Source organism: Homo sapiens, chromosome 8 (genome assembly GCF_000001405.40).
Source record: "Homo sapiens chromosome 8, GRCh38.p14 Primary Assembly".
Lineage (NCBI taxonomy): Eukaryota > Metazoa > Chordata > Mammalia > Primates > Hominidae > Homo > Homo sapiens.
Window position 1 is genome coordinate 131,808,846 of NC_000008.11, and position 1,057,579 is coordinate 132,866,424.

Below are 1,057,579 nucleotides of genomic sequence, written 5' to 3' on the forward strand. Positions count from 1 at the left end.
CATGGTGAAACCCTGTCTTTACTACAAACACAAAAAGTAGCCAGGCATGGTGGCGCACGCCTGTAGTCCCAGCCAGTCGGGAGGCTCAGGCACAAGAATTGCTTGAGCCCAGGAAGTAGAGGCTACAATGAGCCAGGATCATGCCACTGCACTCTGGCCAGGGTGACAGAGTGAGACTTCATCTGAAAAATGAAATAAAATTCTTAAAACACATCATTTTGCATATATGTGTTTCATGAATGGATTAAATGATAATATACTTAGTCAATTTTTTTGTTGTTGTTTTTCTTCCTCCACCTCCTTGACTTCCTTTCCTGGGCTGTGAACATCTCCAGGATGGGTACCTGCCTGCTTAGTCTCTCCAGAGCCTAAGTCTCTCCAGAGTTTAGAACAGTCTCCATATAGTGATTCTCAAAAAAAACAACAAATGCATATGGGTCCAGGTTGAACCAAATTCTAAATGTTCCAGAGAACTAAAGGTTACACACATGAAATGTTTATAATGCAATTCAAAATATTTCATTATGCTTGCTGACACAATTTGTGGATGCAGTAGCTGAGCTCCCTACAAACTGTTAAGAACCAATCAGGTCTCTGAGAGAGAATTTGAGGAGTAAAACAGAGGGCTTCAGTTCAGTGCACTGATTGTGATTCTTATTACAAATGGTACCACTTAATTCTCTTGTTCCAGACTTTGCTCCACATTGAGATAACCATGGTTTTACAGAAAGAATCCTGGAGTCCCAAGACCCATGATTAAATCCCCCTTATAAGCTCTTATCATTTCAGGTTATTTATTTATTTATTTTACTTTTTAAGGTGGCCAGACTTTAAACACAGGGAATAAGCAGCATTTGATATATATAAATATAAGAATTTGCATGGGACACAACTGGGACTTTGAAGTAAAACATTATCAGGGATGGAAACAGCTCTAGAGATCAACTACTTTTTTACACTCTCTCTCGAGGGCCACACTGTGAAGTAGTATGCAGGGAGGGGAAGATGTTTATGGACCTGATATTCTGCCAGTGAAAACATACAAGCTGTTAAATATTGAAAAACTCTCAAACTAGTTGATAAATAAGTTCCATCCCACCTCAGGTTCTTAGCCCCAACTGCTCTATCTTTCTGCTGGGGTCTTCATTGACTTTCAGATTTTCCTACATAACAGCTGGAGTAATGTCAGGTGGCGCAGGTACTGAGGTCCTGCTCAGGTACCAGTCCTCCCATTTAGGAGCTCTGTTCTAGTTCATCATACCCTTGCTAAGCTGGCTGTTGGCTACTTTAGACAGGCTTGTGTGTGTGTATGCATATGTGACTATGTCTGTGTGTATCTCCGTGCCTCTCTTTCTCTGCTTCTTTCTGCACAAGGATTCCATTCTCCTCTCTCTGACATAAGGCTTCACGTGCCTATCCCTGGTTTCTCTTCCCTTATCACCTAAGCCTGCACAGAACTAACATGACCTCACTGCCCCTTCTTCATATCCTCACCCATACGTCTCAGCTTCTGTTTCTAGCTTCCAGTTTCAAATTCCTGGTGGCAGGAACGACATTGACCCAGTTAACTTTTCTATTCAAAGTCACATCACTGAGTCCTAGCTACCTTGATCTGACCTCCAAGAAAGCAGGGTGGGGGAAGACGATGGTTCAGCTTCCCTTGGAAGGGTTTGAGTATGGAATTGATCTCCACGGAACAAATAGTTTCTGTAGAAAGTAATTCTGAACTCGTTTGTAAAAATTCTTTTGAAAGAGCCTGGAACATAGTGGAGATTCAATAAATCCCTTCCAAAGCTGACTCTGTGAGAAGCTAGAAGTCAGTTCAAGATCAGTTCCATCACCTATCACCTGGGATGTTAAACTTGGTGAGCTCTCTGAGCTTCTGTATTTCACAATGCAAAGTGAAGATGAGTAGCATTTCTACTTTATGAGACTATTGTGAGATTGAAATAAGAAGTTCCCTGTGTGTGATAGTAAAGATTAAGAGCTTTGGGGTCTATGAAACTTCTTCTACTCATTAGCCAGAGGATTGGAGGCAAATCATTTAACACTGTATATCAAACAATTCCCGATAATTGGAGTTGAGGTTTTTGGAAAATTGAAGCAACTCACATAGTCTAAGGCAATCTCCTGTCCAGGTTGGAAAGGGAACTTTGGCTGGTGAAGCCTGTGAAACTTTCTTTCTAGGGCAATACCACGGGACATTTGTTCCACTCCAGTTTCACATTTCTACAAGGAAGCATCCGACTGGCTCAGCTTTGATTACTGTATGCAATAGACTGAATGTTTATGTCCCCACCCCAAATTCATCTGCTGAAATCGAATCCCCATTGTAATGGTATTTGGACACAGGGCCTTTGGGAGGTGACTGGGTCATGACGGTAGAGTCCTCATCAACAGCATTAGTGCCCTGATAAAAGAGTTCCCAGAGAATGCCTTTGCTCCTTCTACCATGTGAGGACACAGAAAAAAAAAAAAAAAAAAAAAAAAAAAAAACAGTTGCCTATAAATCAGGAATCAGGCCCTCACCAGATAACCCAAATCTGCCTGCACCTTGATCTTGGACTTCCAGCCTTCAAGACTGCAAGGAACAAATCTCTGTTGTTTGTAAGCCACCCAGTCTATAGTATTCTGTTCTAGCACTCCAAATGGATTAAGGCACTCTCTTTCCCTAAACGGGTCAGCCTTGGCTCAAGGACAGTTGGGTTGGGATGAGAAGAGTAAAAGGAACCTCCCCGCATGACAACGAGGGCAATCACTATGGGTGAAGAATGAATGACAGAAAGCACTTAGCTCACTGTCAGACACATAATAGGGCCTCAGTGCAGCGTTGCTGTGTGATAGCGTTTTGCAAAGTGTGAGATCCTTATTCTCCTACATGACTATCAGGTTGCTGACATTGTACTACATTCCAGAGGGCAGAGAGAAGTATAAGAAATGGCCCTGCCTTCTAGAATCTTACAGTCTAGATGAGAAAAATAACAATGCATACTTATAGGCTTGATTTTATAATACAGATTATAAGCACAAAAGGACAAAGCGGAGCACCTTAACAGAGGGAGGGGTGAGAGCAAATGAAAAAAAAAATTCCAAGAGACAAATAGAAGTGTTGTAAGAAAAATAATTTGGAAAAAATTGATTTTGAGGCTAGACTAGAAAGTAATTTTCTATTCCATTTCCTGGGCAGTCTCATACCCATAACAAAAACAGACTTATTTATAACACCATTGATTGTCTTGTATATAGAGTTAAGAATATAAAATAGGAGGGGGGCACATTCCATTTTGACAGATGCAGAAATAATAAGAAAAACGCAGTCATCATTCCTCCACTGCTCCCTCTGGATCTTTTCTGTTTTCTCTGACTCCCTGCCTTGCCAAGCAATTTAGTTTTATCCCTACGAATGAAGCAATTTACATGATTTGAGTTTGGCTTTGTTTGTGTATTACTGAGAAATGTCCTATACCTCCACCATCAATTACCTTGAACAATATCGTAAGGATTTATTAAAAAATAGATTTAAGCAAAACATATCTTTCACACACAGAGAGAATCAGACTATAGCATTAGAAGATAAATTAACATTTCCACTAATCTAATCCAGGCTGTCTGTGAAACATTTCTTAATAAGATAGACGAAAGGGCTGCATTCTGCTTATGCGCCAGCCTGTGGATTTTCACTGGGGCTCTGCCTCGCACCTCCACTTTATGTTCTTTCTCACACAGGCATTTCAATATTGCCGCATTCAGATTTCCTGCAGTGAGAGGCGATTTCATAATGAACGGTCCTGCCGCGCAGCAAGGCCAAGGATAGTTTGGACATGACACCTTCAAAGGAAATCTCTGTTCTAGAGCTTAGAGACTGGAGGGTGTGTGTGTGTGTGTGTGTGTGTGTGTGTGTGTGTGTGTGTGAGATGCTGAGGCTTCCTTCAAAGAGCTAGCTGGTCCAGGAAGGAAGAATAATTCTGATCTTATCTCTTCCTTATTCCACAAGAAAGTAAAAATACCCAACATTTTTCATGCTGTGTTCTGGGATTTTTATACCTATTAATACTCATTAAAGCTTCAAAATAACTGAGTAAGGCCCATAGGATTATTATCACCATTTTATAGATGAGGAAACTAAGGCACAGAGAGGTTAAGAAAGCTGGCCAGATGGACGAACTGGTGGTACACTCTGGAGGCAGGTTTTGAACAGAGGTAATTTGACCCTAGAGCTTATACTCCTTTTCACTGTTTACTAGATTTATGAGTTACATGTGCATGGTTGCTACATGGCTATATTGCATAATGGTGAGGTTTGGTCTTCTAGTGTACCCACCATCTGAATAGTGAGCATTGTACCCAAGCTCAGTATACAGAAATAATAATATTACAGTATACAGAAATATTATAATGTACAGAAATAATATTCTATATATTCTTTTTTCCCAACCTTCCCCCTTTTGGAGTTCCCAGTGACTACTATTTCCCTCTGTAGGCCCACGTGTACACATTGCTCAGCTCTCACTTATAAGTGGAAACATGTAGCATTTGATTTTCTGTTTCTGAGTTATTTCTCTTGGGATAATGGCCTCCGGTTCCACCCATGATGCTGCAAAATGATTTTATTCTTTTTTATGGCTGTATAGTATTCCACAGAGTTTATGCTCTTAATCCTTAATCATACTACCAGAAGACATTTTGAGGACCCTCCTACACATACACCAGCACCCAGAATATGATCCTGAAAAAAAAAACAATTTAAAATGTAGTCACTAATTGAAATAGTCAATTTCAGATCCTTGGCTCCAGACAAAATGGCTACACAGATCAACTTGATCTGGAAACATAACTCTGGTCTTTTATTTCCCCCTCTGCCCCACTTACTGTCAATTATTTTCCATTCCCATTCTCACCAATGAATACTACTATGCTGTACAGATAGGAGAGCTGCCATCCCCCTGCACTCTGCAGAAGTTACCCCATTTAGGGTATAATGGCCTGTTGTGGGTGCCATGGTTATTGTTATTATTATATAGTTATGAAGTGCTCATTATATTCTAGTACTCATATTCTAAGCACTTCATATGCATTATATTATTTAAACCACATCCCAACTCCATATGGGTTACTGCTGCTATCCCCATATTTTCAGAGTTTGAGAATGAAATGAGATTTTGCATTTAAAGCCCATTGCTTATTTCACTTAGCATAATGTCCTCTAGGTTCACCCATGTTGTCACAAGTCATAAGATTTCCTTCTTTTTGAAGGCTGTATAGTGTTTCATTGTGTTTTTATATCACATTTTCTTTATCAGTTGATCACTTGATGGACACTTATGTTGCTTCCCTATCTTGCCTGTTGTGAATAATGCTACAGTGTACATGGGACTATGGCTACCTCAATTATTATTTGTCAGTTAAAAATAACATATTTTTAAGCTCATTGATCAGTAACTAGTTCATAGAAAGCACCCAAAAATGTCAGCTGTTGTCATTACCATCATCTTTATCTGTTATTATTATTGTACTTTTTACTATTGCTTTAACACAGCTCATAGGGAATGTAGCACAGATTAGAACTTGGATCTGTGCGCCTCCAAAGCCTATCCCTTCGTCATCCCCATAAAGCCTCTGTGTAGAAATCGGCAACCAAAATGGTGAAAGAGCTATGAGCCAGCATATCTGGAGTGGTTAACAGACAGGATGTGTTCAGTGGGGTGTAGCTAAGACCCAGGGAAGTGGAAATAATATTCTGTATATTTTTTGCCACTGAAGGGCCTATGTGGGACCAACAGTCAAGACTTCAGAAAGGCAATGTTTAACTCTACTTGTGGAGCATTGTCACAATCTTTCCTTACTAACAATGAAATAGGATTTTCTGCATGGTAGCTGGTATTTTTATCCCTAGGAATACTAACTTAGAAGATATACAACTATCCGTCAGAGACCATGAAAAGAATTTCTTGAGGTAGTGTCATGAGTTAACTTCAACCACCCCCTACAAATGAAATTCTATGATTCATACAGAAGTCTGGCAGCCTAGGAAATTTCCCTTCCTTGTCCCAACGCAGACACAAGTTGCAAACCTTCTCCTTTGTTTACCTTCTATTCCATCCCTTTCAAATTTCAGGACCTCAAAACTTATCTGATAAAATAATGGTCTTAATGTATCTCATTTTCAGTGAATCAATATCTTACTCCTTCTAGTGAATTTGTTTTAAAACAACCAAAAATATTAATTACATAAATAAAATATGTATATTAAGGAAAATTAGAAAATATTTTTAAAAGACAATTATGAAACAAAATTACAAAATCTAAGAAAAAGAAAGAAGATAACTTATCTATAATCTCTATCAATATGTTGATACATATTTTCCCAACCCCTTTTTAACTTTTTGCAATTTGAAAGATGAATTCTGAAAACACAGATATGGCTCTAAATATAGAAATGTTCTGTAGAGTGGAAATTATACATATTTTCATTGCAGTAGACCAAATATTGAGCACTTAACTATATGCTAAACATTGTGTAAGTTACTAACAATACACAATCAAATAAGCCAGGATTCCTTCTTTCAAGACTCTCAAAGTCTAGGGCAGGAAACAGCACATAAATAAACATTAATAAAAGTATGCGTATAATAAGAGGTTCTGTAACAATAAGCATATATAGGTTTATTCGTGCTCCTAAAAATAATAATGGCCATAATCACAGTAACTAACAGTGATCAAAATTTTACATTTACTTTAGCTAGTTTTCACCTTAAGACAACCTTGGGAGTTGACACGCATTTTTATCTTAATTTCCATTTTAAGGTAAACAGAGAAATATAATGGAAAATCTGTGGGCTTCAGAACCAAGGAGATTTACATTCAACTCTAGATTCTGGTTCTGACTGGCCACATAGCCCTAAACTGTCACTTAATATATTCAACTACCTCTCACGGTTGCTTTCAGGTTTAGAATTGACATCTGTAATGTGCCTGACACGTGGCAGGTAGTCCCGAAAATGCAGCTTTTATTACTGAACAAAGCTCAGAATAAGTCAGTGATTTGTCCAAGTTCACACAAGTAGTGAACAGAGTAGGAACTCTAAAACAAAGTGTCTGATTCTAATCCTGTCTTCCTCCGCAGCACCACTTATAGCACTTAGGCAATCATCTATTGTAGGCAATGGGACGGTTCGAAAATAGAGCAGGTGCTACATAAATATCTCCACGTATCTATATATATACATTTTACATATTTTTCTCAGTTCTCTTTTCTTCTTAAGTGACCAGAAAAAAGAAAAGGTCAAATAAAAGTTGGTTTTTTTTTCCATTGAAAATCTGCTGCCCAAATTCCCAGTTCACAGTCCCCAACATCAATAGTACAGGCTGCAATTAAAAGAGGAAATGAGAGGGACTCATTATGCCTATGGAGAAATCCATCCTATAACTGCAAAACCTGCAAAGTAACTCTGTTCATAGGATATGGGCCATTTACCTTCTAGGCTATGACTCCACTGTCCTGTGGACTGGGCTGAAAAGCCCACCCGAGACCTCTCAAGATACCTGTTTAGTTTCCATTTTAATTTAATGGGTAATGAGTTCCCTTTATGGAAGATACTCACTTTCCTTAGCTCTCTGTAATAATGAAACAGGGCTGCTAAAGAAAACACAGAGCGGTGGTGAAGAGAAAACCCCAGTCAACCAGGCCACTGCCTGCTGACCATGAGTCAGCAGGTAGCACTGTTATGCAACATGAATGCTGAAATGAGCCGCACGATCTGAGAACAACCACAGAAGCTGGAGTTGCAAGAAACCTTAGAGCATTCTTTTTCAAAACAGATTTTTTAACTCATTCCACAATCAGAAGTACATTTTACAATTACAAGCTAACACACATGTATAAATACATAAACAAAAAACTTTCATAAAACAATTGTTATCCTTACCACAGGGGATGCAGTCCAATATTGCCTATTCTGATCCATTCTCTTCTTTACTACTTGACAGTAAGTTAATTTCTCAACATGCTATTAATCACCACATGTGGTTTGGTTGAAAAAAAAAAAGCTGCTTTGAAGAATATCTCATTCAATCCTCTATGCAATGTCCATGCAAGTTCTGATTCATGCCAGCATGGGGTACTCTTTAAGAATGTCAAAATCATTCAAGACATATGAGTTTACAGAAAATGATGAAAGAATAATAATCTTCACCTACCATTGTGAACACTTCCTAGGAACTAGGCTCCATGCTGGGGCTCCAAATCTATATACTATTTTATCGTTACAGCAAGCCATTTAGATGGTTCTGTTATCACCCCTGTTTTACAGATGAGGAAATTGAGGCCTCCACTGAAGGCTAGCTATTTCTTACAAAGGGTCACTTGGAGCTCAGTTATTTGCAGTTAATCCATTAATCATCATCTAGTCCATTTAATCATCTAATCCATTTGGTACTCTGTCATCGGCAGGAGAGATGATACTAGCGACTAAAGCTTTTGTTACATTTGCTTTTCCTCTTGGATGTCACTTGACCCTGGCACTTGAGCCCTTTTTGATCTTGCCCTACTTTCTGTAATAGGAAGTTCACTGGTGTGTACAGCCACAGTTAGCCCTGGAATGACAACATGGAACTCAACAAATCATCCCTGGAATTCTATCTGTATGCATTTCTTCTCTCTATCTTCAGCCTGTTCACTTTCATTATGAGGGCAAAAGGCTACAACAGTTCCAGGCATCACAGTCTCACTTGACTGCAGCCAAAGCGGAGAGAAAAGGGAGGAAAAGTGCTTTCTCCTATTTTTATTTTTGGTCGTTGTTGTTGGGTTTTGTTTTTGTTTTTGTTTTTTGTTTTAAGTTTTTGAGACAGAGTCTTGCTGTATCGCCCAGGCTGAAGTGCAGTGGTGCAATCTCGGCTCACTGCAACCTCCGCCTCCCGGGTTCAAGTGATTCTCCCTCCTCAACCTCCCGAGTAGCTGGGATTATAGGCACCTGCCATCAGGGAGGCTAATTTTTGTAGAGATGGGGTTTCACCATGTTGGCCAGGCTAGTCTTCAACTCCTGACCTCAGGTGATCCACCTGCCTCAGCCTCCCAAAGTGCTGGGATTACAGGCATGAGCCACCTTACCTGACTCTCCTATTTTTGGATTGGAAAACTTTTTTTTAAAGACCTCAAAATTCTTCCATTGGCCATATCCCAATCACTAGCTCACCTCAGACCAATCACTGATACATCTGCTGCCTTCCCTAAGGTGGGCATTTTGCCAGGTGTACAAAATCATGATTTTGTTATTGAGAAAGGGGGTTGTGACTGTTGGGTAGGCAACTAACGCTACGTGCTCCATTGGCCTTTTAGAATCTGCATCATGTTCACCTTCCCAACCATATCTCTCCCCACTTTCTCCCAACATTGAACTCCCACGCAAACTTTACTGACCTTTTTTTCTGTAGTTCTTTCAGTGTACAATGACTTACTAATCTTAGGACTTTTACTCTTGTCCTTTCCTTTGCCTGAAACATTCCTTACCCGACTTCCATCTTCTTCTACTTGTTAATTCCTATGCTTGCTTAAGGTCTTGAATTAAATGTACTCTCCTTCAGTAAACCATGTCTGAGTAAGGTCTGGGTTAGGTCCCTCTCATACCTACTCTCTACTTGGCTGAAATGAAATTTAGAGGCCATGTCTGTCATTACCTTTCTTGTACCCTCAGTCCCTATTAAGGTACCTTCAATGGTCTTTTGCTAAATATTTATTGAGTAAATGAGTAAAAGCTGCAGTTATTCAGTTGAAAGGGCATTGTATTTTAATATCATCTATTTTGAGTACACATCAGAGACATTATCAACTTTTTATAAACCACATAACAAAATTGCAGACTGTGTTCATCCCAATTTTACTCAATAGGAAATGAGACTCAAAGGGATCATGTTCAAGGCCACACAGCTTGTGGATGACAGAGACAAGATTCAAAACCTTGTCTGATTCTAGAGCCCAGGGATTTTCTGCTCCACCATGCTGCTGTCCAGTAAGAGACACATCAACTCAAAGTCCTCCACCAGCCCTAGTTTTTGATATGACCTAGACAAACATTTTCTGTAAAGGGACAGATAGTGAATATTTTAGGCTTTGAAGGACATATAGTTTCTGTTGCAACTAATCTACTCTGTTGTACTTTGAAAGCAGCCATGGATAATATGTAAACAAATGAGCTTTGTTGTATTCCAATAAAACTTTATTTGCAAAAACAAGTGACAAGCCAAATTTGGCTCATAGGCCATAGTTTGCAAACCCTCTAACCTAGAGCAATTCAATTCCCCAATGTTAGCTTTGTATTTTTCATCCATAAACTGGGTAGTTTGGATTTGATGCCTACTAAGGTGACTTTGTACTCTGAAACTCAAGTATTAATTACTGTTCTGAAGTCCCCCAAAATCCTGTTATGTTTATTGTATCAGTGATAAGAAAGGTACAATGTAAGTGTTATTCAATAAAAACATTAACATAAATGTGTGTTCAGAAAAAAAACTATTAAAAAGAAACACACAATGCATACAGTGAAAAATGTAGCCAATATAAACTAAAGCACAAAAAAGGAAAAACCTTAGCCACGTATTATCATACGAGAGTTTTTTGCTTTATCATTTCTACTATATAAAATAATCTAACACTTCTTTAAAACTAGGCTTTTAATTTTAGCTTGTGCTATCACTTAAAATGTAGGTGCCCTCATTCCCCTTCAAACATTTTAAATATTGATTCTTGCTTTTAGAAGGTTATAATTAACACATATGGAAATATAGACTTACCCATTATAAACCTTTAGAGATCCATAAATAAATATTTACTCTTATAGCATACAGTTGTTGTAAGCATTGAATAAGATTGTGTACCTGGCAAAAACCTGACCAAATGGAGGTGTTTCATCCATTTTAATTGTTGTTGTGGTTATCAGTTTTACTGACTTCTGTTTAATGTTGATGTCAGAAGCAATGTTTTATACATTAGATCTGTGATCCTCAACTGGGGGCAATTTTGACCCCCAGGAGATATTCAGTGATGTCAAAGATATTTTTGGTTGAGACGACTAGGTGCTGCTTCTAGCACCCAGTAAGTAGAGACCAGAGATGCTGCCAAACACCCTTCAATTCACAGACTAGCTCCTCACAGCAAAGAGTTATCCAGCCTAAATGTCAATAGTGTTAAGGTAGAGACACACTGCATCAGACCCAATAACCCCTATTCCTCGCATGGTTCCAAACAGAACACAAAGTATTGTCAATAAATGTTTGTGATTGAATAAATGAATAAGTGGATGAACAAAAGTAGTTACTGTTAGGCCTCTGAGCCCAAGCTAAGCCATCATATCTCCTGTGACCTGCACATACACATCCAGATGGCCAGTTCCTGCCTTAACTGATGACATTCCACCACAAAAGAAATGAAAATGGCCTGTTCCTGCCTTAACTTATGACATTATCTTGTGAAATTCCTTCTCCTGGCTCATCCTGGCTCAAAAGCTCCCCTGCTGAGCACCTTGTGACCCAACACCTGCCCACCAGAGAACAACTCCCTTTGACTGTAATTTTCCTTTACACTATGGGCAAGCTTCCGACCTCCATTCCCCCTTCTTCTCCCTTAGCTTGTGTTCTTAAAAACATAAAACCTCTTCAACTCACACCTGACCTAAAACCTAAATGCCTTATTTTCTTCTACAATGCCGCTTGACCCCAATACAAACTCGACAGTAGTTCCAAATAGCCAGAAAATGGCATTTTCAATTTTTCCATCCTACAAGATCTAAATAATTCTTGTCGTAAAATGGGCAAGTGGTCTGAGGTGCCTGACATCCAGGCATTCTTTTACACATTGGTCCCTCCCTAGTCTCTGTTCCCAATGCAACTAGTCCCAAATCTTCCATCTTTCCCTCCCGCCTGTCCCCTCAGTCCCAACCCCAAGCGTCGCTGAGTCTTTCTAATCTTCCTTTTCTACAGACCCATCTGACCTCTCCCCTCCTTGCCAGGCTGAGCTAGGTCCCGATTCTTCCTCAGCCTCTGCTCCTCCACCCTATAGTCCTTTTATCACCTCCCCTCCTCACACTTGGTCTGGCTTACAGTTTTGTTCCCTGACTAGCCCTCCCCCACCTGCCCAGCAATTTCCTCTTAAAAAGGTGGCTGGAGCTAAAGGCATAGTCAAGGTTAATGCTCCTTTTTCTTTATCCTAAATCAGATAGCGTTTAGGCTCTTTTTCATCAAATACAAAAATCCAGCCCAGTTCATGGCTCGTTTGGCAGCAACACTGAGATGCTTTACAGCCCTAGACCCTGAAAGGTCAGAAGGCCGTCTTATTCTCAATATGCATTTTATTTTATTACCCAATCTGCTCCCGACATGAAATAAAGCTCCAAAAATTAAATTCTGGCCCTCAAACCCCACAACAGGACTTAATGAACCTTGCCTTCAAGGTGTACAATAATAGAGTAGAGGCAGCCAAGTAGCAATGTATTTCTGAGTTGCAATTCTTTGCCTCCATTGAGACAAACCCCAGCCACGTCTCCAGCACACAAGAACTCCAAAAGCCTGAACCACAGCTGCCAGGGGTTCCTCCAGAACCTCCTCCCCCAGGAGCTTGCTACAAGTGCCAGAAATCTGGCCACTGGGCCAAGGAATGCCCACAGCCTGGGATTCCTCCTAAGCTGTATCCCAACTGCGTTGGACCCCACTGAAAATCGGACTGTCCAACTCACCTGGCAGCCACTCCCAGAGCCCCTAGAACTCTGGCCCCAGGCTCTGACTGACTCCTTCCCAGACCTTCTTGGCTTAGCAGCTGAAGACTGACACTGCCTGATCACCTCGAAAGCCTACAGGACCATCACAGATGATCTGGGTAACTCTCACAGTGGAAGGTAAGTCTGTCCTCTTCTTAATCAATACGGAGGCTACCCACTCCACATTACCTTCCTTTCAAGGGCCTGTTTCCATTGCCTCTATAACTGTTGTACGTATTGACAGCCAGGCTTCTAAACCTCTTAAAACTCTCCAACTCTGGTGCCAACTTAGACAACACTCTTTTAAGCACTCCTTTTTAATTATCACTCCTTTTTAATTATCAGCCCAGTTCCCTTATTAGGCGGAGACACTTTAACTAAATTATCTGCTTCCCTGACTATTCCTGGACTACAGCCACATCTCATTGCCACCCTTCTTCCCAATCCAAAGCCTCCTTTGCATCCTCCTCTTGTATCCCCCCACCTTAACCCACAAGTATCGGATACCTCTACTCCCTTCTTGGTGACAATGATGCACCCCTTACCATCTCATTAAAACCTAATCACCCTTACCCCGCTCAATGCCAATATCCCATCCCACAGCATGCTTTAAAAGGATTAAAGCCTGTTATCACTTGCCTCCTAGAGCATGGGCTTCTAAAACCTATAAACTCTCCTTCGAATTCCCCCATTTTACCTGTCCAAAAACCGGACAAGTCTTACAGATTAGTTTAGGATCTGCACCTTATCAACCAAATTGTTTTGCCTATCCACACCGTGGTGCCAAACCCATATACTCTCCTATCCTCGATACCTCCCTCCACAACCCTTTATTCTGTTCTAGATCTCAAACATGTTTTCTTTACTATTCCTTTACACCCGTCATCCCAGCCTCTCTTCGCTTTCACTTGGACTGACCCTGACACCCATCAGGCCCAGCAAATTACCTGGGCTGTACTGCCACAAAGCTTCACAGACAGCCCCTATTACTTCAGTCAAGCCCAAATTTCTTCCTCATCTGTTACCTATCTTGGCATAATTCTCATAAAAACACACGTGCTCTCCCTGCCGATCATGTCCAGCAGATCTCTCAAACCCCAACACCTTCTACAAAACAACAACTCCTTTCCTTCCTAGGCATAGTTAGATACTTTCACCTTTAGATACCTGGTTTTGCCATCCTAACAAAACCATTATATAAACTCACAAAAGGAAACCTAGCTGACCCCATGGATCCTAAATCCTTTCCCCACTCCTCTTTCCATTCCTTGAAGACAGCTTTAGAGACTGCCCCATCCTAGCTCTCCCTGACTCATCCCAACTCTTTTCATTACCCACAGCCGAAGTGCAGGGCTGTGCAGTCAGAATTCTTATACAAGAACCAGGACTGCATCCTGTAGCCTTTTTATCCAAACAACTTGACCTTACTGTTTTGCCTAGCCCTCAAGTCTGCGTGCGGGGGCCGCCACCGCCCTAATACTTTTAGAGGCCCTTAAAATCACAAACTATACTCAACTCGCTCTCTACATTTCTCATAACTTCCAAAATCTATTTTATTCCTCACACCTGACGTATATACTTTCTGCTTCCTGGCTCCTTCAGCTGTACTCACTCTTTGTTAAGTCTCCACAATTACCATTGTTCCTGGCCCGGACTTCAATCTGGCCTCCCACATTATTCCTGATACCACAACTGACCCCCATGACTGTATCTCTCTGACCCACCTGACATTCACCCCATTTCCCCATATTTCCTTCTTTCCTGTTCCTCACCCTGATCACACTTGGTTTATTGACGGCAGTTCCACCAGGCCTAATCGCCACACACCAGCAAAGGCAGGCTATGCTATAGTACAAGCCAGTAGCCCACCTCTTAGAACCTCTCACTTCCTTTCCATCGTGGAAATCTGTCCTCAAGGAAATAACTTCTCAGTGTTCCATCTGCTATTCTACTACTCCTCAGGGATTATTCAGGCCCCCTCCCTTCCCTACACATCAAGCTCGGAGATTTGCCCACACCCAGGACTGGCAAATTGACTTTACTCACATGCCCCGAGTCAGAAAACTAAAATATCTCCTAGTCTAGGTAGACACTTTTACTGGATGGGTAGAGGCCTTTCCTACAGGGTCTGAGAAGGCCACCGCAGTCATTTCTTCCCTTCTGTCAGATATAATTCCTCGGTTTGGCCTTCCCACCTCTATACAGTCTGATAACAGACCAGCCTTTATTAGTCAAATCAGCCAAGCATTTTTTCAGGCTCTTGATATTCAGTGAAACTTTTATATCCCTTAAGGTCCTCAGTCTTCAGGAAAGGTAGAATGGACTAATAGTCTTTTAAAAACACACCTCACCAAGCCCAGCCACCAACTTAAAAAGGACTGGACAATACTTTTACCACTTTCCCTTCTCAGAATTCAGGCCTGTCCTTGGAATGCTACAAGGTACAGCCCATTTGAGCTCCTGTATGGACACTCCTTTTTATTAAGCCCCAGTCTCATTCCAGACACCAGACCAACTTAGACTGTGCCCCAAAAAACTTGTCATCCCTACTATCTTCTGTCTAGTCATACTCCTATTCACCGTTCTCAACTACTCATATATGCCCTGCTCTTGTTTACACTGCCGGTTTACACTGTTTCTCCAAGCCATCACCGCTGATATCTCCTGGTGCTATCCCCAAACTGCCGCTCTTAACTCTTAAAGTAAATAAATAATCTTTGCGGGCAAGGCTATGCTGAACCTCCTTAGGCACTCTCTAATCAGATGTCCTAGGTCCTCCCAATTCTTAGTCCTTTAATACCGGTTTTTCTCCTTCTTTTATTCCGTTTAGTTTTTCAATTCATACAAAACCGTATCCAGGCCATCACTAATAATTCTACATGACAAACGTTTCTTCTAACAACCCCACAGTATCACCCCTTACCACAAAATCTTTCTTCAGCTTAATCTCTCCCACTCTAGGTTCCCACGCCACCCCTAATCCCGCTGGAAGCAGCCCTGAGAAACATTGCCCATTCTCTCTCCATACCACCCCCAAAAATTTTCACCACCCCAACACTTTACCACTATTTCGTTTTATTTTTCTTATTAATATAAGAAGACAGGAATGTCAGGCCTCTGAGCCCAAGCTAAGCCATCATATCCCCTGTGACCTGCATGTACACATCCAGATGGCTGGTTCCTGCCTTAACTGATGACATTCCACCACAAAAGAAGTGAAAATGGCCTGTTCCTGCCTTAACTGATGACATTATCTTGTGAAATTCCTTCTCCTGGCTCATACTGGCTCAAAAGCTCCCCTACTGAGCACCTTGTGACCCCCACTCCTGCCCGCCAGAGAACAGCCCCCCTTTGACTATAATTTTCCTTTACCTACCCAAATCCTATAAAATGGCCCCACCCCTATCTCCCTTCGCTGACTCTCTTTTGGGATTCAGCCCGCCTGCACCCAGGTGATTAAAAGCTTTATTGCTCACACAAAGACTGTTTGGTGGTCTCTTCACACGGACGCACATGAAAGTCACCATCATGACAGGGTTTTGCTTTTGCCATACACTTTGCTAAGGAAACTGAGTCTATTGACTTCATAGTATATAATTGATATATACATTAGATTATAAACTTCATGTCATCTGTGACCCTATATGTAATGTTCAAGGTTAAACCTCCAAAGTATGGCATAGCAGTGACATGTAATAGGTGCTCAATATATAGTGACTGAATAAGTAGGTCATCGAAGAATAATTGGGGGTATTTCCTTTTGCCTATTGTACTAAAATAATTCATTCAGCCATTATTATTATTATTGTGGAGTCTTGCTGCATCCTGCCTCTGTCCTTGGCAGAGGAATGACGCGGATTTCCCTCTCACCCTCCCTCTTACCCCCCAAAAGTAGGTTGGCATGTTTACATAAAATTTCATGTAACTCTCAGTTTTTCCACAAGGCAGGGTAAGAAATCTGTGCAGCAAACTCTGGCAGCAAAGCACAGCCCTGCTTGCTCAACACTGACAAGTTGTATGCATTTTGGTGGGGTAGAAATAATATATAGAGATAATTACACTGAAGGAGCTGAGGCAGAAAATGCAAGAATGGCTGCTGAACATGTAAGCACACAATAACTGGAGAATTCCACTGAGCCCCAGGCAGCAAAGGAGACTGCAGGTCCCCAAGGGATAAAATAAGTGTTTTTAGTTTGTTAGCTGATGGAAGAGCTTGTTATTGCAGAAGGTTTTTTGTTTTGTTTTGTGTTTTTGTTTTTGTTTTAAGCCATTGCCTTAAAGGAAGAAAAAGAAACATTTAGAGAATCATCAATTCTAAAATCTCCCATCTAGGAGAGTCTGTCCTTCACAAGAAATATTAACCTTGGCTTTATTAACCCTTGGACGCCCACACATGTCTGAATCCATAAGGCCTCAGAAGTTTATGTAAGATTATTTTTCAGATTTCTGTTTTCCTCTGGACATCTCTTAACAGATTCATGACCTCCCAAGAAAAGTAACCACTTAACCACTGCTCTTGAATCATTTAATTCTATCAATTAATGCTTTTTATTAGTACGTGCCAAGTACTATACTTAAGAATTGTATGCATATATTCTCCTTTAATTGTGAAAATAACCCTATGAACTGCATAAAGAAAATGTGGTACATACACACCATGGACTGCTATGCAGTCATAAAAAAGAATGAGATCATGTCATTCGCAGGGACATGGATGGAGCTGGAGTTGATTACCCTTAGCAACTAACACAGGAACAGAAAATCAAATACCACATGTTCTCATTTATAAGTGGGAGCTAATTGATGAGAACACATGGACACATAGAGGAGAACAACACACATGGGGCCTTTCAGAGAGTGGAGAGTGGAAGGAGAGAGAGGATCAGGAAAAATAACTAATGAGTACTGGGCTTAATACCTGGTGATGAAATAATCCCTACAACAAACCCCCATGAAACAAGTTTACCTATGTAACAAATCTGCACATGTACCCCTGAACTCAAAATAAAAGCTAAAAAAAAGAAAATGTAATTATTTTACTAAGTGATAATTTATCTGTGACACTTTTTAAATGGCCTATAATGATGTTTACTCCTGGCTCAAAAAGAACATTCTATCTAGTAAGTGTCTAAGTTGCCAAAAAATAATAATAATAATAATTCTATGAGGTGGGCACTTTTATTGTCCTCATTTTCTGGGTGAGACAGCTGAGGCTTAGAGAGGTTATGGTACTTGACTATGTGTGGAGGCCAAATTCTGACCTCAGTGGTTTCAACTGTAAATCCCACAACTCAGTGATAACAATGTTGGAGTGGGCGAATTCCATTCAGATAACTATATGTCTTGGGGTGATTATTTAACTCCTCTGATCCTCTAATTCTTAATCTATAAAATTGAGTTTTATAAATAATAATAATAACCATTTCATCAGGTTGTCATGAGGATTTAAATAAAAAGAGTTTAGCAGAATGTGTGTCTGGCACAAGCAATACATTGCAAAGCAGGCAATACATTGTCAGTAAGCACAATTACATAGCCCTAAGACTTAGTTTCTCGTGACTACATTTCAGATAAGGAAACCAAAGCCTCAAGAGGGCTGGTGACTTGCCACAAGGCCGGAGAGTGATCATTTAGGGAATAGATCTCAAGTCTCCCATTTAATAAACCAGGGTGATTTCTGCTGCGCCTAATCTCATCCAACATCAGGGAGAATCCCCATCTCCCCCAGCCAGACAAAAGCTACATAAAAGAAAGCAAATCCCAAGGCAGTAGGAAAAGGTGGTACTCAATTGACATCTTTTTGTAAACCACTTAAAGAGATATTTGTAAACTACTGAAAATGGCATTAAGCAGCTATGCTCCTTCTGTGTTTTCTTTAGCTTGTTCACTGAGATTGATCTGAGTGAAATGATAAAAGAAAAGGGAAGTTAGTAAGGCAGACATTGAATTGGAGTTCATCTCTCTATAAGAAAATCCTGATTGAATTCCTGCCTAAATCATTCTCTCTCCTCAGAAGAACTTGGAAGGATAGAGCAGTCACAGGTTCTGAAATCAGACAAATCCTAGCTCTGAATTGAGTAAGCAGTGTTCCAGCTGCTCTGACACTCGTGACACTCAAGTGTAAAATGAGAGGAAATGCCCACTTTCCAGTGTGGGCAGAAGAGTTCAATGACATCATAAGACAATTTGAAAATAAGGAAGTTCAGGTTCTAAAGTTCAACAGACATGAGTTCACTCTGACTCTAACACTTAAGAGCTGTATAACTGAGAAAGGTACTTCACCTCTGTAAACCTCATAGTCTTCATTTCCAAAATAGGAACAACAATAATAATATGTATCTTGTAGAGTTGTTGCGATTAAGTAAGCTGCTATGCATGTAAAGAAGCTGACAAAATACCTGGCAAAAAGTAAGGTTTTCAATAAATGCTAACTATTAACTATAATAAATTACTGTCCTTCATATTTTTGTACTGAATAGAAACTAGCGCTGATGGTCTCTGAATTGATCTGTGCATTCACTCATCAAACATACCTTGACTAATCACTATACACAATGTTTTGTGCAAGATTTTGCACACCACCTTTAGAAGATCAGAACTAAAACTCAAAAAAAAAAAACCCACAAAATTCAAGTGGACATAAAAAGTGTCCTAAATATTTGAAGGGGTATGACCAAAAAAGGGTTTAATTTTCATCTTAGCATATCCAGAGAGAAAAATGAGGCCCAAGTACTAAAAATTACAAGATGAAACATTTTCGTTTTGCATAAAAAAAGACTTCTCCTCCTTAGAGATATTTAACAATGAGATAATTAACCTTGAAAGGTATCGAGCTTCCTCTTATTCAAAACAATACAGTTTTACTTTCCTCCATTTCCCTGCCATATGAATGTCCTGGTTTTCCAAACATACCATGCCATTTCACATCTCTGTGACTCTGTGCATGCTGTTCCTTATGTCTGGAAAGATCGTCTCCCACCACATTGACATTTTCTAGTCAAGGTTGGAAGTTTTCAAGATCCTTCCCCAATGTTAGTCTATTCTCTGTGGTCCTATAGCAGGTTGTACACCCTCCATGAAAGCATTTCCATTGTTTTAATTTTGATAACGAATGCCATTCTCACTTGACTGCTTTGGGGATTAGGACTGTGTCTCTCTCAATTTTGTGTTCTCTTAGGGTCTGGGACTCTACCTGAACATAAAATCCCCAATCAATAAGAGCTGAATGATTATTTACTAATTGCTGTATCCTGAAAACATCCCAGAAGAAATGCTCTAACCTATGTTAAACACTTCCATAGGTGGTCTGTAAGAGCATAGGCTAGCCCTATGCTGAGAAATGCAAAGTTCAAAAACTTCAGGTGTTAACTCATTTAAGTTTATTTCTCATTCATGCTGTGACTCAGAAATCAAGCCTGCTTCATTTTGTGACATCATCATCTCAACCAAGACCTCTGACCTCTATAATCTACATGGAACAAAAGAAAACCTGGAAACTCTTAAAGGTAATTTTCCCTACCCAGTCAGAAGAGACACACTTCATTTCCACTCACACTTCTGGCCAGAAGCAGTTCCATGTCTTCACCTAACTTCAAGGGGAACTAGGAAGCGTAGCATTCCATAGGCCCAAAAGGGAGGAAAAAAAATTGAATTTTTCGAACTTATTCATAAGTATTATCTTCGTCACATGGTCATCGGGAGTTAGTATAAAATATTTTTAGAATGCAATTAATGTTTGCCATGCTACAAAAATAATGTTTCTGACCCATTTAAAAAATCTACTGAATTTTATTCCAATTACAATAGTATATCCATATACCTAAATATTACATAGAAATTAAAACTTACATTAGAGAAAAGTCATAAAATATTAATGCAAAATAGTATTAAATAACATGTATATCATGTCTTCAATTTGTTAAAAAGGAATATGTGCTTACATGTACATAAAAAAGACAAGAAGCATAGGAACAAATGAGTTAAGTCTGGTTGTTTCCAAAAGGTGATAATACATATATTTTTTCACTTTCTTCATGTGCTTTTTTAAATTTCCTTTTTCTTCAAGAAAGAACTATTACTTTTGTTATCAGAAAAAATAAAGTTTTTCTTCCTAATTTACCAAAACAATGTACCTGCTGAGCCAAGAAACTATTAAATCACTCAAGGGTGGAATTACCTTTTAGCGCTTTGTGTTCTGAATACTCCTGAGGATTTGTAAAATCTGCCCAACGAGAGCAGGGCTTTTGCCTTCTCCTAAAAGAATAGGCCTAAAATTAATACCCTGCAGATTTTAGACTTCACATGTGAGAAATGCCAACCCTAAATTTAAAAAGAAAACTCACCAGGTTGTAAAAACATAACAAGCACAGGCTGTGCCAGGTGTTGGGTGATGGGGGCAGGGACCCAGCAGACACACATGCCCTAGCTAGAGAGGGTGTCAAATTCATCCAAGAAATCACCCTGAGGGTCTTCCATGGGGTCAGGAGCTCAGGAGCATTTTGAGAAAAGGGTAAATAATTCAGAAGAAGGGGGGAGAGAAGTAGGAAGGGAGAAGAGGGAGGGAGTCTAAGGTAGAATGGCAAGACAGAATGAGTGACAGAATGTGGGGAAAGAAGGTGAAGGAAAGGGTGAAAAAAGAGAGAGGGGAACAAGAGGGAGGAGGAAGAGATGAATAGTTTTGGTTTTTCATACTCAAATAAAATATTCTCAAGGTTACAAAGGTGTTTGTCAAACCTGACAAAAGCCAGCAACCGGGAAAGGATTCCCTATTTAATAAATGATGCTGGGAAAACTGGCTAGCCATAGGCAGAAAACTGAAACTGGACCCCTTCCTTACATCTTATACAAAAATTAACTAAAGATGGATTACAGACTTAAATGTAAGACCTAAAACCATAAAAACCTGAGAAGAAAACCTAGGCAGTACCATTCAGGACATAGGCATAGGCAGAGACTTCATGACTAAAACACCAAAAGCAATGGCAACAAAAGCCAAAATTGACAAATGGGATCTAATTAAACTAAAGAGCTTCTGCACAGCAAAAGAAACTATTGTCAGACTGAACAGGCAACCTACACAATGGGAGAAAATCTTTGCAATCTACCCATCTGACAGAGGACTAATATCCAGAATCTAAAAGGAACTTAAACAAATTTACAAGAAAAAAACAAATAACCCCATCAAAAAGTGAGCAAAGGATATGAACAGACACTTCTCAAAAGAAGACAGTTATGTGGCCAACAAACATATGAAAAAAAGCTCATCATCACTGGTCATTAGAGAAATGCAAATCAAAACCACAATGAGATACCACTCACTCCAGTTAGAATGGCTATCATTAAAAAAGTCAGGAAACAACAGATGCTGGAGAGGTTGTGAAGAAATAGGAATGCTTTTACACTGTTGGTAGGAGTGTAAATTAGTTGAACCATTGTGGAAGACAGTGTGGTGATTCCTCAAGGACCTAGAACCAGAAATACCATTTGGCCCAGCAGTCCCATTACTGGTTATATACCCAAAGGATTATAAATCATTCTACTGTAAAGACACCTGCACACGTATGTTTATTGCAGCACTATTCACAATAGCAGAGACTTGGAAACAACCCAAATGCCCATCAATGATAGACTGGATAAAGAAAATGTGGCACATATACACCATGGAATACTATACACCCAAAAAAAAAGATGAGTTCATGTCCTTTGCAGGGACATGGATGAAGCTGAAAACCATCATTCTCAGCAAACTAACACAGGAACAGAAAACCAAACACCGCATGTTGTCACTCATAAGTGGGAGTTAAACTATGAGAACACATGGACACAGGGAGAGGAACATCACACACTAGGGCATCTCGAGGGGTGGGGGACTAGAGGAGGGATAACATTAGGAGAAATACCTAATGTAGATGACGGGATGATGGATGCAGGAAACCACCATGGCAGGTGTATACCTATGTAACAAACCTGCACATTCTGCACATGTATCCCAAACTTAAAGTATAATGATAAAAAAAAGAATAGAATCTTTTTATTTTCTAGCTATTTTTGGCTATTTGTTAGCATGTTCTTGATATAAATGGATTCAATTTTATTCACTTTTCATATTTATACCTTCGTTTTATGTTGTTTCAATTGATTTTCTTTGGTTTCCCAATAAATTATATTTTAAGTAAAAAATAAAAATAAAAAAAAGAAAACAAGAAAAAGAAAAAAAGAGACCTCAGAGAGCTGCCTTGCCTCTTCCACCCTGTGAGGCCACAGCAAGAAGGTACCATCTACCAGGAAGTAGGCCCTCACCAGACTTCAAATTTGCCAATGTCTTGATCTTGGACTTCCAGTCTTCAGAACTGTGGCAAATAAATTTCTGTTGTCTATAAGTCACCTAGTTTGTGGCATTTTGTTATAGCGGCCCAAAAGGATTAAGACTGAAGGGGAGAAAGGGAGGAAGGGACAGAGGGAGGAAGATCAGTAATTATTACTATAGGCATTCCTATTACTTTTTATTTCCCTCGGATAGATAATGCTAGTCTAGTCAAGGTGCTATCCATACCTGAAACAACCTGATTAATAGCACCATTACCTGGATATGCTGTAAGCCAAAGAGCTAAGTCAAAGTAGTGACATGCTGCTAAATTGAAACACTTCTTCATTGTTATAAAGTTAGTTCTTCATGACTTCTTGCCTCCTGCCACCCCTGTAGTATCCAGCTGATACACACCTTCTAGTGCTAGAAGAAAAGGCTCACTTTGCAAACTTTTGCTCTGAGTGTGTGATTGTCCAACACAAGCTTCCCAGGGGCTCTAGCAAATGATCACATTTCTCAGAAGATTCCTCAATCCTTGTAAACCACCCTCTTCTCATGGGGCCTTGCAGGAGCTCTGTTAAAGTCTGGTTCACTGAGTGAGGATTAGAATGTGGAATTATGCATTTCTTCACTTTGGTTCCTCTTTGACATAATCTCGCCAAATACTTAGGGTTGTATAACTTCCATTAGTCATCCTTTAATTTTTTTCTTCTGAATTCTAGTCCCAAATATTGTTCCATTAACTCTCTCTAATTTAACTTTCATGAATGTGCTTCATACAATTTGTCTTATTCTTGGTGAAATAATCTTTCACACATTTCTTTAGCAATATAGTTTAACAACATTTTAACACCATTATAGGTATATAAACACGGTCTATTTTAAGCAGTGTTAAAATACCATGTACAATTTATTTAAAGAGTATTATTTTATGAGCCAATAAATGTTTTTAGGCCCATGGCCACAAACCCGACAGTTAAAATGATTAGAATTGAGTTTCTAATTTAAGAACGTGTCAGTTTGACCCTCCAAGAAGCAAGGATGAGACAGAGTTAGGAGTGCAAGAAGTTTTCTGATGTTAATATTCATAAAAGAGTAAAGGGGTGGGGAAGACAGAATTGGGCAAGAAAAACATAAGATTCACGATGTAGATCTGAGAAAGTTTCAGCCAACTAGAAAAGACATTTCAGAACAAAGATTTTCCATTCCAGGAGGCCCTAGTACCCCTGCTTTGCTAGGTTATTCGCTGGAGCTGCCTGAGAAGAATGTAGACTAGACTCCAGAGCTGAGGCAGATCCTAATCAGGTTGACAGCTGGTGAGCATCTACATGCCAAGGAGAATACAAAGGTACATGTGTGTTTAAAGTATAATTTTAATACAATTAATTTATTAGGATTTTAAAACTATTTTTATAGTCCTAATAAGCCCTTTCTTATGTTGCCCTGATATGAAAACTTTGTACGTAAAATCCACTCTAATCAACCTCAGGGCTCACCTAGGAAACACAGTAACCTCAAATCACAGAAGAGAGAAAAAAAGAAAAACCCACCTGAAGTGGTTTTTATTGGATCAAGGTTTTCCTGACCTGAGGCTTGATCTCCAAAGAGTGGGTCACCTCCATCAGGCAGACCCAGATCCAGATAACAGGTGGCTTCCTGAGAGCAATCAAAGTTTCTTCCCTGGCCAGTGCACCATTCTCAAGATGTTTCTTTAGAGACTTTATACAACCTGCACCTTATCATATTTGCCTTTTTTTCTGATCAAAGAGTATCTAGTGGGTTTAATGGTTGCCCCCAAAATGAAATGTCCATGCCCCAGAAGCCTCCAGAAAATAGAAGAATTTTTGTTCTCCCTTGATAGTGCAATCAGTCAGTGAGTCATTGAGTCGATATTCATTGAGTATTTATTTAGCACTCCATTCGATATTAATTGAAAAGAATAAACTTACTCTTGGCATAACTTGGGAGTGTGACCTTATATGGAAAAAGAACCTTTGAAATGAAATTAAGCATCTTGAAATGAGATTATCCTGGATTATCCGGGTGGTCCCTAAATCCACCAAGATATGCATCCTTATAAGAGCTAAAAGAGGAGAAGACAGAGAGGAGAAGGCCACATAAAGACAGAAGCAGAAATCAGAATTATGCTGTCACAAGCTGTGCCAGGCCATTCCTGCATTGCTGTAAAGAAATACCTGAGAATGGTTAGCTTAAAAGATAGTAGGTTTAATTGGCTTACAATGCTGCAGACTGTCCAGGAAGCATGGCGCCAGCATCTGCTCAGTTTCTGGTGAGGTCTCAGGGAGCTTTTACTCATGGCAGAAGGCAAAAGGGGAAACAGGTGTCTCACACAGCAGGAAAAGGAGCAAGAGGTGTGGTGAGGAGGTGCCACAATTTTAAACAGATCTCGTGAGAACTCACCAACAGCACCAAGCCATGAAGGGTCCACCCTCATGACCCAAATACCTCCCAACAGTCCTCACCTTCAACAATGGGGATTTGTCAGGGACATAGATTCAAATTACATCTCAAGCCAAGGAACTCCCGGAGCCACAAAAAGCCAACAGAGGATTCTCTCCTAGAGCCGTCAGAGGGAGGATGGCTTGCTGACACCTTGATTTTCAACTTCTAGCCTCCAGAACCATGAGAGAACAAATTTCTGTTGTTTTAAGCCACCCAGATGATAATTTGTTATGGCAGTCACAAGAAACTAATGCAGATCTGGCAGAAAACAGGTTAGCAGATAAAGTCTTGTACCAGAGTTAGAAAAATAGACCTTGTCAGCTCCTCATTAAAGCTCCAAAGGGTGTTTCAATGCTTCTTGCCTCTGAGTCTGGCACCTGGGATTTGGCAGGGAGCATATGTCTCATGGTCCCATGAATGGACACAGTTACTCTGAGTCAAAGCACCAGTCTATGGTTTCTATCAGTGTGAAGTCTAAAAATTAGGCAGTAAGAAATGTCTGCTACCTCTCTGCCTGGGGAATAAGGGTCTTCTAGCAAGCAGGAGGTGCAGAGAGTAATATCACACGGGTCTCTGAAGTTCTCCAAGAAGGTACAATAAAGGTCTAGCTTTGGAACGAGCAGTCAAATGGACAGTTGTATTAAGGGAAACTAGGCTTTTTCCCTGGAATGTTAGAAAAATAAATCCCTTAGCAAGAGCCTCAGAAAAGCTTATTACTTTCATAAAATATTTTTCTTTCCTTTACAATGCTTAGTGAAGATTAAAAACAGAAGACAAATTGTACTCCGTTGCTTGTTTTTATGTGTGTGAACAAAAAAATCCTGTAAAGATTCAATTAAAAAAAATCAATAATGTTTCCGGAAGAATTGTATGATCTGAAGTTTCCCAGTATAGAACCATAGTTTGAAGGAAGGAGAAGCAACACAGAAGGCTTGCAGAATTATTAATTAAAGAAATTGGCTAAAGTGGGATCATATTTCCCTGTAATGGCTCTGAATCATCAAATCTGGGGGTTGGAGAAGGGACACTAAGATCACTCTGTCATCTCCTAGCTCAAACACTAAACTAGAAAAATCCTTATCTGTTATTTTCCACGAGCCTTCAGAAAATAAAAGAATTTTCGTTCTCCCTTGATAGTGCAGCCACTCAGTGAGTCACTGAGTCAATATTCATTGAGCATTTATTTAGCACCCAGTTCGATATTAATTTAAAAGAATTAACTTGTTCTTGGCATAACTTGGGCAGTCAGAAAAGAGGAGGCCTTCTGGGACTTTAGCCTAGCAGGTTCTCAGGCTTTGATCCTTGTTGTTCCCATCACTTATAGTTTTATTAGCCTCCATTCCTTCATCACTAACATGAGGATAAAATACTGCCTACTCCACATGATTGATGAGAGGATTACAAAAAAAGAATATGGGCCTTAAAGTCAGACAGGCTTGACCAAGATTTAGATCCTAGCTTTTCCCTTTTATTGGCTTTCTGATATTGTAAGTCTCTTAATACCTCTCGGATCAGTTTCCTCATCTAGAAAATGAATGAGCGAAATATCATAAAAGGTTGTTGTGGAAATCAGAGCTAATTTACACAATTTGGTGGGTACATGTCTAATAAATGAGTTACTGCTATTGTTGAAAGTACTTCATCAACTGTCAAGTACTGTATAAATTTTGGAAATCCCTGACTCCATCCAAAGCCTCTGTTGTAGTCCCCACGTAATTGGTGTATTGGACTGCCCCAACTTGGGCATAGACATGAAAGGGTTTTCTTTTTCTCTCATTGCTTCTTCTTCCCCCATTCACTGCTGTCACCACCAATGGAGCATCTCTAAGCCTCTTGCTGCACGTGTCCTCTTGCCTGACTGCTCAAGCCTGAGATGGGGCAGCTCCAGCCCAGTTATGATGTGACAAAAATTCACACATCTTTGTTGGCTAAACAGTGGAAGGATAAGGCTACTGCACCACCAACCCTCTGCTTGGCAGTTCTTTCCTGCTCTCTTTCCCCCTGCCTGGGTAGGCTTGTGCCAGATCCACAGATCCAGTGTCTAAGCAGACATCCAATTAGAGCACACTCTTCCTCTCTTGCCACTGCCTTTGCTTCAACAAGGATTCTCTGGAGTCCCATATCCCTTAGATTGGGACAAGGTAGTAGAGTGTAAGCATTCTAATCCCTTCTCCCCTGTTGGCATAGAGGCAGTACTTGTTTCACCTTCAATACACTTCTCCTAAAGATCCCAAAGACTCCTTCCTCTTGTAACCATCTTTATTTGTAAAGAGGGAAGATGACGGGGTTGCAAGGACAATGACTAGCATGGCAAATCCAGCTAAATTATTTCTTAATAAGCCTAAGAGGGATATCTGGACCCAATTTCTGTTGGCTCCTTTGTGTGCTGCTTTTTTTTTTTTTTTTTTTTTTTTTGGTGGTTGTTCTCAGATTTGGGTCTTGGATGCCAATCCACCCAGCATCCTATGATACTTGACTCACTATAATTACTCTCAAGAGATGTCAGATCTGTTGAATGGACCATGGAGCCTATACACTGTGGCAACATCAATAGTCTGTTTCTTTTGTTATTCTTTTCCTTCCAACTTTTAGTTTAGGTTCAGGAGGTACATGTGCAGGTTTATTACATAGGTAGGTTGCATGTCTCTGGGGTTTGGTGTAAAAATCATTTCATCCCCTAGGTAATTAGCACAGTATCTGAAAGGTAGGTTTCTGCTCCTCACCCTTCTCCCAACCTCCACCCTCAAGTAAACCCTGATGTCTATTGTTTCCCTCTTTGTGTCCCCATGTACTCAATGTTTAGCTCCCACTTATAAGTGAGAACATGTTTCTGTTCCTCCTTTAATCCACTTGTGATAATGACTGTCAGCTGCATCCATGTTGTTGCAAAGGACATGACTTTTTTTCCTGATTATGGCTGCATAGTATTCCATGGTGTATATGTACCACATTTTCTTTATCCAGTCCACTGCTGATGGGCATCTAGTTGATTCCATGTCTTTGATATTGTGAAAAGAACTGTGATGAACATAACGTGTACATGTGTCTTCATAGCAGAACAATTTCTATTCCTCTGGGTATATACCCAGTAATGGGATTGCTGCGTTGAATGGTAGTTCTGCTTTAAGTTCTTTGAGAAATCTCCAAACTGCTTTCCATAGTGGCCAAACTAACAACTCCCATCAGTAGTGTATAAGATTTCCCTTTTCTCCGCAACCTCACCAACGTCTGTTATTTTTTTACTTTTTCATTAGCCATTCTAACTGGTGTGAAACGGTATTTCACTGGGGTTTTGATTTGCATTTCTCTAATGATTAGTGATGTCGAGCATGTTTTCATATGATTGTTGGCCATGTGTATGTCTTCTTTTAAAAAGCATCTGTTCATGTCCTTTGCCTGTTTTTACTGGAGTTGTTTGTTTTTTGCTTGTGAATTTGTTTAAGCTCTTTATAGACCTTTGTTGGATGCACAGTTTGCAAATATTTTCTCCCATTCTGTAGGTTGTCTGTTTACTCCATTGGTAGTTTATTTTGATGTAACAAAGCTCTGTAGCTTAATTAGGTCTCCCTTGTCTATTTTTGTTTTTGTTGCAATTGTTTTTGGAGTCTTTGTCATGAAATCTTTTCCAAGGCCTACGTTCAGAATGGTATTTCCTAGGTTTTCATCTAGGGTTTTCATAGTTTTAGGTTTTAAATTTAAGTTTTTAATCCATGTTGAGTAGATTTTTGTGTATGGTAAAAGGAAAGGGTCCAGTTTCAATCTCCTGAATATGGCTGGCCGGTTATCCCTGCACCATTTATTGAAGAGGGAGTCCTTCCCATTGCTTGTTATTGTCAACTATCAAAAAACAGATGGTTGTAGGTGTGTGGCTTTATTTCTGGGTTCTCTAACCTGTTCCACTGGTCTATATGTCTGTTTTTGTGCCAGTACCATGTTGTTTTGGTTACTGTAGGCTTGAGGGATAAACATGAAGGGGAATTTATCCAAGCGTCCTTAGATAGACATTCTATTTTTTTTTTAACAGGGCCAGAATTATAAAGTCAAAAAATAATACACTCAGGGCTAACATACATTTAGCTCCAAATCCACAAAGACACTCAGATTCTTTCCCATCATCTACTTTATCTTTGATCAGCTTCTCTAATTCTGGCTTGAGAAGCCAATTACTGTTAGTCAATAGACTACATGCTTTATCAAATATTAGCTCATTTTTTCTTCACAATTATTCTGTGGAGTAGCCATTGTTATTGTTTCCTTCTTATGAATTAAAAAAACAGAGCCTCTGAAAAATTAGAAACCTAAGAGGTCACAAAACTTATGTGTGAAACAGAGCCTTTTCTGATTCCATCATTTATACTCCTTTCACTTAATGATAATATGACTACCTTAATTATACTTCCACATTATTCTCAAAATTTGCTTTCTTGAGACAACAAAATATAGGACAAGAGGCTAAGAATGGTCTTGGGTGGATTTTACTGCTAATACAGATTCTACTACCTACCAGCTCAGCCATGGAAAGCCACTGATCTCTCTGAAGCAGTTCCTTCATTTAAAAATGAATCAGGGGGATGTCTATGTTGAGAGTGGTAAATACTAAATAAAATAACACCTATGAAAAGTGCTCCATGTGAAAGCATTTTAACTTTATTGCATCGGGATATTGAGTCCTAGATAGGAGGTTTTTCCACTCTCAGGTTTCAAATAAATTAACCCATGATTTCTTTTAATACTAAAATGGGCTCATTATGTACATTCAGATACCTGATTCACTTGGAATGTATGGTATGGAATATGGATCTCCCTTTAGCTTTGTTTAAATGTCTATTCATTTCAAATCTTTTTAATTAAATTTTTTTTAATTCAAAAGAATGTATTAAAAACCCCTCCTGAAAAAAAGAAAAAAAGAAAACTGCTGTGTAAACAGCAAAGCAATTTTTGAAAGTTAGCTACTATTTTCATTGTCACTGCAGTGTCTCTCTAGTTTCTTCACCTTGCTCTCCCCACGTCGTATCTGGCTTTAGAGCTCTTGGATCCCTCCCCAGTCCTGGTCACTAACTGTTTGTATGTCTGTGCCTCTGACTAAACTGAAGGTTTTTTGAGGGTAGACACTTCATTCATTTTTTCTCCCACAGTTCCTGGAGTACCATCACACACAGAGTACGCACACAACAAATGTGCAATAAATTAACCAAAGAATGACTTCTCTCATACACTGCTCTTGGAACTGTAAAGTACACACCTATTTTGGAAAACAGTTTAGCAGGATTTACTGACATTAAATATACATGTATCCAATAACAAAGCAATTCCATTTCTAGGTGCACATGCAACAGAAATGCTTCCATATGTGCAGAAAAAAAAAAAGCTCTGTCAGTACTACTTACAATAGCCAAAAACTAAATGTGAATCAAATATCTATGTATAGTTGAAGAGGTAAATAAAATGCAGTATATTTACATAATGGAATCTTATACATCAGTGACAATACGTTAACTATAAATACATGCAACAATATGGATAAATCTCACAAATGTAATGTTGAGCAAAAGAAACCAGTCACAAAAGAAAAAATATTGTACACTTTCATTTGTATAAAGTTTATAAACAGGTAAAATCAACCTATGTTGTTAGAAGCCGGGATGGTACTTATCTTTGGGGGGAATTAGGAAGGTGCTATATGGAGTTTTTGGGTACCAATCATGTTCTGTTTCTTCATCTAGGTGCTGTTTACATAGATCTATTCAACCTGTGAAAACTTACTGAGTTTTGCAGTTTTCTACATGTATGTTTTGTATCAACAGAAACGTTTGAGAAAGAAAAAGTAGATTAATGAATCAATAAATGAGAAAAACGTGATGGGAAATAGTACGAGTTTTGATAGAGGTGAAGGATTTGAAAAGACCCAGAATAGTATACATGAGACCTTCCATAATCTGGTTGTTTTCCAATTTTCTAGCCCCTCACTTCTGCAATATGTTCCATACACTGTTTCTAGCAATACAAAAGTATTTGGGGGTACAACTGTATTGCATTCACTGCAAGTTCACTGCAAATTCTCCAATTATCTTGCATTCTCTGACCCTTTAGCATATGAATCCATTCAAGATAGTCCTACTAAGGACTTAGGTCCAAATCTTTGTTTTAACCTATTTTTTCCCTTTTAGAATGTGTGGATTTACTTTTCCTTTTATGGGTGAATCAAGAAACAAAAGAACTCCAACTTCCTACTACTTAAACTAAAGACAATGTATAATTTTTGTGTTGTAACTAATTATTGTTACAACAAAAATATTAAACATGTAGCAAAGATATGTACCAGTTGTCATGACCCAGGAGTCAATATTTATTTCCACCATTTATTCCCCAAACTGCAGCATGAAAGAAAATGCAGAGATCAGGGAAATGCAGATAATATATGCATTTGTGTCTCCTGACACCATTATCTCCAGTCAGTGACTTTATCCATATCTTTTGTGTCATTTCTGAAACCTGGATGGCTGTCATACCAAGTGACCCCTGGCCAGTTATTCCTTGATCAGCTGAAACATGTGATATCATTTTCTTTCATTTGCTAGCAAGCAAGGAAAGGATAGTCAATTAGACAGCAGAGAAATACTTGTATTGGCAGCTACCATCTGCAGAGTTGACTGATTGATTGTGGACTCATAAGATTATAATGGCAATCAAATGATCAGACAGGTCTAGGACTGTATCTTGGTGTGTGTGTTTCTTTGTTTTATCTTCTACTACTATTCCCACCTTAATTTTTTGAATTCAGAGCTATGTCCATGTTTCTAGATACAAAGATCAACTTTTTAGGTCCTGGAGGAGAATGACAATGCACTTTGGGGAGTTTGTGGCAGCTCTTGCATATTTTTGTGAGTGTGCAAGTAGTAGAGATAAATGCTTTTATCCTAACTCCCAAGACCTTATTTCCAGCTCTCTTGAGTAATAGCCAGATTCCTAGCTATTACTCAAGTTTTCCTTATTTAACGGAGGTTTCTGAGACCACCCCAGGGAGTTCTAGGGGCTCTACGTTTGTGCTACTTCTAGCACTTTGCACCTAATTAGGTTAAAGGCGGTTAGCCCTAATTTGTACTTACCAGCCCACATTTCTTTCCACTCTCACAAGATTCCCTATCTCTCACAGAAAGAGAATGATAATCACAGTATACCTGTTACGTAGCATATGCCCTTAGCATTCCAAAGATATCTGTTGAATTACCCTCTGTGTTGAAAAATTCTCACTGAGAAAAATCAAAAGCCTTAGCAAAGTCAAAATATAATGTGTTTCAATTTGTCTATCACTCTGTCACAGAAGGAAAACAGGCTAGTTTGATGTTATTGATTCTCTGCAAAGCCCTGCTATTTTTCACCCAAAACCCTGCGCTCTTACGGCTGCTTAGGAATTGATTTCTGGTAAGATATTCAGTTTGTTTGTTTGTTTCACAGTATGACACACTGATGGATCCATATCACAATGCACTATCATGTCTATGATTTCATGAGAATGGACTTCAAATTGCTCCTTTCATTGACTTTGATCACCTCTCCCAAGCTTCATGAATCATTTACAATCATTGCTAGTGGTTGTCATGTCCCTATTTGACCTTGGGTAAACTCGACTTTGTCAATTAAAACACATTCCACTTACTTAAAATGTAACCAAGATTCCCTCAGGACGAATCAGTATAGTGGTTAAAAATAGGATTTTCTTAACACTAATAAAAAGTATATTTCTCCTTCCTCCTTACATACTACTATGATTCCCATCTGATGCAAATTCTTCCCCATACAGTATCCCTGGGGGTCACTGAAAATGTCACAGATGTTTGTAAACAAATTCTCTTGGCTGCCATCCCACCATGTTCCTCCTCTCCCGCCCCTCTGCTTTGATGTGTTCTGTTGTTGCCAGCCACAAAAGCGTCATGAAGCTGCCTATGTCCCTGAGGCACTGTTAACACCCACCAAAAAGTGACATCTGCTACCACGTCTTCATGAGAGACACAGGCTAGCTCACCCTGCTCCCAATCCCTCTGTGCCACTCTCTTCCACAGCAGCCACAAAACAGCATTGCCTTAGGGACTTAGCATCTCGTGGTGCTTTTGCTGAAATACCTCCTTCAGATTTGACGCTCAGTCCTCTCTCTGTGCGATCAGACAAAAGTGTGGTATTTAAGCCATAAACAAACAGAGTGGCAGACAATAGGTGATTTTCCAGAATGACTCCAAACTCCTGTACAAACTATTTTTTTCTCTGTCCAAACTGTCTTCTCAGAATGATGTCTTCCCCAAGAGATTGATGGTCCATCATGACAACAGAGCACCTGTGGGTATGTGCAAGTGGCCTTTAGACATACCCCAATATATCTGCATCATAATGTGACCATAACTTAGGGTCAGACTAAGACTCTTTTCATATTAAATAATAGAAAACTAGTAGCTACAGCTCTATGTTGTGTCTTCCTATTCTCCCATGCTATGTGTTACCCTGTCCACAGATTATAAATGACATTTAACATTTTTCTGTTTTGGGGACTTCTGTTGCCTAGTCAGCTCAATTAAATTTCGTAAAAAGTTATTGAGCAATTCCAATATGCCAGATATTTGCCAGTCCATACAATATAACAATAAATAAAGCAGAAACTCTAGACTGTAGGGTTTTCTAGCTGATTGGAAAGACACGAAAAAGTATTTACCCTGTAGATTGATGAATTTCATAATAGGGTTAAATATAGATGGGAGCACAGAAGGGAGGAACTTTTGTTAGTTCAGGGATCAAAGAAAACTTCCTGAAGGACAGCATGCCCCAGTGAAGTGCTAAAGGACAAATAGACCTTATCAGATGGGTCAGGATAGAGAATGGTGTGGGCAGGAGAGCATCATGAGCCAAGATTCTGAGGCATGCAGATCTGAGGCAAACCGAGCTTTGGTGTTCTTGGGAGAACTCCAAGTAATTGGAGATCATGGGATCATAAGGTGAAGCATTAAAGAAGGGTAGCAGTAGGGGATTGCATCTATTTGTGGCTTCTAAGGCTTATGACCACGTCTTTATATTTAGCTTATTCCCAACTCCAAACCATAAGGATTTGCATCTTCTTTATGGGTTTTGCCAAAAAAAAATTTAACAATCCCAAGTAACCATTACTATTAGTAAAACATTTGTAACAGAGAAAAACTAAGAAATAAACAATTCAGTGGGTTAGTATAATAATCACTTTTGCTCGCTCACCTCAGAATCCAATACAGTAGACAGCGGGCTCTGTTCCACACAGGCATTCATGTATCCAGGATTCATCCATATTGTGGCACAACTATCTTCAATAATTGGTCTCTAAAGTTCCATGAAAGAGCAAGAGAAAGCATGGAGTATTCCAGGGAAAGGAAGATATTTGGTTAGGAATGGCATATCACTTTTGCACACATTCTGGTATTTAGAACTCAGTCACATATCCTCAACCTAATTGTAAGAGAAATTTGGAAACATGGTCTTTCCATGTGCCCTAGAAAAAAAATGAAACCATTTAGTTTAAATATATGGCATTGTCTCAGACATATTTAGGAGCAAGGAAAAACTAGAGTTGACCACTGCCTTTTGTAGTGTTGATCACTGACCCAAAGGATCATAGAAAAAACATGGGGTTACCCCACCATTATATCTTTGTATTGAACACTAAGCCATTTCCTTTTAATAAAATCAGGCTCAACACACCATCCTAGGCATTGAGAATGGCAGATGACTATGTTTTGTGCCTCTGTGTCTGGATCTATATGTGCGAGAGAGAGCTAAACATTTAAATGAGGCCTTGTAAGCTACTAGAGAGAATCAGAGAATGAAGTATGCAGCTTTCTAAGCAAGAAGAGTCTGTGAGTTTTATTAACGAATACTGTAGTCTGAGAACTAGCCCTTAACATTTTCCCTCTGAGTCTATACTTTTAAGGCCATTAGCAATTTTTTCCATATGACAAGACGTCACATTCATAAGAACACTTGGCAACACTGTCTCCTAAGACCATTTCTCATTGGCCATGGTTACAATAGAATCAAATTAAATTTGAGAGGATAAAAGGTACCTTTTTATCTTCCAGGAGCAAATATCTATCTAATAACACAGCCCATGTAACATTTATACATAGATCTAAAACGTTAGCTTCTTGGGAAAAATGATAGAAAATGAGGAAGGTCATTTTGGCTCATTATATAAGATTCTTGCAAAGCTCCACAGACTTTTGAGCTAATCCTACATTTTTTATGTGTATCATTTCAGTGCCTAGCTGTATTTGTAGGGTTGTTTTTTCTAAAGACCTCTCAAAATATCACAAAACATCTTTTTATCAAGATCTAGATGTTATATATGAATATAAAGCAATAGAATAGCTTGTGAAAGGGCATTACATCTCAAGAAATACCTTTATAATGTTGGTTTAGGAATGGTATTAGAATTCATTTTACAGTGGTTATCATTTTGTGTAAGATATTTGGGTTTCCAAACTTCCTTCACTTTCTACCCTCCTCCTTTCACCCTTTGGGTAATTGTAATCATCAGTATTTTCCTAATGAGGATAATGAAAGTCACCTTCTTATAGTGGTGGTATGGGGATCAAATGAGGTAATATGCACATAATCATTTTGTAATAAAATTTTGCATCTGTTATTATCACTTGGTCTTGTCCAGGCAGAAATGGCTCTCTCTCCCCTGCCCTGGGTGCATTTCTTCATGACAGTTTTATTCCCTTAAACTGGAATTCTTTATTATAAAGTCAGGACTCTGGGATAGGTGTAAGTTAGCTTAAGGATAAACTGAATGTATTAGCTCTCAAAATGAAAAGTCTGTGAGACTAGGCTTCAAGCAAAACTAAATTTGGGTGCTCAGATTATATGGTCTCTCTCTTTCACTCCCTCCCTCCTTACTTTTTTCCTTCTTTCCCTCTCTCCTTTTCTCAGTCTCCATCTCTAGTTATGTTTTCTTTAAGAGCTTGGGAGACTATTTCTGATCAAGAGAAAGCCCATCAAGTCTAAGCTTACATGGTCTTCTAGCTACTAATTTCAGAAGGAGAGAAACACACTCAATCAGTGTTTCTTTTGGTTTCCCCATAATAACTTTAATTGGTTTTCCTGGGTGAGTCACTGTGTCCCAGGGGAATGTGAACAGTTGATTAGCCAGCTTAGTCATCCACTCCAGCAGCAGTGGAGTTGGGGATCCCAAACTGACAACCCCAGCAGAATCACATAGACTGGCAAAAGGGTGATTTTCAAAAGGTATGAGGGGCAGACACAAAATGGCAGATATTGTATCATATTCTATTCCATATTAGACTGTGATCTTCTGAGGAGATGCAAGTTGGACAAAACTTAGTAGTGAGCAGATAATAATAACACTTAAAAATATTAGTGGAATAGAAGAATTGTCCATCTCACTTTTGACTAAATGCAAATTAGCATGGCTAATCAAGAAGATAAGTTTGTAAAGCATAAAATGTGTTGGTATTACACATAAGCAACTAAACCTAGATATTACCATAACCTGATAATAATCTCAGAACCTTTCAATTACCTTAGTAGTACAAAGCAAATTTAGTAAGTAAATTGAAAGTATGGAATTTGCATTGAATTCCAATGGAATAATAAATAAGAGGGGGAAAACAAGCAGATTCCTTAAAATCATATTAGATCTCAGCAGTTCAGTTTGTCTTTTTGATCTCAAAACCCAAGGCCAGGTGCACTGGCTCACACCTGCAATCCAGCACTTTAGGGGGCTGAGGTGGGCAGATCCCTTGAGGAGTCTGAGACCAGGCTGGGCACATGGCAAAATCCCATTTCAACAAAAAATACAAAAAAAAAAAAAAAAAAAAAAAGCTGGGCATGGTGGTGTGCACCTGTAGTCCCAGCTGGCCAGGAGGCTGAGGTGGGAGGATCATTTGAGTGCAGGTGGTTGAGGCTGCAGTGAACCTTGATCATGCCACTGTACTCCAGCCTGGGCGACTGAGTGAGATCCTGTCTCGAACAACAACAACAACAACAAAAAGCAATAGTTCTGCTTCTAGTATACAAATGACATCTTCAAGTTGAATTCATTTGAGGTGAACTTATTTGAAGAGGGAGACTAAGAGCAACTTCAGGAGGTCCACCTTTAAGTGGAAATGGACAATTCTGTAAAAGGTTGAGGGCAATATGTGCATTACAAAACACAGGCTTTAGGGGCAAAATGGGGTCACTAATAGAGAGGCATATCAGGTAGACCATGAAAATGAGTTGGACAGAATTAAAGTTAAGAAGAAATTGATGAGGATAAAACCCAATAGGAAGGATAGAAGCATAAGAACTCTCATTCCTAATTAGCAAATGAATACTTCAATTAGAGCCTTGGCTTTATTCTCCTCATCTGAAAGAGTCAAGAGAAATGAGAAGAACTGTAAGAAAATGTTGGACTACACCTTTGAATCTCTTCCTAGTGTTCAAACTTCTAGGACATTATAGTACTCTGTATTCCCCAGAAGTATTTTCAGATCTTTCCATTAAAGATGGATTAAGGTGGGCTAGTCTGTTTTAGATACAAAGCTCCTATTTTGCAGTCATCACTACATACCTTTCAATGGGAGGTTCATACTATCTTCTTATAACCTTATACCCTAGCATCTGTATCCCCATCACTATCATCCACCATCCTCCATGATTCATGTTGTTTACCACCCTGTCTCCGTCAGTAGTGTCAGGCAATTCACATCTACCCTGATGATCTATCTGCTGTGTTGACTTCATGGTCATCTCAATCTCTTCTCAAATAATGTCCTCCTCCTTACCCATTTCATCTAGCCAGTAATGTGCATTTTAATGGGGGTTATTTGTATGTGATACCTAACACCCAAAATAAATGAGTTTTCAGTTCAAACATACTCAATACTAAGGTAGAGACCAGCAGGAAAGATATGTTGAACTTAGGGCATCTTTTAGCATGATCAAATTTATCATCTTACTTTACCACCCTCAATCAGTCATCTATAAATGCTCACCTCATAGACCCAAACATGTAAGCTCTTTTTTACCTTTCTACTTGTCTGCTCATATTATACTTTCAGAATAAATTTAAGACTCATGGGCTCTATAAATTAATATTGTGTTGTTGTGTAACCTTGCCTTCATCTCCCTTTCCAAAACATGAGCTAAATTTAGTCCTAAGATCTATTCTTCATCTTCATTCCTTGCCAACCAGGTAAAAATGAATTGTCACAAGATAAATAAATATGAAAGCAAAATGTTACTTCACATATGGAAATTCAAGGAACCCAGAATAGTAAAACAATTTTGAAAAAAAAAAAAGTTGGAGGACTCACATTTCTCAATTTCAAAACTTATTACAAAGTTACAGTAATCAAGACATTCTGGGAAGGATAAACATATATATTAATAGAATTGGAATGAGAGCACAGGAAGAAATCGTCACATTTATAGTCAATTGATTTTTGACAAGGAAGCCAAGATGACAATTCAGTGGAAGAAAGAATAGTCTTTTTAACAAATGGTACTGGAAAACCTGAACATCACATTCAAAGGAATTAAGTTGAACCCCTACCTTACACCATATACAAAAATTAACTCAATGGATAAATACCTAAATGTAAGAGCTAAAACTATAAAACTCTTTGGAGAAAATAAAAGGTAAGGCTTTATAACCTTAGATTTGGCAGTGGTTTCTTAAATATGATGCTAAGTGAGCAAGCAACAAAACAAAAAATGGATACACTGGATTTCATCAAAAGTAAAAACTTTTGTCCTTCAAAGGACATCATCAAGAAAGTGAAAAGACAATTCACAGAATTAGAGAAATTATTTGCAAATTATACATCTGGTGAAAGGACTTGTATCCAGAATATATAAAGTGCTCTTACAACCCAATAATTAAAAGGCAAATAACCTAATTAAATATTGGAAAAGGAAAAAAGTAACAAAATAAATGGAAAAGGATCTGAACAGAACTTCTCCAAAAAGGATACACAAATGGCCAATAAAGACATGAAAAGATGGTCAGCATTATTTGCCATCAGGAAAATTCAAATCAAAACTACAATGAGATATCACTTCATATCCACTAGGATGGCTAGGATAAAAAAGACAAATAATAAAAAAATGTTGAAAAGGATGTGGAGAGATTAGAACCCTTATATACTGCTTGTGGGAATGTAAAATCATGCGGCCACATTGGAAAACAGTCTGGCAGTTCTTCAAAAGGTTAAACATAGTGTTACCTACCATATGGCCCAGGAATTCCACTCCTACCCAAGAGAAATGAAAATATATGCCCACATAAAAACATGTATATGAATGGTTATAGAAGCTTTACTCATAATAGGTAATAAGTGGGAATAATTCAAATGTCCATCAACTGATGAATAATGACACAAAATGTGGTATATCTATGCAATGGAAAATTATTGTGCCACAAAAAGGAATAAAGTACCGAGACATGCTACAGCATGAATGAATCTTGAAAACATTAGGCAAAGTGAAAGAAGACAATCACAAAGGCCCATATATGGTATAATTACATTTATAAGAATGCCAAGAATAAGCAAATCTATAGAGACACAAAGTAGGGTCAGTTGTTTTCTAGGGCTTGGAGGAAATGGGGAGCAACTGTTAATAGGTACAAGATTTCTTTTAGAAATGATAAAAATGTTCTAAAATTGATGGTGGCAGTTGCATAACTGTGTGACTAGACCAAAAACTATTCAATTATATACCTTAAATGGGTGAATTATATGGCATGTGAATTATATCTCAATAAAGCTGTTATGTAAGAAAAAAACAGTGTCCTGTCATTTTTATTAGCCCAGAGGAAATTGAAAACTATCACAAGTTTATCGAAAATTTGTCTTTTTGATCCTGGCTTAGTAGTCATTTCAGACTACATGGTTTCTTTTTATTGATATTCTATTGGTGAGGTTTGTTGATGCCATAATTATCAGGGTTTGAAATACTTTTAAAAAATCACCAAAATACCCCGGTTTGGGGGTCCTTTTTGCAAAGCTCTTACAAACCTGTCTGTATATGTCATACTGAGTACTCTCTCGATAGATCATTTCTATTACTTGAGAACAGATCTGTAAATTCATTTTCGTTGTAAAGATAACCACTTACTATGATAACACATGGTGGCTTCTTTATTACTTCAAGTATCAAGAGCTGTTTCTCTAGTTTCTACTACTTATATCACTGGACTCTCCCCCTGAAATTTTTATGTTATTTAAGAGCTATTTCTATCAGGGGAAGGTGATGAGAGAATAATGAGTTAAGCTTCCTGGTTCTTGAGTTAGTTGGGAAAGTACAGCTCTTTTCTCTAGAATTTGCCCATCTTGTCTTCCTCACTACTTGCCTTTTGGAAGGAGATTGCGATTCTTCATCCAAGACTTCAACCCTACACCAAATGACTAAGGCACTGTGGCCTAATGTCCAGAAAGCTCCTCCCCACAAATGCAGTCTAGAATAAATCTGATCTCCCTTCACCTCTGAAATTCCTGGAATAAGCCTCATGCTGCCATCTGTCTAGGTCAACAACTTTAACCACTGCCCTTTGATTACTCTTGAGGTGGTAGGTTTATTAAAAAGAAGCTCTGACTTCTCACTCTGACTGAAGGTGTCTAAACAAGAAGCTTGAAATTCTGACTACAATCTATTTAACCACATAACTAACTAGAAATTCTGACTAGATTATTTGACTACATAAACCACCAATGTGTTTGTGGTTGGTTGGGTTGGGGAGTGCTGTAATAACACTGTGGGCATGCATGGTAAGTGGGATAGGCACCAAGCATGTCATCAAGACCAATCCATATCCCATGTGAAAATAGAAAGTATACTTTCAATGTCTTCCATCCTTAGACAAGAGGACATTGAATACCTCTAAGCCCACTTTCTGGCCTCAGACTATGGACAAGGAGACTTTCACTTTCATCTCAGCTACAGAAATGTTGGAGAGAACACATCTAATCTGGTCTGTCTTTATCTTTTACTATGCCCCATAAGAGATTGTGAGATTAGAAAGAGTAAGATATGTTTAAGACCATAGCTATCTATATTCCAACTTTTTCTTTTACCCTCTTTGTTCTTTGTTCTGCCTAAAAATGGGTTGTGAGTCAAAATTAACAATTTTCCATGTACCTGAATACATAATAGGGCAGATGCAATCCAGAAGCAGATCTTAATTTCTCAATTTGTAGGAAAGGAGATAATAGGAGAACTTCACTTTAATCTCAGCTTCTAGCCACAGTATCTAACCCCTTATTAGGGAGTTATCAGCTATATAATTAAGGTTAATGGTGAGATTGTTTGGCTCCTCATATTTTCTCTTTATTGGTTAGAACCCAGAGAAGAGAATGGGTGAGGAATTGGTTCCAAGAAAAGCAGACCCTATGGTGGAGAGTGTCCATGATTACATATGTTCAGGGCTGGAAAAGGCAGGGGCTAATAAAACAAAACACAGTGCATTTCTGTCAACTCAACAAACATGCATCAAGTACCTAAATAAGTAGACAAACAACATAATAAGATTATATCTACCACATTTATTGTAAGATAAATAATTGTAAGAGACATGGCTACAGGGTAAGGAACTTAACTCTTGATACTTTTGGTATACCATCTAGATGACCCTTCCAACACATTGGCCTCTCAGTTCCTTGGAAAATCTCTCTTCCAATGATCTTGTTCCTCATCCTACCTCAGTTACTCAATCCCACGAGCTTATCCTAGACTTCATCATTACCAATAATGGCAACTCTAGTCATTTCATGCCTTCTAATCTCTGGCTACCACCTTCTAATTTCCACTCACTCTCTTAGTAACCTATGACCAAAAATCTCCACTTCATGGATCCTTCCATTGATCCACCCCCCTGATGCTTTCTCTCCTTCCTAAACCAGCTTAAGTGTCACGGTCAATTTGCATTGACCCTTGATGTCCTTGATTCCACTGCCAACTCCTTTACTTCATATTACTCACTAGATAATCCACAACTTAGTTCAAATCAACTCTCCACCCACCCATGCTTGGCATTGAGCAGCATGTCTAGATATAAACACCCAACCACTGCTGACTAATATCAATTTAAATCTATGACTGGGGACTCAAGAGGGCCCTTAACACAGCTCAGTAATTATCTTACACTTCCCTAGTCTATTCACTCTTCCATGTTCCTAAATCCCTATTGTGAAATGTCTCCTCTCTCATCAAATCTTCAATGTTGCCTTTCCTAAATTCATTTTCAATTAATAACTTTGCTTTCTATGTTGAGAAAATGGAAGTAGTCAGATGAGAATCACCACCCCCTCTGACCCATCTGCACTTTCTTATTTGTGCCCACAGATGGACTCTCCACAATCCTAACACCAATTCTTCCTATGTTCTAGATCCCATCTCTCTAACCTATTCAACAACATTGTTCCAACAATTCTCTTCTGTCTCCTACAGTTTCTCCCTCTGTCCTAGACGACTCCCATCAGCATACATACATGTTAATATCACTTTTATTTTTATTTACTTAAAAAAGAGTAAATAAACCTTTTCTAGATCCTATATCTCCTGACAGCTAGTGCTTTATTTGCTTGTTTTCTTTTGTAGAAACTCTCTTTTTTATAAGTTTTATACACTTGCTGCCTCCATTTTCTTTCCTTGCAGTCTCTTTAATCCACTTCCATCAAGTTTTCACATTTACTGCCCATTAGAGGTGTTGTTTTCAAGTTTACACAGAGACACCCACATTATTAAATGTAATGGCTCAGTCTTCAGTCCTCTTCTTACCTGACTCATCAGCTAAATGAACCAACTTTTTTTTTTTTTTTTTTTTTTTGAGATGGAGTCTCACTCTGTTACCCAGGCTGGAGTGCAGTGGCGCAATCTCAGCTTGCTGAAACCTCTGCCTCCCAAGTTCAAGCAATCCTCCTACCTCAGCCTCCCGAGTAGCTGGGACTACAGGCACGCACCACCACGCCCAGTTAATTTCTGTATTGTTAGTAGAGACAGGGTTTTGCCATGTTGGTCAGGCTGGTCTCGAACTCCTGACCTCAGGTGATCCACCCACCTCAGCCTCCCAAAGTACTGGGATGACAAGCGTGAGCCACTGCGCCCGGCCTGAACCAACTTTTGACACAACTGGTTTACTTCTTTCTTCTTGATCTTGATGCTTGCTTCTTTCTTCATTTGGCTTTCAGGATATCACACTCTGTGCTGATGAACAACTTCTTTACAGTCTTCTTTGCTTGTCGCTCCCAACTTCTTCTTACTGCAGTGTCCTTGTGCTTGGAGTTTGACATCCTTCTCTCCTCTATATAGACCCCTCCTATGGTGATCTCATCCTATCTCGTGGCTTTCGATGCCAGCTGTTTCCCAATAACTCACAAGTTCATGTACCCAGCCTAGACTTCTCTTCTAAACACTAGACTTACATATTCAACTTCAAATTTGCACTGACTTGTCTAATGCATTTATCAAACACATGTCCAAAACTCAATTCCTAATCTTTCCCACTCTCCCTAAATAGTTTGCTCCCACATAGTGTAAACTAGTTCAACCATTGTGGAAGACAGTGTGGTGATTCCTCAAGGATCTAGAACCAGAAATACCATTTGACCCAGCAATCCCATTACTGGTTATATACCCAAAGGATTATAAATCATTCTACTGTAAAGACACCTGCATACGTATGCTTATTGCAGCACTATTCACAGTAGCAAAGACTTGGAATCAACCGAAATGCCCATCAATGATATACTGGATAAAGAAAATGTGGCACATGGAATACTATGCAGCAATAAAAAGGATGAGTTCATGTCCTTTGCAGGGACATGGATGAAGCTGGAAACCATCATTCTCAGCAAACTAACACAGGAACAGAAAAACAAACACCACATGTTCTCACTCATAAGTGGGAGTTGAACAATGAGAACACATGGACACAGGAAGGGGAACATCACACACTGGGTCCTGTCGGGGGTTCAGGGACTAGGGGAGGGATAACATTATGAGAAATATCTGATGTAGACAACAGGTTGATGGGTAGAGCAAACCACCATGACACGTGTATACCTATGTAACAAACCTGCATGTTCTGCACAAGTATCCCAAAACTTAAAGTATAATTTTAAAAAAAGAAAAAAGTTTGCTCCCACATATAGCCCCTTTTATCTCAACCAATGGCAACTCCATTATTCCAGTTTCTCAGACAAATAACATTGAGGTTGCTCATGACACCTTTCTTTTGCTCTCATATGACATCCAATGTCAGTAAATCCTATTAACTCTGCCTTCAGAGTATATCTAATATCTTATCACTTCTCACCAACTTCACTGCTACCATTCTGGTCTGTGCCACCATTTTCACATATCTAGATGGCTGTAATAGCCTCCCGAAATGGTTTGGATATATGTCCCCGCCCAAATCTCATGTTGAACTATCAGAGATGGGGCCTGGTAGGGGGTGATTGGATCATGGAGGAGGATTTCTCATGAATAGCTTAGCACTATCCCCCTTAGAATTGTCTTCACAGTTGTGAGTGAGTTCTCCTAAGATCTGGTTGTTTAAGTTTTAGGGTACATGTGCACAATGTGCAGGTTTGTTACATATGTATACATGTGCCATGTTGGTGTGCTGCACCCATTAACTCATCATTTACATTAGGTATATCTCCTAATGCTATCCCTCCCCACTTCCCCCACCCCACAACAGGCCCCAGTGTGTGATGTTCCCCTTCCTGTGTCCATATGTTCTCATTGTCCATATGATCTCCCAAGATCTGGAGGTGTGTAGCTCCTCCACCCTCTCTCTCTTGCTTCTGCTCCTCCCACATAAGACATTTCTGCCCTGGCTTCACCTTCCACCATGATTGTCAGTGCATTCCGAGGCCTCTCCAGAAGCTGAGCAGATGCCAGCATTATGCCTCCTGAATAAACCTCTTTTCATTGTAAATTATCCAGTCTCAGGTATTTCTTTATAGCAACGTGATAATGGACTAATATATCTCCTAACTCATCTCCCTTTTTCTACACTTGATGCCCTAGAGTCTGTTCTCAACATGGGAAACAGAGGGATTTTGTAAAACATATTAAGTCAGATTTCAGATTAAATCTCTCCTATGCTCAAAAATCTCTTCTGGATCCCAATTTTAGAACTCCTAGTATTCTTTACTATAGCATTCTACAGGTCATACATGGTCTGGGCCTCTGTCACTTTCTTGATCTTGTTTCCTATTTACTCTCATTTTTATTCTTTCTATTCCAGTCCCCACAGACTTTTTGCCCCTCTTTAAATATGCCAGACCTACTCTCACCTTGGCCTTTGTACCAGCTGTTCCCTCTATCTGGATTTTTCACCTCCATACAACTGTGTGGCTCAGATTCTCATTTCCTGGATGTCTTCACTGCAATGCCTCCTTCTTTTTTTAAATTTCAACTTTTATCTTAGATACAGTAGGTACCTGTGCTGGTTAGTTACACGAGTATATTATACCCAGGTAATGAGTCTAATACCCAATAGATGGCTTTTCAAGCCCACTCTCTCTAGTAGTCCACAGTGTCCATTATTCCCATGTTTATGTGCATGTGTGCTCAATGTTTAGCTCCTATTTAAAAGTCAGAGCATAGAGTATTTGGTTTTCTATTATTATGTTAGTTTTCTTAGGATTATGGACTCCATCTGCATCCATGTTGCTGCAAAGGCTGTGGTTTCATTCTTTTTATGGCTGTGTAGTATTCCATGGTGTATATTTACCACATTATTTTAATACAATCTACCACTGATTGGCACTAGGTTGAATCTATGCCTGCTATTGTGAAGGGTGTGGCAATGAACATACAAGTGATATGTCTTTTTGGTATAATAATCTAGTTTCCTTTGGGTATATACCCAGTAATGGGATGGCTGCATCACATGGTAGCTCCATTTTAAGTTCTTTGAGAAATCTCCAAACTGCATTCAATAGTGGCTGAACTAAATTACATGCTCACCAACAGTCTATTAACATTCCCATTTCTCCACAGCCTCACCAGCCTCTGTTGTTTTTTAACTTTTTAATAATAGCCATTCCGACTGGTGTGAGATGATACCTACCTCATTGCAATGCCAGCTTCTTAATGAGGCCTACCCTGGCCACTGTTTAAAATGACACCCGATGTTTTTTTTTTTTTTTTGGTTTTTTGTCCTTGCGATAGTTTGCTGAGACTAAAAAACCAAACACCGCATGTTCTCACTCATAGGTGGGAATTGAACAATGAGAACACATGGACACAGAAAGGGGAACATCACACACCGGGGCCTGTTGTGGGGTGGGGGGAGGGGGGAGGGATAGCATTAGGAGATATACCTAATGTAAATGATGAGTTAATGGGTGCAGCACACCAACATGGCACATGTATACATATGTAACAAACCTGCACGTTGTGCACATGTACCCTAAAACTTAAAGTATAATAAAATAAATAAATAAATAAAATGACATCTGAGCCCTTCACATTTTCTATTCTCTCGCCGTGCTCTACATTTCCTTACTTTTCTGTAGCACTATCACCTTGTACTTTGTAAAATTTACTTATTATGCTTATTGTTTAATTTCTCTCTCACTGGAACATAAGCTCCAAAAAAAAAATAATAAATTTGGTATGTTTTGTTCACTGATGTATCCTAGGAACTTAAAACTGTGTGTGGCATACATTTGGTACTTAATAAACATTTGTTGAATGCAAGATTTGTGCATGCATTGTATTGTTGAATGCAAGAATGAAATCACAAGGGCATGAATGAAAAATAGATAGGAATTTATGTGTAATGAGAACAGCAGTGAGGCAGAAGCCTATGAAGAAAAGTGTCAAGTGAGAAATGCCTGCGAGTAGGAAAGCCAAAGGACTTTTAAAAATAAGGGTATGTAAAATAAAATGTGGTTTGGTTTGCATCACTACACTGTAGTTCTTTCTCTGGTGGTGTTTTTTAAAAACATCCACAAATTATTTAACACTTCTCTTATTGAGAGGTGGGAGCCTATGTTCCCTCTCCTTGAATAAATACTCCCCATCAATACAAATAGCAGAAGTGAGGCTGTGAGACTTTCGAGGCTGAGTGAAAAAAGATCGTTCAGTGGCCAGGCGCAGTGGCTCATGCCCGTAATCCAGCACTTTGGGAGGCCGAGGCAGGTGGATCACCTGTGGTCAGGAGTTCGAGACCAGCCTGGCCAACATGGCGAAACCCCTGTCTCTACCAAATACAAAGTATTAGCCGGGTGCAGTGGCACATGCCTATAATCCCAGCTACTTGGGAGGCTGAGGCTGGAGAATCACTTGAACTCAGGAGGCAGAGGTTGCAGCAAGCCGAGGTTGCGCCATTGCACTCCAGTGCAGACAACAAGAGCAAAACTCTGTCTCACCAAAAAAAAAAAAACAAAAAACATTGTGCAGCTTCTCACTGGTCGTCCCGAATGCTTGCTTGGGAGACACTGGCTCTTGGAATCCAGGCACCACGCTGTGAGAAGCACAAGTCACCCTGAGAGCCCATGGGTAGGCGTCCAGTTGGCAGTCCAAGCTGGGCGCAAGCCTCTGAGTCACACATGTGAGTGGAGACTCATCCAGATGATTCAGCCTTCTGCTGACTGAGTCATCTCCTGTGAAGGCCCCAGATAGCTAGTAGGAGAGCTGCCATGGCCTCAGTGCACTGTTTGAATTCTTGACCAAAAAACAAAATGAAAAAAAAGTGTGCTTAATAAAGTGATTGTCTTTTTATATCACTAATTTCCATGTGGAGTTTTTAAATGTGGTGATAATAACTGGAATAATAATCTCCATCCTCCAAAGTCACACATATGACCTGCGAGATGAAGTTATATGTTTGTGGAACTCTAGATCAGCATAGGGCAGACAGTAAAGGGCAAACACAGAAAGTGAAACTCTGATTTAGAGACCAGCCATCTGGCAGGAACAAAAACTCAGAGGTAGAAGCGGCTGAGCAAAAGGTCTCCAGAAAATCTAGGGAAAGCAGACAACTGACCACAGATTGTCAGATGGAGACTTGAGATAACTTATACCAGATGACTTAAACCTGAGTCTCGGGGGGGAAGTAGAGGACTTTGCATGTTAATTTGCCTGTTGATTACCAACTAGGATCTAAAATGTAGGATGTCAGCTGTAGGCATCAGTATCCTAGAATTGTATCTATCAGCTGACCTTGTGTCTTGAATTTGAAATCCGGATTTTTTTTCCCAACTCTTCTCTCTCCTTCAGCCCCACATCTAATACTGGAAGCCGGGAGATTAGACGTAATTAAGTGAGTGACTTTGGACCCAGCTCTCTGGTTTTGATTCACAACAACTCCACTTTCTAGCTGTGAATTCTTGGGAAATTTGTGTAACTTCTCCAACATTCTGCTTCCACATCTGTAAGTGGAGATTATAAAAGTGCTAACTTATGGGATATTCCAAGGATTATATAAACTAACATGAGGAAAGCACTTTAAGAAGTGTCTGGGACACAGTAATTCCTCAATAAATTCTAGCTATTCACCTTATCCGTGATCAAACTTCGTTAGCCACCCTTGTCAACAGTCTTTTAAATGTGCCTCCACTGTTCCGTCTACACCTTCTTATTTCCTTCTTTCTTCTCCTTCTCCATCCTACTCTCCAGAAATGCTCCTGTATTATCCGTCTATAAAACAGGTCACCAGCCAAGGTAAAAATAACCAATGACTCCTCATCACTTTAGAATACCACAAAGACCTTCCCAGTGTTACCACCCCAACCTCATCACTATGATGCCTGTAGCCTTTTTTCTTGTAACTGCCTTTTTTTCCCACAAATGTGTTACCTTCAGCAGCAATGACCTTTGCCTGCACTTTCCTCATTCTCTAATGTGGTCATTTATGAAGGAATGTTCTTGGCAAGGCACACTGAAATCTTTATGAGAACCCACTGACAGAGACCTTAATTCTAAGAATTTTTTTCTGCTTCATTCTGAAGTAAAAGGTGGGTAAAGGAATGTAAGTGAGCTCACATCAGGGAAACTCCTTTTAATAAATGATTTTCAGTTTCTTCTCTAAGAGCACTTTAGGTTAAACAGTTCCCTAACTACTGCAGGGCTGCGCTGGCCACTCTTTCCCTTCTACTTCCCAGCATACGGCCAGGAAAAACAAACGCCCATCTGAAGCTCAGCAATTGCACCCATTCCTCTAATTCTCTGGAGGGGAAGAGATAGGAAAGAGGGAAAAACAATTCAACAAAAGTAATCATGATAATGAGAAAACTTTTAATATTATAATTATTGGTGCACGTTTGTCTTTCTACCTGAACCTCCCTGCCACCCACCCAAATAGTGCAGGCACACACATGCACACCCATCGTGTGATATTATCACCCCCTGACACACTAAGTATTTGTGCTGCTGTTGTTTACTGTCTGTCCCCTCCTCCTCATGTCACAAAATGCAAAACCCCCTATAGGAGACTTAGGTTTTTGTTCACTGTTACATATCAGTACATAGTAGTAGCAGCACATAGTAGGTTCTCAACAAATATTTGATGAATGAATAAACGATGAGTGAGTGAATATTGGAAAGAACTCACTAAAATTATAATCAGTAAAAGTTTTGTTACTTCTTAACTTCACAGCCTTAAGTGGGGTGTTAAACCCAGATGGGTCTCAGTATTCTCATCTGTAAAAAGGCACAACAAGGATTTTAGAAGGAAAAGTCACAGAAGAAAGAAACCACTCTACCCATGTCTCAAGGATCAGTTACACACCATCACCCCTATGAAAGATTTGCCCGTCTCTCCAGATAGCATCTGGCATTCACTCTTCTAGATTCCCTCTACACTTTCTACATATGTTTACTGCAGTTGATTACTAAGGTCCAATAATGTGCTCTAGAGAAGAACAGAGTTTAAAGACATTGAGTAGAGACTCCGTCTGGAAAACTAACAAGGGCTAGAGGTAAAAACTGGAATTAAACCAGGGGCATTATAAGGACTCTGACAAAAATAAGAAACTTCACAAGAATAAAGGAAAATACAAAAGGCAATAAGAAGGAAACAATGATAAATGTGCCCTGACTTCTACAAAATCAGGAAATTATCAGCATGGAGTTAGCAGGTATTTTTAGAGCAAGGAGGTTATGTGCTCAGGGCAACCGACAGTTCCATAGACATTAGATCTCCCTGGAAAGGGCCATACCGACATCGTTCATTGTGTCGAGATAAGGAGGAGATGCCCATTTGTCAGTGAGTCACCTTCGTCCCAGCAGAAATGCTTACACTTACAAAGTGAACAAACTAGATGCGATATTGGAGGTAGATCTCAGGACTTAACACAGTGCTGAATAAGAGGGGCCAGATACATGGTCATTGATGTCATAGATGAAGAGGAACAGTGCCACCCAGTGTTCTGAAGATTGCTCCTGTCCACATTTAATGTTTTTCATGACTGAAAGAATTTTAGAATTTATTTCTGTTAAAACATGCTTTGAGCTAAAGTACAGCCGGTTGATTCATTCCCAAGTACAAATGTTGCAGTCACTCATTTCGTGCTTTGAGAGAGGGAGGATAAATTACGGAAGAAAAAAAAGGGGTTGTTGTGAGGTCCCAATAATGCATGAGGATACAGCCCTGCTGAAACTGCAAGAGAAGGCAATCAACACAGAGAACCGGTCTCAAAGATGTCTGCTTTGTAGAGGGCTGTCAATTGATGGGCAAGGACAAACAGAAGGTATGCACTAAAGTGATTATGCCAAAGCAAAGACAGCACAGGGGGAAGCTATGCCACAAATCCACAGTAGAAATGAATGTCACCATCTGTGGGAACAGAGAAGGGTGAAACTAATTTTCCATGTACAAGAGGAAGATTAAGATGCTGGACCACTGGGGTCCTAACCCCAGCTACCATTTCCTCACTGCAGGTCTTAAGAAAAGCTACCTTAAATCTCTCTGAATCTCGGCTTCCCCTGTGAAAATGGGGTTGGTAATAACGACCACACCACATTGCAAGAAAGATTATATAACTTAATGTATTTGAAAGAGCCTAACACAACACCTAGGACCTACAAATATTCACCAAATGTGGCTTACCGTTAAAGAAAAGACTTCAGGAAAGGTTTCATTGGAAAAGTAACTTCTGAACTAGATCCCAAAGAACTAGCACTTCCGTTTTCTTCACTGAAGAATTCTTACCCTCTTTAATTGAGGGAATAGTTCAAACCCCCGGGACTAAGATTTTTTGACAGATGTATATAGAGCAGTAAGGACTGAGGCAGCCTAGCCCTCCAGCCAGCCAGATCAAGTGACTCATTCCAAGGGGTCAGTGGGTGATGGCTGTCACAGACAGATCACCCAGACATCCCAAAGAATGTGCAAGTTATCAACGTAGAGAAAGACTGAAAATGGAACAAACTCCCTATTCCCGAACACCCTTTTCTGCAAAGCTGAGGCTCTTTCCCTGAAGGCTCATAAGCTGTGACTGAAAATTGCAGGTCAGGGAGGTATTTGTTAAAGATGGCAAGAAACGTTATTCTTGTAAACTTATGAGGGTGATCTGCTCCTTTTCAGCTTCTAATGAATTCAGAAGGCTTTGTCCTTGGAGAAGATTAGGCTCATTCTATTCTGAAAATACCAATTCCCAGAAATGCCTATGTTTTCCTGGTTGGTGAGCAACACATATTTAAATATTTCTCAGCCCTAACACTGAAATTTACAGATTCCTCCAAGTCCTGATCAACAATCACAGCAACACTTCAGGTGAGAGGAAACAGATATCTATTGTAAAAATGAAAAGGCTTCTTTCCCCACACATAGCTAAGTGGAAGCAAACGCTTCTGTGCATCCTGATGCTTTGCTTACAGCACCACCTAATGTTCTGGATCAAATCCTTTCCTATGCAGGAGAGATCTTTTAGGACTCAGAAAATTCATGCTCTTTTACCTTGCATTTGGCAATCACAATAAAGTGGAGATCAGCATTGCACAAGGCAACAGAAGTGAAAGTGACACACTCCAACCTAAGAGGCATTTTTTCTTCTATTTAGAAGGGCAGGAAGAGACATCAGAGCAGGGGAATAAAGTTGTGACTATGTGAAAATTAGATGTAATTCAATATGAAAATAATAATTGAATGCCTACTGTAGGCCTAGCATTGCGAGGTCTTGATGGTATTGTAGTGCTAAAGAGGGCACAATTTTTGCCTTCAAAGAGCTAATTTCAAAATAGGCAATTAAAATACAGAGTGATTAAGTATGTGACCAAGTTATAAAGAGGGTCGTAAGGATACTAAGGGGAAGACACGCCTATGAAAGTCTAGAATCGAGCCAGAGGAGCCCATGTTGAATCTTTAAACAGCTAGCCAGATAAAGGCAAAAAGAGGAAAGAGATGAATTGCTCAGGCTGTGGGGCTTAGAAGATATAAACAAGGGTGTCAACCAAATCTGGGGGTCACCCAAGAGCTGCTTACTTCACTGATGGGATGGCTCCCCAGTTGCATCGCTTGTATGACATCTCCCCAAGCCCTGCTCACGGCTGAATGGGCACACTTACCCAACCGGAGCTGGTAAATTTAGAACTGAGACAAGGCAGTCTCTCAGTGGGAAGAAAGTGACATGAAACCTAAGGAGCTGTATGCAGTAGACATGCAGATCTGATAAAGCAGCAGAGAGAAATAAATGCTGCAGGAGAAAAATATAGTTTACCTACTTTTCACCACTCTTCATTACCAGCATCTCTCTCCTGGATTATTGTAAGGGCATCCTAATAGGAGTCCCCGGCTTCTGCCCTTCACCCTCTCAGTCGGTTTTATAAGTACACATAGCAGTCGGGGTGATTCAGTTCCCACTTTAATCAGATCAGGCCACTCACTTCTCTCCTCATCTGTTAGCTTTTGATCTCAGAGTAGAAGCCAAAGCACTTATATTAGTCCACAAAAACCAATATGCTCCCCCTCGTGATCACCATTATTTCCCTGATCTAATCCCCTGTTAACTCATCTTCCTTGTCTTGCCCTGGGCTCCCATCTCCCTGGCCCCCTTGCATTTGTTGGGACTTGGACTTGCTGCCCCAGGACCTTTGCTTGGACTTGGACTTGCTGCCCTAGGACCTTTGCTCGGACTTGGACTGGCTGCCTCTGGACCTTTGCACTTGCTGTTCCCTTGGCCTGGACTCTCTCCCTCCAGACAGCCACATAACTCACTGCCTCCTTTAGGACGTGCTCAAATGTCAACTTTTTAGTGAGGTCTTTCTTGATGACCCAATTAAAAATTAAAACACTCGGCCGGGCGCGGTGGCTCATGCCTGTAATCCCAGTGCTTTGGGAGGCCAAGGTGGACAGATCACCTGATGTCGGGAGTTCAAGACCAGCCTGACCAACCTGGAGAAATCCCGTCTCTACTAAAAATACTGGGCATGGTGGCACATGCCTGTAATCCCAGCTACTCCGGAGGTTGAGGAGGGAGGATAGCTTGAACCTGGGAGGCGGAGGTTGTGGTGAGCTCAGATTGCGCCATTGCACTCCAGCCTGGGTAACAAGAGTGAAACTTTGTCTCAAAGAAAAAAATAAAAACACTCTACAACATTTCTTACCCCATTCCTGCTGTATCCTTCTCCATAGAATTTATCGTTATCCAACATACTGTATATTTTCATTATTTATTTCACTTATTGTCTGTCTTAGACCCTATTGTGACCCCCACTCTCATTAGAATATAGGAAAGATACTTTAATTAATTACCTAACTAACTAATTAATGAATGGAGTGGGTCCCTAGTGCCTTCCTACCTCCTGATCTTGATCTCTTTCCAACCCTACACATGCCCATCACTGAATTCAGGGAAATACTCCTGCATCCTTTTATGAAATTCTTCTCTTGTGGCTTAAGGCTTTAAAACATCTTTAGTGCATGTTTCTTACAGATTTTGAAGCTGAATGCTAACTGATACAATGGGAAGACAGCCCCTAAACTTGCTCTGTCTGTTGTTACATTCCCAGGTATCCTTAAGGCTTGCTTTGTTTCTTCCCTTAGGTCTCTGCATAAGTATCTCTGCATCATTGATCCCTTCTCGGACCACCTTATCTAAAATAGCACACTGCTCTCCCCATCACACTCTATGCCTATCCATACTTTATTTTCTTCATAGTACATACGTCTAGCCTAATATATATTGATTTATTCATGGTCTAGCCTTCTCACTGGAATGCAAACCCAGAACAGGAACTTCACACTTTTATCACTGTATCTTCGGTGTTTAGAATAGTCTAATATATAGTGGATACTCAGTAAATGTGTATTCATCTATTCCACAAACATGTGTTAAATGCCAATCACTATTCCAGTTGCTGGGGAAATTTGTGCCCTTTTGGAATCTACATTCTAATAGGAGATTTTTGTTAAGTATGAATTCAATGAACTCAAAGATGAGAAACAGTTGGAGCCTGTGCTGAAGGTGCTGCTGGACCTGAAGATTCATATGGGAGCTAAAATTAGAAATCACTTCAGGGGGCCTGGTGAGTTGCAGGCTTTGGTTGGTTGCTTCCAAATCATCTCCCTCCAACCCCTGACACAGGATCCAGATTTACGTTTCAAGAATTACCCTTCTTCCATTTTCAGCAAGAGTTTGGACATGAGTGACCTGACCTTCAGCTCTAGGGGGCCGGCCTTAGCTGTCCTAAGCAATCAGCATGTGACCCTTTGGACACTGACACTGGTTTTCAGAAAAGCCTATGACTCAGTTAAACCAGGAAGACAGGAGGAGACATTTGTTGGAGTTTAAGGGAAGGAAGTGTCTGTTTCCCACGGAAGGTGAAAGAAAAGACTTCTCTCCTGCTGTGGACAACTGTGTCTTCTACAAATGTTGCAGCTAATATTGTTACCATAAATTAAAGGGTTAACAGTATAAGGTGACATGTGGAGGTCAAAACAACATATAGAGAATGACAGAGTCCAGAGACTTGCCCTGATGAAAATCATGAACCGTGGAAGCACAATGTCTGACGGTATTACTCCATTTTCATACTGTTATAAAGATACTACTTGAGTCTGGGTAATTTATAAAGAAAGGAAATTTAATTGACTCACAGTTCCACATGGCTGGGAGGCCTCCAGAAACTTACAATCATTGCAGAAGGCAAAGAAGAAGCAAGTACCTTCTTCACAAAGCAGCAGGAGAGAAAGGGGGCAAGCAGGGAAGTGCCAACCACTTTTAAAGCATCAGATCTCATGAGAACTCACTCACTATGATGAGAACAGCAAGGGGGAAATCTGTCCTGAAGATCCAATTACCTGCCACCAAGTCTCTCCCTTGACACATGGGGATTACAATTGGAGATAAAATTTGGGTGGGGACACAGAACCAAACCATGTCACTGACATTTTCATCTGATGAGGCAATCAACTACCTTTATGGATTACATTCATTTTATAACTTCCAAGCTGTAAAAGCAATATATGTTTGTTGAAACATGACAGACAATAAAAAGACTTACAACACAAAGCTAGCCTTTTTTCCATATGGCTTCCCTTCCCACCCTCTGAAATATTTCATACTAACAGATGAATGTTGTTACTGGCTGAATTTCATTCCCCCAACCACCTAACAAAAATTCGTATGTTGAAGTGCTAACCCCTCATACCTTAGGATATGATTGTATTTGGAGGTAGGGACTTTAAAGAGGGAATTAGGTTAAAATAAGATCATTGGGGGTAGTGTTTAATCCCATGTGACTGGTATCGTTGCAAGAAGAGATTAGGGCACAAACACAGAGGGAAGACCACGTGAAGACACAGGGAGAAGACGGCCATTACAAATCAAGGAGAGAGGCCTGAGAAGAAACCAACCCTGCCAACACTAGGATTGAACTAGGATTAGATTTGGAGGCTAGAGCCTCAAACCTGTAAGAACATAAACTTCTGTTGTTCAAACCACTGCTATAGACTGAAGGTTTTCATCCTCCAAAATACGTATGTTGAAACCTAATCTCCAATATGATAGTATTTGGAGGTGGGCCTTTGGGTGATAATTAGGTTTATTTGAGGTCATGAAGGTAGGGCCCTCATGATGGGATTAGGGCCCTTCATATGGGATAATAGCCCAGAGTTCTCTCTTTCTCCACCATGTGAGGACGCATCCTGAAGACAGCTGTCTGCAAACCAGGAAGTGGAGCCTCACCAAGAACTTGAGCATGCTAGCACCCTGATCTGGGACTTCTAGCCTCCAGAATTATGAGAAATAAATTTCAGGTGTTAAGCCATCCAGTCCATGGTACTTTGTAATGGCAGCCCTAGAAAACTAAGCAGATTTGTATTTTTCTACCCCTTCCTCCTTGCTTTCCCCTATATCTACAATATAGCTACATATAATTAGAGCTCTATGCTTGTTTTTGTCAAAATAGAGTCACACTATACTCATTATTCTGCAATTTTCTCAAAAAGCATGGAAATTGGTAAAAACCAATTTAAGCCAATCTAATTATATCTGTTTTCTAATTTTATAATGCATATATATAAACATAATTTTACATAAATATAATCATATGTATGCTGAGATTTTGAAGGTATTTAGGTTTTTATGAGATTTGTGGGTTTTCTCTTTTGTTTGGGGGGTTTCTTTTGGTGCTTTTTTCTTTTCAGTTTATTTTTCTCTGGGCTTGTCCCATCTTCTCTTTCCTCACACCCAAGATAAATCAAATTAAAAACTTCAAGTGTGTCCTTTTAGCCATAGTTTTCTCTGTACCTTATTATTATTATTATTTTAGAGACAGGCTTTTATTCTATCACTCAGGACAAAGTACAGTGGCATGATTATAGCTTAGTATAACCTCAAACTCCTGAGCTCAAATGATCTTCCCACCTCAACCTCCAGAGTAACTGAGACTACAGGCCCGTGCCACCACACCTGGCTAATTTTTTATTTTCACTTTGGGTAGACGTGAACCTGATCGTCTTACTTTGCTTAAGGTGATCTATCTTCAGCAGGGCAAAGACAAAATAGATTAGAGAGACTCCAGATCCAGAGAAATGCTGTGAAGAAAGCAGTGGACTTTCACACAGGGTGGCATCCAGATCCCTGACGTTTAGGAAACAGCTCTGTGGTTGCTGAGTGCACACCGTTTCATGCCACACACCAGCCTGTCATCAGCATGTGTGTGCCCTACCATGCTGTTCTATTTTCCAGAGGCTCTGGTTTAACCTCTTCCTCTGGCTTAGGCACATGCTCAAGACTCAAACATGCTAGAAATATCATGGATCTAAGAAATGGATCATTTTACAAATCTGTGGGAAGAAGACAATCTCTTCAAAAAGAGATTATAAGTAAAGAATACACACAGGCTATGCCGGTGACCTGTAAACGGATGAAAAAATTAATGTTCAGCTTTAAAAGTAAGCAGTAAATGCAAATCAAAACCATAACTAAATATTTTTTGGCCAATCAAAAAGCGAAATAAAAAATATAGTGTTGGTAAGTATGTAGGGAAACTGGATTGTCATACACAGTTGATCAAAGTATAAATTACTACAAGCTTCCTGAAAGGCAATTTGGCAATTAATAAGCAAATAAAAATGTGACTACTTTTGACCCATAATTCTATCTCTATGAATATAAATTATGACATTTAAGTATTTTATTATCATAGAAAACTATTCACAATACATGAGGTTTTTAAAAAGTATGCATAGAGAAAAACGTATTCTCTCTGAGAAAAATGTCAGTATACTCATGTGCACACATACATAAAGAAAATTCTGGAAGAATGTACATAAATTTTAACAATGGTTACTTTGGGGCTATAGACTAATAGATAATTTAATTTTTCTTTTTGTTTATCTATATTTTTCTATGAGCATGTATTCATTACTTTTCGTTTAAGTTTTTAAAAGGTTAAAATTGCAAAACAGAAATGGAGAAATGGGGGGGTAGCATTCTATTAAACAACATACCTACGTTCAAGGAGGAAAGAAATAGACTAGCTTTCCCATATGCCTTACTCTTTTTCCAAATTTTCTACAAGAAATGTACATAGCAATTGTTTTTAACTAGGAAGGAAGGCTGGGAGGCAAAGCAGAGGAAATGTGGCACAGCCCTTACCACATTCTCAATAATGGTCTCTCCCCAGGTTTTCCTCCCCTCCTGGCTCACCACCTTCCTCCCTCCAAGCCCACAGCCCTCATAACTGGGACTATATGCAATGAACTGGATGGTTGTGTACCTCTAAAGTTCATATGTTGAAATCCTACCCTCTAGTGTGATGGTATTAGGAGGAGACCCCTTTTGGAGGTAATTAAATCATGAGAGTGGGGTCCTCATGAATGGTATAAAAGGGACCCTGGAGGGCTGTTTTGCTCTCTTTATACCTTATGAGGATACTACAAAAAGTCAGTACTCTGCAACCTGGAAGATGGCCCTCAGAGAACCCCACAATGCTGGCACCCTCATCAGGGATGTCTAGACTCCAGAAGTGTCTGAAATAAATTCCTGTTGTTTGTAGCCACCCTGTCTATGGTACTTTGTTATAGCAACCTGAATTGACTGACACCATGCTAGGGCTTTTGCCTCTGTTAACTCTGATTCCTGCCTTTGCATTCTGCCTTATATGTGAACTCTACTCTGACCTCCAAATTCTCCCTACAGCTCACCCCTTCTCCAGTCATGAGCATTTGGCTCTGATTCAAAATACCTGGTTGACTGAATACAAACAATACTTTTTTTTAAAGAGCTTAATATAAAAGAGTGACCATTCACCAAGCACCTGCTATATGGCTGATACTGTGATAGAACAGATCAGATCACATCACTCTTCCATCCTAATGTCCACACTAGCCTCCAATCTCATTCATAATCAACCTGTTATCACAGTGGCCTACCAGGCCTTGTGCCTCGTGGCCCTTGGTCACCCTCTAACTGCATCTCTTCCTACTCCTCCCTTTGCTCACTCTTCTCCAGCTACCCGGCCTCTCTGCCACTCCAGAGTATACATGGACACTCTGCCTTGAGGGTTTTCTATTGCAATTTCCTCTGCTCTGGAATTTTCCCACAGATATTCACTTGGCTCACACTCTCAGCTCCAAAGCTTTGCTTAAATGTCTCCTTCTTATGAGGCTTTCCCTCATCCTTCAAATTAAAACTGAAACCACCCCTGACCTCAGGACCTTGTCCCTTTCTTACTTTTTCTCCATAGCACTCCCCACCACCTAACTCACTATGCATTTCATTCATTCATTTATTAGCTGCCTTCCCCCTAGAACATTGGCTCCCTGAGGACAGAAATTTGTTTTCATTTTTGTATCCCAGCCCCTTGAAAAATGTCTGTCATATACTAGGTTCTGAATAGATATACAGAAAATGAAGAAATTGGTGATTTATGGACAATACTGTTCATTTTCATAGCCATTTCTGGAGGCAGGCATTCAAAATTCCATTTACAGAAAAGCAAACTGAACCTCAAATTAAGAGTGTGAAAATTTCACTCAGCAAGAAACAGTAAACTAGATTGCAAATCCACAGACATCAGGCTTCAAGGCCAATCTTCTTTCCACTACAACTGCCTTACAACCACCCTAATGAAACATGTTTTCCAAAGGTGTGGAGGGACTGGGATCATTCTAGTGCCTATTGTACCTTTCAAAATCCTGCTAGCCATATTGATAACCATATGCCAGGTTTAAGAAGCTTAAATCAATAAGATGATAAACATCTATTCCATTTGTAGGGCATTCAGGCATCTTGCCAGAGCCCGGTGCTCTTGCTCCAGATGTTCTTTTTGGCAGTGCTGTACCATTGGCCCTGGCAAAGCAACTGGCTTTGCAGTTAGACATACCCAGGCGCCAGCCCCAGACCCAGCGTGCACTATCTGAGTGGCCTGAAGCAATTTGCCTCCCTCTCCTGAGCCTCCAGATTCTCCTCTGTAAAAGAAGGTTAATATTCCAACCTCAGGAGATTCTTCCTAGGATTAACTAAAAGCATGCTCACAAAATGCCTAGCATAGTGCTTGGCACTTAGTAGTAAATGTGCTATAGAAGATCCCTGTCTTCCTCAGGTGGCGATAGACAAGGGTAACAGTGAATTTCTTGGGCCCATGGTCAAGGAGCTAAACACACAGGTGAGAACATATTGATGTCAAAGATGCCCTTAGGCCTTTGTACTCTACAAAGATGCTCCCATCGAGTTCAACGACTTTTAGCGAATCATTGAAAGACATTTGTTGTCTAACTTTTTGCAGTCCCCTCATGAGTGAAGAAAGTAATGAAGACAGCATTTTCATGCAGGGGGTCAATGGCTATTTCTGATGCTTCCATTTATTCTTTTGTAGCAGATTCTTAACAAATAAGAGTATTTGTATTTTGTCAGAAAAAGTGAATTGCACAAATGTTATACTTCATCCACTTTTTGCTTCAACCTCATGCTAAGGTAATTTGATTATTACAAAGTATGTGTGTGTGTGCATTGATGGCACATTCACTGTGTGTAATTAATTATTCATATACTATGTCTCAATGTTTCATATATATTACCTCACTTAAGAAGGTAGTGAAACAACCATTTACAGATGAGTACACCATGTGATTTTTTTTTTACTATGGCACTTAGTATTTGAAATTACCTTATTCTATTTTAGTATCTATTATCTTTCTCTTCTAAACTGTGAGCTCCTTGAGGGGAGAGACCATGTCTGTTTTTCTTTACTCCTGCAACTCCAGTGCCTAGATCAGTGTCTAGAACATATTAGATTGGTTAATTAAAGTTTACTTTTAATGGCAAAAACCTCAACTGCTTTTGCACCAAGTTATAATTGGTTTTGAATACATATTTGTCAAAGAGAAAATGTAAAATACATTTTGCTGAAAAGAACTGACCAGCCCGAACCAGAAGTAACCATCCATGAATTCCCAGCAATATGCTTTTCTGAAAAATTACTTGATTACTTGGTTATATTACTTGACATATTAAAATCCTGAACATATTTTCTGGAAAATTACTTAACTATTATGAATATTTAAAATCCTAACTTGTACTATAAGCAACTGATACCACTTCTGGATGATATACACCTTCTTCCCGCCAACTTTACCCCCACTACCCAGTCTTCCTTAGGAGAACAGAAAGAAACATTCTTAAAACCATCCCTGAAATCCCAACTATATACTCAGCAGATCCTCTTTATTCTTTTTACTAAATTCTTGGAGGTTTTTATTGTTAAACCATGGTGAAATTTCATTTGTGTTTTTTATAGTGTAATAATATTACAATGAGATCTACAAATATATAAACAGCCTAAAAATATTTTTGTGCATGGCTTGGAGACGCGTCTTCAAGAGTATCCTTTGAGGTATTCTTAAGAGTAAAAATGCTCTGGAGTTCTACCCTTATTGTTGTTGTTTTCTTCCTTATTATTCCCATATAGGAGAGAACATGTTGATGACAAAGATGCCCTTAGGCCTTTGTACTCTACAAAGATGCTCCCATTGAGTTCAGTGACTTTCAGTGAATCATTGAAAGATATTTTGTTGTCTAACTTTTTGCAGTACACTAGGGCAGTAAAAGATTTTCAACATCTTTTTAATAGTCTAACCAGATCTTATAAAATATGCAAGCTGTATTTTGAAGAATACAAAAAAAGCTGTAATATGTACTAAAAACTGCAAGAAGGAAAACAGTAACAAGCAAGAAAAAACAAAAATTGCTAAAGCCTTCCTTTATTTCCTGTAAGGATTTTTTAAAAGAATTTTACTGTATATATTTGAGGTTTCCAAAATGATGTTATGGGATACATAAAGATAGTAAAATGATGACAATAATGAAGCTGATTAACATATCTATCATCTCACATAGTTCTTTTTGTGTGACAAGAGCAGCTAAAATCTACTTATGAACTCCCATTCACAATTGCTTCAAAGAGAATAAAATACCTAGGAATCCAACTTACAAGGGACATGAAGGACCTCTTCAAGGAGAACTACAAACCACTGCTCAATGAAATAAAAGAGGATACAAAGAAATGGAAGAACATTCCATGCTCATGGGTAGGAAGAATCAATATCGTGAAAATGGCCATACTGCCCAAGGTAATTTGTAGATTCAATGCCATCCCCATCAAGCTACCAATGACTTTCTTCACAGAATTGGAAAAAACTACTTTAAAGTTCATATGGAACCAAAAAAGAGCCTGCATCGCCAAGTCAATCCTAAGCCAAAAGAACAAAGCTGGAGGTATCATGCTACCTGACTTCAAACTATACTACAAGGCTACAGTAACCAAAACAGCATGCTACTGGTACCAAAACACAGATATAGATCAATGGAACAGAACAGAGCCCTCAGAAATAACACCACATATCTACAACTATCTGATCTTTGACAAACCTGAGAAAAACAAGCAATGGGGAAAGGATTCCCTATTTAATAAATGGTGCTGGGAAAACTGGCTAGCCATATGTAGAAAGCTGAAACTGGATCCCTTCCTTACACCTTATACAAAAATCAATTCAAGATGGATTAAAGACTTAAACGTTAGACCTAAAACCATAAAAACCCTAGAAGAAAACCTAGGCATTACCATTCAGGACATAGGCATGGGCAAGGACTTCACGTCTAAAACACCAAAAGCAATGGCAACAAAAGCCAAAATTGACAAATGGGATCTAATTAAACTAAAGAGCTTCTGCACAGCAAAAGAAACTACCATCAGAGTGAACAGGCAACCTACAAAATGGGAGAAAATTTTCGCAACCTACTCATCTGACAAAGGGCTAATATCCAGAATCTACAATGAACTCAAACAAATTTACAAGAAAAAAACAAACAACCCCATCAACAAGTGGGCGAAGGACATGAACAGACACTTCTCAAAAGAAGACATTTATGCAGCCAAAAAACACATGAAAAAATGCTCACCATCACTGGCCATCAGAGAAATGCAAATCAAAACCACAATGAGATACCATCTCACACCAGTTAGAATGGCAATCATTAAAAAGTCAGGAAACAACAGGTGCTGGAGAGGATGTGGAGAAATAGGAACACTTTTACACTGTTGGTGGGACTGTAAGCTAGTTCTACCACTGTGGAAGTCAGTGTGGTGATTCCTCAGGGATCTAGAACTAGAAATACCATTTGACCCAGCCATCCCATTACTGAGTATATACCCAAAAGACTATAAATCATGCTGCTATAAAGACACATGCACACGTATGTTTATTGTGGCACTATTCACAATAGCAAAGACTTGGAACCAACCCAAATGTCCAACAATGATAGACTGGATTAAGAAAATGTGGCACATATACACCATGGAATACTATGCAGCCATAAAAAAGGATGAGTTCATGTCCTTTGTAGGGACATGGATGAAATTGGAAACCATCATTCTCAGCAAACTATCACAAGGACAAAAAAACCAAACACTGCATGTTCTCACTCATAGGTGGAAATTGAACGATGAGAACACACGGACACAGGAAGGGGAACATCACATTCTGGGGACTGTTGTGGGGTGGGGGGAGGGGGGAGGGATAGCATTAGGAGATATACCTAATGCTAAATGACGAGTTAATGGGTGCAGCACACCAGCATGGCACATGTATACATATGTAACTAACCTGCACATTGTGCACATGTACCCTAAAACTTAAAGTATAATAATAATAAAATAAAAAATAATAATAAAAAATTTTTTAAAAATCCCTAATACGGAGAGTCCTGTAAGGTTTTAATTAGACCCAACTTTGTTAAGCCTGGAATGGGAAGAGAATAATGAGCTTCTACTTTGGGAGGTTATGATAATCAGAAATTCTGACAATACTGATTTACTGCAAGGCACAAGAAAGGCCTGGTCTCAGATGGTGGAGTGGAAGGGCATGCAGTTGCAATCTCTGTGAAAAGGGATTAGGTGCTTGGTCAACACACTAAATCTGTGTGCAAGAGCTCAAGATCACTCCAGTCTATAGGAATGCAGACATTTTTTTTCCCATCTTCTTTGGTATTAAAAAATAAATAAATCCTCTCATTGATACAGTGGGAAAGAATTTCAGAGGACATGTGACCTACATCCCTTTTTCAACCAATGGGGTTGAAGCAAAGAAGGGTTTTCTAAAGTTCAGTAAATTAAATAGACCCACGAGAAGGCAAATAGCTTTTTTCTACTTTTAGTTGTTGAAAAAATAGAACAAATTAGCAAATTATGAAAAAAATTAAAAATCAAATTCTACCGTCTTAGTAGTTTCATTTCATCTATGTAGGCATAAAGATTTTTGAAGTTGGGATGAGAAAGATGGATGATTTCCAGAGATTTATTTTATTTTATTTATTTAATTTTATGTTTTATTTTTATGACTACATCAAAGCTTTTATTTTCAATAGAGTTGATATGATTTGATCATAAGACTGGATGTGGCAACAGAAGATAGGGATTGAAGATTCCCAAGAATCTGATGTGGGTAACTGGGCAAACACCTTACGTAAACACCATCAGCCCAAGGAACAAATCAGAATCTCATTTTCGCAAACTATTCTTAGTGAATACTTGGCTATGTGAGTCCACCAATAGGTTCTACCAATAGACGCACTGGTTCAAGATGTCTATTCAAAAGTGAACAATGGGAGGCAGCCACCAGGACATAGAATTCCTTTTCCCAGAGGTCTGGGAGTGAAGTAGCAGAGGTTCAAGCGTACAGAGGCTAGCATCCTGTGTCCATGTCCAGGCTTGACATCAATGAGGTCTACTGTATCAGCCTTGCATTGTGTTTTAGGGAATAATTCTTGAAAATGAAGCTTTCAAACCTGATTCTTTTGATTTCCTTGGGAGTTCCTAAGTTACTTGTTACTGTAATACATTTCTTTTCTGCTCAAGGATACTAGAAGGGTATGATAACTGATCTCCAAAGATGGCCCTCTGTGAGCCTTACCTCCCAGTATCCGCAACCTTGTGCTGAACCCTCCTCTTGAATCTGGGTTGGCCCTGGGATGCACTCACAGCTGAATGTAGTGCAGTGATGCTGTGCCTTTCGTGACTGAGTCATAGGTAATCTTAAGCTTCCGCCTGTGCTCCTTGAAATGACGGCTCTTTGGAAGCTCTCATTTGGAACCCAGCTGCCATGCTGTCAGAAACTCAAGCCACCATCCCACTCCCTCCTCCTAGGAGTTGGAATTTTTTAGATTCCATATGTAAGTGTGATCATAAAAGATATTTGTCTCTCTGTGCCTGGCTTATTTCACTAGTGTAATGTCCTCTAGGTTCATCTATGTTGTTAAAAAGGACATAATTTCTCATTTTAAAGGCTGAATAGTATGCTATTGTGCATACATATTACATTTAAAAAATCACTCGTCCATTGATGGACACTTACGTTGTTTCCATATCTTGACTATTGTGAATAATGCTGCAATGAACATGGATGCAGAAATATTTTCAACACACAGATTTCAATCCCTTTGGGTAGAGACCCAGAAATGGGATTGCTGGATCATGTGGTAGTTTTAGTTTTAGTTTTTTGAGGAACCTACATACTGTTTTCCAAAATAGCTGTACTAATTTGTAATATCATCAACATCCTACAAGGATTCCCTTTTCTCTACATCACTTGTTATCTTTCCTCTTTTTGATATCAAAAGCTGGGAAAGTGAGGTGAACAGGGAGAAAGGAGAAGTTACTCAACTAGTACAAAGTTTCAGATCAAAAGGAGGAATAAATTCTAGTGTTTCACTACACAGCATGGTGACTATAGTAATAATGTATAATTCAAAATAGCTAAAAGAGAGGATTTAAATGTTCTCACCACAAAGAAATGATAAATATTTGAGGTGATGGGCATGCTAATTTACTTGATGTAATCATTCCACAATTGATACATTTATCAAAACATCACATTGTACTCTATAAATACATAGAATTATTATGCATCAATTAAAATAAAATAAAACTAATGAAAAAGAGAAACAAGCCACATGGAGAAACTATGTATAATGTCAGGACAAATGCAAATTAAAAGTAAGAGGCTTAATTCTCCCTATTGAAAATAAGGGAATAAATTTCCCTCCCCATCTTTTCATAGCATTTCCTTTGGAAAAACCTGTCATTTTAAATACTTTCTCCTTCTTTGAGGGGATAAGTCCTTTTTTCTAGATAAATTGTTTTAAAGACTAGGTAGGCCTTTTCTCAGCAGTATGATCCAGTAATACCTTCCTCTAGGGACTGGGAGCCATCTCTTTGAAATGGAACATCAAGGGAGACAGCACCCCTACCTCCCAATTTCTGTGAGAGAATAGTAATCTAACTTTGGTGGGTATCTTGATCCAAGTTGCAAAACACCTCCTATTACAGAGATATAAGAAGTTAGCTACCACAAATGGTCGCCCGATTACCAGGTAAAGTCAGGATGAACTAAATATGACATATGGTACTGTCAAGTCGTCTTACTTGATGGCTAGTTATTGTTTATCTTGAAAACAAGCATGCAATGGGTGATATTTGCTTGGCTATATAAAAGGGTGAGATGTTTTTTCCGTCTTTGCAGTGTCTTAGTGGACTGCCTGTGATGTGCATTGTATTCTGGTTTAATGTTTATTCAATAATAAAACTTTTATTTATCTACTACTTTTGTGGACAGATTTTCTGTGTTGGGAAAATAAATTTGTTTTAAATTATGCTTCCCCAAAAGTAGATGCCCTGTGTCAGCCCCAGTGGAGGTCCCAGATGACAGCCAGTATCAACTGTCAGCCATGGAGTGAGCAGTCCTGACATCCAGTCCCGTGAGCCCTCAGATGACTGCAGCCCCAGCCCACATCTGACTGCAGCCCCAGCCCACATCTGACTGCAGCTATGTGAGACCCTGCAAGCCAGAAATGCCCAGCTGAACCCAGTCAATCATAGAACCATGAAAGATAACAACCAATTATTGTTTTAGGCCACTATGTTTTGAGGTCACTTATTACACAGCAAGAGATAACCAAAACAAATGACTCGTTCTTGCAATTAAGAACTCTGGCTGATACATATAAACTTTCCTCTCCTTGGTGAAAAGTATCCTGAGAAATGAGAGTGCTTTCCACCTCTGAATTCCCCCATTGAAACTGGTGTTATTTTCTTTACAGAGTAGTTGCTAATAATTTTTTTTTTTTTTGCTTACATCTCTTTTTGGACAGATTGGGATTTAAACAAAATAAAAACAAGTTGGATGCAATGCTTGTCAGTTGAACAGAATATTTTTATCTAACAACTGCCTCTACAAAGCATTTGCTTCTGTTTGTTTACACACTCTGCAAATAATTTTCCTACAGTTTAAAGCCAATACACAGGAAATTGTGTTTAGAAAGTGCCAAGGCATTTTCAAAACCATTTTCAAGCTCTTCCCTTGGTTCATTGGGCATTTCAACGCTTATGCTCATTTCAGGGGACACGATTTTGGGCTTCTGTGCCCACCTTTCTTCCATTTTAACGGTATAATGAAAAGCTCCCTATTTCTTCACCATAGGGACCTTTTTCATAAGCATCCACTGAACACTGTAAAGACTGAAATGAAATGAGTAGGCACAAAAAAAAATGCTATCTGGAGGGATTCATTGTTCCCTTTCTCTGGAGCGTCAGCTTGTGCATGTAACAATCATTGGATTATGTTTCTGCAGATGCATATTGTCTCCTGCAGTTTGACTTTCCCATTCCCCTGACAGATTACTGACTCCGAAGGTTTGAAGATGAAAGCAATTCAGACATAATCTTCATGCTTTTTCAGGATTGGCAGATGCCTTTTAGTTGAGATTTAAATTGAACTTTGGAAATTTAAAGCTGCTTTCCTTAGCTGATCTGGATCTTTCCTAATGTGATTACTCCTCAACTGAGATGCTCTGGAAGCATGGGCTCAAAGCATCAATTTCCCATCCTTCCTCACGACCATTTTTAAAAGCTGCACGTGACAGGAATCAGCCGACCAGCCATTTACAGAGAAAAGATTGTTGTAAAGGAAATATATTGAATGAAAACCAGACTGCAAAGTCTATTCCAGGCAACTACCTCATGTCTGGCTTGCTGCAATCTCTGACTTACCTCCGTTATCCATGCAGCTTCGGAAAATGACCTCATGACAGGGAGTAAAAAGTACTTGAGCAATTTAGAAAAGTAAGATGAGCAAGTGAGGTCAGGGAGAATTCATTCACAGTGTCAGCAACCTTATCTGAAACAAGACAAAATGTTAGTATGTATCTCCCAGAGTTGACAGAAAGCCTAAAAATGATAAGCACTTAGGTAATAGCCATAGCATTGTGTCTGGCTCCTTGTAAAGCACTGAATCAATTTTGCCTTTCAGTATTGCCATGTCCAGGATAACAAATGGGAGCAATGCATTCTGCATTGTGCACTATGCTTTTTTTTTTTAATTATACTTTAAGTTCCAGGGTACATGTGCACAACGTGCAGGCTCGTTACATAAGTATACATGTGCCATGCTGGCCCCTGCACCCATCAACCCGTCATTTACATTAGGTATTTCTCCCAGTGCTATCCCTCCCCCTGCCCCCCACACCAGGACAGGCCCCAGTGTGTGATGTTCCCCTCCCTGTGACCAAGTGTTCTAATTGTTCAATTCCCACGTATGAGTGAGAACATGTGGTGTTTTGTTTTCTGTGCTTGCAATAGTTTGCTCAGAATTATGGTTTCCAGCTTCATCCATGTCCCTGCAAAGGACATGAACTCATCCTTTTTAATGGCTGCATAGTATTCCATGGTGTATATGTGCCACATTTTATTAATCCAGTCTATCATTGATGGAAATTTGGGTTGGTTCCAAGTCTTTGCTATTGTGAATAGTGCCGCAATAAACATACGTGTGCATGTGTCTTTATAGTAGCATGATTTACAATCCTTTTGGTGTATACCCAGTAATGGGAGCGCTGGGTCAAATGGTATTTCTAGCTCTATATCCTTGAGGAATTGCCACACTGTCTTCCACAATGGTTAAACTAATTTACACTCCCACCAACAGTGTAAAAGTGTTCCTACTTCTCCACATCCTCTCCAGCATCAGTTGTTTCCTGACTTTTTAACAATTGCCATTCTAACTGGTGTGAGATTGTATCTCATTGTGGTTTTGATTTGCATTTTTCTGATGACCAGTGATAATGAGCATTTTTTCATGTGTTTTTTGGCTGCATAAATGTCTTCTTTTGAGAAGTGTCTGTTCATATCCTTTGCCCACTTTTTGATGGGGTTTTTTGTTTTTTTTTTTTCTTGTAAATTTGTTTAAGTTCTTTGTAGATTCTTGATATCAGCCCTTTGACAGATGGGTAGATTGAAAAAATTTTCTCCCATTCTGTAGGTTGCCTTTTCACTCTGATGGTAGTTGTCTTTGCTGTGCAGAAGCTCTTTAGTTTAATTAGATCCCATTTGTCTATTTTGGCTTTTGTTGCCATTGTTTTTGGTGTTTTAGTCATGAAGTCCTTGCCCATGCTTATGTCCTGAATGGTTTTGCCTAGGTTTTCTTCTAGAGTTTTTATGGTTTTAGGTCTAACATTTAAGTCTTTAATCCATCTTGAATTAATTTTTGTATAAGGTGTAAGGAAGGGATCCAGTTTCAGCTTTCTATATATGAGTAGCTAGTTTTCCCAGCACCATTTATTAAATAGGGAATCCTTTCCCCATTTCTTGTTTTTGTCAGGTTTGTCAAAGATCAGATAGTTGTAGATGTGTGGTGTTATTTCTGAGGCCTCTGTTCTGTTCCATTGGTCTATATCTCTGTTTTGGTACCAGTACCATACTGTTTTGGTTACTGTAGACTTGTAGTATAGTTTGAAGTCAGGTAGCATGACGCCTCCAGCTTTGTTCTTTTTCCTTAGGATTCACTTGGCAATGCAGGCTCTTTTCTGGTTCCATATGAACTTTAAAGTAGTTTTTTCCAATTCTATGAAGAAAGTCATTGGTAGCTTGATGGGGATGGCGTTGAATCTATAAATCACCTTAGGCAGTATGGCCATTTTCATGATACTGATTCTTCCTATCCATGACCATGGAATGTTCTTCCATATGTTTGTGTCCTCTTTTATTTCATTGAGCAGTGGTTTGTAGTTCTCCTTGAAGAGGTCCTTCACCTCCCTTGTAAGTTGGATTCCTGGGTATTTTATTCTCTTTGTAGGAATTGTGAATGGGAATTCACTCATGATTTGGCTCTCCGTTTGTCTGTTATTGGTGTATAGGAATGCTTGTGATTTTTGCACATTGATTTTGTATCCTGAGACTTTGCTGAAGTTGCTTATCAGCTTAAGGAGATTTTGGGCTGAGATGATGAGGTTTTCTAAATGTACAATCATGTCATCAGCAAAAAGGGACAATTTGACTTCTTCTTTTCCTAATTGAATACCCTTTATTTATTTCTCTTGCCTGATTGCCGTGGCCAGAACTTCCAACACTATGTTGAATAGGAGTGGTAAGAGAGGGCATCCCTGTCTTGTGGCAGTTTTCAAAAGGAATGCTTCCAGTTTTTGCCCATTCAGTATGATATTGGCTGTGGGTTTGTCATAAATAGCTCTTATTATTTTGAGATATGTTCCATCAATACCTAGTTTATTGAGAGTTTTTAGCATGAAGGGCTGTTGAATTTTGTCAAAGGCCTTTTCTGCATCTTTTGAAATAATCATGTGGTTTTTGTCGACAGTTCTGTGATGGATTACGTTTATTGATTTGCACATGTTGAACCAGCCTTGCATTCCAGGGATAAAGCAGACTTGATCGTGGTGGATAACCTTTTTGGTGTGCCGCTGGATTCGGTTTGCCAGTATTTTATTGAGGATTTTCGCATCAATGTTCATCAGGGATATTGGTCTAAAATTCTCTTTCCTTGTTGTGTCTGTGCCAGGCTTTGGTATTAGGATGATACTGGCCTCATAAAATGAGTTAGGGAGGATTCCCTCTTTTTCTGTTGACTGGAATAGTTTCAGAAGGAATGGTACCAACTCCTCTTTGTACCTCTTGTAGAATTCAGCTGTGAATCCGTCTGGTCCTAAACTTTTTTTGGTTGGTAAGCTATTAATTATTGCCTCAATTTCAGAGCCTGTTATTAGTCTATTCAGAGATTCAATTTATTCCTGGTTTAGTCTTGGGAGGGTGTACATGTCCAGGAATTTATCTATTTCTTCTAGATTTTCTAGTTTATTTGTGTAGAGGTGTTTATAGTATTCTCTGATGGTAGTTTATATTTCTGTGAGATTGGTGGTGATATCCCCTTTATCATTTTTTATTGCATCTATTTGATTCTTCTGTCTATTCTTCTTTATTAGTCTTGCTAGTGTTCTATCAATTGTGTTGATCTTTTCAAAAAACCAGCTCCTGGATTCACTGATTTTTTTGAAGGGTTTTTTGTGTCTCTATCTCCTTCAGTTCTGCTCTGATCTTAGTTATTTCTTGCCTTCTGCTACCTTTTGAATTTGTTTGCTCTTGCTTCTCTAGTTCTTTTAATTGTGATGTTAGGGTGTCGATTTTAGATCTTTCCTGCTTTCTCTTGTGGGCATTTAGTGCTATAAATTTCCCTCTATACACTGTTTTAAATGTGTCCCAGAGATTCTGGTACGTTGTGTCTTTGTTCTTGTTGGTTTCAAAGAACATCTTTATTTCTCCCTTCATTTTGCTATTTACCCAGTAGTCGTTCAGGAGCAGCTTGTTCAGTTTCCACGTAGTAGTGCAGTTTTGAGTGAGTTTCTTAATCCTGAATTCTAATTTGATTGCACTGTGGTCTAAAAAACAGTTTGTTGTGATTTCCATTATTTTACATTTGCTGAGCAGTGCTTTACTTCCAACTATGTGGTCAATTTTGGAATAAGTGCGATGTGGTGATGAGAAGAATGTATATTCTGTTGATTGGGGGTGGAGAGTTCTGCAGACGTCTATTAGGTCTGCTTGGTGCAGAGCTGAGTTCAAGTCCTGGATATCCTTGTTAACCTTCTGTCTCATTGATCTGTCTAATACTGACAGTGGGGTGTTAAAATCTCCCATTATTATTGTGTGGGAGTCTAAGTCTCTTTGTAGATCTCTAAGGACTTGCTTTATGAATCTGGGTGCTCCTGTATTGGGTGCATATATATTTAGGATAGTTAGTTCTTCTTGTTGACTTGATCCCTTTACCATTATGTAATGGCCTTCTTTGTCTCTTTTGATCTTTGTTGGTTTAAAGTTTGTTTATCAGAGACCAGGATTGCAATCCCTGCTTTTTTTGTTTTCCATTTGCTTGGTAGATCTTCCTCCATCCCTTTATTTTGAGCCTATGTGTGTCTCTGCATGTGAGATGGATCTCCTGAATACAGTACACTGATGGGTCTTGACTCTTTATCAAATTTGCCAGTCTGTGTCTTTTAATTGGGGCATTTAGCCCATTTACATTTAAGGTTAATATTGTTATGTGTGAATTTGATCCTGTCATTATGATGTTAGCTGGTTATTTTGCCCATTAGTTGATGCAGTTTCTTCCTAGCATCAATGGTGTTTACAATTTGGCATGTTTTTGCAGTGGCTGGTATCGGTTGTTCCTTTCCATGCTTAGTGCTTCCTTCAGGAGCTCTTGTAAGGCAGGCCTGGTGGTGACAAAATCCCTCAGCATTTATTTGTCTGTAAAGGATTTTATTTCTCCTTCACTATGAAGCTTAGTTTGGCTGGAATTGAAATTATAGGTTGAAAATTCTTTTCTTTAAGAATGTTGAATATTGGTCCCCACTCTCTTCTGGCTTGTAGAGTTTCTGCCAAGAGATCCGCTGTTAGTCTGATGGGCTTCCCTTTGTGGGTAACCCAACCTTTCTCTCTGGCTGCTCTTAACATTTTTTCCTTCATTTCAACCTTGGTGAATCTGAGAATTATGTGTCTTGGGGTTGCTCTTCTCCAGGAGTATCTTTGTGGTGTTCTCTGTATTTCCTAAATTTGAATGTTTGCCTGGCTTGCTAGGTTGGGGAAGTTCTCCTGGATAATCTCCTGGATAATATCCAAGTTTTCCAACTTCGTTCCATTCTCCTCGTCACTTTCGAATACACCAATCAAACGTAGATTTGGTCTTTTCACATAGTCCCATATTTCTTGGAGGCTTTGTTCATTCTTTTTACTCTTTTTTCTCTAAACTTATCTTCTTGCTTCATTTCATTAATTTGATCTTCATTCACAAATACGCTCTCTTCCACTTGATCAAATTGGCTATTGAAGCTTGTGCATGCATCAAGTAGTTCTCATGCCATGGTTTTCAGCTCCATCAGGCAATTTAAGAGAATAAACTTCTCTACACTGTTTATTCTAGTTAGCCATTTGTGTAATCTTTTTTCAAGGTTTTTAGCTTCCTCGCAGTGGGTTCAAACATCCTCCTTTAGCTCGGAGAAGTTTGTTATTACCAACCTTCTGAAGCCTACTTCTGTCAGCTTGTCAAAGTCATTGTCTGTCCAGCTTTGTTCCATTGCTGGCGAGGAGTGTGATCCTTTGGAAGAAAAGAGGCACTCTGGTTTTTAGAATTTTTAGGTTTTCTGCTCTGGTTTCTCCCCATCTTTGTGTTTTTATCTACCTTTGCTCTTTGATGTTGTTGACCTCCAGATGGGGTTTTGGTGTGGATGTCCTTTTTGTTGATGTTGATGCTATTCCTTTCTGTTTGTTAGTTTCCCTTTTAACAGTCAAGTCTCTCAGCTGCAGGTCTGTTGGGGTTCGCTGGAGGTCCAATCCAGACTTGTTTGCCTGGGTACCACCAGCAGATGCTGCAGGACAGCAAATATTGCAGGACAGCAAATATTGCAGAACAGCAAATATTGCTGCTGCCTGATCCTTCCTCTGGAAGCTTTGTCCCAGAGGGACACCTGCCTGTATGACGTGTCAATCAGCCCCTACTGGGAGGTGTCTCCCAGTTAGGCTACACAGGGGTCAGGAACCCACTTAAGTAGGCAGTCTGTCCATTCTCAAAGCTCAAACACCATACTGAGAGAACCACTGCTCTCTTCAGGGCTGTCAGATAGGGAAGTTTAAGTCTACAGAAGTTTCTGCTGCCTTTTGTTCAGCTATGCCCTGCCCCCAGAGGTGGAATGTACAGAGGCAACAGGCCTTGCTGAGCTGCGGTGGGCTCGGCCCAGTTCGAGGTTCCCTGGCCACTTTGTTTACCTACTTATGCCTCAGCAATGGCAGACAGCCCTCCCCCAGCCAGGCTGCCACCTCACAGTTCGATCTCAGACTGCTGCGCTAGCAATGACCAAGGCTCCATGGGCGTGGGACCTGCCAAGCCATGCACGGGATATAATCTCCTGGTGTGCTGTTTGCTAAGACCATTGGAAAAGCACAGTATTTGGGCAGGAGTGTCCCGATTTTCCAGGTGCAGTCTGTCACAGCTTCCCTTGTCTAGGAAAGGGAAATTCCCCGACCTTTTGCACTTTCCAGGTGAGGCAATGCCCCACCCTGTTTCAGCTCGCCCTCTGTGGGCCGCACCCACTGTCCAACCAGTCCTATTGAGATGAACCAGGTACCTCAGTTGGAAATGCAGAAATCACCCATCTTCTGTGTCAATCATGCTTGGAGCTACAGACCGGAGCTGTTCCTATTTGGCCATCTTGGAATGGAAGCTGGGCACTATGCTTTAAGGGGGACATTGCAAAGTGTAGTACTACAAGAGAGGGAGGAAAAGGGGAGGAGAGGGAGGAGGAAAAAGAGGTGCAGAGGAAGGATAAGGAGAAGACAGAAAAGGGAAAGGAAAAGAAGGGAGAGGAAGATAACCAGAAGGATGAAGGACCTTTCCATAAAGCCAAATAAGAATGTCTGCAGGAAACTAGATATCATTCCTGGAGCATATAAAACACAGAGATGATGAGACTTGAAATGCCTTATGGTTAAGGGAACAGACTTTGTTCATTTAGCAGTTACAAATGTAACGCTTACTTTGTGCCCAGTGTGCTATGAAGCAGTGAGGATACAAACATGGTCCCTGCCTTCACACAAGTGAGAGTACAGCAGAGGAGACAGGTAATTTAAAAGGTCACTACTATACCATGTGTTATGGTACTGGGACAGTAGAAGTACAGGTGGCTGTCCTGGAGCAGAGCATTTAAGTAATGTTTTGAGGGAAGGGGAAGGTGTGGGTTTTCCAAAAACGCTTCCACCTGGCACTCACTAGGACTAAAATACCTGGGAAATTACTTAACCATTTTAAGTATCAGACGTGCACCTGTCAAATGGGAATAATAACAGTTCCTGCTGCCTCACAGGGGTGTTGTGAAGAATCAATACAACACCTGTATAAAGTGTTTTGACCAGTGCCTGCCACAGGACAGAGACTCACATTGTAAATCTATTATTTTCATTTGGGAGGGAGAAGAAACAGAGTACTCCAGGTTCCTCTAGAGCCCTCCTTTCCTAAATGGTCACCTGTTCCCCGGAACATAGATGATAGGAACATTCATTTCTTCTTCCATTTGTTCAGCAAGAATTGGTCCAGCTCCTACAGCCCTGGAAAGTTGACAGTGTAGCAGAGGAAACAAAGAAGTGAACATTGTCATTCTGAGATATGTGTGATTATTATGAGAATATATGATTACATCTTATTATTATAAGGCAGAGAGTCAGATTTCTGCTCAATAATGTAAGTAGACTGGCCCCAAAATAAAATATAATTCACACTATATTTATTACATAGGCTGTGCTTTAGGATTTCTTGGGAGAGCTTTTTAAAATGCAAATACTCAATCCTCAGCCCAGACCAATAGAATTCAAATATTGGACCATTGTATGATTTAAAAGCTACCCCCACTTTCCGAAAAGGAAAGGCTATCCAGGTGAGCCCAACATGCATGCAGGGTTATGAACGATTTGTTTAGAATCACTGCCTGCCTTTCAAATGTCAGCATCCTTCAGAGCCGCCCACATTTTCCTCTTTCCTCCTATAACCTACTGCGTGTTCTCAGCCTCCTGCAGCTTCAGAAATCTTTCCTTCAGCTCCGGACATGCGTGCCTCACTGCATGATGGTCCATTCAGGGAGAAACAGGCAATTCCACCCTCTGCCTTTATCATCTTCTAACCTCAGTCCTCACCCCAGTGAACGGGGCCGCCATCCACCACATACACCTTTTCCATGCCTAGTCCATTAGCTGGACAAGTCCATGTCCCCCAGCAGCCTCTCCCTCCAGTCAATCTTCTCCATCCCCACTGCCCCTACCTTTGTTCCCTGAAGCCCTCATCATGACACCACATTTCCCCCAACTGCCTTCTGACCGGTCCCCTATCAGCCACACTGCCCAAATGTGCATCTGAACATGACTGACTCACTGGTAAAAATGCTTTCTCGGCTTCTCATGGTTTTCAAAGTAAAATCCAGCTCCTGGGACAACCTGCACAACATGCCATGGCCTGGGCAAGGCCCAGCCTGCAGCCTCATCTTTGCCATTCTCTCACCCGTGCCATGAATCCTGGCCCAGCTCAGCTTCCTCCCACATGCTCCTCTCTCTATCTGGAATGTCTTTTCCATAGTTGTCACTGGACAACTACTTTGTACCCTTTAAAACTTCTCCAGAACTCTCTTCCTGACAGGCAGGCCTCCTTCACAAGCCAGAGTTGAGGGGGAAGTCTCACTCCACTGTGTCCAGGAGCCCCTGTGCTCACCGCTGCCAGATTCATTCCACTTGGTTGAACTATGCCTAGCCCATTGTCTTAATACATCTGGGCTGCCTCACAAAATACCACAACTTAGGTGGCTTATAAACAACCAAAATTTCTCTCTCACAGTTCTGGATGCTGGGAGGTTCAAGATGAAGATACTGGAAGATTCAGAGTCTGGTAAGGGCCCACTTCCTGGTTCACGGATGGTCCTCTTCTCACTGTGTCTTCACCTGACAGAAGGGATGAGGAATCTCTCTGGGGTCTCCTTTAAAAGGACACACATTCTATTCGTGAGGGCTCCACCTTCATGTCTTAATCACTTCCCAAAGGTCTCACTTCCCAATACCATAACCTTGGGGGTTAGGGTTTCAACAAATAAATTTAGGAGAAGAGGGCAGAAGTATTCAATCTATAACACCCATAGTAGGTGTTCAGTAAAATTTTAAAGACGGCTGATTGATGTGAACTACAAAGATCTTTAAGAAACAGCTGAATGTGTTTCTGTTCCTGAACAAATGCAGGCAGACTTGGAGAGCATTCGGGACTCTAGGCCGCCCCATTTGATCATTCTGGAGTATCCACGCAGCATTGTGTGTCCAGGCATAAGATAGGGAAACCAACTAGAACAAAAAAAGAACTGGCCCCAGTCACCAATGCCAATGTAGCACAGTTACCTCTAGCATGAGTCAAGTGTGAATTCATACCCAAACAGTAATTCGGAGGTCTGTTACTAGAGTCAGACAGACCTGAGTTCAAATCTCAAGTCCATATTTAATAGCTAAAGGGCCTGGCGCAGGTTATTTAACATTTCTAAGCCTCAGTTTTTTGAGATATAAAATAGGGGTTAATAAATTAGACGCCTTTATTATAAGACTTTTGTGGGGATTTAATGAGATTACTTACCTAGTATCTAGCACATCACAGCCTTACAAACAATATTACAGGAGTGAGACAGCATCAGGCCACCAAGGCAGGAGATTTAGATTTATGAACTTTCTGAAGAAAACAATGCCAGGGTGCCATTTCTAATAAGAATGAAAACTGGGAACCAGGAATCAAGGACCAAGCACAAGGCCATTTCAGCTGATGGGCCACTGTAGAGTCTCTCCTCCTACTGATTCTAACCCCTTTGTTAAAATGACCCCAGCGCAATCAAGAAAGGACAGAAAATGCCTTAAGGACACTATACTGTCACAATTCCTGGTGTATTTGTTTGCAAGGGCTGCCACAACAAAGTACCATAGATAGGATGACTTAACAAACATATATTATCTCACAGTTCTGGAGGCCGGAAGTCCAAGATCAAGGTGTCAACAGGGTTGGTGTCTTTTACAACCTCTCTCCTGGGCTAAAAGACCACCACCTTCTTACTGTGTCTTCACATCTTCCTCCCTCTGCATATACCTGTGTCGTAACATCCTCTTTTGATAAGAACACCAGTCCTATTGGATTAGGGCTACCCCAATGACCTCATTTTAATTTAATGCCTTCTTCCCTTCCCCAAATACAGTTGCATTTTGAGGTACTGAGGGTTAGAGCTTTAACACGTGAATTTTGTGAGAACACAAATCAGCACATAACAGCTGCTTACCAAAATCGCTCCCAAAAGCCACGGATCCTGAATTTCACTCTATTCACACTGATAATTACACCAGGAGGCTGGTGGTAGAGGGGTACCATACCCAAGAACTTCTAGCTTTCTTAGGCTCAGAATAATCCCTTTTACATACACCCTAAGTCTTTTCCCTCATGGATTTATCCTTTGTCCACTGCCAACATCTATCCCAAATTCCTGCCTGCCTTTCTTCCCAGGTAGAAGTTGTTAGACTACTGTTGCTCCTTTCTAAATTATTACTTCCTTTATTATTAAGGAGTTTTCTCACTGTAAAGTCATTAATATGGGGAGCAGGTCTTACAACCAGAGCAAGCAGAATAGCAGGTCTCCAAACACTGCCCCTGCCAATGTCTCAGTCCTATCTCCCATTTTCTACTTTACCCTGTCTTCTCTGATCGCCCTGGGCCTTGGCTGCTACTCAAATGCACAAGTAAGTTCCCGTTACAAAGTCTTCAAACTTGTGTTTCCCTGTGTATCTAACACTCTTGCCCCAAATCGCCACTGAATTCAGTCTTCACTTCATTTGCTTCTCAGCTTAAATGTCACCTTCCCTGAGAGGAGCCTGACTACTCTGTTTAACTAGAAAACCACCCATCTCTCCGACAATACTTCCTGAATTTCTATTCTTGATCAGGCTGAGGCCAAGGAGCAGAAAATCCACAGAAGCATGAGGCATGACACCAGCCCTGCCCAGAGGATCTTACAGGCAGGTGCAAACATCCTGTTAGAATAGTATAATTATATATATATAATACTATAATGAATAAGTCCAGCCGGGTGCCTGATGGCTCACTCCTGTACTCCCAGCACTTTGAGAGGCTGAGGTGGGTGGATCACTTGAGGTCTGGAGTTTGAGACCAGCCTGGCCAACATGGTGAAACCGCATCTCTACTAAAAATACAAAAATTAGCTGGGCATGGCGGTGCACACCTGTAATCCCAGCTACTTGGGAGGCTGAGGTGGGAGAATCGCTTGAACCCAAGAGGCAGAGGTTGCAGTGAGCTGAGATCACACCATTGCACTCCAGCCTGGGCAACAAGAATTAAACTCCATCTCAAAAAAACAAATAAATAAATAAAAATCATAACTAAGTCCTAGTAACAGCCAACATTTGTTGAACACTTCATGTTGAGCTAGTTGCAAAATCATAAATGCCAACACACATCTTAGAGCAGAAAAGGAAAGAGAAGCAAAAAGGTGGAAAATAATAACCAATTCTCACACTTCCCAAAGATATCTGGCAAACATCCACATCCCCCCAGCTGGCAACATATAGGAAGGAGGAATACTGAGCACTAAGAATTAGTGATGCCTTGACAGACTCCCTTGCAGGACATTTCCTGTCTGGAAATGGGTCCAGGAACAGCCATATGTTGGGAGCAGTCATTTAACATAGTTTAATAATTAGATTTCTAGCATCCCAGGACCCCGTGTTAGCTTCCTATCATATGGGTCTCTGACACATCCTGGTAAATTGAGTGTGATGGTTAATTTTATGTGTCAACTTGACTGGGCCACAGGGTGCCCAGACATCCGGACAAATACTATTCTGGGTATGCCTGTGAAGATGTTTTTGGATGAGTTTAACATTTGAATCAGTAGATAAGTAAAGCAGATGGCCCTTTCCAGTTTGTGTGGGCCTCACCAATCAATTGAAGACCTGAATAGAGCAAAAAGGTTGAGTAAGAAAGAACATGTCCTGTCTGACTGCTTGAGCTGGGATATTGGTCTTCTCCTGCCCTTGGACATCATCAACTCTCCTGGGTCTCTAGCTTGCTGACTCTTTGCAGATTGTGGAGCTTCTCAGCCATGTGTGAGCCCATCAGTATGAATGAATGAATGAATGAATGAATGAATGAATCCTGTTTGTTCTCTTCTCTGGAGAAAGCTAATACAGCAAGCATGGAATCTGATCTGGTGGCTTCTGTGACCTATCCCCTGCAGGAGTAAGGGTGGCTGATGAGGGTGACTCCGTGAAGCCACATAGGGAGCTATGAGGCCTGCCAATGACAATAGCAGCTTCTGCTGTGGGCACAGTAAATCCCAGCCAGCCACTTCATGAGAGGACTACAGCCCACTTGGTGCAGGTACTCTTCCACAGTACTTCATACCCATAATAGCTTGGAGAAGGTGCCCCTAACCACATTTCACTGAGGAAGAAATCAGTCAGGTACTTGTCCAGGGTCTCGCAGACATATTCCTGGGACAAAGTAACACTGAATATCTTAAGTCAAAGTGCTTAATGATTTCCCATCGTCCAGCAAGGAGCTTGACCTGGTGGCCTGTTGGGCAGATTAACTGACATGCACTGACATGTGCAATCAGTGACTCAAAAGGAAATGAGGTGATAATGCTTAAAAATTGAGAAATTTCACATGAAATTTGTATTTCCAGCTTATCATGGAAAATAGGAAAATCTGGCAAATGCTCTCACAGTCTCCATTTAAGAGTCGGCTACAAACGAGTAACGGTTGATCTTCTGGGCACAGTTTTGGACCTTCAGTTTGCAATGGGCTCTAATTTCACTCTCATCTGTTACTGTCTGGCCCTGCAGGCTTTTTGTTTGTGTGTTTGTTTGTTTGTTTGCTTTGAGACAGACTGTCACTGTTGCCCAGGCCGGAGTACGCTGGCGCGATCTCAGCTCACTGCAACCTCCGCCTTCCAGGTTCAAGTGATTCTCCTGCCTCAGCCTCCCAAGTACAGGTGGGAGTACAGGTGTGCATCACTATGCACAGCTAATTTTTGTGTCTTTAGTAGAGACAGGGTTTCACCATGTTGCCAGGCTGGTCTCAAACTCCTGGCCTCAAGTGATCTGCTCATCTTGGCCTCCCAAAGTGCTGGGATTACAGGCGTGAGCCACCGTGCCTGGCCACCCTACAGGCTTTTGAATTGACTACTCTTTTTCTTGCCTTCTGCCTCTTCATTTTAGCAATGCTAATGTATTTCCCCCAAGATCTCTGAGAGCTTTTATGCTTTTTCTTGCTGTTCTTGTTGCCTGATGGAGGAAGAATAAATTAACTCTTGCTGAAGAGGACTCAAATCACATTTTCAAGTATGGAAGGATTTGTCTGGACAAAGCCGTAGGACAAATGACACATCATCCTCTGGATAGTTTTAGCCTATTAATTCAAAAGAAAACAAAGGGGGTGGTGGTGCTTACTGTTATTGTTAAAACAGGAACATTTCTGCTCTTTATCTGTTGTTTCCCTCCAGGTGGAAGGAGCACCATCACAGTAACACACCTGGGTTCTCCCAACTTTCACTTAACTCTCTTGGGGAAGAGTGCATTTGGGTGAGTTAAGAAGAAAGACTAGTAAATTCACAGCCTAGCCCCTTTGTCTCCCCTTTTCTGCTATGGGCTAATTTGCCTACAGAAAGCATATGTTTTGTTTTGTCTCTGTCACATGGTAAAAGGGACTTACCTCAGTAAAAAAACAACAACAACAAAAAAAAAACTGCAGGTTCCCAGCCCCAACTGTGTCTAGGAGGGCAAGGCTGTGTGGCAGATTATTTGCTAAAATGGCCACAATTACTCCTTGCCCTGTATGCAGCCCTGTTAAATGGTCCATACACCTTCTTGGGGCAGAGAACTGGGGGCAGAGTTGCAGGGAGCGAGGGAGAGATCGTGAGGTTTCTGGATATTACCTTTCAACTCCAACCTTATTTCTGCTTGGAGTGATTAGACTCTTCATTCTGAAGAGGACAATCTGTGGTCTTTACCCATCCAACATTTAAGCTCTCCACAGACAAAGAAGAATCCACCTTCCACTCTGGAATCTGAAATGCCAAAAATTTGCTTTTCCTTCCTTCCCTGGAGCAAGATGGCCCTCCCCACTCCAGAATCTGAAACAAAAGTCTTCCCTGCCCAGAAATGTTCTGCCAGCAGGTCCAAAGAATTTCTAAACGCCTATTCATCATCAAACCATTACACTCCACATTGCTTCTGAACAAGAATCGTATTTTACAGTGAAAAAAACAAAGACATTTAAGTCCATGGGATTCACTAATCTTGTCACATACCCTATTTCCTGGGCTCTCCTGACCTTCTTGGACTACCTTAAAAGACTGAGTTACAGTTATGCATATAAAATGTAGTATATGAATGTGAGCCAGATAGTAATACATCGGCTGTTTCTTCTATAGTCAGAGTATATTGCATTCCATTACCACAACTCTGGACATCAATGGTTTAGGAAATTTAGTGTCCAAGGGAAGAATGTTCCCTCTAGGACACGTAACACTATTTTCTTTAATGGGAAGCTGAGCTGCCACCTCCCTATGCAGGTTCCTTCACTGGAGGAGCAGGGGGAAATAAGAGTTAAGGTGTTGGTGGGGGTGATTAATTCTGTCAAGCTAAGCAAGGCGGCACTAATTACCCCACAATGGGAAATGGGAAGTCAAAAGCAATAGGAAATGTGTAGCAGAGAAGTCGTAAATGCATAAACACCAAGCACAACCTTATAAAGAGTTACAGTAAATAGTTCTCAGCATCTACTGACACTTTTTCCTCATTGTCTTGCATATACACAAATATATTGACTAATTTTCTTCTTTCTTCTCTGTCCTGCTATGTTTTATAAGGTGGATGAGTGATCGTTAACTTCAGCATTTGCTTCCACGGAAGGCAGAATATTGAGATGGGATTATGACTGGACTGGAATGAGAATAAAGAACCTTCAGACACCCTAGACTTGAAGTTGAATTCAGCAACTTAAATAGCATTGTGTTGGCTTTTTCATGGGAGGAGATGAGAATATTGTCAAGTTTATGAGGCATGTTTGCATTATATTAGGTGATATGTTTGTTGACCAGTTTATTTTGTGGTTTTCTTTTGTTGACAGTGAAAATGTGGAGAAAACAAAGTGGATATGGTGATGTTGAGCAGTCAAATGGGTGTGCATTTGTCATGATTTTCTGCTGTCCAGTGTGTAAAGCCTCCTTTGTATAGAAAATCTACCCTGGTAAAGCAGACCTCCTTTCCTGTTAGAATCTTAAAATACCATCTGTGTGCTTTCCCACCATTCTTACAGCTAGGTACTTGACCTCAACATTACCTACCAGGTTTAACCAAGCCAAACTTTGAATTAGAAGGTAGTGGCGCAAAAGAAAAAAAGGGCAGAGCCTCTCTGAATCTCTGTTTGTGGTGGGAGGCAGCAGCAATAGCAGCAGGCACCCTCAGTAGCCAGAGGCAATAGGAGCAATGTCCAGTGTCAGTGAACAGGGCTCGCGACAATCGTGTATCTATGTTACAAGCAGCAGCCCGGTGATGCTGCACAGGCCAGTCTCGTGTAACTTGTCTATAGCCACTGAGCTGAAACCTCAGGCTTTCCTGACTACTCCATGAGTTACCCAGTTATCATGTCCTGAATTCCTTTTTGGCTTAAATCAGTCAGACTTGCTTTCTATTGATTGAAATTTAGAACTCTGACTAACACATACCATGTATTTAATGAAGATTAATTGAACTTATATCATGTGCCCGGCACTAGGGGCTATCAGATGCTACGGAAACGATATTGAACAAATGAAGATGAGGTTGCTGCCTACATGGAACTTATAGGCTAGAGATGGAGATATTAATAGAATAATAATGAAAATACGTTTGATATTAATTCTGTTGTCTTTTCCACATTTACAGTTCCTTGAAGTTCATGACATTACTTTCTCCTGGCATTAAAGCAAGAGTATTTAAATCAGAAGGAAAGAGGCAAAATGTTATTCATGACTTAGGGGAGAGGTGAATTAGACATAATTAGTATTTTTTAAAATACTTTTCTGCATTTTACAGTTTCTCTATAATTGGCATGCATGTCTTCTTAAAACATTTCCATTAGACAGATTGGACTTTACTCTCCAGCTGGAATCATTGAAACCTGCAAAGATTTTTAGTTAATCCTATCAAAAACTGCTTTTCACTAGCCTGTGTCATTATAATAGCAGTTGGAAACTGTAGTTGGTCTATGTGAGATTATACTAAATTTGTTAACGTAATATGTCTTAATATGATTTAGAAGAAATGCTTTATTTTCTTGTTAGCACTGTTATAAAACAAGTAAAGCAGGCCAGACTATATTAAGAACAATTTTATTGAATATTGGAATAAATGACCATGGAGAGAAACTACTCTTAAAAGATTTGCAATTAAATTAGACAATTTTAGAACTGACTTATTAAATGTCTAAGCTCTGTCACCTGCTTAGTTATGTAAAATTGTGTTACTTTACCTCCATGGTGGGAGAACAGTCATATCAACAGAAATCAATGACATTTTTCTCTCTTCTCTTTCCCCACAGCTCATTCTTCATGCTGTGCTTGTTTATCTGAGTTGTCTAATGATCCCTTATGTTCAGAATTCTGCATCCTACCAAGCCTGGCTGTAGTGGTGCCATTTAAAAGTGTGCAAACTTCACTGTGGTTTTGGACAATTAGTTCAAAACTAAGTTTGAGAGCAAAGTGGGAAATTCCACTGGCCATATGTTATGAGTGCATAGGGTTTCCTTGGATCAACTACTCCCTTTGTTGGGAAACTACATTCCTTTCCACTTTGCTGCTAAACTTCTATTTCTATAGCCTTCTTTCCTTCCTACCTTGTTTCTGTTTCATTTATTTATTATGAGTTACTCAGTTAAAAAAGCTCACTCTGTGGTTACCAGTAATCTATCTTTCTTTCTTTCTTCCTTTCTTTTCTTTTTTTTTTTTTTTTTTTTTTTTGAGATGGAGACTCACTCTATTGCCCAGGCTGGAGTGCAGTGGCGCAGTCTCCACTCACTGAAACCTCCGCCTCCCAGGTTCAAGCGATTCTCATGCCTCAGCCTCCTGAGTAGCTGAAATTACAAGCACACACCACCAAGCCCAGCTAATTTTTGTATTATTAGTAGAGACACGGTTTCGCCATATTGGCTAGGCTGTTCTCAAACTCCTGGACCTCAAGTGATCTGCCTGCCTCGGCCTCCCAAAGTGCAGGAATTACAGGCATGAGTCACCACACCTGGCCTCTCAATACCAATTGGAAGTATTTAGCCATAGAACTCTGGGTGATGAATGATTGCTTGCTGCATCATTCAGTGACAACAACTCGCCTAGCTTTGAAAATTATCTATTATTATGCTCTATTACCTGTAATCTAAACAGAGCTGTGATTTAGAGAGAGCCATTTTTTACTGACTTTAGGCTCATTGCCTGCACACACAATAACTTTTTGTTTAAATGCTGCATTATAGTGTGGTATTTTTGAACCAATTTAAGGAACAATTAGATTTGATTGAATTCAAATTTACATTAAAATTCAATCACGTGTGATGACATTAGTGAAAATAACTGTTGGGACAATTGCCTGGATCTAGGTATGGTTGAGTCAGACAGTAACAGCTACAGTGCTAGGGAGCAGAAATTTATACCTTTCCTTCCATAGCTGGCAAGTTTCAGCTGACATCAAATGTCAGTTGTATTCTTATTCCAGAAACATTTAAATGAGAAAAAAAAATCATCTTAGAATTGGGCAAATCTGGTGTTTTGATTTTGCAACTTAACTCCTTGAGCTCTGAGCATCTCTTGTGCTCACATTAGATACCTCCACAGTAGGATACTGGCTCTCGGATGCTTCCATCACTTCCCTGTTACCTCAGTGCATGTTTCTGGATCTAGCAAGGCAGTTCGATTCATGCACTTGTCAAAAACATTGAGAATTTATTTTGCTGTGTTAGGCCTAATTCTTGCTCTTTTAAAACAAACACTTTGTTGAAAATCTAGGATACAAAGAGACTTATAGACCACTCAAAGTGGTCTATAACATAACAATGCCCCTGATTCTCTAATAAAAACAATAAGATACAACAACCAGAATTATCCACACTAGTTTCAGCAATCTGCTTGTGAGATGTATTTTTCCATATTTCCAAGCAGGTCTACCACCTCTCTCCCTTATTTCATTAGATATAAATAGGATTTGGTTGAACTGGGTTTCTGCTTTAAAGGTATAAAATGTTCTGGATTTACTTCTAACTACTTCCTGCTCCCACCCCCCAACTACCCCTGCCAGTTCAAGATTCAAGGTAAATATAATTAGTAGCAATAATAGCTAATCATAACTCTATTGCCTTATTTGAGGCAAATTTAATAACTATCCTCCACCCACTCATCATTTACTAGCTACATTAAAGACCAAGATGGAACAATGTATGGACAAAGATTTCTCATAGGAATGCACAAGTATTGAATGTACAAGTATTGCAATATTTTAAAGTTTATTTTCTGAGAAAGATGAAGGTTGATACAATTAGAACTTGCTTGAAACAACAGTTATAGTTTGAAACCAATAGTCAACAGTCCCAATTTCTTATTTCTATCTTTTTCCCAAATGAGAGAAAAACAAACAATTACATGGTGATTGTAATTCAGCTTCAAGCCTTTAAAAGGAGACTCAATACAAAACCTACTGGCATTTTTTTAAGGAATTAGAAACAGATGGAAAGCATGATTCTTCCTCTGGAGGGTTTGACATTCTTTCTGCAAAACAGATTGGAAAAAAGACAATAATTGCCTCTAAATCCACCCGTTGTAGGTATGCATCTCCTATTGGGCCTTCTAATTTGCTCTTCAGATGACTTTGCATACTGTCTGTGGTGAAGATCTTGGGTTTGCGGGGGGCAGACAGGCCTGATTTCAAATTCCTGGGTCATGACTGACTTGGGTGACTTTGGGGAAACTATTTAATCTCTCCATGCTTCAGTTTCCTCATACTAAAACAACAGGTATACTTAAGCGTATCCATTCAGTTTTGTGAGGATTATGTCAGAAAATGTACTTAAGGTACTTAGCATGGTATTTGGCACGTACTAAAAGCTTGATAAATTATACCACCCATGATTACTTGTATACGCTATTGATTATTAGCAACAGTTATAGTGAAAACTAGTAATAGTGATTAGGGGATACATAACTAACCACTCCCAAACTTAGTGGCTTAAAGTAACAGCTATTTCTTCAGCTCGTGCTCCTGTGTGTTGACAATTTGGGCTGGTCTCAGCTGGGTGGTGCTTATGTGGCTTTTGGCTAGGCTGACTTTTGAATTCTTGTTTAGCTGGGTGACCAGCAGGGGCTGACTGATATATGGTGGCCTCATCTGGGATGATTAGGAGGATTGGCGCCTCTCTCTTCAAATAGAAAGTTTGGGCTTCTTCACCCTTTTTAAGTCTCTGCTCACATAATGTTTGTCACTGCCTCTTTGGTCAAAGCAAGTTACAAGGACAATGCAGACTCAGAGATGAGGAAAAAATTATCTCTTCGGGGGAGGTATCCCCAAATCAACTGCAAGAGTGTAGATATAGCCAGAGGTAAAAAAAATCTAAGCGATTTTTCTAATCTACCACAAAGATCTCCTTTCAATACTTCAACTGACCTCTCTGTGATGCTTGCCCTTTATGTTTTTCCCCTTCCTCCCTCCCTCTCTTCCTCCAATTCCCACACTTCCTCAAATATTTATTAAATAAAATATTTCATGTGCAGGAGATACAGCAATAAATAAGATTTGATACCAATTGTCATAAAAGTCTTGTAAAAAACTCACTGCCTAGCATGAGACCATATTTAGAAGATTTTTTTCTCTCCTTTCAGCAGCTCCCCTACACTCTGTGTTAAATGCTAAAGCTAGCTAACATTTTAGTAAATAACAATGAGAGTTAATGCTTTCCTCTAATTGTTTAAAATGATAGTGTTTCTAAGGAAGGGTTTCCAGCTGTTTTGTCTGATTTAATCAAGAACTCTTAACCTGATTATCTCAAGATTTTGCTCCACCCATTTGCAATTCTCTTTATAAAGCAGAGATGACTGAGACATTTGGCTCATGACATGATCGGGAGTGTCTGCCTTGCACAGTGTCCTAGTTGGCACCGAAAAGTTTGGGCAATGACCTTCTGGATTAGAGGCTGTTAAAGGGTAAGCTGGCTGGGTGTGGTGGCTCATGCCTGTAATCCTAGTACTTTGGGAGGCCGAGGCGGGCAGATCACCTGAGGTCAGGAGTTCGAAACCAGACTGACCAACATGCTGAAACCCGGTCTCTACTAAAAATACAAGATTAGCTGGGTGTGGTGGCACATGCCTGTAATCCCAGCTAATTGGGAGGCTGAGGCAGGATAATTGCTTAGACCCGGGAGAGGTTGCAGTGAGCCCAGATCATGCCATTGTACTCCAGCCTGGGCAACAAGAGCGAAACTCCATCTCAAAAAAAAAAAAAGAAGAAGAAGAAAATGTAAACTGAGGCATAATAAAATTTTAAAGAGTTTATTTGCACAAATAGCGATGCATGAATCTTCGGAGGGAACACCAGGGGAAGGTTTCTATAGGATGGACATAGAAGTAAAGCAAATAAAATATTTGATTGATTATAATTATACAGTCCCCATACTTGGTTTATTCTGTTAGAAAGTCCCTAGTTATATAAATTTGTTGATAACTTCTGATTGGTTGAGCTTAAGTTCTGTTTTTTCTTGAATTTCAGCATTTACAAGAAATAGCTCAAGTTAAGTTTTACTTACATTTGCAAATCAAGCAAGGCTTAGTTCACTCACAAGGCCTAACTGGTTTTATCTGCTCAGGGGTTCTTTAGACCTGGTCTGCATCTTAATTTACTTTAGCAAGACTTATCTTTTTTGTATGTTTTCATAAGTGTTTCCAATTCCTTTGTGGGGAAAGCAGAATCCAAACTCAGGTTTTCTGTGTCTAAAGTCTGTGTTTTTTATGCCTCATAAGAACTGGAAAGCCTTAAGTTATGATTAATCAATGGTAAAATGAAATGGAATGAAATGAAAAAAAGGGCATATTATTGATATGTATTGTGAGAAAAAAACTAAGCAATGAGAGCATCAGATTGCATCATTATGACTTTTTTGGAATAAGCTTTTAGGAGGAGTGAATCTATAGCCTTATTAATTATTTCCTATAAACTGTAAATTTGCTGGCAATTACCTTTGAAGCACTAAAATGCATGCTAATTAAAAGTGAATTCTCTCAGTGCAGGATTTAGAAATTGGAACAAATACTACACTAAACTGGAAACAGAGCTATTTTGGACAATTTGAGCTAAAAGCCAATGCTCTAATAGGATATCAACAACGACCTTTCTAATATTATTTTGACCTCTTATTTTCTGAGAAGGAATAAAAGAAGGGACAAAGAACTTCTATTTTTAATGGCATGTATTCTGAAAATGTGCCAGAAAACATAAAAAAGAAAGTACTCTTCTATTTAAGTGCTAGTGAATGTCTTTCTTGATTTGAACTCAACATTGGCTTTTGAAGAGTTTAAACAAAATAAACAGGTACTATTAGTAATGATTAATATATAGGTAATGAGGTAACAAATGTCCCAGTCCTGACCAGCCTATATGTATAAATAAGGACAAGTTAATGCCCACATTACCTTGGTTCTTTATCCCACCTGCACATGCAGGCCTCAGCAGCCCTCCTTAGGATCCACCACAGTTACTGGGAGTCCCCAATATCTGCTATGTACCGCAAGAAGCACTAGGGCCCTTCAGAGACAGGATGGAGGTATGCAAATTAGCTCTGGAACTTGAAAGAAACACCTTAAAGCCAACTTAGAAGTCTTGGAAGGTCTTTTTGTACTTAGTGATATTTGAAAATAATTTGTTTCTTTTTTAAAAAAATCAGTTGCAAAGACTGCAGCAATCACATTCCTTTTTCATTGTACACTGTCGTCTTTCTGTTCAAAGCCCTTTTTTTGCTAATTTTATTTCCCTATTCTCACTCCCTTTCCCTTCACCTCCTTATATATCATTGTTGAGATCCATGTTTTCTACGTGCATGTTTTTTAAAAAATGACATAAATAGTACTGTGCTATAAATATTGATGCTTCTTAATTCTGCATTTTTTTTTTTTTCGAGACGGAGTTTTACTCTTGTTGCCCAGGCTGGAGTGCAGTGGCACGGTCTTGGCTCACTGCAACTTCTGCCTCCTGGGTTCAAGCGATTCTCCTGCCTCAGCCTCCCAAGTAGCCGGGATTACAGGTATCCACCACCATGTCTGGCTAATTTTTGTTATTTTAGTAGAGACGGAGTTTCACCATGTTGGCCAGGCTGGTTTCGAACTCCTGAGCTCCAGTGATCCACCCGCCTTGGCTTCCCAAAGTGCTGGGATTACAGGCGTGAGCCACTGAGCCTGGCCAATTCTGCATTTTTAAGATCAAGCCATGTTGCTGATGTGCATCCACAGTACGTATGAATCCACCATGTTCTGCAAGTGACAAACGCCTAGGTGGCCTCCAACTCCGCATTGCCATGAACAACACGTCAATTAACCTTTTTATCCATCTTCCTTGTGGACCCTGGTGAGAAATTTTCCAGGATATATTCCCAGAAGGATGATCTCCAGGTCATAGGGCATACTTAATTACACCAAACACTCACAAGGACTTTGGAAGTTAGCTAGAGCAGGGGACAGAAAAGCCCATTCCAGCAGGGCAAAGAGCATGGGCAAAAGAATGGAAGAGTGCTACAGCAGAGTGGTTTCTGAGAACTGTGCACTCATTAGGACCAGGGGAAGCAAAGCGTAAGTTGCAATGTAGGGGAACTGAAGAGCTCTCAATGTCAGGCCTTGAAAGGCTTCCTGTGCTAAGCTAAGGGCTTTGAACTGTAGACTGAACACTCTACTGAGCCATAGACAAGTGTTAGCAGGTGAGAGGTCATAGTCCATTTCCATTCCTATAAAGGAATACCTGAGGCTGGGTAATTTATAAAGAAAAGAACTTTATTTGGCCCACAGTTCTGCAGACTGTATAAGAAGCATGGTGCCAGTGTCTGCTTCTGGTGAGGGTTTCAGGGAGTTTCTACTCATGGTGGAAGGGGAAGGGAGGAGGCATCACATGGCATGAGAGAGGGAAAGGAGGTGCCAGACAATTTTTAGCAATCAGATACTGCAGGAACCAACAGAGAACTTATTCATTACCTTAAGGAAGGCACCAAATTGTTCATAAGGGATCCACCCCCATCACCCAAACACCTTCCACCTAGGCCCCACCTCCAATGTGGGGGATCAAATTTCAATATGAGATTTGGAGGGAACAAATATCCAAACCATATCAGAGGTATCATTAGATTTGCATGTTAGAAAGGGCACTCTGCCTGCCCTGCACCCTGACAAAAGCATCACCTCAAATACCAAGCTCAAACACTAAAGTGGCTCAAATGCCAAGGCAGTGTGTCTTCTCTTAAAGGGATCTGGTGACTCGTCTCCATGTCTACCACACATAGTGTCCAGGACAAGAGCTGGGCAGTGTGGGCACCAAGAGAGATGGCTAAATCCTCGTTCCTGTCAGCCCAGACTGGGCTCCAAGAGAGGAGCACTGACACAGAGGGGATAGAAAGGGGAAGGGTGTTTGCAAAAGGGGATACACCAAGAGGGGTAAGACCAAGTACCAAAGATGACGGCAGACTCTCTGCTCTCAGAAGTAGGGGGTAGGGGGCCGGGCGTGGTGGCTCACACCTGTCATCCCAGCACTTTGAGAGGCCGAGACAGGCAGATCACTTGAGGCTGGGAGTTTGAGACCAGCCTGGCCAACATGACAAAACCCCGTCTCTACTAAAATTACAAAAATTAGCCAGGCGTGGTGGCATGCACCTGTAGTTCCAGTTACTTGGGAGGCTGAGTTAGGAGAATTGTTTGAACCCAGGAGGTGGAGGCTGCAGTGAGGTGAGATTGCACCACTGCACTCCAGCCTAGGCGACAGAGTGAAACTCTGTCTCAAAAAAAAAAAAAAAAATCAAAAAGGAAGCGGGGGCTGGCTGTGGTGGATACACCGGCAGAACTCGGATCCAGAGGATAGGTTAGGGAAAGAGTATGGTAACATTGCTACCAATGTGCACAAACTAGGGAAAAAAAAAAAACCACGTAGGTACTGTATATATAATCAAAACATTATGACACTATTTTTCCTGACATTCAGCTGTCCTTCCTCAGAATCTTTGGCTGCTGATTTTTATTTCTGGCAACAATACAAAACCAAAAGACCAAGAGGATTAAAAACAGAAAGAAATGAAAAACAAACAAACAAAAAAACAACCAGTATGTGCAGGACAATTTCAGGGCCTTTGGGATCTGCATCTTTTTCAAGGTAATGTAAGCAGAGATGTCTGCCTTTTGGAGTCATGTCTTCCCTTGGCTCCTGGGGCACTGTATCCTGTGGATCTCGTCTCTCTGTGCCTTCACTGCCTCCACATCTTCCCTAAAAGGGCTCTCTTTGACACCCAGCTTCAGCTCCTGTCCCGGGACCAAAGATTTCCAAATCTCCCACCCTGAGGTCCCTCAGCCCACCTTCATCCTGGCTTGCCCAGCTGCCTTCAGATTCATTCACTCGGATGTCTCCCTCTGATACCACCTCAAGCTCAATATGTCAAGGAGAAACTCACACCTTTCTTCACACCCCTTCCCTAAAACAGCATTTCTTCCTGACTGGTCTACTGCTCTCCAGCACCACCACTTTCCTTGTTCCAACCTTGGAGTTACATAACTAACAGATGCCTCTCTATTGCTCCCAAGTCAGCAGCCAACAAATCCAGGGATTCTTTTCCAAAGTAAGATTCAGTTCTTTCTTTTTCCACAGCCACCACCAAGACTGAGCACCTAACACTCTCTCCTGTATTGGGGCCTTCCGATTTGGCTGCCTACCTCCACAGTTTCTCTGCCACACCATTCCCCCTGCAAGGCCCTGCTTCTGATAATTTAATGTTACTGTTATGCTTTTTGTAAAAATCACAGAACAGTTTCTTAAAAGACAAATTCCAAGGTTGAATGTAAAGTTGTTTATCAGTTTTATTTACCTGTTTTTGTTTTCATACTCTTGAATAAAATCCTTTATTTATATATTGAATTAATATACTCTGGCCCCCACCTGTGTGCCAGCCAAGGATACATAAACATGAACAGAATATGGCTTTTGCCATTTTCTGAAAAGCAAATAGGCCCATGGTAAAACACAAGCACTCATGACAGTTTATTTAGGATGCAGTGAGAAAAGTGCTGTAGCAGAGAGGAATCAAGATAATGCCAAAGTCTTAGGGAGAAAACTGGAAGCATGAAAGATTTTATAGGTGATAAAATATGCAACAGGGCATTAAAACATGAATAAGCACTAGGTAGTTTGGTCTTTACTGTTAGCAAGGGACAGTCTCTCTTTTTTTTTTTTTTTTTTTGAGATGGAGTCTTGCTCTGTAGCCCAGGCTAGAGTCCAGTGGCCCGATCTCGGCTCACTGCAAACTCCGTCTCCTGGGTTCAAGCGATTCTCCTTCCTCAGCTTCCCAAGTAGCTGAGTGAGAATATAGGCATGTGCCACCACCCCCGCCTAATTTTTGCATTTTCAGTACAGACAGGGTTTCGCCATGTTGGCCAGGCTGATCTCGAACTCCTGACCTCAGGTGATCTGCCCACCGCCCACCTCGGTCTCCCAAAGTGTTAGGATTACAGGCGTGAGCCACCGTTCCCAGCTGGACAGTCTCTTTTATAGGTACAGTACACACTCTCCTCTCCCCAGCTGCCATGACTCACTCTAAATTACCCTTCATCCTCTCCCCAGCCTCTTTTAGGACTCCCCTAGGCTTTGCTAATTCAAATTCTGCTTTCTTCCAAGTCCACCTCAAGCCAAGACTAATTTCTCCTCAGCGCTTCCTAGCTCTGATCTTCATGTTCTTCATCTTCTCCTCCCAGTACTGCACAATATCATTTCTTAATCAGAAGGTTAGCCCTACTTTTTAGGACAAAGGTTCTCAGTATTATCATTGTATTTAAATCATCTGTATATGTGTTCGTAGATTTGGCTCAGCACCTAGGAATCTGCTTTTCAACAAGTCCCCAGGGGATCCAAGCACAAAAGGATCCTGGACCACTTTGACCCACTTTGAGGAAGGCTGTGTTAAACCTCTGCGGTTGGCTTTTATATCTCCATATGGGCTGTCCGCAGCCCACGGCGCCTAGCATAGTGTAGGTGCGTTGCTCAGCTCTCTGGCTCCCGGTGTCTGCTCAGCTTGGTGACTATTAGATACCTCAATTATTAATGACACCCAGAGTCAAGAAGAGTAGCTCAGCCAAGTGCACAGAGCTGCCCTCTCCAGAGGAGACTAACTCCTGAGGGATAAGGTCGCTCTGAAAGTCACAAGAGCAAAAGGAAATTACATTTTCTGCCCTCTCAAAAAATGAGCAGCCATCACCCCAAATGACCTTAGTGCATCTCAAATAAACCATGCTTTCAGAGTATGCAAAACGCACTGCAAGTTAAACCGATTGCAAAAGAAAAAGCCCACAGGTACTCCGTGCGCTCAAAGCCATCATCCTCACAAACGTAAAGTGATGCACTCCAAATAGAGATCAAGGAAAACGAATGCCACGCAGGTCACCAGGCTTGGAAAATAGAAGGCACCCGAAGTTGTTCTACGTGGCTGTCCCCAGCCACCCATTCCACCCGCTCGACAAGGGATCCTGGGCCGAGCCCGGCCATCCGCGGGGGCGGGGCCGGGACGGCGGCGGCGCGCTGACGTAACGGGCGTGGGTCGTCCGTCGCGCCGCCCGGCGAGGAGTGGGCTGGCGGCGGTAGCTGTCGCCCGCTTGGTTGCGTGACCGCGGGGTCCGCGTCCGCTCCCTCCACCCTTCGCCCTTCGCCCTTCGCCTCGTTCCGGCCTCCGCGGCCCAGCAACGGCCGTCATGGTGCCGTCGGCGCTCCCTGCGCGGCCCCGCTGAGCCTCGGTGCGGCGGCGAGCGCGGTCGAGATCGCCATGCCTACCCGTGAGTGGCCGGCCGAGGGCCGGGGGCGTTGGGAGGCGACTGCCTGCGCGACGCGCTTGGGCCGGGTACTCCTCCCGGGCGGCTGGGGAGGCTGGGCCGCGCTGAGCAGAGCCAGGAAGTGTCTGCGAGCGGCGGAGTTAGTTTCGTTTCGGCTTAGCCTTCCGGAGATGGCGTGAGCCCGTTGCACGGATCGGGAAACTGAGGCCCGAACGTTAAGGGAACTGCGGGGACGCGCTGTTAGGAGGCGGCAGAGCTGGTGGTAACCTGACCCGTGGGATTTCAAAGTTAAAGCCCTTTTCCCACGGCCACACGGCTTCGTGGGACTTTATGGAAATATTGAAAATAACTGCGGTACCATTGTCAGTCCCTTCTCACCTCGGGCCGGACGTCGCTAGTGGACGCGCCGGCCCCGAGTCCCTTCCCGCGGCCGCCAGACAGACCCCCGACAGCCTAACTCGGCGTCCGTATCGCCGTCGGGGCGGCTGAAGTCGGAGCTTTCTGTGGAGCTTGTTAGGCAGAGGCACCTCGACTGTGGCTTTTGGACCACACTTCGGATTCACCCGGGCAGATGATTAAAAATGCCGGTTTCGGGACCCGCCCTATTCCCATGGAATTAGTCTGGAGCTTGGGCCCCGGAGTCTGCATGTCTAATAAGCGTCCCTGGGGTTACCAAGGCACCCCAAAGTTTAAAAGTCACTCGGTGTTGGAGGATTTTTAGACAGACGCGATACTACAAGTACTGCTAATGACCTATTTTAAAATGACCCAGATAATCGCAGTGTGACTTTATAGCCACTGGTCAATGTGGATATGTGCAAACTAGGGAAGCTCCTGATCTTGGGTAGAGAGGAAGCAACTTTGTCATTGATTTGAGAATTCAAGTAGGACTCCTTTGACTAAGTGTTCAATACTATAGAATCTTTACACACTTGTGAATATATTTCCTAGAATTCATAACTACTTCTAGTTGTCCTTGTTTTGTAGCCATCTGGGACGCTGAATTTCCAGGTCAGTCTCCAATGCACGTTTCGTCTAGTGGTGGGAAAAGATGAGTTATTTCTTGATATTATAAAGATTGATATTTTCCTGATATTTAAGGATATTAAATTTAAATTGATATTAAAGATATTTAAATATCTTTTTGAGATTTAAAGATTTTCCTGTGGCAAATCTTTACATAGTCCTGATGTAGAGATTACTTTTAACTCCTCATACATGTGTGGGTACTGTGGATTTTGTTTTCTTCACACACTACTGTGTGTCCTTAACTCACGTTCTTGGACTTCGCATCCAGTAAATATGTCCAGTTTAAATTTCTGTTTTATTCCTTTTGGCTGGAGGAATATCATTTACAATCATCTTCATTGTTATTGCCAGTTTAGTACTTCTAAATTCATGTTCACGTTATTCAGTGAATATCTGAGACTAGCACTATGCTAATCTTTTATTTTCTGAGAAACCAAAGGGGAGGAGGTAAGCACCTATTGAAAGTTGAGGCTTCAAGTAGAATTTATTGGTAACATGCCAGAATTATCCTGTGAAATAAAATTTTTAGTTATGTTCTAGGGTTATCTAGCTTCACAGAGTGGATATAGTAAACTCGTTTCTTTTCAAATGTTGAGTTCATTCTGCAAAATGATTTTAGGATGGGCCATGGTGGAGTTTACATAGTTAAGAATGCAGATTTCACACCCTGACTGGAAGACAAGTGAAATGTTTGTTTTATCTGTCATTGTTAATATTTGTCATGGTACATTTTTTATGACTGAATAAAAATGTGCTGTGGATTGATTGGGGGTACCAGTGTGAGGTGAATAGTGTTCATATTTGCCTTTTCTCTCCTTTGGCAGTCACAGCTGCCGAAATTGCTGGGATAGTGCAGTGGACAACAATATTTCTTTGAAATTCTGTTTGTAGAATATATATCCAACACAGAGATGGCAAAATTGTTATTCTCTGTAGGAATTTAGGAGGAAGTTCACAGCTCTTAGGAGGAAAACTGTGCTCAGATAAGCTAAGTGTTTTTGTTTGATTGGTTGTTTTAATGTTAAATGGTTGAGAGGCTTAGTGATAAGCCCAAGCCAGTTAATCCGTACGAGTTTTAATTAAAATCAAAGGGTTGGAGGTGATCACTGTGGTCTCTCAGACTCTACAATTCCGAGAGCAACCCTTGCTGTAAGTCATAGAATTATTCTACTCTTGCTATTTTGTTGCTTATTTGGAATATTGGTACTCATTGAAACTGTTGTTAATAACTAGAATCCAGTGAAGCATGCAGTAACCCCACTGGTTAAGCAATGATATATCTCATGAATATTAACAGCCACTTCACTAGAATTATTTTGGAGATCCGTAGACTCTTTGAGAAAGCAACCACCTGGAAGGATGCCTGACAGGAAACTGCCAGGACACAGAAACAATTTTGTGGTCGTGTTACAAGCCTGTAGTCTGAAACAATCCTTAGGCACAGATTTCAAGACTATGCTGCTGAATGCTGTTGCAAACCTGTAAACCTATAATTTGACACATCATTTTTCTAGAGGCCTTTATTTCATTCTCCATTCAAAGGACCATTAAGAAGCGTTTTATTTGAAAGATTTTCAAACTCTGAATCGGAGTTTGAGTTGGAACGACTGTTAAAGCTTCTTCATCATTTTATGTTGTGTATCGGGAAGCTGAGCCTTCTGAGAGTTTCCATGGAGTAAAACCATGACTTGAACACAGAACTGGCCCCTATAATCAGTAACCACAGTGAGCATAGTAACATTAATTTTTCTCTAGCACTAAATTGATAATAGTTTAGCCTTTTTTTCCCCTTGAGTTACATTAAGACAAATGTAAGCTTGGTCAAAAATTTAAATCGTTCTGTGAACTTACAAGAATGCATTTGCTTCCATCCTGTCACAGAAATCTTTGGAAAAGCTGTGGATATCACTGGTGTGCTAAGTAGATTCTTGTTTATATAGACACAAACTTAAACTTTTAGTAAACTCCTTATGTGAAAATGGCTCCTGAGTTCACAGATAACTTGCCTCAAAACAGGTCCGGTAAAATGTGCTCTTTTATTTTATATGAAAAGTTATTCTATATTTTCTAGGGAAAACCAAAACTCTCAAATATTGTTTGCTGTTAAACTATACTTTGAGTAATTATGTGTGTTGAATGCTTTCTTTTCTCATTTAGGTACTGACGTTGAGGTCTAGGCAAATTTCTTAGGCTGTAATAATAATATGGTTACTCCATGTTTGTTTTTCTTTTGATGAGGCTAATTACATTTAACTTATTTTTTAATTTATTTTTATGAAAGAAATGCAGAATGAATTATAAAAGAGGGTTGCTGATTGAAGTGTTTTCCTTTTAGAGACACATTACATGCAAACTTGACCTACACTTTCATATTACTGGATTATTAGCCTTTTGTGTTCATTCATATTCTCATTCTTTCTCTCCCCTTTTCCCCTCTTCCCCCCTTTCCTCATTGTCCCTTTGCTTCCTTCTCCCCTCCCCTCCCATCTCCCTCCTTCCTCCCTTCTTCTACCCACCACCTATGTGTCCTGCCAGAGTTGTAGCTGATGAATTTTCTTTTTTGCAGTGACCTTTGGCTTGACACTGCCCTGTTTGCTGCCCAGATCTCATCTTTCAGTCTGTCCCCACTTGTGGGGACATGGGGCTACATTAATGATTATGTAGGTGGTAGGAGATAATGCTGGAGAAAGAGAAAGCCAGAATTTGAGGTTTTTTTTTTTTTCTTTTTTTGAGAGGGAGTCTCGCTCTGTCGCCCAGGCTGGAGTGCAGTGGTGAGATCTCTGTTCACTGCAACCTCCAAATCCCGGGTTCAAGCAGTTCTCCTGTCTCAGCCTCCCTAGTAGCTGGGACTACAGGCATGTGCCACCACGCCCGGCTAATTTTTTGTATTTTTAGTAGAGATGGGATTTCACCGTGTTAGCCAGGATGGTCTCAATCTCCTGACCTCGTGATCCACCCGTCTCGGCCTCCCAAAGTGCTGGGATTACAGGTGTGAGCCACCGCTCCCGGCCATTTGAGGGGTTTTATATGCTCTCGCAATCAACAGTTACGGTGGCTTTTTTATAGGCTTAGTAGCAGTTTCCAACTTACTGATTACTTTATGAAGACTTACAGTTTGCTATTAGTAATAGGAAGTAATTATTGAATACTGATTGTGTGGTAGGCAGTATACTTTGTGCTTTACCTGAATTATCTTCTTTAACTCTTCCACTTTGAGGGAGGCCCTATTTGACCTGTTTTAGAAGATAGAGAGATTGAAGTTCAGAAAAGTTAAGTAACATTCCTAATGACAGTAAGTAATAGAGCTGTTATTGCAACTAGATGGGTCTGACCTCTTAAGTCCCAGCTCTTTTTTCATACTATAGTGCTCTGAGCCAGGCAGGAGTTGAACAGGATCCCATCAGTTTTACACTGTCACTTTTGCTTAGCACTGTGCCTGGTTATATAATAGGTGCTTGGTAAATGCCAAATAAATTAAAAATTGAATCTTTACAAAATTTTTAAATTGATACATAATATTTTCACATTTATGGAGTAGGGTACATGTGATATTTTGTTAGATTCATACAGTGTGTAACAATCAGGTCAGGGTATTTAGAGTATCCATCACTTTGAGTGTTTATCATTTCCATGTGTTGGGAACATTTCAAATCCTCTCTTCTAGCTACTTTGAAATATACAGTACATTGTTATTAACTATAGTCATCCTACTCTGTTATCAGACATTAGAACTTACTCCGTCTAACTGTATGATTTACCTATTAACCAACCTCTCTTCATCCGCCTTGCTCCCCCACATGCTTCTGGCCTATATGCAGAATAGATTGAATTGTAACTGGAGTCAGATAAGTTATTCTTTGGATACCATAACCGGAACTTTTTTTTCCCATAAAGATAGTGTTATAAAAGTTTTATAATTTGGCCAGGTGCAGTGGCTCACATCTGTAACCCCAGCACTTTGGGAGGCCAAGAAGAGAGGATCGCTTTTGGCTGAGAGTTCTAGACCAGCCTGGGCAACATAGACCCCGCCTCTACAGAAAAATTAAAAATTAGCCAGGTGTGTTGGTACATGCCTATAGTCCTAGCTACTTGGAGGCTGAGGCAGGAGGATTGTTTGAGCCCAGGAGGCTGAGGCTGCAGTGAGCTATGGTCTCACTACTATACTCCAGCCTGGGCAACAGAGTAAGACCTATCTCTAAAAAGGAAAATATATATATATTTAGTTTATGATTGTGTTCTTTGCAGGCCTGTCTGTACCACATTTGAGGTCTGAGACAAGAATACAAATGGAGGTCTGCAAATCATAGTTTAAATCAGGGATTTTCAGTCTTTACACTATTGATGTCTGGGACAGGTTTAGGGGTAACAGGGGCTGTCCTATGCACTATAGGACATTAAACATCATCCTTGGCCTCTACGAACTGGAAGCCAGGAGTAACCCTCCTGCCCCAAGCTTCTGTCAACCAAAAGTGTCTCTAGATATTGCCAAATGTTCTCTGGGGGACAAAATTGTCCCTGGTTGAGAACCACTGGCCTAAATATTTAAATGTTATAGACCATACTATGCCCGCAGCCTGGCCTGCTTTCCCATGCAGGGTCCCCAGCCTGCTCCCTAGGCATTGCCGTCTCAGTGCAGAGGTCCAAGTAGCTTGCAGGCTTGATCCAGTCAGTAGGACCCTGGCCTGGGATTGACTGTCAGTTTCCTTCAGGGAGCCAGGGTGGGCAGGTTCCCCTCCTTTGATACTGTACTTTTCCATCTCAGGATTTCTAGATAGATAGTTCCAAGCATCTCCCAGAACTATACTAGCCGAGTAGCTGGACAGATAGAAGGTGGAAGCCTAGCTTTTTGGGGAACTCATTCTGCTTAGACTCTGACTCTAGGTGACATGGAATGGGGAACTTGAAGCAAAAACAGCTGCAGCCATCTTTCTCTGGTAATTTGAGATGGAGTCTCACTCTGTAGCCCAAGCTGGAGTGCAGTGGTGTGATCTCGGCTCACTGCAACCTCCACCTCCTGGACTCAAGCTATTCTCCTGCCTCGGCCTCCCGAGTAGCTGGGACTACAGGTGTGCGCCACCACGCCTGGCTAATTGTTTTGTATTTGAGTAGAGATGGGGTTTCACCATGTTGCCCAGCATGGTCTTGAACTCCCAAGCTCAGGCAATCTGCCTGCCTCGGCCTCGCAAAGGGCTGGAATTACAGGCGTGAGCCACTGTGCCCAGTCTTTCTCTGGTTTTCTAGGGCAGTGATTTTCAGTTATCACTACTCCATGCACTTTCCCACCCACACACACCTCTGTAAAAGGAGAGACAGTCCTCTGTGTTTCGCAGGGCAGAGGCCCTTTTTTTCATGGGTCAAATAAGATACTGATTTTTAGGATGAAACCACATTTTACTCATTACATGGCTCAACTCTGGTGTGGAATGATCCAGTTATCATATGCAGTGTTTCTGTTGTGGTGGGATGGATTGCAGTGAATGAATCTTCATCCTATAGTGGGAGTAGAGAGGTTTTTATTGGTACCATTTAAGGAAAGGGGTCCCAGACAGTCTCAGAAATAAAGAGAAGGGCACAGAAAATCCCAATATGGCCCGCAACTGCTTCAGAGAAGAAAGAGTGGACCGGAAGATAGGACATGAGTCGTTTGTCTAGGTTAAGGAGCCTTCAGTCTTTTTGCTAAATTAACCCTTTTGAGAATCTGATGAAAGCCATGATTATTCTTCCCCAGAAATGCAGATTCTCACCCAAAGTTTTGCATGTAATTTGAAGCAATTCAAAGGCATACTAAGATGGAAAAATGAAGTAAATCACCACAGTGGCAGTTCTCTGAGAAAAGCACCCTAACTGAGGTTGTGGAAGAATATCATTTGCCAAATATATGATGCCAATATAAGTATGTCTTTCTTCTGCTTTTTTGTCTGTTTTCCCCCTAACCTTTTAACATTATCTTATTTTTTCTTACCTTCTCTGTTAGCCTACTGAAATCTTTAAGGTATCATATAATATATAGATGGATATTCAGTAAGGCTTTTCTAAAATTGGTATCTATGAAGAGAGTTAGTTTAAGAATTGCAGGATCACCAGAGAAGGAACTTTAAGAGAGGGAAAAATGAAATTGAATAGAATTTGAACTTAAAAGGCCGTTTTATCCAATCATTAAGGGGAAAGTGAAACCAAAGTAGTTTTGGGGCCAAGGGTAAAGTTCCCCTTTGCCCTCTGAAGGTTCACTGAAAAATCAACTGACAAAAGGCAGATTAATTGGAGAAAAGGCATACAAATTTATGTAACGTATATATGCACAAGAGCCTTCAGAATGAAGACCCAAAGATACGGGGGAAAATGCCCATTTTTATGCTTAGGTTCAACAAAGTATGGACATTATATAGAAATATTGGCCAAAATACGAATGATCTAATGTTAATAGACTGAGTGGGGAAACTCAGCAAGGCCCATCTAGATTTTTCTTGGATTATCTGAGCATGCATTCTTTTCTTCTGGGTATGGGGCAGGACCCTGTCTGGCTTGGGGTCTTGTGACCCACAGTCAAACAAGGTAGGTCAGGTAATTTCTTTATGATCAGTTTTTACGCAGAAAGGCCGAGGGAAAGTTAGAGTAATATTTTTCAGTTTTATGACTGGGTTTGGGGAAAAAGGGTTCTGGTTTTTGTAACCCACCTTGGGGAAGAGCGATTCTGGTTTCTATAGCTAGCCTTAGGGGAAAATGGGACTGAGAGACAGGAAGGCAGGAGAAGGTCAGAGAAAAACTTTTGTTTTTGAGGCCTTCATTTTGGAGTATGTTTTCTGAGGCCCAACAATAGGTTAACTGTGCCATTCAGCTAGATAATGGTGTGGTACTAGAACCCAGCTCATCTGAATCCTGGGTGGGTGTGCTCACAGCTACATACTTCCTACGACCTGCATGGCACATGGAAGGGGTGGGAGATAAGCAGGATAGAAACCATGGCTAACAGTATGAAGAAAGATTCAAAATTAATATCAAATAGGAAAAAAGATATTATTTACAGCATTTGTACAAATCTGAAAGCAAAATACTATGAATCCTATGTGGTTAGAGTACATTTTTGGTCTCTTAGATTACCAAAAGACTTAACACTAACATGCAGAGGCAGTGAAGTACAGTAGAAAAGACAGAAGTTTAGATTGGTACAGCATTTTTAGAAAGCAATATAGCAATATGTTATCAAATACGCAAATCTTAAACCACTGACACAGTAATTTCACTTTTGGGGATCTATCCTTTTTCTTCTCTATAATTGGTGTTTTCCTTCTACAGTTAGCATTCTACAATCAGAGAAGAAGATTCTTAAGATGTTTTTACAGCTCAACATAATTTTTTCAACATTTTTATAATTCAACATTTTATAAAAATTTTTATAATTTTTTTCAAAACCTTGAAATGACATGTTAAAATGCTGCTTTGAACTGGTTTTTCTTTAGCCTGTAGAAAAGAACTTTGAGTTACTGGTCAAGTAGTTTTGACCATACTGGCTTAGGAAAACAGCGCATCAGCTGTCTGATTGCTATCATGTAAAAATCTGTGAACGACTTTGAGAAGTCATTGGTGGATTATGTTGTTCAGGAATAGGAATGGAGCTTTCTTCCTATCACTTGTATTTTTTTTTTTTTTTTTTTGAAAGGAGGAGGAGGAGGAAATAATTTCTGCCTTATTAAGTGGTGGTTTAAATCATGAAAACCTGAAAGGTTGAGATGAGTCATGATGTGGGGGTTCAGTTTATTGGGAACTGACAGGTTTTTATTTTTCTGTTTTTTTTTTTTTTTTGAATGATCTTGTGTTGTAGAGTTGAATACAGTTCTAGGGAAGTATGATCACAAAATGAATGTTGGCAGTTCCTCCTATGATTAATATGTCAGACATGTCAAAATTCTCTCATCATGTGTATTTGCCGGGTTTATTCAGTTCTTGAAATGAGGCAGCTCTCAAGTATATTCTAAAGCAAACAGGAACTACTATTTTTCTTCTTTCCATGTATGGTATCATATTATCCCTTTTGCATATGTATTTCTTGCTCTCTGACTTTAGGTGTTATTAGATAGTGTGATTCTAATTTTTATGGAGGAAGGAAACACTAGTCAGGTTTTTTTTTTTAATTTTACTTCTGAATCAAGAGTTTTCTGTATTCTTAAATTAGGCATTAAGCCATTTGCTTTACAGTCTTTAAGAGGAATTCTGTCCTTCTAAATGCTATTTTTGTTTTTATTCTTAGTTGGTGAGTTATTCAGCTGTACCTTTTTATTGTTATTACCTGAACTCCAGGGTATTTCTGCTGCAGTAGTTTTCTGGATAATGCTAAGTGTTCTTCACATCCCTGTTGTTTAATTGGTGTTTTTGAACAGCTGTCTTGGCAATTAGCTACCAAGTTCCCTTGATGTGGTTACAGTTAACTGTAAACGAATTTCACTCCTGATGAGCCGAGTGAAGTGTAAGGTGTCCAAGGTTGGCGTTGTCATTTCCTGGAATCTCATAAACTTTGCAGAAGGTACTGTGCCAGGCTAAAGGAATGGCCCATTTATGACATCTGACTTGGATTGTTTTATTTTATTAACTTAGTTAAAAATAATTTACTAACTTTTTAACCCACTAACTGGAGAAGATTTTATCTCCTACGCATATTTAGATGTAATAGAATTTACGTAACTGTGCTTTAGAGGTGGAAATGCTTTATGAACATGTTGTTAGAATCAGCAGGTTATCAGTTCTTGCATTATCATCCCACCATCTGCTGCAGCTGGCTCTAGAAGGGCATCTACAGTGGGGGGGACACTCCAGGCAAATGTATAACACCTAAGATTCTGGCTCTAAGTCCCTATGGCTTCTCCTGTTTTCTTAGCTGGGCTGGAGTATGTGAATTTCAGAGGTCCAATTACTTTTCATTTCACAACTCAAATTGGAAGCAGACTTAAGTGACTTGTCATGACCCCTTTTCCCTTGGTTCCATCTTGCTTCTTTGTTTGGTCTTCCAGTGATGGGGGTATCTGCCCCAGGACAGTTCTATTTCTAATACCTATACAGAAGCTCCTTCCCCTGGCACAGCATCCTCATTGTTGATTCCTGAGGATTTCATATTGCTCTTGACCCACATTGATGAATACAATCAGTGAGGGTGGCCCAAGGGAAGCTTGAGCTTTTAGAGCCGAGTTTTCAAAATTTCTTCCACAGAGTATAATAAGGACTGTTGTATGGGAAGGATTCCGACAAGACTGTGCAGGTGGCCCTCTCTATCTGACCAGCTTCAGCTGGAGCAGCTCTGTTTTTTTTTTAACTTTTATTTTAGGTTCATGGGTACATTTACAGGTTAGTTAATAGGTAAACTCGTGTCACAGGGGATTGTTGTAGTACTATTGTATTGTTGTAATATTATTGCACCCAGGTACTAAGCCTAGCACCCAGTAGTTATTTTTTCTGCTCCTCTCTCTTTTCCCACCCTCCACCCTCAAGTGGGCCCCAGTGTCCATTGTTCCTTTCTTGGCGTCCATGAGTTCTCATCATTTGGCTCCCACTTATAAATAAGAACGTGGTGTTTGGTTTTCTGTTCCTGTGTCAGTTTGCTAAGGATGATAGCCTCCAGCTCCATCTGTTCCCACAAAAGACATGATCTCCTTCTTTATTATGGCTGCATAGTATTCCATGGTATATATACACCACATTTTCTTCATCCAGTCTGTCATTGATAGGTATTTAGGTTGATTCCATGTCTTTGCTATTGTGAATAGTGGAGCAGCTCTATTTTTATCTCTTTTATTTGTGACATTCTGCATTTGGTTTCAGTAGTGTTGGCTACTTGTAAAAAGTTTGAGGTTTATAGTATTAGACATTAGAATATGCCCTCTGACAAGAATTTAAGCTGTTTTATAATCAATAGCTCGGGAACCTAGAGGCAAAAATAAAAACTGTTTAGTTGATAGTGCCTCACCTGTTTTGCTCTCATGATCTCCAAGATGGGAGATTTTATAATCTCTTCTTGTAGTCATTTCAGTCATAGGTACTGTCAGTATGTTCCTAGAATCACAAGTGTTCTTTCAATTTTTCTTGTTTTCCTGTTGGATTTCTCTTAGCAAATATTTTTGGGCCTACATTTGTAAAGCACTGCTGGCTGGAGAATACAGAGGTGAATAAAGCAGTCCCTAGCTTCAAAAAGTTTACCTTATTTATAGAAGGGTATAAATTGCTATAACACAGAGAATGGCAAGCACGATTAGAATGGTGCTATTGGGGGCCCAGGGGAGAGACTGCACCTCTGATTGGGAGAAGAGAGCAAGGGGAAGATGAGTGGAGGACAGCTTTCTAAATCCAAGTGCCTTAAAGTATACTACAGATACAGTGGTCAAAGGAGAAATGCTGGATTGGGGAAACTGTTTGAGATGAGTTATGCAGGTGGAAATAACCATTAAGCAGTTTAAGTGAGACAGTAGTGCTAGGGAAGGTGAAGAATCTAAGGCTGTGTATGTGTGCACACCTGCGCATGGTAATTTTGTCTTTTATTCACATATTTATTGAATGCTATGTGTCATTTATTATGCTAGACACTGAGGATACGGTGCTATCCTCATACAGGACATATGGACACCAACAGGGGTGTCGTCCCTGCCCTCATGGATCTTGGTCTGATGGGGAAGAAAGGTGCTCAGCACGTAGTTAAACTGATGAGACAGGGAGCTTTAGAGGGCCTATGGTTTCTTTCCTTTACTGCTGTGTTTATAGTTTTGGTATAGTGTCTGGGCCATGGCACACATTCAATGTATGTTTATAGAGTGAATCAAAGAAATGTAATAGATGTTAATAATAAAAGAAACACAAGTTGCTATGTAAACATGTAAGTGAGCCTGGAGGAAAAGCAGTTAGAGGTTATTAAAATACAGTAGTCTAATTGGTGGGCTTTGGACTTGGATGGTGGTTGTAGGAAGGACTGCAGTGAACAAATGTGAACACTTTTGAGGAAATACAATTGATAGGATTAATTGGATCAAAGGATTGAGGGAGAAAGGGGAGTAAGGATTTACTCAGGTTTCTGGCTTTATCATATGGGTGAATGGTTCTGGTTTGCTATAGGGACTTTTTGGAGGAGGAGGAATTTGGGGAAATTGAGATGGAAGATGAGTCCATTTTAGGATATGATGAGTATAGTGCCTTAAAGACATTCATGTTATGTTTGTAGGAGTAATAGTGCATAAAATTACTGAAGGATAGGTTGTATAGAGGCTAAAGAAGCTGAGGGCAAACTCTTGAGGAACATGTTTATTTAAAGATGGAGTGAGGCACAGGAACCGAAGAGGGAGCAGGTGGGTCATTTTTTAAACAAATACCATTGCAACAAATGTTTGCAGGATGAGAGTTATGCAAGACTCAAATGACTCACACTTATTTTTAGTAGCATTTGAATATTCCAATGTAGCAAGAAGCAGAAACACTGGACAGTCTCTTACAGTTTGATCTGATATGATGACAATAAAGGTAATTTATGAAACAATTTTTTTTAAGCTTTAGGACTTAAGAACAATTGTTGTGTCTCAGCCGTGGCAGTTCTGTCCTATACGTCTGGCCTAAACTGTCTTTTCACAGCTTCCTAGCTGGGGGAGGTGATTGTCAAATTATAATTGGGTGAGAGGATGTAAACTGTAAATTGTGCAGTTTGCAAGTAGAAATTAGGGTGGCTCCACATATATAAGCTAAAATAAATAATATAGAACTAAACTGTTAGTAATTTATCAACCCATTGCCATCTTGAGAATCATAATGTGTATTTGTGAAACAACAGAATGATTTGCAGGCAGCAGATGTAATGCTTATGCAGAGTTGCTGGGAAACTGCTTTATTCACACAAGGAACTGAGGGACATTAGAGACGAGCTGTCACCTGAGAGTATCAGTCAGCTCTTGGAGTTTTCAGTAAGATTTCTTTCCCCTTATACAGCGAATACTGTTCTCCTTTCCTCCCCGTCGATTGGTTTCTCGGCATCTACTTGGTATGACACAGTAAACAGGCTCTATTCTCTGTTTTCAGCAACATAGAAATATTGTTCAGCCTGTCCTGATGGAGTACAGCAACCTGCTGATTAAGGGATTAACAATTTTAAAAGTATTTTGTACAGTGGTTCAGGGAAGATTAGAGAGGGTTGAGTATAATTGTGGTTTGGATGCTTTGCTTTTGCCAAAATTGGCAGTTGTTTCAACCATTCTTAATATTTTCATCTAAAATTGCACAGTAATTAAACCCTGCTAAACACTTTTAAGTATTTGCATAGAGGTGAGATAATGTTCTATTGATTCTTTTAATTTGTAAGAGTAGATTAAGTTTATCTTTATAGTTGCAGTAATAAAATGAATTATACAAATATATACAGAATTCCAGGTTCTTTGTGTATAATGCTACAGAAAAACTGGTTGGTTTGTTTTTTTTCCATGCGTCAGTAGTAGTAACCCTTATCTTTGAACTTGAGGTAATTTTGTCAGTTGGTAATACATTGAATTCTTAGGGTAGCATCAGATTTTGGTTTATGAGCCATTTAAGAATATTGATTAGAAAAGATTTGATTTTCTTCTTAGAGGCATATGATTAACATAAAAATACCTTGTTAATGTTGTGACCACAGTGTGTGTTTGTGATAAATTAAAAGAATAGGGGCCTGGCACAGTGGCTCACTCCTGTAATCCTAGCACTTTGGAAGGCAGAGACGGGCAGATCACGAGGTCAAGAGGTTGAGACAAGCCTGACCAACATGGTGAAACCCCATCTCTACTAAAAATGCAAAAATTAGCTGGGCGTGGTGGCGCATGCCTGCAATTCCAGCTACTCAGGAGGCTGAAGCAGGAGAATCGCATGAACCCGGAAGGTGGAGGTTGCAGTGAGTTGAGATCGCACCACTGCACTCCAGCCTGGGTGACAGAGCAAGACTCTGTCTCAACAACAACAACAACAACAAAGAATAGGTTAAAATTTAAAGAAGTCTTAGGCTTTTGACTTTGTGTTACTATAATTTCATGTATAGAGTGAATATAAAATGTTTAAGGTTTCTTGGTTTTAGTTGGAAGATTGGAGAGAATATATCAGGCATTGAACTTTGAATGCTTAAATTAGTAGAATAATTTTTTAATTGAACATTTTACTTAACTAGTCCTGCTCAGCAAATCCTGTGTTATATGTTGCTATCTTCAAATGTTGGATAGAGAAATTACTTAAAATATATATTTTATTTAGATATGTAATTAGACTGCTACTTGTCTTTTCAGTTACTGTTTAATCAGAAAATGTAATCATCTCAATTCAAATGAAAATCTCTAACATATGGCATAGATGCTGTGGGTGTTATGGAATCTATAAGAAGAATCAATGCTGTTGGTATATTAAATGTATTTCCTCTAAAAATAATTTTGGAAGTTACAAACACTCCTACAGATTTAACACTTTTGTTGCTCTGTGACTAATGAGGAAATAAAATTTTTTAAAAAATTTAAGTAGTTAGGGTTTTAAAGCTGTTTTAAATTTTGCCTGAGATAACTCATATCCTATTTGTGAATTACTTAGAGGACTTTTAATTAAAGTAACTCAAACCAACTTGGTTAGCTAAGAAAGATCCTAGTCATTGCCTGTGATAGATTCTTTATGCTCATAATGGTAACAAACTAATATTTTTTGATTTAGGGGTTTTCCTAAACTATGGTGCCTTACTTTGTTTAAGCAGACACTGTCCTTTGTCAGTGATTTTTTTTTTTTTAAAGCTTAGCTAAAAATCTGCAGAAAGCCCCAAACCTATCTTTTTTCCCCCCATATTCAGCTTTTCATTTTGGACAATAGGCTAGTAGAATTTTAAACTGTGACCTTAGTATTACTAATGCATATTAAGGTCACAGTAAGTATACCGAAGGAAATGATTGATTTTTAAAGCAGCTTTATTGAGATATAATTTGCATACCATAAAATTTACCTGTTTTGGCCGGGTGCAGTGGCTCATGCCTGTAATCCCAGCACTTTGGGCGGTCGAGGCGGGTGGATCACAAGGTCAGGAAACAGAGACCATCCTGGCTAACACAGTGAAACCCCGTCTCTACTAAAAATACAAAAAATTAGCCGGGTATGGTGGCGGGCGCCCACTACTCAGCTACTCAGGAGGCTGAGGCAGGAGAATGGCGTGAGCTCAGGAGGCGGAGCTTGCAGTGAGCTGAGATTGCGCCACTGCACTCCAGCCTGGGCGACAGAGCAAGACTCCGTCTCAAAAAAAAAAAAAAAAAAAAAAATTTACCTGTTTTAACGGTATGAGGAAACTTGATTTTTACATTAAACAAAATCCCTGGGAAATCACCTGGACAGATACTTTTAACAAATGTGAATTTTCAGATGCTCCATCTTTTCTTCTCCCTAGATTTTGGTTCATTAGGACTCAAACTTTAGTAAGTATTAGGAGACTTGTGAAAACGAAAGACTCTGAAATCCCAGTTCTTTTTAACTTTTTAATTGTAAGGAAGATACATTTATTTCTGGATTTTATATATATGTATATATATATTATATTTAAGTTTAAAAACCTGAAAGCTTCCAGTATCAGATTACTGTAGTGACAAGCATTTTAATATGTGCAGGAAAGAGTAAAAAGTAAAGACTTTTCTGCATGCTGAAGTTACAGTACAGCAGAGGATTCTCACCTTAGTTTTACAAAATAAAAAGGGGCCTTAGCTTCAAAACTGGATTTTGCTTGGGGATGGATTTGCTGCTAGAATTTTGTGAAAGATTATGTAAAAATATTTCCATTATTTTCCTTGTCAGTTTTGGGACACTTGTGCCGGAGTGCTTTGTTATTGTAAGCTGAAACTTCAGTGCACAGTGCACTGTGGGTGGAAAAGCTTTAAGACATTCTAGACCCTAAGCAGCAATGGCCATTTTGCTGTGAGTTTGTAAAGTAAAAACGTTCTCTCCCCCTTTTCCTAAGATGTGCATGTAGCAAGGATGGCAAAGTCCTCCCTGTAGCTCTTGCTTGTGGTCTTGGTATGCAGGGAGTTTACCAGGAACTTCTTATGTAGACCCTCTAACAGCATAAAAGGCTTCTTTTTTCTTTCTCACATGTTCTTGTATTCTTAGGGACATTTTTTAGCTCAGAGTAACCTATGATAGGAAAAGAAGATAACTTCTAGAAGTGGTAAGTTTTGTAATATGACAGATTCTCAAGCAGGATGTCGCTTCCCCATTCTGTACCATCTGACTTAAGTTTTGTACGTCTGGAGAGCAGTGGCAGTAATTGTATAATTTTTTGGCAGCTGCACAATGTTTTGACGACGTTGCTTTAGTCTCCAAAGTAGACAGTTCAGATTTTTTTTTTTTTTCAAAAAGAACTTTCTCAGAAAGGCAGTATAGTGTATAGTGTTGAGAGTACAGGCTTAGAGGCCCTTAACGAGATCCATGCTCCATGCTTCTCGTTGTATGGTCTTGGGGATATTATTGTCTTTCTGATTCTCTATTTGTAAAGTGTAAATAACAATACCTACCTCATAGGGTCATTCTGAGGATTAAATAAGACCAAACCTAGAATTTAGTGGACACTCAAATATTTGGTAAATACATTTTGAAAGAATCAGACTAGTAGATGAGGGATAGATAGGAGCAGGGAATTCTTGGAGTAGATTGGATCTTGTTGCCATTTGGTTAAGTCTTCTGATTTTCCATTGTATTTGCACAATATCCATGAAGCCAGATTTTGTGCTTTTGAAAAACACTTGGATTAGAATTTGGTGTATTAGTTTGCTGAGCTGTTGTAACAAAGTGCAACCAACTGGATGATTTCTACAACAGATATTTATTGTCTCACTATTCTGGAGGGTAGACCTCTGAAATCAAGGTGTTGGCAGGGTGGGTTCTTTGTGAGGGCTGTGAAGGAAGGATCTGTTCCAGGCATCTCCCTGGCTTTTATATAGCCATCTATCTGGAGTTCTGACTGTATGTGTGTCTGTCTCTAAATTTTTCCTTTTTATAAGAATACTAGTCGTATTGGATTAGGACCTACCCCAATGGCCCTATCCTAACTTGATTACTACTGCAAAGACCCCCCTCTCTCTAGATATGGTCACTTTCTGAGGCACTGGAAATTATGACTTTAACATATGAATTTTGAAGGGACACAATTTAATCCATAACAGAGGTATATCAGACATGAGAATGAAACAGACTTTTACTTACAACATTTTCATTTTTTTAATTGTGCGTATTTATTAAACTTTGATGTAAATTAATGGTATAATCTTTTTTTCTTTTACTGAGCCCAGACATTCATTTACCTAAACTTAAGTGAAGTGTATGTGGCACTTGAAAAAGATTGGTAAAATTGAACAAAAATTCCTTATTTCCTTGTCTTAGTTATTTTGTATGTTACTATTGAGATGAGGGAGGAATGTTTGAGTTTGAGTGACTGAAATATCAAGGGAGGAGTTAAATTCTCTGGAGGCTGACCTGAAGTCATTTTGGCATTTAAACTGGTTTCAGAATGGTACATATCTACTAAATATAGAATTTACTGGTGTACATGTTGTACGAAATCTTATGTGTATTAGTTTTCTAGGGCTACCGTAACAAGGTAGCACAAACTGGGTGGCTTAAGACAACAGAATATTTTTCTCTCACAGTTCTGGAGTCCAGAAATTCAAAACCAAGGTTTGGGCAGGATCATGCTTCTGAAGGCTCTAGGGAAGAATACTTCTTTGCCTCTTTTAGCTTCTGGTATTTACTGTAGTCCTTGGAGTTCCTTGGCTTGTGGCAAAATAATTCCAATCTCTTCCGCTGTCTTCATGCAGCCTTCTTGTGTGTATCCATATCTTTCTTTTTTCTTATAAGGATACCAGTCATTGAATTTAGGGCTTACCCTAATCCAGTATGACCTCATCTTGATTATATCTGCAAAGACCCCATTTCGAAATAAAGTCACAATGGCAGGTATAGGTTGAATATTCCTAACCCGAAAATCTAAAATGCCCCCAAATTTGAAACTTTTGAGCTCCTTTTTGAGCACTCAAAAGAAATGCTCTTTGGAGCAATTTGAATGTCAGATTTTTTTATTAGGGATACTCAACTAGTATGTATTCTACAAGTACCCTTAAATTAAAAAAAAATTAAAAATCTGAAACACTTCTGGTCTCAAGCATTTTTGATAAGGTTAATTCAACCTTTACTGGGGTTAGGACTTAAACATATTGTTTTGGGGAACATAATTCAACCCACAACACTTGTCCATTGCTTCTTAAAATCACATTTACTGTTAATTTCTCTCTTAAATTCTCCAGTTATTCTGACTAGTAAATGGACAGCCTTGTTTCCACACATTAATGTACTTGAGTGTGACAGCTGAGAACTCTCCCACTTTCCTGCATGTTAACCTATTGCCTTGGTTTTCCAGCTACATAATCATGCTTTCACTCTTTGTCCTTCTGTTTCAGCAGTTTGTTGGAAATTCTTAGATTGGTTTTGGTTTCTTGTTGTCTTTACCAACTCAGTGTCATAAGTTGTATTTAAAATTGTTGAACTTTCTGTTTTATAACTTACAGTAGATTTTATCTCCAGGAACTTTTTTGTAATTGGAATGCATATTGACTTACTACTGAATGCTTATTACTAATAACACTTTCTATTGAGACAACAATGTTCTCCGCAGAATGAATGGTATGAGCACATGCATTGGAATGAAAACATTTGAGACTTGATTTGAAAGCTGTATTCACAGGTTTTGCTGTGAAAAATGTTATGCTTTATTGGGAAGTAATGCTGAAAAGGTAGAGATTATGCATAGGTTCACCTCCAAGACCGGCCTGTCAATGAAGCATAAATAAATTGGGGAGATCGTTATTTCGGCAAAGTATTATGTGGCTTTACTGTTTAAAATATGTTGGCATGTGTGTGTATAAAGCTAAAATAAGCCATTGATCATGTATACTTTTTAAAATAAGTGATTTGAGTTTTTGTGGGTATGCACTGAAGGAACTATCTTTTAAATTGTTTAATTGTGGATACTATATTATCTTTTCTATTCTCAATATTTGTGACATATAATAAAATGTTTTGTACTCATTCTTTCTAATGTGTTCATTTTGCTCTGTATAAACTTCACGGCCTTTAAAAAGGCATCTGGGAAAATGTCAGGGTGTTTTTTTTTTTTTTTTTTGACAAATTGGAAATGCCACATTCAGATGACTTCTTAGGAAGAATAAAATGTTGTTATTCTGAGTCTAGGTTTGAACTTTAAAGATTCATCTCATTTTAGTATAAAGTGTTTTATTTACCAAGAACTTCAGTAGGCTTTCTTGTCACCTGAATGGCAAGTTAATTCAGAAGGAACGTATCAAAATAATAAAATGAGAAAAGTTAGGAACCAGCATTAGCTGAGTCACAATCCCCTGCTTAACCTTATTTGCCAGTGCGCACTCAGAAGAACTGCTTCTTACCAAAACATCTGTCTCTTCAGCTTTCAGTAGGAAGCAGTGTCCTTTGGCTTACAAAGAAGTGGTAACAGAACTAAGCGAAGATGAATGAAACAGTTTGAAATTGGCATTGGTAGATTTAGTTTCTTTTTTTAAGCAATTAAAAGCCCGCAGCACTGTGATTGGCATTTTTGACGTTTAGCTTGTGCTACTTAGTATCAGAGACTTAGTATCAGGGACTTATCAGTAAGTCCCTGATACTTACTGTAATTGCTGTATCTTGCTAAGACCTGCTGTTTAGATATTTCTTAGGTCATAAAATGAATGCTTATTAGATTGTTTCTTGTGAGAACTAAGGACCAATGTAGAGATCATTTATTACCAGAGTATGATTATTAGCATTTTATGCCAAAGGAATTATTTCTGCATACCCCATTCAGCATTTTTATATACTGAGAAATAACATTAATAAATATCTAATTATTTGTCCTTGACTCGGCATTTTTCTTCATAGTTGTTAATATAATTAATTTTTTCACCAAGTAATTTTTTTATCCTTTGACACGTGAAAAGACTAATCATATAATTACAGTGTTTTCATCATGCTACTGCCCTACTCTAACATTTTGAGTTGTTTACAGTGCTTACAGAGTCCAGGCTTAACATCCATATATATGTACAAGGTTGTCTAAAGTTTTGAGGAGAGACAAGTATATATTGGCATTATATGCTTGTACAGCTACTGCTAACTTATCTTTCTGATTCTTCTCTAAGGCCCCAGAGCTAAATCTGCAGTTCAGCTGGGTTAGTCATTTTATTACTCCAGAACATCCTGTTTCCCTCAGCCTTTCTGGAATACTCTGTTCCCTCTGTTCATTTTCTTCCTTTCTTCAAAGGCTAGCTCAAAGCTCAGATTTCTTGAAAGGAGAAACTTGTCCTAATCAGTCCAACTCAGAAAAGTCTTTTCATCTTCTGGTCTGTAAGAAATAGTCGGTTCTACTCATTTCGTGTTCATGCTTGGCTGAGCTCGTCTTTTACATCTTCTAAGAAGCTTTTCTAGACTTCGATTTTTCTCATTTCTCTTATATTTTATTTATATTGTTTATAGGTGGGTCCTTCTATTCTTTCAAGCATGTAAGTTCTTGTTAGATAATATTTTCCATTAAGGTTTTTTTCTTTATCTTCCACAGTACCTTATATACTACTTTCAACAAAAATTAGTTAATGTTTGTTTGCATTTGAGTTGGAATGTCATGTGCTTGATAGAATGAACCTTAGTCTTAGTTCCTTAGTCTAACCTCTGGTTTCTTAGTCTTAGTTCCTTAGTCTAACCTCTGGTTTGAGTCTCAGGAATATATTTACATCCAGGTTTGGTCCTTTGAAGATATCACAGACTAGTCCCTTTTTCACATGATGTCCTTTAAATATTTGAGTAATATCTGATATTTTAACATTTACTATGTGATACATCCTGTGCTAAGCATTTTGTAACTAAAATAATGAAGATTTTTGTTATGCATTATAAATTGTTCTTAGTAGCCTTCAAATACACCACAATCTGTGCAGTTAGTTAAATTCAACAGCAGTTCATTTTTGCAGAATCTGTGAAGTGGGGCAAAACGTCCTTCAATTATCAGTAAGTTACCTACTTAGCTCTTGCAGGCAGGTAATGCATTGCACTCCATTTCCAATCAATAATATGTGATGAGCATCCAGAGAATTATATAAAAATGATTATGAAGAAATTATCTTGATTTGATTTGAGGACATTAAATATGAAAACACAAAAGCATAAAAATGATACAAATATACTGGCTTCTGCAAAAATCTGAATGAGGAAGTTCTTAGTAATATGTTTCCTGTGGCAGAGGGAAGTAATTTTTTTTTTAATAAGGTCTTCTCTCCCTGAAGACCTGATTATAATTTTTAAAAGATAACTCTTAATGCTATATTAAGTATAGTGAGTGCTTTTAGGTAAAGTTGCCTTAAATTGGGTTTTAGTAGAAAGATCTTCTACCTGTACTTTGTCCCTGATCCTGTGTTTTCCTTCACAGTTGTTAAAATAATTATCCCCCTCCCAAATTTTGCTAAGGCCTAAAACAGAACAGTAGTGTATACAATAATGAATATGCCAGGCTAATGTTGGTATTCATTGTGGCTAGATTATTTTATTTTAATGTTATTATTTTTTTTTGAGTTTTAAAATAAATGCAACAAGGTCAGTAATCACACTGTCAAGGCTAAAGCCAGATCAGTCAGTGAATAAAATAGTTAAAATCTATTATAGGGTTATAGTTGATTATTAGCTTTATTGTGTTGTAAGACTAGATAAAAAAAAGACTAGAAGACTAGCTTCATGTTATAAAAATTATAAACAATATACTTCAAATATTAATATGAATTGCTGTCTCAAAGGCTAATTCATTGATCAAGAAATGCAATATATTAGTCACAGAGTTTCAGAATATATTATGGTGACTTTAAAAAACCATTTTTATTGTCTGTGATTTCAAATTTAACTTCTTTGTAAACATCTGTGATGTACTATATAGTTAAAATTAACAGACTGAAATTATTACTTTTTTGGGTGTAAAAATAGCACATTTTAAACACCAGAACTACATCAAAAATGATGAAATTGAAGAAATAAAAAAAATTTGTATCTTCTTATTTCGTGTGGTCAAAGCTTTATTGTGGCACAGTGATGCAAAATGACCTATAATGGCATATGGGGGTGCTAGATACTAAAAATTACATTTTAAGATATATGTCTGCTTACTGCCAAAACTTATTTACTTTATAGCTCAGGAAACACACCTGTAAGTTGTTTTTTTAAAAAAAAATTTTGGAGGGTATTTTTTGAGAAAGGATCTTGCTCTGTTGCTCAGGCTGGAGTGCAGTGGCATGATTGTAGCTCACTGCAACCTCAGTCTCCTGGGCTCAGGTGATACTCCCTCCTTAGCCTCCCGAGTAACTGAGGCTATGAATGTGTGCCACCGTGTCCAGCTAGTTTTTATGATAATCAGTTTAAACTTTCTATGTACTTTAAGTGTGGGAGTCAAATGCTGTTAGTTTTCATTTTTTATTATAGCATTTTGACTATAACTGATTGCAACTTATAAAATGATTAATATTTTAGTCTAATATATTAGAGAGGACTTCACATTTCCAAGGTTGCATTTTTCTTTCACGGAGGGGAAAGATGTTCATTGTAGCTGTGGACTTTCTTAGCAGTCATTTCTGGATTCCTTCTCAATGTAACATTTCACCCTGTGAGTCTTTCAGAAATGAATAAACCACAGCTCTGCCCTTGAGGAGCTTATAGACCTCTGAGAAAAATAGATCAATAAGTTATTAACCCAAATGGTAATGGTTGTGGCAGCAGAGAGAGTAGCACCTGCCTAGCTTTAGGTCGTGGTTAAGGACAACTTGAAGAATAATGCTGGGCTGAGGCTGGGAGGTAAGTTAGCTGAAGACAGGGACAACATGAGCAGAAGCCTGGCCTATTCTTCATACATGTTAGTTTGCCACTGCCTTTTTTTGTAGTGTGGCAGACAACATTGCCTATTTGCTCAGTATCCAAGCTATCAGATTATTAAGCAAAAGTACTAAATGCAGAGCTTTGTGGCAGTGACTGGAAATCTTCCTCTAGGTTACTGTTCCCCAAACTTGAGAACTCTGACCATTAAAGTGTTGTCACACCCTACATCAAAAAATTGCTGCATGAAAAGTTAAATATTATTATTTTAGGTGATTATTTGGTGCTAATATGATTTTAGACACGGAAGTGAACATGGGCAGCAAAGTCGGTATAGTATTACATGGTTATAAGGTGGTCATACATATACTCATATACAAAATGAAATGGTTTTTAGCAAGAGCTTTTTTTAGGAACCATAACGTGTGTGCCAATCAGTTACCAGCTATCTGTTAATTTTTTGGCATTGAGTTTATTCATTTACAATTTACAACTTCTTTTGTCTCTTCACTTACTGGAAATTGAATTATCGTTTATTATTTTAGAAAAAAAACCAAAAAGTTAAAAAGTGAGAGTATAAAAAGATGAATGAGAAGAGCCCTTCCCTTATGAAACTACCCGGAAACAAGTTAAAGAACAGATATAGATGTGATGAACTGTGAAAGCCTTGCAAATTCCCATCCTTTTAGAACTTCCTGTTCATCATGATTTTGCAAGCATTGATAGTAATTCTGCAGCTATAATCTTAAAATTGTCTTCTGACAATGGAAAATAAAATCTGACAACTATAATTTTTTGAATTTTAGTCTTTCTAGTTTGGGAACTTCTTGAAGACATACATGTTGCATTCCTGGCACTTTGCGTGTAGTTAAGTACCTTATAAACCTAATTGATTGGTTGACTAGTCATGAAATACTTAAAATGTTCTTTGAATGTCTCTCCTGGAAGAATGCTTCAAATGTGGAACTTCTGTTACTGTGTGTATTATAAGAATAAGATAGTTGCCCAATTCTTGATCCTGTTAGAAGAAATCTCTGCTTTTCTTATACGTTCGACATTAAATGCTAAATGAAGGGTGGGGTTTCTGCAGACATTATACAATTTTTTTCTTCAGACATTTATCATCAGATTTTCCTTTTGTTGTTATTCTGATCAATTATTTTATCCTACAGCATTTACTAGAAATTATAAAATGTAATCTTAAATTCTGTATTTTAGATAGCAGACTTTTATCTTGCCAAAAGCTGATTAAAGTAGCAATAAATTAGTAAATCCTCATAAAGGAAATTTCTTATTACCTAAATAATAAGTTATAATCTTGTTGTAAACTATGTTATCAGTTTCTCCTTTTTCCATGTCAGATGTGGTCTATAGAACAATGATTTTCAGTCTGGATATTCTGAAACTGCCACTGTTGTGATTTATTTTGGTCACAATATTTAGTCCATCTTGAAATTTTAAATTACATTATTGTAAAATCATGTTTTCCTTTTTACTTGCATTTAAAATATTCTTAATTTCTTTTTCTGATGTTTCCTCATTACTGGAGCGTTTTTTTAAAGTCCATGTATCTTATCTCTATAATTGGTACCTTTGTAAAAAGTACAGTATTTGAAAAATTATTCTTTGCATTTTCTAACACAATCCTTTTGTAATTTTCTTTCTGTTTATTCAGAGGTCTTCTCTTTCTGCTCTTATTGTGCTGATCATCCCTTAAATGTTTTCTTACCTCAGGATTCTCTAAGTCTCCTATTTGCCTTCAGTGATCTCAGCAGATTTGCTTTTGCTATCACTTAAATGCTTTTGGTTTTTAAATTTGTTTCTAGTTTAGATCAATTGTCTGCTACAGGATATCCCACCTTCAAGTTTACCTCAAATTTAATATGTGCAAAACAGAATTCATTCTCTCTTCTTGATATCCTCCTTTTACCCCAGAGTGTATCCTCTTGTGTTCCTTGTTGGTCAGTGACACTAGCATCCAACCAGTTGTCCAAACTTTCCTGTCTCTTCCTCTTTACCTTCTATACTCAGTTGTTTCCAAGTCAGCTTCCTGCAAGTTTGCCTAGGCATTTTTCTCATGTTGCAGAACTTTATGCTTACTTTCAAATTAAAACCACATTGTTTAAACCTCTTAAGAGCCTTAATAGATGTGGCTCCCTTTGCCTGGGAATAATAATCCTCTCCTCTTTGCCTAATTTCTACTTTTTCTTCAAGACTTAATTTAGTCATTACTTCTTGCAGAAAGGTTTGTTATCCCATTAGCTATTATCTCATAGCAACCTGTGATAGTTGTTATCACAGAGATAATTCTTTCTGTATGTGATTATCTTTTCCCACCAGACTACGAGCTACTAAATGGCCAGGGATTGTGGCCTGTATTTGTATTCCCTACATTTAGTTTAGTGCCTAGGGCATGGTAGGCTTCACTAAATGATTGTTAAAAGAATACATGAGATTGGGTATTGTTTTTCCCATTTATGTATATTTCTGAGGCACATTTGTTTTTTGGTTTTCAGAGGGTAGCAGTTTCACCTGTGTCCCTCTCTGAGTTGAGAACCAACTGAAATACAGAAATATAAGAGTCAGTTTGAAGCAAGTCAAAATACCAGTTTTACTACTAGTAAAGCTGGGTTGGAGAATGCATCTTGATCTTTGTCCATTATCAGTCTTTCTGTTACTTTTCCTCCAAATCTAAACTTTCCAATGATGTATCTGAGGGACACCCCAAGTTAGCAGAGCAAACACATTGACCAAGCCTTTTGCAAGGAAGGCACATTGATTCAAACTGCCCTATAACTCCATGGAGATCATGTAAAGATACACACTTCCAGACCCAGGTATGCTTATAAGCAGGAAGAATGAATTGCAGACTGCACATCTGAAGGAGAAACTCTTAAGAGTTTGTTTATTCATTCATTTAACAAATAGATATTGAGCTCTTACCATGTGCTGGATGGACATTGTGCAGATGGTGCAGATATAGATTTGGTGCTTATGTTTTAGAGCCTACTAGGTTCCTTTTTTCCAGACTGACGAGTAAAATAAGTCACTTTTCCTCTTATAGCAGAAGTCTTCTCTAGGGAAGATAGGAACAGATGAATAGAATAGTTTATCCAAAGGTATAACCTGTTCTCTAGCCATTGCATGTAAAATAATTCCCAAGGACTGATAATTTTAAGAACACGGTGGAATGAAATACAGAGAAACATATCAGCACAATCTTAAGAGAAATTTCAAAGGTCTGGTCATGTTTTAGAAAAACGTGGAAAATTTGATCATGATAATTTCACTTTTCCTTTACTATACTTGAAATACTTGGCTTAGGATTTTAAAGACCATTTAGTCATGATTTATTTCTGACATGAGTCTGCTAAGTATTCATTTATACAAGTTACTTAGAAAATCTACTCCCTAATGAGGTCTGGTGGCAGCATTTGAAAATAATGGGGAAATTCTAGTGGTCTTAGCCACAAATACCAGCTCCCTGTTGCCAGTGATAGGTCTTTATCACATCAGCATCTCCTGTGAAGTCTTTTCTGAATGTCATAGCATTCATTATTTTTCTCACTCATTTGGTCTCCTGGTTCTTTATAGTGCTATTTATGATTCAGTTATTGTAATATATAAGATGATCTTACGAGGTGCAGCCTATATTATAACTTATCTATTGCATAACTTAGGTAAGGACAGTTTCCCGAATACCTGAAGTACACAATAAGAAAAAGTCATATGCTAAATTCTCTACATCATTATACAAGGGGAGTGGTTCTCTAGAGCAATGGCTCCCGAATGAACGTGGGTGTGCATGAGGGCCATGGTGGGAGGGGGAGGCTTATTTTTAGAAAGAAGAATTCTGGTATGCCATCCCAGGGATTGATTCAGAAAGTCCTGGGTTGGGGGCAGGGAGTATTCACTTTTAAAAGTAATCTAGGAGATTCTTCTTCAGAGGGCTCATAGGCCACCCTTAGAGAAGCATTGTACTATGGAAACATAGTTCGCTTTGATTGTATTTATTCCAAGGCAACCTTGTACAATTAAAGAATAAATACAAACAGTAAGAGAAGATTTTTATGAATGTTGATTTTGTTAGGGAGTTAGAAGTTGTGGTAATTGTTTCTTAGAGATGTGTTAATGTTAAACGTTTGATAGATAAATCAGTATAATTAGGTATATATAGTTATACCCCAAGACTGAGGGTAAATCCAGTCATTTTCTATTGTTACTATTTTGTTTGCATCTAGCTTTGTTTTTAGTAAAAGAACTATATATTTTGTTTTCTGTAATGTTGATTTCTTACAATCTCAATATATATTAGACTGCTTAATATCAGGAACCAGTTGTATGAATATTTGCAAATTTCACAATGCCTTATATGTAGTAGACATTTTATAAAACATTTTCATTACAAATGTTGAGTAAATGAGCTTTCTATAAAAATTGTTGCATTATTTGATACATGGTAAGTATTATAGTTATTATATATGAAAAAAAACCAGCTAACATCTTAGGGTTTTTCATTTGTTTTACTGGTCTTCTATGTTTCTTTTTGTCTTCATCTTTTTCTGCCCTGACTGGATTCTTGCTGCTTTTCTTCATTTTGCAGTTGTAGCTGAAAATTTGACTATTTGATACCTTTAGACATGTTCCAATACGCAGGAGAATAAGTAGGATTATCCTGGCTCCTGGTTTGCCTAGGATGGTCAAAGTTTATGCCACTGGTCCTGGCATAATTAATGATAGCACCCCCCAGCCACTCTCAAAATGCCAAATTATATAAATTCCTTTGAAGCTTGAAACCATGTAAATAAGTGATTTGCAAGTTGAGTTCTTGCCTTCACATATTCTTGCCACAATCCCATTTTTTGTTGTACTAATGTTATTGGTTCTTTCTGTATTTTGATTTCTAATTGTGAGCATTTTTGAGACCCCCTAATTTGAGGTGTCTTTATTTTTTATGAGAATTTTTCTGTTTTGTATGTGGAATTTTTAATTTACCTTAATAGTATTTTTAAACTACAGAAGATTTTAGTTGTCTCAAAATAATTTGTTCTTTTAAAATGGTTTAGAAATGAGTGACAGACAGTTCCTGGGCCATTAGCTTATGTTCAAGCATTGATATAACAAAAGCAGTTTTCAAAAAGACATTTAACAATGTTCCTTGGTGTTCCATGAATATTTATTCAGGTTGTTAGAAGTCCTTTACAGGAAATATTTAGCTTATAAATAGGCTAATAAAGGGGAAGCTGTAAGTTCAGTTTCTTTTGTCCTCTTGGCATTAAAGGAAGCTGTTACCAGAAACACAGATCTCAGTTTTTAAGGTAAAATACTCCTATACATGTTAGCTAGCTTTGTTACTTTGTGTATTTACCAAGATTTTCTCTAAGACATGGAAGTAAGTTCCTATAGAAAGCTCCAAAGATATTGATTGATTGGTTGAAATACACTCTATAAATGGAAACTGTCTCCATAATGACTTTACCAATTGTTTCCCTACAAATATAGGGAAACACTTTATTTTTGCCAACAAGTGCTTTTGTTAGACTGCATTTTAGCAGGACTCTTAGAACATGTTAGTGCTTAGTACTATTATAAATTCACTCTCAGTTCCATTATAAATTGTGGATAGTCTGATTTGCCTTATGCCTTTCCTCTGTTTTTCTCCCTCTTAATCACGATCCCTAACATTTGTCTTAGACCACTACATAATTACTACACTCCTCTAAAACATATTAATTAGCAAAGTAAATTTCAATGTGATAGTACCATGGTTTGCATTAAAGAAGAAAGTCACTGCTTACATCTTTTTAAAAAAACAGTTACAACAATGAAAATGTTCTTTTTTTAATTCTAAGAGTACTACTGATATTGTAGAAGACATTAGCCAATCTTTTATATATTAAAAAAGGGAATCACATACTGTTTCAGTTTTTATTTTTGCATCATTTGATTACTTACCTCTGTAGATTGGGACACCGGGGCGGTATAGTCTTCTTGCCAAGACTCTTCCCCCTGAGCACATTGAAGATGGTCAGTGACATGTAGGGTCCAGGGACATGGTCTTGAAAATAGGAATGAACCATGCAGTGTTGTACAGTGGTGGGGCAGAGGTATGAGTACTTTTCTCTCCTGGTTGCAGCTTTGGTTTCTCTTTCATCCGTTGGGTTGTTTCCTATTTTGCAAACTAAGCCAGGATCAGATGAAATGAAAAGGGAATGATATCTGATTTTAATATTTGTGTTAATTTTTTTTCAAATGATGATTCTAGAAGCTTTTCGAATGAAATCTCTCAGAATAATATTTTCCAAAAGCTGGGATTATTCTGTATTTTATTGCTCTTGTCTTTGTGTAACTCTGCTGAGTAATATTTAATTTTTTTCCAATAAATATGATAATATACAGTAAAGTTAAATTGAAGTGTAAGTCTACAACATGATTACTAATAAGTAGGATAATGTCTAAAATTAAAACTTTTTAAATTAAAAATTGTAATAGTGGGAAAAAATCAGATATAAAGTATAAACCAGTTAGTTGCCTCAGGAAAAAAAGGTGCTGTTTTTTTTTTTCTACAGTTTCCCAGAATTGTTTGGAGAAGTGTACAAGAGTTTTGTCTGTGTTATGCCTATTATAGAGCAAAGTATTGCAATGTAAGGAGAAGACCATCTTTTAAAACAGAATTGGAGCTTTAATTCTATTTATTGCTTTGTTGTCCTCTTTTCCATAAGGTTTATGTGCCTAGGAATTAAAAACAAGTAGTGAAATTGAGAATGAAAGGAGAGAAGGTATACGATTATATGTGGAAAGAATCATGTAATAAAATACTCCTCTAATGGATTAAAATCCTTTTAAAAGGAACACTTTTCTGAAGATAAGATTATTTTGTTCCTTTCTTTTGACCCCATATCTAATTAGTCACCAAACTCTTTTCATGTTTTCCCACTTTTCTTTCAAAGCTCTGGGACACTAGAATATGCATTTTGTTTTTCCCATGTGCCGTCCTGCCTAGTGTTGCTTGCGTTGTTCCATTTGATTACAGTTGTCCTTCACTGTCTCTAGTTTATTCCTGTAGTTCAGTCTTACTTGTTCTTCACGGGAGTCCTCAGTATCCAGTTCGAGTTCCATGTCCTTGGTAAAACCTCTTTTCACTTTAGCCGCAAGTTGTTTTCTCTCTCCTCTGAACCTCTGTGGTGCTTACAGCTGTGCAGTCTATTTGACATTGGAGAGCCTTTGTCCTAAAATGTCCAAGGTTTGTTTTAAAACTTAATTTTTAAACTTTGTCTTTTAAAGTATGTAGTCACCTTTTTAAGTCCTTGTAGTTGTCATTTGAAGCATAGTTTGCTAAAATAACACCTATATTACAGGCTTTATAGATAATACATATGTGTATGTGTGTATATATATATAAAAATACAGAATTATATATAATACGTGTGTGTGTGTGTATATTGCTCTTTGGGTAGCTCTGTTGAGTAATTAATTTTTTTCTGATAAGTATGATAATATGCAGTACACAGACATATTTAGCTTTACTGCTGTGTATTACATATATGTGTATATACACACACATACACACATATTATATGTAAATTGTTTTGGTACCTGGAAAGGATATGTGTGAGTGGAACTGTAATATTGCTAAATATTTTTGATTGTATGAAGTAAATGTCTTGTTCTGACATCAACTGAATGAGTAACTGGACTTTTAATTTTAACCTTGGAGGGAATATATGTGAGGCAGACTCTTTTAAAGGGTTTTGGACACCACAGAGCTAGAGTTCTTGAAGTGGTTAATTTTAAAAATCTTCTAATAGAAAGTCTGTCTCTTTTCACCTTGATTACTGGTGGACTCTGCTAGACCTAAAAATAAAGCATGAATTGTTCAAAGTGATTCATTTGACATTGTCATCTGTTTGTTGGAAAAATCATATCATTCTGGCACTTATTTAGTGTTTTATGGTGGACAGTGTACTTTATTGATTTTTATAGCGTATAGGAGCAGATGTTAAACTCACTTTATATTTTGTTTCCTTATTTATTTAGGAAAAAGCATTTTTATAAATGTCTGCTTTATGCCTGACATGCATAACAATGAGTAAGATACATGGGCTTTGCATTTGAGGAATTCATATTCTGGTGGTGAAGACAGACACATATATGTAAACGAGCAGTAGATTGTTACAGGTGCTGTGATAGAAATATATAATGAGGGCATGAAGGACCAAAATCCAGTAATCGTAGGCACTGTCATTTAAAAGTATGAAATCTAGTGAGCCATACATATGTCAGTCAATTTCTATTATGTTACATGTGAGAATTAAATGAGAGAATTGCTACATAGAAGGTGTAGATACTATTATTGTATGCTTTTATAGATTATGAAACAAACTTAATTCAAAGCCATACAGTCAGTTTCCATAATATGAATACAATCTAAACATTCTTCATCTCCAGTGACAGTGTTACTAACTTAGTATTTTTGTTTTGGAGGATAGCTTTATCCCAAGTAGCCAGTGGCATGGTGGCAGTTAGTGGTGGAGACATCAATATTTCCAGTTAAATTATCATTGAATAGTATAGTCCCTTGAAAGTGGAAGTTGCTTATTTTTAAAGGGGTCTTTTTTTTTTTAATGATCCAAGTCCCCAAATTTATAGAGTTGCATAGGAAAGCAAATGTTATCTCAAACCAGAAGTACTCAGTGGTCAACCAACCACTTACAATATTGGTTCCCAGTATTCAGAATTCTCCTAGTACCTTTGAGTGCCTGCGTGCCTAATCCATACTATCAGTTTCACCTTGAGTTTCTCTATGCAGCTGCTCAAGTCCTTCTATGAATGCCTCTTTGAGACAGGATGGATTGGAAATTAGCTCTAATACCTCATTATTGAAGGAGGAGGATGTTTCCTCTTCTAGAGGTCAATTGGCATCACTACTGTTTAGGGACTAAGAGGCATTGCTGAATCTATATGAGAATGATGTTAGGGGAGCAAAGGAGAAGAATTTTCTTGCAGTGTTGAGTAGATAAAACAAACTGCTTGCTTCTTCTACTATACTGTCACAATACTTGAACACTTCTGTGAACAAATGTGTGGGAGATTTTCCCCAAGCACCGAGCTAGCAATTCCCCAGCTGGGTGTCCTCTGACGTAATTCAGTTCTTAGCAATATTTACATGGAGGTAGTGTCACAACCCACAGGTTGAGGGCTCTGTCCCACAGGACTGCCTCCCTCCGCCCCCCTCCCCTCCAGCACACACACACACTCACATACACACACACATGCTCTCTCTGTCTCTCTGTCTCTGTCTCTCTCTCAAGATGCCAGTTGGAAGCCCCAGGTTGTTTTACCTGTGCTTCTGCCAGCTATAAATCAGGATTCCCACACTCCCTCCTTGGGCTCAGCTAATTTGCTAGAGTGGCTCACAGAACTTAGGGAAATACTTTACTTACATTTACCAGTTTATTATAAAGGCTATTAAGAAGGAGACAGATGAACAGCCGGATGGAAAAGATGCATAGGTCCAAGTATGGGAGAAGGAGTGAGGAGCTTCCATATATATTTGCTCCAGGTAAGTCACCCTCCGGAAACTTCCATGTGTCCAGCCACCTGGAAGCCCATCCACACCCAGTCCTTTTCGGTTTTTTTATAGAGGCTTCACTATAAAGGCGCGATTGATTAAATCATTGGCCACCTGTAACCAACTTAACTATCAGCCCCTCCCGCATCCTTAGAGGTTAGGGGTTGTGGCTGAAAGTCCCCATCCTCTGGTCATGCCTTGGTCTTTACTGTGACTAACCCACACCAGAAGCTATCCTTGAGCCCCCAGCCATCAGTCAACTTATTAGTATACACAATGACACTTGGCACTTTGGAGAACCTAAGACTATCAGAAGCTATTTGTTAGGAAATGGGAAGACCAAATATATATTTCACAATATCACAGATGTCTTTAAAGAAATGTTACTTCAGGAGTATGTAAAATTTACTCATAAAAAAAGAGCTTATTAAGTGTGTTTAGGTGGCTTCTACACTCCAGGCACTTTTTATGTATTATTAATTTAATACCCTTAACTGTGAGAAGTAGGTAGTAGGATTTTCCTGTTCACTGACTAAGGCTCAGAGAGCTGTATTGAATAGATTACTTCTGAGCTTATGTGTACACTACTATAATATTCAGCCTGGCACTTTTTTGGTTATAATTTATCCACTGTGTCTGAATTCTATTTTCCCAAAGTTATCCCACTTGAGCCTTCCTATTTCATATTCTTCTAGTGTATCATAATCAGAGTTCTGAATTCCACATGCTGTAGGAGGAGAATAGTGGATAGTTTTCTCTTTTATGTGCTGGAATTAATTTATTTTTACTGATAATAGTATTTATTGAATATTTCCTAGGTGACAAACACCGCAAAGGCACTAGACATACAATTGGGGAAAAGAACTACAATATAGAATTAAATTTAAAGGAAGAATTTATATTGCTTAGACTTGCCAGTTGTTGGAGACTTTCTGTGATATGCTCATCCCCCTCTTTTTTTTTTTTTTTTCTTTCTTTTGGGAAAGAGGAAGTTGGGAAGAGGTCAAAAATATATTAGTTTTGGGACCCAAGTGAGTTTGTTGGAAGGGATCAGAAGCTAGGATAAGGAGGAACTAAAGGAATGCTTTAAGGAAAGGGGGTGTAAGTAGGCTTGCTTTCTTATTTAACCTGTATGAAAAACCTACTTTTATTAAGCTAGCAATATAAGTACTTTAATAGTATCTTATTTAAGCTAGTTGGCTTTGCTTGCAGAACTTGATATGGATATTATCAAGTTCTTGATAGCTTTATATTTGATGTCAATGACAAGTTAGGTAAGTTACAGTACTTCTGTGCCCTCTGCTAATTAATTAGAAGTAAAGTGAACTAGGCACTTGCTGAACAGTAGGTAAAAGGATCTAGAGTCAGAAAGATCGACTAGAAAATAGTCTGATACAACATGAAGGACTATGTTCAGGTACCTGCAGCTGAACTCGAAAAGCCTTATGAATTTACTTCAACAAGGGAGTCACCTACATTTCTATACTTGAGTAGGTCCAATGATTTTATTTTACTTGTTCTGATATTTATAAGTAGAATATTCATATTTATTTAAAAGTCTATATAGTAATTTCTTTTGTGATTATTATTGCCAGTTATTTCAACCTTACATTGTCTTTGATATAATTTTATAAAAACCTGAAATTGTAAATGAAAAATTTTAACCTATATGCCTTCTTTATAGTGGGTAGTTTTTTATTTTTAGTAAGTGGTCAAAAAGGTATTTTTGTTTTGTGTTGGGCCTTCCTGAGAAACTCACTGTGATCATTTATTTCCCTATATGGCAATGCATCCCTCATCTGTTAGGCACACACATTTCTGCAATTATGTTCATTGGTCATGATTTATAGAAAGCTAAAATATTTAAAGTAATTTAGAAATTTGCTGGTACTTGAGTTTAGTGTGGCAGTTACTCTTTGAAGTCATCAGGTCTGGGTTGGAATTGCAGTTCCTCAGATCCTCCCCAGCTGGGTGTTACTGGACAAAATTGGCCTCTCTAAGCTGGTTTCCTCATTTATCCAATGGAGATGATCATAACCCTCAGAGAGTTACGATAGGAGTGAGTGAATAATGTTGTAACATCCTTAGTACAGTGCTGTACACGTCATCTTCAGAAAATGGTAATTGTCCCTCCTGCTATTGATATAGTTATGGTTGTGAACCATATGTAAAATTTATTGTGATTTTTAAATTATGGGCTTACAACAAAGATTTTTATGCTATTGGGAATCCTATCTTAAGGGTCCTTGATCATCATCTGCTTACCCTGATTGTAATACTCCTCTTACTGCATTACTAATAATAGCTACCATTGTATTGAGTGCTTGCTTAATAAGAGCTTTATATACAATTTTATTTAATTCTTATTATTATGAAGAAGGCATTATTACATCTATTTTTACTGATGGGGAAACTTGTGTGTAGTAAGACAAAGTAACGCACCCAGCCCAGCTGGACGGAGGGAGACTGATTCACTTCAGATCTGTCTGTTCCAAAGCCCATGTTCTTTAACCCATGGCTGTCCACTAGACACTTCACCATTTGCTTATCTGTCTCTCCTGGTAAACCTAAGCTTCCCAAAAGTGGGAACTGGACATTGTTTGCATTCCAAGGTTACATTTATATTTCAAGCTCTTTTAAACTAAAAGCAGTGTATAGTGTATAACATCAGAAATGTTAATGTAAGTGAAACTTAATAGCTTATTAAGAATCTTTCTTATTGAAAATAACAAAATTTCCCATTCTTACAGAAAACTTGAAACATTAGGACTTGTTTTTTAGACGTGTGGCTAGTCTGTGCCATGCTAACAATTTGAATTTACTATATTTGGCTTTGCATTAGTGTTCACTAAGTACTCACTTAATCTTCTTTTCAGGTTATAAGCTTCTTTCATCATTGCAATACAGGACCTGGCTCAGTGCTTGTGTGCTTAATACATATTTGATTTTAATTTATTTTAGTGTCAGTATTAATGTTGATCTAAAGTATTTTTAGATTATTTCAGTTGTTTGGGATTCATCAGTGAGCAAAACAATGATCCCTGCCTTCATCTGAGTTTGTCCTGGTGAGGGGGCACAGATGAGGACCAGTAAACACAATAGAAAGTTTATTTAATGTGGTAGGTGATAAGTGCTATGGGAAAAAGAAGGTAGAGCAGGGTAAGGGTGGTCAGAGAGGCGTAGATGAAGAATTGAAGAAGGTGACAGAGTTATTATAGCTGTTAGTAGATACTTGGGCATGCCCCAGGCAGAGGGAACAGTGAGAGTTAAGATCCAAAGGAGGGGGTCTAGCTGGTTAGAATTAGCAGGGAGACCACTGTGGCTTGAGTAGAGTGGATTGCAACAGGTGGGTGGGGGTATGCCGGAGTTGCGGGCAGATGACATCAGAAAGGAGGTAAAGGGGGCACGGATGATGTTTTCACTTTGTCAGATGAATTTGGCGGGATGTGTATGCATGTTACCTAAAAATTCTTAGAAGCTGTGTGTCTTTGGAGTAAGGATAAGAAATTTAACTTTGTCTTTTCTTAATCACTGATTACATTTGTATGTCTTTATTTGTGACAGTTTGAACTTTGTATTTTATATAGCCCATTAATATTCAGAAACTTGAATTTCCAGGCCTGTTTACAATATTAATAATATCTGTATTTCTTGATTTTTTTTTTTTTAACAGGAGTATGCTGCTGCTGTTCCGCTTTGCGTCCTCGCTACAAACGCCTGGTGGACAACATATTCCCTGAAGATCCAAAAGTAATTTGATCTACATCTACTGATCCTTCTCTTTGCTGACCCATTCTGCCCCCCGCTGACCTCCTTAAGGTTTCCCTAATTTCATTTCTCTACTTTTACCCTTACATCTCATCATTTATACTACTTTTTTTATACTTTTCTTTTTTTTACTCTTAAATGACCCATGCTTGCTTGTCTAGTTTTCAGATCCTTTTAGTAGATTAGGCACAAATCTAGAAAAATGGACAGTTGATGTTCTTTTATAGTTTATATAGTGTCTAAGTAACACTGTCGCATTAATTTATGTTCATTAATTTATGAACCAGTGCCAGATTATTTAAACTAAGTGCTCATGATACCACTGTGAACAGAGAGAAGGTTTTCTGCTCTCATTATGCACATATATAAGTAAATTGGTAATTACAGTTTCTTGTAAAAAAAAAATGTTGTACTAGACAAATGAAGTATGGGCTGCTCCTGGAGAAGATAGGAGTGATACCCAATTTGGGTTGAGGAGAAGAAAGCCTGGAGGAAATAAAATCTAAGCTAAGATCCAAAGAATAAATAGGGATTGACCACACAGTTTTTAGAAGAGAACTGAGAGGTAAAGAAAGATTGTTTCAGGCAGAGTTTTTCTTTTTACTTAAATACTATTTAATTTTTGTATAACAATTATTTTATTTGTGAAGATTACTGGTTTCAAAGCAACTGGTTGGGGTGATTTTGTTTCACATTGCCTCAACCTTTCTAAGACTTCTGTAGTCTCCTGTTAAATGAATAGGAACAAAAAAAAAGTTACATGGCTTTTGACTTCCAAAATTTGCTTTATTTTAAAATGTAACAAACTGTATAAAGCTTTTGATTATCTTAATATTAACTTAATGTTGATGTATCTTATTTTTAACCAAATCTGTTTAAACATTCAGTTATGTAGAGGAGGTTAATCAATTAAATATTATTGGCTGCCAGATATCCTGGAAAATTTGTGGCATATTAAAAACCCTAAGATATGGTACTGCCTTGAAGGACCTTTCCATCCAGTAACTGACATAAAGCAGAAACATACTAAATATGAAATTACAGTGCATAAATCAGTAAGTAAAATGCTAAGTAAATCAGGTGGAAAGTTTTTGCCTCTAAAGCAGGGAGGTATCACTGTGGGTTGGGAACCTCCGGGAAGCATTCACAGAGGAAATGAGATTTGCTGAGCTTTGAAGTATGTATACCATCTGGAGAGGTAGACAAGATTAGTCTCTTTATTGCAAGTGAGGGGAAAGAGAAAAGACATGGGAAAGCAAGACATATATTTGAAGCCTAGAGCAAGTTATCCATCAGACTTCAAGCGAAGGTTTATATAACCTAATTGTAGAGTGTAAGGGTGGTAATCATGTTGACCATGATTTCTCATTTGAAATTTCAGATGTTATCAATTAGTAGACTGAATATCCAAATAATTATTTTCCTGAGAAGTCTGGGACATATGGTTACTGAAGGTAAGGTGGAGGCCAGATTTTAGAGGATTGTGAATGACAAGGAAGGCCTCTACTATAGTCACTTTAACTTGTAGTCAGTGAAGGAGCTTTGAACACTTGATCATTGAAATGACCATAGGTAAATTAGAGAAAGAATCCTTATTTTTGCCAAGGATTTATATAAGATTTGTTTAAATAGCAATCTTTAAAATAAGATTTTAAAAAAGGAAAAGATCTACATGAACCTTGAATATATATGGCAAACATTACTCAATTTGCCATGTTTCTTATTTTTAACTTGTTAAAACAAACAAATCTTGTGATATGTCCATAATCGGTCAGACAGTAGGTACCCAAATGCAGAAGCAGATGTCATAGTCCCTGCCTTGAAAGAGAAATCTAGTAAGGGGGACAGATAAACAGTTTCTTAAAATTAGTAGCCAGATGATCTTGGGCAAGTCCCTTGTTTTGTCATCATGTAATGGAAGTAATAAGTAGTACCGATCTCATAATGTTCTCATGAGGACTAAATGAGTTAATGCAGCTCTTTACTCACTGTTGCTTTCCTAATGTCTATCATTGTGCCTGGCACATAGTTGGCACTCATTATTTGTTTAATGAATGAAAAGATAATCTGATAAAATATAATAGTGGAGATAAGTACTGTGAGGTAGAAGAACATGTAGTTGGAACATCTCACCCAAACTTGGAGTGGGGGCTGTTGGGAGGGTGCAACACAGTATTGGAGGAAGCTAAGACCTAAAGGATGAGTAGGAATTATCCAGGTGAACTGGAGAAGGGTTCCTAGGCAAAGAGATGAGTTGAGTGAAAGAAGTCTTGCACAAAATATATGATTTGTAAACTGTATGATTCTATTTATGTCAGATGCATGCTGATTCATAGTGATAAAAAGCAGAGCAGTGGTTGCCTGAAGAGGGAGAGATGGCCTGCAAAGGACATGGGAAATCTTTTGTAAATGATGAAAATGTTCTTTTCCTGTTGAACATCCCTAATCCAAAAACCTGAAATCTGAAATGCTCTGAAATCCAAAACTTTTTGAGCACTGACATGATACTCAAAGGAAATGCTCACTGGAGCATTTTGGATTTTGAATTTTTGGATTAGGGATATCTAAGTAGTTAAGTATCTGCAAATATTCCAAAATCTGAAAAAATAGCCAAAGTTGAAACACTTCTGATCCCAGGCATTTTGGATGAGGTATCCTCAACCTGTATCTTATTTTTAGCAGTGTCTTCACAGATGTATACAACTGTCACATTTCCAATTATATACCGTAAGTCAATGCAGTTATTTATATATAGATTATTCTTCAATAAAATTAGTAAGGGATTAAAAATATAGGAGAGACACAATTTTATTTCAATGATGATGTGGAGGAACTGATACAGAGGGAGAGGTCAAAGAACCAGGAAGAAGAGAGGCTAACTAACTGATGGAGCCAGATCATGGAACTGTGTGTGGAAGACAGCCAGAGCAGAGGCAAACCAATTCCTCCTAGACAGGAAAACTAGATTGCTTCACTTTGCCTAGGGCAGGGTTTCTCAACTTAGGTTCATTTGACATTTTGGTCCAGATAATTACTTACTTTTGGGGGCTATTTTGTGCATTGTGAGATATTTAGGAACATCCCTGGCCTCTACCTACTAGATCCCAGTACCCACCTTCACCCATCTATGACAACCCATAATGCCTTTAGACATTGCCCTGGAGGGGCTCAGTTACACCTGGTTAAGATCTACTGGCCTAGCAGGCACTGAGAAAGCAGGGATGTTTTGCCAGTAAATACTAATGTGATGGCTTCCACCTTCTCTGGGAAAGAGAAGAGCTCATTTGCTGTCTGAGAGAGGAGAGAGGCACCAAAGTAGCAAGTTTGAGGAAAACGGAGTAGGTACAAAATATGAGGGGGTGACTCAACTAGGGAAACAGCAAAATAGCCAAAGAACATTGAGGGACCAGTTGAAGGTGAAAACACACATCTATACAATTTTTGTTGCAGATTCACTGTCTAACATAGTTTCCCTTTCTCCCTTCTCACCTATTCCAATATTCCTAAGCAACACTTACTTGGGTTATATATGGCCAAGAAACTTACGTGGTAACTGGGGAGAATTTATGCACCTGTTGCACATCATCTTTTAAAAGGCAGAGACAAATGACCGTTTTATAATCCCATATCAGGGACCTGTTGTTGCTTTTTAAATATGTTGAATAAGTATAGATTCTACAGCTCTGAATACTTTCTTGTTTATTAATTACAACAAAAACTTATAATGATATCACTGACTTCTGAATCATTAAAAAAGCCATATGTTGACTATCGTATAAGTAAATGAGTAAAACAGGCTTAATAACATTTCACATTTTTAAACTGAAACAAATTTTGTTTGAAATCTTTTTACATCTATATCCCATTCCCTATATACTACAGATAATTGAGCTATGTCTCTATAAAGGAAGATGTTAGAGTCTAATTCACTGTTTGTGCTTTGCATAAATGGGGCATTGTAAAAAATTTTTTGAAAGTTCTATGTATCCATCATGGTGAATGTTAGCACTAAGGAGGTTATGTGCAGAAGGGTTCTACATAAATATCGTTTAATCCCCAATCCAGAAAGGGAAATTGTAAAGCAGGCAACACTTAAAAATATAATAAGCATGAAAATATAGATAATCTATTTATCTTGTTATTGTTTTTAGGATGGCCTTGTGAAAACTGATATGGAGAAATTGACATTTTATGCAGTATCTGCTCCAGAGAAACTGGATCGAATTGGTTCTTACCTGGCAGAAAGGTTGAGCAGGGATGTTGTCAGACATCGTTCTGGGTAAGGAAACTAATGGCTGCTAAAATAGTATCTTTGGAAAATTCTTTCTAGACTTTTAAATCATTCTATAGATTATTTTGCCATTTAGTGAGACAAAGATAATATATAGAGGATAAAACATTGTAATATTATACAAAGAAATATATAATACTCCAATAGATGCTGTGGCTTTTATTACTTTCCTGGTGGTCAGGTTTTGTGAGTAGACTATGTTAGTTAACTGAGTTACTTTTTGCTTGTGTCTATTGATTTTTGAGTCTTTTCTAATGGGAAATAGTAGAAATTGACTCACTTAGTCTATCAGTGCAATACTGTAATTTAAAAATCAGTCTCTAAATTGAAAACAAACAGAAAGATCCTGTTAACCAGATCATTTTTTTTCACACAGCTTCAGTTTTACCTCTCGGAGGAGTAATAAGAGAGAACCGTGTTAGGCTTAGATATCAAGGCCCAGGAAATTCAAGCATGCTGATTTGGAACTGTGCTAGCTATACTCTTACTGATAAATAGAAGTCTACCATCCTACTGTATTCTCTGTGCTCAAACAATAATAACTTTGCAATTTGGATTATAAATACTTTTTCATTCTGTCATTTTATGATCCAAGTTTATTGGAGTATTCTATTCTCCAAGTGATATATTAGCTTTCTGTACCTTTGCGTTGTTACCACTTAGAACATTTTAGTAAGTGATGGCACACATAGCTTTATGGTTGATTGTTGAAGGAAAAGTATCCAAAGACTGAATTTTAATTTTGTTTTAAATTTACCCTTTAAAAATTGATACATAATATTTTACATACTTATGGAGTACCTGTGAGTATTTGTCACATGTACAGAATGTGTAAAGATCAAGTCAGGGTATCTGGGCTATCCATCACCTCAATTTATTTATCACTTCTGTGTGTTGGGAACATTTCAAGTCCTTTTCTAGCTACTCTGAGATATACAGTACATTGTCGCTAACTTTAGTCACCCTACTGTGCTGTTGAACATTAGAACTTATTTCTTTTATCTAATTTTGTAAGTTTGTATTCATTAACCAACGTCTCTTCATCCCTCCACACCCTGCCCTCGCAACCGCACTTACATGCCCTTCCTATCCTCTGGTATCTGTCTGAATTTTAAGTACAAGATGTAAAATCTGATGAATTGTAAAGTAATATTTATGAGATTTTTAAAATAATATTATGTTGCTGATAGTGTTTTATCTACTCATATTTAGACATATAAGTAGATTATATTGGAAATTGTCACATTAATAATTATTTTGGGTCAGATACAAGTAAATATGGTTAAAAGTCTGGAAAATAGAAAATGTCCATATTTACAAAGAAAAATATACACAAAGTTAATGTTAAGCTCACATAGTTAAGGAGAAAATGGGGGAATACAGTGTATATTTTCTGTATACTTCGATAAAAGGATTATTTTATAACCTACAAGATATTAGTGCTGTGTGAGAATTAAGATTTTACTTAGGAGTTACTAAATTTGCATTTCTTTCTTTGGTGTATTTCAATAGACTTATTTCAGTTCTTCCAATGTAAAGCACTTAGGAGAATTAAGAGAGGTAGAAATGCTTTGACATTCTTTTTCTCCTACATGTAGGTATGTTTTGATTGCTATGGAGGCACTGGACCAACTTCTCATGGCTTGCCATTCTCAAAGCATTAAGCCATTTGTAGAAAGCTTTCTTCATATGGTGGCAAAGCTGCTGGAATCGGGGGAACCAAAGCTTCAAGTTCTTGGAACAAATTCTGTGAGTAAAACTATTCTGTTACTAAATGTATGCTTAATTAGCATATCTAGAATTAATTACTTCTTAGAATGACTTTACCTGGTAAAGGCAAATTCCCTGAATAGGGCATTTGAACAGTCAACACAAATTAAGATAATTAGAATACTTTGCCTCTCAGTTTTTCTGCTGTTTCTTGTGAAATCTGTGGTATTAACTAATCATAATAGAATGTCTGCATGTAAATGAATGCATACTTGTCATTTTTATTTTCTCTTGGTCTTTTATTGCAACACTAACTTTGTGTCCTACATTCCTTTTGAGTTTCATGCCTTTTCATTAATTAAGGTTGTTTCCATTTTTATGGCTAGTATGAATAATGCTGCTATGAAGATTTGTGTACAGGTTTTTGTGTGGATGTATGTTTTTCATTCTCTTGGGTATATACTTAGTAGTGTAATTGCTGAGTCATGTAGTAACTGTGTTTAACTGTTTTCCAAAGTGGTTGCATTATTTTACATTCCCACCACCAATATATGAGTGTTGTTTCTCCACATCCTCATCAGTACTTGTTATTGTCTATCTTTTTTTATTTTAAGCATCCTAGAGCGTCTGAAGTGGTATCTCATTGTGGTTTTGATTTTCATTTCCCTAATGATTAATGGTAAAACTCTGCACGTGCTCGTTGACTATTGGGTATATTTTCTTTGGAGAAATGTCTATTCAAATCCTTTCCCTCCTTTTTTCAATTGTCTTTTTATTGTTGAGTTGTAAAAGTTCTTTATATATTCTTGATAAGAGTACTTTATCAGATATATGATTTGCAGATATCTTCTCCATTTCTATGGTTTTGTCTTTTCACTTTCTTCATGGTATGCTTTGAGTCACTAAAGTTTTGATTTTGATGAAGTCCAGTTCCTTTTTTTTTTTTCCTTTTGTTGTTGGTGTGTAATGTGTGTTTGGGGGGTGGTGGACAGGTATGCTTTCAGTTTCATATCTAAGAAACTATTGCCTAATCCAACATCAGAAAGGTTTACTCCTATAGTTTCTTCTAAGAGTTTTACAGTTTAAGTTTGTATTTAATAATCCATTTTGAGTTAGCTTTTGTATGTGATGTGAATTCAGCATTCAACTTTATCCACATTTTGCATGTGGATATTTAACTATGCCATTACTATCTGTTGAAAAGGCTATTCTTTCCCTTTGAATGGTCTTGGCAGTCTTTTAAAAATAAATTTACCATAAAAGTTAAGGGTTTATATGTTTATTCTTTTTTAGACTGCTTCTGAACTATTTCTGCTCACCACATTCATTTTCTTCTATCTTGAACCATTGTCCCTTAAAATAAGTTTGGGAAAGCATACCTACTTTAAAAAGAAAATAGTGATAATATTTTTTCTCTTGTCTTTAGTTTCATTGTATCACCTTCAGTCTTTCAGTTCCAACTTCTTCTCTGAGAAGCTTTAAGGCATTCAACCTACATGAATACTGTATGTTTCCATTCAGAGTTTTAATAAAAAAAATCATATATTACCTGCTATTGTTTATGGATAATTGTTTTCTGGTATAGGAAGAGGAAGTATACGAGGTGCTGACAGTGTGGATTCCAGAGTCTGACTACCCCAGTTTTGAACTACGCCTGTACCGCTTTCTAGCTGTATACCTTGAGCAAGTTATTTATTCTCTCCTTGCCTCGGTTTTTCATCTGTGAAATGAGGAGAATGAGAATACCAATCTCACAGGATTGTTGTGTGACATGAGTTGATATATATGATGCTCTTGGAAGAGTGCATGGCACTGTTAGTTATTACTGGTAGTAAGAGCGTTAAATAAACCCTCATTCAAAACTCTTAATATGATTTTTATCACTTACTTCAGCAGGAATATATTGGGTATTTCCAAGTGCATTTAGATGATGTGACAAGCTTAGTTTCAGGCAAGGTAGCTACTTAGGCTTCTCCTGTTTTGTTTACATTAGGTGAGGAATGTTTTGGGAAAGTGGCTTACTAGCTAGGGGGAGAATTTTAGTATACATTTCCGGAAATTTCTTTACTTTCACCCAGCAATGCCATTAGATTGTTTTAGTGAGTCATTTGGGCAAAAGACAAAATTCTCCAGTTACCTACCTTAATTTGAGTGAATTTTATTAAATGAAATGCCATGTTATCTTGACCAACATTAATTACCTAGTATTTCCTGGTGGTCTAATTTTCTTAGTGGTGCTGAGTGCCTTATGTTGTCAAACATGACCAGTGCTAATTTAAAATTTATTAATGGTGTTCGTACGGTTTAATTTGTTGACATTTTCCTCTTCATGCTAATGCCAACTCAATATGACAGTAATAGATGCAATGTATTTCGGTTCTCCTTTGTTTCAGAAATTGTGCTAGATACTTTTTATTTTTACCTCTTTTTTATTGTAAAGTGTTTCAAATATAGAAAAGTGTGGAGCATAATATAGTATAGCTATATACCTACTGATTCAAGAAAGAAAAATACTAAATAATATCAATAAATGATAATATAATTTTTGTTATAAATAATACATAATGGTAATACATGTTAATACTATGCAACATTGGTTCATGTTCTTTAAAAGAAATAATACAGTATATGCTAGATATTTTACATATATTAATTATGTCATGATTCTCAACCCTTCAAGCTTAGAAATATTATTTTCATTTTATAGATGAGGAATTACAGCTAAATAACTTGTCCAAAGACACAGTGAAGTAATGCTGTATATAATAGGAGGATTCAATCTTAGGCCTTTCTTAATTCGAAGCTTGTGTTCTTTGTACAATGATAAATACACTGTCATTATTATGGATTAAGATTTAGGGAAAGCACAGATTATGTTTTTTTCTTCCTCTTGTTTTCTAAAAGTTTATTATTAAAAAGTTTCTTTTGGGTTGGTGCAGTGGTTCATGCCTATAATCTGGGTGCTTTGGGAGGCCAAGGCAGGAGGATCATTTGAGGCCAGGAGTTCAAGAGCAGCCTGGGCAACATAGCAAGACCCCCATTGTTACAAAAATAAAATTAAATCAAAAAATTAGACAGGTTTGGTGGTGCGTGCCTGTAGTCCTGACGCCTTGGGAAGCTGAGGCGGGAGGATCACTTGAGCCTAGGAATTCAAGGCTCAGTGAGCTATGATCACACCACTGCACTGCAGCCTGGGCAACAGAGCAAGACCCTATCTCAAGAAAGAAAGTTTCTTCTGTATTAATGTTGTATTTGATGTTTTGTTTGTTACTTATTTTTATATTGCTTGTTAATATGACAGTGTATGAAATTAAATGTATTTGGTTCACACTTCTGAAGAAGGTGAAGTATATTATATTATTTGTGTTTTTTAGTTTGTCAAATTTGCAAATATTGAAGAAGACACACCATCCTATCACAGACGTTATGACTTTTTTGTGTCTCGATTCAGTGCCATGTGCCATTCCTGTCATAGTGATCCAGAAATACGAACAGAGTATGTATTATTTTACTTTATGATCTATAGTAAGTAATTTAGAGATTAATATTGTGTTCATATGTTACATAATGATTACCAGAGGAAACAATAATATGCCTGAAATACGGCTTTCCATTGCTGTTAGAAGCTATAATTGCTGACTGAAGTAGCAAAATGAGAATGGTTTTCCAGCTCACTAAAATGCGGTCTTTACTGTAGCCTAGAATGTCTCTTCATGCCCTGCTTACTCTGTCAGATCCTGTCCTTCTATCATTTCTTCCTACCTTCACTCTAATCCTGCCATGTGGATCTCCTTGCCATTTCTTGAATACTTTAGTCACACCTCTCCTCAGGCCCTTTGGACACATTGGTCTTTGTGCACAGAACAATTCCCTGGATGCCCACATGGCTCGTTACCTAACTTTGTTCAGATTTCTGCTCAAATGACACCTTATCACAAGAACCCTCCCCAGCCACCCTTTATTAAATGTCACCTCTCTCATTCTACCCCTAGCTATCTTTATCTTCTTATCATGTATCTCCTTGTTTCTTGCTCCTCTATGGAATATAAATTCCAGGAGCGTGAGGACTTTGGTTTGAGGACTGCAGTATCGCGAATACTTTGAATAGTGCCTGGTACATAGTAGGCTCTCAGTTAGTACTTTTTGAGTGAATAAGTAGATAAATTGAATGAATGTATATTACTGAATCACTATCCATCTGAGGTTGTCATGACAACTGTCTTGGACATTTTTAAACATTTCTTCTGGATATATCCTACTAAAAATCTGGAATCAAATATTTTATAAACTCAACTATAGGTTGATAGAATGAGACATACAGAAATGAGAAACTTTAAAGTTAAGAAAGTCAAAATGACTTTAGGAAATATAGAAAGTAATTGGAGCATTACTATCTACACCTAAAAAACAAGAAATCAACCCGGATTTAGAGTTACTGTGGGCAGTTGATAAGATATAGCATGCTTTATAACTTTTACTTTTATTTTAAGATAATTAAAGGAATGTACAGAAATATAACTAGGTTTTAGTTAAAGTATGCAAGCTACAGTGCTGGTTTACATGAAACAAAAACAAGTATAAATGTTATTTTAACTTGGAGAAAGAAAGCTTAAAGGTGATTAAATAGTTATTTTCAGGTATAAGATTTGTTTTTGTCTGTGATGCTGCTGGTATGATTTTTGCTCAGTAGAGTATAGGCCATTTAGAGTCCTGCTATTATTCCTTTATTATGAAGTGTAAAGCCTTCTCAGAGGTAAAAAATACTATAATTACCTTACAATAATTAGTTTTCTATTTGTCTCCATCACCAGGAAAATTAATTTTTCTCTCTCTAAAGGATATCTTAAATGTTTATGAGACTATTCTCTGTCTTCAGAGGCTGATAATAAGTTTTTAATGGGGCAAAAAGATACAAAGATTAGCTAAAGAAAATGGCAATTTTTTCAAGATTTTAACGTTTTTGCTTTCTTTCAAAATATAGAAAATATCTGGAATGTAGTACGTTTTTCTAAGTATTTATCATCCCCTAGTGAAATATCTTGTCTTTTGAATATATTTTTACCTGTTCTTCATTACTGCTTCCAAAAAGAAACTTTGACATTTTCTGTAAACCAATGAAAGGACTTATAGTACAATTTGCTAACTCTAGGTCTTTCCAATATTATATCATATTTGAAGTTCCATAATGCCAACATTTTATTTGAATTCCTGTAAAACAAATGAGTAAATTAAAATGCTATTTAATATAAAATACTTAGTTTGATTATTTCTGCTTTAACTTAAATAAAAGCCCTTTTGATTCTCTTTAAGTATATTTATATTCTATTTTAAGTTCTAACTTAGAGAAATCATCAGTCCCTTTATTTTTTTACCAAGCTGTTACCAAATAGAACTCCAGGGGACATGGACAGTAGGAGATGGGGCTGGTAAATGTTAGGATTTTCTTATTTTCCTTGAAGAACTGGCTCCCACTTGTAGAGTCATGCATCACAATCTTTAACTCTAATTTTCTGAAGAAACTTCAGCTGTGGTAGAAATTACCACCACCACCACCACCACCACCATCATTGTCATCATCCTCGTCGTGGTTAGCAACAAACAGGAACAGCTAACACTGAGTGCTTTCTGTGTGCCAGTTATTGTTTAACCACTTTACATGAATTAACTCATTTAAATTGTTCAACATTTCTATGCTGTAGATGTGACAGTTGTTCTATTTTACTGATGGGAAACTGTAGAATTCGTTTTGGGGGGTCATGGCTAGAATGTACTGATTAGTCTAGATGTTAGATCTGAATTGGATGAAGCTGTGTAGCTATAGTAGCTATTGGTAGTTACCACCAACACTGCCCTTTAACCTTGAGCAAGGGCACCGCTATCTGCTGCTGCACCATTTAGGCTGCTGTCTCACAAGGCATGATAAAAGTTTCATCTTGTTTGTTAATGTGCTCCATGCCACCTTGTGCTTGGCCTTCTCATCACCCAAGGTGTAGCAGCAGGTATGTAAAGCAGGCACCTTGTGTAGGAATGTTAGGCTTGCCCACTGTGATAGCTGCACGAGAATCTCTCAAGACTCTTTATGTTTTAAAAAGCAGCATGTATAGACACGGCTTTGAAATAGGCAAAATTTGCCTTTGTGTCTTCCAATTCATTTTTCTCACCTGTTCAGTATCATATTACTGCCACCTCCCATTGTCCATCTGCTACTCCTGAATGCCTGCATTATTTTGCCATGGAGATGTAAAGCAATGTCACCTCCCTCCCCATATCTTCTATTCTTTAAACCTATTTACAGTTTTTAGAAGACAATGCTAGGTAAACTGAATAAACAACTAATTGGTGAGTATTTTAGATAGCAGAAAGAAAGGAAGTAAATAGCCATCATATTTGACCAGAAGGAAAATGTTTTGAGACTCATTGGGCCACCAAGTTAGCTCTGCTTGAGACTTTGTTCTTTTGCAGTTTTTAGAAACTGTTTTCTAGTCACTTTTCTTCTCATTCTTGAACCTATAGATTTTTATTTTCTTTTGCTTTTTTAAAGAAGTGTAAGGAAGAGCTTGAGGAGGTTTGGTGCTCTGATCTGGGATGGGAGGATAAGGCAGCATTCTCTCACTATTATATTGATACATTTTAAGTCACATTATCAGATTATTATATGATAATGTATATGTGTTTATAGACATATTTGTATATATATTGCTGAGGTTATCTCTGCTCCATTTCGATAGTTCTTATTTGTAATACCTTTTAAAAGAACCAGCTTAGTCTTCTATCTAGGTAGTCAAAGGGAGTTGAAGGGCTGTTAGGGAGGAACAGTGAGAGAAGTCTGAAGAAGCATGAAGGGTGTTCAGAACAGTGAAATCCTGTTTTCACTCAGCTCTTAAGACTTCTAGGTAAGAAATGGAGTATCATTATCATTTTAAGAAAACCTATGCTGTTGATTTTTTAAAATTGAAAAATAGATATTTCTGTATTTTATAGTCCTTTTAACGTTTTAAATGCGGATTTTAAGAACATGATATTTGAAGTAAGCCTTTTTGCAGCACATCTCCATGTCTCTTAAATTTTTGAGATTTACTTTCTTAGACTTGTGTGTTATTTTAAGATATTTTATTGATAAGATAACAGTATTTACTTGATATCCATTCTCTTAGCTACGCAAACAGTCTTGTTTAAATAATTTTTTTATGGCTCATTTTCTTCCTTTTTTTTTTTTTTTATAGGATACGAATTGCTGGAATTAGAGGTATTCAAGGTGTGGTTCGCAAAACAGTCAACGATGAACTTCGGGCCACCATTTGGGAACCTCAGCATATGGATAAGATTGTTCCATCCCTCCTGTTTAACATGCAAAAGATAGAAGAAGTTGACAGGTATTTAAAAAAATATTAGTGTTGAGACAGTGTTACTTTTATATATATGTATGTGTGTTTCCTAGGATAAGAATGTTTTGTCTTTAGTACTCTGTAAACAGTAGTCTCGTAAAGTTAAGTGAGTTTAAAAATATGTACCTTTCTGAAAAAATTTTTACTCTGTAGTGATCACATTAGGCTTAGCAGACTACAGATTATTATTCATACACTTAAGCCTTTATTTTCTTTTAGAATAAGTTTACAGTTTATTTGCCACCAACTATTGAATATCCAAATTGCTGTTTTAATGGATACTACTTAAAGTTGCAAATGTGAGAAACAGAAATTATAGCTCTACTTTTGTTAATATAAAAGATCCAGCATACTTTTGCACAGGGAGTTAGAACTAACCAAAATAATAATGATAATGATAATAATAGCTACCCACACTGTATTTTATTTTTTCAACAAATGGTTAGATACTGTTCATATTTGATTTGTCCTAAGATGTTTTGGAACTGAATATTGTTTTAGGATATAGGCTTATTTTTTCTTTTTCCTCTACAACATTCACTTGCAGTTAGAATTCTGTACTTTATTCCACTTTTTCAAATACTAGAAGCATGCTTATCCCCCACATTTCTGTTGCCATACACAGAGATAATAAGTTAATAATAAATAAATAGTGAAATATTTATTATAAATAATATTTTAAATATTTAATATAAATAATAAATTAATATTTCAGAAGCAGTATTCTCCAATGGCTTATTATCCTGACTTTCCTGATTCTTGCAGTTTGAAGAGGAAAATTGGAATCAAATTTAAAAGTGATTCAATTCTATAGTTCTAAATTTAAATTTTATTTATGATTTTAGTGATTATATGTGTAATAGCAGCATAAAAGTAGTCTAGAAATGAGATGTAATTGATAACTCTATGGTAACACACGTTCATGTTAACTTACACTAATTACAGAAAGGATTCATGCTTAATTCCTTAGATGTGACTGTCTCCAGCTTTGGGAACCTTTCCTAAAATGTGAAACTTGATGTATTTTAGCACTATCTGTATTTTTCCTGTTCTTGGCACTGTAGCTGAGGTGAAAGTTTCCTTATCTAAAATATTTACTATTTAAAGGATCACTAGCTAGTTGGGAACCCATTTTCCATAATTACGGCTCTTGAGGTCCAGGATTAGCATAAGTAATATACCAGAAACAAAGCTCATTGGTTATCAGTTCTTAAGAAATTACATTTTTTCATGATATAATCCCCGTGCCACATATACATTTTTAGAATTATTATTCATAAATTCATTAGCCTAAAATAATGTTTCAGGATATGAACAGAATATTGTCTGCTGAAGACAGCTACGTATACAGATATTCTAGTTAGCTTTTAAATTTTATTTTTTATTTACAGGCTAGGTCATAGTTTTTCACTTTATTTTTGCCCATTTACAGTTAAATTAAGGATACCTAAAGATGGTCTCTGGGCCCTGTGTTCTTACTAAGATTTTGCTATAAATATAGAAAAGTTGAATGAAAGTGAAAGCAAGCTGCTGAGTATTTTAGTTATACATAAAAGACATTCTGTTAGCTAGAAACAATTTGCACAGCCAAGTTTATTTCTTCAATTTGAAAGAGTGTATGATTCATTTTGGTGGTGTTAAATTCATGAAATTAGAATTAAGCTATATATTTTCTGGAGTATAAAAAGAAAATGCCATTTTAACATTTCTAAAAAGTAAAGTATATTTTGTTTATTAGAACTGATATTAAAATTCTTGTGTTTTTCTTTATTTCTCGTTCCTTTTTAGTCGCATAGGCCCTCCTTCTTCTCCTTCTGCAACTGACAAAGAAGAGAATCCTGCTGTGCTGGCTGAAAACTGTTTCAGAGAACTGCTGGGTCGAGCAACTTTTGGGAATATGAATAATGCTGTTAGACCAGTTTTTGCGTAAGTAGTTGGTGTTTTCCTGGTTATTTGTGATTTTGCTGTATTAATTCTGTGTTAACTTATTTATAGAGGACAACTACTTTTTTACTTGCATGAGTGAGTTATTAATGGAACCAGTGTAACATTGTGAAAGTAGTACAGGACTGAGTCATGCATGATGTGTTTGACCAGTGGTTCAATTACTTAATTAGCTTTTTCCCTTTAAGTATGAAGTGTAATAATGTGTTAATATCATGTGCATTAACTTGAATATCTGCTTACAGACCTTGAAATGCCTATGTGCAGTGAAATATTTAAACAAACAGTGTCTAAGCATGATGTATCTTGTTCTACTAACTTTCATGGTCAGTTTTTCCTGGTCCCTGGCTTCTATTTATTGGCTCTCTTTTTGCCATGGCTGGGCTGCCTTAGATCGCATTCACATCTCTGAGTGAATTCATCTTTTACATAGTGATTAATCAGAGCAAGAATATTAAATATCTTGTTGGTACTTTCATGCTCTCCTCCAGGCAAAATATGTTAATGAGCTTTGAGTTTCTCCACATAGATATGGTCTCTCAAGCCTTGTCAAGCCTTTGTGTTTCTGACTCAATCACCAGATGATAGATCTACTATATAATATTCTGTGTAATTTCTGGACATTTTTGCTAGTCTTTCTTTTGTTAAAATTCACCTTGTCCTTTTCTCCTTCTGACTGTAATAGTGGCTTTATAGAATATGTATGATATTCTAAATGTAACATCCAGAATTCTTTATTTAGGACAGATGGATGTTCTTAGCCTAGAGTTCAAAGTTGAGCCTTAGTTACAAGAATCTATAAATCACAAAATTATATTAAAAATTAGAGAATCATTAGATTTTCAAAGGGATCTGTGTTTCCTCCCACCTCCAAAATATTGAGATCTATTGTTTAAAGGCTCCCTAAGCTTATGGAAATGCTACTAAAAATTAATCAGAATTACACCAAATATACTAAAGGCAAATTTATTTTTTTAATATCTAGATGTGCTGACTTAACGTCAGAATTCCATTTTTTATCTTAATACTCTTAGAACTAATCTATAAGGCCTTAAAAATCTAGAGAGCTAGCTTGGAAGAAAGAATTTACCAAATAAGTTGTACTTGAGTTGAATAACTTGAACTCAGTTATATTCTTTTCTACATAGAACTTAAAATTTCTGATCATGTATTAGTTAATTAATTAAATTAATCTTAAGTAAATATGTGATTACACATTAACCATTTAGTTAATTAAATATTAAATGCCCTCTGCAAGTGAGGTGCCAGATATTTGGGGAATATATGCATGAATAACAAATTTGATGGGTGATTGACATGCATAATATTTATAAAATAATATATGGATTATGAGAAAAGAACAAAAAGTGCTCTAGCAGATCAAAACAAATAATTCATGTCTAATTTGAAGATTTAGGGCCAGGGTCTTTTTTTTTTTTTTTTTTGAGACAGAGTTTGCTGTTGTTGCCCAGGCTGGAGTGCAATGGCATGATCTTGGCTCACCACAACCTCTGCCTCCTGGGTTCCAGTGATTCTCCTGCCTCAGCCTCCCGAGTAGCTTGGATTATAGGCATGCGCCACCATGCCTGGCCAATTTTGTATTTTTAGTAGAGATGAGATTTCGCCATGTTGTTCAGGCTGGTCTCGAGCTCCCAACCTCAGGTGATCTGCCTGCCTTGGCATCCCATAGTGCTGGGATTACAGGCATGAGCCACAGCACCCTGCCAGGGCCAGTATCTTTTAATGTAGATGAAGGTAGTTATCAAAAACTGCTCTGGAAATTGTATTTTATTTGTAAAGAATGCTTTTGTTTGACATTGAAGTAGGTTTTTAATTTCAATTATTATTTGATCGAGTAAAGAAAATAATAGATGATTTAAAAGAAATTTTGAATATCATATTTTTAATCAACAGTGAGCACAAGACACTGATATTGTTGGCTGGAGTGTTGAATATAGTTTAGGGGTTACGGTGAGATAAGAGGGAAAATGTTTAGGCTATACTGTAGAGATCTTAAAATTTTATATTTAAGTTTATAGATAATTAGTGGAGACCTTAGCTCAAAAGTATAAAGTGGCTATAATTTCCCTTTGAGAAAGTTAATCAGATAGAGCTATATAGGACACATTTGAGCCAGGGCCAGTATGTTAGCAGGTTACTGTAATAAAATTCTTGACAAGTGCATATGCGAACTATAAGTAATTGGTAGCATGCTTGAAGCGGTAAATAAAGTTTATTTTTCTGCCTCTTAGGAGATAAATATTGTATTGGACGATATTTAACTTGACTATTGGGTAAGAATCCATAAGATCATGATAATGCAGGTCATATTAGCATTAAAGATTTATTTTATATCTTCTGAGAGTGAAGATGGAAGAATTTGCCTCAATTATAAGGCAAACTACCCAATTTATCAGATTCAGGTTAACTGTGCATTTGTTTTCTGCATTTTGTTCTGTAAATTCTCTGAATGTGTTTCTATCACTGCTTCTGTCCACTTTATTTTAATTAGTGGGTTTCATTTCTGCCTTCTACTCTTCATTCAGGCTTCTTTAGAACAGGTAGCCATGTTCAAATTCTTCTTCGAATGTATAGAGCCTAGAGCATAGTATGTAACACGTAGTAGACCTTAATAACTACGATGATTCAAGAGGGATTTCAGGTCTTTTTTTTTTTTGTACCATTTCCATTTTTAATGACCCAAAAAGTAATTATTACTTTCAAGGAAATGAAAGTTATAAGAAGCAGCACAGATGTTAATATAGGTCATATCAGGATGTGCTGTTTATTAGTTGTATGAACTTGAAAAACTCATTCAACCTCTCTGAGCTCCAATTTTTTCACCTTTGAAGAGTTTTGAATGCATGCATTAAATGGTTTATTTATATATTAAAATAGAAGCTACCACTTATCAAGTGCTGGCTGCGCCCTGTGACTATGCTAATAACCTTATATACTTTATCTTACTTAATCCTTTTACCCTATGAAATGGATGTTATTATCCCCATTTTCCAGGTCAGAGAACTGACCCTTAGAGAAGTCAAGTAACTCACTCATGGACAAGGACATATAGGTAGAAAATGAAGTCAGAATTCAAATTCTGATCATTTTATTCCTGAACCCATGGTCTAGATTAACCATTAAGGTTGATAATATATGCCTAGCATAAAGTATATTTTCAACAAATGATAGTTACAATAAAGCTGGTTTCGATATGGAAGGACAATTTTTAAAATTTAATTTTGATACAGTAGGTGAGAAGTAGATCTGGCAATCTGTGAATATAATCTAAGGCTGTTCCCCTGTTGTTTTCCAGCCTTGTATTTGTCCTTCATTCACCCTCTTTCATTCAGATTTACTTGTTAGTTAAAATTACCCTTTGAGAGAAGTAAATTAATAAATCACAACATTAAAAAAATGGAATCAATAAATATTTGTTGATTAAATGTTCACGAAACTACTTCTGGTCCACAGCATTGCTTTAGAAATAGCTTTAATTGCAACATATATTTCATGAAGTTCATTACTTAAGAATTAAATTGAAATCTTGCTTTTCTTTTAGGTAATATTCTCACTATTAAGCTTTTCCTATTGTTGAGGTTTCTAGAGGAAGAAAGTATAGTAAAATAGAGAATTTTAAAGTAATTTTTGTTATTTGCAGGCATTTAGATCATCACAAACTGTGGGATCCCAATGAATTTGCAGTTCACTGCTTTAAAATTATAATGTATTCCATTCAGGTAAGGTTTGATTAACTATTTACTGTATTTATATAAGTAATTTTGGTTCTCTATGGATAAGCACATTATCAAACAGATGTGGGAAGCTGTAGGATATAAATCATTGCTCTTAATTTAGCTCTTTTGTCTCATTCATTTTCATTTGCTACTTATTTTCTTATTTGCCAAGATAAAAAGATAGATCTAATAAAAATAACTAAATCATTCTATCACGGTTCCCCTCAGAGCCAAGGCCAACACAGACAAGCTTCTTGACAGTCTCCTGCTATCCCCTGATTCATTGAGGGTGTTGTCTTTTAGGGGTTCCGAATTATCACAGGGATTTCTAATCTCATAGCCTTCCTTTCCTGGATGGGCCCTAAGCTTTGTATCTAGTCTCCTATGTATACAACCATTTAAATGAGTAGCTTTGGGCACTGGAAAGCTGAAGATTTGCCTGGGACTGCTGCTGGCTTCAGTGTGCACTTGCCTTTCCAGATGCTTACCTTCTTGTGGAGTTTAGACTAAGGGACTTTCCTTTCTTGTCATTTTATGTGGATATCAGAAAGTCTTACATATAGCTGATCCTTGAATAACATGAGTTTCAACTGTGCAGGTCCACTTATAGTATAGATTTTTTTTTTCCAACAAAATGCAGATCCTAAATCTATTATTTGTCGGATTCAAAACCCCACGTATATGGGGGCTGATTTTTTTCCTCACAGGGCCAACTGCAGGACTTGAATATGTGCAGATTTTGGTATGGGGTGGGGCTGGAACCTATCCCCAAGTATATCAAGGGATAGCTATAGTCTAGTATTTTACTATTGTTTTATGACAGGGTTTGGCAATTTGGGAAAACATGTATAATATTTCTGGAAATGGTAGTATATACTAGAATAAGAATTTCTGTGTATTATCATTGTACAATTAAAACTTTGGATAGCTTTGAGTGTTTTAGTTACCATTTACCATAAAATTGGTGCAGGTATCATTCTTAGGTAATATTTCACCCTCTCTCCATAAAACAAACAAACTGGTCTTGACCAGGATTTATATCCTTAAGGGTTTACATAGTTTCAAATATAGTAAGGCATTTCTGGTAAAGGGAAAGTATTTTACTTAAAGCCTATCTTTTGTGCTAAATTTATTTCTTGAGGGTAATAAGATGTGATTAAGAGTTGTACTCTGGGATCAGACAGAGTTCACTATTAGGCTCTTCCTTAAGAGTTTCTGCAGGCAGCAACATTTGCTGTTCACCTGTATTCACTGTTCTGCAGCCTCCGCTGCTGATACCCAGGCAAACAGGGTCTGGAGTGGACCTCTGGCGAACTCCCAACAGACCTGCAGCTGAGGGTCCTGACTGTTAGAAGGAAAGCTAACAAACAGAAAGGACATCCACACCAAAACCCCATCTTTACGTCACCATCATAAAAGACCAAAGGTAGATAAAACCACAAAGATGGGGAAAAACAGAGCAGAAAAACTGAAAATTCTAAAAATCAGAGCGCCTCTCCTCCTCCAAAGGAATGCAGCTCCTCACCAGCAATGGAACAAAGCTGGATGGAGAATGACTTTGACAAGTTGAGAGAAGAAGGCTTCAGACGATCAAACTTCTCCGAGCTAAAGGGGGAAGTTCGAACCCATGGCAAAGAAGTTAAAAACCTTGAAAAAAGATTAGACAAATGGCTAACTAGAATAACCAATGCAGAGAAGTCCTTAAAGGACCTGATGGAGCTGAAAACCATGGCACGAGAACTACTTGACGAATGCACAAGCTTCAGTAGCCGATTCGATCAACTGGAAGAAAGGTTATCAGTGATGGAAGATCAAATGAATGAAATGAAGCGAGAAGAGAAGTTTAGAGAAAAAAGAATAAAAAGAAACACACAAAGCCTCCAAGAAATATGGGACTACGTGAAAAGACCAAATCTACGTCTGATTGGTGTACCTGAAAGTGACGGGGAGAATGGAACCAAGTTGGAAAACACTGCAGGATATTATCCAGGAGAACTTCCCCAATCTAGCAAGGCAGGCCAGCATTCAGATTCAGGAAATACAGAGAATGCCACAAAGATACTCCTCGAGAAGAGCAACTCCAAGACACATAATTGTCAGATTCACCAAAGTTGAAATGAAGGAAAAAATATTAAGGGCAGCCAGAGAGAAAGGTCGGGTTACCCACAAAGGGAAGCCCATCAGAGTAACAGCGGATCTCTTGGCAGAAACTCTACAAGCCAGAAGAGAGTGGGGGCCAATATTCAACATTCTTAAAGAAAAGAATTTTCAACCCAGAATTTCATATCCAGCCAAACTAAGCTTCATAAGTGAAGGAGAAATAAAATACTCTACAGACAAGCAAATGCTGAGAGATTTTGTCACCACCAGGCCTGCCTTACAAGAGCTCCTGAAGGAAGCACTAAACATGGAAAGGAACAACCGGTACCAGCCACTGCAAAAACATGCCAAATTGTAAAGACCATCGAGGCTAGGAAGAAACTGCATCAACTAACGAGCAAAATCACCAGCTAACATCATAATGACAGGATCAAATTCACACATAACAATATTAACCTTAAATGTAAATGGGCTAAATGCTGCAATTAAAAGTCACAGACTGGCAAATTGGATTAAGAGTCAAGACCCATCAGTGTGCTGTATTCAGGAAACCCATCTCACGTGCAGAGACACACATAGGCTCAAAATAAAGGGATGGAGGAAGATCTACCAAGCAAATGGAAAACAAAAAACGGCAGGTGTTGCAATCCTAGTCTCTGATAAAACAGACTTTAAACCAACAAAGATCAAAAGAAACAAAGAAGGCTATTACATAATGGTAAAGGGATCAATTCAACAAGAAGAGCTGACTCTCCTAAATATATATGCACCCAATACAGGAGCACCCAGATTCATAAAGCAAGTCGTTAGAGACTAGAAAGAGACGTAGACTCCCACACAATAGTAGTGGGAGACTTTAACACCCCACTGTCAACATTAGACAGATCAATGAGACAGAAAGTTAACAAGGATATACAAGGATATCCAGGAATTGAACTCAGCTCTGCACCAAGTGGACCTAATAGACATCTACAAAACTCTCCACCCCAGATCAACAGAATATACATTCTTCTCAGCACCACACCACACTTATTCCAAAATTGACCACATAGTTGGAAGTAAAGCACTCCTCAGCAAATGTAAAAGAACAGAAATTATAACAAACTGTCTCTCAGACCACAATGCAATCAAAGTAGAACTCAGGATTAAGAAACTCACTCAAAACCACTCAACTACATGGAAACTGAGCAACCTGCTCCTGAATGACTACTGGGTATATAACGAAATGAAGGCAGAAATGAAGATGTTCTTTGAAACCAATGAGAACAAAGACACAACATACCAGAATCTCTGGGACACATTTAAAGCTGTGTGTAGAGGGAAATTTATAGCACTAAATGCCCACAAGAGAAAGCAGGAAAGATCTAAAAATTGACACCCTAACATCACAATTAAAAGAACTAGAGAAGCAAGAGCAAACACATTCAAAAGCTAGCAGAAGGCAAGAAATAACTAAGATCAGAGCAGAACTGAAGGAGATAGAGACACAAAAAACCCTTCAAAAAATCAGTGAATCCAGGAGCTGGTTTTTTGAAAAGATCAACAAAATTGATAGACTGCTAGCAAGACTAATACAGAAGAAAAGAGAGAAGAATCAAATAGATGCAATAAAAAATGATAAAGGGGATATCACCACCGATCCCACAGAAATACAAACTACCATCAGAGAATACTATAAACACCTCTACACAAATAAACTAGAAAATCTAGAAGAAATAGTTAAATTCCTGGACACACACACCCTCACAAGACTAAACCAGGAATAAATTGAATCTCTGAATAGACCAATAACAGGCTCTGAAATCGAGGCAATAATTAATAGCTTACCAACCAAAAAAAGTCCAGGACCAGGTGGATTCACAGCCGATTTCTACCAGAGGTACAAGGAGGAGCTGGTACCATGCCTTTTGAAACTATTCCAATCAATAGAAAAAGAGGGAATCCTCCCTAACTCATTTTATGAGGCCAGCATCATCCTGATACCAAAGCCTGGCAGAGACACATCAAAAAAAGAGAATTTTAGACCAATATCCCTGATGAACATCGATGCAAAAATCCTCAATAAAATACTGGCAAACCAAATCCAGCAGCACATCAGAAAGCTTATCCACCATGATCAAGTGGGCTTCATCCCTGGGATGCAAGGCTGGTTCAACATACGCAAATCGATAAATGTAATCCAGCATATAAACAGAACCAAAGACAAAAACCGCATGATTATCTCAATAGATGCAGAAAAGGCCTTTGACAAAATTCAACAACGCTTCATGCTAAAAACTCTCAATAAATTAGGTATTGATGGGACGTATCTCAAGATAATAAGAGCTGTCTATGACAAACCCACAGCCAATATCATACTGAATGGGGAAAAACTGGAAGCATTCCCTTTGAAAACTGGCACAAGACAGGGATGCCCTCTCTCACCACTCGTATTCAACATAGTGTTGGAAGTTCTGGCCAGGGCAATCAGGCAGGAGAAGGAAATAAAGGGTATTCAATTAGGAAAAGAGGAAGTCAAATTGTCCCTGTTTGCAGATGACATGATTGTATATCTAAAAAACCCCATCATCTCAGCCCAAAATCTCCTTAAGCTGATAAGCAACTTCAGCAAAGTCTCAGGATACAAAATCAATGTGCAAAAATCACAAGCATTCTTATACACCAATAACAGACAAACAGAGAGCCAAATCATGAGTGAACTCCCATTCACAATTGCTTCAAAGAGAATAAAATACCTAGGAATCCAACTTACAGGGGATGTGAAGGACCTCTTCAAGGAGAACTACAAACCACTGCTCAACGAAATAAAAGACTATATAAACAAATGGAAGAACATTCCATGCTCATGGTAGAAGAATCAATATCATGAAAATGTCCATACTGCCCAAGGTAATTTATAGATTCAATGCCATCCCCATCAAGCTACCAATGACTTTCTTCATAGAATTGGAAAAAACTAAAGTTCATATGGAACCAAAAAAAGAGCCCGCATTGCCAAGTCAATGCTAAGCCAAAGAACAAAGCTGGAGTCATCACGCTACCTGACTTCAAATTGTACTACAAGGCTACGGTAACCAAAACAGCATGGTACTGGTACCAAAACAGAGATATAGACCAATGGAACAGAACAGAGCCCTCAGAAATAATGCCACATATCTACAACTCTCTGATCTTTGGCAAACCTGAGAAAAACAAGAAATGGGGAAAGGATTCCCTATTTACTAAATGGTGCTGGGAAAACTGGCTAGCCATATGTAGAAAGCTGAAACTGGATCCCTTCCTTACACCTTATACAAAAATTAATTCAAGATGGATTAAAGACTTAAATGTTAGACTTAAAACCATAAAAACCCTAGAAGAAAACCTAGGCAATACCATTCAGGACATAGGCATGGGCAAGGACTTCATGTCTAAAACACCAAAAGCAATGGCAACAAAAGCCACAATTGACAAATGGGATCTAATTAAACTAAAGAGCTTCTGCACAGCAGAAGAAACTACCATCAGAGTCAACAGGCAACCTACAGAATGGGAGAAAATTTTTGCAATCTACTCATCTGACGAAGGGCTAATATGCAGACTCCACAAAGAACTCAAAACAAGTTTGCAAGAAAAAAACAACATCAACAAGTGGGTGAAGGATATGAACAGACACTTCTCAAAAGAAGACATTTATGCAGCCAAAAGACACATGAGATAATGCTCATCATCACTGGCCATCAGATAAATGCAAATCAAAACCACAATGAGATACCATCTCACGCCAATTAGAATGGCAATCATTAAAAAGTCAGGAAACAACAGGTGCTGGAGAGGATGTAGAGAAATAGGCACACTTTTACACTGTTGGTGGGACTGTAAACTAGTTCAACCATTGTGGAAGGCAGTGTGGCAATTCCTCAGGGATCTAGAACTAGAAATACCATTTGACCCAGCCATCCCATTACTGGGTATATACCCAAAGGATTGTAAATCATGCTGCTATAAAGACACATGCACACGTATGTTTATTGCGGCACTATTCACAATAGCAAAGACTTGGAACCAACCCAGATGTCCAACAATGATAGACTGGATTAAGAAAATGTGGCACATATACACCATGGAATACTATGCAGCCATAAAAAATGATGAGTTCATGTCCTTTGTAGGGACATGGATGAAATTGGAAACCATCATTCTCAGCAAACTATCGCAAGGACAAAAAACCAAACACCGCATGTTCTCACTCATAGGTGGGAATTGAACAGTGAGAACACATGGACACAGGAAGGGGAACATCACACACTGGGGCCTGTTGTGGGGTGGGGTGAGGGGGAAGGGATAGCATTAGGAGATATACCTAACGTAAATGACGAGTTAATGGGTGCAGCACACCAACATGGCACATGTATACATATGTCACAAACCTGCACATTGTGCACATGTACCCTAAAACTTAAAGTTTAATAAAAAAATAAATAAATAAAAAGCAACAAAAAAAAGAGTTTCTGCATGACCTTAGACAAGTTACTAAAACTTGCCTTATTTATACTGTGAAGAGCATGGAGTAATTACGGTGAACCTACCTCCTAGAACTGTTTATGTAAATAATACATATATAGTACTTAGAAGAGTGCCAGTGCTTCTGGTCACTTCTGAATGAAATGCTCTTTTGTCGTCATTATTGTTATGTTCAATGTTAATAGTCATATATTAGCTCACAAGTCACAAATTGAAAAGTAGTAATAATAACTAATACATATTAAGCATTTTTCATACAATAGACACAATTTGGGTGCTTTATACAAATTAACTCATTTAATTGCCCCAAGAATCCTATGAGTAATTGTTATTGTTTAAATATTGTAGATGAGAGAAACTGAGTTACAGGGAGATTAAATAAAATGCTCTCTTAATCTGAGAGCTATTTAGCTATTAAATGATAGTCAGAATTCGATCTTGGGCGAGTTTGGCTCCAGGGCTTATGTACTTCACCACCACTGTATTATGTTGCGTCTTAAAGCGATTCATCTGTTAACATTGCCTTAAACTTCAGTGTAAGGGCAAATTTTACCATAGGTAAATGAAACCTCAGTACACATGACTTCAACATACTGTATTACGTCTTCTCACTTTCCTTCCTTTCACTCCATATTCTTTTGTTTAATACATGATATCATTCTTGAGTTGTTCTTTATAAGTAGAAAGAACACATGCTCTGGTTTGCTTAGTATAGTCGTACTTTATAATTATTGATAATACCTCCTTCACTCTCTGCAGTGTCCCCATTTGGACAGTAAATCAAATGGCTACCTTACCTATAAAGGCAGACTAATAATTGCACAAGGTTCACACATCAGAAGCATGCAGCTTCCTGGACAAGAAGTTCAGTTTCAGGTTTTGTGTGTGTCTTCCTGCCTAACATTCATCTATTTTAACATAACTTTAAATGAAACAAAGTAAAGATGAAAACACAAACTTAGTTTTTACCTTGGGTGATTTTAAAAGTAGATGTGTATTATGACAAAAATTTGAGAAATACCTAGAGATGAAATCTGTTACTTGATAGAGAAGGAGGGGAACTTTTTGCTTTTGAGCAGAGTAACCATTATGCATAGGGCACTCCTGCTTCTTATCAAACCACACATTCCAAAGGAAAGAAAGGTAACCAGCCTGAAAACAGGGCAGAGGGGACCTGTCTGAAGACAAATACAGACAGGGAGATTGAGAGCCACAGGTGCTTTTTACAGCTTGGTGGATGATAGTAGACCGATCGTGACTCATGGGTGTAAGTGTAGGTTTTAAAAAAACAAAACTTTGCTGTTCTTCAAAAAAAAAAAAAAAACCTATTCACTGGAGTTAAGAATAAACATTTTTTTGGCTATCCTTTTTTTGATTTAGGCCCCAATATCATTCACTATGGTTGATCAATTTTATTTATATGTGATAAAGTTGCCTTTGTTAATTGCACATCTTTTGAGATCTCCTTGATTTAAATTTTGTCAGGTACACATGGATAATATTTTCATTTTGACACTAGCTCTTGATTAGATGAGTGTTTTGACTCTTTAGCATTGTTAGGTGTCCATGTTAAATAGTATTTATCTAGTTTGGCTATGGGAAAATACTGTGAATGTCATAATTTATGTTTTTTACAAAATTTTGTCCTATTATAAAAGTTTATAAATGCACTTTGAAATTACAGAGAAATATAAAGATAATGAAGTTTTCTCATAAATCCCTTTCTCAGAGGTGGCCAGTGTTAATCTTTTTATATATAATTTTAATTTACTTTTTAAAAACTAGATTGAATTTTATTAAACATAGAATTGTGCAGTATGCTTTTTTTCACTCAGAGTGTCATAAATATTTTCCAGCATCTCTGTTTATTCTTTAAAAGAATGGCTTTGTATTGTGGCTATTTATTGTCTCATAACATGACCACCAGTCACTAATTGGTCATTTACGTGTCAGGTGTTTTTTTTATTCTTAGGAATTCTGCCAAGGTACATGTACTTTTTATACATCTTTGTACTGTTTTGTCTCCTTCAGGCTCAGTATTCTCACCATGTGATCCAGGAGATTCTAGGACACCTTGATGCTCGTAAAAAAGATGCTCCCCGGGTTCGAGCAGGTATTATTCAGGTTCTGTTAGAGGCTGTTGCCATTGCTGCTAAAGGTTCCATAGGTGAGTGCCAATAAATAAAATAAAATAGTGCGTTGATCTGGTTCAAAGTGTCCTTTCAGTATGCATAGCAGTGTATGAAGAACTCTTTAAGAATATTTCTACACATTTTTCGGTGTACAATAATTTTTTTTGAAATTTGGGTTCATGCAATTATTTTCAGGCTTCTTTAGCACACAGTTAAGTATTTTCCTTCACATCAATTCCTCCTCCCTTTCCTTCTTCTAATAAAGGTTTTTGAGTATTGATTATATACTGAACATTGAGAGAATGCAGATATAAGAAACTGATGGTGTACTTGTGATTAGACAGCTCCACCTAATACTGTAATATGTGGCAAGCTTTGATCACATATCATTTAAAAAGCCAGGGTTTACAGAAGGGAGGGAAAATGGATTAGGATTAGCACAAGCAAAATTTTATGTGGCCCATTTTGGGTAGAATGTATGGTGTTAGTTTAGAAGTCAGAGAAGTGGCTTTAAAATTAAGTTGTAGCCAAATTGTGGACATAGTTCTTCAGCTGATTAATAGTCCTTAAAGATTTACTGTAATCTTCATGAGAAATGTGCTATAGGATAATTTTTCTGGCAGCAAAATGTAGGGCACATTAGAAATAACAAGTCAGTGTCATTGTTATATCCATGTGGAAAAGAACTTGCCCTTGCATGGAAGCAGTAGGAATGACAATGTCAAGTTGATAGGATTTGATAATGGGTTAATGAGAAAAAGGGATAGTTCAAAAATTACGATATTTTACTTACATGTAACTACAAAAATGAAATAGTGCATATTAGAAATACAGAAGTTTGAAGGAGAATCTGGTTATGGTTTCTTTGCTTGAAATTCAAAGTGGAAATATATTATCTAATGATATAGTCATCCCTCAGTATCTGCAGGGGATTGGTTCGAGGACCCCTGAGAATACCTAACTCTGCAGGTACTCAAATTCTGTATATAAAATGGCGTAGTTTTTGCATATAACCTTTGCACACCCTCCAATATACTTCACATCATCTTTAGATTATTTATAATACCTAATGCAGTGTAAATGCTATGTGATTAGTTGTTACACTGTATTGCTTTTTTATTTGTGTGTGTTTTTTTTTTTTATCGTGGGTTTTTTTTTTCCCCCGAATATTTTCAACCCATAGTTGGTTGAATCTGTGAATCCAGAACTGCAGATATGGAGGACCAACTGTATTCCTTTGTTCTTTTATTGTCAAATAAAGGTGGGCATCTTGGATGTGAATTTTCTGTTTTATCTTGTAACTTGAAGAGATAAAACTGGTTATTTAATTGGAAAGTTATTTAATTGCAAATAATGAAATAAAACATAGATGATACATTGAATCATCACATCGATTAATGTCTACTGTGTGTTAGGTACTCTGTGCTAGGCTCTATACGTTTGAAGAGGCATTTAAACACGGCTGCCTTTCCTGAAGAAGCTTAAATCAAGAGTAAAAGGCAGAAATGAAACCCACTAATTAAAATAAAGTGGACAGAAGCAGTGATAGAAACACATGCAGAGGATTTATACAAAAAGCGAGAACAAATGCAGTTAACCTGAATCTAATAAATTTGGTAGTTTCTGTCTCATAATTGAGGCATATTCTCCCTTCAGTCTCAAAAGATACAAAATAAATATTTGATGCTTCTGTGAGCTATATTACATAATTTTGTGGATTCTTACCTAGCAGTTAAGTTAAATATTGTCCTAGTACACATTATTGTGAACAGATAAGATTAAATAGTTAGAAAGTTTTTGGTAATTCTTATATGCCTATACACATTTTTTAAGGGTGGAACCAGAGATTCAAACGGTGAGTTGCTCATAAATGCCCAGTAAATGTTTGTTGTTATAATGAGTGTCTTTCTTAATTATTTCTCATTTACTCTTTTTTAAAAAAATGAAATAGTTTATAAATTACTATGGATTTCTGACTATTTAGAAAATTACAGAAACAATCTGTGGAGAAATAAGGTAATTGACTTCAAATATGCAATACTAGAAACATGTATCTTCTCACATAAGTGATCCTTTATAGGTCCGACAGTGCTGGAAGTCTTCAATACCCTTTTGAAACATCTGCGTCTCAGCGTTGAATTCGAAGCAAATGATTTACAGGGGGGATCTGTAGGCAGTGTCAACTTAAATACAAGTTCCAAAGACAATGATGAGAAGATTGTGCAGAATGCTATCATCCAAACAATAGGTGAGTACATTTCACTTTTCAAAACTATCATGTAAAACAGTGATTTACAAAGCTCTCACATAAGGTCCTGGACTATTATAGTACATTTGTCAAAGATGAATGATAGCTTAAATTTCTGAAAATTTAATTTTCGAAAACAAGCAAGCATGAGAATGGAACAAAGAACACTATGTTGTTCCATTAAATCTGCAGGACACAAATTCATCTATTGTTGACATTTTATGGCATTTACTTCTTCATTTGCTTTTACTCTCTTTTTCCTGCATCTCTTCCTCCCTTCTCTCTCTCTCTGTTTCTTTCTCTCCCTATGTGTGTCTCTTTGTGTGTGTATGTATATGTGGGAATACACACATACACATGCATATTTTTTTCTAAACCACGAGATACAGGAAGTTGCATACATCATGGTCTATTACCACTAAATACTTTGATGTATTTTTCCAAAAAATAAATGTACTTTTTAATATAACCAGAGTAAAATTGTCAACATCACTAAATTTAGGATTGATCCAGTACTTGAATCAGCCTTTCATATTTCAGTTTTATCAGTTGACCCAATAATGTACTATATTGACTTTTTTCCTTGAATCCAAGATTCAGTCTAGGATCATATATTGCATTTAGTTGTAATATTTCTTTAGGTCCATTAGTCAGGAACATTTCCATTATGACATGGACATTTCTTATGAGTAAAGTCCCCCTCCCACTTTTTTAAAAATAGAAAGTTCTTCATTTGGTTTTGTATGGTGTTTCCTTGTGATTAGGCCGTGCGCGGTGGCTCACACCTGTAATCCCAGCACTTTGGGAGGCTGAGGCGGGCGGATCACGAGGTCAGGAGATCAAGACCATCCTAGCTAACACGGTGAAACCCCGTCTCTACTAAGAATACAAAAAATTAGCCGGGCGAGGTGGCGGGCACCTGTAGTCCCAGCTACGCGGGAGGCTGAGGCAGGAGCATGGCGTGAACCCGGGAGGCAGAGCTTGCAGTGAGCCGAGATGGCGCCACTGCACTCCAGTCTGGGCGACAGCAAGACTCCGTCTCAAAAAAAAAAAAAAAAATTCAAGTTAGATATTCCTGACTGGAATACTACATACGTGATATGTTCTTCTCAGATTAGCACATCCAGAGGTGCACACTGTAACTTGCTCCTTTTTCATTATATTAATTTTGATCACTTAAGGCATTATTATATTCCTCCACTGTATAGTTTTAGTTTTTTCCATTGCAAATAATAAGCAACCTCTGAGAAGACACTTTCAGATCATGCGGATATTCTGCTTTTCATCCAGACTTAAGGTTAGATCTAGCAATCATTTATAATTCTTGTCTGAATTAGTCTTTACCATGATGGCTGCAAAATGATGGTTTTTAAACTCTAGCACTCCTTCCAAACCTATCAGTTGCCTCTCAATGTTCTATTGTAAGCAGGGGCCCCCTTTTCTACCTTTCTATGTATGTAGGAATGCATGTATTTGTTTATTGGTATGAACTCAATGGATTTATATTTTAATGGTTTATAATTCATTACTGTAGTTAATCATTTTAGTGCTCAGATTGTCCCTGATTTGGCTCATGGGAGCTCCTTCAAGACATCCCCCCACCTCCCTGAACCTTTTTTTTTTTTTTTTAAAGCACTGCCTTACTTGAGTAAGCGGTTCCAGACGAATTCTGTACTTTCTGCCCCAGCCCTGGAATCAGTCATTTCTCCAAAGGAGCTGCGGTTGTTTTTAGTGGATAGTAGTATTAGAGACTAAGATCTGGATGCTAATATCTTGGACTTTAATATCATATGCTTTTCTTTCTTTTTTAAATTTTCTTTTTTTTTTTTCCTGTCTGTAGTCAAAGTACAAACAGTGAAGAGCTTCCTTAAGAAAACAGCCATGAGAATTTACAATTTTGGAAATGAAATAATCTGACTGTATAAATACAGATTCAAGCAAGCAAGCTATTTTTCTAATTTAACTTTTTTCTTTCAATATTTTCTTTAGGATAGCCAGATCATATTTTAATATAACTAACTGGTTGCTATGATAATTTCACAATTGGATTGTATTCCTGGGGTCTAGTACCTAATTTCTAACCTAATAATAGTTTCAATTAATAGTAGAGTCATATATAAATTTCTTCTGAAACTGGGCTTATGCCTTTTATCTGGGTAATTTTTTCACTTATGGGCTACTTATTTATAATAATCCTTTGGGATACTTAATACAGAGTTTCTCTTGGTCATCTTGTTTTTGAAGTTTATGGATATGCATACATGCATTTTGCATCTCCATTGACACCACCTATTTATTTATTGGACATATGCGTACACCAGTTCTTGTACTAGGGCCTCATGATACATGGGGCTCTCACCTTGTAGAGGCATTTGTTGATCTGTGTGGAGTGGTACCTCTGTTTCATCTAGTTGCAGTCTCATCACATGTCTAGAAATTGTCCTCATTAAGGGAAATACCCAGGAGTGTCTCATTCAACACACTAACACAAAGTAGGCACTTAAGATTTTGAGATTGACTGAAAAGACAAAATATCATAAACTCCAACATTACCATGGAGTCATAATAAAGCATAGACATTCTAGTTATTGCTTAAGACAGTTAGTATTAATATATAGTGAACCTCGCTTCTGTGGTGACTTTCACATTTATTTCGGTTATTTATAGATTTTTTGCGATATTCGAGGATGTTAAATCAGCTAATCTTGTTTTCACAGAATTGATTTACATTGCTTTAATGACTTCTAATTAATTCAGTGTTACTCTTTCACTCTAGAATATTTAATGTATTGTTTCTTAAGTATTATAAAATGTATATATAGCAGACTCAAGCCATATTTCTGTGATACAGCACATTCAGAATAACATGTAAGAATTTAAAAATGAGAGGAAAGAAATGCAGTGTGGCACAGTAAGATTTCTCTTTTAAAATCAAACTTTTAAAAAAAATCTGGTTTCCTTAATAGTTTCCTTTTTAATTTCTCAGTATTCTGGCAGTTGTCAGATCATGGCGTTATTCCTGTCGGTGGGCCATGGAACAGGGCTGCTATAGCTTTTGCACTTTAAGTTATCAGGCTGTTGGCCAACTTCTCTTTCTTTTAAAATAGTGAAGAACATAGCTACCTGCTGTGTTCTTTTCTTCTGGGCTCATTTCTGTTCACTAGTTCAAATACAAACAGTAGGTATAGTGAATGAGATGCTTTTGGTGACTTTATCCTTAGAGTTAATCATGTTGAAGACTCCTACCCAATTTTAAGTTAAAAAAAAATCAAAGCAATTCTAAAGCATATATTAGTTGCATTTCTTTCCTACTATTATTATTTTTAGGTCTTTAATAGTCGTTTGTCTAATTAACATCAGAGATAGTGGACTCAGTTGACCATATACTTGGGAGACAAAAATAAGAGTTTTTCCTTAGGACAGTGGTTCTTAACTTTGTTGAACGTTGAAATTACCTCAGGATCTTAGAAAAGTACTGATGCTTGGACTCCCACCCCCAGATATTCTGACTTAATTACTTTGGTATGTAACCTATGCATCAGCATGTTAAAAGCTCCCCTAGGTAATTATAATATGCAGCAAAGCTTGGGAACCACTGGATTAGAGGAAACTATTCCACGCATTTGAAAAGCATGAAGAATGACCTTGAATCAGAGATACAAATGTTGTTGAATACAGGGAAGTATGATAGTGCTTGCTAACTCCAAACTTTTACTGTAGTTAGGTGCTGTGGTAAAGAGAAGTGCAGGGTACTTTATGTCCTTGTGGTAATAACTAAGTTGTTTGAAACAGAAGGTCAGTGTCCAGTTTTCTGCAAGACTAGGAATGTATCTAGTTGTATGGAAGAAGTATAGAATAATAATAGCATAAGCTTTGGAAATAAATAACCCTTACCTCAGGCCCTAATGTTAGCTGTGTAATTTTTTGGTAAGAGTTCTTGACTTCTCTTATCCTCATTTCCATAAGAGGAAACTGAGACAAATAATAGAACCTAGACTCAAAAGGTTATTTTGCGGATCCAAATACAAAATAGTTTCTTATTCCATAAATATGTATTCCGTAAGTGTTAACAACAATATACTTTATGGAGATGGAGTCATGTTAAGGTTATGAGATTTTTGACTGCTAATGTACGTGATTGTGGGAAATGACTTTTACCCCTAAGTCCAATCAAAATGATGAATAGAACAGTTTGAGTTTATATAAACACATCATTAACTCCAGTAATAGAAGCTCAACAGTTACATTGAAAAGTCAGCTTATTCTTAAAAAATACTAAAAATGCAGAAAGTTTCTGTAATGACTACATTGAATTTTAAGAAAGGAACATAACAGCCATGATTTGATAGTCTGTTCCAATCTTTCAAAGAAATAAGAAACTTTTAAAGTGTGAGTAATTGATAATTAAAGGTTATAAATCTTTTGTGACCAGGAAGTAAGTATCAAAAGCTACAGCAGATAAATTTAAAATATTCTCAGAAACTAGACTGCATAAGAAAAATGACAAGTAAGTTATTTACTTATTTTTTACATCAGTTGAATTATGTATGTTGAATTAATTCACAGGGGTAAACTATAAACTTGGCTTATTACAATGACATTCAAATATTTGAGAAATCCTGGAAAACCAGAGTAGTGACTAATTATTAACTTCTTTACCAGACAATGTGTGGCCTGATTACCGGAACAAAAATTTAGGCTTACGATGTGTGAACTAGAATTTCATCAGAAATACTACCAAAATATTTTTCCTTCTTTTTTTTTTCCTATTTTTTTTTTTTTTTTTTTTGGAGACAGAGTTTTGCTCTTGTTGCCCAGGCTGGAGTGCAGTGGCACGATCTTGGCTCACCGCGACCTCCACCTCCCAGGTTCAAGCAATTCTCCTGCCTCAACCTCCTGAGTAGCTGGGATTACAGGCATGTGCCACCACGCCCAGCTAATTTTGTATTTTTAGTAGAGACGAGGTTTCACCATGTTGGTCCGGCTGGTCTCGAACTCCCAACCTCAGGTGATCCGCACACCTCGGCCTCCCAAAGTGTTGGGATTATGGGCATGAGCCACTACACCCGGCCAATATTTTTCCTTTTTCTAAAACTCCAGTCAACTCAAGTCAGTCCCGGTTTGTCACTGTTATAATTATATAAAAAAAGACTTTGATATATTTATCATTTTATCTACCAGTCCATTATACACAGTTTATATTGTACATAACTAAATGATTTTGTACAAATGAAATTGTAATATCCTTTAATGTTACATGTAGCTTACAGACTTGTGAGGGATTGTTTTACCACATATTGAAAACTTTGGCTAAAAATAATTTTGTATTATATGGAAAAGTAGACTTTTTCAGTTTCTAAAATTTGTCTTAATACTTTCATAGGATTTTTTGGAAGTAACCTACCAGATTATCAGAGGTCAGAAATCATGATGTTCATTATGGGGAAAGTACCTGTCTTTGGAACATCTACCCATACTTTGGATATCAGTCAACTAGGGTATGTTCTCAGACTGTAAATTTGAACTTAATCTTGAGTTACATTTTATCCTAACGAAATCTAGAAAATGTTAACGTTTTGTTTTTTTTTAAAAATCATTAGTAATAGCATTCCTATGGAAAGCAGTTAGTATTATTATGACAGTAGATTGCTAAGCAATTGAATTAGCATTTTTAGGCCTTTAGAATCATTTTCAGCTTATAAATTCTCAGATATTTCCATCTTTAGAAATTGTTTGGCCTGGACATTGTGTGTGTGCATACACATTTAGGGTAAAGCTTCAAGTTTCCTGTATAAATTTTAAACATTAATGTCAATATATCAGAAATATTGGCTTATTCCTAGAATTTTAGAACTGAAAGTAATTTTAAAGATTATGTGACCCCCTTATTTTATACATTTAATTGGATTTTATAATATGCTGAAGTTTTTGTTTGTGAATGTTGTTTTGTTAATTTAATAAGGAAGTAATAGTATCTTATTCGACTTACATTTCTTTGACCATAATTTGTTATTTTTTAAAATTGTTCTTACCTGTTTATTCATATTTGTTAAAGAAAGATTATATTCATCAACTATGTAGTAATTATTTTCTCCAATTTAAGGTACCTTAATTTGGGTTGTTTAGTTGTCTGTTTATATGATTTAATTTTCTTGTCATCAGATGCATAGGACTGTTTGAGAGCCAATAACAAATTTTTTGTTTGATATTTTTAAATATAATAGTTTTAATTCACGTGAAATTTTACTTTGGCATGTGAAGTGAGCCATGACTTAAACTGTTACAAAAATAAAATCTATTTAGCCAATAAGAATAGAATTTTAAAATCAGTAATTGAAGTAAATGAAGTAATATAAATGCTAATTAGTATAATAATTCAGCCTTTTGTATATTTTAGGGATTTGGGAACCAGGAGAATTCAGATAATGTTGCTGAGATCTTTGCTTATGGTAAGGCATTTAAGACAAATAAAGGACACACTTAACCTTAAATTACTGAAAACATTAATTGAATAGCTTCATGTTACAACCGTTCTTTCTTAAGTAAGTTACTGTTTATGGTTAGTATTTTATTATGTTCTTCATTTTAAAGATTATCCAATTTTTTTACCGTTTATTTCTCACTTCTTCTGTCACTGTCTTTGATCTTCATAATGATGAAACATACAGAGGGCAGAAACTATTGCTGTCTTATAGACGAAGATACCTGGGCCCAGAGACTGTGAGTGGAAGGAGTTGATAAGGTCCACCAAAGTCACTGGGCTAAAAAACAGAACTCAGACTTGAAATCCAAAGTTCTTTCAACATATTATGCTAATTCTTTCTCATACTGACCAAATAATTGCTTCTGATTGGGAAAATAATTCATTAAAATGAATATTTGCCATTTAAAATTTGAAGTGGCTATAAGTAGCTGAAAAGGAAAAGTATACCCAGAATGAAAGGTCCTCTGGTTATTGTCTAGCAATTGTACTCATATTTGATTCAGCCATTGCTAGCACATATGCGTCCTCTCAAAATCAGTATCTTTCAGATTTATCCTAGAAATGTTTACTATACATGATCTAATTTTTTAAACAGACTCTCTCAAGTGCAGAAATACCTTGTGTGGTTGTATTTTTAATTTTTTTTAATTCTGTTTATGGCGCTTGTCATTTAGAAGTTTTGAATTCTAATATAGCCAGATTTATCAGTTTTTTCTATATGTTTTGCACTTTTTCATTTGTATCTTATATAAGAACTCCATTCCTCCTCTGATGATATAAACACATTTGTTTGTATTTTCTTATAGCAGTTTTAAAATTTTAGCTCTCTACATTTAGAACTTTAATCTGAAGTTTATGTTTATATGTGGTATGAGGCATGGATTTTCCCAGATGGGTAGACAGTTGTCCCACCAGTTTCCCAGCTGACTTATAAAACTATCTCCATCCTATAATAAATGCCCAAATGTAAATGTTAAGTATTCCATACATGTTTATAATCCTGAAAATATGTTGAGATCTCCCACCTGCAATTTAATTTGATCCTAAGCCTTTATTTATATTAAACAAATTCCCTAAGTAAATTATTTTGCCTTGCCTTTCTGATTATACCATATAGTCAACTGAATATATGTTATGCTTAAAATGTTTAATAGCATTTAAGTATATTCTCTTTAAAAGTTTTATGTTTAGAAGATATTGACGTACTCTTAAATGTCAAATCAAGTAACTAAGTACAGCTTTCCAAAATGAAAATGTATTCCTATTAACCAACTGCCTAATTTAAAATGAAAGAATAATTTGCAAACTTAAATTTAAAATTTGCAGGTCTTACTTTTACTCTTTGTCACCTAAGCTCCTTATATCTGTTTTGTACTAACCTTAACCTCTCTGTGCCTCAGTTTCTCCTTATGAATGGCGATTCACTAGTGTCTACCTTACAGGGATATGGTGAGGACAAAGTTAATACATATGCAGTGCTTAGAATCATGCCTAACACATGGTAAATGTGTGCTATTATTAACTTTATTTTTCTTATGAATGATGTTTTTGTAAATTCAGCAAAATCCTTCATTACTTTGCACATTTCTTTTATGTCTTTTCTCCAGGCTTCTGTCCATATTTTCTTTCCTAAGTTTATGGTTCTTATAAAAGAATATGAGAATTTTACAAAAAAAGGACTCATGACAAAAGGTTGTTTGTTTTCTTCTCGATAATCAGGTGACCTCTGGATATAAAGCGAAGACGATTGTTACTGCACTGCCAGGGTCTTTCCTGGATCCTTTGTTATCACCATCTCTCATGGAGGACTACGAACTGAGACAGTTGGTCTTGGAAGTAATGCATAATCTCATGGATCGTCATGACAATAGGGCAAAGCTTCGAGGGATCAGGTAATGTGCCATTTTGAAATGGATCTAATGATAATGTTTTTAAATTGCTAAATTAGTGTATTTAAGTATTGTGATTTTTAAAAATCTAGCATGTTCAGGTTTTATTAATCCATAATTTTATTTAATTGGTATTGAGATAATTTAATCAATATGTTTTAAGATAACAAATTTTTGGAGGGCACGTATGTACTCTTCAGAAGCAATTCAGTAGTATCATTACATACAGGCTTATCAAACTCCTAAGTATAAATACAATTTTCCATATAAGATGTGATATTGTAAATAAGTGTGCTATTCATTAAAAATGATATATTGATCGTCTCTAGAATAATACCGGATGTAGCTGACCTAAAGATAAAAAGAGAAAAAATTTGCAGACAAGACACAAGTTTCATGAAAAAGGTAAGACATCTTCTAAAAAAATAAATGTGTAGTGTAAATTACAGCCGTTTGAATTGTTAGGTGGTTTTATATTGATCTGTGCCCTTGAAATTAAGCCATAGAATTTTGAATTTGAAAGACCTCAAGACGCCATCTTCAGCCTCCCTCAAGTGTAACATTCCTGTCGGTGTCTCCTCCAGCCTGTATTTGAGCATTCTATTGTTGGGCTGCTGTAGTAGTTCTAAATTTCTTCTCTGAGTAAAATGTCTTCCTATAATTCTTGCCCTGGCAGTCCTCTCCCACTAAAAACACACGTACTGATTCCTCTTTTAGCAGCTCTTTTATATAGACAGCTTCAAGTTTCTGAAAATAGCTATCACCATCAAATAAATTAACTATGGTGAGTTTTTGCTGTCTTATTAGACATTGTTTTCTACACTATTTGGGATATAAAGATGAGTTGGGCAGGATCTCTGCCCCAATAATGGTTTTAGCTGGATTTTCATGATGATAATTTAAATTCTGTAGATCTACTGGCAAATGGCTGAATTTAGAAGATTATGATATTTATGGTTATTTGCATATTGAGTAAACTTTCTGTGCGGTTATTATTCGTCCAAAGCTTGGGCACCTAATATTTGCTATACACTGAGTCAATATTAAGAGATACGATAACCATGACACTGCCAGCTGCCCTTATAACGAACACAGTATTGCCAGCTAAGGGAGCCTGTTTTTAGAGGTGTGAGGAAAAGGAGACAGAGCCCCGTAGGAAGCTAGGTGTAGAGACCCGTAATCCATGTTCTTTTTTGCCTCTTTACTAGACCATGCTTTCTCCCTGACACTGTCTTTAATGTTTCTGTCTTTACCATTACTATTGATTGCTGTGTTTCAAGTTAACTCCATTTTAAAACTTCATTTAAAAAATAATTTACAAAATATCACTCTTCCTAAATTAATGTGATTCCTTGAATAAAATATTTAAATGAGGCTATACTGTATATCAAAAAACTGGTTAATAAATAGGACAGATACATTAATTCCTCTCAATTTTTATTTTTGTATTTCTTTATATCACCTAACTAATGAATTCTGCATAACTGAGGAACCTCAAACAATTTTTTAAAATATTTTTTATTGACATTATAATTATATACATTTATGGGATATAATATGTTTTGATTATATGTATATAATGTGGAAAGTTTAAATCCAGCTAATTAACATATCCATTTTCTTGCTTACCTATCTTGTTTTATGGTGACATACTTGAAATTTACTCTCTTAGTTATTTTGAAATATACAATACACTATTATTGACTATAGTCACCCTGCTGTGCAGTAGATCTCAAAACTTAACTCCTTCTATCTGTCTGAAACCTTGTAACCTTTGATCAATAATCTCTCCATACCCTCCTCCTCGCTTTCAGGCCCCAGCTCTTGCTAACCACCATTCTCTACTTCTGTGAGTTCAACTCTTTTAAATTCCACATATAAGTGAGATTATGCAGTATTTCTTGTGACTGACTTGTTTGACCTAGCATAATGTCCTCCAGGTTCATCCATATTGTCAAAAATGAAAGAATTTTCCTCTAGTGTAAGGCTGAATAGTATTTCATTTTATATATATATATATATATATATACACACACTACATTTTCTTTATCCATTCATCTGTTGATGGACACTTAGGCTGATTCCGTACTGAGGAATTTTAAATCATTACTGATATAATGAATTTTGTAAACTCAATTTATAACTAATTTTTGAGTTTTTGACTTTATGCAATGACATTAAACAGTCATGAACATTGAGACTGGATTTCATTTTATCCATTATAAGTTATAGAAATAATACTTCTGTTTATTTTGCTAGTCAACCAATTTGAAAAGCTGTAATTTAACGGCAAGATTAGACTATTATTTCATGTTAGATTTTGAATCCTTAAACTGTTCTCAGAATTAGTTATTCCTCTGTTTTATAATTTAAAGTAACTTTCCTTGCTAAGCATTTGTTGTCATTAATGTAAACCATTCCTTTTTGGGTCTTTCTCTTTAGAAGCAATGTGTTCACACTTTTTTTCCTTTGTCAAAATTTTATTTTTATAATTTGACACCATTTTTCATTTACCTTCCAATTTGTTTTATGAGTAAAAATGTTGTTTGATTTTCATATGAAACCTTAACTAGCAACTCAGATAAGTTTCTGCAAAGAACTAAAGAAAAAAAATTGGGTTCTGTAGGCACAGGATGATGGACTGGCCTTTAGTTAAGAGAATCCTAGTTTAGCATAGACAGTATATTTTCTATATTAACTTTGTTCAGGCAACTGTGTCTTAAATTACTACCCAGCCTAAAACTACTCCATCTGAATGTTTTAGGGGCATCTTATATACGGAGTCTGTTTGAAAAACGGTTCCAGGGCTGGAACCCCTTATACATTGGGAGGTATCACTTCACCTGTAATTTCCTAGTGAAGCGTATTCTTCCAGAGAAAATAGCTGCCACCACTGAGTCTACAACTCACTATATAGTTTCTCACCATGTGAAAAAGCTCTTGTTAATGTTTCACCTAATCAAGGAATTATGTCAAAAAGAGTACTTTTTATTATGAAATATAAAATACATGGGAATTATTACTTTAATTATTTTAAGGTGAACAACAGTATAACCAAAAGCATCCCACATGTTCTGTCTTCTTCATAACTCCATCCTCTCCCCTACAGGTAATCACTATCATTGCTCTGACTTTGATGGAAATTGACTCTTTCAAATTTTTTTTACAGTTTGATAACCTAAATATACATTATGTCCTTGAACTATATTGTTTAGTTTTGCCAGTTTTTGTAATTTGGGTGAAAGGAACCATACATTGTGTATTCTTTTAAGTTTAGGTTTTTTTTAATTCAGCTCTATTTTGGTAAAATTCATCTGCGTGTGGCTTCGATAGTATTCCATGATATGAATATACCACAAGTTTTCTTTTGTTGTCAGACATTTGAATTCTTTCCAGTTAGTGAGTGTTATGAACTGTGCTCCTAAAAACATGCTTGTACACATGTTGTGCTGTATATAACTCCCATTTCTCCAAGGCCTGTAAGAGAGGAATTGCTGAGTAATAGGTTATGTATTCTTCAGATTCACTAGATAATGCCATACCAATTTGTAAAGTTATTATACCTATTTGTATTTTTACATTACATATTACAAATTTTTTATTTCATCTAATATGGTGACTATGTAGTAGGTAATTTTTAAAAACAAACTTGAATTACTTAAGGAACTTGAAGTCTAAATTATCACGTATGTATGCACCACTTTAATGTTTGTTAATGATGTTTAGAACCATAGAATTCAAGAATATTCTGAGGTTTTGAGAGGACCCAATGCATAGTTTTTTTTACCCCACCCAAGTATAGAAACCTTATGTGTTTGAGAGAGAGAAAGAACGAGAGAGACAAACTCTAGATTCAGAAAGGTGGAAACCAAAATAACAACTTCAGAAATAAAGGAATCTGGTGGGTAGCTTTATGTCTGTAGCCAAAAAAGGCTTACTAACACTGTAACACACATTTAAGCTGACTTAACCAGTCAGTCATTGTCACAGCTGGAGAACTATAGGCCTCCTTACGGGGATGGGACCTCAGTGCATATTAAATAGAGAACAGAGCAGAATGCATACTTGTTACAGACATACTGGCTTCAGAAGAGTCTGTGCTGTTCTCGCCCAGTTTCTTCTCCTAAAATGATCAGAAGAACCTTCTGAGAAACAGGCTTGGAATATTAAGCCTAAAGTCTCTCCACATGGGAAAAAATGAGTGTTCTTAACCCTGCCTGCCTATTATAACCACATGGGGAGCTTTATACTTGAAAAATACTGATGCTTGTGCTTTGCCACTGACCAGTTACATCATATTGGAGGAGGGTGGACAGTAGTGAGAAGTGGGGAGGGCAAGAGCATGGTGGTCATTCCAGTTGTCCAGTGATTCCAGCGGGCAGTTAGAGTTGAGAGCTAATTGAGTTAATGTCGCCATTGTGACTGGATGTGGCATTGCACCTGTATCCAGGAATGCTTTAGAAAGGAAAGGCTTTAATAATCTTTATTATAATAATAAATAATAAATCTTTATTATAATAATCTTTACTTAGATCAGTCTAGTTTAGGGGAAACCTCTGTGCAATACCTGGGGAGTTTCTATAACCTCTTCTCTGTTAATAGGCTTTAGACTCGCCTTCAGGGACTCCATGCCAAAATGTAACAGAACCTGCAGATGCTCTTCTCTGTACGGCTAACCCACAGCACAGGGATTGTTCCCCAGTCAAGAGAGCCTCAGTACATTTCCTCTCAGTACAATAATCTTTATCATTGCTGAGGCTGTATTGCCAAAGTGTCTCAGGATTCTGCCATCCATTTCACTTTTTTTCTCAAGTCAATCCATAATTTGCTTTTGTTTTTTCAAATTACTATTAAAAAACATTTTCATTGTTAGCACAGGAACTATTTTTTACTGGTTATTTTTATTTAAGGTTTGTCTTCAACTTTAACATTAGTTTGTAGTTGTATATTAGCATGTTGTTTGATATTTATAATTGAAATTTGACTATCTGATCAACTTAAATTTCATTTCCATGTTAAGCTATATAATAACATAGCTACACTGTAAAAGTATATGCATGTGAAATCTGCCTTTTCTACATTTTAAGCAAAATTACCTTTGTCCTCTGTCTTTTCTCCTCAGAATGGGCAACAGCTGTATCGGCACATATATTTGGGTTGTAAAGAGGAAGACAACGTTCAGAAAAACTATGAACTACTTTATACTTCTCTTGCTCTTATAACTATTGAACTGGCTAATGAAGAAGTAGTTATTGATCTCATTCGACTGGCCATTGCTTTACAGGTATGCTTTCATAACCGTTCACTGCAGAAAACATTTTTTATAAAGCAGACAACATCTTTGAAATGTTGCCGTTATCCAAGGACATGAATTTTAAAAGGGAGGTATCTAGTTGTAAATCTAAAATACTCAAGACTATGACTACATTCTTCATTTATTCCTTTTACATATGTTGCATGAGCATCAACTGGTGTGCTAAATATCCTTCAAGGCCATAGGGATATAGTGTGATGAAGCAGACAAACATAGTCCCTGTATCCACACTTCCTACACTGGGGGGGATAGTCATTAAATAAGAATGACATACATGCAGTTGTTTAATTAGAGTTGCGTAAGTGTTATGTAATAGAAGGACAGTATGCAATGGCCATATATGCATGTCCGTGTGTGTGTGTATATATATATGAGAACAGGAAAGGCTTTCCTAGGGAAGAGAGTTTAAGTTGGAAAAATTAACTCTCTTGTAAAAGAACATTTGTTTTCCTTTCAGAATTGTTTTAGAAAATAACTTCTGATAAAGTGGCATTTTTGTTAGCTTTCCAAACTACCTGCAGTTTTCCAGTGTAATCAGAGAAAATGCTGGTGAAGTATAAGAACTTGATCTCTCTGATGTGTTTGTTTCTTATTAAAGGACAGTGCAATTATCAATGAGGATAATTTGCCAATGTTCCATCGTTGTGGAATCATGGCACTGGTTGCAGCATACCTCAACTTTGTAAGTCAGATGATAGCTGTCCCTGCATTTTGCCAGCATGTTAGCAAGGTAATGTATTTAGAAAAGTCCTTAAACTTGAATTTTGTACAAAATTGCTAATTTTATTCCAGTGATGATTATTTTTAACTTTGGTGATTACGTATCAAATTAAGGTAATTCTATAAAAATCTACAGCCAGTAAACTGAAACTACAGCTAAAACTGTAGCTACTGTTTTTATATTTTCTTAGATGCATGTTGTTTTATTATAATAGTTTAATGTAGTGGTTGAATGGAATATGTGGTTTTCTTCTAGAATACCTTATGTGATTTATTCTATGACTTTTTTCCTTTGAACCCTTATGACTCTTAGTATGTAAATTTTCTTAAATTATACTCTTTTGTTGTTTATTCTAAACTACTTGAGGCAGATCTCAAAAGTTGAATAATTACTGTGCATCTCAGAGAATTGTCTTGTGTCTTTCAAATATATTTAGTTGTCTTTAGCAGTAACTCTTACATGGTTATTTGCATGACTTAATAAACATTTCAATGCCCCCAAGTTACCTAGCAGAAAAAGTCCACTTTTAAAGACATCTGTAAGAGAGAACTTTATTTTTCTTAAATTGGAAGCACATCATTTAGTCCTTGCTAAAATGTAGACTTGTAGTGTACTCTAAGAAACAAAACTCATCCATTCATTAATCAGACATTTGAGTGAATATTTGATGCCCACCACTAGAGAAGTAAATACTACAAAAGCAGAGTACCTCTTTGCTCACAGTTCATTGGAGGAGCCAGTCCACACAAGTGCCTGGAGACCTTGTACACAGGCTGCAAAAGGTAATGCAGCAGGTGGAGGATGGTGATTTGTAAAGCGATTTCCAAAATAGTGCATTTGAGAAAATAGATATTCTTGCTTTATTATAATAGGCTTAATCAAATGTAATGTGTCATCATTTTTTGCTTTATATATTATTTTATTGTCACAGTTTTATCTGTTAAATTTTAAAAATAATAGATGTGAAAACAAAACAAACTTTACATTTGGGCTGTAAACTTAGCTTAAATTCAAAAACAAAGTGATGTTATTTCTTATAAATGTTTAAAGTTGTTTTTTTTTAAGCTGTTTTCTGAATTTTTATAGCAAGGTACTGAGGGGTAGGGTTTTTGATTTTTGTTCTGTTTTTGAATATTTTTTAGGTTATTGAAATTCGAACTATGGAAGCCCCTTATTTTCTACCAGAGCATATCTTCAGAGATAAGTGCATGTATGTTAATTCTTTACATTTTAAGGATGGGGTACTGACTTGATAAACCCATCAGTAATAATTATAAAGGAGTAAATATTGTTACAATAATTCCTGGTGCTTTATACTAATCATCATTTTGTGTCTGTCATTTAATTCATTTAATTATTTCCCTTGTTATAAAAGGGCCTGCACATTATGGATGTTGACTTATGCACAACATGGAGTCAATCTTGAAAAAATTTTTTAAGAATAAGACTTGGCCAGGCGCAGTGGTTCACGCCTGTAATCCTAACACTTCGGGACGCTGAGGCGGGTGAATCACCTGAGGTCAGGAGTTTTAGACCAGCTTGGCCAACATGGTGAAACCCCGTCTCTACTAAAAAATACTAAAATTAGCTGGGTATGGTGGCATGTGCCTGTAGTCCCAGCTACTCAGGAGGCTGAGGCTGGAGAATCGCTTGATCCCAGGAGGTGGAGGTTGCAGTGAGCCAAGATCACACCACTGCACTCCAGCCTGGGTAAAAGAGCAGAGCGAGACTCCATCTCAAAAAAAAAAAAAAAAAAAGAATAAGAAAACTTACCCCACTTTTTAAAAACTGTTGGATATGTCTCTTAAATATAGCATATTTTATGTTCTCATATGTAAATGATCAAACCTTTAAGAGAGTACAGTATCCTGTTGAAGACGTTCAGTAATAGGTAACAATACTCAAAATATTGTGGAAGAAAGAATGTATTAAGGAAAATCCGTGTTATTTCCTGCATTATTTCTTGTTCTCTAAAGAAAAGTATATATATGAATAATATTTTGTTTGAACTTTTGGGCTATAAAAGCAGTTTATTTTGAAAGCATCAGCATAAGATAATATCAAGCAGTTTGCAAGGAAAGTGAAACCTTATGTGGGTGGGCAAGTACTTCCTTACACTTAGCTGGCTAATGTGGTTTTCATTAACAATCAGTGGGCTAATGATTTTTTTTTTATTTTGTCTCTCAGTACACTTTTTAATTAACATGACAATAAAAGCTACATTTAGTGTTCTTTATTACTTAACAAGTAAAGATCAACAGAGTAATACAAGGCTGAATTCACTATTGGAATGTTACTGAGAGAAGAATCACTGCAGAATGGTTAATATATGGGACCACATACTGTGTGTTTTTAAAGAGCTCAAATTAGTTGCCTAAAATATACTGATTTTTCTGCTACTACAGTTTACATTGTGTTTATATTTAGAATATTGAGGCTTTTGCTCTGGAATGTTTTGCATAGTAACTTATTTTTGCTCAGTAATTTAATACTGAATGATTGTTGTTTTGATGAACTTCGCAGGCTTCCAAAATCTTTAGAGAAGCATGAAAAAGATTTGTACTTTCTGACCAACAAGATTGCAGAGTCGCTAGGTGGAAGTGGATATAGTGTTGAGAGATTGTCAGTTCCGTATGTACCACAAGTAACAGGTAAGAGGAGGATAATTAGAACTTTCACTCTGGTGATTGCTTATGTTATAGTAAATTTTTCATTACCCAGTTAACAATGAAAATTAATTCTGGTGTGTGTCCTTACTATAGCCCAGCCATTTTCAAATGCTTAAGAGTATTTACTTCTGTTTTTTAATTTTGCTATTGAAAACCTTCAGTAAATCTCTAACGACATAGATATGATTTTACCAGGAGCAAATCAAGTCCTTGAATATTTATTGTTACAATACTTAATATTTTATTTAATAGTATATTTTAAAGTGAGATCTTTTCTCATTAAATGATATTCTATTTAAGTTATGGAAATTGATGAAAATTGTTTAATGATAAGTGATTATTTAGGTTAATGAATTAGGCAACTTTCGTTATTTGAAAGAGTACAGACTTGTTATATAAATAAAACTACAAACTTTTTGAGTTAGGAATTTTTTTTTCTCTGTGAACTATATATTTTCTCTGTGAACTATATATTTTCCCATTGCTTGAAATAATTCTGTTTGAAGGCAAAATTGCATAGTGTCTTGTATTCAACTTTTACTGTAAAAATTAAAATCAAAGAATTTATGTCTTATGCTTTCATTTTAATTTGGTGACTATATAAATATTAAATTTTGTAAGTGAATTAGTTCTTTGGGGATACCTCTGTTCTACAAGAGAACCATTTGATTTCACTTAGAAAGATTTCTGGATTAGTCACTACAAGTAGTGCAGTCTTTGTAAATGGCTTTTTTTTAATAACATGGATCCAAAATATATACATTTAGTACAGTAATAGTTGTTCATAACAGTCTGAGATGTTAATGAGTGCTTTTGCATTTTCTTTTAAATTTTATGCTTTAAAAGATTGTGTTCCTCAGGAACTCCTTGAGGAAATAAAAGTGCTAAGAACAAAAGATTATTAGAGCTTTATAATTTAAAATATTAAAAAAACATTTAAAATATTTTACTCTTATAATTTGAATTTAGCTCTCTTTCCTTCAAGCAAAAAACCTCTTAAACCCAGGCACAAGCACAAAGGTAAATCCAGTTGTCAGTTTGGCCTGCCTTTTCCCTTACCTGTCCTCTAGGAAAATAGCTTAATAAAATGTGCCTTTTAGAAAATGGGGCCAGTGGCCTGCATATTTTCTATAATTAGTTTAATTATTATTTTCCTTTATCTTCCTTATAGCCCTAGTTTATTTTTACCCCTGTTATTTCTTTTTACCCTGTTCCTTTAACTCTTAACAATTTTTAATGAAAGCTCTGGTACTTTCAAAATTTTTAACAAATGGTCTGCACTTCCCTGATTCCTCCCATCCCTAAAAAAGATGTATTCTCTCATAATGCATCTCTACCAATGACTAGAAGAATTCTGAATATTTTAGTGTCTACTTAATTGTATAACTGCACTACTAGAAATCCTACTAGATTTTTCTGATTTGTGAAGACTGATAGTTTAGAACCTATCTGTGGCATTAGTATCCTACCTTAATGCAGAAACAGAATAAACAGTGATATTTTATGGGATACTGAATCTGTAATTAAATTTCCTTTTGCTGTGTAACCATCAGATATTCATTTAAAAAATTCAAGGGATTTAAGAACAATGTATTAAAATAAAAAGCAGAACATATTTAGTTTGTTGTGTGTCATGTAGTACCCATCATCATCACAATAGTAGCTACCATTTATTATGCACTGTGTGCTAGGCACTGTGATAAGTGCTTAGTATTCATTTTCTTATGTAATTCTCATAATGGTTTGGTGAGGAAGATAGCATTATCTTTGTTTACAAATGAGTATAGTGAGGCTAAAATTGAATTAAATGATTAGGTGACACCACTAACAGCCTCTCCAGTTAGTTGCTTAATAAATTATTTGATTTCACTATTTTTCAGGGACTCAAATATTGTTCAGGCATCCAGAAAGATCCAGATTGATTTTTATCATTTCTTTCTCTAATTTCTACTGAGTGCCTACAATGTAATATATATCAAGCACTGTTATAACTTTCAAAGGGTAGAAAGGTGTTAAGATGCAATTCTTATCCTCAAGGAATACAATCTAGTGGGAAAAGCAGATGAATGAATGAAACACAGTGATAACTAGATCTAGAGAAAGAATGATGATCTACCTAAAGTTTATTGAACTATTGATGCCTGGCATCATCATAATGTGGTTGATAAATGTTAGCTGATTATTGTATTTTACTTATCTCTTATCAACCTAGAATTCGAATGAATAGTGTATGTTTAGGCCTGTGCCAAGTACTGCTTTGTGAGGGGAAAACAGTAGTGTCCCCCATCTGAATCGTTCAGAGGTACCAGTGGCTTCAGTCAACTCATACAGTTATTTAAGTATTAAGCGAGCACCTCCAGTGTGCCAGCTGCTGTGCAAGCAAAAGCCAGAATGAACAAGACGGGTAGGTCCCTACTTTCACAAAGCTCACAGTCTCTCTTAAATGTATTGTTCACTTGAACCACAAAACACAGCAGCTGATTTGGTATTATTCTAGGTGCATAGGAAATAAGTTAATTTCATTATATAATTTTTCTCTAAGAAGATAAATAACCAGGCAATTGTAATATGACTATTCAGCTATTATTAGGGACATTTAGGGTCCTCCAATAGCACATACAAATATTTAATCCAGGTTTGGCTGGCCAGGGATATCTTCCAGAGGAAAAAGCCTCTAAGATGAGCTTGAAACAGGTGTTAGGCAAGTAAACTGTGCTTCATATGGTAGTAACACATGTGTGAAGGAATGAGGTAGGCAAGAACAGGATTTGTTCCGTGAATTAATATAGAGTAACAACAGACTTCAGGGAGTGGAGTTAGGAATTGTAAAGCAAGGTGAACTAGTTTGAACTCTGTTCTGAAGGCAATGGGGAAGCATGAGTGATTTTAATCAGAGGATAACATGATCAGAGTTGCATTTTAGAAGTAGTACTTTGGTTGTAATTTTGCAAACTGGAGATGGGGTGACTATTTATTTTGATGGCATGTTAGTCATCCTTAGGAGAAATGACAGTGGCCCATAATAAAGAGGCATCAGTGAGGATACAGAGTAGGTAGATTCTAGAAAAATTTATGAGAGAGAATTTATAGGCATTTGATTGGTATGGAGAGACAAGAAGAAAGCCAGGGATTTTGTCCAGGATTCTGGCTTGGGCACTTGAGTGAATGGTGTAAAACTGAGGGGACGCATAGGATTTACTTACCATTTCATTTGCTTGTTTTTTTGTGTGTGTTTTGTTTTTCTGGGAGGGATGACAGATATAGCTGGTGTATTAGTCCATTTTCACACTGCTGATAGAGACATACCAGAGACTGGGCAATTTACAAAAGAAAGAGGTTTAATTAGACTTACAGTTCCACGTGGCTGGGGAAGGTCTCACAATCATCATGGCAGAGGGTGAAAGACAATTCTTACATGGCAGTGGCAAGAAAGAATGAGGAAGAAGCAAAAGCAGAAACCCCTGATAAACCGATCAGATCTCATGAGACTTATTCACTATCACGAGACTAATGTGGGAAAGACCAACCCTCATGATTCAGTTACCTACCACTGTGTCCCTCCCACAACAGGTGGGAATTCTTCAGATGCAATTCAAGTTGAGACTTGGGTGGGGACACAGCCAAACCATATCAGCTGCGTTCAAGTGAAGAAGGAAAGAAGTACATATTTCAGCTGAAACTCTCTATAAGTAGTTTTGAATCTGTGGTGGTAGAAGGATAGAGTTTTTATTAATAGAAATGAATAGGAAAAAGTGGCTGGTTTTGGAGATAAACCTCTTGTTGAGTATCTTTGACAGTGGAACATGCAAGTAAAGTAGCTTGTAGGCAGTTAGGAGATAGGACTGGGTTTTGTGTGAGGGTTAGGAGGTTATAATGAAAATTTTAAAAACAGCAACATAGGGGATTTTGCTAAAGCCTTCAGGGAGGATGACTTCTCACAGTGAAGGCATGGAGAGAAAGAGGATGGAATGGCTTTAGACAGTTCTCTTTTCCTGAGGAGAGGCCATGTTGGGAAGGAACGTAAAGCTCCAAAGCCGAAAGTCTCAAGAAAGTGAAAGGAAAGTAAGGTAATGTTGGAATGTGGGTGCTAGGAAGTTGGGGGGTGAGAAGGCAGGTAGAGGAGCTTCCACAAAGGGAAAGGTGGCACAAATTGCTGAAGCTTCAGAGAAGTAGAAAATTGATTAAGACCTTCCTTTGGATTTTCCTAGAAGGTGATTATTGATCACCTTTGAGACAACACTATATTTCCTTTTTGTTCTCAATGATTTTGCCGCTCAGTGACCCCTTTCCTGCCCCCATACTTGTCTTTTCTTTTTTATTATTGGCTTCAACATGACTCTCTTTCTGCAACCCCTCAGCTTTCATAAATTAACCCAGAAATTATTTTATAGCCTCCTTTGAGAGAAGCCCTTATTTTCACTTCCGGTGAGACCTTGAAAGTTAATTTACCTAGATGCTATAAGCAGATCAGCAGGCATGACCACATACTGCTTTGTGGCAATTCCATTGATGTCTTTATGTCCAGTTATTTGTATCAAAGCATATGATTATGAAGGAAAAACAAAAAATACAGGGTCTAGGTTAACTCAGCAGTAGCCACATGCAGGATATAAAATATTCTCATCCTGAAAATTCTTGCAAAACAATGTGTCCTGTTTTGTTGCAGTTGAGTATGTACTGATTCTGTACCTTCAGCCTTCATGCAGTAGAACCTGGATGACTTTTGTATGGGAGATACAAAACCCAGAGTCTCACTGAATTTTGTGTATGGATATATAGGTCAGACATCAGTGTACATGACGGTAGTACAAGGGTGAAGGATGATGGAAGGGAAGTTCATTAATAACTGGTAGTAAGTTTTTGTAGCTCAGAAGAAAGAGGGACAAGTAGAAATAATTGGAGTAATATTTAACACTTTAAGGAAGCGATGTGATGTTCAGATAGGCCTTGAAAGATAATCTCTGTAGTGAAGAGGATGACGAAGGGCAGGTAATGACATGATTCTAGAAAGCAGATATCCCACAGCGTGCACAGAGGTTAGAAAACAGGCATCTTTGAGTTGAACACTAGATTAATTAGGGAAGGTTGAAGTTACTGTTGGTAAGATCTGATGAGAGAGCCTAGAATGTCCTTTTAATTCACAAGCAGTTTGGGGGGCATGGCTTGGGAAGTTATGTGGTTAGTGTTTTAAGAAGCTTAGTTAACATGGTGGTGACATACAGGTAAAATTGTAGAAAGGTCTGTCAATAGGATGGACTGAGTTACTGGTTCTCAGCTAAGGGTGACTTTTGCAATCTTGGGGAAATTTTTAGTTGTCACAACTGGGACAGAGAGAGATGAGATAGGCCTATTGGCATCTAGTGCATAGAAGCTAGGAATGCTGCTGAACATCTTATAATACAAGGGACAGCTTCCCACAACAAGAATTATGTGGCCAAAAATGTCCATAGTGTCAAGGTTAAGAAACCCTAGCTAGGTTATGCTATAGTAGCAAACAACCCCAAGTTCTTAATGGTTTGAAACAGTAAAGATTTATTTATTGCTCAGACTCGCTGTACATAACTATACATCATCCACATTCTGGAATCCAAGCTAATGGAGCTACCACTGTCTGGCACATTACTCATACTGTATTGGCCAGGACTTGTTACAGAACCCCTCCTAACCACAGAGAGGACAGAAATTGCAATCCTGTCACATCCCCAGAAAGGGGCAAACTGTAATATTGACTAACAGCATTAGTTACAACCATGGAAGGCTGTCTTGGAGTAGAGGAGTTGTCAGTAAGAGAGAAACCAGTTTCTTGCTGATTGCTGTTAATTCTTCATTCTTTGCCCCTTCAGGAAAGTAAAATCACAGTATATACAGAATGGGATTAGAAAGATGGAGCATAGGCTGGGCACAGTGGCTCACACCTGTAATCCTGGCACTTTGGGAGGCCGAGGTAGGAGGATTGCTTGAAGCCAAGAGTTGAGACCAGCTTGAGAAAAAAAAAAAAATACCCCATCTCTGCAAAAAGTTAAAACAAAAAATTTAGCCAGTTGATTCCATGTCTTTGCTGTTGTGAGCAGTGCTGCAATGAACATAGGCGTGTGCAAACCAACACAGTAACAGAAAACCAAATACCACATGTTCTCACTTGTAAGTGGGAGCTGAATGATGAGAACACACAGACACATAGAGGGGAACAATGCACACTGGGACCTGTTGGAGGGTGGAGGGTGGGAGAAAGGAGAGCATCCAGAAAACAACTAATGGATACTAGACTTAATATGTGGGTGATGAAATAATCTGTACAACAAACCCCCATGACACAAATTTATGTGTATAACAAACCTGCGCATGTACCCCTGAACTTAAAAGTTAAAAAAAATTAACTGGGCACGGTGGCACATGCCTGTAGTCCTGACTACTCGGGAGGCTAAAATGGGAGAATCACGTGAGCCCAAGAGTTTGAGGCTGCAGTGAGCTCTGATCACACCACTGTACTCCAGCCAGGGTGACAGAGAAGAGACACTGTCTCAGGAAGAAAAAAAAAAAAGAGAGAGAAAGATGAAGTGTTGCCACATGATACAGTAACTCTGCTGTTACACTGATTCTAGACCTGAGCTTCCCTACTGTTTTGGGGGAACATTATAGGTGTGTCTGGGTACTGTTCTCCTTAGCTCTTCAGGTAGCTGGAGAGGGCCTGGGGCAGTCTGAGCCTGCAATATGAGCAGGCCCTTCCATTTATCTCTGTGTACCATGCATGCATTATAATTTAATGTGTGCAGTGAGGTAGAAAACCTTGGGAACTCTGCATTAAGCAGTGGGCTGCATTTGTTTAACAATTATAATTAGGACTGAAAATGATCTGTTTTAGAAAACTCTATTGGTAGTATAGAAGGGAGAAACATACTAGAAGACCCACTTGAAAGCTATACTAAGAGTTTAGGTAAGAAAAGATGAAGATTTTGAACGATGACACTCTTGAAAATAAATAGGACAATGTGGAGATAAAGATGGCTTATTTAGAGATGCGGAATTGGATTTAGAACATGTCAAATAGAATTGATTAATAAGAAACTGGAAATGTTGAACTCAGAAAAGGAGGTGCCGGAATCCTGCTCAGTCACACAAGTATTTATGGAGTACTTACTAGGTGCCAGCTGCAACCCTAATAGTACCTGGGAACTCTTTGAGAGAGTTAGAAGTCCTGGGATGTGACCTGGGTGAGTACATTCTTTTTAGGACTGGGAGTAGAACAGTAGCCAGCTTGGCATCATTGTCACCCTTTCTGAATTCTCTTCTGTATCATAAAGGAAAAATTGGAACTATGTTTTTTCAGAATCAGAGACTGACAATGAAAAGCACTCAGAAAAATTTGCAAGTAGAAGAGGAAAAACTATTATCTTTGAAAGACAGTGTAGCATTCAAATGGGTGGAGATCAGACTAGAAGCTTCCAGAGCTTCTTGAGAATTACCATCTCCATGCTGCAGACTGAGACTATCCGATGGCTAGCCTAACTTTTACTCACTCAGCTTTCCAAGGGTTGAATCAGCCTCTAATTCTATATGTTAGAATACACAAAGTGACTTCCTTTTTTCGACTGTAATCATGATTATTTGATATTTTCCTACCATCCTGTACTTTCATCACACTTTAATAATTTGTGTGATTTTATTGTATATTTTTCCTGTTAAACTGTAAGCTGCACGGGATGTGTAATGTCTATTCAGCAGACTGTCCCTAACACCTAACAGGGTCTCTAATCACTTCCTAGATTTGTTGAGTATTGAATGCTAAAGTAGAAAAACAGAAGTAGAAAAGAAGGTATGTAAGGACATTATGATCAACAAATTCAAATGTTCATGAAGTGGTTAAGCAGAAAATGGGCTAGGAATAGCTTTTGAATTTAGTGATTTGGAAGACCGTGGAATTTTATTTAAAAGCGCTGTCAGAAGAGTGGTTGGGGTTGGGATTATAATTACAGGACTTCAGCATAGTCAGTAGTGAAAAATCAGAGCAATTTGTTCAGACTGTACAAATGAATTGGGGGCACAAAAGTAGATTAGCTAGAGCACTCAGGTAAAGACAACATCTTTCTGGAGAAGTGGTCAAATTATAAAGCAAAATAACAACAGCTGATGGAGATGACTGAATGGACAATGCTGGAGGAGATATTAATTGAAACAGCAAATTCTTTCAGCCCACAAATTGTAATGCACTGTAAACACCTTTAGACATTGCTTCCCAAACTGTCATCCTAGAACCAGAGTTAGCTGACAGCTTTCACTGTTTCGTGAAAATATTAGAGATATAAGGGCAATATTGTCAGTTTTCATTTAGGCTAAATGTATTAAGTTTAGATTATGTACTTCCTTCATTTGCTGTTACATTGACTTGCTTTTTTTAATTAAACTATTTGGTAGTGGTTGTTGATGTTGCTGTCCTAAATGCCCCTTTTTGAAAAATAAAAATCCGATAACCTTATTTCAGTTCACCTCATCAATTTTACTTTTTAATCTGCTTCACGAAATGTAAAAGTCCGAGAACACGCTGCTTTTATGTATTTAGAAGGAACAAAAAAGACAAACTGTCTGAATTTTTTGACAGTTTTTGAAATCTGAAATAAGTAGAGTTTATAAATGAAAACCAACATAACATTTCTAGCAAATAATGGGAAGAAAACAATTTTATTTTAGATGAAGATCGACTTTCTAGAAGAAAAAGCATTGTGGACACCGTATCCATTCAGGTGGATATTTTATCCAACAATGTTCCTTCTGATGATGTGGTAAGTTACTGAAAGTTTATGGTAGAGTACTGTCTTGGTAGACATCATTTAAAAGAATTTTTTGCCTTCCACACTTTCGAACAGGAGGAAATACAACTCTAAATTATCCTCAAATCAACTAAATTATTAGTAGAAATTAATCTGATTTAGCTTTGAATTTATTTATAATTTATTTTACTGAACTCATTTCAGCTGTCTGTAAAGATATATAAACCTAACATTATATGTTATGATGTCAGATTTCACATTATAATTTAGTGTAATAAAAGGAACTGTAAAGTATAAGATTTTTTTGCTAAGAAACTTTATACAAAGCCTGTCATTAAATTAGTGGGCCCTCTAGGTCCTACTTATTTTTAAAAATTTAGGAAATGCAAATTACAGAAATAAATAGAACTATACATCCTCATGTGAAGCCAAATGCTGACTACCTTTGAAAAGTTTTAAAACTGCATCTATAAGGGAAAATGTTTTAATTATTTTGGATAGTAAGGATGTTGTTTAAGCTGTGTCAGTGAACTATGTACTCTGTAAGGACTGTGGCTTATTTAAAACATCATAGATTTCATGCTCTCCTCCCGTTTCAAAAAAGCACAAGAGTGTACCCTCCTGACTTATAGGGGAAAAAGCAGCCAGTATTCTCTAGGACTTATTCTACACAAATCACCAGAGAATTTTTTCATAGTCAAGTAAAAATGCCAAAATGCCAGCATGTCAAGTCAACCTCCACCTTGTGGTTTATCCATTGTTTGCCTTCCTAAGTATTTTATTATTTCTCATTGGTACAATATGCATAATTAAAAGAATATCCATATAGGGAAAGGGAAAGGAAGTTAGCTGAATTATGCTTTCTCAAGCCTCCCTCCTACCCCCTTACAATTCCTATTGATTTATTTGTCTTCAGGTACTAAACCTATTTGGTGGCCAGAGTACAGCCAACTGACTTATGTTTTCTATGCCATTCAACTTCCCATTACATAGAAGTTATGTTTTATTAAGAACTTATCAGCACGGCATCAAGAGTAGTTGAAGAAGCACTTAGTGTTCATTTTGAAACTCAACGCATTAAGTCTAAAGTTTCTTACCAGTTTAAGGCTTAATAACAACTTTTCCCAAATTCACCTCTTTCTTCAGAGCTATTTAATTTATACACTCCTTACCAGTAAGAAGAGTATCTTGCTAGTTCTGTCTTTTAATGATTATGAATTTGCCACTATTACCTTTCTAGGGAAGAAATTCATCCAGAGTCTTAGATTATAAACTTAATTTTGTTAAGGGGACACTATGTGTTATTGACTGGTATTTTCACCTTTCTCCTTTTGTTAACTATTCTTACTTCTTTCAAAAATATATAGAGAACACTTGAAACTGTTGGAAAGAGTCAGTCTATTTTGATAAAATCAACTGAAAAAACATTTGCATAAAGACTCAATGTAGGGGAAAGATTCTTGACACAAATCTTACATTAAAAGTCTGTTAATATTTTTATTAACTTTTACAAGATCCTGTTGTTTTTCATTTACTATAAGTCCTAAGTCAAATATGCCTCACACCAAGCATCTGAAAAGTTAAGTACAGTTTAGTGTCACATTTGCTTGAGCACATTTGAGTTTCAGATTCATTTACCATTGTGGAATCTGCTTTTGGATATTAGAGATGTTTGTTCAAATACCAGAAGACAGAATAATACTATCTTCTAGGCTAAAACTAATTAATTACTTTCATATAATGGACAGGAGAAATTCACATCAGATAGATATTTTACCAGTTAATGGTGCAGCAGAATATCAAACTATTTTCTTAAAATGAATCAGATAAGAACATTGCTCATAAAAAATAACTTTTTTGTTTGATCAAAATTATTTATAGTTTTATATGTATAATCCTAGTTTATCCTGAGATGTATTTGCTTTTGCTTTTTAAACTTATAATTTAAAAAAAAAGAGAGAGAGTCAGAAGGTTGTTTAGATGGAGACCATAACAAACTTCTGTTTCCCTAAACTCAAATTGTTACTCTAGTCTATTGAAATACCTGATCCACTTGAGATCTGCCAGTTCTGACATTTGCAATTCCAACCTTGGCCTACTGAGAATCATTTGGTGAACTTTTTCTAAAAGTTGCCATATATAAAAAGATGTATATTATTATTTCTTCTAAATAATGCATTATTTCTTCTAAAAATGTGCTGATGCCATAAAATGTATTATTGATATTTTTATCATAAAGCAGTTGATTTTATACCTTTTACATATCTCAAAGCAAGAGGGAGATTTGAGAGACTCAAGGTAAAAGGTATTTTTAGAGAGTATAAATTGGTGGTTGACTTTAGACGAATGCTTCCCAATGCATATATATGCACACTACACATATATATGCATATATGTGTGTATACACACACATTTTTATAACGATACCTAATTTAAATTAACGTATTCAAGAAGATAAATGACTAAAATAGAACAGAGGCATCTCTGTCTCCTGAGATAAAATTATCAGCTTGACTAATAGAATAAAGCACTATAGGCATGATTTTTTGCTTCCTTATATATGCATAACTGATATGAGTAAAACCTGAAATCACCACACTACTCTTCTCTCTAAAAGCTTATAGTAAGTGCTTGATTATTTAAGGGCATGGGCAGGATGTTATATATATTAAATTTTGAGTATATGTTAAATTTTTTGATATAAAATTAAGTCACTGGTTGACTGTAAAAGATTGTTGTTTTTTCTATTACAAATAACAGATCTTTGTTTTATATCCATCTACTCCTGCCTTTTTTCCCCAAATGCAACTGGAGAAACTTGTGTGTATGCTAGCATCTAGTCAATATTAGTCACACTCTGTGGTGCTAGATGCTATCAAATTACTATATTAGTAGTAGTGACATAGCAACTACTATAATTAGAAAAAGATGAATGGCAGATTTTATGTAGGCCCAAGGGCATTATATAGTCTAGGTTAGTGTTGTAGATCATAGATAAAGCAAAAGTCATAGATTATAAAGGGAATGTTGAAATTCCTTTAGGATGGTGCCTTTGCACCACTTCTCTATAACTCCAACATAACCAGTTTTCCCTCTATAGAGTTGGAACAGATTATAGTTTAGTAGCTCACCAAATAAAGTACGTAGCTTGTATTTACCAGCTATGGTATATAAAAATATGAATCATTAAATGCTAGTATAAAGCAGTTAGTCTTAAAAAAAAAAAAAGATCCACAAAAGGGATGAGTGGGAGATAAGATTGAAGCAAAATTATAGAAAGTTGTATACCAGGCTGAGGGCTTTCTGTGTCACTTCACAGGAAGTAGGTAAACACCGAAATTTAGTCAGTGTCATTATTAGAGTTGTGCTTTCATAAAAAGAATCTCTCAAGTGTGACAAGGCTAAATTAGAAAGAAGAGACTGGAGGTAGAGGCCAGTTAGGAGATCCTTGTAATAATCCACAGTTGATGGAATGAGGATCTAGAGTAGCCAGGCTGGAGGTAACAAAGAGGGACAGGAGGGCAGGAGTACTCTACTTTAAAGTAGAATGAATAGGACCAACAAATGACTTAAAGGGATTTAAAGAAAGGAGACATTAAAAAAAAGAAAAAATGTAGACACTGATGGCATGACTTAGGGGTTCTTTTTTTGTTTGTTTTTTGAGACGGAGTCTTGTTCTGTCACCCAGGCTGGAGTGCAGTGGCGCGATTTCGGCTCACTGCAAGCTCCGCCTCCCGGGTTCACGCCATTCTCCTGCCTCAGCCTCCTGAGTAGCTGGGACTACAGGCGCCTGCCACCATGCCCAGCTAATTTTTTGTATTTTTAGTAGAGACGGGGTTTCACCATGTTTGCCAGGATGGTCTCGATCTCCTGACCTCATGATCCACCCGCCTCCGCCTCCCAAAGTGCTGGGATTACAGGCGTGAGCCACTGTGCCTGGCCGACTTGGGGGTTCTTGATGCTAGGAAGCTGCATCATAATTATCTGAATTAAGGCAAACAGGGACAAAAAGTGAAGAGTTAGTAGGGTAAGGTATTTTAGCTCTTTACTTACCTGAGATTGACAGGTGATAAGTAAAAATTATATGTATCAAGAATGCTGGCCTTCTAACTTCTCCCATGTTCTTTTTCCTCTACTGTAGTTGTGTCTCAAAAGTCAGAAGCTCCTAGCCAGTTCTAAGAACAAAAGCAATTTCTTTTTTTCACTGAAGTACTAGAATGCTTATAAGTACAAATAATTGACCAGCCAGAGCCTAATCTTACATGTCTGCTCCGAATATCTAGAACAAAACAACAGAAGATTCCCAAGTTTAATCTGACTTCAACTAGAACTATGAAGCTCAGTAGCAAAACTGAGGGAGTGGAACTCTTGCTGCTTGATTTCCAGCTAAAGCCTTTGTATTGCAGAGAAGCTAAGGTGCAGAGAATGACGTCTTTTGCTTTCATTAGTCTTGCTGCCTTAGACTTAGCAAAAGAAGCTCATGAGCTAAAATTAGGGATGACCAGATTCCCAGGCAAGTACTCATGTATCGTTTCTTAATTTTTATTCAGAGATACTATAGGAACTGGATATATTATTTATCCTAAGAATGTGCTGATGCCATAAAATGTATTACTGACTTTTATCATAAAGCGGTTGATTTCATACCTTTTTATGTATCTCAAAGCAAGAGAGACTTGAAAGACATAAGTTAAAAGGATAGTTTCAGAGATTATAAATTGGTGGTTAACTTTAGAGAAATACTTCCCAAAGTAGTGGTTCTAACTTTTAAATCATTTAAAATCTTAGTTTTCCTTTTGATTTGTAAACTGTGTGTGGTACCAAAATCATAGAGGCTGTAAAGTACTTAGTTGTTTTTTATCACATGGCTAAAAATGTATTTATGTATAATCTCAGCCTTCACTCTCTCAGAGCATTGTTTACTTACAACACAGTGTTCAGTCAGTGGGACTCAAATCTTCTTGTACATCACAGTACTGGGACTGAGTTCTGTAATTCAAGGGTGGTTTTGTTGCCTAGGGTATGTTAATTATTGCAGTCTAATGCTAATCTATAGACTTGTTTTGGGGAACCACTGCAGTAAGCCATTGTTAGAACCAATGAAAAAGTGGAGATTATTTGGTACTGTGGAGTATAATCACAGCTCACAGCTCAGACCCAACACAAAGAAGAAAACAAATCTGAAAAACTTCTTAGATGACTTGTAACTAGGTAAAGGTGTTATTTATATTGACCCTTTTTAACTCTCGATTTCACTTATCACTTTTCTCTAGGTTAGTAACACTGAAGAAATCACTTTTGAAGCATTGAAGAAAGCAATTGGTGAGATATTTTGCACTTGTTAGTACTACCAATATTTAACTTATCTTTATCTGCTGCTTTTTTCGATGACAGAATACGTAGAGGGGACATTACAAAAATAAACCAAAGAAACTTGTTGGCTTCTATAGACATGTATCATTTATTTAGCTACATGTTTTAGGCTTCAGAATTGTCTTGTCCCTTCAGGGTCATATTCCTGAACAAACAGACACAATTATGGCAGTGATATAAAAGAAGACATTTATTAATTTACTTTCTCACAAACTTTGGCCAGACCATACGTCATCATAAGACCAAGAAAATTCCTTTCCAAATTGTGGTAAATAAATGGAAAAGGCTACAACAACATGGTTCCAAATGACCCCATTCTTATTTCAGTTATTCCACTCAGTACCAAGATTCAATTTAGCAAATATTTTATGTAGTACCTCGTATGTGCAAGAACGTAGTTGTATAAAAGAATCATCCTTCAGGAAGGACTGTGAAGTAGTTCGACTTGTAGGAAGCTCCCATTCCCTTGCCATTTTTTGGTAAGAGAGACAAAGGCATTCTGTGAAAGAGAATCTTGTGATGTGTAGTTTTAACCCTTAGATTTTTTTGGGTTTTTGTGTGTGTGTGCTTTCTAGCCTTAAACAAGACATTTCATGGATGTTAGGCCTTTTTATTTTTTTCTTATAGAAGCCCTGTAAATTGCCCTTAATTTTGGATGATATATCATTAACTCTTAACGGTCATTGACTGGGTTCTGTGAAATTATGTATTCCCTTTAATAAGTCTTTATAAATATTTGTATAGATACCAGTGGAATGGAAGAACAGGAAAAGGAAAAGAGGCGTCTTGTGATAGAGAAATTTCAGAAAGCACCTTTTGAAGAAATAGCAGCACAGTGTGAATCCAAAGTAAGTGAAGAAACGGTGAAGGGCTTGTGGGTGGACTGTTGTTTTGTGGAAACTCTTCCTTGGTGATTAGTTGATAAGTTCCAAGCTTTAGTCAAATCAACGGAACACAGGAAAATATATCAGATAAGGACTGAAACTCTGAAGGCATATCTATGAGACCTAAATAATTTCTTTGTATGATGTAAGCTGATGGAAATAGTGGAACTGTTTTCCCAAATTAAGTATTAGTGATTGTTATTGTTTTGATAGTTTTTTGCAGTGGTTTTCCATGATTTTGCTGCAGGTATTTTGTTTTATGTGTTTGTTGATATGTTTTTAACATTGAGACGAGGAAAGGGAAAAAAAGACAACCCTTACATTAAATTCTAATAGATAAGACAGATCAAACCAAAACTTTAAAGCATTGTGTACTTAATAATTAATCAGCTTAATAGTCACAATTATACTTTGTCTCTTAAGTTACATTGATATTATTATATATAGATACCTAGAAAATAAACCATTCTTAACATTTTTTTCTTTTTTGCAGGCAAATTTGCTTCATGATAGACTTGCCCAAATATTGGAACTCACCATACGGTAAGGGTTTTGTTATCACAATAGCAATAACACACACACACGAATAGAAACTGACAGACCCCTATGAATTTGTGGTTCATTATGTTTAAGTTATCATGTTAAAGTAATGCTTTTCATTTAGGATTAACATAAGATCATATAGGTGATCCTTTGCTTAATAGTGATTCTGTTTTTTAGGCAGAGTCTGATACCCTTTCTTGACTAGTTGTCCTCTAGCTTTTTAGCTTCTTTTTTAGATTATTCATTCCTTCCTGATGATCTCTTAAGTACATCTGGGTAATTTAAAAAAGACCCATATTCTAATATTATGCTTAATTAGGAAATTGCTCATATTGAATCGTTTTGTCCTGCAGAAACTGCATTTTAATATGTCAGCCTCATGGTTCTTTTCAGGGCAGTAATAAGTCTACTTATGCAGATAGCTCATTTGAATTATTGAACTTTCCTTTAGTTTTTGTACATCATATTCATTTGAGTTCTGTTGTGAATTATTATGCTCTTTGATTATCCTATGTCTATACATTAATAAGAAATGTAGCACCTGAAGGAAGGAGAGGCAAACTCTAGGTTCCATCTAAAGAAGGAACTTCCACATAGTCTTACATTGACTTCAGTGTGGAAACCTGCCTTTGTGAGAGGTGGCCAGTAGAGATGTCTATGCTTCTGGAAATTTTTTCTATATCTGGCATATCTTTCATATTTTTAACTTGATTAATTAAGTCTGTTTTTCTTCAACCCTGTATTATATTAATATTAGAGACAGGTAAATGCTCTAGGCCACTTGCTTTTTTGTTTCAGTCTTTTTTCTGCTTTCATAAGCAAGGCACATTTTTGTCATTATATATCTTACTCTAGACATTTCCCTCCCATTCCTGCTATACTCTCTTAAGTTGAGAATCACTCATTTACAAAATTTAAGAACAGAAAATCAGACTAAAATATTCAATATGTGCTAGACAAGGGGTCCCCAACCCTCAGTCCAGAGACCTGTACTGGCCCATGGCCTATTAGGAACCAGGCTCCACAGCAGGAGGTGAGCAGTGGGCAAGTGAACATTATTGTCTGAGCTCCGCTTCCTGTCAGATCAGCGCGGCATTAGATTCTCATAGGAGCAGGAACCCTATTGTGAACTGCTCATGCAAGGGATCTAGGTTGCATGCGCCTTATGGGAATCTAATGCCTGATGATCTGAGGTGGATCAATTTCATCCTGAAATCATCCCCCCAGTCCCCATCCTTGGAAAAACTGTCTTCCACAAAACTGGTCCCTGGTGCCAAAAAGGTCGGCGACTGTTGTGCTAGACTTAGGATTCAATTAAAATTGCTGGGTGTGGGCATTTACTTCTTTGATGACTAAATGTCAAACATTTAATAGTAAATGTCTACTGTGTACTTGATCTTATGCTACATGGTTTATATCTATTATTTCTGCTAATCCTCACCATAGCCCTGAAAGGTAGGTAGACACTATTTTTTTGATTTTTCAGGTGAAGACACCAAGGCTTAGAGAAAAGTAAAATAATTTGCTGAAGGGCATACAGCTAATGAGTGGCAAAGTCAAAATTCAAATCCATAACTGATGTTCTTAAAAGGAATGTTGCTAGAGATCACCATATCACATTTAGTCAAACTAACATAACTATATGAATTTAATATTTTAGAATAAGTATTATAACTAATTCTGTTTCATTGGTACCACAACTACTACTAATACTTACATTCATTGAACAGTTACTACTAATAATTAACATTTTTAAACACCTATGTTGTTCTAAGCACTGTGCTAAATGTATTATTTTATTTAATATCTGCAACAGACTCTAACAAACAGATAGTGATTATTCTCATTTTACATGTTTGTAAACAGACATACATGGAAGTTAGGTAACTTATACAGGGTCACCTATTTAGGAAGCAGTAGCTCTGGAATAGCTTATGGAGAAACTAAATAGACTTTATAGAAATGTGTCTTCAGAGTTTTCAGGTCCTGTCTGGTACATTTTCTCTTGTTAATTTGCCTCACCCTAACCATCAGACAGTGGAAAGAGTTTGTATCCTCCATAAAAGAAACAGAACAACACAATATTATACTTCGCTCCCACTGTTCTTTCATTTACATTTTAACCATACCTGAGTATGGTTAAAAAAAAAAACAAGAAAGGCAAAGAAGCAGTAAAATACAGTGAGAATAAGCAGCCTCACAGATAACCCAGTTATTGGAATTAGTAGAAAAGGCCCTTAGAACACCACACACCCACACCCCCCACCCAGGCCCCACACACACACGTCAAAGAATTTAAAGGACAAGATACATATAGTTTGGAGAGAAATGTGTGTGACATTGCTTATTCTCACGATCGTCTCCTGTTTCTTTGCATTATAATTGCAAATTTTAATGTTCCTCTCATAAGAGTACTAAAACATAACTAACAAGAAGACAAAAATGCAGAAAGGATATAAGATTTGAACCATTTCAGTCAATTTAAGTGGCCTTTAGAAAACACAATGCTAGGCAAATACAGAATATAGATTCTTTTGAAGTGCACATACAACATTCACAAAATAGACAGATGTGGGACTATAGCAAGTGTAAGTAAATGTCAGGAAACTGACATGTTAAGACATCATATTGAGTATGTTCTCTTGCCACAAAAAAAAGTATAATGCATTAACACATATCTAGAAAAATTTCAAATATCTGGAAATTAAAAGACACCCATACCTCAAAGAAGAAATGACAGGACGAATTAGAAAACATTTTAAACTGAAAATACCTATCAAAGTTTTGTAAGATGAAACTAAAATCGTGCTCAGGAGCAATTTTATATCTTTAGATGCTTTTGCTTGCAAAGAAGAGAGATCTGAAAGCAGTGAATTAATGACTTTTGGTGAGACATTAGAGAAAGAAGAACAACATAAGCTAAACTAAGTATATCAGAAGTCAATGAAACAGAAAATAGGCAAACAATAGAAAATATTAACAAACCTAAAAGTTTGTTCTTTGAAATGGTTGATAAAATTGGTAAACCTCTGGTCAGTGTTAAGGAAGAAAAAGAGAGAAAACACAGATTACCAATATTACAAATAAAAAAGAATTATAGATAATAAAGGAATGTTATACACAATTTTATGACAATAAATTCAACACTTTAGATGAAATGAGCAAAAATTATTGAAAGTCAAAACTAACTAAAATTGACACAAAAAGTAGTAAAACATCCAAATAACCCTATAACTGTTGAAATAGATTTGCAGTTTAAAAGCATCCTACAAGAAAATGCATTTAACTTCACTGCTTACTTTTATCATACATTTAGGTAAGAAATAATACCAGTTTCATACATATTCAGGAAACAAAGGAGGTAGAAACATTTTCTAACTCATGAGGCCAGTATAACTTCAACACTTAAATGAGACAAGGATATTTTAAGAAAAATGAAATTATAGACAAGTACCCCTCCTGAATATAGTCACAGAAATCTTTATCAAAATGTTAGCAAATGTATAAAACTGATGATATGGCCTAAATAAATGGGGTTACTATGAGGAAAGCAAGATCAGTTTTACATTAGAAAATTGATCAGTCAGCAAAATTCACCACATTAACATAGTAAGAAAGCAAAGTTGCATGATCACACCAGTAGGAAAAAAAGCATTTGAAAAAGCTCAATGTTCATTTAAGACAAAAATTATCAGAAAATTTGGAATAGAAGGGAACTTAATCTGATAAAGAGTAATTATAAAAAAATCTATTGCTGATGTTATGTATAATGGTGAAAGTCTGATGCCTTTCACCTAAAACTGGGTCAAGGATGTCTACTCTCACCATGTCAACATTGTATTGAAAGTCTTAGGTAAGTAAAGTGAAAAAAGGAAAAATATAAAGATGAGAAAGGAAGAAATAAAACTATCTTTTCACAGATGACATGGTTGTGTATGTGGAAAATCGTAAGTAATCAAGAAAAAAAACCCTACTAGAGTTAATACATGAATTAAATGAATTTTAGTAAGGTCACAGGATTCAGGGTATTCAAGGTCAGTATTCAAAATTCAGTTGTATATCTATATATTAACAACAAACAATTGCAAGAGTAAATTTTTAAACATAGCATTAAAAAAATTAGCCATAATTTAACAGTATGTAAGATTTCTGTTATGAATATAAAACATGAATGAGAGAAATTAACACCTAAACAAAGGAGAGATATACCATGTTCATGGACTGAAGGATTAAATATTGTTTATATGCTGTTTCTTTCAAGTTGATCTGTAGCTTCAATAAAATCCCAATCAAAACCCCAACAGACTTTTTTGTAAAAACGTATAAATTGATTTTAAAATTCAGATGAAAGTACAAAGGACCTGGAGTAGCTAAACAGTTTTGAAAAGGAAAAATAAAGTTGAAGAATTTACACTGCCTAATTTCAATACTTGATTTATAAAGCCAGAGTAGTCAAGACATTATTGGTATAAGAGTACACAAAGAGATCAAGATAACAGAATGGAGAGTCCTATCAAAAACTTAAGTGATTTTTGATAAAGGAATCAAAACAATTTAATGAGGAAAAGAAAATATTTTCAACAAATGTCCTGGAACAACTAGATAAGCTAAAAGAAAAATACTAATCTCAATCCCTACCTTCCACCAAACACAAACATTAATTATTAAGTTGGGTAATCAATGTCTATGTAAAAGCTAAAATCAAAATTTCTAAAAGAAAACATAGGAAAGAGTCCTCTCAGTCTTAAAATGAGCAAAAAGATTTCTTAGGACACACAAAGTACTAAACAAAATTGGTAAATTGGTCTTCATCCAAATTAAAAACTTACCATTAAAAGACTCCAGTAAGAAAATGAAAAGGCAGACCACAAACTCAGAAAATACAGTATACACAATACCAATATCTGATAAAGAACCCCTACAACTGAAAAATAAAAAGACAATTTTCAGTGGCCAAGACAGTAGTTGTTTTACAAAAGGAATGTTTGAATCGCCAATAAGCATGTGTAAAAGTGTTTAAAATCATTCGTTAACAAGGAAATGCAAATTTAAGATACCATTTTGTGCCCAATAAAATGAGAGAATTGAATATATTCACAGAAAGATATATGTGAATGTTTATGACAGTTTTATTCATAGTTGCCAAATGTCCATTAGCACGAGAACAGACAAATGGTGATAATATAATGAAATACTATTCAGCAATAAAAAGGAACACAATTTTTGGGGTAAATCTGAAAAACATATTAAGTAACAGAAATCAGACATAAAAGAAGACAGTTTGTTGGACTGTTCATAGAGCCTGTATAGACCATTTACGTGAAGTTTAAGAACAAGCACCACTAATCTTCAGTGATGGAGATCAGAACATAGTTGTTGCATGTGGATGTATGTGTATGGGTATGTCAGAGTGGGGAGAAATTGACTGGTTAGGGACATGAAACATTTTGGGGGTGATTGAAAGTGTTCAGTATCTCTTGAACCCAGGAGGTGGAGGTTACAGTGAGCCAAGATCACACAATTGCACTCCAGCCTGGGTGACAAGAGTAAAACTCCATCTCAAAAAAAAAAAAAAAAAAAAAAAAAAAAGAAAGTGTTCATTATCTCTATTGGGCTGTGATTTACATGGGTGTGATTTACATGAGTGTATACATTTGTCAATTTTTGTCAAACAGTACCCTTAAGATCAGTTTATTTCATTCTGTGAAAATTATCCCTTAATAAAAAATTTAAGTGTATTGTAAATACTGGAACAATTGCAAAATTGTTAGTTACCAAAAATAGATATACCAGGAAAATATAAGAAAACCAACTGAATAACTTAACAATTGAGGACAGTTTGCAGTTAAAAATAATTATATGAAATTAATATCTGTGCATTTATTAATTAAAATGAAAACACTCTTAACCATGAGCTAATAAATTCAAAGAAGTATATAAGACTTACATGAAGAAACTATATATCTCTGAAATATGCTTAAGAATATTTATATAAATGGAAACATCTTATTCTTGAATAGGAAGTTAACATAGATGTCAGTTTTCTGTAGATTAAGCTATCATTTTAGTAAGATAATTTTTTTTAAGTATTTGAACAAATGATGCTAAGGTCAATGTGAAAGAATCCACATGCAAGAGCAGTCAGGAAAATGCTGTAGAAAGAAACAAGGGAGTATTTGCCTTGCTTGGTAGAAAAACATATGACAGATCTTTGGTACTTACACCAGATTGGACCTGCATATGGGTAAGTGGAAGAGAGGAAAATTCAAGTATAGAAGGTATCTGTGGTAAAGATAAGATTTCAGATTTTCAAAGAAAAGGGCAACTGTTGAGTTGATCTCATTTGGACAACTGCTGAACACTACTGACCAGCGAGGAAGGGTCGGGGGAAGTTTTCCACTTCACTTCTTTTGCCAAGGTAGACAGCTTCACTCATTGTTTAGAAAAATACATAAAAACACTAGAATTAATACAGGAGTATTTCTTGTAATCTTGATGTAGAGGGAAAGTTTTTCTTAGCATAACTAAAAAACTAAAAATTATAAGGAAATAATTGATTTTTTTTGGTAAGGCTTTTAAGCATTTGGCAACAAAAAAAGTTGAGAATTAAATAATGAATTGGAGGAAAGCATCTGTATCATATGACAAAAGGTTAGTTTCCCAAATTGATAAGAGAAAAATATCTGAGTAGGATTAGAGGCAGTGGACTTAAATAGGCAGTTTACATTTTCAAAGAAATGTAAAATGGATACTACAAAGATACTTACCATTAATAGTAACATAGAATTTAAAAATGAAAATAAGAATGAATTATCTCCTACCTCTCAGATTGGCAAAGCTGTTTTAAAAAGACTGACTATATCTAATATTTGTAACAGTGTAAAAGGCACAGTGAAATGCTGAAAGTGTAAATTGCTGGTATTCCGGCAATATGTATGTACCAAAGTCAACATTTTGAGTACACTTTGATGCAGAAATTCTACTTGTAAGACTATAAACCAAGGTGACAATCAGTCGGAATAAAATTATGTATGTATAAGAACAGACTTTTTAACATTATTTATCATGATGAAAAAATGAAAATGAACCTGCATTTGTTCTCTGGATTAAATCAAGTATGAGATATATATATATATATATATATATATATATATATATATATATAATGAAATACCATTCTGTCATCAAAAAAGATAATATCTGTATACATGAAATAATTTTTTACTAATGAAACAAAGCTCACAAGAATGGGTAGAGTATAATCGCATTTAAAATTGTATATACATATTTTCCAAGGAAAATGTCTGCTTTAGACTTAAAAACAGTTTGACACTACTGCAGTCTGTTTCCCATGCAGCCTTGTAGCTGGCCAGTAACTACAATGGCATTGATCACTGCAATTAAGGAGTCTGACTTTGATATTCGCAGATAGTAGATAGAATACTCGGTGAAATGAACAGCTTGTAAGTACACCTGCTGACAATGTATTTTTGTTCTTTTATAGTCCTCCTCCCAGTCCATCAGGAACACTGACCATTACTTCTGGGCATGCCCAATACCAATCTGTCCCAGTCTATGAGATGAAGTTTCCAGATCTGTGTGTGTACTGATCGGCGCATGAAGACCTCAGGATATGATTTGTAAAGCCTAAAAATTAAGGCCAAGCTGAGCTTTCAGGGTTTACTTAATGTGTATTAACATACTTCTTGAAAATAATGATGGAACATATCTTTAACCAAATGTTTGGCATACCATATTAGAAGTTTTGGAGCTATATATAATTTCGAGTACTTTCAAAGATAGATTTATGCCATGTTAATTTGCTTTGAGGTTCCTGTTGCCTTTTTAAGTTGAACATGTTTTGGTTTCACTTTATTCCACTGTTAAGTAGTATGTTTTAAACTTTTCACAAATGTAATGTTTTTTAAAAAGTAAGCCTTCAGAGGATTGAAACTGTATAAATTGTTTATCTCTTAAACATCTACACAGCCGCTTAGATGTAGAATTTTTGTTGTTGTTTTCTGCAAAGGCAGATACATTTAAATATATTCCTAGTCCTGGGACTGCAAAACTGTTCGGTGGCTTTTTGTCCCCATGCTTTAGATAAGCTGGGATAGGCACCTTGCTATTCAGTTACTATAATAATATGTGATAGGCATTCCTCATCTTCTTCACAATAATAGGACATCTGTTGAATAGCATTCCTCGAATATAACCCTAAAAACGCCATACTTTAAATTGTCTGGTTCTTGTAATATTGTGTTTCCTGCCAAGAGTTTGACCATTCTGCTTGAGAAGTGTAGAGCTTACTCTTGGAGTACCAAACTGTGCAATATTTTTACATCATAAGATGTATTAGTTTACAGGCTGTGCTTTGAAATTATAGTAGTATTTTGCTGTGGCTCCATTAATTAAATGAGATATATATTTAGTGCAGAAAAAAGACATTTAAAACAGCTATTAGTTCACCTGTGAAGAGTCTGTACATTTTGATTTCTATTAAGAGCACATTTATTTACATTTGTATATTATTTTAAATCCTCATAGTCAAAAAATTCTCCAGATGGACTTTTAATTTGTAAGATTTGAACTGTGACTTGTATACATCTGTTTAGAATCAATTATATTTGAAAAGCTGCCTGTGTTTTAACAGTCAAGTGTGCTAAAGTTTGTCAATTTAAGCTGCTTTTGATTTCAGCTACCAAGATCACAGGTGCACTCTACACATAACACTGACAGACCCATAACATTACATACATCTTAGTGAATTCTATCACATGGTAAAATGAACAGCTTTCTTTGTAACTCATAAAATTCTCTTAGGACATTTTTATAAAGTCACCTGTTTATAGTTCTATCTTTTCAGATTCCATTTCTTTTTACATAAAACAGCATACATATCAAAAACTGTAGCCTAGAATACAGTTTAATTTTTGGCTTTTGTTTTTGTTTAAAAAATTGCAGTGAAGAATGGGATGTTTGTGTTTATGGCTATTTGGGCACCTTTAGTAGAAACAGACAAAAGTAAGGAAACGATAATAGGACAAGCATACTTGAAAATTTCTGAATACTTAAACAAAAGCGCAACATCTTGAAAACCAGTCTAGTCATTGAAACCTATGAAATGACACTGAAAGATCCTGGGCTGCTTCTTAAATAAGTAGATCAGCAAGACTTGTTTCAGAGTGACAGTGGAGTCGTTACCGCTGGAGGACTAAAGGGCCCTGTGGCAGCTGTCACTGGAACTTTGCCTCTTGATCAGGAAAAATGCTTCACCAGTCCGTAAAGCCAAGTTGTATTTTTTTAATTGCCCTTTTTTCCTTCTGTATTTTTAAAGAAGGATGTTAATTTTTGACTATATATTTTAAAAAAATCTAAGCAGGGGGACATGCAAAAACAATCATCATCCACTTGGATGTCATTTTATAGATTAACACTGTGTGCTTTTGTATGGAAAAAATATATATAATTTAATAGTATAAAAAATAAAATATATATTCATTTGCACTTACGTGAAACACAAACTTTGCTCTACAAAATTTCGTGTTTCTTAGTGATTTTAAAATGCATGTATTGCATGTAAAGGAAAACCATTACAATTAATGTTTATCACACCTTTATCTTGGTCTTTGTTGATTTGGGTTTTGTTGGGGTTTTTGTTACTGTTTTTAAATTACAGTAGGCTTCTATATATCCTGGATTTCTGAACTGGTCTTGTTGACAAGGATTCCCAAGAAATGGATCTTTTCACTGGCTGACTCTCCCATATCTGCAAGAGATTCTGCAGGAACTGGGTGTGCACACGGTGTTGTAGCCAGTTCAGGTACTGAATATTTAGGATTTGGTGAAGTTCACTGTATTGCTATATTTTTGTAGATAAATAAAACTCAATAAATTGTTAATCATTCTCTTTTTGCTGTATAGAATTGCTTATATCACTCTTTCTTTCATGACATTGGTTAACATTTAAATGTTCCTCCTGTACTTGTGTTGTCTGTGACCGCTTATAGAGTTTTATTGTTATTGGTGTTTACCTGAATACCTATGCGTACACACACACATATTTCCTTAATACTTCTGAACTCATTATCTTTTAGAATAATAATACTACTACACTTTACCAGCAATTAACTTCTCCCTACCCAAAATGTTTTTCTTCCTGTCTGAAAATGGAACTAATTTGTCTTATTCGTGCTTATATCTGTATTAAATGCAATAAAGTTAGTTTTTGAAATGTAAAAATTCACTGTGCAATTCATATGTCAGCAATAAAACATAGATTATTTGTATATAAGTTCATTTTTATAGCTATTGTTACATTTAATTAAATTTATTCAATATTTGCTTAAATTAAAAATGAATTGCTTCTTTTGAGCCCAATAGTTCAAGGCTGCAGTGAGCTAGGATCATGCCACTATACTCCAGTCTGGGTGACAAAGCATGACCCCATCTCAAAAACAAAAACTGAAGAGCTTTAGTAAAAATCAGTATGCCAAGTGAATTCGTTCCCATGTACATTGGAAGTATCAGAATGATAACTGCTAGTCATGACAATGACAAGACGTAGTAAGGTAAAGTTCACAGTGTGTGCTTGTGAAAGTGTAGTTGCCATCTCTGTGTCAGTCTTAATGATTGTCTTTTCAACCTTACCTCCTTGTCCTATAAATTACACAAAGCAGCTCTTAAAAAAAAATATATATATATATATATATGTATATATATATATACACACACACATACTCTCAGTACCCTATCCCCACCTGATTTGCTTATTCTACCACTTACAAAGATGTGCATCATAGCCTAAATGTGGTTCAGGGACCTCCTTTGTTAGGCAACGTAGCATAGCGGTGAGGAGCTCAGGCTGTTGTTCACAAATTCAGCACCACCACTACCTAAGTGACCTTAGGCCAATGACTGAACTTTGATCCGTGAAGTTCTCATCTGTAAAGTGAGCATGGTAAGTTCTGCCCTCCGAGGTTAGCTGTGAGGAGTAAGTGAACCACTTAGAAGAGGTTCCCTGTGCCACGCCTACGTGACACAGAGTAAGCATTCAATAAATGATTAATAATCATCTTTGAGTTCACTACACTGGGACATAGGCAACTGGGCAGTCCTCAGCTCTGCAGTCTTAGGCCAGCCATTCCACATTTCTGAACCTGTTTGCATGGGTACAAAATGAGCACTGTGTTTGCTGTGCTATCCCATATACTTTCCTTCCAACTCTAACTTGCTGTGATCCTGTTACCTGTTCTCTCATCTGATAAAATTATTGATCTCAAGTGCCAAGTTCAAATGAATGAAAAAGCAGAGGCAAGGTGGAACATCAAACTCTGCCTCTTAGTTTTGCTGTATTCAGCCTTTTACCTGTACGTTGAATCAGATGCAGACTCTTACGAAGGCACTGTCTTAGCCTAGGTTTCTCTAAAGCAGAGCCTGAGACAAGGTGTACGTGGAGGTATTACTTTGGGAATTGATCTAACATGGAAGCAGAAAAAGCCGATTAAGAGGATTTCTTGATTGTCTCACTTGAGGTGCCTGGATAACCATTCCACTGGACATTCTAAGGAGTCTCATAAAAATAATCTCAAAACTTCCCAGGGGATGAAAAATTGGGAAAGCATTTATTATTTGGCTTCTGTTCATGGTTGAAGGTGGCCCTGTGGTCATTAACTCTCCCACGTTTTTGGACTGTTTGTGCTTGAGTGCTGAGCTGTTACCCCAAGTTTCCCATACCTCATTCTCAGGGAAGTCCTGTGCCAGAAGGCAGGAAGTACAGCAGTACAGCAAGCAGGCAAGCATTGCCATTCCACTTCCATGAGGCAGTCAGAGTCCGTGTGGAAATTGTTATCACAGCAGGGTCTGAAGGGATATGTGAGGATTAGAGGATGTGAAGTCAAGCAAAAGATGTCCAAGATAGCACCATCTAGTCTGGTAGTTAAGAACAAGGCTAAATCTGGGAGCATTTGGTTTATAATTTCATATGTCCCCCATCTTGCTCACTGGTTTTGGCCATAATACCTTTTGCACCGTTGTATTTGCTGACCCTTTGCTTTTCTTATCCTACCTCACCTGCATAAAGGTTACAGCTGTACACTTGTAGAATTCCTGATTCAAGAGACTTAAGGGCTGAAAGAATCTTAGAGTCAGGTTCATTCAAAGCTTATGTTTGACAGATGAGAACATTGAAATTCAGACTTAAAGCTGACAGTAGTCATTCACCAACTAGCTTTAAACTAGTAAACTTCTGATTATGACATCAACTTTTGTATATCTGAAATTAGAAATACCATTCAATTCCCTAATACCGCAAGAAAATATAAAAAGTAATCATCTCAAATATGATCATTGTAAGTCATCTAAATGAATAAAGAAATTGAAATTAGGGATCCAGCACATTCAACTCAGTGCACAGTAGGCTTCTTTAAAAAAAAATGCTTTACTGAGATATAATTCACGTACCATAAAATTCACATTTTAAAGCGTACAGTTCAGTGACTTTTAATATATTCACAATATGAAACACTGATCACCACTATCTAATCCCAGAACACTTAAATCACTCAAAAAGAAACCGCATACTCCTTACCAGACACACATTTCCCCTTCCCCACCAGGCCTTGGCAACTGCATTTCTCTAGAGACTAATGATGTTGAACATCTTTCCATGTGCTCTTTGGCCATTTGTATATCTTCTTTGGAGAAATATATATTCTGAATCTTTACTTTTTGGGGGGTTGTCTTTTTATGGCTGTAGCCTCTTGTCCCTAGTCTGCACTCTTTCCAATTTTTTATTTTGCTGCCACATACATCTTTCTGAAGTGTAGGAAGCACTACTTAAAATACTTCTCAGACTTTCCTATACACAATAGGACCCAAACTTCCTTGCCCAACATTATAGGGCTTCCATCGTCGTTATAACACCAGCCTTTCTGCTTCCTGAGGAAGTGACTCTAACATGAGTCCTGTTTTGGATGTGTTAAATTTAAGGTGCCTGGGGAGCATCCAAGTAACATATACTAGCATGAGGTTGAATATTCAGGCCTGGAATTCAGAGATTTGGTAGTGATTCAGAAGTCAAAAGCATACTGACAACAATTAAAACTGAAAATGAATGAGCGTGTCCCAAGGAAGAGAGGGTTTGTGACTTGTGAAAAGCTGCTGGCCCCACATAGACACCTGGGAACACATAGCTTTAGAAAGAGGGGCTGCAAAAGGGATCAAGAGAAAGATACCAAGAAGTTATAAGAGCTGCTTGTTCATGTGTTTGCCTGTTCCCTTTTTCAAACTATTAGGATTTGAAATCTAAAAATAGCCTAGAAACCGTATAAACTCAAAGTGGGGGAAAAAGTCTTTCTCTCCATCCATTATTGATGTATACTGTGGGGGGAGAAGTTACCATCAGAATTCTGTAATCTCAGGGAAAGTATCACCTTTAAATTCCCTTTCGGCTCTAGCTTTTTGTAATTCAGTCTACAGTGTAGTGCTATGAAGACTATTTTCACTGAGTCAGACCTGGAATAATCCTTAGAAGTCATCAAATCTAACGCCTTCACTCTGGCCTTCTGGAGCAGAACGGGACTGTCCCCTCCCTCCGCTATGCAGCCAGCAAGACGGGCCCAAGGGAAAAGACATGAAATGAACAGTGATTTAGGAAACTAAGCAGGATAGAAGTTGGTGCTTACTCCAAGACACACAGCGGGGAATGGGACATGGCGGGACTTTTAAGTTCTAGTTCAGTTAAGCACTGTCAGGATCACCTCTTAAAACATAAGTTCACTACTTCTGCTTAACAGTATTTACAGGGAGAACCATTAAAGATTGTTAAGCAGAAGTAGTGAACTTGATGTGTTTTAAAAGAACCAATATGCTCATTTCTTAGCCAGACACTCAAGGCCCTTCACAATCTAAACCTACCCTGCAGATTGTTAAGCATAAACCCTGAATTTTTTATAAGATGGTATTTTTACCAGGGATCTGGGATGCCTGAATCCTGCCTTTACAAGTCAGCCAACCAGGGTGAAATTCTTCATAAGCTGTTAAGATAAAACAAATGTACTTTAGTCCCCCATTATCTGCAGGTGATATATTCCAAGACCCCCAGTGGATGCCTGAGACCGTGGATACTACCAAACTCTATATACCACTATGTTTTTTCCTATCATACATACCTATGATAAAGTTTAATTTATAAATTAGGCACAGTAAGAGACTAACAACAATAAGCTCATAGAAAAATTATAACAATATACTTCTATACACAGAAAATAAGGGTGACGAACACAAGCGCTGCAATATTGCAGCAGTCAATCTGATAACAGTTTCTAAGTGACTAATGGGCATGTAGTGTCTACAGCACAGACATGCTAGGCAAAGGGGTGATTCACATCCTAGGTGGGATGAATTTGGGTGGTGAGAGATTTTGTCACACTACTTAGAAGAGTGCACAGTTTAAAAACTCTGAATTGTTTATTTCTAGAGTTTTCCATTTAATATTTTCAGACCTGAATTGTCCACAGGTAACTAAAACCACAAAAAGCAAAACTGCAGATAAGCGGGGGACTACTGTAAATAGAAAGCAAACTACCACTTTAAGCTGTACCTGACAGACATATTGCAAGACACCCCTTTAAAAAGCTCTCCATATTGGGAGGCCAAGGCGGGTGGATCACAAGATCAGGAGATCGAGACCATCCTGGCTAACACGGTGAAACCCCATCTCTACTAAAAATACAAAAAATTAGCCGGGTGCGGTGGTGGGCGCCTGTAGTCCCAGCTCCTCAGGAGGCTGAGGCAGGAGAATGGCCTGAACCCAGGAGGCGGAGCTTGCAGCGAGCCGAGATCATGCCACTGCACTCTGGCCTGGGCGAAAGAGCGAGACTCCGTCTCAAAAAAAAAAAAAAGCTCTCGCTCTCCATAAAGGCTTTCTAGTCCAAATACCGCTCTCCCTGGCAGGACTTTTCAGGAATCTAGACCTACTTCATTCTCAGTACCTGAGCAGCTGGTTGTTGCTGGTGAGATGTAGACCAAGGGAGGTAGAGCCAGGAGAGTGTACTGATGGGTTGAATTGGGAAGATACAGGAAAATTTTCCGAGGTTTTAGTCCAGATTAAGTTTGATGATTGGCTGTGTTATTCACTAAGGCAGAAAGAGTGGGGCAAGAGCAAGTTCATAGTGGGAAAGGATGCATCAGGCTAGGAATCAACGGGTTTGTTTTGGCCAAGTTAAGTTTCAGATGCTTACAGACTATCAAGCAAATATCCAAGTGACTATTCAAATATGTGAGTTTGGAGTCATGGAAAAGGCCAGCGTTTGTGCCGTAAATATGGAAATCAGCAGGTTACATGAAGAGAGAAGAAGAGAGTACTGATAAAGACTCTCCTTGACCAAGGAGATCAAGTCAGGCTGCTCTGAGCCCTCTTCTCAAGTAGGCCTCAGACTAGGCCTTTGAGAACTTACACTCTCACCACAAACAATTTTGTCCACTCCCCACACTAGGAGGCTTGAGCAAACACTAGTATAGCTCCTAACAGCTCAAGGGCACACCCTTAGGATAAGGACCCCAGCCCCACTTAAGTCCTTGTCTGAGAAAGCTCAATGCTGACAAAATAATTTACTCTTCATTCCAGCGAAAACCTGAGTTTAGGCCCCGACCTCCATTTTCTTAGAGCATTTACTTTACAGAACTAGCAACTATAAATCTTTTCCCTGCCCCTTTGAGATATAAATCTTCTACCACTCAGAAATGGCTCCTCACAGACCTAGGAGCCGTCTCTTTTACAGGCCAACTTTGAGGGACAGAGCTCTCCTGCCTCAGTTCCTGAGGGTGGGTAGGCTCAGGAACTGAGACAGCAGAGCTAGCTCCCTCAACGTTGCTCCAGTTTACAAAAGAGCTATCTCCCACCTTGCTCTCATTTGCAAAACTGCCTCCTGTCCTTAACATATGATAAATTTGTTTTGCCTTCAGATGACCAGCAATTAACAAACACAGATGGCTAATCACGTAGCCCAGTCCCCCTTACATCCTTCGGTACATTTCCTTTAGCATACCCCAGCCAACAAACTATGCTAAGGGGAAACTAAGAAAACAATCGGGTTTACATCTGTAACAGAAAATAAAATACTTAGGAATTATCCAGAGATGTAAAAGACCTATTTAATAAAAATTATGAGACACTGATGAAGGAAACTAAAAAAGAATCAAATAAATGGAGAAACATTCTTCAAGAATTGAAATAATTAATATTATTAAGATGTCCATAATACACAAAGTGATCTACAGATTCAATGCAATCCCTGTGCAAATCCTTATGGCATATTTTTTTTACAGAGATAGAAAAAAACATCCTAAAATTCATATGGAACCACAAAAGATCCTGGATAGCCAAAGCAATCTTGAGAAGAACAAAGCTGGAGGCATCACACTTCCTGGCTACAAAGTATATTACAAAGCTATAATAAACAAGTATGGTGTTGGCATAAAAACAGACACAAACCAGTGGAACAGAATAGAAAGTGGAGAAATAAATGCACAAACTAATGGTCAGCTGATCTTATACCAGAGTACTAAGAACACGCAATGGGGAAAGGAAACAAATGGTGTTTGGAAAACTGGATATACACATTGAAAAAATAAAGAACTTAGGGCCATATCTCACACCATACACAAAAATCAACCCAAAATGAGTTAAAGACTTAGACATAAAACTTGACACTATCCTAGAAGAAAATATATGAAAAACCTTCTTGACATTGATCTTGGCAATAATTTTTTTGGAGATGACCCAAAAACAAAGGCAACAAAAGCAGAAATAATCAAGTGGACTATGTCAAATGAAAAAGTTTCTGCATACCAAAGTAAACAACAGAGTAAAAAGACAACCTACAAAGTGTGAGAAAAAATATATTCTTAAACATTTTGGTTTGTATCCAAAATATATAAGGAATTCATATAACTCAATACTAAAAATACAAATAATCTAGTTTAAAAATTGGCTAAGGAGCTAAATAGACAGTTCTCAAAAGAAGACATTCATATGGCCAACAAAGCATATAAAACAGTGTGCAACATTCATAATCATCAGGGAAATGCAAATCAAAACCACAATGAAATATCACCTCAAATCTGTTATGGTGGTTAGTATCAAATATACAAAAAAGTGTTGGTGATGATGTGTAGAAAAGTGAACTCTTTTATACTTCTGGTGGGAATTTAAATTGGTACAGCCATTATGGAAAACAGTATAGGGATTCCTCAAAATATTAAAAATAGAACTGCTATATGACCCAGCAATCCCACTCCTCTCTATAGATATAGATATAGATAGATATAGATATCCAAAGGCTTTAAAAATAGGCTTCAAAGAGGTATCTGCACTCCTGTGTTCACTGCAGCATTATTCACAATAGTCAACATATGGAAACAACCTAAATATTTTTTGACAGATGAATGATTAAAGAAAATGTGGTGTATATATGCACAATGAAATATTCAGCTACATCCACAAAAAGAAAATCCTGCCATTTGTGACAGCATGGATGGAGCTAGAAGTCATTACGCTGAGTAAATCAAGCCAGACACAGAAAAATTCTGCACAATCTCACTTATATGTAAAATCTAAAATTCTCAAACCTGTAGAAGCAGAGAAGAGGGACTTAAGGGAGGAAAGAATGGTGTGATGTTGGTCAAAGGATACAAAGTCTCAATTGTGCAACATAAGTTCTAGAGATCTAATGTACAGCATGGGGACAGTAATTTACAATATTGTATTGTATACCTGAAAAAAGGCCTCTCACCTTTTGTTATCGCAGAGTTGAGCTGAAGTTGCCCAGAGGTCTCTCCTCTACTGCAATAGTACTGAATAAAATCTGCCTTGCCATTTTAACAAGTGTCTAGTGCAAAATTTTTCTTTTATGATGCCTAGGGCTGAGCCCTAAAGTACACTAACATTTAGAGGGTTGCTAAAGAAAGAGGAATAAGCAAAGAAGACTGAGGGAAAGTAACCAAAAAGGTAGAATGAAAACTAGTAGAATGTGTAGTCATTACTGGTAACAGGAAAATGTTGAAGAAGGAAGGAGTGGTCAGTGTGGAATTATGCTGGAAGGTTAAGATGAGAACAGACGTGTGTCCAATGGTTCAAGCAGCATATGGAGGTCATTTGTGACTTTGACAGGAACAGTTTCTGTTGAATGATGTTATGTGCCTGATTGAAAAGATGACGGGGAATGTAAACATTTTTTGAGAAGTTGTCTTATGAGAACAAATAAATAAATGGGGGGTGATATCTAAAGCAGAATGTAGAGTCAAGGGAGGGATTTTTATAGATGGGAGAATTTAGGCTGTGTTTTTACACAGATTAGAGTGATATAGAAGAGAGAGAGAGATTGATATAGAACAAAGAGGAGATATTTGCAGGAATCAAACCCTAGAGAAGGCAACAGGGCATTGTACTAGATGATAGGTGGAGAATTTGACCTTTGATAAGGAAAAGGAAAACTTACCTCATTGTAACAAGAAGGAAGAGAAAGACTATGCAGGGAATTTTGTAGTTTTGATGGCAGGAAGACGAAGGTATTCCCACTGGAAAGTTTCAATTATCTCAATAGAGTATTAGATGAGATCTAATTAGATGAGTATTAGATGAGAATTGTACTAAACAATTCTCCATGTGTCTCTTGCATTTCTGCATGTCTTGTGAGCTGAGACATTAACTACCTTTATTCTGGACTAACTTTTCAAGGATGCGGTACAGCAAACAGACAGGGAAGGTAGGGATAATGTTTCCCTTTGGCTCCATAGGCAGACATACTTATTTTCCTGTATTATAAAGATAATGTCTCCTTCTGGGATATAAGACAGGCAGTCTTAAAGCCCATTATAAAACATCGAGGTTCCCTAAATTCAGCATTCTCCTGTGTAATTAAAAGCACTGCATGTGTAGGTGTCCCCTGGCCCTCTCTGCACTGCTTCAGGTTTCAGGAAAGCAACATAAATGCTGGGACTCAGGTTACTGTCATTGCTGTAAGTAACAAAGTCCTTTGTCTCTGACCCAAGCATCTCAGGTCTTTGGCCAGCATCCATGAAACACAAACTTGTAAGGTTGTAAGTAAGGTAAAATTTCAAATTCTTCAAAGTTCTTGAGTCATCAATTGAGAGTGAGGGGGAGGCAAGGGGAGTTTGAGGGCAGAAGAGAAGATACCAAACAGTTGTCCTGGAGAGCAGAAGAGTCAACTGGTTAGGAAAAGGCTGAGCATCCATTTGAGGTTTCGTGGTTGTAAACTTGAAGTGAAATGGCTCAGCTCAGTTTCATTTTTTCCCTCCAGTCACATTCAGCTGCCTCTAGTGAAGATGTGGAGAAGGCAGATGGTCATCATACTGTGGGTGACTTAACACAGTGATAGCCACGGTGAGTGGACCCTTAGTCAATTCCTCCTTGATTAAAGGGAGGGAAGAAGGAGCCAGGCAACAATCAATTTATTACTTGCAGCAAATGCCATGGGGCATGCCTCCATCCTTGCCATCTTAGTGCACGCTGGCTGATTGCCAGCTGCTGACACCTGCATTTCTTTGCCTAAAGACTTCTCTGGCCACCAGAGCCCACTTTGCCCCCAACTGTGCAGCAGGCCAGGAGGAAATAGCACCCTCGTCAGGAGCAATGACTGATGGAAGTTTGTCTCCCTCCATCCCTCTCTCTCACTGTCTCTGCTTGTCTCTGCTTGTCTGTCTGTCTGTCTGTCTCTCTCTCTCTGTGTGTGTGTGTGTGTGTGTGTGTGTGTGTGTATTCCACTTTTTTCCTTTGGATGAGATGACTTTGAAATGTGCATCCTATCCTGGCTCCCAAAGTCTTGGATGGCACTTCTAATGGGAAGTGGTCTAGGCCCCCACAGTGGTATTTGGCTTGATAAACCACATTCATTGGCTGCCTTTCCTTTCCTTTCCTATTTCTTCACTCTCCTCACAGTGTCTTCTTCAGTTTCCAAATAAACTATGTGCCCTCAAGTCCTCGTTTAAGGGTCTACTTCTGGGACAACCCAAACTTAGGCTAGTAGTTAAGGTCATGTTGTTGAAAAGATTCCAGTGTGTTGTATTCATAAAAAAAAATATTATCACATGGTTTCCCTAGAAGATAGGGAAGGGTATCAACTGTTGGTTTGGCACCATGATCTTTTGATTACTTAAGGTGTTGCCAACCTTGGGATATTTTCATGCCATGAAAGTCAGCAAACACTGAGCTCTTTAGAAGTTCTGCTTTCCTGTCTGAGGAGAGGGAGAAAAGGAAATATCCTCTCACTACCTGATGTATGGGGGTTGAGAACCACAGATGTGATAGGAACCACAGATGTGACAGGAACCAAAGAGTTTGTGTCCCCATAGAATATTAAGGGCAGTTCTGGTAGAACATTGCCTTTTGCCAGGTACACCATAAAAGCTCAATAACTATTGGGTGGGTGAGTGGATACATGGATGGATGAATGGCATTTAAGTTTTTTTTAATCACCATAATATTAAACTGCCTATGTCAGAATGGGCACCTGCATCCCTGGAACTTCTAACCACTGAGATAAACCCTATTTTTAAAAAATGAAGTCTAGGACCCAGGACTGGGTGATCAGTGATTTCTCGTGGTGGTGGCTGTGACACAGGGCCACTCTCTTAGGCTGCCAAGTGTATTTTTTAGGGCACACACCAGAAAAGCTGCCATCTCAGTCCTCGGCATTGGTGGGTTATTGGTGGCCCACGGGTAATCTCATAAGATTGATAAAATATGCTCTCTTCTTTTTTCTTTTTTTTTTTTTTTTTAAGAAAAGGAGAAGTAGCTTTCAGTGATTAGGAAGTTGAGGTATTTTTTCCTCCATTGTCTCCATCTCACTTTTATAATCTACTCATGAGACAGTATCTAAACATGTCTTAAAAGCAAAACAATCAGAGCATGTTGATTGGAGTATTTATTGAGCTTCCACAGTGCACTAAAGGAGCATGGAGGTACCATGGTGTGCCTTCTCCAAGTGTACATTGGCTTGTGAGGTGACCACAGCTGATGAGGCATGGGCAGGGCTCACGGCCTCTGTTCCCTCCCCGCCTCTGAGTTAAAGGAAGGGAAGAAGGCTCCAAGGGACAGAGGAGGCTGAGAGATAAAGAGCTGAAGGTGGAGCAGGAGCCACGCTACTGAAGGTGTTAGCCATTTTCTCTGGGCATCTATCTTCCATGAAGAGGCCCGATCCCCAAGGGACCCAGTGACTTCCGCAGAAACCTCTTGGCTCTGCCGAGGTCCTCCTGTGGAGGGTCCTCCTCGCTGTCCTCCTCAGAGCTGGAGCCCAGGGTGGGGGCTGCGGGCACAGGGTGCAGGCTGTCTTCACAGGCTGCTGGCTGCCCAGGGCACCCGAGTCTGCTTGGGGACTTGAGGCTTTGGTTAAAGGAGGCAGAGGTCATGCACTCAGCTGCCGTCTGGTCACAGGCACAGAGCAACTTCTCACACAGGCTTTGGCCCCCACCTTAGAAGGAAAGAGCAGAGTAGAAGCCATGAGACCTCTGAGGATGGCACTGGGAGGCCCCACGGCCCTGGCCACCCCTCAGCCCTTCTCCTTCCTCCCCATCTTCCACACACCTTCAGGGTATCCACCTTATATGGCTGGTAATTTTCCAACTTTCTCCTCCTGCTGGGAATGATCCCTCTGCCAGGAATGCTGTCAATGCTCTCAACTGGTGTCTGTCAAGACTAGGCTGGCTTCCCCTCCTCCAGAAAGTTTGCCTGAGCTGCCAGGCTAAGGGAAGTGTCTTTCCTGTGGGCTCCCATGGAATCCCACTTCGTGTTTTTTTCTATCACTGCAGGTTATGTGTTAATCACATTGTATAGTCATTGTCTGTTTATGTATCCATTTTTTACTCCTGGTGTTACAGTAGGTAGATAGGCAGATATGAGCAGGGCAGGATAGGGCCCCAAAGAATATCAGGCAACTGTCAGGTGACTGTCAGGCAATTGTAAGGCAGCTGGCAACAGAGATGAGAAAATTTCCTAACAAACAAGAGATACCTTGAGCTTGTGGGCAACTTCCCAATAAAAACTTAAAATGGCGAGTTTGACTTTCCTCTGGGGACATGTCCAGGCATGCACAGTAAGGGGAAAATTGGCAGCATTTGACCCATCTATTCCCTTCTTCTGAGGGTGCTAGACCAGTAAGGGGAAATTGCCCTAACAGAGTATGCACAAAACTTCAACCAGCAAAGGGTGCCTGTGACCCTTCCTAGATACTGGCAAGTCATTGTGCATGCAGTGATTAGCTAACAGCCTGCCCCGGGGGAGGGATGAAAGGAAAAGATTGAGGGAAAAAGACAGGAAATAGTAAATCTGTAAGAGCCCTGAGCCAACCATCAGGCAGGACACTCAAATCTTTCAAGTTGCCTGCTTGGCCCCTTCCAAGTGTACTTTACTTTGCTTCAGTAAACTCTTTTTTCTGCCTTAGATGTACTTCTGTCTCTTGGCTGAATTCTTTCTCCCAAGAAGAGAAGGATCAAGGACTGCAGAGCCTGTCTGGATTTGCTGCCAGTAGCACTGCTGGACAGAGAACCCTGCTGACAGAGCAGAGTCCAAGCACCTAACTCAAACCTTGAAAAATATTTCCCAAGTTAGTGCTAAGGAAATATGTGTTAGATTTGATGGTTACTTCTTCCTTCTCTGGGCCAGAATTTCCCTATTCATCATTCATATTACCAGATAAAATATAGATGATCAGTTAAATTTGAATTTCAGTTAATACGTTTGAATGTACTTCCATTTAGGACATACTTATACAAAAAAAAGTTCATTGATTATCTGAAATTCAAATTTAACTGGGCATCATGTATTTTTATTTGCTAGATCTGGCAAACCAACCCTATTTTTTTCAATGTATGAGTTGCATGCAGTGGGAGTGGTGTGACTCAAATGAAATAATATCTTTGAAGGTTCTACACATACATAAGTTTCTACAAATATTATCCTTGTTATCTGTGGTTTTCAATGAAGCTAAGGGATTTTTTTGGCATCTAATCCTACTTTGAAATGTTCATCAACCAGATTTTTTCCTATCATATACCACAGAGGCCTTCCAAGCCTCCTAACTTGGTCTCCACGTCAGCCCCAGACATGCCAGTTGCATTTCAGCAGCAGGAAGTGACAAGAAGAGGAGGAAAATGTACCAAGTGTGAGAGCACAGTGGAGACATGCAGAGGTCCTGTTCCCCAGAGCCACTCTGTCCTTCCTCCCTGCATTTGTCTTATGATAGCACAGGCCAGGATTTGAGATGCCCTCATTTCTCATCAACTAATACCTGGCATCTGGTACAGGAGGCTATCCTTAAATCTCACAGAGGGTCAGAACTGGTTTACTGAAGCTGTGAATCAGTTCAATCTTCAGATGCAGTGTTCCTGGATTCTGTGATATTGGAGGAAGGGAGAGCAAGGCTTCAGCCCAGCAGGTGAGACCTCCTGGCATGATTGCATCATGTGACAACTCATGGGCTCTAAACCCTCCCCTGGCTCCTCATCCCCTATAGGAAAAAATGGAAATGCTTCAGTCTTGCAAATGGGTTTCTTGGGCTCATGATCTGGCACCTGTCTGTCTCCTCAACCTCACCTTGCACTACAACTGGGCCTCCCACTTCCACTTTCTGTTCCAGCAATACAGAACCACAGCTCAGTTGTCCCTACACTGCCCAGCATTCCCTAAACACCACCATTTTTCCCTTTTCCCTTTGCTTGGAATATCCATGCCCAGTATGGCCATCTGGGAATGTGGTAAATCTCATCTCACACCTCTCTTGAATTTTTCCCAAATTATCCTGTTCTCACTGCCATACTGTAGACTCAAGTGCCTTTACCCACATTCCCAGGGCCCCTGTGCTAACTGTTAGTACATACTACATGAGATTAGAATAGTTAGTCGCTTGCCTACATCACTTCCGTCCAAGCTGTGAGCAATTTGAGGCAAGGATCATGAAAGTTCATTGTTTTCCTGGTTCCTGGTGAAGGTTTGTTGGTTAAGTGGATAATAGAATGAACGGATGAATGAGTGAATGAATGAGAGAGTGATATGTAAACACAAAGCTCCTGGGATGTGACAGACATACCTGATCGTACAAGGCAAGATAATATGGCAGTCCATGCACTGTGCTGAGGTTGTGTAGAGGAAGAAGAAGGGATGGAAGGTCCAGCCAGTGGGCTGCCCCAGACGAAAATGAAAATGAGAACAAACTCTTATAGGGCCTCTGTGAAATTCTAGGGCAAGTCTTTCCTTTTAAACTGCAAAGCATAAGGGAAATGCATCCACCGATATGAATGAGGAAATGGAGCTGGAGAATGCAGATAAAGTCAATTCTACAGCAAGTCTCCATTTGCTATCAGGGGCCTGCTCATGGGGATTGCAGTTTTCAGAGTGGTCCCTGCCTGAGGCCCTGAAGGGATACAGAGGAGCCTCTGGTTTCTACCATAGAGAGGAGTGGAGCTGCAGGCACGCCTTGCTCTTCAGCCAGGGCCAGTCCCCCATTTTAAAATAGTATTCCTCAAGTCTTCCTTGGGAAAAGGACTCTGTTTCTTAGAAAAAGAAAAAATTTACTTGGAAACTCACTGGTGTGGTGAAGAATCAGCTTTAGTTCTGAAATGATATGGTTTTACAATTCAAATCTCAGTTCTCCCACTTATTTCTAACTGTGTGATCTTGGGCCTCAGTTGCCTTACCTGCTAAATGGGAAGAATAATAGTGCTACCTCGGGATACTGTTTTGAGGATTAATTCTGTTAACATACATTAAGAGCTGAGAATCAGTAAGCTTGGGCTATTTACGTTAGTCCCAGCCTGCTCGTCACCGGCCCTGTGACTTAGGCAGCTCACCCCCTTGACAGTGAATCTCCTCATCAGTGGAAGAGGTATGATAATACGTGCCTCAACATTAAGAAGAGTATTGGTCGGGCATGGTAGCTCATGCCTGTAATCATAGCACTTTGGGAGGCCGAGGTGGGCAGATCACAAGGTCAGGAGATAGAGACCATCCTGGCCAACATGGTGAAACCCCGTCTCTACTAAAAATACAAAAATTAGCTGGACATGGTGGCACATGCCTGTAATCCCAGCTACTTGGGAGGCTGAGGGAGGAGAATCGCTGGAATCAGGGGGTTAGAGGTTGCAGTGAGCCAAGATTGTACCGCTGTACTCCAGCCTGGTGGCCGAGTGAAACACCATCAAGAAAGAAAAAGAAAAAGAAAGAAAGAAAAGAAAGAAAGAAAGAAAGAAAGAAAGAAAGAAAGAAAGGAAGGAAGGAAGGAAGGAAGGAAGGAAGGAAGGAGGGAAGGAGGGAAGGAGGAAGGAAGGAAGGAAGGAAAGAAAGGAAGGAAGGAAGAAAGAAAGAAAGAGAGACAGAAAGAAAGAAAGAGAAAGAAAGAAAGAGAGACAGAAAGAAAGAAAGAAAGAGAAAGAAAGAAAGGAAGGAAGAAAGGAAGAGAGAGATAGAGAGAAAGAAAGAAAGAGAGGAAGAAAGAAGAAGGAAAGAAAGAAAGAAAGAAAGAAAAAGAAAGAAAGAAAGAAAAGGAAAGAAGGAAAGAGGAAGGAAGGAAGGGAAGGAAGGAAAAGAAAGAAAGAAAAGGAAAGAAGGAAAGAGGAAGGAAGGAAGGAAGGGAAGGAAGGAAGGAAAAGAAAGAAAGAAGAAAAGAGTATTAAGTCACAGTTAAGTGCTTGGGAAACCATCCACAAGTCTGAGCTACAGTCACGATGCTGACCTCAATGAAATAATAACTCAATGTGCAACCAACAGCACTTACACTTGGGCGTATGATCCACACACACCACCGGTGACCAAGGAAGCCTCTCAAGCAGGCAGCCCAGCCTTCTCACTTGCTCTAGGCAGCAGTGATGGGACAAGCAGCACCTAAGACCAAGGAAAACCCTTTACTTCTCAGAGCTCCTGGCTTCCCTAGGAACCCCCTCAAGCACAGCCTGCTTCTCCCACATACCCTATAGTAGTGAGGGAAGCCAGTGCCTCCTTTCCAGTGCACACAGGGCTGACTCATATACACACCAAGGGCCGTCGTGTATGGTTATTCGGGTTGTATACTGCACAAAGGCCACGTCTAAGGCGGCATCACTTATATTGTATGCATCTTATTATTTAAAAACATTATTTTTGATTTTTATTGTAACTGTTCATGGCAAAGATAGGTTATTTACATATTTATTTAAACGATTTTCTAACAGATGGAAATAGAGTCTTAAGGAAGGGGTACCCTTTTAAATTTATGCAAAGGTACCATATGGGCTAGCAGTAAGCTTACTCCCTCCAATCTTTGACACAGAGGAGTTAATCTCACATCCACAGTGCACTGTCATTTGTCCCTAGCCTTAAAAAAGAGCAGAGTAACCATCCTGAGCATAAATAAAGAACTGCATCTAGAAAAGTGTCCAGCATAGATCAGGACCTCGTAAATACATGAAAATGAGTCAATGTCTTCTTTGTATATCCACCCATCTTGGCTGATACGGCCTCACAATATCCAGTGTCCCCCCTTGCCAGGTGGACATCCTTAAGAAACTTATGATGACTTCAGCCAATAGGGAGCTACAGTTGCTACCCAAATACTCCCTTTTCAACTTTTCCCTTTCTTTTAATAACTCTCACTTTGTCTGGGAGGCCACAGCTCCAGCAGGGATAAGTCGTAGGCTCTTGTGGCTTTTTTATTGCACCTCTTCTCAACCAATTATCTGCTTATTAACTTTTCCGCATTGCTAGCAATCAGAGGAACAATCCACCTTGTATGCTCACATAGCCACTGGCTAGAGTTCAGCGTCTACCTCCTTCAGCTATTAGCACAAAAGAGACACACAATCTTGTGTGTGTATTTGGCAGGGATGGGTGGGGATGGATACTTGATATAATACTTAAAATCTAAAGTCAGTGAGTGGATCAGAAATCATATATAAATCAAAATACTCATAAAATCACTGAAATTGTCCATCATGTACAGTATATGTGGTCTTGAAAATAAATTCTTATAAAAAAATTATATCAGTTTGACTAACTTTTCCTTAGTGAAGAGTTTTCTCCTGTTGGCCTCAAGTTTTTCAATTTCTTTCTGCAGATATGAAGTAGCCATATCATAACTTACCTGCCCAACTGGTCAAATTTTATATTTTTGTGAAATATGGTCAGTTATCAGGAAACACCTTCAAAATCATCCCCACTTTTTCCCAAGGGGTTCAACAGAATACAGAAACTGCTACTGGCTGTTTCTATCTGTTGCCTTGTCTCATTGAGGGCTATGTACTCAAAAACCTTGACACTATTTAAATTGTCCTCTGTCATGGAGAGCAGCAGGCATGCGGTTGAACCTCAGAATGTAAACATGCTTATGACTGCACAGTGTGACATCACCTTTGCTAGAGTGAAAACTTCTTTAGGGTCCGCTGGTGGGAGGTAAGTTTTGAAGGCTGACTGTGCAACAGAGCCTGGATTTCCTTCACTGAAAATCTCAGAGGTGGATAATGAAGCCGGGATGGCTGACAGGTAGAGGCAGGGGAAAGAAAGTGGATGGGTAAAAAACACAGCCACCCACACATCAAACCTGCAGCTGACATACTCCATATTCCTGCCATTACTGTGTCCTTTGTGTTAGCTATGACAAGCTTTGTCTTTCTGTGTTTCTAAAATTCATCAATAGCTGCTGATTTTGCTTTGGCAACCATACCATCCGAGAAGGACATGTGCCTTTTGAATGCAGGTCTCTCCATTGGCCGTGGACAGGGGCTGTCCCCATGTGCAGTCTTTAAACTTGATCAACGCTACTTTGAGAAAATTCCTCAAACTCAGGTTGAGTGCTCCATGGTTTCCTCTGTTTACCCTACTGTATTTATTATATTGGGTAGTACTTTTGTTTAATTGTCCATCTCTTTCATCAAATAAGCTTCCATTGGGCAAAAATAGTTTGTTTTATGTTGCTTTGTGAAGGTTGAATCATTGTTATATCTCTACCACCTGGCATAGTGGCTGGCACAGAGCAAAAGCTCAAGCGGTATGGGTTTGATGCATATTTAAACGAATGAATACATTAATAAGTGCATGAGGTCAACGAAAATTCTTTCAAGAGTGGTACACATGGAAATTACAGTTATATTTAAAAGGTGTTGAGAAAAGTTATACTTAAAAGGCTAATTTTAATGTGGCCTTCTGCAGGAAAAACCAAGTGGAGACCTCAATTCTACATGTTGGTTATTGCAAATTAGGTGGACTTGGGGTCATTTGAAGGGTATTTGCAGATTGGCCCTCTTGGGGTAGCTGGGCAGTATTTGTCAAAGTACTGAAAGGGCTCTAGGCCCCCAGATCAAAAGATGTGGATCTTTCTGGCTCTGCCTTTTCCAAGGTGAACGACCTCAAACAAGTCAGTCCCTGAGCCTCAGCTGCTCACCAGGAAAGTGGGCCTATGATGCTGTAGAGCCACCTGAGTGAGCTGCTGTGTGCACCAAGCATTTAGTGAGGCCCAAGTTTCAGCCTGGTGTCCAGGAGGGCTGTCACCACCCTCTGGTGCAGACAGCATCAGCACTACTACACCAGAGCTGTCACCGCTGGCTCTCCATACCTGTCTAGGTCATCCCTTGGCTCGCCTCTTCCTTCTTGTCCACAGTAACAGCCATAAGACTCAAATTCCTCCGGGCACCGGGATGTCAGACAAAAGAGCATCTCTCCAAGCTGTGGCATCACCTGCATGTTGTCCCCACTTCCCAGGTGCAGGAAGGTGAATCTGTCACAGGCTGAAAGGAACAGGAATTGTCAGGAGAGCAAGGACTGTCGGGGCAGCTGTCTCAACAGGAAGGCCATGTGAGCCTCCGGGTTGTATGTGGACAACTCTAGTCATGCAAAGGAACCCCATGTCTTACTCGTTGGCTCACCATTCTTCTGGGAAAGCTGTTATGGCTCATCCCCTGCTTGGGATGCATTGTCTTTCGGAGAGCAAGTCTTTTCTCCCTAGGCTTCTAATGCTCTATAAGACTCCTTATTAAATCCCCTTAAGGGATGGAGACTTGTCAGGACCCAAGATGCTGTTTGGGGCCACATCTTATTACTGAGTAGACCTGGCATCCTGGGAGCATCCCAGCTGAACTCTCATGGTTTCTGGTCGCATCAGGTTAGCACACCTGGCTGGGCTTGCCTTTCTCTCCTCTGCCTCTCCGTCTCCCCACTCCCCTCTCTTTCTCTGTCTCTATTTCTCTTCCTTCTATCCTTCCTCCTCTGTCCACAAATCTCAAATGCAGCTTTCTCCATAGCTCTGCTTTGGACATCATGGAAGGCACACCCAGATACTAACAAAGCCCCTCCTCTGTATGCCCAACAGGCCGTGGCCTCCTTGCAGGTGCAGGGGCTTTTTTAAGGCATCAGAGGGAGGAGAGACAAAGGGGGAAGATGTTCAAAACCCAAGTGCTTCATGCTTTCCAATAAAGCACGGTGTGGACGAAGCCAAGCTCTTTCCCTCTGGGCCAGTAAAAGTGGTGGCAGCACAAGGTCAGGGGCTCAGAAGACAGTGGCTCCTCCCCCCAGGCTCAGCCTCCCAGTGGCTGAGTGGCTACAGGCAGCTTACATCTCCTCTGAGCCTCAAGGTGCTCATGCAGTCAGGGGGATGATGTCTTCTCATCACACCCCCATGAGAAGGTCACAGTGTGAAAAGGTGGCCTACGGTGATTGTTCACAGCCTCACCAAAAGATCCCAGCAGCGGAGAGGACAGACACTGCTTCTGCTCACCTTTTTCAGTGGTCTCCTCAGGATCATTTTCAACAGATGACACTGCCAGCCCCAGAGATTTAATGCCAGCAGGGACAAGGGTTACAATTTTAGCTGTAACCCTTGTTGCAACTATCTCTGCAGATCCTGAAAATGAAAAACTTCATGATTCGGATTCAAAAAGTGGCTCAAGGAGAGATTTGCAGATGGACATACGAAAGCCAAATGCAAACAGATAGAACAACATAGTGTTAGGAGAATGTTCCTCAAACTGGGTTTGCAGATGTCCAGGCAGAGTCTTAAGAATTCTACATGAGAATTTCCATATTTTCTATGATAACCTTAACACTGTCGGGAGCCTGTGCTAGACCACCTGGATGACATCCCAGGGATGAGGACTCTGAGGCTCCCAGGCTTGTGTTTGTGTCATGTTTAGTATCACATGCCTGCCCAGTGAAGGGGCATTATGGCGCTCACAGCAAGTGAAGAGGTAAAGAAACTGATGGAGAAATTAAGGCGACTCATGATACACAACAAGGTAGGCAAGCAAAACAACTCCTGGAAGCCCTTATTTCCTTTTTCAAGTGCAGTAACAGCTTCTCTTTATTTACAGAATCCAGTGCAAGTTCCTTCCTGTGGTCTGCAAGGATTGCCTGTGACCTGGTCCTACCTGCCTTGCCATCACATCTCTTACCGCCTGCCTGACACTCTCTCTGGATCTCCCTTTGCTCTGATGTGTCAGTCTCACCTGCCCTCTTAGCTGGAGGCAGCAAAGTCTCCCATGCACAGGCCAAATCTCCAGCCTTCCCAGTACAGGGAAAGAGAACAGCAGCAGGCTCAGCCCCACCAATCTGCTGACCCAGGCTCAGTTCCTGGAGTATTGGGTAAGGTCTGGCATATTTGTGCCCGCTGGATTGCAGTCTTTCCCCAAATCCACCATATTGGTTTGCTTCGTGCATCTGGTCATCTACTTCCTCTTACTCAACTCCATTTCCTATGAGACTAAAGCCCTGTTGTAATCTCAGTCTCCTAGGTTTAACATCCTGCCCAGTTCTCCAATCCCACAAATAGAAGCAAGTTATCTAATTTCTTTCTATCATGTTCTCCACTGCTGGAAACTCACCTAGTCAGTGTAATAGAGTAGAAAGAGTTCATGAGTTAGTGTTAAAGAAATCTGAGTTTGAGTTTTAGCTTAGCTATGTACTAGATACATAACCCTGGGCAAATCACTTCACCTCTCTAAATCTTAATTTCTCCATTTGTAAAATTATATTAATAATACCTCTTTTGGTGTTTGAATAATCCTTCTAGCTAAATGCCTAGCAATTAGGAAATAGTCAGTAGTAGCTATCAGAACTGCTCAGTGAATGAGAAAATAGCCATACATCTAATCCAGGATTAAGACTCTCCAGCTAGAACGTTCTACAAGCCAAAGGAGATCCCAGAGCCCAGTGTCTGCTCTCTGCTGAGTCTGAATAGCCAGTAGCCCTCACCTCTTGAGGAGGAACTTTCTGAATTATTGGTGCTAATCTAATTTGAGATCCCCTCACTCTCTTTAGATCAGGGTGTTTGGTGTTAATCACCCTCCCTGGACCAGCTGCCACATTTGGGGAATAAATGCTTCCGATTCTTGCCCCATCACCTCCCATGCTGACAAGGTCATGGTGCATTTCATTTGGAACCCAGTTGATATCATAAATGTGTCAAGGACAAAGGACATAAATGTGTCATGAACATAGGCAGGTGGAGCCCAGTAGGCTTACCTGGAGGGGACGTAGCCCTAGCAGCTCCCACTCCTTCCTGATCGTGGCCTGCTTCTGTTCCCCAAAGAAGAGAGACAGCATGAGCATCCACCCCAGCCTGTCCCACCTGGGTTTCCAGAGGCTCTTCCCACCCACTGCACACAGGCAGCCATGTGCTCTTCACTCTGCCCCTGGCCCACTTCCCACCATGAGATTTCCTAAGAGAGCTGGTGAGACCAGGGCTGCTGCTGAGCCAAAGGGAACCCCCCAGAAAAACGCTTGCTGGCAAATGCAGCCACAGCTTGTCAGGCTGGAAGCAAGTGAGTTAGTGCAAATACTTTGGGAATGACAGCTTCTTTAGAATTCGGAGAAAAACTAAAAGAAAAGTACATTTTGGAACAGAGGAGCATTGCAGCACAGAGACAGCAGAATTGCGTGGTTGAAGTTGTTTGCTATGTGACTCCAGGAAAACCACTGAGCCTCAGTTTCTCTGTAAACTGAATTTGTTGTTATTGTTATTTGACAGTTATTAAGCTCCTACTACATGCTAGGTATGGCAGCAAGGGCTTCTTATATTAACTTACCACAGCCCCTTGAGTTGGTTCTATGCTCACCCTCATTCAGAGATGAGAAAGGAGACACACAGAAAAGTTAGGTCCCTTTTCCAAGGTCACAGAGCTAGGAGGCGGCTGCAAACCCAAGAAGCCTGGTTGAAGTTGGTATGCTTAACCACTAGGCAGACTATTTCACTTCTGGCTGTGCCACACGAAAAAATGTTAGAGATGGTGACTACTAAGTTCTTTGGAAAGACAGAAACTACCTTAAGTTTAATGTATTCAAAAATCAAGACTATGCTAGTGTTCTATGAAAACCAGGCTTTGAAATTGACTGATATGGACACAAATGCTCCATGAAAGAGGGAGATTCTGGACCATTCTAAACTGGGGCAGATTGTTCTATTCAAAAGCAAAACCTATAGACTCAGAACGAAAGGACTATCAAGCTGAACTACCCTGGGCAAATGACTCTACTTCTCAGAGCTTCTTGTTTGTCTGTAAAATGAGGATAGGCCTCCAAGGACCAGGGAAGACTAATTCAGAGGATGTTTGTAAGGGGCTTGGGAATGATATGCTGGCACATAGGAGGCCCTCAACAAGATCACTGCTCGTTAACCAAAGAACCCATTTACTTACTTATTCATTCTAAGTAATTGGCAAATAATTATCATTGATTTATGCTTATTAATAAAGGATCCATAGTTATTTACAAAAGCAGAGTAAATGGTTAGGTTAACTCTGCTGATGAAATTTTGGCCTAGATATTTTTAGGGAAGACAGTGTTCTCTATGAGCCACTATTTTATAAAGGAAAGAAATAGTCTTACAGCCTAAAGTCTGGGCTTGGAGAACAGCCCAAGTTACTTGCTGAGTGACTTGCAACTTTTATTCTTCCTGAGCCTCAGTTTCCTACATATTCTGTAAAATGGGTATAATAATATTTATTTCAGGTTCCATTAAGAAGTGGTCACAGGACTGAGCACAGATTTTTAGATATTTGAAATATTTCTCCACTGGATTCCAGGCTGTCCTTTTCCAAATTCCCCTCTGCTTACTTTTCTTGGAGAGAGTGATCAGTCTGTCAGCCTCAGTCTCTGCAGCCACTGTGAACAGAAATCACCCGATTTTAATGATCAGTTCAGCTAGGTGCCAAAGCCAAACAGGGGAAACAGATTTGGGGGCTGAGGATGTAAGAGAGGAGGCTTAGGGTAATCCGATCAGGGCATATGGCTGCACAATGGTGTTCACCAAGGTCTCAATTCAGTAGGAAAGGGGCCAGACTAGAGCCAGGCCTGTGTTTAGGCACAAAGACCGGCAAATGCCATCTTCAGGGGTGAAGGGCCATTATTTCCCTGAGGTTTGGAACAGGTCCCTGTGGGAAGGAAGCTTAAGAGAGAGTTTAGAAGGAAAAAGTCTCTAATCGCAGCTTTGCCACTCAGGTCTGTGTCTTAGACAATTCATCTCTGAATCTCGATCACCTGTCTTAAAATGGAGGCTGTAGCAATTATTCCATAGGCGTGTATAAGCATTAAATTAGATTATGTATTTTAAGCAAGCTGCCCAGTATCCAGCCTATGATTTGATAGTGTGTGCTGTTTTTTATAGCCACACCTGGGAGAAGATACTGATCTAGAATCTCCCCATGCTTGCTCTCATTTAATCCTTATGCCACTCTAAAGGATAGGTGTAATCATCCCCTTTCAGGGATTAGTGAATGATAGACTAGCTCTCAGCCTGTTTCATAAATAAAGTTTTATTGGAACACAGTCACTTGCATTAATTTAGGGGTTGTCTGTGCTGCTTTTATGCTACAGTAGCAGAGCTGAGCAACTGTGACAGAGACCCTGTGGCTCACAAAGCCTAAAATATTAACTGAGATAGTTTGGATATGTGTCCCCACCCAAATCTCATGTTGAAATGTAATCCCCAGTGTTGGAGATGGGGCCTGGTGGGAGGTGATTGGATCATGGGGATGGATTTCTCATGAATAGTTTCACACCATCCCTTCGGTGCTGTTCTTGTGATAGTGAGTTCTTGTGAGATCTGGTTGTTTAAACGTGTATAGTCCCTCCCCACTCTCATTGTGTGTCTTTGGGTTCCACACTAGCCCCTTCTGGCTCACCTTCTCCTGAAAGGGCTGTCAGGCTGGTGTCTGTGGGCTCCACAGGAACCACTGGAAAAAGAGAGTTCCCAATAGCAGTGACTCATGCAACACAGTGTCAAAACCAAGCACAGGGTCTCAAAGGAAAACAGGCTGGTTGCTGGCCCAAGGGAGGAAAGGGGCTGAGAAAGGGCTTACTAAGAAGAGCTGTTCATCCTGTCTTAGGAGTCACTTGCCCCTGTTACTCCTCCCAGAGCACGGAGTGCCCTGCAAGATCCCAGCTCAGGAGGGAGCACAGCCACAGCTGGGTTCAGGTTCAGATCCTGGCTGAAGGCAACGAAAGAACTGAAAACCCCAAAGATATCCCAGCTTGAGGAGACCTCTGTTCCAAAGGGAGGCAGGGGGTGTTGAGGATAAAAACAGTGCTGGACTCAGAAGATACATAGAGATATGACATGCACATAAGCACACACCCATACACATGCACTCACGCTCACGCTCATGTACACACATGCACACCCCCACACATGCCCATGCACACATCCATACACACTCATGCATGCACACATACACCTGCTTTCTCTTTAACAAACACCAAACACTGCATGACTAGTTCTGGGAGAGAGACTCCAGCTCCAGGAGAAGGATGCCCTGCCAAGGTGTACCTTGGACTTCTCATCCCCAGATGCCTAAAGGTGTTGGGACTGAGAGATCATGGAAACTGGTGAACAAGGAGTGGCAGGCATAAACCTGACTCCCATTTTTGGCAAGATCTATATTTTAGATTAGGAATCATCACTTGCTTAGTTCAGTGAACAGTTATTAAGCACCTACCCTGTTCTGAAAATAAACATGCGAAAAGCAGCCTCCCCATCAAAAAGCCTCTGTTGGACCCAGGCTGCCCCTTTTGCTGCAGGCGCTGGAGAGTGCGTGGAGAAAGGGGAGGAAGGGAGAGGAGGAGGTAGTGGGTCTGCTCCTGGGAGGCTGTGGCAGCCAGGAGCTTACTTAGTTAGGAGAGACTTCACTCCACCTGAGCACTACGTCTTGTCCCAGTCACACTACATACCAGGGCTCTGACTACAGAGTGAGAAAGGGGAGAGAATGAACTTGGGTTCTACATCCACACTGGATTAAATTCACACTTGTCCACACAGCATGGGGCTGAGTTTGCACTGGGGCCATTTGATGTTGGGCATTTGAATTGGGTTTATCAGAAGTAACACATCTCCTAGCCAGAGAAGGCAGGACCACTTCCAGTGTCACAGTCACTCCAGCTCCAGTGAGGCAGGCCTGGTGGAGGAGGTGTATCCACCGGCTCCCATCAGCATCTGGGCCCTTGTGGTTCAAGAGCCACCAACCCTGGGAGGCCTTACCTCTGGGCAGAAGTGTTGTCAAGTCTTCCTTGATGGTTGTCTCTGAAAAGAAAACACTTTGGAAAGTCTGTTGAGAGCAGTGGGTTTGAGGGAGGGTTTGAAGATGCTGGACTTGGCATCTAGAGACATGAAGCAATAATTGATCCCAAACCAGCTGCTGTCCAGATCCTCAGCCCCACGGCTGATGCAGCCAGGTTCTTCCTACCTGGAGTCTGAGCCAGGCAGAAGGAGGTGTCCAGAAGGTTCAGGGAAGAGTTGAGGCTGGATCGAGCCAAGCACTCTATGGCAGCCTTATCACAGGTACACAGCAGGTGCTCACAGTTGTCCTTGGACTCTGCACACAGCAAGAGCATAGCCAATTGGAAAGATCTCAGCTGGAATCCCAAGAGGTAATGCAAGCTCCAAGACTGAGTTCCTCATCTCCCCTGCCAAAAATCCCACTCCCCTTGCAATCTCCATCTCATTCATGTCAGCTCTTATCTCTTTAGGGGTGTAGACCCAAACGAGGTCCATACCCACTCCTCTTCTCTCACACTTGCACCCAGGGCAGCACTATTGGCTCCACTTTCAACATGGAGTCTGACCACATCTCCACACCTCCACTGTACCACACTGGGCTGAGGCCCTCTTGTCTCGTGCCTGGTCATGGTAGTGGCCTCCTAACTATGCCCCCAGCTTCTACCCTGCTGCTCAATCTACTCTTATCCAGGAGTCAGAACAATCCTTTAGAAATTCAGGTCCAACCATGCCTTTATTCTGTTCAGAACGTCCCAGCGTCTTCCCACCTCAACCTACAAGTCTCACTGTCACCTAGGAAACGTCACATGATTGCTCCCCTGACCCACGACCCCTATTCCTTCTCAGGCCACATCCTCTTCCACTCCCTCCTCATCAACCCATTTGTGTCTCACTGCTCCCTTATTTCTCAACCACAACAGGCCTCTCAGGCCTCAGGGCCAGTCCCTGAGCTGTTCCTCTGTCTGCTTTGCTCTTCTCCCATATATCTGCAAGGATGGCTTCCTGCCCATTCTTTAAGTCATCCTCAACCCTCATCATCTCCAGGAGGCTTTTCTTGACCTTCCCATTTAAAGAGAACCCCCCCTTTCCCTCCACAGGCCTTTCCCCTGATTCATTTTCCTCCACAGCTCTTGTCCCTCTCTAACATACTATACAATTTGTTTTGGATAGCTTCAGTGTCTGACAATGGTGAGGACATTCCAGAAGGTCAGGCTATCCCCAGCACAGAAGATTGTCTTGCATTGGTGTAGGTACACAATACATATACGTTGGGTGGATGAATGAATCATGTTTTCTGGGTTCACTGTGCCTCCCACCTAGTGGTTCACACCCACCTCCTCCCCTCAATTCCTCCTTGATGCTCCATACTCCAGCCAGTCCATGTTATATAGACTTGAGTGTTAAGTCAGATCAGGGTTCAAACCCTGGCTTTGCCCCTTTGCAGCTGTGTGGCTTTGGGCAAGTTATTTAAGCTGCAAACAATGGCCCCTTTCTAAATAGGGTTGTAAGGAAGATCAGAGTTTCTGTGTATAAGCCTACAGCACATAATAAACACACATAAAGTATGGCTGTAATATAGGAACCCCTACATGCTGTGTTCTGTCTTCCCTTCATGCCTTTGCGTATTCTACCTCTGCCAGGGTTGCCTAGAGACATGAAATAAAATTCCTGGAGTCACATAGCAAATAAGGCGGGAACTGAGATTTGAACCTATGTGTTTCTGATTCTTACTGGCAACCACCACCGCACGCCTTATTCACGTATCACTACTTCCACCTCCACGTCCATCTCTGAGTTCTTAACATATGTCGCTCCCTGTGCTAACCATTTCACAAGCATTGTGTAATTTGATTTTCACAACTAATCTCTGAAGTAGGTTTCTCCTCCCCTTTTTGAGGGTCAGAGGAGTTAAATAATTCTGCAATGCTACACAATGTGTAAGTAGCAAACAATTTGCCCTTCCCAAGGTCTCAGGGTTGTACAAGTATAAAATTGTAAATCAGATAACTTGCTGATCAGCTAATATTTCAACTCAAAAACATTTATTGTGCCTCTACTCTGTGAAAGATACAGATGCCATTGATCCAGCCCTCGTGGGGCTCTAAGTGCTGCCAACGATGCTGCCAGTGGTGACGATGATGTGAGAGGATCACAATGCCCTCAGCCTGGTCCAGGCTTGGGATCCCTGGACTGTCATTTCTGGGCCCAGGCCCCTGGGACACCTGGAGATGCTTACCACATATGATCTTCTTGCTGACACAATTGACCTCTGTGCTAAGTTTGGCGGGGTCTTGGAGACAGTCCATCTCAGCGGCCTCCTCATAGCACCTGCGGTGCTGGAAGCAGCAGCTGTAGGAAGGCCGGGAGGAGGCAGGGTGAGAGTGTGGGTTAGAGTGAGGGAGGGCAGGCAGCTCATGATCTTTCTGTGTCTCTGGATGGATCCTGGCAGTGGTCTATTTTAAATATTCAGTGCACTAAAATGAAGTTTTGCATAACAGACATAACATAGGATCTTAATAACTTTTTAGAGTGAGAGCTGATCACAGATGACATTGCCATGTAAAGATGAGTCACCCAACTAGTAGGTAGTGGAATTAAACCCTCTCCTGAGTCCCAAGTCCAGGGGCTTTTCTGTATTTGTGCTCTTGCCAAGGTATCAGCCAGGCCTCCCATGAGCTCACTTTTTTTGGTCTTGCTCACCTGTGGAACTCACTTACCTGTCAGATTCATCCACAGGCAACCCTTCCATCTCAAACCTGCAGGTGCAACCATAGTCTTCAAAGTCTCGGGGGCAGAGACCAGCCACACACTTCATACCATTGACAAACTGGATCAGCACAGGGAAATTGGTGAAGACAGCCTGCAGCCAGGTGAAGTGGGGGCCCAGGCAATCTGTGGGGGTGGGGGGCAGGGCCTGATAAGCACTGGGAACTAGGACTAGGAGGGCGTCCCTGTCCCCTGGACTTCCTATACCTCAGGCTGATGGTGCCTTATCAACCTAGTAAGCACCTACTCTGTAATAAAACTGTTTTAGACTAAGCCATCATCCCTGCTGGTTTTCTACCTAACAACCATTTAAACCTTCTTCCTTACTGACAAAACTAGAAAGTTCTTAAGGAAGGTGAGCCTTCTACCTAAGTTCCTTAGGGTATTTCATAATCACTCTCAGCTGGTCATGGTAATCCCATGTTACCAACTGATTGGTCTATGGCTGTGCATGTGACCCAGATTTGGCCAAAAAACCTTAAGGGAAAGTCTTTAAGTGTCTTCTGAGAAATATTTCTTTTCTTTTCTAGCAACGAATAAAGGCAAGTAGGAAGATCCTTTTGATCTACACCTTTTTTCTACCTTGAATGTGGATGAGGATGTGCTAGCTGGAGCTGCAGCAACCACATTATAATCAGGAGGCCCCAAGTCTAAAGTTGAAAAAACAATATGTTCAGGGTAGCAGTGGAGCAAGATAGACAGAGGCTGCTGGGTCTTTGATACCTGTGTTGAGCTACCACACGCATATTGGTGCCTTCACACCACTTGAGATAATGAAATGTCTTTATTCTTGTTGTTATTTTTTTAAAAAAATCAACTTCTATTATAGATTAAAGGGTACACAGGCAGGTTTGTCACATGGGTAAATTGATACTGAGGCTCGGGGTCCCAACAATCCCCTCACCCAGGCAGCAAGCGCAGTACCCAACCGGGGTTTTTTCAGCCTATGACCGCCTCCCTCCCTCCCTGACTAGTGGTCCCAGCGTTTATTGTTCCCGTCTTTATGTTCACGTGTATTTAATGCTTAGCTCCCATTTATAAGTGAAAATAGGTGGTATTTGTATTTCTGTTCTTGCATTAAGTCACTTAGGATAATGGCCTCAAACTCCCTCCATGCTAAATGCAAATCCAAACCACAACGAGACACCATCTCACACCAGTCAAAATGGTGATTATTAAAAAATCAAAAAACAACAGATGGCGAGGCTGCAAAGAAAAGGGATTGCTTAGACACTGGCTGGTGGGAATGCAAACTAGTTCAGCTACTGTGAAAAGCAATTTGGAGATTTCTCAAATAACCTAAAATAGAACTGCTATTTGACCCAGGAATTCCGCTACTGGAATTTTCCCAAAGGAAAATAATTCATTCTGTCAAAAAGACACATGCATCTGTATGTTCATTGCAGCACCATTCACAATAGCAAAGACATGGAATCAACCTAGGTTCTCATCAACAGCGGATTGGATAAAGAAAATGTGGTACAAATATCTTTATTATTTGAGTCACTATTAGTTCACTGAATGGATCCCAAATGATACGGTGATGACAGTATAAAACTATAAGCCAGTATGGGAAGAAATGTGGTACAGATATTCACAACTTTTGAGCATCCTTTAGGTGTCAGAAGCTGCACTAGGTGCTTTCACTGGCACAGTAATTCAGCCTGGCGGAGTGTGTAATGCATTGGAAAGCATTTGTTTTGTCTGTTGTCCCATAGGCCTCCTGTTAACCCTGTAAGGCAGATGTTTTCTGTCACTGCCAATTCATAGTAAGTAAACTTGCTTTACATTTCACAGTAGTAAACCGAAGGCCAAACACATGCCTAAGGCATCAACCAGGGATAATGATTTGCCCTAAAGTATACAGCAAACAAAATTGGCAAGAAAACCATATCAACAGTTTCCAACTCTAAATCTCGCATTCTCCTCCCCATTCTCTACCTTTCTGACTAGAGGATCCTTGAGTGCTGCATGGGTTACCCCTCACTACTGATTTAACATGCACAGGGTCACAAGACGGAGCTTAAGGGCATCAGGAGTAGTTTGTGAGGACCAGTTCCACCTCATACTATTCACCTCATTCAAACTTCCTTTCCCATGTTTTGTACCCACAAGACCTAATCAGAAAAATAAAGACAGAATTCTATGCTGATTGAAAAAGCAACACTAAGCTTTATGCATGTGTGTATTTATGTAAATATGCATTTTCATTCAGAAACTTACAAGGCACCTGCACTTAGTTATACAAACAGTTTAAGCACAGCCTTATGCCCAGCATGGCCCGACCCAAAAGTAATTCTGAGTGTCTTTGTTCATGTCAATCATATTATAGTCTCTTTTTTTGGTACTTCTAGTAGTTGATGATAGGAACCATCATAGTGTCCTGATAGTCACATAATAGATTTTCAGTTGATAAATGGGATCTTTGACACACTTTGACGTTCTTAAACTTTATATTTACTAGTGAGGGAAGAAAAATAAAACTACTTTGATGTACAGGACTAAGCTCTAGATTCCAAGGAGAGCTCCTCCCTTCTAGCTGGGTGGTCTTGGGCAAGTCACTCAACTCCCTTCGGTTGAGTTTCCTTTTCTATAAAATGGGGATACCATTCCCTTCCTGGAGAGTTGTGAGTCAGGACTAATGAAGTAAGGAATAGGAAGGCACATGGTAGCTCAGTGGCTCACCCTGCAATAAAAGACACCACTACTCTCGTCGGAACTTGGGTCTCCTTGTTGGGAGGTAGCTGTGGAGGCCATGGGAGCTCCGAGGGTTGAGACCAAGGCCCTTGCAATTTCCTTAGATTTGTCCACACATGCTCTGACCTCTGGTGGATAAAAGCAATTTTAGACTTAACTTACCAAAAATTTCAGCCACACTTTCCACATTTTTAAACATCCCACTGAAGAAAGTGATATCTAAGTGTAAGAAAGAAAACAAATGAGAGTCTTGGTTTTTCCTTTTTTTCACTTCCCTGTCCACCCTCTAGGTAAAGTGTACATAAAACCTTTCTTCATTCTCCAAAGAAAAAATTGACCTTGGGCTAAGCTAGCTTTCTACTAACACAGGTTACCATGGAAACCTGATAGAGATGAAATGTGAATTCCATTACTGGGTAGCATTGCACAATGGTACAAATGACCCCTGGGTGGTAAGGTATATCTGGACTGACAGGAATTATGGGTGAACTATAAATACCTGGTAGGAAATCATCATCTTGGGTCTCATTCAGTGTGATGACTCTTATAAACGGTCATCCTACTGGGTGTCCTAGAAATTATACCCACGAGGTCATTACTAGAGATACTGATTCCTATGGAGAATGAAGCTTCTAAGCCGGGGCTGGTCATACAGCTGCTCCACATAAGTCCCATTCTCTTGTACCTGAGTTGTTTGTTATCTGGGATCCCCAGAACTGCTGTGTAGATTGCCGTGAGGGCTACTCTTGCTGAAGAGGAGTGGCTGCCATGGCCTGCTGGCATGCTGTGTTCCTTAGCTTTGATTCTTCTAAATGCCAAGTGTGGCCTGTGAGTCTTAATGTCTAATTAAAGAAGGCCTCCTGGTGGGCATTGCACTTCCTCTAGAAGTTATGCCATTTGGAGGGAGGCCACTTTTCATTTGCATCTGAATGGGACTGATTACTTTGCAAGTATGGACTCACGCATGAATAATTTGGTTGACCCAACTCACTCCTCTGAAAGGTTGGAAATGAATGCTTGATTCAGGGCTGACATCACCAGCGAATTCACTATGCATTATGGTCTTCAGCCATGCCCACCTTCAGGGACCCACCTGAGAAGTGTTTATAAACTATCGCTGAGAAAATTTTCGCTTCCCCGGGAAACAAATATGGATCCTCCTTTTTTACAACCAGAGCAAGCAATATATCATTTATCCCTCTTGGTCTTGCCTTCTTGGAAGCTCAGAGCTCATTCTGAAGCTAAGATACAATTAATATATAACCTTCACGTCAGCCCATTTCCTGCCTTCTCCTGGTTTCCCTTTTCAGCTGACCTTTGTCTTTGACAGAAATTTTTAGACTTTGTCTCAGTTGTGAGAAAAAGGTTGGGCCAGACACCAGGGGAGATTGTTGGGGAGATGCTTTTGAGTCCCACTTCAATCCCTTTACTTACAAATGCCACAGCAGTGAGTGGCTCTAGGGTGTATTCAGAAGGGATCATTTTCTCTGCCAATATCCTAGACAACTTTCTACTCTGCTCCTAAGAAAAGTTCTAAGAATCCTTACTGATATTGTTTGGGAGTCCTGGAGGCAGCTCCTGTGGAAGATGTGGAGTGTCCAGAGGATGGCCTCCTATAAATAAGGAAGAGAAAGTAGGGTAAGCACAAACACTGATACAATTCACTTGCTGGACTAAGGCCAGAAGGCGACAGCCAGACAAACAATGGGAATTCACATAAATTCAATTCCATGCATATTTCCTAGAGCCTGCTATGCACTAGATTTAGGAGGTAGTTCCTGAAGGAAATAAGGGGATGGCTGAGGTAACCCTGATGTCTTATACTGGTAAGCCTTAACAGTGGCATTCTGGTTGGGGATGGAGAGGTTGGGAGACTTATCTTGAAGCCGTCTTTGTGTATGAAGCATCCTGTTTTATTTAGATTGCAGGTTTGTTTTGGACTTTCTTGACATAAAGCATTGGTGGAAAGAGGTAAATACCCCAACCCCCAAGGAGTTTATATAATAATAGAGAATAAGGGTTTTCCCCAGATTATCAGCATCAGAATCACCTGGGATGCAGACTCCGTAAACATTCTGATTTCTGTGCTCTCACTCAAGTTTGATTCAGCCAGTCTGGACTGGGACTCAGAAAGAAGCAATTTTAGCAAGCTCCCCAACTAGTTTTGAAGCTGATGGTCTCGAAACCTCGCCTTGAGAAATGTTACTTAATGGTGTAATAACAATAGTGTCCTAGTACTACCAGTACCCAAATACAACCACCACCTTCAGCCAAGACTTCATCATGCTGGGGGTGTGAAGATGCAGCCTGGGCTAATGGGACAAATATATGGGAGTTGGAATCCCAGGTTCAACACAGATTTGCTCTCTAAAAGTTCAGAGAGCTTATAGACTTGTTCCTGCTCATATTTTTCTTTCCCCAGCAATATAAAGCTTGTAAGTAGTTGGAAATGATCAAAAGGGTTTTGTCTTTCTTCGTCAAGTGGAGAGTTATGGAGTCAGCACTGTCCATCTGACACTGTGTAGAAGCCCCATCAATCTGAAAGTCACAAAGGGCCATCCTTCACAGAAGCATGTTAGACTAAATCTGTTCAGGAAGATGCCCCCAGGTGGTGTCTGAGTTGGCCTTGCTTGGCTTAGAGCAGGTTTCTCAGCTTCACATTATTGACATTTTGGGTTGTGAAATTTTCTGTTGCTAGGGATTGTCCTGTGCATAGATATTTAGCAAGATTGTTCTGTGTTGTATATTTAGCAAGATCCCTGGCCACAGATACCAGCAGGAAACACTTCCATACACACTTTCTTCTGATAAAACTCATTCCCTTGGAGTTTCCACAACGCATAACTGAGAGAGTCACTGAGGCTCGCCAAGTCCTTCCTAGTGGAGACAAAACCACCACTGGTGAGAGGAATAACAACAGTGGGTGCTTGTCCTTGCTACCAGTACCAGGACTGGCACTACCAATATACCATCCCACAAGGTTCCTCAAACTTCAGTCACTAGCATATTGCCTCTACTATTACTTATTAATGCGTATTTTTAAGTCAGCTCACTTTTTTTTTTATTAAAGGAGAATTTGATTTACTTTTCAATTATAAAAAAGTTTGTTTCATCTGGGAGTTACAGTGAGTCTAAATTTGTATGCACATAATAACATTTCTTAATGCAACATTTTAAGCCAACTCACTTTTTTGTTGTTTTATTACAGGGTAGTTTTATTTACTGTCCAATTGTAAAAAGTTTGTTTCATCTGGGAGTTCCAGCGACTCTAAGTTTGTATGCACATAATAGCATGATCCAAAATATATAAAGCTAAATTTGACATAATTGAAAAGACTATTTTAAATCTGTCAGTGGGAGATTTTAAAAAAATAAGCCACATTGCTTCTAAAAAGGTAAGTATTTTTACTTTTAAAGGAAACTTTTATTTGTAAATGGGAAACTATGGTAAAGTGCTGACTAGAAAGAAAAAAATAAGTTATAAAAATTGTAAAACAGTAAACATTTAAAAATTAGAATTATAAAATGGTCATCTATGAATTACCCACTATCATCAATGTACCCTGCTATGGTTTGAATGTATGTGTTCCTCCAAAATTTATATCTTCGTACTTAAACCTCAAGGTGATGGTATTAGAAATCAGGGCCTTTGGGAGGTGATTAGGTCTTGAGGCTTTGCATTCATACATGAGATTAGCATCCTTCTAAAAAGGCTGGAGGGAAATAGCTAGGTCCATTTGCCCTTCCGCACTTCTTTCATTTGAGGACATAGCACTCATCCCTTCTGCCATGTGAAGATAAAACGAGAAGGCCCTCACCAGACACTGAATCATCTGGTGCCTCGATCTGAGACTTTCCTGACTCCAAAACTGTTAGAAGTGAAATTCTGTTCTTTATAAATTACCCAGTCTGTGGGATTTTGTTATAACAGCATGGACAGACTAAGCTAAATTTGACAGAATTGAAAAGAAAAACTTTCAAATATGTCAGTGGGAAAAATTGTTTTAAATAAGCCACCTCGCTTTAAAAAGGGTAAATATATTTTTCTTTTAAAGCAAGCTTTTATTCATAAATGGAAAGCCATTGTAAAGGCCCAGGACCCAGGATCCACAGAAGGAACTGAGAGCAATTTGGGATGGTTGGAGTATGGAGACTAAGGCAGTCATGGTCCCAGCTGCACTAACCCACCGTGGTCCCCCAAATATGCCGCACATTTTCACAGTATTAAGTCCTGCTTTTGCCTCTTTCCCATTTTTCCTGACTGAAAAACCCTTGTCCTCTAATGACTCTATGCAACTTTTACCAAAACCCCCTACACCCTTAGCCACACTCTGCACCTTAGCTGTTTTTCTATCAGCGTCAATAACTATCATCAAGGGAATGGACAGAATGACTGGGGTCCTCGTCCTTTTATCTGGAAAGTCTTAAGGTGACTCTTTTGTCCCCACTCCCCCCTGTTTTACAGGTAAAATATCAGAGGTTTAGAGAGGTGGCACCTGCCACGGCCACAGAGCACAGCAGGAAAGGGAATAAGGATCAGTGTTTGGCCAACTTCGTCACAAGGGATGGCTGAGGCACAGTCTACAAGAGGGCAGCTGCAACCCCCTATGACCCATCTCACCAAAGGGCCTGCCTGCAGGGGGCCTGAGGCTGAGGCACCCACAGGGTGTGTGGGTTGGGAGCCTGCTCTTCCACCTGCTAAAGGTGTCTGTGTCCCCAGAGGTAATTCCATGATGAATTTGCTCCCCAAGATAATTCCATGGTGAAACAATGAGGTTGACGATGAAGGTAATGTCCAACAATGCAACCCATTTGTTAATGAAGAGGGGAAAGGGAACAGTGAACATAAGAAGCTGTTAATGATAATAGTAACAAATAACTGGCTTAACCTTTAAACACGTGTAGCATACCTTCTGATGTTATTTCCTTCTACCTTTACAACACTTTTTTGTGTCAATGTTATCAAGTCTTGCAGACCTATGTTTGTCTCCTACCACTCCAGTACTCCAAACCTTCTGTGATTCTCTAAGATCTCCAGCTTCTTAATGAGTAATCAAGGCTCTTGGGGAAGCAGCCCAGCCTAGTGATCATGGCTGGAAAAAGATCCTGTCCAACTAGCTACCTGCCCGAGGATCTCACGCAATTCAAAACTTGCGTCCTTTATGTTTTCACAGTGGATAAGTGCAGAGTAAAGGGCTCCAGGTCAGGGTGTATGAATGCATAACAGTTATTGTTTAGAAGGATATTAGGGAACAGGAAGGAGTGTTGATCTTATAGCCATGATATCTCCCACCCTTTCATTCTCTGAAGATGTAAAAGTGTGTCTGCTTTAAAGCAGCTTTTTGTTCTCTCAGAACATGGATAGTATTTTGTAAAATGCTCGCAATTAATAGCCTGACATACCTGAGGACTGACAGCCCTTTCCATATAATTTTTAGCTATATAACCTTCTTCACACCTTCCATTCCCAAGTTATTGGTTTGAGGTTGCATTTCTCAGCTTGAGCTCAAGCCAAACCACTTAATGAACAATTACCTGTTGCCATGGCCACGTGACATGGCTGTAATGTATCACAGATGATAACGTCTTCAGCTGCCATCTTTGGACTGCTAAGACGTGTGCCAATTCCATTATTTTGAACTATTTGTATAAATGGATGTGTCATTAGCATTTTCTGTTGCACCATCTCACCTCTACGTGATTCAAATTCACATAAAATATGACTGCATTATAAGGGTTTTTTTGTCCAACAGGCCTGACTTAAAACCTTACCTCTACCATTGTGTCACCCTAACAAGTCACTTAACTCTCAAAGCCTCATTTTTCTGTTGGATAGAATGGAAGTAATAAGCCTTACCTCACTGGATCATTACAGAAGCTTTCTAGGTAAAGGGGTCAACAGGAGCAAAAGCTGAAGGGTCTGGAAGCAGTTGGCTGTGGGGAGGGCAGACTGGCAGGAAAGAAGACTGCAAAGGGAGGAGGATATCAATGATGTGGACCCTGAAGGCCTCAGAGGGGTAAGTTGTGGAAGGTTCTAAGTAGGCACAGTGACGGTGGAGTCATAGGAAGGCACGATCCATGAAGACTTGTTCACTAGGGGTGGGTAACTTTGGAATCTGTCACTCATGTTCTCAGTAACATAAGCCTCTTCCTGGGACATGGGACATGTCCTACCTCTAAGTAAGATCCCAGGGATGTTCATGAAACTCACTGAAACCACCTCTGCCTTAAGGATTCTGAGAGGCTGCAGGGGATGGAAATAGACACTGAACATATCAGGAGACCAGGTTAGAGGCTTCACTTTCCTACATGCCGGCTGTGAGACTTCGGGCACGTGTTCTTTCCTCGTTGAGCCTCACTTTGATCCTCTGTAAAATGAGACAATTGTATCTGCCTGGCAAGATGCTTCCAAACACAAAATGACTCAATGTATACAATATAACTGCATAGGCCGGGCGCGGTGCCCACAACTGTAATCCCAGCACTTTGGGAGGCCGAGGCAGGCAGATCACCTGAGGTTGGGAGTTCAAGACCAGCCTGACCAACATGGAAAAACCCCATCTCTACTAAAAATACGAAATAAACTGGGAGTGGTGGCATGTAATCCCAGCTACTCAGGAGGCTGAGGCAGGAGAATTGCTTGAGCCCAGGAGGCAGAGGTCGCAGTGAGCTGAGATCACGCCATTGCACTCCAACCTGGGCAACAAGAATGAAACTCTGTCTCAAATAATAATAATAATGATAATATAACTGCATAATTCCAGGCTCATGGAAGATCTCAACAGTCTGCATTTGTTTTTCACACTGAAGAAGGGAAAAACAACAGGGTTTAAAGAGATCTAAAGATGATCCTATTCAGCCCCCACTCTAGAGATGAGAAAACTGTTGGATAGAACTTGAAGGCAGAGTAGGAACTGCTATCTGGGATTCCTGAACCCCAGCCAAGTACTCTCACTGTTATCCCTCTTCTGGCTATGCTGTTCACTGCAGCCCTCACACTTGTCCCTACATCCAACTTTATTTTCTCTGTTCTCCTTTTTTGAAGCATCCTTCACTCACCTATCTAACTCCTATCCAATTCCTGCCTTCTCTTTAGCCAAGCTCAAGGACACCTTCTACAATTATTCCTAGGCTAATGAGACCTTCCTTTTTTGAAGCTTTGGCATTTATGTGTATCATGGCACAGAAGAAAAAGCATGGGCTTTAGAGCACAACAAATGTGAATCCACATTCCAGCTCAGTAACTTCTTGGTTTTGTTACCAGGAGCAAAGTTCTATATCTCTCTGACTCCAGTCTTCTCATCTGTAGAATGGGGCTATTTGTGAGTTTATATCACAGGACATTGTGAGATTACATGAAATCTTACCAAGAGATAACATGAAATGACACATGGACTCCTGGCGGTAACATGTGGGAAATGGGGTCCAACTTAAGACCGAGGACTGTAGACCCAAATCTTTGCAGGGATGGGCAGATAATGTAAACAAGTAGCAGTCCAATGCTGGGAAGCAATAGGGAATGGTGGGGACTGTGGAGAACCAGAGAGACCCAAGTTACAGCAAGACAGGCAGTTGTGACTCAGCACCAGGGCTTGAGAAAGGAGTCTCACCATTTTTATTTTTCAAAAATTTTTTTTGAAATGTTAATTTTTTGATAAAATCTTCCAATTTTAAACTCTTGGCTCAAATTTAAAATAAAATGTTTTGTGGCCTAAACAAAACAGGCTGATTGTGGTTTGAAGGTGAAAGGAGGGTGCTTTGCTTTGGGTGTTTGTGAGGCTGCGTGGGACGGCTGGTGCTCCATCTAGGGGCAGGGATGGGAGCTGACCACGCATTTCTCAGGTTCCAGTGCCAGCCATGTATTCCCTTTGCCAGGTTTGCGGAATGGTTCCCATGAACAGGGAATTCCCTCCTGCCTGAGAACTACAGGCTTTGAGGGGACTGTGACCTGTAAAATGTAGACTTTCAGGCAGGGAGGTAGACTTGTGACTTCAGTTCCATTTGAGCCTTTGTCACAAAGCTCATGTACTTGCTCTGGCACATTTTTCACTGGGCATAATTGCCTTGGAAATTAATCAGCGTAATAACCAGCAGCTAAGAATATCTGCGGCCCACTTCAGCAGCAATAGTAAAATTTGCCTGTTCCTTGGCAATTACTATTACTGCACTCTATTCCTTTGTGCAACTGATAATTAAGTTCCTCTTCTGGAGGGTGGGAGATAATCTTATTACCTATAGATGTTAATAAGGTGTGCTTTCTCACCCACACTCACACTTACTTTCAGGATATAGACTCCCACACGTTATTATTAGCAATTAAAATAGTCACCCAGGATGTGAAACTCTTTATCCCCGAGGACTAAGTTAGTTCACTCACAAAGTCCAACAGTGCAGCTTAGGGAGATGCATGGTCAGAGGGAATGTAAGGACAAAACTCACCAGAATGACATTGATTCTGATTCAGTAAGCTTGTTACACACAGAAGGTGATGAGCACCTGTCCTGTTCCAGGAGCAGGACACTGCACTTTGCAGGCATCACCTTGTCTGATCTTCTCCTCAGTATTGCAAGGCACATTCTGTCATTACCATCTTATAGACAATGAAACTGAGACTCTTCGATGAAGCTATAAAGCTTTTTCTCACCCGGTACGTACGGCTTTCCTTGATCTGGCCCCTGCTGCCTCTGCTGAATCATCTCCTACCTTGAACTTCATGCTCCGGAGATACTGAAAAGCTTAGATTTTCTGGACAGCAAACTACTTCTTGCCATCCTGCCTTTGCTTGTACTGCACCCTGGGGCCTGGGATGCCTTCCCCTTGTCTGTTACCCTCGCATTACTGACTCTCACTGACATTTTATGGTTCCATTCAAAGTTCAAGGATCCCTGCCTGACCCCCAATCTGGCCTGGGTCAGGGATGCTGCCCCTGTGCTAGCATAATGTTGCAGACATCCTTCTCTCATTGCACCTGTCACCCCATGTTGCAATGATCTGTTTATGTAACCATTTCCCCCACTAAACTAGGGACTTCAAGGTAAGCACTGTGATGTATGTAATATATTGATATATGTATATACTTACATTATACATATATAACAGAAACCACAAGTTCAATTGATAACTGTTTAATGAAGGACAGAACATCCAATAGTTGAACCACACCATCAAATGGCCAGTGAGTGGTGGCCTGCTAGAATCAGAGAATCTTAGTCTCACAAACTTGAAGCAAACTTAGAATATAACATCTTTAGATAGTGGAATGATAATGTCTATTGGTGCTTTAGAATGGGATTTCATGGTATTATGTATTCTACCGAAAAGATCAACCAGGATTGCACAAAACCCACCTTTTTCCTCAGGTCCCTTCTCAGAGGATCTGGAAGGAAACAAACATGCAGAGGACAAGGGGGAAATGGGAGCCAACACATGGTGGTGTGATGTGGGGGCTGCAGCATGAGCTTCAGTGCAGAGCTCCCAGACAAAGAGAGCATGTGCTTAGGTGGGAGGGCCAAGGGATCTCCCTCTCCTAATGCAAATGTGGCCACCATCCCACTGGCTGACGCCTGCCCTTGGAAGTCACAAGGCAGCTCCGAGTGAGAGTAGAGGAAGCACAGCAGTCACCCTGGCTGTGTTGAGGGAGCCAACATGGAAGCTGCTCCCCGTCCTGCTGGAGGGATAGAGACCCCTGGAGAGACCTCACCATGCACAGAGACCCTCCTCATGGTCAACACTCACAAAGCATTGTCTTGTATCTGACTCAGATTGCTACTGGGGCAGCCATGAGAAGGGACCTTGCGGAGCTCCAACTACAGGAAGCATAACTGACCAAGGGCCTACGGCTGTGCTTGGAAGTCCAAGGCAGGGTTTGCACAGAGGCCTCGTCCCCTTCATGCCTGCTCCTAGCCAATGTCCCAGGGCATGTAGGTATACCACAGTGGGCAAGGCTCCTGGGGCACACAGGACTCCTCCGGCTCCTCTTGGATGACCTTGCCAGCTTACATCCAACTGAAGTCTAGGGCACATTCACCTCCCCTCTGCCCATCTCCTTCACATGCAGAACTTTCTGAAGGTCTCTACCTTTCACAGTTGCCACTCCATGTTTTTCCTCACAGGTGTTTCCTCTACTGCAATCTGCACACTTGATCTAGTTTGGGCTTCTGTTTCTCAGAAGACCCAGATTCAGACACCACTCCCACATCTTTGAGTCAGAAGCCTCAATAACACCTTCCCTGCTACAGTGTCTGGCCCCAGAATTGGCGAATATGTTGGGCAAGCAGTCTTATCTCAGTGGTGGTCACACACTTACCCTTGAAAAAATTGGGGCTGCAGGTCAAGCATGTTCAATTCACATGTAAATGGATACGATTGCACGTAAACTTTCTATGACTGTAATTTTTTGAAAGGTAGGTGTTAACATTGGAGAATAAAATCTCTTGGGATGTACCAAAAATGTTTGTAAACACTTATAATCGTAGAGCATATAATTGTCATTTTTGTCACCACAAGGTAGTTGCAAACTAATAAAAGAGGGAAGAAATAAAGCAAGAAGACAGAGAGGAATATGTTTAACCATCTCAATTTTATAGAAAGATAAGGACATTTAAAAGACACGTGGGAAAGATGGTGGGGGTGGGCCTGTTGAAGGGACAGTATTCAAATGAAGTAATTACATGCTAAGCTGGAACTATGGTGTAAGATATCATTACTCACCGGCATGGGGGATCATCAGCACACTGGTGAGGAGAAACGCAATCATAGCAGGAGAACAAAGGATGGGGCTTAGGCAGCAACTGGAACGGACTCCTGGGAGAGAAGCCAGCAGAATAGGATGGAAGCATTTTCAGAATTCCCATGAAAGAACCCATGGGACCCCCATGTCCTTTCTTGGTCCCACAAGGCATGTGGTAAAAGGAGAAAGCCCTGAAAGGGTGTAGGTCCCAGTTTTGCCACTAACTGACAATGTGCCTCTAAGAAGATTATGTTCCCTCCTTGAGACTCAGTTTACCCATCTGTAAAATGGAAATGTAGCCATGAGCTCCCTGAAGACACAGCCGTGGGCTTCTGTATTTACTGATTGATTCCATGGTCATTTCTTCCAGGCCTGCCTCGTGTCAGGCATCAAAGGATTGAGGATCCAGGAGTGCAAAGTGAGGAGAAAACACTCCTTACCTGAGTTGCTCATAGACTAATGCGGAAGGGAGGCAAGGTAACAAGTGCTGTAGTTTGACTTTTGTTAATTGAATTTTAAATAGCCCGTACTTTATGATATACCCAGCATTCCCAATGCACCTTTGGCATGTAGGTTTTGAACCTTTCAACGATCACTTGACATAGAAATAAATCCGACAACCACATGGTGGCGCTGCATGCTAGCAAACAAAGCTTTTCCGGCAGCATCTCCCTCTTCCTTCCCTTCCTCGGCTTTTGAGTATTTCGAATACTTTGTTGAGGTCCTGAGAGTTCAATAGATACTCCTCGGAGGATGCTTTGGGGGCAAAGGGGAGAAGCGGGCAGAGTCCAGCAACCCTACTGCTTTTCAATTGTAGCTGCCGTCTGCTGAGATCAGCAAATATTTAACTTCAATAAGCCCTTAACGGACTCTAGCCAATCCATTATATGTTTAACAGGGGGACGGGGTGGGAGGCGCAGGGAAAAGACCAGAGGGATTTTAAAATAATATTTGCCCCCTTAGAATATAACTCCATAAATAATGTAAATACGGTTGGTTGTCTTGTGCATATTCTGCTTTTAGAACATGTTTTTGGGACAAAGTATGAATGATAACACATCTTGATCCATACCACCCTAGTGGCACACACAGGGCTGCTGGGTAGGGCTGTACATGTTGTGCACTGCACAAAAGCGCTTGGTCAGGAGGGTCAACTAGATGCTGAAAAAGCCAGAGCTTGACTCTGAAGCTTGTCCTCTGCAGTGTTGCATCAACCCGAAGGAAGGAGCACTTTGTAAAATTTGTTCTCCCAGAGACCAAGACTGCCCCGTATTCTGGTGGTCTTGCATATGTACCCAGGGCCGTGACGGGTCATTCTGCCTGTGAGCAAGGCTTGGTATTAGGGAAAGTGTCCCAGAGGAGAAGACATTGTAGGTTGTACAATCACTACTCTATGGACCTATCCCAGGGTCTAGCACAAGCTCTGGTGGCTGCAAAATAAATGTTTGTTGAATGAATTTTTTTAAAAAGGGTAGAGTGTGAGTTCTTTGAGATTCTTACTCAGCTCAAGAATTCTCTAGTAATCTGGTTACTGTCTCATTGGTGCAACGCTCTGCTTAGAGCCTTTTTTAGCCACACAAATTCCTAAAGCTGGTTAACTTTCAAGGTGAGACAGTCTCCCTCACTGTTTGGTGGAAATTCAGTTCTGAATGATTCCTTCTCAGGCCATGAAACAAGGCTGAAAATTAAGGGGGAGACAAGAGAGGTCTCCAAATGGAAAGTGGTATGCCCTGGAAAGTCTTGTGGTTAGCAGAAGGCACTTCAGAGGAGCCCAGAGACCTCATTGAAATGATACCCACATGAATGGGTCCAACATGAACTTGGACAATGTAGTCACTTTCTGCCACTCAGTATGTCAGGTATTTTATTGTGACCATCACACCATGACAGGTTGCCAGCATGTCTGAACTTGGAGTGGCATTGGGATCTTCCAGTCCAAGCTCCTGTTTTACAGATGAGATCATTGAGGTTTAGAGCCTGGCAAATCATGGCAAGAATGTCCAGCTTCCCAGGTCTCCTGACTCCAAGTCCAGTGTCATCATAATAACAGTACCTATCTGTGAGGCTGTTGTGAAGACTGAAATGAGTTAATCTTTGTGAGGCACATACAACAGCGCCTGACATAGAGAAGTTGCTCAAAAGCATTAAGAATTACAATGATGGCATCTGGCTCGAGGTCAAAGGCTCAATAAGTAGTAGCTGCTACAATGAAGGCCTTTGTGCTGTTCCCTAATCCCCTGTAAGAGTGGAAGGCCCTGTCTGGTGAATGAAGAAGAATGATCAGTTTTGCACAGTGGATCTCTGTTTTTCTTTTGTGACACATGTTTCAGGGGTGCATTCCCCTGGGGAGTTCTGCAGCTCAGATAAGACGGCCTGAAGGTCATGTTCCATTACCTCCTTGAAACATGTTGCTTGAATGCAAATGAGCCAAAATGACTTTATTAGAGACATAATTTTGACTATGCTCTAATTTATTTTTGCAATAAGTTATAAGGAGGTATGATTGGGTGTTCTTCGATAATGGGGAGAGTTTCAGTAGGGGAAGATGAAAAAGTCCTGGAGGTGGACAGTGGCGTGATTGCATATCAATGTGAATGCACTTAATGCTCCTCAGCTGTACACTTAAAAGTGGCTGACATGGTCAATATTATGTATATTTTACCACAACTTTTTAAAAAGTAAGTAATAATCTTCATGACCTTATTCCTTTAAACACAACATTTCATGGATTAGGTCATTCTTTGTGTCAGGTGTTCCACTGAGCATGCCCCACTTGCTGTCTGGTGACAACCCTCCAAGACTTTGGCTATCAAGACGTCTCACTTTCTAGACCAGGAAACTGGGCTCAGAGGGTGAGTCACTTGCCAGGGTGGCCCTTGCCCAGAAGGGGGCGCTCTGGCAATGACCAGACCCAGGTGGGCCAGTCTGACTTGTTCTGGCTCCAATACCCTAAACTGCTAGGCCGGTCCTTTGAGACAAACTAAGCATTCCAGTGATGACTCACTGCGTAACTGTCACAATTATCGGTAGTACTTGCTTGGGAAGACCCTTAGGGTGGCCAGCTTCTTGCTAGGGTGTGGTGAAACACAGCAGGTGACAGCTTCCTTGCTGCGCACAAAGAAGGAAAGTCAGTGCCAGCTAGAAGGTGCCAGTTAGAAGCACGTGGTCAGCCCTGGGCAACAGTGAGGATGACCCGAATCTGGGGTACGTGCACATTAGGGTACGTGGGTGGGATGGTGTGGGGCTGCTTCTGAAATCCAGTATCCTCCTGTTGGCCAAGTCAGGCGCCCTTGGCTGTGGGGCTGTGTCTACCTGGAGGAAAGACCTCCTTCTCCTAATTTGCCCAAGGAAGTCTCTGGGGCTGTCGTGGCCTCATGGGTCAGTGCTGTCCTTGTGGGCCTGAGAAGGCTCCCGAAGCCTCGCCTTGGTCTGCATGCCAGGTTTGGAGTCCCGGCTCCCCTAGCTGTCTCCCAATGGCCGGTCTCATGGCTGCATAGCCAGTGTCTGAGCCCAAGGCCTTGCTGGTCGGACAGACCTGGGCTGGGGTCAGGGAGTTCAGGCTCTGCCTTTTGCTTGTCGAGTGCCCTGAGCCAGGCACTGAAGATGCCTGGAACTCATTTTCCTGGGCAGCGAAATGCATATAATGGTGTTTTTTCATCAGGGAATCATGAGGGTTAAATCTGATGAGTCTTATAAAGGTAGAACACCATCTCCGGCACTTGCTCAGTGCTCAGTGAGGACTGCCCATAATTAATGCTGATTGTGTTTCCACACCAGGTGCCGTGGGCGGGGTCATTGCCCAGGGCTATGTAGGATCCTCACTAATGTGAAGTGGTGGATTTTTCCCCCGGGTAAATTTGCCAGGTGCTCTCTGTCTGGCATTGCATCTTTTCACAGATCGACTCAGAGCAATTTGGGTTTTCAGCTATATCCTGGAGCAACATCCAGGTCTCAGACAGCCCTGAGAGCATCCCCTACCACCTTATCCTCCATTCATTTATCTCCTCATTTCCCCTCCATTCTTCTCTCCCTTCCTCCCTCTTTCCCTCTCTCCCTCCCTCCCTTCTACCCTCTCTTTCTCCCTCCTTTTCTTCCTTCATCAATTTCTCCTACTTTTCTTCCCTCCCCTCCTTCCTCCTACCCTTTCTGCCTCTTTCCATCTCCCAACCATTTCCCTCCCTCCCTCACTCTTTTCCTCCATCCCTCCCTCTCCCCCTCCTTCTCTTTCTCCCTCCCTTCTTCTCTTCTCCCATTCATTTCCCTCCTTTACTTGCTGTCTTCCTCCCTCCCTCCCTCCCCTGCTCTCTGTCTCCCCAACCATCAGGAATAACAGATGCCTACCGTGAAGGCTCCACTGGAGTGCAGCTGGATGAATGATGCTAGGGTTTGAACAGGTGCAGACTGAGTCCTTTATACCCCAAGGAAAGACCCTTAGCCATGTGATGCCTCTCCCCACTCCTCACATCAAGAAGGAAGCCTTTCATGAATGTTGGCAGGTGGGCTGCCTCTGAAGGGAGGAGGCATCATAATACTATAGCTTGGAACAGGTGAAGGCTCCATATTAAGAAGCCCCATCTTGAGCCTCAGAGGAGACCTCAGGCTCTAATTAGAGAACAATGGGTTCCCTGTTCTACCCCACCTCACCTCAAAGGCTAGGAGGCCCATGGATTATGTCTCAGGGTCATCATGGGAACTCTCGGGGGATGAAAGACTGATGAAAGTCATGTGGGCTCTCCTGCAAGATAAAGGGCTGGCTTTGTCTGGTCTAGTTCATTCTTTAGCAAGAGGATTTCTAGCGTGATTCTTCTTATATGTTCTTGGCCTCAGATCTCGGAATTTGATGCCTCTTTCCTTTAGGGCTTTTCTGCCCAAGCTGTGGGGTAGGGTGAGGTGGGGCTTTATAATCAGACACCCAAGGTTCCTCTGCCAGCCCTGCTACTGAGTAGCAGTGTGACCTTGAGTTTGTCACTGCTCAGCTTTAGCTTCCACATCTGTTAAATGGGCTTAATCCTACTAAGATTTCGAGGCTGAAGAAAGCCATATATAGTGTGTGGTATGGGGGCTCATTAAGTCCTAGTTCTTTTTGTCACTTCCTCATATCGCCTTGTGAAGGGTTTTCTTTCCTGATTTTGAAAGGAGAACTGGCATTTATTGAGTACGTGTAATGTACCACAAGTGTTTTATAGGATTTTGCCCTCATCATCCCTGCAGCAGCCCTTCCATTACTGCTTTCATAATCCTAGGAGCAAGGATTAATTAGCTCCACTTTACAGATGAGAAAAAATGGTGTCGTTGAGGTTGAGGCATTGTAGAAGCTCACGTGTAATGGAAGCATTCTGGAATGCAGGTTAGCCTGGCTGTGAACCCTCTGAGTTGCTCACTCTATGGCCACCTCCTGAAGAAGCAGGACTCCTCAAACGATTAAATCAGGGCACAATTGAGCCTCTATGGAAGAACCCATTGAAGGGCTTCTTCAAATAAGTAATTACTCTCATTCATTGAGGCTTGTGTTTGTAGATCATTAACTATTGTTCAGCATCTCATGTGATTTGAGGAATGAAGATGCATTGTCTGTAATATTTTCTCATTAGCACCAAAGACCCACCATCTCTAAAATGACTAAGCCCGTGGGCATCTATGGCTCAGTGCAGCAAAATCCATCTTTTCAGCATCTCAAGAGCATAGCTGAGATTGTTATTATGCTCAAGAGCATAACTGAGATTGTTATTATGCCTGAGCAATACAAAGGCATAACAATCTACATAGGTATCTTGTTCGAGACATTTCATGGGGTTTTGAGAAGGATCATTTTTTCCCATAGCTTACAACAGAGTATCTTAATCTTAGCACTGTTGACATTTGGGCCAAATTATTCTTTTTTTGTAGGAGTTGTCCCGAGCATTGCAATATCGCAGGTCTCTACTCAGCTGATGCCAGTAGCACTCCCTACCTTGTTGTGACAACCAAAAATGTCTCCAAACATTGCCAAGTGTCCCCTGGGGGCCAAATCACCCCTGATTGAAAACCACTGGCCTTCAATATCCCTGGAACCTTGGCCTTTTACCATTCTGTTGGTGGAATAAAGTGAGAGTGAAGTTTTCACAAGAACCCAGACATAAGAGGATAAAGTCTGTTCTAAATGAGAGTTTAAAATTTTAGATTTAATTATGACAGCACCTAAATGTCTCGTTCACACAAACCCACAGCACTAGTGCACCTGTGCAGAAATAGGGAGCCACACGCACACACACACAAACACTTAGAACCATGCACTGGGGCCAAGAAACAAACACAATCTTTCTCCTCTCTCCCCCTTCTCCTCCCCCTTTCCCTCTCCTCTTTCCCTTCCCCTCCTTCCTTTCCCTCTCCCTCATCTTCTCCCTCTCCCTTCCTCCTTCTCTCTGTCCCTCTCTTTCTTTCTCTTGACAACTTAGCTGGTCTTCTGGGCATGAATGAAATAAACAGAAATGTGCCTGCACCTTTGCTACCTGGAAGAATGAAGTTTAATGACGTTACGCATGTAACTGCACAATCTCCTTCATCAGAACAGATACAGTCACTGTCCCATCTCTTTCACCTCATCTGCTAACCACTGGTGGCCACATACATACACACTAATTAGTAGGAGTTCCAGATCAGTAGCACCCCCTGAGGCTTTCTTATTGCCCTAGCTATCCCCTAAATCAGGACACATTCAGCTCAGAAGGGGTCAAACCTCTTATGAACTCCAGGAGACCAGTTGGACTCCAGGCAGTCGTCAGCCACTCCTGGGCCCTGTTTTCCTTCTGCCTTTGCTGCTGTTGTGGCTGATGGTATGACTGTAGAAAACTGGCCCCAAGGAGTCCTCTGAGCCTTTGTCCTTGATGCTAGGCCAGATCCTTGCATAAGCCTCAGAGGTATTCCGCATTTGAGCTTCTTAAAGATTATAGTCATGCTCAGTCATTATTCCCAAAGTATGGGGTAACTGGGTTCACATGGGTTTCCCCACAAGTGAATAGCCCCAGTCTTGGGCCCAAGCCATCCATCCATTCTTCACCTTCCTTGATGATAAGTTACTCTTTGAGGAACCTTGAGGACCCTCTCCTGTCAAAGGTCCTTAATTAATATCCACGCAAGGGTTGAATCAAATTAATCCATGCTTAATGAGTTTGCTTGGTTCCTATCCAGGTAGAAGTCCCTTTGCCTCCCAGAAAATTTGCTGTATCCTCTTCATCTTTGCAAAAGTCATGATAATATACATTTATGAGCTTGACATTTGCATAACTTGGAGAGTCTTTCAAGTGTTCTGGAGAATAAAAAGAAATCTTTCTGCATATGATTAGAAAGAGAAATGTCTGGCTGCTCCTCTCTCCAATGTCCAAGTTCTACCTCCCCAGGCACCTTGTGGTTCACAGGAGTGCCAGGGAACTCAGGGGTCTTCCAATGGCAGAAACTGTTTTCTACTTAGATGATGAACAGAAAGTGACTTTCCTCACCCAAGGGCAGCCCTAGGTCACAAAAGGGTAAAAAAAATACTCATGGCCCAGCAGAGTCCTAAGGCAAGAGAGTGGAGAAGGAGCACCAGGCACATCAGGAGAAAAACTGTCCCTGGTAATGAGAAATAAGGGGTCCGTGCAGAGCCACTGGAGAGGGCACACATGCTCTACGTGGAGACTCAGCATAGATAGGGATACTGGAGCAACCGCAAACCTGAATATAGTGAAAAAGGAATCTGATACAATGAAGGTGGCAAATCAGTATGTGGGGATGCAGAAGAAAGTTGACTCCACAGACGTACTCCACAGATGAGCTCAAATCCTGCACCTTTCAGAGGAACATCTGGTCCTTGACCAGCTCCTGGGGAATCCCCTGTAAATCCTTGGAATATCCTGCCTGATGAGTGTCTCTTGTACCTGGGGCTTCGTGCCATGACAGATAGTTTATGTTAACAATGTGATTTATGGTGGGGCCTTAGGTCGTGCAGTATCAGCTTGACCTCTAGAGGGACTGGAGACTGAATAACTAAGTTTAGCCATGCAGGCCATGAAGGCACTCCATACCTACTCCATACCCCCAAACATCCCCTGGACACCAAAACTTGGATGAGCTTTCCTGGCTGACAATACTCCACGTGTTGTTAAACATTATTTCTGGGAGGATTAGATGCTGACTGTGCAACCCCACTGGAAGCTTGTGCCTGGGCTCTCTTGGACTCTCTCTAGAGGTGCCTTTCACATTTGCTGCTTTTCATCTGCATCCTTTTGTTGTAATAAATGCTAAATGTGCATATAACAGTTTTCCCTACCTCTGAGTTCTACTCATGAATCATTGAACCTGAGGGTGCTCATGGGGACCTCTGAATCCAGTGGGTCACACAGAAGAGGAATCAAGACAAGATGTCAATAAAAACAACTCTCTAAACCTCCTCCTAATGATAAAGTTTTCATTATCGCCCACTTAAGGGGGCTTGGAAGATTATATAGATCCCATACCATGGCAAGTCTGATTGGTTGTACATGTATTAGTTAACTATCAGTATATGTGAATCTCTCTAGAGTATGAATTCAATATTAATTTATGCTTTTGTTGTCTTTCAAAAGTCTCAAGTTTAAGTCACCTCAGGTATTGTGTCAGAGTCTCCATGGCTGAACTGGTTTGTGCAGGCTAGAGTGCCCACGCATCCCCAGTTTTTAAATTGTCAGGATTGCCTCAAGCATTGTAGGAGTTTCTTGAGCATGAACACTAGATTTCCATGATTTTGAAGCAGGCAAGGAGTCTGGCATTACTGTATTAATTGTGAGGCCTCTAACAAGAAAACTTCTACCTTCAATGTTTTGCACAGATTCACAGGAGAGGGAAAAAAAATGCTACTTCCAAGAATAACCACTTTAAATTAACTGATGATCTAGCTGGAGCCTGGGTGAATTCTTCAAATGTAGCCCACTTGGGACAAGAGCCAGGGTGGATGGCGTATCCCCTGAAGTAATTGTTATGCCCTAGTGTTATTTTCAAGGCCTCACACAGACTTGCAGATATTCTCAAGGCACTTTTGCTTTAAGGCTGAAAAAAAAGCAGAAGAAGAAGGAACTCAAGGTACTGAGATATAAACACTGTAGAGACATAAATTAAACCCTGATGTCGCCAACAAGGGTCTAGCCTCTTCCGGAGAGCAAGTGTGGGGCAGTGCACTGGACAGGGGTCACTAGGGGTGAGACTCAGAAGGTGGAAAAGACTCATGCAAGACCCCATTGCTAGTTAGCATCAAAGTCTAGTGAGGAGCAGCCCGTATTTCTCCACTCACTGCCCAATGCTCTTTTCCAATACCCAGCTGTATCTAACGCATCTCTAGAGCTTGCACGAGGCTAATTTAAACTCATTAATAAGTTGTTCAGTAAATGTAATACGTTGTGTGCATAGAGATTTTAATGTGGCAAGGACGAAAGAACTATTGAATTATGTGTTTGCAAGATTTCCTATTTCCTCTCCTCATACCAGATAAAGGGATTTCTATCTTTGATTTCTGACCACCCCACCCCCACTCCTAATGCCTATATATTTTTTGGTCATTTAATGCAGGATGAAGGTGATGATAGGAAGAGAAGACAGGAAAAGTGGGATGGTGGACTTGCATAAGAAATAAGGACCCTGTGTTTGGGAAAGAAAAAAATAATGGAGGCAGAAGGAAAGCAAAGTAAGCAGAAGAGGTAAATGGAAACACAGAGAAGAGCCAGAGAGCTTGATTTTAGGAGAGCTACTGAGTGATAAGTTGAAAAATGAAATATAAAGAGAAGTTTTAAGATGATGGTTTGTGAGAAGTGAGAAACAGTGGAGGGCAGAAAGAATAAGAAGTTTCTAAGAAGTGTTGACATGGATCCCAGGGATCCCAGCTGGTATTCTTCAGGACCCAAATGGAAAGATTGGGTTATTACACTGTTTCGTTTGTTTGTTCAAATGTAAAACATTGCCAAGACTGAGCCCTGTGAGCACCCAGCTTATATTTGGGTTACAGTAAGAAGGGATTTTCTATACAGTTTAATGTAATTCCATGATATTTAGAAGACCAGAGTCCCTTGAGGTAGTTCAGGTAGATGGCATGATAATGGCCAAACTATGGGTTTTGGGATATTTTTTGCAGAAGTGAGAGATAAAAAAAAGCTGATACTGGAATATCTGGAAATAAATGAAGTTTTGAAGCTACCAGGACAAGGAGAGAGGTACCATAATGAAACATAAATTCTAGTACTTCACGGTGCCTTCTTTTGCATGAATTATTTGTTTGCATTTTTCCTTCAGTCAAGAATTTCAGTATTTGTGGGGGTTGTCCCCCACAAACTGCTCTGTGGCCCAGGCTGGAGTGCAGTGGTGCAATCTCGGCTTACTGCAAGCTCTGCCTCCTAGGTTCATGCCATTCTCCTGCCTCAGCCTCCCGAGTAGCTGGGACTACAGGCATCCACCACCACGCCTGGCTAGTTTTTTTGTGTTTTTAGTAGAGACGGGGTTTCACCATGTTAGCCAGGATGGTCTCGATCTCCTGACCTCGTGATCCGCCCGCCTTGGCCTCCCAAAGTGCTGGGATTACAGGCGTGAGCCACCGCGCCCAGCCTTTTATTTGTCTTTTTAGCTTACATAGGAGCTCTGTGGCTAAGAGATTTGCCTGAGTTCACGCAGAGAGCAAAAGTGCTTGGTCAGGCTGACTCCTGCTGTGTTTTTCCCTTGACCTTATTGCAAACATCAAGCTGTTAGCTGAAAGGGAATAAGAAAAATCCTAGGTGCTCTTTGTCCCAAATTAATGAGGACTAGATGAGCTACAGCATTCCAAAGACATCTGGGAATCACTCAGATTTACAGGACCCTTTTGTGTAATGCATTCACTGCAAAGTTACAACATAGTCAAGCTGTGTACTTACTGTGCGAGTGGGACACCCTTTTCACCCTCTGACAGATATATGTTGCATTCTTCAGAAACCAGGAATAGTATTCAAGACAGTATCTAAAGATTTAAATCAGAGCAGGGAGCAATAACTATCCTGTGATGGCTATTAGAAGACAGCCAGAGTTTTAAAGGTAAGCACATAAACATGAACTATATGGCCAATTATTCACAGCAAGGAACCCTCTGCCCATCTTTAAAGGGTGTCAGAGGAGAGATAGGAAAGAAGGCTGGGTAGGAAGAAGTTCAGACTTTGGGGCCAGCAAGACTTATTTTTATCCCTAGCCCCACTGCGTACTAGGATGCATGACTTCAGGGTGATAACTTAATTCTCTGGACTTTAATTTTCTCATATATAAATGAAAGGCAATAATGGAACCTATACTCGCAGGTTATATAAGGATAAGATAACATATGTAAAGTTCCTGAACAGTACCCAGCATACAAGAGGTGCTCAATACATGGTGACATTTGTCTGTTTGTTTGCTTATTTATTTTAGTGGGAGATGAGAGAGAGAGTGGAGTGCTGCTGTCATTATCAATGCAGCAAACACTTTGCAAAATAACATTCTGTTCTTGGTCAGAGGTGGCAGGAGCTGCATCAGAGGGCTGTGGTGAAAAGATCACTCACCCAATTAATAGGAAGAAGAGTTCTCAGTGCAGGCTGTGTCAACTAGCTCATTGTATGACTCTGGGAATTCACTTCTCTTTCAATCTCTCACCTGATATTTGAGGAGGTTGGGCTAAACATTCTCTAATTTCTCTTCCACCTCTAACATTCTGTGATTCTAGCACACCCTAGAGAGTTGTGCAACTAATTGCTCAAGTCAAGCTGTGGTAGAGATTTTCCAAGGGCTATCACCCCCAATTTATAGGAAAGTGCAAAGCTGAGGAAACTGAGGCACAGAGATTAAATGACTTCCCCAAGGGATTTCTGGTGGTAGTATTGGATTTTAACCCAGGTAACCCACTTTATGCCAGATCACACTGTCATTCTGGTAGGCAATAAGATCAGTATTTGAGTCAGGACCCTGCCAGGAAAGCAGGACTTGGTGGTTCTATAGAGGGACTTTAATACGATGAATCAGTGATAAAGGGCTGAAAGAACCAACAGGGGAAGGTGTGGTAACCCCGCATTAGCAGCCACAGGGAGTTGCTGGGCCTGGAGGGACAGACAGAGAAAGTACTGTGGCCAAAGCACAGAGGGCAATGGCCTTGGTGGCAGCTGGGACCGCAGAGCTGAAGCTGTTATGAGGATTCCTTGTGGAAACTGGAACCACAGAGGAAATAGAGCCGCTCCTGGAAATATTGCCCAAAGCAGAAAGGGAGGGGGAGAAATTCCCTGGCTTCTCCCCTCTACTGCCCTCCAATCTCCTCTCAGTATCTTCTATGGGATGAACTCACTGGAATCTGGTTGGCAGTGTGTTCTGGGAAAGGTAGTTTGCACAAGTCAGCCCCTTCATTAAAGAGTCTACTAGAGAATGGGCAGGAAATGGAACCAAGTGTGAAGAAGCAATTGATGAACACATCCAGGATGCTTTTTGTGAGCTTACGAACCTGTACTCTTAGGGAGACCTTTCAAAACTTCCAGAGATAGGATGTCAAGGTTGGCCAACTCAACAGCTGACATGGCCACTAGATATCTGGTTAGCACAGCTACAACATGTCAAGGGTGCTAGCAATGGGATTCCCACTTGGCTGTGGGAGTGGACAAGAGAGCAACCACAACAGTGTCTTAATCAGCAACCACAAAGCGCAGCGTTCCAGGTACCATGCAGGAACAATTAGATATATTATTTCATTTCATTTTGTTCTCACAACACTGTCAATATGAGACTGCTGCTACCCTTTTACATGAATGGTGCTCCTGGAGTTGTGCAACATGTGGTCTAGAATGTAGGCAGGACTATACCCATTTTGTAGATGAACAAACTGAGGTTCAGAGATTGAATGACTAGCTCAAGACCACATAGCTTGTAAGTGGCAGAGACTAAATTTAAACCCAGGCCTGCCTGGCTTCAAGCCCTGCCCTCTCTATAGCTCACTAAGCTACCTACTAGCTTTGAGGGCCTTGGCTGTATGGTCTAATCCCATTTCTTCTTAGCCAGTGTAACAATCTGCAAGTCATACTTTCTTACAACAGCAACAAAACTTCTTAGAAAGCTTCTGTGATAGAGGATATCAAGCAACTTTGGGGCATGATCTGCTTTAGAAGTTCATATTGCTAGATGGACAACATCATCCAAACTAAGGTGCTCTGTGAAACTGCCAAGTGTGAGGCCAGGATTTAAGTTGCAGCAACCACAGAAACATGACCCACACCTTCATGAGCCAAAAAGCTGCCATTCTGTGCCTGAATTCACTTTGAAAGTGTACACCGCTCTCAGGATGAATGAGAATCTTGCCTCTATGATCAGGAGAGAAACTATTTAAACACGACATGTCCCATCCCCAAGCTTTCTGGCAGAGGCATCCCCTACAGTGATAAATGAACAATAGATAAATGCCCCTGGTTATTACTTTGTAGGGAATGGAGTCAAAGTCCTGTTCATAACAAGAATATGTATTCCTCACATGGACTGGAAGAGGCATTTCCTTGCAGAAAAGGCTAGATGGTCTTAGAAGAAAATCAGTTGTTAAGGTGGCCTATTTTGTTTGTCTTCAGTTCTTCAGGGCAGATATAAGCTGCAATGCCATGGCTAGCATGAGCTGAAACTAGTGTTGAAGCACCCATGATTACACCAGCCCCTTGTAGGTATGTCTATCTAAATTCCTAGCAGACCAGAGCTGCTGCACGCACTGTGGAGTCAGCAGCAGCCTGAATAGAAGAGGAGCCGTGGACACTTCACTGGGGCCTGAGGTAGCAAAATTTGTAAGTCACCAGGGACTGTGGCTTTGTTATCCTGCAAGGAGTGTGCCCCAAGAATGGTTCTGGGGCCCCAAATAAGAAAGATTTCAAGAGATGACCCTGGGAGGGAGATGATATGAAGAGAATGGGAGTTTAGATTATCTCAGTTTAAAAATGGACAGGATTTAGAGGGCTGCACTTCAATAATTCTGTATGTTTTATTTATTCTGAACAAGGAGGGAGTAGAAAGCTTGGAGAAGGGACAGATGGAGCTCTAGAGTGAAAGTCAAAGAGGGCATATAATAAGTTACCCAGGTGCTTAAAAGGCAAGGTAGTCCTGAATAGGGACATGCCAGAGACTTGGTCTCCCATCTTTGCTGCAGCTACATTGAACATCTCAGTGGTCCTTAGATGCTCCAGGCTACCCGTGACTCCATCTTTGCAGATGCTATTTCTTTTGCCTGGAAAACTCCTATTCCTCCATAAAGCCCTATTAGTTATTTCTCCTGGGATCCCATAGCATGTTATTCAGGTCTGCTACAGCACTTGTCAGCTGCTTTGAAATTTGTCTTCTTACATTGCCAACTTTCCCACCAGTGTTTTTTTTGTTTGTTTGTTTGTTTGTTTTTTATCACAGAGGCTACGTTCAGCAAACATACTGAGTAATGCCACCTCCCCTACTCTAGTATTTTTGGCCTATATTCAGTGTATGAGTTTATGGAAAAATGTACTATTCAGTGAAAATACACAGAAAAGAAGGAACAAGCCCAAGCAAACAGGTGCTTCATTGCTCTAAATTTAAACTCAAACTTCTCTCTGAAAATTTATGCCTTTTTCATTTATTCATTCAGCTATTATTTGCAATATGAATGTTTTCAAATGTGATATTTTCCAACGGGATATGATTAACAGGTTTTTGCCTGGTTACGTGACTTGGTTCTATGATCTATAATACTATATTTTGATTTGTGTTTATGACCATTTCTTCCTTCCAACTATGAAACCCTCAGTTTCTGAGGCTATTTCTGATTCACCTCTAGATCCCCATGGCTTGGGACAGAGCATCACAGATATACAGCAGAGACTCAATACACATTGTTGGTTAAGTTAATGAGTAAAGGATCTCCTAAAGTGGGCTTAACCTAGACAATACAGAAAGTATTGTCGTAAAAGTTTTCTTTAGAATAAACCTGTGCTTTGGGTCTACAGGTCTTGCTTATTGCCCTCTATGAATGGAGGAAATGTTCGTACTGACGGGGGGGGGGGGGAGGGGGATGAAAGATTACAGCTGGAAAGGGGTGATGGAAAATGGCTGTCCACCTGGGCTTCAGACTCAGAGGCAGAAATTTTAAAAGCTAATGGATCTTGAGAGTAGTCTTTGAAAATAACATTAAAGACAGGAGAGATTGGTATCCAGGCCACTGGAGCAGGAGTATTCATCTATGTAATTTAGTTCTGGGTTTACAGCCAAGAATAAATCCCAGAAGAAATAACAGTATGTCAGCATTGTAGGACAGAAAATGTCCATGTCTAGACCTTCTTAATATAAAACAGGTTCTGCTTTTTAATTTAAGTTTTCCAACTTATTTTGCTGGTGGATGATTGGTAGGGATTTATGAAAGAACTGGAATTTAGATAGACATATCTTCTAATTATTCTCTCCTAGCAAATCTCGCCAGGCTGAGGGCATTTGGATTAAAGAACCACTCAAGATCCTCTGCCATGATCCTCTGCCATAATTCTACTTAACATGACACAAGTTAACTTAACTCAACACAACATATCTCAATATAGCTTAATTAATCTAAACTCAACACAATTCAACTTATCTCAACTCAACTCAACTCATCTCAACTCAACACAGCTCCACTCATCTCAACTCATTACACCTCAACTCAACTCATCTCATCACGGCTAAACTCATCCCAACTCAACTCAACTCATCTCAACTCAACACAACTCACCTCATCTCAACTCAACACATCTCAACTCAACACAACTCAACTCATCTCAACTCATCACTATTCAACTCATCTCATCACAGCTCAGCTCATCACAACTCAAGTCATCTCAACTTAATACAACTCAAGTCATCCCAACTCAACACAACTCAACTCATCTCAACTCATTACAACTCAACTCAACTCATCTCAACACAATTCATCTCATCACAGGTCAATTCATCTCAACTGATCACAACTCCAGTCATCTCAACTCATCACAGCTTAAGTCATCTCAACTCAACACAACTCAACTCATCTCAACTCAACTTATCTCAACTCATCACAACTCCAATTCAACTCAACTCAACTCCAATTCAATTCACCTCAACTCAATTATACTTATTGTGTCAGGCACTGCACTTGGTTCTGGGGACCAGCTATGAATGAGATTCCATCATGAATCTCAAGGATGTGACTGTCTAGTAAAGGACTCACTGGAGAGTCCCTTACCTTGAGGTAACCCCTACTGCCTGTCTGTGGATTGCTTATTGCCTGACTGCCTTGTGGCCTGCAGAAAAGCCACACGGAATAAGAAAGCTATAAATATTCCATGTGAAAAGAAGCCACTGGGCCAAGTTACCTCATGTCCTCTGTCCTGGGACTCCTCTGGCTCATGCAGAGGCATTGCTGGAAGAATTGGCACAGCTCCATCAGGCATGGGTTGAGCCTCTGAATAGCCAGGGTGAGAGGAGCAGCTGCCATAGCTCCCACCTTGAAGAGTGGCTGAGGACACCCTAGAAGATGCAATCCCAGACCAATTAAATCAGTAAGAGTTTAGTAAGCATCTTCTCTTCGTTAAGCCCTGCATCAGGTGAATATAGTCTTGTCCTGATCTCACGTAGCTCTGAGACAGACAGGTAAACATAGCATTCCTCACCATTACCCAATAAAGCTACTGTAACAGTTTTAAGAGTCAGGTGGAAAGAAGGTGGTGATCGAGTTTCTGGAGGAAAACAGAGATAGTTTCACTGAGAAGCAAATATTAAACAGAGATCTAAGATGTTGAACAGGAATGTATCAGGTGGAGGGCATTTCTGGTGTAAGGGACAGGGCATACAATGACTCTGCGTGATGTAAGGGGGTGACTTGCTGAGGGGGATTTGAGAAAAATTTGAGTACAGGGGATATGAGGTATGTATATGCATGTGTGTGTGCAGGGTACATGTGTGTGCATGTGTGTGTATATGTATGTGCATGCATGTGAGAGCATATGGATATGTGTTTGCCTGTGTGTGTGTGTATGCACGTGCATGTGTATGTGAGTGCAAAAAGGAGAGAAAGAAGGGCAGGTTGAAAGATGAGACTGGCATGCTGGGTCACTGGAGAGTCAGGCTCTGCGTTTGTGAGTTCTGTGTTTCCATCAAGTGAAAGTTAATTATGTTTCCGTGAACCAGATTTTCAGTGTTGTTTAATTTTTAGTTTTTAGGAGGAAGGCCAAAGATAAAAGAAGGAGACAACAAATTATTTTTAATAAAAATTCCAACTTGTTGGGATCTGCTGAGACTCAGAAAGCTTCCTATGGCTACACCTACATTTCCTTATATGGAAAATAGGGAGACCCATCCCTATCATATAGAATGACTGGAAGGATTAAATGAGACAATTTATATAAAGTATATTGCATATTGAAAAGTTGTTTGCATGAAACAAACAATAAATAATAGCAATTATTATTATTATTTATTTATTAAAAATTTGTTGAGCTCCACTACATGCTAGGCACTGGTGACAGCCACTAGAGCTACAAAATGAATAAGAAGAAAAAGGGCCTTCCTCTCACAGAGCTTACTTTCTAGGGACTGGAAGGTTATATTACAATATTACTAATAATCTTCCAACAAAGGTTCACTAATCACTACCAGGAAAAATTATCTAAAACCTGGAAATAAACAAAAAGGATTACTGAATACCCTTTTAATGCAGTTTGGTTATTGTCTAGCAGACTCTCTGCGGATTGTCTGGGTAAAAATAATTGTGCACCATTAATTGACTTTCTATTGAATAGGTGATTTTACAACTAGCAAGGGGTAGATGTTAACCGATAGCAATATAAATAATTCTTGTCTAAGAGCAATGCTAATTATTTCTGTCCATAGCAATGTAAATGAATTTTGTCTGGTAGAGGTGCAATTGATTTTTGTCCAGTAAAAAAAAAAAAGAGTTTATTGCTGTGGAATATCAATTCATTTGAGAATTCCTTTGACTGACTACATAAATCTTTTCCCCTCAAATTCCCCATTGAAGCAATCTTCACATCTTTCTGGTTTCCTCATTACTTAATGAGTTCAATAATATCTTTGACATGTTGACATGTATTCATTCAATATTATTCTGTCATGTTTGAACATTTTTCAAAATTATAATTTAGCAGTAATTACTTATTTTTATTTTTTATTTCTTGTAGAGATGGGGCCTTGCTATGTTGCCCAGGCTGGTCTGAAACTCCTGGGCTCATGTAATTCTCCCACCTCAGCCTCCCAAAGTGCTGGAATTACAGGTGTAAACCACCACATCTGGCCAGGAATATATTTATTTAAGTGGAGAAGGGGCTCATAATGTTAGCAGAAGACTTTTTAAGAAGGTAGAAAGAAAATACTTTATTCTGAGTTAACTAGAAGATAAACCCTCCAGAACACTGACCAATTTCCATCAATGTGCCCATGAGTTTTTCTCTATCAGTTATTGAGCAGTTGCTATGTATCAGGCACTCTCCTAAGATCTTTGCATACATTATTTTATCTAATTCTCATAAATCTTGTGAAGTAGACATCAGAAGTATACAGAAGAGGACACAGAGGGTCTGAGTAACTCTGCAGTTGTATCAGTTATGCAACAGGGAGTAACTCCAGCAAGATCTGACTCTGAAGCCTGTGCTCATAACCATCACACTTCACTACTTGAACATAATTAACATTCCCAAGGCTTGATTTCCATGTCCCTTGCCCCAACCCACCCCATCCATCCTTCTCTAACTCAGGAAATGACACTTGGGATATTCACTTAGTTGCTCAAACTTGGGCATGATTTTTGGTTCCCTCCTGTGCTCACTCCATCATCACCGCATCCTCTTGGTTCTATCTCCTACATATCACCCAAGTCTCCCTATCCACACAGTCACCTCTACTTTCCAGTCACCATCACCACTGGCATCATTAGCACAACAGTCACCTCGCAAGTTTCCCTGCTTCCAGCTTCTCCTGTTCCTCCCCATTCTGCAGTCAGAGGAACCTTTCTGCAACACAAATCTGATCACATTACTCCCACTTGCCTCAGAAGTCTACACTCCTTGACATGGTGACAAAGTACTGTTAATCTCACTCTTGGCTACCTCTCTAGCCTCATTCCACACTACCCTCACTTTCAGCACCTTCAACATCAGTCCTTTTAAGGTATAGTGCCTTTGCTTAAGCTATGCCTTTGCTTAGAATGCACCTTGTTCAGGTGCCACATTCTCAATCAATAAACTCTTGAACCATCCCCTCACCTGAAGGTAATCTCTTCCTCTCTGGATATACATAGCAGTTTCTGCTTCTCTTAAGAATCTAGTCACTCTTTTTTTTCAATTGCAGCTTTTTTTTTTTTCACATATGGCATATCTTGGAAAAGGTGACACAGAGGTGTGGAATAAGCACAAGCTTTGAAATTAGATCTGGTGTCAAAATGGAGTCTCCTTTTATATGTAGAACTCACCATAATTCCTGAATGAGATATTACCTCTCCTGCAGAATTATTGTGAAGAGAAAGTAAAAATAGGCCTAGCATAGTACCTGGCAGTACAGTAGGAGCCCAATAAATATTTATTAAATGGATGAATGAGTGGATGCCAAATACTTTGTGGCATGATTTTTTTTTTGGATGAGCAGAATAAGTTACTGAGAAATGCCAGAACCCCTTTAATTTGCAATTATGTTTTTCATTACATAGGTAGATAGATAGATGACAGATGGATAGGCAAATATCTATGATATGGAAGTTAAGAAATAAAGATAACCAGATAGAAAGATAAATAGGTATGGATGGATAGGTGGGTTAATTGAAGGATGGATAGATAGATGGCTTGGATAAATATCTATTAGATAGATGACAGATGAGTGGGTAGGTTAATAAATAGATAGATATGGTAAATACCTATTAGGTAAGTAGATAGAGCTAACAAGAGAGACAGATAGATATAGTTATACAGATAGCTATAGATACATGGATATAGATACAGATATAGATATAGATATGGATATAGACACCAATATAGACATAGATATAGACAGAGTCAACCTGTTTTCTAAAACTTGATCTCACAACAGCCTCCATCTGCACCACTGTGTTTCTTTAGAACTCCTGGGAGAAAAGGGATATAATTTCCTTAGTAGCATAATCACATCTTTGTGTCTGAAAGGTTCATTCACTATTCACTGCAGGCTGAGAGTAAGGCTGGGGCAGATCTAAGGTGACATGAAAAAGGAGACGGGGCAGGGTCCAGCAGTTTAATAATGCCCTGTTGACATATGACTGGATGGTCCAGGAGCTGGTGTACAAAGGTATTCAGGAGTGGGAGGAGCCTGAGAATTCAAGCAGCTTTGAAGCACTCACTTTGTATCCATTTCTTTCTTATGGAATCTGGCTCAACAGAAAAGAGGAGAGTGAGATGTCCAAAAGCAAGCTGGAAAAATGCAGCAAAAACCACAGCAACTCAAGTCCTCAGCCTCTGTCAGGAGTTCTGAAAACAGAGCTACAAACTCAGGAAATGGTCTTCGTCTAGATCCATGAGAATTAACTGTGCAGGGATGGAAAGGGTAGGTATCCCTTAACACAGAACAACAGGACATCATACCCAGCAAATGAGGTTGCATTTTGCAGTCATCTTTTTTATTCCTTCCTCCTTCACTGCCAACAACCCTGCTCCTTGCAAGAGCAGCTTCTATTTGCAAAGTGCCCAGCATGCTACCCAATAGACATTCACTCGATAAAAGTTGATTGAATTAAGTTCTACAGAGCTCTATACTTCCAAACCACTTCCACAAACATTATCTTACTTAATACAAAACCTTGTGGGAAAGATAAAAAAACAGGCATTTTTAGTGCCCACAAAAATTGCAATTATTCTTGCTTTACAGTTGAGGGAACTGAATCTTGGAAGTTGAGTACTGGAGGCCACCTCACCAGTAAATGGCTGAGCTAAGATTTGAATCCCATGAGTCTGATTTTCTAAATTTACCGAACAAACCTCTCCTTATTCTACTACATGACCTTGTTCAAAATAAACACAAGCAATAGTAATGACTGGGCACTGGTACTTACTTGAAACTTGATGGGGTCTTGGGACCAGGACTGGCTCTTCACCAGCAGTGAATGGCCACTCTGCAGAGAGATCACCTGCAAAGGGCAGGAATGGCCTTCCAGAAGTCAGAATGGAATTACCTTAGGTGATACACACAGCAAGAAATTTATAACATCTTAAAGGTAAATCATTCTTGAAATCTATAGGAAAATGATAGCCAAAAAAGGGGAAGTGATTTATGGAAGACCACACGGAAATTTAGCAGCACGGCAAGGCTTATAAACCAGTTCTCCTGACTCTTTTCCTGCAGGAAACAATAAAGCAGAGTAACCTGCTTAGATTGCTTACTGGTACCCCATCCCACCACGCCCTTGTCCCCAAGCTTCCCACCCCTCCCATCCCCCACCCCCAAACCCCCACTTCCGTACTGAGTTTCTCACCTGTTTGTGGATATCTGGGGGCTGTTGCCTTGGTTGGACTCGGAGTCTGTGTGCCATGGGTGAATGCTCCTGGGAGGAGATGAGAGAGAGGTGAGCCTGCATCTCTTCTAGGGGGCCCTGAGGGAGAAGATGACCAGGGCCACCTATCCTGCCCTATCCAACCAATGTTGGTTAAGCCAGGTACCAGGCAGGGCTTTAAGAAGCAGAGATGAGTAAGAAATAAAACCCACAATGGAGTGTGAAAAAGGAAATGGGAAAATCCCATCATTACTGTGATACAGCGTGATGGTTGCCATTGGAAACCAGCTGACATTGGTAAGTTATGGTGACCCTGCACAGGAGAGCGATGGTGTTGTACAGGAAGTGTCCAATGTGGGTGATCCAGGGCAAAGAAAAAATGAGTTAAAATGAGTTGCTTCTCATTCATCTGAGTCTTAGTGTACACCTTGATCCATCCCACCCCCGACAAATTGCCTGTCATATTCATGACAGAGTACGGGCTCAGTTCAACAATTTTTGTATCATGTTCATGAAGCCTTAGTTTAAGGGTCACTTCAGGACTTGATCGTTTCTGTTAAGATTCTGGCCTCTGGCGAAACCAGCAATACAGTCTCCTTGTAGGAGACCAGTGAGAGAGAAGCTCAAGCAGGCAAGTTCCGTCATATGGATAAGTGGAAGGAAAGAGGTGAGGCTGAGAAACAGCCGAGGCACAGGCGATGGACACCCAGTTCAGCTGGGTCAGGTGACATCTACTCTAAGTCAAGCAGCACAGCAGTTCTGGAGGAGAGTGGGCTTTGCAGGCACACAAAGTGCATACATAAAGATCAGGAGATGTGGGCAGTAAGCAGTGTGCTGTGGCTGGAGTCTAGAGGAGGAAGGTGGAGGGGCGAGGTGAGGCTGAGCAGCAGGCAGGGCTCATGCCTGGAATTTCAGGCCCGGGTCCATCCATCACAGTTGTCATACTGCTTGTTAATGGACAATGAAACAGGGAAAAAGAGAAGAAATTGGGGAGTGCGATTACATAAAAGAGAGAGGAACTGGGGAATGAAAGAAGGAGCTTTCATTCATCTACAGATGGGAAGAAAGAGGTAGGGCAAAGGAAAGGAGAAGGAAGAGTTTGCTTCATGATCATTATGTTTTCTTAGTTTTCTGTGTGTGTATTATATTCCAAAAATTTAGAAAGTTTATCAAAACAGACAATGCTAAGTTTAATTTAAAACGGGAGAGGTAGAAGTGAGCACCCTCTCTTACCCAAGGTAGGGCTGGCCTGGGATGGGCTGCCAGGTGTGGCCATTATCTCAGCAGCAGGCGCCAAAAGGCTTGTAGTGTTCATGGCTTCCTCGGTCCCTGCAGTAGTCGGTGGGGAAGAACGAGTTTCCCAGAGAGACCCTCCAGGTTTTTTCTCACTGATGGTCTGAGCCCAGGGCACGGACGATATGGAAGCCCACGTCTGTCTGTCAGCTGTCAACCACTGAGTTCTGGCCACCCTCCTGGTAGCTGCACATTCAAAGTGACAGTAACAGGGTACAGACATGCTTGACCACTTCGATTCAGACATGAAATTGCTGAGACATTGAAACGTTATCAAAGGGCAAATGCAATGTGAACGTGTAATATAAGTAATCCAGGGGCTTAAACTTTACTCTGAACTGAAATAAATGGACCAAAGTAAGCATTGTTTTCCTAAGCACCAATAAACACACACACACACACACACACACACACACACACACACACAACCTCTAAATCTCTAGGACCCCAGGCGTGTGTGTTTGGGGGTCAGTTAGCTGTCTCTCAAATTTATTTAATACATTTCTAATCATGTGACATAGTGAAAAGATTGTGGGGTCTGAGGTGAGGAGATGCAAACAGATTAGTTGTGCCTCTGTCTCCTCCATGGTGTGAACTTTGGGGCAAATTGCTTAACTCCTTTTAGCTTCCTCATGAAAATGAGGATACCAGTGTTAATAATAACACCTGCCCTCCAACATCACAGGATTGTTATTAGTTAAGAAAAATCCTTGGCTCATGCTATTTAATGGAGTTGATTTATTTTCCTCTACACCACCCAGTCATCCTTGTTTCCTTGCCTGCTGACACCTATCAATTCTTATCTCTTGGGGAAGCCTGTGTCTCCTCTATGCCGGGGTAGGAGCCCTCTCTGTGTTCTCTGTGTACAATAGTTCTTTGTAGGCTGGATCATAACTATTGGTTTACTTGCCTGGGCTCTCTCCTAGGTCTGAGAGCTCAGGAAAGAGAGAGAACATTTATAGAGCTGTGTTTTTAACAGCTAGCCTCCTGTCTGGAAGGAAATATGTTTTGATGAGTAAATAAATGAATGAATTCTGATGACTGAATGAATGAATTCTGATGACAATATTGTCTCAGTGGGTCCATTGTTGGAACCCACTGAGAAAATATTGACTCTTTTTTGTTTGTTTGTTTTTTCTGCACTTTATTTTATTTTAAGTCTTAGGTTACATGTGCACAACTTGCAGGTTTGTTACATATGTATACATGTGCCATGTTGGTGTGCTGCACCCATTAACTCTTCATTTAACATTAGGTATATCTCCTAATGCTATCCCTAATGAGCTACCTCCATTTTATATTATTTCCAAATAGGAAAAATAAGATAAGCATGCCTTTTGTGTCTTTAGTGATGACACTGCTGATCATGTACGCAAGATGCTGGGGAGGCAGGGGCCTCCTGCAGGTCATTGGCGGCAGCTTTCCCACTGGTGTTAAGTCATTAACATATTCTTGGCATCATTATGAAACCAGCTACAGACTGACCTAACCATGCCATAAAATATTGACTTCACTTCACCGTTTCATGTGAATTTCAGGAGCGATATCGCTAAATGCTTTGCTGAAATATAAATACTTTTGCCACAATGTACTGTGATTATGTAAGACATTAGCATTGAAGGAGGCTGGGTGAAGGGTACCAGGGAACTCTCTATATTATTTTTGCAAGTCTTCGTGAGTCTTAAACTATTTCAGAATAAAAAGGCATCAAAATACATATTAGAAACACATTATGTCAATGGCATTTTCTGCCTTTGTTTGATCTTGTAGAACCCATACCGGCTCATACAGATCTGTTATTTAAGTAAGCTGAAGCGTAACTTCAGTTGGTGGAGAAGGGATTAAGGTAAGGATTTTGCTTATATATGTGAGCCTAGAGGTAACAGGAGCGAGACATAGCAAAGGGGAGGAAAGGGTGAGAATGCATCTTACCCAAGGCTGGGAGAGTGTGGGAGGCACTGAACCATGTGGCTGTGGCCCTGGCTGGAAGCTCAGGAGGCCTGCCTGTGTTCAGGGTCTCCTCTGTTTCTGAAGGAGCAGCTGTCTCTGTCCAGGGAGAGGATCTCAGAGCAGATGCCCAGGGTGTGCTCTGGGTCCAGTGTCCGGGGCTTGTACTTGGTAGTGTTTTCTGGCTTTTGGTTGTGGGCTTTGAAGTCCTGGCAGTTCCCCTGGTAGCTGCACCTTCAGGGAGGCAGTCAATGGTAACATTAACATGCTTGACACTTTGGGCATAAAAAAACTGAAAGGTCACTGGACTGCAAATATATGAATGTGGAGATTCAAACCTTTCTCTAATTAAAAGTATCAGGCATTTGCTATGTTTCCTGAACAGATTCTGACCCCTGTCAGAGCCTTTCTTCCACCTCCAGCCCTCAGCCTCTCCAGGACTCTGGTACATGTCTTTGGAAGAGGAATTAGTCTCCTCCATATGCCTTATGGATACAACTAAATTTCATGTGCGTCCGTGTGAAGAGACCACCAAACAGGCTTTGTGTGAGCAATAAAGCTGTTTATTTCACCTGGGTGCAGGCGGGCTGAGTCCGAAAAGAGAGTCAGTGAAGGGAGATAAGGGTGGGGCCGTTTTATAGGATTTGGGTAGGTAAAGGAAAATTACAGTCAAAGGGGGTTTGTTCTCTGGCGGGCAGGAGTGGGGGTCTCAAGGTGCTCAGTGGGGGTGCTTTTTGAGCCAGGATGAGCCAGGAAGAGGACTTTCACAAGGTAATGTCATCAGTTAAGGCAAGGACCAGCCATTTACACTTCTTTTGTGGTGGAATGTCATCAGTTAAGGTGGGGCAGGGCATATTCACTTCTTTTGTGATTCTTCAGTTACTTCAGGCCATCTGGGCGTATAGGTGCAAGTCACAGGGGTTGCGATGGCTTGGCTTGGGCTCAGAGGCCTGACATGCCTGCCTTCTTATATTAATAAGAAAAATAAAATAGTGTTGAAGTGTTGGGGTGGCGAAAATTTTTGGGGGGTGGTATGGAGAGAGAATGGGCGATGTTTCTCAGGGCTGCTTCAAGCGGGATTAGGGGCAGCGTGGGAACCTAGAGTGGGAGAGATTAAGCTGAAGGGAGGTCTTGTGGTAAGGGGTGATATTGTGGGGATGTTAGAAGAAACATTTGTTGTATAGAATGATAGGTGATGGCCTGGATACAGTTTTGTATGAATTGAAAAACTAAATGGAATAAGAGAAGGAGAAAAACAGGTATAAAAGGACTAAGAATTGGGAGGACCTAGGACATCTAATTAGAGAGTGCCTAAGGAGATTCAGCATAGTCCTGCCAGCAAAGATTATTTATTTACTTCAAGAGTTAAGAGTGGCAGTTTGGGGATAGCACCAGTAGATATCAGCTGTGATGGCTTGCAAAAAAACAGTGTAAACCGGCAGTGTAAACAAGAGCAGGGCATGTATGAGTAGTTGAGAACGGTGAATAGGTGTATGACTAGACAGAAGATAGTAGGGATGACAAGTTTTTTGGGGCACAGTCTAAGTTGGTCTGGTGTCTGGAATGAGAAGCATCTATACAGGAGCCTAAATGGGCTGTACCCTGTAGCATTCCGAGGACAGGCCTGAATTCTGAGAAGGGAAAGTGGTAAAAGTATTGTCCAGTCCTTTTTAAGTTGGTGGCTGAGCTTGGTGAGGTGTGTTTTTAAAAGACCTTTAGTCCATTCTACTTTTCTTGAAGACGGAGGACCGTAAGGGATATAAAGCTTTCACTGAATACTAAGAGCCTGAAAAACTGCTTGGCTGATTTGACTAATAAAGGCTCATCTGTTATCAGACTGTATTGAGGTGGGAAGGCTTAACTGAGGAATTATGTCTGACAGAACAGAAGAAATGACTGCGGTGGCCTTCTCAGACCCTGTAGGAAAGGCTTCTACCTATCCAGTGAAAGTGTCTACCTAGACTAAGAGGTATTTTAGTTATCTGACTCAGGGCATGTTGAGTAAAGCTAATTTGCCAGTCCTGGGTGGCGCAAATCCTCGAGCTTCATGTGTACGGAAGGGAGGGGGCCTGAATAATCCCTGAGGAGTAGTAGAATAGCAGATGGGACACTGAGAAGTTATTTCCTTGAGGATAGATTTCCACGATGGAAAGGAAATGAGAGGTTCTAAGAGGTGGGCTAGTGGCTTGTACTATAGTATAACCTGCCTTTGCTGGTGTGTGGCGATTAGGCCTGGTGGAACTGCCATCAATAAATCAAGCGTGATCAGGGTGAGGAACAGGAAAGAAGGAAATTTGGGGAAATGGGGTGAATGTCAGGTGGATCAGAGAGATACAGTAATGGGGGCCAGGTGTGGTATCAGGAATAATGTGGGAGGCCGGACTGAAGTCCAGGCCAGGAACAATGGTAATTGTGGGAGACTCAACAAAGAGTGAGTATAGCTGAAGGAGCCAGGAAGCAGAAAGTATATGCATCAGCTATGAGGAAGAAAATAGATTTTGGAAGTTATGAGAACTGTAGAGAGTGAGTTGAGCATAGTTTGTGATTTTGAGGGCCTCTAAAAGCATTAAAGCAGCAGCAGCCGCTGCACGCAGACATGAGGGCTAGGCTAAAACAGTAAGGTCAAGTTGTTTGGACAGAAAGGCTACAGGGTGTGGTCCTGGCTCTTGTGTAAGAATTCTGACCACACTAACCATGCCTAGGAAAGAAAGGAGTTGTTGTTTTGTAGAAGATGCTGGGGTTTGAGAGATCAGTCGGACATGATTGGCAGGGAGAGCACGTGTGTTTTTATGAGAATTATGCCGAGATAGGTAACAGATGAGGAAGAAATTTGGGCTTGATTGAAGTAATGGGGGCTGTCTGTGAAGCTTTGCAGCAGTACAGCCTTGGTAATTTGCTGAGCCTAATGGGTGTCAGAGTCAGTCTAAGTGAAAGCAAAGAGAGGCTGGGACGAGGGGTGCAGGGGAATAGTGAAAAAAGCATCTTTAAGATCAAGCACGGAATAGTGAGTTGTGGAGGAAGGTATTGAGGACAAAAGAGGGTACGGGTTGGGCACCACAGGGTGGACAGGCAAAACAATTTCGTTGATAAGGTGCAGATCCTGAACTAACTTGTAAGGCTTGTCTGGTTTTAGGACAGGTAAAATGAGGGAATTGTAAGGAGAGTTTATAGGGTTTAAAAGGCCATGCTGTAGCAGGTGAGTGATAACAGGCTTTAATCTTTTTAAAGCGTGCTGTGGGATGGGATATTGGCATTGAGTGGGGTAAGGGTGATTAGGTTTTAATGAGATGGTAAGGGGTGCATGATTGGTCGCCAAGGAGGGAGTAGAGGTATCTTATACTTGTGGGTTAAGGTGGGGGGGATACAAGAGGAGGACGCAAAGGAGGCTTTGGATTGGGAAGAAGGGTGGCAATGAGATATAGCTGTAGTCCAGGAATAGTCAGGGAAGCAGATAATTTAGTTAAAGTATCTCAGCCTAATAAGGGAAATGCACAGGTGGGGATAACTAAAAAGGAGTGCTTAAAAGAGTATTGTCTAAGTTGGCACCAGAGTTGGGGAGTTTTAAGAGGTTTAGAAGCCTGGCCGTCAATACCCACAACAGTTATGGAGGCAAGGGAAACAGGCCCTTGAAAAGAAGGTAATGTGGAGTGGGTAGCCTCCGTATTGATTAAGAAGGGGACGGGCTTACCTTCCACTGTGAGAGTTACCCGAAGCTTGGCGTCCGTGATGGTCTAGGGGGCTTCCGAGGCAATCGGGCAGTGTCAGTCTTCAGCCGCTAAGCCAAGAAGATCTGGGAAGGAGTCAGTCAGAGAGCCTTGGGCCAGCGTTCCAAGGGCTCTGGGAGTGGCTGCCAGGTGAGTTGAACAGTCCGATTTTCAGTGGGGTCCCACACAGATGGGACGCGGCTTAGGAGGAATCCCAGGCTGCGGGCATTCCTTGGCCCAGTGGCCAGATTTCCAGCACATGTAGCAAGCTCCTGTGGGAGGAGGTTCTGGAGGAACGCCTGGCCGCTGCGGTTCGGGCGTTTGGAAGTTCTTGTGTGCTGGAGATGTGGCTGGGGTTTGTCTCACAGTGGAGGCAAGGAATTGCAACTTTTTTCTATTATTGTACACCTTGAAGGCAAGGTTAATTAAATCCTGTTGTGGGGTTTGAGGGCCGGAATTTAATTTTTGGAGTTTTATTTAATGTCGGGAGCAGATTGGGTGATAAAATGTATTTTGAGAATAAGACGGCCTTTTGACCTTTTAGGGTCTAGGGCTATAAAGTGTCTCAGGGTTGCTGCCAAACAAGTCATGAACTGGGCTGGATTTTTATATTTGATGAAAAAGAGCCTAAATGCTATCTGATTTGGGATAAAGAAAAAGGAGCATTAACCTTGACTATGCCTTTGGCTCCAGCCACCTTTTTAAGAGTAAATTGCTGGGCAGGTGGGGGAGGGCTAGTCAGGGAACGAAACTGTAAGCCGGACCAGGTGTGAGGAGGGGAGGTGATAAAAAGATTATAGGGTGGAGGAGCGGAGGCTGAGGGAGAATTGGGACCTAGCTCGGCCTGGCGAGGAGCAGCCTGGGGAGGAAGGGAGAGGTCAGATGGGTCTGTAGAAAAGGAAGATTAGAAAGACTCAGCGACGCTTGGGGTTGGTACTGAGGGGACAGGCTGGAGGGAAAGAAGGAAGATTTGGGACGAGTTGCACTGGGCACAGGGACTAGGAAGGACTGAGTGTGTAAAAGAATGCCTGGACGTCAGGCACCTCAGACAGTTTGCCTATTTTACGACAAGAATTATTTAGATTTTGCAGGATGGAGAAATTCAAAGTGCCATTTTCTGGCTATTTGGAACTACTGTCGAGTTTGTACTGGGGTCAAGCGGCATTGCAGAAGAAAATAAGGCATTTAGGTTTTAGGTCAGGTGTGAGTTGAAGAGGTTTTAAATTTTTGAGAACACAGGCTAAGGGATAAGAAGGAGGAATGGAAGGTGGAAGCTTACCCATAGTGAAGGAGGCAAGCCTAGAGAAAAGACTTGAGACACAGAGAAGGGGTGGGGGTGGTGGTTCTTGCCCTCCAGAAAAGTAGAGAAGGGGTTGGGGCACAGAAATAAGGGATTGGGGCACAGAGATAAGAGGTTGGGGTGTGGAAATAAGCGATTGGGGGGTTCTTGCCGCCTAGGAAAGCAGGACTTGCCGCTAAGGGTGAAGGAGAAGGGGTTGAGGGGTACTTGCCCCTGCCCCAGGAAAGTGGGATGTGCCGCTAAGGGTGAAGGAGAAGGGGTTGAGGGGTATTTGCCCCTGCCCCAGGAAAGCAGAGAAGGGGTAGAGACAAGGAGAGAAGGGGTTGGAGTACTTGCCCCTTCCCCAGAAAAGTGGGACTTGCCGCTAAGGGTGAAGGACCAAGGCAGGCATCCCTGCGTGGTCTGACACCCTTGAAACGTGAGTGTATAATCAGAGAGGCATCCCTGCAATGATTAAACACCAAGGGAAGGCTGCCTTCCCAGTCCGTGACCGGCGCTGGAGTTTTGGGTTCACGGATAAAACATATCTCCTTTGCCTCTACCAGAAAATGAAAGGAATTGAAATTAAGAGAAGGGAGAGATTGAAGTGTGGTGCCAAGATTGAAAGGAGAAAGAGGTTGAGGGATAGTGAGGGAGGTTGGAGATGAGAGTAAAAAGAGGCCGCTTACCGGATTTGAAATTGGTGAGATGTTTCTTGGGCTGGTCTGTCTGAGGACCTGAGGTCGTAGGTGGATCTTTCTCATGGAGCAAAGAACAGGAGGACGGGGATTGATTTCCCAAGGGAGGTCCCCCGATCCGAGTGACGGCACCAAATTTCATGCGCGTCCGTGTGAAGAGACCACCAAACAGGCTTTGTGTGAGCAATAAAGCTGTTTATTTCACCTGGGTGCAGGCGGGCTGAGTCCGAAAAGAGAGTCAGTGAAGGGAGATAAGGGTGGGGCCGTTTTATAGGATTTGGGTAGGTAAAGGAAAATTACAGTCAAAGGGGGTTTGTTCTCTGGCGGGCAGGAGTGGGGGTCTCAAGGTGCTCAGTGGGGGTGCTTTTTGAGCCAGGATGAGCCAGGAAGAGGACTTTCACAAGGTAATGTCATCAGTTAAGGCAAGGACCGGCCATTTACACTTCTTTTGTGGTGGAATGTCATCAGTTAAGGTGGGGCAGGGCATATTCACTTCTTTTGTGATTCTTCAGTTACTTCAGGCCATCTGGGCGTATAGGTGCAAGTCACAGGGGTTGCGATGGCTTGGCTTGGGCTCAGAGGCCTGACACTAAAAACCAAAAGTGAAATTTGGGGGAATAAGAAGCTCCCAGACAGAAACAGCTTGAAAAACAGGCTCCCATAGAGTTAGCAGGAGGGCTTAATTCAGAGGGAAATCTACCCAGCATCCTTGGTTGCTCCATGAAGAAAAGAAGGAAGTGGGCTCAGATATTAGTTTCACTTTATATCTTCCCTAGGGAAGGCTCAAGAGGTGGCAGCAGTGGATATGACGATGACAGGCTCCTATTAGCCCATAGAGTCCCGTTGGGAAGACAAAGACTGGCCTATAGTCTGGTGGGCAGAGCCTGTGTTGGATTTTGGCCCTCACCTCCCCCAGAATGCATGTAGAATGTGAACTGTCTAATTGCAGGAGTGGCCTTGCAGCCTCATTTCCTCTCTCTGTGCTACTTGGCCCATTAACACCCTGCGTGCAACACCAGCCTGAGCCTTGCTCCCAGATCAACCAGACATGGGGCTAAGTACATCCAGCCAAACTATCACTCAGCCAGGTACTTGCTTTCAGGCACATCAACTTTAGCATCAGCTTGTAAATATGTTCTCTCTTCCTAAGCATTTGTTCTTGTTGAAGGAGCACAAAGTGGGACAATTAATTGAGACTGGCGTGTGTGTGTGTTGAGGGGGGTGTGGTGGGAATGTCATGGAAAGACTCTCCAAATAAATGAGATTGACTCAACCCTAAGATCTGTCCTGAGAATCGGGCAGGTGAAGGTAATCTACCAACTGCCCATTTCATCTTCTTATCAAGTAGTCTTGTCCCATACAAACTGAGGTTCCTTCCATAGCATAATCAAAAGATGCCCTACAATAAATATAAAGCAAAGTAGCCCCTGAAGTGGAGTTGCAGATTTATTGTATCCTTCATTGCACTTCAAGAGAAAGTAATGAAGAGCCCACTATGTGCAAGGCACCAAGGGGAAGGCAGGCTGTGAGGCTGAAGGAAACTACTTATTCTACCTTAAAGTTCCTTTCATTGAGGAGACACACATAGAAATGTCAACTGTGTTGCAACCTGGAGTAACGTAGAGTCCAAATGACATACAAGTGCTGTGTTATGGGACCGTAGAAGACAAAGACTGACTTTTATTGGGGGATATTTAAAAAAGAGGAGGTAGTGTCTAAGCTGGCAATTGACAGGCAAATAGGGTTCTGAAATATGGAAAAGTAGGGAAGGAGTTCCAGATGGAGACAACAGCATGCCCAATGTGGCACAGAGGGGCATGAGGGTGGGGCATGGTTAGGTAGGGACTGGGTATTACAGAGTGGCCAGGTCTCCAGCATGGGGTCACAAATTCAAATATCTACAAAACCCAAGTAGTTAATATGAGAAAAAAGTGGAAGGCAACAGGGGGCAGACAGGACTATGGAAAAGAAGGAAAAGGTGCCCTTCCTAGTGGGGGAATGAGAGTGGCAGTTACTCAGCTCCAGTTGCTTATTGCCATGTGTTGGGGGGAAGATCTAGAATTGCCAGACCTTTTGCAAGAGAATCCAGAAATTCATTTTTTTAAAATGACGAAGTTCTCTGATTTTTAATACAGTATAGCGAAACACAACACCTGAGGGCAGCTTTCAGTCATTAGTGTGCCAGGTGGGACCCTGGTCTGGAGAGTCTATGGGAGGAGTTTGGGAGGTTGGTACTCACCCAGAACACCAGACAAGCCGCTGGTAAATGTGTAATTGATAATGGGATATTTTTCTTCTATCTCCCAGAAGTCAGAAAGATTCCTTCCTGCAAAAATCACACCAACAGGGTCAGATCTTGGGTTTCATCTGCTGGACAGTTTTGTCTATTTCTCAGCCCAGAGAGCTTGTCAAAGAATGTCTAGTGGTTTACCTGACTTTCCTGTCATCACACAGATGAAGATGCAATCTGATTCATTGCTTTGATTCACTGTAAGACAAACGAGTATACAATAAGACTTAGCCATGGGTCTGAAGCTGTAAGTCTTTGATTGAAATGAAAATTAAGTTGAAAGTACCTAACTTAGGATAATATAGGAAAATAAGCCTGACTCTTTACTCTTAAGGCAGTCCTCATTTTCCAATTTCTTTATTTTATTTGGCTGGGTTTGGGGGATGGTGTAGTGGCTAAGGCAGAGTCTCTGAGGTCAGCTTCTAGGGTTACATCAGCTCTGCCACTTACTAGCTATGCAAACATGAATGAATTGCTTGACCTCTTCAGGACTCAGTTTGCCCCTTTATAAAATGGTGAAAATTCAAATCCCACAATCCCTCATTTGTAATTCCCAAATGCCCACATCTCTGTAAGACAACATGTTTTGTGTGAGCTTGGTACCCAAATTTGAAAAATGTGAAGCTATGATAGTTTTTATCTATCCTACTTAGTGTAAAGAGCTGAACGTTTTACCAAATTACTACTAACGTGTTTGATTACACTGGGCTTCTCTGGATGCTGTTGGAGAAGTTACATCAGGTAGGATGTGCACACTTTATTAGATCTTCAAAGCCTGAAAACTTCTGAATTCCTAAACATACTTTTCCCTGACGATGCTGCCTAAAGAACTGTGGACATGGGGTTGCATGTCTCTCATAGGATAACAGGAAAATCCAAGGAGATAATGGGAGTGATGCACTAGGTATGGTGCCCAGCAGATAGAAGAGCACAGTAGCCAGAGTAATCATTATTGTTATTATTAATGTATTACTATGATTATATATATTAGGATAGTGACATAAGAGCACAGGCTAAGAGCCAGATCACCTGGTTTAGAATTCTGCTTCTGCAGAGTGATTTTGAGCAATTTACTTAACCCCTCTGTGACAGTTTCCTCACCTGTCAAGTAGGGATAAATATAGTAGCTGCCCCAAAAGGTTGTAGTGAGGATCCAATGAGAGAATACATGGAAAGCCCTTACAAGATTATCTGACACCTAATGATAGCTGTTACTATTTCTCTTTCTCCCTCCCTCCTGCTTTTAAAACAGTAGCTGCTCCACAGTGCATCACACCGTCTTTCTGCTGAGACCAGTTGTTGGACTGTTGAATAGATCCTTGCTTTTCAAAGTGGGTCCCTAAGGAAATGTGATTTTCCTGGGGGTTACATGAAACCACCTTATAAATGAGGTGTATCATTCTTAACTGTACTCCAAACATGGGCTTAGGCTCCATATAGATTTAAACCTGAATTCTGGCACCAAACTTAAGCAAAATATTCAACCTCTCTGGATCTCAGTTTTGTCCTCCTTAAAATGGGGGTATATCTACTCACCAGATGTTTTCTTGAGTCTGCCTACGTTCCTTAAACTTTTGAGCTTTGGATTCTTCCTCCAACTTTGTGGATCCCAGAAATATGAAGACTTAAATATTGGTGCATTTACTGGTGTGGAAACTGGACCACACTGATTATCTAAATAAAGATTACATGAACGTTTCTGGCAGCCTGGCCTATAGCAGGGGTTGGGGTGAGGAACATAATATGCTTCATTATCTACCACAACAGATGCTAAACCTCAAAGTTGCCAAAGCGTTTTCAAGATGAACACACCTGAGAGGATGGAGGTTGACTTAAAAATCTCTGTGAGGTAGCTGGTAGAATTGCCGATGATATCTACCAGTAGAGCTGTAAAATCTGCAAGACAAATTTAGGAGGTTTAAATTTCTGCTTCAGAGACAAAAGGAGAAAAGTATACTGTGTTTGGATTTTTCAGAGTAAATTTTACAAGTTTGATTTAGTTTAGTGTATTGAGGAATATCAACAATGATACAGAGAAATACTACTAATTCTAAAAAATGAAAAGTCTTGATTTCAGGCCGGAAGGAAACTTTGGATCCACTGTTAAAATCCCCTTTCTTCTTCTATCATCCTCTCTCCCAACCCCTTCTCTGCTAACATCTAAGAGCTATGAAGGGCCACATTGTTGAATAATGGTCTTTCTGGCGGCTTTTCCCCATTGTTTCGTCTAATTGTTTTTAGAATGCCAACTCCATCTGATAGGAAGCAGCCCCACAGATATGTAATGTAAATTTACAGACTTGGGGGTTGGAAAATGAAAATGCAATGTGGAATTTAGTGGTGAGTTATAAACTATGAACAATAGAGACAAGACAAGACACTTTCTAAAATTATCACCAGGAACCTTTCCTTCTGCCCCCTTTTTAAAGGAACTGATGGTGGTGCTGGTGGGGAGTGGTGTCTGAGATAACTTTTTCAGCATTTCAGGTTATAGAATCATTGTGAACTTTCTTTCTCAGCTGGGTTTGAACAGGGCCATTGCCTGACATGGTGGGCACTATTGACTGTGAAAATTCCTAATATTCTTCTAGTCAAACAGCTGTCATCTCCTTCTTTGTTCATTTATGGCTTTCCACGATCCAGCAAATTCTTGACTTCTAAACAAGGCGAATGTGTTTGAGGAGCCCCAGTCATTTTCTAAAGAGGAAGCTTCTTGGGTCCAGTGGATGATTTCCCATCATGCTGTGTAAATGCTCCTTTCACTCATTAATGGGATCAGGAGTTTGTGCAGGAGCAAGCTAACTTGAAAATACAGAACCAAGAGAGGTAGGAAAATGTTATGTGACAATTAGTGGAATGTGTAGCCAAGACCAACAGATGATGGGCACTACTATGCAAGAACCAAAGCCATGAGGTGGTCTTACTATATCCGCACAGGCACATTTTAACCTCCTGGAGGGAGAACACCTATGCAGTATGTAGTATACCTATGCAGGTATAGACACCTGTATATGCAGAAGGTAGGCAAACATGGGCACCCTCTTTCTCTCTCTTTTTTTTTTTTTTTTTTTTTGAGATGGAGTCTCGCTCTGTGGCCCAGGCTGGCGTGCAGTGGCGCAATCTCGGCTCACTGCAAGTTCCGCCTCCCAGGTTCACGCCATTCTCCTACCTCAGCCTCCCAAGTATCTGGGACTACAGGCGCCCGCCAACACGCCCAGCTAATTTTTTTGTATTTTTAGTAGAGACAGGGTTTCACCGTGTTAGCCAGGATGGTCTCGATCTCCTGACCTTGTGCTCCACCCGCCTCGGCCTCCTTCTCTGTCTCTTTAGACCAGTCTGTTCTTAGTCATTTGTGGAAACTGAGGAAGGGTATTATCTCTTAGTTATTCCATATATTTTCTTTCTGCTTCTAAAAATTCTCCTTTGTTTATTAATCCATTTATCTAATAAATATTCATCGAGCATTTGCAGTGTGCCATACACTTACCAGGTACTGGAGAGTTGTGTAAGACATAAAGAAGAAGCTGAGGTTAGTGGTGAAGCAAGATTCATAAACAGACCAATAAAATGCAACTTGGAAGTTGTTATCAATTTTGCATAGAAGCTATGAGCATGGCTTTGAAGCCACACACAAAACATGGAGTCCAGGTTTTGCCCAAGGCTCAGAAAGATGATGTAACTTGTCCAAAGTTCCAGAGTACGTGGCAGAGCTTAGATTTCAGCTGAGGTCTGTCTTGGGCCAAAGCTTCCACTATTCCCGGTATTCTTACCACCACTCATGAAACCTCTTGCTCAATGCATTTTGTCAATTCTCCCTTTAGAACTGTTTTCACAATCTGCTTTTTAGGCTTGGAAGAAAGCCAGTTATTATTAACTCAAAGATATTCTTTGCATTTATGAAAGTTTGAATTATCTAATTTACTAGCAATGATCAAAATGAATGATTCATGACTACCTTCATACATAAATAGAAGGTAGAAGTACAAAACCCTTTTTACCTATCCATTTGGTAATGATTTAAGACTGTCTCTTAACACTCAGTGTTGGCACATGTGAGTGGGAAAACATAGGCATTCAAACATTGTTGGTAAGACTGTAAACGTATGCAAGACTTTTAGAAGACATTTTGGCAATTCAAATCATTATAATATTGTTTCCCTGTCAGCCAACAATTCTATTTTGCGGGCTTTATTCTGCAGAGGTAATTGGGCAAGTACTCTAAGTGATTTTACACAGGTGTTCATCACAGCATTGTTTATAATTGCAAAAATATGAGGAATTAGCCAAGTTTCCAACAAGAGGAGACAAATTAAATAAATCATGGTACATTCTTTCAATGAATACTAAGAATTCATGTGAAGGATGAGGCATACTTGCATTCACTGGAATGAAATGGTTTTTTTAAGACATATGGGTTAGTTTGAGAGTAGATTATAAAATTGCATAAAAAATGAAAGATACTGATGGTTGTCTTTCAATATCGATTCTCCCACCTTCCTTTAGTAAGACAGTATCAAATTTTAATTGGGAACGTGATGGTTTAAAGCAACGACTATAATTTCAAGCTTGCTTTGTGGGTGAGTGTAGCCATGAGATTAAATTCTGGGAAATAGGATGTAAGAGGGAGAAATGTGAATGGTTTCCAGGCTGTGAGTTCATAGTGAATGTGCATGCCTTCTGGGATGGTTTGGATCTGTGTCCTTGCCCAAATCTCATGTCAAATTGCAATCCACAATGCTGGAGGTGAGGCGTGGTGGGAGGTGATTGGATCATGGGGGCAGACTTCTCATGAATGGGTTAGCACCACGTCCTTGGTGCTGTTCTCATGATAGTGAGTGAGTTATTGTGAGATCTGCTTGTTTAAAACACCTTTCCCCTTGTTCTCCCTTGCTCCTGCTCTAGTCATGTAAGATCTGCCTGCTTCTACTTCCCCTCTGCCATGATTGTAAGTTTCCTGAGGTCTCCCCAGAAGCTGAGCAGAAGCACTCATGCTTCCTGTACAGCCTGCAGAACCATGAGCTGATTAGACCTCTTCTCTTTATAAATTACCCAGTTTCAGGTATTTCTTTATAGCAATGTGAGAATGGACTAATACACTTTCCAAATCCTTTCTCCTCTTCATTGTAGCTGGAGTGTGAATGTGCTGGCAACCTACCTTAGGCTATGAGAACACAGATCATTATGAAAGGCAAAGCAACAAGCTAGAAGGAGCCTGGGCCCCAAAACCATCAAACCATTAGAGCAGCCCTGGCATGTCTACATGCCCAGACTATCAGACATGAAAGCAATTAACTTCTACCTTCTTTAAACTAGGCTATTTTGGAGTCATTTGTTATAGTAGCCCACCCTGTATTCTAAATAATGCAGAGAATGGGTTCCTATATGTAGAGCAGGATGTCTACACTGATGGGTAGATATTAGCTGGGGTACATAGGTAGATAGGTAGGTTAGATAAGTAGCTTAGATGACAGGTTGGATAGATAAGTGGGTTATATAGGTAGTGTAGACAGCCTTGGATAGCATTTATTAGCATGTTAATAGTGACTACCAGTGGATGGTGGGATATCAGCTATTTCTGGTTTCTTAGTTTTCCTGTCCATGTTGCATAGCATCTTGATATCACAGTACATTATTTTTAAAATTAAGAAAACTTAAGCCAGTTTCATTTAGGAAGAAAAAAAAGGGAAAATATGCAAATATACCCTCAAAGGAGGGCTTTAGATCAGAGTTGAAAACATTAAAAAGAAAATGATCCAGATCTAAAGATCATCCACAAAGTCACCTTCCCCGAAGGTGTTGAGCAACGGCAAGTTGTTGGCCTACGTGTACAGCCTCTCATGGTAGCGCTGTGACTTCTTGTCAAACCTGGCAAAAGTTGCTATGACCTACCAGAGGAACACCAGGCAATTTTATCAGTAGATAATGATCCATGGATCATTCTTTTCATATAATTGTTGCAAGTGTGTGAAAATATGATTTGACTCATGAAATAAAATTATAAACTTTCTCCAGGCAGATTTAACTTTTTAAATCTTATTTTTATCTTTCACACAATCAGGATAGGGACTCACCCAGCACAGACTTCTATCCTCAGCAGGGGTTAATGAAATGGTGAGAAAGGCATGATTATGAAGAATTTTTTTCCTCACAAATGTATTTGTTGAAGAGATTCACAGGGTAAATTACATAAGATAATAGACATTAAGCACTCATTGTAGCATCTCGCATATAGTACTTATTATATATTAGTAATTCTTTCCTTTAATATTTTCACAATATTTGTTTTAGAAATTCTACTCAGTGGGGGAAATAATCTGAAACAGGGAAGAGTTTACGCACAAAGATGTCCAAGGCAAAATTATTTATATTAAGAAAAACCTAGATCCACTCAAAAGTCTAAGAACAGCATAGTGGCTAAGAGAATGCTTGCATTCACTGGTTACATAGTCATTACAAGTGTTTAAGAAGAGTTTGTAATATGGTGGAAGGGTTAATATTAGACTAAGTGGGGAAAAGTACAAGAGGCTTTGGTTGCCTTTAGTGCTTGCTTCCCTTACAATCTCGTATTTAACAAGCAGCCAGAAGGATTCTTTTAAAATGTCAGATCATGTCCCTTCCCTGTGCAGACAATCACAATGGCTTCCTTCTTATTCCGGGTGAAAATTAGAATCCTCGCAGCAGACCTTAAACTTCTATATGATCTGCAACACCCTCCCCACTTTGCCCTCACCAATCAGAGCTAATTTCCTATAGCTCTGTCCTGGCTAACCTGCTCCAGTTATGCTGGCTTCTCTGGTCCTCATGCTGCTGCTTAGGCCTTTGTCTGGACCACTGTCCCCAGGAACAACCACAGGGCTGGCCCCTCACATCCTGAAGGTCACCCCTCAACCCTCACTTCATTTGGAGAAGACTTTCCTGACCACCCTACACACAGCAATATCCCCCACTGTGACTTTTCCCTCCGGCTTTCCCCTGCTTCATGGTTCCCATGGTCAGGCTGTCAGCCCACACACCATGTACTTGCAGTACATTTATTTACTCCCTGCTCCCCGCTAGGAATCTATGTCCCACGGGAGCAGGAGGTGTGTTCACTTTGCTCTGTGTGCTTTCCCCACACCTAGAAGAGTGCATGGGTCATAGTGCACGCTCAGATGGAATTACTGAATGGGTGAATTAACGGTGCAAAAATTGTCACTTTTATTTTTCAGTATTCTCTAAAATAGGGAACACATAATACTTTAAAGTTTTATTTATAAAACTAGCATATGAACATACTCTCCTTGGGAAAAAAAAGTTCAGATAATCTAAGGCTCTTTTAACCAACATTCTTCCACTCCAAAACACATACTCCAATCTTCTTTTCAAAGGGAATCACCTATCTGGTGCCCACATATGTGTTCTTATCAATAACATTGTGCTCTTTGTATTTTTGTGTAACTTTCTTTTTCTAATTAAAAATCTCTTGGAAGCTTTTCCATGCACAGGCCAAATTTGAGCACTCTCACTCATTTATGTATTATCTGTGGCTGTTTTTGAAAGTTTAATTATGTGGGAGACTACTTAACCATTTTCCCTCATGATGGATATTTAGGTTGTTCCTCACTTTTGCAATTAAAACAATGCTTCATGAACATTTTCCTCCTGTTGCTTTTGCACACACAACTGTTTTTCACTGGGATAATGAATGAGCACATGGTTAAGGGTAGTGGATAGGACCATATTTTCCTGTCTTACATTGAGGAAAAACAAAAACTTATCTAAAAGGACACAAGCAAAATTGGAAAAGCTGCAAGCCTCATGGTAAGCTGTACCCACCTGATAAGTCATTGGTCCGATTGTTTAAACAGTAGCAATACCTTGTGGGGAATTTGGCGGGGTCTACTGTCTTCAGGTTAGAAACTGTGAAGAGAAAGGATTCAACAGAGATCCTAACACACAGACCAGCCCTGCAACACATCCCTACCACCACCACCATCAAGAAGAGCCAGCCAGCACTCACTGTTGTAAACAGCTACAGAAAACTTGTGGAAGGCGAAGGAACTGTAGGAAGTGACACTCAGCAAGGAGAAGAACTTCTTGCTATCTGCCAAAACATACCAGATAAAGAGACAGACAGATGCCTACTAACGTAACAATAATACAAATAAGTAAACAGTCCCTAGAAATTAACAATGCCAATAAAGAAACCAATGATGAAAATAAAGAAACAAACAAAAAAGTAATACAAATAAAAAATAATAAACAAAGTAAAACTAAACCAAAAAGCTGAAGAGTATGTATCATTTGTCTATATTTCCTGATCCATCCTCAAGCTGTGGCAACTCTCTAAGAAAGATTCCCAAGGCATATTAGGCCCCTGAGGCTGCTGTAACAAATTATCACAAACTTGGTGGCCTAAAACAGCAGAAATTTGTTCTCTCACAGTTCTGGGGGCTAGAAGTCTGAAACTCAGTAGGGCACCCTCCCTTCAAGGGCTCTAAAGGAGAATCTGTTCTTGCCTCTCTCAGCTCTGGCGGCTGCCTGTGTCCCTTGGCTTGTGGCCACATCTCTCTCTGTTCTATCATCACATGGTCTTTTCTTCTGTGTGTGTCTCCTTTGCCTCTTTCTTGTAAGGACCCTTGTGGTGGCATCCGGCACAACACAAATAATCCTGGACAATGGCCTCATCTCAAAATCTTTAACTCAATCAATCTGTTATCACATCAGGTGATATTCACTCTTTTGACATATAAAGTAGTATTCACAGATTCTGGTAATTACAAAGTGGATATCTTTGGCCATTTTCAGTCTACTACACAAAGAAAGGGGATTTTTTTTTAAACCAGGAATACTAACATAAACAATCAGGTTTAGGAATACATGCATGAGCATCTTATCTACTCTCCATCAGTGCCTGTTCTTAGTTTATATCTGGAGCACAGTGCAGCAGAGGGAGATCTTTCCAGACCTGGTCTGAGAATCACCCACCTGCATCAACACACCTTTAATAGGTGCACCTATTAAAAGGGCACATTCCTGGATGTGATCCCAGGTCTACTAAATCAGATGGTGAAGAAAGGGGAAAGGTGGGTATGCCCAGGGTTCTGAATTTTAACAAAGTTCTCAGGTGAATTTTTTTCTTTTTTAGACAGGGTCTTGCTCTGTCACTCAGGCTGGAATGCAATCGTGCAGTCACAGCTCACTGCGGCCTCCACCTCTCAGGCTCCAGTAATCCTCCCACCTCAGCCTCCCAAAGCGCTGGGATTATAGGCATGACCCACTGTGCCCGGTCTCAGGTGATTTTTATTCATATAAATTTGTTACCCACTGTGATGGTGGATGGAATGGCAGAATCATTAAACTTTGGTGCACGCAAATCACCAGTGGTGCCCATTCCCCCTCGGCTCTCTGGCTATTGCCCTCTGGAGACCCCAATGCCATACACTGAGCGGGAACCAGACTCTGTATTTAATAAGCTCCTTAGAAGAATGGGGTATACACCAAAATGTGAATACTCCAGTACTCAGTTTTTTTGATGATAAAAATCACAAATAGCACTTGGTAAAAATATACATTTGGGCCCCTTCAAAGATCAGCTGGATCAGAATCTCCAGAGCAGGAACCTGGGGAGATGAATATTTAATAAGTACATCAGGTCCTTCTTATTGTGCAACAAGTTTGGGAAACTTTGGGCTAGATCACAAACCTGGATTAAACAGTTCTGAATTCCAACTCTATGTGGCAATGGGCACGCCTCAACGTCTGCATCTAGAAAATGGGAGTGAGAGTACCACCACGTGGAGGTTATACAAGGATTAAATTAGTCATTGGAAGAGTTTTGAGCTCCTCGAAGTTATGACATTTGAGTTTCTGCAAAATTTCACAGAGCCCAGTGCAGGGCCTTGCAGAGGAAAGGACAGGATTAACAGTTCAGGGCTGGAAGGGCTAAATGTTTTGCAGCCCATCCCTCCATCTGATAATTCAGTCTCTCCACAGCACCCTCTACAGGTAGATCACTGCCTTCTTATCGTGCACCTCCCAAGGCAGCCCTATCCTCGGCAACTCTCATGAGAGCAAATTGGAGGCAGGAGCTATATCTCTGTAATTTACAGCAACAGGCATTGGGACAGGGATGGATAATAATGTTGATGGGTCAATGTCTAAGTGAACAAGTGTAGAGCCACCAAGCACAGTTGTGCAGTGTGTGTATTGCACAATCCTAGGGAATGCCATTTACATAGACCTCAACACTGAATTGGCATTCTCCATCCCCCTTATTCTAAATAACATGTACCATTACCTATTTATTATGTTTATTGTTTGTTTTTGGTTACTCCTTCACCCAATAGAATGGAAGCTCTCCCAGGCCAAAGATTTTTGGTTTTTATTTACTGCCTTATCCTCCAATATTTGGAATAGTGCCTGGCATGTGATAGGTGTTCTATGAATATTGATTGAAGAATGTGAGAATAAATAGTGAAGGCAGTGAGGAATGTACACTAGGGATCATTCAGGCTTTGCTGTCATTCACTAAGTATGTGTTACATACAAATCATTTTGCTAGACGCTAAAGAACACAGAAAGAAGATTACAATAATATTGTCTTAAAAAAAGAAATCCAGAATCATATTAACTTAATCAATGAGTAATTATTGTTAGTTTATGGCAACAGAGTTACAATTACAAACATACCATGTCTGTATTGCAATTCGCTCTCAAAATTCTTGTAAACCTTCTACGTCATTTTGAGTAAGGTAGGACAATGAATTCTGCATTCTGCTTTTGTTTTTGTTTTTTGAGGCAAAGTCTCACTCTTTCTCTCAGGCTGGAATGCAGTGGCATTACCACAGCTCACTACAGCCTCGACCTTCTGGGCTCCAGCAATCCTCCCACCTCAGCCTCCCGAGTAGCTGGGACCACAGGCATGCACCACTGCACGCAGCTAATTTTTGTATTTTTTGTAAAGATGGGGTTTTGTCATGTTGCCTAGGCTGGTCTCAAACTCCTGAGCTCAAGCAGCTTCCCAAAGTGCTGGGATTACAGGCGTGAGACACTGAGCTCAGCCTATTCTCCACTCTGAACACCGAGAAACTGACACACAGAAGTGAAGTGTCTTGTCAAGGCAACAGAAAGGTTCAGAAAAGACACTGGTACAAGAAAAAAAAATGGACCTGGATTGTGCTTTTAAAATATGATTACCTTTTAACGCTCTACTGAGCATCCCATTCACAAGCTCTGTCAGGTTAAGCGCGGACAGATCGATTGACCTTGCGGGCAGCTCTGAAAGAGATTCAGAGATAATGTCACTGGCAGGCTTTTCTCGGCAAGAGAAAAAGTTTCTCATTTCCAAACTTCAGGCAGATATTCAACTTCTTTGCACATGTGCTGAAAACAAACCAAGTGCCAGGCACGAGGGGTTCCAAGTTAAGTTAAGAGGAGGGTCTCGACCTCAGGAGGTAACAGTCAACAAAGTGACAAATATAGATAAGAGAAATTCCAATGAAGCACAGGAAACATGAACTTTTAGTGACAATTGCATCTCTGCATTTGGAGAGACTCGGGACTCATATAAAAGGTATCTCAAGCATAATGGGAAGCCCAAGGGCATTGCAGGAGTTCTCAGCAGCTCTGTGTTTGAAAATAAGTACCCCATGTAAACGTGGGGTCCACACACCCTGGCTGAGCATTGACATCACCTGGAAATATACATTTTTTTAATTACACAATTCCAGTACCTGGCCTTCATCTTCAGAAATTCAGAATTAATAGGTCCAGGATGTGACCCAGAATGGAGGGAGAAATCTCCCAGGTGTAGCAGGAGTGGCAGTGTGCAGTGAGTGGAGTTAAAATTCCCACTTCCCCCGGCTATTCCTTAATGATTTGGAAACTGGCCAGGAGCAGTGGCTCACGCCTGTAATCCCAGCACTTTGGGAGGCTGAGGTGGGTGGATCACATGGGATCAGGAGTTTGAGACCAGCCTGGCCAACATGGTGAAACCCCATAGCTACTAAAAATATAAAAATTAGCTGTGTGTGGTGGCCGGTGCCTGTAATCCCAGCTACTTGGGAGGCTGAGGCAGGAGAATCGCTTGAGCCTGGGAGGCGGAGGTTGCAGTGAGCCAAGATCGTGCTATTGCACTCCAGCCTGGGCAACAAGGGTGAAACTCCATCTAAAAAAAAAAAAAGATTTGGAAACAACAGTTGACAAGATGGAAATAGTTGTTGATGCTCCTCTTTATTCAAACATTGTCTTCTTCAACTTTTACTTAATGATCAGATAATGATTAAAGAGATGACGTTCTCGCCACTGTGGGAAAGAACAGAGGTCTAGAGAAGTGGAGGAATTGCTCTGCAACCCAGACAACCCAAGGGATTTGGGGGAGCGGCACTCACCCGTCGTAGCAAGAAATGCCACCCCCTTCTCCTTCCTCTCTTCTTCTCTAAGGCCAGACACTGGGAAGGAGACAGTTTTCATGAGAAAAATGTGAGTGGTCCAGTTCCTACCCCCAGGAATGGAAGAAGCCTTGGAAGCCTCTTTGGCCTCTGCTCTCCGTGTGAGAGTCACTGGCGGACACTGAGGAAAGGCAGATCACAGACTCTTCTGCATGGCCCTAATACAGTTTCTAATCTCTGTGGGGTGGCTGTGGCCTAGAAATGCACATTTTAATAAATCAGCTTGGCGATTCTGATACAGGGGGTCTAATTTACCCCACTCTTTAACCAAGTAGGAAAACTGAGGCCCAGAGAGGAGAAAAACCTTGCTTAAATTTGCACAACTGAGCAATGGTAATAAAGGGTTCAGAACCTACTTTCTAGAACTGTAGAGCAGTGCCCAAAATATTAGGTCTCTTGCCTACTTAACAAATTTCATGCGACCAAAGGAGAAAATGTCAAAGAAAAATTTGAAATTTCAAAGGCATTCATTCGTTCTTCATTGGTTCATTCAACAAATATTCACTGAGGGCCAAGCTATATGCTAGGCAATGTGAACTGGTAAAGGGGAATGAACCCGGTCTCCAGCTCCATGGGGCCTCCTGTGTGTGATTTGGTCAGGGAGGAGGAGACTCACATGTCGTGACAAGAGAGGAGTGTCAACACGGTGTGGGAGCACAGGGCACTAGCCTGGTGTCAGGGGATGGAGAAGGCCTTCTTGTGGAAGTGACATTAAGCAGAGACCAGAAGGATCAGTTATTTTGGATCACATGCTATAGAATCACACTGCACTTGTAACTACGACTGTTGGAGTGGTCATTTTTCATGTTATACCTGGATGGAGAAGGTGCATTATTTTACATTTTATTTTATTAAATTAAATGAGACAAGCAACATATCTTATTGGGGTCACAGAGAGGTTCAGGAAAGAAGCTGGTACAAAAAAAGCTAGTATCACATGTAACATGAAAAATGACCATTGCAACAATAGGTACCAGCAGGATGGAGAAGGTGCTGTATTTTACATTTTCATTTTGCAAATAGAAAACAACAAGCCACAGAGTCTGAAAAATGTGCCCTGCATTACAGAGTAAGTCAGGATTTAGGGCTGCCCGGGAATGTCCCATCTTTTTCCTTCTTAACATCTTTATTTCCAGACACTGAAATAAAAGTTTTCATGAATAAAATAGTAACCTGAAAGTACAGCCTCAAACAGTTCATAACATCCTTAGAAATCATCTTGTCCAACACTTTGAAGAATGGATAAACTGAAATCCCCAAACTTGATTTGATGTACCTAAATTTGATGTACCATATTGGGCTAGTGGCTAAGATAAAATCAGAAAAGAGCAATCTCAACTCTTTGTCCATGTTCTTCTCCCTCACTTCTTTCTATTTTACTTTTTAATTTATTAAAATTCATTTATAATTTTATTGAAAAACACTTAACATGAAATCTACCCTATTAATTTTTTTTTTTTTTGAGATGGAGTCTCACTCTGTTGCCCAGGCTGGAGTGCAGTGGCGTGATCTCACTGCAACCTCTGTCTCCTGGGGTCAAGCGATTCTCCTGCCTCAGCCTCCTGAGTAGCTGGGATTACAGGTGTGCACCACCACGCCTGGCTATTATTTGTATTTTTAGTAGATCTGGGGTTTCACCATGTTGGTCAGGCTGGTCTCAAACTCCTGACCTCATGATCTGCCTGCCTCGGCTTCCCAAAGTGTTGGGATTACAGGCGTGAGCCACTGCACTCATCCCAATTAACAGATTTTTAAGTGCACAATATAGTATTGTTACCTATTGTTATTATGTTGTACAGCAGCTCTTTAGAACTTATTCATCTTGTGTAACCGAAATTTCATACTCATTGAACAACGAACTTCCCATTTCCCTCTCCTAAGCCCCTGGTGAGCACCTTTCTATTCTCTGCTTCTGTGAGTTTGACTATTTTAGATACCTCATGAAAGTGGTATCATGCAGTGTTTGTTCTTCTGTGACTGGTTCATTTCACTTAGCATACTGTCCTCCAGGTTCACTCATGTTATTGCATATGGCACCGTTTTCTTATTTAAGACCGAATAATATTGCATTGTATGTATATACCACATTTCCTTTTCCTGTTTATCCGTCAATGGACATTTAGGTTGCTATCTTCTGCTTTTCTGATACCATGTTGAAACTGAGTCAAGTCAGCTGTTGCCTGCTTAAGCCAATTTGGCCTTTTGCCAATTGCCAAGCTTTTTGGTTAAATATCAAAGCTTCTGGGGTTAGAGGTAGGTGGGGACTCTAACTCCCCTTTGCCATAACAGGGCTACTGGAGGCAACGGGCTTATGTCACAAAAGGAAGTCTGAGACAGACATACTTAAGCAGGGCAAATGCTGCCAACTAGCCAGCTGTCTAGCTTGAGTGAGGCCACTGCACCCCCTCAGGCACCCGTGTGGCACTTTACCTGCGCAGTCTACTCTGCACCAGCTGCTATAAGATCTGCAGGAGGCACAATCAACCTTGCTTGTGACCTGCCAAGGCAACAGAGTCCTCCATGCAGGTGAGGGACCAGGATTATGTCAGTTCGGGGTCTCCAGGCAGCAGGGATGACCCAGGCTACCAGGCTGGCAGGATTCCTACACCTTTCCAGCCAGAATGGTGGGCCCTGTGTCATCTTCTTCACTGAGCACCATTTTTTTTTTTTTTTTTTTTTTTTTTAGCACTATTCCTTTCACCAAGGAAAGAATATTTCTACCACTCCTTGGGTTGATTTTGATAACAATATTTGAAGTCTGAACTAAACACCAGTGGAGCACAGATTTTTGAACAGGATGTAATACAGAGCATTTTTCAAATAAGTTCCCTGACAGATTACAAAAAGATATTTTTCTATTTTTGGATAAAAAGACCACCATAATAAAAGCTTTAAAATAGAAGGTTCCTGGCATTTTTTGTACTTCTTAATGCTTAGTATTTTATCACCTTTTATCCTTCATGATTACCTGTGGGGCAGGAATTGTTGTTCCCATTTAAGGAGAAGAAAATTGAAAGCTCAACTAAGAAAAATATTTATGGAAAGTTATCCTACTTACACACAATAAATTGGTACAATTGGTGCTTTCAGGAAAGGGAAGCTGTTGGCTGGGGGAGCATTTTAACTTTATACGCTTTTGTAACTTTTGCTATTTGAACTATGTGAATGTACTAATTTAAAATAAATGAGAATATAAAAATCGTCCAGGTCTGGTGGCTCATGCCTGTAATCCTAGCACTTTGGAAGGCCGAGGCAAGTGGATCCCCTGAGCTCAGGAGTTCATGACCTGCCTGGGCAACATGGTGAAACCCTGTTTCTAACAAAAGTACAAAATATTATCCAGGTGTGGTGGTACATGCCTGTGGTCCTAGCTATCGGGAGGCTGAGGTGGGAGAATCTCTTGAGCCTTTGGGGTGGAGGTTGCAGTGAGTTGAGATCGTGCCACCTGACTCCCATCTGGGTGACAGAGTAAGACCCCATCTCAAAATAAATAAATAAATAAATAAATAAGTATAAAAAGTAACACAATTTCCATCAAAACTAAAACCGAAACCAAACCAAAAAATTGTACTGCTTGTTTACTAAAATTTAGAAACCTGTTCCCAGACTCCTCTTGTCCTTTCTGTTGCAATGTAGTCACCATTGTACTGCAAAGTGAATTTCATAGCATCAAGAAGGAAAGGCAAAGAAAGATGAAATTATTACAAAGGTGATGATGGCAAGTAACGGTACCCCCCATTATAAAATCTTCTATCACCAATGGAATGTTACAGTCTTTGTGGATTTATTAAGATCACAAGGATTCAATGAACCATAAAGAAATGAGTAGCTCACAGGAACCATTGTTGTGACTATTAGAGTGTTAGATGCGGATATAATCGCTGTCTTATCAGTAGAGAAAGTCAGGCTTGGGGAAGTCAAGGAATTTGCCCAAGAACAGTGAGCTGAAAAGGAGCCCTTATCACCCACTTACCTGTTGTAGGTAAAAAGGTCATTCCCTTCTCTTTCTTGGCTTCTCCTTTGATGCCAGACACTAAAGTAAAAAAGGTTTAATCACAGAAATTATAACCAAGACATAATACCGGAGATAATTTGATTCAACATACCCATTTTACAGATGAGAGAATTATGATCTGGGGTTGTGAAGTGACATTTAGTCCCGCATCTAGTTTGTTCATTCATTTAATCATTTCGTCATCAAATATTTGTTGACCAACTACTAATGATGGATGGTGCTATTGAGTGCCGAGTGTTTGCTAGGCATTGTGTGTGCTGGAAAGGCAGACACATAGGAAAACAACATTGAATACCTTGAAGGGAACGGTGAGGGTGTGTAACAGGGGGCTGATCTAGTCTCGGGAATCTGGAAGCCTTCCCTGAGAGGGGGCGTTGAGCTGAGCTCTGAAGAATGAATAGCATTTGAGTAGGATTTATCTAATTGGGGGAATATTTGATGTATACAGAACAGCACAAGCCCAGTGTCTGAGGTAGGCATGAGTATTACTTTAAAGAATGGAAAGAAGGCCAACAGTGATGGGGGCATAAAGAATGAAGGAGGTGGAGGTGGTAGGAAGCAGGGATGGTGAGGGAGGCAGGGTCACGCAGAGCCTGAAAAGGACCTGGTACACTACACAGAGAGAAGTAGGAACTCCGCAAATAATTTGGGGCAGAGGGAGAGAAAAGAGGGAGGAACTTGGAAGATGACCTAACAAGATTTATGAAAAGATCACTCAGGCTGATTGGTGGTGAATGGGTCATGGAGAGACAAGAGGAGAAGCTGGTTTGGAAAGCTGTCTCATGGTCTGGGAAAGGGAAAATAATGTTTTGGACAAAGGTGGTAACAGTGAAGGTGAAGAGAATTCTTTTGCATAGATGGGACTTAAATGCAAAAAGTCAAGGGAACAACAGAAGTAGGGAAGTTATTCTTGCCATTTTGAACAAATTCATTTGGATTCTGGGCAGAAATGTTGGCTGCTGAGGTTCTCTAAAGCACAGTGAATACTCCAACTTATTATACAGAACAGACACTTGCAGAACTCCAGCTAGACCCACCTGTGTTCCAAAGGGACAAGACACATGCCAGGCCCATGCACAGCTTCATTGAAGGACCACGTGACAGGAAGCCCAGCATGCTTGTGATACTCTGGCCCACCTGGAATGAAGCAAGCAAACACTTAGGAAACTAAGCACATGGATGCAGACCTTCCTTTGAGAACAGTGCGTGAGGAATCATTAAAATCACAATCTGAAAAAGGCTTTGTACTAGGTTAGGAGAGGTTAGGAAGCTAAGGTAACAAATTAACTCCACAATTTAATTGGCTTAACAAGAAAAGTTGATTTCTTGTTTGCAGTATATATTCACTGCATTTTGGTGGGGAGCTCTGCTCCACATAGTCACTCAGGGACCCCAGTTAATGGAGTTCCACTATCCTATAGTTCTCCATGTGGCAACTGTAGCCTCCTTAGACTTTGATTCACTGTGGCACTGGAAGGGAGAGAGCTGTGGGATTATGCACCAACTCTTAAGTGCTTTGGCAGGAAGCAACACATTTGCTTTTGCTTGCAGCCCATACCAAAATTACTTATATGACCCTGCATTATTGCAGGAAAACTGGGAATGTAGAGGGGGATGCATACATATTCAGGGAGCATTTATATTTCTTCCATGGATTTTCTGGCTGTTGAGATGGGAAATATCCCTCAAATACAGCATCACTTACTCTCATAAATAGGAAAATATATTACCATAGGAATATGTGTGTTCACAGTCTCTTTCCTTCTCTGCAGCACTCTGTGCCTGCCATTCTCATTTTGCATTTGCCATGCAAAATCACCATGATAGTTACAGTTGCAAAGCTGAGACTAAATTGAATAATGGCTAACATTTATTGAGCACTTTCTGTGTGCCAGATGCCACATTGAACACTATCTGATGCATACTTGATAACTGTACAGTCTTTCTGTGTAGGTATTAATGTAATGACAATTTAAATACAGGCTGCACAGATACGATTTGAAAAGAGGAGAAATTTACCATTGGTAGAGGGTTGGATTTATCTGGAAGGTGAATTGGGCGGGAAGAAAAGTCAAGAGAATGTGCGCTTGGATTGGAGAAAAATGTTGCAGGAAGGGAACATCCTCAGGGCAAATTGCATGTTGAGAAGTTCTGCTGTCCATTAGGAATGGGAAGGCCCTGTGGAATTTTCTTAAAAGATCCCAGAAACATTTAAATAGCTTTTTGATTATTGATAGCTATGTGACTGGCATTTGTTCTAGATGCCACCCCAAAGAGACAGGTCTTACAAGGAAGCAAGAAGCTGGGGCTTTCGTGGAATTCACCTATTCTCATAAGTCTGGTTACTCTCTGAATACCAATTTTCCTCATCTGCAAAACAGTTAAGAGAACTCTCACAGGGTCTTTGTGAGGATTTAAAATAATGAATCCAGAGCATTTAACCCAGTGCCTGGCACATCGTTATGCTCACAATCCATACCAGGCATCAAGCTCAGGCTGGAGACACAGGGACAGAGTAGACACTGCCACTTCCCTTGAGCTGTTTAGTAACTTAGAAGATGTAGACACATGCCCAACTAATTCACACTCAAGGCTGGCTGTGCTAAATTCTCCACTGAGAGAGAGATGGACAGGGAGAGAGAGAGTGAGCACCTGGTGAAGCCAGGACTTAGCGTTCTCTCCAGCAAAGGGTGACTGGGGGTGGAAGTGGGCAGGCAATTCCTGCTGAGTGAGGATTCTTTCCTTTGGCACCTCAAGCACTGCGCAAACATTATCTCCCCTTTCTGAGCCTCGTGTGTAGAATGGACAGAGTCATAACTACTTTGAAGGTATTTTTGTGAAGATTAAATGAGAATGAAATATGGTGCTTAGTACAATCTCTGGAATATGGTAGATATTAGGAATCTTAATTTCTTTCTCATTCTCTTATCTTTCTCTCTTTTCTCCTCTTTCCCCCTTCTTCTTCTGTATCTATTTCAGAACTCAGCATCATACCAGAGAAATACGGAATTAAAAGATAAAAACTTATAGTAGAAAAACAATTATTTACATTTATATAATAGCTACAAATTTCTCTCTTTTTGACTCTTGCTTCATTATGTTAACCACCCTCTTCCATTTACTAAGAGTAAACATTCTAAGATTTATTTATTTTTATTTTTATTTTTTTGAGAAGAGTTTCGCTCTTGTTGCCCAGGCTGGAGTGCAGTGGTACGATGTCAGCTCACTGCAACCTCCGCCTCCCAGGTTCAAATGGTTCTCATGCCTTAGACTCCCGAGCAGCTGGGATTACAGGTATGTGCCATCATGCCCGGCTAATTTTTGTATTATTAGTAGAGACAGGGTTTCTCCATGTTGGTCAGGCTGGTCTCGACTCCCGACCTCAGATGACCTACCTGCCTCAGCCTCCCAAATTGCTGGGATTACAGGCATGAGCCACCGCGCTTGGCCGACATGCTAAGATTTATTACTCGAAGACTACAATTCCTACTGATACTGTTCTTGGAGAAAAATGCATTTTTACTTCTCCCTGGTTTTTTAATTCTTTGTCATTGGCCAAGTCAACTACATGTTTGGATTAAGGTTGTTAGATTTAACAAGTAAAAAACACAGGACACCATTTGAATTTGAGATAACAGTGAATAATATCTTAGTGTATCTCATGCAATATTTGGAACATCCATAGTTTGGAGAGAGTTTTATAAAGGAACACTTCAGACTGGCTAGACTTCACCTGACAGTAAAACTGAGACTATCTGGCCTTACGCTTCCCTTTGCAAGTCTGGACCACTCTGGGACAGTCTAGGACAGGGAGAGAGCCTGGGTTTAAGGTCAGACAGATCTTACTTGAATCTTGAGTTGGCCATTGTGATCTGGGCTAACTTACTTAACCTTCACTCAGTCAAAAAGCATTTGTGGAGCTCATGGCATAGTTGTTACAAGCACAGACCCTGGAGTTGGAGGACTGCCTAGGTTTATTTCCTGGCTCTGCAGTGCAACTTACTAAACCTCTCTGTGCCTCACCCAAGACTGTCCTGAGGATTAAAATATGTTACATTTGTAGACTGTAGCGGACAGTGTCTGGCATGGAGCAAGTGCTATATAAATGTATAACAAATAAGTGATAGAATTAAAGTAATGGCGAAAACCTCAATTACTTCTGCACCAACAATATAGTGATAATAATGAAAATAAGAAAAGATGTTGGTACTCCAATAGTAAGCAAGACAGATAATGTTCTTCATATGATAGAGTGAGTCCTCAAAGTTATATCTTTAAAAGACTGAATTAGATATCCAAAATTTTACCGTAAAATTAAGTTGTCATTATTTCACTACATTTCTCATGACTATTATTGGATAATTATTTATAAATCTTTGTTTCTTCCGTGACACTTGCAGAAAAGCAAGTCATGTGATGACAGGACAATAATAATTATTTATTGAAGGGGATCAAAATATGCCAGCCAAAATATACTATCCCCTAATAAGCGACTTTGGGCACATGGATTATTTTGAGTGGAAGGCCATCGAGAATCAACAGATGCAGGAAGAAGCCTTCTTGGAGCTTCTCCTACCTGACTATGTGCAGACACTTCTGAGAAATTCTCTCTCCCTGGGAGAGTTTTATGGCCAAGAAGAAGACGGAAAGTGGGTGCTGAGTGGGCACACAAACCTCACAAAAATAAACCTTAGCATCCATTGGTTTCCCCATATATTTCCTTCCCACATTATACTGCCTCTAGAAGCTCAAAGCTCTTTTCCTTTGTCTTGTCACTTCTCCACAAATCGGTCACCTTATTGTTAAAGTGATATATAAGTCCCCAAGTCTGATGGCCCTTTTAGGGTATTTTTGTTTGTTTTTGCTTGTTTGTTTTGAGACGAAGTCTCGCTCTGTCGCCCAGGCTGGAGTGCAGTGGCACGATCTCGGCATACTGCAACCTCCGCCTCCTGGGTTCAAGCAACTCTCTGCCTCAGCCTCCCGAGTAGCTGGGATTACAGGTGCCCACCACCATGCCAGGCCAATTTTTGTATTTTTAGTAGAGGCAGGGTTTCACCATCTTGGCCAGGCTGGTCTTGAACTCAGTCAAAAAGCATTTGTGGAGCTCATGGCATAGTTGTTACAAGCACAGACCCTGGCGTTGGAGGACTGCCTAGGTTTACTTCCTGGTCTTGATCTACCGGCCTCGGTCTCCCAAAGTGCTTGGATTGCAGGCGTGAGCCACTGTGCCCAGCTCCCTTTAGGGTTTCTATTTCATTTTTGTGAGGACTCCTATAAGCATATGAAAAAAAACATTTTTCTCCTGTAATCTAACTTTTGTTAGTTTAATTTGCAGGACCTCATAAACTAAACCTAAGAGAGTACAGGAAACAGGGGTTTCATCCCCTAGAGTACAATGTATTGATCCTCCCATTTTGAGCACAGTCTGTTATTTCAACTTCTCAAGCATCCCATGGGACAGGCATTGATCTTTGAGTTACAGAAGATAAAGGCCCAGGGTTCTGACGTGCAGCCCCCAGCTCCCAGTCACATGATTTCTAAGCAGGAGAACTGGGATTTGAACCATGGTCTCTCAGATACTAAAGTCCCTTGTCCACAGTGTTCTGTTTTACTCACCTGCTTTCAAAATACCATCTTGGAGTGCCAGTAAAAAGCCTGATATTGAACACAAACAGAATGGCCATTTCAAAGCATTTTGGGAGGTGGAAGGGTTAGAAATCCAGTCACACTCCCGGGAGAAGGGCTGAGAAGTGTTGCTATGACTGATGGGCCAAGAAGTCACCCAAGAGTCTTGTGAAATTAATTTGCAATATGTCTGTGTGTTTTGTCACAGCAGCCCTGGAGCCGGGAGTGTGGACGGTGAAGGCAAATGCTCCAGAGTCTTAATTAAACAGTGTGTTACCGCCAATCAACAAGGGTCCCAAATCAACCAAGGTTAGTTCAGCTTGATGAGCAAACCTGCCTTTCTCACTGAACTCTGCAGCCAAAAGGTGCTGGATCAGATATAGCATAATTACAGTGCGCTGTGGAGAGGTGGAAATACACACTGGAGTGTCAGCGGGTGTGGGCTAGCCACAGTGAGTGACACATGTTCTGAGGCATTACGACGGTCCGTTCAGCCAGTAACCTTCCATATAGATATCAGCTCTCCCTCCTTGAAGAGAAACCAGAAGCCTGGGGATTCTAGACAGTTTGCCCAAGGTCATTAAGCTGGCAGGGGCAGCCCTGGACTTCAAACTTAGGTAGTTTGGTTCCATGGGCTGTGAGAGAACACCAAAAGGTGAGGGGCTGGCTTTTAAAAAATACCTAATGACAGAAAAGAATTGAAGATCCTAATATTTGTTGACCATCTGATGTGCTAGGAGTTTTACATATAGTAACCCATTGGTCCTTCAAGCAACACTACTAATGGCTTGTTATAATTCTTATTTTATAGCTTTAGGAAACCAAGCCTCAGACAAACATAAGGCCCAAGGGAATGCATCTGGGAGAACCAGGATTGGAAGTCCAGTCTGTTTGCTGCCAAAATCCATTGCAGGTTGAACACTGAGTAAGGAAATATAACTTTTTAGCTGTTGCCTCACTGCCAGCCATTTTTTAGCGCACTCTTTTATCCTCATTCCAATGTTTTGGAGGCTTTGGATTAAAGATTATGTTTCTTTTATCATAGATGTGAGGACAAACCATCCTCCCAGCTGGTGACTGCCTTAAGATTCTAATCAATAGCTTAAAATGAACAACGGCAAGAAATAGACTGTGATCAAGCGATCAAGGGATGGAGTCTTAGCTAAATGCAATGTAGATATTGGATGATAGAAACTGCTCTCATATCTTTCAGTATCCAGGAGCCCAGAGCTCAGGATTATAGCAGATGAATTCTTTAGCTGGCTTCATGCTTTGAAGAGGAGGAGGAACCAAAAGAGTTTTAAAATACCTACCATATACTACTTACCTATCTTCTGAGCAGGATAAATTGACTTCAAAGAACTTAAACAGCTAGAAAGATTAACAGCTAGGTCAGAGCCATGGGGTTTATATGAGTTCTTAGTGAAAGATACAGTGGGTGGGGGTGGGGAAAGTCTTGATAACATTGCTTTAAATCCCCTTGGGAAAAAATGGAATAATAATCCTACCAAAAACTTAGTGTGGTGAAAGAAGATCAACTCCAAGGGAGAAAAATGCCTGTGCAATGAGCTGAATAGCATCCGTGAACAGAATGACAATGCACTGATTCAGCATGGGATGGGAAAACCTTTCTGACAGTAATTACGTGTATTGAAGGAGTAGAACAGGAGTCCCTAGGTGATGAGTTCTGTCTTCCTGTTGCAAAGGTTTGTGGGCCAAGCATCACCTGGCATGCAGGCCCGTGGGAGTCTTCTGAAGAAAGGGCTGGGGGCTGTAGTTGATTTCAGCAGGTGCCTACAGCGGGATACTTGTTTTTATACAGCTTGCAACCTCAGGATGGTTATATATTTTTAAAATGATTGAAAAAAATTAAAGAAGAATGATATTTCATAACATGTAAAAACCGTTTGAAATTCAAATTTCAGTGTCCACAAATAAAATGTTATTGGAACATTGCCACACTCATTCATTTATGTATTGTCTGTGGCTGTATTTGGGCTACAACGGCATAACTGAGTAGCTGTGACAGAGACCATATGGCCTACAAAGCTAGAATATTTATTACTATCTGGCCCTTTATAGAAAAAGTTTGCCAACTCCTGGCCTAGAAGAACTTGGCCCCTTCTGCTCCTAGGGCCCACATTCAACACTGATGGTTTTTATCTAGACACTGGAGTTGCCATTTGCTTGTCACCTTGCTACTACTCATACTTCCCTAAATAAGTCTCCATTATATCAGCCATAGTAATCTTTAAAAGAACCTTATTAAGGTATAATTCACCCTTTTTAAGTATAAAATTCAATGTAAATTTAGTGCAACCGTCACTGCATTCTAATTTGAAAACATTTCTATTACCCCAGAAAGATTCTTCCTGCCCATGTATGGTTAATCCCCATTCCCTCTACCCACACCAGGCCAAGGAAACCACTAATCTACTTTCAATCTCTGTATGCTTTTATTTTCTGAACATTTCCTGTCACTGAAATCATGCAATATATAGTCAGAGAAATAGTTTTAAAACATGAATCAAGATCATGTCACTACGTTGCCTAAAATCCTTCCATAGCTTTCGTCAGCACCTAGAATAATATCCCAATTCTTTACCCTGGCTACAAAGACTCTTGCAGTTGCCCTCTTCCTAAGTCTCTAGCCATATCACATGCGGCCTTTTCCCTTGTTCACAGCCACAGCGACTTTGCACTGGCTGCTCCTTATTGGAAGCCTCTTCCCCAGGCTTCTCAACGACTGGCTCCTTCCTATTCTTCAGTTATTCTTTCTATTTAAACAAAATCAAAGCCCTCTTGACCTTACATCTCCTACAGCTCCTCCTTCATTTCTCTTTCCCTTCATGGCAAAACTCCTCAATGAGTTGTCTCTACTTGATGCCCCAGAGCATCTCCATCTCCTCTCTCTCAAGCCCACTCCCATCAGGCATGACATCAGCATCCCTCCAGTGCAGCTCTTGTCAAGGCCATGCTGATTCTTACATGGCTAACTCCACTTCTCACTAGGCACTACAGCACTTGATGCCATTAGCCAATCACTCCCTCCTTGAGACCCTCTCAGCACGTGGCTTCCCCACACCACAGTCTCCTATTTTCCCTCCTATTTCATTAGCTGCTCCTGCTCAGCCTCCTTTGCTCGTTCCTTCTCATTTCCTTGGCCTCTTGATGTTGTAGGGCTTAGTCTTTGATTGTCTTCTCTTTTCTCTCTATACTTGTTCACTTGGGGATCTCATTCTGTCTCATGGTTTTAAATGTTACCTACAAGTCGTTGAATAGATAGATACAAAGAGTCAATCATTGCTTAATAGTGGAGATACGTTCTGAGAAATGTGTCATTAGGCAATTTTGTCATGCAAACATCAATAGAGTATGCTTACACAAACCTAGATGGTATAGCCTACTACACGCCTAGGCTATACGGTGTAGCCGATTGCTGCTAGGCTACAAACCTGTACAGACATTACTATACTGAATACTGTACTCAACTGTAATGCAATGGTAAGCATTTGTGTATCTAAACATAGAAAAGGTACAATAAAAATACAGTATAAAAGATTAAAAAATGGTACACCTGTGTAGAAGAACACTTCATCATGAAAGGAACTTACAGGACTAGAAGTTGCTCTGGATGTCAGTGAGTGAGTGGTGAGTGAATGTGAAGGCCTCGAAATTACTGCACAGGACTGAAGACTTTATAAACACTGTACACTTAGGCTATGCTAAATTTATTGAAAATATTAACCTTGCTATAAGTAGTAAACTTAGCTTACGGTAGTTTTTTTCCTTTATAAACAAAATTTTTTTAAAACCTTTTGACTCTTTTGTAATAACTTAGCTTAAAACACAAACATATTGCACGGCTGTACAAAAATTTTCTTTATATCCTTATTTTAAAAGCTTTTTCCTGTTTTTAATTTTTCTTTTTTACTTTTTACTTTTCTTTTCTTCTTTTAAACTTTTCTGTTAAAAACTAGGACACAAACAAACACATTAGCCTAGGTTTACGCAAGTTCAGTATCATCCCTATCACTGTCTTTCACCTCCCCACCTTGTCTTGCTGGAAGGTCTTCAGGGACAATCACACACATGGAGCTGTCATCTCCTAGGAAAACAATGCCTTTGTCTAGAATACCTCCTGAAAGACCGCTCTAAGACTTTATAGTATTTTTTTTTTTTTTTTTGAGACAGAGTCTCGCTCCGTCACCCAGGCTGGAGTGCAGTGGTGTGATCTCGGCTCACTGCAACTTCTGTGTCCCAGGTTCAAGCAATTCTCCTGTCTCAGCCTCCCAAGTAGCTGGGACTACAGGCACCTGCCACCATGCCTGGTTATTTTTTTGTATTTTTAGTAGAGACAGGGTTTCACCTTGTTGGTCAGGCTGGTCTCGAACTCCTGACCTCAGGTGATCCAACTGCCTCATCCTCCCAAAGTGCTGGGATTACAGGCATGAGCCACCATGCCTGGCCAGTAAATTTTTTTTATAAGTAGAAGGAGTACACTCTAAAATAAGTATTGTATAATAAGTACATAAACCAGTAGCATAGTCATTAATTATCATTATCAATTATTATGTACTGTACATAATTGTATGTGCTATATTTGTATCCAACTGATAGTGCAGTAGGTTTGTTTATGCCAGGATCACCATAAATAGATGAGTAATGCACTGTACTGTGACACTGGGATGGCTACAATATCACTAGGCGATAGGAATTTTTCAGCTCCAGTATAATCTTAGGGGACCATCATCCTATATGCGGTCGCTTGTTGACTGATACATCATTATGCGGTGCATGACTGCATAAATTTGGGTATGGATATAGATATAGACAGAGATATCTTCAGCCCTGAACAGTCTCCTTAACTCCATACTTAAATACCTGCTGGATATTTCCACCAAATGTTTCATATGCATTTGAAATTTAACGCATAAAAAACCAAACTCATGTTCTGCTTGCAAAACCTGACTCTTCCCCAATCTACCCTATCTGCATGATACCCTCCCTCATTATGGTACTCAAAAAACTTTGCAATAATCCTATTCTCCTCTCATATCTCACATTTACTCCATCAGTAAATTTTGTCATCTCTGCTCTTAAAATGTATCCAGATTTCTAACATTTCTCACTTCCTCCACTGCTCTCACTTGGGTCCAAGCCTCTCTTGACTCTCATTGAACCAATTACTGCAAATGCAGTATTGCTCCTAACTAATCTCTTGTTCTCTGCTCTTGCCTCCTTCAGTGTATTCTCAATACAGCAGCCAGAGAAACTCTTTTTAACATAAATCAGATCTTGCTATCTCTCTACTCAAAGCTTTGCAATGACTTCCTTCTTGATTCAAAGTAAAAACAAATAACCTCATAATGGCCCATGAGGGCCTTCATGGCCTGACCCCTGATACTTCTCAAATCTCCTCTGTCATTGCTCTTCCTTCTGCTAACTCCCTTGCCCTGCACTGGCCTGAGGTAGACCTACCCAGAACCAGAAGATAAACTGCTGGGAATATTTTCATATCTGATGTGGGGACAGGACATGGGACAATTGGACTTTTCTCAGGGGAGACACCTTACATGTCTTCAGTGAGGAGAAATCACTGGGTCCTTGGTCAACTGGATGCCCATGCTCATTGTTGGAAGCTGAAATTATCAGAAACAAGAACAAGTTCCCAGAATATCTGGGATGTAAGGCTATGAATGGGCTTTTGCTGCATTTGTGCAGATGAAGGAAATTTTTAGGCTTTTTCACTGTCATACAGTCACCTGAGGCTTGAAGTGGGTAAGTTTTATTTGGACAGAAATATGCAGTTGCAGAGTGGGTACACTTACCATAACCACAAAGTTGTCCATACGCCTTTGTGATGCTAGACATGGACTTTGCAGCCAGATTGTTGTGTTCTAGAAGAGCAGTCTACCCTGGTTCTCAGAGGCTACAGGCAATGTTTCCACAGTGAATTGTGTCCATGAGTGTATCACTTCCAGCTTGCCCAGTGTTAGCCATCTTTGTCCTTTGATTTACAGAGTAAATTGTGGCAACCAGGATGGGTTTTTGTTTATTTTTGTGTATGTCTGGTTTTCAAGTAGGCTTATGTGCCAGATGCTGATGGTATCCTGCAAGTGTCCTTCCTCCCTACTTCTGAGTTCACCTGCAGTTCATAGATAATTCTCAGCATGCTGGCAGCTCTCCACCTTCATTGGCAGTGCTTCTGTTTCTCTATCAGAGACTTTTCTTCCCCCTGTTTCATCTCTCCACTCTCTAAGTTGTGTTTTCTGGGAATGCTTTCTGAATAAACCACCTACACTCAACATCTCATCTCTATTTTTGTGGACGCCCAAATTAAGACAACTTGTTGTGTGGGCATGGGATGGAGTCAAAAGCTATCACTCACTGAACATTTTCTGTGTCCTAGATCCTTTGCTAAGTACTCTACTGACATCATTCCAGATAATGACCTTTCAAGATAGGTATAATTCTCCCCATTTTACAGATGCTTACCATAAAAGGGTTAAGTAACCCTCTCAAGGTTCTTTCTCTCACATGAAGAAACATTCCTTCCCACTGTACTGACAGTAGAGAGAGGAAAACTTATATAAGCTTTACTAATTTCCTCTCCCATCAACTCACAGTGTTTTTGATTCACTTATTCTTTCTTCAGCCCACGTGGTCTGAGAAGTGAAGTTTCTCCAAAGGAAGTAACCTGAGACTCAGGGGTAGGTGGTCCTGGTTAAGTTCAAATTGTGACTCTTTCCCTTATTAGTGTTTGACCTTGAGCAGATTTCTTTATGTTTCCGAGCCTCAATTTCCCCATGTATAAAATGGGAATTACAATGACTTAAAATTTTAGTGACTGAATAACACTTTAATTAGGCTGGGCATGGTAGCTCACGCCTGTAATCCCAGCACTTTGGGATGCCGAGGCAGGTGGATCACTTTGAGACCAGCCTGGCCAACATGGTGAGACCCCATCTCTACTAAAAATACAAAAATTAGCCTGGTGTGGTTGCATGCACCTGTAATCCCAGCTACTTGGGAGGCTGAGGCAGGAGAATTGCTTGAACCCAGGAGGTGGAGGTTGCAGTGAGCCAAGGTTGCACCACTGCACTCCAGCCTGGGTGACAGAGTGAGACTCCGTCTCAAAAATAAAATAAAATAAAAACATTTTAAAACACTTTAATTAAACCTGTGTAGTGGCTGGTACCAAGGAGGTGTTCAATTCCCATTGTGTTGTCTTTGCGGCTATGGGTTTTATTTTGTATTTGATTATTTTCTTCCCCTGGGTCTTTATGCCATCGATTACCTATTTTCTTTCTTTTGTCTTTATTCTTTCCCTCTCAACCCTTCTTTTCTCACATTTTATAAATATACTCAAGCCTCCCCTATCATTCCCTCCTGCAACCGATAACAAACTCTCTTTACTTGTCATTGATTTCGTCAACACTTGGACCTTCATTTTTCCTGCAGCTCTTTGCCTTTCTTTTAAAAGAGTTCCTCAACTTTACCTATATTACATAAATTCAGTGGGCTCTTTCCTATCCATATCCTGCGTTACCTCAACATCTTGGTATTACTCTATATGATGGCCACCCCCTCTCATTTCTCCCCCTTTTAATTCCATGACCCTCTTTTCATTTCTATCTACATTGATCATGGTTTCTTGGACGCTCCTTACATTTTCCTCTTCCTCTGCATACCTTTCAAGGCAGATCTTTCCCAAAGTTCATGCTTTTCCAAGCTTTGCTTTTTTATCACAGAGCCCCTTGGGTGGTGAGCTCACTCGTGCCATGATTTCATCCTAGTTACTTTTCTGTTTCCTAAAGCTATGTAGCAGTCTTCCTTCCTCCCTGGCTTTCTGTTGGGTTCAGGCAACAGTAGATACCAGTAGAGGATCAGAAGAGGGAAAGAGAGTGAGGTTGCAGTCTTTATTCCCTTAGCTCCCTCCCTGCTGGTTCACTACCAGATTGCTGTGTCCAATGCCCAAGGTCATAGTCCCTATCACATGGCCCTCTCCATAAAGCTCCATCTGGGTTCTGGCCCTTGTCGGGCTGTTGCTAGCTTTGCAGGACTGTACCATGCCAATTTGATTTAACTAAACTATGACCAAATCTTTGTAAGCAAACCCTTTATTAAAATCTCCTCCACTTACGTAGTATGTGTATGACTTTCTTATTTCTCCACCTGGATCTTAACTGAGACAACCACACATTATATAACCCCTGGAGAAGCATGCAGGAAAGGAACTTGAGTGAGAAAACTTAGGTAAATTAAATGAATATAAACATATTTATCCCCTGCTTAGCTAGCAAGGACTTTTATTCAAAATAAAAGATTCTAATGGATTAGTAGCTAAGAATAAATGCTCTGGAGTCAGACTTCCTGCTCTGAATCCTGGCTGTGCCATTTACTAGCTATGTGACCCTGGACAAATGACTAAATTCTCTATAGTTCAGTGTCCCTATCTATAAAGTAGGGATGATAATAGTTCTGAGTGCCAAGATTTATTGTGAAGAGTAAATGAGATGATTCACAGAGAATACTAAGTAAAATGTCTGGCACATGTAAGTGCTCAGTAAATATTAGCTATTATTCTTATGTCTCACAGAACTGAGCTTGGGAGAGGCTGATAAAGCCTAGGTCCAGAGATTAAGCAATCACCCTTATTAGCTGGAGGGAGGTTTCTGAGCTCTAATATTTGCTTCATCAGTCCCTAAAGACAATACCATGTTCATGCTAACTTTGAGAATGCCCTAGTTACCTAGTGTGGCAGACAGGTTTTAAGATGGTCTCAATTATATCTTATGTAGTAATACCCTCCCCTTGAGCATAGGCAAAATCTGTGAATTCCCGTTAATCAATAAAATATGGCAAAGGTAATGGGCTGTCAGTTTTATGATATGTTACATAAGATTGCAACTTTCATCTTGCCAGCAGACTCTCCCTTGCTCATTTTGATGAAGCAAGCTGCTATGTTGTGAGCTGACCTATGGAGAAGGCTATGTGACAAGGAACTGAGAGCAATCTCTGCCCAACAGCCAGCAAAAAACTGATGTCCTCAGTCTAACAACCCTCAAAGAACTAAATTGTTCCTAATGTGAGAACAGAAGTGGATTCTTCCCCAGTTGAGCCTCAGATAAGACCACAGCTCCAGCCAACACCTTGGTTGAATCTTGTAAGACCCTAAAGCAGAGGACCCAGTTAAGCTGTTCTTGGATTCCTGGTCAGCAGAAACTATGAGATAATAAATTTGTATTGTTTTTAACCACTAAGTTTGTGGCAATATTTGTGTAGCAATAGATAACACACCTAAAATGTAGCGCATTTACTCATTGTTTCATTCTTTAGCACTTACAGTCACCATGATAGTTTCTGAGGACAAAGATTAGATCGCTATGTTGGCCGGTGCTGCAAGTCCCCAAAATGGGACCATGGGAGGGAGTGGAATTGTAGGGAGTGGAAGTAGGAGGGTAGGACATGAGTTCTTGGGCGATGGCATTAGTTACCAATAAAAAAGGCAGTATGATTCTTTCTCCTAATGAGAGGAACTGAGACCAGGCAGCTGAGAGAACCTTGTCAGTCTCTAGATACGAGAGGAATAGTTTCTTTGAAAGGAAAAGTTCAAAATTGAATTCTGAGAACCATGATCAGGATGGAAGGCAGAAGTCAGAAGGGAGGGTGCAGTTTCAGACCGTGGATCTGGGAAGAGATTTCCTCACTGCACCGTGATCTCCTTAACTTAAGGACAGAAAGTTCCAAAGAGCCCTAATATACCTTCAAGGCCTCATCTGCCTGGATCAGTCTCCTTCTTGCTTTCTGCATTCCAAGCACACTGCCTTCTTACTACATCTGGAATGCTCCCTGTTTACCCAGGGCATAAATCCCACTGAGTTGCTTGCCAGAGGCAATGGAGACCATAAGAACAAGAATGTAAAAATGCAACTTTGCTTTGAACAGAACTTCTAAACTGAGCCTGTCTCATGCCTCTTTGCACATCCTCTTCCCAATGTCTGGCAGGCCTGTCTTCTCTACTTCCTTCTTCATTTTTGGCTTTGTGAAGTCATCCTTAAATATTCCATTCATACCTCATGCTCTGCATGAAGCGTTTTCTATACCTCTAATATGAGCCAGTGCCATGCTTTGTGTTTCCACAGAACCCTTGATTATCTCATTCATCACGCTTCTCACAGAACTGAAATGATCTTAAGGCCAATACCACATTAAATTGTAAAATACTGCATCTCCGATGCTTGGTATATGGTAGATATCCAATTAATATTTCTTAAATACATGTTTCTTGAAGTGAACTGAATAGAAGAAAAAAAACAAGAATTCTAATCAATACCCAAATGTTTAAGGAAACAGAGTTGGCAAACTGGCCTATGAAGGGATTATACCCACCAATGGTCCAATTGATAATAGAGAAATATTTAGGACATGTTCTTGTTTGCTGCATTTGAAATGTGTACCACTAGTAGATAACTCTTGCCAACACTTTATGCTATTAAACTGCTGCCACATATATATTTGTAACTCCAATGACTCCCAGGGGAACTTTGTGGTTCCCTTACTTTATTCCCTGTGCAACAACTACACTTGGGTTAGACGTAGTCATTACTCAATACTAACAAGGAGATCTACAGGATCAATCATAGTATTCTTGTGGTGAGCAAAGAAATATATTCAACACATTTCCTCATGCTGGGCATTCATGAAGACTACATTTCCCAGCCTCCCTTGCAGATTGCCCCATACCATGTGACTGAGTTTAAGCAATGAGTCTGTGAGTGGGAATGATGAGTCACTTTGAGTCCAAGGCAGGAAGATGTGGGTATGGCTTTTCTAGAGCCTCTCCTCCTGGCAATCTGGCTAGAAGTGAAGGACTCCAGCTCTTCAGTAGCCCAAATCCTTGCATCACTCTTTGAAACTCAGACAATCTACACTGGACTGTGATTTGAGCAAGAAATAAATCTTTGTTGCATTAGGCCGTTGATATTTAGAGCTTTTCCGTTAGCAACAGTCAGTGTTGTTTATGATAAATAATACAATCTCATAAAAGTTGTTCTGAAGCAAATAACATTCCTCCACATAATCACTGAAATGTCTATTTATTAATAAGTGGTGCAGTATTTATTTAAGATAGAACATAAAAAATCAGGTAAGAATTATTTGCATAATATATATGGAAATCAACCTATTAAAGTTGTTCAAATATTGGACAGAGCCAGAATATAAATTACACATACAGTTTAAAAATTACAGGAAATCATATTATAAAGAGCACTAAAGGCCACTTGTGGAATAGTTGTGTTCCCCTGTAAGCCAGAATGTGAAGAAAGCCTACTCGTAGCACAGAGACAAACCCAGGGAGCAAGGCACCAGAATTCTATGCCATAAAAAGGGGTTAAAAAATACAATCCAAAATCAAATATAATGGATTCATGTCACTGGGAACCTCCATTTGTTCTTCAAAGACTGGTGTTTTCCATCACTGCTACATTAGAAAAAGAAGGAAAAAAAATAGCCATATCCTATCTGAAGCAAGGCAGAGATCATTTTTCTCTTTAAAACAAGGAAGGACTGACAAATCTGATGAAGTCCACCTATCTTTCTAAGTTGATTTTTCAGGATGGCACAGAGCCGACTTCACCTCTCCAACAGCAAATCTCTGATCCTTGGCAAAATGGCTGCCCCAAATCTTGCAACTTGGCCACCACCTGGACTCTTAACCCTCAGGGGAACTATGGGGGTGGGAACTGCCCCCTCCTTGGAAAAGTATTCAGAGGGGTATAGAAGGGCCCAATTACCAGATCAGGTTGGCTTCCATGGGAAACCTTGATCTTTTAATACTGAGAAAGAGAGACACAACTGTTCTGAGCTTTTGGCCTCCCACAGAATGTTTTTATAGACTCACCTGTTTCTGCAGAATTTCAGAGCTCAGAAATAAAGGTACAGTCTAGAGACAAAAGACCAGAGTCAGCAGAGACGTGGAGATATTTGAACTTGTTTGGTTAAAAACAATGACAGGAGCTCCTTGGGGGCAGAGAACAAGGGGCACTTGTGGATGATCTGCAGCCACACCAAGCCCCGAGAGCTAATGGATTCCAATGTGAACCAGGTGAATAATTTATGAGGCATTATTTTCTGCCACTGACAGCTGGATTGTGAAGCCACTCAAAGGACCTGCTGAACAGACAAGAGGAACAGCTGACCCAGGCATCACTCTACTCTCCAGGGAACTCATGGGTCTGTGATCATTTTACTGTAAAGCTGAGTGAACGTAGAAGCCCGAAGCATTGTGGAGGAGCTAGGGCCTGATTTGAGAGGAAGAAGGGGGAGAGAGAATGAGCTTTCCAGGTACACGGGCTTTGGTTGAATATGCAGCTCTACTTCTTACAATGTGTGACCTTTGACAAGGTCTTGTCTTCAGTTTCCTCATCTATAAGATGGAGACAATAACATCTCCCTCATGGGGTTGCGATGAGGATTGCATGAACTTTAGAGAGAGCTATCATGTCACAAGCAACTCATAAGGAGTGCTTAGGATAAGTTTCTCTCCCCTTCCCTGACCTCACTTTTGTGGGCAGAGGAAGAGAAGGGAACATTAACATAAAATATGGTCTCATTTTTTATTACTCTTAGGTATCAAATTGCAGTCCATTCGACAAGTCTAAGAGGAATTACAAATACATTCCTGAGCACTGAGCTGGGCTTTTGACTACCTCATTGTAAGCCATTCTCAAGTTATTCTTATATACAGCCGATTTTTGGCGGTGTCAAAGAAATTCATTATTTCCCTTGAAGCTTATTTTAAGCCCATAACAGTGCTATCTGGAGGATGAAGGCTTAGGTAGAATGACAATCTTTAAAATTACTGGGCCAACTATTGTTGTTCTAGAACTTGACCATCCTTCTTTCTGAATATCTCTTAGGAGCTTTCACTTCAGCCTGACTCAGGAGAACTGAAACATCCTACCACAGGGATTCACAAGGACTGCTGGGGAGCCCTGCCAAATTCTGGCCGATTTATCCCGAGAACAATGTAAGTGGAAACTAACAATGAAGATGTTCATTTGAGCCAACAGAGGCCTGTTTACTTCCTAAAATAATCTCTTAGTTACATAACCATAAGATGTCCTAAGTTGAGTCCTGTCTGCTTCTTTGTAGCTTTTGGTGAAGGCCCTAGAGTATCTGCTTATGTCCTGACAACATGGGGATTCTCTGGGACAAGGCAAGAGGACCCAAGCTGTGTTCAAATGAGACCCAGAGATCCCAGTGCAAAGGGACACCTTTGGTAAAACTGGCCACTTTGGGTCATATAGATCCCAAAAGAAATCATGCCTGACTTCCTAAAATCAAAACCATAGGGATTTATCAAGAAGAAACCCTGTTTAATTGGCCTATAGATGAGGATGCAACCTAAGGCATGACTGTTGCTGAATGAGCCCAAGTGATGGGCCAAAAAGGTGAACCAGTCCAAACATGGCAGGACCAAGAAGGAACAAGGTAGGAGAGGGCAGAGGGGTGGAGGGCAGAGAGGTGGAGGGGAGGAGTGCCTGCATGGCCATGGGATTGTTCTTCATTCCCTTTCTCAACTGCACCCAGCAGCAGTGGTTTTTGCTAGGCCTTTTGAAGACAGCAGGAATCTGGGAGAAGGAACATCATCGTCTTTCACAGCATGGAAACATCAATCTTATTCCAGAGAAGGGAAGAAGTCCCCAAAGGTATGTCCGGTTTAACAGTTTCTCAAGTGGGCCAGGAAGTTCTTTTTCATGTTCTGGGCTCAATCGTGATGCTTTGATTTCACTTGGTATTTTACTTTTAGTTTTGTCTCTAACATCTGGAGCAAAGATCAGAAGACCTGAGTTCCAGATTTATTCTGTGACTCAATCACTGCTTCAATCACTGAGGGACGTGGTGTGATGTTCTTTGCTCTGAGCTTCTGCTTCTTGATCTAAAAAGACAGGTGGTTGTTCTGGGTGATCAAAATCTCTTCTTGCTCTGTGTATCTTAGAATCCATGAAATTATGTCTCTTTGCATCTATGATAACAAATCAAAATATGAATCACAATTTTCTTACAGGGTTGCTGAGGTTAAAGCCGTGAAAGCCTGGGAACAAATCTCCCCAGGGAAGGTTTAAGCAAGCATTAACTCTTTCTTCTGCAAGTTCCCCCATTCATTGCTAGGGTGTTGTCTGATAGCCACCATGCACAGTTGACTTTCCTTGGGAAATCATGAGTCTTTTATTTTTGCAATTTGGCTTTATCTCCTACACATCATCCAGATGGTGCAACATCTGGTACTATATGTCCAATGGAATTGCCACAACTCAGCCACTGAGATCCAACATTCCTGCCTCTCTTCATTCCAAGATTCCTTCTGTTCTTTATTGTGGTAGACAAGAGCAAGCATTTTTATTTGCAGAGATGTACTTATTTAAAAAGCAATTGTGAAAGCATTTGATTTAATAATTAGGATTGTTTCTCCACGATTCTTTTTCTGAAAAAAAATTTTTTTGGTGTAAATTTAGAGTTTATAAGTAACACCAAAGACTGAGACAATGAAGTCCATGCATACTGTAAAAAAATAACATAAATAACAGTCCCTAGTATGCATCAGTCATTGTACTAGAGGCTTTGTGTGTACATTGATTGTCTCACTTGAAAATCAAAACACGGCAGAAGAGTCAAATGCTTTTGAATGTGCTGAAACTCAAATTTTCTTCCAGGTCATCTCTGTATGATTCCTCTTTTACACTGCCATTACTGGCTTCTAAAACCACTAAAGCTATGCAGATAGCCTGGTCCTAACATGTTCTAAACTGGGCATTAGTGAGGGGCTGCCTGCTGGCTTGTTTAGGGGCCAGTTGGCTCAGTTTGGAATGGTTTAATATCAGCAACAATAGCATTGGGTTGATTTGAATATAAACAACTTAGACTTTAAAAGTTCATCCTGAAAAACAAGCCTTCAAGGACAAGTGAGGACATGAAGCAAATTCCTAAGGATGCCTGGGGTTCAGGAAGCAAAGAAGAATCTTTGGTTATTCATGAAAACCAAATACCAGCTATGTGGCATCTTCTGGGAAAGCACAGGGGTGGGAGAATCCTGGGGTGTGTTTGGCAGCACTGTCCAAAGTACAGTTGACTTCTTAGGCTGCTGAACAAATTTCTTCTCTTGCCCCAGGAGAATTTGATCTGCAGGTTCCCATAAGTAGAGTAACATCTTTCTCTTGAAATAGGTGCTGTGTCATAGTCTGTATCATAAGCTTCTCTTGGTCAACATAATGAAATGAAAGTAACTCAGCTCCTTGACTGGTATCAATCTTAGCAGGGATTAGGAGACAAGAAGAAAGCTGGTTTCTCCAACAATCTTCCTCAGATTCCCTAGAATCCCCCCTTTTTGCACAGCTTCTCTGGAGCTATGAAGTTCAAAGCATTGAATCCAAACTCGAAGTCCCCATTCAACCCACTCAGCCTTGACTGGGCTGATTGGATCATTGCCATTTTGATGTAGAACCTTTGCTCTCATTTTCATGTTCAATTTTCTATAGTTTCCAAGCTAGGAAGCATTTCTGTCTGTATAGAGTTGTTTGCAGGGATGAAATCAGGTATTTTATTTTCCTGGTAGACATAGTTTGAAGGGACCTCTGATGTTTGAGACCTCTAGATTCCTAGCATTTTGATGGCAGAAACTGTGGTTTTCTTATCTCTGAACTTCCAGTGCACTGCAAAGTTCTGGGCATATATTGGTGCTTAATAAACCCTGTTAAATGAATAAACAAATGATTTTTTCTTTATTACACCCCCATTTCAGTAGCATGGAATTATGAGGATGATTTTGCCAAATTATGAGTAGGTCCTATTAGATTAGGTTTTTCTACAGGAAATTATTCTTTCAAACTACAGTGTCTAGGAAGTACCTTGCACAAAATAGACACAGGATGCATAATTGTTGATTAATTAGTTCATTTTAACCTATACACCTTGGGGTTATCTAGTTATGTTTTCATGAAAACTAGGGCTTTGTAATATCAATGTCATGTCTAATAAGCCTAAATTTCCAGTTCTAAAAACAAAGTTATTCAACAACACTTTCTCAATTTGATGTGTTTTTCTTTTCCTGAAATAATTTTTTTCTTAAGCTTTTGATATTTGCTTTTGTGCTGACATTTGATAGTCAAAACTCAAACGATCTCAAGTACTTCTTTCTCAGCTCAATAGGATCATGTTTCGCTTAACATTTGTGAAGTTGATTTATCTAATTCATTTTGATCTTGCTAAAATATGACCTTTAAAATTTTTCATGTCACATTGTGACCCAGAAAGACCAAATACATACATGAGATCATAGTTTTACCTGATAATATCACTCCTAGTTTGATGATGGAATTAATTTGTCAATATTTCATGGAGTTCTGCTGAAACGATTGCAATTTCTTGGGCAAGTTTCAGAACGACTAGTATATCTGTGGTCATGTCATCTTGGGTCATGTTAACCAGTTCCATTGGATTATCATGCTGTTCCCTTGTCTGACAAAAGGATCTTTGTGAAAGCACACACTGTTTCTTCCCATAACTCACATTCAATTCCAGACCCTGAATTTCTGCTTGCTCACTGTGAGCCATATTGTTGAGATTGTCTGTGCATAGGCAACTTGAGCAGGTTTGGTTTGCCTTTCTGGAATATATTTTTTGGGGAACAAAAGGAGAATATCAAAGCAGAGTTATTCCAGAAGATCATTTTTCTCTTTTCCTTTTTGTTTTCTTAAATGGGAAAAAAACAGCTCTTAAGGTTCTTATTATTTATTCATTCATAAAACATGTATTTTGTCTATGTCTATACTGATAAAGACAACTTACTAGATGTTAGACAATCAATACTTCCCTACTACTGATCAATACAAACCCAATCTCTGCTGTCCTGGTCTTATGATCCAGCAGGGAAGCTAGACTGCCTGCCTATGGTTTAGGAAATAATACAAGCTCCAATCCTTTCTAGGTTATTAAAAGAATCTAAGGTAGTTCCTCCAATTTTGGATCAATGGTAAATACTTTAAGGTAGAACTCCATTGAGTTGCTGGAAAATGCATCATCTATTGGTAAAATACTTAAGATAGTAAGTTCTTCAAGAATACTAATAAGTAAGTTAAAAAATTAATTGGCGCATATGTGGAGAGTATGACTCACTCTCCTTTATTGTTGGTTTCCAGTAACTCATGTACATAAAGAAGAGCATAGTAACATGTTGGATGTTAGGCAGGTGATCATCTCAAGTGAAAGATTCCAGGAAGATCAGGATTCAATAATCAAGCCCTCAGGAAGGGGCATAGGGTTTCTTAGGTTGTAATCCCCACTGGCACTTTCAGCCATATTGAAGGAGTGGGGAAAAGGCCCAAATAACCCATGCCCTTTGTCCTTCAGATTGCCAGCATGTCAAATGGAAGCCCGTGGGGCTTCATGTCTGATGCATTGAGCATTCTGGTATATTTCCCATCTCAGACTTCAAGGTCTACACCCATCCATTTATGGGGCTCTCCATAAAAAACACCCTTCTGCTGCTCACAATGTCTGCCCTTGGCCTGGGACTTTGGGCTTTGGTTCTAAGTTCCTAAAGTCAGGGGTCAAGCTCTAATCATTACTGTATTCTGAGCTTTTTGTACAGTAACTGTTGACATGTGAGTTGAAAGGAACCTATCTCTGAGGAAGTGATTCCTCTCTCCAACATAGTGCCAGACTCTCGTATTAGGAAATGATGAAACCATCAACCAAATGTCTGCCATAGCTACTGTGGCTCTTGACAAGACTGTGAGGGAGAATAGCAGTGTCAGCTGCATACAGACATTTGTTTAGGTCATCTGGATTATCTTGATTGTCACCATGGCAACTATCCACAACCAGTGCCTAGGTGTGTGAGAAGAGTGATACAATAATACTGTGGCATGGTCATTTAGCTAATTCAGTCTAAGCCTAACAGAAACCTTTTCCATCAAAGTTTTTCAGAGAATAACAACATCTCATAAGAGGCCAGAGGATGGCTTGTGCTTAATATCACACCTGTACAGTAGGGCAGTGCTTCCCAGGCTGTCTGCTTACATTTTAGCTTGTCTTACGGTTACATATGGTTTTAGTATTTTCATTTAAAAAATCTGGGTTGGTTCCATAAATTTGGAAAAGTAAAATTGGACGGTTCTGGAAATTTTGCCTGTTTACACATCTGTAAATGTAGCTTGCTTGCATTATTTTTTTCTAGATCTGAAATGCATTGCATCAAGCAAGCATGTTTTGCAATAAAAGTGGAAATCCCCCTCCTGCTGGATAAACTGGGTGCTTTCCACGCGACACAAAGTCATATATCTTGACACAATCTCTAGGATGCATTATATAAATGGAAGAATGGTGTGGTGAGGGGAAACAAGGTCAGGGAGAGTGGGCAGACCTGACTTTTGAGTCCTGGTTCTCTATGGGACAACTGAGTGACTCTGGGTATGTCACTTTACCTGAGCCTAAGATTCTTCATTTATAAAAGGAAGTCCTTGGACTAGAAAATTTCTGTGTGCCTTCTTGACTTTAATTTCTATTTTAGATGGATATTTTGTACTTCAGTATCATGGGAAGAAATGAGAGTTGGAAATTCATTTTAAAGGCACTGAACTCAGCTCCTGCCCAGAGGGGCACTTCACTTCTGATAAATTCCATTGTCCTTGGCTACATAAATTGGAAACTATTTTAACTTTGTGTATGTGTGTGTGTGTGTGTGTGTGTGTGTGTGTGTGTGTGTTTTCTCCCTGCCAATTCATAACTCATCAGAAATGCTACACTTGGGATTACCACCACTTTTTACAGATAAGGAAACTGAGGCATGATACTAAGTAACATCAGGCCAAGTGAGGTCTTTTGGAGAGCTTTTAAAAGGTTTTGCCTTAAATATTTGTTTAAATTCTTTGTTTTAGAGACACAATGACTATCTCATTCCTTTCCTAATGTTAGCTCAGTAGGCAGCCCCACTGATACACAATGTGGTTTTGTTGAGAAAATTATTTCCTTGCTTTCAAAAACAGTTAATTGCTGGAGCGTTTTACACAAGAGGGCAGTGATCCTAGAAATAACTTAAACTACTTTCTCTGCTTACCAAACCAAAACCCAAACCAGCCAACCAAACAGACAAATAGCATGGCTCATCAGTAATTTCTCCCTGTACTGGTCCAATCGTGATTAAAAGTAAGAACAGCAGATAAATGTGTATCCTAGAAGAGATTAGCGGAACCATTTATATAGTGTAAAGTCATGCAAACCATGCTGAAAAGGAAGCACTTTGTTGTGGTGACATGGGGAGGAAGAGGCTGTGGGAAGCCCCTGCCTGGGTGGGGCCACCACGCACACGCATGCATTTGATGCAGCCATTGGTGTCCCCGCTGGTAAGCGTCGGGTGTAAGAGTAAGTGAACTATACAAAGTCTGTCTACATTACAAGGAGGGGTCAGCCAGTGACCTCTTTTAAATGGGCTTATTGGAAGGGGTCCATACTGAATCAGAAATCCCATCCCCTGTGGACGACAGAGGCATGGAGCCGCTGGGCGTGAAGGGGTCCGTGTCTGTGTCCGTCTCACCCTCGGCGAGGTACCGCTTCTCCCTCATCCAGCTCGACCCCCCATTGGGGCCGAACACATAATCATCTCTGTCCTGGGAGATGCTGAAGCCACTTGGAGACCTCTCCAGCTCCTCGTGGTTGACCGACATCAGGGACAGAGGTGTGTCACTGTCTCGCGTGATGCTACGTCTCTGCCGGGGGGAGATTCGGTCCGAGTAGGGGCCCTGCAGGTCAGCCTGGGAGTGGCAGCTCACTCGGGAGTCGAGAAGAGTCAAGATAGGCAGGACCGTGGGCCTCTCCACATACGTTGTTGCTGAGGAAGGAGGAGTTGCCTGAACCTTTCCAGAACTGGGTCCCCCTCGGGGCAGGTTCACAGGGTCATGTGCAAAAAACCCATAGGGGCTGACTTTGTCAATGGTCACCTGGTGGAAGCTGTAGGGTGGTTCCGGGGGGCCTGTCTCAGAATAGTTGCAGATGATGGTTTTCAAATCGGAATACCTGTTGTCCTCCTTCTTCTCTGCTTCAGCTGGCGAGGAGGTGCCCTTGGTTGGGTAATACTCCGTGACCTGCACCTGCAACCGTTCCATGTGTTGCATGTGCATATCCACGAGGAAGTCCAGCTTCTTCCCCATGTCCTGAACCTGGAAAATCAAAGGAGCTGTGAATTACCACTTTCTCTGAGGGTGGGGATCGTTGCTATTGGTTGGGAGGAAATATTCTTTTTTTTTGTTTTTTTTTTTTTTTTGAGACGAAGTCTCAGTCTGTCACCCAGGCTGGAGTGCAGTGGCGCGATCTGGGCTCATTGCAACTTCCGCCTCCCGGGTTCAAGCAGTTCTATGCCTCAGCCTCCCAAGTAGCTGGGATTACAGGCACCCGCCACCATGCCAGGCTAATGTTTGTATTATTAGTAGAGACGGGGTTTCACAATCTTGGCCAGGCTGGTCTTGAACTGACCTCGTGATCCACCTGCCTTGGCCTCCCAAAATGCTGGGATTACAGGCATGAACCACCGCGCCTGACCGGAAGGAAATATTCTAATACTGTATTTACTTTTCAGAAGGGAAGATAATTCTTGCAACTCTTAATAATAGAAACAGCTAATAATTTATTTTGTGCCTCCTACTTGCAAGCCTTGCACACCAGGTATTAATGTTAATCTAGAGAAAACCTAGGCAAGGTCTTCTAGGAAGCAAAGGCGGAAAGCAGAGAGATGCTTTGAAGTGTTACAGGCCTGCTGTGTCCCCTAGAGGAGGAAGTGGCCTTGCTAATGTTGCCCGGGTCAAGGAGCAAGAGTTCTCAATTTAGGAACATTTCCTTAGACAGAAGCATGTGGACTGTTAGTCTATGTTTCTTCTACATGGTGATTTAAGCCCTAAAAATACAAGGGCAGTGGTTAGCAAGAACTGAGCTTCTCAGAACTGAAGACCCTACCTAGCAGCTTGCTCTTGCCTGCCTAAATTGGCACCTTACTTGAACTTTTGTGAATGAATATACATGAGTGTATGTGCACACGTGTGTGATGTTCTTGCTTTGACAATTCACAACTCACCAGGAAACACTGTCGTCAGGTGTATCACCCTATTTTACAGGTGAGGATATGAGCACCATGATCAGCAGATGCCAGGATAGCATCTGAGCCTCAATAATAACTGACAAGGGTCAGTTAGAAAAGTTACAATCTGACTCTGTCTTATGCACTTTATTGACTTTTGTGAATTTTATGACAATCCCCCAAGATGGATACTATTATTATCTCTATTTCACAGGCAAGAGAACAGACACTGAGAAATAGAGTGGAAATTATAAATTAAAATTTAAAATGAAAACAAAATTCTTGATACAACAAAAAGGAATAATTCAGATTTGCTTCTACCTCTCCTGCACGGGTCCCATTTAGGGTTTTGAATAAAACAAAAGGATTACTATGATCCTTGAAAAACTGGCAGTACCATTTATCTAATGTAGAGTTAGGCAGATGATGCTAGATTATGAGCTGTTTGCTGTGAAAGCAAGAGTGAGCTGCATGGTGCTGTGAGTGAGCGGGTTTCTCTTTCCACCTTGAATGGATCTCACCTGTGCCTGCCCTCCTTCCGGCCTCTTCACGCAGGCAACCCACTGCCTGGACATTGAGAAAAGGAGGACACACAACATGCAGTGGCAGGTCACTAGCATTTCCTAAGGGTTCACCATGAAATGCTTGATAATTGTAGCTATTATCAAGTGTCCACTGTGCCCGCTAATATTATGTATCAACTCAGTCCTCACAGCAACCTAATAGGGTATTATAATCCCCATACTACAGATGAGGAAAACTGAGGCTCAGAACAATTAATTAACTTGCACGTGATCACTCAGTAAATGCTGAATCAGTGATTTGATTTCCATATCTTTTTTGAATGGTAGGTAGTAGTACTCAAGTATCTTATCTCCCTTTGAAAAACAATGGTGGGGACTGGGCGCAGTGGCTCATGTCTGTAATCCCAGCACTTTGGTAGGCCGAGTTGGGCAGATCACCTGAGGTCAGGAGTTCGAGACCAGCCTGGCCAACATGGTGAAACCCCATCTCTACTAAAAATACAAAAATTAGCTGGGCATGATGGCAGGCGCCTGTAATCTCAGCTCCTCAGGAGGCTGAGGCAGGAGAATCACTTGAACCTGGGAGGCAGAGGTTGCAGTGAGTCAAGATCGCGCCATTGCACTCCAGCCTGGGCAACAGAGTGAACCTTCGTCTTAAAAAAAAAAAAGAAAGAAAGAAAAAAAAGAAATGGCATTTGAAAATAAATGTCACAGATCCAGTTTTTGGTGAGAGGAAGAAAAGACTTACCTGTCTTTCAACTTTTACAAACTTCCCCATCATGCTTTGGTCTTCGATTTCTGATGTGGATGGTCTGGCTACATATGGTTCATTCCTAAGAAGAAGCGAACACTTCTATAAGATCATTATATCTATTTTTGCTATGCAAGGTAATTTCGGCTAGGCAGGCCATGGCCAACAGAGCCATCGTTCTCACCCTCACACTTGTGTGGCATAAAAGAGCACCAATCAACTCTGGAGGCATATGTGAGTCAGGAAAAGTCAGAGTTTTTCTGCATTCAACACTGGTATCTCATGTTTACCTCCACTGTAGGAAAATTTGAAGCCAAATATCAAGCTGCTATTAAGGAGGCTTTGCTTTGTGTTAAACATTATAAAGCACCTAACAGTACCTAGAGTATCTAGTTCCTTTAAATTAAATTCCTTAGCCTTTCATTCTTAGATTTGAGATCTGAGACTTTTACTCTGAGTGTGTGTGTGCAGGTGGAGAAGGGGTCATCTAATGTCTGAAATTACTTACAGTGGGTATAAATATTTCATCTGGCCAATTTTAATAAGAATGAAGAATCCCAAATCTTGAACATGATGCAAAAGATGACACTGGTGAGGAATGGAATTGAAATGTGTGCTGAATTTGATTTTTGGTTATCCACTGTTAATATCTGCTTAATTCTGGTTAGTTTCAACATTTTTATTTTTTTTGCAGATAGAACTTTCAGGGAGTCTAGCTATTTGCTAGAAACCATTCATGCTAGGCACTTTCTCAATAGTTGATTTCTCTCTCTCATAGGCTGCTGAATCCTGCTTAGTAGGATAGTCTTTGGCTGCGAAGCCCTAAATTTTAAAAAGATGTCAGAAACTGGTGGTCCATGTGCTAAATCCAGCTGGCTAGTGTTTTCTTTGGCCTGCACGGGGTTTTAAAACATGTAAGCCATCTCAAAAATTGAGAATTTCATGTAAAAGCTGGATATTCTGTTTTCTGGAAACAGAGGATCTGCATCCCTAAAAGAAGGTAGGGCGCTCATTTCTAAAAGAAGGTAGAGACTTCATTCCTACCTCTTTTAGATGGGGCACGCATTCTCCAGGTGCCCACGGTCCCATCACTCCCTATTCTATCCCCAGGACTGAGGTTAAATATTAAAATATTAAGTTGCTTTCTATCATCACGTTAATGCTCTCGATTCTTTTTTTTTTTTTTTTTTTTGAGATGGAGTCTCACTCTTTTGCCAGGCTGGAATGCAGTGGCATGATCTCGGCTCACTGCAACCTCTGACTCCCTGGTTCAAGCGATTCTCCTGCCTCAGCCTCCCAAGTAGCTGGGACTACAGGCAGGCGCCACCACGCCCAGCTAATTTTTGTATTTTTAGTAGAGATGGGGTTTCACTATGTTGGCCAGGCTGGTCTCGAGCTCCTGACCTCATGATCCACCCGCCTCAGCCTCCTGAAGGGCTGGGATTACAGGCGTAAGCCACCATGCCCGGCCTCTTGATTCTTTTATAAGTGGAAGGTTCATAATATTTCTTAAGCCTAACTCCCTCACTCATTGTGTTACCTGCCTTGAAGACATTTGGGAATAAAGAGATGTAAATTTAGGCAGTGGACTTTCTAAAGAACATCTTATTCAAAATTTTGAAGCTTTGGAAGGAGAAGAGCTGCTCTGTTAAGGGACAAAGCTCTCTGTGTTACAATGTTGTCAGGGGGCTGATATCTGAGTGTCTTCTCTGGCTTTGTCCTGGGAGGGGTATCAATCAACTCAAAGGTAATTATGCAGGATGGAGAATGCTCTGGGTTCTGCTGATATGAAGTTTTCTTCCTGTTTCAATAAAGCTCATAAGTCTCCTCTTGTTTTGTAACAGTGTGAAACAGGTGGGGCTATTATCACTTTCAAAAGTTACAGGAAGAAATGTCATCCACATGGTCTGGGAAGAGGAGTGAGAACATTTTTGTACAGAAACCTTTCAAATGGCCACCAACTGAAACAAGCTTCAAACTCTTTCTTCATTTTACTTAGGAGAGTGACAACTTCACCCACATAAAGGACCCCAGCAGAGGTTTGGGGGTGGGGATGCTTTACAAACTTTGCACCCCTGGCCCATCAGTCCATGTCCACTGGCCCCACCTGGGAGATTGCTGGGATGGGAAGGTGAATGCTGACCCTTTCTGAGACTTCTTGTGTTTTGGCGTGGAGGGAGGTCCAGGGGTGAAAATCATATCTATTCTGAAAGAAACAAACAGAGCAGGGATTAAATTACACAGAGCTTTGTTTTGACAGGAAAACAAATCATTCTATTCTCTCTAGAATGAGATAAGGGTTTGGAATATATAAGAGGAGAGGAGAGGAGAGGAGAAGTGAGGAGAGGAGAGGGGAGGAGAGGAGAAGTGAGGAGAGGAGAGGGGAGGAGAGGAGAGGAAAGAGAGAGTGCATACTAGCTACAGAGAGAAAGACAGAGCCAGAGAGAACCTATAACCTCGGTATATTCTTCCGCTTGTTTTGATCTGGTGATACTGAAAGCATCTTTCTATCCCAGGAGAGAGGGAGGCAGACAAACCACTGAGAGAGGTGACGGCTGCATCTTGTTATTTTTTTTTTTTCATAGGAAATGTCATAGGTGGACTGCAAACCTGTCTTTTCTTCCAATTCTTCTATCCCTTCCAAAAACATCTAGTTAGGGAGCTTTACAGACAAATCCTAGGCTACATATTCAGCTGCACACATCACTGCTGCTCTGTGGGCATCTCTGGCCAGTAGAAAGATAGATCCAACACCAGCTTCCATTCCTATTTCTATTTCTGCATGAGGCACCAGCTCCTTTTTAAATAACTTTTATTTTAGGTTTGGGGGTACAGGTGAAAGTTTGTTACATAGGTAAACATGTGTCATGGGGGTTATCTTTTCTGCTACTCTCCCTCCTACCACCTTACCCCAGAACCTGTTGTTTCCTTCTTTGTGTTCATAAGTTCCTAACATTTAGCTACCACCTGTAAGTGAGAACACGCTGTATATGGTTTTCTGTTCCTGCATTAGTTTGCTAAGGATAATAGCCTCCAGCTCCAACCATGTTCCTGCAAAAGATATGATCTTGTTCTTTTTTATGGCTGCGTATTACTCTGTGAGTCATTGGTTCCTGCTCTATGCCTGGACCAATAGGAAAGAAATGTTGCCTATCACGCTGTAGGTTGGGACGGGGTGGGAGGGAAAGCAGGCTTGAAGGCTTATCACAGGTCCAGGACCATTAAGACTATGCACCCTGAAACAGTCATGGCTCCTTCCGTCTCCTCCTTGGAAACCCAGCTGCTCCTCCACTGACGGCACTTTCTTTCTCTCTTGCCCCGCAAGGTCAGCATGGCTGGGGATATGCAATCAGAGGTCCAGATGTTCACCCTCCAGCCACAAATGCTAGAAACACATTTGCTTAGTAAGTAGCAAAAACTATGCCACTGTCATAGTCCACTCTATGCTTATTAAAATTGGCTGGTATTTTTGGAGTCTGGCATGCCTTAGACATCATGCTTCATCCTCGTCTCTCGGAGAGCCATACTTGCATAAATAACAGCATGTTAAGCTCAAAATTTGTTCACACATCTATTCATTCGGCAGGCAGTGAGCACTGACTCTGTGCCTGCCACTATACTAGGAAGTCAAAGTTGATATTCCAGTTAGGGATAAAGAAAGGCCTGCTGGGTGCAGTGGCTGACGCCTGTAATACCAGCAGTTTGGGAGGCTGAATCACCTGAGGTCAGAAGTTCGAGATCAGCCTGGCCAGCACGGTGAAACCCCATCTCTACTAAAAATAAAAAATTAGCCGGGTATGGTGGCACACGCCTCTAGTCCCAGCTACTTGGGAAGTTGAGGCAGGAGAATCACTTGAACCCGGGAGGCAGAGGTTGCAGTGAGCCGAGATCGCGCCACTGCACTCCAGCCTGGGTGACAGAGTGAGACTCCATCTCAAAAAAAAAAAAAAAAAAAAAAAAAAAAGAAAAGAGAAAGGCCATGGAGAATTACACCTCCAAGCTGACAGATAGCATCATTAACTTCCAACCCAGTCAGTGTGATGTTCCTGTTCTCTAGCAGGACACTCCAGTGGGACAACATCACTCGGACAGGGAAGCTGAGGCCCAGAGAGGACGCGTGTCCATTGGAAATCTCACACATGTCAGAGAGTGAACTGCAATAGGATTTTGGTTTCCTGACTGTTATTCCATGGCTATTGACATCATAACTGCCCGTTTTTACAAAATGCTTTTTCAAAGGGCATTTTTACAGCTTATTAAAGATTTGATACATTTTAAAAGTAGAAAAAAAAAATCACATATGGAGTCATCATCTCAGTACAGCCACTGCAGTCTCTCAGGGGAAGTCTTACTCCTTTTCTCCAGGCCCTGATATGGGAAAGTGTGTGCATGTCCTGTGTGTTTCTGAATAAGCATATGTGTGCAAGTGTTTAGAATCATATCATACCTATATATTAGTTAACATCATCACAAGGTCTAGGCAGAGTATATTTATTCTGTGACACACATGACATATAAACATACATATGCACTATAGATATATACATATGCATATATATGTGTACACACATGTCCGCATGTATTATTGGTAATTATATCATGCATATATATCCACAAATCATATAATTTAAAAAATCTCATTATATACTTTTTCTAAATATTATTTTACGGCTGCATAACTTTTTTTTTTTTTTTTTTTGAGATGCAGTCTCACTCTGTCACCCAGGCTGAAGTGCAGTGGTGCAATCTTGGCTCACTGCAACCTCCGCCCCCCCAGGTTCAAGCGATTCTTCCGTCTCAGCCTCCCAAGTAGCTGAGATTACAGGCGTGCACCACCATGCCTGGATTTTTTTTTTTTTTGTATTTTTAGTAGAGAGGGGGTTTCACCATGTTGGTCAGGCTGGTCTGGAACTCCTGACCTCAACTGATCCACCTGCCTTGGCCTCCCAAAGTGCTGGGGTTATAGGCATGAGCCACTGTGCCCAACCAATGACTGCATAACATTTTAATGAGAGCAGGTACCATTCTTTCCTTACCCATTGTTTTATAATTAAGGAAATATGGTGTATTAGAGAGAATAGAGACTTTCTAATCAGTTGGAGCTGGTTTGATTCCCAGCTCTGCTCCCTGCTAGCTGGGTAGGTCCTCTGTCCTTTCAGCTTCAGTTTCCTCATTGGAAAAATGGCACTCTAATGCAATATCTTGTGATTTCATAAGGGAGTATAAACACGCAGGTGGAGTACTCAGGAGTTCAATAAAAATGATGGCAATTATTAGTTAGGCATTGATGCTATTTCCATATCTTTCACTATTATAAGTAATACCTGATGAACATTTTTAAATATGGTAAAGAATTGTATTGAGAATTAATTAGGCAGCTGGATTCGGTTTAATTCGGATGATCCTGTTTTGTTGGCAACATCGAAAGCATCACAGTCAGAAGCCATTTAAATGTGTGCTTTCTCCTCTCTGACAGGCCTGATCAGGGTGCTGACCTTGGCCATGGCAATGTCATACAGCTATTTCACAGTCTGTCCGATCTGGTGCTTTGTTGGCCTAGACATCCACAAGGCTTCGTGGATATTTGTCTTCTTAAAATCTCTCCCTGCATTTTGAATTATTTCTGAATACCTCTCACCTTAAACTCTAAGGTTCATAGGGCTTTGAGGGGAGCGCAGTCCCTCCAGATGTGACTGTCTCACCTCGTCTGAAGGTACTTTATCCTGGAAAGCATGTCGAGATGCCCGGCAGAATACTGCTCAATCACATCCTTCACATCGTAAGGCCTCAAAGTCTCCTTGAATTTTTTTTTATAGAGACGGAATTGTAGAATTCTGCAAGGCAAAGTAGAGGCATTTGTGCATCCCATGTGGAGAGTGCGGGGAGCTATAACAGAAGGCTAGCAAACTCCAGGGCAGGGGGAGAAAAGAACCAAAGATAAAAGAGCTTGCTGGAAGAACTTCCAACGTTTGGTTCTGGTTCTACCCCTTGGAACACACAGAGTTAGTACATCTCCATCAGGATTACTCCCTTCAATCATTTGAATAATAAGTAAATCATAGTATTAATAAGAGCTAACATTTATTGAGCATTCACTGTATGCCAGACCATGAGCTTAATTAATGCTTTATGAACAATCCTGATAACAGATCCATTTATAGATGATGTGATTGTGATTTGAACCTTCAGCATCATCCCAGGGCCATATAGCTAATAAGGGCTGAGCTGGTCCTCAAACCCAGACAGGGTGCTGACAAGGCTGGTGCTCTTAATCACTGTCACACTGCTTGCTATTTGAGGACAGCTGATATATCTCATCCTCAAGAGCCTCTTTAATTATTTTACTTGTGAGCTCCTAGAAAAGAAAACCTGGTTTCTGTTCCCTGAGTTTTCTCAGGTTCCTTATAAAGTGGGGCACCCAGAACTGGTAGATGAAATCAAAGCCTCACCTCCATCCTTTATTGGTTCCTCCCTGAGCCTCATCATAAAGTTAACTTCTGTTGAGCACAGAGTTTGTTCAAATCCCTAATCACAGGTCAGTGTCAGGAGGTCACAGCCCTTCCCAGGCCCTTCCATCTGGTGCTTGCGCAAGTCGTTTTAATGGTGCATTCAAAGTTCATTTTGTTTGTCATAGCTCGTGGCTTCAGCCTCTAAACATTATTTTTGGTATATTGATTATGGTACTATCTAATTTGCTTGCCATCCTTCCCATCTTTGTGCCACTTTATAAGCCTTCTCTTTACATAGTTCCATACAGGTGAGAATCTATAAACTAAGGCTCACAGGCCAACTCTGGCTCACTGCCTGATTTTGATAGTAAGGTTTGACTGGAACTCAGTCACACTCATTCCTTTAGGCACTGTCTATGGCTGCTTTTGTGCTACAATGATAGAGCTGAACACTTGCAGCAGAGACCTATGGACCAGGAAGCCTAAAACATTTACTATCCGACCCTTTCAAGAAAAGTTTGATGACCTCTGAATTAAGACATCAATGAAAATGCTAAAAGAAGAGAAGAAGACGGCAGAGACTAGACTATGCAGCGTCCCAGCAGAGATCACCCTCCAGGTCAACACAGGTTTATTAACTGGTTTTCTCTGAATAAAGGCTTTCAGCCAGTGAGGAATCCAGATAGCTGTGTTTTCATACAACCACATTTCTGTCATATCCTACATAAAGGTGTCAGGAAAATCCACGTCCAAGGCTTTGCTGAGGTCTACACACTGTAACACTACTGTGCTTCCCTATCTATTGGACTGGGAATCTTGCGGAAAATACCATGATCAGTTGGAGAATTCACCTTAGTTTCTAGAATTCACTGCTACCTTTATGAAGTGCTTACATGCTGATAAAGTTTAGGTAATAGCATACTTTTTTTCATTTTCTTGCAGAATTCTAAAGCAAAACAGAAATAGGTAGAATGGATTATGGTCTCTGCTGATACAGACAAAAAAATACTATAATTTATTATCTTGTTAAAAATGCGAACTAATTAAAACAAACTATATGGATGAAGTTAGGCAGAAGAAAAACCATTTTGAGCAAGAAGCCTCTACAGGAAGAAAACCCTCCACTCTGACACCCTTTAAAATACATGGTAGTTACAGACAGAGCAGAACATAGCAGGTGGAAATACTGTCAGGAGGGCTGTGGGGCGTGTTTATAACAAGGCAGGTACCTACGAGTCACCCATCATGACTTGCTAACGTCTGGATCATTTTTTCTGGGGCAGCATACAGTATTTACATACTTCAGGGACCTAACTCAGGGTTAGTGGAGGGGCTTCTCTTCCCCCTTCCCAAAGTGCAAGATAATTTTATAAGCCCCTTCCTGTGGGAGTTGAGCTGGAGCGGGGGAGGCACACAGGCACAGGTGGGACCGTGGGGGCATTACCTGACGGCTCGGATGGCGGCCTTCAGGGTGGGGATCATGTCTTCGATGGGGAAGTCATTCCCATAGCCCCTGTCTTCCGCCATGGGGTCACCTGTCCCGGCATCTGGGAGGGAGACACACATATGAACGGCAGGCCACAGACCTGGAAAAGGCTTGGGGACCCCACTGTTCGGTCAAAGCCTTCCACGCCTCTGGATGTGTCAATCCCCAGAGTCTTTATTTCCACGTTGCAAGACTCCACGGTATTCTCAAGCTGTGATGCTGTTCAGCCTTTCTTGGCACCCTCATTCTATTACCCAGAAGTCCAAGTCAAAAGTGTGCGCAGCTCATGACTGGTAGTGAGGGAAAAGGCTAGCAGGGAGGAGAAGTGAGCTCCGCAGTTCCAGAGTGGCCCCCAGAGCCAGAAGCCAGCAAAGGACACAGAAGCCAGCAAACAACACACACTGTGCAGGCCTCAGCTGGGACTTTTGCTCTGTCAGTCTCTATCCTGGTGACCTTGGAGAAGTCACTTTCTGAGCCGCACACATCAGAGGCCTTGGAGAGAACTGAATGATACAATGAGGATTGAGGGCCTGGGTGGGCTCAGACACTGAGGAAACAGGCTTTTCTGCATGTCCTCCCTTTGCATAAGTAAAAGAGGCACATGAGGCCATGGCTCCTACAGCCTCCAGAGGGCGCTTTTCTGCCACTCTTCCCGTGCCCTGGTCTCTAAATTGCTTTGCACCTGGCACCGCCCCATCCTTCAAGTTGACCTCCATAACAATCCAATCATGGGGCGGGGGGTCGGGGCGGACCCTTAGAAACCAAGGTGACAGGTTTCCAGGCTCCTAACTTGGGAGCCTGCAGCCCTAGACTCCTGGGAATACATCACAATGCCTCAGCCCAAGGGACAGGAGGAGTTAGGGAAGCAAGAAGTTGGCTTGTCGAGGGAAGGGAGAGAGTTACCTTGTGGAGTCAAAGGTTCTTAAGTGGGCAAAGGGAGAGGTGAGGAAGGAAGTGGACTTGGGGGAGGAAGAAGTGGAAGAGACAGGGAGGGAGATAAAAAGGCATTACCTTCAGAACTCTGCCAGAAAGCGTAGGCTTTCATGCGGAAGGCCGTGCGGAAACGCTCTTTATTGTTTAAGCCAACAGGCTTTGGTTCTTTAGAAGGACTTTCTTCTATGGCATCTACATTCAGAGGGGTAAATAGCTTTCCTTTAGTATTGCTACCACGAGGATTAGAAAGGCGAACCCGATCCAAGAGACCCAGCTTTTGGCTACAAAATAAGCAAAAGTGAACAATTTTCCTCCTTCAGTGCAGGCTCTTAAAATTTCCCATCCCTCCATAAAGACTCACACATTCTCCTCCAAGGAGAAATGGGGACCGTGCATTTCACAGTGCTGAATCTGACTCAGCAGCTTGGAATCGGACAGGGCGTGGTTCAAATCCTAGCTCCACAGCCTGCTAGCTCTTATACCCTGGGCAAGACTTCTCTGAATGTCAATTTTCCCATACGATTAAATGTAGCTTACATGAGGTGCCCGCTATAAATTGCCTAGCTCATCCTAGTATGCTGCAGAGATTCATCTTTCCCCATGCCCATTTCCTGCATCAATAACTTCCTGCCTTTCCTGTGTATCATCCCATGGTACCCAGATAGTGATTTACACAGACAAATCCTTATCAAAGGATTCCTCCTTGAAAAGAAACTGACAACACAAATGACGTAAAGCAGCACTCTTAATTTGGTGTCCACAAACAGACCCTCATGGATAGAATTTGGCAGTCCGTGAGTTTGGATGGGGAAAAATACATTTTTAATTTACTAACTTCTAATGAAAATTTAGCATCTCTTTCCAGTATGAATGTGGGCAACAAACTCCAGTAATATCCTAAATGCCTGAGACTTGCCACAACAGAAATCACAGATAATTTTATATCCTGTTATTTCAAGGTACTGTTTATGCTCATGCTGGCTTCCAAATTATGGTGGTATTCAATCTGCCACCAGGTTCATCACAAAGATGCACATATATGACTACATCTCAAAATTTTAAAGACTTTGATAATGCTGTTTCCATATAATCAGCTTCTTTTGTATATTGTATTTTGTTTATAGATTCAAAATTATTCTGAGAAGGGGTCCATGGGCTTCATGATACTTCTAGAAGAGTTCCTGGTACAAAGAAAATGGTTAATAATGCCAATATAAAGTTGCCCTGGTGCAAAAAGCCAGTTGCACCTTGACTTAAGCCCAAGTCCACCCTTCCCATCTGGCTGACCTTCGGCAAATCTGTGACCTTTTTGAGCCTCAGTTACCTTGTCTGTAAAGTAGGGATAAGCATTCCCTGCTTTATCTGGTTGCTATGAGATGATGTTTATCCAGGATTCGGCATAGAGTGTGACACAGAGCAGGTGCTCTGTACATGTTAATTTCTTCCATTTCTCAGCTTTTGCCCCCTTACCCTAGTGAGCACGAAGGATAAAGTCCTTTTTTGTGGTACTTTCCAGAGAGTGCCACATTGCGTGTTTTCGCCCAGTGGTATACTCAATGCAGCAGCTTCTGCTCCCTTACCCCACACAGAGCTTGGCACACAGGAGGCATTCCCTCATGTACTTGTGAAATAAATGAGAGAGTGAATGAATATGGGTGATCAAATCAGCTCTGCATGGGTTTGCGATAATTTTGTGTTTTCTGAAGAGCATGTCTGGTTAGGCTAGTCATGTGCCCCTGCCAGAAGCTGCTGCTACCTTTGAAGCTGGGTGCAGTGTGGAGGTCATGGTGTTGTGGCTGCTGGAAGGGGAGTGAACACTCCTTCTGCCACACAGTCACCCTGTGCTTTCTGAACACCAGGTCCTCGTCTGTCATGGCGGCCTAACAACATCTGCTTCATAGAGGGTTAGGGAGTGTTACATGTGATAATTTCTGTAACATTTCTTGCCTACAGTCCAGCATACGGAAGGCATTAAGAAACCTTTGAAAAACAAACGAGTGAATGAATGAATGAGTATATGAATGAGCAGTGAGCAGTTGTTATTCCTGACTTCCTCTGGATCTGTTCTCTCTCACCCAGCACTGTTCCAGCAGTTTGATTGAGGAACTCCATTAATAACCAGCCCAGGATAAATTTAGAAAAACGCCAATGCTCAGCCAGCTCCATCTTCCTTGAACTGAAGTCAACATTTTTGGAATTGCTTTCCTGGCTGCTACTAGATAAATGACTAATAGGACAGAGCCCATGGGCTAAAAATAGTGAATGAAGCAGGAACTGAGCTGAACACACATTGAAGTCTTTCTGGCACTGCGCTGTATGGAGACAGTACATTTCCATGCCTGCCCGCCCCACTGGACTATGCAGTGCTAGCAAGGCAAAGACTCTGCCTGGCTATCTTTGAACACAGCACATTTCCCTGCTCAGAACATCTGAATGTTCAGTACGGCAACTAAGATCATGGGCAAAACCAGCCTGGTGGAAGCATCCTGACAAACCATGTGACCTAGGACACATCATTTGTGCTTTCTGGTCTCCAGTTTCCTCATGGGCAGAATGATGACCATAAGCCCATGCTTTTCATAGATGTTTAAGGGTTAAATGAGGTAATGCATGTCGAGTGCTCAGCCAACTGAGATTCAGGAAGCGCTCAATAGATGCTGGCTGTCATTATTAACTGAGTAAGTAATCCTTTTCCCACAGAAGCAGTAGAAGGCTGACGATGTGTGTGAAAAGGATGGATACAATTCCCTGGGCCACAAATAAAGGTTTTTTTGGTTGTTGTTGTTTAAATGAACTGAAATGAGTTTGGGAGATTCATATATTATTTTACAATACTTCTTAATGCTAGTTTAAAAAGTTCAACATTGTCATTCTACTCCACTTCCGTATGAGATAAGTATATGAGGAGCTTAATTCCAGATAAACTAAGCAAGACAAAATTAATAGCAGCCACTTTTTCCTGAATTGAAGTTTCAGTATAATTGTTGAATATAAGGAAGATAATGAGAGGACTCTCTTGGTTCTATCTGTGCTGGGATTTAGGATTTGCTTGTTAGATATTTAAATGCTTCACTGCCAACCTCAAACGGTCTGGATTGTTTTGGCCACGTTCACTTAAAACGCCATTGGTCACAGATGGCAGTTTAGATGGTGTTAGGAATCCAGATGCGTGGAACAAAGTCAGAAGTCTCGGCTCAGAATTGCTCACAGCCATTGCACCTAAGAGGCTTATGGAATTCTTCCTCCAGCAAAGTGGATGATCAGCTTACTTCTTAATTGTGTTGCCTGAAATCCAAGACCCCAAAGGATAATCAAATGCAAGGCAAAGTTCACTGCTGAAACTCAAAACCCAACTCTGTTCTACGCTGTATGGATTTCCAGTGCATAATTAAGGTGTTGTTCTAGGAGGGCACTGCAGATCTTGCAAGAAAAGCCTTCCCCAGAGATGACATCAGATTTTCTTCGAAAGCTAGGGCTCTTGACATGTTAAGTGCAGGCAAACAACTTCCAAATATGAGTTGTAAAAACTGCAAATAGGTGGACTGGGCATGGAAAAGGAAAATCAAGGTTGTTCTATCCTGGACAATATGGCTCTTGTCCTGGGCTCCTCCTTCAGGTATCAGCATGGGGAACTTCAGCCATGTTCAACTCCGTGTAGTTTCTTCACATTCAGTGTTTTGCATGTGCTGTGAACTCGACCTGGGAAAATCTTCATCCCTTTTTTTCATCTAAATGACTCTTACTTTTGCCTAAAACATGGTCCAAGCATCAGCCCCACATCTGGACGTTCAGTCTAGTGGCTACTGAGATCCATTAGACATCCATTCTCTGTGCCCCTAGTCCACTTCAGGCTTTTCTCATCCATGGCACTCGGCCACTACAGGGAAATATTTCACTTAATAGGGACTCCCTTACTAAATCAGTGGTTCTCAACTAGGGGTGATTTTGAACCCCCAGCCAGGGCACATTTGGCCATGCCTGGAGACATTTGGTCGTCACAACTACTGCTGATATAATAATGGGGAGCACTATTGCCATCTAGTGGGGAGAAGCCAGGGATGCTGTTAAACATCCTGCAATGCACAGGAAATTCCCAACAAAGAATTATCTGTCACAAATATCAATAGTGCTGAGGTTGAAAAACTGAATGGTAAGCTTTTGGGCCTGAAACTACCATGTTCAACTTGTATATACAGGATCTAGCACAGTATCTGGAATGTCGCAAGCACTAAAAGTATTATTACAATGTTGAAAGAAGGAAGGAAGTAATAAAACATTCAATCTTCTGATTAACAAAATGTGTCTAACCTCAGCTGAGAAAGGGACTGCTGTATAGTGGAAAGAGTGTGGACTTTGAAGTAAGAGAACTGAGTTCCAATCTCTGCTCTGTAGTTTATATTTCACTTAGGAAAGTCATTAACTCAGATTCAATTTCATCTGTAAAATGAAGCTAATATTTATTCATTCAACAAAAATGTGTTCCACACCTAGTAAATCCCAGGCTCAAGGTAACTTGTTAACATACATTGGTGATTAAAACCAATGTGGTTTTCTGTCTCTAGTGAGCTTATGATAAAGTCGAGAAGACTTCTGTCTCTAATGAACTTATGATAAAGTCAAGAAGACATATAATAAGTAAACAGACACATTCATTGCTAGAAATCTGACAAGGAGACCAAGAGAATGCAGTAATGAAGAATGGGAGGTTGACAGGTAGGGTGGCTCAGGAAGGCATCTTGAGTAAATGGGAAGATGAATTAGGAAACCAGTTTCAGTAATCAAGGATTAAGATGATGGTGGTCCGGAGACAGAAGCTGAGATCTGAAAGGCAAGAAGCTGGATTTCAAAGAAAGGAGGCAAGAGCTCTCCAGGCGGAAGCACTGCATGTGGGTGCGAGGGGCATGAGGACTGGACTGTGGCACCAAAGGGAGGGCATGTGGCCAAAACATTCTAAGTGAGAGGCAGAGTGGCACCAGATGAGATCAGAGTCCAGATAAGTCAGAGACTTTAGAAATGAAATACTATTTAAACAGAAATAGAAAATAGGAGTTTCAATTGTATTCTAAGTGTACGTGGGGCCCACAAAGATTTTTGAGGAGAAAGTATTTGAAGTTTGCATTTTAAAAAACACATACCTGTTCATTGCAGCATTATTCACAACAGCCAAAAGGTGGAAGCAACCCAAATGTTGTCCATCAGTGGATAAGTAGATTAAAAAATGAATGGACATACAACGGGATACCATTTGGTATTAAAATGGAAAGAAATCCTGATACATGTTGCAACATGAATAAACCTTGAGGACATTATGCTAAATGAAATAAGCCCTTCAGAAAAAGACAAATACTATATGATTCCACTTATATGGGATATCAAGTGTGGTCAAGCTCATACAAACAGAAAGTAGAATGGTGGTTTCCAGGGCCTGGGAGCATGGAACAGGGGAGCGTTGTTTAATAGAAATGAAGTTTTAGTTCTGCAAAGTAAAATGTTCTGAAGATTGGTTTCATAACCATTGTGAATACACCAAATACTATAGACCTGTACTTTTTTTTTTTTTTAAACAGGGTCTACACTCTGTCATCCAGGCTGGAATGCAATGGTGTCATCTTGGCTCACTGCAACCTCTGCTCCTGGGTTCAAGCGATTCTCCTCAGCCTCCCGAGTTACTGGAATTACAGGTGCTCATCACCACACCTGGCTAATTTTTGTATTTTTAGTAGAAACAGTGTTTTGCCATGCTGGCCAGATTAGTTTCAAACAAGCCTGGCTAATTTTTGTATTTTTAGTAGAAACAGGGTTTTGCCATGTTGGCCAGATTAGTTTCAAACTCTTGAGCTCAGGTGATACGCCCGCCTCGGCCTCCCAAAGTGCTGGGATTAGAGGCGTGAGCTGTTGCCCCTGGCCGAGATCTGTACTCTTAAAAATGGTTAAGATAGCAACATTTTATGTTATGTGTATCTGACTACAATTTTAAAAAAATTTAAAAAGAACACAATGGGCTTTTTGGTGGAGAAGGGATCCATGGGAAGCAAAAACAACAGAGAGAGACTGAAAAGGAAGCCACTGAAGATATCCAGGCAAAAGATGCTACTGCTGTGGAGTAGGGTGATTGATTGCAGTGGGTGGAGTAAGAAGACTAGAACTTTGACATCAATTTTCAACTAGTACACCAATATTCCCTGACGGGTTCTAGATGGGCTGTGAGGAAAAAGATTGATAAATAACCACCCCTGGTTTCTCGTTGCACAGATAAGTTGTGCAATCACATAGGTACCCGTATTATAACCATCATAAGCTATTTTTTTTGGAGTTGGGCAAGACTTCGAACAAGCAAGTGTGGAGAAAAAATCAAAAGTGGAGTTTGGGACATGTTACTTTTAGGAAGACTGAGAGGCATCGTGTCAAGTAAGAAGTTGGTGACTGTGTCTTTTTTATTCATTGCTATATTCCCAGACTCTATAATGGTTTCTGGTACACAGGAGTGTCTTAATAAATATTCATTGAATGGTAGATGAATGGATGGATAAGTGAATGGATGATAGAGAGATGAATGGATGGATAAATAAATGGATGATAGATGAATGGATGGATGAAGATGGGTGCATGGATGATAGATGGATGGATAATGGATATATGGATGACGGATGAATGGAAGCAGTGTGACTAGAGTCAAAAAAGAGAGATTTCGAAGAAAGGGTTAATCTGTCTTGCGCCATTTTGATATGAGTGCTCAGTACAATGGTGCAGACTGAGTGCCCAGCACAGAACAGCCAATCCCATTTATAGGAGTCAAGGCCTTCTCTCCTTCATTCTTTCATCCTTTAATCTTTTCATGTGGAAAGGGTGGGGACTAACAAAAGATCTGCAGTTCCCTTTAAGAGTACTTTTAGAGGCTTCCTAACACATGGTCTATCCTGAGAGAGACAGAGAAAGCAGACAGGTAATAAACACCTGTCACCTTCCATATGCCAAATTTTTGAGGCTTTGGTGTCCTATTTTTCTCTCTAAGAAAAGACTATAAATGAAAGTTGCTGTCAGTGCTTATTTCTTAAGATATTTTATTCTTTAAAATAAAATGGGAAATGCTAACTGGAGATGAGATGATAATGAACGTGAAGTGGCCAAAAGAAAGGGGGTCTGGAACTTGACGGGCCTTCCTTAAATGGTATAAACATTGAAGAAGATGATGGTAATTTCTTTTTCTTTTTTTTTTGGAGACAGAGTCTTGCTCTGTCGCCCAGGCTAGCTCTTGGCTCACTGCAACCTCCGCCTCCTAGGTTCAAGCGATTCTACTGCCTCAGCCTCCCGAGTAGCTGGGATTACAGGCACACACCACTACACCCAGCTAATTTTTTGTATTTTAGTAGAGACGGGGTTTCACCGTGTTGCCAAGGCTGGCAATTTCTTTACAGCTTTCACACTGTTCGTGGTAGAGCTGGGAGAACCAAATAACTCCTATCCTTTGTGTGATGGTTAATTTTATGTGTCAACTTGACTGAGCCAAGGGATCCTCAGACAGCTGATAAAACTTCATTTCTGGATGTGTCTGTGAGGGTGGAAGAGATTAGCAGTTGAATCAGTAGACTGAGAAAAGATCAGCCTTCACCAATGTGGATGGACGTCATCTAATCCTTTGAGGGCCCAAATAAATCAAAAGGAGGGAAAAGGGTGAATTCACTCTCTTTGTTTGAGCTGGGACATTCATATTCTCTTGCCCTTGGAGATTGGAGCTCCTGGTTCTCAGGCCTTTGAACTCCAGGACTTACACCATTTGGGCTCATGGTTCTCAGGCCTTTGGACTTGGACTGAATTAAACTGCTGGCTTTCCTGGTGTTCCAGCTTGCGGACAGCAGATTGTGAGATTTCTCAGCCTCTGTAATTATGTGAGCCAATTCCTATAATAAATCTCCTGTTATAAACCTCGCTATATTCCATTGGTTCTGTTTTACTGGAGAATTCTGACCATACACTTTATTTCTCTACAGAGGAATTTATTATTTTGTAGCTAGAAACAAAGATTTGCCGTTCATGTAGGTTTTCTGTGCGTTTTTCTTGGGACATGGTTGTGCTTCTTAGCTGATCTAACCAATTGACATTTCTAGAGATTTTTCATATAGAATTGATAGATGCAGGAGGCAGATGAGGGGGAAGGTCCCAGGGAATCTCTAACAGGCCTGTGCACTGGGAGGACAGGGTGGGGCCGCAAAAAGTTCCTGCTGCTTGCAGCGGGGAGGAGCCTGGCCTCTCCTGTTCCTGGGTGGGGACTTGGGATGCTATCTGTGAGATGGCGGCCTGTTAATAGGAACCCTTCTCGCTTTGCTGAGTGGTTTTTCCTTTTTCCTTTTGCCCACTAAGTTCCGTAACCCCTCTCCCTTCAAAGTGTCTGCATGCCTAATCTTTCCTGGTCATGTGACAAGAACCCGGTTTCTTCCTACAACATTTTTTTGGTGCCCAGAACATGGGATCTGAGGAAAGGAGGGTGGAATGGGGACCCAAAACCTTTAACTTTTGCTTCTGAGCCTTTTGGTTCTATGGCATTTATCTTCTTTGTTTTGGAACAGTAATGACAACTATCTTTCCTTTTACAATACAATACTGGAGGTGGTCCACACCCACCCCAAGGGCCACAGACACGCGCGCGGGACAGTTGGGCCAGGCAGCTGCCTGTCCCTGCTTCCCTACCGACTGGAGTGCATGGCTGTAGTGTGTGCCTCATGTGTGTGCAGTGTCCAACGGCCATGCAGGGTAAGTATGAGCCACAACTGCTGCCTGGGCCCCAAGCAACTGGCTGGCATTCCCTGCCACGTGTCCACAGAGTTCCCCCCTCCCCCAGCCAGAGAGTCCAGCTCTGTCCCACAATAGTTTAGCTTCTCTCCCTGGTGCAGAAACCATTTGCCATAAGAATAAGAGGTTCTTCCCCCAGTCATCCTTTTCTCTTCTCCACCCTGTCAGCAGTTAACACAGCCCTGGATTTAACCTCCTTTTCTCTACCCTGTCAGCAGACGACTTTTAAACAAAGCTTTTTTTTTTTTTTCCTTTTGGAAGACATTTTGTTGGGCTGGGAATGATGGGGATCACTGTATTTTTGGTAGAGTTTTAAATGTGAGAAAGTATTTGTGAGGTTAGTCTTAAGCTGTAGCCATTCTGGTGTGCTTTGCACGTCTTTCTGTATGGCTGGTAGCAAACTTTGCTGCAGGCCTCCATCTTGATTTACATCCTTGAGGGCGTGGCCTGTAACCTCGTGGCAGGGCTTTGTTTAGCCTTTGGGTGGCCTAGATTCAATCCTGGCCTAGGGAATTAGTCCTTTCTGGTTTGATATGTGAGCTTTTGTGGTTTGTTGATTCCCTTACCCTCCACGAACCACCTTGGATTTTCCTTTCTCTGAGCCTTTAGTAAAGTTTGAAAGCCAGAAACATTGGCTGCTTGGTATGGCTAAAGTTGGCTAATAAGGGAATTAAAAGGATTTTCTTAAGGAGTGCTCACCTTAATTAAAAGTGGATTATCCAAGTTATAGTTATATTTACAAGGACTTTATGTTTTCCTTTTCTTGGACCTTGTTTTGCTGGGAAAAGGTTTTTTTTTGGTTGACTGAAATATTTTTCTCCATTTTTGCCTTGCCACTTTTAATGCACATATGAGAGGGGAGAGACCTCTGTTTTCTTCATGGAACCCCAGGAATTAATAGTACCTGGAGGTCAATAATCCAAATAGGAGATTGGCAAACAAAAGATCTTATGGGGACTGGGTTTTCTTCTGCCTGTCTGTGTAGTTATATATGTGTTGTGTGTGTGTGATGTCTGTAAAAAGATCTTTAATTAATTGGCCTAAAAGAAGGTAAGTGCTTGGATCAAATATTTTTTAAAGGGAAGATAAAAGCTGTGGTAATTTCACGTGGCTTTAATCGTTGAAAAATAAAAACATTATTGTTGGTTATAAAAAATAATTATTGGTAAGAAGCAGATGTCATCAAAATATAAATAGGTGGACTAAATTATGCAGGTCAGATCCTAGGTTGGCTAAATGTTTTAAGGTTATAGGCTGCTTTTTTGGCTTTTGAGAACTTTTCAATTTGCCAGCTTCACAACTGGTAAGGCCTGGGGACATGTGGAACTAACCACACCCTTAGTTATGCTGGAAGGAGTCAAACCTTGGCTGCATCTAGCACATAATCAAAACAAATTACCAGGTTCTACATTAAAAAATTGCTAACTGTTACCATTATGACATGTAATTGAGACTACTGGAAATAGATTTATGTGCAAGGCGTGTAAGAACAGTAAAATGTGTTTTTAATAAAAGGTTAGAAAAAGGCATAAAAATATAAATTCTTGCCTAAGGCTAAATAATTGTTTTAAATTAGATATAATAAAGCTAAAAGTTTAAACAAATGGTGGAAGGATTGTAAAAATTAATCTTACAAAATTCCATGTGTGAATATATTGATTAAATACAAAAGGGTATTATATGGTTTTTCTGTAAATTGAGCATTAAAATAAAAGCACAACAAGGTATTCTCAAGGCATTAATCTTCTCTTTAGCAAAATTTGTAAAGGGTTATAAAAGGTTTTTGCTTTTTTAAAATTTCTGAGTCATCATTTTGGCAAAATAATTTATGGTAGTATGTAATTCTATTTCATAATGTCAAGTGTTTTAAGCCTCTAACATATTTAACAGGCTTGCCCAAATCAAACTTCAGTTTCAAAACTGTGTTTCCTGATATCTGGATTTTTGGATGTTTCAGAGGGCCTCTGGAGTATCCAGAAAAGAGAAGTAAATAGGATTATTTGACATGTTTACGTACATGGGATTGCTACAGTGGTATACAATCTTCTTTAGGCTATATTTTGGTGAATAACATCAATATATGTTCCAGAATTGTATGGGATTTCTAAAATTCTAATGTCTAAGTATATGCTATCATAATTAAGGTTATGTTAAGTTATTGGATACCATGAGATAATCAAACTTCGTTGTCAATTGTGTTTCTAACTCTAACGACCCCGGACATTTGATAATTGTTGTCTTGTTTTAATCTCTTTCAAAAGACGGTTTATAATAAGCTACAGAACTTTGGCAGACACTCTCAAATACAGGTTTCTGATAACTTTGGAGATTGTGCCATTGGAATAAGGAAAAAATGTACAGGACTCATGAAGAGCTAAAATGTTCATGAATATCAAGCAAAACAAGAGCTAACCGAATGAACTCACAGAAAACCAAAGCAATCTTTTTGACTTTTGCTTGGAATATTGCTGGGTTTTGTTTTGTTTTTCAGAGTCAAGGAAACTTATTTTGAACTATTTACAGCCTTTAACAACTGAGTAAGGTATACTCTGTGAACAAAATTTGGAGCATGTTTCTTTCTGTCTGCCTGCTTGTCCTAGAATTTGGAAACTAGTTGTGAGTATTCTCTACTCATGGCAATACAATTGTTTGCATCACTGCAATAAGAATCCATTTTCTTTTGCAACAGGAAACAATTGTAGAAACTGGTTGTTTTACCAAGGCTTTGACTGGAAGGGTATTCTTCTCTTTAAGGAGTCAAGCTTGACTTGCAGAGCCAATACAAGCCCCTTGGAAAAAAACTGGCCTCATACCTTTGCCTACACAGTCCCTGTACAGGGTTCCTGACCTGTGGTCAGTAAAAAATGTCATTTTCTAACAGGCCCAGGAGTTCCAAGTTTATCTTGGGACCTTAAGAGGAGAGGATCACCCAACTCACAAGTATTTGAGGATACAAACCCATGGCTGGGCTCTGCTTTAAAAGGTCTTATCTGAGATTCCTTGTGGGACAGAGTTCCCTCAAAGCCAATCTAAAAGGCCTATGTAGACATAATTATTCTAGCTGCACTTTATGCAAATAATCAGGCCAAGTATAAGACTAAAATGTATTTTGCAAACAACTCTATCCCATCATGATTTTTTTAAACAAAAATGAGTATTGGAGAGAGAGGAATTATGTTTCAAAACCTGTTATAAGTTTGTCATTAAATTCTCAACTCATTAGTTGTTTTTAAAAGTTTTTGCCTACATTTTAGACTAACCCTGATTGTTCCTGTGAACCAACCAGCAATCTCTGGCTGCAGCTCAGAAGAAACAAGAGGGATGGGTAATGTAAAAATCTGGATCAATATTCTAGTTCTGAGCCATTATCTTGCAAATCCCGCCAGATGACAGGAATAAATAGAGTGCCCCTAACCCAGAGGTTTCCTTTTTGGGAAAGTAAGACCAAGAGAGAAAACCAAAGCCAAGCACATGCATCCAAAGAGATCCTTTTCTCTGCCTGTATGTGTCATAAGACATCCTTTTCTCTCCCTTGTTAGAGAAGGACTCAATTCCACAGCTTCACTTTAGTATTCAGCTTATGATAAGGAGTCCATGCAACCCCCCAAGACACATTTTTGTTCCAAACTCAATTCCAAGCTTTGGGTCAAAGCCCTAGGAAAGAAAACTGGATCTGAGGGATCCAGAGGCAGATGATAACAGCAGTTAAAAGGCACAGCACAGGTAAGCATGACTGATTCCTGCTGATTAAGCCAAGCTTCCCATTTCATGGATAAAAACACCCTCTTATATCACACTAGTATTCATGGCATAAATGAGGTCTAGGTAATTCAAGGCTGTTGACAGCAGGAGAAAGAGGGCATATGTGGGTAATAGTGGATACTCCTACCCCGCAAGCCCCCCCCCCATTAACATGGGTGAAAGCCTCTTTAACACCCATGGGTGGCACCCTTCATGGTCACCAGGACTCAGAGATAGAAGGAGGAAGGAGAGAAAAAGGAATGCCTCATTTTCCCTCCCTTATGTACCCTAGGTATTTGCTAGGAAGAGAAAGGAGCCAGGGACACCTATTCCCCTCTTTCTAGATGAGTAGCCATTCATCTTCAGTCTGTACCCCTTTCAAATGCATCCTGAACCCCTGGGACGCCTTTGAAAAAAAATGCCATTTTTTTTCCTTTTTCCTCCTGTCCTCTCTTCATTGATAGGTAATTGTGTCTCTGTATTATGGGACACTCCCTTCAGATGGATCCTCCAAACTGGGAAAAGTTAATGTCCCAAACCTTAAGCTGGTTGGCTTAGGACTAGGCTCAGCGGAAGGGAACCCAGAAGCCTGATGTACCATCAAAAGGGTAAAAGTTTTTTTTTTTTTTTTTTTTTTTTTTTTTTAGCCAATCAGGCTTTTTGCCCCCTTCTCCCCATACAAACTGGTAAAAGCCCCTGGGATTTTTGAGCTGTCCTTACCACACACTCTTATTTCATATTTATACGTGTTTTCTAATAACTCAGTTTGTCTCTTCTTCAGGCCATGAAACTCCAGTCATGCAACTGGAGCCTTGGGCAATGGCCCCTTCTCGTGGGAACCCTTGGATAGGCCCCTGAGGGCAATTTGACTGCCGTTTTCCCAAAACAGCACCCCCTGTCAACAGGAAGCAGTTAAGATCTGTCTTCATCCTTATCCTTATCCTTATTCTAATGGCAGTTAGATGTACTTCTTTAGAGGAGGGAATGATAGATGCAGGAGGCTGGTAAGGTCCCTGGAGAATCCCCAACCAGCCTGTGCAATGGGATGATGGGGTGGGGCTGCAGGAAGTTTGTGCCGCTTGCAGGGAGGAGGAGCCTGGCCTCTCCTGTTCCTAGGTGGTGACCTGGGATTCCAACTGAGAGATGGAAACCTGTTAACGGGAACCCCTCTCACTTTGCTGTGTTGTTTTTCTTTTTTCCTTTTCACCCAATATATTTTGTAACCTCTCACTCTTCAAAGTGCCTGCATGCCTAATCTTTCCTGGTCATGTGAGAAGAACTCATTTTTTTCCTACAACAGAATCAGGTGATTGGAGAAAAGATCACAGGCCTAGGCACCCAAGGCTTGAAGGATGAAAGAATGAAAGATGGACGGAAGAAAATTAGGACCTTAATTCTTTGTTCAGTTCAGTGTAAATCTACTTAGCCCTTGAGAGGACAAAAGAAAGGTCTTCAGTGGATTCTTCCCTGTTCTCTCGTTTCTGGTAGAGCTTAAGAGTTTCCTTCCTTTGTGCCTGTTTCACCTGCCCCTGTGTCTCTAACATCTCCCTGCCAGCACCCCCGACACTACATTGTTCTTTTCAGCTGACACATCTGCTCCTCCCATCAGATTGTGAGGGCCTTTCCCGTTAGGATATGAGTTACAATTCCCTGAGAATCTTCAGGGCTGACAAAAAGCAGAGCTCTTAATGCTCAGTGTTTAGGTTAGGGAAGGCAGAGGATAGAATGAAGAAAGGATGGATGGAAGCAAGGAGAAAAGTGTTGCAAAGCCAGGATTCAAATCTAGGTTGATCTGACTCCTAAACTAGCTCTACGCCATATGGAAATAACCCCGGGCCAAGAAAACCTGGAAATATGGTTGCAAATCAGGATAACAATGATAATAAAAGCAAACCTTTAAATAATACTTACCATGGGCCAGGCTCTATTCTAAGCATGCAATCCTTACCACAGCCCTAGGAGATAGGTACCCTTATTATAACCATCATATAGATGAGGAAACTGAAGCACAGTGAAGTCTGTAATGTGCCCAGAATCACATAGCCAACATTATTAAAAGTAATCTGTAACGTGCAACGTCTAACGTGGCAAAACAACATGGTTCCAATTCTACTATTGTGGCTGGAAACTTATAGCACAAAGGACCTGAAGCGGCTTGGAAATCACCTAGCTCAATCTCTGCCTTCTAGAGATAAGGGACCTTGGGCTCAGGTGGCAGGTGATTCCCAAAGGACTGGCTACTCTGGGGAAGGGGAAGGACAGATAAAGCAAGGAGGAAGCAGGATTGTGATTGGACTGACCACTGGATTGGAAGGAACAGCATCATTATTTTGAAATAACTCTGATGTGTTAATTGGGTTCTCTCAGTTAAACAGGTTTGCAAAATTAGTTCTGCTGAACTCGAAGGCCTGTTTGGTTCCCTCTAATCCAGTGAGTCTGAGGATCTATGAGGATGATTCCAGGACATTTGCAGCTGGTACTCCAATGACACTGATGTGAATGTGGAGAGCGACATATTATTTTCTTCCGGTCTCATAAGAAATGTTTTCTCCATTTACCCAAATCTCTTGTCTGAATAATACACCAGTTGATCAGCACTGATCTCTAGTGAGCACCTATCATGTCTTGAAGAGAGCATTTACTACAGGCTGAGCTCTCTTCAAGACATGATAGGTATGATTCCAGCCAGCCCATGTGGTCAGCATTATTATGATTTCCACAGACAAGAACATGGAGACACAGAAAGTTTGCATAAGTTGCCAAGAGCACACAGCTAATTACAAGGGAAGCCAGGTTTTGAAGTCTAGTAGTCTGACTCTGGACTCTGTCCTCAGTCCCTACGGCTATGACTACCTCCTAACTCTACTACCTAGTTATTTTTATTCCCTGGTTAAAGAGAAGAAATGACCATAGATCTGGAGGGATCCAGGCAGACACAGGTTCAAATCTCAGCCCCTGTGTGAGTTGTTTCACCTTGCTAATCCCTAGTATCCCCAGTGGTGTAGGGGGATAATACAATCTAAATCTTTCATAAATATCTATCTCAAAGTCATGTATCCTGGATCTGCTGAGACAGGTTCCCACCATATGCAACCTACCACACTTGTTTTTGGCAAACACAGAGGGTTAAATTGTGTTGCCCCACACAAACATGTAGTATCGCTAACCCAATACTTGGGAACATGACTTTATTTTGAAATAGGGTCTTTGCTGATGGAATCAAGTAAAGATGAGGGCATATTGAATTAGGGTGGGCCTGTAATCCAATGACTGTTGCCTTTATAAGAGAAATGAGAGGGAGTTTGGGACACAGACACACTCAGAGGGAAGAAAGCCATGTAAAGTGGGAGGCAGAGATTGGAGGAATGGGTCGAAAAGCCCAAGGATCAGCATGAACTACCTGAAGCTAGGAAGAGGCAAGAAAGGACTCTGGTCTAGAGCCTTTGGAGGGAGCATGGGCAGGCAACATTTTGATTCCAGACTTCTAGCTTCCAGAACTGTGAGAGAATAAATTTCTGTTGTTCTAAGTCAACCCATTATGTGGCAATTTGTTATGGCTGCTGTAGAAATCTAATAGCAAATGAGGGCTTGGTGAATGTACTTAGTGGAAAGTTCTATTTTCAGACTGATGAAGCCAAGTCAGGGAGCCGAGACACATTCTTGTGTGCTAAGGGATACCATGCTCATAGGTAGAGAGAAGGCCACATGAACCATAAGGAGGACCATCTTTTCCCTATTTTTGAAGTCATAAAAATGCAATGTCAATACTTTCAGAAGAATTTGGAAGAAGCTGATAGCTCTACTAGCTTCTCTACATGGAAGGAGGTGAATTATCCAACTGGGTTATGGTGTGTGCAATAGCCATTCACCCATGTTCTTTGATTGGGAGAGTTCTGTATTAAATGTCAGTGTTCAGATATGGTCTTTCTCTCTCTAGCTCTCAGTGCCCAGTGGCTGGCTGGGAGAGTGTCTGCTCTGTCCCTGTGCTGTTTCCAAGGACACACTTGGTGAGGAGTGTTGCCCCCAGAGCCAACCTTGCTTTACCCAGAAAATGTAACCTGTGTTTTATTTTATTTTATTTTTTTATTTTTATTAATTTCACTTTAAGTTATGGGATACATGTGCAGAACGTGCAGGTTTGTTCCATAGGTATACATGTGCCATGGTGGTTTGCTGTACCTATCAACCCATCATCTACGTTTTAAGCCCCACATACATTAGGTATTTGCCCTAATGCTCTCCTGCCCCTTGCCCCCCATCCACCGACAGGCCCCGGTGTGTGATGTTCCCCTCCCTGTGTCCATGTGTTCTCATTGTTCAACTCCCATTTATGAATGAGAACATGCGGTGTCTGATAACCTGTGTTTTAATCCTTTGACTTCTAGGTATATTTCTTAATTGGTTCATAATTCAGAGGGGAATTACATAGCCCTCCACACCCCATTATCCCAAGAGGAAAACTGAGACTAAGTCTTCAGGACATATCTGGGATCCCTCTGAGGTTAAATAAAATTGGTCCAAATCTCACCTCTGCATCTGTTACTCTGCAGCCTGGGATAATGTTGCAGGGTCTGGATAGCAGGAGAAAATACTAATAGCTATGGGGTTGTGTTCAAGCCTTTTGTTTTGCTCTGGTTAACAATTTCCTCATCAGTAAAATTAGGGGATTGGATTGATTGAGCTCTAAATTCATGTTTACCTTTAGTAGTCATTGATTTTGAAGCATGGAAGGTGTTTGATTGCCAACATTGTTCATGACTCTGTGAGATAAATTTCATGTGGCTGATGTCACAGGGAGAAGGCAAAGCGTGAATTATAGTGTCTGACCAAATGTTCTTTCACACCACAGATGACCCTGGCTCTGTGCCTTTTCTTGCCTCTATAGCCTCCTCCTGTGTCAGGGACTTCAGCTAGGTGGGCCAAGAAAGGGTAGAAGAGAACAGAACGAGCAAAAGGGACACCTGCTGTGACTGACTAGGTAACTGTTCCCAACAGCTGGAAGGAGGAGCATAGTGGTAGGAACCATGAACTACAGAGCTAGACCAACTGGATCCAAGTCTTGCTCTTGCACTTTCTAGCTTTGTGACCTTCTGCAAGTCACTTATCTATCTGACCTCAGTTTCTCATCTATAAAATGGGGATTAAAAATAGTACCTATCTCTTAGGGTGGTTATGAAGAAGAGTTGTGCTTACAACTATGCCGGGGAAGCAGTCAGCATTCTTTGTAAGTTACTATTGGATTCTTTGATCCAAAGAATGATTCTCTACTAAATTTGACCACTCTGTAGTGGGAAAGACATAATCATCACATAGGAAATAAAGATGGTACCTGGGACAGATTTTTTTCCCTCTCCAAATATGAATACAGAGGAGAAGATTCCTGAAGGCTGCTGTTCAGATTGAATTGGTAGAAAATACAGAGTGAACCACTGGGCTCAGGCAAGCAACTGCTGTCAACACAGTTATCTATTTTGAGAATTTAAAAAATGCTAGTTTCTATCAAAAAGATGTCCATAATTATCAGCACTGTTGCATGTCTACTGAATAGTTATTATTGCTGTTCAAAATGATGGACCTAACACAAAATGCCAGTCTTAATATGGTTAACTGTTCACGTTCTTTAATGCAATATTATTATTAGGAATTTGAAAACTTACAGGTAGAATTTATGCCTGCAATGAACAATTATCGTGTTTTGTCTACTTGATGTTTCGTCCCTCATTCTTTGAGGAAAAAAGGGCCCTATTCTTTTCAAGAACTGAGTATCCCACTTCAATCATGTGACTCTAATGGGGGTTGCTAAGTATAGTATCTTACACCACACCCACTCACTCTAACAGGTGGAAATCTGGTCCAGAGCTTAGACAGTAGCGGCTTTTACTCTTCAAGGGGTAGAGATTGTCCAGGGTGTGAATATGTAACTCAAACTGGGTCAATCTGAGTGCTTCTCTGGGATTTTAGAAACTGGTGTTTGGTGAAGGGTAGGTGGACAGAAGAGAGAGGAAATATATGTGATTTTGGAGCTGTTAGTATCTACTGCTTCACTGATATGGAGAAAGTCGGCTGAGAGTAAAATTATCACAAAAAGAGAAACAGAGATAAGAGATAAAGAGAGAAAATCCTGGGGTCCCAGTCCTTGTTTCTTAGGGGTTCCCACCCTCTCTGATGGCTGCCTATGTGAACCAGTACACCTCCCTCAGTTTAAGTTGGGTGGAACACTATGACACTTGTAGAATAATGAGTCCATCCATCCATCTATCCATCCATCCATCATCCACCCATTCATCCATCCATCCATCTATCCATTCATCCATCCACTGTCTCACAAAGTTAATATCTACTGAAAGCCAACCATGTGTCAGGCTCTGTTCCAGGCACTGTGTCAGGTGTAGGAGATAATGCAGCGAATAAAACAGAAAAGAGCTTAGCCCCTTGGAGGCAACTGACTTAATATATATAACAGGCAATCATCATAGGATCATGGGGATAGAGACAGGGTCAGGGGCAGAGGGTCAGGAAAAATCTCTCTTGGGAGGTGACATTAGGCAGGCTTGCAAAGGAAGTGAAGGAGGGGGCTACATAAAATGTGAGATAAGACCTTCTGGCTGAGGGAAGACAAGAGCTGAGATCATGCGTCCATTGTATTAGCCGAGGTCATTCTGCACTCATGGATAACAAGGGCATGACAGCCACCTGTGTTGCAGGCAGAGTCCAGCTGATGCGGAGGAAGGCTAATGGACTCCCTATGCATCTGCAAGGTCCATCTTCAGTGTTTGACTTAGTTGTAAGTTATGTAAATGCTTGAGATCAATTTCCTCATAAGTAAAACAGAGGTACAACTCATCCCTGAATTAGGTCATTTTTTATAGTCACTCAGCAAATACATGTGGGGTACATCTTACACTTCAGGCAGAGTATTAGCCTTGTGGAGCTCATGGTCTAGAGAGGAAGAGAGGATTTAACAGGTGTATATGTAAATATGTATTATATTTATGTCATATATAAAATAAGAACCTTATTATATTTGTATAGATACATAATAACTTTCAAATCAGTTTATTGAAAAGAACTCAAGCCCATAGTCAGTTATAAAGCTGTCGCTTATGAGGGCTGTCTTGACTGTTTTGATTTATGAGGATTTGTTTGAGGAATAAAAGCTCAGTTGAATTCTTACAATGAGTGGGAGGTTGGCTTTGATAATTTTATGCTTCCTTCTCAGGCTTTCTGATTCTAAGGTTAATCAGAAAGAAAAGAGCCAACTTCTACCGTGGGCTTACTAGGGGCCGAGCGTTATAAAGTATATATGCTTTATTAGGGAAGTTCTGAGTCCTACCTCAGGGCATCATGAGTTGGGCATCTAAACTAGGTGAGAAGGGATGGGAGGGTGTCAGCTGCCTTCACTTTCATGAGAATCAAATAAGATGACATATGTAAAATGCTTAGCATAAAATTATCAAAGCCAACCTCCCAGTCATTGTAAGAATTCAGCTGGGCTTATGTTCCACAGACAAGTCCACGTAAATCAAAACATTCAAGACAGCCCTTATAAAGCCATAGCTTTATAACTAAATATGGACTTGAGCTTTTTCCAATAACCTGACTGGAAAGTCATTTTTCTTATCCCCAATATAGCACCAGCATGTTAAGTTACAGAGAATATAATTCTTTCATCAGCCTGACAAATAAACAAGTGTATAGGCTACCTATGCTAGAAGGAGGCGATAAGATAAACTCCAAATCTGACTCTATTTAGAAATATGAATAAAGGGGCTGGGCCCGGTGGCTCATGCCTGTAATCCCAGCACTATGGGAGACCAAGACGGGCGGATCACCTGAGGTCAGGAGTTTGAGACTAGCTTGGCCAACATGGTGAAACCCCGTCTCTACTAAAAAAGATACAAAAATTAGCCGGGTGTGGTGGTGCTCGCCTATCATTTCATCTACTTGGAAGGCTGAGGCGGGAGAATCACTTGAACCCAGGAAGCAGAGGTTTCAGTGAGCCGAGACTGTGCCACTGCACTCCAGCCTGGGCAACAGAGCAAGACTTCATCTCAAAAAAACAAAAAACAAAAAAGAAAAAGAAAAAGAAAAAAAAAAGAAATATGAATAAAGGAAGGTTGGAACACCAGGTGGCTGTCGGCCTGTTGAAGAAGCTATTGTAAGGTGGAAAATGCATACCATCAAGTGTGACCCTAATGCACACATACATTCCTGACATTCTGTAGTCACTTGGTTCCCCGCCTCCTGCGTAAAGGAATTGATTCCTCTGTTGGCAATTCTTGCATCCCATCTCCAGGTCTCATTTCCATCTGTAGGCTATGCAGCTATAATCACACCTGGCATCTCAACTGCTAATGCATCAGCCAGTCTGACTCTGTCCCAACCCTGGATGAAGGAGACTGAGTGACTTACATAATGACTTTGCTCTTCTTCTCTGAGGTGGGTGAGCCACCAAACACCCAGCAATAATGGGATAGATTTTCCCTCTGTGCTCTTGGCAGAGTGGGGGGTTCTTGAAAGGGACATGAGCAAGTTGATTACAAGATATCAGAAGCCCCTTTTCTAGGGAGGCATCCCCAGGAAAGCCTCAAAATGCATCTATCTGAGCCCTAATTAAACCGGAAGTGCTGAATCCAGGGCACAGTGATATTTGAATGCAGATTTCAATGAATTTTCTTCATGTCTGTATAGAAAAGGCTCTAAAGGTAGATTTAATAATTCACTTGCAGTGTCAAAATCTGCACGATTTATAAACCTGTTGGTCATGAAAGAAGGAAAGCAAAGAACACCCTGTTGGGAGTCTTGAGACCTTGATCATCTACTCCTGGTGCTTATGGGGTGTGTGATGTGGGATGAGCCTGTCCTCTCCAGGGACCTTGGTTTCCATAGAATTATCTGCAGAGATCTCTGTGGTGTCCTTTCACTCTGCCTCTGGGAGCCACGAGCTGCTGAAGATTCTCTAGTGAATGTCCTGACACCATTACTGTCATTCACCTAACCCTCCTTTACGATCTCCTCAAAGGCCCTTACAGTCCTAAGTGGGTCCAGGAAAGAACCACGTGGTTCATTTGAAAACACACCCAAAGGAAACAGAACTGACACTGTCAGTAATTGTCTCTTCCAAGTGGGATTTTGTGTGGATAGGGCTTCATGGAAACACTTGGGAGGATTTGACTTGGCCTCCCAAAGGCCACTGTTCTCAAGTGGCTCCCCTATAAGGTAGTCCAGGGTCCTCTCACCTCCTCTGCCCAAATTCTGTCAGCACTAGGAGGAGAGCATTTGGACTTAGTGTCCAGGAGATTGATTGTGAGGACTCACAAATGATTGGTCAATAATAATCGTTTAAAAATGGTTTCTACATGTCATATAGGTATATAGATAGATGTGGTTTACTGGGAAACCTCCACAGTCATGATGATCATGAATTACAGTCTCGAGTCAACTTACCATCTGTGAGCCCAAGAAGCAGATGAAATGATATATCATGAAAATAACATGGTCTTAATATTTGCACCTGACTTTGAATTTTGGTCTTGCCACTCAATCTCAACCCAACCTCTCTGAGCCACAATCTCCTCATCCACAAGGGATGATATTAGGGCCTATCTTACATTGTGGTTATGAAGACCAAATGAGATAACATATGCAGAACTCCTGACACAGAACCCAGACCCTCAATAAGAGGCTGCTGCCATGATTCCTATTAAGTTTCCCTCAGATCAACCAGAAGGAAACCAGGCAGAGGACTATGGTGGTCAGCAACAGTGTGACCCCAAAGACTCTATCTTGGGACCAGCATGACCTCCCATGGGGCCCTACACCATATGGAGCAGGATGCTCTGTCTTGACACAGAGATGTGAAGAAGGGAATTCATAATCAGAAACTTACCTGGATGCTGCCTCCAGCTGTTCTTTCCTAGAAAGAGAAGAGGGAGAAAAAATAAAGCATAAATTACGTGAAACAGCTGTATCCTTCCTCGAAAGATTGCTGCAAAGCTTCTCTCTGAAGATGATGGAGCAGAGTTGAGCTCTAGGACAGGATGGTCAGTGTGGAGGGAACCAATGAAGGAGGCGGGTTTACCCATCCAGACCCCAGCCCATGCTACTCCCGTTGGCTCTGAGGTTTTCAGGGCTCTTTTCAGCCAGTCATTCATTCATTTATTCATCCAGAAAATGGTTGCTGAGCACTTACTCTGCCCCAGCTCTCATGTTGAGCTCAGGAAATTTATTTGGTGGTGGAGACAGACCAGGAAACCAGGAATGTCATAATGTAGCAGTCACACACCCCCATAACTTTGTCACTACCATTGTCATCATAGCGAACATTGTCTTAACTCAATTAATCCTCATAACAACCCTATGAAGTACTATTATCATCCCATTTCCCTGAGGAGAAAATTGAGGCACAGAGGGATTAAATGAATTGCTCAAGGGCTCACAGTTAGGAGGCAGCAAAGTCAGGATCCAAACCCAGGTGATCTGGCTCTGGAGCCCTCACTCCTAACTGGGAGGTGCACCAGCCGTGCTTTACACATATTCATGACTCCAAGCCTTTTCTCAGGCTCTCCTTCTGCCTGGAACTCCCTTCCTCTTTTCCCTGCTTGGAACAGTCCTACTCATCCTTTATGTACACCTGGAGGGGCCCTCCTAGGGGTTCTTATTCAATTGCCCAAGGTCTACACTGAGCAAATCCCCTCACAAGTGGAATGGTACTCTGTCATTATTACGTGGATCACATTGTAGTAGAATTACATGTAGTCTCGTTTTTTTTTTTTCTTGTCTAAAATATGAGCACTCTGGAGCCCAGCACGTGAGAGTGCTCACTAAATGTTGAAAGAATGACTGGCCTAACATAGGGATCCATGGGTGGGAGGGATGAAGACAGAACAAGAGAATCATGGCAGAGAAGTAAAAGAGTTAAGAATTTCTGCTTTGAGGGTCAGCTCAGCATTTAGTTACAGTGTGGCCTTGGGCTGGCCATACATTCTCTGGGCCCATTTCCCCGCGAGCACAATAAAGTGATGAGTTAGTTGATCACAAAGCAGGTGGACACAGAAAGCTGTGACTCTCTAGGATGTTCTGAGTCTCTGAGGCCAGGAGAAGTAGGAAAGGTAGTAAGGGGAAGGAAAGGGCAAGGGGGCAGCTGAAGAGCATATTGGAAGAGAAGGCATGGTAGGGAGAAAGTTTAAAGGATTAGCACTGTCCATTCCTCTTTCACTCTCCACGATGAGTATTTCATGCTTCCTCTTCTACCATCAGACTTCTCTCACTTCTCCACCTTCCTCCCAGCTGATGACCTTGACTCCCCTCTCACTGAGATCTACCCATGGTCTCACCATCTGGCTCCACTCACCGGACTTCTGTTTTGTGCCAATGGATGAAGGGCCCATGCTCTTAATGAAGGCCCATACTCCACAGACCAGGCCATCTCTGCTTCTCTCTCCTCTAGTCTTTCCCCTTCTCCCATATGCACATTTATCCTTCTCTACTAGACCCTTTCCATCAAAGAAAAAAATTCTTGGCCTCACATCCACTCCAGCTGTCACCTACACTCACTGAACCCACTTGCTCATTTCCTCATCACCCTTCAGTTCATGTCATCTGGCTTCTGTGTCCAGTACTCCACTGAGATTGCTCTAGCCAAAGCCCCAGCCAACTCCAAGTCACAACATCCCATGAGCACATCCCTATCTTATCTTCACTACCCTTATGATAGGAAAGGACCAGTGCAGTTGACCTGTCCAGTTAACTGTTAGATCCCCAATACCAAATAGAGTGCACATAAGGGATGATCAATAAATATATGCTAAATGAATGGACTAAATGAATAAAAGGGTTTTAACAACATTCCAGAGTGTTCTAGATCATGGTTGCTAACAGTGGTTTCCCAGGGCAGTAATTCGGAGGCTTCCTTTCCCCTTCGGCATCAATACTCCCTTGCAGCCCAGATTCAATCAGCCGAGACTGAACACTTGCTATGGGCTAGGGACTAAGACAACCACTCTCACACATTTTACTCAGTTTGACCATCCAAACAACAATCTTCAAAAATGGGTCTTATTATCCAAACAACCCTTGTGTCATCTTACTTTTATCCAGTTTTCTCCCTAAATAATGTTTTCTTCCCAGAGATACAATGCAAAATAAAAACATAGGTTTTGGCACAAGACCTGAGTTCCAATCTTTGTTCCATCACTTATCAGCTGAGCGATATTAAGCAAGCTAATTAATCTCATTGACTCTCTTATTCTTTACCTATAAAAATGGGGTTATGAAAAATGGAGTTACCCCTTCTACTTACCTTCCAGGACATCCTAAAGCTTAAATAAGATAGTATGTATGAAAGCAGATCCAATGTTATTTGGCCATAGGAAATGACTAGTGCATATAGTCCCCTTTCTCCATTTCTAAGCACTCCAATAATCTTGACCCTGGTCGTAAAAGGAACAAGTCCTGGTTACACAATGAACTACCTGTTCTTGGTCAAGTATTTTCTACATCGTGGGCGAAGTCTTCTTATCTCCATTTCAGTTCTCATAGCTAACAATTCCAGAGCTGTGCTGTCCAATAGAGTAGTCATTAGTCATAGAAGGTTATTTACTTTAAAATTAAAAAATCTGTTCCTCAATTGCACTGCTAACAGTCAAATTCTCACTAGCCACATGAGGCTAGTGGCTACCATATTGAACGGTGCAGCTATAGAAAATGAAAAGCCAGACATAATTCCACTCTCCCTACCAGGAATAAAACAATGCACATGCTCTGTTTATAAAAAGCAATGTCTGATTTTTAACAGCTTCCCTCATCCCTGCTTGTATATAAGAACGTATAATCTGCCATCACTCCTACCCCAGCATCTTCCTGTACCCCCTCGGACCCTTATGACCAACTTGTACTAAGTCCATTCAGTCTCCACTGGTCAGCAGATCAGAAGACCTGGGTTTGCCCTCAGTTATGCCCAGCATGGTATGTGGCCTGAACTTCTTGGGGGTTCCTGAACTTCTGGGGGCTCTCAGGTTTTTCTCATAGAAAATTGGGTTTGGACTTGAAACTCTTTGAAGTTCTTTGCAATTCCAAAACAATGAGTTTATAATTATAATTTGTAATAAAAAAAATAAGAACAGACCACCGTCATCCATCACTGCTAGCCCCCAAAACACAGATACTTGCAAATTAACAAAGAACTACACTAAGCTGAAAATTGTGATATGGCATCATGTTGCAGATGGGCTACGCAACTTCATCCTTCCAAACCTTTGGCAGGAATCTAAAATGGTGCAGCCACTATGGAAAACAGTCTGGCAGTTCCTCAGGAAGTTAAACATAGACTTACCAATCCTACTCCTAGGCATATACCCAAGAGAGTTGAAAACATATGTCCATAGAATGTGTATGTGAATGTTCATAGCAGCATTATTCACAAAAGCCAAAAAGTGGAAACAACCCAAATTTCCAACACCTGATGAATCATTAAACACAATGTGGTATATATAATCAAATATTATTTGGCTATAAAAAGGAAAAAGGTTCTGATAGGCGCTACAACACAAATGAAACTTGAAAACATTATGCAAAGTGAAAGAAACCATGCATAAAAGAAAGACAATATATCATATGATTTCATTATACTATGAAACGTTCAGGATAGGTGAAAGAAAGACAGAAAGTAGATAGTGATTGCAGGGGCTGAGGAGAAGACGGAACCAGGAGTATCTGCTCACTGGGACAGAATTTCTTCCTGGGATAATAAAATTGTTCTAGAATTAGATAGTGGTGATTGATACCCCACTTTGTGAATATACTCAAAACCACTGAACTGTTCACTTTAAAAGGGTACCTTTTATGGTATATAAAATCCTCTTGTGAGTTTTGAAATGTATCTCAAGAAAGTTGTTATTAAAACAAGCATAAACAAAAGACAAGAAAACCTTTAGGAGGTAGGTAAGAAAACACCAGTGTGTCGTCAGCTACTTCTTTGCCATTAACATACAGAGTGGGTTGGAATTCAGGGACATTCTTTTCCCAAGGGACTGCCTTGCTTCAGAATGGTTGCTAAATGAATTTCTCTAGGGACATTATACTTTCGTCCTTGAAAAAAGAAAGAAAGAAATATATTCTCTTAGTTTAAAAACCATTCTCATATCACAGCAGCTGTCTGCAGCACAATGTATTCCTCCAAGTCTCTGACAGCTAGGACAATGCCTTATTTATAATACATCAACCCAAAAGAATGGGCCCATTGCCAACACCTTGGGATGCATACCAAATGGAAATTGTCTTGGTTCTGCATCCAAAGTGTTCTTGTTTGAGTTCAAGGTCACTGTGGTCTCTTAAGGGGAAGTCATCTGCCCATTCTAAGAAGACTCTGCTTTATGCTATCCCAAATCTTCAATGATTATAACAGGGATAGCATTTTAGAATCAAATGGAAACATGTAAGTCATGTTCTGAGCAAGTAAGTCTAGTTACAAGTAAGTATACCCAAACTTTCCCATTCTTTTATTGAAGACTTGCTTCCTCTGACCCCTCTAACTCTCCCACCAGTCATGGGTCCCTTTTGCCTGTTCTCTTTCAGGTCCTCCTTCTACTCCCCCTTCGAACTGCTTTTACCTTGGTCTAGGCCCTCATTTCCTCTTACTCTGAACCCTGCAATATTTGCTAGCTGATCTTCTTGCTTTGACTTGAGTCCATAGATCCATCCTCCACACTCTTTGCTATCATCTTCCTGAAAAGTAGATCTACTGATGTCATTCTCTGGCTCATCTAGCTTCTCATTGCCTTCAGGATCAAAGTTAGATTCCTCTGCAAGTCACCCGTGACCCTCCATGGTTGTCCCAGTGATTAACACATACAAGGGGATCAAAAATATTAGTGGACGGAGTGCCCTGAGTGCCCTGAACAGAAAGTGGCACCTGCCACCAGAACCTTTTGAGGAGTGAAAGCAAGATAGGAGGTGTGTGGCGGTGGTGATCAGGGGCCCAATCTTTCAGGGTCCTGGAGGTCATGGTCAGGTTTTGGACTTTCTTTACTTTGTCATGGTCACTGACTGGAAGGTTTTATGCCGGAAAATGAGTTGCAATTCTCTTCTATTTCCATAATCTGGAGATGGGAGTAGAAAGAGAAATTGAGGATAATGAATATGTGTGTGTGTGTGTGTGTGTGTGTGTGTGTGTGTGTGTGTGTGTGTGTGTGTGTGTGTGTGTTTGCAGAGGAGTTGTGGCTGGGCACAGAGAGAGCCCCCTATCTAGTAGCATTGGGTTATATGAGGGTCCACTGAACCTGTAGACACAATGACAGAAACTTGCTTTGAGGCAGGTTCCAGCCCCAACTATGAGGCTAACTGTCCATCTATGTTTCTTTCCAAGTCAAGGGTTCTAGGAGTCCAGCACACTACCCATACGCTTAACAATCTGAGCTCAGGCCCCTAGTATCAAAAACAAAAAAATGCACTCTGTTCTAGAAGCTCAAGTAGTGAAAAGACCATGGGCTTTGAAAGCCTCCAGATGTAGCTGACATTGGTTCAAAGTGTCAGAGCCTGACTCTGCTAGCTTCTCTGAAAGTAGCCTGGGAGTTTAAACCATTCAGCCTGGCTCCAGGTGTGGACTCTGGGCCACTGGCTCAGCCCCACCCCAGGGGCTCCTGTTCAGGATGCATTTACCATCACACTTCCATCAGAATTGCTGAAAGTGGAGGCCAGATCTACTTTGCACAATACCCCCATTAAGTCTGATGCACCTCAAATCTTCTGACTTATTTTATAGGGTACCTGTGGGGAATAAATGAAATAATGAACTCGAATGCCTAGAGCATAGTGGGCATCCAATGCATATTAATTTTGCCTTCCCTTTTCCATAACCATAGAAAAAGGTTCTTATTTTTCTCTGAGATCTTTAGTTCAATCTCCCACCTCTGAGAACACGAAACAGCGTCTCTGGGTGGCTAGAGGACTCTTCCTGCTGTCCTCTTCCGCATTTCCTTTCCTGGAGTCCAGAGTAGTCTGTGGGTGCAGGCCATGCCCAGGTTGGAGGAACATCCAAGATTTCAGGGTGGCTCATTGTGTGGGCTGCCCACTTCCTCAACCCACTGATCCTGCTCACACATTGATCGGACCTTTCCTTATCAGCTACTCCATGCCACTCTGTGCTGGCTAACTGGGAAGCCCTGGCTGCACAGAGGAATCACCTGGGGAGCATCAAATATACTGATGCTGCGGCCCCGGCCCTGGGGATTCTGACTTAATTAGCTTGAGGTGTGGCCTAGGCATCAGATTTTTTTTTTCTTTATTTTTATTTTTATTTTTAATTTTTTGAGAAAGGGTCTCACGCTCACTGTGTTGCCCAGGCTGAAGTGCTGTAGCACAATCTCTGGTCACAGAACCTCCATTTCCTGGGTTCAAGCAATTCTCCTGCCTCAGCCTCCTGAGTAGCTGGGATTACAGGCACACACCACCACGCCCGGCTAATTTTTGCATTTTTAGTAGGAACGGGATTTCACCATGTTGGCCAGGCTGGTATGGAACTCCTGACCTCAGGTGATCCACCCGCCTCGGCCTCCCAAAGTGCTGGGATTATGGGTGTGAGCCACCGCGCCCAGCCAGAACTGTTTAAGCTACCAGATAATTCTAGGGTGCAGCCCAAATTGGGGAACATTGCCCTGAAGAGTGTTCTCCAGGGACCCGTGAGGCCACAGACACGAATACAGACCGCAGGAGAGATGGCTGGTCACGCCCTGAGCATTCAGGTGAGTCCCCACTTGCCTGAAGAAAGGAAAAGAGACGACTGATTCATAAAATCTCCATGTCGCCACCAGGTCAATCCTGTTGGGGTTGGTAGCATAATACCTCCAGGCAGCCTGAGGGGCAGAAAAGAGGGGCAACAATGAGTGGGCACCACCTGAAACTTTCGCACAGACTCCCACACCAACAAAACAATGTTTAAGCCCTGGACTCCTAAGAATTTGAATGTGCATTGAGCCAACATTCAGAAAAACCGAGATTCTTGGCTTTTTGAAGCTGCTTTGGGAAGAAAAACTTCCTTGACCATCTTGGAGCTATAATTGGTGTTGTGGTGAGTGGGGGAATGGAGAGATGAACTGGAGTGGAGGGAGAGAAGAGAGTAGTAGGCATAAAATCCCTGAAAGGAACAAGTACTAAAGGCCGGTGCTATGGCTCACGCCTGTAATCCCAGCACTTTGGGAGACCAAGGTGGGAGGATCACTTGAGGCCAAGAGTTGGAGACCAGCCTGGGCAACATAATTAAACTTCATCTCTACAAAAAAAAAAAAAAAAAGAACAAAGCTGGGCTTGGTGGCACGTGCCTGTAGTTCCGGCTACCTGGGAGGCTGAAGTGGGAGGATAAATTGAGCCCAGGAGGTTGAGGCTGCAGTGAGCCGTGATCGCACCACTGCACTCCAACCTGGGTATAGAGTAAAAGACCCTGTCTCAAAAAAAAGTAAACAATAAAATATTTAAAAATAAACAGAAACAAGTGCCACTCTTTCCAGAAGATTCCCTGAGACTTCTCAGTCAAATATATAGGAGAACAGAGTCTTTTGTACCATTTCTGGGTGCAAGAGAAAGCCTACCAGATGAGGTTTTGACATAAATATCCTAGAATCTCTAGGATTCTCTGATGGTTTGGGGTGTGGGGAGTTAATGGGTCAGGCTCTTGGAAACTGGGACAGGCCTAGGAACCACAATATGCGGGATGACATCATGCACCATCTAGAGTCAGGCACACAGACCCACAGAGACACTCACTACAACTGGAGAAAGCTCACCAGTGGGTGGCCATGCCCTCGCACACAGGCAGCTGTAGACAGGACACTCTGCTTTCCTATTCACTGTGCCCTCATCCTCCAATAACCCATTAAAACAAAGCAGGAACTCCCTCTGAAATATAAGAGGAAACACTTCTGCCTCTCTCATCACCTCTCACTGCTCCCTGCAACCCCCAGCCCATGTGAGGCTAGTGATGGAGATGGAAGGCTGGCAGGTGCATGTCCAACATCCTCTGGTCCATGGTTGTCTACTGGGCAGCACAAATGGGAAAAGTGTTTAATATTTTGCACATGTAAGGCATCTCTTTCTCTCTTGGCTTATGGGCTCTCTGCTTGGCAGATGTGACAGAGACTGTTCTCCTTGTAGCTGATTGGCTAAGTACCTGGACTTTAGGCTGACTCTTCCCTATGGGTCCCTAGGCCAAATCTGAGGGGAAGTAGAAGGAGAAGAAAGCCTAGTGCAGCCCCAGGTCCAAGCCAAATTCTCATCTCCAACACACCATCAGTAAAAAAGCTGAGGCCACGTGCCACAACTCATGCCTATAATCCCAGAACTCTGGGAGGCCAAAGCAGGAGGATGGCTTGAGTGCAGGAGTTTGAGGCCAGCCTGGGCAACATAGTAAGACCTCATCTCTACAAAAAAAAAAAATTAAAAAAATTAACCAGGTCTAGTGGTGTACATGGTGGTACGTGTGGTGGTGCATGCCTGTGGTCCCAACTACTCAGGAGGCTGAGGTGGGAGGATTGCTTGAGCCTGGGAGATGGAGGCTGCAGTGAGCTATGATCGCACCCTACACTCCAGCCTGGACAAGAGAGTCTCAAAAAAAACTCAAAAAACCACCGTATCAAAAAAAAGCTGATAGGTTGGTCCTTGAGTTCTGTGTCTATTTCTTTCTTGGCTTAGAAACTGAATGAGAGAGTGACAGGATTGTCACCTTCAGTACACAGAAGAACAGGTGAAATAGATACCCATGGAAACTCCCCATAGCCATCCACAAGTAAGCATGTGCAAGCAGGCCTGCTCCTGCCTGGGCACATTAATACACACACACACACACACACACACACACACACACACACAGACACACAAGACACACAGACACACATGGAATCCTGGGTCCTGTCCCAGTTCATGAGTATGTCCCCTCCACATGTGCACACATGCACACATACACACACACACACGTATGTACATATGCATGGATCTTAATCCCATTCCAGTTCATTCCCAGGCAGACAGACCTGAATGAGCTCAGCAGCTGGCTTCCTCCTTTTCTCAAAGTGCTTCTGACGGTGTTGCTCCTGCACCTTGAGGGCCAGCCCGGACCCCAGGATGCCCTGGAGGGAGAGGCAGGCAGGCAGTCAGCCCCCAGCTAGACTGTCCCAGCATTCCCGCTCCATTGCCAGGGTAATGGGGACTGTAGGGCTCAATTGCACTTCAAGTCCTTGCAGTGACAACACTGTACAAAGAAGGGAAGGGGGAAAGAGCCCTTCCTTCTCTTGAAGAGAGTAGGGAGCTTGGTTAAGTGAAATGAGCCTTGAAGTCAGGAAGACCTGGGTTCCAATTCTGACACTGCCACTTTCCAGGTGTGAGGGCCTGGGCAAGCCCCTTAGCCCTGTTGCATATTGGTTTTTTCTATAGGGATGTGGGATAATAATACCTAATGCATGATTAGAAAAAAGTGAGATAACCTTTATAAACTGCCAGTAAGGGGTACTGCACAAAATAGATGCCCAGTAATGTTAACTGAGTTTTAAAAATATTTTAGCTGCTTGAACTGTCACGTGATACTTTGACTATAGCCGGAACTTCCCAGAATTGGGATCTGTTTTGATTTTCAGGTCAGACTTGCCAGTGGATTAAGTGGCCAGAAACACACACTTTCCAAGCTGAAAGAGAACTTGAAGATCTTGCAACATTCCTATGGCCCTGACTCATCAATGAGAAAACTGAGATTTAAGAAGGTCATTTGCTCAAGGTCAAATAGCTTAGGAAAAAAACCGACAAGGTAGGGCTGCAAATAGAGAAAGAACATCACCAATGAAAGAATGGAAGAGGAAGTGGGTGGCAGGGAGATTGTTACTTAAAAGTTTTTTTCAAGCTTCATGATTAAGAGCCAGGTTTTAGAACCAGTGGACTTGGGATTCCTGGCTCTACAACACAGTAGCCTTGTGGCTGTAGAAAATTTACTAACCCAATTAAGTCTCGGGTTTCACATTTGAAAAATTGAGATAAAAACAGCACCCGACCCATAATGTTGCCATGAAGATTAAATGAGATGATGTGGGTAAAGCATTTGGCATGATTCAGGCACACAGTGAGTTCAACAAATGCAATCTGCTTTCATTATTATTACGTACCTGGACACTGGGCGTTGGGGAAGTTACTCTATCATAGGTCAAGGCTTATTCTTGAGAGACATGTATTTTTTACATAAGCCAGTAAGTAACAGGACAAGAGAAGGGAACTCACATAAATGAAGGACCTGCTCCGTGCAAGGCACTGGGAATGCATGAATGAAAAATATAATCCCAGAACCCAAGGAATTCACAGTCCTCTGGGGAAGGCAGATCTAGAAATGTGTAATCCTAGCATAGGGCCAGAAACTCCTTTACAGAATTATTCCCAGAGTTATGCCCAGAGCGACTAGCTCAGCCTAAAGAAGGCAGCATTGAAAGAGGAGTTGATGTGTGAAGAAATCTTTGGCAAAGGAAAGCAGCAGGGCCTGTGGCAAAAAGGCAGGATCATCATGCTTAAGGGAATGGCTAGGGAGTTGGTAGGGTATAAGAGGATAGAAGATGACACTGGAAAGTTGAGCTGGCACCAGGCGGTAAGGGGTCCTGCACGTCACATTGGGGATGTCATATATCAAAGGTACTTACCGCTGGAAGGGCAAAAAAGGAGACGCCAATTAAGGAAAAGGTGGCGGCAATCAGACGGCCTTCCCACGTTTTGGGTGTCTTGTCTCCATAGCCAATGGTGGCCAGTGTGATCTGAAGAGAGAAGAGTTCAGACATGGAGTACCACATGGAGAGGAATATCAGGAACGTGTTAACTGAGCTCTACCTGTAAGCCTCTCCATCAGCTTGGGCAATGCTCCCATTCATAACAAGGTTCCCTTAGGAGAAAAGACACCAAGTACCTACTAACTTATATGGATGCCTTGAGACTTGTTGATAAGTTAAGGGTTTCCTACCTTAGTCAGTCAACAAATATTTCAGCAATTGCAAATGTGTATGTACACGAGCATTCATGTGTGTGTATATTTGTGAATTTGTGATTTTATTTATAGCCATGTTTGTGAATATATGTGTGCTTGTGAGTATATTTGTATGTATTGTGTATATATGTGTGTATGTCTAATGTCTGTGCATGTATCTGTTCTGGTGTGTTTAGTATATTCTTGTGTGTGTTTACATGTTTATGTTATCAGTATACATGTACTTATGCATGTGTATCTGCATGTGAAAGGCAGGATTATCAGAGCAGTTGACAGTGTGGCCTCCGGAGCCTAACTATCTGACTTCAAATCCCAGGTTAGCCACTTACTGGCTGAAAGACCTTGAAGTTACTTAACTTCTTCATGCTTCAGTTTCCCTACTTTTAAAAAGAGCTAATGATAGAAGTTGTTTGAGTTTAAAGTAGGTTAGTGAAAGTAAAGCACCCAGAGAGATGCTCTGGAGCAAAGAAAGCCTTCAGTGAATGCCAGCTTTAGTACTGTGTGTCCTTGTGGGTGTAGGGTTGTGCACACACAGGTCTGTGTGAGCACACATGTGTATCTGTCACTGGGTTTGTTTGCACATGCATGGCTTGGCTGAAAATAGCCTATGACTAATAAGGCTAAGTCCATAAACGACCATGCAACCAGGCTGTTCCAAGCCCTGGCTTCTTATAAACGCTAGAGAAAAGTCAATTCCAAGTGCCCACCTTGAAGGAGGGTCTTCTGTCAGCAGGTTCTGAGCTGAAATTGGTCTAGAGCTTACCTCTGACTGCAGAATGCAGCTGCCTGGCTGAACATGCTCATGTGATGCCCTCCACCTCTCTCTGACTCTTGACAGTCAATCTCACAGAATTGGCCTCCAAGGTAGTGACTCACCAGGCCCCACCACAGGGCATCTGCATAGGTCTCAAACTCCTCTTTCATCTCCTCTCCTTGTGCATCCACCTCTGGGACGTCTTTCTCAACCAGGTAGACAAGAAATGAAGAAAGGATGAGTGTCAGGAAACCGATGTACCAGGCCGTGATGAGTTCCTGAAAGAATGAACAGTGGACATGAAAAGTGGTCACTGGGGAGTCGTTGAGTGGATGCTGGAGCCAGACACACCAGAGTTAGAGTCCAAGTTTACCAGCTCTGTGACTGTGGTCAAATCACTCACCTTCTCTGATCTTCATCTTCCATCACTGTAAAATGGGATCATTAACATGGTAGTTATTTCATCATTAATTAACAGAAAAAGTGTATGGCTCCAGGAGGAGAGGAAGATTTCTAGCTTAGGGCCACTTCAATATCACAGCTCAAGAGGCTTCAGAGGAAGGCAAGAAGGCAGGAGGAAGTGGCTCCTTCTTCTAATACAAGGCTCAGGACTCAGGAGACTTGGGTCTATGCAGGACTGCGTAGAGCAAGGAGAAAGCTCGGTACAACCAGGAAAGCAGGGTCTCTGTCCAGAGACCCAGCCCTGACACCAGTTTATGGTGTGGCCTTGGGCAAATTCTCCTCTTCTCCCAAATCTCAGTATCTTCATTTGTTAAATGAAGGGACAGAGCCACAGAGTTCCTGAAATCGTTTTGTGTACCACTGGTGAAATGCAGCTTTACATTAAATATTGATTTAGAGCCTATGCAAAAGAAGGTATCAAGCCTGTAATTTCATGGATATTATCATATAATAGACTAGGACATATGACTAAGTAAACAAGAGTAAGGTGATTTAATGAAAAGTGTTAAGTAATAGTCAGGATGGTATGGATGGAAACTTCACTGAAGTTTCAAAACCCCTAATGGAGACAAGACCTAATGCTCCTTCCAGCTCCAACTTTCTCTCTTTCTCTCATTCTATTCCAGTTTCAAGATTTATCATAGTAGGTTGGGCAGGAAGAAAGGCAAGGTTATTGGTGAACACAATCTGGAGATTTAAGACTGTCTGTCATTCTTGCTGAGTCATCTCAGAGAACAAAGTTGTTCACATTGATATCCTTCCTGTATCTGACCATCTGCGGCCAGTCAGCTGGCCCTTCTGGGCCAATAGAATCTTCCTGACAGGGTTGCTTCCTGCCTCCCTGCAGGACTTGGCTCACATGGGTCCTGCAGTCTGAATAGCCCTCCCACACTGGGACCAACCAAAGAGCATGGAGTCATCTTCAGACTCATGTCACCTCCACTATGAAATTTTTCTAGATGTTTGCTCCCCCAATGAAAGATAGAGTTCAGCTGTGGTTCCTTTATTCCCTCCCCATTTTCTAAACATACTTCTCCAAGCCTCCAACATTTTATTATGCTCATTTGCTATTATGCTCTGGCCTTGCCCACAGCATCACATACACATTGTACGGGTGTGAGTTTGGTCTATAGCAGAGGGGTTCACTTAGATAATACAGGCGACCCAGCCAGCCATTCTCTTTGGTGAGCGAGGTTCTGTGCTGCAGGGAATTTGAGGACGGAAACGTACATGGACTAGTCCTTACCCAGTGATTGCCTGGGCATAAGCCTCTCGCCTATGGAGTGTGGTCCTAGTGCTTATATGTTTTTTCATACTCTCTGGCCCCCAAATGCAAGTCAGAAGTTTCATCTGGCACTTAACCAAATCAACAGTTGTCTGTTTCTGTGTGCACATAAAAACTGACTGTTCTGGATTAATAAGAGATGGTATAACAGTCACCATTAAGGAGTGAAAATGGGTCCTAATTCTGTACTTTGGAGTCATTTACTTTGCAGTTATTCCAAATAATTCTGACTTTATACAATTTTTGCTAGCAGCTCTGTGGCAGAACCTGTGACTGTTCCCCAACAGGTAGCTCCTCTACCTGCTGAGGCTCCCCTGCAGTCAAGTTGAGGCTAAGGGACTGGGGTCCAGCCAATATGGAAAAGTGATGGGAGTGAATCCCTCCTTGTCCCTTAAATCCATTCTGCAGGATTCTCCAGGTTCCTTTCCCCTGCCTTGGTGACTCAAGTCCTCATAATTCAAGACGAAAGGGGCCCACCCAGCACACATCGGATACACTGTAAGCCAGAAGACGTCTAGGTTTTTGTGCTGGGTGGTGGGAGCTCTAGGGCTCATTTATTTTGGGAGGAGAACCTGACCTATCCTAACTAGTGAAAGCATTAACTTTGAAAGTTTAACCCTGTGCAACAGAGCCTCCCACACTTGATCTTTGAGTGCCCAGAAGAGTTAGCCATAGTACCCGGCCCAGAGTACAATGAATAAATGAATGAAGAAATGAATTGATAAATGTCCATTTGCCAGTACTCTTGGTGATTTCCTTGGGGAAGAGCTTCCTCCCAGCTCTGGTAGCACAGCTTTCGGGAGGACTCACAACATGTACTTTGGAGTCTAACAACAGCCTGTAAATCTAAGTCTATGTGCAGAGAGCTCTGCTCCAGAGCCCATTCCCACCCCTGGGAAACAGTCTCTGCCTCACTGGCGTCTGGCTGTTGTGCAAATCCATATATACTGAGGAATTATATCACAAACTTCCAATGGTCTCTGGTAATTACATGGCAAAAGCCAGCAGGCACTGGGGATCTATTATAGTCTAGAGGAACACAGGACAAGGGCCTAAACCAGCAATTTTTAGCACCAGTGTTGACCAGAACTGTGAATCAACTCAGCTCCATGGATACAGGTTATGGCTGAACCCATAGGGGTTTTATTAACGTGTCCTTTGATAAAAGATAAAATAGAAGGTCAGGAGAAAGAAAGGGGCCTGTAAAGCATGCTCTGACCTCACTGATTCTGCAGCCAGAAGTAGCACAGACAAAAAATAAAACACAGATGGCAAGAAATTGCATTCTAAGCTGAAAGATTCCCAGGTATTTTATGCTTTCATTCCACTTTATGTCTATGCTTATGTGTATGGTATGTGAGGAACAGCATATTCAGAATAAAAAACACTACTATTAATGAGCACCTATGACTTACCAGGCACTTAAATGCACATTTTCTCGCATGAGCACCCAGGAGGATTCACATTTTTACCATTGAGGAGGCTCATTAAAATAGAATGACATCTTTAAGGCCTTCTGGCTGGAAGGTGGCAGAGCTGAATTTTGAGCCAAGTTGCTGTCTGACTCTCAAGCTCATATTCTACTCCGAGATGCAATCTCATAGGAAACCACTACCCCTTCAACGTATCTAGGTGCATCCTTGAGATAGAGAACCAGGGGTTGTGAAGGTATGTTCTGGAGCTGTCCAGCTACAGGTGGCATGGTCACGTTAACATGCATAAGGAAAACTCTAAGCTCCTTAATGTCAAATTGCCCAGGGCTCACTGCCTCAGGTCCAGCTCTCCAGAAACAGAACCCAAGAAAGGGATTTCAGTGTATGTGACACATTTCCATGTAATTATTGAGGAAATGGTCATAGGGTTCCTATTAAAAGAGACCTAGGTGGGACAACAACAGCATCTAGTATGCCTACCAGGGTGGGTGCAAAAAGATACTCTCTTGGGAAGCAAGGCAAGCTTGGCTTTGTACCCCCAAAGAACATCCATCCCAGGGATTTCTCCTGATTTCTCCTCTCGGGATTTTTTTTCTGCCTGAGCTGAGACACAGGGGTTTTCCTTCATTCCTCCAGAATCCAGCTAAAGCAGCTAGATTAAAACAAAGTGCTACCAAAGACCTGGGTTAGGAATAGGAAGGAAACACAAGCAGTACCATGAATCTAAATGAACTGGATTCTGGCTGCTTGGGTTCCATACCTGCTCAGCCACGTGGGACTCTGGAAAAGGAATGGACTGAGTTCCATCCCTCCTGGATTCTGATCTACCTGGGGGAGGTGAGCACCACCACCCCAGCAAACCAGCAGCAAACCACTGGACACAAACCCTAGAACTGGAATGCCAGGGTTTATATCCCACTGCGTGACCTTGAGCGGGTACTTCCTCTTTCTGTGTTTTCTTTCTTGTCAGTGTAATGGAGTGGCAATAGTGCCTGATTCATGGGATGAGCTAGTCCTTGTCAAGCACTAAGTTGTAGGCACTGTGCTTTGGGCTTTACATAATAATTGCAACTGAACAATCTCCATGAGCTTGGTACCTTCTAAGTGCTCTTCACATATCAATTCATTTCATCTTCATCTAACCCTATGAAGTCAATGCATTATTATTCTAATTTTATAAATGCAGAAACCAAGACGCAAAAAATTCCCAACGTCACAGAGGCAGAGTTCAGATTCAAACCAACCTGTGTGATCCCCAAGCCTTCTTCTCCCACTGCATGTGGCCTTGAATGAGCTCATTCCATCCTCTCAAAAATCTGAAGGAATAGGCATTATCATTCCTATTTTAAAAGTGAGAAAACTGAGGGCCAAAGAGGGCTGAGCAACTTGGCCAAAGTCATTTGCATATGGTGGAGCCAATACCTAACCTCAGTTTCACCTGTTCCTGCTCCCTGAACCACACCTGCTCCTGCCCCTACCCCAGCCCCGCCACTTCCTGTTTCTCCTCCTCCTCTTCCTCTTTGTCGTTATCATCAAGGGTGGCAGAATGACTGCCTTCTGGGGACACTGCAAAGGAAGGGATGTCATGGAAGGGCATAGGTGGGTGGGAAGCCCATGTGGTCCTGCAGTTTCTCCACCACACTTACTTTGCTGTGGGCACAGATGGCTGAGCCCAGAAGCTTCCAGGTGCCACCTCTCCGGTCCATCCGCAGCATGCGCAGGATCTGCAGGAAGCGCAGGCTTCGCAGGGAGGTGGCCAGAACATTGCCTTGGTTTCCCACAGCAACCACTGGCACAGAGGCAATCAGCACAAAGATGTCTGGGAGAGAGGACAGACAGAGTGGGAGGGAAGAGGGAAAGGAAGGTCATGCGAAAGCAATGGCGTCATCATAGGTGCTGTTTGCTGGCAGATCAGCATGTGCCAAGCAGTGGGACAATCTGAGCACTGCTGTTGAATCTTGCCACCAACAACACATGGTAAGTGGGATTATTCTCCCATGACTGATGAGGAAACTGAAGCTCTGAGCCTGAGTGACTTTCCAAGGCCACCTGGCCAGAAGTAGCATAGGCCTACCACACTTTAATGCTGGCTCCAGAGCAGCAATTTACCAAGGCCCCCCGCAGTGTGGTCCTTGAGATTCACTCTGGGGCCCAGAGGACAGCTGCAGCTGCTCAGCCTATGGAGGTAAAGCCTGACACTCAGACACTGTTTCCATATGTGTTTCTCCTAAAAGCATCACCTGAGGTAGGAACTTGGGTTCAAGTAATTTATTGGAAGATGATGTTAGGAAGCAGAAGTGACGGCAGAAGGAGAGAGAGAATGTTAAAAAAAAAAAAAAACCAATGTTGGGGGTGTTATCAAGGCCACTGTTGAGTCCTTTGAGCTGTGGACAGACTTCCCAAGATTATCCATCTGAAAAATGGGAAGCTGGGACATCTGTTTCTTGCCTCCTGCTGGTTGAAGGTCATCCCTAGCACTGTCAACGCCCCCACACATCTGAGCTACACTGGCCTAGTGATCTCCCTAAGCTTGAGAGAAGGCCTTGGGGTAGATTTTGGAAAGATGTAAGGCCCACCCATGACATGGGATGCTGGTATCAGGAGATGGCATGAGAATGTCCACTACAGACATTTCAGAGATGGAAAAAGGGGATGAGACACTTCTGAGATGGTTAAGCAGGCTCTTGACATCAAATCCTCTAGTATGGAAGAGGGAGGAACTGATCTGTTTTCTATTTCCTTGTAGTCAATTCCCATGTCAATTATCACCCCACTTTCCTGCAGAGTTACCAAGTAAAAAAGACCATATGGCCAAGTAAATTTGGGGAAAAACTCCATTAAATGGGTTTTACAAAATTATTAGTGTTATTTATTTTTAGTGTCACTAATTTTTTTATTGAAACATAATAATTGTACATATTCATGGGGTTTGCAGGGCTTCTCAGAGTCTTTAATCTGCAGATATACACTGTGGTTCTCAACTATACAAGTGAAGTATAGTCTTTCCCAAAATATTTTGACCACGGAACTATTTTTTGCAAGGGCTCCAACAGTTCCAAGGAACACACTTAAGGAAATATTTGTCCACTGGGAAAAGTCCAAGCTCTGCAAAGCCCTCTGTGTTCTGGCTCCTGGGAATCTGCCAGAAGCCTGTGTAGCTCATTGAGCACACATCTCCATATCTTTGTGTGTTCTGGTCTCTCAGCTTGGAATAACCTCCTCAACTCATATCAAGGCACATTTGCCAAAAAAGCTGATGCCGGCCAGGCACAGTGTCTCATGCCTGTAATCCCAGCACTTTGGGAGGCCGAGGCGGGCAGATCACGAGGTCAGGAGATCGAGACCATCCTGGATAACATGTCTCTACTAAAAATACAAAAAAAAATTAGCTGGGCACGGTGGTGGGTGCCTGTGGTCTCAGCTACTTGGGAGGCTGAGGCAGGAGAATGGCGTGAACCCAGGAGGTGGAGCTTGCAGTGAGCCGAGATCGTGCCACTGCACTCCAGCCTGGGCGACAAGAGCGAGACTCCGTCTCAAAAAAAAAAAAACCATAAAAAACAAAAAAAAAACACCAAAAAGCTGATGCCTTTCCTACCTTATTAAAGTGTCCTCCAGGTGTACCTAGCCTTTGGAAAAACCTGGGGGTCAAACCTCTGGATACTGATACATCTGCATCATTTGCCAGGCTTCTCAGATTATCTGTGCAAACCTATCTATCTGTAATGCTTGCAGAGAAAACAAAAGAACACCAAGATGTGTAGTAAACACTATGGTCTAAGACGCTCCATGAGGCAGTTCTGACCCATCTTCACTCAAAATGGCAGGGTCCGAGGCTGCCTTGAATATGAAAGCCATCATGTTCATGGGCGTGATAACCATCCTCTTTCCCATAGGGCCACATTGTGGAAGAATTGGATATGAGTACAATGGAAAACATGGCAACACTAAGTAAGGACCGTGTGATGCTGAGGCCCAGCCTCATCTCCCCAGGGAGGGTGGAGGGGGACCTGGAGCTCTGTGACCGCAGCTGATTTTAAAATAGTGGATACTTCCCCAAGGGGGATGCACCTGTCCAGCAGGGATCTGGGCTCCCACTGTCGGGATGTTCTCAAACTGAGAAGGAGTCTCTTTGAATGTGGGCACAATCCATCATAAAGCTACCACCCACACACTCAGAACTTCTGGTCAGCCTTGGATAGGTCATGCAAAGAAGAAAAATAAGTCTGCTTAATTGTGCTGCACTTGCAAAAAACTTGGAGGGAAGAAAAATAGAGAGGAAAGAAAGAAAAGCGGGGATTAGATACTGAAAGAGGGCAAACGAAGAGAGAAGAAAGAAATATGAAAAAATCATTAAAAAAGTCCTCCAATATCGCACACACACACACACACACACACACACACACTCACATACCTTCCGTACATTCAAAATTCTGAGAAAAACCCCAAACCTCAGAAGTCCAACCTTAGCATCAGGTGGGAATAGGGCAGAGATTTCAGCTAGGAGTGGGCAAGACAATGCAACTCCAGGCTGCACAGACAGAAGCCTGGCACCTGGGACAAAGGACATGGTCCAGCTCTTCTCTGAGCTGGCTGTCCATCCCCGAAGGACTGTGTTCAGTCCTGGGAATGACTTTTCAAAAGTAAAGTGAAGAATGAGTAGCATGCTCAGAGGAGAGGGAGTATGATGCTGAGAATGCGTGATGTAAGGTAAGTTGAAGCCACTGATGACGTTGTTTCTTGGTAAAAGAAGACTCTTCTGGAGTAGAGAGGGGGAATAACATGTCTAGACTCAAATACTTGAAGAGTGTCAGAGGAGTTAAAATGAGATAAATGCCTGGATGAGTGGTGAGCACCTTGTGACTAGGGGCATGCAAGCAGAGCCAGGTGACCACTTAATGGCTGCTGCTGGGGACTGGAGCATCAGACACGATGGCAAGCTGGACTAAATGCCTTTGGAGGTCCTTCCAGCCCTGACACTCTATGATCCTGTAATTCCAACCTTCCCATGGATTTGAAGCTCCAAGACTCCTACCTGTCACTCAAGGAGATTTTGTCCTGCAACTCCATGGATTTTAGTCCACACTGGACCAATAGGTTGGTGAGAGTTTCCACCTCCTCTACTATCAAACTGCCTGCACACAAATGGAAGGATTCCAGTGACACCTCTCAAGGCAACCATTGGATTAAGAAGCAAGACCACACCTGGGTGTTAGGACAGAATCCACTGTTTCCTGCATGACTGAAAAATGACTCAGATCTGTGATCCTCTGTTTCTATTTCTGTACAATGGACATAACATGATGCTGTAGAAGTAGATTCTCAGCCAGCAACGGTGTCACGCCTACAGCTTCTGTCCCAACCCGTCTGGAAATGTATGGGTAACTTTGATTGTCACAGTGACTGGGGGTGCTACTACTCCAGGGACTGGGGATGCTCAATATCCTGCAACCTGCTTGCTGCTCCACAACCCAATTGCCAAGAGTGACACCCTACCCTGCCAAATAAGAATCCCTGTCCTGTGCAGTCCTTATAAGGACCAGTCACAGAAGGAGGAATTTGAGGACCCAGAAGGTTGACACTGTCCCTTCTCATCGAGGCAGCGTCAGGGGCTGAGCTGGCCTCCACAGTGCCGCGTGATTTCCCAGAATAGCTGCTTAAACTTTTCTCAGAGAAACAATGCCCCAAAAGAAGGGAACTGAGGAGGCTGGGAGGCTCAGGGTCAGGACTTACCCAACATGCACAGGGGCTTCCTGGCAAACTTCAGTCGGCCCCGCCAGCCTTTGTATCGGCAGCAACATCCAGCAGCCCAGATCCTCAAAGCAAACTCGGCTCCAAAGATGAAAATAGCAAATGTCTCCTGCATGGAAGAGCATATGGAGAGGCACTGATTAACCGAGATCCACTTGTCGGGAGCTGGTGATTTCTATTCGGAAGTTCTGAAGAACTCCATTTTGTGCTGTTGCTGGTTGTCTGGTTGGCAGGGATGGCTGGGGATGGGGGTGGGGAAGGGGAACCGGGAGAACAGGTCCATCACCGCCATTCAGTTTGGAGGCCTCCCATCTTCATTCTGATGTGCTAATTGTCCTTAATGCTGTTAAACCTGGCACAGTGATTACTCGTTCTTTTTTCTATGTTTTTGTTCCAATAGGTCAGCTTTAAAAGTCCCTTTAATGAATGAAAAGCCCCCAAGAAGTGCAGTTGGGTTGAAAAGAGAGATATGAGTGAAACACAATCTGTTAATTCCACCCAGTGCCTGTACCCTGGCATTGCTAATTGTGGCTAATGGTTATTAAGCCTGGCTCCTGGGCCAGGCAGCCCTGAAAGTGTTTGATAATATTATTCTCATCTTACATTTTGAGAAACCAAGGCACAGAGTAGTTAAACAAGTTTTTCAAGGCAATGAAGTGGAGAAGAAGGGATCTCAGGCTCAAGTAACTAGGCTGCAGAGCCCAGGAGCTTAAGCACTCTCCAGGACACAGGGTCCCCCTTTCCTCCTGCAACTCCCTTGATGATCAGACACCAACACCTCTGCCTCTCTCTCTTTTGTGACCTCCCTGGGTGCCCTGAGGCATTGCTGCTCCACGACAATCCCTGGAGCCTAGTTCCTGGAGTTGGATGGTTTCCAGGGAGTTCCACACTGAGGTCTGAGCTCTGGGACGTGCTGTTGCAAACCCCTGCTCTCAGAAGGAAGAGCTGACTCTGGTGCCTCGATGGCTTGCCCAGTGTGAGAAGAAGGCTCCACTATTTTAAAAGCCCTAACTAGGGGGCCACACCACTGCCCTGTGTGCAGGATGGGGCCTCACCCCATGCAGTCGGCATTGCCCTGAAGAGGCAGGACTGACTCCTAATCACGGCAAGGGTGTGGTCATTCAAGGGGCCAGTTGACCAGTGCTGTCCTGTGGCTACAGAAGGAGCAAGCCCTTGTTAGAGCCTCCTCTCAACCAGGCACTGAGACTGGGCCCAGCCCATGTCTGCATTTGCTGCTCATCTGACCTTACATTTTTTAGGCAAGGACTTGAGCAAACAGAGTCAGGGGTACCTTAGCTGACTTGCCCAAGAATTCTAATCCTGCTCTGTTTCCATCACACCACCTGATGGAGGACAGAGAGTGAAAACAAATGCAGGCCCCAGGAGGGGAGATTTAGAGGTTTCGTGTATAAATGGAATTCTGTACCTGGCCTTGGAGAGAATGAGAGATCCTTGGAGTTTAGATTGTAGGATACCAGGAAGAAAAAGCAGAGACAGGTTTTAGAATGAAACATGCCTTTGTGTTACCTTTCAGAGGATTGGGAAGCTGTATTTTATAATTTAATAACATGCATTGGTTTTTGCTTTGACTTTATTTCCCCTTCTCTCTAATGTGGAATAGCAAAGCTTTACCAGGAATGCCATTCTTCACCCCACATGTGCCCATGGCGGGCCATACCAAGTAATGGAGGCTTTGCTTTTCCTTGGGCCTGGACTTGACTGGAGACTACAAGAAGCTGCAACCAGTCAGGGAGGAGTGCACCCAAGGGCAACCTCCTTTTCATCACTCTGGAAGCCCAACCAGAAGCATTTACCCCAGAATGCAATCTTACCAGTAACAGAAGCCAGTCTCCCGAGACAGTCTCATACTCCTTGAATGTGGTCAGGACAGCCAGAATCAAGCACCCCAGGACAATCAGGAACCTAGAGGGGAAGAAAGAAATGGACTAAGGAACCTTTGAGTCATGGCTTGCTTTGAGGCTAAGATGGGGAAAGGTGTCTTCCAGGATGAAGCTGCAACTTCTGCTGGACATTGACATGTGCTTTATATGCTATCCCATTCAATCTTCACGACAAACCTGCAAGGCAGGCGGAAACAATCATCCCAGTTAAATAAAACAATGTGAGAGAAGTTGACCAATGTGCATACTTTTACTTAACCAGCTAATTAGTAGAATCAGCTAGTTAGAATTTAAACTAGATCATCTGGTTCCAACCTCGAGGACATTGCTGAAAGTCCAAAAGTCAAGACAACTTTTCACAAGTCATTAAGTATATGAATTAATTAATAATGTGTTCTACACACATAGGACTGATTTAAAAATATATGAAAATGTTTTCTTAGAATGAAGAAAACACAAATTTATTCCAAAGATTGAAAAATTCAGCAAAGGCTTCTGTGACCAAGTATGAATATTGTCACCAAGTATGAATATTGTTCATTTTTACAGTCAATGGAACCTCTTTCAATTGGGGATCTTTGGAATTGTTTTTGAAATGCTAGAAAGAAGAGGAACTACCACACTGAAGCATGCAGAATGCTGGTCCTTTAAAATTCACAGAGAGGTCACCTGGTTCATGACCAGGCTCAGGCAGGAGTGAACTACAAACAATTTTTTAAGATTGTTATCTTTATAAACTGTGAGGTGCGTGTGTGTGTGTGTGTGTGTGTGTGTGAGAGAGAGAGAGAGAGAGAGACAGAGAGAGAGAGAGAGAGAGAGAGAGAGAGAGAGTGAGAGACAGTCCCTGTTTCATTGTTTTACCAAGGAAAATGGTTCTCCCTCTTGGTGGAGAGTCTTTGGCTTAGTTGTCAGTACCAGGTTCCCTGGGTGTCCAAAAGGGAATTTATAAGCTAGGGTTTATGGGTGAAGCTTGGTAGTACATACTCTAAGCTCTCCTACTCCAGGTACTCTGGTTTTCTACTCTACTTAGGTTCTACCCATGCTTTTTTGGCTTTTGTTCATTCATTCATTCAATATTTAAATGGCAGACGTTGCGCATACAGAGCTGGAATTCAATGATGAATAGGCTGGATCTGTCCTCACGAGCTCACAGTCCAGATAAACAGAAAGTTGTCTCATGGTGTGACCATAAGGACCATGATGTAAGGCGGATGGAAATGTCTCCTTCTGACCTTGGCTGGGACCAAGTACTGCCTCTGACCCTTAGTGATCCTGATCATATTTTCTGATCTATAAACCTGCTGATCTTCAGACCTGAATCTTTGTGTCTCCAATCATGCCCAGGAACCTAAACAAGATCCCCAACTCCTTCCTGTGTTTGGACATTTTATGTGAAATTCGACTTTAACCCATGTTTGATATCTGCCTCCCCTAAGCCCCATATCTTCTCAGTTGACGATGATGATGGTGGTGGTGGTGGTGATGATGATGGTTGTGATGATAGTGGTGGTGGTGGTGGTGATTATGATGGTTGTGATGATAGTGGTGGTGGTGGTGGTGATGGTGGTGATAGTGATGATGGTGGTGGTGGTGGTAGTGATGATGGTGGTAGTGATAGTGATGGTGGTGGCGGTGGTGGTGATAGTGATGGTGGTGGTGGTGGTGGTGGTGATTGTGGTGGTGGTGGTGGTAGTGATGGTGGTGGTGGTGGTGATAGTGATGGTGGCGGTGGTGGTGGTGGTGATGGTGGTGGTGGTGTTGGTGGTGATAGTGATGGTGGTGGTGGTGGTGGTTGTGATGATGGTAACAACATCAGTAACTGTTACTACAACCTCCAAAGTTAGATATGACCATTCCCATTTTAGAGATGAAGACATTCATCAAAAAGAATCACTACCATCAGGATAACTATGTTGTCAGTAAAATGACCAGAAAGCTTGGAGTCTAAGCTTAAAAGGAAGCTCTGGTGCTTTTTATGTGATTTTGAGCAGCTCATTGACTTGGCAGATCCCGGTCATCTCATCTGGGGAATGAGGATAATGAATCTGCCTAGAGCTCACCATGATTCTGAAGACTTCAGGAAATAATTGATAAAGGATATTGTTGAGTCAATTGTTGAGGATCATGGTGCTCTCATACAAACATGCTCATCATTGGCCAGTCAAGCCCTTGGCAACATGCAGGGAACTTAATCACTCTCAGAAGATTCTGCAAGTCCACATTATGATTCTCTCAAGACTTTATTTTATTCATTCATAGGCTCTGTAGAGAAGACCTTGCTTAGAATCATTTTCTTTCTCTTATGACCTGCGTGTTCTTAGACAAAATACAAAACATTTCTGCATCATGGTTTCCTTCTGTGTAAAATGAATCCAATTAAATGTCCATATCCTCCATTATTCAGTGATGTAATCCATGTCAGGTGCGTGGAAAAGCCAGCCTTCAGTAAGAGTTAACTATCATTTTATTGCAATTTAATATCAATTTATTTGGTGCCTCTTTTGTCCCAGACATAGTACTGGTTTTAAGGATACAAACATGAATAAAACCTATTCCTCATTATGCAAGGACTCCTTAGTTCAATGTGGAAAACAGGACAAATAATTACTGGAGAGTGTGGTTGAGGTTATGACCCACGTGTTCACATGCTTTGGGAGCATCCAGGAGGGGCTGCAGCCAAGAGGTTGGAAGGAAATTCAAAGCTATGCTACAGTTGACCATATGTCCAAGTTTATCCAGGACATTCCCCATTTTACATGTTGACCTGGAGTCTGGACCCCTAGGCCTCATGAACAACATGTACACGTGCAGGAGGTGCAAAAGTTCATGGACAAAGAACCAGGTTTGATTTTTCTTAACAAGGGATGTGGGCCTTTTATGATCTAGCCTTGCCCTCCTCACAGCCTTGTCATCTCCCGCTGCTTCCCCACATCCAGGCTGGTCGTAGGAATGACAGAACTTCCTCAAATTCTCTGAGCCCATGTGCCTTCTGTCTTGATGGTCCTCTTCCCTGTCCACTTTTGCCATGTCCCCATCATTAACCTGCTAATGTCTTGGCAGTGCCAGTCATGCCTTGCCTCCAGAGCCTTCCCTGACCCCAGCTGCTCTCTGCAGGCTCCCTTGTGTGATCTCATCCCTGGGATCCCAGAGCACCCTGATTCACTTCTACTCCAGCATGGACAACAACCCGTTATCATCTTGTAATTGTTTGCGCACATCATGTGCTAAATAAAACATACTGTCCCAACACCTGACAATAGGACTCCCTTAAGGGAAGGAACTGCCTTTGCCTGGAGAATACTTTATTGATCCGATTGAGGTAGAAGTTGCAACCCTTAAAACATGAGACTGCTAAACTACTTAGCAATAAAAATTAACCAAAAATGGCTGGGCACAGTGGCTCATGCCTGTAATCCCAGCACTTTGGGAGGCTGAAGCAGGTGGATCGCCTGAGGTCGGGAGTTCGAGTCCAGCCTGACCAACGTGGAGAAACTCCATCTCTACTAAAAATACAAAATTAGCCAGGCATGGTGGTGCATGCCTGTAATCCCAGCTACTCGAGAGGCTGAGGCAGGAGAATCACTTGAACCCGGGAGGCGGAGGTTGCGGTGAGCCGAGATCATGCCACTGCACTCCAACCTGGGCAACAAGAGCAAAAACTCCATCTCAAAAAAAAAAAGTTATCCAAAAATTAGAGATGGGGATTGGTGTTGAGGGCTAAAAATGACCAAAAAAAAAAAAAAAAAAAAGAGAGAGAGAGAGAGAAGAGGATATGGTCTAGCCATATGCTGAAGGATTTTTAAGAACAAGATTGTTTAAAATCTTAAGTTCTTGGTCCAACAATGCAAGCCATCAACCACAGCCTCATAAGTGACTTTGTTTTTAGTTGGCATCGATCCTGGCGCTGGAACCCATGGCTGGATCAGTGCATGGGAAAAGGAGACAGGTTGGTGTCCCACAGCTGAACTAATTTGGCAGGAAAAGGAGTCCTTAGCTGGACTCTGAGACTTTACACAGCTCCCTGTACCTCGGATATGTATATATGAAAGATTCAAGTTGTGTGTATGGTGGGCATGCCCTAAGGTAATCTCCAATGAGTCAGGCAGTTGCATAATTGTCTTTTCTGAGTGCAAGCAGAACCTGTGACTTGCTTCTAACAATAGAATATGCCCAAAGAGATAAGATGTCACTACTCTGTGTATTTTTTTTTTTAATATGGCAAAGGCAACTGGATAGTCATGCCTGTGATTGTTACATTATATAAGACTCTGCCATTGCATTCTGGAGCTAGAGATTCTCCTGCTGGTCTTGATGTGAGCTGCTGTTTTGAAAGGCCTGTGAGAGCTATGTGGCAAGGAACTGTGGGATTCTTGGACTTGACTGCAGCCACTGGCTGATTACCAGCATGAGAGTGGGACCTGTTCTGGAACTGCAAGGGTCAACAATCATGGGATATTGGGGAGTCCTCCCACAAGATCCAGAGAAGAACAAGTCCCAGCCAACTCCATGACTGCTGCTTCGTGAGATGCTCAGCAGAGGACCCAGTTAAGCCATGTTCATACTCTTCATGAAAACTGAGATTAAAAAATTGTATGTTGTAAGCCACTAAGTTAGAGGCAATTTGTTATGCAGCAATAGAAAACTAATACCATGTGGAATGGGAATCTGCACCAAATGCATCTCACTTTTATACAGCAGGATAATCCAAGGGAGGTCTGGGCTGCATGTGTGCATTTGCTCTATTAGACTCTGCTCATGGAGGGCAGAGACTATGTCTTGTTCCTCTCTGTATCTCAGTGAATAGCTCAAACCTGGCACTTAATAAGAACCAATGTATGTTTAGAGAATGAATACAAACAATTTCAGCGATTAGCAATGGCCTTGTTGAAATTAAAGGCAAGGGATATAAGGTGAACTTGGAGAGACAGGCTGGGAGCACGACATGAAAGATATTGTAGATCAAATGAAGACTTTGAGCTTTATTCTGCAGAAGATTTTTTTTAAAGATACATGGTCTCATTCTGTCACCCAGGTGGGAAGGCAGTGGCGTGATCATAGCTCATTGTAACCTCCAACTCCTGGGCTCAAGTGATCCTCCCATCTGTAGTAGCTGGGACTACAGGTCCCAAGTAGCTGGAACTACAGGTGTGCACCACCACTCATGGTTAATTTTGTTTTTATAGAGATGGGGTCTCGTTATGTTGCCCAGGCTGGTCTTGAACGCCTAGACTCAAAAGATCCTCCTTCTTTAACCTCTCAAAGTATGGAGATCAGAGACATGAGCTTCTGTGCCCAGCCTAGAAGATCTATCTGCCTATCTACCTATCTATCCACACACATACATATATATGTATCTCTCTCTCTATATATATATATAATATATGGATGGATATATATATAGATAGATGGATATATATCTAGAAAGATGGATATGTGTGTGTATGTGTGTGTATGTATATATAATATATATAATTAATATATATAATATATATAAATCTCCATATCTCTGTCTCTATCTCTATCTGTAATCTCTATCCAAAGACAGGTCTCTGCCAGGACAGCAGTCAAGACGACGTTATCATGAGCTGACCAGAGAGGAGGAGGGTGCGCTGGAGAGATGACAAGGGTCCCATGAGAGAGCATCCTCCTGTGTAGTCCTGGCAGGAGTTGTGACTAATGGGATATAAAGATCGAGCAAGAGGAGCACTGGGAGGGGTCTTGGGGTGGGAAGAAAGTGGATAATGTGCTGTTCGCAGACATCAAGAAGCTGTGCAGTGCGGCCAGCAGGACCGCGAAGATAAGAAGCTACTTGCGGACCTGCTGCACTTGAGGTCCAAGTGGAAATCTCCATCCGGCTGATTGAAATCTAAATTTAAGGCTTAGGGGAAAGGTCAGGGCTGAATATCTAACTCTCTTTCAGCTCTCGTTGTCTGCTTTTAGAGCCAGGAGAAGGGATAATTTCGCCTTCGCCAACCACCAAAATGCAGTTTCAGCCGATTCCCATCCGCAGGGAGCCTGCGGAGCCCATCTTTGGCCAGGAGGGGGCAGCAGAGGCCCGGCGTAGCCCCGCGCTTCTCACGCCTCACCAGCAACCGCAGGAACCCACTTTCTAAGACAGGAGAACAATCATTAATTTATACAGCTAAAATAAATACGGAAACCCTCCTTAACCTGAGAAGAGGAAACGCCCCTTAGTTTCTTGCATATTTCAATTTACCCTTAACATATGAACTTAATTTCAGACGGAGACCACGTTATCAGTCCCACTGATGGACAAGGATGTGGCGCTGAACGTGGGGCTAGAGATTCTCCTGGGGGTCTTGACGTGAGAGCCGCCCCCAGCTGCTTTCTTCCTGGTTTTCTGCTTCTCTTCCTGCTTTGGTTTCCTCTCTCTACATTCTCACCAATTATTCCTGTTCTTCCTTTTCGTCTGTCCTTTGTCACTTCAGTTTCCTTCCCTATAGTCTGGTGTTTCTTGTGTTTGTTTGTTTGTTGTTTTTTTATTTTCAAGACGGAATCTCGCTCTGTCACCCAGGCTGGAGTGCAGTGACGCAATCTCCGCTCACTGCAACCTCTGCCTTCCGGGTTCAAGCGATTCTTCTGCCTCAGTCTCCCAAAGAGCTGGGATTACAGGCATGCAGCACTATGCCTGGTTAATTTTTGGGATTTTTAAAACGAGATTTCACCATTTTGGTCAGGCTGGTCTCGAACTCCTGACCACAGGTGATCCACCTGACTCGGCCTTGGAAAGTGCTGGGATTACAGGTGTGAGCCACAGTGCCCGGTCTTTCTCTATAGTCTTGACTGTTTCCTTTCCTCTGCTCTTCTCTTACTGCCCTGGCGTTCCTGAGTTCTTTTCCTCTCCTTCTCCTGCATCCTTTCCTCCACTGCTCCTCTCCTCTCTTGTTCCTCCTTCCTCTGCGCCTTGCCCACCACTTCTCCCTCCCTTCTACACCCTGCAGGAGTAAGCAAGGGTTTGCGGCCAGGAGTCTTGGGGAGAGCCAATAGCAGCCTTCTGTCTGCAGCATCCAGGCTGTCTTTGCAAACAATTCCAGTCAAGGTCAACAGTCACGAATATGCCCTTAAATCAGTCTCCATCACCTCCATGCTTCCACCTTCAGTATTCTTTCCTCACCTTCGGCCATCTTCCATCCAAGCCCAGGTTGGGGAGGACAAAAGGGAACTGACACAAGGAAGCCTGCTTTGTAGCTGCACGTGGCTCTAAAGCGGCAGATGCAGGGGCCTCAGGACAGGAACCAGTGCGAGCTGTCCAGGCCCACTGGATACCTAACCTCTGTCAGGCAGCAGGCAAGGAAGGCTTTTGCAGATGCAGATGTGAGGGATGACCACAGTGGTACCAGGAAAACCCTGCCGCCTCTTCTCACCCATGTCTGGCATCCATTTATAGACTCCAAAGCTGAGCCTGCTGGAAGTAAGAGTTAAGGTTGCCAGCCAAACATCCCCTCACAGGCTTCATTCACAGTGAGACAAACACGGTGAAAACATTGATGCAGGAATTTTTTCGTACATCATTTTCTCTTTTACTCCTGAGAGCAACACTGCGAGGAAGGGGACTATCATTTTATTTGTATCCCCATTTTACAGATGGGGAACTCAGCCTCCAAGCTCAGGCAGGAGGGACACAAAGGGAGTGAGAAGTCAGACACTGTGCTGAGAGCACTGGAGCCTTGGAAGAGAATCTGCAGAGAATGAGGTGTGGTCAGAGCCAGAGGGAGAGCAGGGAAGGCAGCCTGGCCTGCTGCTCTCAGTTCAGCTGGGAGAAGTAAATGTCTTCCCTTCTCTTCCTCTGGAGTCTGACATTTGGCAGAGAAAATCTCAGTAACATTCCAGATAGCTCCCAGATACCCCTGCTGGCTCCTGCTCTAATTACAGCTGTCAATGGACAGCTTTCAGAGCATCTGTAGCCCTCAAAATGTCCTAGAAGGTAGCACTAGACTCTCTTTCTTAGAATCCTTGTCTGTCTGCCATTGAATAGCGATGCATAGAAACATTTTTCCTAGCTAGGTGAAGGCAGAATTGAATTGTCTAAAAGACAGGCATTGTTACGTCATAGTTAGCTGCACTTGTCCTAACCCTTGGCCACCATTACTGATCTTCGATCTTAAGAAGGAGACATAACCTTAAAAGGCAGTGACAGACCTCAAACTGCGTGAGGATCCTACTGACCCTCAATTGAAAAGCCTCAGATGTTAAAGCACCCACTGTGTGCCAGGGGTTTCTTTATTTTCTATGAGTCAGCCCCAAAAAGGATGTTTGAGTCATCTCCTAATGAGAACTGTTCCATCCACTAAGAACAGGGTTGACAAATCATTTTTTATCTTGAAAACCCACTAGGATGGATTGGTTAAGGCTGCCAGGAATGCGTTATTGAAAAGAATCCAGATTGCAGCCAAGTTAACTGGGGGGAAATGCCATTATTGATTCGTGATGTCTGTCACAGGTGCAGGAAAAGACCAACCATTTGCCATTCCCTTGGAACCCAGACATGAGAACATAAGTCAGAGCTAAAATCGTTTTTCTAAATCTTCCTCTTCCTGATTTGACTCATGCCAAGCTCTTTCAAAAATTTGATTAGCTGGAAATTTCAGGAAACCTTAAGAAGGACCTATTATTCTTTCATCTAACAGAAAGGAAATTTGTACATCAGAGTTCGGAGTGATTTGCTTATGGCTACAAAATAACTCCCTGCAGAGCTAGAAAGAGGATTTTGGTCTCTCAACTCCCAGCCTGCTACATCCTCCACTGTGCCACTTTCTACTTTATCTCTGGTAAATCAAAGAGTGAATCTTTATGGACATTTGTGCTATTCTTTTACCTGATTACAACCCGTCCACTTCTGCCAAACCCCACCAACATCAGGGCAAAAGGCTAAATACCATACACCAGGGTCATTCAGGGAATTAAAACAAAACTGATGTGTTCATCTTCTCTTTTGAGAGTTGACCACTGTTTTTCTTCATTTAACATTTATACTTTTTCTCTCTCCAAATATGCCGTGTGCTTATTTACCTATGAGGTGTTAGGCACTATAAACCATGTTGGCAAATGTCAGACTTTTATAAAACACATAAAAAAGTACAAGGAATAATTTCGAAGTCATTCAAAATGATTCCATCTCTTAATACTATCTTAATACAAAACTCACAACTATTTAATAGAAGAGCACGGGAGGCAAATAAACACCCTGTGTTGTGAGGCTGCGTTTCAGGGTCAGCAACTTGACGCAGCTGAGCCAGGCAATGGCAGATATCCTCATGTCCCCTTAGGGGGCCTTCAGTGCTACTCAGCCCTCTGAGCTGGAAAGAGGCAGCAAGAGCTGTCAGTGAGGAGAAGAAAGCACAGGAGAGGGTACTGGAAGAGTGTGCCCTTCACCATGTAGTCATCGGTACATGCCTTCCAGTACCATTTTTCTAAGCAAGGATACTGATTATGCCAAACCCCTGTCTAAATACAGCTATGGGCTCCTCATATCCATTACAGGGTAAAGTTCCAACTCTTTAGAAAGGTAAACCAGGTTCCCCCCAAATCAGATCATGTCATGAAAGAAAGGATAAATAACATGATTCAACTATATGCTGTCTACGAGAGACTTACTGTAGATCCAAAGATACAAATAGGTTGACAGTGAAAAGATAGAAAATGCTATTCCTCGCAAACAGGAGCCAAACTAGAGCTAGGGTGGCTATAGTAATATTAGACTTTAAAATGGACTTCAAGACAAAAATTGTTACAAGACCCAAAAGAGTACATTATCTATTGATGAAAGGGTCAATCCATTAAGAAGACATTATAATTATAAACATGTGCATACCTAATATGCACCTAATAGATCTCCAGATACCTAATAGATCTCCAAAATATATTAGTTTTCTTTCCTAGGCTTACTTCTTCATTCTTTCTCCCTCCAGTCACATCAAACTTACAATTTCATCAAAATGTGGCAGGCCTTTCAAAATTCCGTTCTTCTCCATCATATGCTTTCTCTCCCTCATCCAAATGACTCCTCCTTTCTACTCTTTAAGGCTCAGCTCAAATGTCACCTCCTCTATTAATTCATTTATTCAATAAAATATTTACTTATCATTCATTATATGCCAAGAGTTAGGAACAGACATTCCATTGTCCCCTAGGAGCTAATTGTTCATCCTCTCTTGTTCACCAGTCAACATTAGAAAAATCCTTTTGTGCATTCCCATAGGATTTCTTCTTATCTCCTCATAGAATCCACCCATTCCTTGACATGCACTTACCATTCTATACCCTGGGCATTCAATGATGAACAGAGCACATCACTTTGTGCTTGCACCCCGTGCCACTGTGTTCTCTTGTAAGCCAATCTGGAGAAGCAGAGATGCTACAATTTTCCTCTTGGGATCACAGTGACCAACCCAAAGGATTGGCTGAAGAAACTACACATCTCAGATCTATTTCCAGTTCTGCCATTTACTCACTGTAGGAGCTTGGAGAAGTTCTTTCCTCTCCTCAGATTTCAGTGCCTACATCTGTGAAATGAAGGAATTAAAGCAGATGGTCCCCAAGGCCTGTCAGGGCTATTATCATGGGTTCAGACTTTCAGCCAATAACCCTGGTGGGAGGGTCTGGAAAGGCTTTCAAAGATAAATAGACTTGATTTCAGACCTCAGCTTTGCCACTTAGCACCTAAGGGATTGTTTCCTCATCTGTAAATAGGGATGAAAATAGCTCCTAATTCAGGGATGTTGTGAAAATAAATGCTCACAGACTACACAGTACTGATATGTCTTAACTATTGCAAGAGTGAATTTTAGCTTAGATGGGTGAGGCCAATGACTGTGTTCCACCATGTCTCATGGATTTTTTTTTTTTTTTTGCCATTTTATGAGACCTGGGATTCCTTTATTTAGAATGAGCAAATCAACTAAAAATTTGTAGAACCCCTAGCAAGATGATATCTCAGTTCCCTCACACACTGTCCCTTGCCCCATTGATTCCAGTCTGAGTAACCATCTGTCTGTTTCTGAAGACCTCCTTTTTGTCAGTATTCCCAGATTCATCCAACCTGCTCTACGCATGCCATATTTGGGTGGGTGATGGTTGTGGTGGAGGCTTCTGCCTAGGATAGAGTTCTCAGCCTTCACCAGGCCAAGCAGCTCTGTTCCATGCCTATGTCCTCCTCCACACTAACACTGTCATCAGCTAAAATATACAACAGCCCCATTAACACTGCCTCCAACACCTTCGCTCTATCCCTGTTCTCGTTTGACACTTGCATATAAAAGCAATGCTAGTGAAGCTCTGGCAAGTCACATTCCTTTCTCCCTGCAGGCTAGAGACAAGCCATTAGCTAGGAACTTCCAGGTCCACATGATCCTCTGGCCACACTAAGTGGGCAGGCACAGTGGGAATCTGAGTCAAGCAAGAAGAGAGAAACAGTCCATCTCCAGATGTTTTCTCTTTCTTCTCCAGGACAAACCATGTCTCTGATATATCCTGGATGCTAAGGTCAATCTGGTGACATTTAATTTTTCATTTGTGGCGTGTATTCTATGTATCAGGCATGCTACGGACTGAAGTATTTGCCTTCTCTTGTGGACTGAGGTCTCATCACTAACAAAGCATTTTATTAAACATCCAAAAGTTTCATGCCAGGGTAATAGGTACTACAAAGTGATGTGAGGTTTCACTTTAAGTATCTTCATGTTGCAAGTACCTGCCATGTTTCCCTCATAAACGGGTACCAAAAAGGAAAAGATTAAATATTTCAGAGTCCAGCTGTGGCAAGTACACTCTAAAATGGCTCTCAGTGATCTTTGCCTTCTGCTCATCACATTCTTAGGTAATTCCCTCTGCTTAAAGTTGGCTGGGACCTGTGCTTTGTTTCCAGTCAATAGACTACAGTAAAGGGTGTCAATTCTGTGATTAGGTTACAAAAAATTTCAACTTCTGTCTTACAAGTAGACTGTCTCTCTTGCTGGCTTTGAAGTTGCTGTGCTAGAGAAGCCCGTGTAGTATAGAACCAAATGTGGCCTCTGGCCAACAACCACAAAAGAAAGCTTGGAAGAGAATCCTTCCTCAGTTGAGCCTTTGGATGAGCCCCCAGCACTGGCCAACACTAACTGTAGCGTTTGTGAGGGACCCTGAACAGAAGACCTAGGTAAGCTATGATTGGACTCCTGATCCACAGAAAGTGGGAGATAATAAATGTGTGTTGTGTTTAGCTAAGTTTTGTGGCAGTTTGTTATGCAGGAATAGATAACTAATACTAGTTTTCCAGGATCTGAATCTTAGCTCACCGCTTAGCAACGTGATGATATTTGGCAGGTTTATTTTTCCAAAGTTCAATTTCCTATCTATAAAACAGGAGTAACGGCTGAGCACAGTGGCTCATGCCTGTAATCCCAACACTTTGGGAGCTGAGGCGGGTGGATCACGAGGTCAGGAGTTCCAGAAGACCCTGGCCAACACAATGAAACCTCATCTCTACTAAACATACAAAAATTAGCTGGGCATGGTGGCGGGTGCCTGCAATCCCAGCTACTTGGGAGGCTGAGGCAGGAGAATAGCTTGAACCCGGGAGGTAGAGGTTGCAGTGAGCCGAGATCATGCCACTGCACTCCAGCCTGAGCAATAAAACTGGACTTCATCTCAAAAAACAAAAACCAAAAAAACAGGAGTAACGAATTAAGGTATCTCTGTTATCTTAATATTCCTTATTTCAGTCTTCTTAGTTAAGAGATTGCACAGGACAGCAAAAACCTTTATAACCAAAGGCACTACCCTAATGAAGTCTCCATGCAAACATCCTTGACAATATCACAGCAACCTATACCCTGGGCATGTCATGGCTTTGCAAGTCAGTCTCTGCCTCACCATCAGATACACCATTCAGTAGTACAACATGAACCACTTGCAAAGCAAAAAGGCAAAGTTTACAAAAGATGCAGGATTTCACAAAGTTGATAGAAATGATGATGGAAAGCTGTTTTAAATACAGCAGGGTCATTGACAGGTGACGATCTTGCAAGAAAAATAATAAAAAAAAACCAACTGATACTTTAAAGGATTAAAAACTTCAACCAATCCTACCCCTAAATGTTGGGAAAATAAAATGTAAAGTCATATTGTATTATATAATTTGGCATTAAGAGCATATCCCCCAATTAATACCTGAGTAAGTCTTGTTCATTCTAAAAATTAGAGCACAGTTGCAATTATAACCTAACTTTTTGTTAAGTGTGAGATACTATAAACACATTTTTGTGTTTTAATAGTTTTTTAAAGACAAAGTACTAATATGATATTTTTGTCTTCCCTCTTTGGTATGAAGTATTGGTTCTTGTTTTCAATAGGCTCCCCTTAAGTAGGTTTTTATTGATTCCTATTAACTGTGGAATAAAAGGTTTCTTCTAAATCTACCTCGTGGGATAATCAAATGGACTTAAAGAGTATCATTTAAAGTGTAAATGTGGGTGAGGTGCGGTGGCTCACGCCTGTAATCCCAGCACTTTGGGAAGCCTGTGTGAGTGGATGACCTGAGGTCAGGAGTTCGACACCAGCCTGGCCAACATGTTGAAACACTGTCTCTACTAAAAATACAAAAATTAGCCAGGTGTGGTGGCAGGCATCTGTAATCTCAGCTATTCGGGAGGCTGAGGTAGGAGAATCACTTGAACCTGGGAAGCTGAGGTTGGAGTGAGCCGAGATCGTGCCACTGCACTCCAGCCTGGGTGACAGAGCAAGACTCAGTCTCCAAAAAAAAAAAAAAAAAGTGTAAATATGTAAAAGTGCCTAAAAATTCTAGTACATAGTGGGCACTTATCAAATGCTAGTTTTTTACCTTGTTCCTTCTTATTGTATAATCATAGAAAATACCCCAAAATTGACTTAATACTTGTAGGAACAAAAATAAACTGTCTTTAAAAACTTCCATATTCTGGAAATGGGGAAAGAAAATCATACCTATAAATAACACAGACAAATCTATATCTATTTCTAGATCCATATATATGTTTATATCTATATCATATCCCTATCCATCTATAAATCCACAAAGGTATAAAATAGAGGTAGGTTTTGACCACCTAACCCAGGTGTTAGCAAACTATGGCATTCTGCTCATTTTTGTAAATAATTTTTTATTATGCCACTGTATTTGTTTAATTATTGTCTATGGTTGCTTTTGTGATGGAGCAGAAGACCTGAGTAGTTGCAATAGAGATGGTCTGGCCTATAAAGCTTATAATATTTACTACCTTGAGCATTAAGAACAAGTTTGCCAACTTCTGATGTAAACTATGAGCCAAAGGCAATTTAATTCACTCAGCACCACCTGAGGACATGTTACGTGTCTAATATTGTACAGAAAAAAAATATTTAAAACTTAAATATATGGGACCTAATCTTAAAAACACCCCTGTCGTGTTAGATAATGGAGCATTTAAAATGATTAGAGGAATAAAATAGGGGAATATACACGTTTTATGGAGGTCTCTTTAAAGAAATTAATATAAATTACGAATAAAATTAGCTTAGGGCCTGCAGTTTAAGCTTCTTTAGTACTGTGATAAATCTGCCTCTGGAAACATCTATTTAAGTTTCATGATATGTTATCATGCGTTTCTTCCTGACTGCCTTATCTTCTCCTTAGTGGTTTTTAACTAAGTCAACGGCTTGTTTGAATTCACTGTTGCTGCCCCAGGTGCATGTTTACAGATAGTGTGTCTTAATCCTTTTTCGGTTGCTATAACAGAATATCACAGACTGAGATTATTTTATAAACAACAGAATTTTATCTAAGAAGCCCATGAGTGTGGTGTGAGCATTTGGTGAGAGCCTTCTTGTCATGTCATAACATGGCAGAAGGTACCACATAGCTAGAGAGCAGGTGAGCAAGAGAGTAAGAGGGGGCCAAACTCACATTTATAAGAAATCCACTCTTGCAATAACAAACAGACACCCCTAAGATAATGGCATTAACATATTTATGAAGGCAGAGCCGCCCTGACCTCATCACCTCGTAAAGGTCCCACATTTCTCAACACTGTTGCATTGGGGATTACATTTCCCAAACAAGAACTTCTGGGGACACATTCACTTCATATTGTGCCACCCTTTACTTGCCAAATTCATGTCCTTTTCACATGCAAATTACATTCATTCTATCCCAATAGCCCTCAAAGTCTTTAACTCTTTCCACTATCAACTCAAAAATCCAAAGTCTGGAGTCTCATTTAAATCAGACATGGGTGAGTGAGACTCACAGCACAATTCATCCTGAGGCAAATACCTCTCCAGCTGTGAGTCTGTGGAATCAAACTAGTTATCTGTTTCCAAAATGCAATGGTGGGACAGGCACAAGATACGTACTCCCATTCCGAAAAGAAAAAATAGGCAAGAAGAAAAAAAAATAAAGGCCTCAAAGAAGTCCAAAACTCAACAGCACAGATATTAAACATTAAGATAAGACTCCGGAATAATCTTTCCCTCCATATGCCGCCTCCTGGACACACTGGAGTAGAGGACAGACCCTCCAGGCCGTGGCCCCTATGTCTTTGCTGCACTCAATCCATCCAGCAGCTCTCCCAGGTTAGAGCCTCATGCCTGCTAGAGTTGCATGTGGGTGGTCCTATAGTTCTGGGGTCTCAGGGGCTGCCTACTCTCATGACTTCACTGGGCACTGCCCTAGCGAGGTCTCTCTGTAACTCTGCACCTGTGACAAGTCTCTGCCCGGGCCCCCAGGCTATATGCAATATCCTTTGAAATCTAGGTGGAGGTCCCCATGCCCCCACAGCTCTTGCATTCTTTATGTCTGCAGAATTAGCTCCACGTTTAAGTTTCATGGTACGTTATCATGTATTTCTTCATTAATACTGCCAAGGTCCAGGGCTTGCACATTCTGGAGCAGTGGGTTGAGCCACAACTTGTTGACCCAATTGGGTCATGGCTGGGGTGGCTGAGGGGTGCTGTGCTGGACTTTGGGGAGCAGAGACCTAAGGCAGGGAATAGCAAATGCTGAGGCACCTCTCTGGAAGCCTCTCTGGAAAAGAGAGGCACCCAGGCACCTCTCTGGAAATCTTGCTCTCAAAGTCCTAGATTTTGAAGATCTGAAATGCCTTTCAGTTCATTTTCCCATGGTTTTGATGAATAGAACTAGGCTTCCTTCTATCTATATTAATATCTTTATCAAACTGTGGCTTGATCACACCTTTGGTATTCTCTCTTGAACATGCTTTTTTGTTCTTTACATGGCCGGACTGGGAGCTTCCTACATCTTTCAATTCTACTTCTCTTTTAATTATAAATTCCTTTATAATTTGACTCATTTCTTTTTTCTCTCATTTTATTGCAAGAAGGCCAAAAGAAGCCACGCAGCACCTTGAGTGCTTTGCTGCTTAGCTATTTCTTCTGCCAGATATCCTAGTTCATGGCTCTTAGGTTCTGCCTTCCCTAAAGTCCTAGGGCATGGACACAGTTTAGCCAAGTTCTTTGTCACTTTATAACAAGGACTGCCTTTACTCTAGTTGCCAATACCTTGTTCCTCATTTTCACATAAGACCTCATCCAAATGGCTTTTACCACTTGTATTACAATCTCGGCTCACTGCAACCTCTGCCTCCCGGGTTCAAGCAATTCTCTGGATACAGGCTTTTTCTAGCCTGCTCTTCCAAATTCTTGCAGCCTCTGCCCATTACCTAGTTGCAAAGCTGCTTCCACATTTTCAGGTATTTGCTATAGCAACAGCCCCACCTCTCAGTTCTAATTTTCTGTCTTTGTTTTGTTTTGTCATAATAGAATACCACGGACTGGGCAATTTATTTTAAAAAAAATTGTTTCTCAGAGTTCTGGAGGCTGGGAAGTCCAATACCAAGGTGCTGGCCTCCTGTGAGGGTCTTTTTGCTGGATCATCCCATCCCAAGGTGAGAGGGAGAGAAAGAGAGCAAGAGAGGGCCAAACTCACTTTTATAACAAACCCGCTCTCAGGAGAACAAACCCCTCCTGAGATAAGAGCATTAATCCATTCCTGAGGGCTCTGCCTCTTGAAGTTTCCACTTCTCAACACTGTTGCATCGGGGAGTAAGTTTCCATCACATGCACTTTAGGAGACACATTTAAACCATAGCATGATACGAACTGTGTGTTACTTTAGGCTTTGAGGCAAACTTCCCTATGACCTGACCAAGCATCATGAGGAGCTCCTGTCAAGGAAGACCCTGGGTCCCTGAACTGGACACATCAGGGTCTCAAACCAGTCTCAGCAAACGACTTCTGGTTCCTCATCTCTAAAGTGAGAATAAAGTGTCTACCTCATAAGAGGATTCAATAAAATAATGGATATAAAATCTTTACTGGCAGGCAGTCGTGACTCAGTAAATAGTACTTTCTCTCTGTTTTGCTGACAAAGGCATGCTCCCTTGCAAATTATTTATCATTTGAAACATAAATTCAGGAGTCAGACAGGGAATGAGTTTAAATTTTGACTGCATTATTTATTGCTGTGTGACTCTGAGTAAGTAACTTAACCTCTCTGGTTCTCCAATCCCTTGTGTTTATTATGGGGATAATCATTTAAACTCAAAGGGTTGCTGTGAGAACTAAATATGCCTCCATTTCTCCATCTGTAAAATAGGGATAATAAAATGTTTAGTCTAGTGCTTGATAGATTTCAGGGATTATTATTAATGATTGTTATTTTTATTATCACATAACATGGTGCCTGGGGAATTTGTAAATTCTTAATAACTGAAAGCAACTGTCACTATTACAATACATTTGGATTTCGTCAAACATATATCTTTGGGGACCTCTACCAAGAGACACTATATTTCATTGTCTTTCAGATACCATCACTTGTAACACACACAATAATTGTACAAACTACTAAGAAAGGAAAACTGACAATTACCTTATGACAGCCATTGATTGTGTCTCACATCCTCATTTTAGAGACGTCAAAGTGGGAAAAATGTGCATCTTAGAACTGATGAAACGGAAGTAGGTAAAAGTTCTTTATAATCAAGTCCTTGAGGACAAACCCTTTTAAACAGGAGGTGACTCTGGGCATGTCTGAGCTGCGCCGGAGGCAGATCCTGCATCTCCAACACCAGCAATGGCAGGTGCATGAAGGCAGGGTTTATTTGGCCTAAGCCTTATTCTATGTTTTCATATTCTTCCCCTTCCCACACCACAGCTGTGCACTATCCCTGCCTAGCCTCTGGCACACCTGATCCACTAGCAAATGGTGTCCATTTTTCCTTTGAAATAACATCTCACATCTGGTCTACCTCTATGACTAAGGATGGAAAAGGCTCATCTTTCTCCAGCCTCATTCTGGTCCCCCATTCTCTGCCTAACTCCTGGCCTTGGCTGGGCATCAGGGCAATTGTTCTGCTCCCTGTCTCCTCTCTCTCCTCCTAACCCACCATCTCTTCATCCTCCACCCTTCATACACACAGAGCCACTTGGCATTTGGGCAACTTGATTTATTAGAAAGTGAAGGATCTTCTCAGGAGTCAGGTAGATCTAGGTTTAACTTCTGAATCACATTTCTAACCATGTGCACTTGGTCACGTTGCCTCATCTCTGGAAACTTCAGACTTTATTTATGAAATGAGGCTAATAAAATGACATTGTAGATATTTACATACCAGAGCGCTGCTATTCAAGTGCAAATGAAAAGCCAGCATCAGTAAAAGTTGGTAAATTCAGACCCTTTCTCATCATCCTCCATGCTTGAAATGCAGATCACCCCCTCTCTGTTTTCTTCCTTAATTTTCACCATGGTGATAAGATTATGTCCTCCTACAGAGCATCTTACATGCACAGCACAGCCCTTCTCTAATGTCCATCCAGGAAAGCTGATCCTGGAAGCTTGGACAATATACAAAAATGCCTGAGCTTCATTTCCAGTTGGCTCACTCTCATCAGGATCATTTTTATTGATGTCTTCCTAATTTCTTCAAGAGCTTGTCATAGGACACATTGTATCTGAGAGCTGGATGGGGTTGTGTGGTACTCACCCTCCAAAAAGATAAGAAGGTAAACCTTGAACAATCAGAAGAGAGAAGCACCAAGAGAGAAGCTTACTTCTCTTCATTGTAGGAATCTGCATGATCTTCTAAGGTGGGAGAAACAAAAGTGTTACTAAAAATCCATAAACCTCAAACCAAAGTCCATTCAGCTTTGTAAACAAAACACTATTTGCTTGCGCTATGGATGGTATTTGTTGAGGTCTGAATTCATCCTTCCATGGACACCCACTTTGCCATGAAAATGATGCCAAATGTCAGGAGGATGTTTAATTTAACAAACACTTACAGAGCACCTACTATAGGCATTTATACAGCACTGTCTGTGTACAAGGCACTAAACTAAAAGCAGTGCAGACTTGGGGAAAGAGCGTGAGCTTCAGAACCAGATGCTATCTTTGATCCCAGCCTCTTATCCTCAAGTTTTTGTGACTCAGGCTAAGGTATTTAATTTAATAAGGTAAATGATCTTAGCCCTAGCCTCCTTATTTGTAAGTTGGTGACAGCAGTGTCCACTATGTGAGACTATAGTAGAAACTGGTGAGAAAGGATGCAAAGTCCCTGGAAGACCCTCTTGTAGGTGGAGATATTCAATAGATTGGTTCAATGACAGTCTTGCTGTGACTGCAGGTATTGGGGACAGCACCCTGCTTCTAGGAAGACCAGGGCAGGAAATATCTAGAACAGCTGTATTAATAGATGTGCAAGGCAGAGCATCACCTCTCTCTCTAGCAGAAGTCCCTCAGCTGCTCTTCCCTGGACCCAGGGAGAGAAGACTTTGGTATGTGAAGGTGGAAGGTGAGAAGGTGGTATGAGGAATGGAGAACAGGTTGCATGGCTCCCCTCGACCTCTCACACTTTCCAGAAGAAGAGGACATATCTATAACAGGCTCACAGTAGATACAGGCATTTTCTCGTCAGTCCTGCCCCATGTCTTTCCAGCCATAAGGATGTCTCAGAATGGCTTGGGGCTTCTAGTCCAGAGCCTACGATCTAGAGCACCTGCTCTGGGTCATCCCTGTCCTTCCACCCTATATCACCTGGGTTTCCACAGCCTCCCAGCCCTCTAATTCTGCCCTGCCAGGCTTTTCTTCAGCATTTCCCACTGCAAGTCCAAACTGTTCCAATTTCTGATTGGTTCCTGGTCACTTTGCATGTCCACTGACAGACACCTTGGTCCTATGCATTTCTAGTCCTCTGGGTTTAAAAGAATCAATTCACAAAAGACAATTTAAAGCAAACAATGGAAATCAAAATAAAAGAATCTTTATATTGAACTCAGAACCTAATAAATCAACTATTTTCATCTGTCCCCTTTCCAGACCAAGGACACAGTCATATACGAGGTTTACAAAATTGCACTGTTACAATGTGATAGTCCACATTTTATATTATTAAAGCATATCTAGAAGTTTGTCCATTTCTTCTAGATTTTAAATTTATTGGCATATAGTTGCTCATAGTAACCACTAATGATCCTTTGAATTTCTGCAGTATCAGTTGTTATGTCTCTTTTTCATTTCTGATTTTATTTATCTGCATCTTCTCTCTCTTTTTCCTAGTCTGGTTACGGTTTTTCATTTTGTTTAACTTTTCAAAAAACCAACTTTTTCTTTCATCGATCTTTTGTGTTATTTTTTCATTTCAGTTTCATTTATTTCTGCTCTGATTCTTATTATTTCTTTCCTTCTACTAATTTTGGGCTTGGTTTGCTCTTGCTTTTCTAGTTCTTTAAGATGCATTCTTAGATTGTTTATTATTAAAGCATAAACAGTCTTCCACTTAGTTATAAAATATTCAAAACAATCATGTTTAATGAAAAAGCAACATTCTATGACATCAGTGCTCTAAAATATGTATAGCCATTGTCTTACTGCTAGATATTTGGGTTTAGATTCTTCCAATTGCATGTTATTATAAATAATACTATGAGAAATACCATTGTGCATACAGATTTTCTTTAAGACCAACTCTTTATAATAAGTCTTTGGAATTTCTGGGCTTTGAACATCTGTATGGATTTTTGCTCCATTCTGCCAGATGGCTTGACTAAAGAGTGACATGATTTTACACGATCTCTAGGGTAAGGTATGAGGACCTATTTTCATCCCAATTTCACCAGCATTGGTGATTACTATTTGCTAGCTGTATTGCTGCTTTAACAGGTATAAAATGGCACCTGGAATTTGCATTTTAATAGCGAATAAAGCATTGTGCCAAAGGACTAAGCCACTTCTTATAAGATTGCCAGCTGAGGAAGAGAGGTTCTAGGAAAAACGGAAACTAGAATTCTCAGCAGCTCCAAAATTACCTCAAGTAGGCATTTACCTTCTCCACCTCCACAGCAGCCAAATCAGACTCCAGCCTTTTCAACCACTTCCAGGCTGAAGGCAGTGGGGAAATTACCAATGAGTAATTGGCATATTACTTACATTTCTTACCATGCCCTGGAGACTTTTTTCACTCAGATATAAAAATTGGTCCTCTCAGACTCAAACTGAAAGGTGTAAACATCTCAGACTTTTTTTTTTTTATCCCATTAGCACCTTTCTACAAATGGCCCCACTGTTTCTTTTGAGAGCCAAACACATAGACACAAAGTCAGATCTGAGTCCTGTGATGTTTCCCACCAGCATGACACAAACATGGATTATTCTAGACTTTTTTCTTTTCCTTTTGGAAATCTCATTAGAATGGAAACATTTAGTGGCTTCAAGTTTCCAAAATGAGAGAGATTAAAAAAAAAAAAAAAAAAAAAGAACGTGCATCACACCAGCATTAGCATGGCAGAGACAGCTTCTGCTTGCTCAGCTGTGTTTCTAGAGACAATAGCCATGATGGCTGATTGTTGTAGACATTTCCTTCCCTCCCTGGGCTCCATGTTCATCTCTAAATGCTCCTGGATTTTATATTTACTTTCACAGTCCTTTGTTCAACACATGTTTACTGAGCAATTACTCTGTACCAAACCCTGTGTCAAGGTACAGAGGTGACCCAAGAATCAGTTCTGCCCTTAAGATATGCATGGCCTTATAAGGAAATCAATTACACCAATTACTTTAATCAGCCTTAAGGTAGGCATGGCACATGCTACTCTGCTGGGAGAAAGGGCGGTCAACAGTATCCTACTAAGCTCTTGGTGGTGACCAGCTATTGGCTGCAATTAAAAAAAACCGCACAGCATTTTGTGGCTTTGAGACCCCTAAGTTAAGGCTAGTCACTTAACTTAGGGGAAAGAAATGCAAAAAGGTTATTCACTAGCTGCTGGTGTTGTGAGCCACATCCGCTTCAGTTTTGTTGGCCCTACTATTCCCAACTCCTAGGACCAGCATCAAACTTTGTGAAATGAGGCACAATATTAATCTAGGAGAGCCTTGAGAAAGTAAGAACAGGCTGCATATGTTTTGATATGTAGAAAAAGAGGGGTAGTAAGGGAAAGGAATATCAGGGTCAGAAAATATGATTTTAAGTTTTTGCCACCAACTTCCTGGGCGATACTGGACTAGGTTGACTCTGAGCCTCAATTTCCTCCCCTGCAAAACGGGTCTAATCAATAGACTTCTAATGGGTCTAATCAAAAGACTTCTTAGAGCAATTGTAAGATGTTGGGTGGGAGAAACAAGTGAGCTCATACACAGAAAATTCTAGTACCATACCTGGCACATAGGAGGCTTTCAGCTCAGGCTCATTCCATACGTCTCCCTCCTAAAACACCTCCTGGATCTAGAGCAGGTTTGTAACTTGTATTTGTATCAGGGTCTGGGAGGGGGAAGCAGGGAGCATTTTGGCCTCTGGGCTATTGCAAAGGAGGCAGACAAGCTAGTATGGCTCAGCACAGGCCCCAGGGGTTCAATTATCTGGGAATAGTGATGAACAGGAAGCAGACAGGCCCCTTCTCACAGACTGTTTATTTGCATGGGAAGAGAGACAGGTCACTTGTGGGTATTTGGGCTTCTAGACACACTGGGAGCAATTCTAACAGGGTCCATCTTCTCTGAGGATAATGGGTGGTCAGACTTCCCATTCACTAGCCTCTGCCTGTCTCCTCCATCAGTAAGTCTCCACCCTCCCTGAAAGGAGCCCTCCTCATTCTCTAAACCTGTGCTCCTCCTCTGTGCCTTTCCTTTATTTCTCTCTAGCAGACTTGTCAGAGTACTTGGAGAAGATGGTTGGTGCCAGCCTAACACAGACTGAATGGTGTCTTGCCCTCCTTAGGCAAAAAGAGCTGGATGTGGAAAAAAATGTTTGTGTTTCAATGGAAAATTGTGCCTGCTCTGGGTTATCAGGTTCTAGGCCTGTTCATTGTCATTAAGCCATTTTTTTGTATAATGTACGTAATTCACACCACACACACACACAAACACACACACACACACACACACGTATTGATGGTCCCCTACTTACAATAGTTTGACTTTGAATTTTTTTACTTTATAATTATGTGAAAGTGATATGCATTCAGTAGAAGCCATTCAGTACAGTATTCAATAACTTGCATAAAATATTCACCATTTTATTACAAAGTAGGCTGTGTGTTAGATGATTTTGCCCATCTGTAGGCTGATGGAAGTGTTCTGAGCATGTTTAAGGTAGGCTAGGCCAAGCTATGATGTTCAGTAGTTCAGGTGTATTAAATGCATCCTCAACTTACAATATTTTAAATTTATGATGGTTTTACTGGGACATCACCCTGTCATAATTCAGTGGGCCTCTGTGTATGTTTGTGCATGTGTGTATATACATGTGTGTGTGTAAATTGTCTTCTATCTGTATAAGAGTCATGACTGCATCTTTTCTAGAAAATTTTATTTTAACAAGGATATTCTTCCAGGATGTAATGATGACTTAGACTTCCTGGGCATCACAATGTCCTGGAACCCCAGTCTGCAAAGCTAGCTGTGAATTAAAATCACCTGTGCACCTTAAGAAACCAAACACCAATGTCTATCTTTAATCCACACATCTTCTAATGTACTAGCTCTGGGTGGGGCCCATGCTGGTCTGGTTTTTAAACTTCCTCATGTGATAGTCATGTGCAGTCAGGGTTAAAAGTCACTCTCCAGAAGGAAGAAATCACCAGCTCACATCGTGGGCTCTGGAGTCTGACTGTGTGGATGTGAGCCATGTCTCTTGCTGGTCACCTGTCAAAGAAACACATGAGCCTGCAGTGAGTGCCTGCCATGGGCAAGGCTGTGTCCCTGCAGTCAGAAAGAATGGGGTTTGAATCATGGTTCTGATACTTTGAGTAAGGAGCAGTAGGCAAGTCACTTGATAGCTATATACTTGCTATTTTCTTGACATTTTTACACTGTGTAACAAATTACCCCGAACATGGCAGTTAAAACAACACACAGTTATCATCTCACAGTATCTATGGGTCAACTGACTGCCACAGCTTATCTAGGTCTCCTATTTAAGGCCACAAAGTGTTGGCCAGGACTGGGTTCTCATCAGAGGTTCGACTGGGGAAGAACCTACTTCGAAGTTCACTCAGGTTGTTGGCAGATTTCATTTTATTTCCTGTGACTGTAGAGATGTATGGCAGCTTGCTTCTTCAAAGCCAGAAAAGCAGAGAGAAAAACTCTAGCAAGATGGTGCTGTACTTTGATGTTATATCAAGAGAGAAGATCATGGAGGCCACCTTAAAGTCTGTCCACCACAGTATTCTCATCTGGAAAGTTAGTATCTACATCATGGGGTGGTTGTAAAAATTCAACAAGACAGTTTATTAAAATGGGTTGGCACATAATCACTCAATGGATGTTATTAGTAAAGTCCTGCACAGAAGTCACTTTTGCATACCTTCCCATAGCAAAGAGCATTGGGTCTCCCTCTGGGCCCCCACAGCACTCTGCACAGGCCTGCCTTGTCTTCTATCACAGTGTGTCTTCCATGTACTCCTTGAGCCTACTGGGCCCTCACTGAAATCTTGCCATGTGGCCAGCTTTGATCAAAGATTTGATCAAAATGCAAGTCATGCATCATTTTTTGTAATCCTCACAGCAAACTATTGATATACAAGTATTGCCATTTCCAAGATGGACAAAAATAGACTCCAATACATGTGAGAAAAAATTGTGCTTCAGTAGAAAACTGGACATTGGTTAGATTACACCCTTCCAGGTGAACTGACTCAAGTTTTGTATTGTCTTTGAGCTATTTTACAACTCTGTAAATTATAAACAACTGATAGCAATGCAAAAATAATTCTTGCCTTTAGACATGTGAATTCTCTCCTGTCTAGTAAAGTTTCAATTGACCTTTCCCCCTCCTCCTGTGTAGAATCAGAATTGGCTCCATTTGCCTGTTTAGTTCAATACTCTGATCTATAAATGTGTCACTTTTTCAGATAACCTTTTGAGTCCTTTATAAGATCTGCCTGGTTCCCTCACTGACTGATGAGTTAAAGAAAATCTTTAATATGCATTCATTGTATATACATATGAGAGTCATAAGTCTATTTTTTTTATTTAAAAAATATCTTTTGGACGGGCATGGTGGCTCATGCCTGTAATCCCAGCACTTTGGGAGGCCAAGGCGGGTGGATCACGAGGTCAGGCATTTGAGACCAGCCTGACCAACATAGTGACACCCCATCTCCACTAAAAATACAAAAAAATTAGCCAGGCATGGTGGCGGACACCTGTAATCCCAGCAACTTGGGAGGCTGAGGCAGGAGAACTGCTTGAACCTGAGAGGCAGGGGTTGCAATGAGCTGAGATCATGCCACTGCACTCCAGCCTGAGTGACAGTGCTAGACTCCATCTCAAAAAAAAAAAAAAAAAAAACTTTTAACAAGGTTATGTATATTTCCCAAGCCACGGCTAATAATTGGTAGAGCTGGCCTTCACCTCTCACTTCTCAACCCTGACCCCCTGGGCTTAGCTACATCAGGATTCACATTTTTTGCTACTTGCTGTAGTGCTAAACACAGAGCAGGTGCCCACTGATGCATTATTTGCATCTTTGCTCAGCTGACCCTGATTATATTTGACTCATCACACACAGAACATAGGCTCACACACTCACTTTTCCAACTCAAGAATTTAGCTAATTCCTGCAATTCCTATGGCTTCAGACAAAAGGCCTTCACCACTGGCTTCAGCACCAAAAACCTCTACAAATCCTTCCCTTAAAGGAGCGGGCACCTGTCTTTCCATAAATTCCCCTCAACTGTCCTTTTCTCTCCTCTGGAAACATATGGAATACCACCTTTCTTCCATGAAAAGCTCTTCAAGCATTGGGAGGCAGTTCTTTAATTTTTCTCTATTCTTTTTCAGAATCATGTTCCTTAAACCTGGTCTTCTAGGACTGACTTTCAAGCATCTTTACCATCCCGATCATTCTCTTCGGGACATGTCCCACTCTCCCTGTTTATTGAATAAGTGATCTTTAAATCTACTCAAAGGCTCATCAGGTCCATGTCAAGCAGAAGGCCTTCCCCATCTGTGTGTTCAGCCAGGTTCATTTAAGAAGGGGAATCCTGGCTGAAGACTCAGGCACCCCGCCATGCTTCAGTCATTCAGCTGCCGACTATGTGCTTCCTCCCACAGATTACATCTTCCCCGCCTCACTCTGCTTCACCTCCACTGCTGTCACTATCCCCCTAGCCTGTGACTTTGGCTTTTTCCCATATAGGTATTAATTACTTGATATGACTCCCTCCAGGCCTGAGCCATCCCTGGGATGCCCTTCTGCAAACACAGACCTGTAGGCAGGTGCCGCTGCACTTCCTGACACTACCCACGGAGCAGGTGCACTTCTTCCAGTCACACCAGGAGCCTACGTGTGCAGCCTCTGTATTCACTAGAGTTCAGGACACCTGCATGACACTGTTGACTTTTCAAAGTGAACTTATGGAAAACTAAAACCAAGACTTTTTTTTTTAAATATTATTTTGAAACCATGGATCATTTATCAATGGTGTCTAATGGACTTCTTCCTGGACCTAAGCACAGGCCTTCACATTGATCTTCATTCAATTTCTTCTTCTTAGACCCAGCCCATAACGCCAGCCACTGCAATTATTTTGGAAACTCAGTTCTGCCACCAGAGCTTAACTGTCCCTTCCAGCTTTGTCATCTGACAGTTTGATAGTCCCACCAGTGGCACCAGGGGCTCCATTTCACTGACCAAGGTGCCGCTCTCCTTCTGCAATTTCTAATTGCTTCCCCTTTCTTTACTTCCCAAACTGCCTGGGGGGAAAAAGGATTCTGGCTTAGACTTCCTACTCCCTCTGCCCCAGAGTTGGTCTCCTTGAAGGAGTTTTCCCAGTTTGGCAGGACAGGCTATTTCATTTTTCTGTGTCCAAGAATGGCTGCTGACAACTTCCCAGGGTCAGGACCCAAGACCCAATCCAATCCCAGTTACCCTCAGCTACTGCAGAGTGCATGTCACCCCTCTCATGCTGAGCTGATGGCAGAGCTCACCCTTGTTCTGTTCCTCCCTGGCTCAAAGGCCACAGGCTTAGAGGATGAGGAGAGAGACAGCTTTCTGAGTGGGCCCATCTAAAGGCCAGCCATCACTTTAGTAAGGTATTGCAAGCTCTGGTTTGAAAACCATCGCAGTCACAGTAACAAAGACCCCAAGTCCACTTATCAAGGTCCCCTTGACCTCACGGGGCTCTAATGGGAACTGAGCAAATCAATGCTTCTCAAGGCTAAGTTATGAAACTGCATGAGAAATTTGTCATGAGTGCAGCATTTCAAATGGGATGTTTTTTTCTCTCTCTCTGTAGAGGTGAGGACACTAAGTTTTCTCCTTGAAATGAGGACAAGAAAAAACCACGGAAAATACACAGAATGACTCAGAACATACCTAGCTAAGGCATTGTAGGTACCTATGTTCATCTTCACTATAAAGATAAATAAAGTTCTAGAGCAAGGAGGCAGTAAAAAGACCTAAGACTTGGGTTAGGAGACCTGGGTTCTAGTCCTGGCTGTGCCCCCAAATCACCTCGGTGCTGTAGGACAAGAAACTTTACCTCTCTGAGCTACAGTTCCCTCCTGGTAACTGAATAATTTCCATAGGTCTTTTCTAGTTCTGATTCTGAGATACAGACCGCAATTTATGCAATAGATGTACTCCTGAAAACAAGCAGGTAAATGTTTCCTCCTGCAACTGAAGATGATTTTAAATGAACCAAGCCAATATTTCTCTCTCTCTCCTTTCTTTCCTTCTTTCCTTCTTCTCAACTTCCTTCCCTTCTTTCCTTCCGTTAGGAGCAGAATTCTTTATTCAAAATAAATCTTAGGTACAAGTCCAATAACTGTCGTATAATAGAAAAAAGGTTGGTGGCGTTATGGGGTGGGGTGGTGAGGGGCAACCCTGCCTGTTTGTTCACCCTTGACATCCTCTCCTCCCTCCCCTCCCCTCTCCCCTCCCTTCTCCATATGCACAAATACAATTGGTAGCACTTGCAAAGCACAGATTTAGGAGAATTCCTTTTTCAAAGCGTCTTCATCTTGATGAATACACTACCTGAGAAAGCAAAAATGACATTGCCACATGGCAAAACATGTTTATGTCATTCCTTCATTAACTCTCCCCTACAAATCTGCCAGGCTGGGTAATCAACCGCATGCCACAGGTGAGGAGACTTAGACAGATTAGAGGTGGAATGTATCCATTTTGATCACTGCTGTGTTTGGCACCTGGGGCATTGCCTGGGATTCAGTAGGTGCTCCAGGAATACTTTTTGAATGAATGGTAGGAGTTTTAGACCTTCCTCAATCAACTCCTGCCAGGGCTGGGGCTCCAAACCCTCTGACTTCTGCCCATCCACAGATGCCGGACTCCTTTCTGGGACATGTGATCACTTCCAAATGTCACCTTGTAAATGTGGATTGTCAGTCAGGCTTCCATGAAGTGGAGTGCACCTGTCGTTCCCCCTGGCTGGAGAAGGCAGATGGAGCCATGCACTCGGGCAGCTTGTAGCTGCAGCACCATCACCCACACCTGAGTCTCAATTCAGCCAATCCATAGCTGTGGGACCTTAGGCCAGTCACTTAATCTTTCTGAAACTTAATTCCATCACCTGAAAAATGGGATTAATAACAATATTTATCTCATACAATGTTTACATGGGTGCCCTGAGATTATGTATGGGAAAGAAATATGGAGTTAATTCTAAGTGTATGGAAGAGAGAAAAATATTTAAAGTCAAAATTAACTATAGCTATTTATGCTGCAGTTAACCACAGGGACAACAGCAACATAATATGTAAGGGCAGTGCCATAATTCACAGTAGAAGATGCATCTCTATTCTGTTTTCTTCTCTCCATAAAGACGATTAAGGAGGAAAAGAGAAAGAAATGTGTTCTAAAACCTTGGGCAGTTCTGTTTTGCCCTGAAAGACTGTAGCAGATGCTGTCCATGCTCTGCCCCATTTCTCTCCTCAAGGATCTTTTACTGTTTCCCACGCTTCTGCCTCTGAGGAGCCTGCACCCACTGCTGTTTGTTGAAGGAAGTAGACCATGAGTTACTGGAATTGCTTTCTCTGTGGTCACCAGCAGAGGGCAGATGTGCCTGCCAGGTGAGGGTTGGGCTTAGCCCATGACTGATAGGTGAGGGTGCTGGTGAAGGCACGGCTTCCCTGCCCTGGGTGGGTAATTCATGTTCCAGAGTTCCCCTGTGGGCAGAGGCTCAAGTTCCCTTCCATGGGGTGGGACTTTGCTAAAGTTGTCCCTTAGACTGTGCCTCTCTCCTTCTCTTCTCTGCTCCCTCTTGCTCAGGACGCCTCATCTTATAGTCCAGTTTTTGGGAACTCAACGTAAGATAAAGGGGAGACTTGGACCTGAGAGTCTATGATTATCAGTAAATATAAATGAGTCTGAGAATATGCAGAAAAGTAAAAAGAGCCACATTTCTCTGCATAATAATCTCCTCTCATAATATATCAGGAGCTGTATTATGCAGTACTTGGAAGAGCCACAGAATAGGGGCCTAGAGAAAGAAAAAATGGAAGGCTTTACAGAGAATAAAGGGCCAAACCACATGGGAATGTAAAACAACAATGATGACAACAGCAACAGCAACTATGACCACAACAACAGCAACAAAACACAACTCTGAAGTAGCCCAAACCTCAGCGAAATGTGCTACATGCGCAAGTGTTTTGAGCGCGTGATATTCTGAGGGACATCAGAGAGAAAGTGCTGTGCACCAGGGCTGGATGCCACAGGCACTAACAAGGACATAATGATGATTCCTTTCTGGGATAGGAAGGAGTCACCTGCAGGGTTTCACAGTCAGGGGACAGCAGGCAAACCTGATCCCTCCCCAGCCCTGTCTTTGGGCAGAATGGATGGGAGGGAGGGACGCAGCCTCCCACCAGTGGCACAATGCGTTGGAACCAATTCCACTTGGATCCCAAAGACAGAGAACTTCAATTGACATCTGGGTTTCGAAATTTTGATTGCATAGACCCCAGCCTAGGAGACAAGTACACAAATCATTCTTAACACACATAGGAAAAGTGAAAAATGCCACAAAAAAAGGGGTGCAGAGAGTTGGAGGGGCTGCACAGAGGGATGGTACACACACTATCATTTGGTTATTTGCATGTTAGGAAGCACTTATTAGCTCATAGTCCTCTCTGACAACACAGAGAGGGCAGAGTGGGCACCTGTTAGAGTCATGTTACTCAGAGCTTGCATATGTTCAATGGGCAAGAAGAAGTGTGCTGGTGCCAATTCCTAAGGAGTCCTGTGAGGCCACTCTTAAGAGTCTCTGGAATTTTGCAAGGCTGGTAAACTTATTAAAGAACAAATTATATATATTTACAATAAAATAAATTATGTTAAAAACAAAGGCAATAAATGCTCAAAACTCATCAGCACCTAATGATTTTTCATTTCATTATTATCTATGACCTTAAAATTATATCTTTTGCATCTGTATCTTGGAATTACTATACAATGGCGCACCTCTCTGCCCAACTCTATGTTAAGTGAGGTCAGATTGGCAGGTTGAAATTTACCACGGTGGGAGTATTTATACCAGAGAAACCGGCAAACATGACAGGTGATTGTTAAACATTCCTCAGCACACCACGGGAGAAGAGTCCAGACAGATGGCAAAGGAAGAAAATCAAACTACTTCATTCATTCATTCAACATTTTATTGATTACTTACTATGTGCAATTTACATTTAGTCACCATTTCTTCATGGCTAGCCTTCAAAGCTGATTCATGGAATCTCTACCTCATTGAGGTAAAGGCCCATATAAAACACTGAGAGTCGGCCGGACACGGTGGCTCACGCCTGTAATCCCAGCACTTTGGGAGGCCGAGGTGGGCGGATCATGAGGTCAGGAGATGGAGACCATCCTGGCTAACATGATGAAACCCCGTCTCTACTAAAAATATAAAAAAATTAGCCAGGCGTGGTGGCGGGTGCCTGGAGTCCCACCTACTTGGGAGGCTGAGGCAGGAGAATGGTGTGAACCTGGGAGGTGGAGCTTGCAGTGAGCCAAGATTGTGCCACTGCACTCCAGCCTGGGCGACAGAGTGAGGCTCTGTCTCAAAAAAAAAAAAAAAAAAAACAAAACACTGGGAGTCTGAACTATTGAGTATCTTTCAATAAGTGCATTTTGATGACTTTCCAGCTCATGTGCAGCAGCTCCAACTAATAGCTAACAAAGAGCTGCCAAGGAGAGGTCTGGCCAGGCCTACTTCAATAAATAGATAAGGATCATTTAAAAGCAGCCCATTAAGTGTTTGCATGCAAATGGCCCTGCCAGGCTCCTCGAAAAACAGTTTGTTCTCCTAAGGAGGTTAAATATTTTCAGTCTTGTTTATGTTATTAATTTGCTTAGCCAAGTGTGCGGTTGTGGGTGTATTTTTAATAGAGGATGGAAAAACCTTGCAAAATGAGCTTTATCCCTGAAACATAAATGAAGGAGGCTTTGTGAATTCTATACAAATGACCATGGTCCTTGCCTGTACCCCACGGAGAAAAAAAAGCTCTGCTCCATTCATGTCAGGTAGCCCTGGCATAGGTGCAACCCACAGGGGAGGACATAAAGTAGAAAAATAATACATCCCACATGTGCTGCACCCCTAGCACCTGGGACACTACCTAGCACAGGTGTAGCCCACAGGATGGATGGCGCATAAAACAGAAACGTAAATGGACAGAGTCATGCTACATCCCAAGCACCCAGAATGGCATCTGGCACATGTGGGCACACAGTACATTTTGGTTGAATGAATAAATGAATGAGTGAATGCTCCTATGCTATAATTCTAACCACAGTTTTGACCAAAAAGGATCTTCTAATAACAATAGACAGAAACAATCATAGAATAAAAGAAGGGAGAGATGGAGATTTATAAAGAGAATAAGGCTTTTTTTATATCACATCTCATTTAACCCTCACAAATACCTGGAAAGTTTTATTATCCCCATTTTACAGGTGAGAAAAACTAGAAGTAGGCAGTCCACTCAGCATTTGCACAGATAGGAAGTGCAGAGGGAGGTCAAAATCTGGTATGTTTGGATTCAAAATCCAGGCTCATACCTTGTACTATGTAATGGTAGCAAATATTCCTGGAAATAGTCAATTTAAAAGGAGAAATCTTTTCTCTGCTTCCAAAAAAGCTATGATAAATTTCCCTTACTGTGGAAGATAGAAAATTGAAAACAAAAAATTCATAGCAGAAACACATGGAGGCCCAGTCTCCCTTCCTCACTTCCCTTCTCTCCTTGGCCACAGAGGAATGGAGGGATGACTGTGCATGCTTTGTTACTGTTTTTCACTATTTTCTACAACATTGACCTTTGGCTAGGCTCAGGGCTAAACTCTACTCATAGCATCTCTGTCCCACAAAACTCTCTGTAAGGTGAACACTATGACCTCTGTGGTGTGGAAGAGAAAATTCAGAAAAGGAAAGTGATTTGGCTAAGGTCAATACCGGCAAATGGAGCATCTCAGAATCTGGTTTATCTGTTTCTAAAGTGTTTTTCCACTGACAGTTTTCTGGAACTCCAGTGTGCACTGGAATCCTTGGGGACCTTGATGAGTGCAGATTTTGATTCAGCAGGTCTCAGGTGGGGCCTGGCAAGCTCCTGGGTGATGCCAAGGCTGTAAGTCTCAGACCACCCTTGATGAGCAAGTCCCTGCACACGCTGCCTTATTCATGCCCAGTGAGCTATAAGCAACTCTTAACTCTTCTCCTTGTGTAGAGTCAGTTCTCAGTTCTTCCCGCTTTGATGAAGGTCCAGCTAACCAACTACACTGGTGACTTGGTAAACCCAGGTAGACCCTCACTATCCCCACTGGACCCTGGCTAGCTACCTTCTTCTCTACCCGCTCTCTGTCCCTGGGACATCATACTGCTTACCCTGGAGCCCCCAAACTTCCCTGCTGTTCTCTCTCAGTCTGGCTTAAACAATAATACCTAAAAATGGTCTTTGCACCTGCAATTCTGCCTCCTTGAATCTTTTTTTTTTTCACAAAACAATCACTTTGAACTATTTAAATATAAATGTAATGATGTCACTCTAGTTCTTACACTCCTTCAAGAAAGGACAAGCCACTAATCCTCTTGTCCTGCCTCAAATCCTCTTTAAGCAGAGCTTATTTTGTTTGTTTGTTTTTATCTGCTGTGGATATTGTGGTGCAACACAAGCTTTAAAAGAAAATACAAGATTTTGCTACTAAAGAGAAGTAAGAATCCATCTGATCAATATACTCCATGTCTTCCATTTTACAGATGAGAAAAATGAGTCCCAGAGAGGTCATACCTCATTCCTGAGGTCCCCCAGAAAGATAACTGTGGCGTGAGCATGAATCCCAAAAACCTTGATGATATATTTTTTTAATTCTGATTCTCTTTCCATCGCACCATGCTTCTCATAAACAACATTCTTTCTATTTTTTCATCTACGTCTTCCCTAAGTTCCATTAGGTGGGTTTATTTATTGGCAGAGAGCAAAGTACTCATGTCTGCATGCCCCCTCCAAACCTACCCCCTGCAATTCCAAGAATAAAGAAAGGCATGCAGACTGGGTGAGTTCTTACAAGCAGTCTGCAGCAGACTAGACTGACTACTTGGCCATGAGATCCTAAGTGTGGGGGCAGTTACAGATAAATAAGAAAAACTGACCACAGCCACCTCTGCCCCTCAAAACTGAAGGAATACTCTTTAAGGCATCATGGCCAACTTAAGCTGGTTCTCCAGACATGATAAAATGAATGCAGAAGCTGATCAAAATTAGTATATTGAGCCTCGAGCTGATGGACTTTTTCCCAAATAATTATTCTTTTTTAAAATATGGCCAGGTGTGGTAGCTCATGTCTGTAATCCCAGCACTTTGGGAGGCCGAGGCAGGTGGATTGCCTGAGATCAGGAGTTCGAGGCCAGCCTGGCCAACATGGTGAAATCCTGTCTCTACTAAAAATACAAAAATTAGCTGGGCATGGTGATGGATGCCTGTAATTCCAGCTACTCAGGAGGCTGAGGCAGGAGAATTGTTTGAGTTTGGGAGGCAGAGGTTGCAGTGAGTCAAGATGGCATGACTGCTTTCCAGCCTGAGTGACAGCGTAAGATAAATAAATATATACATAAATACATAAATAAAAAATTAAAAAATAAAAATAAAAATATCAATGGCATGAAACTTTTTTTTATTTTTTTTATTATACTTTAAGTTCTAGGGTACATGTGCACAATGTGCAGGTTTGTTATATAGGTATACATGTGCCATGTTGTGTTTGCTGCACCCATTAACTCATCATTTACATTAGGTATTTCTTCTAATGTGATCCCTCCCCCTGCTCTCCACCCCATGACAGGCCCCGGGGTGTGATGCTCCCCACCCTGTGTCCAAGTGTTCTCATTGTTCAATTCCCACCTATGAGTGAGAACATGCAGTGTTTGGTTTTCTGTCCTTGTGATAGTTTGCTCAGAATGATGGTATACAGCTGCATCCATGTCCCTGCAAAGGACATGAACTCATCCTTTTTTATGGCTGCATAGTATTCCATCGTGTATATGTGCCACATTTTCTTAATCCAGTCTACCATTGATGGACATATAGGTTGGTTCCAAGTCTTTCTATTGTGAATAGTGCCGCAATAAACATACATGTGCATGTGTCTTTATAGTAGCATGATTTATAATCCTTTGGGTATATACCCAGTAATGGGAGCACTGGGTCAAATGGTATTTCTAGCCCTAGATCCTTGAGGAACTGCCACACTGTCTTCCACAATGGTTGAACTAGTTTACAGTCCCACCAACAGTGTAAAAGTGTTCCTATTTCTTCACATCCTCTCCAGCATCTGTTGTTTCCTGACTTTTTAATGATCACCATTCTAACTGGTGTGAGATGGTATCTCATTGTGGTTTTGATTTGCATTTCTCTGATGGCCAGTGATGGTGAGCATTTTTTCATGTGTCTGTTGCCTGCATAAATGTCTTCTTTTGAGAAGTGTCTGTTCATATCCTTTGCCCACTTTTTGGTGGGGTTGTTTGTTTTTTTCTTGTAAAATTGTTTAAGTTCTTGTACTGGTACCAAAACAGATATATAGACCAATGGAACAGAACAGAGGCCTCAGAAATAACACCACACATCTACAACCATCCGATCTTTGACAAACCTGACAAAAACAAGAAATGGGGAAAGGATCCCCTATTTAATAAACAGTGCTGGGAAAACTGGCTAGCCATACGTAGAAAACTGAAACTGGATCCCTTCCTTACACCGTATACAAAAATTAATTCAAGATGGATTAAAGACTTAAATGTTAGACCTGAAACCATAAAAACCCTAGAAGAAAACCTAGGCAATACCATTTAGGACATAGGCATGGGCAAGGACTTCATGACTAAAATAACAAAAGCAATGGCAACAAAAGCCAAAATTGACAAATGGGATCTAATTAAACTAAAGAGCTTCTGCACAGCAAAAGAAACTACCATCACAGTGAACAGGCAACCTACAGAATGGGAGAAAATTTTGCAATCTATCCATCTGACAAAGGGCTAATATCCAAAATCTACAAAGAACTCATCTTCATTTTATGATGAGGTAAATCCGTCTCTAAATCAGAAAATCAACTGAAGAAAAAGCTTATCTTTATCAAGTTCATGTGAGCAAACAATGATACTTGGTATCTCACATCCACCCATTGATCTGAAAACCATTCAAGACAGTGGTTAGAAAACATATTCACAGCAGGTTAATAAATATTCCTTGAGTGAGTGCGTATATAGTAAGAAGCTTACTGTTCTCAGAGAAAATAATGGATACTTGGCATATAATTCCTTGCTAAGTTGAATGGTTTAGTTAGATTCTGAGAAGAGTGAGTTTAGGGTAGGCTTAAGGCAAGGGAAGGTATTCTAAGGGGACTTTGGGTTGGTGGAAAAGATAACATTCCATGGAGATTCTAAGAGGAGCCAATTCAGAGGCAGGGAGATGTGTCTATTTGTTCTGGGTACACTAAAGAGGACATCAGGCTGGAAGAGAAAGCCAAGAACCAGATGTAGAGGAGCTTAAAATCAGAACTGAACATTCCAGTATCTAGTGCAGTCAGTCACAGGAAGATGAAGGACAGTCAGTTTCATAGCGTGGGACACACACGTGGGTGGGATGCAAGGGCACATTTAGTAGTGCTTACATAGTTATGTGCTTAATGTGGATTTGAAGAAAGCATAACTTCACACATCAGATACATGACTTCACAGATAGTATTGCTTACTTAACGAGAAAAATATTAAATCAATGCCAGCTTGGATGTGACAAAATCCAGGGGAGCAAGAATGATTGGAAATTAACAAACAATTTGGCTAAAGCTATAATGTATCCATAATCATTACTGGTTGTCCCAGCAAAGGCTACAGTGTGGGTGGAAGTGCTTTTTTATTCATTCTTTCATTTTCAAATGTGTAAATTCATACATTCAACAAAACTAATGAAGTGAGATAATACAGAGAATAATGACTAATTTCTCCTCATGAAAGGAAGGAAGGAGGGAAGAAAGGATGGAAGAAAGGAAGAAAGGAAGGATGGAAAAGATAAGGGAGGGTGAGAGGGAGGATTTTTAAGGACCTAATAAGAATCTAATAATGTGCTAGGTCTGGGGACTCAGACAGGAATGAAGCACAGTCCTCCTCCTCAAGGGGCTTGCTGTCCAGCAGGGAAGCAGACAGCTGAGCAAATCACTGTAATCCCACGTGAGAGGAGGCACAGGTATAAAAATGTGCACAAAGTACAAAAACTTGTGGGAGCCTGTCAGAGCAGGGGTAGCTTGGGAGAGGTGCTGGTATTTGAGTTTAGCACATTTTGCCAGGTGGGGCTATCAATTTGTATTAGTTATAATTAAGATTTGTAAGGAGTTACAGTTCATGGATCCTAAAATATGGCACTATTGGGAAAGCATGAGTGCAAGCTATTACTATTATTTAGTGCAATGAATGGCATTAAACTGCATGAGATGATCAGTAAAACTTATTTAAAAACATGCATTTTGAGACACTCCCTTACGGGGCCATATAGTATGCGTGGAGTATGGTTGGATTAATCTTAAATTTTTATAAACTCTGGGAGGTTCTGATGCTGTAGACAGGTACTCATAGAGAGACTAAATTAGAGAGGTCATGGATCTTATTGACTTTGGATTCCTTAGTAGGGGGCACAATACCTGGCATATGGGAAGTATTGAAATAAATGTTTGGTAAACATGAACAAATAAATTATTAAAAATCCAATAACAAATCTAACCACCAGGATCATATTTTTGAGACAGAATTTCACTCTTCTGCCCAGGCTATAGTGCAGTGGTGTGATCATAGCTCACTGCAACCTCAAACTCATGGCCTCAAGCAATCTTCCTGCCTCAGCCTCTCAAGTAGCTGAGACTACAGACACACACCATCATGCCAGGCTATTTTTTTTTTTTTTTTTTTTTTTTTTTTGCTTTTGGAGAGACAGGGTGTTGCTATGTTGTCAGGGCTGCTCTTGAACTCCTGGCCTCAAGTGATTCTCCCACCTCAGCCTCCCAAAATGTTGGAAATTCTAGATGTGAGCCTCTGCACCTGGTCAATATTTTGTTTTCAAATAAATTTAATTTATTGATTTAAAATTTATACTTGCATCCTTCCAGAAAGTGATGGAGTTAGCCTGTAATTAAAAATCTAAACAGGATTAATTGCTTTTTAAAATTTAATTTTATTAATTGATTAACTCAGGCTCATTCTGATGGGTGCCTCCTGGTGGTGGAAGCACTGAGTGTCTATATGTACTTGAAAGTAAGGAACTGTCCTTAAGAACATTCTTCCTTGTTACTCCCTAATTCTCACTGGTCACCCTACTGATTGGTCTCCACTGGTGAGATCTGACTCACAAACTTCTCCATCAGCAGGAACATAATGTACTCTCAAGAACCAAACCCAAGGCATGCTTTCACATTTTGCAGTACTCTCTATTCCTGAAAAGCGTTAAAATTAGATTTATTATGGCTCATTAAGTTAAAGGGAACAGGACAATTCTCTTTCTAAGCAGCTGAAAAATAAGCCAAATTTTCTAGTCCATATTCAACTCAAATACCTTGATTTTGATACTTTTTTTTGAGTTCTCAGCAATGCTCTGTCCTAACTTTCCATTCTGCTCATTGGAATCTGTTGTACTAGCATCAGCTACATAATGGTTATTCAACTAATTGGAAGAAGAAGGGAAAATGGGAGAGGGGGCAGGGAAAGGGTCGGGTCTTGTTACTGAGTGTATACTGTGTTCCAAGCATTATACTAGGCACCAGTAGAATGATTAACAGAGCAGACATAGCCCCTTCCTTCCCTGTGCTTACAATTGACAGAATGATGCTACATTAATCAATCATTTATAGTAAAGAATGAGACAGAATAGACCCACCAGTTTGTCCCCTGTTTGCAAATCAGGAAAAAATCTGGAAGTGATTTCCAGCAGGACTTGCCCCAGTAGGAAAAACTGCACTCTGTTGGCAGAATAACAGTAAAGAATATTGTGCCCAAATGAAAACGGCTTTTAAAAATTAGCTTCATAATTCTAATAGGGATGTGATAAGACCAATACAAAAGTAGCTTGAGTTGAGTTCCTGCTCAAAGGTAGAGGGCACTGAGTTCTTAGCCAGAGTTGAAAGTATTCAAGGGAAAATCAGGTAGTCCACCTGGAAAGATCACTGGAATCATTTTTAGGGAGTGAGAAGGAGATTGTGGCTGGGAGGCAGTATAGAGCTTGAAGTTCTTCTAAAAAGTCATAGAAAGCAACTGGGATCAAATGTGAATTCAGATACATCAGAAGACAGGATGGGTGAGTACATGGGATTTGGAACCAAGAACTGGGACAATATGAAAGATTTTTATCCTACTTATATATGCTACCAAGAGGGTGACAGTGATGTGCTGCAGCCTGCTAATACCATCTTGCAAAAGCCAATTATGGACACCTCTTCCAAATCCAATTTCAGTCACTTCACATGGGCAGCTTGAAATGGGTTATCATGGGAGTATTTACACCACAGAAAGTGGCAAATGCTATGAATCAGGACTTCGCTTTAAGAGAAGTTATACAATATTTACCAGCAGGTCACTACTTACAGAGTCCAGGCTAACAGCCTCCAGGACCTGCATGCAACCAGAAATTTAGAACTGGATCTGTACCCAGTTAGCATTGGTTGCCTTGGAAATAATGCATTTCTCCTCAACTGATATGAACAAGGAGATTCAAGTGTCAGAGAGGTGCATAGAACAAATGAGCTTGAAGCCTACTCCCTACTTTGAGATTCTGCATTCTTATTCTAAAAATATTTATGGAGGATTTTGGCCAGGCATGGTGGCTCAAGCCTGTAATCCCAGCACTTTGGGAGGCCAAGGCGGGTGGATCACAAGGTCAGGAGATAGAGACCATCCTGGCTAACGTGGCGAAACCCCGTCTCTACTAAAAATACAAAAAATTAGCCGGACATGGTGGCAGGCACCTGTAGTCTCAGCTACTTGAGAGGCTGAGGCAGCAGAATGGCGTGAACCTGGGAGGCAGAGCTTGCAGTGAGCTGAGATTGCACCAGTGCACTCCAGCCTGGGTGAGAGAGCATGATTCTGTCTCAAAAAAAAAAAAAAATCATGGAGGATTTTAAGATCATCTCATGGTGATAACATACACATGAGAATTAAATACCACACTGTATAATGTTTCTATCCCCTGCTGATGGAAAAAGGTGTATATGTGTGTGCATGGGTGTGTGTAAGTGTGGGCGCGCATGCGTGTGTAGGGGAGTGGAGGCAGGTAAAGGGATTCAAGGTTTTGTGGTATATCTAAAATAAACTAAGAAATTGACAAGTAGCCAAGGTCCAAATTATAATAATTTCCAAGAAATACAGAGCCAGAATGACATAATATTACACACCAGGAATGGTGTTCTTAAAAATAAACCTGAGTTGTAGCTATTAAGGACCATGCTATTTTGCAGAAGTATGAAGAAAGGCAGGTTGAGGCTAGCATGTGGTCACCCCGGGAAGACAGCAGGGTATCAAGTGTCAGTGAGCTCCTGGAGCTGAAGTCTGACTGAGCAGAAGAAAATGGGTCTTCTTGTGGATCCTGCCAAAACGAAATCAATGAACATGGCCTGGCTGGGGAGGATATCACTGTGTCCACATTTTGGCAATACTCTCTGAGGGATAAAAACAAGAAATGACACTCATATAAAGGTTTAGAAATATCACATCCATTATCCTGTTGAATCATCCCAGCATTTTTGGAGAAAAATATCATTGACTTCATTTTTCAGAAGGCAAAACTGGATCTCAGAGAGCTTAAGTCACTTGTCATAGTTACAGGGAAGGAAGTGGCACACACAAGACAATATATAATTAAGTACTTAAAACATATCTCACTCTTTTTTTTTTTTTTTTTTTTAGATGGAGTCTCGCTGTGTTGCCAGGCTGGAGTGCTGTGGCGCGATCTCGGGGCTCACTGCAACCTCTGACTCCCTGGTTCAACTGATTCTCCTGGCTCAGCCTCCCAGTAGCTGGGACTACAGGCACGTGCCCCAACACCCAGCTAATTTTTGTACTTTTAGTAGAGACGGGGTTTCACCATGTTGGCCAGGATGGTCTCGATCTCCTGATCTCATGATCTTCCCGCCTCGGCCTCCCAAAGTGTTGAGATTACAGGCGTGAGCCACCACACCCGGCCCCACTGGTGTCTTTATAAGAGGAAATCTGGAGACACAAAGAGGCACTGGGGTGTGTGTGCAGAGAGGAAAGGGCATGAAGACACAGTGAGAAGCCGGATGTCTGCAAGTCTAAAAGGAAGGCCTCTGGGAACCCAACACCTTGCTGACACACTGATCGTGGACTTCCAGCCCCCAGAATTGTGGAAAAATAAGTTTCTGCAGTTTAAGCCACTCAGTTTGTGTTATTTTGTTATGACAGCCCTAGCAAACTAATACAGAGGGCCTCTTTGGCCCTTTGTGGAAACCTGATTGAAGGTGACTACACTGGCGGTGCCGGGGGCAAATGACACTCTCCCGGGGCTCCAAGGAAAAATCCATAGTCCATCTCAGTTCCTCATTTGTTCTGTTCTTGCACTTCCAGTGGTCACACCAGTTATACGAGTTCAATATGAATGCAGAGAAGGAACCAAATGGCAATTAGAACCACGATCAATGGGAAGAGGTAGTCTTTCACACAGAGAATCTATTGTGTGCTAGAATGTCTTCACAGAACCTGAGTTCTGTGAAGTTGGTGCTGTTATACCAATTTTTTCAGATAATGCTCAGGCTCAAAGAAGTGAAGAAACACACTCAAGTTCAAACAGAAGTTAAAAAAAAAAACCCAATAAATCCAACATGATTGTGTTTAGTTCCCTCAACAGTAAATAACTTGCTTTTGATGAAAAGTCCTTTGCTCATGCAAAATGATGTTAATAAAACCAAAGCCGCTGCAATTAGTCAGATGGTGCTCATATTAATTTGTCATAGATGTAAGACCCAAACAGTTTTGCCTCTGGGTAAACTTTCTTGATTTACAGAAATAAGTCCATATGATTTCTCAAATAGTGGGCCCTTTTTTTCAAGAATCCAAAATATTCAGGCATCAAAGTGACAAATGAATAATTGTATTAAGCAGTATGGACAGAAAGGCACTGTATTACATTGAATAACTCACTGATTCATCCATCCATCTATCCATTCACTGAGTTATTGAGAGAGAGAGAGAGAGAGAGTGTGTCCCTTCTATGTGTCTGGTTTAGAATTAGGCACTGGCAATACCTAATTGCGAAAGAAACAATCCACAGTCCCTGCTTCCAAGGAGCTCAAAATTTGGTACCTACTTCAGAGAATTCTTGAGAGTTTTAGATTAATTACTACACGGAAATACTTAGAAAAATGCCCAGAACATAGTGAACACTCAAAAAATACAGTTTTAATTTTTATTGCTATCTGATATATAATCAGACAACAAAACATGTTTTCAGTCCCCCGTAGTAAAGGTTCAGTATGTTTTTGGGGGAGGGTGCTGGGAAGAAGTTCTATCTCAGTCTGGGGGTGCCTGAAACTCTTCCTCCAGAAGTAGCCCCTCAGCTGACTCTTGAAAAAAAAAAAAAAAGAGGCAAGCGAAGAAAAGGAGAAAGGAGTTCTATGAGATAGAGCCAGGAAGATGAAGGCCAGAGCTTAAAGAGCTTCATGCATTGTGTTAGTGAGTTGAGCATTTATCTTGCAGATAAGAGGGAACCATTGAAAGGTTTGACACAGGGAGAGAGGGAACAATCAGGATCACATTTGTGTATCATAAAAATCTTTCTGGAGGCTGGGCATGGTGGCTCACACCTGTAATCCCAGCACTTTGGGAGGCCAAGGCAGATGGATCACGAGGTCAAGAGATTGATACCATCCTGGCCAACATGGTGAAACCCCGTCTCTACTAAAAATACAGAAATTAGCTGGGCGTGGTGGCACATGCTTGTAGTCCCAGCTACTTGGGAGGCTGAGGCAGGAGAATCACTTGAACCCGGGAGGAAGAGGTTGCAGTGAGCTGAGATGGTGAGATCATGCCACTGCACTCCAGCCTGGTGACAGAGTGAGACTCCGTCTCAAAAAAAAAAAAAAAAATTCTGGATATGAGGTAAAGAAAGCCATGAAAGGTGGTACCAGTGCAGTTTTTCCCAGGAGAATGTTGATGACTCAACCAAGCCAGTGGCAATGGACAGCAAGAGGCTGTGGGCAACTCAAAATATACTGAGGACTTCAAGTCAACTTGACTTCACAACTCCAGTAAGGAGAAGGAAGAGTCGGAGGATGGCATGGCTAGCTGGTGCCCTTGTCTGAGTTTTGGTACATGAGCAGGTTCGGAAGAAAGTTGATGAAATTCATTTTGAAGGTGTGTTCAAGGTGTCTGTGGGGAGGCTTCTAGGTGGTGATGTCTAATCAACAAACACAGGTTGGAACTCCTAAAAGACTATTACCTGGGGCTAGAAATTTGGAGTCATAAGCCAAAAGCTGGGCAATTAAACCACAGGAGCCAAGCAGGGGACCAGAGACAAGCAGAGGGCGGTGAGTGGGACACCCCAGGGCCTTCCAAGAGGCATGTTCTTGTCAATAAATACACTAAGCAAGGGAGCAACTACAGCATCCCCACCAAGGGTGAAACATAACAGGTGGAGAGAAGCCCTAGGCTGAATGCATTAGGATTCTAATGACATGCCACAAACTCCTATCAGGAGACGTGGTGGAAGGGAGCTGGCAAATATATCAACTCACATAATTGGCATTTTTGCAGCACACTTCTGGTGCAGAAGAGCTGCTGGCTTTCAGAAGGAAGGGCAGGATGGGGTCTGATCACTCACTTTTTCAAGTCTACTCTTAGGATCTTCTGTCTGGGAAGCCAGCTTTGTCAATAACTGTTTTTCTCTGCCTCAGGGCCATGTTGGATCTACCTCAACAGTTTTCAGATGACAGCACCAAACAACCCTCCCAGCTTCTCCCAAAGGCTGCCTCCAATTTGGATGTAATCAGAATCCAAACTGGCTCCTTTCCATGTCTCCTAGTAGGAAGTGACCCTGGAAGCTGCAAAGTCCTCATTTGCAAACTGACAGTCACTTTTTCAGTTTCCTAGGCCAAGATGAAAAAGGCTCCTTACCTTCCAAGATAAAGCCCCCCCGCCCACTAGAGCAAAGAGAAATCACACCCACACCCAGCTGACATTCATTTTCCATTTTCCCAGCCTGTCACTGCTGAGAAAGAGACAGCTGCTGCTGCCACCACAGGCAGAGAGAGAGAGAGACAGAGAGAGAGAGAGAGAGAGAGAGAGAGAGAGAAAATCCTTTAACCTCTTACCATATTAAGTCACAGAAATTTTCTTGCAATGTGTCTTCCTGTCATTTACTCAGGAAGGTCCCTATGACATAGTTTTGAAAGATTTTACAGACAGCAGAAAAACAAGAGTGTTATCCCAAACCTCAATCAACTAAGCAATGTAAAGACATAATTCCTGAAATTCTTGCCCACAATAGTTTTTGGAAAGAAAGCACTACATTTCACTGGTTGTTTCCAAACTGATTTTGTGTGTGTGTATAACACTTTGCTGTGGCCATCTCCAGAACATTAGGTTGTCTCCCATAGTGTCAATCCCTTCTGTCCAAAGAATTACATCCACTTCTTACCCCCTTACTTAGTGTAATAAGCTCAACTGTGTCCTCCTCAAAAAAATTTATGTTGAAGTCCTAATCCACAGTACCTCAGAATGTGAGGTTGTTTGGAAACAGGGTCTTACCAGAAGTAATTGAGTTAAAATGAGGTTATGATGGGCCCAAATCTGATATGACTGGTGTCCTTATAAAAAGGGAACATTTGGACACAGAGACAGACATGCACAGAGGGAAGATTATATGAAGACACTCAGAGAAGATGGCCATGCGACCAGAATGATGCATTCACAAGCCAAGCAATGCCGAGGATTGCCAGAAAACAGCAGAAGCTGGGAAGGGCCAAGGAAGGATTCTCTCCTAGCACAGTCAGAGAAAGCATGACCCTGTCAATACCTTGATTTCAGACTTCTGGCTTCCAGGGCTGTGATATAATAACTGTCTGCTGTTTTAAGCCACTCAGTTTGTGGTAAGTTGTTATAGCAGCCCTGAGAAAAGAATACACTCATATAGGTGGGTTTCTTCACAGATGCCTTTCTAGCTTTTCCTTTGATTTGTGATGTTTTCTCTGTTAAGGACTGAATTGTATTTGCCCCAAAATTTATATATTGAAGCCTGAATCCTCAATGTGACTGGATTTAAATATAGGGATTTGGGGGGCAGTTATTAGGGTTAAATAAAGACACAAAGGTGATCCTCTAATCTGATAAGATTAGTATTCTTATAAAAAGACAAAGAAACACCAGAGATTGCTTTTTCTCTACACACAGAAGAAAGGGTATATGAGAACATAGCAAGAAGGTGGCCATTTACAAACCAGGAAGAGAGTCCATCAGAAATCAAATGTGTATTTTGATTTCCAGACTATGAGAAAATAAATTTCTGTTGTTTAAGCCACCCAGCCTATGATATTTTGTTATGGTAGCCAAAACTAACTGATACACATGCCAATCCTCTGCCATGTTCTAAGCCACATTCATGCTTTGCATGATGGCTCTAAGTCACAATGATCATTAGGTCTTTCCTCGAATCCTTGGCAAGAGTGACTTCAGACCCTAATAGTTGTACGACAGTTCTAATTTTGAGTATTCTTAGAAATGTGCATTGATTGAGCCCCCACAACATTCCAGGCACTGTGCTTAACACTTCAGATATTCTGTTCCTTATACCTCCCTACTGGAATAGTGACTACCATCCCAGTAATTTCCAGGAGAGTTAACGGAGCATCAGAAACTAAGTAATTGGTCACCCACCAAGGAAATGGAGACACCTGGATTTAAGTCCTAGACAAATGACTCCTCTGAATATGCTCATTCCCCTATATCAGAGGAGCATCTACTCTTGCTCTTGTCCAAGTTTATAGTCTTGGTTCTGCAAATATGATCAAGGCACTTCAAGCATTACTGTAGCACCAGAGCTTCTTAATCTTTAATGGGCACATAGATCACCAAGGGGTCTTGTTAAATGGCAGACTCCAATTAAGTAGGTCTAGAGGGAGGTGCCTGATAAGCTCCCAATGGTGCTGATGCTGTAGGTTGTTGGACCATTCCTTGAGTGGTGAGGATTTACACACAGGACTCAATCGTTGATAATTTTATGCTTTCTTTTCTAATTGTCATGTGGATGAATTCTTTATCACACACATTCAGAATCTACTATGCTCCTAGCTCTGTGCTAAGTAATGTGGACCCAAAGAATAATTAAGAACTTAATTTTAAATTCCTTAAAAGCATTGGCTGTTATTTTGACTATTTTTTATTTGAACAACTAACACAGTGGGCACATAGTAAGCACTTGGTCAACATGGCTGTACATCCTTAACATCTAGAACAGAGCATTCAAATAACAAAATCAGATTGAGATGTGTCCTGTGACAGATATTCTTAGTCAACCACTATGACTCATTCACCCTTTTCTCCTTTACTAATGAAGACCGGTTTCATTAAAAAACAGCCCCAAATACTCACGCCCCAGCTTCCCTTGTGGATTGGGGTGTTCGTGTGACTTTGTTTTGGCCAATGAAATGTGCTAGGAAGTCTTTTGGTTTTTCCTCATAAAAAGGTCTCCATATCTTTCTTCTTCTTTCTCGTATACAGATGGATTAATGCACACAGATGCCGTGTTTTTATGATGATGAGGCAACTAAGGTGAGAGGAAAGCTAAGATAATCATTTAGATATTGTCTCTGGCATTGCTAAGCTGCTGAACAAATATCAGCAGCTGCCTGCTTCAAATATCTTGCCACGTGAGAAAAATAAAATTCTTTCCTTTAGCCAATCTTATTGGTGACCTATACATGCAGCTCAAAGTGATTTTAACCAATAGTAACCCTTCCTAATTAGGACATTTCCGTCATGACACCAGCTGAGGTAAGAGTAGTCTAGTCAAAAGTTGGAAGCAAAACTGTTAGGCATGAAAAACATGTTTTCAAAATTAATTCCAGCCAAACACCAACCAGAAGCATATTCCATGACTTGATCCAGATTCTGTTAGATGCAAATCTTCTTTTCTGTTTTTATTTTCCCTTGCTATCTAATCCAAATTCTATAGGTCCATTCCATAAAATTATTTCAACTCAAGTGCTGGTATGAAAAATGCTAAATCCCAAGTTGACCTAATAGTTGCCACCTTAACCTTGATATTCCACCAGGGTGTGTGGGAAGCCTAGTGCTTTTAGGATGCATTTTGGGTTATCTTTGAGCTGCAGCCTTAACATTAGCATTGACTCATGGCTAATATATCACCAGGACAGCCTACTCTAAAAGCATCAATGGAAGTTTGGTTTCCTCCTTAGACTTTCAATGCCAGTAAGAAGAAAAAGCAGAGACCTACATCCTGCTTTCTTCCATTCATCTCACACACAAATACATCAATTTTCTTCACTGCTTAAGACAGACATCAGCCTAAACGGGTCCCTCATTTCACTTTGTTTCAGTTAGAGGACATAGAAAAAAGTTTGTTTTCATTAATATTTTACAGAAACCTTATATAATGGAATTAATCACATCTTAATGTTAACTTTAAATTCTGAAGGTGGAGAAGCGGGCAAAAAAAAATATTCAAAGCTCTTTGGATATTTCAGCTGAAGCAATAAAGGAAAAGGTCTAATTTGACCTGTGGGGAAAATGACAAAGTAAATAAATCAAGTGAACACATAATTTATTGTCCAAACCAGACCACTTTGAACAGTGAAAGGAGAAGCTATTAATAATTATGCTGGGGCAGTAGGCGTAAACTAGAACATACCAGGACAAACCGGGACATGTGGCCATCCTGTAAATAAAGGGTTATGTCTGTAGTTTTTTTGCAATCGAGCCTACATAGCTCAACAGTGCACAGAAGAAATGACTCTGCTCTGTATTTACAGATAGGAAATCACACAAACGCCCCTCTGCCTTTGCACAGCCCCTTGTGTTTTTTATGGAGCCTCATATCAGGTCTCACTTAGTCTTTGCTCTGTAAAGTGGGTGTTCAGATCCTCTTTTGGTAAGAAAGAGCAAAAACTGTGCATAATTCTGTCCATGAAAAGTTTTTTTTTTTTTTTTTTTTTTTTTTTGGCAGGTGAAAGGCCAAGCAGTTCTTCCAAAGGATTCTTTCCAAATTTGGGAAATTGGCTCAGGGAAAGCCTGCCTGCACAGAGTTCTGGAAAGCCAGTCCTATGATGGGGCTACCTTCTGCGGGTGGGTGGAGGCAGGGGGCAGAGAGGAAAGAAGATTCAACCTGAAAAATCTCAAAACAGAAGAAAAACAAAGTTTATGAAACACACACTATATACTGGACACTGTGGTAGACACCTATGCATTCTATCTTACTTGATTTTCACAACAAACACACGAGGTAAGTATTCGCAGTCCCATTTTTCAGATTGAGAAACTAAGGCTCAGACCAATTAAGTGATTTGACTCTGGTTAGGCAGCTAGTAAGTGGTAGACAGAAAGGGAAGTTGTCCAGCCCCATAGCTTGTGCTCTTGTCACCACATCAGGTTGCCTGACTTGGATAACTGGGAGTTTCTGGACTATGCACTCCTCTCCATCACCACGGCTGCCCTGGCCCAGCCCCCATCCAATATTCCCTGGGCTGCTGCAGGGTCTTCATTGCCTTGCCTCATACAGTCCAGAATGTAAATCACATTCCGTGGTGATGGTTGCCCAACCTTATGAATATATTCAAAATCATTGATTTATATACATTAAAATGGTGAATTTTGTGGTATGTGAATTATATGTAAAAAATAAAAAGATGCTTGGCAGCCAACACAATAACAAATCATAAAAGTTTTTAAAATGTGAGTCAGATCCCACCATTCTCCTTAACCCTCTCTGGTGTCTTCACATCACAGTGCATCTGGAAAAACACATAGCCTTCTGGGTGTCCTAGGAAGCCCTAAGTGATTTAAGAAACTTCCTGGCCGGGCGCAGTGGCTCACGCTTGTAATCCCAGGACTTTGGGAGGCCAAGGGTGGGGGGGGAATCACCTGAGGTCAGGAGTTCGAGACCAGCCTGACCAACATGGTGAAACCCCGTCTCTACTAAAAATACGAAAATTAGCTGGGCGTGGTGGCAGGTGCCTGTAACCCCAACTACTTAGGAGGTTGAGGCAAGAGAATTGCTTGAACCTGGGAGGGAGGTTGCAGTGAGCTGAGATCACACCACTGCACTCTAGCCTGGGCGACAGAGTGAGACGCCATCTCAAAAAAAAGAAACTTCCTGTCCAGCCACTAGCTGACCACCAAGCTAACTGGAGAGAGACTTACGTGACCACACATGAAAAACAATACAGACATTACAGAATTAATCCAGGAAATTCACTAAAGCCAGTTACCTGCCTCCTTGACTAGCCTTCTCTCCTTCACTCAGTCGGTGCCAGTCATTCCCTGAACACACCATATAACCTCCCAGGTCGGAACGTCTGCCTTTACTCCACTTTGTGTCTCAAATACTCTGCTCACTTCTGGAGGGCTGGCTCCTTTGCATCATTTAGATCTCAGCCAAAATATCATTTTCTTAGAAAGGCCTTCCCTGACCAATTAGAATAAGTTAGCACCTTTCTAAGCGGCTTTCAGTAACATCACCAAGTCCATTTCTTGCTAGCACTTAACCCTGTCTGAAATCATCTGACACATGACTTGGCATGTGCTCTTGGCGGGAGTGGGCTCCATGCTGGGCTTCTTCACAGCTCAGTCTCTAAGACCCAGCACATGCCCTGGCAAGAAACAGTTGATAAATGGGCTTCTTTTCTGGATAAATCCATCATAAAAACTTGCTTCTCCTCCACACAGTCACCTATACCAGCATGGCAGTGGGACTGGGTAAAACTAGAAAGAGTGGAGAGCTATCTATTCTACTCTTGTTAACTCCACCACTACTGGAAAGAGTTTTCTGAGCCCAGTTATGGGATCCAAATTGCAAAGGGCAAACCTTTTTCATTTGGAAAATATTTAAATCTTCCAGGGAGTGAACATTTTAAAAACGCTTTCCTAGGAACAATTGTTTTCCAACAATTGCAGCAAACATGACCTCCATCAGGTTATTCTATCCAAACACACGAAGCAAACAACAAATCTTTGAAGCTCGCAGGGATTCAAATGCCTTCTTTTGTAAGTTAAAACAAAAGGCAAAGGAGGTAGTGTTGACAATGAAAAGACAGAGGCCTAATTGAGAATGACTGAGATTAATGCTAATAATTAAAACAATAAAATATATATGGACACTGTCAATGAATGTCTGCCATGTGCCAAGTCTCATGCTCGGAAGTTCACCTAAGTTATCTCTTTATAAACCCATGGTGGCAGGCAGAATTCTAAGGTGGACCCCAAGATTCTCTGTCCCTGCATAATTCCAAGCAGTGTGGTTATGATGGATTTCACTCCAGTGACTGTGTTTCCTTAGATGGCACAGTTGACTTTGAGTAAGAAGATTAACTGGGTGGGTCTGACTTTATCACAAGAGCCCTTTAAATCTGAGTGTAGTGGTCAGAGACAGAGGAGTAAGAAATTTAAAATAAAAGATTTGACACAAGTGAAGCTGTCCATTGCTAGCTCTGAAGATGAAGGGGACCATGGGTCAGGGCACATGGGTGGCCTCTAACAGCTGAGAATGGCCCCTAGCTGACAGCCAGCAAGGAAACAGAGACCTCAGTCCTACAACCACAAAGAACTGAATTCTGCCAACAACCTGAATGAACTCGGAAGAGGATGCCGAGATTGAGGTGAGAATGCAGCCTAGCTAACACCTTGATTGCAGACTTGTAGGACCCTGCACAGAGAATCTAGCAATGTTATCCCCAGATTTTTGACCTATAGAGCATGAGCTAACAAAAGGGTCTTTTTTAAGCCACTAAGTTTATGGTAATTAGTTATTGCAATGGAAAACTAATTCAACCACAATAACCTTACAAAGTAAATTCAGTCTGATGACACATGGAGACTGGATAAGAGTAATGATGATGATGATGGTAGCTATGATGATGATGATAATCATGATGATGATGATGATGGTACAATTGACATCTACTCTGTGTTCCAGGCATTGTTTTCAGTGCTGTGCATATAATATGTCAGTTGATTCTCATACCAACATTTACAAGACAGGAACTAGTATTTTCATCTTTATTTGCAGCTGAAGATATTTAGGAACAGACACCTTAATTATGTCATTGGCCCAAGGTTACAGCATAGCCAAGATTCTAACTCAGAATCCATCTGGCCCTAGTTTTTTGCACTTAGCCAGTGCACAGCAACCCACTTGGTGCTGGCCCAGGCTTGGCAACAGGCAAGGGCTTCACAGAAAAGGAAGAAACTCAGGCTGGCAGCACCCACGAGGGCAGTCCAGGATATTGCAGCAGTGTAAACAGAGGCCAGGAAGCTTAAGGCTGGATGAAAGGTGTGGGAAATTGAAAGCTGGGTGGTTTGTTGGAATTTGCGCTTTAATAGTATTTCTTGATTGCAAATTACAGAAACTCAAAGTAAAATCACCTAAAATATAAAAGAAATTTGTCATTAAGATAAAAACAAGAACAAAACAAAACTAGAGCATCCCATGGTATTAGTGAGTTGAGTCTAAGGTATTAATAGAACCAGGTTTAAATGTAAAGAGCAGGAGCACCATCATCTCGGACAAATACTACCACTTTAAGATCCAGCTCCCTTTCTAACCTCATGCATTTCAAGGAAATCACTTCTCTTCTAACAACAAGCAGCCAGAAAGAGAACACAGTAAAGCACAGATAAGACAGCTCTGGCACAGAAAGAGGGGAGAAGTCTCTTGGGTAACCACCAAACTTCACACTTGTACAATGGGCCCCAGTAAAACAGGGGGTCCCAATAAGCACATTCCTTTCCCTTTCGGTGCACTAAATTAGGGAAGCTAAGAACAGACTCGGCGGAGGGGGTATGCTTGCAGCTGCAGGAAGATGTATGGGAACAGACACAAAAACTCTCCCTCCTAGATAAGCAAGACAAAGAGACAAAGACTAAAAGTTGGCCTATGTGGTCTTGAAATGGGGTGAGAGCTGATAAAAACTCTGCTCTATACAGATAGCACACCTGGTCCTAACTGAACCATTGGGCCCTAGAAGGGTAAGGCATCCTCTCCTCATGAGCCCCTGAACCCTGAAGTACCCTTAGTCTGTAAGAGAGCAGGCTCCTGACCTAACTGCCCAGAAGCCTCTCTCAGGTTTATTCTTTAAAATAAACCTGTCTTTGACTGTAGATCCGCTTTTTGTGTTTCTTTCTTCCTTCTTCAACTCTTATGCAAACACTATCTCTCTCCTTTTTGGTCCTTCCTGTGCAACATTCTCATTCTTCTCTCATTTCTATTTTTCTCTCTCCCTATCCTACTTCTCTCCTTCTTGTCGCCTGGCTTCTTTGGGTAACATTATTGCCAATAACTTCCCAAATATGTCATACTCTAAGCATGATGAATGATGGGGTCTCTGAGGCTCACGAGCAAATTCTCAGTGAAAGAGTCTGTTTTCCCAGCTTGGGTTAGGGGTCCATCCCCAGCCCAATGCTGTGTACATGAAGTCATATGGTCCTAACCTAGACACTCAGACTGCAACCATATGAATGAGGGAGAGAAGAAAAAAGTTAATAGAAGGATAATGAGAAGGCTACCCTGTAAGTGTAAACAACCGTGACATGGAGCAAGAGAAGGCTCTGGAGGTAAAGACAGAGGCAAAGTCATGAAATACTTTATGGGCTGGCTTACTTAATAACTCATTAATTGATGGACCCAAAGTCTTGGCAGAATCTTATTTGGACATTGACGTATTACCAAGAAATTCCTGGGCCCCTTAATTCATACAATTTGTAGGATCAGACACTCTTCTGTAATTAAGCCCAACTCTGAAATGAAGCTAGGCTTTGGAAATGCTGGAGGAACCAAAGCTGCAAATTCCAACACATGCCCTACTCCAGCCCTCCCTCCTGTTTAATTTGATTCGATGGGCTGATAGCTCCTGCAAATACATCCTGCTCCTCTTTGGCAAATTGCTAAATCCAAGAAGATGTAATCAACCACATTCTCACACATGAATAAATAAAAGCTGAGTGAGAGATTGAGGAAATTTAACACCTCTGTAAGTACCACTAAGGTTACTGCTTGGAGAATTAAAGTGCATTTCATGACAGCCACTGATTTAGGAAGGTGGTGATGTAGAAGAAGACAAAATGAAACTCAAAGTAATTTGAGAAGGGAGGAGACCAGAAGAAGATTGTTAGTACTCCAGGAAGCCTTGTATGTTAACGTTGAAACCAACAGACTGCAAAACCTGGAAGATCACGCCCATGCTGCAATTTGCCAATGCTATGTGTAACCCTTGCAATGATTTCCAGTGAAATGTGACATTTAAGACACACTTGCATGATGGAACCAGACCCCATATATGACCAATTTTAGATAGATTGTAGAAAATGCTCAGTTAAAGATAGCAGAGCAATTCCTGGATTTGATTCTTAGCTGTATCCCACGATAGTTGAGTGATCGTGCACAAGTCATTTCAGCTCTCTGAGACCCAGTTTCTATGTTCGGAGAAAAATTCCCAAGTAGTTGTGAATATTTAAAGGTCCGATGACAACCTTTGACACAAAGTAGATAATCAAATGTATGTCAGCTTTGCTATCTTCCATTTCACTTTCAATCACGGCCTTTGAGGCACTCAGACAGTATTTAAATATTGATTCTGCTACCTATTTTATTACCCTGGAAATGCTCTAGGTCTAAAGGAAACTTTGCAGCTTGCGTCTAATGCATCATTTCCAGATGGGTTGGGAAACACTGCAGGAACGCTATCTTCACTACCAACTCCTCATGCCACTAAATTTTGACACACAGCTTGGGAGGATGGCATATCCATAGGCCTGTGCCATGATTCTTTTTTTTTTTTTTTTTTTTTGAGACGGAGTTTTGCTCTTGTTGCCCAGGTTGGAGTGCAATGGCACGATCTCAGCTCACTGCAACCTCTGCCTCCAGGGTTCAAGTGCATCTCCTGCCTCAGCCTCCCGAGTAGCTGGGATTACAGGCATGCGCCACCATGCCCAGCTAACTTTGTATTTTTAGTAGAGACTGGATTTCTCCATGTTGGTCAGGGTGGTCTGGAACTCCTGACCTCAGGTGATCCACCTGCCTCAGTATCCCAAAGTGCTCGGATTACAGGCATGAGCCACCATGCCCGGCCCATGCCATGATTCTTAATTCCAGCTACCTCTATCCTCTGCCATGCTCACCTCCCCTGTGTAGTTATCCTAGAAAATAAAGCAGAATTTACTCCTGGAAGGCAACCAACACCTATCTGGATGCCAGAGACATCACAAGAAGCCAACGGGGCTTTGATAAGTCAGAGTGAGCCTCGCACCACCTCCCCATGAGGGCAGAGATATTTGTCACTTTTGTTCACTGTTGTATCCCAAGCACCTAACTTTGTGCCTGGCACCTAGTTGGCTCTCAGTAAATATTTATTGAACAAATGAAAGAATAAGTGAACTAGTCAATGAGAGTCTATTATGCACCTGGCATTGTATTAGGGATTTTATGTATGTTAACTCCTTTAATTCTCAAAACAACCCAATGAGCTAGCTACAATTTTTTTTTTTCTTTTTGAGACAGAGTCTTGTTCTCTCACCCAGGCTGGAGTGCAGTGGCTCGAACTTGGCTCACTGCAGCCTCTGCCTCCCGGGTTCCAGTGATTCTCCTGCCTCAGCCTCCTGGGTAGCTGGGATTACAGGCACACGCCACCATGCCTGGCTAATTTTTGTATTTTTAGTAGAGATGGGGTTTCACCATGTTGACCAGGCTGGTCTCAAACTCCTGACCCCAGGTGATCTGCCTGCCTCAGCCTTCCAAAGTGCTGAGATTACAGGTGTGAGCCACCGTGCCCAGCCTAGCTAGCTAGCTACAATTCTTATAACCATTTTACAGATGAGAAAATAGCCTTAGAAATGTTAAATAAGTTGCCCAAGGTCACATAGCTGGAAAATTGTCAGAGCTCCTTCCATTGTTTTCATGTTTTTGAGTACAATGTAAAATTCCTGATACCTTATAAAGGTGTTATGCAATGGAATTATTTGAAATAATTTTGCTATAGTTATTATTATTTTTATTTACTTTGAGACGGAATTTCGCTCTTGTTGCCCAGGCTGGAGTGCAATGGTGCGGTATCGGCTCACTGCAACCTCTGTCTCCCAGGTTCTCCTACAGTTATTATTATCTATTGCCTACTTTCGTCCTTAGAAAAACACTCATTGGGCTGGGCACAGTAGCTCACACCTGTTATCCCAGAACTTTGGGAGGCCGAGGCGGGCAGATCATCTGAGGTCAGGAGTTCAACACCAGCCTAGTTAACATGGTGAAACCCCGTCTCCACTAAACACACAAAAATTAGCCAGGTGTGCTGGCGGGCACTTGTAATCCTAGCTACTCAGGAGGCTGAGGCAGGAAAATCACTTGAACTGGGGAGGCAGAGGTTGCAGTGAGCTGAGATGGTGCCACTGCACTCCAGCCTGGGCGACAAGAGCGAGACTCCGTCTAAATTAAAGAACAAAACAAAACAAAACAAAAAAACACTGAGTGGTAGAAGGGTAATGGATTATTCTTATTTTTTGCAGAAATGAAACTGCAAGTGGAATTGGACTAACTTACTGAAAACTGTATCAAGCATTATACCGTCAAGGGCATCTAGGTAGATCAAGGATATTTTAATTTGCTTAGGAACTTATTCCTCTGCACAACCACTTAACAGCAACGAAATTTCTTCTCAGGCAGGAAGTAAATTTAGCTCATTCTTTTGGGTTGCATTAGTGGGAAAGTAATATCTATTTGAGTCATGTCGAATGGCAAGTACCTCATATGTGGGTAAGTGAGAGTTGCTGACCTGTGAGGTGGTTAATGCATCTGCTTGCTGGTATCTAATAGCTTTTTACTATTCAATCAACAGACACATATTGAACACCTACTGTCCATAGGACACTGTGCAGGGAATTATGGAGGTGGGGTGGGTAGAAGGCAACCCTGTGTAGGAATTGGAGGGATGCTCATCCAGGGACCACTTGTGATGTGCTGGCAACCTTCATACCTTGCCTTATCTGATCATTAAAACGGCTTCAAAAGATTGACAATATTTATGCTTAGAGGTGTCAATGCACCTGCCCAGGGTCACACAACTGGTAAGCAGCAGAGTTGCAATTTGAACCTAGAGCTCTCTGATTCCAGAGCTTAAGTTCAACATCTGTACTACACCACTTCTATCATTTAGTTTTACAATAATCTATATCCTCTTTCTGGACTATGTAAGTGATAGGAACCTAAATTCATAGATACACTAAAAATATAAATTCCATTACTATTTCATTCACTGCTGTATCTCCAGTACCTAGGACAATGCCAGGCACATAGTAGGTACCAAATGAATATTTATCGAATGAATGAATGAATAATTGAATTATTTTTTAATCTGAATCCCCAGGGCTTATCATGATACCTGACATTACATTTCTGTGAAACAGAGCAATGTTTATGTTCATTTATAGGCACTTTGCCTAAATCCTGTGGAGTAGACTTCATTTTCCTAGTTTTATAGATAAGCACATAAATCTCTGAGAGAATAAGGAGGTAGCTCTGGGTTTAATGAATTTTAGACAGAGAGGCTACCTCTGTTCACTTCCGTTCTACCATGATATTTTACCCAAAGAAACAGTGGCAATCTTCAAATATTTTTGAGGAGGAATAAGACAATAAAATCCCCATTGCAGAAGGAACCCTAGCAGCAGTGGGCAAAAGCCTTCAGGATGGGAAGACAGTAGAAAGGAGAAAGAGAACTATCTGATTAATATCCCAGCTCAATTCTGGAAACTGACTATGAGATTTAGCTCTAATAATGTTGAGCCCATTCTACAGATGAGCAACTGGAGGCTTACAAAGGTTCAATAATTTGCCCAAACTTACAAAACTAGGAAGTGGCAGAGTCAGGATTTGGATTCCCACATGTGAGATCTGATGAGTCTCTAGTCTCACTACTGACACTATCAAAAAGGGAAAGAAAATGTGAGGTGGAATTATGCCCAATGCTTCCTGGAGGAGGTGACAGGTGACTCTCGTTTGGAAAGCAGAGAAGGTGACAAGGAGGGAATTCTAGACAGAGAAACTGCCAAGGTTTGTGGTCAAAAAAGGAAGCATATGTAGGGCCCAGAGGGGCTTCAGTCTGATGGGAGCAGAGTAAAAAATAGAAAATTAAAAGTTAATCCTTTTCTTATCCCTGTATGAAGATTATATTGGAATCCTCACCATGTAAGACAAGAGTGCCTCATGGAAACAGCAATGGCTTTGGTGTCAGAGACTTGTCCTCAGATCCTGATTCCCAACTTAACAGCTGTGTGTCTTTGGATAAATGACTTAATCTCCCCAACCTCAATTTTGTAGCAAGGTAAAGTATCTAATGGTTTGATGTACACAGTAAGTACTCAACAATTGTTCATTTCCCTTTATCCCTTCCTTTCACTGATGGACATGAGGGTAGAAATGCCTAGCAATTACCCTTGCATACAGATTCTAAGCTTTTAGAATAATATATTGACTTCATGCTCTAGATATTATCATTCTTGGATTGTGCATGTGTGCCCATCCTTTACCAAAAAAAGGAGGAAGATCAATGGCAACGAGCATTCACTGAGCCTTCAGATGCCAGGTGCTCAGGAAAGCTAGTGCTTAGCAGAGAAGGTGGGTGTCCTAGATGTCATTGTGCAGATTCAACCACTGATGAAGGACTGAGGCCCCTGGTCCTCCTACACCCCCTGGAATCTCAGAACTGGTCAGGGTCAGAGACCAGATAGTTCAGAGTTCTGAAACTTTATGATGATTTATCCTCCATATTTATTCACCACCTGAGCCAACAATGACTATCTTTCATGAACTTGAATTATAGTTTGACATAAAATATTTTTGTATTTATTTTTAAAAGAAAACTTTATATCACTTGCTATAAATAGAAGGAAATTATAAAAATTAGTAAAATGAAAAAAGAGAATAAAAAGAGCCTAGGTCTTGCTCTTTTTTTAAGAAAGAAAAAGAGAGACAGAGAGAGAAAGGAAGTGAGGGAGAGAAGGAAAGAGAAAAGAAGGAAGGAAGGAAAATGGAAAGGAGGAGGTAGTAAAGGCAACTAGTAGATGATAGAGAGGTGTTAAAAAATATTCTGTCCCTAAAATAAGATTTTCTGTTTTTACCCAGAAAGATCAAAAGAATGAAAAGGCAAAAACCTTCATCCTGTGTGATTCAGTGTTATACAGTGTCCTGTTTCTCCATTTACTTTCTAAAAACATCTCATGAACAAAATCTATGTTTGGGAAAATGCAGACCCAGACACACATTTTGCACATGGGAGACTGAGGTCAGGTTTGAGGATCTCCAATTCAAGTCCAGCTGCACAGAAATGAGCTGATGTCCTCTCTGCTCCCTTTCCAAGTAAGCACAGAAGCCTAAGGGATACTTCTCTTATTTCTGCCTGTGTCATCCCATAATTATTTACTGGCAGCTCTGGAGCCTTGAGGTAAAAGTCTTTTCATTATTTATAGAAGCACAGTTTTTATTATAAAGGTAACATAACCACAGCACCTCACTTGACCAAAAAAAAAAAAAAAAAAAAGATGAAAAAGCTACCCACGATTCCACTGCTCTGGCTCATTGGTATATTTTCAGTCAGCATTTCTTTTACGCATTTATTTACATAAGTGCAACCACAATATACATACCTTTTTTTAGCATCTTGAATGGTCTTGTCCAATCTCCTGATATAATTTGTGCCTGTTCATAGCAAAAGCCTTGGGAAAGAACTGAGTTTCCTCTGTGATTACTTTCCTGTCTGTCCCTCAGTTCTTTCATTTGCAAAACGTGAGAAATACTATCATACTTGCACCCCAGGCAGTTGTAAGGGTTCTCAGAGAGAGAGTATATGTGAAATACTTGGAAGGATCTGACTTGTACCTACCTTTTGCACATCATCCCCTGCAGTTTCTTCCTATTTGTAGGCCTGTTGTTCAGTGTCATCATTCTGCAAAACTCCTATCTATTTGTCAAAGCCCTATTCAGATGTGCTCTCTTACAGGAAACCTTCCCTTCTTCCTGAAATGCTCTCCTATATTATGCCTGAAGCCTATCCATGCATCTAATGTGTTTAGCATATGGACTCTAAATATGCAAGTGTGATACAAATACATTCATTGGTCAAAAAATTACAGATGAAGTTAAAACTTCTGAAAGTTTTAACCACCCTTCTCCATGCCCACCAAGAAAATATCTTAGTTGTTTCCACTACTCAACTTCCAGGTTAACCACCAAGTTGACACAGATTTATAATGTCTCTCACACAACTGTGTCACACTCAACGTATCATTTTCCCATTCCGTGTATGTCTCAGAAACCTAAGCATATTAGAACATTTAGATTATCTAATTCTATCTACTGCTTGTCACAATTTATTTAGCTACTTCTCAACATATATGCTGCTACATCCTTGTACATGCCTTCCTAGGCAATTTTCATTTGTTTGCTTATCCACTAGTTAGACCGTGAGTCCTTCGGGGATAGGATCTACATCTTATTTATCTCAGCAGTCCTTTAATTTAGCAGAGTGCCTGTTACAACAAAATGCCTAATAAGTAGTTGGTGAATAAATATTCACCAACTTATTAAATGAATAAGGAGAAAATCAAGGGACCCTTCCAGAATCTAGACACAGAAACGAGAAGGCTTTCCTGATCTTTCTTCCCAAAACATTAACCTTGAAGATTCGGAGCATGGTTCGTTTTCCACACGGGGCATGGCCAGGGGCCCTCAGTTATTTCAGAAGAGTACAGCTGCTTACAGAAAACAGACTGCCTGTCCCATTTACCTATTCTTGTGCAAGTGCCCAGAGCCCTTAGGCACAGGCAAAGGGGATTTAAATAAACCTAGGAAATAAATAAATAATTGCTTCGAAATAGCCAAATGGGATATTTCCAATAAACCATTTCCCTACATGAGAGAAGGAACATGAGGGGGAACAATGCCCAAAGCAGCAAATTTATGAAGAAGCTACAAAGTTAACAGAAATAGGAGGTTTGCAGAGAAATATGCTGCTTTAGCATCCCATCTTCAGGGTATTGCTGGAGTTTTCGTTTCTTTTATGAGGCAGTCATGAAGTTGGAAACATAAACAACACTTTAAATCATTATTTAGCAAGAGAGGAGCAATTTATTTGCTTAGACAAGCCTGATTGCTGCCATGATAATGTCCCTTGTTCATTTGTTCTCTCTCTCCAAGAAGCTGGAAATATTTGATAGATTGTTACAGTCTGTGCATTTACCATGGCACACCGTTATATCAGATTATTTAATGGAGGATTCCACTTCAGGGTTGAGACAGCACTTCCTGCCTTTATTTGTGCTCGCTCTTCAACTCCGTCTTTCCTAACCAGCTCTACTGATTTCTCAGCTCTCATCCCAGCATTACGTCCTCCAGAAAGTCCTCAGCACCATGGAGAAGTATATTGTATGGACTATCAGCACCATGCACTGCATGTGTGAGACTGTCAGCTACACAAGACTCTGAGTCTCACTTTTGGAATTCATAAAATAGGGAGAATACTGGCAGCCCCATCATAAAGTTCATGTAAAGATCAGACGTTTATAAAGTACTTGCCAATAGCCACTGCCCAAGAAATTACAGTCACAGTAATAATAATTGTTATTATACTTTTCAACACCTGATAGTCTCTCTATCAAAGACAAGCTGAGGTCTCTTGTCTCTATACCCACAGCATCCTGTGACTGCCTCATTGTGACTTTTATTATATTGCCTTGTTGTCATCTATATACCTGCATTTCCCCCTAGCTGTGCTCTTCCAGAGAGCCTACTTTCTCCATGAACTCCAACAAAATTCTGACCTTTAGTAATGTCTATGCATTTTCTCTTCTCTATTTTATTTTATCTGCACAATGAAGCTAGAGATTAAGCTGGGTAACTTTTTAACTTTCTTTAGATGCAAGAGAAAATGAAGTTCAAAGAGGCAGAGTGACTCATTAGGGTCCCCCAGGTTTGATGAAGTCCAAGTCCTGATTGAATCTCTCTACACCACAAAATAACCTTGTTATTATCCCTTAACACACTGGCCATCTTAACTCCTTGTTTGCTAAAAGGGCAAGAGAAAACCCTATTAAAAACTGAGAATATGGCCGGGTGCAGTGGCTCACGCCTGTAATCTCAGCACTTTCAGAGGTCGAGGTGGGCGGATCACCTGAGGTCAGGAGTTTGAGACCAGCCTGGCCAGCTGGCCAAGATGGTGAAACCCCATCTCTACTAAAAATATAAAAAAAATTAGCCGGGCGTGGCGGTGGGAGCCTGTAATCCCAGCTACTCGGGAGGCTGAGGCAGGAGAATCGCTTGAACCCAGGAGGCGGAGGATGCAGTGAGCCAAGATTGCGCCACTGCACTCCAGCCTGGGCAACAAGAACAAAACTCCCTCTTAAAAAAAAAAAAAAGACAGAATATTTCATTCAGCCTGATCGGAACAAAAAGGGAGAAATGAAGTTAGCAGTAACAAACACTTACGTATCACTTACCAGGTGCCAAGCACTGTTTTAAGCACTTGACGAATGTTAGCTCACTTAATCCTAATCAAAGCCCCAGGAGTGAGCACTATTATTATCCCTATAGTATAGAGGTGGAAACAGAGACACTAAACACTTTACCAAAGTTTACGCTGCCAGGAAGTGGCAGAGCTAGGATTCAAACCCAGGTGTCTGGATCCACAGCCTGTTCTATTAACTGCCATTAACATTACAACTCCATGAAATGTACATATCAAAAATATATATCTGCATGTAAGAGAAACACTTCCTAGCTCTCTCTTGGGTTTCTGAGAATTACAGCTACTATTCTGGGAAAGGGTACTGATGAAATTTTAGTCATTAGATACTTTTCTTCTTTTCATCAGAAAAGAATCCAGAATCCACATTAGTGGCTTCCAAAAGCTGATCCATGGACCTTTTTTAGTCTATAAGTATATATATATATATATATATATGATGAGATAGTATTCTCTTTCCAAGTAAGTATAGGAATAAGCACATAAATATCCTATTAAAGTTAGTTCACCACCACCACATCTCCAGTTGAAAATGAAAAGTGACTAGAGCTCTGCTTCCTTTGTATTAGCTTCTAGGGAAAGCTCAAGACCCTCTCTGGCCCACTCTGAATTTCCCAATTTAACACAATGAGCAAAACCAAGTGAGAGCTCAAATTCTAACCAGATTTGTTAAGCTATTTCATTTAATAGCAGCACTCCAATATCCTTTACTTGTCTTTCCACTCCCATATGCGCAGTCCCTGTGGTTCACCTGGGGCTGCACCTCTTCCAGTCCCACCAGAACTGGGCACAGGCTCCTGCCCCAGCCAATCAGCAGATTACTTCTACTCCCTGCCACGGTGATTGGCTGAAGAACAAGATCCAGCTGAATTACTTTGTTTAGAGGCAATAAAGAGACAGATGTTTGCTGGGACTGTTGGGAAAGAGGTATTTGTCTTCAGTGGAATGGCTTATGGCTAGGCCATAATCCCGGGTGTGCTGGTGTGTCCGGAATTGGTGGGTTCTTGATCTCACTGACTTCAAGAATGAAGCCGCAGACCCTCGCGGTGAGCGTTACAGTTCTGAAAGATGGTGTGTCCGGAGTTTGTTCCTTCTGATGTTTGGATGTGTTCGGAGTTTCTTCCTTCTGGTGGGTTTGTGGTCTCGCTGGCCTCAGGAGTGAAGCTGCAGACCTTTGCGGTGAGTGTTACAGTTACAGCTCATAAAGGCAGTGTGGACCCAAAGAGTGAGCAGCAACAAGATTTATTGCAAAGAGTGAAAGAACAAAGCTTCCACAGTGCAGAAGGGGACCCAAGCAGGTTGCCACTGCCAGCTGGGGCAGCCTGCTTTTATTCCCTTATCTGGCCCCACCCACATCCTGCCGATTGGTCCATTTTACAGAGAGCTGATTGGTCTGTTTTACAGAGAGCTGATTGGTTCGTTTTGACAGGGTGCTGATTGGTGCGTTTACAATCCCTGAGCTGGACACAAAAGTTCTCTAAGTCCCCACTAGATTAGCTAGACACAGAGCACTGATAAGTGCATTTACAAACCTTGAGCTAGACACAGGGTGCTGATTGGTGTGTTTACAAACCTTGAGCTAGACACAGAGTGCTGACTGGTGTATTTACAATCCCTTAGCTAGACATAAAGGTTCTCCAAATCCCCACTAGACTCAGGAGCCCAGCTGGCTTCACCTAGTGGATCCTGCACCGGGGCCACAGGCTGAGCTGCCCGCCAGTCCCACGCCGTGCGCCTGCACACCTCAGCTGTTGGGCAGTCGACGGGACTGGGCACCGCAGAGCAGGGGGCGGTGCTCGTTGGGGAGGCTTGGGCTGTGCAGGAGCCCACGGCTAGGGGGAGGCTCGGGCATGACGGGCTGCAGGTCCTGAGCCCTGCCCCGCAAAGAGGCAGCTGAGTCCTGGCAAGAATTCAAGCACAACGTTGGTGAGCTAGCACTGCTGGGGGACCCAGTGCACCCTCCGCAGCTCCTGGCCCAGGTACTAAGCCCCTCACTGCCTGGGGCCAGCGGCACCGGCCGGCCGCTCCAAGTGAAGGACCTGCCGAGCCCATGCCCACCCGGAACTTGCGCTGGCCCACGAGTGCACTGCACAGCCCCAGTTCCCACCCGTGCCTCTCCCTCCACACCTCCCCGCAAGCAGAGGGAGCCGGCTCCAGCCTCAGACAGCCCAGAGAAGGGCTCCCACAGTGCAGTGGCAGGCTGAAGGTCTCCTCAAGCATGGTCAGAGCGGACGCCGAGGCCGAGGAGGCACTGAGCGCGAGCGAGGGTCACCAGCACGTTGTCACCTCTCACTGGTAGCAGTCTTGCCTCCAGGGGAAGAGAGTCTGACAGAGAATGGAGACTACATGGAGAAAAGCAGAGCCAAGGGACAAGGAGACAAACAGATTCCTGACAACATCACTTGAGCCTCTGGACTCAACCTGGCTGGAAGGGTCTTCAGCAATTCTTTAATGAAGAAAAACGGAAAGGCCAACCCCATGGAATATCTTCTATAAATGGGACATGTATTTAGCCCTAAGTTAATGAACTAGGAAATAGTGTGTCGTTATTATTTTATACTGTGGGGTCATAATGTATTTTAAATATTTCATAGTCTTAATTTTCTGGGTCAGGCTAAAACAAGGCTAAAGCTACCTTAAAATACAGAGTCGAATTTTGTGGGTCTCAGTGGCCTAGTTGTACAGCACATGAACCGATTATAAAAACAATCTCTCAGGAGACTTTTGGCTCATCTGTGGACCATTTCTCTATTTCCAAGTGGATTGGGTGGACCTCGGGTTGAGACACTGGTGTCTCACAGGATGCATGGGCTCCTCCCCCAGCTCACTGGGCACTCTGTCATGGGCTGGCTTCAACCTGGCAAAACGTAATGGCTGCCCTTAAGGTACTCAAAGAGGGTGATCTCAAGCTCTCCCCTACCCACTATCTCCCAAAATTTTGAAAGAAGGAAACTGTATTGAGGAAGGATTTTGTGAAGTGCAGTTCATCAACTCTCCCCAGTAGTCAAAGATCGACCTCTTAGACCAGATAAGATCATTAGAAAGACATGCATTTGTGGCTGGGCACCATGGCTTATGCCTGTAATACCAGTACTTTGGGAGGTCGAGGTGGGCAGGCAGATGGATCATTTGAGCTCAAGTGTTTGATACCAGCCTGGGCAACATGGTGAAACCCTGTCTCTACCAAAAATACAAAAAATTAGCTGGTGTGGTGGTATGCATATGTGGTCCCAGCTACTCAGTAGGTTGAGATGGGAGGATTACTTGAGCCTGGGAGGTGGAGGAGGCAGTGAGCCATGAGTGCACCACTGCACTCCAATCTGGATGACAGAGTGAGACTCTGAAGAAAAAAAAAGGCATGCTTTTGTATTGCCCTCCAAAAAAGCTGCCTTCATTGAACTGCAAGAAGGGGAGCAGCATACAATGAAGGTCTGGATCAGGAAAAGCTGTAAAAAGATCCATTCACTGTGAGGATGACCCCGTTGAAGATGCTGTGGAAGATACTACTCCTCCTGATATCATTTTAAAAGAGAACTCCTGGGAAAACTTCTGAATGGTTACGGTTTTACTGAGCAATGGGATGCTTTGTTTTTGTGGTCTCTTCCAAACATGATACTTTGTGTTTCTGATGTGTTCCTGTTGTTGTGTTGCCAGCTTAGGCAGAGAGCTTGGCTGAGCCACCTGCAGAGAAAGTGTGTTGGTCATGGGAGGCTCACTCCTGCTCCATTTAGGTTTCCATTTTAGTTTTCCTTTCAGGCTTGGCTCCCACCATTAATGTTATGTATCACTATAGGCTACTCAAGTTCTTTCTGGAAGAAGGCCTCCTATAAAACAGCTCAGTCAGAGAATGCTTAAAAACATAGTTATAGAGAGACAGCTGGGCCCTGTGGGCTAGTGACAAGCAAACATCCCTCTCGGAGAATTTTATTTCTATCTGGACCTTTATATGCCCCACTATGATCTGAAGGGTTATCATCACTATATCTAATACAAGTGGGAAGGACAGATGAAAGTATTCTTCTCTTAAGTCCATTAGTCCTTTCTCATCTTCTGGATCCTTCTTAGACAATTCTGTAGAATCTTTGTGTTGGTGTGGATCTCAGAGTTAGCTTGCCCTTTGTTTTTCTCCTGATGGGGAGGATCATGGCCACTATGTATGATCTCAGTTGGCATCATCTGCTGTTTCCATCATGAAGCCTCTGGGGATGCCCTTCAGCACACTCTTATTGGACAGGCCTGTGTCCGGAATTGGTTCCTTCTGGTCGGTTCTTGGTCTCACTGACTTCAAGAATGAAGCTGTGGACCCTCATGGTGAGTGCTACAGTTCTTAAAGATGGTGTGTCCAGAGTTTGTTCCTTCAGATGTTCAGATGTGTCCGGAGTTTCTTCCTTCCAGTGGGTCATGGTCTCACTGACTTCAGGAGTGAAGCCGCAGACCTTTGCAGTGAGTGTTACAGCTCTTAAAGGTGGTGCATCCGGAGTTGTTTGTTCCTCCCGGTGGGTTCATAGTCTCGCTAACTTCAGGACAGAAGCTGCAGACCCTCGCAGTGAGTGTTACAGCTCATAAAGGTAGTGAGGACCCAAAGAGTGAGCAGCAGCAAGATATACTGTGAAGAGCAAAAGAACAAAGCTTCCACAGCACGGAAGGGGACCCAAGCCAGTTGCTGCTGCTGGATTGGGTGGCCAGCTTTTATTCCCTTATTTGGCCCCACCTACATCCTGCTGATTGGTCCATTTTACAGAGTGCTGATTGGCCCATTTACAATCCTTTAGCTACACACAGAGTGCTGATTGGTGCATTTTTACGGAGTGCTGACTTGTGCATTTACAATCCTTTAACTAGACACAGAGCGCTGATTGGTGCGTTTACAATCCTTTAGCTAGACAGAAAAATTCTCCAGGTCCCCACTCGACCCAGGAAGACCAGCTGGCTTCACCTCTCAGGCCTAGTGTTCTTCTATCCATCACAGCATATAGACATTCAGAGAGTGACACTACTCTGGGTAAAACACTGCCCTCCTTCTCACTTTTGCCTTCATTCCTAGCTGTTAAGAGGTCAGCCAATCCATTTCACCACACTCATCAGTAGAACATTTCCACCATTTCTGGAAAAGCACCTTTCCACTTCTTCAGAGAGGATTTTACAACGGCACTTCTGCATCCCTTTTCAAAATCTACCTACCTATCCATTCAAACTTGGGCATATATTTATGGAAGGTTTCTGTGTGTCAGGAACTGTGCAAGGGAGATTTAAAACCCCACTTACTCCCCAGGAGTTTGACTTACAGCAGAAAATGAGGTTCGTTTCCAAAAGGCAAGGACAGAAAGACTTGGAGATTAGATGTGGGCACTACTCCTGGCTCTACATCTAGCTATCAACTGTAGACAGGTCACACTTTCTTGGCTTCAGTGACTGAGTCTATAAAATGAGGGTAATAATGATTCCTTCACTGAGTTAAGATAAACTAACATTACTAATCACTTACTATGTGCCAAGTACTGGTATGTAGGTACTGATGTTTTCCCCATATTACAAAAGAAGAAACCAAGGCGCAGAGGAGACAGGCCCAAAGTCATGACACCAATAAATGTGAGCTCGAGGATTTGCACTTAAGGCTATGTGACTCCAGAAATAATCTACTCTCCTGAAGCTCCTGGAACACAGTGGCCCTCAAGCACATGTGTTTGCATTTTCCCTCTGCTTCGTTTTCCTCTGCTTTATACATTTATTCTCTTCCCCTCTCCTCTCCTCAGTGTGCTTAGAGAAAAGGTCTATGAAAGACACATTGCATGTTTCTAACCATTCAGTTTTCTCTTGGATTCGTCTTCACCGGTACTAATAGCACACAGCACTCAGAGAACCCAACCATGATCGATTTTACAGTGACCTGGAAATTTCCTCCATCTATTCCTGGCCCTGGGGCAGAACCTCACAAAAATTTACTGTAGAAGAAAAGCTTCTCCTCTACTCTGAAAGCCCCTGGAAAATCCCATAGGCTTCATCTGTTACCCACATTCTAAAGTTCAAGTGCATAAACAGCCCAGGTGGAGAAAGCAGATGGGAGCTATTATCTATTAAGAAGATGTAGGAGGTGGGCTTTGGAAGGCCAAAGCACCTGAATCTTTAGGACTCTGCTACTAAGTGTGACTCAGTGATCAACATCACCTTGGAACTTGTTAAAAATTCAGACTCTCAGGACTTACCCTAGACCGACTGATTTCGAATCTGCATTTAAAACTGACTCATGTGCCCATGGAAGTGTGAGCACTGTTGCTTTAGGAAGAGGTAGGAGGATGTGTGAAACGAGCAGGAAAGTGCATGTTCTCCCTATAAACTGGTGATAGAGATAGATGTGCTCGACTTTACACAAATGAGTGATTGGTGAGTAAACAGTACAGAAATTACAGGGGACTTTAAGAAACATTAACAATTTAAAAATACTGCTTGCATAGACAAATTAAAAACACAGGCAAGGCATAAACTGAAGTATATCAACCTGCACCCTGAGGATGCTACTAACATGATCATGAAACTGTTGGATATATTAATGTGTTTGTCATATGATATTTTGTTTATATGTGTTTGTCTCTTCAAGATTGTGGATCTCCTTGAGGTAAAAGACTATATTATTTCTCTTTGCATTCCTAAAGGCTGATAATAAATGTTTTAATAATGAATGAGGCCATGTATGGTGGCTCATGCCTGTAATCTCGGTACGTTGAGAGGCCAAGGCAGGATCACTTGAGGTCAGGAGTTTGAGACCAGCCTGGCCAACATAGTGAAACCCCATCTCTACTAAAAATACAAAAATTAGCTGGGCGTGGTGGCATGTGCATTCAGTCTCAGCTATTCAGGAGGCTGAGGCAGGAGAATCACTTGAACTGGGGAGACAGAGGTTGCAATGGGCAGAGATTGCACCATTGCACTCCAGCCTGGGTGACAATGAGACTGTCTCAAAATAATAATAATTAATAAAAAAGACTGGTTCAGCAATGGTGAAGTAAGGACCTCCTAAAGTCCTCTCTTCCATAATAGCAACAGAAAGCATAATAAACTTTTTCAGATCTCTAAAAGTTAACCACAATTTGGAACAAGCTGACTGTTTTTTTTTCTTTTTAAATTGGCTGAATTGGTAAGAACAATGAGCTTTGTTGCATTTTAATTTGCTTAATCCTATTCCTCCAATGCCCCCTCCCCCCCACCTCATGATAGCCTTAAAAACCAATGGCTCCAAAAATCACAGTGAAAATAAGCAGCCTATAAGTCTTTGGAGGAGACAGAATGGAGCTCCTCCAAAGCCCACTTCCCAGGTAGCTGTCATCAGTTGGTCTGTCTGGTGATTCCCTGAAAAAATTTCACTTGCAGGACTTGTCTATATTTGACCTGACTCAGAACTTTCCCAAAGAGGGCAGACTTTTCCCTCAGAGAAGTTTGTTGAAAACAAGCAGTGGCAATTGTTAAACACTGCAGGTGCCTGAGCTAGCAATATGAGTTGGGGAAAATAAGAAGTTAAGCAAAAAACTTAAAAGGAAAATCTGTGCTACAGGGATTTTCCTACATATTCCTGGGAACCTAGAAAACCAAGTGCATATCTTGTCTAGGGCTGGGCACATGCCCAGAGATAAGTGCATACCCAATAAAGACCCGAGAGAGCCCTAAGCTCTCACCTTTTGATGATTTTAAGACCCTAAGTAAGATGTGAAGACAAAGATGAGTTATAAACTAGCTGCCTGAGCATTAAAGTTATGCCCTGTCATGCACACAGAGACCTTTATCAATGACTGAAAGACTTATTGGTCCCAGGAATTTAAGACAATTCCTGTCCAATAATTAGCTGACCATTAAACTAACTGAACACAGACTTAAGTGGGCACACATGAAAAGGAATACAGACCTTACAGTGTTAATTCAGAAAATTCATTTAAAAATTACATAAACAACGAACCCTGGGGGATCTAATTTCTGAAGTTGACACATTTTATTTAAAATGTCCAGTTTCAAAAACAATGAGCTATGCAAAGAACAAAATGTATTACCTATACCCAAGAAAAAGAAAATAAACAAACCAAAAAAACAGTCAACAGAAAATTGTCAAAAAAAATTGTCTGTGAGGAAGCCCAGATGTAGAACTTTCTAGACATAGATTTTATGCCTACTATCTTACATATGTCCAAAACACTAAAGGAAACCACATACAAGAACTAAAGAAAATATGAAAACAATGTCATACCAAATAGGTTATATTGACAAAGACAGAATCTATATGTAAAAAATAAAATAAAAAATAAAGTGAAATGAAAAATTCATGAGAAGTCAACATTATGCTTGAGCTGGAAGAATAAAAATAAGCCAACTTGAAGATAAGTCAATTGAGATTATTCAAATTGAGGAATAAAAAGAAAAAAAGAATAAAGAAAAACGAATAGAGCCCTAGAGACCTGAGAGACACCATCAGTGTAGCAACATATGCACATGGAAGTTCCAGAGGGGAGAGGAGATAGAGGAAGGGTCAAAAGTATTTGAAGAAATATGGCTGAAAACTTCCAAAATTTGATGAAAAATATTCATCTAAACACCCAAGAAAGTTAACTAAATCCAAGTAGATAAACTTAGTGAATCAGAGCTAGATACCACATAATAAAACTCTCAATAGGCAGAAACTGAGAATTTTGAAAGCAGCAAGAGAGAAACAACTAATCATATATAAGTGGTCCTCAATAAGATTAACAGTTGATTACTTATCAGAAACCAAGGAGGCCAGAAGAGTGTAGGATGACATATTTAAAGTGCTGAAAGAAAAAATACTGTAAACCAAGAATTCTACATTTAGGAAAACTATTCTTCAAAAATGAAAGAGAAATTAGGGCATTTCCAGATTTAAAAACAAAACAAACAAACAAACAAAAAATTTGCTGCTTGCAGACCTTCACTACAAGAAATATTGAAAGGAGTCTTTTAGGATGAAAGGAAAGGAAATTAGACAGTAAATCAAATCCACATAAGGAAATAATGACATCGGTGAAGGTAACTACATAGTTTACATATACAAGATATTAGAAATGTATTTTTTGTTTGTAGCTTTTTTTCTATCTGATTTAAAAGACAACCCATGAAGAAATAATTATAAATGTTTGTGAGCATGCAATGTATAAAGACACAGTTTTTATGATAATGGTAGCACAAAGAAGAGAAGAGAGAATGGAGCTATATAGGAGCAAAATTTTTTTGTAAACTATTAAAATGAAATTGATATTAATCTGAACTAGACTATGATAAATTAAAAGAATTAATTTTAATCCCCAGAAAACAACTTTAAAAAGTAGTTTAAAGAAAGGAGAATTAAAGCAGTGCACTAGACAATCTATTTAATACAAAAATAGACAGTAATGAAAGAATGGAGGACCAACGAAGATGTTAGACATATAGAAAACAAATAGCAAAAAGACAGATGTAAGTTTTATAATATCAGTTATTACATTAAATCTAAATTGATTAAACACTCCAATCAAAAAGAAGAATTTAGAAAAATAAGAGACACAGTTTAGGCCGGGCGCGGTGGCTCATGCCTGTAATCCCAGTACTTTGGGAGGCTGAGGCAGGCAGATCATGAAGTCAGGAGATTGAGACCATCCTGTCCAACATGGTGAAACCCCATCTCTACTAAAAAAAATACAAAAATTAGCTGGGTGTGGTGGCACGCACCTGTAGTCCCAGCTACTCAGGAGGCTGAGACAGGAGAATCTCTTGAACCCAGGAGGTGGAGGTTGCAGTGAGCTGAGAGCATGCCACTGTCCTCCAGCCTGGTGATAGAGTGAGACTCCAGCTCAAAAAAAAAAAAAAAAAAAAAGAGAGAGAGAGACAGTTTAGATTTAAAAACATAAAAAGATTAAATATAAACTATAGAAAAACATGTACCATACAAATGGTAACCAATAGAGAGCTGGGGTGGCCATAATAATATCAAACAAAATAGACTTAAATACACAAATTGTTACACCAAAGGGCATTTTATGATGGTAACAGTCAATCCATTAGAAAGGCATAACAATTATAAACATGTATGCAAGTGATAACAGAGCCCCAAAATACATCAAGTAAAAAGAATCAAATTCAAGGGAGAAATAAACAGTTTAAAAAGAATCACTGGAGATTTCAATATCTCATATTTAATAATGAATAGAATTACTAGGCAGAAATCGATAATGAAACAAAAGACTTATACAACAGTATAGTTAGACTAGACATAACAGACAACTATAGAACAATCCACCCAACAACAGCAGAATGCACATTCTTCTCAAGTACACATGAAACACTTCCCAGAATATAGTATATGTTGGACAATAAAACAGATTTCAAAAAGTGAAAATAATTGAAATAATACAATATGTGTTCTCTAATGACAACGTAATAAAATTAGTAATCAAAATTAGAATTTTGAGAAATTCATAAATATATGAAAATAATAATAATACATTCCTAAATCATCAAGGGGTCGGAAATAAAAATCACAAGGGAAATTAGAAAATACTTTGACATGAATGAAAACAAAAGCACAACATATCAAAACTTATGAGATACAGCAGAACAAGTGCTTAGAGAAAAATTTACAGTTGTAAATGTCTATATTCACAAAGAAGTATCTCAAATAAATTACCTAAACTTCCACCTTAAGAAACTGGAAAAAAAATAGCAAATGAACCGTAAAGTAGGCAGAAGAAGGAAAATAATGACTACAGCAGAAATAAATGAAATAGAGAACAGAAAAACAACAGAGAAATCAATAAAACCATAAATTTACTCTTTGAAAAGATCAACAAAATTCACAAGCCCTTAGCTAGAGTGACAAGGAAAAAGGAGAAGATGACTCAAGTTACTAAAATTTGGAATGAAATAGAGAACATTACTAGTGGTCTTAAAGAAATAAAGAGAATTATAAGAAGATGCTATGAATAATTGTATGTCAAAAAATTAGATAACCTAGATGAAATGGACAAGTTTCTAGGAAGACACAAAGTATTAAAACTGAGTTAAAAAGAAACAGAAAATTTGAATAGACTTTAGCAAATAAAACTATTGAATTAGTAACAATAAACCATCCTTGCCCCATGAAAAAGAGTATGATCAAATGCCTTCACTAGTGATTTCTACCAAACATTAAAAGAAGAATCAATACTAATACTTCAAAAATTATTCTCCACACCAGGAAAAAGAATATCTCCCAACTCATTTTATGAGGCTAGCACTATTCTAATAACAAAATCAGATAAAAATATCAGAATAAAAAAACTACAGACCAATATCCATTATGAATATAGATACAAAATGCCTTAACAAAATACTAGCAAACTAATTCAATAACAAATAAAAAAGTTTATACAACATGACCAAGTGAGATTTATCCCGGTAATGCAAAGTTGATTCTATGAAATCAATCAATGGAATACATCACATGTTAATAGAATAAGAAACATAAAACCTCCTCTTGAGTATTTCAATAAATAGAAAAAGCACTGACAAAACATACCACTTTTCATGAGAAAAATACTCAACAAATTAGAAATAGAAGGAAACGTCTTCAATCTGATAAAAGATATCTATTAAAAACCTACAGCTAACACAGTCCTTGGTAGTAAACGACTGAATTCTTTGCCCCACAAAATCAGGAACAAACAAAGCAAGGATGTCTGCTCTCACATTTCTATTCGACTTTGGACTAGAAGTTCTATTCAGGACAATGAGGCAAGAAAAATAAATAAAAGGCATCTGAACTACAAAAGAAGAATTAAACTATTTCTGTTTGCAACTGACATGATCTTTTATACAAATAATCTCAAGGAAGTCACTAAAAAACTATTAGAACTAATAAAACAGTTTAGTAAAGTTACAAGATACAAGGTCAATATTCAAAAATGAACTATAGTTCTATATGCTAGCAAGAAACATTCTGAAAAAATTAAATTAAGAATATAATTACATGTACAATAGTAACAAAAACATCCCCAAAGGAATAAATTTAGTACAAGACGTACAAGGCTTGTACCTGACAACTACAAAACATTGTTGACATTAACTTTTAAAAAGTTAAATAAATATTAAGACATCCTGTGTTCATAGACTAGAAGATTTAGCATTGTTAAGATGAAACTACTTCCCAAATTTATCTACAGAGTCAACATAATCAAATTCCTAGTTGTAGAATTTACAAAAATTGAAAACCATGATCAACTGGCTTCAATTCGATTTGTATTCTCAGTTTTCTGCCCAAACTACACAGATGGGTTTCAAATATAATGAGAAGGTTGTAGAAAATTCATGATAATGTTTTCTGTATTTTCTCTTCTATCTAAGCTTTCGGGCTAGAAGGGGTATGTCATTCCTACCCACAAGGAATATGAATATGTATTCATTCACCTAACAATTATTTACTAAACAAGGTTCTACGTGTCAAACTTTGTTCTATGAGCTGGGAACACAGTCATGAACACAGCAGAAAATAAATCTTTCTTCTTGAGGAGCTTACATTCCAGTGGGGATACAGGTAATTAAAAAAAATAATAATAAATACATAGTATGCCATATTGGGATAAGTTCTGTAGAGAACAATTAGGCTAGATAAGAAGAGGAAGAGAGGAAGAGAGTGTCTGGTAGATGGTGAAGGCATTGGGAGTGGGTGGCTGGGGTAGGCATTAGCTGAAAAATTGAAATTCATGGTGGTATTTTCTTGCTCTCCAATCTATTCCCATCCTTGCCAATACAGCAGCTGAAATTAAGTGTTCTCTGCTTGGAACCGCCTCAGTTTTCATTTATCAACTTCTGCTTTGATCCATCCAACACTCCATCCATCCATCCATCCATTATCCATCCATTTAATTATTAGTCCATCCAATCCTCAGTCCATCCAAACTTCCATCCAACCATCCATCCAAACATCCATCCATCCATCTGTGCATCCAACCATCATCCATCCATCCATCCAATCACATTTCATCCTCTTACTCATTCTTTTATTATTGAGATATAATTCATATAAAATAAAATTCCCTCTTTTAAAGTGTAAAATACAGTGGTTCACAAAGTTGAGCAACCATTACCACTATGTATTTTCAAAGCATTTTCATCACTCCAGAAAGAAACCCCATACCAATTCACTATGCTCAACAGCCCTAGTATTTAAGTCCCTACTTAGGAGGCCAGAGAAAGAAAAGAAACTGGGACTAAGAATATGCAGGCAATTCAGCTCTCTATCTGGCATTGAGAAAAGTAGGGCATTGGGTGGGATATCCTGAAACCAGGATCTGTTTGGATGTATTGGTTTCCTCTATGAAGACTGAGTTGCCTTCTTTTTGTTTTTTCATTGTCATGCTTCCTGGTGCAGCTGCCTTCATATGTGCCTGCCTCTCTACCCCAGTCAAGGCTGCGTGCCTCACCCAGTGGGGCTCTGCACTGCTAAATGAGCTTGCAGGATTCCACTCAGCTGTCCCATTCTCACTGTGCCAATGTGGCCTGAGTCTCTCATGCATCTTTTGTTCTCTGACTGGCTCACTTCCTCATCCTCAGCTCTGGGGAGCTTCCCACAATGGTGGGGAATGTTTTGAAGCTTGGAATAGAAAGGCAATATGCAGTCTTCCCTCGGCTGGCTGCAGGAAAGAGGCAGGTGGCAGAATGTGTGGGTGGCAAGCTCAGTGGGGACCAAGCTGGCAGGAGCAGACGTGACTGAGAGGACAAGGAGGAGCAACAGCAGAGACAGTCTGTGACAGAGGACTTTGAATTTTCTGCCCACACTGTGCATCTCCATGTTTTCAGCCTTCACCTGCGCAAACCCTGGATGCTGAGGCCAACACCCTGCTTGGGAATGAGGCTTCTCTGCGGGTTTGCATCTAGGCTATAGAATAAAATTATTGCGTGTAGTAACAAGGCTGGAACTACAGTGAGGTAAATGAGACACTCACTTTGGGCACAAAGTTTAAGAGGGTACTTGTGCACAAATGCTCATAACAGCATTAGTCATAATAGCACCAAAGTGGACAAAACCCAAACATCCATAAATGGATGAATGGATAAACAAAATGTGGTATGTCCATATGATGAATTCTTACTTGGCAATTAAAAAGAATAAAGTACTGATACATGCTACAATGTGGATGAACTTTGAAAACATTATCGTAAGTGAAAGAGGTGGGACACAAATGGACAATTTCATCATATTGTACCATATGATATGATAGCATCTATGCAAATGTCCATAATAGGCAAATCTACAGAGACCAAAAGTAGATTAGAGGTTACTTTATGACGCCACTAATTCAGGGGATGGAGGAGTGATACCCAAAGGGTATGGAGGTTCTTTTGGGGGTCATAAAATGTCTAAATTTGACTTTAGTTATGGTTACACAACTCTGTGAAGATAATTTTTAAAAACATTGAATTGTACACTTTAAATGGGTGAACTGTAAGGTATGTGAATTATATCTCAATAAAGATGTAAAAAACAAATGTAAAGATCTCAGCAATCAAGGTAAATAATATTTTAATGCAATAACATCTCGATGAAGGTGTCAGGGAGGGCTTTAATAAGCAAGAAACCTCTGAGCTGAGCGGTTCAGAATGACAAGGTTAGGGAAAAGGCATCACAGTTAGTGGAAATAGTTTGTATACAGGTAAAGAGGCAAGAAGGGGTAGGCCACAGTGAAGGGGTGGAATTTCTTACAGCAGTTTTTTTTTTTTTTTTACCATGATATACTCTTGAGGATGGAGACATGAGCTGAGGAGGGTGGGATCAAAAAACAGAAGGCACTTTGGGTCCCCTATGACACCATGACACTGTTACACCCGTCTTGGACAGACATAAGAGAAAAAGAAACATCTGTCTGCTTTGTTAGTTGGGTTTTCTGTTTTATATGTTGAAAACTAAGTCTAACTGAAACACCGCCACTCACCATTTACTGAGTTCTTACTATGTGACATTGATCGGCTAAATCCTTTAGATGAATTGACTCATCAGTGAGTCTATGAGTGGGTACAGCCATTGTTCTCATTTCAGTCAAGGGACCTGAAGCTCTGAGGAATTGAGCAACGGTCCCAGATTCCATGGTTACTGGGAGGTAGATCTGGAATTTAATCTCCATCTATCTGACCCGAAAGCCAAAACTCCCACCACTGCTCTGTAACTGTCTCCCACTGAGCGCAATTAAGCTGGCGTCACACACTCTTTCCTGTTGGCTGGTGCTGGCCTCACTGTAGTTTAGATGGTAACCTCGTGTCTGATTGCAGAAGACCACTCATCCTGGATGCTCCAGCTCTTACAGCTCTGTCCCTGGCAACTGCCTGGTAACCTATCCACTCCTAGGCAGTGATCTCAGACTCTATGTGCTTTCTTTGAGCCCCCTCTTAAGGGCTGACTTCCTGGAGCCTGAATCCCATCTCTGGGCCTGGGGCCCTGATTCCCCTCGACAGGCTTATCTGATGCTGACGGCTCCACCCTACAGCCCCATTTCTATCCAGTTCCCTGAAGTGTGGGCAAGCGCTGTCCCAAGGACACCAGTCCATCAGGCTACTGCTAAGGTTGCCTCCTGAGGCTGGGGCTGGATGAGCTGGTCCATTACTCAAAATGGCCAGAAGCAGATGAAGCCAGAGTCCACCTAAGCAGACTCTAAAATTTAAATACACCATAAGGAACAAAGAAAAACTTGTGGACCAAAGTCAAAAGAGATAAGTGACTGCAGAAACAAAGAATGATGGGGGAAGCAAAATCAAAAAGAAGTAAAACAACCCAGAACTTTTGCAGTGGGGATGTAGAGGCTCCTTCTTCATGAGTGGCTCAGGTTAGAACAGCAGCCTCAGTGCTTGGCCAGCCTGTGGGAACATCTATGACTTCATCTTGGGCTCCCAGTGTTGATCCTTCGCTCTGTCTCACTCCTTGGACACAGTGTATTCTTACTTGACTGAAGATCTCCAGCTCTTCGGGTCACCCTGAGCCACCTCTTGTCTCACCCTGTGACCCCAGCCTCTTTACTCCACCCAGTTCTCCTTATGTAACCTGAGAGCTTACTAGGTGTTAAGCACAAAGTCCAGCACCTTCATAGTAGCTAATGTAGCCCTCACTAGGATCCAACAGGGTAAATATAATCATCCCAGCCTTGGACACTGAGGTACAGTCCAGTGACTTGCTCAAGTTGACCCAGCTAGCAAGTGGTGAAATTGGGATTCAAATTCAGGTTTGTCTGCCTCTAAAACCTGTGCTTTTGATCATTAGGGAGTACATGCTATTTCATTTTAGTCTTCAGATCTCCCCCAGGCCAGCCACTGCATGACACACTTAGTTCCTGCCCACAGCTACTTGGCCACAGGTTGTTCAAAGGTCTGGGCTGGAATGGCCCCAGGTAACTGTTCACTACTGAGCTGTGCAGAATAGAAGCACAGCCCCATTTCACCAGCCCCCAGCTATCAGGAGGGGCCACGTATTGGGGTCATCTCCCCAAACCCTCCTGGCCATTTCTGGTTGTGAAAATACCTGGAGCTCACTAAGGCTGTTGTGCAGTGAGTGTAGTGGGCAGGCATGAGATGGGCCTATTGGGAGAATCAACAGGAAGAAATGGAACTTTCAGACAGACAGTGGCCTCCAGGCAGGGGTTCCTCCTTGAAATCCATATCAGAATCTTCTGTAGGACTTCATAAAACACGACATGTGCCAGGAGTCCCACCCTAGAAATTCAGATGCCATGCAGGTCTGGGCGAAGAGCATTTAAGTGAAAGGACAGCAGATCCCATTTGTCTGGCTTTAAATCCGTGCTCTATCTCTGTCTAGTGGAACAGCCTTGGGTAAGTTATCTCACTTATCTGTGCTCAGGTTCTTCATCTATATTTCAGGATAATAACTTACAGGGTTTTTGTGAGGGTTAAAGAAACTTAGAAAATAACCTGACCCTAAGTAAGCATGTAAGGGGGTGAGTTGTTATAATCACTTACTAGCTCTAGCTGTAAAATTCTTCATAAGTTAGTTGAGAACTATGGCAAAAGGAAAAAGCAGGCATAGTAGAAAAACCCAGGCTTGGGTTTAGACAGACCTGTGAGTTGTGTGACCTTGGGCAAGCCACTTAACCTCTCTGAGCCACAACTGTCCCACCTGTAAAATGGGAATAGCTAACATGTAGGGCTGCTAAAAGGACTGCTAAAAAGGTAATAAAGGTACAGGTCCTGGCATAGCACACAGCACATAGTAGGTGCTCAACAAATCACAGGTAATATTTTTAAGGCATTCTAGAATAGCAGCTTAGCTAATTTCAACTGGGCCTGGTGGTTTTAAAATTTGAGTAACCATTTATTCTCTTTGCCTAGATGAAATAGGTCCTCTGCATTTCCAAACAGGAAATTCATATTTGCTTGTAATGGCAAGGCCATCCACCAACAACCAGTATGCTTAGAACTTCAGGTGGGAAGTGTTAATGATACAACTTTAATTCCTTGGCAAAGAGTCTACCCATCACTTCCAGGTTTTCCCAGCACACTAAACCGCAAGGGAAGGAAAAACCACGGCATTATTCACAGAACCCACTGCTTCTACAAGGTTTGTTTCCTGATGTTTCTAGCTGCTCCTCCTAAGCCCTAGACAATGTCTGGGACACAGAGACAGTTGCTATGGAGATGGGGGTTTTCCCACAGGGACAGCCAATAATAACCTCTTATTCAGAGAGGCTTATGTGTTACACATTCTGCATCAGTATGGCAGATTTTAGCAGTGAAACACGTAAATTGTTCAAATTGACGTCATAGCACATCAAGGCTGGCCCCTGTGTCTACCACTCATATAGAACTAAGCTCATCCAGCTTTAAATGGCCTTATGTGTCAATCTGTCTTAAATACCCCATCCCTTTTTTCCTCCCTAGAACAAAGGGACGAATGAAACACCCATATACACACTTTTTGTCTGTGTGTTTTTCTCTCCATCTTCTGTCTTCATTTAAATGGTAAGCTCCTTGAACTTGGGGAATTCACTTTTCACTTCCCTCGCTTTCCTACAGTCCCCTGGTGGCAGGCAAGATAGAGCAGAGAGAGTTAGGCAGCCTCCTTCAGCTATCACATAGCAGCTGTGAACCACTGCCAGACAATTCATCTCTTAGAGCCATGGATTTCTCCTGTAAAAGGGGAGTTAAATGTAGTACTTCCCAAAGTGTAGTTAGGAATGAATGATACCATTTATGCAAAGTGCCTTTCAGTTAGTAAGACCTCATTCAATGCTGTCTCAAAATCATTATTTACAGTCAAAGCATTTGTTGATTGACTTGATTGGTAGACAGATTTCTCAGGATATGTTATTTGCAGAGGCAGAACAAAAAATTATCAAACAACGTAAATGATGGAAGACTAATAGTCTCTCGGCCACCTCAGGGGATTGAGGGAGATGTGGGTAGGGGACAAAACCCAGCATCTCTTCTAAGCTAGGAGCCAAGAGCACATCTTTTCTAGTAATATGTCACAAGTTACTCTGTAAACGAGATATTATAGTCTCTGTTTTGCAGACGGGAAAATGGGAAAAGGCTAGACAGCAAGCTCATCACAGCCTGTTTTTTATACTTTTTGGACACTCATACTGCTAATCCCAGCCTGCCTTGCATAGGTGTGGCCAAAGGGATGAGAGGGAATGTGCTCTGTTTGGATCCAGTGCATCAGACTTGCTACACACACCTCCCCACTCTTTCCCCTTCAGACAGAAATCAGAGGGTCCCAGAGGCCGAGAGTAGGGTTTCTCAAACCGGAGCTGCATCACGATCTCTGAAGGCCATGTGAAAGCCCAGATTTCTGGAACCCACTCCAGACTTTCTGATTCAGCAGGTCTGGAGTGAAGCTGAAGAATCTTCCTGTCTAGCAAGCTTCCCAGGTGATGGTGTTGGTCCAGGACCACAGTTGGAAAACTTCTGTTCTAGGGCATGGCAGAGCCACAAGATGAATACTGGGTCTCTGAATCACCATACGGTGTAAAGACTCCCACTGAGTTTCATATCTAAAAATTTTTCTTACATATCAGAAATTTCAAGATTTATTTATTATAACTGCTAGCAGGACTCTAGAAAAGGAAGGCTAAAGAAAACATTTTCTCCATGTGAAAATGGGTGGCTTTATAGAAAAGGCTCTGAAGGGAAGGAAGGAACCCTGGGTTTCATATCCAGACCTCATCACCTCAAATCCTTCAGTAAGCACCAATACAATTTCCATTGACTGCAGTCATAATACCAAGTGCCACCTTCAAATTCCACTAAACATAAAAAAAGTGGCTATAATCCATTACTAGAAAAACTGGCAAAGAAAAAATTCCCCATTTAACCAAGGCCCCTAATTATGTTAAACCTTCAACACTCAAATTCAGGCATAATCCTTCCTCCTGATTCCCATTGCCATTATCTTGACTCTAGAGTAAACATTGTGACTGAAAGGTATTGCCCACGTCCTCTGTGCCAGGCACTATTTAAGGTCTTTGCACGTATCCTGGCACTTAATCCTAACATGTATTTCCTGGAGGTGTTGCAATGGTTTCTGCTGACGGCTTGCAGATTAATCTTCTCAAACCAACACTTTGAACAAGTCACTCTCATAATCAAAACCTCAGGGCCTCTTTATGGCCTACAGTGCAAAGTCTAAACTACTCAGCATGATCTTAAATTCTCTCCAAAATCTCATACATAACTACTTATCAATTTTAAAACTCTTACTACAGTCTGCATCTGTGACTCCCAAATATTAACGTATATATCAGAACTCCCTAGAAGGCTGCTGAAAGGCGGATTCCCAGGCACCACTCAAATCTCCTGAATGAAAATATTTGGTGATAGCCCAGGAATCTGCATTTTTAATAGACTATATTCTAGAACATTTTAAGTTAACAAACAGCAAAAATAACCAGAAAATACAGAGATCTTCCATATATCCCTGTCCCCAAACATGCATAGCCTCCCCCATTCTCAATATCCTCAACTAGCATGGCACAATTGTTACAACTGATGAACCTACAGTGACACATCATTATCACTTAGAATCTATAGTTCACATTAGGGTTCACTCCTGCTGTTGTGCATTCCACGGGCTTTGGCAAATGCATAATGACATGGATCCACCATAACAGTACCATCCAGAGTAGATATATTGATCTAAAAATCCTATGTCCTCTGCCTATTCATCCCTCCATGCTCCCTCCCCACCAGCTACTGATGCTCTTTTTAGTGTCTCCATGTTCTATCTCTTCTAGAATGTCATATAGTTGGAGTCATATAGTATGTAGCTTTTTCAGATTGGCTTCTTTCACTTAGTAATATGCATTTAAATTTCCCCCATGTCATTTAATGGTGTGATAGCTCTTTTTTGTTTGTTTGTTTGTTTGAGATGGAGTCTCACTCAGTTGGTCACCCAGCAGCGCGATCTTGGCTCACTGCAACCTCTGCCTCGTGGGTTCAAGAGATTCTCCTGCCTCAGCTTCCCGAGTAACTGGGAGCATGTGTCATCACACCTGGCTAAATTTTGTATTTTTAGTAGAGACGAGGTGTCACCATATTGACCAGGCTGGTCTCAATCTCCTGATCTCAAGTAATCTGCCTGCCTCGGTCTCCCAAAGTGCTGGGATTACAGGCATGAGCCACCGCGCCGGCCAGCTCATTTCTTTCTAGTGCTAATTAGTAGTACATTGTCTGAATATGCCCACGTTTATTTATCCACTCATCTACTGAAGAACATCTTGGTTGCTTCCAATTTTTAACTATTATAAATAAAGCTGCTATAAACATCCATGTGCAGGTTTTTGTGTGAACATCAGTATTCAGCTTCCTTGGGTAAATACTGAGGAGCACAATTGCTGGATCATATGCTAAGAATATGTTTCGTTTTGTAAGAAACTGTCAAACTGTCTTCCACAGTGGCTGTACCATTTTGCATTCCCACCAGTGAGAAATGAGAGTTCCTGTTGCTCCACATCCATGGCCCATTTGATGTTGTCAGTGTTCTGGATTATGGCCATTCTAAGTGTGTAGTGGCATTTTATTTTTATTTTTATTTGGATTTCCCTGATGCAATGTATGCATATATTATCATGTGGAACATCTTTTCATATACTTATTTGACATCTGTATATCTTCTTTGGTGAGGTGTCTATTAAAGTGTTTGGTCCATTTTTTAAATGAGTTGTTTGTTTTCTTTGTATATTTGGACAACAGCTTTTTATCTAATATGTCTTGTGCAAATCAGACAGTCTGTGCTTGTCTTTTCATTCTCTTGACAGTGTCTTTCTCAGAGAAGAAATGTTTCATTTTAATGAAGTCCAGCTTATCAATTCTTTTTCATGGGTAATGCCTTTGGTGTTGCATTAAAAAATCATTACCATACCCAAAGTCATCTAGATTTTCTCCTATGTTTCCTCCTATAGTTTTGTGTTTCACATTTAGGTCTGTGATCCATTTTTAGTTAACTTTTGTGAAGAGCATAAAGTCTGTGTCTAGATTCTACTTATTTATTTATTTTTTTGCATCTGGATCTCTGGTTGTTTCAGCACCATTTGTTGAAAAGACTATCTTTTCTCCATTGTATTGCCTTTTCTAGAATCTGCATTTTTAACCAGCTCTCTCAGTGATTTTGGTGTATTTAGTCTAAAGATCCACACATTGAAAGACATGTTTTTTTACATATCAAGTTGTTGTCACTCATGAGCATTGAAACAACCGAGCCCCCTATTGCCAATTAGACTTCATATCAGAGAGAAATTACCGTGTAGTTTAAACCACTGCTGTGACAGCTAGCATTGTCTTAACTAAGGAACAAATCTTGTCTTCCCCACTAGACTGTGGGCCTCTAAAGACAAGGGCCCAGTCTCAGTAGCCCTTATATATTTCTCACCTCCTCCTGACCTACCCTCTTTCTATGACAACCAGACTTTGTTCAAGAGCTGGTAGAGGGCAGGGGCTCATAAATATTTGTTGAAATAAAATTTCTGTCTTTTTGCATTCAGCCAACAGCCAGATGGGTGGGGGTAGGGCAAAAGGATGCAGATCCCAATCCAGACATATCTATATTACTAGAAAATTTACATTTTGATCACCAGCTCCAAAGTGATTAATTGTTGAGTAGTTTTCAAGTGGCCCATTTTCTGTGGGAACGGCTTTCTCTAACCTTCCCGCTTTCTTATTAAACACCTGCAGCTTCCCTAGGATTTCTAAGCTTTATGATTTTCCTGAAAAAAAAAAAATTAAGCAGACTTTATTATTCAGCTTTGCCAAAGTAATCAAAGAAAAGTTTAACTTGATGCTGCGATTAAAGCTTTGGCAATGGGCGTTGACGTCGCCAGATTGAAACTAGTGGTGGGGAAAAGGCTGTTTTTCTAAAAATACCAAATTAAGAATTCTCCAGTTTCCAACTACATGCAAGAGAATCTCCATACGCAGGAAGTCCTAGTCACAGGCATTTTATTGCAGAAATGGGTACTTTTTGTTTTCCTAACATGCTCATCTAAGGCTGTCCTTCTAAGAACTGTGTGTAACAGAAGGCAAAACTTGCACCACCTCCCTCCTTTTATCTCTTACTCTGGACAGGACTTTGATCCTCTTTGCGCCTCAGTACCTTCATATGTAAAATAAGGAGTCTGGATTCGAAAATCTGGTGTGCTTCTTGCTTTTATAAATAAAGTTTTATTGGAAGACATACCCATTCCTTTAAGTATTATCTATGGCTACTTTTTTTGTTCTCTACCAAGTCAGAGCTGAGCAGCAGCAAGAGAGGCCCAGCAAGTCTGAAATATCTACAATATGTATTTTTACAGAAATATTTGCCAGAATGGTTTTGTTACAGAATATTTTTATAGAATATTTCTTTACAGAAACAATTTGCCAACCCTTAGACTGCACCGTTTTGATTGTAAAAATTTAAAAGAAAGTTCACTCATTCATTTATTCATTTATACTGAATTTGTGTATTTGGGATGGGGCCCAGGGATGTTTACTTTAACAAGTTCCACAGGAGATTTGTCTGCAGTCTGCACATTAAAATTTGGGAAGTGCCAATCCAGTCAATTGTGTTACAGCAATTCATGAGCCTCTTAGTGACTAAGAAAAGACAAGGAGGAGTGATGTGGCTCCACATTCCAGCAAGCATGTATTGTGCCCTGATGATGTGGAAGGCTAACTCTTCTAGGCACTGCAGATACAGAAAAGACAACCTGGACAACCCCACTGCTGTCATGGAGCTCATGTTATTTCCATGAACCCCTTGGGAGTCTGGGCATCGCAAGGCCTCAAGCAAGAGCCATTGCTCCAGGACTTGGGCCAGTGCCTGCCACAGGGTGGTCAAGGGCAAAGGGCAAGGGCTTTGTCACTTACATTATCTAACCACAGCCTGAAACCCACATCATTGTAAAGTGGCTGACCAGAGGGCTAAATGGCCATGGGCCAAAATGAAAGCTGCCATATATTACATTGGTCAGTGCCAAGAAAAAGATGGGCTTCTTCTATGAACTGCTTTGTCATATTTTATTTATTTATTTAATTTTCAAAAACACCTCTTGAACTCTGCAACCCAGCTTGTTTCCATAGTAGCCTTGGCTGCCATGCATTTCACTTGTAGTAACTTCCCTTAACCTACACGGACCACTGAGACCTCCCTGCCCTTCACCCTTCCTTTTATTATTGTACTAATTAATGTTGTTGTTTTACCAGTTTGTGGCCTTATCAAATCTATTTGGGAAAGTAAAACTTGAAAAGGAATATAATAAATGTACTGTAGTGATGACAGTGAAAGTATTCTGTAAATATTAACACTTCCACCATCTCTCCACCCTCCATAGCTCTCCACCCCCGGGAAGCTGATTGCCTTTCCTTTTCTGGATGTGGAAAGAAGGCTGAGTGATTCACTGCACCGTAGTGAGTCAAAGATGAAAACATGCAAATCCGGCCCTGTGACGTCTGCTGTCAGCAGGCTTGAGATTGGAATGGGCATGGTCTTTGTTATCATCTTAACCTGGCTGATCCTTTTGTGTACCCTGTTAGATGGTAGTTCTTCTCATTTAGTATCTAAAGAAACTGACCTGACAGAGGGCTCAGTTCCTGGCCTGAATGGAAGCAGAACCGAGACATTTTGACTCTTCTGCCTAGAAAGTGGCTACAGACATGCCTTGCACATGTAGACTTTGCTTCCTCTCTCTTACTACGTCTAGGTAACTACTTTGGACATGATGCTTAACCTCTCTGAGCCTCAGTTTTTAAATCTGTAAAATGGAGAGAATAACATGCAAAATGCCTACTGCAGTGTCTGGGATGAAGTAGATTAACAGTAATGTGATAGTTCTCAGACCTTCCCTACCCTGCCATTGGCAGTATTCATTGGGAGCTGCTGGGACTCCAAGGGCATGGCTGTCTATGGAGGTGAGGCTGGAATCTGGGCTGTGATCAATGAACTCACAATTGGTTCATGGGCCCACATGGCCAAAGCTACCCTTTCTGTAGCCACTGTCTAGCTAGAAGAGTCGGAATGCCTGGGCTTTGCTTCAGTTCAGGCCAGGAACTGAGCCCTCTGGCAGGTCAGTTTCTGTATTAGTCCATTTTCATGCTGTTGATAAAGACATACCCGAGAGTGGGAAGAAAAAGAGGTTTAATGGACTTACAGTTCCACATGGCTGGGGAGGCCTCACAATCATGGTGGAAGGCAAGAAGGAGCAAATCACATCTTACATGGATGGGGGCAGGCAAAGAGAGAGAGCTTGTGCAGGGGAACTCCTCTTTTGAAAGCCATCAGATCTCATGAGACTTATTCACTATCAAGGGAACAGCACAAAAACACCCGTCCCCATAATTCAATTACCTTCCACTGGGTCCCTCCCATGACATGTGGGAATTGTGGGAGTTAAAATTCAAGATGAGATTTGGGTGGGGAAACAGCCAAACCATATATTCCACCCTGGCCCCTTCCAAATCTCATGTCCTCACATTTCAAAACCAATCATGCCTTCCCAACAGTCCCCCAAAGTCTTAATTCATTTTAGCATTAACTCAAAAGTACACAGTCTGAAGTCTCATCTGAGGCAAGGCAAGTCCCTTCCACCTATAATCCTGTAAAATCAAAAGCAATTTCCAGGCCCACGGTGCAAGCTGTAGGTGGATCTACCATTCTGGGGTCTGGAGGATGGCGGCCTTCTTCTCACAACTCCACTAGGTGGTGCCCCAGTAGGAACTCTATGTGGGGGCTCTGACCCCATATTTTCCTTCTGGAGTGCCCTAGCAGAGGTTATCCATGAGGTTACCCAACCCTGCAGCAAACTTCTGCCTGGACATCCAGGTATTTCCAAACATCCTCTGAAATCTAAGTGGAGGTTTACAAACCTCAATTCTTGACTTCTGTGCACCCACAGGCTCAACATCATGTGGAAGCTGCCAAGGCATGGGGCTTGCATCCTCTGAAGCCATGGTCTGAGCTGTACCTTGGCCCCTTTTAGTCATGGCTGGAGTGGCTGGAATGCAGGGCACCAAGTCCTTAGGCTGCACACAGCATGGGGACCCTGGGCCCAGCCCATGAAACCATTTTTTCTTCCTAGGCCTCTGGGCCTGTGATGGGAGGGGCTGCCGTGAAGACCTCTGACATGCGTTGGAGACATTTTCCCTATTGTCTTGGGGATCAACATTTGACTCTTTGTTGCTTATGCACATTTCTATAGTGGGCCTGAATTTCTCCTCAGAAAATGGGATTTTCTTTTCTAATGTATTGTCAGGGTGCAAATTTTCCAAACTTTTATGCTCTGCTTCCCTTATAAAACTGAATGTCTTTAACAGCACCCAGTTCACCTTTTGAATGCTTTGCTGCTTACAAATTTCTTCTGCCAGATACTCTAAATAAACTCTCTCAAGTTTAAAGTTCCGCAAATCTCTAGGGGTAAAATGCTGCTAGTTTCTTTGCTAAAACATAACAAAAATCACCTTTGCTCCAGTTCCCAACAAATTCCTCATCTCCATCTGAGACCACCTCAACCTGGATTTCATTGTCCATATCATTTTCAGCACTTTGGTCAAAGCCATTCAACAAGTCTCTAGGCAGTTCCAAACTTTCCCACATTTTCCTGTCTTCTGAGCCCTCCAAACTGTTCCAAACTCTTCCTGTTACCCAGTTCCAAAGTTGCTTCCACATTTTCAGGTATCTTTTCAGCAGCACCCCACTCTACTGGTGGGCTATCAATTTACTGTATTAGCCCATTTTCACGTTGCTGATAAAGACATACCAGAGACTGGGAAGAAAAAGAGGTTTAATGGACTTACAGTTCCACATGGCTGGGGAGGCCTCACAATCATGGTGGAAGGCAAGGAGAAGGAAGTCACATCTTACATGGATGGCAGCAGGCAAAAAGAGAGAGCTTATGCATAGGAACTCCTCTTTTTAAAATCTTCAGATCTCGTGAGACTTATTCACTATCACAGAGCAGCACAAGAAAGACCTGTCCCCATGATAAAATTACCTCCCACTGGGTCCCTCACACGACACGTGGGAATTGTGGGAGTTACAATTCAAGATGAGATTTGGGTGGGGACACAGCCAAACCATATCAGTTTCTTTATATGCTAAATGAGAATATGTACTCTCTAACAGGGTTCAACTAGCCTGCCACCCCTTTCTACAGAATATAGTGCTCCCCTCCTTGAGCCTCCACTATATCTGAAACTTATTTCTATATTGTCCATGTTATATTTCATTCATTCATCAAACAGTGATTGCATCTGATGTGACACATGCCAGGCTAGGGTCTAGACATACCTGTCTTCAAGGAACATGACCTTCAGTAGCAGAGATATGTCAACACATAAATAAGTGAAAATTGTGAAGTTCCCAGTGGGGTGCTGGGAAGTGGGCAGCTATTAATATTTCTTTAAGAGGTGACTTCAAGCTGAGATCTGAAGGATGAGAAGGAGCCAACCTTACAGAGTGTGGGGAGGCTGAGGAGTTTCCTGCACAGGAGCCCTGAGGCCCAGAACAGAGCACAGGACTGGTCAAAGAAAGCAAAGAGGTCCAATCAGCTCGGGTGAAGGGGGAGAGGGAAGAGCAGGAGGTCACTCACCCCATGCAGGAGGTCATCTACCAAAGCAAGGTGATGGGTTTAATTGGTAGTGAAAAAGTGGGAGGGGCGTGGGGAGGTGTCAGCAGAGGGTTTTAAGTAAAGTCAGGACATAATTTTCATTTTAATAGGACCCTTTTGGAATGGCATTTGTTGAGGACAGAGTAAGTATCTAACTTTTGTTTACCTCCCCAGAGAATGCACAATGGCCAACAGATAGTAGTCACTCAATAAATATCTAGGAAATGAGGGAACTAATAAAGAGAAAAAAGGATATATAGAAAAATGTGGAAAAATGCTTTCAAGTTACAACACATTATAAATGTGAATGAATAATTGCTATTATTTAAAGATTATTTACATGCCCTTTCAAATCAAATAGAAGCAAACTCAATGAATTTATTGCATGATCCCTTGAAGAGAAAAAGAAAGCTGTAAAATGACATAGAAAGGGGTTCCAAGCACAATCCAGTCATCATTAGCAACAGCAAAACCCCAGCCTTTGGAGGCTGGAAGGAGTATGAGGGTCATTTGCCCCACCCTAGAGGCCCAAAACGCACCTCATGGGATCATGGGATTTTTATGAGCACCAGTGAAACCTTTTTTTTTTTTTTTAGACAGAGTCTTGCTCTGTCGCCCAGGCTGGAGTGCAGTGGTGTGATCTTGGCTCACTGCAAGCTCCGCCTCCCAGGTTCACACCATTCTCCTGCCTCAGCCTCCCAAGTAGCTGGGACTACAGGCGCCTGCCACCAGGCCCGGCTAATTTTTTGTATTTTTAGTAGAAACGGGGTTTCACTGTGTTAGCCAGGATGGTCTCGATTTCCTGACCTCGTGATCCGCCCACCTCGGCCTCCCAAAGTGCTGGGATTACAGGTGTGAGCCACTGTGCCAGCCAGTGCAACCTTCTACATGTGCACTCATTCCCACCGGCCTGGAGCCCTCTGTGGAATCACCTGCTGAACCCAAGTAATTAAACTAAAAGACTCCTAGTACAAACTATGATTTACTGACCACTTACTAGGGGTCGCTACACATCAAGCACTTGCACCCAGGACCTTGGGTCTTTGCACCTCATCTGATTTGCACAATAGTCTCAGTGACTGATGGGGACCACAGAATAGGCCTTTGATTCTAGGACTGCTGTTTCGGCAAAGGAGCCAAATCGTACAAGAACTCAATTTTTATTTTTATAAAAATGAAAATAATCCTAGCAGCTACATTTATTGTACCCCCAACGCAGGTTAGAAATGGTTCTTGACACTTTACGTGGTTTATCTCAAGGCTCGTGCCTACTCCAGGAGGTGGACACCCTTTGTGGGTTTTACAGAAGAGGAAATGAAGGTGCTGAGGTGTAAGTAATGCAGGAGAATTGCAGAAAGAGGAGTGACAGGGGAGCTGTCAGCAGAACCACAGAAACATCCAGGGCAGGCTCTGTTCCTAACCAGGGAACTTGCTGTCACCTGGCTTCCCCTCCCCAGCCCCTGCAATGGGCTCTGAGACTTTCTGCTTAGACATTCAGTGGTGGGAGCTCATTACCTGCCCCCACCCCCAACAAGGCAGCCCATTCTAATTCCAGGCAGCGATGGGTATTTAAAACTACTTCCTCATGTTGACTCACAATGTGTCTCCTCTCACTTCCCTGATGTATTTTTATCCTACTCTGTTCTGCGGCTGCACCTGCATTGTTTTGAAATATCATAACAATCCTCCATGGTCAGCACCATCCACCCCAAGACTGAATGCCATGAAGAGTATGTGCCTCAGGAAGAACCAGGCAGAAGCAACTGAGTCTCCACCCCAACAACCAGAGCTAGGCGACTATGGAAAATCATTCGACCCCTTAGAGGTCATGTCCTAGTCTGTACAATGGGATAATGCCAGTAATAATAACACCTATTTCAGAGCAATGCTGTGAGGCCAAGATGTCATAATAAATATGGAATGCTGAAACACATTAATAAATGCTCCTTCAACTTTCTCATCTTCTTGGCACAGAATGAGCCCACCACATCAAAGTGACAAAAATTATGATTGAAGAAACATGCAATGAAACTGGATTAAAGATGGCAAAAACATAATAAACAATAATTTTTAAAAAAAAAAAGGAAAAAGAAACTTGATTAAAACTTATTATGTGCTAGACTATATACTTACCACTTTTGTGTTTTCTATTCTAAGTTGAAAATCTACAAGGTAGATGCCATCAGCATCATTTCACAAATTAAAACAAAACAAAACAAAAACTGGGATTCAGAGATGTCGAACAACCTGCTTAAAGTCACACAGCTTTTAAGTAGCACATTCAAACTCAGGACTCTTGACCCAAATCCAGTCCTCTTTCCACTCCCAGTCTTCTCTTTCCTCCAACATCTGGCCAAGCCCAGGTTATTATCAGTGTTTGCTCAGCCCTGGAATAGGCACAGATCATGCTGAGCATCACAGATAGTGTGGAGGAGCTACACATTCAAGTTTGCAGAGTAAATCCTAAAAAGCCTTAGAGAAGGAACTGCAAGGATGCCAAATCAATCTGAAGGAGGCCTCAGTAGACAAGGAGGCATGGGGAAGACCGGCTGGGGAGACAGATTTTTGAGCGTCTTTTCACAAAATCTAAAAATTACTAACCTTCTACATGTCAAAAGATATTTTTTTGTCAACACATGCAAGAACACCCTGCTAAGAAGCCCAAATGAGCAGATGGATGAGTTCGCAGACTCGCAGATGCTGGAGTTGGAAAAGTCCCTGCTGGCAGTCCCCAAAGGACGGCCCAGAAACCCCACCCTGCCCTAGCCCCTCACCAGGCTGAGTTCAATACCTTTCAGAGAGCCTTCAAGCTTCTGGCCTTAGACTGAATCTTGCTCTCTAGAAACCAGGTTGTTGGAAGGTTTTTTCTTCTTTTTATAATGATCCCCCTGTCTCTGCTTCCTGCTCCTACCTCCCTCTCCTTAGCTTCTCACTGCTTTCCATTTGGCATTCCACAAGCATCTCACCTTCACCCCCACAGGACAGAAGGGATCATCCTTCTGTGATAGGCAGGAATTCAAGGCTACAGAGCTCAGATTCAAACAAGTCAGGAGGACACAATTACACCAAAATCTGTCCATCCTCAAAGACCATGAGATTTCCACAGTACCACATTGCCTCTAACTAACTAGAGAATCCCCATTTTGTACTCTGGAAATTTACAACCCAGAGATGTCATGTAAATTGGTTTCACATAGGATGGTAAGACCAAAGACAAAATTAGCATACAAAAGTAGAGGCATAAATCTCAATATCATTTCTAATTTGGGTTGCAATTTAGACTGTGCTTCCTATGGCCAAAGGAAAAAAAAAGAAGAAAAATGAAAAGAAAGAAACAAGATTAATCCCACAATCAGCATTGTCCTCAAGGAAACATCTACCAGTGCTGCGTCGACACATGCTTCCTGGTATTCCTGTCTGAAAGAGCAGCTTCCTATGGGCTAGTGATCCTTGGGCAGTAAGACCAACTCTCAACTTTCCCACGACAGTTTATTTTGATGTAAGTGGAAAGGGACCCTTGAGTCAGACCTTCTGAACACAGTTCGATGGGACTGAAAGTCCATAAGTAGGACTCTGGGGTGTTCCCGCCTAAGTTAGTGATAAGAACAAGATCCACCTTCTTACTACTCCAAGTGTGGCCTGAAGACCAGCAGCATCAGCATCCCTGGAGGTGTGGCTAGACATGCAGAATTGCAGACCTCCTGGGCTAGGAATGAGAATCTCCATTTTAATGAGAACAACAGAAGGTTCCTATGCACATTCAACTTTAAGAAGTACTGCACTAGGGCAGTTGCTCTAATTAGCCCCTCCTTAAGAATTGGAGTGTTCACTAAAAATATAAATTCCAGCCTCCCCAAAAGCTAGATGCCTGGTCCTTAACCTTGACTGCACATTAGTATCAGTAGAGGGGCTTCATAAAAAAGTGCACATCCGTCAGGGGCGGTGACTCACGTCTGTAATCCCAGCACTTTGGGAGGCTGAGGCAGGCAGATCACTTGAGGTCAGGAGTTCAAGACCAGTCTGGCCAACATGATGAAACCCCGTCTCTACTAGAAATAAAAAAAAAATCAGCTGGGCTTGGTGGTGGATACCTGTAATCCCACTACTCAGGAGGCTCAGGCAGGAGAATTGCTTGAACCCGGAAGGCGGAGTTTGCAGTGAGCCGAGATTGTGCCACTGCACTCCAGCCTGGGTGACAGAGCCAGATTCCATCTAAAAAAAAATGCAGATGCTTAGATCCTAACCGCCAGTGATTCTGATTTATTAAATATTTGATCTAGGGTGTGAACTAGGCTTCAGGATTCTAAAAGTCTCCTAGGTGATTTTACCGTGCAGCATGGTTAAGAAGCCCTGGACCAGAGGATCAACATTATGTGTAGCTCTGCTAAACAACACATGGTAAGATGTCAGTGGACACTACTGTGGTGAGACTTAGTTTAGGGTCAGTTAGATCTGGGTTCCTACTCCATATGAATTCAGTGAGAATCTATGGACGTGAAGACAAGATTTCGAATGTTTTTAAAGCTCTGCAGTGGACTCTACTTGCAGGTTGAGGATCACTGGTTAAAGCATACTGCATAGCACCTGGCACATAGTAGGTGACTTATGAATGGTATATATTTTTTCTTAGAAGCCATGATCACACACATCAACAGATACACACGCACACACACGTGTATATGTATACACATGATTGTATGTCTACATATATGCACACATACATATGCATGTAAACACAAACACACATCTATGATCATATCTGCATATCTACATGCAGACATCAACACATACTTATGTGCACATATGTGCATATATATGCATACATATATGTGCGTGTATGTGTATATATGCGTGTGTGTGTGTGTGTGTATATATATATTTGAGATAGTTCTGGGCTTCTCAAGGGAGATCCTGGATTTGAGAAGCTTTGACAAATTCCATAAAGAATTAGCAATTAGGATATGAGTACTGATGGAGAGTCAATTGTTTATTCAGCATAATTTACTGAGAACTCAACTTATGACAGACCCTCTTCCAAGTGCTGGTGATAACAGCAATGAACAAGAAAAATCAAGTCTTTGGTCCCATGGAACTTACAGTTTGTTGGGGGGAAAGACATGTAATGAACAATAAGCAAATACTCAAGATGATTTCAGAGAGAAAAATTCAATAAAGAAGATGTCCCAGGCTGCCATGATTGAAGGGGGTTAGCTACTTTAACTTGGGTGGTTATATTAGTCCATTCTTGCGCTGCTATAAAAAATATACAAGGTAGGGTAACTTATAAGAAAAGAGGTTTAATTAGCTGATGGTTCTGCAAGCTGTACAAGCATGGTGCTGGCATCTGCTCAGCTTCTGGGGAGGCCTTAGGGAGCTTTTACTCACGGCAGAAAGCGAAGCAGCAGGAGCAGGCATCTCACATGGCAGGAGAAAGAGAGAGATAGAGTGGGTGCAGAGATGTGCCTCATTTTACAACAATCAGATCTCTTGAGAACTCACTCACTATAGCGGGAACAGCAACAAGCCATGACGGATCTGCCTCCATGACCCGAACACCTCCCATCAGGCCCCACCTCCAACAATGAGATTACATCTTGGCATGAGATTTAGAGGGGACATCCAAACTCTATCAGTGGTCACAGGAGACCTTTTGGTGGAGATGACATTTAAGCTGAGAGATGAGGGACAAAGGAGCCAGCCATGAGAAGATATACAGAAAGCATATTCCAGGCAGAGGGAGCAGCTGGTGCAAAAATCAGAAGGTGGAAATGAGTTAATCATGTTCAAGGACGAATGTGATTTCATTCCTCTTTTTGTTTGCGATGTAGTTGCATTTGTCACGTAGTTGGCAGAGAACATGGTAGGAACTGAGCATAGAGAGCTACACTGGGGCTTGTTCCACAGTTAAGTGTCACACAGTTTTGAACACGGGAGAAAGAAGTGACGCAATTCCTTTATTTTCCGAAAAAAGCTTGGATTCCAGGAAGACCAGAACAAAGCAATCATCAGGGTTATTGTTCAGCTTGGGGTGGGAGGAGAAAGCTGAGGGTGAGGAGCTCTCATTTATTAGGCACCACCTGTCTTCAGTGGCAGGCAGATGTGACTTCATTTAATAGTCCACATCAGCCCTGTGGATAAGATATCATTAACTCTCCTGGACCAATTTGGAAACAGAGATTAAGGCTGAGCACCTTGTTTGGCACTATACGACTAATACCATGTGCCCTTCCTTTAGGAAAGCTCTGTCTCCTGAAAACACAGTTAACTGGGAACTTACAGGCAAACCTCAGGCATGTGGTGGCACTCCCCAAGAGGTGCTCTGGCACCTCAAAAGCACCTGCCCTTCCTCCTTTGCTACCTTATGACAAGAAGGCAGCACTGAACTCCATAGAAAATTATATAGACACAAAAACATACACACATATATTATATATATACTTGGAATATATATACACATACACATGGAGTATGTATATATGGAATATATGTATACATGGAATATGCATATATATGGAATCTGTGTGTGTGTGTGTGTATATGTGTGTGTATATATATATATATATGAAATGAATATGGACCTACTTCATTCCATCTCCACCTCCATCTCCATCCTAGTACAGGTTTCCACATGGACAACTATAACAATCTCCGACCTAGCCCCTCCACATTCGCTCAACTCCTGATTGCATGCCCACCGGCACCCCCACACCCCAACCACCACCATGTTTACTGCAGCCTGGGAGAACTTTACAAAGTGAGGTTCATGTAGACCTTCAGATGCTCAAAACCCTGCAGTGGCTTTCACTGCCTACGGGGTGGAGCCCCAGGTCCTGTCAAAGATCAAGGTGCTCCCTGAGCACTTCTCTTACCTCTCATCTCACTGCTCTCACTGATGGTCTTGCAACTCTGGAAACTTCAACGTGACCTCTCTTCCCTGGGTCTTCACACACATTCTTCCCTCTGTATCAATCACCTTCCTCACATTCTTCATCTATCTCACTCCAACTCCTCCTTCATGTGGTGGCTTCAATGTACTTGCACCATGATTTTGCTAACTATACTGGCCCATCACATATGCTCCTAAAGCATCCTATACCCAAAGCACCCTGTAAGACTCAACAGGGATCCCTGCTCTATCAACACCATGAGATAAAGAACTGGTTTTATCTTCCAGACTCCAGCAGAGTTTCAAAACACTATCTGCCTAAGTGAATTACACTATGACCTCCTGAATAGTATGGCATGAGATGATCCTCTGAGAGTTTCTCTTCCAGTCTTGTATCCTATTCTCAAGTAGGTTAAAAAGAGCCATGTCCTTCTCCTGAATTTTAACAGGTGAGAAACTTCAGTCCAACCTTCCTTTGCTCGGCTAAAGAATCACAGGGGGAGAGTAGCCCACCATATTGTTCCCAGTCCCATCTGTCCCCCTTGCTAAGTTTTGGGAGACTGAACACAATTTTGATTTTCGTACACTCTCCAGCATCTCCTAGGCTCCCTCTTTGTCTCTTCTTTCTTCCCACAGTGCTTATCCCCCCTTGCTCTGCTCCCGCCCCCTGGAACCATCTTTTTGTGTTTGCATTTTCCCTCCTGCTCCTCCGTGAGAAGGATCCCATTTCTAAGACTCATGCTTTGCCAGGGCTGCTTGGCATAGGGCTGCCTTCTCCCCAAGATGCCTGCCAGACCAGCTTAGGCACAAAGGCAGGTGCCACCAGCCCTCCCTTTCCCTCAGCATCAGTTGTCAAGAGCTCTGCTTCCATGAAGCTACCAAAATAGAATTGTGCTCTGACCTCTGCTTAGCAGGGTTGCCCTCCTGATGGGGAAACCTGCATGTTACATGCCAGAAGCCTGGCCCAATGACCACTAGGGTGCTCAGAGGCCACAGGGTCCCAACAAAGTGTGGTGAGAAAAAAGCCGGCAGGAGAGAGCCAGGATACGAGAGAGTGAAGGAAGGAGCTCAGTGAGGAAGCAGAGAGAAGCCTGGGCAGAGAAAAGAAAGGAAGACAGTGGCTGGGAGGGAATCACAGATGGGAAACCGAACATACAGAGGGAATGAGGCAGAAAGGAGATGAGGATCTCTCTCTCTCTCTCTCGTGTGTGTGTGTGTGTGTGTGTGTGTGTTTGGTGGAAGATATCTATAGAAATTCTTGTTGAGTATCTGCTCCATTGCTCCTAAATATCTCATCAGGACTTTCCTGAGCCGCCATTATTATTTAGTTCCCATTTTCCAGAGGAGTAAATGGAGGCTCAGAGAGGCAAAAAAAAAATTTATCTTTGGTTCTCCAGCATATAGTCCAGTATCAGGGCATAAAGTAGACTCTATTCAGCAAAGTATTGCATGAAAAAGGAATACATTAATAGATTTAGCATGTATTATTACAAATTCTCTCCTTTTAACATTATATTTTCCTGTATTTCTCTCAACAGGAAACACACTCAAAGGAAAGACCAGCATACTCAAGTGAACAAATGTGATGTATTTGTTTCCATATGTTCTGCATTTTGCTGGCAGAGATTCCAGTGCTGGGTGGAAGGTCCTCTTCCTGGTCTCATTTGCATCATCAGCAATGGAGGTCAGCATGACCAGCAGGCTGCTGCCTCCATGAACATCTTAGTAGATTCCTGATCCCCCTTGTCATCGGTACCCTATGCCAGGTTAGACAATGGGAAAAGGTATCAGTGACACATCATGTGGGGTTTGAACATGCTCTAAAAATACGGAGAAGTATACGCATGTAGAAGGTAATTGTTTTTGCTGTTACACACTTAGTTCTATAAAATAAAAGCTGGGAATTTCTGACATCATCTTTCATAAACTGGTTCCTGATAGCACCAAGAAAACATGGTCACAAGGATTACAAGTCTAGCAAGATCAGGATTGGAACCCCAATCTTTTTATTTCTATTCATTCAATTGAAACAAATATTTGTCAGGCATCTACTTTTGTGTCTGACAGATTCTGTGTTTGGCCCTAGGTATAAAGATGGAACTCCTGTCTTTAGAAGGCTAGAGCCAGATGAGGAACCATACATCAAACAAGGGCAAACAAAGAAGCACACATTGAATTACATGCTATGAAGGAAAGAAGCGAGATGCCACAAGGAGATCCACTCTGCTGTTAATAATATACATATGTAACTAACCTGCACATTGTGCACATGTGCCCTAAAACTTAAAGTATAATAAAAAAAAATAATAGGGCTTGAGAGTGTCTTTCTAAGAAATTGACCCTGGGGCATGAGGAGGCAGATTCCAGATGAAGAGGAGCAAATTGTTATTCCTGGTCCAGTGACCAGGGGTAAATATACCTTGTACTATTAAGTTATACCTCAGAAAGAAGAAACTCAAGAAAACACCAGATTAATTTTGATTCAATAATGACCATTTGTTAAAACCCACTATGTGTCAGTATCTGTCTCAGGTAACACAGCTAGGAAGTGCCAAGGTGGTATTTAAATTAAGATCTGTCTGTTTGTGAAACTCTATAGATTTTTTTTTTATCTACTCTTTGGATATGAGTGTCCCATGGAGAGGAGGAAAGGGGAGCAACTGTCAGCCTTCAGTTGCTCGGGTTACCAGCCCAAAACAAGTCTGAAACACAGCAACCTGCATATGGAGAATTTTCTAGAGAGATTTTATAAGTATCTTTCCAAGGAAAAGAAGTTCAGGTCATATTTACTAGCCTTAGGATTAGACACTTAAAATTAGACACCTAGGGTGGTTTAGATTTTTCCTCGCCAAAACTCATGTCAAAATTTAATTGCCAATGTGACAATGTTAGGAGCTGGTGCCGTTAAGGGGTGACTAGGTCATTAACATGGATTAATGTCTTTCTCATAAGACTAAATTAGTTCTGGCAGAAATGAATTAATTCCCATGAGGGTGAGCATGCCTCTCCTATTTTGCTCTCTTTGCATGCACTTGCTTGCTCTTCAACTTTTCTGCCTTGCTATTAAGTAGCATAAGTGCTTCACCAAATGCAGCTGCCTCATCTTAGACTTCCCAACCTCTAGAACTATGAGTCAAAATAAACCTCGTTTCTGTATAAATTATTCAGTCATAGGTATTTTTTTGGTAGCAACATAAAATGTACTGAGGCAGAAAATTGGTACTGATGAGTGGGATGACACCTGAAAATGTGGAAGTGGCTTTGGAACTGGGTAATGGGTCGGGGCTGAACAAACTTGGGAATAGCAGGCTGGAAAAAAGCCTGTGTTGCATGAATGGAGTATTAAGGGTGATTCTGGTGAGAGCACAGAAGACGAGAAGGTTACAGAAAGTCTGGATCTTTTTAGAGGTTGGTTAAGTGGTCATGACTAGAAAGCTCATAGAAATATGGACAGTAAAGGCCATTTTTATGAGATATCAGATGGAAAATGAGGAATATCTTACTGGGAACTTGTTGTATAGCCACAAAGAACTTGGATGCACTGTGTCCATGCCCTAGGGCTTTGTAGAAGGCCAAACTTAGGAGCAATGGAATAGCATATCTGGCAGAAATTTTTAAGTAGCAAAGTGCTCAGGCAGATGTATGGTTACTTATAACTGTTTACAGTGAGCTGCTAGAATACAGAGAAGCAGAGTGAAAAGATTTGAAAAATCCACAGCCTGAGCACATGGTAGAGAATGAAGAACGTCTTCAGGAGGAAATCAAGGGTGTGGCCCAGAGACTGTTTGCCAAGAAGATTAACATGGTTAGAAGGGAGCTAGGTAATACTCATCAAAACTATGGGAGAAAGATGCCAAGGCATTTCAGAGATCAAGGTTGTCCCTCCCATCACATGCCCAGAAGCCTAAGAGGGCAGAATGGTTTTCTGGGATTGACCCAGGGTGTTCCCAACTGGCTGACTGCCCAGGCTACCTAGGGACTCTGCTCCTTAAATTCCAGCACTGGGCCCCTTGGTCACTCCAGTCAAAGTTCCAGTGGCCCCAGGTGTGGCTCTTCCTATCACTCTGGAATGCAAATTGCAGACCTTGGTAGTGCCCATGTGGTGCTAATTCTGCAGGTGTGCAGAATGTAAGAGTTATGGAAGCATGGCTTTCTCTACCTAGATTTCAAGGGATGTTACAGAAAGCCTGTGAACCCAGGCAAAAATTTGCTTCATGGGTGGAGCCATAAAGAGCCTCCACCAGTTATACCCAATGGAAATGTAAGGTTGGGGCCACTGTCAGGGCCCCAGAATACAGCCACTAGCAGCCTGCAATGCCTGCCTAAGAAAGCCACAGACACCAGGATGTAACTCTACCCAGAGACAGCAGCCACGTGGACTGCACCCAGCAAAGCTGTAGAGGAGGAGTTACCTGAGGCCTTGGGAGCCCAGCCCCATTCCAGTGTGCTCAGGAGGCAACACATAGAGTGAAAGATTATTTGAGGCCTTTAAGATTTAATGTCCTTCCCTCTGTGTTTCAGATTTGCTTTGGGCTGGTAACTCATTTCTTCCTCCCTATCTGTTCCTTTGGAGTGAGAATGTTTACCCTATACCTGTTCTGCCATTGTATTTTAGAAGTAGACAACTTGTTTTTAATTTTACAGGCTCACAGGTGGAAGGAGCTTGCCTTGAGTCTCAGATGAGACTTTGGACTTTAGACTTTTGAGTTGGTGCTAGAATGAATTAAGACTTTTGAGGCTACTGGGATGGATGACTTTTGCACGTGAGAAGGACACGAATTTTGGGGGTCCAAGGGAGGACTGCTATGGTTTAGATGTAATTTGTCACTGTCAAAACTTATGTTGAAATTTAATTGCCACTGTGACAATGTTGGGAGGTAGTTCTTTTAAGAGATGGTTAGGTCATTAAGATGAATTAATGGCTTTTTCATAAGACTGGATTAGTTTTCACAGGAATGGATTAGTTCCCATCCCACCCATGAGAGTGGGTTGTTATGAGGAGAGGTTACCTCTCCCATTTTGCTCACTTTACATTAGCTTGCTCATCCTTCCACTTTTCCACCAACTGATGAAGTAGCACTAGGCCCTTGTCAGATATAGCAGCCCAGTCTTGAACTTGCCAGCCTCCAGAATTACAAGCCAAAATAAACCTCTTTTCAGTCTCAGGTACTCTGTTATAGAAGCATAAAAACCAACTAAGGCAGATGTTTAGATTAAAAAATACTTTAGATACAATAACCTGATCTTTCTCCTCTAACTTTGTAATGGAAACATTTCACCATGTTATTGAGATTTTATAGAATTATTTTACATTGCCGTGTAGCAGTTCAAAGACTGGCTGAGAATGATCACATACACAAATAAGATGCCTTTAAGGGGCAGTGTAATTTAAATGTAGGAATATAAAAGGGTTGGGTATAAAACCAGAGAGAGTGGTTAAAACTGAAACCAAGCTGAATATGAGGCCCAACTAAAGACATTCAAGTTGAATTTGTTTTAAATTTGACAATCCAGAAATTTTACTCATAGATATGTACTCTCCAAGTTGAAAACAGGTATTTAAACAAAGTTTGTACACAAATATTCACAAAAGTACTATTGGCAATAGCCAAAAGTTGAAAACAACCCAAATATCCATGAGTGGATGAACTGATATACAAAATGTAGTCTCTCCAGATAATGGAATATTACTCAGCTATGAAAAGGAATGCACTACTGATATTTTATTCCTTGCTACAATGTGGATCAACCTTGAAATTTGGTGGATCATTATGCTAAGTGACAACCAAGACATAAAATATGTCTGGTTTGTATGTATGATTTTATCTATATGAAATATCTGGAATAGAAAAATTCATAGAGACAGAAAGTTGATTAGGGATTACCAGGGACTGGGGAAAAATGAGATGGGTAATAACTGCTTAACAGGTACAGGGCTTCTATTTGGGTGTCAGAAATATTTTGTAACTAGATAGAGGTGATGGTTGCACAACATTATGCATGTAGTGCCACTGAAATGTACACTATAAAATGGTGAATTTTATGTTATTAAAAAAACCCTCATTTTAAAAAAATTGACAAAGTCATATTTCTGGCTTTGGTCCTGGGTTGCCACCTTGTGAGCTCTAGAAACCATGATTTTGTTCACTATTTCCTTCTTCTTGTATGCATAAGTTATTTTTTGCTTTCCACATTATAAACATGGCTGCAATGAACATCTTTATGCATGACATCTTTCCATATTTTGTGTTACTCCTTTAGGATAGATTCTTGAAGGCAGCATTCTCAGTGTAAAATATATGGATATGTTTATGGTTTTTAATACATATTGCAAAGTTATTCCCTAATAAAATTGGATTAATTTAGCCCCCCACAAACACTACATGAGAGGTCTTAATCACCTCATTCTCATCAGCATTCCCATGTTACTCTTTATAAATTGCTTGTATGGTACAGGACACTATGAGGCATCTCATAATTTTGCCTTTGATCTTGTAAAAGTCATTTCTCAATATTGGCTTCCTTTAGGAACTTCTTCTATATAAACATGAGATGCTCTGCTGCTTTTGGACTACCTGTTCTTCACTAACTCCATAAGTCACCCTCATCACATTTGCCCATGCTGTGCCAGCTGTTTAAAATGCCTCTCCTTCCCCCTCTCGGAGCTACAAATTCATCAAGGCTGAGACTGTCATATTTCTCTATAGCTTTCTGACTCTCTGGCATTGTATTGTTTCCACTTCTCTACTCCCAAAGCCATTTGTCCCTACCTCTTTCATAGGGCAGTGCATTGTATGGGTGTTTTTTTTTCTCTTACATGTCTATTTTGTTCTCTGGATCTTGAGATCCTTCAATACAGAACTAATACTTACAAAACTAAAAGCTGAACTGACCCTACTAGCATTGTCCCTGACCCACTCTTCCACTGGACTCATCTGTCTACCGATGTGTCCAGGACATCTCAACAGCATGGCAACATGGTCTGAATACTCAAGAGCCATTCACAGTGAAGGAAGAGTGGTATTATTTATGCTATCAGATGGCAAGGCCTTGTCAATGAGACATGATTATACTACATGTGATACAAGTGAAAAGGTAGGAGTTCCAAGTGGCAGAACTATGGTTGGTGTTCAAGAAATTGAAGTGGATTTCAAAGTGATTCTGGAAGCAAAAATGTCAACTGAGCTGCAAAGACATTGAATATAAGAGGTAGGTTAAAAAATGCATCACTAAGACATGTTCTCAATTCAAGGTTATGTGGAAAGTACATAGCTGGGTCCTCATTCAACAAGAATACCCCTCAAAAAGGCTGGAGGGATAGAAAGAAGCTTTGAGCATCATTGTATGGCATGCCAATTTAAAATGTATGGATTTTAATGGTTAGCACTTCTCATACATCATTTATATGATCAATAATTTCAGTATAAAGTTTCCTATGGCTGCTGTAACAAGTTACCCAAAGTTGGTGACCTAAAATCAGTATCCTTGTGCTGAAAAGAGTTGCCAGCAGAGCCAGCTCCCTATGGAAGTCTAGGGGAGAATCCTTCCTTGTCTCTTCCAGCTTCTGGTAGCTGCTGGCATTCTTTGGTTTGTGGTTGTATCATTCCAAACTCTGCACTGTTTTCTCATTGCCTTTTTCTCTTCTATCTGTGTGTCAAATTCCTCAATGTCTCTCACCTACAAGGATACATAAGATTATATTTAGAGCCCACCAGGATAATCTGAGATAATCCTCCCATCTCAAGATCCTTAACTAGGGTAACATTCACATGTTCCATGGGTAAAGACATGGATTTTGTTTGGTGGGGAGGGGAAGAGAGGGGATTATTCATTCTATTACAAATATATAAATGAAAATATTCTCAGTCAGTTTGCTGTAAAGCTCCAAGATAAGTAGTGCATTTATATTGTTTCTCTGCCTCTTTTTTATATTACAGACTTCCCAAAGGCCAGAATGTGACCTTCTGAGTCTCTTATCCAACCTGTGACTGCATCCTTGGTAGCAAGAAGAAAAAAATCCCAAAATCTTCAAATAGAGCTAAGTCCCAGTGACACAATTCTACTTGCTGTCTCTTTTGTAGACTCTTCCCTGCATTCTCAGAAGGAGCTTCAACCTCCACATCTGTAGAAAAATGGTTTTGGGTACAGCAGACTTTAATTCATTTAGCTGATATCCACTAATGTAGAGGCCAACACAAAAGCTCATCCATGAAAATTATCTCATGTCCTTTCATATCAAATCTGAAATCCTAATAAAGAGCAGAACATTCACAACTAATACTCCTGACATGGAAAGCCTGCCCACTACTTTGATTAGTCACTAAGTTCAAACAGTTAAATTATATCTCATGTCTTGTATTCCTTGAGGTCTAGCCAAAGACTAAAATCTAGTAGACAATGGAGGAGATGGTAGGGGATGAGACAAGAGAAGAAGGTGGAGGCCATTCCAGGTAGAAGCTGCTTATATGTATTGGTAAGGATGTTGTGCTTCATCTCAAGAACAACGAAACTCACTGAACGTTGGTTTGGAGAGAGGGTTAGGGAAAAGGGTGAGACAAGACCCTAACTGTATTTTCACATGGATTACTTTGGTTGCAGCGTGGAGTTTCAAATGAATGAAGCAAGAATGGTTGGTCAGGGGACTGCACTAATCCTGACACAAAATTATGTTGGCTTGAACTAAGGGGTGGCATTGGAGATGGAGAAGTAAAGACATCAGGAAATATATGAAGATAGAGACAAGAGGGCTTGGAGGATGTGGAGGGTGAGAAATAGGTTTCGTGGATGTTTTAAATTTCTGGTAGGAAAGGATGGAAGTGCCACCATGCTGAGTTAGAAAACACCGGAACAGGATGAGATTTTTGAGGAAAGATGACATTACCTAAACAGCAATAACAATAAGGCAAGTGGATATTCAGGCAGGGAGCAGACACACTACTGTGAGAAATCAGTACCTGGAAGAATACTCGAGTCCTGCAGATGGGTGAGATTTCCTAGGCACCGTGTTCTGTCTGGAAGGGACAGGCACCCTCAGATGATAAGGGACCAACAGTTAGAGAGGAAGAAAACCAGGAGATACAGTGCCATGGAAGCTAAAAGAAGACGAGATTTCAAGAAGTGCTGAATACTGTTGAGGTATCAAGTACAATTGCGACTGGAAACTGTCCACTGGATTTAATGCCATGAATTGAGGATCTCAGCAAAAATCATTTTTGTACAGTAAGCCAGACTAGGGTGGGAGGAAAGGGAGACAGCAAATTGAGACAATAGTTTTGGGGATTCACAGAATCCAGTAATGCATATAAAGCACTCAGCACAGTGTTAACACCTAGTGGCTGAACAATAAATGTTAATTTCCTTGCCTTCCTCATTTTAAACACCAATTGACTTTCCCTTTTGGATACTGACAGAGATGAATGCAAATGTTTCTTTTCATGGCTTTGCAAAAGTACCAATAAAAGTGATTTTCTATCACCAAGATACAGCCTGCTGATGTGAAATATACCCAGGCCTGCTTATTATTGTTGTTGTTCTCCAGGACATTGCCGATGTCAAATCATGTAAATCTATATTATCATAAAGGCAATTAATTAATTGTATATCTAAAAGTGCTTAATTTTTATGCCTCTGCTAGACTTCTTGGACATATTTCTGAACCACATGCAACCACGCTTAGCTCAGACAATAATATTCCCAATGTTTATCCATTATTGTACTCAAGATTCATGTTATCTATTTTACTTATGATAAAATCCACATGAGATTTCACTTAGAAAAAATAAGGGCTTTTGCTATTCACACATAACCAGATGCAGAGAAGCTTTTGAGACCCCAGAGCCAAGGCCTCCAAATTGTTGGGGTGATCCATTCATTTATGCCATCTATAACTGCGTATTAGGAACCAGATGAGAACCTTATGGGACAAAATAACTTTAAAAACAGCAACATTAAGCCTGTCTTGGAATATAAAATGTAAAAAGATTACTTGGCCTCCATAAGTTGCAGATAACAGAAGAGAAATAACAAAGGAAATATCCTGCAGACTGACACAGAGCAGGAGCTCTCCATAAGGAGATTTTTAATAACTTCTGTCTCCAAAACAGCCCACCCCACCTTTATCCTATCTGAATGCCAGAAATTGTTCATTGCCCACACATTTAAGAGTTGGAATCTCTTTTTCACATATTGAGTTATAATTCCCAAATGATAGCTTCACTGACCTATTACTACTTGAAGTGATACATGCTAAAATAATCAAATATATAAAAGGCAGAAAAAGCTTGAGTCTCACTGGGGTGAAGAGCTCCTTGCAGATGGCTGGACCTCAAGTGTCTTGATTTCCCCACTCTCTATAGTAGGGTATTAATAACTGATAACAGTGGTTGAATGTTTACCTATGCATCAAGAAGTGTTCTTGAGATTTATATGCACCACCTATGTAATTCTCATCCAATCTTAGGAGTATGAGGTAAACATTATTCATCCCCACTGTGCAAATGAGGAAAAAGAGGTTCAGAGAGATGAAGTTCCATGGTAATAATTTGAAGAGCTAGAATCCAAACTCATGGAATCTGACCACAGAGATTAAGCACATTACAAATGTTTGTGGGTGGATATATGGAAGGAAGTAGCGTATAAGTGGAGATATGGTTGAATAAATGCATGGATGGAGAGACAGCAGGATGGAGACCAACAGAGGAATGAATGGGTGGATGGAGAGTTGGATACATGGATATTCATCTGTCTTAGGTTCAGTAAAAAACACAAACTTCCAAGGGCACTCGTGTGGTGTTATGATATATAATTGGTTTTCATCCATGGTTCCTGGCTCCTAACTCCCATAGTCCTTGTTATAATATTGGGGCACTTTGGGCCTCAGGAAACAGAATCTCTCTCTGACCTTCTTCATGTCCTTCTTTCACCTGCCCAGTGCCAGACTCTAATCTGATTGTGGATCAGAAGACCCTAATCCAGAGAGATTCCTGCCCCATACCTAGAGGAAGGAATGCTAAACAGAGAGGCCAAGAAAAGTTTGAATGGACAAGCCTTGCTGGTGTAGATTATGCGCTTTTTGTCCAATCACATTTCCACAGGGTTGTCAATCATGCCTAAGTAATGAAGCCTCCATAGAAAACCCAAGAGAACTGTGTTCAGGGAGCTTCCAGACAGCTGATCATGTGAAGATTTCTGGAGGGTGGCGGTGCATCCAGGGAGGGCATGGAAGCTCCACACCCCTTCCCCTAGACCTCACCTTACCCATCTCTTCATCTATATCCTTTGTAATATCCATATAATAAACTGTAAATGTGTTTCCTGGAGTTCTGTGAGCTATTCTAGCAAATCAATCGAACTCAAAGAGGGGGTCATGGGAACCCCAACTGGCAACTGCTTGGTCAGAAGTTCTAGAGGTCTGAACTTGAGACTAGTGTCTGACGGGAGGCAGTTTGAGGACTGAGCCCCCAACCTATGGGACCTGACACTATCTCCAGGTAGATGGTGTCAGAATTGATTTGGGGGACACCCAGCTGGTGTCTGCTGCCTGGTGTACAGTGAAAAACCCCCATACCTTTGGTCACAGATGTCTTCTTCTGTGTTAATGATTGTTGTGCTATCAGAGCAGAGGAAAAACACTTTAAGAGAGTTTTTCCCTACACGACTAGAAATGATGATTGAAAGCTGACTCTTGTTCTTTAATCCAGTTTCACGTGAGAATGAGTCATCAGTCCCTGCATGCTATGCTTCTTATTATGTGATGCTGTCAGACTATAGGGGAGGCAGGTCTTCAGACTGAGATGCAGGGGATGAGAGGGAAGGTGTTGGGTGGGGAGGCGTGTCATATCTCTTTGGGTCTTGATTACTGAAGAGTCAGGCATGACACGTGAAATAGTGTCCAGAAACTGGGTGATAAGTTGTTATCTGGAAATGGCAGCAAGCAAATCACACAGGCAAGGGTCTTGCTCATGTATCTTGGGATTGAGCCAGGGAGTCCTGAAAAGGACTAGAACTCTCCTCCATCAACCATGTTACTGAAATTAGATTCCTCATAGGTTCTGAGATTACTCCTCTAATGTTCTCTCTCAGGGTTCACTAAGGGTTTTTTGTGTGTGTGTGGTTTTTTTTTTTTTTTTTTGAGACGGAGTCTCGCTTTGTCACCCAGGCTGGAGTGCAGTGGCGTGATCTCAGCTCACTGCAACCTCCGCCTCCCGGGTTCACGCCATTCTCCTGCTTCAGCCTCCCAAGTAGCTGGGACCACAGGTGCCCACAACCACACCCGGCTAATTTTTTTGTATTTTTAGTAGAGACAGGGTTTCACCGTGTTAGCCAGGATGGTCTCCATCTCCTGACCTCGTGATCCACCGGCCTCGGCCTCCCAAAGTGCTGGGATTACAGGCGTGAGCCACCGTACCTGGCCCACTAAGGTATTTTTGAAAGACAGTGTTTACCCCAGTGATGATGGAGTGAATCAGAGGCAGGGGACTGGGGGTGTTGCAGACATTGTTATGAGGAGCAGGGCTTCCCCTGGGACCACCTTAAGGAGAAAAGGAGAATCAAAGAGAGAAAGAAAATCTGAGGCTAGAGTTAGGAAGAACAGAATCAAGGCTTCTTGGTCCTATAGGTCCTCTTCAGTGGGAAATTCTCATTCTGGGGCTAAACCTGGGAGATTTTGAGATTTACTTTCTTTACCCAGGGACACAACTTTCATAAGTTCTTGTGGAACGTTTGGTGAGATACTCTGTATTTTGTAAGCTGCAGATGTGTAGACTTAAGGCTGACCACATTGCATCAAGCTGGTCACACTGGCAGCTGCTCACCCAGAGTGATGCCCACCCCATAGGAGTACAGATCAGATAAACTGCTAGCAAAAGGAATACTTATCATGTTGAGCAACTATCCTAGGTCAAGTATTTTACAGAGATCCTCTCTACTACTTAAAGTTATTGGGCATTTGGCATATGCAGAACATTGAAACTGGACCCCTCCCTTACACCTTATACAAAAATTAACTCAAGATGGATTAAAGTCTTAAGTGTAAAACCCAAAACTACAAAAACCCTAGAAGAAAATCTAGGCAATACAATTCAGGACATAGGCACAGGCAAAGGTTTCATGACGAAAACATCAAAAGTGCAACAAAGGCAAAAATTGACACATGGGATCTAAACTAAAGAGCTTCTGCACAGCAAAAGAAACTATCATCAGAGTGAACAGACAGCCTACTGTATAGGAGACAATTTTTGCAATCTGTCCATCTGACAAAGGTCTAATATACAGAATCTACAAGGAACTTAAACAAATTTACAAGAAAATAAAACAACCCCATTAAAAAGTGGGCAAAGGACATAAACAGACACTTCTCAAAAGAAGACATTTATGTGGCCAAGAAACATGAAAAAATGCTCAACATCACTGATAATTAGAGAAATGCAAATCAAACCACAATGAGATAACATATCACACCAGTCAGAATGGTGATGATTAAAAAGTCAAGAAACAACAGATGCTGGCAAGGCTGTGGAGAAATAGAAATGCTTTTACACTGTTGGTGGGAAAGTTAATTAGTTCAACCAGTGTGGAAGACCATGTGGCAATTCCTCAAAGACCTAGAAGCAGAAATACCATTTGACCCAGCAATCCCATTACCGGGCGTATACCCAAAGGAATATAAATCATTCTATTATAAAGATACATGCATGTGTATGTTCATTGCAGCACTATTCACAATAGCAAAGACATGGAATAAGCCCAAATGCCCAGCAATGACAGATTGGATAAAGAAAATGTGGTACATATACACCATGGAATATGATGCAGCCATGAAAAGGAACAAGATCATGCCCTTTGCAGGGACATAGATGGAGCTGGAAGCCATTATCCTTAGCAAACTAACACAGGAACAGAAAACCAAACACTGCATGTTCTCACTTATAAGTGGGAGCTGAACAGTGAGAACACATGGACACAGGGAGGGGAACAACATGCATCGGGGCCTGTTGTGGGGGTGGGAAGGGAGAGCATCAGGATAAATAGCTAATGCACACGGGGCTTAATACCTAGGTGATGGGTTGGTAGGTGCAGCAAACCACCATGGCACACATTTACCTATGTAACAAACTTACATGTTGTGCACATGAATCCCAGAACATAAAATTAAATTTAAAAAATAATAAAGTTATTGGGCACTTGGAATGTGGCTAGTCATCTGAGGAAGTGAATTTTAAATTTTATTTGCCTACTTTAATATGTTCCAATTTGAATGCCACATGTGGCCATTGCGTACCATATTGGGCAGTGCAGAACAGAACACTTCCATCATCACAGAAAATTCTCTTGGACAGTGCTGCCTTAGGGCGGCTTTTCAGCGAGGTCCTGTAAACCCTGTTTTGACTGAAGAAGAAACTAAAGCTGAGATGTCAAATCATTTGCCCAGCATGACAAAAAGTGAGGGTAGCAAAGCCAGGATTTGAGCTTTGGTCTTTCTGACTCCAAAGCCTCTTTTTATTTTATTTTATTATTATTATACTTTAACTTTTAGGGTACATGTGCACAATGTGCAGGTTTGTTACATATGTATACATGTGCCATGTTGGTGTGCTGCACCCATTAACTCGTCTTTAGCGTTAGGTATATCTCCTAATGCTATCCCTCCCCACTCCCCCCACCCCACAACAGTCCCCAGAGTGTGATGTTCCCCTTCCTGTGTCCATGTGTTCCCATTGTTCAATTCCCACCTATGAGTGAGAATATGCGGTGTTTGGTTTTTTGTCCTTGTGATAGTTTGCTGAGAATGATGGTTTCCAGTTTCATCCATGTCCCTAAAAAGGACATGAACTCTTCATTTTTCATGGCTGCATAGTATTCCATGGTGTATATGTGCCACATTTTCTTAATCCAGTCTATCATTGTTGGACATTTGGGTTGGTTCCAAGTCTTTGCTATTGTGAATAGTGCCGCAATAAACATACGTGTGCATGTGTCTTTATAGCAGCATGATTTATAATCCTTTGGGTATATACCCAGTAATGGGATGGCTGGGTCAAATGGTATTTCTAGTTCTAGATCACTGAGGAATCGCCACACTGACTTCCACAATGGTTGAACTAGTTTACAGTCCCACCAACAGTGTAAAAGTGTTCCTATTTCTCCACATCCTCTCCAGCATCTGTTGTTTCCTGACTTTTTAATGATCACCATTCTAACTGGTGTGAGATGGTATCTCATTGTGGTTTTGATTTGCATTTCTCTGATGGCCAGTGATGATGAGCATTTTTTGTGTCTGTTTTTTGGCTGCATAAATGTCTTCTTTTGAGAAGTGTCTGTTCATATCCTTCACCCACTTTTTGATGGGGTTGTTTGTTTTTTTCTTGTAAATTTGTTTGAGTTCATTGTAGATTCTGGATATTAGCCCTTTGTCAGATGAGTAGGTTGCGAAAATTTTCTCCCATTTTGTAGGTTGCCTGTTCACTCTGATGGTAGTTTCTTTTGCTGTGCAGAAGCTCTTTAGTTTAATTAGATCCCATTTGTCAATTTTGGAAAAGTCTCTTTTTATTTCATGACCTATTCTATTTAAAACTCTGATTTCATGAACAGTGTGCTAATCAATAATTTTCCCTGTTCAAGAAGGTTTAATGTGGCTTTTCCTAGAGCCTTTCCCACTACAGCACAAATAAAAACTAACCCTATGTCATAAATGTACTCTAAATTATTTTAAATGTATATATAAATATGAATGAATCAATAATGGTAGTGCAGTTTACATTACAATAAGACATAACCCTCTCTGTGGCTGAATGTGATGAAGGGTCATTTCTGCCTCGTTCACATGACAAGTCCACTGTGGATCTGAGCAGGGCTCTGCTGGAGAAGGCTACATGGCCAACTCTCCTTTCGCAGCCACCCAGACTCCCCGGCTCCTAAAGCTGCTAACCGGAACTCATGTATCAGTTCCATTCCCATTCATTAGTCAAAGCAAGTCACAGTGCATCTTAAAGGAGAGGAAATAAGTGGTGAAAGCACTGATATCTTCTACAAGCAACTCATTATCTTGGCATGTGTCAGTTTCTTTTAAAAGTGTGTTTTAAATTACATGAAATCTTTCTTTGGTTGTTCAGATTCTAAAATCACAAATATTGATGCTTTTGTTCCCTTAAGAGGCTTTGTCCGGCACCCAGACTGCAGAGTGTTCTGGCCTTTGTGTTAGAGAAGAGGAGGATGAAACAGTATGTTTCCTGTCTACAGGGGGATGCTGGCTAGTAGAGGACACATGAAGAAATCAACCATCCCAGTTTGCCTGGGACTCAGAAGTTTCCCAGAACATGAGACTCTTGAGTGTTAAAAGTAGAATTCCTGGGCAAACTCCCTCTGCATTCATGGGGTATGAGATTTGATGAACATCCTACACAAATAAACAGACCACTATACTCCTGTTTGAGAGAATTATGATGGGGAGCAAGAGATGTTTTGAAAACACAGAGACGGGCCATCTAACTGGAGAAGGTAGGGTGGGGGTCCTTAATCAGGGTGTGGGGATGGAGGTTGCTGGAGGGGAAGTATGTACCAGGCAAAAGGAACTTCACACACAAATGTGTGGTGGCCAGAGAGAATGTGCCTCATTCAGAGAACTGTGAATGCTTAATTATGCCTGGTGTCTAGAATTTAACATGAAGATGGGGTGGGGGAGCCTTAATATACCGATTTTAGAATGTCTGTAAGATAAGTTTATGATTTACACATGTACTCGGCCGGGCACAGTGGCTCATGCCTGCAATCCCAGCACTTTGGGAGGCCAAGGCAGGCGATCACCTGAGGTCAGGAGTTTGAGACCAGCCTGGCCAACATGGTGAAAACCCATCTCTACTAAAAAAGTACAAAAATTTGCTGGGCATGGTGGCGGGCACCTGTAATCCCAGCTACTCGGAAGGCTGAGGCAGAGAATCCTTTGAACTCAGGAGGTGGAGGTTGCAGTGAGCCGAGATGGCACCATTGCACTCCAGTCTGGGCGACAAGAGTGAAACCCCATCTCAGAAACAAACAAAAAGAATTACTCACTTAAAAAAAATTACTCACTTTTAATTTAATTAAAATTATTTTCAGGTGGAAATACATTCATATGACACAGAGTTTAACAGGGTCTAGAGTAGTCTGTCTCTTATTCTGCTATTTAGATAACTGTTCCTATTCCCATAGGCAACCAAGGTTTTTAGTTTCTTTTTTTTTTCTTGGTTTATAAGTAAATGCATTTTTAAAAATTTTTAATTTTTGTGAGCACATAGTACATATATATATATATATATATATGGTACATGAGAAGATATTTTGATATGGGCATGCAATGATGCAATGCATAATAGTGGTGGTTTTTAGTTTCTTACATATTCTTCCAGACATACTCTGAGCAGATACAAGAAAATATGCACATTTTCCCCCCAAAAATTGTTTCCCACACTAATGCTACTGGATTACACACTCTCCTACATTTGGCTTTCTTCACTTAAAAACCTAATGTGGAGGTGTTTTCAGAGCATTTGTATTCATATGAAAGCTGGATCCTTGAGCAATTCTGACAAACATCCAGGGTTGAGACCCACGGGGGATGTTTGCTATTTCATCTGTGTATCCCCTGTGCCTGGCAACATTCATGGCAAATTCTGATGGACCAGACCAAGGGAATAAATGAACAAATAAATAAAGTGAGAGAAGGGAAAATGAATTTCAAAAAGTGATAAGAATGCAAAAGGGGGAAGGAAGGACCCGATTAATATTTAATCCTTTGGAGGCATCTTGCCCCAAATTAAATGACATGCCCTGGTTTTGGAAAATATCACACAATTAGGGAGGTGCCAGTCTGCTTCAGCCTGTAGATCCCATTGCCTCTTCCATAATCAGATATGCAACTTTTCTGAGGGCGGTATTTTCCTGCCCTTCTGAAAAATGAAGCAATTTAAATTCTGTTTATAAGGTCACAGACTTGCGCTCAATGCCAGGCAATGACAGAAATGGTTTCCTGCTGGCAGAAACCAAGTTGGCTTCTAAAGAGGCCATGTGCTCCTCTTCTCTGCTCTCTTAGAACTCCCTGGACATCTTTCTATTTCAGCACCTCTGGTGGGAGATTGACAGTATCTATTTATGTGTCTGATTCCCTGACTAGAGGAAGTCCCTGACTGAGGACAAGGATTAGGTCTCATTCATCTTTGTCTCCAATAACATGCCTGCAACACAGCAAACACAGTCAATAAACTGAGGCCTACTGCAATGACAGGTGAATTGAAAGAATGTGCCTATTAAGGGAAAGAAAGGACAAGACAAGATAAGAATGGACCATGGATCATTCTGTCATGGGAGGTGACACCATTTTTTTTTGCATTTTCCCTCCTGCAAGGGAAAGCCCTTTGCTGCCGTTTCATGTGCAGAATGTTGGAAGTGTTGGCCTCCCATATGACAGGAGTGCCCTGCACAGGGACAAGAATACATGAACTTGTTTCATGGTTTCTATTTTTATTCCTGGTAGGAAGGGCTATTTCTGTTTCAACTCTGAGGGGCTGCTGAAGGAAGGTACATTGCAGTTTTCGTTGGCTGTCAGAATGTGGCACATTTTAAAAACCAGAACCTGCTGAGAGGTACCCCAAAAACCTTTCAGGGTTTTGAGATGGCAGCGGGAAGTCCAGAACTGTGGGACACATCAGTGTGTGGCACCAGGACTCTGTACCCATAGCATCAGAAGGAGGGTGTGTCTCATGCCCTAGCAGGTGAGGAATAGCTATGTTTTCCAAAACTACCTGGGCAAGTTAGCCCCACGCAACATGCACTAAAACAGAACCTTTGGGTTTTAACCCAATAAAAGATGTTTTAAACTGTATCTCAGGTCCTGGCCATATAAAGGGACTCCACCTGCCCAACTCTGGCAGGTTAATTCTTTTCCATGACCCCTTGTGGGCTCATCTGTAGAGTATCAGTACCACCGATCACTGGGCATGATGTGAGAATTAGGGCAGATGATGAATGAGCAGTTTGTCATGCCGAAAGCAATTACGAGGGTTCACTAGCATCAAGATGGTGATAATTATTATTATTAACTTGATGCCATAACAAGGGATTAAGCCAGCCAATGAAGAAAGAGAATATCATCCGTTTAGTCATTTTCCAGGTGCCTTCTGGCTGGCTAGTTTCCACTGAATCCCAAGCCCATCACCCACTCTTTAAGCCTACCCCACGATTCATCACTCTTCCCTTGCCTTAGGCCTTTTATTTTCTGTTCTGTGGCAGGTAAACACAGATTTCCTTCTCAAGAATCAGCGAATGTGCTCTATTTCTGATGCATAAACTCTGAATAACTTCTCCACACTTCCAGATTCTTCACACCTCGCTCTGGCTCACCCATCCGACTGTACGCCCATCTCATCATATCCCACTCCTATCAGGTCAGCACTCACCTGTTGGCTATGAAATGAACCCTGTCCACTCCAGCCACCATGGCCACCCTCCCTGCCTGTCATACCTTCTTTATTATTTACCTAGACACCCACCTGGTCAATAAAGTCCTACTCAATCCCATTTCCTTATGGAGTCTTTCCTGACTGTTGCAGTCCTTACTGTGCACTTTACTCTGAAATCGTAAATAATAACAGGTCCATAATTAAACAACTAATTAAAGAAGCATTTACTGACCATCTACTAAGTGGCAACAAGGGTGAAGTGAGAATGATGGTGACTAAATGGGAATACTGAACCAAGGTCTTGCTGGGTGATTGATGGGATCAGGAAGGTAAGGAAGATGAAGGAACCTAAGATGATCCCCCAGATTCTGCCCTGAGAATTGGATGGGGTGCTGCCACTCACTGAGATGGGGATACAGAAATGGGATCAGACTGGTGGGATGGGGATGCGAGACAGTTGCAAGCAGGGCACATTGAGACTGAGACTGCTGTGATGCACTTGGAGAGAGGTGTCCAACAGAAAGTTGGCTCTGTGAATTTTGTAGTCCTGGAGCTCAAGAGCTCTCTGTCTAATGAAGGAAGCCCACAAATAAGCCCAGAAATTATAATAGCAAGCAGTAAATACTACAGACAAAGTGGAAACAACCAAAGGAGACCAAAGGAAGGACAAATGCCTGGGGATATTGGGAAGCTTCTAAAGGAAGTGGCACTCGAGTGGGGCTGGAAGACCAGTCCAGGTTTAACATGTGAATGGGTAGAAAGAGCACACCCAGATGAAGCAACAGCATGTGCAAATATACCAAGTGGGGACGAGGATGGGCTAGTCCACAAGTGGCAAGTGGGTCACAGTGGCTGAAGAGTAGAGAACGTGAAGGAATCCATGGCAATGAAGCTGGAGCAGATGAAAGACCTGCCAGTAATGACCTCTGGACCATATCTGACACAAAGTAGTTTAAGACACTAGATATTTTACACTCGAATCCAGATTTCCCTCTTCTACTGAAAGAAAAAGGAGGGCCAGAGCTTTCATTTTCATGGTGACAATGGTCAGGCAGAGCAGTGGCTACTGCCATCGAACAGTCAGGTCTTTCTTGTTGGCCACAACTCTCAAAACAACACTTTACTCTTGATATGATCCACCTCGCCCCTGTTGGCATTTGCAGTTTGAGCCACTGCTGGAACTGGAAGACAATGCCAAGGAATCTGGACTTATTTCCAAGGGCAACACAGGCCTGCTGAGGGCAAGGATGGTCCGGCTGGACAACATAATGAAGACATGTGGATAAGGTCATTTCTTTTGAGTTCCTTCTCCTGAAAGGGTTGACCCCAAACTAGGCCTGAATAGAGGCCATCAGAATGTTCTCTGGTCTTGAAAAGCAGTTTCCTGGCACTCGATTTTTTTCTCTCTCCTGCCCTGTTAACAATGCTGTATCCTAGATGTTGAGTCATAATGGCTCTACCTAATTTTACTAGGAAATCCACCCATCCCAAGACCTCTCAGCATGGTGGTCCTTTGGCCCACAGGTGATTTGGATGTCTAGAGATGTATGTGTCTGTCCAGGAGGCAGCTGGCTGTTTTATAAGCTGCTCAGGAGAACCTATTGAATTGTATCACAATCTTCAGGCACTTCTGATCCACCACCCTCCTGGGGAGCATGCTGGGAAATGCATGACTGCTGAGGGAAGAAAGACTCAAGTCAAAGGGTAGTAGGCTTAAAATACTCCCAGCCAGAGCTATTGATCATGCAAGAACAGGAAAGGGAAGGAGCCCAAGAGGGCAGCAGGCTGGCCCAAATTTTCTCTCAGCAGAGATCTTGCTGATCTATAGAATTTAAACCTATAAAGGCAATGAAGGAGATTGGCACCAACAGGCCCATGCTACAGCATTACTATTTAGGTGCTTATGGAACCCATTAAAACGATGATAAAGCACTCATTTGCAAATCTTTTTCTTTGTACCTACTATGTGTCTCCCACAGTGACTCAGTTCCTGTCCTCAAAGACCTCACGGTCTATTTAAAAATGTATACAACTAAATGAATCACTACAACACAATGTGTAAAGTGCATCCATTACATATTTACCAAATGTTACGACATTCACAACTATGGTTGGGTATTATGGAGGCTTCATGGAGAAAGGGAGAGTTTGGCCGAATTTTGAAGGATGAGTAGGAATTTGGCCAAGAGGCTGAGAAGAAGGATGTCTAGGCAGAGGGAGCACTTGTGATCAGATAAAGAAAATGTGATATATATATATATGGTGTGTGTGTATATATATATGGTGTGTATATATATATATATATATATATATGGTGTATATATATATATATATTTATGGTGTGTGTGTATATATATATACACACACACAGCCACACCACACACACACATATATATACACCACATATATGTACATGCCACACATATGTGTATATATGTATATATCAGCCTCCCATAAAATATTGCATAAAATATTACATGTGTGTATAGATATACACACATATATACATATGTACACACAGAAAATATTATATGTGTATATATACACACATATATATACACATATAATATTTTACATATTATATGTAACATTCTTTTTATGTCTGAGTAATATGCAGCCATAAACACACACACCATAAAATATTACTCAGCCATAAAAAGAATGAAATCCTGCCTTTTGCAGCAACATGGATGGAACTGGAGGCCATTATCTTAAGTGAAATAACTTAAAAACAGAAAGTCAAATACTGCATATTCTCTCTTGTAAATGGGAAATAAACCTGTACACATGGACACAGAGAATGGAATAATAGACAGTGGAGACTCTGAAAGGTGGGAGGGTGGAAGGGAGGTGAAGAATGAGAAATCACCTATTGGGTACGATGTACACTATTGGGGTGATGGTTACATAAAAGTCTAGAATTCACCACTATGTAATACATCCATGTAATGAAACTGTACTTGTACCCCCTAAATCTACAGAAATGTTTAAAAATGCCATAAAATAAAATGTGGTATAGCCTTAAAAAAATGAAGCTGCACACGTTTGGGGCCAGTGAGAACTGGGTCCTTGTTCTGGCTCCACCAATAATAACCATTGTAATTGGTGTCCATGGTCATCTTAACTTCTCCAGGGCTCAGTTTTCTCATGTCTGAAATGCAGATAGTAAGAGCAGCCCTATAGAGTTATTTAGAGCAACACTGTCCAATACAGTAACCCTAACCACCTGTGGCTACTTAAGTATAAATTAATTAAAGTTAAGTAAAATTTTAAGGTCCAATTCCTTATTCACAATATTCATAGTACAAATGTTCAGTGGCCACATGTCCCAAGTAGGACCATATTGGACAGTGCAGCTTATAAAACATTTTCATCATTGCAGAAGTTTCCATTCGACAGTACTGATTTAGAGGATGAGACTTTTGGCTGTAAAAGTCACCTTGCATATTGTTTAGTATATAAACAATGTTTAATAGCATAATTATACCTATTATTAATTATAATAATTATAATTTGTAAAGGCCTAGAGTCATAATTCTCAAAGTGTGAAATGAATGAAGGAAAGAAGGAGACACAGATAACAAAGAATTAATATCGATTGGGAAATGAGGCAATTAGGGAGTAACTGAAGGAAAGGAGGAAGGAAGGGAGAAAGGCAGGCAGGCCAATAAGTGTGCTGGTTCTTCTGCATTTGTTCCCCAGAGCCATTTCTCTCTTTCCTGCTCTGCTCAGTGCCTGGGAGGCTGATCTCTGCAGACCACTTCATCTAAGCTCCCTGTCTGGCTGGCTTCTGATAGAGTTTGGTTAATGGAAGTGAGAAATAAAACAGTCACCAATTTGCAAAATAAAGTATGACCTGCAAAAGGGATAAACTGATCCAGCCATGACATGTAACACAAATTAGCTCAAAACATTCTTAAATACCAGCTCATTCAGTCCCACATGTTCCCAGCTAATACTACAAATTGATGTAACCATAACTCTGTATGAACTTTTATGCTCCACAGATAAGACCACTGACTGTCCTAGAAAATTGCTTCATTCATAAATTCTGACCAATCCCTGTCTAGACAATGCATATTAAAACCATCTTAGGACTAACCCCACAATCTTACAAGTACCTTCCCTAACTCCCCTTTTTTGAGACATTCTTGAGATTTTGTTGCAGGACTACTCTTCCTTGCTTATCATATTTAATAAATCCAGCTTAGTAAGATAACCAGTGTTCCCTGGTGGTGGTTGCTTCAACAGGAGGCAACCACAGGAGCCAGGAGAGCAGGAAGTAGGGTGAGGCATTGCTTTCCATGCCTCACTCTGTTTCAGTACTGACTCTGGCTGTAGCTGTACCTGCCCAACCCCCAACAGTAGCTTCTGCTTGGGGGCCCCTTCTTTATGAGCTCCAACAACATATCTTCCTCCTCTTGTCCCTTCAACTTGGGGGCAGTAATAGAGTTTGAAATTGCTAGCTTCTGCCGCTTCAATATTCCTCATTTGTTCCCTTATCCTTGCCCATTTTCTACACAACTTCCCCTCATTAAAGAGTTTTTTGGGGGGTTTTTTGTTTGTTTTTGTTTGTTTTGTTTTGTTTTGTTTTAATGTGTGGGCAAACTGAGTTTCTGAATGACAGATAGTGCAACTTATTATTTATTGTCAAGCAGTGTGCTAAGCTCCCTTCCCTGGGCATCTTCTTAGACACACGCATGACAGGCACTCAACCCCAATTTACAGATGCAGAAACCTAATTCATCAGGTTAGGCAACTCGCCCAAGGCCATGTCAATCCATGTTTAGTGTGGGAACATAGACCTTTCAAATTCAGATATCTGTGTGCTTTCTACTACTCTGGACTGAACTCAAACGTGGGCATTTGAAAAATGGTTCTCTCCTTCTCTCAAATGAGTGTTCTGTTAGCTCCTGGAGGTTGTTCTCAGTGTTTATGTTTTTGCTTTCTTCTCTCTCTCCCAATCCTGGTAACATTCTGACTTTGCATTAAGCTTTTACAACTTCCCCTCAGGAACTAACGTATCTTCTTTACTCCCTCTAAGAAAAACTTGGCCAAAAAATCATCTACTGTCCTTGCAGATCTCTGATCATCCATCTCTGGCTTCAGCCTTGGAAGATGCCAATGTCCTGAAACCCAGCATCAAAGAGACCAGATGATGACTTTTAAGGAGGGTGGGGTGCCACCCGGAAACCTCAAATGGATCTTCCTATCCAATTCACAAATCTGTTTCCCAGCAGTGTGTGCATAGGTGTAGCACAGCTAAATTGCATCAGTATATGCACATCTAAATTTATACAAAAGGGGACAACACTATAGGAAGCAGGCAAGCTAGCAAGAGTCAGTAAGAGTTGGAAGTTAGTGTAAAGGATAGCAAAATCTTCCTCGAAGGATGTAGCGGTAAACTTAGAAAGATCAATATTTAGGGGAGAATCTCTTGAGTAATAGTCCTTAATTATGCAAACACACAAATCATTTCTGGGGGAAAAGTAATGGAATATTCCCTAGCTTAACAAAGGCAGACTCTTGACAGCATTTTTTTATATCTTAAGTTGAGAGGTGGTGGAGGAATCCACATAAGGAGTTTTTGGGGATTCCAGATGGGAACAGACCAAGACAGAATACAAAGTGACTCAGAAGCTGTGGGAGTCTTGGCTAGTGACATTAATTTAATACCTGGGCCACAGAGTTTGGGGGTGAAAGCTGGTCCCATCATTACTTATAGCTGAGGCTGATTCAGCCACCTAGCTATGGAATTCTTTACCACAAATGACTGAGCATATAAAGCTGAAATCAAAGAGATGAAAACTTGGAGCCTGAGTTTGTGGTACCTTGGGAGCAAGTGTTAGAATCTGGGCCAAAAGTAGCTTCAGCGCAGGGGAAATAAGCAGCCACTGAACTGTGCAGGACCTGTGTTCCACAGTGACACCATGTGGCAGTGAGACAAGAGTGGACTAAGTACACTTTCCAATTTTCTTCAAAGGAGCATTAAAAGCAAGACTGGCTCCTGTTTTGCACTACATACGCCCCTTAGGTTTGTGGCTGATTCAAGAGGGAGCTAGTGGTCACCCCAGTGATAAGTCATAAACTGGAAAAGTAGAGGTAAAGTAAGCTACAACAACTACACTGAGAAACGTGGGGCTTAGTTCTTGGGTTCTAACTTGCTGTGTGTGACTTAGGCCGAATCACTTCATTTCTCTTGGCTTTATCATTTCATCTTTAAAAAGAGCCTTTCTAGATTCAAGACTTCCCAGAGGACCATGAGATCCATAACAATAGAGACAAAGTTTTGTTCACTGCAGTATCCCCAGAGCCCAGTGGACAGCACAAAGTACTCACTCATAAGTGTTTGTTTAATTGAATCAGATTAATGATCTCAGGCATGAACTATTCCCCAACAAGCTTAGCCTTGAGGCAAATGCAAAAGAAAAAACAGATTTGGGCCAGGATATTGGTCACTAAAGGAGTCACAGTAGTGCTGAGTTCATGGAAGATGGATGATAAATGTTCATCCCATTCATATCAGAAGATTAGAAAGGTTATATGAGTCGGGGAGTTGCACAGCTCCCCACACTTCCATAGGGTTCTCTTTATGTTCCCTGGTGACAGAAATGTGTCCACCAGCTTCTTTTCCTTTTGGACCAGCTGTCTCATCCTCTGGTCCCCGGAGGATGGCAACCCTTGCCTCCTGTCCCAGAAACAAGCACTAAAGCTTCCTGGGGCTTCTCTGAGAGTTTTCAGTGTCAGGCCCAGCAGGGAGCTGCAGGCAGGGAGAAAGAACAAAAAAGTAAATGATATCTCCTATCTCACGGGGCTCACGGCAGAAGCCTTCCCAGGTTTGAGGTTGAATAAAAACAGAGCTGGGCTATGAGGTTCCACCTGACTTTGAGTCTAGGTCCCTCTCCTCCTCCATGGGCTCCTGAGTCCACCGGCTTTCTTCTCTATCAGTAGCTCCAACTGCAACCCTGCCTTCCCGAAGCCTGAACAAGTGAGAAAGAGAGAGCAGATAAGGAAGCCAGGCAGAATCTACAGTGACAAGTACCATTAGAGAGGGATGGATGGAGGGCAGGGGGAGCCCAGAGAAGAAGATAACAAACTCAGCCTGGAGGGGAAAGGCTTGACAAGGGACCTGCATCTGGAGGCAATAGAAGCATTGAGGAGCCAAGAAGCCATATCAGTGGGAAGTACAACAGCAAAAAGAAAAGCCATGTTCTCAGAGTTATTTATCATGCTTCACATGAGGGGCACACGTAAGGGAAATCAGACACTGTGATTCAATGGCTGCATGCGTTTGTTTTTCTAATTATTATTATTACCATCAAGGGGAGCCATAATAACCACAAAGGGTAAGACTTGTCAAGCGCTGACACTGGGGCAGCCGCTGTGATTGACCTGGTTTATTTGCTCATGTAATTCTCACAATAACCCCATGACAGAAGAATGTTATCATCCCCACTTTAACAATGGAGATACTGAGGATCAGAGGGGTTAAGTAAACTGCTTGAGCTCCCACAGCTAGAAAGTGGCAGAACTAGAATTTCAGACCAAGTCTATCTGACTCCAGAGTCTAAATTGTTGCTATTTGTGAAGGTTAATATTGAGGGTCAGCTTGATTGGATTGAAGGATGAAAATTATTGTTCCTGGTTGTGTCTGTGAGGGTGTTGCCAAAGGAGATTAACATTTGAGTCAGTGGACTGGGAGAGACAGACCCACCCTCAATCTGGGTGGGCACCATCTAATCATTTGCTAGCTCCCCTAGAATAAAAGCAGGCAGAAGAGCATGAAAAGACTAGACTGGTTTAGACTTCTGACCTGTATCTTTCTCCCATGCCGGATGCTTCCTGCCCTTGAACATCAGACGCCAAGTTCTTCAGCTTTGGGACTTGGACTGGCTTTGTGTGAGTCAATACTCCTTAATATATACTCCTTAATAATGTCCCCTTTATATTTACCTCTATCTGATTAGTTCTGTCCCTCTAGAGAACCGTAATACACTATTATTATCTCCTGCTGCTCATTAATTCATTATTCCACAAATATTTATTAAGCACCTACTGCATGCCAGGGGCTATTCTCTGCCTTATTATGCTGATTTATTGACATTTGAGTTAGAGGCAAATTTCCAGGGTCACAGCTACTGTATGGAGCATTATGCACACTGGAAGATATATGTGAGCTAATGAATGGCTCAACTCCCTTTCAGGACCGGCACCCCAAACACCCTGGACTACATCCATGAGTGTGCCCCCAGAAAATGAGGCACCTCCCAGCATCGCTGACAAGCGAGCTGCAACACCAAATAGCAAGGACCACACACTAGAAATCCCCTCACCACATGTCAGCTAAAAGAATGAACTAGTAACTGCATGACCAGGATTTCACCAACACAGAACTGGGTTGAAGAAGCCGACAAAGACAGGACAAATCCCCATCCCTTTAATCACAAAATCTTACAAACTGGTCCCCTCTGTGAGAGTTTGAATCCCAGCTATCTCAGAGAGAACTCTGAGCTGTGAAATACTAAACTTGGAAGGGCCCTAAACATCTTTGAGACTTTCCCAAATGTCAGTTGGTCAGATACCCCGTCACCATCTTTGCTTTGTTTAGGCATGACTTGTACTATTAATTACTTTAGGTATTGTTTTAAATCAACTTTCTTTTCCACTTCAATCCAATTACAGCATAAGAGAAGGAGACTTTATATCATGACCTTTAATAGGAAAGCCAGACCTTCTCATATAAATAGGTTACCATAGGAATAGATCTACTGGCCTCAGAATGTGACTGAGTTCAAAGCAATTTAATATATCTCCGTGTACCCCATATTCAAGGGAGCACACTGACCAGCTGAGTGGGAATGAGCCCTGCTCAGATCCCTGGGTGGATGCTGGTTTACTGAGACTGGCCGTGCAGACCCAGGATGCTTTCACTGCTGTTTTACTGCTTGGTAGCTGCCTGTGTGAATAGCTGTGCAACCTCGGGTCCATCTCCATGTAACATAAAGATCCCCCAGCTCCCTTTTCCATTGCAGGTTTCTCTCTCTCTCTGAGCATGAATCTATTGACCACAGCTTCTTAAGACTCCTCTCACTCCAGTCTCCACGAGGAGTGCAGGAGTGCGGGGCAAAGCGCCCCACTGGGAGGACCTGGGCAAGGGTAACCTACAGGAGGAGAGGTGGGGTGGGCAGCAGAGGACGAGTTCCACTGCCTGGGCTGGTCTTCCACTTCTGTGACTGACTGAGATGATGCTGCCCTCCCTGTAAAATGAGCCGTCAAAGAGCACAGGTGCTTCTCAATGTGGGCCTGGGCACCACAGGTGGCACCACAGGTGACTGGACGCCTTCACAGCTGAACATCTTAAATATGTTTAAGTTAAACTCATCACTCCACCCCTAGAACATCTGGAATCCTAAAAGTGGTATGTGAGCTGAGTGGTCTCTGTTTTTAAAAGGGTTAAAAGAGAATTTGCCAAACTATATCCGAATAAATCTTGGAATGGATTCTTTGAAAAATTCTGCGTGGTTTATTAAAGTGATGGGTTTGAGGAAAAATACTGGTGACCACTGGGAAGCAGCAGATGTTCACTATAAACAAATGGTATCAGAGTCACCTTACGACTTTTTTTTTTCTTTTTTTTTTTTGAGATGGAGTCTAGCTCTGTCGCCAGGCTGGAGTTCAGTGGCACGATTTCGGCTCACTGCAACCTCTCCTGGGTTCAAGCGATTATCTTGTCACAGCCTCCCCAGTAGCTGGGATTACAGGCAAGTGCTGCCACACCCAGCTAATTTTCTATTAGAGACGGAGTTTTACCACGTTGGCCAGGATGGTCTCGATCTCCTGACCTCAGGATTCTCCCACCTCGCCTTATGACTATTTTTAACAAGGCAAGCCTGGTAGATTAAAGTGATTTGTTTATTCTGACAACGTTTATTGAACAGCTACAATAGGTCAGAGAGTTTGTTGGGTGCTCCACATAAGCCATTTCATATCATTTGCTTTGGTAGGGCATGACAGCAAAAAGATACCACCAAATCATTTAGAAACTGAGAAAAGAGATTGTCCCGTTTACTAATTTATTGTAAAAGTAAGCAAACAGAATTGGAGGACAGATGTGTAAACCGTCCTTAAGGAACAGAAAGGTCAAAATGATTTAGCAGCTCCCTGTCCTGTGTCCTTCCACTTCTCATTAAAATGCCACCAAGGACACACACAGGAAGAAGCCAAAATCTCCTAACTTACAAACACCCTGAAAACCAAAAGTGATAAGCCAATTATTACCAGAATTAGGGAGAAATTTTCATTGACTGTATTTGAAGAATTCACATATGTGAAGTGCTTAGAGCAGTGTCTGGCACACAGAAATGCCAATTGTTAATTATTATTAACTTAAAGTCAAAGGAACTGAACTGAGGAAAAAAATTGGTCACCTCTGAAGACACTGTCCTATGAAAGAGAGGCCCTACCAGGCAGAGAGGTGCTGAGCAGATGTAGTTGAGCTGAATAATGTCCCCCAAATTTGTCTATTCAGATCCTCAGAATGTGACCTTATTTGGAAAGAGGGTCTTTTTAGATGTAATTAGTTAAAGAGGAATTATACTGGAGTTGCGTGGGAACTAAATCCAGTGACTGATATCGTTATAAACAGAAGAGGAGAGGAGACACAGAAACTCAGAAGAAGTCCATGTGAAGATGGGGGCAGAGATGGAGTGATGCATCTACACACCAGGGAATGTCGAAAACTGCTGGCAGCCACCAGCAGCAAGGAAGAGTCAGGAGAGGACTTTTCCCAAGAGCCTTCAGAAGGAGCGTGGCTCTGCTGACACTTTGATTTCAGACTTCTTGTCTCCAGAGCTGTGAGAGAATACATTTCTGTTGTTTTAAGTCACTCAGGTTGTGGTGCTTTGTTATGGCAGACTCAGAAGAGGTATCTGTCCCTCTACTGCACTGGCAGAGGCCCAGGGTCTGCATTCACTGGTAAAATGTGCCATATTTCTGCTTTTTGGTGCTGCTTTATGAATCAGCAGATACTGTTTTCAGTCATTTCCAATCTTTTCAGCTCCAGGGAAAAGTCAAAACAGAGAACAGCTATGACAGACTATGTCTGGGGGATGCAGCTACCACAGGCAGAACCTTGCCTTGGGGGTGAAGACAGAAACAATATGGGGGGCTTCAAGTGCAGGGGGTTGAGGTCTTTCATGTGCTCCACCACTGGATCAATAGAATGGTGATATGGTTTGGCTCTGTGTCCACACTCAGATATTATCTAGAATTGTAATCCCCATAATTCCCATGTGTCAAGGGAGAGACCTGGTAGGAGGTGACTGGATCATGGGGGCGGTTTCCCCCATGTTGTTCTTGTGATAGTGAGTGAGTTCTCACAAGATCTGATGGTTTTGTAAATGTTTGACAGTTCCTCCTTCACACTCTCGCTCTCCCTCACCTGCTGCCATGTAAGACATGCCTGCTTCCCCTTCTGCCATGATTGTAAGTTTCCTGAGGTCTCTCCAGCCATGTGGAACTGTGAGTCAATTAAACTTCTTTTCTTTGTAAATTACCTAGACTCAGGCAGTTCTTTATAGCAGTGTGAGAATGGACTAATACAAATGGACTTCTTAGAAATGGAAGCTCCCACCACCATTCATCAAAACTGCACAAAACCATTGTCTGTGAGGCTCTGGGACCTGAGCTCAGCATTATGCACATCAACCTTCCAGCCGGACGTCTGAGAGAAAGCTGTGTCTATTAAGGTGGCAGTGAGCAAGGCCAACAGCAATCCACGTAACCCTGCCTGTTGGCAAATGCTGGCCTAGAAAGACACTCCCTGTTTACAGAAAAATTAAGGGGAGAATAAAGAATATTGTGGTATGAGTGGAACAGAACATTATCTTGAAGTCTTAAAGAGAATACCTATGAAAAGAATGTGCTACAGAAGCCTGAAGAATAGTTTAGAAAAACAGAAAAGGCTTTTGTTTTGCAACAGGATAGAGAACCTGGTCTCTGTGAAACAGAAATAAAGAGTTACATGAAGACAATTCACAAGGAAAGGAGAACTGGGTATGATAAAAGGCAAATATCTACATTTATAACATGAATGCAAATTTTTTTTTAATGTTACCATATGGATTGTGGAAAGATATTTTAGAAGACTAACCCACAATGACTTAAATAGAGATTTTTCAGGAATGCTACAAGGGTTTAGAGTCAGCAAATCACTTAATTATTTGTATCAATAAGACATTTGATCAAAGTCATTATCTATTCTTGAAAAAAATCTAGTAAACTGAAAATGGAAGGTTATTTTGCTGACATGAGGAAATATCTTACTTCTGAGCTATGAGATGGGATCCAATTAATGTTATTGACAAGATAAGTACCTATATTATCATTACAGTAATTCAATATTATCCTTTTGAAAAATATAGTCAGAATAATTAGAACCAGAAATAAGAGTTCTGGCTTTTGCAAAAGCAAAGAAAAATATATCATTGTTTTCAATAATATGACTGTCTACCTCCAGTAACACAGGTAACATTTACTGAATCGTCAACAGGCCCATGCACTGGTTAACACTTAATAAGTTCCCAGCCAAATCTCCACAGTAACCTTATGAGATAGGTGCTATGATTAAACACTTAATGAACAGATAAGGAAAGTTAAGAATAGAGAGGATAATTTTGCTCAGAATAATACAATAGTAAGCACAGAGTCAGGTAAGTTGGCTTTAAGATCCATTTCTGAATGGGTACTTCCAAGCAAATCAACTGAAAATTGAACAAAACAAACAGCAACTCAACCAAGCCAAACCAAGCATTATAACTAGTAAGACAAGGCTGTGAAGTGGCTGGATATAAAAATAAATACTCCCAATGCAAAACATTTCCTAAATGTAAACACTTAGGAAAGATAAAATTTTAAAAATTTCTATTTTTATTAACAAACCAACAACAACAATAACTCCAGCAACCATATGATGAGGGAATAAAAGTCCCGACATTAAGTCGTCAGGTCTAGAGGAAGACAGACAAAGGAAAACTATGCTTCAAGAAAAAAAGACTAACTGTGAAGATTTTGTGAATGTCCCAGTTAATTTTAGGCTTCATATAATTCCTAACAAAACCCAAAGATTTTGGTGAAGACATGGGGAAACTATTCTAAAATACAACTGAATATATCAAAAGTTCAGAAAAACAGAGTAATAAGAGGGGCCTTGCCCTAAAATAAAATGGCAGTTATTAAGTATCTTTAATAACAAAAACAATAAGGTCAAAAATGGTTATCTATGTAACAGGAATTATTGAGTAGAGGCAATAAAGTAGAATACATGGAAACAGGTCTTAAGAATATAAAATTTAGTTTATGGTGAAGGTAGCAGCACTAATGGGTGAAGGAATAAGAATGATCCAATAAATGTTTTCCAATATAATTAGCAAAAGTAGGCGTTTTCTCTAATCCAAATACCAAAAAACACTAAGAGTCCTAATAGAGGTTATGATGTTTGAGAGAAGTCTTAAAATATGAGCAGGATTATATCAGATGAACTAGCAAGGTAATATTCACAATAGGCGGGAAAAAATATGCAACGCATGCTGTGATAGAAAAACAACAACAACCATATTCAGACATTCGCAAGAAATTGGTTAGATGGTGTGACAGGGAATGTCAAGAAAGAAGACCATAAAGGTAAATTGGACCTAGTTATGAACTTTAGATTCTATCTCACAAGGGATGGAGAACCAACCGCTGAATAATTTTAAGCAGATGAGTAGCATGTTCTGCTTAGTGTTTTAGGAAGATCACTTAGCTGGCAATGTGGAAGAGAAGTGGGAGAAATGAGAAATTGAATATATTTAGGAGGCTGATATAATGGAATTATGCAACAGGGCAAGAAGAATGTGGGGAAAACGAGGGGAAGGAATGGAGTCGAGAGCTGCTTAGGTGGTAGAAAGAAGTAGACTAATGGCAAACTGGTAAAAGTGGAGTGTGAGAAAAAAGGTGAGGGTGAGGTGTGAGAAGAGGTCAGTGTGATAGTGAAGAGGAGGGGAAAGTCTTGATTTCTGCCTGGGGGGCCGTAGGGTCACTACTGGAGATGAATTCGGGGAGCAGAAGGGATAATGGTTAGGATATGTTTTATGGGTCACGTAGCTGAAGGAGCTGAGCTATGACCTTGGCTCGGGGAAGGGAGGAGTGTAAAAGCTCATACTCCCAGGGTTTGATTTGTCCAATGACTACTTTAAAAGAAAAGTTTAAGTGTTTTTTTTCCACCCCCTCCCCAACTTTCGGGTTGAGATATAGGGTCTCTTCTATAAGTAGTTTCTTCAAATTGAAAGATAACTTATTTCCCATGACATCCCAGTTTCTGTTTGTTTTTCCTTCTGCAAGGGCAATCCACATTCTTTATTTTCCTTGTGTCTGAAATATTTCTAATAAATTAGCTAACTTATCCCTGAAGTCATATCCTTCACTTTAATAAGAATAAAATGAGGCCACTCTATGTATTATTAAACTTCATTTCAGGCTGAAATTGAATTATAAACTAGCCATAGTTCCTCTCATGTATCACAAGTTATTGCCCTATGATTCATGCTTCTGAATGGTTTTCAATCTTTTAGAGGCAGTAGGGAAACTGTCTTAAAATAGCCTGAATATAGCGCAATGAATATTTTTGAGAAGTCTGTAATTTTGGAAACTTTTATAGAAACATTTTTACTAACAACGACCCTGGAAAAGGGAATCTGCGGTAGGCTTTTAACGTGTGAGTTACTGTTGTTTCCTTGCTTATTTTTTTTTCCTGAATTACTGGTATTTTAAAAGACTACATTTGTCCCCAGATAAGCCATCGTGATTAAATGGGACCCTTTTATCCAAACCCTAAGATCTCAGTGGTGCACTGTGGCATAAGCTCTCTTGGCATCATTCTGTCCTGAAGGATTACATTTACATGTTCAACTTGCCTCCTCTCCGCTGAAGAGTTCCTATCTTCTCCCCTTCTGAGTCACTCTGTCACAAATTACTCACCACCTCACAGAGTGAGGTGTTAGGAAGAATAAAGTCCCTAAAGCCAGATAGACCCGGTTAGAATACTGGCTCTGCCAATTCCTTAGTTCTGTGACTTGGGGCAAGATCCTGAGGTCCCCAAGCTTCTGATTTCTCATTAGTAAAGCAGGAAAAACAGGAGTTCCTTCAACACTGGCCACTGTGTGGCTCAGTTTGTGATCCTGGAGAAGTACTAGCACAGCATCTAGCCCAGAGTGATTGTGAAATTCTGCACACATCTGCACATATGCATGGGATCATTGAGCCCAAGATCAAGTGCTGCTGCAGACCAGCTGTGCAGATTTGGGCAAGACATCCACCCTCTCTGAAGAGATCACCAGTTGTTTTCCTCAGTTCAGTTCCTTTCACTTTAAGTTAATAATAATTAACAATTGGCAGTTCTACGAACCAGACACTGCTGTAAGCACTTCACATATGTGAATTCTTCAAATATAGTCAATGAAAATTTCTTCCTAATTCTGGCAATAATGGACTTATCACTTTTGGTTTTCAGCATGTTTATGAGTTAGGAAATTTTGGCTTTTTCTCATGTCGTTGGTGGTATTTTAATGAGAAGTAGAAGGACTCTGGACAGGGGCTGCTGGAAAGAAACTATGTTAATCTTTCTGTTCCTTAAGGACAATTTACACATCTGTCCTCCAATTCTGTTTGCTTACATTTACAATAAATTAGTAACCAGAGGACAATCTCTTTTTTCAGTTCCCAAATTATTTAGTGGTATCTTTTTGCTATCATGCCCTACCAAAGCAATTGATATGAAATGGTTTATGTGGAGCACCCAGCAAACTCTCTGACCTATTGTAACTGTTTAATAAAGGTTTATGGAATAAACAAATCACTTTAATCTACCAGGCTTGTTGTGTTAAAAATAGTTGTAAGGTGACTCTGACCCCATTTGTTTATAGTGAACCTCTACTACTCCCCAGTGGTCACCTATATTTTTCTTAAAACATGCCTAAAAACCATCAATTTTCATGCAGAATTTTTCAAGGAATCCATTCCAAGATTTATTTGGATATAGTTTTGCAAATTCACTTTTAACTCTTTTTAAAAACAAAGACCACTAGCTCACATACTACTTTTAGGATTCCAAATGTTCTAGTGGGTAGAGTGATGAGTTTGACTTAAACATATTTAAGATGTTCAGCTGTGAAGGCGTCCAGTCACCTGTGGTGCTACCTGTGGTGTCCAGTCCCACGTTGAGAAGCATCTGTGCTCTTTGATGGCTCATTTTACAGGGAGGGCAGCATCATCTCGGTCAGTCACAGAAGTGGAAGACCAGCCCAGGCAGTGGAACTCGTCCTCTGCTGCCCACCCCACCTCTCCTCTTGTAGGTCATCCTTCCCAGGTCCTCCCTCTGGTGACCCCCGTGAAGTGCTTTGCCCCGAACTCCTGCCCTCCTTGTGGAGATTGGAGTGAGAGGAGCTTTAAGGAGCCATGGTCAATAGATTCATGCTCAGAGAGAGTGATATCTGCAATGGAAAGGGGAGCTGGGGGAACTTTATATTAAATGGAGACGGGCCTGAGGTTGCACAGCTATTCACACAGATCAGTGGCTAATAAATACAATGGGCAGCTACCAAGCAGTAAAACAGCAGTGAAAGCATCCTGGGTCTGCACAGCCAGTCCCAGTAAAGCAGCATCCACCCAGGCATCTGAGCAGGGCTCATTCCCACTCAGCTGGTCAGTGTCCTCCCTTGAATATGGGGTACATGGAGATTTATTAAATTGCTTTGAACTCAGTCACATTCTGAGGCCAGTAGATCTATGGGTATGGTAACCTATTTATGAGGGAGTCTGGCTTTCCTATTAAAGGTCATGATATAAAGTCTCTTTTCCTTATGCTATAATTGGATTGAAGTGGAAAAGAAAATTGATTTAATACATAAAGTAATTAATAGTACAGGTTGTGCCTAAACAAAGCAAAGATGGTGATGGGGTATCTGACCAACTGACATTTGGGAAAGTCTCAAAGATGTCTAGGGCCCTTCCAAGTTTAGTATTTCGCAGCTCAGAGTTGTCTCTGAAACAGCTGGGATTCAAACTCTCACAGAGGGAATCTGTTTGTAAGACTTTGTGATTAAAGGGATGGGAATTTGTACTGTCTTTGTCAGCTTCTTCAGCCCAGCTCTGTGTTTGCAAAGGGCTTGTCATGCAGTTACTAGTTCATTCTTTTAGCTGTCATGTGGTGAGGGGATTTCTTGTGTGTAGTCCTTGCTATTTGGTGTTGCAGCTCGCTTGTCAGCGATGCTGGGAGGTGCCTCATTTTCTGGGGCACACTCATGGATGTAGTTTAGTGTGTTTGGGGTGCCGGTCCTGAAAAGGAGTTACCATCATACCAAAATGCTAAAAGGAAGGGAACGGATGTGATGTGTTCACTCACTGAACAATTTGCTGAGTGCCAACTCTATGGGAAACACTGCGTTAGGCACTATGGGAGCATCAGTCGACCCTGAATCCATTTTCCTCAGGAATTTTTACCTCTAAAGATGTCTAGATCCCATGACCTTGGAGAAGTACCTTGAATTGGCTAGAGACCAACTGGAATGTTAGTGCAGGAAGCTGCCCAAGGTTGGAGACTTAAAAAGTACTGAATTCTGAAGACTAAGGGGGAAGGTTTCAGGAAGACTGTGCTAGAGCAGGGTAGAACTATAACCCCAAAAATGTTGGCTCCAGAGAATTTAAAAAGTGGGATAAAGCAAGGCAATACAGAACTTGGGAAAAGTAAGTGAAAGGGCATGTCTGGGGGAAAGGAGGGCATGTTAAGGGAGTGATCTCATTTCTCCATGGATCCCAGTGTTAGGAAATATACAAACAACAATCACTTCTGTGCATCAAATTGCACAGATAAAATATTTTGGGGGCAAACTGAGGCTCAGAGAGATTGAGTAGCTTGTTTAAGCTCAGATCACTCATCTGACCCAATGGGAATTTGACCCTAGGTTTGTCTAATTTTTTGTATTCCCACAGTGATGCCTGTTTGTCAACAGGCTCACTTCACCCTCTATAGGACTCTCTGAAGGCAAGGTCTGTGGGCTTATTCTTCTTGTCTTCCAGCACTGGCAGGCTCAATACTTATTTGTTAAGTGAAGTGAAATAATAAATCAACACGCAGGCGCCTTTAGAACAAGCCTATGATCAGAACAGAGACCAAAGGCAGATTTCTCAATTATCTGAGACAGGCTGCCCAAGACTCTGCAGACCCCGAGGTTGGGCTGACCCTCGTCCGATGGCCCCGGGAATAAAAGAGTCATCGAGCTGCCACGACGAAGCAGCCGCACTGCCAGATGATGTGATGGATGATGGCCACAAGTCCCTCTGGACTCTTGCATGCTCCCCCGCCCATCTATAATCCTTGGATCACTGACGCAGCATGATGTAATGGGCTTTCCATCGCTCTAATAGTCTGGCCTGTCAGTGTGGATTTATCTCAACATGTACAGGGACATGGGGCCTGAAGCCTATTCAGGACTATATGATGGAAGAGCTTTAACAAAATGAAGTGTCTACTATGGCAGACCTCAATCTAACCTTCTCAGCTCCCCAGATGAACTCCCTCCCAATCCCCACAGCACCTATGGTGGCTAGCCTTGGACAAACTTAGCTCCCTTCTTGAACTACCTGGTGAATGAATGAATGAAATAAAAAATGAATAAATGCTAGATATGAATTCCAATAAACCCATAGATTTTATTTCCAATAAATAGATGGTACACACATCTGTCAATTTGGAAAGTAGTTCTTTGGGAAACTGGTATGTGGTTGGATTTGTACAGTTCCCAGTTTCTAGAGGATTTTCATGTATTTTAACCAGTAATTAAGACTGTGGGCTCTGGAGGCCAAATGTGAAGACTAGAATATCAGGCTTATAATTTACCAGATATGTGACCTTGCACAAGCTACTAAACTCTCAGACCTCAGTTTATCCATCTGTGAAATGGGGTTGACACAAGAAATAACAGAGATAACACAGATAAACAGCATGATCTTCACCTTCTTATCTGAATTCTGGCCTTCTATGGAGATGGTCTTTCTTGCCTGTTTTGCCGATGAAGCAACTGAAGCTCAGGGGGATTATGTTATTTGCCAAAGGTCACAGTGTCACCAAAACCCAGGACAGCTAGCTCACCACAGTCCATCAGCCAGAGCCACTTCCAATCTGAAATGTTCCCAAATTCTTTGTAATTCAGGTAATTCTTCCTGTCCCTATTACCCCATTCAATTCTGAGGGCTATAAACAGCTCCCACTCTACTCAGAGGAGAAGCTGGAACTTGATCTCCTGGAAGGAAATCTAATACATACTGACAGCCCCACTTGCTCAGAGCCAGAGCCCCTGAAATTACATTTAACACCAAGCAGAAAAGGGAAGGAAGGGCAGGCTTAACGAATCCAAGGCTGCTGTTATTTATAACAGAAGAGAAAACAAATGAATGCTGGTGCCTGATCATGTTTGCCACTTCTCAGCACCTCTGTCCAACCAGCAGAAGCCCTCTATTCACGTGCAACAGTGAGAACTTCCTTTTCACCCACAGTCCTTAGGGTTTTTCAGCTCTAGCTGCCCACTGGAATCACCTGGGTGCCTTTAAAAAACACATAAGTATGCAGAGGTACATGAAAACTACCCATAGAGAGTTCATATTCAAATGGTCTAAGACAGGACCTGGTCTTCATTGCTTTCTGAAAGCTCCCAGGTGATTTGAATGCACAGCCCAGGCTGAGACCACAGCTGTAGGTTGTGGTTATTGAGTAGTTGATTGGTTTGGAACATAGAGTCATCTCATGTTGTAGAAATTCCATTTCAGATGAATTCAGTCACAGAAACTCATGATGCCCAATCATAAGGTGTTGTTTCCCAAACCAATCCCTCACCCACTTCCAGTTCTTGCCAGGTTCTTAGTGCCCTACTAAAATCTGGATAAAGCCCTCCATTTTGCCTGCATAAAACCTAGCCTTGGCACAGCCATCTCACCCTGCTAAAACTAGGCCATGACACAACCATATTGTAGAAGCCCTTGGTGGATCACGAACACTATTTTCTCCTCCAACCTCCAACCTGACACGGAATACATACCTGAAACACGCTTCCTCCCTCTGCTTCCTCATTGAGGTCCTCCATGCCTGTGCCACCATGGCCCTCCTGCTTCTGTTTGCTCTCCCTTCCCACACAGACACACAAGGATGCTTCTCAGAAGTAGCCAAGCATACTGGGTCATTTCCTGGTTGGCTCTGAGTCATACGGGATAAAATGCAAACTTCTCAGCAAAGCACTTCACATTTTCACCTAGTTTCCTAACCACATTTTTCTGGGGTTACTCCATGTGATTTACACCCTAGCCAAACTCATCTATGTTGCATTTCCAGAACACACCATTCACTACCACACCCCTGTGCTTTGGCCCAGGCTGTTCTTTTCACCAAATATGCCCTCTACACCAGTGCACCTGGTGAAATCTGACTTGTTCTTTAAGATCTCTGACACCTCAGGGCCCACCTCCCCACCTGTACTGGCCGGGCCCTGGGCAGAGTCTCTTCCAGCATTACTGTTCACAGTCCCCCCTACTGCCCAATGGAGGAGGAGGTGCTATTTTTATGCCCACATGAGAAGTGTTTTTTTAAAGCACATTTTCTTGAAAATGACTTGGATGTGGCCTGAGGACAAGGTGTGGCAGAAGAAGGAGAGCGGAGAAAAGAAGTGAAAGAAGAGGGGCGGAGAGAGATAAGACGGTTAAGTCATATGACGGGTAGTGGGAGCAAGGGGCTAACAAAGAGACTTTAGCTTGCAATTCTTCGGTGGCATCTTCAACGAATAACAGAGAGGCCAATTAACCAGTTTGAATTGTTTGCTGTTTAGTGCTTGCTTTGCTTCTCTCATCTCTGCTAATTCCCTAAACTCTCAGCAAAGGTGACTCTATATGCAAATGCCCCAGAGAGTCATTTGGAAAGAAATCAATGCAAGGGGCTTGGAGGACATCCCTGCTGGCTCAGAGCAGAGTGATGAACAGGAACAGCAGGTGAGGCAGAACTGAGATGCAGAATTTACTGGGGCAGGAAACTCAGAGCCCAGTGACATGGAGAAGCCCATCTCCTCTCCACCCCACACCTCCTGAGCTGTAAGGACATGGGCAGAATTGAAAAATAGCCCTCTGGTATTCCCCGCATGTGTGCATATGTGGAATAGAGGGAGGTAGGTCCTACCTTTTATTTAAATCTCAAAGATAGAGTGACCCCAACAGGTACTTGGCTGATCTGCCAGAGCATGAGTACCACACAAGCCAGGCTTTCAGACAGGCGAAACTGGGCAGGCAGACGAATGTGCCTCTATACTCACTTGCTCAGCTCAAATATGTTTGCATGGGAATCTTGGGGCAGAAAGCTTTGTCCTCATCCCTCAGATGTCGGCTCAAGACTATACAGGCTTTTAAGCCTCCAAATAACCAAGGAAAAACAATCAAGTCATGAAGGCCTTTGAACACAGTTGGTGATGACCCATCTGAGAATAGAGAGCTCCAAAATAATTACATTTCCCCATGCAGCCCACAGAAAAGTGCCAAGTGCACCACTTGCAAGGTTACTGCGTTGGTGCTGAGTCGAGCAGTTTGGGCCCTTTGTTTCAGAGAGCAGTGCTTATGTCTGCAAGATACCAAGTACTCCCAGCAGTGATCCAGCTGGACGTGCTTCCCTGCCCATCACGGATCCGGGAAGCTTCCTCCACCCCAAGGAAGCAGGGAAGGCAGTTCACATTTTTAGGAGACCCTATGCCAAGCACTGAGGCCCGCACTCTTTATTAACAGCTCAGTGCCCTCTGTCTTCTTCCTCCAAGGCCAAATCTTGATTATGATCACTTAAAGATGAGCAGAGGATGAGGAAGAGATCTCCTGACCTCAGGATAGGGGACTTTAGCCCCATGGGTCCAATCCAAGGGGCTTGCAGGCCAGATCCAACCAATCCAGCCTGCCACCTGCATTTGCAAAGTTTTACTGGAAGACGGCCATGCCATTCATTTACACATTTTCTGTGGCTGAGTTCATGCCACAACGGCAGCACTGTGTAGCTGTGATACAGGTTATATGCGGCCCACAAAGCCCAAAATATTTACTTATTCTTTGGTCGCTTACAGAAAAAGTTTACTGACCTTTGACATGACTTGACATGTCCCAAATTGTATTGTTTTCCCCCAAAACCTGCTCCTAGCCTGTTTTAGAAAATGGCCGTAGGTGCTAAAACCACGATTGGGCTTATTGCTCGTTTCCATCCTCTCTCTGACTTCCCATTTCCATTAAATTAATGTGTCAACTGATTCTGTACCAAAATCTGTATTTCTACTATCTGTCACCTTTTTTCATAGCCCTGCTGTAGTGGAGTTGAGTTCTGTCCCCATTCTCAGGTAAGCCATCAAGACAACTGTGGGTCTCGGCCTTGCGCACCTCAATTCCACTGCCCCTCTCCTGCAGAAGTAGTCTTAAAAAAAACATATCTGATTTTGTCATTTCCTCCTTACGATACTTAATATGCTTTCATCACCTACAAAAGGAAGCACGCGTTCTGACCTTGGCAATCAAGACCCTCCAGTCTGACCCTTGACGATCTCTTCAGCCTCCTCTCCCATGGCTACTTCTACATCAGCAGTGTAGGGTTCAGAAATTCCACACTGCTTACGGTTTCTCTGAAGCCATCATACTGTTTCATCCCTCCATATCTTAGTTCTTCATGCTGTTCCCTCAGTCTGTAATTCCCTCTGGATAATTTCAATCTGAAATATCCTTCAAGCCATTCAATACCATGTTCAAATGTCAACTCAATCCCAGGAAGACTTCCCTGATGTCCTGTCCCGTCAGCATGGTCAGTTCACCTATTCTCCTCCTTTAGCTTATACATGCTTCAGTTTTTGTGCCTTTACTTCATTCTAATGTCCTTCCTTGGATCCTCTCTTCTCAGCAAAACTATAGAATTATTGAGACCAGGGACCCTATTTATATGCCTCTGCATCCCTAATCTCTAAGCACAACATCTAAAACTCAGTAGATATTTGTTAATTGAATTAAGTGAAGAAATGTGTGAATAAACAAATGGGCGAATGCAGACACAGTCATTATCCCCACATTGCCATCTAAGAAAACTCTTTCCACTCTCACCCTTTCTTTACCCCAGTAACTTGTCTCTAAAAAAGAACCAGAAGAAAAGGGGAGTGGACACAGTTTAATATGAGGACTAAGGCTAATGACCAAGCAGAATTTCCTTTTCCATTAAGCAACCATTTGTTGAGCACATACTATGTGCCAAGCATGTACCAAATTATTTACATATAATTATCTGAAACCATCGCATGGAGAGGGGTAAGGACAATGAGTAGATCAGCCCCATTTTTATAGGCTAAGGCTAGATAGTGACTTCCCAGGGTCTCCCAGTGAGCTAGTGATGGCTCCAAAGGTAGGACCCAGCTCTGCTGGCTCCAGAGCCCGGCGGTTGCCATCATAATGTGCTGCCTTCCTGAGCTTTCCTGCAACTCAGCTCCACTGAGTTCTACTTGTTATTTAATTTTGTGTGAAGCAAAGTTAGAGGCTCGCCAGCCTGAAAACAACCCAGAATAATTTTGTATTCGCTGTCCTAGTTAGTTTTTTTTTTTTTTCTTTTTAAGAAAAAATAAATCAGGGCAGCTTGTTCCCTGGCCTCATTCCCACTGTTTCTAGGATTGCCACACAACACAGCTTGGTAGGAGCCCTGGAGTGGGCAGAGCTGACGCCCACATGGTGATAGGCTGGCTTTCTCGAGCCTTGTCCTGGGGTCCTGGCGGTGTGGATGGGGAAAGACAGTTAGTCAGTCAATAAAAGGAAAGAAAACCACCTAATCATGAGAGCTGCAGATGGACTTCATAAAATGTTGGACTCACGGGATGCAGGAGAGAGAAGTGTGTTGGGGGTCAAGAGAGCTGGGTTCCGTCCAGGGTCTAATATAGGCTTGGGGCATTTGTCAAGACCTTTCCATTTCTGAGCCTTGATCCACACCTGAGAAAAGAGACGACTGGCTGGTGTCATGGGCTGAACTTTGTCTCTCTAAAATTAATACGTTGAAGTCCTAACCCCTAGGACCTCAGAATGTGACTGTATCTGGAGATAGGGTTTCTAAAGACGTCATTAAGTTAAAATGAGTTCATTAGGGTGACCTGCTCCAATATGACTGGTGGTCTTATAAGAAGATATTTGAACACAGACATAAACAGAGGAAAGAAAATGTGAAGACACAGGGAGAAGACAGCCATCTACAAGGCAAGGACAGAGGTCCCAGAAAAACCACCCTGTTGACACCTTGATCTTGGACTTCTAGCCTTCAGAACTGCGGGAAAATACATTCCCGTTGTTGAAATCACCCAGTCTGTAGTACTTTGTTTTGACAGCCCTAGTGAACTAATGCAGCTGGATGCATCAGACATCCAGCTTCTGCTCCAAGCTATGTCACCCAAGTGGATGTGTCTAATTCTGGGATCTCAACTGGAGAGAACAGGATCATGAGAGGCCAAAAAAGGTAGTCAAATACAGAACTGAAACTATTTAGGTCTGAGAAGAGAAAACTCTGAAAGAACAAACTTTCCTTCGTATGTCGAATGTAAAAGGGACAATATTTGTTGGGCTTTGTGGGAGGCAAGTGGCCACCCTCAATGGCTACTGCCATTGAGAGAGATATGTTGTCTCAGCATGAGGCTTGGATGTGCATTACTTTGAACTTCCTGTCTTTGGGGGCATTGAAGCAAAAACCCAAAGACAATGTGGTGAAGGTGATGCTGAGGGCTCCCACTGTGTCATGGTGGAAGGAGGAAGTGGCATGAGTGCAGAAGGTGGCGTGACATACAAAACCACTTCACAAAACTTTCTCAATAAGGAGACAGGCTACCAAATAAAGGCATAGGATTCCTGTGCCTGGAAGTCATCGGGCAGGGTTCCAAGGCCACCAATAGCAGGTGGAGATTCTGACTCTTGGTCAAAGCCTGGAACTTCATCCATCAGACAAATCTTTTGAGTGTCCATTGTGTGTTAGGCACAGTGCAAGAGAAGGAAAGATCCAGTCCCTGCCCCCAGGCAGTTAATACTCACTCCCTCATCCACAGCTACAGTTTGAATGTGTCTCCACCAAAGTTCATATTGAAATTTAAGCCCTAATGCAACAGTATTAAGGGATGATTGAGTCACAAAAGGTACCACCGTCATGAATGGGATTAATATCCTGATAAAAGAGCTCTAGGCTGAAGGGAACTATCTTTTGATCTCTTCCCTCCCCACTGCCAGGCAAGACACAGTGCTCCTCTCCAGAGGACTCAACAGCAAGGCACCATCTTGAAAGAAGAGCTAAGCCTTCATAAAGCACCAATCCTACCCATGACTTGTCTTGGGCTTCCAGCCTCTAGAACCATGAGAAATAAAGTTATGTTCTTTATAAACAACCCAGTCCCAGGTATTTTGTTATAGTAGCACAGAGGGACTGAGATACTCATTCATTTATTCATTCATTTACTCATTTGCCTTATCAAAGAGACTACCTCGACCATCTCACCTAATACAGCAACTCTCAGTCCTCTTTCCCTGTTTCATTTTCCACCCTAACACCTACAGCCTCCGGCCATATTCTATATTTACTGCTCATGTGTTAACCTCCTTCACTGAAATAAAAGTACCAAGACAAAGGAAGCTTGACTGTTTTTTTCATTGCTATACCCTCGAGCCTAAAAAGTCAATAAATAGTTGGTTCTGTCTATGTGCAAGGCATGGAGGCAGGTGCTGAAAAATCAGAGGTGAATTTGACAAATTTGTTCCCTGTTTTATGGCCTTTAACACATGCAGGATCTCATGTGTGAGAAGAAACATGCCAACCAAAGAAAACTGAGAAAACAGAAAGAGGTAATAGGTACTGAGGGAAGCACTCTAAGATCAGACACTCTAAAACCTTTTTTGCCTTATTTCTTTGAATTCCCATAGTGTCTCTATGAAGTTAGGTGCTATCATTATCCCTACTGTACAGATGAAGAAACCGAGGCTCAGAGAGATCAAGTAACCCGCCCCAAACCACATGGTAACAGGGTTTGATCCCAGATCTGTAGGTATCAGAGTATGGCCCTTAAGTCTGGATACCCAGGGACCCTGTCCTGGCTCTGGCTTTTGGGGTTCCACTAGAACTCTCATTCAGCTGTGCCCATCTGCATAGGGGAAGGAATCTGCAAGACCAAGGGGATGTGCCTACCTGGAGCCCATGTGCCCCCTGCTGTCCCACAACTGAGCACCCAGGACCCTGCAATTCCCTGCCTGACACCCCAAGTACCTGCTGGGCTCCATGGGCCTCATCCTGTTCTCTGCTCCTAGAAAATCCCAGGCCCTGTATGAGCATGAAGAGGCCTAAGGGGAAACCCAGAGGGCTGTTTTGTGGAGGATGAAAGGAGCTTAAATGTGTGGGCTGGGGGTCCACAGCAGGCATGTGCATGAAGCCCCCCATGGTGTGGGAAGGGAAGGGGCAGTCTGGGGTACAGAGGACCCCACCTGTACTTGTACTACAGCTCCCCACTCACAGAAATTAGGGGCAGGCCTCTCTGTGGGATCTAGGACCTGGGGCCTTAATCTCCAGACTCTATCCCACAACCACTATGTCCCCTCTACCCCAGAGCCAGCATGGGGGCATGGGTGATGAGCAGGATGCCTGCTCTCTGCAGTCACACAGGATGGCTGGGCTGTGCCATGTTCACCTGAACCAGTGAGGGAAGGTACTGAATCCAGATGGCTTGGAGGAGGAGCCCACATGATCAAGGCAAACACCCAGGAATAGGAAAGTGACATAAGGCACGGGCTTCCCATCAGCTGGCCCTCAGGACTCATTGTCTGCACACTCCCCTACACACCTCACCCCACTCAGTCTAACCAGGTTCCCTGCTGCAGGGGACAACAACACCCCCAGTGTCATAGTCATGCTGCCTAAGAGTGGGGATAGAGGGGCAAATCGACTGAGGCTATATAAGGGAGAACCAAATCCTTCACCTTCGGCAGGCCAGGCCAGCCTCATAATTAGAGAGACAAGATGGTGAGGTGGCTATAGGTGTGTGCTCAGGGAATGATCCCCTGAGTTCCACCTGACACTGACTCTGGACAGCTGGGTGAACACGCCCAAGTTACTTGAGCTGGCGCAAGTGATTTAAAGTCTCCTGCACCCCAATTTCCTTATCTGTAGAACACAGAAAATTATACTCTCCACCTCAAGTCTTGTGGTGACAACTAGAGAGTTAATATATCCAAATCTACAATGAGTATATAGAACAGTGCCTAGTACAGAGTAATGTTCAGTAAATACCATTTTTTACAATACTCCGTATCTCTTCTCTTCCCCTCAACTCGAGCACCTCCTTTGTCTTTGGGTATTATAGTTTCTGGTTCCTAAAAGTATCCACTCTACCACTCTTTCTCATTTTTACCTGCTCCTTCCTAGGCCACATCCTCTCTCCTGAATTACTGCAACACTTCCTAACAAGTCACATGCCTCACATTGTATCTCCCCAAAGTATTCTCAGGCCCAGGCCACAGAGACCTCCTGATAATGTAAATCTGCTGTCACATCTCTACCCGCCCATTCAGTTACTGAGCTCTTTACTATCACGTTCAGCAGGTACGCGCTGAGTGCCTACTAAGTGCCAGGCATTCTCTGAACACTGGAGGAGGAGGATTGAGCACCAGTAAACAAGAACATTGCCCTTATGGAATTTCTCATGGAGGAAGGCAGACAATACACAAATAAGCAAGAAAGTAGCAGGTAACGCCGGGAGATCTGCAGAGCATGAAAATAGGGCAACAGGCAGGACCTTTGTAAGCCCTAAGATGTCTCCATGTAATTGAGAAAATGGCACGCCTTCCTCCTGGGTGAGGCACCCCCAAGTGCTGTTCAGCCCCCACTCACCTCCTCCACCAGCCCCACCATGTGCTGCAACCCAGGTAACGAGGTGCTGTAACAGAAAACACTTAAATGCTAGAATCCTCCAGTGCTGAATTTGCAGCTCCAACCAAGTCCTGGACGGATTTCTAATTCTGTATATATAGCAAAACGTCTGCTAGTAGAAAAGGATACTGGATTCTGAGATTCTCTTGAAATAAACCTTCATTGCCATCAAAGGCGACACATGTCTTTCTGGATTTCAGAGGCCATGCACACCTTCTCAGCTCCCATCACAACATACGACAGTGGTCGGTGTAGCTCTGGTCCTTCCCACATCCCAAGGCACCCCCAGATAGCTCTAACTAACCATGCCAAGCCTCTGCGAGAAAACCTTCTGTGGCATTGTATTACCAAGAGGCTGGCACTCGGTCCCTCCCAGATCTGCTCTTGTTATCTCTCTAGCTTTGACACAGTGTTCCCCAAACTCTAGAGGACAAACAAAGCAGCTTGATTATCCAGGCCTAAGAAGACAAGGAACCGCTCTCATCCTCAGGACTACCCCACATGGTTGTGCAAGGTGTGCCCTCGCAACTCATGAATTAGGCCCCCTGGAGTTGTTCAGTGCACACCCTGTGCAGCTGTGTATGGCAGACCTGGGTAGTTAGCTGAATGGTGGCCCCCAAAATATAGGTCTACACCCTGGAGCCTGTGAACGAGATCTTATTTGGAAAAGGGTCTTTGCAGATATATTAAAGTTAAGGATCTTCAGATGAAGAGATCATCTGGATTATCTAGGTGAGCCCTAAATCCAATGACAAGCATCCTTGTAAGAGACATCCAGAGCAGAGGTACATAGAGGCAAAGGCAAAGTGAAGATGGAGTGGAGACTGCAGTGATATGGCCACAAGCCCAGGAATGCTGGGGCAGGCACAAGAACCCAAACGAGGCAAGGAATGGATTGTCCCATAGAGCTCCCAGAGTGGACAAGACCCTGCTGGATTTGGGACTTCTGGCCACCAGAACTGTGAGAAAATAAATTTCTGTTGCTTTCAGACACCAGATTAATGGTACTTCATTATGGCCATCTCAGGGAATGAATAATGCCTGCACCAGGTCTTAGTTTAAATGCCATTTGCTCGAGGAAAACCTCCAGGGGATCTATCTCTCTCCTGCAGCTGTGCTGAGTGCTCCCACTATGGGGCTCTCAGGCACATCACCTTCCTCTCGACACCAGCCCTTTTGCCATTTGGGGGACTCTAGTCTGTGACTTTGCCCTCCACTCCTGGGCTTGTCTCAGAAGTGGGAGATGGACATGTCAGCAAAAACTCACCCGTGTCCTCCAAATGCAAGGGGTTCTTTTTCAAAATCTTGAGACCCCAAAGGCAAAACATTAGGAGCTGGGAAGTAAGTGAGAGTTCCCTAGTCCCTGATTTTCTGCAGCCAGAAACATGTGTGGACACTTTATAAGGCTTATATAAGATGATGGTGATACACACTTGCAGCTGGAGGAAGATGCAGCAGCTGTCAGGCCACCTCAGCCCTGGTGGTTTTCCCAGGCCACACTGGGCAGTCTGTCAGTTGTTGTGTCCCAGAATTGAGAGCCCCAGGAGTCAGTGGCAACTGCCGGGTCTGATGGACATAACTTTCCTGCCCTACATCTTCTCCATGATCAGCACATCATAGTGATAAAGGCAGCGTCCACTGGGGTGGCTTCTGATAAGCCACGAACCTGAATGTTCCCATTTGTCCCATTTTTCCTGGCTTCCAGTCCCCTTGGGTGGCTGGATGCTGTGCCCAGCAGGGGAACAGGAGAAGCACTATTGCTAACACTCATGGAGCACCTTCTAGGAACCAGGCACTGTCCTGTGCCCTTTACCAGGAGAACTCCATCTAACCTCAGGACAACCCTGTGGTAACAGCTCTCTCTGTACACTGCAGATGAGGAATTTGAAAGTCTAGGTGGAGAGTTTCCCAAAGTCACAGAGCTCGTAATAAAGGCCCTGAGATTCAACCTCAGGCTCTCTGCTTCCGAAACTCATGCTCTTAACTTAGAAAGCCAGAGTTAGCCTCAGTCAGGGTCTCAGCCTCCAGGAGGATCACCCTTGAGGGCTGACTCAGTCTCACCTGCAGAGGACCCAGCTGAGACTCAGGGGTGCCCTCATATGGCCACCCGTGGGGCCTCTGGTTTGGAAGAAATGGCATCCCATGGTTAACATCTGGCCTCTTACTCTAGCAAACAGACTAGGGAAAGTCATAGCCTGGGCAGCTGTGGCTGCTGCTTCCTCCCCTCCCTGTCCCCTCCCCTCTTCTCTTCTGATTTCTCCTCTTCCTCCTCCTCCTGCTCCTTGTTCTCTCAAAAAATATCTATTGAGCACCCACCGTACTGAAGGACCTGTGTCCACTGGGAATTTAGCATTGTAAAGGAGACACAGCATAGTATAATGGGATATAAATAAGTAAACAGGAAAAATGAAATAAATATTATACCCATTGCTGCTGCAGGAGAGGAAGAGATTTCCTTGATGGGCTACTTTGTTTATGGCACTGAGAATCTGTCTCACAAAGGCTGAAGATGAAGAGTGACTGGAGAACTCCGAAGCAGTCCAGAAGTCTCAAGAGATCTGAGTCATCAGGGCATGCCAGTCAGAAGTTCTGTGGTAGACAGTGGTTGGCAGTCTCTAAGATGCTCTGATCATGCTTGCCTCCTGACAGTCACACCCTTGTGCAATCCCCTCCCCTTGAATGTGGTCTGGATTTAGTGACTTGCTTATAATGCATAGAGTAGGACAGAGTGATGGGATGTCACTTCTGATTAGGATATAAAAAGACTTTGATGTCCTTCTTGGGGGCCTCCTTGCATGCTCTCTCTCACTCTTGCCAGCAGGGAACCCAGCAGCCATGCCATGAGGCAGCCCATGGAGAGGTGCCTGTGGGGAGGGACCAGAGCCTACCCAAAACCACGAGTGAGCCTGGAAGCAGACTGTTCCTCCCCACTCTAGCTCTCAGATGAGACTACAGCCCCAGCAATAGCTCCGGAGAAACACATAAGAGACTTTGAGCCAGAGGTACCCAGATAAGCCATGCTCCCATCAGAGGCTGGCCAGAAATGCATTAGGCATTATTCTCCTGCAGAAGGCACCCACTGCACACAGTAGGACAGTTCTGACATCCAAACTGTGCCACCTCTACCCCGAGCACTAGTTCTATCTTCCAGGAACACACAGAGATGATGAATCAATTCCTTTGCCATATGATAGTCTTTCAGGTGTGGGAAGTTGGTGACCTAACAGTGGGTTCCCCTATTCTCAGTTTTCTTCACTCCTAGCCACACTTTTCTAACTGGTTCTCAAATCCTTCTCTGTCCTTGTGTTTCCCCACAACACAATATCCCAATTATGTTCCCATAATGTCAAGCCAATTGAGCTGTCTTGTTTCTGGCTAGCAAAGCTTTGCTCAAGATGTGCCCTCCACATGGAATTCCCTTCCTCTTTCTTGTCTGGCCCAACTTACCACGACTGTTCCAAGAATCCTTTCTGGAGCCTGCCCCCTCAGTCTAGCTGGACACCTCCCTGGTGCAGAACCTGTCCTTCCTGCTGCACTCACCTCTCTTCATTGCATCGCTGTGCCATCATGATGTGTTTGTGGGTTTGCTCCTGTAACTGTGAGCACCTTGAGTTCTGGGAAGGACCCATGGTTCATCTTTGAATCCACAACACTTGTTCAGAGTGAGAGGATGGATGAATGGATTGGATGGATGGATGGATGGATGGATGGATGGATGGATGGATGGAAGATGAACAAAGGAAGAGAGGGGCATCCTCCTTAGTAGACAGGGTTCCATTGGCATTCATCCTCAGTGCTATCCTTCTGGGTATGTGCACTTTGTAAGGAAGCTTCTGTGCCCTTCAAGATAAAGCCTGGACAATTCCTCATGGCCTAAAGCAGAGCAAGCCTTACCAACCCCTCTAAGTCCTGCAGGTACAAGTGTCATGACTTCAGTGGTAAGAAAGTTCAGAGAGAGAGAGAGAGCAAGCGAAGAGAAAACAAGAGAGAAAATGAGCCTAGGTTAAAATATTTAAAACATTTCCATACTTCCTGGACTTATAAATATTTCATTAGTAAGATGCTGTCCCACATAAATGCAAACTCAGGGGAAAGGGTCTTAGGAAAGCTGGGAGTCAGCATTTTAAGGAAGCCGATTTCCCTTTATAAACATAATACCTTCTCACTGTAATGTGGAAAACAGAAATACAAAGAAGAAAGAAAAATTGATGTATTACTTAAAGTCCCATCACTCAAAACCAACCATTTTTAGTATTTTATAAATTTTTGACCTATGGATTTTGTATATTTGGGGTGGTTGCATGATACTACATATTCTCTTGTGTGCCTGGATTTTCTTATTTTCCCTAAACATAGTAATGTAAACTTTGTCCTATGTTACTGTGAACTCTTTATGAAACAAATTTTTTTTTTTTTTTGAGACTGAGTCTTGCTCTGTCACCAAGGCTGGAGTGCAGTGGTGTGATTTCGGCTCACTGCAGCCTCCGGTTCCCGAGTTCAAGTGATTCCCCTGCCTCAGGCTTTGGAACAGCTGGGATTACAGGTGCCCACCACCATGCCCAGCTAATTTCTGTACTTTAGTAGAGACAGGGTTTCACCATGTTGGCCAGGCTCGTCTCGAACTCTTGACCTCAAGTGACCCTCCCGCCTCAGCCTCCCAAAGCATGTGAGCCACCACACCCAGCCATGAAACAAGTTTTAACAGGACTACATAATATTCCATCCAGGACATGTACCAGCTGGGAAGTCATCAAGGCCTCTGTGATACAGTGGCAGAGACAGGTGTAGTTGATTTAAATCTTCCCATATTGTTGGGCATTTAGGTTGCTTCCAATTTTCTTACTATCAGAAAAATGTCAAAGTTGTGGCCGGGTGTGGTGACTCACACCTGTAATCTCGGAGGCGGAGGCAGGCAGATCACTTGAGGTCAGGAGTTCGAGACCAGCCTGACCAACATGGTGAAACCTTGTCTCTACTAAAAATACAAAAATTAGCCAGGTGTGGTGGCATACACCTGTAATCCCAGCTACTCAGGGGGCTGAGGCAGGAGAATCACCTGGACCAAGGAAGACTCTGTCTCAAAAAAACAAAAATAGAAAAAAGAAAAATGTCACAGTTAACTTATTTGTCTAACCTCAAATTCTTTCCTTAAGTAAGTTCCTCAGAAATACAAATAATTGGCAAAGAAGACAACCTTTCTATGGCTTTTTATACTTATTTTCAGTTGCTTTCTAAAAGGACTGTACCTAAATGATCTCCCCACAGTGGGATTTGAGTGCTTGTCTCCCATGCCATCCCCATCTGGGGGCCATGTCATAATGCTTCCAGATGAGAATACCTCAGAGATAACTGATCCTGGCAAGGAGGCAGGTGAAACCCAAAACTCATTGATACATTCAAGAGCGTTTCTTGTAGGGAAGTTTCGCTCCTTGATCTTCAGCCCAGACAAGACCCTCTTCCCTGGACACTGAGGCTATTTAACGGCCCCTCCTCTTGAATCCCACTGCCTGACTTCAGACCCCATCCTTTCTGGCTTGGGTCATACAACAGCCCCCACACTTCTGACTTCTCTCTGTCCCATTTATTTTATTCCCCCTCTTTCAGCCAAAGTGGTCTTTCTAAAATCAAAAATCTAAAAACAAGTCATCTTAGACATTTTTCTTCCTTCCTTCCTTCCTTCCTTCCTTCCTTCCTTGTTTTCTTTTCTTTTCTTTTTTCTTCTTTTTTTGAAGGAGTCTTGCTGTGTTGCCAGGCTGGAGTGCAGTGGTGTGATCTCAGCTCACTGCAACCTCCACCTCCCGGGTTCAAGTGATTCTCCTGCCTCAGCCTCCCAAGTAGCTAGGACTACAGGTGCGTGCCACCATGCCCAGCTAATTTTTGTATTTTTAGTAGAGATGGGGTTTCACCACGGTGGCCAGCCTGGTCTCAATCTCTTGTCATCATGATCCGCCTGCCTCAGCATCCCAAAGTGCTGGGATTACAGGTGTGAGTCACCGCGCCCAGCCCATCTTAGACATTTTTCAATGACTGCCCATTATCTTGCACCCAAGTCTTTCCATGATGGTCCCCAACTTCTCTCCAGTCTCACTGTCTACTCTGCAACTCTATCCCCCTCACTTTGTAATAAGTATTCACTAGGTGCTGGTGACAGGCCAAAGAGTGTGATAACCGCCCAGCTACTCACCCTGGGGGTTCTTGGTCTGACAGAGGAATTAGAGGGTGACGGTACAGGGTGACAGAGCCCAGCAAAGGTTGGGGATGTCAGGTCTCCTTTCTTTTCATTCAAAGCTTTCATTCCTTACAACTGAAAAAAGGCAATTTCAAAAGAGAATCCAAATTCAAAATCAGAGAAACCATTCAAGAGTTTTGTGAAACGATCCAAGAGTTAGTGATTTTCAGAAAAGCCTGTATCAGGCTATGGGGTATGCTGTCGGGGGAAGGGGTGGAAGAAGCAAAGTTGGGGAAAAGAATCTACTTCCTCCTTGTTCTGTGTCACCTCTTTTTGTAGGTTCCTTTTTCCTCCTCTCCACTAGTGGTTCCATTTATTTACCTGAAGGACTCCTGCACCTGCCTGTGATGTCTAACATGATAAACACCAGGAGGCCCTTGTGCTGGAGCCTTTTCTTCCTTCCCTCTGCAGCTCCAAGAGACTAATTTGTAGAGAAGAGGATCCTTCTCCAGCAGAACTCAAGTGTAGAAGGGAGCTGAGCTGGCTTTTTAGCAGCAGTGGGAAATTAATCTGTGTTCTCACCATCACAGTCCCACACCTGAGCTGCCGTCCTGTTTTCTTGCCTCTCCCACCTGACTGTGCATTCCCATAGGGCAGGGTCTAGGGCTGGGCACTTTGGGACCTACCCCAACCAATGCCAGCAGGGTTTCCAGAAGCAAGTCACAGGGGTCTCCCCTGCACCATTGGCATGGCCTCCAGCTGTGCCTCCACCTCCACATCTGTGGAAACCTCATGGGTCAGTGGGCCACACACCATCTAACACCTTCCAAGTCAGAGATCCACTTTCAAATGGTGGCTCTATCCCACATCCAAACACAAGGCCCACTGTAGTGACTTAATCTCTTAGGGTTTCTGCGTCCTCTTCTGTAGAAAGTACCTGCATGATGGGGGAGGCAGGGTTGGAGGATAATATTCATGGAGCTCCAGACAAACAGTAGGTGACCACAAAGAGTAAAAGGCACAGCGGTGTTATAAGGCCCATAAGATGAATAACGGGGATCTGAAGCCAGGGAGCCTGCCTTTGGGATCCACGTGCCTAAACATTGCACCAACCACCTCCTCTCTGTCTAGCCAAGTCCCCCTGCCCCTTGCAGTGTCATATAGTTCTTCCCAGTAGTAGTTTATAGTGCTCACTCCCTCTCCCTCCTCATAATTATTCTGTATGTTGGGCACCCATCATCTTATAATGCCCCAGTGCCTATTGAATCTTTTTTGGATCAGAGACATCCAATACAACTCATAGCTCTCTCACTCTAAAATGATCATAGGCACAGGCAATAATTCACAGGCCCTCTTATAGGATTGTTCAGGTTGTGCACTGCATAAGGGTACCTAGCCAATGGGCCTCTACAGGAATCTAGAATCCAGCCCACATTCCATTCAGGAGACTTGAGTCCTTGAGAGGAAAGCCAGGAGGAAGAAGTCCATTTTGGTAACAGGTATGCCCAGAGAGGAGGTCCTTTGTGCATTTTTTCCTTCTAAAAATGTTGGGTGCCACCTTTGTCTAATTTGTATAAAGGTCCCTTATTGCCTAAAGTTGGTCATGACACTTACATATAATTCCAGAGGAGTGGATGCCCCAGAAACCTGTCCATGGAACATCCTGGGGCATAAAGGTTTCTCAAGTCAAGAACTGTAAGGCTGAGCATGGCGGCTCATGCCTGTAATCCCAGCACTTTGGCAGTCCAAGGCAGGAGGATCGCATTGCTTGAGCCCAGAAGTTTGAGACCAGCATGAGCAATAAAGTGAGAGCAATAAACCCAGTCTCTATAAAAATTTTAAAAGTTAGCCAGGCATGGTGGTGTGTGCCTGTAGTGCCAGCTACTCAGGGGGCTGAGGCAGGAGAATTGCTTGAGCCCAAGGAGGTCGAGGTTGCAATAAGCCATGATTGTGATCGTATCACTGTACTCCAGCCTGGGCGACAGAGCAAGACCTTGTCAAAACAAAAACAAAAACAAACAAACAAACAAACAAAACTTTAGGGTCAGCACCCACCACATGAATATATGAATGAAGAAGGGCTGGTACCAACAGGTCACATGTTGATTAACGGTTTGGGACTCATACAGACATGGCATTCACAGGTATAAAAGACTCCTCAGACCCCCCAGACCTGCCGACCTTGCAGTTTGGAAATCACCATGCACACACCATTGCTACAGGAAAATGCATTTGCCCTCAATGTGAGGATAAAAATCAATGTGCCTAGGCCCATGCCTGGCATATAATAAATATTCAATGCATATTGCCCCAAAAACCTTTTGTGGGTTGATTCGGTGCCATAAGACTGAACTTTGAAGTCTGGCAGTATAGAAATGAGCTTTGCAAACCACTTGCCAAGAGAGGAACATCATAAATGCACATGATATTCTTATCATCTAAATATTTTTCCAAATCAATTCAACATAGTAAAGATAGGAACCATCTTGGGGCTACATAGGGATGGGCTGGGTAAGAGGGAAAACTTATGGGCAAATCTCAGATGGTCGAAGGTTTGGAGAAACAAATGGCTTCTATAATTTCCTTTCTTTTTGGATTTATTGAGTGCCTTCGGTGTGCTGGGCAGAGTATACTGGGAAGCACTTTGTAGATATCCATTTTAATTCTCACAATGGCCCTGTGAGAGTATCAGCATGCCTAGGAGGACCTTGGAGGTGAGGAGGCTTAGGCATGGCCCAAGGTCACACATTAGTGTGTAAAGGCAGAACTGAAATTAAACACCCAGGTCTGACTTCCCAGTGGTCCTCCTGCACAAGGGAGTAGCTGGGATCCCAGACCCAGGAGTCCAACCATTGGGATTTAAATCCCAGCTTTGCCATTTCCTACCTGTGTGAGCTTGGATAAGCTCCATGTCCTCTCTGAGGGATAATAAAATGGGGGTGATTGTGGTACTGACCTCAGAGGGTCACAGGATAAGTAATTATTACTATATGATAGCACTTAGAAGAGTGTCTGACACATATGTGCTGTTCATTTCAATATCATCACTGTTGTTTTGATCATGGCTCTTTGGAAGCTGGTGGTTTGACCGTGGTGTTCAGAGGGAAGCCGAGGGTGTGAGAACACTCAGTAGCGTCACCCTCAAATGGCGCCCGCCAGTCCAGAATTCCCATCTGTGCTCTCAGGAACACACCGGTTGTTTGTTAGCAAATGACCTTTCTTGCTGAGGGGATGCTGACACAGAAAAAATTAAGCTGCTTCTGGCAGAAAATAGGCAGGAAACTGGTCTTCCCAGTAAGCAATGGTTCAGAAAGAAGGGATGTTGAGACCTCATGGATATGTGAACTCCAAGACCTCCATCACCTCCTCAGTGAGCCTTCTCTTAATGGGGCTTGTACAACGTGGGTCAGGGGGAGAGGGAGGTCAGCTAGCTTGGTCTTGTGAAACCTCAGGAGAAACCAGTGTTGAGAATGAAGAGAGACCACAGGGCAAAACCATTAAAGTTGCATGCATACTGAAAACTTCCTCTTCCCGCATTACAAAAGTTCTTGGGATAAGATGGCATGGGAATTGGAATTGAGGGTCCTGGGCTCCAGCTCTTGTTCTACCATTAATCAGGCAGCTGTGTGGCCTCAGGTCAATCTATTCCCCTCTCTAGGCCTGAGGCACCTCCTCTGAACAAAGTGGGGGCTGGAACAGAGCCAGGAGCAGGGCCCTTCCAGATAAGAAGCAATGAGTTTTGTTAAAAATAAGAATCTATGTTGTATATCATTTTTAACTTCTTCTGTTCATTAATCCGTTACTCATTTATTCATTCATTCCACCAACTCGAACTGGGCAATCTAGAGGACCCCCTCACCCTTCAAAAATCTAAATTATACAAGTTTGTCCTCTGCCAATTCCAAATGCCTAGGAATGCTTTGCTCTTTACCACCATGTACCATGGTCAGCTTCTTCACTGGTTTCTTTAAAAAAAAACAAAATGCACTCACACTAAACATTTTATGAGTTTGGATCCTTAAGATGGGGCAGGGGTGAAACCCCATTTCTACTAAAAATATTTTAAAAATTAGCTGGGCATGGTGGCGGATGCCTGTAATCCCAGCTGAGGCATGAGTATTGCTTGAACCAAGGAGGCAGAGGTTGGAATGAGCCGAGATCTCACCTGGAGAGGGCTTATATGACAAGCAAACAGCCCCTGTATCCTGCCTGCACTCTGTTTATGCCTCCCAGTGCTTTGCCATCACTATGAAGTCCACATTTTTCTGACAGTATTAGAAAGATTAGCTTCCCCCATTCCCCAAAGCCTGGAATCCTGGCGACACCCAGACCCTGGGAACAGAGATGGGGTAGCTTTTATTGGAAGATTTATAAACCCAAACCTATGAGGACATCCAGCAACACAAAGGCCTTCTCTGTAAAGAAATTTACTCTTCTGAGTGCGGGCAACAAACATAAAAAAAAAAAAAGCTCATCAAAAAGTTAGATAAGGAGTTTCATCCATGCAGCTGAAGTCATCACTGGTCATTAGAGAAATGCAAATCAAAACCACAATGAGATACCATCTCACGCCAGTTAGAATGGCAATTATTAAAAAGTCAGGAAACAACAGATGCTGGCGAGGCTGTGGAGAAATAGGAATGCTTTTACACTGTTGGTAGGAGTGTAAATTAGTTCAACCATTATGGAAGACAGTATGGCGATTCCTCAAGGATCTGGAACCAGAAATACTATTTGACCCAGCCATCCCATTACTGGTTGTATGCCCAAAGGATTATAAATCATTCTACTATAAGGACGCATGCACACATATGTTTATTGCAGGACTATTTACAATAGCAAAGACTTGGAACCAACCCGAATGCCTGTCAATAATAGAATGGATAAAGAAAATGTGGCACGTATACACCATGGAATACTATGCAGCCAGAAAAAAGAATGAGTTCATTTCCTTCGCAGGGACATGGATGAAGCTGGAAGCCATCATTCGCAGCAAACTAACACAAGAACAGAAAACCAAACACCGCATGTTCTCACTCATAAGTGGGAGTTGAACAATGAGAACACATGGACACAAGGAGGGGAACATCACACACCAGGGCCTATTGGGGGGTGGTGGGGGATGGAGGCAAGGGGAGGATGCGTTAGGACAAATAGCTAATGCAAGTGGGGCTTAACACCTAGATGATGGGTTGATAGGTACAGAAAACCACCATGACGCATGTATACCTATGTAACAAACCTGGACGTTCTGCACCTGTATCCCAGAACTTAAAGTAAAATAAAATAAAAAAAGAAATTCATTCTTCTTAAAGAGCAGCCTAGATTTTAAGTAGTAAAAAGTAGTTTCCTTCATTGCACCTATATTGAGCACGTACTGAGAGCTAGGAACTGAGCTGGATCCCTCAAGGAGTTCTCTGATATAGTTGTCACTAGCTACATGTGATCATTCATCTAAATTCAAATGAATTGCAGCTAAATCACATTTAAAGTTTGGTTCCTCAGTCACAGTAAAGACATTTCAAGTGCTCAATAGTCACATGTGGTTGGTGGCTACAATATTGGATAGTAGAGATATGGAGTATTTCCATCATCAAAGAAAGTTCTACCGGACAGTTCTGGTCTAACAGGAGCAAAGAGAGGAACAGAAAACTATGCCAGCCAGAAGCCAAAGCGTCAAACACTGAGGAAGAGGTCTCCTCTTGAGTTCAGCATTAGTGCGTGACTACCTCGCAGGCAGGAGTCATTCACAAACCTCAGTGGAAGAGGTATCTACTGGAGAGCTGTCATGTTCAATCTGTTTCAACCTTCAAGTTAGATAAGGAGTTTCATCCATGCAGCTGAAGGCACGTTTTCTCCGTCTCAAGAGGTTCCAGTCAAATGTCCCCTCTTTCTGGGCCTTCTCCTCTTCACTTCTGAGCTCTTCATCTTGCTCACTCCTGCCACACCCATGGACATTCTACCTTGCATCACAATCATATGCATGTAGGTCTTATGGCCCTTCCATCTGTGAGTGCCTTCTCGTCCCTTGGTTCCTAGCAGTGCAATTTGATAACTGAACGAATGAATGAATCAGTGAAAAATAAGTGAATAACTGAATAAACAAAGAAACAATGAAAACATGCACAACTGTCCATTCCACTGTGGGCTTAATCCAGACCTGGTTTCTCTGTCATAAACCTATCCAATCACTGGTGAACTTGAAGAGGTTAAGGGTCTGTGTCAGCTACCAGCTTATTATCTCTCTAATCTTAGAAACCTGTGGAAAAAAGAGACATTCAGAGCATATCCACCTCTAATCAACCTGATAACTGCCTATACAAAACTCTCAGGCATCCATGCAGTTTTTACCTGGCAAAAATAATTCATGAGTCATTGTATTTTCTCTAATAAAGGGGATAATTTTGCATGCACAGAAACATCCCCATTTGTCCACACAGCTCTTTCTTCCTATTCCTCCTCTTTTCAGACTTGGAAAAGTGTTCTTTCTGCTTGTTAAGCAAAACTCTCTCCATGTGTCCTTGGCAGTAACCTCTTAGTTCCACTGGGTATTGATCCATCAATCATTGCCCTGTCCCCTTCCCAATTCATGTCCACTGTTGCTCATGGTCAGTTTTCTGTAAATGTGGACGGAGGATGATGATCTCTTACCATCTCTCTAACACTCCCTAAACTCATTTGATTGCCTCTAGCTCAAACCCAAACCATGACCCTCTCTCTTTCTTTCACCATATCTCCTTTAAAAGGCACCATGTCTTCACCTCCCCCTCCCCCTGAAATCCAACTCTGTCCCCATCCATTGATTTCTTTTTTCTTTTTTCTTTTTTTTTAAGGCGCGTCATCCCCATTCTCATTACCCAAACCACCATCAAATTTCCCCAATTCTCGCCTTCTCAGGTGCGGTGCCAGAGTAGAAAGGGCAATAAGTAAGGTAAAGGTGGCCAACAGGCAGCCCACGGGCAAAATTTGGCCTATGGATGTGTTTTGTTGGGTTGACAAGGTATGATAGAAATGGAGAAAGTTAACAGAAAAAATCCAGATTCTCCCTCTTGTGAAAAATAAGATCTGATAAATTATCATCCCTACTCAGCGTCAGCTAGCAGAAGCAGTAGTTGCTCTCTTTAGAGAAACTAGAGTTTGCCACCAGTTTCCTGCAAGCCTCACTACTTCCTATTGTCTTGCCCTAGTCATGCCTTTCATTTGAAATACTTGCTAATCCCTGTAGGCATTTGAGTCTGTAAGTGCTGGACTACAGTTTCAAATTTATAATATTTTACAATAAATGTGTTTCAATAGTTCTGAAGTATGTATAGTCATAAACATCTAAACATCACTGAATAAATTGGGCATAGATTATGTGTAGTTCTTCATCATGAGATATGGCTTGTATTCTCCCCCATCACCTACTGCACTATAAACACATTTTCTTACACATGTGGTTTTTGTTTTTACAGGCATGTCAAAGAAAGCATAGGGCCACTTCTTCAGGGCTAACGTATTGGGCATTGTGAGCTTTCCTGCAAGCTGATGCCTCTGTCCAAGTACACTGAATCCACAGCACACAGCGCTTCAATCCAACCCTGCTGTAACACTGAACATAGTGTAAGGACTGCTGGGACTGCTCACCTCTTCATTCTTGAAGCATCTGCTACTCTCGTGGTGAATCACAGTGTTCAATGGATTTGCTTGCTCACTCCATTTCATCCATGCACTCACCATGTCACTTATTCATTCTTTATTACAGTTTTATTGAGAGTACACTGTGTTCCAGACCCTGTGCCAGGCACATGGAAGACACATCTTTGTTTATACCCTTCCCATGGTGTCTACATGACACTGCCTGTATTATATTTATCTGTGTTCATATCTTGCACAAGAGGTTGAAACCAGTGCCCAGGCCTAATCTTTCTGTGTCCCAAGCACCAAGCTGGGGAAATACCCAAGGAAGCCTCCATAAGTGCTTATGAAAATTGAATTTGACGTGTATACCCAAAGCTGGCAGAGGCTGGAGAAGACAGAATCTTGCTAAACTCACAGGAGTCAACCCCAAGGCTCTAGCTGTCTCATCAAAGGCCATCTGGGCTGAGGCATCATGGTCAGTTCAGCAAGGCAGAAGGAGGGCCACCACCAAGGTGCTGCTGGTGGCTTCTTTAGGGACCTTCCAATGAGAGGTTTGTTTTCCAGCTACTCCTACCACCCAAGAGATACTCGCTCCCTGATTTCCCAAGCTGGAGGTGGCATGCTTGTGGAGACCTCCACCTGGTGTCCTGGGTGGCTTTGCTTGTGGCTCTTCCAGTTTCTATAGTGTGCAGTCTTCAGTTCCATATTTTCTTTGCCACCCTGAAATGAAGGGCGTATCTGTGCCAAATCTGCTCAACGAAGAAGACAGGAAATGAAATGAGATTTGAAGCCAAGTTACTACTCCTTTTTCCAATTTTAAGACTGTGGCTGAACAGATGAAAGATATTCAGATAAGTGGCACATGTTCTTTGTGTTTAAATAGAGCTTGTTGCTGGGCAATAATTGGCCTCTGCATGCAGGTGCCTTTGGTGAGAAATCCAGGCTTCTTTGGAGGGATGATCTGAGTAAGTGCACAAGCATATTATGGGAGATATCTAAGGAGGAAAAGGGATTCTCCCATAATACACGGTGATCTCATCTGATTATATCCAGGTTGCAAGGAAATCTCCACAACTTACAGAGTATTATAGGGTCAGTACCCTATTCTCTACTAACATAAATGTATAAACAGCCCTTACATTTACTACACATTTAACATCTTTCCCAGTGATTTTATAAATGCATCATATTCAAAGACATTGCCAAATCTAAATCTGTGCATGTGTCTACTGGGAGGCTATCTACCAGGTGCCATTTGAGGAAACTGCACACCTTCCTTCCCCTTTGCCTCCACTTATTAGACCTGAATAAGACAGACATTTAGTGAGTTTGTTCTAAGTGCTGAGCACTGTTCTGAGAACTTGCTATGTATTAACTCTGACTCCTCAAGAAAAACCTATGAAGTTGTGTAATTATGATCTCCACTGTGCAGATGAGGAAACTGAGGCCTGGAGGAGTAAAGAAACATGGCCAGAGTCACACACTCATCACGGTGGAATCAGAATTTGTATCTTCAGCACCTAGGCAAAGAAAATAGGGCAAGTAGCTTTGTTTATATTCCTGGGAGAGATCACAACATAGGCTACAGGTTCAGGGTATAGAAAGCTGGTGGGGACAGTTGGGTGAAGGCAACAGGTAAGGTCGAGGCCAGTGCAGAAGGAGTAATGGAGACTGGAGAGGAACCAGTTGGTGGAGTTACCTAGAGAGGAGGGGGCTGGGTGCTTTGCGTGGGGCAACTTACGAGCAGCAGTTTCCAGAAGCTTGGGAGAAGGGAGAGAGAAGGTGTCAAAAGACAAAGGATGTGAAGTAACCCAAAGGAGAGGACAAAGAGCTGAGATAGAGTGACCAGTCTCTCAAGGTCAACTTTCAGCTCCATGTGATCAATGGTACAGTTTCACTAGAGCATGCCCCCCTGTAATTTGCTGATCCAGGGGCATAGATTGGTGGCCCTAACTTGCTGAGGGATTTTAAGTGAATCCTTGCTCCTCTGGGGCCCTCAGGACACTAGAATTTATGACTCTGATGAAATTTAGAATAATATTGATTCACAAGTCAGAAATTAAGATCGGTGATCTGGTTAAGTCATGGAGCAGCTACATTCATCACCTACTTTCTCTCACGTATGAAATGGAACCACCCACACCCATCCTGCCTTCCTTAGATCTGCCTTAGGATTTAAAAAGTGCAATGAAGGTGAAATACATTTGGAACCTTGAAAAGAGTACATAAAACTGAGGCAGAGTGATGGTCCAGGAACGTACTCAAGCAACTGGTAGGTAGTGAGAGCCTACTCCGTGCAAGGCCTGCATGAGGCACTGGGGATGCAGTGAACAAGATGAGCTTCAACCATGATAGTAACACCAGATCAGGAAGACAGCCACCACACAAATAATTCCTGGAGTACAGTTGTAATAAACAGTATGAAAGAACAATCCCATATACAGTGAGAGCACATACTTTGGAGGAAGGCAACATCTGGTTTGAATACTGTCTTGATAATTTCCAACTGGGGAATGTTTTTCTGCCCATTGTTTAAAGCACTCTCAGTCTCATTACCCCTATCTCTGAAATGCAAGTCTTGGAGGGTGGTGGGGAATACGATGATTATCACAGAGCTGTGCACATAATAAGAGCTCAGTAAATAGTTCTTGTATGTCATGTAGAAGACTACAGCTACATTAACAATGATGATGAGATAATGAGGATGATGACTGATAATGATGATGATAATGATGAAATGGTGATGATGGTGAGGAGGATGGAATGGTGATGATGATGATGATGACTTAATGGTAATAACGTGATGATGATGATGATGATGATGGTGATGATGATGGAATGGTGATAATGTGATGAGTATTATGATGGGATGGTGATGATGACAATGATGATGATGGTGATGATGATGAAAAGGTCATGATGGTGATGGTGATGATGGAATGGTCATAATGGTGGTGACAAGATGACGATGATGATGATGGTGATAATAATGGTATGGTGACAATCATGGTGATTGAGGATGCTGATGGCAGTGATGCTATGTCAGGGCATGACCATCACTTTTCCCTTTCTTCTCTTCCCAGAGGGCTCATATGAGCTAATCTACAAGTGGGTCTGGAACTTTAAGCCACATATGGGTACCCTGCTTGGGCTGTCAGGTTCCAAAAAAGGCAGATTGGCATTTCCACACTGGTTTTCTCTGGCTACATTTCTTCTGCCTCTGCTCATGCAAGTGCCACTTCACTCTGAGAAAATGCCAGCCTCTTTGAGGTGAGCTGGAGCCTAGAGAGGCGGAGGCGGGAGCATTTCCAAAGGTCGGGATGACTCAGCAGTCCTCTGAAAAGCCTCTGGTGATAGGGAGGTGATGCTGTCAGAACAAGGAAATACTAGAACCCTCTCCACCACTCTCCATCACAGCTAAAAGCTTGCCTTGCCATTTCTTTGCCCTCTTCTGCAAGTCTAATGAGGGAATATAGATGCTTACTATATTTGAGCTGCAACTAATGCTTCAACTCTGGAAACTCTGAGCAAACTCCTTCATGTTTGCCTGGACAAATCTCCCAGGAGTCCCAGGCTGGAAGGTAAACTGGTACCCCAAAGCCACAGGGTCTCCTACCAGACTTGTTTAACCTGCAGGACAGAGTCTGGGAGGGGAGAAGAGGAGGTCTCACCTCACAGCTGTTCCCTCTAGTGTGCACTCCTCAGAGGACTTGCTGATGGTAGAGCTGCCCCAAATACAAAACGGCTGTTTTGTGGGAAGGGAAGCTGGCAAAGCTTCTGGAGACACTAGGGAGGGAGAATATAGTATAGACTAGGCTAAAGTGGAGGGCAGCAGTCCAGGGCCCTGATGTTGTTTCGACGGCGTTGAATGGAACTCCTTCTAGGTGAAGATGCTGGTAGTTTTGCCATCACCCTCCATTGTCTTGTGTGGGCGGATTCACGCAGGTAGGATACCTGCCTGGCCCCTGTAGATGTCTGAGTCTGTACCCCTGGGCTGGATATTTTTAAGGATACCTTCTGCCCCTGGAGTCTGTAGTTCTCAGAAATAAGTTATGGTAAACAAATCACCCAAGAATGAATAGCCATTGATTCTAATCCTGACTTTGCCAATGGAATTCCTGCCAAGTCCCTGGCCCTCTCTTTACTCATCAAGTATTTCAATGGCCTGGAAAGTACCCATTCTTACCTTTCCAGGCATGATGATGCGATGGCAATGATGACAGTGATGATGATGGTGATGATCTTATAACACTGCATTTGCTTACTTTGCTCTTTGCTAATGCTCCCATTCTTGGAATACAATAGTGAACAACACGGTTGTGTTCTTTGACCTTGTGGAATTATTTGCTAGCGGGGGAGGGAGTAAAAAAGGGTATATATAAATACTTAAGACAATACACAATGGCAAATGGTGACAAATGCTGTGAGGTGAAAGGACAGGCCCCTCAGAGCAAAGGGCAGCAGCAACCTAACTTACATAATTCATCAAAGAAGATCTTGTTTTAAATAACTACTCTTTAAACTGAGATAAAAAATATTAGATAAAAGTTATCCAGGTAAAAAGAGGAAAACCGGCCGGGCGCAGTGGCTCACGCCTGTAATCCCAGCATTTTGGGAGGCCGAGGCGGGCAGATCACGAGGTCAGGAAATCGAGACCATCCTGGCTAACACAGTGAAACCCCGTCTCTACTAAAAATACAAACAATTAGCCGGGCCTGGTGGTGGGCGCCTGTAGTCCCAGCTACTTGGGAGGCTGAGGCAGGAGAATGGCGTGAACCTGGGAGGCGGAGCTTGCAGTGAGCCAAGAACACGCCACTGCACTTCAGCCTGGGCGACAGAGCGAGAGACTCCATCTAAAAAAAAAAAAAAAAAAAAAAAAGGAAAACCCACTATTCCAGATAAGGGGAGCAGACCTTGAGGATGCTCCAAGGCAGGGAAGAGTTGGACAGTTCTCTGAGTCTCTATTGCATTTCCTACATTGTAATTTATAATTGAAATTCTTCATTATGAAGACTGTGATCTGCTCCTACAAGTTAACTCTAAGTCCCACCCTAGGAGAAGTGAATTACTATTTGCAGCTGCTAATGAAAAAAAAAATGCTGCCAGGATCATAAGCCAGGATATGAACTGCCCTAATTTGGAATCAGCACCTTCAGAGGTGGTTACTTAGCCCTTAAAATATCTGTGTAAATTTGCAACAGACGGTTTGCTGGACTTGGATAAGGGCTGTTAGAGATAATTTTTCATGGGTGAAATAAATAGTATTTACATTAGAATCTGACAAGCCCTGCAACTGAGGGTTTCTCTGCTGCATGGGAAATCCAGTGGGGCACTGTCCAACAGAACTTTCTGTGATGGGAGAAGCATCCTACATCTGTGCACCACTATGGTGTCACTGGCCACCTCAGGCTGTAGAACACTTGTAATGTGCATAAACTAAAATTTTAATTGTATTCCATTTAAATTAGTTTCAATGCAAGCAGCAGCATGTGGCTAGTGGCTACCATATTCCACAGGTGCAGAGGCTGGCGGATCCACCTTCTCTCCTCTTCACAGAGGGCTCTGTCATCTGATTCCACACTAACCAGGCAGTCCTGCTTCAAAAGATCATCGTGTTCACCTGAAAGTGACTCCTTCTTGACTTTCTAGGCTAGTAAATCGTTTGCAATACTGTTCATTCCTTTGCCTTGCTTTTCACATATGTGGTAGTGAATGTCCGCATTTTGGCAGAATTTAGTCATAAACTTGCTTTCACTGTAACATACCATGTGCACACAAGATTCTGGGGAGGAAACAGATAGTCTCCCACCTGTACCCTCGGGGCCCACCTATCACTAGCTATGAGAAGCTATTAATATTCACCAAAATAATCTGACTCTTTCAGAAAAGCCAAGTTGAACTGAGTCTGTTTCCAACAGCCTTGGTTTCCTCACCTGTAAAAGCAAGAGGCTGAGCTAGATGGTCCTGGAGAGCCCTTCCACACTTCCGCCCTGGGAGCTTGTCACAGTAATGCAGATTGTCAGAGCTGGAAGAGACTCATCCAGGTCCCTGATGCTCAGGGAGGTGAAGTGGCCTACCCAAGGTCACACAGCAAGTCAACGCCTCAGGCAGCATGTGTGGCTAAGTACCCTGGTTTCTATTCCACTTTAATGGGGAGACTGTGAAGACAGATTTACTTTACACTAAACTAGTATCTAACGAGCGACTTCCAAATGGAATGGAACAACCCACAAAATCAGAAGCACAGATGAGAGATACGCTGCATTTTTCCTTACTTTACAGATGACGGGGGGAAGAACAGAAAGAGAAGAGAGAAAGAAGTCTGCTGTACTTGGTGACTCATCACTGACAAAGCGGACTTCCCTGTTCCTTCAATCTGGACTTGTCACGTGACTTGCTTTTGACTAATAAAATATTATAAGATGTTAGCAGATGTGATGCAAGAAGGGGCTTGGGATATGCATACGCATTTGGGTTTCCCCTCTTACACCTCCACCAAGCCCTGAAAGAACATGCCCTAATTACTCCACATATGGAACAGATTCAGCCCAGGAGACCTGCAGAGCAGACCTGCAGGTAGAAGAAAAGCCATCCAGCCAAGCCCAGCCTTGTTTAAGCAGCTATATTCTTCCTGAAAGCATGTGAGCAAGCCCAGCCAGGATCAGCAGAACCACCCAAGCCAACCTGCAGATCTAGGAGAATAAAAGGTTGTTTTGAGCCACTGACAATTGGGGACAGCTTGTTACACAGCATTTTTGTGACAACAGCTGACTGATGTACTCAGAGGTGAAATGACACGCTGAAGGCTACACCACTAGTAAGAGCGTAGCTGGAATTCTTACTCTGCATCAAGCGAGATCATGCTTCATGGATGGGGAAACATGTAATGAATCATTTAAATGGAGCCTCTTTTGACAGTGAAAAGGAGCAGTGAACATTACTTTGGACCTGTGAAATGATACTGAAGTGTAAGGTGCCTCCCCACTCCCAAATGGCACACTTAGTGAGGTGAACACAAACATTGTTGGCAGTCCGGATACATCTTGCAGACACTGAAGAGTTCAGAACGTGTAATATCTGCACAGGTTGACACACAGACCCAATCACCCCATTGCAAACAAGTTCCTTCCAAGAGAAAATGTCCGGGTTTCAGATTCATGGTGGGGAGGGGCTAGGAGCTTCAGCCCTGGAGATGCTGGCTATACTTTGCTCTAACTCGCCCTAGCTGGTGCCACTGCCAAATGTTTCAGCTTCCCTTTGTTCTAGTCTTCCTAACATCCCAGGGACAGAAGGGTTTACAGGTAAGATCCCGAAGTCCACCGAGGCCAAGCTACCTGTTGTAATCACCTAGCCAATGAGCACCCAGATGGCACTGATTCCAAAGCAGGGGCCACTGCATCTGCTCATCCCAGTAAGGGTGGGCACTACAACATCCTACCAAGGATCCTGCCAACCAGGCAAGCGGGGCTCTTTCCTGGGAGCACCTCAGAGTGCACCACAGAGCAAAGAAGGGACTGCATTTTCCATCTCCTTTTCCTTGTTCTTCCCTTCCTGACAAACAGTCTAGGGCATCTAGGGTGGTCAGTCAGCATTCCTCACGCACGTGAGTCTTAGACAAACACTACCTGGTATTGGTTTAGGCAGCCATGGAGGAAATGTTACCAAACCCTCACCCCAAGTGCCCATGCAATTCTACCAGCCTTCTCTTCTGGAATTCTAAGTCCTATTTTTCTTTATTAGAACTTAAAATTGAAAACTCAAGAGAGAGGAATTTTTTTTTAACGAAGCAAATCTATTCGTGTGGCTAATGACAGGAAGCTCAGGGGTTGGCCTCAAACTCCAGGTAGCGACGCTTCACCCACCTGACCTACTCGCACCCCACCACTAATAACTAGGGGCCTGGCCTCCCTCACCACCCCTTCCCTTCCCCACACCTCCACTCTCACACATTTCTGCTTCCCCCACAGTGACAGATCCCATTAATACAACTTGAATATCTGCCAAGCACTAAGCATTCTCTAGGTTACAGTAACACAAATGATCCCATTTATGTCCAATCCTCAATCCCCAAGGCTGGGATGGATTATTCCCATTGTTCAGATGAGGAAAGTGAGACTCACAGACATAAATTGCCAAATATCATCGAGCTTAGCCAGTGTTAGATCCAGGGCTGAACTGGTTTGTGTGTGACCTCAAAGACCATTCCCCTTCTTCCTTTCTGAAATTTACTCAATCAAAAACTACATCCCTGGGGATACTGTGGTGAACAAATCCAAATGGAAAGCAATCTCCTCCACCCCTGCCCCAACTCTCTAATTTCTACGAAAGTCAACCTCACTCAGAGACTGACGGGCTCACCCCTTAGTGAGCCCATTGAAGCCCACGGAGGAGGCCCACTACCAGAGACCCCAGAATCCTTCAAATATAGGTGTTCCCTCCTCCACAGTGGCTGTGGGGCTGGAAGTAGGCCCTCCCAGTGGATGACCATGAGGGTCACCTGCTACAGCTCAGGCTGTACAGCTCAGGGCACAGGGCAGGGAGCTTTGCCCTTCCCGTGGGTGGCACTGTGACCACTTGGAAGCAGGTGACTGTCCTTAGGCTGTGGCTTGAGAAGCATCCCACTCACTGAACCAGAAGCAGCCTCCTTGACTCAGTTTTGCTTCTTTCCCTGAGAGGCACTGGCTATAGGGATAAGACAATCACTTTGGGTTCCAACAGATGTGAATTTAAATTCTGGACCTGCCAGCTGACAGTGGGCAAATCGCTTCTGCTCTCTAAGACTCAGTTTCTTCAGTTCCATCTGGGGTGACTTCAAATTACCCCCACCGCACCCCTCTCAGCAGGGAAGGAAGTCAGCAGGCTTAGAGTCGGCATTATAGCTCACAAGTGTGCAGAACATACCATTTGCCAAGCCATGGTTTGGGCTCGTTTTATGAATTAACTCAATTAATCCTAATAAAAATCCCATGCATTGTGAGGGTGGCACTGTTTTCAACCCACGTTTAGACGAGGAAGCTCAGAGAGATTATGTAACTTACCCAAAGTTACAGAGAAGAAAGCAGCTGATCTGCATTTTACATCCAAGCAGTGCTGTAAGACAGTGGTTCTCACCAGGGGCGGGGTGTTAGGAGCAGAAATAGGGGACAAAGGGATGATCTTGACCCCCCAAGGAGCATTCAGCGATGCCTGGAAATGGTTTTGGTTGTCACAGGTGGGTGGGGTGCTGCGATCGTCTAGTGTGCAAGGATGCTGCTAAACATTCTACAATGCACAGGAACAAGACTCCTACAACAAAGACTCACCTGGCCAGAAATGTCAACAATGCTAATGCTGGAAAACTCTGGCGAGTTCAGGAACACAGAGCAGGACTCGCTTAGGAAACTCACTGCCCCGAGCTGCTGTGAGGGCTAAATCAGAGGTTGCCTGTGGGCACCCTGGCACCACAGTGCTTGCAGGGAGGTGTTCCTTAGCTCTGGGGGTGACAGATCGGACCGCAAGGTGGCACAAGTAAGTGATAGCAACAGTTATGCCAAAGGGCTCATCCTTTTCCTTTGATTTTATTTTTCATTTTTTATGGAGATTACGCTATTTTAACACTGTTGTGGCAAAAATACTCAGTGACTCATGTGTCATGATTTTCATAGCTGATTTCATGAGTTTTTGACAGTTGATGGTGGTTCCTATAGTTAGGGTTATTTTCTGTCTTTGGGACAGTGTGGGGAAAAGAGGTTGGTGCTCAAGGCACACTGCCCTGACCCCAGTTCCACACTGGGCATGATGTCCCAGGAAGGCTGGTTTGGATTCATGGAAGGGATGGCATGAGAGTGAAGCACACAAAGTAGGATTTTAATCCCAGCACTTTGGGAGGTCGAGGCGGGTGGATCACGAGGTCAGGAGTTTGAGACCAGCCTGCCCAACATGGCGAAACACTGTCTCTACTGAAAATACAAAAAATGAGCCAGGCATGGTGGTGGGCGCCTGTAATCCTAGCTACTCAGGAGGCTGAGGCAGGAGAATCGCTGGAACCTGGGAGGCAGCGGTTGCAGTGAGCCGAGATCGCGCCACTGTACTCCAGCCTGGGCAACAAGAGTGAAACTCCACAGCCCCCGACCCCCAGCCCTCCGCCAAAAAAAGTAGGATTTTAACTGGCAGACCTGGGAGGAGGCAGAGGGTGGAAAGAAGGGAAGGGAAAGGAAGGGAAGGAAGGGGAAGGGAGGGGAATTTCAGGCAGAAGGACTGTCAGAAAAAAAATATTGATCGACAACTAAGGACAACCATTGGGCACATGGAAACGGTCAAAACTGGGAAGTTGAACAAATGTCTGTTCAAACTTTGGCTCTTTCACTGAAGAGGGACTTTGTGCAAACCTGCTAATCACTTACGGTCTCATTTTCTCAACTGTAATTTGATTAAACAATACTTGCTTTCAAAAATGTTGGTTTTTTCTTTGGGCAGCTGAAGCAGGCGGATCATCTGAGGTCAGGAGTTCGAAACCAGCCTGGCCAACATAGTGAAACCCTGTCTCTACTAAAAATACAAAAATTAGCTGGGCGTGGTGGCGCACGGCTGTAATCTCAGCTACTCAGGAGGCTGAGGCAGGAGAATCGCTTGAGCCTGGGAGGTGGATGTTGCAGTGAGCCGAGATCATGCCACTGCACTCCAGCCTAGGTGACAGAGTGAGATTCTGCCTCAAAACAAACAAACAAACAAGCAAACAAACAAAAACTTTGGATTTTTGTAGCAACAAGATGAGGTCATAGGCAAGAGAGAACACTGTAAGCTCTAAAACGGCTGCAGATGAAGGTTAACTAGAGCCTTGTTTGTGGTCATGAGTGTGTGTTCCCTACTTGTCTACTAAAAAGGGAAAGAAGCCCTGAGCCAGGTACTGTGGGGAACACACAGAGCAGGAATATAGCACCTGGCTCAGCACTTTGACCAAACAGGAGCTTGAATAGCGAACCTTCTGTGAAATGTAGGAGCTTGTCTGATTTCCCTCCTAGTGCCCACCTTGGGCTGACCACTCACAGAACCCCCATGTGTTTGAAGAAAAGCTAAGACAGATATCTGCAGGAGAGGCAGCTGGCTCCTGTGTGCTCTCATGGGATGGAATTCACCATTAGTCAATCATTTATTTTCAGGGTCTCCACCCCCATAGGTAGACTCACATTAACTAAACTGATACATACATACACTAGCATGCTAAATGATTGCTATATAGTGAGAACAACGGCCAACGATATCAGACAATACATCCATAGGCCAGTTTATCCCTGCAGATCACCTGTAATTAGAAATTGGCTTGGTAAGAAAGGAATCAAAACAGGGGGCATTAGTTATATTATCTGAGTGTTTCATGGCCCTGAACTTCTAGCCAGCCTGACATTTTCATCTCCATTTCAAGGATACAGAGCCACTAAGACCAGGCAGGTCGTATTCTGGGGTCAGCACACCCTCTCCCCTGAACAATGCTCAGAGGACACTTCCCACCTGCTTCTCAGACTCCCCATATCCATACTTCCATGGTGAGCCAATGCTACTTCTGATGGGCAAGTTATTGCCTCTAAGATGTTCCTACCTTCCGTGAGATGACAGCTTGGTCTTGCTCTGGACTGAGAGCCATTCTGCCATATAGATCTTGGATCTCCTCCTCTGGAGGCTGAATTCCTGGCCAGTCTCATTTCCTGTACTGCTGGGCTTGTGGAGTCAGTGGGGCACCCCCAATAATCCCTGGTAGCCTCTGCTCTTTACAGTCCTCAGTATACAGCCACTGGTTCTGGGGATGGGTTTGAGGGACATGGGTTCAACATCCCAGCAGCCTTCCTAGATCATCACCCTGGCATTGTCTCTGCGACTGCCCTAAGGATATAGCCCCAGAAAGCAGTCAGCAACAGGACCAGTTCTATAACAGTCCTCATATCAGCAAAAAACCTCTAGGGAAAGAGAGAAATGTTCCTTGTTCTTTATGCTAGTTGACTAAGAGCTTATCTATTTATGAAAATGTCACAAAGCACCTCTAGACCAGATTGAGGTCAGGATTTAGGATGCTTTCCTTTACCTTAATGCAGAGCTGTAGGCTCAATGTGCATAAATTACTGGTATAAAAACACCTCAAGGCTATTTGTTAATCAGTGGTGAGCAAGGATCACATATCTAGTAGGGCCTAAGATGCCCTAAGATGCTGTCCAGGGCCTCTGTGCCTCCCCTCCACTCCAGCACCATCACAGCCACCCTGATGACTGAAGGAGTCCTCCAGTCCAAGAGAAGCTGTCCCTCCGTTATCTGTCCAGGGAGAGGCCCCTGACCCAAGCTGAGCCAATCAGAATAGTTCACTCTCTGTCACAGTGATTGGTCCAGGGATTGACATGTAACCCTGAGTCTGCCAATCAGGACCCTTTCCTGGAAATTGATGAGAGTTTAAGAGGAAGAGCCCAAAACAATCAGAAGGTGAGTTTCAGTCTGGTAGCAATCGTGTTTCCATGCCCTCAGGGAAGCTGGTCTAAAAAAATAAAGCTGGCAAGCAAAGAGAAAAAGGGATGAGAAGGGGAATGCTGGTGGGATCTGAGTGTTCCCCTGGTTTCTTTTGAACCTGCCCATCACATGGTCTGCTGACATGAGCTCATATAGTCCCCTTTGTGCCTAGTCTTCGGAAAACACAGACTTTATCACTTAACAACCACGGAGTCTAGGCTTACTGGACCTCTGAGATATATTCACCTACCAGAGTCCCTCAACTACCTGATCCTGAATTTGCCTTCAGAAACTCCAAAGATTGCATGGATTCTCCAATGGTCCTTTTACTCGGGGAGAGTCAAATAACAAAAGGCAAATGTCATCTTGATGCCAAGAAGTCAGGTAAACATGGCTTTGAGGCCAGGCTCACCTGAGTGTGGATGCGGTTCATGAAGGTGATAAGTCAGATAAGCATGCTACTTCTCTGAGCCTCAGTTTTCTCATCTATAAAAATGGTGAAAATCACAGGGCCATTGGTGGATCTCCTGAGACTCTCAGCACAGAGCCAGGCACTGAGTGGAGGCTCCATGAATATTAGTTCCTTGTTATTCAGAAAGTAGCAGAAGACACACCACTGCTCGCAGGCTGCTCACCTTCAGCCATCACGGAAGAAATATAAGTGTTCATTCAAAGTCAAGTTTCTACAAGAAAAATGTGCTGGGAAGAGAGCTGGACTGGGGCAGGACAGCAGGGACTGATTGAAAAGATAAGATAGCAGCAGTGTGACAGCTTTGATGCCCACTACTCTACGAAGCAGGAATGATGTTTTTAAGACTACACATTCAAGTATCTTCCTACTTTGAGGCTCTGGGCCCTCTGGATATGAGAGCTGTCAGGTAGACCTCAAGCCTCCACAGAGTGGCTGGATGTGTGTCCACTCTGCAGACTCATCTTTCCCCTCAGGAATAACACACACTCTAGTCTTGGAAACAGAATATCAGGAAGCTCTTGAGATCAGGAGGAAGCCCCATTTCCTGATGTATAATTATCGGCAACAAAGCTGGCATCTACGAGACCCCATCTAACTGTTGTGCTATTTCTTAATTGCTTTACAACCCAGAGGGAAAGGGACTGTGATTAATGCCCTTCTCAAAAACTCCAGCACCTGGCACTTAGTGGATGCTAAATAAATATTCATTGAGTTGATTTTGTTGAGTGATGGCCCAGGAATGGGATGGTCAATCTGGAAAGTAGTGAGATCCCCATCAAAGAGACAAAAAACAGAGAGTGACGACTACATGACAGAAAGGCTACAGAGGCAATTTCAATATGAGTTGTGAATTGGATTAGATGTCTTTTAAAATATGTGCCAGACTTGAGGTTTTACAGTCACGTGGCTCAGGAGAGACTATAGTAAATCTAAAACTATTTTATTAACAACAACAACAACAACAACAACAACAAAAACTAAGGGCCTTGGAATTCTGGAAGTTGAGTCACTTGCCCAGGGAGGACCAAAAACATCTTGAAGATGATCATCCCTTTCTAAATGAGCCAGAGAATACCATGCTACTCACCCAGTCAGACCATGTGGCATTAGATTCATTTGACATAAAACAAAAATAATGCCCCTATCTTAGCTTGGGCTTCCCCAAAAGCAGAACCCAAGAAAAGGGCTGGGAGTGGTTCCTTTGGAAGGTAATTCAGCGAAGCAAGAGTGAAGAAGTGAGCCGGTAGAGGAAGACAGGCAGAGAAGTGCGTCAATGTGAGGGTGTGCTGTGGAGAACAGGGGCTCGATTCTCCTGAGACCACATGAGATACTGAAAAATCTTCCATAATTGTCTGCACGAAAGGCAAAAGACTGGCACATTTATCCATGTCTCCTCAGACAATGATTGTGCTGGCACCAGGGTCGCTCTCTGCCCTGCACTTGTGGAATGAGTTTGCCTGCACACAGTGATGTGAGGTCAGTCTGCAAGTCTGAGCTGCCCCAGCCAGTCCTAGCCAAAAGGAGATATGGGATGAGCGCAGGAGACATGGGCACCACAGGCAGCTGCAGCCCTAAACTCATCACTCCATGTCGTCCAGATCTCCAAAGTCACAGCCCTGTGTGCCAGTCTCCAAGCTGTTGCTTCTGTGATCTTCCTGAGACTGTCTTCCTTGCTCAAAACCCACAGGACTACAAGACAAGTCTAAAACCCTTCTCCATGGGATCCCCCACTCCACTGGTCCATCTCAACCTATGGCTGCTCCTCCTCCAATCAGAACCTTCCCCTTGCACTCCAATGAGTCACCTGCCATTCCTTACTCATGTCCTTCCCTAAAGGCCTTTGTGCTCTGGCGCAAAGAGCTCTGTCTGGAACACCATTTAGTTTCATTCCCATCCATCAAACTCCATCCCGTCCTCGACAGCCCAGCTGAAACATTTCTTCCAGGGAATTTGCTCCCTTGTGAGTATACTTACTGAGTTGCATTGTAATTTGTGTAAGTGTTGGTGTCCTCACAAAAAAGGAGCTTCTTTAAGGTCAGGGATAAAGTTGTAATCTAACTTCAGGGCCATCCATAAAGGAGATATTCAGTGAAAGGTGGCTGAGTAAATGAATGGATGACTCCAGAAAACTTCTCCCTTCAAGGCCTCAGCTTCTTCCACTTTAGAATGAAGAAGTGGGAGGAGCTGAATTAGAGTTTCCTGCAGCATTTTCTGAGAAGTCCTAGCACTGCCAGATGCCTCTAAAGAACATATTCTGAGGCCTAATGGGTTTGAGAGATGCTTTAGACCCCCTCTGGGAGTCACTGTGGCTCTACAGAGAATTCCTTTAGTCTCTGTTTAAGTCAACAATGCCCAGATCCATTCAGCCACAGAATATCTAGAGGAAGAAGTCAACCAAAGAAGGCTCATTGGGTAATGTTAGCTGAGACATGACTTTGGCTCCTTCCAACTCAAGAATTCTATAATCATCATCAAACTCTGATGAAGCTGAACATTACAAATATATGCGTTTGATTCAGAAAAAAAATAATATCCCAGAGCTCTCCAAAGGTGAGGAGGCACGAAGCTTGCCACCATGACTGGGGCTGTTCAAAAAGAATGGATGGTCCCCAGCACTTCACGTGGAATTCAAATATGGGCAATATCAGGGGGTCTTCATTTGGGGTCCACAGACATGCTTGTGGGATGAGTATGAACCCCTGAGATTATACATGAATTTGTGTGGATGTACACTGTCGCTGAATAAGGACTCAATACTTTCAATGCATTCTCAAAAGGGACTGTGAGTACCTAATGGCCAAGGATCCCTGGCCTACATAAGGGTTCAGAAGGGTAGTGCATAAGAAACGAAACACAACCAAACCCCATCAGCTCGAGGATGAGGGAATACAACAAGTCTTGGAACCATCCCTCTCCATTGCTGGAATTCTGCCTCCAATACTCTCACTAAAGAATTATCTGCATTAACACTCATTATGCTTGTTACCTCTTCACCTTGGCCCCATACTTGACCTCTCCATATCCTCATTTCCTTATCTGTCTATTGGGAACAGTACAGTATAATTGGGAGGGTCAAATACAGTGATGAAGCATCACATAACTTGACAGTTTAACGGTAGTGGGGTACCCAACCAAATCACCTGCCATTTAAAAAACAGGAAAATCCTCACTCAGTTTAAATCTAAGAGGGAGAAATGTTTCATGTTTGATTCAGATCAGGGGTGTCTTGCTGTAGTCTACATTTTATATCTAAACACTTGCCAATTTCCCAGCATTGTTGGTGCATGGATTGGCATGAGGCTCCTTGCTCCTTCTCTCTCATAGGCTTATCATTCCTGAAGCCCTACCAGGGTGCTCACTGTGTCCTGCTGGGTGCTCCAGGGAAGGGGTCTGTTTCCTCTTAAGCTCCTCTGCTTGGGTCAAGCCATCAGGGACACCTTCACTGCACCATGTTACGATGCCTCTTGGACACGGCTAGATTTCTGCATCAGAAAGAGGGCTGGGTACCAATTGAATCTGCTTACACACTCCAGAAAGAGAGTCCTTGGGGCAAATCCAGCTGTGGATTGTGTGACAAGGTGAAAGTTCAGTTAGTGCTTCCTAATTGTGTGATTGGTTATTAGAGAAACTAGTAATGATGACATTAGCATAACAAATAATTTGATGGAGTTTACAAAGCACCTTTGTATTCATTCAATTAATTTTGTTTTCCAGGCACACCCAGGTCAAGGCACTTGCCTGGCAGGTGAATAAGATCCCTTTCCCAGGAAGCCCAGGCCCATGCACTGCCACATCTGCCAACTTTTCTCCTGGCTCTCACCCACTACTTCCTGCTAGTGTTTCCTCAGCTTCTGACTTCATCTGCATCTCCATGCCTGCACTGGCCCCTTGGATCTGATACAGATTTAGTTTCTCAGGCTTGAACTGGGCACCCCACTTCCCCTGATGCCATCTACCCTTGACTTCTGGTTCTCACTTCTCCCAGTTACAACTATCCAATATGGCCTCAGATTTTAGGACTCTACAGCACAGCTAGGTCAATGACCAAACTCCCTTGCTTGGGGTGTCAACCACAAAATGACAACTCTTGCCACAGCCTGCAAATCTCTAGCAGTCCAGCCCCTCAGAGCCTCCCTGTCTCTCCTCCCCATTGCTTCTGTTGGTCCCACTGGGCTGGCTTCCCAGCTGTTCTTGAAGTCAGCCAAGCAACTCTGTCTAGATATCTGCAGAGCCCCTTCTTCTATGCCCCCTTCACCCTATCTCTCATCCCTCTTTATTTTGCTTCCTCGCACTTATCTGCACTTGACCTAAGAGATTTGGCTTGTTTGTTGATGACCCATCTCCTCTCACCAGAATGTGAGCCTCATGGGGGCCGAGGCTTCATTTTCTCCCCTGCTATTGCCCAGCACAGGAACAGAGCCAGGCACATAGGAGGGGTTCAGGAACCTCTGGTGGAATGAGTGAAGGAATGCACTTTCAACCTCCCAGAGGCTCTTGAAGGAGGCGCCACCTCCAGCCCAGCCCTTGATCTAAGCCCCTTCTGGCAGAGACCTCAGACTCACGACAAGAGCTGCTAGCTGTGCTTCCAGGCCCCTCTGACATCTCTGGTCCCTCCTCTTTCCTCCAGTCTCCCTTGGACATCACCTCATTTACTTCCTTCTTAGTAATGTTCACGGTCCATACCTCCCTTGTGTATTCCTTGGTTTTCTCCTTTCCTGTCTGTTTTGATCTTCAGAATATAAGTGTCACGAAGGTATAAACTTGATATCTTTTGGATGCTTGGGGTCCAGGCCAGTGCTTGGCACACAGCAGTTTTTTATAAAAATGGAGGAAAGAAGACAGGGAGGGACTGTGACCTGGCTTCAGCATCACTGCCCAGGCCCTTCAGGGCCATGCTTCCACCAGGCTACTGCTTGGCTCTTCATTATGGCCTCAGTCCAGAATGCCACTTTTTGAGTGCTCTTATCTCTCTGGTTTCCATTCCACCCTCTCATCTAATAACCAATGCAAGCTTCCCAAATTCCAGCTTGTTTTACAGATAAGGGGGCTGAGGTACATATCAATGAGGTTACTGAGCTAAGGCAACAGTGAACAAACTGGTATGCGAGACTCCAAAGTCCAGACCCCTGACCACTTTCCAATAGCCTCTCTGAAGCCAAGTAGTTTGTTTATAAGTGGAGCTGCACAGAGAACACTGCAAGCAAAGAACAACTCTGACTCATCTGATGCTTCTGCGGCACGAACCTCCTCAGCTCCTCACTCCAAGGTTCCCTTAGCAAAACTCTCCCCAAATGGCCATACCTGGTAGCTCCAAGGCAGAGATCTTTTATGTCTAATATGTTCTTTAATGTACTGACCTTTTAAAATTAATAGAATATTTTTTATCATCTGAATTTCTCAGAGTGAGGACTTGCGGTTCATTGTTGTTTTAATTATGCCTTAGAATAGCAACCTCGTTTATCAGGCTGCAAGATTACTGTTTGTGAGAAATCTTCCTCATAAAGTAAAAGGATCTAAACAGAACACTCAAAAAGAAAAGAAAAATAAAATGAAAAGGTTAAAAGAAATGTAAAAGGGTCAACATTAATAGCAACCAAAGAAAAGAAAATGAAATAAACTTCCTTTCTCACCAATACATTTAGAAAAATCAAAAGAACAGAAAAACAAAATTCTTAATTATTGATTAAGAAAGAATACACCAGTAACTGTATTTTGGAAATTAACCCAGATAAGATATTTTTAAACTTTTAAACTGTCCATTCGTATGTGTAAAACAAAGTCAAAGATACACGCCAAGCAAAGACCTTCAGTATTATTTATAATGAAGTAATAGTGGAAGACAATAACTTCTTTAATCTACATCTAGGGGAAGGAATAGTATAAAGCCATTAACATTATATTAACACAATTATGTTAGCAAATATTAAATAATAATAGTAAAACGCTTATGTTTTGTGTAATTGTGAAATGAGTAGTATTTTGAATTATAGGATGTAACTTGAACAAAGAAAAAAACATGCACGAGAGCTCCTAAAATGTTGATAGTGCTTTATATTCTTTCTGCATGTGGCTTGACGATTTTCTTTAGCAATCTTTTTTCTATTATTTATTTTACAATATTTCAAAAGAGACCAGTATTAATTTCATCCTGGAAAAAATAAACATACTTAAAAAAAACTCAAAATGTAACCTTTCTACATCTTAGTTTAGATCTACCAAAAGATTCCAAACATGGGGTGTTATTTTTCTAAGAACGTCACATTTTTACCTGTGGAAATTCTTTAATTCTTACTATTTATCCAAATTCAAAGCGTGCCTTAAGGACCTGCCAAAGTGCCACATTGCCAAGTCATTTGCAAACATCTACTGAGCATCAACCTTCCAGTTCCAGCAGAAACTGAGAGGAACAAACAAAAACCATGCCCTTGAGATGCTCAGGTCAGTTGGGGGCAATTGGTGCTTAAATAAACAAACAAGAAATGAGGACATGCTGGGACAAATGTTCTAGCAGGGGTTTTTGTGCTTGCTCCTGAGTAAGCCTCAGAAGGCTCTGCTGAACGGGAAGTCACCAAGGTACTTTGACACCAGAAAGTGGAACATTTGAGCCAGGCTATGAAGGGGACACAGGATTAACCAGGCAAACAGGGGGAAGCATGAGAAAGCAGAAATCAAATGAGTGCAAAGACAAGCAGGCTTGAAGGGCATGTGGTCTTTAGAGGCAAGGAAGAGTCACAGCTGGTAGGAAAGCAGATGTATTGAGCTGGGAAATGACAAGAGGCCAGAGGATTTGTGACCATGTGAATAAGTCTTGTAATGGGGCGAGGGCGGCGTGGGTTGTAAACAGGGAGCAACACAGTGTACATCTGAGTTCCTAAGGCTAGAGGGAAGGAGAGGCAAGAGGTAGTAAGTCCCATCAGGTGAAGATTTGAAAAGTGAAGGGGGAGTTACCAAAACCTGGACACTGACTGGCACCTAGTAGACTCAATGGGTACTGCCAACAAGACAGACAAAGTCACGGGAAGGGGGCTAAGAAACCAGATGCAGAAGCAAGCAGTTCACTCAATCAAACCAGCCACTTGTAGGAGAGCTAACAAGATGTGTAGAGCATCTCTGATTACTAAGTTCAAATTTCTGAAGATGTAACACTAGTTCAGAAGGATATTGGTAGATAAAACGCGAAACCACAAAAGGCGTCATTTGGAAAATGAGTTTGGAAAAGGCTAGATTATGATGCTGGACTTCTCAGAGCCTCTAATAAGTTAAATAAATTATCCAAAAGATGGGTAAGTGTTTCCCAAATTATCTGGTCATTGAACACTTAATTCCATAATTTATTAAGGTCCCTTGGAATGCACTTTGGAAAATGCTACCGGGCCAGGTGGTGTGGCAAAGGAGGAAGGGGAGAGGGTGTCAAAAGTGGGCCTTATACAGATTTATTAATATATTTACATAAAGAAGACCCAAGAGCACCTATAAGGAAACACATCAAGGAAGGCTCATACATGCGGGCAGCCCCTGTGTTCCTCAAGTCTACATCTCCAAAGGCACTGGCTGGCCCAAGCAGTGATCTGATTCTGTAGTACGCTGTCACCATCCACCCTGGATGCCATCTTTTAGCCCACAGACTTAGCCTAGGGCCTGACAGTGGCTCCCACGTGCTCACGTCATTCACTCTTGTTTTTATGAACCAAGTTCCATTGGAACTCCTGCATCCCACAGCTCCTGCTTCTTCTGCTTGTCTTACTTTCTTTCTCTCTTTCATACTTTCTGAGTGTCAGCTTTGTGACAGGAACTGGTGAATTTTAAGCCAGGCTGTTCTAGTTTATCCCTAACTGACCCTGTATTTAAAACTACAATCTCTCAACAAATCTAAACTCAGATGCAATTATCTGTCTTTTTTTAAAAAGTTCATGTGTACCATTGAAGTTTGTGTTCTGTTCTTGGCTAGCAGCAGCATAATTTACCTCTTCATTTGTGACCCTGATATTTGCAGGAAAATATTGTCCCCAAATGCCATTAGTTTCAACTCCTCAATCCATCTTCCTTGACACTTAGTCAATGATTCTCTGGCTCTAATTCATCACATCGAACATAAGGCAAAAATTGAATTAAAATATTTCAGGGCAGATAGAATACAAATTAGGACACAGGATGTGGTTAGCATTGTGAAAGGCAACACTGGAGAAGATATAATTTGAAACATTTAAACTGTGAATTACTTTCAGTGGGGGTAGGGAGTGGAGACCACCCCAATCTAGGGCTCCAAGTGTTGGCAATACATCTATATAACAAATAGCTTACTGCTCTGGGCTGATGATCCCACATTATGTGGAATTGCCTAAGCCTTTTCCATTGAATCTGCCTTTCACTGAGAAAATGTTCCCCATCATGCCACGGGAGGTCACTTCTGTTTATCATCTCAAGGTTCAGGAAATAAAATGGTGAGAGCCTAGGCTGGAGGGAGTGTCACTGCTGCTTTTTTGTACATTCCAGAAGGCAAGATACAGGTGTGTCTGGCTCACAATTATAGGCTCAGGACCTAGGACAGTTCCTAACATATAGTAGGCAATTTTATACAGTATTTAACAAATGGGTTTAGTAAATGGATGGACGGACGGACGGACGGACGGACGGATGGATGGATGGATGGATGGATGGACGATGAATGGATGGGTGGCTGGTTGGATGGATGGATGGGTGGATGGATGGGTGAGTCAGTATGTACTTATGCAAATACTATTACTTATACTACTAATCATATAATAACAAACATTGATAAATTTCCTAAGTATTTTTGGGGTATATTTAATTTAACCCTTTCAACAACATTGTGAAGTAGGTACTATTATTACCTTTCTCCTTTTACAGACAAACTAAGCAGGGAGTGCTAACTTTATCAGAATCATAGAGCTAGGAAGTGGTTGTCTCCTATTGTCCACCTTCATCTGGTGACAGAGAATAGCAACAGGAAAGTGAAAAAGGCCACTCAAGCAGCCAAGATACTGGTTTTTGTTTTACATTTTGCCTGTGCTGTTGTTTGTTTATTCAATTTCACACCATTTAATATTCATTCCTTTTTACACCCAGAGTCAAGCATGAAGACTAGCCACAGTGAGAGCATAAAAAATCACGTTGAACAAATTAATGAACAAAGGTTAAACCTACTTTATGCTGGGCTCTGCACTAGGTGCAAAGGAGCTAACATTTATTGGGTGCCAACTTTGTGTTAGATGCCTCCAACTTGTGTGAGAGGCGTGTTAGACGCCTTATGTGGGTGAACTAATTTAATTCTTACAATAAACCCAGGCATTTTTCCTACGTTTTACCCATAAGGAAAGACAATGAGCGTGGGTGCCTGTGCATGTTTTTTCTATCATACCATCTGCTTCCAGTTGCTTCACAATGTAGCACCTTGGCTGGAGGGGATGAGGACTGAGGATGTGAACTCCCAGGGTTTTCAGGCCGGCTCTGACATTTTGCAGCTGTGTGCAACCTTAGATAAATTAGTTCACCTCTATGTGCCTCCATTTCCTCAGCTGTAAAATAGATGTAATGATAATAATTGTACATGCCTCAAAGTTTGTTGTCAAGTAAATGAATGCTGATAATAAATGTAAACAGAATCTGGAACAAAATAAGTATTTGATGTGTGACTCTACTTGTATAGTTTAAAAAGTACCACTATGGCTTGGCGCAGTGGCTCACACCTGTAATCCTAGCATTTTGGGAGGCTGAGACAGGAGAATTGCTTGAGGCCAGGAGTTTGAGACTAGCCTAGGCAACATGGCGAAACCCTGTCTCTACCAAAAATACAAAAATTAGCTGGGTGTGGTAGAGCATGCCTGTAAGTCCCAGCTACTCAGGAGGCTGAGGAGGGAGGATGGTTTGAGCCCATGAGGTGGAAGTTACAGTGAGCCAAAATGGCACCACTGCACTCCAGCCCGGTTGACAGAGCCAGACCCTATAAAGTACCACTATATTTATATTGAGATAAACTATATAGAGAAATACAGACAGAATTGACACCTTTATCTTGCTGAGGCTTCTGAAGAGCCCGTTAGTCTCTCCCATTTATTTAGGGCTCTTGTTGTTTACCTTCAGAGTATTTTTAAGTTCTCTTCATATAGCTCTTGCACATTTTTAGTTAAGTTTATCCTTAGGTATTTTATATTTTCTATTACTTGGTAAACAGTTTTACCATTACTATGGTAAATTGTATATCGATTTCTATATATGACTTTTTTGCCTTGCCCCCTTATTGAGTCTCTCTTAGTAGTACATTTTACTTGATTTAAGTTTTCCAGGCATTAATTATGTTATCTGAAAACAGCAATAATTTTACCTCTTCTTTCCTAATCTTCTTGCTTCCAATTCCTTTCTCTTGCATAATAACATTGGCTAGTACCTCTAGTTCAATTTTAAATAATAGTGTTGATGGTAGATGCTCTTACCTTTCAACCTCCTTTTTTACTTGAATTCCCCTCCTTTTTACTCTGAGTTCTTCCATTGTTTTCTCAGTAAGCATGATGCTGGCTTTTGAATTAAGGTAAATATATTTTACCAAGTAAAATTAAGTATCAATTATAATTTAACTAAGAAAATCTTCAAGAAATCTATATTGAATTTTGCCAAATGCCTTTTCAGCATCTATCAAGATGATCATATGCTTGTTCTCTTTATATCAATTTACTGAGGTGAAAAATGTTATAGATCTCCTAATGTTACATACCAGAACAAATTCCATTTGATCATGGAATATTCTTTTAATGTATTGCTGGACTCTCTTTGCTAATATTTTATTTAGAATGTTTGCTTAATTTCATAAGTGAGATTGGACTGTAATTTTCTATTTTGGGGACCTCTTCATTGAGTTTTGGGATCAATATTATAATTGCTTCATAAAAAAAACTTTGGAAGTTTTTCTTATTTTTCGATCTGAGCTGCACATCTTAAAAAATGAGCAAGAATTAGCCAGGGGAGGAGGCTGGAGGATAAAAGAAGGAGACATTACATTAAAGGCACAAATGAAAGAAACAAACATCAGTATATGCGGAGAACTCTGATTCTGAGGCTGCTTCACACAAGGCCTGAGCCCTTCTCCTCTCCTTCAACCCTGAATGTCTGTTTGGAGGTAGCTGTATACAATTGTTTTCTCTTGCATATTGATCCACAATGATTTCCCACATCAGTATTTTTTTTTCCTTCTTCAATAAGATTATGAGACCTTCCTTTTGTTTATCCCAGAGAAGTTCTTGGATTAAACTCCAGAAGCACATGGGTGTATAAAGAGCTAGGCCATGGTATCTCACTAATAAATTAAGTCATTCACACTCATTAAGTCATTCAGTCACTTATTCTTCCAACATTATTTAAACCTGAGGGCAAGATCTGGAAAAATAAGAGGCGGGCTTTGCTTTCAAGATCTTAGAGTCTAGCATAAAAGAATAATACTAGTACTGTTGTAATCTGCATGACAAATTAAGCTACTAGGTGGACTTTGCTTTTTCAATACAAAACAGTTTTCCCTACAAATGTTTCTTCAACCTCTAGTGCCTGCCACCAAAATCTCAAAGATACAATCAGACAATAAGAAGCACTTCTGGGATAAGCTAGAGGCAGCAGCACTTGCTGAGTTTCACAAGTCCTTCTGGTAGACCTAGTGCTGTGGGTCAGCTTGTACTTTCTGCTAATATCTTTCTCCCAGATCAATTCTCAGAATTAAATATGCTCATGAGTCACTGTGCCCCATCCAGAATGACATGGCTCCCAGGATCTCTACTTCTCCCAGACATATTTGAGAATCAGAACTCCCAGAGAGTTAGAGAATATGACCGGGCATGCAGTAGGTGATTATTGAAAACTTACTCACTGACAAATATTTTGACATTCAGCTACTTAAATCCTGCACCATCATGATGCAGGAATATACTGCACCATCTAGAAAGGGAAACAATACCACCTTCTTCAAGGAGGTATCACAAGGCAACAGCACCTCCTTTCACAGGAGATATGTGAGAACTAAGTACAGTAAGTTCTCAGTTCTTGGAAACCAAGACTTTATGTGAAATGATGTATAACAAAATCGTTTTCCTTATAAACATCACAGTAAAACAACATTATTCATTTTTTGAGGGCCAGCTGTCTATTGTTTTTCCAAGAACCTATTGAGGGCGTTAAGTGAGGACTTGCTATAATAGGAGTGACAGAATCAACATGAATTGAGGACCTCCTCTGTATACACACTGTGTGTGCTACGTAATGCCTCATGTCTTTTTCACAACAATCTTATTTGATATTAATAATATAAATAGTCGTGCACAGTGGCTCACTCTGTAATCCCAGCACTTGAGGAAGCTAAGGCAGGAGGATCACTTGAGTCCAGGAGTTTGAGACCAGCCTGGGAAACACAGGAAGACCCTGTCTCAACAAAAATAAAAATAAACAGCTGGGTGTGGTAGCACATGCTTGTAGTCCCAGCTACTCAGGAGGCTGAAGTGGGAGGATCACTTGGGCCCCGGGGGTCAAGGCTGCACTGAGCTGTGATTGTGCCACTGCACTCCAGCCTGAGAGACTGAAAGAGACCCTGTCTCAAAAAAAAAGAAAAGAAAAGAAAAATATTTTAAAAAGAAATGTTAAAAAATAAAAAATAGCACTACCTACTTTTTACAACAAATGTTTTAGTTTACACTAGTTTTAGAGTAACTGAAAACTTGAGAAGATAGTACAGGGAGCGCTCATATATCCACAACCAGTTTCTGTATTGTTGACATCTTACATTACCATGGTACATTTGCACAGCTGTATTAACTACAGTCACATTTTTTCAGATTTCACCAGTTTTTCCTTTACTGACCCTTTTTTCTGATCCGGGATCCCATTCAGGATTCCATATGATGTTTAGTTATGTTCATTAGGCTTCTCTAGACTATGACAGTTTTTTAACTTTGCTTGTTTTTGATGACCCTGACAGTTTTGAGAGATACCAGTCAGGTATTTTGTAGAATGTCTCTCAATTTGGGTTTGTACGGTGTTCTTTCTTCTCATGATTAGACTGGGTTATGGGTTTTGGGGAGGTAAAGTGGCATTCTCATTACATCATATCAAGAGTACATACTATTAATGTGACTATCACTGTTGATGTTGACCTTGTTCACCTGGCTGGGGTTGTGTTTCTTAGGTTTCTGTATATGAAGCGACTTTTATCATTCCTTCTTTACATACTGTACTAATTAGCAGAAAGTCACAACGTGCAGCTCATACTTAAGGGGTGGGGAGTTATGTTCTACTTCCTTGAGAGGGAGTTTCTCCATAAATTGTTTGAAATTCTTCTGCACTGGAGATTTGTCTAGAAGCAACGATGCCCCAGTAGCAATGAGCATACCCACCCCATTGTCCAATAAAAGAAACCAGGGTTCCTTAGAGTAATGTCTGATTTTAGGGCTGGGTCAGGGAGTATAAAAATGAGGCTGGAGTATCTCATGGTACTACAAAGTAAGGAGGTGCTCAAACAGCACACACACACACACACACACACACACACAATCACACAATGGGGGGTTGTCAAAGAGACACAGGAGCCAACAGAAATAGTTCCCAATGATGAGGAACTGTGGTTCAGCAAGATTCAGTTACTCGTCCATGAGCACTCAGCAAATGGTGGTAGAGCCAGGACTTAAACCCAGGTTCTGATCCTGGAAACAAGTTCTTATAAGCATCGTCCACACACCTGGCATTATAAGCTCCTTGAGACAATGTGTTCAGGGTGTTTAGGAAGACATGGAGTATGACAAGGCTTGCAATAAATATCTGCTATTAAATTATCACCAGTACTATCCCCACTCACAGTGAGGCTCTTTATCCACACTTTCCTCACTCTAGGGCTTTCCCATGCTGCTGTATTCCCTCTGCTGACAATGCCCTTTCACCTGTTCTCTCTTGCTGGAATTCCACTCATCTTTTAAGACTTGGTGGAAACCTCTGCTGTCTCCTAGCCTGGCTGACTCTTATATTGTGACTCTCAGCACTCTATCTAGGCACCTCCTCTGCCTATTCATGGTTTCCAACGGCTGTTACCTCCAGTTTGTCAAGTTCAAAGAGGGCAGGGACAATGACCACACACAGGAAGCACTCAATAAATATCCACTGAATGCCTGCATGAATAAACAGCGAATTTGTATTTGTGATCCTCTTGGTGCCCAGCACAATGTTTGAGCAACAGCAGGTGCTCAATGCGTGCCTGCTAAATGGATGAATGAATGAATGAATGAATGAGCAATTGAAACTTCTTGCAGAAAGCTGACCCCACAGCAGGAACAGGTATGATTAAGGGTATCCTGTAATGTCCTCCTGATGCTTTGATGCTTGCCTGGGGGTGAGTCCTCAGCACCACTGGCCAGCTGGTGTGGGGACAGGGCAGCATCTGTGAGCTGCCAGCCTTCTCCTTCTGGCAGTCTCTCTGTTTGTGCCATTAGAGCCCCGTATTTTCCTCAGGGCCTCAAGCAGCTCCAATCAATTGGGAAGAGGAGAGCAAGACGTTCAAGCCAAATTCAGCTGCAGAGCAACGGGGGAACTCGTTACACAGTTGGTGTAGGTGGGAATCACGCACTCCAGGCTGAGAAGACCCTGGGGAGCAGAGCCCATAGCGAGGAATGCCCTTCTTACTGGTACTATTGGAAATAATAATTTGTTAATAAAAATATTAACAATAATTGGTTAATAACAACAGGCAGTATTTCTCAAATGCTAAATAATGTGCCAGGCTCTGTGCAAAGTGCTTCTCATGCCTAACCTGGCTTACTACTTACCAGTACCCAGTGAAGTCAGTCATCATCTCCATTTTACAGATCAGGAAACTGAGGCATAGAAAGTTACACTGTCCAAGAGCAAGCAATTTGCAAAGCAGGGGCCAGAACTCCTAAGTCTAAGCCCTTAAACCACTACTCTAGGGTTCTGTGCACTCCCCATTTTGCAAATCCTTGGGAATATCCCTCGTTTCCTGGACACCCTCTCTGATCACTCCCAGATACATTTGTTGTTGACTCCCAGGCACAAAAAGATTGGTGTGGACACAAATCTTCTCACAACCTTGCCTTATCTACCCTCTCCTCCATCTTCAATCTGACTCTCCTTGAGGTCAGGAACTGAGGTTTTCTTATCTCCCTCAGTGGGACATGGGGCACTTAGTAAGCACGTTTGTTGATTGGTTGTTTCACAGGGCTCTGGTAGTTTGTTGGGCCTATGTCTTCCTCTGGAGTCTTTAGCCACCATGTGGCATTACAATATGATCTACTGGAAATGATACTGAATCCCAAAGCAGGTACTTAATAATTGCTCTAAATGGGACTAAGAGTCTGCCTACTGCGGTTGTCAACTTTATACATGGGCAGTCAGGGAAGACTTCCCAAAGGAGGAGATGTCTGACCTGCGTCATCAAGGATGAGATGGAAATGACTGGCAAGTAAATAAATACAACCTATGGCTACCTTCAATATGCTGGTCCCCACAGAAGAGCAGGATTTGTGAAAGAAATCCCTCTCTGAGATCTTGCTCTGTTATAAGTGGGGACAAGTATCTTCAGAGGCAGGGAAGGCGATCCTTGTCTTTGTGCCAAGCTAGGACAACCAGGCAAAAACCAACACCACTCTCCACGAAGAAGGTAAAGCTTTATCCCTTTAAGAGTCAAGAAGCACAGGCTGCATCCTCCCAAGCACTAGCTCCAACATGAACAGTCAATAATTCCAAAGTAAATATCAGCAGAGGAGGCCTCATGTTTCTTCAATCTCCCTCCGCACACAGCAAACACATTATGCCACTGCCCTTTGGTGAGCACCCTTCCTTAGGCTGCGGCCTGTGATTGAATCCTGAGAGCTACTCCAGGGGGGATTTGTAGCAATTTAAGATACCGTTTTGCACAGGGTAGGTACAAAGTCTCGGTCAAGCCTTGCAGTAAAGAGCAGCCAGTCTTTCAGGACCATTTAGCCCCAGGCCTTACCCATCACTGCCAGCTCCTGTCCCAGCCCTATCCTTCCCCATGCTGTCTCCTTGCTTCCTCTTGCAGCCCCATCTCCAGCAGGGGAACATCCGCAGCCCTTTAATGGCTTCCTCTGGGCTTCTAACATCATGATTCTATTTCTTAGTGGTTCTGTCCCAAAATTCTGAGTTCCCTTTCTTGCTTACCCCACTGGTCAGCTCCATAGGGCTTTTCTTTCCAAGGCTGCAGCTTCATGGATGGCTCCAAAATCAGACTGTCTCTGACACTGTCTTATTTCTGATACTCACTAGCTAAATGTTCTTGGGCAATTTCCTCCACCTCTTCAAACCTCAAGCTTCTCATCTGTAAAATGGACACCTTATTAATACTACTCCCCCAGGGCTGTTCTGAGATGGGAGTGAAGACAGAAAAGTGCTTAGAGGCCGGGCGCAGTGGCTCACACCTGTAATCCCAGCACTTTGGGAGGCCGAGGCTGGTGGATCACTTGAGGTCAGGAGTTCAAGACCAGCCTGACCAACATGGTGAAACCCCATCTCTACTAAAAATACAAAAAGTTAGCCGGGAGTGGTGGCATGCACCTGTAATCCCAACTGCTCAGGAGGCTGAGACAGGAGAATCGCTTGAACCCAGGAGGCAGTGGTTTCAGTGAGCCAAGATCGTGCCATTGCACCACTTCAGCCTGGGCCACAGAGTGAGACTTTGTCTCAAAAAAAAAAAAACAAAAAAAAAAACGCTTAGAGCAGAGCCCAGCAGGGTAGGCCTCAGGTAAGCATCCATCACTCTCCTTAGCATCAGCTCATGGGCCGGTTGTGAATATTAGAGGCAGAAAGGCATGCAAACTGCAGAGCTCGGCTCCTGGGGGAAAGTTCCCTGTGAACGTTAGCATGGTTAGTAAGGAGCAGGTAGAGGAAAGAAAGAACCAAAGAAAGAACAGAAACACGACCAGAGATAATAGAATCTCACAGAATTGCCATGGCCTCAGTCCCTGGTTGGGATTCTGATTCGCTAATGGACCACCAGGCTCATCCCATCTCCCTGCGCTTTCCCAGCCCCATGCAGGCCTTTTTCACCAGGGGGCTCCTCTTAAGGCAAGTCATACTAGCACTCAGGGCCTCCAGCGTCAGACATGGGCATTGAAAAGTCAGCCACCTGCGGTCTGAACACACAGAGAGGGAGACCAGAGAGAGAGCCCTGGAGACCTACACCTGGGGTAAGTCACTTAACCTCTCTGGGACTCCATATATTTATTAATATCATTGGGCAATAATAAAACACCTAACACGCAGACCCACTGTGAAAATTACATGAGGAGATGGGCCTTAAAACGCTACCAGATATTAATATGACATACTAAGAATCATATAATAAGATGCTGGGAATGACGTTTATCAAGTGCTTTTTCTCTGCCAGGACAAGATCTAAGAGCTTGACATGTACTTCTTTGTCTAATTCTCACCTACCTACATTTAACTACTTGCATATACTATCTCCATTTGACTCAGAGGAAACTGAGGCACAGAGGGATTAAGTCAATGCCCCAGGTCACCTAGCTAACCAGCGTAAGAACAAAGTGAAAGTCCAGAGCCCCCAAGACCCAATGTCAATTCTGCCCCTGCTTGCTGACTGCATTGAAAGAAATTAACAGGTCTTTGCTCTTCTCTCCCACTGGACAAAGCTTAGCACCTGACAGATACAGGTGCCCAGTGAGCTCTGCCGAACGACTACAAGGAGACAGCTGCCCTGAAGATGAGTCCTCCCTGCCCAGCTCCCCAGGTTGGTTCCACCCAAGGATAAGCTCATCACTCCTGCACACTTTTTCCAGAGCCCCTGCAGGCCACGGCAACCCCCTCAGTGGAGAGTCATGTTGCCAGATCAGCATCCACCACCCTCCCCGAGGTGGGTACCAGCGTCTGAGTCTACCCCCACCCCCAGGGTGCATGTTCTCCCGGGTGCCATCAGAGACCACCCCACAGGGCAGCCAGAGGGGAGGACGAAAGCCCCAGGCAGCTCTCATGGACCAGAGCCTCAAACTCCCTCCTGTCAAGGAGGCCACTTGTCACCGGAGAAAACTGCAAGGGCCCAGGAGTCAGACAGACCTGGATTGGAACACTGGCCATGACCCGACTTGCTCCATGTTGTCAGGGAAGCCACTTGACCTCTCTGACCCTGTTTCCTCCCTTATAAAATGCAAAACCTACCAGCCCCTTTCTCATGGTGATGTTGTAAAGACAAGATAAAGGACAAATGCCAGCTCCAGCACCAGGCACCTCAGGAAATGGTGACTCACTTCTAGAACAGAGAGCAGAGAAACTTCATCGAGGGATGTCTTGCCTGAGGCTTTCCCTTAGGTCACTATCCTCCTCCACTCCCCGACCCACTTCTATCCTACCTCCTACTGCAGGGGCCTTGGCCCAGTACTGCCCCCCGCTGGCACTTGCGGCACACACCCCTCCCGGAAAGCTAACGTTTTCAAAAAACTTTTATTTCAGGTTCACAGGTACACGTACAGGTTTGTTACATAAGTAAACTCGTGTTACGGGAGTTTGTTGTACAGATTATTTCATCACCCAGGTACTAAGTTTAGTACCCAATACTAATTTTTTTCTGCTCTTCTCTCTCCTCCCAGCCTCCACCCTCAAGTAGGCCCCAGCGTCTGTTATTCCCCTCTGTGCATCCACGTTTTCTCATCATTTAGCTCCAACTTCTAACTCAGAAAACGTGGTATCTGGTTTTCTGTTCCTGGGTTAGTTTGCTGAGTATGATGGCCTCCAGCTCCATCCATCTTCCTGCAAAAGACATGATCTCATTCTTTTTTATGGCTGCATAGTATTCCATCGTGTATATGTACCACATTTTCTTTATCTAATCTGTCATTGATGGGCATTTAGGTTGATCTCATGTCTTTGCTATTGTGAATAGGGCTGCAGTGAACATTCATGTGTACATGTCTTTGTGGTAGAATGATTTTTATTCCTCTGGGTATATACCCAGTAATGGGATTGCTGGGTCAAATGGTAGTTCCATTTTTAGCTCTTTGAGAAGAAAGCTAACCTTGAATCTAGTGTTTTTTTCAAACTTAAATTTTATAAGAAATCCCAAAGAACTTTCATTTATATGGATCATATTCACCAACATTCACTGCATTACAAACTAAAACTAAGATATTTTAAACACATTTTTATTTAAATATAAAAATATTAAACTTATTACCTGTTTGCATAAATAACATATATTTATGAAAAAATCACTGCATTTTCCAAAACAGGTAATCACTACTGAAAAGAATGGCACTGTTTTTGCCTTTTGGGAAATCTCTCGAGTGTCTGGTTTAATAGGAGACAGCTGAGCTCACATCTCTGCTTCAGCATTCAATCTGTCTTGATCTCACTCATTCTGCAGCCGCTGAGAAACTCCACTGTACACCCCTGTGAGAATGCGACTGAAAAGGGCACATGAAATCTTAGTATCATGAAAATAGCTTTGACTTCTCAGACTTCCTGAACTGTCTCAGAGGTCCTGGGGTATGGAGAAAGGGCAAACCACACTTTAAGAATAGCTGCTTTAAGTGGTTCTGTTCCCTGCTGATCTGTTCCCTAGAACATTGCCTCCCTCTCCTAGGCTCTCCCTGCAAGAATGCACGGAAACAATTCCCACCCATGTGTCTTTGCTGGGTTACACTCTCTCTCCAATGCCATCTCGGCCTCTTCTCCTGGCCCACTCCTTTTCACCTCTGGAAATTCACAACAGGTATCACTTTCCTTAGAAATTCTCCCCTGACCCCTATCACCCCCATGCCAGGTAAATGCTCACCTATGCTCACCTTACGCTCTCTTCGCATGTCATTCGTCATGCTAGCATTCACCACTCTGGAGTCAATTATTCAGGTTAGAAATCTGGGTCTCATTTACTGACTTTCAGCTCCTTGAGGGCAGGGGGGTGTCTTATTCACTATGATGAGTTAGCACGAAGCCCAGGCGTATCTCTTGTCAGGCCCTCATGGAACATGCATGTGGATGTTTTTCTCTAATTGAACTTGCCTAGCATGCCAGATTTATTTTCTCTCTACTTAACTTCATCTGTCCAAATTCCCATTTCCAGTCATTACCCTAATTCTTCAATTCTAAGAGGCATGCTTTTTTCTCCCCACATTATTATATTTCTAAAATCAGAATGTCTTAAGTTGATGTGTACATTTAACACTTCTGATATTTCTCTTCTTGAAAAGTTGTAGTTAAATTGACGGCCTATCTTCCAATCAGCAGCATTTTACATTATAACGAGTATAATTACTCTGTTCCAAATACGGTGCTGGCAGTCCACAATTGTGCATTTAACTAAGTGCTTCCGTACAGTCCTCACATTGTTCTCCCAATAACTCACCCAGCCCTGGGCACACAGAGCAGTGGTTTCATTAATTGGGAGTTTTTTGGCAGGGAGAAAGGAATGGAAGAATTTCAGGCAACGAAGCCTACATGCTGAGAACTGAGAGAGAAAAGTGCCATCCAGCCTCAAGCGATTTGAGCTAGAAAATACATTGCTTTTGTGCATATGACTGTCCAGACACTTAAGAGGTTGATCCCAATCTCTTTGTTTTTTGACACCTGCAAATTGTAACTCACATTTGCATATCTTTTGCCACTTGGCCAGTTGTTTTGATATCTATTAGCATATTTGATCTTCCCAGCCATCCTATCTGAAAATCAGAGCAGGAATTGTTCTCTTCATTTCATTAAGAAATTAGAGGCCTAGAGAGATAAGTGACACTGACTTAAATCAGAAGAGGAACTGGATCCCCAAAGAGCAGAGCACTAGTCCTGTGCTAATCCCCTCCACCATGCAACTGCCATCCACTCCAAATAATTGGAAGGAGTGGGTGAAGGGAAAGAATGAGGAAGAGACTGAGCTATGAAAATAAGGACACAACGAAGGAGAGAGAGAGGAAAAGGGAATTGCGATGGTTAATTTCATGCGACAGCTTGATTGGGCTAAGGGATGCCCAGACAGCTGGTAAAACATAATTTCTGGGTGTGTCTGTGAGGATGTTTCCAGAAGAGATTACCACTTGAATCAGTAGACTTCCCTCACCAACATGGGTAAGCACCATCCAATCCACTGAGGGCCCAAGTAGAACAAAAAGGCAGAGGAAGGGCAAATTTGCTCTCTCTGCTTTGGTTAGGGCATCCCTCTTCTGCTTTTGGCTCTGGACACTCCTGGTTCTCAGGCCTTCATAGCTGGACTGGAGCTAAACCACTGGCTTCCCTGGGTCTCCAGCTTGCAGACAGCAGATCAAGAGACTTCTCAGCCTCTAGGATCACATGAGCCAATCCCTCATAATAAATGCCTTTCTAGATATCTCTGTATATCCTCTTGGTCCTGTCTCTCCCTGACTACTACAGGGACTGATGGTTAAAGAGCAGGAACAAAGGAACACGAGAGGTAAGGAAGGGGCAGGAGGATGAGGCTGGGTCAGGGAGTCCGCAGGCCTCCCAACCCATCACAGAACTTGTCACACTCTACTGAAATTGCTGGCTTGCTTGTTTCTAGCTCTGGCTGAGACTATAAAACCTACAGGGATGGTTTGTCTGTCCTGTTTATGACTCTCATCCATGTCCAAGGCTAAGCACAGTGATAGGTAAATAGTGGGTGCTTGATAAATATTAGTGGAATTATCTTCAAATATGGTAGTCCTTGGAGCCAGAGTAATATCGGGTCAATAACTTTACTCTCTCTGATTCCGTTTTCTCATCCATAAAATAGGTATAACAAGGTCTTTCTTAGAAGATTATGTCAATAATTAAATGAATTCACTCCGTCAAGAGCATTTGGAACTCAAGAAACACTGGCATTGTTAGACTGCAGCCCATAGGATACCAATGCCATTGCCACAAATAGGGCCCATCCTTGGAAACACAGTAATCAACATATTCTATGGACTTGGAAGAAGGTTCTACAAGGACAGATTATTTTATTTGAAAAAATGACACTTTTTTTCAAAAAAAAGTGGAAGATACTGATTATGAAAGTCATACAAACACATTTTTTAAAAGTCAGACAATATGGCCGGGCATGGTGGCTCACACCTGAAATCCCAGCACTTTGGGAGGCCACGGTGGGTGGATCGTTGGAGGTTTGGAGTTTGAGATGAGCCTGGCCAACATGGTGAAACCTCGTCCCTACTAAAAATACAAAAATTAGCCAAGCAAGGTGGGTTTGCCTGTAGTCCAAGCTACTGGGAGGCTGATGCACGAGAAACACTTGAACTTGGGAGGCAGAGGTTGCAGTGAGCCAAGATCATGCCACTGCACTCCAGCCTGGGTGACAGAGCAAGACTCTCTCTTTAAAAAAAAAAGAAAGACAATACTAAAAACATTAAAAAGGAGGTAAATATAATTTATACTCCAATCCGATGGCAACAATCATATTGCTATAGCAATTATCATCTTGGTGTTACTTTTTCCAGGACACTTTTCCATACATTGCCTTAAATAATGGAACTATATTATATACTAAGACAGATACTCTTGCCTTGCCACTTCCAAACCATTCTCTTACAGTTTGTTCACTAATAGAATATTTTTGTTTGTTTTCCGAATGGAGGGACCATGTGCTTTAAATGAGGTCCCTTCTGTTCCCAAAACATCGATCTTGACTAGGCCAGAGGAAGTCTCACTCGTTCCATTCTTATTGCTGATGATTGATTTGTGAGTGGAAGAATAGGCATGTGGTCAATTCTGGGCAATAAGACACAAGGGAGTCTGGTGGAAGCAGCAAAACACTTCTAGGCTTGCAAAAGAGACTTCCAATAAGAAATACTTTTTCCTGTTTCCAAACATAATTGCAGAAGGATGTGATATTCAGAAGAGTAGCAGCCATCTTTTAAATATGAGAGGAACTCACAGTTGACTTCAGAAGAAGCACTGAGAAGCCAATGGGAACCATAAAGTTATTGAACGTTGAGTTAACCAAGCCAGGACTTCTTGTTCTATAGGATGATAAACACCCCTCATACAGAAGTCCCCTGCATTTTGGTTGGCTGTTACTTGCAGCCCAAAGCATTCTAACCATACAGTTACTATTTATAACCGGGTTTATGTGTTCACTTTTTACCTTCTCTACACATCAATGAACAGAATCATAATAATTAATGTCTATGAAAGACTTCCTATTTGCAAGTACTTTATCAGGCACATTACATGGATTGTCTCATTTTTAATCCTTGTGACAAATTTCTGTAGTCGAAATGATTAGCTCTATTTTTTTTTCAGATGAGGAAGAAATCAAAGATTTGGAAAGAGCAAATGATGTAACAACAAAATGGAGGGGCAGGAATGTGACTCATGTTGTTCAGTTGAGGGTCTAAGTTTCTTCTCCACAATCACAGCCCTTAGGACTCCCCTCATCATTTACAATAGCTCCAAGCACCCTATTTTCTGTACATAACATGCACAGCTACCCTCCCACTGATGCCCACATCCCACAAGGTGAGGTCTTTTTCCCTCTTCCCTTCCCAAACCCTTACCAGTTGGCCCTACGTGTTTGGCATCTTCTAATTATCCTGATTCCTAAATATGCAAAATAATAATATTCCCCAATTGCCTTCTGCTGTAATTTCATGTAACAGGTCCCCTCAAATAGAACGTCCTTAATTTTAATTGCATATTATGTTCCCTTTCTCAGGGCAGACAGCTATTTATTCATCTAGCTAATTGTTCAGGAGACAAAGACATGGAATATATCTCACCAAATTAAGTATTTGCTAGTTGCTATTACTACTGGGGCTATAATATATACCCCTGATTTACTTTCTAGAAGCTCCTGAGGAAATCTTGGCATCTTTTTTTTTTTTTTTTTACATTTATTTTTTGGCTTAGCCTACCTATGATTGTATGAAGGCCAACAAATCCTGGGGTATTATTATTAGTTGTGATGATAATAGTAATTACCACAATGTATAGATATACAACCATACGCTTTATTCAATGAAAGAAGAAACACAGTAAAAATGGCTTTTATTGAATACCTATTGTGTGCTAAGCATTGGCCTGGGTATGAGAAAATATTAGCCCATTGCCTCATTTTTGTTCAAGAACTTCTTAAGAGACTAAAAGCCTCATGTTTACTGATGAGAATTGAAGGGTACAGAAGTGAAACCACTTGTCTGCACCCGGCACACAGCTGGGCATCAGAAGAGATGGGTTTTGAGCCCAGGCCAGTGAAGACCAAAGTGTAGGTTCTTGTGGGGCTACCACAGAGCACATAGCCCCTTCCAACCTCACTAATTACACGTGAGAAAGAGGCAAGCATCTCAATGGCTACTTTATAGATATGGTCACCTGCATAGATAGGAAGTGATTTTCCCGACCTTATTGGATCAAATTATTCATCAGAAGCCGGATGAAGAAGTGCTAATTATCATGCAAAACAGCCCCCGAGACTAAGAAGCCTGCCTTGCCTGCTTCCCAAGCTGCCCACTTCCAGAAAGGGTGGGGCTGTTTTGCCACCTGCACATGTCTGGATTTCCCTCTCCATCTCCCATCTCCCACCCTTCACACCCACACACCCGTGGCTGCAGGAATTTCAGCCACATTCACCAGACTTACCTTCTGTTTTTTCCCACCCTCCCTCCCTCCCTCCCAGGGAGTCAGTCCCACAGCTGAGTGAGAGAAAATGCCCAGAGAAAAACCATCAGTTCATTTAATTAATATTCACGGAATAGCCTGCCTGTATTAGGTGGGTACTGTGCATGCAGAGATGTGATAAACACAGCTCTGCAGACCTCCCAGCCCCAGAGAAAGTCCCAGCTCATCACGACCCTATGGCCAAGGGAGATTGGGCAGGAACTAATACCTTCTTTCTACAGAAAAAGAAATGAAAGCAGAAAAAAAAAAAAAAAAAAAACAACCTTGGAAGAGGAGAAGGGCATGGTGCATCTGAATAGAGGCTCCAGGAACAAAGAAGGGAGGATAGAGCAAAGGGAAAATGGGCAGTCAGCGCTGCCAAGAAACCTATTAACCTGAAAGTAATTACTGAGTGCCACTATGTGCTAAGGACATTGCACACATATGCTCGATCCACCACAAGGTTGGTCCGTTATCCATAATTTTAGACAGGGAAATTGAATCTCAGAGAGGTTAGGCCACTGGCTTTAGACTGCACAGCTGAATAGCGGCAGTGTTAACATTCAAGCCCAGATCGGTCTGATACCAAAACTCATTCCCTGTGTGAGACAGTCCAACACTAGCCCGAATTGGCATTCATGAAAGCTCCACAGCTGAGATGGCACACTCAGACAAATGTGCCAGACACTTCCATACACTCACCAAGTTTCATGGTTTTGGATTCATTAATAGCAGAGATTTCCACTAAGAAACGACAGCCCTTCCCAAACAAGAGCTGTAGAGAATTCTAGGTCTTCTAGGATTCTAGGGAATTCTAGGGCTTCTGTAGGGAATTCTAGAACTGTTATGCTGGAAACACAAGGAGAACACTTTCCCCAAGAGAAAAATTCCCCATTAAGGTAACTCTCCTACCAGCCTACAACTAGAGCTCGTTTATTCAACAAATAACTTATTGAGCACCTACTATTGCCAGGCACTGTTCTAGGTGCTTAAGATAATCAGTGAACAAAAGAAGTGTTGACCTTGTGGTGCTGACATTCTAGTGATGGATGCAGAAGGAGCAAAACACCCCCAAACCCCAGCTACAAAGCCCAGCAGCTCAAATGCACCCAGAGAGACCTTCCCTTTACTTTAGCTTAGTCCTCTCCCACAACCTTGTACACCAGGGGATCAGTAAGGCCTGGGCAGACTTTGTCTCAGGTCAAACTGAGCCTCCTGGCAGAAATGAACAGGAAACATCTTGAACATGTGGGTAGACCCCTTCTGGGCTGGTCAGCCAAATCCCATCTCACCAGGAGCCTGGAGGCCTGCCTCGTCATGGCATCTGTCCACTGAACTAACCAGGCAGAGAGCTTGTCCAAATCAGATTAAATGGCAAGCAATGCAGGACTGCCTCCCAGGGCAGGCTGGCCAGAAGGCATACTGTAATACAGTTTTAAGTCTTTACAGTTCTTTTTTCTTTAATAACACCTTTATTGAAAAATAATTTGCATGCTGACATGGTCTGGATATTTGTCCCTTCCAAATCTTATGTTGAAATGTGATCCCCGGTGTTGGAAGTGGGGTCTGGTAGAAAGTATTTGGGTCCCGGAGGCAGATCCCTCATGAATGGCTTGGTGCTGTCTTCATAGTAATGAGTGAGTTCCCACTCTATCAGTTCATGTGAGAGCCGGTTGTTTAAAATAACGTGTATCCTGCTCCTTCTCTCTTGCTCCATCTCTCACCATGCGACATGCCTGTTCCCCTTCCCACTTCCGCATGAGTAAAAGCTTCCTGAGGCTTCACCGAAGCCAAGCAGATGCTGGAGCCACACTTGTACAGCCTGCAGAATCATGAGTCAAATAAACCTCTTGTCTCTATCAATTACCCAGTCTTAGGTATTAATTTATAGCAACACAAAACAGACTAAGACAAATACTGTAAAATTTTACAGGATTTTTAACCAACTCACTGGGAGGGTCAGGCATTTTGAAGTGAAGTGTGGAGACAGGTGGCCAGCTCCCAGGAGAAAGAGATGCCTTTAGCCTCAAGAGAGTCAGTGCAGGCTTAGGCTCTGAGCTCCTTGTGAATTGGGGAAGGGAATAGGAGAAGGGTGTCACGGGCATACCATCCTTGGTGGGTAATAATATGGAAGAGCCAGGTAAGGAATCAAAGGAGCCTGCACCCGGATCCTGGTTCTGCCACTTCTCAGCTCTGTTCATTTGGCTAAGTTATTGACCTTCTGTGAACCTCAGCATTTCCATCTGTAAAATGGAGCTAAGGCAAGTACCTGCCTCAGGGAGCTGTTGGAAGGATTCAATGAGGCAGTCTCTACATTGTCAGACCTGGCTCCAGCCTCACAGCATCATCATGAGAAGTACCTAATTCTTCCTAAAACTCTCTCATTCTAAATAGAAAAAACTCCAACCCCTTGTCTTCCAAGGGTCCACAGCTGAAAATGCCCCACACCCAAACCATCCCTTTGCCTGCTTTCCCCATGAATCCAGCAACTTTGCTTTGAAGACCAAGTGCTCACCCACCCCAATGAAGATCCAAGATAAGGGGAACAGAAGGCACAGGTTACAGAGGAATGCCTCCGGCTGCTCCTGAGGCCACACGGCAGGCAGGGCCTGAGAAATCAGACATTTTCTCATGAAAAATGGCTTGTGCAGTGAGTTTTTCTTGCAGATTGTAGGATCGCCATGGTGACAGGGCCAGGGCAGCGAGGGAGGTAGAGGCACTGCCAGCCTGCAGGGATCTGGGGCTGGGGGAGGCTGGGTTGGCAGCAGAGGTCAGAGAAAGCCTCAGGCTGCAACAGGGGCCATGAAGCAAAGAGAAGAAGGCAGTAACTACAGGCTGGTCCATTCACTTGACACTGAGATGGTTTGGGGTCCCCACCTTCATATACTTAACAGACCTAGGCTGAGCCCCAGCGCCATATAACATCAACTGGGTCTAAACACTGGAGGGACAGACAGGACTGTGCTTGTTCATCTCTACAGCCCTCAGCAGCCGAAGCAGTGCCTGGTACATGCACACACAGAGGATGCAGACCTTGTGGATGCGGATCGGGACAGGGTGGTAGGAAGGTTTTCCTGATGGAAAAGGAACCTATCTGTAGATGACTTTTTTCCTGTTTCCAAAGATCAGATCGGCCTCTGAGCATTGCTGAGCAAGGAACCAAACTGTGCCTCTACAACATCCTGGCTGTGTAACTTTGGCAAGGCAGGTAACCTCTCTGGGTCTCAGTTTCTCCTCTGAAAAATAAGGGTTAAATGAGTGAATAGAGGAAAAGCATCCAGAGTTTCTGAGTTAAGTCTTAGCTACAATTTGCTGTAATGCACTTTGTCAGGCCTAACTAAGGAGAATGGGAGTCAGTGTTAGAACACCAGTTTGTTTCCTGACAAATTCCTATGCATCCTTCAAACCCCAAATCAGAGTTCACCTTCTACAAGAAGGCTTCTCTGCCCTAAGACCTGCCCTCTGACTCAGTGAGTCTTTGCTAGGTCTGTTTCCCCAGCCATGCTCACCCCACAACACTGCATTTTGTGTTCTTATCTGTTCCCTTGTCCCGGTGAGCTGCTATAGCTCTTATTTTTGTGTCCACATCTCCTAGTACTGTGTCTGGTAGGGACTGAGCACCAACATATTTCAAAAGATGAATAAACGAAAGGATGAATGAGCGATTTCTTCACAAGAAGAGCAGATAGGAAGGAAGTAAACATCTTGAAGTAATGTGATGGCAATTTTTCAAATTCCAGGACGGAGACAGGCTCCTACAAGCACACAAACAGAAGTAAAGAGGTCATGTACAATGGAAGATAAAAGAATCAGAGGGCCCTAAAGACTTCTTGGTACAGTGCATTAAATCTCAGATGGCAGCTGAACATCCAAGCTAGGGCTTAATGGGAAAAGGTTGCAACCCAAGAATTCTATACCTGTCAGCTGGTCATTCATGTGTAACGGCAACTTGGAGACAAAAGCATATAGTCATTTGAGAAACACGAGTTCAAGGAGTTTTTTAATATTTAAAAGTAACTGCCAGGAAAAGTAAGAGCAGGACTCATAACTTTCTGATCGATAGAAGCAGTATATTAAAGTCACACAGTTTAGGTTTCAGTATCAATTCTGCTACTCTATGTCTAGTGCTAAGTCATTTAATCTCTTGCTGCCCCACTTTCCCATCTGTAAAATGGAAACACTGATAGTACCTATTTCACAGGATTTTGGGAGAATTAAACAGGATAATCCACATGCAATGCTTTTCCCAGTGACCAGGACATAGCAGGTTGCAGTAGATGCTGTGCTGCCAACAGATCTTCCCTCTGGAACAAAAGATGACCCTCATCAGGGTGCCAGAGTTCTCTACAAGAACACCTCAGCAACCAGCTCTTAGAGGACTATGTTGGCTGAAATAAAACTCCTCACCTAAGATCATGCCTCTTTCCACATGTGGTCCACAGCCAATGACTCACCAACACACAAGTAAACAGGCAGCCCCCTTGCCCCAACTTGAAACAATTCTGAGAGATCATCCCAGCTTCAGAGATTGCGTGAAGTCAGTTGAGGCCTTTGCAGGGACTGCAACGCAGCTCAACTCTTCCCTCAGCTCAGTGCTGCTTCCTTTCCTTCCCTTCTACAGTTGCCAATGTCAAAGGTACTTCCTTAGAAATAGCATGCATGCCATTGTCCAACTCAGAGTGTGCTTTCTGGGGAGCCTAACATGCCAGCAAAGAGACTGCAGTGGTCTGAATGTGTTCCTCAGAGTTCACATGATGGAAACTCAATCCCCAGTGCAGCAGTGTAGAGACGTGAGGCCCAATCCAAGGCCATTAGGTCAGGAAGGTTGTGTCCTCAAGAATGGACTAATGTTATCCAGGGAGTGGGTTAGTCATCTTGAGAGTGGGCTTGTTATAAAAGTGAGTTCTACCCCTTCTGCTCTCTCACACTCTCCTCCCCTGCTCTTCCCCTTCCTCTCTTCCTTCCACCATGGAATGATGCAGTAAGAAGACCCTCACCTTGAAGAGCAGAATTCTGGCTGCTAGAAGTTGGTAGGAGAGGGGGAAGGGGCAATGGGGACAAATTTGTGTATGGGTACAAAGTTACAGTTAGAAGGAGGTGTGGCAGTGAGCCCCTAGCAAAAAACAAAAAATATAAGAGCAAGGAAAAAGCAAGGAAGTGTAATGAACAGGAAGCATAAAACACAACAAGATGGTAATGATGATGGATAATCAAGCATATAAGTTAAAATTTGTTTAAATATCCTTAAAACACTCTATCCGGGCAAAAAAAAAATCAAGTCTAACAATTTTGTATCTACTAGAAACACATTTAAAACAAAGTACCAAAGAAAAAGTAAAAAATAAATTAAAGGGCCCTGGGATGGGGGGATGGTGCAGGGAAAGATCAGACTTTCAGGGATTGCTTATGTGGTCTGAAAAATCCTTCAGGAGATCTTGATACACGTTCCTAAAAAAGCATACTCTCCTGATTGGAAAAGAAATGACATTTCACATCAGAATTTAAGGGTGGTATCCAAAGCTGTCCTTAGAGGAAAATGTATAGCCTTGCATGCTGTCAATATTAAAGGAGGCTAGATTAAAATAAATAAAGTAAGGTTTCAATGGAATATTTTTTACTCTTAAAAACAGCTTAATAAAATTAAAAATATAAAAATATAAATTAAGAGTAAAATTGAAATATAAATCAGAGCCAGTTAAACATAGACAAATAAAATTTTCTCAGGAAGCATATATAATCACAGATATATATCAGTTTTTAAATCTCAAAAATATTAATTATAGCTAGTTCTGTGTAGTTATCCTTGAAGCAGTTGGTGAAATAGATGGTTTTAAAGGTAAATATAAATTACCAAAGTGAGTTCAAAAAAAATCTTGAGGGATATCATACAAAATTAATCATCCTTTTAAACTATCACCATTAAGTAAGATATTTCCTATTGGTTTCAAATAATTCTTACCATATTAAAGAGGTTTATTTCTATGCTATTGATATAAAAAATTGGAAACAGATATCAAACTGGATCAATTGCCAACTGGTCATCTATTAAGGTGATCATATAATTTTTTTCTTTCACTTATTAATGTGATGACTCCTACTAGAAACTCTTCTAATGTTGCACTATCTTTTATTTTCCTGGAATGGTTTATGAATCATTCCTCTGACTCTAAGGAAAAACAGAAATTCTCTAAATACATTTTGGGGAGCATTACATCATGTTGAAAACTAACAACAATATGATTTAAAAAACAAAGAATATCTTCACTACAAAGAAATGAAAAATGTTTGTGGTGATGGATATGCTAGTTACTCTGATTTGATCATTACAGAATGTGTATATGTATTGAAACATCACACTTTCCCCCACAAAATACATACAATTATTATATCTCAATTAAAATTTGAGAAACCAGAAAGAACATTCTCTCAAATACTCACAGAAGCCAAAATCCTAAGTAAAATCTTGGTAGGAGAGTTTAGAGCATATTAAAAGAAAAAGAAAATCATCATGTCCAAATAGGATAGCATAATTCAAGACGTCTGAAAATAGGGCTCATGCCAAGAACACAAAAGATAGCCCAACATTAGAAAAGTTTCCAATGGGAGTCATTACATCAGTAAGTCAAAGGAAAAATTTATAAAATCACCTTAATAGATATCTAACTGGTAATTAATCAAGTTTGATGTCGTTCCCAATTTTTAAAAATCAGTAGCATAGAAAGATACTTTCTTAATATGGCAAGAATTATTTGAAACCAATAGGAAACATCTTAATTAATAGTGAAAACTTAGAGCTAGTTTCACTAAGACAATAAAGGAAAGGCTTTAAGAAGTAGAAACTCTAAGACTCAACCACAAAATAGAAGACTGATAGAGGAGATTTTATACATAAAAATGTGAATTTTTTGAAGAAGGAAAAAACAATGAACTTCAAAGAAAAGTGACAATTTGGGAAACCCATCTGCAATATATCTGATATCAAAAGATTACTGTCCTCAGTAAATAAAGACCTCTTAGAAGATCCTGGGAGTTATAAAAGAAGAAATAGGCTGGGCCCAGTGGATCAGGCCTGCAATCTCAGCATTTTGGGAGGCCAAGGCAGGAGGATCTCTTGAGTCCAGGAGTCTGAGACCAGCCTGGGAAGTATAGTGAGATCCCATCTCTACAAAAAAAATTTTTTTAATTAGCCACTTGAACCTGGGAGGTTGACTCTACAGTGAGCCATGATCGCCTCACTATACTCCAGCCTGGGCAACAGAGCAAGACCCTGTGAAGAAGAAGGAGAAGAAGAAGAAGAAGGAGGAGAAGAGGAAGAGGAAGAGGAAGAAGAAGAAGAGGAAGAGGAAGAGGAAGAAGAAGAAGAGGAAGAGGAAGAAGAAGAAGAAGAGAAGAAGAAGAAGAAACATAAAGGGTTAAACAAGGAACATTTTCAAATTCACTGGAAATAAATCAATTAAAAATTAAAATTAAAATGTGATATGACTTTTTTTTCCATCAAATGAGCCCAGATTTTTAAAAATGATCATGCAAAAGATTCTGGAAAAGAGGCATAGTCGTTGTTTGCTCGTTAAATTTTAAATGGACTTAAATTTGTTTTAAAGCAATTTGGTAATAAGTTTAACAATATGTATAAATATTCACACCTTGACCAACTGACTCCACTTCTAGGAATACATTCTGAAGAATTAAACTAAAGAGTACGAGAAAACTTCAGAACAGACAGTGCCATTATTCTAGTTAAAAAGTAAAAATAATGTACAAGTTCAACAATAGGGTACCGATTAAAAACTTTCTACCTTTGATGGAATACAAGAAAACTATTAAACATCATCAATTAGAAAAAAAATAATATTAGAAAACAGTTGAGGGCTATACTTAAGTGAATAAATCATGTTGCCAGTAGCATGTATAGCATGACTTAGATTTGTATATTACAAAAAGAAAAAAAAGATGAGAGGGGTTAAAGTTTCATTCATTTATTAATTTCTTATTTATTTCAAAAATATTGATTAAACATCTACTAAATGTCAGGCCTGGTTCCAGGCATTGCCAAATAAAATAGACAAGATGCTTCTCTTCATAAAATAGATTAATGGAGTTATTTCTGGAAGGTAGGATTAGTAATAGTTTTCACATTTTTCATTGAGATTTTATACTTCTACCCAAGTGTCTTACATGAATCGTGATTTTAATCATCATGCAGTGGTTCTGATTCCATTCTATGATTTGGAGTATAGTGGGAAACTTAAATACCGACACATACATGGATAAAGCAGATTCTTAAAAAACATTCTGGAAAAATTTGGTATCAAGTGGAAAGAAAAAACAAACACATTTGGCCTCTACCTCACACCATATACAAAAATAAATTCCAGTTTGATAGTAGACTTCAGTATTTAAAAAAATGAAATTTCAAGAAAAAAATGGAGAAATCTTCATGAATTCTTTCATAAAGGACATAACTGATCAATCTCACTGCATTAAAAGTAAGAATCTTTGTTCAGGCCAGGTGCAGTGGTTCACACCTGTAATCCCAGCACTTTGGGAGGCTGAGGTGGTTGGATTATCTGAGGTCAGGAGTTTGAGGCCAGCCTAGCCAACATGGTGAAACCCCGTCTCTACCAAAAATACAAAAATTAGCTGGGCGTGGTGGCACATGCCTGTAATCCCAGATACTTGGGAGGCTGAGGCAGGAGAATTACTCAAGCCAGCAGCGAGCTGAGATTGCGCCATTGCACTCCATCCTGGCCAACAGAGCGAGACTCTGACTCAAAACAAACAAAAACCTTTGTTCATAAGACAAAACAATAACAACAAAAACATCAATAGAGAGAAACACCACAGAGTGAGAAAAGGCATTTGCTGCACATATAACTAACAAAGGGCTTGTATCCAGAATCTGTAAGGAAAACACAGGCAACCTAATGGAAAAGTGATGTAGAGACTAGAGTACTCACTTCATGAAAGAGGATATCCACATGGCTTTTAACCAAATGAAAAGTGAGCAACCCCAGAAGCCACTGGGGAAATGCAGATTAAAGCCACAACAAGACACTGCCACATACCCATCAGAATGGCTAAAATTAAAACCATTAACAACATGAAAGATGGTTGAGATGTGGAGTAGAGAGAACTCTCACATGCTATTGCTACGAGTATAAAATGCTACACCCTCTCAGGAAAACACCTAGACATTATGTAATGTATTTGAAGATTAATGTACCCTTTAACCAGCAGTTGTGTACCTAGGTACAAACTTTGCAAGCACACACGCATGTATGTTCCAAAAAGCACATACAAAAACACTCCTAACAGCATTATTTGTAATAATAAAATATAAGAAATTACCTAAATATCCATCGACTGCCATTGGTAGTATGGTTATACAATGGAATTCTACACAGCAATGAAAAGGAGCTAGAGCTACATGCAACAACATGGATACAACTCACAAACGTAAGACTTAGTGGAAAAAGCTAGACACAAAGTTAACACCTTCTATATGTGGTTCCAGTTATATAAAACCAAAAACAGACAAAGAAAAAGTATAGCATTTAGGAATGAATACTTAGGGAATGAAAGCATACAATAAGGTAGGAAAGTGATGAGCATAAAAGTCAGAATAGAGATTGCTTTTGGGGGAGAGTCTGGGCTTGAGTAGAAAGGGACAGTGCAGCACCTCCCAAGTACTGGCAATGGTCTTGCTCCTGGTGGTGACACAGTTGTTCTCTTTACAGTAATTCAGCTGTACATTGTGTTACGCTTTCTGAGTTATAATACACCATAAAAAATGATATTAAAGCAACCCAACAAAAACATTAATGCCTGGGCCCCACTCCAGACCAGTGAAATCAGGATCTTTGAGAGCAGGGTGTGGTATGGGTGTTTTGTAAACATTCCCAAGGAGATTCTCATGCACCTCCAGGGCTGAGAAGCCTTGGAACACTGTATAAGAGCAAGCTCAGGTTCTCCAGTCTCCAGCACTCTCCAGCACTTCTCTCTGGGCCTCCATTTCCTCTTCAGTTAAATGAGTGCAATAACAGTACTGACCTGATGAGGTTCTAAGAATTGCAAGTGCCAACACCATGAAGGGTTTGGAGTATTTACCGGCACATTTTAAGTACCCGATCAGCATTAGACTGGTATCTTTATAATAATAAAGTAGCAATACATTTCGTTTCTTAAATAAGACAATGGAAGGGGTCAACACAATTCCAAATATTTAGCAAACACTTTCAAAATGTTATTACTATTAAATATTTGGTTTCCACAATCTCAGGATGAACTAGGATGCCCCTCAGCTCTGGAAAGCCTGTCTCCTTTGGGCTTGGGAAAGAAATGCAGTTTCAGAAAACAGTCCAGTGATATTCAGAATCTGCTGGAATAAGTGGATATTACCACTTGGAATACCCCCACTAGTTTTTAGTTTTGTAAATTCTCCAGAGACAAGGCCCAGGCCCTTCTTTTCTTGATTCTGCTGATAGTGCCTAGAGCATACCTTGTAAGTGCTAATGGGCACAATGCTATTTTGAGCCAAGACTCATGGGTTCGGTAGGTCAGAAACTACCCATGAAGATGATGGTATCAAAAGGGCAGAGCTTAAAACTTCATTCCACCCTTTACTGGCTGGGTGACTTTGGCCAAGGCATGATCTCTGAAAGCCTCAATGCTCACATCTGTAAAATGGAGAGGATGACAAAGACAGCTGTCTCGCTTCTTCAAGATGTTTTGGTGAGGCGACGCCGAGAAGAGATGCAAAAACTCCTAACACACAATATGTGCCCAGCTAACAAATGCTTTACGCCTCTGCACCCAGCAGGTGGCCGGGTAATGGCACTGACAAAACAAATTCTGCAGGCTGAACTGGATTTTGGGAGCCTGTTGAGCTGAAACAAACATCACCAAACTACTCTGCAAGGATACACTTGGGTACACAGTGCTCAATGAGGGAAAAGAGAGTAGGAAAAATCCTTTCCCACTGGTCTACAGCTATCAGAAGAGAGAAAACATCTTCCCCCTCCCAACAGCAGGACACTCAAAAATAGCTACCCCATTTCTCTTCTTTCTAACCCCCTCAGGACATATTCTCAACCAAATGCCAGCCAGCCTTCTGCACCACATTCCATGTGGGGAGCAGCATCTGCTTGCAATACAGATGCCCATGGCACCTGGGCAGCCGCTGTCTTGGAAACTGCTTCCTGCACTGGCGAGGGTGGGTATGGACACGGTGTGTTTTCCTGAGCCACAGAAGGGAAGATAATAATCCATCCTAAAGCCTCACCGAATATACACTCTGACACTGTGTGTCTGCATGCCACACCTGTGGGGGTGTGTGCTCATTTTTATCGGCACGCATCCTGCTGTCATAAACCATGGTGGACTTTAATTGCCCAGCAGTACCAAGTCTGTGCCTTTTAATGCCTACAGCATCCGGCCTCCCCCCTGGAGAAACATATCTGGTTACGACGTAATTCCTCTGACCTAAATTGAGTCACTTTCTTGTCAAAGAGGACAGTGGTTCTTCAGCTCTGGGGTCAATTTTATTGACTTTTCTCCAGCAGAAACCCTTTGGAACTCATCTTTTGCTCCTGCCTTGGATTAAAAGTTTCTAGAGGAGAATTTACCATTTGTGTTTTTTAAAACAGAGGTGCTATGCTGGCCCCCGAGCCCTGCCCCAGCCCAGTACTCTCTGATTTCAAATACTATCATGCGCTCTCCTCTTCCTAAATCTTCCCCGGCCACACCAGCATCCTTGCTGTTCCTCAAAAAGATCAGGCCCATTTCCATCCCAGGGTCTTTGCACTGGTCCTTACCTAGATGTTCTTATTCCCCATGTCTGCCTGGCTCACTCCTCTCTCTCTCTCAACTCTATATTCAAACCTCACCTTTCCATGATGCCTACACTGATTCCCCATTTAAACCTGCAACACTCTTAACCTGAGCAACACAGCAAGACCCTGACTCTACAATTTTTTTTTAATTAGCTGGGCATGGTGGCACACATCTGTAATCCCAGCTACTCAGGAGGCTGAGGCGGGAGGATCACTTGGGTAGAGGCTGTCAAGAGCCATGATTGTGCCACTGCACTCCAGCCTTGGGAACAAAGCAGAACCTGTCTCAAAAAAAAAAAAAAAAAAAAAAAAGACGACAAAAAACTGCAACATTCTCCCCCTTATCAGCTCTTACCATATCATATTTTAGTCCACAGCACTTTTCATCTTATATCTTAAGATAAAGTTTAAACCTTTTTCTTTTTTTCTGGTAGTTCTTTATTGTCTGGGTCTTGCACAGACTCTAGAATAAAAATCAGAGAATGCTAACAATTTTCCAGTTTTGTTCAACTTCTCGGTCCCCAGCATGAAGCACACAGTAGGTACTTTAAAAATATTCCTGAATTGTTACTGCTCTCCTACCCTTCCCCAACAGAAGCTTTCTGTTGTGAAGAAGTCAATGGCTTCACAGGCAGAGCTCTGTTTAAATGCCACCTCAAGGGAGAAGCCACTCTATCTAAATAGCCATCCACTCTACCTCCCTACTCCCCTGCATCACTTTATTTTCTTCCTAGTCCTTATCACCACCTGACATTATATAATGAAAACAGAGCACAGCTTTGTCTTTGTTGGTGTTCATGGCTCTATCCTAATCATCTAGAACAGGGATTGGCAAACTTCTCATAGAAAAAGGCTAGAGAGTAAATATTTTTGGCTTCACATGACCTGATGTCTTTGTTTCAACTACTCAACTCTGCCCTTGGAGCACAAAAGCTGCCACGGACAACATGTAAACAAAGAGTATGGCTGGGTTCCAAAATAAAACTTTATTTACAAAAACAGGTGGTGAGTCGGGGCTGGCCTATAGGACACAGTTTGCCAACTCCTGATCTAGAATAATGCCTGGTGCATAGTAGGTGTTTAATAAATATTAGCTGAATGAATGGGCTGAATGATTTAACAACTAAATTTATCAATTTACCGCATGTCAGGCACTCCGTCAAGTGATCTTTCAATCATGTCATTTCATCCATAGAACACCTATTAAACTAAGGACTGTTATTCCTCATTTAGAGGTGAAAGGACAGAGGATAAAGGAGTTTCTGACTTTCCTGGGCTATCACCATGAGAGAGGATTAAAATTCAGGTCTTTCAGCCCCTGCTCATTCCACTACAGAACATGTACCCTCCCAGTCTTGTTGCATGCTCTATGAAAATGCAAAGTCATGCTGAAGATGATAACTAGAATTCTTCACCACCCACTGTGTACAGATTCCTTCACTCATCTGCCAGCCAGGGTTTGCCAGCTACCTACTGTGTGCCCTTGCTGTGCTCAGTGTGATAAAGCTCTAGTCAGACCCAGGCTCCACAAGACAACAGAGCTACGGAAACAGCCAAATACCAACCACGTGCCAGGCACCAGGCTGCCGGCATTAGAAACCTGACTCTGATTCAGGGCTTGCCTTCAGGAGGAAGGGCAAGAAGCGCAAGTACTCTCAGGGCCTTCTATGTGCCAAGCACTATGCAACATATTTCCTTGCCATGCAAGTAAATGACAGGTGTCCACAGAAATGCAAAGGTTGGGGGAGTTCTGAGGAGAGAGCATGGGATTTCCTCCTTGGGACTCAGGAAAGCTGAGTTAAAGGGCATGGTTAAGCCATGTGTTTTTGGGAATCAGAACTGGGACCACTTCCCATTCCAAGAACTTACTAGCTATGCAGACCCTGGGAACATGACTCAGTTTCCCTATGTCATAGAAAACAGTGATAAGAGTGTGACCTCCCACCCCCCAAATTTTTTTTGAAAAACTAAATGGACTAATATATATGTAATAAGTGATTGCTTGATCCAGTGTAGGGACTTAAAGTGTGGCCATAATTATCATCCTGATCACCCTTGAAGGACCTGAGAGAACTTCAGAGTGAAACCTTTGGTATTCAGAGATCTACGAGTGAAAGTGGTACCCTACCCTACTTAACACACTGGTTATTATCAATGATGACAATGGTGTGATGGGGTGGGGAGTGATGGGAGAAGTTCAAGGACTTCCCAGATCATGAGGCTCCTGTTTGTTAAGTAGCCTGAAGTCAGACAGGACCCCAGATTGGATCATTTGCTTATTTAACCAGCACCCAGCACTGAGTAGGAATTCTGTCTGCTGCCAAAAGCCAGTGAGTGCGCCTTGGCCAGAGCTGCCTGGATATCCTGAGAAGATGAACTGTGCTTCTGCCAAAGACACAACTTAAGACCAATGGTCAACTCCAGCTGCGTCGGATGTGGAAACTGAGCTGGGCCTGCTGGTAATGGGGCCTGCCTCCCTGACAACCAACCCTGCCTCCATCAGTCAGCGCAAGCCTCATGCATTTAGAGCACCCAGATGGGAGTGTAGTGCTAATAGGTGCTTCATTACTGTTCCCTTCCAACCCTGCTGGTTTTTAAAAATTTAATGTAATTTAATTTTTAACTTAATTTGTTTAATTGACAAATAATAATTGTATGTATTCATGAAGTACATAGTGATGCTTCGATATGTATAATGTACAGTAATCAAATCAGGGTAATGAGCATATCCATCATCTCAAACATTTATGATTTCTTTGTGTTGAGAACATTCAATATCCCCCTTCTAGCAATTTGAAATTACATCATATTGTTAACTATGGTCATCCTACAGGAGTATAGAACACTAGAACTTATTCCTCCTGTTTTTCCCAGAAATCTCCAATCACACCATGCTCTAATAGAAGTATCAGGAGTTCTAACACGACAGCAAAGAGATGCCTTAGAGTCTGGTTTGACATAATGCAGTTCAAGTGAAAGTGGTACCCTACCTGACTTAATACACCGGTTACTACCAACAATCACCTTTTTAAAACTCAACCAAACATCTTAGCTCAGAGCAATTCAAAACACAAACAAACCCTAGGAAAGTGATGAGACTTTCAGTCACAGAGTAACAACATGTTGTGTTTATCCAGCATCTCCTACTAAAGAGATTTCTCATTCACCAGGCATTCTGGAGCTTCTACAATGATATGCCTGGAGCTTTCTAAGTTTTCCCTTATTTATTCCTTTTGAAACCTCCTTACAGGCATTGGGCTCATCCCCATTTGGCTGAAGCCGAAGCTCAGTGAGCTCAAGGGACTTACCCAATGGCATCTCCTAGGGGAATGTCGCATCTCAGCAAAGAGGAGGAATGGACAGAACCCATGGGAACACGAACTGGCCCAAAGCATTTAGCAGAGACTCTTGTTTTCCAGATGCTAGGCCCTGGCTGTGGTCACAGCCGGGCCTGAGTTCAGTCCCAGCTCTGCCAATCTGATCTGGAAGGATTTGGGTTACTATTACCTAGTACTCTAATTTCGGTTTCCTCATCCACTAGGTGGAGCTAACGCCAGTCTCTCTGCCTAGCACTGCAGTGAGGATTAGAGGAGATGGCGCAGGAGAGGCCCTCAACGCACTGTTGTCAAAACCTTCATTTCCGACCCAGGCAGTGGCCTGGGTGCTCCACATATGTTTCTCATTTAGTCTCCGAAATGGCCCACTCTTTGCCCCATTGAACAGAGCAGATAACAAACACTTGGGTCTCCCATCCAGTTTCCATGGAGCATCAATTCTCTAACCACTACGTACACTGACACTCTGCAACTTAGAACTGATCTTTGCAGAAGCAGAATTTACATGAGAGAAAAACTTCCACTTATACTGCAAAGAAAAAAACAAAACAAAACCCGACCTCCTCAGAGCCATGAACTTGGTAACAGGAAAAAAAAAAAAAACCCAGAGCCTGACACAGCAGTAACTTCATGTATTATATTATCAAAAGGAAGACATTTCTTCCTTTTACTTTCAAATTTGGTCTCAGATTTATCCAGCCTTGCCGCCTGGTAGTTCAAAAATCTAGATACCAAAACTTTGGAAAAATACCAGAATTGAGGACAGTTGTAGCGGGTAAGATTATAAGACAGTCCCCAAGATTTCTGCCTCTGCGTACCCACACCATTTTCTCCTAGTGAGTTAATCAAACACAAACCCAGGGACTGCTCTGAAGGGATTCTGCTATCGTCATTAAGATCCCAAATCAGCTGACAACAGATACAGAGAGTATCTGGGTGGGCCTGAGCTAATCACCTGAATTCATTAAGAGCAGAGAACGTTCTTAGAAGAAGTCAGAGAGAAATGTGTTAGCTAGTGAAGTGGTCCTAAGTAGTTGGAGGGATCTTGCCAGAGGTGACCAGAATTGAAAGAAAAGCAATCAAAGGGGATGGGATAAAAATTGTGTGTGTGCGTGTGTGTGTGTGTGTATGTGTGTGTGGGAGAAAGAGAGAGAGAGAGAGAGATTTAAGAGAGTCAGGGAGAGCCTCTCTAGTTGGTGCCATTTATTCCCCAAGTGTTTTATTATTATTACTGCATTTTTCATTAAAAAACACCCATTGCTTAAGACACACATCAAATCCAGTTGGTCTAGTTGGGTGGTGGCTTAATGGGCTAATATCGCATTTTACCAAATCACTACTGGAAACTTCATTACTCAGTCTGAGTGGCTGAGTCAGGCCCTCTGTGCCCAGAGGACTGCTGCCTGACATGACCTACATCCCCATCTGACCGTGCCTCAGTGCCCTCTTTCAAGGTACAATGAGCTGGGAAACGTGGTTATAGTCACCTTTCCAGTTGGGTGGAAAGATGGCAGGGCATGAGAGCAAAGTACTAGATTCCATTAAGGCCTTCCTCTCCCTGCCAGGGTAACCTAGACAAGTTGTTCAGCCTCCCTGGAACCTCTTCTGTGATGAGGGAATCAGAATAAGACTATCTACGCTGCATAGGGTTGGGATGGGAATCATGTAAAATCTTATATAGGTAAGTGCTGGGTACAAAGTAGATGCTCATGAATTGCTGTTCTTCTGATCATGATCCTTAGGGAAGTAGGATATGTTTTACAGAGACCATCAGCTATGAATTTAAACAGGTTTTCAGTACACTGTGCTCAGTAAGGGATTACCAGAGGAGATTTAAGGAATTTCCACGGCTTACAGACTATCTGGTTTGAAAAGTCTTTTCCCTTCATTAATAATAATAATAAAGACTAAAAAAAGTTCCCAGAGAAGCTAAGGAACTTGTTCAAGGGTGCACAGAAAGATTAAAGGTTGTTATCTCACTTCAAGTTCAGGAATTTGTTTTCTTCATCTTCAGCTAAATGCCAACTATCTATCCATCTATCTATCTGTCTTTCTGTATATCCATCTATACAAAATCCTAGGAAATTTTTTAAGGAAAAGCATATCTACTATAAAATATCTAATTTATAAAATATTAACTCCCTGTGCAAAAGCATACACCTTTCTTTGTGTCTTCGGGCGGTTACACAAGGGTAGCAAGGGAAACCAGTGGTTTCAGAGGCAAACACTGAGAATTACAACTCCAGAGAAACAACAAATTCCATCCACAGCAATTTTTTTAAATCATCAAGTTTTTAGAGAAACCTTTTGGTTTTTTTGTCAAAAGTAAACACAACTCCCAAAATTTAATCTTCACTCTCTACAGGCAGTTTCTGCTGAACCAAAAGATTAGCAATGGGCTTCAAATCTCTCCCCCTCTTCAACTAGTTGGTTAATTGTTACTTTCCTTTTTTCTGTGTGATATAGTCTCTTCAAATTTTTGAGTCTCTTGATTTTGCTTTTGCATTTTATATATTTTATATATTTTTTGAAAATGCTTTATAGAATCAGATAGAATAGAAAGAAACCAACTTACACTGGCTTTTATTTTTAAGTGGCATTTTCTTAAATGATTTGCTTATTATTCACATTTTCTAAATTCTCTATGTACTTTGTTCTGCCAAATAAAAATCTCAAATGTCAAAATCTCATTTGGGGTGCCCGAAGAACTCAACATTTCATTAAAGGTTACTTGCATAAGCCTTTGCCCCTATTAAAATGCTATTTTAATTTTGCTACAGATATATAAATAGTATAAACCAGTACAGGTTAAGTGGCTGGAAACAGAAAGACAGGCAGAAATTGGATGATGCTTACAGTGCAAAGGTGGGGGATACAGGAGAGGGGAGCATGAGAGTAAGGAACAGAGGGAATGGGCAGATGAGCCTGAAGCAAAGGGAGAGAAGGAAGCCAGCAAATAAATTAGGCAGCATGTTGATGGATTGAATGGGCTTTCCCAGAACCCCAGGTGATACTGGCATCTGCCCAAAGGGAAGGGAAGCTGAACTTCAGACCACCTCCCTGAGACAGCCTAAGTTAAAGGCTGCAGTGGTGAGCCCAGGCATCACATGACTTCTGACCACAGAGTGAAGGCACCATGCTTGCATGTACCTAAGACAAATTCAGTGCAGCCATATGTCAAGTGCCTTTGAGACAGGCATCGTAAAAGTCCACCAACAAAATAGGAAGGCTTCTCCAGACCTTCATCCCAGAATGCACATCAATGACAGAATATGCAGATACGATTTACAAATTTATTCAGAAGACAGGTCTCTATAGGCAGTAGAATCAACTTGTTTTGCAGGTTCTTATTAACAATGTTGCAATAAAAAACTCTTTTAATGAGTTACAGAAATAGCTCTCACCTCTGTGAGCCCAGAGAGCAGCCTGAGCCTCAGCTTTTGGGGAGTATTTTTTGCTTTCAATGCATTCGATCATTTTTGCAGCTCTCACAGAAAGCAGTTATATTAGATGACAAGCAACCAGCTGCCTGTCCCTCAGGAAGACACTTCTCCCATGCACCCAGTGTTTCTTGGTTTCCAGTCTTCTACTTCCTCTTATCCCATCCCTGGCCATCCTGGCCTTTGGGAGTCATTTTGTATGTGAGGCCCACAGAGATAGGAGAAGAGGGAAAAAGCGCCCTCCACCCCTGGAAGAAAATAAACCCTATGATTTGTATAACTCCTTACATTGTCCAAAATTCCAAGCATCAAGAACTCACTCCTCCTGGATTGGAAGAACTTAATGGACACCTCCCATTAGAATGAATCATTCTAACAATTCCACTAGAATTAGTATCGCAATACACGCTCACACATATGTCTGTGTTCTTACTCGATGGTGAGATACTTGAAGAGAAGGGAAATCCTACACATCTCAAAGTCCCAGGTGGCCACATCTTTACCACCTGTTTGGCTTCAGATAAACACTCTCTGGGCCTCAGTTTCTCCTTCTGTAAAACGGAAACACTAGGCACTTGTACCTTGGAGGACTGTTGTGACCAGGCATCAGAGGAGTTAAGAAAGGCTTCTGAGTCTACTCAGCTCTGTGAATGAGCTAATTGGATGATCTTTACATCAGGTTTTCTGGCTCCCAATCCTGGACAACAACCTACCGGGTGCCCATGACAAGGAAGGGGTAGGTGCAGGAGAACGTAACCTGGCCACCAGGGAAGGCTTCCTGGAAGCAAAGACACCTAGGCAGACCTGAGCAGTGAGCTGGAATTGTCAGGTGAAGAGCTGCATGTTCAGGGCAACAGACAAACACGTATGTACTATTCACCAATTCCATTCATGTGTTAAATGTATTCAGCGTCTGTGTGCCTCTTGTCTGGAATCTGCCTCTTTTGTGAAATGAGAAGACTGAGCTAAATATGAGCTCAAATCCTATCCACTTCTAACATTACCTGACACAGAGCTGGGTTCATGGCTCATTTAACCACGATCCGATTTGCAGGCATTGAGTGGAACCCCAGGGCCGGCTTTTCACACATCCTTGTGCTCAAGTCTGCGTTTCATACAATAACCTAAATGAAAGTGACATTTGATCAACTTTGAACAACTGACTCTCAACAGCACGGCTGTGAGTGGTCCAAGCTGTGGGATGAGGCTTGTCTATGGCTGATCAGCAAGAGCACGGAGCCAGCTCCTAGGCCCTGGTGATGCCACCGCGGGTCCCTGCACACACAACGACCCCCACACCAGATCCAGCCAGGCTTCTGAGGAAGCCCACGTGGGTACAGGAAAGCAGCAGATGTGCTCTCTGAAAGGATCTTCTCTCCTGTGTCATTTCTGTAAGGAAAACAATCACAGAGGCTTATCCCAGTGGGGAGGGAATAGTGGGAAACAGCGTATAAAGAATCAGAGTGGTGAGGCCCTCCAGCAGTCTGGGGCTCTGCCTTTATATTCAGGGCCTTGCTATGCCTGGGCACAATGGCATTAATCCTAATCCCTTTCCCTCCCCTCCTGCTTACGCTGTCTCACTTGCCCTTTCACCACAACCTTGAAAGGCAGGTAGCATTGTTGGTCGCACATCTGCCCAGAGGGAGCCTGTCCAGGCCCCTGACATGATCTCAGCATTCTGTTAATTCCCCTAGCCTTTGCAGAGGCCACAGCCAGCATTCAGGATAAGCAAGCTGGGAAACCTGGACTTAGTTTCACAAAACAAGAGCAGGAAGGTCCAGGCTAGGGTGAAATCCAGGAGAGTAGCTGGGCAATCCCCACCAGGCGGCAAATCTACATATGAACCCCTGCCTCAGAAACTACTAGAAACCAGGGCTGCATCCATGAACAAGGAGCCAGCCACATAGAGACTGAGCGGAGAATCCTCCCAGCTGATAGGCTTTCAAGGAAAACACAAAGAGAAGGCTTGATTTCATAAGATGGTTGAATCTTATGAAATCCACTCCACTGTGGATTTCACCCACTTCCACTCCACTGTCCCATGTCCCTTTTATCCCCATGAATACGGATCCTACAAATGCCAATATTTGGGAGGAATAGAACACTTTTTTTTTTTTGAGATGCAGTCTTGCTCTGTCGCCAGGCTGGAGTGCAGTGGCACGATCTTGGCTCACTGCAGCCTCCAAATCCCTGGCTCAAGCAATTCTCCTGCCTCAGACCCCCAAGTAGCTGGGATGACAGTCATGTGCCACCACGCCCAGCTAATTTTTGTATTTTTAGTAGAGATGGGTTTTCACCATGTTGGCCAGGATGGTCTTGATTTCCTGACCTCGTGATCCGCCTGCCTCGGCCTCCCAAAGTTCTGGGATTACAGGCGTGAGCCACCACGCTAGGCCAAATAGAACACTTTTAACTGCAACAATATATCTGCAACTGAAAAGCTATGAAAGAATCTCCTTTGACATACCACCCTCTGCCCTGCCCACCCTCCTCCTAGTCAGTGCTGATGCAAAACGAAATACTTGAGGTTTACACCAAATGCTGCAGTGATTCTACCAGCACTGCCCTGACGTGGGGAGGGACAGGGGCTAACTAGATTTGGCCAGTAGAACCTGAGGAAGGGGCTGGGAGAACCTAGAGTCTGGAACTATTGGGACACTGAACACTTCTGAGTGAGAGGGCTGGTGCAGTCGGGCAGTTGCTAGAGCCAAAGCAAATCCCTGGGGAAGGAGGCTGTGCCTGGGTTTTCTCCTTGCAGACCTGGGGGCAAGGGTGTGCATGTGCCTGTGGTGTCATAATTAGTCTGGGGCCACAGGCTTTGGAATGTTAATTCTGGAGATATCATGCTACCTAGAGCTGTCTCTTGCCCAGAGAGCGTGTCCGTGTGTGGGCACTGTGAGGGGCCACAGCACTTCCATCTTGCTCTTATTTCTATCTATGGCCTGTTGAGTGCCAACTTCCTTCTTGGCTTAATGAGAAGGAGCCCAGCTTGAGAACTGGCCCCCACTGCCCAGCCCCTTCCCACACTGCATTGTGTCTGGTGGCAAAGAACTTGCTCGGCTTCTGGTGAGCAATTAGTCTAATTCATTCTCCCAGTTCTCTTTCCTATACAAGGCAAATCTCAGCTAAATAGAAACCTTCAGCACATTTTAATTCAGAATAGCACTAAAAACTGTTATTATGGGTAAGGTCTTTCGTGTATCTCCTGACAGAGCCTAAAATGACCAAATAGGTTGTTTATAAATGCATTCCTTGGCACATTTAAAGGCCTTGCATGCTGTTTCTAAATGGTTTCTAATAGGTGGAGCACAGGGAACTTGTAAGGCAGTAAAACTATTCTGTAGGATACTATAATGGTGGACATATGACATTATTCATTTGGCAAAACCCAGAGAATTGTACAATGCAAAGACAGAATTATAATATAAATTATGAACTTTAGTAAATAATAATGTATTGGCCCGGCGCGGTGGCTCATGCCTGTAATCCCGGCACTTTGAGAGGCCGAGGTGGGCAGATCACGAGGTCAGGAGATCGAGACTGTCCTGGCCAACATGGTGAAACCCCATTTCTACTAAAATACAAAAAATTAGCCGGGGCGTGGCAGTGCATGCCTGTAGTCCCAGCTTACTCAGGAGGCTGAGGCAGGGGAATCGCTTGAACCCAGGAGGCAGAGATTGCAGTGAGCCAAGATCGTGCCACTGTACTCCAGCCTGGCAACAGGGCGAGGCACCATCACAAAAAAAAAAAAAAAAGTGTCAATATTGGTATGTCAATTGTAACAAATGTACCATACTAATGCAGAAAGTTAATAATAAGGGAAATTGTTTGTGGAGGGGGCAAGGAGGCATACAGAAACCCTCTGTACTCTCTGCTCAATTTTTCTGGGAAACCTAAAGATGCACCAAAAAAATCTATTATTAATTTTTTTAAATCCCAAGGCAAGAAAACGCCCAAATGAGGACTTGTCTCAAAAGAGCCATGACCTTGGGCCCTCCTGTGGATCTCTGGGTGCCCCTAAGACCCCAGCTGGTCCCATGGCTGCTCTGGGCCATCCCCAGCCCCTGTGGATGGAGACACTCCCTCAGCAGCCCAAGCCTTCTGTGCACAGACCTGCAGCCCATTCCCGCTCTTCAGGGAGCAGCCTACTCCAAATGCCATGTCTGGCACATTCGAGGAGCAACAGCAGCTTTGGGTTCATTAATTAGCAATTGGGGTGTTAAGCAGCATGCAGACCCAGGCTGCAGGTGTGAACCTTGCTTCCTCTCCATGCCTTAAAAATGCCACCCTATAAGGAACACCAATGATCCATCCCAAACTGGGAAGATGGTGAACTGTGAAAACTTCAAGGAAGGAAAGTATCATAGTTCCATTTCCACCAGCCATCATCTATGAATCCTTCAAATCTCGGTTCAGTGTCATCTCCCCAGGAGCTTCCTCTGGCACACACAGCCCCGGGCCTCTGGTTTGCTCCTGCTGGGTTCCCAGGGCACCCAGGCTCACCCTGCTGGAGATAACTCTTTCCCCATCTGTCTTTGTCACTAGTCTGGTGGATCCTGCAGAGAACAGGGACCTTATTTTATTCATCCTTGGGAAACCTCATGAAACATCCTGTAGCCTGTCTTGTTTTTAGCTACTAAGGCCTCACCAAGGGGCCAGAGCCATGGGGTGGGTACAACACCGCCCTCTCTCCAGGGCTCATCCTGAATCACTTCTCCCTGAATCTCTTCTGAGGACCAAGCCCCATTCTGTACATCTCCACAGACCAGCCCTTGCCTGGAATAACATGTCTCAGACTTGCCCACTTCCCCTTCTCTTGCATAAAACTCAGAGCAAATGGGAGGAAGAAATGGGGCAGAAACGTTTTTACTATGAAAGAAGAAAGTGGGACAAAGGGATGCTCTGTAGAGTCGTGGTTCTAGATGGAAAGAAGCATCACCTACCAAAAGCTCCAGGGAAGGTGGGCTTCTGTCATTTGAGTAAGTTGCCTGATGTCTCAGACACCCCTCTCTCTTTTCCCTGGGTTAAGAAGTTGGTTGGTCTTCTGATATGTCAGTTAGGCTAGGTACAGCCCCCAGACACTTAATCAAACATTAAGTATTTCCTGTAAGGCTAATTTATAGAGGTGATTAAAGTCCCTAATCAGATGATTTTAAGAATGGGAAAGTATCCAAGATAATCAGGGTGGGTCTAATTCAATCAATTGAAAGGCCCTAAAAGCAAAGCTAAAGCTTCCCTGATAAAGGCGAAATCCTGACTTTGGGCAGTGGCTTCAGTCCATGAAGACAATTCCAGTCTTCCCTTCCTGAAAGCTTCCCCTAAGGGTTTCAGATTTGCCTAGCCAGCCCCCGACAATGACATAGCCAACTCCTTGCAATAAATCCCTTTATATGTCTCCTTCTGGCTCTGCTTCTCTGGTGGTACCTTGGCTCATACAAGAACTAAAACTCTTAAGTAGTCACTGCAGTTCTACCAGCAGACACTCAGGAGGATGAGACAAGGAGGGGACTTAATAGTCATCAAGCACTTTATATAAAGATCAGGCAATTCACATGTGATAAGCATTTATCTTAATCTTCGCAATAACCCCATTGTCCTGATTTTTCAGTGTGGGTGACTTAAATTTTCTGTGCGACAGCTTCATTTTTTGTGAGGGAAAGGGAAGACTCCCAAGTGACCCACCTATGACCACAATTCAGAGACAAAGCAAGGGTCTTGCTGTGTTGAGTACACATCTGCAGGAATAGGAAGCCTATATTTCCCATAACAAACAATCTGGGCAAAGTGTGAGGGGGTGCAGGAAGGGGTGAAAGCACAACAGCAGCAGATGACACATGCTCTTTGTTCATATTCTCCTCCTCAAAAGTTTGCCACTGAGCTGCCACTGGGCAAGATTTCAAGAAGCAGCCAGAGAGGAGAGATTGGCTCCTCTTGACGATGCATGAGAATGCCTAAGAAGGTGACAGGTCCCACTATAAGCCATCAGCCCTCATGCTGCAAGGGCGGGTATGGGGGAAGCAGAGTTTTCCCACGGCATAAAATTGCCTGTTCCACAAAAAACAGCTCCTGGATTTCCCAAGTCAAGGTCCTCAGCTCACCTTTCCTCCAGCACCCAGCCACCAGTGGCAGTGAACAATAGAGACTGATCCAAAAAGACTCCTTCTTGTATTTGGTTTCAGGGTGAGAGAAGTGCTAGGGCTCATTTCCCTAATATCTCAAAGGTGAACTTCAAGACTGGGTTGACGGGTGAGTACTCCACTCCACCAAAGAACCCTGATAAAGCACCCACTCAGTGTCAGGGGCTGTGCTGGGGAACAAGGTGGGATGCAAAGGTGAATGATGGGGGGACCCTGCCTTCCAGGAGTTTATAACTTAGCATGTCGACCAACTCTACGTTCAAAAACAACTCTGGGTCAAAGCAAGATCAGTGCTATAGTAGAGTACAATCATTTCTTCATTCCATCAACATTTCTTCATGCAGTAAACACTGCAGATTTGGTGTTGGAGTGCTTTCACCAGGCAGCAGGAATGTGACATTGCAACAAAGATGGAGGAGGAGAATAAAAAGGCACCCTAGAGGAGGTGGTCCTGAAATGAACAGCTCCTGTCCTGAACTGTAACTGCTTCTCCTGAAAACTCTACTTCCTAACAGCCTCCAGGTCTTAGGCAACACTGAACTAAGCAGTCAGCCACAGAGAACAACAAACCAGGCAGAAATGTCCCAGGTGGGTGGCAGTGTGTGTGTGGGTGACTTAAATTTTCTGTGCGACAGCTTCATTTTTTGCGAACTGGGAGTAATTATGCCAACTTTTCCAATTTCATAAGGCCATGGTGAGGATTAAACCTGATAGAAAGAAGGGTGTCGTTTCAAAATATTTAACCCCAGGTATTGCCTGGATACTGATAAGTCAGAACAGATGTTGGGCTTGGGTGGGGTGGTGGTGAGGGTGCCAATTGTTAACACTTTCTTTGCTGGATCAAGCGGGGCTTGGAATAGCAGTATTAGAAGGTGGGAAGGAGGGGACTCGGGAGGATGGGCTGAAGCTACGTCCAATCTCACAGTGGAGAACTTCGACATTTCAACCACTGAACTTGTCCACTGAATATCAACCTTGCTCCTAATGCTCCCACAGGGAGAAAAGTGCTGATCAGTTTCATATGGACATGAAGATTTGGTTCTGCCTTCTTTGTCAGTCTCACCCCCTCCACAATTCCATTCCTGAGCCCCACTCACTCAGCACAAATGCACACACACAGACACACACACAGGCATACACTCACACACAGACACACACACACAGAAAGACACAGGCACACACTCAGCACACAGACAAATATGCACAAACATGGACACGAACACACACACACACCAGCAATACTAAACTACCATGCTTTCTCAGTTCTATGACACCATTAAGCATATGAAACACCATCAGTTTAATAATAAGTCAGGGGATGTGGTATGGAGAGAGCAGAAACTACATTAAATATACAATTCAATTGACTCCGACTTCAAGAGTCAACCCTGTTTTAGGTATTAGGCCAAGGGTTCTCAACTTTAGTGGGCTTAAAGTTCTAAAAAGGTGTGTACAATGGAAGAAAGGGGCCAAGACAATTTCATGTGGTGGAAAGATCACTTACTGACATATGAAGGACAAAGGGAAAGTGAAGAAGTGGAGGGGGAAGTGACATTTCTTTCCCCTTTTATGAACAGAGCCAGCCCCTGTGCCCCAAGGCTGGGCACCTTTGCTTCCTACACTGGCTGTCAAAACAAACTGAAAATGCCTCTGCGCCCATGCCTTTACCAGAAGACATTCCTGCACAGACAGGCAGGTCCTGCCGAGGAAGAGAGAGAAAAAGAGGGAGTGGTGAGTTAGGCAGGAGGGCAGGGACCCTTCCCAGTTTCACCCCAGGAGCAGCCACAGCAAAGAGCCCTCCTTCAGGCCAGCGGAGACAGCACAGCCACCTGCCTCGAATGGACCCACGATCTTATTTATTTGGTCTTTCAGTGGCAGCGGACACCCTTTCCAAAAACTCAGGCTCTGAGACCATCTCTAGTGGACAAGGAGAGCAGAATCCCAAAACAAAGTGATTGATTTTTCTCTCCACCCTGGAAAGTAGGGGCTTACAGCCAGATTAAACTGGATTTAGCCAGGTTACACTGGCCTCTGAACAAATCAATGTGTGTAGCACTTCCTGCATCTAAGAACCGGGTGGTACTTCAGACGGGCTTCACTTCAGTCCCAGGATCAAAGCAGCACACTATTTTCAGTCCCAAGCCATCCCCATTTTCTGTCCTCCCTGACCGTCTTTGGTGCTGTTCCTTCTCCCTGGGACACCCTTCCTCCCTCACAGGGATCAAGGCACAGAGTGAAGCTGTTGGCTTGTTCCCTTGTCTTTCACCATCACTACAGTATTTGGCTGGAGGTGCTCAAATGTACACTGTCCTCAACTACCTGAACAGTTTGTAAAAAATACATCTTCCTGGTGCTGCCTCCCCAGAGTCTAGCTCGGCAGGTCTGCAGCAGAGTGCAAAAGACTGTATCTTTCACATGCTCTCCAGGTCACTGATGCTCAAGCAGCCCCCAGACCACATCCTGGGGAACTCCGAGCTAACGAAGAGGGCAGGGACTCTGTCTCGTTCATCCATTACATGATGGGGTGGAGGCTTCAATAAGTAGATGCTGGCTGACTGGCAAAGGTAAGTCGCTGGGTGGGTAGCTCAGGAAATGAGTGAGTGCATAAATTAATCTAGTTTATTACTAGTTTATTACTGACTCATTCAGTCAGCCACCCACCCACCCACCACCTAATTAATTATGCTACGTATCCAATGACTGTAAAAAGTATTGTGCAGAATATAAATGTCGGGTAACATCGTTTTTTTAAAAAAATCATTGTGGACTATATGTACAACATGGAATCGTTTTCCCAAAATTCTCCCTGGAAAGCTTTGGCATATATTCCATGGAGATACTTTCAAGAATCCAGCAATGTCTTAAGTCTATTTGCCAAGTACTGCTGTGGAGAGTTTGAAGCTTCTGCCTCTACTACATGGAGTGAGCTTCTGGGTGTACTGGAGTCCCTTCTGTGCACGCTCTGGTCTTCTAGGCATCCCCCTGACCTTCAATCCAGCTGGTGTTCGACTCTCTACCTGATGCTGTGCCCTGGGGATACAGGGATGAATTAAACATGGGCCCTGCTACGCTAGGCAGACTTGTAAGATCTCCTCCCCTGGTGTGCATACCCTGTACAGCGCCCTCCCATGAAAGTGAGCAAGACTTGTGAATATGATGGGATGAAATTCCAGCAACTATTTTTACCTTATGTGGCCAAAAGGATTTTGCAAATGTAGTTAAGTTCCCAGTCAACTTTGAGTTAATCAAGGAGATTATCCTGGGTGGGCCTGACCAAATCTAGTGAGCCATAAAAGAGGTCAGAGAGTCAAAACGTTGGGGAGCATGTTGCCATGTAACCACAAGGGCTGTATAGTAGCAAAGGGCACTAGGCAGCTAGGAGCTGGGAGCCAACCCTGGATGACAGCCAGCAAGATAACAAGGCCTCGGTCCTACAACTGCAAGGAACTGAACTCTGCCAACAACCAGTGAGCTTGGAAGAGGACCCTGAGCCTCAGATGAGATGCAGCCCTGCCTGACACCTTGACTTCTGCCACATGAGACTCTTGAGTGGAGAACACAGCTATACCATGTGAGGACTTCTGACCTACAGAACTTGTAAGATAATAAATGCATGTTTTACTTTGCTAAATTTGTGGTAATTTGTTATATAGCAGTAAAATCTCAAAGAGTCCTTTCCCCCAAGAAGCTCATAGACACCTAGGGGTGACAAATACAAGCTAGTAATTACTATGCTATATTGTTTTCAAGACTACAGCAATTCATAGCTTTAGTAGTTTTCAAAATTGAGCCAAATTTGCCTTCGGAAAGTTTTTCCTATTCATCTCTAATCCATCTATGCATTCACTTAATTTACAAACTTAAGTTGAGCTCCTATTCTGTGCCTGATACTGTGCTAGACACTGAGGACCCAAGGTGACACAGATACAGTTCCTGATCCCCTGACCTTGGACCAAAATGTCACTCCCAAACCTTGCACAACCCACTCATGCCCCAAGACCCAGCTTAAGTGCCACCTCCTTGACCTAACTTCCTAGATCTCCTGTAAAAAAAAAAAAAATAGCTCATCCTCAGAATTCCCACAGCAAATTTCATGGTACTCTGCTTAACACGTCTTGGTTCCACTGTGTGTTTCAACTGTCTGTGCATCTCACTGGACTGTGACCTCCTTGGGGACAGGGGACATCCCTCATCATCTACCTTCACAACCTAATGTCTGACAGGTAGAAGATGCTCTGAAAATACTGGTTGAATACTGAACACCTCACCATTTATCCCTGGATTTCCTTGCCAGCTAGCCCTGGGTTCTCCCTATTTCCCTATTTTAGAGTCAGTGCATATTGAAATGGAGGAGAAATACATCAGGGGAGACACTGGGACAGTTGGATATGCAGCCCCATTCTAAGACTGGCCTTGCCTGATGCCCAGAATTAACCAAATTTTTTGGAATAATAATCCTTGGTCATGATTATAAGGGTTCTTTGCTTATGCAGAAGGTCAATTTCAGAAGCATTACTCATACACTGAATTTTTGCCTGTCAAATCTTATTTTTTAAATGATAGATTTAGTCTGGCATGGTGGTGTGCACCTGTAGTCCCAGCTACTCAGGAGGATGAGGCAAGAGGATCGCTTGAGCCCAGGAGGTCATGGCTGCAGTGAGCTGTGATGGCACCACTTCAGTGTAGCTGGGTGACAGAATGAGACCCTGTCTCAAAAAATATAATAAAAGATAAAATAATTAAGTGATGGGGTTGCTGTTTACTTAAGGAATGACTATAATGAGCCTTATTTTAAAGTGAGGACTCAAAAATTGTTTTTTGATAACACCACTAATTCGAAAAGCATGTAAGGTAGGCTAAAATAACTGGAGAACATGAGAGTAAAACTGAAGATTTTCCTAAAGGGAGAGGTAAATTAATGGGAAGAGGAAGAAGATAGGCCAAGAATTTGGAACAAGATAATCCCTGAGCTTCTTGAAAACCAGGACAAAGAGGGAAAGATGTTGGACTTTTTAGCTGTTGCTGCCAGATGGAAAGAAGCAAACCCGTCCACCTGGGAGAGAACCCTGTCCTTGGAGCTCAATTATGAGTGGCTCATGAGCGAGATCCATGAGAAAATGCATTGCATGCAAAGTATGTGTCCCAGTGCCTGGCACACAGTAAGTGCCCAGTGACAGCCAGTTAGCAGCAGCTGCAGCAGCAGCCACCTTTCCCTTTCCCAGAGGTCTTTAAAAGGAGAACTGGATGGCATCTAACGTTACCTTTCACTACAGCTCTGCAGAAACTAACAGTCACATTTTTCTAACAGGAATTTGGGATATGCTGAGTTCCCCCAATGTCAAGGTCATGTCATTACACGATAACTCTGGAGAGAGATTTTTGGAGACCGCTTAGCTAATTTATAGATAGCGTGACAGATGGCAAAGTGGGACTCTGTTGCTTCTGTTTCAGCCAGGGCTTCATACAGCAGCCATCACCTGTCCCCTGAGGCCAGACCAGCACATCTCTGACCTCACCGTACACACAAAGCACCTGGGCATCTTGCTCCGGTATTTTCTGACCGTTAAGTCTGGGATGGGCCTTAAAAGCCCCCTTTCTATAAAGCTGCAGGTGATGCTGTTGCCACAGAGGGGCAGCCAGTTCCTGGAGCAGGTGCTGGGACAACTAACCAGGTCTGCATGGAGCAGGCTGCTGAAAACCCATTGTGAGAACCAAACTGTAAACATGCATAAAGGTTCCACCTGAGGAGGTGAGAATGAGAGTGTTATTTTAAGAGAAATTGTTTGGCACCTTGTGAATTCAATGTTGCCTGAGGGAGGTGAGAGGGGCTTCACACATTGTTGCCTAAGATCTAGCAAGAAGAGCTCTAAGAGACCACCTGGAGAGTGTACTGTCCCCAGACCTTGGGGACGCAGCAGTGAGTAGTGCAGTGGGCTTGATTACAGGGGACACCGACATGGGATTGGGGACGTAGGAATGTCAGACTAGAGATGCAATATGGCTTCTGCCAGCTGGAAAGCCTCTCTCAGCAGAAAGAGAAGGAGGTGGCCCTGGGTGTGGCAGCTTAAGAAGCAGCTCTGGAGAGGCACTGCAGGGGTAGAAACACAGAAGCAGGACAGGTGTTGGTGAGGGAGGCTACCAGGAACCCAGGAAAGACCCATGAGAGGAATCAGCAGCTCTGAATATCTGCTAGGGCTAGAGAAAAACAAACTGGCATATCAGGGACACACACACACAACACACACAAGGCCTCCTCCTGTCTCCACCTCCCTCCTTTTCCATGCTCCCACCCAAAGGAACTAGAAGCTGGTCTGGGACTGTTGCTGCCTACAATGAGATCATTCCTGGACTCAAACAACTGAGGGACTTTTCATTCTCTAAGCACAAGGACAAGCTGTGGGCTGCCGAGGTTTCTTTGACCATGGAGGGATGGAGCCCAGCTCCCAAGCGTGGGTTGAAATGGGCAACATGGAGATGATATGGAGCTGCTGCTGGTGCCCCAGGCATCCTTCCTGTTCAATGAATGGCTTCCACCACTCTTTTGAGCACCAATTCAGTGCCAGCTGGCCTTTTCTGGGGTTAGGCAACTAGGATTTGAACCTTAGCTCTATCCCTTACTTATGGTGCTATGCAGAAGGTTCACCCCATGGCACCCCAGAGAGGACTGAGAATGAAGCAAGCCCACTGCCTGGCGCTTGGCACCCCACAGGGCATGCAGCAGGGCTCAGCCAATAGTCCCTTGCCGATTCCAGAAAAACAATTTGATTTGTGCTTTAAAATGGTGCTTCTCCAACATGAAAGAGCTTGAGAATCACCAAGGGCAGTGATTAAAAATGCAAACTTTGTAGCTCCCCCCACCCGCCGGCCCCAATAAATTCTAATTCATAAGTCTCTATGGGGCTTAGGAACCTGCTTTGCATCTCCCCTTCTGGGTGATTCTGACTCAGGTGATCCATAAAGCACACATTTTGAGGAAAAGATGTTCAGGATGGCTCTTAGGTGAGGAAGCAGAGTGTACTGTTCTACCCCAAAGGAATATTGCGACACCTCCAACCAGGATTCAGCCAGGACCTCAGGGCTCTGGGTGAAATGTTTTAAACAGGAAACAGAAATTCTTTTGCAAATGCCACTGGCCACCTGAGCTGTCTGAAGGTAAAAGAAGTGTGCATATTTGTGCATCCCACATATGAGCCCTCAGCCTAAGCAATGGTAGTGTCACAGGGAAGAAACCCGGCAAACTCCCAGAGACAGGAGAGAGGCATGATGATGGCCCTGTGGGGATTCTGGCAATGAAGGCAGGATAGCATGGCCACCTCCCCTGCCCTGGGACAGCAGGAAGAGGACAGTCCATCACTGTCCAGCAGCACTTCTGGGGCCACATACAATGTCTATGAATGGACCCCAACTGCAAAACAGGATCTTGCTGTGGTCCCAAACAAACCTAGCACTTAGTTCTGTTGACCCGGATCACTTAAAGCAAAGTGATAAAGCAAGTGACCGGGGAGGCAGCCTCGATGTCCCATCCACCACCTCCCAACACATCAGCTTTGTGACCTCCTCTCTCCACTGACACCTCACAGTGGAGTACACACTAGGCTCTCAAGAAGTATTTCTTGCATAAGTCAAAGGACGAATGGATGAATTAGTGAAAAAATGAGTGAATGAATGAATGCACAAACTTATCTCCCATTTCCAAGTTTCCTTTCTTCAACCCAATCTATATCATGCAACCAAAGTGTTCTCGCCACGCTACAAATGATCTTAAGTTCCCCTTCTACCCAACACCTTCAGTGGCTCCCACTGGATCATGTGCAAACCTCCAGCTATGTCAGGACTTCCACAACCCAGCTCCTACCTATACATCCTTCATCTATTTGCAGCTTTCTGAAAACACTGTTTCTTTGTGTTTCTCAAAATCCTTCTTCACCTACGTTATTTCAAGTCACCCTTCAGACTTCAGTTTAAGCATCACCTCCTCCAGGAAGCCTTCCCTGACTGCCTCAGGCTGGGTTAAGTCGCCTTTCAGTCAGCAGTTAATTATTAATTCAGCAGAAGGTTATTAAATACCTACTCTATGTAGCACACACACCACTTTGAGTTTCCATACCATTCTATACAGATCTCCATTTATCTCCATTCCCCATGCCTATACAGGCCAGAATCCGAGAGGAATGAAATGATTGTGAAATGAATAAATAAATGGATCCTATAATTCCCAGGAGACTTGTGTGCTGCAATGGTTAAAAAACGTTGTCAGACGTTGTCAAGGACACCGCAAGATGGAAAATACCCCCTTTCTTCCAGAACAGAGCAAAGCTTTTGTCACATATGGCACAGGCAGCAGATTCACCGCATCCATTTTCAGAAGCTGAGGTTCCTGCCTGTCTTCTCCAAGAAGCAGGGCTTCCTCAGCATGTCTGTGTCACGCTGTCTGCAGGAGCACGTGACTGGGGAATCCCATCTGTTCTCACCCGCACGCCCACCCATGACAAATGAATTCATCTGCAGTGTTTGCCAGGAGCTGCTTTGGGAGCAAAGGAGACTGGTGATGAATTATTCATCCTGAGGAGACGCCCGCCCCAGGTTTCCAGAGCGGGTGCAGCCTGGAGAAGCACCCCTCTCAATTGCAGGGCTCAGGCCCCAGGACACAAAATAATAGTTAATAATAGTGAGCACATCTACCATGTATTGACTTCCTACAATACACGCTGTTGGGAGCTTAACCTATATTATTTAATTTCATTTTCACAATAGCCCCTCGAGGTTTCATCATCCCCATTTTCAGCATCACAGAGGGGGAAGGTCACCAGCCCCTGGTCCCACAGGTTCCTCTGATCTCCAGAAGATGTGCTTGCCCCTGCAGAAGGGCAGAGAGTCAGGAGGGAGCAGGGAAGCCCAGGGAAGCCCAGGGAGGGATCCCCTCTAGCAGAGCTGAGAGATGCCTGGCCTCCCCTCAACCCCACTAGATTTAACATTCAGAGCAGCACGTGGATCAGGCAGGATGACTTGCTCGGAGCCCTCGCCAGCCCAAGGCATGTCAAATGCAGCTGCTATTTCCAGCAGCTATTCTACCAGAGAAGCCCTGTCACATCTGATATGGCTGAATCCATGATTTTGGAGGATGGATGTGCAGTCAGCAATGGCTATACAACAGATACTAGAACAGTTGCTGGGAGCTGGGGAGGAAGGGGAATGAGGGGACCCCTTAGGAGCTTAACACTTGATACAATTATCCATCTTCAACCCCATGGACTGACGGTGGGAAAGGTGGAGAGACAGGTGGCATGATCCTTTTAGGAGAAACAAAAGCGGAAGAATAGCAAAATAATAGACAGAGGGAGCAAACAAACACTGTGCGTGATAGAAACGCATGACCCACCTCATTTCACAAGGAATTTGGAGCCACCTACAAGATCAAATACATGACAGCAAAACCGAAATATGTAAATAAGAAATCAGAGGAGTGATAAATAATGAACGAGGAACAGTGTGTCCGGCAGAAGTAGGGATGGAAAGTGGGCTGAGTTAGGGCTCCGAGCCCCAGACCACCTCCCGGAGAGGGGCTGCTGTCAGCTGTGTTAGAGACACTTGGCAGTTATCGTGTCACTCAGGTGTTCTCTGGCCTGATTGCATCAGCTCACCAAAGCAAGGGCAATTAAAGGCCATCAAAGCTAGCACAGGTGTGGAAAACTATGGCTGGCAGCCTCCTGGGCTGACTCTCAGCCTCCCTCTGAACCATCTACTGCCTCAACCTCCACTCCAGGGTACTTCTCTCTTGTCTTTCATTTCTACTCCTGCAGCCTGCGTTTCCTCCCAGGTCTGCTCCTCAGCCTGATGTCTTTGTCAGCCTGAGTGTAGCAGGCATAAGGATTCAGGAACCTCTACTCCAGTCAGCTCCAGTGCAATGACACCAGAGGAGTGTCACCACCAGGCTGGACAGTGAGGTGTCTCTTGCCCTGGCATTTCCTCTAACATGGTGCTTAGAATGTCACCACCATCACCACCCCATGAGTCTGGGAGCTCTCTGACTGCAGGAGCCAAGTCACCCACCTCTGGATTTCCAGGGCCCAGCCCCCGGCTGCAGAACCAAACAGCAGTGACATTCAGCCTTGTGACTCATGTCTCTGCAGTGACAGTGCTCAGGGACCCAGGCTGCTCTGCAGACCACAGGCTCAGATGGGATTCCATTTCTGTCTGTTCTCTGACTACGAATGTCTCAAGAGCAGCCCCAGGCTCTGGTGCTGTACATGGTATGGACAGTTCTTTTGATGGCCATCAGAGAGAGATAAATCATCGTAACTGTGCATTCTCAACGGGACAAAAAAAAAAGCTACTTAGGGAGCAAAAGCTATCTTAGCTATTGCCATGATTTTCGGCCCTTCAACAGGCCACAGTACATATGCAGCATATCTCTGGCATGAAAATTTCATGGGATTAGGAAGAAAAGATCTAAAAACACTCACCATGGCAATAATCATGAACAAAATATTGAGAAACACTGGTCCATACTACTCATGTGCATGAGAGCCCATCTGGTAGGCACCTCCCAGCTATGCCTTCATTTCTCCAAAGAATAACCAGAGGTTCAGGGAGGTCATATGACTCACCCCAGGCCACAGTGGTGGCACTGAAATAGGACTCAGACCTGGTGCTAGAGGTTCTACCAGAAGACACCTTCCATGTGTGGGAATGAGATGTTTGTCTTGAGGCACTCACGTTTGTTGTTGTTGTTTTTATTTTGATGTTTGTAAGCAAAAAATAATTTTCCTTTTCTAAAAATGAAATTAAGTTCTATAAATATTCATTGCTAAGACGGTATTTCTCTAAACACCATCTCTCAAAATCCCAAACTGGACTTCCTCTTTGGAATTCAAAAACTTATCTTCTCTTTGGAATTCCAAACTTAACAGAGCTTAATAATTCATAAATTCAGTCGGGCACAGTGGCTCATACCTGTAATCCTAGCACTTTGGGAGGCTGAGGCGGGTGGATCACCTGAGGTCAGGAGTTTGAGACCAGCTTGGCCAACATGGTGAAACCTCATCTCTACTAAAAATTAGCCAGACATGATGGCGGGCACCCATAATCCCAGCTACTCAGGAGGCTGAGGCAGGAGAATCATTTGAACCTGGGAGGCAGAGGCTGCAGTGTGAGCTGAGATCGTACAACTGCACTCCAGCCTGCGTGACAGAGTGAGACTCCATCTCAAACAAACAAACAAAAAAAATTCATACATTTACTCAAGAGGTGTATACATCCAGTAGGTACTAGGCATGGGGCACTGAAGCCACAGAGAGGAATTAGATACAAAACCTGCCCTCAAGGGGTTTCCAGTCTAGAGGAAGGTGGTGCCCAGGGCTGGGTCCACGCTGAGAAAAGGTGAGCTCGGAAGGCTGCAGGGTACAGACAGGAAGGCTGGGTAAGTGCAGTAGGCTTTGTGAAGGGTGTCCCTCTGAACTGAAACTGAAAGGCAGGGCAGGTGTTCCCTGTTGGAGCAGACAGATAAACAATCTAAACAGAAGGGCTAACATGTGCAAGGGGACACGTCTGAGGGAGCCTGAAGGGTGGAGGAGCTAACAGTTCTCTAGGGAGAAACTTATGTCCAAGTAGCCACCACCATTATTGGGTCCTCCTTCTGCCCAAAGAAACTGAGCAGAACAAATCTAATCCTCGTTTAACCTGACAGGCTGTACGAGTCTGATCCCATACACTCATGCAAACATTGAAAGTGGGCAACATCCCGTATAGAGACTATTTACAAAGGTGAGGAAAGGTTTAGGGAAATCAACAAGGGAGGGTGAAGCCCCTGGGATTGGCAATAACAGAGAACTGTTACCATCTCTCCAACTAAGGAGGCCAGGGGAGAGACCAGTTGTCAGAAACCAGGAAAACTGATGGCTCTTGGAGGAGCTGTGGCCCACAACAGCCCAACAGGGAGGGGACCAAGTCCTCTCCTCCTGACTCTGACCCACCCATCTCCTGCTGGTTCCTCCTATTGTCTGCATCCAATCAGAACTCAGAGGCAAGGAGGCCACTGGTGAAATTTACAAGTTGAGTCTCCCATGGGTGGAGAATAGATTTGGAGAGGCAAACAGAAAACACCCAGCACATGGACAGCCATGGGAGACATCTACTTTTTTTTGGAAACCTAATCTGCATATAGTCTCTGTTCTGGTGACATACACACTCTATGTGCTGGGGACTTGACCACTTAGCAGCAAGACGGTCATCTGACTCAGACCTGGGCAAACCCATCCATCCATCCATTCATTCATTCATTCATTCATTCATTCCAGGCATGGCACTGAATAAGAAGGATATGTCCGTGAACAAAACAGACTTCCTTCCTAATGGAGTCCAAGCAATGGGAGTGCTCCCGGAATATATGCCAAGCCAGTCATTCAGAACCTAGTTCTGGAACCTCTGTGGACAACAACAGGAAAAAAACGTTCTCTTTCTGTTGGCCTTGGAGTTGAGAGGATGCAGGTCTGGAGACCCATGAGCCAGCCAGAGGGCAGCAGAGTGAGGATGGCTTCAATCCACCCAAGGTCCGTGGTGCAAAAGCACTCCTGGCTCTAGTTGAGGGGAATATTTCTCCACCGAGCCACACCCCCCTCATCTTCCAGAGGAGATTTCCTGAGATCACCGGGATTGGATCAGGGACACGACACTTAGCATGCTGGCACTGTGATTGGGAATAAGAAGGCAGTGCTGGTTTTTTTCTGAGTAAGAACATATTACCCACACTGAGTGACCCACACGAAAACAAGGAGGAAACAATTACTTTGAAGCCTGAGGACAAGATAAATATAAACTCAGACCATAGGCTTTCTGAAGAGGAGCGGCATTAACTGGCAGCCAGCAAGAAGGGATCTGTGACAGAGCTGAGGAAACATCCGTGGCTCTGTGTGGGTTTAATGAGGCGTGCTCACGGAAGGCTGGCAGGAGAGCAGAAAAAAGCAGGCGAGGGAGGGAGGAGCTCTGGGTCTCAACCCGACTCTGCCTCTAATGGTCTCTGTGACTAGGGGTAAGTCATTTATTCCCCACTCGGGTTTCACCCTCCTCAATTGCTAAATTTAAAAAGTAGATGGCCGGGCACAGTGGTTCACACCTGTAATCCCAGCATTTTGGGAGGCCAAGGCAGGTGGATCACTTGAGACCAGGAGTTCAAGACCTGCCTGGACAACATGATGAAACATCGTCTCTACTAAAAATATAAAAATTAGCCAGGTGTGGTGGTGCGTGCCTGTAGTCCCAGCTACTTGGGAGGCTGAGGCCAGAGAATCACTTGAGCTGGAGAAGCAGAGGGTGCAGTGAGCCGAGACCATGCCACCGGACTCCAGTTTGGGCAACAGAATGAGACTATGTCTCAAAAAATAAATTAAATAAATTTAAAAACATAAAAATAAAAAGTAGATAGTTGTAAGTGGTGTTGGGGTGTGGGCACAGAGAAAGGTGAGGAAAAGCAGCAGGCAGCATTGTGGTCAGACTTCTGTGCAAGTCCTAATTCAATCTTTAAAAGCCATGTGACGTAAAGCAAGTCAATTTCTAAGCCTCAGTTTTCTCATCTGTAAAATGGGCATTACAGCACCTACCATAAGATACACAAAGATGTAAGTGATCTCCAGCACATGGGAGAAGCATGAGAAAAGCGAGGCAACATCACTGAGAAGAGATCCATCTAAAAAGGTCAATACAATGCCTTCCAGTCCAAAAGCCTAATACTTCGGGAACTAAGGCATGGCAGCACTCTTTGAAGAAGGCAGAAATTCCTTCCACTGCCAGGCTCCCTGCTGAACAACAGTGTTCTCTCACCTTGGCTTAACCACAGCACCTTTCATCCTCTCAATTTTCAGCTGTAAAAACTTTGAAAACTATTAGACCATTTGTCTGGATTTCTGGATTTGCAGGTCACGGGCATCATTGAAGATAGAGCCACCCTAGTAAAATGCAATAATAAATGCAACATTTTTCATTTAATACTGCTTTTAAGAGCATTATCTCCCTCTGTCTTACCATTGTTAATACACTGATGGAAAATTCACACAAAAAACATCCAGTGCCTGAGTCCTGATTCCTGAGACCAGACAGAGCCTTTCTTAGCCTTAAAATGCTTTCCAAGAAAACCATCATGGGGGCCAGAGAAAAGACAATGGACAGCCACACCCATCTCCACCACTGAAGCTGCCTGTGCCCTCAGAGAGTGCTCTCTGTAGATCAGAAAAATGAGAACTGTTTTCTATGTAGCCAGTAGATACAGGTGCTATTCTAGGTGTTGTACCTCAAAACAAATCTTTGATGGTCAATATTATTAGCCCATTTTAGAGATGAGAAAACTGAGGCTCAAAAATCCCGAAGTGACTTTCCAAGGCAACACAGATATTCAGCATCAGTAACAACAACTGATAAGTCCTGTAATTGAGCCCAGTACTGTCTTACCGGAAAACCTGCATTCTTCCAAACATGTCAACATGTCATCTCTTAAAGGATAAAACGAACAGCACTCCCACGTTGGAATACATGGGTACTGTCTCAGTCAGTTTGGGCTGTTATAACAAAGTACCAGAGAGTGAGTAGCTTATAAACAACAGAAATTTATTTCTCACAGTTCTGGATACTGGAAGTCCAAGATCAGGGTGCCAGCATTGCTGGGTTCTGGTCAGGGCCCTCTTCTGGGGTGCAGACTGACACCTTCTCCTTGTGGTCTCATATGGTGGGCAGAACATGGGAGATGGGAGAGGGCTCTGGGGTCTCTTGTACAAGAGAGCACTAATCCCATTCTTGAAGATTCTCCCCCATGACCTAATCACCTCCCCAAAGCCCCACCTCCTAATACTATCACACTTGGAGTTAGGACTTCAACATATGAATTTTGGAGGGATGCATTCAGTCCATAACAGGTTGCCCACCCAAGGGAAGGAATATTTGGGTGGGTAAGTCCCGATGTGCCTTAGAAAACATCACTGCAGTGTCATGGACACAGATGATGAGGGTCCATCCACCTTCTGGGCTGCCACAGCCAGAAGACCAGCCTGGCGACATCTGCAGCTTGCCCTTTTCCCTTGAGCCAGAAACATCCAGCACCAGGACTTGATGTCTCCTCGGCTGACACCCGGAAGTGTGTGGGCTGTGTTCTTTTTTCAAAAGATAGAGATGAACCAGATCCCAGGCAGCACATAAGGGAGGTCACTGTGGTCAGAACAGACTCACGGAGGGAAGAATCCTCTGGGAAAGCATAAGTGTTTATTTAACTGCTTTATGCTTCAGTGAATAACTAATTTGTACCAAACCCCAGTGTTCTTGAGGTGTGTTGATAAATGATGTTGCAAAAGCAACATGTTTCTGTGCTTTCCATGTGTTTTGCATTTCTGGAGTCTGTGAGGAGAGTCTCTAACTGGGGCTCTAGATGCTGGGAAGCACTGCACAGAGGGCCCCTGGGTTTCTCTCCTCGACCTCGGTCACTCCAGCTCCCAGACCAGCACATAGTAGAGATGTAGAGATGCAAAAAAAACAAAAAACAAAAAAGTTGCTTGGGTTGACATGAAATACATTTAAATTTTAATCCCCAAAGTAAACATGATTTGAAAGGTAAACAGGAAGGCATGACTGGCATATACCAGGAGGAGTTTGAGCAGGGGATGTGGGGCAGAGGTGAATGTTTAAACGGCTCATACAGTCAACCTGCAAACATTAGGAGGGCTTTGCTGTGTTTTCTAAATTTTCTGGTTAGATAAGTGTATGTGCAGATGTAATACACAGTCTTGTGTTCCAATTATCTCTACATATGAATAATATATTTTAAGATATTTGATGACTAAATATATTCATGCATGTGAGGGGCACATAGAAGCTCTCAGGAAAATGGTAGCAGTCTGGGCCCAAGAAAACGTCTAGGAAAATGAAATTCCAACAGTTCATCACAAATTGTTCGATAAGAAGTCTCAAGAAGCCAACGCTGGGAAATGGGAAAGGCTCCCTCATAACTACCAGCTGACAAAAGGAACAGGTGACACGAGGTGCTGGCAGGAAACATTTTTAAAAGTTCTTCAAATCTACAGGAAGAGCGCAGAGGAGCAGAGGAAAGACAGGTTATGACCAAAATGATGCTGCCTGACCTAGGGTGTGTGGGTCGGGGGAACAAAATGGGGGATTCACTTGGGGCAGATGGTGGGTGGTAACAGATGACAGGTGAAAGTGGTCTTTTTTTTCTTTTTTAACCTCAACTGGTGGTTCTGTCTTCAGCAAAAACAATGTGTTCCAAAGGAAAATGAGGAACAAACCTCCGTAAGCAGGAACAAGTTGGAACATATGAAAGATCCTACCAGGATGCGAGACACTGGCCTAGATGAACCCTCCACCTGGATCTGGCTGCAGAATCACACAGGAAATTTATCTTTTAAAACAGATAATGGGAGAGACATCTGGATCCTGAAGATGGGCAAATACAGACTTCATTTTCCAAAGGGAGCCAGGATGGGCCAGGTTCAAATCCTCATACTAGTTCCAATGTTACAGGCTTTCCGTCTCCCTTCCTCTTCTGGTGGGATCATGAGGCCTCTAGTGCTGGGGCTGCACCATCAGTGTTAGAAAGAGAGAAAGGTTATACCCTCCACTCAGAGCTACAGCCTTTCTACCCAGATGCCTGGTCAGTGCCTCCACCAGCTCACACCAACAATGACTGCCTGCCAACACCAGATTTCACCTCCAAACTGGCTTGGATTTCACCTCCAAACTGGCTCATTCCAGGATCGCCCTTCTCAGGAAATGACACCACCATCTAATGCAGTTGCTCCAATCAGAGACCCACGAGCCATCCCTGACTCTTCCCTTCTCTTTATCTGCACATTGACTTCCAGAATAAATCCAGAAACCTCTGTCTTCCCTTCACTTCCATGCCTAGAACTCAAGTCCAGCCACCACCACCACTCACTGCATCACTCCAGTGATCGCTGACCTGGTTCCCCACTAAGACTCAGCAGAGCCGCCAGAGGGACAGCCTCAAAGCATATGTTTTGCATTATATTTAAATCTAAACTCTCTATCCTGCAGGTGTGCCTCTGCAAACCCACCTGCTACTGTTCTCCCAACTGTGCATCACATTCTAGCTCCTCTGGCCTTCCTTTAGTTCCTGGAACACGCAAGCTTTCCTACCTCAGGATCTCAGGACACGTGATCCTCCAAGAAATAAGTTCTCTTCCACCAGCTGCACCCGCCCCCAGCACTGGGCCTGACTGGCTCCCCTTCCGGCAGCTGTATCTCAGGGACGCCTCCTCCCACGACTCTCCATATAACTAAGCACTTCATTTCCAAATCCTAATGCATAATTATTTGTCCATTTACTTGTCTGTCTGCCTCCGCAACTAGAGAGTCAGCTGCCTGAGAGAGGAAATGATGGATCCGTAAGCTTAGGCCTGAAGAAATCCTCAGGATAGACAGTGGAGGGAGAGAGGGGTGAGAATTTCAGGTACAAGAAATTGCATGAGTGAAAACACAGCCATGGAACAGCACACATAGAGAGGAGCAGGTCCTGAAGGAGGGCAGGAAGGAGATGGGGTTGGAGATGTAGGCAGAGGAACCAGGAGACCTCAGATGGCTAGACTGGGAGCCCCTTCCCAAGACGCACACATTGCTAAAATGCCAATCCCCTCTCCAGGGAGAAGCCAGAATTAATTGTTTGATGTGGTCTGACAAAATGGGTATTACCATGTAATTACCACCCCCCACCACCACCCCTCTGCCACCTGTTGAGAGGAGGGTAACACAGTGTGTATGTCATCTGGAGGACACAGCAGCTTCCAAGACAGGTCACTATTGCCAGTAAGGACCAAAGGGAACCATTTCTGAGAAACGACAATAAAGTTGCCCACCAAACAGGCATTGGTGTTCCAGGACTTTAACCCAATCCCATTGAGTTGGGTCCACATTCTAGCAACCTCTCTTCCTTCTGGACCTCCAGAGTGGGCAGAATTGAGCTTCCTCCACAAAATGGCAATACTTACTCCTGAACATCCATCATCTGAAAAGGCAGGAAGGGGCAATGGTTAAGAGCATAGACTCAAGCCAGACTCCTGGTTTGGCCACTCTATGGCCATAAGAGATGGCCACAAAACAGTTACTTAACCTCCCCATGGGGCCAAGTCTTCGTCTGTAGCATGAGGTCACTAACAGCTTCTATCTCACAGGGCTGTTGTGAAGATCCGATGAGCAAATCACTAACAAAGGAAGGCACATTTATCCCCACTGTGCAGTTGGGTAAACTGGAGTTCAGAGAGGTGAGTAATTCAGCCGAGGTCACACAGCTGTAAGTGGCAGAACCAGTGCAGTCCCATCCCAGAGCCCCACGCTCCTGACCTTTGAGCCACAGCGACCTGCTCAGCTTTCAGGTGGAGCCTCACCCGGATGGCCCCACCATACAGTATGGAGACCCCAGCACACAAGCAGCTCTGAAGGTGGTTCCAGGACACTGAGTAAAGCGTATTGTACTTCAGCTTAGTTAAGTATAACCACATCCTGAGCACAACCAAAACTAGGTCAAAAAAATTATTTCTGGGATTTAAAAAAAAACAAAAGCTGCAGGACTATCTTAAATGTTTCTCCCATAACTTGCAGCTGAATGATCTCAAATGAAAAGCTTGATACTCTTCTTCCCCACCATGTCACATCGCTGTGGCTGACTGGAATGAACTGGTTCCGAATGGCAGCCCACACCCCTCCCCCCGCCACATAGCTGGCTTTCTCCAAGCACAGCAAAGTGAACTAGGGACAGAATCAGCTGCTGCCTCTGAGGGGCGCAGACACACAGCTGTTCTGCCTCTGTCGCCCATTCCACAGAATAGACGTGCCCCCCACCCCAGCCCTTCCTCCCTCTGTCTCACTGCCCTCCAGCCCCTACCCCTCTCCAAATGTCACAAGTACTTGACAATTCCAGTCTCAACAGCTCCAAAAACTCTAACCTCTACCTTTGGTCACTCTGTGTTCCCATTTTGTACTCCCATCCCCCCAACCCTCTCATTCGACAGATGAGGAAACTGAGGCCCAGAGAGCAAAATAGATTGTTTCAAGTCCCACAGTCCATTGGTGGCAGACCAGGGCAAGAGCCCAGGGCTCTGGGGACTCAGGCTGGTCATCTTCCTGCCTCATCAGGAGAAGGTCCTAGGGACACTTGGGTGGTATTCATTTCCTGGGGTTCTCTTAACAAATTAACACAGACTTGGTGGCTTCAAACCACAGGAACTTATGTGTCACAGTTCTGGAGGCAGAGGTCTGCCATCAAGAACTCATCAGGGTATCACTCCCTCCGAAGGCTCTAGAGGAGAGCCCTTTCTTGCTTCTTCCAATTTCTGGTGACATCAGGTGTTCCTGGGCTTCTGACTACATAACTCTAATTTCTGGCCCAGTCTTCACATCATCTTATCCCCCTCTCTCCATGTGTCTCACCAAGGACAAGGACACTGTCACTGTATTTAGAGCCCACCAGGTACATCCAAGATGATCTTATCTTCCGATCCTTAATTATATCCACAAGGAGTCTTTTACCAAATAAGTTCATATCCACGGGTTCCAGTGTTTAGGACACCAATATGTTTTGGTTGGTCATCAGTCAACCCACTATAATGAGTTTCTTCCTGGGGATTCCCAGTGCCTTTGGAAATCAGGAATTTGTGAGGACCATGGTGGGTAAAGACCCTCAGATCAAAGTTACATCAGCCCACACAGTGGAGCTCGTGGATCTGCAGCAATGACCTGCCCCCAACTGGACGCCAATACATATAGTCTCAGGAGAGTCACTGGGATACAGAATGCCAGAATAAAGAGAAGAGCTGCTATTTATAGAAGGCGTAGTGGGTAACAGGCAAGCTGCTAAATCATTATACACATTGCCTTTCATCCTTACAGACACTCTGTAATGTAAGTAGCAAGTAAACTCCATCAATTACTAGCTGGGTGCCTTGAGACAAGTAAATTCTCTAAGCCTCAATTTCCTCACCTTAAATGAGTAATAATACGATCTGCATTGAGAGGATCTTGTGAGATAAAGAAGAAAATGTATGGGAAATGCCTAGCACAGTGGCACACACAGACACACACAGTACGAACTGATATCATCATTACTCCTCTCTTTATTCAGTGTCACCATCTGGTTTTTTTAAATCAATGTTATATCTCCTTTCATAACAGCCACGACCCCAAAACCTTCTTAGGGTGTAAACAGTAGTTATATACTTGGAGTGTTATTTTACATGCACGCAGGAAGTTTGTTGTTTCAAGGAACTCCTGGGGGACTCCTGCTGTAAGGCTTAAGATCCTCCGGCAGCATGAATATGAATCTGCCAAGGTATCTACTCTACTCATTTGTATTCATGGTCATGTTCTAATTATTTAAGTGGGGCACAACTCCTGTCAGCTCAATGAATCTGTGTTTTCCAGTCTTGGCTGTATTCAGTCCCACTGACTGGTTACCTCATTCTCTGATTCTAAGACAAAGCCTGAATTAATTTAGAATATTTTGGTTCTCCCAACCACTACAACATGACAGTACAAAGGGAAATTTTGAAGAAAATGAATTCTATTGTTAAAACAATGCCCAGGTGCAAAGAAATACAAATGCAGACACACACAGAGAAGAACCACTTGCTCACATTTGATTCCACAAGCTTTTGGCAGGAGCCTGCATGGCGGGTGGGAAAGATCACAGGCTTTGGAGTCCAACAGCCCTGGGTTCAAATTTCAGCTCTCCCTATCCCAGTTGTGGTGTAAGGCCTAAAGTTAAGGATCAATATGGCGGGCTGCCTTGACATCTGGTGAAACTGGCAGGGCCTCAGATGGCCTAACTGAAAGTTCCCCTCCCTCCTCCGCTCCCATGGATAAGGCCCTCAGGCAAACAACCCTACCCATCATGACACCGGCCATGGTTCCTGCTTATCCCTAAATAGCGTGTTTCAGTTCCTCCTCCAACAGAGTTGTTAAAATAAGCCAATCAGATCCTCTTGTGGGAACCAGGGGGCACCCCCGCCAGTAAGCCTGCCTCTCACAGCCTGGTTTGCTCTCTGTGATCCCACATGCAATCCTCATGGGGACCAGCATGGCACGCAGTGTCCTCCCCCTGGGGCTGTGAGTATATGTGAAGAATAAACTATCGATCTCCCCCGTCCAGTGTCAGGTGTCATAGGTGCAGCCAATCCCATATCCCATAACTGTAGGGTGAAATCCTTCCCTCACCAATGGAATGATTAAAGCACCAGCTGGTGTGCTGTATGAACTTTGCCATTCTCTGACCAATGGTTTTATCAATTTCTCCAAGGAAGAATAAAAACTTCCTTGCCAAGAACCAAAACACAAATTCCTATGGTCTCACTACAGGTACTCCCTGGTCCCCCAAAATAAACATTAAAGCAAGGAGATAAATAACCCTTGAGAGTGGATGGTTGATACATTCCCTCCCACTTCCTCACTTTCATGCATAAACAACACTTACATTCCTAAGAAGGGATAGGCTAGATCCCTTCTAACTCTAACATCATATGTGTTATTATTATTAACTAGTGGACAGTAGGGCACAGATTAAGACTATAAAGCTATCTACCTAAGAAACACAAACACATCAGCAAGAGAGTGGTGCTTGGTGCAGGAAGGGCAAAAAGAATGCATCTCACATGCAGAATCTAAATGATTGTTGCTGCCCCCTAAGCACTGTCTTGAGAAGGGTCCAGCAGCAGCAGGTCATGATTGATTAGTGATGCCTATGATTGATTTGTGATGTCTGCCATGGGCAGGGGTGTGGGCCAAGACAGCAGGCTGATGGCAGAGGTGCCCTTCTGCCTCTATGGGAGTAAGAGTACCAGTCTTGCACACAGAGCCCTAGGGTTCTAGTCAGTCTCCTTCTAGGCACCTCAGTCTCTGTCTGTAAAATGAGATAAATGAACTGATGATTTCTGGGATCTTACCCTCCTCTTTCTTGCCTGGTCTCCTTTAACGTAAGGAGTCACATCATGGTGAGGGACCTGGATGGGGTCACTGACCTCAGGAAGGAGAGAGAAGAAACCATACAGACCATGCTTTTGGCTAATTGTGTTTTTTTTCTGCCTGATAAACACTTAAAATCCTACCAGGTCTGACCCCAAAGAAAGTCTCAGAAGCAAAGGAATTGCTGTAAGCTGCATTTGCTCTCTGCAACAGCAATTTAAGATGTAAAAATAACAGCCTTTGTTCCAGCAAGGCCTGGGATCTGGGCAGCAAAACCAAAGAAACCAAGGCCTATGCTGGGGCTCTGTGTGGGCTCTCTCCAGAATTACCTGGTGAGGTGGAGCTCCCCAGCTCTGCCACAGGCAAGAGGAAGACCGGGGGTAAAGCCACAACCTCTTCTCCAAGGAGCAACTGAAACAGCAGCTGAGCACAGGAAGAGAAAATGGCCCAGGTTGGTGTCTCTTCATAAAGAGGCCCAGATCTCTTTTCAATAAAATGGCCTTTAATCGCTTTAAAGATTTTATTAAAAATTCCCCATGGACCAATTATCGGCAATGCTTCCTAGCCACGATCTATCTAGCAATCATACCCAAGTCTTATGCCTTCGCCTGCAGATGCTCCCGGGCCTGCTGTCTCTCCTTGTCTTCCCAGTGCATCAGTCTCTGTGTCTCTGATTCTGATTATGTATATGTCCCCATCTCAGGCCTTGTCCCTCTGCAACTCTGTCTCTCTCGACTTCTCGGTCTCTGCACCTCTGCTCTCTCAATACCCATCTTCCTCTTTGAAACTGTCCTCCTCTTTTTCTCCATCTGGCACACTCTGTCTCTCTCTTTGTGCCATTCTCCTACCACCCCCTCCTCTTTAAGATCTTCTTTTTCTCTAGACAGAGTCCTGCTGTCTAGGCATTCTTCTCATTCTTTCTGCCTTAAAGAAGTCTTTTCCAACATGAAATGCCTGCTGTAGCCAGACAAAAATTCTTTGGAAGCACACCCTCTCAACCACTTTTGCATAAGGCAACTTATTTGAAAAACATTATTACCATAATTAACAAAAACAATTTAAAACCGCAATCAGCCTCTGGTCCCTGGAAGCAGCACATAGAAATTAGTCAGTATTCTCTCCTTGCCCCCAGAACCCAGGAGAAAATTCACACACACACACATACACACACATACAGAGAGAGAGAGAGCACTTTCTACCCTTCACTACAAATGGTGAACACTTAAAATGCTACCAAATTTGTGATTTCTTTTATTAGGTTTTAAAAATATAAGATACAGCAAGCTATACCTCTGTTAAACTGTATACGTACATTTACATTTTATAAAGCTATTTAGCATATGCCTCGCCAGGAGCACTACTTAAGTGCAGTTTAGAGCACCTTTCCAGTTGGCACAAAATTATATTCACTCAGTTACATAAGCAGATATTAAGCATCCATTGTTTGGGGGAGGTTGACATATGAAAAAGAGACCACCCTTCCTCTAAAGGTATGTAAACACTGAGGGAGGAAACAAACCTCCAAACAGAACATCACGTATAATAAAGGTAGTAATAGAAGGGACACCTGAGGGAGGTAAGCAGGAACGACACAATGACTTCCAAGCTTAGTTCCCGAAGGACGGGATAGCCATTCCAGACCATCAACTAGGGGAAGACATTGGCACTTGGAGCAATGCCAAACTTTGAATTAATGCTTTATATTTTTCAAAACATTATTTGTAAGTACCTTCCCCAGCATTCATGTTTTGATCCTCATAAGCACAGTGCCAGGCAGGTTGCAGGCACCTGATGCAAGTTTGTCAACCACTAATGAAGAAGTGGATGACCTGGTCATCTCTGGGTGAGCAGGCATCTTGTCTCCTTATCATTGCAGGCTTAACAGCTAGCCCATGGGTGGTTCCAAGTGCACCTCCCATACATGTGCACTGAATGAATCTCTGGGCGAGGCAGAACTGGAGGCATCAGTAGCTCTATATGACAGATGATAAAACTAAGACAGAAAAGATAATCCCATGGCCACGGTCATCTAGCTAATTAGGAAAGCTGTTGAAAACAGATGAGCATTCATCCACTCTGAGATTCCATCCATCCAATACATGCATTATTCTCTTAAGCATTTCTAGATCCATCTCAAAGTTTTACCTCGCTGTCATGTCAATAAATAGAAGAAGAAAGAGCCCTAAGAATGAGAGTTTTCTGGCTGGGTGCAGTGGCTCACGCCTGTAATCCCAGCACGTTGGGAAGCCAAGGTGGGTGGATCACCTGAGGTCAGGAGTTCGAGACCAGCCTGCCCAACATGGTGAAACCCTGTCTCTACTAAAAATACAAAAAATTAGCCAGGCGTGGTGGCAGATGCTGTAATCCCAGCTATTCGGGAGGCTGAGGCAGGAGAATCCCTTGAACCCAGGAGGCGGAGGTTGCAGTGAGCTGAGATCGTACCACTGCACTCCAGCCTGGGCAACAAGAGGGAAACTCCTTCTCAAAAAAAAAAAAAAAAAAAAAATAGAATGACAGTTTTCCAATCACCTTACCTAGAGTTCCTCTGCTCACACCTTAGACCACTTCCAGAATCAAGTGCTCTAGTTCATTCATTCATTCATTCATTCAAAAAGTGTTTTCTCATTCTCAGACACCTACTCCCTCCCACACCCTGGGCCAAGAACTGGGCAGAGAGGCCTAGGGGTTGCCCTTTCCCTGAGCAGCTGACTGTCATTCCAAAACCATCTCAACCAGAGAGGCCTCTTGGTTCTTTCATGAGCTGTCTCTTCACAGAAATTATGTTTAGTGTGTGCTTTAGATTTAGATTTCCACCCAGATCTTCCTGTATAAGCATCAGGTGAAGTTAGTTTAACAAAGACTAGCCTCGTTCCCATCCAAGACCAAGTAAATAATAATCTCTAAGGTGAAGAAAAGATAAAAATGGGGCATTAGAAATTTTAAAAGGGCCCAAGCAATTCTCACAAGCAGGCCCTTCAGAAGTGACCAAACCAAGCATTTCTGTCATGTCTCAATAATGTGGTAGAGAAAGGTCACTGAGTCAGGAGCCAAAGGTCCCTGTGCCAGCCCTGGGTGTCCCACCAACCTGCTACATGATGTTGAGCAGGTCATTTCCTTCCACTGGGCTCCATTTTCTCCTGTGTGAAATCAAGTGTTGAGCTAATGGATCCATCAGCGGGGCCTTCCCGACTGTCCTAGACCATGAGTCTGTGCAAGTTCTGATCCATTTTTAAACCACTCCTTTCCTGAAGATGAACTTCTGCAGCAGTGAGGAAACCGGTCATCACCAGGAGTTCCTCCCCATGCAGACAGACAATGAGTCTATTTCGGAAACAGAAAGTGTTTGCTCAGCGCAGTGTACCTCTCCCTACAGGACAGAAACGGGAAGATATTTCCATTTAAACTCTCAAAAGCTAATAAATGAACACATCTCAGTGGTGGTTCCGTTTGTCCTTCCTCAACACCTTCCAACATGTTTGTCCCTGATGTCTCCTTGGGACGTCAGTAAAAGGGGGCTCAATAGAGTCGCTCAGCATTGCTGTTCCTCAAGCGTCCATATCCTTCTCTGGCTGCCAACCTGGGGGTTCACTCACTCCTTCCAATTTTCCCTTCTCCCAAGAATACGCTGGACAATGGCAATCTCCTGGTAATCCCCTGGCTTTGTGTCTAAGAGCAGCTCCTCATCTTCCATCTTTGATTGCACTAGGCTCCAGAACCTTCTCCAAGCAGTGCCAAGCCCAGCTCATCCCAGCCTCCTGGAGGCCTCTTGCATCCCTTGAAACCCCAAACACCACGCATCAGGACCCATGTTCCCTACTCTCCCTAGGAGAGTTTGTCCTTGTCACTGATGTGGACCATTCCCATGTGTCACTAGCCGGGGAGAGGATCTCCCTTCCCTCCTGCTGCTACTCACATCAGAATCACATTGTCCCACAGGATCTGGAGGCACTGGGGATGGTAAGAGTGAGTCTTTCAGTTCCAGGCTTGATTCTTGCTGCAACGTTCCAGTAAAACGCCCATCCAGATTCCACCTCCTCAGAGTCGGGGGACACACAGGCATCCCTGGCCAGCTCTGGTCTCTAGGGAGGTCGGTGATGTCCCTGAATCTCCTGGGCCAGCTCATCTCAGAGCTCAGAGCTCAGCGGGAGTCTATCCAGAAAGGCAGGGCCAGCCTCTTCTGTCTCACTGACCCATGGAGCCTGGCTCACCTGAGAGAGGACCCCATGTAAACATATGTATGGGTTGAACTGTGGTTGGTGTGGTCCTTACCAGGTGGCTCCAGGGCCCCCAGACTGGGAGAAGACAGAAATAAACAGTGCTTTCAGGGTGAAACATCTGGGGATTCTTCACTGTCATGGCCTTATTGAAATTGTTTTCATCGTTCCCGCTGGGACCTAGACAAGCAACTCCCTGGGTAGTATCCCAACTTACATGGAGATCCCAGACAGAAGCACACTTAGGCCAGCCCTGTGCTCCCCACCCAGGCACCTGCTGAACTCTTTCCATCCATGATCTTTGACTGGGTCCGGGGGCCTGGATTCACACCTCATTGATAAAACCTAACTGCAGCCTTGTGCAAGTGTCCTCACAGCTCTAGGCATCAATATTGGCTTCTCCAAAGCAATTTAAAGCACATCTCCCTCAGAGGGTTGTTATGAGGGATCATTGAGAACCACAGGTACAACACTTTCTGATTTCATTTAACTGAATTTGATGCTTGTCCAAAGTTTTCCTATTAATTCTCCATTGACTCAAAACAGAAATTCACATCCCCAGGGGACCACTTCATACTTGTCATCATATCAGCAGCACCTGGGATGGGATGGGGCACTTGGCAGGCCCTCAGTGCACGTTTGCAGAGTGAATTGGAATCGAATTAATCAGGATCAGGGAAATAATCCATGGCAACTCAACTCTCCAGTGGTAGAGATATGACCAGCTAAGACATCTAGGGCCTAAGGCAGAAAATGAATACGGCAAAAAAAAAAAAACCTGGAACATAACAAAACTATGATCTGTCAAAATATTGGACAATGTTTTCAAGTCCAGAGGTTAAAACAATCAAAAATGTATTAAATACATTAAAGTTGAACACTCTGGGTTGAAGGACATGCACAATTTTCTGTATTCCAGTATAATAGCTTCACTAGCCTCCTAACTCATCTCCTTCCTTAAGAGGCTTGCCTTTCCATTCCAAACTCGACTCCACAGGCAGAGTGACCCTTCCAGTGCAAAGCCAGTTCTCTCACTCCACTGCTGAAACATTCCCTACTCTGTTAACAGGACTTAGGACTCCATTCATCATCTAGGTCCTGCCTACTTCTTCCCCCTCACATCCTATCTCTGTCATCCACTCTGGACACACTGCACTTACCAAGCAATATTGCAATCCTTCACTTAAAAATGCCTGTCTTCTTCACCAGAATAAAAGCTTCACGAGGGCAAGAATTAGTAGGATGTCTTTCTTGTGCCAGGCACAGGTCAAGAGCTGAAGGAGAATTTGGTGAACAAATGCCCCAGTTCATGCTAAGAATAATTTGCCACCACTTGAAGAGAACACACAAACAGACACGGCAACTACATAACGCCAAATTCTGGGTTAGATAAAATCACAAATGGTCTTTCCTACATGGTAGATGAAGAATCCCCATTCTGAGTTATCATAATTATTGACCTGTTCAATGCCCAAAGAAATTGGGGTCAAAGAATCTTACCATATTGGAGGAGAATTGGAGGAGGCCTCCTGAATTCTCCAGGAGGTTACCTCATACTTTATTGTGAGTGTCTGGATTGGAAATGTCCTAGAAGTCAACCCCACTCATCTGGATCATTAGCCCCTCCCAGTTCAACCCCACTCATCTGGATCATTAGCCCCTCCCAGTTCCTAATTCAATGAAAAGCCACCACTAGCCATTCTGTTCATGAAAAACAACCCCTGACTGATGTGTGAGTTTGTTCTGACCCAGCAGAGAAGGACTGGGAACAGCCAGATGTTTCTCCATTTCCTTTTGTATCTGCTTTCTTTTCAATCCAACAAGAATGTGTTCATCTCTGACCGCAGACACAGCATTCTCATTTCTGAAAATCGCCATGGAGAAATCAACGCCAAGGCCAACACATGTGGGAGTGCTGGATGCTGCCTTTGTGGAAGTTTAGGGCAGCTTATGAGAGTGTACTGAATTGATGATTGCTTTATTTTTGTTAGTATAGATTTTAAAAATAAACTAATAGGCTGGGCACGGTGGCTCACACCTGTAATCCCAGCATTTTGGGAGGCCAAGGCAGGCGGATCACCTGAGATCAGGAGTTCGAGACCAGCCTGGCCAACATGGCAAAAACCCATCTCTACTAAAAGTACCAAAATTAGCTGGATGTGGTGGTGCACACCTGTAATTCCAGCTACTCAGGAGACTGAGACAGGAGAATCACTTGAACCCAGGAGGCGGAGGTTGCAGTGAGCCAAGGTCGTGCCACGGCACTCCAGCCTGAGTGACAGAGCAAGACTCCATCTCAAAACTAAGTAAATAAATAAAATAAAAAATAATAATAGGCCGGGCACGGTGGCTCATGCCTGTAATCCCAGCACTTTGGGAGGCCGAGGCGGGCGGATCACGAGGTCAGGAGATCGAGACCATCCCGGCTAAAACGGTGAAACCCCGTCTCTACTAAAAATATAAAAAATTAGCCGGGCGTAGTGGCGGGCGCCTGTATTCCCAGCTACTTGGGAGGCTGAGGCAGGAGAATGGCGTGAACCCGGGAGGCGGAGCTTGCAGTGAGCCGAGATCCCGCCACTGCACTCCAGCCTGGGTGACAGAGCGAGACTCCGTCTCAAAAAAAAAAAAAAAAAAAATAATAATAATAATAAACAAATATTTCCATGATATTTTTAAGTTGCTAATTTGTGGTCAGTCTTTCCATCATCCATCTCCTCCTCTGTTTTTCTTTGTAGGTTTTATCACTGCTTAACATACTATTAACATTGTCTTACATTTTATATCTATCACCTGCCTGCCACTCCTAACTAGAATGTACAATCTATGAATGAAGAGGTTATTTTTTCTCTTTTGCTCACAGATCTATTCCAAGCACCTAGAACAGTGGCTGGCACATAGTAGATGCTGGAAAAATACTTTCTGAATGAATGAGTCAGTTCATGTGGTCAACCTTCTCAGGTAGGTATTTTTATCTCCATTAGATAAAAGAGAAAATGGAGGCTTAGAGAAGTTAAACTATTTTTGGAGATGATGCCCCAAACTCAAAAGTTTTAAGCAAAATCAAAATGATGTGAATGCAGGAAACTTCAGAGCCATCTCAGATAAGACCAGGAGCTTATAGGACGCTAGAGAGCAATAGTTAGACATGGGCAAGGAAGAATCATGTAGTCAGTATCAAATGTTGTCCACTATGGATGGCAAATGCTGAAAGAGGTAAGAGAAAAATGGATTTGTGAGCCATGGAAACAACAGAAGGCCTCAGAAAGGAGGTGACCCCGGAAGAGGCTGCCTCTTAAAGGCTAGGTAGGGGTCATTATTACTTGAAACCAATTTGAACCTCTGTAAATTTTTCTGAGTCTGAACAGTTTCTGGCCCCAAAGTTCAGCTCTCTTAAACCTATAGCCTACCATAGAAAGGATTCATTCATTCTATACACATTTACTGAGCAGCCACCTAGGTCAGGGGTGCTGCCTCAGTGCTGAGCATGCAAGGATGAACCAGCACAGGCCTGGGTGGGGGACAGCAGCCCCTACACTGACAGTTAAGAAAGGATGTGAGAAGTTCAAGGAGCATGCCCAGGACCTCCTGGACCCAATGCTCCCACTGATCATTATTCTCTTTGTTTTATTTTATTTGATTATTTATCAGTGTATTCACATTTACAGACACAATAGATGCTCAAATATTCTGTGGAATGTAACAGTGAGTAAAGGAATGGTACAAGAACAGGTCTGGGGTCGTTCCAGCAACTGAAGCTCAGAGCCACCGTGCCAGCCGACCAGTTCAGCCAGAGGCGGGGAGGGATCTCCTTACAGCTAAGGAACTAAAGCTCAGAGAGCTTAAGGAATCACTCAGCAAGCATGGGAATCAGGATATTAACCTCCATCTGTGCGACCTTAACCTCTGTAGACTGCCTTTGGTGCATTCAATTTTCAAAGCACCTTTGGGGGATATGTTTGTTATCTCTGCTTTATTGATAAAGGAGCTGAGAGTAATTAGCCCAAAATCAAACTGCGTTCAAACCTAGACCGAGTAGTGAACAGGAGCTCAAGGAAGTAGCGAGAGAGCAAGCATAGACCATTTTTTTCTTCTTTTCCAAATTAAAATTTATATTTATATTTATTTAATTATTTTATTTTATTAAGATGAGGTCTCACTATGTTGCCCTGGCTGGTCTCAAACTCCTGATCTCAAACAATCCTCCCAAAGTGCTGGGATTACAGGTGTGGGCCACCATTTTTTCAAGAACCTCAGGGCGGAAGGCTCTCAGCCTTTATTCACCCCCTAGTCTTGTCCTCATCATTTGGCATTGCAGCCAAGTTTGTATTGCCCCGCCAGCTTCCACGGTCCTGCCCCAGCTCTGCCAGGGTTGGCCCCTGAAAGAGAGGCAGTGTCCAAATTTATTAAATGGCTTTTTTAAAACATCTCATAATGATTACATATTTTTCCATGAAATTTCCTTGCCTTCATTCCAGGAAAAGCATTAATTATGGTCTATAATCAAGATTTTCATGTAATATGCACTCTGTTGACATAATGCCAGATAAAACAACCTTTTTTGAATTAATGTAGTTTCTTAGTTTTTAATTAACTTTAATGTGGAGAAGGGAATTATCAATAAAATTGTAAATACTTAGGTTTGGAAATGAACCTTAATTTTCACATTACCACATTGAAACACTATAAGAGAGTTACATATATAACCTGTTATATCACAGAAGATGCTATAAAATTTTTTAACTTGATCATATAAATCACCATCACTAATAAACATTTTCAATATTTCTTAAGCAGTATCTAGATCCATGCGGAATACCTCAAGTTCTTTTGAATTTTAATGCTTGTACATTATGAGAAAAACTGAAAACAGCAGTATGTTGTTCGACTTTGTTTAAATCTCTCTTCAAATGATACCATACCTTACCTTACAATGAATGAAAAAACAGCTTCTGTAGACACTAACTAGTTTGGGGATTATTTGTACAGGAATCTTCTTCAGGCCAGGCAAATATTTTTGTTTCTTTGTTTCAATGTCCTTATATTTTACTGGAATTTCATTTTTGCTATGTATTTCACGTGAGGTTTTGAGTTTGTTTCTCCACACTTTTAAAGACTCATTTTTAATCCTTAAGAAGTAAAATAGCCAAACTGAAATAATTTTTTAAATTGTGCCAGGAGGATCAGGAAGCCACAGAGAAAACCCTTGGTAGTGGTTAGTTCTCCCTGGGCTCAGTCCTCAGAAGGTAGGGCTGGAAGGGACCTTTTGGGGGTCGCAGATTTCCACCCACTTACTCCAGGCAGCCCAGGTGTCTCTTGTCTTTGGCCTGCTGTCATTTTCAGGACAGGCTTTTCAGGAGTTGGACTAATCTTTTGTGCCAGTTTGCTTCTCTTAAGAGTGGGGTGGTGGGCCGGGCGCGGTGGCTCACGCCTGTAATCCCAGCACTTTGGGAGGCCGAGGCGGGCGGATCACGAGGTCAGGAGATCGAGACCATCCTGGCTAACACGGTGAAACCCCGTCTCTACTAAAAATACAAAAAATTAGCCGGGCGAGGTGGCGGGCACCTGTAGTCCCAGCTACTCGGGAGGCTGAGGCAGGAGAATGGCGTGAACCCCAGGGGGCGGAGCCTGCAGTGAGCCGAGATTGCGCCACTGCACTCCAGCCTGGGCGACAGCGAGACTCCGTCTCAAAAAAAAAATAAAAATAAAAAATAAAAAAAATAAAAAAAAAGAGTGGGGTGGTGTAGGGGACAGGCCTAAGGTTTTAGTTCTGGCATCCACTCATGGCTGGTCTCTGTGCCTCAGTTTCCAAAAATATGAGATGGGGACAGTGGTTCCTCTCCTGCCTCCCTTGCAGGTGAACATGGAATACTGAATGTGCCTGTTCTTTGAAAAGCTAAGTGTCTATTTCTAACATTTAATGTATTAATTTAGTTTACACATAGAAATTTAATACTCTGCATATGTGTTCATTTAGAAATATTTCTAATTTGCCATACTCGTTTGGTGAAACCATTTATTCTTTGATATCACTGTTTCTGATGCCTCTATACACTCTAATTCCTCAACTCAGTTTTCCAGAGCATCCTGTATTCTCATGCACCGTATTTTCATACATCTAGGTTGCTTGGGAGAGATACATCTTTTGAAGCCATCCGTGATGCTGTCACTGAAAACTCTGTCCCAGGCCCCAAATACCCATCCATCTTTGAGGATCCTTACACTATAACCACTAACTCTACTGAGGTTTTTCTTTCATAGATCTTTAAAATAATTGTTCACAGCAGTTTAACTTGCATTTGTAAGAACATTGCCCCAGGAAAAATGATTTAATCCATTAAGCAGCTTTGTGTGTGTGCATGAAGCCAATTCCATTGAGTGACTGCTACAAGTGTCTAAAACTAGCACTACTATGTTTATATCACAGGCAAATGTGCCCCTTCCTCAAAGAACCTGTTGTAACCTGTTGTCACAAAATAAAACAACTGAGATGGTGCCACATAATAAAAATTTTGTAAGGACTCAATTATTAGGTGATTCTTCTTATGAGAAATACATTTAGGAAAAACTGCTTTCTATTATAAGGTGATTCTTCTTATGAGAAATACATTCAGGAAAATTTGCTTTCTATTCAAGTCTGTATTATATAAGACTAGAATTCCTGCCTCTTTCAGGTCCTCAGATACACTGAAGTCTCCTTCTGACATTTGGACCAAGCTGTCTCAATCCTTGGAGCTCCTGGGCTGCTTCCAAATGCAGTAGAAAACAGTGGCAGGATTTAAGGTCTCTGCCCCGATCCCACCCTGCCCATTCCTCCTTCTATCTGAGGAACTTAGGGACTCCACTGGGCCCTCTATTATTTTCCTGAGGAAGAGTTCTGCCTGATTTCTCTGTGGTCTGTGATGACCAACAGGAGATGTGCTCAGAACCCAGAGGCCCTGGCCAGGCTCCTTACCCAAGGGAACCCCTGCAACGTGTGGGTGCGGCTGCTTGGTGATGGACCAGTAACATCTCTGAGAGTGATGATGGATGGTGGTCAGCTGCTAGGAGAGCCCTGGCTTGGGTGGTCTGGTCATTCTCTGTGGCGCTCATGGAGAAAAACTAATACTGTGGAAAGAGACAGCGAGACTGAGCTCAGGTCAATGAAAGGAAATGTGGTCAGCGTAAGACTCTCTAAGGATAGCTGCCGTGTGTTGTTCCCTATCACTAAGAAGGTTCATGAACAGTCTAGGCTACAACTCTCAGGGCTCTTGAAGAAGAGATTCAAGCATTGCATGTGGACTTCTATGAAGTGACCTTAAGGTCCATTCCAGCCAGATGTAACATTTTGTTTAACCATTTCCAGCCTGGCTGAACATTCTGCTATCTAGTGGCAGTCTTCAGCCGCAGTGTGACGGAGGCCAAAAGCAGTTTCTCTTTGTACCTTATTTTCTGAAGAAATCCTATAACCCTGGATGACCCAAATACCCATCCCACTTACGCCAGCTCCCAATACCCCCATACTTCCTACCAAGCTTTATGCCGAACCAATTTTTTCATCTGGGTTTAGATTTCCCACATCCCTAACCCATTCTGGCAAAGTCAAGATTTACCCCTGCTGAGTAACATGACTTCTGGACTGAGCGGCAAACTCATCAGGATAAACCAGACTCCGGAAATTCAATTCATCCCAGCAAACCTTTTTGAAGTCTACTGCACAATTATAAATCTAAGTTTCAGTGCCCATTTTAAAGATGGAAGGCTCAGAGAGATGAAGAGCCACAGTCTCCCAGCAGTTAGGCAGCAGGACCGCGGCTTCATGGCAAGCCCCCTGACTCCCCAGCAGGACTTCTCACTGAGAAAGAAGGTGCTTCCATTAAAGCCTCCATTAAAGATATTCATGTTTTAACCCCCAGAATCTGTGCTATGCTAGGTTACATGGCAAAGGGGAGTCAAGGTTGCTGAAGGAACAAAGTATGGTAATCAGCTGACCCTAAAGAGATGATTCCAGATTACCTAGGTGGGCCCAACACAGCCACAAGGTTCCTTTCCAGCAGAGGAGGGGGCAGAGAGGAGTCAGAGTGAGAGAGAGATTGTGCTGCTGGCTTTCATGATGGTAGAAGGAGCCATGAGCTGAGGAATGCAGGTAGCCTCAAAAGCTGGAAAAAGCAGGGTAACAGGTTCTCTCCAGAGTCCAGAAGGGACACAGCCCTGCTGACACCTTGTTTTACCCCAGTGAGACCTATTTTGGACTTCTGACCTTCAGACATGTAAAATAACAAATTTACACTGCTTTAAGCTGCTAAATTTGTGGTAATTTGTTACACAGAAGTAGGAAACTACAGTCATCCTTCAGTGTCCATAGAGGATTGGTTCTGGGACCTCCTGAGGATATCACAATCCCAGATGCTCAATCCTTAATACAAAGTGGTGTACTATTTGCATAGAACCTGCAAACATCCTTCCGTATACTTTAAATCATCTCTAGATTACTGTAATACCTGATACAATGCAAATGCTATGTCAGTAGTCATTATACTGAATTGTTTCTTTTTAATTTGTGTCATGTTTTATTGCTGTATTGTTCATTTTTATTTTTCTGAATGTTTTCCATTTGCCATTGGTTTGAACTCTTGGATGCCAACAGTCATCTCTGTGGCTCTCTCCTTTACTCATTCCAGTCTCTGCTCAAAGTCATCTTAACAGAGAGAAGCTGCCAGCAGCACAGATGAAGTGCTGCCCTGCACTTGCACAGTCTTTCCACCGTTTTCCCTGCTGTCCTTCATGGCGCTGACCAGGTCCTGCAGTATCAGGCGTCCCCTCATTTCCTGGCATGTGTTTGTCTTCCCACACTAGAACGCAGCCCTGAGGGGTGGCCTTGAGTCCTTCCTTCCCTCTGTGTCCAAGCCCAGAGCCTGGCCCCGCACAGTGTAATGTGCCCTGAAGAGTGAACACATGAATGTGTTGGTCACCGCCCCATTGTGCAGCGTAGTTCTCCATGTCGGTCGTGGGAAACTGAGGCTTGGAGGGGTTACGTGACCCTTTCCCCACGCCACGAAGACAAGGAAGCAGGAGGAGAAAATACACTAACTTTGGACAGCCTCAATCTGGATTCGAACTCCACCTCTGCCCCTTACCAACTGTGCACACACAGGAGGGGGGTTACTAACCCCTTGAAGTCAGCTTCTTCCTGCAACACAGACAGATGCCACTCTGCCACCCTCACAGAATGTTAAAGTGGGCCAAACCCTGCAAAATACATAGCCCAGCCCTATCAAGTCCTATTCAAAGGTGACACTGTATTTATCAGGGACCATGAGTGACCTTCTGCTCAAAGGGGTATGGCATTGCCATCAAGAAATCAGAACTCTGCTTCTCACCTGTTAAGGTTTAGGGCCTGCCAGATATCCGACCTGCACTTAACTCTCTATTCTTATCACAGAAACTGTGGAGTGGATTTGATTAGTTCTATTTTACAGACCAGACAACTGGGGCTCCAAGAGGAGAAGTAACTTACCTGCCCCACATGCCACAGTCAAGACTGGCAGCAATGGTGGGGCCCAGTACACTCTTTCCCACCCCCAACACTTGAAGACCTCAAAAGTAGGTTGATGCCATGTCTTTACTACTGTGAATAGTGTTGCAATGAACATATGTGTGCATGTGTCTTTACAATAGAATGATTAATATTCCTTTGGGTAGGCCAGGTGCAGTGGCTCACGCCTGTAATCCCAGCACTTTGGGAGGCCAAGGCAGGTGGATCACAAGGTCGGGAGATCAAGACCATCCTGGCTAACACAGTGAAACCCCATCTCTATTAAAAATAAAAATAAAAAATTAGCCAGGCGCGGTGGCAGGCACCTGTAGTCCCAGCTACCCGGGAGGCTGAGGCAGGAGAATGGCGTGAACCCGGAAGGCAGAGCTTGCCGTGAGCCGAGATCGCACCACTGCACTCCAGCCTGGGCGATAGAGCGAGACTCTGGCTCCAAAAAAACAAAAATCAAAAAACAAAACAAAACAAACAAACAAACAAACAAATATATATATATATATTCCTTTGGGTATATACCCAGTAATGGGATTGCTGGGTTGAATGGCTTTCTGTCTTTAGGTCTTTGAGGAATTGCCATACTGCCTTCCACAATGGCTAAACTAACTTAAACTCACACCAGCAGTGTATAAGCATTCCTTTTTCTCTGAAATCTCATCAGCATGTCATTTTTTGACGTTTTAATAGCAGCCATTCTGGAATCAACCTAAATATCCGTCAATGATAGACTGAATAAAGAAAATGTGGTACATATACACCACGGAATACTATGGAGCCATAAAAAAAATGAGATCATGTCCTTTTCAGGGACATGGATGGAGCTGGAGGCCATTATCCTCAGCAAACTAACACAGGAACAGAAAAACAAATACTGCATGTTCTCACTTATAAGTGAGAGCTAAATGATTGAGAATACATGGACACACAGAGGCGAACAGCATACACTGCGGTCTTTCAGAGGGTGGAGGTGGGGAGGAGGGAGAGAATCAGGAAAAATAACTAATGGGTACTAGGCTTAATACCTGCTTGATGAAATAATCTGTACAACAAACCCCCATGACACAAGTTTACCTATGTAACAAACTTGTGCTTGTACCCCTGAACTTAAAATGAAAGTTTAAAAAAAGAAAGTAAACCGGATTCTTCCTCCATATGTATCTCAGTTTCAGCATCTGTGAAGCCCACTCTGAGCTGTCCCAGGAGTATAAATCCCTTTATGCATTAGGCACCTCTCCTCTGGAGAGCTTAGCAAGGGGGTAATTTGACATTTATTTTTGTAATTCCTTGATCAATGTCTGTCTCCCCCACCAGGCTACAAACTCCATGGAGCTGCAGAACCATTTGGTGTGGGTTCCCCACTGGTTTCCCTGGTGCCTAGCACAGAGTCTGGCAACGAGTAAGGGCTAAAATGTATTTTCAGAATGCACCAACGGCTGCAAAGATGGACTCTAAATGCCAATGGCAAACTTCTCAAACTCTAGCTTCCAACAAGGTGGGCCAGATTTTCTCCTAGTTCCCCATACAAGCTACCCCGGGGAGCCGCATGAGCTCCTACCCGGGCCTTGGTCTTCAACTGACCTATGAGGTCAAGGCATTCTCTCTCCCAGAAGAAATATCCAGGGCAGAAAAACCACTCCCACAGTGCTCAAAGCATTTCCCTTTGAACATTTTCCTGCTTCTTATTTTATTCATAACCAGGCAACCTGAAGCTTTAACAGGATACATGGTTTTTTCTCTCTTCTAGATTTAGAGAAAAAAATGTTTGAGATATTTTTAACTGACAACACCCAGCCCCTTCTCCCTATGCAACACCCTCTCCCCGAATCTGTGCTCAGACACCCTATCTCAGCCCCAGAGACAGGCTCCTGAGGCCGAAGCAGCTCAGGCCATAAATCCTCATCTGCGGCCGGTAATCCACATGGAGAGAAATGACAAATGCTCTATTTAGCCCTATTTCCAAGGAAATTAGAATTACAAATTGGAGCTATTGCTAAGGCCCCGCTTGAGCATAACCTTTGGAAATAAAGGTAGGGAGGGGGTCGGGGAGGACTGGCATTTGGCTAGCCAATTTCTTTGTCAGGTTAGCTTTTGTAGAAATCCACCCCCACCTATGGGAATCACACCCCTCCCCATCCCTTCCACCCCCAGCACTACCAATTAGAGCCGGTGGCCCAGGAGTATTCGCTCTGGCTTTGTTCACCGCTAAAGGCACCACCAAACCAGGTAAGCAATCACTTCCAGGGAAAGTACAGAAAATTGCTTCTTTAATTGGGTAGTTTCTAGGGCTAAGAATAATTTAATTGAAAACCAGCATTAATGAGAATCAAAAGGTTTTAAAAAGGGGCCTGGATGGAGATGTCCACGTGTCAGAGACAAGTGACAGCCAGAGTTCTCAAAAGATACATGGAGAAAAGGGCTTTGTTAAAAATCCATCATCCCCCACTACCCACACTCCTACCTCACTCCTCCAAACACACCCCTCCCCAGCACAGATACACAAGGCTGATTTGGATGCTTATTTCGAAAAGCTTCATCTCATCTCCAAACCACTGAGAACTACTGGGGTAGATGTTTTTTGTTGCATTTTGTTTCATTTTCTTAATTTTGCAGCCAGTAGTGAAATATAAGGCAAACAGTGTAGATTTCTACGGGGTGAGTTCCAGGAGCCCTGAGTTCAGGTCCCGTTCCAGTACCCACTATGACCCTGGTCAGGTCACCCAGCCCTCTGACACTCTTTACCCCCCCATTTGTCTTATTTACTCAACAACTACTTTCACACAGCTAAGGGCCAAGCATTGTTCTCAGCACTTTATAAATAATAAGTGATTTAATCCTCTTACCAAGCCCCTTGGACAAGCACAGTTCATTGCCCCCTTTTCTTCTTATCAGAAACCCAAGAGGTACCGAGAGGTTCAGAAACTTGCCCACAGTGACACAACTGGCAAGTTATGGAGCTGGGAGTTGAACCCAGCAGTCTGGTTCCAGGGTCCACCTCTGGCAATACACAGAAAGGATGCTACCACTCCATCAACCCCTATTTCCCAAGGGGTGTGAGTGCTCAGAGGACGTGGGTGGGTTGCTGAGCCCATTTATCTCATGTGATTTAGCTCATGCCCCTCTAATCCTTTTGCACCTGTCTCCTGTGTGCTCCCTCCTGCCCTCCTCACCCAGCCACCAACTGGTTCCTGGCATTAAGCTCTGTTTCTGCACTTTGAGTTCTGATTCTGTGCCTTCGTGCTACAACTGGGGTCATCTGTCCTGCCCCGTGTGAAGGGTCTACACTGAATATCGTTGAATCAAGGATTTTATTCCAAATAATGAGGCACAAACTCATAATAAAAAGACAGCATGGTGTGGAGGACAGGAGCTGGTGCTTTGCAGCCCAGCAGCTGGGACTGAACTTAGGAAAATCATGTAACTTTTCTGTGCCTCCACTTCCTTCTTGTAAAAATAAAGGAATAAATAATCAAGCCTACTTCATAGAGTTGTGCAAACTGAGCATGTTAAAATAAGCATAGCTCTACAGAATGCTACGGGGAATGTGGTATGAGACAGATGCACAGTGTGACACAGCTGACCACAGGTCAGTGCTGCTCCGCCAACTGAGCTGCAGGATGGCAGATTGCAGAGAGCGTGGGATTTGGTGGCATTGGACTTTGACTGAATCAGGCATGGGACTCTGTCACATCAATCAGCATCTCCAAGCCTGTTCCTTTTATATAAAATAAAGAGAATAATAATTCCTGCTCACTTCACCTGATTATGAGGATTCGACAAAGCAGAGTGCTTTGTAAATTACAAAGGAACCTAGAAACATTGAGCTTTATTCTTAGAACAAAATTAGTTGGTGAGAAAGTATAAGGAGACTTGGATTTCAGGGTAGTAATATGGGCTAAAGCCTTCAGGGTGTTTCCAGGTAACATGCTCTGCACCCGATCAATATCACCTTGTAATTCTCACAATTCTATGCCTGTTTTATAGACACAAAAACCTAAGGCTCAGAAAGGCAAAAGGACCAACTGGTGTCATGAAAAGGGGTGGACTGACATTTGGAGCCAAGTCCCAAATGCTCTTAATTGTGGCATTACATTGTCACATTCCTGTCACTGTCACTTCATGGGGAAGCAAAGAGCTGGCCTTTCAGAAAGGAAGAGGGTCAGGCCCCAGATCAGGAGAAGGAGAGGCAGCTGTGAGCAAAGGTGAGGAGGAGGAAAGGCAAGGCAGGTCTCCATGGCCCAGGGCAGCACAGCCACGTGGCTTTCCCGCCTCTCTCCTCCAGACTCTGCGTTCACTGTGGGCAGGGACACATTAGCTTGCATTTATTTCCCCCATGCACCTGCCCCATCCCCAACATAAATATTTTTAAGGGAAATCAAGTGAATGAATGAATGATATTACTCAACTGAGGCACTAAGATCAAGTTAAGAAGAAATAAAAAAACGACTCTAATAAGCAGTAAAGCCATGAAGACATCTTCCCCAATCCTCCAAATCAAATTAATTTTCCCTCCTTTGGGCACCCTTAGTTCTTCTGTGATTAGCCCCACCCACCCACCCCAAAAAAACACACAAAAAATCATTATTATTAATATCATTTACTGAGCTCTTACTATGTGTCAGGCATTTCCCATACAGAATCCTATTCAAGTCTCACAACTACCCCATTTCACAGATGAGAAAATCAAGACTCACCAAGGTTACAGAACTGGGCTAGGTCATACGGTTAGTAAACCCTTGGTTTCATCTCAAGTCTCTGTTTCTGAGGCTAGAACTCAGCTGTTTCTCTACATCCCTATCTGTCTGCCTATTAAACACTTTATAATTTTCCAAGCAAGAAGTCCATCTTACATGCCCATATGCCCGGGATACCTTGCACAATGCTGGGCACAGAGTAGTGTGCTCCATGGGCATTTGCAGAGCTGAACTGTATTTAATCATCTGTGTCTATTCAAAGGCTGAGGTCTTTATCAGATGGGAGCCCAGAAGGGATAAGCTGGGTTACTGTTTGCCTCTCCAAGCAGAAAAAGAACCAGATGACCTCCTGGTACATGTTTATTGCTAACGGCCCTGCAGTGGCTTCCACAACATGCCTCAGCCTGGATCCACCAACCTTAAGCTACTCTAAAGACAATGCCTTCGTGGTGGCCAACAAGATTAGCACCCAATTAATAACTAATTTTGGAAAGACTGTGCAAAACAGCTTGGCAAACTGCATCATGCCACACATTAGCTTGACCTGAGAGCACCCTGCCTGGAAATGAACAGATCAAAGGGGCTGAAAACATGAGCTTGGGAGACCCGGACTCTGCTCTCCTTGGCTGCTGGGAATCTGTGTGTCCTTAAGCAAACTCCCTCCTTCCCTGGGTTCAGGTTCTTCGTCCTTTAAGCTGAAAAGCAGAGCTAGACTGGGAAGACCTCTTCCAGGTCCAAAATTCTAGAGCTCCGGGATACAATTAAAGCCAAGCAAGGCAACCAGGATGAGTCTATGTGTCAGCAAAAATTCCCAGGCAATGCTAATTACTGGCACTTAACCAACTCATAGTTAACTCCAGGTAATTTCCAGAGGATTTATTACAACTCTGAATGCTATTTTGTGAGGGAAGCAATGTATATTTAATATTGACAGTACAGGAGGCAAGTTCCCTTTCTCCAAGCCCATAAATTATCCCAGGCGACGGGAGGACAAAACTACCAAAGGCTTGTTACAAGCAGGCTGCCTCCCAAACAGAAATCAGGCTTAATAGAAAACAATAAAAAAGATGTAGGAGGAGACGAATTTAAAGCCAGAAGCACGTGAGTGGTGTGTGAGACAGCATGTATGTGTGTATGTGAATGGCCTCAGAAAATCAAACGATAGAAGTCAGAGAGGAATGTCCAATTCATCTCATTACCATTAGGGTAGCTTCCTGTTCAATCCCACAACAAACATTTCCTGAGCCCCTTCTGGGAACCCAGGGTGAGTCACATCAGACTTGGTCCCCAAATAAGCTATGCATGTGGCTCTTTCCCTCTCCCCCTGGGACTCTGAGTCCATCTTAGGATGCTCTGTTTTCATATCCCCAAAATGAGAATCCAAAGACTTACATCGTGGCGTGTTCTGCAGGCTTCATAAGGTAATGAATGCAAGAACAAGATTTTTAACAAGTGGTGGTAACACAGCTAGAAATAACCCTAAAGCAGGGCAGAATGGGCAGACAAGGGTCAAGATAAAGGTACCAGAGAAAACCACAGGCAGACAGTAAAGGTTTCTAGGACACAGATGTGGAGAAGACACTGCAAGAAAGAAGAAAAGGAAGAAGGTGGGGAAGAGGTGGTGGAGGGGTACCTGTGCGTGGGCCACACAGTGATTGGCTGTGTGTGAGGAAAGAGACTGAAAAAAAACAGGAGAAAGAAAAGTAATGGAGATTAAAGAAAAAGAAGGAGCAGAGTAGCGGGTGAGCTGGGTTATGGGAGAGAGAGAAGAAGAAAAGAGGACGTAAACCATAAGGGAGATAAGATAAAACAGAAAATCAATAGAAGTGCCTAAAGTTGATTCATCAAGAGACAGCGCCACGAGCGCATGATTTAGAGATGCAGGAGAACCACCAGGAGTTCTAAGGACAGAAAGAACGAGACTGCCTCTGGGGAAGGGGCTGTGGCTTTTCATTTTTAACCTGCCTTCCTATATGACTTTGGGCTTGAATATATGTATGTATTCCTCTGATAGAAATAAAAATAATTGAAAGCATTTTTAAGAGATGGAAACAGAAGTTACCACGGCGTAAGTACTACCTGCTGGGCATCACCCCCAGCGACTTATAAATACCATCTCATATTTGTCATCCCAACCACACTACAGCGTAACCAAATCCCCTTTTCATTTTCCTTTAGCTGCACTTACTTTGTGGGGGCTGTTGTGAGGATTGAAAGAGCACAGGTAAGCAGCTACAAATGTGCCTGGAAAATGCAAATGCTCAATAAACGTTCCTTCCTATTGTCAAAGAATTTGACAAGCACTCCTCCTTTTTCCTGGGAGCTATTCTGCCCCCTGTTTTGTAGCAGCTGTCATGCCATCTTATGATCCTTTCACCCAAAGACACAGGTGGGGAATAAGGGTTCTGCAGTAGGCACCTGAACCCAGCTAAGTCAGTGGGTCCCTAACTTAGGAAGGCAATTACTTTTCTTCACTGTAAAGCCACACCCCTCACTCAGGCCTTCTTGATCTCCTTTGGGGTCCATGAGCAAGCAAGATCCCTGGGACGCCTCAGCTGGTTTAAGATGGGTTTCTGCTACCAGCCTCTGAAAGTGTCAAGGGAGTTCAAAAGCAAACGTCATGTAGGCGTAGGTCTCTCCAGGGCTTTCCCAGAACAAGAAGCTGAGCTCTAAGGGGGAAGAAGGAGAAATATGAAAAAAAAAAAAAAAAAAAAAGAGGAAGAAGAAGAAAACAAAAGAAAAAGTAAAAAGGAGGAGGAGGAAGGATGTGCTTGCAGTGAATTCTGCGTTTTGATTGTTGCTATTTTATAGCTAGGAAAAACTAAGCAAAAGCAATCTCTGGTCACAGCTAGAAAACTATTATTTGCGTTTCTATCTTTCCAACCCACGATCTGTGCCATTTGGATTTCATGGTCTAAAAATATCTCCCAAACTTCCAAGTATGTTGGCATGGGTTGATGGACTTAAATTTTTAATCCATTTGTAAATGTTTTCACACAGCTCTTTTTTCCCTCTCAAATTCTATTTCTTGCTGAATCACTTCCATCATTTAGTTTGGCATTTATTTGAGCAGGAAGGAAATCATCTTGAACACAAATGTCAGCCCTGGCCCCGAAGGCTCCTGAGAGAGAAAAAAGGCCAACACGGGTTAGAGACTGGTGAGGTTGCCACGGTACGGCAGGAAGAGCACCGGCTTCGGTGTAGACTATTCTGGTTGCATCTGGCTGTGTGACCCTGAGCAAAATATTGGACCTCTCTGAGCATGTTCTTCAGCTACGATGTGGGGATAATGAAATTCAGTTTAACAGTGTTTGTAGCCATTCAGTGGGTTAGAGCCCCATGTGTACCTCCTAGCACAAGGCAGGAGCTTAGTAAATGGCCTCATTGTGAATTTTAGGTGTCATCTTGAAATGTGTCTTGTAAAGACCATGTGTATGCCTGCCTCCGCATCCCTTCTCCAGCCAATGGCAGAGTCACTCTTGCAAAACACAAATCTGATCATGCCACTCCCGACCGTGAAACCCAGTGGCCACAGGATCGGATTACAGTGTTCACTGTAGACCACTGTGGTCTACAGTGAACATAGTACAGTGGTCAATTTCCCATCCCCCCTCCACACCAGCCTCTCCAACTGCCTGCCCTCCAACCTCCCAGCAGGATGCTCCTACTCTGCCTCTCATGGTTCTGATTTCCAGTTCAGGTCCTCCAGCTCAGCCACTCCCTTTTCCCACCTCTCTAGACCCCCACAGGAAAACACATCTCTGATGGTATTCCCTCTGGAGCCCTCAGATTCACCCCCCACACCATTGGCCCTGCCTGGGTCATGTGCTTACTCCTGTACCTGTCATCATTGTCAGGTGAGGCCAGCTGATCCCAAACAATGAAGTGAAGAATAGGAAGGAATTAAGTCCCCAAAGTAAAATCATGGACTGCTTGGTGGGAGAGCTGGGGGCTACATGTGGGAGGCAAGGATCAAGGGTCAAGGCTAGTTTCCACGGATGAGCAAGGGACAGTTAAGAACCACTGAGGCCTTAAAGTTTTACAAACTGAGAAATTAAGGTACAAGATGGGCCCATAGCAAGCCCAAGTTCATGCCAGGCCATCACCCAGGGTCCAGCCCCCAACTCTAGCCCTCTTCCCACTGTGTCCAGAGTTGGTGCCTTCCACTGGGTTCACAGTCTTGCTGACTTTAAGAATGAAGCCGTGGACCTCCGTGGTGAGTGTTACAGCTCTTAAAGGTGGCATGGACCCAAAGAGTGAGCAACAGGAAGATTTATTGTGAAGAGCAAAAGCACAAAGCTTCCACAGCATGGAAGGGGACCCGAGTGGGTTGCCACTGCTGGCTGGGGTGGCCACTGCTGGCTGGGGTGGCCAGCTTTTATTCCCTTATTTGTCCCCACCCATGTCCTGCTGATTGGTCCATTTTACAGAGTGCTGATTGGTCCATTTTACAGAGTGTTGATTGGCCTATTTTACAAACCTCTAGCTAGCCACAGAGTGCTGATTGTGCATTTTTCCAGGGCACTGATTGGCACATTTTACAAACCTCTAGCTAGCCACAGAGCGCTGATTGGTGCATTTTACAATCCTAACTACAGAGTGCTGATTGGTGCATTTTATAATCCTCTTGTAAGACAGAAAAGTTCTCCAAGTCCCCACTCGACCCAGGAAGTCCAGCTGGCTTCACCTCTCACCTCCGTACTGCCAACACCTTCCCCCTCCCCCAGGAAAACAGCTTCATGATTAAATCAATTTTGCAATCAGCAGTTCCAGCCACAGGTTCCATAGCAGGATGTGAGGAATGGTTTCTGAAGATGAAGTGGAAGGGCTACAGGGCACTGAGGGGCAGGCATCACACCATCTCCCACAGGCAGGCCCACCAGAGTCAGGCCCAATGCAGGTGAATGCCCTTTGAGCCGAAGAGGAAGAAGGAGCTCACATGCTTGTTCTCCTTCTAGGGAAGCCTCAGCACTCCAGCTTTCCCTCCTTTCCTCATCATCACCGTCCTCCCTTCTCTGCCCTTCAATGGACGACTGGGGCAAGGGAAGGGGGTGAGAGAAAAGAAAAGCAGAACTGAAAAAGGACATCAAAGGATGGGTTGATTAGAAAGCTCTTTCCAGAGAAGGATGGAATGTCTAGAAATAACGTCTGTGATGCCCTTTGTTCTGAGCCTTTCTGAAGAGCTTTTACTCATCGCTCAAGATCAGTAATATGGTTTGGCTCTGTGTCCCCACCCAAATCTCACCTTGAATGGTAATAATCCCCATGTTCCATGGGAGGGACCCGGTGGGAGGTAACTGAATCATGGGGGTGGGTTTATCTTGTGCTTTCTCATGATAGTGAATCAGCCTCATGAGATGTGACAATTTTATAAAGGGGAGTTCCCCTGCACATGCTGTCTTGCCTGCTGCCATGTAAAACGTGACTTTGCTTCTCCTTTGCCTTCTGCCATGATTGTGAGGCCTCCCCAGCCACGTGGAACTGTGAGTCCATTAAACCTTTTTCCTTTATAAATTACCCAGTCTCAGCTATGTCTTTATTAGCAATGTGAGAACAAACTAACACAATCGGGCTCAAGAAGCATCTCCTTTGGGAAGACTTTCTTAATGCACCATCCACCACGGGCAGACGTTATCCTGTCCCTCCTCTATGCCCACTGGCCTGAGACACACTGCACATTCTATTTGTGTGACTGTCCCCACAGCTTGCATTTTCCAGAATAGGAAATCAGTAGGTGCTCACTAAATATTCAATGAATTGGCTAAGGATGCAGATGTACAAAGTGCAGGGAAGAAGAAGATTTAGTCATGCAATAAACAGAAATGTAGGTGCAGGAAGGAAGAAAGGCGTCTATTCACACAGGACTCCAACGCTGGAGCAGCAGAGGATGAGTTTTGCAGAGAGTCACAGCACACATCTATCAATGGATAACTGTTGCAAATATTCACCCACGACATTTTCTCCATTTAACTGATGAGATGAGATCTGATGTCTCCAGGCCTTAAAATAGGACAGGAGCAGCGGGAAGGTGGGGAGAGAGGACAAGCTTGGATGTTTGGATGTTCGGTCAGCCTGTAGTTTCAAGCGGCCTCAACTGGGACAGGTCAAGAGAAAAATGGGACATTTTCAAATGAAGTTCTTTTTTTTGCAGAACTAAACACCCTGGAGTTGGAGGGCACCTTTAAAGTCACTGGGCCCAAACACTCACAGTGGTATGTGGTTTCTCACACCGCAGCCAAGGGTTGGGTTTTTCGTTTGTTTGTCACTGTGCTAAAATATACATAACATAAATTTTTATCATTTTAACCATTTTTAAGTATGCAATTCAGTGGCATTAACCACATTCGCATCGTTGTGCAACCATCACCTCTATCCACCTCCCAAACATTTTCATCCCCCCAAAATGAAACACTGTTTCCATCGAGCAATAGCTCCACCTTCTCTGCTTCCTCCAGCCCCTGGCAACCACCGCCCCACTCTCTATTTCTATGAATTAAACTCCTCTAGGTGCCTCTTTTAAGTGGAGCCATGCAGTATTTTTCCTTTTGTGTCTGCCTTATTTCACTTAGCCTCATGTCCTCAGGGTTCATCCATGTTGTAACAAGTGTCAGAAATGCTTTCATTTTAAGGCTGAACAGTATTCCATGCACATGCTGCTTTATCACCTCCACTGGAACCTTCTGGCAAAGATGAGACACTACCCGCTTTCCAAGACTGCTGTCCCCCTGCAGTCAAGTATGACTGGCACCAAATCCTTGGGTTCAGCAGCTGAGCATCTTGCTATTACTCCTTCCACTGGCCAAGGGAACCACAGAAGAGTCCATTCCTCACCCACAAGACAGGACTAGGGATATCTGAGGGTAAGGCTCACAGTCCTCTTCACTCTCTGCCTCCAAGCTGGGCATGCTCCAATCTGTCAAGCATGATAGAGGATTCAGGTCATTTTCGGGCCACCTTGCTAACCCTCCTCCAGACACATCCCAGTGAGTCTGTCTGGGTTATTCAGTCAGTCAACAAACACACACTACAGTCTGGCCCCAAGCTGGGAGCTGGGGACACCACAGTGAACTTGACATGATGTTTGCCTGCCTAGAGCTCTCAGTTTAATGAAGGGAGACAAATCAGTAAATAAACATGTAACTTACAGATTATGATAATTACAGCTCATGACAGGGTGCTTGGAAGGATATAAAAATGAAGACTGGCTGAGAGTAAGGTGGTCAGGGAAGCCCCTCCTGGATCCGAAAGAAGCCACTTCATGGGAGTTAAGGGTGCGGTCTCTCGGGTAAAGCAAAGGCCCCCAGGGGAGGCAGGACCTTGGATGGTCTAGGAAGGGCCATGGTGATCTGGAGAGCAGAATGCTGGGGAATGGCTGGTCCACCCAAGGGAAGAGAGGTGGGCAAGGGCTGGATCATCTGGGGCCTGTTGGCCTCGGTGAAGACGGCGGGTACTAGTCTAAGGTCAACAGACAGCCCCTGAAGGGCTTTGAACCATGGAAGGCATCATCTAGCTCACTCTGGAAAAAGACAACTCTGGCTGCCGGTTGGAGAATGGATGGGTAAGAGCAGAAGACAGAAGAGAAGTCAGGACATTGCAGGAGATGAGGCCTGAGAGGTCGGGCTGCCTGGAATTATTATGTGGGGACCCTCAAGGCCAGTGGCACAGACTCTGTGTATCTTCGGCTGTTCTTACAGTAGAGCCTGGGGCCTAAAACCGAGGGGCCTGCACTGGCCTAGAGGCTCCTTCTAGGCGGGTGGTGTCCCTGAGTGCAGGCTCAGAGGCCAGCTGGCTCCCTCCTCTTCCCCTCCAAACCCTCCAACTCTCTTCCTGTGAGCTGGATCATGATCAGTCAATTCTCATTGATCTGTTTTTTTTTTATCATCTCTGAGCACAAACATTGACCGACTTAAAACCTGGAGTAGAATCCACACACAACAGACTCCTGATAAATTATCCTAAATGGCAAGGATGGTTGTGGGGGAACAGCAGTGGGGCTGACCTGGCCCAACTAGAAGACGAAAGCTTCTCCCCAGGCTGCCAAGCAAGCGCCTGCCAGAAGCGTGTCTGTGCAGTCCCCACGGAAGCCAGTGGCATTCAGGCTTCCGAGAGCAGCTTCCAATGCCAGTGTTCGCATCTGGGGTTTGGTTTGGAACTCAGCTCGGACACTGCAAGGCCAAAGGGATTAGTCAACAGTGCTTGTTAAACACAGACCTCATGCCTAACACCATGCCTGGCACCGTCGATTAAAAGAAAACATTTCACGCGTGGCTCTTACTTGCAAGAGAACCATGATCTGGTTAGGATGCTCATGGCAGACCCTGCCAAGGCAGAGACTAATGAGAGATGAATCTGAGTGGTAGCTCCACTGGAGCTCAGGGAGAAGGGCCCAGAAAAGGACTGGGAGAGAAAGCATGGGCCTGTCCTCGGGTTCATGTAGGTTCCATCCCAGCTTCACAGCCTAACAGCTGTGTGTCCCTGGGCAAGTCACCCAGCCTCTCTGTTCCTCCACTCTCTCACGTCCACAACAGGTCACAGTCATTAAAATTATGTACAGTGTGCCCGGAGTGTTATATTAATAACAGTAGCTTCATTTCTACAAGGTGTGCTCTGTGTCAATGCTGTACCAAGTGCTTTACATAAATAAACTCATTTTATTCTCCTACATTCTTTTTTATTTTATTCTCCTTTATTCTCTATAAGGAAGGAAATCTGTAAAACGAGTACCTCCGTTTTACAGACGAAGAAATGGAGACCCAGAGGAATGAAAGAACTGCCCAAAGTAATCCAGCTAGGAAGGGGTCATCTCAGTGCCTGATACCCACACTGTCCTTTCCCCCGACTGACCACCATGGAGCAGCAGATGAAATGGGCTTGAGGAGCCAGAGAAACTCAGACATAATTAGATGCATTGATATGGTGATGTACACCCATGGTCCTGGAAGTATTACTCATAATAGCCAAAAGGTGGAAATGAAGAAACCCAAGTGTCCCTTCATGAACAAATGACATATACACATACAATGTAATATTATACAGCCACTAAAAGGAAGGAAATTTTGACACATGATGCAATAGGGATGAAGCTTAAGGACATTATGCTAAGCCAGTCACAAAACAACAAATATTCTATGATTCCATTCATAAGAGGTATTTAGAGGTGTTAAAATCACAGACAGAAAGTAGAATGTGGTCGCCAGAGGCTGGGGAGAGGGGGAAGTAGTGAGTTACTGTGTAGTGAGTACAAAGTTTTAGTTTACAATATGAAAAAAACATTCTGTGCCACTGAACTATACACATAAAAATAGTTAAAATGGTAAATTTTTTTTAAGACAGAGTCTCACTCTGTTGCCCAGGCTGGAATACAGTGGCGTGACTGCAACCTCCACCCCTCGGGTTCAAGTGATTCTCCTGCCTCAGCCTCCCGAGTAGATGGGATTACAGGTGTGTGCCACCACGTCTGTCTAATATTTGTATACTTAGTAGAGACAGGGTTTCACCATGTTGGCCAGGCTAGTCTCAAACTCCTGACCTCACATGACTCTCCTATCTCAGCCTCCCAAAGTGCTGGGATTATAGGCGTAAGCCACTGCACCTGGCCATTAAAATGGTAAAGTTTATGTTATACATATATTTTACTACAATTAAAAAATATTGATATGGACATAAGAGGCCTATGCTTCTTCTTGGGTGCCCCAGTATTACTCCCTGTACCTCCATTTAGATTTATTCGTTTCTTCAGTTGGCATTTTTTGAGCTTGGTACCTATTCTATTTAGAGCTAGAATCCAAGAGGCCTGGATTCATCACCACTGTCCTCGTCATTGCTGTCCTAGCAGATACTTACACTCTCATTGTGCCCAGCACTTGTCCATGTGTTCCATCTGCACTAACTAACTCATGTAATCCTCACCGGCACCCTTAGAGGTGGATACTTTTTTTTGTTTGTTTGTTTGAGACAGAGTCTCGCTCTGTCGCCCAGGCTGGAGTATAGTGGCGTGATCTCGGATCACTGCAAGCTCCGCCTCCCGAGTTCACGCCATTCTCCTGCCTCAGCCTCCCAAGTAGCTGGGACTACAGGCACCCACCACCAAGCCTGGCTAATTTTTTTTTTGTATTTTTAGTAGAGACGGGGTTTCACCGTGTTAGCCAGGATGGTCTCGATCTCCTGACCTCGTGATCCGCCCACCTCCGCCTCCCAAAGTGCTGGGATTACAGGCATGAGCCACCGTGCCCGGCCGATGGATACTATTAATATTCTCATTTTATAGATGAGGAAACTGAGACCCAGAGAAGTGAAGTCCCTTGCCTGAGGTCACACCACTGAAATTCAGACTCCCCATAGTCTGGCTAAAAACTCTCAGCTCCAAAAAGCCTCTGTCACCTGAAACACAAGCCACATTTTCATCCACATTCTCTCTGCCCACCCCCAATCCAACCAAAGTGGCCAGGCTTCTGTAGCGACAAGTTGTGCAGCCTGGGGAGGGGTCCGAGTCACCGCAATATTCCTGGAACAAGCCCACTGCTTCTGCTATTTCCAAAGTCAGCATTTCCCACTGCTATTTTTTTTTCCAGATGAAAGCAACAAGGTCCCCAGCTTAATATGTTTCATACAGTGACACTAATTAATGTTCCAAACACCAGGGCTCGGGGATTGAGGGTGTGTGTGTGTGTGTGTGTGCAGTTTGTGTTTAGGTAATTTATTTTCCCCCACTTTTGAAATGATGTATGTGGGTATTTTACCTGAGCCAAACTGTTCATAATTCAAAAAGCAATGTTAGCTTTCTATTTTTTTTTTATTTTATTTATTTATTTTTTTTTGAGATGGAGTCTCACTCTGTCGCCCAGGCTGCAGTGCAGTGGTGCGATCTTGGCAGCTCACTGCAAAACTCCACCTGCCAGGTTCACGCCATTCTCCTGCCTCAGCCTCCTCAGTAGCTGGGACTACAGGCGCCCGCCACAATGCCCGGCTAATTTTCTTGTATTTTTAATAGAGACGGGGTTTCATCACATTGCTCAAGCTGGTCTCAAACTCCTGACCTCAGTGATCTGCCCGCCTCAGCCTCCCAAAGTGCTGGGATTATAGGCATAAGCCACCGCGCCTGGCTGACTTTCTTAAAGTCATAAAAAACTACTGTGAACTACACACTAACCCCACAAGTGCAATCCATTCTGCAGCCTCCTACATATGTATTTTTGCTTCAACCAACAGTGTGAATGCTGGAAATCTGAAGCCAGGAGCCTTAGGCAGTCACGGCCTTTAGAACAAGAAGTTTACAGATCACAGAAGGGAGTGGTCCTCAAACAAGGGTGCCAACACCCCAAACAGACCCTTTGGAAAGAGTAGATCTGATTTATTACAATAGGGGAACTCTAACAGTGCTGTGGGCAGGAGCCCAGGATGCTGAACATCCTGCAGAATGTGTGACGTTCCTGCCCCATGAGGAACAGTCCTATCCATAATAGCTTCTCCACTGAGAAATCCCAAAATGTGTCCATATAGTTTTTCAGGGAAGAAAGATACAGAGACACCGAGGTTTCTTGCCTAAGGTAACACAGTAACTCCTCGGTTAAGAAAGGTCACACGCCTCCAGCTTCATCTCTTGTTTCATCCTCTCACCACTCAGCTACCCCAACCCTCCCACTTCCATATAAAGGGTCCCTGGATGCAGCCACTGGGAAATGATCACACTTTAGGACTTTAGGAACCTGCTGCATTTTCTCAACACCAAGCCTTTGTCAGTGACTCCCTTCTGCCTTCACCCCTAACCCAGACTCTGACACCGTTCCATCTTTCCACGCCTGGATCAAAGGCTGCCTCCAGAAAACCAGCCAGAGCTCTATCCCGGAACCCCTCCCAGCAGTCCATCTGTATTTTGACTTTCAGCCTGTGTACCAATCTGCCTTTGTACTGGAGTTGGTTATTAGCATTACCCTTACCATCAACAGTACTATGCCAGCTGCTGAACAACCATTCTGCTATCCTATGGTCACAGTGGGCTGGTGGGGCAAGACATATTATCCTATTTTACCAACGAAGAATTTGAGGCTTAGGAAGGTTAGCAACTTTCTGGAGGTGGCACAGGTGGCAAAACAGGGATTTGCTCCCACATCTGACAGCAGAGCCCACACTGTTGTGAGAGGGCCACCCTGCCTCCCTCCATGGTCATGAGCATGTCCACCTCCTGTCCAGACGATGAGGTCTTTGAAGGTAGAAGCCCTGCCACTTCCATCCACATCCTCCTTATGGCAAACCCTCCATAAATCATGTCAGAGTCCAGGCATCCTGACTCCTGGTCCAGGACTTGCCACCTGGTCTAGGTCCTTTTCACCCCATAAGCCACCCTTGGCCCAACATGACCTCCCTCAAGGTACATGGTGAGTCAGGAGTAGGGCCACACAGTGAGAAGTTCCCTAAGGTTCCTACCTCCCAGCAACCAACAACAGTTCACTACAGTAGCTTCAGTTAGACAAAATAAACACCTTCCCATCATATCTTTCTGGCTCAGCAGTCTGCTTTAGCATTGCAGTGGGCCAGGCCCATGAAGGCATCCAAGCTTCCAGAACCAGAGGACTTCTACATGTGTCATGCCTACATGCACAAAACCCGCCAATCAACTTTTTAAAATAGACTTTATTTTTTAGAATAGTTTTCTTTTTTTCTTTTTGAGACAGAGTCTCACTCTGATGCCCAGGCGAGAGTGCAGTGGCACAATCACGGCTCATCGCAACCTCCGCCTCCCGGGTTCAAGTGATTTTCCTGCCTCAGCCTCCCAAGTAGCTGGGACTACAGACATGCACCAAAACACCCAGCTAATTTCTGTATTTTTAGTAGAGACGGGGTTTCGCCATGTTGGCCAAGCTGGTCTCGAACTCCTGATCTCAAGTGATCCTCCCGCCTTAGCCTCCCAAAGTGCTGGGATTATAGGCATGAGCCACTGCACCTGGCCATGAATAGTTTTCAATTTAGAGAAATACTGATACTGTAGTACAGAATTCCCATATAACCTGCAGCCAGTTTCCCCTATTATTAACATCTTACATTAGTATGATACATTTGTTACAACTAATAAATCAATCCTAATGCATTTTTATTAACTAAAGTCCATACTTTATTCAGATTCCCTTAGTTTTTACTTAATACCCTCTTTTCTCCCAGGATCCCATCTAGGATCCCATATTTCATTTAGTTTCACATTTCTGTAGGCATCTCTTGGCTGTGATAGTTTCTCAGTCTTTCCTTGTTTTAGATGACCTTGATAGTTTTGAAGAATACTGGTCAGGTATTTTGTGGAATGTTCCTTGGTTGCAATTCATATGATTTTTCACCCATAATTAAACGGGGGTTATGGGATTTGTGGGGGAAGACCACAGCAAAATGCCATTTTCATCACATCATGTCAAGGGTACATACTATCAACATGATTAATCATGGTTGATGTTAACCTGGATCACCTGGTGTCTTAGTCCATTTAGTGTGCTACAAAGGAATACCTAAGGCTGGGTAACTTATAAAGACAAGAGATTTATTTGGCTCATGGTTCTGCAGGCATGGTGTCAGCATCTGCATCCAGTGAGGACCTCCAGTTGCTTCCACTCATGGTAGAAAGGCAAGGGGAGCTGGTATGTGCAGAGATCACAGGATAAGAGAGGAAGCAAGGCAGAGGAAAGGTGTCAGGCTCTTTTTAACAACCAGCTCTCACGGGAACTAATAAGAATGAGAACTCACTTATGCCCCAGCACACAGGGAGGGGATTAATTATTCATGAGGGATCTAACCCCATGACCCAAACACTTCCCATTAGGCCCCTACTTTCAACACTGGGCATCAAATTTCAACATGTAGTTTGAGGGTACAAATATCCAAACTATAACACCTGGCTTGAGGTCGTGTTTTACAGGTTCCTCCATTATAAAGTTTTCTTTTTCTTGTTTTTTTTTTTTTTTAATTCCCTTTTCATACCCTTTGGAAGGAAGTCACTTATGCAGCCCTCACTAGGCTCCCTCTCCTTGAGGGTAGAATATCTACATAAATTAGTTGGAATTATTCTTACAGGAGATTTCTCTCTTCTTCTCATATTTATTCACTCATTTATTTGTTATATATCAGTATGGGCTTGTGGATATTTATTTTATACTTTTGTTATACTCCAGTATTACTTTATTTTTTGTCTCAAATTGTCCCACATTGGCCAGGGGGTGCTCTTTCAGTTGGCTTATGTGCCCCTTTGACATACTCCCATCAATATGGGATTTTTTAAAACACCTTTTTACTTTCTGGCACTATAAGATGCCCTTGGCTCACCTTGTATATATTTCCTGCCCCATCCTAGAATCAGCCATTTATTCAGGGATCCCTGTATCCTTTTTGTGCAGAATGGTTTTAGAAACCAAGGTCTGGATGCCAGGTGTGCTCACTGCAATCAGGATTTGACTTTCTAGGCTCAATGAGCTGACAGCGCAAGGATATATATGTGTGTATATAGCCCATGCATATACACATATTTATAAATATTTCTATTCATAACCATCTATGTTTGTATTAAGTTAAACATGAGTTTACATGCATATTTCCAACTCAAATCCATACTACATGGATACTCTAGACTCCATTTACTTTTCTGTAAACTCTCACTTCAGTGGTGAGAAACCTAGCTCCCACCACTGCCATATTTTGCTTAACCGTTAAACTCCAGTACACAAGTATAACAGTATGAGAATCATTGACCCACACCCCATGGGAAACAACAGCACTTACGTACTAGGCCTTTTGTTTTTAGTCTTAGAAACTCCATTCATTGCCAAAGTTGCTTAGGTCAGCACCTTCTCCCTCCATCACCTTCAATGAGGTTGTTTCATTTATTTGTAATATAGCTAGATTCTCTTGTCACCATCTGCATCCCTTCCTGGGGTTCCGTGACCTCCTAAATAATTTTTTAAATTTACAAACACAAGGCTCAATTTTTGTGCCATGAAGTTCTGTGGGTTTTGACGAATGCACTAAGTCATGTATCCACCATTACGGAATCACACAGAATAATTTCACCACCCTAAAATATCACCTGCGCTTCATCTATTCCACCCTCCTTCCCTATCTTCTAGCCCCTGACAACTACTGATCTTTTTCCTGTCACTAAAGTTTTGCTTTCTCTACAATGTCATATAATTGAAATCATACAGTATGTAGTGTTTTCACTTAGCACTGTAGCTTTTGTCATTTAGCAATATGCATTTAAGATTCATTCCTGTATTTCATGACTTAATATCTCATTTCTTTTTACCACCAAATACAATAGTTTATTGTATGGATGTACAATGGTTTGTTTATCCATTCATCTTGGTTGCATTGTTCTTGGCAATTATGAGTAAAGCTATTAGAAACATTTCCATGAAGGTTTTTGTGTGGATATAAGATTTCAAATGAGTTGGGTAAATAAGAGCACAACTGCTGGACACTATTGGTAACACTATATTTAGGTTTGTAACCAGTGGCTCACACCTGTAATCCCAGCACTTTGGGAGGCCGAGGCGGGTAGATCACATGAGGTCAGGAGTTCGAGACCGGCCTGGCCAACGTGGTGAAACCCCGTCTCCACTAAAAAATACAAAAACTAGCCGGGCGTGGTGGTGGGCACCTGTAATCCTAGCTACTCAGGAGGCTGAGGCAGGAGAATTGCTTGAACCCAGGAGGTGAAGGTTGCAGTGAGCCAAGATTGTGCCATTGCACTCCAGCCTGGGCGACAAGAGCAGGACTCCGTCTCAAAAAAAAGAAAAGAAAAGAAAAGGCACCCACTGCCTTCCAGGGTGCCTGTACCATTTTTCCATTCCCATCAGCAATGAATCACAGTTCCTGTTGCCCTACATCCTTGTCAACATTTGACATTGTCCTCGCTTTGGATTTTAGCCACCCCCATTCAAATAGGTGTGTAGTGATATCTCATTGTTGTTTTAATTTACAATTCCCTAACGAAATTATATTCAGCATCATTTCATCTGCTTATCTGCCATCTATATATCTTCTTTAATGAGATGTCTGTCCAAATATTTTGTCTATTTTTAATTGAATTGTTTTCCTTATTGTTGAATTTTGAGAGTTCTTTGTATGTTTGCTACAAGCTCTTTATCAGATAGGTGTGTGGCAAATATTTCTCCAAGTCAGTGGCTTGTCTTTTCATTGTCTTAACCATGTCTTTTACCCATTAAACTTTCACAACTACTCTTTTGCAGATGAGAAAAATCGAGGATCAAAATGACAGCTTTTTATAGCACCATTTTAGTCTTGACTAACACTAGCAAGTGTAAACCATAAAAATCAACGAGTTATTACAGGACCTTGTAAATATACTAAAACCACTGAATTGTACATTTATTTATGTATTTATTTATTTATTTATTTATTTATTTTATTTTTTGAGACGGAGTCTTGCTTTGTTGCCCAGGTTGGAGTGCAGTGGCGCTATCTCGGCTCACTGCAATCTCCGCCTCCTGGATTCTCATGCCTCAGCCACTCGAGTAGCTGGGATTACAGGTGCCCACCACCACGCCAGGCTAATTTTTGTATTTTCAGTAGAGAAGGTTTCACCATGTTGGCCAAGCTGGTCTTGAACTCTTGACCTCAAGTGATCTACCCACCTCGGCCTCCAAAAGTGCTGAAATTACAGGCGTGAGCCACTGCACCCAGCTGTGAATTGTACACTTTTAAATGGTAAGTTTTTAAGTTATATGAATTATATTTCAATTTTTTACAAATGACAAGAAAATCAACAGTCAGTGAGTGGCAGTGCTGGAATATGAACTTTTGACCGCATCACAGCTACTGCATTCAGAATATCTGAAGCCAATCCCAGCCCTGCCCCTGAAAAACTCTGAGAAAGTCAGATACTTTTACTGAGGCTCTTTGTCCCCATTGATAAAACAGGGGCCAATTATACACATCTGGCAGTGTTATCACAAGGATCAAATGCAACAATGTTTTTAATGATTAACCTGATACCCTGGACACAGGTCAATAAGGAATAGAAAGAATGATTACCATTGTTATTACTACTGTTGATATCCCAAAATGGAAGAGTATTCTCCCTCTCCCCATCTACCATTTTCCCTTTCCCTCCTTCCCTCTTTCTGTCTCTTTTTCTACACACACACACACGTATACATATACAGTATATGCCTCATTCAAGACACACATACACAGACAATGTTAGCATTCCGGGAAGACACAAAACATAACAACCTTTAGCTTTTATCAGATTTTTACTTCATAAATAGCCCTGTTTTGGAAGACGACAATTTGGCCCACAACATGTTCACATCTATGAAAGAACCCAGACTAATTTAGTGGGATTAAAAAGACCAGACTGTGTGGCTTCAGTTGGCAACTTCATTTACAATATTTATTGAGCTCTTTTGTGACAGAAAAATAAAATCAAGTAACAAGAAGTATTTGGAATAAGAAGCGTAGTTCAAGAGCACCAGAGGAGAGGAAAAACCTAGAGGAAGAAAGAACCCAGGCATAAAGTCTATAAGGCTGTCACTCTAGTTGAGCCACAAATGGTATTCACAGCCCTGACAGCCAAAGCAAACAAAACAGAAGCATCCTGCAGAATTCATTTTCTACAAGATGAAAACATAATTTACTCAGGAAAGAAATCCGCTAGTTTCTCACTCAAGTGAACCGAAAACTCTCTAGATCTCTTTTTCCCTACTCTTCAAGTAAGCCGAGTGTGTGGTTGGGTTTAGACCTCTAATATGATTGCAAAAACTCAGCACTGGCCTCCCTGGAGGTCGTGTGGTCTAGGCAAGTGTTTTTCATGGCATACCTGCTTCCTCAGGTGACTCGGGCCAGGCAGCAAATCTTTTCTTCTACACTTCTATTTTCAATGTAATTTCCTCCCTTTTATCAAAACGGCACATCAGAACTCACACTTTATCATGCTCTAGGACATAACCTTAGGGTAGGAATTATGATACCATATTGACTTCAGCATTACTTTTATTCAGTGACATCATTTTTTCTTTTATTCTTTGAGATGGAGTTTTCCTCTGACGCCCAGGCCGGAGTGCAATGGCACAGTCTCGGCTCACCGCAACCTCCGCCTCCCGGGTTCAAGCGATTCATGCCTGTAATCCCAGCACTTTGGGAGGCTGAGGCGGGTGGACCACCTGAGGTCAGGAGTTCAAGACTAGCCTGGCCAACATGGTGAAACCCTGTTTCTACTAAAAGTACAAAAATTAGCTGGGTGTGGTGGCGGGCGCCTGTAATCCCAGCTACTCAGGAGGCTGAGGCAGGAGAATCGCTTGACATCATTTTTATATTAGCAGAATTGGAAAAGAATAAGGATGGAATGGCCATTTATCTGATACCTACTATACGCCCATAAGACTGTATCACAGCCACTTCATTTAATCCTTACCATGTGCACAGACATGTTCACGTTACAGACGAGCAAACAGGTCTAGGCTGGTTAAGTGGTTTACTCAAGGTTACTGGTTAAACAATGATACAGCCAGACTTCAAAGCCAGTACTTATGTCCATGTCTGCTTATCAGTGAAGCCACACACTCCTTGGAGGCTGGCATTGTGTCCATTCATGCAAAAAGACTTTGTATCCAGAGTGTCATGTGTTGTATCAGGCTCTGGAATGCAGAGAATGGATGCTTGCATGTATGTAATGTGCCACTAAAAAGCAAGTCCTCATTCGCTTTACACAGCTCAAGGTTCACCCAGCTCAGGTTTTATGATTCCACTTTCCTTTGTATCACTTTCAGCAACTTTCCTTCAGTGTGATAAAAAGTCGGACCTTGGATTCTTCATGGTCAAGGCTGTACATTAGAAAACGAAGGAGGAAGTGGTCTCCATCCTGTACACATGATGAAATGTACTTGATGGAAATCTTCCCTGATCCATTTAAACAGTGTTGACAACTTTTCGTGATCCCCAAGTGGACTCAGTATCTGCATATATTAGAGTGAGTGTCACACCATTATGCAATTATTTATTCACCTATTTGACCACTAGTCCCTCAAGAGCAGAAACTGATTTATTCACCCCTCTTTCTCCTATTCCTAGCCCAAGGTCTGGCATCTGCTGGGCCTGAAATCAATGGCCTCTGAGTGATCAGTCAGCATGTCTTGAGTTTGATCAGTGTATGTATACAAAACCTAAAGGATTACATTTTTTCCAAGAAATGTTTTCCCAGTCAAACAAGATATGTTCAAGTCATGGCACAAAAAGAGGAATTTAAAAAAGAAATCTCAACGTTTCCTTTCGTGTTCCAGAACTGTGAAGGGGAATGTTAATGACTTCCCCAGGAAACCAGAACTCCAGCACAGGGCGGAAGTCACAGCACCTAGTTTACAACCAAGATCCTGCCATTTTCTCCACAAAAGATGTGTTTGTAAGAGCAACTGGAATATCTAATTTAATCTTGTTTTGAAAATGCTAATGTTTCTCACATTATAAATTAGTTAAGATTCTTCATTCTTTGAAAGTATCACAAAAGCCACTCAGAATTATGTCACCAGGATTGAAGTTGTCCATGCTTATTTAAAATAACTCTCTTGGGAGTTCTAGATCAGCTTGGGCAACATAGTGAGACCCCGCCTCTACAAAAAACAATTTTAAAAAAATAGCGGGCATAGGCTGGGTATGGCGGCTCATGCCTGTAATCCCAGCACTTTCGGAGGCGGAGGCGGGAGGATCATAAGGTCAGGAGGAGATCAAGACCATCCTGGCTAACATGGTGAAACTCCATCTCTACTAAAAATACAAAAAATAATAATAATAATAATTAGCCAGGTGTGGTGGCAGGCGCCTGTGGTCCCAGCTACTCGGCAGGCTGAGGCAGGAGAATCACATGAACCCAGGAGGTGGAGCTTGCAGTGAGCCGAGATTGCACCACTGCACTCCAGCCTGGGCAACAGAGCGAAACTCCGTCTCAAAAACAAACAAACAAAAAATAGTGGGCATAGTGGCACCTGCCTGTGGTCTCAGCTACTTGGGAGGCTGAGGCGGGAGGACTGCTTTGAGCCCAGGAGGTCGAGGCTGTGGTGGGCCATGATTGCACCACTGGACTCCAGCCTGGGAGACAGAGGGAGACCCTGTCTAAAAAATAAATAAATACATGAAATAAAACAAACGACAGGAATAAATAAAAGGAAAGAACTCGCCTGTTTTATTTGGTGAAAATTACAAATATGTGACCATACCATAATATTAACAAGGAGAAAGCTCCTTTCCCCAAAGGATAATGCAGGCAGTGACCAGGTTTTGCGGTGCTTCTGAGAACACTATAATTCCAGCATATAGTAACAGCTTAGAAAGTTTAGCTATCATTAGATACCAGGCATTGAATTTACATATTTACAAATACTTTTAATTCATTTTTTTCCGGAATGACAACCCTAACTGAAAAATTAATGAGGGGGAAAAAACACTAGAGAATCATCACAACCCTTAGGCTTCAAGACTTCCTTTACTTAAGAATCACCGAGAAAACAGAGCCACATATTGTGAGCTTTAAGTCACAGTATTTTCTTTACTTACGAACCAGAGGACGACTACCAGTTGTCATTGGCGCCCTTCCCATACCTCCTCAGGACTCACTCCCAGCCCCTGCCAAAAGTAGCCTAAATGTGGCATGTTTGTCTAAGAAATTTCTCTGCCCCCAGGAGCACCGCTTAGGCAGTCATGGCTGGAGTTCAAGGACCATTCCTGGCTGTTCTAGATGGCATTCCAGGGTCCCTAGGAAGACTAAGCCTCAGTTGCCCTCATGGTAACCTGCTTAATGACACATCCTTATAATCTACTTCTTTCCTGTCTTATTTCACTTACCTTCCCCGATTTTACAAAATTCTCCAATTTGTCTTGGAATCACCTCCTAAATCATGCATTCTCACTAGGGATGCTATTGCATTCCAGGGGGCAAAATTCGTTCTGGGAGGATAGAGTGAAAAAATCTTACTCTTTTTATACTTTATATAGCAAGCCCATATAAACACACAGTTTACAAAGACGTACACAGTGTATCAGTACTATTAACATTTCATGGGTGAGGGCAATTGGGGAAAAACGTCTCTAAAGACTCCTCAAAGGGGAGATATTGAAAACAAGAGAGAGCAACTGTGTGGTAAATAAACCACGTGCCCTGAGCCCCCTGGCTCAGTGTCGGCTTCTGGTGAAACACAAACCAAGAGAGAATGCCAGCACTCATCCCCACACTCTGTTGGCCACAGTCCAGTCCTCCGTTGCTTCACTTAACCCTTTAAATAACCTGGAAGGCAGGGAAAATTAGGTCCATATTTCAGATGAGCAAACTGTGGCCACTAGAAGTCAAATGAGTTACAGAAACTAGAGAGTAAATCAGCAGAAGACTCAAGGTGAGAGCCTGGGTTTCCTGGTGGCTGGGCGGGTGTTCCCTGGGCTCTCAGCCACACCTTAGAACTATCTAGAGTGCCTAGCCCATGGCACAGAGAAATAACACTACAAATAAATGTAAGTGGCTGTTAATAATAAAAATAAATCAGGTCTCCATGAATGGAACAAACAATGGTGCTACCCCACAGATGACTTTATAAACCACACAGTGGATACAAACATTAGTTGTCATTAACATGGAGGTTTTGAATGCCCCAACTCAAGGCTGAGCTCAGTGGAGTCCAGAGACTATTTTATAGGACTCTTGGTAGAGAACTAGATGGGAGGCAGGGGAAGGACAGAAAAAGGGGGATCTTAGCTCTGGGATTTCAGCAGAAAGAGAAGCCTTCCTTGGCAAGAGTCCATGTAGGGATGCCTGATCCCTCAGCCCGACCTGCGTTTACTCCTCCTACTGTTCATTTATAAACAAACACCTCACCTCACATGGATCAATAAGAAAATGTGGCCCTGAGTGGTAACTCATCTTGCCCTTGAAAGAAAACATTCTGAACAAATATCCCTAGCTTTTCTGAGATAAAGTGAAAGACCCCATCAAGCAAAACTATACTTCGGACAGGATTGGACTTAGATCCTAAGGCAGCTGTGAAGCCAGAGGAAACAAGACTCTTCTGATGGCACACTGCTGTTGGAGGCACGTGGGGAGGCCAGTGTGGCTGAATGGATGCCCGCCTTGCACGAAGACTTGGTTTGGGTCCTCCCCTTAGCAGCACCACCTTAGGCAAGTTTCAAATGGCCCTGGGCCTCTGTTTCCTCTTCTCAAAGTTCCGTTCCAGCTCCAACAGCCTCTGATTTTTCTAAGCTGTCAAGCGCCTCTCTCTCTGTGCTGGGACCATAAATCCCACAAATTGCTGCAAAGTAACTGCTGATTAGTGTGATTAGACTTGCTGATTATTAAGTACTGCTGGTTTCATTTTTCAGATTGGCATTACCAGGGCTTCGGAGAAGCATCCATAGCTGATACATGAGACAGCTGATATGGAGTGAGACGAAGCAGAAGCTGGGATTGGAGGGACAGGCAGAAGGAGAGAGATGAATAGTCCAATTGGGCTAAGCGATTTTCCATTAGGACACATGGCCTGGGCTAGATGAGTATATTCTCCTAGCCCAGGACTTTCAAGTCTTGTTGGATAAGATTTCACTCCATCTCTCCAAGAAGACACCATCAAGGCAGAAATAAACTTAAACTGCTGTAATGAGTTTACAAAGAACCTAAGGGGTCAAAGACAAAGAAGTTCTATGCATATTCTGCCTGCCTGCCTTTGGGTAGGACACCAGCTTAGGAGAACCGGGTTTGGTGATTTGCAAGCAGGCACCTGCTGTAGCTGTTTAAGCAGGTTACCCTGACATTGAACAGATGGCAGTGTTGCCCAAGAGGTGATATTATAAACTGTGAAATGATGTAAAAGCATTAGTTATTACTAATATGCTGGTTTTAAAGGGCTCAACCCAACTGTTACACTCTTGCAGAGTGCAGATAATTTTACATGACTCTTAAAAAGGAGCGCATGGAGAGGAGAGGAGGTTCCCAGCCCTGAGGTCTGAATTCAGTATAGAGAGAAGCCCACCTCGGGGGGAAGCCAGCCAGAGCCCACGTATGGGATACCCCATGAGCCAGCTGCTTAAGTTCTCACTCTTACTTAGTCATACACTACATGCAGGAAGCAGTGTTGCTCTTGAGCTGTAACCCAATTTGTTCCCTAGAGAAAACGCTTCAAACAACTCTTCTATCACTTCTGTGGCAGAATGAAAAGTCCCATCCAACAAGGCTACAATGTGGATGGGATTTGATGTGCATCCTGTGACATCTGCAAAATCAGAGGGGGCCTCAAAACTTCACATTGACTTCAATTTTCTTATCTCCAAACCTATGACTCTCTTCGTCTTTCCAAAGGGTGATCACCTTGGGGAAGCTAACATCCCTATAGACACAGGTGCTGAGGTATACGGTTAATAGATGCCCAATAAAAGTAAGCACTGAGGATCAGGTGATGCAACATAAACAGAAATGTGGCAAATCTGTGCATGGGCAGATGCTTGAACCCAATATAGACAAGGTCCTAATTGTGGGGCCCACCTGATCCTTCTACAGCTTTAGGAAAATACTGCCTCAAGATGCTGCCACTCACGCTCTCTCACACATTGTGACTGTTACACCAATTATATGCAGCAGGTATTGCGATGCCCATTTTGCAGACTGTATGGTAAGTGAAGTGTCCAAATCACATAGTTAATGCTGCTCTACTGAAAGCTCACTCAACGTACTCTGACAAACCCAGAGCTATCTTGGGCTACCCAAAACCAGAATGACAGGGCATGGCATCTAAAAAGGGTTTTTATTCAGTCCACATTTGAAGATCTTTTCCTTGCTTCCCTTGACACTGTCCCGCTTGTTAAAAGATGAAACAAATCTTGTTTGCATTCTGTGAAGACCTCCAGACCCAAACCAAAGAGAAAAAAGGAGCAGGGACCCTGATCGGTGGGAAAAACCATAGGATCACAACCAAGTTTCATTTGATTTATGAAACTTTTAAACATTTATGAAATGTTAAGAAATGAATAAACTTGAAAGCGGGAGCTTCCAAATAATGCAAGAATAATTTAGCATTAAATTGAAGAAAATTTGCATTCTGTTCTCCAAGCAGAAGAAGGATACCAGGCATCACTTGGACAAACAGTAGTACCTTCGTCTCATCCCTGGCTGCTTAAACCTCCCTTGAAGAAGTCTCCATTGATACAACACAGGAAGGTCAGCGATGTTTCCTTTCCCTGCTCTCCTGAGGTTCCTCATTTGCATTCTATTATTGCATTTGCTAGACTCTTTAAATTTAGTCATTTCCAGCCTCTCTCTCCATACAGAAAGAACTATGCTCATCTCCCTCAACAGCCTGGCACAAGGTTTGGCAACAGGGTCTATACGCAGAATCCATGAATCCAAGAAAACCCATTCAGCTCAGCCAACAGTTCTCAGCCTGGCTTCATGTCGGAATCACCTAAGGGCAATGCCTGTCATCTGGACTCACGTGTATGCTTTGTGTGTTTGTGTGTGTTGAGTCTTCTTCTTTTTAAACTATTTGCAACTTTTTATTTCTAAAAGTTGTTTTTAAGTTAAAGGAATAATATAACATACATATATATTCTCTTTACCTGGCTTCACCAATTGTTAATATGTTTGCCACATTTTCTTTTTCTCTTTCTCATTTTGGGTGTGTGTATTGTGTGTGTGCATACACACATGCACTTATATTGTCTGTATATGTGCCGAACCATTTGAAAGTAAGTTGTAAACATCATGACTTGTCACCACTAACTATTGCACCATGCATCTCTTCAAAATATAGAACATCCACTTACATAACCACAATGAAATGATCAGGCTCAATAAATTAAATTTTGATACAATAATGTTATCTACTATGGAGGCCATGTTCAACTTTTCTTAATTATCCTTATATAATGTCCCCTGTTATTTATTTTTTTCAGCTGGAACCAATCAAGAGTCAAGCACTGAATTTGGCTGTTATGTCTCTTTAGCCTCCATTAACTGAAACAGTTCCCCTCATCTTCTTTTGTTTATTTGTTTGTTTGTCCATGACATGAAGCCTTTGGAAGAGACCATTCCAGATATCCAGCAGGATGCCCCACAATTTGAATTTGTCTATTATTTCTTTATGATTAGGTTCAGATCATTTTAGGCACCATTGCAGGTATGTTGTACATTTCCACTGAATTACGTCAGAAGGATGGGTTAGTTTGTCTCATTATACACAAGTTTGATAACTTTTGTTCAGGTGGAGTCTGCCAGATTTCTCTCTTATGGTACCTTTTTGTTTGGGTGATTTACATGCATGCCAAGGTTTGAGAGGCCCGGCTACTCAAAATGTGGTCAGCAGAGTCACAGCATTGGTTTCCCCTGGGAATCTGTCAGAAATGCAGCTAGCTATCAAGTTCCTGACCCAGGAGGGAAGAGTTCTGGTCTCCCTTCATCACTCTTCTATTGAGTACACCACGACATGAGGATAGAAGCACCACACAAGAGTGAGGATTCAGGTGTGACCCCAGCTGTGCCAGTTCAGTAGCTTTAAGAGCCTGGGCAGATCTCCTAACTTCTCTTATTCATTTGTAAACGCGAGCCACTGGTCACCCTCCAAGTCAATACGGATGGCCTGAGATGATTGCCAAGGGGAGTGTGCATGGATTTCATGAGGGTTGCAAGAAGGCAGCAGATTAGATATGATCAAGAAGAGAAGCAAAAGAGAGAAAGTATTTACTAAATGCTGATAATGACATGTCTAGGTGTTTTATATCCATCATCTCAATTAAATTTCACAACAATGCAGAATAATGAAACGACCTCTATGCCTTACCATATACAAAAATCAACTCAAGATGGATTAAAGACTCAAAAGTAAGATCTGAAACTATAAAAATCCTTGAGAGAATAGAGGAAACACCTTAGGAACCTGGTCTAGGCAAATATTTTATGCCCGTGACCTCAAAAGCACAGTCAACAAAACAAAAAATAGGCAAATGGGACTATTTTAAACTAAAAAGCTTCTATGTAGCAAATGAAACAATCAACAGAGTGAAGAGACAACCCCTTAAATGGGAGAAAAAATTGAAAACTATTCATCGACAAGGGACTAGTATCTAGAATATACAAGAAACTCAGCAGTTAAAAAACAAATAATCCCATTACAAAGTGGGCAAAGGATATGAATAGATATTTCTTAAAAGAAGACATATATATGGTCAAAAGATATATAAAAAGATGTTTGATATCACTAATTATCAGGAAAATGGAAATCAAAACCACAATGAGATATCATCTTACCCTAGTTAGAATGGTCATTATTAAAAAGGCAAAAAATAACAGATGCTGATGGGGATTCTGAGAAAAGGAATTCTTACATACTGTTGGTGGGAATGTAAATTAGTACAGCCACTATGGAAAGCAATATGGAGATTTCTCAAAAAACTAAAAATAGAACTATCATACCATCCAGCAACCCCACTACTGGGTATTTGTCCAAAAGAAAAGAAATCAATGTATCGAAGAAATACCTGCACTCTCATGTATATTGCAGCAGTATTCCCAATAACAAAGTAAGGAATCAACCAAAGGATCTATCAATGGATGCACAGATAAAGAAAATATGGTATATGTACACAATGGAATACTAGTCAGCCATGAGAAAATGAAATCATGTCATTTGCAGCAACTTGGATGGAACTGGAAGTCATTATGTTAAATGAAATAACCCACACACATAAAGACAAATATCATGTGTTCTTACCCATATGTGGGAGCTAAAAATGTTGATCTCATGGAGTAGAGAATAAAATGATAGATACCAGAGGCTTGGAAGGATGAATGTGCAGGAGTAGGGGTATAAAGAGAGGTTAGTTAATGGGTACAAACATACAGTCAGAGGGAATAAGTTCTAATGTTTAATATCAGAGAAGGGTGACCATAGTTAACAACAATGTATTGTATAATTCAAAACAGCTAAGAGAGAGGACTTGAAATGTTCCCAACACATAGAAATGATAAATACTCCAGGTGACAGATGCCCCAAACACCTTGACTTCATTGTTACACAGTCTACGCATGCAATGAAATAGTACATGTACCTCATAAATATGTACATACATTATCCATCAATTTAAAAAATTTTACAACAGCCTTGGGATGTAGGCAGTATTATCTTAATATTAGAAATAAAGAAATGGAAATTCAGGAAGGTTGAGCAAATTATTCCAGGTTACACAGAAGAAACAGCAGAGTTAAATGCAACCAATGTTTGACTCCAAAGATCATGCTCTTACTGCTGAATAAAGAATGACAACTTATCAAAATCCTTGCTTCTCAAAATGAGAAGGAAATTGGCCATACTGAGGAAGGAAAGGCAAAGAGAGATTAGTGGGATGAAAAAAGGTGAGGACTGATTGAGAATGGTTAAGAAAACCAACATCAAGTGGTAGATGAGAAAGAATAAAATACATGGGAGCTGAAAAGGAGAATGAGCTAAATAGAGTCAGGGAAATGGAAGTTGAAATCAGCATTGTCTAGAGAAAAACTGATGTTACTTCAGTAATGAATTACAGTTTATAGGCATGGCTAAGATACTGCTGGAGGGATTCATTCTACTCTGGCTGGGACGTTGACCAGATGACCAAATTCTGAGATTTCTGCTAATATTAACAAGGTTGTCATTAGAGTATATGTTCCATTAGGCAGAGATTGTTTTGTTTCCTTTTGTTTTATTTATTTCTATATCCCTAATATCTAGAAGAGTTCCTGGTACAGAGAAGGCATTAAAAATATCTATTAACTGATTAACGTTAACAACACAAATATCTAACACTGAATGCTTCTTCCATGTAAAGTGCTCTTAGTTTCACAAGAGCCTATAACTTACTTACAACACTTCTCAGATGAAGAAACTGAAGCCCAAAGATACAGCAACTTGCCCAAGACCATACCAGCTATAAGAAGCAAGCAAGTTTGGAGGCCCAAATTTATCTTACCTCCAAATTGGGAAGACTCTGCATTACCGACAGCATTAAGTGGGCATTCAGTGTCTCCTCCAACCTGAAGACAATAGATCTTCTTGTCAACATGCTAAGTCCACTAGGCAGGCCCTTTATGTTCCAGAGCAGCTGCTGGCTCCATGTGTCTCACTACCCAGTCTTGCCTGCCAGATGTCCCTGGAGCAAGCATACCTCAGAATGCAGTCAGTGGGTATTTCTTGTGATCATTTTCCCTTGGTTTGTCAACAGGAGAGTGATTGATCACAGCTGGCTGTGGCAAGATGGTCAGGGCAGCAGGATGCCTATCCAGTGCCAAATGAGATGAATGCCAAGATGAAGCCAGCATCTTTTCACTAACAGGCAAAGAAAGGGGAATCCCTGGACAGCCTCAGGACAGTCACAGTGTCAGGTATGTATGACTTTTAAGGAGATCCCTATTCAGAATTAACTAATGTATACTGAGTGCCTAGTGTTGGGCTAACTGCATTCATATATACTATTCTTTGAGACTAAAAACCACCCTGTGATAGGGTAGTGTAATCATCCTCAATTTATAGGTCATCCCCAACTTGACTCCTGCAGTCACAGAGACACAAAGCAGTCCAGATGTGAACTCCAAGTCTAGCATGTTTTTCATAAAATCAGAATCTCTTTCAGCCATAAGGTTAAAAAAACTAGAGAAGTGATCACCCTCACTCAAGTTAAAGCATGGTCTCCAATCTTGTTTTCTCTCCCATAGTCCATTTTTGGACTTCTAAGAACTATTCTTATAATTAAAGTCCTGTAATGCTGGCTTTGACTACTTACTGTTACTGGGATAGTAGTAAAGCTATTGCAGCAAAGTCTTGATTAACCAGAACCCTTACAGAATTCTCACATGCATCCATTCAGCAAATGCTTACTTAGTACCTACCATGCACTCTGCAGCCTGCTGTGGAGTGGTAAGGTTACAGGAGAATAAGCAGCTCCCACTCTCAAGTAGCTCTCAGCTCAACAGGGCAGACAAGCAGAGATCAATCAAATGCGAGGTACAAAATTCTATGCCTGGGGAAGCTGGGCCAAGGTGAAGGGGAGTCACCAAGTGAAAGCAGGGGATGGGCATTTGATATGGTTTGTCTCTGTGTCCCCATCCAAAACTCATCTCAAATTGTAATCCCCACATGTTTCCAGAGTGGCCTGGTGGTAGGTGACTGAATCATGGGGGTGGATTTCCCCCTTGCTCTTGTCGTGATAGAATTCTCATAAGATCCAGTTGTTTGATAAGTGTGTGACTCTTCCCCTTCACTCTTGCGCTCTCTCCTGGCACCACGTAAGACATTCCTGCTTCCCCTTCTGCCACGATTGTAGGTTTCCTGAGACTTCCCCAGCCATGCAGAACTGTGAGTCAACTAAACCTCTTTCCTTTATAAATTACCCAGTCTCAGGTATTTCTTTATAGCAGTGTGAAAATGGACTAATACAGGAAATTGGTGCCTGGAGTTTGGGGCACTCCCATAAAGATACTTGCAAGTATGGAAGAGACTTTGGAACTGGGTAATGGGCAGAGGTTGGGACAGTCTAGAGGGCTCAGAAGAAGATCAGAAATTGTGGGAAGGTTTGGAACTTCCCAGTGACTTACTGAATGGTTTTGACCAAAATGCTGACAGTGATATGGACAATGAAGTCCAGGCTGAGGTGGTCTCAGATGGAGATGAGGAACTTATTGGGAACTGGGGTAAAGGACACTTATGGTATGCTCTGTCAGAGACTGGTAGCATTTTGCACCTGCCCTAAAGATCTGTGGAACTTTGAACTTCAGAGGATGATTTAGGGTATCTGGTGGAAGAAATTTCTAAGCAGCAAAGCATTCAAGAGTTAACCTGGCTTATTCTGAAAACATTCAGTTATGTGCGTTCACAAAGGGATGGTCTGAAATTGGAACTGATATTGGTAAGGAAAGCAGAGCATAAGGATTTAGAAAACTTGTAGCCTGACCATGTGGTAGAAAAGAAAAACCCATTTTCTGCGGAGGAATTCAAGCCAGCTGCAGAAATATGCATAAGTAATGAGGAGTTGAATGTTAATAGCCAAGACAACAGGGAAAATGTCTCCAGGGCACATCAGAGAATTTTGTGGCAGCCCCTCCAATCACAGGCCCAGAGGCCTAGGGGGGAAAAATGGTTTCCTGGGCCAGGCCCAGGGCCCCACTGCTCTGTGAAGCTGCTGGACTTGGTGCCCTGTGTCCCAGCCGCTCCAGTTCCAGCCATGGCTAAAAGGGAGCAAGGTACAGCTCAGCCCATTGCTTCAGAGTGTGCAAGCACTGAGCCTTGGTGGCTTCTGTGTGGTGTTGGGCCTGTGGGTGCACAGAAGACAAGAGTTAGGCTTTGGGAACCTCCACCTAGATTTCAGAGGAGGTATGGAAACACCTGGATGTCCAGGCAGGAGTCTGCTGCAGGAGTGAAGCTCTCATAGAGAACCTCTGTGAGGGCAGTGCAAGAGGAAATGTGAGGTTGGAACCCCCACACAGAATCCCCAATGGGACACTGCCTAGTTGGACTGTGAGAAGAGGGCCACCGTCCTCCAGACCCCAGAATGGTAGATCCACAGACAGCTTGCACTGTGTGCCTGGAAAAGCCACAGGTACTCAATGCCAGCCCATGGAAGCAGCCACAGGAGTTGAACCCTGTAGAGTCACAAGGGTGGAGCTGCCCAAGGCCATGGAAGCCCAAGCCTTGCATTAGGGTGGCCTGGATGTGAGACATGGAATCAAAGGACATTATTTTGGAGCTTTTTTAATGCATGCCCTGCTGGGTTACAGACTTGCATGGGGCCTGTGGCCCATTTGTTTTGGCCAATTTCTCCCGTTTGCAATGGAAACATTTACCCAATGCCTATACTCCCATTGTATCTTGGAAGTAACAAACTTTTTTTTTATTTTACAGGTTCATTGGCAGGAGCAACTTGCTTGTCTCAGATGAGACTTTGGACTTAGACTTTTGAGTTAATGCTGGAATGAGTTAAGACCTTAGGGTGCTGTTGGGAAGGCATGATTGGTTTTGAAATATGAAAAGGACATGAGATTTGGGAGGAAGCAGGGGCAGAATGATATGTTTTCGCTCTGTGTCCCCACCCAACTCTCGTCTCAAATTATAATACCCACATATTGTGGGAGTCGCCTGGTGGGAGGTGACTGAATCATGTGGGCATATTTTCCCCTTGCTCTTCTCCTGATAGAAGTTTCAGGAGATCTGGTTGTTTGATAAGTGTGTGGCTCTTCCCCTTTGTTCTCTTTTTCCTGCCACCATGTAAGATGTGCCTGGCTTCCTCTTCCCCTTTGCCTTCTTCCATGATTGTAAGTTTCCTGAGACCACCCCTTCCCACCTCCGCCAGCCACGCAGAACTGTGAAACAATTAAACTTCTTTCCTTTATATATTACCCAGTCTCAGGTATTTCTTTATAGCACTGTGAAAACAGACTAATACAGCATTTGAGGCAAAAGAAACAAGGTAAGGGTTTGATTGATTTCCATATTTCCTGTATTCTACCTTTAGGAAGGAGAAAAAAAATAATCTCATCATGGACCTGGTTCATTTTAATTTAAAAAAAAAAAAAAAGCATCCACTAGATTGTAGGCCTATGGTAAGCCCAATTTCCTGGGCCCATTGTGCCATTAGCCACAGCCCAGAACAAGATAATGGATGCTTGAAAACATAAATTTCAATGCAAAATCCTGAATCATCAAGGAAAGGTTCAATTATGTTCACTTGACTGGACTGTCTCCTAAGCTGCAGGGAGAATGTACTATGCATGTACTAAGTAAGTATGCTTCAATATTAGGAGCTCAATGGGAATTCAACACAGGTTTTCCTGTGTAGCTCCCAATTTATCAGAATCCGCAATCCCACCACCACCCCAGTTCATCCTCAATTTTCCTAACACTGTGGCTTCCTGAGTTCTGACCAGCCCCCAACTTGATTCTAAACTCTCATTTCTAGCAATTTGCCATCTGAGAGCTAGCAAGGGGAGGCCAAGGAATTACTCATGGCCCTGCATTAACAATGGGGAAAGGGGCACCCAGTGACGCTCAGCAAAATACCCAGGGTCCCACAATTGTTGGAAGAGCATCAGAACTGGAATCTTGGCTCAGAAACAGAGTGAACCCACTGCATTCAAATGCGAGCTCCAGGAACCTTAGCTGTGTGATCGCGGACAAGTGATTTTCTCTCTTGAGGTTTTCATATCTTTATATAACGGAGATAATAATTTCCATCTAATAGTACTGTGTGAGGATTAAATAAAATTAGTACATTTGCATATTTGCATATATATGCATTTGCATATATAGTTCCTAGCTAGGTAACTGACTTTCTTCTCACAAAGTCTTAAATTTTCCTGGATCCTTTTTGGGAAACAGGCTCCAGGTTTTGGCATTATCAAATCTGCTTCCAGGTGATGCAATAATTCTAGAAAAAAATAAAATTGAGGCTCAGTCAGTAACAGCTTTAGCTATTCCCTTCCCCAGACTGGACAAGGCAGGGCTGGAGGTGCTGGCTGGGAAAGGTGGGAAGAGAAGAAAGAGGGAGCCCACATGCTTCCATAGGACCCCCAGGTTTTTCAGTCAGTACGTACTGAACGCGATGTGCATGTGAAAGGACACGTGAATCATTGTATGACTGTGTGCACTCAACGAACTTCTTGTGCCTTTTTTAACTATCACATATTTCAGTATTCACTTCAATTTAACTAAACATATTGCTAGAGACAGAGAGAGGAATGTATTTTAATGCTTTTTTTTCGGCCACCTAAAAAGAGCAAATGAAAGAGCAACAATTGTTAAGCCGTCTCTCCAACCAGACCCCGACCAACACCTGCAAATAGACACACACACACACACATACACACGCACACTCATACAGACACCAACATCCACGTTTCTGGGAAAATGCCCCACTCCCACCCCACCCTTCCTGCTGGTTCCTTAGTTTCCGGGAAGGCACCCTCTCCGGGCTTGGTAACCTCCTTGAAGAAACCTGTTGCTAAGTCTGAGGTCCTGTGTGGACGCCCCCACCTGGTGGCCGAACCTAGAAAAACGTCTCTAACCAAGAAAAACTGGCAGGTAGTGTAACTAACTCCAAGGCTCCTGAGCCCTTCCGACCACATCAGTCATGGGTGAATTGGAGGAGAATAGAGAGGAAAATCCACTGCTAAACGCGTGGGGGAGAGAGGGGGGAGGGGGGGTTGCCAAGGTCATAGGCAATTCCCTGCCAAAACCCTGGTACAGTACAGCTTCCTAGAAGCAGCCATCAGGATGACTAAACCAGAGCCAGAAGGCAGAGCTTGATGGCTGGACGTGCCCTGCCAGCTCCGAGATGGGTGCTGACAGCACAGATTTCCAATCTTGAATGAGGAGCACCCCCACCATCCTCTCCCCCCTCCCAAATACGGGTGGATTTTCCATCCCCAGTGGCAGGTGCAGAGGGAGTTCCTTCTTCCTTCTGGCCATGCATTTACATCGGACTAGCAAGGAGATTCTTTCTAGGAGAACAGTGCCTGGGTGCAAACCTCCAGGCCAAGCCCCTCACATTCCCGGTGCCCTAGGCCAGCCAAAGCAGGAGAAGCAGCAGCGACTGAGGCTGAGGGAATATCGGATCCCAAATCAAGGAGATGTTTCAGCCAAAAGAGTCCCCGGCCCCCTCACCTCCTGGCTCTGTGAAGCCCCAGCCCCTCAGTCTAGGCTTAGACACACACGTTCCCATTCACTTCCCTAAAAGGAATCCTAGAACATGCATTTTGGCCAGTCCCAGCTCCCAGTCAGAGCAGCACCAGGTTCTTCTCTGTACCAGTACCCAGCGATCAGAAGGGTGGCACAAGCAAGCGACACACACACACACACACACACACACACGCTCCCCACTATGGGTGGTGCGCACCCCTCCCATCCCCAACTAAACTCAGTGGCGATCCCAACAGAAGGGATCCACCCGAAACAGAAACACAGAGCTCACGGGAGGACCCGCTTTATCCTCTTCAACCCTCACATTAATTGGAAAAACCCACATAATTATTTTAAGCTTCCAAACCAACACCCCTAGAAGATGTCATAAATGTGCACCCGCGCGCGCACACATCCGCCCAAATCAGCAGGGGAACCACGCTTCGTTTTTTAAGCCCCTAGTGTGGAACACCCGGAGAGCGGCAACACACACACACACACACACACACACACACACACACACACACACCCAGGGAAACGCGTGCTGAGGACGGGCTGGTCTCCCCTTCAGCGGGAAAGCATCCATGGGTCTTAAAGCCCCAGAGACTTCTCAGCTCCAGCCCCGACCCCAAGTCCCCAAGCGCGCCGCCGCCGAGGGCGCCCCGAGCGGCCGGGTACTCACACCAACGCGTGGTAAAGCAGCGCCCAGCCCCGCGGTCTCTCCAGGGCGTCGTAGATCAAAGTTTGGATGCGCCGGTACTTGGCGTTGTTTCTCTTGACTGGGCGGCTCAGCGGGGTCTTGGCCAGGAGCCCGATGCCCTGCGGGGTCCTCCGCTGCCCCTCGTCGCGGCCGCCGCCCTCCAGCAGCAGGGTCCCGTCTTTGTCGGCTCCGGCCCCGAGCGCCAAGGTGACTTGCTCCACGTCGCCGGGCGCCAGCCCCACTTTCCGCTCCTCGTCGCCGGCCGCCGCCGCGTCCCCTCCGGCTGGGTTAGCCGCCCCGCCGCCTCCGCCGCCCCCGTCGCCGCCGCCGCCAGCCGCCCCCGCCGCCCTGCGCGCCTTGAGCCCCATCTGCCTCGCCCCCGCCGGCCGCTTCGCCTTCTCCGCTGCTGCTCTGGGAAGAAGGGGCGCTCGGGGTGCGTGAACGAGGCGGCGGCGGCGGCTGCAAGCCCGGGAACTCCAATGCCATGATCCGCGCGCCCCTCCCCACCCCCCCCCAAAAGCAGGCAAAGGCGGGCCCCCTGGGGGGCAGGGGAGGCCAGGCAGGGGGTCAGGGGGTCACATCCCGCGCGGGTCAGCCGCAGGACCCCGAGGGTCGCGGGCCGGGGGCTGCGGAGAAGCTGGGAGGGCGCGCGAGGCTGGCGCGGAGGCGCTAGGGCGCGCGGCGGCGGGAGCCTGGAACCGGCGCTCCGGGGCGGCGGCGGCGGCGGCGGCACCCAGGCCGGCGAGCCCAAGACAGCATCGCAGTTTATTTACAAGCCCGGTGCCAGCCGCCCTCCCGCCCGCCAGCCACACGCGCCGCCGCCGCCGCCTCCTCCCTCCTCCGCGCTCCCACCCGCGCCCCTCCCCGCCCGTTCCAGCCTCAGCCTGTCAGCAGCAGCAGCAGCGAGCGCGCCGCGGGCCGAGAGCACGCCGCGTCCCTCCCTCCCTCCTTCCCCGGGGTGGGGCCCCATTGTCCCGCCCCGTCGCGGCGGGAGGCCCGGGCGGCGGCGCCCCGCCTCTTCCCGCCGACCCCCACCGCTGATTGTCTGGGGACCCAGGATCGCCTGGGCTACCGCCGCCCCCGTTGCAACCAGGCAGTGCGCCAGGCGGCTGCAGAGCCCGGCTCCTGGAGCTCCCGTGGGCGTTGGGGCTTCCCCTGGATGGGGCGTGACGGCGGGCAGTTGGGGGAAGAAGAGGAAGGGAGGAGGGACTGGGGGGTTGTCGCCCACCAAACATTGGCTCTGTGGTTGCAGCTTTGTGAATTTCCCTCACCCCCTACCCCTGCTCCTCGGCTTCAGAGGTAAAAGCCAAGTTGTCGGGTTGGTCAAGGCCGGGCGCACCGCGAACGCACCTGCTCTGTGGTAGCGAAGCTCGTGACTCCCTCTTCCCTCTTCCCTCTTCCCTCTTCCCTCTAGTTCGTGGTTCATGGTGGATGCCGCGGCCCTCTCCTCCCCCAATCTTTGAATAGCACCTTCACCTGTCTGGGTGGGCAAAGGACTGAAGAAATGCAGTCAGAATCTTTGATTCCTGCTTTGCTCCCGACTTGCACCCAAGCCAGTCATTCCCTCTCTGGTCCAAATTTCAATTCAATCAACCAATCTGTAACCCCTCGTGAGCTTCCCTGGCAAAGGGTAGTGATCTCTGTCCTGAAGATATGAGGTCTCTGCACTCCTAAGACCTCCGTCCTAGCCGGTGGAAGACAATGAAAAGACAAATTTTAACAGTAGAATTTCCGATATTGGTAAATAGTATGTGGTAACAAATTAGAGTGCTGCGCTATAGTGACTGGGGGAGTCACTCTAAACCGGCTGGTCGTGGAAGGCCTTATTGTGGAGGTGATGCTTCGAGGTGAGACCCTAATGACAAGCTGGGAGCAACTATGTAAATGTCCAGAGAGCCCTCCAAACAGCAGAACAGCGGGTGCGGAGGGGAAGGGTGGCTTGAGCTTAATGAGAGTAGGCCACAGGCAAAGGCTAGATCTTGTAAGACACTGACAAAGGACAGGAGCATCCTGCACTTCTTCCATGCCCACCGCCATCGGGGAAGCCTCCATTCCTGCTGCCCCATGGCATCTGTGGCCTCCTTTCCTTCCCACTCTCTCACCTCATGTCTGTCAGCTGGGGTGAGAGACATGGGGTGAGGGGAGACCCTGTGAACAAGGCCGAGGATCTATCCCTAGTGTATAAGAAAAGAGGAATCAGACCTGCAAGAACACCAGCTCTGGATTTGCCTGGAGAAGTTGGCCAAGGAGAGCATAGGAGACAGGGAAGGGAAGAAGGAAGGGAAGGGAGTAGGAATGTATGGGCTGGGGCAGGGGAAGGGTCAGAGAACCACCACCCTATAGAATGACTATCAAAGGGGAGAACCTCAAAAGAGGTCTCCAAATCAAGAAGGGAGGAGTTTCCAGAGGAAGTTAAACTGTAAGACTGAAATCATTAAAACAGTGTGGGATCGGTACAAAAATAAACTCTCAGTGCAACAGAATTCTTTGTCCAGAAACAGACTCTAGCATGGGAACTTAATATTAAACGGGAAGAGTTCATGACAAGAACCCCAGGGGAAAAGGCTGTTCACTGGTTGATGGGTTTTGTGAGGAATTATAGGAAATAGCATATGGAAACGTGGCAGTGCCCAGTAGGACCCCTGTACATCCGTGAATAGATAAATGCTCAGCAGTGAGTTGGAGTAAGTAACCAGTCCAGCAGGCTCTGGAAAGGAGAAAAAGCCCAAGGAAAGGGAATTGCTTGGATCAGAATATCTCCAAATGGGAGCTGGGCACTGCAAAGCCTCCTCCTGCCCATGTGTTAGCCCTGCCATGCCCAACACACCAAACTCACGTGTATTCTTCCTGTCCTACTCCCATCCCAACTAACCAGGAAACAATCTTGCCCTTTATCTCTGAGCACCTTTTCCAAAGTCGCTGTTCTCCCTCAGTCTCTTCCTGTTTTGTTCATTCATTACATTTATCACTGCCAAAAATGATCGCATTTACATTCTGTTTACTTGTTTACTGTTATCTTACTAAACAAGAGCAGGGACTAAGCATCCTAGTTTTGAATCCTGGAAGTGTGTCTGTCATATCACAGGCTCTCAATCTGTGTTGGCAGCATGAATAAATGATGAATAAGCGAATGAAGAGTGTAAAGCTCTCAGCACAATGCCTGGCACACAAGCATTCCATGTATGTTTGTGGGTGAGATTTTTGTTTGGTTTCGTTTTACCATTGTGAAAGTCTTCATACTTAGGAAGTCTTGCTGCTCCTTTATGCTCCTTGCAACTTAAGAAACATGATAAAAACATTTTGACAGTATTTAAAATAAAAAGGCTCACTAGATAAACATAAAAAGAAGACGAGTCAAGGAATGTGGAAAGAAGATGTGAGAATTTATTATTGTGCAATTAATCAAAAGTTCAGATTCCCAGAATGACAGTTTGGATCCTCAGATACATGAAAAGACTTCTATTTTGATGGGAGCTTCAGACTGTCAAGTATTACAATTTAAGATAAGGTGCAGGGGCTATTTGCATGCCTCCCATAAAAGATGAGGTTAAGTCAATAACAAATTCATAACTGAGCCAATTAAACCCAATGATAGGGAAACTGCCAGGTAGTTGAGTCTAGTAAATGGAGTTGCTTTGATGGTTTTATAATCCAATGGCAAGCAGTGTTTAGGCTTCTAATAGGGGCTTTGGAAATGTCATCAAAAGCAGGGTGTGCACTGAGTGTCATTGGAGGAACTGTGTAATCACAGCGCTCCACAGCACAGGTTTCAGCTAAAGAAAATCAAACATCCTATATCCCACTGGAAGGAAACTTCTCAGAGGCCTAAAGTCCCTAAGAGCCTCAGGTTCCAGCTGAACATGGCACCAAAGCAAAGAGTTAGCGACACACTATCAACAAGGACAACAATGAGGCATTCCTCTCCTGGCTTTGAGCCCCAGCTCAAAGTGTAACATTGAAAACCCACCCACCTGCTTCCCCTCCTCCATGCCTTAGCTTTCATTTTTGCTTTTCTCTTTAGCTGGTCTTCATCTCAATGTATAGGCGAGATGTTCAGGTAAACTCTCTCTCCCTTGCAGGTGAGGCACTTCCTGGGAATGAGTAAAAAGAGAGAGACAAAGGGCTTTCTCTGAGCCTACATTTCTGCCTCTGTAAATCCAGGGTTGTAAGCATCTCATGATGAGGTGATATTCCAGTGATGGTTATTATGACTGTCATTGAATGAGTAGGACAGTCTCAGGTTCACAGGCATATGCAAATGGTGGTCCTGCCTGCCCCTCTCACTCTGTTCCCTAAACACATTAAATAATTGCTTTAGGCCAATTTTAAATTTACTTTTATTATTTGTTACACAAGAAATGCAAAGTAGTTGTTAGGAAATTATGAAATGTAAATCAGCCAGAAGGCAACAGTAATCATCTTGTTACCCAGAAACACCCTCTGTGAATATTCTGATCATGACTACTGCCAACAGGACTGAAGCATGCCTGACCTGCAAGCAATGGAGATGCTCAGCCCCCAGTGGGGCACCTTCCCTAGGGGACCAGTCAGCCACTTGGTGGCAAGTTGATTACACTGGACCTTCCAAACATGGGCGGGGGCGGACATATGCCATTACTGGAATAGACACGTATCCTGGGTACAGAATTGCCTCTCCAGTCCTCAATGATTCTGCCAACAACACCATCCATGCATTTAGGAATGCCTCATTCACCGTCAAAGAATTCCACATGAAACTACTTCTGATGAAATCATTTGTCCCCTAAATGCTTACTCTGGACCTGGGTATAAATCTACCTCTCAGAGGAGCCAGTGAGACAGATCTTTGTAGCCAAAAAGAGCACTCTTTGCTTGTTTGGAGGAGACACGACAAGCTCTAATTCTGGGTCTAGGAACAACCCGGGCCAAAAGGAAATATGTTTGGGAACAATGGATCCCATTACTACCCTATATGCGTTTTTTATTCTTGAAAACCCAATCTCAGCAAATCCTCAAATTTACTGCCCCCTCTTCTCTTCCTCCAGGTCTTCTTTTTGTCTTTCCCTTTCCTAGACTTCATATCACTGTACACTAGGACAGAGGAACTCTTGTTCCCTTACAGGTGAGAAGCCTTCCTGGGAAGGAACGAGAAGAAGCTAAGGAACACCCTTGTACATGTCACTCAGCAGAGGAGGGCAGAATAGAGTTCAGCATTTAGATCGTCCTGGCTCTGTGACTTTGCACTTAGTGACCTGAAAAAAGTTGCCAGACTTATTTCTAGCCTGCTTCCTCAGCTGTTCAATGGGACAATGTTTCTTATCCTCCCTGCCTTAGACTTGGTCTGAGTATCATTCCTCCCAGGATCCACGTTAAGGTAGGGCTTTGCAGCCTGTGATGTACTGTGCACATTGACTACATTACTGAAAGGCATCTGACACAGCATCGTGGAAGGCACTCAAGTCAGGCATGATGGGGAATGAATGAGCTCCAAGCCAAACGGCGCTCACCTTCTCTCCAGATGGGAATGATTAAGGGGCTTAACTTAGATTGTTCTCAGTTGGAAAAGTGTTTCTTTTCCTGCCTCACATTTGCAATTTTTACATTAACCTTCAAATTAATTTTGCATGTTTCTTAATGTCACTTTTGTCTTTTTCTTTTAAATAATTATGTTGGGTAAAATATCCAATTTATCTACTTAACGAATTCATTCATTCATCCTTCCAGTGAGCATTCACCAATTGCCTGTTTTATGTGTTGCTCTCCATCAATGAAAAACAGAAGAAAAAAAATTAATTCTATATTTAGTTCCAAAGATGAGCTAATAAAATGCAAAACAATTTACTCATCTTTCTACGGTCATTGCTGTCAATGACCTGGCTCGTGATGGATGCTTATTATCATAATAACATTTATCGTGTGCTTCCTCTACACTTGGCACTGGGCTGACTGCTATATATAGATTATCTCATTTAATCCTCACAACAAAGTTATGAAATAGGCATTATGGCTATTGCTTTTCATATCAACCATGATGAAAATTATACTTAGGTTAAATACTGCACCCAAGTTTACATGATTAAGAAATGACAGCCCCAGGATTCAAGCTCAGGTGATCTAACTTTGGAACCTATACATTTAACCACTACAATGTATTATTTCCTGAGAACGCTATTCCAGGTGGCAGGTTCAGTGTAGGCAAAGGCTTGGAGGCAAGACAGAGAGTGGAGTTTCCAGGGAAAGTGGTTGTGATGGTTGGAGGCAAGCGTGGATGGAGCAGAGGCCACATGGGGAAGGCTTTCATATATATACCAGGCTTATGGACTTGGGGGTCATGAGTTACTTTAAGCGTAAACTGACCTAATCCCAGGTGGTTCCACAAAGGGCTTTCTGACAACTCTGTGGAGGAGAGGTTGGAAGTGAGAAAAATCAATTCAATCAGAGCAAGTACAAGGCAGAGCCCAGCTGAGAGGTGTTGAGGCAGATCTTGGAGAGGAGGGGCTGGCTGCAAGAGGTATTTAGAAAAGAATATTGCCAAGAATTGCTACCTAAAAAGACAGGGCTGGGTCATGGGTCACTTTGCATCTTAGAGGCAGAAACAACCTCCCCACAATGTCGCAGGCTCTTGCCATCCTGACTGTGGTCTCCCTGCTAGGCTGAGCATCCTCTTCTGGCTCCGGTAATTGGCTCCCTGGGCAGTCTGTTCCTTTCTCTTCACCAAATGACACTTCTTCTCTTTGGGTCCTGATTGTTAAAACACCCAGTTTGCCCATGTCATTTACATATCCCAATTATCCATTGCCATTTTCCCACTAATGAGCCCATGTGCCTGCGTTTAAGAGCGTCTGACCCAGAGTCCACTTGCTCAAGGGGGCTGAATGCAGCAGGCACAGACGCTATTCATAGTGCCTTCAGACAAAAAGGGCTGGGGCCATTTTTCTTACCTCCCTCTATTAGGGCTGGACTGACTCTCTAGACAGCAGACCTTTATGCCTCATTACCCCACCCCACAGACACCACGATGCTCAGTGTACCTTGGTTACAAGAAGAAAAGCACCATGCCAACTGGAGAAGCACTCTGTGTTCTTCCTGCAATCATAAAGGGCCCATTGTGCCCTGAGGCACAGGTGCAGATCCTATTAAAGCCAAGGCCTTCTTAATCTCCATCTCAGAATTCTTTGCAGAGGGGAAGTTGATGTTTGTGTGCTAAGCCACTGGCCAGGAGATGATGCTGAATAGGGAGAGTTCAGGCTTTTGAGACCGCCTGCCCTGAGTAGGAATCCTGTCCCTGAAAAATGCTAAGCGTTTGACCCTGCACAGGTTTAATAACCAGCCTTAGTCTCACCTGAAAAGTAGGAATAACAATAATCACCTTGAAAATATGTGTCAGGATTAAGGGAGTTCACATCTGTCAAACTTTAGCACGAAGAGGCATTCATTTCATATTCATTGATATAATATGAATGGTACCATATTCATTCTTACTATTTCATCCAAATGAGAAGAGAACTTTCAGGTATGAAGCCCAATGTTGCTCTAGGTTCTGTGACAGTGACCCACGTTTTGTATCACAACCCAGTCCACTTAATAGAATACACATAGAACTAACTGAAATGATATTTTCTATTCTCTATGTTATAAAATGCTGACTGCAAGCTATAATTTTTTGATAGCACTTCCATAACAAAATCCCACAGACCAGGTGGCTGAAACAATAGGACTTTACTTTCTCAGGGCTCTGGAGGCTGGAAGTCTGAGATCAAGGCGCAGGTAGGATTGGTTTCCCCTGAGTCCTCTGTCCTTGGCTTGCAGATGGCCGACTTCATCCTGCTTCCTCACATGGTGTTTCCTCTGTGTGCATGCCCCCTGGTGTCTCCTTGTGTGTCCAAATGTCTTCTTATGAGGACACCAGTCAGATGGGATTAATTCCTGCCCTAATGACCTCATTTTAACTCTGTTGCCTCTGTAAAGCCCCTATCTACAAATATGGTCACATTCTGAGGTCCTGGGTATTAGGGCTTCAATGTATGAATTTTGGGGGGCCACAAAATCAGCCCGTCACATGAACACATTACAGTGACTTCACATTTTTACTGAGGGTCATGAATCTGGCCTATAAAATGTTAATCCAGTTCAATCTTCAGCCAAGCTATTTGGTTTCTGCCTGAATATCTCCATCATTTGGGGGCTCATTGCCTCCCAAGAAATCCCATTGTTGAATAACCAATATACTCACCAATTGCTGAGTGTATGTTCTATGGCCAGACCCAGGCTAAGCATCTTCTTTACCTCATTTAGTTGTCACAACTGCCCATTGAAGTTGGTGTTACACAAATATACATTCAAGAATATGTGTGGCCGGGCACAGTGGCTCACACCTGTAATCCCAGCACTTTGGGAGGCTGAGGCAGGTGGATTGCCTGAACTCAGGAGTTCGAGACCAGCCTGGGCAACACAGTGAAAGCCCGTCTCTACTAAAATACAAAAAATTAGCCAGGCATGGTGGCATGTGCCTGTAATCCCAGCTGAGAGAGGCTGCCTGTAATCCCAGCCTCTTGGGAGGCTGAGGCAGGAGAATCACTTGAACCCAGGAGGCGGAAGTTGCAGTGAGCCGAGATCACACCATTGCACTCCAGTCTGGGCGACAAAGCAAGACCGTCTCCAAAAAAAAAAAAAAAAAAAAAAAAAAAAAAAAAGTGTGTGGATTGCTCAGAGTCAGAGAAGAATATCTGAGCAGAGATTCAAACTCAGATTTTTCTCCAAAGCCCAAAAAATGATGTCTGCATTATTGGAAAGTCCTTCATGTTGAGATGAAAGTTTCCCAAAGTAATGTGAATATCAAAAAGATGATAAAATTCAGATGTTTCATAGGAGGCCTGTGATTCCAGAAAGGTTTGGTGTTTGAAGACCTAGGATTCCATTCCAGCCTTAGCACTTTCTAAGTGGCCTTGAGGAAGCGCTGTCAATTCTCTTCTACTTGGTTTCCTTCTCTGGAAATGGAGAAGGAACAAGTAATATCTACCTCTTGTGCTCATGGTGAGTTTCAAAGCTAACTGTAGAGACCCAAAGGTCTCTATCTCAATCTGTCTCTATCTCAATCTCTGTCTCTGTCTCAGTCTACTGAGGTTATTGCTGCATCCCAGCTGGTTCCTTGGGCTATATTCTCATTGCTGCCTAACCAATTATTAATCTCTCTGAACTTCATTTTCTATTATGATGATTATCCTTGTATTATATATTATCTGCACAATAATGACTTTCTCAGAAGATTATTGAAAGATGAGATAGTTTAATCCATGTGTGACATTGCATTATTTAGAATTGTCTTGACTTTTCTTTTGATGCTCCAAATTGATCAAGAAAAAACAATGAAAAAATACCTTTTCTTCCTCAGAGGAAGAACAGATAAGTCTCTTTGATCTTCAGTTAAGGCTCCCTTTTAAACAGGTTTTAATTTTTAAATTTTCTGAGACCACCCCAAACAGGCTTTATGAATGCAAGTCCCAGCCACAGTTTACAAACCTCCCGTCTGCAGGGACCAGGCAGGAAACTTAAGTCACCACACTTATGTAAAGGGCTATGTGCAGAATCTACCACAAGAGGGAGTAATTCATAAATGGTAACGGCACGTATAATTGCCATCATGAGGAAAAAGGAAGAGGAAGAACAAAAACAATTAAGAGAAAGAGGAAGATGCTCTTAGGCCCTAATTCTGGAGCATCAGTGCTCCCTCAGACTGTTCCCCTTCATCTACACCCCTGTTCTAGGCCAGGATCCCTGTGCTATGATTTTGGACTTCTCATCCTGGTCTCAAACTTTACGGGCGATACTTCAAGTGGTTTTCAACCTAAACTGGAAATCCTCATTCCATAAAGTGTTTTTGCTACAAATAATTTGTGGCAAAAATAAAAATAAAACAATAAATTAAAACAATCCATTAAAATATCACTATCATTTATTTTCTGCATGTGCAAACTACAGCTGTCATCTTTTTCCTCAAGTTCTTTGAGTAAATAAATGCTCAGGATAAATATTCTGTCATTTTCTATTCTCCCAAAACATAGTTTCGAAAACCCAAAGGGCTAGATGTGCCCTATTTAAGAAACATGTATCACCACCAACTTTTAGTAGCCAGCACTCATTAAACACACCAGGTAAGAGTCAAATATCTCCATGAAAACCTTCATGCTATTGGTAGATTATGTCAGAAAACCAAGCATCAACATGAGTTCATTTCCAAATATAACTTTTGGATGGCCAGCCATACTTTCTTTCACTTTTAGAAAAGGGGTAACAGGACCCAACAGGATATCTGTATGTAAAGGTTGTTCCTTTGTGTTTACACAGTGCCTCCGTGCCCAGATGTGGGATTTTTTTTTCTTTTTTGTTCGTATGTTTGTTTTTGCATCTCTTAGCACAACCTGATGTGGTCTGAAAATCAGGAGAATGATTACTCTTCAGCAAATATGCACTCTCCTGCATCCATGGGAGGATTACGCTTCCCGCTGACGTGGCTGGTTCCCATAACTTGCTCTTGCTGGTGGAATACGGACAGAAGCAAACATGTGCCACCTCCAAGCACAGGCATTCAGAGGCATCACCTGCTCATGCTGCTTCTCTGGGAGGCCTGACCTCCACCTGGAGAAGAACATGCCCCAGGGAACTGCTGCCCCCTCCAGCCTGGACCCCAGAATGAGACAGGGGGAACAGAGCTACCTCACTGTCCCACAGACCTGTGAGCAGAATCAGTGCCTATAGTGGAAAGCTATTGAAATTTTCACCATTTTTTTTGTGGGTTTTTTTTTGTGTGTATGTAAGGAAAAATCAGAAATTGGCAAAAGAGATTATTTGGCATTCTTTCAGGGGAGGGCCAAGATTCCTGAATCAATGATCTCTGCGAATCATTGATTCTACAGGAATCTGCACCTTTGACTGTCTTACTATTGAATCTATTTACAACTCTGTGAGGATAAAGGTTAACTTGTAGAAAACTGATAACAATGCCAATGAGTTTTGTCCAGTAAAGATGCAACTGATTCGTGCCATGCAGAAAAGATAACTCCAAATGTTACATGTTATAGCCTTTTGAATGTTAACCTGTTTTGCATCTTTTCGCAAATTTATTTCAGCATTTCTAGTTGTCTATGTATCTTTCTGTTCTACAAAGATCTCCTTTGAATTGGTCTTAGCATACTAATGCTTTGCTCATTACTTGATGAGTTGAATAAAAATCTTTAACATGTATTCATTTTACATACACGAGAGGTATGTTTTTAACTTATAAAATAAATGTTAGCATTTGTTATGAAGCAGAGGCGAACATATGAGGGTTCTAGGCTAGTTTCAGTCATCATTGACTGAGCAGCTTAGAGAAGCCTTCAATGTCCTTATCTGTAAAGTGAGGTTTTGGGACAGAGAGTTTCTTTTTTCAGTTTTAAAGGTCTCATGGAGTAGGGAGGGCGAGTATTATGAACCCATTATACAGATGGAAATGCCGAGAGTTAGAGAGGTTTCAGATTTTCTCAAAGCCCCGGAATACCTCTGCCTCCCACATTAGTTCAACATCGCTGGACTGCACAGCAAATGGACCTCGGGCTGCACAGATGAAAACCTTTCACGAGCTCATGCTCAGGTTCTTGCTTAAGGAAAAGAACAGTGTGTGGAGTCTCACAGACCGAACTTGCCTCTTGGCGTCACGAATTAGTAACTGTTTAACCTTGGGCAAATTGCTGAATATCTCCAAACCTCAGTTTTATGATATATACTATGGGGATAAAAATGTGTACTTTATAATGTGGCCGTAAAATGACAAAGGAAATGTATAGTGGCCAATACGGTACCTGGCGCATAGCGGGAGTGCTATAAATGCCAGCTTGCCTTCCATCTCTTTCAGCAGTGTCAGAAGAATTCCTGCTTCAGAGTCAACCCAGCACAAAGTTTAAGGCTCTACTACTTTCTAGCTGTGACTTTGAGCAGGTTAGAAGGCGCCTGTGCCTTCGTTCTATCCTATGTAAAATGGAGATAGGAGTGCTACCTCTTAGTACCGGTCTGAAAATATCCACAGGGCAATATCCAGGACTGCTGAACACAGGGGCCACAATGGAGGTGCTAAATCCATTGTTTTTAATCATTAATTAATGATTTTTTTAAAGTCAGGCAGAGTTAAGGTCAGAGAGAGGAACAACAAGGATCTTTGTATGAAATTTTGAACAGAAACTGCCTTAAAAGCCAGACTAACATCAACAGCCTATAGAGTTGGGGAGCCCAATTCTCAGCTGAAGGAAGCAGAATTACATGATAAAAGAGCCCTGCTTAATCAAAAATTGTGTGAACCCTAATTTCTAAAAATGTTGATGAGGGGTATTATGTATTTATATGCAATTCTGAAAGACTTATATCCATCTTAATGGCTGGAAATGTCCTTCAAATTTTCCATCTGCCCTGGAATAGGTCTAATGTGATAACAAACAGGAAATTGACTGGGCTGAGGGACATGCAGTTCTGTTTTGTACCATAAAATATATGAGGCTGCTGACATTGCATATTAATTAGCTGATCCTTTCCTTTCCAAATTAAGAGCTCAGTTTTGTATTACTTACACGGATGTAAAACTTAGCTCTGTGGTTTTGGATGCATCGAGAGCTCATTCACTAAATATTTTTGGAGCACTTAGTAGTTTCCAGGATCTTCCAGGCTTGGCAAGGAATGAGGTAAGACATAACTTAAACCATGGAAAATCTCTTACCCTCTAGGAAGATGATGGGGGGAGGATAAGAAAAGAGTAAAAGTGATAGCAGTAAATCATTCCAGAAACATCTAGGCCTTTCCAAAGCATCTAGTATGTTTTATCTTGTAGTCATTGGGAATCTTGTGAGCTTCATGTTTTTCTCTTTGTTTTGGCCAGAAAGCTAAGGGCTGATATTCCCTGCTTTCATATATATATGTCTTAAAACTCTTATTATTCATTCATTCATTTAATAGTTATTGCACAACTACTATATGCCAGGCACTCTACTAGGTGCCAGAAATACAGCAATACACAAAACAGGCAAACAGTATTGCACTTAGAAAGCTTAAAATCAGGGCTGAGCTCAGCAGCCAATACCTGTAATCCTAGCACTTTGGGAGGATGAGAGGGAAAGACCACTTGAGCCCAGGAGTTTGAGGCTGCACTGAGCTATGACTGCGCTGCTGTACTCCACCCTGGGTGACAGAGCAAGACCCCCCAAAAAAAGAGAGAGAGAGGGAGAAAAGAAAGCTTCTGTTTAAGTAAGGAAGATTAACAATAAACACAACAGAGAAGTAAATATAGGGTTAAGATTTTACTTGGGCCAGGCATGGTGGCTCACACCTGTAATCTCAGCACTTTTGGAGGCCGAGGCGAGTGGATCACCTGAGGTCAGGAGTTCAAGACCAGCCTGGCCTACATGGCGAAACCCCGTCTCAACTAAAAATACAAAAATTAGCCAGGTGTGGTGATGCATGCCTGTAATCCCAGCTACTCAGGAGGCTGAGGCAAGAGAATTGCTTGAACCCGGGAGGCGAAGGTTGCAGTGAGTAGCTGAGATTGCACCAGTTCACTCCACCCTGGGTGACAGAGTGAGACTCTGCCAAAAAAAAAAAAAAAAAAGATTTTACTTGATGTTCCAGTTACTTATGGCCATGTAACCAACGCCCCCCAATCTTACTCGTGCAAAGTAAAACATCCTTCTGTCTGTGGGTTAGCAATTCTGACAGGGCACTGGGGAATGATCTGTCTCTGCTGTTTGATGTTTGGGCCTTAGCTGGGAAGATTGCCACTGACTCCAATGGATGGGGCTGGATCAGGAGGGGTGAGAGGATCCACTTCCAACACGACACAGCTTCTTCACTGGGAATGGTTGGATACTGGGCTCAGCTGGGACTGCCAGACAGAAAGCCTACATGATGTAGCCTCTCCAGTATGGTCATGTCAAGATAGTGGGACTTCTTATGTAGAGGGCAAGTGTCCAATGATTTAGGCAGAAGCTGTACAACCTTTGAAGAACTAGCCTCAAAAGTCACCTCCTGTCACTTACAATGCATGCCATTGGTCGAAGGAGTCAAAGCTCACTGAGATTCAGGAAGATGGAAAACAGACTCAATGGAAAAGTTTCAAATTGTTTGTGAGTCGATTTTAAAACTGGCACATGACTTCAGGGTCAATTCCCATTATCGTGGGGAGGGGCTTCATATTTAGAGTCAATCACACCAGGAGTTGAACAGCGGGTCAGGCATGTGCTTTTATTTAGCAAGCATCATTGTGTGTTGATGGTGAGTCTATCACCGCGCCAGGTGCTGGGGGTTCCACATTGAGGTAGACACAGTTTATCCCCTTGAATCAGGAAAGGAAAGTGGCTAAACACCCAATGATAAATGTGCAGTTTGAGAAATACGGTGGTGGTGAATACACAGGGGACAATGGAACCACATGGAAAGAGAAGTTAATTGAGTGAATTTGGGAAAATTATTTAGCATCTCTCTGTGATTAGCGTCCCTATTTGTATAACAAGGCTGATAAGACCTGTCTTATAAGACTGGTTTAAGGATGAGATGAGACAAGTAATCTAAAGCAGCTCCTGATCAATCACTTCTCATCATCCTGTTGAGGTCTGTGCAAGCAACTTCTCACTATCTGAGCTTTTCCTAGTTTGTTTATTTGTTTGTTTGTTTGTTTACTTGCTTATTATCTGAACTCACCAAACTAGAATATAAGATATATAGAGTCTATTATTCAGGCTATAGTATAAAAAATGAACTCGTCTCTGTCTAGAAAGCCCTTCCCTTCAGATATTTTGTGGCCAACTCTTTCACCCTTTACAAAAAAGCACTAAATACGCTGCCTAGTCATTCTTCTTAAAATTGCATCCTAGAACCCCCTCTATAATCGCTGGCTTCCCATTCTGTTCTATTTTTCTTTTTCAAACAGCACTTAAAACCTCTAACATACTCTACATAAGCTTTAGACTTATTTGTTTATCCTCTTGCCCTGCTAGAATGTAAATTGCATTAGGGCAGGGATCTTTGTTTTTTTCACTGATGCATCACAGGTGCCTGTAACCATACCCTTTTCATAATGGAACAAATGAATCCACTGGGAAGGGGTAGGACATTGAGTCAGAAGGGTGGCAGGAGTCCTTTGTAAGCCAGGATAAACAGTTTGGATTTTTTTTTTTCCAAAATAAGATAAACAGTGTAGACTTTTATGAGAAGGTATGACATGAACTAAATGACATTTTTACGTCATTCTGGCTGCTGTAGAGAGAATGGAATAGAAGAAGTCAAGATTGGACAGGACATGAGTTAGGAGAGAGGGTGATGGCTTGGACCAAGGTGATGGTCCTGGAGACAAAGAGAAATTTGCAGCTTTCAGATGTGTTTTTACATGGAAGGAAGAACTGACCAGACATGCTGATGGGCTGAACAAGAGGGTGAGTGAGAAGGAAATCGAGGCTAACTCATAGGTTTTTGGTTTGAGTAACCTGGCATGATATAATGTCATTTACTGATATGAGTCAAGACTAAGGAAGAAGCAGAAAGTCTGCGTGTGTGCGTGTGTGTTGGTGTATGTGTACGTAGTGTGGTGTGTGTGTGTGCAGTGGTGTGTATGTGTATTGTGTGTGTTGTGTGTATTGTGTTTTTTGTTTGTGTAGTTTGGTTGTGTGTTTTTGTGTGTGTAGTATTAGATGTGTGTGCAGTGAGGTGTGTGTGTAGTGTGTATGTGTATAGTGTGGGATGTGTGTGTGTAGCAGTGTGTGTTCATAGTGTGTGTGGTGTGTATGTAGTGTGAGGTGTGTATGCAGTGGTGTGTTGTGTGGTGTGTGTGTGTAGTGTGGGAGTGTGTTTCTAGTGAAGTGTGTGTGTAGTGTGGGGTTTGTGTGCAGTGCACGTGTTTTTGGTATAGTAGTGTGTGTGGCCTGTGTGTAGTGTGGGAAGTGTATGTGCAGTGTGTGTGGGGGTATGGTAGTATGTGTGTGGGGTATGTGTGTGCAGTGGTGTGTATGTGTAGTGTGTGTGTTGTGTGTATTTTTTTGTGTGTAGTTTGGTTGCATGTGTTTTGTGTGTGTGCAGTATCAGATGTGTGTGCAGTGAGGTGTGTGTGTAGTGTGGGAGTGTGTTTATAGTGAACTGTGTGTGTACACTGTGTGTAGTGTGGGATGTATGTGTGCAGTGTGTGTGGAGGTATGGTAGTATGTGTGTGGGGTGTGTGTGTGCAGTGGTGTGTGTGAGTTGGGTGTGTGTGCCTGTAGTATGGGGTGTGTGTGCAGTAGTGTGTGTATGTGTAGTGTCGTGTGTCAATGAGTGTAGTGTGCTGTGTATGTATGTGTGATATGGGCCACCAGGGGTGGGGCAGTTAAGATTTTTTTTCTTGACTTTGTTCATTGTGAGATGAGTATTAGACTGATGAAGTATTCTCCATCTAGAATCCAGCCTAAGGAGACAGTCAGAAGTGCTCACCAAGATTCAGAGGTTCTTCATTGCCTTACCATATTTGTAAGTCACAAACTGGAAGCTACCACAGGGTCCAGCCTTATGAGAGTGGTGCAGTCAATCCCAGATCTTCCATATGACAGGGAGCTGGTCATCCTTCAAAGTGCTGCTTACTAAGATGACAATGAGACTGGAAAATTCTCATTAAATAAACAAATGGCTGGGTAAGTGCTTACTGCATGGTGTATTCATGTTAGTAGAGAAATATCTACAAAATACGCTCGTGGTAAACTCTATAAATCATGAAAATGTAAAACTGCAAGAAATCTCAAGGTCATCGTTTCAAAATGCATGCTATAGTTGAGCAAAAGAAAAAATCAGTGAAGACTAAGAGGCTGAAGAGTTCCTCATTTAAGCTGTGACATTTGATCCTATTAGTGGGAAAAGACCTGAACTGAGAGGACCTGTGTCCTCGCCCCTGGTTTTGTTGCTGTTGCTTTGCTGGGTGACCTTGGAGACACCATTGAACGTCTCTTGGCTCAGCTTTTTCACGGTTAAATGAGACAGTTGGTAATTCCTTGTTTTTCAGAGTTTGCATGGTTTGGATGCCATTGGCTCTTCCTTATAGCAGGGAGTTTTTCAGCTGCAAAGAGCGGTGGAGTTCCTCTCTCCCAGCCCACTCATAATTCGGCTTATGTGCAGAAGGCAGAAGACCTTCCCAAGGGTACACAATGCTTCTGTAAATAGCAGTTTATAGACTTCAGCAGAAGAACCAGAAGCAAACAGAGGAAGTGAAAATGACCACTAGAAGAAAAACTGATGACAGAAAAACAAAATCAATTAGACTTTATCTTTAAAAAAATCAACTATGACTTTAATTGATTTCAAATAAAATATTTCGATCTTTATGAGATACATTAGATCGTTGAAAGTCATGCTTACAGAAAATATTAGTGTCTGTGAAGAAAACACTAAGCTTCTGCAAAAGTTTTGCCTCTCACTTCTAGTCACGTCCCCACTGCTAGTCCATTCTCTGAAAAGTGTACCCAAAGCAATTTTCTTTTCTTTTTTCGTTTTTCTTTCTTTCTTTCTTTTCTTTTCTTTTCTTTTTTTTTTTTTTTTTTTTTTTTGAGATGGAGTCTCGCTTTGTCACCCAGGCTGGAGTGCAGTGGTGCGACCTCAGCTCACTGTAACCTCTGACTCCCAGGTTCAAGCAATTCTCTGCCTCAGCCTCCCGAGTAGCTGGGATTATAGGTGCCCACCACCATGCCCAGCTAATTTTTGTATTTTTAGTAGAGACGGGGTTTCACCATCTTGGCCAGGCTGGTCTTGAACTCCTGACCTTGTGATCCACCCGCCTCAGCCTCCCAAAGTGCTGGGATTACAGGTATGAGCCACCATGCCCGGACCCAAAGCAATTTTCTAAAAATGAAAATGTCATTCTGTCACACACACACACACACACACACACACACACACCCCTGCCACCTGAGACATCTGCACTGTAAATGGCTCAACGGGTACCATTTTCTATGAGATAAAGATTGAGGTCCCCTGACCTGACCCCACCCACCTCTTCCAGTTTCCCTTGCTATTCCCCTCCCTCCCCTCCTGGTCCATGCCTGTTCGCTCTTAAATATGCCCGGCTGTTTCTAAACCTTCTGGTCTTTGACAATCCTCTCCTTTCATCCTTGATCAGCTCTCCTCACCTGGCTCACCAGGAAAACACCTACTCATCTTTCCAGATTCAGCCGATCATCATCTCCTCCATGAAGACCTTTTCTGACCTTTGCTGCTTTTGTCCTTTGTAACTGATTATATAGGGCTCCACACAGGCTGCTATCCTACCCAGTGGAAAATTTCTTTGCATTTACTTCTTTACCTGCTTAGCCCCTGCCCCTTATAGGCTAAAAGCTCCTTGAAAACAAGAAATATGTTATTTCATCTTGGTATCCCCAGTACCTATGATGATGCTGCCATTCATTTATTTGATAAAAATTCCTTAAGTGGCCACTAAGTTCCCTGCATTGCAGCGGGCAGAGTAGACAGCAGAGACTGCGTAGTAGAATAGCAGATACTGCACTTGTTTGTCCAGTTCCCTTTATTCCGTGGTGGTAGATTTTTAAATCTGGGTACATTGACACCCAATTAAAGGTTACATTTGGCACCCCTCTTGCAATTTTGTGGCCATACGAACAAGTTCAAGCTAATGGGATGTGAGTGGAAGTGATGTGTGCACCTTCTAGGTCTTGATCTTAAAGGGGAAGGGAGTCCTTCCTTTTTCCTTTTCTTTTCCCGTTTTCTGCTGGTCTGAATATGCCTGTGACAGTGGGAGCGGGAGCAGCCCTTTTGGATCCTGAGAGAGAAGCTACAAGTTAAGCGTGGCAGAACAAATTAAAAGTAGATTAATTTCCCTTCATCATCAAGCCTTCACACCATCCCTGAACTGTGTCTAAACTTACATGAGATAGAAGAATTAATGGACAGTCGATTCAAACCAATGCATTTGGGGCCTGTTTCTTAAAGCAGCCTGCCCTGTACCTTGCTCATATAAATGGTGTCTCAAGCAGAGATGATCTTTTTACTGATGGAGCTTGTTTAGCATAGACACTGAACACATGGCTAATGAAATGAATGAGTGAGTAAACAGTCCAAGGTCTAACCAGAACCAGCTAGAAAAAATAAATGAGTCATTTGTCACAACAGGCAGATAGCATCGTATCCTATAAGGTTGAAATTATTTGGAGCCTGTGCTTCAGACAGTGGGTTTAGGCATTGCAGCTTCACAACTCTATCTGCCTCGCCCTCTGCAGACAGAGCCACTGTGGTCTTTTAATTCTCCCTCCACGCGTTGTCTTTATTCTGTTTCCTCCTAGCCTCTCCCAAAGCTGTAGCTCTAATTTGGATCCTTGTTACCTATTACCTAACCCGTGGCACTAGTTAGTGAGCTGGCCTCTCCACCCTCCTGTCCTCCCCCAGAGCTGTTGCCATGGCAATCTTCCCCTGGCACAGTGCTGATCAAAACCTTCCAGGGCTCCCCACTGCCTTCAGGTAACAGCCCAACCTCCTTAAATTATCTCCAGGCATTGGCCCACCCCCTTCCCTGCCTTAACTCCCACTCACTGTCCTCACCTACGCGGTTTCCCTTCCCACGACACACTTGCCATTCCCTTTCTAGATGCTTATTTTCAAGCTGATCCCTTTCCCTGGAATAACTTCTTTGTCCAGTTTCACTCCCACCTCTGCCTGTTAAAATCCTACCCTTCTTTCGAAGTCCAACAAAATGCTGCTTCTTTACGATGCTTTTTTATGTTTTAGGGTCAAAAGGAATCTGTCTTCTCTCTGGACATTCCTAGACTTCTTCATTCGCAATATAACATTTATCACACTAGGATTAGGATGAAGTGCAGGCTGAGTAGAGTAGAAGATAATTCAGTACTATTATTAACAATAACCACAATAACAGTCATAATCAACAAGATCTAATCATTCACTGAGTGCTTACTACATGTCATGTCCTATCCTAAGAGCTTTTTTTTCTTTGATGGAGTCTCTGTCACCAGACTGGAGTGCAGTGGTGTGATCTTGGCTCACTGCAACCTCTGCCTCCTGGGTTCAAGTGATTCTCCTGCCTCAGCCTCCTGAGTAGCTGGAACTACAGGCACGCACCACCATACTCAGCTAATTTTTGTATTTGTAGTAGAAACAGGGTTTCACCATGTTGGCCAGGATGGTCTCGATCTCTTGACCTTGTGATCCGCCCACCTCGGCCTCCCGAAGTGCTGCTCCCAGGGCTTTAACTGCATTAAAGCATCCACAGCCCACAGCAATCCTGTAGGTAGCTCCATTTTAGAGCTGAGGAGGTCATAGGCACAGAGAGGTTAAGCAACCTACCCAGGGTCACACTTCTGGGACTTTGAATCTTGACCTGACCGTTTACTAAACATATTAACTTAGGTGAATTATTTCACCTCCTTGAGTCCCTAGTGTCTTCATCTCTGAATGGTTTTGTTGAGACAATGGTATGATATGCTGTATGGGAAGTCTCTAAGCCAGCTCCATGTACATAGCAGGTACTCAACTCATGCTATCTCCTCATCTGCAGGGCTGTATCTTATAGCATGACTTCTCATTTTTCTCTAGGTGGCAGGTGCCTACAAAATGTTTGTTTACGCTGAAAATTATGTTTTGTGTTGGATGACAAAGTTCCAGTCATACTCTGCCCAATATCTCTCAACATAAATAAGGTAGCATAGTGGTTACAGCACAGAGTTCTGGGTGTCCACTAATCATTTCTGTTTTACTACTATGTTAGTAACAAAAATAATACATTTTAACTCAAAAGAGTGATTCATAAGCTTCTCTTGCTGCTAGGTATGACCACAATCCCAGTTCTGGCCGATGGTATGTAGGCAGAGCCAATGGAGGCAAACAGCCTCTCCTTTCCCTTCTTTCCTTCTTGTCACCTGGGATGAGGATGTGAAGGTGAATCTTCAGGGACCATGCAGAGCGGGCAACACGCTGGAGATGGCAGCTGAGTGAGAAGATCAAAGGAGCCTGGTTCGGACAGTTGACATCAAGATTGACACATGAGAAACAAGTAACTTCCGATTTGTTTAAGCCACTGTATTTGAACCTTAGTTATATCCACCAAACTGATACTCCAGCTAGTACTGTTGTGACAGCCTAGGTGAACATAATTGCCCGCTTGCTGGCTGAGTGAACTTGGGAAAGGTACATAATATCCCAGTGCCTCAATCCCCTCATCTTTTTTTTTTTTTTTTTTTTGAAATGGAGCTTTGCTCTTGTCACCCAGGCGCCATCTCGGCTCACTTCAACTTCCACCTCCCGGGTTCAAGCGATTCTCCTGCCTCAGCCTTCAGAGTATCTGGAATTACAGGTGCCCGCCATGATGCCCAGCTTATTTTTGTATCTTTAGTAGAGATGGGGTTTCACCATGTTGGTCAGGCTTGTCTTGAACTCCTGACCTCAGGTGATCCACATGCCTTGGCCTCCCAAAGTGCTTGGATTACAGGTGTGAGCCACTGCGCCTGGCCAATCCCCTCATCTTTAAGATGAGATAGCATGACACCTATGTGGCAGAATTGATGTGAAGATAAATGAGATAATGCATGTAAATTGCTTAGCACAATGTTTGGCACACATTAAGAGCTCAATAAATGTTAGGGATTATTGCTATTACGAGTAAGCTAAAATTGCAGCTTTCCAGAGACCTGCCCCCTTTTCTAGCTGGGGTGCTGATTCTACTCCTGGAATAGCTGGTGCAATGATCTCATCTTCTCATGTTTATAGAATTCATGGCACAAATATGCTTCTCTTCAGTCCCTTCTACCAATGTCATCCTTGCTCTCCCTCCCTTGGCCTTGTGCTGAAGCATGGAATGGCTTATCTCACTACCAGAAGGAAAGCAGAAAGCAAAGTCACACCACTGTCACCATGACACACTTCTGAAATGGCTGGTGGATCTGCAGGATGTATGCTTTGCTCAACAGAGGAGCCGGGGGGAAAACACATTTTTACTGGGCACCTCCCACAGCCTGGAGCTCACATGGGCACTATGCATCTCACATAAGCCTCACTTCTCCCCTCTGTGTGGTCATTGACACAATTGCACAGACACTAAACTGAAGCTGAAAGATATGAAATAATTGGTCCAAGATCACATAGCTGGACAATGAGGGGATGCTCATCTTTAGATGGTAAGCTGGTCTGAATGAAGTCAGAGATCTCCTAACATTCCAAAGGTCATAATTAAGCTTCTAGGGTGAAATCAAGGAATGTTAAGAGATATCTCAAATCTCTTCCGAAGATCCAGATGGCAAGGAGTGTTAAGAGATCTCTAACTTCAATCAGACCAGCTTGCCATCTGGGGATAAGAGAATACCAGTGTGCACAATTGATTTATTTGAGCTTTGGGGAAAGTCTCCTTATGAAAAATATGTCTTTCCTTTGCTACCTGCGTTTTAGCAATGAAGCTCCAGGAGATTCCACTGCTGCTGGGATTCCAAATTCAAAGCACCACAGGGAGACAGGGGCCCATAGGGTCATCCAGTTTTCTCACAAAGCTACTGCCTTTCTAAGCGGCACACTATCTATGCTCCCCAGGCTATATTTTGCTCTTGGGTTATGCTTGAGTTTAAGTAAGACTGTCTCCAAATTTTAGATAAGGATATTTTCTTAAATAAATAAAAAAGAGTGTTGCTACAAATTATGCATCTGTACTTGGGGCCTATGAGGATGGTCCTAGCGCCTCCATGGTTTGCAAGTCCAGGGGAGGGTCTTAGGCCTGCAGCAGGTGACAATAGGAGGGTGCTGGGGCTCAAAGAGTTCATGCAGACAAGCAAGCCACTGGCCTCGTGGCCCTCCATTCCACCTTAGCAGCTTAATTATGATTTCTTTCATATACTGGATTCTTCTTAAGACCACATCTTGGACAGAAACAGGGCTGCTGCTAGTAGAACTAAGAAACAAAAAAAGTGTCAAAACCACTGGCATATTAGAAAAATTCCTGATTGATAGAGGATTTCAAAAATCCTTGGACCTAAGTCCTGCTCTGACACTGTGAGTTCTTGTGCAAATTTCCTTACCTCTCAAAGCCTCCATTTCCCCAGCTGCAAAATGGAAAAACCAAGTATCAATTTGGAGGATTGTTCTGAATATTGAGATAAGAGTTGGTTGTTGTTATTTCACTTTCAGAAATCTGTGAGCTAACCGAAGTTCTCACCCTCTTTCATGGCAGGATGGACTTTGAAGGAAGACAACCACAACAACTCCTAGATTACACAGTAAAGATGCATTTAAGCCAGCATCTCTCAGAATAATTCCCTAATAAAAAAAGTACTTGTTCATAATGTAGACTTCTGAGTTCCATTCAGAATGATGAAGTCAAAACTTCAGAATGAACATTCCAGCTAATTCTTATGCATGTTAAAATGTTAAAATTTTTAACATAGGTGATAATAACTAAGTGGCTAAAATTAAAAAGACTGATACCACCAAATGTTGGCAAGGAAGTAGGGCAACTGAAATTATTATACATATCTGGCAGTTTAAAATGATATAATGACTTTGGAAAACTGTTCAGAAGTATCTACTAAAGTGTAATATATTAATAATTTATTATTAATAATAAATATATTATTTTTATGAACTAGCAATTCCACTCCTAGGTACATACTGAAGAGAAGTGATTGCACATGTCCACAAAAAGACATAGACAAACATGCTCATGGAAGATTTATTCATAACTCCAAACTGCAACTAACCCAAATTCTCATCAACAAGCAAATGGATAAATAAATTGAGGTGTGTTTGTATCATCAAGAAATAATTGCTAGGTTTTAGAAATAGGCCAGAGATCCCTGGATGTCCTCTTATTGTCTGGCAATACTAGGTGCTGTCTAGAGGACTCTCAAGGTTATCTGAGTATAGAGAGTGTATGCTTTTCTTTCTATTGCCTAAACAACTTTAAGTTACAGAAAACTGATAGCAGTGCAAATGTTTCCTGTTCATAGCAATGAAAAGGATTCCTGTCCACAGCAAAGCAAACAGATTCTGTCTGGTAGAGAATATAAATCTCAGTAATTCAAGTACATTCTTATTGAAACCTGTTTTTAGTGTTCTACTGATTCCTTTATTAATGAATCTGTTGAATAAAATCTTTGATACATGGTCAATTTATATTTGCATAAGAGTCAAGTTTTTAACTTAGGAAAATTATGATTTAGATGTATACTTGACAAATACACAGATCTTATGTTGATTAAAAGAAGCTAAACACACACCAAAAATGCATGCTGTAAAATTCTATTTGTATGAAAACCAAAAAAGGGTAAAACTAATGTATGGTTTTGGAGATCCAAACAGTGGTTACCTCTGCTGGGTGGGTGGGTGGGTTTGATGACTGGGAAAGAGCCCCAGGGAAGCTTCTGAAGGGATGAAAATATTCTACATCTTGGACTTGGCACTGGTCATATGGGGCCATACATCTACAAAAAACATTACCAGGCTGTACACTTAAGCTATGTTCACTTTTCTCTATGAAAGTCATACCTTGATTTTTTAAAAAATCAAACTTGAAAGTAAAAATTAATGGATGATACGTAATCCTTTCAGCAATGGTGTTATCCTCTCAGCAAAAGATGGTACTTTATCTTCTTAGTGATGGTGTCACATTGCTGTAACTAAACTTCCCGCAGCACTTTGAAGCCCCAGAGCTGGGTGCAGTAAGAGGTGAGGGAGACTGACGGCCCCTCTAGTCCCTTCCTCACAGGGCTGCTGCTGAAAACAGTCTCCCTGACCCGAGTCTCCGAAGCTGTGGCCAGTAACACACCCTGTCACTCTAACAACCTCATTAAAGTGGCTGAGGGCAGAAATAACCCAGGTCTAGACAGCTGGAAGCAGACAGATGCTCCTCATTTTAAAGCTCAGCAAAATGTATTTTAAAGAAGCACTAAAAAGCTTTATAAGGAAAGTCTGTCAAAAATCATCGCAAGCATCCATCTCTAAAATAGCCCTATCAGCAACATCTTTTATACAAAATCAAATCAAAACGGAATCTTTGCCTAGAAAGGAAATTTCAAGTCTTCCAAGTCCTTCTCATTTGCAGGCATCCATCCTTGACGTCCTCTGAAGCATCCATACAAGGGGTCATTCCGCCTTTACTACTGAAAAGAAAGCTCATTACTTCTCTCTGTTTATAACTAGAAAGTACTGAGGATTTACTTGGCTTCACCTGGTTTCATCCTCACAAGCCAGTAATTATCATTGCCATTTTACAGATGGGCAAACTGAGGTTTAGAGAGATTAACTAACTTGCCCAAGACCACACAGCTGGCGAGGGTTAGAGCCAGGGTTCCAGTTCAGCTCTGACCACATGACTCCTCTGAACAATTCCCCTTCCAAGGCAAGCCAGTGCCACCCTTGGGAAGCTCTGATATTTACAAAATTGTCCTTATAATAAAGACAGTCTGCCTTTTAATACTTTCACCTCTTCAGCATCTACTAAGTTATTATGTAACCCTTGGAACTGCACAGAGCATCTATTTTTTTCTTACATCTGAGAAACTTTCACCTATTTGAAAATATTCCCTATTTCCCCCCAAGTCTTCTCTTTTCCACACAAAATATGGACAACACTTTACTTTCCAGTGACCAACTATCTGGATTTTCAAGGGATGGAGGGAATTCTTAGGATAAGGGACTTCCAGTGCTAAAATGGGGACAGTTGCGCAAACCAGAAGAGTTGATCACCCTACATTTTTTTTTTGCTAATGGTGTTACCTGATGCATAGATTGTTTTTATTTTTTTTACAAGGCCTGTTCTGCATGATGACTATATCATTCAAAACTCTTATTGCAATTGCAGAAACTACCTCAACTGGCTTAAGCAAAAAGGGGAATTTCTGGGTTCATGGAACAAAAACTCCAGGAGTTGCAGGAACAGAAGTGTGCAGAGATGGGTGCCACCTCTTGTCTTTTGTTTTCATTTGCACTACCTTTCCAGTTTGCCTGAGGAAAACCTGTCTCCACCAAACCCTAGGCCCAGTTGACAAGGGCCTCTTTGACATAAACTGTCAACACTGTCATGAGGGCAGCAGTCATTCTCTCATAAACTCATTTATTTCATAGCCAGCTCTCCCACCACACTGTGAGTCCCTGAATATCTGTGTCTCGCTTGTCTTCATTTTCCTTTTTTTTTTTTTATTTTTGAGACAGAGTTTTGTTCTTGTTGCCCAGGCTGGAGTGCAATGGCATGATCTCAACTCACCACAACGTCTGCCTCCCAGGTCTAAGAGATTCTTCTGCTTCAGCCTCCCAAGTAGCTGGGGTTACAGGCATGTGCCACCATGCCCAGCTAATTTTGTATTTTTAGGTGAGACGGGGTTTCTCCATGTTGGTCAGGCTGGTCTTGAACTCCCACCCTCAGGTGATCTGCCCACCTCGGCCTCCCAAAATGCTGGGATTACAGACACGAGCCACTGCACCTGACCTTGTCTTCATTTTCTAAACACCTTTTACCTCACCCTTTACAGAGTAGTTGGCATTTGTTGAACAAGTTAAGACTGTCTTACTTGGGACAGAGACTGTTCATCACCCCCCAATATGCACATCTTCCCTTTTTCTCAGCTACAGAACCTCAATTTTATTCACTGTGGCAATGCACCCAGCTAACAAGCAACACTTCTCAGTTTCCCCTGCAGCTAGATGAAACCATGAGACTAACACTGGGCCAAGGAGATGTAGGTAAAAGGGTTACAGGGAAAGCTGTTTCAAGGAGCCGACCCAGTGGGGAGGAGCACCACTTTGTCTTTTACAGATGCTTTGGCAGCCTGCTCAAAATGGGGACTTGATGCTGAACTTCCACAGACTTCTTCTATTATGATCCATCTTGAGGATGGAAATCATCCACTGATGATGGCAGATCAGATAAGCAGTTGGCTCCCAGAAGAAAGTGTGAAGCTTCCATTATAGTCCAGATTTGCCTCCTCCTGACATCTTTTATGTGTGAGAGAAAGGAGCTACCCTGTTTAAAATAGTGTTATATGGGGTTTTCCTGCTGTAGGTGTTATGTACAGTCGATTTACTTTTAATTTATGATCAATTGTCTGTTTGAATAAAGAAATGTGTGTAGGTATAACTGACTAATTGGTGAAAATTAGATAAACCTTCCTGTTAACTAGCTTTAAAAATGAAGCTTCCAAATCCCAGCACTTTGGGAGGCTGAGGCGGGCAGACCACGAGGTCAGGAGATTGAGACCATCCTGGCTAACATGGTGAAATCCCATCTCTACTAAAAATACAAAAAATAAATAAATTAGACGGGTGTGGTGGCAGGTGCCTGCAGTCCCAGCTACTTGGGAGGCTGAGGCAGGAGAATGGCGTGAACCTGGGAAGCAGAGCTTGCAGTAAGCCAAGATCATGCCACTACACTTCAGCCTGGGTGGCAGAGCGAGACTCCATCTCAAACAAAAAAAAAAAAAAATGAAACTTCCTAGTTCGCCTCCTATAACTACAACTCTTTCAGTTTCCTATTTTAAAAATTGAGTCATAAAGAATTAACATATCTTTACAATTAAGCCAAAACAAAATATAAGTGGGTGTTCATAATGTATCCTCTCACTTAAAAGTGCTGGAAAACTTTGTTGGCAAGAAATGGGTGACCAGTGAACCAGGGAAGGTTAATGACAGACCTGACTCATCATGACACAAGGAAAATCTTCAGTTCCTTTAGTACAAAGTCTCTTTATTTCCAAAGCAAGTCTTGCACTTCCTGGTTTGGGCTGAGGTAAAAACTGACTGTATTAGTAAGGGTTCTCTAGAGAGACAGAATAGGATAGATGTATATATAAAGGGGAGTTTATTAAGGAGTATTGACTCACACGATCACAAGGTAAGGTCCCACAATAGGCTGACCTCAAGCTGAGGAGCAACGAAGCCAATCCGAGTCCAAAAACCTCAAAAGTAGGGAAGCCAGCAGTGCAGCCTTCAGTCTGTGGTAGAAGGCCAAGAATCCCAAAGTGGAAGAACTTGGAGTCCGATGTTCATGGGCAGGAAGCATCCAGCCTGGAAGAAAGGTGTAGGCCAGAAGAACAAGCCAGTCTCGTCTTTCCGTGTTAGTCGGCCTGCATTTATTCTGGCCGCACTGGCAGCTGATTAGATGGTGCCCACCCAGATTGAGGGTGGGTCTGCCTTTCCCAGTCCACTGACTCAAATGTAAATCTACTTTGGGAACAACCTCACAGACACCCCAGGAACAATAGTTTGCATCCTTCAATCCAATCAAGTTGACACTCAACATTAAGCATCACACTGACCCTGCTTATTAGCCGGAAGGTAATGAAGGAGGCTGACTTTGAGAACAACTCACATCTTGAGAGGCACCCTTGCAAGAGCTTCAAGTAAGGTCTTCTTTATATTAATACTATGTCCTTATAAGAGGAGACTGTTTCTCTTTTAAGGGAAAAGAGGCTTCTTTGTCAGTCAGAGGGTTTTAGGAGAATTTGAGATTTTAAGATTCTCAAGCTCATCTATCCAAATATCCCTATCCTAGGTCTCATAGTCTTACTCTTTACCTATCATGGCCCAGACTTTAATATAAGAGACCTGTCAAGATTATATATAGTTTCCTTTGAAACTATGTCTTTTTAAACAATCAGATCCTGGGCTTTGTTTTCAGCAAAGTCTGCCCTGTGACAGCAGGAGATGAAATTATCCTTTAAAACTGCCAGGGAGACTTAGTCCATTTATGTTGCTAAAAAGAAATACTTAAGGCTAGGTCATTTATACAGAAAAGAGGCTTATTTGGCTCATGGTTCTGCAGGCTGTACAAGAGGCATAGTGTCAGCATCTGCATAGCTTCTGGTGAAGGCTTCATACTGCTTCTACTCATGGTGGAAGGGGAAGGGGAGCCACCATACAGAGATCACATGATAACAAAGAGGAAAGAGAGAGGATGAGGTGCCAGTCTTCACCAGTTCGTGCAAGAACTAAGAGTCAGTGAGAACACACTCACTCCTGGGAGAATGGCACCAAGTCATTCATGAGGGATACATCCCCATGATTCAAACACCTCCCAACAGGCCCCACCTCCAACATTGGGTGCCAAATTTCAACATGAGATTTGGAGGGTCAAATAGCCAAACTATCAGAGACCAATCTGACTTTCATAGAAACTTTAAGTTGGCAATTTTGATCTTTTTTTTTTTTTTCATTTTTAAAGCCTTAAGTGCCATCAAAAGTGGTCACTCCATACCACACTCTTCATAATTATCATTACTCACAAACTGGTTGTATTAGTCCATTTTTATGCTGCTGATAAAGACATACCTGAGACTGGGTAATTTGTATAGAAAAAGAGGTTTACTGGACTCACAGTACCACGTGGCTAGGGAGGCCTCACAGTCATGGTGGAAGGCAAAAGACACATCTTACATGGCAGCAGGCAAGAGAGAATGAGAACCAAGTAAAAGGGGAAACCCTTCATAAAATCATCAGATTTCATGAGACTTATTCACTACCATGAGAACACTATGGGGCAAACCACCCCCAAGATTCAATTATCTCCCACTGGGTCCCTCTCACAACATGTGGGAATTATGGAAGCTACAATCCAAGATGAGATTTGGGTGGGGACACAGTCAAACCATATCATTCCACCCTCATTCCCTCCAAAATCTCATGTCCTCACATTTCAAAACCAATCATGTCTTTCCAACATTCCCTGAAAGTCTTAACTAATTTCAGCATTAACTCAAAAGTCCATAGTCCAAAGTCTCATCTAAGACAAGGTAAGTCCTTTCCACCTATGAGCCTGTAAAATGAAAAGTGAATTGGTTACTTCCTAGATACAATAGGGGTACAGGCATTGGGTAAATACACTCATTCCAAAGGGGAGAAATTGGCCAAAAATGAAAGGACTACAGGCCCTATGCAAGTTCGAAATCTAGCAGGGCAGTACAATCTTAAAGCTCCGAAATGATCTCCTTTGACTCCATGTCTCACATCCAGGTCATGCTGATGCAAGAGGTGGGTTCCCATGGTCTTGGGCAGCTCCACCCCTGTGGCATTGCAGGGTATAGCCTCCCTCTTGGCTGCTTCCACAGACTGGCATTGAGTGTCTGTGGCTTTTCTAGGTGCAAGGCACAAGCTGTTGGTGGATTTATCATTCTGGGGTCTGGAGGACTGTGGCCCTCTTCTCACAGATCCACATTTTCCCCATTGTCTTGGTGACTAACATTTGGCTCTTCCTTACTTATGCAAATTTCTGCAGCTGGCTTAAATTTCCCTCAGAAAATGGGTTTTTCTTTTCTATTGCATCATAATGCTGCAAATTTTCCTAACTTTTATGCTCTGTTTCCCTTTTGAAACTGAATACTTTCAATAGCACCCAAGTCACCTCTTGAATGCTTTGCTGCTTAGAAATTTCTTCTGCCAGATACTCCAAATCATCTCCCTCAAGTTCAAAGTTCCACAGATCTCTAGGGTAGGGGCAAAATGCCTCCAGTCTCTTTGCTAAAACATAGCAAGAGTCACCTTTACTCCAGTTCTCAACAAGTTCCTCATCTCCATCTGAGACCACCTCAGCCTGGATTTCATTGTCCATGTCATTATCGGCATTTTGATCAAAGCCATTCAACAAGTTTCTGGGAAGTTCCAAACTTTCCCACATCTTCCTGTCTTCTGAACCCTCTGAACTGTTCCAATCTCTACGTGTTACCCAGTTCCAAAGTCACTTCCACATTTTTGGGTATGTGTATAGCAGCACCCCACTCTACTGGTACCAATTTACTGTATTAGTCTGTTCTCACGCTGCTAATAAAGATGGACCAAAGACTGAGTAATTTATAAAGAAAAGAGATTTAATGGACTTACAGTTCCACATGACTAGGGAGGTCTCACAGTTATGGCAGAAGATGAAAGAAGAGCAAAGGGATGTCTTACATGGCAGCAGGCAAGAGTGAATGAGAGCCAAGGGAAAGGGGAACTCCCTTATAAAATCATCAGATCTCGTGAGACTTATTCACTACCATGAGAATAGTATGGGAGAAACCACCTCCATACTCCCACCAGGTCCATCCCACAATACACAGGAGTTATGGAAGTTACAATTCAAGATGAGATTTGGGGAAGGATGCAGCCAAACTATATCACTGGTCAAATGCAGCTACCATTTGATCTCTCAAGTTTTGCATTCCACTGGCACTTCATTCCAATTAAATGTAAGTGAAACTTTAGAAATGGTGATTACGGTGAAAGGTTATTACTGCACTTACCATAAGCAATAGAGTTTGTCTTGCCTCCAGACTCATGGGAAATTTACCTCCAATACTTTATCTGGAAGGTCTGTTTTCTTATATCACTTCTTAAACCAATTATTGTAGCATGGGTTCCCTTAAAAGTAAAGACTGAGGCCAAGCTTAATTAAATGCGTGTAATTTGAGGAGAGCAAGAGAGAGGCAGGAGAGAAAAGAAAGTAAATGCAAGCTGACTTTAGCTTCTCAAGAAAATACAGTTGGTGACTTGGTCATGAGCGATTTCCCTGGGGAGGTTGTATGGAATTACTGCATCAAGCAGGAGAAGAACAAGTGATATATATATATTTGCAGACTTCTTCTCATCTTATCTCTTACTTCTTCTCATCTCATGTTTCTGGTTAAAATTCATCCCATAGGGGCATTAACACATTAACACACTTAAGCATTTAGTTTTTATTGACTTCCACAGGCATCCACCAGGGAAGCCATAATCAGGATGGGTCTGGTTGGCTTGGGCCAGGGTGGTGGAGCAGCTTTAGTTTCCTCTAGGATAGGCCTGGTTAAAACTAAGTTGATAGAAGGCAGTGTTATGACATGAGACTGTGGCCGCAGGAGATTTGCAACCAAGGATGCCATGAGCAAGGAGCCTCCTGGAGAGACCCAGAGGGCCTCAAGTGTTGCATAAACAGGGCCAGTATACCTGTGTGCTAGCTGTTCTCCATTTGCCCCTTCCACATTTATGCATTTTCTTTTTTTACTCTCGTCTGTACCTTTAGAGGCTGGCCCTAAGGACTGCTTTACCCTACGTGCTTTTCCCTGTCTCTTCTGGTTGGATTCAGCCAATGGGAGACACTAGGAAGAGATCAGAAAATAGAGTAAAGAGTGGTCAAGAATTGTTTCTCCCACTCCCTCCCTGACTGGTGCTGTGATTCTAGCAGTGGTTGCATCCTTCCGTGACTAAGTCCCTGTTGGAAATCACTTCCCCCATGATTCCACTAACACTGGTTCCTCTCCATGCCCTTACAGGTGAAGGGTTACCACCAGGCTTACTGTCAATGGTACTGGGTTCTTCGACATCTTTCAATGGTACCCTTCACCCAGAGCTGGCCTCTGTAAATGGACTCTTCCTTAAATTTTCTTCAAAATCCTAGCTGATTACTTTCTAGTTTCAACTGGGACACTAAGCCTACCTCTGTTTATTTCATTCTGTTGTTTTATGAATTCTTGTTTGGCTTTTTCATTTTAAAATAATATTCCTGTTTAGGTATCCTAGCAATTATGACACATTTCCTTCTCCTCTATGTCTAATGCTTTCTTATAGGTTGGGATCTTTGTCTTACTTCTGCATGCTGTGTTCATTTTTCCAGTGTATTTATTTCTTCTGTACTATATTTGCTTAGTCATTGCACCATTTATTTCCATCTGTCTCCTGCCTGAACAGTTCTGTACAGATGTTCTATTTGCTCTGATACTTTGGGGCTGATTTATTGATCCTTCTCTCACTGTATATGACTCCAGTTAACCTTCCCTTTCAGGTACAGTATGAGTGAGGAAAGGATGTTAGGTCATCTTCCATTTTTCAAAACTGGAGAGAATAGCTGAGATGCACATGTATGCACATATGCATATACACACCTCTACACACCCACCCATACACATAAACACACAAACTGTGGAAAGATTCACTGAGTTGCTAGCTCGTTTTTACTAATATATCTGAAGTTTTCTCTCTCTCTGATATTTTGTGGCTTGCTCCGCCTGGTTAGGGCACATATTCTAAGCCTTTAAAGAGGTGCTCTTGGGCTTTGACAGTTTTCTCCAAGTCACTGATGTAGAAGCACTTGCAAAGTCATCAACTCCATGTTTTGACAAGAACTCCTCCAGCTATTCTTACTAGTTGGCTGGGTTGTTAGTTTCCTCTTGCTGCTGTAACAAATTACTACACATTTAGTTGCTTAAAACAACACAAATTTATTATCTCACAGTTCTGGAAGTCAGAAGTCCAAAACTACAGGGCTGCATTTCTTCTGGAGGCTGTAGGGGAGTGCACTAGGCTGAGCAGCATTCCCCAACCTGGGAAAAAATGCATGTCCATCCAGAACCAAAATATATGGCCTTATACGGGAAAAAGTTCTCTGCAGATATAATCAATTAAATTAAGATGAGGTCATATTGAGTCATATTGGGTTGGAGTGGGACCTAAATCCAATGACTGATGTCCTTATAAACGGAGAACAGACACAGAGACACAGACAGAGAAGACAGTTATGAGAAGATGGAGGTAGAAACTGGACTGATGCAGCTGCAAGCCCAGGAATGCCAGGGATTTCCACCAAGCACCAGAAGCTAGGAAGAGGCAAGGAAGAACCCTTCTTCAGACTCTTTGAAGGGAGTACTACCCTAATGACATCCTTGATTTTGGGCTTCCAGGCTCCCATATTGGAAGAGAATAAATTACTGTGTTAAACCACTTTGTTGTTGTTGTTGTTGTTGTTGTTTTTGTTTCTGAGATGGAGTCTCACTCTGTCACCCAGGCTGGAGTGCAGTGGTGTGGTCTTGGTTCACTGCAACCTTTGCCTCCTGGGTTCAGGCAGTTCTCCCACCTCAGCCTCCCGAGTAGCTGGGACTACAGGTGCCCACCATCACATGTGGTTAATTTTTATATTTTTAGTAGGACGGGGTCTCACCATGTTGGCCAGGCTGGTCTCGAACTCTTGACCTGCCTTGACCTCCCAAAGTGCTGGAATTACAGGCATGAGCCACCGCACCCGGTGCACTTTGTGATACTTTATTATGAAAGTCATAAGAAACAAATAAGGTGAAAATCAGTTTCTTTGCCTTTTTCAGCTCTTAGAGGCTATCCCCCTTACTTGGCTTGTTGGCCCCACATCACTCCAATCTCTCTTTCCTTTGTGACATCTTCTCTCTGACTCTGACCCACCTGGCATCCTCTTATAAGGACCTGGTGATTACATTGGGTCCATCTAGGCAATCCAGAATAATATCCTTATCTCAAGATTATTGACCTAATCAAATCTTCAAGGTCTTTCTGTCATATAATCTAATATATTCACAGTCTTCTGGGATCTGGACATGAACATCTTTTGAGCACTGGATTGGATGGAAATTGTTCTTTTTACCAAAGCTGGGCTGGCTCCTTAAAGTGTGAGATATCCCAATGGTCTATAATACACTAGATAACAAGAACTAAAACATAAATTAAATATTTAAATAAATATTAAATAGAGAAGAACAGCTAGAGGGAAGGAACCTGGTCTCTTGATGACATCTTTGAGTTGTACCTACTGCTGGACTTTTCGCATAAGTCACTATGGTAGGATTAGCTATTGCTCACGGCTTAACACCTTAACACAATCCTAACAGAAACAGTAGGACTGTCTGTATTCCTTCCAAATTCCCCCCTTTCAAGCTTCAAGGAGGTGCCCTCTTGCCTACCAAGCAGGGACTAGCTTACTGAGTGAGCAAATCCATATTTTGTTCTATAATCATAACCATGTTCAAGATATTTAAAATGTTGCTCATTCCTCGGCTTCGTTTTTTTCCTTGCTTTAATTATCAGGAGGAAGATTGAGTGCTTATATAGTCAAGGAGAAAGTAGGACTGAAACTGAGCGCTTGCTTTTTTTCACATAGAATATATGATAAATTCATCAGCAGAGAGTCAGTTTGGGGAAATTTTTATTTAATAATTGTCTAATCTTGAATATGCCTACATTATCTCACTAACCTTCCAGGCGGCCAGCATGGGAGGTTTGATAATCTTCGTGTACAGGCAAACGAGTGGATGCCCTGAGGTTCCCAGCTTCTTAAAGGCTACGGAGAAAGTGTGTTACAGACCTGGGATTCAGACCTAGTAGAGAAATCCGGAGCCTGCAGACAGAAAGAAAGGGTCTTCTGGGAAGGGGAAGGGACTCACGTTTTTTGAGTTTCCGTTGTGTGTGGTCACTGTGGTCAGCGTTTCTTATTAGTGGTCTCGTATTTATAGCAGCCCCGGTGGATCAGTATTATTGGCCCAGCTTCAGAAGCAAGAAACGAGCCTGGAGATACCAGGTATACTGCCCAAAGTTGAAAAGATGGTGGTAAACGACAGAACCGGATTTGAGCCAAGCTTGATTTCAAAGTTGTGTTCTCACCCATTAGGCAAAGGTGCCAGGCTTGGGTTCAGGATGAGACCCCTACCTGCCTTGAGGAAAGAGGACAATTTCTTCAGTATCAGAGTTATTTTTCTCTCAGGAGAGCTAGGAACACTTAATTCGATACTAGAAGCAGTACTAGGATACCCTCCATCCCTAGATAGCTGCAGCGGAGACCTACCCATTACTCCAGGGGCAGTGTCAGGAGCCCATGGCCTGTTTGGGCTTCACACTTCATGGTGAAGAAGGGACTGCACACCAAGCCAGAAGTGTGCCCCGTTTCAGACAAGATTAATTCAACCTGCCTCAAGGCTTGGATGTGCAGATGGAGTCTGCATTTGGGAACAAGATCACTATTCCACCAAGGATTTGGAGAGGTGACTCAGCAGCAGACTGCTGGGGAAGGCAAAGTCAAGGCAGTCAACCCTGCCTCTGAGGCTGGAGTGCTGTGTGAACTCAGACAATTTCCTTCCCCTCCCTGGACCTCAGCACCTTTTAATTTACCTATCAATCCCTGAGTTGCTTCAGCTCTGACAATCTAGGACTTGCAGGAATAACACATCTGGTCATGAGGAATAAATCAGTGTAAAGGGAAATTCAGTTATTCAGCAATAGTGAAGAAGAGCCTACAGTGTTTATGGCTGTGGGGAGAGTTCTGCTCCAGCTAGTGTAATATGGGTCTCAACTTTGAGCAGCTCTGGATTTTACAGAGATTATACTCTGATGATTTATGAGTAAAGTCCTCCTTGCAGAGTAGCTCTGGTTGCCTAGAGTGTGAATTACAAAAGACAGGGAATCCAAGTGCTTTTAGAAAGGGTGTGCCCTCCTGATGTGTCACAGGCCTGCTTTCTCCTTTGTCTTGGCTCCCAGTGACAACACGTTTGAGTTTGTATCTCCAAATTAGACTCTTGATTTGTCTTGCAGAACGCTAGTCCTGCCTCCATTTCTTCCTATCCCTCCCTGGCCACTGCAAGCCGAGGGGGAAGCTGTAATTTGTGAGCTGCCCTTTCATTGCAGTGTGAGTAACAAAAATGCCTTAATCCTCCCTCATCCTGCAGGGCTGTGCCCAGCAGCCAGGCCCCCAGAGGACATGAAGGCCAACGTGAACGGGATTCTCTCCCATGCATTATTCACACCAGTGCTTCCCTTTCTATTTTTAATGTTCAGCATGTAGCGGTTCCCTCTGCCAGCTATTTTTAGCATTGTTGCTGCCAGCTGACAGCAGAGACAAAGGCACCGAGGCACCTTGAGAATGACAAATGGCGATTTCAATGATGAAAATAGAAAGGCTAATTTTCTTCCAGGAAAGAAAAGGAAGAAAACGTCTGTAGTTGCAAAGTTGCTTGGGCTTGAATTGAATTTTTAATTTGGAACATATACACTGCCACGCACATAAAGGATTTCCTTTCACACACACACACACACACACACACACACACACACTCACATGCTCATCATTCTCCCAGATCAAATACACTCTTTTTTTGTGAAGCTTTATCTGATGCTTCTCTCTGCTCCTAATAAGCCCTCCTCTCTCTAGATATAGCATCTCCATTATTGTGATCCTCACCTGGTATTGTAAATGTTTGCTTCTCTGCAGGCCGTGAGCTCCTCTCACTCAAGGACTTATTGTTAAATCTCCATTGTCTAGTATTAGGAAAAACAAGCAGCCCCTGCCATCTAGAAGCCAACCGGGCACTCACAGTTAGGCATGTCATTCCCTGTTGGACATAAACAATCTCATTGAATACCAGAATCAGACAAGGTTACTCTGAGACCATGAGAAAGTGAGACAAAACAAGAACACTTCATAATTTTGTCTGAGCACAGACAAAAACAAGGTAGCTCTGCCAACCACAAAATATCATGTCTTCTCTCTTGCCTAAAATGAATGACTGCTACTTCTTAATCAATCCATCAATCAATCACATCTTTATTCTTTCCAGTCCGCCCTTCCTATAGACAAGGTTTATTGAGATGTTCAATAATATAATTACCCCACTTTCTGAGAGCAGCCAACCTAGAGAAAATCTCTGCTTCTTTAGACCCACCCCCAAGTCTCCAACAAATATCCGAATCCCATAATAGGTTGTTTCTAGCACCCTGTTACTGAGTGGTCTGGAAGCTTTCATGGAACTACAAAAAGGGGAAGCTACAAAAACGTCAGAGGAAGAGTGGAAGGAAGGAAATAAAAATGTCCAGGGTAGTATCTTCCCTTTGATCTTCCACTCATAGCTAAGGGAGCTATGTACTAGCCACACCTGCGTAGGTGTAATTTTATATAAATGGGATTATATTAGTGAAAACATGAATAAGAACATTTTGAGATTTCATAAGGAGGTCCTCAATAATAAATTTCTTTTAGACCTGGTGATTTTTATGTTATTGCTTTTTCCATTATGTTCACATAATAGTTCAGAGATTTACTTGAACCTGCCTTACGCCACCTTTTGCCACTAGGTTAACAAATTCTTCATTACAATAATCTCATATCGGCCTGCAATTTCTAGGGCCCAGTCAGCTTTGGGGTTGTCATATTTCTGCTTCTTAATGGTTACCTTGGGCTCCTGGCTTCTGTTCCTTCATTCCCGTGATAGCAATTGTCTGGTACTTCCAAAGATGGATCCACAGCAAAATCCTCTGTTGTACAACCCCTAGTGCTTTTATGCTCTCATTTTTCTCTCACAGAAGCCCCTTCTGTGTCCACTATATTCTGGTCCTAAATGGGGGTGGAAAGCATGAGAGCCACCTTATGAGGGGCTGACATGTGAAAGATGATTATAATTGCCTTCAGTGGGCCCATAAGATGAAAACCTAGAGATTCCAGAGAGACACAGTCCAGCTATATATAGGGAGAAATTTCAATATTAGGAAAAATAACTCAAAGATATAATGGGCTGCTGTATGAACTAGTGAGCTGCCCAACATGGGTAGTATACAAGCAGAAATCAGAACTGGCAGAAATGTTTTAGAACACCAACATGGGGTGTGTGAGTCTGGAGGTGGAGTGTCAACAGAAAGGAAGTGTTGTTAGAGTAATTGCAGAGTCTCTGAATCCATGGACTTCATCCTCCTCCACCTTTCTTACAAATACATATTGTTAAATGTACTATAAATGCTGTTGTGATTCATAAGATAAAATTTCACTTAAAACGATTACTGAGTTTGTAGTAGCATAATGTCTCAATCAATGAATACTAAAAATCAAACTAATGTTATGCAGGAGTTTGTGAAATTTTCTGACCCTGAAAGGTGACTTCTCATTCTTAAAATATTCTCATTCACACAAGGTGGGAGAAATCAGATGACATTTACATTCTTCCCTGCTGTGGTTTGAATGTTTATGTCCTGCCTCAAATTTGTATGTTGAAAACTCACCCCTAAGGTGATAATGCTAAGAGGCAGGGCCTTTGGGAGGTGATAAGATGGTGAGTGTGGAGTCCTCAAGAATAGGATTAGTGCCCTTATAAAAGAGGCCCCAGACACAGTGGCTCATGCCTATAATCCCAGCACTTTGGGAGGCCGAGGCAGGTGGATCATGAGGTCAGGAGATTGAGACCACCCTGGCTAACACGGTGAAACCCCGTTTCTACTAAAAATACAAAAATTAGCCGGGCATGGTGGCGGGCGCCTGTAGCCCCAGCTACTCTGGAGGCTGAGACAGGAGAATGGCATGAACCCAGGAGGTGGAGCTTGCAGAGAGCCGAGTTTGCGCCACTGCACTCCAGCCTGGGCAACAGAGTGAGACTCCAGCTCAAAAAAAAAAAAGAGGCCCCAGAGAGATGCCTTGCCCTTCTGCCAAGTTTGGATACAGTGAGGAGACATCATTTATGAACCAGAAAACAGGCAGTCAGCAGACACAAAATGTACCAGTGCCTGGATTTTGGACTTTCCACCCTCCAGAGCTGTGAGAAATATATGTCTATTGTTTATAAGCCACCCAGTATACAGTATTTTGTTAGAAGCTCATACAGGCTAAGATACTTGTAGACCGGTTCTTGGATTCTAAGCATTCACCTTTAATATAACATTATTTCACAAAACAAAGAAGAGACATAAGCTATTAGCAACAATAAGATTTGTGCGTGTGATTTAGTTTGTCACTAAGAGATGCATTATTTAACAAATATATAAGGGTCGTGCCCATTAAGAAAGAGGAAATTGTATTTAGTAATTCAATTGTCCATGTATCTGTCACTGACATTTATTTAAGACTTTTTTCTTAAAAATCCATTTGCATAGGCCACTCAAGTGTCACATGGCCCTGAACTTTAGATGTCAACTAAGGTGAAGCATGCATCATGTCAGGCAGTCTTCAGGAAGAGAAAATAAAACGCTTATGGAGACAGGTGGTTGGTCATTCTTCAACTCTACTCAGGAGCTGAATGAAACAGGGAGCAGTTCAATCCTGCATCAGAAGCTATTCAAATTGGCCCCTAAGTAGGCCTTTCTGAAAGCAAGTGTTGTCAAATTTTACAGCTCTCGCTGGATAGGCTGAAGTCCCTTCCAAAATATGGGCATTGGCATTCATCCTCATTTTTGAGCAACTTGTTTTAGAGAATATGTTTACCTTCTTACCTAGGAGGTCAAGTGGCATCTAGAGAGAGAAGGATAAGCTCAATGAAGCCAATTTTTAAAGAGTATATTTAAGGAAGAAATGATATAACTTGCATCTTAAGGTGGTGGAAGTATCCTTGGGTCACAAGACAGGTGATCTGTGTTCTGGTTCAGTTAATCTACATCAGAGTTTGAGTTCTGGCCTCAGTTTACCATGAGACTGAACCATATCACCTTTGGTGAGATATGGCGAGGCCAGATGCAAACCCGAAGAGAAAAATGGAAAAGAGTTTCACAGTTTTGTTATACTCACAGCTCCTTGGGGAAGACACAGGATGCCACACAGGGCCACTGGAGAAGTCAGTGTTGGGCATGAGGCAGAGGGAGAAAGGGAAATGTGGGGAAGCACCTTTATTTGGTTTCTGGGGGAAGGAAATGGGTGAGGTAGGGTAAGCCAGTTTAGAATTGGAAAATTTGAATAATTTCAGCAGGGTTAAGGCCATCAGGGTTTTCCCTGGTTGTCTGGTACCTAGCCCCAGGGTGATTAGTGTGGGTGTATAGTGGTTGCACTGTGAGAGGCTGATGAGGGAGATGACTGGGGGAGTCAGCTTAATTAGCTACTTAGGAAGGGGAACTGACAGGCTCTTAGCCATGGTCTCAAAACTGAGTCAGACAGCACTTAAACGATATTACATGGACCTTGACCCTTTCTGGCTTCAGTTTCCTCATTTTTTCACATAGGAAGAAGGAACAGAAGGTCTTTAAATTTTCTTCAACTCTGAAGTTATTCACTTTGGTAAAAGTGCCTTCTGAAATTATTTGTAACATCTCCCAGAGACCCATTGCTTTCCAGCTAGAATATGCTGAAATTCTAGTTTAATGTTAACAATGATTTTCAAGATATTGCCAGCATTGTCTTGGATGCAAAACATACCATAAAATGAATATGCAATGCAAATTTAATTTTTAATGCAGTATTTGAAGCCCTGGTAGACAAATCATCCACCTCAGCATTGTTCTCACATAAAGTACAGATTGCAGTTCCAAAAGCCATGCCCTGGACTTGCCTTTATTCTCCTAACTTTATCTCCAAGGATTCTCTCTCCCTGTGTAATCTTCTTGGGGATCATGAATCTCATTTTCTATTCATTCATTCATTCGTTCAATTATTCAACCATTCAACACACATTTACTGACTCAAATTTCTAATTATCAGGTATTGTGTAATCATTGAAGATGCAGAACTAAATAAGGCATTGCCCACCTCCTCAAGGATTTCAATGTCTAGGTCAGGGAGCTATTCATCTCAGCAGACATGTTAGGGAAAGTGAAAGAGGAGTGAAACTCAATGTGACAATGTCACAGTTTTCAATCTGGTCTAAAAAAAATGACCACACAAATTTCTCTGTAAATAGAGAAAAATGGGGAAAATGGCTCAGCCTTTTCTAAAAAAATAAAATAAAATAAAGTGAAGGCAGTGACATGTGACTTCCTCTTTGTGGGTCTTCTTTTCTTTATTGCTTCAGTGTCTCTTTACAAAACCCCATGGGCAAATTTTATTTAGATGTGCTTTTCCTGAGGGTAATCTATTCTCTGAAGTTTCCCTCATTTCCTCCAGCCACCCAATATTTTACCAAACCCATATTTAATCAGCAAAGTCATGTTGTGTGAACAGCAACTTAATTAAACTAGAATTTAAGACTTAAATCATTATGCTTGTCTTCATCATCTGATCATTTATTTTAAAAGTTTTGTAAATGTATTTTTTAAATTATGAAGTGTGTGTGTGTGTGTGTGCATACACTCACTGCAACAAATGAAACAATAGATTACAAAGATTTATAAAGGCAAAGATAATCATCTTCCGTGTTTCTCATTTTAATCCTATCTCCCTGAAGTAACCAATGTTATTAGCACATCTTTATCATAATTCACACAAGTGTATAAAAGCATATATAATCAGGTTTTGTCTTTATTTTTTAGCAAATTAGAATCATATACCCATTACTCTGCAACTTCCTTTTTTTCACTTTAAAATATATCCTGAGAATCTCTATAAATCCACTGAAGATACCTATCTGCTTATTTTCTTCATGCATATGCACATAAAACACACACACCAACAGCAACAAATACGCACACATTAAATTAATTAAGGCTATATTTGGCTGCATGTGATAGACAAGATAGCTGAACAAACAAGATTAAAGTTTATTCTCTCTCATTTAAATGAGGTCTGGAAGTCAGTTGCTCAGTGGTGAGCTGTCCAGGCCTGGTGTGGCGAATCCATAACCAGGGAGCCACGCTTCTTTTGTCTTGCTGCCTCACCATTCTTTGTATGCTGCCTCATGGTCTAAAATGGCTGCCCAAACTCTGGCCATTATGTCTATCTTCCAACAGAAAAAAGAAGGGTAAAAAAGGACACTTCCTCTTTCTTTAAGGATGAGCATACAATTTCTCGCCTTACATCTCATTGACCAGCATTTAGTCACCTAGTGCAAGGAAGGCTGGGAAATGTCTTTTTCTGGGCAGCCATGTGCCAGCTAAAAAGTCATTTGTTTCCTTACTAAAAAAAAAAAAAAAAAAAGTAAGATAGAAACTGGGAGCCACTCCTGAGTGTGTGTGTGTGTGTGTGTGTGAGATATCTCATATAAATGGAATCATATGAGCAAGAACATGAATAAGAACATCTGGAGCTTGCACGAGGAGGTTCTCAGCAATAGATTTCTTTTGAGTATGGTGGTGTTCAGACCAATGTTTTCCTACATTGTGTTATTAATCCAAGGATTTTCTTGTACCTACCTTTAGCCTCCTTTTTCTACTGGGTTAATAAATTCTTCATCGTAATCATGTCATGTAAACCTATAATTCCTGGGTCTCAGTCAGCTTTGGGATTTCCATGTCTGTACAGGGTCAAAAGCATGAACCTGTGAGTTAGGACATTGGAGTTCTCAGCTCAGCCTTTCCATGACAAGTTCTGGGCTTCTGGATGAACTATCTCCTTGCTGGGCTCCAGCTTCCTCCTTTGTACTGTACTCTAGTGCCTCTTTCAGAAAAAGTAAAAAGAATAAATTCTTTGGAGTCAGATTCTCATGGGTTCAAATCTTGCCTATACCATTGACTGATATTCCTCAAGCAAACGGTTTAACTGAAGTTTCTTCATCTATATGACTAGTACAATAGTAACTACGTCATACAATAATTTTGAGAATTAAAAGCTACATCCTGTTACCTGTTTAGCACAATGTCTGATACATTGTTGATGCTCAATAAATGTGAGTTCTCATCACCTTGATTGTTTTATCTTTCTAAACAATTACTAAGGCAATCTAAATTCTGGTTCTCCCAATGTGTCTGGACTCTTAATGACAATAATAGCAACAACAACAAGAACAAGAGTTAGTATTTGTTAAGCATTATGTTCATGTTCGGTAATACTAATCAGAAGAGTTCGCTTATTTTTGAATCAGTGTATTTGATTTGGAATTGAAATATACTAAGTCACTGTGTTCCAGGTACTATGAACAGGTTGCTAAGATACTTCAGAGGAATATCAGAAGGCAGAGATCATCTTGTGACCACAAGAGTGGAGGTACATCATTAATGCTCAATACACATGATTTTCACGAACAGACTTGGGGTTGGCCCACGTGAAGTGGAGGATCCTGTTGAGACTGAAGCTTCCCATTGTTTGTTGACAGGACCCCTTCTCCTGTTCATAACATAGTGAGAAAAGCCATTTATGAAAGGGATACATGGAAACCAGAGGCTTGGTGGACTCCCAGGGCAGAGTTTGAGATAGTCTTGTACAGCAGACAAAGAGGGAAACAAGGGGGATGAAATCAGGTTTCTCTAAATGTGAATTTGGCTGAGTTTGTGTGCTAGAGATTCTGGTGTCCTGCAATTCAGAGAATCTACCATGGACTTAGGTCAGAGTCAGTGTAAATAAACACAATGTGGAACATTACTTCTGCCTTTCTGATACTGTCAGCATACGAAAAGAAGCCCTAGAGTCGGTGGATATGTGAACAGCAACATATACTGAGCATGTGATGTATGCCAAGTGCTATGGCAGGCAACTGATGAGAATGATGTCATTAATCCTCATTGTAACCCTATGAGATGGATACTTTCACTTTAGAAATGTAGAAAATGAGACTCAAAGAACTAAGGAAGCAACAAGAAAAACTTATGAACTGGGCAGATACAACCAATTAAAATAATGTTAAGATTAAAGATAGCCTCAGTTCAACCAGAAGAAAGATAGCTTGGATAAGTTGGTAGGGGAAAGGGAATTGGACATCATTGGGAAGGACTTTCCCTATGGGGGATTCAGGGTTTTGTTTATGCTCGATTTTTATTTTCCTGTGTCACTGTTCCTGTGTGTTTTCTTTCCCACTGGTTTTCATATTTGCTACTTTAACAATTTCATGGCCCAGGTACATAAACTTCACACATTGCCTCTGTGCCTGGAACTTCCCTTTTCTGTGTCGTGGTGGCAAGGTTTCCACCTGGATGCCCCGCAAGCATAGCATGCTCACAGAAAACTAACCTTCCGTCCACCCCATCTTCTGCTCCTTGCTTCCAGGTTCACCATCTGCCCAATCTCCCAAGGTGTGAATGAAGAGCCATCCTTGGCTCCTACTCACACCCTCCTGTTAGCTGCCACTTCCGTCATCTGATTCTATGGGTTCTATGCACACTTTCTGTGCCCTCCGCCTCCTCTTCATCCCTCCAGCTTTATTCCTGCTCAGGTTCCTATTCTACCACTTGGACTTCTACAACAGTTTTCTTTCGCCTCTCTGCATCCAAGGAGAGGGTATTTAATGACCAGTCGTTTGACTTTGGTAAATGCATTTTCTACCTAAGAAAATCATGGTTTTCCAAGAAGCAGGTGCTGACAAAAAGATTCATGTGCAGATGATGTGTGTGGACATGTTTCCAGGAGAACCTGGAAAGGGAGCAGGGGAAGCACTGCTTGGAAAGAAGTCAAGTAGGGGTGAAATTTCATGCCAGGTCTCCAGCCAAATCCTGCAGGAAACTCTGGAGTTTGTACCAACTCAAGCGAGAAAGCTGGGTGTTCATATTCCTGCATCAGTCAGTCCTTGGCTAAGAACCACCCCAGGGAGACCAAACTCAGAGCTACTTCCTGCTCACTGCAGGTGGCTTCAGTAGCCTAGGGCAGAGAACTTCAGGTAATGGCTGAAGGCAGCAAAGGCACAACACACCCAGAAATCAGGCAGGGGCTCATAGAAGCAGGACAGGGGATCTCAGGGGATCTGTGTGGAGCACCAAAAAGTCTGCTGTAGAAATTTTCCAGTTTTAAAGATAGGAGAGAACTAACATTTTTTGAGTACATTCTGTATTCACAACCACTCTGCAAGTGGACATCATTTTCCTCATATTATTTGAATGGGACAAAAATAATATCACCTTAACTAGCTTCTCCAGAATTTTTCAAATGGAAGAAATATTCCTCAGTAAGGTTATCTAAAGATTTGGATGTCCAAAGAACAAAGAGATTAAGTCATTTTGCATAGAAAATAAGCCAAATGCACTCACTTATTCATGAGAAGGAGAAGAGAAATAAGGGAAGAATGGGGAGTGAGTCAGGCAAGTGGTGAAGGATAGGGAACAGCATAGGGTGGCATTGCCAGAGTAATCCCCAGTGATGGGATGACCAAAAGGACTCTAGAAAGTAAAATGTCACACACGCTAATGACCAATGAGGTGCCTGGCGACACAGATAAAGCCAGGGACAAAGCCAGCAGAAAACTGTGTTTTCCCCAAAGTCAACTGCCGCTCAAAATTACTAACAACCCTTTTTTTTGAGTGATTGCTAGTTTGTTGCAAATGACTTCCCCAGCCCTCTCTATTTCTCTCACCCCTAAACGAAGAGAAACTCAGTTACCAAACTGCACCAGTTTAATGGCAGTCCCCAGTCTGGAACCAATCCTTGCTTCTTCTTCATCCCTCTCCATTCCTCCTTACAATCCTTCAGCACAAGCCCAAACCCTAAGAAAAAGAACTTCCCACTCCAGCCTAAAGAGGTGCCCCCAGGTTTCTCTGGTCTGTGGTTTCCCTTGCTGCAGCAAGTTAATAAGGCCAACTTTGATAGTTTCAGGTACATTTATGATGGTCTGTGTCTACGGGTTCTTTGCTAGACTTTTCACACCTAATACATTTTGTTTGGTTGGTTGGTTGGTTTTGTTGTTTTGTTTTGAGACAGAGTCTCGCTCTGTCGCCCAGGCTGGTATGCAGTGGTGTGATCACAACTCACCGAAGCCTCGACCTCCATGGCTCAAGCGATCCTCCTGCAGTGGCACCCTGAGTAGCTGGAACACAGATGTACACCACTATGCCCAGCTACTTTAATGATTTATTTATTATTTTAGAGATGGGGTCTCCCTATGTTGCTCAGGCTGGTCCCGAACCGCTGGACTCAAGCTATCCTCCTACACTCCCTCTCAGTGTTGGGATTACAGGCATGAGCCACCACACAGGTGTATTAGCCCAGGGCTAATACATGGTTTTAAGGTGCCATGCAATGTGGTAAGTGATGCTTCCTCCCTCTTTGTAACTCCTTAAAGCTTTGAGTGAGGGGTTTGTAGGTGGTTGAGTTTCACCCCAGGATCAACATAGCATGGTATAGAACAAGACAGAGTAAGAAGCCCAGTGATCACAGTAACAAGGGAATTTAAACTATTCAAACTGTTGCATGGGTTTCTGATTTCCATGGACCATGTGATTGTGATGGGGGTGGGTATCAAATCAATCTTATGGGAGGAGATCCTGCTGCTAATCTTCTGACACTTATTGTCTTCCGCCTCCTTTTAGCATCTCCCCTGAGTTTATTGGACCCATGGCTAACCAGCTAGAGGTTATATTTTCAATCCTCCCATGAATCTAAATGTGTCCATAAGCCTTGGTCTGGCCAAGGGGATAGAAGCACAAGAAATCTGCATAAGTTTCAGGTCAAGTCTTTAAGATGGAAGGCTCGTTGCCTTCATTACCTCTTTTTGCTTCTGTCCCACAGGCTGCAACATGCAACTGGTGTAGGTGAGTCAGCTTCGACCAGGGGGACAAAAGCAACAACCTGGAGAATGCTGGAGGATCCAAACAGAAGGGTTTGGTTTCCTCCCCATCCTGGCGGAGCATCCTCCTCTGCCCGTTCATCCCCTGCTATCCACCTTCCTCAGTGCATTTTGCGTGTAAGAAAGGGAGAAATTAACTTTAAAAAAACGTTTCTGAGTTTGCTTATCTCTTTCTCAGAGCATCTTAGCTTATGCTCTATTCAACAAATCTAGATCTGAAAGGATTTGGAGACCTGAGCTCATAACTAGGCTGTGTTACAGGCCCAGAGAAGCTAGATAATTTGTGCAAAATCATTTAACTCATGTGACCGAACCCCCAGGCAGGCACCTCTGTCCCCAGTCTGTTTCTGAATAGTCTCCAGGAGTCATGTTCTCCTTCAGATTCTCATTTTCTCTCTCTCTCTCTCTCTCTCTCTCTCTCCCTCTCTCACACAGAGGCATTTGGACTTCTTTGCCATCCCCACATCCTCCACTAAAAGCATCAGCTCCAGAATTCAGACATGTCCATGATGTGTTCATGCAGAGTCCTCAACTCAGTGTGGCTTGTGAAAGAAGCTCTGTGGGGATCGCCCTGGCTTCCCTGGAAATACTAGGATCACTGAGATGGCAGGTTCCACTGAGATATTACACTCAGTTGCCTATAAAAACGTCACTCTTAAAACAGAAGTAGAAAATGTCACACTTTCAAGTCATAAACCTAGTTTTAAAATATAAGAAAGAAAAAAAAAGACAAAGAAGCTCCAGCCCCCCACAACGGAGCTCTGCACCTCTGTGAATGTGTGAGACCAAGGCATTGTCTTTGGGGCAGGATGAGGACACTTGAAGAAATGTCTCACGATGGGGAAGTTAAGTGGAAAATACAGGCTTCAATGGTTTAACAACAATCCCCTTTTCTGGCATATGGAGCTGGGCACTAAAAAGCACTCCATCCCTCTTAAGCTAGTGGACAGAGAGCCACACTTGTCCCCACTTCCAACCTTCCTCTAGCACCACGACGAACTGGATCTCTGGTGACTGTATGTGATTGTTTTCTCTAGGAGGATGCTACAGACCAAATAATCACTTTCATCACTTTGAAGTTATGCAGCTTCTATGTTCTATGGTCATTTCCCCCAGGATAGAGGAGAGTGTTATATGGGGTTATTATGAAAACCCTTTATTTGGGTGGTAGGATTGGGATCCTGTTTTCAAGAAGTGAGCTCCTCCAAGAATGAGGCACCAAGCTGTGCAGACCCATCTTTGACATTTCTTCCTCACATCCTCTTACAGGGTGGCCTGACAGGGTAGGCAGAGCTTGAGCTTGCATCTTATAACACCAGGGTTTAATTCTAAGCTCCTGCTAGCTAACTCAGTGACCATAGATAAATCAGTTGACCTCCTTAGCCTCAGCTTACACATCAGTAAATTGAGTATAATATAGTCCAGGGTCATTGAGAAAATCAGAAGCAAAACTAGTCATAGCCGACATTTACAAAGTGCTCCCTATTTGCCAGGCACAATTCTATTATTTACAGGAGATCTTTCCTTTCTTCCTCATAGCAAATCTAGAAGGTGGTGTCATCATTCTCTGTGGTGCAGATGAAGAAGCAGAGCTTCCAAGGGGTGGAGAAGAAGCTGAAGTGTAGGAAGATTAAGTAATTTCCTAGTGGCCCCCTTGGTCCATGTATCCCTGGCAATCTACCTCAGGAATCTACATTTTTGCCCCCTACGCTCTAGCCACTTGCCTTGCTGATGTCTGTCCTGTGTCTGCCACATTGTCCTTGAGTCTCTGTACAGACCAGATGTCGTTTCCTTCATTAGACACAGGAGGACACTGACACCCAGAGCCGCCTGCCAGGCTCACCCAGTGATAAGTGGCCAATAAGAATCAGTGCCCAGGTATTTCCAAAGCACTTTTCTGTCTATTATTTCTTTTGCCAAAGCCCCACAAGGCAGGTACTGTTATCTCCAACTTAGATAAAACACTTGGAGTACAGAGAGGCCAAATGACTTCCCCAAGGTCTCATAGCCAAGTGGTAGCAAAGTCACAATGCAACCCCCAGTCACCTGACCCTGTCCTAGGACATGGCAGGAAGCACAGGGTATGTCCCAAAGGACAATGCTGTTGTCAGTAAAATCACACACCGATGGAGAGGGTGGACAGGTGTCTCCCTTTATTGTCTCCTGGAAACACTACAAAACACTCCTTTCTGGTGTAGGGAAGTATATCTGGTTAAGCAAGAATTAAGTACTAGGGGTGGCATTACGTATGTGCATGTGAAAGGGGGTGGTCATGCCTGCCTTAGAGAGACAAGGGGCATGTGGAGTAGGGGAGGACAGAATCACATAGAGGACCCCTAGGGAGAGAAAGAGAAAGACAGAGAGAGAGAAATCAGCCTCTCACTATGGGCTCAGAAAGGACCAGAAGACAGCCACTTGTGGGGTGTGTGTGTTTGTGTGTGTGTTTCATGGTCAGAAGGAGGTGCACAGAGTTTATGCTCAAGTCTCATTAGATTTCTAAGCACCTACATAAAATTTATTCATTTCCCTGGAATGATAATTTACTTATTTGCCTCCCCAACCACCCTATTATCTCTGTGATGACAGAGGCTCTGTTTATTTATCTTTGCAGTATTTATTCTCCTAGAGATATTTGCATTTAAAGGAAAGGAAACCCCCAAAGATGCATTTATTTCAAGAACAACTTCTAATAACATCAGTGTTTTGCTTCTTAAAACATACCTAAGGCTTTATCATGTAGAGAGTTGGCCAAAATGTACCTAATAAGACTGAATGCCTGGGGGACATGCAAAGTAGGCCACTGGTGAGGCAAAAGAGCCATGGTCAGAGAAGAAGTTAGGAAGTTCATTCTGAGAATAAGAGGAGGAGGCGTTAGCCTTACTTATGAGCATGCTGACTACACAGAAAATGCTTAAACAGAACATACATTCTGCTTCCATAAGTTTGGTCAAAACCACCTTGAATGTCAGCTGAAAACTGATGTGAGAGAATGTAAATTGCCTGCCTGTGCTGGTCCTATCCTCCCAGTATCACCAAACTGGACATGCATCCATCCAACCAGTACAGCAGAGCCAAATGCTGGCACTGGGATTTGCAGCAAGAGAAAGTGAGGCATTTATTGCAGGGCGCCAAGCAAGGAGAATCAGGGAGTTCATGCTTAAGACCCAAACTACCCAATGGCCTACATGTAATGGTTTTTTTTATTATTTTTTTAGTTGGAGTCTCACTCTATTGCCCAGGCTGGAGTGCAGTGGCATGATTTCAGCTCCCTGCAACCTCCGCTTCCTGGGTTCAAGTGATTCTCCTACCTCAGCCTTCCAAGTAGCTGGAATTACATGTGCACGCCACCACACCCAGCTAATTTTTGTATTTTTAGTAGAGATGGGGTTTCACCATATTAGCTGGGCCGGTCTCAAACTCCTGACCTCAGGTGATCCACCCACCTTGGCCTCCCAAAGTGCTGGATTACAGGCGTGAGCCACCACGCCCAGCCAGGGTTTTTAAAGGCAGGGAGGCAAAGTCGTAAATTAATACATGGAGGCTATCCATTACTTTTACCTAAAAAGGTGGGACATCTCAAAGGGGATGGGGCCCGCAGGTTACGGGTGGATTAAAAGAATTTGATTTGTGTTTAGTTAAACTTTGTCTAAAAACTTAGCATCAGCAGAAAGGAATGTCTCTTTCACCCATTCCTTTGGGTATGACTTCCTCCACGCCCCCAGGAAGATATTTAGAACAAAGACTGAAATTTACAACAAAAAATTTAGTCAACGTTCAATTCTCCATTTCCCTTTATCTGAGGTCTACATGCCAGTGGATGATATTTTCCATTTAGTAGGGGTCTGAGTTTCTGAAAAGTAACTCAGGGACATATGTTAAGATTTTATCTTCAGTTTCTATAGGAAACCAAGCATTTTGTGGCTCTAATATCTTTAGCTATTGTTGTAAGCTACTATTACTTCCTGCTTATTAGGTTGCTAATTTACTTCTCAAGGCTAGCTGGGTGCCTGAAATTTCCCCTGAAGGAACTCAAGATTTTCTTTTTTCTCCATGCCTGGGGGACCACGCAGGCCACTAAGAGGTGCCCCTGCTCTGTATCATCAGCTATCTTACCTTTGAGAAAACTTGTTAACAGTCCTTCCTTGCTGTTCAAGTTCTTTCCCCCTCCCCCGCTCTTTAGTTTCCTTCACTGGGCTTGAGCTGGTAGACCTGTGGATTTCTAATTCCATCCCCATCTTTTTTTTGACCTGTACTAACAGCACCATATGTTATACAAGTTCAACTTCTTACCGTGGCCAGCACTGGTCTGATTTCTTCTGCAGGCTCATTTTATGCTCATTATTTTACCATGAGCTCTCTGCTCCAGGCTTCTGAACTTCCATTATTTCTCCAGATCTAATGCTGGGCCTTCATACATGGCTATGAACAGGTATGCTTCCCCCAGCCTTTACCTGGTTACTCCTATTTACCAGCAAATGCCACCTCCTGGGAGGCAATATAGCATTATGGTTCTAAATGTGGATTCTTGAAATAGCCTGGGTTGTCCCTAGTTCTGCCCTCACCCAGGTGTGGACCCTCCACAGCTGTTCTTTCTCTAAGAGGTCCCTGTTCTGGGGGCATCTCTGCAGGTGTGAGAGCCAGCTTCCCCCACCCCTTTTAAAACAATAACAGCTTTATTGGGATATCATTCACATACCATTACAATTCACTCTTTTAAAACGCACAATTCAATAGTTTTTAGCATATTCAGGGTTGTGCAACCATTACCACGATCAATTTTAAAGCATTTTCATTATTCCCCCTCAAAAAATTCCACACCCATTAGCAATCACTCGCCTCCCCACTGTCAACTCTAAGTAGCCACTAATCGACCTTCTGTCTTTATAGATTTGTCTATTGTGGACATTTTATATAAATGAAATCATACAATATATGTGGTCTTTGGTGACTGACTTATTTCACTTAACATAATGGTTCCAAGGTTGGCCCGTGTTGTAACAGGTATCAGTACCTCATTCTTTTTTTATTGTTGAATAACCATTGCATGGAAATACCATCTTTTATTTATTATCATCAGTTGGTTGGACATTTGATTTGCTTCCACTTTTTGCTGTCATGCATAATGTTATTTGGACATTCATGTACAAATTTTTGTGTGGACATATGTTTTCAATTTTCTTGAATATATACATAGGAGTAGAAATTCTGGGTTGTACGATAAGGCTATGGTTAACCTTTAGAGCAACTGCCAGATTGTTTTTCAATGGTCCCAGGACTCTTTGTTCCCAGACCCACTCCCAGTTCTTCCTCTGCTAGTCTCTAAGTGGCAGGAGGGCTGACCCCTGCAGGCTGTTTGTCAGCTGGAAGCCCGGAGGGTGAGAGGAAGGAAGAAACCGAGGCATTTCTCTCTTCCCTCTTATTTCCTTCCACTCCAGCCTCAGGCAGCCTCTCCAACAATCCTGTGTCTCTCTCCTCATGCTGGCCCTCTCTAATTCCAGCTTTCCGTGTGTGACACTAGCTCTTAGTTTCCATAACATACCCTCCTTTTCTCTCCCTCTATCTGGGGAGTGCTGGGTGCTTTCTGCTGGTGAAAATCCCCTGTTGGGCCTCTCATTCCTTTCATCACTGGTGTAACTAACCTGAATTCTCTTGTAATAGTTACAGCTGTTTCTGTTTTCTAGCCTATATTTGACCCTTAAACAATACAGGGGGTAGGGGTGCCAACCCCCCACCCCACCACACAATAAAAAATTCACGTATAGCTTTGGGCTCCCCCACAATTAATTACTGATGGCCTTCTGTTGCCTGGAGCATTACTGATAATATAAAATCAATTAACATACATTTTGTATCTTATATGTATTATATGCTGTATTCTTACAATAAAGAAAGCTAAAGAAAGAAAATGTTATTAAGAAAATCATAAGGAAGAAAAATATACTTACTATTTGTTAAGTGGAAGTGGATCATCATAAAGGTCTTCCTCCTTGTCATCTTCACACTGAGTAGGCTGAGGAGGATGAGAAAGAGGAAGGATTGGTCTCTCTGTCTCAGGGAGATGGCAGAGGTGGAAGAAACTCTGTATAAATAGGGACCCACACAGTTCTAACCTGTCTTGTTCTAGTATCAACTAGGGATGGCAGAGGTGGAAGAAACTCTGTACAAATAGGGACCCACACAGTTCTAACCTGTCTTTTTCTAGTATCAACTATATATGCACTGCATACAATACCAATGCACTTATCTGTTTACTGACCTGAATCCAAGCAGAATGTAAGGGTCCTGTGGGTGGGGGGCTACCTCGTTATATCTACCCTTGTATCTGGAGTGCCTGGCCTAGAATGGATCTTTAATAAATATTTATTGAATGATGAAATAATGACTAAAGGGGTAAATTACTAGAAAATTTTCCTGGCAACTGTCAAGGATTGTTCTTCTTTCCAACTCCTTTTCACTCCTATTTCATCTCTGCACAATTTCAAACTCTTATTCCTGTGCACATAGCCCATTTCGCAGCTCCTCTAAAAGTCAGAATGGTGCAACCCATTCTCCTTCCTGTCTACCCTTGCTCTTTGGTGACTTGGTCCATCTTATTTCTTTAATTACAATTTATGTGTGGATGATTCCAAGTTCGTATCTCCAGTCCTTAATGCTCCGATAAACTCCAGACTCATATATTTAACTGCCAGTGTCACGTTTCCACTAATGCCCATCTCACACCTAATATATCTGAAACTGAACTCAAACTCCCCCCACAGTCTCTCCCTTGCAATAAATAGCAGTTCTATTTCCTATATCCATAGGCCAAAATTGTTGAACTCATTCTTGGCTCCTCTCTCTCAAACCCCATATTTGATCTATCAGTAAATCATAACTGACATCTTCCTACACCTCCATTGCTATTCCCCTCGTCCAAGACGTGGCCGTCTTTCACCTGGATTACAGTAGTCACTCTTCCCTGGCCTCCCTGCTTCCACTCCTGCTCCCTACAAGTCTACTCCCAACAGAGCAGCCAGAGGGATACTGATAAAACGTAAGCCAAATCATGTCCCTTCTCTGCCTAACCCTCCATGGGTCTCCCATTGAACTCAGAGTAGAAGCCAAATCTTCATGAAGACCTCTATGCTCCTACACAACCTAGTGCTCCTCCCCACCCCACCCCCTTCCTGACCTCACTTCCTACCTCCTCATGCTCACCTGGCTCCTGTTACCCTGACCTTCCAGCTACGCTTCATACATGCATTCATACCAAGCATTGGTATGGGCCAGCTACGCTTCATACCAAGCATTCCTGGCCCAGGGTTTCTGCACCACCATTCTCTCTACCTGGCATGCTTTTTTTTTTTTTTTTTTTTATCAGACATCTTCGTCCAGGTCATTACCAGTCTCACCTTCTTAGTGAGGCCTTCTCTGGGAACCCTATCTAGATGCAAATTTCCTGTTACCTTCTGCTTCTCTGCTTTCATTTATATCCATCTATATCATTTCCATTTATACCATAGTTTACTTACGTCTTACATTCTTTTTTTTTTTTTTTAAAACAGAGTCTCACTCTGTTACCCAGGTTGGAATGCAGGGGTGCAATCTCAGCTCACTGCAACCTCCGCCTCCGGGGTTCAAGCGATTCTCCTGTCTCAGCCTCCTGAGTAGCTGGGATTACAGGCATACACCACCATGCCCAGCTAATTTTTGTATTTTTAGTAGAGACAGGGATTCACCAAGTTGGCCAGGCTTGTCGCAAACTCCTGACGTCAAGTAATCTGCCCACCTCGGCTTTCCAAAGTGCTGGGATTACAGGTGTAAGCCATGAGCCACCACACCTGGCCTATTACTTATATTCTTTATTATCTGTCTCTACTCTCCACCTTGCCACACTTAAAGCTCCCTGAGGACAGACAGATAATATTTTTTTCTCTTGCAATCTTTGGTGTGTCCTGGTGCTAAAATAGTGCTTTTCACACCATAGCATTTCACAGATATTTGCCATAGCAGTGGAAGGGCTACTCTAAGGAAACGTGCCTTCGGAGTTTCCCACCCCACCCTTGTCATGGCAGGGTTAGGAACACACTCTGCAATCAGAAAGAACTAGGTTCAGACTCTAGCTCTAAGAGTTAATGACCTTGAGCCAAGTATTTAACCCCTGCAACTGGAAGTCTCGTTGGTAAATTCATATTTCATCAGGGCTTGTACAGACCAAGACACAAAACATGGAAACAAGATGTTCCACCCAAGCCTGCACCATTATGTGTATTCCACATAAACTACAGTGTGGGTGCTGCCTGAGAATCTGGGATAATTTTTAAAGTCCCAAATATTCACAGACCTGGATACTTAGTCTCACCTCTGAAATTAGTTGTTAACTGTGGAAGAAGCTAGCTTGCTGGTTTTGAAGCATGAGATCTGAGATGTTACCTTATTATGTCAATAAACAGATAATTTTAGTAGACACATTAACAACATTTAAATAGAAATTTGGGGTAATTAATAGATAAATGAGAAATAGCAGGTGGAAAAAGTTTCCATTTTCTACGCTTTCTTTTCCAAAACACCTTTAAAAATCCTTTTCAAAGATAATTCTCCTTAATATTTAATATGTAATTTCCTCTTCACCCCATAAACGTTTACATTGATGTAATGTATATATTCAGTAAGTTATATTTAATAAAAAGCCTGCCATATACAGGGTCATCATTGACCTCTCATTCACTTATTTACTCCACTTCATTTATTCATCGCACAAGTGTTTACTGAACACCTAATATGTAAGAGACTGTGCTGGGCCCTTAAGGTAATGCACGAGTAAATAAAAGATTTTACTTTCATAAAATTTACAATTTAAGGAAGGACAGAGATTAAGACCTGCACACGAATATCAGTCACCTCACATTTATAAAGGTACAAAAATGGAAAATGATAATTCAGAGAAGGAGATCAATTGCTTCCATATGGGTCATCCAGTTGTACTCAATCTTCTTTGAACTGCTTTGCACTTAATCCTCTATGTGCCTTGGTTCCACAGAACCAGCAGGAAAAAGGCAGAGGTTAACAAATAGAAAGGCCTCAGGCTGCTGCTACTGTCCTGGCTCTTCTGCCTGCTCTTGCTCAGATCCACCAACCTCCTACTTATTACGTCTGGAGCCTTGTCCAGTTCTCATCTACATGGCTATCTGATGGGACTGGCCACCTCCTCCATGGAGCTACCTTTCCCCAGTTTCTCCTGGTTCAATCCCTATCTCTTTCTCAGTCCTGTGGGTACTTCACTGAATCACCCTGCTGTGATCATGCCTTTAGATAAGGGTCCGTTGGACCTTCTTTTCCTCTTAGAAGAGAGAAATCTCCAAGGTTCACAAAAATATTGCCTCATCCATATTGTATTTATTTTAGTAGCAGCAATAATATCTATAGTGTTTTTAATAGGCTAACTATAATAAACTAGGGGAACTGAATGAGGTACAAATGATTTATTTATGACAAAAAGACATAATATAAACTTAGCTCTCATTGCCTTATTAAGTTTGGGGATTATACAGGAGAAAGGACTCTAAAGATGCTTGGTCAAGTAGGGAGAAAGGTAGAGTTTATTGACTCAGATGTATTCCTCTGAAATACAGATTTTACCATCTTGCCAAGGTCTCCAGGAGGTGGTGTGAATTTGTAATCCTGGAAGTGTGGATAAAACAAAGCCTTATGCTGAGCAAAGTTGAAATGCTAGCATTCCTAGGGTAGATGATGGAGGAAGGAATGAAAAGTCTCATGGAAGTCAACATGCCAGAATTGACTTACCATGTTCATATTGAGGAAGACCCATCAGATGACTCATGGGAAGGGTCAGAGGACAACCCTTTTACCAAAAACATAAGGAATACTCTGTTGAGAAGTCACCAGCAACACAAAAACTGGTGAATCTCCTTGGTAGGCCAGGGATGACGTAGAAGAGGCTCTTAAAGAGTTTGGCTTGCAGATAGCAATGGGGATGATAGAATCTTAAAGCAATGAAGGTCAGGCGGCAGCACTGAACTGCCAGAACCTGGAAGTTGCAACTACCACAACTGTCAGGCAAGAGGGCCCGACAAACAGAGGATTATGGAGATGATTCATAGAATATGGCATCCTTTGAGGCAAAGCACATAGAGGGAACATGGGTAATACTTAGATTATATGAGCAGAAGAAATCAAGAATGAATGATCACCAAAGTGGTAGCTGAACATGTGAAGTTTTTCACACTAACTTCCCTCTTCTAAGTTTCCCTTAGGAAGAGAAGCCCACCAGAATCACGGAAAGCAGAATCTTCCAACGTATTTGGAGAAGAAGATCCAAGCAGAGGAAGGGGTGGGCTGTGGCATATATGTAAGTGTGCTTCCCAGATCCTCTTCCTAGGAAGAACTTTCTGCCAGCTACAGTACGTGTGGTCAGCATACACTACAGCCTCTAGTAGTGTGTTCCTTCAGGGTTTGACTCTGCTGCTTCACTCAGGTTGAAGCTTTTCCTAGGGCAGCTAGTGATTGGGTTGGATGGGAATAATCTCACCCTTACTAGTCTCCCTTACTACTCCTTGTTGTTTGTCCTAGCAAGTAGTCCCTCTTATTAAACCCTCCTTGCATTTTCTTAATTTGAGAGTGCCTTCACTCTGATTGATACTATAACCACTAAGACTGATACACCTATGGAGACACCCATAAATACATGATTTGGGGGAGGCACATTTTAAGATTCTGCTTCATGTGTTGGGTCAGTGCAAAAGCCAGTAAAAGCCAGTAAATTACCAACATAAAAACATGGGTCTGGAATATATATTCCACTCTAAGTTTTCCGGAAGGTTTTTTTGTGTGTATTCCCATCAGCTCATACATGATGCAATTTATTCTTCATTCCAAGTAACTGATTGCCTGTCTTCAATGTCACCCGCTGAATATGGCACTGACTGGCCACCGTCAATCAGCCTAGACTCAATCTCTTTTCAACACTGCAGATCTTGCCAGGCTGAAGAAAGCATTTGTTCTCTAGGGGCTTCCAAAAATATTGACAGTTTTTGGAAGAGATTCAACACTAATTTTGGGGACTTTCTATTTTTCTTTTCCATGGTGACAGCTTTCCTGACAGCATGAGGCTAAGCATTTCTGCTATTTAAATGGTAATTTTTAAAAAGATGATGATGATCTCATCTCTGTAGCTTTGTCTGGGTAGGCATGAGTAGCAGAAACATCTCATATGCCAGACTGCATAATGAGCTTTTGAGAAGATGATGGTGCATTGGATTGCTAACACAACTGTGGTCTTGGGGTCAGGCTCCTTCTGTGTACCCATGGCATCTGAGTTATTACATATGGGGTAACTTTGCTTCTAAAAATGGAACAGCTGGCATTTTCTTTTCCAGTTGGTCATTGGAAGCTCCTCTCTGTGGGGATTATATTTGTGGCAGATGCCTTCTTCTCAAGGTATGCTAGACGTGCCATTCCTCAAATGTGTCCTTTACTGTACAGTATTCAGTTCTTTGCAGTTCCCTCCACCTGGAATGCCTGCTCCCTCATTTCCACATGTCCAACTTCTACTCATTGTAGAATTGCCATTGACTCCATAAAGTCTTCCTCCAATCTCTCATGTTGAATTTAGCATTTTTCTTATCTGAACATCCGTAACATTATAATTCTATGATAACTTAGAAATAATACGGTGTAACATTTTAGTTTTCAAAGCATTTTACACATACATTATTTAATCCTCACAGTTTATGACATTATCCCCTTAGTTTGTTTCAAGGCTTGTGTGTTATGCCAGTCATTGGTATTGTTCATCCAACAGTCCCAGTTCTCTTGACACATAATAATGTTATACCTTCCTGTCCCTGTGAATTTAGGCACAGCCATGAGACTTGCTTTGGCCAAGAAAACAGAACACATATGTCATTTCTGGGCTACAGCTTTAAGAGCCAGAGTGCAATTTGCATCACTTTCTTTTTCTCCCATCAGAATGACCAATGATGTTTGAGATTGTGGCTGCTCTGACAGCCTGGATTTTTCTGCTAGGTGCTAGGGATACAGATAGGTAAGAATGATTCCAGCCAGGAGTGCTCGAGCCTGGCGCAGAATTACTGGCACTAGTGTTAGCACATTACTAGTGCTGGTGCATGGGTTACTCTGATAAAATTAAATATTACTATATTGGAAATATTTTCAAAATAATGTAGGTGTATGGGAAAAAAAAATCCTGAACTTGCCTGGAAAGACTTATGGAAACATTTACATTTGAACTGATACTTGAAGGATGAGTACATGTTAGCCAGGCCAAAAAAGTGGAAGTGGGTTGCTTCAGAACAAAGACCACGAGAAAGGTATACAGGTAGAAAAACTGCTTTCAAGGACAGAAGAGACAGATTGAATGAATATGAGATCATAGAGATTATGATGAAGGCCAACACCCTGGTGTATTCATAAACACTCATCTTTATTTTTATATGGCAACACAGTAGGCACTGAGTAAATGATTGCTCATGTCTCTCTTCACATGTCAAGCTCTATACTGTTTTTTTTGAGGTCAGAATAGAGAACAATTTCACATTCTCTGTGTAAATTTTGTATATGAGACCCAACTTTCTTTTCCCCAATGCCTGACCCTTGCTTTGGAAAAGACATGGCTTCGTTAGTAAATGCCCTGATTCAAAACTGTCAAAGATTCTTCATCCACTACCTTCAGGAGAAAGTTCAAACTCCTGGGAAGGCATTCAAGGTCATTCACAATCTGTCCCCAAGCTATCTCTCTAGGATCAATTGTTCTCTGTTCATGTTCATATGGAACATGTATCCTGAACTTTCAACTCTCTGAGCCTTCATCTGTCATTTCGTCCACCTTGAAGGCCCTTTCACTCCTTTTCTCCCAAGCAAATTCATACTCATCTTTCAAGACCTAACTTAAATATCACCTCCTAGATGAAGTCAAATTCTTTCCTGATTCCCTTTCTCCAACAGAGTAAATCTCTTTCCTCTCTGTTGCTTTCTCTCTTTTTGTAAGAGGGATTTTTTTCCCCATTGGTTTTTGGCAGTTTTAATATGATCTGCTTAAATGTAATTTTGTTTTTATTTATTCAGTTTAGGATTTGTAGAGATTTCTGCATCTTTAGCTTGATGTCTTTAGTCAGATTTAGAAAATTTCCAACCACTACCTCATTAAGTATAGCTTCTGCCCTATTCTTGATCTTCTGTCTTTTTAGGGCTCCATTACCCTCTCTTCTATAGTTACCTGTATTTTCTCTGTTCCCATCTCATTCTAGATATTTTTCAACTCCAAAATTCTCCTCTCAGCTTGGTTTAATCTGCTGTTAAAGTAATCCATTGAGTTTTAAATTTCAGTTACTTCATTTTTCAGCTCTAAAATTTTAATTTTTTGATATTTCGAATTCACTACCAAAATTCCCAATCCTTTCTTTAATCTTCCAGAATATATAATGTACATTTATTTTAAAGTCTGAAGTTGATAACTGTATTATTCACATCATCTATGAGTCTACTTCCATTACGTGTTCTATTTTCCATTTATATCAGCTTGTCTCCTTGTGGGCTTGGTTGTTTTTTATTGATTTACTTACACTGTATTTTAAAAACTAGGCAAAGTGAATAATAGGTGTTGCTTGACTACAGTCCCTGATACAGAGGGATTATATGAGATGAGACCTATGATTGTTCCATTTTTCCACCGAGGGTAACTTTCTACAATATGGAAGAGGAAGATGAAGCCCAAACACAGCAGAGTGGTTCTGGTGAGCTGAAGAGACAGAGATCAGAGCTTGGAGGTGCTGAAGAGGCTGGAGTTTGTGGGTCAGCATGTCAGAGAGACAGGAGGGAGCTACGCAGCTAAAGAGCTCCAGAGATATGCATACAGTCCACTTAAATCTTTGAACAAATACTAATCTGTGCATGCAAAGAATGAGACCCCTACTGAGCACGGCAGAGAAGCTGTGAACTGAATGGAGATTCTGCAGGCCACACAATGCTGGGGACATAGGAGTTCCAACCAGCCAGGGAAATCTTGGGGAACCACCAGTTTACTCAGTTGACATCCCCAAAGCCCTTTTTGAATTGAAGTGTCTATTAAAGTTATTTTATGCTTATCTCAGCATTGTATGCTTGGGGTTGGAAGGGAGTTAATTTGCTCATGGGTTTTCAGTTTGAGAAGAACCATATTTAAAAAAGCAAACCCAGCTGGGCATAGTGGCTCACGCCTGTTATCCCAGAACTTTGGGAGGCCGAGCCAGGCAGATCACCTGAGATCGGGATTTCGAGACCAGCATGGCCAACACGGAGAAACCCGGTCTCTACTAAAAATACAAAATTAGCCGGGCGTGGTGGTGTGTGCCTGTAATCCCGGCTACTCAGGAGGCTGAGGCAGGAGAATCGCTTGAACCTGGGAGGCGGAGGTTGTAGTGAGCTGAGATCACGCCATTGTACTCCAGCCTGAGCAGCAAGAGCAAAACTCCGTTACAAAAAAAAAAAAAAAAAGCAAACCCAATGAGTCCAATGAATCTCATCTGTACCCAGAACTAATTTAGATGATGAGATCCTGAATTTCAAGCTAGAACTACAATAGCATGGAATCTTGGGGGTCTTGGGAAGGGATGGCTGCATTTGCATGTGAAGAAATAATTTATTATAAGAAGATGGAGTGAGGTAAAGATGACCACAAATCCTTTGACACTCCTCCTATTGAGAAGTGGGATCTATACCTCCTTGACCCCTGAGATCAGCTTTTAGGTAAACAAGTCCATGCAGGACCTATCTTATGTCTGTCTTGGGAATCTTGGGTTCAAGCAGGCCCCTCTCTTCTTGGCAATTTCCCTACCACAGAATCCTCCTTAGTGGTTGTTTTTTCTATAGTAATACAGGGATAGGCCAGGAAATGTGGCCAAGCAGAATCCCCATTAAGAAATAAGTTTCTGGCCGGGCATGGTGGTTCACGCCTGTAATCTCAATACTTTGGAAGGCAGAGGCGGGAAGGTCACTTGAGGCCAGGAGTTTGAGACCAGCCTGGCCAACATGGTGAAACCCTGTCTCTACTAAAAATACAAAAATTAGCTAGATGTGGTAGTGTTCACCTATAATCCCAGCTACTCAGGAGGCTGAGGTAGGAGAATCATTTGAACTTAGGAGGCAGAGGTTGCAGCGAGCCAAAGGTAGCAGTGAGCCAAGATTGTGCCACTGCACTTGAGCCTGGGCAACAGAGCAAGACTCTGTCTCAAAAAAAAAAAAAAAGATAAGAAAGAAGTTTCTCTTGATATGATGAACATCTTTGAGCAGAAGACACTTTTATGTGATTCTGATTATTTCTTGAGGTTGTATGATCAGACGCAGAACTTTGAGGTCATAGGACATAAACCTATTTAAAATTCTTGCTATACCTTAAAAATGTTCTTTCCAAAAATGTTCCAGTTTACATCACAGTAATAGTTCTGAGAAGCTCAGATATGATAGATCTTGAAGGGGAAATCAAAGGCACATGGGGTTTTCCCTGTCCATAGAAAATGACATAATCTCCTGGTGTCTCCGCCAAAAGCAATTCTCTGTTGGGTGGACTGTGAAGCGTGACTGCTTTTTAAGCCAACGAAAGGCTGTCTAAAAATGGGATTTTACACACTTTTTTTCAAGTGAGTGGGAGCCAGTTGGCTGTAGATCTGAGTTTAGACAGAGGAAAGTTTGAACTGAACTACAATTTTTTTTTTAAATGGGAGATTCACTTGGGGATTTTCTTTTTACATCTAAAACCTTCTGCAATAGAATTGGAATGCATTTAGCACTCAGAGATGATTTCTAAACCAGCTTCAAATCCTGACTTGTTAGCTGGATGGTCTTGAATGTGGAACTTCACCTCTGTAACTGAGTTTCCCTCACTGTACAATGAGGTTAATAACACTTGCCTCTAAGTGTTGCTGAAATATTAGAAAGAGTATCTTCTGCCCAATCCTCTGCCCTGAATACCAGGCTCTGTCTGCCTACATAACATTTTTCCTTGGAAACTAAAACTTAGCATGCCCAACACTGAACTCCCCACCTCCTACTGCCCCAGACAACGATTCCAGATCTCTGCAAACATTGATTCACCTTGCAGTTTCTCAAGCACTTCAGTGTCACCCTTGATTCCTTCCTCTCTCTCAAAAAGTCACAAATCTGCAAATCCTGATGTCTCTCTCTTCAAAACGTACCCAAAATCCAATCACTTCTCCCAACTTTCTCTGCCACCCCAAAATCCAAGCCAGCAGCATGTCTGGATTGCTGCCACTACTTCTAACAGGTCCCTGACTTTTTCCCTTGCCCTGATAGAGCAGCTAGAGCAGACCCTTGGAAACAAAGTCTTCCACATTGCTCCCAACCCTTTAGTGCATCAATGTTCTCTCCCATAGACCTCCACTGGGAATAAAAGCAAAGTGCTGACCATGCTCTGCCAGGCCATACAATTTGGCTCCACCAACTTTCTGACCACATCTTCCTAATTAACTTGCCTCCCATCTCCAGCCATGTGGCCACCTGGTCACACTTCCGAGGAGCTTGGCTCATGCCCACCACAGGGCCTTTGCTCTCATTCCTTAAGCTACTTGGAATCCCCTTCCCTAAGAAGCCCATTCTGGCTCTGACAACTCACTGAGGGCTCTGCTCAAATGCCTCCTTATATAAAAAGCCCTCCCTAACCACAACATTTATCATTGCAGCCCTCATGAAACTCCCTGTCCCTCTCTCACTTGTTGTTTCTTTATACCACACACATCATGTGGTTGGCTTGTTTATTTGTTTACTACCTATCTCCTGATTACAATGTAGACTCCATGGCCAGGCGCGGTGGCTCATGCCTGTAATCACAGCACTTTGGGAGGCCAAGGCAGGCAGATCATGAGGTTAAGAGATCAAGACCATCCTGGCCAACATGGTGAAACCCTGTCTCTACTAAAAATACAAAAATTAGCTGGGCGTGGTGGCGCATGCCTGTAGTCTCAGCTACTCGGGAGGCTGAGGCAGGAGAATCACTTGAATCCAGGAGGCAGAGGCTGCAATGAGCCAAGACTGCACCACTGCACTCCAGCCTGGTGACAAAGCGAGACTCCATCTCAAAAAAAAAAAAGAATGTAGACTCCATAAGAACAGAGACCTTTGTCCTTTTTGTTTATTGTTATTTTCTCAGCCTGGAACATAACAAGTGCTGTATCAATATTTGCTTGAACAATATGAAAGGTATATTGTAGATGTTCAATAAGTAATAGTTATTATGAGTTTTACAGTATTACATTAGCCTCACTTAACCACATATGTCATGAAAGGGATGTGCTGGTGAGCTTAACTTTCTGACTTATTTTGAATTAAATTACTGTTGGTGAAAATTTTAAATTTTAAATCGTATTTTTAAAAATAATGCTTTCCTAAAAAAGTAAATAGATTAAAATTACTCTTCTTGCTTATTTAACCCCCAAAGCTCATGGAATGGCCTTCATCAGGTTGAATGAAAAAACAAAGGTGTCTCTGCAGACAGCAGTAAGCCCCAGCTCTGCCTCTCTCCTCTCTCGTCCTCCTAGCAAAATCTTGTGATGGGATGGGATACTGGCGATGACAGGCCAAGTGAGTCCTGCTCACTCACTCTTCTAAGAAGTGTAATTTCTTTCCTTAGGTACAGGCAGGACCTGGGACTCTTCCTACCTGCTGTGACAGCTGAGCTCCTCTTTAGCTGATGGCATGCTGAGGCCTGTGCACTGCGGAGGTATGTGGGCCAAGTTTAAACCCTGCTTCCTCTGCCTATTTGCTGTGTGTGGTCCAACATCAATGACTGAACTTCTCTGCCCAATTTGTTTATCTGTAAAAGGGGAACTTTGAGACCTCCTAGAATTTCTCACAGGTTAAAGGTGAGGTCTGAATACTGCTGGCTTTATGCCTAGTGCATAGCTGGCCCTAAGGTCATTGGTCACTTTTCCCTCTCAGAGAGGGTCACAGGCACTTCGGGCACCTCAATGCCATACTTGTCCTCGCTCTGCCAGGGTTCTGACCAGTGGAGACATGTCTAATGATCACTATCCCGTGGGAAGTAAGAAAGGGCTCCATTTATCTCTGCAAATCCTCTGTCTCCCAGAGCAGGCCCATCTGGGAAAGGACTGTGCCCTGAATCTAAACTTTGGGACATGGATATTGATAGTTCCTTGAGGGATAGAAGTGGGCGTGAAGAACAAACTTTGGGGCATGGATATTGATGGTTCCTTGAGGGATATAAGTGGGCGTGAAGAACAAACTTTGGGACATGGATATTGATAGTTCCTTGAGGGATACAAGTGGGCGTGAAGAACAAACTTTGGGGCATGGATATTGACAGTTCCTTGAGGGATACAAGTGGGTGTGAAGAACAGACGATGAAACTGTTCACCAGCCCAGATGCATGGACCCAACTCTAGGTCTGCTGCACAGACCCAGAACCACCCCAGATTTTGCTCAGGATGACTCACCATATGGGAATAAGAAGAGCAGGAAATTTTACTTCATGGCTTGAGTGAAATAAAAGAGGAAGCAGCCACCCTTATTCATGCTTTTAAGACATAGTTATCTTGTTCACCGTTAAAATGTATCTCAATGAATGACTTGCTCAGGTGGATTGGATTAACCACTTGGTAAGGTGCAAGCAAGGTGACACTGTTTTAGGAGGTTTCTCATTGGATCTCTCACATTAAGATCTATGTGCCAGCTTTTAGGTGTAGATTTTTGGATTAGTAGGAGTCAAGTTTTATTTTTCCCCATTCAGATATGTGCTTGACTCAGCACCATTTATTGAAAATGAAAAAAGAAAGTATCATTTCCCTACTGCTTTCTAGTCTCTTGTTTATTATAGATTGAGTGTACATATTGGGTCGTTCTGTTTCAGAACTTTATTCAGTTCCTACATCACACTGTTGAAATTACTTTATATATCATGCATTTTTCTTCACTATCTTTACAATAACTGAGTCGTAGTCATCACCACAATCACCACCACCACCACCATCACCACCGCCACCATCATCATCATCATTATCATTATCCTCTTGAGAGCTAATAGTTACTGAGTGCTTACTATATGCCAGTAGTTATACGTGCACTTAGTCTTCACATCAACCTTCTGAGATTGATATTATTATAAACTTCATTTTGAAGAAGAGAAAACTGAGGCTCAATGGTGGTAGGTAGCATTCCCAAGATCATGTAGCTAGCAAGTGGCTACACAAGGTTCTGGCCCAGGTTTGTGAGAGCTCAGTCCACCAGGGCTTTTTACTCTATCCTAGTGTCTCACTCAGCTATAATCCTCCCATCAAATATGTGCCCCATCTTTGATAGAGAGAAGGAGATTTCCAGGCCATGAGATAGATAGATGCTGGCTTGGGTTTGCTCTATTTGGTAAACAACTGGGTGAGTAAATTTCATCTCAATGGGGTTATTAACTCTGGTGAAATGTCTAAACATCTGAGGTTGGCTATTTTGGGCATCACTGAAGTTTATGCTGGGGAGGAAATTCACAATCCAGTCAATGCCAACCACAGATTGGGCTGTCTGAAGCCTTACTTGAAGGAAGTTCCTCTTGGACGCTCCCCCTTTCTCCTGCCACACCACCGGCTCCTCTCTTGTTGGCATAGGGGTCCCTGGCAGGTAAGACCCAGCATTGAAGGCAGAGGTTGTGTTTCCATAGGGCCAGGGAGTGGCCTTGCCCTTGTCCCACTGGCACCCCTCATAGCTGATCTATCTAGGTGCTTGGAGATGCCGTGTGCTCTGTGTAAAAGTGCCAGCCAGGGACAGAACAGTTCCGGGACAGAACAGTTCCAACCCAGAACAGCAGGCTCTGGAAGACTTAGACTCTGAGTTTTGGGGGCTGCAGATGCAGGGGATAGTGCAACCCAGGAGAACACAGTAATTGGAAGGACACTGGCGGGCAAGGAGGACTTTGCCTTCTCTGACCCTGGGATTCTGCTGATGGCTACTACAAACCTGCTGATATTTCTGCTGAGTGCCCATTCTTGTCTGAAGTCAGCAGTCCAGGGGGTGCTAACTGCATTCAGGTAACACTTCAGATGGCAATTTAATGCCCAGCCAGTGCTGATGAGGCACTATTAATTTGGGGACACTTCAACACCACTTCACTGTGCCAGCTTAGCAACCTGGTTAATTAATTAAAAGAAAGGAGTAAAGGATTTATTTAAAGAGACATTGAAATAAAACCGGAAGAGTCACTGCAAATATTTTGATGAAAAAAGGGAGTTTGTGATTCTATATATGTCAATGAAAGTAAAGCTATACTCTTGTTGATGCACATATATGGAATTTCATGCTTTTTATTATAAATCAGTATAGTATAAAAGAAACATATTCAGTGGGAAGCACATGGGTTTGAAATAAGATAGATCTGAGTTTAATCCAGGCTCTTCTTACTAAAACAATGAAACATCACTTATTTAATCTCAATGAAACCCAACTGTCTCACCTGTAAAATGGGGATAATATTCCCAACATTGCAGGGTCATTTTGGAGATTGGAGGTGGCTGTATATGATGTGCTCAGCATCGTGTTCGACCACAATAGGCTCCTTAAACATGCTTTATACATGAGAGTCCAACATAAGAACTTTATAGACATTGCAAATCATTCTTGAAGTAGGTTCTGTGCAACAATAGTTCTTTGGTCATAAAACCTCCTCATTATATTCCTGTATGTAGAATTGGCCAAATTGGTGTGGAGGGGGTTCCTGGGTTTAGCTGAAGGGATGCCACCCAGTGCAGGCTCACTTGTGTGTTCTACACTCAGTACAGGGGCAGCAAAGCTGTTTCACACAGGAAGTCAGGCCTTTGATTCCAGAATGCTCAGCCTTTGCAGGTTTTTGAGTAGGGCAGTGACATGAAAGACAGAAACTTTGAGGTAAGTGTGCAAAATCACTCATATTGCCTACTAGGGGGCCAGGCTTGGAAACACTCATGGTTAATACATGCCCTGCTCTCAGAAGAGATGGAGAGAGAAAGAATCAGAATAATTCAGAGGTTGTTTCCTCAAGTAAATGTTACAGAAGTAAAGACCTAGACAAAAAAGTCTTAATGAAAAAGAGGATATGAAATATTATCAAAAGTTTTGGTGTTAACATATGTGGGAGTGTCATAAGTAACACCCCTGTTTTTACTGCCTGAGTTCAGAGTCAATGAGAAAGAAGCAAGGGGGGTGATATTAATGGATGCTCATCCACATGGAAAGGGACATCAGGAGTAGGCAACACATGTTCCCTCCAACAAGAAGCTTGATAGTAACTTGAAAATAAAATGTTGCATCTTAATTGATATTCAACATGATACATTGTGGAAGGCATGCAATTGGCTTCAAGGATCACTACACTGTCTTGTGATCAAGTAAAAATATCTGTCTTTCAAAGGCCAAAATGGAACTTTATTTCCCAAAATTATCACTATTTTTGATTAATTTTAGGATGCATTGCTCAGTTTATTTTTGTAGCTAACTCTTCTGGTTGTCTATGCAGTATACATTCTCTCCTTCTTCCTCTCTAATAGAGCCCAGCTTTTCTTGGGTGCAAAACAGTACACAGTTAAAAATACTGTAGCTCCAGCCTCCCTCACAGCAAGTGGCAGCCAGTGAGACAGGGGGAGCCACAATGTAGGTCCTTGTGTGTGATAAGTGTACCCCCTCTTACTTTCACCCTTTTCTGGGGTTTCTTGCTCTTCTACTTCTTGTCCAGAAGGTTGATGCTTTGCTTGAAGGTGCAGCAGCCAATTTGTACCATGAAGATGAAAGGTGGATGCTAAGGATAGTGGGATAAGAAGATTGACAGAGCCAGTGTTTCTGAATTAGTAGTCTGGCCCTGGATTGCTCAACCCTAGACTACCTAGACATCTTATGTATTAGATCATCGTGTGTTGGGTTTTCTATCACTTGCAGCCAAATGCATTCCCAATTGCTGTAATTTTGAAATTTAACATTACACTAAAGGAAGGCATGGACTTTTGCTGTCTAACTTATAGGACATGATTAAGAAAAGGTAATAAGGGCCAGGCACTGGTGGCTCACGCCTGTAATCCCAGCACTGTGGGAGGCTGAGGTGGGTGGATCACGAGATCAAGATATTGAGATCATCCTGGCCAACAGTGTGAAACCCCATCTCTACTAAAAATACAAAAATTGGCTGGGCATGGTGGTGCATGCCTGTAGTCCCAGCTACTTGGGAGGCTGAGGCAGGAGAATAGCTTGAACCCAGGAGGCGGAGGTTGCAGTGAGCTGGGATCGCGACACTGCACTCCAGCCTGGGTGACAGTGTGAGACTCTGTCAAAAGAAAGAAATAGAGAGAGAGAGAGAGAAAGAAAGAAAGGAAGGAAGGAAGGAAGGAAGGAAGGGAAGGAAGGAAGGAAAAGAAAGAAAGAAACAAAGAAACAAAGAAAGTGAGAGAGAAAGAAAAAGAAAGAAAGAAAGAAAAAGAAAGAAAGGAAGAGAAAGAAAGAAAGAGAGAGAAAGAAAGGAGGAAGGAGGGGAAGGGAAGAGAAGGGAGAGAAAGGAAGGGAAGGGAAGGGAAGAGAAGGGAAGGGAAGGGAAGGGAGAGAAAGAAAGGGTAATAAGCCATTAACTGACACAGGGGTCTGACAGGGGCAGAGTTGAAAAGCTGAGTGGCTAGTACTTGGGGACCAAGTGTTCTGCTCGGAGAGATAGAGGCAGTAACAATTTTTATGGTCACAAGTTAGAACACAAAGTCTGAAAAGTGATCTGACTAGGAAAACAGAATCTTTGAAACTTCCTGGAATCCTGAAGGAGTAAAGCCTATGAGCAGATGCAAGTCTTTGAGTGAAGCAGCGTGGGATAAGACAGAACCAAAAAGACAATGATTCTATCTCAGCTCTGCCACTTACTGCAGTGTACTGGAGTAAATTGATTAATTGCCTCAAGACTCGGTTTCCTTCTCTGTAAAATGAGGCCATAAACTCTACCTGGCAGGGGAAAAAAATCCACATCCTAGTCCATGCAAAGTCAACCCCTGGAGCTGGGCACACCATACCTGTACAACCAGACGTGGTAGGAATGATCCTTTGCTATGGGTATTCAAGCATGGGTATTATGATCCTTTGCTATGTCTTTATTTTACCCTTACAACACCAGTGTGAAAAGATACGGTTATCCTTTTTCTATAAACAATGGAACCAAGGTTCAGAGAAGTTAGTAACAGGCCTGACGTCACCCTGCTTGAACTTGGCAGTGTAAAAGTCTCTCCCATCACTGGGCACAGTGGCTCACGCCTGTAATCCTAGCACTTTGGGAGGCTGAGGAGGGTGGATCACCTGAGGTCAGGAGTTTGAGACCAGCCTGGCCAATGTGGTGAAACGTCGTCTCTACTAAAAATACAAAAATTAGCTGGGCATGGTGGCGGGCACCTGTAATCCCAGCTACTCTGGAGGCTGAGGCAGGAGAATTGCTTGAACTGGGGAGGCAGAGCTTGCAGTGAGCCGAGATCGTGCCACTGCACTCCAGCCTGGGCGACAGAGCAAGACTCCTTCTCAAAAAACAAAAAAGTAAAGAAATCTCTCCTGTCCTGGGTTCATTTGGTTTCATACGCATTCACTACCTACCAGATTCAGTAGAGATCACTAGCCTTGGTTTTATGACAGGAAAACCAAGCTGGGCAAGTTGTCATGCAGAACAAAAACAAACTCTCCATTTCCCACCCTGTCCTGGAGCACAGAGTCACCATATATCTAAGTCTTCGCCAATGAGAAGTAAGTAGAGGTGTGTGGGAACTACAAGGAATTTCCTTAAAGACATCTGTGGACATGTACTTTTCTCCTTTGTCTGGCTGGACCATGACTGTGATGGTTGGCACTTCAGCAACTATATCAGGCCCTGAGGTGACATTCAATAGAGAAACTATATGCTTGAATGAAGGAGCAGAGACTTAGAAAGCTACTCTCTGATGACACCATGTAACCTCCATGCTCACTGTATTAGTCCATTCTTGCACTGCCATGAAGAAATACCTAAGACTGGGTAATTTATAAAAGAAGAGGCTTAATTGACTCACAGTTCTGCATGGCTGGGGAGGCCTCAGGAAACTTACAATAATAGCGAAAGGCAAAGGAGAAGCAGGTACCTTCTTCACAGGGCAGCAGGACAAAGTGAGTGCAAGCAGGGGAAATGCTAGGTGCTTATTAAACCATCAGGTTTCGTGAGACTCATTATCACCAGAACAGCATGGAAGAAACTGCTCCGGTGATTCAATTACCTCCACCTGGTCCCGCCCTTGACACATGGGGATTATGGGGAATAAAATTCAATTCAAGGTGAGACTTTGGATGCGGACAAAGCCAAACCATATCTCTCACCCTATATTTTCTGCCTTTGGACTGTTGTTTGATGAGGGAAAAATAAATGTTTCTCTTATTTTATCCATGTATTTTATTTTCTATTCTATGCAGTGAAATTAATCCTAACTTATAAATCCTAACTGAGATAACTGATGCACCTGTTGGTGCTTTTGGTTTAGAAGCTTAGCCTGGGGTAGTGGGCCACACACTTATACCTCTGGTCTGGGATAGCTGGAGAGTGGGCCAAGGGCAAGGTCTGCTGTGAGGACCAGGGGTGTCTTCACATTCTCAAGGACAGGCAATTGTGGGACACAAGAAAGTGCCCTGGGCTTGGAGTCCAGTCTAAATCCAACTGCTGGTCATGCTCACATGAGCTGTGTGGCTCTGTGCTGGGATCCTGGCCTCCCTGAGCTCCAGCTCATCCTCTGTAAAGCAGAGATCAGATAAATACTTCTACCTCATTAGTGCTGTTATGAAGAACAAGCAGATGCTGAGTGGAAGCACCTAGAATGATTTTGCATCCTAACAGGTGCCGGGTCCATGAGTACAACATTGCTTAATCTGAATCTGGAGAGAAACCCACACATTTTCCACCTTTTTAGCTTTCTCTTCTCTTTTCCTCTCTCCTCATATAATCCCACCTTCCTTCTCAGTGCTTCTAATCCAACTTAATTGCTTCCCTCTATGGTCCCATCTTAATGCTTCATGTAGTTGGGATGAGTACTCACACAATGAGTTGCAACTGGAGGACTCCTCAAACCATGAGCAGCCAAGGACAGGGCCTGGGGTTTAATGTCTTTGTGGGCCCAGGGTCTGCCATGTGGTTTCGTGCTCAGAGGCTCTTGGCATCATTTGCTGATTTCAAGGGCTTTGATTTTCTCTACCCTGATGGGGAGGAATGCCTGTGGTGAGTGCCAGTTGTATTTTTTCCTGACACCTCTCATGGTTCATGAAGTTATATTTAGCTTCTAAAATAACCACAGCCCAGAGCAAAGGCCACCTGACTGCAGACCAGACTACACAATTGATGTGCAGGTAGTCAGAGTAAAAAGGGACGGCCCTTGGGGCCACAGAACCTGGCTTCATTCCCAGCCCTGTTTCCACTAGGCCTCTCTGTTCTCATGGGCTACATGACGTAAGTGACAGGTAGTTATTGAGATGACTAAATGAGTGTCAGGTACTGAGGACACAGATGCAGGAACTTGACCCCAAGCTGCTCTCAAGCAGCTGTCAATCTGGTGTGGGAGGCAGACTCAGAGGCAGCCAGGACTGAGGCGGGAGGGCAGAGGGGTGAGCATGGGCTGGGGCGGGGTGGGAGACGGCCTTGTGGAAGGGCTGCAGGGCCTCTTGCCTCACTCTGCCCCTTTTGCCCAAGTCCCTGGCAAAGAGAAGGTGTTCATCAAACGTCCACTGACAAAAAACAGGGGCATGAACAATGCAGAAAACAGAACTCAAATTAAATCCACAGCTGAGTGGAGTGCAGTGTTACTATCTTCAGCAGCTTCAGGATATGCAAAATCTCATGCGCTTTTGAGGGGAGGTGAAAGATCAAGACAAATGGGTGTCTGATCAACGTTTTTTTTTTTTTTTCAATTCAATCAACAAAGGTTTCCCACGTGGTGCTCCCTCTGAATGAACCACTGTGCCAGGCGCCGGGGCTGCTGAAGTGACCAATCCAGCCCCTGCCTTCAAGTGACATATAATCAAGGGTAATACAGACGAATAGAGCAATTATCGCACACTGAGGCTATTAGGGTTAAATCTATAGGTATCCTACTTTTCAAAACAAAATATAGAAAAACAGGCTGGCCACAGTGGCTCACGCCTGTAATCCCAGCTTGCTGGGAGGCTGAGGCGGGTGTATCACTTGAGGTCAGGAGTTCAAGAGCAGCCTGGCCAATATGGTAAAACCCCGTCTCTACTAAAAATACAAAAATTAGCCGCTTATGGTGGCATGTGCCTGTAATCCCAGCTACTCTGGAGGCTGAGGCACAAGAATCGCCTGAACCTGGGAGGCAAAGTTGGCAGTGAGCTCAGATCATGCCACTGAACTCCAGCCTGGGAGACAGAGTGAGACTCCGTCTCAAAAAAAAAAAAAAAAAAAAAAAAGAGAGAAAAAAAAAGTAATACTCCCAAGAATTATTGTGCCACTTCTGGGTGTGAGGAGCAGTCGTAAAGACATGATTTGGGTACTGGAATCTAAGAAATGTGGTTATTTTAACAATTTGCGAGAACTGGATGAGATATTTTACATGGCAGCTGTAGCCAAGGACCCTGAGTCCACAGCTGTCAGAGTCATGCACACTCATTACAGGGGCTTGTTGGGTCCAAAGGGAAAGCAGGCAAGAACCCACTTGTAAGCCTGGTCAGGGGAAGGTGAGAAGCAGTGATGAGTGGGCGGGACTTGAAGGATAAACTTCCCACCCCTATGAGCTCACAGCAGTCTCTAGCTCCTGCCTCCTCAGCAAACAAGTCAAACGTAAATTAGGAGGATATGGGAAGGAAAAGAGAAAGAAGAAACAGACAAATGTCAGGTTTCCTACAAAGGCAAAAGCGTGCAGGACCCCATGTGAGATGACAAGCGATTAAAGGTATTGTTTTAAAGTGGAGTGAGTATAAACTGAGTGCTGTGGAAATATTGCCATGAATGTCTGCACTCGTGGAGGCTGGAGGGTGTCTGGGGCTTTGGTTTGGGGATGGAGTTGACAATGACGGCTGCCCTTTGAGGCAGGGATTTCTCAAGGTGACCTGAGAGGTGATTTTTATAACCCATTAACCAATAAAGAAATGACATGTTTTCACAGCATTTCTTTGAACAATTCTCAATGGGAAATTTTTCTCCACAGTCCACTTAACTGTGAAGGGCCAGAGAGTAAGTATTTCAGGCTTTGTGGGCCATGGGAAATCTGTTGCAGCTACTCAGCTCTGTTGCTGCAGTGAGAAAGCAGCCATGGGCAAAACGCAAACCAGAGGGACTGAGTTCCAACTCAACTTTGTGGACAATGAAATTTGAATTTCTATAATTTTCACATATCATAAGATATGATTCTTCTTTTGATTTTTTCCAACTATTTAAAAATGTAAAACCAGTCCTTAGTTCACAGGCTGTACAAAAACAGTCAGAGGGAAGATTTGGCCTGTGGTTTATTGATACTCACTCTCATCTTCAGAGAGAGTCCCAAAGGACTCATCACTGTGACCCCTCACGTGGCCAAATGCAGCGGGCGCCCCGTCTGTCCCAAGCTCCAGGGAGAAAATATCAATATCATGCCCACAAAAACAGTCTGAGAAAAAGTTTATTTATGTAAACTTTCAAATATATGTTTATAAAAACAAATATGTATGTGTGATACATGTGATATGTATGTATATGTGCTCGCATATGTATTCACTCTTGGTGTGGTCTTTGCTGCTTGCTTCCATATATCCTTTGTTTTTTGGGTAAAGATAATTTATTAAATGTGTAACTAAATGAAGTGATGATCTAATGATGGTATGATGGTATGTTGTATGTCTTTCCCTTTAAATGAGTTCATAAGGCAGGAAATATCCTGGCAGGTCACACACCCCATGTGCAGTTTGGAATGTCTGGCATCTTCTCAGACATTCTGAGGTCACACACCTTGCCTGCCTGTCTCCTTCCTCTTCCTCAGTTTCCTTCCTTCGACCACCATTTCAAGTGCTGTGAAAATTAGGTACAAAGGTACACTAATCTCAACAGCCTTGTCCTTGTCCTTCAATGGGAAACATGGACTATCCTGCCTCTTGGTGCTCTCTTCATTAGTAAGGCCAGGCCTGGAACACTCCTATGGAGGACAACAGGTCTTTTTCAGAGATTCTACTATTTCCTCCTTCTAGAACATAAACTTTCCTAGGAAGCACATTTTTATTGGTCATCTGTGTAGCCCAAGGGGTTTAGACAATGCTTTTGCATAGTAAGCACTCATATTTGTTTAAAAATTTTTTGAGTGACCACTAATGTGAACTTCTCTGTTTCTTGTTAGGTGATTTCTCATTCCCTAAGAGAAGTATAAAAATAAGAAAGCCTTTGGGAGGCCGAGGCAGATGGATCACAAGGTCAGGAGATCGAGACCGTCCTGGCTAACACGGTGAAATCCCATCTCTACTAAAAATACAAAAAATTAGCCGGGTGTGGTGGTGGGCGGCTGTAGTCCCAGCTACTCGTGAGCCTGAGGCAGAGAATGGCGTGAACCCAGGAGATGGAGCTTGCAGTGAGCTGAGATTGGGCCACTGCACTCCAGCCTGGGCGACAGAACGAGACTCCGTCTCAAAAAATACATAAATAAATAAGAAAGCAATATTAATTTACTGATTTCCTATCCCCTCACTTCCTGCTTAGGATCTAAGCTTTACTGAAGAGAGATCATCGTATTTTTTCATTCATTAGATATCACCCTTATTACTTCACGTGAAGCCTCTGCCTGGTTTATTTATGTATTTATGAATGCAAGGATATATGCATTTTAATTATTTTCTCTGTCATCCCACGTCCCCACACCCATTCCACTCTTCCACAGACATCCAATTCACTTTATTTCATTTCTGTCCTTCAAATTATCTTTCATACATTCATTGTGGTATATATATGTCCTTTAAAAACATGTATTTCATGGGGTATGTGATTTTTAAAATTTACCAAGATTGATTCATGCTTTAATTTTCACTTAATTTCTTAGTCTTTTTTCTGGTTACTACTTTTTAAAGATCTAGCCATGTTTCTGTATGTACATCTAACTCATGATGTCTGACACCAAAAAGATTGGCATTTGAAGCACAAATGTCATTTTCTTCATGCATTTCCCTGAATGCTGGACATGGGTGTCCCCTAACTCTGCTATCACAGACAACACTGTTGTAAAACCCAGACCCACCTTTCTTTCTGGAACTAGGTGTGAGTTGTGCTGGCATATGCATTGCAGGGTGACTTCTCTGTGATTGGCCAGGCATCTGTTCTGATTGGTTGTTGCATGGGAAACTAATTATTAAGTGCTTTGACCATCAATCTCCCTGCACTTACCTAAGGTCACCAAGACCTGCTGTTTCTGAGAGCAGAAGGAGTGTTCCTGTTTGTCCACGTCTTCTCAGTACTTAATAACATTAAGTTTGACTATCTTTGTCTTTTCTGATTGCCAGTGAAATATACGAATTAGCCAATTAGATTTTGCCTTTTGTCAATTTCCTACTCCTTTTTTTTTTCCTTCTTTTTCTGATCTCTGAATCTCTCAGGTGTTTTTGACACTTACCTCTTGTTTTAGACATTTGCACATAAGTTTTGATATTAGGGGCCTTGCTGAAAATATCTTCCCCCTCCCCCAAGATCTTAACATATTCATATATTTATTTTCTATTAGCTTCATAAATGTGTCTTTTAAATTTGCATTTTTAATCTATTTGAACTTTATGTTTGCTTAGTTGGGAAGTAGGGATGCTTATTTTTTCTCTTTCCCAATATGATTTACTAAGTAATTCACCTGTCAGCCCTTTACTAATGATGATATTTCTATCATCTATCATACAATTTCCAAAGGTCTATTTTTAATTTCTGTCCTTTTTTATTTATTATTTTGTCATTATCACAATACCTTCGTTTGTATTATTTAGTATGCATTTATGGTAATGGACCAAGGGAAGACCTTTGTATGTAGTAAGTTGAATCTGCAGTTCATTTTCGTTTTCATTTTAAAATTTGTCTTAGCTATTTGCTGAGCTCCCAAATGCTATTGTTTTTATTGGAAATTAATTGAACTTATATATTAATTATCAAAGATTTGACAAAGTTTTAATATTTAATCACCCTATCCACGCACAATGGTATGTACAACCATTTAGAAGGACTTCTTCATGTCCTGTAATAGAATCTAAATTTTTCTCAATATTTTTGCAGTCTTTGGTTAATCCTTAGGTACTTTATGAATTTTGTTTCTGAATGGCAAATTTTTGTTTGTAAATGGCAGCTAATATTCTACTACACTTTTAATTCAAGATTACTGATGTAGAGGGACACTGTGAGACTTCGTCTGCTGATCTCATATCTGGAAAATTTATCGAACTTACTTGTTCTAACAACTTGTCTTTTTCCTCATACGCTTTCTATGAAAATAATCCCATTATCTGCAAGTAAGGATATCCTAATACCTCTTATGTTTGTACTTGTATCTTTGGGGGGTCAAAATCTGCAGTAGCATGTTGAGCAGTAACAGGCATAGAAAACATCCTTTTCTTGTGCAGACCATAATAAAATGCATATAAATAACGGATCTTTAAGGATTTTGTGTGCTATAAGTTTTTAGCAAAAATTATTACCAAGTTAAAGTTCTTTTTAAAAAATATCCATTGTTCTAAGAGTTCATTTTTTTCCGCTTAAAATCGTAACTATTAAACTTCTGACCTATTGACATGATGGTGCAATGCTTCTCCTTTCCTATAGATTAATGTAAATTAAATTGATTGAATTTGTAACATTAAACCACTTCTGCATTCCTGAGATAAAGGTTACTCGCAGTGATGTGTGATTTTTAATGCAATGGTATGAAATTAGTTACTCTCTCTCTCTCTATATATATTTTTTTTATTTTTTTATTTTTATTTTTTATTTTTTTTATTTTTTGAGATGAAGTTTCGCTCTCGTTGCCCAGGCTGGAGTGCAGTGGCAAAATCTTGGCTCACTTCAACCTCCGCCTCCCGGGTTCAAGCAATTCTCCTGCCTCAGCCTCTCAAGTAGCTGGGATTACAGGCATGCACCATCACACCCAGCTGATTTTGTATTTTTAGTAGAGACGGGGTTTCACCACGTTGTTCAAGCTGGTCTCAAACTCCTGACCTCAGGTGATCCACCCGCCTTGGCCTCCCAAAGTGCCGGGATTATAGGTGTGAGCCACCGCACCTGGGCAATTAGTATTGTATTTAAGAGTTTATATTCATATCCATAAATGAAATTGCTCCATATATTTTTGAATATCCAGTTAGATATTAAAATCATTTTAAGTGTCATATAAATATTTAAGCAGTTTTTCATCTCTTTTCCTTTTTCAGACCACCTTAAATGACATAGACTATTTTATATTTTGAACATTTTCTTGAATTCTCATAAAACTTCCAAGAACTCAGGAATTTGGTGATGGGGGAAGGAGTTTGTAGATCAAAGTTTGTTTCTTAACATTGTAAAGTTTTAAAAGTTATTGGTCAATTTAAGTTTTCTATTTTTAATGCCAATTTTGTCATGAGATAGTTTTCCTGAAATTTCAAATGTATTGGTGTATAGTTTATTTAATATTTTATTAAGAAATTTAAATTTCTTTTACATAGTTAGCCATGTTCATGCTTTCATCCTACATTTTGTTAATCATCTTTCTATTTCATCATTTGCATCACCTTCCTCTTTCTTTCAAACATCTTACCAGAGTTTACCCGATTAGTCTTTTCAAATAAACAGGCTTCTCTATTTGTTTTTTTTTGTTGTTGTTGTTGTCCTCTAATTCATTGATTTTTGTCCTATCTTCATAATTGATTTTTCTCTTCTATCTTTGAGTTATGTATGTTTGCTTGTTTTCAAGCTTCCTGAGTTGAATTCTAAGTTTGTTTTTGTCTTTGATATTTTTTAATAAACATACTCAAAGTTCAAGAAAAGTTGTGAAAGACTTTTAAATGGGCAAAACTAAATTACTGGGTCACCTCTCTGGCCCACTTTTCTTTGTTGTCTCCAGATTTCATTGTCTACTTCAATAACCATGTAATTTGTAGACAATTGATAATAAGACAAAAATGTGTCAAGGAGATTGCATTTGGTCATTGCCCTGTGGATATACTGATTTTGTATTTATTTGTAAATTCATTTTAGCATCCTGCATGCTATATGCTAATGACTCTTGAATTCTCCTTTGAAGCAGTTGTAATACCCTACAGGTTCACTCATTAGTGAGCTAAATACAATCTCTCACGTTTATTTATTCTACATTTAAAGGAGAGTTATAGTTTTATCCAAAAAAGTGTCTTTTAACAAAAGCTCTAAATTTTCTTCTAAGCAATGAGCTTCATCTTTCGTATTTTGACAAATCATCTTTTCATTGTCATTTAAACTCATTTATTTCTTTTTAACCCAATTATCACTCTGTAGTCTGTTTTTTAGATTCAAAAATATTGTTTTATCTATCCTTTTATTGATTCCTAATTTTATTGTATATAATCAAACAGGCTTCATTTATATATTTATATCATTCCATTCCACAAAATTTCAAGGTATATTATAACGGCATATGAAGTGTAATGATATAGAAAAATGTGAATTAAAAATTAGGTCATTGGAAAATGTGTTATAAAGCAGATTTCAGTGGGCATACAGGCTGGGTCCACCTCGGCTGGACTCATTACTGCTGTCCAGGTGCATTAGTTCTTTCCCATGATGCTAATAAAGACATACCCAAGACTGAGTAATTGATAAAGGAAAGAGGTTTAATGGACTCACAGTTTCACATGGCTGGTGAGGCCTCACAATCATGGCAGAAGATGAAGGAAGAACAAAGGGACTTCTTACATGGTGGCCGGCAAGAGAGCATGTGCATGGAACAATAAAACCATTAGATTTTTGTGAGACTTATTATCTATCATGAGAACATCACAGGAAAAACCCTCCCCCATGATTCCATTACCTCTCACCAGGTCCCTCCCATGACACATGGGGATTATGGGAGCTACAATTCCAGATGAGATTTGGGTGAGGACACAGCCAAACCATATCACCAGGTGTATCTGGATGTCTCCAGGGAATGGTAGGGCGATTGAGGAAAGACTCACAGGGGTGGGAGAACAAACTGGGATGAAGGAGCATTTAGAGACCCCCAAGACCATCACCGCGTTTGGTAATTTGCTCGGAGGACTCACAGGACATAGCCTATAGTCATACTCATGGCAATAATTTATTACAACTAAAGAATGTAAAGCAAAATCAGCAAAAGGAGTGTGCATGGGGGAAAGCCCAGAGGAAACCAGAGGAAAGCTCCCAAGAGTCTTTTCCCCATGGGGTCACATGGCATATATTCAATTCTTCCAGCAACAAGTCATGCCATGTGTTAAATGCTGTCTACCAGGAATACTTCTTAGAGACTCAGGGCCCAAGGCTTTTATTGTCTGCCTCTACCTGGCACATACCAAAATTCCAGACTCCCAGAAGGGAAAGCAGAAGTTCAACATATACCACATCGTCTGTTTAGGTACTGTGAGCCACGCTTATCAATTCTGGGGAAGGTGGAAACCCTCCCCAAGTCCAAGTTCCCAGATGACGGCCATGCCTGCAGGTCTTTCTAAGCATAGCAGCCTCAGACCTGCTCTGTTAACTCATTTTTGGGGGAGAACTCAACCTGATGAGTGCAGGGGTTGGCTTCAAGAGCTGTACCAGGAACAGACTTTAACCTCCCGAGAAGAGTGGTGGCTCAGAGGATAGTGTGGTGACAATTCCAAAATACGCCTTTAGCAGAACCTGGGGAAACTGGCTGAGTCCTAAGGAGAGATATGGCTTTGCATAGGGTAGCTACTTAAATAAAAATACCACTGCCTTCCTAACTTGGAGGTGAATCCTGGGAATTCAGGAGAAGAGATTGGGCACAGAATGCGTCATTGTCTGACAACGTCCTACAGCTCTGTTGGTTACCCAAGGCAGCTATTGCATGAACAATCTCTAAACAAAATAAGACCACGACTGTTCACAAGAAATGAGGCCAAGCAAAGTTATGTTACCAGAAAGAATATATATGACTGCCATATGGAGTCCAAATCAGGGTTTTTTGGAAAATAATGTTCATGGTATAAGGTGGGTTTTATTTGTATCTCAGAATGGAAGAGTCCTCCCCTCCTCCTGCCCTGTTCTAAGGGGTAGAGCTTACTCTTCCAGATGGCCCCACCTAAACCTAAACCTCACAAGGTCAGCCTGCAGCAAAACAAGATCCTACCTTTCTCTCTGCGGCTCCCAGAATGATGCAATTGACAACGTTTTTAAGACACAGCAGAAGGCTTAGTTTTGATCACTTTTATAGAGAGGTCTGGTACTTCCAAGAAAACGGGACAGCTGGGGTCCTGTTGGGGGAAGAGGATTAAGAAGACAGGGCTTGAGAAAAGAGAGGAATGGAAGCATGGATTATGGAAAGAGTATCAATTGAGGACATCAACTCAAGTCCTAGAGTGCGAGGCTTTGCTTCTGGAATGACAGTGAAGGGGCTGGCAGTTCTTTCACCAGTGGTGTACAAAGTTGGGTCAATTATCGGAGCTTTTTGGAAAGAATACCCAAAGCTTTCTTGGAGATCCAGTATCTGTTTGTACTTTGACGACAGGTGAGAACAATGACAAGGGATCCACACTGTCAGGAATCTCATTATGCACCACTGGCTAGGTGATGGCCACTGACCATCCACAGCTGAAGACACAGGAGAGGGAGACAGTATTCTCACTTCTACCCCAACACCCCCCACTTGCACACAGAACAAAGACCAGGGAAAACATTTTCAATTCATGCAAAAGTAGTCTCTTCTCTAAAGTCTGAGAGCCCTCAAAGAACTGCACTGGGAACTCTTCTATTAATAGTAAAGGATTGCCTGCAATTCCTGGACATGTTGGCATGGCCAGAGCCCAGGGGCATGCATAGTGGTCCAAAGAACAGCAGCAGAGACTGGAGGCTGGAGGGGAGGATGTCCCCAGAAGGTGCTGTCCAATTGAGTAGAGAAACACTGACACTGTGAGAGGTTCCCCAGAAATACATGGGCACACAAGCTGGAGGTCCTTCATCAGCAGATGGGGCTAGAGCCAGAGAAATTTGAATGAAGGCCATGGCAATGATCCCAGATAAACTCACATACTGACACCTTGGAAAATTTGAGTTATATTAGATAGAATTCAAAGATACTACCAGAAAAATAATTAATGAATAGGTAAGTACAATATTACAGTTCAGTGTGGCTTTCAGAGAAATACAGCCAGAGGAAATTAAAATTTTTCTTTTCTATTTTTATCTGCATAACCTAAGGAACACCAAAGAGGATCTAATTCATAATTCTGAACCACTCTTCTAAACTGCCTCTGAGGATCTTTTATTTGGCCTTGCATTGATTTGTAAATATTTTTATCTCCAGAACCCTCCAAAGGAAGGAGAGGCAGGCAGTGATGTAGGTTCTAAAAATGGCCTAGGGGTAAAATTAAACCTGTATCTTCCCCCACCCCCCATCACCCACATCTTTTATTTATACAACAACAGGTGAGGAACCACCTCCTCTTCTTGACACAGGGAACATTGCAATGTCACCTAAGAGCTTCATGGAGGAGGAAGGGCGTTGTGGTGGACTGTATTTTCCAAAGATCTCCCAACAATATCTCTTGTTCCACATGCTCTTTGAGAACCTTGTACTCTCCCCAGCAAGAGGTGGAGACTCTTCTCCCTTTGAACCTGGGCCGGCCTCTGTAATTTCCCTGATGGTTAGGGTATGGCAGAAATGAGCTATGCAACTTCCAAGGCTAGGTTTTTAAAATGCCATACATCTGGCTGGACGTGATGGCTCATGCCTGTAATCCCAGCACTTTGGGAGGCCGAGGCGGGTGGATCATGATGTCAAGAGATCAAGACCATCCTGGCCAACATGATGAAACCCTGTCTCCACTAAAAATACAAAAATTAGCCAGGCTTGGTGCGTGCCTATAGTTCCAGCTACTCGGGAGGCTGAGGCAGGAGAATTGCTTGAACTGGGGAGAGGGATGTTGCAGGGAGTCAAGATCGTGCTACTGCACTCCAGCCTGGTGACAGAGTGAGACTCTGTCGAAAAAAAAAAAAAAAGCCATGCATCCCTTCATTGTCCTCTTGGGGTGCTCACTCTTGGAACCCAACCACTCTGCCCTGCCCTGAGGAAGCCTGGACTAGCTGTCATGGACATGTGTGGCCGTTCTGGCTGTCGGGCCACTTGAAGGCTGGTCAAAAGCATCAGCTGCCAAATGCACAAGTAAAGACATCTCCAGATGATTCCAGCCTCCAGATTCCAAGTCACCCCTGATCTGTGGGTCTTCCAGTCTGAGGCATAAGAGAAAAGTCAAGGTGTCCTCATTGTGCCTGTTGGCATTTCTGACCTACAGAGACCCTGAGCATAATAAACTTGTTGATTTATGTCACTAAATACAGAATGGTTTGTTAGGTAGCAATAGTAACCAGACAGCATTGTTTTTCCTTTGTTGGTGGAGGTGAGCAGAGTAAATAATACGATTCTCTGTAACCCTGGGTCCTGCTGCAGGAAGCTCCTGGCTCATGGTGGCCATGATTTCTCACCTTGATAGCATGAGGACTGGCTCACTTACCCAGTGCAGCTGAAGCAAGATGATAGCTCATTATATCAGACTTCATGTCTCTCTGACAAAAGCTCCACTGGTTTATAATGATTCCAACAATGGACGTTCTTGTCAAGGAAGAGATGTCTTGTGCACTTTGTCTTGCCTTCCCCTCCACCAGCAGGACCTTCACTGTGTCCCTGGGCCCTGGCAGCACTCCCCACTCCTGCCCAAGCCTGAAAGGAGCTCCCCTGGGCCCCTCAGATCCAACACACCACCAGCCTCAGTCCAGGCACACCACCAGCAGGGGGTCAGGGGATATGTCACACTGGCTGTCAGGGATGGTGACAACCTTGGTGCTGTGGGCAGGGTGAGTGCCATGGGAGAGGTGTGGCACATAGCAGGTTGGGGCCCAGATCTGATGTGTTCAGCCTTGCCCTTGGGTAACACTCAAAGGGGGCATTTATATCAAGGAGGGCTGAGGTTGGGGCCACATTGGCACAGCAGATGATGGGGATTAAATGCAGACAGGGTTTGGAGAGGATTGGAGCTGCTTTAGTTGAGGTAACGTGTACAGGAGTTAGTTTCCAATTGAATGTTGAATATAGGAAGCAGTGACAGGGTTTTCTAATCTGGGTGATTGGGAAGTGAATCCATAAAACAAAAGCCAGAAGAGGCAGAATAAGATGAAGTGGCAGAAAAAATGAGGAGGAAGACACTGAACTTTATATGGAATCACGTATAAGACATCCAGGAGAAGAGAGAGGAAGTTTAGGCACAAACTCAAGGCCTAAAATAGAGATTTCAGAGGCATCCACCCAGAGCTGGTGGCAGAAGCCATGAGACTGGGCCCTGGGAGTGGGTGCACATGGAGTAGAGGGTGGAGGGGAGAGGCGACCCTCAGTGACCAGCCTTCATGTGATGACTGGAGGGAGCAGAGTCCTCTGTGGAAGGAACATTAGAACTGGAATCATGGGACCTTTGAAGCGAATCTTCCCTGGCACCTGATATGGTTCCTCGTGCCTCCTAGGTGCTTGGTAAATGTGTGCTGAGTGGAGAGCCCAAGCAGCTGGACAAGCTGCAGCTGATCTCGAATACAAGGAAAACACCAGACCAAATGCAAACAGCAATAATTAGGGAGCAGACGTAGAAGCGAACCGCTAATTTAGCTTGGGTCTGCCACAGAGTGGTAGATACATTGGCCTGACATGCGTCAGTTGCAGATGGGGTAGCACTTTCCATCCAAATGCATCAGGAAAGCTGTGACAGGCTGCAAAGGGTGACAGACACACACCACATGCTGCAAGTCAGCTGTCACATGGGGGGCAGTCTTCCCATGAGCAACGAAGGAGGACATGGCCACTCAAGCCCGGGGGGCTTGAGCCAGACTCACATCTCCTCAGTGGTCACTGTCAGTGGTCTCCCCTGGACATTTGCAGGCCACTCACATGCAGGAGCATGCAGCTGCCAGGCTCATCATGGCAGCCAGGAGGAGAATGCAGACACAAACAGCTGTGTGGGGGATGGTGACCAGGATAGGCATTGATACCACAGGGCCGGTTCACCCTGCTCAAGAAAAGGAAATCAGAAGGAAATCCGAAGGAAAATGCATGGCATGCAGGGTGTTGGGCATCACGCCTGATGAGTTTCTTCGTCGTGAGGACTGGGAGGAGAACTGAAGGCCTCTCCTGCTGCTGGCGGTGCTCACATGGGAGCCATAAGCAAACCAGGCCCCTGGAAGTAAAAAAGGATCAGTGGCAGAGCATGAGAGGGTGGCATGAGGGACTTTGGAAGGAGCAGCCGGAGCGCCAGTTTCTGGAATCACTGCTTATTATCCATGAACTTTTAAGCATGAATGTTAACCTTGTCAGTGTGATCCAAACACAACAGATTTGTCTTCCACTATGCCTTCATCTTTCTTCAGTGGGGGTGGCCCTTTCCTGCCCCTGGATGAAGATTCAGGCAGATCCCGTGGCATTTCTTCTTGGCCCTTCAGCCATTGGACTCATATTCTTCGTCTCTATTCAGAGATGAGATTGTCCCTATAATGGTCAAAACCCTGACTTTGCATCCTCTGTCTCCTCTCCTCTTCTGTCCCCTTCTCAGGATGCTGAAGTTAGAAATGCAACAGAAAAGGTGGCGGTAATGTGGTTCTTCCTCTCCCTTCTCTCATCCTGCTTACATCATGGTCTACTGGACTCTGGATCTCTAGCCGCCTCCTCCAGTGTGGGAGAGGTGGAGTGGGGGATGAAGGAAGATAAAAGGGAGAATGCTGGCTCCTTCCCCTGCCCTTCACCATGCTGTGTGCCCAGGAAGATGACCTCGAAGGACCCCATCAACAGGCTCCCTTGCCTCTGGCTTCCAGTGGGTTTTGGTCACTGGGAAGCTTTAGCAAGAGATGGGAGGGAAGAAGGGAATCAGGTCAAGATGTCCATTCCCCCAGCTGTCTCCCTGTGGCTGGTACTGGGTGGGCTGCCCCTGGAAGGGGGTCTCAGTTCCTGTCAGTTGCCTACTGGACTCAATTGTCTCTCTGGGTCCTGGTGACCACCCCCTCCCTTATTCATTCAAGTCACAGGCTAGGAAAAACAGGACCTTGACTGTTCTTAAGGGCTTGGTAAGGCTTCCTGCTCTGCGGGGTTGGGGGAGAATTGGAGGCAGTTTTTCTCCCTCTTGAGACTCTTTCCTGGCCTCTTCAGAGGTTCTCTGTTTGCCCCTCTCTCCTACATCCTTTGTTCTTTCCACTCCTTTGAGATTCCATCCTCAGTCCCTGGCGTCCTGCAGCACACTCCAGCCTCTTCTCCCAGGCTCCTCACCCCTCCAGTAGTGCAAATGAACAGTGCCCTAGATGAACCCAGGCCATCCTTTGCTCCGGGAACCTCAGCCAGCTTTAGGAGAGGGCCGCATTCTCCTGTTGCCCCAGCACGGCCCTTCTCTGGCCGTCTGGACTGATTCCACCTGCAGGATCAGACCCCGGCCCACTGTCATTTAGAAGCTTCTCCGGCATGAGTCACATACCAGCCTGTGTACCCCCAACTTCAGGAAACACTACCCACGGGGACACCAAACAACACAGTGGCCCACAGTTACAGTGAGGCCAGTTTCACTCTGCTGAAAGAGACTGGGATGAGAAACTTTTAGTTTTGAACCTAGCCAGGTTAGCTCCTTTACATGTCCTCTTTAGCTTATCACTATTTGTACCCTGTGATTTGTAGCTGCAAGACCCTAGTGGACACTTTCAGCATTCTATTTGGAAATCTCTTTCATTAAATGCATCAAGTCAGCAGGTACATTAAAAATTTTTTTCATGTTACCATAGGCAACAGTTACTAAACTTTTTTCTATTACATAACGAGGACCTCCTTTCCTCCATCAGGGAAGAGCATGTTCCTTAGTTTCCTATACATCCTCACTGACAGCCTCCTGGGCCTATCAAGTTTCCTTAATAGTCTTGTGTAGCCACAGAGATGCACTGCTCAGATCTCTTCCAGACAGAACCTACCACAAGGAGTGCAAAGAGCCGAAAACCTCAGCGGCAAGTGCCTCCCAGGTCCACTGCAGCATTCGGGCGGAGGCCCCCACACTCTTCAAGGCAGCTTCCAGTCAATAACTCAACATGGCATGGGCATCCAGGCTTGGCCATTTCTGCCCAGCATGCCCACCTTCTGTGACAATCTTTGTGCTGGAGCTACCCATTGGCTGACATTTTCTCAGAGCTGCAGTTAGAGGATCCTTCTAGCCAATCCTCCTTCCTCTTCCTTCTGCCTCATTTTACAGGTGTCAAAGTCACATCTAAACTTGTGGTCTTAAGGCATCTCATTTGCACTTCTGCCCCCTTTCCTCCTTCTTCCTTAGGCATTACCCCCCAGTAAATCTCTTGCAGTTCTAACTTCTTGGTGTCTGTTTCCTGGAGCATCCAAATGCATCAGCCTCCTCAGGGTCCTTCCAGCTTGACTGCTCCCTGGCCCCCAGCAATAAGCATATGTGTTAGGTTTTTGTTTTGGTAAAGCCCCATCTCCAGATGCCAAATATGTTGTGATTGCTATTGCTACCAAAAGAAAAATTACCCCCAAAATTTAGGAAATTAAAACCATTGTATTTCTCCCACAATTTTGTGGGTTCCATTTTGGGAAAGCTCGGCAGGATAGTTTTCACTTGGGGTCTCTCCTGCCGTTGCAGCCAGATGTTGGCTAGAACTGCAGTAATCTAAAGGCTTGACTGGACTGGATATCAAAGATGGCAGACCTGTCTGTCTGGAAGTTGATGCGGTAGCCAGGAACACTGCTGAGGCTATGATTGGAACGCCCCTGTCTGGCATTTCCAGCATGGCAGTCTCAGAGTGGTCGAACTTCTTACATGGTGGCTGGATTTGCCCAGAGCAAGTGTCCCAAGAGAGCCAAGCAGAATTGGTATGGCTATGACAGCCATCTAGTGGTATGGCCGTGAAAGCCTTATGGCATCATTTCTATAGGTTAGAAGCAAGTCACCAAGTTTAGCCCAGATTCAAGGTAAGAGGGCAGAGACTCCACCTCTTGATGGAAGGAGTGTCCGGTAATTTGCAGATGTTTTCAGACTTTCACAGTGACAAATACGACAAAAGTAGAAGCCAACACTTAGTCCCATATGCAGCCACTTAAAGGCCCTATAGGACCAGCCAGCTACCTGGTGGCAAGTTGATTACACAATAACAATTCTATTATGGAAGAGAAAGACCCTTATTTTCACTGGAAAATGCACTTATTCTGAACATAAATCTTTCTTCCTTCCCTATAATGCTTCTGCCAAAACCACTATCTGTGGACATACCTAACAAATGCCGTATTCACTGTCATAGTATTTCATGGAGTGTCACTTCTAACCAAGCAACTCAATTTCCAGCAAATGAAGCATGCCAATAGAATGATGCCATAGAATTCAATGAACTTACCTGGAGCAGCTGGCCTGACAGAACAATGAAGTGGCCTTTTGAAGGTTTAATTAAAGTGCCAGGATGTGATATAATGCTTTTTGTGGATGAGGTAATGTTCCTTTGGATATAATATAGAATCTGAATCCCCATCCAATATATGGTGCTGTTTCTTTCATAGCCAAGATGCATAGATCTGGGACCAAGGGATGGGAGTGAGTATGGCCCACTCACTACTGCCCCTACTAATGAACTCGACAACATTTTACTTCCTGCTTCTGGAACTTGGGGCTCTGCTGGTTTAGAGAGATTGGTTCCAAAGGAAAGAGTGCTTTCATCAGAAAACACAACAATGCTGCCTTCTAATTGCAAGTGGAGACAAATCTAGCCATGTTGGGGTCTTTGTGCCAGTGAACTAACAGGCAAAGAAGGAAGTTAGTGTACTGGCTGGGAGATTTCACCATGACAAGAAAATGAATAGCTACTGCTCAAGGGCAGTAGGAGAGAAGAGGGAGGGATTTCACTGAAATGCAGATAATTCTTGGGGCATCTTTTTAGTACCTCCAGTTTTGTGGTAACAGTAAATGGAAAACTAAACCACCCAATATAGATAGGACTGTCAATGGCACAGAATGTGCAGGAATGAAGGTTGGGTTGCCCCATGACATCAGGAACTACCCCGTGGAGGTGCTTGCTGAAGGAAAGGTAACATGAAATAAGTAGTGGAAGGAGAAGGCTATAAATATCGGTTATCAGCTGCAGCCACATGATCAGCTTCAAAAACAAGATCTATAGTAGTGATGGTATTTCTTCCTTGCTTCGATATGAATATATATGTGTGTAAACACACATATCCATATACAAAGATCTGTCTAGTTTTTGGAACACTCTTCCCTCAGACATCTTCCTGGTTTACTACCTGACAGCTGGATCTCCTTGGGGAAGAACCCTGCTATACTGCCAAAATTTTATTCTATAAATCTTCCTTTTAGCTTTCTGCAAAGGGGCCCACAATTACGAGGGTGACTGTGCACTGAGAGGAAAGAAACACCCAGACATTTCAGGGATTACTGGACATTGGCTCTGAACCAATGGAAATTCCTGGGGACCCAAAACAACACCATGGTCCACAGTTAGAGTGGACCACATATGTACATCCACATATGAATTTATCTATATACGTAAATCCCTTCACTTTGTTTCTTTTTTTTTCCATTCTAATATAAGATGTGTTAACAGTGGTTAACTTTATATCTCCATATTTAATTCATAGGATATAAAAATGAGAGTGTGAGTCCTCTAGAAGAGAAATAACCATCAGTCACGGATGAAAGAGGTCACATGCAGGACTCTGTGTATCTTTTTTGGGAGAGGGATAATGTCCTCATCTGCTTGGGCTGCCACAAAAAAGTACCACAGACTGGGTGCGTAAAACAACAGAAATGTATTTCTCCCAGTTCTGGAGGCCAAAGTCCAAGATCTCCTCCTGACTTAGTGCTATGTCCTCAGATGGCCAGATGGCTGAGAGAGAGTGGTCTCCAGTGTCTCTTCCTCTTAAAAACACAAATACCATCATGAGGAACCAACCCTCATGATATTATTTAATCCTAATTATCTCCCAAAGGCCCACCTCCAAATACCATCACACTGGGGGTTAGGGCTTCCACATATGGATTTTGTGAGTACACAATTATTCAGTCCATAACAGATGGCACAGTTTTGTTTGTTTAATGGATAATTCTATTAGTTTGGTCAAAAGTATAATTTTGCTTTCTCTCTATGTGGAAATTAAATACAGTCCTGACAAATGTACATGATTTCCAAGTTGGTAGAGGTTGAGTTCTGTTGGATTATGATATGTCAAGTTGGCTAAGGCTGGGAGCTGTTTTCCAGAATTTCCTTCCCTACGTGGTTCCTGGGTAGAGTTGACCATGAAGAAAGGTGTTATACTCAGTCATTGCCATCAGTCGCAGTGATGGACAGATGCAGAGGGACCCAGCCTGCTGCAGCTGATCCTTGATCTCCACCACTGTGTGTCCATCCCATCTTTCTTACCGCAGGCCTGCTGACGAAGGCTGGCTCCAAGCCCACCCACCAGGATCTTGGCCACGGACCAGAAGGGTAGCAGATAAATAGAGGCAACAATTTCAGCAGCATGATAATTTCCATAGACCTCTCCACAAGCTCCCAATCACAGTCCTACTTCAGCTTCTCAGATTCTGTGCAAGTTCTGAATTGTCTACCTGTACCAGTGCTTCTTCTTCCAATTCTCTACCTCTCCCTTCTAGAGCTTCACTACCCAGCTCTTCCCACATTTGTGCCCAATTGCATTCCTATAACCAGTCCCTCATTCTCATCATATTTTTTTCTAACTGATGCATTTTGGTTATCTGCTAAACATTAGCAGAGTCTTCCACTGGAAGCCTGTTTAATAGAGAAAGGCCCTGTCTGAAAAAGCACCCATCACCCTTGATTCCCTCACTCTGACTCTCCTTCACAGCTCTGAACACCACCTGACATAGTCTGTGTGTATGTATTTGTCTGCTTTGTTACTACTAAATCCCTGATGAACAGAGAGGGGGCTAGCACTCAATAGTTGCTCAATAAGTATTTGTTGAATGAATATTTGGGGAAACTGACTTAAATGTTGCTATATCATGATCAGAGTAACAGTAATTTGTCCTACAATGTATGTGAAATATTGAATTCATAATGTTCTAGATAAAGAAGAGGTAGGATATTAAAAAAGTAAAGAAGGAAATAGAGGAGAAGGAGTGGGATGGGGAGTAAAAAGGTGAAGAAAAAGAATAAGGGGAGAAAAGTAATTGGGGAGGGAGGGGAAGAAGGAGCAGGGAGGAGGAGAGACAGGAGAAAGGGAGGAGAAGAGAGAGGAGAAAGGGAAGAAGGAGAGAGAGAAGAGGCTCTAAATGTATGGCTGACACTGTACTAAGTGCTTTCTGCAGTTTATCTTGAGACAAACCTGTGAGGCAAGTGTTATTATTCCCAGATTATACATGAAGCCACTAAGGCTCAGAGAATTAAAGGACTTGCTGAAGGTCTTTACAAAGTGATTGAGCTGGAATCCAAATATAGAGTGTCTGGTTTCAAAACTCATATTCTTGCCATTATACCATGCCACCAGAGAAAGCAGACACATCATGGGAAGGAAAATGGAAATGCTGTTTAAAATCATATTAAAGTATTCCAATTGGGTCTGAAATTACAGTTTTAACTTCTAAGCTTGACCACTTTGCTGAAGTACCAATTTAATACTCAGTCCTTTTATCTATGAATTAATACTTTGCATAAGTAGACAGTATTTATAATCAGTGTTTTATGCAATAGTTCTATGATCTTACTAAACATTTTCAATACCAACCCTTTATTATAGGTAAATGATGAGTTATAGCATTTAAGACATACATTTTAATTTTAAGCTATCTTAAGGATATTACTATGCAAAGTAAGAGTTAAAACACTGGAGCAGCGATATTGACAAATAACTCTGTGTTTATCCCAGGAATAATATGCATATGGTCTCTACACCAACCAAAACTGGACCTGGTGGGTCTCAGCCAATGGCAACGCAGCCAGATGTTTCAAATCAGCGGAGGCACTTCAGGGTTGTCTTCAAAGGTTGGGTCTTCCTCACTTGGTATAATTTTGGGTTCAGGTCGTCTTCTGGGTGTGTGTTTTTTCTCTTGAACTATGTTAGTCACATCAGGGAATGAGTGCTTGCTAGGGTCTACTTCTAGTTTCTCCATGTGCTTGCTTCTATAACAACAAAAAAAGACAAACAGAAACTGATACTACATCATTTAAAATTTCAAACAGATTCAACTCACCCATCCATTTATTCAGCAAACGTTGGCAAGTAATATGCCTGGAGCACAGAAATAAAAGGAGAGAATGTCCCTAGCATCAAGAAGCTTAGAGCCTTGTAGAATCAAGACTCTGACCTGTGGAGAAGAAAAGTTCTAAAAAAAAAAAAAAAAGTCACTGGGTTTCTACTAATGCACAGGCAGTTGGAGGAGACGTCACCTGTGAAACTCTACCTCGTTAAGAATTTGTATTTGATAACTGAAATGATACAGCAGGCAACGCCCTACAGCCAAGATCAATAACTGAATCCTTCCAGGCAGCTCTTATTCCTGAATGCAGCTCATCAGGCTTCTGGACCCTCCTGCTTCAGACAATCTAACTTGCAGGGGTTTGGCAGGGGCATCTACACGGCAAGTTCAGGTGCATAGTAAAGTGTAGCCCCACCAACCTCTCCTCCCACAAGAACCTGAGCCTTCTGCACTCACTCAGTTTTCTCAGCAATAGCAAGCATGAAACAGAAGAAGGGGGCACCTCGGTTGGCCAATGTTCCCAATATCATGGTCAGATATAGATATAGATATAGATACAGATATAGATATAGATATAGATATAGATGTAGATAATCAGGTCTCTGGGCTGCGTTCCCCGCAATTTTGATTCAATAAGTCTGGTGTTGGGGCCAGTAACCTGTATTTTTATAACGTTCCCTCAAATGATATTGATAATCAGTCAAATTGTTTTGGAATCACTGCACCGTTCATTCAAATGTTCATTGAACAGATACGTGTTAAATATCTATGATATTCCAGGTGTTGTATAGGCACCAGGGAAACCACGGTCTGTGCAAATAGACAATGTTCCTGGTAATATCTAATAGCACAGTGTAGTGCTTGAACACAGAATTAATGACACTCTCATACACCTGTTTCATTCTTTGTCTGTTTTCATACAATACTGGTATCTTTGAAGCAAAGGTTTTGTCTTTTTCATCTTTTATCCTAGGCATATGGCTGTATTGAATAAATATTGTTGAATAGATGAAAAATATTATTTTTCTATTGGGGAAATAATGAAATTATATAAGAAATTATCTCTGACCTAAAGAAAATCACAGTCAATCAAATTCAGGAGCTCTAAACTGATGTCCTCAGACTAAGCTCATTCCATGAACACCCTTTGTCAGGGTGTTCTTCTGAAAGTGTCAACTCTCTATTTTCCTTGCAACCATCTCCCTTCATTTCTGTAATCTGCCTAGTCCTTGAAGTCATTTTAGTTTTTGATCCTTCACACTATTTTGACTAATACACAAGGACCTGCTGAATAAAAAATACAAAATATACAAAGAATATAAAATAGTATATTCAGAAGCCCAAACAGCATACCATAAACTCCGTATGCCACAGGAAGGAGAAGAAATGGAAAAGGGGCTTGTGTAGCCTCTGAAGGGGTGAAAGAGGTGGGAATCCGAAGATGCCCTGAAAGATGTGAAGGAATGTGGGTGAGCAATAAAGGGAGAATTAATGCTCCAGAGAAATGAATGGTCATATCCTGAGCACACCTTCCTCTCAGATGCCTCGGTGCCACAATATTCACTGAACCACCTGCCTTTAAAAGAATAGAGTTTTGTGGCATCAGCTATGATGCTGCTTATTCTTTTCTGCATAGTCAGTCATCATAAGGTTGGTGGCTGACTGTGCAGAAAACAGTAAACATGGCAGGCCAGAGATGACTATCTTTAGAAGGTAGGCCTGCAAGGTTGGGCATTGACTGGTAAGCTGTTCCCTACAGCCACATGAAACTTTCCCTAAACAATCAGGGTAGCTCACTGTGCCTTGCAATGTGTGCAGTCAATTTGGTTTATGCTTTCCTTCTGGGACTGCATAGCATTGGCACCCACTAGGCAGAGGGTGCCTACCAGCACCCAACAAAACCCTGAGCATTGAATCTCTAATGAGCTTCCCTGATGGACATTTCATATGTGTTGTTGCAACCCATTGCAGGAGGAATTAAGCATGTCTTGTGTGACTCCACAGGGAAAGGACTCTTAGAAACTTGCACCTGGCTTTTTCTGGACTTAGCCTTTTGCTGATTTTGCCTCCTATTCTTTTGCTGCAATAAATCTTAGCCATGAGTGTGATTATATGCTGAGTCCTGTGAGTTCCTCTAATTAATCTCTGAACCTGGGGTCATCTTGGGGACCCTCGACACACTGCCTTTTGTTGAGCCCCATGCTAAGGCCTTTACTTGTGTCATCAAATCCTCAGACCCAGTGGGAGGACAAGAGGAATAGTCAGCCAAGTTCCCACAGATAAACATAGGCAGAACTAGCTGGGAACTGAATCCAAATCTCTGGTATTAACATCACCCATACTGTTCCTCATAGAAAATTAGGTACCAAACACACAGCATAAAGAGGGGTTTTCTATTCTTGACATGTGGCACATAAGCTTATATCCATCAAAACAAACAGTTCTCTAGGTCAGCATGAATATTGAAACCAATTGTGTTATGACACAGTAAACCCACAACCTGCTAGGCCCTCTTTCATCTCATTTATTTCCTGGTAATCAAGAAACAAAGTTCATTACTGCAAGTCAAGAGGCAGTAGAGTGTCTAGGGTAGCTTGCAAGATCCTGGCTCCTACCTGCTAAGCTGTTGGCCCTTGTGAATTACTCAGCCACTTTGTGCCTCAAAGACCTCATCTTTAAAATAGGGATGACAATGAACATAAGGCTGTTGTCAAGATCAAATGAGTTCATCCATGTAAAGGACGTAGAGAAGTGCCAGAAACACAGCAGGCATTCCGTAAGTGTCAGTGCCATGTAGGAAAAGGGTGGCATCAGTCAATATGTACTAGGATATGGATAAGAGTTCGTTATGAAATTCAGTATGCTTTTCAGCACACATCTTTTAGGTGCCCAGTGCTGTAATCAGTGCTAGGAATTTAAAGATGAGTAAGACATGGTGTATGCCCACAATCAAATGAGGAGGACACACGTATACTGGGCTACTTTGCACCAGCGTGGCAAGGGCTCTGCAAGTAGGATAAACAAGCCAGGTTGAAGCACAAGGAGACAACCATCACCAAGGCCCGGAAAGAATTACGGTAGGAATCATAGAGTAAGGGAACTTGGCATCTGGCACTGGGCGCGGGGTGGGGCTGGTATTTTCCAAGATTTTGAGGAGGAAGAACATTCCAGAGAGGTAACACTGACAAAAGGTAAGAAAACATTTGTTCTGCTTACTCTTAACCTGTTACCTTCAGAGAGTGAGGTACCCAAGGTGGGGATGGGGGAAGGAGCGGGAGTGTCTGGCCCAGTCCAGTGAGGGTAGGGCTGGGTAAGTGAGGGAAGCTTGGATGGCTGGGTAAGGTAATCTGTTGGGGAGGCCGCCTGGAGAACTGTTTAAGGTAAGATGCTGAAAGTCTTTGGCTTTGTGGCAAGTGCCGGTGCCACGACTCTTGGGAACTGGGGTACCTCGCCCACTACATTTTTCTTTTCGCTTTGAGATACTCAAGCAGTAGGGAGTGTGTTTATTTTTAGGAAAGTTAGAGACTGATTTCTTTTTTAAGGAAGGGAATGATGTTTAACAACCTATTTACTATATTTAGTGTCATGTAAATGTAGTTAGAAAACAGAACACTGACACTACTCCTTGTTACTGCCCTGTTGTCTAAATTTCCAATTTTTCTTTAATTGCTATTTGTCACAAACAAGATAATTTACCTTCTCTTTCATTGGCTGCTCACAATTCATGTATCTGTTCATTCAATAAGTGTTTACTGAGTACCTACTATGCACCCAGGTTTGTGTGTGTCCTGGAGACTGAAAATGAAAAGCTGTCTTCCTATCCTCAATAACCTTACTAAGTAGATAAAATAATATTATTGTTATTAGCAAAAAGAGATGTTATATAATCATTATTGTACTTAAAGAAGCTATATGATATGTGCCCAAGTGAGACGATTTGACTGACCAAATTGACCCAGTTGTTTTGGTGAACTGAAAGGGATGTGTTGTTGTTTTTAATCATCTCTCAACATAAGTTGGGTATCCCTAATCTGAAGTTCCAAAATCCAAAATGCCCCCAAATCTAAACCTTTTTGAGCACTGACATAATGCTCAAAGGAAATGCTCATTGGAGCACTTCAGATTTTCCAGTTAGGAATGTTGAACTGGTATCATGCAAATATTCCACAATCTGAAAAAAAATCCAAAATAAAAAACAAGTCTGGTCCTAAGCATTTTGGATAAGGGATACTCAACCTGTATGTTCACAGTCTTATCTGGTGCTCACACCCATCACTGAGCCCCCGCATCCCTTCCCCACCTCACTGATGCAGAAGTGGAAGAAGGGAGAGGGGCAGGGGTCCATCAGAGGCTGAAGCTGAGGGTCAGGCTCAGTATTGGGGCAAGCACTGATATTTCGTTTATTATGTGGTGATTTTAATAACTTTTTAAGCCTTTTTATTGAGTGCAATACATGTATAGCAAAATGCCCAAATCATAAGAGTGAAACTTTCATTAACTGAATGCACCGTGGATTAAGAAGCAGAACATTATCAGCATTCTAGGAGCTCCTACTGTGCCCTTCCAGCCATGATGCCCCACTGAAACCACCATCCTGGAGGCTACCACTTTGCCTACCAAGTCTTCCTTCTTATGGGGGGTGCCAGTATAAGGATTTGCTATTTGAAACTCTAGAGTTCATCTGTGACACTCAAGGAAAGGCCAACAGAATACAAAGATGCTAACCTGGGGTCTTAACTGCTAAGCTGCCGAACCACCTACAAAAACACCTTCTTCCAGAATAATTGTTATTTGAGGTAATAAAACATCCTACATTTTTAAGTCTATCTTAGGTATTCTATTACTCGTAGCCAAATATATCCTTATACAAGTCAGGTCCAAATGTCATCTATCAGTACATACAGAAATATAGGGAAAAGAATGCCAACATCTCCCTGGGAACCAGGAATCCCATAACCTAACGTAAATTTTTACATAGGTAAATTAGACCAGTTATGACTAAGTTTTTATAATTATAGTTATCATTTAGTATAGTTACTCAGTTGTACAAATAATTAATAATGATGTTAATAACAATAGCCACTGACATTGACATGGCACTTTTTTATTTTTATTTTTTCAGATGGAGCCTTGCTCCGTTGCCCAGGCTGGAGTGCGGTGGTGCAATTTTGGCTCACTGCAACCTCCACTTCCTGTGTTCAAGTGATCTTCCCACCTCAGACTCCCAAGTAGCTGGGGCTACAGGTGCTGCATGCCACCATGCCTGGCTAATTTTTGTATTTTTTTTTTAGTAGAAATGGGGTTTTGCCAAAAGATGGCCAGGCTGCTTGAACTTCCGACCTCAGGTGATCCACCTGCCTCAGCCTCCCAAAGTGCTGGAATTAAGGATGTGAGCCACCATGCCTGGCCAGGCACTTTCTAGTTTGGAAAATTTATTCCAAAACAAATGTAGGAAGTTCAAACACCTTCATTATAGTCATTATAAATAAAGCCCTACTTTTTAATTATTATGTTCTTACTTAAAAGGCTATGATATTTGTGTTTTAAGTATATATCTAAGTTCATCTAGTATAATTATTTTGTCCTTGACTTTGAGGAAGAATGGCCTACCTCATTTCCCAGTATATATCCTGGGCCATAATTTCTGGTCTCAGTAATAAGCCATGAACTTAGCTAGTACATTGTTATCTGTGGCACAACTAATTCAGATGTTGTGAGGAATGAACTAAATCATAATAGAGGATTTTAATTACTCATGGATCTCTGGAGTCAAAAACAGTAAGCAGCTAAGCCTGGGGCACTTGAAGATCACAATAATCTCCAAAACAAAGTGGGGAGGGGCCTTTTCACCTTTGCTTTCCCCGCCTTAATGTCAGAGGCCTCTAGGACGGACGCCCATCACTGGTCTTACCCACGACCTGACTGTCAGAAACATCACCTCTAGAATCCAGTAGAATAGCTGGAAGACAAAATCAACAGATTTAACATCATGGAAGTAAGCAAGAAAAAAGAAAATGCCTAAAATTAATCACTAAGTGCAAAACACATCAGAGATTCATTCCTTTTATCAAAAAACATAAAGAAAGAACTTTTTTCTGGTTTCCTAGTAAGCTAGCATATTTGGACCAAAGACTCCCACCTCCCACTGAAAACTTTCTTGAGATCATGAAAGACTTGATAAAATCACAAGGAACTGCAAGGTCACAAATCAAGGAAAGTGGGAACTCAGAAGGAGGAGCAGAGGCCTGAAGTCACCTTTGCCCTGAGAGCACTTGGGGAGCCCTTGAAGTTGTGCTTTGGTCAATCTGACCTTACAGAGTCTGAAGACAGAGGCCAAGGCCCTGAGCATGCCAGGTGGGCAGTCTAACGGGACACCCTCTCCATAATAAGGGTGCAGTGCCAAAGAGCTTCTCTGAGAAGTAAATGCCCACTGCTCACCTCCACAAGGCACTTCGAGGAAAGCTGCTTCAGTGGGGCAGAGGAAAACTGAGTTGTCACCACAAGCTAGAAAGTTTACAGCAGCTGTTGGTTAAAAATCCTCAATCTTGAATTTAGATGAAAGTGGTTCCAAATTGGCAGTGTTTTTCTCTGCAGCACATGCCAATGTTCCCTGGCCAAGTACCTCCCAGGCCTCTAAGGAACCACCAGAATATTTTCCTAGGCAGTGGAGTGTGAAGCAAGTTCCCTGTGCACTGGTTACCAACTTGCCAGGGTCCAGTAAAACAGAACACCCCCATACACAACAGGCTACATGAAGCAGATTTATTACTTATAGACAGGCAGCAGAGGACAACAGAAACCGCAGGGGGCTCAGGGAAGCTGCCTGGGAAGGAGATGGCATCTCTTTTGCACATGCCCCACTTGTACCACAGCACAAGGACCCCAGGAAGCAGCCCATCCTAGATTGTATACCCCTGGACCACGTGATCAGTGGGTTAAAGCGTTGAAGGATGTATGTTTCCGGAGTGGGGAAGGCAACTGAAACAGAACTGAGGCTATTTTAGCCAGCTCCCTCTTATCTCAAGATGTTGTATTCCCAGCACATTCCACAGTTATTCTTGTCAACTACAACTAAGAAAGTGGGGGGAAAGGGTTGGTCCAAGGTCACTCAGATGGTTCTATATGCAGTAGCTCACAGTAAAAAATAGACAACTAGGCCAGGCGTAGTGTCTCGTGCCTGTAATCCCAACAATTTGGGAGGCTGCAGCGGGCGGATCACTTGAGGCCAGGAGTTTGAGACCAGCCTGGCCGACATGGCAAAAACCTGTCTCTACTAAAAATACCAAAAAATTAGCTGGGCGTGGTGGCAGGTGCCTGTAGTCCCAGCTACTCAGGGGGCTGAGGCACAAGAATCGCTTGAACTGGGAGGCGGAAGTTGCAGTGAGCCAAGATCATGCCATCACATTCCAGCCTGGGCAACAAAGGCAAAACTCTGTCTTAAAAAAACAAATAAATGAACAAAAAAGACGACTACTCAAGGAAAAAAAAAAAAGCACGAGAACCAATAGAACAAGAACAGAAATAGAAATATAAAAACTTCAGATATTGGAATATGAAAACATGAACTATAAAACCACTACAATTACTATGTTTAAATAACATGTCTCAGACTTCCTAGTAAAAGATGGAAAACTGGAACGCTTCCCTCTGGACTTAGCAGAACAACAAAGATGCTGCCCTCACTCCACTACTCAACACTGTCCTGGAGCCTTTCCCTGTGCAGTGAGGCATGAAGAGGAAATACAAGAGATAAGGATCAATCGGAAAGCAAGCAAGCAAGCTGTGGTTCTTTGCAGGCATACAGAAAATCTAAAAGAACCCACAGATACATTAATAAAATAATAAGAGAGATTAGTAAAGTTGCTGGCTACAAAATCAAACACAAAAGTAGACTACTTAGTGGTGATGGTCGTACAACATTGTGAATATACTAACTGCCACCGAATTGTACACTTTTAAATGATTACAATGGTCAATTTGAGGTAATGTGTACTTTACCACAATGAAAAAGTAAATTGCAATCTATATACCAGCAACAGAGAAAAAAATAAAATAATACATTTGTGATAGCATCAAAATATCATACACCTAAAAATTAATAAAACATTGGTATGCTTATGGAAAAGTTACAAACAGATACCAAATAAGATCAAAAAAAGGACAGAGAGATACTAATACTATTAAGAACTGTTCTCTCTAAATTGATCTATATGGCCAATACAATTCCAAAGAAAATCCCAATACATACCTGTGTGTGTGTTTGTATGTGAGTAAAAATTGCTTGGTTGATTCTGAAATATATGTGTAAGTGCAAAGGGATAAAATTAGCCAACTCACTCTTCAAGAATAAGGTGAGAAGACATTTCCTACCAGTTATAAAACTCATAAGACTATGGAAATTAAGGAAGTAGAGCAGAATAGAGACCAGAGGCAAACCCATACAGATGTGGACTCCTGGTCTACGACAGAGGTGGCCTTCGTAACAAATGTAGAAAGAATAACCATCTTAATAAGAAACACAGGGACAGTAGGGTGCCCACAATGGGACAAATTAAATTGTCATACTTTAAACAAACTTAATTCCTGATGGATTAGACGTTTCCTCAAATTATACCTAAATGTGAAAAGCAAAAGTATAAAGCCTTACAACATAAAGGACTACTTTTATGACCTCAGGGCAGGATGGAATTTCTAGAACAGAACAAACATAAAATAATTAACCATAAAAAAGTTTAATAATTTTGATTGTTTTAAAATCAAAATCTTCTGTTCATCAAATGACACCAGGAAGAGATTAAGAAGGCAAGTCTGGCTGGGTGCGGTGGCTCACACCTGTAATCCCAGCACTTTGGGAGGCCAAGGCAGGCGGATCACAGGAGGTCAGGAATTTGAGACCAGCCTGGCCAACATTGTGAAACCCTGTCTCTACTAAAAATACAAAAATTAACCAGGCATGGTGGCAGGCACCAGTAGTCCCAGCTACTCGGGAGGCTGAGGCTGGAGAATCGCTTGAATCCAGGAGGCAGAGGTTGCAGTGACCCGAGATCCTGCCACTGCACTCCAGCCTCTTGCCACTGCACTTGACAAGAGCGAGACTCTGCCTCAAAAAAAAAAAAAAAAAAAAAAGAAGAAGAAGAAGAAGAACAAGCCTGAGGTTTCATAATCCTGGTTCTACCACTTATCAACTTTGACATCTTGGGAAATGCCATCTCTCAATCTCAGTAAATTAGAAATAATAGCACTTATCTGCAGTGTTATTCTTGAAGATGAAAGACAGACAACACATAGCATCATGTAGCAGAGTCAGCACTCAATAAATCCCTTCGTTTGGAGGAATTTGTGCTTCTTCCTTCATTTTACAGTGTTATGGGACCACAAGAGGTCACTGATGACCTGATGAATAAAACCCTACTCCAGTTGCTCCTCCCCCTCCATTCACTTTCTCCTCAGCATGAGAAACAAACCACTCTGCCAAGAGATGGGCAAGGGGCCTCTTGTGGCCCTCCCGGTGGACGGCTGCATCTACAGTCCTTTGCCTAAAACCAACAATCCTGCCTGACCCCAGTCCCTGTGAGCAGCTTTAATGGGCAGCTGCTTGGTTAATGGGGTTGCCCAGCCTGAAGCTGGGATAACGTGCACAATAGAGTTTGCCAATGATTAAGGAGCACCATAAACTACCTTCACACAGGCATTTTACATGTGATTGTGGTGTGATCCTTTCTCAGTAATCAAAATGAAAAAGAAAGGCTTTGCAAAAATACCACAGGAGGGACTGCTATGAAGAATCGTGCTAAGACATCTTGAATCCTCAAGTGTAATCACAGTAATGATAGTTTTCCTGGGGTCTGAAAACCAGCTCCGAACTGTTTGCAATGATTTGGCTTTCCATTGCTGATTCCTCACAAATTAGATTCAGACTCTTTCCATGTGTTGATGCTGCTGGGGGTTAATTATGACTGTGAATATTCATAATAGACATAATACCCATGAATCTTGTATGTGCAATGGAAATCACTAAGCTGGGAAATAGAGTGGATTTCCAAGGTTAAAAACAGCAACCCATTTTTCGGTAGGAATTCAATTACATACCTGTTGTTCAAACAAACCCCATGTTTAAAAATCTCTACAAAACTTCAGCAGTTGTCTTTGAATATACCAATGCCTGACTGCTTTATTATGCAACACATATATATAGCTCTTGTTCAGGTATTTTTATGATGGTAATTCTAGCATATACATTTGTATCACAAAGATAGTTTGCCTTACTTCAAAATAGATTTTACCATCTGGATGATAAGAGTCTGAAAATCATAAGAAGCAGAAGGACAGTTGGAAGAACTGGGATCTCATTCTAGAGAAGAACTGAGAAAGGGGAGAGCTTTGTGCAAATTACTTTAAGGGATGTCATTGCTTAAGGGAGATTGGCTTGGTTCTGACGGTCTCCAGGAAGCAGAGCCTGGACCTTCATTTAGGAATCAAAGAGAGACAGAGAGAGGCTGTCTAACAGTAGAGGATACCAAGAAGGGAATGACTACTCTCTTGAGAGGGTGAGGGTCCTGTTGGGAAAGGAATTTAAGCAAAAGCCAGAAAATGACCAACAGTCAGGAGATTGACAGGAGGGGCCCTAGTACCCCTGAGAGTTGAGGCATCTGTGGAGTGACACACGGATCATAAAAGGGAGGCAGTGACAGCAACGGTACCAGCAAGGTTGTCCCAGCATGTCATAGCTACATGACCTTCAGTACACTCTAAGTTTCCCCCTCCCTCAGCTCCCCTAACTGGAAACTGAGCATAAAAATTATGAGGATTGAATGTATTTAATATGGGTAAAGCACACAGAATAGCACCTGACACGAAGCAAGCACTTGGTAAATGTTAGCTGTCATTGGTGTTGACATTACCAGTCGTTATATTATGACGAGACATTGGGACCTGTATATACACAGATTTGATTTTAGGGATGAGGAGCCCTACAAAGCAAGAGTCTACGGTTTGGGAAATAAACATTAACATTCATGGTATGAATCATCTCAGAACTTTAAATAATTGTACAATTTTGGAAGCTGCATTCCAACCAACAAATGACAATGAAGAGAACAATATAATACAGCTAAGGACAGTCTGGGAGGGTGGTACCTTGTATTTGTTTGTTCTCTGCTCCTGTCCGAGGTAGTTTTCATAGATTTGAATGCTCGCTGACCACCTGTGATTACTTCTCCTACCTAAAATAAAAATGAAACACACACCAAGTGGTGCATTACTCCTTGATGTACCTTAAAAAATATACATATATGTATTTTAAAAGATACTAAAACATTTTAATTTTTTCTCTACATATTCCATGAAAGACTCAAACTTGAAGCCCCTATATGCAGTGTAGAGAAGGTTATATCACGAATTGTATCTGTTGCAAGAGTCTCGCGAAGCCACAAGCTATCTACAACTGCCAAAGGCCAAGCAGGAGATATGGTGAATTAATGTATTTAACAAATATTATCGACAAGACAACAACATGCCAGATACTTTTGTGGGGTGTTGGGGATACAGATGTGATGGAAACACTGCCTTTGGGGTGCTCCTAGTGGAAAGTGGAAAGCACTCTGAGATGGGAGCTTGAATCCTCATTCTCCCGGCTCACTGCGCCCTGGTTTCTTCCTCTGCAAAATGAAGGAATCGGTTTATGATCTGAAAGGCCCCTTTTTGGTCTAAAAAGTCCTATAATTCTAATACTTTTAAAACTAAGTAAGCTCAGTGCTAAGCATGTTGAAGTCTCAATAAATAAAATGATTCCATTCAACAAACATACTGCAAAAATTATTGAGACCCAGTACCTCCTCTCAAGGAACTCCTAAGACATCAGAGAGGGGAAGGAAAAGAGAACCTGCTGCTACTTGTCAGACTCCACTACGTGCTAGGCACACACCTACCAATATCAACACTGTATTTCACTTAATTTCTCCACCCCTCAACATTCCTATGAGACAGGGATTGCTAGCAGGAGAAGTTTAAAAACTCTCTTCTCATGTTGCCTGGGTCTGCCCAATATGGGGTCTGCCTTTTGTTTTCAAGGAGTGACCTGGAGTGAGTGTCCATTCCCCTCTCTACCCTCACCAGGTCCTTCTCTATGGCAGGGGAATGACTCATTCACCTGCCACATCTCTCTTATGGGCAGGGTCATTATCTCAAGGGTGAAGGCTATCTGCCTTTCTCTGTTCTGCCTGACTTGGTGTGGTGCACAGCTGTGATCCAGGTTCATGCAACTGATTAAGGAAAAGACTAGGCCTGGACTTCAAGGGTCTATCATCATCTGCCTCCCATCTACTGGCTCAGGCATGTGTCTCGACTTACAGTATATATTTGGGAAGGGCATTGGGAGTCCCAATTTAGCCTTAACACTAAGCCACATTCTCCTATCTAAGCTTTACTAGACAGAAGTGTTGGGCACTTAATCATATTAATACATGGGGTAATTTGTTTCTTATTTAATTAGAGATTCTTGGTTATAGGCTCCAATAAATCCCCAAAGCCTAGCCCATTGTTTATCATGTGTATACTTCAATAAATAAATGATGAATGAACCAATGAAGAAATGATTCCCCATCTGAGACCCCAGCATCAAGCTCGGGGAGGTTTGGGCTCTGATGGATGCCCACTCCTAGATGGCAGTCCTTTTCCTGTGTCAACATCATACAGTGGTGCAAGACTAGTCTTTTACATGGTGCAGTTGTATAATTTTCAATTATATTTTGTAAAAATGCAACACGTGTATGGATGTGTGATGCCATGCAGCTCCCTTTCACTGGAGACCATGAACATAAGAAGTACATCTTCCTCTTTCCATGGGTCTCATGGGAGGGTGTATGTGCGTTGTGGGAAGATCTTCAGCTCCACCCTTTCAATATAAGCTTTGAACACTAGACTGGGGGAAAATAATACCCTTAATGTCACAAGTGGACGGCAAGACTTTTGCTGAAGCTCCAGAAGAAAAAAATAATGAATGCTACTAAAGACATTAAATACCAAGGCTAGAAGGGTTTGTTCAGAAATGTTTCAAAAGCGATGCAGTCTGCACTACAAAACTCATAGAAGTATGCTATGGAAGAATTGGCAACTAAAGCTACCAAAACAATGTTTACTTCTTCAATAGAAGGTGACTCATGGAAAGGTTTGTATTATCAAACATGGTTTATTTTGGAGTAGGCTAAGTCTAAAATGTTGTATTTTCTAGGTTTTAAAATAGACAATGTAATTTTATTGCTTTCCATTAATTTTTTGCTGACCAATGTTATATTTGTGGATGTTACTTTGGCAGGGTATGAATGTCTATATGGTTTAAATATGAAAACAACTTGTTTTCTTCTTTTTCTTTAACTGAATGAGTGGGATGAATCTAAATATTTCCTGATATCCTGGCCTTCCCTTAAGGGAATGAAAACACTTTTCAGTTGCTATTGATTCCAGTTATAGTTAACCAAATCAGATTCATGTCAATTATAAATTTAAAAAATAGAATTAAGAAGATATTTTTTAATGTTTTATGGAGACTAAAAAGAGACTCTCCCTAGATTTAGAGAAGGAGAGAGAGAACGGGGGGAAGGGGTCTCCTCCTGGAAGTATCCCAGGGAGGCAGCAAGACCTCCAAGAGATGTGGCTGTGTAATACATGTGCAGCAGTGCTGTCCAGCAAAATTTTCTGCAATTCTGTTTTTCAATATTTCCTAGTATCTCAATAGGTCTGGTGGAAATGCTCTGTGCTATCCAACACAATAGCTACCAGCTGCCTGTGGCTACTAAGCACTTGAAATGCGGTTAGTGCAACTTAAAACTAAAGTTTTGATTTTATTAAATTTTAATTAATTTGAATTTGTTTATTTAGCAAGAGAGATAGGAACATAACCACAGTCAGCCTCAAACCCATGTGTGTTGGTCATGTGATGGGATGCCGGGATTCTTCTTCAGGTGTGAACGACCTTGTCCATACCAACTACCCGTAATTCCTCTGTGGTCTAGATCACGTGGTCTTTTCAGTTCTGGAACTCTTTGCTCCTTCCTTACCATGCCTGGGACCTGTAACTCTCATGTAAGTGTGAGAACTTGGGGGTCTACAATCCAACCTCTCTGATCAATGTGAGATCTAGAGGATACTCCCCTGTGCCTGATTTGGCCAATTGAAAAGACTCAGGTCGGCCAGGGAGCTCACTGAGATGTTGACTGAGACCTTTGTTGGTCCTGCATCACAGCTCAACTTCTCCCTTTCCCCTCTCTTGGCTTCTTCCCTCCCTTTCCAGGTGTTGACCCCCAGGGCACTTCTTAATACATATTTTGCATGCTCGTCTGCATTTCAGAATCTGCTTCCCAAGGAGCAATGGCACCTTAGCACCTTTTAAATTTCTTAATATTTTAACTCCTTTAAATGAGGTCAATGTTAGTTAAAATTCATTAAAATATCAGCTTAAAAAAAAGAAAGCTCTTGAACCCAAAGTACAAGTTTTGTACAGCTTTACATTGCAATACATGCACCAATGAGAATGGGAGCATATGCATAATTAGAGCCTTAAAACACCCCATTTCTAACACTGTTATTTGTCACATAATAAGCACAAAGACTCTGTGTTTATGGAAATGCAAATAGAATCACAAATTTGGAACTTTTATTCACAGGGAATTTGCTGTGCACCAGAATCTAAATGTGTTTCTTCTTTTTAAAAGGTATTTTCAGCTCATTTAGTTTCAAAGATTGTTTTAAGCTTAAAAGTTAGAAGGAATTAAGGAGTCAGCTGTAAGCAAAATATTAACACCAACATTCATAATAACACTGAAATTCATCTTAATGCCAACATTCATAATAACACTGAAATTCATCTTAATGCCAACATTCATATTAATAGTAGGTTACCTTTTCTGATAAGATCAAATTTGCCCAAGCAGAGGACTATAGGTTCAGTGTTCCAAGGTTTTGGAATCGTAACATTTGGTTTCCCACTGTACCTGCAGTCCTGGGTTGGTCTTCCTCCAGGAAGCAATGCTCATTAATATCAAACATCGTCTTATTCATTTGTGCTAAATGTGTTTAGGAATGACTAATGGAAAAGTTGTAAGGGCCAAAATATGCTTAGTAAATTAGATAATGTGAGACTAACAGTTTCCTGAATCCACAGAGAGAAATGTAATCAACTACTTGAAAATTCAATTGTGGGATAGGCATAAAGGAACAAATTAACATTTTAATAATGTTACATTATTTTAACTCTCATAGAGCCATGCAATTGAAAGTTGGGAGTGAACACAGAGGCAGTACGAGAGTTCACTTTTCTACAGAATACAAAAGTCCATTCTGAGGCTTTTCTGATGCATGACTTTCCAACTTTTGCTTAAATAGTACCTGGGTTGAAGTTTCATTACATTCCGAGGCAGCACCTGCATTGAGACGATCTATATCAACTATAAAAGTTACTCATACCAAGAAACATAGACTATGTGAGCTGTGTAAAAATACAGTAAACTGATGCAATGAAGCTACTTAGCTCTGAATCCTTATACTTTGGGTTGAACCATAAAAATTGCCAATATCTATGTTTGACCCATAAAAAATAATTTCTTATGGTTCAACTTAATATTTAAGTGAATTTAAATAAAAATGAGCAAACAGTAACTCCATTTCAGATGAAAACATGCTACTTGTAAATTAAGAGGGAATGAACAAAGGAAATGAATGTAATCAGGAATACTTGTTAAGAAAGAAAACATAAATCAATCTACTTTAACATTTTCCTGTGAGTTTAGCCTGGCTTCTTAAATAAAAGTGTACATGAAAATCACAATAAATTTATCTTTCTCTTGGATATTTCACTTTCTCCCACAGTTTCAACTATTACCTCCATTAAATCTGCTCCAAGAAATATTTACTGAGCATCTGTTATATGCCAAGCATAGGACTGAGAGGCAGATATGGAATGATGGATTAAAAATTATTCCTGATCATCTCATGAGGGAGAAAGATATATAAACAGTTAAAATACATTGAAAAAAAGTAGAATTGCTAGATATATGCATAGACTACTATGGAAGCCCAAGGGAGGGAGCTGTGCTAGAAAGGATAGAGAGCAGAAATCAAATAAGGTATTTTAATCTGTTCTCACATTGCTATAAAGAAATACCTGAGACTGGGTAATTTATAAATAAAAGAGGTTTAATTGACTCATGGCTCTGCAGACCATGTAGGAAACATGGTGGCATCGGCTTCTGGGAAGGCCTCAGGAAACTTACAATCATGGCAGAAGGTGAAGGGGAAGCAGGCATGTCTCATATGGCAGGAGTAGGAGCAAGAGAGAGAGGAAGGAGGTGCCACACACTTTCAGACCACCAGATCTCAAGAGAACTCTATCACACAGCACTAGGGGGATGCTGCTAAACCATTAGAAACTGCCCCCGTGATCCAACCATCTCCCACCAGGCCCCATCTCCAGCATTGGGCATTACATTTCAACATGAGATTTGGGTGGGGAAACAAATCCCAATCAATCCTGTTGTGATGCTGTCTAAATGTGCTTAATGGCCATTAGATGACTTACTGGGGGCTGTGAGGTTTGATATGAATTTTAAAGGATAAGCAGGAATTTTCCAGAAGATGTAAGTCATGTAGTAGATAAGGAATATTCTAGAAAGAGAAAACAAGCATGAGCAGAGACAGGAAAGTAAATGACCACACAAACTAGCACGAAATATGTGGCAGACTGTAGCTGGAGAGAAGGCTGAAAAACAGACAAAAGAGAGATTTGGGGGAATTTATTTCATGGCACTTGGACTTTGCATAAGTGGTGATGAGAACTTTGCAGTGCTTTCTTCCCAAGTCACACAGTTACTCACCTCAGCTCAAGAGTAGTATTTTACACACGTCCTTATTTTCCTTAGACAAGGTGTGTGATGTTAACAAAAATACTAACTCCAGTGGAGTGATAGCTTTTGAAAAGTGTCTTTTTCTCTTGCCTAGCTAGATAAAAATACTTTCCTTTCTGTTTAGACTATTTTAGTCAAATTTCTGTTCCTGCACCCAACCTCACTCTGAAAATACTCATGACACACAATCCTATTGGGAAACTGTCTAAATGTGCATAATGACTGCCACAGAGATTCTACAAATTCACACATTCGAATCATTGGCTAATTGTGCTGTTCTGTTGGGCTTTATTTGCCTACAGACCACCATTTCTCTAGAAGACCACTGTCTCATAGGAGGTAGGTCTTGGACTCTGCATTTAAGATCACTTAGCATTTATAGATCCTCTTAAAAGGGGTCATTTGCATGAAATACAATCCATTATCCACAAGTGCCCCAGAGTGGAAGATCATGAAAGTTAACATGAAGGTTAAGGGGATGGTTTCTTAAAATGAACTGAACATTAATAAATGATTTTTACACTCTTCAGTGCAGACCTTTGCAGTACTTTCATGTGGGTGTGACATGGTGTCTTAACGCATAGTACAGGTGCTGAACCTGTTTGTCCTCATATCCATTGCCTGCCCTGTCTTTGCTCTGCTCTGTAAATCACAGGAAGATAGAACCCTGCTGGCTTCACTATCACTATCCACAGAACCCTGCTGGCCTTCCATGTTAACTGGCTTCCACCTGGGCCTGGCCAATGGGAGGCAATGGAGGGAAGCTGGAGGGCCAAGAACCGTACGTGCTTTCACAACCCCTGTCTGCATCAGCAACTTCTCCAGCAGTGGTAGAGTCTACTCTGTGGCTCCAGGCCCTGCCCAAGAGGGTTACTGCAGTTTTGGTTTCTTTCAGGTGACCTTTCCAGGTGACCTTGGTGTTTGCTTTCTGCCGACACCAACTTCTCCCTCTGTCCCAGGAATAGTGGTAACTTCCTGATGGTACACATTTTTTCCTTTCTTTGACTTCTCAAATCTCCTATTACCTGTGTAATATGTTTCCTGAATTACTCCTAAACAATAAATTCCCTTATAAATCCTGTACTGTATACATTTTGATACTCAAGTGTTTCCTGATTTCTCATTAGACACTTTCTTATTTATGTTGTGTTTCTCACACCTTGGGCTGCTCATTAAAACAAGATTCCCACACCTTCTAGTTAGAATCTGTAGATAGTGGCCTGGGAATCTAGTTTTTAGCAAGCTCTCTCCAGGTGATTCTTAGATTAGGTGAGTTTTGAAAACAGTCCTAGCTGATACTGCAGCTTCTAGGCTTTTCTGAATGCAATTTAACTTATACAACCCACATTTACAAGATGCCTATAGTGTCCCAGAAATTGTTCTAGGAGCTGGGATGCTGTGGATGAACCAGAAAAATGTGGTCACTGCAATGCTGAAATATTTTACATTGCTATTCAAAATTATATACTTTGATCTACAGATGAGAGTTAATAATTGTATAACACTCCATTTTATGTGTGCACTATCATTTAATGGACTGGTTTTGAATAGTTAGATTGTTTCCAATTTCTTTTATCATGGTGTCTACCCATGTACATAAATTGTATATTGTATGATATATGTAACTATTTTGTTAGGAGAGAATCAAAATTTAGAATTATTAAGTCATAATGTACATTTTAAGGCTTGATATGTGTCAATAATTTTATTCCCAAAAAGATTAAATCATTTCCTATTTTCTCTAGCAGTTTATGAGAGTACTCTTTCAATGAACCCTCATTAGCATTAAACTAAAAAACTTTTTTTTTAAATAGGAATTTGGCAGGAGTGGTTGCTTCTAGAAAGAACTAGATGGTTGAAGAAGAGAGATTAAAGGAAGGCTTGCTTTGTACTGTAAGTTACTTAATACTTTTGGATTCTGTCCTGTAAATATATATTATCTATTTAAAAATAAATAAGCCATAAAATTTTTTTAAATGTTTGATAATAAGATGAAAAATATAATATTTTATTATAATATGTAATGGAAATTTCTCATATCTTTTGTGTTTGTTTTGTAACTGTCGTTTCCCACCTTTCTATTAGAGTTTTAATTGTTTTCTGAAATACTTTTATGAATTTACACATATTATCCTTTTTTAGTCTTTTGTGGTTTATTTTTCTGGCAATGGGACATATCAGCATTTAAAAAATTATATCTTAACTTGTTTATTATACCTCACTAAAATGTAAACTCCATGAGGACAGGAAGTTCTCTGTTGAGCACGTGGTAAGCCCTCAACAATTATTTGTTGAATAAATAAATACATAGATGAAATGCAAGTGAACAAAAAGTATTTACTGAATGGTAGGTTTTGACATACAACTCTTAGATTGTAAATAATGAAATAATTATTTAATTATTGTAGATTGTAAATAATTAAAACTATTGCTTTTCCTTGGTAATTTTTAAAATTATTTTATGTTTAGAAAATCCTTTAAAGAATGAAAGTAGATATTTATCTTTATTTATTTTCTTAATGCTTTTAAAATAATACTCAATTCTTTAAAATCCATATGAAATTTATTTTGGTGTCTGGTGTATTTGATGAACTAAGGTTTTCCAAATAGCCAATATCCTCCAATTTTATTATAAAATATGCATTTATGTATTCACTCAATTTCAATCAACAGGTATTTTTTTGAGTTCTTACAACATGCCACTGAACTAGATACAGTTCTTGTTTCAGGGAGCTTATGGTTTAGTAGAAGAGAAAACAAGTCAGCACACAGCTTTAGGGCAGTGAGATCAATACTAAGAGAATAAACGCAGCTTGCTGTAGGAGCATTGTGGACAGACATATCCTAGCTTTGGGGGCTCAGGGAAATTTCCCGAGGGAGTGTTATCTGAGCTAGAAAAGGAATATCCAATTGAAAGGAGGAAAAGTGCCTCTTACAGAGAAGGAAAACTTGCACAAAGGTAAGAGAGAATAGCAAGTTCCTGGAACTGTGAGTTGTTCTATATTCCTAGTGTATGGGCTTTAGAAGGGGAGACAGTAGGAGCTGAGGTTGTGGATGTAAGCAGGGTCTACAGCATGCAGGAATTGTAGGCTGTTTTAGCAATTAGGACTTTATTCTAAAGATGAGAGGGTCCCCACTAACAGGCTTTATAAAAGGAGAAACTGGCACCATAAAGTCTGCATTTTTGGAAGGTTGCTGGAAAGCAAAGTATATATTGAAATAAAATATGAAAAGAGGAAGTCTATTTATAATACCATTGTAGTAATAAGGTAAGAGATGATTGTTATCTCTGCCAAGACAAAGACAGTGGCAATAAAGACAAAGATTGAATTTGAGGTATGAAGGAGGTAAAATCTAGCAGACTTGAATGTAAAGAGTGAAGATAGAGGGAGATGACAAAGATGATTTCAAGTGGGCGGATGAAAGGGATTTGGGAGGTATAGTAAGTTTGGAAGGGAAATAGAGTTCAGATTTTAACTGAAAATCCTGCAAATACATATTAAAAGTCCGTCATATTTAGGAAGTAACAGAAGCCAATTCAATGGATAAGATCAATCAGGAGAGGGTAAGAATGAGGAGAGTTCAGTAAGAAACACAAAAGAAAGTGAACATTTAAGGAATGAGCAAAGGAAGATGTACTTACAAAAAAAGACTGCAAAAGAATGGACAGAAAGGTAGAAGAAAGGAGTACATGATTATATAAAACTAAGAGCAAGATTAAAAGGAGGAGGAGAATCCAACAGTATCTCATACGATGGAGAAATCAAGTAAAGTAAGTGTTCCAAACTTCCTATTGAGCTCAGTAAAAAAAGATATGTGTTTAGTATGATAGAAGTTTCTGACAGATAAAAATAATAAACTTCAAAGAATATATACATACATATATATATATATATATATATATATATATTTATATGTAATGCCCAATGACTTTTACCTTGAAAATGACAAATTGCTGTTGAGAGACAAATCTTAGAACACCCATAGAGAGAAATCTCATGACCATACACTGGCAAACTTAATAACGTTAAGATGTCAGGTCTTCCCAGATTGACCTACAGATTCAATAAAATACTAATTAGCATCCCAACCATGTTTTTGTATGAAAATTGATAAGCTGATTCCTAAATTTATATATAAATACAAATAATAGACAAAATGATCATCAAAAAGAAACAAAGTCATAAGAATTGCAGCCTTGAAGGTTTATTATAAAGCTAAAATTATTAGCATAGGGTAGTATTGGCATAATAATAAAGAGATCAATGGAAAAAAACACAGGCCTAAAAACAGACCCTTCTTTATGAGGCCATTGATTTTTGACAAAGGTGCCGAAGCAACTCAATGGGAAAGTAAAATCTTTTGGGCCAGATCTTCAAATCCATAAGAGAAAAAAAATGACCCTTAACCACTACTATATACCACCCATAAAAATCCAACTGAAATGAATCCCAGACTTAAAGGTAAAAGCTAAAAGGGTAAAGCTTCTAAAAGAAAATGTGGGAGAGTATCTTTAAAGCTAAAGATTTCATAAATAGGAAAAAGGAAGTAATCACCAAAATAGAAATAAAATAACATATGAGAATTCACCAAAGCCAAAACTTCTGCTTATTATACAAATAATAAGCAGAATAAAATAATAAGCAAATGACTGGCTGGCTGACAGAAAATATTTAAAAAATCAGATAAGGAATGAATAAGGACATTTGGGGGTTTCATTCTTCAACTAATATTTATTTGTTGTAATATTTATTTACCAGAAGGCAAGTACTATTCCAGTCATTGGCTGAATCAAGGTCTCTACTCTCATAATCCCCACATTTAGATAGGTAAAGACAAATCATACAAAATTTAACAAATAAGGCCATTTCATACAGTAATCAATACTGTGATCAAATAAACCAAGTAATATGGCTGAGAAAGATGACTGTGACTTATAGAGATTGTGACTGGCTATATTAGCTCTGGTATTAAAAAGAAAAGTCCTTCTAAAAATGTAACATTTGAGCCCAAACCTGCATAATACAAAGGAGACAGATGTTGATATGGTTTGACTCTGTGTCCCCACCCAAATATCATCTGGAATTGTAATCACCATGTGTCAAGGAGGGACCTGTAATCCCCCTGTGTGGAGGGAGGGATGTGATTAGATCATGGGGGCAGTTTCCCCCATGCTGTTCTCTTCATAGTGAGGGAGTTCTCAGGAGACCTGATGGTTTTATAAGGGGCTCTTCCCTCTTCACTTCCTTCACAGGCTCTCTCACCTGCTGTCATGTAAGATGTGCCTGCTTCCCCGTCCACCATGAGTGTAAGTTTCCTGAGGCCTCCCAAGCCATGCAGAACTTTGAGTCAATTAAACCTCTTTTCCTTATAAATTACCCAGTCTGGGGCAGTTCTTTATAGCAGTGTGAGAACGGACTAACAAAGGAAATTGGTACCAAGAATGGGGGTGGTTTCCCCCATGATGTTCTTGTGATAATGAGTGAATTCTCACGAGATCTGATGGTTTGATAAATGGTAGTCTTTCTGGCTCCCTCACACACTGTCCTGCTGCCACGGTCCACGTTTGCTTCCCCTTCACCTTCCACCATGATCTGGAGGTCTCCCCAGCTATGTGGAACTGTGAGTCAATTAAACCTCTTTCCTTTATAAATTACCCAGTCTTGGGTATTTATTTATAGCAGTGTGAAAACAGACTAATACAGATGTAAACAGAGAAAGGGGCAGAAATGCTCTTGGCAGAAAAAGCACAGAAAACACAAAAGTCCTGCCGGTGGGAACAAGGTTCCAGAAACTTATTGGAACCTTCTGTATTCCAGAACCTTATAGGAATTTCCTGTGTTTCAGAACCTTTTTGGAATTTTTTGTGTTCCCGAAAGAGAGAGAGACAGAGGGGAAAAAAAAAAAAAAAAAAAAAAAAAAAAAGCTGTGTCCAGAATATGAGAGGAGAAAAGTGGAAGAAGGTATCAGAAACATAGGCAGAAACTACCTTGTACACAGCCTTCTGGGCCACAACAAGAAGTCTGAATATATTTCAAGTGCCATGGAAAGCCATTGGTAGGTTTCAACACGGGAATAAAGCTATTATTTGCAAGATGTATATTTTTATTTTGCAAAATTTACTTCTTTAAAAAAAATAAATAACAACCACGTTGAAATAATTACACCTGAGCACAGACAAAAGACTGAAAAGAAACAAAACAAAATGTTTATCCAGATAGTGGGACCATGAGTTATTTTTTTCTTTACATTGTGTTCTATTTCTACAGTCATAATTTCATAATAGGAAAGAAAAAATATTTTAAAACACAACTATAAACGAAAAAGTAAATAAAAGGGCATTCTGGCTTCTCTATGGAGAAAGTATCAAAGAGGGGAAAGAATAGAGCAGGGCAAACCGTGAGAAGGCTGTCCAAGGTAGTCCAGTTGGGGGAGGACACTGGCTTGATGGGAGGTGATGGTGGGAGGTGGTGTTAAGAAACTGAATTCAGGATGTATTTCAGTAGTGGTACCCGCAAGATGTAGTTAAGCATGCCTCCTAATCATTGACTTGAACAACTGTGTATCAGTTGATGGCGCCATTTTCTGAGACAAGGATGACTATGGGAGGAGCAGGTCTGCAGAAGGAAATCATGGGTTCATTTGGCTATTTTAAATTATTGAGGCTGGATATCAGCAAGATAGCAGGATAGGAAGTCCATGCTGACCATGAATTCATGTGGCCCGTCAATTGGCAGGTGCATACAAAATGTCATTGATTCTCAGGCCAATAATTTGCTAATATTTATATTATGAGGAAAATTTTTAAAGATGTAGTTACTGATATGTATATGTAAAATCAACACTGACAGTTACATAAGGCAGTTATGTGGCCTTGAGTAACCAGAGAGCAAATCTAACTATCAACTGATTCCTTCAAAATTATTTTCTACTTGGAAGGTCACTCTTCTGACAGTTCCCCATAGAAGATCATCCACACATTGCAGTCTAAAACTGAAAATATTTTATTAAGTTAGGACAAACATTAAGACTGAGAATAATATATAAAATGAAAATAAAATTTTCTTTTACAATCTTGCTAGAGACAGTCTCTAAACATGCTGGAGAGGGTTTTGTGCCTTAGGAAAAAAATGACATCCTGAATTCAACCCTTCTGTCTGACCTGCAGGCTAAGTACCCAGGACCTGAGGCTCCTCCCACTCACAGTAGTGGTGTTCACAGTAGGTGATAAAGTGAGCAAATAACCAGGCTGACTTGCCTAGGCTACTTTAGCCTCACTGCCTAGGAGAAAGCTTCAATATCAGGAACACTGGAATAAAACAAAGAGCGACACTCCCTCTCCTGTTGCCCCCTGTAAGGATCCAGAGTGATGGGGGCATCAGCCTGGTTCCCAGCCTCGAAGGGACTGTGATGAGATCTGTCCGACTAGGGACAGCTGTGCAGGGAATTGCCACAGTCTATGGCTTCTCCCAGTTGTCTTGAATTGTTGTCTGATGTTGTCTTATGTTTTCCTCCTCATTGCTGGCAATTAGAAGAATGACCTGTCATCCACCCCAACTGGCCAATGGGAAAAAGGGACAAAGCCCATTTTAAGTGGCAACTTTGCAGTTCTGCAGAAGCTATGAAACCAAGTCACAGAAAGACTGTGTTTGGAGCCTTTGCAGTCAGGGACAGAGACATCACTTGACCAGTGGAGAGCTAGCCTTGGGTCACCTCTTATTTTATTTTTAAAATAACCATATACAGATTCATGGATATAAAGAATACAAGAAAGATGCAGTTGATGGGTCTGTTTCAAGACGTGGCTGTTCCCCAGAGCCCACCGAGCACTGCCATTCTTGAGAGCACCACCTGCCCTGTGTGTAGCCCTGAGGAGCCTTCTCCCTCATACCTAGGAGCCTCACCTCGCAACGGGAGGCCTGTGAGTTTCCAGTGCCCGCAAAGCTGATTCCATTCTTGGATCAAGGTCAGCTGTGCAGGGAGCTCCTGGTGAGATCTGACTTACCTTCTGAGCAGCTAGGGCCTGACCTTCATCTGGTATCTACTATATGTTTATTTTGACAAGAATGTATGAAGTTGGCAGCAATAGATTTCATTATTTAAGTGACATTTGTTTATTTCACTTCCAGGAAACACAGAAAAGAGAAAAGACAACCCCTTGGTCTGGGAGGATGCCAGGCAAGGTTTTAGAGAGGATGCCCATGATTTGGAAAAGAGGCTTCTCTATAACCTTGAAGAAAACAATTATCTGCAAATAATGTGTATTTCCTTGTCCCCAGTTGACAACAAGCTGGGTAACTATGCAGGTTATCTTCCAATTAAAGTGGTATGAGGAATCATGGAAGAAAGGATACATTTCATTGTATCTACTTTTGATCCTCAACAATTTTCTTAGTGGGGTTGGGGGGGAATTTCACAGGAGAATAAAGACTGCTAAGATACTGATACTCATGAAATATCCTAAACCACTTCCTTATTTTAGAGTAGAAATATTGGGAACAAAATTTTAAAGGTGAAGCACTTTACTATATTAAGCTGCTAATGATCCAAAAGTAATCTGGCTGTAGATGAAAATTATGAGGCATTGTTTGTGTTCATTTGGAAACATACCCTATGATTTAAGGCAACATCAGAATTTCATTTCCTCTTCTGCAAAATGATAATCACCCCTACTCCATAAGATGTTCAAAGTATTCAACACTGTGTGTGGCACATGGTAAATGCTCAATAAATAGTAGCTATGTCTTTGTCGTTATTATTAACTGGTATAAGGATAAAAGCAAGAGCCTAAATGGTGTGTCTACTTATCACATTTATTACAGGATTCTGAAAGAAGAGAACTAATGACCCCAATCTAGTGTTTTCTATGACATGACACATCTATTTATTAAATTATGACCTTGGGAAATGTATATAACCTCAGCAAGCCTCATTAAATAATCTGGATAATAAAAATCCCCAGGTTACAGGGTTATTGCAGAAAGTGAGTTGTTTAAACTGTTTATCACAGAGCATATACAATTTTTGCTAAATAGTCATAATTGTAGATATATGAATGTAGGTGGTAAAGTCTTTCAGGGCAGGGGCCAAGCCAATTTTATTTTTCTATTCATAAAAAGTATAGCACAATATCTCCCAGACTGAAGGTATATAAAATGTTTTCAGTTTGTGCAGTGGGTATACATGTAAAAACCCTAAGTATAAATCCTGCAGTTAGCCATTATCTCTTTAAATATTATCTCTGCTAGAAATAAAGATGTTCTTTGAAACCAATGAGAACAAAGACACAACATACCAGAATCTGTGGGACACATTTAAAGCAGTGTGTAGAGGGAAATTTATAGCACTGAATGCCCACAAGAGAAAGCAGGAAGATCTAAAATTGACACCCTAACATCACAATTAAAAGAACTAGAGAAGCAAGAGCAAATGCATTCAAAAGCTAGCAGAAGGCGAGAAATAACTAAGATCAGAGCAGAACTGAAGGAGACAGAAACACAAAAAACCCTTCAAAAAATCAATGAATCCAGGAGCTGGTTTTTTGAAAAGATCAACAACATTGATAGACCGCTAGCAACACTAATACAGAAGAAAAGAGAGAAGAATCAAATAGATGCAATAAAGGATGATAAAGGGGATATCACCACCGATCCCACAGAAATACAAACTACCATCAGAGAATACTATAAACACCTCTACGCAAATAAACTAGAAAATCTAGAAGAAATGGATGAATTCCTGGACATATACACCACCCCAAGACTAAACCAGGAAGAAGTTGAATCCCTGAATGGACCAATAACAGGCTCTGAAATTGAGGCAATAATTAATAGCCTACCAACCAAAAAAAGTCCAGGACCAGAAAGATTCACAGCCAAATTCTACCAGAGGTACAAAGAGGAGCTGGTACCATTCCTTCTGAAACTATTCCAATCAATAGAAAAAGACAGAATACTCCCTAACTCATTTTATGAGGCCAGCATCATCCTGATACCAAAGCCTGGCAGAGACACAACAACAAAAAAGAGTTTCAGGCCAATATCCCTGATGAACATCGGTGCAAAAATCCTCAAAAAAATACTGGCAAACCGAATCCAGCAGCACATCAAAAAGCTTATCCACCATGATCAAGTGGGCTTCATCCCTGGGATGCAAGGCTGGTTCAACATATGCAAATCAATAAATGTAATCCAGCATATAAACAGAACCAAAGACAAAAACCACAGGATTATCTCAATAGATGCAGAAAAGGCCTTTGACAAAATTCAACAGCCCTTCATGCTAAAAACTCTGAATAAATTAGGTATTGATGGGACGTATCTCAAAATAATAAGAGCTATTTATGACAAACCCACAGCCAATATCATACTGAATGGGCAAAAACTGGAAGCATTCCCTTTGAAAACTGGCACAAGACAGGGATGCCCTCTCTCACCACTCCTTCAACATAGTGTTGGAAGTTCTAGCCAGGACAATCAGGCAGGAGAAAGAAATAAAGGGTACTCAATTAGGAAAAGAGGAAGTCAAATTGTCCCTGTATGCAGATAACATGATTGTATATTTAGAAAACCCCATCATCTCAGCCCAAAATCTCCTTAAGCTGATAAGCAACTTCAGCAAAGTCTCAGGATACAAAATCAATGTGCAAAAATCACAAGCATTCCTATACACCAATAACAGATGACAGAGAGCCAAATCATGAGTGAACTCCCATTCACAATTGCTTCAAAGAGAATAAAATACCTAGGAATCCAACTTACAAGGGATGTGAAGGACCTCTTCAAGGAGAACTACAAACCACTGCTCAACAAAATAAAAGAGGACACAAACAAATGGAAGAACATTCCATGCTCATGGATAGGAAGAATCAATATTGTAAAAATGGCCATACTGCCCAAGGTAATTTATAGATTCAATGCCATCCCCATCAAGCTACCAATGACTTTCTTCACAGAATTGGAAAAAAACTACTTTAAAGTTCATATGTAACCAAAAAAGGGCCCGCATTGCCAAGAAAATCCTAAGCAAAAAGAACAAAGCTGGAGGCATCACGCTACCTGACTTCAAACTACACTACAAGGCTATAGTAACCAAAACAGCATGGTGCTGGTACCAAAACAGAGATATAGACCAATGGAACACAACAGAGCCCTCAGAAATAACACCACACATCTACAACCATCTGATCTTTGACAAACCTGACAAAAACAAGAAATGGGGAAAGGATTCCCTATTTAATAAATGGTGCTGGGAAAACTGGCTAGCCATATGTAGAAAGCTGAAACTGGATCCCTTCCTTACACCTTAACAAAAATTAATTCAAGATGGATTAAAGACTTAAATGTTAGACCTAAAACCATAAAAACCCTAGAAGAAAACCTAGGCAATACCATTCAGGACATAGGCATGGGCAAGGACTTCATGTCTAAAACACCAAAAGCAATGGCAACCAAAGCCAAAATTGACAAATGGGATCTAATTAAACTAAAGAGCTTCTGCACAGCAAAAGAAACTACCATCAGAGTGAATAGGCAACCTACAGAATGGGAAAAAAGTTTTGCAATCTACTTATCTGACAAAGGGCTAATATCCAGAATCTACAAAGAACTCAAACAAATTTACAAGAAAAAATCAAACAACTCCATCAAAAAGTGGGCAAAGGATATGAACAGACATTTCTCAAAAGAAGACATTATGCAGCCAACAGACACATGAAAAAATGCTCATCATCACTGGCCATCAGATAAATGCAAATCAAAACCACAATGAGATCCCATCTCACACCAGTTAGAATGGCTATCATTAAAAAGTCAGGAAACAACAGGTGCTGGAGAGGATGTGGAGAAACAGGAACACTTTTACACTGTTGGTGGGACTGTAAACTAGTTCAACCATTGTGGAAGACAGTGTGGTGATTCTTCAAGGATCTAGAACTAGAAATACCATTTGACCCAGTCATCCTACTACTGGGTATATACCCAAAGGATTATAAATCATGCTGCTACAAAGACACATGCACACGTATGTTTATTGCAGCACTATTCACAATAGCAAAGACTTGGAACCAACCCAAATATCCATTAATGATAGACTGGATTAAGAAAATGTGACACATATACACCATGGAATACTATGCAGCCATAAAAAAGATGAGTTCATGTCCTTTGTAGGGACATGGATGAAGCTGGAAACCATTATTCTCAGCAAACTATCACAAGGACAAAAAACCAAACACCGCATGTTCTCACTCATAGGTGGGAATTGAACAATGAGAACACTTGGACACAGGAAGGGGAACATCACATACCGGGGCCTGTCATGGGGTGCGGGGAGGGTGGAGGGATAGCATTAGGAGATATACCTAATGTAGATGATGAGTTAATGGGTGCAGCACACCAACATGGTGCATATATACATATGTAACAAACCTTTACGTTGTGCACATGTGCCCTAGAACTTAAAGTATAATAATAATAATAATAAACTATCTCTGCTAAATTCTTCCTTTATTCTCCATATGACACTAACTAAACATGTTAGACCTTCTCACTCTATTCTATGTGTTCTTACTGTCTTCGTTAATATTTTTTTTTCTCTATGCTTCATTCTGGATCTCATCTTCTTACTTTCCAGTGTAGCAGTGCTCTCTTCAGCTATGTCTAATCTGCTGTTAAATCTACTCATTAAATTTTAAAGTTATCATATTTCAATTTTAAAACATTTTTATTTCATTCATTTTCAAGTATTAAACCACTTTTGTATTTTCTGTTTCCTTATAAAACATTTCATGCTTGACTATTGCCTCCTAACATAATCAGCATCAACATCAATGTCACTACCACCCCACAACAGGGAGCAGCCATCAACCAAGGATCCTCAGGAGCTGGTGCACAAATGTCCCAGTTCCATCACCCCTTATGTAGGGTTGTGCTGAGGTATGTGTTTAGCACTGTCTTCTAGAGTTTTCCCACCAGGGAAGCTGGTTTAACAGAGAACTCTCTATTGGCCGCCTTCCCTTCCAGCATTCCCATACTTCCCAAATAAACTACTCTACTGCAATCCCTATGTAAATTTCTGCTTCTGAAAGACACCAAATTAAAACAGTGTTTTACAGTCTGTTTCTAACAATTTAATGCCCACAGCAACTGTGGGACCCTCAAGGTTGCCCTCAAGGAAGAAGAGCAACAACCTGCCATAATCAAATTCCAAAACTGGACTGGGTTTCTACTGAATCCTACTCATGTCCCTGTGTGTATCTAGTTTATCTTTGCATACTGGATACTTAATTTGAAATATATATATATATATATATATATACACACAGCACACATACATACATATGCGTGTATGTTTGTAATATATATAATTTGAGCCTGCCTCTTCTAGAAAGGATTTTCACTGGGTTTGCCAGGCATGTGTGGGTGTTACTTATCCAAGACAACCTTCACTCAAGCTCAAGTCCAAGTTAGATAGTGTGAAGACAGGCTGTGAGGCCTTCTGATGACTGGTTTACATCTTATTCACCTTACTAAAAGGTTACAATCCTTCAGAATCACACCCCAAAGTGAGAGCGATTTATTAGAGTCCCCTTTTTGGCAGGCTCTGGACATTAGTTGTTTTCTTCCCACCTGTGTGGTCACTGAAGGATTCTTTTTGTCCAGAGGACAGTGGCTATTCACTATCTTGGTAGGTACTGGTACTATTAAGATGTTTTTAAAATATGTAGTCCATCTTCTTAAGTTCTCAGTGTGATTGTTGTTCCTTGTGACTTAGTTGGCCTTTAGCAGATGACAGAGCTCTAGAGGTATTATGAGAAGATGGTAGTATGTAGGAAGGAGTACAAATAGAGAAGAACAGAGGTCTCAGAATTGAATTATTGCACACACCAACTTGCAGAAGCCTAGGTATAAGAAACAACCAGCAATGAAGCACCTGGTGGCAAAGGACTCCAGCAGACAGAAGTATCTGGTGGCAGAGTGAAAGCTGTGTATTGAAAGCCAAGTGAGCAAGGATTTAAATATGGAGGAACTGTATAAGGGATAAAAAGCCTACTAAAAGGTTAAATAAGAGGAGGACAAGGGATGATCACCAGGTTTAGTAATCTGGAGGTTATTGGAGACATCAAAGAGAGATGTTTTAGTGGGGGGTGGGGGTGTGGGGAGGACATAATGCCTAATTGGAGTTGATTTGAGAGATAATGAGAAAAGATTTGAAACAGCAAATAGAGGCGTCTTTTTTAAAAGTTTTGCAATGAAGTGGACCAGGGCGGTAAATAGAGGGGGATGTTTTTATTTTGTTCTGTCTTTGTTTTTTAAGAGGGGAGACCTTTCAGAATGTTTTCTAATGTAAGATTCAGAGAGGTGACATTCAAAGAAAAAGTATAGAGAGCAGAGAACTGCCAAAGGCGGGGGCGGAGTGGGAAGTCTTTTAAAAGCAAGTGGAAATAGGATCCAATACACATCTAGAGGGATTGCATACACCACAGACAGTTCATTCATAGAATTAGGAAGGAAGGAAGGCCAGGTTGCACAAGGGGATATAAATGCAGATAGGTTGGTAGCCATTATGGTTAAAGTTTGTGGAAATTATCTTTTGAGGCTTCCACTTTTTTCAGTTAGAAATTTCAGGAATGAGCTTCAGTTGGAAGTTTTATAAATGAGCTGAGAATGAGAAATAAAAGAGCAGAAGTATGGATGAAACAAGAAAACCTAGCAAGATGCCCAGGCAACACTATAGACCCACTTGACAATCAGAGAATAAAAGTGCATTTGTGTTGGGTATATCACCAGTATATTTGAGCAGAGAAAAAGTGGAATGTGTGCAACTAATAAGGAGGAGGTTGGTTTGAGATTGTGTTTTTTAGAAGTATGGTCTGTATTATTGACCTTAATATGTGATCTTCACTTCTTATGCTCAGTATAAACAGAATTAAGCAAGATATTCACCACTGAAGTGGTAAATATATTTTGCTGTTCAGTTCACATGGCAACTTCCTTAATCTCAGTTAATTATTCTGAAGAAACACCCAAAGGAAATCATGAAGCATATTCTTGGAGTGTTCCTGTAACTTGTCATTTAAGAATTGAGATGGCAGTTTAATTTAATGACTTGATGCAAGTGAACAAGCCTCTCAGTGCATGCAAAATTCCAGTTAAATTTTAAGTTGGACTGTGGTAAAATCATATGCTAGATATCCTCCGGATGATGATGAAAAGATTATGTACATAGAACTTAGTTTGATTACACATTTTAAAGAACTTGGAATGAAGGCCAGACATAAACTCCTAGAAAATGTGATGAGGAATAACCCCAACCAAAATAGAAACTAAAATCATACATATAATATCTATAAATAAACTTAGGACATGTGTAGCAACTATAGAGAGAAAACTACCAACAAAGAAAACCTTCTAATGGACATAAAATAAGAGTAATAATGGAGAGACACATTATTGAATATCCAATTTTGATAATGTAAATACATCAATTCATTCCTATTGCAATCTATAAATTCAATGCAATCTTAATAATTATAAAATACTAGCTAGTAGCAATTGATATTATTTAATAATATGCATTACTAGCAATGAATAATATTAACAGTAAACATTAATGTAGTGTGTATTATGTCCCAAGCGCTGTCCTAGGTACTTTATTTATATTCACTTGCATAATCCTCAAAATAACCTTTTGAGGTCTGAATTACTACTGATATCATTTTATGAATGAGGAATCTGAGGCACAGAGAGATGAATAATTTGCCAAGGTCACACAGTTGCTGAGTGAAATATCAGAATTTAATTCAGGTTCTCTGGCTCCAGAGCCCATTCCCTTAATCATTTCTTCCCACTGCCTCTAAATCCATGGCAATAAAAATTCCAATGGTCTTTTCAGAGGCGGAATTTGAGAAACTCATTTGAAAGTTAACCCAGAAAAATACATATGGAAAAATAATCAGGAAATAGTTGAGAGGGAGAGTAGTTTAGGGGAGACGCATGTTCTAAATATTAAAATGTATTTTAAAGATACATTTAAGGTATTCACTCATTCAACAAAAATTTATTGAAGACCTACTCTTTGCCAGGATCTGTTCTAGGTGCCATTGACAAGGACAGACAACACTCCCTGTTCTCAGGAAGCTTAAATTCTTGTTGGGGAAAATAGAAAAAGAAATAAACAATTAAATATTTAGACTGTACAGCAGGAACAGGAGATTTAGAATACAGCAGGAACAGGGGATACAGAATGCTGAGGTTGGGAGGAGATGTTTTGTAAATATGGGTATCAGGAAGGGCCTCAGTGATATAATGACACTTGAGCAGAAAGCAAATTATGAGGACATCTTGGGGAAGGACATTCTGGCAGAAAGAACAGCAAGTGCAAGAGTCCTGAAGTAGAAAGATGCTTGTCATGTTTGTGAAATAGCAAGGAAGCCAATGTGGCTGCAATGACTAGGAAGGAAGTGGTAGAAGATGATGTCAGGGACATAATGGGGTCGGGGGGACAGGTTATCAGGGGACTCTGCCTTTAACTCTGAATAAAATGGGAAGAGTAACTTGGTCTGATTTACATATACAGTCATATACAATGGTGGTCCCATTAGATTATAATGGATCTGAAAAATTCCTATTGCCTACTGACACTGTATCTTAATGTTGTAGAACAATGAATTACTTGCATGTTTGTGGTGATCCTGGCATAAACAAACCTACTGCACTGCCAGTCGTATAAAAGTATAGCATATACAATTATGTCCAGTACATAATACTTGATAGTGATGATAAATGACTATGTTACTGGTTTATATGTTTAATTGTACTATACTTTTTATCATTATATTAGAGTGGGCTCCCTCTACTTATATTTAAAAAAAATAATGTTGTCCCTGAAGACCTTCCCATGGGACAAGATGTGGAGGCAGAAGACAGTGATACTGATGATCCTGACCCTGTGTAGACCTAGGCTAATGTGTGAGTTTGAGTCTTTAACAAAAAATTTTAAAAAGTAAACAAATAAAATATTAAACTATTTTTATTTTTCGAGACAGGGTCTTGCTCTGTCATCAAGGCTGGAGTGCAGTGGCACAATCAATGCAGCCTCGATGTAGCCTCTGGACCTCCTAGGCTCAATGTAGCCTCTACCTCCCAGGTTCAAGCCATCCTTCTGCCTTAGCCTCCTGAGTAGCTGGGACTAGAGGCATGAGCCACAGTTCCTGGCTAATTTTAATTTTAATTTTTATTTTTGTAGAAATTGGGCTTCACTATGTTGCCCAGGCTGGTCTCAAGCTCCTGGGCTCCTGCCCCAACCTTCCAAAGCGCTGAGATTACAGGCATGAGCCATTGCATCTGGCCAAAAATTTTTAGAAATGGAAAAAAGCATACAGAATATGAGTATAAAGAAAGGAAATATTTTTGTATAGCTGTATAATGTATTTGGGTTTTAAGCTAAGTGTTATAAGAGTCAAAACTTAGGAAAAAAACTACAAAGCTTATTAAGTAAAAATGTTACAGTTGTTTATTGTTGTAGAAAGAAACACTTCAAAAATAAATTTAGTGTAGCCTAAGGGTATAGTGTTTTGAAGCCACAGTAGTGTATAGTCATCCTGGATCTTCCCATTCACTCACCACTCACTTGCTGACTCACCCAGAGCAACTTCCAGTCCTGCAGCCTCCATTCCTGGTAAGTGCTCTATGCAGGTGTACCACTTTTTATGATTCCCCCGTTGCTGGATGCTATCTTTATGAGATGGCCAGAGTACACCTCTTCTACTACTTCACTTGCCACTTCTAGCCTAGACAGTGACCCTTGTTAAAACGGTAGAGGAAGTACAGTGACAACTGACTTTCTGGGAAATGTGGCTGTATACTAGGGACCGTGATATTTGTGTATTACAGCAATCTGTAGTATGCCATCGACCCAGTGGTGAGTGTTGGGAAGCACCTAGGATTGCACAGCTAGCACAAAGTGAAACCTCTTGGAACAAGGGGCTGAGCTGGGAACATCCACTGACATGGCAGCAACACAAAACATAACCATGACCCACATGACAGGGAAAAGACAAACTGATGAAACTTGCATATTGGTCAATACCCAGAGTGTATAGATCCAGCCTCATTTAGGAGTAAGAAAAGAGTAAAATATTAATTTGACATCATGAAAAAACGCTGAGTAACCACTGTTTTGTTCTCTATCTCTGTATATTTGAATTTATTTTTAATATTCCATATATAAATGACATCAAGCAATATTTCTATTTCTGTGTCTAGCTTAATTCACTTGGCATAATATGCAGGTTCATTCATGTTGTGGCAAATGGCAAAATCTCACTCTCTTTAGGGCTAAATGATATTTTATCATATTAAACGGTCACACACACACACATATATCACAGTTTCTTCATCAACTTGTCTGATGATGGACAAATGTTGATTCTTACAGTATGTTTCATAACTCCAAGAATTTCCCTCAGTAATTATAATGCAGGTCAGACTCACACAATTCCACAGTAAGTTCATAAGTCCAGACTAATACAGAATAGCTCCATGGGTTAAACTTTGGTACTTAAAATGTTTCAATCAATAATAATTAGAAAGATGTTAACTTTCAGAAATATACATTTTTAATATTAAGTATAAATGAAATTAGAATTTTTTTAACTTTTGGTGGTTTTTAAGATCCTTGCAAATAACTACTTATGGATGAAAAAGACGACAAATTTTCAGCAAGAAATTATTCCCCAAAGTTTGTTTTTACTATCTACCTTTTAAAAAGAATAATGATAGAAAACGAAGAACTTATACATCAATATTACTTTAACATAGTAGTCGAAAATCTTAAAAAATATATCCCTCAAGGGAAAATATTATTCATAATTTATTAATGACGAAAATAGAACTATTCCTAGTCCATATATATATAAATTATTTCATCTCCAATCAAGCACTTCTAAAATGCTTTTTCCTCATAAGCCATTTATTATTATTTTCATGTGAAAAATTTAGACAGATTAAAAACATAAAGGAAAAGGGGAAAAGAATGCTGCAGTTGTTTAAGACTCATAAACAGTGACAGTAGAGCTTTTCTCATCAATTGGTTGGCACCCTGCAAAAGATACACAAATCATCTGTCTTGATTTCCCTTTAGGAATTAGCAGAGTCTCTATTTAATCTTTGGCTTTCCAGTTAGAAGTTTCACACAGACACAAAAACAACAGGCTGCTAATCATAGTGTTACACAAATGTCTGTATCAAAGTACTGAGGTAATTAACTTATATCTTAGATTTCCCTATAGAATATTCTGGTTACTATAGAAGCATTTCTTTAATTTGTTATAGTCATCAAGAACAATACAATTCTTACAGCTGTGTTTGTTATTTTATTACTTGACAACAAATTGTATTTGCTATTTTATTGCCTCCAAGTAAAAATACATAATTGAGTACCTATAATGAATCCGTTGGAAATTGGCTACAGGAAACGCAGAATTATTAAATTATTACAGAAATCTTTTTGGTTAATCAAGTTTGTACTCTTCATAGCTGACATTCCCTCATTCTACTCTTTTTCCTCATCAGCAGAACCCAATTTTGACTGGTTTATCTACTCTTCCCCTTTGAAATCTAAATGACTTGGGCAAAGTTGACCCTACCCCTAGCTTATGGGATGAGGTATGATTAATAGAAACCAATCAAAATACGTCTGTGGGGAACTGGTTCCAGGACATCCCTTGAACACCAAAATCTTCAGATGCTCAAGTCTCCAATAAAAAATGGCATAGTATTTGTATATAACCCACAAACATCTGTACACTTTAAATCACCTCCAGATTACTTACAACACCTAATACAATGTAAATGTTATGTAAGTAGTTATTATACTGTATTGTCTCGGGAATCAAGAAAAAAAAAAAAAGCCTGTACATGTTCAGTATAGACACACTTCTTTTCCTGAATATTTTTGATCCCTGGTTGGTTGAATCCATGGATGCTGAACCCATGGAAGGCTGATAGTACTACCATCTTTTTGGCTAGAGATTGGTTTTAATGGTTCAGGATTATGGTAATCAAGACTTGGTGGGCTCTTCAGCTAAACTGACCTAAGAAGTTCCAGAGGAACTTCTGTTTCATTGTGATGGGAGAGATTCTCTGTGTTTCTTTCTCTGATCCTCTGTCTTTTTATCTCATGCAAGATAGGAACATGAAAGTATGCTGCCCAAGTCACTGCTAGTGCACATCTTATGGAAGAAAACCAGTCTGAGGACAGAATTGACACATCAGAAAGATCCTGACCCAATGTTCTTCGACCACCTATTCCCCACTTTCTCCTATCTTGATACAAGAAATGAACCATTTATTTATGATAAAAGCCAGTTTTATTTGGGGTTTCTGCAGCTTACAGCAGGAAATATCCCAACTCATTCATATGGCCTGTAATGATGAATCCAAGTTCTTTCTATGGACAAATTAATTTTTTTAAGTTTAATTTCCTTAAGTTCTTTCAGGAAAGGATAAACCACCTTAGGCCCCAAACACATTCCAGTCTGAGTTCTTTGTTCTCACAGACCGTTGTTCTCCTACCTCAGCTGCTGTGAGATTTCCTGGTGCTCCCAACTAAAATGTACTTTAATCAGAAGTCATCATTAGTCCTGACAGGTCAAGTTCCTTCAGGAACCCTCATATCCAGACTTGAAATTGACCCAAATGACATGACCTACCTTGGGCATGCAGATGACCAAATGACCCGTTGTCTGAGATCTTTTAGCAGAACTACTATCGGGTTTCACTTCTGCAGGAAGGACAAGCTGAAATGGCTGAAAATAAGTAGAAAGAAAGTATCATTGAGAGCAAGGACGTTACATGAGAGGGTTACTAAAAGGGGCATTTTCATTACAAATTCAAGATACACCATTCAATTAAGAAATGTGCTTAAGCTTATTAAAAATATTGATATGAGCTATGCTTTCTATGCACAAACTATTTTACCTATTTTAACAAGTAGTCTAAAGAACAGTTATCAATCACAAACAGTGACATGCTCGTGGGTTCATGTAATTTATAGAGAAAGCCCTGTCAAAAAACCATCAACATTATTTCCATTTAAAAATCTTTAAGCTAATCTTCAAGCCCATATTAGCCCAAATTAGCAAAAAATGGTATTTTAGAAATAATAAAATTATAGTTTTTATGAATGAAATCATTGACAACTTAGAATGGGTGTACAATTTAATTTCATGCATAGGCTCCCACACATATAATTATGTTATTAGGTTTGAAAAAAGTGTAACACAATAGACACAGGTTTAAAATATTAATGATATCCAACTACATATGGTCAGCAGCCATTCCCACCTTATACCACTCCCATGATACAAAACCATGTGCTAAAAAATAGCACTCTGTTTCATTTCCCTTTTTCTATGTTTTGTTTTATTTTTGTTTATTTATTTATTTATTTATTTTTGAGTCAGAGTCTCACTCCAATAGCCCAGGCTGGAGTGCAGTGGGGTGATCTTAACTCACTGCAACCTCCGCCTCCCAGGTTCAAGCAATTCTCCTGCTTCAATCTCCCGAGGAGCTGGGATTACGGGCATGAGCCACCATGCCTGGCTAATTTTGTAGTTTTAGTAAAGACAGTATTTCACCATGTTGCCCAGACTGGTCTCCAGCTCCTGACCTCAGGTGATCCGCCCGCCTTGGCCTCCCAAAGTGCTGGGATTACAGGCATGAGCCACTGCGCCCGGGCCCTTTTTCTATTTTAATAATACTTAAAAACATTTGAGGCACCACAGCTTAGTTCAAAGCTTAGCTTTTGAAATTGTAATAGCCTACAGGGTTCTACTTACCTTTCCTTTGATCATTACTCGCACGTAAGTTGGTTGCACATCAACATCGATTAAAGAGGTATCCATATACCTTCAAAATTAAACACAGAAAATCTTATAATTTTAAAAAATATCAAGTTTGAATAAGTGCAAATATAAATTCACACTTACAGGACCATTTTAAATGAAGGGCGTTTAAAATATCCATGCAAAATGGGTCTTTAAAAAATTAGTTTTAAATTAATTCCCAGACCAAAGGAAATTCAATATATCAGCAATTTCATTTTTAGACCCACAAGTATACTTGGCATTGATTGCCCCTAACCCAAAAATATCTGAGGTCTGAAACACCAGAGGTTTGCAAAAAACAGCTTGCCATGCTCTTTCATGAATATTTTATTTTAAGCCCCTAAGACTTGAATAGCCAGGAATGCTGATTCTACTCTGCTTGAGGCCTGCAACCACCAGCTCCTGCTTCCTTGGCGGCTCTGGATCCCCTGCAGCTGTTCTGCAGCTGCCCTAATACTATCTCTCCTGGAAGACTAGATTGCTTCTCCCCTCAAAGTCACATCCTGCTGAATAAGCAAACCCTTCTGTTTATGGCAGTGACCCCAAGATCAGGTGGCAATTATTCTCCTCCACTCATGAGCAAATTAAAGATTTAGATTTCATATCACTCATTAAATCAGAAGCTTGGCCAAATAATTATGTTCACATACTTCAAAATACTAATTGTGAACATTAGAAACTGCAGAGCTGCTTTAAAAATCACAAATGTTAAGGCAGGTAAGCTAATACAAGGGTTACAGGCATAGGTTTGGAGTCACACAGGCTTGTGGGGAACTGGCTCCATGCCTTCCTGCTTTATTACCTGGGACCACATTCCTTAACCTCTCTAGGCCTCAGTTTCCTCTTCTGTAAAATGGGGATACTACTAACACGTAGCCCTAAGATTGTTAGGAAGGAACATGTATAGTGCCCAGTACATAGCTAGTGTTAATAAAGCATCATTATATGCCATTTAAAAACAATTTTTATAATAATAATAGAGATGAGGTTTTCTACAGCTTCACATGTGATATCTACACTTAATGGATTATGCAGTATTTTCCATGCTTGGGCCCCCTAAAATGTTCATCTGTCCTTACCTACATGGCCTTTCTCTGGCAGAAATAATTGTCTGACAGTTCTTTGCAGAGCAAGCTGCTTCTTATCTTTCAATTATCATTGCTCACGTCTCCCCCTTTCCCTGACTACTCCCCGCACAGCATTATTCCCATCCCTGAACACTGTCCCTCTCCTTGACAGCAGCCTTCTTCCTTTGTAACTCATCAGATGTCTATTTATTGTCTGTTGCCCTCCCCCACAGGGCTCTAAGTGATAGGAGATCATGACTGGGGAGACAGTTACAGTCTCCCCATGCCTGGCACATAGTAGGTATTCTATAGATGCTTGTTGAATAAAGGCAGGAAGCAGGCGTGAACGAATGAATTTAACTTTCAAGTAGACACCTATGTGCCCATAAAGATAACCAGGAATTATAGCATAATTCATTTAGACAGAATCATGGGAATGAAAGAGTTTTACTACATAGACTGGAGAAATATTACCACCCCTTAAAATGCACATGCATGGGAATGAGGAATGTTTCCATTTGAGGACTGAACAGGAAGCAGCCAACAGAGCTGAAAAAGAAAGGGTTATACATTCATTAAACACCAGACATAGGGCCTAAAAATGGAAAGGACTTACAAGGATGAAACAGTGATTTGTCTGAAAAACAGTAGAAACGGCAGCTTGGGAAGCTGGAGGAGCAGAGGATATGAAGCTAGCTGGAGAAGAGCTGGGATCTTTGTAAAGGCAGATAACCTGGCAGCAAGCAGGCAGAAGAATTGACAGGAATTCTGTGGAGAGGCACACAGCTGATCTGAGACAGCTTGGTGTGGAGAGGAAGGGACCACACTAAGGCTAGCCCTGGTACACAAGAGCCAAGGTGGAAACAACCCAAATGCCTACCATCTGGTGAACGGATAAACAAAATGTGGTACATCTATGCAATGGAATAGTATTTGGCCATAAAAAGGAAGGAAATTCTGACACGTGCAACAACATGGATGAGGCTTGAAGACATTATGGTAAGTGAAAGAAGCCAGACACAAAGGCCACATGTTGTATGATTCTATTAATATGAAATATCCCAAATAGGCAAATCTATAGAGACAGAAAACAGATTAGTGGTTGCCATGAAGACAGAGAATGGGCAGTGACTGCTTAAGGACCATGGGGTTTCCTTCTGGGGTGATAAACATTTTCTGGAACTAGACAATGGTAATGGTTGTACAATATTGTGAATTTATTAAATGCCATGGTGTTGTCCATTTTGAAATGGTTGAAATGGTCGATTTTAAGTTATGTGTATTTTACCACAATCAAAACAGCAAAGTTGGTTGAAGTCCTGAGGGCTGATGTTCTGGCTCCTTCGGTCCCTGTTCACTTTGACAAGACTCACTCTTGGAAAAGTTACCCCCTCTTGGGTAATAATCCCTCCAACCTCCCAGGGTTACTGAGAGATTAAATAAAATGGGGCACATCAAAAGCCATTAAAAAGAGAAAGGCATTTATTATAATTCATGCATGTAAACATTCATCCATTCATTCATGCATGTCAATGTCATACTCCCATCATCAGTATTTGTTCATTCATTCATTCATTCATTCTTGTGTTTATTGAGCACCTAACAGGTGCCAGGTATTGTTTTAGGTGTGGAGATGTAGAGAGGAAAGAACAAACAAAACAAGCTTCCTGCTCTGACCACAAACTTTTAAGAATACAAGTAAATTTACACTTTGTCAGCAGGAAGTCAAAAAGTAGAAAGAGTGGAAGGAAGTGCTGGGCAGGGGTAGGTACTGCTTTATGTCAGATGGTGGGGCAGAGAGGCCCCTCTAATGAGGTGACATCTGAGCAGAGGCCTGAAGGACACGAGGCAGCAAGCCACAAGGACACCGAGGGTGATACAGGCAGAGGGAAGCACAGGCAAGCAGCCTCTGAGATGGTGCCAGGGGACACTGAGGTCATCAGAAGGATGTATCGGCACAGTGAACCAGGGCCTAAAATCTTCAGGGAATGAGGCAGAGTGACCTGCTGCCTTTAGATGCTTCCACAAAGAAGAGAAGAAGGGGATACAGGCTGAAGGTTTGAGTGTCAAAGCCATGGAGCTTTAGGGAGGAGAAAAGGACAATAGTTTGGGTGTGGTGATGAGGGCAGGCAGGAGGTCTGTGCCACTCCTACCCATGGGTGAGAAAACAGGCAGGATGTGAGAGGGCAGCAGGGAAGAAGGGTCCACTGGTGACAGGGGCTGCTAGGTGTTCCCCCAGGCCTCTGAGATGGGACTGAGGGAGGGGAGCCGATCACCTGATACCTACTACTATAGGAAGGCATTTTAGACAAAAACAGAGGACTATGCCAGCAAAGACAGAGTGGGGTCCTTGTAGTATCAGCATCAGAAAACAGCACAGGTCTGAGAATTATTTAAACTCTGCCTTAGATATTCCTGAGTTCATATCCATGAAATTGTGGCTTTATTTACCTTTCCTTTCATTTTCATGCTTTTAAAAATTATAGTAACTTCTCTGTCTTAACAAATAAGCTTCATTTAACTATAGGTCTAAGTCAATTCCATTTCAATTTTTTCAAACTAAAAAATTACTACTGAGAATGAAAACAGACAGAAATGTCATAAATAAATACGTAGAAAATGTCTTTACCTATAGACAGCAAGGTCCAGGATGATCTGCTTTTCGTTATCTTTCAAAGAGAAGTCAATTCTAAGAATAACACATTTGGTGGGAAAAAAGAGATGTCTTTAGGATACTGTATAGAAAACCCCATCATAAATTCATAAGCAGATTAGATAATAATTCTATAATAATATCCAAAGACAACTTATTTTAGTGGTTGAACAATCAAATATCAACGGTAATTTTAACATTTCAGCAAAACCTACAACATATTAATAAATTATTTGTGTTTACAGTGTTTAAATGTGAGAATCTTAAGGTAAATTACACACAAAAAATTAGCTTTAGTGCAGAGATAGAGACATCTGGTGGCTAAAGTTTTCTTTTCCATCTCATATGAGTTTGCCAGAAGCAAACTAAAACATTGGAATTATTTATGGAGAACTAAAGGTTGCTTTTGCCTCCCCTTTATCCTGCATTCTATTCCTTAAGTTTTAGAGTCCTGTCTTCCTTCTTTTTTCTTGCTATCTTTTTTCTTCTCCTTTCATCGCTGACCTTTCCATTGCCCTGAAAAAGGCTGAGACACTGCTCATTATCTATTACCTCTGTTTTATAGATGAAGAAACAGAGGTTCAAAGAGGTTGGCATAGCTGAATTATAATAAATGCCTTTACACTTTCTCTGCACGAGCCTGGCTAGGCAGGATTTCAAAGCTCCACCATCTTTCAACTGTACCCCGAGGTTGAGTCCTAGGTCTAGCTTCCACACTGAACAACATACTATCAGAATTGCCTGGTCAATTTTCTTTTGAACATTTCAGTTACTGTATTACTCTATAAAACATACAACTCAACAATATTAAAGAACATAAGCTAAACTGTTTAGGAAAATGTGAAGTTAGCGATAGATTTGGCTGTTCGCCCCATTTCTGCTTGTGGCAGGCACTGTCTCATTGCTTTCAATAGTCAGGCCTGTGGGACTTCTTCAGTGTCTCAAATGACCCATGCATTTGTAGAACCTCATCTCAGGAGCCTTTTTATATGCTCCTGCTCTGCCTCGATTGCTTATTACTTGTAAAGTAATTTCAGAGAATTTTCCTATGGCAGAGATTGCTATTTAGTTGCTATCTGCTTCCCCTTTATTCCTAGTGACAGGAACCATGGTTTTAACTAGGGGCATGGCTATGTACAATAAAGGTTGCATTCTCTGGCCTCCCTTGCAGGTGGGTGAGGTCATGTGAGGGACAGTCGTTGTATGGCACTTTCTAAGAATGTCCCTTAAGAAAAGGAGCGTGTATCCTTTCTTCCCTTTTTTCTTCTTTATTTAGCTGAGTAGAACAGAATGTAGGAGGCCAACAGATAAACCATGGAGACTGCTTAATAAGCAATTGCAACTGTCCAAGCAAGAGTTAGTGTCCACTAGTGGTGGTGGTGGGGTCAGTGAGATGTGGCTGGATTCTGATAATATCGAAGGAAGAGTTCATAGGACGCACTGATAAAATGAGGGAGAGAAGAATTAAGGGAGAATCCAAGGTTTCTGGTCTTAGCCAAGGGGTGAATGTGTGTTACTGAGATGGAGAACACAGGGACACAAGCACACGATGCTGGAGAGTGTTAGTGAGGCTGGAAATCAGGGGTTCTCTTTTAGTCGTCATAAGTGTGCAATGACTCTCTTATATCCACCCAGTGATGTCAAACAGCTAATTGTTAGAAACAAATTTTCAGTGCCACAAAGTGAAACCAGCACTCAGGCAAAAGTTTTCTCAGCAAGGCAATATACTTCTATAGAAGGGCACTTCCTGCATGCAAGGCAGAGGCAAGGGAGAGTGAGCAAAACAAAGGAGAGCAGGAGTTTTTTATCCCTAACACAGACCCTATTCCTATGTCCTTCCACTGCAGGCTGGGGTTGGACCGCTCAATCTAGGCTAATTCTGATTGGCTACTGTTGACATCATCAAAGGAGGCAACAGTGGGCATTTCACAGGAAGGAAAGGTACGGTATATCTTGGGGTGTTTGGGCACAGTAGAGATAGGGAGGGCTGACAGATGAATGGGTACAATTATCTTTTAGAATAGAACAAAGAACCAGGAACCGAAACCCTCTGAAGAGGAACTATATATTCTTAACAACATAACTGAATAGACAAGTCTTGAGCTCAGAGAAGAGGTTGGATCGAGTTGGGAGAAATGTAAAGGGAGTGTTTACAGCCATGGGATTTGGTGAGAGCCATGAAGAGCGAATGTGAAAAGGGAAGACAGCTGAGGAGTTTGTTATAGGGCACCCAAAAAACAAAATCAAAAGGATCTGTCAAAGCTTAGGAAGATGAGCAGTCAGTAAGATAGAAGAAAAATCAGAAGTAAAGGGAAGAAATTGCTTTAAGAAGGATGGTACTGAAGCAATTGTGAATGGGAGTTCACTCATGATTTGGCTCTCTGTCTGTTGTTGGTGTATAAGAATGCTTGTGATTTTTGTACATTGATTTTGTATCCTGAGACTTTGCTGAAGTTGCTTATCAGCTTAAGGAGATTTTAGGCTGAGACAATGGGGTTTTCTAGATATACAATCATGTTGTCTGCAAATTTTCCTAATTGAATACCCTTTATTTCCTTCTCTTGCCTAGTTGCCCTGGCCAGAACTTCCAACACTATGTTGAATAGGAGTGGTGAGAGAGGGCATCCCTGTCTTTTTGCTTCAAAGAGAATAAAATACCTAGGAATCCAACTTACAAGGGATGTGAAGGACCTCTTCAAGGAGAACTACAAACCACTGCTCAAGGAAATAAAAGAGGATACAAACAAATGGAAGAACATTCCATGCTCATGGGTAGGAAGAATCAATATTGTGAAAATGGCCATACTGCCCAAGGTAATTTACAGATTCAATGCCATCCCCATCAAGCTACCAATGACTTTCTTCACAGAATTGGAAAAAACTACTTTAAAGTTCATATGGAACCAAAAAAGAGCCCACATCGCCAAGTCAATCCTAAGCCAAAAGAACAAAGCTGGAGGCATCACACTACCTGACTTCAAACTACACTACAAGGCTACAGTAACCAAAACAGCATGGTACTGGTACCAAAACAGAGATATAGATCAATGGAACAGAACAGAGCCCTCAGAAACAATGCCGCATATCTACAACTATCTGATCTTTGACAAACCTGAGAAAAACAAGAAATGGGGAAAGGATTCCCTATTTAATAAATGGTGCTGGGAAAACTGGCTAGCCATATGTAGAAAGCTGAAACTGGATCCCTTCCTTACACCTTATACAAAAATCAATTCAAGATGGATTAAAGACTTAAATGTTAGACCTAAAACCATAAAAACCCTAGAAGAAAACCTAGGCATTACCATTCAGGACATAGGCATGGGCAAGGACTTCATGTCTAAAACACCAAAAGCAATGGCAACAAAAGCCAAAATTGACAAATGGGATCTAATTAAACTAAAGAGCTTCTGCACAGCAAAAGAAACTACCATCAGAGTGAACAGGCAACCTACAAAATGGGAGAAAATTTTCGCAACCTACTCATCTGACAAAGGGCTAATATCCAGAATCTACAATGAACTCAAACAAATTTACAAGAAAAAAACAAACAACCCCATCAAAAAGTGGGTGAAGGACATGAACAGACACTTCTCAAAAGAAGACATTTATGCAGCCAAAAAACACATGAAAAAATGCTCACCATCACTGGCCATCAGAGAAATGCAAATCAAAACCACAATGAGATACCATCTCACGCCAGTTAGAATGGCTATCATTAAAAAGTCAGGAAACAACAGGTGTTGGAGAGGATGTGGAGAAATAGGAACACTTTTACACTGTTGGTGGGACTGTAAACTAGTTCAACCACTGTGGAAGTCAGTGTGGCGATTCCTCAGGGATCTAGAACTAGAAATACCATGTGACCCAGCCATCCCATTACTGGATATATACCCAAAGGACTATAAATCATGCTGCTATAAAGACACATGCACACGTATGTTTATTGCGGCACTATTCACAATAGCAAAGACTTGGAACCAACCCAAATGTCCAACAATGATAGACTGGATTAAGAAAATATGGCACATATACACCATGGAATACTATGCAGCCATAAAAAATGATGAGTTCATGTCCTTTGTAGGGACACGGATGAAACTGGAAATCATCATTCTCAGTAAACTATCGCAAGAACAAAAAACCAAACACCACATGTTCTCACTCATAGGTGGGAATTGAACAATGAGAACACATGGACAGAGGAAGGGGAACATCACACTCTGGGGACTGTTGTGGGGTGGGGGGATGGGGGAGGGATAGCACTGGGAGATATACCTAATGTTAGATGACGAGTTAGTGGGTGCAGCGCACCAGCATGGCACATGTATACATATGTAACTGACCTGCACATTGTGCACATGTACCCTAAAACTTAAAGTATAATAATAATAAATTAAAAAAAAAGAAGGATGGTACTGAACAATTTGATCCAAATCTGCTATGTCCAGTAAGACAAAGACTAAGAATCGAACACTGAATGTGGAAATAATATGGCTAAGGAAATTTCAGGATGATGGAATGCACAGAAGTGGTTTCAAGAAGGAATATGAAGTTAGAAACTGGAGACCAAGTGCAGACAATTCCATTAAATGGGGGCAGAGAAAAAGAGCTGCGGCTGGAAGGAAAACCAGGGGAAGGGAGGTTGTTGCTTTAATTTTGTTTAAGACAAAGATTTTTAGAATTTGTTTGCACATGTGTGAGACTGATCTAGCAGAGTGGAGAGAACTAGTGCAGAAGACCAAGGATAACTGAGCAACTAAGTCCTTGATAGGCAGAGGGGATGGAGTCAGGGTGCTTACACAGACTGATTTTGGATGGGAAGTTCACCGTCAGCAGCAGGAGAGAGGGGAGTACATGGGACAGGTCCAGATACACTGGTAAATTGGATGTTGGGAGGAAAAGAAATCTCCTGATTGCTTTTTTTCTCAACGAAATAGGAAACAAGGTCCTCAGTTAAGACTGTGGAAGTGTCAGATGATGTTGGAAGTAAGGAGAGAGAAGGTAGGAGAGCAGCTTGTAGGACAGTAGGAGAATGGATGGCCCAGGAAAATACAGGAAGATTGCCAGAGTCCATCTGAGATCTGTGGTTATGAATTTAAGGTAAGACCAGCAAGTAGAGGTGAATGGTCTCCTCCAGCCACACAGGAGGACCAGCCCAAGAGTGGGTAGTGTGCTGGATTTTCAACAGGTTGGGGTTTTGTGAGGTGAGGATGATGGAAAGAGAAAAAAACAAGAAAGCTGAAGACAAACGACAAGGACTGATTTCATTTTTCTTTTCCTTTTTTCTTGAGACAGGGTCTTACTCTGTCGCCCAGGCAGGAGTGCAGTGGCGTGATCTCGGCTCACTGCAACCTCTGCCTCCCAGGTTCAAGCGATTCTCGTGTCCCAGCCTTCCGAGTGGCTGGGATTACAGGTGTGTGCCACCATTCCTGGCTAATTTTTGTATTTTCAGTAGAGATGGGGTTTCACCACGTTGGCCAGGCTGGTCTCGAACTACTGACCTCAAGTGATCTGCCTGCCTCGGTCTCCCAAAGTGCTGGGATTATAGGCGTGAGCCACTGCACCTGGCCCAAGGACTGATTTCTGTGATGAACCATAAAACTAAAGCACAGCAAGAGAAGATGAGGGGTTAGGGTACAGTAAGAAAAATAGGAGAGTGAATTATCTTATGGTCTTCATGGGGGCACGTGGTTGTTTGAGTGGAGGGAGTTCCCCCAGGAACATAAGAAATGGTGTCTAGTGAGACACTCAAGGTTAAGTTTCTGAGGTGGAAGAGATATTGACAGTGGCAAATCTAGGAATGAAAATGAAATCGTGTGGCTGAGCTGAGCTGGAGAAGTGAGCCGGTTGGGGAACTGAGAGGCCAGGGCTTCTGGTGGATCACCTACATGTTTGATAAAGTCATCACCAAGACTGATAATAGCAGGAGAGGCAGAGAGAGACACGGGTGTGGGTGAAAGATCTTCAATGAACTGACAGGGCTGGGGTTGAGGGTTGACCAGGGTGATGTAGATGACTGCGGGAAGAAGGAGCAGGGGTGCTATATCTAGATGGCTTGTCCTTCAACAGAGAAAGGGAGAAAGATGGCCTGAAAGTGGCGATGGGCTGTAACTGCCCCTGTGGTGTATGTGGTGAGGAAGAACAGCTGTCAGCCACAGAAGTGAACCCTCCACTTCAGTTAGTGAAAGAGGAGAAACGGTGGAAGCTTCAGGCTTTGCTGTCCAAGCTCAAGCTCCAGAGGGCACAGGGGTCCAAAAGGGGTGACAATGAGTTGAAGTGGATCAGCGCCATTTGGGTATAAGATTCTGGCCAGTGGTGCATGACCTGGGAGGGGAGGAACAGGGGATGATCACATGTCGGGAGGCAGTGCTAGTGAGGAGGTGGTGGGTAAACAGTTCTTCATAGAATCAATCTCAGTAGAACTGGTTTTAGGGGCAGGTGAGGCTGCAGTGTGTGGGAAGAGTGGTGGTCTTACCAGAGACACATGGAGTTCCGAGAGTCTCCCTTGAGTTCTGTTGTAGGCTAAATAGAGACCGCCTAAAGTCGATTTCTGAACTCCATGAGGTCAGAAAGAAACCTGTTAACAGTCATTGCTCTATCCCCAGGGCCTAGCCTAGTGTTCTGTCTTGCATTCCTGTCTGCTGAGTGTGGGTAAGGGGAAGGAATTATAAAGTTTATCATGGAAGTCACTAGAACTAGGTTAGCATGAGCAACTCAGAAACACCACCTATTAGCTGTGTGACCTTGGGCAAGTCACTCCACCTCTCTCAGGCCCAGGTTCTGGACATGTAAAAAAGAAATACTGTTTACCACCTGTGACTGCTGTGAAGACAAATGATGCCCAGGAATAATTCAGGATTGTACCTTCACCATGGTCATGACAGAGCAAATGAAATGATGACAGAAAATAGGTTTGAGTAATAAAATGAAGTGAATGAGATTTAGTCTGTAGGCTCTCTGGTCTGTATTTTAGCTACAAAAGGCTTTTCTGTCCTGCTTTCTAATTTCAATTTTTAAGACAGACAAAGAGGGTAGATCAGATGTGATTATACTTGAAGATTTCCAGTTTGAGTATCCATCCTCTCATTAAATTCATTGAGGGTATTATATTGATTTCCTTCCCTAGCTCTCCAGTGCTTTGTAGATGTGCTCCAGAGTATAAAGTAGATGTATAGAAGGTACATCAGTATTCTCAAGCAGCTTGCTCATGGCAGAGTTTTAAAAATTCATAAATACAACAATAATGTGATGGCAATTTTCAGGCATAAAACTGTATATGGTCCAAAGTTTCATGGGGTACATAAATAACTAAGATCTCCATATGTCAAGATCATTTTCTAGATGCCAAGAAAATTATGCATTTGAAAACATAATAGATGTTTTGCCTTTAAATATGCACCAAATGACATTATTTTTAGACTCATCAAACTTGTTAAGAGCAGTCAGAAATATTCTTTGCAGAGCAAACCTGGAATTGAAACAATGATTGACCAACACCATTGACTGACACTTTTGGGTCTTTAACGCTCTATTTGGCCTCACATACTTGGGCTCATTCACATTTAGGGCTTTCCCATCTTCAGTGATCAAAGTCCTGGGTGGTTTCACTTTCTTCTTTTTTTCACTTAAGATTGGTGGTGGATGAGAACAATGGGCAGCATGGAAAGAAAAAACAAGCAAAGAGAATATAAAAGCAATTAATACATTTTTGTGAAACAGTTTTAAAAAAATTAATTGGACTTTTACGAACACATCAACAATTCCTTGTTCTTAAGTCCATTCCTTTAATTCTATGCTGGGAACTGACAATCAAGCCAGATTTTTTATATGGTTGTATCTGTATCTGTACAGCAAAAAAATGACCAAGACAATTTGCCAGATAATTTGAATGAGGGAAGAAAACTCCTTTTCATGAATGTCTATTAATATTTAAGTAAGTCTATTTTATACATGATTTACCCAGATAACTGTCAACTCTCCATTTGTGCACAGAGCTTCTGCTTTAGCTAAAATACAACATTTAACATACCAAGTAGAATCTATTCAATAGAAATAAAAATACCAGCACAGAAGAATCTATATAAAAGGATATTTCTCACAGCATTATTTACAGTAGCAAACCCCTGGAACTGTTGTGAATGTCCATCAGTGGAAAAATGGTTGGATCAACTGTGCTTCATTCATGCTATAAAATATTTTGCAGCTATTAAAAAATGTGTTTGCTCATTACCTATTGATTTAGAAAAGTGTTGATGATGTATTTAGTGAGAAAAAATATATAAAATATAAATCCATTTTTGTTTTACAAAAAGACCCCAAATCCTACATTTGCAGAGATAAGTTATACAATTACAAAGAGCAAAAAAAAAAATGTAGTGAGATCAACCCAAGCCTGTTAACACTCATTACACTGAAGGGTTGGATAGGAGGTAAATAAAGGAAGCAAATAATAGAAGATTAATGGAGTAATAGGAAATTAAAATGCAGTATGTAAATTCTATTTAAAAGATTACTGAAAGTATATAGAACCTTAAATAGGCAAATATGGACAATATCTAGATCAGATAAACAAATCTGTTTAGATGATGGAACTGTTGGCAATTCTTTGCCTTAAATTTCTATTGTACTTTTAATACAGATTTTGTGTCAGTTAACTTTATTTTGGAAAAAATCATTCACACTCTTCTGCATTTTAAACTGGGCCTCCAGATCCAATGGAGTTAATATTTCAATGACCCAGGACAATTAAGGGGCATCCACAAGCCCTTGGCTTCACCCTACTCAGTGTAAAGCAGATCAGAGTTAGGAACAAAAGATTTCTTTTGTCCCTGCTTACACCGAATTAATAAAAATGGTAACACAATCAGAGGCAAACATCTCACAGACTCACTGGATTGGGAAATCTAAGGTGTCCAAAACATAGTGACTCAGATCTCCATCCAATTCAGCCTTACTTTATTAGGTAACAGGGAGTAAAAAAAATTTCTCCTTATTTCAGGCTCAATTCATAACAGATTAGATATTATTTCTACATACCCACAGATATATAAATATAACATATGTGTGTATGGGTATATATGTAAGAAATAGTTCACATTCTATAAACATGTAGAACTTCCATTTCAAAGGGCTCTTGAGTCTGCAAAGCACTTTCACAGGTATAGGCTCATCTGATTTTCTTAACAGTACAGTGGGGTAGGTAAGACAGGTATGATAATCCCTGTTTAGCAGATGAAGAAACAGATGAGGAGAAGTTAGGTACTTGCCAACATCACACAGAGGGTAATAGTGGAGTCAAGACATGCATACATAATCTTATTCAATGCTCTTCCCAAAGGACTGTGTAGTCCCTTAGTGTGCAAATCACCCACGTTTTACAAACAAGTATTTTAGATAAAATTTGAGTTTTGATTGTTATACCTCCCTAAAACTTTATGAAAGCAGCTGAGATTTCAAATCTTTTTTACTTCTAGTTTCTTGCTTTTAGTTGTTAATCACAAGGAGAGATATTGTGTTTTGTTTCACTTGAGTCATTGCCATGTAGATTACTATATTTCAGGGCTAATTTATCACATTCTCAAGCTCATGAATAATAAGTATTCCCATAAGTTATATATTTTACATACTAGACTTAAGCAATGACATGAAATGGAATGACACAAAATCTATTTTTGAAAAAGCTACTCTGAAGATAATAGCATAAAAATCCTAGCTTCTAACAAATCATCAAATTATATGTAAACAACTCAAAAGTGAAATCATGCTGTTAAATGTCCAAGAAAGTTGTATTAGGAAAATAAAATGTCTAATGAAACTAGTTTCTAATTCTTCACTTTGCAAATTAATAGAACAGACTCAAAAAGGAGCCCATTCATTCCACAAAATGACCTTTTTCTAGGCTAGAAATACTAATGTATTAGTGTAACTTAATACACTATTATTAGGCATATTAAAAGTGGTAAAAAGCTAAAGATATACAAACAAACCTCTACCTAAAATGTCATAATTCATGATGTTCTAAAGAAGGTACTTTGATATTAATGAATGTTAGCCAATACAATTCAACAAAAAGCTATACTTAGAAAAAACAAAATCTATATACAAGTGCTAAAGGTTTAACACAAATAATGGGTCAAAAAATGGGCAATCATAAAAATATAGTTGATAAGTGGCTACTGCTTCCCTCTCCTAGGAAAGAATGAAATACCTTAATTTTTCCTGTTTCTTCCGTTGTTTTTCCATGTGTCTAAGAGTTTCCAATCTTGATTCAGGAGTAAACAAACAGGGCTTATTCCAGAATTCCAAGTCATCTTCACTGTTGTCTAATTTCTTTGTGTTGTGTTCCTCTGTGTCTGGTGCCTGTAGGTGGTCTTTGCTCTCTAAAGAGGAACTAGGAAAAACAAATAGAGCACTTAAAAACAATAATGGATTCATGAGCTTCATCCTTAATGCTGGCCCTTTAATATCTATACACTTTTCTTATGTGATCTTCTTACCTTTGAATGACAAAGTGACTCTGAAAGACAGTTTAACCAGGCCTGGTTACCCTGCATGGATATGTAGTGAGATCAACCCAAGGCTGTTAGCACTCATTACATTGAAAGGTTGAATAGGGCAGGCCTTCATCTTCTATCATCAGGAATATTGCTGTAATCAGATTCCAGGGTTCACAGACCTGACTGCTAAGAATCACCTGGGGAGCTTTATAAAAAGTACAGATTCCTGGGCTCTCATCAGAAAGCCTATTCAGTAGATCTGAAGTAGTAGATCTGAAGCCTGGGAATCTGTGTTTTATAATATTTTGCAGGAGATTCTGATGATCAGACAAGAAATCACCCCACTTCTAATCTTGTACCTGTCAATTACACTCTCCACACTACTTCCAGAAGGACTTTTCTAGCAGGCAAATTGGATCACATTATTTCCAGGTTTTTAAATGATTCTCTTATCTCCAAAATTCGCTTGTGGGACCTATGGCACCTTCTTTTTTTTCTTTTTTTTTTGAGACGGAGTCTCCCTCTGTCGCCCAGGCTGGAGTGCAGTGGCCAGTGGTCTCTGCTCACCGCAAGCTCCGCCTCTCGGGTTCACGCCATTCTCCTGCCTCAGCCTCCTGAGTAGCTGGGACTACAGGCGCCTGCCACCACACCCGGCTAATTTTTTGTATTTTTAGTAGAGATGAGGTTTCACCGTGTTAGCCAGGATGGTCTCAATCTCCTGACCTCATGATCCACCCGCCTCGGCCTCCCAAAGCGCTGGCATTACAGGCATGAGCCACCGCACCCAGCCGGCACTTTTTATATTATGGCCTGTGTCTAGTTTATTTTTCATGGATAACTTCTGATTATGTAGCTTTACATGGTAACAGTTCTCTCTTCCCTTTTATTCATGTTTTGTGGACTGTCAGAGAATTAAACAACGTCTCTGTATGTCATCAAATGGGTATTATATGAGATATTCAACATTTGTTCAACATGGATCCAAAATATATTTATTTATTAAGCATCTTCTGTTGTGCCAGGCACCAGAGATACAACCCTGGCCTACATAAACCACGATGCTACTTTCAGGAGATTCTATTCTTGTGGCAAGAAAATGACATCATTTAAGCGATAAACATTAGGTACAGTCTCTCTCCCCTCACCTCTCCCTAGAATAGACACTTTATTAGATGACATCAAATGAAAAAAATTACATGAAGCCTTTAATACAACTACAGCAAATAGTAGGTACTCAATACATGTTGGGTTTTGTTAATGAATGAGGTGACAAGAAAGGCTTCTTTAGCTGATCTTCAAACTAAAGATATTTTCTTCATTTTGAAAGTATCTTTTCAAATATATTTTCTTTATTTTGAAAATATTGTGAAAGATACTTTTCAAAGGGATGAACTGAAAATACTAGAACATGAAATTTAAGTAGCATCAATAGAATATAGAGTAAAATTCTGCTTAGATTCTTTGCAGATACAATGCAACTAAATATTTTAATAAGCAAAATAATGCAAATTGCTGAAAATAAATAAATTGCTTTGCTATACAGCTACAGTTCTTTATGGTATTGAAAGAATAATCTATGAAGGGTATCTATAATATTCTACAATATTCTATATAATTGCCACTGAAATAATTGGTTCCATTCTCATTTAACCATTTAAATTATATTTTTCCTGGAAAGTGACTAATTGGTTCAATCTGGCCTTTTGCAATCTAAAATAATAATTATAAAAACATAAAAATAACAGTACTTAAGAAATTTATCAGAGATATGAGCTAAATAACATAAGTCTCCAAGGCAAAATGCATATAAATGTGTGTAACTGGTTGATGAAACAGAGTGAGCTCATTAGTGTATGATCAAAAAAACTTTCTCTTCAACCATTGCCTTCAAACCTGCTCTCTCAGAACTCTCTTCCCATCCATAAGCAGATCCCACAGCTGTAGAGTCACTTTTAAGAGCAGCATGATCTCAGCTAAACATTCATTTTCAGGTACTAAAGGGTCTAAAGTTTAAATAAAAGTTCAGACCTAAATTTCAAATCGAAGCCATTCCCTCCCCCTCCAACCCATTCTCTCTCCTGGCCCTGTTCCAGATTGGGGTGTGCACGGGAAGAGGGACACCCTCTCGTTCTACTTTTCATTGTCATCCATTCCTTCCTCTGAATCCCATACTACTGGGCCTCTTAGGTTCAGAGTCTTCCTGCCTTGAGAATTTGGGGCTTGGGAAGATGAATGAGGAGAAGAATGTGAACATGCTTATATGACCACTCCTATTATAACCTGGCTGCTGCTACCCTCGCTGGGACCAATATCCAGATACTGGTTTCTCTTCCTGCAAGCACCTTTGTCATTCTTGGAGACACTACAAGAGTCCTCCAAGTGTACTGTTCACTGTAGAGGTGGTCAATATACTTCCTGGCTCCTTTTGTGATAAATCCCCAGCTTCTGCCACTGATAATCCACCCCCTAGTGACTTATTGCTGCTGTCCTCTTGGACAGCATCTCTTCAAGACAGCTCAAACCCAGCCCCTTCTACCATGTCTACTTGTTCTATAAAATATTCACAAATCTGGCTGGGTGGGGTGGCTCACGCCTGTAATCCCAGCACTTTGGGAGGCCGAGGTGGGCAAATCATGAGGTCAGAAGTTAGAGACCAGCCTGACCAACATGGTGAAACCCCATCTCCACTAAAGATACAAAAATTACTCGGGCATGGTGGCACACACCTGTAATCCCAGCTACTCAGGAGGCTGAGGCAAAAGAATCGCTTGAACCCAGGAGGCAGAGATTGCGGTGAGCCGAGATTGCGCCATTGCACTCCAGCCTGGGTGACAGAGTGAGACTCCATCTCAAAAAAAAAAAAGATATTCACAAATCCTTGCCATGTGAAGTGTGAGCTGTTTCCATTAATACCTTCTTCCCTGATCCCTCTGCTTTAGGCTGCTCCAGGCCACTTTCTATCTTTTCAATTCTCCAGGCTGGAGGCAGGCTCTACCTAGTCAAGAGGTAGATGTTCATCTCCCTTTCTTGCAGCCTCTAATTCTCTGTAGTGTTTCTTCTTGAAGCCTTGAGAGGGGAGTAACCTCCTACTCCTCCCCAACTAATTCAATGATTCAGGATTTCAATGATTCTCTCCAGAATGTCTACGTTTCTGTTCAAATAGGCTAAATAGGGTGAGAATGATGAAGACTCAAGGATCAGCCAGGCCTATAAGGGAGGCAAGAAGGCACCTGCAAGAAACCCCACTGTAAGCTTCTACTAAAGTACAAGGAACAGACCATTTTAACTTTTGTAAATTTTTATAAACCAAGGATAGTAAATTATCTCCAAGATATTGTATGTGCCTATTACATAACTTTGATGCAAAACACCAGGAAAAAATACAATCAGACAAGGATATTATAGCATAAACTCACTTATGAACACAGGTTCAAATATTATAAATATTAGCAAAATCAATGGAGCAATGCATTAGCAAATAATCATGGACAAAGGATGTTTATCCTAGAAACTCAAGGATGGTTTAATATTAGAAATTCTATTAATGTAATTCAACACAGTAACAGAAAAACACTATTGTCTCCATAGATTAAAGGAAAGCATTTAATAAGAATCAATATAATGCATGTGATGATAAAAGCTTTTCATCAACTGAGAATAGAAGGAAGCTTACTTAACATGACCCAAAATCCCATAGCAAACATTATACTTAATGATGAGAAATTGCACACATTCTTTTTAAAGTCAGAAACAAGATAACAAGATACAGATACCCATTCTCTTTTTTTTTTTCTTTTTTTTTTTTAAGACGGAGTCTCGCCCTGTTGCCCAGGCTGGAGTGCAGTGGCCCAATCTCGGCTCACTGCAAGCTCCGCCTCCTGGGTTCATGCCATTCTCCGGCCTCAACCTCCCGAGTAGCTGGGACTACAGGCGCCTGCCACCACACCTGGCTAATTTTTTGTATTTTTAGTAGAGACGGGGTTTCACCATGTTAGCCAGGATGGTCTCAATCTCCTGACCTCGTGATCCGCCCATCTCAGCCTCCCAAAGTGCTGAGATTACAGGCATGAGCCACTGCGCCCGGCCCAGATACCCATTCTTAACGCTACTATTCCACTCCATACTGGAGGCCTTTGCAGGCACCATGAAGAAAATAAAGTAGAAGGAGAGGGACAGGAAAAAAATTTTCAAGTTACTCCTTACAAACAATTGTTTTTCCAACTAGAAAATGCAGGATTGCCTCTTTTATAAAGGTTAGCAAGATTAACACAATATCAGTATACAGAAATAATTTGTCCCTTTAAATATCAGCAAAACCAATTACATCTATTTTTAAAATCTCATTCTACAAGATACTTAGAAATAAATACAATGAAAGATGGTTTAAGACTTTTACAGAGAAAATTTAAAACCTCATTGAAGGACTCAGAAGAAGATCTAAATAAATAGAGCTCTTCCAAGGTTCAGCAAGGAAAGAATCAATGTCATGAAGATGTCAACTTTCCCTCAATTAACATATAAATTAAATGTAATTTCAATCAAAATTCCACTAGGGATTTTTAAGGAATTTGATTAGCAGCGGATTCTAAAACTCATACAGACAAGTAAAGAACTAAAAATAGCCAAGATAACTTTGAAAAATGAGAATATCTCCTACCAAATATCAAGATATGCTATAAATCTATACAAATTAAAACCAGGCAGATGTACTCCTATGGAACAGTCTAGAGAGCTCAGAGATGAACCCATGAATACATGGTTAGAAGGGATATAGTAAGGGTAGCATTTCAGATCAGTGGGAAAAGAATAGCACCTTAATCAATGGTGCAGACAATTAGCTACCCATATGAAAAACAATTAGTACCCTACCCTATACATTGGCAAAGGTTAATTCCAGATGAAAAGATACAAACAGATATGGCACTGGGATAAAGAAGAATTCCATAAACAAGACAAAAATGTACAAATAAGTTTAACTACATTAATATTTTTAAACTTCATAAAACATAAGCACTTATAATTAAAGACAAGTCACAGACTGGTAGAAGACACTTGTAAAGCACATAACCACCAAAGAATGTATTTTTTTATTTGTATCCAGAATCTAAAAGAACTCTCAATAAGAAAAAAACTTAACTACTTATTTAAAATAAGTAGGGGACTTGAATAGAGGATACCTGAATAACCAATAAACATATAAAAGATATTTAAAATATTCAAATTCACTAGTAACTACAGAAATGCAAATTAATTTTTTTAAAAATAGAGGATACTATATACTACACAACACACTTGATTGGCCAATATTTTTAAATATCATATTATCCAGTATTGGCAAAGACTGAAAACTCTTGTATATTGTTGATATATGAGTATAAATTATCACAACTACTCTAGAAAACAATTTGGCAATATGTAAAAAGTTGAAAAGATGTCATAATTGTAGCAATGCCATTGCTAAATACCCTGGAGAAACTTTCATACCTGAACAAGGAGACAAGGGCAACATTGCTTGAATATCTCAACAAATGTTCAACATGGATTCAATAAATATTTATTGGGCATCTTCTGTTGTGCCAGGCACCAGAGATACAGCCCTGGCAAAGAGAGACCATGATGCTACTTTCAGGAGATTCTATTCCTGTGAGAATAGGAAATGGGAATAGGGAAAACAACGTGCATGGCCATCCAAAGAGGGATGGCTGTGTCCAGGCTGACCAGCTGGCACCACTAGGAAGACCACATGTGTTGTTAGAGCCGCTGCACATTCTGATGGGTCAGGGCAAATGAAACACTGGTCATTAACTACTTTGAATATTACCTCTGGGATAAATTGTAATTTATTCATCCAACAGGATATTATTCTATACTTACAATGAATTAGTTTTGCATGTCTTCATGTGCGTAAATCTCAAAAACATAATGTTGCATGAAAAGCAAAGCTATAGAAAGGTATCATTCATGCTAAACACACATACTCAAACTACTATTGTTTAAGGAGGCATACTTGTGAAATAAGGGTATTAAAAATATGGATGGGATCAACATATATCAAACACGCACCAGCTTCAGGATAGCAGACGCCACTGGGATGAAGAGAGGCATGGGATGAAGGGGAAGTCTTTAAGGAGTGTCTGCTCTCTTAATGATATTTTATTTCTTATTTAAAAAAAGATCCATCATTCTCAGCAAACTATTGCAAGGACAAAAAACCAAACACCGCATGTTCTCACTCATAGGTGGGAATTGAACAATGAGAACACATGGACACAGGAAGGGGAACATCACACACCGGGGCCTGTTGTGGGGTTGGGGGAGTGGGGAGGGATAGCATTAGGAGATATACCTAATGTTAAATGAAGAATTAATGGGTGCAGCACACCAACATGGCACATGTATACATATGTAACAAACCTGCACGTTGTGCACATGTACTCTAAAACTTAAAGTATAATTTAAAAAAAAGTAAAAAAAAAAAAGATCCAAAGCAAACATACAAACTATTGTCATTTATTAAATCTAGGTGGTAGAACTACAAGCTGCCTATATAACTATTTTCAAACATTTATGTATGTCTGCAATATTTTATAATTATTATTTTCTCAATTTTAAGGGATTCTGTTATCTAAATACTTAATACTTTCACTGTATGGAATCAAATCAACTGACTATAGTTGCAATTCACTTAAAATAAACAAACATGAAAAATTTAATTTTTAAAAAACCAATTAGAGAGTTATTAATCACATTAAAAATGTATTCAGTATTTTTCTGAAATCTATTCCAATTCAGAAAATAGAATGTTTTATGATGCAATTAGAATTATTCAAATTATAATGTGATTTGTATTTAACTTTTCTAAAATATTCCTAGTTCGTAAATCAAAGTACACCTGTTAATTCATCTTTTCTGTACACATTTTACGGATTTCTCTGAGAATAATTTTAGATGCAAATTAAAGTTGCTAGTTTAAAAAGGAATTTTTCCCCCAAGGAAAGAAAGCCTTACAGAATTGTCACAAGCAATGGGATGCTCATATTCTTCCATCCAAAATTCACATCATATTTCATTCTTCAAATTAATCTGGAATATAAGTGTACTGCAAACAACTTGGAAAGAGAATACAGTTTGCTGCTTTTAACAAAAGTTAACTAGAAAGTAAACTAATAATTTACATACAGAGTAGCATTGATGTCTGTGTACCAACGTCCATCAAAGCCTGCGTTACTTCTCTTGTCTTCATTTTTATCCTCTTCTTGGTGTTTCCTCTGAGCCTCTTCCTTGAGTTTGGCTCGTTTAAGACAGTGATCTTTTTCCTGCTCTCTGATTTGTGGTTCAATTACTGAATAGTCCTGCAATGCCTTAATCCTTTCTGAAGGCTCTATTTCTTTACCATCCAACCACTTAAAGAAAAACAATAAATATAGTACAATTGTTCAAAAGTAGCAGTGTGAATCAGCCCCAGGTTGATTTTGATTAGAAATAATAATATACCCGATAGTGATAGAGAATTAAAACAATATAATTAATGGGAAATATCAGAACATTGTTCTAAATTAATGTATATTTCATATAATTTACACAGTTTAAAAAATACCTTTACTAGTAATAATAATAATTAGGTCTGTTAAAACTGATAATTAATACAAGCTCTCAAAATATTTTCTATTAATTTTATAATTGCTCACTATGTCAAAAATGTCAATGCTTAAGTCAAATCATAGCTTCAAAGTACAACAATGGCACTTCCCAAAAGCTCTCTACAGAAAAAAAAGGCCTTGAATATTACACATGATTGGGCTCTAATACAAATGAGCCCATGTTTCACCCTTAACAACAAGACAAACAGATAGGCTATTGTTACAGCATTGTTTACATCTGATACTTCAATTATGATTTTCCAAAGTAAAATATTAAAATAAAAGCATCAACTAAAGTTCTAAAATGTTAAAGCTAACAGTTTAAAGATACCTATTTATCTACCCTGCCTTATTCTGCAAAATGAGGTGAGGTATTTAGGAAGGGGTGGTTGGAAGATAATGGTTCCCCAAGAATGTCCATGTTCTAATCTCCATGAATGTTACCTTACATGGCAAAAGGGGCTTTACAGGTGTGATTAGGTTAAGGATCTTGAATGATCAGGATGATTCTTATAAGGACCACAGAGGTCCTTATAAGTAAAAGAGAAAGACATGAGTGTCAGAGTTAGGGAGAGAGGTAAAGTTGGCACACTGATGTCTTTGGAGATGGAGGAAGAGGCCATGAGCCTAAAAATGCAGGTATCCTCTAGAAGCTGAAAGGGGCAAAGTAAGGGATTCTCTCCTAGAGCCTGAAGAAAGAATAACCCTGCCAACACCTTCATTTTAGCCCAGTGAAACCATTTCAGGCTTTTGATCTCCAGAATCATAAGGTGATACATTTGCATTGTTTTAAGTCACTAAGTTTGTCTCAATTTGTTACAGCAGCAATAAGAAACATAAAAAAGGAAAAAAAAATACACACAAAGATTTAGTCAAATATAAATTAAAAAATTATTAGAATCAGCTGAATTATAAGTCAAAATTATGTAGAGATTTGGAAAAAAGATAATGCCACATATGCTCTGGTCATAAGGACTCATATGGTTGCTATAGATGGGCTGCAGATTTGGTTCTGAGCTTCTTGGCAGCCAAAGCGAAATAGAAAAACATAACTAGTTACACAATTTTCATGGTCTTTAAGGAAAAAATAAAGTTTGTAGCTTTCCTCTAACATGCAGCTCTAAAACACATTTCTAGCACAGAGTTTCATAATGGAGATATTGAGAGATGTCAAGCATTGTTTCTGTAGAAATATGGCCATACAGTCACAGGTTTCATAAGGCTGTTTCTTGTAGTATCCTTCAATAAAGGTATCTTCATACCATTACTTATGAGACCATAATGATAAATTCAATGCAATAAAACCTATTATTTAAGGCATTAAGTAATTGTGGTCCACATACTTAATTTGATCTAATTTAATACAGGATTGGGATCAAATCAATTTGGAAATTTTTGGATAAATGAAATTTACTTATTTTGTAAGTATATATAAGTAAATACACTGATATAAATATATGAATCAACATAAAAGTAAATATATTTATATATAACTAATACTATATAAATAAAGCACTTTCATAAATTTCTGTTAAGTCATCCAGTTTGTGGCACTTTGTTATATTAATTTATATAGTATAATTTATATATAAATATATATTAACATAAATACATTATATATAACTGTATATTATAACAAGCTAGAAAACTCTAGATAATTTCTTTCAACTAGGATTTCTTCCCAACAGAACCCTGGGGAGCAAGGTGATCTTTTCTTCCTTGTAATTGAAGTACATTAATTGATTGATTGATTGATTGATTTCTGTCTTATAAATGATGTAAGTCTATTTTGATTTAATTAGAACTACATTCCTAAAAGGCTATGACAACTGAACCCTCTGTCACTTTACTGACAGGAGGCAAAAGACCTCATATTAATAACTGATGACAAATTTGGGACTGTACCCCAGCACCTATTCTAGGAACCTCACTTTTTTAGTGATTTCTGTTAGTCTTTGAAATTGGCCCACATTTCCTTCAATCCAAAATCATGTCTGAGTTTAGAAGGCCTAAGAATCAGAGATCCAGTTTTAAGCTGAGCGTTTCTTGATCTTTCTTCACCCAGGATTCCTGCAGCACAAAGGTGGAGTGTCCACACTTATTGATAATAACTGTGCAAGTGCTGAAGCAGAGAGAGGGACACTAAGATGTACTGAAGGCCTCACAGAACTCCCTTGAAGTAGGAATTATGATCCTACTATACATGAGTAAAATGAGGCACACAATTCACAGGCAGTGGAAGCAGGGGTCAGACCTTGGTTTGTCTGCTAACAAATCTGTTTCCCACTATACTGCAGGGCCCACCTACTTCTGGAGTGGCTCAGACACTGGGAAGAAAAACCTTGAAAAGGGCTGACTCTCCTCACACCTCTTCTATGTGACTATCTAAAATAACTACTCTGTTGTTTTGGGTTGAATTGACAAAAAAAGATGTTGAAGTCCTAATCCCCAGTAGCTCAAATCATGGACTTTTGGGAAATAGGGTTATTATAGATGTCCCCTGACAAAAAAAGATGTTGAAGTCCTAACCCCCAGTAGCTCAAATCAGGGACTTTCTGGAAACAGGGTCACTATGGATATAATTCACTGAGACTAAATTATCCTGGAGCAGGTGGGCCCCAAGCCAATATGACTGGTGTCTTTATAAAGAGTCTTGTGAAGAGGAAGGCAGAGACCCTCAGGGTAATGTGTCTACAAGCTCAAGAATGCCAAAGATTGGCCAGCAAATCAGCAGAAGCTAGGAGGGAGGGCATGAAGCAGATTCTCCCTCGCAGCCCCTGGAAGGAACCAGTCCCGTCAACATCTTGAACTTGAACGTCTGGCCTTCAGAACTACAAGATGATACATTTCTGTTGTCTAAGCCATCTAGTTTGCAGTACTTTGTTACAGCAGCCCTAGGAAAATAATACATTTATTAACACAATTCCTTTTAAGCAGCTCACAAGCTTTCAATGAAATGGTAATTAAGACTCTAAAGCATATCAACCTATTTTTACATAGTAGTAAACATATGAATACCATTTTTCAAAAAGGGGCTGTTTTCTATTGAAGCAGTTAATTTGGAGAAGTCTTTCTGAAAGGAAAGACTTGATCCAAAGCCTATAATTTAACCCGGAGAGAAGCAGTGAATGTGGGTATAGTGTGAATGGTGGAGGCATCAAGGTCCGACTCACATAGGTTCAGATCCCACCTGTGTCACTTGCCAGATATGTCAGCCTAAACAAGCAGTGTTCATTCCCTGAGCCCTGACTTCCTCATCTCTGAATGTACCTAATTGTCTCCCTGAATGGGTCTGGGAGGATCAAAAACACTGTGCCCAAAGTACCTGGCACAACCTCTGACCCTGTCTGCAGCAGCCATATGATGGCTCTCACACCTCTAGCCTGACCAGGCTCAGCTGCAGCACTGACACAGGCTCAGCTGCGGTGGCCATGAGGACTCCTGGACCCTTAGCCCTTCCAAGGGAACGGCTCACAGCATTACACTACAAGATCTAGTCCTATGATAGTCTGGGTCTCATCAGTTCATTTTCTAGGAAATCACTGTATAATAATGATCAGTTTAGGTTATGTATGAGACAATTTATCATTTATTCTATATTCAATTACTTGAATCACTCATTCTCTTAATCTGAGAAATTTTACATTAGAAGAAATGTGTTCCATTAATCCAGCAGTCAGCAGTCTCTTGACTGCAGAGAACACAGAAGTCTAAGAAACAAACGTCCTTTGAGAACTGAAAAAATGCCTATTGAACAGGCGATGTATCCATGCATTCTCTTTCCAGGAACATGGAGCCACATGCAGGCTGGGAACTCTTAGAATTACATGAAACGTAACATTGCTATCTTAATATTCTCTGTTGTATGATTTCTCAAGAAATAATATTTTTTCCTCAGTTCTAAAATTACTCGATTGGGGGGATATGGTATAAGAGTAACATACGCAGTAGTGGTTGTCAAATGAGGTTCCTGCACCAGCAGCAGAATTACCAGATTTTGTTAGAAATGTGAAATCTCAGGCCCCATGTCAGACCTGACCCAGAAACCCTGGGGGAGGAGCACAGCAGTCTGTGTTTTGAAAAGGCCTCCACGTGCTCTGATGCACACCAAAGACTGTGAACCTGCCGGGCACGGTGGCTCATGCCTGTAATCCCAGCACTTTGGGAGGCCGAGGCAGGTGGATCACCTGAGGTCAGGAGTTCAAGACCAGCCTGGCCAACATGGTGAAACCACATCTCTACTAAAAATACAAAAGTAGGCAGACATGGTGGCACATGCCTGTAATCCCAGCTACTTGGGAAGCTGAGGCAGGACAATCACTTGAACCTGGTAGGCAGAGTTTGCAGTGAGCCGAGATCGTGCCACTGCACTCCAGCCTGGGTGACAGAGTGAGACTCCATCTCAAAAAAAAAAAAAACAAGTAATAATGAATTCTTATCAGTAATGATGAATGTTCTTCGTAACTATGATTTGAACTCATTGAGAAAAAGTCAAATTAAGTTCTGTGTGTTTTGGATGAGAAAGGTGAAAAGTATGCAATTTATTTTTCAGGGATTTATTAAAACTATTCAAACAATATTAAAGGTCTAGCCATTCAAATAATTACTTTGGGCTCTCTGGAATATTCCATTATCTGAAGCAACACATTCACTGTTGCTGCCAGTAAAGCAGGAATTATTGTAGTTGCTCATGCTCATTTATCTGTGATTTCTGCACCATTAAAAGAACCATACCTTTAATTGTGGAAGAGTTGCTACCACGAACTCCCTATAGTGGTCAAAGGAAGCACATGGGTTCCCCATGAGAAAGAGCTCCTTCAGATGGATATTGTGCTGCAAGTTTTTAATGCTGCTCAGCTCTCCAATGAAATTCACAGTCAGGTCAAGTTTTGCCAGCTCTTCACATCCTGTTGAGAAAAATAAAGTGAAAACAAAGCAAACAAAGAAAAATCACACTGGTAACAAAACGTGTGTAACATCACATAACAGAAGTAACAGTTGTAGTATTTTCAGTCTGCTGATTTATTGCATTGCTCACCATGAAGTGATTCTTCAGAAATATCAACTCAAAGGCTTCATCTTAACTCATTTTTCTATCTCTGTCTCTCCTTATTTTCACCGTCTGAGTCCTTCCAGCCAGGGGAAATCACTTTCCCTGCTCACACTTACAAGGCTGGTTAATTTTTCTGATTTGGTCACTATCTGGCATGAAAAAAGGAAAAGTAAAAGCTGCTACTATACTTTTCCAGTGGATGCTACCTCAGAACAAAACTCCTACTACAGAGGGCACCTGGAACCTGTCCTCTTGAGTTTTAGCAGGTAGGTGGGACATATTTCATCTTGGAGGGTGATAGTGGAAAGATTCTCCAAAAAGAAAGGCATTTCATAAAACCAGCGCATCCAAACCAATATTTGCAAAGTCACCTAGCAGAGAGAGAATGGCTCTAAGGCCACCAAGAACTGAACTGAAGGTATTAACAAAAGTGAAGAATAAGACGTTTTGATGTTCAAAGGAATAATAGAAAAAGGGTGAGTCACTGAAGTAGGGTTTTATAGTAAATCTGACCCATCCACCTTCATTACAGAGATAGCCAGATGCTATAGAAACTTGAATGGAATCTAAATTTGAATTTGAATTAATCCCCTCATTCACATTCCATGCAAATTTGGAGGCTAGGAGTCCAGACTTGGGAATTAGACAGATACAAGTTCAAGTGCTTCCTCTACCTCATCCTTGCTAATGTGACCTTGGGTAAGTTACAAGCTTCAGCCTGCTCATCTATAGAATTATAATAGTATTGGTACCAGAGTCAGAAGTTGCGAAGATAATATACGATGACTCATGTAAAGCGCTTAGCATAATGCTTGCCACCTAGAGTGTCAGTAAACATGAGCTATGATTAGAATAGCTCAATGAGCACTCTAATTACCATATGACTTCTCGGACAATGTACCTATGTGGAAAGAAGCAAGCACAGCTGTCTCATGAGCAGAAACCTTGCAGTTTCTTTCTATGAGCTAAGAAGAGTTGACCTAGTTTATGCAGCAGCCTTTGGGGGCTTGGTTCAATATAAGATTATCTCTCCCTATGACTGCCTCATGCCTGTGGGATTAACATGGCAGATTTTGCAACCTCCAATGTCTAGAAAGCCTTCCCCAGCTAATACCCCAGGTCCACCTTGTTCTGCATTTATGTCTTCAAAGTTCTACACACCCTTCCATTATCATTTCTTATTATATACTTTTTTGTAATTTTTCTGTGGCTATATAAATTTAGAGTGAATTTTGGTTCCTGATAGATTAACGTCACCAATATGAATTTGATTCAGATTGGTTCATAGCTATGCAACTGTATCACCTTTGGTGAGGTTTCCTCAATTCTGAAGGCTATATAATGGAACCAACTTCACTAAATGATGGTGTTCTCTCCGTGTTCCTAGATCCTATCACCTGACTCAATCTTGTCCAGAATTCCACGTTTTCCTCTTATTAAGTCAGATCCCAAGCCAATCTCCTCCAAATAAGTTACCTCTATCTTAGAACTTCCAGATATAGCACCTCTCTATATCCACCCATCCATTCATCCACCCATATAGGAGTTACAGGTTGCCTGCTAACATAGATGTTGCTGAGCAAGCTCTTTAGGATAAACTGATAAAAAAAAAAAATCATGGTCCCTGAGTTCACATTTATGTCTAACATAGAGAAAAGATAAAACGAGAAAAAAATACAAGGAAAAGAAAATTAAATGTGCAAACACAGAATCCAGAAGTAGGCAATGCCCATTAGACATTGTAAGCTACCCTAAACCTATATTCATTCAAGCCATTGTTTCTGGCATTCTACAAGATTTGCTTCTCTAAAGGTTACCAAAAACCATGATATTAGCAAGTCTAATAGACCTTCTTCAACCCACTTTTCACTAGAACAATCTGCTGCATATGGCACAATTTATCATGAATTATCTCTTAAAATTCTCAGCCATCTTGGTAACAGCGATACTACTCTCTCCTTGTTCTCCTTATACTGTAGTCTGTTCCTCTTCATCTCTTTTATAAACTTCTCTATACCTTCAATGGTGATATATCCCAGAGTTCCACCCTTGGCCCAGTATTTTCTGTCATCATCTTCTTGATGACAACAGTCATGGTTATTGGTTTAACTAACCCCAGATTCTGATGATTTCCAAATGATAACCCACTATCTGAATCTCGTACTCCTATTTCCAAATGTCTGCAAGACATATTACATTCAACATGTTCAAAATGGAATTCTCCCTATTTCCTCTTATTCTCCATTCCTCAACACAGCTTCTCTGCCTTGTTTATGTCTAAACTCTTTTAATACCATCATTATTTTGGTTTTAGACATGAATTTGATACATCTAAGGGTCAAGTCATAAATTTAAAAGTTAAATTACTCTCTTAACTTCTTCATGTCATTAACCAAGCCCCAGAGACCTTAACTCCTAAATTTTATCATATATTTCCTGTCTACTATAATCCTATTATCCATACCCCAGGTTCTTATCACCTTTTGCAACAAAATACATTAATAATCTCCTTATAAACTGATTATATCCAAGAATATAAACAGTTTGAAAGAAGGAAAGAATAGATAAAAGTAGGAAAAGAAAAGAGGAGTCTGGAACGTCTTGATGTACCACTAAGCAAGAAAGTACTCAAAGAAAGATAAGAACATTTTAAAACATCAGAAGAGTCTACTTGGAAGGGTTTCTGTAGCCAAACCTGGGACACTTTGATCATTAAACTAAATAATAGTGGTAACATTGTTCATTGAATAAAACAAGAATCCATGAGTTCATGCCAATATAAGAAATACAAATAAATTGGGGGAGAAGGCAAAGTTTTTTCTTAAAGTAGAATGTCATCTAATAAATATAAAAGGAATGATGGAATGAAAACAAGTCATTAGAATGTTAAAACCAGTGCATGGAAGTATGATGAGGAATAGGATATTTACATAATGTTCAAGTATCTTCCCACAAATTACTCATTAGTTAAAAGTGAAATATAGTAATGTTACAGTAGAGAAACCTGGTAGACATTGTCTTTTCTTTGGTTCCTTTTATGGTCATCAGATACTCTCTAACATACGTATTGTTTCATTTTAATTTTGTGTACATCCTTTGTCATACTTGATGTTCTTCTTTTTTTGTTTGAGTGTTTATGACCTGTCTTCCCCATTAGAACTTAAGCTCCATGAAGAGGGGAAGATTGGCTTGTTAATTACTTTATCTCCCACACATAAAAGATTCCTTGGCGTGAGATAGAAGGTCAAGAAATACTTGTAGAAGAAATGAAGAGATGGGAGGAGGAAGAGAGGGAAGGAGAAAAGAAAGAATGAGGGAGAAAGACAAAGAAGGAAAATGGGTAAGTGCAGCAGATAAGTCAACAGGTAGATTAGTTAGTTGGCTCAGGTGAAAACTAAAGGACAGACAACTTTAAAGATAATTGAGCAACTGAGGGAAAAAATGGAATTGACAAGACTGAGTATAGGTGACTATTATAGTTGGACATTAAATTCTAGTAAGTATAATTACATGATATAAAATAAATAAGCACATGTAGGAAGAGACTCAATGTAGAAAAATGGTTAAGCAAACTCTAATACATCTATTCAATGTTTAATGTTATAAGGACATTTAAAATGATGGTTATGAAAACGATCACAGCATGGAGGAGGAGAGCTTATGATATAATGAAAATGGAAAAAGTAAGATATAACATCACCCATGTGCTAAAATTACAACAATGTAAAAGACAGAAAAAATAAATATAGCAAAATGATAATAGCAATGGTGGAATTAAGATTAAACATCATTCTATTTTTCAAAATTTTGCAACATGGTTAGAGTTGAGAATTTTTTAAAGTATATAAATACAGAAAATACATGAAACTCATAGAAAACTAAGATATAAGTTAGCATAATTTTCTCAAATGTTGTAAGTATGCTCCAGGTATATAATATGCTTATTAACTACATGGCTAATATTTATTTGCTGTTTACTATATTCAGCTCTTCCATACACATTATTTTATTCAATCCTAACATCATGCTTATGAGAGAAATATCACAATTACTATCTTTATTTGAAGGTCAGATAGCTCAGTGTGGGCACTTGGCTCTGAGATGCCCATCATGTGCACTCATGCTATTTCTCATGGAGAGATGGCATCGAATCCTTCTCCTTCTCTCTGCATTGGGGCTGGCCCCAGGAACTTGCCTGACCAACAGACTGTGGAACCAGTGAAGCTCTGGGGCTGCCTAGATGTCTGAAATGCTCACACTGGAAGGATTGCCCTGCAAATAATTGCTCTGGGACATGTCAGAAGCCAGATCAAGTGTCTGGCTACCTTGACTCCACCACGCTCAGAGACCCTAAGCCACCTGGAGAATCGTAAAGGCAGTGAGAGAGAACAAAATCTGCTTCTGTGGAAAGAAACACGCCCAGAAGCAGCTCCAGATGGTAACTGAAGCAACCATCTTGGAGGTGGATCCTCTAGCAATGGCTGCTTCCGGAATCTATCTGGCAACAGATACTTGCAACTGCAACGCAAATGAGCTAAGGAATTACCAAAGTTTACACAGCTCCTAAATGGATGAGTTGGGATTTGGACCCAGGTTGGCCCACCTGAAGATTCTCTGAACGGATATGTTAGAGCAGCGGTCTCCAACATTTTTGGCACCAGGGACTGGTTTCATGGAAGACCATTTTTCCACGGACGGTGGGGTGGGATGGTTTCAGGATGAAACTGTTTCACCTCAGATCATCAGGCATTAGTTCTCATACGAGCACGCAACCTACATCCCTCGCAAGATCAGTTCACAATAGGGCTCCGCTCCTATGAGGATCTAAAGCAGCAGCTGTTTGGACAGGAGGCGGAGCTCAGGCACTAAAACCCTCTTGGCCCACTGCTCACCTCCTGCTGTCAGCCGGTTCCTAACAGGCCAGAGGTATCGGTTCTCTACCCAGGGTTTGGGGACCCCTGTGCTAGAGAGTCTCTTTGCCAGTGTTAGCCATTTATTATTAAAATATCATCATCATCTTCACCTTAAAATTCTCATGCTACAATTCTGTGGAACACATACTTAAGTCTGTAAGTAAAAGTAGTTGTCACCACCCAGCAGAGGTGTAGCCCAGGACTGACCTGCCTGGAATTCATGACACAGGTGGAGATGGAGAGACCAGCTTGGAAGAAGGCAGGAGGAGGCAGGTAGGATAAGAAAGGCCAGAGATTAGATGTGGGAGAGTTGGGGAGCAAGTGTAATATCCTCTCCCAACACAGTTAATTCAAAAGACCAGTCCCCGTAAATGGGTCCGTATGCCATATTTCATTATGATATCCTGTCAATGTCATATGAAAATACACGGAGGGTGGGTAGGAGAAAATTGAGAACCTTGCAGATGGTGTGAGAGAACAAAATCTGCATCGTCCACATCAGGAAGTCAATAGATGACATCTAAAATAGGAATATCAAGAAACAGCAGATAAGCATGATGTAAGTGCAATACTTGGAGACAAGCATAATATTGAGTGCATTCGTTAGACACTTGTAATAGAAGAAGCAAAGGGAATTGTGAGTAGCTACCTCTAGGCAGTAGGACTTAGAGGTCTGAGGGGATTGACAAGGGACATAAGTATAGCACTGTGACCTTTTGAACTATTATATTACTATGCTAAAAATATAAATTGTGTAACAGATAAATATCCAGAATTTACAAGAACAAATAAATGCTTTTATATATTCTAGATTTTACTATATAGGTGAAAGAAATTCATTAACCTCACATCTTTAAAAATAATTATATAAATGAAAAGGGGAAACAAAATAATTATTTCTATTAAATTAATAAAAACATGGATAATATTAAATACATATATCAGCAAGCCTGTGACATAAGAGTTATACCTTTCAGCATGCAGTCTGTCAATACATAAAATAGGCTTTTAAATTATTCTTTCCTCCATTGCTAGAATTTCATCTGGGGAAAAAAATGTCCCAGCCAAATATCTCAACTGGAAACAGAGGTAACTCATACAAATCTGCTCAGAACAGTTATATTCATAATAACAAACGTAATTAAAAACACCTCCAGCACCAAACAATAAGGTTGCATTTAAAACACATCAATAGGAGGAGGTTTCAAGACGGCCAAATAGGAACAGCTCCAGTCTATAGCTCCCAGCATGAGCGACACAGAAGACAGGTGATTTCTGCATTTCCAACTGAGGTACCGGGTTCATCTCACTGGGGCTTGTTGGACAATGGGTGCAGCTCACGGAGGATTAGCCAAAGCAAGGGGGGCCATCACCTCACTCAGGAAGCACAAGGGGTCAGGGAATTCCCTTTCCTAGGCAAGGGAAGCCATGACCAATGGTACCTGGAAAATTGGGACACTCCCACCCTAATACTGTGCTATTCCAACAGTCTTAGCAAACAGCACACCAGGAGATTATATCCCATGCATGACTTGGAGGGTCCCACGCCCATGGAGCCTCCCTCACTGCTAGCACAGCAGTCTGAGATCGAACTGCAAGGCGGCAGCAAGGCTGGGGGAGGGACGTCCACCATTGCTGAGGCTTGAGTAGGTAAACAAAGCAGCCGGGAAGCTCGAACTGGGTGGAGCCCACCACAGCTCAAGGAGGCCTGCCTGCCTCTGTAGACTCCACCTCTGGGGGCAGGGCATAGTTGAACAAAAGACAGGAGAAACTTCTGCGGACTTAAACGTCCCTGTCTGACAGCTTTGAAGAGAGTAGTGGTCCTCCCAGCATGGAGTTTGAGATCTGAGAATGGACAATCTGCCTCCTCAAGTGGGTCCCTGACCCCTGGGGAGCCCAACTGGGAGGCACCTCCCAGTAGGGGCTGACTGACACCTCATACAGCCAAGTGCCCCTCTGAGACAAAGCTTCCAGAGGTAGGATCAGGCAGCAACATTTGCTGTTCTGCAATATTTGCTGTTTTGCAGCCTCTGCTGGTGATACCCAGGCAAACAGGGTCTGGAGTGGACCTCCAGCAAACTCCAACAGACCTGCAGCTGAGGGTCCTGACTGTTAGAAGGAAAGCTAACAAACAGAAAGGACATCCACACCAAAACCCCATCTGTACGTCACCATCATCAAAGACCAAAGGTAGATAAAACCACAAAGATGGGGAGAAACCAGAGCAGAAAAGCTGAAAATTCTAAAAATCAGAGCGCCTCTTCTCCTCCAAAGGAACGCAGCTCCTCGCCAGCAACGGAACAAAGCTGGACGGAGAATGACTTTAGGCAAAGTGGAGAGAAGAAGGCTTCAGATGATCGGTAATAACAAAATTCTCTGAGCTAAAGGAGGATGTTTGAACCTATCGCAAAGAAGCTAAAAACCTTGAAAAAAAATAGACAAATGGCTAACTAGAATAAACAGCGTAGAGAAGACCTTAAATGACCTGATGGAGCTGACAATCATGGCATGAGAACTAAGTGATGCATGTACAAGCTTCAGTAGCCGATCAAGTGGAAGAAGGGGTATCAGTGACTGAAGATCAAATGAATGAAATGAAGCGAGAAGAGAAGTTTAGAAAAAAAAGAGTAAAAAGAAATGAACAAATCCTCCAAGAAATATGGGACTATGTGAAAAGACCAAATCTACATCTGATTGGTGTACCTGAAAGTAATGGGGAGAATGGAACCAAGTTGGAAAACACTTTTCAGGATATTATCCAGGAGAACTTCCCCAACCTAGCAAGGTAGGACAACATTCAAATCCAGGAAATACAGAGAATGCCACAAAGATAATCCTTGAGAAGAGCAACTCCAGGATACATAATTGTCAGATTCACCAAAGTAGAAATGAAGGAAAAATTGTTAAGGGCAGCCAGAGAGAAAGGTTGGGTTACCCACAAAGGGAACCCATCAGACTAACAGCAGATCTCTCAGTAGAAACTCTACAAGCCAGAAGAGAGTGGGGGCCAATATTCAACATTCTTAAAGAAAAGAATTTTCAACCCAGAATTTCATATCCAGCCAAACTAAGCTTCATAAGTGAAGGAGAAATAAAATCCTTTACAGACAAGCAAATGCTGAGAGATTTTGTCACCACCAGGCCTGCCTTACAAGAGCTCCTGAAGGAAGCACTAAACATGGAAAGGAACAACCGGTACCAGCCACTGCAAAAACATGCCAAATTTTAAAGACCACCAATGCTAGGAAGAAACTACGTCAACTAACAAGCAAAATAACCAGCTAACATCATAATGACAGGATCAAATTCTCACACAACAATATTAGCCTTAAATGTAAATAGGCTAAATTCTCCAATTAAAAGACACAGACTGGCAAATTGGATAAAGAGTCAAGACCCATCAGTGTGCTGTATTCAGGAGACCCATCTCACGTGCAGAGACACACATTGGCTCAAAATAAAGGGATGGAGGAAGATCTACCAAGCAAATGGAAAACAAAACAAAACAAAAAGCAAGGGTTGCAATCCTAGTCTCTGATAAAACAGACTTTAAACCAACAAAGATCAAAAGAGACAAAGAAGGCCATTACATAATGGTAAAGGGATCAATTCAACAAGAAGAGCTAACTATCCTAAATATATATGCACCCAATACAGGAGCACCCAGACTCATAAAGCAAGTCCTTAGAGACCTACAAAGAGACTTAGACTCCCACACAATAATAATGGGAGACTTTAACACCCCACTGTCAACATTAGACAGATCAATGAGACAGAAAGTTAACAAGGATATCCAGGAATTGAACTCAGCTCTGCACCAAGTGGACCTAATAGACATCTACACAACTCTCCACCCCAAATCGACAGAATATACATTCTTCTCAGCACCACATCACCCTTATTCCAAAATTGACCACATAGTTGGAAGTAAAGCACTCCTCAGCAAATGTAAAAGAACAGAAATTATAACAAACTGTCTCTCAGGCCACAGTGCAATCAAACTCGAACTCAAGATTAAGAAATTCACTCAAAACAGCTCAACTACATGGAAACTGAACAACCTGCTCCTGAATAACTACTGGGTACATAACGAAATGAAGGCAGAAATAAAGATGAGAAACCAATGAGAACCAATGAGAAAAAAGAAACCAATGAGAACAAAGACACAACCTAACAGAATCTCTGGGACACATTTAAAGCAGTGTGTAGAGGGAAATTTACAGCACTAAATGACCACAAGAGAAAGCAGAAAGATCTAAAATTGACACCCTAACGTCACAATTAAAAGAACTAGAGAAGCAAGAGCAAATTCAAAAGCTAGCAGAAGGCAAGAAATAACTTAGATCAGAGCAGAACTGAAGGAGACAGAAACACAAAAAACCCTTCAAAAAATCAATGAATCCAGGAGCTGGTTTTTTGAAAAGAGCAACAACATTGATAGACCACTAGCAACACTAATACAGAAGAAAAGAGAGAAGAATCAAATAGATGCAATAAAAAATGATAAAGGGGATATCACCACCGATCCCACAGAAATTCAAACTACCATCAGAGAATACTATAAACACCTCTACGCAAATAAACTAGAAAATCTAGAAGAAATGGATGAATTCCTGGACATATACACCACCCCAAGACTAACCCAGGAAGAAGTTGAATCCCTGAATAGACCAATAACAGGCTCTGAAATTGAGGCAGTAATAGCCTAAAAACCAAAAAAAGTCCAGGACCAGATGGATTCACAGCCGAATTCTATCAGAGGTACAAAGAGGAGCTGGTACCATTCCTTCTGAAACTATTCCAATCAACAGAAGAAGAGGGAATCCTCCCTAACTCATTTTATGAGGCCAGAATCATCCTAATACCAAAGCCTGGCAGAGACACAACAAAAAAAGAGAGTTTCAGGCCAATATCCTTGATTAATATCGATGCAAAAATCCTCAATAAAATACTGGCAAACCGAATCCAGCAGCACATCAAAAAGCTTATCTACCATGATCAAGTGGGCTTCATCCCTGGGATGCAAGGCTGGTTCAACATATGCAAACCGATAAATATAATCCAGCATATAAACACAACCAAAGACAAAAACCACATGATTATCTCAATAGATGCAGAAAAGGCCTTTGACAAAATTCAACAGCCCTTCATGCGAAAAACTCTCAATAAACTAGGTATTGATGAGACGTATCTCAAAATATTAAGAGCTATTTATGACACACGCACAGCCAATATCATACTGAATGGGCAAAAACTGGAAGCATTCCCTTTGAAAACTGGCACAAGACAGGGATGCCCTCTCTCACCACTCCTATTCAATATAGTGTTAGAAGTTCTGGCCAGGGCAATCAGGCAGGAGAAAGAAATAAAGGGTATTCAATTAGGAAAAGAGGAAGTCAAATTGTCCCTGTGTGCAGATGACATGATTGTATATTTAGAAAACCCCATTGTCTCAGCCAAAAATCTCCTTAAGCTGGTAAGCAACTTCAGCAAAGTGTCAGGATAAAAAATCAATGTGCAAAAATCACAAGCATTCTTATACACCAATAACAGACAAACAGAGAGCCAAATCATGAGTGAACTCCCATTCACAATTGCTTCAAAGAGAATAAAATACCTAGGAATCCAACTTACAAGGGATGTGAAGGACCTCTTCAAGGAGAACTACAAACCACTGCTCAACGAAATAAAAGAGGACATAAACAAATGGAAGAACATTCCATGCTCATGGATAGGAAGAGTCGATATCGTGAAAATGGCCATACTGCCCAAGGCAATTTATAGATTCAATGCCATCCCCATCAAGCTACCAATGACTTTCTTCACAGAATTGGAAAAAACTACTTTTTTATGGAACTTTTTTATGGAACCAAAAAAGAGCCCGCATTGCCAAGACAATCCTAAGCAAAAAGAACAAAGCTGGAGGCATCACACTACCTGACTTCAAACTATACTACAAGGCTACAGTAACCAAAACAGCATGGTACTGGTACCAAAACAGAGATATAGACCAATGGAACACAACAGAGCCCTCAGAAATAACACCACACATCTACAACCATCTGATCTTTGACAAACCTGACAAAAACAAGAAATGGGGAAAGGATTCCCTGTTTAATAAATGCTGCTGGGAAAACTGGCTAGCCATATGTAGAAAGCTGAAACTGGATCCCTTCCTTACACCTTAACAAAAATTAATTTGAGATGGATTAAAGACTTAAATGTTAGACCTAAAACCATAAAAACCCTAGAAGAAAACCTAGGCAATACCATTCAGGACATAGGCATGGGCAAGGGCTTTATGACTAAAACACCAAAAGCAATGGCAACAAAAGCCAAAATTGACAAATGGGATCTAATTAAACTAAAGAGCTTTTGCACAGCAAAAGAAACTACCATCAGAGTGAACAGGCAACCTACAAAATGGGAGAAAATTTTTACAATCTACCCATCTGACAAAGGGATAATATCCAGAATCTACAAAGAATTTAAAGAAATTCACAAGAAAAAATCAAATAACCCCATCAACAAGTGGGTGAAGGATATGAACAGACACTTCTCAAAAGAAGACATTTATGCAGCCAACAGACGCATGAAAAAATGCTCATCATCACTGGCCATCAGAGAAATGCAAATCAAAACCACAATGAGATACCATCTCAAACCAGTTAGAATGGCAATCATTAAAACATCAAGAAACAACAGGTGCTGGAGAGGATGTGGAGAAATAGGAACACTTCTACACTGTTAGTGGGACTGTAAACTAGTTCAACCATTGTGGAAGACAGTGTGGTGATTCCTCAAGGATCTAGAACTAGAAATACCATTTGACCCAGCCATCCCATTACTGGGTATATACCCAAAGGATTATAAATCATGCTGCTATAAAGACACATGCATACGTATATTTATTGCAGCACTATTCACAACAGCAAAGACTTGGAACCAACCCAAATGTCCATCAATGATAGACTGGATTAAGAAAATGTGGCACATCAACACCATGGAATACTATGCAGCCATAAAAATGGATGAGTTCATGTCTTTTGTAGGGACATGGATGAAGCTGGAAACCATCATTCTGAGCAAACTATTGCAAAGACAGAAAACCAAACACCGCATGTTCTCACTCACAGGTGGGAATTGAACAATGAGAACACATGGACACAGGGTGGGGAACATCACACACTGGGGCCTGTCATGAGGTGGGGGGAGGGCGGAGGGATAGCACTAGGAGATATACCTAATGTAAATGATGAGTTAATGGGTGCAGCACACCAACATGGCACATGTATACATATGTAACAAACCTGCACATTGTGCACATGTACCCTAGAACTTAAAGTACAATAAAAAATAAAAATAAAAAATAAAACACATTAATAAACTTGACAATGCAGTTGTTAAATTATAAAAATGTAGGCTCAGGCACTATATGAAGGATGTGTACAAAACTATATCTACAAATAAAACAGTCTATATCTCTATGTTTCTATGTTTATTTTACATTGGCAAAAATGACAGATGAATTTTATAAATGTAGAAGATATATTTGGGGTAATCTGACTTAAGATAGGTTAGGTGGCATTTCTTAAGTTTAATTTAGGAGGCTCCGGAAGACATTTTAATTACATTTTTCTTTCATATAAGAAAAGACTGACATTTGAAAGCCTCCAATGAGGTGAAAATGTCATATATCTTTGGATGTTGCTATAATTTTGTAGATAAAAAACCCTCCAAATGTTCATTATATTTTTCAAAGTGTCAAATCTTAATGTCTACTTGGCCTACAATTAAGAAATTAAACTACATTTGTCATCCCAAATATGAACAATTCTTGCCAAACTGGCCAAGCTTGAGAAAATCTCATCTCTGGAGTTCGGCACTGCTTCCTTCAGTGGAGTCCCAGCCTCTATCTCCTGTTCTGTGGAGATCCAGCTCAGTGACCCTCTGGGGTCTAAAAATCTTGGAAATCACCAACACTGACTGCCAAAGGCGGGTGGGGGAGCTCATGCTATGGGAAATTCCACCTCTCCTTCCAGGTTAGGGTAAGGGATGGAAAACAAAAGCACTTTATTCTACCCTGGTGAATCTTCAACAGGAGAAAAAGAAAAAAAAAAGGATACTAGCTATTTTTTTTTTGCCATCCAAGGAAAAACAGTAAAAAGCAAAACGATTTATTTTTACTTAAGCAGGTGGGTTGAAGGTGTACCCCCATCTTCCTCCTCTGTCACCTCAATCCCTTAAAATTAAACAAAAGTACATATTTGCCAGCAGATAGGATGCATTCTCCATTCCCACTATCCCCCTCCACCGCCCTTACCAAACAATCCTCAGGCTACCCTACACCCAGTTCATCCGTGTTAAAGCTGGAAAGCAGAGCACAAAAAGACCTGTTCAGGTAAAAGGCAGGAGGGGGGTTGGCCTGCAGTTTGCCAAGCTCAAAAAGACAATAGTGACGATGCTGCCCTCTAGTGGTACATAAATAAAACAAATCACACAAACAGAACTCATACGGTGTAAGAATACTTACTTCACAAAATTAACAAGCGCTGGACAACCCAGCCAAGAGTCCCAGTTTTAATTATTTCTTTGGCATTTTAGATAGAAACTTCATTACCACAAAACATGGACATACAGTAAATTTTATTATTCCATTTGTTCACAGGAGAACAGGGCCGTAAAACGTTAGCTGGGAGAGAGCAATGACTCCATTTCTAATGCAGAAAAATGCCAATGATGAAAAGCATCATCTTGATCCCAGGACTGAGGCCAGGTTTGATGACTTTGGTAATGGTAATTTTTGAGAATGAAAAATAAAAATATATGATGTAGATTTATGTAATTGTTATTAAAGAATCTTAATAGTCACTGGAATATCCATTTTTACCCTAGTAGGCAAATAGGCTAAAATCCACCATGACCTAAGTAAAGTCCTCCTAATTTCAGCTATTAGCAGATGGCATTGGGGTGGGGAGAGCAGCTTGTCTGCCTCTATTCCATGGCCCTGCACTCTAAAGTGAAGTCTGCTAGTCAGCACGCCCCACCCACTTGCAGAGTACACAGTGGCTCTGCCAGGCAGGCTGAGGCTGGATAGGCAAGCAGAACCTCACAACTGCAGAATAAGTCACACAAGCCACCTAATACACCAAATCCTTTGTGACTGTAATCAGACACCAAATGTTACCAGACATTTAGAGAAAAATAGCACAAGATAGAAGCCTGCAAAATAAAACAGAAACCTCAGATGAAGAAGATAATTCAGGGGATGAAAAAAATTGACAGCAAAAAGTTCTAACAATTATCTCCAAAGAGATTTCGAAGATATCTCATCCATAAAATAAGAATACACACCACAGGAATGACGCAATCAGAACATAGAAGTTTAGAAGAATAAAAAGTATGGCCAAAATTCACATATACACCATGGAATACTATGCAGCCATAAAAAAGGGTGAGTTCATGTCCTTTGCAGGGACATGGATGACGCTGGAAACCATCATTCTCAGCAAACTAACACAAGAACAGAAAACCAAACACCACACGTTCTCACTCATAAGTGGGAATTGAACAATAAGAACACATGGACACAGGGAGGGGAACATCACACACCAGGGCCTGTCGGGGGTTGGGGAGCTAGGGGAGGGATAGCATTAGGAGAAGTACCTAATGTAGATGACGGGTTGATGGGTGCAGCAAACCACCATGGCACGCGTATACCTATGTAACAAGCCTGCATGTTCTGCGCATGTACCCAGAACTTCAAGTATAATAAAAAAAAAGTACGGCCAAAATAAAGAGTTAATTGTAGATGGACTGAACTATAAAATGAACAGGGATGAAAAGAAAATGATTATTTGGAACTTGAATCTGGTGAAATGTTTCAAAATGTACAATATCAAGAAAAATGGATTTAAATAAAAGATGCAGGTCAAAAGGCACAAAAGATCAGTATAATACTACTAAAATCCAATTGAAAGAAGTTCTTGGGGAGATTTAAAAAACACAAAAGAAAGTTATTGGAAAAGATAATAGGTAGATGGATGGATAGATGGAAGAAGGAAGGGAGGAAGGAAAGAAGAAATGGTAAAAATGTAGTTGTCAACGAATAATTCTCTATCTGGGAAAACTCTCCTTCAAAAATGGAAAATAAATTAAGATTTTTTAGATAGACAAAAATGAGAGTTTTTCACTAACAGATCTATGCTACAAGAAATAGTAAAGAGTGTTTTTTAGGCTGAAATGAAAAGACACTAGGGAGAAACTCAAATGCATTTGATAAAATAGGAACAATTACTAAAGGTAACTATATAGGTAAATATAAAAGACAATATAAATTTATTTTTGTACCTATTTTCTTCTCCTAAATTATTTAAAAGATGGCTGCAAAAAGAAATAATTATAAATCTATGCAAATAGGCACATATTATATAAAGATGTGATATGTGACAATAACAGCATAAACGAAGGGAGGAAAACTAAACTATACAGGAGCAAAGTCTGTATACTATTGAAATGAAGTTGGTATGAATTTGAACTAGATTGTTATAAATTAAGATATTAATTGTAATTCCCAGGGAAACCACTAAGAAAATAACTCAAAAATATACAGTAAAAGAATAAGGGAATTAAAACAGTACACACAAAAATAACAAAAATGAAAAGAGTAATCCAAAAACAGAACAAAGTAGACATAAGATATATAGAAAACACATTGCAGATAACAGACACAAATTCTGCCTTATTGCTAATTACATTAGGTGTAAATGGGTTAATCTCCCAAATTAAAAGGCAGAGATTGACAGGATAGATTAAAAATCAAAACACGATTCATCTATATGCCTTTTAAAGAGAAGCATTTTAGATTCAAAGATAGAAATAGTTGGAAAGGTAAAAGACAGGAAAAGTTATACCATACAAATGGTAACCAAAAAGAAAAGGAGAGAGCTGGAGTGACTATATTAATACCAGACAAAATAGACTTTAAGGCAAACATTGTAACTATAGACAAAAAAGGACATTTTATAATAATAATAACATAAATTCATCAAAAAGATAAAAATATTATAAACATATATGCACCTAAGAGCAGAGTCCCAAAATATCTAAAGCAAAAACTGACATTATTGACACGAGCTAGGGACAATTCAACAATAATACTTGGAGACAGCAATAACCTGCTTTTAATAATAGATAAAACAATTAGAATATCAGCAAGGAAATAGAAGAGTAGGAAAGAAAGAAACAAAAGGCTAGACCTAACAGGCATATTTAGAACAATAAACCCAAGAATGGCAGCATGTACAATCTTCCCAAATGTACATGGAACAGCCTCTAGGACAGAACAAATGTTGGGCCATAAAACAAGTCTCAATAAGCTTAAAGTAATTAAAATCAAAGAAAGTATTTCTTTCTTTGACCTCAATGGAGTGAAACGAGAAATCAGTAAAATGAGAAAATGTGGGAAAGTCACAAAGATGTGGAAATTAAACAACACTGCTATATAACTAATAGGTTAAAGAAAAAAATTGCAAAAAAAAAAAATCAGAAAATACTTTGAGATGAATTAAAACAAAAGCACAACATATCAAAACTTAGATGCAAAAAAGTAATGCTCATAGGAAAATTCATAGAATTTTATTTATGGCTCCATAAAAAACAACGACTCATATCAATAACCTAATTGTCTGTCTTAAGAAACTAGAAAAAAGAGAAAACACAAAGAGAAAGAAATAATAAGGATTACAGGGGAAACAAACAAAATAGAGAATATAAAACAATAGACAAAATCAACAAAATCAAAAGTTGGTTCTTTGAAAAGATTGACCAAATTGACAAACCGTTAGCTGCACATTAACCAGAAAAAAAAGAACACTCAAATTTAGTAAATCAGGAATGAAAGATGAGACTTTACTATTGACATTAAAAAAAATGAAAAATATAATAAGGGAGTAGTAAAAACAACTGTATGGTAAAGAATGAGATAACCTAAGTGAAATAGATAAATTCTAGAAAGACATAACCTTCCAAAACTGAGTCAAGAAGAAATAGAAAATCTGAATAGACCTATAATAAGAGATTAAATTAATAATCAATAAACTTTCCCAAAGAAAAGTCCAGGACCAGATGGCTTTCCTGGTGTATTCTAACAAATATTTAAAGAAGAATTAACACAAATTTTTTACAAGCTCTCTGAAAAAAATCGAATAAGAAGCACTTCTCAATTCATTCTATAAAGGCCCCTACTATCCAGACAGTAAAACCAAAGACACCTATAGGGAAAACAAACAAACAAACTATAGACAAAACTAAGAACAACTGTGCCTCAGAGGCCACCATCATGAAAGTTGAAAAGAAAACCCACAAATTGGAAGAATATATCTGCAAATCAATTATCTGATCGAAGTCTAGCATCTAGAATATATAAAGAACACTTGCAACTTAACAGTAAAAAGACAAATAATATAACTAATTTAAAAATGGGCCAAACCTTTGAATAAACATTTTTCCAAAGAAGATATTCAAGTGGCCAGTAAGCACATAAAAAATGCTCAACATCATTAATCATAAGGTAAACGCAAATCAAATCAGAAGCACAATAACATACCACTTCACACCTATTAGGGTAGGATGGCTACTATAAAAATAAACAAAAATATCTTCCTATCTTAAAAAATATTGTTTATAGAAAGTATTAGTGAAGTTGTGTAGAAATCGGTACTCACATGGACTATCAGTATAAGTACAAATCGATACAATAAATATTTTGCAGAACAACTTGGCAGTATCTTTCCAAATATGCTGATTTAAATGCAGGAATTCCATTTCTAAGTGTCTGTCCTAGAAAAAACTGTGCACATGTACACAAAGTAAAATGTAGAAGGAGGCTTACTGTAGCCATGCTTATTATAGCAAAATGCTGGAACGCACCCAAATGTCCATCTGCAGACAGATGGTTAGATAAATCAGTCTACAATGATTCCGGTACGTAGCCCCACGCCCCCTTTCCTGGATATCAAAAAAGCAAGGTAATTGTAGGGAAGAAACTAATTTTCAAAACAATACTCATAGTATGAAACCATTAATAGAAAGCAAAATGAAACAAAACCACCTTGTATATACCCAAGTGTTAATTCTGGCTACCTCTGAGGAGGCTGGGTTAGGAAAGAGTGAAATGGACTTCCATTTTTGAATTTATGTATCACCTTATTGCTTGAATTTTTATAAGAAGAATAACTATAAGATGTATGTAAAATGTTAATTTTAAAAGCGTACCTATTTTTATACAAGACTGTTTAAATCTAACTTTTTTCTTTTTGGGGAGGACGGAGTTTCGCTGTTGTTGCTCAGGCTGGAGTGCAATGGCGCAATCTCAGCTCACTGCAACCTCCGCCTCCTGGGTTCAAGCGATTCTCCTGTCTCAGCCTCCTGAGTAGCTGGGATTACAGGTGCATGCCACCACGCCTGGCTAATTTTTGTATTTTTAGTAGAGACGGGGTTTAATCATATTGGTCAGGCTGGTCTCGAACTCCTGACCTCAGGTGATCTGCCCGCCTTGGCCTCCCAAAGTGCTGGGATTACAGGCGTGAGCCACTGCACCTGGCCTTCTAACTTAAAATCTCAATTTTAATTCATAATAGCATAATAGAAGAAACAGTCTTACCTTCCAAGTTTTCTATTTTTTCAATGTTGTTTAAAGCTAAATTCAAATATTCAAGTTTCTTGAGTTTGCTAACATTTTCTGAAATACAAGATAATGTAGTTAAGATAATTAATCTTCAAAATAAAGACACTTTTATGTAATCTATTACTAAAATAATAAAGAAAATCTAAAGATTATTATTATGGTTATCAAAACCATGTCACTTTTCCAAATCTATACCTGTACATCAGACACGGTGGCTGCCTAAGGAGGACCCATTTCTCCCTCCATCCTTCCTAATGACACCCAGTTTTGCTCATGTCTTTACCTAGCCCTAACTCCAGGCAGTTAGGTTTAGCCAAGCTGGGCCAGTGCATGACAATCCAATCTCTCTTGCTAGTGGTGGCTCAGGAACCTAGGTTTAAGCCAAAAAGCCATGGCAGTCTTTTGGCAACCGTGTGATACAGGAGAGGACATGCACACCCAGTCCTCCTAATCAGATAAAAGGGAAGGATCTATATTCCATGCTTGGAGGGTTCTTATCTCTTTTTCCTGCTGGATGTTAATAAGGAATTACTATCTCTATTGATACTTATACTCAATCATAAGGGAAACAGCTGCAGGACAAAGCCTGAGAGCTGGTAGAGCAGAGAGAAGGAATCAACCAACCCTGACTGACTCTGGAGTCTGCTCTACCTGTAGACTTAAAGTTGGGTAAGATAATTGATTTCCTTACTGTTCTACCACATTTAGTTGGGTTTCTTTGACTTGAAGCCAAAATCAACCTGATACAGGATTATCTTATTTAATAAACATGAAAGCCAATACAGGCAAAACAACAAGCATAAACAAGTCACAGAATTGCTGCAGAATGGGGCCTTTGAAAAATAGTTAATAATACCATAGCAACTATTGCTGAGTGCTTATCACATGTCACACAATGTTCTCAGCATTTAGTATATATTACCTTATTTAATCCTCATAATAACCCTATGAGGTCAAAACTATTGTCTCCTTTTTACAAATCAGAATACCAAGGTACAGAGAATTAATTCACTTGTCCAAGGTTAAGTGGTAGAGCTAGGAAAGTTGACTCCAGAACCTGGAACTAAATCATTATAGTACACCTTAAAAGAACAGTCCTTTCTAAGATGACAGGAATGTAGAAAACTTTGCTAAGGAATGTGCACTGGGGGCAGCCTCATTCAATTAGTGCCTCCTCTGCCCATTTCTCAGGTACACCATGAAGCTCAAAGATGGTGATTTATAATCATCACCCCTATCACCACTAATAGTTAATCTAAAATGTACAAAACATCATATATTTGTTTCCATAGACCTGAACATAACAGTTCACATCTCTGAATCTCAATTTATGCATTGTTTAAATGGAGGATTTGGGGGAAAAAATTACAAACATTTCTCTCAGAATTTAAATTATTCTAAGTAATCCTAATGTTTGAAAAAGCTCTTTAGAAACATCTGAGCATTCAATAGTCAAAGATTTGGAGGTTTCTTTTTTCTTTTTTTAAGAGACAGAGTCTCACTCTGTTGCCCAGGCTGGAGTGCAGTGGCCCAATCTCAGCTCACTGCAAGCTCCGCCTCCCGGGTTCACACCATTCTCCTGCCTCAGCCTCCTGAGTAGCTGGGACTACAGGCGCCCGCCACCACGCCTGGCTAATTTTTGTATTTTTAGTAGAGATGGGGTTTCACTGTGTTAGCCAGGATGGTCTCGATCTCCTGACCTCGTGATCCAGCCGCCTTAGCCTCCCAAAGTGTTGGGATTACAGGCATGAGCCACCGCTCCCAGCAGATTTGGAGGTTTCTATGTGCTAAGAACTATGAGAGTCTCGTCCACATCCTGAACAAAATACTTTATTATTGTTAAAATGGCCAGCCCACAATAAAATACCTCTTCAAAACAGGATTTCCCTTCCCCACCTTTGTTATACGCATCACCCTCTAAACGCTAAAGGAGTCATATGATAGAAAAGTAAGAATTTGCTCAGGGACGGTTTCCTAAGCTAACTCCTCAAAACCCCAGGGCCCAACTTGGACACAGCGGGTTAAAAAAAAGGCTCTGTAAGTCAAAATGGAAGAGCCTCTTGGGTAGGGAAAAGGGAGTCTGAGTTCTAGCCAGACCATTCTAGTAACAGTTCTCATCAACTAAGCAGGCCCACAAACTTGGAGTAGACCCTCTGCCTTCTCGGATTTAAGCAGCTCTGTAGCCCTCAGCTTGGCCCAGGCATGCAGCCCACTGGGAAGCTGTTGAAAGGGTTGATTCCAGGAGCCCACAGGTTCTGATTCAGTAGGTCTGGGGACGGGGCACTTGACAAGACCCCACATGGCCCCTGGGCTCCCTCTTGGGTCACCTCTAAGCAGTGCCTTCCTCCGCAGACCATCTGTGTCTTCCCATGGGCAACAGGGCTTTAGGAAAGGCAATTGCTTCACAAACTTCTACCTCAATGGCACAAGAGCAAGTCTGAATCCTAGAGGGGTGGTTTTACTTGCTAAATAAGTGCCTAAATGCCTATGGGTGGAGTAGCACTGAAAAATCCCATTATTAGGATTTAAAAGAGTGTTTAATTTAAGAGTACTTTGGAAGCAAAAATTTAAGCTTTCTCACAGTTCTGAAAAGGACCGAAATACCATGCTCCTAATTAGTAATTGTGATGGACCCAGCTGTGGAGATTAAAATTTTGGGAACTCTTTTAGATCTGTACAATTAGAACCGTTCTTTCATGCCCCCATGCATAAAAGCTGGTGGTTTTCTGTAATAGCCTTTTTAATTGAACAATGTGCCAGAGTTTCTAATTTCTGGTCAAGTTAAAGATGCCAAAAATAATTAACTCAAAAAATACAGAGAATTTTAGTAAATCTTCCAAAAATGATGCAAACCTAGGCTTTTTGCAAGCCTGAGGCTAATTTTCAATTATCCACGAAACTAGAAGCAACCACATCACCAGGGTTTCTCAACCTCAGCAATACTAACATTTTGGGCTGGATATTCTTTCTTGCGGGGGGTGGGGGAGCATCCTGAGCACTGTAGGATGGTTTGCAGTATTCCTGGCCTCTATACACTAGATGCCAATAGCATCCTCTCCCCATCCTCCCATACACATGCGACAACCAAAAATATCTCCAGACATTGCCAAATGCCCCTGTTGTGAACCACTGCACATCATCACGGGAAGTTAAATATGATCCTGCAAGCTGACCTCTGGGTTCTCGTGCCAGGGCACACAGGGGTTGGCACTCACTCTGCCTCCTCAGCCCTGACTCCATCCCTTTTCCTCCAACTCCACTGGCTTCTCCTTTCTGCTCCTACCTTCATTTGGCTAGCCTGGGGCACAATGAGGTAAATGATCAAATTGGTAACAGCAGCAGCACAGCAGCTATCCTGTAATGAGTACTTATCTTTTTTTTTTTTAATTATACTTTAAGTTTTAGGGTACATGTGCACATTGTGCAGGTTAGTTACATATGTATACATGTGCCGTGCTGGTCTTATGGTGAGCAAGCACTAAGCATATCATTTCATGTAATCCCTATGCCAATTTACATTTTAGGCATTATTAGCCATTTTACAGATGGCAAGACTAAGACTTGGGCAAGTAACTGACTTGTCAAATTTCACACTGCATAGAGGGAGGCGGGAGAGGCAGTGTTCTGACCCAGGTTTACCTGATGCCAGAGCCTGTGCTTTCTCTTTCCGGGTGCTGGGGATTCTCCTTCTGTGTCCATGTGGCAGGACCTCCATTAGAGTAACTCCACAGGCCTCCCTTCCCTCTTCCCTTTAATTCATCATTCTTCTGTGAGAGAAGTCAAGTGTGGTGGGGGAAGGAAGACCAATTTATCTGATAGGTTAATCAGGAGAAGAAACTGAGCATGCCCAGTCCTACCCTCTTTCCTGGTTTCTGGGATCTTCCTGCCAGCAGAGAGCACATGGTCTCAACCTACCTCCTGACATAAAGCAAAGGCCCACCTGGGGAGGAGAAACTTGTGGTTGTTCAATTCTGCATGTAACTGGGTGGGTAGGTTAATTCTGAGGGCAATATTAGCAAGCCCACTTGGCTGCAAGTCTACGCCACTTTCTTAGAAGAGCTTTATCAGTTATAATACTGATATTTTTATCTTCATTGACCTGATCCCTGCATTTACCTCTAATTTCCATTCCAAATCGGAAGCCCCTCAATACCCAATACTGAGCCCAATGCCTTGCACATATATGGTCACAATAAATATAGCAAAACTAGCTATTGAATTCTGCAGTAACCTGACAAGGACTCCCTCAATTCTCATATAAATTTGTTTTGCAGTGTGATGTAAAATGATGACAAATGCCTCCTCCCTTTCAAACTTAAAAAAAAAAAATCAGGTCTGATGTGTTCTCTGTCTTTTTAGATGATCAGGTCAACTAATGTGTTCCTCACCTTTACCTGCTCTCCCAACTCCTTGCTGGAAATTGTTTTCACTACACACAGAAATGTTCAGGGAAACGCCCCCCACACAACCACTGAGAGATGGCTGTGTCTGTTTTCCCATGGAGTTTTTTTTTCAGTGATTGTCTTCTAAAAATAACACAGCACTTTCCAAAGTTCTCTCATTCACAATGTTCAAGAAACCATGAGAACTAAGTACTGAAACTTACCAATTTTCCCAATAAGATTATTTTGAAGATAGAGAATTTTTAAATCCCGGCACCATTTATCAATGTGTTCTAGTCTTTCTATTTCTTGCTGATGCAACGAGAGTTCCTCCAGGGAAAAAATGACACAGTCGTTGTGTTCAGCATTCCGTCTAATAAGATCTTCTGTGACTGGAAGAAAATGTGTTACATATTACATTTCTGTCCCCATTGTTCAATATAAGATTATTGTGTTGTTAACGCATTTGTGTTTTTTTTGTTTGTTTTTGCAGTTGAATGTCAATTTTCCAGGCCCAAGCGATTTTCAAAGTGAGAGAGAAAATGGTACCTCCTCCTGGAGTTTTTGTGATGCCATGATGTGAGCTGGAGAGAAGAAGAAGACATGATGATATTGTATTTGCCTTTGAATGTGAAGGGTCTACATACATTTTGCTGTATGGATGGAGATGGAGTTGAGAGTTAATGGCTATAAAAATGTTTACATGGAATCTTATGGTGGTACCATGTTAAAATGGATGAGATCCACTAACTAATCTGAGACAGAGCAACTTGCTACTGAGAGGCACAGTTGAGCTGTCAGAGGGCAGAAATATGAAAGCATCTTCTACCATTCAGAAAATAAAGGTCACAGGTCATTCATTTAACCAATGTTTATTAATTTAACTAAAGCTTAAAAGAAAGAAAAGGAACGCTTTAGATCTTGCACTGCATTCTTATAAAGCAGCCACCACTTGTTTTGTTTCCAGGAGAAGTATTTTTGAAAGCTGCTCACAGAAGGAGGTGTAATGGGAGCTCCCACCCCTCTGACAAGAGTGATGTGTAGTGCTGGGTTCACCTGCCACAGAAGGTCAGCAGTACGTGAGGAAGACGGCGCCAGGAGACTGGACATAGCACTATCTATGGTCCACAGTCAGAGCCAAGCACAAGATCATGAATCATCTTTGTAAAGATGCATTGAAACCAAAAAGGTAATGACAAGGAGGAACCAGGCATTTCCCACTGCCACTAAAACTGGTATTTGTTGAACCCTCACATCTTCTGTAGGATGTGGAAATATTGTATGTCTACCCCAGGAGATAATAAAGACTCACTGTCACTTACAAGGTGCCAGGTAGTATTCTAAATTCTTTGCATGTATTAATATATGACTATCTGGAGTTATTACTGCCATTTGTCAGATGAGGAAGTAAAGCACAGAGAGTTTAAATAACTTACCTGGGTCTTGGTGATAAGTGCTAGAGCCAGGTTTTAAATTCATGGTTTAGTGCCAGACCACCTGCTCTTAACCACTATGCTCCACTGTCTCAAGCATAAGCAAATAACAGCCTCTAGAAATTCCAGGTTTCCTGAAGGTGCAGACTCCTCTAGCTGAGACAGAGTTCTTCACAGCAACTTCTGCTACCACACCTCTATGTCACATCCTTAAAAGTGGAATTTGCCTTTTTATTAAATGTAAAAACATGTACGAACTTATCATTCATGTGGAGTTAGCTAAACTCTCTGCTACTTCTAGTGGTAGGAGATACGGGTGCTTGCAATGACAGTTCTTTATAAGAAGGACCAGAGCAATGTAGAGGTTGAGAGATTAAAATACCATACATGGGGAAAGTCCTTGCTGCTCTAAGCTTTGGCTCAACTAACAGGCAGAGATGGTCACAAACCAGATCCTGGTAAGGGACAGCCCAAAGCGCCCAGGAAGGAGGCTAACAGTACACCACCACCAGCCTGGCTCGCTGGGAACCCTGCTGCCAGCACCATTCAGCTGTCCCTGGAATTCCAATAATGGTTTGTGAACCAGCTTAAATAGGGTGCTATAATCAAGGAAAAGAGAAAAACCAAACCTGTAAGAGAAGAGCATTAAAACTACTCTCTATCCTCCTAACCAAAGTTGGTTCTAACAGCTTAAATCAACTGATAATGAATAAATGGGTACAGCCAGAGGATAGAGCAATGCTCCTGTGTAAAGTAAATGTATGATCTAGATCTGTAATTTACCTATAAGAATTCTCTTAGCAAGGATGCAACATGGGTCAAGGGGTTGAGATTGCACAACCTTGTTATCTGTACATTTAACAAAATGTGGAAATTACTGACCACTAGTAATAAGACCCTCAATGACTAACGGTATATCTGTAACTTAAACTACTCAAATCCATAGAGCAAGGGGGTGGATTGTTGGAGGCCTTGCTACTATTAGAACTGGAGTCCATGGGGCCAGGAGGACGTGCCCATCCAGAGCCCAAGTCTTCCTCTCTAGACCATGGCCCATGGAAGGAACAATGGGATTCTCTGTTCAAGGGGCTCCAAGCCTTACTCTAAACCTTGCAATGGCAGCTTCTCCAGGTTCGTTCCTGAAGACAGACCATGACATCAGGTACATATCCCAACGCCTAAGGGATGTCCAAGGGTCAGCTGTTTGTCAGGGAGGTGGATGGCATGGATGTATAGGCTGGAGTGTCCATGCTCATACATGGGTGTTAGGGGCCAGGACAGAGTCAGAGATGGGAAGAAAAGGGAAGAGTGGGCCAGAGGGCAAGATTTCCCCAATCCACCATGCTCTGTCATAGAACTCCAGCATAGGAAATGCAGCCCTCAGGTTGTTAGGAAAGTATACTTGTCAAGGTAAGAAGACATATTTTATTTAGCAGTTTGGTTTATAACTTGATACATAGGCCTTTACTTATACTCTTGCCCCAGATTCTAGTTGAAGGCTTAGTTTTGTATCCATATTGAAGATATAATTTGAACTCCAAAGGAGATGTCATCCATGGTTAAGTCGAATGTGTTCAGGGGACTTCTGATAGAATCTTAAGCATCACTTGGTCTCTGGCCTCATACTGCCATGTGGGACTTTCTGACTCTCAGGGCTGCTCAAGGTATCACAGGCGCCTCTAGTCTACACTGTGAAAGGCTTTTCTAAATTGCCCACTCTTAAAGATTTCCAGGGTTGACAAAGTTTCTACTGGTACCAAATATCCTTGTAGTATTCTCTTGCTATACCTCTGAACATTTAAGAAACTCTTTCTTCCTTTGAGACACGGTCTCACTCTGTCACCCAGGCTGGAGTGCAGTGGCACGATTACAGTTTGCTGCAGCCCAGGATCAAGGGATCCTCCTACCTCAGCCTTCTGAGTAGCTGGAACTACAGGCATGCGCCACCACACCCAGCTAATTTTTTTTTTTTTTTTTGTAAAGACAGGGTTTCACCATCGTGTCCACATTGGTCTCAGACTCCTGGACTCAAGCGATCCACCCACCTTGGCTTCCCAAAGTACTGGGATTACAGGTGTGAGCCACTGCGACCAACCAAGAAACTCTCTTCATCAAGGTATTACGTGTGTAAAACCAATCACTTCATGCAACTGTCAAATCTTCTCTTTCGAAGGCATGTAAGTATTAGGAAAGAATTATATTGATTCATATCTTCTAACCATGAGAATTAAGATGAGAAAAATCCCTATTAATTTAAAGAGGTGGAGTTTAGGGAGCCTCCCTTAGCATGAATAACTAAATTACACACACACACAAAGGAAAGAAGGGACACAACAGAGAAGTTTGCCTGGACAGCAATGATTATATACAATTAGGATACATTAAAAGAAAATAAATAATTGCAGAGGAGGACAGAACTGTGAAGATGTGGAAATTTCCCAGCAGATCTTTTCTAAACTCTCCTATGACAAGCAAACTGCCGTGTGGCTTACCATTTTATAGCGCTGAGGAAATTGTTGTTACACAGTGCTGCTTCACCTGTAATGGCAAACATCAGAACAAAAACCAGAGCCCCCGAGAAGAAATGTGTAAAGATATCTTCATGGTGCATGGAGATTATAGTGTTTCATGCTTTTGAACAGGAAAGCATTTTCGGTTTTATATACTGTCTAATTTAGAGCAAACATTCTTTAAGTCCAAGGAGCATTATTCGCCTTTAGAAATTTCTACTCCAAATAATATAGCACTGCAATTACGTGAGATCATTCTAGAGATTTAAAAATGCTTTGGGAAGACACAAAAGTGCCCAGCAAACTTTAAAAAAAAAAGCTCCACATCACTAGTCATCAGAGAAATGCAAATTAAAACTACAATGAGATACCATCTCATACCAGTCAGAATGGCTATTATTATGAAAGTCATAAAATAATAGACGTTGGCAAGGATGCAGAGAAAAGGGAACACTTATACTCTGTTGGTGGGAATGCAAATTAGTTCAACCCCTATGGAAAACAGAATAGAGATTTCTCAAAGAATTAAAAATAGAATGAACAATCAACCTAGCAATCTCACTACTGGGTATCTACCCAAAGGAAAATAAATCATTCAATCAAAAAGACACCTGTACTCGTGTGCTACTGCAGCACTATTCACAATATCAAAGTAATGTATTCAACCCAAGTCCCCATCAACAGCGGATTGGATAGAGAAAATTTGGTACACATATACCATGGAATACTATGCAGCCATAAAAAGAAAAAATCATGTCCTTTGCAGTAACATGGATGCAGCTGGAGGCCATTATCCCAAGTGAATTCATGCACGAACAGAAAATCAAATACTGCATGTTCTCACTTATAAGTGGGAGCTAAACTGTGGGTACACAAGGACATAAAGATGGAAACAATAGACCCTGAGGACTCCAAAATGGGCGAAGGAGGGGAGGCAAGGGTTGAAAAACGACCTACTGGCTACTATGTTCACTGTTTGGGTTAGGGGTTCACTTGAAGCTCAGACCCCAGCCATCATCCAATATACCCATGTAACAAACCTGCACATGTACCCTCTGAATATAAAATTAAAAACAATAATATATAGTTTGAAATAGCTAGAAGGACGATATTGAAAGTTTCCAACACAAAGAAATGATAAATGTTTTAGATAATGGATATGCTAATTACCCTGATCTGATTACTATACAGTATATGTATTGAAACATCACTATGTATCCCATAAATATGTACAATTATGTCAAATAAAAACAAAATTAAATTAAAAAGTAAAAAAAAAGATACAAACTCTGCCCTCAAGGAATTTTCTGTCCAGAATTAAGGAGAGGCAGTGACAACAGTGCAGGATGAGCTTGAGAGAAGAGCTGGATACCATGAAGCATCTAGGAGAAGCACCCAACCCAGCTGCGGCTTCAGAAGCAGGCAATGTCGACAGAGATACAGAGCACACATGACAATTAACCAGAAAAAAAGAAGAGAATGGAGCAGAAGAAACAGCACAGTGCAAAGGCCAGGAAGCAAGTGTATCTTCTTTCACTTTGCAGCAACAATATAGTAATGATGTTGTAGACACAACGGCAGACAGTCCTTGCTTTCATGGAGGTTGCCTGGTAGAAGAGGCAGGAAAGAAGCACAGTGTGCATACCACTCGGGTCATGTGGGTGGTCAGGGATACCCACAGCTTCTAATCAAGACTTCGGAGAAGATGGCAAGCTTCCTATCTTCAGCTGAGACACAGAGGATGATTAAGATTATTCAAGAGAATGGGGCAGATAAAAGACAATTCCAAGAAGCAAGCTCAGAAGGAGAGAGGCCATAGAAGATTCTGTAAATTATGCGGCATTCATTATGGCTACAGCACAGCACTGAAGGAATTGGGAGATATAAAAAAGCTAGGCAAGTTTGAGTCCATTGTAAAGAGCCCTGGAGAGCTAAGAACTTAGAATGAACTTCTACTATTATTTAGAACTGGAACATAACCTAAGGGATGGGATGTGTAGTGTTGTCATGAAAAGATAATGTCAAATCTTTGCCCCACCATTCTCTACCTGTTTATGATACGTAGATTTGGGCAAAACTGTTCATCTATTTCAGTTTTCTCATCTGTAAACTGGAGATAATGTTAGCATTACTTCTTAAAATTTTTTTGAGGATTAAATAATTAAGTAAAGCCCTTAGCACAGTGCCTGGTATACAGTCATTGGTCAATAAATGTCAGTTCCCTTCCTTCTATAAATAAGTAAAGAAATAAATAATAAAATGCTTTGGAAGCATTAATATGTTATCATAAGACTATTTCAAGAAAAATGGTATTATAGTACCTATTATGTGGTATAGAAGAAAAATATGCCAAGGCACAATATAAAACATATTGCTTTCACTTCCTTATTTTAGGAAATTTCAAACAGCAAAATATAAGATGCAGATGGTTGAGTGCTAACCAATATCTGTCTGACTGGAGAAATAAGCTCTTGATGAAGGATATTGACAGCTTCAACCACAGATACATACTCCCCTCACTAAAAGATGCTGTGGAGGAATCCAAGGGTTTAATCAAAACACATCAGCTCACCTAAGTTTCTTTCCAATTCCTTAATATGAATGAGTTCTCCAAAATTTGAGGCTGTATCAGCAAAATGACTTTGCAGGGAGCAGGGACAGAGGGCACGGTGAGGAGGTTTCTGGGATACTGGAGGCTGTCCTGCTGTGTTTGTTTCTAAAGTTTTTCATTACATTGAGCAAAGTTCTCAAAACTCCCAAAGCCAATAATTTAGTGTTCATTCCTTCAGGCTTTACATCATGTTTTGTAAACAACTCTTTTTTTCCTACTAGATTAGAATAAAATCAACTAATATGTATTTATTGAAGATTTTGTAGCATTCAGACATCTTGAAAGACCTATCAGATATGTATATGAAATTGAGAGTTAATAGAAATAAAGGGGTTACAAACAGGTGAAGGTCACCTCTTGCAGCATCTAAAATATTTTTTAATCATTTTCAATGGAAACTCTTAAAAGCAGGATTGTACACTTGCCTGTCTTTTCTTGCTGACCCAGGCTCATCATAATGAGCGGCAACAGCCGTACTATATCCCAATCTAGTGATATCTTTAGGGACGACTTACTGGAGTGTGCTACTGAAAAGCACTAAGTGCTATGGGGCACTGAGAGAAGAACATAGAAAGTATGATGAGTGCACAGGAGACAGTGATCGGTGCTACTGAGAAAAAGGAAGTCAGAAGAAGCTTCATGGAGGAGGAGTCTGAGCTGAATCTTTTTTTTTTTCTTTGAGACAGAGTCTCGCTCTGTCGCCCAGTGGCGCGATCTTGGCTCACTGCAAGCTCTGCCTCCCGGGTTCACGCCATTCTCCTGCCTCAGACTCCCCAGTAGCTGGGACTACAGGCACCTGCCACCACGCCTGGCTAATTTTTTTTTTGTATTTTTAATAGAGACGGGGTTTCACCGTGTTAGCCAGGATGGTCTCGATCTCTTGACCTCATGTTCCACCCCCCTCAGCCTCCCAAAGGGCTGGAATTACAGGCTTGAGCCACCGCGCCCGGCCCTGAGCTGAATCTTGAAATGTGAGTAGATGTTTGTTAGATAAACCAGGAAAGGGCACCTTAGGCCATCGTGGATGACATGATGCACTTCTCAGGTCCCTCTTCAAAACTGAAGGATTAATTCCTCTAGCTGCTGGGGGCTCTGTTGACAGACAGCCCTCTGCTGCCCACCTTCTTCATGAGCTGTCTCAGCGAAGAGATTGTTCAGCCAAGGTCATGGCCTTTCCTTTCCTGGGAAAGTCCACATTCAATGACTGGTTGATGTAGGGGCTATAAAGGCCCAGTTCTTCACCCCAACTTGGGCAAGTCAGAAGGTTCATTCCAAGTTTAGATCTCCTGGTTGGTTTCCTAAGGCCTTTGTTAGACATATCACAGCCCAACTTCCCCCTCTGCTCAATTTTGATTTCTTTCCTACCCACCCCAACAATGCTCCCTAATAAACCTCCTGCATGCTAATTCCCACCTAGATATCGGCTTCCTGAGGAGCCTAAACTGGAAGAGTTGATACCAGAAGTGGTGCATGAAAGCAGATGCTAGCTAAGATAGGATTTTGGAGTCAGACTACATGTTGTCACAGTGGCAAGGACACTGTTATTCCTGGTAGGCAGAACATAGATAGTGCCTGGCCCAAGGCAGTTATGCAATTGTAAAGACTTGCACTGGTGTTGAACAGAGATAGGATACAAGTGGAAGGGAATGTACTAGTAAGTGTAACATGTCAGGTGTTAGAGAAATGTGAGAGAAACTGTAACTTAAAGGACAATTATATTGTATTGTATAAAGGCTGCTGCTAAACACAACTGATCAGGAAAGGCTGAGAGAGGAAGTGTGAAACCAGAGGACTGGACTGGGAGCACTATGAAGAGGTTTTCATTTCCTGAAACCAGAGGACAGAGAAAGCTGAGGGCTAGGACCAGTACTTCATCATAAGATTAGCAGTGACGTCAGGTTCTGGACATAATAGAGTAATAAAACAGGGTTTACCCTCTAGCCTAAAAATCTATACAAAACATACAAAAGTAATTTTTTAAATTTGGGCATAAGGAAATAAAAAGGAAAATTAGAAAGTATTTTGAACAGAGTTAAAAATTACAAGGAGGCTGAGGCAGGAGAATGGCGTGAACCCAGGAGGCAGAGCTTGCAGTAAGCTGAGATCGTGCCACTGCACTCCAGCCTGGGTGACAGAGCAAGACTCCGTCTCAAAAAAAAAAAAAAAAAAAAAAAAATTACACAGAAAAGCAACATATCAAAATTTGCAGGATACAGCTAAAACATTACTTAGAGGTAAATTTATAGCATTAAATACTTATAGTAGGAATAAAGAAAGGTCTCAAATATTGGCTTCCACTTTAAGGATCTAGAAAAAGAACAAATTAAACCCAAAATAAGCAGAAGAAAGTAAATAATGAAGATTATAACAGAAATCAATGAAATGAAAAGCAGAAAAAAATAGAGAAAAATTAATAAAAATTAAAGCTGGCTCTTTAAGAAAATAAAATTGGTAAACTTTCAGTCAGACTTATCAGCAAAAAAGAGAGAAGACACAAACTGCCAATATTAGGAGTGAGAGAGGTAACATCATATGTATTCTACAGATATTATAGGTAACTTTATGCCAATAAATTCAAGAACATCAATTAAACGGGTGAATCCCTTAAAAGACACAAATTACAAAAGCTCACTCAAGAATATATAGATGAGCTGAACAGCCCTATATCTACTGGATATGTAGTTAAAAACCTTTCTTTCCACAAATAAAACTATGGCACAGATGTCTCCTTTGATTAATTCTACCAAAAACTTAAGGGAAAATAATACCCCATATACACAAACTCTTGTAGAAAATTGAAGAGGAAATAATACTTCCCATTATATTCTATAAGGTCAGAATTACAACCAATCAAATGCATTACAAGAAAAGAAAACTACAGATCCATGTACCTCATGAACACATATGTAAAAATCCTAAGCAAAAAAATTTTGCAAATCAAATCCAACAACATAATAAAAAAATTATACATTATAACCAAGGGGGGAGTTATCCAATGTATACGAGGTTGATATAATGCTCAGAAATCCAAGTAACATACAATATTAATAAACTAACAAAGTGATAATGTCAGTAGAGACAAAACAGCAGTTGACAAAATCCACCATCCATTCCCAATTTTAAAAAGACAACAACTCGGAAAACCAGAAATAAAAAGGAACTCAACTTGACAAGGAGCATCCACAAAACACCTATAATCAACATTATATCGAGCAGAGAAAGACTCTTCCCGTAAGAATCAGAAAAAAAGGCCAGGAAATCTGTTCTCACCACTTCAACATTATACTGAAGGTTCTAGCAATAGGCAAGGAAAAACAAGGCATCCAGGTGGTAGAGAAGTAGAATTATTTCTATTTGCAGATGATATGACTGTCTACAGAGAATATCAAATGGAATTCATATAAAAAGCTAATTGAATAAGAAAGTTTGAAAAGATTGCAGAATATAAGATCTATATGAAAAAATCAAGTATACTTCTATATACTCAACACTTACAATGGCATCAAAAATATGAAGTACTTAGAGATAAATCAGAAAAATATGTGCAAAGTCTGTCCATTGAAAACTTCAAAAATATTGTAGACATTTTGTAATATCTAAATAAATGGAGATATATCCCTTGTTTTTGGGTCAGAAGATTCAATATTGTTAAGATACTCATTCTCCCCAAATCGAGCTACAGATTTAACACAATTCAGGTCAAAATCCCAGCAGACTTATTTTTGTACAAATTGACAAGATACTACTGAAATTCATATAGAAATGTAAAGGATCTGAATACAACTTTAAAAGATTAAAAAATTTAGAGGAAAAACACTACTGGATTTCAAGACTACTTATTACAAAGCTCCAGTAATCAAGACAGTGTGAAATTGGCACAGAGGAAGACAAATAAATCAATGAATCAGAAAAGAAAGTCGAGAACACACATATACAAGCCACTGGTTTATCCAAAGGTTCAATTCAATGGAGAGAGCATAGTCCTCAACAAGTGGGGCTGGTACTACTGGATTTCCATATTAAAAAAAAAAACACACACAACAACAATGTAATCTACATCTCACATCATATACAAAAATTGAGTCAAATGAATGATGGAATAGCATAAAACCAAAAATTATAAAATTTCTAGGAAAAAAAAGAGAAAAATCTATGTAAACTTAGCAAAGATTTCTTGGATATGACATCAAAAGCAAGATCTATAAAATAATAAATTAAACTTCAAAATTTAAATCTTCTCTTTCAAAATAATTAAGAGAAGGAAAATATAAGCCATAGGTGGGGAGAAAATACTTGCAAATCATGTATCTGATGACCTATATCCAGAATATATAGAAGACTCTTAAAACTCAAGGATAAGAAAACAAATCAATGTATAAAATGGGCAAAATATTTGAAGACATTTCACCAAAGAAGATCTATAGATGACAAATGTGTCCCAGTAATACAAAATGCATTCAATAGTATAAAATTTAAGAATAAAGACACTAGATCTTCTCTAAATCACAACACACACCAGATTAAATGCACAGAGAGGAACTAATTCATTTTCCTCTTGCCACCATCCCCAGGCTCAATATTGGTCCTCCTGAGCAGACACAAACATCAAAAATAGTGGTCTCTTCAACTTTACATGAGAATTTGCACCATGACCTCTCCTTTTCTCACCAAACTGTCTCTTACTCCTAAGAGACAATATAGCAAACATACACAAGAGTGCGGGCTCTGCTTACCATCCCAGATATACCACTTACTGTGTGGCACTGGGCACGCTGCTTAACCTCTTTGTGCTCCAGATTCCTCATCTGCAAAATGGAGGTGATGATACTAGTGTCTACCTCAAAAGATTTTTGTGAGAATTCAATGAGTACACACACAGAGAAACTTTCAGAACACTGACTAGAAGGCAATAAGCAGCTCAATAACTGTGAGTGAGCTATTATTATCATCCTTTCTCAGGAGCCCAAATTTCTCCTTTAGTTGAAGGAGGTTGAGAATTGTGGAAAGAGCCGCGAAAGCCGGGAAGCTCGTATCCTAGGTTCGACGTCTCTCCTGACTGACGGGATGTGACACTGGCTGAATCAATGTTCCCCTCCTCATCTCTAAAATGAACAGGTACACTAGATGAACTCTCGAGCACGGTCTCTCTAAAACCTGTACTAATGACATCCCTGCGTCTTTTTTTGGAAAATACAGGAAAGGCAGCGGAAAAAAGGGCACACAGGAGCAGTCAGGAGATGTTAGCAAGAGGCAGAAGGCCATTTATTGGGAAGCACGGGGGAGAGAGAACATGTAAAAAGGGTTTGTGGCACAGCAAAAGAGGACCACTTTCTCCACCCACATCTTTCAAATCTGTCCACTCGCCTCAGTCCTGTGGGCGGCAGTGCGGTGTAATGCAGGACCCAGAGGAAATCTTCGTGGGTTCTGTTCCCAGCCCTGATAGTTACTGTGTGATTTACTCTCTGTGCCTCACCAAAGAAATAGAGATGTCAGTAATCCTTCCCTGCCTTAAAAGGCTGCTGGGAAGATCAAACAAGAGAATGCAGGTAAAGCATGTTAACCAAGCCTGGCACATCAGAGCTACTCATTGGAGGAGTGCTTGTCATCTGTCCTGTTGCCACGACCTCAGTTCAGCCTACTATCTCCCACTCGAACTCCTATAGGGCCAAGCTATGCCCATGAACAAAACCTTTTGGTTTCTCTGTGGCTCTTTTGATAAATTTCTAAATCCTAAGTACAAAACCTGTATGAGCGGATCCCTGCCTACCTGTCAGGCCTTCCTTATCTCTTTGCTCTCCACTCCTTCTTTCTGTCTCACACCAGTTCCTGTCAGTGACAATTAGCCACCAAGAAGCCCTGCTCTTTCTCACCTCTGGGCAATTCACTGAGCTTTCCTGTTTCCTTTCCAGACAGCACTGCTTCCTCAGAGAAGCCTCCACCCACCTTGGGGTTAGGTCCCCTACCCACACCCTCAGGGCACAGGCACCCCTCTCTCTCCTGGCTGTAACCACTATACTTCTGTTTGTCTTCTCCCTCCCTAGGAGGGTAGGCCCACATCTGCCTCCTTCCTCACTGTATCCTGCATTCAATACCTGATTCAAGGTAGACACTCCGATGCAAGTCTGACAAGTTAATGATTTAACAAATCAAAGTGGGCACGACTCAGAGAAAGAGGGCAAAGGAAAATTCCCGACATAAAAAAGCGAAGAAGAAGGAGAAGGAGAAGGAGGAGAAGGAGCAGGAGGAGCAGGAGCAGAAGGAGCAGGAGGAGGAGGAGCAGGAGGAGGAGGAGCAGGAGGAGGAGGAGCAGGAGGAGGAGGAGCAGGAGGAGGAGGAGGAGGAGGAGAAGGAGGAGGAAGAGGAGGAGGAGAAGGAGAAGGAGGAGGAGGAGAAGGAGGAGGAGGAGAAGGAGGAGGAGAAGGAGGAGGAGGAGAAGGAGAAGAAGAAAAAAACCAACTAGGGTGAGACCAGGGGATGGGGAGACAGCCCTGAGAAGAGAGGAAGAAATATCAGTAGCTGATTTAGGAAAGGAGTTTCAACATTTACAAATCACTCCCCCCCGACCCCCACCTCTCCCACTTGCAGGCTGTCAGGTCTTCCAGGGCAGAAAGCCCATCATCTGGAGCAGTCTCTTGATTTAAAAAAAGTTAATTATGACATTTTTACAATGATAAGTGATCAATTAGGTAGAGCTGTACAAAACTGCCATATGGGGAGCTCAAAAACGTTGTCGATATCAAAATGGTTCATACAATATAAATAACTTACCCGCATCACCTTGCAGTTTGTTAGTATATTCTTAAAGAAACACGTTTACTACCGGGCGCAGTGGCTCACGCCTGTAATCGCAGCACTTTGAGAGGCCGAGGCGGGCGGATCACCTGAGGTCAGGAGTTCGAGACCAGCCTGGCCAACATGGCAAAACCCCGTCTCTACTAAGAATACAAAAATTAGCCTGGCGTGGTGGTGCACGCTGTAATCCCAGCTACTCAGGTGGCTGAGGCAGGAGAATTGCTTGAACCCGGGAGGCGGAGGCTGCAGTGGGCCGAGATCGCGCCGCTGCACTCCAGCCTGGGCGACAGAGCAAAACTCTTGTCTCAAACAAACAAACAAAAACACGTTTATAACACTTACTGTGTCTAAAACAGTAGTATGATTGCCATTATTTTGGAGATGAAGAAGCTGAGGCCCAAGGGGTGAAGTCACTCGCTCAAAGTCACAGGAAGAGGGAGGACTTCAACCCTGGCTCCAGAGTCGGAACCCTCCACCATTAGGCTACACTGCCTTCCGGAATGAGTCCGAAGATTGCGGCTTGGAGACAGTGACTGGCCCACGTTCACAGCCAGTAAGGAGCCACTTGGCCGGAACGTGGTGTGTCTGGCGCCAAAACCCCTGCACGTTCCCCGACCCCTTTCCTGGAGTCCAGTGCCTTTCTGCCTCTTCCTCCCCTTCCCACGGCCCCGCCCATTTTACAGATTAGGAACCTGAGCTGGAAAAGGCCAGGCTGTCCGGCCAGTCTGCAGAGGACCTGGTGCAGCCGGGGCTGCGGTGCGGAGGGCCGGGTGGGGTTAGGGTCCGCCCAGGCGCGGGGGAACCGACAGCGCAGGGCGGGAGCGGGCGGCGAGGATCCCACGAGACCCGGGACTACTTCCACAAGGGGAACGATCGAGGACGGAAGGTGGAGGGGGGCTTACTCCAGCCCATGGCGCCTCTCCAGTTCGCTGACCCCGCAAGCCGGACCCGGACCTCGAATGACGCTTTTCACCCTTCACCCCTGCTCCTCAGCGCGTCCCCGTCGGAATTCAGGAGCCATGGCAACGGGGACTCTACGGCGGCCGCGCGGGACCAAAACAAGCCGCGTTTCCTGAGCTCCGCGGAGCAAGCAGAGGAGACCGCAGTGAAGGGGCTCAGCAGACAGGGGTTCCCCAACCCAAACCCAGTCTTCGTCCTCGTCGCACTTCCGACTTGCCACAGACTGCTTCCCTCTCCCTGAATCAATGGTTTAGAGTGAACAAAGTATGAGGACGCTTCTCTTTTCTGTGCCTTCCAGGCTTGCCTTCCAGACCGCCTTTGACTTTTTCCTTTTTGTGTTTGATTTACAGCTTCCAGAGCCAACAGATCTGGATTTGGCCCCCAACTCTACCAGCGGCGTGACCTTACACTTCCTTCTCCTCAGTTTGCACATCTGTAAGATGAGAAATAACCTAAGAGGATCACTGTGAAGCTTTAATTAGATAATTTGAGTGAATGAAAGACACTATGAAAACAACAGGCTCACTATAAAGATTCGTTGTCGTTGTCATATTCCAGCTTTTTAAAGTCACTCTCCAACACTCGTTTCCGGCTAACAAGCTTTCCAGAAACGCCACCCATTACCCCCTCCATCAATTTCCCTATTCTCCACTCTCTTAATTGTAAAATGTAGGAAGTATATCTCCTACAGCCCCACACTCCCCTCACGTTTCCCCAGACCCTTCTCCAAAAGTGTGCAACGCGCCTTCTCCCATTCTAAACTAGGAAGCACATCAGCAAGCTCATTCACCCTCAGATCTTAGTGTTAGCACTTTAATGCGTTAGCTTCCCAAGAATCTTTAAAAGGTACCATTATTATGAAAGTAATTATTATTCTTTACTCCATTTGCAGAAAAAGGAGGGGGGCAATATGTAAAAGGTAAAACCTTCTCCCATCCCAGTCGTTTTAAACAGTATGGAGTGCGTGCTTCTTATCTTGATGTGTGTATTATGTTTGCATTTTAAAAGAAGATTCCTAGAGCAATGCTGAGTGCAAAGAAATTAATTTTTCTAGCGAATAGCTGTTAAGCATTTACAGCTGGCAATTATTAGAGTTTGCCAGGTAGAGACAAGGTCATGAACTTGGACAGAGAGGCAGGAAAGTCTAACAGAGTGAGGTGATGGGGGGAAGCAGAAACATCAGTTTGGCAATAAAGAGAGCTAGATAGAAGGGATCTTCGAACAGTAAGAATGAGAGATTAGATCGGGGGTAATGGGGGCCTTAAATGCCAGGCCAAAGGAACTGAACTGGAAGAGTGGGATTTCAGGCACTATTTCCCTGAATATTTGGATTTCCAAGGAGGCCTCCCAAAAGGCACTCAAACTATAAACTTACCTGACATCCACTATTATTTTTCTGAAAGCAGGTTAGTGTGAGGTGAACAGTATTAGCTCTGGCATTGGAAACATAGATTAAATACACAGATTTATTACTGTGTGGCATCAGACAGATGACTTCACCTTTGAAAGCTGAAACTTCTCTATTTCCACATGATGATGACAATATGGGTAAACATCTGTGGTCGTGCCACTGACACGCTGACACTGACACGTGACACTGAGCACTGATGTCTGATTACTCACAAAGGAGATGAAATGCTATTAGCAGCAGGCAAGTTTAGCAAATTCGCCTGTGCTTGAATTGTGCATTTTAACAACAAGGGGTTCATCAAGGCTAAAAAGGATCTAGCTTCTAGAAGGAAGCTACTACTGGGCAGAAAGATTAGTTTCTAAGCTGACAAAAGCATGAGGTCAGGCCTACTATAAAGGATCTCAGCTTGCAGTGAACTAGGATTGTGCCATTGCTCTCTAGCCTAGGTGACACAAAGAAACGATGTCTCTTAATAAAAATTAAAAAAAAATAATAAAGGATCTCAGCCTCTGGATCAGGAGACAAAGGGAGCCACTCCAGAACCGCAGAAAGTTCTCAAGAGCAATTGCAACCCAGGTATTTGACATGTTGGCTCTAAGCTTCTATCCTCACTCTCAGACCTACTCACTGTTGACTTAAAAAAAGAAACTGAGGTAAAATTAATATATATAGTCCCAGCTACTTGGGAGGCTGAGGTGGGAGTACTGCTTGAGCCCAGGAGTTCGAGGCTGCAGTGAGCCATGATCACTGCACTCCATCCTGGGCGACATAGTGAGACTCTGTGTCTAAAAAAATCGGGGTGCTGGTGCGTTGGGTGCCTGATGAGAGCCTGGTCTCCACTTCCAAGATGGTGCCTCATTGCTGCATTCTTCTGAGGAAAGGAGCCCTCTGTCCTCACATGACAGAAGGGATAGAAAAGGTGAAAAGGGGTGAACTCCATTTGGCAATCCCTTTTATAAGGGCATCTAATCCTATTCATGAGGGTGGAGCCCCTGTGACTCAATCACCTCCTTAAGGCTATGCCTCTTAATACTGCTACATTGGGGATTAAATTTCAACATGAATTTTGGAGGGGACAAAAACATTCAAACCACAGCAGCCCCTTTGACAACTAGAGAGTTCAAGAGTAAGATTGAGAGTTTAAGAGTGATGAGAAAGAAAATAAACTTTCTATCTGAGGAATGGGAGCACCCTTTAAATTATCAGGCCCAGAGAGGCACTGAAATGTGACAGCAGTCAAGTTCCAGTCCCCCATCCCCTTAAGCTAAGTAATCGTTTCAAAGCTGCCTGCCGTATGGACCCTAGACTGCGTGTTGCCACCAATGGCTATAAATAAACCTAACAATGCTGTACACTGGACATCATAACTCATTCCCTATAGTTTAACAATGTACAACCAATAACTAATCAATGTTATTTCTGTAAACCAGTGAGAATTCCTAACAAGCAACTTTCGTAGTCACCCGTTTCCTGATTAGTCCTTTTTTCTTTAAAACTGGAACCTCAACTTTGTTCTCCAGAGCACTTCCCAGTGTTTCCCAGGTTTCAGTCTTCAACCTTGGGACTATGTGTGTGCACCATCATGCCTGGCTAATATTTTTTTAGATTTTTTTATAGAGATAAGGTCTCACTGTGTTGCCCAGGCTGGTCTTGAACTCCTGGCCTCAAGAGATCCTCCCGCCTGGGCATCTTAAAGTGCTGAGATTACAGGTGTGAGCTACCGTGACTGGTGCCTAGTGCCCTTATATTGAACTTCCAATATTGGACTTTTATCAAGAATAAAAATAAATTTTTATATAAAAATAAATTTATAATTTATTAATATTTATAAGAATTTATAAGAATAAAAATAAATTTTTATTCTTGAGAAATGACTTAGTCTTAGATATTTCACTATAGAAGTAACAACAGACTAGGACATGTGCCTTGGATTTTTCCTGTGAAATTTTATATCTGTGGGACTCAAGTATTCTGTTCATTCATTCATAAGTGAATAAACAATTGGGCTGTCATTCTACTGGAGAAAAATCTCTAAGATACTTTTAAGCACTGTGCGCTCAACACTGCCCATGTACTTTGAAATTACTAACTCAATTCTCACAGTAACCCTCAAGCAGGTCATATTGTCATGAATATATTACAGATTAGGAAACTGAAGCCCAGTGATATTATTTTACTAAAGCATAGTGAATCAGAATTTTGTGCCTAAACCTTAATTCTATACTGCATCATTTTTTTAGACTGAGAGCTACTCGAGGGCAGAGAGGGAATTTTGTTATTGTTGTTTGTTTGTTTCCATCCCTGAATCCTAGCTCTCGCAAAATTCCTGACACTTATTGGGTGCTCAGTAAATATTTGTTGAATGATTGAATGGAGGAGTCAGTGAGCCAATTTCTTCAAGAGCTTGGCTGTCTTTGGTGTAAGGCCTACATCTTGTCACTTCAGTAGGATCACCAACCACAGAGGTGTCCCTGTTGTAAAGGAATCTAGCAGGCTTACCAGGAAGTGTACCTCATTCTCTGGTTATTGGACTGTTCTTTTTCTTGGGACCTTTTCACCAAAATCTAGGATAAGATCTGGTTCCAGGGGCAAGGTCTTGACAGATTGTCCTGACACTCTGGTGGAGCAGTGTTTGGCTCTGTGTTCCCACCCAATTCTCATCTTGTAATGCCCATAATTCCCACGTGTTGTGGGAGGGACCTGGTGGGAGGTAATTAAACCAGGGGGTGGGTCTTTCCCTTTCTGTTCTCGTGATAGTAAATGGATCTCACAAGACCAGATGGTTTTAAAAGTGGGAGTTTCTCCGCACAAGCTTTTCTCTTTGCCTGCTGACATCCACGTAAGACATGACTTGCTCTTCCTTGCCTTCTGCCATGATTGTGAGGCCTCCACAGCCACGTGGAGCTGTAAGTCCAGTTAAACCTCTTTCTTTTGGACATTGCCCAGTCTCAGGTATGTCTTTATCAGCAGCATGAAAACAGAATAATACAAGCAGAGAAAAGCTTTGGATGATAAAGCAGGGAAATCAGCAATATCTTCTTTGCAGTTTGTCATAGGCCAGGCTGGCTGGTTATGATGTGTCCTTCCTCAACCCAACATCACAGTCACTGTGTTTCTTAGAAACAGAGGACCCAGGGGGTATGAAGGACATGTGTACAATGTGCTGTGATTGTCACAGTCCACTGACAGGGAGGACAACTGGGAAATCACGATGTGACAGCTCTAAGTAAAGTCAAGTTCATTTCACTCAAAGTGGATGAAAGAGTTTAAAGAGTTGTGGTGTGTGTCTGTTTATGCAAATCATTGTTCCAAATAGACTTATTTCTTTGGCTGCTGGAACTATAGCAAGATGAGCTATGCTTCCTGAAAAAACAGGTGTGACATTTTGTGTATACAAGTAGAAAAAATAAATCTTAAAGAGAGTGTGTGTGCTTTTTTTTTATTCCAGTAACAGCAAAATAGTCCTCCTACTTCTTTTATGCTGGATAAATTCTAGGGACATTTGCCTAGAAAGCAATTTAGTTCTTTTTATTTTCATTTTAACTTATATAATTTCTTATTTTTTTATGATATGTAACCAATATTGTGACTAGAATTCCACCATACTTTGCATTTATTTTTCTTCAGAAAAGTTTCTACATTGCAACTTTATGAAAGGTAAACCAAGCTGCCAAGTTTACCAGCACGACTACAAGTCTCAGTTCCTTCCTTTCATTGTCCTGTTCCCTTATCCCTTTTTCCTTACCCCTTTCCCCTCCTCTCTTCCCTTCCTTCCTTTCTTTTTTACCCTCCCTTCTTTCCTTCTCTCCTTGGTTCATTTCTTCCCTCCTTCCTTCTTTATTTCCATCAGCATGTATTTATTGAGTACCTTCCATATACCAGGCACCTTGAGGACTAATTGGCACATTACATGTAAAACCCTTAGAAGAGTATTTGACATGTAGAAAGTACTCAGTATGAGCTATTAGGTTGGTGCAAAAGTAATTGCAGTTTTTGCCATTTAAAAGTAATGGCAAAAACCGCAATTAGTTTTGCACCCAATAACTATTCCTTTTTTTTTTTTTTTTTTTTTTTTGAGACAGAATTTCACTCTTGTTGCCCAGGCTGGAGTATAATGGTGCAATCTCGGCTCACTGGAACCTCCACTTTCTGGGTTCAAGTGATTCTCCTGCCTCAGCCTCCCAAGTAGCTGGGATTAAAGGCATGCACGACCACGCCTGGCTAATTTTGTATTTTTAGTAGATATGGGGTTTCTCCATGTTGGTTAGGCTGGTCTTGAACTCCTGATATCAGGTTATCCACCTGCCTTGGTCTCCCGAAGTGCTGGGATTACAGGCGTGAGCCACCACACCCAGCCAACCATTCCTTTTTTTTTTTTTTTTGGCAAACAAAGCAATCCATAGATGGTTACCCTAAAAAGTGGGTACAATTACTGTCTCCATCTTACAGATAAAGAAATTCAGTCTGCTTTCTACCAACCTAGTGAAAAAGATCTGAAAAAATCAAACTTAACTGTATCGCTTGTGACAGAGAAGACTGGAGGAGGGCAGCATTACTTAAGTTGATCTACTGCATCCAACATAAGGGGTAACTTCTTTTTCCATCTGGAAGAGAAGTGGAATATAAAGAAAGCACTGGAAAATTCCAGTGCTTTCTTTATCCATATCTATAGGTATAAATTTGTATTGTTGGATATGAATTCTCCAAACATCAGACATTCTAGTAATCAAGTGGAAGTAGAAAAGCATGTCTCAAAATCGAAGATGAAATTAATTTTAAATGATTGTCTTAATTTATTTGTGCAAACTTCTGCCCATCTCCATTAGTTTAAGAAAGGCAAGAGGTGATGTTTTAGTTAGGACTTTACTGATTTGAATATACTCAGGAGAGAATAACTAGGATATCCTACTCCACCGTTGAGGGCTCAAGTATAGGAGTCTCAAGCAAATTGCTTACCCTCATTGTTTTTCAGTTTCCTCATCTATAAAATGGGTAACACTAAAGTGTTTAGTTGATTGAATTTTGCCAAGATTTAAAGGGATGGTGTGTAAAATGTTTGCCCATAGTAAGTGCTTGATACATCTCAGTTTGAGATGTGAAGGTTTTAAAACATGACAACAAATTATTATACATTCTTTTCAATTGAAAGATGGTGCCTGTTCCCCTTCCCTTGAATCTGGATGTGCTTCTGACCACTTTGACCAATAGAGTACAAGGGAAGAAACACTAAGTCATCTGCCAAACTAGTTCATAAAAATCCTTGCAGCTTCCACTTTGATTAACTCTGGTTCTTGGACCCCTGAGGCTCCATGTTAAAGTCTAACCACCCTGAGGCCGCCGTGCTGGAGAAGCCAATGTAGATGCCCCCTCCAACCCAGCCCCAGCCTTTCAGCCCTTCCTGCCAAGGCACCAGACACATCAGTGATGCTGTCTTGGACTCTCTGAACCATTTCATCCATCAGCTTAATATCCCTGAATGACTGACCACTGTCAATGCCACAAGGAACAGAAAAATCATCCAGCTGATCCCTGCTAGTATTTCTGACCCACAGAATCATGAGATATAGTCAAATATCTGTTTTAAATATGGGACTAATTTTAATACACTGACTGACTTGGGAAGTGAACAAGCACCTTTCACTACTGTGTTTAATAGGATGGGTCAGTAGTATGGACACATTACTCTTCCAGTAGAAGGTGACACTTTATTTAGGTAACAAACTAGTGTCTTAGTTATTTTGTGTTGCTATAAAGTAATACATGAGGCTGTGTAATTTATAAAGAAAAAATACTTATTTGGTTCATGATTCTGATGGCTGAAAAGTTCAGGGTTGGGCATCTACATCTGGTAAGGGCTTCAGGCCGCTTCCACTCATGGCAGAAGATGACGGGGAGCTAGCATGTGCAGTGACTACAAGGCAAGAGAGGAAGCAAGAGAGACAAGGCTTTTTTTAACAACCAGCTCTCTCTGGTATTAACAGAGTAAGAATTCACTCACCCCCAAGGTAAGGCACTCATCTATTTATGAGGGATCTGCTCCCATAACTCAAACACCACCCATTAGGCCCCACCTCCAACAATGGGAATCAAATTTTAAAAATGAGGTTTGGAGGGGAAAAAATCAAATCCACATAATAGCAGATGGATTCCATGGTATTTGAGCTTTGATTTAGCAGCCTAAGTCTTCTATTCAAATCCTAATATATAGGACAAATAAAAAAGGATCTTTTCTGGTTGAAGCAGGGGTCAATGACCATGAGGACCAACCTGAGGAGAACTGAGACAATCTAATCAATGACTTGTCTATGTAGACCTGGGAAAAGAGAAGTATTGGATTTTGTTTGATGTTGAAGGTGGAACACATGAACCCAGCTCATGAGATACTCCACAAATTAGGGTTGGAAAATCATTGAGCTAAAGACTCCCTTTGGCCCCCTCTGAGCCCATTGAGGCACGTCCTCAATGTGACCAGAACGACCCAGCCAGCACAGCCTCCCACCAGGTCAGCTGCTCTTGTATGGGCACCTGGAATAACATGCCCTCCCTCTTCCTTTTTGGTCTTCTGGCCTGTTTTCTTATTTGCCCCTCAGTTTAGCCTTCTCCTTTGCCTCCCAGCTCCATCCTGCCAGTGCCCCTGGGGGTGAAGGCAGCTGTTGTTTCTGGCCCCTACACAGCCTCAGTGGGAGGAGACCAAGCCTTCAGGTTCTTCTGCATAGAGTATCTCTAACACAAAATGAAATCTTGCTGCTATTGATAGTTTCTCATGTGTTACTTTTGAAGTAGAAATTTGCCATGTTTGGTACCCAGCATCTTTTCTCCTGGATCTCTTTGGAGGGCAAGTCCAGGTGCCAGTTTTCTGCTGGAGAAGCTCAAGTGACCCCTCCCTCCTATTTTCCTCCCACCCCTGGAAGAATGGCCAGTGTGAGAATACATGACCTTACTTTGCTCATATGGTGAGGTCATGTAAGTCTTCTCTTTAGGGAACACCTGTAGACAGAAAGATTAGTGGAGTCATCCCCATGGCATCCTGGCCAGACTGTTTTACCTGGTTGATATGCCTCTTGATTCTACCTTCTTGGCACTCCATGGCACCCCCTGTTTTTGCCTATTGCAAGCTTTGGTGCAGCTACAGCAAATTTTTAAGACCAACTACAAAGTTTTAGAGGGCACTTTCTCCATACAACACTTCCCTCACTTCTGACACCAACTGCAGTTTCAGGGGTTTTGAAAAGCCACCCTCAGTTTCATCAGTTCACTAGATGAACTCACAGAACTTCCTGGAAGTTGTTACAGAAACAGCTACAGTTTATTAAAGAAAAAGGATGTAGATTAAATCAGCCAAATGAAGAGATATATGGGATAGAGTCCACATTACTCTCCTAGCACCAATGTTTGATCACATGTATGGAGCACTGCCAACCAAGAGAGCTCACCTGAGTTTCATTGTCCAGACTTTTTACTGGGGTTTCATCACATAGGTATAATTGATTGACTGATTGATAGTCCATGTAGTTAATCTCAATCTCTTGGTTGATTGATATCATGTGATCCAAAGCCCTCACCCCCCACACTAAGTTACATGATTGGTCTTTCTGGCATGGAAAATCCCCAACCTAAGACTACATGAGTCTGCTTAGCACCTGCCCTAGATCACATTGTTGGACTAACCACTGTGACCCAATGTCCCCAGATAAATAAAGACACTAGAGATTGCCTCCTAGAAACTGATGACAAAGGCCAGTCTTTCTCTTTGGTCAAGGACAAATTCTTTGCTACAAACCTACTCAGATTTCCATAATTCATGTGAGCTCCCCAGTATTCTTCTAATCCTTTTGATTCTGTTGCCAGGGTCATTTTCATTGCTAACAACAAAGAATGCTAAGTGATAAAACATTGATGTCCTATGATGCTAAAAAGTAGCACCCCCATTGTGAGAAGAGAAGAACCAAAGGGTGAAGGAAATGGAGAGTTCAATCCTTTCCCTCTTACCATGTGGTGTCTCATCCATTACACACATTTCCACACAATGAAGACCCTATTAATCCGAGAAGGGTGGTGTTCAGAGTTTTTACTTAGTTTATTTGCTTCAAGTCCGAGGTTTTTGTCATTTTCTGGTACTTCGTAGCAGACAAGTGGTAGCAGGTGCTAAAGGCCTAAAGAAATTATAACAGAAAAAAACTAAGAAACATATCCACTAATTTAATTTTCTCTGAGAAGTGAGTAAACAATAGCTTTATTCAGTTTTAGTGTTAGAACACCTGGGTCCAGCTCATAGAAAACGTGGTATCCACAAGATTATTATTTCAGAACCATTAAGTTCAACTAATTATGAATAGGGATGTGAGTACATGAAATCCACAAAAATTAAAACCATATCTCTGAACACATTAATCCTTTTTAATATAATCAACCAAGATAAACTTGAAATGAGGCCCCTGGGGAAATTGCCAGTAACTGCCAATTTTGCTAATGATAATGAGTTTATTTTAATTGCTAATATATTCCTAATTACTCTAGTTTTAAAATGTTTACTTCACTGTCAGTCGTCTTCTTTGATTTGAGTTTTTTGTGAGAAGACTTTGTCATATCAGTCAACCCTTCTCACGTTGGCTGGCATCTGCTAAAAATGATCTCACCTTTTTCTGTCACACAGCTCTGTTAGGCACCATTTGTCCAAAAGCAGAGAGAGGTCTTAGCCAGAATCTTCTACAGTTCACACTTGCCCCTTCCAGCTTAGAGAGAATCGTATTTTCAAGGCTTTCATTGCCTTAATGAAGAAGACTGACAATATTTATTCTGAGCTCTACTTTTAATCTAATTTTCCACCTGCGCTGTATCTCACCTACTTGAATATGTGTGTGTGTCCAAATAATTGTGTTTCAAGAACATGGTGTAGTTAGTGTAAAGATTTCTAATTTGGGTGGGCATAAGGGTCCCATTAATCCAATGACCCTTTTTTTTCCCCAGCAAATAGTATTGAGTCCCTGGGGGCTGGGAATAAAGTGGTAGCCAAGATTGAAAAGATTTTGATCATCCTGAAATTTCTATACTCATTCAGAGTGAACATACAATGAACGAGTCAACAAATAAATACCACAAGAAAAGACTGAAGATGATGATATGGGCTATGAAAGAAAAGTGGAGTGATGATAGAACGAGAGTGAAGAGCTTATTTGGGTAGTCAAAGAAGGTCATCAAATGTCATCTCTGAACGGATGACAATTGGAGTGAGACCTGAGAAGGAGAAGGAAACAGTTATGTGAAGAACAAAGGAAGACTTTTCCCAGAGAGAGAAAAATGCAAAAAATTATTAGACTGGGAGAGCCTGGTTTGCTCAAAGAACAGAAAAAGGAGCCCAACATGGTGAGGCAGGGGAGCAGGGAGGAATGGAAGGGTTGGTCAGGAAGCAAATAATCATGTTTGTAAGGAGACAAGGTGTCATTCCAAATGGGATGGGACATCTTTACATGGTTTAGAGATGATTTGTTCTCATTCACATCTTTAAAATATTGTTTTACTACACAATGCAGTATTTCCACAATACTGGATTGTGGAGTGCAGTATTCCAACACTACTGCATTGCGGAAACTGGATTATGCTATGGTGGTGGGTATGAGTGGAAAGGCTGGGAGGAGTGAGAGCAAGAAAGAAGCTTCTGCAGCAGACACCCAGGTAGATCATGAGTCAGCCGGACTAGGAGGATAGCAGTGGTGATAGAGGGAAGTGGGGATGTTTAGGACAGTTTTGAGAGAAGAGACCCTGGAACTTACTTTGAGAAAAGAGGAGGAATCAATGAAGCCTCCTACTTTCTTGCTGACTGTGTTTCCTGAAATGAAGATTGAAGGGGAAGAATGGAGAAGGAATGGATTTGAAGGTGTGTAAATAAAGATTTGGAGCATGTTAAGTTTTTGATGCCTGCCTCTGTCCTCCCACTGGCTCCTGTATTGCTACTATTATATGTAGCATTGATCACATTTGGCTTATTAACTATCCCATCACTAGTCTGTCTCTGCTGAACTGTGAACTTCATGATGACAGAAAACTTTGCTTTTTCCATTTTCACTTCCCCAGCACCATGCACAGTGCCTCACCCATAGAAGACACTCAATGAACCAGGAAACATTTGCTGAATGAATAATTAAATAAAAGAATACATGAAGGAGTCTACTCCCAGTTGTAGTCTAACTGTTGCAAAGCAGATATCAAGAAGGGAAAGCTAATAAAAATTACAAAGGATGATATACTGACAATATATTTAGATTTTGGCTATATATATTTACAGTTATTTCCATTTAGTGCCTGCTTACATGAGTGATCAAATATCAGAATGGAAATGATTCATTCAACATATAATTTCCAAACAGCCACTTTGTGCCAGGCACTCTTCTAAGCACTTGGGGGCATCAATGTATAACACAGAAAAAGATCTCTGCCCTTTGAAAGCTTACATTCTAGCAGAATAATGAAGTCATAATTATCCTGCTCTCCAGAGAGTCTTTTTTCTTATACCTTGATGATGCCAGGTGACTCTGCCTTCCCAGAGCAAGGGTTGCCTCATCTCATCGCTTCAGACAGACAGCTGTAACAGGTTCCGTCATCAGAAGGCGGACCCACACCTTCGTTGAGTTCTCACCAGGTGCTGCAAGCTTCCTGTGCATTCTCCTGTTTAATCCTCACCCATCGTGTGGTTGGCATTGTTGTTTCTGTTTTGCAAATGAGGAAATGGAAGTTTAAGGGATAAGTGACTTGCCCAAGGTAAGAGCTCAGGGCCTGAACTCAAATCTGCCTGACTCCAAAGCTCATGCTTTCAATCACTAAATTATGCTGCTTTTGGCTTTGATATTGACCTGCATTAACTGTATGGTAATTTACCACAGAGCCCATTACACAGCAACTGTGAAGCAGTCCCCCAGGAACTGCATGGTTTTCTTAGCTTTCTTGAGAGTATTTAAGCTAGATACAAATCATATAGGACATTAAATTACCGCTAAGTTAGGATACTAAGTTACTTCATGTAAACAATGAAGCAATATAAAAATTTAACATCCTGATATCTACTCCATTACCACTCATATTTGTAATTCTTTTTTTCTAATTCTTAATATCATGCAAATAATAAAGTTTTGGTTCAAATCTGGTTCAAATGCTGCGATAACAGCATTAATACATAGAGCCCTCATGACCTGATCACCTCATAAATGTCCCGGCTCTCAACACCGTTGCATTGAGGATTAAGTTTCCAACACAGCCACTTTGGGAGACACATTCAAACCACAGCAATTTCTCTTTCACACTTTAGATATTACCCAACCCAGTAATCTAGACATCTGGTTCCCTGTGGGGAATATTTTACACTCAGTATTGAGGACATATCTTGGCTCTGCCTACCTGGCATCCATTCTGTCTTCTGGTAACAGAACCCTGAATTTTCACGAAGGAGCTTTCCCTCTACTCTCCATGAGGGTTTGTATGGCTGACCCCACTCCAGGCTGCAGAAAAATACCCTCTCTAAGGCCTGGCCAATAACAATTCTGCCTTTCTTTAATGACAGTATTTGGTTCACGGGTGAACACATGACCCAAGCTGGGACAACAACTCAAATAATGACAACCAATGAGGGTCAAACCTGAGACTATTGCTAGAACTCTTAGGGACACTTATTTTCTCCTGAGGTTGTTGGCAGCTCTCTGACCACTGAAGTAGAGAAGCCTGCATGAGAATAAAGCCAACATATGGGAGAGAAGAACAAAAAGGTGGAGAGAGATCCCTGAGGACATGGTGTGCACATCTGGATCAAGCTGTACCTGAAAGTCACTCTTGGACTTTTTGTATATATGAGATCTTAATGTTCCTTCCCTTAAATTAGTTTGAGTTGGATGTCACTAACTTGCAACTGACAGATCCCTTATTAATATACTCAGAATCACTTACGTTAAAAATACCGTTTAAAAGACTGGTGGATATTTATTCTAATTCATGTAAGGAAACTAAGAGTGTTTTGCCAGTTTCCTTAGGAGTTTAATTCAAGATAATTTAAAATAGCATTGCCTGTTTTTTCTAGAAGATTTTGAATCTGTCTCAGAAATTGTTCTTTATTTTCTGTTGTATAGGCTACTAGGAGGTATTTGTGCCTGGGTGATGTGATTAGAGAGGAAAGATGGCACATGTCACAAAATCTACAGTTACTCCTTGTTCTCCAACTGATGAGTTGTAGAGCAAGTCCTTGAGTAGCCTCTTTTGTAAAATGGGATGATAATAAAACTTATTTTTAGGAGCTGGTTGGACATTAGAGTATTTCTATTGACGGGTTTTAGAAGCTATGAAGTACTTACGAATGTCAGCTGCCCTTATTTGTACTTGAAATCATAGAGATGGGGGGAACTAGAGTTTTGGTGCCCAAACCTGATTATCAGAATCATCTGGGGTTTTGCTTTCTTTGTTTATTGACTTTAACCAATTTAAATTGATATATGCTTATTATATCATGTCAAAAATACAAAGATACACAAGGAAAAAGTTAATAATATCACCTCAGCAATTCAGTGTCATTCCCTGAAATGAAATGAACTGTATTGTTTCTTGTGTATCTTCCACACTCTTTTTATTGTTTTTATTACAATAGGAATATACTATATACATTAATTTAAAATTTGCTTCTTTAAAAAATTAAAATATACTATGACCATTCTCTGTGACAAGAAATAGTGATTTGACTCATATACATATATGTGTGTGTGTATGTACGTGTGTGTGTGTGTGTGTGTGTATGTGTATATATATACAGAGAGAGAGACAGTGTCTCACTCTGCCACCCAGGCTGAAGTGCAGTGGCACAGTCATGGTTCACTATAGCCTTATTCAAGCAATCCTTTGCCTCAGCCTCCCAAGTAGCTGGGACTATAGGCTCGCACCATTGCATCCTGTGAATATTTTTTTTCCTTTTTGTAGAGATGGAGTCTCACTGTGTTGACCAGTCTGTTTTCAAATTCCTGGCCTAAAGTGATCTTTCTGCTTCAGCCTCCCAAAGGGCTGGGATTACAGGCATGAACCACACACTTGACTCATATTTTTAAAAACTGCTTAATATGCATTAGTTTGAGTTATGTTACCTGCATTATTTTTAATTAAATTTTAATTTTTAGATTTTCAGTTTGAGATTTTTAGAAAAATTGCAAAGATAGTGCAGAGAGGTCCCATTATATAGGTATCCTGTTTCCTCTGTTATTAAAATCTTACATTGGTGATATGGTTTGACTCTATGTCCCCATGCAAATCTCATCTTGATTTGTAATCCCCACATGTCGAGGAAGGGAGTTGATTGGATCATGGGGCAGTTTCCCCCATGCTGTTCTCGTGATACTGAGTTCTCATGAGATCTGATGGTTTTATAAGTGTTTGGAAGTTCTTCACTCTTCTCTCTCCTGCTGCCTTGTGAAGAAAGTGTCTGCTTCCCCTTCCACCACGATTGTAAGTTTCCTGAGGTCTCCCTACCCTTGCCGAACAGTGAGTCAATTAAACTTCCTTTGTTTATAAATTACCCAGTCTCAGGAAGTATCTTTATAGCAGTGTAAAAATGGACTGATACAATTAGCATACTATATTTGTTACAATCAAATAATCAATGTTGATACATTATTATGAAATAAACTCCACATTTTATTTAGATTTCCTTAGCCATTACCTAATGTCAGTTTTGTATTTCAGGATCCAACCCAGGTTACCACATTTCATTTAGTCCATCTCCTTAGGCTCCTCTTCGCCATGACAGTTTCTCAGGCTCCTCTTGTTTTTGATCATTTATTTGCCAGTTTTACAAAGTACTGGTTAAGTATTTTGTAGAATGTCCTTCAGTTGGGATTGACTGCTGTGTTTCTTGTGATTAAACTGGTTAATGGGTTTCTGAGAGGAAGACTGCAGAGATAAAGTGCCATTTTCATAACATCACGGGTATTGGCCACATGATGTGTCACTGCTTACGTTGGCCTTGATCACCTGGCTAAAGTAGTATTTGTCAGATTTCTTCTCTGTAAAGTAACTCTTTCCACCTCCCTCCTCCCTGCCTCTTTTCCATTCTATATTCTTTGGAAGAAAGTCACTATGTGTAGCCCACACTTAAGGAGTGGGAAGTTGTGCTGCACTCCTCAGTGTGTAGTATCTGTAGATTATTTGAACTTCTTCTCCATAGGAGAAGAGTTTATTCTTCTCCATTAACTTAGTTATTTCATTACTTATTTATATCAGTATAGACTCATGGATATTTACTTTATACTTTGGGTTAGAATCCACTATTATTTTAATTTATTGTTCAAATTAGTTCATCTTTGACCATTAGAAACTCTTTCAGTTGGTTTCTAGGTCATTTTGACCTATACCTGTCATTATGAGTTTGGTTATTTGTTTTGTTTTGATCACTTCCTTAATTTCTGGCACTACAAGACAGCCCAGGCTCATCTTGTATGTTTCATATCTCCAGTCCTAGAATCAGTTATTCTCCAAGGATCCTTGGTTTCTTTCATTGGAGAATGGTATTGGAAACCAAGATGGGTTCTCACACTGCTAAAAAGACATACCTGAGACTCGGCAATTTATACAGAAAAAAGTTTCACTGATTCACAGTTCTGCATGGCTGGGGAGGCCTCAGGAAACTTACAATCATGGTAGAAGGGGAAGCAGGCACAGTCTTACATGGCAGCAGGTGAGAGAGAGACTTTTTTTTAAATAAACTACCATTTATGAAACCATCAGATCTGGTGAGAATTCACTCATTATCATGAGAACAGCATGGGGGAAACCACCCCCATCATCCAGTCACTTCCCACCAGGTCTCTCCCTAAACACCTGGGGATTACAATTCAAGGTGAGATTTGGGTGGGGACACAAGCCTAACCAGAGGAAGGCCCATGTGGCTGGAGGATTATGAACAAGGGGGATGAGTGGTTTTAGATGAGACTACAGAGCAGACCACGTGGGAGATGCAGCCGCCTCGCCTATGATCCATATCAAAATGTTTGGAGATCATTTTTTGGAACATGGAGAAACAAACCCATGGTCTAAGTAGAAGAGTGATGTAATATAATTTACTTTGAAAGAGACTCTTCTGGCTGCTATATGAAAAAGAGAGTAGTAGGGGGCTGGGTGAGAAAGTAAGAGTAGAAGTAGGGAGACCAGTTTGGAGGCTAATGATACTGTTTTACGGAAGTAGTGACAGAGAAAATAGTGACAAGTAGTGACTGTTGTATAAACTGGGGTGGGGGGTAGAGAGCCAACAGGGCTTCCTGATTATTTGATTGGAGGTTAAGGTAAAGAGAGAACTCAAGGATGACCACCCAAGTCATGGAAATGAACTAATTTCCTTTTAAAAAACAATTTGTATCATAAATATGCCTAACTCTCCCAGGGACGTTAGTCATTCAATTCCCCTGCTGGGCTTGAGTTTCCTCATCAATAAAAGAGGAGGTTGGATCAGATCATTTTAGAGTGTCCATCAGCCTGATGAGCTTCCAAGCTGGCCAACCTGCAGAACTGCATGCAGCCAGGCACAGCTCTTAAATTGTTAGCACTGAGAGATTTTGATCCAGGAGTAAGGAGTCAGTGGTGAAGACAAATGCACGCAGAACAAGTGGTATTTCTGACATGTAGGTATTGATATAGCCTAGTCATTAGGCAGCCAAAATCCAGCTCTGACCCAGTGCCTTGTGAAGGTGCTCAAACCCTTGAACCACTTCTTCACCCTGTGCAGGTCTTCTATCTCCAACCTGACCCTCTCCCAATTCCCAGCTACCTATGTTCCCAGGTCCATTCGCAACCTCCACCTTGCCAAGGGCAAGCATTACTCATTCCTGACTTTCCTTTCCTCCCTGTTTCCCTGAGGGGAGGAAAGTGTCCATTTGAACCAATCGTGTATGATGGCAGAAGGAATAGAAACATGCTAAGCTGATTACAACACATGAGCTTATTATAGCTCAGAACCAAAAAAGCATTCCTGATTTCTTCTCATCTACAAATGCATGTATCTATAAGGAGCAGCTTCCATCAATGGAAAATGGACACATCAACAACTCTAGGACAGAACCACATCACAACCTGGTGACTCCAAGTCCATCATGCTGGTGAGTGAGCCAGGTGGGGACGAAGAATGCAGGTGGCTGCAGCAGCAGGCTGGAAGTGCCCTCCCTCTGATGACTGCAGAACCAGGAAGGAGAATGAAGGGCAATGGAGAAGGGGACCCAGGGACAGAGAGAAAGCAAGACATGGGAGATGAAAAAAAGCCACAGATTCAGAGTGAGCATATGCACACAGGAACAAAAGACAACGGAAAAATGGAGGGAGAAAGCATTTCACTACTATTGTTTCATTCTTTCCATATGGACAGATGCCATTGCTTTATTCAACAAATATAGAATACATACATGTGTATGTGCATATTTATGTATATCCACAATACGAATGTATGTAAGTATATAAAAACATGTTTTATGTAAATGTAATGTATGTGAGTGTGTGTGTGTGTGTGTGTGTGCGTGTGTATATTACATAGTTATACTAGGTACTGGGCACTGTTCTTGGTGTTGGAGATACAGCAGTAAGACAACTAGAACAAAAAAGAGTGCCTGCCCTCAAGAAGCTTATATTAATACAGGAAGATATAGCCAACTAATAAACAGGTAATTTCATGGCATGTCAGGTACTACTAAGTGCTATTGGGGTGGGGGAAAGCAAGCAGAGGAAGGAGATGTGATTGCTGGGAGGGTTGCTTCCTTATTTAGGAGAAGGTGACATTTGAGAATGGACAGTATGGATGTCTTGGGAGACAGTTGCAGACAGGGGAGCAGCAAATGGCAATGCCTGATGAGGAGAGTGCTCAAACATGCCCAGGGAAGGGCATGGTGACCCACCTGCTTAAGTGAGTATTGGATGAGGACAGAGATGGAGCTGGAGCCACAGCATGTGGAGACTTGAAGGCTTTGAGAACTTTGGCTTTTCCTTGAGGGACATGGGAGCAATTGGAAGATTTGAGCAAAGGAATGTTATACTCTGATTTTTATTATAACGGGATCACTGTGGCTACTATGTTGACAGTATGCTCTAGGAGCAAAGATCAGAAGCAATGACATCAGCTGAAGAGGCAATTGCAGTAAATTAAACAAGAGGGGATAATAACCTTGAAGTTGGTAAGCAGGGGTAAGCTATATTTTCAAGGTGGACCCAACTGAAGGATCCTGTGCATCAGATGTGGATATGGAAATTAATATAGAAAAGAAATTAGAGTGGATATAGGTTGTAAGAGAAAGAAAGGAATTGTTGTGGACTCAGTTGTGTCCTCCCACCCAAATTTGTACAGAGTTAATGAAATTAAGGTAAGATCATCAGTGTGGGCCTAATCCAATATGACTGGTGTCCTCATAAGAAGGGGAAAAATTGGACACAGACACAGACACATAAGGGATGTGAAGATGCAGGGAGAAGATGGCCATCCACAAGCCAAGAGGGGAGGCCTCAGAAGAAACCAACCCTGCCAACACCTTGATCTCAGACTTCTAGCCTCCGTAACTGTGAGAAAATACAGCTTTGTTGTTTAAGCCACTCAGTTTATAATACTTTGTTACAGCAACCCTAGCAAACTAATACAGGGCAAAGATGAATCCTAAATTTTTAATTTGTAAAATTGAATGATGCCACTGCCATTAACTAAGATAGTGAAGACAGTAGAGGGACAGATTTGGAGGAAGTGGGAACTACAAACTCTATTTTGGACATGTCAAGTTTGAGATATGTCTTAGCCATCCAGATGGAAATTTTGAGAATTAACTTTGGCATATGCATGAGAAACAGAGGTCCAGGCTGGAGATCTAGTTGGAGGAGTCATGGTTTACAGAGGTGTTTACAATCGTGAGTATGGATGGCACCACTCTAGAAGTGAGTTTAGGCAGAGAAGAGGTCTGGCATACTCCAAAATTTAAATGCTGAAAACATGTGGAAGAATTACCAAAAGAGATATAAAATGAGTTTGGTAAATTGAGAAGCCAAGTGGGAAAAGTGCTTTAAGAAGGAGGGAGTCATTACTTCAAATACTGCTAGGTCAAGTCAACATGTGGACTAAGAACTGACCATTGGATTTAACAACATTGAAGGTTGTTGACGTCTTTAACATGGGCTACTTGCATGGACGGTAGGAGTCAAATCCTAATTGGGGTGGGTTTGAGAAAGACTTGAAAGAGAAGAAATGGAGACAAATAAGCACAGAACTCAAATCTACCAAGGAATTTTGCTGCTACTGTAAGCAGAGGAATGGAGGAGGGGAATTGTTCTAAGCAACGAAGAATCAAAAGAGGTCTTATTTAAGACAGGTATTATTACAACACGCTGGCATGCTGCTGCTGTAGGAGGGAGGGGACAATTCCTGGAGCAATTTTTATAAGTAGATAAGAGAGGGTGGGCTGCAATGCATGAGTGGTAAATTGGCCTTAGACAGCAGCAAGAACTTTCCTTCTATAGAAACAGGAAGGAAGGCAGAGTAGGAACAGATGCCCGTAGGTGGGATATATGAGGTGGCAATAGCTAGCTGTATCTTCATAATTGTTTCTATTTTCTCAGTAAAATAGAAACGAAGGACATCATCTAAGAATGAGACTGGGCGAGGAGGTACTGAAGCTTTGAGGAGAGAGGATAAGTATGAAATAATCACCCGGGGAATGGGAGAGTGAATTAATAGGACTTAGTAAGATGATTGCGAGGCACCACCAAACACACCATGAGGCTGTGGTTATGAATTCAAAGAAAGGCCCGGATGTGTGTTTTTTTCACAAGGCATGTTTAGCATGTGGGTGAAGCTGAATAATAGTTAGAGTATTCGATTCAACCAGAATTAGAGTTTAACCCGGAAAGTACAATGAATGAAGAGAGATACAAGGGAATGATTTTATTGACAGCACATGGAATCTAAGCTGAATAAGAACACAAAGGAATATATGATTGAGGATAAGTGAAAAGGTGTCAGGACCAGTGGAATTTGATCCCAGTCATTGAAAAATTATTGGGAGAAAGAATGAGCTGGAAAGATGGTGATGGTTAAAAGTGGAATGTTCGATATTGATGGCATGGGGGAGGTGCAGTTATGGGAATGACAAGGTCCAGGCTTGACTGTGAGTGCATATGCCTAACTTGGGGTTAGGATACAAAGTTATAAGCAGGAAAGAAGCAGAGAAAGTGGGTTGCCAGGAAAAATGCACATGAAAAGATAATCAACATCATTATCCATCAGGGAAATACAAATCAAAACCACAATAATATACTACTTCACATCCACTCAGAGTTGGCTAGAATAGAAAAGATAGATATTATGAAGCATTGGAGAGGATGTGGAGAAACTGGAACAATCACACGCTGTGGCTGAGAATACATAATAGTACACTCACTTTGAAAAGCAGTTGGCATTTTTTTTTAAGTTAAGCACAAATTGACCATATGACCCAGCAATTTCATTCCTAGGTATCTCATAAAGTCATGTATGTGAATTTCATAGCAGCATTTTTCATAACCAAAGGGTAGAAACAGCCAAAATGTCCATCAATTGGTGAATGGATAAACAAATGTGATATATTTACACAGTAGAATACTATTCTACTATAAAAAGTAATGAAGTAGAGATTCATGTTGCAGCATGGGTATGCCTTGAAAACATTATGCCACATGAAATCAGTGACAAGATTGGGTAAAGAAAATGTGGTGCATATACACCATGGAATACTATGCAGCCATAAAAAAGAATGAGATCATGTATTTTGCAAGAACTTGAATGGAGCTGGAGGCCATTATTCTTAGCAAATGAATGCAGAAACAGAACACCAAATAACACATGTTCTCACTGATAAGTGGGAACTAAATGATGAGAACGCATGGACCCAATGAGGGGAACAGCAGACACTGAGGCCACTTGAGGGTAGAGGGTGGGAGGAGGGAGAGGAGCAGAAAAAATAACTGTTGGGTACTAGGCTTAGTACCTGGACACAAAATAATCTGTACAACAAAGCCCCATGACATGACATGAGTTTACCTATGTAACAAACCTGCACATGTACCCCTGAGCCTAAAATAAAAGTTAAAAAAGTTAAAAACACAAAGACCGCATATTGCATGATTCCATTTACATGAAATGTCCAGAATAGGCAATTTTATAGACTGTTAGTAGATTAGTGGTTAGTAGCCTGGGGCTGAAGGATGGGAATGACAAGTGACTGCAAATGGCAGAGGGATCTTTTTGGGGGTGATATAAGTTTTCTAAAGTTGGACTGCAGTGATGCCTGCATAACTGTAAAACTAAAAATCATTAAATTGTATACTTGAAACAACTGAATGTTACCTTGTATAAATCATAACTCAATAAAGCAGTTTTTAAAAAATATCCAAAATAATCCCAGCACTTTGGGAGGCCGAGGTGGGCAGATCACTTGAGGTCAGGAGTTTGAGACCAGCCTAGCCAAGATGGCAAAACCCCATCTCTACTAAAATTACAAAAATTAGCTGGGTGTGGTGGCATGCACCTGTAATCCCCGCTGCTTGGGAGGCTGAGGAAGGAGAATCACTTGAACTTGGGAGGAAGAGGTTGCAGTGAGCTGAGATTTTGCCACTGCACCCCAGCCTGGGAGACAGAGCGAGACCCCATCTCAAAAAGAAAAAAAAAAAATCCAAAAATAAAAATAAAGAAACTGATGGGCCAGAGTATGAGAGGAGACATCAATGTGTATGTGGAGCTCACCAAGAATGACTGGAATCGTACTAGAGAGATTGACAATGAGAGAGATGCTAAAGTCTTCAAGAAATGAGGAGTTAGTATTTGCACGTAGAAGCAGCAGCAGATAGTGCAGTCTGGTGTCATGAGCTTCAAAACTGGAGGTTTTAGGGGAGAAGAGGGGATAATCATCCAGTAGGTGCAATGAGAAGCAAGGAGGACCTCAATCTTACTTCTAGGGCCAGTGATACAATAAGAATGGGACAGAAAATATTAATAAAATGTATGTATTTATAACTTGTCTTTAATTATCACAACACCCCTGTGAGATAGGCAGGGAAGCACAAGTGGAAAACATCCTGGACTTGGAGGCAGACCTCACCTTGACTCCTCCAGTGGTTGACAATTGACCTCAAGCAAGTGACTCACCCTCTTGGACCCTCACCTGTAAAATGGGAACTATAATTCCTATCAACCTCGCAGCACAACATAAGGCAGAGTGTTCTGAGCATGAGACTAGAGTAAGTATGCACAAACCTATCCCACACTTCGTAATAGACCATGGAAAGCTCTTATCCTCATATACTCTTCATTTGTGCTAACGAGAAACCTGAATTTCAGAGAGGTTAGATGATTTTCCCAAAACCACACAGCACTACAAGAGAACATAGATCTTCTGACCCCTCCCAGCCAGCTGCCACCCCTTGCAAAGCTGCTTCTCAGGGGCAACTCTCTTCCAGGGTTTCTATGCTGACTCTGAAACATAAATAATAGACAAGCATTCAGTTCCCTTTGGTACTGTGAAATCATCACACCAGAGAATTTCTAAAGCTAAATTACAATGTGCCTGGTATAAAGAGGGCATCTTGAATAATCTGGGCACAGTCAATATTTCCACCACATGCCATGCCACCTGAAGCTCTCTTTCTCTGCACCAGACACAATATATTCCTTGCCAGTTCACTAATGGGTCATATCCAGCCATCCACTCCTTAAGCAATTACTTATTTCTGGAGCTTCTGTTCTGGTGAAAAAAATAGGGCAGAACAGAGAGGAACCAAGAACCAAACCAAACCAACAAAAATCACACACCACAAATGAATAAGAATGATAATTTCTGACTGGGCACGATGGTGCACACCTGTAATCCCAGCACTTGGGAGGCCGAGGCGGGCTGATCACCTGAAGTCAGGAGTTCAAGGCCAGCCTGGTGAACATGGCGAACGCTGTTTCTACTTAAAATATATATATGTATACATATATATATATATATATACACACACACACACACAAAAAAAATTAGCCGGGCGCCATGGCAGATGCCTGTAATCTCAGCTATTTGGGAAGCTGAGGCAGAAGAATTGCTTGAGTCCAGGAGGCAGAAGTTACAGTGAGCTGAGATCACACCACTGCACTCCAGCCTGGGCAACAGAGTGAAACTCCGTCTCAAAAAGAAAAAAAAAAAAGAATGATAATTTCTGATAATGAGATAGTTGTGTGACCAGGGGTGGCGTGCCTGAATAGGGAGAACATCCCTAAGATGCTAGGGACATCTTCTCTGTGGGGGAGGTATTTGCATGATGAGAGGAAGTTGGCCCTGAGAAGTTCAGAAAGAAGAATGTTTCTGCCTGAGTGTCCTACAAGTGCCAAAGCCTTCAGGTAGAGCTGAGCTTGGTGATGTTATAAGAACAGAAAGGGGAGCAGTGCTAGGCGCTGTGATGTACTAAGCAAGAGGAAATGTAAGGTGGGATTGAGGGTAATTAACAAGGAAGCCAAGTGGCCTGATGTCAGCTTTAGAGAGATCACTGTAATTGCTGTGTGGAGACTGCAGCCTGGAAGAGTGAAAAGAGGGAAGGCCAGGTAGAAAACTTTCTCTGCCCTGGAATAAGTTGCTCCCTTTCCTTCAAATATCCTTTCCCATTTTCCTTACCTGCCAAACTCACTCACTCACTCTTTTTTTTTCAAGAGCACTTCACAACCATTTACAATAGCCCCAAAAGTGGTAATAACCCAAACATCCACCAGTGGATGAATGAATAAACAAAATGTGTTATATCCAAACAGTGGACTATTATTCAGCCATGGAAAGGAAAGAAGTGCTAATACATGCTAAGATGTGAGTCGGATAAACATACAAACATTATGTTAAGTGAAACAAACCAAATGCAATAGGTCACATATCATATGATTCCAGTTATATGAAATAGACAAAATAAATCCATAGACAGAAGACTAGTGGCTGCCAGGGGCCAGGGAAGGGCAGAATGGAGAGTGACTGCTTAATGAGCACAGGATTTTCTCTTCAGGTTACAAAAATGTCTTGGAACTTGATAGATTGTGTTCTGGAACCACAGTGTTGTGGTTCACAACACTGCAACTGTACTAAATGACGCTGAATTGTATACCTTGAAGTGGTAAATGTTATGCCATATGAATTTCACCTCAATTAAACTTCTTAAAGGCAAAAAGAGCATATTAGATATATATTATTTTCTTTTTTGTAGCAAGCAAGATAAATGTGTTCTGACTAACTTAAAAGGAGAGATTGTTGGGAAAGGCAGTGAGGTTCCTCAGAGACTCCTTGACAGACCCAGTCAACCAGGTTTTGGGAGAAGCCAGCAGGAATGAGTGCAGCCCTCAATCCCCTGGACTTGGTCATGGCCTTCCTCTCATCACCAGCTGGCTCTGGGAGAAAAAGAGTCTGATTGAGAGCTGGGTGCAGCAGTTCATGTTAATGAATAACATGTGTAATCCCAACGTTTTGGGAGGCTGAAGTGGTACCATTACTTGTGGCCAGGAGTTGAAGACCAGCCTGGGGAAAAAAGTAAGACCCCCACCTCTACAAAAAAAAAAAAAAATTAGCCAGATGCAGTGGTGTATACCTGTAGTCCCAGCTACTTGGGAGGCTGAGGCAGGAGGATTGCTTGAGCCCAAGGGTTCTAGGCTGCAATGAACTGTGATTGTGCCTCTGCACTTGCACTCCAGCCTAGGTGACAGAGGGAGATCCTGTCTGTAAAAAAAGAAATAGAAACAGAATCTGATTGCCCAAGCTTGTGTCTTATACATCCATCGTCCCCAAGGTTTGGGGTCTGGGTTTGAGATCAGTAGCCTTACCAAAATGTATGGACTGAGGAGGAGTGATTGCCCAAAGAAAAGGGTGTTATAGGAATCAGAATAGAAAACGAAGTGATAGAGTGTCTTCCTCATTTTTATGCTGCCATGACAGAATACCACATACTTGATAATTTAAAATGAACAGAAATTTATCGGCTCACAGTTCTGAAATGTGAGAAGTTCAAGATCGAGGGGTTGGTATCTTGCAAGAACTTTCTTGCTGTGGTATCCATGGGGGAAGATGGAAGGGCAAGAATGAACAAGAGGGGGCTTGCTCTTTTATAATGGCACCAACCTTGTCTATGAAGAGGGAGCCCTCATGGCCTAATCACCTTTTTTAAGGGTCCCACCTCTTAGCACTGTTACAATGGCAATTACATTTTAACATGAGTTTTGGAGGGGATAAACATTCAAAACATAGCACTGGGATACAGAACAGGACAACAAATGTTCACTACAAATACCACCCGGCTCATATATTCTTTCAATAGCAGCAGTCTGATCAACAGTTACTGAGTGCCTCCCCAGAGGCACTGGGAATAGAGTAATGACCACAGAGGAAATGATCTTTTCCCTCCTGGAGCTTGTAGTCATGAGGAAAGATGGACACTGGACTTAGACCAGTGTGCTGAGCACTGTGCAGTGAAGTACAGAGGATGCCTGGGAAGCTTTTCTGTCTGCCTTTCTGTTATTCAGGCAGAGGTGGGAAGGGCTACCTGGAGTTGTCTACATCTTGACTGTGAGCTCCTGAGCTGCATGGACCCCAGAACTAACAAAGGCCTGAGAGTTGAAACAAAAAATAAGGGAGGAAGAAAAGGAAGGTGGGAAGACACACCGAATGCACTAGATTTTAGTTTATGTCCTGCTTCCCTTTGGATAAAGTGTCTTTAAAACTAACTTATTGTGTGGCCATCTTGCCCCCAGGTTGGGGATGGGAAGTGGGATGACACTGGTGCAGTGTGACAGCTGATGGCACTTCCCTTACAATAAATCATAGCAGGGGGTTGAGCCTGTCATCTGGTAGAGCCCTCTGCTTCCACCAGAGCAATGGCCACATGATTGACCCCAGATGGTGGCAGCTCCTAGGCCCAAAGTCCCCCTCTCTAGGTGGCCTGCTTTCATATCTCATCAACCTTGCAGCCAAGATAATTTTCTTGGATAAACATCAAGATGTTGGCCTTGGCTATTCTTGAGTTGAGGGATGATGTGTAATTTCTTCTCTTTTGCTTATTTGAATTCTTTCCTTCCTATTTAAATAAAATGATGGTGAGTCACTTTCAAAATAAAGAAAATTGAATTAAAGAAGTTATTTTTAAAGCCAATCTTTTCTCATGCCACTATATAAGCTTACTTTCTCTTATTTGGTCTTCTCTATGACAATAAAGCCATACGATCACTCCACACTGCAGCAAGCACTTCAGAGACGGCCACAAGTCATGAAATTAGGTCTGTTTTATAAATGAGCAAAGTGAGGGTCAATGAAGTTGACTAATAGGTCCAATATCACAAAGCTAGAAATGGTGGAACTGCCAGAGTCTGTGTCTGTGTCTAAGTCTACATATATGTCTATCTGACCTCAAAATCTGTATTTTTGCCTTTATACCATTCTAACTTGTGTTAAATATTGGAAGAAGTATTTATTCAGCTAGATTAACACGGCCGCAGCTAAGCCTCAGCCCACAGTTAGTCTCTCCTTTCTATCATCTCACCTAATAACTGAAAAATTTCCGTTGTCCCAGAGGTCATAAATACTACTACTACTGTCACCACTACTATTATTATACAATAATAATGATAATAATAATAATTGCAGCTCCCACTTCAGAAAAGCTTATGATCTAGCACTGTTTTAAGTGTTAAGCATTTTGCCTGCATGAACTTGTTTAATCTCATAAAAGTTAGACGAATTAGGTAATATTTTAGTCTCATTTTAAAGACTGGGAAATTAAAGCTTAGAAACGTGAAATCGCTTGTCCAAAGTGAAAGCAGTTAAGTAGCTGGATCACAGTCTAGTCCCAGGTCTCCTCTGACTCCAGAGCTGAAGTATCATGCTATACTGCGATGCTACTCTTCGAAGGACACAGCAAGAGAGGAAACAAGGAAGATTAGGAAGGCGGAAGGCTCTAGAATGTGTTTCTTGACCTTTTCTTTTACTGAAAAAGAGAAAAGAAAATGAGAATAAAATGGAACTGCCGGCAGTGAATTTCAGCTGTCTCCCCCACAGCAGATCCCTTGCAGCCTGAAGATGAGCTTCACCCACACAAAGGTATGTTGTTTCAATTTGGCCTGGGCTGGAGGAGGGACTACCTTCCCTCTCTACAATGCAAATGCAAAATTTCATTTTGCATTGAAAGTACAAGTCCTGATTCACCAGCCTTTGTTTTACCCTTTGCATCTTATTTTCTTTTTTAAAAAGTTTCCTTTAAGGCTACAAAAGGATAAGAAAATTTTTGCAAAATGTTTCCAGCTTTTAGCATCCACCTGCTAAATTGCCCTCCACTCCCAAGTTACCCTGTCTGGCTCTCTAGCAGGTGTAGCTTGCAGCTGTAGCAGATTTTACCCTGCATGGGACAGATGGAGGGGATACAGCCTGCACAGTAGGGTAGATTTTTTTTTTGAAATACATGATCAGATCTTCATCAAAGCCTGGTAGGCAAATGTGGCATTGATGCAAAGTATGCCAAGTTGGCAGGTGTCTGTGTCTGCTGCATTGTGTTTGCAGTAGTGGGATTCCTTTTGGGGGTGGTGGTTGGCCTCTCCTGCGGCACAAGCAGATCATTTTGCATCTGAGTTGTTTTGAAGTAACTACCGTAGATACCTGCTTGGAGGAGCATTGCAGTGAGGGTGTTGGGGAGGGGGTGGAGGTGAGTGGCACAGGCGCCTTAGAGACCTGCAGTGTATGACTCAGGGTGAGCAATACATCCTCCTTGAAGTTTGCCTTCCTCACTTTTAAATGAGAGTGGGTGGCAGAGCTGCTAAAGCTCGTCAAAGTACACGGATCGTGTACTTCCCTGCTTTCTCCACCACCTTGCATAAGTGGGTCATATGACCAATCCTATAAACGAAGGGACACTTCCCAGTCAGAGAAAATTAAGACAGAATACGCCAGGCAAGCTTGGAGGCCATACAGCATGGTTACAAGATGAAGGACGGCTGGCTGATCCCATCAGAGATGATGTGGGTTTACATACTGTGGAAGCTGACCAAACCAAGGGTAGTCCTCAGCAGGATGGTGGCGATGATTACAGACAAAGAAGATAAATCACCTGGCATATAGTAGATGCGCCAAAACAAAACAGCAACTCTTTTTATGAGCTCTGTAGCTACATCAGCCTCTATGAACAGAGGCTCTAAAGCAGACCGGACAATGTTAGATAATTCCTCTCTTTATATTGCATCTCATTCATGCCAATTCTCCAAGAAACTAGATTTGAGAACCCTGAGATACAAGAAAAAAGGTGAAGGTCATCATTGTCTTTGAAAGATGACTCTTTTCATTTAATGTTTCACCTCATGGAAAACTTTCTCCTGAGTTAGCATTTCTGGCGAGAATGACTCACACAGCCTTTGATCACCAAGGCACCATGCCCCTCTCATGTGACCTTCTCAGCGGCAATCAGTAGTAGGGGAAGTAAGGGCTGTGGGTCAGATAGGCTTGGCTTTGAAATCTAGATCTCCCACTTACTTATCATCTTCGGAAACCCTTAGGAAAGTTATTCAACCTGTCTAACGTTATTAAATGTATAAAATGGCAATAATCATATCTGCTATATTAGACAGGGTTGTCCAGAGATACAGAAACAATAGGATATATGATATATTATAAACATATATATTACATATGTCACATATATTATACATAATCACATATATTATATGTCCCATTGGTTATGTGATGAATTATAAATATACATTTTTTGTATATTATATGTAATACATGTATATCTATATTACACATCCTATTGGTTCCGTTTCTCTGGAGAACCTTAACTAATACAGTATATATACACTATATATATATGGAAAGAGAGAGAGAGATTTTAAGTAATTGGCTTACACAGTCGTAGTGAGCTGACAAGTCCAGAATCCATACGGCAAGATGGCAGTCTGGAAATTCAGGTGAGAGATAATGTTACTGTCTTGACTCTACAGGCTGGAAACTCAGGCAGAATGTTTATATTGCAATTTGGAGGCAGACTTCCTTCTTTAGTAAACATCCATCTTTGCTCTTAAGGCTTTCAATGTGTTGAATGAGGCCCACCCACATTATGGAGGATAATCTGCTTTATTTAATGTCAACTGATTGCAAACATTAATCACATCCACAAAATACCTTCACAGGAACATCTAGACCAGTTTTTGACCAAGCAACTTTTCATCATGATATATCCAAGTTGACACATAAAATTAACCATCACACCTGCCTAGCTAAAGTGGTTGTTATGAGATTTAATAGAACATGCAACGTGAACTTGTCAGGGGCAGGATCAGGCACAGAATAAAAGTTCCCCAGTGATCGTATTTCCTATTACTGTTAACTTATTGCCACTGTAATCATTTCTTTTATTTTCTTCTCCTCACTACCTGTTTCTGATACTTTGGTTCTCCCTTCATGTCTCATCCCTCTCTGCTCTCAAAAAGAGAAGACAATACCATAATTCCCATTAACCCAAAGGAAGAATTCATCTAAATTACCAGAGAATCTGACCTTGTAAATGTTTTCAAAGAAATGCATTTTTTGGCTCTAGAGTATATTTGACACTTGTAATTACATGCTTAGCTGGTTCCCAGTCTGCTATGACATCTGCTCCTTGAGAGTAGAATTGTATTTCCTTCACTTAAAAAATCCTTGGTTCCTAAGAAGTGCCAGGTAATTATCAGGTGATCAATTATAATAATGATTGATTGGATTGATTGAACTCATGGATGAATGAGCTAGAACAACTACAAACCATTTATACTTTTTAGAGCAGCAAAATAATATCTCTAGTAAAAGGCGTTAAAAGACCTGTAAGTCAAAACAGTGATGTTCAATTCAGAAGTATTGAATCTCTAAAATTTATTAGGCATACATTTTTGGTAACTGAGTATTATGTACTGAATGTTTTTGTCCCTATAAGATTCATATGTTGAAGCTCTAATCCCCAATGTTATGGTATTTGGAGGTGGGGACTTTGGAAAATGATCTGGTTATGATAATGGGTCCTCCATGAATGGGGTTTGTTCTCTTATAAAAAGAGGAGGAGACACTGGATCTTTCTTTCCAACATGTGAAGCTGAAACAAGAAGACAGCCATCTGCAAACCAGGAAGTGAGCCCTCACCAGACACCAAATCAGCTGGCACCTCAATCTTGAACTTTGCAGCCTTTAGAATTCTGAAAAAAAATACATGTTTGTTGGGTAAGACACTGAATCTACAGTATTTTCTTATAGCAGTCTGAGCTATGACAGTGGGTGAGTGGAAATCCTCTACAGTCCTTTAGCATCTTCCATCAGTATTGGCCCCATGGTCTTACCCTTCTTGTTTCATGCAATGCCCTGTTTCCCCTATTAGAGAGCAAGTTTGTTGAGGGCAGGCACCATATTTTAAAACATCTGTACCTGACTCAGTTCTTACAGGTAGTAGGCTCTCAAAAAATAAATGGTGGTTAAATTTTTAAAGTTGAGTTATTATCTATATATCTCCCATACTTTAATTTACTTTCTCAATCTTTTTAGCATCTTGATGAGGTACAAAGTATATAGAGTTTGGAAGTTGGAGGGTGTGCCTTTTGGGAAATTTTATATATTAAACATGGTTCCTTCATATATATAAATGCTGATTATACATAGCATCCTGGCCACCTTTAAAAGATATTAAGAAATAAACTTTTTGTTTTGAAAATTAGCAAATACAGGAAAAGACTCAAGCATTCATCTCTCCTTTCCTATAAAATCTGAACCACTGGGCAATCAGACGGTAGATGTTTCCTTGCACAGATATATTCCCAATAAAGAAGATGTGATCAAACTGGAATATCATCCTTTTCAATCTCTAATTAATTAGATATCTAACCACTGATCAGAAATGGCTGCTGACAACACAAAATGACATAATGTCACTCTTGACAAAGAATATGACACCACCTAGGAAGTAATTGTTCCCCACAAAATTCAAAACAAAAAACGATTAAGCCTCTGTAATCAACTTTCAGTTGGCAAGAAATACAGAAGACTAAGGAAGACATTAAACTTTACCACAGACATGCGATCAGCAAAATTCCAATGGAGTAAAGTCTACAAGACAAATGATGCAGTTTTCAAAGAAACAAATTTCAAAGGTCAGGGAGGAAGAACTTATGCATTCAAAGAGACCCAATAGGCATATTAAACAAACAAATAAAACCAGGCAGAGCTATACTATAGTATTTAGAAACGTAATTGGTAATAAAAACTATAAAGCAAGATGCAGAGGTGATTATCATAAACTCAGCCATAGTGGTTATTCTGAAGGTGAGGATGTTGGAAGGGGCAGCTGGAGGGCTCCTGATACAGCTAGCAAGATTTCGTCTCTTTTTATTCTTCGGTTCTTAAAAGGGCATGCTATGGTTTGAATGTGACCTGAAAATTTCATATGTTGGAAACTTAATCCCCAGTGCAACAGTGTTGAGACATGGGACCTTAAAGAGGGGATTAGGTCATGAGGGCTCAGCCCTCATGAATGAATTAATGTTATTATTGTGAGAATAGATTAGTTATCTCGGGAGTAGGTTCCTGATAGACAGATGAGTTTGGCCCCTTTCCTCCCTTTGGCCTTCTCTCATCTTCTCACCTTCAGCCATGAGATGATGCAGCAAGAAGGCTCTTGCCAGATGCCAGCACCTTGATACTGGGTTTCACAGCTGCCAGAACTGTGAGAAATATGTTTCTTTTTAAAAATAAAGTACACAGTCTGTGATATTCTGGTACAGCAACACAAAACAGACTAAAACAAGGCATTTGCCTTATAATAATTTTTACACTATTTTCTGTTTTTCTCGTATTTGAACAATACAAGTTTTTAAAAACAGCTGTTCTGCCTATTTCACAGAATGAATGGTGCCTACATAAACATGACATTTAATAAGTACAGGAACCTCGTCTGTATTCTTCACCGTCATACTCCCAGGGGCTAGACTGGCTCTTGGCACATGGTTGGACTAAATATATATTTACTGAATGTATTAATAAATGAAACTATAAAATCAAATATATACATGAAATCATATTATGATGATGACTATTAAATTCAGCAAAGTTACAAATTCCCAAGGAGTGCATTCCAGATCACTGAGAATCTTTTGTGTACAGCAGACGTGGTTCTTTATAACAATATTGCCCGCTGCTAGACTACAATAACAAATAGGACCTGAAGAGGATTGAGGCTGGCCATTGGCAGAGAGCTGACATCCAGTGATGTACAAGTCTTCCTGGCAGCACACACATCACTAGTCAGGTCCTGTGCACCTCTGTCACAGATGGATCTGCAGGATATTAAGGTTATACTCTCCACTCCAAGTAGTGGGGCTCAAGAGCAACCATCTGGCTGGAGCCCACTGCTAGGGGACATGTCCTAAAGTCATTTTGCACAGCAACACACTTTATACACTTGGAGGAGAATCAGTGGATGTTGTGTTCATTATCTATCACCATGTAATGACATTAGCACAAGCTTAGCAGCTTAGAACACACATTAATCTCAGTTTCTGCAGAGGTCTTTAACTGCGTCCTCTGCAAGGTTGTAAAGAAGGTGTTGTCCTGCACCGGCCTCTCATCTGAAGCTTTCACTGGGGAAGGCCTTAGCCATTGGGTCCTGGAAGATATCTGCATTCCAGAACTCTGGAACCTATGACTAGATTACCTTATGTGGCAAAAGGACTTTGTAAATGGGATGAAGTTAAGGATTTTAAAATGGAAAGATTATTCTGGATTATCTGGGTGGGCCCCATGTAATTACAAAAATTATTTAAAGAAGGAGGCAAGATGTCTAAAGTCAGAAAAGGAGATGTGACCACAGAAGCAGAGGCTAGAGTGAAGTGGTTTGAAGATGGAGGAGGGGGCCAGGGGCCAGGGAATGCAAGCAGTCTCTAGGTTTTACCCTTGTAAGGCTCATTTTGGACTGACCCCCAAAACTGTAAGATAATAAATTTGCATTGTTTTAAGCCACCAAATCTGTGGTAACTTGTTACTGTAGCCATAGTAAGCTTATACAGCCGGGGAGAAAATGTCCTTGTCAACAATGAAGCATTATATGCACGTAAACAGTTAGTACTATTTCAGTATCTTACTTTGAAAAACATTATCATTTAAATCAAATGACTCTGTAGAAAAATGTGTGTTACACATAGACAAAGGAAATGTAGAAATTCTCAATGGAAGTTCTCCTAATAGTGTATTAAATGAAAGGCTCCATATGCATTTAGTTCTCCATTAAATTCATTTTAAATCCCACTTCAAAGCATTCATGCACGTGGATTGTGGATCACTTTGTGATCACTTAACCTACTTGTAAAAATGGCAAAGGCATGGGACATATCCCAGACCTACTAAATTATTACACGAGGCTATTTCAAATACAACTGTGGTAAGCTTACTAATGGTCCCCCAAAATAGCCAGGTTCTAATCATAGGAACCCATCAATGTTACCTTATATGAAAATAGGGGCCTTGAAGGTGTCATTAAGTCAAAGATTTTATCTTGGATTATCAGAGTGGATCCTAAATGTAGTCTCAAGTGTCCTTTAAAGAGGGAGGTAGAGGGAGATTTTACTGCAGAAGAGGAGAAGGTGATGTAATGATGGAAGTAAGAAATCAGAGTGGTGTGCTTTGGAGGTGGAGGAGGGGGCCACAAGCCAAGGAATACAGACAGCCACTGGAAGCTAAAAAAGGCAAGGAAATAGATTTTTCCCTAAAGCCTCCAGAGGGAAAATAACTCTGCTGACCTTTATTTTAGACTTCTGAGCTCCAGAACTGTAAAACAATAACTTTGTGTTGCCGTAAGCCACTTGGTTTAGGGTAATTTGTTAAGGCAGCAATAGGGAAATAATACAGTCTTCAATGAATGATGTTCTGCCATGATTTCTCAAAAAAATATATATATACATATATATATACACACACACAAATATAAATTTGCTGATGACTTCACTTATTTATTAGTTTATTTTTTAACCAAAAATGTACTAAATGCAAATTATATATAAAGTTATATTTTGGCATTATCATTTCGAGCAAAGACAATTTTCTGCATGTATGAGTTTTTACTCAGAGAGTATCACATAGAACAAATTTGAATTACAGGCCATATTTGCTTTGTGAACACGCACCAAGTGTGGGGGGTGGAAAGGGAACATCTACAGCCCTTGAGTCAAGGCTCAAGGGTACAACTGCACCATTTTCATGCATTTGAAAGCGCATTGGTGTTTTGCCTATATTTTGCCCTCAAGGCATTTTTCTGTGTTATATCTTTAAGTGACATTAAAGTGAAAGGTAATTACGAGCCCCAAGAAGATTAAAAACTTGGTTTAGAACGTGGTTCAAAAGAATATAACTTTCAGAAAATGCTTCTTTCCTGTCCATTTTCATATTAACCATCATCTACGGTTACCACCTAATATCAAGTCACTCCACTGAGGTGAATGACAAACTTTTGCAGCATTATATTTTATGTACAAATTGCATTTATTGTTATTCAAGTTGTCAGGTTGGTATTAGTTAGACAAACTTGCTCTCATTATTCTATTAAAGCAATTCAGCAAGAGATAGGTGCATGTGGCAGACCCAGAAATCTGGTTACAAGCTCCTCACAGAATTTCCTAATGAAAATTCAAGCTCGAGAACCACTGCCTTAAAGAATCATAGGGGGACATTTATTCCAGGCGGTCTCTTTTCCATCACATTCCCCGTCCTTTTCCTTTCAACTGCCGGTGTTTGCAAAGGGAAGGCAAATTAATATTATTTTCATGAGCATATTATAATTTTGATGGAAAAACTGAGATCATTTTAAAATCACATAGTCAAACTAAAATGGCTTTTTCTCCATTACTCGCTTACTCCCTTCCAATAAAACACTTGATTCCAAGTAGACTGCAAGTTGGACAATTTCCAGATATTCAGATGGAGGACATTCATCGAAGGCATTCCTAAATGGTTGTCAAATTTTGACAAACCTAGATTGGAGAAATAAGAAAAGAAATGCATAATTCATCCCCATGCACAGGAAATGCAGTATCTAATCACTGCATACCCATTTGCGCATATATAAGCACACACCCACACCCATACCCACAACGGGCCTGAATTATCACAACTAGGAAGAGTGCAGCCTCAACTAAGGGTACTTTTCGTTTTTGCTTTTATCCCAGCAGTTCTTAGTGCTCTCCTTTTTGTCTGAAAGACTATAGAGGTTTTGACCCCTCAGCCCAGCGTGGTACTTAGTTAACTAATATTTCCTATGGTTTCCTCTTCCCACCTGCCCTTATGGCATTTTTCTGTATTATATCAGTATTTTAATTGCACTTTAAGTGAAAGGTAATCATGATCCTCAAGAAGATTAAAAACTTGGTAAAGAAAATGGCTCAAAAGAATACACCTTCCAGAAAATTGCTCTCTCCTGCCCCGTAGAACAGCCTGTAGGGTAACAGGTGGATTTTCCCCATATTTTTATTCCCTAAAGTTTATTCACTCATTCATTAAGTATACGAACATACATTCCTTCATTTAAGAGAGAACAGATGTGACCCATTTTGTTACTATGAAATCATAAGTGTGCAAAACGTGTACCGCTGATGCTAACACATCATTACTAACATGAGATACCTGTGCTGACCTTCATTTGCAAGGGACACTCAGGCCAGTGGTGGACAAGACAGATAGTCCCTATCTTCACAGGCTTTAAATTTAATCAGGAAAGCAGTTGACTAAGAATTTCATTATGTTATGAAAAGGGATATGATGTGAGCCGTGTGAGGTGCTAAAGAGGCACCTAATCTAATCTAACTTGCACAGTGCAGGATGGGTGTGTGTGTTGGGGGGAGGGTGCTGCATTAATATTTGTTGAACTGAATTCAGTTCCTTAGATTCTCATCATTGATTGTTAGAGGAGACTTATGAGTCATTCTTGATTCTCGATATTAATAACCATATCTTTGGTTTATTAGTTTCTCGGTATGTTTATATAAGAAGGAGAGGGTTGCAAAATCTTTAATATACACGCAGAGCTCTTGGCTTTCAAGGAAGTACTTCAAGAAATGATGCAGTAAATACATTAAATTTAATGAATATGTACAGAGTACATACTATTTTCAAGGCTTTGGTTGTAGATACAAAAATGAAGTCAATAGTCCTTGTTTTCACAGGTCTTAAATGCAAATGTGTGTGTATATGAGGCTGGTGGGCAGGAAACAGGAAAAAATGGAGTTGGGAACAAGAGAAGAACAAGTCAAAGTATGTACACAAATAATCAAAGAAAGGATCTCCTTCCATAAATGAGTCAGAAGATAAAAGTGTTTGTTCAGGATAGAAATATTGTCCTGATGTAATTTCTTTTGGGAGAGAACAAACAATGAGCTCAGAACAATGGGAAGTTCTGAGAAAACAGCAGGTGATATAACCCCTGCAGATCGGATATTGGCTCTTCCAGGAGGCCCTCCCTGAACATACTCCCCACTCCTCTTAGTCTGGGAAACTGACCTCCTTGTGCTCCCCCTGGCTCCTGTACTAACCTGATATTTGCACTTACCATATTAAAAGGCAACTTCACCTTGCCCCTTACAAGTCCTTTACTCTAATGAGATGATAAAATCTCAAAGCCAGCCACATGCTGGGGCATTCACACCCTGGTACCTAGTGACTGTGTCTAACCCATGGTAGACACTTCATTAACAGCAACTGAGCTAAACTTGGTACCCCATACCGTATAGAACATATTGTAAATTCTTAATAAAGATTTGGTAACTTAGGTGGTGCCACTTTAGAAATCAATAATTGTTTTAAACAAATGTCATTAACTCCTTTTTCTTTTTTCTTTTTTCTTTTTCTTTTTGTTTTTAAGACAAATTCTCTCTCTGTAGCCCAGGCTGAAGTGCAGTGGCATGGGCACAATCACAGCTCACTGCAGCCTCCACCTCCCAGGCTCAAGCAATTCCTCCATCTTAGTCTCCCCAGTAGCTGCAACTGCAGGTGCGCATCAGCACACCCAGCTAATTTTGTCTATTTTTCGTAGGTCTCACTATGTTGCTCAGGCTGGTCTAGAACTCCTGGACTCAAGGAAGTCTCCTGCCTCAGCTTCCCAAAGTGCTGAGATTACAGGTGTGAGCCACCACACCCAGCCTTGTCATTAATTTCAAGGGCTAAATTATAAGGATTTCTTGAGCTACCCAGAGATTCGATTTTCTAAATATCAGGTTGAATAAAACTTAGCTGTATGTGCACCCCCAGAAACCAGAAATACCCAGAAATTATGGGAAGCATCACTCAAAATGTCAGTAAGTCAATATTGGCTAGAATCCTAACCAAAATAAATTTTCACTAAACCCCATTGTGATTTCAGAATTAGCGCAGATTTTGTAAGAGTGCCATGGTGAATTACAGACCTCAGTCTCCAAGCCATGTGAGTTTGCCTCTGGCAGCCATATTGAAGTGAAGGTAATTAACACAGTCCATCGTGCAATAGGATGGTGCTATCCAGACTGTTTGAAATTCTATGGGCATCCCAACCAGACCCCAGTAACCCTTTGAAATATGCTGAACCATGGCAGTTAACACACAAGGGGATCATTAAATGAATAAGAGAAGGCACAGAAATCACAGTTTGTAACTGAGATCATTTCATGGGCAGTTTGCCAGCTATTTGGGAACGTCTAACACAAAGGTTTCTTCAGATGAGGTATTTATAAAGTGTAGTGCTATGAATCTACAAAATCACTTTAAAAATTATTTTAAATGACATCGCCTTTCAAATTATTTTCTAAGTCCTGTGCTTAACAATTATTTTGATGTAAAAATTTAGGAGGCAGGATGATAATACTATTAAATTTTAGCAGTAACAGAAAGTAGTCTTCAGGACGAATGATCAGGATGTTTCCTGTCATTGCCATCTACTATGCAGCAGAAACCATTCTCAGATATCAAATTATGATCACCTTGGTCCAGACAATAATGATGACACAGGCAACACTTACCGAGCACAGGCAGTGGTTTTGAAATAGCTGGCAAGGCTGAGAAACAATGATTTCACATCTTGAGTGAAACAGAGAAAATATTTTAAAATCATTTTAAAGTGACCAAAATTGGAATGAAATACAGGCATCATTGCAGTAATCTGGGAAACAGTTACTTACAAGCTACAGTTATCATCAATGAGCATGTGAAGACACTGGCTAATATTTCTCCCATAAACCATCTGAAACAACAAGATTGCTCTGATTTAGCATACTAATTGTGCATTTCCAACCTGTGTGATTTTTTTAGACTTACTATAGAATTATGATTTCAAGGTTTACTATGAAACTACAGTAATAAAGACAGTGGTATTGGAAAATGGACAGACATACAGATCAATGAAAGAGAGTAGACAGCCCAGAAGTAGACTTATGCAGATAGAGTAAACTGATTTTAATTGAGGCGCAGAAGCATTCAAAGGAGAACATACCGTCTTTTCAACCAATGGTGTTGAAACAATTGGATATTTACATGCAAAAAAATGAACCTCCACATGTATAACATACCTTACACAAAATTTAACTCAAAATGGGTCATAGACCAAAAATGTAGATCGTAAAACTGTAAAACTTCTAGAAGAAAACATGGGGGAATATCAATATGACCTTGCATTTGGCAATGAGTTTTAAAATGCAATACCAAATGCACAATCCATGAAAGAAGAGAAAGGAATAATTGGACTTTATCAAAATGTAAAACTTCTGCACTGTGAAAGACACTGCTAAGAGAATGAAAAGACAAGGCGCAGTCTGTGAGAAAATATTTGCAAATTATGTATCTAATCAAGGACTTCTATCCATAATATATAAAGAACTCTCAAAATTCAATAATAAGAAAATAAGCAACCCACTTGAAAAAATGAGCAAAAGATCTGAACAGACACTTCACCAAAGAATATATACAAATGTCAATAAGTATAAAAACAGATGTTCAACATCATTCCTCATTACAGTAATGCAAATTAAAACAGCGAGATATCACTGCATACCTAGTAGAATGGCTAAAACCCAAACAACTGGCAATACAAAATGCTGGGAGGATGCAGAGCAACAGAAACTCTCATTCATTGCAGTTAAGAATGAAAAGAGTGCAGCAGGGCGCGGTGCTCATGCCTGTAATCCCAGCACTTTGGGAGGCCGAGGCGGGCGGATCACGAGGTCAGGAGATTGAGACCGTCCTGGCTAACACGGTGAAACCCTGTCTCCACTAAAAATGCAAAAAAAAAAATAGCCGGGCGTGGTGGCGGGCGCCTGTAGTCCCAGCTACTTGGAAGGCTGAGGCAGGAGAATGGCGTGAACCCGGGAGGCGGAGCTTGCAGTGAGCCGAGGTCACGCCACTGCACTCCAGCCTGGGCGACAGAGCAAGACTCCGTCTCAAAAAAAAAAAAAAAAAAAAAAAAAAGAATGAAAAGTGTGCAAACAGTTGGAAGATAGTTTGGCCCTTGCTTACAAAGTTAAACATAGACTTACCATATAACCCAACAGCTTCACTTGCTTACAAATTTAAACTTAGACTTACCATATAACCCAACAGTTGCACCCCTTGGTATTAATTCAACTGAGGTGAATTCTGTGTCTGTACAAAAATCTGCATATGATTCTTTGTAGAAGCTTTATTCAAAGTGGTCAAAAACTGGAAGCAACCAAGACACCCTTCAATAGGTGAATGTATAAACAAACTGTGGTACATCCATACAATGGAATATGATTCAGCAACAAAAAGGAATGAGCTAATTGTAGAATAGCACATTTGTTATTGCTGTGGGTTAGTATATTTTCTTAGAGGAGGTGAATAGTTTTCTGTATTAATCATATACAAGCAAAATATTCCGTGAGAGAAATAATTTGTTCTGACAAAACAAGAAATTAAGGGAAGACAGAAATGGTGGGAAAAACTGAAGTCCCATAAGCGATGGCAGCAGCAGCCCATCTGGAGTGGCTGCTGCAAAGACGCCAGCTGCAGCAGGGGAGGCCTGGCCAGGGTTGTGGGCTTCGCAGAGCCCGAGGGAGCCGAGAACAGGAGGGAGCCCGGAACTGGAGGGGGCCCCGCCCTCCCAGGTGCAGCTGCAGCCGCTCAGCCATGGCTCTGAACCCAGGCATCCCTGCACTCTTGGGGGCCTTGGAAGCCCCCCTGTGCCTGCAGGCTTGGAAGCGCCTGCTCCTGCCCCTGGCCTCTCCCTGCTCCTGTTGCCCGCTCTGATTTCGGAGCAAAGTTGTGGCTAGGCCCGGGTGCTATCGCAACCTAGCAGTGACCAGACCCCACATTTGTTTGCTCACACGCCCCTCACCACTCCACACCTTGCTTGTAAAGGCTCAATATATTTCTGAATCAGAGTCATGGCAGTGAAGAGATGGAGATCTAGATCACCCACACTGTATATTCCATAGCATATTTTGTCTGTAAAAAAGCTACTCAGACCAGTCAGACCTAACACCCCCTTTCAAAAACAAGCATTTCATTTAATAACAGTGATGCCTCTTTTTATCCTGTAATAAATTTCATAAGTAATATAACCCATCTACATAAGTAATCTAGAGATGATTTAAACTATATGGGAGGATATACATACGGTATATGCAAATACTACATCATCTTATATAAGGGGCTTTAGTATTCAAGGATTTTGGTATCTGAGGGAAGCTCTAGAATCAAACCCCCTTCGGTATTGAGGGACAACTGTATTCAATGCTTGTACTTTATAGTTATGAATAATTTATAACTTGAAAGATATAAATTATCCTCTCTCTCTCTGTCTCTCTGTCTTTCCCACCCCATCTCTAACTTTATTACTACATCTATCTCTATGGCACTTCACAACTGCACATTGTTCTGTGGTGTGAATTTATTTATTCAGTCCTCCATTTATGACATTTGGGTTGTTTCTATTTTTGCTATTACCAAAATGATGTGCAAGGGACCCAAAATAGCTAAAACAATCTTGAGGAAGGAAAACAAAGTTGGAAGGCTCATGCTTTTCCACTTCAAAACTTACTACACTATACGCAAAAGAATGAAGTTGAAGCATTACTTTATGCCATATACAAAGGTTAACTCAAAATGAATTAAAAACCTAAATGTAAGAGCTAAAACTATAAAACACAACAAAAGATGGGTGAGAAACTTCATGACATTGGATTTGGCAATGATTTATTGAATGTGACACCAAAAGCACAGACCACAAAAAAAGAAAAAAAGTAGAGAAGTTGGGCTACATCAAAATTTAAAACTTCTGCACATAAAGAATACATTCGACAGAGTGAAAAGGCAAACCACAGAATAGGAAAAACATTTGCAAATCACATATCTGAGAAGGGGTTAATATGCAGAATATATAAAGAATTATTTTAACTTAACAACAAAAAGCAAACAGCCTGGTTTAAAAAGTGTCAGAGTACTTGAATAGACATTTCTGTAAAACAGATACACAAACAAACATCCAATAAGTGCATGGAAAGATGGTCAACATCATTATCCATCAGGGAAATGCAAATCAAAACCACAGTGAGATATCACACCACACCCACCAGGATGGCTCTAGTCAAAAAGACAGACAATAACAAATGTTGAGGATGAGGAAAATTTGGATTCCTCATACATTGCTGGTGGGGGTGGGAGTGTAAGATGGTGCAGTCCTATTGGAAAACGTTTCAGCAGTTTCTAAAAATATTAAATATGGACTTACTATATGCCCAGAAACTCCATTCCTAGATATTTAACCAAGAAAAATGAAACTGTATGTCCATACAAAACTTGTGCACCAGTGTTCATAGCAACATTATTCATAATGGTCAAATGGGGAAAAACTCAAATGCCCATCAACTGACGAATGGATAAACAAAATGCAGTATATCTATGCAATGGAATATTATTCTTCCATAGAAAAGGATGAAGTACTGATACATGCTACAACATGGATGAACTCTGAAAACATTATGCTACATAAGTCATACCAGACACAGAAGTCCACATATTGTATAACTCTATAGGAAATGTCCAGAATAGACAAATTCACAGAGACAGAAAGTACATTAGTGGTTTTCAGGAGGTGGAAGAGGAAGGAAAGGAGAGTAACTGCTAATGGGTAGAGGGTTTCTTTTTTCAGTGATGCAATTGTTATAGAATTAGAGTGGTGATGGTTGCACAATTTTGTAAATATACTAAAACCACTAAAGGTGCACTTAAAAATAATTTTTAAAATCTGTTTAAAAATACAATGAATAGCATTTTTTAAAATGCAATGAATAGCATTTTACATATGTCATTTCACACAATAAATTATTTGAAAAGGCCTGGCCAGGTCAAAGGAGATATGTAACTTTAAACTTGGTCGACATTATGGAATCTCCCTACCTGGGGATTTTCTCTTTTTTTTTTTTTTTTTGAGACAGAGTCTCGCTCTGTTGCCCAGCCTGGAGTGCAGTGGCACAATCTCGGCTCACTGCAAGATCCACCTCCCGGGTTCACACCATTCTCCTGCCTCAGCCTCCCGAGTAGCTGGGACTACAGGTGCCCACCACCACGCCTGGCTAATTTTTTATATTTTTAGTAGAAACGGGGTTTCACCGTGTTAGCCAGGATGGCCTCCATCTCCTGACTTCGTGATCCATCTGCCGCAACCTCCCAAAGTGCTGGGACTACAGGCGTGAGCCACCGTGCCCAGCCCCCCTACCTGGGGATTTTAAGAATAAATTGTTAAAAATTTCACAGCAATGATGGAGCATGTCTGCTATTTCACAACCTTGTCAAAAAAGTGTGACCAAGCATTTGAATTTTTGCCAATATGATGGGTGATGATGTCACTGAGTAGATTTATTTCAAAAAAGAATAGTATTTTTATTGTTTTTATTTTCAAAATGTGAATCATTTGAAAGAGATTACGAATAAATACAAAAAGGAAAAGAAAATATCATCAGAAAAATCCCACCATATGGAAGAAGTTATTAATAAAATCTGGTGAATATCCTTTGGAAATCTCTTTATATGCATTTTAAAACTGTTATTCTAAAATGAGCTCTAACATAAATACAGCAAAGCCTATAAAGTGTACAACTTGATTTTGATTTTTTGTATAAACACCTGTAATTGCTACCCAGATCAAGATATAGAATATTTCCCGCGCCCTTTAAGGTTCCTTGGTTGTCCTTTTCAGTATATACCCTCGGAATTAATCACTATTCTTACATCTATAATAATTGATTTGTCTTGCCTTTTCTTGAATTTTATATACACAGGTTGAGCATCTCTAAATAAAAAATTCAAAATCTGAAATGCCCCAAGTTTGAAACTTTTTGAGTGTCTACATGATGCCACAAGTGGAAACTTCCACACCTGACTTCATGCCACAGGTGCAGAAAATTCCCTAAAATATTGTGTAAAGTTACCTTTAGGCTGTGTGTATATGAAACATAAAGGAATTTTGTTTAGATTTGATTCTCATCCTCAAGATGTCTCATCATGTATATGCAAATTTTCCCAAATGTACAAAAAGTCCAAAATCCAAAATACTTCTGGTTCCAAGCATTCTGTATGAGGCATACTCAACCTGTATGTGCAAACATATCAACTTTCCTGTCTGTCACCTATCACTTACTATGAGAAACATCCATGCTCTTGCCCACGTCTATACAGTTTTAGTCAATTTTTAATTCAAATAAACATTATTAGAATAATTTTAGATATGCAGAGAAATCAGAAAATTAGGACAGAGGGTTCTCATGTGGTCTCCAGTCAGCTTCCTCTATTATTATTACTGTGGTATGTTTGTCACAATGAAGGAACATGGTAATGTACCAACACTGGTACATTACTATGATCTCAACTCTACACTTCATTTGGATTTTTCCTTTTTCTATTCCAGGATCCCATCCAGGTCACCACATATGTTTAGTCATTGCGTCTGCTAGGCTCCTCTGGGCTCTGAGAGTTTGTCACTTTCCCTGGTTTTGATGACCTTGACAGTTTTGGAAAGTCCTGCTCAGATAATGTGTTGAATGTCCCTTAATTTTTTTTTTCTGCTATTTTTCTTTTGGCAGACTGGGATGTGGAAGACCACAGAGGTAAAGTGCCATTCTCACCACGTCGTATCAAGGGGACATGCAATCAGTGTAACTTATCTCTGTTGATGCTGACTTGTTCACTTGCAGCAGTGTTTGTCCTGTTTCTCCACTGAAGAGTTACCTTTCTTACCCCCTTCCTTACTCTACTCCCTGGAAGAAGTTTCTAAATGCAGCCCTCCCTTAAAGGATTAAGAGTTAAGCTCCGCCTCTTAAGGGAGGAGTATCCACAAACATTAACCTAAGAAACATACCATTTACAGTCCTGTGAAAGAAAAGAAAGGGCTCTGCGATCAACTTGGAGGTGCGGAAAACACGAAGTGAAATAAAGCTAGACGTGTTCCTTCACCACATTATTTCACTGATTATTATACTAATGCACATCATGGTCTTCCAGTTTGGGATATAGAATGCAGAATTTTGCAAATTTATTTTTAACCACAGAAGCACCCCCTCCGACACACACACACTCCACTTTTGTTCTTGTGGTCCCATTGTGATCTAAAAATGTTTTGCAAACCTCATAATTATCTGGGAAGCTTATTTTAAATTACCAATTCTCAGTAAATCTTAATTAGAATCTCAAGAGATGGGATCTAGGACTTTGTATTTAAAAAAGCACCTCCTCCAAGTGATGCTGCTGTATTTGACCCTCAAAATGTGGGACTCGAGAGCAGGCAGCCCTTGCTGGCCAGAGTTCAAGAACCATAAAGACCCCTGGACTGTTGTATTCACCTTTGTTTCATTGATTCAATAAATATTGAAGAACCCCTGGCACTGAGGATACTGAAGTGAGGGAGACGCACAATGTGTCTGCTGTCAGGCAGCTCACATTCTTCTAGGGAGAGGCAGATCCCATTAAAACTTCAACAGCTAATCATGTCACAGGTCAGGGGGTAATAAGTGCTCAAAAGAAAAGTAAAGCAAGGTGCATGCGACAAAGAGTGGCATGCTATTTATAAAGGATTTTCAGGGAAGATCTCTCTGATGATGTGACATTTGAACGGATTTTGTAAAGAAGTAAGGTCACAGGTAATGAGGCTATCTGGAGGATTCTAAGAGGCAGAGTGAAAAGCAAGTGCAAAGGCCCTGAGACAGGAGTGGGCCTAGCACCAAGGAACCTGATCACTGCCCTGGAGACTTGAATAGGGAAAGGAAAACAAGGCAGAGGAAGAACATACAGGTCAGAGGGTAGAGAACAAACATACCTATAAGAAGGCATGAAGAGACAATTTATGTGGGGATATACAAATACAATGGGAAGGGTGGAGTCTCTGCAGGGACCCTAAATCGCACAGTGGGAACTTCAAGTGGCTTTAAACTCCAGCTATACTTAGAGTATATCTGTTAACAGGAGCCACTTCTCTTTGGAGAAAAAGCAATCCACTGTAAAATACAATTTTAAGCAACGTACACTGGGTTTTGTATGCTTTCTAGGTGGTTTTCTTTTTCTTTTTTTTTTGTCTTTTTTTTTTTTTGGCAGAGCTTTGCTCTTGTTGCCAAGGCTGGAGTGCAATGGCGGGATCTCAGCTCACTGCAACCTCTGCCTCCCGGGTTCAAGCAATTCTCCTGCCTCAGCCTCCTGAGTAGCTGGCATTACAGGCATGAGCCACCACGCCTGGCTAATTTCATACTTTTAATTTTCACCATGTTGGTCAGGCTGGTCTCGAACTGCTGACCTCAGGTGATCCTTCCACCTTGGCCTCCCAAAGTTCTCGGATTACAGGCATGAGCCACCGTGCCTGGCCCACTTTCTAGGTTTTGTATGCTTTGTGAGAGGATAGAGGTGGGCAATGAGAGATAAAGGGAAACTTATCATGGACAGACACATGAACGAATCTCAACCACAGAGCTACCTAAAATGTTTTGTGGAATAAGGCAAGGAAATCATCAATCAGCTATAGTTTCACTAATTATGAAATACCGCTGCATGAAAATAAAACGTGAATTACCTTGCACATGCAGAAATGATTAAGCACACAGCAAGCAGGATTGCCTGAAAGAAGACCTCTTGCAACAACCTGGTTTCTAATAGGAAGAACAAAAACAAATAAATTAGAAATCATTGCTGATTCAATCATCTTGGAAGAAAAAATCATCTCAAACTTCCCTTGTACCCACCAAAAAAAAAAAAAAGTTTTGGAATGTATGTCAGTTCAAGCAATGTGTCATAAATAACAAGATAAAATTACCTACTGTTATACAGGGCTGTCATTAGAAAATTTCTGCAAATAATTACTTTCTTCAATCACTATAAAATAAAAGACTATGCTATTTTCACAGTTTAGGGCTTGCCTTTTGATTTAATGTTGGGGAAAGGCTTTGTAGAGTTTATGATAATGTAAGAAATCTAATTCTGTCATTGTGATAATAATAATGTCTAAAATCTGTAAAGTGCCTTATAATTCACAAAGAGCTTGTATACGTTAGTTCACTTAAACAGCACAACAACGCTGTGAGGTGGATGCCATTATCTTAGTTCTGCAAAGAGAAGAAAAAGACTAAGAGAAATGATGAACTTGTCCAAGGTCACATAGCTATGAGGTGTCACAGCCAAGATTTAAAAACCACATCTAGACAGAACATAACATTTTGTCTGAAGTGGGCAGGGAAAGACAATTGCAACTTTGCATAATGGAAGTCTCTAAAGACAAAAAATGAGAACATATATTATGAAATATTTGTCTTTGAAAACTCTTTGCAATCAGTACAATATTTCAGTACTGCCAAGCCACAGTAGAAACTACAAATTATCCAGCAATTATAAGCATAAGAGTTAATTCAATCATGAACCTCAGTATTATTCTAATCACCTTAAATAAATTAAAGCTGATTTGAGGATTACCACATAAAAAACCTAAAGGAGAATATAAACAGACCTCAACTTAATTTTTGCCAAATGCTTCAAAAGCTCAATTTTGCAACAGTTGTTTAAAACTTGGAATGACTTTATGTTATGAATGCATTTATTTTTGCTATTTATGCCATGAATGAGGATTGAGTCAGCTAACAAAACCTACTTAGCCCATAATGCGGGTGGAATGCTGAAGATTGGCAATTCAAAATATCACAGTAGTAAATTATGTCACTGCAAATGTACAGTTGTTCATGTACATTGTGAATTCAGTTATTGTGGGTTCAACTGAATACTCAACCATCCTTCTAAAGTGTGTTTCTATTCTTAGCCTCCCCTGATTTCATGTGGAATTTGGAAAACATTTCCTCAGAAACAAATCTAGCTTGAAAAACTGCAAAGATCACTAGACTTGGATACTGAAGGATGAATGGGTTTAGATTTGAGATCTACAAAGATATGAGTTGTGTGATTTGGGATGAATTATTCATGGATTCCTTCCTTAAGTTGCCATTTGCTGAATACCTTTTTCAGCTCAGCTCAGGTGTAACCTCCTTTAGGAAGCCTACCTTGATTCTACTGGCTCCTCCTTGGCCCTTAGCTGCTCCCTCCCTGTGCTCCCATTATACCTTGTTCATATCTCTGCTAACTCTCTTTTCACATGGAATTAAAAATTCTATAATATTTCTCAATATTCCCCCACTAAACTGCAAGCTCATTGAGAAAATAGCATTGATTTCCTGTTCTCTGGGGACAGTGCTCATATTTTCCTTGAGGAATCACCTCTCCCCCTCTCTTGGTACACAGTTTAGGTGAAGTGACTGATTTTTTCTGACTTTCCTCCTAGCATTTGATTCCTTTCAAGCTTTTCGGAGTTTCACATATATCAGGGGAACCCACCCCCAACATTTCAACGTAGGTTCTCCCTATTTTCCCTAAGTGTCAGCCAGTCTGAGAAATAAACAGAAAGAGTACAAAGAGAGGAATTTTACAGCTGGGCTGCCGGGGGTGACATCACATACTGGTAGGACTGTGATGCCCACCTGAGCCGTAAAACCAGCAAGTTTTATTGAGGATTTTAAAAGGGGAGGGGGTGCAAGAACAGCAAGTAGGTCACAAAGATCACATGCTTCAAAGGGCAAAAAGGAGAACAAAGATCACATGCTTCTGAGGAAACAGGGACAGGGCAAAATCAGAAACTCCCAATAAGGGACTATGTTCAGCGGTGCACATACTGTCTTGATAAACATCTTAACAGAAAACAGAGTTCGAGAGCAGAGAACCGGTCTGACCTCAAATTTACCAGGGCTGGGGTTTCCCAATCCTAGTAAGCCTGAGGGTACTGCAGGAGACCAGGGCATATCTCAGTCCTTATCTCAACGGCATAGGACAGACACTCCCAGAGCAGCCGTTTATAGACCTCCCTCCAGGAATGCAATTCTTTTCCTAGGGTCTTAATATTAATATTCCTTGCTAGGAAAAGAATTTAGCGATGTCTCTCCTACTTGCACATCCATTTATAGGCTCTCTGCAAGAAGAAATATATAGCTGTTTTTGCCCGACCCCGCAGGCAGTCAGACTTTATGGTTGTCTTCCCTTGTTCCCTAAAATCGCTGTTATTCTGTTGGTTTTCAAGGTGCACTGATTTCATATTGTTCAAACACACATGTTTTACAATCAATTTGTACAGTTAACGCAATCATCACAGTGCTCCTGAGGTGACGTACAGCCTCAGCTTATGAAGATGACAGGATTAAGAGATTAAAATAAAGAGAGGCATAACAAATTATGAAAGCATTATTAGAGAAGTGATAAATGTCCATGAACTCTTCACAACTTATGTTCCTCTGCCGCAGCTCCAGCTAGTCCCTCCATTCAGGGTCCCTGACTTTCTGCAGCACACATACTTATCAACAAAGTTTTGTTCATGTGAAACATGCCCTTCCAAAACCAATAAAACTCAATTACTGGCCTCTTGTCATTAGCCTAGACAGATGTAATCTCTTTCTGCAGAACTGGAAACTGGAAAGGTGTAGGCACAGAGCCACCAGGATCCACCATGTATGGAGGGCCTTTTTTTCTTTTCTTTTCTTTTCTTTTTTTTCTTTTTTTTTTTTAACAGGGTCTCACTCTATTTCCCAGGCTGCAGTGCAGTGCATGATCTTGGCTCACTGCAGCCTTGACTTCTTAGGCTCAGGTGATTCTCCCACCTCAGCTTCCCAGCTAGCTGGAAATTCAGGCATGCACCACTATGCCCAGATAATTTTTTGTAGAAATGGGGTCTCACCATGTTGCCTAGGCTGGTCTCCAACTCCTGGGCTCAAACGATCCTGTCACCTCAGCCTCCTGAGTAGCTGGGACTACAGGCATGAGACACCATGACTGACTAATTTTTGTATTTTTTGTAGAGACAAGGTCTCACTATGTCACCCAGGCTGGTCTGGTACAACCTTTTAAAGAGTAACACAGACACAGAAGAGAAGAGACAACAAAAGACAGAGAATGCCAGGATCCTGCACTGTAAGCCTGGAATTTTCATTAAGATGAGCCAATAAATTCTATTGATTAATCCACTTTGAGTTGGGTTTCCATCCATTGGAACTCAAAAATCTTCAACTGATACAACTGATGTATCTGCCTATATCTTTGGCACCTGGAAAAGAACACACATGCAATACCTACATGTGAAGGGCTTAATGGAAGATGGAGACCTTGTCCACCCAGGACTTCATAGCTTAGTGAGAAAGAGGAAAATAAACAGTTTCTATAGTGATATATAGAGTGCTAGGGAATCAAGGCGAAGTGAAGCGCTACCTCCACCAGCCAGAAGGGGGTAGAGAAGGTGCATAGAGGTGGTCTCATTTAATTTGAGACTTGAGGAAGAGTAGGAGGCCACCCAGGTATAGCAGGTGGGAGAGAGATTCCAGACCCAGCAAAGAGCTTATATTTGTTCTTACAAAACTCTTGGCAAAGAGTACAAAGGTTAACTTTACCTGTCTGAATCTGAATATTCTTATGTGTAAAATGGAGGTAGCACACTTATTAATTGGTCCACCAGTAATGAAGCATCATCTCTGTGCCTATGTGGGCATTTTGGAATTCACAGATGACAATGACCTAGTGCTTATCTTTAAGGAGCTCACAGAGGCAAACATGCAGTGACAGTGCAAATAATGGGCATGAGAAAGAGAAGTCCTGGGAGCTAGGGGAGCACCAAGAAGGGTGGGCTCCCTGGAGGAGGTGGCTATTGAGCCTTCTTAGGTGTTGATAACCTGTCATTTCAACACCTGGAAAGGGAACTATAAAAAAACAAAAACCAAACCAAAACAAAAAAAACCCTTGAACACTTATCTAGTAGCTGCACTAGGAACAAAATGTACAAAGCATATTGATCTTCAGGACTAGAAGAGTGATGGCCAGTGAAGTGAATATTTATGATTTTTTGAAAGCAAATAAACAGAAAATATTTTTTCCATTTAACTTCAATGTTATGTAACAATAACTTCACATTTACTGAGTATTCAATAGACATGACATAGTATGCTAAGTACTTTACATGAGTTATTTTAGTCATGACAAGGTAGGAATTATGATCCTCTCCATGTAGAGATAAAAATGAAGTTTGAGAGGGTTTGGTAAACTGCTTCTGAGTTATAGCTAAGGAGTAGGGATCTGGGCTTTTAATCTCAGCAAGCCAATGACAGAGTGGGCTCTTTCACCTTGGTGCAGCACCATGTCCAAACATGCTTAATCTGACATTAGCAAACCAGAGACTAAGGGACATGCTTGTTGAATTTATTACAGCTTTGCTCCTGCCAGAAAATACCAATGCCTTTATTATCTTTTGACTTTTCCTTGTCAGAAGCATAGCATTAAAGGATGTTCTTTTTGTTGTTTCCTCTTCTTCTTCTTCTTTTTTTTTTTTTTGGAGTCTTACTCTGTCACCCAGGCTGGAATGCAGTGGTATGATCTCGAGTGATCTCGACTCACTGCAACCTCCACCTCCCAGGTTCAAGTGACTCTCCCTGTCTCAGCCGCCAGAGTAGCTGGGATTACAGGCATGTGCCACCATGCCCAGCTAATTTTTCTATTTTTAGTAGAGATGGACTTTTGCCATGTTGGCCAGGCTGGCCTCAAACTCCTGACCTCAGGTGTTCCACCCGCCTCAGCCTCCCAAAATACTGAGATTACAGGTGTGAGCCACTGTGCCTTCTTATGTAGTATGTCCAATACACAGCTAAGAATTAAAATAGCAAACATCTGTGTATCTTCCACTTTGCTTTATTGAAGCCTAACATTTTACAAAATATTCTCAGAATTTTTTTTTTTTTTTGAGATGGAGTCTCGCTCTGTCACCCAGGATGGAGTGCAATGGCGCGATCTCAGCTCACTGCAACCTCTGCCTCCTGGGTTCATGCAATTCTCCTGCCTCAGCCTCCCGAGTAGCTGGGACTATAGGCACCCGCCACCATGCCCAGCTAATTTTTTGTATTTTTAGTAGAGACAGTGTTTCACCATGTTAGCCAGGATGGTCTTGATCTCCTGACCTTGTGATCCGCCCGCCTCGGCCTCCCAAAGTGCTGGGATTACAGGCCTGACCTGCCGTGCCCGGTCTCTGAATATTTTTTAAGTAAAACACTGCAGATCCAGTTACTGATGCCTCTAACATGACACCCAAAGGCAGTCATCTCCTCTGCAAAGGGTCACCTGGGCTTTGGCAGAGGCCCCATGTCCTCCCTTCCTCGCACAGGTTGGTACCAGCTCCTAACTGCATTTTAGTCATCTCCAAGTCATTCTCAGGCTCTGAAAGGAAGAATTCTTTGGGTGTGGCAAATATTTAAAACACCTGAACTCACCTGAATGATCCGAACTATTCTCTTGGAAACGTTCAGAAGCTGTCAACTGGGACTGAAGAGACAAGCTATGGGAGTTTCCTCCAGGAGGCTGAGATATGATGTGGCTGGAAGAGGAGGTGATCACAGACTCTGCATTCATCTTCCCTGACTCCCAGTCATCAGTCAGAGAAGAACAGTCTAAATCATCTGCTGAAAAAGCAGAGGGGTTCAGTGTGAGTGTGTGTGTGTGTGTGTGTGTGTGTGTGTGTGTGTTCAGTGACTGCTCAATGCACAGTTAGTTCCTAATAATCACAAAAATAGTAATATTGATACGGTATTGCACTACCATAGTGGGATGGGAGAAGGATTTTTGGATGAGATGAGATGATGTATTCGTCTGTTTTCATGCTGCTGATAAAGACTTTCCTGAGACTGGGTAATTTATAAAGAAAAAGAGATTTAATGGACTCACAGTTCCACATGGCTGGGGAGGCTTCACAATCATGGTGGAAGGCAAGGAGGAGCAAAGTCACATCTTACATGGATAGTGGCAGGTAAAGAGAGAATAAGAGTCAAGTGAAAAGAGAAATCCCTTGTAAAACCATCAGATCTCATGAGACTTATTCACTATCATGAGAACAGCATGAGAAAGACCCATCACCATGATTCAATACCCTCCCACCAGATCCCTCTCACAACATGTGGGAATTGTGGGAGCTACAATTCAATATGAGATTTGGGTGAGGACACAGGCAAACCATTTCAAATGGCATTTCAATTTGTCTTCATACTTGAAGGTTGAAGAGAAATATCTTCAGTGCAGAGATAAACAAAGGCCAGAGGCATCTTCAATGACACTGAAGTTTGTATAGATGGATTTAAAGGATATGTAGTCAGTATATGAACCTCACATCTTTATAGGACCAAACTTTACAGCAGTCAACTCTTTCTACTTCTGATTCATTTATTCATTCAACATTTATTGAATGTGACTATATATTAGAAACTGACCTAGCTGCTGGGATATAGTGGTGAATTAGAACAACATCTCTGTCCTTACATATTGCTGAGTGGCAGGGAAGAAAATATCTTGTGATAAGTGTCATGAAGGAAATTCTGCCTCTATAAAATACATTGAAATGCCTAGATAAAATATAGCAACCATCTGTTTAAATTTTTTTATTCAAAGAGGCTATTTCATACACACATAGCTTCAAGAACATGCACCCATTTTCTCCTATGATGATTCATACATAAATATATTTTACTTGCCCTAAACTTAGCCTGACATTCTCACAAAAAGTCAAGTTTATTGCAAAAGCATGCATGCAACTTCAAGTTTCAAACATGCTAAGATGATTCCTCATAACACTTGGTGTCTTCAATGTGAGGTCACCAAGGAATGAATTTTAATCCTTGATTCTTAGTTTGAGTCAGAGATTAGGGGATCCAAAACTCTATAAGCCAAAGCTTCCTTGGAAAGGATGAATGTGTTAAGAATGCCTTTCAACCACAGGGATAGTTAAGCACCACACCTCTGACTCAACCACTGGAAGTCTCCCATTTGGCTCACCTGGCATAAATGTACCTAGGAATTCTCTTGGTTCTGTCTTGAGTGGTCTGTGTCACATTCCAGGGTTTAACTTTACTCTTATGATCTTGGGTAAGAATTCGTGCCAGTTTAGAGCTCATTGACTTGGAAGCAAAGCCACTCAGAAAGAGTAGCCAGAGTCCTGCTTTGGGATGTAGGTGTTTTCTAAGCTGACATCTAAAAGGGACTGCACATGCCCAACAAATGTACTTTTCTTTATAGCTGAGCTCAAAAGAAGGAAATATTCCCAAAGGCCAAGCCAGGGAAACCTATAACTCTAAGCATACGCTGTGGACAAAGCTGCCAAAAGGGGTGGGGAGAGGGCCTTAGAAGTCATAGTAGTCAAAGGTCTATGGATTAAATGACATTAGGGACAGAAAAAAGGCCTTGGTCTCAAGAGAGGCAGAAAATTAAAACCGAGTTTCTGTAGGGACTCAAAATGCTATTTCCTCAATGAAAGGATGGCTAAGAAAAAAAATCTGCCCACTAGTTCTAGGAGAAGGCATGAAAGCTTATCTGTTTTGGCCTATGTAGTGGGTGGGAGGAAAATGTCTCCGCCAACACTTTATAAGTAAGTGGGTTTTCAGTTAAATTTTTTTTTTTTTTTTGAGACGGAGTTTTGCTCTTGTTGCCCAGGCTGGAGTGCAATGGCGCAAGCTCAGCTCACAGCAACTTCCACCTCCTGGGTTCAGGCGATTCTCCTGCCTCAGCCTCCCGAATAGCTGGGATTACAGGCATGTGCCACCATGCCCAGCTAATTTTGTATTTTTAGTTGAGATAGGGTTTCTCCATGTTGGTCAGACTAGTCTTGAACTCCCGACCTCAGATGATCCACCCACCTCGGCCTCCCAAAGTGCTAGGATTACAGGCATGAGTCACCATGCCTGGCCTTGAGTTAAAATTTATACTAACCTGGGAAATTAATATTTTAAAAAGTCTCAGGCTGGTACTAGCCCTGTGATATCTGCCAGAAGCCAACATAAAAGCTCTCTGTGGAAACACACTCTCAGCCCAAGCTGCACAGATTTCCCCAGATAAAGCCCAAAGGACATGAGCTCACAATCTAAAATTATAAATTATGCAGGGAGATAATCTCCTATGGGTAAGGAGAATAAATATGATGCTTCAGAAAAAGATAATCCTGCAGTGGGAGATGATGGGAGTAGCCAGGATGTTACCGTCTGGCTTTAAGCTTTGAGCAGGAGGCATGATGTTTGGAGAAATTGTCCTAATTTATTTTACCTTGGGGAAACTCTGAAGACCTGTAAAATTTGTGTTTTTTGTTTTTTTGTGGTTATTTTATACCCATAGTATGTCCTTATTTTTGCTTCTTGTCTAAACAGGACAATTACTTCTATGGTCCATCTAAGCCTTGATTTCATGACTAAGGGAAATATGAATATCGACTGGGCAAATATTTGGTAAACTTATGAACTGTAGGACACTTAGGAGGGAAACAAGGGAGAATAAGACACTGTCCCAAAAGAAGTTGAAATCTAGGGTGTGTGTGTACATGTGTGCATGTGTGTGTTTGTGTGTGTGTGCATGTACACATGAGTCAACAGTGGGAGGCAATAAAGAAGGCATCACTTATGGACAGGGGAAACAGACTATCATTTGCTAAAAAGAGATGAAATATGGTTTTGTGGAAATTTCAAGGACTTTGGCATCAGAAAGACTGAAACATACATTCTAATACTAGTAACAGGGCACTTTGCTTAATTTTTCTGATCCTGAGTTTCTTCATGTAAAATAGGATAGTAATGTCTACTTTTTTACAGCTGTGATAAGTGAAGGAGAAGAGACAAAAATGTAAACATACCAACATATAGTTTAGATGGAGAGAATTGAAACTTCTATTGCTAATAGACATTATAATAGATATAGACCCTAGTTACGTGACCAAATGTGATAATCAACTTCATGGGGAGTAGGGGGTGGTAGAAGGGTGCTGATGAGTCATCAAACGATGTTTCAAGGTGGAAGTGATTTTTAAGAATTTATCATTCAATAATAAAAGAAGCTTATTACTTGACCTTGGGGAAGGTAATATTTACTTTGAATTAGATATGCAGGAATTTGCTATACCATGAAGGGACTCCTAAACCTGCTCCAGACATTTCTAGGCACAGGGTTTATCCCATATGGCTGCTTACTTGCCCCGACTTCACCATAGGACAGGGTCCTCTCTAGAAGAAAGTGCCCCAGCAGAGGGTAAAGACTGTAATCTCTGCCCCCTGCCTCATCACAGAGCTGAACAGGCATAGCAAGAGGGCCTCTGGGAAAGACCAACCTGACCTGGTGGGGAATAGCCACAGTTCCTGAGAAGGGTTTAGAGACAGGGACAAAAGAAAAACAGGGAGGAAGAAAGGAAAGAATCAAGAAGGTGATTTTTACCATGTAGTAGGAACTTCAAGGGGAACAAGCAGGGGAATCTGAACAGCCCCAGTTAACAAATAGAAACTTTCTCTGCCTTGATTGCTGTCATGGAATGTCTGGAACATAAAATGACTAAGGAAAGATACGAAACCAGCTGGGAGGAAAGACTGAAGCAGCCCCCAGGTGACATACCCAGAGAAGACCCCCAAGCCAGAGGAATTGGGAGGTGGAGCAAAAGTAAGGCGGGAGGCAAAAGCTGCATGGATACGGGCCAGGCAGATCTATTTATTCATTCAATGCAGTTATTGTATATACTGCAAATGCTGCTCTGGAAGAAGGAAGTCAAATTAGATATTGCTCTGCCTTACTCATGATCTGGAGAGGGACATACATGCAAATGAACAATTAGGATGCAATGAGGTAATTGCTACAACAAAGGCTGGAACAAGTTATCCAGTGGGAATCTAGGAAGGGGTGTCTGAGTCTGTCTGAGGGAAATCCAAGGAGGCTTCACAGAGGAGGCAGCGCTTCAGTGGAAACTGGAAGGATGAGTAACAGTTCTTCCAGAGAGACAGCAGGAAGAGGACAGGCCAGGCAGAGAGGAAGAGAGTAAGTGGGGATGGGGAGAAATTACAATACCTCAATCTATGAGAGACCAGGGTGGGTTCCCAGAAGAGTCCTCCTGTGTAGCTAGACAAGAGCATGTGCATGAGGTCAGTCCCAGGAGATGATTCTGTCTGGGCTGCTAAGCAGAGGTCACATTGTGTGGGGTCTCATGTCACACTCCAAGCTAATATTGATTCTGTGGGTGATTTAGAGTCATTAAAAAAATCTGAGCATGAGTGTAACATGAGTTGCTTTGTGTGTTAAAATGCTCACTCAGCAGTGAGAGATTTGCGAGATTCCCAGTCTCCCATTCTAGGAGCTGAGTGACTATGGGGCTCCAAGAGACATTGGGGTCCTCATACAACAGTAGTTCTTAATAGGGGGTGATTTCTCCTCCCCGGGGACATGGTGCAATATCTTGAGACAGTTTACGTTGTCACAACTTGGAGTGAGGTGAGGGGTGTTACGGGCATCTACTGAACAGAGGCCAGGGATGCTATTAAACACCCAACAGTGCACAGGGCAGGTGCCACAACAAGACATTACCTGCCCACGATACTGTGATGCTGAGGCTGAGAAACCCTGTCATTGAGAGAGCTGACCTAACCGTCTAAGGCAACTGGATCATTAGAGTCCTTTCGACAACTCTGGTAGGTGCTTCAAGTGAGAATCACGTGTCTGTATTTTCCTGGTTGTACTTAATCTAGTCAAAACACTCTGTTCTCTGCCTTCAGAGGACAGATCATAATTTATGATTTTATCATTGTTACAGAAATACAGACAATAGAATACATAATTTCTGTGTGTGTGTTTTTTTGTTGTTGTTGTTTAGTGTCTGTCTCCCTCACTAGACAAAAGGCTCCGTGAGAAAAAGGTCACTTCATCTGTCCCAGACACCAGCAATTAGTACCCAGCTCATAGTTAGCATTCAGTAAGTTTTACAGAGAATTCGGTAAGGGGTAGGAGGCTAAGATATGTAGTGTTGTTATTTGCAAAATCTAACGTAGGCCTGTTATAACAGGGTACAGTAACTATAGAGAAAGTGGGTCAGTATTTGCCACCACGGAGGCTAAGTTTGAGCTAAGACTGCGACTTCAAGAGAGGAGAATAGCTGGTGGGCTGACTTCACCTGTGGTTCCCCTCAGCCTGGATACTGAGTTGGGGGTTTTGGACTGGGAAATTCCTACTAACCCTGCAGGCTTCCTTGCACTGCCTTACACATAGCCTTTGGCAGCTTGACAAAGCAGTCTGTGGATGCATCCCTGCTGGTTGCCATAGAGAAAGGAGTGACAGAAAATGAAACACGCAGATCATCCAATAATGACCAGGCTCCTGAGGGGGCCCTGGACCATGCCCATCCCAGCACCATGCATGGTAGCCAAGATGCGGAAGCAGCCTAAGTATCCTTCCACAGATGAGTGGATGATGAAAATGTGGTATATGCATCCAATGGAATATTATTCAATCTTAAAAAAAAGAAGGAAATCTTGCCATTTGCAAGAACATGGATAAACCTGGAGCACAGTATGCCAAGTGAAATAAGCCAGTCACAGAAGGACAAATATTGCATGATTCTCCTTCTATGAGGTAGCCAAAATAGTCAAACTCATAGGAGCAGAGAGTACAATAGTGGCTGCCAGGGGATAGGGGTTTGGGTGGGGGAAATTGGGAGCCATTGTTCAATGTGAATATGGTCTCAGTTACGCTGGAAGGATGAGTTATAGAGATCTGCTCTACAACGTAGTACCTGTAGTTAACAACATGGTATTTATTAATAAGGTAGCTCTCATGTTATGTTCTTACACACACACACACACACACACGCATACACATACACACACACACAGAGACACAGGCACCTTTGGGACATGTTGGGTATGTCTATTACCTTGATTGTGGTGATGGAATTCACAGGTGTCTGCATATGTCTAAAGTCATAAAATTGTACACATGAAATATGTGCAGTTCTCTGTATAGCAATTACACCTCAATAAAGCTGTTAAAAAAAAGAGGAGGCTAGCTGATCAAATCAATGTGGAAGTGAGAAAGAGATGGGAACTTCCACGGCTAATTATGTAGTCATGAGTGCCCCTTAACTACAATCTGGGTAGATGTGGACGAGACTGTAACAACAGTAAAAAGATGTGCTGTTTCCCAGGGCTGCCCAGTTGAATATAAAGCTTTGCTGCTGAGAGTTGGATGAAATAAAAAATATGTAGAATACTGGAAATTGTACATAAAATTTTCTGAAAGAAAATATGGTATTCAACAGAGAAACCACAAAAAAGTCTTAACATTCAAAAACGATCAAGGAGATTTTTCATCTCTGAAAAGACATGATTTAACCCAAACTCACTTTCCCTAATTGACAGTGAATTTTCTTCTCCAAACTTAATAACAAATAAAAGGATTATAAGGCAAAAAATATTTTACCAAATAGCTCTAGTTGTATTATTGTTGAAGGTATCTATTTCATTCTGTTTAACTTGATTTCTAAATTTGATGTACTTTACCTCTGTTGGGAAGATTCTGTATCTTCTAAGCACATCTTCCATATCCTTTTATATAAAAATGGGCATTATTTGCTATAAAGAGAAGCCCAAAGCCACATACTGATGTTGCCATCTCAAAGATATTTATGTGACAGGCATGAGTTCTAGAGAAAGGCATGCACCTCAAGCTCAGGTGACTTGCCTGGAGTCAGCCTGCCTTTTCCAGGACTGGCAGAAATAGAGTCCATCCTGTTCAGTCCTCCCTGCGTGAATCCTCTGCTCTCTTTCAGTATGACTCACAGGCTCTGGGAACACATCCCGAATTGCAGTATTGGGGCCTGGGTAGCTGCAAAATTCCGTGGCTCAAGAATGAATTGCAACTAATGAGGAAAGGTGTCAACACAGCTGGGAAAGGGGTGAACTGAGGACAAACAAAACAGGCAAAAACATCCTCTTGCCTGAAAAATGAAGCACAAGAAAATCAGGGGAAGTAATGTTTGATTGCATCCATTGCTCAGAGAGAAAACAGCAAAACAATTTAATTTTGATTTCTTCTGGAGTCTTCTAACTAGGCATTTCCAGAGAAAAATAAATTGCTGATAAAAGTCACGGGGCCTTGGGTAAATCTGGAAAGCAAGAAGTCTGGGGAAGATGTGATTACTCTGACAGCAGAGATGAAAGATTTCAAAGTTCTGTGTGCGCCCAGGTTGACTAATTACTGATTTTGGATGGAGGTAGTTTGATTTGTTATATTTAGAGGATATTTGGAAACCATGAGAATTTTAATAAGATACCTCATGCACGTGCAGCATTGCTGTGGTCCAATCCCTTTGAAATTGTTTGGACATATTTCAAAGAGACAACGAAGGAAAAATTAGATGTTAATTTCTAAATATGTGACATACTGTCTTTAGAACAGTGATTCTCAGACTTTAGTCATCCAGGCATTATTTTCCTGATTTTTGCCAAATCCCAGAACCTGCTTGCTCTCAGCCATTTAATATTTTCTTAAGATTGTCTCATTTTACATTTTTACTTTAAAGCAAACTTTATAACAGTCACGTAAATGCCCTAAACAGAAAGTAAAGGTAAAAATAAGTACAATGGAAAATGTAACCTTATTTAATACGTGTGAAATACTGGTGTAGCAGAAAGCTCTGAGCCTGTTCTTGGTTAAGAAGAACTTTGTTAAAACCAAAGAGATTGTAGCAAATGTTAGAGAATCTGACAGCTACCAAGGTTCTAAACTGAGCCTTGGTCTTCTTGGTTTTATCAGAAGGATTGTAAGGGAATTGGAAGAGGAGCCACAACTTCTCTCTTACTGTGTGATTCAACGTTCACTGTTGCTCTGTGCTAGCAGCATTTCCTACCCTACCCTACACCTTAGAAAACATTGCTTTAGAACTGAGAAGACACTTGCCTTGTTGCTCCAGAAAAAAACAGGGGAGAATCAATGGATGGACACTCCAAAAGGCACATTAGAGGTGAGCCTGAGTAAGCCATTCCTGGAGCAGCAGTAACCACTGAGAGGAAGAGGCAGCCTCAGAAAATCATGAGTGGGTGGGGTAGGAGATGGGGAGATGTTGGTCAAAGGGTACAAAATTCCAGTCAGACAGGATGAAAAATGTTCTGGAAATCTATCCTATATCATGGTGACTAGAGTTAATAATAATGTGTTGTATTCTTGAAAATTGCTAGGAGAGGGCCAGGCATGGTGGCTCACACCTGTAATCCCAGTACATTGGGAAGCCAAGGAGGGCAGATTACTTGAGCTCAGGAGTTTGAGACCAGCCTGGCCAACATGGTGAAACCCCATCTCAACTGAAAATGCAAAAACTTAGCCAGGCATGGTGGCTCATGCCTGTAGTTCCAGCTACTTGGCAGGCTGAGGCAGGAGAATTGCTTGAGCCCACGAGGTGGAGGTTGCAGTAAGCCAAGACTGGACCACTGCACCCCAGCCTGGGCAACAGAGTGAGACTCTGTCTCAAAAAAAAAAAAAATTGCTGAGAGAGCAGTTCTTAAATGTTCTCACAACAACAATAACAAATGGTAAGTATACGAGGTGATGGATATGTTAATTAACTTGATTTCCCCATTTCACAGTGTGTACATATGTTGAAACATCACATTGCCCACTTCATCAACAACACCTTAATTAAACATTTTATCAAAATGAAACAAAATAATGAGAGTCCAAAATAGGCAAATCCACGGAGACTGAAAGTAGATGAATATTGGTCGTCAGGGGCTGGTGGGGAAGGAGGAGTGACTGCGAGTGAGTATCAGGTTTCTTTTTGGGGCTGATGGAATGTTCTGGAACAGGAAAGCAGTCGTGATTGCATGGCCTCCCTGTGACTATACTAAAAAATCGCTGAATTGTATACGTTAAGTTGGTAGATTTTAAGGAACGTGGATTATATCTCAATTAAAAAGTAACGAGAGCTCTGTACTAAGATATTTGTGCCACTCTGTCAGAAAGAGTCAGAGAGATAACTTCTCCTTTGCCTTTGGAGGGAAGATTCCACACATAACACATCTACCAGGGACTACAGAATTCTTGAGTTGACCTCCTTATCAAGCTGTGCTTCATTAGCCAGTTCTTCATATTCTTTTCTTTCATAACACCACACTCTCTTGCTTCCTTGCCTGAGAAACTTTCCCCAAAGAGCTTTTTCCCAGGATTAAGAGCACATGCTCAGACTTTTCTCTTCAAATCCTGGCTATGCGACTTCTTACCTGTGTGGCCTCATATATAGTACCTAAGCTACCTTAGCTTCTTCCCCTGGAAAATGGGGATAAATAATAATAACTCAGAGGCTTTGCAGAGAAGTGATGACGTGACATGTGGCTTTCTTGGAACTGTGCTTGCCCCTAGCACTCACACAATTAGGGATCATTATTACTGGGGCTTCTGTTCAACCTCCTGAATTCCTTTCTTACCGCTCCTTTCTTCTCATTCACTTGTTTTCCATAAGTAGACTTCTTTATTCCAAAAAACTGTATTGCTTCTCAGATTGGCTTATGTATCAACTGTATTCCTTCTCAGATTGGCTTATGAATTACTCCTGAACCCCCTTCTTATGTTTCCAAACCTCTACTGGTTATCTATTTCCCATAAGATATCTCAAATTCAACCCATAAGAAATACAATTCATTGTCTGTTTTGATGATCCTCAGCTGTTCTTTTCTGCCTTTTTAGAGCTAATGTGTATTAAGCAGAATACCAGCCCCTGGTATTCATAAGAGATATTAGAAGTGTGACATTTTTCATGAATTATTGCATTTCATCCTCCCCATTCTATATGCTATTTTTTTATTTTATATATAAGAAGTAGAGGATCAGAGAGGTTAGTTAATAACTTGCCCAAGAACATTCAGGTGGGAAAAGCTGGTTCTAGGATTTGAATTCAGGTTCATCTAGTTCAAAAGCTCATTTTCCTTATCACTCTACCACACTATCTTCCAGCCCTTGGTGACTTGCAGAATTTTTTATGCAGTCTCCCAAATTAAATACCTCAGTTTTCTTTGATTCTCCCACGTTCTCACTACTATATTCTATCTATCACTAACCTGTCAATTCTACCTTGGAAAATATTCTTTAAGTCTCTTCCTTCCTCCCTATTTCCTGCCACTTCCTTAGGATACTGGTTGATTTTAATTGCCTCAGAGCTCCCATCCAATCCTCAATTGTGCTACTGCAAAGATAACTTGAAAATTCCAAATCTGATTGCATCATCACCCTGCTTAAGAGAATCAAAAAATATTCTTGATTGATTAGATAAAACCCCAAATCCTCAATATGGCATAAAAGGTTCTTCAAATATCTACAATTAATATTTCTGGCCTCACCCCCCACATCCCTGCTCTTTCCCCTCTCCTCTTCCTGCTTTTACACTCTTGTTATTGTGGAAAACTAGAATCACTCAATTTAAGTAATCCTTTGATCATATTAAGAACTGTTTCTTCATTTAACAAGCACTTATTGCATTCTTAAAACTAATCTAGTATTACATGCACACACACACACACACACACAGGAATATATGTAAAAATTGGTGGAATCTTCATGGCATTGTGCCAACGTCCATTTCCTGGTTTTGATAATGTGCTATAGCTGTATAAGTAGTTATCAGTGGGCAAAGCTGGGTGAAGCATACACTGACCCTCTCTATACTATTTTTTGTAACATTTTGTGAATCAAAGTTACTGAAAATTAAAAAAAAATGTTACGTGTGTCTTCTGTCTAGGAAGCAGATTAAGAAAAATCATAGCCATGTAATTATTATACACTTAAGTTAATAGATTATTGCATTATACGACTCCTCTAGCTTGCTCTTTCGGCCTGCACTATGAGGGACATGATGGATTTCTCCTTGAAAAGGAAAACAAAGCCCTTCCGGGCAGCAGAGCAGAGTCTGGACTTTTAAATCAGATAGACCTCGGTTGAATTCCAACTCTGCTGTTTTTGTTTTTGTTTTTGTTTTTGAGATGGAGTCTCGCTCTGTCACCCAGGCTGGAGTGCAGTGGCGCGGTCTCCGCTCACTGCAAGCTCCGCCTCCCAGGTTCACGCCATTCTCCTGCCTCAGCTTCCCGCATAGCTGGGACTACAGGTGCCCGCCACCATGCCCATCTAATTTTTTGTATTTTTAGTAGAGACGGGGTTTCACCATGTTAGCCAGGATGGTCTCGATCTCCTGACCTCGTGATCCGCCTGCCTCGGCCTCCCAAAGTGCTGGGATTACAGGAGTGAGCCACCGTGTCAGGCCCCAACTCTGCTGTTTATAAGCTAAATTAACTTGGGCGAGTTCCTTAACCCTGAACTTCAGTTTTATCATAATTATAATAAATATGATAATATGACCTACTTCTTATGAGTTTTGGGGATATTTAAACAAGATAATGTATGTAAACAAGCTAATATATTTTAAAAAGACAAAATGTGAAGTGCTCAGCATGGAATAAGCACCCTTGACTTCTCTTTTTCTCTCACAGCCACGTAGGCAAATCTTGTTGAGTCTACCTGTAAGACGAATCTGGAATCCTACTTCTCATCACCATTCTGCTATCATCTCAGTTCAAGCTGCCATTATCTCCCACCTGAATCACACCAATAGCCTCTTAACGTGTTTCTTGCTTCTGCTCCTAATAGCGGACATCTAATCTGAACTCAGCAGCTGGAATAATCCTTTTAACATGTAAATTGAAACAAGTTATTCCTCAGCTCAGAATCCTCCAGTGGTTTGCCCTCCACTCAGAGTATGAAAGCAAAGCCTTTGAAATGACCCCACAGCTCCCCTTGTTCTTTCCCACTTGCATTCCTGACACACCTTTCAGTCTTTTCCCTACTATCCCCCCTCACTCACTCAGCCCAGTGCAGGCTCTGAGACTAGAACTTGTACACCAGCATTTCACTTGCCTGGATTGTTCCTCCCCCAGATATCCACAGAGCTGTTTTGCTTTTGCTTTTAAGCCAATGCTCAAAAGTTCTTCTCAATGAGGCCTTCTCTAACCATTTTATTTACATTTGCAATCCCCATCACTTCCCCTTTTCTTGTTTCCCATACCACTCACCACTTATTAACATGCTACATAATTTATTTATTGTCTATCTCCCCCAGTAGAAATGCAAGTTCCACAAGAGCAAGTCATTTTGTCCATTTTATTCACCACTATGTCCATTGTGTAGGATAATGCCTGGAACATCATTGGCCCTCAATAAAATCTTCCAAATGAATTCATAAATGAATTACAGCAGAGTGAGTGACATAAGTAAAGCCACAGATGTGTGGAAGAGCAGGATCCATTCAGGAAACTGAAAGATCAGTGTGATCTGTGTCAATTGCATGTAAGGGAAAGGACAACGGTGGAGTTGAAGACGCGACCAGCCACACGGACCTTTGAAAAGTGCCATTGCACAGGGCTTCTTGCTCCCGAGGGCCTTTTTCTTGGTTTAACAGTTTTTCTTGGTTGACACTTGAGATTCTTAAGCATTTTTGAACAGGGGGTCCTGTATTTTATTCTGCACTGAGCCTGAAAATTATGCAGCCAGTTTGGGTTGGAGAAGTAGGAAATATTCAAAAGGCCTTGCATGCTGTGTTAAGGAATGATGACAACGCCACATTTATGCCTTAAAAAGGTTAGCCTCACAGCAGTTTGGAAGATAGAATGGGGAAGCTGGGAATATCATCCTAGCTCATCTCTGCCTAGCCATCCTATTCATCCTTTAAGACCCACTCAGGGCTGGGCACAGTGGCTCACACCTGTAATCCCAGCACTTTGGGAGGCTGAGGCGGGTGGATCACGAGGTCAGGAGATCAAGACCATCCTGGCCCACATGGTGAAACCCTGTCTCTACTAAAAATACAAAAGTTAGCTGGGTGTGGTGGCGCGTGCCTGTAATCCCAGCTACTCGGGAGGCTGAGGGAGAAGAATTGCTTGAACCAGGGAGACGGAGGTTGCAGTGTGTAGGGTCCAGCCCCACAGGGTCGGTGGGTCTCTCCCCATGTGTGGCGACGAGAGAGTGTAGAAATAAAGACACAAGACAAAGAGATAAAAGAAAAGACACCTGGGCCCGGGGGACCACTACCACCAATGCGCAGAGACCAGTAGTGGCCCCGAATGTCTGGCTGTGCTGTTATTTATTGGATACAAAGCAAAAGGGGCAGGGTAAAGAGTGTGAGTCATCTCCAATGATAGGTAAGGTCACGTGGGTCACGTGTCCACTGGACAGGGGGCCCTTCCTGCCTGGCAGCCGAGGCAGAGAGACAGAGGTGACAAAGAGAAAGACAGCTTATGCCATTATTTCTGCATATCAGAGACTTTTAGTACCTTCACTAATTTACTACTGCTATCTAGAAGGCAGAGCCAGGTGTACAGAATGGAACATGAAGGCGGACTAGGAGCGTGACCACTGAAGCACAGCATCACAGGGAGAAGGTTAGGCCTCTGGATAACTGTGGGCGAGCCTGACTGATGTCAGGCCCTCCACAAGAGGTGGAGGAGCAGAGTCTTCTCTAAACTCCCCGGGGGAAAAGGAGACTCCCTTTCCCGGTCTGCTATGTAGCGGGTGTTGTTCCTTGACACTTTTTGCTACCGCTAAACCTCGGTCCACCTGGCAACGGGCGTCTTCCCAGACGCTGGCGTCACCACTAGACCAAGGAGCCCTTCTGGTGGCCCTGTCTGGGCATAACAGAAGGCTCGCACTCTTGTCTTCTGGACACTCCTCACTGTGTCCTCTCAGCTCCTATCTCTGTATGGCCTGGTTTTTCCTAGGTTATGACTATAGAGCAAGGATTATTATAATATTGGAATAAAGAGTAATTGCTACAAACCAATGATTAATGATATTCATATATAATCATATCTAAGATCTATATCTGGTATAACTATTTTTGTTTTATATTTTATTATACTGGAACAGCTTGTGTCCTCGGTCTCTTGCCTCGGCGCCTGGATGGCTTGCCGCCCACACAGTGAGCCAAGATCGCGCCACTGCACTCCAGCCTGGGTGACAGAGCGAGACTCTGTCTAGAAAAACAAACCAAAACAACAACAAAAAAACACTCCGATGTTGTCTCCCTCTGAAGCCCTCCCAGCTACCTCTAGGTACAGCTAACACTGCCTCCTCTGCTTAAACTTCTGACATTCTCTCCACATACTACTCTTAAATCTCTCATGCTGTTTCAGGCATTATACTCAAATTATTTGCAAATGTATTTATCTACCTGTTTTAAACCAGGAATTTCTCAAGGTTAGGGTCATGTCTTACTTAGCTTGGAAGAGTGTTGTGTTTAGTACAGTGGCTGGCACATAGCACATACTCAGTGAGTTTGATGAGTGAATGAATAAATGAAAGAATGACTGTTAAATGAGTATATAACATATCGAAGTAGACCTGCAAACCCATTTTTAATTCAGGCCCATTTGTTGATGAGTGACATGTATTAGTCCGTTTTCAGGCTGCTGATAAAGACATACCCAAGACTGGGCAATTTACGAAAGAAAGAGGTTTAATGGACTTACAGTTCCACATGGCTAGGAAAGCCTCACAGTCATGGCGGAAGGCAAGGAGGATCAAATCACGTCTTACATGGATGGCAGCAGGGAAAGAGAGAGCTCGTGCAGGGAAACTTCCCCTGATAGAATCATCAGATCTTGTGAGACGTATTCACTATCACGAAAACAGCACAGGAAAGACCTGCCCCCATGATTCAATTACCTCCCACCAGGCCCCTCCCACAACATGTGGAATTTCAAGATGAGATTTGGGTGGGGACACAGCCAAACCGTATCATGACACATGCTCAAATTTCCCCTCTTGTTGATAGGAGGAGGAGAAAGGGGAAGAAGAGCCGCAGGGACTCACTCAATCTTCTCATTTGCTTTCACCCTCCTTCACCTCTCCCTTTCCCTTCCCAGCAGACATCAAAGTCTTCTATAGGCCATTCCTTTATTTCCTTACCTCTCATTCTCTCTTCATTGTACTCCTGGTTCTCTTCTGCCACTTTCACTCCACTACCAGTCACCCCCAGGCAAATGAATCTGTTGAACACTCAGTCCTCATCCTATTTACCTTTCTAGCATGATTTGCCATTGCTGAGTACTCCCACCTTTTATACTACTATTATCCCAGGAATTTCATTACACAGCACTCTCTTGTTTTTCCACTCACCTCCATGAATGCTTCCTTCCTAATCTCTTTTGCAGGTTAATCCTGTCCTATTCACTTATTCAATGTTTGAGTTCACAACATTCCATTTTAGGCTCCCTCTTTGGAAAACTGTATACCCTCTTTCTAATCCATCTCATCCACTGCAAGGCCTCAGTAACCACCTAGACTGATATGACTCCCAGATGTATAACTTTAACTCAGATTCCTCCTCTGAGCTCTGGATTGCAAATACCAACACCATCTTGACATTGTCTCTTGGATGTCCCAAAGAAACTTAAACTCACTGTGTTTCAAACCATGCATGCTATCTTCCCCCACCAAGCACGTCTACTCACTAGGCAACTCACACTCCAGACTTTTTTGTCTCCTCAGCACAGAATGTTCTTACCTTTCCCCTTCACCCAGCAAAATCCTCTCTCATTGTCTAGCACTGATCTCCATTGCCAGTTCCACATGGAAGCTTTTCTTAAGTTTCCAAATGAGTCGAATTCCCCATTATATCATATAATTTTTTTTCATGGCACCTACCACAATCATTATGTCATGTTTGTGTACTTATTTAACAAAGAGCTGAACCACAGTCCCTGCTCCAGTAAACCATAAGGCCCAAGAAGACAGGGGTTATTACATTGTTTATATTCATCTTTCTATCCCCTGACCTACCACAGTGCCTGGAAAATGGTAAGTGTCCAATAAATATCTGTTGTTTCCATTCTAGTAATAAAAATAATTATAACTACAACTTACTGAGCACCAGACATTGAACTATGACTGATATTCATTGTCCCATTTCATCTTTAAAATATACTTTGAGAATCAACGTACAGAAATCAGTAGTCAATTCTGTACCCTAATAACATTGTGTACACTGACAACATTCAAGCTGAGAGCCAAGTCAAGAATGCAATCCCATTTACAATAGCCACAAAAAATAATATAACTGGGAATACCTCTAACCAAGGACATAAAAGATCTCAACAAGAAGAACTACAAAGAACTGCTTAAAGAAATTATAAGTGACACAAATAAATGGAAAAACATCTCATGCTCATGGATTGGAAGAATCAATATCACAAAAATGGCCATATTGCCTAAAGCAATCTACAAATTCAAACTATTCCTATCAAACTATCAATATTATTTTTCACAGGGTTGGAAAAACTATTTAAATTTCATGTGGTACCAAAAAAGAATTTGAATAGCCAAAGCAATTCTAAGCAAAAAGAACAAAGCCAGAGGCATCATACTACCCAACTTCAAAATATACCATAAGGCAATAGTAACCAAAACAGCATGGTACTGGTACAAAAACAAATTCATAGACCCACGAAATGGAATAGAGAACCCAGAAGTAAAGCTTCACACATACAGCCATCTAATCTTTGACAAAGTTGACAAAAAATAGCAATAGGGAAAGGACTCTCTATCCAATAAATGGAGCTGGGATAGCTATATGCAGAAGAATAAAACTGGACCTCTACCTTTCACCATATACAAAAATTAACTCAAGATGGATTAAAGATTTCAATGTAAGACCTCCCTTAACCTATAAGAATCCTAGAAGGAAACCTAGGCAACACCATTCTGGACATCAGCCTTGGAAAATAATTTATGAATAAGTCCTCAAAAGCAATTGCAACAAAAACAAAAATTGACAAATAGAACCTAATTAAACTAAAGAACTTCTGCACAACAAAAGAAACTATCAACAAGAGTAAATATACAACCTACAGAATGGTAGAAATATGCACAAACTATGAATCTAACAGAGGTCTAATATGTAGAACCTATAAGGAGTTTAAACAATTGAATAAGCAAAAACCAAATAATCCCATATAAAAATGGGCAAAAGATTTGAACAGACACTTCACAAAAGAAGACATACATGCAGCAACAAATGTATGAAAAAATGTTCATCATCACTAATCATAGAAATGCAAATCAAAAGCACAATGAGACACTATATCACACATCAGTCAGAATGGCGACTATTAAAAAGTCAAAAAACAACAGATGTTGATGAGGCTGCAGAGAAAAGGGAATGCTTATACATTGTTGGTGGGAATGTAAATTATTTCAACCACTGTGGAAAGCAGTTTGGAAATTTCTCAAAGACCTTAGAACCACGATTTCATCCAGCAATCCCATTACTATGTATATATCCAAGAGGAAACAAATCATTATACCAAAACAACTCATACACTCACATTTTCAGGAGCACTATTCACAATAACAAAGACAAAGAATCAACCTAGGTTTCCATCAACATTGAATTGAATGAAGAAAATGGTACATATACACCATGGAATACTACACAGCCATTAAAAATAATGAAATCATGCCCTTTGCAGCAACATGGCTGCAGCTAGAAGCCATTATCCTAAGCAAATTAACACAGGAAGAGAAAACCAAATACCCTATGTTCTTACCTATAAGTGGGAGTTAAACAGTGGATATTCATGAATATAAAGATGGCAACAATAGATACTGGGGCTACTAGATGGGGGAGAGAGAGAAGGGGGCAAGGGTTGAACAACTAACTGTTGGGTACTATGCTTAGTACCTGGGTGATGGGATCATTCATAACCCAAACCTCAACATCACATAATATACCCAAGTAACAAACCTGCACATGTACCTCCTGATTCTAAAATAAAAGTTGAAAAAGAAAAATAAATTTTAAAATATATGCTTTGAGTTCCCATCACTGTGTTTATATACATGTATATACACATATTTACCTGTATTAATATTAATGTTATTACACAATATGTATATATTATATGTATTGAATATATATTATATTTCAACAGTTATGTGTTTATATACATACACACAAATATACACACACATATATATACATATATATATACATATATATATACATATATATATACACACACATATATATACATATATATATACATATACATATACATATATATATACATATATATATACATATATATATACATATATATACATATATATGTATATATATATGGTTTTATGAAGAAATTGAAACTCAGCAAAGTTAAGTACTATCCAAGTGTACTCATACTGGGACTTGAACCCTGACTCCAGTACATTTTTTCCAATGCAGGTCTTCTAAATCTGACTCTAGTATCCTTTCTCCACCAATATCCCTTACAGAAAAAATACAGTGGAGATGTGCAAATATTTTCCCAGCATTATCAACTTAATAATTTACACATTTACATTAGGCTATTTTGCATGACATAGACACATATGTGTTTTGATCACACATGTAATATAGAGAGAACTTTAAGTGAATTTTAAAAATGTGGCCCATCTCTCCATCAAAATGACTGTCATCCCTGGAACTGACATTGGTTGAGGACCACAGGGTTACCACTGCCCACTTGGAGATAAAATTTTACTATGGAAAGGAGGACTCAAACTCACCATTTCCATTGCAATGGTCTGTGTCCAACCTCCTGGTCCCCTTCAACCAGTTGTCTTCACTTGGAGAAGAGTTGATGTCACCAAAGATACTTCCATGCAGCCAAGATTTGGAGGTACTGAGGTTGAAGAGAGAAGAAAAGGAATGGCAGATTCTCTTTTTCTTTCTAAATATCCTAGAGAGAAATGAAAGCATGGTGAACAACGAATAATAGTTACCTTTAGTTCAAAACTGTGATTTGAAGCGCAGAGTACATTTCTACAACCCAAGTCTGCTCACTGCATTAATTCTACAAAAGTTTCTCAAAATTCTACTGTGTGCCAGGTCCTTGGCTCAATGTCAAGAGTACTGAGGTAAAAGACAAAACTTTGTGTGTGAAAAGTTCACAATGTATTATAGGAGAAAGAAAGAAATAATAATGCACATATAGGTAATGCTTTCCTAGAGTTTATTCTATGCCTTGCATCTTTCTTAGTGCTTTACATAGATTAACTCACATTATCTTCAGAACAACTGTATGAAATAGATACTATTATTATCCCATTTTTCTGATCAGGAAACTTAGGCACAGATAGGTTAAGTCACTTGGCTGAGGTCATGCAGCTAGTAAGTAACATAGTTGGGATGCAATCCCAGAGAGTCTGCCTCCACGGTCTTTGCTTTTGATCGCTATGCTATATAGGGGATAAGTGCTCTGAAAGGATTACCTAGAGGCTGCTGTGAGGGCACCAGGAGTGGCAGTGCTAATTGATAATCAAGGGAGTTTTTCTGGGAGAAGTGAGTTCTAAGCTGCATCAGATGATCTGACCTGTTTATTGAGGAACCAGTAAGTCTGATTAGGTCATGCCAAGAAATGAAGCTGGACAGGTAAAAGGAAGGTAAGTAATGATGAACTTCTTATATGCTACAAGGGAGTTGGAATTTAGTGTTGGAACAATGGGAGACCTCTAAAGCATGGCTACAGGGAACAGATTAGTGATGACATAATTCGGTTTGCATTTCCAAAATTGTTGGTAGCAGAGGGTGGCTCAGAGGTACAAGATTGAGGTCAGAGGGGTTAATCGAAGTGCACAGGGGATTCACTGTTGCGTATCTGCCTGTGATGTGTCAAGCCCTGTGCTGAGCACACTGTACTGGCAAAAAATACTGAGGGCCTGAACCAAAGGTAATGCAAGGTTGAGTGGGACAGCTTTCCCATCACAGGCAAGGTGGGCATGGAACAGTTTTCCCATCACAAAATTCTGCTCTTTAGCTATAGCTGCTATCAGAAGATGCATTTTGAATTGTGCTTTCCCTTGGTGGTTAAGATGAATTACAACAAGCCTTGTGTGTTCTTTATCCTGATGGTTCTCAACCAGGTTGATTTTGGCTGCAGGGAACATCTGGCAGGTTTTGGAGACATTTTGTTAATGTTACACCAGGGAAGGAGTGCTCCTGGCAGATGGTGAGAAGAGGCTAGAGATGCCATTAAACATCCTACAATGCACAGGGCAGTTGCCCACAACAAATAATTATCTGGTACAAAATGTGAATAGTGCTACTGTTGAGAAAATCTGCTTTATTTGAACTCTCTCTGTCATAGGTTTCAGGAACAACAAGTTGAGAAAAATGGTAGAGTTCATGACAATGGAACACATTCTTGTGAAAATGAACCAAATTTTAAAGATTCTTGTAGGCTCTAAGATGAGATCAATTAAAATTGAATAAAAAGGAATTAGTAATTTTTATTCATTTATTATCATATTCATTAATTCACTAAACAACTCCTTATTAAGTATGTATTATGGGATGGGCACTCATCAAATTTGAGAACAAAAAGTATGGATGAGACATCTTTAACATCAAGAATATCTATATAACAAGGGCTAGAGTTAAAAGTGGTGTTTCAAAACTGATTCGCTAAAGTCAGACCATCTGAGCTGGAATCCTATTTCCACCTAATAGCCCTGTGAGCTTGGGAAAATTACTCAACCTCTCTGAACTCATGTTTCACCTTTGTGAAATGGGAATGGCAGTAATAAAATCTACGTCATAAGATTCCAGAGCAGGAGTTTGGAATCAAATGGTAGTATATATCCAAAACAGTTGAGATAGTCCCTAGCACACAGAAAGCAATCAATAAATTTATTTTATTTTTTTATAGCAAATATTGGCAGTTATGTAAGGTGAAATGAGAAGAAAGAAAATGGAGTAAGACTTTCCTGAAGGAGGGTGCCTAACCAATGTAAGAAAACCACCTTGCAATAGCCTGGCCTGGGGAATGTACTGGAAGGTAGGTAATCCAGGAGGCATCAGAATCAACCATGGCTGAAATCTAAACAGGAGGTGATGGTGGCCTGAATGAAGAAAATAGCTATGGGAAGAAAGACAAGAGGAACAATTCAAAATAATTTTAGGAAGTAGATTCATTTGGTCTTCACATTTGTGGTGGAAACAATAAACTTCTCACCAAATACACTGTACCTGGACACACAACTGAACTAGATCTTTCTGCTCCCTTGCCATTAGGTGTGGTCATGAGTCTAAGGTCTCCCCAGTGCAATGTGAGCAGAAGTGATCTGTACCATTTACGGGCTGGGGAAAGAAGATGTTCCTTCAGCTCACATTCTTTCTACTTTTACCAGTTGGCTCCAGGCAATTCCACCATGGCACAGCCTCTACAAGGCTCGCATGTTTAGCAGAGGCATATGATGAAAGAAAGAGGCTGGGTCTCTGAGTCTCTGCTTCAAGGTGGGTCACCAGTTAAGCTAGAACACTCATGCTGGACAATTACATGAGCAAGAAATAAAATCTGGGCCCGGCACAGTGGCTCACACCTGTAATCCCAGCACTTTGGGAGTTTGAGGCGGGCGGATCACAAGGTCAGGGGATCGAGACCATCCTGGCCAACATGGCGAAACCCCATCTCCACTAAAAATACAAAAATTAGCTGGACATGGTGGTGCATGCCTGTAATCCCAGCTACTTGGGAGGCGGAGGCAGAAGAATCGCTTGAACCAGGGAGTCGGAGGTTGCAGTGAGCAGAGATAGCGCCACTGTACTCCAGCCTGGCGAAAGAGCGAGACTCCATCTCAAAAAAAAAAAAAGAAAGAAAGAAAGAAAAGAAAAGAAAAAGAAATAAAATCTGGTTTGTTTGAGTCATTACATATTTAGATCTATAGGTTACTACCTATACCATCTTATCCTGACTGACTGACTAAAATGGATGTAGGAATAAAAAGGTCAAGTCTAGAGAGACTCACAACGGAGGATAAGTGGTGCTTCTTTTCATTGAAATAGAAATCATGTGAGAAACATTTTGAAAGAAAGGTGACCTTTTCTATTTTGGACATACTGGGTTTGAGATGCCTGTAGGAAATCCCTCCCTCCCTCATCAACAAGGGTAGAGTGCATTTCCCTGACCCTTATTACAACTTGCCCATGTAAGTTGAATTGACCAATGAGATGGTAGAAGACTGATGCACACAGAGGCTTGAAATGTATCTGCTGTTGGGGTATGTTCTCTTGCATTTATGTAATTACAATGGAAAGAACATTTTTCTGTAGTCCAATGGTCTCAAGGGAATGACCTATATAATGCATACTTGATTCCAACTGAAGCCAACCTCAACCTAGTTCAGACTAAACCAACCTACTCCACTGACTTCCAAACATGTGTGGACTCATTATTTTATATCATTAAGATTTGATAGTTATTTGTTACACAGCTTTATTGTGTCAATAGCTGACTGATACAGTCAGCATATGGGTGGTTTTGAAGCAAAAGTAAATGAATGTGATTATCCCAATTTACCAATGCAAAGTGAACTCATCCATCTTCTTTCCTCAGACATGCCCGTCCTTTCTTTCTGATCTTGGTAAATTGTCCTACCATACATCCAGTTGACAGAACCCGAGTCCTAAGATTCATGCAAGTGTTCTTCCTTTGCTTGACCTCCCACATCTTTGGATGATGAAGATTCCACCCCTTTACCATTCTTTTTATCTATTTCCCCACCTTTACTGTTTCATCATTGCTATCACAACTTGCTTTTAATCTGTGGATACCTTGCCTTCATTTTTCCCATTGTACTCACTCTCTACTCACATATTCACACACATCCAACTACCCATCCTTTCCATAGCAGTCACTATTATCTTTCTAAGAATAAATCTGATAATTTATCAATGCCTGCTCCCTCTTTATCTATAGAGTACTGCTCAAACTTCTTAGCCTTAAATTTAACCCCTTTCATCCAGCCCCTGCTCCCATGCTCAGTCTTCTTTCTTACAAAACACCCCTTCCCACCCTAAGTTTATTCCTACCAAACTATTTGCTATTCCCTAAGTTTTACCAGGGTCTCTCAGAACCCCAGACCTGTGCCATCTTTCCAGAAGTTCTCTTTCCTACTTTTATTTTAACTAACATCCTACATTTTTCAAGACTTAAATCAGCCATCACCACCACTAGTGAGTTTATTTTTACCTATTCCCCAAGTAAAATGGATCTCCTTTCTTTTATCCCTTCACTGCACCCTGACGGGTTTCTATCCTGGCACCCGTATTATTTCATTGCTTTCATTTGTTTTCATGCTGGCTATGCCCATTCCCTCTTACCCTTTGTATTTCCACAGTCTGGAGCAATAATGGGCTCCTTATAAAAGACAGTGGGTGAATAAATGAATGAGTGAACAAAATTAATGGATGGATTGACCTGTTGACAGGTCCCCTCTTACCCTTTGTATTTCCACAGTCTGGAGCAATAATGGGCTCCTTATAAAAGATAGTTGAGTGAATAAATGAATGAATAAACAATTAATGGATGGATTGGACTTCAGATTTCTTTCTGTAATATGCTCTGCTTACCTAACTAAGTTCTCCTTATACATAACGCTGGTCTGGGATGGGTTCAGAGTTATGTTGCCATCTTTGTCGCACAGGAAGCTGTCTTCAGTCCAAATATAGTAGCCATTGGTGAGGAGTCTGGGACTTCGGCGACAGGTATAGTGGGAGCCTGTCAGGGGATCTATGGAGCCGCATTCAAAAGAATGGTAACCATCCAGGGAATCACAGGTGAAACTAAGAAGGAAAAGATAACGCACTTTAAATCTCTATTCAGTACATCCAGTCCCAAATAAACCATGTCTCATCACTGTGAAGGAAAATAACATCTTTGCATCCATGACTGTCAATTACTTCTGCAACCATTAGGAATGTCACTCTTAATGTTCTGGGCTTCATCTCCTCACCTATGACAGCGTTGAACTACAGAAACTTTAGCGTTTCTTTCTATTTTAAACTTCAGTGAAAACACGATGGCTAATCACTTTCCTCACCATATGGTTAACCTACGTTTGATGTTAGTCTATTGTATTTTTTTGGATGGGATGGTGGAAGCTCAAAATCCCCTCTACTCTCTTACTTTGAATAGCCCTCCAGTTGCCAGATCTTTAATCTTGTCACTGTAGTGACACATTATAACTATGTAGCCACCAGAAACACGGTGAACATGCAGTCAAAATGATCATTTTTGGCCTTTGCAAATTTCCCTCCAGGCTGGCTGTACAAATGGGCACACAGTTACCTTCCCTGATTTGGTATCCAGGGAAGGCCCATAATTCCTTGAGTAAATCTATATGTGTCTTAGTTTTAAAAAGCAATCACATTGAGTTAGGCGTGGTGGCATGTGCCTATAGTCCCAGCTACTCAGAAGGCTAAGGCAGGAGGATCCCTTTAGCCCAGGAAGTTCGAAGCTGCAGTGTGCTATTCATGCCTGTGAATAGCCACTGCACTCCAGCCTGGGCACCATAGCAAAGACCCTGTATCTAAAGGAAGGAAGAAGAGAGAGAGAGAAAAAAAAAAGGGAGAGAGAGAAGGAAAGAAAGGAAGAAAGGAAGAAGGGAAGGAAGAAAGGAAGGAAGGAAGGAAGGAAGGAAGGAAGGAAGGAAGGAAGGAAGGAAGGAAGGAAGGAATCACATGGCCCTATAATTGAAAGGCAACCAAATTATTGTGAAAATGTTTCATAAATGCAAAGTTTCTTGAGGTGAGCTTTGGTGGAAGCCTGGTGACAATAGTAACAGAGCCATGTTGGAGAAAAGAATATGTTATGTGTTCTTTCTTCAAAACTGCTTGGTTTTTTTCCCTCTTTTCTCCCTTAAAAATTATTTCTCTTTGTCCTAAACCCCAGCTAATCTCACTGTGATTTTTGTGTATGTATGTCTGCCTCAGTAATTATTTTATACATTACTGGAGGGCAGATACTGTAAGCCTAAAAAATGTTCAGTATGTAAATAAACTCAATGCCAGTTACTGAACGAAATCACCTGACAGGCTATGGAAATCTGGTAAAACCTATGAAAATATATATTGTCTGAATATATTTGAATTCTTGGGGTGGTTTTTTGTGAATCAATTAACAGCACTGATAGTATAATAGCTCTCATGTGCTCTTTACCTTGATGTTTTCAGTAATTTCTACATATTATGTATTCCACTTAATTGCATAAATTGGGACCATATGCTTCCAGAAAATCACAGATTCTAAGAATCAGGAGTTTTGGCGGTCATGTCTGCAGCCCCACCAAATTCTGCTTGTTCCATCTGCTGTATTTCCGACAAACATTGTCCCGTCTCTGCATGCACACCTTCAGTAAGAAGGACCCCACACTTACTAAGCACCCCCACAACCCTTCACTGAACAAATATGGACTGCAGCATAGTGGACAAGACAGGGAATCTGAAGTCAATCCCCCTCTAAGCCCATAATTCCAACTCTGTCATTGCTTAGGTGAGTAACATTAATCCAGTCACTTAGCCTCTCAGACTGTTTCCTTATCTGTAAAACGAGAAAAAAATCTCCATTATCGGGTTATCTTAATAATTAAATAATGAAATAAATGGTCTGTGCTTAGCACCTAGTATGGGCTTAATAAATGTTCACTTCCTCCCTTCTTTTCTTTCCCTTCCTTTTCTGTTCCTTCTATCTTCCATTTGAGATCTATTCAGCTATTTAAAGAGAGTTTCCATGTCCTCCCTGGGTCCTCACTTCTCCATACTAAAAGCCCTCCAGTTCATTTAATTCATCTTTACATGACATGATGTAGTTTTGATCCCTTAGCTATCATAGTTTGATGGCTTTTCTCTGAGTATTCTCCACTTTTTAGAGTTCCTCTTAAATATCATGCCAACCATAGAACCCAGCCCTTTAGGTGTGTCTGCCCAAGGGATATAGGGACTATCACCTCCCTCATTATAGAATCCATGTCTTTAGCAATGAAGCTTAAGTCACATTAGCTTGATTCTTTTTTTTCCCTCCAGTTACCAACATATTATCACACTATTAAATAGACTATCAAGTCTATGGCCATACCACCCTGAACGTGCCTGATCTCATCTAAATAAACTATCGATTTCTAGTCTTTTTCCTGTATATTTAGATGTACCTTTCCTCTCTTAGACTTTTGGACCAATTTTATATTACAAGGTCAATATGTAATTAAGACTTTGCAGATAGAGCTAGGTTTATACCCTTGGTTTCAATCCTGGCTCTACCTCTTGCTAATTATTCTCTCCAAGGTTTAGTTGTTGTTGTTATTGTTGTTGTTGTTTTTAACAAATGTGAATCTGTGCAGTAAAGATCAACCAAAATAAACCTCATAGATTTCTATAAATATTTAATGTCATAATTTAATGGAGGTTGTTAATGCCTATGCTTTCCATTGCCTAAGGGTGGTAAGCTAAATATGTTGGCTACTATTTGAATGGCTATTCATTTTGTGCTGTTAGAATTTTGAGGGATTCTGATTATGTTACACAAAACTTTTAATACATTTACATGATGTCATACAAATATGTTATCCCTGGAATCTCTATGTCCTCAATCCAAATCATTGATAAAAATATTGAATAGTACAGGTAGAAATTTGAGACTTTGGAAACATCAAAAGGGACTATTTCCAGACATGCACTGACCCACTTTAACAGCACATTTTGGTTCTTCTTACCCCTATTAATAAATATGAAAATGGAGGCTCCAGTAGGTTAAATTCATTGTTCAATAACTGACGGCTTACAAGTGGGAGAGGCAAGGTAAAAATCTAGATCTTTTTTTCTCCTACTCTAGTGCTCTTTCTTCTACATCCTTTTGCCTCTGTGAGAATTAATGGGGCAACTATATGGTGCTGGACGCTTACGAGGTTTCAGAGTTCTGGACCTGTATTTCTATCTGCACTCCAATTTCCAAGTCTTCAACATTCAACAGTTATCAACTGTAGCCTCCCTAATCCCCTGGCATCTTTCCTTTATAATGCCCCTACCTTTATCTATCCTCTCTTGATTGTAAACGAAATGAAGACACTCTTCCAACACCTGGATCATAGTTTAAAAAAAGGACCCCTCTGAACAATATCAAACCTTTAGAGCAGATAACAAAATTTTCTCTAGATCTTGACTCTTGCTTCATTCTGCTCTAATAAATTTAGTAGTGGATTCGTTTTTAGCAGGTCCTTTCCAATTGGTTTCTAAAGTCCAATCCCACAGCAAAGTCCAGCAACAAGCCCAACTGCCCAAAGACAAAGCCCTTTCTTTTCTTGTGAGGTTACTGACTAGGCCTTAGAAGAGCCTAAATCATGCCTCCTAGGATAGGACAAAGACTGGTTGGTGAAAGGACAAATATCATTAGGACCATTAAAAAATGTTAGATGATTACACACTGATAGATTACAGAAGGTCTCTCATCCTTCTACACATCTGCCAAATGCTCTACTGAATTTCTGATATTTTTACATCTAAAAGCTTATATACAATGAATATATGCACTCAGCCCTGTAATAAAATACTGTTTCAAATTAATGAGAGTTATTGAACACTTAGCATGAGCCTGGCCCCCTATTTTGCCCTTTATCTACTCTTCACAAATCTCTACAAGCTAAGTATCATTATCCTCATCATATAGCAGGAAAAAATGATTTACAAAAACAGCAAATTACTTGGATATTTTACATAGCTAGTAAGTGGCAGAGCTATGATATGAAGCCTAGTCTATCTGACTCTAAAACATGGATTCTTTCCACATGTGCCTCTGTTCATATTGATTCGTTTGCTAGTATCAGGAGGCCTACAATTTACAAGAAGGAGCAGGTCCTAAAATGAATATATGATCTGTTTATGCTATAGGCACATTTCACAATGCTAGGGGAAACATCAACTGATGTCTGTATAAGGAATAAGAGACAGTCAGAGAGTCATTAAAAAAAGAAAGAAAAAAGACTTCCTTGTAGTACTTCAAGAAAATGGTAGACTGCACATGTTTTGGTAGAGCATAAAATTCGGCCATTGGTATAGAATTCTGTTGCTCTTGTAAAACAAGATAGGAAAGCATATTTAAAAAGACATCAGATTGAGACAAAGTAACAATTCATCAGTATTCAATAGTTTCACCACTCACCAGAGAAACAATTCACAACTGCCCATATATTGACACTAACATATATATTATATATATATATATATATATATATATATATTCATTATTCTATTAGGCAAGTTTTTATTTAGTATGTACATGGCACCAAAAAGAAATAACCTTTCAAAACTAGATGATAGCTAAAATAATAATTTCAAACCAATAATACAACAAAGCAAGACATACAGGAAAATAATAATAATAATATAATAATAATTATTATTATTTTGAGACTCGCTCTGTTGCCCAAGCTGGAGTGCAGTGGTGTAGTCTTGGCTCACTGCAACCTCTGCCTCCCAGGTTCAAGTGATTCTCCCACCTCAGCCTCCCGAGTAGCTGAGATTACAGGCACATACCATCATGCCCGGCTAATTTTTGTATTTTTAGTAGAGACAAGGTTTCACCATGTTTTACCCAGGCTGGACTCAAACTCCTGACCTCAGGTGATCCACCCACTTCGGCCTCCGAAAGTACTGGGGTTACAGGGGTGAGCCACCATGCCCAGCGAAGAATGATTTTTTTTTTAGACAAGTCTCTCTCTGTCGCCCAGGTTGGAGGGCAGTGGTGGGATCTCGGCTCACCGCAAGCTCCGCCTCCTGGATTCACGTCATTCTCCCGCCTCAGGCTCTCAAGTAGCTGGGACTGCAGGGGCCCGCCACCACGCAGCGCTGATTTTTTTTTTTTTTTTGTATTTTTAGTGGAGACGGGGTTTCACCGTGTTAGCCAGGATGGTCTCCATCTCCTGACCTCGTGATCCGCCTGCCTCGGCCTCCCAAAGTGCTGGGATTACAGGCATGAGCCACCACGCCCGGCCAGAATGATTATTTTTTTAAAAGAAGCCCCATAGTATACCTTGGGAAAATGCACGTGGGAGACAGCTCTCCAGCATATTCTCTTTCCAACCTGGAAGAACCTGCATAAACAAATGAGAGAGAAGTAGAATGTATCATACCTGATCAACAGTTACATATGTTGATACATGTATCAATATGTATAATTGCAAACAGTGGAGGCATGTAAGAAGATGGGAATAGCTGATGTTCCAGCTTCAGCAGGAAGACTCCAGTAGTGCAGGTACCCTTATCACCAGGGATCTACCGGAAGCAAGACATAAACTAGAGGCTTCTATCTTCTGTTCCTTCATCCACATAACACTCTAGAAGTTCCGGGCGCAGTGTCTCACTCCTGTAATCTCAGAATTTGGGAGACCGAGGCGGGCGGATCACAAGGTCAGGAGATCTAAACCATCCTGGCTAACACGGTGACACCCCGTCTTTACTAAAATATACAAAAAATTAGCAGGGCGTGGTGGTGGGCGCCTGCAGTCCCAGCTACTGGGGAGGCTGAGGCAGGAGAATGGCGTGAACCTGGGAGGCAGAGCTTGCAGTGAGCTGAGATCGCTCCACTGCACTCCAGCCTGGGCGACAGAGCAAGATTCTGTCTCAAAAAAAAAAAAAAAAAAAAAATTTCTTAGTGCAGAATGAGGCAATAATAAATCATTAGCATCAAACTGAGCTCATGTAAGGATGGGAAAAAACGTCTTGTGTGAAGCAGGAGAAAACCCAAATCAATTACCCAATGTGTTGGTTATTGCAGCTTACTCAGTAATCTGAGGAATTCAATCATTGTTCTAGACTCTCCCTCATTAGTGCATATTAAGACACTTCTACTGTAAAATAATGAGCAAAAGACATTAGTGGGGAAGAAATAAAGTTTTGTTTTGTTTTATATAACATTTTTCCAAAGTATAAAGACTGTGAGTATTCTTAATTATAGAAACATCATCCATTCATTCGTTCCATTTTAACCAAAGGCGTGGCAACAGACTTTACTTGGAGAAAGTTGGAGTTGATTAATATTCTAAACTCTAAAGCAGAATTTTATCGTGTGCAGAGATGGTGTCAATAGTCCTAACAGACAAGCTAGTGAAATTTGATTCCATTATGGACAATTAGTATCTAGGACAAAGAAAGGAATTTAGACTTTCAGATTGGGCTGGTTGATTTGTAGGGAGAAAACTGTGGGTGTGTGAGGGAGAGTTAGAAGTGGGGTTTTGGGAGAAAATAACAAGAGGAAGGAAGAAACTTGAAACCACTACCGTTTTAACAGCGCTCTTATTTTCTGCAAGTAGCTATCAAAATCATTCAGCATTTTTTATATACAAACAGTTTTGCATCTTAATAGTAGCTGATAAACAATCTCCTTTCACATTTATGCACAGGCATCTAAAAAAAAACGGTGATTTTTTTTTTTCTACTAGAAGGAAAAATACCACATTTCTTTCAAGGAAAAAAATGAAGTTAAAATCATTGCCAAAGTGAACACTGGCATTTAAGAAGCACAAGCTACTGACAGATGGTTAATGGTCTGAGTATCAGCAAAATCAAAGCAAGGAAATTGCTAAAAGGAGTCTAATCGTTCAAAAGATAATTGCGTATCACAGTTCTTCTACATTTACTTGCTACTGGTGTTGACATCAGTTGAGATATTCGGTACATCTTGGGAAGGCCGCTTGCTCAAACTTCACAGATTCTCTGCAAAAGATGTTAAAAAAAAGGTGGACTATATATTAAAAATAGAAAAATTATGCCAAAACAGATGGCATCTACTAATTGCACTAGTCAGATTTGTTTACTGAAATAATACAGAGATACAGAATTGAAGGTAGGAGACCAGACTGAAGACACAACCCCTCTAAAGTTGTGTCTGCCTCTATGACTGAACATTTTCCATTGCCTCACTCAGTGCATCTCAATAACATTTTTCTGTAAATAAGAACCACACTTTATTTGGAAAATCTAGACTTAAAAAGGTTGATTTGTAATCCAAAGAAAATAATGAAAGTGAGGTATTTGATTAAGAAATCTTAATAAAATGACTGGTTCTAACAGTCATTTAGCCCCAAAACAAACTTACGTGTATTTTAATCATCTGACACAAGTCAACTTCATTATCAAGTTTCAAACAGTGCTTGGAGATTGGTGTCTGTCTTTTTCCCAACAACTTGAACCATTGACAGGTAGTCACAGAGAGTGATTTTAATAGTTTTTATCAGCCTGGACATTCCTAAACAGCATAAGTAATGTTGCACTAAAGATAGCATACCATTGGGAAGATTTTAGAACTTAGTTCCCATGAAGACATGATTTAATTTCTCAATTACTAATTAAAAACATATCAAAGTATGTAAATTATGCAAACTTTGATCATTTACTGTTCATCAAATAGAACCAACTTCTGTTGACTATGAAACTTTGTATATAGTATCACTATCCTAATCGCTTTATAAGGTAGGAGTAAATTATTTTCTGATTCACCACTTATGGCCACATTTTGTAACATGAGAACTAGTAATGGATTGTTTTTGTAGCTGTAATTCAATCAATCAAACCAGGCTAATTCTACAGCTTCAAGTTGAATATTTCAATAAATTATATATAAACCCTATTAGGAAAATATAAACCTGGTTTATAGAGACCTGTAAAGATGTCAGGAGAACTTTCTGGCCTTCCTTGGAAGATTTCTAAATCAAAGCACACATTTACAAATTTCATTTGTTTGGGATATAAAATAATCCCAGTGTAATGTAATATATTAGTATGTTACTTGTTCTTTTCATTTTTGATCAATATTGTACGGGTATGCCCAGCCCAAATTACCTTATTTTAGTGTTCCCCAAGTATTAAGCTTAATTTTAAGCCTATAAATCCTGCAGCAAAAGAAGGTCTTATTGCTCTATCTCACAAGTGCTTAGAAGAATCTACAGGCAGTACACTGACATTCAATAGAAAATTAGTAACAGTAGGAAAAAAAAAAGCCCTTCAGTTACAGATCTAAAACTTTTCAAGAAACAGAATCTGCCAGTTCCATCAAAGCGACACATCTATTCTGAAAAATAATGTGTGCATACGTGTTCCTTCCAAAGGGAGTTCCCAGCCTCTTCTTCCAATTGACAAAGGACAAAATTATTACTGAAATACGAAGCTTCCTGTGGTTGACAGTGGAAAAATTGAGGACTGAGCAGTTCCTCGGCTGAAAAATGTCTGAATGTCAACAGGTGCAGAAGTCTCTTAATAAAGGGAATCCCACCCTACCTTCTTCTCACAGATGCCCACGCACATTGCTGTGCACAGGTGCTTGCAGAGAAGTTTTGTCTTCGGCAGCCTCTTGTTCTCTTGTCTGTTTCCTGGTATAAATGAGTGTATAGTTCTTGGGAAAGTCAGTCTTACAACTTCTCTTGTTTTCTTTTGAAAACAGCCTGCGTAACCAGAGGCAAAGAAGCAGAATGAGGTCACACTTCCTGTTGGGCTCACATCAGTGGCATTCACACTGAGGAGTGTGCTGAAGATTTCAGAGAGTTTCCTGGGCCAGCAGCAGGGAATGTGCAGCCCATGTGTCAGGCCAGCTGGTTACACCCTGGTCACTGGAGGGGTGGTTTTCTGAGCTAACTTGTCACCTTTGGCTGCGAGAACGTGAGAAAGACTCAGCGAACTGACATTTCTTGCTCATCATATGGCCACATTCAGTTATAAGTAGTGCAGAGTAGTGATCTTTGTCCAAATCACTTAAATTTATTGAGGATAATGCACTGATGCTATTAAATTCAGAATACTATTAAATAGCAAGAGCTTGATCTTATGAAAATTTCTATAGAGGCAATAGGTTTATCTAATGAAGGTTGGACTTCACAAAAAACTCTATAGATGGCATTTTACATTTACATTATAGTAGAGCTCAAAGACTTGATGGTGTTTATGGGTTCATACACATCTGTACTACTGTAAGTGATAAAAGAAATGTACATTCAAATATATATTCCAGCAACATTGAGGTACCACTGCATAGTGGAAAGAGTGCGGATTCTGGGGTCACAAGACAGAAATTCAACCTGTCTACCATCCTAGCTGTGTGACCTCAGATTTGTGACTTACCCCTCTGAGTTGCAGTTTTCTCAATTATAAACATAAAAATATATATGTCATATGATGGCTTGAAGAATTAAATGAAATAAAAGAAATGAGAAATAATCGAGTCCTCAGCACAGATGTGCAAGGTGTATTCTTTATTTGTTTTCTTAAATCAAGTTCTCTTCTGAGGCACCAGTTGGTCCGGCTGGCGGAAAAGTTAATCTCATCCTTTCCTGGGGTTCCCTTTCCCCCTGAGGTTCTGCCACATGGCAGGATCTTCTGTAGAACATGTTCTAGGCAGCAGGAACTGTCAGGAGGAGGGCCCATCTAATTTCAAAGTTCTCTGTCTCTGGAACTTCATGTCTATTCTCCATCCCTTGAGTGTAGACTGAGGCTGCTGACATGCTCCTTGTAAATAAAGTAAGGCAAAGGTGCTGAGTTTCCACTACCATGATGAGGCTTCCATCTTGTTGGACTCTATTACTTTCTTGCTTGCCTGCTTTGATGAAGCAAGCTGCCATGGTGGAGAAGCCCATGTGTCAAGGAATCAAGAGTGGTCTCAAAAGCCAGTAAGGGTCTGATGCTCCATCCAACAGCCAGGAATCCAGCCAAAAACCAAGTGTGTGAGCTTGGAAGTGGATCCTTCTCCAGTTGAGCCTTGAGCTGACTGCAGCCCCATCTAATGCTCGATTGGAACTGGGAAAGACCCAGAAGCAGACAACCCAGGCTAGCCCTGCCCAGCTCCCTGGCCCACGCAAACTGGGAAGTGACAAATGGTATTTCAAGCCACCACGTTTTGAGGTAATTTGTTACACAGCAACACATAGCAGATGCATAGTCCTAACACAGGTCACTTCCTGAGCCATCTGTCATTGCTGACTCTCTGCTGCTTTAGTGACTCCTGTAGAATATAGTCACATTTACTCAAGGCTACTCCTGGTCACATCTGCCTAAATTTAACAGACAGCTATTCTGCTTCACAGCTGTCTGGTATTCTCTTTACTGGAATTCACAGTTCTCTTCTTCTCCTTTTCCTGTTTTTCTTATCCCTCATCCTCCCTCTTCCAGCCTTGGCTTATCTCTTCTAGATGAGGGAGGAAAATCTTTCTGACTTATTCGAGACCCTCTGCTCTTCCTGTGCCCACAAATCCACTTTTCCGAAGAGCTCACATCAGAAAGACTTTGGTCTACTTTTTTTTTTTTTAAAGATCTGGCACATATTAGAACCTTATTATTAATGATCATAATAATTGCTAACTTTAAGGAGTGCTTACTATGTACCAGGCACTGTTCTAAGGTCTTTCCACATATCAACACATTAATTGTTACATCAATTCCATGGGAGATGCTGTATTATTATTCTCATTTTACAGAAGAGCAAACTGAGTTTAGAGAGTTGCCCAAATTCACATAGCCAGTACGTGATGAGTAAGTAGAGCTAGGATTCAAACCCTGATGAGATGGCTCTCGAGTTTGCTTTCTTAACCTATAAGTGTAATGATCATATCCAACGTGTGTCAGCATTTTCTACAAACCAGGCACTGCACTAAACACTGTACATATGTAATCTTGTTTCAACCTCACGTAGCCCTAGAAAATAAGTGCAATTGTTATCCACATGCAGGACAGAGGTTTATAGAGTTTGCATAAATCTTTCAAAATTGCCAATGGCCAGAACTAAATTCCAAACCTATGGTTCCCCTCTCAATCTTCTCTCTTGAGACCCACTCATCTTCTTCTTGTTTCTCATACACTAGACACGGGTCTACTTCAAGATCTTTGAGGTTAGTGTTCCCTCACCCTAAGGGTCACAGGGCTTTCTTCCTCCCCTCCCTCAGCTCTTTTCTCCACTGCCTTGCTACTAATTAATTGCCCTCCACACCACTCCCTAGTCTCTTCCTGCTTTATTCTTCTCCTTAGCACTTTTTACCAAGGAATATGTCACACAATTCATTCCTTGTAATAAGAAACGTACTCCTCAGCCAGAACATGAGCATTAAAAGAGCAGAGAATATTGTCATTTTGCTTCATTTTAATAGCCCAAGTATCAAGAGTAGTGCTTCCCATATAGTAGGTTATCAATTAATGTTTGTGGAATTAACAAATAAATTAATTACATCCAGGTAGACTTGCCTTCAGAACCTTTATTCTGCATGTTATAAATCAATGTTTCTAAAAGCATGTTCCACAGAATATTCAGTCCTCCACTGTTAATGGAGGTGATGCGTGTGGATGGGGAAAAGACGAGTGGCAAATTTCAGTACAAAAAGTTCTAGAAAGCATAGGTCTCTAATAGAGGTCACTATAGAATCTTTTAAATGATACTCGGACTTGCTACTATACACAGGAAACATGGTCTCACCATCTGTCAAAATTATTTGCCTTGAGAATCTTTTGGTCACATAATATCTCCCAAGACCCCAGTTCCAGAGCTATGTGTTGCAAACGTTCATGTGTTGCAAATGAATCACAGAGGATCTTACAGAAGTGAGGGAATTGGAGACAGTGTTTCATATCAGCTCCCACGTAAAGCCAAAACTGTTAGTCCCTAAGATACTCTTTGACAGGCGGAATGCTAAAGAACTCATGTTAGGAAATGCTGACATAAATTGATGGACTTGACAAATTTAATTTTAACACACTACAAACAACGAACAAACATGTCTGCATGCTTCCTTAAATCCCTCATGTACTCATGATCTCTCTTCCTACCCAAGCCTCATCCTGCTCTGGAACACTGTGTCCCATTAGATGGCAATATCTTCCACCCAATCACTCATGCCAGAAAACTGGGAGAAATTGCGACTCCTCTCCATGTAGCTTTTGAACACGGACTTGAAATCTTGATTCCTCTTCATGTAGCTCTTAGGCTTATCATCTAAGTCTCCATCTCCACTATCTGCTCTAGGGCTCCAGCTACATCAAATCAGTATGCATAAGCCATATAATAATAGCTATCAATAAGGTACATTACATAATGAAAAATATGAACTGGGAGGTTGTGTGTGTGTGTGTGTGTGTGTGTGTATTGCACTTGTTGCCTGGACTTCCATGCCAACATGCCAAAGTCACTTGGCCTCTCTCCAATACACTCCCCAAGCCATGGTCAGAATGACCTCTCCAATAGAATATCTGATTATGTCACTCCCCTGATTAAATTCATCAGTGCTTGCCCTTGCTCCTCTCTCCTGTGAAGTTCAAAATCCTCTTCATGGCCTGCCAGGCCTGGTAGGGTCTGGACTTGACTATTTTTCAGCCTCATTGTTCCCTCAACAGGCCCCATCTGTCTTTTTAGAATTCAACCATGCTGGCTTCCTTTCAGCTTCTCTAGCTTTGCTCCACCTCAGGCCCTTGGAATGTGCTATTTTCTTCATCTCCCATCTCTTTCTGAAAGAGCTTTTTCTCTGAGCAGCCTCTCTGACCCTCCCAGACCAGGTTATGGATCCCATAGCTGTCTGCGCTTTCCTTTCAGAGGATGCATCACAATTGGAACTAATGAGCCAAGTTTCTGTCCATGTTGGTTCCTCCTGCTACACTGTGAGATCTCAGAGAATAAGGAGAATGCTTTTCTAGTTTGCTATTACGGTTTCTATCATTATCATAGTAGGCACTTAATAATATGTGAATAAGATTTTTTATCATCCAAGTCTGGCTAGGTTCTCTGCCACACATAGCACACAAGGGCCAGAAGGAGATATATGGGCCAAAGCCTGGACAGGCTACTAATCTAGAAGGAGTTGGAAGCTAGCAATTTTATCATAACAGTTATGCCACAGTAAAAATCAACCTTCAAGCCTTAGTGGCATACAGCAGTAAGCTTTTATTTTCCCACTTGATGGCTTTGTAATATGTTAACTTGGCCAAGTGAACCTACATTTCTCAGAATTCCTTTTTTGCATGCTCCTGGTTAAGATAGGCCCTAAAAGCAACTTGTGCGAGATTTGGAAGATGAAAGTGGAGCTGAAGCTGTGTGTATTTTTGGAAGGTCCCCGAAAGTTAGACTTTGCGGCAAGCTCATGCACGTTTCCACAGACCTGCTGGCTTGATGTAAGGACTCGGCCCAAAGCTCCAGTCCCTGCAGATCACTTCCTTCCATTTTACAAGTCCTAGTAGAGGAGAGGGTGTGGCTCTGCAGAAAGAATGCCAGCTTCTGTTTAGAGTATACCCGGCAATGAGGGTAGAGTCTCAGAGATAGGAAAAGGCCTATATGGCTTTTGGTGATAGACAGATGCGTGTTCCAGATGGTTCTTTGTGGATTCCAGTTTTCCCTGCTCTCCTCTGCTTCTTGTCCATCTTTTGATACTGACCAACTGTCTAGTGATTTCAGGCTCAGCACCCCTCCTAAGAAACAGCCAAACTGAGCTCGCTTACCAGTGTCCATAATTATACAAGGTTCAATCTCTATTTTACACAATTGCAATTCTGGATCATTCCTAGTGGTTCTGCTTCTCTACTTGAATCTAACACATCTTTTTATTATTATTATTACTATTATTATTATTATTATTATTGTCTTTTGAGACAGAGTCTCACTCTGTCGCCCAGGCTAGAGTGCAGTGGCACGATCTCGGCTCACTACAGCCTTTGCCTCCCAGATTCAAGAGATTCTCCTGCCTCAGCCTCCTGAGTAGCTGGGATTACAGGCACCCGCCACCAGCTAATTTTTGTATCTTTTAGTACAGATGGGGTTTCACCATGTTGGCCAGGCTTGTCTTCATCTCCTGACCTCAGGTGATCCACCTGCCTCAGCCTCCCAAAATGCTGGGATTACAGATATGAGCCACCGCACCCTGCCGAATCTAACATATCTTGACCTGTGTTAACTGCAAGTTGGCTGTAGCTTTGCTCCTTGTGCCATCATTCCTGGAGGCAGTACCCCTTGTGAGGGACTTCCCTTTCTTGCGGCAGAGGGAAGAGAACAGGAGGGCTGTCAGAAATACATAATGGCTTTTAAAGCTTTTCAGAGCTGACATCTGAAATTTCTACCCATATTTCCTTGGTCAAAGCATATTGCATGGTCAAGTTCAATGCCATCAGGATAGGGAAGTACACACCTCCAGGGGGAAGCACTGTAAGTCATAGGGTGATGGGTAGATGTATATCAGAAGTACATGGGGGGCGGGGGGGAAAGGAAGAACTGGGAATTGTTGTATAATTTACTACAGCCCTCCACATTGGTCACAAATATTTAGATTCCTCCTTTTTACTTTAAAAAAAAATGCTGTATTCAGCTAGGCACGGTGGCTTATGCCTACAATCCCAGCATCTTGGGAGGCCGAGGTAGGCGGATCACTTAAGCTCAGGAGTTCAAGACCAGCTTGGGCAACATGAGGAAACCTTGTCTCTACAAAAAATAGCCAGGTGTAGTGGCTTAAGCCTGTGGTCCCAACTACTCAGGAGGCTGAGGCAGTAGGATCATTTGAGCAAGAGAGGCGGAGGTGGCAGTGAGCCAACATTGCGTACCCTAACCCGGGCAACAGAGCAAGACTCTGTCTAAAAAAAAAAAATAAAAATAAAAAAGATGCTGTTTTCACTTCATCTTTCCAGAGAACACGCCAAAATCTTATTTAATCATGGCAACAGACTTCCAGTCCAGAATCCCATAATAATCTCTACATCAATGTGGTTTCTCTTGATACAAAGACTTCTAAAACATCTTAGCCTGTATGTTCAACATTCAATACCAGAACAGAGATGGAGTAACTTCCATCAAAACTTCTCCTATTTAGCAAAAGAGTAATGGGGCTATTCTGAAACGGAATGATCAGTTTGATCAGTTGTTACAAAAGCCTTGTACCCTGTGAATAGGGAATGTTCCTTGATAGAGCTCTAATTCTGCTCCTCAGGGGTATTAACTCAGGCAACTGTGGCTCTTGTTTCTGCCCTCTGGAAAGTAAAAGTATTCCTTTTCCATTACTCTCCTCGGCCTCCTCTGAAGATTAGAGAATATGCGTTTCTTGGGGGCAGAGCAACCTTCTCAACTTACTTTCTGCTTGTAGAAGTTAGCAAATGGGAAGATAACTTTGAAATTTTTAGTTGTCATAATCTCTTTGATACCAAGCTGGTACCTCTTTGACTGTACATTCTATTCTAAGAACATATCAACAACTTTTCATGCATTTGATTCCAGTCAGCTTCCTGTGTCAATATTCATGCTTATAATTGTTTTGAGACATACCTACCTCTTTGGTTTTTTTTTTTTTTTTAGATAGAGTCTTGCTCTGTTGCCAGGCTGGAGTGCAGTGGCACGATCTCAGCTCACTGCAACCTCTGCTTCCCGGGCTCAAGCAATTCCCCTGCCTCAGCCTCCTGAGTAGCTGGGACTACAGGTGCGCACCACCATGCCCAGCTAATTTTTTGTATTTTAGTAGAGACGGGGTTTCACACCATGTTGGCCAGGATGGTCTCGATCTCCTGACCTCATGATCTGCCCGCCTTGGCCTCCCAAAGTGCTGGGATTACAGGTGTGAGCCACCGCGCCCGGCCTAGCTCTTCGTTTTTGACTGCTAGCAGCTTGAGCTTATTGGACAACCTGTTGCTTAGGCATCTGTCCTGTGTCGGGTGAATAATTCATGGGCATGTCTCTGAAGAACTTTCAAACTCTTTAGCTTTATGAGAAAAAGATTATGTTGGCGGTATGAGTTGTGATGACATTGCGAGATCACAATGCCATTAAGCAATTATGTTACTTATACGTAATATGGGGGTAGGGATGGGGATTACATATACTAGTATTTAGAGAATATGACAATAATTAAATTATAAGTGATGTACTAAGAAAGGACACAGAAATCAGAAAAGTGGCCAAACAGGCTAGATTTGATTTATTTAAACTGACTCACCTCAATTTCCTTGTAATAACACTGGAATAGTTCATGTCCAGGTAGTGATAGAGAATGAGATTTTGGATGCTTTGTCCTGCTTTTTAGAATCTACAATTTCCACATCGTTAAATTCATTGTAGTACTTTCATTATTTGCCTTTAGATTTGATTTTCTTATACTTGGTGTTCTCAAATTTCCTTTGGTCACAAATATTTACATTCCTCTCTTTTACTTTAAAAAATGTTGTGTTCAGCAGGGCACGGTGGCTTACGTCTGTAATCCCAGCACTTTGGGAGGCTGAGGCAGGCAGATCATTTGCTGCTAATGTGTCTTTTTAGGATTTATAGGATATTTCCCGCAACTAGAATTCTGTCCCTCAAAAATGCTATATGTATATCCCTACTGTTTGCTCAGGGTTCATTTTCAATTGTAGCATTTTTTGAAGACAACATAGTTATAAAAAAAAAATAGGAGAGAAAAGAAGGAAAACCAAAGGGTGTTTCTCCTCATTCTGGTGAAACTGGCTCTGTTGAATGTTTTGCAAAATCCAAAAGAGGAAGTAATCCGATACTTGACCACAAGGGTGTGTTGCCTCAATACTTTGACTAAGGCAAACCACGAGCTGTGCAATGCTTGTGCTGACAAATTATCTGCCCCTTCCCTGCTCCCTCTCCCTCCTGCAGAAGGGGAATTATTTCATTTGAATGTCCACAATTACCTTGGAGATAGTGTTATTGCTTTCTGGTCCTGGCCAAGAGGCCAGACATTTAGACAAATTGTGAGTGACCAGTTAGAGCCCAAATGCTGACCCTGCACATTCTTCCACACTAACACTTACAATGTATTGAAGTTATCTGTTTGCATGTTTGTCTACATGTCTACATTGTTAAATGTCTTAACAATGATCAGGAATTAAGCTTATCCCTTATGCTCCCTGAAACTAGTGCTGTGTGCTTGGCACACCACAGATGTTCAATAAACGCATGTGGAAAAGAAATGGAAGTAGAATATTTTCATTTGTCAGTTCTTGAATTGAAACTATAAAGAAGTGTAAGGCATTAATAATTATAAAGTCTGCATAGAACTCTTATTTGAAGCTTACTCATCCTTCAAAGCATATTTTGAATGTTTCTTCTTCTATGCTGTCTTTCTTGATTTGTCGAGTCAGAATGACCATATTCCAATAGTATCTTTATTTCAAAATGATTTATATTTAGCTTCATATTGTGTTTAGTTGTTTCTGTATCCATATCTGCATCATGACAAGTCAACTTTGAATGGGTATCTAATTTTATTTTTCTTCCTGTTCCCTTACTCTACATCACCCAGTCTCTAGCATTAGGTAAGAATTCAAAAAGAGTTTGTTGAGTGCTGTGAACTGACTGTGTGTGTCTCCCTGTCCCCTAAATTAATATACTGAAGCCCTAATCCCCAATGCAATGGTACTTGGAAGTGGGGCCTTTCGTAAGTAACTATGTAATGAAGGTTGAGCCTTCATGAATGAGATTAGTCCCTTAGAAGAAACATGAGAGAGATGATCTCTGTCTGTCATGTGAGGACACAGTGAGAAGGCAGCCAACTGCAAACCAGGAAGAATCCCAGGCACCAAATCAATTGGCACCTTGATCTTGGACTTCCCAGCCTCTAGAACTGTTAGGAATAAATTTCTTTTGTTTAAGCTACCCAGTCTCTGGTATTTTTTAAATAGCAGCACAAACTAAGACATTAAGTGATTAAACAAATAAATTAATGATGAATGAATGCATGCAAATAAATGAATATTGCATGCATGCATGTATGTTGTCTGCCATATTTCAGGATGCCACTAAATTGCTGCTAGCTCTGTTCTCAACGAAAAGAATGATCACTAAGAGAGTAAAAGTATTCACCATTTGGTGACTGTCAATTTGTATAGCTGCTGTGTTCTGTTGCTCACCCTCTCCTGCTGCAGTTTTAACAATCCACGGAAATGGGGATTGTACGTTGTAGAGACTATCTCTAAAATCAAACACCTACAGATTAGGAATGTGAATGTTAGGTCAATCTCTCACTAGATTTGTCTCTCATTTGGCTTGGTTTTCTAACTTTGCAAGCTAGGAAGAGAATTCTCAGCTTTGTTGAATGGCTGTAAATTGTAATTTGGAGTTACAGTTGTGTTGAATATTAGTTATTTTGTTGTCCAAATTCCAGTCTCTTTCTTTTAAGTAACAGCACTCGAATTTTGCATTAAAGAACCCACTCATTCCCATCGCTCAGTCCACGAGGTTTGGACCAGTCTTCACGCTTACCTGCCTGATAGGAATAGGAACCCAGTTTAAGCCGAATCAGTACAAGTCATCCCCATGGCCACCATACTTGGTTCAGATTTAGGCACCTAACTTTATCTCAGCCAGTGAGAGAAAGACTCCTAGTATTTGTTTTTACGGTCGCCAGGATGCTGTAATGTCTTAAGCTGTTGGGGATCCCCAGAATCAAGCTAAACCTTAAGAAGTAGAGTGAAAGATGTTATAATTTTTCACTGAATCAAACTCACACAGAAGGCAGACTTATTCCTTATCTTCTATTAACTCCCCAAACTGAAAAATTCCCTTTTTGCTTAAGCCTGTTTTCATAAAATTTTCTGTTACATGCGACAAAAAGAATCCTCACACACTGCGGGTCTGAATATTTCATGTACGTATGAATTGTTTAGGGTAGCTTGCTAAAATGCAGATTTCCAGTCCCCAAACCTAAGATATAAATCAGGGCCCAGGAACTTGAATTTTATCAAACAGTGTTGCATTTTAACAGACCATCTTGTTAAAACAGTGCCCCTGAGCCATATGCACATCTCCATAATGCAGATAATTGGCAGACCAAAGCTTGAGAAATACTGATATAGTTAATGCAAGAGACACTAGTTAACAATGATAAAAATCAGGAGAGGTGCAAAGTATCACATAGCAGCAGGAAGCAGAGACCATCCTTTGTCCTAAATCAGAAATGTGAAAATCCTTTGCAGTATCACGAGTGGATTCCATATTCAATGTACTTCTATTTATAAAATCTTTACTAATTTCTCATGATTATTTCTTCCTGCTTTATGTGTCATGACCAGATATCTCCGTTTGTCTGGAACTGTCCAGGATCCACCTGTCATTCTGGTATAATTATTAATAGCCCTTCCTTCCATTCTCAAAAGTGTTCAGGGTTGGATGATAAATTTTCTGTTCACTCTCTTGCTTCATGGTAATCTGCACACACACAAAAGAGTTCTTTGTCTCTCTTGCTGCATTTGCTGAAATAGACATACATATTTTTTCTATTTTATGACCCTTAGTAGCAGAGACTTTGATATCTTAGAATCATTATTGCCAAGCCTAAAAGTTTTAAAAATCTCAGAGATCCATGTGGCTCTGAGTAACATGTAAACTGAGTAACACATAAACTTACATATATACATATATATCAAAGTAATATATATTACTTCAATATTATGTACTTTGTATTTATAATATATATGTATTATTATTTACTTTAATAACATCATATTTCTTTATTTTATTTGTATATATAAGTATGTTTAAAGTAATCTGGAACACCCTATCATCCTTAGAGTTGGCTCATTCTAAGAAAGTGGAATATAAACCTACGAATCACAGTGAGGAATACATTAGAGAGGTGAAAAAAATGCTGCGGGAACACTGGGAGAGATGACATCTCTGCCAATTCATACATGGCCTAGAGCTCCTATTGCCAGGGATTAATTCTGGAATAACTATAATTTCTGTTCAGTTGATAAAGGGATATGGTGACAGAGGAAAGATAAGTGAGCTCTTTGGCAGGTGAGGAAAATGATGTCAGTGCTATTTTCAAAGATTTTTATGCACATGGAATGAAGAGATTTGACAGAGGCTATCACAGTAGTTTACGTTTCTGCTAAACTAACCTTAAAAAAAACTTGAACTGCTTTGATTTTCTTTACTAATGCTAATTGTAAATATTAAGTAAACACACAAAAAATAGCTATCTTGTGTTTTATTTGTAATCAAGGAGTATCTGGTATTTAGTAGTAACTTTTTTTCCTACCTTAAAATAGGTATACATTTGTTAAATATTCCAGGAGACATTATGGTTCCATATTCATATTTTTAATGTTGGAGGAATTTAGTTCAGTGATTTCTGCCTAACAACTGTTGTTTCAAGATAATTTGCTCACTGCTTGTTTGGTTCTGCTCAAACACAGCTGTAAGTTCTTTCTTTCTATATTTGGAGATGGAGTGACTGATGGCTGGGCATCAACCATCTGGAACAGGGTGTGCTGGGTGGAAGAGAGGAGAAGGGACAGATCAATGCACGGCTTCACTACATGGCCAGGGAGTCAGTACTAGAATTTTGTATATCCTGTATCCCTACTCTGATCCTGACCTTTGACTCTATGTGGTTAAAAGAGGAAATGACATCCTACCTGAATTTTTTGTCAGTTTTATCAGGCTTAGTGCCTTCCTTTTAGAGTCAATATTATATTCACACCCTCTCCACTTCCCAAAATTAACTTCATAAATAACATAACCAAGCTATACATATATACTTAAAAATCAATATGACTATGATAATATAAAAAATTTATGAAAATAATTCATAAAAATCATATATATTTCAATACTTAACATTCATCCATGTATCACAGAAATATATAATGAAGTAGTGAGGTGCTTGTATCTAAATTTAGATTTCCCTAAATGTAACAGCTACGCAACTAGACTGACACAGGTGCATTCTATCAGTGCCTCAAATACTATGAGTAATTAGCCGTTGGTGGCATGATATTTTAAAATGAGATAGACTCTTGATAATGTTCAGAAAAAAGGTCAGTGTTTCCTTACATTACACAGTTGCTTCATTCCTGTAAAATTTAATGTATATTAAAACCTTCCAAAAATACTTATATGTGAAATGCAGTTCTAGGCAGGGACAATTATAAACAGGTTTTTCACCTACATGAATGTCTGGAAGGACATCTAGAAGTCATGCATGACCTGGGGCAATTCTTCAAGGTATGGAACTGCACTGTGCATTTCAGGATATCTAGCAGCCCTGGTCCCTTCCCACTAAATAGTAGCAGTGCCCTACCCCAATCCTGAGACAATAAAATACCATCCTCCATTTCCAAAGTGCCCTCTAGGGGACGGTATTAACTCCACAGAGGATTACTAAGCCTATACAATTCACTGAAGCTAGGGATCATTTACATAAGACCTTATTTTATTTTTTTCTTTCAAGTGTCATTATTGGAAGACCCATTGTCAAGTTCCAATTAAAATGGAACAATCATCTTTCCAGGGTGGATTCTCAACAAATAGTTGGGAGAATGGACAGAATCTGTTGTTCTTTATGTATGTATTTTATTTAAATTGCAAATAACCTCAAGTTTTTAGTGGTGTATAATAATAGATATTTATTTTTTCTCAGTCACTAGCTTGTGATTCAGCAGGGGTTCTGCCAGAGTTCAGAAAGATTTAACTCCAGGCTGACCATCAGAAACTTGAATACTGGTACTGCCACAGATGTGGGAGAAAAGTTTCCTTATTTTGAACATCATTAGCAACTTCTGATACAAAGTCCTTGGTAAAAGAGTTTTACTTGAGGCTAGAACTTTAGCTGCAAGGGAGACTGGAAACATGAGTTTCTGATATTTTCATCTTATTTAGTGGGAGGTTGATTCTGCATCCAAGATTCATAAGGTGGATGTATCATTTAGTTTGGGTAGGATTATGCCATGTAACAAACAATCCAGCACCCAAATCTCCATAGTTAAAATAATAAATATTTATTTTTTTCCTTATACAACACAGTAGTTGTAGATTATCAGTGAGGCCTTGGTTCATCATAATCTGTCTAGAACCTGGATGGTAGAGCAGCTATCATCTCAAGCAGTGCTTTACACTGTGCCAGAGACAGAAACTTTGGTGAGCTGGCATTAAAAATTACCAACTGGCCATGACAAATCTCACTTCTAATTACATTTTATCAGCCAAAGCAAATCAAATAGCCATACATAATTCTAAGGAGGGTGGAAAGTATAATCCTGTCATGTCCTAAGGAAGATGCTACAAGTATTTGGTGTTCTGAACTAATGCAACCATGATGAGAAATTTCTCAAACATGGAAAGAGAGTTGAGATGCTGGGCAACCAAAAAACAAGATAACAAATATCCACTAGAGACTGTCTTATTTATATCTTTTCTATAACAAATATCCACTAGAGACTGTCTTATTTATATCTTTTCTATGTATCACCATGCTCAGTCTAGCTCAGTAGCTATTAGTGACTTAGTAGATGCTGAATGAATGTTTGTTGAATAAAAAAAGAATGATTGTTTAATTTACCAAATCTTACTATAACTGAAGCTTAAAGAGAGTTACTTTGCTATTTTAACTCCACACTATGAAGCAAGATAAATATAAGTGACATTTGTATGCAACGTTGCACTTGAAAACCAGAGTGGTACAGTGGAAACCAAGAGAAAAAAGATGTTTCATTTCAATATTATTTTCAATGTGTTCACTTATTGGTTTCTCCCCACAGCAAGGATACTGTCTCCTGTGCTTAGTAAAGTTTGGGAGGGTAGGTATTCGATAAAAGCAGTTCTGCTATCATTAGCTGTGTAGTCTTGGGGAAGTGATATCAATGTAGCCATAGGTTAAGGTTATTCAGCTGTGCCTGAGCACGCGCGTACACACATCTTAGTAATATTCGTCTTTGTATTGTAAAGATCTCCAAGACTGGAAAGCAATACAATTGTAATACAGTTGTACAGTTGTGATTGTCATGTGACATATTTACAGCCTAGTGTCTATCACAAAGCATCCATTCAAGGGAGGTTTATTGATTTTGTAGTAGTAACCATGCTCTATTCTTGATGTGGAGTGGGATGGATATCTAAGAAAGCATGTAATGCATTTGAAAAAGTTTGCCAAGGGTCCTGGGTAAAGGGGTTTTGGTGACGTGGTTCCCAACGAATCAAGAATAATAAACAATGCCCTTCGTCCTCAAATCTCAAAGGTCAAATACTTCACAACTACCAATAGGCACCAAGAGCTCGCGTTCTTTCCTCCAGTAACCAGAGCCCCGCCCGCTAGCGGTCCGTCAACGACCGCAAAGCCCCGCCTCCTACGGCGGCCCGCCAATCGGCTGCGCGGCCCGGGCCCAACCCTCGTGAGTCACGTGACAAGGCCAGGCCCGCTTCCGGCACGTCGCGGGCGGCTGACGTCGCCGGGGCCCGGCGTCGCGTCAGGGCTGGCCGGCGGCGGAGGCGGCGGCGGCGGCGGCGATGGCAGCGGACCCTGAGCGAGCTTGAGGGCTCGGACCCAGCTCCCTCCCGCGAAACCTTGGGCGGATCCGGCGCTGCGGCCCCAGCTCGCTCCGCTCCTGCTCCCTCCCCGGCCGCTGCCTGGGCGGAGGCAGAGGCAGAGGCCCGGGCTGGCCGCCCTGCTCGTGCCCCAGCTCGGCCCCGGACGGCCCGGCTGCTGTGCAGAGAGGAGGCCGAGTCGGTAAGAGGCGGCGGCGGCTGAGCCGGCAGGCCGCCTGGCCCCCGCCGGGCCGCCCGGGACGCCCCCATTCTGGTGTCTCTCTTTCCGGCCCGCTCCCCTCCCGCCTCCCTCCCCGTAACTCGCCGGCCCTATTGTCTGGGCGCCGCAGCTCCCTCTTCCCCTCCCTTCCTTACCCCCCTGCGGAGGGCCGGATGGCTGTCAAACCTGGAGGCTTCTCCAGCTCCCTGCCAGCCCTGTCAGCCTTTCCTGCCTGTCTCGTGCCACCCCCTCTCTGTCTGGCCTCACCTCCTCACCTTTTTTGGCCTGGCGGTCATTCTCTGACCATTGCTTTACATTGTCGGTCTCTATGTCTTCTTGCTCATTTCTTCTTCCCTCTAACTTGTCATCTCCGAAAACTTCCACTGTCCTATTTCTTGCCATTCTTTGCTCCTTTCCTTACTGTTTTTACTCCTCTCCGTGCTTTCTGCCTTGTTTTTGCTTCAAGTTTTACTCCCAGTAGACTGTCTTACTTTATGAAAGTTCCTTAATTCAAATCCCTCTTCATCCTTCCCTCTTCGAACCTAAGACAAAGGAAAATCTTGTTTTTTTTCTGGTACTTCATCCCTAAGTGTCACTGGGGGATTATACTCATTCAATCCATCACTTAATTATGGGCTCTAAGTTTGATTCTAGATGTTAGTGTACCTTGTGAACTATCCCTTACTGAATTCTTCCTGTGACAGACAGCAGAAAAGGTTGATTCGATTTCTACACAAACATTTAAGTAACTGCCTTACGTGTTGCGCACTGACAAGACCTCTATTAAAAATATTCATACATTTGTTCTTTTGCACCAGCTACACCCTGGGCAAGCTCCCTGTTAACTTTTTAATGCTCTAATATTTGCTTATACCATAGCAGGAGGATACCCACTCTCCCCCTCCAACCATGGGTATTTGAGTTCGCATATTTTCATGGCCAGTATTGATGCTATTTTTTCCCTTACCTATCAGACTCTTTCAAAGAGAAAAGAGGGAGCAGTTGGAATTTTATGTTTGTTGTTCTATTTTGTCTATTATGAATTGTGACAAAACCATTATAAAAGATGACAAGTGTGTGTGTTTCTTTTTTTCTTTTTAAACTGTAGGGAACATAGTCATTAGTGATCTCAAATACCGAAAGACATTTTACGGATCTCTCCTCGCCCCTGATAACAATCAATTTACATTCTTAATTATGAGTTATGTTTTGATTAGGTTATCTCAAAATGTATTCATATTCCTCACATACCCATTAGTGAAAAAGAGGCCACCTCAAGTGTGCTCGGTGGCCACTGTGGCCCAAAATATAGTACTTTGCATGTGAATGACCTAGGGATACATAGGTACTCCTTTGCAGTTTTTGTTCTAGCATTACAACCACTTTTATTATCAATGTGGACACTGTCTAAATTGAAATATAGTAGAAATACTCAGTTAACAAAAGCATGTTATTATTGCTTGTTGAATGTAAAGTATAAGAAAGCAGTCTCTTTTGTAATACTGTATGTTAAATTAAAATTATTGAATTATGTGCTACCAAGGTGGGAGATCATGGGTAATGAAAAATCCTAATCCCAAGAGGAATTAGTGGTATCTTCACTGGCAGAGGAGTGTGCCTACTGTTTCCTCCATCTTTGTGTGCTGTAGGGCCTTATCTAGTGTTTTGTATTATGAGGCACTCAACAAATATTTGTTGAAATTAAAAATTGATTTTGTTCTCAAGAATTTCAGTAGTCCTATTCCAGAACACTCAGCTGTCTTAATTTTTCAAAGGCAGGAAAGCATTTTCAGCTCTCCCCGTGGAGAATTTTCTTGGGTATCTGGAAGCTCAAATGTAAAGCATTTTTAGCTATTAACAATTTTTAACAGTCCATTTACTCATTCTTTTTAGATAGTTTTCTTTGTTCTTTTTCTTAAATCATTATCAAGATTGCCTGCAGATTGCACAGAACTTTATATAGAGATGTTGGTAATACTCCTTCAAATTTCTTAACAATTTGGCAAGTATTTCATATTCTCATGTATTGTTTTAGAAATTCTGTTTAATTTTAATTTGACCTGTTCCCTTATACTCTACTTCCTATGCATTTTCTGCATTGGAATCTAACTTTTTTCTTTCTCTTGAGGTAGTGAAAAGAGAATACTGAAGAATAGGATCTCAAGATGAGTAAAAAGCCCCCAAATCGCCCTGGAATCACTTTTGAGATTGGTGCTCGTTTGGAGGCACTGGACTACTTACAAAAATGGTATGGAAAATATAGAACTTTCACCTAAATATCACAATATCTGTAGCCTTACATATGTTAATTAAAACAGTAAATTCCACTGATGGTAGCAGAAACATCAGTGTATTCACATTTCGATTACACATATATGTTGTTTTTTAGTTTTCCTACTCTTTAGGCTTTTTAGGTTTAGCATTTAAAAACTATTTTTAGTCAACTGACTAAATTATTTAGAACAATCATTTTTGGTGTTTGAGAAATGAAAATAATTGTCTAGAGTATGCGGTTTATGTATACCTCATGTATACCTCACATGAGCTGTATTGGTGGAAGTAGAGAGAGGAGTAATCCAGAGAACCAACTTCTCATGTTTTGGATAAATTTTGATTTAAATTGGTATTTTTGGTCTGTCAGTGGTAGTCTTTCAAACTACAGAGTATATTAATGGTTAGCATAGCATTTTTTCATAGTGAACACTTTCAAAAACATCTCCACTATTCATTATCTCACCTAAAACCAAAATCACACTTAACCTCCTATTTTCCCTGGTGGGCCTTAACCTAAAGGCAGGTTGTTACTGTCTCCAGTGCAAAATAGGCTGTCCTTTCAGAACTTGTGTGTCTCCCCCTATTCTGGCCATTGTGGTAAGTGGTAAATTTAAACACCTCCCAACATAGCCTTTATACAGTGGTTAGGAAAAGTTGATGAATTGGTATAAAACTACTATCTGGAAAGGAGAGAAGGGGAAGCTACATGCAGGGGTCCCTGGGCCAGAGTAGGAATGAGGAGGATTCTCCTTTCTCCTAAGGAGCGTATTCCTCATTTGGGTTAACTGGCCCCTCATTCTGCTGTCTTGGCAGATGTCTTTTGTTGCCATTTGCAGGCTCCTAACCTGAGAGGGGCATTAGAGGGGTTCCGCTTCTGGGAGGGATGCTGCCTTTGCTCCTCCTGAAGCCCGTTTATTTTGATGCGAGTTCTTGTTTAGCAGCTCTTGGACTTTCCCAGACTTTTTGACATTTTCTCTGATTTAAAACCATACTGGGCATTTTGTAGATTTACTTTTGATTGATTTGTATTAAGTCAACTTCCCGAGTTGGCAATGGCAGGCAGAGAAATCTTGTTTAGTCATAATATTTGACTGTATAGACCAGGCTGGGGTTTCTCTCTTTTAACATCTGGCGTTAGAGCTTGGCACATATCTCTGACCCCAGCTTAATGACCTCTTGTTTTGAGCTCCACTTTAGGACAGTTTGAAGCTACAATTTGAGATGGGGAGGTTAATCGATACTGTCACTAGGTGAAGAATGTACATGGTAATTCTTAGGAGGGGTTTGGGAAGTACCTGGGAACTAGGCAGTAGCATCTCTCCTAGTGACGATCAAAATGTCTCCAGACATTGCCAAATGACAACTGGAATGAGGGTGGGTGGCGGTAAAAATGATTGAGAAACTCAGCATTAGACCATGCAACAGAAAATGCCAGTTGAGGCAGCACTTGTCTATCTTGGTTCTCATTTGACCAAGAGAAGCTTTTTACTCCAAAGGCATACTACTGAATGTCTGTGTGATACAAGGGTATAAGAAATAATACTTGTTACTTCTTTGATATTACTCTTAAGTGATTTATTTATTTTTTAAGTTACTGACTTTGTGACTTATTTAATTCATATTAATATATTAGGCTTCCCAACTGACGGTGTTGCAGTTGAGCTAGCTTCCAGTTTTGGAGAAACACATAGTTGATTAGTTCTGTCAGTAATTTTCAGGGATATTAATATAACTTTGATATTAGTGAGAAATTTTCTTTCAGTAGTAAAATGTTTTCTAACTTAGGAGCTGTTAAATTTATGATCCAGTAGTTCAAAAGACTACAAAAAAGAACTTTTAAAACCATGCTTGAATGTACTTTTAGAGTATTCTGTGTTTTTAGAATACTTGGAATTTCAGAGAACAAATGAAAGTTGTATCTTCTTGCCACAAAATTCATATGTGCTTATTTGAGCGGTGTCATGCAAATGTACTCACTGATGAAGTTTAGATTTAATTTTAATGACCCTGGTAATAATAGTTCTCTTTAATGGAAATAAGCATTAGCCAGGATAATCACATATTATCACTGAAACTTGTTATCAGTTTTATTTTTATAAGCTGATTTATATAAAGATTTTGGCACTCTGTTTCAGGTGGCTCCTTATTTAAAAAAGGATTAAGAATATTGTATATATGTATTCTAGGTAATTTACAAAAATAATTTTCTTATGGTAATTTTGCTTATTAATGTCAGTAGTTTCAAGAACTAGTTAGGCTTAGGTGCCCCTTAAATTTAGTATTAGGTGGTGTGCTCTTGGACCAACTATTTAATTACTAAGATGTATTGAATTTTATATGGGACACAAAAGTTCTGAGATTAGTGCTCTTAACATTTTATTTATAAATAGGATAATAAACTTAATTCTTCATATTATTCCATTTGTAAATGACCATTTTACATTTCATGGAAATTCTGTAAATTTTTGCATTAATATTAAGTAAAATTATAGAATTATTTGACAAGAAACTGACATTCTTGTGAGAAGCAAAATATTATAGTTAATCATTGAAAATATACAGAAATTTCTTTTCTCCCTCTTCTCCCACTCTTCTCTTTCCCTTCTTTCATATTCTATTTTTTGCATCCATATTGAATGCTTAGTCTTCCAAATTTATTCAATTCTCTTTGAAAAGTATTGAGTCATCTTTGAGATAAATGTAGTTTGAACTATTATGGGCATTGGATAGGGAGGAGCAGGAATGCAAATCTTGCTTACTGTCTCTATACTCAAAACATTTACAATAAGCAGTATATTACTGAGAAACTAACTTATCACATGTTGATAAATCACCTTTTGAAGAGAAGTGCAAAAGGAAAGTGGTGCTAGTGAAGAACCCAAAATGCCTATTAAAGGTTTTTCTTGCTTTTTTTTTTTTTTTTTTGAGACAGAGTCTTTTCTGTTTCTCAGGCTGGGAGTGCAGTGGCGTGATCTTGGCTCACTAAAACCTCTACCTCCTGGGCTCAAGCTATCCTGCCACCTCAGCCTCTTGAATAGCTGGAACTACAGGTGTGCACCACAAGTCTGGGCTAATTTAAAAAAAAATTTTTTTTGTAGAGATGAAGTGTCACTGTATTGCCCAGGCTGGTCTGGAATTCCTGGCCTCAAATGATCCTCCCACCTCAGCCTCCCAAAGTGTACTCCTGGCTGGTTTCTCATATATAAAAAAGGAAAATAGTTTCTGGTATGTGTCTAGACATAAAAGGATAAACTCTAAATTTAGTAGGTGGAAATAATCTGAAGTTAAGCTCTCACTTTTAGCTTTGGGGTAGATTTGATTTAACAGGAAGACTCAATCTGTGTTTCTCAGGAAAAGTATGTTATTATTGCTTGAATAAACCATATCGTATAATTCTTACAGATCAGAAAGATACCTTATCTTTGAAAATGCATTGTACCTTTTTAAGTAGTGATTTATTTATTTTTATTTTATCTTATTTTATTTATTTTTTTGAGACAGAGTCTTGCTCTTTCGCCAGTCTGGAATTCAGTGGCGCAATCTTGGCTCACTGCAACCTCCGCTCGCTGCAACCTCCGCCTCTCAGGTTCAAGTGATTCCCCTGCCTCAGCCTCCCGAGTAGCTGGGACTACAGGCGCACGCCACCATGCCCAGCTAATTTTTTTTTGTATTTTTAGTAGAGATGGGGTTTCGCCATGTTGTCTGGGATAGTCTCCATCTCTTGACCTTGTGATGTGCCTGCCTCAGTCCCCCACAGTGCTGGGATTACAGGCGTGAGCCACTGCGCCAGGCCTAAAGTAGTGATTTATTTTTATTTTCAAAGTAACTTTATAGCTACATAAGAACACTCATTGGTGGTTTATTTATCAGTACTAATGGACACAGGCCCTGAGAAGCCATCAAGAGGTCAGTCATCTTAGTCCCAGTATTTGCTTTTTGATAATTGGATCTCTCCTACACTGACCAAACATAACTCCTGAGTAGTGTGGGCTGTTTTAATTTTTAAAAATATTATAGCTTTACAATATTTTAAAAACATTTTCTTTTAACTTTTTCAATCATCTGCATAAAGACTTTGACGTGCTAATGTTTACAGCTAGCACAGTCAACTATTTTTTATCTTATTTTCATGTTTTTCACCACAAACTCTGTGCATCCAAACCTTGATATTCAGTTTTATAATCTCTGGAAGGTAGTAACATCATAAGAATAAAAATGAGTATAGGTGTGTTGATACAGAAGTATATTTGGGGAAGGAGAAAGTTGAGAGTTGAAGTTATATTGGAGACACTGTAAGCGGGTGGGTTTAAATTCAGACTGTTACTTATTAATCCTGTAAATATGGGTAAGTCCTTTAACTTGGTTTTCTTAGCAGTAAAATGGAAGCAGTATTACTGGCTTTTATTTAGAGGTTGGTTTTTAAGGTTCAAATAAAATTATGTATTGCTTTAAGTTCTACAGATGGGTACATAATCATAAAGCATTGAGGTAAATGCAAGGGGAGAGGGAGAATAGAAAAGTAAATCTTTGGGGATCTGAAGAGTTAAGTGATTGAGTTTTTAAAGGTAGCTTTAGTTGACAGGAGAGTGGCTTGGAATCATAGAAGGCAAAACATCTCATTGCAACAAGCTGATGACACTTTTTTCTTTTTCCTTTTTTTTTTGAGACAAAGTTTTACTGTCACCCAGGCTGCAGTGCAGTCACGAGATCATGACTTGAAGCAGCCTGCAGCCTTTACCTCCCGGGGCTCAAGCCATCCTCCTGCTTCAACCTCCCAAGTAGCTGGGACTACAGGCGTATGCCATAGTAACCTGCTGATTTTCTTTTTCTTTTTCTTTTTTTTTTTTTGGTAGAGAAAGCGATCTCTCTGTGTTGCCCAGGCTGGTCTTGAACTCATGGGCTCAAGCAGTTTTTCCATCTGTCTTGTTCTTCCAAAGTTGTAGACAGTCTTTTTGAAGTGATAATAAAATCCTCATGTTTCCACAGAGTTTTATAGAGTTTGCTTGCAAATATTAAAGTATCTAATCATTCTGAATATAGTTTAGTAAGAAAACTGATAAAATCACACTGGCGTTGACTACTGATTTAACTCCTGTTTTTTGATTGAAATTAAAATAGTTATTCTACAGTAAGCGATTGTTACAAAAACACAAGAGATTAAATAACATGCTGTGGTGTTAATCTTAAAATAAATTTGAAATATAGAGTCAATTTAAAACATTCAGATGAGATATGCTCCTCTGACTCTTTTGGAATATTTCTATTTAATTCTCTTCTAAATCTAAAGAAAAGGAAAATGAAAGATTAAAAAATGTGGAGATATCTCCAAGTATCAGAGTTTAATAGAACAGTATAAATTTGAATTGGCAAATGCTGTTTTCACACATTTGAAGTTTTTTGAACTGTATGGAACATTTGCAAATGTGAGTTTTTAAGATGTTCGTGCAGAATTTTAATAGTATAGGAGAATTAAGGAAATTTACATTGTAGCAAGTACAAATACTTGTTAATTTAAATAAAATTATACATTTTCTGAATAAAAAGTTACTTTTTTTCTAATTAGATTTAACTATTCAAAGGAAAATGCTACTAGAGATAAGTTGTGTCATCTATATTTAGAGTAGGAGAATGGTCCTAAAGTGTAACATGTAGATCAAATATAGCATTGTAGGAACACCAGGTGAATACTTCAAAAATAGAGGTTCTTTTGCTAATATTAATATGCATGCAGTTTTTGTCTTTTCATAATTTGGGATTCTTTCAGTTTGTCTATACATAGAAAGTAATGATTATTATTTTGAGTCATTACCTTTGAAAACCAATGCCAGCTGTAGACTTAGAAAAAATATACAGTTGTATGTATACATCAAAATAAATGAATTACATACTATGGTCATAAGTTCATAGAAAACGTATACATGACCTCTAGGTTAAGGACCCTTCTTGCAGACAATTCATTTGAAATCTGTAAGTTTTGTTTAAAAATTCTGAGATAATTTACATTTAGATAGTCACAAATTTTGAATCTTAAGGTCAAAGTGAATCATCCAGTTTAATTATCAAGCAGATTTGTACCAGTGCACAAACATTTTACTTCTTTAACTTTTAAAATTTCCACAAAAGAAAGCCCCGTAAATTCCTTTGAACAATGCTAAATATAAGAAAGCTTCCCTCTACCCCTCCAAAAATGTGAAAAGCATGATTTAGGGACAGAGAAGACTTATTTATTTGAAAACACACCTGGTTTCGGGTTGTTCTTGCTCTAGTGTTCTTCCTTTTTTTATGTTAATTCGTTTTTTATAGAACTCTTTCTGGTTTATAAGCTTTTTCTGCTTATCCTAGTTTTTTTGAAAAACAAAAGTATTGGAAAAAATAAATTAAACTGGAAGTCATAAAATATGGATTTTAAGTGCTATTTTGCCATGAACTATGTGATTTTGGAGAGGTATTTCTCTGCTTTAATGACCTTGAAATGAAAGTCTTACAGTTTAGATGATCTTTCAGGTGCAGTTGAATTCCAAACTCAATTTCATTTTATCAATTTTCACCTATTCAGGGATGACAGATTTTTTTTTTTAAATCATACTTTTAGATGGGTAAATAACACAAACTTGAGGCAGAGGTAAGATAGACAAAAAGTCATAGGTAGTTCAAAACTGCTGGCTACTAGAGGAGAAAATGAGAAAAATGTAGAAAACTGAATATAATTTGGAAAAAATATAGAGGTTTGAGCTATTTGGAATATAACTATATTGGGCATGAAACCTTTTGGCTCCCAATATAGTGATCTCTCCACTATAACCCATTGTCTTGCATAGATTTCCTAAAGCTTTGCGCCTCAGTTAACTAAATGGGCTCAGTGTTCACGGGCCACCGTAGTTTCTGACCAATTGTAGTTGTGAGTATATGTCTGGCATCTAGAAGGGCCCTGAAAGTCTGGCAAGCCTATGCCACTCTTTTTCATTGGAATTAGAGAGCTTGAGCAAGGTAGGTAAATTTCAAGTTTATCCATCCTAGAGAGCTTTCCTCCTAAATTTACTTCATAATCAAACCTCCAAGCTGATGATTTCTTAGCCTCCTTCATCAATTTATAATGAGGGTAAAGTCCAGGAATCTCAGGCTTACTGTGCTGTGCTTTATGTGTGTGTGATCGTATAGTGGCAAGGGTTGGAACAAGAGAAAAGACCGTTTTATTTGCTTATCTGACATTTGGTTGAAGTCCAGCCATCACGTATCACACACATCCAGCTCCCTATTTGTTACATCATTCCTGCCGAATGTTATTATGTATTATGAGATTTCACACTGTCACATCACATTAGATAATGGTTTATTTTTTAGTTGGGGGTTGATGAAAGCCACTAGCTGGGAAACAGTTTATCTGTTGTGGTAGTTAACTCTACTAAAAAGAATGTTTTGCAATTCTAGTTTTGCTGAGTAGACAGAAATGGCATCTGCAGATGCTTCTGTTTTTAATTTTGGTTTTAAGTGATTTCTTTTAAGCTGAGGGAGAAAATACTAGTTTTAATTTTAAGTTTTGAATATCAGTAGTACAATTTTTAAAAGAAATTAACGGAATATTGAAAAGACAGCTTAGTTCTGCTGTTCTTCATTAAGGTCCCAGTTTTTTAGTATTTTTACTGTAACTGTATATTTTGAAGAAGTGTTGACCACTCCCTATCATTTCTTGCTACAGATGGTTAGCACATAAGAATATACTTCTTATTAAATTAGAAATTGGTATGCAAGTATTATGTTATTTCAGTAATTATAATTACCTCAACTTTGAGAGGATTGTTGCAGTAAAGTTGAAGGAAGAGTATAGATATTTACTTAATATTCAGAGTGTCTTGAAAGTCTGTTTTCTTATTGCCAAAAAAGTTACCATGAATTAGAAATAAATTTATTTCTGGTACATCATGATTAGCTAGGGTACTGAAGTATAAGCTACTTATATGAAATGGTGTATCTACAAGGCCTTAACATAGTAACTTACTCATAAAAGGTGCCCAGCAAAGTTTACTGAATTTTGTTGGGTTTAAAAAGGATGAATGAAGACAAAAGTTTTGGGATATCTTGAAATAACCTAGTTACCATTTCAGAAAATTATGGCAAATACATTGTGACTTTTGGATTGAAAACTAAACATAAGATGATATTTGTTAACCTAGATTAGCAAATGTAATTTATTTTTAAAATCACTTTTTGTTTTCCTTAGTTCTGTAACATATCATATCCAAGATTTCCTCTTAATTTAAAAATTTATGAGTTTCAAACGTGATGAAAGTTAAGCTACTTTCTTTACTCCAATTATTTAATTTTAATAATGTGATGTATCATACTTAGTCATAGTTGAGATGTAGTGCCCTTTTGTTTTGAGACATTTTAATAATAAAACAGCCTCTTATCTTTGCTTAGTAATTTTATGCGTGGAGGATATTTATTTTGTACAATTATTTTCCATACTCTTTGGTCTAACACAAACCAACTTTAGGCATGCTTCTTGTATATGAGAGATTAAAAGTAAAATTTTAAGAAAAAAATAGATAACTTGATTTTTGTATTGTTTTATCTGTTTTTAATACATCTTTGGTAAGAGCCCCCTATATTGAAACACTGCCATAAATGTAATAGGAACTGAAACTCATCAGTTGCAAGATGCAGAATCTGTAATGATTGAATGCATGGTCTTTATGGACAGGAATACCTCAGTTCAAAGATCCACCATTCATTACCTCTTTTAACATGAGCAAGTTACTGAATCTTTCAGAGCCTCCATGACCTCCCTTTAAAAACTGGTAACAATATTAGTACTTCATTTAAAGGGTTCTTTGAGGATTTTAGCAAAATAATGCATGTTATATGCCACATGGTAGGCACATAAACATTAGTTTTAATCATAACAATAACATGAACATTCGTTATTTTAAGAAGGTAGAGCCAAATGCAGGAGGAATTGATGTAAATTCATCAGACTTTAATCAGTAGGCATATAAACAAATTAACTATCTGTAGTAAAGTTTTTTGTAAAGTGCTAAATGTTAAGAAATAGAACTGGGTGATTGCAACCTGCTAGATTTTGAGTTTTGCTAGCACCATTAAGTAGTTGTAGCTTGAAAAAACTGTATGAAGTTCGTAAACTTTGAGTCAAATACTGATGACAGGAAGATCATGTTTTAGTGGCGTAGGAAAGAAATTCTCTGTGGTCTAATGGATGCTTGTGGTGGGAGAAGGTAGTGAGTACAAAGGATATGGTACAGGTATTTTGATTTGGTTAGAACTGACAGTGAGAGTGAACATAGGCATGGCAGGATTCAGGTGCTGGGGGGGTGGGAGGAGAGAGGAACAGGAACTTAAATACAGTGATCTGAAGTGATACATTAATTTGCAAAGTACCTGCCACAAGGTTCTAAAAGAGAAGACATAGCTAATTCTGTTCTTCTCTTTGTTGTAAAAGTTGTGGACAAGTAGGAAGCAGGGTGAACTGTCAGCTCATGCCAGATGTGTATTATGGGGATCAATAGGTCTGAAAAGGCCTGAGAAATAATGTGATGAGGTTCTTAAACTTCAGTGTTGGAGAAGATATAATTTTGACCTATGAGCTATCATCTGAATGGTTTGAAATTTTTAGACTATTTTGTATTAACATTGCATTGTGGAATATTGAGTTTGAATTAATCAAGAGTTTTGCTTTCGGTTTGTTGTTTTTAAAGTATGAAGCAAATGAACATGCAGTATCCAAAAGTGCTGAATTTAAAATACTGTAATTGTAGTATGTGATACCGTTATTGCAGTTATAATCAATGGGTGAATGGGAAAACATTTTTGAAAACTATAAAGCTTAATGTAAATTTAAAGTGCTACCAGGAAACTAAAACTTTTAAAGGGTAACTAGGATACAAGAATATTTTGTTTGCTTTGGGTTACATTCTGTGTTAATTTTTGTTATTTGGCAAATAATCCTCTCACTAATAATTGGATGTAAGACAGCTCTTACCCTTCTATTTCTAGTTCTTCTAATCTTTTAGTCATTTTTATGACTACCATAGTTATAGATGAAGTTCTTATCCACAAAACTATTTTGAATTGTTAGTCCTAGATCCCTAGGATTCTGCTAATATTTTAGTTATGTTTAAGTCATATTTTAGGTGTATTTCATACATACTATCCTTTAAAACATAAAGAACTGCCTTGTCCAAGAGAACATCCTTGTTCAGATACTCTTTCTGTGTGCTAGCATAATGTCTTTATTATACTAGCTATCATTATGTTGAATTGTGTTAACTTACTTGATTCTTTTTCTTTGTTGAATAAATGAAATGAATGAGGACTGTCAATTTCTAAATTTACATGAATTAGACATCCTATTGGCTTATCCATATAAACAAGAAAGTGATTATTTAAAATACATAATTTGAATAACTTATTGAGGCAGTTTATAAAATTATGTTGCCATTTTGATTGATATGGTGCTTATTCAAATAATTAGTTAAATCCTAAATCTTTTCGTGAATTCTCATGGTCTTTAGGGCATTTGGCAGCATATTCTGGCCCTGCTTGGTGGATTGCAACCTGTCATTGAGGTAGTTATCAACTCTATCTTAAGTGCAGGAGATTCTAGGTTATATCAGTTAATTTCCCTTGTCATTTTCTCATGGTTGACTTTTTTTTTTTATCAATACAGATAGAAATCTGGGTATATATTTTAAATTAGAAGATAAATCAGAATGAATTCCTTAAATGCAAATGATGTTTAATTGTATTAATGTTCCTATGTTGAATGCAAAGAAATTTTTAAAATTAATCCATCAGATTATATTTCTGGCATAGCTGCATGCCCACCATTGCTTCCCTCTTTTATCCTAGGATAATGAAGCGCTGACAGTTTGAGTTAATAAATCATCTTGTCTTTCAAAAGTTTTTGGTTTTGTGAATGTGGACCACTTTGAAAATCTGATTAAACTTGGGAATTCTCACCTCAAAAGAATACCCATATACATCTACACCAAGCACATAGCATTTTGCATGCAGCCTCAGGGAATTCAGTCTCCTGATCTAGTGGGTGAGTCCAGACCTGCCCATGTAAAGCAGTTAATAATGTGAGCCAGAATAAGAATTCACTGGTAATAATTCCCATTTTAGATTTCTGTAAAATATGTAAAAATAAATTTTAAGCAAAACATATTTATGTTTTGATAACACTTAAGAGTTGATACAACAGGGAACTGATAATGTATGTTTACTGTATAGCTAACCTCTTTGGTCAGTTTCTGTTCTTATGAGATTATGGTGTTAGTCCAGAATCTGTAGATACTGCCACTCTCTGAAGAGTCTTGTACAAGTGGGAGTCATAGTGTTAAAATGACAACATATCAGATAATGCAATAATATGCTATAGGAGTTTAGAGAAGGTGAAAAAAATTTTATTCTTGGTGATGGCTTTGCTCTACTCTAGTTATGGCTATAGTTTGACTTGGCCATTAGAGGACTTTAATTCAAAAGGGTCCCACACGAATTCAGAAAGTGCCTCAAGAAATCAGTTGAGATTAGTAGAATTGAGTATGTGAAAATTCTGTTAAATTCAGCAAGAATCATTTTAAAGTCTTCTCTATTTTGGAATGCTCTTCATTTCCATTAAGCCAAATAAACAATGAAGAATCCATTTTAGAGTGAATTATTTTTCTTGTTTAGTTTTCTGAGGGTAAACTCTTTCCTGGGATTCAAGTATACAAGACATACGAGAGAGCAAGATAGGCTCAGCGGTGGAGGTGATTATTTTCTACACAAGTAGATAACATTTAAACAATGCATGAAGTTTTAAGTGGAATTAGGGAAGGGATATAGCAGAAATTTTATGGTATATTGCAGTAATATTTAAAGGGTAAGAGAGCTCTATGTAGAATTTTGGCACTGAGAAATCCTACTTTTAGTGAAGTTGCCTTCTCTCCATCTCTTTCTGTTGAACCCTTGAGAGATGTCAGCTATGGTTATTTTCTTTTCTCTTTATCTCTAATCATTGTTATCGGCATCTTATCTCTGACTCTTCAAAATCTGAAACTTCAGTCTTCCACTTCTTGAATATTTTTCCAAATTACTCATAAATGTCTGGGATTGTGCCTAATCACTATTCTTTAATTTAACAGCTTCCTATGATTCAACCTTTAAAAAATGACAAAACAACAACATTAACACTACAGCTTCCAAATTCAATCAGAAAAATCTTATGTTTAATTCACAGTCAATTAGAATAAAACATAAATAGTGCATCAAAATCATATTGTTGTAGTTCAGTATACAGAGGCATTTGTGAATACATTTGTGTTCAGCAGCGTTTTTTCTTCACTGTATGTATCAAAACATTACTATGAGCCATCTGCTAGAAATAACTTCACTGTGCAAAGCTATATGTTAAATTACCATTTAATGCATTTCACGGGTATTGCAAAGATCTCGATATTACGATTTTTTTCCTCTCGCAGTGTAACTGGTAACCAAATTAAGTACCAACTTTAAGTCACTCCCTGTTTTCTGTAGAATAAAGGATTGTTTCATTAGTTTGCTATTTCAAAGCCCTTCAAGTTTCAACCAGGCTAACAAGTCCCATCTGATGTCTTACTAGTCTCCTTTACCTGCTTTACTACTTACCATGTAGTCTAGCCAAAAGGACTGTTACTCTTTCCTTTAAGTGCTCCTCCAATCTCTGAACATGAGGTCTTTGAGGACAAATAACCATATCCTACTTATCTTGAAATCCTCCATGGCTGCTTGCCTAACTCAGAGTCATGTGATGGTTTTAAGTAAGTGAACATTGAGTAAATGAGTTATGCTCTGTGTATACACTTTGTGCTGATTAGGTCTATATTCTATATGTCCCCTAGCAAGTCTAACTTAAGTAACATCTCCCGAGAACCTTCAGTAAATTCCCAGATTTTCTATGGACTATTAAAGCATCTTATATACAGTTTTTGTATACACTTACCAGTTTTACTATGTATGAAATAATCACTTAGATGGGCCTTATCCCATTTCTCCTTTTGGCATAGATTACAGACTTTTGTGCCACTTAGTCTTGGTTTTTAATACTGGCTGCACCATGTGTATTCTTAGACAGGTCTTCATCTGTTAAATGTACACTATGTTTTCAATACCTTTTATGATTACCAAGATCAAATGAGAAAACGTATAGAAAGAACAGTTGGCACTCAATAAGTAAAAAACACAGAGCCTGACGTACCTGCAATAGTAAATATTCTGATTCTTCTCTCTTTCTCCTAATCTGACCCTAAGCTAAGCCCATCAGTGATAGGAGTTATTTCCTTTTTTTTTTTTTTTTTTTTTTTAATACGGAGTTTCACTATTGTTGCCCAGTGCAATGGTGCGATCTCGGCTCACTGCAACCTCTGCCTCCCGGGTTCAAGCGATTCTCCTGCCTCAGCCTCCCGAGTAGCCGGGATTACAGGCATGTGCCACCATGGCCGGCAAATTTTGTTATTTTACTAGAGACCGGGTTTCTCCATGTTGGTCATGCTGGTCTCAAACTCCCGACCTCAGGTGATCCACCCACCTCGGCCTCCCAAAGTGCTGGGATTACAGGCATGAGCCACCGTGGCTGGCCGAGTTGTTTCGTTTCCTTTTTATGTACCAATAGTGCCTAGCAAGTGCCTTAGTCTTCTTGGATGTTCAAATAAATGTTTAATGAATGAACAGAAATTTGGACATTTTTGATAATGGTAATATTTTTAACACCTTTAAGATTCAAAATTTGATTAGTGAACATGATAAAAATTAAAATAGAGAAGAATCTTGGGTATCTGTGTTACTTAATTCTTGGCCTTCATCCCAACTGTACATACCAATTTCTAGATATTTATGTAGAGAGTACAGCATGCTATGACTTACCCTAAAGAGGATCCCCAAAACATAATTTTCATTTTGGTTGATGCGTCAGGCATCTCAGCCAGAATAATTTAAAATATTTTAGAAAAACCGTAAGTCGCTTTAAAATGCAATCCAGATTTAAATTATTTGAACTCACTTAGATACTGATTCTTTACTGAATTAAGTCATGTTGTGAAAATAAAGATGTGTTTAACTCTGTTACTGTGGACTATTCTCACTTTGAGAAATGTTTCAAATATATAGAGTTGTATAGATTTAGAATATGAGGGAACCTAAAGAATAAACTCCTTATTTTTTTATTCAAAATGTAAATGATAGGACAAATTAAGCACATGAAATTAGAGGCTTTATGTTTTGAGGGAAACTTACCAATTTTTACAATTGATAGAATATCTTTTTATAGTACTTCAGTGGCTAGCGAATGTTGAAAAATAAGGAACAACCTTGTTCTAGGTTTTTCTTAATACTATTGACAATTTTTATGTTTTAAAAACCAGGGCAACAAAAACAAAACCAGAGCAACACTGCAAAAGACAAGTATTACAGGATTGATTCTAAGTGGGTAGGGCAGGCATGTCCACCTCAGGAAGTATGTTAATCTCCTAAGTTTTCTTGTTTTTATGCCTTTAACACAGGTCTTCCCTCACCTATACTTACTCCCCCCAAAAGACTAAGATCTAACAAGGCTATAATTGGGTCAACTGCCTTCTTAGTTCTGAAGAAATGAGCAAATTGCCTTTCTTTAAAGCGGCTTCTTACGCCTGCAGACATTCCCGCCTTTCTTTAAAGCTGCTGCTTACGCCTGCAAACATTCCCTGAGTAGCAGTTTTGTGTCCTGTCATGGTGCTAGGTCCTGGGGACTACAAAAGTAAACATGACTCATTTATCTCCAGAAGTTCACAGGCCAGAGTAGCATTTCTAACCTCATCTTCCTTAGCTATTTGCTATCTCAAGAAATGTTAATACATTTTCGTGATAAAAGGGGTTACATGTTTTCTTGACTCTAGTAACACTGAATGCTTTATCTCCGTCTCGTTGACTGCACCAAGAAGTCTTTCAATAAAGAATGCAGCCTAACTTTTTTTAATCCAATAATTCCCTAGCTTATTTGAGAAGACCCCTTTTTTCTTTTTTTTTTTTTTTTTTAGTGCCACACATATCAGTGTTCCAAGAGATATAAATGTTCTTCAGCACCCAGTTTGAGTGAGAACCTGTGCAGAGATGATGTACAGCTTTAATGAGATGAGTGCTGTCAGAGCAGCAGGAGCCGGGGAGTTAGGGAAGTCTTCACACAAGCAGTTCTGTGTTTAACCAAGTCTGCAGTGATTTGTATACAAAGGAAGGGAAGGGTGGTTTAGGGCTCGGACGGAAAGAATAGAATGGAGAATAGCATGAATGCTTGACACAGAGCAACATATATTTGAGGAAAATCCAAGAGCTCAATATCATTAGATCAAAGTGGGGTTGAATGTCAAAAGATCGAAGAAGCTCTACCGGAGAATGATCCTTGAAATATCTGAAAAACTCTGAATAGCAAGATTGAGCTATAAAGTAGGTAGTAATCAGTTCCTACATTTCAAAGTTATATAAAGTCCATTGTACTTTATATTTAAAGCTAGTTTTTCACGGGGAAAACAAAGATTCTGAATTTAGCAAAAGCTAGGAAGAATATGGGATAAACTATATGGCTGAATCATCCACTGTGTGCTGCTATTGAGTTCTGAATGTTATTTAATCATACTTTAAAAAAAATTGAGTCATCTGTTAACATTTTAATACAGTACATTAAGAATGACGAAGCAACTTTCCTTGTAAAAGATTTTAAGTTAACTAATTCCTATTTTGGAATTACAGAATTACCACATGTGAAGACAGAACAATGAAATATTTTGTATTTTTAAATTTAAGGTTTTACTGAGCCTTACCATCATTGTTGCTCTTTATAAAATATTGATAAATACAGAAAAATAAGAATTAAAGTGAGCTTATGCCATATAAAGACAGTGTACATGCTGATGTATTTTTTGCTAGACAAAATTTACATATTTATATTTATGCTAAATAGAGTTCTTGTTTTTTACATTTTCCCCACATTGTAAATTCTTTGTAAACACCACATTCAGTGACTACATAATATTTCATTCAGTGGATATATCATTGTTTGTGTAGCTGTAGACAGTCTTCAGTTTTTCCAACCATATATTTAGATGGTTTCCACTTTATTTGTTATTATAAATAATGTTTTCTGTATATAATTCCAGAATTGGAATTGTTGGGTCAGAAAGTAGGAATATGTTTAAGGTTCTTGATGTATGTTACCACATTACTTCACAAAACAGTGCAGTCATTTATATTTCTACTGGGAGTGTATCAAGGAGTTTATTCAGATCTTGAGGACGATCATTTATAAAGACAATAAAGCAGAGTTTTTTGGTTAGTTTTAAAATATGGACGTATTTATTGTTTTCTTCATGGTTTTAATGGTAAGCAACATTCAGCTAAATCTATGTATAATGCTTTGTATAAACAAATATAAGGATTTTCTCTTTATATGAAGCATTTTGATTTTTGAGGTATCCATCACGAATTGAAAAAATTGACTATGAGGAGGGCAAGATGTTGGTCCATTTTGAGCGCTGGAGTCATCGTTATGATGAGTGGATTTACTGGGATAGCAATAGATTGCGACCCCTTGAGAGACCAGCACTAAGAAAAGAAGGGCTAAAAGATGAGGAAGATTTCTTTGTAAGTAGCAAGTTTTTTCTGTTTGCTAGTTTTGCCAGCTATGTAATGACATATTTTAAAAGGATTCTGTTAAATTATACAAAAGCCTGTTTTTGTTAAGAAATGCTTATTTAATATACATGGAATTGATCTTAAAAGTTGTTTAAAATAGGATTTTAAAGCTGGAGAAGAAGTTCTGGCTCGTTGGACAGACTGTCGCTATTACCCTGCCAAGATTGAAGCAATTAACAAAGAAGGTATGTGTTTGAAATGATCTGAGACTTAAAATTAGATTAATAGTAAAATTTCACTGTATTTTAAATTTTAATTAGTGTGTGTTATGTAATCATTACGTATAACTTTTATATTTTCTGTAAGTATTCTTTTTCGGGAGCATTTGATTTGTTATGTGTTATCGAGAATAAAATGCTATATGGTTTGCTACCTAAGTAGTGTTTAAATTAGTAGACAAAAATAGTTGGTTAAAATTTTTCAACTTTCAATTCACAGGCTTATATCATATACATTTTATTTCTACTTCTCTGTTTCTAGTTTGTGGCTAACTTATATTTATGAACATCTACCCAAGAGTGTGAGGAAAGGTTAAAGATTTAGGGGAATTCAAATCAGTTCAATTCACAAGTGAAATACATAGGATATTTTCTGAGGAAAGAGTATGGAATTTTTACCAGTTCGAGGATTTCCCTTATTGTGTCTCTCCCTGCTGTCCTGTCATTAATTTCTACAGATAATTGAGTTAATTTTCTAGTATCTTTTTGTGGACATGTGTTAGAATATTAGATACTGAGCCAAAGTTGCTTAAGTAATCAAAAATGTTGAAAGTAACACAGAAATTAGGCATGTTAGTGTTGCATAAGACTGGGAAATCTATTGGACAGATCATTAATTTAAAACAGAATTCATATGCTCATTAATTTGGAAAGTTGTGAGAATTAATAATTAAATTATTGTTGAAAACATACCTGAATATTTTATTCAAATTTCTCATTTAAAAAAGTTTTGGAATACTTGCACGTGTTTTTTAAATTGAGTAATACATTAATTTTCTACTAAAGTTATTTCTTAAACTTGACCACTTACGGTAGTCCTTCCTTATCCACGGGGGATACATTCCAAGACCCCCAGTGGGTATTTGAAACTTTGGAAACTACTGAACCCTATATATACTATGTTTTTTCCTATACTGTACATGTATATGAATGATAAAGTTTAATTTATAAATTAGGCACAGTAAGAAGTTAACAATAATAAAATAGAATAATCAAACAGTATATTGTAATAAAAGTTATATGAATGTGGTCTCTCTCTTCCTTCCTCTCTCTCTCAATCTCTCTTGTCTCTCTCTTGCAAAATATCTTATTGTGCTGTACTCACTCCTTTTCAGACCGCGGTTGACTGCAACTGTGGAAAGCGAAATCGCGGATAAGGGGGATTTCTGTATTCATTGTTATTACTAAAGAAACAAACATTGAGTGACAGCTTCTTGGCAAGAAGGGCATTTAATCTAAGTAAGGGGACATTTCCTTTAAACTGAGTCTTGAAAGACAACTAAGTTAGCTAAAGTAGTGATCAAAGTGCTTTTCTGGTAGAAGAAATATGTGGAAAATAACAAGTGGGAGAGGCATGCCATGTCATTTTAAGGAACTGCAGGTTGCTTAGAATGAAAGATTCGTTTATAGGTGATAGAATAGCTAGAGTACAGGTTGGAGAGAAAGGCAAAGATTGGTATATGAAGTGTCATGTAATCTTGCTAAAGAATTAGAATTTTATATGGAGGTGATGGGAGCCATGGAAGAGTTTTTAGGCTGAGGATTTAATCTAACAACAAACTTGAGAGAAAATAGGAGGTAAGAGAAGATAGAAGAGGAAAACAGAGATATATTAAGGAATTTTAGGTGTGAAAAAATAAATCATAGTAGTCTAGCTAGAAATCATGATATAACTTTATAAAGACCTTAATCCAATGTATTGTCTTAATGAATTGAAATCATGAATATGGCTATGGTTTTCTTACCACTGGTTACCCCTACAGAAAGAGTTGAGAGACATCTCAGTTGTTAGGTGTGCAGGCTGTTTCTTCTTTTCTAGTGGGCCCTGTATTTCCCTGTACACTTACACTTCTGTGGAGCTGTGTTATGGAGCTTACATTCCCAAGTCTTATTCACATTGGCTTCCGAGTGTCTAGTCCAGAGCCTAGCACATAGTAGACAGTCAGTAACAATTTGTGGAAGTAAAGGAAGAAGTAAAATCTCTTCTGTTGGGTAATAAGATGTACCCAAAACAAAGTGAAATTAAACAGTCATTGCCCTCTACATTAATTCATAACAGTTTCTTTTAAGAGCTTTGGGGCCTTCGTTACATGCTTAAAGTTCCCTGTGTGTGTGCAGATGCAGGTACACACATAGCGCACACACTCAGAACAAAACCACCCTCATTCTTTATTCTATCCCTTTCATCTACAGGCATTTAATACAGAAAATTCAGCTTACCTTAGTGGAAGAGTGTTGATACTGATTGTGATCCCTGGCATTTCCAGAGTAGTTTCAGTGAACACATAGTGAAATATTGGCAGATACTATTTGTTTTCTGAAAGGTATTAATTTTGTGATTTCTGTATGCCCCAAGTGGTGGATAGGCCTGCCCGCTCCCCACCTTGACAAAAATCAGAAGGGCAAAAGAAGCCATCCGTTCAGTGTAAGAGCAAAACAAAATGAACAATTGTGAACATTTAGGCATTTGTAATACAGCATATAGAAGCAAAGAAAAGGGGCCAGTCAGTGTGTACTGGAGTCATTGGGGAAGTTTTCATCTTGGGAATGGTCCTTGAAGAGTGGACTGGGGTTTAGATAGACACAGGGAAAGGAGAAAGGCATCACAACAGAGGAAATAGCATGAGCAAAGGCAGAGAGGTATTAATGCCCAGACGGCCTGGTGTGCAAGCTGAGTTTTTCTGGAATGCTGTATTGAAGAAGGAAGACAGAAAGTTGCAGGAAAGATGGAAGTGCCAGGTGTACACAGAGTTTGGCATTCTCAAAATTTTTCCATTGTCTTTACATCCTTGCTATTCGCCTGATCAGTTGTTTGCATAACTTGAATTTAGATCTTTATATCTGTGAAATTCAACGTTAGGCTAATTATAGAAAGAAATAAAATCAAATGGTGTTATTCAGAGTACCCAAAAAAAAAAATCTTTGCACATATATATTATCGGCTTTGGTGCCAACCCCAAGGACATTAGTAATGATTGTCACATTTCTTGTTTATAATTCTTTTATAAAGACCAAGTATCTGTTTACTTAGAGTGGGACTCTGCCTTCATTGGGGAAATGGTGGAAGAACATTTTTCTAGGAAATGACAGGAAAACATTTGAATTTCCTTAAGTAGGCATTATACATAATTTATATATCTTCTAATAGTACTGGCTTATATTGACTTGAAAGCATGGGGTCTGTAACAAAAAGTGAATATGCTTCATAATAGACAAACAAAATCTTGAGTCCTTCAAGTAGGATGAGTTTGTGGGAAAGACATGGATGACCAGATGAGATTGGAAGTATTAATTACGGCTGTGTTGCCTGCCACTTAGGTGAATGCCATTGGGTGTAGCATTTAGCCTTCCTCTAGAATTCAGTGTTCTGAGCTACTTATGAAGACTTTTATCTAGATGATTTGTAAAATATTTTCTACCTTTAAAGTCTGGAACTACAATTCTTATTTTCCAGTTTGTTGTTATTGCCCAAGGAATAATCCTTTCCAGGGCAAATGATCTTTTTTGCATATCAGCTCCTTCTCTGTATTACTTCTTTTGAAAGAAACATTCAAAAGCAAATGGTAATGCCTATGGAAATATTATATATTTTTGTAAGTAATGATTTTACTTTTGTCAGCTATGTTGAGTCTAAACATTTAAATTACTGCAAAATAAATTATAAAATTTCTTAGTAAAAATCAGAATTACATGGAACTAACTTATCAAGACTTAATTTGTGTACTTGTTAGGGGAAACAGGAGTTCAGAGTTGTTTTTAGAGGGAGGGAGAAAGTAAACTTGATGGAGTCCTTAACAGGAGCATTTGTAGTTTTTGCATTCCTAAAGCATTTATCTATACAAGTCACTACTTGTTAGATTTCAAGTGTTGCTGTAAACTTGAATTATATTTTCTAATGATTCTGACTTGCTCCTGTTTCAGGAACATTTACAGTTCAGTTTTATGATGGAGTAATTCGTTGTTTAAAAAGAATGCACATTAAAGCCATGCCCGAGGATGCTAAGGGGCAGGTAAGAGTGTTCAGTATTCCTAGCTACCCAAAGGGTTATCTTCTTGAACGGTGACTGATCAAAATATATTTATATGTATATTTTTTAAAAATGAACTAATTGTAGGGTTATGTGCTGATAGCCCCAAATAGCAGCAAGAAAAGGAAGCTTAGACTGTAAAATAAATTATACATTTGATTTTTGCTTCTTTGGTTTAGACCTGCTAAAGTTATAGGTCACTAGTTTCTGTTCCAGGTGAAATCCCAGCATCCACTAAGCTGGTGTTGTCCTATCGACCCAGCTGGATCGTGTAACCAGTCTATGGGAAGTGAGGTAAGAGCCTTTTTTTTAAAAATTTTGTTTTGTTTTTCCTGGTATATAATGTCATTTAGAAAGTTAAAAATTTTTAATATAAAAATTTACATTGAGTTCTTATCTTCTTCTTTCCTTCTACAAATCATAGTCATTCATCTTCCTTTAAAAGGCGCTTACCTGACACTCTGTAGGCTGTTTCAGATAGGGCTCTCTGAGTCATGTGATGGAAGCAGTGTATTGTATGCTTTGTCACTGCTCAAAGCAAGAATGGATGGTAAGCATTGGAAGGAGAATCTTGGGTGGAGGTAAAAACCACAATTCCATTTGTTGGCTATGTTTTCTGAAATACTGGAAAGAAAGGTGCCATTAGAAATTTAAAATATTTTCTTTTCTATTCTGCTGTTATTTGGGATTTTCAGCACCTGGACCTACAATTAATTTTAAGAAATTGAAAGTAGTGTGTAAAAATGTCTAATATGGAAATATGCTACGTATTTGTTCCATACCATGCGGTGAAAACTGTCATTCTGAAATGTATTGAAATTACCTGGTCAGCTTCAGTCAAGTGTAAACATTTAGTGCTCTAGAAATGTATATCTACCACATTAAAAAAATTATTCATGAAGAAATAAGTGTGATTGTTTTAAATTGCCTGGTTTTCAAAAATTTAGTTATGAAATGATTAGCAAGCAGATTTCTTCTAATTAATATGTAAATGCAATTTAAAATGAAAATGCTTTTGATCAGGAAGTGGCTTTGTGTCTTCCCACATGTATGTATAAATAAAGTGTTCTTTTAAGCATTCAGTGGTGTGATTTCTTGGTTACTACATAGATTGATTAAAAGGTTGGGAACATTGTATATACCTGCTTAAGCAAAAGTCTCAATTTTTTTTTTTTTTTTTGCTTTAAAACAATTATTTTGTTATTCTGGTTGATCAGATGTTCATGAATTGACATTATATTATTGCCTTAAAACTTTGTTTTTTCAAAGTGGGACACTGAGCCAATTTGGTTTGTGGTAAAATTACAGCTTGTAAAAATTAAATTTATTGGATGTTATGGATGTTTGTTTTTAATAAGTAGTGATTCTTTAGTCACACTATGATGCATTATAACATTAAGATCAGTGCCAAGATATAAAACAACTGAAATAATATTTGGGTAGTAGTATATTTCTTTTAATTTTTCATTTTTTTCTTTATAATTCTTAATCACAGCAACGTTAACAATATTTGTAGAATTGTGTTTTATAAATGACTCTCATTTTATGAGTTGCTTTTTCCCAACAAGCTTTTGACTTGCCTTCATCAAAGAAATATGCCAAATCAGTTGTTATTTGGGCAAAGCTAAGGGGGGCCTATCTTGTATAATATCTTCTAAATTTTGAGTACTTTGAGAATTTGTTTAGAAAGATAATTTTTAAATTAAGCTAGCAAAGAGTAGTGCAACAAATTAATGCACTGTGGAAATGCTCTTCCTGAACCTGTCTAAAATGTGACATTAGTAACACTTTTGTATATGCAAACCTCCGAAGTAATTAATATTCTTAAGCCTAAATAAGTCTTAATTCTGTTGTTTTTGACTTTGAACCCGTTGGTTAATACTGGATAAACTTCTGCTTGCATTAAGAGTTTAGCTTGAGCACCTTAAAGAGCTTTTAATATTACAGTGGGTGCAATGTGAGCTGTAGTCCTTCTAACACTGTATTTGTAGACATTTTTCTCACTGGGAAAGAAGGTAATGGTAGACATGTTATCAGCCCAAAATAAGATCCCCTCTTTTTCTCCCTACCTACAGTTTTTTCTTCTTCCACATAATTTTGTGTGGAATGGTAGTGTTGATACATAAATAGCTATGAAACTGACATATATTATAGGAGGGGGATTGATTCCTTCATTTTATGAGATACCTCCTTGTTCCTTCTGGTTTTCTACCCTAATAAGAGCAGTAGTAATTACAGGGTGAGAGATTGAGCCATTATATTTTTAATTTGGAAGCTTGTAACAGAAGTACTTGCCTTTTCTCTCATTTCTTCTTCCTGAGGGCGTGCTGATACAAAATATACGTTGTGACTCACTAGTGTTAATGGTTGGCTTATAGGTCCTTTGCTATTAATATTTACAAAACATTTTTTGTGTGCCTTGTTTCGTTGGATTCTCATAGTAGATCCTTTGACATAGGTATGGCTAATATTTCTGTTTCACATTTGAAGAATTCAGAACTTAGAGAATCCAGTGACTTAAAATTTTACTCATTCTGTGCGAAGTGATTCCTTTAACCCAAAGTTTCTGATTTCAAACACAGTGCCCTTTTTAATGCAATATTCTATTATGTTATCTACAAAGAGCTCGAAAACATCATTATTAGTTATAGTTCATGGAAAGATCACACTTCAGTTATTTTTAACAATGAAGCTTTTCTATAGAAGGAATAAATTCAGTGTTTGATAGCAGAGTAGAGTGACTATAGTTATTAAAAATGTGTTATATTTGAGTGATGGACACCCTAAATACACTGAATTGATCACTACTAATTATATACATGTAACAAAATTTCACATGTATCCCATAAATTTGTATAAATAAACGTAAAAGCAAACACAAAATAGAACTCAACATAAAAATAAAAGAGCAAAACAGTGGGAGAATTCTTTAATCACAGAGCTACAGTGATTCCCATGCAAGTCATATGATTGAAAAGCATTTTAAAAACATATTTAAATTTAAAAGGTGCAGTATGATTCTCTTTTTAGTTTTTTTCTTTATTGGAGGTAGAAAACAACTTGGGATGGAAATTACTTCTGACATTTTCTAGCAACTCTGACAACTTAAAATTTTCCCCGCAATGTGGAACCCAGGATTAAATGCTCTACTCTTAATAGGTCTGCAAATGTATGATCTCTGTGGCATATAACACTTTCCTTTTGGTTGTCTGATTGTACTTACTCTTGTTTCTCTTCCCACTTTGTTGATTGTTCTCTCTCAATCCTTTTTTTTTTTTTCATTGATGGTGCTTTCTTTTCTTACTGCTTAAATGTTAGTCTGAAAGCTCAACTTAGCCATACTGCTTTTAGCTGCCCATACTGCTCCTTGAACCTTTCATCGCTCTTTCACTTTTCTGTACACTTTTACTCCTGGCCTTTGTTTAATGTTTTTCCTTTTGCTTGGAGTAGCCTTTTCTCTTTTTCCACTACCCCTTTCCCTAGCAAATTCCTGCTTATGTTTAGGGTTCAGCTCATCTATCATTTTCCCTGAAGCTTTGCATTAGTCTTTCTCTTCAGTCAAAATCAATCTTTTCTTTTCTGTTCTATAGTATTTTGTTTATTTCTCCAGTACATCTCCTGTCGCAGCTTATAGCTAATTGTATTTACCTGTGAATTCCTTATGGACGGGACCAGTCTTTTATCAGTTGCGGTCGCTTGAATGCTTAGCCTAGTACCTGGCATATAGGACAGGGTATTCAATAGAAAATTGTTGATTGAATGTGTTAAGTGCAATCACATGATGTTTTCAGTTAGTTGCAATTATGAGAGAAAGAGTTAGAAATACAGATTTTTCTTTTTAATGGCTTATTGTTTTCACCATATATTTTTAAGGCAGTGTTAATCTACATTGTTCATTGCTTAATTTTATTAACGTATTTTGCTTATATTTGTTAATGTAAACCGTGAATTAAATTCATTTGATGTTGTGAAATTTTTAGTTGCTTGGACTAGGGATTTAAAGTATTTTGAGTAAATCTGAACTGGTAGTCTATTTGACAGAGCTTAGTGGTCTCAGCAGATTCACTTTGTAGAGATATTTATATTTGTTTTAAAAACATTTTTATTGTGAAAATTAAAATGTTAGGAACACTTTATACTTCCTTACACCTTTTTTTATAATAAGCATTTTTAGTTAAAAATACAATAGTAAAATGTATTTAGCAACAAACTAAATTAACACAGGAAAAATAAATATTTGTACCTCAGAAGAATGGTACCAAACAGAGACCTAGGATGTTGTATAGGGAGTTAATGTGGAGTTTTGACAGTTAATGCTTTACCTTGGTCAATGGAGCTCTTTTCTTCTTCATCAGTATTATTAAGCTGTTGTGATAAATTGCTATCTGAACTTCAGTAGCTTTAGAAAATAATAAAAATCATACCTTTCTTGATTTCTATGAGATTGACTATAATTTGAATGGTACATTTGTCCTAATAAGGAATAGCAATTTGGTAGGTGGGAATACACTATTTTTAATCTTTGTAGAATTGCAAGATAGCATTTTTCCCTTCTTTTATAGTCCTTTGTATTATGAGAAAGAGATGGAATGCAACATTTGAGCCCTAAAATACTAAGGTAGAATGTCATGTAGTATTCCATATCTGCCATAGGTTTCCTCTGCTATTTTAGATTTTATTCCTGTGAAAATATATCCATGGAATACCTGTTATTGAATATGCTTCCTATTTTATGAGAGGTTATGCAATCTAACTCATTTGATTATTAAATTTGATAACCTACCATGTTCAGCTATCATGTAAATATTGTTATCTCTATATTTATGTTTATGTAGTTACCTGTGAAAGTAGCTTTGAAAATGTGACACATATTTTTATTAGTGTAATTACATTTTAATTAATTTTTAATACTTCACATGTTTTGTGTTTTTCCTTTGGAGGATTGGATAGCTTTAGTCAAAGCAGCTGCTGCAGCTGCAGCCAAGAACAAAACAGGGAGTAAACCTCGAACCAGCGCTAACAGCAATAAAGATAAGGATAAAGATGAGAGAAAGTGGTTTAAAGTACCTTCAAAGAAGGAGGAAACTTCAACTTGTATAGCCACACCAGACGTAGAGAAGAAGGAAGATCTGCCTACATCTAGTGAAACATTTGGTACAAAATACATTCTTACGTTAATTCCTTATGACACTGGTAAACTCATGTAGTAAAGTCAAATCCCTTGGCTTCCTTTGATTTTGAATGTATAATTAAATTTGTAGGCTTTTGACCCTAGCATAATATGATGGCTAACTTTTTTAGCATCTTACAGTTAGACCTGAAACTTAATAGTCTAGTGTGGGTTACTTGATATTGGATGCCCTCAGTATTCTTGAATAGAAATAGGTTGAGATTTTGATTTATAACTTCTTGATAGCAGGTTTTTGTTTGAGATTTTTTCTTTTGTTTTGTGTTTTTTCTTCAACCTTTTAAATGCTTCTGTGTATGCTTCAATATATAATATGGAAAAAGCAGTAAGTTATTTTCTTCCTGCTTTTCTTTAAGAATAACTGCTTTAGTAGTCTTTTATTTCTAATATATTAGTCTGGAGGGATTTGTGTTTTTCAAAGGTCTGTATCAAGTAGTAGATTAAAAAAACTAATGTGCAAAGCATTTTTACTATTTTGCTGTTAAAAAATCATGTGTTTTAATTTGGATTCTAGATAAACTCTCATATATGTGTTCTGTTGAAAGTAGGACTTCATGTAGAGAACGTTCCAAAGATGGTCTTTCCACAGCCAGAGAGCACATTATCAAACAAGAGGAAAAATAATCAAGGCAACTCGTTTCAGGCAAAGAGAGCTCGACTTAACAAGATTACTGGTAAACTACAATGATTTTTTTTTTGAGGGGGGGAAATGGAAGGTTTAATTTTAGAGTAATTTATTTTTAATGAAGTAAAATGGTTTTGATTTAGTGTCATGGACCTGTTAATAACAAAGACAATTACTTTGTGGTTCTTCAAGGTCAATGTCTTTCAACACCGTCAGCTTTTTCTGTTGTAAAATGTGAAAAATACCACATATCTTCTACCTACCTCACAGGGATGTTGTGAGGGTTGATAAGGACAAATGCTACAAAGCTCAGTGATTTTTAAATTACATTTGTGGTAGTAGTAGTTTCTAGAAGAATTATTTTGTCAACTTACGGTGACACAGTTTCTCAGATTTTAAATTTTTTTATACATTCTTCTACTTGACCAGTCTTACTTAAGGATGGTGCCATATATATTGGAAAGATGACTGTCTGACTTACATTTACTTCCTGAATCTGTTAATTTCTGAATTTCTGATGTGAAAGTATTTCTATAAGTTTTTTTTGTTTTTTAATTTTTACTCTTCAGGTTGGTCACAAGAATCTGGGCTTATTTATTTCCATATGATTTCTTATAGTTTAGTTTAGGAAATAGCAGTGTTAGGCTGTTAGAAAACACTGAAAATTCTAGCCTGGTTCGTGTTCATGGAAGAGGGGATTGAAGGATTAGAATTGGGGCCAGTCATACTACATCCTGCCATTTCCACAGTCTATTCAGCCTAGTGATTCTAGTCTTCAAAAGAAATTGTGAACATATTTACCTTTTCTGAGTATATGTTGAAAGGGGAGTTTAAATACTTTCATGATTTAGTCATATGTTCTTATTAAAAGGACAGAATCTTTTTTTAGTGCCTTTGGCCTAATAAAGCTGTAAAAACCTTTGTTTGTTGGCTTCAACTTGAAGAAGCTTGATTTCATGGTCAGATTTAGGAATACATGTAAACTAAACATTTTGACCATTTTCTGAAGAGAGGAAGCTAACTGAAAGGTGACTCTGGAGCTGAGGATTGTTTAGAACCACCATTTCATTTATATTGTTCATCTAAGTGATTATAATTGGTTTTAGCAGGTGAGAATATTCAGTCTCTTTCCATTTGTATATATTATTTTCATGCCTGTCTCTGATAAAGGATATACTTGGCCCCAGGAGAGGAAATATTTTAAATCAATTAACCTGTTACACCTTTTCCTTGTAAACTATTAACCTTGGAGAAAGCCAAATGTTCTCTAAGTGTTTGTTCTTATGGCATGAGACTTCAGTTTTGCCTTAAAATATGGAACCCAGTGCTATGTGCTGGGCAGAAGTGGAATAGTATTTCTAACTCCTGTGATACAAAGATTGAAACAACACTATTGGAGGAGTCGAGATCAAAGAAGACGGAGATGACACTGACATGATACAACTGCCAGCTTTCCAGCATCATGCTTTTTTTCCTTCAATTTGGATAACCTGCTTTAATAGTTTCAATCAATATACTCTTACATATGCCTTACTGGGATATTCAAGCTCAACGTTTAAAGAAGTAAAAAAAACAAAAAACTACAACACAAAAACTCTGCTGAGCCCACAATGATGCATTATTTCTCTATGGCCTTGAAAAGACAGTAGTGGGGAAAAAAAGTACCATTTTACCATGTGCCTCAAGTTTGTAATACTGGTTGCTTAAACACCCTTCCCTTCCACGGTGGGATTTTCTCTTCACTTTCCCTTGGGAGTCTCAAATGAATAAGTTACAGTTTGACAGCAGCAGCAGAGCATAAGATTTTATGAATGTGAAACCATTATGATCTTTTTATTTACTTAGAAAATTTAAGTGTGTGATAATCTTTTTAATAGTTCATTTTTCTACATCTATTTCTGATTTCATGTTGCAACTATGTCATGCAAAAAGACAGTAGATATTGTAAGATTGTCTTCAACAGTTGAAATTCAGGCTTGCCTTTTTACAGTAGATTTCATTTATAGTTTATACAGATAAATGAGAACTAATATAAAATAGTAATTTTGTTATGGCATTATGGTATATTTTAAATTCATCAAGCTCATCTGTATGTGTCTTTTTGTCCTTTTACTACTGAGAGGATTGGGGCTGGGATCATGGCAGCCTGCTCTGATGTATTTCTCTCCACTCTATTTTATTATTTTTTTAAAGAGTTCTAACTTAAATACGTGGACCAGCTATTGGATAACTTTAATTCATATATTTATCATTCTTTCTATTCACTTTGCCACATACACACCATGTGATGATTTTAAACCCGATTTCTGTATAGAGAATGTTAAAAGGATGGCGTTTTTCAGAGGTTCCAAATAGGTAGACATTGACAATATAGTTGCACAGTATATGGAATACGTATATGTATAGACATATATACACACATATACATACAGATATACATATATATTTCTATGTATACACATATACATATATCATATATGTACACATATGCATATTGCATATACTGTGCAATATATATATACACACACAATTTCCCAGTTCGTATTTTTCATTATGTCATGTACCTTATTGATAGCTATTATTATATGGCTTATGCATACTGATTTGAAATAAACAATTTTACTTAGAAAACTAGTAGTCCATACTTTTGGAACAAAGTCACAAACAAATTGAATTTGATTAGACTTTAAACTACAGAATGTCAAGGGAATAAAGGAAAAAAACATCAGCAGTTGGTGCATGATCTGTTTCTAATAGGCTCTAAGAGTTCCTGGAATTTCAGTTAGCTTAGGTGTGTTTCTGTAACTTAAGGAATTTAAAAAGTTTAAAAAATCCTGAAATTTGAATTGACCAGTAGTATGTTATTGATAATAATATCAAGAATATTTGATTCTTAGTCCCAGCAAGAAGATTGTGTTTTGGAATACCTGGATGAAAAGTAGACCAAGAATGTAACCACTTTGCTCTTTCTTTGTTCCCCTTTCCCATTCCAGGGAGCTCTGGGCTCTGTTCTACTTATTCGTATTGGCAGGAAGAGACCAGCTGTGTATTTTATAGCTAATATAGAATACTGGAAGGTTGTAACTTTATTGGTGGGTGGAACTGATGACTATTTGATATTCTTCTTTTACCTAAGTTTAAATAATTTCTTGAAGCAGTGTAATGCATTCTTATTGGGCAATTTTATCCCATAGGGGTATTCTTCTAGAAGAGGGCCTGTTAGTAATACATAGGTAATTAATAGGTACTTGCTTATAATTTCCTTTCAGTTAATTCTTCTCATTTTCTATGGATAGTGCATTTTTTCCTGGAATATTAGCAGGTCAAGATAACAGATTTTGGACTGCCTCTTAAGGCAGAAGTAGTCAGAGTTATTTCTTCAAGTACCTATTTTGTTATTTGTTCCATTTTATTGTTTATATTTAATAACTTTTGTAAGTTGATGTGAATGTAAAGCATGAAAAAACTTTATTAATCATATTTGGGCTTTTAAATTCTCTAGATAACCAAGTATGCATTTTAAAATCTAATTTTAAGTAGTTTTTCTTAAGTCTCATTACTTTTTATGAACACATTGCAATGCTTTATTTTTCCTTCTCAAACCATTAATGGAAAGGGATTTTAATAAACTGGGTCTGTAATATCCTAATGTAAATCCATATGTTATGGGTGAATTATTTTGTTTCTTTTACTACTTGTGGTACCTTATTTTCAGCTTTTTAGTTTGTGATCTATTTCATCTATTGAGTATTAAAAAGTATTTCTACCACCTGTGTGAAAGGAAACAAAGTAAAAGATATAATTATATAATATATTGAATAGCAAGATTTGTCCTGTTTGAATAGTCCTTAGAAATATAACTCTACTCAGTTTCCTGCAAAAGAAGAACTTGATTTTCTAATTATTTTTATTTCAATAGTTCATTGGGCCTTAAGAATGTTAGCTGGAGAATAAAAACCTAATGAATGTAGCTTTAAATGTTAAATATTCAGTACTGTATCTTTTTCAGTAATGTAAAAATATGTTCAGAATATAATTAGGATTGAAGCTGTTTTTGTAAAATTGTTTATATACAGTTGATGTGGTATGAGACTGTAACAAACTATTTAGTTTTTTGGTTTTTGCTTTTTTTTTTTTTTTTAAATCTCAAACTGGGACAAACACCAGGGTTTTGTTGTTGTTTTTTACTTATTTTTTAATATAGAGATGGGGTCTTGCTATATTGCCCAAGCTGGTCTCAAACTCCTGGGCTCAAGCAACTCACCCAGCTCGGCCTCCCAAAGTGTTACAAGCATGAGCCACCGTGCCTAACCTTAAATACCAGTTTTAATACTAATCATAAATGTATCAAAATCATTGTCTTACACTCGGCCTTTTTTATTTTAAAGTACATTCTGAGTACTAGGTACCTTTTGCTTAATTTAGAATTTGTTTGAGTACTACTTTAAGAAGATAATTTTTTTAATTTATTTATCTATTTAGTTATTTATTTAGAGATGGAATCTCACTCTGTTCCCCAGGATGGAGTGCAGCGGTGCCATCTCGGCTCACTGCAACCTTTGCCTCCCAGGTTCAAGCGATTCTCGTGCCTCAGCCTCCCAAGTAACTGGGATTACAGGTGTGTACGTCCACACCCAGCTAATTTTTGTATTTTTAGTAGAGATGGTGTTTCACCGTGTTGGCCAGGCTGGTCTCGAACTCCTGACCTCAGGTGATTCTCCCATCTCAGCCTCCCAAAGTGCTGGGATTACAGGCATGAGCCACTGTGCTGGGCCCAAGAATATAATTTTAATATGTGAATTCCTACCTAGATCACTTAACTTCTTTAGGGTAGCTGTCTGATAAAGTCAAGACATGTTGCCCATGGATACCTTTACATCATACTGCCTTTGAGGGGGCACCATTTTTCTCCTGTTAAATATGTTGTGGACAGCTTCTGTAATGTATGTAGTATAATTGCTGTAGTCAGTTTACTATTAAGTTGTCAGTTGTTAAACATGCTTCCTTTGGAGCAAAGTTTTTGTGTGGCCAACTTTGAAATAACACAAAAATGATTTTTGGTGACCTTTTATGAGCAGGGTGGCCATAAACAAAAACAAATACTTGTTCTAGGCTTATAAACTGGGGTTCACTGAAGGTACCTGACAACCTTGAAATGACACAGAAATGAATTTTGGTGGCCTTTTATGAGCAGGGTGGCCTTAAACAAGGCTTATAAACTAGACTTCATCGAAGGTTACCTGACAGGCTTAGCAAAGAATTTTAACCAAGTAAATGCCTATATTTTATTAAAGCAGAGTTTTAATGTCTTGGGATTCAAATTAATAATACAGTTATATATTACAATAAAATACTGTCTTTTTTTTTTTTTGTGGCGGAGTCTTGCTCTGCCACCTAGGGTGGAGTGCAGTGGCAGGATCTCGGCTCATTGCAACTTCTGCCTCCTGGGTCTAAGTGATTCTCCTGCCTCAGCCTCCCGAGTAGCTTGGATTATAGGTGCCTGCCACCACGCCAGCTAATTTTTGTATTTTTAGTAGAGATGGGGTTTCACCATGTTGGCCAGACTGGTCTTGAACTCCTGACCTCAAGTGATCTGCCCGCCTCGGCCTCCCAAAGTGCTGGGATTACAGGGGTGAGCCACTGCGCCTGGCCTATTCTGTCTTTTAAATTTGAGAATTAGTGACATACATAGAAGAAAACTGGAACTTCTAAAAATTTTTGTCATTTATAGACAAAATGACAAAATGAACTATAATATTAAGTTCAGATGTTCTAGGAAAGACCCACACTTTTTCTCTTAACATAAAATGGATCCATCTGTGTTTAAACTCTTATAAGAAGGTAAGGTACAACTGGACACACATAAAGCTTAGATTAAAAGGATCTAAATGAACTTAAGAATTGGTAGCTTTTTTAGTTACTAAAACAACAGAAAATCTTTTTTTATGTTCTGGATGTTTGGAAGGATTTCTTCTGTCTTATTCTGTTTTTATAGCTGTATAGACAAAACCTGTATTATAAGTATTAGCAACCTGAGCAACCTTAATGTAGACATTAAGACAGAATTTTAACTTTTTACAGAATAAATGTGTGTGTGCAAGTGTGTGTTTTCAGTGATTTAATTGAGTAATATTAAACAACAGACACACAACTGTATAAGCAACTCTCAAGTTCTGATTCAGTCCCTTGGCTTATTATTAAGCATATTTGTATTTTTGAAAAGAAAACATTTGAGATTACTTCCTACGTATTAAAAAGTATAGGAAATTTCAACTGCTAAGATTTTTGCAAAGTTAATTAGGGTGTAAATCAGTATTTTTTCTAATAAGCAATTTCTGTACAATTTTTCTCAAGGTTTGTTGGCATCCAAAGCTGTTGGGGTTGATGGTGCTGAAAAAAAGGAAGACTACAATGAAACAGCTCCAATGCTGGAGCAGGTATGAAATGGTAGCATTTGATTTTTTTCAAGGTTCCCACTGGAATGATCACGGAGCTCTAGTATCTACGTAATTGAAATTCCCCTTTTGATCAGATATGGGAATAGGAAGCTAATTAATTGATGATATATTTTTAACTCTGCCTTCTCCAAGGTATACAGATAACTACAGACTTCATTAGTGTTTGATTTCATAGACTGGCATTAAAGCCTTTGTCTCCAAAATTTGAAGGCCTGGAGACAGGCATCCCAGGGTATAAGCTTCCAGCTGGATCACCTTTAACTAGCTTACAAAAAGACCCTTACACAAATACTTTCCATTTGTGAGTTAAAACAGGGTTTTTTGACATCGAATAAAGCTTCTTTTGTAAGAAGTTTCTTTTATATTGTAACAATTGGTGTTGTTAGACTGACTATGTGTTTTATGAATTGATCAATGAGCCATACATTTTTGCTAGGATGTATATTTTAATAACTACAAAAAAAGAGAGTTTAAAAAACTATTAAGGGTCTGTCTTTAAACCACCTAATAGAGGAATTTAAAAGTGAAGGTTGCAGTTGCTAGATTTTGCCTTGGCTACCTTCAGATTCCCACAATACTTGTACATAATGAACTGTGCATGCTTTTACATTCTCTAAGGGCTTAACTTCTTAGGCACTGTAAGACTATAAGAACGCAGTAATAGCCATAACTGGATTTCCTTGGTTCTCCTGTTTTAAAATCTGAGCCTTAATGTAGTTTTAATATATCCTTTTTGTATTACTTTTCTTTATTAGTAGCCTAATAAAGAAGACTTTGAGTATCTTTTGCTCTCCTCTAGATGCGTTTTAAAAACTATTCCAAATTTAATTGATATTGTATTGAGTTTTTCAGGGTTATTTTAGGCCTGATTTGATAACAATGCGTTGTTTTGGTGCCTCCATTAATGTTGTATTAAATCAATGGGTCTTTTAAATTGATTAATATGTCATTGAATCATACCTTCTGATTTTCTGTGATCATCCAACGGTTAAGTCTTTGCCGTTATTGTCAATATATCAACCAAATTTTAAATAACTTTTTTTACTGTGTATTACTATATTCAACGTCCCAGATATAACAATATTTTGTATTTTCACCACTGTTTATGGTATTCTCAGAATGCGATAAATCAGGGACTTGGGTAATAAAATGTTTCTGGAAAATTCATTACAATGTCAATCTTTGATTATGCACAATCCTGCTGAGGTGAATGTGATTGTGAAAAGTACTTATTAAATGTGGAAGTTAGTGTAGAGGGCAGTACCCGTCTTAGAGAGAAGTACAGAAAACCACGTTTTGAAATTGAATTTAAAAAAGAAAGGAAAATTGTGTAACTCGGCTGTTTCTATTTTCATAATTAAAAACTTTTGAGAGTCCTTGCCAGTTTTGTAACAAAGAGACCAACAATCATTAATGAAAACCTTGTAAATTATTTTAGATTTTCAGGAACACCATGCCATTCCCTCATTTTCTACTTGTCATTCAGGTTGATTTCAATGTGAAAATGTTTTGTGAACAAACACTTATTTTTATCCTATGTGTTAGCCTCGCTTCATAGTTAAAAAGCCGAGTTATAAAGCTCTTAATTACATCTCAATTGGTATCAGCAATAGACCTAAAGGAGAGGTATTGATTGTTACTAACCTCTGTTTCCTAATGAGTTAAAGTAATGTCACTCATGACATAGATTGATAACAGGCCTGTAGTCAAAACTTACTGTGCTAATGGACTTATTTATATTTTTTAAAAATTCAAACTGTGGTCTTGAACCCCAATTCTCAGCTTATTAATTATAGATTATTTAATTGTATTAGGGATATGTCATGTTATATTTACTTTTGGATAAAACTTGCATTAGATGCATAATAACTCAGTAAGTTTTAAAAACAATGTTAATTTTTCCTTGTTTAGAAGTTAAGCACCTTATCAAGATATTAAGTTTTAAAATCTTGTTTTATAACTTTGTAACTTGAGAGTAATGGATGCTGTAGTGATGTCTTTCACATATGTGAAGATGAACAATAAAATTGTTTATTTACAAGTAATGGCTCTAATTACTTTTCTGGCAACACCTTTTATAATAAGGTTAGGAATACTATCCATTTATGAAGTACCTTTTCAAATAATTAATCTGCACTTATACACATTTATAATGAGTAAATTCAATAATAGAAATGATGACAACTGAATGAATGGGACACTTGACACCAGGCCTTTTATGTGGTATGTCCAACATGCTGTCTATAGAGCATTGAAGGTGCCCTACTTAATACCAAATATGCACTTTTCTTCCCCAGCAAAATTTGACTTGTATCTCAGTGGGAACAGAATTATTTATTTATTTAGTCCCCAGAAAATGATCGTTCATATTCCAGAGAACTGCAGACAGCAGACCTGATAGTTATTCTCCACAAGATATGGAAGTAAAAAGATTTCTTGGGGACAAGCATGTTGTTTATAGTGCTAGCAGTCTGATTCTTTATAAAGGCCTATGGTAGAATAGATTTTCAAAAAATGCATATTATATATTTTGCTCTCAGATAAGTATATCAGAAAGAGATAGAAGTATTGCAGAACCATAGATTGCAAATTCATCCAATGTAGTTATTTTCTCTTGTTTTGAAAAATGGACACATTCACACATATTTTAACATATGTAGGAAATTTTACAGCCAAATGAATAAAAATGATCTTTTATGAAAGAACTGACAAAGTTCTAATTTTTTTTTAAAAGTATCAGTTGGCAGGAAGAAGGTAAAAACTCTCATCTAAGAATGCGACGTATTTTGTTTTTAAATCCAATGTTTTTAACTTACACTTTATCTCTTTGGTTTTTTTTTTGTTGTTGTTGCTTGTTTTGTATTGTTTTTTAGTCTTTTAACTCTATATTGCTGGTGGCTCTGATTTCATGATGCATTGTGCTTATGAAACTCTAGCTTTCAGCACTAAAATGAGTTAAAGATAATGTTTTGTTAATTTGGTCATTGTTTTTCCTGTTCAGATCTTTCTTTAAAGGGAATCTGTCTACTTAGACCTTTACATTCAACTTAAAAGAAAAGATTTTATAAGAAAACATCTAAAATCAAAAGCTTAAATGTATTCCTCTAATCCTTTAAAACATGAAAATGCTGTTTATTTTTCGAATTATTGTCATTGGCAATTATGGTTCCTAAAGGGGTATATTTCTATTTAATACTGAAAATATTTGTCCAGTAAGATAACATTTTATGTTCCGAAAATATTATGAATAATATATTTTAAAAAATGAATTTAGACTGAAAGTTGACAGCATCCCTTTAAAGACAGCCTATTCAACTTTTAGTTAATAATTTGTGGGGTTCTTTTTGGTTTTTCATTTGTAATAGAAATGTTATATGTTGCTTAACAATGTTTCTGGATACTAAAGTTGCTTAACAGTCAAAATAGAATACAAGAACAAAAATGAAGAAGCCAAAATAAAAATATCAATTTTTTATTATTTATTCAGGCGATTTCACCTAAACCTCAAAGTCAGAAAAAAAATGAAGCTGACATTAGCAGTTCTGCCAACACTCAGAAACCTGCACTGTTATCCTCAACTTTGTCTTCAGGGAAGGCTCGCAGCAAGAAATGCAAACATGAATCTGGAGATTCTTCTGGGTGTATAAAACCCCCTAAATCACCACTTTCCCCAGAATTAATACAAGTCGAGGATTTGACGCTTGTATCTCAGCTTTCTTCTTCAGTGATAAATAAAACTAGTGAGCACAGATTTTTAAAAAATAGTTATTTATCCTATAAGATACATTAAAAACAGTTTGATTGTAGTTATATTGTATTTTTATGAAGTTGCTTTTTAAAAACTCAAGTGGATATGATAGGGAAGGCTTGAAACTATTTCAGGGGCAAAAACCATAGACATTTCTTACTGATTTATTGCTTAGAGACTACTGCTGGTTGAGAATCCTTTCCATTTAATAACACAGATTCCACTGTAGTTTGACTCTCCTCAACTCATAATCCAAGCATACTGAGAGGCCTGATTCATTACAAAAAAAAAAAGTTATAAAAAGACCCAGGATAGCTATTTTTACTTAAGACTATTCCTGTAGATTTTTTGTCCCCACTTGTCTATAACTTTCCTCTGCAATACATTTTATTCATTCTTATTATAATATTTATAGTCTAGACTTCAGTTTAATCTTTTTAATGAAAAAAAAATGCCCCCATGATTGTATTTTTAAAGATTTTACTGTTTCAGTACTTCTAATTTTTCAAGAGTTAACGCAGTCTTTTTCGAAAACACCTTTCACATGGGTATATCTATCTATCTCCCTATATATCTGTATATATAAATAATACAAGATTTGTGTTGACCCTGAGTTTCTCATATTAGTTTAGTATCCTAAGTTGGAGACATGAATAACAGTTATTTGAAAAGTCAGTTGGTAAATGATGGTTTTTTTTGCTCTTTATGCAAAAAATGAAATACATGATCAGTTGAGTGAATATGACATGTTTCCTTATTCCATATTGTGTCTTCCAGAATAATCAAAGATGTTGGCATTCAGAAGACTTTTATCAAACTTATTAACCTATTTTCCTTCAGTTGCCATATTTTCTACTGAATCATTTTTTCATTTTGATCAGGTTTTGCTTTTTCTTTTTAATAGGTGGAAAGAATGGGAACATAATTCAATTGTTTTCCTAATAAGCTTCATTTCATTATGGCATTTATCATGAAATAGTGTCAGTAGTAGTCACTGGAATGTCATATGACATTAATAAACATTTTATTTTGGAAATTATATCTTGGTATTATAACCACAATATTATAGCAATTAAATTTTATTCTTTCATATTTTTAAGTTATCAGCATGTCTTTTTCGTTTTGATTGTAAAATTACTCTTAAATACCCAAACATCAATGTCTTTAGACTGTTCTTATTTCCTCTTTCTAAATTAACATGAATATATTGGCATATATAATCTTGCCTATTCTAGTCAAATGTGTTTGTATGCCATGTAGAAAGAAGATATCTAAAAGTGTGAGAGACATTTCCAAATATTTATATTATATTGCTAGAAGATGCCTAAATTACTTACCAAGTTGTTAAAAAACACAAGTACACAATGTCATAATCTTAAATATCCTCATTATTTGCTCACAATAAGTATACAAAGTTGTTTTTGTTCATTTTTTTTTTTTAATGAATCAGGCCCAGACATGTTTATAAAACTCCATTTGGGGGGGATGATGATGGGATAAAATTATTTACATTAGTGTAAAGTAAATCACTAACTCTATAATGTTGTATCATCTTTGTCCCTGCCTTTTTTTCCCTTAGAGTTTCTAGATTTGCAATGTAGCAAAAGGAATACATATATATATATTTTTCCTTATCTTTTGCTGTAAAGAGACTATTTTCCCGAAGGAAAAATGGCAATTTACACAACGATCTGCAATTAGAGAAATTAACTGTAGTCTGTCACTTGGGGGAGCTACTTGAAATTAATGTTCCATTTTATTTTCTTTTAGTTCTAGTAGAGTGTAGATTTTACAATTTTTGATTGACTCATTTTGAATGAGGGCACAATTTTTGCCTTTGATTACCTTTGGAACATGCCATTCCTTGTGGATATCTTATAACAACATCAGAGGGAAGAATATAAATCATTTTTTCCCATTTATCTCCTTAAATATTGTAAGATGCTCCTGGTATGTATCTGCTTCGTGAACATTGAAGATCTTTTTCTAGGTCCTCCACAGCCTGTGAATCCCCCTAGACCTTTCAAGCATAGTGAGCGGAGAAGAAGATCTCAGCGTTTAGCCACCTTACCCATGCCTGATGATTCTGTAGAAAAGGTTTCTTCTCCCTCTCCAGCCACTGATGGGAAAGTATTCTCCATCAGTTCTCAAAATCAGCAAGAATCTTCAGTACCAGAGGGTAATGTATATTGATTTCCTATAGAACCAAACATAAAAGAAGATAAAGAAAAAACTAAGAGATAAAGATTATTAAAATATTAAGATATTTCTGCTCTTATATCTTCTGGAGTTATAAGCACTTCACTTATTCTACAAATATTTATTGAGTGCCTTCTTTGTGCCAGGCACTGTTTAAATTATGTAACACTTTAATTCACAGTGATAGTAACTGAGCCATTTTATCTGTGTTAATATTACATTACACTCTTTATTTTGTGTAGTGCCTGATGTTGCACATTTGCCACTTGAGAAGCTGGGACCCTGTCTCCCTCTTGACTTAAGTCGTGGTTCAGAAGTTACAGCACCGGTAGCCTCAGATTCCTCTTACCGTAATGAATGTCCCAGGGCAGAAAAAGAGGATACACAGATGCTTCCAAATCCTTCTTCCAAAGCAATAGCTGATGGAAGAGGAGCTCCAGCAGCAGCAGGTAAAAGAAAAAAAATAAAGGCTCCTATAAGTAGATAAGTAGCTAGGCTTGCAGTTATTAGGTATAAACATTTTGAGGTTTAACTACATTATTTTGATTCCTATATAATTCCTTTTCATAAATACTTTAACATTTATAGGAGAGTTTCATCTCCGTTTTAAAGGTCTTTTGTGTGATCATTTTACAATCATATTCCCTGGACATACATGCTGCTTAACCTTGTCACTTGATCTATTTCCTTCTCCCTGCTTCTTTTTTATATATCCTTATTTCTACTAAATATAAATTATTAGAGCCAAGTATAGTTACAGGAATTCTTACTTTTGAAGCTGGGAAATACTTAATGGGATCAGTACTTTGGTTTAAGGATTTTGATAGAATTTAATATTTAAGAAACACTGAGCTATATGCCTGTATCTTAAATATAATTCCATATTTTGGGGCAGAATCCTCCAAATTGAATTAAATTTGCTGTAAAGTTATTTGAGGAGTGCAATATGTAAAATCAGCCATCCTTAATAACACATTTTTTGCATGATTTTGTGATATTTATTGTAGTTCGAAAGCATTTGGATGTGTATTTTACCAAGCTGATATTTTAAATCTAATAATATCTATTCATGTTTCCCTTATGTGGGTGCATTGTTTTATTTAGAAGTTTTTAAGAATTATAACCTGATCTAGAATACACATAAAATAAAAAGGCCAATACTAGTTACAAATGCACTTCTGGTAAATTACTGTTGGAACTAGATGTTTGAAGGAAGTCTGAATTTAGTTTGTTGTGAGTTGGAGAAAAACATAAGGCAGTTTGTTGATTCGTTACCAAGGGTGTTGGTGATCATTGTGTTTACAGGCGTCTTCCCTGAAACCATTTTATCCATTTTTTGGATGAAGCATAAAATGAAACTTATTCTTTTCTGGTGATGGCATGTATTGAAATAAAATGATTGAAGTAACATAAGAGACATATACTTATTTTTATTAATTTTTATCTTTATATAAAGGTTGAAGTTACTTTGTACATGATAATTCTTTATCATGTTTAAAAAAATAAAACAATACCCAAATGTGAATATTTGTAGATTTTGAAACATTTCCTGTAGTTTCTCAAATCAGATCTATTGTCTTTTGACTCTTGGTCTTTCCTTAAGATAATTAATTTTTCTTTTCCACTTTTCCACAAGATTTCCAAATTGTCATTGACCCATTGAGATACTTTTTTGATAAAGGTCTTATTCGGTTCTTTAACGATCTGGAATTTGTTACCGTACTGAATATATGAAAAATATGTTAAAGTTATAAGGTTGTATATACATTGGGAAAATTATTTTCAAATGTACATGTGAAAATATTTACATTTTTCTTTAAAAGTATTCTAATATTTGTAACAATATTGAAATATAGGCCAATATAAGTAACTGTGTAATAACTAAGAGTCTTACATTAACAGATTATATATCATAAAATATCAATGTAGTGATTGTGCATGGAAGTCCTTGACTTCGATGATTTTGCTTCTAACCAGATTATTAACTTCCTCTTTTCAGAATTTCTAGCATATTTGTGGCAATGTGGCTGACTACCTTAGAGGAAGGCACACGAATATTCTTTCCCTTTTTAAATATTAGCAGTAACTATTGGAAAAGTAAAATAAGTAAGATCGTTTTCTGGGAAAGTAAAAGGTAGAGAGGAGTTTAGCTATAATTTGAATTTGTGGAAGAGTAAGGATTATCTGGATATGATGAGCTTAATAGTACAGTAGCTGTCAACTTTAATTGATTATAGCAAGGAAATGCATAGTTTTAATTGTTAATTACTGAAGATTTATTAGAGGGTTGAACACAGTATTTGAATAGAGGGAGGTGAAATTCTCATTTGTTTCTGTGACCTCTTAATTTTTAGTTTTTGAGGAAAGTAGTGCAATTTAGGTCATGTTCTGACTGAACACCTTTTGATTACAACCTTGTGTGCCTGTCCCACGTGCATTGAAATTCTCGGTGGTCTCTATGCTTTTCTCCTTAACCTTTTTGTTATTCACCCTCTCTTGACTATTTTGCAGTATTTGTTATGCTTCTGTCTGTTCCCCAAGTCCTTTTACATCTAGAGCCAAAGTGCCAGGTTTTTATGTTTTTATTTCTCTGATACATATGTACATATATGCACATACTCATACACACATGTATGTTTTGTTGGTGTCCATATTATAAAAGTAAATTTTCTTACTGTTGAATTTTAAAACTGATAATTGAAAACATTCTTTACAGTTCGTCAGAGACATTTTCTGAGTTATTTTTGTCAAATTGAAACTCTTGGGGAGTTTAGAATGATGAGGGTGTTAGTTGCTAACTGTGAAATTGTTCAACATGGTTAGGTTTTTACTTTTGGGGGAGCAAGATAAATTCACACTGTTGAGTTTAGCATTTGATGCTGAAGGATTGATGAGATTTGCAGATAGTCCAATTATTATATACAACTTTTCTTAATTGTTTTCCAATAGAGATAATGAACTTGCAATAATCTCTCGTATGTTCTTCTGCTGGGGTGGATGCCCACATGTCTAGCCACTGTTAAGAATGCTATTGCTGCCTACATTACCAAACAAGTAATTGGTATCTTTGTAAAAATTGATGCCTTTGTTTTTATTTTACTATCAGGATGCTTTGTCACAGAGCCAGCCAATTTTAGATAAGGATACAGCCTCAGAAAATCTTAATTCTGTTAGTATCTGGGAGGATAGAGTAAATCAAGTTTTTTGAAAAGGGGTCTTTTGAAAAATACTCTTGGTTCAGGTTCTCACAGGCACCTTGGGCCAACAGTTATCTATTGCCCCTTGTCAACACAATTCTCTTTAGGTGGGAAGCACAGTGTGAACAGATGTGGAATCTGCCTTCTGGAAACTTAGAGTCTAGAAGGGACACAAAGCTAATAACTGAAATACAAATATTTAAAGCAAGATTAAGTGCCTGAATAGGTGTAAAGTACTCTTGGGTGTAAAGGAACAAAAGATTGCCCCAAGAGGCCTCTGGTAGAGCCTCTTAAAAACTCTGGAGAGACAAACCATCTGCCTTCTCTTCCTGCTTCCTTGAAACTCAGTTTTTCATCTATATGATGAGATTATAGTAGATGATGTCTGTGGTCACTTTTGGCTCTACAATGTTGATGTTTTACTTATCATTAATCAGGCATTTGATAGAGTCTATGTTTATTCCAAAAAAAGATTATGATGTAGGATTATTTTTGCTTAAAAACGTCAATTAAGATAGCCTTAGAGATGATAACTTATTGTTTGTAACCACTGTGAAGACAAAATTGGCATTAGTAGGTTGTATGCATATAATTTTGAGCCATTTTAAAAAGTTATTCTTGTATTAAAAGAAATACCTTTAGTAACCCATCTTCATTTTTTTTTTATTTTTTAGCAAATTAGTAAATAAGTTTCAAGGAGCATTTTCCTGTTTTATTGCAGCATGTCTTAGTTAGCATGGATAGGAATGTTGGCTTGACGTGGCCATGCAGAGTGTACCTTTATGTAACGTCAGGATGTCCATGAGCAGGTCCCCTGAGTTTTCGGGTAGCATTCGATGAAATGCATCAGGCTTTGCTTCAGTGTCATTCAAAGTCATCTTAGTTTTTGAATGAAATGTAGATGCAAGTAAATGTATTTACTTATTACATAGATACTTACATAGATACTATGATACTATCATAGATGAGATAGTTGGACTCTTCTTAGTGAATATTCTGTAGAGTGTTCATGAATTATATTATCGATTGGTTAATATAATCCATTTTATCACCAGTGAAAAACAGAAGTAGGTCATGGGGTTGGTCTAAGTATGGCAAAAAAGCATCTTGTCAGTTCTACCTCATCTGCCTGTGGTGGGTTTTGAAATGGCCTTCATTTTTATTCCAACATCTCACATCAACTTTACATTTACTATTTAAAAGTCTTTTTGTTTTAAATTGTTTTTCAGTTTATTTTCCAGATTCGTTCAAAACAAAACTACAGCTGGAGACTCTGTTGCCTCCACCCTCATACCAAATGTTCATGGCTTCTACAGAGCCTGGGGTTTCTATGGAGAGTCTCAGGGATTGCCTCTCTTTTTAGTCAGAAGAATCTGTAATGTTTAGCATACCAGAAGAGGCTTGAGAAATCACTCTACATTACTAGTTTTTTGAGTTGTGTGCAGGCAGGCATGGTTCAGAGATCTGCCTCTCTGACTCTAACTAGAGTAGCTCCATTTGTGTTTTGGTTTTTGTTGTTGCGTTTTGTATTCAGCTGCCAGATAATTTTTTTTTAATGTTCTGTTGCTAAAATTTAGTTTAAAAATTACTATTCTACAAACTAATGTTCTGGTACTTTGGTCACCAAATTCTAGCACGTGGTAAAATAAGGACGAGATCGTGAACTTCTTGTAAAACTAAACTTATTTTTCTTGTTGACTTCTGGAATGGTCTCTTTTGTTTTCCTATTTGTGTGTATTTTTTAAAGTCCTGCCGTTGCATATATGAATATTTATTTTAATATCCTTACTTGAGTAAAACATTGACAACCCTTTATGAGTCTCCCAGTTTTACTCTTGAAATTTTATCATTTATGAAATCGAAAGGTTTGGGAACCACTAGAACAAGTAAAAACAGTATCTCGAACTGACTCTCTGGACCCCACTCTGGGAATGACTGCATCTCTTCTGCTGTGTTAACTTCCGTGTTTCTGGTGCAGTCGTTCATAACTGTTTTATTTGTCTTCCAAGTACCTAAGGGGTGCACACATTCCATTCAGTAAAAGTAGCCTAGTAAGGCAGTTCCTTTAATCTGACTCCCTGTCCCCACTCCAGGAGATTCTAAACATCATTGTTCCACCTTTTCCCTAGAGATCCAGTGCTCCAGAGATGTAAGAACCTAAGAGGCAATGATCACTGTTAGCAATATATCTGAATGTATCTGTACTACCACTGAGGATTTGGAAAGCACATGCCTCATGGTTTGCATTGTAAATGCTTTATTGTTTTCAAGGAAATTGCATCAAATTTATAAAGTTCTAATAGTGCAGCAAGTAGTAAACAGAAGGGATGCATTTCTTCAACAGTCTTGCTAATAAGAAAATTTAATTGTATTTCTCTTTGCTGTGATATCCCTTTCATTTTTTCTGTCATAACAAATGGAGATTATTGGTATTCTTATTTAGGTTTAAACTTACTTGCTAGAGCCTTATTGGCACTTGATTTGAGTGGTATTTTTATATTTTTATTATATTTAAATGATAGAAAATATTTGAAGTAAGATGAATGAAATTTCAGATTTTTTGATACTGTTGTAGAATGATCTTAAAAAATTAAACTGGTAAATGGTGACATTAAAGCATAATTTAATAGACTAAAATTGTATTTTAAATGTACTGTAGTATTTTTCTTAGATGAACACTAGCCACAAATAGATATTAGCATTGGGAATGGTTGAATATGAATTGATTAAATGTACCTGTGTCAGCTGCACAGTAATTAAAGGTGCAATATTGGTTTAAAAATGAATTTTGGACTATTAATAATACCTATGTTTTATTGGAATATTTATTGAGATTGAATATTTTAATGTATAAGTATGTCTTTGTATTTTACATTTATATATAGAACAAAAGTGGTTTGCAGAACAGTTTTATTTTGGCTATTATCATTACCTAACAGTGCATTCATGATGGAGTTCAAAGGTACAAGTTTGTTTTAGGCACAAGAGCTTAAATGTTAGTTTTAAAAATGTGTACAGATTGTTGAAAACCAGTATGCTTTAATATGGAGTTTAATATTTCATTTGGATAATCCAGATAGCATTCATGTCATAACTGTCACAGAAGTAGAAATGGTACCTGGAACTACTACTCAGATGAATTTCAGTATCTTTTGGATTGCCGAAGGCTGTGGTGCTAGAGTAGACCTTTACTGATGGCCTAGTACAGTTAACTTTTTCTTTATGGTTAGACCCATATTTATGCTATTTCTGGAAATAGTGTAGTGTCAAATTATTACCCTACCACAAAGGAGAAAATGAAAAAAATTACGTATTTACCAGTCTTTGGACTAGACATCTTCCACATTTTGACTCACATAATCCTTATAACTGCATGAGGTATACAGACTTATTCCTGTTTGACAGATAAGGAAACAGAAGCACAGAGGCATTAAATGATGTCCTCAAGGCCACAGAGCTAGTAAGTGGTGGAACCAGATGTTGAACCTGAGTAGTTTGAATAACAAAAATCACATTTAATTTATTGTTTTGGTTGTTTTTTAAGGTAAGAAATCTCACCGCTTTGTTACCAGTTCAGGCAGTAAAACATGTAGACCGTTAGGAGAAAAAGAGTCTTACATAGAGTTTTATGAGCAATTGTAATGTAAAATATTGTCCCATACTTTTAAGTTTTTCTGATTAAACTTACATATTTTTCCCCTAACCCACAGGAATATCGAAAACAGAAAAAAAAGTGAAATTGGAAGACAAAAGCTCAACAGCATTTGGTATGAACAGAAAGTAATCTTTAAGCAAAAGACTATAAAGCTTGACAGAGAGGGAGGACATAGTCTGCCCCTTACTCTTTACCAGTTAATGCTACCTTAGGTGTAAGTGATCATCTGTTTTAGTTCCTACTAGTGTTAGTCAGCTCCAGATACATGATTTATTAAACACATATCTTGTTTTATATGTAACTTTTTTGTCAAGAGAGTCTCTTGCTTTCTCCAAAGGAACTTTTGTGTTTATGATCATCCCTAGTCAAAATTATGGCTATTCAAAAATAGACCTCGATTTAATATTGTTGAGACTTTAGAGAATGGATGCTAGATTAAAATAGTAATTTTTTCACACTTTCTTCTTCATTATAGTTTATAAAAATGTTATTGAGTTTTCTGCTATACTATTTTCTGTGCTGTAATGACTAAAAGTCACAAAATAATGGATGATAGTCTTAAATATACTGTAGATTAGTTAACTGGAGCTTGAATCACTGAAAGTTGGTCAAATATGTTGGATAAATTATAGGCTAAACCATTGTGAGTTGGAGCAATAGCTAGTAGGATATGTGTGATGATTTAATTTGAAATGTAGGATACTGCTCTAATATTTATTTTTTTAAGTACATATGATTGGGGAAAAGAATGCTTTACAATTTTGGAAAAATTAGTTTAATGAAATATATTTTTTTTTCCTCGTGTTCTTAGCCTTCATTGTTAAACACACAAAGAATGTAAATAAAGACTGGAGGAGTTGTTTATGAATTGATTTAATTATTTTTAAAGCTTATCCAAAGCAAAAAGTCCATCAGGTTTTTTTTTTTTAAATCTCCTAATTTATTCTCTCATTAAATTACATATGGAAATGCTGAGTCTCTTCATTCAGGTCCTTTGTAAATTATGGAGTTTAACTTCTTACCACATCAGGAAATTGAGAATATTACTCATTGAAGGTTTTAACTACTGTCTGTGTTAACTTTAAGGTATCAGGAGTTGGGATTTCTCAGCACTGCTAATGAAGATCCCCTCTTATAGTCCAATAAGCTTATCAGGACTTCCAGAGTCATGACATGAACAGTTTAATTGAACCCATCCACTCTGGGCAGGTGACTGGAATAGCTGATTAAAACATAAATGCTGCTTTTAGGTTAACCACAAAGGAACAACTCAGGATCAGTCGTGATTGCTAAAGTATTCACTTTTATCTTTTAGGTAAGAGAAAAGAAAAAGATAAGGAAAGAAGAGAGAAGAGAGACAAAGATCACTACAGACCAAAACAGAAGAAGAAGAAAAAAAAGAAAAAGAAATCTAAGCAACATGGTAAGTACACTGAGATGATTATTCCCTCTTTTTTTAAAATTTGAAGTTTCCTTTGATTCCCCTTTTCTTTTACAAAATGGAGTCATGACACGATCCCCGTGTCCCGTGTTGAGAACTGAAAGGTTTCTGTAGCTTTCCTTTGACATGAAATTTCAAAAATATACTACTCTGTTTCACTCTGGCCTATAATTGTTGCACTCTGGCCTTTAATTGTTGCAACTGATTAGACATTTTTCCTTCCAGCATTATGGTAGACTCGATGCCCTGACCAAGCACCCTTTAGCATGCTCAAGTAATTATTCTCAGTCTAGAATTGTAGAGTTCCTTAAGTTAGCTTTCAAGAATGAGAGTGAAATAGATATTTTTAGAAGAATTTGAGAAACCAACAGAATTTGGTATCAGCAAAGGCCATGTGAAGATGGAGCAGAAATCAGAGGGATGCAGCCCCAAGCCAAGAAGCCAGAGGAACAAGAAGCTGCAAGAGGCAAGGAAGGATTTGGCCCTGGGGGCTTCCAGAGGGAGCACTTCCTTGTCAAGCCCTGATTTTGGACTTCCAGCCTTCAGAACTTTGAGAGAATAAATTTCTGTTGTTTTAAGCCACTAAATTTATGGTAATTTCTTATGGCACCCCTAAGAATGAACACAACTCCAAATTTATTTTAAATGATTTAAGTAACTTTGCTATCAAAATCAGGAGAGAATAATGTGGGAAAGCACAGCCACAAACTCTTCTTACTTATGGACATAGTTCCAAAATCCATAAATAAATGTTATAAAATTAAATCTAACAATGTGTTAAAAGGATATGACCACATAGGATTGGTATGCAAAATTGTATCAGAAAATTAGATGAAACGCAATTGTTAAAACATAGTGAAGTCTGTTTCAGACGTGCTGTATTGGCACAACTAACCAGATAGGTAATAGCAGATGCTGCTGAGGAAATGAAGGCAACTACACAACTACTGTGGGAAACAGATGGGGACCAGGGAGTAAGGTGACGATGTGTGCGCCAAGTGGCCTAAAAACCCGTGAGGAAACTCACACGGTGCATCAAATATGAGAGTGTTCACAGCAGCACTGGGAGCAGCCCAGCTCTCCATCAAAAGTCATGCATTCCTTCAGTGGAATAAATAAATGAATTACAGCTACAGAATCTCAGGAACAAAATGGTAAGCTAAAAACCAAGTAACTGAAGAAAACATAATATTTCACTTATATAAAGATAAAAAAGTTTTAAAACTAAACAGTGTATTTTTAAGAGATTCAACTGTGTGTGGGAAAAGCATAAAGAAAAACTAGAGAATGATGAACAAAAATTCAAGACAGTGGTTGCCTCTAAGGTGGGGAAGGGCCATTATCAGTTCAAACTGGAAAATGGTGCAAAGGGACCTTCAAAAATGATGATACTCTCTTAAACTGTATGATCAGTACCTAAGTGTTTTGTGCTATTGATATTCTTTGTGTCATACCCATTTTTTTCATATTTATTAGATATTTAATAAAACCAGTTTTAAAAAATACAAATCCAACCGGGCAGTTTTGTGGTTGGTAATCATTGTTGGTAAATTCTTCAGATTTTAGCTCTCTCCATAGTCCAAAAATAACATTTAATTTTCCCACAGAATGTGAAATTTTCACATTCTCGAATTCTAAAGCTGCCAGAGTAAATTTGAAGATACAGGATCAAAATGGGGTTCAAAGCTTGAAACGGCTTTCCAGAGAGTCTTGAACATTTCCGGGCACTTCTGTGTGTGCCTTGCGCCTCACTCCTTTCCCTCCTGCCCACCCCCCCATCACCTCTTCATATGTAACTGTGGAATTCAAGCTAGAAATGATGTAGAGGTAGGAAACTCCGGAGTTTGGTAAACAAAAACTATTCACTGTGAACTCATTTGATTACCGAATACCCTTCTGTGAGTGGTATGTCACAATACAGAAATGAGAAGCTCAGGCTGCAAATAAAACTTCCAGATGAACTCCCACCTGACCAAAGGCTCTGAGGGGATTTGCCTAGCTTAGGTGTTCCAATGGAGACCTGCATTGTCAGTGCAGGAATGGCCAGCTATTTCAGGGTTATCTTACGGCACAGCAACAAACTGTGTTCTGTTCTGATATTTAGTAGCAGACACAGAATCTTACATACAAAATACCTGTGAAAGTGGGGAAAAAGATAACAGCAGCTGATACAAAACAAAATAAGAAGGGGCCCACACTTGGTAGCAAAATATGAGGGCTAGAGCTTAAGAGAAGGCAGGAAATTGTAACTTGAGAGAAGGAGGAGCAATTAGGATTAATAGAGGAAAAATGGCCAAAAAAACCTCACCTTAGAATTGTGACCAGCCATTAACTATGGAACCCTTTACAAAGAGCCATTAAAACGTACTTTAAATGGTATATATTTTTATTTTTTAATGAAAAAGAAAACCTTATATATTTGTTTACATTTTGAAATCAGGCTTACAAATGAAAATCTTAACTTTGTAAATAGAGTCCTAGTAAGATGCACAGAAACATTGCTGTTTATAAACAGCAGGTGTTGAGTTTGATAATCACTGTCATCTTTGTAATTAATTGTTGCATTTGAGGAGAATTTATTCTGAGCTATTTACTTTATCTTAGAAATGGCACTTTTCCCCAGATGGTTAAATTAGAAGAGTGGTCTTTAAGTGGGAAATACAGGATTTGAAGTAACTTTGAAATTTTAAAGACATCTTAATGTTAAAGAATTGACATTATTACTGTATGAGGCTTCTAGTATGTTTTTTAGTCTACAGTTAGCACCATGAGGGAGTTTCAAAATTCTTTCTTTTATTTACCACTCAACATTATTTTATATATCCTGCTGGTACTTATGTACCCAAAACTAAGCATTTTATAAATATTATTACTTCATTTAATCCTCATATTAACCCTTTACAATAGGATCTGTTATCTACATTTTACCAACAGTTAACTGAGAGAGAGTGAGAAAGAGAGCTCTCCAGCTCTCATAGCTAGCTAGTGGTGAAAAGCAGATTCATTTCAAATCCAAGCAGTCTGACTTACAAGTCTGAATTTTTAACTCTAATCACCATGCTATGTTATTAATACCTGAAATACTGTTTATCAAACTGTGTATTCTTCTCTTCAACAAGTTTTTACTTGTTTTTATTGGCATACTAAGTTCTTGTCCCTGTTATTTTAATGCAGTTATGCAAAGTAATTTAGATTAGTTGTTTTTTATTATTTTATGAGGTAGTAGGTTAAGATATGTTTTGATTAACATAATTGGTTTACAAGACATAATACTAACATTGTGTTTAATTTGTGTGTATGAGAAGTCACCATGTTGGGATTTAAGAGTGTCATCTTTGCCAGTTTTTAGCTTTGTTACTTTGAGCAAATCACTTCATCTGTCTTTCATGTGTCTGTAAATATAAGGATACTGCAGGCATACAGAGATTAAAAAGAAATAGAGTTAGAAGTGAAAAGAGAATTGAAAGCATTGCATAGTAAAAAAGATTCCTTCGAGGAGCTTGTAAGTCATTGAAGTATATGGTAAGAGAGATAAGCATACATAAATCTCTACCAGGAAGGTCTGATATTTGTGGTAAGAGTGGTACAAAATAAATATTTAAGCTAGAAAAGTTGGTATGATCAAGGAAGGGACTTTATGTAGGAGACTACTTCTGATCTAAGCCTTGAAACATAACAGACTTTTATTCATAATAGCCAGAGGGAATTGAAGTGGGGAATACAGACAGGGTGCGGAATGCCAAGTTTTACCTATTAAATATCAGCCATGTTTTATTTTAGTACAAAATTGAGATTTCTTTCATTGTTTTTACAATCAGATTCTGCTTCTACTTTTACTTTTGCTGAAAGGACAATATATAATGGAGTTGATAAGAAGGCAGCCTTGAAGGTTTAGTATAGGTATTCAAATCCTGCCCGTAACACTTACAGCTAAGCGACCTTTGACAGGTTATTTAAATTCTCTACATCCCAGTTTCCTTTCTTCTAAAATAAATGGTAATTGATAGTTTTATTGCATAGATTTATTATTCGAATTAAATAAAGTAATCATTGTAAAGTACTTGATACAGTACCTGGCATTTAATAAATGTCCTTTCCATGTCTGGGCCTAAGTAATATGGTGTTGGGCAAACTGTGGTTATGGTGAGGCCACTGGAGTCAGAATAGCGTAGTGCTGCCCAAAGACTGCTGTAATCTGACAGCATCAGCATCATCTGGGAGTGTTTCATTCCCAGTGCACTGGAGATGAGGCCCAGGAATCTGGGGTTTAACAAGCTTGCCAGCTTGTGCACCCTTTAAATGTTGAAATACACCGATATCACTTATTTGTTAAGAGTGTAGCTTCCATAGTCAGGCTGCCTGGGTTTGAATGTTGGCTTTGCTATTGATAGTTGTATATTCTTGGGCAATTTGCTTCATCTGTCTTGCCTCAATTCTTTACTAGCAGTCCTACTTCCCTCATTAGATGCTTGTGAGGATTAAAAGAGTTAATACACATAAAGAACTGAAAATTGCATTTGGCACATAGAGAGCCCTCAATCAGTGTTGGTTGTGCCGTGGTATTTATGATGATGAGTGTAAGTTTCCCATTGCTGCTGTTGCAAATTACTGCACATCAGTGGTTTAAAAAAATATGTATTTATTATCTTAAAGTTCTGGAGGTCAGGAGTCCAAAATGGGTCTCTCTAGGTTAAAACCAAGGTATCAACAGGGCTCCATTTTTCTCTGGAGGCTCTTAGGGACAGTCTGTTTTCTTGCCTCTTCTAGTTTCCAGAGGCTTCTGCATTGCTTGGCTCTTGTCCTGCTCCCATCTTCAAAGTCAGCAGTGGTCCAGTCTTTCTCATCTTGTTTCACTCTCACGTCATCTCTTCTGCCTCCATCCTTTCACTTTTAAGGACCCTTGCCATTACATTGGGCCCACCCATATGATCCAGGATACTCTCCCTGTTGTGAGGTCAGCCGATTAGCAACCTTAATTCCACTTTTCCACATAGCTTAGCTTATTTAAAAGTTCTAGGGTTTAGGACATAGACATTTTTGGCAGACTATTCTGTCTCCCACAGCTGCCACCTTCAAATGGATACTTAGCACAGACCAATGCGTCTCTTATAAGCTCACTTTTCCACTCTCTGTCTTTCCTTTTTCCCACTCGTTTCCATCTCTCATTTCCACCTCTCATGTATTCCCTAACCTGCGTCACTTGACATCCTTTTCCTCACAGAGTTGAGAAGACAGACATCATCAGGTGGGAACTTGCTCATACTCTATCTACCACATCTGCATGCTTACATGAAAATATTCATCATCTTAGCCTCTATTAAAATGGAGGGAATGTCTGCTTTTCTTAATCTAGCATTTCTCACCACTGCCATCCCCCTTTCCCACATCTTAAGGTTCATGTAGGTAATGTGTAAGATTTCCCATCTTACAGAGCCCTCTTCTAAACTTCTGTTTCTTCTCTGGTTTCTCCACCTTGCATTTACTCTTCAGCCCCATCTCATACCCACTTTTGTTGCCTTGTTGCTCACGCATAAACCTGGAAATCAATCTTGATAATGCCGTCTTAGCTCTCGGCCTCCAGTCTATAACAGCACTCCATCTTCCTTAAAATCTTCCCCTTATTTGCCATCACCCAAGTTCTGAGCCACCAACATTTCTTTCCTGGACTACTGCTGTAGCCTCTGAACTGTCCCCCCACTTCTATGTGTGCCTTCCTGCATTCCATCCTCCATTCCACAGCTAGAGTGATCCTCTGGAAATGAAACTGTCACATCTTGCTCCTCCTCCACATAAGCATTGAATGACTTTTTATTGCATTAGGGTAAAACTTTTTAAAAAAAGCTAATCTGGCTCCTGTCACTCTAGCTTTGTTTCTCCCTTATTCACTGTGTTCCAGCCAGTCTTACAGCTTGCCAAATGTGGCATGCACTCTTCAGCTTCAGAGCCTTCCCACATGCCTGGAATCACACCCCCACCTCCTTTTTTCCTTCCCTTACTATACCCTCAACTCTCCAGTAAGCTGCATATGGCCTCTCCCCTTGCACACATCTGTGGGACTCATTACAAAACTGAGAAAAACAGAATTTTTACAGAGTTCTTCCAGGACTAGTTAATTACCTTCAGAGATTTATTACTTGAAAAATTTATTGATCAGATTATCACTGTATAATTGGTGTGCCAGACATCAGGAGAACCTCTTTACGAATTGTGGGGAAGAAAAAAGGTGAATTTCCATCTTGCATATCTTTTTTTTTTCCTCTTCAACTTTTATTAGGTTGGTACAAAAGTACCTCAATTACTTTTGCACCAACCGAATAAGTTCTGGGGTACATGTACAGGATGTGCAGGTTTGTTACACAGGTAAATGTGTGCCATGGTGGTTTGCTGCACAGATCAACCCATCACCTAGGTGTTAAGCCCAGCACGCATTAGCTGTTCTTGCTGATGCTCTCCCCCACTTCCCACAGGCCCCAGTGTGTGTTGTTCTTCCCCATGTGTCCATGTGTTGTCATCTTGCATATTTTACTGCAGACATAGTTGTGATTATAATGGAGAGAAAATGTGAAATAATCCTTTTTCACCTCTATAGTACTTCACAAAAGTTTACAGGTACCAGTTAGAACCTGGTGCCCCCTACTATGTATATATTGTCTGGGGTATATTTGTTTCCCAAGTGTTCTTGCTAAACCCAGTTCATCAGATCCATATGTAGCTTTTCATGGATGAGAAGCGAAAGTGGTAGCATGATTATTTGGTGTATCCTGAAACATGACTTTCGTTATTTTTATAGTGACCTTAATTATCTGACACTTTATTAATATTTCTTTCTGTATCTTATGTTGCAGACTATTCAGACTATGAAGACAGTTCCCTCGAATTTTTGGAAAGGTGCTCTTCTCCACTAACTCGATCTTCTGGGAGTTCTCTGGCTTCACGAAGCATGTTTACGGAGAAAACTACAACCTATCAGTACCCAAGGGCAATTCTATCCGTTGATCTTAGTGGTGAAAGTATGTGTAACCATGTGATGGTTAAAACAAGACTTACAATTCCTAAATGTGTAACTGAGAATAAAACGTACTCTGTTAAGAGCATGCGATTTAAAAACTTGTTAGCTAAACTAATATGAAAGTCTTGATGTGAGAAATTTGAGCTACTTTTTAATTTATATAAAGTTAAATTGGCTTTATACTTATTGGTGGAAGAGAGTCATAAGGAAAATATTACTAGTGTATATACTTCTGTAGGTTTTTGCACATATATTTTTATATTCTTCACTATCAACTGACAGAGTAGGTATTATTCACATTTGATATATAAACAAGCCGAAACTTACAGGGTAAGTAGCTTTTCGGCTTAGCTAGTGTTAGAATTAAAACTCTAACCAAGGTCTGTCTTAACTCCGTAGATAATGCTTTCTTAAATAAACATTTATGGTAATCTTAAAAGTATACTTTGAATTCCTGGTCAGATACATCTGTAACCAAAGTCCTGAGATGTAGTCAGACAACTGATTTAAACACAGGCAGGAACTAAGCGCCCTTAGGTAGTCAGAAGGCCACGTCAGCAGTGAAGGGAGCACTGGAGTTCAAATCTGTTAGACTTTCCTGCAGGTCCAGTCCTGACAGTGGAAAGTGTTGAAGACTCTTACCTTGCTTCCAATATTGTAAGCAATAGGCACAGAGATCCCAGCTGTAGACATTGAGGGCTGTGGCATAAGAGTAGAGCTCTAATGCAATAGCAACCAGAGTCAGAGAGTGAGGAATAAGGGACGGGGCCTTCAGCATAAGTACAACCTAGGATCCTTGTGAGTGAGCTCACTTCCTCCCTTTTTCTTTCTTCTGACTGACCTCGATGGTGGATACTAGGTTAAATGTTTGCTTTTGCACCGTTTGCTTCCAGGTCTAAGTCCTCCCTGGCTCGTTATGGAGAAAGCATTTTCTTTCCTTTATAGCTCATGACACTTGTGAGATTTTATTTTTAGAACCTTGAGGTATGGGAGGGGATTAAAAAAGAAGTTACCACCACCCTTTTCCAGCAAATACAAGTCTACTTTTTCCCATGGTTCAGTGGTTCTTCACCCCCGGTGAACCTTACAATCATTGCTGCGGTTCTTCTAAACTATACTGATCATGGATCCTACCATGAGGCACAATTGAATGAGATTTCTGGAAGGATCCTGGCAAGATACAACTTCTAGGTGATGCTATGGAGAAGCAGAGGTTGATAATCACATTAAGAACATCCTTACTGTGAATCATCAAGATCTGAAGATTATCTCTTGCTATAGAAAGATGGAGAATAGGGGTTATATCTAGGCTAGTTGTGGTGCTGAAACAAGAACCCTTGAAAGAGCATGAAAAGAGCCATAGATGTGTACTCTCTGTTCTTAGTCTCTGCCCTGCCCTTATGATCAAGTACTAAGTCAGGAGAAAGAAAAGGAAAATTAATAAGGCCTTAGGCCAGAAATTCTCAATGTTAGCATGTGTCAGAACTGCCCAGAGAGTGTGTTAAAACACATTTCTGGGCCTCACCCTCAGAATTTCTGAGTTCCAGCAAGTTCCCCGGTGATGATAAATGTTGCTGATCAGGAAACCACACTTGCAAAATGCTGTCTCAGGAAATAGCAATGACAATTTAAGGGGTAGTTGCTGGAAGGCAACAGCTGTTCTTGTGGCCACTCAGTTGGAGCCATTGTCTAGGTGGCTATTCAAGCGTAAGGGGGAACTTTTATTTGCTTCTTACATAACTTTCAGCTCTGTCATCCATTTTACTCAACTTCCAAAACTCAGCTAAGCATAAGTTTAATGCTTGGGAGTTATTCAAACTAGATTTGTGGAGAATATGATAAATTTGCTTGCTAACACCATAAAACTGGTAATCTTTGCCATGCAAGTATATGTGAGATACACTAATTCCTTTCAATGATATAATTTCAAATTAATTTTTATTTATTTATTTATTGAGGCAAGATCTTGCTCTGTTGCCTAGGCTGAAATACTGGTGTGATCGTAGTTCATTGCAGCCTCAAACTCCTTGGCTCAAGCAATCCTCTTGCCTCAGCCTCCTGAGTAGCTAAGACTACCAGCACAGGTCATCATGCCTAGCAAATTATTTTTGCTTTTGTAGAGATGAGGGCTTGCTTTGTTGTACAGGCTGGTTTCAAACTCCTAACTTAAAGTGATCCTCTCACCACGGCCTCCCAAAGTGCTGGGACTAGAGGTGTGAGCCGCTGTGCCCGGCCCATTTAATACTGTTTATATGCTGCAACAGTGTTTGAAACTGTTTTACCCACATTCCAATGAACTTGAGAAAGCCCAAAAGAAAATTTGGATTTAAGCCAGCAAGATTATGGATGGGTGAAATTTTCCTCTTTAGGTTCTTTTAAAACAAGTTATACTGTTCATACTAGATTTTCCATATCTAGTTGATTTACTAGCTCCATGAATATTTTCAGATATTTCTTTATTATCTATTTCTGCTGACCTTCCTTCCGTATGTCCCTGTGACTTCAAAGAGAAGAAAACTTTATTTTTCTATAAAACATTAATCAACAACAAAACATTCAAAAACATTGAATGAAGAAAAAAGTAAGCAAGATTAGAAGCTGATAGAGGAAACACTAAATCATGTGAAAAATGTAGAGTATAAATAGCGTGAATTTTTAAAGTTCAAATCTGTTCAACTTCGGTCCCATCTGATTAAGTCTGAAAAGAAAATATTCTCTCTCTGACTCTCTCCTTAGTTCTTCTACAAACATTCTGGAGTGGCTATATTATATATCAGGCCTCATTCTAATAACTGGGGATGTAGCATTCAACAATGCAAAGTTCTTGCTGTCATGGATTCTGATATTCTAGTAAGAGAAGACAGATGATAAGCAAGTGAAGAGATAACTCAGAATGTGGCTAGGGGATAGGATGTGAGGTAGGAAGGTGCTCTGCTGATTAGCCTCTGTCAGGAGCTCACACAGCATTATACGATGTTCTGTTTCTCATGATGACTCAGTTTTCCTAACATTTCTCCATCCAAACTACTGCAAAAATTTTAGTGTTCCATCATCATTTACTTTCCATTGTTATAAATAAAGATTCCCCCGTGTCTGTCTCAATTTTCTTTTCCTCAGTAACCTGAGCAAAATGGTAGGCTTTGGCATTGTCACTATTATACACACACGCCTAAAACCTGACATGTAAATTGAGTTGTATGTAGTAGTCATCCATATAGTCTTGTTTCTAGGATATGCTTAATCTAAAAATATATTTTTACCAAGACGAAATTAATACATTTTAAAAATCCCTTGGGGAACTCACGGTTCCGGTTTTAAGAAATACTGGTAAAGTCATTAAGAACACAGGCTTGAGAATCAGGCATTCCTGGTATTCAGTTGGTTTTCCCACTCCATGGCTGCGTTTCTCAAGCAAGTTATATATCCTGTGTTTAAAGTGCTTAATATAGCACTGTGTGCTTACTAAGTGCTATAGTAGTTGATGCTGCTGATACTGTCAATAATGCTATTGTTGATTTTAGACCCTAGGCAAGCTCCTTTACCTCTCTGAAGTTGTTTATAGTATGAATAATAAAACCCGTCCTCTTTACAATTCAGAGTTTTTTTTTTTAAGTGATTTTTCAAAAAGCACTTTATTAATCCAAAAAAGAAAGAAGAAAAAGAATGAAGAATCAGTGGTGTGCTAGAGCCAGCTTGTGCTGGCTAATGGGGGCTTACTACACACACCTGTCCCCAGGTCCACGGACAGTGGTGTCACACTGATACTATGAAATCACAAGGGGACAACACAGGGTTTTTATGAGGGTCAGAAGGGATAATGTTTGTGAAAGTGTATGGAAACTGTGCAAATTTATTGACATCAGCCTTAGCCATAAATTCTGTAAGCATGAAGTCTAAAAGACACTTTGAGTTACTTATAATAGTGTATACTATAAGATATAAAGCAGTCATAATTACCTAAGCTTCAAAAATCTTTTGTTTCCATGTCCAGAGACAAGTACAGTACAGTATTCTTATTTGTTTGCTCCCCCTTTTTAAAATGTTTAATAGCTTATGTTCACTTCTCATAGCTCCTTTCTTTATGAAAAATAACATGAAAATAGAAAAGTTGTTCTAAGTATACTTTTTGTATATATTCTAGACTTATCAGATGTAGACTTCCTAGATGATTCTTCAACGGAGAGTTTGCTTCTGAGTGGGGATGAATACAATCAGGACTTTGATTCAACCAATTTTGAGGAATCTCAGGATGAGGATGATGCTCTTAATGAAATTGTGCGATGTATTTGTGAGATGGATGAGGAGAATGGCTTCATGATCCAGGTAATTGGTTAACCTCTCTTCCCTATAATGAGTTAGTTGTTTCAGGTGCTCAGCAAATGCATCACGGTGTTTTATTTCTTTACTGACTGTACTACTGAAGATAGTGGTTTCTAACTTACTGTGTGGAAAATACCCATAGTAATGATTAGGAGATTTCCTCATTAAGTAAAGTAGACAATGTTCTTATTTTAGCATCTCTCTTCCTTTTCTAGGGTATGTAGTTCAGTGCCTTCAAACTGAAACTCTTTAGAGTGATTAGGGTGGTAAACCCTCACACGAAAGGGCAGGCTACAGCAACCTTTCTCTTCCTCATCTGCATTCATGTGAATTATTATAATAATAATTTATAGTCACCCTTCACTTGTCAGTGATTAAAACATAAAAATGTCCAGTATTCTTAAAGGAAAAATTTTGTTGCAGGAGTTAACAACTTCTTCTTGTAGGAAAGATATCTTTAAGATAAAAGGAAAGCATAACCCAAATTTTGTGATGCCAGAAGATTTGGAGATGTTAGTTGAGAGCATGAAGAAAGAGTAATCTTTTTTCCTCCCATTTTTCTGTGGTTTTATGGAGGGAACTATGAATTTATAACTTCACCACAGAAGTAGTACTTTAAGAGATCATTGGTATAGACACTGCTACCAACTTTTTTTTCCCCTAATTTCCGCATTTTAATAAACTATTTTAAGAGTTTTATGATATGATTGCCTAAATATCAGTGAGAATTAAATTAGAGAAATTATGACTTAAGTACTTGATCAAAGCATATTCTAATAGGTGCAACAAAAGAAAGTTCGTGAAGTAGTTGACCATTTCAAAGATAAAATTCATCTTAAGTCATGGCTTGATTTTGTTGTGTCAAATAAGTATGAAACTGATAGTGGCAGTAAGAAGCCAAGCCAGCCAATTCAAAGAAAGGGCATGTATCCTTATTCCTAGCTTATTCCTAGTGAGGATCGGGTGACTGTAATACTCCTCTGTTTTCTGCAGTGTGAAGAGTGCTTGTGTTGGCAACACAGCGTGTGCATGGGGCTGCTGGAGGAGAGCATTCCAGAGCAGTACATCTGCTATATCTGCCGGGACCCACCAGGTAAGGCTTTCTGTGCCGTGCTGATTGCCAGGATGCCTCTATGTCTCCTCCAGGATTCCAGAGTGTATCAGCTGTGTTCACCACCACTACAGCAAGTTCTCACATGATGTCATTGATAGGTTCTTGGAAACTGTGACTCCAAATGAAACAGCATGCTATATGCCATAGGAACTTAACTTGTATGTATCAATTAGCTTATAGTACAATTCATTTCATTATTCAGTGTGCCAGTTTCCAAGAACCTATTGATTACCCTTAGTGAGGACTCACTGTACTTCTTGGTCAATTAGACTCAACTTCCGTATTAAAATTTTAAAATATTTTTTCACTGTTACATTTTTATTTTCCACATTGATTACTTAGACAAATACATTAGCATATATTTATCAACAAAATTACTATCCTACTGGAAGGGAAGAGGTGTGACTTTTTCCTGGAGAAGAATTAATTAGCCTCTGTTCCTCTGTATCCATTTCTAGCTAGGCTTATTTGTGGCAATCGGAGTAGATCTGCATTATGAACTTGCATGCTACTGACCTGGCAGTTCTGCATATTCGACTCATTGTAGAGCAGGTGGGGTCTTAGAACACTACCTGTGATGCCTTTATTTTACTGATGAGGCAGACTGAGATGAAATCTATGCCTTTTGACTCTCAATCCACCATGCTGTCTACTTGGTGCCTTCTTCTATGCTAGAGGATCTTCAGATAGCATATTCTGCATATTGAATTTAACTTCAGCCTCCAGGCAGGAAATAACTAGGTTTTCTCAAATAATAGGCATGTGGTGAATTGGTCCCATGACTATTGGAAAAAAAGAAAAAAGTCACAATAAGTCACAAAAAAGTCACAGTAAGAAGCAAGAGAATTAATTATTCACAGCCATATGAATGTAGACATTTGTTCATTCACCAACATTTATAGTGTTCATTATTCATTGTATTTATTCAATAACAAATGTAGACATTTGTTATTTATTCAGAAGCATTTACTGGATGGCTTCTATTTGCCACTGTGGTGAGATGATTGATTTAAACCATGCCTTCAACTGGCTAGTAGTATAGTATGGGACACAGGCAATAAACACCTGGTTGTAATAGGATCTAATTTATATTAACATGAAGGATATGGAATTTCATAGGATTCTGTGAAATCACAGACATGGGGGAAGGGTTCCTATTCACTCAGCTAGAACTCTATGGTTCATCCAGTTCAAAACAAAGGTTAGTGAGAGAAATAACCCCTGTCTAGTTTTTATCCAGCCCTTTGAGCCTTTTTAGAGGACAGATGATGACTACAAAACATTGAAAGCAGTACACTCAAGGTTCCCTTTGCAAGTGTCATCTGCCACTGACCATGTCCTTAATGGTGTTTCTTCTCCTGGGTGGGCAGGAACGCTGAAGGTGTGGAGGAGCTCTTCCTGCACCAGTTCCTCAGAACGCTGTCTTACTCTTTTTGAATCTGCTCCTAGTGCTAGAGCTTGCCTTGCTTAATGAGCAACGTTAGTAGGTTAGCAGTTGATGAAAAATCCGAGTAAGTGCAGTCCTCTGTGATTTAATATCAACTTCATCTGCAGGTCAGAGGTGGAGTGCAAAATATCGTTATGATAAGGAGTGGTTGAATAATGGGAGAATGTGCGGGTTATCATTTTTCAAAGAAAATTATTCTCATCTCAATGCCAAAAAGATAGTTTCTACACATCACCTGCTTGCTGATGTCTATGGTGTTACAGAAGTGCTACACGGGCTACAGCTGAAGATTGGAATACTAAAGTAAGTGAAGGGCAGCAAAGGGAGGGTCACACTTCAGTGGACGTTTTAATTCAAACCAACACTGTTGGCCTTTTGATGGTCCAGAGTAACAGTTTGGAGGAGAGAACAGGTATTTGAATAAAGTTTCATTTTTAAAAATAAGGAAAGATTAACAACCTTTTGGATGCGTTGGTGCTTCCTGTCTATTCTAGAATGTGTAAGTGTGGTTAAAGGTAGATACGGCATCTAGTATTTCAACACATTTTAGCTCCTGTCCCACTGTTTTGTATGCTTACCGTATGTGCAAAATTAAGTGCAGTTGCTGTGGTGAACCCTATACGTTGTGTCCTCCTTCAGGAATGCTATCAAATGAAATAGATTCTAAGCAGGGTGAGTATTTTTTTTTATAAAGATTGATTTAAAGGTGATGAAGGGAGCCTACAAACCGAATTCACTTCTCTGCTGTGCACCAAATATGTTAGTCATCCCATACAATTTTCTCTTAAACAAGTCTTTAAAGAACGTATCAGAATATTCTTGAAGTCCTTATTTCCAGTCCTTCCTAATGCCTGACTGGAATTCTTCTTTAAAAGAACAAACAAACAAAAACCCACATTTTAGGTAAAAACAGGATGATTCACTGGTTCTTCACAAGATTTTCTTCATTTGGATGCACTTGCCTCGGCCAGACACTTGTCCCATCCTCTCCTTCCCTTCCCATCCTTGTGTCTTTCACATCCTATCCATTGCAATTTGTGGACATTGTTCAGTCTGTTCCTCTCTCACTTCTCACTGGTACTGTCTCAGCCAGGTTGTTACATTTCACATGAACGATTGCCATGCTTGTCCATTCTCTGTGGGTCCAGCCTTGTACTCTATCAGTTCATTCTTTGTACTGCTGCCAGTGTAAGCTTAGTAAAAGATAAATATCAGCTTGTCTTTCTCCAACTTAATGTACTAGAGCATCTTCCTGTTGCCCAATGGACTGAGTCCTTCCATGACACATACTCTGTCTACCATTTTTTGTTGCCACATAATCCCTGTGCTTTTTCCCCCAAACATCCCAGCTATCCCAAACCATAATCCCTAAATGAAGCAAGCTTTTCCATCGCTCTAGGCCTTTACTCACACCCAGGATAAGCTTCTACCACTAGTGCCCCTAGCAGATGCCTTTCATAATTACCTGCCCAACTAGAGTTGACCATGTTCTTCTTGGCAAACTCCACGCATACTTGTGTCAGCCACTTTGGTATGCTTAATTTTTTTATGCTTGTCTCCCCTTACTAAGTCATGGGATCCTTTAAAATAGGGCTTGTGTCCTATTCATCATTTTGTCTCTAATTGATAGTGTAGGGTAAGTACTCAGTAACTATTTGTTGAATAAAATTTGCTTCAGTTTTTTATCATAAGCCTGAATATGAATTTGTTTTTTAAAAGGCCATGTAAGTGCTAAGACTTAAGGGAGGGAATAATTTATTAGGTCTTTTTTTAAAACCTTATTTCCTTCTTGGTATCAGTATGAGTTTCTCTGCATTCATAATTTTGCCAAGGATTTTAATTGGCCCTTTCTGTTTCATATACTTATAGGCCCTCTTTATGTTAATATTTTAAATCATAATATCTGTTAGTATGTACGATTTATTGAAAGTCCTACACGTCATGTGCTTTCATGTGATATTTCATTTAATCCTTATCATAAGCTACCTCATTTCATTGTTGGGTAGTGAAAGAGATTTTGTAACTTGTTCAGGCTTCTCTATGGCACAGCAGAATTCAACCCCTTGGACTATTGGACTGCAGTGCCAGCTTTTCTTCTACTATGCCTTTTACTGATTGAGTGTTTTAGTATTTTCTGAATATTAAACTACTAGGGATTCAAATGATAAAATTTATAATTTCAGAAACAATACTTGAGTATTATTGGAAGAGAACTAATTTGACTCAGTATGTATCTAATTTGGAAATTATTAATATGCAAACATTATTGAGCCTTTTGAAAGGTTTATATCTCCCGAATGCCCTTTCACTTCAGCTCTGATGATTGGATTCCTGTTTTACTTACTGCAGAATTAACTGTACAATATCATGCTTACATGTTCAGTGAGGATGAAGTAAATGGGCATTATCAAAGATTGTTGATGGGGTTGTAATTAGTATAATCCCTTTTGAGGTCACTTGGGTAGTACCTATCAAAATAAATGTGCATGTTATCCAGCAATCCCATATCTAGAAATTTATCTGACTGAAATATTCTGACTTGTGTGCAAAGACACACACAGGTACACAAACATATAATGGTAGGGAATTGGTTGGCTCGACTGGTACATTTGTAACTCTTCAGCCCTAGAGTAAAAGTAAGGGAAATCTATCTGTATGACATGATATGGCAAGATGCCCCTAGCATGTTACGTACAAAAAGGCAGATTGTATGTGTCCTGGATGTGTCACAAGAAGATGTGTATACTTATCCATTTAAGAACTAATTTTAGGTATACAGAAAAAGTCTGGAAGATTATACCTCAGTTATTTATGTTTGCCATGGGAGAGGAAATTTTTACTTTCTGTGCATTTATATTTAGGATTTTTGTCATCAGGAGTTATCACTTTTTGACTGAATAAAAGTTTTTAAAATATGCTCACATTAAAGTTTTTCAAATTTTACAATGAAAATGACAATGACAAATCAGTAGAAAAAGAAATGCATGTATCAAATGATGATGTGAACTATCAACACAATTAAATTTGTTATTGCTTTTCTGAGTATTATTTCTTTAATTGAGAAGATTCAAATTTTGGATGAAATCATGGAGGGAGTTAATTTAAAGATTACCTTTGCTTTTGTCTTGAGTCCTAGATGTCCTCCTAACCTAATTCTGAAATAGATCATTGTATTCAGCTTGTTAATAGATTTTTTTTTTTTTCTGAACTGCTGTTTTTCCAACTTTGTTTTAAGGAATAAACATCATCCTGACCTTCATCTCTGGGCTTGTTCCGGGAAGCGAAAAGACCAAGATCAAATAATAGCTGGGGTGGAGAAAAAAATAGCTCAAGACACAGTTAATCGAGAAGAAAAGAAATATGTACAGAACCATAAAGAACCACCTCGTTTGCCCCTAAAAATGGAAGGAACTTATATAACAAGTGAGCATAGCTATCAAAAGCCACAAAGTTTTGGTCAGGACTGTAAATCTCTCGCAGACCCTGGGAGCTCAGATGATGATGATGTTAGTAGTTTGGAAGAAGAACAAGAATTCCACATGAGAAGTAAAAACAGTTTACAGTACTCAGCAAAAGAACATGGAATGCCTGAAAAGGTAAAACTAGTTCATTTTTCTTTGCTTGGAAACTATGAGAGAAGAACAAAGGAAAATTTTATAAAATAAGGCATACTGAATTCCCAGATTTTAGTTGTATTTCCAAGTTCCCCAGTACCTTGTTAAAGTAAGGAGATTTTTTTGTTTTCTCTACAGGAAAACACTGGCCATTTGAACATTTGATTATCTCCTAATTCAGAATTGTAGTAATTCAATAAACTGTTACTCTAACAAAAGTTTCAATTGTATAAGTACATTTCGATGCTTCTAAAAAATGAACCACATTGTATTCAAAACGAAAATGTCAGTGTGTAAGAATGTGAAAGTACATATGGGTGTAATGATTTGTCTTCCTCTTTATGTGAGTTAGATAAAAGGTGGCACTCTAATTGTCTGTTTAAAAAATTTTAGCATGTTTGTCAATGCATCCCACTATTCAGTAAGGTGAATTCTGACAGATCTATGTGCATTGGACATCTATAAACTTATTTCCTGTTCACTGGGATTATCTTAGAAATGTACCTTTATTTTTTACTGATTTTCAATTAATGAGGCCACTTTAAAATTAGATGTTTTTTTTCTGCATTCCTTAACAAGTAATTACCATAAATAAGTACTTAAGTGAATTGGAACGTTTGTATTTCGTATCATAAAGTTTGTGGTAAGTTATTTTGTTTAATTAATATCCCATGTGCAAAATGAGTTATCTCTGGCAAATCCAAACGCACATTGTGTGTGTGTGTGTGTGTGTGTGTGTGTGTGTGAAGCAGTTTGTACTTTTGAAACTTGTAAAAGGTTTTTGCCTTTCCCTCCCTTCATTGATTTACTGTACTATAACAGTAAAGTCCAGTCTGTAGTTAATTAGATTTTATACTGGTCTTTGGAAACGCTCTTGATTTCTTTTCATCATTGCTTTCCACTCTTATGTCCACTTATATCACCAGCTGAGATTAATTGAGGAAGAGGCCAGTCTAAATTAATCAGGAATTCTAATTACACAATAGAATTAGTGACTTCATTTATTTAGCGCATTTTATTGAAGCCTTCTTGCCTGTGTAGCACCATGCGAGGCATAGTGGAGGGAGGTGGTGGGTGCATCAGCTCTTAAGAACCACCAGCTGGAATTTGGTTATGTAGCAGTACTTCTTTAAAGATACCCCTGGAGTCAGATTGGATCTCACTAACTGTTACCAGTGATGAGGTGTTTCCTGTATCCTTAACTCAATGACTGCATTTCATCCCGTTCTTTGTGTTTATTTTCCAATGGTCCTTTGGAGAAGAATCCAGCTGAAGGGAATACAGTATTTGTTTATAATGATAAAAAGGGCACCGAAGACCCAGGAGACTCACATCTTCAGTGGCAGCTCAATCTCCTTACACACATAGAAAATGTGCAGAACGAAGTTACCAGCAGGATGGACCTAATAGAAAAAGAAGTCGATGGTAATTTAAGAAAGAACTAAAATACAGTTACTATAGTGAATTTATTGTTACTATGAAGAAGTTACTTAAAATTCTTAAATTATGGGATGAAAACTGCAGATACTCTCCATACCGATGGGGCTTTATTACTCCCTTTGTATTGTATTTAACACATTTGGGATCTTTTACGCTTAAAACAATGTGACCGGGTATGACCTTAGGTTGTTTTTACTTTTTTAAGGTGGATATTTATTAAATACTGTCTATTTGCCAGGCTCCAGATAGATCACTTATGGAATAAATTGATTAGTTTCATTGAACTAAGCTTTCTTTGGAAGTCAACATAAGGAATTTAAGCATGTTTGAAATGTGAAAACATTTTGAATATTTTTTACTTTGGTTAGCACTTGTTAAATTAACAAAAACTTCTACAAAGTTAAGTAGGTAAACCTTAAGTGGTTTTCTTTTATATTTTAAAATTGTGTCATCACACAGGAGGCCTGAAAAGTGGGCAAGAAAGATACTATCACTACTTTATAGTTGAGAAACTAGAGTAACTTAGACTACCTGATTCTCAGTCCATGTTGTTCTTAATGCTTTCTGACTCCTGTTTCTTCCTAACATCATAGACGATATTCTGCACCCCAACTTTACTTTTTTTAATTTGGCATAAGCACGTGATACCTCTCCTCTACACTAAGTTAGAGCTCCTACTCCTTTTTTTCCCCCTTGAGAGAAGAAGAGAGAAAATGGAAACCCATTTTAGAAGCCTCTTCCATCTGGGTATAAGCTAACTGTAGAGTTAATGTGATGTTTTGAGTCCATGTTTGAAGAAAAGAAAATGCATCTTGATACTATTTCATATTATTAGGGTAGATTTCCAAAGGAAACATTAATAAAAACTATAGAATATAATCAATTGCATTCTGCCTACAATTTTAATACGCTTGCATGTCTTTTAAAAAGTAGTGTTAAAATAGTGGAACTGAAAAGAACACTGAGAAATTGCTACTTCCTTTTCTTTGTTAAGAAGAGCTTCTGGATTAAAAAATATGATTAGGTATGTTTTATGTAGAGATGACGAGTCTAAATTAATAGAAAGCTTGAGCAAACATAGGGAACTGTTGTTATCTTATTCCAGAAGTGAGTAAAAGGAGACCTTCAAAATGAAGTTAGTGTGTGTATATGTTTATGTGTGTGTGTATATGTATTTTCCCCCTTATATATAAAAATACATAATTCCTATATATATAAAGGGGAAAATTATCTTAAATGACAGATAAAAATTGCCAAGAGGGACTAGAACTCTGTGGGGTGGGATGACAGGACGCTAACCTCTCGGAAATGTCTTGAGTATGTTGGCCTTCTAAAGATGGGGAAGTGAACCCTTAACTCCATCACAGCTCCAACTTTCTGATTGTTTCATTTTCTGACTGTTCTTCCAGTTGCAGTTTAAATTTGTTTATCTTCTTCTCTCTTTTAGTTCTGGAAAGCTGGCTTGATTTCACAGGGGAGTTGGAGCCACCAGATCCTCTTGCAAGATTGCCCCAACTTAAACGCCACATAAAACAGCTCCTAATTGACATGGGCAAAGTACAGCAGATAGCAACTCTTTGCTCTGTATGACAACAGTGAACACTTAATGAAAGAATGTGGCTTTCTTCAGTCAAAGCATTTTTATTATCCACGTGATGGCTAAGTGGATAATTTAAAAGCTTAGTAATGTCTGGTCATTCACTGATTTGTGATGTCAATAGGATGGCACCTTGGAAAGAAAAATGAAGAACAACTTTATCAAGGAAGCTAGTATTTAAAAACAAATTCATGAGCAAGCTGCAAATGAGAATGTGTTATATGCCAAGGAACAATGAAGTAGAATATAATGTATACTAAGGGATTTCAAGTTCTCAGAATTTTTGAGTAGTTGCTTACGTGAAGCTCAAGATACCTGTAGAAAGAAATATGGTATATTTGTATAGTTTTTAATAGAAAGATCTATGTTTATAAACCAGCACTTGGCCAAAAACAAAATTGTAAAGGAAATTTAAATTCTGGAGAATTCTACAGGGTTGCTCTAAGAACTGTCTTCTCAGCAGTTGATCCAGCTGTACGGAAATTTAGGGTATTTAAACTTTTAAAGGATCATGAGCTGTTTCTTGGGCGATGAATGTTCTCAATCAGAAAACTGACAGTAGAAATCTCACTTCTGGGGAAAACAGTTGTGGAATTCTTACTTCATTATGAATGTATTTAAAAAACAAACACCAAATAATTGGAATATATTGCAGGCATTAAGCTCATTAAAAACAAACTGGCTTGCAGAAGGGTCCGATGTGCCAAGTGATCATGATTCTGCTGGAAAGAGGATTTTAAATATTGTGGGAGTTCTCCCACCCTAAGTCTTACATAATGCCACCAGTCCATCCAAAACCTATATATCACCTATACTATATATATCATATATATAGTTGAATGGCAGTATTCAGGCTCAACGTACAGTTTGATCCTGAGTATGCTTGGTGTTTGCCTTCAGAAAAAAAAAAATACATTGTAAATAACCTCAGCTGGGATGAGGAGTGACAGAATATCAAAATAATTTGTGGCTGTGGATTTTTTTAACTGCTAGTAGTGGAATACTGGAAAAGCTTCATTTCTGAAGATGAATTTTATTTTTAAAAAATACATGCACACTCAAAACTTTTAGCTTTGATCACAAGTGGACAAATTTCTGAAACCAAAGGCAACTAAGTTGCTGTGTTAGCTCTTGCTGGATTTTGAGCCTAGGTCCTACTGTCTGCCAGTACTCATGTGAGTTGTATGTGCCCCCAGTGCTACATACGCAGGTATGCGTAAGTGTGTATGCTTGTTTTAAACAAACACTCAACGTACATATGTACATAATCTACACATATTTATATCACATATCTAGTTTTATTACTATAGACTATACGAATTGGTGGTTAACATGAAATGTTACCTTTTAACAGACTGTTTTTAAAAATTAAAAATGTATGTATAGGTTTTGAAATTTTTTTAAAAGGGGAGAAAGACTGTTAAGAGGAGGCTATTTGATGACATAACACTTGAATATTTTATGCCTCATTCTGTTTATCAGTTCTCGCAATCTGTATAAATGCATTTTAGAACTGATAGACAGTAAACTTGAATTTATCTTTGATAAGAATACATGCCACTGTACATTCAGATATTATTTAAATTTGCAAACACATTGTTCTATATGTAAGGGTACTGTATGTAAAACTCTGTATTAAAACTATTCCACATATCCTAAAATTTCAGCTTGCCTTTTTGCGGCCTTATATTTTGATGTAAAGATTAAAAGAATGTGCAAAACAGTCAGAAATTTTTATTGCCTTTTGAGATTCTCCAACTTGACAAATGTGCCAAAGATCAACAGACAGAAAATATCATCCTGTGTATTTACTTGTCATACTTTAACTTTGTGAAAGATCTTACTGATAAATGAAAAGCTTTAGCAGAGGTGGTATTGTGGGGTAATTGCTTAAATTTACATATCAAAGTAAAAAAGTAGTGCCTGTATTCCATGTGTGGAGTAAATTTGCTAATGTCTATATTTTATGATTGATACTATTATTTTTCCTTTGCATTTTAAAATAGTGGCTCTAATATTTTCCCTGTCATGGCTACATTCTAGACATTGAATTTATATCTTCTTTTTTTCAGATACGGAGCAAATAGCATCCTTAACCTATGAATAATGGTGTTGCCTAGATTCTTGTCACACACACAGAAGACCCTTTGTACCTAGTAACATTCATCCTCTTGATTCCTGGTGAACACGGTTAAATTCATGCACATTTGTTCTTGTAGTTTCTAAAAATTAGATCAATTTATTTGTTAGCCAGCAAATTGAAAATTCCATTATTAGATTAATGAAATTTTTGCTCTGCTTATATGTATACGAACTGGAAATCTGAATTTTTAAATTTAGATCTTTAAATCAAATTATTTTTATGCATATTTTCATTTAATATAGAGTATACCAATCGATTGAAGCCTTTCACAAGTAGTGCGCTGAGCTTTTCTTATTGAAGAGAGTGAATTAGTTTCTGAGAAGTCAGTCTATTGTGAAAAGTTTCAGATGAGATTATTTTCTTTTAGTCTTTTTAAATATCACTATATGTATTTAAATAGAAGCAATAAACTAGAGAGAGTGTTTCTTGAAAAGACAATGTTTTATTTGCCACCAGGCAGAACAGAATGAGCATTGGTAGAGAAGGCTCCCTCTTGGTATGTTACTGATAAACTTGTACTTCCTCATACTTGTTTGTGGTTCTACTGACTTATTTCCAAACTTAAGAGTAATGTACTTCGAAAACAACTTGGTTATTCTTTAAATTTCAGGTAAAACCCCTTTTCCTAACACTCATCTTATTTCCACTGTCTTATTTCCTCTCAGATGTTCATATTTCACATGTTCAAAATGAAGCGTACTATTTCCCCTCCAATAAACGAAGTCTCCTGCCAACTTCACTGTCTCTGTTAATAACGTTACCCTAAGAGTTCAGGCTTCAAACACCGAGTCCTCCCTCATATCCATATCATTAAAACAGATAATATTGTCTTCTTACTTCTGAATCCTACTGAAGGTCCAACATTTTTTATAAAATAATGTCATGAAGATACTACCACTGGCCTCTGAAACTGTAACTTTGCCTTTATTCTAATTCATCACAATTGTCACTGCCACACTGTTCCATCCATTGCACATGTTCCATGCATTGTACATGTTACCTGCAGTATCTAATTTGTTCATAAAATAAGGTAAAATGATCATTTTCTAGATGAGGCTGAGGGATAGAGACATTTAGAAACTTATCCTGGATAAGACATAAGGGGGCAGGTTCAGGATTCAAATCCTGTGCTATTCAAGTTCATAGTCTTTCCAGCATATGTGCTTCAACTATTCTTGTCATTTCAGTTTTCTGCTCTGGAATGTCTAGTGACTCCCTGTTTCAAACCATGTCAGGTCTTTGTAATCTGGATCTTTTGCAATTTACATAATCCTCAGTTATTTAAATGTAGCCTTACTGTTAAATGGACTACACTTGTTTTCCTCTATTACCTTTGTATTGTTTTCCTCTTCTGGAAAATTCTCCACTGTTTATTGTCCCTCTGTAAACCCAGACAATCCTTCAAACTTCATTTCTCTTCCTATGAGAAGTAATCCATTACTGAAAGCCTTTCATGGTATCCTGCATTGTACCAACATATGGAGGAACTACATCAGTGATTAATAATATAGTGGAACAGGCATGAACTCTGCAGTCTTGGACTCAAATTTTCACTCTGGCAATTTACTAGCAGTGTGATCTTTTGGAACTTCACTATCCTTGTCTGTAAAATGGGAATAATGCCCAGCTTAGAGCCTTGTTTTGAGAATTAAGTAAAGCAAATAAAGTACCTAGAAACTGTTACTAAATAAATAGAAATTTCATTAGACATTAGGGTTGTCCATGTGCCAGCTATTAAGCTTAGAGGCTGGGGATGGATATGGAATTAATAAGATCACAGCCTATAGACTAATGGAAACATAAAAATATTTTTCAACAAGATAGGTGCTATCAGAGAGTACAAGGAGATGAAAGATAATTAGACTTGTAGGTGGAGGGGTTTTTGGGAAATAGATGATGAATGTTAATTAAAACAGTGGTCTTCTCATGTCTTTTGACTGTGAGTGGCCTCTCTAAAGCATTTCACTCCTGGTACACCTGTCTTTGGGTACTCCTGAAAGTAGCGCAAGAGATAAGACTTGACTGTATTTAGTTTATTCAGGAAATGTTCCAAGGAATTGAAATGAGGGAGAAACAAAGGTGTGGGAGGGGAGGGAAAAAGCTAATATGAATATGCATAATTGAAGACACTGCCATGAGCAATGGGGTTTCGATTCTTCCATTTGAAGTTGTTCATAAATTTATTGCAAAGGATGATTTCCAATTTGCAAATATTGACATATTCAAATAAACCAGTTACATTATTTTTAAATGTATACAATAGAATCAGAGTACAGTTTTGTTCCTTACCAACATGTTTTTAAAATACATGAGCAATCTTTAACATTTAGAAATTTTACATATGTTTATATTCTCCCTTCTGCCTTTCCACATTACTTACTAACAGAATATTCTTTTCTGTAATTATAGGTCTTTATCACCCTCTCATACTTTTGTCCACAAAAAATGGTGCATTGCAATTTTAAAAAGCATCAAAATACACACTGCAAACACTAATATCACTGAATAAATAGAAAAATTTACAATTGTAGTTGAACATTGCACCCCTCCTAATTTAGCACTAATTGACAGAACAAGTAGACAAAGTCAAGATATATTAATAGAAGACTTAAGCAAAAGTGATCACCCAAAATGACTTAAAATGGACATTTATGGAACATTCTGTCCAATAACACAAGAACATACATTTTATTTTTAAGTGTACATGGAACACTAAAGATGATAGACTATATACTACGCCATAGAGCAATATGTCTCAATAAAGGTAGATATAAAACAGTCTCAATAAATGTAAAATAACTGAAATCATGCACAATATGCTCTCTGACCACAACTGAATTAAATTGGAAATCAATACCAGGAAGATAATCTGGAAAAGTTCCCAAATGTTAGAGAATTAAACAGTGTACTTTTAAATAACCCATGAGCCCAAGAAAAAAAATGTTACAGGTAAGATTAGAAAATATTTTAAATAGAATGAAAATGAAAACAACATGCTAAAATTTGTGGGATACACCTCAATCGATGTTAGAAATTATAGCTTTGCTTATATTTATAAAAGTACAAAATCACTGATAAAAGATTTCACCTTAGGAAACCAGAAGATAAAGAGCAAATTAAAGCCAAATAAGCATAATAGCAAGGCAATAATAATAGTGCTGGAACCAATGAAATACTAAATGAACAAAATACAGATATAGATAGAAAGCTGGTTCTTGGAACAGAACAAAAATTGACACTCTTGGAGATTGATAAATAATTAGAATGGAGGAGGGGGACATTATTGTGGATCCAACAGTTTTTTAAAACACAGTGAATACATTTCCATAAATTTGAGGCTTAGCTGAAATGGGAAAATCCCTCAAAGGACACAAATTACCAAAAAACAAATGAAGAAGTAGAATTTATAATTAAAAATCTAGGCTGAGCACAGTGACTCATGCCTGTAATCTCAGCAATTTGGGAGGCCAAAACAAAAGGATCACTTGAGCCCAGGGATTCCAGACCAGCCTGGGCAACATAACAACACCCTGTCTCTACAAAAAGTAAAATAATAATAATAAACAATTGCTAGGTGTAGCGGCACCTGCCTGTAGTCCTAGCTACTCAAGAGGCTGAGGTGGGAGGATTGCTTTGAGCCCAGGTGGTTGAGGCTGCAGTGAGTGGTGATTGTGCCACTGCACTCCAGCCTGGGTGACAGGTCAAGGCCCTCTCTCAAAACAATAGAAAAAACCTTCAGGTCTAAATATGAATTCTATTATAACATTTAAGGAAAATGTATTCTCGGTTTTATGTCAACACTGGCAGAAAGTACAAAAAAGCATTTAGTATCTTATGTCCTGAGATGAACTTTGACCTCGTGCCAAAACCAGAAAAAAAAAAGATATTGGAAGATCAATGCATATTCCTCCTGAATGTAGATAAAAAATCCTCAGCAAAATATTAGCAAACCAAACCCAGCAATATAAAGGATAATACATCAAGATCAGGTTGAGTATTTTCCTAGGAATATGAAGTTGGCTTAATAATAAAAAATCAATGTAATAAAATAGGTCAATAAAAGAATACAAACTATGGCCAGGCGCGGTGGCTCACGCCTGTAATCCCAGCACTTTGGGAGGCCGAGGTGGGCAGATCACAAGGTCAGGAGATCGAGACCATCCTGGTTAACACGGTGAAGCCCCGTCTCTACTAAAAAATACAAAAACATTAGCTGGCGTGGTGGCGGGTGCCTGTAGTCCCAGCTACTCGGGAGGCTGAGGCAGGAGAATGGCGTGAACCCGGGAGGCAGAGCTTGCAGTGAGCCGAGATCGCGCCACTGCACTCTAGCCTGGGCGACAGAGCGTGACTCCGCCTCAAAAAAAAAAAAAAAAAAAAAAATACGACCTATATGTTAATCTCAATAAATGAAAAGTATATCACAAATTTCAACATCCATTCATGATTTAAAATGATCAGAAAACAAAGATTAGAAAGAAATTTATAATTTATAACTATACAAAGGGCATATACCAAGAAACTTAATCTAACATCATAGTGGCAAAAGAATATGTCCCTCCCTAAGATGAGGGGCAAAGCAAGAACGTCCACTATCACCACTTCTATCCAGCATTGTATTGGAGGACCTGCCAGTGTAAGATGGAACTGGGCAATAAAGAAAAGAAAATAAAAGTAAACCAATTGGAAAGGAAGAAGAAACATTTTTAGCTGACGTGTTTTGTACCTGGAAAAGTCTAAGGAATCTACCAAAATGCTACCAGATCTAATATTTCTGTGCATTAGCAGTGAGCAATTGGAAATTAGAATGTAAAAATAAATGCTATTTTCAGCAGTATCAAAATGTAAATAGGGGATAAATTTTTAAAAACGTTTAAGATATATGCAGAAAACTACAAAAACAATGCTGAGGATAATTAAAGATGACATAAATAAATAGGAAGATATACCAGGATAATGGATTGGAAGACTCAGTGTTGCTGAAATGTCAGTTCTCCCAAAATTGACCTGTAAATGTGATGCAATCCTACTTAAAATCCCAGAAGACTTTTTGAAATAGATTATCAAGCTTATTCTACAATTTATATGAAAATGCAAAGGACCTAGAATAGCCAAAGAAATTTCAAGAAGAACAAAGTTGGAGGTAATCCAATTTCTAATTTTGAGGCTTATTATAAAGCTGCAATCATCAAGACAGCGTAGACATGGCATAAAGATAGAGATGTAGATCCATGGTACAAAAATAGAGAATCCAGATATAGACCTAAAAAACATGGTCAACTGAATGAGAGTTTCACTTGCTCCATATCCTTGCCAGCATTTGGTAGTGTTAGTGTTTAAGGTTTTAGCTGTTTAAGTGTGCAGTGCTACCTTACTGTTTTTTTTTTTGTTGTTGTTGTTGTTTTTTTTGAGACAGAGTCTCACTCTATCCCCCAGGCTGGAGTGCAGTGGTGTGATCTCGGCTCACTGCAACCTCCACCTCCCCAGTTCAAGTGATTCTCATGCCTCAGCCTCTTGAGTAGCTGGGATTACAGGCACGAGCCACCACACTAGCTAATTTTTGTATTTTTAGTAGAGACGGGGTTTCACCATATTGGCCAGGCTGGTCTTGAACTACGGACCGCAGGTGATCCGCCTGCCTAAGCCTCCCAAAGCGCTGGGATTACAGGTGTGAGCCACGGCACATGGCCTATCTTATTGTTTTAATTTCCATGTTGATATCCAATTGCTCCAGTACCATTTGTTGAAAAGATTATCTTTTTTCCCTTTGAATTACCTCGGTGCCTTTCTTGAGAGAAAAGTAACCATAGTTATGTTAGTTTATTTCTGCATCCTATATTCTTTTTCCACTAATAAATATGTCTATCCTTATGCCAACATGAGACTCTCTTAATTACTATAGCTTTCTAGTGAGGTTTGGAATCAGGTAGAATAATTCTAACTATGTTGTTCCATAAAATGTTTTTGCTAATTCTAGATTTTATTTTTGCACTTCCACAAACATTTTAGGATCAGCTTGTCAGCTTCTTTTAAAACCTGCTGGAATTTTGACAGGAATTGCACTGAATCTATAGATCAATTGCTGTCTCAACAATATTGAATCTTCTGATCCAGGAGCATGGTATGTTTCTACATTTGTGTAGAATCTATGTATTTTTTTCTCAGCAGTTTTCTTGTAATTTTGAGTGTTCAGATTTTGCACTTATTTTGTTAATTTATTTCTAAGTATTTTTTCTTGATTATATTTTAAATGGAACTGTTTTCTTAATTTCATTTTTACATGTTTTACTACTAGAACAGATAAATATAATTGAGTTTTTAAAATCTTATATCTGCTAAAATCACTCATTGGTCCTAGAATTCTTGTACATTCCCTAAGATTTTCTATATAAATTATGTTTTCTATGAATAGAGACACATTTATTTATTCTTTATTAATGTGTATATCTTTATTTCTCATTGCATTATTGCACAGGCAAGAACATTCAGTCCAATATGAATAAAAGAGGTGAGAGTGGACATTCTTGCCTCATTCCCTTGGGAGAAAACATTCAGTCTTTCACTATTAAAGATGATGTTATCTTTAAATTTTTGGTACATGCCTTTTATCAGATTGAAGTTACCTTTTTTTCTGGTTTGTTAAGAGTTTTTTTATGGTTATTATTAATGGGTGTTGGATTTTGGCAATGTGTTTTTCTGTTTCTGTTGACATGGTTGTATAACTTTTGTATTTTTTAATATAGTGTAGTACATGAATTCTTTCAGAGGTTAAACCAACTTTGAATTCCCAGAATAGACCCTGCTTTGTCATGATATAAAATGCATTTTATATATTGCTGGATTTGATTTGCTATTATGTTGCTAAGGATTTTTGTATTCGTATTCATAAGGGAATATTGTTCTGTAGTTTTATTTTCTTGTAAGATTTTTGTGTGGCTTTGATATCAGGGTAATACTGGCTCTATTAAATTAACTGGAAAGGGTTCTTTTTTTTCTGTAATTTCTGAAGACTTAAGTGAAGTTAGTATTTTTTTTTCTTAAATGTGTAGTAGAATTCACCAGTGTAACCACTGGGATTGGCCTTCACATTTGGAGAAGATTTTAAATTACTGATTACTGATAAAATAAAAATATTTTATCAGTATAGATATTCGGATTTTTCACTTCTTCTTTGAACTCATTTTAGAAGTTTGCATCTTTCTGGGAACGTGTACATTTCATCCAATTATCTAATGTGAGTTTTTGTAATTGTCCCTTAAAATTCTTTTAATTTATGGTTAGTCTGTAGTCATGTCTCTTATTCTTGATTTTATGATTGGCTGCTTGTCTCTCCCTCCCTCTCTCCCACCTTCCTTCCTTCCTTTCTCTTCTTCCCCTCACCCCAAATCCTCAGTCTACTTAGAAGTTTGTCAATTTTGTTACCCTTTCAAGAAGTTGTTGCTTTATTTTAGTTTTTCTGTTGCGTTTTATATTATGTTTTATTAATTTCTGCTCTTGAATTTCCTTTCTTTCTTCCCTTTATTTTTTTCCCTCCTTTAGCTTCTTGAGGTAAAAACTATGATTATTGATTTTAGATCTTTCTTCTTTTGAATCTAGGCATTTAAAGCTGTAAATTTCCCTCTAGGCACTGACTTAATTGCATATCATACTTTTTGACATGTTGTACTTTCTATTTTCATTCAGTTAGAGATATTTTCTAAGTGAAAATATATCTATTTTCTAAGTTTTTCTAAGTATTTTCTAAATTTATCTTGTGATTTCTTATTGACCATGGATTATTTAGAAATGTTTAATTTCCTAGCACATGGGTATTTCTCATATTTCTTCTGTTGATTGTTTCTAATTTTATTCCAATATTGTTGGAGAATATTCTTATATAATTTTAGTCCTTTTCAATTTATTAAGTCTTGTTTAATGCCTAGCATATTAAATGTGCACTTGAAAAGAATGTGTATTATGCTATTGTTATGTGAAGTGTTCTATACGTATCAGGTCAACTTGGTTAAGAGTTTAGCTCAGGTCTGCTATATCTTCACTGATTTCTCTCTAGTTGGTATATCAACTATTAAGAAAGAGATATTGAAATTATCAGCTAAAATGATTGAGTTGTCTATTTGTCTTTTCAATTAAATCAATTTTTATATTGTGCTTTTTGGGTCTTTCTTGTTGTAGTTTGTGTGTGTGTGTGTGTGTGTGTGTGTATTTACAATTTTTTATATCCTGGCATATTAACCTTTTCATTGTTATTAAATATGACTTTTTGTGTCTAGTAGTACTCCTTGTCTTAAAATCTGTTCTGTCTGATATTGATGTACCCAAGAGCAATGAAAACATGTCTACATAAAAACTTATTTACAAATGTTCATAGCAATATTATTCATAATGGCCAAAAAGCAGAAACAACATAAATGTGCACCAATTGATAAATGGATCAATAAAATCTAGTGTATCTACATAATGGAATATTATTCAGCAATAAAAACAAATGAATTACTGATACATGCTACAACACATCTATAACATAGATGAACATTGAAACCCTCATACTAAGTGAATGAAGCCAATCACAAAAGACCACATATTGTATGATTCAATTTATATGAATTTTCCAGAACAGAAAAATCTATAGAGACAGAAACTGGATTGATTGGTGGTTACCTAGGGCTGTGGCGGGGTGGGGAATGGGGAAATTGGAGGATGATGGCTAAAGGGTGGGGGATTCTTTTGAGAATAACATTCTAAAATTTATAGTGATGGATGCAAAGTTATGTAAAGGTACCAAAAGCTGTTTAATAGCTGTACCAACAGCTATTAAATTGTTGAATACACTTTAAATAGGCAAATTGTATGGTATGTGAGTTATCTCACCAAAGTCTTTTAAAAATTTTTTTTAAAGAACACATATACATCAAATTGTTGATTATGATGAAACCAAGGAGATGTTACAGCCAAATAAAATGTTAAATCCTGGACTGGACCCTGGAACAGAAAGAGGAACATTAGTGCAATAATTGGTGAAATTCTATTACAGTATTCAGTTTAGTTAATAGTATTATTCTGATGTGATGTTAACATTAAGTGAAATTGATTAAGGGGTATATAGAAACTTTGTACTACTACTGCGACTTTGGGTAAGTCTGTAATTATTTCAAAATGAAAAGTTAAAGAAAAACTATATGAGACAAGAGTGAAAATGCAACCTATGGATTGTAGTTCAGAATGCACCAATAGTGGTTAATTGTAACAAATACACCACACTGATATAAAATGTGAACAGTAGGGAGAACTGCATGGGGAAGGAGGGTATATGGGAACTCTGTACTATCTGCTCAATTTTCTGTAAATCTAAAACTGTAAAGTCTATTAATTTAAAAAAATTAAAAACTTCAAATTTCTTTCTATTTCTGAAAAAGGAATATGAAAGGATAATTTTAATATGCTATCTTTTTAGTTTGAGAAAGAAAAAAATTCAGTGAAATTATTACAAACCCACAGGCAATTTAAAGTTAATCCTTGCAATACACTGTCTCTAGGAATCAGGCTGGCTCAGTGAATCAAGGAGGAAATGCAGTCATGAGAAAAAGAAGCCGTGAAAGAATGAAAATGAAATGAAGGAAGATAGAAGAGAGTGTTGCTTTGGAGAAACTGTGCAATCTGTGAAGGCAGACTGGTCAGATTTAAATATAAAATAGGGCTTTGAAGGCCTGGGTAGGCTGATACAAGTGGGAAGTGGAGATGCACAGGGAATTCAATTGCTCTGAAAGTAGACACTAGAGAAAGCAGAAACATCTTAATTTTCGCAAATCAAAACAAACTTGGAAATTTTGGACCACACTGCACTCAGATCTTGGAAGATCTTGGCTCTTTTGTTGGATTTCTTCAAGGAGAGAACTAGGATCAACCAACAGTTGAGAAGTTCCATCTTAAAACAACAAATAGCTCAGTAAGTGGGAACCATCCCATGAAGAATGGGCTACTATATGGGATGCTTACAGAAAACCTAGACATATGTAATAAGATTGGACCAAATATACAGAGTACTCAAAGTAGTTTTAGTGAGTTTCAAGGTGAGGCAGCCATCTTCATGCAGAGGTGGAGATACAGATGCTATTTATGACCCAAGGAAACATGCCCGAAAAATTTACAGAATGATGGCTCTAAAGTGAGGCACACTAATATGAGAGCCATTGAAGGGGCCAGGCAAAACAGGATAGTGTACATGTCTGAACTGTTGGTCACATGGCAGAATGACTTGACGGAGACACTTGAGGAAGTGGCAGCGGACAAGATAGGTCTGAATAACTGATGCTTTGGGCAGTCCCAGAGTATATTGATTTTATCTCCTCAGATCTGAGAGAAACAAGTGGACAAAATCTAGTGGCATATGTTTAAAACTATTTCTAGAAAGAACAGAACAAAAAGAAGGGCTCAAATCCAGCAAACCATCCCAGCCCAAAATGAATCAGAGAAGAAAGGAGAGTGACTTAAGCTAGTTAACCTATTGGAAAATAGGCTGGGCCTTTCAGAAAGCGAAAGGGAGAACCACAGTGGAAAACAAAATGCCAATGCTGTATTTCTCTAGAGCAGAAAACAGTGTAGTAAAACAACTACTACTCAAGACACAGAACAGTTGAAAATAAAGAAAAGCAGTGTTTTCGGGAGCAATGGGCTTCTAATCATTACCAGTCCCATAGAGTGACAGCCTTCAAAAACCTCCATAAGCTAAAAATGGTACTTCCACTAAAAAAATTGGGGGACAAGGAGGAAACATCCCCAAGGGTAAGATTTCAGAGGGTTGCAAAATTCCAGGGCAGCAGCCAGTGTGAGACAGGGCTGTACATGGCTGTTCACAAGAGCCAGCAGAAGAAGTATGGCCAGATACGTCCACCTTCAGTGTTGCATATTGGGATCAAAGGAGAAATAGAAATTGAGAGGTTTCAAGGATGTTCAACACAAGGAGATGCATCTTAAATAAGACTAGCATCTGGGGCTGCCACCATTGAAACATTCTCATTTTTTCAAGAAAAATGATAGTCAGGCACTACTATGCATCTTATATTTATTACTTCATTTATAATTACATCATCCTATGAAGTTGGGCACTAACAGCATTTTATATGTATTACTTCATTTATAATTACATTATCCTATGAAGTTGGGCACTAATAGCATTACAACTTTATAGATGAGGAAATTGGGACACAGAGAGATTAAATAGCTTGTCCAAGATCATATAGTTAGTGCTCTTGGTAGAGTGTCATGGAGACCGGCACCACTCTTATGAATGCAGGGTGACTCTGATGGATGGTCTTTTCCTCTCCAAGAGTTAGCCATTCTTTTTTAAATGGTGAAGACCACTGGACTTAGGCAGGGTATGGAGGGAGGCATTTTGGGAAACTTGGGAGTGCTTCTGCCTCATTCCTGATTTTCAATCTATGAGAAGACTCCTTCCCTAAATGCTCTTGGCTTCTTGTTTCATCCCTTTTCCATAGATGTTGATAGTTACCTGGTTGATGAGTAACTTTTCCTCTTTTTCTAATGTAAATGTTTTTACCATAAATTTTTGCTATGAATTTCTCTTTCAGTACTGCTTTAGCTGTGTTCAACAAATTTTGTTATATTGTATTTACATTTTAATGCAGTTCAATGTATTTTAAAATATTCTTTGAGTCTTCCTCTTTGATCCATGGCATCCTAAAGTGCTGGGATTACAGGCATGAGCCATGCTGGCTCTCTCTGTTTTCCATTTAAGCACCCAGGGGACACTTAAAGTATGTTTAGTTTCCAAGAGATCGGAAATTTTCCAGTTGTCTTTCCCTTATTTATTTCTACTTTGATTCCATTTGTTAACAAAACACATTCTGTATGATTTCAATTCTTTTAAATTTGTCAGCATTTGTTTTCTGGCTCAGGATATGGTCTATCTTGGTATATATTCCATGGATGCTTGAAAAGAACATGTATTCTGCTCTGTTGGATGGTATATTCTATGAATGTTGATTAGATGCTACTGGTGTTGAGTTCTTTTGTATCCTTGCTGATTTTCAATCTAGTTGTTCTATCATTTGTTGAGGGAGAGGTGTTCAAGTCTCCAACTACAATTGATTTGTCTATTTCTCCTTTCAGTTCTATCAGTTTTTGCCTCACCTATTTTGCAGCTCTGTTGTTTAATGCATGCACATTAGGACTGCTATGTTTTCTTGGAGGATTAATCCTTAGGTCAATGTGTACTATTCCTTTCTGTCCCTCAGAATTTTATTTGCTATCAAATCTGTTTTATCTGATATTAGTAAAGCCACTCCTTTCTTTTGATTAATATTTGCATGGTACATCATTTTTCATTCCTTACTTTCAATCACCTATGTTATTATAGTTGCCTTTTGTAGACAGTATATTGGTGAGTCATATTTCATTATACACTCTGCAAACCTCTGCCTTTTAATATTTACTAATTTTAACTATATTGTAATAACTGATATTTTGGGGCTTAAATCTGCTATTTTAATTTAAATTTAATTTTATTTTTGAGACAGAGTCTCGCTCTGTCACCCAGGCTGGAGTGCAGTGGCATGATCTTGGCTCACTGCAACCTCCACCTCCCAGGTTCAAGCGATTCTTCTGGTTCAGTCTCCCGAGTAGCTGGGACTTCAGGCGTGCACCACCATGCCCATTTTTGTATTTTTAGTACAGATAGGTTTTCACCATGTTAGCCAGGCTGGTCTTGAACTCCTGATCTCAGGCGATCTTCCTGCCTCGGCCTCCCAAAGTGCCGGGATTACAGGCATGAGCCATGCTGGTTCTCTCTGTTTTCCATTTCTCTATTTTCTTTTTTCTCCCTTTCCGTGAGTTATTTGAACATTTTTTTTTTTTTTAGAATTCTATTTTGATTTATCTATGACATTTTTTGAGTGTATCTCTTTGTATAGCTTTTTCAGTGACTGCTCTAAGTATTACATTATACATACATAACGTATAATGTACTGGTATTGGCATCTTTCCCAGTTTGAGTGAAGTATAGAAAGCTTATCCCTTTTTCATATTTTTACCCTCCATCATTTATAACATAATTGTCTTAAATATTTCCTCTATATATAGTTAGAACCACGTCAGACAGTGTTGTTATTTTTGTTTCAATCATCAAAGATAAGTTAGAAAACTCAGGAAGAGAAGAAAGATCTATCGCATCTACCCATTTCTTTTTCATTTTATTGTTCCTTTTTCTTTACTAATGTTTCAAGATTTCTTTTTTTGTCATTTTCATCCTGTTTTGAAACTTTCTTTAGCCATTCTTTTAGGGAAGTTCTTTTGGTGACAAATAGTTTTCCTTCACCTGAGAATCTCTTGATTCATGTCCTCATTTTTAAAAAATATAGTTTCGCTGGATATGGAATTCTGGACTGACAATTCCTTTCTTTCAGCACTTGAAAAGTGTTGTACCACAACCTTCTGCCCTCCATTATTTTTCATGGGAAATCTGCTATTATTCAAATTGTTTTTCCTCTGTAGGAAAGATGTTGTTTCTCTCTTGCCACTCTCACAATTTATTTTTGTCTTTAATTTTCAGATGTTTGACTTTGATGTGTCTTGGTACTTCGGTTTCTTTGAGTTCATACTCTGGTGTTTACTCAGTTTCCTAAATCTGTAGTTTTATGGCTTTTGCCAAATTTGGAAAATTTTCAGCCATTATTTTTTTTCAAATTTTCAGTTCCACCTTTTTTTCTCTCTTTCTTGCATTCTAATAACATGAATGTTAGATCTTTTGTTATAGTTCTGTAGGTCATTCAGGTTCTGTTTGTATTCTCTTCTCTCTGTTTTTCAAATTGGGTTATTTTTATTGTTCTGTCAAGTTCCTGGGTTATTTTCTCTGTTCCATTTTGTTGTTTGGCCACATATATTGAATGTTTTATTTTGGTTATTTTCTTTTTCAGTTCTAAAATTTCCATATAGCTATTCTTTATGTCTTCTATTTCTTTACTGAGAATTTCTATTTTTTTCACTTGCTTCGAATACATTTATAATTGTTTGCTAAAGCATTTTTATGATGACTGTTTTAAAATCCATATCAAATAATTCTGACATCTGTGTCACCAGATGCTGGCATATATTGATAGTCTTTTCTCACTGAAGTTGAGATTTTCCTAGTTCTTGGTACAATTAATGATTTTTGAACAAAATTTGGACAATTTGGGTGTTAAGAAACTCTGGATCTCATTGTAGAAGAACTCTTATGACATCACTGCATTGGGAAACAGGAGATGCCACTTCATTACTGCCAGGTGGGGCTGGAAGTTCAAGTTCTTACTCCATTGACACTTGGAAGCTGTTGTGCTTTTCTGTACTGCTGGGCAGGGATGGCAATTCAGTCTCTTCTCTCGGCTGATGCCACCCTGCCTGGGAGGGTCAGGGTTGCCTCCTTACTGCTCATCATGTGGCCTTGTTACTGCTGGGCAATTATGAAGGTCCTGATTCTTCACTAGGTCTCTTCTGACACCACCTAAGTGTCAAGGGGGAGAGTGCCACCTTATTACCACTGGATGGGAGCAGAAGTCCAGGCTCCCTACACTCCATTGACATGGCAGAAAGAGGAGGCTCATTACCGCCCAGCAGGGTAAAAGTCACAGCTCCACATTCTGTCTCCTCTGACAAACAAGGTCAGGGGGATTGGGGAACCTCCTTACAGATTGACAAGTGTGGAAATCTGGGCTCCTCACTTGACCTTTGCTGGCCTGGTGGGGTTAGAGACAGATTTTCTGTGATGTTTGATATAGTAAAGAGGTTGTTATCTAAAAGTTTTCTGTCTTACCAGTCTGCCGCCCTTTCCTGGAACTTTGGCTCAAGAGGCTTTTCTGGGGGCTTGTTTTGTCTGTGCTCCCTGGCATTTCTGAGTATCCAGCTCCTCCAACATCTCATCTGAGACATAGGAGGCCGAATAAAATCCAGGAAACTCCTACCATATATCTTGTCCCTCTGATCCTGAGGTTGATAGCCAGTCTTTTTCTCTCTAACTTTCAGTGCCTTCTTATGTTTGTTTTATGTATAATATTCATGGTTTTAGCTATACTTAGTAAGAGGTACAGGGAAAAGTGTATTTTTCACTCTGTCTTTCTGGGATGAGAAATCAAGAACCAGAAATGTTTATTATTGCCCTAGGAACCTAGGAGAAGACGGGTTGTGGCTTTGTGTCCCTAGGTATTTGGAGGATGGGGAGAAGCTGTCCATAAGTGGTAGCAGGGATCCAGCAATATGGTGGCAGGCTGGACTAAAGGAGAGATGACTGGGAAGCAATTTCCTGTGGTGCATGACAGCTGATGGATGGATGTCAGAAACAGTGGTGTCTGATGATCCATTTGAAGCCATTTCCTCCTCTATATTGCTATTACTGTCCATCTCCCCCTAAATTTTCAGTAAGCACCTATTATATAAAGCACCTTAGTATTAAAAAATGAAGGAGATGAAAGAGAAGGTTGTGCAGTTGTATTTTGGGCCAAGAAGAGTGGGAGAGGTGGCAGGGCCAGCGATGAAGAGCCTGCCAGAGTGATGGAGGCCTGAGCAAGGAGCAAGTTGGTGAAGAAAGATTAGGACATTGCCATGTGGAGTCGCTGTGGAAGCCTGTTTGTTCTCAGAGCTCAGTGGAGAAGAGGTAAAAGTAGGGACCAGTAGCTGAGTCATTATGAGAAAGAGGGTTTCATGGTGGTGGAAGTGACACATTGCCTCGATTCTCTTGAAGCTTTCTGCTTTGTTGCTTGAGTGGAGAGAAGCACCTCTGCTATTGCGTATGGAGGGAAGCTCTTTGCATGGATTTTGAAGGCGGCCTCTGCATTTCGGACTACTGGGTGCTCCCCCACAGGCTCCTAACACCTTGCTGCTTCTCCAGGTGGGGTCTGACGTGGAGTCAGCTCACAGACCTGCCATTCCTCTCTCATAGTACTCCTCATTCCAGTGATATCTTGGCCTGCTTCATGAACCCTGAGCCCAGAGTTCCTAAAGCACCAAACCCAGTGAAGCAGAGACACTTCTGGCATGGGTCTGTGGGTTGCTTCTCAGGGGCCAGGCCAGCAAGAATGATTCAGCACACAGGCCAACCTGTGCAAGCTTTATGCATGCATTTTAGGGCAATGGGAAGAGTGGTGAGTGAGGTTTATGGTAAATCTTTAACCACATTCAATTTTTTCTAAGACTTTTCTGCTTTAGAACATGTAGAAATGGAGAAATGACCAGGGGCTGCACAATGCTGTGCTTATTATATTGCTGTAGAGAGAAGGATGCTGCCAGCTCTCCATAGCCTGGGGTGAACTTGGCCTATGTAATGAGGTAGCAGGGAGTCAGGCAGGTGAGTTCTTCCTCTTGTATTGCCTTTTCCAGTAAATGCCAATACACTCCCCAGCTCACCTTTACCTAACATCTAGGTCTTAATCCAAGTTGTCCTCCCACTCCCCAGGGTGAATTGATCTTCCTGCCACGGCACCTCCTGAGCATCTGTTGGCTGAGTCTCCATCCCCACCCGTGAAAACAGCCTTGTGATGTGCTGTTTAATATCACAGAATGGAAACAGTGTTTTGATTCACCAGGATCCAAACACTCTTTTTGTAGAATCTACAAAGTGACATGGATGGCCATATTTTAGAGGACTGTTCCTGCAGCTGGTGGGGAAGCCCTGGTGAGGAGCAGTACAGCAGGCTGTTCTGGCTGGCTCGTTCTGAGCTGTAGGGATGTGACGGAGGCAGGAAGAGTGAGGATGCAGAGGAGGGGAGGACCAAGGAAGTAGAAATGAGCAGCAGCCTGGTAGGACCTGGAGGCTGGTAAGACTTGAGGGGAGAAGCCTAGGATGGGGCTCGGATTTACTATCACAGAGACAGCCAATGGGGTGATGTCAGGAGAAAGGTTGAGGAGTTCAGGTTGGGATATGTTGAATTTGAAATACCTGTAGGGTGTCCAGGCAGAGTGGATCTGAGCTCAAAAAAGTCTGGCTGGAGACTGAGCTAGAGAGAGATGTGGGAGTTCCAGGCATGTGTGGTCCCCAAGAAGGACGGGCAGAGCACGGGTTCTCCCCTGTTTTTAATCCCATACCCTGACACTTCAAATGACTGTTGTGTTTTACTTTCTCTAGTTTATATCAGGAACCCAACAATGATGACAGTAGCTGTTATGGACTGAATTGTGTTCTCCCCCCAAATCCATATGCTGAAGTCCTAAAACCAGGACCTCAGAATGTGACCGCATTTGAAGGTAGGGTCTTTAAAGAGGTAATTAAGTGCACAATGAGGTCACAAGGATGGGCTCTAATCCAATATGACTGGTGTACTTAAAAGAAATAAATATTAAGACACAAACACACACAGGGAAGACCAAGTGAGGATACAGGGAGGAGATGGCCATCTGCAAGCCCAGGAGAGGAGTCTCCAAAGAAACCAACAGTGCTGACACTTTGATCTTGGATTTCCAGCCTTCAGAACTATGAGAAAATAAATTTCTGTTACTTAAGCCACCCAGTCTGTGATAGTTTGTGATGACACCCATAGCAGACTAGTACAGTAGCTAACACTGGATACTTATTATGTGTCAAATACTGTTTTAAGCACTTTGCATATTTTAACACATTTAATATTCATAGCAACCCTATTTGTGGAAGGTAGTACAGTCTACGGCACGGCAGCTATATCGGCCCCTTTATTTTCCCCAGGGTTTGGAGTCTCTTCCACTTTCCAGCTTGTCCTCCTGCCCTTCACTCTACCCGGGACCATATCCTCCAGATTCTCACAGGTCCCTCCATCTCTCCTCAGGTGCCAGGCTCAGCAACCTGCCCTCATTACCTGCCAGTTCCTGACCCTATCTGTCACTAGCTCCTTACCTGGCTGGATTGGTCTTCTGAATACTTGCCATTCCCTGGCATGATGCTTTTGCAAAATAAGAAAATCAATAATAATAATAATAACTGCTAGTGTCTAATAAGCATGTGCTCTTCAATGTCTATTCTCTTACAACTACCTTAACAAATAGGGACATATTATTATTCTCCTTTTAACTTTGCTTTCCAGAGAAGGAGGCTGGGGCTCAGGGAGATGAGGTGAGTTTTTCCAGGTCTCACAGGAACAGGACTGAAGGAAGGAAGCCATGTTTGCCAGGAGAAACCAAATGGACATACAGGCTTTCTGTGGAATACACAGTTCCTGCTATCTTTTGGTTGACAAAGTCTGAGGTCCTAGGAAAGAGAGGAAAGTAATAGAAATATGAATATGAGTGTGTGTGTATTTTGCTTCCCTCACCAAAGTTTTCACAGTCTATATTAATGAGGGCACGATTTTGCCTGTTTTGTTCTCTGCCATATCCTCATTGTCTAGATTAGGTGCCTGCTAC

General features: G+C 40.8%; 7 protein-coding genes and 5 long non-coding RNA genes across 95 annotated transcripts, besides 29 other annotated features; 4 read left to right on the forward strand and 8 right to left on the reverse strand.

Annotated features, from left to right (window-relative positions):
* Nucleotides 2,526–3,046: an enhancer, noted in NCBI's record as "NANOG hESC enhancer chr8:132823618-132824138 (GRCh37/hg19 assembly coordinates)". NCBI's record gives its function as "activates a minimal SCP1, AML or CMV promoter by ChIP-STARR-seq in naive H9 embryonic stem cells {active_cell/tissue: H9 hESC(naive)}" and the evidence as "EXISTENCE:reporter gene assay evidence [ECO:0000049][PMID:30033119]".
* Nucleotides 7,439–7,568: an enhancer, noted in NCBI's record as "active region_27989". NCBI's record gives its function as "activates an Ori minimal core promoter by ATAC-STARR-seq in GM12878 lymphoblastoid cells {active_cell/tissue: GM12878}" and the evidence as "EXISTENCE:reporter gene assay evidence [ECO:0000049][PMID:35858748]".
* Nucleotides 7,699–7,848: an enhancer, noted in NCBI's record as "active region_27990". NCBI's record gives its function as "activates an Ori minimal core promoter by ATAC-STARR-seq in GM12878 lymphoblastoid cells {active_cell/tissue: GM12878}" and the evidence as "EXISTENCE:reporter gene assay evidence [ECO:0000049][PMID:35858748]".
* Nucleotides 11,224–11,725: an enhancer, noted in NCBI's record as "NANOG hESC enhancer chr8:132832316-132832817 (GRCh37/hg19 assembly coordinates)". NCBI's record gives its function as "activates a minimal SCP1, AML or CMV promoter by ChIP-STARR-seq in primed H9 embryonic stem cells {active_cell/tissue: H9 hESC(primed)}" and the evidence as "EXISTENCE:reporter gene assay evidence [ECO:0000049][PMID:30033119]".
* On the reverse strand, nt 34,726–76,591 carry LOC107986976 (uncharacterized). The gene is made up of 3 exons (XR_001746093.2): nt 75,850–76,591; nt 68,539–68,665; nt 34,726–34,848 (listed from the first exon to the last, which is right to left on the reverse strand). It is a non-coding gene; the product is annotated as an uncharacterized LOC107986976 (long non-coding RNA).
* Nucleotides 47,767–48,966: an enhancer, noted in NCBI's record as "P300/CBP strongly-dependent group 1 enhancer chr8:132868859-132870058 (GRCh37/hg19 assembly coordinates)". NCBI's record gives its function as "activates an origin of replication core promoter dependent on BRD2, BRD4, P300/CBP, MED14 and CDK7 cofactors, with strong dependence on P300/CBP, by STARR-seq in HCT116 cells {active_cell/tissue: HCT116}" and the evidence as "EXISTENCE:reporter gene assay evidence [ECO:0000049][PMID:35650434]".
* Nucleotides 95,145–95,624: a silencer, noted in NCBI's record as "silent region_19556". NCBI's record gives its function as "represses an Ori minimal core promoter by ATAC-STARR-seq in GM12878 lymphoblastoid cells {active_cell/tissue: GM12878}" and the evidence as "EXISTENCE:reporter gene assay evidence [ECO:0000049][PMID:35858748]".
* On the forward strand, nt 95,248–204,797 carry EFR3A (EFR3 homolog A). Of its 11 annotated transcripts, none has more exons than NR_136615.2 (24): nt 95,248–95,477; nt 131,654–131,799; nt 135,900–136,027; nt 137,638–137,788; nt 141,124–141,245; nt 144,973–145,122; nt 146,923–147,060; nt 150,740–150,818; nt 159,450–159,585; nt 161,631–161,798; nt 167,182–167,296; nt 168,196–168,247; nt 170,002–170,174; nt 170,501–170,576; nt 175,294–175,455; nt 176,084–176,215; nt 177,349–177,416; nt 178,730–178,857; nt 187,561–187,652; nt 191,924–192,153; nt 192,914–192,962; nt 193,758–193,861; nt 194,391–194,440; nt 201,945–204,797. NR_136615.2 is itself a non-coding variant. In NM_001323558.2 (24 exons), exons 1-24 carry the CDS (start codon nt 95,468–95,470, stop codon nt 202,048–202,050), a joined length of 2,517 nt encoding a protein of 838 aa, NP_001310487.1. In that variant the 5' UTR covers nt 95,248–95,467; the 3' UTR covers nt 202,051–204,797. The 11 variants fall into 11 exon arrangements, 9 of the variants coding, with proteins under 9 accessions (NP_001310487.1, NP_001310484.1, NP_001310483.1 ...); NR_136616.2 differs by having other exon boundaries at nt 131,654–131,730; NM_001323558.2 differs by lacking the exon at nt 191,924–192,153 and adding an exon at nt 179,845–179,895 and having other exon boundaries at nt 131,654–131,730.
* Nucleotides 96,195–96,244: an enhancer, noted in NCBI's record as "active region_27991". NCBI's record gives its function as "activates an Ori minimal core promoter by ATAC-STARR-seq in GM12878 lymphoblastoid cells {active_cell/tissue: GM12878}" and the evidence as "EXISTENCE:reporter gene assay evidence [ECO:0000049][PMID:35858748]".
* Nucleotides 107,855–107,924: a silencer, noted in NCBI's record as "silent region_19557". NCBI's record gives its function as "represses an Ori minimal core promoter by ATAC-STARR-seq in GM12878 lymphoblastoid cells {active_cell/tissue: GM12878}" and the evidence as "EXISTENCE:reporter gene assay evidence [ECO:0000049][PMID:35858748]".
* Nucleotides 143,636–144,314: an enhancer, noted in NCBI's record as "NANOG-H3K27ac hESC enhancer chr8:132964728-132965406 (GRCh37/hg19 assembly coordinates)". NCBI's record gives its function as "activates a minimal SCP1, AML or CMV promoter by ChIP-STARR-seq in primed H9 embryonic stem cells {active_cell/tissue: H9 hESC(primed)}" and the evidence as "EXISTENCE:reporter gene assay evidence [ECO:0000049][PMID:30033119]".
* On the reverse strand, nt 215,371–250,537 carry OC90 (otoconin 90). The gene is made up of 14 exons (NM_001080399.3): nt 250,496–250,537; nt 246,136–246,228; nt 236,973–237,038; nt 235,588–235,644; nt 232,680–232,854; nt 232,199–232,311; nt 230,150–230,278; nt 229,945–229,986; nt 228,593–228,643; nt 225,936–225,989; nt 224,194–224,319; nt 223,036–223,207; nt 220,228–220,334; nt 215,371–215,931 (listed from the first exon to the last, which is right to left on the reverse strand). Exons 2-14 carry the CDS (start codon nt 246,179–246,181, stop codon nt 215,636–215,638), a joined length of 1,434 nt encoding a protein of 477 aa, NP_001073868.2. The 5' UTR covers nt 246,182–246,228; nt 250,496–250,537; the 3' UTR covers nt 215,371–215,635.
* Nucleotides 215,759–216,958: an enhancer, noted in NCBI's record as "MED14-independent group 3 enhancer chr8:133036851-133038050 (GRCh37/hg19 assembly coordinates)". NCBI's record gives its function as "activates an origin of replication core promoter dependent on BRD2, BRD4, P300/CBP and CDK7 cofactors, and independent of MED14, by STARR-seq in HCT116 cells {active_cell/tissue: HCT116}" and the evidence as "EXISTENCE:reporter gene assay evidence [ECO:0000049][PMID:35650434]".
* Nucleotides 236,027–236,578: an enhancer, noted in NCBI's record as "OCT4-NANOG hESC enhancer chr8:133057119-133057670 (GRCh37/hg19 assembly coordinates)". NCBI's record gives its function as "activates a minimal SCP1, AML or CMV promoter by ChIP-STARR-seq in naive H9 embryonic stem cells {active_cell/tissue: H9 hESC(naive)}" and the evidence as "EXISTENCE:reporter gene assay evidence [ECO:0000049][PMID:30033119]".
* Nucleotides 245,103–245,603: an enhancer, noted in NCBI's record as "H3K27ac hESC enhancer chr8:133066195-133066695 (GRCh37/hg19 assembly coordinates)". NCBI's record gives its function as "activates a minimal SCP1, AML or CMV promoter by ChIP-STARR-seq in naive H9 embryonic stem cells {active_cell/tissue: H9 hESC(naive)}" and the evidence as "EXISTENCE:reporter gene assay evidence [ECO:0000049][PMID:30033119]".
* Nucleotides 249,030–249,607: an enhancer, noted in NCBI's record as "H3K27ac-H3K4me1 hESC enhancer chr8:133070122-133070699 (GRCh37/hg19 assembly coordinates)". NCBI's record gives its function as "activates a minimal SCP1, AML or CMV promoter by ChIP-STARR-seq in primed H9 embryonic stem cells {active_cell/tissue: H9 hESC(primed)}" and the evidence as "EXISTENCE:reporter gene assay evidence [ECO:0000049][PMID:30033119]".
* Nucleotides 249,608–250,184: an enhancer, noted in NCBI's record as "NANOG-H3K27ac-H3K4me1 hESC enhancer chr8:133070700-133071276 (GRCh37/hg19 assembly coordinates)". NCBI's record gives its function as "activates a minimal SCP1, AML or CMV promoter by ChIP-STARR-seq in naive H9 embryonic stem cells {active_cell/tissue: H9 hESC(naive)}" and the evidence as "EXISTENCE:reporter gene assay evidence [ECO:0000049][PMID:30033119]".
* Nucleotides 250,538–252,634: 2,097 nt separating the features above from the next.
* Nucleotides 252,635–302,312, reverse strand: HHLA1 (HHLA1 neighbor of OC90). Its single transcript, NM_001145095.3, has 17 exons — nt 302,257–302,312; nt 296,342–296,441; nt 295,263–295,322; nt 291,230–291,289; nt 290,037–290,117; nt 286,858–286,941; nt 286,674–286,757; nt 280,671–280,754; nt 279,000–279,056; nt 278,808–278,894; nt 270,873–271,121; nt 268,881–269,126; nt 267,630–267,698; nt 267,210–267,284; nt 262,495–262,648; nt 257,041–257,123; nt 252,635–255,193 (listed from the first exon to the last, which is right to left on the reverse strand). Exons 2-17 carry the CDS (start codon nt 296,418–296,420, stop codon nt 255,150–255,152), a joined length of 1,596 nt encoding a protein of 531 aa, NP_001138567.1. The 5' UTR covers nt 296,421–296,441; nt 302,257–302,312; the 3' UTR covers nt 252,635–255,149.
* Nucleotides 276,807–277,384: an enhancer, noted in NCBI's record as "OCT4-NANOG-H3K27ac hESC enhancer chr8:133097899-133098476 (GRCh37/hg19 assembly coordinates)". NCBI's record gives its function as "activates a minimal SCP1, AML or CMV promoter by ChIP-STARR-seq in naive H9 embryonic stem cells {active_cell/tissue: H9 hESC(naive)}" and the evidence as "EXISTENCE:reporter gene assay evidence [ECO:0000049][PMID:30033119]".
* Nucleotides 276,807–277,591: a biological region, named in NCBI's record as "Sharpr-MPRA regulatory region 9765".
* Nucleotides 277,297–277,591: an enhancer, noted in NCBI's record as "tiled region #9765; K562 Activating non-DNase unmatched - State 21:Repr". NCBI's record gives its function as "activates a minimal TATA promoter and a strong SV40 promoter by Sharpr-MPRA in K562 cells {active_cell/tissue: K562}" and the evidence as "EXISTENCE:reporter gene assay evidence [ECO:0000049][PMID:27701403]".
* Nucleotides 295,637–295,931: a silencer, noted in NCBI's record as "tiled region #9796; K562 Repressive non-DNase unmatched - State 22:ReprW". NCBI's record gives its function as "represses a minimal TATA promoter and a strong SV40 promoter by Sharpr-MPRA in K562 cells {active_cell/tissue: K562}" and the evidence as "EXISTENCE:reporter gene assay evidence [ECO:0000049][PMID:27701403]".
* Nucleotides 312,016–672,250, reverse strand: KCNQ3 (potassium voltage-gated channel subfamily Q member 3). Of its 5 annotated transcripts, none has more exons than XM_047421769.1 (15): nt 671,302–672,250; nt 377,246–377,336; nt 375,396–375,522; nt 371,312–371,484; nt 366,608–366,763; nt 365,394–365,504; nt 363,753–363,848; nt 361,489–361,583; nt 354,623–354,649; nt 332,284–332,486; nt 331,231–331,333; nt 329,040–329,171; nt 325,481–325,543; nt 323,335–323,419; nt 312,016–321,151 (listed from the first exon to the last, which is right to left on the reverse strand). In XM_047421769.1, the coding sequence occupies exons 1-15, from the start codon at nt 671,685–671,687 to the stop codon at nt 320,417–320,419; spliced, it is 2,583 nt and encodes an 860-aa protein (XP_047277725.1). In that variant the 5' UTR covers nt 671,688–672,250; the 3' UTR covers nt 312,016–320,416. The 5 variants fall into 5 exon arrangements, with proteins under 5 accessions (XP_047277725.1, NP_004510.1, XP_011515328.1 ...); NM_004519.4 differs by having other exon boundaries at nt 325,445–325,543; XM_011517026.3 differs by lacking the exon at nt 671,302–672,250 and adding an exon at nt 621,618–639,656 and having other exon boundaries at nt 325,445–325,543.
* Nucleotides 319,988–320,488: an enhancer, noted in NCBI's record as "H3K4me1 hESC enhancer chr8:133141080-133141580 (GRCh37/hg19 assembly coordinates)". NCBI's record gives its function as "activates a minimal SCP1, AML or CMV promoter by ChIP-STARR-seq in primed H9 embryonic stem cells {active_cell/tissue: H9 hESC(primed)}" and the evidence as "EXISTENCE:reporter gene assay evidence [ECO:0000049][PMID:30033119]".
* Nucleotides 320,489–320,989: an enhancer, noted in NCBI's record as "H3K4me1 hESC enhancer chr8:133141581-133142081 (GRCh37/hg19 assembly coordinates)". NCBI's record gives its function as "activates a minimal SCP1, AML or CMV promoter by ChIP-STARR-seq in primed H9 embryonic stem cells {active_cell/tissue: H9 hESC(primed)}" and the evidence as "EXISTENCE:reporter gene assay evidence [ECO:0000049][PMID:30033119]".
* Nucleotides 537,393–538,592: an enhancer, noted in NCBI's record as "MED14-independent group 3 enhancer chr8:133358485-133359684 (GRCh37/hg19 assembly coordinates)". NCBI's record gives its function as "activates an origin of replication core promoter dependent on BRD2, BRD4, P300/CBP and CDK7 cofactors, and independent of MED14, by STARR-seq in HCT116 cells {active_cell/tissue: HCT116}" and the evidence as "EXISTENCE:reporter gene assay evidence [ECO:0000049][PMID:35650434]".
* Nucleotides 584,803–585,304: an enhancer, noted in NCBI's record as "NANOG hESC enhancer chr8:133405895-133406396 (GRCh37/hg19 assembly coordinates)". NCBI's record gives its function as "activates a minimal SCP1, AML or CMV promoter by ChIP-STARR-seq in primed H9 embryonic stem cells {active_cell/tissue: H9 hESC(primed)}" and the evidence as "EXISTENCE:reporter gene assay evidence [ECO:0000049][PMID:30033119]".
* Nucleotides 585,255–585,436: a silencer, noted in NCBI's record as "fragment chr8:133406347-133406528 (GRCh37/hg19 assembly coordinates)". NCBI's record gives its function as "represses an EF-1alpha promoter that drives an FKBP-Casp9 reporter gene in an ReSE screen in phorbol 12-myristate 13-acetate-treated (for megakaryocytic differentiation) K562 erythroleukemia cells {active_cell/tissue: K562(+PMA)}" and the evidence as "EXISTENCE:reporter gene assay evidence [ECO:0000049][PMID:32094911]".
* Nucleotides 604,054–606,797: an enhancer, noted in NCBI's record as "VISTA enhancer hs2563". NCBI's record gives its function as "enhancer in: neural tube[4/5] | hindbrain (rhombencephalon)[4/5] | midbrain (mesencephalon)[4/5]" and the evidence as "EXISTENCE:transgenic organism evidence [ECO:0001131][PMID:17130149]".
* Nucleotides 678,501–687,972, forward strand: LOC105375765 (uncharacterized). 2 transcript variants are annotated; one of them, XR_001745741.2, is made up of 3 exons: nt 678,501–678,811; nt 686,575–686,744; nt 687,738–687,936. It is a non-coding gene; the product is annotated as an uncharacterized LOC105375765 (long non-coding RNA). The 2 variants fall into 2 exon arrangements; XR_001745740.2 differs by lacking the exon at nt 678,501–678,811 and adding an exon at nt 683,809–684,005 and having other exon boundaries at nt 687,738–687,972.
* An 11,017-nt stretch (nt 687,973–698,989) lies between these two features.
* On the reverse strand, nt 698,990–706,724 carry LOC124902028 (uncharacterized). Its single transcript, XR_007061116.1, has 2 exons — nt 706,458–706,724; nt 698,990–699,330 (listed from the first exon to the last, which is right to left on the reverse strand). It is a non-coding gene; the product is annotated as an uncharacterized LOC124902028 (long non-coding RNA).
* Nucleotides 706,725–751,652: 44,928 nt separating this feature from the next.
* On the reverse strand, nt 751,653–752,634 carry HPYR1 (Helicobacter pylori responsive 1). Its single transcript, NR_026684.1, has one exon. It is a non-coding gene; the product is annotated as a Helicobacter pylori responsive 1 (long non-coding RNA).
* On the reverse strand, nt 761,571–894,068 carry DNAAF11 (dynein axonemal assembly factor 11). Of its 26 annotated transcripts, XM_006716538.4 has the most exons (14): nt 893,301–893,720; nt 878,617–878,810; nt 876,097–876,260; nt 852,615–852,782; nt 847,985–848,062; nt 829,090–829,262; nt 823,895–824,118; nt 816,427–816,609; nt 813,766–813,843; nt 806,193–806,252; nt 802,449–802,518; nt 801,321–801,416; nt 774,849–774,934; nt 761,571–763,635 (listed from the first exon to the last, which is right to left on the reverse strand). In XM_006716538.4, the coding sequence occupies exons 3-14, from the start codon at nt 876,122–876,124 to the stop codon at nt 763,461–763,463; spliced, it is 1,419 nt and encodes a 472-aa protein (XP_006716601.2). In that variant the 5' UTR covers nt 876,125–876,260; nt 878,617–878,810; nt 893,301–893,720; the 3' UTR covers nt 761,571–763,460. The 26 variants fall into 26 exon arrangements, 15 of the variants coding, with proteins under 15 accessions (XP_006716601.2, XP_011515252.1, NP_001308894.1 ...); NR_073525.3 differs by lacking the exons at nt 876,097–876,260; nt 878,617–878,810; nt 893,301–893,720 and adding exons at nt 769,563–769,671; nt 866,639–866,700 and having other exon boundaries at nt 801,321–801,407; XM_011516950.3 differs by lacking the exon at nt 806,193–806,252 and having other exon boundaries at nt 893,301–894,058.
* On the forward strand, nt 866,785–867,213 carry LOC105375767 (uncharacterized). The gene is made up of 2 exons (XR_928665.4): nt 866,785–866,960; nt 867,047–867,213. It is a non-coding gene; the product is annotated as an uncharacterized LOC105375767 (long non-coding RNA).
* Nucleotides 878,555–879,081: an enhancer, noted in NCBI's record as "OCT4-NANOG hESC enhancer chr8:133699646-133700172 (GRCh37/hg19 assembly coordinates)". NCBI's record gives its function as "activates a minimal SCP1, AML or CMV promoter by ChIP-STARR-seq in primed H9 embryonic stem cells {active_cell/tissue: H9 hESC(primed)}" and the evidence as "EXISTENCE:reporter gene assay evidence [ECO:0000049][PMID:30033119]".
* On the reverse strand, nt 896,994–967,154 carry TMEM71 (transmembrane protein 71). Of its 14 annotated transcripts, none has more exons than NM_001382397.1 (11): nt 967,094–967,154; nt 949,995–950,070; nt 948,389–948,449; nt 942,940–943,152; nt 938,097–938,269; nt 919,404–919,466; nt 918,953–919,141; nt 913,195–913,270; nt 905,309–905,370; nt 905,150–905,207; nt 901,096–902,137 (listed from the first exon to the last, which is right to left on the reverse strand). In NM_001382397.1, the coding sequence occupies exons 2-11, from the start codon at nt 950,032–950,034 to the stop codon at nt 902,122–902,124; spliced, it is 951 nt and encodes a 316-aa protein (NP_001369326.1). In that variant the 5' UTR covers nt 950,035–950,070; nt 967,094–967,154; the 3' UTR covers nt 901,096–902,121. The 14 variants fall into 14 exon arrangements, with proteins under 14 accessions (NP_001369325.1, NP_001369326.1, NP_001369330.1 ...); NM_001382401.1 differs by lacking the exons at nt 919,404–919,466; nt 967,094–967,154 and adding exons at nt 949,138–949,205; nt 951,631–951,737; NM_001382402.1 differs by lacking the exon at nt 967,094–967,154 and adding an exon at nt 951,447–951,737.
* Nucleotides 966,272–966,773: an enhancer, noted in NCBI's record as "H3K27ac hESC enhancer chr8:133787363-133787864 (GRCh37/hg19 assembly coordinates)". NCBI's record gives its function as "activates a minimal SCP1, AML or CMV promoter by ChIP-STARR-seq in naive H9 embryonic stem cells {active_cell/tissue: H9 hESC(naive)}" and the evidence as "EXISTENCE:reporter gene assay evidence [ECO:0000049][PMID:30033119]".
* Nucleotides 966,272–966,977: a biological region, named in NCBI's record as "H3K27ac hESC enhancer GRCh37_chr8:133787363-133787864".
* Nucleotides 966,528–966,977: a silencer, noted in NCBI's record as "silent region_19558". NCBI's record gives its function as "represses an Ori minimal core promoter by ATAC-STARR-seq in GM12878 lymphoblastoid cells {active_cell/tissue: GM12878}" and the evidence as "EXISTENCE:reporter gene assay evidence [ECO:0000049][PMID:35858748]".
* Nucleotides 966,543–1,039,962, forward strand: PHF20L1 (PHD finger protein 20 like 1). Of its 31 annotated transcripts, none has more exons than XM_011517075.1 (21): nt 966,543–966,800; nt 968,947–969,066; nt 985,565–985,736; nt 985,888–985,972; nt 989,927–990,015; nt 990,238–990,327; nt 994,974–995,187; nt 995,767–995,895; nt 1,002,201–1,002,283; nt 1,005,792–1,006,044; nt 1,008,043–1,008,231; nt 1,008,494–1,008,700; nt 1,015,159–1,015,215; nt 1,016,419–1,016,526; nt 1,023,390–1,023,554; nt 1,027,695–1,027,876; nt 1,028,867–1,028,966; nt 1,030,542–1,030,737; nt 1,033,670–1,034,030; nt 1,035,308–1,035,473; nt 1,036,936–1,039,962. In XM_011517075.1, the coding sequence occupies exons 2-21, from the start codon at nt 968,984–968,986 to the stop codon at nt 1,037,076–1,037,078; spliced, it is 3,072 nt and encodes a 1,023-aa protein (XP_011515377.1). In that variant the 5' UTR covers nt 966,543–966,800; nt 968,947–968,983; the 3' UTR covers nt 1,037,079–1,039,962. The 31 variants fall into 31 exon arrangements, 30 of the variants coding, with proteins under 30 accessions (XP_011515377.1, XP_011515379.1, XP_011515380.1 ...); XM_011517077.1 differs by having other exon boundaries at nt 995,770–995,895; XM_011517078.1 differs by having other exon boundaries at nt 990,250–990,327.
* Nucleotides 1,034,296–1,034,435: a silencer, noted in NCBI's record as "silent region_19559". NCBI's record gives its function as "represses an Ori minimal core promoter by ATAC-STARR-seq in GM12878 lymphoblastoid cells {active_cell/tissue: GM12878}" and the evidence as "EXISTENCE:reporter gene assay evidence [ECO:0000049][PMID:35858748]".

Bases quoted from the DNA above. Each gene is read 5' to 3' on its own strand.
- EFR3A (XM_047421603.1), top strand. From the start codon at position 127,893: ATGAACAGCCGGATGGAAAAGATGCATAGGTCCAAGTATGGGAGAAGG. The intron at 147,061-150,739 runs GTAAGTAGTTGG...TGTTATTTGCAG, and splicing joins GCTGTTAGACCAGTTTTTGC to GCATTTAGATCATCACAAAC. The intron at 168,248-170,001 runs GTAAGGCATTTA...CTCGATAATCAG, and splicing joins TGCTGAGATCTTTGCTTATG to GTGACCTCTGGATATAAAGC.
- OC90 (NM_001080399.3), bottom strand. From the start codon at position 246,181: ATGATTGCGTTTCTCCTCACCAGTGTGCTGATGATCCCCCATGCCG. The intron at 237,039-246,135 runs GTGAGTAATGAT...CCTTATTTATAG, and splicing joins GCTGATGATCCCCCATGCCG to GAGGCCATCCTCTGGACACT. The intron at 232,855-235,587 runs GTAAGTTAAGTC...CCACCCCCACAG, and splicing joins AAGTGTGGCTGAAATTTTTG to ATTGCCTGGGCCCCCACTTC.
- HHLA1 (NM_001145095.3), bottom strand. From the start codon at position 296,420: ATGCTGGGCTTCCTGTCACGTGGTCCTTCAATGAAGCTGTGCATGGGC. The intron at 291,290-295,262 runs GTAAGTGGGTGA...TCTCCTTCCCAG, and splicing joins GACCTTTTTACCTACAACAG to TGTCTGGCCTTAGAGAAGAA. The intron at 267,285-267,629 runs GTGAGAAACTCA...TGCCCTTTGCAG, and splicing joins CCCCAGATATCCACAAACAG to GTGATCTCTCTGCAGAGTGG.
- KCNQ3 (NM_004519.4), bottom strand. From the start codon at position 671,687: ATGGGGCTCAAGGCGCGCAGGGCGGCGGGGGCGGCTGGCGGCGGCGGC. The intron at 377,337-671,301 runs GTGAGTACCCGG...CTTCCCCTCTAG, and splicing joins CTGCTTTACCACGCGTTGGT to GTTCCTGATTGTCCTGGGGT. The intron at 321,152-323,334 runs GTAAGTCTTTTC...TTGATTTTCCAG, and splicing joins TTGTAAAAGTTGAAAGACAG to GTTCAGGACATGGGGAAGAA.
- DNAAF11 (XM_006716538.4), bottom strand. From the start codon at position 876,124: ATGTGTGTAATGGATGAGACACCACATG. The intron at 816,610-823,894 runs GTATGTAAATTA...TGTTTTTCCTAG, and splicing joins ACAGACATCAATGCTACTCT to TTCCTCTTTAGAGAGCAAAG. The intron at 806,253-813,765 runs GTATGTGAGGCC...TGTTATTCTTAG, and splicing joins CTAAATGTGAATGAGCCCAA to AATTGACTTCTCTTTGAAAG.
- TMEM71 (NM_001382396.1), bottom strand. From the start codon at position 950,034: ATGTACCGAATATCTCAACTGATGTCAACACCAGTAGCAA. The intron at 948,450-949,994 runs GTAAATGTAGAA...TTGTTTATGCAG, and splicing joins GATGTCAACACCAGTAGCAA to GTTCTTCCAGGTTGGAAAGA. The intron at 897,326-905,149 runs GTAAGTGTTGCC...ATTTTTTTTCAG, and splicing joins AAAACCACTGCCTGTGCTCG to AATTCTAAAGGCTGCAAAGT.
- PHF20L1 (XM_011517075.1), top strand. From the start codon at position 968,984: ATGAGTAAAAAGCCCCCAAATCGCCCTGGAATCACTTTTGAGATTGGT. The intron at 985,973-989,926 runs GTATGTGTTTGA...CTCCTGTTTCAG, and splicing joins TGAAGCAATTAACAAAGAAG to GAACATTTACAGTTCAGTTT. The intron at 1,006,045-1,008,042 runs GTGAGCACAGAT...ATCTTTTTCTAG, and splicing joins TTCAGTGATAAATAAAACTA to GTCCTCCACAGCCTGTGAAT.